Below are 907,019 nucleotides of genomic sequence, written 5' to 3'. Positions count from 1 at the left end.
CCCACCTAACCTTAACCCAAACCCAGAGCCCCCACACTGGAGAGCAGCTCAGATTTTGGATCGCTGGCTGCAGCCCCATTCACAGTGCGGCGACATCCCACCAGCCTCTATCCACGCACTCACCTGGGTCTCAGGTCCATGGTGGCGGCAGCCCAGGCACTTCCACAACAACGCTGAGATTCTCCACCTTCCCCGGCGCGGCCCCTTCCCGCCCCGCGTCACCGCATGGCCTGTCCCGGGAGAGAGAGCGGGGAGAGAGAGAGAGAGAGCGGCGAGAGAGAGAGAGCGCAGCGAGAGAGAGAGAGAGAGCAGCAAGAGAGAGAGAGAGCGGCGAGAAAGAGAGAGAGAGAGCAGCGAGAGAGAGAGAGAACGGCTGCCGTACAGATACATCATAAATGGTTGCGAATATACTTTTTTTCTCCAAAATCATCCTGCGTGCCGGATTCGACCCCTTTGCGGGTCAGATGCGGCCCGCGGGCTGGTAGTTTGACATCCCTGCTCGAAACCTTTCCTAACCAAATTTCAATGTTTTCAATGTTGTAATTGTAGCTGCCTCTATCACACCCTGACGGCTCGTTGCATATGTGCACCACCCTCTATATGCAAAGGTTGCCTCTCTTCCATTTTAAATCATTCCCCTCTCGCTTAAATCTATGCCTTCTAGTTTTAAACGCTCCTGCCCTGGGGAAAAGATTGTAGCTATTCACTTTAACTATGCCCCCTCATGAATTTATACACCTCTATAAGGACTCACCTCAGTCTTGTTTGCTGCAGGGAAATATAGACCCAGGCTTTCCAGCCTCTCGTTATAACCCAGACCCAGGAACAGCCTTGTACATATTTTTTTACATCCTTTACATTTTTGTGACTTTTTTTGGGTAGCAGGGCAACCAGAACTGTACAAGGTACTCCAAATGTGGCCTTGCCAATGCCTCTCACAGGTGTGACATGGCAACCCAATTATTGTCCTCAGTAAACTGATCAATGAAAGCAAACATGGACTGAACCCATAACTGCCTCTGCACTTCTGCTATTTCACTAATCTCGAAGTGTGAGAGTGCCTACTCTGCTGATATCTAGTAGCAGCCCCTGTCTCTAAATCTTGCTGCCACTGTCGTATCTGCCTCCACCGCCACCACTGGCAGCATGTTCCAAGTACCCACCATCCTCTGTGTAAAAAAAAAAAGTTACCTTGCATATTTCCTTTAAACTTTGCTCCTCTCACCTTAAAACTTTACCCTCTAGTTTCTATACCCTCTCGTCTTTGACATCTCCAACCTGGGAAAAAAAGGTTTTGACTATCTCTCCGAACTATGCTGTTTGAATGATGTTTTTATAAAATTTTGGTTATCCTCTCGTGCAATGTGAAAATTCAACGGTTGTATTGAAAAATGCCCTGGGAAGTCCAGAACTATAGAAATGTAACTTATTGGTGCAGTCAACAAGAGGAAATAATTACAGGAATATTCCAACCTCACACTAGTCACTAGAGGGCAGTGTGTCCTCATCAATTCACAGTTTACCACCAACTGAGCAAAATAAAGCATTAATTGATGAATAAAGCATTAATTGATGAATAAAGCATTAATTGATGAATAAAGCATTAATTGATTAATTGATTAATTGATAACATTGTTCAAAATAAATCAGTCATTAAAAAAAAATGTTAGCCTTTCCTACTTCTGCCTTTCACCACTCCGTGCATTTTGCACGTTACAGAAATGTGCCTTCAATAGGATGTTATCAGTACAGGAAAATTTTGGTTCTGAGGAATGACTGGATAATCCGACTGTCCAGTCCAAGATCAGTGTCTCACAATTGAAGGGATGGAGAAAAGAAAGGATGAACCTGCATTTCTATAATGCCTAACATTTTGTTTACCTTCGAATAGGTGCTGAGAAATTTAATTGAAGTTTTTAAAATAATATGGGGACTAGAAAGCAGAAATAGGAGAGGATCTACTTCCCTTCACAGTGGTATCAAATATAAGGTGGCATTGATGCAAAGTAATTGGTGGACTGATTGAGAAAGGAGGAGACAAGTTATTTCACCCAGAGAGTAACAGGGGCTGCTAATATTTGCCGGAGAGGGGGGTTGAGGAAAAAGTCCTTGCCAGATTTCAAAAGTGCTTGGATGTGCAGATGAAGAGATGTGAGTTACAGGGCCACAGATCCATGGTGGTGAGATAGGATAAGACTGGGAAATTTGGGAATGGAGGAGGCTGCAGAAAATGGTGACCATTGCCTGGTCCATCATAGATATTGACCTTATCACCATCAAAGGAATGTATACACCTCCTGGCCATGCTCCCTTCTCACTGCTGCCTGAGCTTGAGAATCATTATCTCCAGGTTCAAGGACAGTTTCCTCCCATCAACCATCAGGTTCTTGAACCAGTAGAAACAAGGAACTGCAGATGCTGGTTTACAACAAAAAAAAAGACAAAAGGTGCTGGAGTAATTCAGTAATTCAGTGAATCAGGCAAAGGAGCAAAGAGGTCCTTCCACAGTTGTACCGGGCCCTGGTGAGACCGCACCTGGAGTACTGTGTGCAGTTTTGGTCTCCAAATTTGAGGAAGGATATTCTTGCTATGGAGGGCGTGCAGCGTAGGTTCACTAGGTTAATTCCCGGAATGGCGGGACTGTCGTATGTTGAAAGGCTGGAGCGATTGGGCTTGTATACACTGGAATTTAGAAGGATGAGGGGGGATCTTATTGAAACATATAAGATAATTAGGGGATTGGACACATTAGAGGCAGGAAACATGTTCCCAATGTTGGGGGAGTCCAGAACAAGGGGCCACAGTTTAAGAATAAGGGGTAGGCCATTTAGAACGGAGATGAGGAAGAACTTTTTCAGTCAGAGAGTGGTGAAGGTGTGGAATTCTCTGCCTCAGAAGGCAGTGGAGGCCAGTTCGTTGGATGCTTTCAAGAGAGAGCTGGATAGAGCTCTTAAGGATAGCGGAGTGAGGGGGTATGGGGAGAAGGCAGGAACGGGGTACTGATTGAGAGTGATCAGCCATGATCGCATTGAATGGCGGTGCTGGCTCGAAGGGCTGAATGGCCTACTCCTGCACCTATTGTCTATTGTCTATTGTATCTCTGGAGAACATGGAAAAGTGGCGTTTTGGGTCAGGACCGTCTTCAAACTGATTGTAGTTTGGAAAATCCACCCTGCACAACCCTAATTGCAATCCCACCTCAGCACCAAACCACTACATACTTTGCACTATGTCCTCTATCCTTTGGTTTTTACACTATAATATCTGGCTTACTTAGAATATATTTTATAATTGTAAAATACAAATTGTAAATTTGTATATTTTTGTTGTTGTTGCATCTAATGTGCCTGTAAACCTGCAGCTGTTAAGAATTTAAGATAATGGGAGCTTGCCACCTGGAACATTAGGAACAATTACAATAAGGATTTTGAAAACATTTTGGAGGCAGCAGAATATAAATATAAACTCTGATTACATTTCAAATAGATTCTGAAAAATCCTACTGATCTTGCATATTTTATATATAAATGGACTTGAACATTTAATTTAGTTATTTATAAAGCTATTTGGAAAACGAAGGAATATCTTGCATTAATAAGAATACCTATCCTGTCCCAAGGATGGTCTAAAGAACTTTGCTGCAAATAAAGCACTTCTGAAGTGCAGTCACTGTGGTACTGCAGGGGAAACTGCGGCAAATTGCACGTAAAATGGTCCCACAGCACAGAAAAATGAAGTAACAACCAAAAATTCTGTTTACGTCACAGTGATGGATGAATAGATATCGGCCAGCACATCCAGTTTCCGAGGATTATTTCCAAAACGATCATTACCTGAAATCCTGGCTTGGTTTGTGCTTATTTGCTGCGGAGTGAGTCATCTCAATCATCTGTGGGGGAAGGGAACTGTCACTGGACTGTCACTGGACTGTCCCAGTGTTCTCCACTTTCTCTGGGAAATTGTCTCTGTGGACTGTACTCGAGCTGCCTCTCTGTAATCTGGCTCCACTTGGCATTTGTGTTGTGGATTTTCAGGACATGACCATGACAAGATCTTTTGCATGGAGAGAGGGGCACGTTGCGAGGAGAACTATACTCGTGGCGCTTCCGGAAGGTTGGGCAAATCCAGGGGATTTCAAAATCATGCAGTGATTAATGAAATAGAAAAGAAGAACTAATCGCTGCCTGGGGGGGGGGGGGGGGGGGGGGCAGTAATCAGTGGAGATGGATTTAATATGATTGCCAAAAGAGAGAGTTGCAGTGAGGGTATTGAGTAAAACTCTGATAATCTAGCAAACTCAGAATGTCATTGGTGCTGCATTAGCGCATCTTCCAGACTATCGGATGAAATTTCTATTAATATCCCAACACACCTTTAATTCACTTTTTTTCTTAGATGCTACACTGTATTACAATAGATTTCCCAGTGAATGCGGTAGTTTTAAATGGAGACCGAAAAAGGGGACCCTATTCCATTGAATAGGGACACCGATGATTTTTAAAGGGAAGTGGGAATTGGGGCCCTGGTGAGTAGCAGTGGAACACAGAAACTGGGACCCCAGTGGTAGAATTGGACACTATAACCGGGACCCTAGTGAGTAGAAGGGGAACATGAGAAAAGGGGCCCAGCAAGTAGAAAGGAACAGAGGAACCAAGGCCTGGTGATTAGAAGGGTACCACTGGAACTGGGCCCCAGCGAGTAGAAGGGAACCTAAGAACTGGGGCCTGGTGAATAGAAGGGTAGCACTGCAACCTGGGCCCCTGGGAGTAGGAGAACTGAGGAACCAAGGCCCAGTGAGTAGAGATTAACATAGGAACTGGAACCCCAGTGAGTCAAAGAAAAACATAGAAACTGGGCATTGGTGAATAGAAGGGGTTACATGCACGAGGACACTGGTGAATAGAAGGGGTTACATGCACGAGGACACTGGTGAATAGAAGGGGTTACATGCACGAGGACACTGGTGAATAGAAAGTGAACACTGGAATCAAGTCCAAACAAGTGAGATAGGAAGGTGGGAACTGAGGACCCTGTGAATCAGAAGGAAATGCACCAAACATTACCTGGTGAACCAGATGCCAAATATTTGCGATTTATAACAGGTCATATGGTGGATTGTTGAAGTTTTAGTGATTTGTGTCTATTAACACACTGCAAAAATGAGACTGATAGCAAACTTTACAGTAACGTTCAGGTAAGAATTAGATAAATTGTTGATGAAGAAAGCTCAGAGAAATGAATTAATGTGACATCTCTTTTGAACTCCTGGCATAGGACATGAGATGTGAATGTCCTCTCTCTGTGCTTTGTGTACAAGCATCTAACCTCTGGCAGAGCTCATGGTTCTGTCTGCTTCTCTTCTGTTGGCTTTGTAATTGACGATTCCTCTCTTTCTTAATTCTGAAGGGTTACTCACAACTTAACAACATCACCTCATTGCAGGCAAATTCCACAACAGGCAATATAACTCTATAAAGTCATGACCTGATCTAGTCTGTCCAAATAAAATCCTGTTTCTTTTTTCTGAGTCTGCTTCAACGTGCAACCTTTTAATGCCAAAAAATTGATTGTGTTTTGAACCAACTTCAAATGACAATAGGCATTTAGATAGCATAAGATCTCACCGTCTTTTTCACCACAGGGATCATCAGTCCCACTCTCCCAGTTACGCTTCAGGTGATGGACAGAACGGGGCAGAGGAAACCGCAGATGAGCCATGCCCTAGACACCAGCCGGTTATTTTACGGAGGATGCAAATTAGAAGATATTCGGAGGCACGGCAGGTGAGTTCAAGGGATGCCCAAGTCATTGGCAAGTATCATGTAGAGTTGATTGAAAGTAACTGGAATAGATTTGCATAGGTGAAGGCGGACATTTGCCGGGACATTGTTGTATCAGTGTAGTTCTGATTGTGTAGAGTTACGGCAGTCTTTCACAACTCAGAATCTCTTCTCTCAACTCTAAAAATCCTTTAAAAGAGAAGTACCATACACGCTGAAACGCAGCAGGTCAGTTGGGCTGAAATGTTGGTCCGTTGTCATTTCCATGAATATTGTCTGACCTGTTGAACACTGTCTATCCTGTGGAATGCTCTCTGTCCTGTTAAATGCTACCTCCCCCCTTAAAAACGGTTTGTTGCGTTGAACACTCTCTGTTCTGTTGAATGCTGTGAGTGCTGGTAAATGCTGTCTGTCACATCGAACGCTGTCCCTTTTGTCAAATGTTGTCTGCCCCTTTATCTGTTCTGTTAGCAATTCCAGCACTAGTAGTGTTTTGCAGAATAGTAAGAGCAGGAAATCACAGGAAAAGGCTATTTGGCTCTTTATGTAGCAATATATTCAGTTCCATTCTCTTCCTCTTTACCCATAGTCCTGCAAACTATTTTATCTCAAATACATATCCAATTTAATTTTGATTGCCCTGATTGACTCACTTTCCACCAAACCTATTGATAATGACTTTCAGATCATGCTGCCTGACCTGTTGAGTTACTCCAGCATTTTGTGAATAAATACCTTCGATTTGTACCAGCATCTGCAGTTATTTTCTTACACTTCAGATCATAACTACTCACTATACAGCAAATATTTTTCTTCTTGCATCCCTCTGTGTCTTTTGCCATTGCTTTGAATTGGGCCCAGCAGGTTTTCAATTTACCCAGTCTTGATACTGCGAAGAAAATCACTCTTTAACCTACTTTCCTAAAGGGGAGATTCAACACTACAGTCTAACCTTGCAGCAGAAATCTGACATCCTCTGGGACATTCCAGTAAATGTTTTCAACATCCTCCCCGGGAGTTTTGCATCTTTCTTGTGGTCTGAATGCAGTGCTCCAATTGTAGCCTAACCAGCTTCAGTTCAATCATAGGCGAAGGTAATATCCTTGCATTTGTACTCCATTTATGAAGCCCAGATTTCCAGTACCATTATTGTCGAATATCTGGTCCTTCTGCATCTTTATTTACTCCAATTTACTGTCTCCTTCCAATCCCTTGGCTTTCAAAACAGGAGCCTGTCATCACCTAATCAGTGGCATGGCTGTTTTGACTTTGAACATTCATGTGAAACAAGTGATAGCAAATTGACAATCGATTTACGCTGGTCGATTAAAATTTTAAAAAGTGAGCGATGTGAAATATCTAGACACTTTACAGTTCCTTGCTGGGTTACAAACGGCCGACTTCTGGACACCCTGTACACACAAACGAGTGCTTGGGACACTTGGGTGACCATGGGAATGGATTTGTCGGCTGCTGTGGGGCTGCTGGCTTCTTTCGCTGGGTGGGAACAGGGCTTTTCTACATATTTTCTCTTCCCTGAGCCTCAACAATCGGGCTGGGTTGAGCTGACCAGATCTGGGAATTACTGAGCAGGCTCACTGAGCAGTTGACGGCTGCCCTTCCCGCACCGACACCTGCCCGCTTTCCCACCACAGTCGTGTCAGGGATCGTCTCCCACACACCGTTTCTGTTCATTCGACTTAAAAACAGTTTGGGTTAGGAATAGTTCTCAGGAACAGAACCTTGTCATAACCTGGGGACCTCCCATGTTGCGATTGAGTCCCCCTATGGTAGGTTGTCATCAACAAGGAGCTTTTAAATAATGATTGTATGGTGTACCACCAGGCTCCCTTATTTTCTCTGTCATCAAATCAAATATTCCTAATGCAGAATTCTGGTTAATTCCGGATTTGTAATGTGTAAAATGCACAGTGATGCAATGGGAGAGTTGCTGCCTTACAGCGTCGGAGACCCGGGTTCGATCCCAACTACGCATGCCGTCTGTACGGAGTTTGTACGTTCTCCCTGTGACCGCGTGGGTTTTCTCCAGGTGCTCCAGTTTCCTCCCACATCCAAAGACGTACAGATTTGTACATTAATTGGCTTCGATAAAATTGTAAATTGTCCCTTGTGAGTAGTATAATGCTAATGGACAGGGTGATCGCTGGTTGGCGCTGACCTGGTGGGCCGAAGGGCCTGCTTTTGCGCTATATTTCTAAAGTCTAAAGTAATCATTTTTATGGAATTCATACTAAAGTGCAGGAGAAATATGTTTGTTCATGCTACCTCTCTTGAACAGATATCACTAATCTTTCTTACAGCCCCCTAACTGCTTAGAAAAACGACAGCTTGCATTTATGTATCACCTTTAATTTAGTAATATGTCCTACAGCACTTATGTCCACTGCGAATGGATAATTCAAAATGTTAACAAAAGGGTTTCGAGGAATTGTCTGGCAGCATGCGAGTGCTATTAACTTTGATGGTGAGGAAGCTTTTAGGAAAAATTATTAGGGGAAAAGTTAATAGGCACTTGCAGTGGTAACAAAACAGAACTTGCATGATTGAAATTTTCACAAGAAGGTTAGTAAAGTATAGCTGGGCGTGGACCCGTTGGGCCCAAATCTCTCCTGCGAGTCCGACAACCCTCCGTGCAAACCTCTCCTGGGGCCAGCAGCAGCTCTCCTCAACCCCCCCTCATTGGCCGCCACTCCAGTCACGCATGCGGGTACCGCACCCCTCAGGCAGCAACCCTCCCCCAACTGTGCGGCGACCATCTTACGTAAGTATTAAAGTTTAAAAAGTGATCGGCAGCCATCTTACGTAAGTATTAAAGTTTAAAAAGTGGTCGGCAGCCATCTTACGTAAGTATTACAGTTTAAAAAGTGATTTTTAAATCTCTCCTGTGGGCCCGGCAACAATCTTCGGTGGGCGCGGCAATCTCTTTGGGTGCAAGCCTCTCCTGCGGGCCCGGCAGCCCTCCCCCAACTGACGATCCGTGGACCCATTGCCGACCGGGGAGTGTCCTCCGGGGCTGTGGGCAGGTGAGGGGGGAGAGTAAAGGGGAGAGGGAGCCACACACCCCAGCCCCGGGCGGCCATTTTGGCAGCCAGAGTGAGCCGTGGTCCCGTTGAGTGGAAAGCTCTCATGCTGCGGCAGCTCGGCGGCGACCCTCTGCACCATGGGAAGTAGATCAGGCATGCCGGGATGGGCGCCGGTCCTCCTGGTGGGGGTGGGGGGAATGCATTTGTTAAAGTTTCAGAGCGACGGCTCAACAGCCCCCCCCCCCCTCTCATTGGCCGCCACTCCTGTCACTCTGGCGGGTCCCGCCCCCGGTGGCCATTTTGGGCAAACCCATTGTGACGTCGAACGCGGCTGATGAGAGAAAAGGTGGAAAAAGGAGGCCCCCCTCATTGGCCGCCACTGCCGTCACTCGGGTGGGTCCCATTGGGACATTGAATGCTGTTGACAGCCAGTGGAAATGGAAAAGTGATTTTTTTAACTTTAGGTGATTTTTAAAGTTTAAAAAGTTTTAAAAAATCTAAAATATAACAACCATTTGAACCACAAGACAATGGTGATTAAGGTGGTGCTAAAATTGTCACACTATTGTGTACTGTTTAGGCTGTATGTCGGGAACATACTAAATATATATATATATATATATATATATATATATATATATATATATATATATATATATATATACATGTGTGTGTGTGTGTGTATATACATATAAACATATAAAATATGAGAGTTTTAGTAATATAATAAAATATAATATATAAAATGTAATATATATATATATATATATACTAGACCAAGTGGACCCTTGGGCCCAAACCTCTCCTGCATTGGTGCAGCACCCTCTCCTTCCCCCCTCCCCCCCTCACTCCCCTCCCCCTCCCCCTCTCCCTCTCTCCACTTCATCTCCCTCCTCCCCCCCACCCTCCCCCCTCCCTCCACCCCCCTCCCTCCCTCCCTAGGAGACAGATTTAAACTTTTAAATGTGAATAACTTTTAAAATATAACACCGATTTCAATGAAATGTCTTCCATTAGCACCAAAGGGACGACGGTGAGTAAGGTGGGCCTAAAATTGTCGCGCTATCGTGCACCATTTTGGCTGTAGTTCAGGAACAAACAAACTAGAGTTTTAATATAAAGATATAGATTTGTGCCTGGGACACAAGTTAACCCTCCAATTCCTATCAATTGTGAGATCTGTTGCTTGACGATCAATTCCATTCCAGTCACTGTCAACTAACCATTTTCCTCCACAGATTATGCCTGATCTGCTGAATTCTTCTAGTAGCACTCCTTTTTTGCTCATATTCCTTGATAGCGTAAGCCCTTAAACTTTATTGACATCAATTTTGTTTTATATCCATCAAATGATCATTCACAACATATCGAATAGAGCTGTAAAGGTTCATAATGCTCTAAGTAAAGACACTACTTCACATCTCATCCCTAAGACCACCATCCTTAGTTTTATATTTTACTGTCTGGAGAAAACAGCTTCTTCGCATAGGGCAGAACAATTGCATATGTGTGTTTTAGTTGGTTGTTCTGATTTAATGTTTGAGATATACATTTCCATTCATGTTTATAGGGAACTGGGGATCGTAAATCGGTTGTTAAAGTAGATGAAAAATCGAGCTGCAGACAGTCTTACAGGTTTTGGATCTTACCCGGCAAGTGGATGGGGATTCATTATGATCGTCTGGCTTTGTTAACTTTACTTGACAGGTAAAGGATTTTTTTTTTTTTAATTGCTTTTGGAACAGTTAAACTTTGTGGCGACTTGCAACATTATTACCACTGCAGCATTCTATTGTTCCTAGTTTTTCTATTCTTTTCATTTCACCTCTTCTTCTCATTTACTGGCATTGAAGGCATTGACTATTCTTTGTATTTATATGTTCCTGATATCTGTCCTGAATTTATCAATGTAAACTTCCAACTTCATGTACTTAGAATAGGAATTAACAGAAAGCAAGTTTCTAGAAAGCCACCAATTTCACAATGCTCTATAAAATTCAGTAAGATCATCTCTGAAGACCCCAGATTTCTCATTTCTTTATAATCCATCTCCACCTCCTTCCAGGGTCCAGTTAATCCCCCCACTCAATCCCCTTGCTCATTCCTCCACTCCATTTAGTCACCCATTCCAAATAGATTCTTCATTCTACTCAGTCCACCCACCATGAATAAAAGGTTGCTCAATTTCACTCACTCAAATGCCTCTACCCACTCAGTCACCACCACTAATCCCCAAGTCCATCAATCTCATTACTCTTTTCTCATCTCTTTCCTCAGAGAATTCCTCTGAAGTGTTCTTGTTGTTTGTTGCCCTTCAGCGTACGATCTTTCATATTTCAGATATATCCTGATTCTTACTTGCATGTTTAAAAGTGTATAAATTCTTCCTTGGTGAGATTTTGTTGAACAGGAGCTCCTGCGATTATTTACTGATGTAACTCCCTTACATTATATTAAATAATACCCCCAGCTCGTGCCTCTTTGGTTTTGCTGAATTCTACTTCAATTGAGATCAGTTCATGGACTCTGCCTCCAAGGTGTGCCTCAATTGTCCCCTGTGTGGTTTGAAACAATCAGCAGGTTCAGCGACCTTTGCATCTCGCAAATTCTGTGATGTGCCAGGTCATGAGAGAACCACCTGCCACATTCCTTGCTGAGATTCCTTTCCAGAGCTACCATAACACAGCCATCACTCTAGATACTCAGAATGACCGGAGCTCTTGCATGTTTATGGCAATGGACACAGAATCTCCCTTAAAGATAATTTGGAAACAGCACTTGAATACTTGCACTGCTGTACTTTTACAGGAATCAGGAGATTGGGGAAAACGTGTTATCGGTTTCCTTGGCCGTCCTTGTTGCCCTTCTTGGATTCAGCCTTCTTAACCAAGGATTTTTCAAGGACATCTCGGTCTTATGCTTCTGCCTGGTTATTGCCAGCTGTCAGTATTCCCTGTTAAAGGTAAGTGATGTTCTGTCCTTCATTCGAGAAGACCAATTATTGCAGCTCCTGACTCCTCTTCTCTTCTGTTTCAGAGTGCTCAACCTGATCCTGCTTCACCTGTGCACGTGAGTTATGAAAACGGTACTAGATGGGCCAAAGCCTGAAAAGGCATTGATACACTGTTTAAATGAAGGAAGCCCCAAGTGATTTCAACTTTCTTGCCCTATCTTCCCAAGACAGCACCTTGCTGCTGCTGAGTGGTGGTGATAACCACACACACACACACACACACACACACACACACACACACACACACACACACACACACACACACACACACACACACACACACACACACACACACACACACACACACACACACACACACACACACACACACACACACACACACACACACACACACACACACACACACTATCTCTCACTGATTTAATGCTCTTGCAGTGCCATGTAGGAATGCAGCTATTTCCCATGTAATTATCGAAGGTAGACTCGCTGGGTTGACGGAACCAAGTCTCCAGGAAGACTTGGTTAAAATATTGTTATGCTTCACCAGTACACCGTGTAGAATTTGTTCTTAAGTTTGTTCCAATAATGCATGGGATTGTGAACTCAGGATGAACAGATTCCTTCAGGAGCCATCATAGAGACTTCCTGTCTCCATCCACCACAACCCCACAATCCTGCCACTGGTACACTACGCTTCTAATCTTTAAAATGGGTGGGGTCAGATTGTGAAACAAAGAGCATGTAATTGAGATTGGGAAGAAACCTGGCGAGATATTGTGTTTAGTTGACTGGAAGGGTTTACAGTGCACGGGCATAACATGACTGACAGATGCCTATCAGTCTGAGATGCAGGAGAGGGTAATGAAATATATAGAATGAGTTGAGCATACAATGTGGTGGATGATATTCAACAGACATGATGTAGGTGTATAATGGTGCATGGCATGTCTAATGGATGGTATTTATAAAGGATAATATTAAATGGGGAAGTGTAAATATGCAGAATCTATATAATGCGTTGAGGTATTGTCGATTAGGTGTTACACAGGCATGGTGTGTTTAAAAATAGTGGGCATATAATGGTGAGATTGGGTGAATAATGAGTGAACATGTATAAAGGGCAGGGTGTGCACTACTGGCAGTGTTCAAGACAAGCAGTGAGCATAACAGAAACAACAAACAACCTGCAGAGGAACTAATGCTGATGCAGAGTTTCAAGCCAAAACCTTGACACTCCTTTCCCCCCACAGATGCTGTTTGACCCACTGCATTCCTCCAGCAGATTGTTTGTTGCTCCAGATTCCAGCATCTGCATCTTGTGTCTCCATGCATGACAGAAGATTGCACATCAGCTGTGTGTATATATGCTGATGTACGGTAGCGAATTAGGGATATTTATAATGGATAACTCGTGTATAAGAACTAGTCTGTGTTGGCTTATCACATAGATGCTTAGGCAGCAGGACTGATAATGGATGGAATTAATAACAGGTGAGTGTATATTGCACAGAGGTAATAAGATTTTAACTATGGGTTTCAAGTTTTAAGGAGCTCACAGGAGAAAGCGGAGATGTTGAGACAGGGAATTTGTGTTCTTAGATTCTCAGTAGACCGAAGCCACAGTCACAAATGGTAGTGTAATTTATGTTGAGGATATATAACAAGCCAGAATTGGAGGACTGCCTAGATTTTGTGAGGTAACATCATATAAAATAGGAGTAGGAGAAAGCCATAATATCTCAAGCCTGATCCACCACTCAATAAAATCATAGCTAAACTGATCTTGGCCACCGCTCCACCTTTCTGCCTGTTGCCCATAAAAAAAGCTTGACAATTTATCTTGACCTTCTATACTATGATTACCAACCATATCTCAGTAGAGAATTCCAAAAATGTATGCCTCCCCCCAAAAAGGAAAAGTTCCTCCTCCACAGTCTTAAATGGGCAATTCCTTATTGGAACAATGTTCCCAGTTTCCAATTCCAGATTTCCCCATGAACATCTCAGCATCTATCCTGCTGAGCGTCCTTGAAATCTTAAATGTTTCAATAAGATTAAATGGTGTGGAATTCTCTGCCTCAGAAGGCAGTGGAGGCCAGTTCGTTGGATGCTTTCAAGAGAGAGCTGGATAGAGCTCTTAAGGATAGCGGAGTGAGGGGGTATGGGGAGAAGGCAGGAACGGGGTACTGATTGAGAGTGATCAGCCATGATCGCATTGAATGGCGGTGCTGGCTCGAAGGGCTGAATGGCCTACTCCTGCACCTATTGTCTATTGTCTATTGTCTATAAGATCATTTCTCATTTCTCTCAAATCACAGAGATACAGGACCTTTGACGTCAACCACCCATTCACACTAATCTTACATCAATCCCATTTTATTCTCCCCACATTCCCATCAGCTCCCCCTTACTGTTCATCCACACAAGGAACACTTACAGCATCCATTTAACTTACTGACCTGCATGTTTTGGGGATGTGGGAAGAAACTGGAGCATCTGGAGGAAAACACAGTCACAAGAAGAATTTGCAAACTCCACACATACAGCACAGTAGGTCAGGCTTGAACTCAGGCCACCAGAGCTATGAGGCAGCAGCTCTACCAGCTGTGCCATTGTGCTGCCCTTGATTTGGTCTTTTTTTCAGTTCTTCTCTATTGCCAATTGGGAGGTCTATGGTATAACCCATGCAAAGCAATCGCCCATCTTTTATTTCTAAGCTCAACCCATATTCCTTCCTTGGATAACCCTACCAGTATATCTTCTCTAAATACTGCTGTGATACTCTTCTGAATCAGCCATGTGATTCCCACTCCTCGTTTGCATACCCGTCTGCCTGAAACTTATATACTCGAGAGAATTATGCTGACGGTCTTGCCCTTCACTCAATAATGTTTCCTGTTTGTAATAACACGATAATTCCATGTGCTGATCTATGTCCAATCTACTCAACTGTTCTTCATAGGACAACCTCTTCATTCGAGGAATCAAACCAGTGAACTTTTTCTGAATTGTCTCCAATGCGAGAAAATCCTTCTTAAAATAAGATGAAAGCTGCATGCAGTGGAATCTGCAGAATGACCCAGTGGTGCAGCAGTAGAGTTGCGGCCTTACAGCACCGGAGACCTGCTTCGACCCTGATTAAGAGTGCTGTCTATATGGAGCTTGTACATTCTCCCTGTGACCTTGCGGGTTTTCTTCGGGTGCTCCAGATTCCTCCAAAAATTCCAAAAATATGCATGTTTGGTGCTTAATTGGCTTCTGAAAATTGTCTCTAGGATAGAACTAGAGTGTAGGGGTAATCATTGGTTGGCACGGACTTGGTGGGCCAAAGTGCCTGTTTCCATGCTGAATCTCTAAACTAAACTAAACAAAACAAATATCATGTGCAATTGTAACAGCACTTCCCTACCGTTAAACTTTATCCCCATTGCAACGAAGGGCAACGTTCCATCTTCTGTGTCTCCAGCTATATTTTTTATTGTGTGCAATAACTCTGAGTTTCTACATGATAAAACCCAGATTACTCCCTACAACAATATTTTGTTGCCTCTCTGCATTTAAACAATATTATGATTTCTGCGCTTTTTAACAAACTGAATAATCTCATATCACTATCCGACACGCGTTTGCCCACTCACTTTTCTATACCACTTTGCAATCTCCTCATATCCTCCTCACAACTATCTTCCCCAGCTATTTTACCCTTGTCAACAGATTTCCTACAATGCACTCAATCCCTTCATCTAAGTCATTGATATAGATTGTAAATAGTTGTGGCTCCAGCACTAATACCTATGATACTCTAGCCCATTAGGTAATAGCCTTTGTTTATAAAGGTTGGATTACAGCAGTAGGGAGATTGCAATGCCGTCAAGAGATTTGTGAAGGAGGAAAATGTTAAAAATAAAGTGTTACTGTGTGACTTAGTTTACAGGTACAAGAGTTTTGCATGAATCTATTTTTAATTTTGCAATGGAGAGAGAATGTTGTGCTGACAGTGAATAAAAAAGCAACTTTGTTTACGTTGTATTGCACACAATAAAATTATAGCTGGAGCAAGATAACATTATAGGCTTGTCCTTCTGAAGTCTGACCTTTTACATCTAGCAACACCGCTTGTCACAATGGGCTATGTATATTTAGACAAAGGGATTACAGAATGGATTGTCTCAACATCAGGGTTAACAACGTTGCAATATAAATTTGGACAGAGACGTTGCTTTGAGCCACTGCAGTCTGGTTAAGAGTTAGAGTTTTTAAGATCTGTGCACTTCCCAAGGCAGCTCAGTTGAGCATGATGGGATTGAATGTGATTTCTGCTCAAAACAGACATTAATACAACCAATGCTTACAAAAGATCCAATTTGAAACAACCCAATTTGAAGCTTAATTTCTCCATTTTCTGACACTCGGCAGATGCAAAATCCAAGGACAAATTTACAGCAAGTTACTGCCACCTTGTAGTGATGGGTTCTCCTCTAAGGTGTGGGACATGGTAAGGTGTGGAGGGAGAGAATTAAGTCTAAAATAATGCATTATGCAAGTTTATACACACACTGACTCTGTAATCCGAAGTATGCTGCAATTACACAGATGTGCACCCTCCAAACATTGGCACATTTACAATTCTGCGCACACCCCTGCATTGAGTTATATCTCAGCGTATAGTACTCTAGTTTCTTGAACAAAAGTGTATTACATAATTTATCTTAAGTGTCTCAACATATACTCTTGACTGATACACCTGGTGCTGTCCCTCGGCACTACAAACCATTGGAGATGTTGTCTTTTGAATGAAAAATGGAACACTTCTAATAGAATGTAAATGATCTCCAGGTCTTATTTGAAGACAAGCAACTGAGTCACTCAGTTTCCCTAACCAGTACTTATTGCTCACTTGATATTTATTAGGCCAAAGGAGATTTCTCTGAGGAACGTTAGCAACAATGTCCTTCAGCTTTGATGATGACCCTGCAGGAATCTTAACTATCTTACTTGAGCTAAGTATGGTCAGCTGGTTGGAAGTTTTACTAAGGCTACTTGATCCTCCAGGATATTAGTGCCAGAGATCTTCAGGGCAGTCTCAGAGGCCCAACTGTCTTAATGACCTTCCTTCCACCAGATTCGTAGATGCGTGCATGCTTGATGTTGATTGCACAATGTTCAGTTTCATTTGATTCCGTGATTATGAAGCATTCCATGCTTGCATGCAGCAGGACCTGGATATTCAGGCTTAGTGAATGACAAGTAACATTCACGTCACACAAGTGCCAGGAAATGACAAACATTAAAAAAAGTCTAATCATTCAACAACATTGCTATCACTGAAACACCCACTGTCACCAACTCAAGGGCACTATTGATCTGAAACGTAGCAGAACCAGCCGTATCAATATTGGGTTTCCTGTATTGCACATCACACTCAATTCCCTAAATCTTTTCTATCACCTGGAAGGGCAAGGTCAGAAGATGGTAGTGTACTCCATCCTTGCCTGGCTAAGTACAGTTCCACTGAAGAAGGTCAATACTATTAGCACAAAGTAGCGAGTTTGACTGATGCCCTATCCATCAACTTAAACAAATAGTGCCTGTACCACACATGATGAGACTACATGAGCATCTGCAAGTTATGCTGCAACAATTCAGCAAGACTGCTTCAAATCTTTTCTTAAATCCATTTCCGCTGTCTAGACAGGAAGGCAGCAAGAACATTGTGATTGCCAACCATCTTGAAGGTATGGAGACACGAGAGACTGCAGAGTCTGGAATATGGAACAACAAACCACTGGAGGAACAGTGGGCTGAGCAGCTTCTGTGGGTGGAAGGAATTGTTGATGTTTTGGGTTGAAGCCCTGCATCAGGAGCAGGTGTGGGGAGTAGTGAACCAGGGAAGGGTAATTGTTGGACGGAGGAAGAGTGAAGGAAGATAGAAAGATGGAGGCATGTAGTAGAGGGCAGGGACTTGAGTTGGGAAACAGAGGCAGGTGGATGATAGGTGGAGACAGAAGGAGCCGGGTGGGGGAGGAGAGGTGGGTGGGTGCAGGTAGAGGATGAAGGTGCCAGATAGGCCGATAAGCGGGAACACAAAGGCTACCTGTGTTAAAATCTGATAAGTAAGGAAGGTGATAGTGGGAACCATTAGGGGAGAGGTGAAGGGCAGTTGGAACCAGATTGTGAAGGGGAAATATGATGGGAAAAATAGTTGGATGGAACCAGGAAGTTGAAGAGAATGAAAGGGGATGATGCAGCTTTGGAGGTGTGGTGTGGGAAAGGAGCACACCTCAAGGTTATCCTGCAGGCCAGATGCCATTGTAACTTGGAAATATATTACCATTCTTCAATATGACTGGGTCAAAAACCTGGAACTCACAATCTGACAGCACTGTGGATGCACTTTCACCACAGAGAGTGCAGCCGTTCATCACCACCCTCACACCTTCATTCAATTGCAAATAACAGGAATTGTATTTGCTAATGTTGCCCATAATCCATCAACAAATTATTCTAAAGGATTGGAAATGCAACTATTTTGAATAAGTGAGTTTTGGAGTTTTTTGGTCTTGGTAGAAATCAAACTGAGCATCTTTGAGTGGGTTCGTGAGTGAGTGTTGCTTGACTGTACCATCAGTGACACTCTCCATGTCTTTGTTGGTGACTCAGAGCAGACTGATGTGGCAGTAATTGGCTGCATTAGATTTGTTCTGATCTGTCTGGATAAAATACAATCAGGCAACATTTCATCGTCAGTGATACCCAGGGTTACTCTGATTGCCTGAAACTACTTCAGTACTGCAGCTGGGGTGACACTGAGACTAATAGTTGTTGCTGTATTTAACAGCCTCTGCCATTTCTTGTTAAGTCAATTAGCTTCATTGCTAATCCACCCTAGCCTCCTGCTGAGATCTATGGCTTTGGTGGATCTTAGCAGGAGAGAGAGAGAAAGAGATTGATCATACAAATGGCTGAAAGTGGTTGCAATCATTTTAGCTTCTCGAGCAATGGATCTCTCCCACTCAGCCCCCCATCCGAGGTATTACCTTTGGAAAATCTGTTTGGTTAGATTCACATGAGTAGATTTTGTCCCAATTGATCTTGCCATGTGTATGGCGTAGTTGATTCGGTGTTTTCTGAGGATGAAGTATAAGAATTAAGATGTTTAGAAGGTTGAAATTTTACTGAAAGGGTTTGATTGGGAGTGAACTAAATAATTTTGAGATAAGGCATTGTAGATTTTCTTTTACTAGCTAATAGCAAATGCACCAAGTAAAGCTAAAAGTCCTAAAGTACTTTGTTGGGAAGACACAAGATTGGGCATGTTTGGAAAGAGAGTTGCAGGAGCTCCAGTACCATGGTTTGAAGAGGTTTCTAAAGACATGAAGAGATGCTGAGGGTGTTTCAGATTCCTGGGACAGTACAAAGGCTTTGGCACCAATTATGAAAATAAGGAAAGGGGAGGATTACAGATGAGTGGAAAGTATGAGCTGCAATATAGACCTGGTGAGGTTTGCAGAGACATGGTGTGATGCAGGGAGAGCTAAATACCTAGTTCCACAGTATATGCAGTCAAACACGGATGCTTCTCAGTGTTTGTACTCAAAGTGAACCCCAACTCACACTTCTTCATTTATCCTAATTCACCTCTCTTTTAATTCCTTCCTCTGTCTTGTGGCCAGGTTTACCTCGTTATAATCTGTCGTTGTGGGTTCTGTGTTCCCCACTTTTAAGCAATTGTGGTGTAAACTGGAAACAGAGGTTCCACACAAGAGAGCAAAATAAACTAACAGTTGTATCAGATGTTTCTTCAGTGTCGGATATCAGAGATCAATCCATTCCTTTTGGCTTGTCTTAGCCCCAAAGCACCGTTCACTACTCAAACAGCACAACTGATTTTTGTTTTGCCAGACATCCAATTGAACAAACTTAACAGCTTCCCCTTTCTGAACACTCCAAATCCAAGCACTTTTGTGCTCTGTGTTGAGGAATTTGGGAAGAGGGGAGGGAAGGCCTGCTTAAATAGTAGGGACAGAAGAACATGGCTATTAACTGATTGGAATAGCTGAACATGGCTAATAGCTGGTTGGGACAGTCAAGTAACCAAAACTCTTGGAATTTTGTCCACCCAGAGATGGTGCAACTTATGTTCTGTCTGTAATATTTCTTGTTTGAGTTGCAAGCGCTATAGAGCTGAATGATATGTCTCTTAGAGCAGTGGGGTGGGAAGGATTACTGTTCTCGTGCTCCTGCCCAGGGTGAGGAAACATAATAGGGACAATGCCTGTAACTGTGAGCTCCACTCTTGACCTGCTGCATGCTTTCAGCAACTTTCACCTGCTTCTGCAGGTGGCAAATCTCAAGAAACATGTTTCACATGACAGGTTTCCTGACAAGGTGGTTGGTGCATTTGATTTAGGAACAGAAGAAGGCCATGTGGTTCCTTGAGCCTGCCCTGATCTGATTGTCACCTCAGCTCACATTCCCACCAACTCGGTTGGGACTCGGTGGACAAAGGGCCTGTTTCCATGCTGTATGTCTAATGTAAACCAAACCAAACCAAACTAAATTTCAATAATCTTTCATCTTTATCTGTTCATCTCTTCATGTTTAAGATTGACATCTTTGAACCATTGATCAGAAATATCCAGAAACCTTTTTACAGGAAGGCTGTCTCTGAAAAGAAAGAGAAATGCTTTGAAATAATTGTGGCTAATTATACATAGACACCCTAGTCAACACATTTTTATCTGTGCTGGCTCTTTGGAATAGTATTCCGACCGCAGCTGCAACAGTGGAAACTCTGCAATTCTGTTTCCTTTTGGGTAGTTATCCAATTTCCTAACAAAACTTATTGAAGCTCTCAATACCCTTTTTTTTTTAACAGTGCATTCAAAACCATCACAACTTGCTGCATTAAAAACAGTTTCTCCTCATTTTCCATCCTTGGTTCTGTAAGTCTGTGTCTTCTGGTTACTGACCAAGGCAGTGGAAACAGCAGTAACTCTATTAAAGGCCTTCACGACTTTGGCACTTTTATTAAATCACCTCTAACCTTCCATGATCTAGGAGTATATGTCAGCTTCTCCTGTCCTCCCATGGAATTAAAGCCCACAGTCCCAGGCACCATTCAAATCTCCTCTTTTCTAAGGTACGGCATCCAGAATTGGTCAGAGTACTCTAGCTGAGGTCAAACCATTAATTATAAAAGATTTAAATTTTCTTTTGTAATCTTTGCCATGAATCCAATGTGTTTTCTTAACTGTCTATGCTTTTCCTCATGTTTCTCCTAGGGGCACAATAGAATTGTTGCATACAGCAGATCTATTTATTTTTCCATCTGCTGTGGCCTTGTGTGGGTTTTGGATCTCGGCAGTAAATGCACTCAACTCCCATCTTCTACTCTGTATGGATTTAGATTGATATCTCCAGAAAACTTAGCAACTGCAAGAGATTTTATTATTGGTGAGCCAACATCTGTTTAGCCTATAAAGTGTTTCAGTGGTAATTGGAAATTTCAGGTCAATATGAAACTCAAGGCCATTGGCCTGGAACATTAACTCTGTTTCTCTCTCCACAGATGCTGTCTAACCAGCTGTGTATTCACAGCTTTCCTTGTCCTTATTTCTGATTTCCAGTATCCCAATTTTTCTTTGATTTTTAGTTCAGATTCGAAAGCTAGCTCAAGGTTAGTTTTAAAAAATCAGTGTAGATGCTGGTTTATACCGAAAATAGACGCAAAATGCTGGAGTAACTCAGTGGGCCAGGCAGCATCTCTGGAGAAAAAGGATGGATGATGTTCCCAAGGATGGAACCCTTCTTCAGACTGAAAGTAGGGGAGGAGGTGGAAAACTAGAGATAAGAATAGGCCAGAACAGATGACCAAGGAAGGGTGGAACCCATAATGGCCCATAATGGCCCATTGGGGAAGAGATGGTAACAAAGGGATACAGGGATGCAAACAGTGGAACTAGTAGGACAACTAAGGTGGCGTGGGGGAGGGGGGAAGGAAGAGCGAGAATGCAGGGGTTACTTGAAATAGAGAAATCAATGTTCATACTGCTGAGTTATTTGCTGCCCAAGCGAAATATGATTTGCATGTGGCCCCACTCTGGAAAAAAAGCAGTATCAAATTGTAATTTCACACTGTCCTCAGGGTTATTAAGAAAATACACAGTTCAGTACCCAAAGACATAGGAGGAGTTCCAAGGTGGAAGTGTGGATGCTACTGACAATGGCTCACCAAACATGCCCAGTAATCGCGGAGAAGTATGCTATTATTGATAGTGCCTGTCATTTCCTATCTATTGCTGCAAGCTATATGTACCATGCCATCTGATTCCATAAACATAAATACAATTTTATTGCATTCAGTATTATCTGTAGCTTTAGGTCAGAGAAGAAACTGATGTCCATTTGACTCTACACAAAAACTGGATAATATTTTTGTACAGCCAAGTGACGTCTCAGATTAGGGATTTAGCTTTAAGTATGAGCTTTGTAATATTGCCATGTCTTCCGATATCAGTAGCACTGGGACTTGGAGAGGGAAGTAAAGGAACGTTTTTTTCAGAAAATCAACACAATTTCCTTCTTTGGCAAAAGATATGAACTGACATCCCTTGGGGAAGTGTGGAGAGATGTTTATGACTGTAATCAGTAGAAATTATTCCCAGAAGGCAGAGTCAAACCAGATGAACTGAATCATGTTCAGTAATTTGTTTTTGGGAGTGTGGAATAATCTGTAGTTGTGGTTCTGCAAATATTCAGATTTGTATGATATTCCTACTACATCCAAGGATATTTTGAATATGGCCTCCACTAACCCTACAATTCTCAGATCCCATACTTCCGTTGTGAATGTCCCCAACAACATGCCATTGGCAGTCGAGCTGTCAGCAACATCTTGTCGACTAATCGCATGGGATCTTTCACACTCTGAGGGAGAAGGCAGAGCCTCATCCAAGTGAAGGCATTACCAACAGAGTACCACTACCTTCCATCAGTGCAGTGATTGCTCAGCCCTGAGCCTCATTATTACCGATCTTATGGTGCAGTTCTGCCCTGAGCCTGTAAGGCAGTCCATTAGTGCTGTCTTTCCAGAGGTGTAACACTCTCTCAGAATTATCCTGCCAACAGTGCAGTGCAGAGTCCTGGAGAGCATAGATAGGTCATGTTTCGGGTTGGGACCCTTCTTCCAGGAACAAGGGTCCCACTGCATAACATCACCTATCGATGTTTTGCAGAGATGCTGTCTGACCCGCTGAGGTACTGCAGCACTCTGTGTCCTATTGTGTAAACCAGCATGTGCAGTTCCTTGTTTCTGCCTTCTATTCCTTTTGCCTTTGCTAGGTCCTTCTATTACTCTCAAAGGTCCTGTTGCCTTTACCATGTCCCCTGTTCTTATTGCTCTTGCTGTGACCTCTTCTTGTTGCTCTAGTGTCCACTTCTTTTTGTTCTGAACTGCATCCTCCATTCCCTTTGCTCTTGTGTGTCCTTTGTTTTTGTTGCTCTTGCTGTGCCATGGTTTCTGTCGTTTTTGCTGTGTCCTCTATCCCTGTTCCCCCTCTGCATTCCCGTTTCCCTCAAGGTGTTTTTCTCTTGTGTTTCAGGGTTCACACAATGCTTCCCTCTCATTTTCCTCCTGGGCCTTCTTCCACAGATTAATACTTTTGTTACGTATTTGCTGGAACAAGTCGACATGCACATCTTCGGTGGATCTGGTACGTAAGCTGCAAATTTTCACTTTTGAGTTTAAAATATACTAAAATATACTAAAATATACTAAAAACAAGTAAAATATAAATTATTAAAATGCGCATCTAGGTATAAACAAATGTAACTATATTTTATAAAGATCTTTTCAATAAACAACTTGCTTTGCACAGGATTCTATTAATTTTTCATCAAACCTTTGAATTAGCACACCATCTGTTTTGACAGACCGTGCAGTTTTCTTGTGTCGTGTAGACTTCGGTTAGGGAGAAGAAAACCAGCCAATTTCCTATTGTTAATTGTTATTGAGCAAGCCTTGCCAGAAGCCCCAAGTTAGTAGACATCAGAGGAAGAGCAGGAAAAGACACAGTTGAGATGCTGCATGTGTTCAAGTACTGTAGACAGGCTCACATTGAAAAATTGTTTCTTGGGACAGAACTAACATCTGCAAGATGTCAAACATCACTTAGTACATGGGGTGAAAACTGACATTTGGCAATGCAAAGCATTGAAAGATATTTAAAAGCATGAAGTATTTAAGTAAGAGAAAATAAAAACAAACTGGTTGAAAGGTTAATAATCCCAAAGTTCAGATGTGTGAAAGGTGTTGGCATGAGAACAGATACGGTGGAACTAGAGGAGCTAAAAGTATAGAGGGTAGTTCTTGCAGGAAGGGGTTGTTGTTGAGATTTTCATTGCAGTCCATGAGCTTTTCAATGAATATTCATCGCTCGCCTACTCTCTGAGATAGTGATGAAGAAATTTACAAATGAAAAAGAGTCAGATTTGCAGAAAGTGGCAGTGAGAACTGGGGGGAAATTGGCACAGAAGGTGATGAAACCTCTGAGTTCTGTATGTGTGCAGGAAGCAGCGAAAATACTGTCCAATTTAGTGGGAAAAGTGAAGAATCACAGAACAGTACAGCATATGAACAGGCTTCTCGGCCCACAATGTCTGTGCTGAACATGATGCCAAAACCATCGCTTTTTTACCTGCACATAACCCATATCCCTCCATTCCCTGCATATCCATATGCCTATCCAAAAGTCTTTTATATGCTACGTATTTGCTTCATCCATCACCCCTGGCTGCATGTTCCAGGCACTTACCACACTTAGGTACAAAAAAACCTTGCCTTGGACACCAGCTTTCAACTTTGCCACTCTCACCTGAATGATTTTTCCATCCTGGGAAAAGGATTCTGACTGTCTGCCCTATCTATGCCTCTCATAATTTAAATACTTCTATCAGATCTCCCCGCAGCCTCCAGCGTTCCAAATGAAACAATCCAAGTCTGTCCAACCTTTCCGTGTAGCTAATACCCCTAACATACGCAACATTCTTGGTTAATATTCTCTCTTGCACCCTTTCCAAAGCCTCCACATCTTTTGGAACACACAATACTTCATTTGCAGCCTAACTAATGTCCTATAAAGCTACATCTTGACTTCCTGACTCTTATACTCAATGCCCCAACCTATGAAAGCAAGCATACAATATGCTTTCTTTTAGTGCTCTTTCTACTTATGTTGCCTATTTCAGGGGGTTAAGGACTTGGACCCCAAGATCCCTCTGTACATCTGAAAAGAGTGTTTATTTGTCATGTGCATCAGTGTGATCTAGAATATTGAAATTCTTATTTGCCACAGCTTTGCAGATACATTATATGTAAGAAAAAATATATACAATGAATTCTAAGAAAACTAGACCTTGGTAGAGTAAAAGTATATATGTAAAGCAACCAGTAGAGCAAAGCTGTTAGGGAGGGAGTCCGAGTAGGGCTGCAGCACATTTCCTACAAAGAGACAGGCAGAGCTTGAACCCATGCGTGTTCTGATAACTGAAACCATTAATTTGAAGAAAGTGAATGAGGTTAAAGGAGAGGTTGTTCACTGTACAAACAAATTCAGCCTGGTGAAAGAGGACGATAGTTAATGGCGTCTGACTGGGCTTTTGTTAAAAAGGAAGCTTAGAATCTTCGGCATCTGGTGTGGGATGGTGTAGAGGGATTGGGCATCCATATCCAAACAGTTAGTTGGGGTCAGGAAACTGTCAAAATGGCAGAGGGGCATCACAGGTGTAATAGCTACAAGTGAGAAGAGATGGGACAAGGAGGGAAAGAATTGAAACAAGGAAAGAGAAGTAAAGTCTGTGGGAACATGTGCCTACCAGAATATCCTGCTTGTGGATTTTAGCGTAGAGATAGGAGTGGTTGGTGTAATTTGTGATTGGTGAGATTTGTGGTTGGTGTAATTAGTGGTTGGTGAAATTAGTGGCAGGAAGATCTCCAGAGGTCAGTGACCATCTGGGAGACATGGCCTGATGTTCACAGGTTGACACAGGTTGTACGAGGAGACACCAGAAACTGCAGATGCTGGAATCATGATCAAAACACAAAATGCTGGAGGAATTCAGTGGGTCAGGCAGGATCTGGGGAGTGAATGGATCGGTTAAGTTACAGATTGGAGCCTGAGGACACAGTTAAGACATGCATAAAATTAAATTAGCTTTTGAGATGAGATGCACTTCATTTTCAGACCTCAGGATACGTGACCTTTGAGAAACCTCTAATCTGTGTAAAATGGATGGAATCGTTTAGTGATTGTAGAGAAATTAATGAAGTTTAAAAATAAAATAATGACCATATTAATTATGTTTTTTTCAGCTGCAACAGGACTAATTTCATCGCTCTATGGCTTTTTCCGCAGTTTACTTGCTGTATGTCTGCTGTATGCTCTGTGTATTGGCACTTTAAAGGTAAGCAATTAACTGGACAGTTGAGTTGTTAATTTAGCCATGCCTCAAAATAATGACAGCAAAAGTAATGAATCAAAAACAATAATGCTCTTGGAGTCTAAGGAATCTTGAGTTATGTTGGAAAAGAGCAGCTACTTTTACCCTTTGCCCAGAGATGCTGCCTGACCTCCTGAGTTACTCCAGCACTTTGTGTCCTTTTTTGTAACCAACATCTACAGTTCCTTGTTTCTACTCCAGTTTTACCCTTTGCCTTATTTCCTTTCCTATTCCTACCATTCATTTGTGCATTAAAGAAATGTACATTAGGTTGTAAACCAGAGGATTGGATCAAGTTGTAAAATATAATTAATAGAAGGAATGTAAAGAGAGAGAGAGAGTGTAAATAAGGAGTTGTAAATCGGCCAGGTACAAATTGGAGAGTATATATTCGAAGTTGAAATTTGAATGACACATCATTTGAAAATTGTGGAGTATAAGTAAAGTGGTGGTTAAATCAGGAAGTCGTAAATCAAAAAAAATAAAATTGGGTTGTAAGTTGTACAAAATTGTCCCTTTTTACGCTCTGAGTTCTATATAACTAATTTGTTTGTACATTTTGAATTTTTGGCAATATTATGGAAGTGATGCAATTTGCAAAGCTCCAGTTTCAACTCTGGGCGAGTGATGATCATGGTTAGACGTAGGCAGAGTGTGCTGGCTACTGCTATTTTTGCTGGTGTGAAGTTTGGCCTCATTGGTATTACATCACTAAGCTTGAGCCACTGGGCAGGAACATTTTGGTTCTGGAAGAAGGAAAGCAGCCAAAATCAACATCATGGTTGGAGTCTGAACATAAACAAAATAAATATGTCAGGATGTGCAAATCACTTTACTGTCAATTAAGTACTTTTGAAGTGCACTCACCATTGCAGAGTAGGAGAAGTAGCAGCCCATTTGCACCAATACCCATAAACAGCTTAGATGGAGCATCTTGGTCAGCATGGATGAGTTGTACTGAAGGGCCAGTTTTTGTGCTGTATGATTCTATGATTCTATTATCTTGATCTAATACACATTATTGCGATGTTCAGGGCTAAAATTTGGCCAGATTTGCATTTATTGACCATCACCACCACATACTCTGCAAAGGTACTGTAAGCTTCCATTCTGAACTGCTCATTGTGTTTTGATTCAACTGAGTAACTTAATCAAACACTTCAGACAGCAGTTAAGAGACAACCTCTCTGATATAGAACTAGAGTCAGATGTGGATCTTACCAGGGAAGTATGACAGGCTGGTCAAAGACACGAGGGCATAAGTTTAAATTGAGAGGGACAAAATTTAAAGGAAATGTGCGGGGCAAGTTTTTTACACCGAGAGTGATGGGTGCCTGGAATATACTACCAGGCAGGGGTGGTGATTGTGGCAGTTATGATAGAAGTTTGTTAGAGTATTCAATGGCATGTTGAATTCCTTTAAAATGTCTAATCTGGCCAAATATTGACAATTAGCCAAAGACCTGTTGGTTCACCAAAACTGCCTCTTACCATAATGGGCAGAGTAATTTTTTTTTCCAAAGACTGAATAATCTGCTGGCAATGTCATAGACTGGTATAGATGCAGTATACAAACAGGCTTTTCAGTCCACAGAGTTCACATCTACCATCCATTTACATCAATCCAACTTAAAAAAAATATAGAGGGGGGAAATCATTTTGGAAAATCTGACACTGACCTCATCAAGCTGTTGAAACCAGTTCAGGAGAATACATCTCCTGGTGTTTGATGAATGATGTACAGAGGTCTACGCAACGGGTAGGAGAAAGGCCGCAGGGGAACAGGAATATAATTATTAGGTTCATTAGGAATGTGTGCATATGCACCACATGTGCGCTTAACATGCCTGACAATAATGGTCGAATTTAAACTCCCAGTCCTGCTATTTATTTCAAAAAGAGCGTCAGCAACCTCCATGCCAACAGCCATCACATTTGAGAGGCTCTCTTATCTGAGCAAACCGAGCTGTCTAATATTCAGCTTGTTCTTATCCGCAGAGAGTTTAAACACATCACCAGCCCTCCCCAGTCTGCTATTCTGGCATAATCTCTGTATGGGGAAGCTATTGAGAACTTTTAACTATTTTATAGACCTCGGTCAGCTGTAAGTTGCTGAAACTAAACAAAATACGGTCCTTGAGACAAATGGAATAGATAAATGAATGTTGGAGTTTTGAATTAAACAAGTGAGGATGTAACAAGAGACAAGATATTTCTCTTTGTATTGCAGGGACCTTGGGATGCACAGCATATTCCAACCCTATTTTCTGCTTACTGTGGATTGCTGGTTGCTTGTTGCTATCACCTCAGCAGACAAAGCAGTGAGCCCGCAGTGTTGGTGTAAGTCATTTTAATCAGAAATCTCATGCTATTTGATGATTGTGGCGTTAAAGGTGGGTTCATCCGAATGAATCCTTGATCACATCAGCCTAGTCTGCAGATATAAACCACTAATGACTAGATCGATGAGCATGTGGAGCAGGGTGGATCTGTAATTGACTGAAGTTGGTCTGCTGTGAACCCCTCTTTCAACAAAGACTATGTGGTTTCTTACAATACAACCTCACAGGTTCCTTATGAGCAGAAACATATTCTTGTTATTTTAGTGCAGTGAATAAATGCATCTGAATAATTTTTCATGTATTATTGGGGGGTATATGCTGCTGATTTGTACTGAAAACTAAACTAAAAAAATGAAGGAGGTTAAAGCTGGAGGGGAGCTTGCTGTTGTGACAGGAAAGCTTCTATTAACTATATGCCTGAGGGACACAGCTTGACCATGCACCTTATTTTGAAGATGGAGTGAGTATAAATAACAAAAGTTATTAAGTGTGTCTTTCAAATACTGAGATCGAGCCTTCAAGATACCATTGAAATATGTTATAGTTAAAAGAATGTAATAAATAGCTCAATAAATTTAAACTAAGGCCAACCATTCAAGCTATATTGGCTCCACCATTCAATAAGATCATAGTTGACCTTTCACCCAAGTGTCATTTTCCTCCACTATTCTCTTATTCCATTAATCCCTTAACATCTAAAGATCTAACGATTTCTGCCTCAAATATCTGTCTCACCATACCACTCTCGAGTAAAGGTTTCCAAAGATTCAGTAACCTTAGAGAGAAGTGATCTTTTTTTTCATTTCAATTCCAAAGGGCCCATCCCCTATTTTGAGACTGTGACCCTTGATTTTAGTTCCTCAGCCAAATTAAATGTCAGCTCTTTATTTACCCTGCCAAACCCGCTGAGAATTTTGTAGACCAAATAACATTGTTCGTCATGCTGCTAAATTCAAGAGAATTCAAAACAATTGAAACAATTGATCCCATTAGGCCCTGGGGACTAACCCACCATAATTCTCTGCAAGATCCCCAAAACTACTTTCTTAATCTCAAACTGCCCAAAATGCCCAAACGGGCATTTAGCCCACTGTCACTTCGTGTTTTAAGACCAAGATCAATAGATTTTGGTAAGGTAAGCAAACAAGGGAAATGGAGCAAAATGTGGGTAGAAAGTTTTAAAGTTTTTCAACTGAATTGTACTGCCATGTCACTATGTAATAAGGTGTTTTGTTTCACAACAGGTCTCTCATTCGGTCTAAATTGACCAATGAATTGGAAGTTCAGGATCCTGAACATCCCCTGTCAAAATACAAGGATGTTCTTCCTGAAAAGCTCAGGAATTCTGTGGTATGTATTCCATCTTTTGATTAGTCGTTGAGAGTGCTACTTCGACAACACTGCTAGTTCTGATTGTGAAATAAAACATATTGGCTTTTATATGGAGTTGGATCTTCTGACTGATTCTCAGTGGAATAGACTAATTTTATTTCAAAATCAGTACAGAATGATACAAAATGTCAGAGGGTCAAATTATGAGAGTGGGTTGCATAATCCAGTTTACTATAGAGACATAGCGTGGAACAAAGACATTCGTCCCACTGAATCCAGGCCGACTAGCAATCACCCATATACTAACACTATCCTACACACTAGGGACAATTTACAGTTTCACCGAAGCCGATTAACCTAAAAAACCTGTACATCTTTGGAGTGTGAGAAGAAACTGGAGCACCCAGATAAAGCACATGTGGTCACAGGGAGAACATGCAAACTCCGTACAGACAGCACCCATAGTTAGGATCATACCCGGGTCTCTGGCACTGTAAGGCAGCAGTTCTACCGCTTTGCCAATGTGCTGAATTGAAGTTTAGTTCAGAGATAAAGCATGGATACAATCCCTTCAGCCCACTGAGTCTATGTTGTCAACACCATTTCTATGTTATTCCACTGCCTACACATTAGGGGCAAATTTATAGAGGCCAATGCGAATGTCTTTGGGATGTTGGAGGAAACCAGAGCACCCGGAGGAAACCCATGCGGAGAACATGCAAACTCCACACAGACAGCACCCGAGATCAGGATCAAACCCCGCGTCCCTGGCGCTGTGAGACAGCAGCTCCACCAGCTCGTCTTATATTCAACTTGAGTGTAGAAAATTTGGGTGAAGAATGATTAAGCGTTGGGATGAGATAGACAGAAAAATTTACTTCTGATGGTGGAGTCCAGATCTTAGGAAATATTCCTTCACACAGAGGGTGGTGGAAAGCAACAACTCTTCCGCAATTAGGTGTTGAGACTGCGGTCCCACTGAAAATTCCAGACCTGAGATTGCTAAGTTTTAGTTAGTCATGGTTAGGAAACCTTGTTAATAGAGTGAAGATGTGAATCAGCTGTTGAACACTTGGCCTTTGTGGAAAGAGAGAAGGGGCTAAGACAAATTAAATATACTTTCATAGATTTACTCATGGAACTAAATGCACTGCTACCATTCCAAATATAGAGTATTCCCCATGTTACGAAGAGTTGCATTCCTTAAAAACCCTCTATTTGCTATTTCCTGTAATGCAAACTCCTTTTCCCATTGAGTCCCATTATAAGTGGAGAGGCATTCCTAGAGGTAGTTTTTCTGGCCAACAGGTGCACAGTCCATAAGCAAGAAAATTCTCTGATTGCTTTGTCAGCAGAGAGAAAGTGTTGTTGTTTTAATGAACTAGAGTGTCATTGTACAAGTATCAATAGAAGAGATTACTCTGTTGATTTCCAAAGCAAATCCCTTAAGTGGCCACATCCTGTGCACAGGCAGCCTTAAATAATCATTGGAAATAGTTTAGTTCTCTGTATACATTTTGTGCTGATTTTTTCCCCCACATAAATTCTGTAATAATGAATTTCTATTCTATATATCAATTTTTTAGCTGCTGATTTATAAATTCCGTAAAGGTAAATTTGAATGACTTCAATTGACCTAATGTGGAGATATTCTGTTAGTCTTTCTGGCCAGTGGTCTCGTGGAGGAGAATGCCGCTTTCTCCTCCTCCCGGTTCTTCCATAAAATATTCTAAATCTGCATTTTCTATTTGCTGACTTAGTAATCGGATCCAACTTGAAAAGAAAAAAACTTGGGCTTTGTGGAAAAAGAGAACGGGCTGAGACTAATTAAATACACTTTCAAAGAGTTGATATGGTTATGATAGGTCAAATAGGTTAAACAGGTCCTTTATGTTGTTTGATTCTCTGAGATTCGTCAAGAGTAAACAAAGGATTATTCATGACCTCTAGGTTGGTATTCACTGAAGTTTTAAAAGGCTTATTACCTGAGTATATTTGAAAATATTTTCAATTTTCTTTGCATATCAGAATTATGTCAAAATGTATCTATGTCTTTGCAGAGGGAAGTTTTGAAGTCTGATCTTGTCATGTGTGCAGTAATTAGTCTGCTGACCTTTGCAATCAGCACAACCACCGTTTTCCTTTCATTAAAGGTACTTATTTGTGTTTAGCACTAACACTTCCTGTTGGCATTTAAACTTTTGCAATATTCTTTGTAGTTTAATGTTTTAAGGAATCAAATGAATACGGAAAGTTTAGAGGGATATGGGCCAAACAAGGGTAGGTGGACTAGTATAGATGGGGCAACTTGGTCAGCATGTGCAAGTTATGCCAAAGGCTCTATTTCCATGCTGTATCATTCTATGACTCTAAAACTGTTAGTGGATTTCCCTTGATCACATAGATAAGAACTCTTACAAGGTCGAGGCATGTTGAGCCATTTGCTGTTTGTATCAGAAGGGCTGACAAATCTGTTCAGTCAAAACGGAAGAACCTCCGAAAAACAACAAAAATGTTAAGCAGGACATTGATATTTTATAATCAAAGGACTCCTCTTGCATTTTAAGTTCTGGTAATTTACTATTAAATGGTTAACTCTTAATCAAAATTGGCAGCAGTCCATTGAATTAAATTTTTGTAAGCGATTCATTTTGTGCTGAATGGTGCTGCTGAAAAAAATCCTGCCTTCTAATCCCTGTTTCTCTAATGTACTGAGCAGGCAAGGTCACCAACAAGCCTCCTAAAGGAATGAACATCACTGAATCTTGCTCTGGCAGATCCATGATAACTATCGGTTGATAACAATCAATGAAAAAGCCAGTTTCTGCAGAGTGTTCTTTACTCTGCCTCTCCTTTGGGAGTGAGCAAAACTGATTTATAACACAGTCAACCTTCATTTCCCCTTAAATTCATGAGCCCAAGTATTCCCTTTGTTCAACTTGTTGAGTGGATATTCCAGTAACTGATTTTCAACAGTAGCCATAGCACTACACAGCAAGTTGTGAGAAGTCATGAAAACTGTCAAATCTTCTCCCAGAAGTTTCCTAAATTTTGAAATTGAAACATGAAACAGGATTACAAATGAGAACAGAAGCCTTGCTACTTGCTATTCTGCCTGGGCCTTAGCAACACTGCGCCAGAACTAGGATCACCGGTTGTGGTTTAGAGTGAAAATTTGAAGATTAGTGGTTTAGCAACTGAAGCATGACCACCAGTGATTGAGCTTTGAAAGTCAAAGATATAGATGAGATCAGTGATCTTGTAATTCGCAATGGAGCAGACCATGGAGGTAGTGAGGGATTTGACAATGGCGTGGAGAAATTTAAATAATGCATTGTCAGACTGCTAATCAGCAAGTACTGGGATAGTCCATCACCTGCCTGATTTGCTCCTCTCTTCAGAATAACTTCAACATTACCACCAGATCAACTAATCGAAGAACCTAGCATTGGCGAGGCTGCATTTTGCATTGTATGCTTATGGATAATTTTAACAGCCACTTTCAATTAAACATCTTTCTTTGTTCCAGCCTTTTCTTGGTTTTGTGCTGTATACTTTGGCTGGCACAGTCGGATTCCTGACACATTACCTGCTCCCGCGACTCCGCACACAGGTTCCGTGGTTCTGCTTTGCACATCCTTGGCTTAAAACTAAGGAATATCGTCAGTTTGAAGTCCAAGGTTAGTAATAAAATGATTCTACAGTTTATATCAATCAAACTAGTGAGAAATTAAATGATGATAAACTTATCCATTTTTTTTGGATCCCAATGATTTTTCCTGTCAGAATTTTAGCTCCTCTGGAATGGTAGCGCAATCAAGAAAAGTACAAGTGTCATTAACTCTGACAAGTGTGAGGCGATGCATTTTGGCAAGACAAACTATGGTAGAACTTGCGCAGTTAATGATGGCTGTGGGGAGTGTTGTAGAACAGAGAGTACAGGTACACTGTTCCCTGAAAGTGATGTCACAGATAGACAGGGTGCTGAAGAAAGTGTTTGGCATGCTAGCTTTCATCAGTAAGGGTAATGAATACAGGAGGTAAGACATTATGCTACAGCTGTACAAGATGTTGGTGAGACCACGTTTGGAGCATTATGTGCCATTCTGGCCATCCTGCTATATGAAAGATGTAATTATGCTAGAAAGGGTGCAGGAAAGGGTCTCTGGGATGTTACCAGGTCTTGAGGGTTGAATTATAAAGAGAGGCTCGATAAGCTGGGAATGTAGAAGGCTGAGGGTTGACCTTTACAGAGGTGTACAAAATCATGAATCTTATAATGCCACTGAAAGCAAAAGGTGTGGTATTTAGTGAAATATTACAAAACTACAGGATCATTTTACTTCTAAACATTGAGTAATTGTGGAGAGCTATAAATATGGTACCTGGAATCAGGCAATATTGTTTTGTTGAAGGAATTATCTCAGTACTGCAACTTTCTCAATGCCCTCAGCAAAATATATGTGGTTCAATTGTGAAGTGATCTCAATTGAGATATACAAACATACAACATACAAACGTTCTCACTTGATCTTACGTGCAAAATTGCAAGGCCAATGGAGATGCTGTCAAAGAATTATAAGCAGGCCTCCTGAAGTGGGAACTTGGATTATTCCTAGGCAAGACACAATAGCATGCGTAATTCTTGCCAGATCTTACAACAACAACTCTATTATATCAGTTACTGAAGAAATGCCAGAAATGAAATTGTGGCAATAGCAAAATGGGGAGCCTGGGAACTAAGTCTTTGTTATTTCACTCTAATATAAGATATCATTTAAACCTTGTGTATAATGATTCAAACAATGGATTTGCAAGTTATCTGATAGGCAATGATGAAGAAGAAGCAAAAGCATTTGTAACATGATTTATCAATTCCGTTTGGGTAGACCTTTTTTCATTAGTCTGAAGAATGGTCCCAAGTCAGATGATTGTCTGTCCATGTCCTTCACAGATGCTCCCTGACCCACTGAGATGTCCTTTCACAGATGCTCCCTGACCCACTGAGATTCTACAACAGTTTGTTTTCTGCTCAAGATTCCAGCATCTGCCGTTTCTTATGTCTTCATCGGACCATTTACCTTGGTCATAGACTATAAGCCTATGTTAGTAATTCTTGATCCTAAGTCAGCAATATTGACCATAGCCAAGTAAAAACTGCAAACATGGGCCTTAACTTAGTATGATTACAGGATCAAATATAGCACTTAGAAACAAAATCTGATTGCATTTGCCATATGCAAATTCAGATTTAGATTTAGATTTTTTTAGATTTAGAGATACAGCGCGGAAACAGGCCCTTCGGCCCACCAGGTCCGCGCCGTCCAGCGATCCCCGCACATTAACACTATCCTACACACACTAGGAACAATTTTTTTTAAACATTTGCCCAGCCAATTAACCTACATACCTGTACGTCTTTGGAGTGTGGGAGGAAACCGAAGATCTCGGAGAAAACCCACGCAGGTCACGGGGAGAACGTACAAACTCCGTACAGACGGCGCCCGTAGTCAGTATCGAACCTGAGTCTCCGGCGCTGCATTCGCTGTAAGGCAGCAATTCTACCGCTGCGCCACCGTGCCGCCAGATGTGAAGGTGAATTATTATGAAATTATTGCAGGAAGGAGTAGAGGGTCCTGGTCCTTCAAACAGTCCTTCCAGGTGAGACAGAGGTTCACGTGCACTTCCTCTAACATCTACTGCATCCCGTGTTCCCAATATGGGTTCATGTACATCAGCGAGACCAAACGTAAACTCGGCGAACATTTCACTGAACGCCTGAGTAGTCGTATGAATGTTGAATTCTCAAAATTTAGGTAACTTATACAAACACTCCCCTCCCCTCTGCCCCATCTCACCTTCCTCCATTAAAGGTTGGTTAACCAGTTCCACAGTTCGCAATGATGTGCCCCTCTTGGGATAGCACAATCCCTTGCCAACAATTGGCCTATCAGGGAACCACCCTGCCTGAGGTCATCTGTTGGTCGCCCTGATTTGTCCTGGTCTTTTTTTGCTTCAAATTCCTCAACCCCTCCTCCTTCCACCCACCCACAATCAGTCTGAAGTAGGGTCCCGATGCGAAGTGTCTCCCATCCATTTTCTACAGAGATGCTGCCTGACCTGCTGAGTTACTCCAGCACTTTGTGTGTATCTTTTGTACAATGGCTGATGTTATGATTTGTCAACAAAACAAAGTTGTGTTAAATGGGCAAACAGTTGTTATACCAAGTGTGTTAAGAAAACATATTTATAAGAGTTTCACACCGAATGTTCTGGTATTGTGAGCTTGAAGGCAGTGGGTAAAAATCATGTTTATTGGTTTGGATTAGACAGAGATCTAGAAGAGCTAGTGGACAAATGTTCAGTCTGTCAGAATTGCTGAAACAAACTTGCAAAGACAGAGATGGAAATGGCCAAGAATTGTCCCAAAGAGAACAGAATAATAATTACAAGAGGATTAATAACTTCTTAATACTCATTGATAGTCACTTGTAATGACCGAGGTGGGAGATATTGTGTCACACGCTGTCAACAAATTGAGATCAAGTTTTGGTTTTTCAGAAGACCTAATCTTGAATAATGAACTTCAGATTTGTTCATTCTATTTGAACACATAATGAAATAAGACAGTATTAAACACGTGCTTATTTCACGTGTCATCCCATGTCAAATGGTGCAGAGGAGAGATCAGTGAGAATTGCAAAAGAATCCGTGAAGTAATGAGCATCACAGATTTAATAATGAAACATCCATGAGCAAATTGTCTGCTGACCTGTAGAATAACACCACAACAGGGTAGATTCCTAATGTGCAGAAGACTTTGAACATGATTGAGCTTAGTTCAATCAAATCTAGAAGTGAATGTGGAGGAGAAGCAACTGAGGCAGAAATGAAATTATGTTTTGAGCTCTGGAGAGAAATAATTCAATCAACACGATAGAGTTCATCTATTAACACCACCTTGTAGTGGGTCTGGACGCGGTCAGAATCAGGCAAGACGCCAGGTAAGTATTAACAGTAATTTAATCCAGAAACAGAACATCCACTCTCTTCAGTCCAATGCACGAGTTCTCTCTCTAGCCCCTTCAGGCAAACCCAGTAGCACTAGTCCCTCCCCCAGCCCTGTCCAACCCGCGCTGAGGGGGATGATCCAGAGGGTGGCCTAATCCCCGGGTACCGCCACAACCTGACATTTGATGTTGGAATGATAGTTGAATTGTGTGGTACAAAGATATTTCTTGTGATACAAGAAAATAATCAAACTGGCTGCCGTTTTTCAGGGGAATTCAGGTGAAAGTTGACTTTGATCACCCACTTGGCACTTATGGCTGAGGATGACTGCAAATGCTTCTGCTTTTCTTTAATATTTTGGGCCTTATTTTTTTGAAGCTGGGGTGTTATTGGAGCCTCCTCCTATTAGCACAATTCACAATTAGTTATGGCAGGAATAAAAAACTTTGATCTGATCTGTTGATTATGGAATTACTTAACTCCATCTATTGCATCATGTTCTGCTGCTTACTGGGCCTATCTTGTAGCTTTTACAGGTCGCTTAATTCTGCTCCTGGCCTGTCCCTCTGCACTGCTCATTGAACCAGGCTTGAAAACCTGCTTGGCAGTAATGTCAGAGTTAAGGATACATCAGCCCATGTGGTTCAGACTATGTGTACGTATTTCAGCCATTGTCAGCAGTCCTCGGTGATGTCCATTGTTGAGTTGCCAGATCTGTCCTGAGTTGATCCCATTTTCCAAAGGATGGAGGCTGTTCTAGGTGTGAAGATAGTTTTTTGCTTCCATGCATACTGTGCTGTTATGTAAGGATGCATTTGTGAAAAGTATCTGTCAATGACCGGTATACACATTTGGTTGTTCAGTATTGATTGATGTCTGTAAGCAAAGGAATCTAAACGAAGGAAGATGTGTAAATCAGATTGAGTCGGCGTATTGATTGAGATGTTGATCAAAAAGGATGAACCTCAGATCACTATAGAAAGGTGGCAAGCTGTTATGTGAGCTGGCATATTCACTTTGCCTTATTCAATCATTTCCGTTCAACTGCTATAAGATGAATTGCAGGAATGGATAAATGACGCTGTGAAAGAGACGGGCGGTTGAATTAGTGAGCTTGTGACCTCCCCTCTCAGATTTCTTGGAAGGAGTTGATTGGCCTGAGTGCATCCATTATCTTTAAATACTGAAGCACTGTAGTTAATAATTAATAAATGGATAAATGTTTTACCTTTTAATTTGTTATTTGATAAGGCTCGTTGTCTGTCGACAAAGCTCTTGCCAATTTAACCCGATCCCTCGTGTGTGATTTTACTAAAATGCAAGCTATTAATTGACCCAGATGATATTGCAGATAAATAGTCTTGGCTGCCTCCATGATTTATATAGGCTAACAGATATAGGTGTTAACAATTACCATCCTTATTTTCAAGTCATTTTGTGGCTTTGCACTCTCTACCTTTATAATCTCCTCCAGCATGACATTCCTCTTTGTGGTCCTCCAAATCTGCTCTCATCAATGATTTTAATCAGCTCCATCATTAGCTGGTTTATTTTCACCTCACAGGGCCATGAACTCCAGGTCTCTCCCCCCCCCCCCCCCCCCCCCCCCAAGCCACACTGGTTCTCAACCTGTCTCCTCTTAAAATATATTCCTCATGACCCACTGCTTTGACAAAGCTTTTTGATCAGCATCCCAATTAATTCCCCGCATGGGTTTGTATCGTGTTTTGTTTTAAAATACTCCTATTAAAATCGTGTAACTTAAAATGCACCACATGAATATGCTATTGAAAAATTGCTTTGAAAATACATTTTCCCAAAACAATACTCTTTTTGTGCATATTTAGATACAGTGTGAAACAAAAAATGGTTATTTCCTCAATTTGTTTGTGTAATTCATGAACATTTCTGTGTGCTACAAATGAAAGTAATCATTGAGAGTCATGTGTGAAAGTGATGTGACAGGGGCTTGTGGATTGCTGCGGTTATAACTGTATATCGTTACATTGGGATTACTTAAAGTGGAGCTTAATTTGCTTGAGCAGCAAAACAGTAATAGCGAATTAAAACCTTCATGCCTTGTAACTGCGCTGAATGCGAAATGGAGCTTGGTGTAAAGTAAAACATCACCTGGAGCTAAAAACATGATTGTAATTGAATTGAGCTCTTTGGTTCTGAGAAGATATGCTAAAAAGGTTTTGAAGTAGACAACAAATTAATTTGTTGATTTGATATTGCATTTACAACAGGAATATATTGAAAATTGTTTATGGGGCAATATTCATTAGAAATAAAACTCGCTATGCTCTAGTCATTCAGTAGTTTTGTTTAGATTAGAGACACAGTGTGGAAACGGGCCTTTCGGCCCACCGAGCCCGCACTGACCTCCGATCACCATACACTAGTTCTAGCCTACACACCAGGGACAAACTACAGGAGCCAATTAACTTACAAACCAGCATGTCTTTGGAATGTAGGAGGAAAGTGGAGCAACTGGAAAAAACCCATGCGGTTACAGGGAGAACATACAAACTCTGTACAGACAGCACCCGTACTCAGGATTAAACCCGGATCTCTGGTGCTGTAAAGCAGCAACTTTACCGCTACACCACTGTGCCACCTAAGATTCCTCCCATTAATGTTAATTCTTACTTTACACCGTCCAAAATGGCTGCCAATTGCTGGTCCCATGCGAACACAAAATATAGTGATAGGGGTAAGTTGATATAGGACCTCAATAAGACCTTTGACAATGTCCCATGTTGGAAAATGGTCCAAAGGTTAAACCAGGGCAGGTTGATCCCAATTTGGATCCCAAGTGGGTTTGATTATAGGAGGTAGAGTGTATTGGTTGAGGATTATTTTTATTATTTGAAGCCTGTGACTAGTGCTGTGCCAAAGGGATGGGAGCTTTCTGGCACCTAAATTAATGGTTTGGGTACAAATGTAGGAGATATAATTTGTGACTTTGCAGATGACACAAAAATAAATGTGAAGGGCAGTTTTAGGCTAGAGGACTATGTTGATTACTTGGTAAGATGAGCAGAACAATGGGATGTATTTAATCTTGATAAGTGTGAGGTAATTCACTTTGGGAGGACTAGTTGGATAGGATACACAAGATGAATGAAAAGGGAGTATTGAGGAACAGAGAGACTTTGCACAAGTCCAATGGTCCTTGAAGGTGGCAGCACAGGCAGATAAGGTAGTGAAGAACATAATGAGAGGCTGTCTTCATGAGGCATGACAAAGGATAAAGGAACAGGTTTCATTGTTTAGGCCACAGCTTGAATATTGTGTGTCATTCTGCAAGTATATTGCCATTGAGCAAGTATATGGCCTCCTCCATTGACAGAGTGAAGCCAGTGCAAACTGGAAGTACCACATCTCGTATTCCACTTGGGTAGCTTACAACCCAATGGTATGAACATAAAATTCTCCAATTTTAGGTAACTGCATAACTCCTTCCCCTTGTCCTTTCTACCCCCATAGAATCTCTCCCCCCCCCCCCGTACCCCACCTGGATTTACACCTATTTCTCCCTTCCCCTTCCATCTACATTCCTTCCTCTAGCTTCACAATACACATATCGTTTTGTCTCACATCTTCTGTCTTTTCGTCTCTGCCTATTAAATATTGAATTGCCAAGATATAGTAGGAGAAAGTGCTGTTAAGAATGGTCATCCCAGAGCACTTCACTCCCAGTTAAGCACTTTTTCAAGCATTGCCACTGATAGATGGAAAGAAAATTGGCTGCTTTTAGTGCACAGGATGTTCTCCAAGCAGCAAGCTGGAAAAAATCACAAATGATCTGTTTTTCGGTAGGAAAACTATTGATCTTGATACCAGGGGAAATTCCTCTGCTGCTTTTAAAGTAAAGTCATGGAACATTAAACCCCTCATCTGAGGGGAAGTCGTGAACCAGTTTGACATCTCAACTGAGAAATAGCACTTCCAAGAAGAGATTTTCAAAACTTTGTGAACTGGTTAAAGCAATCTAGGTAAATTGAGAGGATAATCTGGCCTGAGTTTGAACACAAGCACCATGGACAAGAGGGAAGAGTTCTGATCTTAGATACCGTGCATAATCCACCTATCAAATCTGAATTTCATTTGAAATCAAATTCTTCCTCATTGCCTGGTGAAACTTCAGGGTTTAGGTTTATTATTGTCACGTGTAACCGAAGTACAGTGAAATCTTTAGCTTTGCATGCTATCCAATCAGATCAGTTAATACTATACATAAATACAATCAAGCTAAACTCAGGTACGATAGGTAGAGCAAAGGGGAAGACACAGAGTGCAGAATATAGTTCACAGCATTGTAGTGCACCAGTTCCATAGACAAAGTCCAATGTCCACACTGTAGTAGAGGTTGATTGGGAAATAGGGAACCCACCCTTAGCATAAGAGCGATCACTTCAAGAGACAGATAAAAGCAGGCAAGCAGTGCCAAATTGTTGAATGCACCAAGTTTAACAGAAAAGGGAAGCAATTGCAGCACAGGTATCCAGATGCTCATAATTAGTCTCTTCATTTATGTCATCATCAAGAATCCTTGAAATTATTCATACTCTTTTCCACCATTCAATTTGATTACCTCTGATCTATATCTTAATTCCATCCACTCACTTCTGTGCTGTGGCTAATTATAGTCTCTTGATTCTGTAATGAATCCATATCTTATGTTCCAGATGCAGCCCAGTTGATGTGGTTTGAGCGGGTATACGTCTGGCTCCTGTGTTTGGAGAAGTATGCTATTTACCCAGCTGTGGTACTCAATGCACTCACCAATGATGCTTTCTCCCTCAGCAGTCGCAAGAAGCTGGGCATACAGTAAGCAGCATACATGCTTATATTACACACATTGTATTTTGTATTAATCACCTTTAGCAATTTCATCTCTGCCTTTGTTGATGGTCATAATTAATCTGTTTCAATAAAGGTTAAATTATGCACTGATCAGTCAAAACATTATGACCACTTACAGGTGAAGTGAATAGCATTGGTTATCTTGTTACAATGGCACCTGTCAAGGGCTGGGATATATTAGGCAGCAAGTGAACAGTCAGTTCTTGAAGTTGATGTGTTGGATGCAGGAGAAATGGGCAGGAGTAAAGACCTGAGCGACTTTGACAAGGGCCAAATCAATCAACTGAAAACTGGCAAGGCTGCAATATTCCACCTAAAGTCCTTAAAGTAGATATAGACTCATCAATAGACATGCTCAACGGCTTATTTGGGAGAATTTGGGAGGAGGAAAAGACACCCACAGAATGGGCAAAGGGATACATTGTGAAACTGCCAAAAAAAGGTGACCTAACAAAATGTAACAACTACCGAGGGATCACCCTACTTTCTGTACCCAGTAAAACCTGGTCATCCTCAACTGGCCATCTCAACCTGGTCATCCTCAACTTTCTTCAGGAAGCTGTGGACGAGAAGCTACGGGACCAGCAAGCAGGATTCAGGAAGGATCGCTCATGCACAGACCACATAGCAACACAACGCATCATCATTGAACAGTCTATTGAATGGAACACGTTCCTGTACATCAACTTCATCGACTTTGAGAAAGCGTTTGACAGCCTAGACAAGGCAACACTATGGCGCCTAATGGACCACTATGGAATTCCCACCAAGATCATAAACTTAATCAAGAACTCGTATAATGGAACCTCATGCAAAGTTATGCATGCAGGCCAGCTCTTCCAGAGCTTTAGTGTCAAGACAGGCGTCAAGCAGGGATGTCTACTGTCACCATTCCTGTTCCTCCTGGCAATTGACTGGATCATGATGGAAACGAAGGGAAAATAAATGGAATTCAGTGGACGATGTGGGAACAGCTAGATGACCTTGACTTTGTAGATGACATAGCTCTCCTTTCACACACACAGATACAAATGCAGGAGAAGACGGACAGACTCTTACAAGCTGCAACAAAACTTGGTCTTACACCCAATACAGCAAAGACACAGGTGATGAAGATCCACTCAAAAACCAGCAACCCTATCCTCATGTACAGCACTGCCCTGGAGGGGGTAGAAACATTCACATACCTAGGCAGTGTTGTGGACACCACCGGAGGGGCAGATGCAGACATAAAAAGCAGAATCAATAAGGCTAGGGTGGTGTTTAACATGCTCAGGAAGATCTGGAGCTCAAAATACATCTCAATCAACACCAAAATACTCATCTTTAATTCAAATATGAAGCAGATAATGCTGTATGGATCAGAGACATGGAAAACAACAAAACACACAACAAACAGGCTGCAAACATTCATTAACACCTGCCTCAGGAGAATATTAAACATCTGGAAGAGAGACAAAGTAAGCAATGTGGACCTGTGGAAAGGAACAGGCCAGGATCCCATTGACTTACAAATTCGAAAGAGAAAATGGAGTTGGATTGGACACACCCTCAGAAAACCTGCCACAAACATCACCCGGCAAGCCCTGAAATGGAACCCAAAAAGGAAAAGAGGTCGCCCCAGGAACAGCTGGAGAAGAGGTGTCCAGGCAGAAATGTCTGGGAGTGGGCTCAACTGGGAAGATCTCGAAAGAACCGCCAACAGAGTGAGATGGAGGACATTTGTCAATGGCCTATGCTCCCTAGAGGAGCAAAGGGCTTAAGAAGAAGAAGAGAAATTGTTATGGCCAGACAACTGGGTCAGAACATCTCTGAAACGGCAAGGCTTGTGGGGTGCTCCCAGTCAGCAGTGGTGAGTACTACCGACAGTGGTCCGAGGAGGGACATACCACAAACCGGCGACAGGGTGTTGGACGCCCAAGGCTCATCGATGTGCGAGGGCAACAAAGGCTGTCCCGTCTGGTCCAAACCGATTGAAGGTCTACTGTGGCACAAGTCACAGAAAATGTTAATGGTGGTCACAGGAGGAATGTGTCACAATACACAGTGTATCGCACCCTGCTGCATATGGGGCTGCACACGGAGTACCAACAGCATATTAGGCAGGTGGTCATAATGTTTTGGCTCATCAGGTCATAATGTTGATGAGCCTTACAGGACTCATTACTCTGGTGTTCTCAAGTTCTGGAACAGAGTGAGAATATGTCAAAGGGAAATATGTCCTATCATAAAATCCTTTAACCTCCATATTTTATAGGCAGCATGTTCGAAATAAATCATTGTGCACAGTCTAATGACTTTTTCCATGATGAGTTTTTGTGCCTATAATTATGATGACATTTGGCAGTAAAAAAACAACCATTTACTGCACTCTCTGCATCAAAGGTGTGTGCAGATTACTGGGAATAGCAAGACAGTGTGCTTACTGGTATTGGGTTTAAATCAATAACTTCAGCCACAATTGAAAAAGTAGGAATTTATAAAAGAAACACGAGCAATCTGACTTCAAAATAGCAGTTGAATCATTCTGTTCCAATTACCTGCTTACAATTGAACCCACCTCACCTCTGCACTGCAACCTAAGGGGGAGTGACCAGCATAATCTGTATTAATACTCTGCATTGTTGTACTTTTTTTTGCAGTTGCGATGTTTTAATGATGACTGTGGCCAGTATGAAACTGTTGCGTTCCTCCTTCTGTAACCCAACGTACCAATACGTTACTCTGAGTTTTACAGTCCTCTTCTTCCAGTTTGACTTCAGGAGTGCCTCTGAGACATTTTTGCTGGATTTCTTCTTGATGTCCATCCTATTCAGCAAGGCAAGTGATTGAATAAATAATGTGCGTTAATGAATACCCATGTTTGTATGTATGTTTGTTATATTGCAAAATCACTCTTGGTGGTGAGGGAATGTGATGGTGAATGGTACTTGTGGGACATGATGACAATTTGTTTTTGCACTGGGATATCATGCCAGTAATCCTTGTGGGTAATGGTGAATAGTCCATGTGGGGTAAGATGATGATTAGTCTATGAGGGGAATAATGTTGAATAGCTCATGCGATGCAAAATTATGGTGCATAATCAGTGTGAGGTATATTGTATTTAACAGATAGGTTGTCAAATAGAGTTCTCGTTATCCCAATGCAACATTTTTGAAGTGAAATAATCGCAATTGACACCGTTTCTTTTTAGCTCGTTGATTTACAGTTTGTTGATTCCCATTCCATTTCACATCGTACACAGGCCACCTGAAAGGGAAAGGTACGGAGACTCGGAGTGATTATTTGGTGTCATTAAGCTAGCATTGCGAAATCTTCATTTTTTTGATTGAGAGGTGTTTACAAATCTGAATTCAATGTCAATCAGGAGATTTTTAGAGTCTAAACATCAGGCGTTATATGGTTGCTTTCATCTTTTGCCACTTAACATGGTCTCACTTGGCTAAGTGAAAGTCAGGTGTGGTTTCAAAGTGTTGAGTAATCAGCAAAGCGAACACAGGGAATAAATAACAAGCACCAAAAATACTTTTCACGCAGTGTAAACTCTATGTTTTTCTACAGGAAAGTCTTGAGCTTAGCGTTAGGTATATGCAGCATATTTTTGAGGCCTCTTTGTTGGTAGTTAAAGTACACAGAAATTTGACTCAATGTACTACAGAATTCAAGAAACCCATCTTGAGGCAACTGTTTCCATTTAACCTGCAATTAGCAACTGACCCTACCGTTGTTAAGAAAAGCTAATTTAAAGTTAATATCGCAATAGCTACTGTGCAGGATCCGTGTTTAATTTCAATTCAAGTAATTGGAGCCCATAATCCAATTAATCCTTCAGGGCAGTACTTGATGGTTGAGACTTTCAGATCAGACGTTAAAGAAAGACCCCAGCCTAACCATCATAAAATACATTTATTTTTAAAGTAGGGTAGTTCTCCTTGATGTTTCTGAAAAAAAGCCTAACCTTCACCTCACAAGAAGATGAAACGGATGCACTTGAATGTCAGGGTTGTTAAGGATGGAAACCCTGGAAAGCCCTGATTGGTAAAGAGGAGTCATGAAAGCTGACTGCAACAGAACCTTCCTCCCATGCATATGCTTTGGACACATTCTTTACATAACCTACACTCTGTTTTCTCAGAAAGCCAAGCACAAGGTATGACAACACTGGCACTTGCCAGGTTATATTATCATCCAAATAAGTGACTCTTATTTGGATGAGAGTCCCAATATCTGGGCCTGGGGAGGTCTCAAAGACAATGAACTGGTCTTACCTAATTGACTCGTATATATCCATCATCTTGGTACCAAAACAATGATGGTGAAGTGTGAGTTTTGCTTTTAACAAAGTCTAACTAGGATTCTAAGCAGTAAGATTTTAAATCCTCTTTCCTGCTCCAAAGCTAAGCCAGGTCCTGGAGTATATGAAGTATACGAGAGAAGAGTGTGTGGGTTGTGAAAAGTGTGAATCACAGGTTAATGTTCAGATTTTCCTCCCTTGTGTGCAAATCAAGATTTCCCAAATTACCTCTCGTCCCTTGGCTCAAGTGAAGTGTAACAGCCAGAGAGAAGGGATAAAATCTGCTGTTTTCACACAGTGACTAGTCTCCTCATGTCCCTGAGTTATTCAGCAGGGGGCACTTGTTGGTTGTGTTATGATTTTACTGCTCACTTTTAAACCGTGGAGAATTCCTCCACTAACTTGGAGAGAAGGAATTTGAAGACAGGGTTTTACCTTGGCACAAACACTGAGACAGTAGCAAGAAACTGGCATTATGAGTTCCATTTCTTTCATTCCATCTTTACTGTTTGTGCTTTTTCACTCCTCTCTGATATTCAGTTTGTCAACTATTCCATGGTCTCAATGGGACTCCAGCCACAATCGTGCTCTGTGCTAATGTGCTAAGAGTTTTAGAGAATCGTTCCCTCTCTCAAGGGACAGGATAATTTCATTGTGACTTCATAGATCTGTAAATCCTACTGCCTTAGAAGGAATAGAACTGATTAAAACAAAAATATACAATTCATTCATCTTATTTGCAGAGCTTAACCACATTAAGCCTTATTTGGTGAGGTCATATCTCTTAGGAAAGCCTTAACAGATTAGTTTTCTACCTGCATAAGCAAGCAGGCTAAGGTGACTTATTGGAGAATTTAATAGTATTCCTGGAATTTATAGGATAGGCAAGGAGAAGGTGTTTTCACCTGTGTGCATAAATCCAAAAGGGAATCCAGGAGAAATGTTTTTCACCTTCGAGAAGTGAAAATATAAAACCTGTTGCCATGGAGTGTAGTTGAAGCGAATTGTGTAAATGTGCTGAAAGGGGCCCTGGGGATGTGCATGTAAAGAGTGAGGATTAAAAGGATTGATAAATGTTTTGGATCAAATAGCATGGAAGGATGTGCACACATGCTAGATTTGTCTATTTAGGCTAAATGGCCTGTTTCTGTGCTGCAATTTTTTTTGTTTAGATTACAGGCAGTAAATCACTCTGAGCACACAGCAGTAGAATAAGCCCCCAAAGAATCCTTTGTTTCTACATAGTGACTGTGGCATACTGATACCCAGCACTGGGAGCTCAGCTCAAACAGCAGCCATGCAACATAAAAACCTTCATTTGATTATTGGTAGTTCGGCTGCTCTTCCTTCTGTACAGTGTGGTATAGTTACTAAACAATAAGTCTTGGTATTTTTTCAGCACAATGATTGACAAGTTCGGAATGAGCACACACTGATTTTTATCTTGTGTCCCAGTGCTTGCAGTGGGTGCTAGTGGGGTTTCAAGACTGAGCAATGCATTTTTGTCAAGAGATCTGAAAGAAAAATGGCAAAATGTATTTGTAATGCATTTACAAATGATGTAATTGAATAGCCAAACAAGCTTTAAGATCTGAATGTTTCAGTTTTTTTCAATACACAAGAAACGGGCACAGTGCCCCATTGCCTTGTATCACTGTTGAAGATATTTAAAGGATACTTTGGAACAGTTAGATCCCACAGACTGAAAATGCAGCCTCATCATGTTAAGTGTCACAGTGATCAGTATAAACCAGCACTAAATCTCGCAAGGCTTTTATTTTTAGCTTAATTGCTATCTCTAGTTGGATAGAAGTACAAAGATATGAAGGCTGACCTGATATAATTAAAGCATGATTAAAACATCTGCACCCACTTTCAAAATTAAAGTCAGACTTGAGAAGCATGCTGAGCTTTTAGGTTTGGATTTTGGTGATTGTTCATGAACACATCCACTTTAAAAACCTTTTGTTTAAGGAGAATGTGAAGGTATTTTTGCAAACATTTCTTTGGCAGCAGCAGTGACTCATATTCATGTGTTATTGAAACTAATTAGCAGTTATTAAATTACTGAGATGTATGGGGTTGGGGGAAAACGCTTTCAGTTGCTATGGAAACCATATGGTACTGGCTTCTGAAAACTCTTAATTAAAGGTTAATTTGTAGATGATAGCTCTGCAGATTAGTGCTGTGACAGAACTCATTGTGTGAACTCCCACTCCCGAATATCAAGTGGGAAGAGAAACACAGTGGATTATTTTTATTTTTATTGCTTATTTTTCCGTTGTGTCCCCCCCAAACTTCCTAATAAATCCTCAACAGACATGGAATAGGCATCCCATGCTTTTGTGGGAGAGAGAAGCTGGTACGAAATGTTCTGCATTCCCAGCCTTGCCACATTTTGCTTTTGCAGACTTTCTGAGGAGCATTTGCGTTCCAGTGCCTGCCTGCAGGGAGCTGTGAACACAGACATCTGGTTGCCGTGACAAGCAAATGATAGTGAAATGCACGTACACCAATGTTCTCATGTGACTGGTGATGGGGTGTGGGAGTTGACAGGAAAAAGGGTGAGAGTTGCAGATATATATATTTTTAGGAAAGCTGAAAGGAAAGCTATTAGCAAAACAATGAGAAATGAATGACAAAATAAAAGCTGCAGATAAATAAAATGATATGTTTCAGAGCTTTAACAAATATAAAGCTGTTTTCATAAACAGTGAATTAATTTTTCGCACTTCCTGTCTTAACCTGCACATTTGACTCAAAAGTCCCATCTTCAAATCCTGAATTGGTTTCGGTGCTAATGGAGCAGAAAACTGCCTGCACCAAAGCAGAATCAATAATTCACTCAATGAATATACCTGACACAAAATTAACCATCGAGCGCATATAGATGTGAACTCACTGTGAGATATTCAGTATGCACCATTTAATTTATTGCATGAATAACAGTTTGCTCAATTTGCTGGAGTGTCAAACATAACACTTATCCCATGATTGCACAGGAGCAAACAAGTCCTGCTCATAATCAATCCTCCGCTGAACAGCTCTCATGCTCAGCTTTTCTTCTGGTGACGAAGAGCTGTATGCACATTATTTCCTACATCTGAAGATATGCATAAAATTTACATACACAGAAAAACGCTACTCTGCCGAATTGCTATATGCTGGTGCTTTCTCAAGATTGTTCCTCCAGACATTTATCTAGCACCCCTTATGTACATTTTAGATGTTTGTTTTAGCAGTATCATGTCACAGAGTTCCATAGACTCGCCCCTCACTGAGCAGTTCATCATGAATTCACTATGTGAATTCACTTAGTGACTCGCTTACATTTGTGCCCACAGTTTTGATCTCCCCCTGAAGCAGCTTCTACTCAATTACACCAGCAGGCCTTGTAATAGTTTTACTGCTTCCATTTGGTCTTCAGTTCTTCAGAGGACAGACCACCACATCGCCTTGCAATTGTCAATTAAAGATAAACACAAAGTGCTGGAATAACTCAACAGGTCAGGAAGCATCCGTGGGGAAAAAGAATGGATCTGTCAAATTATGGGTCTGTCTGTCTGTCTGTCATTGCTGTCAATTATATTTGGTTTGATTCTCTTGTAAGTAAAAATTAAAAAACTTAATTGCTTTGATTCTTTCCCTTTGCAATTAATTGTTATTGATGTTCTCTCACATAGTGCTTTGAGATGAGCAAGACGTTCATTGTCTTCAATTTATGCCCCAGTTAATTCCACAATCAAAAAACAGATTGACTGATTATTATCAAGATGCTGTTTCTGGGATTTTACCATGTACTAATTGATTGCTGGGTTTATGTACATTACAACAGTAACTTCAAAAGTGCTTGAATTTGGAATGTTTGGACAAGGCAGAGGCACATGGCAATGGAATAAGAAACAATTGATAGGTCTAAATGCAATTATTTCAGTACATTTATTAATGAATCTGTAGCAGAGAAAAAAAATCTTCCCTTGATAAATAACGATACCTTCTTTGACAATAATTAGGATTAAAATTACTGCTTTACTTTCAATCCTCGCTGTGCAAAATCAAAATCTGTGAAAATGCTGGGGCAGAGATGTATGTTGTATTTGTGTGAAACTAAAAAATGCAGACAAAAATTAGTCAAAAGCTGCATAATTGTTTCCTGGTGACAGGAGCCGTTAGAAGTATGTGGGTCAGCCAAGATTTTAACATCCCTGAGCAATTTTACATTTATATGCATTCCCAAGATGACCCAGATAGTTGCAACTGGTAAACAGCCACTGAAATCTAGCCTGCTCCATTCACTTGGACATGGCTGATCTACATATTAATCCATGTATCTATCTGTCCTCCATATTCATTAATACCTTTATCCAAAAGGTGATTATACCAATCCTTTTGCTTGAAATTGTCAGCATCCATCGCTTGTAGCAGTGAAAGTTCAAAGTTTCCATTTGTTTTATTATGGAGTAACTGCTTTAGTCCTCAGTGACCAGTCTCTGATTTTAAGATTGCGTTTGTCTTGTTCTGGGATCACCCACCAAGGGAAATAGTTTGTCTCAATCTGTCCTCTTGTTATTTTAATAAACTCACTTCGATCACCGCCCACTCTTCTAAACCTATGTTATCCAACTTACAGCCCCATAGTCTCTTTCTTGCCACCAGATGCTTCTTTGTGGCCCACCTCATAGGCTTTGATACAACCATGAAGGAAGGTTGGTTGCTCCTGCATAAGTTGTCCACGATGGTTTAAACAATGAACGGAGAGTTAGCTTATCTTCAAACCCTAACAAGTCCAAGCTCTGTTCGTTTGGGCTGCCCACCATTGACTTCAGTAAATTTGTATTGTTATTTTGTTATTATCTAAAGCAATGAAATCTTAAATTCGTTATCAAAACATTTCAATAAACTAATGCTGTCAAACACATGAACTGTTGTCAAATAGTCGACTTTAGACAAGGAATCTATTATTGGTTTAATGTTGTCTGTTAATCTAAAAAAGATTTTTAGCATTTTGTGTCTACAGGTACATAGCTAAATTATCAGTATCTGGTGATGACTGGATAATTATAACTTTTTTTCTCGTATGTGGTCGTCAAAGGTCATTTGGATTGTCAACCTGGCTCTGCCCAGAAAGAATGTTTGCATTGCTGTTTTAAGCTCAGGAGAAAACAGACCAAGGTTATGCTAACTGAACTCATAATGGAGGCCCTGGTTTCATTGCAGAACCAACTGTATGAGTTGATACCAATAAATCTGAACATTACCAATGGAGGTTGCTCATCCAAGCAATCCACCATTATTTATGGAAGCACCATAGGACAATGACACGCCTCCAATTTCATTTGCGAGGTCGTCATTGAACAGCGCATTGAAATTTGCAGTTTCTCCTTTTGACCATATGCGTTTCTCCTGGGAACTTCAGATTCCTCCCACCTCCTAAAGGTATGTTGGGTTGATGTTTAGATTAATTTAGAGATATAGTATGGAAACAGGCCTTTCGGCCCACTGAGTCCATGCTGACCAGCGATCACCCGTACACTAATTCTATCCTACACATGAGGGACAATTTACAGAAGCTAATTAACCTACAAAACCTGCATGTCTTTGGAGTGTGGGAGGAAACCGGAGATAACACAGGGAGAACGTGCAAACTCTGTACAGACAGCACCCGTAGTTATGATCGAATCCGGGTCTCTGGCGCTGTAAGGCAGCAGCTCTACTGCTGCACCACTGTGCCGCCCCATGCGCTACTCAAAATTCTAAAACTAAATATCAATGGGTGACAGGACAATTGGGGGAAATGGATGAGCATATAATGAGAGAGAATAGGTGGCAGGGAAGTAAGTCAAAGATTGATAGATGTGCTCTGAGAGCTGGCAAACAATGCTTGGGTCAAATGTGTAGTAAGGAAATATTGAAATATAAATATATGATCATGATGTGCTTGCTAAAGTGAATGTACTGTAAGAGGGAGATTAATTCCTTTGGATAACTGAATTTCAGTGTGCTCCACAGTCCTTTCCAGTTGATGGAATCAAAGGCTGTACTGAAGTCAAAATGGTTGATGGTACTCCCTACATTCCTCTTGGTAATTGTACGAGAAAAGACGATGTCCACTGTGCAATTAGATTAAATTCACACCAATAGCAACATTCACCACCACATTCAAAATACTGGGATGCCCCTTTAACCACAAGGGAAAAAGTGTTTTAAAAGTAAAGAGCTCAAAGCAGTGCTCTCCAGCCTCTTGTACACTTCTGAGATATGAATATTCTACATCAGGGACCTTAAATCATTGGAGAGGAACCATGCTGTCTCAGCAGAATCCTACAAATGCACTGAAGGATAAAACCTGGATCAGCATCCTCTCCCATGCAAACATGCCCAGCATTGAAGTCCTGGTTACATTCAATAGTCTCTGTTGTGCAGAACATGCCATTCACTTGCCTGGCATCAGATGACTGATACATTTTATTCTACGTTCCAACATTACTGTAACGTAGCATGCAAGTGTTTCAACTAAAAACAACTTGTATAACTTGTATCATGGGAATTGCACAAAGGCTGGACAGTCTTATCTCCTGCACTAATTGGTTTATTATTATCACATATACCGAGGTTCAAGGAGAAGTTTTGTTGCATGCTATCCAGGCAAATCATGCTAACCATGAGTACAATCAAGTCATATCTGGACATTACCAATGGAGGTTGCTCATCGAAGCAATCCACCGTTACTTAAGGAAGCACCATAGGACAATGATACGCTTTAGTCAACCTCTCCTCGTACTACAAAGAGAATCACCTGAGAGCCAATCCATCTAAAACCCAAGTCTGCGCCTTCCACTTGAAGAACAAGTATATAAATCGAAGGTTGAAGATCATATCGAATGGAGTCAGATTGGAGCACTGTGACAATCCAGTCTATCTCGGTGTGACTCTTGATCGATCTCTGACCTACAAAGCACATATCACCAAGCTTAAAGGAAAAGTCAGTTCCAGAAATGCTCTTCTTAGCAAGCTGAGTACCTCAAAATGGGGAGCAAATTCTAAAAAAAAGATCAACAGCTCTGGCTCTCTGCTTCTCCACTGCCGAGTACGCTTGCGCAGTATGGGAGCGCTCAGCTCATGCAAGGAAGACTGATCCTGTGTTAAACACAAGCTGTCGCTGCATCAGTGGATGCATGAAACCTACCAAGACTGACAACACCTACCTACTCTCTGGCATTGCACCTCCTGGAATCAGAAGAGCTGTAGCCAGTCAAAAAGAACGCCTCGGACAATCAGAGGATGAAAGATACCCCCTACATGACCACCCTTTGCTACCTCAGCATTTGAAATCACGCAGAAGTTTCCTCTCTTCTGTCCATCCCCTGGACTGCAGTGCATCGTCCAGAAGGTTCAAACTTTGAGACACTAAAGAAATCTCCGGAAGACATTCACATGGCAATCGATCCCTCTGAGAAACTCCCACCAGGTTCCGACCAACCGTGGATAACCTGGCGCAGCAGAAGTTCTGAACAGACTGCGGACAGGCATGGGGAGGAGCAAATCGAACATGCTGAAGTGGGGATATCCTGAAGATGCGGCAGACAGCGAGTGCGGACGGGGCCGCCAGACTATGGAACATCTCCTGAGCTGTGATGTGCTGTATGACACATGCACTGTAAAGGATCTTGCAGAGGCCAACGACGTGGCACTAAAATTTGCTCGCTATTGGCAAACAGTTGTGTGATGACACAAATAAATAAGTCAAGTCATACACAAGTTCAACAGGTAGTGAAAGGAGAAAAATACTAGAGTGCAGAATAACAGCATTTATTGCATTAGTTAGAAAGAAAAATGTTTGAGGTCTGCTTTGAGGTAGGTTGGAAGATCAGGGCTACCCCTTAACATAAAGGAGGACCATTCAGTAATCGGATAACAGCAGGGAAGAAGCTGCTCCTCAGTCTGGTGATGTGCTTTCAAGCTTTTGCCTGACAGGAAAAGAAGAAATGACCGTGGTGAATAAGGTCCTTGGTTATATTGGCTGCTTTGAAGTGTCGATGAAGATGATGGTGGAAGGCTGGTCTGTGTGATGGGTTGAGGTGTATCCACAACTTTCTGCAATTTCTTAAAAGTTAACCACTTATATCTGATTCTTTCAATTGTGTCTTTGACTTCTGAGTTTTCGCTGCCATTTAAGAAGTGGCAACAGGTTTCATCTGCATTTTCTCATTGTATTTTTAATGTTGTTACAGGGAACAGAATACATATTACAGGATGTTGCAATGGATTTAAAACTAGTTTTGTTCTGAACGATGTTGGTTTGCAGTGATGGTCACACTACTTTAACAATTATTCTTTCTTCTCCTGTGCAGCTGTGGGACTTGCTACACAAACTGCAATTTGTTTTGGCTTACACTGCTCCTTGGCAGATTGCGTGGGGTTCAGCCTTTCATGCTTTTGCACAGCCCTTTGCAGTGCCTCGTATCCTTTAACATCCAGTCTGAAGAGCTAAGATTGCAAGGGAAATAACACAGATATACAGGTTCAAAACATTGCTTTGGATATTTGTCACTGTAGTGAACACCTCTCAATTTGAAGAATGGCCCCGACTTGAAACGCCATCCATCCATGTTCTCCAGTCCTGCTGCCTGACTCATTAAATTACTCCAGTACTTTGTGTCCTTTTTGGTGTCAGTTTAACATGTCGCCTGAGATGTGGTACTTAATGACAGTATAGAATCTGCCAGTGCTCATGGTCCTGTCCCTCTGACAGTGTAACAGTACATTCATATGTTCTACAGCCATGTAGCAATACATCTCTGACAATCCATTCACCTCAAGGGATTGATTCCTATTTACAACGTTCCCTGGTTTTGAAGCGAACCCTTTACCCAAAGATGCAATGCAAAAGCTAAGAGTTTGCTGAATGAGTACGAGTCTTTCTTTTGAGCAAACACGTTCTGGACTCAAATTCCAATCGAGAGTTGTGTGATGTAATCCAGGATGACAGGGCAGTCTGGGGGAAGCCTGACTGTTGAGGAGATGGTATTGGGGAACAATGTACTGCCAAAGCTATTGACAGAGCTCTACATTGTTAGAGCACTGATACTGCATGGGGTAATAGCTTTTGTAGAACAGAAAATAGTGGAGTAGCTCAGCGGGTGAGGCAACATCTCTGGAGAACATGGATGGGCGACATTTCAGGTTGGAACTCTTCTTCAGTCTAAATTTAGTAGGGTGGGGGGGAAGCTGGAAAAGATGTGGGGGCAGGAACAAAGATTGATAGAGGTGAGGGGGGGCTGGCAATTTGATTGACAGATGGGTGGACAAAGGCTAGGGATGAAAAGGGTGACAAAAGGGGCCAAAGGGCGTCAAAAAGACAAAAGGGGCAGATAATGAGAGAAAAAGAGTAAAAGACGTGTGAAATATAAAGACAGGGATAATAGTGAGAAGGGGATGGTGGGGGTGATGGGGAATGGGATAGTGGGAGAATGGGTGCACACCAGGGTGCTGTTATGGGTGCATTGTTTCACATTAAACATTTAACTGATGACCCACTGCCCAACGTATCTCAACAACATTATTTGGAAAGGAGAATGAAAATCTTGCGTTTCCTCACACAACTAACACAACAAGATACCTGTTCATCTTGTTTATGGGATCTTGCTCTGTGTGTGAAACAATTGCCTTGTTCAATGCAGTCACCACACCACAATAACATGGCTTCAGGACATGGGAGCATTGCAAGGTGATGTGCCACAATATGACATAAATGTAAATTCTTTATTTCTTAAAAAGGAACTTTAATTGATTTCAATTGGTTTTCTTTTGGTTTCAGTTGACCTAACTCATGCTAACAACTAAATGAGGTGTGTGTTTGCACAATGACACTATTCCCAATCCAGTATTAAATCTGTCGTCATACTGCAGATGTGCCACAGGGATAATTTTGTTGTTAAACCACTGTGAGGTTATCAGCTGTAGCCATAATACTTTCTCTGACAAACACTCTGAAAGCTTCAAAGCTCTGTTACCAATTGCCTTAAAGGGATGTTGCCCCATTTTAGTAACAACAAATCGTGCTGCACATTCCATAATGTAACAACTGACTCACAAATTAGAATGCCATCTAGAAGAGACAACTGCACAGTATTTATATCAGGACTGGTAGCCAAGTATGTATGTATGGTTTACAAAGGACGTGATCAGTTACTGCAAATTGATGAAGCAAAGATGAATCTAAAAACATTAAGCTTTGGATTCATGGCCATGGGGGTAGAGGATGTCACACATGAAACTGATAGGAGAGGATTATATAAACTGATTAGATAAACAGTTTATGAAGAGTGGTAAATGGTAGAGAGGAAGTAGCATGTTGGAATGGTTATCACAGGTAACAAAGGCAGGAATGTGAGTTTCATGGGGGGGTGTACTGAAGCAGAGATAGAGTTTGGTGAAGTGGCAGGGGTGGGAGTGGACAGTCTATGTCCACTTTTACCTGATTGCCTACATCCACCTTTGCAACTTTGTCCATGTCTGTCCCTGCCTCAGTACATTCTACACTGAAACTCACATGTCTAACTTTGTTACCTTTGGATGACCATTACTCAACTCAGCCTCAGATAGCATCAAATTCACACATGGTCTTATTCAACATGACGAAGTAGGCAGAGAAAGGAATGATGCCGGCACTAAGGGAGTGGTGTAGTAACAGGGAATAGCTGTCTTGTTCCTAACTGAAAGCAATTGCACCGTTGCCAACTCTGCATGATGGGAAATCAGTCATTGGAGGATTCAAGTGCATGATTGCAAGGTAAAGCAGGTTGTTAATTGTGTGTTTGTAATACCTGATGTGTTCTTGCATAATATCTTCAAAGGGCCCCATGAAGATGATAAAGAGGAAGGGGCAAATGGTAAATCCTTGGCTGTGCCCAGCTGTAACAATCAGGAAAATGGAACGATTAAAAGAACGAAATGTTCTTGCATTTATGTAGTGTTTTCCACAATTTGTAAACTGATTTCTCATTACCAGATTAGCAAAAAGTAATTACCGACTGTAGTTACCATTCTAGAAACATGGCAGCTAGTTTGAGCATTGTTGTCTCTCACTTGGTGAACTGCTGGTAGCGATATTGGTTTCAAGATAACTATTAGTCAAGGCACCAAGGGATAGCATCCTGCCATTCTTTGAAATGTTCTTGTTTGCATCTATGTGAGAGCAATGGTAGTCCTTGATTTAAGGTCTCCTCCAACAATGTTGCATTCCCTTTGTATTGCCACTAATTGTTCTTGCTCACAATTTTATGAAGGAGTTTGAACCCAGAACTTTTTACTCAGAGCAAGGTTGAGAACTTGGTAGAGTGGACCAGGGATCTTACGGTAAAGACTGTAGTGAGTTAACTGTCAAAGGCACCTCTGCTTGGAATTTGGTTGCAATTTTTCACATGCGGCCAGAGTATATAAACAACTCTGTGCTAAGTCACCACTGCTCTGATGGTTTAATTTGCATATTTATACTGTTATACCTGCATCACTTTCATAGGAACCATTAAACCAGTTCCTTAACTGCACGGTTTCAGATTCGGCTATGCTTTTCGTCCAAGCCCTCGTGTCTTCACTCTTTTCCACACCTCTTGCTCCATTCCTTGGCAGCGCCATTTTTATTACATCCTATGTGAGGCCGGTGAAGTTCTGGGAAAAGAATTACAAGTAAGTGAACTGTGTTTGCTGCTGACAGTTATGTTGCTTGAGCCGATTTGGTTGATGTCGTAACTTCAAAAAGCCCACAGATCATGAAACATTACCACTCACCCGGTTCTCTCTGTTCAAGTCTGTAGCTGGAGATAAGAACAATGAGCTGGGTAGTGGACATTGGAGTGCATGGTTACACAGAATTTGACTGGCTAAATTAAATTAAAATCGCAAAATCACTTTGAAAAGGTGATTCAAATATTGCTTCATCTTTTGTGCAGTGGATGAGAAAACCTGTTGTTTAGTAAAATAATTGCTTTATAAAATTTCCAGTCCATTGCATGGGAAAGTACAACTCCTGAGTTCATTCCTCAGATGGTGCTTTGATAAGTGACCAGACACTTATAGTGACAGTGGAACTAAAGCTGAATAATCAATCTTGGGTTCCACATCTGTCTGCTGTTTTCCCGTCCCTGTTGCAGGTACACGCATCTGTGGAATTCAGGAAAATGTGAGATTTATTGCAGATGGTCAAATATTGAGATTTATTGTGGTCTGATGGTCTCTCAACCCTTGCTGCCTAGACATGCTCCATCCAAAGGGGGAAGGGATGGGGAGGGAAGAGGGAGGGGGGGGGGAGGAGAGGGTGCTGCACCAATGCAGGTTTGGGCCCAACGGGTCCACTTGGTCTAGTTCAACCATAAAAATGAGAAAATGTCAGAAATACCCAGCAGGTCAAGCAACATCAGTGGAGAAGGAAGCAAAACAGGTCAATGGACACTCCTGGATTATTTCTCTCCACACTGGCCCTAATGATTACTAGTCCAGGCCCACCTCAGTACACTTGGTCTTCATTCCCGGTGCACAATGTGACAGCATGTCCACCAGGAAATTCAAGATTTGCATTATTGCGTATGTCTTTTCTACAGCACCAAACGGGTGGATCATTCTAACACCAGGCTGGATTCACAGATAAACAGAAGTACTGGTAAGTAAAGAGATGATGTAGTTTCAGCTGGCCTCCCTTGGGATTATTATTTTGTCGCAACATGAATGTGATAGGATTGTCTGCCCCCTAAAAATATAATCAGCACAAGAATGAACTGTTCCTGTGAATGTTGTTTTTCGAGGTGTGAAATGCTGCATCAGAAAGTGTTAGTTTTGTATTCTCAGACAGAACTTTAGACAAAATATGGTGCCTGCAGTCTCTGCCTTCTCAAAAGTGATCCCTTTATTGCATGAAAACTAAGCATGGAAAAAGGCCATTTTGCCCATTTTGCCTCTGCCAGATCTTTGAAAGAATGATCCAGTTTGTTTCTCACCACTTAGCATTTTTCCCCAGGGCATTTTACTGCTATCCTTTGTAAGTAACGAAATATCATGGTCCTGTTCTGTTCAAGGAAAAAGTAAAGGCATGAGGTAGGGTGCAGAAGAAATTTACTGAAATTATTCAAGGGAAGAGTAGCTTTAGTCCTGTGGGTGGACTGGAGAATGTGGGCTTACTCTTCCCGGAACAGAGAAGGTTGCTGGAGATCAGATACAAGTTATACAGGGCAGACAAAGAAAAAAATGGTTCCCCTTTGCAGAGGAATCAAGAATCAGACAACAGGGTGATATGGTTGCAAAAAGAATCAAAACAGGAATGAAAATGTGCTTTTTTCCACAGAGTTACTGCACTGCCGCAGAACATAGAGGAGCCAGATTCAATTGGAATTTTCAAAAGGGAGCTGGATAAATGTCTAGATGGAAAAAAAGTTGTAGGGCTACGAGGATAAGATGGGCAGTACATCAAACAGGATTTGCCCTACAGAGAGCTGGGGCAGATTTGATGGGCCAAATGGCTTCCAACCATGCTGCAACTATCACAACAACCATTTTTTCCCAGTTAATTTCAATCTCCTCTGGTTAACTGATTTTCAGTGGAAATAGCTTCTCTACCAAGCCCTTCATAACCATCTCTGCCTTCGAGAGAGCAATCCGAGCTTCTCCAATCCCTCCTTATAATTGACTCCTCAACCCTGCAAGCATTCTATTAATTCCTTGGTGACTCAGATCTGCCTTAAAGCATAATACATAGAACTCAATATCATGCCGCAGTTGAAAGCTAGCCAGTGCTTCTTAACAGTATTACCAACGAGATCGGTATCATTCTGCTTCTCAACCATCCTATCATGTTTTCATGAGGCTCCCGGTATAATATTGGTGTCTGTCCCCGTCATCAATATTTAACATGGCACAGATGATGTGACCATCTTTGTTTTTTCCCGTTCAGAAGATTACATATCCTGTCAGATGCCAGTGTTGCCATGAGGCTTGACGCACAGATAAAACAGAGTATTGGTTATGTTAAGCCTTATGTCAGAAGAAGGACTCCTTTGGAGTTAGCCTTCCCTGGTCTCTCATTGCTCTGATCATGCCTTGCCAGAGATTTATGCCTTTTCCCTATTTAGCTTATCCAGGAAGATCAGTTTGTCTCTTGTGATAAAGGTTGGCCACCATCAATGATGTAATTTACCACCATCAATGCACCAGTGCAGCCTTTGATCAATTGATGAAAAGGATCTTTGAAGATCAAGACCTCAGACTTGATGTAAAACACATAGTCTACTAGACAGCAGTGAACCCAACTTCACTACTGTATTTTTTTAAGACCTGCAAGGCATCTCAGGATATCGAAGAGATATCACCAATGCTGTCTCCGCAAAATCTTCCATTTTACGAGATGTTGCTAGGACTTGAGGTTGGAGGTGCAGGGAGAGGTTGGGCAGGCTAGGTCTTTATTCCTTGGAGCGCAGGAGGCTAAGAGGTGATTTTATAGAGGCGTATAAAGTCATGAACTGAATAGATAAGGTGAAAGCACAGAGTCTTTTTTCCAGGGTAGGGGAATCGAGTTAGTGGGCATAGGTCTAAGGAGAGAGTGAAAAGATTTGCTAGGAACCTGAGGGGTAACTTTTTCATATCGAGGATTGTGGGTATATGGAACAAAGTGTTTGAGACAGGAATACAAATAGGAAAGGCTCAGAGGTATAATGGTACCCCAAGATTATTACATCTATTTAAAAGAAAGCAAACGCACTGTTTATATTCAGACGATAGAATTGAAAAACAGAAAAATTATTAATCAAATCAATATAGATTCTGGAAATCTGAAATTTTAAAAAGGGACAGAAAAGTCTGGAAACAATCAGCAGTTCAGGCAGTATCTATGGAAAGAGAAACTGTATTAACTTTTCAGGTCCGAGACGTTTTATCAGAACTGGGAAAGAGATGAATAAAATGTAATTTTAAGGTGTAGACAAGGTGACGAAGAATGTTTGGGACAAAGGGAATATTTGTGATAGGATGAGATCAGATTAAAAGGGTTAAACATAGAACATAGAAACATAGAAAAATCGGTGCAGGAGTAGGCCATTCGGCCCTTTGAGCCAGCACCGCCATTTAATATGATCACGGCTAATCAGCTAAAATCAATAGGTAGAAACAAAATGCTGGAGTAACTCAGCGGGTCAGGCAGCATCTCAGGAGAGAAGGAATGGGTGACGTCTCAGTCTGAAGAAGGGTCTCGACCCTGAAACGTCACCCATTCCTTCTCTCCTGAGATGCTGCCTGACCCACTGAGTTACTCCAGCATTTTGTGTCTACCTTCGATTTATACTAGCATCTACAGGTTTTTTTCCCTACACATCTAAAATCAGTACCCCGTTCCTGCTTTTCCCCCATTTCCCTTGATTCCTTTGGCCCTAAGAGCTAAATCTAACTCTCTCTTGAAAACATCCAGTGAATTGGCCTCCACTGCCTTCTGTGACAGAGAATTCCACAGATTCACAACTCTCTGGGTGAAAAGGTTTTTCCACATCTCAGTCCTAAATGGCCTACCACTTATTCTTAAACTGTGACCCCTGGTACTGGAATCCCCAAACATCGGGAACACCTTTCCTGCATCTAGCCTGTCCAATCCTTTAAGAATTTTATATGTTTCTATAAGATCCCCTCACATCCTTCTAAATTCCAGTGAATACAAGCCCAGTCGACCCATTCTTTCATCTTATGTCAGGCCCACCATCCCGGGAATTAACCTGGTGAACCTACGTTGCACTCCCTCAATAGCAATACTGTTCTTCCCCAAATTAGGAGACCAAAATTGCACACAATACTCCAGGTGCGGTCTCACCAGGGCCCTGTACAACTGCAGGAGGACCTCCTTGCTCCTAAACTCAAATCCTCTCCCAATGAAGGCCAACATGCCATTAGCTTTCTTCACTGCCTGCTGTACCTGCATGCTTACTTTCAGGGGCAGTTAGAGGGTGATTATGCATCTGGGCCCATGTCAAAACCTTATTGATGACTAGAAGAGAAAAATGTATAAGCCAGTGACAAAGTACAAAGCCATTGGCCAAGCTGGGAGACACAGTGACACAGCGGTAGAGCTGTTGCCACACAGCGCAGGAGAGCCGGGTTGTACGGAGTTTGTTTGTTCCCCCATGACCCCATGGGTTTTCTCCGGCTGCTCCGGTTACCTCCCGCAATCCAAAGACGTGCAGGTTTGTAGGTTAATTGGATTCTGTAAATTGCCCTTAGTGGGATAACTTGTGTACGGATGATCAATTGTTGGCATGGACTTGGTGGGCCAAAGGGCCTGTTTCTGCACTGTGTCTCTAAACTGAACTAAACTAAACTAAATTGTAATATAGGCATTAATGCATCAAATAAAGAACTCAGGAGAAATTGCATTACTGTGTCAATTGTAAATATCACTATAAATACCTGCCACTTCATAGCTAACATTATGTCTTTTAATCAAATTTCCCCATCTACCTAACATATTCAATTGCCTTTATTTAGTTTAAGAATCTAATTTTGGACTTAAAACTTGTCACTCTCAAATGGAATACAAAATTTTGTTATATTAAGATCCACAGAGAATGACAACACTGTGTTGTTTCCACTTTCAGGGGCTGATGACAACAACCTGAACTCAATCTTCTATGAGCACCTAACCAGATCACTGCAGCAGAGCTTGTGTGGCGACCTGATCCTAGGTCGATGGGGAAGATACAGCACCGGAGATTGCTTCATCCTGGCTTCAGATTATCTCAACGCTCTGGTTCAACTGATAGAGATCGGCAATGGCCTTGTAACGTTTCAGCTCAGAGGGCTCGAATTCCGAGGCAAGTTCCATAATAACTCAAACCTGATCGCCACATAAAGTCAAATGGATTCTGTCACCCAATGTCCAGATCTGTTGCAGATTAATCAATGGAGACTGATTGCTCCAATTAGCAGGTTGTCATTGCACAGTTTACTACTAGGATGGCAGAAGGTGAACTAGATTAATATTCCTGATGTTTTAACACTTTACAGGAAAGACATACGTCAGTTTAATTGAATACTTTTTGTTGATGATAAAAAATAGCAGTGCAAAACTGAAATACTTTTATATTTGGAAATGGTGAATAGGAACTCTAGGTGGCATGTTAAATAGGCATTTTATTTAATTTAGGCCAAATTATTCCTTTAAATGTTATTTCCTGATGAAAGAATAGTTCATGTTGTGAAAATAGATTGAATGGCTTTCAATTAGAGTCTTTGTGCTATTTTGCCTCAACAAATCTCTCCAGCAAACTGGCCATGAGTGCCAACCAATATTGTAGAATCCTATTTATATGGGTCATTGAAGATGTCTTCAAACCTAGATTGAGAACAGCAGTAATACCCCAAGTTGTAAGAGACGGATGCAAAAGATTGCTGGCTTTCCCTTCTGTATCTATCTATATACTAAAACTCTCGTTTGTTTGTTTGTTTGTTCCTGAACTACAGCCAAAATGGTACACAATAGCACAACAGTTTTAGGCCCACCTTACCCACCGTCGTTCCTTTGGTGCTAATGGAAGAAGTTTCATTGAAATCGGTGTTATATTTTTAAAGTTACTCGCATTTTAAAGTTTAAATCTATCTCCTAGGGAGGGAGGTGGTGGAGGGAGGGTGGGGGGCGGAGGGAGGGGGGGAGGGTGGGGGCGGAGGGAGGGGGAGGGAGGGGGGTGGAGGGAGGGTGGGGGGCGGAGGGAGGGGGAGGGAGGGGGGTGGAGGGGGGTGGAGGGAGGGAGGGGGGTGGAGGGAGGGAGGGAGGTGGAGGAGGGATAAGGGGGGTTGAGAGGGGGTTGGAGTGGGGAGAGGATAAGGGGAAGGGAGAGAGGAGGAGGGGAAGGGAGGGGGGAAGGAGGGGGGGGAAGGAGAGGGTGCTGCCCCAATGCAGGAGAGGTTTGGGCCGAACGGGTCTACTTGGTCTAGTTATGGTTATTTGTTGCATGGATGTCTCAATTCTTTGTGTCTAGACCTGTCATTGATGAATCAATAGCGACAGATTGCTCCAATTAGCATGTTATTATTGTGTCTTGTAACTCCTTGGATGGCAGAAGGTGAACAAGATGAACAGAGGTCTTTATCTCTGATACTTCTAATTTTTCATCTATTGACTGAAAAACACGAGCCAGTTTAATTGATTGCTTCTGTTTGTTACTAATGATAAAACATACCAATTGTCACCTGTGGCTTGGCTGGTTGCAGTCTTGCAACTGAGCCAGAATTATGTGGATCATCGCACCATGGTGATTGAGCTCTATATTCCCTTATGTCTCCATAGTCTGTGCTGTGTGGGTTCTACACTGCCAGGGATAGTGGTCTACAGCTTCTATACTACTATTTAATACCATGCAATAGCATTGTCGGCCATCCTATCACTGATTGTGAAAGACATATGTATCAAAGTTTGCAAATGCAAAGAATGTCAGCTGCCCTGCTGACACTGATTTTCTATTGACACTCACAGCTCACAGCTGCCAACACTGCAGGAGCATTCTCTGCAGCCAGCCCATAAGATGGCATACCACAATCAAACCACAATGTGCTTCCAGGTACAGGCAGTGCTTTCTACCGAATGTATAGATGTTAGCAAGTTCACACAAGGAGTCAGAGGGACTTGTCAAGCGAGTGAAAAATTGTACATTCAGCTGGCTATGGTTTTTGTATGACACTAAATCAGCAGTCTTCAAACTGTGGCCCGCGCGCTGCCACGAGATTTTATTCAGCCCGCAGCAAGCACGTTTCGTGCTGCGGGTTCTGTGGCAGCGTGGGAATTTAAAAAAATCTTTTTAGCGGCCTATAGGAATGGTGGTTTATTGTCACGTGTGCACTGCACAGTGGAGTTCTTTTAACATATATCACACGTGCACGACCATATTTTGGCGGCGTTTACAAAAAGTCCAAAGTCAGGTCTGCATGCAGGATGTACTGGAGCAGCTCCTGATCCAGGCGAGCCCCAGGCTGCTGCAGGGCCTCCTCCGTCGGTCTCGACTGGCTTGGCCTGTCGATCACCCGACCGACCGCCTGTGTGTCCCGGGGGAAACACCTTCTGCAGCCGACCTTGCAGGCACTGGAGGCATTACCCCTAACCTACTGGCCCACTCATCATGTCCGTCGTCGCCAGCGGCTCCCTCCTCCTCGGTTCTCCGGTCTTCAGGGCTGATCTCGGCAGTTTCCGAACTTACACGTCAGATAGGCTATCAGGTTGAGGGCTTCTATGCAGCTGCCGACCTAATAATAATTTTAAATTTTAATGATTTCTTAGCAGAGTGCCCACCTGTGAGTCACTGCGACGGTGGCACGCATGTGGTCACTCCGCCATTATATCATATGATATTTCTATACTGTCTGCATGCCCACTGGTGGTCACTGTATTTTTTATGTTTTATAAATAATTGTATACCTACGGTACATATATATTCCAATATTTCAAGCTCTTTTAAAATGAATATTATTTATTTTTTGCCATATAAACCTCATTAAATTTATAAAACTGACATTTCTTTATATTTTCCTACGGCCCGCAAAAATGTGCCAAATATATAATGTGGCCCTCATGCTGAAACGTTTGGAAGCCCCTGCACTAAATACACAAAACCAGGGCTGAAACCCTGTTTTGGCTGGGAGTTTGCCAATGAGATCTCCAAAGGATAAACTTCTCATGAGTGCATTTATAATGGTCTGCACTTTGCGATGTCTTCTTTGTTTTCTACTGTGCCCTGGAGTTCTGCAAAGGACTTTCAGGGCCACTGTCATTTGAATGCAATGTTTGCAAAGTGGCATATGCTGTTTCAGGTCAAAGTTTCCATTGCCTTTGTTGGAGAAAGTCCAGTGCAGCTCTCCCATCTGTAGGCCAGTATTTGTCACTCAACCAGTGTCACCAAAAGATAGATGTCACAAGTTCACAGGTTGTAGGAGTAGAATTAGGCCATTCGGCCCATCAAGTCTACTCCGCCATTCAAGCATGGCTGATCTCTGCCTCCTAATCCCATTTTCCTGCTTTCTCCCCATGACCCATGACACCCATTCTTATCACGAATTTGTTCATCCCTGCCTTAAAAAATCCACTGACTTGGCCTCCACAGCCCTCTGTGGAAATGAGGTCCTCAGATTAACTACCCTCTGACTAAAGAAGTCCCTCCTCACCTCCTTTCTAAAAGAGCGCCTTTTAATTCTAGGACCGCTGGTCCTAGACTCTCCTATCTCTGCCATTCATCATTCTCGACTGTCGTTATTATATCACTTCCTCAAAGGGGAACTTGTTTGAAAATTGGTAAATAAATTTTAATAGTGCAACTCTAATTACATGTGAAATTACAGGTAAGGTCCCACATAGGAGATTAGTGGGCAAAATTAGAGCACATGGTATTGGGGGTGGGGTACTGACATGGATAGAAAATTGATTGGCAGTCAGGAAACATAAGAGTGGGGATCAATGGGTCCCTTTCAGAATGGCAGGCAGTGACTAGTGGGGTACCGCAAGGCTCGGTGCTGGGACTGCAGCTATTTACAATATACATTAATGACTTGGATGAAGGGATTAAAAGTAACATTAGCAAATTTGCAGATGACACAAAGCTGGGCGGCAGTGTGAACTGTGAGGAGGATGGTATGAGGATGCAGGGTGACTTGGACAGGTTGTGTGAGTGGGCGGATGCATGGCAGATGCAGTTTAATGTGGATAAATGTGAGGTTATCCAGTTTGGTGGTAAGAACAGGAAGGCAGATTATAATCTGAATGGTGTTAAGTTAGGAAAAGGGGAAGTACAACGAGACCTGGGTGTCCTAGTTCATCAGTCACTGAAAGTAAGCATGCAGGTACAGCAGGCAGTGAAGAAAGCCAATGGAATGTTGGCCTTCATAACAAGAGGAGTTGACTATCGGAGCAAAGAGGTCCTTCTGCAGTTGTACAGGGCCCTAGTGAGACCGCACCTGGAATATTATGTGCAGTTTTGGTCTCCAAATTTGAGGAAGGACATTCTTACTATTGAGGGAGTGCAGTGTAGGTTTACGAGGTTAATTTCTGGAATGGCGGGACTGTCCTATGTTGAAAGATTTGAGCAACTGGGCTTGTATACTCCGTAATTGAGAAGAATGAGAGGGGATCTTATTGAAACATATAAGATTATTAAGGGATTGGACACGCTAGAGGCAGGAAACATGTTCCCGATGTTGGGAGAGTCCCGAACCAGGGGCCACAGTTTAAGAATAAGGGGTGGGCCATTTAGAATGGAGATGAGGAAAAACTTTTTCACTCAGAAAGTTGTGAAGCTGTGGAACTCTGCTTCAGAAGGCAGTGGAGGCCTATTCCCTGGATGCTTTCAAGAGAGAGTTAGATAGAGCTCTTAATGGTAGCGGAGTCAAGCGATATGGGGAGTAGGCAGGAATAATGGGGTACTGATTGTGGATGATCAGCCATGATCACGGTGAACGGCAGTGCTGGCTCGAAGGGCCGAATGGCCTACTCCTGCACCTATTGTCTATTGTCTATAAAAGTATCATTGGTTGCAAAGCATTTTGGGATATTCTGGGGACACATAAACCCAAGACTTTGTTTACTTTCACTGACTGGATAAATCTTCAATTTTATAAAGATGAATATTTTTCATGTTAGTAATATTCCACAAATATCTGCACACCTATTACAGGTTTTTGTCATGGCTGCTAATGTCTTTTTCAAGCGGCCATTGAGATAAGCACTTTTGCAATGCCCTTAGTATAATTATCTTTTAAAGTCATATAACCATATAACAATTACAGCACGGAAACAGGCCCGTTCAGCCCTACCAGTCCACGCCGACCACTTTCACTGACCTAGTCTCATCTACCTGCTCTCAGACCATAACCCTCCAATCCCCTCCTATCCATATACCTATCCAATTTACTCTTAAATAATAAAATCGAGCCTGCCTCCACCACTTCCACCGGAAGCTCATTCCACACCGCCACCACCCTCTGAGTAAAGAAGTTACCCCTCATGTTACCCCTAAACTTTTGTCCCTTAATTCTGAAGTTATGTCCCCTTGTTGGAATCTTCCCCACTCTCAAAGGGAAAAGCCTACCCACGTCAACTCTGTCCGTCCCTCTTAAAATTTAAAAAACCTCTATCAAGTCCCCCCTCAACCTTCTACGCTCCAAAGAATAAAGACCCAACCTGTTCAACCTCTCTCTGTAGCTTAAGTGCTGAAACACAGGCAACATTCTAGTAAATCTCCTCTGTACCCTCTCCATTTTGTCGACATCCTTCCTATAATTTGGCGACCAGAACTGCACACCATACTCCAGATTCGGCCGATGCTCTGATTTATAAAGGCAAGCATACCAAACACCTTCTTCACCACCCTATCCACATGAGATTCCACCTTCAGGGAACAATGCACAGTTATTCCCAGATCCCTCTGTTCCACTGCATTCCTCAATTCCCTACCATTTACCCTGTACGTCCTATTTTGATTTGTCCTACCAAAATGCAGCACCTCACACTTATCAGCATTAAACTCCATCTGCCATCTTTCAGCCCACCCTTCCAAAAGGCCCAAATCTCTCTGTAGACTTTGAAAATCTACTTCATTATTAACTACACCACCTATCTTAGTATCATCTGCATACTTACTAATCCAATTTGCCAAATGACAAACAACAGTGGACCCAACACAGATCCTTGGGGTACTCCACTAGACACTGGCCTCCAACCTGACATACAGTTGTCAACCATTACCCTCTGGTATCTCCCATTCAGCCATTGTTGAATCCATCTTGCAACCTCACTATTAATACCCAACGATTTAACCTTCTTAATCAACCTTCCATGTGGAACCTTGTCAAATGCCTTACTGAAGTCCATATAGACAACATCCACAGCCTTGCCCTTATCAATTTCCCTGGTAACCTCTTCAAAAAATTCAAGACGATTAGTCAAATATGACCTTCCAGGCACAAATCCATGTTGACTGTTTCTAATCAGGCCTTGTTTATCCATGTGCTTATATATATTGTCCCTAAGTATCTTTTCCATTAATTTTCCCACCACAGACGTCAAACTAACAGGTCTATAATTGCTAGGTTTACTTTTAGAACCTTTTTTAAACAAAGGCACAACATGCGCAATGCGCCAATTTTCCGGCACCATCCCAGTTTCTAATGACGTTTGAAATATTTCCGCCATAGCCCCTGCTATTTCTGCACTAACTTCCCTCAATGTCCTAGGGAATATCCTATCAGGACCTGGAGACTTATCCACTTTTATATTTTTCAAAAGTGCCCGTACCTCCTCTTCTTTGATCCTCATAATTTCCATCACTACTCTACTTGTTTCGCTTACCTCACATAATTCAATATCCTTCTCCTCGGTGAATACCGAAGAAAAGAAATTGTTTAATCATATCATATCATATATATACAGCCGGAAACAGGCCTTTTCGGCCCACCAAGTCCGTGCCGCCCAACGATCCCCGTACATTAACACTATCCTACACCCACTAGGGACAATTTTTACATTTACCCAGCCAATTAACCTACATTGTTTAATATCTCCCCCATTTCTTCCGGCTCAGCACATAGCTGTCCACTCTGACTCTCTAATGGACCAATTTTATCCCTCGCTATCCTTTTGCTATTGACATATCTGTAGAACCCCTTGGGGTTTACTTTTACAATACTTGCCAAAGCAACCTCATATCTCTTTTTCGCTTTTCTAATTTCCTTCTTAAGATTCCTTTTACATTCTTTATATTCCTCAAGAACCTCATTTACTCCCTGCCGCTTATATTTATTGTATATCTCCCTCTTTTTCCGAACCGTGTCCAATTTCCCTGGAAAACCACGGCTCTTTCAAATTATTATTCTTTCCTTTCCACCGAACAGGGACATAAAGACTCTGTACTCTCAAAATTTCACCTTTAAATATCCTCCATTTCTCTATTATATCCTTTTCATAAAACAAAATGTCCCATTTCACTCCTTTTAAATCCTTTCTCATCTCCTCAAAATTAGCCTTTCTCCAATCCAAAATCTCAACCCTTGGTCCAGATTTGACCTTCTCCATAATTATATTGAAACTAATGGCATTGTGATCACTAGACCCAAAGTGCTCCTCAACACATACCTCCGTCTCCTGACCCGTCTCATTTCCTAACAGGAGGTCCAACACTGCCCCTTCTCTGGTAGATACCTCTACGTATTGCTGCAAAAAACTATCCTGCACACATTTTACAAACTCCAAACCATCCAGCCCCTTAACAGAATGTGATTCCCAGTCTATGTACGGAAAATTGAAATCACCCACAATCACTACTCTGTGCTTACTACTAATATCTGCTATCTCCTTACATATTTGCTCTTCCAATTCTCGTTCCCTATTTGGCGGTCTATAATACACCCCTATAACTGTTGCTAAGCCTTTCTCATTTCTGAGTTCCACCCAAACAGCCTCCCTAATCGAGCCTTCTAGTCTGTCCTGCCAAAGCACTGCTGTGATATCCTCCCTGACAAGCAATGCAACACCCCCACCTCTTGCCCCTCCGATTCTATCACATCTAAAACATCATAGAGTGATACAGTGTGGAAACAGGCCCATCGGCCCAACTTGCCCACACCGGCCAACGTGTTTCAGCTACACTAGTCCCACCTGTTTGCGCTTCGTCCATATCCAAGCTAGATGCAGAAAACATATTGCCAGTGTTGAGGGAGTCCAGAACCACAGTCTAAGAATAAAGGGGAGGCCATTTAAAACTGAGATGAGGAAAAACGTTTTCACCCACAAAGTTGCGAATTTGTGGAATTCTCTGCCACAGAAGGCAGTAGAGGCCAATTCACTGGATGAATTTAAAAGAGAGTTAGATAGAGCTCTAGGGGCTAGCGGAATCAAGGGATATGGGGAGAAGTCAGGCACGGGTGACTGATTGTGGATGATCAGCCATGATCACAATGAATGGCGGTGCTGGCTCGAAGGGCCAAATGGCCTCCTCCTGCACCTGTTTTCTATGTTTCTATCCCTCCAACCCTGTCTTATCCATGTACCTGTCTAACTGTTTCTTAAACATTGGGGTAGTCCCTGCCTCAACTACTTTCTCTGGCAGCTTATTCCATACACCCACCACCCTTGTGTGAGAAAGTTACCCCTCAGATTCCTTTAAAATCTTTTCTCCTTCACCTTGAACCTATGTCCTCTGGTCCTCGATTTCCCTACTCTGGGTACGACTCTGTGCAACTACCCGATATATACCCCTCATGTTGTATTTTATTGACAAATTACATATTCATACTTGCCAAGTTGACAGGTGGATGTTTTGCCGATCATTTGAAGTTGTACTTTGTTCTGTATTTCCATGTTCAAATTATTTCTCTGTTTAGTTGCTCAAGCATAACATTAAGTTCTCAGTAATACAGGAGCTGCACAGATTAGTGCAAAACAAGCTAAAATATTCTAATTTGGAATCTTCACTGAATGATGTTTGTAGCTGTCTCAATAATTGATATTTTATTCAGTCATGAATGCAGAACTATGAAGAATAAAAATTTAATGCAAGGATATAAATACACCAGAGTAATTCTAAATCAAACTTGAGTGGTACCATGGGCATTTTAGTATTTGTCTAGAACAATAAAAGATTCAGCAGAAGACATAACAGTAAATGCAGGTCTGTGGAATTTACCCGTATTTTGAGAAGATAGCAGAGTTGATTTTAAACATCTATATACTAAAACTCGTTTGTTTGTTTGTTTGTTCGTTCTTGAACCACAGCCAAAACGGTACACAATAGCGCGACAATTTTAGGCCCACTTTACTCACTGTCGTCCATTTGGTGCTAATGGAAGAAGGGGGGAGGATGGGGGGAAGGGGGAGGGGGGGGGAGGGTGCTACACCAATGCAGGAGAGGTTTGGGCCCAACGGGTCCACTTGGTTTAGTCACTCATAAAGTTGGGGCTATAGATTGGCTCGACTGTGAGCAGATAAGCCTGGTGTTTACTAGGGATATGATGGTGGCGCAACTCCACAAAACCAGATGCCCTTGTCACTTTATTTGGTTATATTGTCAGGCAACCTTCTATTGCCACAGGAGGCTGTGGAGGCCAAGTCAGTGGATATATTTAAGGCGGAGATAGATTGTTGATTAGTACGGGTGTCAAGGGTTATGGGGAGAAGGCAGGAAAATGGGGTTAGGAAGGAGAGATAAATCAGCCATGATTGAATGGGGGAGTAGAATTGATGGGCCGAATGACCTAATTCTCCTCCTATCACTTATGACCTAATGACCTTATGGGTTAGGCCGGAAAGCCTATTTCCAGGCTGTTTGGCTCCAAGACTCTACGTGTGGTGAGAAATAGTGTTGGCATTTCTGGGTGATTATTTTTATGACATTTGTTTGGAAGAGAGTTGAGGAGATGTATTGGAGAAATATCAGCAAGTGTCCTGGTTAAATGTCACTAGGCCTACCTGACCTACATAACTTTCAGAAATGTTATGAATAAAATTTGAAGACTAATCTTAAACGCTTCAGAGCCTGCAGTGAGCAGATTTTGAGCAAAAATCATTGTTTTTTATAAAAACAGATATAATTTTCACAAGCATTTTTCATATACTTTATTTACTATTTGTAATTGGAGATGGCGTGAAAGGCTGTTTGACAGATAGACAGACAGACAGAAATGAGAAGTTCCCTTGTCACTGTATCTATAATAAGATGGATGTCAGCATCTGAGAGACAACAGAAAATGCAATTTAAGTGACCAGTATCAGACATCAAGCTAACGGATGGACATTTTGTGTTCTTCTCTAAACCTTATGACTGGAAATCCATCTAATTTGCTGTTACATTTGTTACATTGTCAGGGTAGGCATATTTTAAATCAATTTACTGATTATTGTAAATTTTCTGTGTCATACAATTCATGTTGAACTGGACATTTCGAAAGGGGTGTATTGCATGATACATATTGGAATGACATGCATATTGTGCAGTAAATATTGTGCACGATATATTGCCCAGTACGTATTGTCAGGCACATATTGCACATACATTGCACATGTATTGCACATGCGGTATAATGTCTGGTTTTTTTCAGGTACATACTGTCAACAGAGGGAGGTTGAAGCAATAACGGAGGGAGCTGAGGATGATGAGGGTTGCTGCTGCTGCTGTGAGCCAGGACATTTGCCTCACATGCTGTCATTCAATGCAGCTTTTATCCAGCGCTGGCTGGCCTGGGAAGTTACATCATCAAAATATGTACTGGAAGGCTACAGCATCAGTGACAACAATGCAGCGTGTATGCTACAGATGTTTGATCTGAGAAAGATGCTCATCACCTATTATGTAAAGGTAGTAGTATGCCAGTAAGTTATTTTGCTTTATAAGTAGGTGTTTTGTATCCATTTCTCCAGTTGCTTTAGGATTCTTTCTACTACGCCCGCCAAAGTAATAAGTTGCGTTGGAGGTCTATAACCCAGCTTTAATCAAAGTTTCACTCGGACAATAAATCAGAAGTAGAAGATAGCAAAGTGCCTCTGAGGTGATGAATACATTGGAAAAATCCTTCCAAGTGTCCTAATTAAACACTACCTACTATCCGTAGAGTTGTCAACAAAAATAGAAAAATTATGCTCAGAGCACTGCTGTGAGCAAAATCATAGGCTGTTTAAAAAATTGTTTAAAAAAAATATTTAATTGAATGGTTTGTTTACTAATTATAAAATTCTTAGCGACGGGGTTAAAGAATGTTTAGCAAGCAGTCAAGAATGGTCGAGTCAGGTCTGTTCACTTTACTGTACATGGAGTCGCAGAGAGAGGTATCACAAAGCTGGCCATGACATGTAACCATTGATGTAAATGTGAGTGGGATATGGTAGGATGGAGTTAAGAACAGAAAACCCTGGCCAGAGTCAACAGGTCAGATACCATCCATATAGAAAAGGACAATGAACATTTCGGATTTTCTCTTCAACTTGCCCTGCTTCTGTACATCCTTAAAACCTGGAACACCTTTCCAGTTATGATGGAAACATTTCAGTCCCTAGCTCCATCCCCTTAACCATTGGCTGCTGACCCTCTCACCTCCACTTATCTGGGACTATAAGTGGTTCTTATAATTGTTTTATACATCTCTTGCATTTTCACAGACGATAAACAAGATGAATTCAAAACATATTTAAATAATGAAATGAATTAAAGGATAGCCAAGTAATGTTTATTAAGTCACAGAGTACATTTTGAGCTCCTGCAGCTCCAGTTAATCTATTAGGTGTCAGATCCTGTTCCATATGAAACTTGGCACAGGATCCAAAATGGTAATTCTGCAGCAGAATTCTGGGGAATCTCAGCAAGACTGAGCTCTTCAGTTGAATTCCAGAGACCCTAGCAGTGGAGCAAACTAACAGAGTCAGGACTCGGAATCAATCAATGGGTCCCAGACTTTCTTGTTCGACAGTGCAAGCTGAGAAAATCTTGGATTTGAGCAGTTGAAGAGATTGATCACCAACTGTTCCAATCTGAACCACCAACATTAGCCAGCATGGTATAAACTATTAATGCAGTTTCTCTCTCCACAGGTGCTGGCTGACCTGCTGAGTGTTTTCAGCATTTTCTGCTTTTATTTCAGACTTCCAGCATTCACAGTTTTCCCTTCTCTCTTGCCCTGCCTCTCTGCATTCTGCATCAGCAACGTTAATCACACTACATCAACCACACAGTCTTACTAAATAATTTAAACCACAATTTTATACATTGTTATACAGCAAATCATAAATTGTCAATGGCTCCCAGTGGTTATCAGTGTTCCACAAGATATGGAGAGGAAGTTCTGGCAGGGAGCATTTCCACAACAGACATTGTTTCAAGAATGTAACAGAAGGTTTTACATTTCTATAATCTGGGATGCCAGTGACCGTGATATTATTACGTAGTTCCCTATTTGACTCTGATTGATCGTTAATTGAACATTTTTTTCAACTCACCAGATTTTACTGCGGTTGAAACTAGCAAAGCATAAATAATAATTACTGAAACTCCATGCAGCCCGTTCTGTGAAATCTGACATCAATGTTGAGAGGGAATGTTACTACCACAAAGATCAATCAGTTATTAAAAATTAATTTGAGCGCCAGAATCATTATCAACCCTAATTACAAAGAATGAAGGGAAGATCAGCATGTTTAATGCAGTTTTTAATTAGTCATGCAATCCTTTAAATGGGGGAAATTGCTCAAACGAAACCTTTGACAACAATAGTATACTATCATGTTCATAAGTCATAGCAGCAGAATTAGGCTATTCTGTCCATTGGTTTAAAATTTAGTCCAACAAATGGTACCTCTGACATTGCAGTACCTGCCTTACCATTGTACTGACGTGTAAGTTTATGCTCAAGTGTCTGTAATTGGGCTTGAACTCATCACCTTCCGCTTCAAGAGGTGAGAGTGCGAACCATTGAGCTACAACTGGTACCATTATTCTCTCAGAGGGAAAGTGTGACAAACAAGAGTCAGGTGCGAGCTGAATGGTGAAAGTGTGACTGAAGTGGAGACTATGTGCAAATGATGACCATAGCCAGATGCATGGGTGAATTGTGAGTGAATAGTGACAACAAGCAGGGCAAGGCAGTTAATCGAGGAATCTCGGGCTGGAATAGTTTTTAGAACTTTCTGTCATGACAAACATGACACACCAGAGCACTTGATTGTTTCCTGCTTCACGTCAGTAAAGGTCAAGTCATTGTGATTTTTTAAAGCGGAGATTGATAGGTCCTTCATTAGTAAGGGCATCAAAGGTTACTGGGATAAAGCAGGAGAATGGGGATAAGAGGGAAAAACAGATTAGCAATGATCGAATGGCAGAGCAGACTCAATGGGCCAAAAAGTCCAAATTTTGCTCCTACATCTTATGGTCTTATGGAAATTACATCTGTCACAAACAATAATGGAAGCCGTCAGGATGAGAAATGAGAAACATTTGCCCACAGTTTATTCTTTGTCCTTGGCCTCGGAATATTAGAGTTCACTTCCTCAGCTTCTCTGCCTCTCCATGACTTGCTCTTTCCTATTAAAACAGCCCCTTTACCATGCATTTGGTCGCTGTTCCCATTATCTCTCTCTCTATCTCATTGTCCATTTCCCCATCGTTACTGTCAAGCACCTTGTGATGACAATCTATATTAACGTTCTTGAAGTAACTGCTTGAAAATAATGTTTTCAGTGTTTTACTCGTATTCTAATGTTAAACCACGACTAAGAACAGCATTCAGATCACATCTTAATGTCTCCTTTGAGCCATTTCCAACTAAAATATCATCTGCTATAAGTACACAATGGTGCAGCTATTCCTGGTTTCTTACAACATACCAAAGACTTGTGGGTCAGTGGGTTAATTGAGACTGTAAAAAGCTCCAAATGTGCAGGTGAGTGGTAGAATCAGGGGGAGTTGTAAATGCAGGGAGAATGGAATGGGAATAGTGTTGATTTAGTGCAAATGCATGTTTGATGTTCAGCCCAGAGATGCTGCCTGTCCTGCTGAGTTACTCCAGCGTTTTGTGTGTACCTTCAGTGGGATGAAGCCCTGTTTCCATGCTACATGACTCTATGACCTCGAGATAAGCTTATTTAGGATGGCATGGGGTTCAAATTGTATGTTAATAAAATTCTCTTTGCAGAGCATAATATACTACTTGATTCATTCTCTGAAACTGGAAGACTGGTTGACCAACGAATCCATACAGGAGGCACTGCATCCCTGCACAGCGTGGAATTACATCGACAGGGACCCAGCAGTGTTTAACATGAACATTGATGAGGACTATGATCATTGCCTCAAGGGAATCTCAAGAGCCAGCTTCTGCAATACCTACCTGGAATGGATCCAACACTGCAACAGTAAAAGGACAAAGGTGCACAATGCAATTGTATTGCTCATTTCATTCATCCAGTTTAATTCCAGGTCTTTTTGATAATTAGCCATGGATTCGATATGATAGGGAATTATAGAAGCCGAGGTCAAATGCGAAAGGGGAAGTTCCTCCTGGTCTCCCGACTGATCATTAACACTTTGCTGCTCTTAAGAGCCTTCTGTTCACGAATTGGCTGCCACATTTTAGACAATAGACAATAGGTGCAGGAGTAGGCCATTCGGCCCTTCGAGCTAGCACTGCCATTCAATGTGATCATGGCTGATCATTCACAATCAGTACCCCGTTCCTGCCCTCTCCCCATACCCCCTGACTGCACTATCATTAAGAGCTCTATCTAGCTCTCTCTTGAAAGCATCCAGAGAATTGGCCTCCACTGCCTTCTGAGGCAGATTTACAACTCTCTGAGTGAAAATGTTTTCCCTCATCTCCGTTCTAAATGGCCTACCCCTTATTCTTATACTGTGGCCCCTGGTTCTGGACTCCCCCAACATTGGGAACATGTTTCCTGCCTCTCGCCAATAACAATGACTACAGTTCATTAATACTTCAGTGATTATAAATAACACTTGGACATCCTGAAGTTGCAAATGTACTTCAGAAATGCAGGTCTTTATTTCTTTTAATTTTAACCCTTGCTGTCCAGGCTTTTCCTTCTTTGTCTCAATGCTTATTTATTATCATAAATTTGTGAATCCCGTTTGAGTCATGTCACTATATTAAAGACAGCCAAATAAATGTAAGCACATGGATTTCTCTGGGAGATGGCATAGATTTGATGGGCTGAATGGCCCCTTCTATGTTGTCAGGAGATATGAAAATATGAAATTTCACTGTCATAGTTACATAGCATGGAAATAAGCCCTTACGCCAGTGCGTCCACCAGACAATCATCTACCCATCGATTCATTCCATTTCATTTTCCCTAAATTCATATCAACTTCCCTCAAATTCTACCACTCATCTACGCACTAGAGGCAATTACTAGTGGATAGTGAACCTACTAACCCACAGAACTTTGGGATTTGGGAGGAAACCAAAGCACCCAAAGGAAACCCATATGGACACAGGGAGAACATGCAAACTCCTCATAAATGGCACCAGAAGTCTGGATTGAACCCAGGACACTGCTGTGAGGCACAAGGTTACCATGTCACCCCTGTCTAACAGATTCTCCAACACTCTTCCTCTTTCTCACATCACAATGCACAGTATCAGAAGTAAAACTGGGTTTTACTGCCTAGCGAATAATTTTGCAGTTCCAGTCTTTAATCCCTGCAGCCGAAAGAGAACCCAGAGGAATCTGTTGTTTTCATGTGATCAGTGCACCACGAGTCTATTTTCACTTTTATGAAAGTTAATAATTGCTGATGTGTGGAAAGATTTCATTCTTGTGAATCTCTTAGGTATTATCATTCACTCTCTCCCACGTGAATTTTATTTTTACCTTCTTGCTATTAATGTCTCAAAGCAAATTAAATACGGAATACAATGAACACAAATTGTACGCCTCGATGAAGTACTATGTTCGATGTTTGATTCAATCCACTGCGACTCACAAAGGATGTTTGGCCTTTGATGAACTGTGTCGCAGACTAACCACTACAATCTGGAGTTTAGGATTGGGTTATGAATTAGGATTGTATCCCTTGAGTTTAGCAAATTAACGGGTGTTGTAGTTGAGCTATTTAAGATGATTAAAGGAATTGAAAGAATGAATATGGCGGGGCTATTTCTCTGTTAGTGGAGTGCAGAACGGGAGAACAGTGCCTATTAGTTAGAGGAATGTTGCCTAGATGCACTTTGTCATGTCAAGGATGATGGACCAGGAGCTCAATCTTCCTAAAAGCCTTTGAGGCTTGGAAGGTCAACTCAATGTCATGACTGAGATTGGAGGTATCACAAAATGCTGGAGTAACTCAGCAGGTCAGGCAGCATCTAGGAGAGAGGGAATGGGTGACGTTTCGGGTCGAGACCCTTCTTCAGACTGATGTCAGGGGGGCGGGACAAAGAAAGGATATAGGTGGAGACAGGAAGACGGTGGGAGAACTGGAAGGGGAGGGGGGGATAAGGAGAGAGACAGGAACTATCTAAAGTTGGAGAAGTCAATGTTCATACCGTTGGGCTGCAAGCTGCCCAAGCGAAATATGAGGTGCTGTTCCTCCAATTTGCGGTGGGCCTCACTATGACATGACAGAAAGGTCAGACTGGGAGTGGGAGGGGGAGTTGAAGTGCTCAGCCACTGGGAGATCAGGTTGGTTAAGGCGGACTGAGCGAAGGTGTTGAGCGAAACGATCGCCGAGCCTGCGTTTGGTCTTGCCGATGTAGAGAAATTGACATTTAGTCTCCTGCCCTCTTACTGAGATTGAACATTTTTTAATAAGGGAAGTGCATGAACGGTTACAGAACTGAAATGCATGGATGTTCAGTGTCCAATTCATTGTCGAAGAACATGCTTGAGGGGCTATTTGGCCCATTACTGATTCCTGTTTTCTTTCCTATCACTTTCTCTGTTCCACTCAAACAAACTTTATTTTTATTTATTTTTTAATAGGCCAGCTCAAATGAAACAATCAGGAGAAAAACAAGAATTTTCTTCTGAAGCAGCGAGTTGTTAAGATCTGGAATGTGTTGCTTGAAATAGAGATGAAAAGGAAATAGGATATCTATCTTTTTTTTTTAAATGAAAAAAATGCTGGGCTCTGGGGAAAGAGCAGGCATACAGCCATTACAGACATGATGGGTTGAATGATCTTCCACATTGTGTGATTCTGTGTCTAAATTGTACTGCCAAGTGTATCGGTTGTGAACTGCTTGTAATGCTGCCTTGTTCTATGTTATGTTACAGCCTGTGAGGAGTGATGGAGACTCCCCTCTGGTAACCCTTTGTTACAGCCTTTCTATCTTTGGCAGAAGAGCTTTAGGGACGGCAACCCACAACATGTCCATCAGGTAATCCATCTTGATCTTAGCCAATAAAGTAATTTAAAGAAATTTGGAGAACATAGCAAAAATATAAATGTGCAAAATTAGTGAGCTGCTTTGTGATACAAAATATGGAAACAGTGTCCGATTTTCTAATTAAATTCATTGCCAAAATAAATGTGCTTTATAAAATGCAAGCTGTTATTGGTGGTACCATGATACATTCTACTGAAACCGTACAGCTTGCTGTCTATCCTTCATAATGGTGAAGCTCACGAAGAACATTGCTTCATATAGCACAGAGCACAGGATTTCTTCCAGCTTTCATCCCCCCAAATAAACTGAAGAAGGGTCCTGACCTGAAACGTCACCTATCCATGATCTCCAGGAATGCTGTTTGACCCGCTGATTTACTCCAGCACTTTGTGTCCTTTTCTGTCACATTGCTTCTGAGGTCCTTTGGGAAGCGGTACTTTCCTGATAATATAATTATTGTTTACGACACTAAGGCTATATAGGCAATCCTCTAGTGACTTAAAAATAAATAGGATTTGAAGAATTGGATCAAATAAATTGTGAATATTATTGAGTTAGTGAACATTAGAGTATTTTAAAGCAGATAAAAATGTAGGGCCCAGGAATCATGATATTTGCCCCAAAAAAGCGTGGGCAAAGAGAAAGAAATGAATAGATCCTAGTTTAACAAGCAATCGTCAATGAGATGAATGAATAATGGTGTGTTCCAAAGACTATTTGATTCCATGTTTAATGATCATTTTAACCCTGAGTGAATTCACCTGTAGAATATTCTGGAAATAGTGGATCATTCCAGTAGCTGTGGCTGTGAGTTACAGAGAGCGGATGTTTATTTTTGGAGAATAAAAGATTAAATATGGATGTAATCGCTACCTTTCAAATGGTGAGGCATTGGCACCACAACTCATTGCAGCTTATTTACACTGCAGTCATGCTGTAATGTGGCATAAAGACAATGCTTACTTGACTCGGGCAAGTGTAGATATGAAGAAAAGATGCCCAACCAAAGGGGAATAAAGGTCAGGGGTAAATGTGAGAAAATAAATGGAATTAACTGAATAAAATTAACTACAGTCAATGGTGACCAGATACTCAGTGTAACAATAATTTGAGTGTAATTCATACTTAATTTGGCAACTAATTAGTTTTTAAAAGAGAGAGTGTTGATGGGAAGAATTCCCATTCAATTGAAAAACAGAACAATTGCCTATTGATGACGAGAAGTTTTCATGCAAACACCGGAATTTCTCTCAAGTCATTAAGTCTTGACAGGGAACAGAGAGGTTCTGTAGTTCAGATTAGCATGCCACAGTTTTGAAACTGCAGGAATATTTGAATCTACATAAATTGTGAGAGATCAATGTCCATGGAGGTCACACTCATCTGTTTGCATATCCTCCTTTCCCATTACCTCCTTCTCATCACTGGTCACCCAGCATGCCAGTACTGACAGAGTCAATGGCAATGCAATCCTCACACAGCTCTGCAGTTTTAAAATAATGCTCCGTTACTTGGCCTTCCTAGATTGACTGCACATTTGCCAGGGCCATGTGCACCCTGCTGATTGTTATGTGCTGGCCAGAGATGAATTGCCCCGATTATTTCCTCCTAGGTTGCTCGTTAATCTGAGAGATTACTCTGAGAGTACAAGAGGCTCCAGGGCAGTCTGGCGAGTTGGCAACCCCGTAACAAATTCTCCTCATTCTATCCTTTCATAAAATGAGGAAGTACTTTCATTTGAACGTTATCCTGTTAGATTTCCCTAGCTACTGCAATGATTCATGGAAAATCTGAATGGGATTTTCTAAGTAAAAGTCATGATCAGATTGACAAAATTCACGATGGGCTTGTTTGTCAATTCCTCTTCTCATTGCATGCTTACTAAATTGTGACCAATGTGTCTGACTATTTTTCATTCCTGCTTAAAAAAACAAAACGTCCTTTCATGTGCATCTGCATGTGCAGTTTATTAAAAGGAACGTGAGGAGAGAGGGACAACTGACCTCAACACTTATCAAGCAGACAGATCCAAATAAACAATTTATACACAAGATAATTTGCACAGAAATAACTGTGGGAATGAATCCAAAATGGCATTAAACTTGATACAGCGGCTCATTTCTGCAGCACCTTTAAGGTAGAAAAAAAGTCTCAAGGCAGTTTACAGTGGCTGTTATTGGACAAAATTTAATGCGAAGCCACGTGAGTACTTGATCCACACTAAAACCTGTCAAATTCACTAATATTTTTCAGAGACGGAAACTTGGCATGCTTACCCGATCTGGCCTATTTGTGACTTCTGACCCATGTGAATGTGGGTGATTCTTACCTGCCTCCATCCATGAATGAATAAATATATAAATAGGGCAGGTAACCAAAAGCTTGGTCTGGGAATAATTTTTGGGACATGTCTTAAAGGGGAAAAGAGAGATAGACATTGAGGAAGGGAATTCCAGCGCTTTTCAGTTAATGCCGCAGCCAGCAACGATGGATTGATTAAAATCAAGGATGCACAAGATCAGAATATAGATATCTTGGGAGTGCAGTCTGGATGGGAAAAATTACAATTTGAGAGGGGTGAGGTCAAAAGACAACATGAACGCAAGATGAAAACTAAACAGATAAACAATATTTTGAGTCAGTGACACAATTTCTCGGAGAATTAGAAAATTTGTCAAAGCAGTGATAAATAAGAAATGCCCTTGTTTAGAAGAATGCGATTTGTTCTGTGCTTGACTGTTTGAATATGGCTCTTTAGGTGTTGGCAGACTGTTGGCAACATGTAACTTTCTGTGGCTCCCAAATGAAAGGAGGAGAGATGCTTTGTTGAATATTCAGAGTATTTCTTTTGCCATCCTGAAAAAGGCCCTTTGGGGATGAATGTGATTTATTTCACTCTAGTTCTGTGAAGTGAAAGTTAACTATGTGTAATTTCTTTTAACGTTGGGTGAATCTTGTACATTGGATACCACATGGACTCGAGGGACCTATATCTTGGTGCATAATAACATAGCACAAGATGACACCGATTTGGTGTATATACATCAACAACAAGTATACGGACATGGATGTACACATACAAGCACATGCGAGTGTAAAAACACACTCATTCTATTTTCAACTACCTCCTCCCATTACCCTCCCCTTCAGCCTCCTTTCCTCTGTCTCTTACTCCCCCTCCTTTATATTCTTCCTTCAATTTGCCCCTCGCTCTCAGCCTCCTTCGCTTTCACCTAACCTCTCCCCATGAACTCCTCTCCCCATGAACTCCTCCCCCCTTTTTCTTCCTCTGAATTTGTCCACTCACAACTCCCACCAGCCACCTCAGCCCCCGCCTAACTTTCCAGCATTTCACCGAATACTCAAAAAAAAATCCACAGATGCACTCTCTTCTGGAGTAAGGTTCACCCCCACTGTCTACCCTCTTCAGCACCATTACTCATGTGTTGATCACATTGCCCACAACCTCAGTCTCTAGAGTTATTCCACCCATCGCCTTTGGCCAGGCCCAGACAGCCAGAACCCCATTCCAGAAAACCTCAGGTGAATCCACAGCTGCCCATCAAGTGTTGCCTGATGTGTTGAGGTCCCATTCTCCCAATGCTCTACGATGTGGAGGAGGATTGGTACTTTTTGAAATCTGGAAGTCTTGAACCTAGAGGTCACATTTTCAGACTCCTATACCTTCCCCTCAATGGCCGGAGTGAAATGAGAGTGAGGTCAGGGTGGTGTGGGTTCTTGATGATACTAGTTCAAGGATACTTAATATTCAGGAAGATGAGGCAAAAAAGCAGAAGATGGAGTAACACTGTAAATGAGGGTTGGGATCAGTGTAATAGTAGTCAGATGATAGTGTAGAGTGAAAATTAATTTGGGTGGAATGATGAAACAGTAAAGGAAAGAAAGCATTGGTGGGACTATTTTTAAGCCACAAAATAACCGTTATTATCTCAGACGCAGCAGGAAATTAGAGGTGTATATAACAGAGTAATCAGGGGAAACATAAATTGACTTGTCTAGACAAGTCAAATTAGCAGTAATAAGGTAGAAGATGAATTGATGTAATGTTTACAATATGATTTTCTAGATCAAAATGTTGCGAAACTACATAGGGAAAAGGCAGTTAGAACTTATAAGGTACAATGAGAAAGGGTTAACCAATAATACAGTTGTAAAATGTCTGCAGGGAAGTGTAACCTTCCTTAATATAATGGTATTTTACATTGTGTTTCAAACTGATGTTTTCAATTCAAAGCCAGAGGAATCAAGGGATATGGGGAGAAGGCAGGAACGGGGTACTGATTGTGGATGATCAGCCATGATTACATTGAATGGCGGTGCTGGCTCGAAGGGCCAGAATGGCCTACTTCTGCACCTATTTTCTATGTATGTATGGATCTTAAATTTACACAAAGACCAGAAATGTATGAAGAGTAAGCTGGCTGTGGTTGATTGGGAAACAACATTAAAAGATATGATGATGTTGGAAGGCAATGGGTGACACTTAAAATACATGGTACATGATTTACAAAAAAATTATACCTTTGTGACACAAAAAACCACTGGAAAAAGAAAACTGAAGATGGTATTAAATCAAAGATGGTTATAAAGATGCCAGAAATAACAGTACGTCTGAGGATTGTGAGCAGTTGAGAAGTCAGTAAAGGACAACCAAGAAAATAATTAAAAATAAAAAGAAGGTCGAACAGGAGAAATATCTGGCAAAAAAAACATAAAACTACAAAAAGTAAAGCAAGAAAAGATTCTTATGGGTAAACCTGGGTCCCTGACTCAGAGAGGAAAATTTAAAGCGGGGAATATGGAAATGGCAGCAATTTTTCTCTGGAACTTCGGAGATTGAGGGGAGACCTATTAGAAGTATTTAAAATTATGAGAGGCATGGTTAGAGTAGACATTCAGAACATCTTCCTAGGGTGGAAATGTCAAGGACTAGAGGACAGATCTCTAAGGTGAGAGGGACAAGGCTTAAAGAAGTTTTACACAGTGGTGGGTTCCTGAAACATGCCGCCAGGAGTGGTAGTGGTGGCAGTTACAATAGTGGCATTTTAGAGGCTTTTTGGGAGGCACGTTGATATGCAGTGAATGGAGGGTTATGGATCACATGCAGGCAGAGGGGATTAGTTTATCTTGGTATCATGCTGAACACAGACATTGTGGGCCAAAGGGCCTGTTCCTGTGCTATGTTCTAAACAAGTACTTTGTGCCTGTTTTCATGGAAGACATGAAAGCTTGCTGGAAATATGATATTCAAGAAAGAGGCGAGAATGAGGCACTGAAGAAAATGCATATGAGTAAAAGAAAAGTACCATAGAAGTTGATGACACAACAAACCCATAAGTCCCAAAGACAAGATGATGAACTTTGGAAATGGTGGCTGTAGACTTGGTGGATGCTCTAGTTATTATCTTCCACAATCTAGATTTGGGGATTGTTCTGTCAAATAGGAAGGTAGCAAATGTGACCCTTTCTTAAAAAGGGAATCAGAGGAAGAATAGGGAGCAACTGTCCTGTTAGCTTAACATCTGCTGTAGGGAAAATATTGGCATCTATAATGAAGGATGTAATTCCAGAACACCTAGAAAACAAGGTTCGAGCAGAGGTATTTGGATTTATGAAAGGGAAATAATGTTTTAACTAATCAATTGGAGTAGTCTACTTCAGAGGGCCGTGAATGCTCAGGCATTAAGTTCACGTGAAATGGGATAAATACATTTCTGGATATTAAAGGAAAAAGGGGTATATGGGGAGAAAGTGAGAATTAGACAGTGAAGCAGAAAAGCTATGATTTTGATAAATGGCAGAGAAAGCTTGAAGGGCCAGATGGCCTGGACTTGCTCTATTTTTTTTAGTTCTCATGTAGGTGTTGTGGTTGAACAGCTAGCAACGTGTGCAATCTGTAAAGAGTAGGTGTGAGGCTTGTCGAGAGCTAATTATGCAAGCTTTTAAATATCTATTCTTCCAGTTCTCATTTAGTAGATTCTGTTTCCCCAACGTCTCCCATGCAGCTTTCTGATGTGTTAGTGAGTTGAGGGTAGGGCCGGATAGAAGGAAGCTCAACCAAGGCAGCAATTGTGACATCAGCCGTTGGGTTACATTTTTGCTCAGAGTCAGAAAGTTGTGTGTTCAGGCCCCCCCCTTCAGTGAACGGAGCGTAAAATGTTGCCCAATGCTTCCTGTGCAGTGCTGCATACTTTATGGTCAAGTGTTGTCTCCATGAGTTAACCAAGACCTGAGTCTAATTTATCATGAATTAAAGGTTCATTAAAGGTCAACCAAACCTGGCTCAAGTCAGATTTGGCCTGATACACCACAATAATGCAGTGAAGAATGATGATAATGATGATAATATTAGGCCATTCGCCTTTTCATCTCGCTTTACCTTTCACTTGCAAAAAAATCTAATGAAAACTTCAGTTGATTCAGCATCCAGAGCTATTTGGAGGTGAGACTCTCAGATTTTCTTCTATCTTTGTGTGACGCTGTTTACTTATTGTACTCCTAACTCTAATAAACTGTATTTAAGGGCAACATTCAACTCTTTAATTTGAAGTAATTTAACTCAAATTATGTGAATTGCTGATAATCTGACAAGCAAGAATTCCTGTGTTATTTATAATATAATTTAAATTATGGATAAATCAAGTTATTTTGGTCCATTATTCATTTTAGACTATGAGGAGGGTGCACACAATGGATTTGAAACAGTGATCCCCATCATACTGATCCATCTGTATGTCCTTGCAGCTTGGAATCATTTCTATACGGACTGCATGCGTTATTCAAAGGAGATTTCAGAATCACTGCCAAGCAGGAATGGGTCTTCGAAGATATAGACTTGCTCCACAAGGTTGTCGCCCCTGGAATTCGAATGTCCTTGAAACTTCACCAGGTACATCTGTCCTCCAGCAATCAATGAAAATATGTTGCTTCGGCACACCTGTCATCCGTGGGAATACAGTGTCGTACAGTGAGCTCACAGACTTGTAGAGATGTAGAATCATACAGCACGAAAATGGGCCCTTCAGACCACCTAGTCCATGCCAACCATGCCAAGCACTCATTTACACTAATCCCATTTTTATTCTCCCCATCTATTTCCTTTAGATTCTTCCACTCATCTATATAGTTGGGCCACTTCACGTGCCAATTCAGCTACTAACCTGAAAATAGACACAAAAAACTGGAGTAACTCAGCGGGACAGGCAGCATCTCTGGAGAGAAGAAATGGGTTACCCTTCAAGAAGGGTTTCGACCCAAAACCTCACCCGTTCCTTCTCTCAAGAGATGCTGCCTGTCCCGCTGAGTTACTCCAGCTTTTTGTATCTATCTTTGCTTTAAATCAGCATCTGCAGTTCCTTCTTACACAAGCTACTAACCTGCATGTTTTTGGGATGTGGGAGGAAACTGGAGCATGTGATTATAGGGAGAATGTGCAAACATTCAGTACCAAAGGTCAGAATTGGAGCTGGGTCATTACAGCTGTGAGGCAGTAGCTGCAGTGACTATCTTGCTCTCTGCAAGAGTTAGTTGTCATAGTCAGAGAATTATAGAGCCATCGAATAGCCCAGTACAAAAGGTGGCCATCTGGCCCATCTTTAAAGAGGCTGATAATTAACCCAATGCTGGCCTTATTTGCCCATAATGTATTCTTTTCTGGTAATTAAAACATTTGTGAATATTTCCTATCAGATCTGAACTGCCAGACAGTGCCAGACTGGGGCAAATATTGAAAAGCAAAAAAAGGTAGATATTGGAAATGTCAAAAGATTAGGCAGCATCTATAGAAACATAAGCAGAGTTGACTTTAAGAGTTGACAGAGTTGACATCCTATCAAAAATAGGAAGAGCTAGAATTGTTAGAAATAAAACATTTTGAAATGCAGAGATTATGAAGGAAAGGAGAGGGAATGAGGAATGCCTGTGCAACGAAAGGGAGGCTGAATGATACATGTGGTGCTGATGCTGGCGGCAAGCGTGGTGAGAACATGTTAATCATTGAAGATCCGTCTGGCAGAGATGTTAATGGAAGAAGATGGATTTGGACAGAAAAAATAGAAACCCTGCTGGTACAGTGGGATATAAAAGACTGCAGTTGCTGGAAATTTGAAATAAAAGATACTGTTGAAAATACTCAGCAAGTCAGGCAGCATGTGTGGAGAAAGAAAAATAGAGTTAATGTTACAGGTTGATGACCTTTCAGCAGAACTGACCAGTTCCAGTACAAACTGGAAAGTCTCTGTTTGTTGTTGAAATTGATATATTGGAGGTCAACAATTTCATTATTTTAGTTTTCCAGGTGTTTAAAACAAATTCTAAATCTCAGACTCAGGGATTTGATCTTAGGTTTTCTGAATTATTACACATTGCGTGGATATTTAATTAGAACGGGAAGGATTTCCTGTTTGCATTCCAAAGCCGTCCATCACTCCTGGGAACTGACATGTGGATCTAAACAGTGGAAGGAATCTAAACTGCAGGGCACATAGAAACATAGCAACATAGAAAATAGGTGTGGGAGGAGGCCATTCGGCCCTTCGAGCCAGCACCGCCATTCATTGTGATCATGGCTGATCGTCCCTAATCAATAACCCGTGCCTGCCTTCTCCCCATATCCCTTGGTTCCACTAGCCCCTAGAGCTCTATCTAACTCTCTCTTAAATCCATCCAGTGATTTGGCTTCCACTGCCCTCTGTGGCAGAGAATTACACAAATTCACAACTCTGGGTGATTTTTTTTTTCTCACCTCAGTCATTTCACCACACCTTTCCTAATGTGATGTGTAGGAAGGAACTGCAGATACTGGTTTAAACCGAAGATGGACACAAAATGCTGGAATAACTCAGCGGAACAGGCAGCATCTCTGGAGAGAAGGAATCCAGAGGATCACCCCCCTCCCTCTCGCTCCACTCAGGATCTCCAGCATCCAGAGATGCTGCCTGTCCCACTGAGTTACTCCAGCACTTTGGATCTATCTTTCCTAATGTGATGTTTAGAATTAACTATTTGGATCCAAACTCTGTTCAACAATCTCAGCGGCAATGAGCGGTCCTTTTCATCTGGCATGCTATGAGTCTTATCAATAACAGGAACTGTGGATCCAATCACATTACCTCCTATTTACATCACTGAAAATAGTTTTATTAATGTATTAGAGTAGCAGGGAGAGTGGCTAACATGTGGCTCCTGCAATATCAGTGCACTGTACACGCAGAGTGAAAGATTGCCATTGGGGGGTCAGAAAGATAAACTGAGATCACTAAATAAAACAGACAAGGGAGAGACTGGAATCCAATAGAGAGAGAGAGAGGGTAGACACAATATGCTGGAGTAACTCAGTGGGACAGGCAACATCTCTGGAGAGAATGGCTGACGTTTTGGGTCGAGACCCTTCTTCAGACTGATGTCCACTGAGTGGGACTCCCTTGACTCCCAAGGGAGTGGGACAGAGATAGAATGTCGTCGGAGACAGTGAGACTGGTGGGAGAACTGGGAAGAGGGATGGGATGGAGAGGGAAAGCAAGGGCTATTTGAAGTTAGAGAAGTCAATGTTCATACCCCTGGGGTGCAAGCTACGCAAGCAAAATATGAGGTGCTGTTCCTCCAATTTGCATTGGGCCTCACTCTGACAATAGAGAGGAGGCCCAGATTGGGAATAGGAGGGGGAGTTAAAGTGCTGAGCAACCGGTTCCTTCCTACACAGAGAGTGCGAGGGAGTGAGACTAGGATTACGGAAATTGAGACGGAATTATGGAGAGAGAAATAGAGCGAGAGAGAGACTGGGGTAACAGAGGGAAAGAGAGTGAAACTGGGAGAAGATAGCGAATGGATTCAGAAAGAGAGACTTAAGGGGTTGGACAGGCTAGATGCAGGAAGATTGTTCCCGATGTTGGGGAAGTCCAGAACAAGGGGTCAAAGTTTAAGGGGGAAGTCTTTTAGGACCGAGATGAGAAAGTTTTTTTTCACACAGAGTGGTGAATCTGTGGAATTCTCTGCCACAGAAGGTAGTTGAGGCCAGTTCATTGGCTATATTTAAGAGGGAGTTAGATGTGGCCCTTGTGGCTAAAGGGATCAGGGGGTATGGAGAGAAGGCAGGTACAGGATACTGAGTTGGATGATCAGCCATGATCATATTGAATGGCGGTTCAGGCTCGAAGGGCCGAATGGCCTACTCCTGCACCTATTTTCTATGTTTTATGTTTCTACTAAGGAAAGGAGAGAAACTAGAAGTTTAAAAATAATCATCTTTCATCCCGACAGTCTCCGCATTCAACACATCATGCTTCCACTGGCTGCAGTGGGATCCAAACACCAGTCACATCTTCTCCTCTCCCTCCGTTTCTGCTTTCCATAGGAACCACTCTTCATAGACGGAAGGGGAGAAGGTGGGGGGAGGGGGGTGTCACAGGGAGAGGAAGATTGAGGCCAGGAAGGGGAATGTAGAGAGTGAGGTCACAGAAAGAAAGATTGGGATTGTAGAAGGGAGAAGGAGATGGTGGTCATACAGGGAGATTGAAGTCAGAGAGAGAATGATAGATTTAGATAATGCCCATAAATCTGCATTAAATATGCATGCAGCAACACTGCAGGTATGACGAGGTGTGATTTTGGAATTAAACACTCTGGTCCCTAGGTCCTATGTGTTACTGATGCTGCATGGATTGTGTTTTATACCTCCAGGACCATTTCACCACATCTGATGAATACGAGGATCCCGTGGTGCTCTACAAGGCCATCAGCGGCCATGAGCGGTCATTGGTCATCTGCCACGAGGGAGACCCACTCTGGCGCCAGTCCATCCTGTCCAATGCAGAGGCTCTGCTCGCACTCAGGCACGTGGTAGATGACGGGGCCGATGAGTACAAGATAATTATGCTTCACCACCGCTACCTCAGCTTTAAAGTGGTGAAGGTATTCATAGTTATCATTCTCTAACCGTTGGTTATTCTGAGAGTAAACAATCTGGGTTTCTGTTTTCGAGAAAAAGGTGACCTAACAGAGAGTTTTAAAACATATAGAACATACAGCGCAAGAACAGGATATCCGTGCAAAACAGGATGCCTAGTTAAACTACTCAGTTATGCCTGCACATAGAATCATAGTCATATGGTATGGAAACAGGCCCTTCAGCCCAACTAACATGTCCCATCTATACCAGTCCCACCTGCCTCATAATCCCACGAATCCTATCCTATCAATGTACTTGTCCAAATGTTTAAAAACAATTTTAAACATGCTGCATATCCCTCCATTCCCTGCATATCCATATGTCTATCTACAGGCTTCTTAAATGTCACTCATACCTGCCTCCACCACCATTCTGGGCAGCATTTTCCAGGCATCCTCCACTGTGTAAAAAAGACTTGCCCCGCACATCTCGTTTAAGCTTTCCCCCTCTCGACTTAAAGCTATGCCCTCTAGTCTTTGACATTTCTATCCTGGGGAAATGTCATAATTATCAATCCTATCCATAATTTTATATACTTCTTTGAGGCTAACCCCTCATCCTCCAAAGCTCCAAAGAAAATAATCCATATTTGTCCAACCTCACCTTATAGCTAATGCCCTCTAATCCAGGTAGCATGTTGGAAATCTATTCTGCACCCTCCCCAAAGCCACCACACCCTTCTTGTAATGAGGTTTTAGGATTATGAAATTTGGGAGATATAATGCAAATGTTTTCTCATTGTAGTTCAAAGCCAGGGGCCATAGCTAGAACACAATGGATCTATGTTTCGTATAAGCATTCTCCCACCTTACTTTATCTCTTATCACATCAGTAGCTCCTCCTATCCCTTTCTAATATAAGTGTTTATCCAATCTGCCATTGACCACGTCAATATTTTTACCCCATTCATTCATTATATTTATATTCTCATCACTCCTTGACGTGGTTTTATACCATAAGTCAAACTTTATTTGTATCTCTCCACATTTATGGCTCATCTTTGTTCCTGTGTATATTAAATATTTTCTCTTGGAATAGGTAAATAAAGAGTGTGTGAAGGGGCTGTGGGCAGGACAGCAATTGGAGCTGATATTTCTCCAGAATCGCAACCCAGAACGAGGCAGCATACAGAATGCCAAGCAGGTCTTGAGAAACATGATCAATTCTTCCTGTGACCAACCCATTGGCTACCCGATTTATGTATCACCACTTACCACTTCCTATGCTGGCTCACACAAACAGCTGAAGAACATCTGGGGAGGTCCCATCAGTTTGGAGAACCTCAACTTGTGGTTCACTTCCAGGTGGCAGAAGTAAGTACTGATCTCCATTGGTTTCACCATTTGATCTTCTGATCCATGGGTTCTCTCCCACCATGTCCTCATGATTCAACTACACCAGAGCCCACATTTCCCAGCCCACTATTCCTCTTTAACTTCCTCCAGTCCAACCATAACCCCACTCTACCTCAGCCTCTACCCTATCTGTTCCTGGCCTTTTCCCCACCTTTAGCACTCTTCACTTTAATGCCAGATCCCTAAATTTAATGCCAAAGCCCTTCGATCTCTCCACCTCCCTAACTTTACCTTCCTTTCAAACCTATGTTAAAGGTATACAAAAATAAGTTGTTGGCGAAATTATTATTTCAATGTGAAAATAATATCTTTTTTTTTTTGGTCTGCATATCACATCACCATAGCTCATAACCATTGTGGTCATACAATGGTGGAAGATCTCTGCAGATAACTGCAGACTCAGAACAGTTTCAGTCCTCTGTGGTCTACCATTGGAGATCCTGTATGGGAGGTTTAGTTTAGTTCAGAGATATAGCATGGAAACAGGCGCTTCGGCCCACCGAGTCCGCATCGACCAGCAATCCCCGCATAGGAGATTAGTGGGCAAAATTAGGGCACATGGTATTGGGGGTAGGGTACTGACATGGATAGAAAATTGGTTGACAGACAGAAAACAAAGAGTGGGGATAAATGGGTCCCTTTCGGAATGGCAGGCAGTGACCAGTGGGGTACCGCAAGGTTCGGTGCTGGGACCCCAGCTATTTACGATATACATTAATGACTTAGACGAAGGGATTAAAAGTACCATTAGCAAATTTGCAGATGATACTAAGTTGGGGGGTAGTGTGAATTGTGAGGAAGATGCAATAAGGCTGCAGGGTGACTTGGACAGGTTGTGTGAGTGGGCGGATACATGGCAGATGCAGTTTAATGTAGATAAGTGTGAGGTTATTCACTTTGGAAGTAAGAATAGAAAGGCAGATTATTATCTGAATGGTGTCAAGTTAGGAGGAGGGGGAGTACAACGAGATCTGGGTGTCCTAGTGCATCAGTCAATGAAAGGAAGCATGCAGGTACAGCAGGCAGTGAAGAAAGCCAATGGAATGTTGGCCTTCGTAACAAGAGGAGTTGAGTATAGGAGCAAAGAGGTCCTTCTACAGTTGTACCGGGCCCTGGTGAGACCGCACCTGGAGTACTGTGTGCAGTTTTGGTCTCCAAATTTGAGGAAGGATATTCTTGCTATGGAGGGCGTGCAGCGTAGGTTCACTAGGTTAATTCCCGGAATGGCGGGACTGTCGTATGTTGAAAGGCTGGAGCGATTGGGCTTGTATACACTGGAATTTAGAAGGATGCGGGGGGATCTTATTGAAACATATAAGATAATTATGGGATTGGACACATTAGAGGCAGATAACATGTTCCCAATGTTGGGGGAGTCCAGAACAAGGGGCCACAGTTTAAGAATAAGGGGTAGGCCATTTAGAACGGAGATGAGGAAGAACTTTTTCAGTCAGAGGGTGGTGAAGGTGTGGAATTCTCTGCCTCAGAAGGCAGTGGAGGCCAGTTCGTTGGATGCTTTCAAGAGAGAGCTGGATAGAGCTCTTAAGGATAGCGGAGTGAGGGGGTATGGGGAGAAGGCAGGAACGGGGTACTGATTGAGAGTGATCAGCCATGATCGCATTGAATGGCGGTGCTGGCTCGAAGGGCTGAATGGCCTACTCCTGCACCTATTGTCTATTGTCTATTGTCTATTAACACTCTCCCACACACACTAGGGACAATTTTCACTTATACCAAGCTAATTATTTGTATGTATTTGGAGTGTGGGAGGAAACTGAAGATCTCGGAGAAAACCTACACGGTTGTTGGGAGAACGTGCAAACTCCATACAGACAGCACCTGTTAGTTGGGATTGAACCTGGTCTCCAGCGCTGTAAGGCAGCAACTCTACCACTGTGTCACTATGCCGCCCACAGATGATTAAACAGTGAAGCATAATAGGCAGAGAATAACAACTATCTCGGGACATTTTAATGAAGATCCCCATCTTAAAGGCGATATATAAATGCAAGTTCTTATTTTTGGCATGGGACAGGCAAAGGAATGACCATGCTTCCATGCGCTGACCTGAGTTCTGGGGACTCATCATTAGCAGAGACATTGAGATGACGGTGAGAGCCCATCATTCCCAAATTGTCGCAAGAGAAAATTGTGTTTATTTTGCAGGAAGTGTCTGCATTCACCAGATTTTTCATTTTCTCACCAATTGTTATTCAGTCTGACTTCAGTCACACAGATGTAAATAAACCATGTAATTATGTATCTCAACACTAACCTTTTTCAATCTCGTGCTTCAACATCGAAACTGATTATATTGCTTGGCATTGCAATACATACATTGACTATTTTGTAAACTAAATGTCGTTTGCTTATTTGTCCTTCCACATTTTATTCCATTCCTCTCTATAGAATGTTTATCACATTCAATGTTATATCTTTGACGAGTATGAATTTTGAAGAATCAACAGAATGTTTAACACCAAGACTGTCACTTCATGGGCTACATTAAATTATTATGGCTAATTGGGCTGATCCAGCAGACTGGAATTGCTCTGTTGCTCCCAGATGTCTAGGATTAGAATTTGATGTGATGTCTTTGCAACTGTAGGTTACGCAAGGGCTGTACCGGAGGCAATATTGATGACTCAGATTATGGTGGAGCTTCCTCATCCAGCAGCACCAACCAGCCAGAGCATATCACTCACAGCGACAGCTCTAAGACAGCACCAGTCTGGAGGTCACATCCAGCAACTGCACAAACTGCTCGACCGTCCAGAGGTAATTATTGTATGTTATTATCCCTCTCCAGAATTTTTCTATTCTCTACTTCCCCCTAAGGTGCCAGTCCTTGTATCTCCATAGGTCAAGGAATCGTTGAGCTAAACAGCACAAAAACAGACCCTGCGGTTCAGCTTGTCTATGCTAACTGTTCCCTAACCGAGCTAGTCCCACTTGCCTGGCTCAGAGCAAATGTTGTAGAACACCCTTTCCCTTGTTCACACACTCCTCACCATTTGTATTTGTAAATCTCTACTCATTATTCAGCTGCCTATTTCACTCCCCCATTATACAACCTACCATCTGCTGTACAATAATCTATTATACATTACACATGTAACAAACACTGTTTTGACATACCCACCCCTCTTACATCCTTGCTTGTTATACATCATGCCAGTAATTCTCCCAACTTTTACACGAGTTGTATGTCCAGCTATAGAACGACCATTATAAACATGCCTAATACGATACCGCAGATCTTCCCAAGCACACCTAGCTTACGTGTATATTTCTTTCATGCACAAAGACATGAGGAATTGCAGACACTGGCATCTAGAACAATTAACAATCTGCTGGAAGAACTCAGTGGTTTGAGCAGCATCTCTTGGGGGCAGAAGGGATGTCAACGTTTCGGGTTGAAACCCTGCATCAACAGATTGTTTGTTGTTTCTGTTATGCACACTTCTCTTCTTGAACACTGCCTGTTGTGTACACCCTGCCTTTCATACTCTCCACCCATTATTAACCCACTTTCAACATTATATGCCCACTATTTGTAAAACACTATGCCTGTAGTACATCTAACCCATAATACACCAACACATACACATCCTGCCCAATATACATTGGGCAATATACAATCTACCCAATATACATTATCTATATACTAAAACTCTCATTTGTTTGTTTGTTCCTGAACTACAGCCAAAACGATACACGATAGCACGACAATTTTAGGCCCACCTTACTCACTTCGTCCCTTTGGTGCTAATGCAAGAAGTTTTATTGAAATCGGTGTTATATTTTTTTTAATTATTCACATTTTAAAGTTTAAATCTATCTCCAAGGGAGGGAGGAAGGGGGAAGGGGGGAGGGAAGGGGAGGAGGGAGGATAAGGGGAGTTGAGGGGGATGGAGTGGGAGAGAAGGGGAAGGGGGGAGGGGAGGGGAAGGGGGAGGGGAGGGGAGGGGGAGAGAGGGAGGGGAGAGAGGGAGGGGGAGGATGGAGGAGGGAGGGGATGGGGGTTAGAGGGGGCGGGGGAAGAGGGGAGGAGAGGGTGCTGCACCAATGCGGGAGGGGTTTGGTCTAGTCCTTTATAAATTCCATCCTGTATACAGGTCATGCACCATTGTACACCTCCATTGACAATACATTGCACCTGTTGAATACCCATCACTATATACAACCCATGTGTAATTATTGTTACTGATTTTCTCCCTCCCCAGAACTTTCTGTTCTCTTCTTGCCCCAAAGGTGCACCATAAAATCTGCCCCTTCATCTAAGGTTTTGAGAAAATGGGAGTAGCCCAGTATGCCAACTTGTTTGGCACAGGACAAAGTGGACCGTAAGGCCTGTTTCCGTGCTGCACACCTTCAAGATTCTAATCTCCAGACACAATGTGCAGCTCATTCAATATAGACAATAGGTGCAGGAGTAGGCCATTCGGCCCTTCGAGCTGAATATATTTCACTACCCTCCCCCACACGCCAACCTGCTAGGTACCTGCCAGTTATATGATGCCCATGCATTGGAAACCCTTCCAGTCAAATGAGCACAATATATAGTCAGCTTTCTTCCCAGTCATGAATATGCTCTTTATATTTCATGCTGACCCCACTCATTATAAAAACTGGAAGCTTTAAGTGACCAATGACAGGGTTGTGGGGTTGTGGAGACAGGAAGTGTTGTGATGACTCCTGAAGGAATCCATCCTGAGTTAACAATCCCATGTATCGCTGGAACAAATTTAAGAAGAAATTTTACACAATGCACTGATGAGAGGTAGCAATATTTTGAACATCATCTTCCTGAAGCTCCGATTCAGTCAGTCCTGCAAGTGTACCTTGGATGGTTACATGTCAGGAGATGGCTGCATTCCATGTGGGACTGCGGGAGCATTAAATCAGCCAGAAAATGATTCACTGAAACACGGAGTGTAGCTATAACCGGGGTCAGCAACAACGAGATGGTATATTGGGAAGATAGGACTGCAAGGTTGTGAATCACTTGGGACTTCCTTCATTTAAACAGAATTATCAAGTGTTTCAGTGACATTAAAGACTTGGTCCTTCAGGTGCGGTTTTCATATCTCATGTGTACAGGTGACGCAGGATTAGACTGACTACTCTTTAATGGGGAATTATAATTCATTGCCCTATCCTGTTGTTTATTTGTTTGGGGTTCCTTTAAAAATCCTTGCCGCATTAATGGTACTACAAGGGATTTATAAGTCGAACATATTTATATCCAGCATTTCAGGTTGAGATTTACCAATGGCTTGTATTTTTTATTCAAAATTACAGATATTTTGTAGTATCAGAGTGTCCCAAAGGGCAAAGTAAAGAACGATTAGTGGATGAGATCGGTGGAATTGTGTTAGCAAGTGAAATTATATATATGAAGAACCTTTGAAACGTGGGGGGAAAAGTGAATAATGGTTGGGATGCTGGAAAAGTAGGGATAAGGGAAGGGTAGACTTCGGGTCTGAAGAAGGGTCTCGATCAGAAACGTCACCCATTCCTTCTCTCCAGAGATGCTGCCTGTCCCGCTGAGTTACTCCAGCATTTTATGTCTATCTTCGGTTTAAACCAGCATCTGCAGTTCTTTCCTACACAAAGGGGAAGGGATGGAGGGCAAAGACAATGGACTTTGAGAATCATTGGAATAGATTCTGAGATACAGAATACTCTCTATTTTAGAGGGATTTGAGTCGGAAAAAGTTTCTGGGGTAAGTGGGTGGAATGAATTTTAGAGTGGTAAGGGGGAATTCTGGGGTGATGAGTAAGGGGAGGGATTGTGGAATAGAATAAATCCGTTGGATTCTGGTGATATGGAATGGACATAGGAATTCTGCGGGTTAGGATATTTTGGGGTTAGGGATAAAGGCAATCAACCTGAGGGTGATGTGTAAAGGGATAAATATCGAGGATGAAGGGAGGAAATTCTCGGTGAGGAGTAAAGGGAGGATTTCTGGACAGTTAAAGGGACAGTTTCTACTATTGTCGGTAGGAGGATGTGATCAAGTAAAAGAAGATTATGGGAAGGAGTAAAGGGAGGGATTCTGGGGCAGGTATATAGGATTGTGAAGCGAATTCTGGGGAGAGGGAAAAGAAGGTGCTGACAAGAGAAGGTTACATCACAGTACTCCAGAGGGGAGAGCTAGTTAAAGTAGGATGTTAAATTTGAAGTAAAATGGCATTGAAATGGTGTAGGAGAATGTGCAGTTCATGATGGATATAATATATTTTTTAATACAACTTTCTGAGAAAGAAACATTTTTCAAGGCTGAATGTTTCTGGAGAAGTAGTGTAGATTCTGACTGTCTTTTGGGAGCTGCTGTCGGTGTGCATTAGCCGCTCTGCGTGTGATGGAATCTGTACCAGCACTGCATATTTTATGAGGATCTGAGGTTATTGACTGCTGTATGTGGCTGGGCATCTGATCAAGTGAGACTGAAGAATCAGCTACACCTCATAAAGTGAAACACTAAACCACAGAGACCCAATTGTTTAATGTTCCACTTTCGATAGGAACAATTGTTTCAGATCAGAAAAAGCTGGGGGAGGGTGTGGGGATGTGCTGTACATACAGAAGGCTTGCTTATCCTCCTCCTTGCATGGACTATAAATTCCTGACTGGAGCAAATTGGACCCATTGATTTTTGAAGGATATTTAGCAATGTAAGTGATACTAAAGATTGCTCATGCCAGTTATTTACTTGTTCAATGTCCCTTAACTAAAGTAGCTGTGGGGAAACCAAATGTAGCATATAGGTCACCGAACATTTAAGTTCCATGCTACTGCACCTTATTAAATCCAGTTTCCCATGTCACTCCAGTTCTTTCTCCCATGGTAGGCAGCCATGATTTCAGATTTGTAGACCCCTCCCGAACTCTCAATTTCCCATCTCACTCCTTCACACTCTCTCTCTCTGATATAAAGAATAGAAAAGCTAATAAATGATGGGACTCTTCAGGATATGTGGTTCAAATCACAAAGTACAGCGAGCAATTGGGAAGGCAAATGGTATGATTTTCATTTGTCACAGGGGAGTTGTGCAATAACAAAGTTTGTGGCTCTCATTCAGGGCTTTGAGAGAGCAAACCTGTTCACAGTTTTGGATTTATCCAAGAAAAATATATTGTACCTGGAGGAGTTATAATAAAAATTGAACCCTGGGAACAAATGTACTGTGATATAACATTCTCTGAACTTTAGAAGAGTAAGAGGTAAATTAACTGAAGCATGTAAAACTATTTAACATCTACAAAGAATTGGCACTAAGATGCTGTCTGCCCTGAGTGAAGTTTAGCCAGGGGTTACATTCTTAGCTCAAGGGTCAGCAATTTTGAAGGTGAGAACATGAGGGTTCTGAATTTTGGAATTCTTTACAAAAGAAGGTGTTACATCCATGACAGAAATCAATGGAATTTTGGGTACTCAAGTGCTTAAATTTGGGCATTCAGGCAATCTAGAGGAATGGTGATTGGGTAGGTGGGTAGAATTGATGGATAATTTAGTCTTTAATGTTACTGTATATGGAATTGATGAAGAAGTTTGTCTGCAATCTTGCGAGAAATGCGATCTAGCTAGATGGATGATGTTACCTACTCCATCTGCTGTCTCTGCTAATTGACACCTTTAAAATGAAAGGGGTTTGTCATTGTTTGGGACTTACAGGCACATTGCATGCCAAATATCGTAACAATGTTTTTCACATGATTATCATCATGATAGTACTATTTACATTTCAAAAACATTATTAAGTTGGTGATAATTTCGCTTTAATAGATTGTTGTGGTTTAAATTTTAGTCAGTCCATCTTCAGGAAAGCAACAGTTCCATTCATCATGGCATCAAAAGCTGCGTTAAGAACTCCAGAGCATTAAAAGCAAGAGTAGCCTATTTGGATCATGTCTGCTTACTCTTCACGACAGTATCATTTTCGTGTGCTAATTGCATAATATTCCTTAAAACTAAAAATCTATCATTCTCTGTCTCGAATAGAGCAATTGAGCATTCACAGCCTTTCAATAAATACATTTCTTTTCATCTCAGTATTGAATGGATTCTAAACTTCAAGTCAAGGGAAACATCAACATGCACCCACTATATTAAGCTCTCAAGGAGTTTTGTATGTTTCAATGACATCACCTCTCATTTCCTAAATTGTAAAGAATATGGATACAGTCTGCCTAAATTCCACCCATAGAACTTCCCTTTCCATCTCGGAAATCGATCCAGTGAACCTTTGCTCCACTCCTGCTATAACAAGTATATAATTTATGCTTGCAGACCAGACTTGCACTCAGTATTACAAGTGTGATCTCACTGGGGCCATATATAATTGCAATATGTTGTTTTCACTCTTGTACTCAAGCCCTCTTTCGATAAAGGCCAACCATATAAATGCCTTTCTACTTGCCTGCTATACATTAATTCATGCACAAGGACGCCCAGGTCCCTCTGAACACCAACACTTTGCAATCCATTAAGGCAGTATAGCAGTGTTCACACTTTAAGTTCAATATCAATCACTGCAGTCGATTGCTCTACAGGCGCTCATACTGACATGAACATCAAATTAATGAGATTTTTATCAACCAAACTTTTTCTAGCAAAAGTGTTAATTTTTTTATATGTCTGACTACAGTGGTCAGTTTGTAATGGTATAAAGAGCCAACATATAAATATGACCTAAACTTGAAATATTAAGGTCTTTTGCAGTGCAGCATGGCAAATCGTTTAGAGAACCAGTAATTGGAAGGTTAAAAATGTCTCTGAGACTAATTGAACAGTCAGACCACATTTGGAGTAATGGCATCAGTTCTGGACGTACCACCAAGGACACACATTTAGTCGCTTTGTTTTCTAATCTCTTCATCCTCTCCTCCTTTATCCTCGCATCCTATTCATGCATTCTTCTCTGTTAACATTGTTTCTGTCTGAATTGCTAAATCTGGAAATGAATTACATAGCTTTGCTACTCTGCATACAAATATTTATCTGTTTACTTGGCCAAAATCAAAGTGGTTGATAATCCTGTGTCCGATTCTTAGGAAATCCAGTTAGTTTGCATTTAGCTTAATGAGGTTTCTTTTACCTTCAGATTCCCATGCACCCTTTAAACATGACTGGTTTACTGGATAATTTTATTATATTGTATAAAATCTTTAAAAATTGAATTAAACATGTGATAATATGTTAAAGTTTTCAATAGTCTGAAAAATCTGCTTGTCTAGCGCCACCAAAGTCCTGAGAATGCTGCATTAATATTATTTAATTGTTTTGACTGCCCCTGTGTATTCGAATTTTTCAAAAACATAAAGGGATGGACATTTCAATAGATGCAGGATCCTTGAATAAGAGAGCATTGTTGCAGGATTAAGTGGATAGGTTCTTATTTGTCCATTGCCTCTAATGTCCCAAGTATTAAAGATAATAGATTTGGGAGAAAATGTGGAGAAATACTAATCAGAAATGTTAATTAGTTTAGTTTATTGTCACATGTACCGAGGTGCAGTGAAAAGCTTTTGTTGCATGCTAACCAGTCAGCAGAAAGACAATACATGATTACAATCGACCCATTTACAGTGTATAGGTACATGATAAGGGAATAACGTTTAGTGCAAGGTAAAGCCAGCAAAATCCGATCAAGGATAGTCTGAGGGTCATCAGAGAGGTAGATAGTAGTTCAGCACTGCTCTCTGATTGGGGTAGGATGATTCAGTTGCATGATAACAGCTGGGAAGAAACTATTGCACTATTGCAAATTATATTTGCAACATAATTATAAGTATTTCTCCATGTAAATAGATTATCAACCATCATGCAATTGTTGTCAATCTCTAAATGTAGCCTTGTTTGAAATATACACGGATAGCCAAAAGATCTAATTTGACTTTGGCCAAGTGGCTTAATTGATTTGGTGAGGTTGCGTTGACTGAGTGCTAACTGTTCCTTTTCGACTCTAGGTCAGAGGGAACAAAGGAGCTTTTCAGTCCAGACCCATTTGTCACGACAACCGGGACAACGACCACCTACCACAAGTCTGTCAGGATCTATCCTAGAAACACAGCAGCCTTCATCCCGGGTGTCGGCATCTGTCCAAGGCATGGTTCAAAGGTTATCCAACAGCCAGCTGTCGTTCAATAACTCACTAGCTTCTACGTTATCTCAAGTACCTCGTCTCTCCACCGCAAGCCAGCTCAGCAGTCAGGGTCACTCGGGTGCACAGAACATGTGCAGCATCAATTCCTCCACCAGCTCCACCCTCAGCCTTTTGTTCGGGAAAAGAAGTTTATCCAGTGGACTCATGATCTCGGGGCTCTCTGCAGCAGAGGGAGGAAACACGACAGATACTCAGTCATCAAGCAGTGTCAACATCGCATTGCCGCCAACAGTCAGCCAGAGGAGCCAGATGGGAAGGGTAATACTGCCATTTCTTGATGTTTCTCAATGTTTTCTGACACGGTGGTGGGTAAATGGAACGAGCTGCCAGAGGAGGTAGTTGAGGCAGGTACTATAACACCAAAGACATTGGAACAGATACATGGATAGGAAAGGGATATGAGTCAAGCGACGGCAAGTTGGACTAGCATAGATTCGGCTTCTTGGTTGACATGGGCAAGTTGGGCCTGTTTCCATGCTGAATCGCTCTCAGTCAGGATGGTGTGTGACTTAATGAGGAATCCGCAAGTGACTGTGTTCCCATGTGCCACCTGTCCCTTCCTTGTTGGAGGTAGAGTGTAGGGAGTGCTGTCAAAGAAGTCTTGCGAGTTACTGTGGTTCATCTTCAGAATGGTCGCTGCTGCAGAATCGGTGCACTGGTGTTAGAGGCAGCAAATGGTTTGGAGGAGGGAATGGAGAAGACTACTTTGTCCTAGATGATGTTTGCATATCAGGAGGGTCGAGACTTTAAATGTTGGTGTTTGCCTTAGATTACGCTGGAGCGCCTCTGTTTGACGGAGTGCAGTTCATTCAGCATCAGAACATAGAAGTGCCCCTGCCATTGTGATTGAGTGAAGAGGTTGAGTTGGTGGAGTTCCAGATATGTATATTCCTTTATTCGTCCCACACCAGGGAAATTTACAGTGTTACAGCAGCAAAGTGGATAGCAAGAGATCATTCATTATAAATAAAAGTAAAGACAAGGATAAATTGTCATCAGTTTACTGTGTATTCCTTAACTGTTACTGTTGACTCATCTGCTGGGAGCAGTGCTGGTTGTGCAGTCTCACAGCAGCGGGAAGGAAGGACCCCCTATATCTCTCCTTCACACACTTGGGGTGAAGGAGTCTGTCACTGAATGAGCTACTCAGTGCAGTGACAGTGTCCTGCATGGGGTGGGAGTCGTTGTCCAGCAGCGATGTTAACTTTGCCATCATCATCCTCTCTCCCACCGCCTGCACTGAGTCGACATGAATATAACCCAGGCAAGCTGTCCCCACAAAGAGTACCAACAGGGTTTTACCAGGCCTTCATTGTACCAACATCTCTTCAGGCTGGCTCATTCTTGGTCCTACAGAAGACAAGTAGAGTTTGGTGATCAGAGAGAAACAGAGAAATTAAAGAAACAATAGAGAATGGAGCTAATTGGCGACTGGAGTAAATGTTTTTGTTTAAAACTCCACCATGCCGCAGTTAGCTGGGAGAAATAGTGAGACACGGGTACTGCAAAGGTTTTATTCATATTCCCTCTCTAAACAACAATCCTTTACAGCCAAAAAAATGCAACCATTATTGTAAAATTGGGAAATGCAGCAGATGGTTAGAGCAATCAAAAAAACACAAAGAGCATAAAATAACATGAAATAAAATAATATGTAATAAAAAAATTACTACGTTAAAAAAATCAAATACATAAAAGGAAATACTTAGAAAAGTCCTTGGTCCCTGACCATGAGGAACGAGAAAGCAAATTGGTCAGCATTGGATTGGTGAACTGAGTGAGAACTGCTAAGGGATTTATTTCACAAAATGCTGGAGTAACTCAGCAGGTCAGGCAGCATCTCAGGAAAGAAGGAATGGGTGACGTTTCGGGTCGAGACCCTCACCGGTAATCTTTTGGGTACATTCCTGACCACCCACTGTAAACTGTCAGCTAACACTTTTCATCTGAGATTTAAACAACTTCAATTGACTAAATTGAAATGGTTGTGGTGCTGGTTGGGTGAGGAGAGGTGGGCTGTTGGAGGATGCATTGAGGGAAGTGAAACATAAATTTTATCCTGCATTCCATCAAATGTGCATTGAACTAAACACAAGCTTGAGCAATCTGTGAGCGTAGGCCTGGCCTGAGGGATTTCCTGCTGTGTACATACTCCATTACTCAGAGCACCTGGCCACTTCAGCAGTGTTTGCTGTTGCTCATGGTTGCATGCCCACATTTATATCATGGTATGGATAACTATAGGAAAGAAGAAATTCAGATACATTGACGAAGTGGGCGAAAATATGCAGCATGTATTTGTAACGTAGGGTCTGAGAGAGCATTTAGCCTCTCAAGTCTGGCTTTCCGTGAGATGGGGGCTGATTTGAGACCTAACTCATCTTCCTTTGTCCTTATCTCTTTAAATCCATCAATCTTAGATTTCAAATGAGCATTTGTGGAAGAGTTCTCAGTTTCTATATCCCTTTTACAGATTCCTGCATTCCTAACTTTTAACTTCCGTGCATATTTGTGCACGCGTTGTGTGTGTGTGTGTGTGTGTGTGTATGTGTGTGTGTGTGTGTGTGTGTGTGTGTGTGTGTGTGTGTGTGCACGCAAGCACACAGAACTGAAGCAAAACTTGTGGCACAACTTCCAGCTATTTGTATTCTCATCATATTTTGGTGGGTCAAGGTGGGGTGGAGTTTTACCAATACATAAATACATTTTACTGCTCTTTTTATGCAAAAACCTCCTTTGACCTTTCCTTTTTCCAGTGTTTCACTGTTTATGGATTTTCCCCCTCATTTTTTTAGAACTAAAAACAATAAAGCATATTTCCCCATTTTGAAATCAATAAGACTATAAGACAGGAGTATAATTAGGCCATTTGGCCCATCAAGTTTAGTCCGCCCAATCAATTGGGGCAATTATAGTGGCCCATTGGTGTGTCAGGGATGTGGGATGAAGCCATAGCACCTGGAAGAATCCCATGCAATCACAGGAAGAACATAGAAACTTCATACAGATAGCACCCAAGGGCAGGATTGAACATGGGTCTCTGGCACTGTGAGACAGCAGCTTTACCAGCTGATTCACTGTACCACCCACAGCTTACAGTCACACCAACCTTTGCATCATCAGCACACTGCCATCCAACTCTAAACGCAGTGAATATTTGAAGCCCTTTGGAAGCCACAGGCCACTTCTTAAGTACATCAAATAAAACACAGTAATGGGCTTTCAACACACCCAGGGAATTATTAATATATTTCAGTATGCAGCTTTGAAAGCAATATCGCAGTGTGTCTGTTTCATGGCTGGATTATTTTACCTTATCTGAATTTATGTGTATACAAGCACACGCCTCCTCTCGCCCTTCTTTATTCAGTGTTGTGTGATTCTTAGGTGATGGCTAAAGATCCCAATGCACTTTGATGGCATGGTGGTACTTTCCCGCATCCTAGCTTATATTCATCCCTCAAATAACACCAGTAAAATAGTGTAGGAAAATAACTGCAGATGCTGGTTCAAATCGAAGGTAGACACAAAATGCTGGAGTAACTCAGCGGGTCAAGCAGCATCTTAGGAGAGAAGGAATGGGTGACGCTCTCGAGAAGGGTCTGAAGAAGGGTCTCGACCCGAAACGTCACCCATTCCTTCTCTCCTGAGATGCTGCCTGACCCGCTGAGTTACTCCAGCATTTTGTGTCTACCTTCCAGTAAAATAGCAGTTGATTATCACATCATTGTTTGTGGTGCTTGCTCGGTGGACATTTCCTGCATCACAGAGTTGTGGAAGGTGCTCTAAGTGCAATCAATCTTCATAAATTCTATGCATTTGTAAAATCTTTTGGGTGTGTGGAAAGAATAGCTCAGGTTTCTGAGAAATGCTTGCCTGGTCTGCTAAAAGTCTTCAGCCTGTTCTGTTTTTATTTCCAATTTGCATTTTTTTTAAAATGAAAGTTACCTCAAGGAGTTGCAACATTACTCTAGCTGGTTTTCCTCAGCATCAGGACACTACATCTGGACATCGAGATCTTGTGAATAGCATGTAATGATCAACAATTTTTTCAGCATGGTATTTGCTAGGCCCCATTTGATTGTAACACAACTCCATTATTGTGGCTAGTCTTTCAGCTGCTGCTCCAGATTTTGCTAAATGGTGTTGTTAATCATTAAACCTGTAAGATTTGCAGTTAAGAGAGTTCTTAATGTCCTTTAATAAGATTGATATTCCTGCCATGTACTTAAGAAATATCCTGCGGCAGACCATTAGCCGAAATACCCTGATTAAAGTAAAGGCAATTCCGGAACTAGGCCTGGGAGTTAATATATATATTTCAGCAGGCGGTCTTGAAGGCTATATCACAGCTTGTCTGTTTCATGGCTGGATTACTTTATATTATCTGAATTCAATGCTTTAATCCTCTTCAGCAAACCACGATAACAAAGGTAAAAATTAGCCCTAAGTAAAAATCAACTTGGTGGTGTGCTAAATCTGCGAGGTGAGGTGATCACAGTGACAGAGATAGCCAGAATGAAAGGGAATTGGGGCAGGAAAGAGTCAAAAGTGAAGAGAGTTTAATTGTCATTGTAATTGGCAAGACTCGATGAGGGAAGAGGAGAGTGAATCAGAGGAGATAAAGAAGGAAGGAAGCTGTGAGGGCCAGAGCATAAGCGAGTTGCTGCACTGACAGGACAGGAGGGAGGTGGGGTCTATTCGGCGGTGGAGGAAGGAGTAGAGATGAGATGAGATGACGTTTTGTAGAGAGTGGGAGAGAAATATAGTGAGTCATGCAGAGGTGATGGGTTGTTGGGGGAGGAGAATGAGTGGGGGAGAAAACAGTGGGGAGAAGCATAATTGTATGTTGGGGAGGGAAACAGAGAGTTGTGTAGTGGGAAGAAGAGGAGGAAGAAGCGGGTTCCATGGAGTTTCGTGCAGGGTGAGTTGGAGTCCTGGGATGTAGGTGAAGAGATGGGAAAAGACTTTGAGCACAGATAAACAATGGCTTTTGTTTGTTCTTGCCCATTGCAGGTGGGCAGAGGATTTCTGGATGAAAAAGCTCTTGAACACACTGCTTAACACCATTTTTAGTCTGAGGTGCCCGCTGTGGCTGTGAAACAGTAGATGCATAATACCCCTGTCTTTCCCAGTGAGTGCACTGCCTTGCTGTCTGGGATATATTTATAAATCTAATTATAAATTTTAAATTATGATATATATTTAAATGAGATATTTATAATTTTCCACGGTTATTAGGATGCTACAAACTGCAGGTGCTAATCAGGGGAAATGACACAGCGGGTAAGGATGCGGATCCAATTCAGGAAATAGAATCTGAGCACTGAAATTAAACATCCAAATTACACTGGCAGCCCTTTGGGGCCAGGGTCATAATGTCAGAGATCCTATTGTATCCAACCTTCACATTGTTTAGTTTTGTTGCTTTTGAAATTACTTACTCTGTGATATGTTAATGTAAAGTTCCAATTTTACAGAAACTAAGAGACAATCTCAGTTGCCAGATTTTAAAGTCCCACGTTTTTAAAAAAAGCTCTTAAAGGAGCTGGAATTCATCTTTTTGTAGCATCTCAGTACAAATCTGGCTCTGGCTCTCTCCTAAAATGCTTTTTTAAAAATTGATGTGTTTTTACTGTAAGCTTAAAATCATAGAAAGCATATACCGATTAACCAAAATATTATGACCACTGACAGGCGAAGTGAATATTATTGATTATCTTGTTACAATGGCACCTGTCAAGGGGTGGGATATATTAGGCAGCAAGTGAACAGTCAGTTCTTGAAGTTGATGTGTGGGCTGCAGGAGAAATGGGCAGGAGTAAAGACCTGAGCGACTATGACAAGGGCCAAATTGTTATGGCCAGACGACTGGGTTAGAGCATCTCTGAAATGGCAAGGCTTATGGGGTGCTCCCGGTCAGCAGTGGTGAGTACCTACCGACAGTGGTCCGAGGAGGGACAAACCACAACGACAGGTTGTTGGGCGCCCAAGGCTCATCGATGTGCGAGGGCAACGAAGGCTATCCCGTCTGGTCCAAACCGATTGAAGGTCTACTGTGGCACAAGTCACAGAAAATGTTAATGGTGGTCACGGGAGGAATGTGTTTCAATATACAGTGCATCGCACCCTGCTGCGTATGGGGCTGCACACGGAGGACCAACAGCATATTAGGCAGGTGGTCATAATGTTTTGGCTTATCAGGTCATAATGTTTTGGCTGATCGGTGTATGTCATGGAAGGATATAATTTAGCCCGTCATATCTGCACCAGCCAATAAAGGGCTAACTCGCCTAATCTATTTGCAGCTGCAGCTGTGAAGCCCTTCAATTCACCAGTCCTCAAATCATGTTAAGTAAAATCAACTTAAGCTTATTGTCACATACACAAGCAATGCTGTCATGGTAGACAGTAAAGTCCCAAAATGTAGATCATTCCTTTTTTGTGATGTCTTTCATGAATCATCATCCTATAAGCTGTTTAAGCACCCGACTGCCTGAGTAATACATTTAAGTAATACATTATTTTTAACTTTAGTAATATTTTTGTAATATTCAAAGTTTTAAAAATGTAAAAATCTAGTTTTTAACTTTTTGGAGGTGCTGGTATGCCATATACCAGCGCAAAAAAAGCACTGTGCACATGGACGGTGCGGTACGGTACAATGAAAATCTTGATTGCAGCAACATTATAGACATTATATACACATCCAAGTACATTGTCAATTTTCTGAGGTTTTCTACTTTTACTATCCTTTTACTATCCTAGAACAGTGAGTTCCAGCCCTCTTCCACCTGATCTGAAAATGTTTTTCTGTACCTTCCCACTAATCGTACCAATTAGTTCAAATCAAAACCCCTGGTTTTGATATCTCTCTGCTAAGGAAATAAGCCTCATTTACTCTGTGTAGTGTCTTTATAATTTGATATCATATCATATTATATCATATCATATATATACAGCCGGAAACAGGCCTTTTCGGCCCACCAAGTCCGTGCCGCCCAGCGATCCCCGCACATTAACACTATCCTACACCCACTAGGGACAATTTTTACATTTACCCAGCCAATTAACCCACATACCTGTACATCTTTGGAGTGTGGGAGGAAACCGAAGATCTCGGAGAAAACCCACGCAGGTCACGGGGAGAACGTACAAACTCCTTACAGTGCAGCACCCGTAGTCAGGATCGAACCTGAGTCTCCGGCGCTGCATTCGCTGTAAAGCAGCAACTCTACCGCTGCGCTACCGTGCCGCCCTATACACCTCAATTAACTTCCCTCAGCTTCTATGTTCCAAAGAAAACGACACTGTCCACCCTCTGTCTTCCCTCATGGCTAAACTTTCCCAGGCCTGGCCATGACCTTGTACATCTACCCTGAAATCACATCATTACTGTAACATGGAGATCATAACTATACCCAGAACTCAAGTATTATCCTAACTAGTGTTGTATACAGTTCTAGTATAACCTTGCTGAACATATATTCTATGCTTTTTGAACCACGAATCACCTGCCCTGCCAGCTTTAATGATCTGTGGACATGCACGCCACTCCTCTTTTCCCCCACGCCTCTCAATATCCTCCTGTTGATTATGTGATTCCTCGCTCCATTGTCTCTCTGGGAATGTTATACCTCCCAGTCCTCGTGAATGAATTCCATTTGCCACTTTTTTGCCAAGCTGACCAGATCATCTATAGCTTAGTGCAATCTAAATGTCTGTCCTCGGTCAGCCACAAGGCCCATTTCCAAATCACCTACAAACTTCCTCAAATCCTCTAAATGTGTCAAGATCATTAATATGATTAAAACTGAGAGACTGAGTACTGAGCCCTGTGAAACCCATGGATAATAGCCTTTGAATCACAAAAAAATAACCATTCTCCTTTGCTTATGGCAAATAACCTGCATAGTTATTGGGAAAGAATAGGGGAATGGAATCAACTGTATTGTTCTGCTAGGAGCAAAGACTCAATGAGTTGAACCTCACCATGTGTGTTAACTACACTGTGATTCTATAGCTGACTGCTGAGATACCTCAGCATCAGCCAAGGACATTCACTGCTACTTGGATTAAACCATAATGGGAAAGGATATGTTGGGGAAGAAATTCATCTTCTAAACTAAACAGTTTAAGAATAAGGGGTAGGCCATTTAGAACGGAGATGAGGAAGAACTTTTTCAGTCAGAGAGTGGTGAAGGTGTGGAATTCTCTGCCTCAGAAGGCAGTGGAGGCCAGTTCGTTGGATGCTTTCAAGAGAGAGCTGGATAGAGCTCTTAAGGATAGCGGAGTGAGGGGGTATGGGGAGAAGGCAGGAACGGGGTACTGATTGAGAGTGATCAGCGATGATCGCATTGAATGGCGGTGCTGGCTCGAAGGGCTGAATGGCCTACTCCTGCACCTATTGTCTATTGTTGTTATTGTCACATATATTTTAGTTTAGATTAGCTTATTACTGTCACTTGTACAAAGGTACAGTGAAAAGCTTTTGTTTGCATGCTATCCAGTCAAAGAAAAGACAGTAAATGAATACAATCAAGCTGTCCACAGTGCACAGATAAAGGATACAACATTTAGTGCAAGATATAATATTGAAGTCTGATTAAAGATAGTTCAAATGTCTCCAATGAGGTAGATGGGCGGTCAGGACCACACTCAACTTGAGGAGAGGACCGTTCAGTTGCCTGTTTGTCTGAAGAAACTGTCCCTGAATCAGGAGATATACATTTTCAAACTTCTGTACCTCTGGCCTGATTAATGGGCGGCACGGTAGCGCAGCGGTAGAGTTGCTGCTTTACAGCGAATGCAGCGCCGGAGACTCAGGTTCGATCCTGACTACGGGTGCTGCACTGTAAGGTGTTTGTACGTTCTCCCCGTGACCTGCGTGGGTTTTCTCCGAGATCTTCGGTTTCCTCCCACACTCCAAAGACGTACAGGTATGTAGGTTAATTGGCTGGGTAAATGTTAAAAAAAAATTGTCCCTAGTGGGTGTACGATAGTGTTAATGTACGGGGATCGCTGGGCGGCACGGACTTGGTGGGCCGAAAAGGCCTGTTTCCGGCTGTATATATATATGATATGATAGAGGGGAGACGAAAGAATGTGTGAGACTGATCCTTGATTATGCTAGCGGCCTTGCCAAGGCAGCGTGAAATGTAGCCAATGGAAGGGAGGTCAGTTTATGTGAATGGTCTCAGCTAGATCCACAGGTCTCAGCAAATTCTTGCTGTTTTAGAATGCGCTATTCTTAAACCCGGCTGTCGTGCATCCTGATAAAATGCTTTCATCCACTTCAGTGTTTTAGCCACCAGTTGTACTCAACCTAATTTTCATGGACTTCAGTGAAACTGAATTCCAGGCTGTGGGTGCACTGGAGGTGGGCACACTCACCTATGTTTAACACTGGTTACAGGAGACAAATGTCATTCACTCAGTGTCTGCAGAAGATGAAGATATCTAGAAATAATATCAATGCTTTGGGAGGATACAGAATGACTAAAACGGGTCTGATCATGAAGGGTTTCTCTTATTTTGGAGGTGAGAGAAATTGAGTTTATTCTCCTGAGGGGATTCCAGGGAGATTTATTAGACATTAAAAATTAGATTTTGAAAGTGTAAATACAGAGGAACCTCAGGTCGAGTCATAATCAGAGGATAGAAATTTAAAGTATTTACAAAGGATGGTGCCAAGACTTGAGGGCCTGAGCAATAGGGAGAGGTTGGGCAGGCTAGGACTTCATTCCTTGGAGTGCAGGAGGATGTGGTGTGATCTTATAGAGGTATATAAGTCTTGAAGGAAATAGATTGGGTAGATGCACAGTGTCTTTCACCCAGAGTGGGGGAATTAAGAACAGAGGACAGAGCTTTAAAGTGAGAGGGGAAAGCTTTAATAAAAACCTGGAATGCAAGTTTTTCTCACAGAGTGGAGGCTATATGGAACGAGCTGCCAGAGGATATAGATGAGGCAGGTACTAAAACAGCATTTAAATGACATTTGGATAGATACATGGATAGGAAAGGTTTAGAGACATGTGGTCCCAATGTAGGAAGGTGGGGCTAGTGTAGATGGGGCATCTAGGTCGGCATGGGAAAGTTGGGCCAAATGGCTTGTTTCCATGCTGAATGACTAGACTTTATGATTTGGCAAAAGAATGAGAGGAGATTTGGCTGGTTAAAATACACTACAGTTGGACAGTGGAAGAAAATTAATTGGGTACTTGAAAAGGAAATATTTATGAAGCTCAGGCAAACGGGAGGTGCTGATTATATAATCCTTTCAAAGAGATGGCATAGCTTCAAATTGGCTTAATGACCTAGTTCACTAATTCCCTACCATGTGGAAAGTGATTAACTCTTTTGTTCTTTTTTGAAGGGAAGTTCTGATGCCTGGTCTTCTATGGATGTAATAAGTTCCAACCAACTGAAGGACAAAGTGTGCACAGATGATGCTTTAATCACTCAAAATACTGACCCTAAGGTGAAAGATGAATTGAGCTCGAGGACATCCCACTCGATCTCGGACCAGAATCATCAATGAATTCTTGCGTCAAATGAAGGTGCTCAGATCTTTGTAGAGGAGGAGTAAAATGATGAAGTAAGATAATAAGAACAAGAAACAAAGGGGGAGGAAATCTCCAACATCCAAGACAGGAAACTGGAGCAAATATGACAACAATGCAATAATTCAGAATCAAATGCTCAAAGTTGCTTTGTGTAATGAAGTGAATATAATTTTATTTTCAACATCTACAGCTATCCCAGCAAAACTCCTTGATAACTGTTGTTTCACAGGTCTTTGATCAATTTCTTGTTTAAACACAATGATTCTCAAATTAATCAGACTTCCTGAATATTCTAGCTTCCATAATTGGTGTAGGGTCACATTTTCCTTGGCTCAATTATTTTGACTAACCTTGAAAATGTGATGGGCAATCTTGAGAAAGAAATGACAAATTAAGCACCAACATTTAACCTTACTATTACAAAATGTATCTTCCCAAATTGGATTTGCCGACTCATGGAGCTTGGGATTGTAAAATCATCACAGATGAATTTGTGCAGCATTTCACGACTACACAGGGAAATTATATAATTTAAACTTACATAACTTTGATTGGAGAACATTTCGAATGTTGTGATTAATTTTGAAAAAAATGCAGCAAAGATTCATGAAGATAGAACCATATTAAACAAAGTTCAGAACCTGAAGAGTGCCTTGATAAAGCTGTTAAAATTATGATGTAGAATGTGGAGATGATGTTTATATTTGTGAACGGTTTGAAACTAGGCCCCCTAAAAAAAGCATTGTCACTAATAAATCCATTAAAGAATTGGGGACAAGATTGGTCTGAAAATCTTTAGAATGCAGAACTAGGTACTTTGAATATTTGAATAGTAGTTGCAGTAAACAGCAAAAGTGCTTTGAAAGTGAAACAGTGTAAAGGAGATTTGGGAGAGAGGTATAAACATGGCTAGATAAGCAAGGTAGAAGGTCCACATTGGACATATTGATCCAATTAGCCTAATGCTATACTGTATAGTGAACTATGTAACATTTAAAAAGTGATCATTTGTGTCTATCAGTTGAGAGTGAAAGAATGGAACAGTATGAAATATTTCCACAACAGTGAAAACAGGATTGGGGCAAGGTTCTAAACTCTCCTTAAAAAGACTCCCACTTGTCAGATGTCATTTAACCCACATGCATCTGCTAAATATTGATATTTGCTTTCCCCTCACTTTAGGACCCTAATTTGAGGACAAATCTTATCCCTTTCAAAACCAACCTTGAAACTTGCAAAATGATGGTCACTCCTCAGTAATCCCCCAGCAACATTCCCACCGCCTGCCCAACATCGTCTCGAAAGACTATTTGCATATTGTCTCAAAAAACTCTTTTAGGATGCATTTACAAACTTAACTCCATCTAAACCCGTTGACCAAGAGCAAACCCAATCTATATTGGGAAACCTCACTACTATAACCTCTAACCCTTACACCATTCTATGAATTGCTTACATATCTGTTCCTTTAATTCCTGCTAACTCTTGGAGGCCTATAGTATAACCCCAGCAAAGTGATTGATCCTCCCTTATTCCTACCCATATGACCTCATCAGACAATCACTCCAAGATATTCTTTGTAAATACTGCCATAATATTCTCCTTAATCAGTAGTGCTGATCCTCCCCCCTCCCCCTTTGGTGGGTTCTCAGTTTCCTCCCACATCCCAATTGGTAGGTAAATTGGCCACTCTAAATTGCTCCTGGTGTGTGGGTGAATGGCAGAATCTGGGAGAACTATTGAAAATGTGGGGCGAATTTCAAAAAGTGGGATTAATGTAGGATTAGCACTAATGTATGGTTGACATTAGTCACGGTACGGTAGCGCAGCGGTAGAGTTGCTGCTTTACAGCGAATGCAGCGCCGGAGACTCAGGTTCGATCCTGACTACGGGTGCTGCACTGTAAGGAGTTTGTACGTTCTCCCCGTGACCTGCGTGGGTTTTCTCCGAGATCTTCGGTTTCCTCCCACACTCCAAAGACGTACAGGTATGTAGGTTAATTGGCTGGGTAAATGTAAAAATTGTCCCTAGTGGGTGTAGGATAGTGTTAATGTACGGGGATCGCTGGGCGGCACGGACTTGGAGGGCCGAAAAGGCCTGTTTCCGGCTGTATATATATGATATGATATGACATTTGGTGTAGACTTGGTGGACTGCTACTCTCCATGATTCTAAATCTCTTCAGCTGAACAGAAGGGAGAACTGACAATGAGAGGAGCAGAAGCTTGTTGCCTCGGGATACTTAGCAGAATCTGTCGAATTGTTATCCGCATGTTGTCTGTGTAATGGAGGCTGAAGAGAAACAATGAAGAAGTTAACTATTTGAGCAGAGGACCTCAATTCCATATTCCCATCTACCTAGCATAACCTTTCATTTCTTGCTTTTCAAGAATCTACTACCTCTGCCTTACTAATTAAAGCTGCTGCTTTCACCAATTTTAGTCGAAGGGAACAGAATGAAAACTATTGCTTGTTTTACAATGTTTTGAAGCCTATTCAATACAATGCAGGTGCCCTTTGACATGGGCTCACATGCACACATCTCTTAGTTTTCCTTATTGATTGGCTTGTATTAATTTTGCCATTTATTTTACCTCTGTTGTGTTTGGGAGATTTCTTGTAGGTGTAAAATGTTCTGTGAAGATGGCATTATTAGTGCTATCGATTTCATGATGTGATCCATTCCAAATATGCCAGTGCAGAGGGAGCCAAGTCATGCCCGTGAAATTGTCTCATCACTTGATGCACTTCCACTGTTGAACCGACTTTTGCATGCAGAAAATGATGCACTTCCACTGTTGAACCAACTTTTGCATGCAGAGAATGATGATTGTAAAAGTTTAATTGTCAAATATTCTTATTAGAAGCCCAGCTGAGAGGTTAAGACCCACATTGTCAGTCAAAAATAAGCTGCAAGTCAAATCAACATGCAAGTCAAGTTGGAGCCACAACTTATTTATTGTAAATGTTCTTGAGATTTTGGCTTGATTTGACACTCTTCACATTATTAAGACAGTAAACAAAGTATGAAGTGAAGCACAACGAACACATTTAGTGATCAGGTATGTTAAATTAGGAGCAGATAGCTTAGATTTGTCATGTTTGAATTGTAATACGGTCTTGGAGCAAATAAGTCTGTGAAGGAATACTATACGCATGGTGTATAGTGTGATATGCAATGACCCCTTTTAGAACAAATTCAATTAGCACACTTGTTTAAGGAGAAATATCCAGACTGCCACAGGAGATACTAGTGTACAGATTTTTGGAAATAATTTGATTGTACCACCTAATGGTGTTCAAGGGAAATTAGCTTTGTGGATCGAAGTATGCTTGAGAACAGAAACTAAAAAGGAGCCAATGTTTTTCCTTAGCAGTAGTGTATGGTGCCGTTTTCCAAGAATTGCATTTTCAACTTACATAATGATTTCAAAATGGTCATGTAAGGATGGTATGAATATTTACTGATGATGTATTAGGAGCACATGTAATGTTGGAGAACAAGGATAGAACAACAGATAGGTGGCAGATGCAATTGAATACATAGGAACAGGCAGTATATTCTAATTGTTAAGCCGTGTTAATGTCCAGAGCCGCTTGTTCTATAATGTTACCTGAGTTATCATTTTAAAAAGTCAAAATGAAATACAAGACAATTAAGATTGGGGATTTCAATATGAATGGCATTGAATATTGAAATAAGAAATAAAATTATTTCTAGATATCAGATTGTTATTTGCTGGAAACTTGGGGCAGAGTTAAAGAAAAGGGAATTATGCTATATTTTTAATTGTCAATGTTTAGACCATTCCTGGGACATTGTGTCCAATTCTGTGCATCAGACCTTACAAAAGGTGTCCAAGCCTTAAAGATGGTAAAGAAGAGATTTTATAGTGTTCTAAATCATGAGTAAAAAGAAAATATTTTGAGTGACTGTGGATTAAGAACCAAGGGGCATAGGTGTTTGCACACAAGAAGTTATGGGCTGGAATAGGTTGCCTAAAAGGGTGCTGGAAGCAGATTGAACAAAAAAGGAACTAGATATGATTGAAAAGTGAAAAATTGTAATGCCGACCCCTTGTTGCAAATTAATGGAGAATTACATAAATGCGTGAAAAAAATTGTGAAAGAATAGGGAGAACTAGCTTATCAGAGTGAGCTGCTTCAGTAAGGACTAACAATAATCCAAGTACAATAGATGAAGAGGCTTTTGTAAATGCTGCAACCCTTAAGATTTTCTGGTTGCGGAAAGGATATAATTGCATCCTTTGATTATACTACATCTCAGAGCTTGGTGGAGAGTACAGCTAACAATTATGTACTGACTACTATTTAGCTCTCTTTACTACATACCATCCCCCATCTCCACAATTTTGCTCCAGAATATCTACTCTGTCTTCCAGTGTGGTCATTTCTCATAGTTTATTTATGAACACAATGATTTGCCTACTGCTTTGCCTCCAGTGCCTATAAAAGCAACTTTCATTTATATGGTGCTTTTAATGTGGAAACAGGTCCCAAGGCACTAAATGGAAGCACAAAAGACAAAAATAGCAAAGCAATTCAACTTTTCCCAAGGTATTGGCTGATAAAAATTGGCATCAATTTTATTTATTTGTCAAAATCATGTTGTAGAGCTGTAAAGAGCCATGTCAGCATGTGGTGCAAGATGGAGCAGAAAATATGTTTTGATGAAAAGATGCTGGTGAATTAATATTATTTCAAACCAATTCATAGAGCAACAAAAATGTTTGCATATTTGAAATTGCTTTGCAAGATACCAAAAGAAAAACAATGTTTAATCACACAAATTCCTCAATTTCCTTCCACCCTTCTATTTGTGTTTAGCAATGTGAAATAAGCAACATACTAAATTATTCTTTTGAGACAAGATTCTTGTTGAATTCAGAGTAAGAGTTGCTGTGATACACGATGCGAGTATAATAATTAATCTTATTAGTCTTTGGGACTGTATCAGAATACACAAGAAGTTTAAAATCTGGCCATTTCAGAGAATGTCTAAGTACAAACAATATGTTCATTGGTTCAGCACCAAATTTCTAACTCTAGGTTTTTTGAATATATTGAATACTTTTGCTATATTGTTATCACTATAACATAAAAATGACATATCTGAGGCTGGGTTCTTGCATTGAAAATTTTGTTTTCATTTGATGCCATTCTTTCTTACATTGATAATATTTTTTTAAAGGATTGATAACATTTTTTTAAAGGATTGATAACAACCATTCTGGCTTGTTGCAGGAAACATGTTTTGCCTCATGATGATGCAATGCCACATTAAACAAGCAGTGGTTAAACTGTTTATCTAATTTCCTTCCAAGGATCATCAGGACTGCTTATAATATACTCTTGTTGGAATAATATTGTGTTTTACTTCTTTTGAAAATAATACATTTCTGGAGAGCAGGTATTTACTATTTCAAAATATGGTTTTGAAAGTTATTTATTTGATCAGAATGTAGAAATGGAATGTTAATGAAAAACCAAAAACGATACATTTATTGTTACCCTTCCAAAGACAGAAATGTGAAATTAAGCAATCCATTTCATAGTCTAATGATGCATAGGAAAATAAATTAATTGTGCTCTAGGCTACACAAAGATTCCTATACTAAATATAACTGCATGAGGTTGCCTATTGATGCATGTTAAAATGTAGGCATATCAATTTAGAGGCTTTAGTTTAGGTGAAAATTGAAGGAATTATGTTATAGAACAGAAAGTAATGTGATGCTTAGAAAGGTGATAACAATGTAAAAAAACTGTACAGTCACTATTGCTAAGAATATATTCTTCAACCATGTGTATACATCTGTGCATTCTTCACATGCATGGATAGTCGAATATGCAATGTAATTATCAGGTTTTGTGCTTTATGCTGACTTAAAATGCTGTATATACTTGTAATCTTAAATTATCTTGAAATCGATTGACAATTTAAATATTTGGGCATGATGCAGAATGAAATTTTTATATTAATTCAGAAAATTAAACTGCAATTTTTACCTTGTGTGGTGAATGTTTTTTTTTGTTTATGAGCACTACTATGACTGCTGTAACCTTGAGGTAAACCAATTTTAATGCAATTCCTAGAGGTTTCGTTATACCTCCATCAAGGTGAAAAGATTATAATGCTGAATTATGCCACAGGTGGATTTGAATTTTATTAGGCCGGTAGTTAGTATTGGCAGAAGATTCAATTCCTGTACATGTATTATAAAAATATGCACGAAATAAAACATCCTGACCCAAGTCTGCCATCAGTATAAAATGAACTGAGTGACCCTTAGTTAATTTACAGAAGCATTTTCACCCTCAACTCCCATCACAATAATAAAACTACCAAATTGCCCCTTTGACCTTATGCACTAATTTAGACTTCCCTTTTTTACCTGACATAAATTCATCATACTGTGGACTACTGTTATTTATAAACTGCTTATTCCAACATTGTAAGCACACATACCACTCCAGTCATGGAGGCCTTCCTGGTATAATTTCATGACACCAATATATTTTCACAGCCTGTGGGTTTCAGATTTCAACTAATGGAGTATTATGGGTACATTCAATCACTTCAGGCAATGGCAGCACTTCCCTCATTCCATAGCAATCAGTGACCTTGTTTTAACTAACAGCAGGAATTCACTTAGGTCGGAGCCAGTCTGACATAAATAAGACTTTTTAAACTTCAAAGTTGCATCACAGTGATGTATGAGAAAAAGATTAAGTCATCAGCACCAAGCTTGTCACTGAAAATAGTGAATTGGGTTGTAGAGAAAATAAGTCCTGTAATGTTATCTGAAGAATGTTCTGTTTTATTATATACATACCGTTATATTGAAGTGAACAGATTCAAATCATTTCAAAATTGAGTGCAATAAATTGCCCACGGTAGAAACAATAATGAATGGATTTTATTGGCAAAAGTACTGTGTGTTCACATGACAGTTTGACTGATAATTTAAAAGATATATGAACAAATGGATAATTTTCCTTAGCACTTCTGGACTTCAGAATTTATTATCCTAGATTTTCCTTATAGGAGTGTGCATACATGCCTGCGTGTGGTGCATGCTTTAAATGGACTCCTTGTGTTTGGAGAATGTTGCATGCTGCAAGTAGTCCCCATCTTTGGTCAGATGTCAGCATTAAAATTGTGGAGCATTAAGATGGAGCAGAAGATGAAAAACATTTCAGTTGTCGTTAGTTGAAGCAGACATGACATCTGGAGAAACCAGATCCTGCTGAAAATATATTGATGGGGTTTTATTTGTGCATCTTGGGTTTCTTTCTGATTTATTTGCAGGTATTATTTTCTTGTGCAAGGGGCTGCAGGGTGGCAAAGTGGGGAGATGAGGTGCATCTTTAGTTGAGAGGCTTAATGTAGACACAAATAATGTATAAAATACATAACCAGAACTTTATCCTCAACAAAATCATTTTATATCTGTTAATATTCATTTAATTTTTAGAAATTTGAGACACAAGCGATTAGCATTAAAATTTATTTTAGTGGCCCAGTAATTGGAAACAGATTCTTATCCAGACCTTTCCAAATGCAACCATGTGCTGTAATGATTTAATTTATCCCACTACTATGTTAAAGGTGAGGCCAGTTTTAGGAATGCAGATTATTAAACAATCCTTACCAGTTCTGAAACTAAATATCACCAATCTATTAATCAGCCTCATAATCTAAGGCCTAAGGTCTGACGATGGAACTGTCTCACTAATTCAAGACACATCTCTAGTCTTTGTGGCTCCTTATCGCGACTGATCCACACTCCAGCATAAATCCTATCCTGCTTGACTAAATTCAGAGTTTACACTGTTGTACTGCCGTACTTTGCTGAATACAATGTAATGAGGGTAGCAGAATATCTTTTATTCAAGTAACCCAGAATCTTTTTGAGATTCCTAATAATTTCTTGCCCAGTAATCTGTGTTTTTTGACTGTTCACTTCATGTCAGGTATAAATTCACACACCAATCTGAGCATGTGGATAAATTTGTACATTGACCTTGTATAGCACAGACTAGCAAACTGATTCAAACAAAATCATGTGCATTTGGCTGAGATGAGGGATCACTAATCCCTCCTTTATAACAAAAAATCTGTTTAAATGCCTGGTATACTTACTACAATTTGTTGTTTTAGCCATTTTATCAGTGTCTGAAAGGAAGTACATTTCCCACTAAATATAAATTCACCAATAATGAAGGTCTGGAACACACACAAATAGATAACATTTGCAGATTTGAATGCAATGATTTTTGGTTTGCTCTCCCTTGTCTTTGTTGCAAGATTGTGAGCTTCCACAGCAGAGTATCACCAATGAACATGCAGAGTCAGGATAGGCCTCATGGAAATTTTGATAATAACTCGAAGCATTTCCAGGAATTTATTAATATACCCGGATTGAATGATTGGAGCAATATTAATACATAATTCAAGAGCAGCAGAATCTCTTCCACTTAGTACTTTTTAAAGCTGGAAATAAATAAATATTTTTTACTATCAAGCCAAAAATAATTTCCTTACCCAAAAGACCAAAAACGAATTAACTATTTCTTACATTCCCATATTTAAAATGTCTGCATTTGAAATAACGTCATGATGAAGGATAAGTCTCCCTCACAAATGTCTTCAAACTTTGAAATCCTATGCTATAAATACACAATGATCAACAAGATAAATGACTACACACTCAGGAAGGATTCAATTGCCATTTAAAAAATGAACTTAAATGATGGGGATCAATAAAAATAACCATTTTTACACATGAGCAAATTATCACTTGGTACACTGGAAGCAGAATGAGCAACTTGAAGTACATTAAATCAATAAGCATTTTTGAAAGTTCCTTTGAAACAAAACGATGAAAGGATAAAACAGAATAGTCTAATGAAAAGCTCGTGCTGCTCATGAAGCACATACATGCCATAATTATCACAACCCAAACCTCGGGTTCCTGATGATACTTCAGTTCCCATTCAGCTTTCTGCAGTCTTGCACTGTTGCAATAATTTCTTGAATAATACTGTCTCTATTATTCTTTGAAATCTGCAAAATAATGATTGTTATTTTTCTGTTCATATTATATTCCAAGCCATCACATGAGTACTCAAGAAACTATGGAAAAGTTGTTATTAATCAAATTTCCGTGTAATTATTTACTCTAGTATTGAGGTGAGTTTGGAAAATACTTCTGAATATATTACCATTTATTATTTCATAATTTCATAAAACTAATTTTAAATGCCAATACTCATGTACTTACATTAAAGATTTTAACATCCCTTCTGCTTCTGATATCTTCCACAAGACCCAAAGGTTTTCCCTTAGGGATCGGAATAGTTCCGAGTATAGTGGCATCGGTTCCATCTAGGATTTGACGTACAGCCTGGATAAAGGGTTCACTGAAGAGCTCCATTTTTCCTATCTCATCTATTACACACACCTTTTTTTCTTTGTCTTCTTTGCCATTAAGCTACAAGAATTATCGGGAAAGAAACAAATTAGAGTGCTACCCCGTTAACCTATTGATTTCCAATGGCACTAACAAGGTTCATATTTCTAAATAATATTTTTTTCCAACTGTCACACCCAGTCACTAATTACTTCTACTTAAATCTCAATCTACATTAGAGTAGATTTCTTTGTCAACTGTTGTAAATATAGTTACAACCAATGAAAAACAAATTGAAACAAATGATCCAAAGCTATAATTTACCACCTACTTCAGTGAGAAGCGGTAGAGCCAGGCATTCGAATGACGGCAGGTCCACTACGTATGAACCAACTCGATATTCACATCTTCCACTATTCACAGCATCTGCATCGTTCCTAGGGACCAGAAAAATACTGACTCCACATTTAAAAAACTGACTCCACATGTTACCCATAAATAATACTTTAATAGTTAGAAAAATGAAAACAATTTATACCTAGTCCTTGACAAAGTTCCTCGCTTACCAGATACAGTAACAACATCAAATCCAATTCTTCTTCCATTTTTCCTGACTTCTTCAGTATAAAATCCATCAATAGGGACCCCAGAAGATTTTAATACATCTATAATTTTGTGAATTAATGTTGTTTTACCAATTCCTAGTGAAATATGAAAAAATATCTTCAGGTTATATTGAATACATCAATAGTATTAGATGTTGAATAAAGTTAAAATGTGGTGGATTACATTTTTACTATGTTCCCCATTCTTTAGATTTTACTCTGCCAAGGCAACATCACCAGTCCTGGGAAAACATGATGTACCCATTGCGATTCTATAATTGAATAGTTTTCTTTTTCCTTTTCTTTTCTCAGTAACAGTGGTTTCTCCAGCACTCAGTACCTTCCTTAGTGGCTTTATGACATAAATAATTAATTACACAAAAGCTCTTTTCAGTGAGAATACTAAATATAACATTGGCATAGTTATAACAACTTCTGGTAGTGGTTTTGAAAATAAATCACAAATTCTGAGTGGATCATTTCCGCTAAATATTAAAATAATCTTTCTAAAAAAAACAATCTTTTTACAATCCACTCCATCATAAATTAATTGATAAAATAATTAGCTGATTTTTAAATATCAAATGTAAACCTTAACACCATTTCAATCACGAAGCTCTTCAAAGAGAAAACCATATCCTGTAAAATATGGGGAGACTAACATTTCCCGGATTAAAACTAAAAATCACACTTCATTGGCCCATCCTCCCAGATAAGTTACAGAGGTTAAACTGTACTAATACAGCATCAGGTTAAATAGGTGCAAAATATGCTTTACAGGAGTTTTTGTTGAAATTTTGAAACTTGCTGTACATTGTTTTATAGCTGGATGTAAAGATACTCAGGACATGTCTCAATCCCTGGCTGTTTACTCTTAATACTCTTTTTAACTAAGCTTTTGCTCACCAGTCTATTGTCTATGGTTCAGTATAAAACCTTGATAACACTCCTGTGAAGAATCTCAGAGCAATTATATGAGTAGTATTATAATTATAATTTTATTATAATTTATAATTAGTTTATTTTCAATATTTTGATCAATTCACTGCCATACTCCAGAAATTAGGAGAACAATATCAAATGATTTGGAAACACATTCACAGGCATGAGCCTGAAGTGAAATATCTGGCCAAGTTTAACAGAAGTATTATCAACATTTATGGTATACCACATTAAGCTTATCTTCCTTTTTGAGACAGGTGACCAAATGATTGGTCAAAATAGTTTAAATGATTGGTCAAAAAGGAAGCAAGATGATTTGAGGGGGAATATTTTGGAGCTTTGGGTTTAGGTAGCCAAAGGGACAACCACAAATATTTAAGTAATCAGCGATACAAGGGCACAAATTTGAAGTTTTAAAGTTACATGAGCTACAGAAATAGGGAGTTCCTGACTCCTAATGACTATTTCACATTGTTATCTGCATGTAACTTCATTTTCATCTTGCTATTATTATCTGTAGGTACTTTCACTCGAACAATGGAACTGACATGTGACATAATGAACATCCATAACGAAGATGGATAAAGGCATTTAAAATAGAAATATTAAATAACAGTAAAATGCATGTCTTTGACATCTGGACTTTATATTACCAGTCCAAACATCCCCTTCAACCATGCACTTGAATTTTACATTTGGTTTTGGCTTTTAACAAATATATTAATATTATTATATATTTTTAAAGTATTATTACATGTTCCCAGTTCCATCTCCTGATAATAATGCATAACTCATGATATAAACACATCTCGCTAACTTTTGCATTCCTCTTTTAACAGACCCACAAAAAAGACCCAAAGTGCTGGAGTAACTCAGCAGATCATGCACTATTTCTGGAGAACGTGAATAGGTGATGCTCCAGGTCATGGCCTTTCTTTAGACTGAGTGTGTGGCTGTGGAGACTCAGGTGACCCAAGCAGCATCCGCTGCTCCAGATGTCAACTTATTTACATCGGCGAAATCAAGCACAGGCTCGGCTATTGCTTCGCTCAACACCTGCGCTCGGTCCGCGTTGGCCAAATTGGTCTCCCGGTGGCTGAGCACTTCAACTCCCCCTCCCATTTCCAGTCTGACCTTTCTGTCATGGGGCTCCTCCAGTGCCACAGTGAGGCCCACCGGCAATTGGAGGAACAGCACCTCATATTTCGCCTGGGCAGCTTGCAGCCCAGTGGTATGAACATCGACTTCCCACTTTAGATAGTTCCTCTGTCCTTCTCTTCCCCTCCCCCTTCCCAGATCTCCCTCTATCTTCCTGTCTCCACCTATATCCTTCCTTTGTCCCGCCCCCCTGACATCAGTCTGAAGAAGGGTCTCGACATGAAACATCACCCATTCCTTCTCTCCTGAGATGCTGCCTGACCTGCTGAGCTACTCCAACATTTTGTGAATAAATACCTTCAATTTGTACCAGCATCTGCAGTTATTGTTTTATAAGAAAAATACCTCGTCATTTTGATGGGGAAGGGAATCATTGGACAATATTTCTCTCTCAAAGAAAACTACTGAAATAAATCATAGTGGTCAGTATCACAATGTGGTTTGCTGTATGTATAGTGGCTGCCATACTTTCTAGAATAGTGACGACTTCAAATTTGCCTAATGCTGGAAAATATTTTCAGATGTTATGGAAACAGCTACAAAATTGTAATGTTCTGAAAGTATGCCTACATTTATCATCCATATCTAAAAAAACCTTAAGAAACTGGTGGCCAATTCAGAAAAGGTGGGTTTAGGGGTGAAAATATAGAGAACAAAATTAATTCATCCTAATCCACCCTCCCTGATAAAACACTAAATCGTCTTTCTTTGCAAAGTGAAATTACTGTTTAAGATTAAATGTAACATAAATGAAGAACTGCCCCTGCCCCGGGATTATAATAACAACGTTATGCAAGGTTTATCTCAGTTTCTTCCAACCCTATTGAAGCATACGCACAGGAGGTTTCCTGCAAACAGTATCGCATCAGTATATATAAAATATTGGCTGAGCTGGAGTTTGAAGGCTGTGGTTGCAAATCTGACCAGGACCATAAATGTTACTGCACCAAAGTTCAAATAGACTAGAAACATAGAGAAATAGGTGCAAGAGTAGGCCATTCGGCCCTCCGAGCCGCCATTCAATATGCCCCGTTCCTGCTTTCTCTCCGTATCCCTTGATTCCTTTAGCCCTAAGAGCTCAATCTAACTTGAAAACATCCACTGCCTTCTGCGGCAGAGAATTCCACACATTGACAACTCTCTGGGTGAAACAGTTTTTCCTCATTTCACTATGATGTCCTGAAATTAGAGGAAGGGGCAGCAGGCAAACGAGAACACAAGAAAACCCGATAATCAGTAGCGAGAGAGGGTTGAACAGGTGGAAGAGGGAACTGCAGATGCTGGTTTCAACCCTCTGGTTGGGTTGGGTTGGGTTGGGTTGGGTTGAGCTTGCTGCTCGAGTAACTCTCGCGTCGGTCCGCACACCAACGCCAACTGTACCTGGCGGGCCCGTTAGAAAAATGTGTCGCCGCATCGCAGCCCCTCGCCGACCACTGCAGCCCACTGCGACTGCGCAACGTCAACCGCTGCCATCGTGTCACCTGACTCCGGATCCGCCCCCTCCCCGCAGCGTGACGTCATCTGTCCTCGAGGTGAGCCGGCTCTCTGGCGGTTTGGCTGGAACTGCAGATGCTGGTTTACTCTGGAGAAAGGCACAAAGTGCAGGAGTAACTCAGCGGGACAGGCAGCTTCTCTGGAGAGAAGGAACGGGTGACACGTTTCGAGTCGAGACCCTTCTTCAGACTGAGAGTCAGGGGAGAGGGAGACACAGACACATGGAAGGGTAAGGTGTGAAAACGAGACATCAAAGGAGATGCAGCTCAAGGAAAATGCAGAATAGATCATTGTTGGTTAGAAGGTGAGAACGAAGCATACAGAGATAAAGTTTAATCAGGGGACAGTCAGACTGGTCAGAGAACTAGGATGGGGGAGGGATGAGAGAGAGAAAGCAAAGGTTACTTGAAGTTAGAGAAGTCAATATTCATGCCGCTGGGTTGTAAGCTACCCAAGCAAAATATGAGGTGCTGTTCCTCCAGTTTGTGATGGGCCTCACTCTGATAATGAAGGAGGACCAGGACAGAAAGGTCAGTATGGGAGTGGAAGGGGGAGTAACAGTGTTTAGCAACCGGGAAGTTAGGTAGTTTGCATCCTCGTGCACTGCTGTGGCTGCCGTCTTCATATGTTCATGTGATCGGAGCAGAATTAGGCCATTTGGCCCATCAAGTCTATTCTGCCATTCAATCATGGCTGATCTATCTTTCCCTCTTAACCCCATTCTCCTGCCCCCCCCCCCCCCCCCTCGACACTTGTACTAATTAAGAATCTATCTCTGCCTTAAAAATATCCATTGACTTGGCCTCCACGGCCTTCTCTGGCAATGAATTCCATAGATTCACCACCGTTTGACTAATGAAATTCCTCCTCATCTCTCCTCTGGTCCTTGCCTACAATCTCACAAATTGGGTGATGCCAAAGTCCAGCCTCGGACTACTCTACATTGAAAGCTTGCCTTCATCTTTCCATTCAATCCTCGTCCTCACATGATAGGCATTGGCCTGCATCATTTAGTTTAGTTCAGAAATGCAGTGCAGAAACAGGCCCTTCGGCCCACCAAGTCGGCATAGACCAGCGATCGCCCCATACAGTAACACTGTCCTACACATTAGGCACAATTTACAGAAGCAAATTAACCCACAAATCTGTACTTTGGAGTGAGGGAGGAAACCAGAGCACCCAGAGAAAACCCACGTGGTCACAGGAGAACGTACTAACTCTGTACAGACAGCACCTGTAGTCAGGATCTCTGGAGCTGCAAAGCAGTAACTCTACCGCTGCGCCACCGTGGTGCCCTTGACTATTTCTGTTTTTGGCTACCTGAATTGCTTGGTGTTCCCGGCATTTTGCTGGTCTTCGGCAAGTCGCAAATACCTGGTGGAAAATGTGTACATATACATTTTATTGAATGGTACAATGGCGTCAAAGTTAATGGGGTCGGAATAGGGCATGTTGCTCCCATTTCCCAGTTGGAAACAGTTCATAAATAACTCCAAACTGTTTTTGCCTAAATGGCGTGGAAGTTATTTCCAAAGTCAAATTAGATGGAAGATTGTGTGCAACAGCTTGAACGGGGTATTGAATGAAAGACCTTCTACCACAAATGGTACGTAGACCTTGGGAACCTCTGGCAGGGTGATCCTCTTGCAATCTATGGATGCAATAGGAAGGCAATGAGACAAGGTACCTCCCACTGCACCCTATGCTCCAGGCAAAAGAGTTTGCAGCATACTCAGCCTCTCCTTATAAGACAAGGCTTACAGTCTTAGTCACATTCCCTTTGGCTCATGACACTCAATGTGAAGAAGGAGCATTCAAGATTGTATTAGAATCTTCAATTCATGCATTGAGAGCACACAGAGTCTAGGAGTCAGAAAGCAGGCACATATCCTCAGAAACTACCCATCTGCTCATAAAGTTAGACTTTAACCCATTTGAAGACGAGTCTGCTGCTCCTACATTGGTCTAATCAGTCGCTTCAGAACTCACAAAACTGGAATGGCAGTTAATTATCCTAAATTCTGAGGGACTGGCTAAGGAGCCAGCCATACCGTCACATAAACAAAGATACAATGCTCAAATGGGAAACAGGCCTCAGCCCACATTGTCCATCCTTTCCCTGGTTTTACATTTCACTCCCCGACTTCCTTTCTTATCGGGTTCCACCCTTTTTTTCTCCCCCATATCAGTTCCTGCTATAGTTACTTCTCCACCCTTCCCTCTTCCATATGACTCAGCTGCTAATCAATCCCTTCCCCAACATTAATCTATCACGTTCTAACTTTTGCCCCACCTACTTACCTCGGTCTACCTCCTCTACCCCACCACTACTCAACCCGAAGAAGGGTCCCAACCAGAAATGTCTGTCCATTTCCCTCCAAAGATACTGCTGACCCACTAACTTCTACGAGCAGTCATTTTTGCTCTCGATTCCAACTACTGCAGTTTCTTATGTCTTCTTTCCACAATTACAGTGTGCACTTTCAGCTAATTTTGTGCCTTCTCTCCACACTCCCATTTACGCAGATCATGCGTAATTCCTGTGGTCAGGATGTTGTTTCAGAATCTTGAAGATGTACTTATTCATGCCTGTAGTTTATATTCCTTGTATAATTTAAAACTAGTTTGTCCCAGTTTTTCTCTCTTGCCTAATTTCTCTCTTGCCATCTGACATGAAGACTTCAAGCCAGTACAGCAGAGGGATAAAAGCCTCAATAACTAGGATTCTGAAATATTACAGAATGATTACAGCAAACTTTTTATGTCCTTGTTATTACTTTTATATAGTCCCGTGTAGCAAGCAAAATCAGTGTGATATCGTAAACCTGATGTATCTGAATATATCTCACATCACATTGTATACACAAGGTTAAAACAAATGAAAACACAAAGCACTGAAAATTCAGTGGCTCATGTAGCATATGTAGAGGGACTGGACTGGCGATGTTTCAGGGGACCCTTCTTCAAACTCAGGAAAATATGGTCAACTGAGTTTCTCTTGCATGGACCTGGTATAGGTTTGATGGTCCAATGGCCTTCTTTCAAGCTCTAACCACTCGGTGATTACATGATATATAATGAATGGATATGCTCTAGGTGTTCTCTAAATTGAGAGAAAGAGGCACACGTGAAAAAAACTAATCTGGAGTTAATCCTGAATTTTAAGATTTATCTTTTATTTTGTTTTGTCTCTGACCTTGAACTAGTTGCTGTGGATACTTTTCCACTGTTTCCTTTTTTCCCAGAATTCCCATTTTCACAGAGAACACTGAATGCTCGAACAAATTCTATTCAGTAACTAATATTTCAAGATGTTCTCCCACCTTTCACTTTTTAGTATAAAGAATGTAGATTACAGCACAACCCCTCAAAAGTTAAAACAGATTTCTACAATTTTTCAACAGCTATTTCCTTCAGCTCTTATAATTTCCCCAATTTTATCGTAATTTATTTGTGCTGTGCACTTAATTCACTGTGTTCACTTTATTTTTGCACTGTGGAATATTTGGCCCAATTAGTCAATGCCAGAACTTTTGACCACATGAGTGTCCTCATCAATATGACCTTAAATTGTTCTGCATACTTATCTAGGTTCTGCTAAATGTGTCTGAACTATCTGTTTCAACTATTCTTTGTGGTAGAGAATGTTTTACATTCTTACTACTATTTAGTATCCTAGGAGGTTTATCCTGAATTATCTGAGGTCTGTCATTGAAAACTTTTTGAAAATCCAAATATATTAAATATAACACATTATTCTTGTCCACATTTTTCTATTATATCTTCACAGAATTCAATACTTCACAGAATTTAATCATAACCTTCCTTTTTGAAATATATGCTGGCTACACTTTGTGATATTTTTGTTTCAATTACATCTTTGAATAAGGAATCCATTAGTTTTCTTATCATCACTGTTAAGCTAGCGGGTCTGCAGTTCCCTGAACTTTTCTGTCTCCATTTAATTAATCTCTGATTAACATTATTCTCTAGTCCTCTGGCACTTTTTGCTTTTCAAATAAAATATTATATAAATGTCATCTCTCCCCAAACTCTAATATTTGTGGGTTTACTTCCATCGAGATCAGGGCTTTTATCATCTCAGTTTTAAGTTTGTGAATTATTTATAGCCCTTTCTATTTGAAACGCTTTATATATATTTGAGCTCTTATCATGTCACATGTTAGATGTCCTTGCAAATACCAAGCTGAAATTATTTTTCAGTATTTTTGCCATTTTTATCCCATTAGCTGTGAGTTTAGCTTGTGGTCCTATGCATGTCATGATTTTTTTGTTTTTGCCGTTTGTCATTGTTATTTCAATTTATATTCCTTTCAAATTTAACTTATCTTTAACATTTACAATTTTTTATACTTTGCTTATGCTCTTCATAGACTCTTTGGTCATCTTCACATATATACCTTGTTTTTTAATCATTATTTTATTATTCATCCATGGTGAGACCAAGCGCAGGCTCAGCAATTGTTTCATTGAAAACCTCCGCTCAGTCTCCCTAAACCTATCTGACCTCCCGGTTGCTAAACACTTTAACTCCCCCTCCCATTCCCATACTGACCTTTCTGGCCTGTGCCTCCTCCACTGTCGGAGTGAAGCCCAGCACAAATTGGAGGAACGGCACCTCATATTTTGCTTGGGCAGCTGACATCCCAGCGGTGTGAATGTTGACTTCTCTAACTTCAAGTAACCCTTGCTTTTGCCCTCCCCCCCCCCCAGTACCTTCCCCAGCAACCGCAGAAAATGCAACACCTGTCCCTATACCTCCTCCCTCGACTCTGTCCAGTGACACTTTTGTTTCTCATCTGTTGGACTGCTTCCGACGGTTTGTTCTGTCTGACCCAAATAGGGAAAGTGTAGGGGCATTGTCGATGAAGCTCATATAGTATTTCTCAGTAGTCAAAACAAGGCTTTGAGCAACCTGCCTCTGATATGATATGATACAATTGATATGAAGAGGAAAAGTAAAGGCTTGTGGCTGTAAAAGGATATGTGCTTGGTTATAGATGGTTGTTAGATCATTGTTTCTGGATTTTCTGCTGAGCCACATAAATATTATTTCATGCAAATATCCTTGGAGTTATCCTAAGGCAAATTAGTCTATAGCAGTGGTGACTTTGACAGCCACTGATAAAGCATGAGTTCCAGGTCCCACTTGACAGAAAGTTCCTGTAGGATACAAATGTTCAAGTTGTCTGAGCAGATGTAGTTTTGATCCCAGATTCTAAATTGCACAACATAACAAAGGAACTTATAATTGACTTCAGGAAAACCAGTGTAGAATACGACCCACTCTACATCAATGGGGTCTGTGTGGAAAGGGTACCCGCTTTCAGGTTCCTGGGTACGCACATCGCAGAGGATCTTACCTGGTCTACCAACACCATCACCACAGTAAAGAAGGCACAGCAGAGACTCCACTTCCTGAGGATCCTCAGGAAAACCAACCTGCAGGAGAAGCTCATGATGTCCTTCTATCGCTGCTCCATCGAGAGTGTGCTGGCATACTGTATAACCACATGGTATGCCAGCTGCTCAGAAAAGGACAGGAAGGCCCTTCAGAGGGTCATCACAACGGCCCAGAAGATCATCGGCTGCTCACTGCCCTCCCTGGAGACCTGTTCAGCCTACGCTGCCTCAGTAGAGCAGGCAAAATAATAAAAGATCCATCCCACCCCGGCCACCGTCTGTTTGTTCATCTGCCCTCTGGTCGACGTTTCAGGTCGATCAAATCCCGAACAAACAGACTTAAGAACAGTTTTTACCCCAGGGCCATACGAGAACTCAACACTACCTTCTGCACTAGGCAACACTGTTAAAAAATCTTTGTACTTAATATAATTGTATTTATTTGTTTTTGCATTTATTGCATATATGTTTGTACGCACCGTCAGGATTGGCTATTTTTTAATTTCGTTGTACTCGTTGCAATGACAATAAATGAATATTATTATTATTATTATTAGAATCCCAAAGTGCAGAAAGAGTGATGCAAGTCATTCAGCCCAACTTGTCCAAGCTGACCAAGATGTCCCATTTAAACTAGTCCTACTTGCCAGCATTTAGCCCATATTCCTCTAAACCTTTTCTATCCATGTACCTGTCCAAATGTCTTTTCAAATGTTGTGAATGTACATGTCTCAACTACTTCCTTTGGCAGTTCATTCTATATACTCACCACCTGCTTTGTGAATAATGCATATAAATCTTCAAAGCTGAAAAAATGAATCACTCATCACAAATACTATGAACAAACCCTTTCACAGATGCAGGCAGCTCTGAACTGTCAATATAGGCAGATTTTACAGCCAGACATTGAGCTTTGCAATTGCCTTTCTGTCTCATGCTTTCCAGGAAACTTATGGACCCAAATGACATTGAAAAAAGGCAAGTTAATAGCCTATAATTTAGCAACTAACACATTGAAATTGACAACCCCTCTGTCCCAATGGGGTTTCATGCACGTGGTCTAATATCCTGCAGTTAAATATTAAAGTTGGTGGGGTGTTTCTGAATGTGCTGTCAATTTCTCTGATTTTAAACCCAATTGCTCACTAAAACATGTGTTCTTGTGCATTAAAATTAAACATTGCCTTATAAACACATTCCTTTGTTTAAATGTTTGTGATTTTTTCAATTAATATTCTATTCTTTCCCATTAGTACAGTCAACTATCATCCCCCTACCTTCCCTAACATTTCCAAATGCATTATATCCTCCAATATTCAACCTCAAACTTGTTCTTTGTTTAGCTGCACTGCAGTTATTCCTACTGCATGGTTACTTACTAGATTCTGCTTGTTATCCTGCACTCGTTATCTTCTTTACCAAGCCATAAATCCATTTATGTTTTGGATCAATTTTCTTTTTGTTTTTTTCTTAGTAATCCCCAAATTTACTTACCAGAGATTAACTTTATTTGTTCTTCATAGTCCAAACACTTTATGCATTCTTTACTAGTTCATTGAATCTTTAAAGTTACAGAATTTGGAGATGTAGAAATATTTTTCAAAGAGAGCAAAATAGGTTTCCTCAAGTTGTTGGGGAACAATTGCGATATTAAAGTTAATTCAATTCTGGTGTTAGCTGAAATGATCTTTGCAGAATGCTGAAGGCCTCAAAAATATAGCTTGAAGTGACGCCTTAAACAGGTCAGATTCAAATGTTTTGTACTGGTAGCAGGATCTGGCTGCAAAATGGCTTCAATAAATTCTGCCCTGAAGGAGCTGCCATTGTTGCACTGATTGATTACACACCTCAAGTGTGCAATCAATGAGTCACCTTATGGTTGAGGCATTTCATCAAACCTACTGAGTTCTGATATTAAACTCTTCTTCTTGTATTGATTTTAATAAATACTAGGTGGGCTAACCATTCTAGAATTATTTATTCCGGAGGCTGGACAATGCGATGTAGACCTTTTCAATTAAAAATAATTCTAATGGTGTCCTTTCCAGATTCCAGAAGGTCAAACCAAAATTAAAACTTAATAGGTTTGTAAATATTTTAAAAGGCTTAACTGCTAATATTTCCATATAACCATTTTAATCCCTTAGGTTATTCAGATTTAAATTGAAATGGTTCCCTTCATATGTTAACACAATAATACTATCAAGTCCAAATAGAGGCCTTGCAATTTGCTAGTTATCAAAACTGCATTCAGAGGAAGAGATAATGGACTGTTTTAACTACTTTATGCACTCTATTTCAGACTGCCTTCAGTGACATAGAGAAAGCACACACACACACACCCTCAGAGGCATGTTGCTTCATACAATTTCTCAATTCACAGTTGTATCCACAGGGAATAAGCCAGCTAACATTTCTGAAGAGGGAACAGGCAGATTTTTTAGTTTAGTTTAGTTTAGAGATAGAGCGGGGAAACAGGCCCTATCGGCCCACCAGGACAGCGCCGACCAGCGATCCCTGCACATTAACACTATCCTATACCCACTAGGGATGATTTTTACATTTACCAAGCCAATTAACCTGTACGTCTTTGGAGTGCGGGAGGAAACCGAAGATCTCGGCGAAAACCCACGCAGGGCACGGGGAGAACGTACAAACTCTGTACAGAGAGCGCCCGTAGTCGGGATCGAACTCGGATCTCCGGCTCTGCATTCGCTGCAAGGCAGCAACTCTACCGCTGTGCCACCGTGTCGCCCAATAATAGTTAAAAAATAGAGGGGGATATTTCATTCTACGATTGCCATCGATGGCCCCTTACCTACACTTCAATATACTGCTAACAATAACTAATAATTTTTTCAGGGAACAAAGTATAGCTGTCCACAGAAATGTCAAAATGGAAATTTGCATCGCGGGAAACTTAATCAATGATAAATTTGCTGCAAATTAATTTCAAAGTTCAAATTTGGTACAGGACTCCTTGAAGTCAAATTTTATATTGGCTGAAAGAAAATGATTATTCAGATTGATAAAAACACAACAGTATGATCTTATATAATACTAGACAAAGTGGACCCGTTGGGTCCAAAGCTCTCCTGCATTGGTGCAGCACCCTGTTCTCCCCCCCTCCCCTCTCTCCTCAACCCCCCCACCCCTCTCCCTTCTCCCCCACTCTCCCCTCCCCTCCAGTTATTATGTGAATAACTGGAAAAATATAACACCGATTTCAATAAAACTACTCGCATTATCACTAAAGTGACAATGGTGAGTCAGGTGGGCCTAAAATTGTCGCGCTATCGTGTACCGTTTCGGCTGAAGTTCAGTCACAAACAAGATAACAAACGAGAGTTTTAGTATATAGATTATAGGTTACGTCATTAAATCCTTTGATCTCTAAATCTGAAACGATTCGGTGTTGACCTTTATAGTGTCAAATGTATGTTCGGATCCCTGGACCTAGATCACAGCATCTCCCTCTGCAACTGGATTCTTGACTTCCTGACCCATAGACTGCAATCAGTGAGGATAGGTAACAAAACATCCTTCATATAATTCTCAATACCGGTGCCCCACAAGGCTACATTATCAGCCTCTTAATATACTCTTACGTGGTGCGGCCAAATTCTGCCCTAACTCCATTTACAAGTTTGTAGATGACATCACAGCAATAGGTCAAATCCCAAATAATAAAGATAAGGAGTACAGAAATAAATCGATTGCTTAGCAGCATCGTATCAAGGCAAGAACTTTCCCCTCAATGTCAGCAAAACAAAGGAGCTGGTCATTGACTTCAGGAAGTGGGGTGGAGTACATACCCCAGTCTATATCACTGGTGCGAAAGTGAAGATGCTCAAGAGCTTCAAATTTCGAGATGTAAATACCACCAACAAATTTTACTGGTCCAACCATATTGATGTTATGGCCAAGAAAAATCTCCAACGTCACCTTCCTCAGAAGGTGAAGGAATGTCTGCTTGTTCCCAATGACTCCTACCAATTTCTACAAATGCACGGCATAGAAAGCATCTTATCCAAATGATTCACAGCTTGGTTGAGGAACTGCTTTGCCTAAGGCTGTGTGAATGTGACTGTGTAAGAGAGTGTGAATGTATCCATGTCCATCTTGCAAACCAGCAACCAGGGGAATGGTTTGGAGGAGGGGAGGTCCTTTCAGATAGGCACTCAGCAGTCCTTCCAGGTGAGACAGAGGTTCACATGCTAGAATCACATGTAGAAAACGTCCATAATTTTTCTGCTGAGCAGAAGTTCTGACTTCTGGCACACAACTCAGGAAGTTGCCATCGTATCTGAATACCATTCTTCAAGGGGATTTTGATATTGTCATGGCACATTAGCAACTGTCTTCTAGCAGATTACGAAAATTCCTGTGGGGATACACTAGACAGTGACTCAGTGAAGCACAGTTCTGTTATTCACCATTAAAATGATTAGTTACCGAGGAAAGATAAGATGGGAAATGTATTAGAAATCGCATTTAAAAAAATGTATTTATGAATGCTGCTGACTGAATCATCCCTAATTATTTGAGAAGGTGGCAGGGATCAGCCCACTGACCTGAATGTCAAGAGTCGAGTGTTTTATTATCATGTGTCCCAGATAGAACAATGAAAATCTTGCTGCAGCAGAACAGAATATGTAAACATAGTACACTGTAAACAATATGATAAATGAGAGAGAAAAAAAAGTTCAGTGTGCAAATATACACATACCCTACATACCCACAAGTACACACACACACACACACACACACATATATATATATATTGTGATATCATGAGAGGTAGAGTCATAGAGGGGAGATACATTTCCTCCCGGTGGATGCAACAAGGACTACAAACACTGCCTGACCTGCTGACACTGATTGCTGCTGACACTGATTGCTGCTGACACTGATTGCTGCTGACACTGATTGCTGCTGACACTGATTGCTGCTGACACTGATTGCTGCTGAAACTGATTGCTGCTGACACTAATTGCTGCTGACACTAATTGCTGCTGACACTGATTGCTGCTCAGCTGAACCAGATGAGCTGATTGCCTCAGTGAGAGAGCTAAAAGGGAAGGGAAGCAGTGTATTTAAAAAAGAGAGACAACGACTGGAGCAGACAGGGAGAGGAGTAGTGTTTGAGTTATATTTTGTAAGACGGCAGCAAGCTACAGTTTTGATTTAACTACCTGTTTTGGTTTTGTGTACCTGTCTGCAAACAATTAAGTTTACCTGTTTTTGGAAAAGACTAAATATATGGAATTTAAGTTTGAAAACAAGAACTTTTCTGTCTTCATTTCCGGCACCCACACCTCCCAACCTTCAAGAGAAAAGCTCCCGACCTCTCAAGACATCACAATATATATATATACACACACATACTCAAAACACAAACAATGTGTACTCCAAAGACGTACAGGTATGTAGATTGACTGGGTAAATGTAAAAATTGTCCCTAGTGTGTGTAGGATAGTGTTAATGTGCGGGGATCGCTGGGCGGCGTGGACTCGGTAGGCCGAAGGGCCTGTTTCCGCGCTGTATCTCTAAATAGTAGTACAATAATAATAGTAGTCTATTGAAGTTAAGAGCTTATTTGAGGTTGTAGTATTTAATAGCCTGATGGCTGTAGGGAAGAAGCTGTTCCTGAACCTGGACGTTGGAGTTTTCTGTCTCCTGTACCTACTTCCCGATGGCAGGAGTGAAATAAGTATGTGGCCAGGATAGTGTGGGTCTCTGATGATGCTGTCTGCCTTTTTGAGGCAGCGATTTCGACAAATCCCTTCGATGGTGGGGAGGTCAGAGCCGATGATGAACTGGGCAGGGTTCATAACTTTTTGAATGTCTTTTCTGCTCCCGGGCATTCAAGTTGCTGAACCAGGCCATGATGCAACCAGTCAATGTGCTCTCTACTGTACACCTGTAGAAGTTCAAGAGAATCCCCTCTGACATACAGAATCTCTGTAATCTTCTCATTTATGGCTGGCATTGATGTTTTTATTTTTCACTGTTTCTAATAGTAGAATCTGACTTCCTGCACTTTCAATTAGTAGAGGTGGCAAGCGTTATGGGGAGAAGAAAGTAGAATGAGGTTGAGAGGGAAAGATAGATCAGACATGATTGAATGGTGGAGTAAATTTGATGGGCCGAATGACCTAATTCTGCTCCAATAACTTATGAACTTTAACTTTCCTCTTAAACTCCCAACAATGACTCGTTATATTCCTTTGATCTTCCCTCTGTGTTCATAGCAAAAATGAAGACAATTATTTTGCAATTTTACATTTTTAATAATTACCAATCAATAAAACTAGACACTGATAGAATGCTGGGCATTGTAATGCGTAGTCTTTCAGATGAGAGCTTAATCTCAAGCCTCATTTGGCTTCATGGGTAGATGTAAAAGATCACAATGAACTACAGGGTCATTGTCCCTGGCATCCTGTTCAATACTTATTCCACAACCAGCATCACTATAGAAGAGAGTGATGAGTACCTGACAGGCGCTGCCAGAGGAGGTGCTGGAGGCAGATACAATAGCAGCATTTAAGAGTCTTTGATTGGCATATGGATATGCAGGGAATGGAGGGATATGGATCACGTGCAGACAGAGGTGATTGGTTTAAGTTGGCATCATGTTCTGAAAGGACATGGCACTGTTTCTGTGCTTTACTGTTATATGTTCCATGACAGATTATTTTATTAATGCAGTCGTGCCTGTAGAACTTATTGTTTCCAATTTGGCTGTGGCACTTCTGTAAAAGTGGGTACAATTAGAAGAGCTGGATGCAAAGCACTTTGGGTCATTCAAAGGATATTCTTCTCTTCTAATGTTGATATAGATGTCAAACAGCAGCTATGACTTACATTTAAAGGGTTGAGTGACAATGGCATCATGGGAATGCATGCTGTATTACCTCCTTGATCTTTGTTGATTGGACACTGAATTGTTGTGAAAAACCAGTCACTCACAAGAGAATTTTATTTTCAGTTTAGAATCAGACAGCATGGAAACAGGCCCTTTGGCCCAACTCATCCATGCCAACCAAGATGTTCCATCTAAGCTAGGCTCATTTGCCTACATTTGGTACGTATACCTCAAAACTTTTCCTATCTGTGTAGCTATGGAAGTGTCTTTTAAATGGTGTTATAGTACCCGCCTCAACGACCTGCTCTGGCAGCTTGTTCCATATATCCGCAAACCTCTGAGTGACAAAGTTGCCCCTCAGGTTCCTATTAAATCTTGTCCTTCTCACCTTAAACCTATGTCCTCTGCTTCTTGATTGCCCTACCCTGGGTAAAAGACTCTGTTCATTCAGTATCTACATCCTTCGTGGTTTGTGCTGACATGATTTAGATTCACCATTGAGCAATGTAGAAGATCATTTCAAGGGTCCATGATATGTCTGTCTGGTGTTTCTTTTTATTCGGTTTTCTTTTAAACTTTATTTCGTTTGAACTTTGATTGGTGAATTTTAAGTGTATGCTCTGGAATTGGTCAACTTTCTGAACAATAGTGAAGGCATTATTGAAATCCTGATGTTTGGAGAAATATGTGTTTCCCTTAAATCACTGGAGTTCTCATATGTTGCTGCATTGCATCAAATTAAATAAATTATCGGGAGCCAAGGTATTTGGGCTGAATTTAATAAGGTTCCAGTGATTGGGAAAAGGGAGCTGGTTATTCACTTCAGGAACGAGGTGATGTGCACACCGAAGTCAACATCAATGGTGCTGAAGGAGAGATGGTTGAGAGCGTCAAGTTCCTGAGTGTAAATAACACAAAGAATTTGTCTTGGACCAACCACATTGAAACTTTAGCCAAGAAAGCACTCCAATGCCTCTAGTTCCTCGGAAGACTAAGGAAGTTCAGAATATTTCTAACGAGTCTTGGCAACTTTTACAGATGCACTGCTGAACGCATTTTGTCAGGATGCATTACAGCTTGGTTTGGCAACACCTCTTCCCAAGACTACAAAAAATTGCAGAGTTTTAGATGTATCCCAGTCTATAACACAAATCAGCCTCTCCCCATTGTCTCTGTCGATGTTTCATGCCACCTTGGGAAAGCAGCCAACATAATCAAGGACCATTTTCACCCCTGTCATTTCCTCTTCTCCCCTCTTCTGTCAGGTAGAAGATACAAAAGCTTGGAAGCAGGTATGACGAGATTCAAGAATAACTTCGTCCCTGCATCCTTTCGTTGTCAGACTTCAAATCAGTCCTCCCATTAGCTCGAGTGCAAACCTCCCAACCTAATCATTACCAACCTTGTACTGTTTGCTCATTTGCACTTTCTCTGTAACTGTAATGCTACGATAATGTATCACTATAATCTGCACTCTGGTATTTTCTCTTGCGCTACCTGTGGTACTTGTGTATGGCTTGATTGTTCTCATGCCGTAAAATGCTTTGACCGGATAGCACACAATGTAAAAAATGCAAATAAAAGTCAGGAAATAAACTGTTTGTATGTAATCTCTCCATAATAATCAGACACCATTGTCTCTTGAGAACACAGTCTGTCAGTTTCACGTCAGTAGTCATTGAAATCAATAAGCAGTTGATTATTTTGACATTTGTGCAATGATAATCGATTAAACAAGGTAACAGACACCTTTTAGTATTTTAGCTTGCAGTAACAAAAATAAACTTAAAGATATTAAAAAGATCTTTATTTTTGAAAATAGTGCAACTTTGTCATTGCGAATCTGAAATTGTTTAGCCCAGAACTCTCTTGACTCCAGTGACACAATTGTTTTTCGAAAGTGATTTTCTATAACATGAGGTTTCATAGAAACAGAACATTTCAGCAAAACTACCTGTAATTCCTTTGTACATTTTTCTTTTATAGGTTATAATCACTTGGATTTACATTTATCTTTCTCAGATAACAATCGATAATAAGTCATTATTTTCTTTATATTTCATCTAATAATTACTCACTCCCATTTTGACATTTATAATAGACTTTTTATTGCACTTTCCTCCATGGACTTTTCCCTTCAAGATGGCACTTGGTCCCAGTCCAATTTCCCGTCACTGACTCTAACTAAGCAGACAGGGCAGCCAATGTTACAGACATTATGAGAACTACCCATACTCTATGATTGAAGAACAAATTGAGATCATCAGGTTTTTTTTGTTGCTATTTCTCCTACCCGAAAGGAAAATATCGAAGTGGAATCATTCACTTGCATGGAGCATTTCATTTAACAGCTGGGACTCAAATCTCCAGCTGAAAATCTGCCATATTTCTATTTAAACTGGTGCACAACTTATCATTTATAGTTTTTTTCTCCTCACTGAAATATGCTGAAATTGCAATTCTTTCAGATAATAAAGCCAAATTGGTTTAATGATGGTTTTCACAATGTTATTATAAGTGTAATTATTGAGTTAATTCAGAATAATATCAAAACATCAATCAAAGCACACTACTCAGCACTTGAGCAAGTGGCTTCAGGAACTCTTGCACAGCAAATTTAATGAATGATTTTACTTTGCAACCATGAAGGTTTTCGTAATGAAACAATAAGAGTGCAAGAGGACAGGAAGTATTAAGGGCCTGTCCCACTTAGGCGAGTTTAAGGCGACTGCCGGCGACTAGGCCGTCGCAGACAGTTCGCGGGCATGTCGCGGGCATGATCGTGAGGATTGTAGTGGATCTCAGCGCGTCGCTGAGAAATCAACCGAAGTGAAATTTCTCGGCTACAGCTGGTTTGTCGCCAGGTATCGTTGCTTATTGTGGGCGCTGTCGCATGCTGTCCCCAGGTTTGCTAGTTTCTCTTAGATGCATTTAGAAGCACATAATATTAAAATAAGTAAAGTCATTTCAAGATACCATAAAATACTTACCTTTAACCAATTTATTTACCGTCAGGACATGTGGCAGGTAGATTGGAGGCGACGGTTTGACGGTCAGGTAAGCGTGGGAATTTTTGCGATGTTTATGGCCATCACGATCACATTTAAAGTAGGCTCCCAACCCAGATATGCAACCCAGAAACCAGATATGCATCTCCTGTACATTTTCAACGAATGCCCACACGTTTTTCACAAAAATCCATTTAACGACTTTTAAAATTAAATTTCTTAATACTGCCATTAGTAAACTGGAAGTCAATCCAGTTTATGCCTTGTTACTGTGAAGCTTGGTTTTCAAGTAACCCAGGCAAGATGTTATAGTTCAAAACTATAAAGTACTTACCGACTTGTCAGTGATTTCAGCGAAAATTAGGACGCCGGAGAAGCATTGACAATGTGGGAATTTTGCGATGTTTCTGAAGACGGTGTAATCTCAACCTGACTCGGCATTGTCGTGGTCATTGTCATCGGGTAAAAGTAAATTTCAGCGGTCTGCTACGGCTTTGACAGTCGCTGGCAGTCACCTAAAAAATCGCCTAAGTGGGACTGGCCTTTTAGTCTTATTCAGAGGTGGGATGAATGATTTTCCAGGTATTAAAAATCCTGATGATTTATATTAAATTTATTTACAATAGATTAATTGAAATAATGTTATAATGCATTATTTCTTCAGTATTTCTTTAAATTCCTGCACAAAAGATGACCACATACAACATGAAAAACATCCCAAAGCTACAAAACAGGATTGTGAACCAAATGTAGTGGAAAGTAGATACAAGGAATGACAGATTGTGGCTTAGTGGAAAGTATCTGTTTTGAACATGCCACATATTCGAGGCATGACTATACGTTAAATTAGTAAACTCTATGTGCCATGGGTCATGGAAGAAAGGAAGTTTCTATTTGAGTCCATGCTAACTGCACTCACTTATGCAGTTGCACTGAATCATAGGTTTGTGACTTTTAAAGCAATTGAATAGGTGTGTTGATACTTGTAACAAGTAATGTTTTGGTAGTGTGAGACTCGTAGTGTTAATGTATCTTGGAGCTCTGCCTTCCTCATCTTCAGTGTGATGCAAGCAAATTAAAAACATAGTCTTGTTTGTCTAACTGTTGAGTATAAAAAATGAATTCAGTATCTTTTGTTGACTTCTTTATTTTATTATCTCCTCTTTTGTGTTTAATTTAATTGTGTCAAATCTACTATCCCAAACTTATTAAAGCTAATAACCCAATTTGGTTCATTTTCAGGATACAGAATAAATTGGGAAAAAAGTGAAATTATGCCAATAAGAGAACATAATAAACAGATAATACAACAATTTCCATTTAAAATAGTAAATGAAAAATTTAAATATCTAGGTATCTATGTAACTAAGATATACACATCATTATTCAAAGCAAATTTCCACCCATTACTGGACAAATTACATAAGAATATTCAATATTGGAAAACACTCCCTATCTCAATGGTTGGGAAAATTAATGCCATAAAAATGATTTTTTTACCGCAAATATTATACCTTTTTCAGACAATTCCGATATATCTGACAAAAAACTTTTTTAAAAAATTGGACTCTATTGTTAATGATTTTATCTGGGATTATAAGAATCATAGGATAAACAAAAGACACTTGTGTAAATCAAAAATAAATGGAGGCCTGGCTTTACCCAATTTTTTGTTTTATTTCTGGGCAGTTAATATTAAAAATATGAATTTCTGGTTGGAAGAAATAGATCATCAACCAGACTGGTTAAAAATGGAAAAGGAAGATTGTTTACCTTTTGATATTGGTTCGATATTATTCGCCACGTCTAAATTAAATAAAAAAATTTATAGGGGAAACCCTATAATATTTAGTGCTACACGAATTTGGAAACAATTAAAAAAGACATTAAAATTAGATAATTTATCACTTTTTCTTCCAATTGTGAATAATCCTTTGTTTAGGCCTTCATGGGTAGACGGGGGTTTTACACAATGGAAGGATTATGGAATTAAAAATATGGGACAGCTTTATAAAGAAGGCACCTTTCTGACATTTCAGGAGTTGCAACAGACTTATGGTCTTCGTGGAAATGATTATTTCAGATATCTTCAACTTAGAGATTATGTAAAATCGAACTCCCAAAATTTTCGAATTAGAAATTCAGAAATTCTTGATGAATGTTGGAACAAACATCCTAATACAGAAAAATTAATATCTTATATATATAATATCTTATTAGACAGTGACATTCCCTCCACGGACTTATACAGACAAAAATGGGAAAAAGAATTAAACCAGGTAATTACGAAAGATACTTGGGAAGAAAGTTTGCAACAGATATATCAGTGTTCACTAAACGCCAGACATTCTCTAATACAATTTAAAGTAATACATAGGTTACACTACTCAAAAACAAAACTACATAAAATTTTCCAAAATATCTCACCTAAATGTGATAAATGTCAACATTTAGAAGCTACATTATCTCATATGTATGTAAACTGTATAAAAATTAAAAAATTCTGGGTAAATATTTTTAGCATAATATCTAAAGTAACCAGCACACAATTGGACCCAGATCCAAAATTAATTATACTCGGAATATTAGAATTAAATCAAACATTTAGAACAATACAAAGAAACTTTATGGATTACAGTTTAATAACAGGAAAAAAATTAATTCTAAAATTTTGGAAAGGCCCTACGTCCCCCACAATCAAAATGTGGAAAGAATCAGATTTTCCCTGTTGGATAAACAGGAACTATTTATTGGAACATGGTCTCCTTTTATTGATTACTTAAAGGGTCAGAATGGTTCAGTACAGGAGCCTGACTAGCACTCGGACGAAAGAATGGATGAAATGCTATACTTTGAAATGTACGAATATATCTCGAATGAAGTTGTTGTTATTTTAATAAATTTCTCCACTCTTCTTTAACTAACTTTGTCTTTATCTTTATAATTTGTTTTTGTTTTTGTTTTTATTTTGTTTCTCTCTCTTTTCCTTCTCTACTTCATCTATTTCTTTAGCTCTATCTAGTTTAAAAAAAAGGGGGTAAAAGGTATTGGAGACAATATAATAATAATTGACAATAGTATCAATTTAAAAATGTATGACTGTAAAGATGTACCTATCTCCAATAAAAATTTATTACAAAAAAAAAAAAAAAAAAAAAAAATCTACTATATATGAATGAAAAGCCTGCAATATATTGCTCTTCCCAGAGCATGAAACTGTAACTTTAAAAAAACATCTTCGGTCCCATTTTGTGTTTTTCACCGTCTTGTAGAATTTGTGTATCATTTATAGTTTTGTGTGTTCTTAGAATGAATGTGCCTGTGATATTGCTGCAAGCAAGATTATTTATTGTACAAATTGCGAATAGTGGTCGCTGCCCAGACCATCACACAAACCAATCTCCCTTCCATTGACTACATTTATATTTCACTCTGCCTTGGACACTCCCTCTTCGCTTCTCTCCCATCAGGTAAAAGATATAGAAGCGTGAAAACACACACCTTCAGATTCATGAACAGTTTTTTCCCGGGTGTTATCAGGCAACTGAATCAGCCTACCACTAGTAACTACAATCTACCTCATTGGTGATCCTCAAATTATCTTTGATCAGACTTTACCTTGCACTAAACGTTATTCCCTTATCATGTATCTATACACTGTAAATGCCTCAATTGTAATCATGTATTGCTGACCGGTTAGCACGCAACAAAAGCTATTCATTGTTTCTCGGTACATGTGATAATAACCTAAACTACCTGTACCTCTCCCACACTTGTGCATTTCACAATAAACTCGGCTTGACTAGCTAGCCGTCAAATTTCATCTTGATCAAATCAAGATATCGTGAGAAAGGATCCACTAATTCTCGCTGTGGAAATGGGTCATGATTGGCAGAGAGATCAGAACTTCCTGTTGGGAACAGAAAGAACACTGCTCTTCCTGGCTGACAAAGCCCCAAATAACTCAAATCTCTTGGAACCAAAGGATCCCACATTAATGTCTAGATTCAGTAAGGTATGCATGCATGCATGCATGCCTCGTCAGCATTGCCATAAAAAACTATGACAGATCACTAGGTGGCAGGTAAAATGTTCTTAAATATTTTTAACCATATGTCCTGCTGTTTGTTGCCATTACTGTAGACAGTACTGACTCATTGCAATTCTGGATTGTGGATGGATCATCTGAAAAAGTAAGGAAACTGAAATTTGAAAGTGTACTTATGTCCTAAAAGTTTGAGATACATAATCATTTTTTGTTATTTTAAAATATCTTTATTTTATCCACTCCTCATAAAGTAGGATTTGCTTCAAGAGTATCACCATCATAGTTTGGGAGATATAAACCTGTCTATTTTTGCTCCCTCCTGTCATCAATACTTTCAAAAAGCACAGTAGAATTTCCTCTATTGTTTATAAACCATTTAAATGGATTAGAAGACCATTGGATTAACTATCTTTTCCATAAACATCTTGAATAATAATTTCTCTGGAAATCCCTTCCCAGATCTCTCCATAGATTTGCTTTTTTTAAAAAGATGCACCTGAAAATCTACTTCTTTGACTAAGCTTTTGAGAGACCCAAAAGAAAGGATCTTGTAAATCTTGAACTATTTCTGAGATAGATTATTTGAGCAGTGGAAGAAAGAATGGGGTGCTTAACTTTACTTCGGCTCTAATTCTGAGGCTAATTCAACTTGATAGCAATCATTGTAGCTATTGTCCAAACTTATATTATGGCAAACACAAAGAAATGTCAGCGCTGGGAGACCATTTTACCTTTGAAAAATTGCACTCCTTGTTAGCTGGGCACAAATTATAAATGATGACCCCAGCTCCTCAGATTCATTAAAACACTGACCAAATATTCCTTAATCAAGAAGGGAAAGGTGTGGGGATTGTAAACTAAAGAAAACAAAAATCAGTTCTGAATATTTAGTATTATTTTGGTGTTCAAGCAGAATTAAAATTATATTTAAAGCTAGTAAGCTCTATATAAAACAATCCTTGCTAAAACAAAGTTGCAGATTAATTTTAAACAATGGGAGAGGTAGAATCTGCAGGTGACTTTTTTCCTCTCTCAATCTTTCTTAAATTCTAGTGAGGCTATCAATTTCAGGGTTTTTTTAAATCATCTACGCCCTGGACAATAATGCCAATATAATGTAGTAGGTAGTTTACAGATCAGATGTAACAACAGGCAACATGGTAAGAACACAAAATTATTCTTTATTATGTTAAGCCACGCATCAAAAATCATCCCCAGTATTTTTACATTTCTTAGTTTTTTTTTTCGTTTTTAGAGATAGAGTGTGGAAACAGGCCTCTGGCCTACCCAATCCGCACCAACCAGCAATCACCCATACATTAGTTCTATCCTAAAAACCTTCACGTCTTTGGAATGTGGGAGGAAACTAGGACGCCCAGAGAAAAATCACGTGCTTACAGGGAGAACGTAAAAACTCCCACAGACAGCACCTATGGTCAGGATTGAAACTGGGTCTCTGGTACTGTAAGGCAGCAGTTCTACCAAATATTCCTCAGTGAAGAAGGGAACTGTGTGGGGATTGTAAACTAAAGAAAACAAAAATCAGAAGCAGTGTGTTGCCCTATTTGTTTTAATGAACATGAATATAACTTGAAGTCACACTGATTTACCAAGAATAACCTCAGATTTCGGTTGCTATATATTTTTGAGGTCGTGCATCATGAAAAATCCTGAATAATGCCACAGTGTGCAATACTTAGCATGCAAGTTCTATAACATCACAATATATCAGAATATTTGTGCAGTTAGCTTTTCCAAAATGAGTTCCTCTTTGTGCCTTCACACCAATCACTCAGGTAATCAACCAAACAGAAAATCAGACACAAGACACCGTGTGTATAATAAACTGAAAGTGATGGACTGTAAAAAAATGTATTGTCATATGTCAAATGTCTTCCGTGGTACATTTGAAATTTCTTCACTGGAATAGAGTGACATTTCTGTGACTATAATAGCAATGAACACATCTGGCAATTACTATCACATGTCACAGAATCCTGCAGCTGCTTGTTGACAAAAAATGTTAAGTAAACATATGTTTGCTACTCCAACTTCAAATAACAATGATAATCGGTATACATTTATTTCTCTGTATAGCTGTGATATAAATCAATAGAAGTGACTGTAACGAATTTAAGACAATTAAAACAAATTTATTATTTATGAGCAATAAAAGTATAAAAATGACATTTGCACTAAATTTAGGACTAAGAATTTAAAGTAATTCATAGGCTGAAAAATCTTTATTTGCAAACATTGAAGAATGCTCCAATTAACAAGTGGGATATTGAAGGAGAACATTTGAAGATTAGAAAGATATAGAACACCTCTAGTAAAACATTTGAGCCATATTAATGTGTCAATCTGAATGACTCCTTCCAGTTTAAGATCTATAAGGGTCACTAAACGTAGCTGCTCTTGTTTTCAATCTTGGCATGTTTATGCCAAATTATCCAAGCATATCTTTTGTCTTGTGTTTGCCTTCACTTTCACCTTCACTTTCATAAGCATCGAGTATGCCATCAATGGACAAGAAATAGTCTTTGTCTTGTTCTATTTCCTAACCAATTAATGTGTTTCCACAACCTTGTCACATATTGCATACAACGAGCACTTTTGGATTGAGCTGAATTTAGGTAGTACCAGACCGGCTTGCACCCGTTGGGTCCAAATCTCTCCTGCGGGCCCAGCAACCCTCCGTGCAAACCCCCCCCCCCCCCCACACACTCCCCCACTCCATCTCCCCTCAACCCCCCTTATCCCCACACTCACTCCATCCCCCCCCTCAACCCCCCTTCCCCCCCACTCACTGCATTCCCCCTCAACCCCTCCACCCCCCCTGCTGTTTGCACCATCGCAAAGTCGAAATATTGTAAGTCGGGGAGCATCTGTATTAGATCAACGGGCCCCAACTGTGCATGTGCGGACCTTCTCCCATTGTGACGTCAAAAACGCAGCACGGCGGCGACGGCCATCTTGTTTGACCCTCTGCCACAGAACCAGGGGAGGAATGACAGGCCTGGGGTACGCCGGGAACAGGTGGGGGGGGGAAGCGCATTTATTAAAGTCTTTGTCTTGTTCTATTTCCTAACTAGTCCTCCTGGTGGGGGGGGGAGGGAAGCGCATTTATTAAAGTTTCAACTGGACGGCTCAGCAGACCCCCTCCCCCCGCCTCACTGGCCGTTCGACATCACAATGGGACCCGCCCGAGTGAGGGCCGAGTGACGCTGAAGGCGGCTGACGGCGAGGGCAAATGGAAAAGTGATATTTTTAAACATCAAAATGTCAATAACTTAAAAAATATAACAGCAATTTGAAGGAAACTTTGTTAATGCATACCCCAGGACAATGGTAAGGTGGGCCTAAAATTGGCGCACTATCGAGTACCTTTTTGACTGTATTCAGGATCAAATGGACACATTTATATATACAAACAAGATGAGAGTTTTAGTACGATCCTGCGGGCCCGGCAACCCTCTCCCACTGACAAAGCCCCTTGCCAGGAGGGGAGTGTCTCCCGGGGCCGTGGGCGGGCTAGGGGGGACAAGGAAGGGGAGAGGGTGCCACTCACCTCGGCCCTGTGGTGCTAGCACTGCAGCTGGAGTAGGCCGTGGATCAAAAGCCTTTCCTGCATTGGTCTAGCACCCTCCCCTCCCCCTCCCTCACTCCCCTCAATCCATCCCCCCTCTCACCCACTCCATCCCCCCCCACCCACTCCATCTCCCCCCCCCCACCCACTCCATTCCCCCCTCAAACATTCCCCAAAATCTCTCCTGCATTGGTCTCGCACCTTCCCCTCACCCACTCAAGTCAGTAGAGGGGGAACAGGAAAGGGGAGAGGGTGCCAGTGAGTGAGCCGTGGACCCAAAGCCTCTTCTGTATTGGTGTAGCACCCTCAACCCCCCACTCAATCCCCCTTATTCCTCCCCCCCCCATTGACCCACTCCATCCCCTACCCCACCCCCACTTGCCCCTCCCCCCACTCTGCCTCCACCCCCTAAACCCCCCTCCCCTCACCCCCACCCCCTCTCCCTGCCCGCACCACACTCTCCCCCCACCCCCAATCTTCCCATCCCCCACCCCCAATCTTCCCCACCCCCACTCTTCCTCCTCCCCACCCAGCCCTCCTCCCCAGCCCCTCTCCCCCCACCCCACCCCCACTCTCTCCTCCTCCCCCCACTCTCCTTCCCCACCCCCCTTTCCCTCCCACCCCCAATCTTACCTCTTCCCCACCCCCACTTTCCCGAACCCCCACTCTTCCTCCTCCCCACCCTGCCCTCCTCCCCAGCCCCTCTCCTCCCACCCCCACTCTTCCCCACCCCCACTTCCCCACCCCCTTTCCCCCCCACCCCCCTTTCCCCCCACCCCACTCTCTCATCCCCCACCCTCCACTCTTCCCCACCCGACTCTCCCCTGCCCCCTACTGTCCCCCTTCCCTCCCCACCCCCACCCCACTCCCCTGCCCCCCACTGTCCCCCTTCCCCTCCTCCCCCCACCCCGACTCTCCCTTTCTCTCTCGTTCAGGCGAGTGAGGAGAGAGATCGTGCATGCCCCATAGTGACTTCATACCCGCAGAGGGCTTTGGAAAATTTGGTTTGAAATGAAATTTGAAATGAAATTTTGAAACTTTCAAATCTCTCTAACTTAAAAAATATAAGACCTATAGACAAGTTATTTGTGGCACATGGGATATATAATGATATATTGTGAGTATACTCCATTTCAATAGTTCCTCATTGAGATCCATTCTAGTTTTTTTGCCATATATAAGGTATTACTTTTTCCTATCCTGGATTAATTGATCAAGAAAAGTCTGTGAATTAAATGCCGATTGGAATGATCATGATGAAAATACCTATAGACAAGTTATTTGTGGCACATGGGATTATAAATGATGTTATGCAATCCAATTTTTTTGTATTTGAAGGAGGAGAGATGCAGAGATCAGCGATCTGAGATACATGCTGCTGAATACTAACTTGTCAGTCTCTAGGACAGTTACAAGTATAGAACAGTACCATCATTTTTTCTACTTTCCACTTTTTTTCCCTACCTTGATTTAAAAAGTTGCAAAAAAAACTATTTTATCTGCATAGAATTCAGTTTCTTTCATGAACCGCATAGCAAGACTTTTTATAGGAATCCTTTCCCATCATGATATCCCTCCCTATCTCAGTAACATCCTCTAACTTTATTTTTATTCAGGAATTATCTGCTGTTCCAATTCTGGTCTCTTACGCATTTGTAATTTTTACTGCTACACAATTGGTAACCATGCACTCAAGCATCATAACCTTAACCTGTATAGCATCCATCCTTAACCCTCACTTGATCTCAAGTTACTACTTGGACAAAGTGTAAAAAAATCCCAAGCAACTCAAATACAAGCCGATGTATATATGGTTAAATTATAAAGGAAATCTCAGACAAGGAATACTATATGCATCAAAGATTTTAGATGCCTCATGTATAGATAGACAAAGAAATTATGCAATGCATATAATACTCCTACTATTGGTCATTGCTAATGGTACAAGAACAATATGGATCTTGCAAGAAGTATTTTAAACAAAAAAAGTCAGACATGGGTCCATCTCCCTGAAAGTCTGCCCATGTTAAATCACTTGTAAATGCCAGGTGAATAAGAAGTTCTAGCTGAAACATGTTAATGCTTTTAAGGCCAGTGCAATTTTTAATTGGTTGGCATCTATATACTAAAACTCTCGTTTGTTTGTTTGTTCCTGAACTACAGCCAAAACAATTTTAGGCCCACCTTACTCACCATTTGGTGCTAATGGGAGAGGTTTCATTGAAATTGGTGTTATATTTTTAAAGTTATTCACATATTAAAGTTTAAATCTATCTCCTAGGGAGAGAGGGGGGAGGATGAGGGGGGTTGAGGGGAATGGAGTGGGGGGGGGGAGGAAGGAGGGAGGGGAGAAAGAGGGGAGAGGCTGCTGCACCAATGCAGGAGAGGTTTCGGCCCAACCACTTGGTCTTGTGATACTTTAAGACTGGAAAAATGTGGACTGTATAATTAGTCGAACCCATGTTGTACTGTTGATATATCTCCCTCTATTTAATTTTCTTTCAACAGCTGTAAATGTTTTCATTGCAAACGGTGGGTTATCTATAATCAACAAAAAACAAGATTTGCATGGAAATGTCCACTTCAGTGCTGATAAATTATTGTGCTGGGAGCTGGGATTGGTGGCTGAATATAGAAAAATGTAATCATGGCTATATTCACATGATCCATGATTCATGACTGATCCTCATCACAAGAACATTAGTTTCTTTTATCAGAGAGAATTACAGAATGGACTGGACAAGTTCAAAGGACACAGCCATTTCCATCAGCATATTACAGAGATGGTGGAGGCTATATGTTAAGCATTATGCATTGTAGCATGCCAAATGTAAACACCACTTCAAATGACAGCGGTAATCATGAACACACACTGCTAGAAAACATCAAACATTCCCATCACAGTTGCTGCCTGACTCCGAGTTCCTCCAGCAGTTTGTTTTTTGCATTTGCTCCTCAAATGCTGCCTGACCCGCTGAGTTCGCCAAGGAGTTTTTTTTTTTGCTGCTAGATTCAAATAGATTAAGACTATTAGAAGCATCTGGGTTTACTTCACATCTACATGCCAGCAAAGCTAGAATGGAAGAATATACTTTCTGATCTAGATGTTCTCATCATGCTAAGATACCACATATTGAGCATTCAAATAAGATGATGGTGTAGCCAGACATGTACGTGAATAAAAAACAATTTAATTACATCGGTATTCTGATACATTCAAACAAGAAGGAAAAAAAACCAGAAAATATATACAAAGTAGTTGGGCTTTAGGCACTATTGCATGTAGTGGATAAATGTATGTTTTGGCTGTAATCTTAAAAAAAAACAATTTACACTGGATATTAACATTTTTATTATGAATACAAAAATCAAAAAACAAATATTATTTTCTGTGTTTATTTCACATTACCCTCAAAAATGGATTTTCTCTGTTTTTTGATCTCTGCCCCAATCTATTTAAGTTAAACTGGGCAACATCACATTCCACTTTTAGTAGAGATTGCCAATTAAACATTTAGCAAAAGAATAGTGGAGGAGTACATAATACCTGTGACTTAGGGGGCACTTCCCACGTTGGAATGTAGTGCTAAGGATGAGGAGCTTCGCCCAAGATAGCATCAAAAAAATTAGGCGTTCAGAACTGAGGTTCTGAAAGCCAGGGTTATTCTGGAAGCTTGATGAAGGAATAGAAGAGGAATCCAAGACTACCAGATAAACTATGCTAGGAGCAGAGGCAACTGCTGGAAATAGAGAATCTGTAATGATAATTTTACGGGCCCCTGCCTTTGCAAGGTTTGATTCAGCTGAATTAAAGACAGAAGAGAGCAGTAGAGTTGCAGAGAATTTATGAAGAGCTACAAACACAATCCTTTTTCCAAAGTTTGGTTGTGAACTTTTACAACATCACGGGGTGGTTGTCAACCATTTTACAACATAAGCTATTGCAGACTCATGAAAAATGTTGAAAGGCAAAGATGGGGCTCTTTAGCATACATTTAGAACCTGATCTAATAATTCATGTTTGCAAGGAGCAACAAGTAGAAGAAGAAGTGAAGGGGACAATGTTGGATATCAGGGAAACAAGGATTCAAGGTTGGAAAGAGAAATATCAGTTAAAAATATTCATGCTTCAATTGAGTAATTAGAAAAAGAAAAAAGTCAGTAGACGATGATGGAAAGACATTTAAGGAGAATTTCTGTCTATGTCGTCAAGGTACTCAAAGAAGTTGAGAATCAGAATGGTCTAAAATTGCTTATCTTTCTCATACCAATTTTGTCACATATGATAAGTTGCATATTTTGCAAATAAAATGTTGTAGGGCAATAGAAATGTAATGAGTTACAAAATTATTTTATATTGCCAAATCTACAGTAAAATAGTGGAAAGTTCAAAAACTTGTGACAGATTATAGAGTATATCCAGGAAGTTTGTTGGCTACTAGCTCAGAAATGTGTCTGCATTTGTTAATAATTCCTGATCTTTCCAATTCATTCATTTCATCTGCTTGAGTATCCAGTGTATTAATCTCAAATCCACTGCAGAGAATATCAGACACGCTAGATGGTACATAAGAGCTCACCTGTGATGTCCCCAAAGATTGGCTATCTTCTGATGAAATGTGACCATTCCTTGAATTTGAATGTTGGGGGACCTCAGTGCTAGCTGGATTGATGTCTGACCTAGAACTCCACTGAACATTTGATTTAAGTTGATTCTCAAATTCTTCTTTGTTTGATGGGGTCGGTATTTTTATCAGCTCATTTCCCTCAGTTGAGCTGGTTGCTCCATCGGATAAATCTGAGGTTGTTGAAGACAATGTCATTCTCTGATGGCGACTTTTTACAAGGTTTATACCTTTTAAAGTCCGAATTGGAGATTGCTTGGATGGTGCGGGTAGTGGGACTGATTCATCTTCTGTCTCGCTTTGAGCTGTCCCCTGATTGTCACTAGAATATTTGGAAAAGCTGGAGTCCAATTCACTGTTATAATATTTATATTTCACCCTAATGGCTGCAGCTTCTGTACTGCTGCCTAAAGTATCTGCAAATTTACTAGTGAGATCTTCGGAGTTGCCCACAGGTTCAGGACTGGTAAAATCTTCCGAGTTGCCCACCGGTTCAGGACTGGTAAAATCTTCTGAATACTTGGGTTCATCACAACTGGTATAAGAAATCGGAGCGTCAATGTCTTCAGCTGGTGTTGGATCACTCATAAAAGCAAGCTTCATATTTGGAGTCTGCAAAAAATCCACTGCTACATTACCAGTCTCATTAACACTCGGGTCAGAATCGTAATTGAATACTTCAGGCATTCTGATTCTTACATCTTTTCGATAAAGATTGTTGTCATTCGCTATCTGTAAATCCGCAACATCCATACGGTAATTTAATGATCCCGGCGGTTGGACACACATCGCATCGGTTGTGGCACGTTCAGGTTCCAAAGTTGCTTCAAAGTTATTTTTCTCCGAAAGTTTACCACTGCTTGGAACTTTTGAAGAATGAGTAGAATCAGGTTCAATGCTGCTTCGAATCAATGTTTCAATGTTTTCCTCACATCTGCCATCAGAAAGAGGTTGATCTTTTTGAAGATTTGAAGAATCCCTTTCACTTTTGGCTTCATGACGTTTTCGCACGGTCTTCTCTTTCAGTTTTTCCATTCGTCTTCTTCTGGACAACTCTTGCTGTTCATGCAGTCTCAACATCTCTGGGTTTGTTTGTCGGAGCCTTAACCGCAATGTGTTTGTTAATCCATACATAAGCTTTCTTTGGAGATGTTCCGATTTTTTTTGTGCCTTACCTGGCTTCGGGTTATTTTCTTTATCAAAGATTCTAAAGGATGTACGTTGTTTTTGAATTTCCTTCTCCTGCTTAAAATCTGGTTTTGCAGATTTAGGGCGTGGTGATGCCATTATATTCGGTTTATGAAATTCAGGCAAATCATTCTTTAAACCACTGTAAAGCCAAGCAAGTTGAGGGTGTACAGACAGAGGAATCCGCTCAGGTAATTGGTCATGATGCAGTAAAGAAAGCTCGAGCAAAAGTGCATTTAGCAGAGGCAACTGTCTGATTGTATTACCTGCATCAAGATTAACTGGGTTCTTTTGAACTTGTGTCTTTAAGGTGGCTGTTGCTTCCAAGCAACTCTCGGGCAACCTAGAATTACTTATCTTTTGGCTCATATCGAATAATTCATCACTTTCATCCGAGTCGAACTCATCGAGTCGAAATGACTCCTCGGGCTCCCCTGATTTCCATATTTCAGATAGCTTCTCTTTGGGTTCATTCTTTGACTGACTGTAGTACAAGGGGGGCGGACAAAAAACGTTGTCCGTTTTGATATCCGCAGTTGGTTCTAATTCTAAATCGTGCTGTCTCATCTCTTGTTTCACACGTGTCTCTTTTGTCAGTTTGTTCGGGTTGCGTTTCTCCTTAAACACAGAAATGTTAACAGGCACTTCGCTCCGCTGAACAGTCTGGTCATTGTGAACCAGGTCGGGGCATTTTTCAGAGTCAGGTAGAGTGGGCCCAGTGCATTGATCTGTGACTTCCCCACACCCCCCTTGGTCTGCCACATTTAATTCAGTTGGCAAGTGAGAAATGTCAGTATCCCGCATTTTAGTTTTCAGGACCTGTTTTTCTGCAATATGTGGCAGCAAACCAACTCCCAAACTCATGAGTCTATACCCTGCAGATATGTGACCAATCTTTACACCCATCAGGTTATAAAGAGAGTACAGCCCTCTCTTTCCTTGCCTGGAAGGCATGGTTAGGCCACGGTCCTCCACATCCATCCTGATGTTCTCGATCGCACCTGCCATCGAGATCAGACAACTTCCCACTAATTTGGGTATCCGCTGTGAAACGTCGAGCAGCATGACGTACAGGGGTGTATTGGTCAATTGGCGATGAAGGGTCGACAGCCCCATCTTGAACAGACAAGACTTGCCTTTATCGAAAGGGGTGTTAGTGCTGCCTGGCGGCCGTCCAGAGCTTTCCCTCTCATGACCACGCTCCCAGCTCCGCCGCAGGTTCTCCGCTCGTTCAGGTTCGGTCTGATAGACCAGGAGAGTGGGAAAGTCCAACAGCCTGAAGGCCACCGCCAGTAAAGTGCCGAATTCGGAAGTGCCAGGCCCAACCTCCGCGTACTCTACTAACAGCTCCAATGAGAACAGCGTCTCCACTTCAGCGACTTTACTCATGCTCAACAAATAGATGGCCCCAAGTTCACCGGCTTTAAGAGAACCGGCTCTCTACACAGGCATCACAGCCGAATCCTTGGCAACGCCGCCATGCAATGGATCGCGGTGCCTTGAGCGCATTGCCACCTGGGGGCTGCAGTCCTACACAGACGAGTCGCCAGTTGACTACAACTCCCTTCCTGCCCCCGGGCTTCAGCTCGCCCAACTGCACAAAGGGAACAGATGGCGTCACGGGCCTGAAGGACGGGTTTCGTTCGCCAGGTGGGGGTGGGGGCGGGCTAAACGTGAATGGCCAATGTCGTGAGTGAAAAGCCGGAGAGCGACCAATGGCAGGAGGCCAGAGGACGGTGACTAGAAAGCGAGAGAGAGAGAGAGAGAGAGAGAGAAAGGGCCGAAGGCAGCCAATGGGCGGAGGGAACGGCCAATGGGCGGAGGGGAGGGCCAACGGGCGGCCAATGGGTGGGGGGAACGGCCAACGGGCGGAGGGATCGGCCAACGGGCGGAGGGGAGGGCCAACGGGCGGCCCTCGAGGATGGATTACGCCCAATGAAAGGAAAGCAACGGCCATCAAGCAGCCAATGGGAGGAGCGGCGAGTCAGCGGGCGAGGGGGGCGGAACATCGGTCGTCAGGTTGTGTTGAGGTGCTGGAGAATGTGAAAAGTTTCAGCCTGCTGGCCGCAGGAAAAGGAGGAGGTGGTCGAGGTGTTGCTGTTACAAAGGCTGGTTGGAGCGGTAGCGGGACTTTGGATGCGCTGGCGGTTCCATGGTGTGGATTGTGCGGGAGCTCTCCCCTCGTGCACATGCGGCTCGGCTCGACGGTTGACAGGTAAGAGAAGCGGCAGAGGAGGGGGAGGATGATGATGAGGAGGAGGATGAGGAGGAGGATGAGGAGTGGGGAGTTGTGGCTTGTTGACAAATTCAAGGTCGGAGAGTCCGTCAGTTCACCATCCGCTCTCGGACCAGCGTTAAGCTCCCCATTGCTCGAGGCTTCATGTTCACTGGAAAACCGTTAGAAGTACTCCCCTCAATCTCCCCACCCCCGAATGCAACTTCCTCCATTTTATTACATCCCACCATACTCCCGAAAAATGCCAGGACTGTCGACCCATTCTCCCTCCAGCTCCACTCTCCAACCCTCAAGATAGTGCCGAAATGCCCCCAAATCATATCTCTACTTCTTACCGAGAGAGCCCCTTTCGTTCTCCAGCTCTTCCCAGGTTAGGATAATACTTTTCTCTTCCCCTTTAATCAACGCAGCCCCCCACCTCTCATCTGAACAGTGTTTTATTTTCTCCCAGGAGAACCGTCCCAGTAATCCTCTCCGGCTCCTATAAATGTTCAGATCCCCCTCCATCCCCATATCCTCTCAAAAGGTTGTCCGCACCCTCCCCCACTGGGAAAATATCATTAGCAGATCATCCTCCCACTCTTCCCCTCGGGCAGGACGACAACCCGTCGTTCTTGCGGGTGGTTGTGTCCCCTCAGTGAAAGAGAGCAGGCTGAACGCTGTGATTGCGGGACCTTTCCTCGAAGCTGATGCACTCTGCGGGTCAGGTATTACCCTCGGTTCAGCAAGCGGACCGCGGCCGGACAATTTATTTTATATGTATGAATACCCTTCCTTTATGCTAAAAACGAAATTAAATTGGATATGAAACAAAAGGGTTTCCGTCCCGTCCTCTAAATCCGGAGGATTCCCGCGGTCCTTCACTCACCTCACCCATCTGGATACCTTCAAAAGCCAAATGGTCCTGAGATTAAAATCATGTATTTCCTCCGTTGTGTAATAATATATTTAATTAGATGTTGTTACTGAGAGCCCAAATGCGCATCCCCGTTTCTTTGGAAGTTGTCGGAATCCGGTTGAGTGTGTTGTGGAATTGGTTTTGTTGGTTTCTTTTCTGTCTTCCTATTTTGTCCGCTAGATGGCTTGAATTGCACTATGGTCGAGATTTTGGGTTCACTTTGTGCCGAAATACTTCCCACATTTTTTTGGTCTGCACTGTTTACTTTTTCAGGGGGCATATCTACAATTAAATTATGACCGCATTAACAATGTTCTGCAAATTAAATGATCGCCTTTAATTAAAAATGTTTTATTTTAACAGTAGAAGGGAAATTATCATGTGGAAAACGTACATTGCGGCGTGTTTCGTGTTGTTGATCAATACCCCAAAAAGTTTATCCGCTTTTTCAGTGAAAATAATAACAACACACATCGTCTTCCACGATTGTTTTCTGGGATTTATCGGGCCCCTCGTGCAAAATCTGCGTTGAAAATATGCCCTTCCAACTCGAGAGGATAACAGTTACTGACAAAGAACAATGTAATCGAGTATATTAGTTGTTCATTTAATTAATTGGGATACAGCTTACACTTGCTCTGAAAAGATAATTTAAAAAATAGTCTGAGTAAATGTACAACGTGCCTCGTATCTCAGATTTGTAATTTCTGCTAAATTTGGCTCGTTACTACTGTACGGTTACTGTTGGCGATATTTGTCATGGTAACATTGCAGAAGATGTTTGTCTTCACAGAAGGATACTGCTTAATAATAACCCTCGCTCCTTGTAAACATGTTAGGCAGTAAAGTGTAGTAAATTGGAGATATTATTTCCACGGTCTTCATGGATTGTGAGAGAATGTGAAAAGTAGTGCAGTGCTTTAAGGTAAAACCATTTAGTGCAACTCTGAATCATAGTTTACAATATAGTTTATGATGTTATGTGGCGATGTTGAGCATTAATTACTCTAGGTAGAAACTAATTGTTTCATAATGTAAACAATAGTTTTGCTTACTTTGTGGCAAATATATTTAATATATTGGTATAACAATTATCAATTTGAATAAAAAATTGCATAACTAGACCAATATTTGGCATAATTTATCTATTTATTCACATGCTTAGCATAAAGGTAAATTGTCAATCTCTGGAAGATAATATAAATGAACAAGAATTTTGAATGCGCAAAATATAAAGGCACTAGAATATAAAAAACATGTTTTTATAAGATAATAATTTTTATTACAATATTCAAATGACCTTGTTTGTTGTTGTCTCGTAAACCAGATCTCACTGTGTCATGCTTTCTTATAGCAATACAACAGCTGTTGAAAAATTAGTGCTGAAGGGGAAAAGGTTATCCCCGATGTTCTGGCCTTAAATAAGCCTAGTCTTTAGATTTTGAAGTTGTCAGGGCAACGGTTGATTATTTCCAATCTTCATTGAATGGAAGGAATCGAGTGTCCTGCTCTGTAGTGGCACTGCTGACAATGGCAGCTGTGATGACGGCTGAATAAATGTACCTTGTGACTTAAGAATGAAAAAAAAATCTGGCAGCATTGCAAAGTGATTGCAGTTATGGTTTATTTTGAGCACATATTCATGGTTAAGGTATCAATTTTTTTTTTAAAGCCTAAAATTGCTGCATCACTCAACACTGTGTTGCATGCTGCAACAGAAAGTTACTTTTGGTTTTGATTGTACCATTCTGCTTAATCTTTCCCTGGATAGCATGGGGAACGGAACCTGAACCTGCATGAAACCTATGGTGTGATGAGACTAATTGTATACTGTACATTTGAGCATAGGCTGGTATTTAGTCCAAACAATTGTAGACCTACATCAAAGAAAGAATGTGTATAGCACGTCATCTTAGCTGCAGGGCAGCACACCATTGCATATCCTGCAACTTAAACTGTAATTTTTAGTCACTAAATAGATCAGAGGATAATTGACAATGCAATATTATAGTTACAAATTTTGAAGAGGTACTGTTTACTGAAATAAGTACTCTTGAAAATGGTGGATGATGAATGAACACAACCTTTTTATTAATTGTCAAAAAGTAAATCAGGTTTTATAGGACTGCAGCACAGTGGAAGTGTGGAGTGATTCTCTGTGATTAAGATCCTTTTTTAAAAAAGAAAACCCAATATTTCTTCACTCTATGACCAAAGACGAATACATGAATGATGTGCACAAAATAAATTCATGCTGCATTGAGGAAATTCGATAAATGTCATTCTAAAACAAATCATTTTTTATAGATTCAAGGATTATTAGTTTAGAAAGAATGTGTAGTTATTTATGGTGCTGTTACGGATTTGGTTAAAATGAAATAGTGAAAATGTAAACCGATATTTGTGCAAATCAAATTGAACTACCCCAAAAGATCAGTGTTGGAACAAATGGTATTGTGATCAGTCTAACATGTTAATTTGATTTTGAAACACTGCTTTTCTTCCTTCACCACCCCATCTTTTAAAGTGGATCAATCAGAATTTTCACATTTTCTTCATATCTAAACTTTTTAAAATTAGATTGTATGTATTCAGCAGTTGTATCTGATCCTAATCAAATAACTAAATTCTTCTTCTGCACAAATTGACACGGATCTTTTCGGATTTTTTTCTGATTACTTATTCACTATGCTCTTGTTTTAAGGTCAGAAACCTTGTACATTGATAATTTGGTACAGTTGGTTGTCACTCTTTCTTGATGTAGGTCTACAATTGTTCACTACTGATTTCACCAATCTGGGCTTGGAGGTAGCTTTCACACAGAAGACAAAGGTTTGGTGCAGAGCTTGGTTTGCACTAAAGGTTTAGTGCAGTGCAGGGCATTTCATTTATGTGGCAAGCTAAAGTTAATGGTAACCTGCTTCATGTACTGAAAGCAGACCTTATGCATACTTTTAAAAATCAAAATTACAAATAACTTTTTTAGGCAAAAATCTAATTTACATTGAATGACAAGCATTTAAGAGAGGAAATATATTACTTTTTCATGAGCTTGAATATACCTTTCAATCCTCAGCTCAGCTTTGAAAGAGGTTTTCAGAGTTTTGGTTGTTGGTTTTTATTTCCTGCCAGAGTTGGTGAGAACTATAGTTGAACCTAGCAATGGAAAGATGTGACATTGCTCTTTGATCGGTCCAACTTCATTTGTATCCTGTTCACTTGTTTCTTTCTAAATTGCCCTCGGAACATTTAAATAATTCTATGTATGTCTACTAACAATCTTAAGCCACTGCAATAATCATTGAAACAGAGGTATCATTCTACTGGTCTGCGACACCAGTTGTTGACAGATTGTGTTAACCATTTCAAAGAAACTGCATATGAGGGAATTCCTATTTGTGTTTCAATGCTGTTGCAGTGTGCTGATTGTGCTAATTTTATGTTGATGAACTATTCCCAAGTGGTAGGCGGCGGTCATGATGATACCTTCACTCTTTTGTGGCTGGTAGATCACTTGTTCCTTGAATGGGGACAGGGAGTTCTGGAGGGGTTGCAGATGGTCTTGTCACGGCCCTTACGCCAGTAATCAGAAGGGATTTGTACACCTTTGCAAACCGTAATAGTGTTCAGGGGAAAGCAATTAATTGGTTGAATCGGAAGCTTTCTCATGGTGAAATATTTAATAGGCAGATTGGAATAAGATGGTCCATTGCATTATACGTGCCGATACATGTACAAATTTGCAAGTTGGGGGTAGAGAAGAGTGCTTGGGGGTGATAAGGCGCAGCAGAACGAAGGCATGGTGGGGGCAGAGCTCAAGTTATTTTTCTCATAGGAGGGAGAATGTTCAATGAATGTTTAATTTTGTTTTATTGACAGCAGATGCACCCTGCATGACACATTATTCATTGGTTCTAAATGTAAAGCCAAAGCTTGAAGCAAACATTTAACCACTGGTTGTGTAATTGTAAAATGCATGGTTCACAGCAGAAGAAATATGCACATGCTTTTTAGAATTTTTTTTCATTAGAGGCCTGATAATAGCCTTCTGATGATCAAAAGGATGTTTCTTCTCATAAAATGTATCTATTTTTAAATGTTTCCATTTAGCTAATTAAAATTTGAGAATTCAGACCAGAAATGTTGCGCACATTTCCTAAATAGTTAATTTGGAAAGTAAGTTCAATACTTTGTCTCCAATTGTTCAGTGACATGGATTGAAATGGGATCCTAGAAAAAATATCAAAGATCGCTTCTTAACTCCAATAATTCTGATGTTCTTTTAGATCATTGCCTAATCATTTTGTGGCTTGCTGTCTTTTTTTCCCTCTCTCAGAAATGTCTTTGAATACCTTATAATATTAAAGGAGTTTTGTAATGGTTGTTTTGCATTTAAAATACTTCATAACAAGGAATGGATGAAAATTCAGAATAATTTCGGATTGTTTATTGAGTTTAACTTTGATCATCATTTGATAGATCCATTTATTCCAAAATTTCTTTCCTGCATAAATCATAAACATTTTAACTAAAATGTTACATTCAAATGTTTAAAACATTTATTGGAGGTGTACCACTGGACTATTTCCAATTTTGTGAGACTTCACTATCTTAAGATAATTATCTGTTTCTGTTGAGTAAATTGGGAAGTTTGGCATTATATGAGGACAGCACTTGCATACATTGTGGGCTGCTACCTTTGTACAGTTGGTTTGAAGGAACTGTTATAATTTGGTTGAGGACAGGAAATTTATCTCAGTGCTGTTGCCATCAAATTTATAGTGGGAAGAGATACAAAACTTGATTATTTTTACCACAGTTGTATCCTGCAGAACTATTTCTACTCTTAGCTGCCACGTTATTTGGATCCAATTTGGAGTCCTCTTACAATTTGCATGGCAAGACATACCCAAGTAGCTTTGCTGAAGTTTAAAGATAAACTTTATTCTGGATCACGGATTTTTCCCACACTACTTTCCTGATATTGTATTTCCTGTTATTTGCATTTCCAGAAAGGTTTTTGAGAGTTTTTAGGATTCGATGGAAGAATCATTACAACTTTGTGGCTAGAGATAATTAGGTTAATTGTGATACAGATATTCTCCAGATTATTATATCATGGCATATATTTGGGGGGGAGTGGGCTTAACAGGGGAGATCTCAAAAGAACTGCCAACAACCGAGTGAGATGGAGGACATTTGTCAATGGCCTATGCTCCCTAGAGGAGCAAAGGGCTTAAGAAGAAGCAGATGATATATCTGGGGGAAACAATATTGGCTGGCATAATTAATTAATGAATCAGTGTAGATTTTATAGTTCTGGTGATTATGTGCATGATGGAAATCAGCTAGATGTTTGGAGTGAGAGCTTATGATCTGGATAGATACACAAAACATAACAGTGAATAAATAGCAGAGGTGCTGGAGTCTCTGCGTTAGAATCCCAGCACATTCAATGTGTTCATGAACTGTTCACTTGATTGATTCTTGGTCTTTGAATTTTTATTTGAAACTGGTCCTGGAAAGTCAAGGCATATTGAGTGTAGCTGCAAGTAGGTTGGAGTTGGGTCGTGTATGATATTAATTTGTTGCAAAAAGGTGAAAAAATGATAACTTGCTTGTGGATGACTGTATCACAGCAAATATAAACCCAGCAGAGATCAAACAGCTGCCTGGTCACTGAAGGAACAAATATATTCTTATTGAAGGAATGTGCTTGTCTCTCATTCCCACTGGAGGCAAGAAGCCTGCAATGGTAAATACAACTATTATTTATAACGTTTTAATTATTATGAAAATTCCTCTAATAGATCATAGAGCGCATCCCAGCTAGACTCACTAGAAATTGCTGATTTGAACTATTTTAAAACTATATTAATGGCATAACCTAGCACCAGAGGAAAAAAATCATATTTAAATTCAAAAGATTGACACCGTTTTGTTTTGGGTTTCAAGCCAATTAACTTTTCATCTCATTCATCAAATCCAAATAACCTTGATAGCAGTAATATTTGAAAGGTATTAAAAATTGTACTTTTGGCAGAATCACACCTATAAACTTAAGAATTTTAATTGAGGAAGGCAGGATTTTCATATGCTCTTAAGAACTGGTAGTTGGAGTGAATAGTTATTCTTAGCTGTTGTCTTCAGCTGAAAAAAAAGTTACTAGATTCATGCCAGCAGTGGGATGATTTTAAGGGATGCGTTTTAATTTTGCTATTTTTAAAAGCATTTTTTCCTCCAGATTTGCTTATCCAGGTGCAATCTGCAGATTGTATCAATGAAACTTAAAAACACACTGTTTCATCTTGCCAGCAGAAAGTATTCTAACACACCTCCCCTGACTAGAATCCATCATCCAACACTGCAAACCTGAGCAGAACGAAGTAGTTTTGTCCCTAGTGCACACTCCACTTTTCAATAAGATTCTGACTGATCTACCTTTGTTTGGGTTCACTTTCCTTCCTTTTCTCAATTATCCTTATTTACTTTATTGATTGAATATCTTGTCTTGCTTGGCTTTGAATAATTTAAATATTCAACCCCCACAACTTTCTGGGGAAGGAATTCTAAAAACGCAATGCAAAATAATTTTTTCCTCATCTGGAGACTATGCCTTTTAGCCTATGAGAGGAAACATCTGCTCCGCCCCTAAGAATCTTCCCCTTCAAGTAGATTGCCCCTGGTGCTTCCAAAATTCAATAACACAAATTTGACCATTCTTATGACTGTCCATTGTTCAATGAATATATTTTATTTAATTTTACTTGATTTATCATGATCTGGGCATTGTTGGCAGGCTATAATTTATTGTCTACATCAAGAAGGTTGTGTTGGACTTGAACTTCTGTGATCCTGTTGATGATGGTACTTCCACAGTACTGTTGAGTTCAGAGTTCCAGGATTTGGGTGCATGGATAAAGAACTATTGATATATTTCCACGTCAGAATGATATGTGACTTTGAGGTTAATCTGGAGCCAGTGGTGTTCCCACCCTTGCAGTAAGTGGTAGAAGTTGCATGTTTAGGAGATGCATTAAAGTAGCCTGTTGAGTAACTACAGTGCATCTTTGAGATGGTACACTACAGGTGACACTCTGTTGGTGGAAGGAATGAATGTTGATTGAGTACTAATTAATTGAAGTGCTTTGGTGCCAAGCTTCTTAAGCATCTATTCAGGAAAGCAGTGGATATTCCAGCACATTCTTGATTTGTGCCTTGTTGATGGTAGAAGGAGGCTGATGTGTCAGGAGATAAGTCATTTGGCAGCAGGATACCTAGCTTCTGAACTGTTTGCATAGCCAGGGGAGGTTTACCAGAATGTTGCCTGGATCATTAGAGCTTGAGGGGAGTCTTGATAGAAGTGTATAAATGATGAGAGGTATAGATAGTGGAGGCAGTCAGAATCTTTTTCCCGGGGTGGAAATATCCAACACTAGAGGGTGTAGCTATAAGGTGAGAGGGGAAAGTTTAATGGAGATGCGCTGGGCAAGTCTTTTTAACTGAGTGTGGTGGGGGCCGAGAAAATTGTCAGAGGTGCTGGTGGAGGTAGATACGATAGTGGAGTTTAACAGGATTTAAGATAGGCACATGGTTGTGTAGGGAATAGAGGGATATGGATCATGTACAGGCAGATGAGAACTGTTTTACTCTGTTCATGTTCGTGGAAAACATTGTGGCCCAAAGGGCCTGTTCTACAATCTATTTCCACATTGCCTTGTTGGCGTTTCCAAGCAAAGGTTTCCAAATTACAGCTTAAATAGACACACTACTCTAATCTGTAGTTTCCCAATAAATATGTCAGACTTAGAACAGAGATCTTGTTTACTAAACATTTTTAGACTTGCAACTTTAAAAAGCAAGCATGGTTAAGCAAACTTAGCAGTAAAATAAATTGTGGAACACAGTGCTAAGTTTAAAGCATCCCTTCATCTAATTTACGAAAAGAAACATTCTGATGAATACTTAAGGTGCCATTGGTGCATAAATGTGCATGGAAAGGACAATGATCAAGTGATACCCTACTAATAACCGTAGGCTATCACTTGTACATTGCAAGACATAATTGATATCAGCAGGTTGCTGAAAGGTGTACTATTGGGGAAAATGTGAACATTATACAGATTAATAATTAGATTGCAACATAACTGGGATGGTAGGATGTGAGTCTTTGAACCCTTCCATTCAGCGAAAGAGAGAGCAGTTTTAGTCTAGTATGTGTATTGACCCTGGTAATGATGATTTGAATCGTCATTGTCCATTTCAGGCATGTGAATTTTCCGCGTTCCGTGGATTTCTGCGTTTTTCAAATCCATTTTCTGTGCTTTTTGCATGATTTCTGCGTTTTTCGCTATGCCAAATAAACGGAGAAATCGGATCGAAAAAAAGAAAGAAACAAAAGAAAATAAACGATGTATAGACTTGTAATGAACACTAGGGTTCCACTAGAGGTCGCTAGGGGTTCCACGAGAAATCCCCCGTGCCCTGGAAGTCTCCCCGAAAATGTGGCACCTCGGCTGGGCAAGGCAGCCAATCTCGACCTCATCGGGGCTTCCATGGCCGATCGGTGGGTTGAATTTGCAACCTGCGGCCGGGGCTCTGGAACTCCAGCCCAGCTGGAGCCAGCACATCTATCCCCATAGCCGACTTCCTTGGACGGCTGGATAAACCAGCAAAGCTCTGGAACCAAGAGTGTCGGAAAATCAGTGGTGGAACTGTAATGAGTAAATATTAAATTTAAGTGCAAGATTATATAACTAAATTAATTAAGACGGTTTTAAAATATAAAACACAGCAGAAAAGCCAATTACCACCTTTTTGGGCTGATTATCAATTAATGTGCAAATTTACTTCAAAATGTTATTAGTATACAGTGACATATTCACATTATTTTGTAATGTCTGTTTTTACTTTGAAATGCACTAAAAGAGGTTTGAAACCGGTAATTCTGTGTGTAAATTTTCAAAAAAATCAAAAAAATTTGACCCCCCGCTCTATGCCTCGCGCAAGCGCTCGGTTCTTTTCCTCTTTTTTTAACCTTGGTCACATGCCTGCCATTTGAAATTTGGTTTAAGATTACGCTATTTTCTACAGTTAATTGGAGGCAAATTGATTTTGGGAGCCCAGATTAATAAATGCTCAGCATTGCTTCTTGTTGAATGCTCAATTGTAGAGCTATTTATAGTAATTATACCATAGTATTTGAATATATGATTAACAAAAAACATCACTTTCACAATGAAGCTACTGTGCATTGTTACATCTTTAACATATCTATCTTTACCAATGCAATTGTGCTTCATAGCCAGATGACCTCCGTTTCATTGACTCCAAGTTCTTGTCTATGCACTTCCTGGTGTGGAATATTTTGATCTTTCTGCATTACTCCTGAAAGTTATAACTGAACAAATTAAAATTCATTTAAAGAAAGTAGATATTGGAAAACCAGAATAATAGTTGTGAACTGATGATGAAATGCTTTGATAGCTCCTTCATTACCTACAATGGTCCAAAAGAAAATGTGTAATCTCCTGCACTGTTAGGAGGCCCAACACAAGCTTGAGAAACAACAACTTATCTTCTTTCTGGGCATATTGTAGCCTTCTGGGCTAAGCCTTGAATTCTCCAACTGTTGGTAAAGCACTCTTTCTTTTGGTCTGCATCAGAACTTGCCATTTGTATCAGTCATCCATTTGTGGCTCAGTTTTTCTCTTTCGTTAGCAGGGTTTGTTGGGCACATCCAATAGACAATAGACAATAGGTGCAGGAGTAGGCCATTCAGCCCTTCGAGCCAGCACCGCCATTCAATGCGATCATGGCTGATCACTCTCAATCAGTACCCCGTTCCTGCCTTCTCCCCATACCCCCTCACTCCGCTATCCTTAAGAGCTCTATCCAGCTCTCTCTTGAAAGTATCCAACTAACTGGCCTCCACTGCCTTCTGAGGCAGAGAATTCCACACCTTCACCACTCTCTGACTGAAAAAGTTCTTCCTCATCTCCGTTCTAAATGGCCTACCCCTTATTCTTAAACTGTGGCCCCTTGTTCTGGACTCTCCCAACATTGGGAACATGTTTCCTGCCTCTAATGTGTCCAATCCCCTAATTATCTTATGTTTCAATAAGATCCCCCCTCATCCTTCTAAATTCCAGTGTATACAAGCCCAATCGCTCCAGCCTTTCAACATACGACAGTCCCGCCATTCCGGGAATTAACCTAGTGAACCTACGCTGCACGCCCTCCATAGCAAGAATATCCTTCCTCAAATTTGGAGACCAAAACTGCACACAGTACTCCAGGTGCGGTCTCACCAGGGCCCGGTACAACTGTAGAAGGACCTCTTTGCTCCTATACTCAACTCCTCTTCATATCATATCATATATATACAGCCGGAAACAGGCCTTTTCGGCCCACCAAGTCCGTGCCGCCCAGCGATCCCCGTACATTAACACTATCCTACACCCACTAGGGACAATTTTTACATTTACCCAGCCAATTAACCTACATACCTGTACGTCTTTGGAGTGTGGGAGGAAACCGAAGATCTCGGAGAAAACCCACGCAGGTCACGGGGAGAACGTACAAACTCCTTACAGTGCAGCACCCGTAGTCAGGATCGAACCTGAGTCTCCGGCGCTGCATTCGCTGTAAAGCAGCAACTCTACCGCTGCGCTACCGTGCCGCCGTTATGAAGGCCAACATTCCATTGGCTTTCTTCACTGCCTGCTGTACCTGCATGCTTCCTTTCATTGACTGATGCACTAGGACACCCAGATCTCGTTGAACTCCCCCTCCTCCTAACTTGACACCATTCAGATAATAATCTACCTTTCTATTCTTACTTCCAAAGTGAATAACCTCACACTTATCTACATTAAACTGCATCTGCCATGTATCCGCCCACTCACACAACCTGTCCAAGTCACCCTGCAGCCTTATTGCATCTTCCTCACAATTCACACTACCCCCCAGCTTAGTATCATCTGCAAATTTGCTAATGGTACTTTTAATCCCTTCGTCTAAGTCATTAATGTATATCTTAAATAGCTGGGGTCCCAGCACCGAACCTTGCGGTACCCCACTGGTCACTGCCTCCCATTCCGAAAGGGACCCATTTATCCCCACTCATCCCACAGGCCTTGTATATTAATTAGTAAGAAATGTAGAAGCATAATGTGCTTGTAACTTCCACGTTATCGCATTTGGTGTTGCGTGGTCAGCAATATTTACTTTATTCTACCTATCACTCCCCAGAAATTAACCACCACCTCCCCTGAAATTAACGTAGAACAGTGCAGCATAAGAACAGGTCCTTTAGCCCATAATGTCTATGGTAAACTGATGCCAAGACCAATTCTTAACAGCTTGCATATAATCCATATCCCTCAAATCCCTGCTAATTCATGTGTCTATCCAAAAGTTTCCCAGATACCTTTATCGTGTCTGCCTCCACTACCAACTACGACTGCGCATTCCATACAATAAACTCCCTCTGTGTGTAAAAAAAAAACTTGCTCCACACATCTCCTTTAAACTTTGCCAATTTCACTTTAAAGCTATGCCCTCTAGTATTTGATATTCCAATCCTGGGAACTTTTTTTCTCTTTCTCGATTTTTCTGATGAAGGATGTCACAAGAGATTACAGATGTTGGGATCTGGAGCAAAAACAAATGGGCTCGGTAGTCAAGCAGAATCTGTGGAGGCAAAGGGATGGTTGACATTCAGGGTAACACCCTGTGTTGGGACTGAGAGTGATGAGAGAAGATAGCAAATATCTAGAACTGAGAGGGGGGGTGGGGTGAGGCATAGGTGGATAGGTGATAGGTGGAACCAAATTTGGGGAGGGGAAGGGAGGGAGAGTAGTAAATGATGGGTCGTAGATGGAGCCAAGTAGAGGAGGGTGAATGTGGGGATATAGGCTCAGTTACATGCAATCGCAATCATCATTTATATCTTGTGCGTGTCTGTTGTGTTTACAGAATTTGCCAAAATTTATTTTCATTTATTTTATTAATTTATTTATTTTAGATTACAATCTCCTTGAATTGAGGAAGTCAAAAACAACTTGTCTTTAGCATCCTAAACTTTATGCAGTATTAATGTTTTGCAGCAATTTATGAAGATGAAGATCGAATAAGCTTGAGTATAATGTAATTGTTTATAATGCTAGTCCACGGAGAATTGACTATTCATTCGTCATAAATGCCACTGATATCAATTATGGCAATAATGATTAATATCTCTGAGGATGGATAGATTTTAGGAAAATAGTGCATAATCAGTTGCCTGAAGATGGACATATTTGATTTATTGGAGGAGATATACATATTTTCACAAAGCCAAATATTTATAACATGTAAGAGCTCCAAAACATAAACATTAACTTGTTGTGGTTGTGTGTGGTGTGTGTGTGGTATTGATTTGATCTTTTTCCTTGGATGCATTCCTTCTAGACTTTATAGGTTCTGGAAAGGAGAATTATTTCTAAAATTGTGATTTAATATCAGCTCTCTATTTTAAACTGTTAAATAAGACTCTTCCAACATCTTGCACAGTTGTAACAAGACTCTTGCAATCAATGCCTTACCGTTGAAGGCAGGAATGCAAAATGCTACTTTCACATCTGTGTCTACCTGGGTTGCAACTTTTGAGTTATTATGTAAGTGCCCCGAGGCCTCTCTGTTCTCAACACTCCATGGTTTAATTTGCCAAAATGCACCATTTTACACATATCAGATTTAAATTCCATCTGCTATTCTTTGGTCCACTTTCTCAGTTGATCTAGATCCTGTTGTAATCTTAGATCATCTTCTTCACTGTCTACTATACCAGTAATTGTAACATAGTTCATAAACTTACTGACCATGTCAACGATTCTGTTCCAAATTGTGAACATAGACGACGAACATGTGAGCACCGATCCCTGCGGCCCACTGCTGGTCAGGAACTCCAATCTGAAAATCAACCCTGCACAATCATCCTTGTACTACTTTGACAAACCATTTTTGTATCCAGTTGACTAGCCCACACTTGGTGATCCAACCTTCCAGACCAGGCTACCAAATTCCTTGCCTTTCTAAATATAGGTAGATATCTTAGTTTCCCTCCAGTCCGAATAAAGTCCTTTTGAGCTGCATAGTTCAAACAAGGTGAGAGGGGAATCATTTAAGAGACCCGAGGGGCTACTTTTTCCATATTGTGTAGTGGGTATATACAGCCTGAGGAAGTAATTGAAGCAGGTACAGTGCAACATTTAAAAGTTAGTTGGAAAGACACATGGTTAGTGTAGATAGCTTGACAAAATCATGCAAACGACTTGTATCTGCAATTAAACCTGGGTTTATGGGGAAGCAGAAACCCTGGAGTGGAGTGTGGGGGACATGAAATATATCTTTAGCATGTGAATTTGCTGGTACCTGGATCATATTTTGCATTTATCAACTTTTTTTCCCTTATCTGGTGTTCTGTGGCACATGTGGAAGATATTGCCTGCCCTGCAAATCCTTGATCTTTTCAAATTCCCTTTGGGTGTAAAGCTATGTATGTAAAACTGTTGCATTGTACAGTAATTTTTGTTTCTAAAGCACTTGTCCCATTGGCATGCCTTTGGAAAAAAATTAATATTGCGTGGATTGTATTTATGGCATTGACCTCTACTGTCTGTTGAAGGTGTAATTACTATGAACTGAGATGATGAAATTAAACAAAAACTTAGTTTTAAAAAAAACACTCCCAAATTAACATGCCCTACCTTTGCTTTTCAAATACAGGGAGGAATGTTGCATGCTCTTTCAATGATCTAGTATAGACATAGTATAATCATAATTGATTATATACCCTTCTGTGATAAGTTCCTACTATTCTAGGATAGGTTGGGAATAGTGGCAGAAACATCTATTTAGTGGAGGCTGGAAGAGCAGTGTTAACAATAATGGCCATAGTTTGCCAATTCCTCTTTCTACCTTCCTCTCATTGTCTCTTTCCTCTCCCTCCACCCCCCCCCCCCCCCACCAAACCTCCCTAGCTCAAATGGCTCTACATGGAGCTCAAATGAATTTTTTTTCAGCCTCCATTTATTATTAAAAATAAATAAGAGGCAGGAAAAAATCATTTGAGCTCCTTGTACCTTGCTATCATTCAATAAGATCATGGTTTGTCTTTCATCTCAGTGCCATTCCTTGTACTAACTCCATATCCCTTGGTTCCCTTAATTCCCTCAATTTCTAACCTTTACCTGTAGGTAAGACTGGTTTGTTAACAAAGGGGTGTTAAGCTTTAATAATATACAATCTAATTAATCATACTTAATTTATGTTAGCACATCCGAGGAAAGATGTGAAGCCACAATGGACATTGAATCCTCTTAAGAAAGTTTTATATGCCTTAAAGCACATCACTGTTCTATTTTTAAAATATCTAATTTTTATTTAATAATCTCTGCACATTATTTATGTATTTGAATGGTATAACTATCCTCTTTCTCAATGTATACTGTCATAAAGATCTGAAAGATATTTCATAAACTTTCATAACTATAAAGCAGCTTTGCAGAATAATGTCACCAAATTTTTCATTTATATTCACCTTTCTCTGCGACTGCTGGTTTCTGTTTAAAACACGAACTGCTTTTCCAACTGGTTTAAAATTATAACATACAAATTCACCAATCGGATTCTTCTAAACGTGAAAAGTCAATTATTTTGAGCTTTGATTAGTAAATACTCCATGAATACATTAACATTGTTGACCTACATGTTTGATCTTTGATTTGATCTTTGATATATTTGCATCATTACACTTTCTCACAATGTTGTTGTCACATAATTGTTTTTGTGTTTTGTATTTAATTAATCCATAATGTAATCTGCAAATTGGATCTGCAACTAATGATTTCATATAAAGGGAAAAAAAAGTTTTACAAAACCTTCAAATGTAATGTTAACATTTGAACAGGTCAAATAAGACTCGTGTTTTGAATAATTTGAGATAAGGAATTAATGTTCAATTTCTGCCCCTCATGCACAGGATATAAATGTTGATGATAACCTTCCCAATTGACATTGATCCCAGCAAACTACTGTGGGATCCCAGCCCTACCTACTACTCAAGGGCCAAGGTAGGAGGAGTGATTGAATAATAATTCCAAACTGTTAGTATTTAATTACTGCAGTTTGTATCTTTAACCATTAATTAGTTCGTGACTTGAAAGAGTCAAGCAGGTTTAATCACAATTTCATTTCAGCAACAGAATAGTACCTAGGTTACCTGATAAAACGATCATCTACTTAAAAAAACTGTGCTTTATTTGCTTGCTAATAATCAGCATCCAGTGCTCGGTGGCTATAGATTAAAATAAAATCATTTAATGTTGAATCCTATGAAATGTTAATGCCAGGGTATAGCTTAACATTAAATCTTTTTAATCGCCTTGCACATGAATAGTGGGCACTCTCCTCACAATGTTTATAGATTATTGTTCAAGGTATCCACTGTTATCTAGATAATAGTTCTTCCCATTCTGTCTCCTATAGGACATCATTCCATTTTCCTAGTTCCCTCACAAAATGCTGGAGTAACTCAGCAGGTCAGGCAGCATCTCCCGAGATGCTGCCTGACCTGCTGAGTTACTCCAGCATTTTGTGAATAAATCGATTTGTACCAGCATCTGCAGTTATTTTCTTATATTCCTAGTTCCCTCATCTCTGTTGCATTTGCTCTGATGATGGGATGTTCCCAATAGATGTCTCTGAAATATCTTCCTTCTTCCAGAACTGTAACTTCCCCTCTACAACAGTGGACAACAAAAGTAGATTGCCTCTCTTTCCTGTACAACAGCTCATTAGCTGTCTCAAGAACAGAATCTCCTGGTCATAACTATCACCCCACCAGCCTTTGCATTCAAGGGATCATCCTTCATTGTACCTTCTAATTCCAGTGTGATTCCACCACCAGATTTATACCCCTTTTCTATCCTCCACTTTCAGCATTTCAAAAAGTTTGCTTCCTTAGTTACTTTTTTGTTTCCTTTCCCTTGTCACCTGCATGCAAAAACAAGAGATGCAGCACCTCCATTTTCACCTTTTTTTAACATCCAGGATCCCAACTACTCTTTCCAGGTGAAGTAGCAATTCACTTTCACTACATCCAATCTCATGTACTGAACATTTGGTTGCCTGCCACTGTAATTCACCATCTCATTTCCTCTCTTGCATTTCTATCTCTGGTCTTCTAGGATCTTTACCTCATCTTCTGTCTGGGCACATTGCAGCCATCTGGACTCTACTGAATTCTCTAACTTTGTGACAGACCTGGCCATTATGCCTGGTCTTGCTCTATCTGAGAGATTCCCATTATTCTATCCAAGCCCACCCCAACGCCACCTCTGCTATGGAATACCAATTTATTTTCCTCCTTTTTTGGATGAGGGGTCCTGGATTAGATGCATTGACTATTTCTCTTTCCACAGGAGCTGCCTAACCTGTTCAGTAATTCCAGCATTTTCTGTTTTTATTTCGTATGTATACATCAGCTCTTGTAAATGTGAGTTGCTACTATATATTGTCGTCTATTCATCAATGAGAGGGGTAAGACACAAAATCCTGGAGTAACTCAGCGGGACAGGCAGCGTCTCTGGAGAGAAGGAATGGGCTGATGTTTCGGCTTGAGACGTTTTCTGAATGATTTGGTTGGTTTGATTTTAGAGTCCATTGTAATGGATTAGGTTTCAGAGTACTTAAAAGTTCATGATAAAATTGGCCAAAGTCTGCATAGTTTTGTGAAGGTGACATCTTGCCTCAAAAACTAAGGACAGAGTGTTTTTAGGACTTTTGTATTTATTTTTTCAGGATCTGCAGTAATTTGCACTCTCACCTAAAGTGGTATCTCTATAAAGAAGTGGTCTCATCAATTCATTTACCTCCCACAACCACTGTACACATTTAAATTTTTGTTAATGGACAGCAGTTCATTTGCAATTTTATTTATTTTTATCACTAAATTATGTCTTGTGTACGTGATAAACTTATTTCCTGTGTCTTGACACTGCATTATTTTCCAAGCAATGCAACTCGGTGGTCACTGCGTATTCTAACCAGTATTACTATCTAGACTTGTGTAGTATTCTTCATTCATTCATCTAATATCTTGTTATGCTAAAATTAAATACCATGCTCATCACATTGGTGACTCCACTTTAAAATGATAATTTATTATAGAGCACTTTGGGATCTCCTGGGACTTTACAATGGTGTGTAAATGCAAATAATTTCATCTTAAAGTGCTTCATTAGCAATGTGATTTAGTAAAATGTCACAAAGCCACGCTTGGCTTATGTTATTTGCTCACTTCACATTTTTGTTTTCCTCCTAAACCATGACAGGTCAAAGAAAGTGACTGCAGTTGCAAGTTTTGCCTGTTGCTCTGCTTTCCATACAATTGTGCAGAATAAATGAAGAATTAGAGCTGTACCTACACCATTCCACTCCCAACCGCTTCAACCAGGGAATTTTGATCCTGATTTGGGCTGTGTTTGTGTGATGACTGTGGTATCTCTGCAAAGGTGAAACACTTCACTCTGACATTACAATTGCACTGCAAATGTGAGACAAATTGTTACAAAACATCTTTAAAATTGCACCATGATATGAATCATGATGTGCATCCGACAACGTAACTGGAATATGACATTCATCATTTTCCTTGACAAAGATCAAAAAGAATGAAAGGAGTTAAGTACCAATTTAAAAAAAAAACAATCTGAAAATAGGTCGCTTGAAATTGTCTATTGTTGTGTCTTGCTGGCTTAAGATTTTCTGTGATAGGACAGCTCAAACAGCAGTGTGCCTAACTATGTTGTTCCAGAAACCACTATCTTCCAAAGCAGTTTCCTCGGTGTAACCGTATGCTTTTATTTTAACTTCAACACACTCAGAAATTGATGTTATGCGTATTGCATAGTTGAAACTTTTGGGGGGTGAGGTGGGGGGGGGGGGGGGGGGGTGAGGTGAGGAGGGAAGGTGAGGTGAGGAGGGAAGAGTGCTGAATTGCAAGGATGATGATCGGTTCCAGACAGTAGTATTGAAAATATAGAAATTAGGAGCAAGTTAGCTGTTAGGCCTTTCGATCTTCCATATTCAAGGCCCTTTTCCTAATTTTTCTAATATCCCTTGATCTCTAGCCATTAGAACTGTATTAAACATATTCACAAAATTAGATAATGTAGCCTTACTTACATTCTCTGATAGAAAATTCACAAAATAAGTAAATGCGAGCCCACTCGCTCCAATTTCATACCGTACGTCAATCCTGACACTAAGAATCACTGGTGAATCTTGGGGTGCACTCCCTCCATTCTTCCTTTAGATAAGGAGACCTAAACTATGCTAAATACTCTTAAGATGTGGTCTAACCAAAGCCAATGTCTCTAAATAAAAGCCAATGCACCATTTACCACCTTAAGCCTGGCGAGATCAGATAAGCTTGAAGGGCGTAGTCAAGTGAAACCTATTTGGTTTAGTTTAGTTTATTATTGTCACATGTTCCAAGATCCAGTGAAAGGTTTTATTTGTTGCATGCTATCCAGTCAGCAAAAAATCTATGCATGATTACAATCGGGATAAAGGGTGTAATGTTCAGTGCAAGATAAAGTCCAATTAAAGATAGTTCAAAGGTCTCCAATGAGGTAGATGGGAGGTCAGAACGGATCTCTAGTTGGTGAGAGGATAGTTCAGTTGCCTGATAACAACTGGGAAGAAACCCTGAATCTGGAGGTATGCTTTTCAATCTTCTGTACCTATTGCCTGATGGGAGAGGGGAGAAGAGGGAATGACCTGGGTGAGACTGGTGACACGGCATACCCAGAGTACAAAGCGAAGCATCTAGCTATCAAGGGACTCCTCATCTCCTGATAATAAATCCACAGAGAACCAGATATCAAATCCAGATTTAGTTTACACCAATATCTCGGGTCCAGGTACACTTCAAACCTGGGCAATGAAACCAAGATCCCTCAGACAGTGACCAATCCCAGTGAAATATCACACTCGTACATCAAAACTAGGGAACTCTCACATAGATTTCAGTGACCCCAAACACCCAGGTGACAAATTTAGTGAAACCTCGCATCCATAAGCCAAATCAAGTGGTCTTCCTCACACCCGGAGACCAAATGCAGACCCCTTCATGCCCATAAATTAAATCTAGATCAGCCAGAAAGAGCCAGGGAATGAGCTAAAAAAAATGAGCCAGGGTATGCACCCTGAGATACTTGCTGTTTCCTTGGACTGTTGGAACATTGTTTGGAGCCAGTCCATCAAGGCCACTTTGGCCATCAAGCTCATTTTGGAAATCTGCAGAGGACATCTTAATCTCCTGCCTGGAAAGGTGCCCACATTCCAGTAGCCAGATGGCAGCCACAGGAATCTGGACTGTGTCTTAATGTTAGGATTTCAAGGGCAACTTGGAAATGTAAAAACAAATAGGACACCAGTGGTGATTAAATTTGTCTTTAGATCATTAGGTTTCACTTGTATTTTGTAATTTCTATGTTAGTGTAACATTGTGTTGCTGTAAATTTCTGGTACTTTGTTAACAATATACTGGGTGAAGCATTTTATTTCAAACACTAGGGTGGTCATGGTAACACAACGATAGAGTTGATGCCTTACAGCGCATGCAGCGCTGGAGACCCGGGTTGGATCCCTACTATGGGGAGGTGTCTGTACAGACCGTGACCACTTGGATTTTCTCCGAGATCTTCGGTTTCCTCCCATACTCCAAAGACGTACAGATATGTAGGTTAATTAGCCAGGTGTATGTGTAAATTGTCCGTAGGATAGTGTTAATGTGTGGGGATTGCTGGTCGGTGTGGACCGAAGGGCCTGTTATAGTGCTCTGTCTCTAAACTAAACTAACCTTTTAATTCTCCTGTTCTTTAACTTTCTTCAGTCAATATAGTAGTGGAGACAGGTTCAAAAGATAAGTTTCCAAAATGCAAGATATTTGCAGGGCATGTGGGAATGGAACTAAATGGACTGTTCTTAAAACCAGTACAGAGTTCTGAATACCCTCCTGCTTTGTGTCTGTCACAGTGGCATGTGAAGTGATTATTATTGCTGTGTTTGTGTAGGTAAGAATGCGAAGCAGAAGGATAATCTTTGTGCATGAAGAGGAATTGCAGATGATTGCAATAAACATTCAAAATAATTTGTCTTGTTTTTCTGCAACTGTGCTATGTTTCGAGCAGTATTTTACAGTGCAATTGAATGGTGCTATTTGAAGACCATAAAATAGGAGACATACAGCACCATCCGGCCTGCCTATTATGTCATGTTAAATTGACCACGGTAGCCCTGGACTTTAGAAGGATGAGAGGGGATCTTATTGAAACATATAAGATTGTTAAGGGGTTGGACACGTTAGAGGCAGGAAACATGTTCTCAATGTTGGAGTCCAGAACCAGGGGCCACAGTTTAAGAATAAGGGGTAGGCCATTTAGAACGGAGATGAGGAAAAACTTTTTCAGTCAAAGAGTTGTAAATCTGTGGCATTCTCTGCCTCAGAAGGCAGTGGAGGCCAATTCTCTGAATGCATTCAAGAGAGAGCTAGATAGAGCTCTTAAGGACGGTGGAGTCAGGTGGTATGAGGAGAAGGCAGGAACGGGGTACTGATTGTGAATGATCAGCCATGATCACATTGAATGCTGGTGCTGGCTCGAAGGGCAGAATGGCCTACTCCTGCACCTATTGTCTATTGACTTGTGCCTCAGACACCAGGGCTGTGGAGTCGATAACCAAAACACCCGATTCCGACTCCTTGATTTCTGTGTATCTGACTCCAACTCCAGCAGCACCAAAATTGCTCCGACTTGACGACTCCGACTCCACAGCCCTGTCAGACACCCACCTATCTATGGTCCAAGTAATAGCCGTCCCCTCCATTCTTTAAGGGATTTCCTACCACTTTCAAATGATGGTGCAAGGCTAATGAGTTTTTTTTCTTCAACCAAAATATTTGCCATTTGCACATGATGCTTAAGCATGCTATTACATCTGGATGAGATTAGTAAATGCCCTTATAACCTCTTTGACTAATCCTGCTGTTTGGCCTTGCATAGAAAGCAGCAGATGATTATAAAGTATGAATGACTAGCTGGTTCATTCTGCAGTGCATCCCTGGAGTGATGCTGATAGTGAATCTTACTGTTTAAGAGCCCCATTGTGGTCTCCACTAAGTTTGGCACTTAAATGCATTTTCAGGATTGAGAAAACTATTTTGAGTTAATATCCCCTATTACCGCTATCCATACTTTGGAGCACTGTAAATGGCTCGATTGTAATCATGCATTGTCTTTCCACTGACTGGTTAGCACACAACAAAAGTATTTCACTGTACCTCAGTACACATGACAATAAACTGAACTGAGTAGTCTGGCATCTGAAAGCTGGACAGTTATGACCATTGATAAAAATGATAAACATTTTTATCATATGCTCTCACAACAGCCTGGGTATTGTTTATTTATATTAATGGTTTGAACAAGAATGTAGGTGGCATGGTTAATAAGTTTGTAGATGACACTAAAATTACAATGAAGAATGTTTTCGAAGATTACAGTGGAGTCTTGATCAACTCAGCCAATGGGCCAAAGAATGGCAGATGGAGTTTAATTCAGATAAATACAAGCTGCTGAATTTTGGTGAGGCATACCAAGACATGACTTGCACAATAAATGACAAGGCCTTGGGAATGTTATGCAACAGAGGGACCTAGTGGTGCAAGTGTCTGGTTCCAATAAAGGTAGTGACACTGGTGGAAAGTGTGGTGAAGAAGGTCACAAAGTGCTTGGAGTAACTCAGTGAATCATACAGCATATCTGAGAAAATGGATAGGTGATGTTTTGGGCCTGTTTCCATACTGTATAGCTCTATGACCTGTATTTAACTATAGGTTATTCATTTGCAGGTATCTTTGAACACCTTCGATTTCTCACTATTTACTGTTGCTTTTAAAATGATTTTTTTTCTGTTTTGTATTCCAACTGCCACATCCCTACAGATTTGCTTTATCTATAATCCCTGAAACCCCTCAACATCTGCTTCACACCCACATTGCCAGCATACCTTGAGTTAACCATGAGGAATCCCTTGAAAACAATGAATTGCTTAGGATCGTTAAGGGACATGTGAATGGCTATGTGAATGTGTTTATTTTGGGCAGGCATGATTTACAGGATAGATAGATCAACCATTCTCTCCTTGAGTAGATCGCATTGATGAAGTCCTAAATGTAGTGGTGTAAAATAAACTGAACTATGGCCTAGATTACTGATTATAAAATTTAATTATCCTGAGGCTAAGAAGTAGAGTGACTGTAATCTATTTTGTAAAACAGATGTGTCACCATTTTATTCTGGTTCATATTTGTACTTTAAACCAATATCAGGAGAAAGTGAATTTTCTGGTTATTAAATTTATGGGAGCCCAAGCTAAATTTCATAATACATAGCTTTCTCACAAAGTACATTAAAACATGATAAGTTTTTTTTGTTTTGCATGATTTAAAGACCTGCCATACTTTGAGGGCTGAAGAGTGATTGTGCCCTATGTGGATGCATTTAGGATGCTGGAAGCTGCTGTTCCCGGTTGAATATCAAATGCAAAATCAGGTTTAAGAGTTTTTGGGAGTAAATCTGTAAATGCCTCCTGTTTTTCCACCTATTATATTGAAGCCAACAGCTGAAGGCCTGACGGAGCAAAAGAAAGGAAGGTTTGAAAAACTATTTCTGCACATTCTTGTTCCCTAATTGAGTCTCTTGTCTTGGAGGATTAACCTTTTCCATTCCTTTGAAAGAGGAGATTCAGAGGAATATCATGGACTCTTCTGTTGAACATTACCATAGATACTTGCCAGTCAATAATCAATTACATTACAAATTAAATAATGTCCTTATTGTAGAATAATTGCCTTTTAATACTTCAAAAAATCCTATAATGTTGCACAACTCCAGTTGCTTGGAAATAAAAACAACCTAGTAAGGTGAAAATGTGCCTGGCAATTAGATACATGCCCCCCCACGGCAATATGCTTATGGTCAGGTGATATTTTAATGATGGGTGAATATTGGTCTTGGACAGAAGAGCTTTCTGCTGCATTTAATGGGCTCTTTTCCTTTCACCTGGAATGGGAGATGTTTTGTGTTTTAATATTCCACCTGAGAATTGGCAGCTCCTGAAAAGTATGGTTCTCTCTGCTGCACAAGAGTATCGGTCTGATGTTGTTGGCCCATTGCATAACTTCTAAGACTCGATCAATGTAATGCAAATAAAATTGCCAGCATCGCTTATGGAAAATGGGACATCAGAAGCATATTAATACTTGCAATAGGTGCCAATCATATTTGAGCAGCAAGAATTACAAAAAAAACACACACATTTTGAAAGGAAAGGAATGGATATGTAATTAATTAAATGCAATCCTCAGTGACACAAGATAAGACATTTTAAAGGCATTTCAATAGACAATATTTTTAAATGAATTTCAATAGTGGCATGAACACCAAAAGATCATTCATTTGTATTATTACAATGACTAAAATATGACTTTTTGTAGTACCAAATTTCTGAAAGGATTTGTAGTGGGATATAAGCCTGATTCTAAATGCCTTGAATTGTTTTTGGCCTTTTGCCCAAATCCCTCCCGCTCCTATACCGCCACCGCTTTCCACTTACACATATATTTGCTTGAGATTTCATGCTCCCCACCTCTCCACCTACACACCTCATCAGGAGTCTTTATTTTCTCCTGTCATCTTGTGCTTCAGTTATCCCCAGGAGGGCTACTAAACCCCAAGCACCCCTGGAGTCATCCAGCTTCCATTGCAACTGAATACCTTAAAATTGAACATTAGTATTAACTGATCATCTCCTTGCCTCACTGCCGCCTGTCGCAGCATCCCATGAACAGCACCCCACTATTTATGCTGGCATTCTGCTTGTCCCAGACCATAAGTTTAATATTGAAAAAGGATCCGATGATTGCATGATCTCTATCTTTTAAACCTTTGGATATAAGAGAGAGACTCCAGTCGTAAAATATCTGTCATTTATGGAAAGATGAAGAGATCGGGATTGGGGGGGGGGGGGGGGGGGGGGTGGAGAGAAGTGGAAGGATGGTGAGTAAAGAATATTGAGAGAATTGCTATTTGTGCAAGAATCATAGGAGATCATGTAATAAGTTTTGTCCATGGTGTGTTAAGTTATTACAATGCAATTTATCTGACTCATTCTGATACAGGAGAGCTATCTTTTGTTTAGTTAAAGGTAGTCTATTTCTTTGGAAGAGATTATACAAAATGAACAACAATTTTCACAAACATGACAACATATTCTTGGGCCAGGATGTGTGACTTGCGTAGTTGATGAATATTAATTTGTGATAAGTGAAGCCACCTGCAAATCAGGATGAAGAGCCCCAACCTTGGCTCTACAAAAGAGGAAATAAATATTTTAAATCCCGAGCTCTTTCTGTCAAACTATAATGATTTGTTATTGCTGGTGGAAATTGTGCTTGTTTACAGGATATTTACCATATTACAGGAAGGAAATTGAGTTTTATAAAATTGTCCATTGTATTTGGGTTGTTGATTTTTTTAAGAATTTTGGGCTACTTTGGTAACAGTGATTGTTTTAGAACTATGGAGTGTGCAGCTGTTGTGTATGTAGCCCAAAACCCCTGATTTGTGTTTTTCAAGTATTTAACAACTCTGGGTCCTCCAGCTTTGCTGCTTCTGTCTTCATCTTGAATCACATTTTCACCAATTGTGTTTAGGAAAAGCTATGAGTTTATCCTGTTTAAAAAATATTGTAATTCTGATCTGACCACTTCAACTTAATCCTGTCAAATGTAAATTAATACACCACGAGAACATGATTTTAATCTGACAACAGTTGAATCAATCATTATGAAGTGTTTTAAGAAGCTGATCGTGGTGCATATCAACTCCAGCTTCTCAAACAACCTCAATCCACTGCGATTTGCCAACTGCTTCAACAGGTGCTTGGCAGATGCCATTTCCCTGGCCTAACACTTCTACATATTATGTAGGAAGGAACTGCAGATGCTGGTTTAAACCGAAGATAGACCCAAATAGCTGGAGTAACTCAGCAGGACAGGCAGCATCTCTGGAGAGAAGAGATGGGTGAGGTTTCGGGTCGAAACCCTTCTACACATTCCTGGAACATCTGAATAACAAGGGCACGTGTCAGATTCCTATTTATTGACTATATCTCCATCTTCAACACCATAATTCCTTCCAAACTCATCATAAACTCCTGAACCTAAGACTCCACACCCCCTCTGCAATTGAAATTTTGCCTTCCTGACTAATATATTTGCAATCAGTTGGGATGAGCAACAAAACATCCACCACACTAGTTCTTAACACCAGTGCTCTACAAGGCTGCGTTTTCATCCTCTTGCTATGCTCCCTATACGCTTATGACTGTGGGGCCAAACTTTGCTCTAAACTATTTTTAAAGTTTGCAGATGACTCCACCAGATTGCCATCGTGGGCTAGATCTCAAATTAGTGATAAGATGGAGAATAAGAAGGAGTTAAAGAACCTAGTTGTGTGGTATCACGACAACAACCTCTCCCACAAAGTCAGGAAAGCAAAGAAGCTGTCCATCAACTTAAAGAAACGGGATGGAGTACATGCTCAGGTCTGCATCGATGGTGCTGAAGTAGAAATGGTCATGAGGTTCAAGTTTCTAGCTGTAAATATCATCAATTTGTTCTGGTGCTAGCACATTGATGCTACGACCAAGAAAGAACACCATCTTCTCCGCTTCCTCAGAATGCTAAGGAAATTTGGCATGTCTCCAATAGCCCTTACTAATTCTACAGATGTATCATAGAAAGCATCCTATTGGGTTGCATCACAGCTTGGTATGGCAACTGCTGTGCCTGGGAGTGCAAGAAATTTAGATCGATGTGACCACGGTCCAGTCCATCACACAAACCATCCTCCCCATCACTGCGCCATTTATTCCATCTGCTCTTCATGCTGCCTCAAGAAAGCAGCCAACATGACCACTTGCATCCCAGTCATTCACCTTCTCCCACTACGCAGAAGATGCAAAAGCTTAAAAGCACGAACCACCAGATTCAAGAACAGCTTGTTTCCCACTATCATCAGACCCTTGAATGCCAGAGATGTAATTTCAAACAGATTTTTTTAAAGTCTCAAATTAACAGCCAGTACAGGTAGTTATACTATAACTCAATGATTGGGTTTCTAAGAAAACTTGTGTTATAGAAAATTGTGTTGTTAAAACCAATTCAGTGGGTTAGGGGTTAGCGTTTCAGACTCGCAATAACAAATTTATTCCTGCCGCACATTCAAAAACAAAAGTCCTTTTAATAGCTGAGTTTATTTTTGTTACTGCAAGATAAAAGTATGTTGCATTGTTTAATATAATATCATTGCACACGTATCAATAGAAGCAATTGCCTGTCAATTTCAATGACCACCCGTGGTTAAAATGCTCGTAATCGGATATCGTGTCTTACTGCAGGGAGGTTTCACGGAAACTCTGCATGTCTATTTCCAAAGGTTCAGGTTTATCATTGCCATACGAACTGAGACACAGTGAAAAACCTTTTCGTATGCTCTCTAAACAGATCAGATATACAAGCAGTTCAGACTCGAGTACAATAGATGGAGCTATGGGAAAGATAGAGTGTAGAATATAGTTTTCAGCATTGTAGCGCATCATATTCATAGACAAAGTCCTATGTCCTCAATGGGATAGAGGTGAATCAAACAGTATCATAGCTTATGGAAGGACTGTTCAGAAGCCTGATAACAGAGGGGAAGAAGCAGTCTCTGAGTCTGGTGGTGTGTGCTTTCAAGCTTCTGAACCTTCTGCTGAACAGGAACAAGGAAAAGAATGAATGACCAGGGTGGGACATGTCTTTGATTATATTGATTGCTTTTCTGCGGCAGTGTGAAGTGTAGATGGAGTCAATAATGGGAAGTCTGGTCTAGACTGGGCTACATCTGCAACACTTTGCAATTTCTTGCAGTCTTGGGCAGAGCTGTTCCCAAATCAAGCTGTGATGCATCCTGATAGTATGCTTTCTATGGTGCATCTGTAGAGGTTTGTAAGATTCACTGGAGACATGCCAAATTTCCTCTTCTCAGAAAGTAGAGGTGTTGGTTTGGCGCCTTGGCTATCACATCAATGCGGTTGGTCCATGACAGATTATTGGTACTATTAATGGCAAGAAACTTGAAGCTCTCAACCATTACCACATCCCACCATTGATGCTGATTAGGACTGGTACTCCACCATACATCCTGAAGCTATTTTGTCTTGCTGACATTGAGGGAGAGGTTATTGTCCTGCCACCATATCACTACATTTTTTATCTCCTTTATGTAGATCCTTGGAAATAGGAGGCAGTCATTGTTTCTGATTCTTCATGTTTGTGACTCGGCCTACCAAAGTGGTATCATCTGCAAACTTATCGGTGGAAATCAAGCTGAATTTGGCTGCACAGTCATGAATGCAAAGGGAGTATAGTAGGGGACTGAGAATGCATCCTTGTGGGGCATTGGTGTTGAGAGTTATTGTGGAAGAGGTGTTGTCGCCTATCATCACTGGGGTCAGTGGTTCAGAAACTCGAGGCGTGGCAGAAAGGGAATTTATTCATGGGTCCTGAGGTTTGGAGACAAATTTGGATGGGATTATGGTATTGAAGGCAGAGGTAGAGTTGATAAAAAGGAGTCTAACATAGGAGGCTTGTGTATGTGTACCTGAGATGAGTAGTAACTTAAAAAAAAGTAACCTTTAAGTGTTTCTCTAGTTCCCAATCAATATCACAATATAACCAATTTGCTCCATGTATTTGAAATAGTACTGTTGTGATGATTTCTGTATGCCGCCCTGTGCTGCAATACTCGCAGTGAATGGACCACCATGAGGTAGGGATTTTCAGGATGTTGAACCCAGAACTAAAGGAGATATTTCCATGCCAGGGTGATGTGTGAGTTGATGGGAATTTTAACGTGGTGTTTCCTTGTTTTGTACTTTCAGATAGAGTCCGTAATACCTGCGAACTCCATCTAGGAATTTCTAGGGTACTGGGGACTGTCAGACTTCTAATTCTCTGAACTCTTACTTGGGCCCTTCTGATTGATGCTGTTCTGGAGCCAGATGCAATGACACTTTGCATTTAAGGTCTCTGCAGTATTCCCATATTAGCTATTGCCAAGAGGTTTGCCCCAAGCCCTCCAAAGCCCATAGCCTTTTTTAATTGAGCCGCTACAGGAATTAAATTAATTGAATGACTAAAAGGTCACCAAATTTGGTGTGCCATTAGGCAAGTCATTCATTTGTCAGTGAAAAGAATTATCAGAGTATAAAGATAGCAAAACATTGTTATTTCTTGGCTTTCTGCTTAATCAGTTCGACATTTTGGAGTGGAAATTATTTTGTAATATAAAAATGCAATAATTTAAGTCGAAACAGGGAATATAAATTAAGACTCTAGGTGAATTCAAAAGGTTGACTCCTTCAATAGGGTTAAAGTTTATTATAAGGGCCATGTTCCTCATAATGTTAATTATAATAAACATTATTAGTGGAATGGAACTTTGTTAGAATGTGTAGGAAGGGACTGCAGATGCCGGTTTATAACCAAGATGGACACAAAGTGCAGGTCAGGCAGCATCTCCGGAGAAAAAGAATGGGTACTGTTTTGGGTCGGAACCCTTCAGACAGGTTGAACATTGTGTTAGTCTTATAAAATATTACACATTCATTATTAGTCTTTTACATAATTTCCAACCATTTTTGGATAATCTTTGTATTAATAACCAACCAATTAGTTCATTCCATTAAACAGTTCCCTGTCTGATTAAATTGAACGATAAAATTTCCAAAATATGGCCCATTTTCAGTAAGGGGAGCAGCGGTGTGGAAGAAAAAGGTTCTCCCTTCATTGTAACTTTACTAAAATACTTTTTATCCTTTCTTCCTGCCCCTCCTCCCCCACCCAACCTTCCCAAATACTCTCAATTACAAAACATTGCATGCTGTGGCAATTAATAAGGGAAATGGATAAATGCTTGTTGAGAAATTTATTGCTCAGTGGGGAAAGTTAGAAAAAAATCGAATTCATTGTAAAAATCTACCAGAGCTGGCATATGTGCAGTTTGAATGGGCTCTTTTTTATCAATAAATAGGGTTATTTTCCATGCAATTCATTATGCTCATAGACTCATCTTCACATTGAAGAATGCCACTCAACCCATCTGGCCCATGCCGGTTCCTTACTGAGTAAACAACTCAGTCTTTTTCCCAAAACTTTCCCTTTAGCTCTACAAATTGTTTTTCTTCAGCAGCTGATCCAATTCCTTTTTGGCAGCCCTAACTGAATGTTTCCACTACCTTTGCCGACAGTGAATACTTCATCCTAAACCCTGCTTAATTAAAGAAAATGATTTACCTTTCATCCTTCTCTATCTATTGTCTATCATTTTAAATCTGTACGAACTGTTTTTAAACTATCCATCCAGCTTCTTGCTATAGACTCAAGCTAAACCATTCATGATATTGTACGTCTCTGTCAAATCTGCTCTCAATCTTTGCTCCATTGGGAGTCTCCATTCTAACCTTTGGAACTAAATCCCTCATCCCTGGAACCATTTGTAAATCTCTTCAGCCTCTCTGGGACTTCCTCATACATCCTACAGTGTGTGATGAAAATTTGATATGTTACTCGTGTTGTGTCCCATCAGTAAACCATAATCCCTGCTTTTTGTAATATGCTGCTTCAGATCCATGTCCAAAACACCCATTTTGAAACTTTTCTTGGACAACTGTTAATTCAGTGCCTGTTATTGCAGAAGTTTGAGTACTTGCTCATACTAGATTCTACCTTACCAACAGCCAGATTGAAATAATACAAAAAACATTTTACATTAGTATCAAACTTAAATATTTCCAATTCTCGATAATTAGCTGAAATCAACCCGAGTCTAAGTGATCAAAGAGCAGCAAAATGTGCTCTTGAAAATCTTTTGCTACATTTCAAAGGAGTGTTCTGGTTGTACAATATAAGGCCAAGTGTGATTTCCGCAAGGCTGTCAGAGATGCCAAGGAAATTCCTGATCAAGCTCGAGCCTCAATTCAATTCATGCCAGGCAATTGTGGCAGGGCCTGAATATCATCACTGGCAACAAGCCTTACTCAGGAGCAATCTCTGGCAGGTAATTGGTTCCAGTGGGGGGGGGGGGGGGGTGAGGGTGATGAATGAATGGTGGGAAGGGAGAGAAGGGAGCTGGTGAGGGTTTTGTAGTTATCTAAAATTGTAGAGTTCAGTGTCCATACTATTGGGTTGTAATATGACGTTTGGTTCCTCCAGTTTGCATGTGACCTCGCTCTAGTAATGGAGGTGACCTTGGACCGAAAGGTCAGAATGGAGTTAAAATGGCTAGCAATCGGGTGATCCCTGTTCAGTCGCTGTAGATTGAGTCATGTTGGTTCTAGAGTTCAACAGTGTACAACTTGTCCTACAGATTTGCTGCACTTGAGGTTGGGGGAGGTGAGGTCTTGGAATGAAGAACGAAAGGCAGTTTAAAACATATGTTTAGGCATTGGCACACCCTTTGACACTGAGATTGGGTCTGTTAGAATTTGTTGGTTAAGATGACAGTTTGCAATCCATCATGGCAGTAGCAAGACAGAGGAATCACCTGGCACAAAATTTGTGAAAGATAGTCAACAGTATAAAATATTTGTTAACTCCATCGCTCGAGAGGGAGTGTGGAATGTTTTTGTAAAGTCAATGATATTGCCCTTGTATTTCTGTTGGACTTGTTACAATGGTGAATGTTGTGTCCATTGTGCCACGAGGTAACTGACTCCATACTGCAGTTTAGTGTGCAGCTCTTCAAACACTGAAGTGGTTGAGGATGACCCTGGTGATGACCTACACAGTGACAGACACTTCCACCCCCAGGCCTGCACCTTTTCTCTCCCCCCCCCCCCCCCTCCCACCGCCCTTTTTCTAGAATCAGATTTGCTTCCCAGTCTAATCTGGCCCTCAATTTGCAGTCCTTTCAAAAATCTCCTTATAGTCTGCTCCTCATCTAGGTACAAGACAAAAAAGTTGCAGTGTTGCAGACAGCACCAAGAAATACTATTTGGGGAGAGATAGTGCTGAGGGCAATTATACTATTTGCTATTACCTATAACAACAATGGGAAGACGTGTGGGTGGAGTGCTATGACAGTTGTATCTTTTCTTTGAAATAATACATGTAGCTCTGATATAGCACAATGGTGGAGAAACAAGGAACTGTAGGTGTTGGTGTACAAAAAAAAAGACACCCAAGTGCCAAAGTAACTCAATGGGTCAAGCAGCATCTCTGGAGAACATGGACAGGTGATGTTCCAGGTCGGATCCTTTCTTCAGACTGATTGTAGTGGGGGAGGGGCAGGTATAGAAAGCTGGAAGAGAGTGGGCATGGCAAAGCCTGGTAAGTGATAGGTGGCTACTGGTGAGGGGGGCAGGGGAGTGGGTTGATAGGCAGTTGGTCGGTTAAAGGCCAGAGAGGAAAAGACAGAGTGGAAGATGTGGATAGAAGTGTGAATTGTGAAGCCAGAAGAAGGAACATAAATGGAAGGAGTTGTGCGGGGGTGGAGGGTAGAGAAATGGGTATGAATCTAGGTGGGGCTCGGGGCAGCTTCTTCCCAGCAACCATAAGGCTCCTGAACACAAAGGTAGACACAAAATGCTGGAGTAACTCAGCAGATCAAGCAGCATCTCGGGAGAGAAGGAATGGGTGATGTTTCGGGTCGATACCCTTCTTCAGAGTGAACTTTTTTGTGTCTACCTTCGATTTAGATCAGCATCTGCAGTATGTTTCCTAGGCTCCTGAACACTTACCATTACCTCAACAACAATGATATTCTATGGATGTTGGTTGCACAACAGTGTTTGGTTTTGCACTATTATGGTCTGGCTATCTAGTGTTACTGATCATTCATTTATTGTACTCTTGACAGTGTGATAAGTGGACGTTGAGCTCAGAACCAAGAGTAATGGGGTAACAAGGAACTGCAGCGTTTACAAAAGAAAGACATGGTGCTGGAGTTCAGCGGGTCAGGCAGCATTATTAGAGAGCGTGGGTAGGTGACATTTTGGGTCAGGACCCCTCTTCAGACAAACACAATAGTAATGTGCCTAAGAAAGCTCATGTTACAGAAATTAGCATTATGAAATTATTGTCGATGGTGAAAATAAAGGGTGGAGAGTTTCAGACTCGCAATAACAGTTATTTATCCCCATCTGGTTTTCAAAAATAACAGTATTTTTAATAACTAAGTATTTTTGTTATTACAAATTAAGAATATTAAGGTCTCCATGTTACTTGTTTAACAGAGTGTCATTGCACAAGTGTCAATGGAAGAGATTGCTTGTCAATTTCAGTGGCCGCTTGCAGTTAAAGAGCAGCGGTGTTCTGATGGTGTCTGATTAATACAGCGAGACGACATGGAATTTTTTTTTCCCCCAATGCTTTTTTTTTCTGTTTGCCGATTTCCAGGGTAACTTTTAAGTGGTACCCTAGCTCCTGATCAAACTGGCATTGGAAACAATTAGGCCCGCAAAATATAAATAGCGTTCATTAATTCATTGATTGCATTATATCCAGTTGGCATTGTGGAAAGTGTTATAGCAAATGTCTCTACTGAAATTTCAAGAGTAAGAGGAAGGGAGGTGTGATCTCATTGGAACATACAACATTCCGAATGGGATGGAGCAATGGATGACAAAGAGCTGGTTTCTTGAACTGTAACGTATAGAACTGTTGAGGTATGATTTTAATATAACGGACAATTAGTACTTGAGAATAAATTTATCTTTGCAGACATTTGTCTCTTTTTATTCTACCAACCAGGGCTGTGGGTGCATCGTTATTAATGGATGGGTGTGCTTATTATTTTTGGATATTAAGGATACCAGATGATATGATAGGAAAATGGGACAATCACTAATATTAATTCCTTGTGAATTACTCACTCGACTCTTGTTTATTGCAGAATAGCATTCTGTGAATCTTGAGTCAAAGTGAATGGTGAGAAAGGAAACTGCCAACCATGAAACCACTATTATAAAACATAATATTTGATACTGATAACTGCTGTGAAAATATTTACTGCAAAAATAATAGGATGTGTAAATCTATGATAAACATTATTTTACTTTGATTGCTAGCTATGGCTTTTGAGTTGGTCAGCCATGTTGATCTAATGTGGAAGTACTTAATCAACATTCTGTCGAATAGCACTAATATAATTAGTGGGATGTGCCAGAGACAAGTAGATTATGTTAGATACAGGTGAATGTTCTGATGTATGAATTTTAAATGACCACAGTGGTGGCACAGGTGTAACTAACTTCCCTTTGAGAGGCAATTTAAATTCATTTATGAGCAGAAACAGTGTAACTTGTAAAATTAACCATGAGTAAATTACATATTAGTCTACACACCTCTCCATGGTAGCATGTAGACTCGTAATGTATATATGGATTGGACAGTGCACTGAACAAGTTTGCTTCCCTATCTGAAGCATGTAGAAAATTGTGCAATACCAATCACTGATCGGTTTAAAATTATTTGTCTGATGCCATTTCACTTGCATATTATTTTAAGTTTGGACTGAAATGGAACCAGCAAAATAAATCAAATCTACACCCTATGTTGGTATTGTAAAAATGCATGTTGAATTCGTGAAATTCTTGTATTTAAAATTAGCTATATTTACTTAATATAATCCACCAAATTTATTAATTCACTAACTTTTTAGGAAATATTTTGTGAGCAGATTGTAAGCTTCGTGCCATTTTGGTTAATGGACTCGTTCTGTCACTCAAAATAGCTGCCAGTGCTCCTGTGACTTCGGAATATATTGCAAATTACTAACACGGTATAAAATGCCAGTTTGTCTGATGGCACAGCCAAAGGAATGATGTTTCATCTAGCTCTGTGTCTATATATGAAACATTTAAGCGGACCAGGACTCAAAGGATGACCTGACAATAGTCTTAAAATTTTTGAAAGGTTTGATGGACAAAATGTTTCCCCACATCTAGAAACAGTATTAAAATACAAGTTAGTTGCTCATAAATGCAATGTGGAGTTGCGGAAATTTGACTTTTCTGAACATAAATATATGGAACTCGTTACTCTGCAATTAGCAAGGCAAATAGTGTTGATAAATTTAAATAAGAGGGCCCTGTTAGGGAGAATGAAACAGAACTATCCAAGAAATGTGGAAGGAAGCTTGTGTGGAGCATGAATAGTGACATGGATATGTTCAATGAAAAAGCTTATATCCTATAAATAGCTTGTGAAAAGAGCAAAGTTAGCATTGATTGTTATTTTTTCAGTAGCATTAGTTTGATATTTGTACGTCTTGTTCTTAAGACAGAACTCTGAAATCTAATTAAATGCTGGAGTAACTCAGCGGGTCAGGCAGCATCTCTGGAGAGAAGGAATGGGTGACGTTTCAGGAATCTGAAATCTAATTTGCAGCCATAGCTATGCAAGCCAAATGATTTGTCTGAAAACAAATTGAATAGGTCAGCAACACCACAAAAGACTGGTGCACTTCACAGCTTCTGTCAGGCACTGTCATTGGACTCTAATGAGGGATGAAATGACCTTTTTTTCTTATTAGAATAACAGCTGGAGCTGCACAGCCCTTAAAAATATGATACGATACAATAGAACTTTATTTATCCCAGGAGGGAAATTGTTCTGCCAACAGTCATAAAACACAAAGTACATGAAATTAAAGTGACGAGTGGAAAGGATTGGGGATGCGCAAAGATTGGGTGGGGGGGAGGAGGGGAGTAAGTCTACCCTACGACAATGGGGAGGAGTTGTACGGTTTGATAGTCAACAGTTGAAATATCTAATGTTGATGTACAGATGGTGCTCGAGCAATGCAGGAATTTTGCACTGTTTTGCTGTTTTTCACATTAATGTATTCATTTTTAGATAGTGAGAAATACCATGTTCATTCTGTGGTGACATGGTAATGTGACTCGGGATTGGCAGATCTTGAGTACAGGTTAACTTTGCATGCTGTGGTGCCAGCACTAATTTTATGTTTCTCTCTACTGGGCTATTAACTGTTCACCGTTCGGCTTGTGGAAACTGCCAATATAAACTATCCTGAGGAATTTTGCGCACAATTAAAAAAATTCCTAATTTAGCTAATGGCGATGAAAAGCATAAATTCTGTCCCAATGAAGGGTCACTGGCCTGAAATGTTAACACTTTCTCTCACCCACAGATGCTGCTTGGCAGCTGAGTAGTTCTAACTTTATTTTTATTTCAGATTTCCAGCATCTGCAGTTTTTAATTCTTAAGCATAAATTCTGCTTGGCACTGATTGATTTCAGCAGGCTTTTTGATCTCAGACCAGATGGTGCTTGCCTTCTGTCTTTGTGTGTTGCCTGGGTACGTAGTGTGCAGAGAAAGTATAACATGATTTAATTAAGGTATTTTATAAACTAATACCCCACCGCCCTACTTTTCCACACCCTTACCACTCCAGCCGAAGCTACTTTTAGCGCAAAAACGTTAACTGAACTCATGAAATTTTCGCAAACCACCCAATCTCAAAATATGCTCTTTAAAAGCCAACTCTTTCCTTGTGTGGCTTTTGGACTGAGTTTCCATAAAGTAGCATGGGGACATTTTACTATTTTAAAGTTGCTATGTAATTCACATTATGGTGCTGTGCTGGCAATTGAATGCAATGTGCTTCTTTATATCTTTCATTTTTTATTAAATTTAAATATGGGTACTGAAACTGAAACTTACTGTATGCCAAAGGAAACAAAAGGGTGAATGAACAGATGTAGGTGAATAACCCAAGCAAGAACTAGGCAGACTATAGTGAACTGAAAGGAAGGCGAACAGGAAAATAAAGACTTGCAAAGAGGAAAATGAATTAATGAAGAAAGATTGGAATTAACACAAGAACTCCACTAATCCTGGTTATGCATTAGAATATTAATTGGTTAAGTAGAGGAGCAATGAGATTAATTAGGAACCAAGGGAATAATCTATGTATGCACTTTGATGCAAGGCTGCATTGCTTTTACCCCAGAAAAAAATGTTGCTCGAAGAGATAAAGGCGGAAAATTGATGAGGTTTTAGAAAGGCTGGGTGTGCTTTGAAGTAAGCCAGCCACTAGTCCATATGGGTTGCATTCTGGATGGTTGAAGGAAGTAGGGATGGAGATTGCAGAGGGGTTTCCATAATCTTCCAGTTGTCCTTGCATATGAAAGAGTTGTTAAAAGATATTTGCATATTCTATTTGCATGTATGATACCCTTATTCAAAAAAGGATTGGTTTTTTAATGGTGTAACAGAGAAAGTTGAAGTCGATGTATTATTTTTCCTTTATGTTTTTAAATGGCATTGGGAAAAGGTTCCACGCAAATAGCTGGTTATCAAAATTGATGCCAATTAGAATAAATAGGAGTAACAACTAGGAAAATGATTGGTTCAGGGAAAAAGTAGAAAATGATATTCCCCGGGGCTGGGATGACTGAATATCTTTTAATGATTTTGGTGTCAGAAGTTAAATGATAAAATATGCACAATGCATCAAGCTTAGAGGTGTTGGAAGATGGGTTATGGACTGCCTGAAGACATAAACTAATAAATGGGCAGATAAGTTGCAGATAATATTTAGTATAGAAGTGCAAACTATTGTATTTCGACAGAAAGAATGATTGGTGAAACAGGTTTATTGGCACTGTTCTAAAGGTAGTACAGGAACAAAGACTTTAATGCATCACTGATGAATCTTTGAATGTGGGTTAGGACATATTGGCAGGTCAGTTTGTAAAGCATTCATAATCCTGTGATTCATAAATGAAGGCAGAGTACAAAATTAGGAATGTATGTTGAATCCTTAAAGACGGCAGAGCCAAACCAAGTGTTTCACCCACTTCTAGATATGAGTGTTCTATTGAAGATGTAAGTGGGATTTGGTAGATTGGTTCCAAGGTTGATGGGTTTTGGTTTCAAGACTGGTGAAGGTGATGTTGATGTCTGAGGAGCAAAGAAGATTGAGAAGATATTTGATAAAGCATTAGGACTATTCAGGTTTCTATTAATATGTGGTTCAAGGATCATGAATATAGTCAGAAAGTGAATGTTAAAATATGCCTTTTTTGATCTGGAATTTGATGCCTACTTTAGGACGGTGGAAGAGTCGATTAGGGTTTCAAAGGGAAATGGACATTCTGAGGAAAAATAATTTACAGGACTTCAGAGAAAGAACAAATAGTGGGTCCACCTAGATTACTCTTCAGGGAGCCTAGATGGACTCCATTAGCAAAATTGCCACTCTTGTGGTATAACAGTTCCAGTCATAGTAGTGTAAAAACATGCTCTTCACCCCACTATCGGTTCCAGCCATCAAGCATCCATTTAAATGAATTCCAATTTTAAAATAATTTTCACTTACCCTTCAACTTCCCCCAGATTCTCCCGGTTATTAACAGGGACTAATTAACCTACCAATCAGCTAGTCTTTGGCATGTGGAAGGATGTAGGAACACCTGGAGGAAAGCCATGCAGTCTCAGGAAGAATATGCAAACTCCATATCGACATTGGAAACCAGAATTGGAAACGGGCAACTTGCTGCGCCACTGTTTCACCATTGTCAAATCCTCCCCATAGTCAAATCCTATGACTTTTCAAAGGATTCAGCACAGTTCTTATTGGATGGGTTTTGAGGACAGCATGGACCATCCGGCAATTGTATTTGAGCAACAACTACTATAAATTGATGCCGTCTTCCTCATAGTAAGTCTGTCTGAGTGCGATATGGAATTTGCAGCAAAAAGAAGTCATTCAGATTAACTGCAGCTTTATAAAACTTTGGTTAAGCCATATGTGGAGTATTATATGAAGTTTTGGTCATTGCATTACAGGAAGGATTTGGAGAAGGTACAGAAGAGGTTCACCAGGATTTTGTTTGGACTAGAGTGTATTAACTATAAGGATAGGTTGGGCAGACTTGGATTGTTTTCTCTGTAGTGTCAAAGGTTGATATAAGTTATGAAAGTCACTGATAGAGTATTTTTCCCCGGGTGGATATGTTAAATATAGCGTTGCCAACTGTTCCGTATTAGCCGGGACATCCCATATTTTGGGCTAAATTGGCTTGTCCCGTCTGGGACCGCCCTTGTCCCGTATTAGACCCGGGGAGGCGCTGTGGCCCCGGACACTGTAGGAAAAAAACTGCAGATGCTAGTTTAAATCGAAGGTAGACACAAAGTGCTGGAGTAACTCAGCGGGTAAGGCAGCATCTCGAGAGAGAAGGAACGGGCGATGTTTCGGGTCGAGACCCTTCTTCAGACTGAAGATTTTTTTAAAACTAAAATACTTTATTTCTGAGTGTTGTTATGCACAAGCCAACCTTGCCCTTCCCTCCTCACCCGCTCACGGCTCAGTTTGGCCATGGCGATCAGTGGGCGTCTGGGTTCCCAGCACTGTGCAGACAGCTCTGCACTCCGTCCCAGCTCAGTGACTCTTTCGGTTTGGGCTCCGGCTTCTCTTGCGGTCACTCCGCTTCTTGCTCCTGGGGGGCCCCCTGATGAAGCTCCAGTCCACGCTGATGGGCTGCCCGGCCAGCTCTGACCCGTTCAAACCCTCCATGGCCGCCTGCACCTCCTTGTAGCCTAGGTCTCGCACTCCACCAGAGCGTCGCCCTTGAGGTAGCCGGTGCTTCGGTCCAGGTTGAGGTGCAGGTTCTTGATCTTACCGTACTCGGCAAACTTGTCGTGGATGTTCTCCCTGGTGGCTTCCTCGTGGACCCCGGTCACAAACAGGATCCACCCCTCCACTGAGCATTGAGGGCCTGGCTCATCGCCTTCTTGCTCCATGGAGTCGTAGTCTTCTCACAGCCTGGATCGAGCGCCTACTTTGGAGCCAAATCCTTGCCCCTTCCTCTTCTTTGTCTTCAGTTTGTGGATACGTTTGTCGCCCTCGTCGTCCATGGCGAAGTCCTCACCGCCCACCTCATGGAGGTCCAGCAGAAAGAATGGGTGACGTTTCAGGTTTAGACCCTTCAGACTGACGAAAGGGTCTCGACTCAAAACATCATCCATTCTCTCCCGAGATGCTGCCTGACCCACTGAGTTACTCCAGCATTTTGTGTCTACCTCCGGACAGTGTAGGCCCAGAGGCCTGTGCACCGCCTAACGGAGGTTGCGTAGCAACCTGCCTCCCGTCCTGGGCGGCCGCTATTGGTGGAGTAGGAGCACGTGGCCGCTGGCTGGGGGAGGTCGTGTGGGGCGGTGACGTAACCTTGTCCCGTATTTGGGAGTGAGAAAGTTGGCAACCCGAGTTAAATACCAGAGGGCACAGCTTCAAAGTGCGATGGGAATTTTTTTTTACATGGTGCTATTGCCATGAAAGTGCTACCAGGGAAGTTGGTGTATGCTTTGTTTGAGGCATTTAGACAAGCACATGAGGATACAGAGAATGAAGGTATGTAGATCATGTGCAGGCAGATAGGATTAATTTAATTTGGCATCAGCACAGATATTGTGTTTCAAAAGGCCCTGTTCCTGTGCAGTTCTATGGTATCTCATTGGTGTATTTATGGTCCTTGTGTCCCATTTTTGGACACCTTCATCTGTATTCCAGACTGTTAATTTGTAAGGAATTATGCATCATGATATGAGATATTGATAACTCATTTTGTTGATAACTAAATGTTCAAACATTGATAACTCAATGTTCAAAGATTTTGAAATATCTTTAAACATTGTTTATTAGTTGTTCACCTGTCCACTATGTAACTAGAATCAAAGTGATCTTTTTAATGTAGCTATTAGTAGATATTTCTTCTGCCTTTGTCAGATTTTTCTCCAACCTTTCTGCTCTAAACTTCACTTTACTTGGGCTGTTTCTCATTGTTCAACTCACTCAATTTGTACTTGTTTTCACTTGTTAATGGTCCAAGTTGGAAGCATTGCTTTGGCTTTAGAATTACTGAAACAAAACATATCCATGGTATATTTAAATGAAAATCTTTAAAATATACCTGTATGGAGCTTTTGCTCATTTATGGAAATTGCAGAGTTTTGATGTAATCTAGTTGTTTTCTTTTCTTTGCAGGGATTGTGAAAATGGTGCTGCCACATACTTTGTGATCAAGACGGTATAATGGTTTGTGCCTCTGTTTTCGGGAGAATTGACGGTAACACTGCTTCAATACGAGTTGTAGGAAATGAAGTTTGAGCAACACCAGTGTGATTTCAGGTCAGTAGCTCAAGACGTGAGAAATGTGTGCGATTACAGCTGACACGAATTGACAATATTCCTCTTCCTTGTTCATTTGCTCTGGTGAGTCATTGAAAAGAGTTATAAAGCAAGATTGAAATGTCTCGTCTGACAAAAGTACAAAAATACCCCGAGTATTGATCTTTAATGTGTCTCTGTCACATTCACTTGGCAGTATCTTGAGAGATAGACCAAAATGTATCATCTGCATTCATCTTATCATGGTTTTTCCGTTCATGAAATGGGGCATATGTATTTTTGTACTTATCTTTAAAAATAGGTTACAAGACACTTACTCTAGCATTGCAGTTTTTAAAATCTGCTTCACCACTGTCACCAGAAGTAAATTTAAAAGATCTGATACACCTTTTGTTGGATGAATATTTTGAAATGACGCAATATGGATAATTTGGACCTCGCTCTCCCAGCAAGTACTGTTTTGAAAAATATCCACATAATCTATTCCAGGCAACTGGGAGAGACCTACAATAACAACTTCAATTTATATATCACCCTAACTTAGCAAAATCTCTCAAAGTACTTCATTGAGCTTGACTAGAAAATCGTCAAATGCGAGGGTAGAGAGTAGTAACATACAGCTGTTTTCCGTCTGGAAAAAGTGCTGTTACTATGTGTCAGTTGTTAAAAAAAATTTAAACCTTGAATTGCATGTTGAAACCTTAATTGTAAGAGGTTTGCAGAGGCACAAGGTTGGAATGAAGTCTGCAGTGCAGTGTTTAGTAGCAAATGGGGCAGCATAGTGGCACTGCGGTAGAGTTGCTGCCTTATAACGCCAGAGACCCGCGTTCAATCTTGATTATGGTGCTAACTGTATGGAGTTTGTATGTTCTTCCTGTGAATGGGCTCCCTCCGTCCGGGTGCTGCAGTTACCTCCCACATTCCAAAGACGAGTAGGTTTATAGGTTAATTGGCTTCTGTAAATTGTCCCGAGTGTATCCCAAGAAAGGAGTGAGAGAGAAAACGGGGAATTACAAACCAGTTAGCCTGACATCGGTGGTGGGGAAGATGCTGGAGTCAATTATTAAAGAGGTAATAACGGTGCATTTGGATAGCAGTAAAAGGATAAGTCCAAGTCAGCATGGATTTATAAAAGGGAAATCATGCTTGACTAATCATCTGGAATTTTTTGAGGATGTGACAAGTAAAATGGATGAAGGGGAGCCAGTGGATGTAATGTATCTAGACTTTCAGAAAGCCTTTGATAAGATCCCTTACAGGAGATTGGTGAGCAAAATTAGAGCACATGGTATTGGGGGTAGGGTGTTGACATGGATAGAGAATTGGTTGGCAGACAGGGAGCAAATAATTGGAGTAAACGGGTCCGTTTCAGAATGGCAGGCAGTGGCGAGTGGAGTTTCGCAAGGCTCGGTGTTGAGGCCGCAACTGTTTACCGTATATATCAATGATTTGGATGAAGGAATTAGAAGTAACACTAGCAAGTTTGCGGATGACACAAAGCTGGGTGGCAGTGTGAACTGCGAAGAGGATATCAGGAGGTTGCAGGGTGACCTGGACAGGTTGAGTGAGTGGGCAGATGCGTGGCAGATGCAGTATAATATAGATAAATGTGAGATTATCCACTTTGGCGTCAAAAACAAGGAGGCAGATTATTATCTCATTGGTGTCAGGTTAGGTAAGGGGGAAGTGCAGTGAGACCTGGGTGTCCTTGTACACCAGTCACTGAAAGTAAGCGTGCAGGTACAGCAGGCAGTGAAGAAAGCTAATGGCATGTTGGCCTTCATAACGAGAGGATTTGAGTATAGAAGTAAAGAGGTTCTTCTGCAGTTGTATAGGGCCCTGGTAAGATCACATCTGGAGTGTTCTGTACAGTTTTGGTCTCCTAATTTGAGGAAGGACATTCTTGTAATTGAGGCAGTGCAGCGTAGGTTCACGAGATTGATCCTTGGAATGGCGGGACTGTCATATGAGGAAAGATTGAAAAGACTAGGCTTGTATTCACTGGAGTTTAGAAGGATGAGAGGGGATCTTATAGAGACATATAAAATTATAAAAGGCCTGGACAAGCTAGATGCAGGAAAAAATGTTCCCAATGTTGGGGGAGTCCGGAACCAGGGGCCACAGTCTTAGAATAAAGGGGAAGCCATTTAAAACTGAGGTGAGAAGGAACTTTTTCACCCAGAGTTGTGAATTTGTGGAATTCTCTGCCACAGAGGGCAGTGGAGGCCAAATCTCTGGATGAATTTAAGAGAGAGTTAGATAGAGCTCTGGGGGCTAGTGGAATCAAGGGATATGGGGAGAAGTTGGGCACAGGTTACTGATTGTGGATGATCAGCCATGATCACAATGAATGGCGGTGCTGGCTCGAAGGGCCGAATGGCAGCCTCCTGCACCTACTTTCTATGTTTCTATTATATAGGATAAAACTAGTGTATGGGTGATTTCATTGTCGGTGCTTACTCGGTGGGCTGAAAGGCCTGTTTCCACACTGTATCTAAACTAAACGCAACAAGAACAATTCTGTAAAATTGCCCCTAGTGTGTAGGATGCAAAGGTGGGATAACACAGAACTGGTAAAGGGGTAATCGATGTTGGCGTGGACTTGGCGGGACAAAGGGCCTGTTTCCACTCTATCTCTAACATGGATGGCCAAGTAAAATTTCAAAATGTAAATTAATTTTCCTGTAAAGAAGTTGTTCAATGATGTATTTTGGTAGAATGTATGAGGTGAAGCGGTGTAAACTATGTGGTCCAACTTTATATTTAAAGAGCAGAGATTACCTACATAAATCATTGATGGTGGCAGGAGAAGTTGATATGGCCACATTTTTTAATAACCATATAACCATATAACAACTACAGCACGGAAACAGGCCCGTTCGGCCCTACCAGTCCACGCCGACCACTCTCTCTGACCTAGTCTCATCTACCTGCTCTCAGACCATAACCCTCCAATCCCCTCTCATCCATATACCTATCCAATTTACTCTTAAATAATAAAATCGAGCCTGCCTCCACCACTTCCACCGGAAGCCCATTCCATACAGCCACCACCCTCTGAGTAAAGAAATTACCCCTCATGTTACCCCTAAACTTTTGTCCCTCAATTCTAAAGTTATGTCCCCTTATTGGAATCTTCCCCACTCTCAAGGGGAAAAGCCTACCCACGTCAACTCTGTCCGTCCCTCTTAAAATTTTAAAAACCTCTATCGTCCCCCCTCAACCTTCTACGCTCCAAAGAATAAAGACCCAACCTGCTCAACCTCTCTCTGTAGCTTAAGTGCTGAAACCCAGGCAACATTCTAGTAAATCTCCTCTGTACCCTCTCCATTTTGTGGACATCCTTCCTATAATTTGGCGACCAGAACTGCACACCATACTCCAGATTCGGCCTCACCAATGCCCTGTACAATTTTAACATTACATCCCAACTTCTATATTCTATGCTCTGATTTATAAAGGCAAGCATACCAAACGCCTTCTTCACCACCCTATCCACATGAGATTCCACCTTCAGGGAACAATGCACAGTTATTCCCAGATCCCTCTGTTCCACTGCATTCCTCAATTCCCTACCATTTACCCTGTATGTCCTATTTTGATTTGTCCTACCAAAATGCAGCACCTCACACTTATCAGCATTAAACTCCATTTGCCATCTGTAATATGTAAATTGGAATTATAAAACTGCGCATCTCACCTCACCTTTGATGTTAGGTATAGAAAAGTATAATACAAATCAATGTGATTTAATAAAAACACTGGTTAACTCTCAGCTGGTGTGTTGTAGACAATTCTGAGCACTATACTTTGTAAAGTAATAAAGCCTCGAAGAGTGTGCAGTGAGAGTGTCGCAATTGTGTCAATTATGTCAGAGATCCAGTTATTCATGGAAACGAGGAAAGCTGGAATTGTTCTTTTAACCTTCTGTTTCAAGTAGATTTGATAGGGATGAATAGCTCAAATAGAGTAAAGGAAAATGTTTATTTTAGTAGAAGATGTAGTAACCATAAATCACTTAACTTTAATTGTAATGTACCCAGAGATGTATGAAGCGGAATTTCTTTAAGGTAGTGAGTTGTTTTGTGGGTTTTTTAAAATTCGATCCAGCACAAACATCAGTTGGGTTTGTATGGACTGACGTGTATAACTATCATCTTTGTTCTGGGAAATCAGCTGATATTCTCTATTTTTGTTTTGATTATGCCATAGTTGTCATCCATAGCTGATTAAAAGCCAACAGCTTAAAATTTGTTTAGGTTTTTAATCCTATCATTCAAACCAGCTGTGACATGTCGGTTACATTCTCTTAATTCGTGAGTATTAGATGGACATTGACATTGGGCGGCACAGTGGCGTAATGGTAGAACTACTGCCTTACGATGCCAGAGACCCGGATTTGCTCCTGACTACGGGTACTTGTCTGTACGGAGTTTGTACGTTCTCTCTGTGTCCTGCGTGGGTTTTCTCAGAGATCTTCGGTTTCCTCCCACACTCCAAAGACGTACAGGTTTGTAGGTTAATTGGCTTGTATAACTGTAAATTGTCCCTAGTGTGTGTAGGGCAGTGTTAGTGTGCGGGGATCACTGGTCGGTGCGGACTCAGTGGGCTGAAGGGCCTCTTTTCGCGCTTTGTCTCTAAACTAAACAATATTGTTACAATGTGTATGAAGGAACAGCAGATGCTGGTTTAAACTGAAGATATACACAAAATGCTGCAGTAACTCAGCGGGTTAGGCAACATCTCTGGAGAGAAGGAATTGGTGACGTTTCAAGTCGCGACCCTTCTTCAGACTCTTGAAGTCTGAAGAAGGGTCTCGACCAGAAACCTCACCCATTCCTTCTCTCCAGAGATGCTGCCTGTCCCACTGAGTTACTCCAGCATTTTGTGTCTAATATTTGTTACTATACCTATTGTGAAACTTGGTCGGTTAACTGGGATTCAGTTCCATTTCCTAGATGCGAAAGCAGACTTCAGCAAAGTGAACTTATTCCCACAATGTGTATTGGTTTTAGAATGCAAGAATCTATTTGCCATCAATTATTCATTGATGTTTTAGCAATATTGCCCATTGGAAGAGTTCATTTTAAGTCCATTAATATCTGCCTAACATGCATCTTTTTTAGCTAATGCTTTCATGTCTATCCATATCTCTCAAGGCAGCTTTTATCTGCTTTTATCTTTCTATCATTAAGGGTAGTCTTTTATATGCATAAAATATAATATCTAGTTTTTAACTTCAAATGTAAATTAACCATGGCCCTTTTCAAGCATTGTACATTCTACTGGTCAAGTTGCTGCACATTTTGATAATATCTTCTGGCCATCGCATTCACATCTAGAGTTTCTCCATTGTAAGGGTCTGTGTGGCTCAATAACAGCTTATTTGTCTCTAAATCATCAAAATTTAGTTATGATTTGGAATCTCAAGTTATCTGAATTGCTCATTTTGTTGTAGCACTGCCCAGATTCAGCATTTTTTGGATCTGCCAGCCTTTACATGAGACATTAAACTGTGAATCTTCCCCCTCAGTTAGATATAAAAATCCATTTCAGACATTTTTACTAAAACAGTACACGGTCTTTATTCCATTACACTGTGTGGGATGCGGCAGTATGCAAGTTTGTAATTGTAACAATGACATCAAAGAAGATAGTTTGGGTTTTTATAGCAAATTATGTAGAGCTTGGAAACATTTGAAAAGTGAAACTTTTTATATGGAGAGCTTACAACTGTATCATGATGTACAATCTCCTATGCTCAATGCTCTGACCGATGACGGCAAGCATGCAATTCTGCCCTTACCACCCATTGTTTCTGTGTTGCCACTTTGAGAACTAAGTACTTGTACCCCAAGGTCTCCCTATTCAACTTTTCCTGTTGATCACTGCATGATCTGGTCAGGTTTAAAATACATCTCTTTGCTTTTGTCTGAGCTAAATCCCATCAGCCATTCCCTTGCCAATTTCCCAGTTGATCTAGATTGCTGTAACCTTGGACGACCTTCTCTTTCCACTATATCACCAAATTTGAAAGGAAGTTGTGAAATGAAGAATGCTTGAAAAAATATTAGTAAGTGAAATCAAATACAATTCACCTGCAAGCCATATCAGTTAAGGAAAGTGGATGTCCTATCTGAAAAAGGTAGTGAACCAGATTTTGAAGCTTCATGGTTACAAGCCTTTTTTTTCTCCAAATTCTCTCAATTGATTTAATTATTGAATTTAAATTCCCCAACTACAAAGGTGAAATTTGAACTTCTGTCACTGGATCAATAGTCCTGAACTCTGGCTACTTTCCAGTAACTTAAGCATCATGGAACTGTACCTAATACTTCTTTTCATTAGCTGAACTATAGATTTTGGACTTGTATGAATGGAGGCCTAGAGCGCTCTTTCTTAACGGTTGATGAGGTATGTAAACTTGCCACATTTAAAATGATGAGCATTTAAAGTGCTATAATCTCCAACTGAGTGTGGAAAATAAGATTATCCTTTTTTTTGGCCAGCATGTCCATGAGAACTGAATGACAGGCTGCTGTGGGAAATTATTCTAAAAAATCAGCAGACAGTCTGAAGAAGGGTTCTGACCCGAAACATCATCCATCGTTTTTCTCCAGAGATGCCGCCTGACCCGCAGAGTTATTTGTGTCCATCTTCTAAATAATCAGCTACCTTTTTGTTTACATTCATCCCATGACAATGTTTTGAAAATGCTTCACTAAATGTCCAAGTGCTTTAGATCAAAGAATTATTAAAAGGGCCATTACTATAAAGGCTGGGTATAGGTAGGGATAATTTACATTGCTATAAAGACTGGGTACAGTTGGGGATAATTAACATTATCCCTTCCTGTACCCAATCTTTATAGTAATGTTGAATACCTATATGGTCCCTTGACACAACACCCAACCTGCAGGAAATGGCTCTTCAAGCATATACACTTGCATGTCTCCTTCAGCCAAGATCTGACTTTTCAGAGACTTGGAAGCTCTAAGGTGGCAACTCTCTGCAAGCTGTTCCAGAAGAGAATCTATTGTAATCATGTATAGTATGATTTGACATGACAGCTTGCAGAACGAGCATTTCACTGTATCTTATACAGTGACAATAAGTAAACCAAGCACATTTTTAAGCAAGTTCTGGAAACCCACCTCCTGGGTGGAGAAACCTTTTATACATCTTAATAAATTCAGTCCATAGCCTCCTCTGTTCCAGAGAAAGCCACCCTAGTTTATGCCATAATTACAATCCTCCAAATCTGGCAATGGCCTTTTAAACCTTCTCGGTACCCTCTCTAATGCCATGACCCTTCCTGTGAACAAAGTTATATGCAGTACTCAAGCTGTGGCCCAACTGAAGTTGTATACAGTTCTAGCATAACTTCCCTAGTGCTTGTATTTTGTCCCTTGAATAATAAAGGAAAGATTAGACAGAATCTATCAAACCCATGACCTCCATCATCTAGAAGGACAAAGGCAGCAAAAACATGGAAACACTTATCACCTGGAAGTTGTCCTCCAATACACACATATCCTCCGATTTGGAAATATATGGCTGTTCCTTCACTATCACTGGCTCTAAGTTTCTGTCGCAAAGGTCACATTTGTGTGTGGGCTCTGGTATGTTGAAGTTGCTGCGCTCCTTTCTGCGTGCCCGCTTTTCTGCGTTCATCAGTTTCTCTTCCCCCGTTTTGAGATGTTGGTTCATGGTACCTCTCCACCTTGTACGGTCAGCTGCAAGGCTCTCCCAGGACTCCACATCGATGTCGAGCCCCTTCAAATCTCTCTTGCAACATCCTTGTAACGTAGCTGGGGGCAGCCGATGGTTCTCCCTAGAGGTTGTCTTTTGGAATACGGCCATCCTCCATGCGGTGGACATGGCCCAGCCACCGCAGTCTCTGCTGCCTGAGTAGAGTTACATACTCGGAAGGCCAGCGCGAGACAGAATCTCGGCGTTGGACACTCTGTCTTGCCAGGATATACCCAGGATATGGCGGATGCTTCTAAGGTGGAAGGTGTTAAGTCTTCTCTCCAGTCTGGCATATGTAGTCCATGTCTCACTGCCGTACAGCAGCATGCTGTTGACACAGGCATTGTAGACTGCTATCTTTATCTTCACTCTCAGCTTTGGATTGGTCCACACTCGAGTTGTGAGGCGAGCGAGTGTTGTAGCTGCCTTCCCGATCCTCTTGTCAATCTCTGTGTCCAAGGAGAGGTTGTCGGTGATGGTGGAGCCGAGGTACGTGAACTGATGGACGGCATCGAGTTCGTAGTCTCGATGGTGATGACAGGCGGTGCCTCTGTATCCTGTCCCAGGACGTTCGTCTTCTTCAGGCTGATGGTCAGCCCAAAGTCCTTGCAAGCCCGATAGAAGCGGTCCATCAATGATTGTAGTTCCTGCTGGGTGTGGGACACAACTGCTGCGTCATCGGCGAACAACATGTCTCTGATGAGAGCTTCACGTACTTTTGTCTTGGCTCGGAGGTGGGTGAGGTTGAAGAGCTTGCCGTCTGATCTAGTATGCAGGTAGATCCCCTCTGTTGCGGTGTTGAAGGCATGTTTCAGGAGCAGAGCGACGAAAATCCCAAAGAGTGTGGGAGCAAGGACGCAGCCTTGTTTGACGCCACTGTGGATGTCGAAGGGCTCCGAGAAACTGCCATTGAACTGCACTGTCCCCTTCGTGTTGATGTGAAAGGATTTTATCACGCTCTGCAGTTTTGGTGGGTAGCCGATCTTTGGGAGAGCCTTGAATAGGCCATCTCTGCTGACGAAGTCAAACGCCTTGGTGAGGTCAATGAAAGCAATATACAGGGGCATCCGCTGTTCTCTGCACTTCTCCTGGAACTGGCAAAGGGAAAAGACCATGTCTACTGTTGACCTTCCAGCTCGGAAACCGCACTGTGACTCTGGGTAGACGCGTTCTGCCAGCTTCTGCAGGCGGATCAAGATGATCCGAGCAAAGAAGTTGCCGGCGATGTTGAGGAGGGAGATGCCTATGTAGTTGTTGCAGAGGGTTCCCTCATCCCTCATGTCCTGCGGTACAGCTCCTTCTTGCCAGCACTGGCAGAGGACTTCATGCAAAGGAAGCAATAAGGTAGTCTTGCAGTGCTTGAACAGGTCAGGGGGAATCCTGTCGCTGCCTGGGGCCTTGCCTGAGGCCAGGATGTCAATGGCCTTGCTGAGCTCTTCTACCGTCGGCTCTCCATCTAACTCATCCATGGTCGGCAGGCACTCAATGGCGTCAAGGGCTGAGGGGGACACAGTTCTCTCTCGAGTCGAGGTCAGAGTAGTGTTCCACCCATCTCTCCATCTGCTGGCATTTGTCTGTGATTACTTCCCCAGTGGAGGATTTGAGGGGGGCTGTCTTGCTCTGGACTGGACCTAGTGCCTTCTTAATGCCATCGTACATTCCCCTGATGTTCCCTGTTATGGCGGCCGTCTGGATGTCATCACTAAGCTGTGTCCAGTACTCATTGGCGCAATACCTGGCAGTCTGCTGAGCCTTGCTCCTGGCAGCCCTGAGGATCTGCAGGTTCTTGTTGCTGGCTGACCGCTTGTACTCGGCTAGGGCGGCGCGCTTGGCTTCTATGACGGGAGTCATCTTGGTCGACTTGGCCTCAAACCAGTCGTGTGTCTTTGAGATCTTCTTCCCAAAGCTAGCCACTACAAAGTGAGGTCTCTACATATTCACAATTCAGTATCCCCTCAATGTACATCTTCTTATGTTGAATCCTCACAATTTATTTCGCAAGCATTACCTGACGCTTTATGGATTAAATTCCATCTGCCACTTTTCAGCCCTACTAACCAGATCATTTATATTTTTCTAAAGTTAAAAGCTTAACTCCTCACTGTTAACTACATGTCCAAAATATTTAAGTATAAATCAATCATGCCAATTGTCTGCTATAACCAAGTAATGTATTATCATTGCCTATAGTTGAAACAAAGAACTGCAGATGCTAGCTAATGCACAAAAGGACACAGTGCTGGTGTAATTCAGTGGGTCAGGCAGCATCTCTGGAGAACATGGAAAGGTAACCCTTCTTCAGGGGACCGTTCTTCAGACTGATTCAGCCTGCTGAGTACTCCAGCACTCAATGACGTTACACCTTAAAACTAGGCACCAATGGCACTGGTTTGCATCAGCGAGCTCCTCTCCATCAGCTACCCTACCGTCCGGTCAACGCGGCCTCAGCCCCCGTCTGTCAGCTCCCCCTTAGTCCGCTGCCAACTACAAAACACACCTGGCCATTGCAGGGCCCCCTCCAGCCAGCCACCAAGCAACGGTCACCCTGCTCTGGCGACCCACCCTCCCTCTCCCCCACAGCTGCCAACACCAGGTGGCATATGTCGTCAACTTTGGAGGAGAAGGATGCAGTGATGGGGAGACTGAGTGGACGGAGCGACGGGAGAAGGAGGTGCCAGTGGCAGGGTAGCGAGGAACTGACAAAGCCCCACAGTAATCAAGCACTTCTCGATGATGGCAGCGACCCAAAGAAGACACTGTCCTCGGGCTACAACGTGAGGCACAACAGCCGCATCAACGGACCCTGTGGTGGGTGAAGAGGGACTCGCTGGTGCACCTTGTAAGCTGGGGGTGGGGTCAGAAGCCAGGGCTGGGGGTGGGGTCAGAAGCCAGGGCTGGGGAGGCCATGCGAGTTGGGATGGCGTCCAGTTATAACTGAAACCCGTGATGATGGAGTCCATTAAAGCATGGGTTTACTGTATAATAAATATAAGGGACTGAGCCCTGTGTAGCCCTGGTGGTGACAGCTGTACAGTCACAAGAACAACCATCAAACATAACTCTTAACTTCCTGCCACTAACCAATTTTGCATCCACATTGACGCTGTCTGTTGGATCACATGGCATTTTAATATATTACGCAGCTCTCTGCAACCATCTACAAAAAAAGCCAACTTTAGTTCTCTTAAAGCCATGCTGACTATTTTTGGTTAATTAAAGGCTTTTAAAATGGAAGTCTATACTGTCCCTCAGACTTGATTCCAATGAACTTGATTCTAATGATTGGAATATCTGGATTGGAATTATAGTTTGTCCCTTCCTTTTTAAACCATGGTGCTTTGTTCACAATCCTCGAATGCTCTGGCACTAATCCTGTCTTTGGTGGATTGTAATCTTATACTTGGATGGTGAAGAGAAACTTAAGTCTTCCTCAAGGGATTATTTGATGTGATGGGTTAAAATTATGATTGGTAGGAAATGAGATAAACAGTTTCCTTTGATAGGTTTAGAACATAGGGACAAAAATCTCCTACATATAATTTAATATATTTATGACAGGGTAATCTTTTTTTTTACACAAAATTGCAAAACTGTGAAAATGTAAGTATGATTGGACCAGAGGCTGTGAATATTTTTAAATATTTAGGATGTTGGAGGAAATGACTTGAAAGAATATAGTAACTGAGCAGACACCGGTTCAGGAAAGTTCATAATTTATAGGATCATTATAGACAATAGACAATAGGTGCAGATTCATTGTGGACTGATTGAGCCGAACATTTTCTTTACTGCATTTGAATTGCATTTCAATTAATTGCTATACCTGAGGTCCAAAATATCTTTTGATCTTTCACTGCAATATGATATCAAGGCATGAGAAGTAGGAGTAGGCCATGTGGAAGGTGCCTACTCTGTCATTCAACAAAACTGACTGATCTTCAACTTCAAAAGCTTCTTTCTTGCTATAACCCCATAACCCTTGATTCTTCTAATAGCCTGACAATTATCAGTTTGTGAATGGAATCAATGACTGAGCATCCAAATCTCAGGCAAGTAATCCCAAAGTTTCTCCACCTTTTTGCAGGCATTTCTTTTCATTTTAAACCTAAATGCCAATCTCTATTTTGAGTATGTTCTATATGCACTGCCAGGCATATCTTCCTTGAAATATCTTGTCTCTGAGGTTCATCTCAATGAGGTCACCTTTCATTCTTCTAAATTCTAGTGAATAGAAGCCTAGCTGTTGGTTATGTAGAGCATTTGTTCCAAATGTATCCCGGCACTGTTTCCCAACACTTTTTCTCCACAACATTGATGATTGCATTGGGGCTGTCTGTCTTGCACCCTAACTAAACTTGTTGACTTCATCAACTTTACTACTGGTTTCCACCCTGTTTTCCGGTTCACTTGTACTAAGTTTGACACCTCTCTCGAATTTCCCCGATGTCTCCGTCACAGGAGATAGATTACCAATGATGTCTACAACAAATCCACTAACTCTAACACCTATTATGACGACTCTTCCTCCCACCCTGCCATACGAGGATTGCACCCCTTACTCTTAAAAATTCCGCCTTCTTCCCTGCATCTGCCCTCAAGATGAAGCTTTCTACTATAGGACATCATGAACAATACAATACAATACAATACAATATATCTTTATTGTCATTGTACCCAGGGGTTCAACGAGATTGGGAATGCGCCTCCCATACGATGCAATAATTTAGGTAATTTAGACAGCAGCAACCCAACGAAACGAAACAGTTGTAACAGTTTTGGACAGGGTAAAGTGCAAGTTGATCTATGCGTTGTGGCCATCCGGCTCAGCAGGACCGGTTCATAGCAGCTATGGCCCTGGGGATGAAGCTGTTCCTGAGTCTGGAGGTGCGGGCATAGAAGGCCTTGTATCGTCTGCCCGATGGAAGGAGTTCGAACAGACTGTTGCAGGGGTGTGAAGAGTCTTTGTGGATGCTGGTGGCTTTTCTGAGGCATCGTGTGTTGTAGATGCCCTCCAAGTCTGGTAGTTGTGTTCCGATGGCCCTCTGAGCTCTATGGACTACCCGCTCTAGAGCTTTCCTTTCTGCCTCTGTGCAGCTGAAGTACCACACAGGGACAATCAACAATCAAGAGAAATGTTAAAGAGTACTGACGCACATTTATTTTAGATTATTTATTGTGTATATCTGATCAATGTTACTTGAGGAGTGCCGGATTGAGTGTACTTAGTCCAAGGAAGAAGCAAAAATGAAAAATAGTATATTTTTCAAAATTGTGTCATTGGGATTCCTGCTCCCAGGCAATGAGCGGATCTTTGTTGTTGTTGATGTGCTGTCACCCGAACACGGCAGAATCGCTTCAAGGTGTTTTGGCAAACCAGAAGGAAAACAATGATGAGTCTACAAGTTGAAACTTCAAATGGAAAGCAGTGAGAAGGAACAGTATGAGAATAGAAGGGTCTGAGAATGTGATTCTGTGAAGTACAAGTAAGAAAGAAATCCAGGACGTGAATTACATTGAGTGTGGAAGGGTCTACAAGAGCTACAAAGATATGTTGGATGTCTGCAGTGATCTCAATCAGATTGCAATTTGTGGATCTGGAGCAAACCACTGCAGATCCAGGATAACGTGAAGATGCAGGACAAAAGCCACAAAGACGTCTCTGGAAAATGAGTTTGCAATGTGTCAAGCAGAAATCATTGTGTGTACAATACATTCTTGAATGTAACCAGAATTACATTTTGGTATTTTTGTATGTAAATACACAAATTTATGTTGATTGTGGGTTCAAAAGTCCTGTCTATTTACTGGCACAAGAGAGGAAGGAGTTGAGGCCACTGCCGATCAACCATACAATATTACAGAGTGGAGCAGGCTTGAGGAGCACCTCCTATTTTCTTGTATATTCTCATGTTTCTTTGAGTTATTTTACAGCAACTATGTGATGTAAATTAACTTTTTTAAAAGGCAAGACAAATCCATGCTTCTCAAAGGCCAATACATGAAAGTGAGAATTAACAACATATGGTAAGCAGTAAAAAGCTAAGAGTAAGATTTTTTTTTGACAGTTTGGCTACATTTCAATTAGAAGGCTGTGATTTAGTTTCTCCTTGAAATATCGGTCTCTGTGCCAGTCCCATATGTTCAGGCTGAATTCACCATTACATGATAACCTCATTCGTGATAGGCATTTAATGAAATAACTGAATCTTCCTTTACTCCTCCTCTTCGCTGTTGTCATTTTTCACATTGATAAATGTTTTGACAGTGATTCACTGTAATTGTATTTTACTGGATAAATCAATACTTTCTATTTTCAGCAACCTTGTTTATTGTACAACTGAAACATGTTAATGGGAGCATTTGTTTAAAATGGTGTTAGTTCTGACCTTCAGTTGTGACCCTGTATGTATAACAGTATTTATAATATCATTTCTATACAGGAGATGTTTAACATCTGCTAAACGCTCCCATTTAAAGGCATTTGTGTATTCTTGCCTTGTTCAGGCAAAACAAAGTGAACAATATGTATTATGATGAATTTCCTAACTGCAGTTTGATTTGTATTTCCTTCTGTCCATGGATCATAATTAATTGCAATGTCCCTTTGTTTTTATCTATCAGTGTCCAGTTATACATTGTGAAAAAAGTGCAGCTAATCCTGCAATTATTTTCAGGAGGATGCTCCAAAAAAAGCTTTTGGAAAGATTGTATAACAGTACATAAAATTTAAAATAGTCTAAAAAAAATAAAAATGCCCACTTAATTCCTGCATTAAATGTCTCCATATTAAATTGAAAGAAATGTAGGATTGAGTGTTTTTCCTGCATTAGCACCAGGTTGTTTTGCCAGTGGGTGCTCTACTCTGTCCTAGTTCACTGGGTTACTTCGGTTTTTAAACTGCCCAGTGTTTCTTCTACAAAGTGCAAATTTATTGCTGTGGGGTGGTCAAGCTGACTCGCCTCTGAGTCAGCCTATGTTTATCACAATAATCGTGAAAAAGGATTTGAAAGAAAATGAGTAACTGGAGAGGGAGGAAAAAATCAATTAATCCATTTATGTCTGGCTAGCTAATTTTATGGCCCTCTGTCAGTTGTCTGGCAATTGTGGCTCACTACTAAGATTCCATGTTCCTGGCAGAAGCATGTCTTCCATTTAAAATAAATCCATTGCAAAGAAACATACAGTATTAGCTGTAAATATTAGAGCTTCCTGATCATGATACTTTAAAGATCTGCAAATTACAAAATATTTCCAAGCCATTGCCAGATTCGTTTATCCCCTCTGCATTTGCTCATTAATCGCACTGAATGAGTTTTTAGTTAAATCCTGTATGATGAATTAGTGACTTAATTCTGTTCGAGTTCACTTGTAGGAAAAAAAAAAGCATTATATAGCCTTTGAAATTATTGTAGCTTAAACTAATTTTTTCCTATATCTGTGAAGGATTTACGAGACATATATTTAATTGCTGAAAGCAATTTGCATAGGTTCTTAATTTTTGTTGGTTTCTTAGATCAAGGTGTAGTACTTGGCTCAAATGGACTACTGTAGTGGTGAAAGTTCCTCTAAATAGAATTATGGAATCACCTTGTACTTGGGCTGTCCTTTGGATTTCTCAGTCCTGTGGGTCCATTGGTGGCCAATTCTTTATAAAAGTACAAAGTCTTTACTGGAGCATTTTTATCAAACCTGATCCAAGCAGGGTTTTATATACAGTCAGAAAAAGTTTTACGCTTCTGAATTTCAATCTTCCAAAGAATACAAGAAAATTAGGGCAAAAAATAGGCCTCCAGAACATTTTCCATGCACCCGTACTATGTCCACAATGATCACCTACAAGTTACGGTTGCCTGCCATTTTAATACACTTCATCATTCGCATATTAAACCTGTCTGTCTTCAGCCTCTTCCTCTACCAGGGTGAAGTCAAATGCAAAGTCAAAGAACAGCGTCCCATATTCAGTTTCACTAGTCTGCAACCTGAGTGCCTTTCTTTCCCATGATACACTAACCCCTCTCACCCATCTTCTACTTCAACTACTCTATCTGCCCATCTCGCATACATTCCACCCTCCAGATTCCAGCAATCATAATCTTTTGAGTCACCATGCCCCTCAAACGTAATGCTCTAATGCCATCTGAAAATTCACTGATAGTACCACTATGGTTGGCTGAATCACGATGGCGTTGAGTCAGTATACAGGAGGGGGGGGGGTAGAACACCTAGTCGGGTGTGCCACGACAACAACAACCTCATTAAATAACAATAAGACTAAGGAACTAATCATTGATTTCGGAAAGGGGAAGTTGGGAGATTGTCTGCCTTGGCGGATTGGTGGTCAAGAGTTAGCTGCTGCATTGCTTAAAGTCGTAGAAACATGGAAAATAGGTGCAGGAGGAGGCCATTCGGCCCTTCAAACCAGCACCGCCATTCATTGTGATCATGGCTGATCATCCACAATCAGTCACCTGTGCCCTACTTCTCCCCATATCCCTTGATTCCTCTAGCCCCCAGAGCTCTATCTAACTCTCTCTTAAATTCATCCAGTGATTTGGCCTCCACTGCCCTCTGTGGCAGAGAATTCCACAAATTCACAACTCTCTGGGTGAAAAAGTTCCTTCTCACGCTTTTGAAGGCCTCCCCTTTATTCTAAGACAAAGGCCCCTGGTTCTGGACTCGCTTAACATTGGGAACATTTTTCCTGCATCTAGCTTGTTGAGTCCTTTTATTTCAAGCAAGCAAGAAAGATTTTTCATTGTACCTGTACCTCACTGTACTTGTGCATATTGAAAATAAAGTCAATTTGTTTTGAAGTATATTTAATGATCTGGCCTCTATCCTTGAGGGTAGAAAATTCCAGAGATTCACACCACTCTGCGAGAAGGAAATTATAAATACATCAGTTTTAAGTGTTCTATCATTTAATTATGCTCCCTTGTTCCTGACTCGCTCATTGGAGAAAATTCCATAAATAACTTCCCAAATCTTTTTAACTTTTTTGTGAATGAATTGGGGGCAGACCAGTTTAGATGTAACTTGAACCTGTTCCACTGGGTGGCGGGGAGCAGTAATTAGTGCTGTTACATCATAGTTTCAGGGACCTGGATTTGATCCTGCATTTTCTTGCTGTCTGTGCTTATTTTCTCAGACCATGTGGATTGCTCGAATTTCCTTGCATCTCCCAAAAATATGCTCGTAGGTTAATTGGCTGGGGTAAATTGCCCGTGAATGTAAGTAAATGGCAAAATAAAGGGGGATTGGTGGGCATGCAAGAAAGAAATTAATTGGGGAATAAGAGTATAGAGAATTGTAGTGAAATGATTGCCCTGCTGGGAGCTATCAAGGATTCAATGGGCCAAATGGCCTCTTTCTGAATTGTAACTTGTATATGATATATCGCCTAACTTATTCATGCTGTTTAACATCTCCTTTTTAAAAATTTCCCTTTAATCTGAAAAATAATCGCACCACTCAAAAGCAACATATTGCACATTTATGCAATCTTGGAAATGCTGATCTGGTCAGATGGATCTTTGGAGATAGGAAAAATCAGTGGAACATGCTTAACACGAGGACATTGAACAGCACTGGTGTTGGCCTAAATCGATCATTGAATCTTCAATTGTAGCTGTCATTGTAGATCCTTTTTTGTAGAGAGGCAATTTGTGTGTACCACCACTATCCCCTTTTAAGATACACATATTGTGAATGACAACAATCTTATCTTTGCTGAAAAATATCTTCAAAACATCATGCGTGTTTTACACCCTCTGAAGCTCCAGTACCTAACTTCCAGCAAATAATCCAACTGTAGCTATACTTGCAGTATATTAAGAATCTAATTATTTTCATTTTATAGTTAATTTTTGTTAGGGTGGGGGTATCTGAGTCTATGGTGTTTTAGCTCAACATTGTGTGATAAAGAAAAATGAAAAATTGCTAATTTAGAACAAAAGTAAAATACTGCAAATATTCTAAAGCTATCAAAAAATGTCAGCTAGTAATCATGTTTTGTTTCTCACTGAATTGATCTTTTTGATTACTGGAGGCTGGAAATGTGCCAAACTAATTAATGTGAATTCAAAAATTAAAGTTTAACAGCATTTTTAAACATGATCATTATACCAGAGAGACAACTCAATCATGGTGTGATTTAATGAAGAAGGTTAATGCTCAGAATTTGCATTTGTAGCAATGGCAAAACCGTCAGCACTTGCTATTGTTGCTCTTTAGAACTGTCAGCAACTTCTGACATCTGCTCATGAGCAACTGAATGCAGAATTCCAGAAATTTCTGTTGTTGATGCCCTGCTTGTCCACGAGGCAGTCTTTGCGTTATCCACACATTCAGTAAAGTATCTGATTTGTTCAGCCTGGATAAGATGTAACGATGCTTTTTAAATTCTCTGGATCCAAAATAGCAAATTTTGAATGGTGTCATCTTTGCTGCCCTACCACCTCTAAATAATGTGCTTAAAATACATTATTTTTAATTGTTTATATGTTTATTATCTGGGGTTCCACATTAATTTTGCATGCAAATCCTTGTCCTTACCTTTATTCCATAAAGTGATTGAAAAGTGCATTATAATCCTAGTTTATTGTCTCTTTAGTTTAATGGCTGCTCAACCTGGATCCCACTGATCCTGTGTATGGTTCCAAACTAAAAGGTAAATGGGAATGGGAGGGGGGGAGGTGAAATCTGCGCTTGAGCACATTTGATCTTTCAGGGAAGCTTTATTTGTCTGCAAAACCATGAAATCCTGGCTATGGAGTGGAGATCCTGCTGCTATATTCAGTGTGGTTTACAAAGGCGATCAGGAGCACATTATATAAATATATATATATATATGCAACCAGAGTTCAAAGCAGATTTTTCCAAGTTTTGCTGAAGAAAATGGACAAACAATCTCTTTTAACAGCAATTAATGTTGTCCATATGGCACATCCATATTAAATATCCTCATGCAGTGCTGGGAGTTAATCCGTACCAAAGGGTAGCATGTGTTTTTTGCTGCTTTGCATAGTAAGTGTCTGCTGCCAAAGGAACTGTGGTTTCCAGTAGAGTCTTTCAACTTTAGCTGTCTTTTTGACAATCGCCAACATCTTTTTGTTGTTTTTGTTCATTGCTAGACACTTGCATCTTAAAAATCACATTAGTTACACATTTAGAGCTGCCATGTATTAGCTTATCAGCATTTCATTTAAATATGGTACTAATTCTTTGGTTACATTTTTCAGCTTTCTCAGGGAAGATTTGAGAGAGAATTATTCTAAATATGAATTTAAATGTAACATTTCATTCGTACTTCTGCCCTTATCCATTCCCTAATAGTCATTGGCTGACATCTTTAAATTTGGCATCCAAGTTAGCGGTGAATGTTTTGAAACAAAGTAGAAGGAAAGAGAACACAAAGTTATTTCCTGTTGATTTTCCAGACCTTGAGATAACCTCATCTTTCCTCAGCAGGAGTCGAACAGCTGCTATACCAGAGAACTTCCACCAACAGCAGGAATTATCAGGCAGTTGACGTAAGAATATACTTATTTAGATCACTTCTGCCCAGGGAGTATCTGATCAATGGCCTTAAGGAACAGTCCAGCTTTTCAGCTAAATATCATTTCAATTCTCCTGTCCTTCTGAATATCCATTAACCATGTAACATGATCAGTAAATATGAAGACAAAGTAATGGATATCAGTGAGCAAGTCTGGGGTTCTAATTGTCATATGTGGCATTCTAAACAAAATCAGAATTTGAATTTTAAATCAATGCAATTTGCAGTTGCAAATTCTTTTTTAACCCTCCATTTTACCCTCCATTTTACCCATACACGTTTTTAATGCAAGGGATTTTTACTTGGTGGAAGATCAGCGGGCTTGGCAATCATAGGTGACCTGGCCTTCATCCTTTTTTTTTCAGAAAGTCAACAGGTGTGAGCACACCCCTTCAACATTCTGGAATAATATCAGGAAATTGATTGTCAAGTTTGAAGTTGCTTTATATTGATCTTTCAATACTTGGACTGCATCCTCCTTTTTACCCCTCTCCAGAGTGATACATTTACTTAATATAATAATTAATATTACCTTCCTTAATTTGTTCTAAAATCATGAGTTACAAATGTAGCCAAGCTGATGAAAGTCTGGTTCTTGAGCATCACAGTCTAATAATTCAAAAAGTAAATAAACAAGATTGGCTGCTGGCATTTGTACTGCAGCAGGATGTCAACCTGATGGATTTATAGACTGGTCTCATTTCCTAAGAAAATCAACAGGAAATAACTTGTGTTCTCTTTCCTTCTTTGTTTCAGAACATTCACCGCTAACGGCAATAATTCATCCACAGTGCCAAATTTAAAGATATCAACCAATGGGCTCCCTCTGTTAGTATGTAGGAGTGCAATGCAACTGGGTGAATAGCCCCTCCAGTGGGCGGAACTCATGTGAAGTGAAAGGAGTTCAGGCAACTATAGAGGCGATTCACCCAGAGTTTTTGTAGTAAATACATTTCTGATTTTTTTTCTTCCAGCCATTCTACTGACACAATTTGCTGAAACTTTTTGTTGTACGCAGATAAAGGCATTGAACATTGCAATGTTAGTGCAACTTGAAAGGAAAATAGAAAATATATTTAGGTTACATTTTCCAATAATTTACATGCAGCTATGGGAGAGTAATTAAAGTCTGGCGTCTATTTATTTGAATCAATGTCGTTATCTTTTTCTTGAACCATCCTTTGGGATCAAGGATTACTTTCACTTTGTTAATGTGCGTTCTGAAATGCCCAATGTGGAGCTGCAGATTCTTCTGCAGATGAGATGGAAGCTGATGGAGTGGAGAAGTTGGGTAATCTGAGCAAGTACACCCCTTCCACCATGCATGCGGATCTTCTGTGCCCTGAGTCATGGGCTTCAGGTTCTCAATCATCTCATATGCTCCTTCTCCAATTGGCAGGGGATGTTGGCCTGGGAGAGAACTTGGACCTCAATTTCGCTATCCTTCCAGTGAATTCGGAGGATTTTGTAGAGTTAACATTAGAGATATTTGTTCCATTGTCTTGAGATGCTGCCTGCAGTTCAGGTTCAGAAGCATAGAGGAGGGCAGGAATTACTGCTACTTGGTAGAACCATGTGAAGTGCTAGATTTAAGATCTTGATCATCGAGTATCCTTTTCCTCAGTTGACTAAAGACGTGCTGGTGCATTGAAGGTGGAGGTGAATTTCATCATCCATGTTTGCCCTAACCAAATAGTACCTCTGTAGATGTGGGAGCTGGTCCACATTTTGCAAATTCTTACCTTGAAGGAGGGCAGTGTGGTGCAGTGAGGGCAAATTAGTTGAGGACTTTGGTCTTGTGGGTGCTGAGTGTGAATTGGGGTGATTAATTCTTAAATTCACTTTTGAAATGGCCTAGCAAGCCACTCATTTGTACTATTTCTACAATGTTGAAGACTGCTTGGAGTAGTTCACCACAAGACTGCAAGCTCCACTACAAAGGGAAATCAGTGATAGGCAATAAATGCTGGCCTTGCCAGCAATACGCAGATTACATTCCTAGTGTATAGGCTAAACCCTCTTTCAACATGATAAAAATATAGCTTAAAATTGTGATAATTGCCAGTGGAGGCAAGAGGTTACACTGAAATTAGTCAATTATGAAGCCATTACCGATTCTTGCTCAAAATGTTGTAGAAGGAAAGTGCCTTACTTAGGTTTCTAATTATTTTTCAATCAAAAGAATAATTATTTTGGTTTCTTTATAAGAAGCTTGAAGACATTGCTGGTCATTGTGTTAAAGAATAATATATTTGTTGTGTTTTTAATTTTTAGATGTTGTACTGTTCCCATTATTGTCATGGAAATCTTACTATTATCAGAAAGTAACCAGGAACAATTATTGTTTTAAGCTGAAGGTCAAATATGTTACCCTACGCAATGTTTGGAAAGATGCAAGGTTTTACGGATTAATTTTAAAATTAGACCGACCATTTCAAAGTTATGCATTAGGATTCCAGCTTTTATTTGCAGCTTTTGCCCCTGTACTCACTGTCATTTGATGTTTCTTCACTTGTCCATAATGTTGGATTGCTTCAGACAATCGGTTGATTTTTTCATATGAAGCAGAAAAGCCGAATGTTATGGTCTTGACCTTTTCTTTACAAATGCTAATTATAAGCAGTTGGTCCTTTTTGTTTGACCATTGGTGGAAGAAATGGGGATTATAGATCAGCTGCTTGGATTTTCACTAATTGATTGTCAACGGTAGTCAAGCTTTTCCTTTCAAAACTCTGGGAATGTTTGTAATTTGCACTTTAAATCATGCTGACAACATATACAGGAAAAAGAGTGTACTAACATTTTCAGAAATGAGTATCATTGAGCACTTGAAATACTATGTGACACAAGGAAGGAAAAAGTACAGACATAATTTAGGAGACGCCTCAGGGCATCTTAGTTTCTATCCAGTGTTCAATTCTGAATAGAGATGGGGGGGAAGAATTCCCAGTGGAATGCCACCAGACCCAATATCTTAGTAAAAGGAAGAATACACTGGCGAAAGTTAGCATTTGAAGAAAGAATACACTGCATTCTGCAAGGCTGAAAATTGGAAGTATTTTAGAACTAGGCAGAGGAGGACGAAGAAATTGATAAAGACGTGTGGAAGGTTATAGCATGCTCAGGCACAAGCTGTTCTTAAAGATTGTGTTGAGCATTGTTGTAATAGGGTAGGAAACCCGAGATGGAACGGTCAGGTTGGGAGTGGAATGGAGAATTAAAGTGGCAGATACCAGGCAGCCGAGAATTTCAATTCTCAGAAGTGCCTTCAACACGGTCATCCCCACCAAGCTCATCACCAAACTCCACCAGCTAGGCCTCAGCTCGTCGTTGTGCGACTGGATCCTGCACTTCCTGCTGGAGCGGCCGCAGGCAGTGAGAATGGGCCCGCACCTGTCCTCCACTATTACTCTGAGTACCGGCACACCACAGGGCTGTGTTCTGAGCCCCATGCTCTACTCCCTATTCACACACGACTGTGTTCCTGCATTCGACACCAACACCATTGTCAAGTTTGCGGACGACACAACGGTGATCGGGCTGATCACCAACGATGATGAAACAAACTACAGAGCAGAGGTGCAGAACCTGGCGGACTGGTGCTCTGATAACAACCTGTTCCTAAATACCTCCAAGACCAAGGAGCTGATCATCAACTTCCGTAGGCCACACAACAGGGAATAAGCCCCAATCCTTATCAATGGGGTCAGTGTGGAGAGAGTGTCTAGCTTCAAGTTTCTGGGCACTCACATTTCGGAGGACCTAACATGGTCCACTAACACTGCTGCGCTGGTCAAGAAGGCGCAGCAACGATTGTTCTACCTAAGAACATGGAAAAAGTCCGGTCTACCCCAACAGCTGCTGATGACCTTCTACCGCTGCACCATAGAGAGCATCCTAACACATGGCATCCCTGTGTGGTATCTCAGCTGCACGGAGGCAGAAAGGAAAGCTCTTCAGCGGGTAGTCCATAGAGCTCAGAAGACTATTGGAACACAGCTACCAGCCTAGGAGGGCATCTACAACACATGATGCCTCAGAAAATCCACCAGCATTCACAAAGACTCCTCACACCATGCAATAGTCTGTTCGAACGTCTATCATCGGGCAGACGCTGCAAGGCCTTCTACGCCCGCACCTCCAGACTCAGGAACAGCTTGATCCCCAGGGCCATAACTGCCATGAACCGGTCCTGCTGAGCTGGATGGTCACATCACACAGTGAACCGGCACAGATCTACTTGCACTTTATACTATTTTAAAACTGTTTCTAATTTGTTTCATTGGGTGGTTTAAATTAATCCTGATTAGCTAATTAATTTATTGCATCGTATGGGAGGCGCATTCCCAATCTCGTTGTACCCCTTTACAATGACAATAAAGATATATTGTATTGTATTGCTGCTTCTGGTAAATTGATAATTTAATCAAGTTATTATTTTTAATTTCTTTGCAACTGAAAGTAGGTGGTCCAGAAAACCATCATGCAATTTGAGTTTGGTTTCTCCCTCTCCAAGCATTTCCCCAGCAAACGTAAGAGGTGCAACTCTTGTCCCTCCATCTCCTGATCGCCTTCATCCAAGGACTTAAATAGCCATTCCAGGTGAGATGGAGATTCTCACATTCAAACCTCAAACCATCTCTATTACATTTGGTGCTCTCGATGTAACCTCCTCTACACTTCCAGCCTCATTACTATCTCCATCCTTCCTTTGCCCCCCAGACTCATGAATCATTCCCTCCTCACTAGGATCTACCTACACTTGCCAGCTCTTGTTCCTCCACTCCCTCACCTCTGTATACAAGATGTCTCCGCTGTACCCTTGCAGTCCAGTTAAAGGACTTGAACCCAAATTATCGACAGTTCTTTTCTCTCGATAGATGCTGCCTGGTCTGCTGACTTCCTCTAGCAGCTTGTATTAATAATAAATAGTATCTGGAAAATTGAGGAGAAAAAAAGGAGGATTGATCAGAACCTTATTTGATGTGGTCTACATGGATTTGGGCAAAGCTTTTCGTCCAGCATGTTGGCTTGGACAAAACGTTTATTTTTTTTTAAATGGGATCCTGAGGAGAATTGCATGTTGGATCAAAAATTGCTTCATTGGATGAAGGGCAATGGTTCTTGATTTAAATGCTGTTAGCTGTGGGCTTCCATAGGACAAGATAATTGGTCCCTTGGTTTTAGTATTGTTTATTGTTGATTTACACTTCAATGCAGGGGTACAATAATGAGGTTTGTTGATTAAATAAAAATTGGCTTATAGTGGGTAGGAGAGCTTCAGAGAACAGAAATATTTGAATGGCCAGAAAATATGACAAATCCAATTTCATCCAGAGAAGTATGAAGTATTACATTTTGGGAGATGCAGCAAGGCAGGAGAATGTACAATAAATGGCAGGATATCTTGTGTTACAGTCGAATCTTGTATGTGTGTAAATCCTTCAAAGTGATGGTATGGTTTAAAAAGGTAAACAGGCACGATGCCGATGCAGAAAAGTGATGCAAGATATGTATACAACACTAATTGGGCCACAGCTTGAGTACTATACATTTCTGGTCACCACATTGCAGGAAAGATGTAACCCCACGAGTTTGCAAGGATGTTTCTTTGGAACAGAAGTGGTTGAGGGGAAGACATAAGTGAGGTGTATAAAAATATTGAGAAATCTAGATGGATTTTCCCAATTTGTATTTCCATCAGCAAAGAAACCAAACAAGGGATCAGAGATACAAATTAATTGATGGACTGAAAAGGGAAATTAGGTCTTTGTTGTTTTGAACGCCCCAAGGGTGGTAGGGGCCTGGAACTTGCTGCCGGAAAGGAAGGACCCTTGAAGTACTTAAACAGTACGTGAACGTGGACTTGAAGATCAATGACCTGCATGACTACAGATGCTGGAAAGTTAGATTAGACCCGGAGATTGACACAGATATAATGGGTTGAATAGTATTGTGTCAAATGTGATGTGTCAACCCTATCCTGATACAAGACTGATATCTAGCTTTGCACAGAGTTGGTATTCACTGAGCACTTGAGAGAATGTGGACTAGCCAATGAACTTTTTGGCTGGTCAGTTACATCTTCTCCATCATAGTTTTCAGAAAATAACAATGTTTTGTGGGTTGATACAATACCTCTGTGGTAATTGGTGTGGAGAGTATTGAGTAAATGGATGAGGGAGGACTTGGTGGTGACTTTCTGCTTTCCCCAAAATACCTCTTCAGTTTTTGATTCTTGATATTTGTATAATGTAGATGCTTAATGAAACAGTGCTCAGATGCAAAGAGCTGTGCAGAATTGGTTATTGGGCCAATTTTGTTCAGTGCTAAAAATAATTTTGGCAGATTTTCACATTTAAACCATAGCTTCTTCAAGCCATTATTGAACCAACTTCTTTTTGTGCAAACTGGAGCCAACCTTAAATTTCCTAAATTATGTTTCTATGAATATCAACTCTTTCCCTAGGATCAATCCCAATAGGGCCAAGCCTGACCATTAGTTGTGGGGTGCCATCTGTACCTTCTCATAAATCATATGAATAAAATATTGTTCTTCTGATTTTAATTTATAATTTATTATTCATAGTGGTTTATGCATAGCATACTAAGAAGACTACTGTGGCCATGGGTATATTTCTTGCAGCACATAATATTGTCCTACATTCTGCAAGTCTGTGTAATTTGATATAGACACAAAAAGCTGGAGTAACTCAACAGGTCAGGTAGCATCTGTGGAGAAAAGGAATAGGTGACGTTTCTGGTCGAGACCCTTCTTCAGTCTTGAGACTTCAAACAGGCCCGCGCACTTGGGTGGTATTACAGAAGGCTATGGGTCAGAGTGGAGAAGGTGACAGCAATGGCTGGGAGGTGAGACAGTCGAGCTAGATGGCACTCTTCCCTTCTTTGTTTTCTGTTCTTCTCTTACACCTGCCTGAGACTGTAACAGTCACTAGTCTGGGTTAGAAAGAACAGCCAAAGACTCTGCTGTGGCTGGGAGAACACTCAAAAAGCAGCCTCAACCAATTCTAAACAACTGGGAGAACAGTTAAGCACTCTGTCTCAAGAAACGGTGTGCTTCACAGACTAGTGTTAGAAATTCTCACGTGCTCCTTGTAAATCAGAAGATTATGTAAGAACCCCAACATCCTCCTGTTCTCTAGAGTCAGAGTAATACAGTGTGGAAACAGGCCCTTCGGCCCAACCTGCACACATCGGCCAACATGTCCCAGCTACACTAGTCACACCTGCCCGTGTTTGGTCCATATCCCTCCAAACCTGCCCAATCCATGTACCTAAACATTGTTTCATAAATGTCAACTACATGCTCTGGCAGCTTGTTCCAGACACCCCCACCCACCACCCTCTGTGTGAAAAAGTTACCCCTCAGATTCCTATTAAACCTTTCCCCTTCACCTTAAACCTCTGTCCTCTGGTCCTCGATTCATCTACTCTGGGCAAGAGACTCTGTGCATCTACTCGATCTATTCCTCTCATGATTTTATGCCCCTCAATAAGATCACCCCTCATTCTCCTGCGCGCCAAGGAATAGAGTCCAAGCCTACTCAACCTCTCCCTATAGCTCAGATCCTCTAATCCTGGTAACATCCTCATAAATCTTCTATGTACCCTTTCCTGCTTGTCACCATCTTTCCTATAACATGGTGCCCAGAACAACACAATACTCTAATGTGGCCTCACCAATATCTTATACAACTGCAACGTGACCTCCCAACTTCGATACTCAATACTCTGACTGATGAAGGCCGATGTGCCAAAAGCCTTTTTGACCACCTGATATGCCTGAGACTCCACCTTCAAGGAACCATGCACCTGCACTCTGTTCTACGACACTCCCCAGAGCCCTACCACTCACTGTGTTGGTCCTGCCCATGTTAGACTCCCCAAAATGCAACATCTCACATTACTCTGCATCAACCATTCCTCAGCCCACTTGGCCAATCGATCAAGATCCTGCAGCAATATTTCAAATTATCAATTTTCAATTTTTCTATCCTGTCCATTGCATCCTCTGGAAGTTATACATGCCAAAATCTAATCCCAAATCAATAAAAATGCTGCTTCCCTCGTTCATTAACTTCCAGAATAATCATTAGCTCAAACCAGGTCTTGCTACAAAGACTGGATGTATTTTTACTTTATTTTGTGAAATCTGCTGTTGTGGTAATTTACACATTTCATGGAATGTGAACTCTGATTTGATGTTAGAATCACTAAATTCAGGTAAATTATTTGTGACTTCAGACATCTTAATACTAGAGGATGTTTAAAGTGCACAATAAAATTGAGTAAAGCTTAAATATTTATTCTATGAATATTGTAACTGAAACAAAGTTACAGTGTCCCATCTACTATTAATATAGACCACAGATATAGCATGGAAGAGATGTGTAGGAAAGAAGAGCAGATGCTGGTTTAAATTGAAGGTAGACACAAAATGCTGGAGTAATTCAGCGGTGTTCTTTCTCTCCATTCCTTCTCTCCAGAGATGCTGCCTGTCCCGCTGAGTTACTCCAGCATTTTGTATCTAGCATGGAAGAGAGCCATCTGTTCATGATGGACTTTACCACACCTCTGCTAGATCATTGTAAAGCTATCCTCATGATCATAACCTCTCCTTCTGGTAACACATTTCTGTACTTCAAATAATTATCCTTTCTTCAGTCCTGATAAGTACAGTGATCTTTGTTGCTGTCATCAATGTGGCAAGGCAACCGGTCCTAGAGCAAATCACATTTAATCTGGTTGCAGTGTGACCATGTAAAATTAATGATCCATTGTTACTGATTCCATAACCAGAGGAAATAGTATTTCCATGTGCATTCAATCAAAGCCCCTTGTGCCATGCAATTTCCTATTGTCCTTCTCTGTAGAATTATAATTGTCAGTAACTTGAGTTTCACTTCATTATTGTATGTTTCTTCATTTTCGAGAGCACTTTTAACGACTCTACACTTTTTGATCTGTTTATTTGTATGTGTTTCGTGCAGTATTCTTAACTAGAGCGTGATGTTTTTGTTAAATCTATTGTAATTTACCCAGGTATTCTAATTCCCAATTAATAAATGTTTACTATTTTAATGGCTTGCATTTCCAGGGAATTTTGTCCATAATCACAAGCAACATGTTCATGCAACCTCTTGAACAAAGCAAACTATTTTAAAGTGCTTTCAATTAATCCATTGGGATTTGATGAATCTATCTCATTCACGAGGAGACATCCTCTATCTGTCCAGTTCATAATTTTAAAGGCCTCCTTCTGGGTCACATCCTGGGCATTTTTTATTACGTAAATTCGGAATTTAGAATTTAATTTGTAGTTTAATGTACTTCAAAACTATATATAGGGTAACATACATCCATCTACTTAAGTGTTATGGTGTAATAGGTGATATTTTTCTTTGCTGAATAAAAGATAATCGTGTCATTTCCCTGTCCCTCCCCAAGTATCCAAGTATTTTTTGCATTATTTATTACCAGAAAACACTTTTCTAATCCTAGCAATAAGATAACTTCAATGTGAGTGTATATCATAAATGGGCCAGTGATAGAATATTCAAGCTTGAAGAACAAGGAACATCGCAAGAGGAAGAAACAACTTAGTGCAATCATAAACAATTGACAGAAAAGAATATGTGTAGTAGCAACTTCGGTCCTTCCCACTGAAGTCCTCTCCTCTTGCCAGTCATCACTTCAAGGAGGAGTGGAGTGAACGTTCTTGACGCAGACCAACAACAGAGAGATCTTCACTCCATTACAGTTTAACTAGTCGTTTATTGAAGAAGTGACACAAACAGATTAGTATTTCTCCTGTCATAGATCTGGTAAGAATTGTATCTCACCACAGCTTCTCCGTGTCTGACCCCTTCCATGTCTGCATACCCAGATATATTCATAATTCTGGCTCCTCCCAGTCCATCTATGCCCATATATATATTCATCTCAACAACCCCCAAGTGCCCAAAAACAATACAGCAGGATACAAAATAACATAATATGCTAAGACAGCTAATAAACACATGGTTCCTACACACCGACTCCTAATTGTTCTTCGTATCTAACAAAACAATTACTAATAAACATTACAAGGAGCCATAAAAACTTCACACATAATCAAAATAAAGCATGCACTATATGTTGGCATCTAATCTACTTTAGTGATTCTTCAATCTTTAAGGCCACCAGTCTTTACTGTACTCGGGTATCAGCTTCTAGGAGCAGACATATCTTCGTCATCAGTCTTTCCAAGATGTTGCTCTTAGTCTGAAGTCGAACTGTGCGCACACGACCTTATGCATCTGGTATGGTCTCCAATATTCTCCCCATTAGCCAGGATCTTCTTCAATCTTCTCTTCCAGCTTAAGCAGTCTGCTGTTAGTCCTCTTGATACTTTATCTGCAGGATTTTCCTTTGTGCTAATCTATCTCCATTGTGATACATCAGTAGCATCCCTTACAAAAGAGATTCTGTTTGCTACAAATGTTTGAAACGTTTGGTTTTGTTGTTGTACTTAAGCACCATTGTGCTATCGGTCCAGAAGATGGATTTGTCCAGTTGAAGCTGTAATTCTCTTCGCAGCATTGTCATGTCTGACAGCTAGGACTGCAGCTGTAAGCTCATGAATGCAATATGCACCTTTTTGCTATCGTTTTTCAATCTTGGGTATGAAACAGTGCCGTAGCCACTTTCCCTGACGTTTTCTTGCTTGAAAGGCAAGTCTAGACAATAGTGTCCATCTTCCACTGTGCTCTGGTTTCTCAGTTCACCATCCAGAGTAGTTCCATTTGTAACAGAGATTTCTGGATGGTCATCTTCAGTTTTGCTGGTGATGAATTCACTTAGTTTTTCACCATCGATAAAAAAACTGTAGAGTTCTCTGTGGAACTAGTTTTTTCAGCAATTAATTTGGTTGAAATGTCTTCAAGGTGTGCTGGGTTTTCTGGTGTAGAATCCCCTGAAGTTTCCAGTTCTATCATTTCTTGATCAGAAGATACATGATTTTCTGATGCTACTTCAACTGAATGCAACAGCGATCCATTCTCCTCCAGCACTTCATATGGTGGTTGTGGATTAACATTTGTATCCCGAACAAAGCTCTCAACTGCTTCATCATACACAGCCTGTTTAATATCTGGTATTAGTTCCGAGTTGGTCTCAGTCGTCTCTGTGCTCAGACAAGTATTTTCAGGACCAGATTCTCCAGCCAATGGATCAGCTTGGACTGCATCTGTCATCCTTGCTGAGCGATTCATAATGTCCAAGAACTTTACCTCTTCTCTGGACATTTCTTCTGATTCCTTGCTGGTTCCGTCACTGAAGTTGTGATTGTATTGCTTGACCAGAGCTCCCCTAGGTTTGCAATGGATATCCGATCGACAACAGCAGCAGGGCAGCCATTTCCATACCTGCTGTCGTGGTCTCTTCTCAGGGGACCATAGATGGTCCATCCCAGTAGAGTTTTCACAGCATATGATCCATCTCCTTGGCTGTTGACCAGGTTCCAATGCCTTTGAAGCATTTGTCCCAACGAGCAGGTCAATGCCAGAGTCTATTTCAGGAATCTTGATATCCTTCAAGTAAGGCCATTGTTTCAGGTCTTCTTGTCTGGGAATGTTTAACTGAGAAACAGGCATGGTCTTGTGTGTGAACACATCCGATAGTTGAATAAAATCATCTTTGTCCAGTCTAGATATTTCCAAACCTGAGGTAAGCCAACTGGTAACAGGCTTCACTTAATTTATCAAATCAAGTCAAGTCAATTTTATTTGTATAGCACATTTAAAAACAACCCACATTGACCAAAGTGCTGTACAGTTCAGGTACTAAAAAAACGAACATACAATGGCACACAAACATAACAGCACATACATAAACAGTTCACAGTGCCCCCTTAGAGGGCCTCAAATGCTAGGGAGTAGAAATAGGTTTTGAGCCTGGACTTAAAGGAGTCGATGGAGGAGGCAGTTCTGATGGGGAGAGGGATGCTGTTCCACAGTCTATGGTACACAGGAGAATTTTGGTCCTTGGTCCTGAAATGTTCAGCCTTCTCATCAAGCTTTCTGTGCAGAAGGTAGATAAACTTCCATGATCCAAAAATGTGTATGTTTGCAACACTGTAATCCCCTTGTGGCTCTTTATTTGCACTGGTACAATGAAGATGCAGGTTTTATCACCGGCGCCAATATGCCCTAATGTTTGAGATGAGAGAACAGCATCACTCGCACTTGGCTTTTCCTTCTGTTCTGTATGTTCTGGCTTCTTTTCTTTGTCCTTTTGTTCAATATGAAGTATTTCAGGATGATCTTCTTTGCACACATCACACGCCAAATGACTCTTGCAGTCTTATAGACAATAGACAATAGGTGCAGGAGGAGGCCATTCGGCCCTTCGAGCCAGCACTGCCATTCAATGTGATCATGGCTGATCATTCTCAATCAGTACCCCGTTCCTGCCTTCTCCCCATACCCCCTGACTCCGCTATCCTTAAGAGCTATATCCAGCTCTCATTTGACCAGGTCTTTGCTCATGTGACCTATTTTCAAACATCCAAAACAGATTCCCTTCTCCTTTCAGGTATCTATCCTTTCTTTTTGCTCTTTACTTTTGATCTGCCATCACCGCCCCAATGTGTGACCACTTTTGTTACAGAACAAACAAGAACCTTGTGGCTTGGCGGTAGGCACGTCGGCTTTCATTCCCTTTGTCAGATTTTCTTGCGCCTGTGCTTCTACAGGTTTTGCAGTCGTTGCAAAACTGCTTCTGGTTGTTTGCGGCTTTTCTCTTGCCTTAGCAAAGGTAGGGCCTTTCTTAGTTGCAACTGGCTTAGCTTCCTGAATGTTCCTGAAAAGTGGATCTGATAGTATCTTCACTTGTTTCTCTATGAAGTCTACCAGGTCAGGAAATCCAGGTCGATGTCCTTTCTTTCTCTGTATCATATGCCTTATCTCTCCACTTGTCTCTGAACGTGTAAGGCAGTTTTAGAAGGATAGCCTTCATATTGGAAGCGACATTCATTTCCTGCATATAGGCGAGATGTTTTGTTGCATTGCAACAACCTCTAAGGGACGATGAGGACGCTTGCAATGCTTTCAGATCTTCTAATCTGATCGCTGACCAGCCCAATGCCTTGTCCATATATGTAGTGGCAATCTCTGTTCACTGCCAAAATGCTCTTTAAGTAGCTTCCTGGCTTCAAGATAGTCCTGGGCTGAAGGTAAGTGCTGACAGCTGCGGACTAAGTCAATTGCTTGACCTTTTGTATATTGCTCCAGAAAATGTAGGCAGTCGCTGTTAGCATTAGTTTTTCTTTCCACTCCTCTCTCAAATGCCCTGACGAAAATGTCATACTGCAAAGGATCCCCATCATAAACAGGAATGTCTCTTGGTGGTAGAATAGGAGAAAGATTTTGTTGAGCCAGAAGAGCAGTGATATCATTTTGCCTCTGCATTAGGTTATACATATCACCTCGGCTTCCATCATACTGTCCAGGGGGGTAATGCGAACATGCCCCTGCACACCCTTTTGCTAATTTTGCCTTTGAAGAGGGTGTTGCGTTAGATGGGTCGTTTCATGAGCTCTAGCAAATGGTCCCAGAGTTGTTTGTTTCAGTATAACAGCCTGTTGCTCTTGATCAAGCAAGTATTCAGCTGCATGTGGCTCTAATTTAGCTGATATTTCCCTTTGAGCAGTTCCTTTTATCAAATAAGAATTCATTCCGTCAGATATTATCGAGCTGCTTCTTGATTTCATGGCATCAAGTATATTGAGTCTTGACTCGGTTGCTGCCATTTCAACATCTAGTTCCAATCGTTCCTTTCGTCTTCTCAGCTGTTCCTCTTCCTCTTCCGTTCTTCCTCCATTTCCAATTGTCTTCTGTTCTTCCTCCATTTCCAATTGTCTTCTCTTCTGTTCTTCCTCCATTTCTTCTTCTTGTGCCTCAATCTCATGCCTGCCTTTCATGAAGGCAACCTGTTCTTCGAGAATGGCCAGATTTGCCTTGGTTTTTATACGAGCACAGAGCTCAATTTAGATTTTGAGACATTTGAAGCACTGTCTTCGGGTCCAATGGCATCCCAGTTGTGTGGCACTCTTGGCAATGGAATGTGTAGTTTGATGATCAGCCTCGAATAACCACGCCTCAGTATCTCGTATAAACTCATTGAAAGCGTCCATTGTTCGGTGAATTCACTGATTTTGCTTTTCAAGTTCATATTCAGGCAGTGATAACTGTATCAATGTTTTGTATTCTTCGATTTCAACCTTGAGCTGGTTAAATAGAATCAAGTTGGATCGTACTTCATTTACATTTTCACTTGATTTCATTCGCTCTTTCATGGCTTCCCTTAACCTGCCAGCTTGTTTACATCTTTTGTTTTTCATTGTCTCAAGCATCTCAAAGAGCAATTCCCAGCCTTTGTGTGTGAGTTTGATAATCCTCTTTTCCACCATTTCAAAATCTTTTCCGATGTCACCACATTGTGACTGAACATCAGACCTTGCCACAGACATACTTGTACACTATCCCTTTAAGTCATGCTGATGTAAAATCATATCTTCAAAGAAATTCAAAACAAACTGATATCTTGCAATGCTCAAGGTCACTTCTTTGTTCTCAGCATTTCAAAGTTTTCAGTAGCTCCCAGTCCATATGCCCATTATGCCCATATATGTATTCATCTCACAACAACCCCCAAGTGTCCAAAAATAATACAGCAGGATACAAAATAATATAATATGCTAAGACAGCTAATAAACACACATGGCTCCTACAATATGTTTCTGGACTCAGAATGTATTTTGGTACATCATTGTATTTAAATTCATTACTCACGCTAACAGCTTAGAAAGAAGTTGGAAGAAACCAAACAGCTTTAGTTATTCAAGTTCAAATTTGAGCTGACACAGACCACCTGAATGATTATTGAACCACGAGGCGAAATTGCTGCAAATGAGGAGGTTAAGATTAAATCTTGTTTAATCAATTTGCTGAAACACTTGGAAGTTGCAAGATGGTGCCGGAAATTGGCATCCCTCTGCGCGCTGTTTCAGAAGAGGACGTATTGTACTCATGTATAGTATGATTTTTTTGGAGAGCGTGCAGAACAAACTTTTCACTGTATCTCTGTACATGTGACGATAAATAAATGCACATTGAAACAAAATGCCAGCACTAATGGGAACATGAAAAAAACCACAATACTGATTTCCACTGTCATAGATAGTATAAAAAAATAACTGCAGATGCTGGTACAAATCGAAGTCTGAAGAAGGGTCTCGACCCGAAACGTTGCCCATTCCTTCTCTCCCGAGATGCTGCCTGACCTGCTGAGTTACTCCAGCATTTTGTGAATAAATACCTTCCACTGTCATAGATCTTCAGTTATGAGGAAAGAGTGAGAGATTAGGACTATTTTAACTGTCCTCCCATGTACACTAAATTGTGACCACTGGTAGAAAGTTTAAAGTAACTTTGTAGCTGTGATTATGAAGTTCATCGAAAACTGATCAATAATCAGAAGGTCTCCCAGAATCATTGAGTGAAAACAGTTAATTAAGGAATAATTGCATTCTGCCATGGAAAAGGAAAATCGTTCTGAATAACTGAATTAAGACAGGCCAAATTGCCTACCACTTCGAATACCTTTTTAATGTTGTGTTTGCATTTGTACTTGGAAATTCAATTTGACTTCAGGCAAATAGTTTCATCTTCCAAAAACTATAATTATAACGGCATGATTTCCTCTTTGGAGTTTTATTATTTTTCTTTTATTTCCCCTTCAGTGATGTTCAATTTTTTATAACTAGTTCCTTGTTTTTGAGGGATGGAGGGGAGTGGATTGTTTGAGCGCCTCTCATTGCACCCCTGGCATCGGGAAGAAGGTAGTGAAGTCTGAAAACTATGGTTCAGAAACAGCTTGTTCCCAACAACCATCAGGCTATTGAACGCTACGAACTCCAAGTAAACTTCCTTGGTTTCACTAGGGACTTTGGGCTTTTAGTTTTTGCACTATATTATTATTTTTTAACTTGCTGAACTTCCTTTTCTTTATTTATGTTGTCGATTGAGTATGTGTACAAACCCGTTATGCTGCTCCAAGTAAGAATTTCATGGTTCGGTTTTGGTACACAACACAATAAAACATTCTTGACTTGATCCATATACCTGTCTCAGTGTCTTTTAAATGCTGTCATAGTTTTACTGTTGAAATATTAAAGTAATTTGAAGATGCTAGAAATCTTTAATTGATGCTCTATATTTGCTCTTTGGTTGCTTTCTTTAGTTTCAAAAGTAAAAAATGTAAAACAAGATGAAGGGTATTTGGTCACCTGTGTCTCCTCCACCCATTCATTGAGCCGAGGCTGCTTTTTATTCTGTGCCACTTTCTTGCACTAACCATGCATCTCTTTATACTCTTGGTGAATTGAACACAGATCTTTGCAAATCGAGTGTCTTGATGTCTATAAGCTTATTTGAAAATGAATTCCAAAGATTTATTACCCTCTTGGTAAAAAAAATATTATTCATCTCTACTCTAAATGACCCAACCATTATTTCAATACCCTCACCCCTGGTTCATGACCTCCCAGTCAGGGGGATTATTCCAGCATCTTTTTCATTGAGTTCTGTAGAAACTTTGAATGTTTTAATGAGATCTGCTCTTTCTTCTTAACTCAATGACATTTAGGCCCCTTATACAATTTCTCCATCTGGGACAAACTACCCATTCCAGGAATCCATCAGGTAAAACTTTATTGCATACCAATGTTTGGGTAGGAAGATGATTAATAATCTTTCAGTTGTAATCTCACCAGGGCCACAAAGGTCCCTCTGAATGATAACATATTTCAATCTCTTGGGATTTAAAAAATAGTTTGGTTTAATTTTTTTCTACAACAGTGACCCCTCTTTTTTCCACATATGTTATCTGCCACATCCTCACCCATTCACAAGGAGAATGTAAAGAGTATTTTATATACTCTACATTCTCCTTGCAACTCTCACTGCCACCAGACTTTGTATCATCAACAAATCTGGATATTTATATTTGGTCACAAAATGTTGGAGTAACTCAGAGGGACTGGCAGCATCTCTGGATAGAAGGAATGGGTGATGTTTTGGGCCGAGACCCTTCTTCAGACTGAGAGTCAAGAAGGAAGAAGAGATAAGGAAGTGTAAGGTGTGAAAAGGAGACATCAAAGATAGTTCCTCTGTCCCTCTCTTCCCTCTCTCCCCCTTCCCAGTTCTCCCACTGCCTTCCTGTCTCCACCTATATCCTTTCTTTGTCCCGCCCCCCCTGACATCAGTCTGAAGAAGGGTCTCGACCCGAAACGTCACCCATTCCTTCTCTCCAAAATGCTGCTTGACCTGCTGAGTTACTCCAGTATTTTGTGATACCTTCGATTTGTACCAGCATCTGCAGTTATTTTCCTACATTCCTAGACATCAAAGGGGATGCAGATCAAGGAAAATGTAGAATAGTTTTAGCTTCTCTTTGTTAACTAGGAGAAGGTGACAACGAAGCATACAGAAATGTTTCTTTTTCACACCTTACACTTCCTTATCTTTCTTATCTATCTTCGGTGTAAAACAGCATCTGCAGTCCCTACCTATGTATTTATATTTGTGTCCGGCATCCAAATCATTACCAAAATTCTGATCTGCTGGGACCTCAGCACTGATCCCTCCCCCACTCAGTGGTCACCATCTCCTAAGCTGGACACAACCTGTTTATTCCTTCTGTTTTCTGTCTTAATTATTCCCCAGTCCACATCAGTACATTATCCCCAAATTTCATGTGCTCAAATTTTGTTTAATAACCACTTGTGTGACCGGTTGAAGGCTTTCTAAAAGTCAAAATATACCTCATCCTCTGGTTGCCTTTACCTTTTCTACAAGCTACAACTTCAAAAATCTAACAGATTTGTCAAATAATTTTCCTTTCATAAATCCATGTTAAATTGCCAATTGTCATTTTTAACTGGACTTTACACCATCAAAAATCATTTCTAGTGTAAAGGCATTGTCAGAGTTTATATTCCTGATTTGTATTTAATTATCCAGTGTCAGGGAGTTGGGAGTGCTGCAAATGGTATTTGTCTCAAACATTACAGTTGTGTCTCAGCACATTGATTGCCAGCAGTTGCAAATTGGAAACCTGCCAATTTATCAATGCAAGTTAGCCGTGCATCATCACTACAGTCAGTCACTGATCAGCATGGTGAGTGCAATCTGTCCTTGCATTTCTGGGCGTCTGCCATTTCTCTCCATTTGCCCATCTTTGTTTTTTTCTCAACATGAGCGACAGATATATTGTTCTACTGCAGCTGTACTGGGACAATTCCAGTTCAGGAGTTGAATTGAGTTGCTCTGTTTCTAGTACAATCTTTTTGGTTCATTAAACAGCTATGGAAAAAGCAAAACCAGACTGCTGAAGGAACTAAACAGTTCAGGCAACATCTGATGGAGGAAAATGGCAAGTTTCGGGTGGGTATCCCTCTACAGGGGCTGTCTGATGTGTTACATTTCTCTAGTGGTCTGTTTTTTACTCAAGATTCCAACATCTGCAGTTTCTTGTATTTCCATCTATCACACCCCTGTGTACTCAGCATCCTGGTTAACCATTTGCATGTTTTTTTTTTCAGATACTGCATTCTGAAGTATTTTATAATATCCATGTACAGTTTCTCAGAAGTGCGATGTCTGCTACTTAATTGTTAGAAGCCTTTGGTTTATTTTCAAATAAAATTTGTATAACAGGTTAGACCTTTGGTTGGTTCACTTTTTAAAGAGTAGATTATTTCACCCGCTACCAGTACAAACCCTCCCCCACTTGTGTTTTAACAGCTGTAGTGAAATAATCAAATAGCACATTCCTCCCTGGGGATGTTCCATTTGCACATGGTTAACTCAGCTGTTGCCCATTGTAGTTGTTTGCTGGTCCAATGATTTTAATTCCACACAAAGGCAAGATCTGTGGGGCTTCGTTTGTATCTGTTTCATTCCTGCAGTGGGCTTCTAAACCCAAAGGCATTTGTAAGTGACAAAGGCTTACTTGCTGTATTTGGCAGATCTACATATAAACAGCAAAATCTGAGATGGAAATGTAAATTAGAGATGATGGTCATTGCCCTCCTGGGAAATCCTCTGTTCTATTAGTAGTTTAAAATGCAATAGGAATGTGATGTTAACTACTGGAATGCATGCTGCTTAAAACATTACTTCAGGTTATCAACCAGGCAATTTTGCTTCTTCACCTCCATGAAATCTCATCCTTTAGTCATTTTTACCCCCTCATATCGAAGTGCATGATCTCACCTCTTCTAACATTAAAGTTTATTTACCAAATTTTCATCTGCTGCAGTTTCAAATTATGACTATTAATTCAGCAAGATCTGGGAAATGTCTTGGTCAGGGAGAGGTTTTATACTGTAAAATAATATTTTATTGTGTTTCTGGAGCATTTACACTAGATCTTGTTTACTGAACACCTTTACACAGAATTGCTTCAATGGCTTCCCCATGCCATTTTCTGAATATGGAGGGCTCGCTTTGTTGACCTGCCCTGAAACACACTGACTACTTTGACAGTGGACAAAGGTGTCCCAATCCAAGCTGTATGTGATTCCTCTAGAATGGTTTTTAAATGTTACAGAGAAATTAAAAAAAATTAAAATGGAAGTAAATCAATAGTCTTAAATTATAATATTTAACAAAAAGGGAAAGCTAACCATAAATGCCCCATAACATATTTTAATTTACATAATTTAAGTTAAGGCAAAATAGATAATAAAAAAAAGTTCCCTTTTCTCTCCTCGTCTCCACCCCATTAATCACCATTGAAATTAGTGCGGTGTCATATCCAGGCCTAAATCTAACCTGATGTGGTGTTTTTCTTCTGTCACCTTGAAATGCAGTGCTGGGAAATCTCTGCAAATCTGAGTTCCCCTGCTGATCTCTGGACTTACGGAACAGAATGAATTGACACATTCAGCATAAGTGTGGAACTTGTATGATAAGCAGCACAGGTGCAGAAGTCCATATCAACAGTTCCATTCAGAACCTCCAGCATTAGCCAGTGAAATGTGACCACTTATATTTTCAAGAGGACATCCGATACTTCTATTCAAGTTTGGATGGAGCTAATCATGTTTGGGAGCCTTGCCAGAATTATGTGTAAATAAACACATAAAATTTACCACCCACACATTTATTCTGATTAGCTGTACAAACAATTTTAATCTGAGTGACTAGTCAAGTGTGTTTAATTGTCATATGTACCGACAACAAACAATGAAATTCTTACTTGCTGCAGCTTAACAGGCCCCTAAAATCAGGAACACACAAATAAATATATAATAATCAAAAATGCAATACATTGTCTGTTCACTGCTTGCATGGCTCAGAATCTTGCCCACGGTCTCTGGTGCGCTTTGTATTGTGACCATCCAAGGAAGGACCAGTGAATTTGTCAATGGCAATGTGAAGCAGACATCTCAGTTTACATTGTGGGGATTACAGAGACATGGCTGCTGGAGGATCGGGACTGGGAACTGAATAATCAGGGTTATACGTCCTATAGAAAGGACAGACAGGTGGGCAGAGGAGGTGGGGTAGCTCTTTTGGTGAGGGATGAAATCCAGTCCCTTGCGAGGGGTGATATAGGGACTGACGAAATAGAATCGCTGTGGATAGAATTGAGGAATTGTAAAGGTAAGAAGACATTAATGGGGTGCAAGTTGCAGCAGGAGTTAAAATTGGCATGTAACAAAGGTAATGCCACTGTGGTTATGGGAGATTTCAATATGCATGTAGACTGGGGAAATCAGTTTGGTTCTGGATCCCAAGAAGGGGAGTTTGTAGAGTGCCTCCGAGATGGATTCTAAGAGCAGCTTGTACTGGAGCCTACCAGAGAGAAGGCAATTCTGGATTTAGTGTTGTCCAATGAACCAGATTTAATAAGGGAACTCAAGGTAAAGGAACTGCTAGGAGGTAGTGGCCATAATATGATAAGTTTTAATCTGCAATTTGAGAGGGAGAAGGTTAAATCAGAGGCGCCAGTGTTGCAGTTGAATAAAGGGGACTATGAAGGCATGAGAGAGGAGCTGGCCAAGGTCGACTGGAAAAGGATCCTGGCAGGAATTACGGTGGAACAGCAATGGTAGGAATTTCTGGACATTATCCAGAAGATGCAGGATCATTTCATCCCAAAGAGGAAGAAAGATTCTAAGGGGAGTAAGAGGCAACCGTGGCTGACAAGGGAAGTTAGGGATGGAATAAAGCAAAAAAAGGTGTATAACATAGGAAAGAGAAGGGGGAAGCCAGAGGATTCGGAAACTTTCAAAGGACAACAGAAGGTAACAAAAAGGGCAATACGGGGTGAAAAGATGAAGTACAAGGGTAAGCTGGCCAAGAATATAAAGAAAGATAGTAAAAGCTTCTTTAGGTATGTTAAGAGAAAAAAGATTAGTAGAGACAAATGTGGGTCCCTTGAAGGCCGAAAGAGGGGAAATTATTATGGGGAACATGGAAAAGGCAGAAGAGTTGAACAGGTACTTTGGTTTTGTCTTCACTAAGGAAGACACAAACAATCTCCCAGATGTACTAGACAGAGGATCTAGGGAAACAGAGGAACTGAAAGAAATTTGCATTAGGCGAGAAATAGTATTGGGTAGACTGATAGGACTAAAGGCTGATAAATCCCCAGGGCCTGATGGTCTGCATCCCAGGGTACTCAAGGAGGTGGCTCTAGAAATAGTGGATGCATTGGTGATCATTTTCCAATGTTCTATAGATTCAGGATCAGTTCCTGTGGATTGGAGGGTCGCTAATGTTTTCCCACTTTTCAAGAAAGGTGTGAGAGGGAAAATGGGGAATTATAGACCAGTTGGCCTGGCATCGGTGGTGGGGAAGATGCTGGAATCAATTATTAAAGAAGTAATAATGGCGCATTTGGATAGCAGTAAAAGGGTTGGTCCAAGTCAGCATGGATTTATGAAGGGCAATCCTGCTTGACTAATCTTGTGGCATTTTTTGAGGATGTGACAAGTAAAATGGATGAAGGAGAGCCAGTGGATGTGGTGTATCGACTTTCAGAAAGCCTTTGATAAGGTCCCACACAGGAGATTACTGTCAAAATTAGAGCACATGGTATTGAGGGTAGGGTATTGACATGGATAGAGAATTGGTTGGCAGACAGGAAACAGAGAGTAGGAATAAACGGGTCCCTGTCAGAATGGCAGGCATTGGCAAGTGGAGTGCCGCAAGGCTCGGTGCTGGGGCCGCAACTATTTACAATATATATATAAATGATTTGAATGATGGAATTAAAAGTAACACTAGCATATTTGCAGATGACACAAAGCTGGGTGGCAGTGTGAACTGCGAAGAGGGTGCTAGGAGGTTGATGGGTGACTTGGACAGGTTGAGTGAGGGGGAAGATGCATGGCAGATGCAGTGTAATGAAGATAAATGTGAGGTTATCCACTTTGGCAGCAAGAACAAGGAGGCAGATTATTATCTCAATGGTGTCAGATTAGGAAAAAGGGAAGTGCAGCAAGACCTGGGTGTCCTTGTACACCAGTCACTGAAAGTAAACATGCAGGTACAGCAGACAATGAAGAAAGCTGATGGCATGTTGGCCTTCATAATGAGAGGATTTGAGTTTAGGAGTAAAGAGGTCCGTCTGCAGTTGTACAGGGCCCTAGTGAGACCACATCTGGTGTATTGTGTGCAGTTTTGGTCTCCCAATTTGAGGAAGGACATCCTTGCTATTGAGGCAGTGCAACGTAGGTTCATGAGGTTAATCCCCGGGAGATTAATCCCTGGGACTGTTATATGAGGAAAGATTGGAAAGACTGAGCTTGTATTCACTGGAATGTAGGGTGAATGGGGATCTTATAGAAACATATAAATTATAAAAGAACTGGACAAGCTAGATGCAGGAAAAATGTTCCCAATGTTGGGGGAGTCCAGAACCAGGGGCCACAATCTAAGAATAAAGGAGAGGCCATTTAAAACTGAGATGAGAAAAAACTTTTTCACCCAGAGAGTTGTGAATTTGTAGAATTCTATGCCTTAGAAGGCAGTAGTGGCCAATTCACTGGATGAATTTAAAAGAGAGTTAGATAGAGCTCTAGGGGCTAGAGGAATCAAGGGATGTGGGGAAAAGGCAGGCACGGGTTACTGATTGTGGATGATCAGCCATGATCACAATGAATAGTGGTGCTGGCTCGAAGGGCCAAATGGCCTCCTCCTGCACCTATTTTTATGTTTCTATGTTTTGAACACGCACTGAAACAGTAAGTATCTGACAGGAAATTGGTTATTGAAACAAATCTCACAAAAGTACAAGACCGTAGTACTTTCATTGATATACTGAGGTTGTGTATAGTTTTTCTTCCAATGCCTCATAATTATTGCCCCACTAAGCATTGTAATAGCTGGAAATTCTTCAGTGAAAGTGGAGTTTAACACTCTTCTATGTTGTCTGAGCTGTGTTAGCTGGAGAGGTATTTCACGGTAACCTTATTTTTCATTCTCTTCAAATATAGTTCTTGTGGAATCTAGTATGAGGAAGCAGGGTAAATGATAGGCCATTTTGAACGGAGATGAGAAATACATTTACTGAGTCCCTAATCTTCTGCAGATTTCCTTAAAGATACACAGATACACTGATTCAACCTGCAGATTCACAAACATTCAATCTCTGACAGCTGGCTGATTGAACTTGTAATTGAACTTGGCGTTAAAACCATACTCTGTGTAGGGCTTGATACTTGTGATCACAAAGGTCTTGGGCTGCAATCGTACCTGTGGAAGTTAATGCTTGTTTTATTTCTGAGAGGAAATTACATGCAGGTGGCTAATGAGTTTAGGCAGCTTGCTGCTCACCAAACATTTAAGGCCTGTGTTTTGCTGAATCTTGATCTTTGGTGCAAAGGAGAAATTGTAGGAATTAGAGCAGCAATCCTGGAGCTGTTTAGCGTTGTACGTTAGTCAATGGTTTATTGACATTTTTCTCACTAATCATATTTAGTTTATGCATTTTGAATTTTTACTAAAAATGTTTGTATCTTAGGGTACAATTGGAATGGTACCTACTCAAAATAAAATCGAGGTATGATTAATTTAATTTTCTATCCTTCTAACTGCAGTTCATGTGCTGTCTCCTCTACTACCCCCACCTTCCTATTTCCAAATTTCCCCCATGACTATTTATACTGAAATTGTATTGACTTTTTTCTGCAGGTAGTTTGGTAGTTATATTTTGATTCCGTTACTTTACCAGGCATATGTTAATTTGAAGTGGATGGCAGAGATTAGATGTTGTTTTGAGACACCACAAAATGCAAATACTGGAATCTTGAGCAAAACACAGTGCTGGAGGAACACAACAGGGTATGGCTGTATCTGTGGAGGGACTGGACAGACAACATTTTGGGTTGGGACACTTCACAGGGGAGAAAGGCTAGAAAACAACTTAACTGTATCTGTCCTTTTGAGAGTTTGTGTCTCCTCTACAACTTTTTGCCTATTGTCAGTGAACTTGAATACTTTACACTCTGTGCCTTCATTTATGTCATAAGGATTGTAACTAGTTAAGGGACCAACACTGAACCCTGAGGCACCACATTAGTTATGGTTTGTCAACCTGAAAATGACCTGACTACCTCCACTGTTTTCTTGAAGTCAATTGTTTATATTTGCTAATACATTATACTCTATGCCATGACGTGTTTTGTACAGAAGCCTTTTATGCAAATGCAGACCAATTCTCATAACTTATCTTGTTTTGAATTGCGTCTTTGCATGCTTATTTTATTTCTCTAATGTTCAGGTTCTGTCTTCCCATCATATTGTTAACAGCTGCCCTCTGTTTCTCCATCCACCTTGCCCTGACCAATCCATCTACACCTTTTGTGTTTCCCTCTTTTCATCCTTTCCCCTCCCTACCACTTGACCTGTCCAATTCACCCTTGCAATTTAATGCTGAAAGAGAACTCTCAGTGAAGTGCTTTTTTTAGTCGGCGTTAAGGGCAATTAGAGAAACAGCCTCAGAAGAACTATTTTTACCTTTGGGTCCCACAGGATACTGTTTAACACTTAATGATGAATTGCTTTTCCAGGAATGGTAAATTCAAAATAGTTTCATTAACAGATTTTGTCAGCAGGGAAATGTTAAGACGTGGTTATTGAAGGATCATTGCTGGAATACAATAACAATAGAAATTATTGTATGGGCAAATAAATGATAAAGGAAAACCGATCGGTCTATTAAGGGATGTGTGCTGATCTCGCAGGCAGTGTCAGCAGATATTATTACAAGAAGAGATCAGAAAAATTAAGACAAGGTAACAAAATAATCTAATGTGAGGTATGATAAATCTTCATGTCTAGTTTGCCTTCAAACATATGAAGACATTAGGGAAACGACAGTAGATGCTTCTTAAACATTTATAACATTAATTCCAAGTGAGATGGTGCCAGAAGACTGGAGAACTGCTACTATTATATTTATAGAGCAAGTTGGAGTGAGTCCAGGGAACTACAGACTACTTAGCTTGTCATCAATGATAGTGAAATTCTGGAATCTCAGTGTAATAGATAAGTATCTAGAAGTTGAAAATATCATTAAGTGCAGGGAATATGAATCTCAACCCATTTAGCCTACTTTTGTGTAATTATTTGTGGAAGTAACTGAGTACGAAGGGTCCTGTGGTTGATGTAATAAGGAATGATTGATTTAAAAAAAATACTTCTGCAATAAACATCATACACATGAATAAGGTCAGAGCATCTGGAATATGACAAGCAGCAAATGGATAGAAAACTGGTTTTCAAATAGAAGAGTTCAATAATGGAGGGCTGCTCCTCAAAATAGTATTCCACATTTGTTTTGATACTGTGTTCACAATGTATAAATAATTTGGACTCAATGTATGATTTCAAAATGTACAATTGTCCCAAATTTTTGTAACATGGCTGAGAGATGTTGGTGAATGCCAGCATAGGAAATACAGAAAGGAAGACGTGGATTTGCATCGGAAATTTTGTAATCTTCCAATAAGAGGGGGTTGCATTTAATGTGCAACCTTATTGGAATGAAAGAGCAACAGGATCTTTTACGTGCGCAGCAAGTTCTCACAAACAGCATTGTGATGATGACCAGATTTGTTTAAATCTCTCAGGATTACCTTCTCCCCACCTTTCCTTCTTCAAATAGAGGAAGCAGATAAGACCTCAATTTAACATCCCATTTGTAAGAAAGTAGCTTTAACAATGCGGTATTTGCTCGGTTGCATTAGATTATCTCTCTAGGTATTCGATGTGCAGACTGGCTCAAATGATTGTGCTCAGGCATCTTTGGTCTTCTGAGGAAGAATATTCAAGTGCAAGCTGTCAAAATGTTCATTAATAAACGTAGACAATGGGAAAACAAATGGTAACAAATTTCAATTTAAATATAAGCTGATTTTGTCAGAGAGGACAATGGATGCTTCGTATTCTGTGAAAAGCAGAATTCTAAATGGTGTGAAGGACAAATAAGTTACTGACCGGAGTGATAGGCAGATAAAAATGGCAATTAGCCAACCATGCCAAACACTGGTGTCACTTCAGAAGCCAGAGAATTGAAACCCAGAGAATGTGTATTAAATCTCTATAGAACCTAGGATTCAAAAAAGTAATAGTATTTCTCTTTTAAGAGAACGTACAGAAATGTTATACCAAATGTGGAATACTATTTCCTGTCGTCATTCACTAGCTTTGCTTGTTAAAATGGGGAAAACAATTGATTTGTGGCTGCCTTCAACATCTCTTCCTTACAAAAAAAACAGATGCCTTATTTTCCTTATATTACACCAAAGAAGCCTACGGTGGTCTATGCCCGTTTCAGTCAAGCATGCCTTCTTTGGAAGAAAACTGAAAGAGAACAGAGTAGAGGTGAGCAATAAATTGTAATTTGAAAAGAATTTATATGATTTTAAAAAATCATTCCTATTCCTACTGAAACATTTGATTATAACCTGCTTCCAATATTGTTTATCTATAAAATGCAAGTAGATTTATGGTTAAGAACTGTTGCATCAATGGTGTAGCAGCAATTTTAGTCTTCCCAATTAAGCCCCAAAGCTTACCGTTTGACGAGGAATGGGAGGGGTGGTTCTTGACTCAAATAACAACAACAAAGAGATCTTCACGACATTGCAGCAGTTAGTCGTTTATTGAAGCAAAATACAAAACAGATTAGTATATCTCCTGGCGATAACTTGTTTGAAGTAAGAACTTAGTATCTCACCGACACTCCTTCGTATCCTGGTACTTGCTAAAACCCTATTATCTTAGCAAGCTTGACTTGTATGGCATGCTAACCCTATATCAGTTGTCACACTGAAGCATTACGTTAGTGCTGGGCAAGTTATACTCATAATTCTAGCCCCATCCATGGCACCTCCCAGTCCATTGCGTAAACTCCAGCATTCATCTCAGGACAACCGCCTGGTGTCCAAAAATAATGCAGCAGGATGCAAAGTAATATAATAATACTAGACCAGGTGGACCCGTTGGGTCTAAACCTCTCCTGCATTGGTGCAGCACCCCCTCCTCCCCTCATCCCCATCCCCTTCACCCCTCCCTCCCCTCCCCTTCATCCCTCCCTCCCCTTCACCCCTCCCTCCCCTCTCCTTCACCCCTCCCCTCTTCCCCATCCCTCCTCCCCTCCCCTCTTCCCCATCCCCCCTCCCCTCTCCCCCATCCCCTTCACACTCCCCCCTCCCTCCCCTAACCTCTCCCTCCCCCCTTGTCCCCAACCGTGGCCCGTTGCGGGGCGGGGAGTGACCCCGTGGCCGTGGGCGGGTAAGGGGGGACAGGGAAAAGGCACTGACCCCGGCCCCGTTTCAGCTGCGGGCCTCTCATGCGGAGCCGAAGCATCTCCTGCAGGTCGGCTGCAATCTGCAGCGACAGCATGGACCCATGGCCGGGCAGGGAGTGTCTCCTGGGGCTGTGGACAGGGAGAAGCCACAGACCTATGCCCCATTTCTCCTTCGGGCAGGGCCTAGAGCCGAACCCTCTCCTGCAGCCCGGCTGCGATCAGTGGGGACGGCCACCTTGTGGACCCTCTGTCACAGCCTCTGCCGCTCGCTGCACCTTGGGAGGAAGGTCAAGCGCAGAGCACGCCGGGACGAGCACCGGTACTCCCGCTGGCCCTCTGGGGGGGGGGGGGGGGGAGCCTATTTATTAAAGTTTATTAGGTAAATTGTTTTTAAAAAGTAACAAAAGTGGGTTTATTCAGACCATGGGGGAATGGTGAGTGAGGTGGGCCTATAATTGTCGCGCTGTCGTGTACTGTTTTGGCTGTGTAGAGGGCATGGCACACACTTAAACACATAAACGTATACACAAAATAAACAACCGAGAGTTTTAGTAATATAAATATATATATACTAGACCAATTGGTCCCGTTGGGCCCATTCCTCGTAGAGGGGTGACAGGGAAGGGGAGAGGGTGCCACTCACCTTGGCCAGCGCTGCAGCTAGAGCAAGCCGTGGACCCAAATCCTCACCTGTATTGGTCTAGCACCCTCACACCCCCCCCCCACACAATCCCCCTTATCCCCCCCTCCTCCCCCCCCACTCACCCACTCCATCCCACCTACTTCCCCCCACCCCCCTCCCCTCTCCCCCACTCCCCACCCACCCCCCTCTTATCCCTCAACCCGGGCATAAGTCAGACCCCTCACATCGTCCTCCCTTGCAAGAGATTAACATAAATTGAAAGAGGTACAATATATTTTTATATGACCCACCATGGGGAGCACAAGATGGCAGAGCGGGAGGATGAGGAGAAGAAGGAGAGTGGCCGCCATTTTTGTGGAGTTGTCGACGATGCCGTCGGTTGAAGCGGGCGCTGGAGGAGACGTGGGAGGAGTAGGAGAAGAAGCTGCCCGGAGGGGATTGTATTCTGGTGATGGTGTGGGACGCTGGGCTTTAAAATCTCTTTAACTTTAAAAATATAAGACCAATTTGAATGAAACTTTTTTTAAAGGGTCCCCAGGACAATGTTGAGTAAGTTGGGTTTAAAATTGGTGCGCTATTGTGTACCGTTTTGGCTGGGTCGAGGGCATGGTCCACACATAAACACAAACAAGTTGATCCAAGTGGATCCGTTGGGCCCATTCCTCGTAGAGGGGGGACAGGGAAGGGGAGAGGGTGCCACTCTTCTCTACCCCGTGGCACCAGCACTGCAGCCAGAGCGAGCAGTGGACTCAAAGCCTGTCCTGTATTGATCTAGCACCCTCACCCCCCCCACTCAATCCCCTTTATCCCCCCCTCCTTCTTCCCCCCCGACTCACCCACGCCATCTCCCCCTACCCCACCCCCACTTCCCCTTCCCCCCACCCATACTCCCCTCCCCATCCCCCTCCCCTCCACTCCCCCCTCCCTTTCCTCCCCAACTGCCCCTACCCCTTGACTTTCCCTCTCCCCCCCTACTCCCCCCTCCACTCCCCCCCACCTTCACCACTCCCCCCACGTTCACCACTCCCCCCTCCCCAGGGACTACACCTCCCAGCGGGCACGCGGCGGCGGGAGGGGAGCACAAGATGGCAGAGTGGGAAGAGGAGGAGAAGGAGGAGCGCGGCCGGCATTTTTGTGGAGTCGTCGACGATGTCGTCGGTTGAAGTGGGCGGTGGAGGAGACGCGGGAGGAGGAGGAGAAGGACTGATGCACTTGGACATCCAGATCTCGTTGTACGTCCCCTTTTCCTAACTTGACACCATTCAGATAATACTCTGCCTTCCTATTCTTACCACCAAAGTGGATAACCTCACACTTATCCACATTTAACTGCATCTGCCATGCATCCGCCCACTCACACAACCTGTCCAAGTCACCCTGCAACCTCATGCATCTTCCTCACAGTTCACACTACCACCCAGCTTTGTATCATCTGCAAATTTGCTAATGGTACTTTTAATCCCTTCATCCAAGTCATTAATGTATATTGTAAATAGCTGCGGTCCCAGCACCGAGCCTTGCGGTAACCCACTAGTTACTGCCTGCCATTCTGAAAGGGACCCATTTATCCCCACTCTTTGCTTTCTGTCTGTCAACCAATTTTCTATCCATGTCAGTACCCTACCTCCAATACCATGTGCTCTAATTTTTCCCACTAATCTCCTATGTGGAACCTTGTCGAAGGCTTTCTGAAAGTCAAGGTACACCACATCCACCGGCTCTCCCCTGTCAATTTTCCTAGTTACATCCTCAAAGAATTCCAGAAGATTAGTCAAGCATGATTTCCCCTTCGTAAATCCAATTATATCAATGGATCAGGGAAATGTACCAAAGGAACCTCATTATGGAGCAGGAGTGGTAGGTGTTTGACGACTGATTAATTCTCTCAGTGGATCGACTGAGACCAAAGGCGTTTGGTGTCTTTGAGATATCTGGTCTCCTTGAGCATGGTATAACTATTTGGTGTTCTGAGGAATAGTAATTATGATTCTTTGTCCAATTTCCAGGTTGGTGCACAATGCTGTTTGTCATCTATATCAATGAGTTGGATGAGAATGTATGAGGCATGATTAGTAAGTCTTCAGATGAAACCAAAATAGGTGGTTTAATGATTATCAAGTGGTACTGATTGAAAATGATCAGCCATGATCACATTGAATGGTGGTGCTGGCTCGAAGGGCCGAATGGCCTACTCCTGCACCTATTGTCTAAGTGGGATTTTGATCAGCTGGGCAAGTGGGCTGAGGAATGACCAATGGAATTTAATTCAGATAAGTTTGAAGTATTGCTTTTTGGGAAGTCAGACCAGGGCAGGATCTTCACAGTGAATGGTAAGGCCTTGGGGAGTGCTGTAGTTCAGAGTGATCGAGGAGCATAAGTACACACTTCTCTGAAAGTGGCATTGCAGGTAGATAGGGTGGTGAAGAAGACTTTTGGCCTTCATCAGTCGGGGAATTGAGCATTGAAGTTTGGACATTTGTTATAGTTATATAAGACGTTGGTAAGGCCGCACGGAGTATTATGTTTAAATTTGGTCACCTTGCTATGAAAGATGCCATTAATCTGGAAAGAGTGTGCAGAGGTCAACCAAGGCAGCCTTACTTTAAGAATCGATACTAACTATTAAATGCTTTTGTTGAACATTTGATCCTTGCGTTTAATTTCAACAGCTTGATCAGTTTACATGGAATGTAGTGTGATTGATGGGTCTATCATATCTTAAATATGATGTAGCATTGGTTTATTTCCATTCTTCTGTTATTTCCTCAGTTATTCGCTTGGGAGGACAATCAATATTTTTTATATATTATCTCAGCATACTTGAATAAATATCACCTATTCCTGTGTATTTAATTAGTCTATCCAAACATCATCTCATTTATCACCAAGTCATTGGTTTTACCGTTATTATCTTTGGAGATGAAATGTTGCCATCTCTGCTAAATGAATTTGAGAAAGAATTCTTTCAGAATCTTTACAATTCCAGGGTAATCAGTTTTCATGTTCATTTACTCCATTTACGATTTCATTTTCATCTGTTCATTCGTCACTTGCTGGCCAATTCAAATTGTTATTGAACTGAGTAAATCAGGGGTCGTATTTGGGCAAGGCAGATTAGGGTTAATGTTTCCATTGCTGAAGTGAAAATAGATTTTCTGATTCATGCCAGAGATGACCTGATTTTCTACACTGAAATTCGGTTGCATGCTGTCAGTGATCCGTGAGAGTGGCAGGCACTGCCCCTTTGTTGCACTCCACCATGTCGAGGTGCTGGTCACTGCACTTTCAGTGGAAAACTGTGCCAGGAGCCAGGTTGGAAGAACTGGCACAGCCCAAGGGCAAAAGGCCAGCTATTTCAGAGCATCAGCTGATCTGTGCCTGTTTGGTTTTTTTTCATTTTTAATTCTAGGCCTCAGGATTACTAGTCCAATAAAATAAACATAATGTTTTTCATCTCTGATTTCCTTCTTGTTGTAATGGTAAGTGTAGAATGTTTTTGCTGTTGTGTGTGGCCTCTGCTCCAGTGTTTCCTTCCATCTTTTTATCAAGCTTTAAAAAAAAAACATTTTACCAACCTTCTGAATGCATTCACCCTAGTGGGCCCTTCCTTACTGGGTAAGATTTGTGCATTCTGTTTTCTTCCCATCGTTCTCTTTTAATTTGCACACTGATTTATGTAGTATCACATTTGCGAAGCCTGACATTATTTATCTAATGCTAAGGATTATAGTACATGGCATTATCTTGGGATTTTTTGCCTTCCATGTGCCAATGGCTTATTTTTTTAAAAACCTTTTGATTTTATGTAACGTATACTTAAATGTTCTTTCTGCCTTCTAGATAAAGCCATGTGATGTTTTTCCTATCACAAGGTACCTCTGCTGTCAACGTAGTTTTCAATAATACTTGTGGATTTTTATGCTCTTGTGTTCTGCTTCCATGGTTGCACCAAGCCACCACCCATCAATATCTGATGTGTGATTTGGTTGTCTTTCTCTGTGATTAATCTGTTTTTGAATGTTTCAAACGCATTTCCCCCCATCAAGTCCTGTTACTTATCTAGCCACCATTCCTTCACTCCATCTATTTTAAGTGATATTTGTTGCTCTCTCAATGTTTTCATGTTTCTTTGACTCAACTTAGTGCATCCCATCTCCCTTGTTCCAAGTAGACTTTTGAAGGAATTCCTATTTAGTTGTAGTTCTGCAATGTCACGTTCTTCCACCATGATGCCAATACTGAGTCTCTATCTCTTCAGATTTGCACAAATAATTTGGATTTAATTTTAGCAGTTCCAATCAAGAGGTTTTTAGATGAAGCCAAATCTGACAACATTTTATGATAGGGAAAATACTGAAGGTCTGGAAGAAATCTAGGGGAACAGTAATCTTGGAGAATTTGTTCATGGATCGCTGAAGGTAGCAAGATAAAGAATGCATAAGAGAAACTTGGCTTTGTGAGCTAAAACGTTAAAATAAATAACTGGGAGGTTGTGCTAATATAATCTATAAATCTCTTTTTAAAGTACAGCTACTGTGTACCTTCCTGGATCTAAGGTACAAGAGGAAATAAGTGCACTAAAGAATGTAGAACATTCTTTATGTAATGCATAGCAACAGGTCCTTCAGCCCATGATGTCTGCATTGAATGATGCCAAATTAACTTAATCACTTCTGCCTGTGCTCGTATCTTTCCATTTCCTAGATATTCTTGTGCCTATCTAAAAGCCTCCAACAACACTGTGGTGATTGCTTCCACCACCACACCTGGCAGAGCATTCCAATCATCGACCACACTCAAAACCTTGCCCTGCACATCTCCTTTAAATATTCCTTATCTGACTGTAAAGCTATACCCTGTAGCATTTGACATTTCTCGTCAGGGAAAAGATTTTTTAGTCTTCCCTATTTATGCATAATTTTATAAACTTCCATAAGGTCTCCCTTCAGCCTCTGATGCTCCAGCCAAAACAATCCAGGTTTGTCCAACCTCTCTTGTCCATGCCCTCTAATACAGGTAGCATCTTGATAAACCTATTTTGCACCCTAGGTCTCCACATCCTTCCTGCAATGGAGAAATAGAAATGCACAAAATACTCCAAATGCATACAAACTAAAGCTTTACAAAATTGCAACGTGACTTCCTGACTCTTATAGTCAATGCCCTCATTGATGAAGCCAAGCATACTATACACCTCTTTGCCATTTTATCTACTAGTATTGTTACTTTTAGGAAGTTATGGACTTAAACTCCAAGATTCCTCCATACATCAATGTAGTTACGGATGATAACTGCATTGATGCACTGATTAACTGAGATGGTAGGCCAACTGACATAAACTTATCAAGTTTAAAAAATACTTGGACTGGTACATGGATGGGAAAGGTTCAGAAGGAAATCGTGTAAAAGGGACTTACTTAGATGGGGCATTTCGATTGGTATGGGCGAGTTGGACTGAAGGTAGACACAAAATGTCTACGGGGCGACGTTTCGGGTTGAGACCTTTCTTCAGACTGAAGTGTCTCGACCTGAAACGTCACCTATTCCTTCTATCCAGAGATGCTGCCTGTCCCGCTGAGTTACTCCAGCATTTTGTGTCTATCTTCAGTGTAAACCAGAATCTGCAGTTCCTTCTTACACAGTTGGGCTGAAGGACCTGTTTCCCTGCCGTACAAATCCAAGCCAAATCTGCTCACTTGATTATCGCCCTGAACCTTAAGCATTCACTTTTGTTTGGCAAAAGTATATACTATTTACAGTGTTCATTGTAGTGCCTTACCATGATTTGGATTATATGACAAATCACTACCTCAGCCATTGAGATGGTTTTGGGCAGTAGCTGGCTGGAAATGCCATCACCTGCCAATTTCCCTCCATGTCACACCATTCTGACTGATGATGCATCAATAATTGCATCATTGCCAGTCTATCAACAGTTTGGTACACTACAGGGTAGCACCCTCACCACGTAGCTTGTAGTTTTTTTGTAAGGATTTATTATGGGCTTCTCAAGAGGTTAGCAAGTGGATAAAATCCTGACATTGCTAATGATGTGCACATTACACGGATTTAGATTTTAGATATTTTAGATTTAGAGATACAGCGCAGAAACAGGCCCTTCGGCCCACCGGGTCCGCGCCACCCAGCAATCCCCGCACATTAACACTATCCTACATCCACTAGGGACAATTTTTACATTTGCCCAGCCAATTACCCTACAAACTTGTATGTCTTTGGAGTGTGGGAGGAAACCGAAGATCTCGGAGAAAACCCACGCAGGTCACGGGGAGAACGTACAAACTCCGTACAAACTCCGTACAAACTCCGTACAGTACAGCACCCGTAGTCAGGATCGAACCTGAATCTCCGGCGCTGCATTCGCTGTAAGGCATCAACTCTACCGCTGCGCCCAGTCTATCAACAGTTTGGTACACTACAGGGTAGCACCCTCACCACGTAGCTTGTAGATAAAATTTTGCGACTTGTTTACTACTTCCTTGGCTCATTCACATAATGGGGTGCTTTTGATGCTGTCTCCATGTATAAGTCATTTGGCCACACAGCTGGGTGTCTGTCATTTTCTTTTGCTGTAAGTGCTCTTTTATACAAACAGCAGGACATTTGAAAAATATATTAAATTTGTTAAAATTATAATCCACCACTGGAGGAGCATGACTTTTAGCTTTTAAAACCCTAATGACTCACAGCAACAACAGTCTGTGCAGGAATGTCAAACCTCTGAACATTATCTTAAGAACTTCCTTTCCAAAATGTTCAACCAACTGGTATAGAATATATTTCTCTATATTTCTTTAGAAGAGAACATAACTCAAAGACTATTTTGATTTATGTGACTGATGATTCAAATTGTTTTGGTTGCAAAGTTCACAGATTCTTTAAACCAAACATCATCTACAAGGGCAACTTTTTATTCTCTGGAATAAATAAATGAAAACTCTGAATTTGAACTGTGGCCCTGCTTTTATATTTGTGGGATGACTTTGTTGTGAAACATATAGAGTAGTTTATTGGACAGGATCTAAGGGTGGCTCATGATGCGCCTCTCTTAAACGACTGCAAAGAAAAACATGGGAGCTATACCACAATAAGCCAAACATCTGTGGTAAGAATGTTACTGGAGAGGATTCTGATGGATAAGATGTATGTGCATTTTTTGTAGACAGGGATTGATTAGGGATAATCGGCATGGTTTTGAACGTGGGAGAAGTAATCAAGAGGTTTGAGGGCAGGGCAATAGACGTAGTCTACATGGACATCAGCAGAACCTATGATAAGCTTGCAGATAGTAGGGCCCTGGGGATGTTGTGGAGCAGAGGGATCTAGGAGTACAAGTGCATAATATATTCCTTTATTTGTCCCACACCGGGGAAATTTACAGCTCTCTGAAAGTGGCACTTTACTTGGATACAATGGGGAAGAAGGCTTTTGGTATGCTAACCTTCACGAATCAGGGAATTGAAGAAAAGAAGTTGGCATATTATATTGCAGCTGTACAAGACATTGGTGAGGCCACACTTTTGGTCACCATGCTGTACAAAAGATACCATTAAGCTAGAAAGAGTGTAGAGAAAATTAACGAGGTTGCTATCAAGACTCGTAGACTTGAGCTATAGGAAAGGTCCTGCAGGATTGGACTTTATTCCTTGGAGCGCAGGAGAATGAGGGGTGATCTTCTCGAACTGCATAAAATTATATGGGAAATAGATAGGATAATGGAAAGTGTAGAAAGGAACTGCAGATGCATTCTAGCCTTAGAGGGAGTACAGAGAAGGTTCACCAGATTAATCCCTGGGCTGGCAGGACTTTCATATGAAGAAAGACTGGATAGACTAGGCTTATACCCGCTGGAATTTAGAAGACTGAGGGGGGATCTTATTGAAACATATAAAATTCTTAAGGGGTTGGAGAGGCTAGATGCGGGAAGATTGTTCCCGATGTTGGGGAAGTCCAGAACCAGGGGTCACAGCTTAAGGATAAGGGGGAAGTCTTTTAGGCCCGAGATGAGAAAACATTTCTTCACACAGAGAGTGGTGAGTCTGTTGAGGCCAGTTCATTGGCTATATTTAAGAGGGAGTTAGGTGTGGCCCTTGTGGCTAAAGGGATCAGGGGGTATGGAGAGAAGGCAGGTACAGGTTACTGAGCTGGATGATCAGCCATGATCATATTGAATGGCGGTGCAGGCGCGAAGGGCCGAATGGCCTACTTCTGCACCTATTTTCTATGTTTCTATGCTGGTTTACACCAAAGATAAACACAAAATGCTGCGGTAATTCAGCGGGACAGGCAGCATCTCTGGAGAGAAGGAACGGGTGTCGTTTCGGGTTGAGACACTTATTTCCTGGTTCCAGCTTACCCCTGAGGACCGGGAACCAGGGTGGAGGCAACGGCGGCATATGCTAGAACAAAGGGCAGGTAAGATGAACCGGGGTCTTGCCTTCTGCACCCTCAAGATCAGCTGCGGGAGATGCTCCCAGGGCACAAAGGCTGAAGGTGGCCAGGCGAGAAGAGAGTCAGCGATCCGCTGGTTGATCCGGACCCAGGCGACAACTGCAATGGGCCTTTATGGCCAGCTGTAGCTGGGACTGGAAATGGCGCAAAATCCTGGCGACTCTTGCATATGGATTCAGTGGGCTATTACCATACATCCTGTACTTAATCAGGGATTGTACTTGAGGATGGCAATAATCTTACTGATCTGTTTGCAAAAATGAATTTTGCTGTACCTTGGTACATGTGATAATAAGAACTATTAAACTGGGTTGTTATCTTACAGCCGTACAAGACGTTGGTGAGGCCACACTTGAAGTATTGTATTCAGTTTTGGTCACCCTGCAATTGGAAGGATATCATTATGTTGGAAAGAGTGTAAAGATGATTTAGCCAGCTCTTGAGGGTCTTAGCTATAGGGAGAGTTTGGGAAGGCTAGGGCTTTATTCCTTGGAACACAGGAGGTGAGGGAAGATCTTAGAGGAGTATAAAATCATGAGAGGAGAATCAAGAACTAGACAACATAGGTTTATGGGGCAAAATTTAAGATGAACCTGAGGAGCAACTTTTTCACTCAGAGGGTGGTGGTATATGGAATGAACTGCTGGAGGAAATAGTTGAGGCAGATATCATAACTGCATTTTTTAAAAAAATCTTGGGACAGGTAAGGATCAGAAGCATATCTGGCATCTTAGCATGAACGAGTTGGGCCGAAGAGCCTTTTTCCTGACTATGACTGTATATCACTATAAAATGAAATCTGATGACTATGGTTATATAAAACAATAACAGTAATGTTTAGTTTATTTTAGGAGAAATATTAAACTATTTGGTTGAATAATTTCTCTTAAGCTGTGTAAATATATTAATTCATTAATTTGCTTATGACCTGAAATTGTAATTTGCCATTTTCTCTCATGAGAAAATAATAGTTGTAGAAGCTTCAATAAGGGGAAAATAATTGAGGCACAAAGCCTCTCCATATTAGAAACAGAGCCAAATCACCTGTGGGACATATCCCAATCCCAATTTAAATGAATAACATTAGCTTTTTGCCTAGAGCTGGAGAGCTAACAAGCAATCTGGTGCCTTTTCTCTGAGATTCACTCACTGCAACACCAGCTGCCTTCAGAACCACTTCAGCAGAATGCAGAGTGACAACACTGATTTACCCTAGGCAGGCATCTCCAGCAACCTCAGCTGTTGGTTGGCAGGTGTCCCCAGCCCAAATGAACCAAACTGCTCAGCAATGCTTTAAAATATTTGTGCATTGCTGTATCTCTCTGAGAATTGCAATAAAATAACCCATATGTTCAGAGCAGCAAATGTTATCATTTTGTTCCAGATTCCAGCATCTGCAGTCTCTTTTGTCTTGAAATGTTATCATTTATTTATTTTGGAAGGATGTTTTTTTTAACTATAATCTTTTCATTAACTTTTGTGAAAACAAAAAAATCTCAAGACTTAGTGTATAATGGCAATTTTTAATGTCACAGTTTGGATCTTTGTACTAGATATTTCTTCTGGTTCAGCATTTTATTACACCATCCTTAAATAGATTAATATCTGGATGGACAAAGGTAAGACTTGTCGGCCATTCACAATCATTCTTCAATGACATTCTACTGGAGTATTTGTATATTATGACCCAATTACTGAATTGTAGGGACATTGTTAAAATGGAACTGTCTGCTTACCTAAATAAATAACAAAATTCTCATGGTATTAGTCAAAGAATACATAAGCAAAAAATTCAGGAGTAGGCCATTTGGTCCTTGATACCTCAACTGACTTGATTAGCTTCAGCATCACATTCCCACCCTAAACCTCTTTCCCATGATTTCTTTATTCCAATTACAGTAAAACTCCAATCATCTGCTATCTCACTATTTGAAAATCCTGATAATATAGCAATTGGCTCACTGGTAATGTTTCCTGCCCACCCTTTGATGGAACCGGAGCCCCGGTTCCCATTCGCCCTGTGATGTGCCTGGGGCCCCACTTCTGCCCACCTTTGATGGAGCTGGGGTGTCGCTTACTGCCCACTCTTTGAAGGGACTGGGGCCCCGCTTCCCTTCCATTCTTTGGGGTTGGGGGCCCGCTTCCCACCCATTTTTTGATGGAGCTGGGACCCAGTGTCCTACCCATCCTTTGACCAGGCTGGGGGCCCAATTCCCTTTAAAGTTAGCTGGCTGACTGCAAAAATGATGCAATAATACTATGTTAAATCTTAAAAGCAAATGAATTAAAAGTGGTTAGAGTATTAGTAGAAATAATATGCAGTAATGTGGAAAATCTACCAGTCCAGCAGCACCAAAGTCTCGGGTACACCAGATTATCTGGTGTTTTTTGTTTGTACTTGAATATATTCAATGACTGTGAATTGCATAGATTTATTACTTCCTGGATGAAGACATTTCTTCCTTCTGTGCTGAGTGGTTGAGCCCATAGTTTGAGAGTATGCCTCCTCCTGGTTCTAGACTCTGTGAAACATCATCCCTGAATAAATTCTGTCAAGCTCTGTAATAATTATGTACATTTCAATGAGTTCACTTTTGTATTATAAACACTGAACAAGATAGACCCAAACTACTTTCTCTTCCCCCCACCGCCCTCAATCATCATCCCAGAAATCATTCTGATGAATCTTTGCAATCCTCTAGTGGAAGTACATACATCTTTGGATAGGAGGCTTAGACCCATACACAATATTCTAGGTGTGGTCTTATATAATATATAAGACCACACCTCGATATAATTGCACTTGGATTCTTTACTCTTACATTCAATTCTTTCTGCAGTGACGGCTCAGATATAAGTTGCCTTCATAGTTGCTTGTTGTACCTCACACATGAATTTACAGTAATTTGTGTGCAAGTACATGAAACTGAACACTAATAACTTTCATCCTCTATCAAATGGCCAACATCATATACATTTGGTATGTGAGTGATAGTTCACCATTTGATAAGAATACACATTTTGGTACATGCCTCTAAATAGTTTATTTCTTGGTTATGTACTTCTCACTGTAAAATGTTGTTTGTTGTTTAGTGTATTGTGGACAGTACAGTAAAGACTGCATTTGGTGGGGCCTAAACAGCATAAGAATTTGGTTTAGGCAAGTTGGTCTATTTGATGCTGTAAACTTGGAGCTTCTTTGACCCAGTTATATAAATTGGTTTCTACTCCCCTGTCCCCCAATAATTTTACCGTGTGCAATAGTCTTTTACCTCATTGTGGATACAATAAAAAAAACATTTTGGCAAATCTCCCTTTCTGCCCATGCATTTCATGACAGAAGAAACAGATTGGTGTTTAACAGTTTTGGAAAAAACTTATCACAATTGTGAAATTCATGGCAACTTGACATTTGAAGTACAGCAGTTCTATAAAACAGCAGATTGAATGCTTGCTGAAAAAAAGAACCCCACAGTGCAAACTGGTTTGTTTCAAATTACAAGATAGCAATGTTTGAAAATGGTGTTAAATGACATAATGTGAGATGTGGTTTGTTTTAAATTCTCTGTCAGGATTACACAATCAGAATACACTGTTTTCCAGTTTAATAAATAATTGCATTTGCATTTTCATTGTTAAAAAGAGTTTACCTTCTGCAAACAGCACTAATAGTTGACATCAGAGACATTTGGAATGTGTGTGGTGGTTCACCATTTGACAAGAATTCTCATTTTAGCACATGCCTCTAAGCTAGTTTTGTTCACAAGTCATTAATACATCTTTGTGTATTTCTCACAGTAAAATGTCCTGTGGACAACATTAAAGATAGTTATCTACACTTGATCCGACATTTCATATGAGATTGCTTAGACTTTATCTACATTTTCCTATTTTCTCAGACCTGGCGACAGTTCAGTCAGAACTGGCTGACCAATTTAGTGTGTGAGAAATGGAGGATATTCAGTACAGCAGCTTTGTAAGCAAGACTTTTTTTTGGTTTGTTCAACTGCACAAATGAGCGTGTAATGAAATGGCTGGATTTGAGTTCACTCCTATCATGGATGCAAACAGCAAAGCTATTACTGGTTTAAAGCTCAGAAACATTGTGCAGCTACCTGCTGTCTGCATCCATCCGATTGTATTATAATATATTTTATGGCATGCCTGATAAGTAAATTGGATTGCACCAATGTTTCGATGGATCTCTGCTTTATTAGCAAACAGCTATTATAACGGGTGTTTATATTTGTTTAAAAAAACATCCTAGCACACTAACACCAAAAAGAATTGTCCTCATAAAGGGATGCTGGTAATGGTAGCTGGAATGGGGGTATGAATGTAAGAAATTGCAGGCACAGGTGCAGAATAAATTCTATTAACTGTGTCCCTGCAATACTAACTCTCATAAAAACAATCTGTGCAGATTTGTGCCATTTCACATTTTCTACCCCCATTTTCCATTCCGTGTACCTTTATAATTTCTGAGTGAGCTTACCATTAATGTTAAATGGGAATGGTTTTTTTCATCCTAATTAGAACCATTGTAACCAGGATATATGAAATTTCATCCAGTCAGTCTGGGTTAAATTTGAACTTAGAGGTGTTGCACTGTGCCATTCTCATCTACCAGTTTATGAAATCTGTAAGGAAATTAACATCCAACTTGCTTCTAAACATTGACCAAGTGATGATAAGTAGCTATAAATAGTTTTTGATCAAGAGCACCAAAATGTCCAATATAGTCAGGCAGTACATTGTATTACTCTTCTGTAATGTACAATGCGCTACTACTTTGCATATTTCTACTCTACATTCACAATCCCTGTTGGATCTGCAAACTCCACCACTTGATGGGGTGGTCGGCAATTCAGGAGTAGGTGCACACTTTTGGCACCCTGTTTTTGTACGTGTTCCAGTGAACAGACTCAGTAAGCTGATGACTATCAAAAGAGGTAAGATATTTCTTCACCTCGAGAGTACTAGATCTTTGGAATTCCCGAGGGCTGTGGAGATTCAGTTGCTCTTCCCAAGAGGGCTGTGGAGATTCAGTTGCTCAGTACATCCAAGGCAGAGTTGACAGATTTTATATTATTAAAAGACAAAGGATATGGAGTTAATGCAGAAAAGTGACGCTGAAGTGAAAGATCATCCATGATTTTATTAAATGGGATAGCAGGCATGAAGGGACCAAATGGCATACTTCTCTTACCTGTTTTTTTGTTTGACTGGAGCTTCTCAGAACCATCCATTCTTTCTCTCCAGAGATGCTGCCTGTCCCGCTGAGTTACTCCAGCTTTTTGTGCCTATATACCATCAATTTTGAGGTATCTTCCTTTATAGATTCCCTTAAGTGGGAGGAAATGTGCACTTTACAAGGAAACTTTGAGAATACTCTTGTCAGTCCATCTGGTAATCTTTTGACACGACAGAGCTTGTAATGAAGGATTTGTGAAGTATCCCTGGTACAAACAGCATTGCCAGCCACATAGTAACTGACAATAACAGGGTGAGGACATTAACATTATCTTGCAAATAAATTTGGAGGATTATTTATCCTTTTTAGCTAATCTATGCCTCTAAAATATATATGCTGGAAGGTATCACTTTACTGATGAGTAAATTGGATTGCCAGTAGAGCAAGAGCTATTTACCGTGATCATCAAACACTTCTTCAGACAGCCAAAGGGTGTGTGGGAGGCTGTGAATTTCATCATCAATATCTGCCTTTGTTGAGAGATTATATATTTGCATTAATTTTTATTAATATGGCAAACATCTCAAACCCATTCCTAGGGCTAAGCAATATCAAATTAAACCAACAATATTTGCACAGATGACCAAAACCATAGTCAGTGAAACTGTGGAGATCTTTTAGGGGTATAATTCCAGAGCTCTGCATTTTGGCATTGCTAAATTATGTGATTCAGTGTCTCAAATTAAGCAGTTAGCTTGGCAATTTTGGTTTCATATTTGACAAAGGTATTGCAGGAATGGAGAATGAAGTGATTTGAAAATGGGCACAAAGACTTTAAGATTAATAAGGTTGGACACCGGCAGCAGATTTTGAATGACCCGTTCGTAGTAGTATAGTGAGGGAGGTTGGCCAAAGGTTCATTGGAACATCAAATCCAGAAGTTACAAAATCATGATGCGCTGAGATCAAATGAACTTAGAGGTGGTTTTGGTATTGGCACAGGTAAATGGTGTAAAGTCCATCCTGGGATCAAATATAAAATCAAAATTGCCAAGCTCACTTTAACTATTTAATTTGACAGACACTTAATAAAGTGGGGATTGAAAGATTACCAGAAAAAAACTGAGAATGCAGAGTTGAGGTTAAAATCAGATAACCCATGATCTTATTACATGGCACACTAGGCTCAAGAAGCCACGTGACCTTCTCCCTCTACTTCTTATGATTGCGCTCATCTCTATGGTTTGGCTACTTTGCTATTGAAACCAGACTTAAAGCAGTCTTTTTCAAATATGTGCTGTCTAACTTTTTAATGTGCTTCTTTTATTTGTCAGAAAGAATGGTTTATAAGGTAGAGCTGTTTTTCATGTCATTAACTGTATCTAGCTTTAAATTGTAATGGAGAGTTGAAGGGAGAGGAAAAAACCTTCCGTCAAAATTTAGTAGTAAGTGACTTTGGAGTATGATATCTATGAATCATGATATCCTTCTTGATCTGATCTGGTGTGTTTGCCTAATGGCATTTATACATCAGTTGAGAGACTGAAAGATATTTGGGTAACTTACAAAATAGAATAATAAATGTTCTGTAAAGGTGACATTTGGGATTAAAATACAAGTTTCTGCAGCACTCCTAGTGCAGCTGGACTTCACATGCTACATGATATGATCTGTTGTTATCCATGACTCCATGGATTAATGTGCCCTGTGTGAATTTTCTTAACAAGTACAAAGTAATTGCAAATTGTATTATTTTGCTAAATTGTAACCTTCTGAAAGAGAAATAAACATTTGTTTATGACAATATTTTTGATCTGGAAAACAGCTAGATACTGAGTGTGCTGAAACACACCATTTTGTAGCATTTATTTCTACTTTCCCCATCCTTCCCTTTATCTCCCTTATTGAAGTAAGCTATGATAGCAGACTCTTGCCTAGCTGGAACTGGCGGTTCTGTGCAATGATTAGCCAGCAGGAGGGTGACTAAAGATTCAAATGTGATCTGAGCTTTCTCTCCTCTTCCAGCCAAAAAAGAAGCACTGCGGAAAGGAGAGCAGATTTTCATCTGGCTTTCAGCCCATACATTTAAAAATAGAGCAGTGACAGAATGAAAATTAAGCCTTATAACTTGGCACTGGAGGTCCGATAGGCAAAAGGAGTCAAATAGAGTCATAGAGTGAGAAAGTGTGGAAACAGGCCCTTTGGCCCAACTTGCCCACACCGGCTAACATGTCCCGGCTTCACTAGTCCCAACCGGCCTGCGCTTGGTCCATATCACACCAAACATGTCCTATCCATCTACCTGTCCAACTGTTTCTTAATTGTTGGGATTGTCCCGTCCTCAACTACCTCCTCTCGCAGCTTATTCCATACACCCACCATCCTTTGTGTGGAAAAAGTTACCCCTCAGATTCCTATTAAATCTTTTCCCCTTTACCTTGAACCAATGTCCTCTGGTCCTCAATTCCCCTATTCTATGCATCTACCCGATCTATTCCTCTCATGATTTTATACACCTTTATAAGATCACCCATCGTCCTCCTGCGCCCCAAGGAATAGAGACCCAGCCGACTCAACCTCTCCCTATAGCTCAGACATTCTAGTCCTGGCAACATCCTCGTAAATCTTCTCAGAATCTTTTCAAGCTTGACAATATCTTTCCTATAACATTGTGCCCAGAACTGAACACAATACTCTAAATGCAGTCTCACTAACGTCTTGTACAACTGCAACATGACCTCCCAACTTCTATACTCAATACTCTGACTGATGAAGGCAAGACCAATAAGCCTAACATACAATACAATACAATATATCTTTATTGTCATTGTACAGGGGTACAACGAGATTGGGAATGCGCATTCCATACGATGCAATTCTCGGGAAATTCCAGAGCTCAAAATACTGTAATTGAACAGCAAATTTGATTCCGATTGATTGGAAAGACGCTCGTAATCTGTATCATCTTAAGTCATTTTTAGCTGTTATCAATCGTGGATACAATAACAATCTCTGCTGGTATTTAAACAATTCTATATTGATTTACAAGATGCACAAGTTTACAAATACATGAACATAAATCATTAAAACAATGCAAATTTTCCATCCACTGACCATGTTTTGTTTTGACATTTTGGGGCATTACTCTGACCATTTAAAAAAAACTACAACTTTAAGGTGTTTCAAAATTAAATAAATGAAAAGTCTGAAGACCCAGTAAATCTGTTTACCTACTCTTCTGTACATGTAATCTCGTCCTCTACCACCACCTATAGCCTTTGCCTCCAAAGTGTCTGCACATCAGGTTCACATCCAGTTGCCTGAAGAAATGGGAATTCCTAAATACACACAAGATTGCAATGATCTATAAGCCAAACATATCTTAGCAGGGCCATAAAAGTACCGGGCCAAAGCACAGAGCAGGAGTCTGTACCTAATAAACTGATGAAAAACCTTTTCAGAGTACTAGACTGGGAATTTTGCAAGGGTATACTGAGTTAACATTAATATTGTGGCAAAATAGTAGGACTCTCTCTGCCTATCGTGGCCCTCTCCTGATTCCATGGAAAACATGCAGATTCCAAGCATAAATTGCATGCCCTCGAACTGCAAAACAGCCCAGGCCTGCTCAATCTACTTAATTTAGTTGGGAATGTGGGAGTTGGTAGAAGGAATTTCTGTTTTCTCTAACTCATTGTAAATGTACAATTTTCCAAAAGCCTATCCACCTGTTGAAGCTCCAACCAATAGCATTGATTCACAAACTGCACTTTTATATTTTTCATAAACAAAGTAGTGCAGATGCTGGAAATCTAAAATAAATACTGAAATAGCTGGGAATACACAGCATTACCTGACATGTTAACTCAGTTTCTCTATCTGCAAATGGTCCCTAACCTGCTAAATATTTTCAGCATTCTTCATTTATGCTTTTCTGTTACCTTTTGACAATGATTTGAAGCTCTTCCAATCAAAACCCATGTCACTTATATATCATAATTTGCATTATATATAACAATAATTGAAATAATTGGGCCAACTGATTAACTTATTAGTGCTACAGTACTTTATTCATTTCTGGAACAAGAGAGACTAAACTCTTGGTGATAACACATGATGTTTAACAGTATCATTGTTTCTGTTGACAATACAATACAGGTCATTATTTGGAGTTAAGATCGCCCTAACAGTCCATTAATCACAATTTGGTCGTTGGAACATTTAGTTAATTACACAATGTTCAGAGCAATTATGGTTAAATTCATAAAGGATGTAATTTTATTTAAACAGTTAGTCTGGTTTTATAAGTTTGCCATCCACGTGGAAAGAAGCCAAACTAATCAGTTGGATCTTCTATCCACTGAGCTCTTACTGTTATATCGGAAGCACCATACAGATCTCAACGGGTATTATGCAGCCCACAAAGAAGTATCACGCTGACCACAAAGAAAGATGTTGTGGTTTACTGTATAATTAAAAAAGCATAAAATAAACTCTGTGATCATGTAAGTAAATAATTTGAGGATGTTTTATCCGAGAGCAGGGATGTTATTATGGCTCTGACTTCTGTCATTGGCATTTTACGCAGTTCCAGCAGAGCCCAATGGGGACAGGGATGGTACCTCAATTTCATACCAGGCCTGTAGGAGCCATTTATGTTTAGGCAAGCTACTGTTGGCATTTCATATTATTTTGTCTAGATATATCTTGCCGTATTATTTTGGACACTTGGGGGCTGTCATTAGATGTACAGGGTGGTGTATATATATATGGGCATAAGGGACTGGGAGTGGACAGATATAGGGAGGGAGAACATACAGTTCTTACCAGACCCGGACAGACCATCGACTGGAAAGACCTGGGACCAGACCAGGGAAAGAGCAGCCAGCTACGACTTAAATGCAAAATAAGTATAGCCTGGTATGTTCATCTCCGTGTTTGTACAACTACTTCAATAAACAACAAATGAAACTGGAAAAAACGACTGGAAGATGTGTTCTGTTGGGTCTGCGTAAGATCACTCCTACGCAGTAATGGCAATTGGAAAAGAAGTCACTGGAAAAGTCAGAAAGTTGCCATTGCATCTTAGGTAAGAACTAGCTCTATGAGTGAGATTGGAGCTTGTGAATCAACTGGACGGAACAAGGATTGTTTTATTTCACAAGCCTGACGCCGAATCCCACAGACTGGACAAGGTCGCCACCTGCGCCAATCTGACTAACGGAGATTGGAAACCCCAAAAGCCAACGCGCAGGGTAAGTGGGTGCGTACAGCATTAAGCTTTATTGGAGAAGCTATATATGCTAGGCTGTATTGGAAAACGGCTACTGTAATGGAGAATTGAGAATTAAGAAGTGACCTTGAGAATTGCAACAATATCAGTTGTTTGAAATATTTGTGCTGGCGGGTACGGCTTTCACGTCAACGCGTCTTAAAGGGATAGTGTACAAGTGTGTCTGTGGTCAGATCTGATGCTCAGTCACAAGATGGTGATGTCAGAAAGGATTCTGAAAAGGAAAAAAGGGTTATTAAATACACTGGCAAAGGCTTGGAATTGTTCGTTCAAGCTATCAAGTTAATGGAAATGCTGAAAGAGCTCATGAAATCAAATGAAAATGTAAATGGAGTACATCTAACCTGATTCAATTAATCATGCTCTGTGATGAAATCAAAGAAAACTACGAGTCATTAGTGAAGCTACCGCTGCCTGAAGATGAACTCAAAAAGCAAAATCAGTGGGTTCAACAAACAATGGAAGCTTTTATCGGTTTTATACAAGATGTAAAGGTGTGGTTATCTGATGTTGGTCAGCAAACTACACACTCCATTGCTGGAAGTGCCATACAACAGAGTGCTGTAAACTCAGATTACATTGGACCTGATGACAGTATTTCAAATATCTTAAAACCTAAATTAAGCCACAAATCTAGTTCTTCATGTGCATCTTGAACATTCTCTGCTCGCATTAAAGCTCAAGCAGATAAGGCTGCTCTCATGAAACGGGCTGCCACCCTGAAAGACAAGCATGAGATTGAGGCACAAGAAGAACCATTGAAAAGAGAGGAAGAACAATTGAGAGGACAATTGAAAATAAAGGAAGAACAACTGGATACTGAACTGGCAGCAACCAAAGCAAGAATCAATGTAGTTGAGGCCATGGGATCAAGAAGCAGCTGTAGAGTATCTGATGGGATAAACTCTTATTTGAGAAAAAGAACTGTTCAAAAGGAAACATCAGCTAAATTAGATCAATAGACAATAGGTGCAGGAGTAGGCCATTCAGCCCTTCGAGCCAGCACCGCCATTCACCATGATCACCGTGATCATGGCTGATCATGCACCATCAGCACTCCAGGGACATGGAGACTGATATAGAGTCAGTCTCCATATCCCCTGACTCCGCTATCATTAAGAGCTCTGTCTAACTCTCTCTTGAAAACATCCAGAGAATTCCACAGCTTCACAACTCTGAGTGAAAAAGTTCTTTCTCATCTCCATTCTAAATGGCCTACCCCTTATTCTTAAACTGTGGCCCCTGGTTCTGGACTCCCCCAACATCGGGAACATGTTTCCTGCCTCTAGCGTGTCCAATCCTTTAATGATCTTATATGTTTCAATAAGATCCCCTCTCATCCTTCTAAATTCCAGAATATACAAGCCCAGTCGCTCCAGTCTTTCAACGTACGACAGTCCCGCCATTCCGGGAATTAACCTCGTGAACCTACGCTGCACTCCTTCAATAGCAAGAATGTCCTTCCTCACGTTTGGAGACCAAAACTGCACACAATACTCCAGGTGTGGTCTCACTGGGGTCCTGTACAACTGCAGAAGGCCCTCTTTGCTCCTATACTCAACTCCCCTTGTTATGAAGGCCAACATTCCATTGGCTTTCTTCACTGCCTGCTGAACCTGCATGCTTCCTTTCAGTGACTGATGCACATGCAGATGAATACTTGCCTGATCAAGTGCAACAAAGACAGAATGTGTTGATGGGAACTGAATCTTCCTCCCAGCAACAGGTTGTTAGACCAAAATAAACAACTCGGGGACCATCTGCTAGAGCTCATGATCTGACCCATCTAACGCAACACTCTCTTCAAAGGCAAAATGTACAGACTTGTATGCAAAAGGGTGTGCAGGGGCATGTTTGCACTACCCTCCCTGTACCGAATGTTGGAAACCAAGTTGATATCTGTAACCTAATTTAGAAGCAAATGACATCACTGTTCTTCTGGCTCAACAAAATATCTCTTCTACTTTACCACCAAGGGACATTCCTGTTTATGATGGTGATCCTTTGCAGTATGTTTTCATCACGGTATTTAAGAGAGGAGTGGAAAGAAGGACTAATGATGACAGAGACCACTTACATTTTCTAGAGCAATACACAAGAGGGCATCCGAAAGACTTAGTCCGCAGCTGACAACACTTACCCCCAGCCCAGGGCTATGTTCCTAAGAGGTTGTTGCAATGCAATGGAACATCTCACCTATATGGAGGAAATGAATGTTGCTTCCAATATGAAGACTATCCTTCTAAAACTGCCGTACAAGCTTAGAGACAAGTGGAGAGATAGGGCATGTAAGCTGCAGGAAAAGCGTGGACATCAAGCTAAATTTTCTGACCTGGGTAGACTTCATGGAGAGACAAGTGAAGATACTATCAGACCCACGTTTTGGAAACATCCAGGATGCTAAACCATTTGCAAATGTCAAAAGCTCTACTTTTGCTAAGGCAAGAGAAAAGATCAAAACTAAGAAGAAACAGTTTTGCAACAACTGTAATACCTGTAGAAGCACAGGTGCAAGAAGATCTGACAACAAATGGAATGAAAAGAAATATATCTACCACCAAATTTCAAGGTTCTTGTTTGTTCTGTAACAAAAGTGGTCACACATTGAGGCGGTGACCACAGATCAAGAAGAAGGGGCACAGAGAAAAGATAGACTTCTTAAAGGAGAAGTGAGTCTGGTTTGGATGTTTGAAAATAGGACACATGAGCAAAGACTGCAAGAGTCGTTTGGATTTGTGATGTGTGCAACCAAAATCATCCTGAAATACTTCACATTGAACAAAAGGACAAAGAAAAGAAGCCAAAACATACAAAACAGAATGAGAAACCAATTGCGAGCGATGCTGTTCTCCCACCTCATGTGTTTGGGCATATTGGGGCTGGTGATGAAACCTGCATCTTCTCCATTGTACCAGTACAAGTGAAGAGCCACAAGAGGAGCACAGTGTTACAAACATGCGCATTTTTGGATCATGGAAGTTCATCTACCTTTTGCACAGAAAACTTGATGAGAAGGGTCATCTATGGTTCCCTGAGAAGAGACAATGACAGCAGGGATGTAAATGGCTGCCCTGCAGCTGCTATCAATCGAATATCCATTGCAAACCTAGAGGAGCTGCTGGTCAAACAATACAATCATGACTTCAGTGAAAGAACCAGCAAGGAAACAGAGGAAATGTCCAGAGAAGATGTAAAGTTCTTGGATATTGTGAATCGTTCAGCAAGGGTGACAGATAGACACTATTGTCTAGGCTTACGTTTTAAACAAGAAAACGCCAGCATGCCAAATAACCGTTGCATTGCTGAGCAGCGCATCCAGAGCCTGAAATGCAAGTTTGGCAAGAATAAGAATTTTCATGATGAATATACATCTTTCCTCACTCAAATTGATTAAATGCCAACACATAGTACATACCTTTTTAAAAAATAATGTGTAAAGGTTTTATAGCTCCTTTTAATGTTTATTGGTAATTGTTTTGTTATATAGGTAGAACAATTAGGAGTCGGTGTGTAGGAGCAATTTATGTTTAGGCTAGCTACTGTTGGCATATCATATTATTTTGTCTAGATATATCTTGCCGTATTATTTTGGACACTTGGGGGCGGTCATTAGTTGTACAGGGTGGTGTATATATATGGGCATACGGGACTGGGAGTGGACAGATACAGGGAGGGAGAGCATTCAGTTCTTACCAGACCTGGACAGACCATCGACTGGAAAGTCCGGAGACCTGGGAACAGACCAGGGACAGAGCAGCCAGCTACGACTTAAATGCGAAATAAGTATAGCCTGGTACGTTCATCTCCTTGTTTGTACAACTACTTCAATAAACAGCTAATTAAACGAGAAAAAACGACTGGAAGATCTGTTCTGTTGGGTCTGGGTAAGATTACTCCTATTCCCTGTGCAGTAATGGCAATTGGAAAAGAAGTCACTGGAAAAGTTGGAAAGTACAAGGCTTATTTAGTACAAGGCTTATTTAGTATTCCAAAATCTCAAAACTGCAAATGGTGGAAATCTGACGTAGAATATGTGTAGGAAAGAACTCCAGATGCTGATTTAAATTGAAGATGGACACAAAATGTTGGAGTAACCCAGCGGGACAGGCAGCATCTCTGGAGAGAAGACCCTTCTTCAGACTGATGTCAGAAGGGTGGGCAGTATAGAGATAAAATGTAGCCAGAGACTGTACGGAGAACTGGGAAGGGGGAGAAGATGGAGAGAGAAGGAAAGCAAGGGCGACTTGAAGTTATAGAGAAGTCAATGTTCATACCACTGAGGTGTAAGCTTCCAAGCAAAATATGACGTGCTGTTCCTCCAATTTGTGCAGGGCCCCAGGACAGAAAAGTCAATGTGGGAATGGGAGGGGGAGATAAAGTGTTGAGCAACCGGGAGATCAGGCAGACTGAGCGGAGATGTTCAGCGAAACGATCGCTGAGCCTGCACTTGGTCTTGCACGTAGAATATGGTGGCAACACTGAACAGGACATGCAGCATCTGTGGAGGGAAAATACTTTCAATAGCACACTACAATACAATATATCTTTATTGTCATTGTACAGGGGTACAACGAGATTGGGAATGCGCCTCCCATACGATGCAATAATTTAATTAATTTAAACAACAACAACCCAACTAAACAAATTGTAACAGTTTTAAGACAGAATAAAGTGCAAGTAGATCTGTGCCGGATCACTGTGCGATGTGACCATCCGGCTCAGCAGGACCGGTTCATAGCAGCTATGGCCCTGGGGATGAAGCTGTTCCTGAGTCTGGAGGTGCGGGCGTAGAAGGCCTTGTATCGTCTGCCCGATGGAAGGAGTTCGAACAGACTGTTGCAGGGGTGTGAAGAGTCTTTGTGGATGCTGGTGGCTTTTCTGAGGCATCGTGTGTTGTAGATGCCCTCCAAGTCTGGTAGCTGTGATCCGATGGTCCTCTGAGCTCTATGGACTACCCGCTGAAGAGCTTTCCTTTCTGCCTCCGTGCAGCTGAGGTACCACACAGGGATGCCATGCGTTAGGATGCTCTCTATGGTGCAGCGGTAGAAGGTCGTCAGCAGCTGATGGGGTAGACCAGACTTTTTCAGTGTTCTTAGGTAGAACAGTCGTTGCTGTGCCTTCTTGACCAGCGCAGCAGTGTTATTGGACCATGTTAGGTCCTCCGAAATGTGAGTGCCCAGAAACTTGAAGCTAGACACTCTCTCCACACTGTCTCCGTTGATAAAGATCGGGGCGTATTCCCCGTTATGTGACCTATGGAAGTTGATGATCAGCTCCTTGGTCTTGGTGGTATTTAGGGACAGGTTGTTATCAGAGCACCAGTCCGCCAGGTTCTGCACCTCCGCTCTGTATTTTGTTTCATCACCGTTGGTGATAAGCCCAATCACCGTTGTGTCGTCTGCAAACTTGACAATGGTGTTGGTGTCGAATGTAGGAACACAGTCGTGTGTGAAGAGGGAGTAGAGCATGGGGCTCAGAACACAGCCCTGTGGTGTGCCGGTACTCAGGGTGATAGTGGAGGACAGGTGCGGGCCCATTCTCGCTGCCTGCGGTCGCTCCAGCAGGAAGTCCAGGATCCAGTCGCATAATGACGAGCTGAGGCCTAGCTGGTGGAGTTTGGTGATGAGCTTGGTGGGGATGACCGTGTTGAAGGCAGAGCTATAGTCACTTTACAGTCCTTGGGATTCTGTGCTGAATTCAGCAGTATCAGATTCCAACATTGTATCTTGCTTTTCTAGAGTATTGACCTTTTTTAAATTTTTCAATAAATAATTTTTTTCTCCCATTTAAACCTACTCCAAACATACATTTTTATTGTTCGCTTGCATATGCCACAATTTTTAAGCTAGCCTCATCATCACTTTTGTCATTCAGTATCTGCTATCCTTCACCCGATCACTTTTAAGCTTTTTTTTCCCTATCCACTTCCTCAGCTACTTAAAACGTACTTTATCCCAGACGATTCGTATTTCTGATGAAAGGTTAGTGAGAAACACTACTTCTTTCTCCATAGATGTTGCCTAACCTCCTATTTTCAGCATTTACTGTATTTGACTTTGGAGAGACTATATCAATCAAAACACTAAAATACTTTTGTGCAATGTGCCTTCGAGATGCTACTCAATTAGTGTGGTTGGGGGTGATATCTCAAAGGAATTCAAGTCACACATGCAAATATTCTTGTTTTTAGTCCATTATTAAAATCAAATGTATTCAGTTGTTTTATGAGACTATTAAATCAAACAAAAAATATGCTTATTTGTTGAGATTGTTCTTAATCCCAGTAATAATGGAGATATTTATGCGACTCATGGTCATTTCTGGCCTTTGGATAGTTATTACTGACTTCCTCTGTGAGTGATGATCTATCTGCACTTGTTCCTCATAGATGTGGTAACATGAAGCATCTTTTCTGGATTCATGAACTCACAGCACCCCCTTAATCTTTTTTGGGTGCTTATTTAATTATATAGATACTTCCAAAGAGTGCTAGTTGATTGACCAGTGAATGATCTGTATGTTGACTGTCACAAAGCTCATCTTGTTTCTGCCTTTTGAAGCGCACATTACAGCACAGCCACCTGCAATGCATCTTCAACTAGCATCAGCCAAGTCCTCCAAAGACTGATCTTGCAGAAAGATTTGCCATCAGGCTCGTTTGATGTTAAAACTATCAGCAGACTGAATATTAGTGATTGATGCTGAGATTAATAGATATTCAAATATAATCAAAAACAACTTAAAATTTTATGCTAAGGTATGTGCTGTTTCACAGTTCCATTGACCCAGGTTCCGTTTTGATCTCCAGTGTTTTCTGTGTGCAGTGACTGCATGGGTTTCCCATCATTTTCCTGTTTCCTCCCATATCCCCAAAAATGTGTGGTTTGCTAGATTAATTTGCCACGCAAATTATCCATTTCATGAAGGTGAGTGGTGGAATCTGCCCAGAGATGATGTGAAAATAGGGAGAATAAAATAGATTAGGGTAGGATTAATGTCTAAGTGGGTTCTTGATAGTCAACGTGGACATTAAATGTTTGAAGTTAATCTTAAAATTAAGGAATAATGAAAGGAAAATATTTTGTACATTTTAAACACTAGAAAACACTTAAAAACAGATGTATTGACATAAAAAATGTAAATCACGTGAACTCTAATCTCCCTGGAGCCAATCCTCTCCATTAAAGGGAATGGAATTGCTGGACTGATCATGTGCCAATTATTATCTGGCACTTGATCAGTGTGGGTGGATTTCCATGCTCTGGGAAACTGCAGCAAGTTTGTGCTATAGACAATCACAACGTTTAGGCTCTTTCAGGATATTTTGGATTTCAGGTCTTACCTGAACTCCATAGAAAAATTCTGCAAATAATTTTCTTGATTAATATTTTCCCTCGAGAGCATGATTTGTTTTTATTTCAGTCTTGAAGTTCTGCAGTGAAATGTGGCCATTCATGTTAGTTGCTCAAAATTCTACCAATCGTTCTTCATAATAATGTCAACTCTAGCAATGTTTGTATATAATTATATTTATATATATTGGGTATCATTATATATCAAAAGCTTTTAAAATTTTACTAATAATGAGTTGCAGTCAGGAAACTCAGATTTATTTTCCAGTTTTGAATGAATGAATAAGTTTATTGGCCAAGTATGTGCATATACAAGGAATGTGGCTTGGTGCTCACAAATAACAACACAAACATACAGTTAACAATTAAGAATAAAGCATAAACACATCAAAACAATAGGGATACAACATTACGGTCTAAACATGTGTGTGAAAATAAACCAGAGCAAAAAAGAAACTACAGACTTTGGTTATTGAGTAGAACTACCACTCGTGGAAAAAAGCTATTTTAATGTCTGGCTGTGGCTGCTTTGATAGTCCGGAGTCGCCTTCCAGAGGGAAGTGCTTCAAAGAGTTTGTGGCCAGGTGAGAGGGGTCAGAGATGATCTTGCCTGCTCGCTTCCTGGCCCTTGCAGTGTACAGTTTTCTTTAATTTAGTAGTTTCTATTGATAATTTAAATTGTGTTTTGCTTCCCCATGCAGTCACTAATTACAATTTCATTTGTTTATTTCTCCTGCAGATTATTAACCAACATTCACTCTGAAACATTGTGTAGCCCATCACTGCTTTTTGAGCTGCTGCTTCACTGCAAGTTTTGATGAAAATGAGTAATGTGCAGTTTTCACAAACTGAACGCTGATGCAAAAAGGATACAGGATGCACAACTCTGACTACAAATCTTGTTGATTTCATCCAGGTGCTTTTAAAATAGTTGGATGTAGAAGATGGTATACCTGAATATTCAAACTGCAGCTATTACAGGTATCTTAATTTAAAAAGAATCATTCTTCCCAGTCTATGTACATTGCATCACATCATTCACTATACGGTGATGAAGTGGACTTGACTCATCTTAAATTAAGAATGGTTGCTTGTTTTCTGGATGGATATGAATGATAAAAAACTAGCACACGAAGAACAGTCTCATTTCAGTGGCGCTCCAGGATTCTCAGTGGAATCTATTAGAAGTATGCAGTCTGATGATTTATTTACTAGAAAATACAAAGTTTTTAATGGTAACATGGGACCTCCCATTCCCTGCAAATTAGATAGCATTAGTCAGGTTAATGGAACACCTTCTGTACCAAAAATGGGCGTTAGGGCAAGAATCTCCGAGTGGCCTCCAAAGAAAGACTTTTCAAAAGAAGGAACAAGTAGTAACTTAATGTCATGGGATAGTAGATCATTAGCCAGTTATGATACCCTATCCATAATGCGAGCCAGTCAGAATGGACAGAATGACCAAAGCATTGAAGGTCTATCTGAAGAGACGGTGGACATTACTGAGGACTTGGATTTTGCAGAGGCTGGATATGTTTTTGGAGACCTCTTCACCAGGTCCCCACAAAGGGGGCTTCACCCAATAAGACAGCGAAGCAACAGTGATGTTACTATCAGTGACATAGATTCTGAAGATGTTCTCGATCAGAATGCTGTAAATCCTAACACGGGTGCTGCTCTTCATCGTGAATATGGAAGCACTTCTTCAATTGATCGCCAAGGTATCACTGGTGACAGTTTCTTTGCCATGCTTAGAGGGTATAGAGGTGAAAGCGTAGAACAGAGGAGTCCTGGCCCACTTGGGTTTGATGATCTGTTGCGCTCTGACTCTGGAATATCACCCAGCCTGCAAGCAGCAGCTCGCATTTCGCAAGCTGATTTTGTCAGGATTTCAGGATTTGATTATATTGATAGCCCACTTTTCTTTTGTAAAGACAAGGATAAGCCATTCAAACGGAGGCTGAAACCTGAAACAATTGAGGCATCCCTCTTTAGAAAACTGAGAACTGCAAAAAGTGAACATGACGCATTAAAGTTCTCTTTTGAACAAGAAGAAAACAGATTGGAGAAAAGCAACCAATTATGGATGTGTCATAAGTGCTTTGCACACTATGATGTCCAGAGCATTCTGTTTAATGTGAATGAAGCAATGGCAAACAGGGCTAATGTGGGGCAAAGAAAAAATATAACTACCGGTGCTTCTGCTGCTTCACAGCATCCAATCCCTGGAGGTTACTCTGCAAATTGTGAATCGCCAACAGGCAGCAAGGAGGAACTGAATTCGAAGGAAGGCATGGATTCTGACGAGGGAGATGGAAAAAGCAATAACTTGACTTTGGCTTGTCCTTACTTCAGGAATGAGATTGGAGGAGAAGGGGAGAGACGCATTGCACTTTCCAGAGCCAACTCCTGTTCGTTTACATGCAGCGAAAGCTGCTCCTTTGAATCTTCACTCAGCTCTCACTGCACTAACGCAGGTGTGTCCGTATTAGAGGTGCCACGAGAAAACCAAGCAATCCACCGAGAGAAAGTGAAGCGATACATCATTGAGCACATTGATCTTGGAGCATATTATTATCGCAAATACTTCTATGGGAAAGGTAAGGATTTCAGGTCTGACTTTTTTCACCTTTTACAGTATTTGACCTGCAGTGGAAAATTCCACTTTCTTCAGTCACATCTGTTGTTTCCACATTATTCTTTCCTCATGGGAGATTATTTCTTGACTTTAAGTTGCTTTCACTCTGTTTAGCATCCACATTTTTTTTACATCTTTCTATATTTGTATCTCTGTCCCTTTTTTTGACATCATTAAACTAAAGCTAGACCCTGTAGAAATGATTTCAGACAATATTATTAGGAAATGATGGTAGAAATTCTGGAGTTCTACCCTTCTCAACCCAACCTAGCACAATCATTAGAAAAATAAAGTGTTTCCAGATGCTGGGATCAACTGAAACTTTCAAGATTGAGATGGGTAGTTTTTTCTTTGTCGGACAAAGTTATTAGAGACAACGGAATGTGCATTGAGATGAGATCAGTCCTGATCTAAGTGAATGGCTGAACAGAAGTAGTGCTGCTGCTAATGGCTGAATAATGGGTTAAAAAAGCTAATTAGTATCTAATTAGCAAAAGAGTCATGAGTTTTCCATGAAACTATTCTCACTCATTTTAAAAATGCTTCTTAAACACTTTTTGCCTTTTTAAAAGTATATCTGGCAAAGTAGATTTCCACCTTGGAGAAGGTACCAGTGAGCAGCAGCCAAGTATGGTACTTGGGTGATGTACCAAGTTTGCTATTTGGGAGAATGTTCCAGGAATTTGACCCAGTGTCAGTGAAGGAGATGTATTGCCAGGTCAGGCTGTTGTGTGGCTTGGATGGCAAGTAAGGTGGTGGTGCTTCCATACTTCTGCTGCCCTTGTCCTTCTAACTGGTCGAGGTCATGAGTTTGGAAGGTGTAATATTTAGTTTATTGTCACATATATCAGAATGCATTGAAATAACTTGTTTACATGAAGCTCACAAAGTAAACAGTTATACTTCCATTAATGATAAGTACAACAATTAATACAACAATAGCACTCTTGGATTGGATCTTGAGTGCAGAACAGCAGTTTAATGTTAAGGACTTATTTGCTCCTCTTGTGGGGAAATCCAGGTTCCAATATTACTGAGTTATGGTCGGCGTTTTTATTTATTTTTAAAATCTTTTTTAATAACATAGAATCCCTAAAGACAATGAATTACTTTTGAAGTAGAAGCCCCGGTACAAATTTCTGCTCATCGAGGTCCAATAAAGAGCAATATGACAATGACTAAATCATTTGTTTTTGGTGATTATTTTTTCATTAACAAGCCAGGAGAGTCCCCTTACTCCACCTAAGCGAGCACACTTAATTCAGTGCTTCATTCCAAAGCCCATTTGCCTGATTTAATACCTCAGACATTACATTTGAGGGTTACCTTTAATTTTGTGCTATTGTTTGTCAAAGCCCTTGAATCCAGAATCTTCTGACTCAAAGAATCAGAATTGTACAGCATGGCAACAAGCCACTCAGCCCCACTTGTCCACTCCAACTACTGAGCACCCATCCAGAGTTAATCCCATCGCCCTACGCTTGGTCATTAGCCCTCTCTGCCTAAGTGGTTCAAATGCTTGTCGAGATGTTTCTTAAATGCTATCAGCTTCAATCACTCAGTTCATTGCAGGTACTTACCATCCTCTGGGTGAAGAAGATGCCCCTCATATCCCCAGTAAATTTCTTCCCATTTAAACCTATGTCCTATAGTTTTATCCACCTCTGATATGGGGAAAAGTTTCCTGCAATCTACCCCATCTCTATCCCTCTCAATTTTAGATATCTCAGTCATATAGCTCTCTACCTCTATTCCTGGGAGGATAAACCGAGCTCCCCTTGTGTCTATTGGAGGAAAAAACAGGTCAAATTCTAACAGTGAGGGACACAACTTTAATACTAGTGGTACTTTGGGTATGGTACGAAATTTTAGGTGCAACGTAGACTTTGTGCAGATCATGCAGTGGGAAATTGTACATATACTAAATACAGAGATGTGATAGAAAGCTAGTTCCAACTGTTAGGGTAAATTATATCCAAATGAGAATGTTATGATTGACTAACACGTAAAATAACAACTGCAGAAGAATTCAATGTAATTGTAAAATCTAATTTTTATATATTTTGATTACAGTTTCAAAGATATTGTATATTTTGAAATCTGTGAATGTGTTTGGTTTTTCAAGAAACAGTGAGGCCAAAATGTTTTTCCCTTTGGAGCAGTGGACATCAGGTTTTCACTTTTCATCAGGAGTATTCCATGATAAAAGTGAAGTTAGTTCACAATCTATCAAATGTTTGAACAATAGTTACATATATACACGTGTAACATATGATAGAGGAAGTGAAAGATGAGATGGAGTTAGCTCCAAAATTCTCAGTGGAATTTGGCAGAATTATTTAGTCTGGTGCTTTATTTGCTTTATTTTCTTCTATTTATTTACTTCTGTCAGAAGTCTTTTTTGGTCCTGGATAAAATTAATCAATTAAATTATGTTGGTTAATAATTGTTATCAAGATATGCACAACTCACTAACTTCATCAGTGATTGCTAAAAAATAAAATCACTTTTTTCACAAAAACTACAAAAAGAGCAATGCAATTCCTAACCCGATGCTGCAACTTTTGTCTTAAAAAAACTTTAATAATTTACAATTGTATAAAAATTGTGTTAAAAACCTCCGTAAAATCCTTAAACAATTTCTTACCTCTTGTGACCTCATGATTCAATGGCCTGTTAATTGTGAGCATCTGACACAATAAACTATTTTCTCATGCATATTAGTTATGAATTTAATCAAAATTCTTTCTTCAAATTTGAAGTACAATCATAATTTACAATTAATTGGGCAATCTAATTCCCATACTATATACCTTCAAGATCCTAGATTCTATAATTCTTGGTTTATTCCTAGGTGTTTAAGATACTATGAAGGAGACTTCTATGTGTTGCCACAAAGTGTCAACATGGGGATTTTAATAGTGACCATGTGTATAGCCTGTGCTTCATTCCAACAGCTTGATTTGAGATTTTGATTTGATTCCTGGATAAAACAAAGCAGAACTTAGACATTACTATAGTTTGAAATGTACAGTATAAATCAGTTTTATTTTTAAAAGGGTAGAAATGGTCCCTAGAGGCTGAGCTGAAAAATTTAATTTGCTTCATTAGAAAACCATGTGGCTATAAATGTCAACCACAAGTCACTTACACTTTCATTCACTTTATTTTAAAGGTGCTGCACATGGCTCTCAAATTGTTGTTACATCTGTTTGTGAGATACACTGGTCAGGGGAATAATAGTGAAGGAGAAGACTGAATAGTGGCAGGGAAATGGGGCAATAAACATAATATGTGTGCGATTAATGAAAGAGAAGGAGGATTTGGTCAAAGAAATCAGGTAAAACTTAAGGTCTTCAGTTTTTATTATTGCTTTGGATTTAATTCCACTTAATGAGGGGCTGAAATCTGAGGCATTCTTGAGCAGCTGTTATTTAAACAAATTAAATATCAAATGTTTCTGATTTTTTTATTTTTTGGAATCTGGCATTGATGTCAAGGCCAGCATTTTACTTGCTCTTAACAAGGTAGTGGTGAGTCAATTCTGTGAGCCACAACAACATTGTTGGGCAGCGAGTTCCAGGACTTGGACTTTATAACAATGAATGACCAGGGATTAAACTGGACAGTCAATGGTTCTTTTATCACATCCACAGACATTCAGTGAAACTCGTTTTTTGCCTACAGTTCAGTAATGTATCGCCATACCTAAGCACAATCCCCAATTTGTACAAAGTTTATAGAAATAGTCCACTGAGACCGCATGCTTGTTTGGTCCATGCGCTCAATCCTCTAGTGCCATGCCCGAACCAGGGGAGCCTTGGGCTGCTGCAGGGCCTCTAGCTGTTATCTCCATCCAGATAGTACAGCAAACCATTGTTCCTCTCTTCACCCAGTCACCTTCAGCCTTTGTGCCCCGGGAGCGCCTCCTGCAGCCGACATTTAGGCCGCGGAAAGTAAGACCCAGGTTCACTTTCTTACCAGACCTTGCACGGTAGCGCAGCGGTAGAGTTGCTGCTTTACAGCGAATGCAGCGCCGGAGACTCAGGTTCGATCCTGACTACGGGTGCTGCACTGTAAGGAGTTTGTACGTTCTCCCCGTGATCTGCGTGGGTTTTCTCCGAGATCTTCGGTTTCCTCCCACACTCCAAAGACGTACAGGTATGTAGGTTAATTGGCTGGGTAAATGTTTAAAAAAAATTGTCCCTAGTGGGTGTTGGATAGTGTTAATGTATGGGGATCGCTGGGCGGCACGGACTTGGAGGGCCGAAAAGGCCTGTTTCCGGCTGTATATATATGATATGATATGATATGATATGATTGTGTATGTCGTTGCCGGCTCCATCTCTCCCTCTTCTCCAGTCCTTGGTGGACGAATAGGGGCCTGGCCTGCCAGTCCTTCCTTCTGGCTGAGTGGGCACTATGTGAGAACCCTCCAGGCAGTAATGTTCCCATCTGACCGCTGTTATTACGATTTGGGAGATGCTGGCACAGTGGCCTGGGGAAATAATTTAGCAATGATAGATATAACCTCTGGAGGGATGGAGTAAATATGTAGGCTGCCAAATAAGCAGGTTGCTTTTTTCTTGCTTCTTAAGATTTGTTGAGCTCCACCTATCCAGGCCAATGGAGAACAAGTGAAGGGTATTCCATTCCAGTTCTGTTTTTATGCCTTATAGGTAATGGAAAGCTGGGTGTCAACAGGTAACTTCCTCACAATCCACCCCTCTACTTCACCATAGGATACTCAGAATATAACTTGTTCTTGAACCTATTATAGTTATGCAGCTGATCCAGTTAAATTTCTGATCAATGGTTACTCCATGAGCAAGAAAATTAAAAAAAAGCTGAACTGAATTAAAAATGTCAACTCTGAGTAAGTAGTTTAAATGAAATGGTATATGGCCAAGCTGCGAACTTGTAAATGAGTGGCCACTATTAGGGAATCCGATACAGAGCCTTGTGACAATTGTCCTGTGTAAACTACAGTGCAATGAGTTAGAAATAGTCAGATATGCAGATATGTTTGGATTGGTTGTTACATACTTTGAGTAAAAAATTATGAACATCAAAGTAACAGGTCATAAATTAGAATTACCTTTTTGTCCTGGATGTAGCGCTAGGCTGCATCATTATAGTTATGAAGGGTCAGAACAATATTTCAACAAAATGTAAAAAATATATATTTTAAACTTGCTCTTTTAAAATCAGTAAATGTTCTTTGCTGCATAACCATAAACATTTTCTTGTTATTACTGTTTGGCAGGGACAGTTTTTTAAACACTAAACAATGCCTCCACAAGAGAAATGCTTTATATTGACATTAAATTGGTACCTTCATTGCACATTTTCCATCAATCATACTTCAAATCTTATATTTGGTACTGATCAGCTTGTGCAGTTTTTAAATTTTTATAATTATGAATCCACGTTAACTCTACTGTACCCATAAGATTCAAAATGCTGAGTGCTGACAACTTGCATTTATTGCCACAAAATTATGGAAAGATAATATATTGTAAAGAAAATTCCTTTGTTTATATTTCTAAAATGCAATCTCAAGACTTGCTATTCTTGGAATTTGAAGGGCGTGCTACACATTCATTTACATTGTCCTGGTCACACTAAGATAGTGGGGAAACAAACTCTTTACTGACTGGAACTATACTGGTACCTTGGCAAACACGATGCACTAAAAGCAAAAAGAGTGCTAATGGGGTCGGCAGAAAAGGGAATAATTACAACATTATATTTTAAAAAAGGTGTGCTGCTATGCCAGGAATCCAGTGTAAATTAATGTGCTGACTGTTGCTGTGTCAAGGACCGGGTGCAAATGCAACAGTAAAGTACCTCACAGCTCAGCCTGGAGAGGTTGACTGTGAGGACTGGAGTCAGGTGGGTAATGTTGTGTGGTGTATCTGTTTAGCACAGAGGTATGGTGCTCAGGACTACACCTGAGCCAGCACAGTTGAGTGCTTTGGAAGCTTTCTCTCTCCCTCTGTTTATCTGTACAGCTCTCCCCATCCCAGAGACTTTTCCATAGTAATAAGCTCAACAGTTAGGGTTGTCAACTGTCCCATATTAGCCAGGAGATCCCGTATTTTGGGCTAAATTGGTTTGTCCCATACGGGACCGCCCTTGTCCCGTATTAGGCCTGGACGGCGCTGTAGGCCCAGACACTGTAGGCCCGGACAGTGTAGGCCCGGGCGCCACCTATCGGAGATTGCGTAGCAACCCGCCTCTCGGCCCGGGCAGCTGCCATTGGTGGAGCGGGAGCACGTGACCACTGGCTGGGTGAGGTCACGTGGGGCGCGGGGCGGTGACGTCACCTTGTCCCTTATATGGGAGTGAGAAGGTTGGCAACCCTATCAACAGTGGTCACTGGTTGTAAAGGTTGCTTCCATTGAGAAGAGAATGTGGAGACAAATAAAGATGGGGAGATGGCAGCTTCCATTGCATTTCAACAATCTGTCAATAGAGAGCAGCTGGTGGCAGTCCCCAGCATCATTCATACTCACCATGCCAGCCAATGTGCAGCCCTGAGCTCCTCATCTCAGCTCTGGGCTTGGCCCAACTGACACTGGTCTTTGGAGGCACCCTCTTTAACCAGAAACATAGATGCTTCATTGCTGGAAGAGCTCCAGTGGAAGGCAGGGATCCGTTTTGGGTTCATGCTTAAAATACAAAGGGGGGGGGGGGGGTACAAACCCATGACATAATTGCTCTTTGTCATAACAGATATTTACCTGTGCACAATACTGCATGTGTACAGTATTGTGAGAAGCATATTATATTATCTACACAGATATCCCACATTGAGACCATTAATTTGTTATGGCATCTTTAGCCCTCACAGCTCCGATGACTTGGATTCTATGTTGATGTCCAGAGCTGTAAAATATGTGCAGATTGGTAAATTAATTGGCCATCGAAAATGGCCTTGGTAGATAGGTGACTGGTGAAATCTGCAAGTAATTAAGGGGAATGTGGAGAGAATAAAATGAATTGGTGTAGGATTAGTGTTAAATGGGTAATGATCAGTTTAGACTAATTGTGCTGAAGGGCCTGTTTCCAAGCTATTTAACTATATGACAATATCTCACTAACTGCTGTCAATACATGTCATGATTCCTGTAGATGGGCTATTGCATGCTAGCCAATCGTAGTGCTTGTTAGTAGTAGTCCCGCCTAGTACGTGCTTTATAATATTAAGAACTCGCCTACGTCAGGCAGTAGATGTAGCAGCTCGGAGCTGTAATGTAAGTGTAATGTAAGGTCCTATGATGTAAGTGCTTCAATAAAATGATGCGTTGTATATTAGCGTGTACTTAAGCACTTTATTACAATTCCCAAGAAATAACTTAGCTTATCTGTCTGTCTGTCGCTTATGTTTGTGCCGTAGTTGTTCCTTTGTGCGTTTGTTTCTTTGTGCGGTTTCCATCCAGGAAAAAAGGTACACAATCTACTCGCCATTCTCACCATTCCCCCGTGGTCTGAATAAATCCACTGTTGTTACTTTTAAAAAACAATTTACCTAATAAACTTTAATATGCGCTCACCCCACCCCTGGGAGGACCCGCACCCATCCCGGCGTGCCCCGCGCCTGACCCACCCATGGTGCAGCGCAGCGGCTGAGGGCCCAACACGGTCCAACAAGATGGCCATCGCTGCTGTTTGTTCCCGACCGCTGCAGGAGAAGTTTCGGGTCCATGGCTCCCTCTGCCCGACGCGATGGACGCCCGGGGCCAACGTGAGTGCCTCCCTCTACCCTTTCCTGTCCCCCCTTTCCCGCCCACGACCCCGGGGGACGCTCCCCGCCCGGCAATGGGTCCACGGATCGGAAGGCTTGCTGGGTCAGGCACGGCCCCAGGGGCCACTCCCCGCCCGGCAACGGGTCCACGGAGAGCTTTCCACCCAATGGTTGCAGTCCCAAACCTCTCCTGCATTGGTCCAGCACCCCCCCCACTCCACTCCACCCCCCCTCAACCCCCCTTATCCCCCCCTCCTCCCTTCCCCCCTTCCCCACCCACTCGATCTCCCCTGAACCCCCCTTATCGATACCCCGAGAACCCCCCTTACCCCTCCCCTCACCCACTCCATCCCCCCTCAACCCCCATCCTCCCCTCCCCCTCACCCACTCCATCCCTCCTCAACCCCCACTATCACCCCTCCCTCAGCCACGCCCGCAGCAATGATTTGCACCCAGCGGGTGCACACCCGTCTAGTTAATTTGTAACTAAAACTGCTCTTTGTATAATACACACAAAATGCTGGATTAACTCAGCAGGTCAGGCAGCATCTCTGGAGAGAAGGGTGAAAATTTTCGGGTCGAGACCCTTCTTCTTTGGATCTCTTTCTATAGATCTCCTTTGCACTCTCTAAAGCCTATGCATCTTTCCTAAAGTATAGTGAAAATCAGAACTCTGCTTTTGGATGACTAAATTTTTAGGTACTGACATGATTAAAAATTGTCAAGAGAAAAGAGTAGTATTTTGTCAAAAAGATGAGTTGCCTCCGTGCCCTAGATATTACTCATCTGATTTCCTTTGCTGACATGGTGTGATCTACACTTCAAGAACATGTAGTTTGTTAGATCTTTAGCTGTGATTGTTCTTTTCACTCTCAAGTTCTAACCTTCATCACAGTGGGGAATGACAATTGATGGCATCTGGTTTGTATGAATGTTTGTGCTCACTGTTTGGTGTGTTACTGGCAGTGAGATTTTGCTCTCAGTAAATTGTAGCAGCTGATCTCAACCAGAAAGACACTTCCAATGATGTGGCAATGTTTGTGTCAGAAATTTCCCCATGACCAACCTTCACCATCACAGGTTGCAGGGGATAAAGGGATAAAAAAGACTCGGAAACAAGACCACAGTGACAGTATTGCTGACATAATGTTAAAAATGACTGACGCATTTTATATAAATGTATCCATTTCACAAATTGGCAGAAGCAGCTTAGCAGGTCAGAGGCCTTGGTGATGATCGGTTTCCAATTGACAGGACTGCAGAATTGAAGTGTCAGCTCAAAGTATTGCATTGTTTGGTCAATTAAATTGCTGGCAGGAGAATGAAGATCTCAGAATATCCTAATTTCTTTGAGGTCCATCATTTGAATGCCGAAGACAAGATAGGCGTATGCACCCATATTCATCCAGCAGGGCTGAATGGATGATCCATCATGGATTCCAGCTATGATCCTGCTTTGGAAGTCAATTTTAAAGGAATTTGATTTTGGGTGATCTCAATAAATAGTTAAAGCACTGGATGTAATAAAGGTTATGAAACAATATTGGGGGTAGGGTACTGACATGGATAGAAAATTGGTTGACAGACAGAAAGCAAAGAGTGGGGATAAATGGGTCCCTTTCGGAATGGCAGGCAGTGACCAGTGGGGTACCGCAAGGTTCGGTGCTGGGACCCCAGCTATTTACGATATACATTAATGACTTAGACGAAGGGATTAAAAGTACCATTAGCAAATTTGCAGATGATACTAAGTTGGGGGGTAGTGTGAATTGTGAGGAAGATGCAATAAGGCTGCAGGGTGACTTGGACAGGTTGTGTGAGTGGGCGGATACATGGCAGATGCAGTTTAATGTAGATAAGTGTGAGGTTATTCACTTTGGAAGCAAGAATAGAAAGTCAGATTATTATCTGAATGGTGTCAAGTTAGGAGGAGGGGGAGTTCAATGAGATCTGGGTGTCCTAGTGCATCAGTCAATGAAAGGAAGCATGCAGGTACAGCAGGCAGTGAAGAAAGCCAATGGAATGTTGGCCTTCGTAACAAGAGGAGTTGAGTATAGGAGCAAAGAGGTCCTTCTACAGTTGTACCGGGCCCTGGTGAGACCGCACCTGGAGTACTGTGTGCAGTTTTGGTCTCCAAATTTGAGGAAGGATATTCTTGCTATGGAGGGCGTGCAGCGTAGGTTCACTAGGTTAATTCCCGGAATGGCGGGACTGTCGTATGTTGAAAGGCTGGAGCGATTGGGCTTGTATACACTGGAATTTAGAAGGATGAGGGGGGATCTTATTGAAACATATAAGATAATTAGGGGATTGGACACATTAGAGGCAGGAAACATGTTCCCAATGTTGGGGGAGTCCAGAACAAGGGGCCACAGTTTAAGAATAAGGGGTAGGCCATTTAGAACGGAGATGAGGAAGAACTTTTTCAGTCAGAGGGTGGTGAAGGTGTGGAATTCTCTGCCTCAGAAGGCAGTGGAGGCCAGTTCGTTGGATGCTTTCAAGAGAGAGCTGGATAGAGCTCTTAAGGATAGCGGAGTGAGGGGGTATGGGGAGAAGGCAGGAACGGGGTACTGATTGAGAGTGATCAGCCATGATCGCATTGAATGGCGGTGCTGGCTCGAAGGGCTGAATGGCCTACTCCTGCACCTATTGTCTATTGTCTATTGTCTAATATAAGATAATATTCTAAAGATCCAGCCACATCTCTGCCAAGCTAATCCAGTACTTTTACGAGATACTCATTTATAATATGGGCACTTACTCTGACAATGTGGATAGTTCCCTGTCAAAAAGCATTATAAATCCAATCTAGCCAATCACTGCTCAATCACTCATGATATCTCTCAATCTTCAACAAAGTGAAGGAAGGTTCCTTCAATAGTGCTATTAACGACTTTCACCAAGACATTTGGTACCAGATCACTCAACCTTATTGAAATACACCAAAGAGCTGAGCTCTAGATAGGTGAGAACAAATGCTCTTGATTTCAGGGTAATGACTAACTGAGTGTAGCATCAATAAGCACTAAAAGTTTGAAGTTGCGTGAAAACACTCCACTGAATGGAGTCATACCACATGCAAAAGAAAATGATTTATGGATTTTGATTACCCATCTCAGTTTCCGGACTTGCTGATGGAGTTCTTCAGGGCGATGTCCTAAGCCTAAGCATTTTCAACTCCATCATAAGTAGAAACAAGGAATTACAGATGCTGGTTTACAAAAAAAAGTAACAAAGTACTGGAGTAACTCAATGAGCCAGACAGCAAAGTCTGAAGAAGAGTCCAGACCTGAAATGTCACCCCATCATGTTCTCCAACGATGCTGCCTGACCTGCTGTGTTACTCCAGCACTTGTCTTATTTTTCCTTCATCAATAACCTCTCTTCCACTGAGGTCAGAGTAGAATGTTTACTAATTGGAAAACGTTCAGTTTTATCTGTAACTTCTCAAAAATAAATGACAGGGTATGCAACAAATTTCTTGCCTCCTGACATCCCAGAGCCTTTTCACCATCCAACAAAGGCACAAGTTAAAAGCATGAGAGCATACCCACCGTTTACCCAGAAGGAGTGCAGTCCGAACACTCTAAAACACTATCCAAGACAAAACAGTCTGCTTCATTGCCATGCTAATCCATCCATCATAGTGAACATTCATTCTCTTCTGCCACCACACCTTGACTGCAGTGTGCCATTTACAAAATGTACTGCCTTTACTTAACCAGGCCATTCTGAGAGCACCACCAAAATACAAACTGCCGAGAAACCTGCAAGTGGTGGTATTCCTCTCCTGGTAGGGCCACCATCCTGACTTGGAAATATATCAACATTACTCATCATTGCTAGGTATAAATACTGAATCTCCCCCTATCCAACAGCTCTTTGAAAGTACTGAAGAACTACAATTGTCAAGGCAATTTTGGATAGGCAATAACAATATGCATGCCTTGCTTTGCCTGCATCCCCAAAACGGTACTGAATGGCTTTGGATGGGACGGGAGACATGCCAGGGAGAGTGTAAAGGTATGGGAAGAGGATAAAACTGTTTCAAAGTATTTAAAAATAAAGGTAAGAAAAGGTCATTGTAATATTGTCTTTTTCCAGAAAAGAACCACCATTATAGAGTCCTTGTGGTGTGCTTGGATATGCAGGGAATGGAGGAGTATGGACCACGTGAAGGAAGAGTACATTAGTTTAACTTGGCATCATGTTCGGCACGAGCATTGTGGGTTGAAGGGCCAGTTCCTGTGCTGCATTGCTCTGTTACTTTCCAGCTAGACTCAATCCTATAGTGGAATATACATCAGTGCTTCGAAGATATCGAATGTGGGAAATGGGTGATAAAACCTGTTTAAAGCCAAAAATCAGAGGAGCACTCAGCATTTGAGGCGACATTTTTAGGGAGAAAAACAAATTCAATGTTTCAGATTATAGGATCCTTCATTAAATCAGTGCCTCAAATGTTTTCTGTGTTTCACAGTTGCAGCATCAGCAGTTTTGCTCTGTCTCTTTTACGTTGCATTAAATATACCTTGCATTAATCAGAATATAATTCATTTCAATTCAGTTTTCCCACAAAGATATGCAACGAGAAAGAAAAGAAAAATAACATTATGTATGGGAGGTGGGAGGTGGGACAATAGAATGGGGTATAGACAGACAATTAAATGTTTGCGGACTTGACTCCAGGATGGTAAGTTCCCTCTCTGGTGCCAGAATCAAGGATGAAGGAAGTGCATAGACAACCATGGTTATGGTATATGTTGCTATCCTGAAGTGTAGGCAGAAAGAGATATTGAGTTCTGCAGGCAGAATTTAGGAAGCTTGGGAAAAGGTTAAAATGCAGAACCTTAAAGCTAATAATTGCAGAATTACAATCAGTGTTTATTGGTGAGTGTAGGAACACGAAGGTGATGTACTGAATGTTTGATTGGAGAGATGGTGCAGAAAGGAAGGTTTTCGGTTCTTGAGGAGTTGGGTCTGGTTCTGGGAGAGATGCCAAAAAGGTTGTACCTCCCCTGGAACTTACCAATAACCTCACATGGGGGAATGCTCCTGTTGCTGGGAAATGTTTAAAGGATATGGCAGGAAGATGGGAATCTGATAGAATCGGAAATGAGAAAGGTTTAATCTTGAGATGGAGACTAAAGTTCGGGTGTGGGGTATTTGGGAAGGCAAGGGAAAAGATAATAGTAAAGGGCAAAGTGAAGTTAAAGTGTATTTTCCCTCTCCAAGAGATAATAAAAACCATAGTATATCGGGAAGGGACAGAGCAGACAAGCTTAATGATGCCCCAGCAAATGGAGTAAGAGAAATGATGACATAAAATTAAAGGCAAAGAAGGTAAAGGGCAGACCATTCATAATAGATTAGGTCAGCATAAAGATTTTGCTTGAGTCAGTGAAAGGTGAAATAATTAAATTTGGTTTGCTGAGTATATGTGAATGTGCAGATGGTGGTAAATAAGTTGCATGAGTTAGCCACAGAGAATTTGATGTACTGATAACAGAAACTTGGCTCAAAAAGGGGAAGGACATATACATTAAATATTATTGTATACAAAGATGGAAACTGTTTGGTTAAAGCTAAGAAACAGCAGAGGGAATATTATACTGCTGCACTTATTCTATAGGTCCCCACTGAGTGCGACAGATATAAAGGCACAAATATACAGGGAAATTACAGAGAAGCTAAAAAACTAAAAGATTATTATAAAGGACTTTAATGGGGGACGTTATTATACCAATGTAAATTGGGTTAGCAATAATGTTAGGGGTATGACAAGGGTGAAGGGGGTGCCCGGAATACTTTTGTTGAGCAGTCTGTAACTGGAAAACAAAATAACGTACTCTGAATCTCGTTATGATAAATGAGGGTATCAAGTGCGCCAAGGTATGGTAGGGGAATGCTCAGAAGATGTATCATAACATCATAAGTTTTAGATTAGCTTTAGTATTGCTGTTTCACTATGCTGCACAAAGTGAATCTGCCCCCAGTGTGCATCGCTCAACAAATGCATGTCTGCCTCTGTTTAGTGATTAAAATAGTAGCTGAATATGATTAACAGATGAACTCTGTTGTATCCATGGTAATCTTAGGCCAGCTACAGGATCTGGAACATCTTACTGCCAGGACATTCAATCTCATATTATTCAGAAATAATTCTTTTTTTCCTTTCTCTTGTCACTGATATTGCATGTGTAAGGCACTGAGTTATAGCACTGATGTTGTATTTTGTAGAACAATGTTTACATTAGTAAAATTACCTGACCTATGCCTGGTCTGAAAGGACATTTTCATCACCTCCACCGTGTATCCAATTACTAACTGCTGCAATGTGAATACAGCCTCAAACAAGTTATTAATGAGAGTGGATTTGACAATAGACAATAGGTGCAGGAGTAGGCCATTCGGCCCTTTGAGCCAGCACCGCCATTCAATGTGATCATGGCTGATCATTCTCAATCAGTACCCCGTTCCTGCCTTCTCCCCATACCCACTGACTCCGCTATCCTTAAGAGCTCTATCTAGCTCTCTCTAGAATGCATTCAGAGAATTGGCTTCCACTGCCTTCTGAGGCAGAGAATTCCACATTCACAACTCTCTGACTGAAAAAGTTTTTCCTCATCTCAATAGACAATAGGTGCAGGAGGAGGCCATTCGGCCCTTCGAGCCAGTACCGCCATTCAATGTGATCTTGGCTGATTATTCTCAATCAGTACCCCGTTCCTGCCTTCTCCCCATACCCCCTGACTCTGCTAGCCTTAAGAGCTCTATCTAGCTCTCTCTTGAATGCATTCAGAGAATTGGCCTCCACTGCCTTCTGAGGCAGAGAATTCCACAGATTCACAACTCTCTGACTGAAAAGGTTTTTCCTCATCTCAGTTCTAAATGGCCTACCCCTTATTCTTAAACTGTGGCCCCTTGTTCTGGACTCCCCCAACATTGGGAACATGTTTCCTGCCTCTAACGTGTCCAACCCCTTAATAATCTTATATGTTTCAATAAGATCCCCTCTCATCCTTTGTATACAAATTCCAGTGTATACAAGCCTAGTCACTCCAGTCTTTCAACATATGACAGTCCCGCCATTCCGGGAATTAACCTAGTAAACCTACGCTGCACGCCCTCAATAGCAAGAATATCCTTCCTCAAATTTGGAGACCAAAACTGCACACAGTACTCCAGGTGCGGTCTCACTAGGGCCCTGTGCAACTGCAGAAGGACCTCTTTGCTCCTATACTCAACTCCTCTTGTTACGAAGGCCAACATTCCATTGGCTTTCTTCACTGTCTGCTGTACCTGCATGCTTCCTTTCAGTGACTGATGCACTAGGACACCCATATCTCGTTGTACGTCCCCTTTTCCTAACTTGACACCATTCAGATAATACTCTGCCTTCCTATTCTTACCACCAAAGTGGATAACCTCACACTTATCCACATTAAACTGCATCTGCCATGCATCCGCCCACTCACACAATCTGTCCAAGTCATCCTGCAACCTTATAGCATCTTCCTCACAGTTCACACTGCCCCCCAGCTTTGTGTCATCTGCAAATTTGCTAATGTTACTTTTAATCCCTCATCCAAGTCATTAATGTATATTGTAAATAGCTGCGGTCCCAGCACCGAGCCTTACAGTACCCCACTAGTCACTGCCTGCCATTCTGAAAGGAACCCATTTATCCCCACTCTTTGCTTTCTGTCTGCCAACCAATTTTCTATCCATGTCAGTACCCTACCCCCAATACCATGTGCTCTAATTTTGCCCACTAATCTCCTATGTGGGACCTTGTCAAAGGCTTTCTGAAAGTCGAGGTACACCACATCCACCGGCTCTCCCCTGTCAATTTTCCTAGTTACATCCTCAAAGAATTCCAGAAGATTAGTCAAGCATGATTTTCCCTTTGTAAATCCATGCTGACTCGGAACGATCCTGTTACTACTATCCAAATGCTCCACAATTTCATCTTTTATAATTGACTCCAGCATCTTCCCCACCACTGATGTAAGACTAACTGGTCTATAATTTCCCGTTTTCTCTCTTCCTCCTTTCTTAAAAAGTGGGACAACATTAGCTACCCTCCAATCCACAGGAACTGATCCTGAATCTATAGAACATTGGAAAATGATCTCCAATGCGTCCACAATTTCTAGCGCCACTTCCTTAAGTACCCTGGGATGCAGACCATCAGGCCCTGGGGATTTATCGGCCTTCAGTCCCATCAGTCCACCCATCACCAGTTCCTCCATCACCCTAGGATCTCTGTCCACTAGAACATCTGGGAGATTGCTTGTATCTTCCTTAGTGAAGACAGATCCAAAGTCCCGGTTCAACTCGTCTGCGATTTCCTTGTTCCCTATAATAAATTCCCCTGCTTCTGTCTTCAAGGGACCCACATTTGCCTTGACTATTCTTTTCCTCTTTACATACCTAAAAAAGCTTTTACTATCCTCCTTTATATTATTGGCTAGTTTACCCTCGAACCTCATCTTTTCTCCCCGTATTGCCTTTTAGTTATCTTCTGTTGCTCTTTTAAAGAGTCCCAATCCTCTGGCTTCCCACTCTTCTTTGCTTTGTTGTACGTCTTCTCTTTTATTTTTATGCTGTCCTTGACTTCCCTTGTCAGCCACGGGTGCCTCTTACTCCCCTTAGAATCTTTCCTCCTCTTTGGGATAAATTGATCTTGCAACTTCTGCATTATTCCCAGGAATACCTGCCATTGCTGTTCCACCATCTTCCCTGCTAAGGCCTCCTTCCAGTCAATTCTGGCCAACTGCTGCCTCATGCCTCTGTAATCCCCTTTGCTATACTGTAATACTGACATTTCTGATTTTTCCTTCTCCCTCTCAATTTGTAGAATAAAACTCAGTTTTGGTCTCCTAATCTGAGGAAAGATGTTCTTGCCTTAGAGGGAGTACAGAGAAGGTTCACTAGATTGATCTCTGGGATGGCAGGACTTTCATATGAAGAAAGACTGGATAGACTAGGCTTGTACTCGCTGGAATTTAGAAGACTGAGGGGGGATCTTATAGAAACATATAAAATTCTTAAGGGGTTGGAGAGGCTAGATGCGGGAAGATTGTTCCCGATGTTGGGGGAGTCCAGAACCAGGGGTCACAGCTTAAGGATAAGGGGGAAGTCTTTTAGGACCGAGATGAGAAAACATTTCTTCACACAGAGAGTGGTGAGTCTGTGGAATTCTCTGCCACAGAAGGTAGTTGAGGCCAGTTCATTGGCTATATTTAAGAGGGAGTTAGATGTGGCCCTTTTTGCTAAAGGGATCAGGGGGTATGGAGAGAAGGCAGGTACAGGTTACTGAGCTGGATGATCAACCATGATCATATTGAATGGTGGTGCAGGCTCGAAGGGCCAAATGGCCTACTCCTGCACCTATTTTCTATGTTTCTATGTTTCTATGTTTATCATATTGTGATCACTGCCTCCTAATGGCTCTTTTACCTCGAGTCCCCTTATCAGATTTGTACAAAAGCATATTTGTAACTTGGTGACGATTAACAATCTAACTTTGAGAAACCACAGATAGCTGATATGAGGATGCCTTCTCTCTTTCTGATAATTTGCTGTCCCATTATTTAAAAACTCCAATGTTCTGGCATCTGGCTCCCCAAGTGATGTTTCCAATGCACCCTTTGAATTCACGGAGCCTCATTACCCATGCTCCCTTGAAACTTATCAGGTTCACTGGAAAACTAATGGTTCTACTGTCTATCATCTTAAAAAACAAAATGAATTAAATGTGCATTAAGGTATTAAAAATGATAATATTCAATACCATGGACGTCAGTCTGTCAGCCTGGCGCCATCAAACTGCTGAATGTGCTTGATTAACAGTTTTACTTGAGTTGTTTCAAGTGATGAGAACATGAAACTTGCACCACAGGATGAACAGTAAAGGTGTAACTTGCCCGTTTCCTTGTAATTACAGGTAAGACAGAAGTAGAAAGTGATACAGACAGGCTAGTGGAATACTGGTGGGAGGAGGTTTGGGAAAGAGCATAAACAACAGCACTAAACAGTTGAGTAAAAAAGGAATAGGAGGCATTAGTCTTAATGAAACACACATGCAGTGGGATGATTGAGATTAAACACAAAATCTGGATTGAGAACAGTTTGATTTAAGAAGTTTATTATCATCCTGGTCACAGCAGTTAGCATTTTTCAGTGTCGCTACCTTTGGAGTTTCAACAGGCCCTCCACACTTTCTCTTTCTCAGGTGTATTTCTCTAGTTTATACTAGCTATGCTTTCCAGAACTAAGGTTATCTTAATGGCTGTTCACTCCTTTGCAGCCTGTCAGAAAGAAAAAAATAATTACATGACTGCATTCCCAAATCCATGCTCCCTTAAGGTGTGTTTCAACATTTAAATTCCTGGTTTAAATTCCTGGTAAGCCTTGCCTAACTCCATTGTGGTGATTGTGCGTCTGCAATGTACCTATGTTCTTTCCTATTCCTACCTTGAAATTGATGTTCCAAAAATTTGAATCTGTAAATTACATTGTACAATATTTTTGTATAAACTTTTAGCTCCATTCATTGTAACCTCCAATTTCTAATTTTACTGTAACTAATAGCTTCCCCTTATCTGCTTTTCCCATTGACAGGAATAGTGTCATTACACATCAGTATTATCCATCATGTAATTGAATGACTGAAACTGCACATGGCGAAAGTCAGTAGGAAAACTGACCCGTTTTCCAAACTTTTGTTAATATGCAGCCCAATATTTTACTTGCCTTATCCAAAATCTATAATGCAATATCATGCTATTGCCTTTGCAGATATGTCTACAAATTGGCCATAATTCTGCATTGCTGCTTCATTTAGCATTTAGCTTAATTCCTTGCTATGATACCACAGAATTGTATGCAGAAGGATTTGGTGCTGCTAGGATGAAAATTGCATGCTGAGCCTGGTAATCCGTCATTTAATACTGAGGCACACTTCATGTAGTCTTGGTGATCCAAACCAGTGAAACTATTGAACACTTTAAAAATGTTAAATCAAGGAATGGGAAAACATTCAGTCATTCTTCAGACGTCGGAAATTTCATTGGCTATTGAAAGTGAGGTATGGTCTGCCATAATGCTATTAACATGTGTCTGTAGTGTGTGATACTTACTTTACTTACTGTTTTAGTCTGTGCATTAATTTATATTGGCTCTCCTATTTTGTATAAGTAACATGTAACTGCTGCTTTAATACATTCAACTCCTGGTAATCGCAATTTAAAATTTGAATAGTACAAAAAATATACTGGGCAGTCTATGGACAGAAATGGGAAAATTAACTTTTCCCATTTTGGCAAGCTGGTCTGTCAGTTTTAGATTACAATTTACCAGTAATACTCAATATAATTCCAGGCATTTTAACATCACAGCCATAAAGGTAGTTTTGATGGTTATTTGCCACTTGTGATACAGAGACATATGTGAAACCTTTCAATAAGGAGTAAGTAAACAAATAAGTCAAAAGTAAATCATTTGAAGGTTAACGCCCCCCTTATAAGATGATATCTGATCTATAGTTACAAAGTAACATGGGAACAACTTATTTTAGACCAAACCTCGAAAGACTGGTATTTTATCTTATATCCTGACATGAACCAAGAAAAAAAACTGGCTTGTATTCCATGCTCGTGCTAATGTGCAACTCGATATTTTACTTGCCTTTTTCTAATATCTATAATGCCATATTCAACTGCTGCATTTGCAGATGCATCTGCATGTTAAATAAGCGTTTTTTAACTATGTCTGTTGCCATCTCATTGGTTCAGGTTCCAAATGTTGGTACATATGTAGACACAAGATACAAATGCGAGACCGAAAAGTCTTGAAAGTATAGTGTCTTTGGAAATATTTCAAATGATCACAGAAATTGAAGACGTTAGTCAAAAACAAGAAGGATGCATGGGACAGGTATTGGCAGCTGGGATCAAGTGCATCCCTGGAGGAGTTTCAGGAACTAAGGAGTAAATTAAAAAAGGAAATCAGAAGGACAAAAAGGGGCCAGGAGATACCTCTGGTGGGTAGCTTTAAGGACAATCCCAAAATATTTTATAAATACATAAGAGGGAAAAGGGTAACTAGAGAGAGAGTGGGACCACCGCTCAGGAATTAAAGCGGTCACCTCTGTGTGGAGCCACAGGAGATGGGCAAGGTCCTAAATTAGTATTTCTCCTCTGTATTTACCGAGGAGAAAGACAGTAGGACGGAGGAAATTGGAGCAGTCACTGGAAGTGTCTTGAGAGCAGTCAGGCTTACTGTTGAAGTACTGAAGGTACTGTCATGTTTGAAGGTAGACAAATCTCCAGGACATTGCGGGAGCCCTGGTTGAAATTTACGAGTCATCCTTAAATACAGGAGGGGTGCCGAAAAACTGGACGATGGCAAATGTTCTACCTCTTTTCAAGAAAGGCTGCAGGGAAAATGCTGGGATAGGCCGGTGAGCTATTTCAAGGACATAGGTTCAAGAGATCTTCATTCAGTCAAAGAAGAATGAAAAGGAGCTGAAGAATCTCGAGGAAGAAACCGAGGAAGAATCTCGAGGAAGAAATGAGGAATGAGCTGTTTTGGAGTGAACACATCACCATGCGGAACTGGAAAGTCCGCTCTCCTGAAAGATCTCGAGGTAGAACGGAGTGGCATGGAGCTCCTCCACAGACAAATGAGCCACAACCAAGTCCAATTTAGGTGATTGGACCAATTATACCTATCCTACTGACCGACCCCTTATAAACTATACCCTGGAATCCAGAGGGCAGGGAAGAGAGGAAACTATGGGTATGATTCTAGACCCTCTTGTTTGTCTCTAGAAATAAAGCCCATTGATCAATTGAGTAATCTGTGGAAAGAGAAGCAGTTAACTTATCGAGACTTCCTTTTTTTAATAACTTAAGAGCCCACTATTAATGCTACCATGGACAAGGTTCAACCAATATGAGCCTTAAAATTTGAATAGTGGATGGGGAATCTGATGTAATATTATGTTAAAATTGGTTAAGGAGTTCAATTTTATTAATTTTGGCGAATGAAAAGGTTACTGTGTATCTACAATCTATGCTGAAGTATTGGACGAAGAAAAAGAAAAATGTACTCCAGACACTCAAGATGAAAAGCTTATTAGCTTTCAGATATTGATCAAATTGATGTTGCCCTTTCTAAAATAACTATGAATATCCTCTTGTATGGGTTCTGTGATTAAAATGTAATTGTAATTCATCGAGATAAAATACTTCACCTTCATGAAATGTATCTGCTAATGAACTTCCTGAGTCTTTGAAGCAGATTGAATGTTTTCATTAGTATTAATGCAATTCATAACATTTGCCAGATATTAAGTTTGCTATTCAGTGCTGTCGGCATCCTGAAAGGTAGTTTGTAAATGAATAATGCATTAAGCCTTGAAAATATTGAATTTATGCTATTTTGCCATTTCTATGATGCAATGGAAAACTTATTGGCAAGACAGCGATGTGAAATTTTCATTTTACTTGTTTGATGTAGGAGAGTTTTATGCAGAACTTATTAAGAAGCAATATAGCCCTATCATAAAATAGGCTCACCATTAAATAAACAAAAACATATGGATGACGTACTGTTATTCTCCAAGACCAAGCATAAAGATGGCATCTTAAAAAGCTGAAAAAAACAGCAATAAAATAGGATAGAGAATTAAATGTTGAAGTTGTTTGAAGAATTAAGAGTATTAATGCTAGTCTAATAGGAAAAACAGAAAAATAAAATTGGAATAGTGACAACTCATTTTGTTCAGGTTTGCATTAGAGCAAAACTTCTCGTATCATCAACATATATTGGTTAAATACTTTTTGGTATTGTATACGTACACTCTGCAATAGTTCCTTAGGATGGTTTGCATGATATCAATTTTGGAGGCTTTCTTTATTCTTGGTGTGGGTGTAGCCTAATTTGTGAACTACTTTCTTGTTTGAGTCAAAATATTATGGATTTATTGAAAACCAGAATTTACAGAAAAATAAATTTGGAAAATTTCAGTTTTTCCAAAAAATTTCCAGCATGTCAGGGCACATCAGCGTGAAGAGAATGGGGTAATGTTTCATGATGAAGAATTGGGAAAGCTGTTAATCTACAGGAAGGGTGGAGATGGGGGGTTTATCTGATGGGTTAAAACTGGGGTGAACATGGGGGATACGCTGTAAACAAGGTTATCTGGTCAATGAGTGAATGGGAGCAGTTAAGAGAATACGAACATAGACAAAAGAATGTAGGAGGTGCGGAATACAGAGCAGGGAGACGTGGCCGACAGGTCAGGCTGGGCATGTCTTCCCCTTCCAGAGGGGGGAAAAAGGACGAAAAAGTAGATGAAAAAAGACAAACCAGCTGAGCCAATATCACAGATCACACAATATTCAGAAGGCTGTAACATGCTCAGGCTGAAGATGAGATGCTTACATTGGGCATTGTAACAATGCAGGAGGCCACAGACATAGGTCAGAATAGGAGTGGGGTGGAGAACTAAATCCACCCACAACCTCACCCTCAATATTGATGGTTTCCCAGTATCCACCTCCCCTCACATCCGGAATCTTGGAATCATCTTTGATCAAACCCTCTCCTTCGACAAACACATCAAACACATCACCAAGACAGCCTTCTTCCACCTCAAAAACATCGCCCGTCTCCGTCCGTCCCTCTCCTCCACAGCTGCAGAAACCCTCATCCACGCCTTCATCACCTCCCGTCTGGACTACTGCAACAGCCTCCACTATGGTTCACCCTTAAAAATCATCAATAAACTCCAATACATCCAGAACTCCGCTGCCCGTCTACTCACCCACTCCCCGATCCGTGACCACATCACCCCCGTCCTTTACAAGCTCCACTGGCTCCCCATCCCCCAGAGAATCCAGTACAAAATCCTCCTCATGACCTACAAAGCCCTCCATAACCTGGCCCCATACTACCTGACTGACCTCCTCCACAGACACACTCCCACCCGTACCCTCCGCTCTGCTGCTGCTAACCTCCTGTCCCCCCCCATCCGGACCAAACTCAGATCCTGGGGGGACAGGGCTTTCTCCATCGCTGCTCCCACACTCTGGAACTCACTACCTCAGACCATCAGAGATTCCTCCTCACTCACCACATTCAAAACATCACTGGAGTCTCACTTGTTCAGCACTGCCTTCAACCACTGACCGTCACCTCACCTTATTTTTCCTTTTCTGTTCGTTTACTTATTTATCTTCTTTTTTTTCCCTATGTTTTAGTAAACCCTGTAAAGCGTCTTTGAGTGTTTAGAAAAGCGCTATACAAATGTAATGCATTATTATTAATGCATTATTAACTAAAGCAGCAGGAAAAGTAGGGTCACTCTGTGGACTAAATATTTACGTTTTATAATATAGTCACCCAATCTATGGCCCTTTTCTCCAATGCAGAGGAGAACACTTTGTGAACACTGAATGAAGTGTATGGGTCTGACCAGCTAAGTATATCTAACATTTTTTTTGTTACGGATTCAAGTCCAAATCCAAGGATAAAAGTAGAGTCACTAACCTGAAATGCTTCAGGGAAAGACAAAGTGCTGGTGTAATTGAGTGAGTTAGACAGCATCTCTGGAGAACATGGATAGGCGATGTCCTAGGTTGGGCCCCTTCTTCAGACTGATTGTAGCAGGGAGGAAAAAGCTGAAAGAGGTGTTGATTGGCAAGTGTTAAATGAATGCAGATAGTTGGGCAAGAGCCAGAGATTAATAGACAAAGAGTATTCAGTAAGGATAGAAGAGGCATGAAATGTGAAGATCGTGTAAGGAATATAGGTGGAATGGGAAAGGGAGAAATGGTGGCTCATCTAGGTGGGGCCCTGGGAAGAGTGATGATGAAAAAGGGGGGGGTGGAGGGGGTCTCCACCCCCCCCCCCCAACAGGACAATCAGCCTGAAGCAGGGTCCTGACCCAAAAGGTCACATATCCATGTTCTCCAGAGATGCTGCCTGACCTGCTGAGTTACTCCAGCAGTTGGTGTGTTATTTTTGTAAACCAGCATCTCCAGTTCCTTATGTCTAAGTGATACTTCAGGGCGCCACCAAAGTAGTTTTACATTGTTGGAGTGCAATGTTTCAGAACAGGTTGGGGGCCCTGGTCTGAAATTCAAGTATGCCCCAGAGCTATTAAAAGTAGGGAAATATTATAAAGAACATCATTTTTTTTTTAACCAAATAATCCCAAATCATCTTTTGGGTGAAACTTTGCCAGGTACAAATCAATCTTCATTTTTCCTGCACATCATTCACAGTGGCGATTGCAATGCAAAATAGATGCATTTAATGAGCTGCACTCTGATCAGCGATAATGGATGATCTTAATGAAGCAACTTGCATTTTTTAACTTTCTCATGCATCCACAGGCAAAACATTATGTGGTACTGACTGCAAATATACAATAGACAATAGGTGCAGGAGGAGGCCATTCGGCCCTTCGAGCCAGCACCGCCATTCAATGTGATCATGGCTGATCATTCTCAATCAGTACCCCGTTCCTGCCTTCTCCCCGTACCCCCTGACTCCGCTAACCTTGAATGCATTCAGAGAATTGGCCTCCACTGCCTTCTGAGGCAGAGAATTCCACAGATTCACAACTCTCTGACTGAAAAAGTTTTTCCTCATCTCAGTTCTAAATGGCCTACCCCTTATTCTTAAACTGTGGCCCATTGTTCTGGACTCCCCCAACATTGGGAACATGTTTCCTGCCTCTAACGTGTCCAACCCCTTAATAATCTTATACGTTTCGATAAGATCTCCTCTCATCCTTCTAAATTCCAGGGTTTTTATTCACAAAATGCTGGAGTAACTCAGCAGGTCAGGCAGCATCTCGGGAGAGAAGGAATGGGTGACGTTTCGGGTCGAGACCCTTCTTCAGACCTAATAAAAACCTTCGATTTGTACCAGCATCTGCAGTTATCTTCTTATACTTCTAAATTCCAGTGTATACAAGCCTAGTCGCTCCAGTCTTTCAACATATGATAGTCCTGCCATTCCGGGAATTAACCTAGTAAACCTACGCTGCACGCCCTCAATAGCAAGAATATCCTTCCTCAAATTTGGAGACCAAAACTGCACACAGTACTCCAGGTGCGGTCTCACTAGGGCCCTGTGCAACTGCAGAAGGACCTCTTTGCTCCTATACTCAACTCCTCTTGTTATGATGGCCAACATACCATTGGCTTTCTTCACTGCCTGCTGTACCTGCATGCTTCCTTTCAGTGACTGATGCACTAGGACACCCAGATCTTGTTGTGCGTCCCCTGTTCCTAACTAGACACCATTCAGATAATACTCTGCCTTCCTATTCTTACCACCAAAGTGGATAACCTCACACATCCACATTAAACTGCATCTGCCATGCATCCGCCCACTCACACAACCTGTCCAAGTCACCCTGCAACCTCATAGCATCTTCCTCTCAGTTCACACTACCACCCAGCTTTGTATCATCTGCAAATTTGCTAATGGCACTTTTAATCCCTTCATCCAAGTCGTTAATGTATATTGTAAATAGCTGCGGTCCCAGCACCGAGCCTTGCGGTACCCCACTAGTTACTGCCTGTCATTCTGAAAGGGACCCATTTATCCCCACTCTTTGCTTTCTGTCTGTCAACCAATTTTCTATCCATGTCAGTACCCTACCTCCAATACCATGTGCTCTAATTTTGCCCACTAATCTCCAATGCGGAACCTTGTCAAAGGCTTTCTGAAAGTCAAGGTACACCACATCCACCGGCTCTCCCCTGTCAATTTTCCTAGTTACATCCTCAAAGAATTCCAGAAGATTAGTCAAGCATGATTTCCCCTTCGTAAATCCATGCTGACTCGGAACAATCCTGTTACTACTATCCAAATGCTCCGCAATTTCATCTTTTATAATTGACTCCAGCATCTTCCCCACCACTGATGTCAGACTAACTGGTCTATAATTTCCCGTTTTCTCTCTCCCTCCTTTCTTAAAAAGTGGGACAACATTAGCTACCCTCCAATCCACAGGAACTGATCCTGAATCTATCGAACATTGGAAAATGATCACCATTGCGTCCACAATTTCTAGCGCCACCTCCTTAAGTACTCTGCATGAACAGCAAAGAATCATAATTCTAACTAGCTTTTTCTTGCAAGGATTAGTTGTTAGAATCATTGTGTCATTACAATGAGGCCATTCTGTCCACTGAGCCCAAGCTAAGCATTTTTAAGAACATTTTGACCTTTTTCCTTCTTTTTTTTCTCTAATCCTGTGTTTACTTTATCTTTTGTTCACTTACTCACACACTCACATTTTAATCCTCTGTCTAACCCTCATGTATCCTACTTTTACACAGAGCATCAGAACTACTTTGGAACTGATGAATGCTTGGGACCTGTGGCTGTCAGCATCCGGAGGGAGAAGCTAGATGAATCAAAGGAGAAGGAAGGATTGCAGTACAACTATCGTGTAGCTTTCCGAACAAGTGAGGTGAGCTTTTGTTGTTGATGTTCTGTGCTTTGTTATCAAAGCAGGCTTCTGACAAATTGACTGGAAATTGTTAAATATTGGGCATAACCCTGAAATATGACTTAAGCCATGAAATTATTCATGTGCCTTATATAGAGTCATAGAGTCCTACAGCACAGAAAGAGGCCCTTCGGCCCATCGTGTCCGCGCCGCCCGTTACCAAACACAGTCTAATTTTAATCCCATTTTCCCGCATTTGGACCGTAGCCCTGAATGTTGTAGCATTTCAAGTGCCCATCCAAATGCCTCTTAAACGTTGTGAGTGTTCCCGCCTCCACCACCACCCCAGGCAGCGAGTTCCAGACTCCAACCACCCTCTGGGTGAAAAAGTTCCTTCTCACATCCCCCCGAAACCTCCCTCCCCTTACCCTGTATCTATGTCCCCTCGTTGTTGAACCTTCCACCAGTGGAAGAAGTTCCCCGCCATCTACCTTATCTATGCCCCTCATGATCTTGTACACCTCGATCATGTCCCCTCTCAGCCTTCTCTGCTCCAGGGAAAACAACCCCAGGAAATATCTTTCTTGTATTTTCAGCTTTTACATGCAACTAAGGTTTGGTACAATTTGGGCATGGTTAAAGGTATTTTTATCTTCTCTGAAGTGATTTGTTGGGTTATTTGCATGACAGGTTTCCCAGCTCTAAAAATGTAAGCCCAGATCTTTGTCACGCAGCAGCAGCAATTTTTTTGTTTTGACATGTAGTATAAAAATATATTTCTAAATTGTATTTTTCTGTGCAAGAATAGTTGTGCTTTGCAATAAATTGCTCTTTGCAGTTCAGAAATCTTTAAATGTTAGCTTGATGCTGATGTTCCATTTGTAAGTTTTTCTGAATATTCCCATTTTTCCCAGCTTTCAGAATATTCCCATTTTTCTTACTATTTTTATTGGTTTAATTGACTTTTTGATCAATACCACTATTTTTATTACCAATAAATGCCAACTATGGCAAGACAGGCTGGGCTGGGATGGCGAGTATCTTTTTGTCCAAATTTTGGTTAATTCTAGCTATGATTGGTGACCTCCGTTTGCCTGTTTGTCCATATCAGCTTCTAGACGGGTGTCGGGAATTCTTTCCAGTTGGCTGAAATGAAATCTCTCCTCTCCAGAAATGCTGCCTGTCCCGTGGAGTTACTCCAGCATTTTGTGTCTAACTTTGGTGTAAACCAGTATCTGTAGTTCCTTACTACACATAAAATCTATTTGTGTTCCCATTAGGTATTGTATGACTTCATGAAAGTTTCTTCATACACTGTAGAAGGACTGACTGCCATAATTTACAACAAACAATTTTAAAGGACCCCCTTAAATTTCGATTCTCCTATGAAGTGCAACTCCAGGCAAAACCCTGGGTGCCATACAATCCCAGTAGGATTCCAGAGAAGATGCAGCAGCTGAGCATTAATTTATGTTGAGTACTCTGCTGCTTTCTTTGATGTTTTGGCACCAAATTTGGCAAATGGCCATCTAATTCTTCACCCAGTGCACAAATGATATCCTAATCTTCAGAGCGTGCTGCAGTTCCTTAATGCAGTAAAATTTGATAATCCAGTACCCTTGGGATTTTGGTGGTGGACTAGCTGACTAACTGGATGTTACATCTACTATTAACCAAATACATTTTTATTTCACTTTATTTTAGCATGTTATGCAGTGGTATAATTAATTTTCCAGTGAATCAGATGAGTTGAAAGGGACTGGGAAATAGCGGCAGGTTAGTTTCAGGTTGACCCTCAATGTTTCGAGTCCAGGCTCCACCTGGTCGTAATCTCAATACCAGCCCTGAGCTGCAGTCCACGTATGCCTTTCAGATCTAGAACTCGCACTCTAGACTAACAAATGAGCCAGCTACTCGACTATAAGGATTTCTGAACAATGGGATGGCAGATTATCAGAGTTTACATTATAATTGAAATATTCATGTACAGCAATGACTACGTTTTTTTGTCTAACCAATCCACTCCTGCGATAATATCACACTAGAAAATTGATCAGAATTCTGAATTGTGAAGGCAAGCTACACTTTGCACTCCCCATCACCCGACCCTATTCTCAACCTCGCGCAAGATGAACGAGATTGCTGCTCTTTTTCTTTTAACTTGACTAGAATAGGCTGGCAAATTACTTCCTGTGAAAGACTGGAATTCAAATCAGAATCTTGCCTGCGATTTGGATAAAGCTACTGTTGCTGTCAGTGTTCTAACATTGCACTGTTTCTGTCAACACTATTTTAATAGGTTTGTAACGCAATTAGTATTCTGTACTAAATATGACCTAAAGAAACTAGTTAGCTTGACTCAACAATGATTGTTCCTGTGATTAAAAGATATTTAATTGGCTAAAACATTTTCTGCATGAATAATGGCAACAGAAATTCCAAGTCAGCACGAATTTGTACTGTTGGTTCCGCAAATTAGTCTCTGGAGACATGCTAAAGTAGCTTGCTAAGTTTTTCTATGTTCTGTTTCTTGGTTCCCTACTCCCAGTGAAATTTGTTCTTGTCAAAGTGAAGATGGCACTTAAAGAATATTCCCATTTTAGGAGGAGTAAGGCATCATGCTGGTTTCACTGTGGCTGATCTGTATCTCATCTGCTTCCCTTATGCAATTTCTGTATCCCTTGATTTCCTTACTGCCTAAAATCTGCCAACGTCAGCTTTGAACAGACTCAGTAACAACATACACAGCTTGCTGAGGTATAGAATTTCAAAGATTTATAAACCTTTGAGTAAAGAAATATCAGTCCTAAATATCCAACCTCTTATGCTGAGACTGCCTGTCAGTTCTAGCTAAAGGAAATAGCCTCTCAGCATCTATGCTGTCAGAATGTTGTATGCCAATGATAGATCATCTCTCATTCTTGTAAATTCCAGAGTATATGCCAATCTTACTTAGTCTCTCGTAGGCCAACTCGTCATCCAAGGAATCAATGAAGTGAATGTAATCCTTTCTTGGATATGGAGATCAAAAGTGCATACAAGACTCAAGCGACGGTCTCTTCGGCGATTGTGTAATTGAAGCAAAAGATCAGATTTTTCCCTACAAAAATATTTTCTTAGAAGCTTCCACTGTAGTATTAAAGTAATTCACCATTTTTCCTCAAACTATTTGTTTGGTTCTGTGGTAAAACTTATCCCAGCATTTGACTTACAACGTTATTGACATTGAATACACAGTTTCTGTTGTTCCTCTCATTAGGTTTCTGACACACCAGGGGAATGCAATTTTTGATGCGTGCCCAAGTTTTGTCATGTACTAGCCCGAGTGTACCCATTGGGCCCAAACCTCTGGGTGCATTGGTCTAGCGCCCCCTCCTCTCCCACTGTCCCCCTTTCACACCACCCCCCCCCCCTCAACCCCCCTTATCCATTAAAAGCAATCTCAGTGAAAATCATGTTTTTTCTTCAAAATAATGGTGTATTTTTTTGCATTGGTCTAGCACTCCCCCCTCAACACCCCTCCTCCATTCAACCTCTCCTCACCCACTCCATTCTCCCTCAACCCCCCTTATCCATTTTTTAAAAATAAAACAAATCTCAATGAAAATCATGTTTTTTCTTTAAAATAAATGGTGTTTTTTTCACATTGGTCTAGCCCCCACTCACCCACTCCATCCCCACTCAACCCCCTCCTACCCTCAACCCCCACTCACCCACCCCAACCCCTCTCCCACCCCCCTCCTCCCCCCCTCTCCCCTCTCCTCCCCCCCCTCCCCCACTCACCCCTCCATCCCCCCTCAACCCCCTCCCCCCCTCAACCTCAACTCACCCACTCCAACCCTCCTTATCCCCCAGTAGTCTGCGTCGTCCAGCGATCCTCCCTTCAGTAGTTCAATCCTGCACACTAGGGACAATTTATAGAAGCCAATTAACCTGCAAGCCTGCATTTCTTTGGACTGTAGGAGGAAACCAGAGCACTCGGAGAAAACCCACGGGGTCACAGGGATAACGTTCAAACACCGTTCAGAGAGCACCCGTAGTCAGGATCAAAACCGGGTCTGGCACTGTGAGGCAGCAACTCTACTGCTATGCCACTGTGTCACCAATAAGTAAAGACATTGTTCAGACTGAATTCATGTGGACAGGCAAGGCTGGGTTAGTTTATTATTAAAGCAATATGCACTGAGAAACAGTGAAAAAGTTGTGTTGCATGTTATCCCGGTAGAACATCCAGATGTGAGCACAATCCAACCTGGCAGAATAAGGTGTTAAAGCTACAGAAAAAGTGCAGATGAATGAAAATGTGCAAGGGCCAGAACAAGGTGGGTTGGGGGATCGAGAATTTGCTCTTTACTTGTGAGAAGCCCATTCAATAATATATACATTCTTGAATATATATACCAGTGTTGCCACTTTCGTGGAACTATGCACCTGCACTTATACCTGAGTATATATACTCTTGAAAAACAAACAAACAGATAATGATAGTGCAAAGACAAAACCAATACCCCTAAGTCTATGTAATTTGCAGCCTATTTGCAGGTTGTTGTGTCCAATAGCCTGATGATTGTAGGGAAGATGCTGCTCATGAACCTGGATGTTACGGTTTTCAGACTCCTGTACCTTCTTCCCGATGGCAGGAGTGAGATGAGAGCATGGCCAGGGTGGTGTGGGCCTCTGATGATGCTGGCTGCAAAACAAATGGTGCCTTTCTGAGGCAGCATTTTGCAAGCCGCTCAACAGCAAAGAACCAGAGAGGCCAGAGGGAAAGGGAAACGCTGTGTTTTCATCTGAAAACTGAAGTCTCTGTGGGAAGCAGAGCAGCCTAAAGTCTAAAGGTTAATTATTCCTGGTAGTGAAGCTTGACAGAGGTCACATTCTGGAGTTCAATGCTCATTAACTCTGACCTCACATTGCAAAGCTCCCTGCACAAATCCATTTACTCCTGGACACTCACAGCGCTGTCCTGAAACGCACCAGGGATCCCGAGACTGCCAAGAAGATGGGTGTAGCTCACCCCGAGGACGTGACCAGGTAACTGATCCCAGGACATCGTGACACTGTTTGACAGCTCTGGGCCTGTACTAGCTGGAGCTTAGAAGGATGAGGGGGGACCTCATTGAAACTTACTGAATAGTGAAAGGCCTGGATAGAGTGGATGTGAGGAGAATGTTTCCACTAGTAGAAACATAGAAAATAGGTGCAGGAGGAGGCCATTCAGCCCTTCGAGCCAGCACCGCCATTCATTGTGATCATGGCTGATCATCCATCCTCAAAAAATTCCAGAAGATTAGTCAAGCAGGATTTCCGCTTCATAAATCCATGCTGACTTGGACTAATCCTTTTACTGCTATCCAAATGTGCCATAGAAACATAGAAAATAGGTGCAGGAGGCCATTCGGCCCCTCGAGCCAGCACCACCATTCATTGTGATCATGGCTGATCGTCCACAATCAATAACCCGTGTCTGTCTTTTCCCCATATCCCTTGATTCTGCTAGCCCCTAGAGCTCTATCTAACTCTCTTAAATCCATCCAGTGATTTGGCCTCCACTGCCTGTGGCAGAGAATTCCACAAATTCACAACTCTCTGGGTGACAAAGTTTCTTCTCACCTCAGTTTTAAGTTTCTTCTCACCTCAGTTGCACCTCTCACCTCACCTCACCTCTGGTCTAGGACCAGAGGGCACAGTCTCAGAATACAAGGACGTACCTTTAGAAAGAAGATGAGGAGGAATTTCTTTAGCCTGAGGGTAGTGAATCTGTGCAATTCATTGCCACAGACACTTGTGGAGACCAAGTCAATGGATATTTTTAAGGCAGAGATTGACAGATTCTTGATTAGTAAGGGTGTCAGGGGTTATGGGGAGGTGGCAGGAGAATGGGATTGAGAGGGAAAGATAGATCAACCATGATTGAATGGCAGAGTAGACCTGAAGACCTCCAAAGACGTACAGGTATCTAGGTTAATTGGCTGGGCACATGTAAAAATTGTCCCTAGTGTGTGTAGGATAGTGTTAATGTGCGGGGATCGCTGGGCGGCACGGACCCAGTGGGCCGAAGGGCCTGTTTCCACGCTGTATCTCTAAATCTAAATCTAAAAAAAAAAATCTAAGGGGTGAATGGCCTAATACTGCGGCTATGAATTTATGAAAACCACGTGATCAATTGGTGTTGCGGAACTGGGATTGTTATCAATCTTTTTTTTGTCTGCTGAAAAAACCCTCAAATGATTCAGTTCTAGAAATAAATTTATGGTCGCGTGGGGCAATTTGTGTGCAGCAAGATCTCACACACAGCAATAGGTGAGCGGATAATTATTGACTGTGGAGTGGATGTGGACAGTGGAGCACAAGGGACTGCAGATGCTGGAATTTTGAGTGAAACAAAGTGCTGGAGGAACTCAGTGGGTCAGACAGCATCTGTGGAGGGAATGGACAAAGCGACTTTTCAGGTCAGACCCTTCTTCGGGTCTGACACCTGTGATTACCACTGATAGGCAGTGTGTGAGGCAGGAGGCAGAAAAGGGAAACACTCAGACCCAATATGTAGGAGAGAAAGAAAGGAAAAGAAATAAACTGAGAATAAGAAATGATGGGTCCCTTAAATGTGTATATTTTAATGCTAGGAGCATTGTAAGAAAGGTGGATGAGCTTAGAGCCTGGATTGACATCTGGAAGTATGATGTTGTGGCGATCAGTGAAACATGGTTGCAGGAGGGTTGCGATTGGCAATTAAATATTCCAGGATTTCATTGTTTCAGATGTGATAGAATCGGAGGGGCAATAGGTGGGGGTGTTGCATTGCTTGTCAGGGAGGATATCACAGCAGTGCTTTGGCAGGACAGACTAGAAGGCTCGATTAAGGAGGCTGTTTGGGTGGAACTCAGAAATGAGAAAGGTTTAGCAACACTTATAGGGGTGTATTATAGACCGCCAAATAGGGAACGAGAATTGGAAGAGCAAATATGTAAGGAGATAGCAGATATTAGTAGTAAGCACAGAGTGGTGATTGTGGGTGATTTCAATTTTCCGTATATAGACTGGGAATCACATTCTGTTAAAGGGCTGGATGGTTTGGAGTTTGTAAAATGTGTGCAGGATAGTTTTTGCAGCAATACGTAGAGGTGCCTACCAGAGAAGGGGCAGTGTTGGACCTCCTGTTAGGAAATGAGATGGGTCAGGTGACGGAGGTATGTGTTGAGGAGCACTTTGGGTCTAGTGATCATAATGCCATTAGTTTCAATATCATTATGGAGAAGGTCAAATCTGGACCAAGGGTTGAGATTTTGGATTGGAGAAAGGCTAATTTTGAGGAGATGAGAAAGGATTTAAAAGGAGTGAAATGGAAATTGTTGTTTTATGAAAAGGATATAATAGAGAAATGGAGGATATTTAAAGGTGAAATTTTGAGAGTACAGAGTCTTTATGTCCCTGTTCGGTGGAAAGGAAAGAATAATAATTTGAAAGAGCCGTGGTTTTCCAGGGAAATTGGACACTTGGTTCGGAAAAAGAGGGAGATATACAATAAATATAAGCGGCAGGGAGTAAATGAGGTTCTTGAGGAATATAAAGAATGTAAAAGGAATCTTAAAAAGGAAATTAGAAAAGCGAAAAAAAGATATGAGGCTGCTTTGGCAAGTAATGTAAAAGTAAACCCCAAGGGGTTCTACAGATATGTCAATAGCAAAAGGATAGTGAGGGATAAAATTGGTCCATTAGAGAGTCAGAGTGGACAGCTATGTGCTGAGCCGGAAGAAATGGGGGAGATATTAAACAATTTCTTTTCTTCGGTATTTACCGAGGAGAAGGATATTGAATTATGTGAGGTAAGCGAAACAAGTAGAGTAGTGATGGAAATTAGGAGGATTAAAGAAGAGGAGGTACGGACACTTTTGAAGAATATAAAAGTGGATAAGTCTCCAGGTCCTGATAGGATATTCCCTAGGACATTGAGGGAAGTTAGTGCAGAAATAGCAGGGGCTATGACGGAAATATTTCAAACGTCATTAGAAACAGGGATGGTGCCGGAAGATTGGCGCATTGCGCATGTTGTGCCTTTGTTTAAAAAAGGTTCTAAAAGTAAACCTAGCAATTATAGACCTATTAGTTTGACGTCTGTGGTGGGAAAATTAATGGAAAAGATACTTAGGGACAATATATATAATTATTTGGATAATCAAGGCCTGATTAGAAACAGTCAACATGGATTTGTGCCTGGAAGGTCATGTTTGACTAATCTTCTTGAATTTTTTGAAGAGGTTACCAGGGAAATTGATAAGGGCAAGGCTGTGGATGTTGTCTATATGGACTTCAGTAAGGCATTTGACAAGGTTCCACATGGAAGGTTGATTAAGAAGGTTAAATCGTTGGGTATTAATAGTGAGGTTGCAAGATGGATTCAACAATGGCTGAATGGGAGATACCAGAGGGTAACGGTTGACAATTGTACGTCAGGTTGGAGGCCAGTGTCTAGTGGAGTGCCCCAAGGATCTGTGTTGGGTCCACTGTTGTTTGTCATTTACATTAATGATCTGGATGATGGTGTGGCAAATTGGATTAGTAAATATGCAGATGATACTAAGATAGGTGGAGTAGTTGATAGTGAGGTAGATTTTCAAAGTCTACAGAGAGACTTGGGCCTTTTGGAAGGGTGGGCTGAAAGATGGCAGATGGAGTTTAATGCTGATAAGTGTGAGGTGCTGCATTTTGGTAGGACAAATCAAAATAGGACGTACAGGGTAAATGGTAGGGAATTGAGGAATGTAGTGGAACAGAGGGATCTGGGAATAACTGTGCATTGTTCCCTGAAGGTGGAATCTCATGTGGATAGGGTGGTGAAGAAGGCGTTTGGTATGCTTGCCTTTATAAATCAGAGCATCGAGTATAGAAGTTGGGATGTAATGTTGAAATTGTACAGGGCATTGGTGAGGCCGAATCTGGAGTATGGTGTGCAGTTCTGGTCGCCAAATTATAGGAAGGATGTCGACAAAATGGAGAGGGTACAGAGGAGATTTACTAGAATGTTGCCTGGGTTTCAGCACTTAGGCTACAGAGAGAGGTTGAACAGGTTGGGTCTTTATTCTTTGGAGCGTAGAAGGTTGAGGGGGGACTTGATAGAGGTTTTTAAAATTTTGAGAGGGACGGACAGAGTTGATGTGGGTAGGCTTTTCCCTTTGAGAGTGGGGAAGATTCCAACAAGGGGACATAGCTTCAGAATTGAGGGACAAAGGTTTAGGGGTAACATGAGGGGGAACTTCTTTACTCAGAGGGTTGTGGCTGTATGGAATGGACTTCCGGTGGAAGTGGTGGAGGCTGGCTCGATTTTATTATTTAAGAGTAAATTGGATAGGTATATGGATAGGAGGGGATTGGAGGGTTATGGTCTGAGTGCAGGTAGATGAGACTAGGTCAGGGAGAATGATCGGCATGGACTGGTAGGGCCGGACAGGCCTGTTTCCATGCTGTAGTTGTTATATATGTTATATGTTATATATGTTATTACCTGTTTTAGCGACCGTCTCCCTTCCTAAACAGAGGCATTACATTTGTGGATTTCCGATACTTGGAGACTGTCCCTGTTTGTAGATGACACAAAAATCAGTGGTGCGGTTGACTGCAAAGCTAGACTGCAGTAACTCAGTGGGTCAGGCAGCATCTCTGGAGAAAAAGGGTGGGTGACGTTTTGGGTCGGAACCCTTCTTCAGACTTCATCTTCAAATGGGTTGCAAAGATGGTTAGCAATGATTACAATGAGATCTTAATCAAATGGGCCGAGGAATGGCATATGTAACAACTCAGCAGGACAGGCAACATCTCTGGAGAGGAGGAATGGCAGACGTTTCGGGTCGAGACCCTTCTGAAGACTGAGTCAGAGGAGAGAGAGGCTCGACCCAAAACGTCATCTCGACCCGAAATGTTGCCCATTCCTTTTCTCCAGAGATGCTGCCCGTCTAGCTGAGTTACTCCAGCATTTTGTGTCTATCTTTGGTGTAAACCAGCATCTACAGTTCCTTCCTACACAATGGCAGGTGGGATTTCATCGTGTTTTGTTGGGGAAAAAAAGGGCAGGAATTACACTAAATGATAAGGCCCTGGGAAGTGATGTAGAACAGAGAGACAGACCAATGGTGAAATGATTCAATGATACTTTATTGTCACATGTACCTAGGTACAGTGAAATGCCTCACCTAGACAGTACACAAAGAGTCACCACGATTCTGATGCTGATAAAGTTACAAACAGTTCATTAACCAGTCTTATCTTCTCATTGCAGCAGTGAATTAGGTCTGCTGCCGTACGTGGTCACAGGGGCCCCCTTGCCAGGTCCCCCCCTTCATTCTCATCGGCCCCCGTAGTAAATAGAGACATACGTACACAGCTCCATGAAATGACAACACTGGTAGACAAGGATGGTGAAGAATGAGCTTGCCTCATTGGTCAGATACATAATATATTTCACTTATACAGGTTTAGTTTAATTTAGTTTATTATTGTCATGTGTACCGAGGTACAGTGAAAAGCTTGGTTTGCCTGCTATCCAGTCAAAGGAAAGACTATACATGAATACAATCAAGCCGTCCCCAGGTAAAGGAAAAACAGTACAACATTTAGTGCAAAGATATAACACTGAAGTCGAATAAAGTCCGATTAAAGATGGTTCAAAGATCTTCAATGAGGTGTACGAACGAACTGCAGATGCTATTTACATCAAAAATAGATACAAAGTGCTGGAGTAACTCAGCGGGTCAGGCAGCATCTCTGGAGAAAAGGAATAGGTGACGTTTCAGGTTGACTTCAGACTCAAGTCCCGAATCTTCACCTATTTCTTTTCTCCAGAGATGCTGAGTTACACCAGCATTTTGTGTCTATCTTCAATGAGGTGGATGGTAGGTCAGGACCGCACTCTAGCTGGTGAGAGAATCGTTCACTTGCCTGATAATAACCGGGGAAAAACTGTACCTGAATCTGGAGGTGCGTGTTTTCACACTTCTGTACCTCTTGCCTGATGGGAGAGGGGAGAAGAGGGTGTGTGAGACTGGTCCTTCATTATGCTGATGGAGATGGAGTCAATGGAAGGAAGGTTGTTTTGTGTGATAGTCTGCGGTTGCGTCCACAACCCTCTGCAATTTTGTGCAGGAAGGCTGCATTTGCTGCACTGTGCACAGTTCTGTTACCCTGCTAGAATGTCATTAAACTGAAAAAAGTACAAGAAAGTCTTACGAGGATATTACTGGGTCTGGAGTGTTTGAGACTGGACAGGTTATGTCTCTTATCCCTGGTGTGTAGAATCATAAGTGATAGGAGTAGAATGAGGCCATTCGGCCCATCAAGTCTACTCCGTCACTCAATCATGGCTGATCTATCTCTCCCTCGAAACCCCATTCTCCTGCCTTCCCCCCATAACCTCTGACACCTGTACTAATCAAGGAGGCTGAGAAGCCATCTTATAAAATTTTATTAAATCACTAGCCGGGCGTGGACCCGTTGGGTCCAAACCTCTCCTGCGGGCCTGGCTACCCTCCCCCAACTGACGACCAGTGGACCCTTTGCCGGCTGGGGACCCTTTGCCGGCTGGGGAGTCTCCCCTGGGGGTGGGCGAGGCGGGAGCGGAAAGGGGAGAGGGAGCCACTCGCCCCGGCCCTGGACAGCCATCGCGGCGTCCAGAGCGACCCGTGGACCTGTTGATGCAAACCTCTCCTGCAGCGGCAGCTCGATGGTGACGGTGATTGAGCGGGAACAAGCCCCGGCGGACAACCAGCGCGTTTGAGCGCACGCGCGGATCCAACGGCCATCTTACGTAAGTATTAGATCAATACAAGTGCGTTGGGTTCCCGCTGTGACGTAAGATGCCGTTTGCACCATCGCAAAGTCGAAGTATCGTAAGTCGAAGCATCGTACGTCGGGGAGCATCAGTATTAGATCAACGGGCCCCAACTGCGCAGGCATGGACCAGTTGGCTTCCCATTGTGACGTCGAACACGGCTGACGGGCAGGGGAAGTGGAAAAGGAATTTATTAAAGTTTGAAAAGTGATTTAAAAAGTTTAAAAACTGAATAACCTTTAAAACATAACAACCATATGAACCGCCGGCCAATGGTGAGTAAGGTGGGCCTAAAATTGTTGCGCTATCGTGTACCGTTTTGGCTGTATTTCAGGTACGTACAATCAAACTAGCAAAGCGACAAACAAGATGAGAGTTTTATTAATTATCCTTGTATGAAGTAGAAGTGATTTCTAATTATTATCTGATGTCCGGCTCACCAAAAGAGGGGGAGTGAGAGGGAGAGGGGAGCGAGAGGGAGAGGTGATTGAGTGAGGTAGTGAGGGAGATGCTGTCTGAGCCGCTGAGTTCCTCCAACATTCTGTGTTCTACTCTCACTCCACCACTCTGGCCTTCCGCAGGTTCAAGGTGTTTGCCGATTACGAGGATTATATCAAATGCCAAGACTGTGTCAGTGCACTCTACATGGTCAGTGACTGTGTGCACATGCTTTAAATTCTTGAACTACCAGCGAGACACAGTTTATAACTTCCTTGTGACCATTTTACCAAGTCATGGGGCCAGATTGAATTGTTAAAATCAAATGATATGTGAATTTTAAATGTAGAGATTTCAACCCAAGCCATTGCTTCATCACCCAAATTTACAAGTCTAGGTAAAATGTAACCATCAATTTCATACAAAGGCAACTGTTCTGAGGAGTCTGTGTCTTACCTCTCTCAAACCAATAATATATTCCTTTATTCGTCCCACACTGGGGAAATTACAATATGAAGTATGTAATTAATTTATATACTCGCCACCACAGCTTTCACGTGTATGAGATGGTCCACAGTTTTAGCTTTGCAATGAAGTCCACCATAATGATCGTGTTACTACCAGAAATCACAGACTAATTTAATGAGAATAACAGGGAGCAAATTAACTGTAAAAGCAAGGTGTTCTATTTTAGTTTAGTTTATTATTGTCATGTGCACTGAGGTACAGTGAAAAGCTTTTGTTGCATGCTATCCAGTCAAATAAAAGACTAAACATGATTACAATCAAGCCACCCACAGTGTACAGATAATGGATAAAAGCTACAACATTCAGGCAAGATAAAATCCGATTAAAGATAGTTCAAAGATAGGTCAGGACCACACTTTAGCTGGTGAGAGGATGGTTCAATTCCCTGATAACAGCTGAAAAGAAACTATGTGTGTTTCAGGTTTCTGTTGAGAGAGGGGAGAAGAGGGAGTGGTGAGACTGGTCCGATTGGAAAACACTCAGATTGTCGTCTTTGGCAAACATTCCACAATGCACTAGGTGATGAAGTCAGTCATGGCGGTGGCATACTCATTTAAGTTAGCCGCAGATCTGTGACGTGAGAAGCCATCAGGTTGGATGGCACAATTAAGTATATCAGTGGTGAGCCCCTCTGGCAAGGTTCTCTGCAAAGGAACACCATTACATCTCATTGCTTATGGAGGAGGAAGACCCACAGGTGTCTGAAAGTTGAGTTCTAACAAAAAACCCGTGACCTACAAAACATAGTGGGTGGAAGGAGCAGAGGTGATCTAGTAACAAACCACTTACCGCACCTCATGAATTCTTCAGCACTGCTGAGACATCTGCAGCCTAAAAACCATGAAGGTCAGTCCTGCTAAGAGCCAAATGCAGAGGAGAGCTGATTGGGGAAAGTGACGCAGTTAATGCCCAGAGGAGGTAGCACTTGGAAGATCTCTTCAATGGTCCTAATAGTTCCTTTCATAAGTATGGGGTTTTGGCCAATTAAATGCCTTGTATTAAAGGAGTGAGGTAGTTGTTTTTTTTAAATTCTTTTTTGGTTCTGGAAATCCTGTGGAATTATGCTGCACAACTTTACAATTGTTTGCAAATGATCAGTAAAATTTAAAATCAGGAATTGCCAAGTAACTTCTTAAAAATTGATGTTTGATCCTCCTATACAAACCACCTCCAACCTGCCCTGTTTGTTGCGTATGATTATTGTTCTCATTTTCAGCTTCTGCCTTTAGCCTCTGCCTATCTTTTAACGATAGCTGTGCTATTAAAGATTGAACTCTCTTCTAAAGAGCATTTCTTAAGATGCTGATTTCAATGAGAAAACCGGAATAATGTCAAAGCCTATAAGGCACAGACCCAAAGACTGAAAAAATATTTGCAGAATAAAATGGGGATAACCCTTGTAGGTTTATAATGAAGAGGGGGGGGGGGGGGGTCAATGGGTGTCAGAATCAAACTCCAAAGAAAACACCACTTAAGTGTAGGTAAAATTGGAATCACAGGTTCCAGGATATGGGCTATATGACAGGAATTTCCACCAGAGAAAGTTATCTTGGACTAGCTGGGCATGGACCCGTTGGGTCCAAACCTCACCTGCGGGCCCGGCAACCCTCCTTCCAAGCCTCTCCTGCGGGCCCGGCAACCCTCCCCCAACTGAAAACACTCACCTACTCCATCCCCCCTCAACCCTCCTTAAAACTCCTCCAGGGCCGGGGGCGGGCGAGGGGGGAGAGGAAAGGGGAGAGGGAGCCACTCACCCCGGCCCCAGGCGGCCATCACGACGGCCAGCAGCAGGAGAGCTCTCCACCCCATCTCATTGGCCACCAATCCCGTCACTCGGGCGGGTCCCGCCCCTCTCCGAGTGGCAACCCTCCCCCAACTGCGCAAGCGCGGATCCAGCGGCCATCTTACATAAGTATTAGGTCAATGGGTCCCAACTGCTCAGACACGGACACGTTGGGTTCTGCGCACGCGCGGATCCGGCGGCCATCTTACGTAAGTATTAGATCAACGGGCCCCAACTGCGCAGGCGCAGACACGTTGGGTTCCCATTGTGACGTCAAACACGGAGGTATTACTGCCCAGGCGCGGCTAACGGGCAGGGTAAGTGGAAAAGTGAAAAACTTTAAAGAATATAACAACCATTTGAACTGCAGGACAATGATGAGTAAGGTGAGCCTAAAATTGTCGCGCTATCGTGTACCATTTTGGCTGTATTTCGGGAACACAGACAAATATATATGTACAAAACTACAAGATGAGAGTTTTAGTAATATAATATAGATATATTATGGGACATTGGGATGTGTCTGTGATTGCTTTTGCACAGAGATCAAAGCTGGGGATTAATCTAGGTTTTCCCCACAGAGACCTGGGCAGTAGGATTTGTCTAAGATTACCCTAGCAGACAGCATTAGGCAGTAGGGTTAGTTTGGGATTGCCCAGCTGAGAGCATTGGGTAGTGGAATTGAGACTTGGATTGCTTATCTTGAGGACCAGGCAGTAAGATTTGTGTAGGATTGCCCTAACAGACACTGGGCAATGGAATTAGTTTGGGTTTGCTTTGACAGAAAGCATTGGATTAATATGGCATTGCTCTTGCAGAGAGCAGTACATTGATATGACTCCTTCCGTGCTGTAAAAATGTAAGGAAGACAATGTGTAAATTAAAAGATAAACACTTGGAGGTTCTTATTTCAATCCTAACAATACTGTCATAAAATGCTCTGGCGTCATCTTTCAGCTTTGTTCTGACTTCAAAGAAAACATCTAACAAGAACAGTTCGGCCAAAACTATCATGAGAAATCCCATATACTTTCATATATTAATAGACTATATAATCTTTGTTACTACAAACAAAACTAATTTGTGGAAATAATAATTTTCTTCTTCATTTAGCTTTCTACTTTGAGAGGAGCCGTTTTGGAAGATGCTGTAGCATCCACTGCTCGACATGGGACAGCTCGAGGTTTGCCCATAAAGGAGGTGCTGGAGTACGTGATACCTGAATTGAACATCCAGTGCCTTAGAGTGGCTTCAAGTTCCCCCAAAGTAATGGAACAGCTGTTGAAACTTGATGAGCAAGGGGTAAGTTTTTTTTGCATGATGTACCTACATAGAGTATGTGCAAAATTTGATTAACTTAAATATGATAATTATGAATAAAGGAACAAATACCCCCATGAAAGCAAGAAAAATGAACAGATTGGAAATCTATGACTGAGCAAACAGTAAGCAGATGGGGATGTTATCAATGTTCAATTAGATAACGATAAAACAGTTGGCATGGTGGAAAAGGGAATGGCAATAGTAAGCTTTTATATGTTTATGACTATAATCGTGTCAATTAGCTGAGAATACAGTATTGAACATAAGGCTTTTGAAAAACACCGGAAACTTAAATAATTCCAAGGTGAAGACATTAAATCTGCTTGTAAAATACTTCCACTTGCATGTTGCTATTCAGTGGTATTGATTTGGGTTAGCATTATTTTCCCCACGTATGTATGAGTAAACTTTTCCCATTGTTTAATGCATAATTATAAATGATAAGAGCAGCTGTTCCTACGTGTGTATTTCTGGAATGAAAATTGAAAATAACTTGCCGGAAAAATTTCCTAAAAGAACAAGAAATTATGTATGAATGGGATGGAGGGTAGCCCAGTACACACACATTTTCCCATCATCTCCAACCACCTCAGTCACTCTGCTCATCTCTTCTCATGTTAATCTCCCATCCTCAAATCCATATTTATCTTTTATCCCTCCCTCTTTCCACTTTCCCCTTCCATCTGTCCCTCCCCCCCCAGCTTTACATTTCACTAATTTTCTTTTCTTGTCTCACAGCCTTTTGTCTCTTGTTCACCTCTGGCCTTTGTCACTTCAGCTATCCACCAATCCCCCCACATTGCCTATATCCACCCAACATTCGCTTGGCTTTGGTCCGCTCTTTTCCAGATTTCCCCCCTTCACCAATCAAGTCTGAAGATGGGTCCTGATCAGAAACATTGTCTGTCCATTCCCTTCATAGATGTTACTAGGCCCGCTAAGTTTCTCTTTTGTAGAAGCAAATATTGTTGTCCCATATTCTACATTAAAACATCATAAAACCAGATAGGCCGCCTGATGTCAATTTCAGTAGAGGATTCAGAAGCAACAAAAGTATGTCCAAATCAGGTGACTCTGATCATCACACACGTTTGCGATTAATCCCAAAATTGAAAACCCTGCCCAAAGACTAACCAAGAAACAGCCTAATGTTGTCATGCTCAGAGAACCTTAGCCAATGTTCCTACCTTCCTTCGCATGTCCTAAATCACTAACATTACTGTCCTTAAGACCAATGAGAGTTGATGGGACATGAGCAAAGTGAGGGGGAGGTGGGGGGGAGGGAAAGGGCATAGTGAGGTGTCTGCATGGACACTCCAGCCAATGTCACTATCCTTTCTATCACTCATACTCAGGAGTCAAACGTGTTTAACTGTAATATGAAATGTGGCCAGAACAATGAAATTCTTTCTTGCTGCAGCTTTATAGGCATATTAAAGGCATATTAAATGACAAATAAATCCAAAAGTATTGGAATATAGTGTTGACAGTGCAAATGAAGACATTTTTTATTCATCTGTTAACCAATTCCCAGTTTGGCTTTTGCCGTGGTGTACTTGACTCCTGACTGCATTTTCTCTTTGCACCAAACATGGAAGAACAAACTATATTTGGAAAGTGGCATGTGAGGCCTTGTGCTTTCAGTGTGTTACTAAAAAATCCTTGTACAACTGAAGTCATTGAATCAAAACCCCACAGGCTAAAAATGTACGTGGAGCAAGTGAGGGTGATTGTTTTTCAAAAGGACATCGGTTCAGTAACAATTTTGTTGGTCTGTCCAACTTCAGCTAGTTTATCAATGACACTAACTTCAATGTAAGATTCGAGATGGGGTTGTTTGTTGATGATGATACTATGTTCAGTTTCAGCATAACACCACAGACACTGTCAATCCATGCCTAAATATGTTGAGAGGTGACGTAGGAATGAAAAAGAAAGTTAATATGACCTGCAACTGGTAGCTCAAGATTGCCTTTGTAGACAGAGGATAGGTGCTCCACAAAATGAAAGCGATAGCACATGTGGTACATCTTACAACCTGGTCTACTGCATTCGATACAGAAACAATTTCTGTTTACTATCCCTCACTTTCAGGCCAGTTTTGTCTGACAGGAAACCAAGAGTAATTACATATGCTAGAACTGGGAAATGTAATATTTAAATGCATTTAATAATTTGATTATTCCAACATTCACAAGGAAAATAGTTGCCATCGTGAAATTCACGAGAGAATGGGTTATTGGAAGTGTATGACGGCAATGGAAATTGGATTGCAAGGACAATCCAGATTTGTGAAAGAAATGGATGTTCTGTCAAATCGAATAATAAACTTTGGTTTAAGACGACTTCTCTTTAAAGTGATTGGCCTTGTTTCCTTCACCTGAAATAATATAACTACTTTCTTTATAGAGAAAAACAAAAGCAATCATAAAAGGTGCTGATGCAACACATTTCAATTATTACATTTTAGTCAGTTTGATTTCCCAGTCATTCAAATGGAACAGTTGATTAGCACCAGTCCTCTATTTGAAATTTGATACTTGGTGGTAATTGTTATACTGGGAAAAATAACATTTTCAGTTAGGATTTTTTTGGTCATTTGCCCTTTTTTTACAAAAAATTGCAAGTGGATTGCTTCCAACTTGAAGTAGAGATATCTGGTGCTTAGAACTCATGGGTATGTTATCGGTGAGATCTGGAAATCCTAGTCCTATCAGTTAAATGACATAAGGTGAATACTCACATGTCATACGACCACATGTCAGCAGATATTTGCTTGACCCCAAAATGATTTGTGATGAGGATGGCGAGGTAGCTTTACATTGATTCTTGACGACCTTCTGTTCGGTGAGAATAATTGTGAGCGCCATATTCTCTAAGAGTAACTACGGAATCCATCAGGTTCCCAGTGTCCTTTTTGGGCTGACCCTACATAACAGGCACTTTAGTTGAATTAAGGTAGAGAGGTGCTGAGCTTTCTTTCATCTCCCAAGACTGGGCATTTAGTCCAGCACATTCCACCTTTCCTGTTTAAGGAACTCTATATCTCTGATACAGAAAAACAAGAAATTCAATAAGGAACTGGAAGAAACTACTTTTACCTGATGAGAATGTGAGATTCTTATCATAGGGAGTGGTTGAAGTCATTAGGGGAGATTAATTCAGACTGGACAAATATGTGAGGGAGAAGGATGTAATGTTACATCGATTAGATTTAGATGGGAGAAAGATGGAAGGTGGGTGAATCAGAGCATAAACATTGGCATGGACCCATGAATTTTAGGATGCCTCTTAATTTGAATCTACAATTGGAAGAAACGTTTTGGAAATTCATGACAATCAAGCATTTATTGTCAAATAGTGATTTGACAATAAATGTCAAATAGTGTTGGCATAGATATTTACCTCTTTCAGGATAATAAATTTAAACTGAATTATTTTAAATAATTTCTATAATTTCGTGCAAAAATTCAAACTTGTCCTGATTGACTTTGCTTGACTGGAATTTTGGTGTCCTAGAAGCTACTTTTCAATTTGAGAGGTAGCTTGACTGTAATAAGATATTGCCATGATTGAAAATTCACATATTTATCCTGGGTCAAGCAAACAAAAAGCTCTGGAGAAAGATTAATGCTTTTGGAGAATTTGTCAAGCACTATTTTGATAAACTTTTGATAATCAAGCTGCTGTCCTAGAATGCAAATGTTGGTGATTTTTACCTGAGTTGTTTAGTAATTTAAATTTATAGAGGTCTTCCTGTCTGCCTTTTGACTTGGGTAATTTTATACGAATAGCTTTTATTTACACGCACCTTTCCTTCAAAAGAAAAATTGTTTACAGTGAAAGCCTCCCATGCTGCATGCCTGCACATCATGTGCATAAATGTTTGTTTAACTGGGAAATCTTTGAATCTTTGAGATTTCAGCTCTGTAAAGTCTGAGTGGAACAGACTTAACATATTAAATCTTTGCCCTTGGTGCTAGGCTACTTTTTCCTTAAAAAACCCTATTCACTATGTTTTTAAAACTTTGGACTTGTCGTTGAAACATAACAGTAGTATACAAAGTCTAAATGATGTATTGACAAAATTGTGCACAAATCAACTCCAGTGAATTTAAAGGAACAAAATGTCCCAAGGACTGTTGTCAACCAAACTGACAGCAAGCCAAAAATGAAGTTAGTAAACAGAACATTTAGTCAGAGGTTTTAATGAGTATAATATAATATATTGAGACAGGTTTATAGAAAAACTTTTGAAGCTTGCGATCATGGCAGCCGGAGATCTGGTAATAAACAGGATATGCTGAAGGTCAGAATTAGAGGAATACCAAGTTCTCGTGAACGGTTTTAGGTGAGGAGAAGATAACAGATGGTTCAAGGCAATGAAATGTTGAAAATAGCTGGAATTTGTCATTACGTGGTTGAGTGGCTAAACTGTGGCTCTATCTGCTCCTACAAGTGAATGTCGATCTGATAGTGTTAATACTAGCCTAAATTGACCCCTAAAGCAACTTTGAAGTACTTGGACGTTGGTGGGAAATTTGTGTGTGTAAGCTTTCTCCTGGGAATTCTATCTGTAGGAAGGAACAGCAGATGCTGGTTTACGTCGAAGATAGACACAAAATAACAGGCAGAATCTCTGGATAGAAGGAACGGGAAGGACAGGAATTTTCTCCATTCCTTCTATCTAGAGATGCTCCAGCATTTTGTGTCAATCCTGGGAATTCTAAATGGTGACTGTTCTTGAAAAAGTTATTAATTGATTTTAAAATTCTTGAGAACATCTTGGGAGTAAAATAAAAGTTGCTATTTAAATAAGAACTTTTCTTTTACTGGAGCAAAGGTCAGCAATACCAATTTTGTTGGAAAAATTAAAGGTCATGCGTGAGATAACTAGTGTAAACGGGTGATCGATGGTTAATGTGGACTCAGTAGGCCGAAGGGCCTGTTTCCATGCTGCATCTCTAAACTAAGCTATTTATTCACAAAGTGCTGGAGTAACTCAGCAGGTCAGGCAGCATCTCAGGAGAGAAGGAATGGGTGACGTTTCGGGTCGAGACCCCTCTTCATACTGATGTCAAGGGGGTGGGACAAAAGAAGGATATAGGTGGAGACAGGAAGACAGTGGGAGATCTGGGGGGGAGGGGAAGAGAGGGACAGAGGAACTATCTAAAGTTGGAGAAGTCAATGTTCATACCACTGGGCTGCAAGCTGCCCAGGCGAAATATGAGGTGCTGTTACTCCAATTTCCGGTGGGCCTCACTATGGCACTGGAGGAGGCCCATGACAGAAAGGTCAGACTGGGAATGGGAGGGGGAGTTGAAGTGCTCAGCCACCGGGAGATCAAATTGGTTAAGGCGGACTGAGCGAAGGTGTTGGGCGAAGCGATCGCCGAGCCTGCGTTTGGTTTCGCCGATGTAAAGAAGTTGACATCTAGAGCTATAGAATTTGTGGAAAGAGGAATGGTCTTTGTTTCAGGTCAAACACTCATCGGAACTGGAAGAGTGTGAAAACGAGTTACTTTTAAATTGCAGAGAGAATGGGGATATCCTTATTATCGGCTGACGTACTATCCGAATACTTAGGAGTTTAGCTGCGTTTTACTGGGAGATTTGCTAAACCTTGTGTATCTTCCAGCGCGCTCTCCTGTTATATCTGGTGGATTCCATTATTCCTGAAGTGAATTGCATTTGAAGTTGTATCCTGGAAAGTAGTGAAATATCAATATTCAGTGTGCAGCTGGAATCAAGCTCCTGATTGAGGGCCAGATTTGGTTTAGTTTAGAGGTTCGGCACGGAAACGGGCCCTTCAGCCCAATGAGTTTGCCAAAATAAATTAAAAGGAATCATGCAGACAGAAAGATTTAGTTTAAGTAGGCATCATTATCAGCACAGACATCCTGGGCCAAAATACCTGTTTCTGTGCTGTACTGTTCTATGTTCAAACTGCACTTGTTTCTGTGAGCACCAACCTGCAGAGAAGTTGTTTACTTTATTGGAGGGTTTGATGGTTGTTTGTTAACGCGGCCTTCATGTCAGTGCCAATGGTCTTTGTTGTAGAGGCGCTTTTAGAAGCTCTGGGAGGTCGAATAACGAGACCTAAAATGTACATTCAGCAAAAAATGTGCAGACTCTGATTTGTAATTTGCCTTCTTATATGTGTGTTGCATACACACAAATGTTGAGATACCTAGCACAGCAGTAGGACGTGCTCCTTGACTTTAATTTATTAAAATCAATGCAATTATCCACATCTAGATTTAGGAACTTACGCCTGTCAGCACATGTATTGGATAGCTGTCTCAGAAGGTTTTCCTCAAGTATAAGATGGCAAAAGAACAATACATGTTTTGGAGGCATAGAAACTGCAAATGCTGATATCTTGAGCAGGATTTAGACAGGGTTTTTTTGCAGGTCTGACCATTGAATAATGCTCCACTGCATTTGCTCATTGTTCAAAGCTGTATTGTCGTGAATTACTACTACCATGGTCAATGAGATAACGTTTACTGTTAAGTTATTCAATGTGATCCAATCTTCACTGCAAATTACATTTGTGTGCCATTACAGAAACTTAAGTCTGCTTTGTTTTGCATAGCAGGGAGGAAAAATTAGTTTGTAATTAATTCACAATTTAATTATTAAAATAGCACAATGGTTCTGGAAAGGTTATGCTGAAGTGGCAAAATGCAGAGCTGTTGTCTCATGGATAGAATTTTGGTGTTGCTATGACAACAGCATTATACACTACCAATGACTATTGAACCTGTTTCTGTGAATGAATAAGGCATTGTGTTCCAAAAAAAGGGTGTGTCCATTCTGCTGCCATTTTAGAGGGTCAGTACAGACTTAATGGTGCCATTAAACTTCAGTGGTTGAGTAGAAAACCACTATAGCACCTCATGCCTGCAATCCACTCAAAAGGCTGGCCATTATTCAATAGAGCATTAACAAAATATGAATGGTTCAAAGTCTAATAAATAATTCACAGCTGTCTATGCATTATGAGTATAGAGTGTATCTGACTTGCCTAATCCCTATCCTGTTCATTTGTTGAATTGCTGTATTCATACTGATTCAATTCAACAAAATATATAATTCACAGGAGTAGTTCACTAAAAAACGAACATGTTTATATGGTAAATGGAAAATTAGCTGGATAAATCATTATAATTTAAATTCTGTTCACATAATAAGAATAAATGGCATTGGCATTTATGTTATGCATTTGTATCCAAATCAAAATGTGATTTTAAAAATAATTGAAAATTATTTATTTATCATTTTAATTAAATATGTATTTAGAAATATAGTAGTTTTGAAAATCATCCACACACAGCAAATGTAATGTAACATCAGAAGCGCTGTAAGATTTAGTTGGTACAAGAGTTTGCTGCAAATCACAGATCACCTCAAAGTGTGAATATTGTTTTAATATCATTTAGATTAGCTGTTTATAGCATCCATGATCAACTTTGTTTGAGTCAGTTTCTCAACTTTGCCAGGCCTCTTTTGGTCTGGATTCCAAGTTGATGCACATCAATGCCTCCATTCTCATTCAAGAGGATCAGTTGATGAACTTTGTTTCATCTGTTCCCGGTTAAAGGAAAATTGCCAATCTAGTTCCGTAAAGTTAGTTGAAGATTGTGTGTATACCAAATAGAAAGTAATTTCAGAAACCTTTTAAGCAAAGCATTTTTTTGTTTTGTTGGTCATTTAAGTTTAAAGACTTAATATTAGGGATGAAGACCAACAAAGCTGAAGATCTTTATTGGATGTCATGTCCTTGCTGCAGTTGAGCTACTTCATTGTAAACTTGACAAACAGGCCAAATTTTCTTTACTTGAAAGTGCCTGAAAGCTCCACTGTTAAATATAAGGATTGTTGCCCTGCTGTGCATAGTTGTGAAACTGAATTGCGTAAATCTGGGGTGTTTTGGGGTTATTGAGTTGGGAGTGGAGGGGAGGGGGCCACGGAGGTGGCCGGGGGCGTGTGGTGATGGACTGTAGTGGGAGCTGATGGACGGGGGCCCCGGGTGCGTCGACCAGATGGTCGGAGAGTTGATGAGGAGCTCGCTGGTGCCTAGTTTTAAGGTGAAATGACACAGAGTGCTGGAGTAACTCAGCAGATTGAATCAGTCTGCAGAAGGGACCATGTTGTCCAGAGATGCTGCCCAACCCGCTGAGTTACTCCAGCACTTTGTGTCCTTTTGTGTATTAACTATCCTCTGCAGTTCTTTGTTTTAATGGCATACAATGATAATACATTACTCTGCTATATGATGAAAGAATGGGTCGATATTGGAATTTAGAAGGATGAGAGGGGATCTTATAGAAACGTTTTAAATTCTTAAGGGATTGGGCAGGCTAGTTGCAGGAAAAATGTTCCCAATGTTGGGGGAGTCCAAAACCAGGGGTCACAGTTGAAGAATAAGGGGCAGGCCATTTAGGACTGAGATGAGGAAAAACTTTTTCACCCAGGGAGTTGTGAATTTGTGGAATTCTCTGCCACAGAAGGCAGTGGAGGTCAATTCACAGGATGTTTTCAAGAGAGAGTTAGATAAAGCTCTTAGGGCTAACTGAGTCAAGGGATATGAGGAGAAAGCAGGAAGGGGGACTGATTTTAGATGATCAGCCATGATCATATTGAAATGGTGGTGCTGGCTGTAAGGGCCGAATAACCTACTCCTGCATCTATTTTCTATGTTTCTATGCTATCGCGGGCAATTGACAATAACGGGCACACCCCCCTCCCCCCATGGCCCATTAACTAGGGTTTACTGTACATGAATATGTCTTCCTACACAATTATATTTGTCCAGCTCTAGCATTCTCCTGATAAATCTTGTCTGTATTTTCTCTTATGTTAATGCACCCTTTCTGTAATGCTGTGACCAGCGACGAGCATTGCAAATGGTATTTTATTTGTATTCAGGCATTACTTTCATCTTTTATTTCAGGCCTTTAATTTGACGTGTGTTATTCCACCTTCTACCAGTGTGATATGGTCTCACTCCATTCCTCACTCATCTTGTTCGGGGTAGAAACCATAATTTGCACCTTTATTACTTCAAGACATGGCTGTTTCATTGATTTCCAAGTTAAATTTCATAGACGTTTGTTTAGACAAAATTCTATGCAGATGGGCGGGGGCGTGAGGTGATGGACTTAGGGTATTCCATTTACCTATCAATTCAATGCCTGCTAACTCAGCTGTGTACCAATCTAGCAACACCTTATTTTTAAAATTCAGACCCTGTTTATAATCCTTCAACAGCCTTAAGGGCCTGTCCCACTTAGGCGATTTTAAGGTGACTGCCGGTGACTAGGCTGTTGCCGACAGTTCGCCGGGGTGTCGCAGGCATGATCGTGAGGAGTCTTCCAAGAATCGTAGTGGATCTCAGCGCGTCGCTGAGAAATCAACCGGAGTGAAATTTCTCGGCGACTACTGGCTTGTTGCCAGGTATCGTTGCTTATTGCGGACGCTGTCGCATGCTGTCCCCAAGTTTGCTAGGTTCTCTTAGATGCATTTAGAAGCACATAATATTAAAATAAGTAAAGTCATTTCAAGATACCATAAAATACTTGTATTTAACCAATTTATTTACCGTCAGGACATTTGACAGGTAGTTTGGAGGCGACAGTTTGACGGTCAGGTAAGCGTGGGAATTTTTGCGATGTTTATGGCCATCAGCGATCACATTTAAAGTAGGCTCCCAACCCAGATATGCAACCCAGAAACCAGATATGCATCTCCCGTACATTTTCAAAGAATGCCCACACACGTTTCACAAAAATACATTTAACCACTTTTTAAATTAAATTTCTTAATGCTGCTATTAGTAAACTGGAAGTCAATCTAGTTTATGCCTTGTTACCGTGAAGCTTGGTTTTCAAGTAACCCAGGCAAGATGTTATATTTCAAAACTCTCAAGTGCTTACTGACTTGTCAGTGATTTCAGCGAAAATTAGGACGCCGGAGAAGCATTGACAGCGTGGGAATTTCACGATGTTTCCGAAGACGGTGTAATCTCCACCTGACTCGGCATTGTTGTGGTCATTGTCGTTGGGTAAAAGAAAAGTTCGGCGATCTGCTAATACTTTGACAGTCGCCGGCAGTCGCCTAAAAAATCGCCTAAGTGGGACAGGCCCTTTACACTCCCTTCCTCTTGACGTCCCCTCATGCCTAGTCATTGCACTTTATGTTCTCGTCTCTTGCTTGTATCTGATTCCATTCACACCACTGTCAGCCTTGAGTTAAGTTAATAGGTCGTCTAACCCTCCATCTCCCTCATCCTTTCAGACTCTAAAATGTAGCTATTTTAACAAACATGATCACTTGCCCTGATATATCATTCAATGGCTAAGTTTCATATTTTTCCAGGTAATATATTAACTGAGTAGAATTGGCATTGGTAGTGAATGAGAATATTTATTTTTTGTCCATTGTTCTTTTCGATGACTAACTAAATCATCAAATGCTAACCATTGACATTCCTTCCACCTGCTTAGCTTCATTCACTTATATCAAGTGTAAAGCTGGATTTTTTATTGATGGGCTTGCTATTTAGTGATCTTTTTAAACAGAATATCTTGCATGTATTTTCAAGAAGCCTTCATTCCAAACCTTTTTTGTTCATAATTTTGTTTTGTTAACACTGGGGTGATAGAATTTTCCTACCATTATTATCCTATTTTTAAAAAAAATTAATGTGTGCATGCGTGGGATGCAGTAGATGAACAGTGCTGTGATTAACCCTCACATTGTTCTTCACTTAAATTCCTATCTTATTGGGACCTGGAGATTTCCAGTCACTACTCAGTACTGTACAAGATTGTCCATTGTCTATATGGTCCTTAGCTGGTCTGTGAACGTTTCTCATGTGTATCACTAGTTCAGTGTTTAGTTTAGAGATACTATGCATTATTATTTGTTTGTTTTTAATGTGTGTGCGTTTGTGTATCATGTGTGCATGCACACACGCACACACGCACGCACATACGCGCGCACACACACACTGTGTGTATATATACTGTGTATATCATATCATATCATATCATATATATACAGCCGGAAACAGGCCTTTTCGGCCCTCCAAGTCCGTGCCGCCCAGCGATCCCCGTACATTAACACTATCCTACACCCACTAGGGACAATTTTTTTTTAACATTTACCCAGCCAATTAACCTACATACCTGTACGTCTTTGGAGTGTGGGAGGAAACCGAAGATCTCGGAGAAAACCCACGCAGGTCACGGGGAGAACGTACAAACTCCTTACAGTGCAGCACCCGTAGTCAGGATCGAACCTGAGTCTCCGGCGCTGCATTCGCTGTAAAGCAGCAACTCTACCGCTGCGCTACCGTGCTACACACATTTGCACACACTGAACTTTTTTCTCGTTTATTGTTTACAGAATACGATGTTTACATATTCTGTTGTGCTGCTGCAAATAAGAATTTCACTGTTCTATCTGGGACATAAGACTATATGTCCCAGATAGACATAAGATAATAAAATACTCTTGACTCTTGAACCTCTCTTGATACAGTGCCAAAACAGGTCCTTCGGCCCACCGAGTCCAAGCCGACCAGCGACCCACGCACACGAACACTATCTTATACATACTAGGAACAATTTACAATTATACCAAGCCAATTCTCCTCATGGTTTTACACACATCGATAAAATCATGTCTTAGCCTCCTGCGCTCCAATGAGTAAAGGCCTAGCTTGCCCAACCTCCTCCTATAGCTTAGGCCCTCGAGTCCTGGCAACATTCTCATAAATCTTCGCTCCCCTCTTCCCAGTTTAATGACATCCAATAAGAGGGTGACCAAAATTGAACACAATACTGCAAATGCAGCCTCACAAACAAGTGGGCGGCACGGTAGCGCAGCGGTAGAGTTGCTGCTTTACAGCGAATGCAGCGCCGGAGACTCAGGTTCGATCCTGACTACGGGTGCTGCACTGTAAGGAGTTTGTACGTTCTCCCCGTGACCTGCGTGGGTTTTCTCCGAGATCTTCGGTTTCCTCCCACACTCCAAAGACGTACAGGTATGTAGGTTAATTGGCTGGGTAGATGTAAAAAATTGTCCCTAGTGGGTGTAGGATAGTGTTAATGTACGGGGATCACTGGGCGGCATGGACTTGGAGGGCCGAAAAGGCCTGTTTCCGGCTGTATATATATGATATGATATGATATGAAGTGGTACAACTGTAACATAACATCCCAACTTCTATACACAATATCTTGACTGCTGAAGTTCATTGTACCAAAATCCTTCTTTACCATACTCTCTATCTGTGACGCCACTTTCAGGGAACAGTGTACACGTGCTCCTTGATCCCTCTGCCCTATAACCTTCCCCAGGGACCTACTATTCACTGTGAAGGTCCTGCCCTTTTTGACTTCCCATAATGCAGCACCTCACACTTGCCTTCATTAAACTCCATTAGCCATTCTTCAGTCCACCTTTTCCCCCCCTATAAATCTGCATCATGACTTCTTAATTCTTATACACAATGCCTTGGCCAATGAAGACAAGTACGCCATATGCCTTCTTTATCACTCTATCTACTTGTGTTTTCCACTTTCAGGAAATTAAGGACTTGGACCCCAAGATCCCTCTGTACATCTATGCTGTTAAGCGTCTTGTGTTTAATTGTATATTTTCCCCTTGCATTCGACTAATAGTTGAAACAGATGTGCTGACTCAAACACACATGAATCTGTACATACGATTTGTTTATGGAAATTTTTGCATTGTCATGTAAATTAAATCAGTTATTACTGAGGGTGCCAGAGCTGAAATGACCTTCCATGGTTTTATGTTCCAGAGTGATGTGAGCAATTGCCATAAATTGGTTGAACAGTCCATTGAAGAATTGGACATTTGATTTTTTTTCCCTAAAATTGAACACAATACTGCAAATGCAGCCTCACAACCAAATGGTACAAGCACAATAACAGAGACAGCTTGTCCATTTACTCCTTCATAATAATTGATCACTGGACAGCTTAGTAAGTTCTCTTTTTTTTGGTGATAGCCTGAAAACAATTGTCATTGTCTTTATTCATACCTCCCCTGATGTTTAATGGTCAGAATAGATTTTCATGCATTTGGACATACAGTTTGCTGCAGATAAACTTACAAACTGATGTAGTTTTGTCCTAAGGGCAGTTGTTTAGTGTTTGAATGATCAAAGGCTCAGACAGGCAATTGAAGCGTATAAAGTGAGCATTGCTCAGACAACTGAAGTATTTAATCTGAAGACTAAGCTTTGTGAAATTTTAATGCAGATGTAACCCATTTTAGAACTTTGATGTGTTTCATGAATACACTTTCTGTAAATGACTTATAAATATTCATTGCGTTTCAAACTTACTGATTTCGATTACTAAAGCCTGAACGTTTAAGTGTATGCAGTGTTACAACTTAAGTACATTCCCGTTTGCTCCTACGTAGTTTTATTCAATTCCACGATTTGAGCAAAATTTTCTACTTTGACAATCCATTATTACACTGTGTACATATTTAGTATTACATAATGCACAGAGTTTTAATTTGAGCAGTTGTCAAAATGAAGGATTGGGCAATAACTTCTGAGTAAGTTGGAATAAAAACTTGTAAAAGTAAATTTCAATGAAGTAGTTTTACATAGTTAATGAACTAATCACTCCAAAGACGTACAGGTATGTAGGTTAATTGGCTGGGTAAATGTTTTTTTTTTTTTAAATTGTCCCTAGTGGGTGTAGGATAGTGTTAATGTATGGGGATCGCTGGGCGGCACGGACTTGGAGGGCCGAAAAGGCCTGTTTCCGGCTGTATATATATGATATGATATGATAAGTGATTGGCATGTAGATACTAATATTGATTGGGAAGGCTAATTGAGTGTTGATCTCTATTACAAGGGTACGGAGTATAAAAGGCAGACATTTTTGAAGTGACTTTACTGAAGAGACAAGAGTTGGAATACTGCATTCAAATTTGGTCATATTTTTAAAAGAAAGAATATATTTGCATTGATGACAGTGTAGAGAAGGTTCACAGGGATGCAAGGGCAGAGAGGTAAGCAGAATGGGCTGATACTCATTGGAATTTGGAAATTAGGTGACTTTATTGACATACGTTTTGTGATGGCATTGATTGGGGGATGCAGAGAGAATGTTTTATGCAGAAAAGATATCTAGAACCAGGTAGTATAATTTTCAGAGCAAGGGATCACATATTAAAGACAAAGATAAGAAGGAAATTCTCTGAATGCTCTTTGGATTCTTGATCTCAGAGTAGTGAAAGTGGAGTCATTAAATATAATCTAGGCAGAGATTCATAGATATTTATTTGAACTTCAAAAGAGTAGAGAGAAAATAGAGTGGGGTGGGTGATTGTGGGAGAGCAGGGAAGTGGTGTAGAGGCCAGATTGGATCTGTCATGATTTTATTTAATGGTGAAACCAGCTCAATGGGCCAAATGTCCTGTCCCTATTTTTTTTCTTATCTGATTTTGCCTGAGAGTATTCAACAATTTAAAAATCTTATTTAAAAAAGGGTCAGTGAGAACTTGGTGGATTTCGCATTCACCTGAAGAGAAGTCTGTGCTTAGACACAAAGTGTTGGAGTAACTCAGCGGGGCAGGCGGCATCCCTGGAGAAAAAGGACGGGTGACGTTTCGGTCAGAACCCTTCTTCAGACCTGGTATAAACCAGAATCTAAAGTTCTGACTGCTTTTATTGTTTCATTTCTTCCCGTTGCTCCTCCTTTTATATTTGGCTGTGTATATGTTTTTAAGTTGTTGGATGGAATGATAGGGTTTCCCCATTTTAATCATTAAAATAAACACAAATGTGGTAAGATACCTAATGGAGCATCTTACAGAAGCCAATTAAATATTTTTTGAAGTGCAATCACTATTGCAATGTTGGGAAATATAGCAGACAATTTGTATGCGGCAAGCATCTAGTGAGATGAAAGAGCAAGCAATCTGGTTAGTAATATTTGAAGGATAAATATTGGGCAGGAGAGTGTGAGAACACTTCTGACCATCCTCAAATCAGAATGATCAGCCATGATCACATTGAATGGTGGTGCTGGCTCAAAGGGCCGAATGGCCTACTCCTGCACCTATTGTCTATTGTCAGACATGTTAAGTTGTCATTGCAGTAGTCTTCGCTTTGCATTGAAGTCTTGTCCTAAATTATAAAAGAAAATATAGAAAGTAGAAAATTTTCATGTGCTGAACCTTTTACAAAAGACATGAAACAAATGTATTAAAAAGAATTATAACGTTGGATTTCAAATCATACCAAGAAGAGCATTGTTTTAGTTAATTTGAGAGGAAAACATTATGACTGTTAGGATGAATGAACTACTGAGACCAACAATTTGCAGAATGAAGACAACAAAAATCAGCAGGAAAGGTCCTTCGCCTGAAGTAAACTTCAGCGATTCATCTTTATTCAGCCTTCACAAATACTTTGACACAGCACTTTTTCCCCAAGCAGGATCTGCTTATAATATCATCTCTTCCCTTCTAAGGTTAAATATTTAACAGATTGACAGTCTGTAACCTAAGAAAAATGTGGATAATTGGGGCAGTGCTTATTGGAACTCAGGACATTGGTCAACCTTCAGGTGAAAAGGGTTTAACTTGGTGGAGGAGAATCAACAAATGGATATCTCACTATCTTAGAGAATTCACTGTTTAGTTTAGATACAGCATGGAAATATGCCTTTCAGCCCACTGAGTCCATGGCAACCATCAGTTTTGTAACTGAACTATATCCCGCTGTGTACTTTGACAGCCTTCCTCATTGTCTGCAATTCCACCAATTTCAGTGTCTTCTGCAAAATTCCTAACTAGCTCATCTACAATTGCATCCAAGTCGTTTGTCTACATCACTCACAAATGTTGGATTTCTGAATTTAATAATATCATGAAGCATTCGTATATAGTGTTTATAAATCAATATTTTGTAACCCAAGAATGCCTAATTATTGATCTTTTGTTTTATTTTTATAAAAGGTTGATAAATTAGAGTAAGACGGTGCTAAATGCAACAATTGGAGCTGGGGGGGTTTTATCTGTAATCTGGAGTAGTGCTGTGTTGTGACTACCCAGAAGTTGATCTTGTTAAAGCCAGTTTTTCACCAGAGTTTGAGGGCGAATCAGGATTTTGCCATAACTGATCTAGTGGTGCGGTTAGTAGAGCCATTTCCTCCCAGTGCCAGACACCCAGATCCAATCCTGACCTCAGGATCTGTCTGTGTGGACTTTGCATGTTCTCCCTGCAACAATATAGGTTTCCCCCAAGTGCTTTGTTTATTCTCCCAGATCACAAAGATATGCAAATTAATAAATCATTTGCCCATTGTAAATTGCCCTTGGTATACAGGTGAGTGGTTGAATTTGAGGGGAGTTGATAATGTGAGGAAGAATATTGTGAATGGGTACCTATGGGCAGTTCTTTGGGCTGAGGGCTTATTCCCCATTGTGTAATCATGCTATGAATGAGCATCAAGCACAGTTAGAATATTTCCAATCTAAATCAGATAGATATGATCCCTGCATGCAGCCTTACTACCACTTCATTACTGCAAAACCATTCCTTATTTGTAAAATATTCCAAGATGTTCAATTTAAATCTTGTTGTGCAATAGAGCAGTGAGAAAAACCTCTTGGGAACACCATCTTCCAGCACACGAGCTTCATGTCCATGGAATAGCATTGAAATGTAATTGAAATATAAGGCACTTTACTAACTGAAGCAAATTGAGTTGTACTTCATTGAATCACATAAACCTCCAAGTCTAAAATTCATTTACAATTGCAGAAACCTGTGCAGAAAATCTGGACAGACTCAACAGTGTCAAACAGAAATAATATTATACAGTCAGTGATGTTGTCCTTTGAAGCATTATAGCAAGCTATGGGAGGGCATAAAGGATTCCATGGCACTATATGAAAAGGAGCTTTTACAGTCAAACAACATCCACGAAGTATACAATTTGATTTTATTATTTTTCTACATCAGGGTTATGCTACTTCAAAGTTGGCTTCATATATACAAACTGTGGATATACTTGTAAAGGAAAACCACTGTAAATCTTTTTGGAACAACTAGATCCAAATCTTTTTGTACAAAATAAATGCTTTCATGGTATGAAAACTCTCATTCTTTCCCAGTTAAAATTCACATCTCGCAGTAGAGCTCCACACATGTAGTTTGTACAGCTATCAGGATCGATTTGCAGAGGTCTCTCCCAAGTTCAGATCATGCTTGGTCTTGCAAATTGAGCGTTACTGCCCACAAATCTACTTTGCAACATTAATTCTCAGGTTCCCATAAATAGTATGATGCAAATCTTGCAATATGTACAACATCCTCATACAATGATTTGCTTATTGAAGTTCACAAATAGGATCAAAACCTATAACCTGAGATGAAAGCAGGGTAATTTCAAAATCTCTCTTTCTCAATGCAATGTCCTGGTCTGTTTAAACTATGGACATCACTGATGTTTATTTTCTCTTAAATTGTAGTCGTATAGTGTCATAGAGAAAATGGGCCCTTTGGTCTTCCTTGTCCATGCTGACCAAGTTTGCATTCTTGGCATTAGTGGCTGTCTGATTAGATGTAATCATAATTTAAACATGGTGAAGATTTACTTTCTCCACCTTATGGTTTTTCAACTGAACGATCTGCCAAGACATTTTGGGGGACAGTTAATTTAACCACTTTACTGTTGGCTTAAAAAGACACAAAGTGCTGGAGTAACTCAGCAGGTCAGGCAACATCTTTAGAGAACATGGATAGGTGACGTTTCACATTGGGACCCTTCTTACTGTTAGCTTGGATTTGCAAAGGCTAAACCAGGTAGGAAATGAACGAATAAGAAGGGTCTTTTCATGTTTATCATTATTAGACTATAGAACATGGAACATGGACAAATACAGCACAGGAACAGGCCCTTTCAACCACAATGTCTGTGCTGAACATGATGCCAAGCTAAATTAATCTCCACTGCCGGTGCGTGATTCATACCCCTCCATTCCCTGCATATCCATGTGCCTATCTAAAGGCATTGTAAACGCCACTATCGTATCTACCTCCACCACCACCCCAAGCATTGCGTTCCAGGCACTTATCACCCTCTGTGTAAAAAAAAAAACGCTTTGCACATCTCTCTTAAATGTTACCCCTTTCACCTTGAAACAAATGCCTCTATCTGCGTAAAATGTTCTGATTGTCAACCCCAACTGTGCCCCTCATAATCCGACGCTCCAGAGAAAACCATCAAAGTTTGTCCCAACCATTCCTTGTAGCAAATACCCTCTAATCCAGGCAGCATTCTGATAAACCTCCTCAACACCCTCTTCAAAGCCAACACATCCTTCTCATAATGGGGCAACTGGGACTATATGCAATACTCCATATTCAACCTAACTAAAGTCCTATAAAGCTCCATCATTACTTCCTGACACTTGTACTCAATGTCCAAATCAATGAAGGTAAGCATACAGTGTGCCACTTGTATCTGCTTGTGTAGCCTCTTTCAGGGAGCTAAGTATTTGGGCCCCAAGATTTTTCTGTTGATTAATGCGGTTGAGGGTTTTAGCTAACAGCTTAATAGCTTAACTGCATACTTTCTCCTTACATTCAACCTCCAAATGTGCAAAACCTCACACTTGCTCAGATTAAACTCCCATCTGCCATTTCTCCATCTATTTCTACACTGATCTATATTCTGCTTGATACTTTGACGGCCTTCCTCACAGTCCACAACTCCAGTGATCTTTGTGTTTGCAAATTTACTATCTAACCTGTCTACATTTATGTCCAAGTCATTTGTACATATATCACCAAGCAACAGAGGTCGCAACACAGATCTCCATGGAACTCCACTGGTCACAGACATCTAATCTGAATAACGCCTTTCACCATAACCCTATAATTCTACTATTAGTAAGCTAGTTGTGAATCCATACGACTATGTCACTGTGAATCCCATGTATCTTAATCTTCTAGATTAGCTTGCCAGGGCGGACTTTATTCATGCAGACAACATCCACTGTCCTGCCCTCATCAATTACCTTCGTCACCTCAATTATTAGGATTAGCAATTTTGGTTGTTGCAGTTTTCTCTACTTGAATTTTCATTTCTCAACTGCTATAGTGAGATAGTAAACTAGTATGTCCAATAGCCCATATCTCTGGACACTGTACTTGACCAATATACAACCGTACCCCTCCCTGATCGTTACAATTATTTGTGGGATCTCACTCTGCAGAAATTGACTGACATGTTTTCTGATGCAAAAGTGATTGCATCTTAAAAGTACTCTGCTAAAGGGACTTACTGATTTAATGAAAGACCTTGCATAAGTATGTTTGTCTGTCTCTTGGCATATTTTTCAGTACTAAGTTCAGTCTGAAGGGACTGACGTGGTTGAAAATGTTGGTATAGGTTGGCTTTCTCTCGTGTAATGCAGAAACTGAGAATTTATTTTCTTCCAATCCTTGGACAGAAGGGATTTCAAGATCTACTAATAATTGTAAAAATTATATACCTGCCATTTGTTAAAATTATGACTTTTATTTCAGCTAAGCTTCCAGCATAAAGTTGGAGTTCTCTACTGCAAAGCAGGCCAAAGCACTGAGGAAGAGATGTACAACAATGAGACAGGAAGCCCAGTGTTTGAAGAGTTCCTTGATCTCCTAGGCCATAGGGTGAGACTAAAGGGCTTCGGCAAGTACAGAGCACAGTTGGACAACAAAAGTAAGCCACTTTATCTTTTTGTTTTTGGAATAATGTATCTTGGCTGAGAGTTCAAGCAGGGAGCAGGTGAATTTTGCGACAGGGGAGCTCAAATTGATTGTGTTTAAATCAATTTATTGAGGAACAAATTTGCAGGGAAATTGAGGAGATGTCTAAATGAAATAAATTAGTAATAATGGGGCCTTTTAACTATCCCAGCATAGTCTGGGAAAGAAACACCACAATGTGAAAGTGAGGGTGAAGTTTCTGAAGTGTATTCAGAACTTTCTTGATTATTGCGTTTCAGGCCCAATGAAGAAGGTGACTTTGCAGAACTTCGTTCTGGGTAATGAGCCAGGCCAATTTTGGTTTGGTTTATTATTTTTTGTCACATGTACCAATATACAGTGAAATATTTTGTTTTGTGTGCTATCCATGTAAAGCATCCATGTATGAATATAATCAGACTTTACAGAAAAAGTGTAGATAACAGAAAGAGTACAAGGGACGCAATGAGGTAGATTGAGGAAACAAAAATATATCTTTAGCTTATATGATGTAATTTCACGAGCCTGGCGATGTAATTTCATGAGCCTGCTGGTATGAGTATTAAGAATATATGGATGGGTTATGTGAGTGGGCAAAAATCAAGTAAATAAGTTCTGTTCAAAGAATCTATAGTGTGGGAGGGCATCTCAATATCTTTATTCTTCAGTTTCTTCTGCTTTCAATGAAAATCTGAATTAAATTATATTAAGTAAAACTTGAAGAATATGGCTATTGGTTTACTCTTTTGAAAATAATTAATTTAATATGCCGTTAAGAATTTTTCTGAAAACACTAAGAAGGAGAATTATTGGGCAGAGGTATAATAGCCTTTCTGAATGAAAATTGCTAAATGGTATTGGTAAAATGGTAAAATGGTAAATGAGTTCTGATCTAAAGGTTGACCTCGGACCTAATAAGCTGATAGTAATTTGCTGAAAGCAAATTCTCTGACATATGTTGAATCTGATTTATAAATCAGTTAGTTTATCTTGCTGAATTAGGAATTTTAAAGTTCAAAATAATCATTCTGAAGAGCTGAGTTGCCATTATCATTTCCCCTTGGAGCATTTTGATGAACTCTTTATGGCTATTCACCTAGATATGTTTCCCCTTAGATAATAGAGATTGTGAAAATTAAGGGCAGACCTGGCTGGACAGGTAAATATAAGAATAGGACCCGAAACATCGCCCATTCCATCTCTCCAGAGATGCTACCTGTCCCACTGAGTTACTCCAGCAGTTTGTGTCCACCTTCGTTTTAAACCATCATCTGCAGTTCTATCCACAATAGGATATTCCATGTTGGGAATGTGTTTTGGAGATGGTTTTCACTAGGATAGGAGAATATTCAATTTAAGGTAAATCGATGAAGGCATAACATTTTTGACATTTTAATTGGCATGATTTGTAAACAGACTGAAGTGGAAATGAAGTGGTAAATGATATGCATGCGGAATTAAGGTCACATTCAAGTACATGTTTGGGACAAAGTGGGATTTATTATGATGAAGGCCATTAGCTTGAAAGGTTGACTGTTTCATTCTCCACAAAGCTACCTCATCTGCTGAATATTTCCAGCATATCTGTTTTAATTTCAGAATTCCAGCATCGAGTATATTTTTCAATTTTCATGATTTATTCTGCTTTTGCTTGGGTTTACCTGACAAAGAAGGGGTAATGTTTCCATTCCTCAGCACTCCCATTTCTTGTGTTATTGAACATTCTGCCTAGTCCCTTAAATGTTGCTTTAGAAAGCAATTGTAATTGCTATCATTTTCTGTACACTTTTAAATTGTTTTATTTTCATATTTTAGCTGACTCCACTGGAACTCATTCTCTCTATACAACATATAAGGATTATGAAATCATGTTCCATGTATCAACGATGCTTCCATACACTCCCAACAACAGACAACAGGTATGCAATTCATCAATGTAAGGCAAGTTAATAGAGATTATCATATTTTTAAGTGCAAGATAAATTATTTATTAAAATCTGCAGCACTATGTCACACTTGCATATAAGAGATTGTATCTATTGCAATAGTCCTATTTTGCCCATTTACTTTAATTGTAAATGTGTGGCATCTATTAAACTTTGATTTGTGTATTAAAATTGGTTCAGATCTTACAATATGTGCACTTTGAACTCATTTAGTGCTGAAGATTAACAATCGCATAATTTTGTTATTTCCTGCACAATATCACAAATAAAAGTGTAGTTGTTTATATTGTAAGTGTGCTCTGTGCTAGGTATAATCACACTTGAAGTATATTCCATGGAATGTGTTTTGCTTGATTCCAACACCGCTTTATAATGGAGGATGACTGCAAGAACATACAATCAAGATTTAAGTTGTGTAATTGATTCATTGTGACTCTTTGATGGTTCAGTTGACCAAAATTCTATGAAATCATATAAACCAAAAGAATTGAGATTTACAGTGCATTCAGAAAGTATTCAGACCCCTTCAGTTTTTCCACATTTTGTTACGTTACAGCCTTATTTCAAAATGGATTAAATTCATTTTTTTAATCATCAACACAATACCCCAGAATGAAGAAGCAAAAACAGATGTTTAGAAATGTTTGCAAAGTAATTAAAGAGAAATAACTGAAATATCACATTTACATAAGTATTCAGTCCCTTTGCTTTGACACTCAAAATTGAGCTTAGGTTCATCCTGTTTCCAATGATTATCCTTGAGATGTTTCTACAACTTGATAGGAGTCTACCAGTGGTAAATTAAATTGATTGGACATGATTTGGAAAGACACACACCTGTCTATATAAGGCCCCACAGTTGACATTGCATGTCAGGGCAAAAACCAAGTCATGAAGACGAATGAATTGTCCGTAGACTTCCGAGACAGGATTGTGTCGAGACACAGATCTGGGGTATAAAACAATTTCTGCAGCATTGCAGGTCCCGAAGAGCACATTGGCCTCCGTCATTCTTAAATGGAAGAACTTTGGAACCACCAGGACTCTTCGTAGAGCTGGCCGCCCGGCCAAACTGAGCAATCGGGGGAGAAGGGTCTTGGTCAAGGAGGGGACCAAGAAACCAATGGTCACTTTGACAGAGCTCCAGAGTTTCTCTGTGAAGATGGGAGAACCTTCCAGAAGGACAACTATATCTGCAGCACTCCACCAATCAGCACTTTATGGAGGAGTGGCCAGGTGGAAGCCACTCCTCAGTAAAAGGCACATGGCAGCCCGCTTGGAGTTTGCCAAAAGGCACCTAAAAGACTCTCAGACCATGAGAAACAAGATTCTCTGGTCTGATGAAACAAAGATTGAACTATTTGGCCTGAATGCCAGACACCGCTCATCACCTGGCCAATACCATACCTACGGCGAAGCATGATGGTGGCAGCATCATGCTGTGAGGATATTTTCCAGTGGCAGGAACTGGGAGACAAGTCAGGATCGAGGGAAAGATGAATGGAGCAAAGTACAGAGAGATCCTTGATGAAAACCTGCTTCAGAGCATTCTGGACCTCAGACTGGGGCGGAGGTTCACCTTCCAACAGGACAACGACCCTAAGCACATAGCCAAGACAATGCAGGAGTGGCTTCATGACAAGTCTGTGAATGTCCTTGAGTGGCCCAGACAGAGCCTGGACTTGAACCCGATCGAACATCTCTGGAGGGACCTGAAAATTGTTGTGCATCGACACTTCTCATCCAACCTGACAGAGCTTAAGAGGATCTGCAGAGAAGAATGGGAGAAATTACCCAAACGTAGATGTGGCAAGCTTGTAACGTCATACCCAAGAAGTCTTCAGGCTGTAATCACTGCCAAAGGTGCCTCAACAAAGTACTGAGTAAAGGGTCTGAATACTTATGTAAATGTGATATTTCAGGTTTTTAAAAAATTACTTTGCAAAAATTTCTAAACACCTGTTTTTGCTTTTTTATTATGGGGTATTTGTAGATTGATGATAAAAAAATGAATTTAATCCATTTTTAAATAAGTCTGTAACGTAACAAAATTTGGAAAAAGTGAAGTGGTCTGAATACTTTCTAAATGCTCTGTACTTCTTAGTTTGCTGTGTTTGAAGGTCTCAATATTAGATGGTATTACACAGATTCTGCCGTGTAGATTTTCTGATTTTTCCATTTTATGTCTTACTGCCAATTTTGGATTCCTGTTAAATCCTATATAACAGCAAAAGGGGAGATAACTCAAAGTTCTCTCTCATTAGTATTTCGAAGAATATATATTTAAAAATAAATAGCCCATGCTGTTAAAGTAGATATGGGTCAGAAGGGAATTGCAGTTAAAATTTCTTTAGTGAGCAGCTTTTGGAAATGATTGCAAATCAGTTTTCTGTGCTTTTTTTAGTGGCGTTGATAGATGTACCGAAAGTGAATGTCATTCAGTGACATATCTATTTGAGGGCATCATTTGGGAGGAAAATGATGTTCAGCTAGATTAATTTCCTTATTTAGTAATACAATTCTGAATATTGTCTGCTAACTTATCACATAACTGAAATGAAATAAGGTAGCTATGATCTGACTAAACAGGTAGATTTACCTAATAGAAAGTATCTACAGGCCATCAGGATGTAGGGTTCACAGAGTATGGTGTAGTATAGTAAATTAGTTCAGTCAGTCTCAATAGAAATTGTTCATGGGGTTGAGAACAAATATTCCTATTTTAGTTTTAATTAGCAACCTCATACAACGAGACTGCTCTGACAAAGGAGCAAGCAAATAATGCAATACTGCAATAAAGAATGCTTACTGTTGCAGTACAGAAGAAGCTTTGCTCTGAATCAAACAGTTGCATAACTGACCTGGGAGAGGTTGATGCTGACTCTACATGCCTGAAATGAGTCATGATCCATTCCCCAGTATTAACACCTCTCACCTAGAATACGAAGCATCTCAGCGAGATTGACCCCAAGTGTGCAATTTTTAATGTATATTATCTTGATGTTCCTTTGCTGCTATAATATACCTGAAGAAAAGGTTTCTAATATTGCTTCATTACCAGATTAATTAACATGCAAGAGCAAAATGCGGCAATCTAAAATAAAAGTTGCAAACATTGGAATCACTCAGCAGGTCAAGCACATCTGTGTAGGGAATTAACTTCTCATGTTGATGTCCTTTGATCAGATCTGGAGGAAGGGACAAAATGCTAGAAATGTGAAATGCAAGACCATTTAATGTAGTTTAGTTTGATGTTGAGCTCTGAAAGCTGCAATGTATTAACATTGGAAGATGAAGTGCTGTTTCTCAAGCTTGCATTGAGTTTCGTTGGTGCAGTGTAGGAAGTCAAAAATAGATCAGAGTGGAAGTGGAACAGAGTAACCAGCAACTCGGGGTCATGCTTTCAGCCTGAATACTTGCAAATTTGTCTGCATTGTATTTCCCCTACATAAAGGAGCCCATACCGTGAGCTGAAGAGTGCGAAACTGCAAGAAATATTTTTTCTCCTTTTCAGTTCTCATTAATCATCTGCTATTTGCACCATTACCAGACACAGCTTTACCACCCTCTTTCAGCAGGTAGCACAACTACCTCCACCATTCAATCTTCACTTGATTACCATAGTGCGCTGTTCATTTCATTAACCTTGTGGGCAGAGCTGGGGAAATAACACTCAACTGAATGCAGATTGTGGCATTAACAATAAGGATGACGAAAACAAAATCATCCCAATGTTTATATCTTTCTCCATTTAATAACTTGCAATCAAACTAAAATTATAAACATTCACTGCTTCACTTGCTTCCACTCATCATATCCAGGAAAGGCAGCAGGGTGCCAGGGAGGAAAGTGCAGACAAATTCATTAGGTATCAGGATGGATGGCAGCTAAATTACTCACTGCACTTACTCTTCTGGACTCCACCCGCCATACCACTTACTTTGCATTTTAAAATCTATAACTTTTATCAGTTCTGAAGCACAAATATTGGTCTAATGCATTATCTGTTGTTCCTCTCTTAGCAAATGTTGAACCTGAGCATTTACAGAAGTTTCAATTTTTAATTTTAATTCACATACTGTATAGTCACTCATTTTGAGTTAATGTAAGTGCCCGTCTCCATCATACAGACGTTGTTGGTAGGGTGCAGCAAGGGAAAGGAGGCTTAGGGCTCAGCACAGGGAAACCAGTGTGGAGTAAGGCAGGTCCAACAGAGAGGAGGAACTTGGTGGTAGAGCAGATATGTCATCAGGAGGAAGCAGTGAGATGTATAAGGGCAGTAACTCAGGTTAAGAAGGGACAGTGGATGAACTGGGAAAGTAGAAAAGAGGTTCAGCTGTGGTGCATGGAGGCGGGTCATATAAGCTTCCTTATAAGGGCTATTTATGGTGTGCTGCCATCACCGTAGAACCTCAAATAAGGGGTAGGTGGGGAGCCGGAGGTGGCAACGTTGAGGCATATTTTATCAGGATGTAGGACTAGTCTTTCTCAGGGTTGGTATACTTGGCAGCATAACCAGGTATTGAAGTGCATAGCTATAGCAATTGAGAGGAGGAATGTACAGGTGAATTCAGTAGGCATCATGACTGGGAGTGTAATGATTCATTTTGTCCGTGAAGGAGAGAAAGGTAGAGGAGGGAAGTTTGCAGATAGGCCTGAGTCAGGCCAGTTACAGGGAGCCAATGATTGGGAGATGCAGGTAGAATTAGGAGGAAAGCTTGTTGTTCCGCAGGAAATAATCACCACTAGTTTGAGGCCTGATATAGTGTTATGGTCAGTTAGTCAGCCGATAGTGTATTTTATAGAACTGACAGTGCCTTGGGAGAACTTAGTGGATGAGGCGTATGAAAGAAAAAGGCTTAGATATGTAGAGTTGGTAGCAGAAGTTGAGCAGCGTGGATGGAGAGCAAGAGTACATCCGGTAGAGTCATAGAGTGAAACAGTGTGGAAACAGGCCCTTCGGCCCAACTCGCCCACACCGGCCAACAATGTTCCAGCTATACTAGTCCCACTTGCCTGCGCTTGGTCCACATCCCTCCAAACCTGTCCTATCCATGTACCTGTCTAACTGTTTCTTAAACGATGGGATAGTCCCAGCCTCAACTACTTCCTCAGGCAGCTTGTTCCATACACCCACCACCCTTTGTGTGAAAAAGTTACCCCTCAGATTCCTATTAAATCTTTTCCCCTTCACCTTGAACCTATGTCCACTGGTGCTCGATCCCCTTACTCTAGGCAAAAGACTCTGTGCATCTACCCGATCTATTCCTCTCATGATTTTGTACAACTCTATAAGGGGGTTGTTCTGGGACGCCAGAACCAACCGTTGAGTCTTCCTGAGGTGTCATGGGCCTAAGTCAATGAAACACCAATGAAGGGAGGTGCCCACTTGATAATCCCAATGATATACTTGCATCTACAGGATTCGTTTTTTTGAGAGCTAATTAATATGTAGGGAGCTGTTTTTGTTGTTTTTCTTGCATTGTAAGTTGGTGTATTTAGTTAGATAATACTTTGATTTTGGGCTTGGTTTTCTTAGTTGAGCGCTTATCCTGGAGTTATAGCACAAGTACTTTGTATTTTATTTGCAATACATTTGAATAGTTCCTTGATTCATGTCAACTTTATAGTTAAGTTCTACCGAGAGGAAAAAAGCAAAGCGTAGCAAAAGCACCTGTGTAGTATTTATTTTGCATTCCATTTTTGAACTTTAATGAATAAGGCATCTATGTTAGCTATGTGTTCCAAAAATATTTCAACCAATTTGATTAGCTGAATATTATTAGTTACAAATTAGAAACATCTGTAGTAGCCCTAAAATGATTAATTAAAAAGGAATGGTCAGTTTGTCCATTGCTAATTAATTGAAATTTCTGGTTCAAAACTCAAGTTAAACCATTATATTTTTTACCTTTGCAACAATTACAGTTTCTTTAATATAGTTGAGAAACTGTACACAGATGACCCCGTATTAAAGAGAGGTTGCTTTGCCAGGGAACCACCACATTCCATTTTTATCTAACACAAACCCATTTTTCCATTGTATCCCATGATAGTAGAGATATGTACCTATGAGATTCATTCTCGCACATAATGACATTTTATTGGTGATGATGAAGTGACCCACAGCTGTTATTGAACAGCTAAGACCAACAGTATGCTTGGAGGATGGAAAGTACTCATAATTTAGGAAGTCGGAATATGAGGAAAAGGGATGGTAATCAAGGATTGGGGTTCATGGGAGAAAGGTGCTGTTGAAGGAGTTCAAGGGTTGTTGGGATAGAGTGCAATGAAATGGTGGGAGTGGAGTAAAGGCTGAACAATTACTTTATGGTGCTGCCCTTAACTACTGTAGCTCCCCACAGTGCAGCATGGGTGTTGTTAAGGTCAGCATTTATTGACAACTGAATTGACCTCGAGAAGGTTGCGTTTGGTCTCGCCGATGTAGAGAGGTTGACATCTGGAACAGCGGATACAATAGATGAGATTGGAGGAGGTGCAGGTGAACCCCTGCCTCACCTGGAAAGACTGTTTGGGTCCTTGGATGGAGTTGAGGGGGGAGATAAAGGGACAGGTGTTGCATCTCCTGCGGTTGCTGGGGAAAGTGTCTGGGGAGGGGGTGGTTTGGGTAGGAAGGGACCAGGGAGTTACGGAGGGAACAGTCTCTGCAGAACGCAGAAAGGGGAGGAGATGGGAAGATGTGGCCAGTAGTGGGATCCCTTTGGAGGTGACGGAAATGTTGGAGGATAATTTGTTGGTTACGCTGGCTGATGGGGTGGAAGGTGAGGACAAGGGGGATTCTGTCCTTGTTACGAATGGGGAGAGGGGGAGCAAGAGCGGAGCTGCGGGATATAGAGGAGGCCCTAGTAAGAGCCTCATCTATAATGGAAGAGGGGAAGCCACATTTATTGAAGAATAAGGACATCTCTGATGCCCTAGTGTGAAACACCTCATCCTGGGCGCAGATGTGGCGTTATTTATAATTGGTATAAGGTCATAAAGTCATAAGTGATAGGAGCAGAATTAGTCCTTTCGGCCCATCAAGTCTGCTCTGTCACTCAATCATGGATGATCTGTCTCTCCCTCCTAACCCCATTCTCCTGCCTTCTTCCCATAACTCCTGACACCTGTACTAGTCAAGAATCTATCTATGCCTTAAAAATATCCATTGATTTGGCCTCCATAGCTTTCTGTGGCAGTATCTGACTGACACCTTTAAATGACTGATATCCTTTCGAAGCTGGTGTTCATGAGCCTTGGTGGTAGAAGTTATGAGTTTGGGAGATGTTGAGACAGTCCAACATCTTTTGATGGTACGCCATGTTGTAACAGCAGTATATTGCTGGTAGAAGTAATAATTGTTTACTGTGGTGGATGAGAGACCAGTCAAAAAGGCTGATCAGGCCTGGTTATTGTTGGGCATGACCATAACTGACCAAATGTTACTGATTCCCAAATGTTCAATCATGTGTAACACAAGCCCTTTGCTCCATTGGCTCTGCCCCACACAATTATGCTTTACTCTTCACTTCCCCGTTTGTGTCATATATCTTTAAACAACTGTAACCATTGCCAGGCAGCAAAAGCCAGAATTAAGATTTTTTAAATTTATTACTTATGCACCATTGCTTTTATGACTTTGCATATGACCTTGGCTTGGGTTCAGTTAAAATAGGCTCGCATTTCAGTCTTCTGGAGGGGGCAAGGGGCTTTGGAAAATGTACAGGATACTAGATTACATCTTTCTTTGGAACCCTTTAGATAAAAGACAAATTGAAGATTTATTTTTCAATTGAAATAATGCAAGAGATCACTCTGACCTTTATTTACATTGCAAGATACTCACATCCTGTACAGAGTGATCTCCAGTTCTGCCAGAACCTCTCAATTGAAGGAACTCTCAAATTAGAGTCCACAACCATAGGAATACTATTTGTTGGAAAACCTTCCTGCATTTAAATATGATTTTGGCTTTGATAATAAGAAAAGTGAACTTGGATAATTTAAAGTATAGCGACTTGGCTTTAAGTTAAGGTGTTAAAGAAAGAGATACTTTGTGCCTGCACCCTTATCAGAGCCTTTATCCCATATGAGATGTGAAAAGATTGAAGCAGGATATTGTAAACGGTCTAGGCTAGGTTTCAGAGTACAAAGACATAATAGCGACTGTCCAGAAATAACACCTCTTCATCTTGGCTATTGCTTCATGGCTTGGTTACAAGTCTATGGAGATTTAGACTCCAAGACAAGGTAAGCTCTTTCAGCACCAGCTTTATTTTCCCTGTAGTATGTGTTTAACATTTGACTTGTCATGTGTTTAAGGCCACAGTTTCCAAAGTTAAATATAGGCCCAGTTCTTCACTGCTCAAAATCTGCTTTTGCAGTTGATCACTTTGCACTGCTGCATTTGCCTTTTGAACGTAATTAGGCGCTGTACACGAACTAGGAAGATTACTTGTATAAAAAAAGTCAGTGCTGGAGGAATTTAGTGGGTCAGGCAGCACCTGTGGAGGGGATGGCTCGGTACCGTTTTAGGTTGGGACCCTTATTCAGACTTTAGTTGCCGACCCTTTCCCTCCTCAGATGCTTGTGTTTTACTCAAAATTCCAGAATCTACAGTTCCTCATGTCTCTAGGAAGATTACTTACTTGATCTGCCTCGTTACGCAGAAGCAGTTCAAGCAGTGCGTCTTTCCTTAACGGAGCAACATATTGACTGGCTGAACACAACCAAAAAAATCCCGCTTTACACCACAAAGCATCTTTCCCATGTGTTCTTGGATGGTTAAAATGTCCTGTTATATTTCTACAAACATTTCTCTCCAATTTAACACTAAATGTCATTTCTACAGTTTGTTGCTCTATCATCCCAGCAAAGCATGACCAATCCCTTTTCTACTTATTATAGTAGAAAGAGATTCTGATTAATTATTTCTCCTCTTCCTTATTATGCAGTGTTGTATTAGTATCTGCGAGTATTGCTAGACCATGCCCTTACTTTGGATTTTGAATGAATTTTAAGAGCAGAATAGTTATTCAGCCGCTCAATCTTCTTCGACACATTAACCAATTTTGTCTACCCACCTCGGTTCCACATCCCCTGATTCTCCCAATGTTCCTGACTTTTGGGTTAGAAGATGGTGGGGAAAGAAAATAAATTCTAGATTTTTACTTGCCTTTGTGCAAAAACATGCTTCCTGATTTCCCCCCTCAGTGGTTTGCCTTTATTTGCAGGTTATGTTTCCTCTTATTGTGTCTTTTCCAGAGGGAAAATCGTTTCACTGCATTTTAAGGGACTTGATCAGATCACTCTTTCAATCTTTAAACAATAAAGGAAATTTTCTGCAACCTAACTGTACAATTGAATTCATTTGAGCAAACCTGTGCTGCTTCCCATCTAGACAATAGACAAATAGGTGCAGGAGTAGGCCATTCAGCCCTTCGAGCCAGCACCACCATTCAATGTGATCATGGCTGATCATTCTCAATTAGTACCCCGTTCCTACCTTCTCCCCATCCCCATCTAGGCCATTATCTTTCCTGGGTGTCAAAACTGAGCGCAGTAGCCAGGTGAAATCTGACCAAGATACAGGAGAACTTGAAAGCTTCCTTCCCTGTAATTGAGATGAAGGCTCACAACACCTCAGTCTTTTTATAAGAAAATAACTGCAGATGCTGGTACAAATCGATTTATTCAAAAAATGCTGGAGTAACTCAGCAGGTCAGGCAGCATCTCGGGAGAGAAGGAATGGGTGACGTTTCGGGTCGAGACCCTTCTTCAGATTGAGGAAGGGTCTCGACCCGAAACGTCACCCATTCCTTCTCTCCCGAGATGCTGCCTGACCTGCTGAGTTACTCCAGCATTTTTTGAATAAACCTCAGTCTTTTTGACTGTTTTAGATATTTGTCTGGTCTGTGAATCTGTGGAATTCTCTGCCACAGAAGGACAATTCACTGGATGTTTTCAAGAGAGAGTTAGATTTAGCTCTAAGCGCTGTGAATCAAGGGATATGGGGAAAAAGCCGGAACAGGGTACTGATTTTGGATGATCAGCCATGATCATATTGAATGGCGGTGCTGGCTCGAAGGGCCGAAAGGCCTACTCCTGCACCTATTTTCTATGTTTCTGTGTATTTTATTGATAAAAATGAGTTTTCTTTACAACCTTAACAGTTCCAAGTTTATCACCTTAAGGTTTTAGAAAGAATTTTCAATTATATTTGGCTTTAGGGTACATCCTCCTTGCAACATGTTGGCAGGAATAAAGTGGAGACTTAAATATTGAAATGGTGCGAGATTTATTTTATGGGGTTGTAAATCTCAAAGGATTCTCTTCAGAAAATGTTTCATTTTTATAACTTCATTTGGTGCAATTTCCAACATTCTTGTAATGAAACTTCGTTATCCTGTCTGCAAGAACAAAATCACCTGTCTTAGAAAGGAAAATGATCACTTATTAATTTGATACAATGTCAAAGGGTTCAGCACTTTGCTTGGAATTTAACCCAGCGTGCACCATTTTGGCCATTATTACATTTTAATTTGTTTCTAACGGGATTGATAATTCTGTTTTTTTCATTTTTGGCAATAGTGTATCCTTTCCTTTTTCGGCCAAGGTTCTACTGAATATATCATATATATCCATATATCAATCTCCGGTGTGCTGAAAAGATAAAGCAATGGGATCATTAAATTGGAGCAAAAGCACTTGTGCAAGTATCACACTTGGCAGATGTGGCCCAGTGTCTTGTGCTCTTTGGAGGGCAAGGAGTGGCATTAGGATAGTTCAGTTAAATTGTCACTGCAGTGCATCAATGCTAATTTGCCAGCCAGTACTATTGATTTAAGAGCCTTTATTCAACAGACATCCCACCTGATAATTTTGCTCTTGAATTGATACATACATTGATATACATTCATATGAACTGTAATGAATAAAATGTGTTAAAGCAAAATGGAAGTTTACAGACTAAAAGTAATGTTTAAAATGCTGCTTAATTTCTCTCTTGTGATCCATCAACAAAATAATTCCACTAATTTAAGAATAATTTAGAACCTTTAGTTGTAATTGGAAAACTGTTAAGAACCTTTACTTTTCTCATGCAGAATCAATTTCTTGTAAATCTTTAAAATATATTGCACTGATCTGTTGCTCCCTTTCATTACTGCTGTAGCTTTCAAAAGCCATTGTGGGTAGGGATGGGAGTGGGGACGGCAAGAAGCAAACTCCTCTATTTCAACTGATTGCAAGTGTCATGCAAAGAACATCTGGAAGGTGTCCTGCAGGAATGGAAATCTCCTGTTTCTGTATCTACTGGCGCAGACATCAACAAACAGATGTTTGCTGTAATATATGGTTCACCCCAGATAATTTCTTCTTTGATTAGCTTTGAGCATTAGGATGAATATATATTCTCTCTATATATACACTATGGTATATGGTATAGATGGTCAAGAGTTTCCATCAGCCTATTGTAATCAAGTGTTGCAGACCGATGTGGAGCCCCTGATTCTGAAATGTAAGATTATACTTGCCTCATCTGGCAGGATTGCTGAGGATCTGGATAACATCTATGTATGGACCTTCTCAATGACTTTGTGTCACTCTTCCTTGGACACGCATGTCTGGCTTTGGTCCTGTGTTCAAGCTTCCCTCATAATTAGAGCACCTAATGTTAGCTGATTCTGTGTCATGTCTGATGGGGACAACATTGTCTGAGATGTCAAATTGAACATTAAAAGGATGCCTTGTCACATGATTTGAAAGATCCCAAGGCACTGTAAGACAGATGTTTTGCCTGATATCCTGAGCGGTGGTCACCCATCAATTGCACTGTATTAGAATTTTGCAGGCATTTCATTACTATTTTCGAAAACTGGCTGTGTCTAAATTTTCTGCAGAATTTCCAACATTGCAACATAATGATGGGAAAGGTATTTCATTTTCTTTGAAGTATTTGGAACATTCTGAATGCTTGTAAGATGCTTACATAAAGGCGAGCAGTTCTCTGTGAAGCTGTTAACAGCTTCTCTTTCAATGAAGCTGACAACTGTTAAATGGCTCCTCAAGTATTAAGGGCAATGCAACTTTTTCACATTGGCAAGAAGTATTTAAAATAATTTATGAGCTTCTATAAGTATTGTAAAAAGAACAATAGAAAAAAGTAAATGTAGGTTTCTGAGAGATGGGAGACATAAAAATTAAAAAATGGCTCCATCTGGAAACAAATCTTTTGTGTGTACTTTCACAGCAGAAATAACTGAGGGTCTTAGGAAGGTAAAGGAACTTTAAAATATTTAATATTCATTTTTTGAAAAGCAGCTGGAAAATTTATTTGAAATAAAAGCTGATTAAACACCCTGGAACTGATGTAAACATCTTGACCATAAAAAAAAGGTGGCTGCAGAAATGGTGGTTTCATTGAATTTGATCTTCCAAACTTCCCCAGTTTATGGGTGGCTTCAGTTAAAAGGAAAAAAGATGAGTGTTTTTTTGTCATTCTGAACCAGAACAATGGAATTTGTATTTGCTGCAACACCACAGACTCATTGGATGCAGCCACAACAATAAATGTAATAACATCACTTATTCCAAGTAGAGTCGACCATGATAATGGAAAAAACAAAGTACGTGGATCAATCATAGTACTGCATAATAAGAAAGGTAGAAAATGTGACATCGCTTTTCAGAAAAAAAGGGAGAGATAAAAAGACAGGCAATACTGAAAGTCAGTTACCCTGATATTAATCAGAGGAAAAAAATACTATAGTTCATTTTAAGAAAGCTATAAGCAAAAAAACATTTCAAATCAAAATCTGATTAAGCAGACATTCTAATTTTTTTTAAGATAAATTGTTCGACAAATCTCAAACTTTCTTGATAACTGGCAGTATTATTAATGGGAACAAGTGCATGTAGAATATTTGGGGGACAAAAAAAAGGCAACGAGGCTGACAAAATACATTTTTAACAGTGAGTGATGATTAGTTTGAAGGACAAAGAAGAGTGACTAGGTTAAACCTATCGTTATCAACTTCTCAGTGAGGGTCATAGAGTGCCACAAACATTACGGCTGGAGATTTTAACTAGTTTACTGATGTATGAAGTGATAATGTATAATATGTCCAATATGTCCGTGGAAGTAGGCTGTGAGGAGAAAGAAAAGACTTTGCCAGAGGATTGAGAAAAGTTAAGTGAATGGTAAAGGGATGAGCAAGTGAGTCATAAGGATATTTCTATTGGTATGAAAAATGTTAAAATGCATGTTTCTAAAGCCTTTTAAACACAACTGTTCAATTGGATTTGAGTATACATAATACAAACTAACATTGAATGTGGAAAACAATCCGCATGTTGGCCTCAATTGTTTGACTTAGTCCAGAAGGGGAATGAAGTCTTGCCACAACCATAAAGGACTTTGGTGAGACTACATCTGGAGTGCCCCCAACAATTTTTGTCTCTGTACCTAAAATACATTCATGTCTAAGTGGCAATGCAATTAATGTTAAATTGAATAATTCTTTGGGCAAGAATTATGTCTTTTAGGATGAACCTCTTTCTCTCAAATTCAAGATTTTGTCAGGAATTGACAGGATTGGGGTTGGGGAAAGTCGAAGTCAATTTAACTTCTCTGACTCAGAAGATAACATTGAACTTTTTGAGATAAAAGGTTCTGAGTCAGTCTCACTTCAAGACAAGATCTTTGACCTGAAACATGAGCTCTGCTTTTCTTCCCAAGGATGTGGCCTAACCTGCTGAACATTTCTAGCATTTTCTGCTTTTATTCAGGATTCCTATATCTTGTCTTTATCAAATTGCTGTTTGTGGGAATTTTTGTTGTTCTGACTCCCACCATTTCAATATTTCAAAAGTGATAATATTTCAAAAATGATTAATTGGCTGTAAAACACTTTGAGATGTGTTGAAACTGATGTGAAAGGTTCTTGCATAAATACACAAGTTTTCTTTGCTCTTTGGAAATGGTCTGGTCACTTAGGATTACAAAGGTTACAAAGTACAGAAACAAATTATTCAACCTAACCCGGCCATACCAGTATTTGTACTCCAATCTTTTTGCGTTTAAATCTATAAATATAACTCACTATTCCCTTAACTCTTTGATTGTTGTTTCAACATCTCCTTATTTGCTTCAACCACTCCTTCAGTACCAGGTTCTGTTTTTTTCACCACTCTTACGGTAAAGAAGCTGAATCAGCTGAAATAGTATTGGATTTCTCAATGAAGTATCTATATCAGTGGCCTCTATTTATGTTCCCCACTAGTGGAAACATTCTCAGCATCTATTATGACCAACGTTCATAGTTTATCTCAGTCCTCCATTTTCTGAAGAGAAAAGGGACCCAATCTGTCCTTGGATTGCATGCTCTTGGATTTAGAATTCAGTTCAGGAGCAATTTCTTCAGCTATACATTTTTGGACCAGAAGTGGTCTGTATTTGGTGGTCTGTATTTTTGAATATAAATCAATGTTTTTTTCATAGATGTGGAGAAATTCAAGGGATTCAATGGAGTGGAAAGATAGTTTGGGCCTGTAATTCTTGGAGTTTGGAAGAATGAGGGCTGATCTCATTCAAACAAATAAGATCGAAGGGAGCGTGAAAGGGTTGATGATGAAATATTCTCACAAGTGGGAGTCAGGGACAAGGGACACATAAGATAAGGGAACTGTCATTTAAAACTTGTTGAGTTAGTCTAATTTTTCAGACGCTATTTACGCTGTTGGTCTTTATGACAAGAGGAGATGAGTATAGGAGCAAAGAGGTCCTACTGCAGTTGTACAGGGCCCTAGTGAGACCGCACCTGGAGTACTGTGTGCAGTTTTGGTCTCCAAATTTGAGGAAGGATATTCTTGCTATTGAGGGCGTGCAACGTAGGTTCACTAGGTTAATTCCCGGAATGGCGGGACTGTCGTATGTTGAAAGACTGGAGCGACTAGGCTTGTATACTCTGGAATTTAGAAGGATGAGAGGGGATCTTATTGAAACATTTAAGATTATTAAGGGATTGGACACATTAGAGGCAGGAAACATGTTCCCAATGTTGGGGAAGTCCAGAACCAGGGGCCACAGTTTAAGAATAAGGGGTCGGCCATTTAGAACGGAGATGAGGAAAAACGTTTTCAGTCAGAGAGTTGTAAATCTGTGGAATTCTCTGCCTCAGAAGGCAGTGGAGGCCAATTCTCTGGATGCTTTCAAGAGAGAGCTAGATAGAGCTCTTAAAGATAGCGGAGTCAGGGGGTATGGGGAGAAGGCAGGAACGGGGTACTGATTGTGAATGATCAGCCATGATCACATTGAATGGCGGTGCTGGCTCGAAGGGCCAAATGGCCTACTCCTGCACCTATTGTCTATTGCTAATGAATCTCTGAAATTTTTTGTCCCAGAATGTGGTGGAGGCCAGATCATTAGCGATATTTAAGGTGCAGTTCGATAAATATTTAAAAGATTGAGGAATTGAAGATTGTAAAGATTGGTTAGTCTTAAGCTTAATTTTCTTTGGTTCACCATGCTTCTCTCTTAATGAATAAAAGCATTGAAATCTGGTTTACAAAATAAGCTATTGTTGGCAACCATTAAATCGTTCCTCTCCCCATACAAACTTGTAGCATATGATCCTTTTGGAGAAGGAGGTCTATAATTGCAACTAAAATCAAATTTCCCATTTAAACGAATAAATTATTTAAAATTAGCAAACTGTCCTTTATTCTCCCTACACATTGACACGAGTTATCTATTTCAGCTCCTGAAAAAATACTAAATATTCTGGTAAAGTGGGATTCTTTCTGTCAATCACAAACCTCTGATATTGTACTGATAAATTAGACAGGATTGTTCGCATGGCCTCTGACTCTTTGGTTGGAACTTAATACTTAACGGATATTGATCCCTACTGGACCCTGCAGAATTCCCAGATAAGTGTGCAACTTTGACATTTTATTTAACATTTTACTGGTAATGATTCTAAGCACATCGATATAGGACCACAAATAGGTGAATAGGGTTGCCTTGTCCTTGCAATAATGGAATGCTTAAAACATTTTACAGAGAAAGATGAATGTAGGACTGAATGTGCACATGAAGGAGTGGAGGAGAGAAAACTGATCATAAATATTCAAATGCATATAATTTAAATTTAACATCTCATGTGGCAGAAAATAAAATTGTCACCTTTTCAGAAGATATGATTTGCATTCCAGAATACAGAAAAAAGATATAACGAAGTAAGGTCACAAAACTTACTTTTCCAACGATTTTTAGACTTCTGGAATTGTACCAAAGAATTTAATGTTGATAAATGCCACATGGGAAATGTAAATGAGGCCAGTTTTTTTGGTACAGGAATAAAGGTGACATTGATGTGAACCCATTTATTACTTGCCTATGATTGCCCTGTTAAGGTATCGTGAGTTGCCCCTGGGTGTGTTGTGAAATTCCATAATATTTGACAGGGCAGCAGTGGTGTAGTAGTTGGATTAAATGTCCACATCAGAATACAAAGTGACTTAAATTCTGAATCATGTAGTTGTTCTTGCTTTTTTTATGGCGGTTCTCTCCCAGTTTTTGGTAAATGAATTCAAGACAAAATTATTTAGAAACAACTTGCGTGTACGATGCATTACACTTGCATGTTTAAATTTTAAGGAAATTAAATATATCGTGAGAGAATAGGGTAAAATGTGTACAGACTTTTCTTAAACTGGTGAAAATTAAAGGAACATATTAAAGTGAGAATCAAGATGGCAAGGGAACAGAATGTGTAATGATGCTTTTCAGACAATCAGTTTGTCGCAGAAAACAATTTTTTGTCACTTTTTTATTGTATTAGAATTTGTATTTTTGTTTCCTTTTTTTTCATAGATCTTAACTGGTGTACCATTGAAAATTAAATGTATAAGCAGATTGAATAATAGCACACAAGCGATATTAGGTTATTGTAATAAAACAGAATATGTTAGAAAGGTCAGGCAGAACCTGTAGAGTGAAATGAATCAATATTTCATGTTGATGCCTTTCATCAATCTGAACCATAAACTCTCTGCTTCTCTCCACATGGATGCTGACTGACCTGTTTTGTTTGCAACATTTTCAGTTTATTCCAGGTTTCCAGAATCAGCAATATTTTGACAGCATTTCATTCAGTACCGTTCCATTGGGTACAATCGAAGGATTAATGAGAATGATGCAAAGGATTAGCGTTTCCACCCACTCGAAAGACTATAAGAAAATCAAACCTAATTTTTTGTTAAATAGGAAAGTTTTGAGAAATAGAAAAATCAATCATGTCTGAGGGGTAGGTCACATGGGGCTCAGGCAAAAATTATCAATAAAAAATTGAATGTAAATTAATAATTTAAAGCGAATAAATCCATTTAAGATATAATTTAAAGCATGTATGAAATTCTGCATTGTTGAATGAGAAAATCCAATATAAACTAAACGGTGCATGCTATTTTAGAGGTGGTGCGGAAACGTGAAAATTGAGGAGGCTGACTTAAAAAATAAGGATTATTAGCTTTTGTTAAGAGGAATAGTGTTCAAAAAATAATAAAAGGTATGTTAAGTCTATATGGTCCAACGTGTGTATTGGCTGTTAGGAGGGTATCAGAAGGTGATTAATTTCAGTTATGTGCCATTTGGACAACCGTGCTCCAAATCATAAATGGTCTTGATATGAATGAGAAAATATTATTTCCAGTGGCAGAAGAGTCGGTAATAAATTAGAATTGAGCAAATCTCTCTCCAGCAGCCAGTATGCTAATGTCTGGATATACAACATTGATTAAGGGGGAAAAATATTGACCAAAATGTGGAATGACTTTCATGTTTTCTTCCCACAAAATGTTGCTACTGGATTTTTCAAGTGCACCTGAGGAAATAGATATGTCATTTGTTTAAATGTCTTCCAAAAGATGGCACTTATGTCATTGCTGCAATTCTGCAATACCACACTGCTCCAATTTTGTCCAGTGTGCGATCTGCACTTTAAGACAGATGTGAAGGCCTCCGATAGAGTACAGGAAAGGTTTACCTAGATCAACCTAATAAACAGTGTACTGCATTGAACACAATGAATCTGATAGAAGTATATAAAATAATAACAGAATGAAAACCTGATAGAAACTGTTCCCACTTAGAGGGATAAGAATCAGTGGCCATAGAATGAAGATGAGCAGCAAAAGCGCCCTGAAGAGAAACTTTTAAGTGCAACAAGAGATTAGAATCTGGATTGCACTGCTTCTGTGGACTGGATAGGTAGTCTCCTCAATTATAGGTTTGTTTAACAATATAAAAATAACACATGGTTTTCAATTGCAATTATTTTGGGGTGAGGGTGGGGGAAAAAGAGGGGGGCACAGTAGTGCAGCTGGTAGAGCAGCTGCCTCAGTGCCAGAGACCCGGGTTCAATCCTGACCTCGGGTTCTGTCTGTGGAGCTTGCACCACAGAGAGCCCTGTGACCACATGAGTTTCCACTGCATGCTCTGATTTCCTCCCACATCCCAATGGCGTGTGGATTTATAGGTTAATTGGCCTCTGCAAATTGGCCCCAGTGTGTAGAGAGTGAATGTGAAAGTGGGATAACACAGAATTAGTGTGAACAGGTGATTGATGGTCAGTGTGGACTTGATATGCAAAAAAGCCTGTTTCCATGCTGTATATCTAAACTAAACTGAACTAAATTTTAATCCAAGTTCACCCATTTCTTAATTTGCCACATGGTCAAATATTGAATAGAAAATTAGCTGAGAGTTTTGGTCATGAAACAGCTGGAGAGAATCCCATTCTCTCTTGAGAGAAACATGCACCATTATTCCTAAGGATGTTTGTGGTAGATGTGGAGGGATTATGTACCATTGCCATGTTAAAGATTGCAAATAGTTGACACCACCAATATCTAATTTTATATCTTTCGGTCGTCATATTTTTTTATATACCAATAGTTATCCGATAACTAAAGCAAAGTCAGGGAAGGGATGTTTTAAAACTCAGTCTGCTCCAGAGACCCGGGTTAAATCCGGGACAACTTCACAATCAATCTAGGTCAATTCACAATTCAGTGCACCTGAGAGTTCTTCCTTGTGAGCAAGGGCTGCAGATGGTTACGCCTGTAAATGAATTAAAATTGGTTATGATGCAGCATCAATTTATTCAACAAAATTGTGCCACTATAGATATATATCAAGGTTGATGCATGATTGATCAGTATTTGACAGTAGCAAATGCAGAAATAACATAAACCACAGTGACAAATGCCTTCAACTCCAGTGGGGCATGGAATGTGGAGTTTGTAACAAGGGTATGTTATTTGCAATGGATTGCAGATCTTAGCTATATTGTGGCTAATACTTAGCAATGTCAAACTGATAAAATGTTTTTTATCTCAAGAAGGCAGCATTTTTTAGCCAATTGGATAAGAGTACAGCACGGTTATGTGTTTTGCAAACTACCACTCTGCCCAAGTGCTGAGAACATGTATCAACTAAAAATCTTTGAATAGTAATCTCAAAACCTCACTGTATTTATGATCATTTAATATATTTTCATATGTTTAAAAGGTCATGTATTTAAACAATTTAATTTAAAGATGGTTTATCTCCCTGATTATTTAATTTCACATGGGATTGATCAAATTTAGTTACAAATTCAGGAAACATTACCAAGAGAACCGTTTACTGGATGCCAGAAGTAATTGGAGAATATAATGCCTGAAGAACGAGTACTCTCACTAATCCCTTAAAAGGCACCAGTTGACATATCTTGATTTATTGTTACTGTGAATGCTCTCCAATTGCTTCAGTGTTGTGCTAATTAACTTTGTCAGTTGATTTATTGTTTTTCCCGGCAATACTTTTTGGTTTAGGGGTGGGGTGGGTGTGGGGGGTAATGTCTTTTCCATAAGCATCGATCTGGAAATCTTTGAAAGCTGACTACTAAAAAAGGTTACATGCGAAGGAGAGTGTGTGAGTGAAGCAGATGGATAAGTTACCTTTGGATTGGTTTTCAGGCTTTTTAGTTACTGATCTGATATTGGTCTAATATCCTCCAGCTACTCTGCCAACAAATCTATTTTAAAATAATCAAAATTGGGGTTGTTTGCTGAATGTTTCCTATATCTTTCTTTATTAAAATAACCAATGACAATCTAAAGCAGAACACTTGCAATGTTTGATCTTGTGTGGTAGGATTGTTATTTATCAATCTAATTGCCAAGAATTGGCGATCTCTGATAGAGAGAGCGACTGGCCATTATTCCTGTATTTGTTCTTTAACAGTACATATATGGAATTGCCCTGACCATGAACGAAAGAGATAGGAACATTATTTTGACTAAACTGATCATTTTCCTCAACTTTGTTTTTCATATTAGTGTCACTATGAATCAAAAGCATGACGTGGTCAGCCATTTCAGCACTCTTAACGGCAGGGGCCATGATGATCTTCTTTGCTACTGGTCTCCAATTTACTCTGTTCACAGAAATGAGTAGTGGATACCTTTTGGTCAGGACATAAAGGCACTATCCTGCTCAATAAGTGTCTCGTTCGGCTCTCAGTCAAAAATTGATGTGTTTGTCAACTCCAGTGAGTTGAGCACAAAAATCTAGGCTGACTTTCCAGTGCAACGTAAAAACAAAATACTGCAGTTGCTGGAAATCAGAAACAAAAATAGAAAATTCTGGAAACACTCAAAGTCAAGCAATATGAAAAGAGAAACTATCAACATTTCTGGACTGGAACCCTTCGTCTGAACTGAGAAAGGAGAAAACAAGTTCATTTTTGGTAGCAGAGATGAGTGGGGGGGGGGGGGGGGAGAGACAAAAGGAACAGCTTGAGATTGGGTGATTTAACGTGGCAGTTAAAATAAAATGTTTCTGTGTAACATGTTGCTAATAGGTGTGGGACATGACCAGCAGGCTAGAAGATAAGGAAAAACTGAAGTCAAAATGATGACAGGCAGAGATGGCCGATTCTGCAAAACAAATCGAAAGAATGAAGTATCGAAAGTTGGCCAATTTGATTATTGAGTTCTTCTGCTGCAGTGTACTCTTTCAGATAAAGCATTGTACTTTGAGCTTGTGTCAGGCTACATTGTAACAGTGCAGGTAGCCACAGAAGGAGACGTCAAAATGGCAGGTAATGGGAATCTTAGAGGCTTTCCTGCAAAATGAACGCAGGTGCTCTGCAAAATGATTACCAAGAGTGAGTGTGGCTTCTTCACTGTAGAGGAGGTTACATTGTGAACACTAAATACAATGCACTAGATTGGAAGAGGTGCAACTAAATCACTGTTTCACTTGGAAATACTTTTTTCTATCACAGTGGTGAATATGTGTTCCACTGTCTGGCATATCCTCTTTCATTTGAAATTTTAAATACAACTTTGTCTACAGTCAATTGATAAAATCCTGTTCAGTGAGTGATGCATTTGCATTTTTATTTTACTGATTGGAAAGAGATATGTGACTTAGCATTAAAGAGGCTACTGTCTGATTGAGTATCCATGGATAGAATTAAATGATTTCAAATATTTAATTTCAATTTAAGAGAGTATTAACTGGATGTGTGAAAGCACCAAATTTGTATTTGAAATCTAGCTAATTAAACTTCTCTTTCTATACCCATAGCTCCTAAGGAAGAGACATATTGGAAATGACATAGTTACAATTGTCTTTCAAGAACCGGGAGCACTTCCTTTTACTCCCAGAAACATCCGATCCCACTTCCAACATGTTTTTGTCATTGTCAGAGTTCATAATCCATGTACAGAAAATGTCTGCTACAGGTAAGTGGTGAGCAGTAACTTTTAGTTATATTACTGGTGTGTTTTAAGTTTTGTTGTCACCACCTGTGATGATTCCCAATGAAATTTACATATAGACAAGGCCAGGCAAGTTTATTTCATATAGCACATTTCATACAGCAATGGCAATTCAAAGTGCTTACAAAGCATAAAAAATACAGAACAAGAAAAGGTAGGAAAATACAAATAATAAGATAAATAAATAATAGTTATAAGTAAGATTAATAGAGTAATATATATATATATATATATATATATTATTCTTGCAGTTTCATGTATGTATTAATCTATGAGTGCTGCTTTATGATCATCAAACACGTTAGGAAATTAATAGCTGCCTTGCTGTCTGGTTAGTGCAAAACATTTGAATCACATGATTCTGTTTTCTCTTGCAGTTAAGGGCAAGATAATTTTCTCTTCATCCATCAATACTACTGTTTTATTGCCTTATGGGTTGCAGTTTATTTTGCCTAGTGTGACAATATTGCCTTTACAGATTTTCTGATACAGATTTTACAAAACACACTGTCCCGGGCACTGATAATTTGAAGGCTTGAATGTCATTTGGAATTGGAAACTCTTGAACAAGAGATGGCCGAGCTAGGATAGACATAGGGAAGATAGTTCCACTTGAAATATCAAATAAGGATCCATGAAATTGCTCATTAAGAAGTATCTTTTTACAGATAGATGGGCTAGAATGGCCTATGTCGCATAGAATTGCTGGGTCAGGTTGGCTGTTCTTGTGCTATAATTCCAGTGATTATGTGAGTGGGTATCTAGCAACTTGCAGCTTGAGGCAGTAGCTTGTCTTTATTTTCTGTTAACAAAGGCTGATCTCTGTTTTGGAGTCCACTGTCTCCATTTGAGCAGTGAGAGGAAAATCACAGAAAAAAAAAAATCAGAATGACATGCCATTGAACGTAAGATGGATGATTACCGACCCCCAATAATTTCAGAATTATTCAAAGATTGAATTAATTTATCAAACAGATTTTGATGTAAAACAAATGTGACTAAATTGAACCAGAAGCGCTTAGAAGCGCTTAGACAGAATCTAGAATAGAATGAAGACACAAGGAATTGCAGATCCTGGAATGTTGCGTAAAACACTTAAGTGCTGGAGTAACTCAGTGGGTCAGGCAGCATCTCTGGTCTGAGGAAGGGTCAATAGACAATAGACAATAGACAATAGGTGCAGGAGTAGGCCATTCAGCCCTTCGAGCCAGCACCGCCATTCAATGCGATCATGGCTGATCACTCTCAATCAGTACCCCGTTCCTGCCTTCTCCCCATACCCCCTCACTCCGCTATCCTTAAGAGCTCTATCCAGCTCTCTCTTGAAAGCATCCAACGAACTGGCCTCCACTGCCCTCTGAGGCAGAGAATTCCACACCTTCACCACTCTCTGACTGAAAAAGTTCTTCCTCATCTCCGTTCTAAATGGCCTACCCCTTATTCTCAAACTGTGGCCCCTTGTTCTGGACTCCCCCAACATTGGGAACATGTTATCTGCCTCTAATGTGTCCAATCCCCTAATTATCTTATATGTTTCAATAAGATCCCCCCTCATCCTTCTAAATTCCAGTGTATACAAGCCCAATCGCTCCAGCCTTTCAACATACGACAGTCCCGCCATTCCGGGAATTAACCTAGTGAACCTACGCTGCACGCCCTCCATAGCAAGAACATCCTTCCTCAAATTTGGAGACCAAAACTGCACACAGTACTCCAGGTGCGGTCTCACCAGGGCCCGGTACAACTGTAGAAGGACCTCTTTGCTCCTATACTCAACTCCTCTTGTTACGAAGGCCAACATTCCATTGGCTTTCTTCACTGCCTGCTGAACCTGCATGCTTCCTTTCATTGACTGATGCACTAGGACACCCAGATCTCGTTGAACTCCCCCTCCTCCTAACTTGACACCATTCAGATAATAATCTGCCTTTCTATTCTTACTTCCAAAGTGAATAACCTCACACTTATCTACATTAAACTGCATCTGCCATGTATCCGCCCACTCACACAACCTGTCCAAGTCACCCTGCAGCCTTATTGCATCTTCCTCACAATTCACACTACCCCCCAACTTAGTATCATCTGCAAATTTGCTAATGGTACTTTTAATCCCTTCGTCTAAGTCATTAATGTATATCGTAAATAGCTGGGGTCCCAGCACCGAACCTTGCGGTACCCCACTGGTCACTGCCTGCCATTCCGAAAGGGACCCATTTATCCCCACTCTTTGCTTTCTGTCTGTCAACCAATTTTCTATCCATGTCAGTACCCTACCCCCAATACCATGTGCCCTAATTTTGCCCACTAATCTCCTATGTGGGACCTTGTCGAAGGCTTTCTGAAAGTCGAGGTACACCACATCCACTGACTCTCCCTTGTCAATTTTCCTAGTTACATCCTCAAAAAATTCCAGTAGATTTGTCAAGCATGATTTCCCCTTCGTAAATCCATGCTGACTCGGAATGATCCCGTTACTGCTATCCAAATGCTCAGCAATTTCGTCTTTTATAATTGACTCCAGCATCTTCCCCACCACTGATGTCAGACTAACTGGTCTATAATTACCCGTTTTCTCTCTCCCTCCTTTCTTAAAAAGTGGGATAACATTTGCTATCCTCCAATCCACAGGAACTGATCCTGAATCTATAGAACATTGAAAAATGATCTCCAATGCTTCCAATGCTTCCACTATGCGTCCCCACCCCAAAATGTTGCCTGTCCACCATAAAGTTCCTCCAGCACTTTATGTTCTATGCTAGGATAGAATGGATGTGCTTAAGTTGAATGGGCTGTATCTAAACTGATTGGCACCACTGTCCTTAGAGGATAAATAGAGTACAAGAACATCAGAAACAGTAACTATGAAATTATTGAACATTGATTTAGCAAGTGAGAGCTGTGTAATTTCAACCTTAAACAACAAAGGAAGTGGACCAGTGCTGTAGACATCTGGGGTGTTAAGGGAAATATATACTGTGTGGATGATAACCCTTACAAACAGATATGCGAACCAGAAATATGAATAGAGCAAATACAATGCAAGAAATTTGGCCCACTCCAGGAAGAGATAAATATGTGCCAACAAAAATAATGATTTCTAATGGAGTGAATCAGTGCTCAACGGTGTTACAGTGTCCAAGGTTCCTGCTAATGCCTCTAATTTAAACTAATGATCTGGATTTGAAAGTCACAAGTGAGCATAAACTCATTATGGCATATTGAAACAAGCAATAATAATCACAAGTTGATAACACTATTGTAAATTACATTTGATACAGTTGTAAAGCGAGGTATTTTAAACTGTAAGAAAAAGATGTAAGGCATGCTTAACTAGTTTTGGACCTGGGAAAATGTACAATAAATATAGATTGAATTGTGCCCAGATGTTAATAAACATTATATCTGCCAAGTCAGTGGTAGTTAAAGAGTATATTGATCTAGTGCACCCAATGCGGAGATGCATTTAGAGGGTATTTGGTAGTAACATGATAACTAGACTGCAATCTTGACTGCAATCTTGCAGTCCCTCTCGTGAGTTGTTGGGCAATTTTTCTGAGAATGTAAAGCCAATTATGCCAATAATCTGGTCATCTAAACCGTTAGACAGCAAAACAGACACGATGCAGAAATATTGCAGATGATGAACCATTTAGCTGATTCATATAAGTGATGATGCACTGCAAGAGTGCTAAAAGGCAAGATCGGGACTGATGTTTGAATGCAGTTTCTTTTTCAACAAGAATGATTAATAACTGGGATGGTCTTTTCTAAGGTCTTCCAATTAAATTCAATAATATCTTTAGAGATAGACAAGAGAATGTCAAATATCATCCATCCTGAATTTAACTGCTGATTGCGATGGAACTTATTCAGGTGTTTTCTTGTGTGTGTAATATTGTGAGCCTGATTCTAATTTCACAATTACATTATAGGTGGCGCAAAGGAAAAGGGGGAGCTGAGTGCTAAGCTTTCCTATATGTTTTTGAGAAAATGGCAACCGACCACAGGCACCTCAAAGGATAACATAAGCACCACAAATCTTACAAATCCAGTGGAATAAGTTAACCAATGGTAGTGTTCTCTACAAGGCTAGCACCTCACAGCATCAAGGCTCAAAACTCAATTTAATTAGGTGGACAGATTATGTTGATTCATATACCACTCACCGCTCCATGTGAACATATTTTTAAAAAACATGCTGTGGTCCAGAGCCTGCAGGTGCATGTGGTTAGGTAAATAGAACGTTTGCTCAAGAATAGAATTAAAACCTGATCTGATGTTTGCCCACCTGAATCCCACCCTGAGCCCGAGGATGTACTTTTTTTAAAGCTGACCTGACCTTCCGATTCCTACATATTGTTAGATCTTATTGGACTCGGATCAGGTTGCCAAACCATAGAACAAGTGATGCCGCCTTAATTTTAATGTAACAGTGGCTTACTTCAATCTTATTTCAAATTAGCTTTTAAAAGCAAATCATTAAGTTTGCTTCTCTCTGTGAAATGTAGAAATTGTTTGACTTTTCCTACACAGAATTTTACATAATGTTGATTGATTCTTCTACACTTGTAAATTCTTATATATAAACTATTTAATGCTTAGAGAATTTAATAAAGTATCAGTTTGTTAGAGGTAAACAAAAATCACAGCTTGACTCTGAATGGTGATACACTCTTATGAAAAAAGGGTTGGTACCTGCCCTGTTGGTGGTGTGACATAACCTTTGATTTGGGGTCCAGTTATCTTCCTAAGCATACCAGTCCACTATCCTTTTAATGGGCAGAACCAGATTGATCAGTAAAAGTGGGCAGACATGGAGACTAGATCTTGATACCAATTATCACAGGTAGGGATCTAAGACTTGGATAATCATACCAATACAAGGAAGTAAAAGTGCGATTGAAACTGAGAACCAGTAAGAGGAAGTAGATTATAACAAATTAGCTGACAAATGTGCCATCAACTAATCCCACAAGATGATGTAATGATCGCGATTGTAATAGGAAATCCAGAGTTTTTAATTGACATATGCACCAGGAACAGAACAATGAAACTCTTGCTTGTTCCAGCTTTATAAGCCCATTAATGCAATACACTACAATAAATAAACAATAATCAATAAAATAATCAATAATACCAGGTAACAAGGCTGCAAAAAGTGAAGTGTGTAATGCACCAAAATAGAATCCATTGAAAATCATTGCGGAGGTAACGTTGTGGTTCAGGGTGTGCATTGTGGTTCAAGAGTCTGATGGTTTCTGGGAAGAAGCTATTGAACTTCGGGTCACAGTTGTCAGGCTCCTGTACCAACGGCAGTAGCGAGACGGGAGCATGGCCAACGTGGTGTGGGCCTTTGATATTAGCTGCCATTTTGTAGCAGAGCTTCTATGTTTGGGACGACTATATATGTGATAGACAGGTCAATGTCCACCATTTTCTGCAGCCCCCACTCCTGGATGTTTGAATTACCAAACCAGGCCCCCTTTAAAAGTTTGATAATCGGATAGAGTATTACTGATCGTCGAATCGACCAGGACAGAGAGTTAGCACAAAGTGGGCAAAATAATCACTATGATTGTGTTTTTCGTTAATTTTTTATTGAAATTATGATATTTTACTACCAATGCATATATAGCACAGGTAAAAGAAAAGTTTTTACCACTTTCAGTGCCCTCCATAATGTTTGGGACAAAGATCCATCATTTATTTATTTGCATCTGTGCTCCACAATTTGAGATTTGTAATAGAAAAAATCACATGTGGTTAAAGTGCACATTGTCAGATTTTAATAAAGGACATTTTTATACATTTTGGTTTCACCATGTAGAATTACAGCAGTGTTTATACATAGCTCCCCCATTTCAGGACACCATAAAGTTTGGGACACAGCAATGTCACGTAAATGAAAGTAGTCATGTTTAGTATTTTGTTGCATATCCTTTGCATGCAATGACTGTTAGAAGTCTGCGATTCATGAACATCACCAGTTGCTGGGTGTCTTCTCTGGTGGTGCTCTGCCGGGCCTGTATTGCAGCCATCTTTAGCTTATGCTTGTTTTGGGGGCTAGTCCCCTTCAGTTTTCTCTTCAGCATATAAAAGGCATGCTCAATTGGGTTCAGATAGAGTGATTGACTTGGCCACTCAAGAATTGACTATTTTTTAATAATAATAATAATAATATATTTATTTTATATAGCGCCTTATCACATGCTCAAAGCGCTTTACAAATACAATTAACATAGAGACAAACAGACAAACTATCCTGACGGAAAAGCGGCGAATACTCAACGCCAGCGTCCTCTCACGTCAGGGTCCGGCAGCAGACATCAAAAAGCACAAGACACACAGATACAATTTTTTACACAAAACAGCCATCACAGTGATTGCTCTAGGCATACCCTCACTGTGATGGAAGGCAAAGTCTTATCTCCTCCTCATTCTTCTCCCGTGGCGCCACGAGGCAGTCGAGGCTCCCAACCCCTTGAAGCCCCCACCGGGCGATGTAAAGTCCCAGGGCCGAGCCACGCAGGGCGATGAGAGTTCTGAGCCCCCACCAGGCGATGTAAAGTGCTGCGGCCGAGCCACGCAGGGCGATGAAGGGCCTGCGGGCGGGTTGAACGTACCTCGCGCTTCGGGGCGGTTGAAGCTGCTACGGTTGGAGCTCCCAAAAGCCGGTCGCCAGCCAGGGACCTGCGAACTCCCGATGTTGCGGTCTGCAGGGCCCACGGCCGAAGCCTCCGAGATGGTAAGTCCAGGCCCTGCGACCGGAGTCTTCGAGGTCGATCCCAGCTGGAGGCCGCCGACTCCACGTTGTTAGGCCGTAGCGCGAACGGAGATACGACACGGTAAAGGTCGCATCTCCGTTGAGGAGGAGATTGAAAAAAAGGTTTCCCCCAACCCCCCCACCACCCCCCCACATACACAGAATTAAAAATAAAACAAAACGTACATTTAATAACGACAATGACAAAAAAACACAAAAAAAAACGGAGAGACTGCCGGTGAGCCGCAGCTGCAGAACACAGCCACGCCCCCTTTTAGCTTTGAAAAACTCATTTGTTGCTTTAGCAGTATATTTGGGATCATTGTCTTGCTGTAGAATGAACTGCCAGCCAATGGGTTTTGAGGCATTTGTTTGAACTTGAGCAGATAGAATGTGTCTGTACACTTCAGAATTCATTATGCTACTTACCATCAGCAGTTGTATCATCAATGAAGATAAGTGAGCCAGTATCTTCAGCAGCCATATTTGCCCAGGCCATAACACCCCCACCATCGTGTTTCACAGATGAGGTGGTATGCTTTGGATCTTGGGCAGTTCCTTCTCTCCTCCATACTTTGCTCTTGCCCTCACTCTGATATAAGTTAATCTTCGTCTCATCTGTCCACAAGACCTTTTTCCAGAGCTGTGGTTGCTCTTTTAAGTACTTCTTGGCAAACTTTAACCTGACCATCCTATTTTTCGGCAAACCAATGGTTTGCATCTTGCAGTGCAGCCTCTGTATTTCTGTTCATGAAGTCTTCTGCGGACAGTGGCCATTGACAAATTCATACCTGACTCCTGAAGAGTGTTTCTGATCAGTCAGACAGGTGTTTGGGGATTTTTCTTTATTATAGAGAGAATTCCGTCATCAGCTGTGGAGGTCTTTCTTGGCCTGCCAGTCCCTTTGCGATTAGTAAGTTCACCAGTACTCTCGTCTTAATGATGTTCCAAACAGTTGATTTTGGTAAGCCCAAGGTTTGGCTGATGTCTCTAACAGTTTTATTCGTGTTTCTCAGTCTCATAATGGCTTCTTTGACTTTCATCGGCACAACTTTGGTCCTCAAGTTGATAAACAGCAATAAAAGTTTTCAAAGGTGATGGAAAGACTGGAGGAAAGATTAGGTGCTGAGAGCACTCTTATACCTGCATTAAGGAGGCAATTAAACACACCTGAGCAATTACAAACACCTGTGAAGCCATGTGTCCCAAACATTATGGTGCCCTGAAATGGGGGGACTATATATAAACACAGCTGTAATTTCTACATGGTGAAACCAAAATGTATAAAAATGGCCTTTAATAAAAGCTGACAATATGCACTTTAAACACATGTGATTTTTTCAAATATAAATCTCAAATTGTGGGGTACAGAGGCAAATAAATAAATGATGGGTCTTTGTCCCAAACATTATGGAGGGCACTGTAAGTGAGGAACAGTGAAAGAAAATGAAGCTGAAGAAATGATTTATTTCCAGCTGGTTTGACGGAAAGGTGATGCGGCACGGTAGCGCAGCAGTAGAGTTGCTGCTTTACAGTGAATGCAGCGCCGGAGACTCAGGTTCGATCCTGACTACGGGTGCTGCACTGTAAGGAGTTTGTACGTTCTCCCCGTGACCTGCGTGGGTTTTCTCCGAGATCTTCGGTTTCCTCCCACACTCCAAAGACGTACAGGTTTGTAGGTTAATTGGCTGGGTAAATGTAAAAAATTGTCCCTAGTGGGTGTAGGATAGTGTTAATGTACGGGGATCGCTGGGCGGCGCGGACTTGGTGGGCCGAAAAGGCCTGTTTCCTCGCTGTATATATATATGATATGATATGATATGATATCCCAGTTAAAAGAATGGGCAAAATAGTTGCATTAAAACATGGCATAAAATCTGCAGCAGTTAAATAAAGAAGTTTAAAAAAAACTTGGGAGTTTAGGAAATGAAAAGGCAAACAACTTGGGCAATGAAAGTGATAATCAAAGTAAAAGAACAAATATATGCATTATATACATCCATGTTCATTTTTGCAGAAACGTTTTAGCTATATTTAAAAGAGAGAGGAGAGTTTAAAAGTAATCTGATCTTTTTGGAATATATTCATCAGAAAACTGGTAACGGGAAAATGTCAGCATCTACAGGCAGATCCAAATCTAATTAAATTTGCTTGGAATTGGTAAAAAATCAGTATTGCAGAATGAATAATTTACACATTGTTTATTAGCAACTGAAACTTGGATTTATGTAGACATTGTATCTTGGCAGTTGTTTTTATTCTTTCTGATCACTATTTCCCTTGATAAAGTCAGATTGTACATCCTGTATTTTGAAATTGGAATTACAAACTGATGCATTGTCTGTTTAAACACATACAGTGTGGCTGTCTCCAGGTCTAAAGATGTACCACCATTTGGCCCACCCATTCCCAAAGGAGTCACATTTCCCAAATCAGCAGTGTTCAGGGACTTCCTACTAGCCAAAGTTATCAATGCAGAAAATGCAGCGCACAAATCTGAAAAGTTCCGGGCAATGGCCACCAGAACAAGGCAGGAGTATTTGAAGGATTTGGCAGAAAACTTTGTAACTACAGCTACAGTTGATTCTTCTGTGAAATTCAGCTTCATTACACTTGGGGCAAAGAAGAAGGAGAAGACAAAACCCAGGAAGGATGCACAGCTGTACAGCTTTGGAGCCATGGTGTGGAATGTTATTGCTCGGGACTTTGGCCAGTCTAGCGATATTGAATGTCTTCTGGGAATCTCCAATGAATTCATTGTGCTTGTCGAACAAGATTCCAAAAATGTAGTGTTTAATTGCTCGTGCAGGGATGTCATTGGCTGGACCTCTGGATTAATGACTATAAAGATCTTTTATGAAAGAGGAGAATGCATTCTGCTGTCTGCTATGGAAAATTGTGCAGATGACATCAGGGAAATAGTACAAAGACTTGAGGTAAGATTAATGATTTTAATTCTACTGCTAACTTTAATATGATTACTCTTATGTGATGAATTTGTAGCCATATTCTGAGTTGGGTTTGTGCCTTATAACCCTGTAAGTGCTAAGATAAAATTTATTGTATGTGTAAAATGTTGAGGCAGTTTGCAAAATTGAATTCAGTTTGGAAAACTCGTTAATCAAATAATTTTCTTTGTTTAGACCAATACATAGCTTTTAGCTTCACATTTTCTCAATGTAAGAAATACACTTTATCAGAAGAGGCAGTTTATGCTCATTAGATTTGGGGTTTAAAAAAACATGCAATCTTGAATCTTGTAGTAAATATTACCAAACTTTATGTTAATTACAATCAGCCAACAATTGCAGATGCTAATAGCTAATTGCAGATGCTAATAGCAATCACTGTATAATTCCACAAACCCTATTTCCTGCTCCCTCAACTGTTGTTACAATACATTATGTCCTTTAGTTCTTGCAAACATTATTTTAGAGATGAAAACAAAATTGTCCAATAAAATATTCAAGTCTTCAGAATGGGGAATTAAGGTGCATTGCACAGTGGACAGTTAACTGATGTCAGAAATCTGAGTAAAACAACAACACATTGCAAAAGTGATATAGTGCAGATTAACCTTATTAAACTTAGAATACCTTTTGGAATTTGCAAATTACCTGCCAATTCTGACGTTTCTTAACTGTTTTATTATGAGCCTCTTGGCTCTCTAAGTGCAGCTAAGCAGGCTTTTGGAGGAAGCTTGTAGAGGAATTTAAAAAATAAGAACAATCAGTGGCTGCAGTTAATCCTGTTTGAGTTTTTTAAATTTGTAAATTTTGTTTCAAAACTTGCCTTCAACCCTTTACAAGAAAATCCTCTAGGAAGGGATAAGTTGTTTTCAAAAAAAGTTATAATTCACAGGAAAGATGATGACAACGAAGCAATGGTCAGTCATCAAACTCTGGGTAACATTTAGTGGAAGCAGTTATATTTCACCATACATTCCTTATAGATCATTTAAGTTGAATAGTGTTGGGTGAACAAAGATGGCTGGGTTGATTGGCAATTTTTGTTTTCTAATTTGTATATAATAAATTGGTATTTATTTTCTAATTGATTGGCAGCTCCATTTGATGCATTATTAAAATATGTGGCTGATCTGAATTCACTACAGCACTGCCAGTGTTTGTCCCAGCAGCTTTTCAGAGCTCAATTTCCAGAGTGGATGATAGATGGTTGAGATCAGTAATTAGTTTCATTGCTTCTAGGATATCCAAGGAGAATTTCCCTAGCTTTTTCCTGAATTTGCTATGTGTTTTCTTGGCATTGGATGAATAAAGTCATGTACCAACATTGGTATCAAACAACTTAATAATTTATGTGCAGCCAGCATCTCCTTAAATAGTCATCAATCCACCTGCTGAAAATTTAGAGAAATGCGCATGAGAACTTTATATTTAGCTCAGATCACAAGGATTCTATTACTCTTTTCTCTGATTTGCACTGTGTTTTGTTGTTAACATTGTTAGTACACACACAGCGGCATAAGGCTGCTTGCATCATTTGCATCAAAATAATATCTCACTTTTTTTAATCTGGATTTATTACTTAAAGTAATATTAAGCAACATGCAGCTTTTCAACCTTTTCATTTATATTTTAAAATGTGCAAAGCCTTTTTTTCTCTGTATGTAGTGATGGGTTGTGTCTCCAGCAGCCAATTTAGCCATTTTTTATTGAACGAAACACTTTCGTTTATTGACATGTTGAATCATTTACTTTTCAAGGACTGAGGCTTTTCCACTGAATGCTGATTGTTTAGAGGTGTCACAAAGTAAAGAGGTTAAAGTGTTCTCCTGGTGTGTTTCTGAAACTACACTCTCAATCATTGATTTTGTGGCTCTTTCATGTTCAGGTTTGGTACTCGCAATTAGCACTTATGATGCACTTTTCTTGTGGAACTGTCACAGCTTAATACATGGAATGTTGTACAACAACAGCTTGCGTTTATATAAATGTCTTCAAATTAAACAGCATACCAAAGGCATTTCACAGATGGATATAGGGAATGCAAGCATCAAATGAGTCAAAAATAGAGAGGCTAAGGGAAGTAATTAAAAGCTGAGTAAAATGCATAGACTTTCATGTTTATGAAAGTCAAAGTCAGAATGTTTGGGAAAGGAAGGAACTCCAGAAAAAATGGAATTTGACTGGTTTGTGGGATACTGTTGATGGTGGGAGAGAAGGAAGTGGAAGAGAAGCTGGAATAAATCATAATCAACAGAATAAATAATAATAGGTAGGAATAGCAAAGATCTGTATAAAGAGAGCTGAAGAAGCGGTGTGGAAAAATTCAGAATCAAGAACATTTAACTTTGATTTTTGTGGATGGAGAGCCATTTAAATGCTGAGAAAAGGCAGAGTGTACTGAATCCAGACTGGTCCAGGAACGCTGAGGCCCTATACAAGAAGGGACAGAGCCGGCTGTACTTTTTGAGAAGGCTCTGCTCCTTCAACATCTGCAGTAAGATGATGCAGATGTTCTGTGGCAGGCAGTGCCATCTTCTTCGCTGTCGTGTGCTGGGGCAGGAGAGCGAAGGCCGCGGACTCCAACAAGATTAACAAAGTCATCAGAAAGGCTAACTATGTCCTGGGGGCAGAGTGGGATTCATGGGGGATGGTCGTGGAGGGGAGAATGCTCCTCAAACTGCGGAGCATCTTGGACAATACAGCTCACCCCCTCCATGACACACTGGTCAATCTGAAGAGTGCCTTCAGCAACAGACTGGTTCCACCAAGATGCAGTACAGAACGCCACAGGAAATCCTTCTTCCCTGTGGCGATCAAATTGTACGACTCCTCCCCCTTCGGTCATGGGGTAGACTAACTCCCCTCCCCAATCTTTGCACATCCTCATTCCACTCGTCACTTTAATTTATGTTTCATGTATCTTGTGTTGTATGACTGTTGGCAGATCAAATTCCCTCCTGGGATAAATAAAGTTCTTCTTCAATTTATAGTAAATGTCCGTCACTAGTCTGTCTCCTGTGATGGAGATGGTGAGGTCCAGAAATGGGAGGGAGATGTCGGAGATAGTCCAGGTATATTTAAGGGCAGGATGGAAATTGGAGGTGAAGTGTATGAAGTCAGTGAGTTCTGCATGGGTGCAAGAGGTAGCACCAATGCAGTCGTCGATGTAGTGGAGGTAGAGTTCGGGGATGGGGCCAGTGTACGTCTGGAACAGGGATTGTTCGATGTACCCGACAAAGAGGCAGGCGTAGCTAGGGCCCATGCGAGTGCCCATAGCTATGCCTCTGGTTTGGAGGAAGTGGGAGGAGTCAAAGGAGAAGTTGTTGAGGGTAAGAACCAGCTCTGCTAGGCAGAGGAGAGTGTTGGTCGATGGGGATTGGCTGGTTCTACGGTCGAGGAAGAAACGGAGGGCTTCAAGACCATCCTTGTGGGGGATGAAGAAGTTCTCTCTAAATAAAGTTCTATTGTATTGTACCGAATGCAATGCAGATCAGCAGAGTTTTTGTGAGTCTCAATCAATGGAGGGTGAAGGAAGGGAAGATCCTGAGGATAGCATCAGAATAATCAATTCTGGGGAGAGTAAATGGGATCTATACTGGAAAGGATGTGAATTTGATGCGCACATTTACATTCTACAGTTATCCAAAAAATAGAATTTGTGCTAAAATAATTATAATTATCCAGTCACTTAAATTGTGATACTAATATGCGCAAAGTGCATGAAAATCGTGCTAAAAATTGAATTGACATTATTTGAGGGAAACATTATGTAAATCAGTGTAATGACTGAAGAAGGAAGAAGGATCCTTCTTTATACTTGTGCACAAGCAGGAAAACATTATATTCAGAATATGTAGATAAATATAAGCTGAAATATGACAAAGTTGCCCTAGTAGTAAGGCTCCATGTAACCTCAGGGCTTAAGAATGTTTAAACTTTAATTTTGATTCCATAAGTGAGGAAATAGGCAATTTATTTGAATTATTTTTGAATGGTTTGAGTGTTCTAAATGGAAAGTGTTTTTTGGGTGCAGTGACCTGGCCATGATCCATGAGACCCACAAGGCTGAATGAATGATCTATCTAGCCCAAGGCTGAGGTTTATTTATTTTTGGTAATCTGGTACTTGCCTTGTTTTTGTCTGATTTTTGTACATTTCTAACAACGTTTTGTGTCTTATGATTTAACTTGAGTTTTTCTCCTCTGATCTCCATTAGCTAGAGTTAAAAATGTTGCAGTTGGTAACTTGTACAGTCCTTGAGCACTTGTCAGCGAATTGATCCTTGATCCTTGCAGCCTACCGTTGAATTTAGAAGTTGTATATGAGCAATTAGAAATATTCAATTTAGGCGAGAAGATTTCTTGGTGGATGGAAGATGGAATAACTTGAACTTGGCTAACAGCCAAAGACCATTTCAAGCATTTCTGTGGTCCAAAGCTTAGGCAAAAGGGATGATCAGCGTGATGGGCTCTAATTTAAGATGGTTTACTTGAGCAAAAGAGAGAAAATACATGGATGAAGCTCTTCAGAGAAAGTAGCTGGGATGTGATTGTTCATTTGCTCAAACATTTTCAGAAGCTTCTGTCAGATGGGGTAGGAAGATGATTGGGGCAGAGCACTTCCAATTTAATTAAAGAGGTACATAAACTTATATAGATAATTTATTTAATAGGTGATGTTTCGGGTCAAGACCCTTCTTCAGAAGAAAGGTCTCGACCCGAAATGTCACCCCTTTCCTTCTCTCCAGAGATGCTACCTGTCGGCTTTGTTACTCCAGCTTTTTGTGTCTATCTTTGGTTTAAACCAGTATCTGCAGTTCCTTCCGATACATAATTTATTTAATGGTTTGAGCTCTCTCTATTCCTATCCAGCGTCAATGATCCTTTTCCATTGACGTGAAACTCACTCTCTACAAATTTATTGAGTATTTTTGACAATTTTCTTGTTTACATTTTAGATTTCCAGCATCTACAGTTTTTAAAAATATTTTTACTATTCAACAAACCAAATGATGAAATCAAACATATTTGCATTTGATTGTAAATTGCTCCTTTCAATAATCACAAAAGATGTAAAGTCCTATTATACTTCCCAGGCTGTAGTTACAGAAAAAAATCATTGCGTTCTGGTCCAAAAGTTCATCTTACAATCGAAGAAATATTTTCCGTTTTCTCCAGTCACACAAAAATAAAATGACTTCCTAAATAATCTGAGAAATTAAATGTAATTAATAAAATATTTTAGCTAACACAAATGCATCAAAGTGGTAACTGGTATTGGTGATTTAAAGCATGTTCCTGACCACTTGTGAGTGATGTGTTGAAGGTGTCAAGCGCAGGTAGTTTGTTCAAAGAAAGCAAAACTCCAAATTTGAGCCAGGCTGGGCAGTCCGTCAGTCCATTGGGCTAGTTCTGTCATTCACAACCCTAACCCCAGATATTCATCTCTGCCTATACACCTAATGCCTTTTCATTAACAAAAAATTATGAGCTGAGACTTGCAATTAAAATTGACTTGGCATCAATTTTAGCAGAAATTCCAAGCTACTCCAACTCTTTCCTTGTTTATGTTTGAAGGGTCTGGTATAAATGTTTACTTTGGTCCCCTCAGTCCAAGCCTCCACAACTAGTGGAAATAGTTTGGCGACACAAGGAACTGCAGATGCTGATTTACCAAAAAAAACACAAAGGGCTGGAGTAACTCAGCAGGTCAGGCAATATCTCTGGATAACATGGAAAGGTGATGACTTGGTTCAGAACCGTTCTTCAGACTGATGATGGTGGGGAGGAGAAAGCTGGGAGGGAGCTGAGAGAAGGACAAATTCTGGCAAGTGATGAGTGGATACAGGTGAGGGGGTTTTGATTGGCAGATGGTTGAACAAAGGCGAGACATGAAAAGACAAAAAAGCTTGAGATAAGGCTGGAAGAGGCATGAAATATGAAGCAAAGGGACAGAATATATGTGGAGGGGAAAGGGGTACCGTGGATTCGCACCCATTTCTGTTAACTTGTTATTTTAAATCCCTCTCTGCATTACTAATTTGCGATTGCTTACCATTCAGATAATATTGATTCATTTTACAGAAGTGCACAATCTCACTTTCCCACATTAAACTCTGCTGATTTCTTTATGCAGTCATTCGGATTCTGTTGCAGTCCAACAGGCTTTATAGTTTTTGTGCTCCCACCTATTTTAAATTGGCCATCAATCAAATGTCATTTACCATCGTTGTCCCTTTCAATTCCATTATCACTTCTTTGCTTATCTTTCTGCATTTTGCCTGGCTCTCACTTGAATTACCAAGATGACGTGTTTCCTACTTTTTATACTATTTCTGTTTTGTCTGGCTCTGCCTTTTGTCATCCAGTAAGATTTGCCTTTATTTGTACTCGTTCCCCCTTGTGAGATTTCAATATACCTCTGCCAAAATTATTTTCAACCAACTGAAATTGGCCCACCTCCAGTGAAGATTTTCTATCAAGATAGAGTTCTTCTGCAGTTTATCTAAATTTTCCCCCGACTAATTCCCAGACCCATTTCCAGTAATCTTGCTTCCTCATTGAACAGAAAATGTCACTCCTATAGTGCTCTGTATTGCTCTGTAATTTCTGTGCAAATGTATTCCTCTGCATCCTTCCCACCAATTAGTGACAAACAGAAAACACTCAAGTCGGTTTTCAAATTGTTCAGGCACTCTTTCCTTAATTATTAGCTCTAGTAATTAGATGTAGGCTAATTGATCTTTCATTCACCGGTTCCTCTTTCTGAAATAGTGAAATGACATGCATAATTTTCGATATCTAAAGGAACAGTTCCAGAATTGACAAAACAGTGCAAATTTACAGATCTGAATTTATACAAGGGTATCTACAGTGTTCTCAAATGTTTTTTTAATAGACTGAGGTAAAAAAACATCCTTTCATGGTGATTTGTCACTCTTCAGTGCATTATTTAATTCTTTACATTGATTTTGTTACCCTAGTTTTGGTAATGGTTAGCTCCAGGACATTTTTTCAGATAAACCATTTGCTCAGCAAATTCCTTTCATTTCCGACATAATGTAATCTCTGTCCGATCATTATAAAACTTAAAAACCTGCATTTGAGTGTGTTTTTTCACAGTATTTATATATTCTACCACTTTACAGCTGTTGCCAATGGTCCTGAACACAGTTCTTGATTATAGGTTTAAATACTTTTTCGTTTTTTTCTTCTTCCATAAAATTTCCACCATCTGATACCTCTTGTTATAGTCTCCCATTGAAGTGATATCCTCCTTAATCACCTAAGGTTGTTACTCACCATCTACCATTATCGTTCCCATTAATCTTACAACTTGATTTATTTGTTCCCTTTCCATCTCTACTCTTACCCAACCCCACACATTTGTTAGAGTCATTGTGACTATCTTCTTATCGCTTGAGATAGCTCCAATGTACAGTTCTTTCCTGAGGCAGTACCGACACCAGTGATCCATAAAGTGATATCTGTTTCCCACTCCACTCCTCCAGGGATGTGTCAACTTTGTTGACCTGTTTATCCCTATACCTGTCTGTAAACTGCGAGGGTGATTATCCAGAGGTTATCATTGTTGATGTGCAAGTTTTTAAGTTGGCCCTAAAGCATAAATTCCTGCCTGTTGCATTGAGGATTGGTTTACATGAAATTGAGCGCAGGTTAATGGATGGAAAACAGAGTAGAACAAATGCGCCAATTTCAGCTTGAGTGAGTGTAATCAGTGGAATGCTGCAGGGATCGGTGCTTGGCTTCATCTGTTCACAATCTAAATCAATGAGTTGGATGAGTGGATCAGAATTTGCTGGCCATGGCATTCTGGTTGGAAGAAAGATGCAGAGCAACTTCAGAGGGATATAGACAGTGTAAGTGAATGGGCAAGGACATGACACTGGAATATAGTGTGGAAAATGTAAGCTCATCCTCTTTAGAAGTATTTAGTGAAGTAGTTATTAAATTATGAGAAAATGAATATGTGGAGAGTTAAGAAGGATGTGTGTATCCTTGTCTACAGTTTGCTGAAGATGAATATGGAGTTTCAACAAGCAATGAAGAAGCCAAATTCTAATTGTTTAGTTTTGAGATACAGCAAGGAAATGGGCCCTTTGGCCGACCGACAATCGATCACCAGTTCATTGTTATCCCACTTTCACATCCGCACCCTACACATCAGGGATATTTTGTATTTACAGAGGCAAATCAACCTATTAACCCTCATGTCTTTTGGATGCGAGAGGAAATCGGAACACCGGGAGCTAACCCATGCAGTCACAGGGAGAACACCTTCACTCAGTCCGCCTTAATCAACCTGATCTCCCGGTGGCTGAGCACTTCAACTCCCCCTCCCACTCCCAGTCGGACCTTTCTGTCATGGGCCTCCTCCAGTGTCGTAGTGAGGCCCACCGGAAATTGGAGGAACAGCACCTCGTATTTCGCTTGGGCAACTTACAGCCCAGCGGTATGAACATTGACTTCTCTAACTTTAAATAGTTCCTCTGTCCCTCTCCTCCCCTCCCCCTTCCCAGTTCTCCCACTGTCTTCCTGTCTCCACCTATATCCTTTCTTTGTCCCGCCCCCCCGACATCAGTCTGAAGAAGGGTCTCGACCCGAAACGTCACCCATTCCTTCTCTCCTAGATGCTGCCTGACCTGCTGAGTTACTCCAGCATTTTGTGAATAAATACCTTCGATTTGTACCAGCATCTGCAGTTATTTTCCTACAGCTCTGGGGTAAGGTTATCATCCAGTAACAGTAGCTCAGATTTTTTCCCTCCAGAGATGCTAGTTGAGGATTTTCCGATTTTTTTTCACATCTGTCGCATGTTTGCCCTTCCTTTCCTCCAGTCCGTCACTCGTCTCTCTTTACACTCTCCTGGGTGGATCGGCTATGATTGACTATCATCCATTTCCCTTTTATAGACAGCCACCAAAACTTAGTCTCCACTCCACAGATGATCCCTTTTCTTCTTTTCATCCCTCCACCCCTCTACAGCTTAAAACATGCTTGTTTTCTCTCTTCATAGTGAGGGAATCTAGAACTGAGGGGGATATTTCAAAAGAAGAGGATCGCCATTTACGATACTGTTGGGGATGGTGAGACTTTCAACTTCCCAGAGAGCTGTGTTCAATTGAATACATTCACGATTGCGATAGATTTTTTTTAACGAGAAAAATTGGGAATTAGCAGGAATGTAAATTTAAGGCCAAGATCTGTTCTGGAATGATTTTACTGAATGATGGAGCATGTGCACGTGACCTTATGGCCCACACCTGCTCTAGTTCTTGTTTTCTTTGCCATCTAACCCTGCTTCATTGAAAGACTATTCTTTGTGGCTTCAGGCGGTCATAAAAGCCAGAGCTTTGATTCTTACTGTGTAGGAAGGAACTGCAGATGCTAGTTTAAACCGAAGATAGACACAAAATGCTGGAGTAACTCAGCAGGACAGGCAGCATCTCTCAAGAGAAAAAATGGGTGACGTTTCAGGTCGAGATCCTTCTTTAGACTGAAGAAGTCTTAAGAAGGGTCTCGACCCGAAGTGACACCCATCCTTTCTCTCCAGAGATACTGCCTGTCCCGCTGAGTTACTCCAGCATTTTGTGTCCCTTTGATTCTTATTCTTACCTTTGGTTGGTGAGTCTTGAAACATCCATGCATCTTTAAGCATATTCAGTTAGCAGAAAATCCCAGTGAACAAACTGAGTCATTGTGGCAGATTGAAGAGTGAAACAGAAGAGTGAAAACTTATCTTGGGAGTTCAGAGATTTTCTGTTTTTTTCCTCCCCCAAAGGACTTAAAGAAAACAGAGGTTTGACTTTGTCAGATGAATAGAATTATTAGAAAATGCTATTTTCCTGTGTGACGATGTTTCGAGGCAGCTGCTGCCATGAGTAACCAAATCTTTTTGCATCAGTTATCACATTTTCCTTTGTTTTGTAATCAATGGGGTTTTTGTATTTTATGATACTTTTGTTTAATGGAAAGAGATGTCAAAGAGTGCAAAAGTCATGAACTAAAGACTACAGACTAGAGTTTCTACATCTGGGTGCCTGTGCCCAAAAGCACTTGAACCATAACCTAACCAGAGCTGTTTCAAATTTCTCCCTGAAAAATCATTAGCATAATTACAAACATGATATTTTCCAAGAAGTAGTGCAATTGGGCTGCATAAAGAAACTAAATTGACCATTTTCTCTGCAAAATTTATCCTTGATGCATTCGGGACTGTCGACATGATTTATTAATGCAGTTGAACAAGTCAATTACCAAAAATGTTAATGTTTAGGGTAGATACAAAATTCTGGAGTAACTCAGCGGGACAGGCAGTATCTCTGGAGAGAAGGAATGTTAATGTTTCGTCAGCCACATATGAATAGCCTGATCAGATCTTTTTTTACAATTTCCACAAAACCATTTAATAGACTCATTTCAGCACACTTGGCAGTTTCTGAGTAAACTAAATAACCTTTCATATGAAAAACTTTCCAAGTATCCCATAAATGTCAGCATATTGGACAGAATTAGTGTATTCTGAAGAGCCTTCCTAATTCTGCATAGTCAATGGAATTTTGCAATTTCAACCCTGGGGTCCTTCACAATTTTGATTAAGGAGGCTAGGTCAGAATGGCCTAATTTGGACAAACTAATTCATGAACTGCATGAGCTGAAGCATTTTGAGCTTGAATCCACTGCATACAAAATGTATTCTGTGTTGCTTCTGCCATGTTATTACAGCCTGGAAACAACCTGCATTTTTTCTGCTTCTGTACTACTAGTGCAGCCTGGAAACATATCTCAGAACCCAATACCAACTCAGCCAAGTGAAGTCATGGCTGTTCAGCAGTTTGCTGCCTCAGACCTCCAAGGCCTAGTAGGTGCTCTAATTTCGGAGTTTGCACATCCGACAGGTGCCCCAGTTTGTTTCATAAGTTAATTGGTGACAGTAAATGTATCCCTTATTGTACGTATGTGGCAAAGGAATCTAAGGTGAGTGGATGGGCATGTGTGTGAGGGAGAATAAGCTACTAGTCTACTGGGAAGTGAGGAGAGGGAGGATGAGACTGAGGAGGTTAGTCTGCTGACAGCCAGCATGGGCACAATCAGCTGCTGACAGCCAGCATGGGCACAATCAGCTGAATGGCCACCCTCTGCGGCATAAATAATCATTAGGTTGGGCTATTCAGACATCATTATCTAGATAGACATAAAAAGCTGGAGTAACTCTGCGGATAGGCAGCATCTCTGGAGAGAAGGAATGGTTGACGATTTGGGTCGTCCCTTCTTCAGACGTTAGGGATAAGGGAAATGATAGACGGTGATGTGGAGAGATAAAGAACAATAAGTGAAAGATATGCAAAACAGTTACGATGATAAAGGAAACAGGCCATTGTAAGCTGTTTGTAGGGTGAAAATGAGAAGCTAGTGCGACTCGGGTGGGGGAGGAATAGAGAGAGAGGGAATGCCGGGGCTACCTGAAGTGAGAGAAATCAATAGTCATACCACTGGGCTGTAAGCTGCCCCAGGGAAATATGAGATGCTGTTCCTCCAATTTGCATTTAACCTCACTCTGACAATAGAGGAGACCGTGGACAGAAAGGTCTGTGTAGGAATGGGAAACGCACATTGGAAGAACAGCATCTAATATTTTGCTTGGGCAGCTTACAGCCCAGTGGTATGAATACTGATTTCTCTCACTTCAGGTAGCCCCGGCATTCCCTCTCTCTCTATCCCTTCCCCCACGCGTCGCATTAGCTTCTTATTTTCACTTAACATATACAGCTTACAATGGCCTGTTTCCTTAATCATCATTACTTTTTTGCATATCTTTCATTTATTGTTCTTTATCTCTCCACATCACCGTCTATATCTCTAATTTCCCTTATCCCTAACCAGTCTGAAGAAGGGTCTCGACCCGAAACATCACCATTTCCTTGAACACATCTCATCTATTTCCCATGCCTCTGCTTTTACCCACTCAGGACAGGACAGAACAAGGATGGAATTCTCCTGGTCGTCACCTTTCATCCCACCAGCCTCTGCATTCAACAGACCATTTTTCACAACTTTTACCACCAAAATTCCACCACCACCACCTCTCTTTCCTGCCTCCTTTGAGAGGTGGCTACATGCCCGACACCAGACGCTGAAAACAGTCATTTTATGTCACTGTTACCAGTTTGAACAGAGAAAAAGATTCAAGGGTGTGTTGAAAACTTTGCATAAAAGCAACATCTCCACTGAGAATCTCCTGAGAGAAGGAGCATTTGGGATGGCTTTGACAAATTTGAGTCCTTGTGTCCAGACTACACATAGCCCTATGTCAGTGGCAGAAACAGCACATCACCTTGCAAATTACCCACTCACCCACCCAGCTAGTCAAGTTCTTCCTGCCCCGCCTGTAGAATAGTCTACATTTCACACAATAACCTCATCTGTGTCCTCAGAATGCACCAATCCTTGAACCCAATGGACATCCTAAGAAGACACCAGCTGCAATTCGTGGAAATCTGAAATAAAAAGAGTAACTTTCAGATCAATTACCTTTCAACGATGAAAGATTTTCCAGCTGATATCATAACTTTTTCTCTTTGTGCATGACCTTTCAATGTTGAAAGACCTTTCAGCTGACAGCTTCTCTTTTTCTCTTTCTGCATATGTCTCCTAAACTGGAGTATTTCCAGCAATTGTTTTTATTTGGGGCTTGACTTGTTCTTGCTGTTTTGTTGTGGGACATGTCACACTGTGTAATAATCTGAGCTCTGAAATTAGCAGCAGCACATATAGTGCTCTCCATAATGTTTGGGACAAAGACCCATCATTCATCTATTTGCCTCTGTACTCCACAATTTGAGATTTGTAATAGAAAAAAAATCACATGTGGTTAAAATGCACATTGTCAGATTTTATTAAAGGGTTTTTTTTTCATTTTGGTTTCACCATGTAGAAATTACAGCAGTGTTTATACATAGTCCTCCCATTTCAGGGCACCATAATGTTTGGGACACATGGCTTCACAGGCGTTTGTAATTGCTCAGGTGTGTTTACTTGCCTCCTTAATGCAGGTATAAGAGAGCTCTCAGCACCTAGTCTTTCCTCCAGTCTTTCCATCACCTTTGGAAACCTTAATTGCTGTTTATCAACATGAAGACCAAAGTCATAGAGTCATAGATTGATATAGTGTGGAAACAGGCCCTTCGGCCCAACTTGCCCAGACTGGCCAACAATGTCCCAGCTACCCTAATCCCACTTGCCTGTGCTAGGTCCATAACCCTCCAAACCTGTCCTATCCATTTACCTGTCCAACTGTTTCTTAAACGATGGGATAGTCTCAGCCTCAACTACCTCTTCTGGCAGCTTGTTCCATACACCCACCACCCTCCATGTGGAAAAAGTTACCCCTTGGATTCTGATGAAATCTTTTCCCCTTCACCTTGAACCTATGTCTTCTAGTCCTCGATTCCCCTACTCTGAGTAAAAGACTGTGCATCTACCTGATCTATTCCTCTCATGATTTTGTATACCTCTATAAGATCTCCCCTCATCCTTCTTCACTCCATGGAATAGAGACCTAGCCTACTCAACCTCTCCCTATAGCTCACACCCTCTAGTCCTGGCAACATCCTCGTAAATCTTTTCTGAACCCTTTCAAGCTTGACCAGGGGTGCAGTGCTGCCGGAGCTCACCGGAGCGCCGCTCTGGCACCTCTAAATTTAAAAAAAAGCCCAAATAAACCGGGGAATTTTAACTAGAAGGGAATTTAACAGCGGCCGCTCCAGCACCAGTGACAGCTCTGGCACCTAAAAAATTAGCACTGCAACACTGAGCTTAACAATATCTTTCCTATAACATGGTGCCCAGAACTGAACACAATATTCTAAATGCGGTCTCACCAACGTCTTATAGTTGTGCCAATGAAAGTCAAAGAAACCATTATGAGTCTGAAAAACAAGCACTGTCAGAGACATCAGCCAAACCTTAGGCTTACCAAAATCAACTGTTTGGAACATCATTAAGAAGAAAAAGAGCACTGGTGAGCTTACTAATCGTAAAGGGACTGGCAGGCCAAGGAAGACCTCCACAGCTGATGACAGAAGACTTCTCTCTGCAATAAAGAAAAATCCCCAAACACCTGCCCGACAGATCAACACTCTTCAGGAGTCAGGTGTGGATTTGTCAATGACCACTGTCCACAGAAGACTTAATGAACAGAAATACAGAGGCTACACTGCAAGATGCAAACCACTGGTTAGCCACAAAAATAGGATGGCCTGGTTACAGTTTGCCAAGAAATACTTAAAAGAGCAACCACAGTTCTTGAAAAAGGTCTTGTGGACAGATGAGATGAAGATTAACATATCAGAATGATGGCAAGAGCAAAGTATGGAGGAGCGAAGGAATTGTCCAAGATCCAAAGCATACCACCTCATCTGTGAAACACGGTGGGTGGGGGTGTTATGCCCTGGGCATGTATGGCTGCTGAAGGTACTGGCTCACTTATCTTCATTGATGATACAACTGCTGATGGTAGTAGCATAATGAATTCTGAAGTGTATAGACACATCCTAGCTGCTCAAGTTCAAACAAATGCCTCAAAACTCATTAGCCGACAATTCATTCTACAGCAAGACAATGATCCCTTACATACTGCTAAAGCAACAAAGGAATTTTTCAAAGCTAAAAAATGGTCAATCACCCAATCTGAACCCAATTGAGCATGCCTTTTATATGCTGAAGAGAAAACTGAAGGGGACTAGCCCCTAAAACAAGCATAAGCTAAAGATGGCTGCAATACAGGCCTGGCAGAGCATCACCAGAGAAGACACCCAGCAACTGGTGATGTCCATGAATCGCAGACTTCAAGCAGTCATTGCATGCAAAGGATATGCAACAAAATACTAAACATGACTACCTTCATTTACATGACATTGCTGTGTCCCAAACATCATGGTGCCCTGAAATAGGAGGGCTATGTATAAACACTGTTGTAATTTCTACATGATGAAAACAAAATGTATAAAAATGGCCTTTTATTAAAATCTGGCAATGTACACTTTAACCACATGTGCTTTTTTTGTATTACAAATCTCAAATCGTGGAGTACAGTGGCAAATAAATAAGTGATGGGTCTGTCCCAAACATGGAGGGCACTGTAGTTGCACACTGATATTCACTTCCATGCCATTCCAATTCTTCTTACATTCCATTCATTATTTGAGTGCAGCCATCAATAATGGATTTCTCCTGTCTAGTGCAACTACAGGTCCTTCCCTGCTTACGAATGCCCAAATTATGTAGAGCACATGCATATGAACAAGCATTTGGAAGAGCAGCAGGGTGGATTAGCCAGCTGCCTTGTGGCTGCAGGCTTCTTCTGGCACGAGGGAACTTGGCTCGTGGCTGCATTTTCAACTTGTGAACTGTTTATGTGACGAATAGGACCTTTGCCGTAACCTGGACAAAGATCTATAATTTGTTTATCAAAGTTGGTTTCACATTAATTTTAATGAAAATTCTGCATGTACCTTTGTTAAAGTTCGTTTTCCCTTCAAAGAGAAAATTGTAAACAGGTTGTTAGAAATTAAAATATGTAGTGGAGTCATGTGGAAGTCCTGAAGAACATGGAAAGATTTGAGTTTTACCAATTCCCCCTTTAGGGATCATCTGATCTGGTTAACACACTGTGACCATCCGCATAAAGCTATTTTATTTGAGAATCAGTTCAATTCATGGTACCGTTGAACTTGATCCATATGTTTTTTCTCTCTTAATCTTTTTTCATCCACTTTCATTTCTCAATGCCATTGAAGATTCAGAGGTGGGAAATTGAGATTCTGATTGCCTGGAATTCAAGCTATGAGAAAAGGTTAAATAAGTTAGGTTTGTTTTCATTCTGAAAGCAGAGACTTCCAGCTGATCAAACTAAAGTTTCAAAATTATGAAACTAATTTCCATAATTGTTCACTCTGATGAAAGATTTTGAGCCTTGGAGAAGTTAAGCTGGAAGTAAATGAATCAACCGTAACCGTAACAAAGGATAATGGACTTGTGGCTCACATTACCAGGGGAGGCCTTTGAAGTAGATTGCACTGGCTAGGTTCAAGAGATAATTGGATATATTTCTGGAGAGAGATGAAAGTGAAAGATACAATAACAATGCAGTTCTGTGGGGTTAATACATCAAACAACAACTTAAAAGAAACGTTAACCTAATGGCCTTACCTGCATCTAGGCTTTTATTCACATGCACAGCACAAAATGCATGAATGGACAGTGAAAGAATGCACCCATGTCATAAATCCCCACCCTTGAGTCATCAAGTATGGAAACAGGCCCTTCGTCCAATTGGGTCGAACTAACTAAAACTAACTGAATTAAAATAGAGTCATAGAGTTATACAGTGCAAAAATTTCCATTAAAAAAAGCAAAATCCTGGAAATGTTTTGAAATATCTTCCTTCCTGAACCATGGCTATCCCCCTACCATTGTTAACAAAGCCCTTGACTGCATCTTATCATTTCCTTTGCCTCTACTTTTATCCCCTCTCCTCAGGTGCAGAACACGATAAAGTTCAGTAGAAGCAAGGAACTGCAGATGGTGGTTTACATAAAAAGACAGTGCTGTTGTAACTCAGTGGGTCAGGCAGCATCTCTGGAGAACATGGAGTGGAGACGTTTTGTGTTGGAACCCTTCTTCAGGGTAGAGTTCCCCTAATCTTCACCTTCCATCCCACTAGCCTCTACATTCAACAAATTATTTTCCACAATTTCTGCCACTTTTAGAGAAATTGCATCCCCACTTATATCTTCTCTTATCCCCTTTTAGCATTTCACAGAAACCGTTCACAATACCCTTGTCCACTCTTCTATTTCCACCAACCACCTCCTTTCTTATGGCATTTTGCCTTGCAAACACTGGCAATGCAAGACTTGTCCTTTCCCCTCTTTCAAGTGAAGCCGCAATTCACTTGCACTTCCAATCCAACGTACAGCATTTGATATTGGCAATGTGGTCTCCTCAAAACTGGAGAAATCAAACGCAGATTTTTTTTGAAGCATCTGTATTCAGTTCATAAGAGCTCCCTGGGCTTACTGTTGTCTACCACAATAACTCTTCCTATCACTTTATTGTTCTGTGGCCATCTGTACTGTTACAATGAGGCCCAACACAAGCTTGAGGTACAGCACCTCATCTACCTTATCAGCACATCATAGCAATCTGGACTCAATGCTGAATTCTACAATTTTAGGAAACTTAATTTCTGTTTGTGTCAGTTGTCTAACTCTATTGGCTCAATTTATTTGTGTTTTTCATTTTTTTTCTTCTCCAGGAGTAGAGGACATGCCCAATCTGACCTGCTGGCTATGTCCTCCAGCTCTGTATTTTACAATTCGTACTCTTTTGCCTATGCTCTTTTATGCATGTTCTCACTCTCTAATTGCTCCCGTTCACTCATTCCCCAGATAATCTGGTTTACAACTTACTCCCACACTCACCTTAATTTAAGAGACATTGCCCTTCCTTCCGGCAGTTTAACAAGCTTCTTTTCACTTCTTCATAGTTTTGATGAAGGGTGTTCAACCTCAATCATTGACTCTGTTTCTCTTCCAATAAATGCAGCCTGACCTGCTGAATATTTCCAGTATTTTCTGTATTTATTCAATAGTTGAGTAGACAATAGACAATACGTGCAGGAGTAGGCCATTCGGCCCTTCGAGCCAGCACTACCATTCAATGTGATCATGGCTGATCATTCTCAATCAGTATCCTTAAGAGCTCTATCTAGCTCTCTCTTGAATGCATTCAGAGAATTGGCCTCCGCTGCCTTCTGAGGCAGTGAATTCCACAGATTTACAACTCTCTGACTGAAAAAGTTTTTCCTCATCTCCTTTCTAAATGGCCTACCCCTTATTCTTAAACTCTTATTCTTATTCTTAAACTGTGGCCCCTCGTTCTGGAATCCCCCAACATTAGGAACATGTTTCCTGCCTCTAACGTGTCCAACCCCTTAATAATCTTATATGTTTCGATAAGATCCTCTCTCATCCTTCTAAATTCCAGTGTATACAAGCCTAGCCGCTCCAGTCTTTCAACATATGACCGTCCCGCCATTCTGGGAATTAACCTAGTAAACCTACGCTGCACGCCCCCAATAGCAAGAATATCCTTCCTCAAATTTGGAGACCAAAACTGCACACAGTACTCCAGGTGCGGACTCACTAGGGCCCTGTACAACTGCAGAAGGACCTCTTTGCTCCTCTACTCGACTCCTCTTGTTATGAAGGTCAACATTCCATTGGCTTTCTTCACTGCATGCTGTACCTGCATGCTTCCTTTCAGTGACTGATGCACCAGGACACCCAGATCTCGTTGTACGTCCCCTTTTCCTAACTTGACACCATTCAGATAATAATCTGCCTTCTTATTCTTACCACCAAAGTGGATAACCTCACACTTATCCACATTAAACTGCATCTGCCATGCATCCGCCCACTCACACAACCTGTCCAAGTCACCCTGCAACCTCATAGCATCTTCCTCACAGTTCACACTGCCACCCAGCTTTGTATCATCTGCAAATTTGCTAATGGTACTTTTAATCCCTTCATCCAAGTCATTAATGTATATTGTAAATAGCTGCGGCCCAGCACAAAGCCTTGCTGTACCCCACTAGTCACTGCCTGCCATTCTGAAAGAGACCCATTTATCCCCACTCTTTGCTGTAGTTGTTACAATTTTTTTTCACTGGATATTGCAGAGCAGTGAAATGTATTTTGACATCTTAGAATGAAATAGATAGTATATAAATACAAGTTCATTCTTTTTATTATAGAGCAGCTGTTGACATTTGACAAGGGATGGACAGTGTTTTAGAGATGCATTCTACATGCCTGACAACACTATCACTCAAGTGCTGCTCTTGTGCCCTTGCCTTATGGCTCTTTCACAATGCTTGATCGTTCTATATAATGTGAGGGGGAGGTTAGTGCAAGACTGCGAATCTCTACCCCCTGTCTGCTTGCAGTCACTTCCAAGAGGTGGTTGAGATGTGAAACAGTCATGGGGTGAGAAGGAAAGTTAAAATGTTGCTCATTAAAAGGCAATAGTCATTATTGCGGTGGGGGTGTGGGGAATGGTAAGGGAGAAACTTAATGTGGTAATACTTATGGAGCAGGGTAGTTAGGAAATAACAGCAGCAGAATCTGAAAATAAGCTAATTTTGGCTGAGGGTTTGATGAGGGTAATGGTGGAGAAATTAAGGTGCGGGGAATTTGAGCAAAATAGGAAATATCAGAGCAGCAAAGGTGGAAGTGAGGGACAAGGGATGACGGAAGCAATCATCATTGAAACTTGAAATAACCTTCTAGGAGGACAAAATAAGGGTACATTGCTTTGAGATGGTGACTACTGAATCATAAGATCATAAGTGATAGGAGCAGAATTAAGCCATTCAGCCCATCAAGTGTACTCCGCCATTCAATCATGGTTGATCTATCTCTCCCTCCTAACATCATTCTCCTGCCTTCTCCCCATAACCTCTGACACCCGTACTAATCAAGAATCTATATCTTTGCCTTAAGTATATCCACTGACTTTGCCTCCACTGTCTTCTGTAGCAAAGAATTCCAAAGATTCACCACCCTCTGACCAAAGAAATTCCTCCTCATCTCCTTCCTAAAAGAACGTCCTTTAATTCTGAGGCTATGACCTCTAGTCCTAGACTCTCCCACTAGTGGAAACATCCTCTCCATATCCACTCTATCCAAGCCTTTGACTATTCTGTATGTTTCAATGAGGTCCCCCCCCCCCCCCCTCCTCATTCTTCTAAACTCCAGTGAGCATAGGCACAGTGCCATCAAATACTCATCATATGTTAACCTATTCATTCCTGGGATCGTTCATGTAAACCTCCTCTGAATCCTCTCCAGAGCAGCACATCCTTCCTCAGATATGGTGCCCAAAATTGCTCATAATATTCCAAATGTGACCTATATTTCCAATATTCCAAATTTGGGAATCCTGAACCAGCACTTCCAAGTCCCTTTAACATCCGATTTTGGGATCCTATCCCCATTTAGAAAATAGTCTACACCTTTATTCCTACTACCAAAATGCATGACTCCACATTTTGCTACACATTTTCCACCTGCCACTTCTCTGCCTGTTCTCCCAACCTATCCAAGTCCTTCTGTAGAATCCCTGCTTTTTCCACACTAACTGCTCCTCCATCTATTTTCGTTTAATCCACAAACTTGGCCACAAAGTCTTCAATCCCCTCATCCAACTCATTAATACACAACGTGAAGAGCACGACCGCTGCGGAACTCCGCTAGTCACTCGCAGCCAACCAGAAAAAGCGCCCTTTATTGCCACGCTTTGCCTTTTGCCATCCAGCCAGCCTGATATCCTTGCTAGTATCTGCCCTTTGATACCATAGGCTCTCATCTTCCTTAGCAACATCATGTGTGGCACTGTGTGGAATCTTATACGTTCATAATTTGAAATTATAAATTAATTAATTATTTGATAGACCACATCGGTCAAGCAAAATGCACCAGTTTCAGTATAATTGTGCTAAATGTTTGTGGGGGTGCAAATCCTTGCATAAGCCTTTATCAGGCATATCTTAAGATCAAATGACAAGTGGACAGGTCAGGCTCAACCTCTTGAAGTGGGCGGTTAATAGTTGACAGCCATGCCAGAGGTCTAGGAGACTCAAGAGTTGTGTTCAATGAAATGTGGATTCATATTGAAGAAAGATCATTAGCACATTTGTTATTGTAAGCTTCCTTTAGACTTTTCCAAATAACTCTGATCAACCACCCTCATTCTCCCCCTTGTGCATCTGGGGTCCCTACCGTATCACTCCCAGCTTTCAGGACCCATGTTGACCGAGCCTGCACCTTGATTTGAAAAGTTTATTTGATTCAAATCCTTCAATGGCTTTGTTGTCACTTCTGTAATCCTCACCATCCAAATTACTCCTGAATTTAATTTCTCTCGTTTACAGCTGCCAAAGTCCTGAGCTATGGATTTCCTTCCCAGAACATTTTTTACCTTTTGAATTTTTATGGCATTTCATTTCTCATTATCATCTACCCTGATATTCTCTAATGTTAGCTGGGTGTTAAATTTTGCTTGCTATCAATCCTATGAAATGCCTTGGTGCAGTAAATGTTACCATCCATATACAAATTGCTGCTGTTGATGTTGGTGAGAGGAGGTCCTCCAGGGAAAAAACATTTATCCTCTGCACAAACATCCTACACAGAAAAAGTTTAGTTGGCCTCATGCAAATAACAAAACTCTTATTACGGTCGACATTCAGTTTACCTTGAAAGTAGAAAAAACTTGCAAATTTGGAATTTGTTTAATAATGAGCAAAAGTATCAAGGGAAGAGTCACGGTTTGTATATCCTGCAGTTACAAGACTGATTCACTTGCATCTAAGTTTTTCTTCTGCTTATTGCAGATGCAAACACTGCATCATTCAGCAGTGTATGTACTTAAGGGATTTGCTTTATCTGCAATTTTAGATTTAAAACTAAATCCAGAATGTAAAAATAGATTGAAGATGTCATACAAAATCAGATCAGAGGTGATTAGTACTGTGCTCTACATAACATATGACACATAGTCTATGGGATGCCACACAATATGCAGTACAATGCAGGGTTTACGATCCAACCCAACCATGGCAACATTTCGACTCAAATCGAGTTTCTTCCCATCTACCTGCATCAAGTAATCATCTATTCACTTCTTCATAGAGTCATAGAAAGATACAGCAAGGAAACAGGCTCTTCAGCCCACGAAATCTGTGCTGATCACCAGCCACCCATTTACGCTTATCCTATGTTAACAATTCACTTTATTCTCCTCAAATCTCATCAACTCCTCCCAGTTTCCACTACTCAAAGGACAATTTACAGTGACCAATTAACCTAACGACCCATTCACCTTTGGAATGTAGGAGGAAACGGAACGGCAGGAGAACATGCAAATACCACACAGATGCCTCTTAAGGTTGGGACCTGTGTCGCTGGAGTTATGAGGCTGAGGCTCCACTTGCTACCCCATTATGGTCAAATGCGCATCTATTCATGCTTTCTTTCTGAAATTCACTGGAGAGCATTTGCACTGCTGAAATAAACCCAATCACTTTTATTGCCAGAGGCTATGCGAGCCAGTGTTTACTTATCAGAGTTTAATCTAATCAAAATCACTAAAGTGGTTTACAGGCTACAGATTTTCCAAATAGAAATTAAAGAAACATCAGAAACGGGCTTAACATAAGTGCAACATTCTAGAAATAGGAAAAGAACAGCAATCTGTTGGAAACAAATCCATTTCTGAATTATAGGTGGAGGTGAAAAAAGAGTAACTCATTACCGACAAAATAGTGTGCAGAGCTGGTACTTGAAACTAACTGCATTGTAATTATCCCAATTGGTAGCAATGCAGTCATTTGTACCAGCTCTGGCTATAATGAATCTGACCCCATCTATATTAATGAAATTGCATGTCTGCAAGGTTCACTCAAAGTCATCAGTTTGAATTTAGAGAGAAAGAACAACAAATGTTCATTTATATTTCAATTTTAACATTCTCATCGTCTCCCAAAGTGCTGCAAAGGCAATGAGGAAAGAAAAACTTGCATTTGCACGATGCCTTTTGTGATCTCAAGATATCCCAAGGTGCCTCAACAACAATTTAAGTGCTTTTTGAGTGAACTCCTTGTAATGTAAGGATTACTTAGTATTAAAAACAAATATACCCATCACTAAGATCCAATAAATAGCATAACCAGACAATATATTTTGGTGAAGATAGACACAAAATGCTGGAGTAACTCAGCGGGACAGGCAGCATCTCTGGAGAGAAGGAATGGGTGACGTTTCGGGTTGAAGAAGGGTCTCGACCTGAAATGTCACCCATTCCGTCTCTCCAGAGATGCGGCTGGTCCCGCTGAGTTAGTCCAGCTTTTTGTGTCTATCTTCGGTTTAAACCAGCATCTGCAGTTCCTTCTTACACAATATGTTTTGGTGATATTGGTTGAGATAAATATTAGCCTGGTGAACTTTTCCTGTACAATTTTTTTTAAACTTTCTGTACAGACAGAAGAAGATTCCACCTAACATTTCATAGCAATGTAGCTCTAGACAATGCAGCATATTTCTCATTTCTGTGTTGAAGTCACATCTTACTGTGAATCTGGTGTACACAAACTACCTACACCAATAGGAGATTGCTAAATTATGTCAATGAACTGGGAAGACAAGGGACTGAAATTTTGCAGGCTGCACTCTGCATAATGCCTACAGATTTTCACGCGGTTCCTCCTCCTCTCACCTTCCTCCTCTCCTCCGGCCTAAGCCTCATTCATAGCATTTCACCTTTGCTCAGCAATAAGTAATACATTTGATGCCATTCCAATAAATTTCAGTGACAGTTTGATACTGCCAGATTTCATCTCTCTCTTGTAAGATCTAATAGTTGTAAGTTTCTATTACAAATTGCATCATACAAAAATGCAGGTCAACGAATAGAAACATTTGAGTATGCATGATCTGCATATTGCCTATGAATTGATCTGCCAAGTTCATGTGTTGGTAATTAATGATGAGTCATAAAGATAATCATGCCAGTTCCCAAAGATATTTTTTAAGAAAACACCGGGTCCCATAACAATGAAGTTCCCCTTTTATTTTAATTAGATATTGGTGCAAGCAGACCCGGGTATTCTGAAGAAGGGTCCCATCTCGAAACATCACCTATTCCTTTTCTCCAAAGATGCTGCCTGACCCGCTGAGTTACTCCAGCTTTTTGCATCTAACTGGGTATTTTCCAATTCATGGTGGTAGTCTGTGACTTTTGAGATTTAAGCAGATGCAAATTGTCAGCCATTTTTAGTCAGGAACATATTTGCGAGCTTTTGCATTTAGCTGATCCCCTTAGCCCACAGCTCCAGCTAAAATAGCACCTTTATTGACTCTGAAGAATCTCAAGGGCTCACGTGGACCCTTGCGTGTAGGACTTGACAGCTCACGGACATTGGGAATACTATTTTGTTAATACACCTGAAGCAGTGTTTTCGTCCATAGCCACAAATATTGGTTATCTATGGGGAGAAATTTGCGACAGTGCTCAACAGTAATAAATTGGCACGAATACTGGCTGCTGTTGAACTCGGTCAACACATTTTCTATTCAACTCATTAACATTGTAAGATATAATAGTATGTATATAACTTTTGTGATAGGTGCAATTAGATTTTTTAATATAGCCATGTAAGTTTAAATACACCTGAGATGCAATGAAAATTCATGAACTATTAAGCAAAGTAAGTTTCTTGTACATATTAGATACTTGGCCAATAGACAAGGAAGCTCTTTTTTTTCCTTGCCTTTTTAACTCCAATTTTTTTTTTTAATGTAGCCAGAGTTAAACAGGCAGCACACCAGCCACCAGAGATGGGTTCTGCCTATGAGAGAATAGTAATGAAAGGAAAGTAGCTAAAAACAAGAATGATTTTCGACCACTGCTTACCTGCAGTCCCCACGGCCCCAATTTTAATAAATAACATTAGATTGTGGATCAAATCTGAAGAATTTCTAATGGAATTACACAGAAAGAAAAATAGTTTCTGGGGTCAATTAAATGCTATAATTCGCAATATTGCTTCTGATTTAAACATCTTACATTTGCTTGTGGTGAATAGTGTGTTTTTAGGATTAGAGAAATTGGTGTTAGAGTCATTGCTATTTTTGGATCTGTATCAATGGCCTTGAAGGGTGCAAACCACCGTTTCTAAATTTGCAGATAACACAAAACTTGGCAGTATTGTAAACTACAAAGAGGAGAGTGATAGATTGCAGCAGGATATAATCATGCTGTTTGAACTTGTAGGCACATGGCAGTTTCATTTAATGCAGAGAAATGTGGAATGCTGCATAGGAAGAATGAGGAGAGGCAATGTAGAATAAAGGGCACTGTTTTAAAAGCGATTTAGGAGCAGAGGGACCTTGGGTATGCATGTACAAATCATTGGAAGTGACAGGGCAGTTAAAGAAAGAAGTTAATAAGGCAGATGCAATTCTGGGCTTTATCAACAGAGCATAAAACCATGGAGGTTAACCTGAATCTTTATAAAACATTGGTCTGCTTCAGCTGGTTTATCGTGTTCAATTGCCACATTAGAAAAAGCATGTGAGATTTATGAGGATGTTTCCAGGGATGAGGGGATACAGTTACAATGATAGAATAGGGAGGCTGGGACTGGTTTATTTGAATTAAAGGCTGAAGGGAGATTTGATAGAAACAGATAAAATGATGAGGCATCTAAACAGAATGGATGGTGGGAGATAGTTCCCTTTTGAAAGGTTGGTAACTGGAGGTCACAGATATAAAATGAAGAAGAAGAGAACTAAGAGTGATATGATGAATCATTTTTTCATGTAATTGCAATTTGGAATACAAACCAAGTGGTGTTGATGGAGGTAAGTTCCACTGTGAACTTTGGGAGTAAATTGGATAAATATCCGATGGAAAACTCATTTGCAAAGCAAGGAAAGATTTATAACAAAGAAAGGGGTGATGATGGAAGCAGAAAGTTGCTCCTGTGGAGAGCCAGCATGGATTTGATTGACGGAATGGCCTCTGCACAGTAACCATTCTGTCACCAAAATGAATGTGCATCCCCTAGCATAAACTTGCACATGTAATCCAAATCTTAGAAAAGTCTGTCATTCCTTCACCTTTCATTCGTTTTAAATAATGAAAAAATCTTGATGCAGCAAGAGACAAAGGCAGATATTGGGGCATGAGAATAAAGGCATGGAGCTAAAGGCATTGGTGAATAAAGGCTTGGAGATAAAGGTAGCTTCTTATAGGAAGAGAAAGACAACAGTTTTAGGGAGGAAATTCCAGAGCTTAAGTTTAGGCAGATAAAGGCATAGTCACCAATTCCACTGCCTAATACATCTCAGTTTCTCAGTCAGCAAACTTTGTAACTAACATGCAGACCATCAGCCCTTTGAAACTGATTAATATGTATATTTAAATAATGGCACTTTCTTTCAATAAGTCATGTTTCCCTTCTTCAACCATCCCACATATTCTCTTTATTTTCTCCTTGAGCAGGACCTCTGCCACCCTCCTGTTTGATGTTTGGTTAGTTGGGCTGCCGATTGGTCCAGTTGCTGCTCATCCTTAACCAACCATCTGATCAGTTGGAAAGTTGGAAAGGATACAGCTTTCCACACTGCAGTGTGTGAAATAATTCATATTGAAAATTAATATCCTTTGTATCAGGCAGTTTGTTTAGGTGCTGCATTATGTGCAGTGAGAGCTATGAAAGTCCTCTAATTCTGAACCTTGGAGAGTTTAATTCAACTTTGAAAGTATTATTTCATACTAGACCAAGTGGACCCGTTGGGCCCAAACCTCTCCTGCATTGGTGCAGCACCCTCTCCTCCCCCCCTCCCCGTCCCCCCTCCCTCCCGCTCCCCCCCTTCCCTTCCCTTACCCCTCCCCTCTCCCTTCCCCCCTCCTCCCCCTCCCCTCTCCCTCCCTGCACCCCCCTCCCCCTCCCTCCTCCCACTCCCTTCTCTCCCTCCCCCTCCCTTCCTGCCTTCCCCTCCCCCTTCCATTCCCTTCCCCTCCAAATTTCCCCTCCCCCGTTCCCCTCCCCCCTTCCCCTCCCCTTCCCCTCTTCTCCCCCTTCCCCTCCTCCCTTCCCCTCCTCTTCCCCTCCCCCCCACTCCCTCCCCCTGAACCCCCCTTATCCTCCCTCCTCTCCCCCTCACTGCCTACATAGGAGATAGATTTAAACTTTAAAATGTGAATAAGGTGGGCCTAAAATTGTCACGCTATCATGTACCGTTTTGGCTGTAGCTCAGGAACAAACAAACAAAGTATATCGTATTTTAATATATAGATCATCTCTAACCTGAACCAAGATCAGCCCTCATTTTTTTCAAAAGCTTAAATCCTTGCAATTGTAGGTTCCCATGCCCATATTTGTGGAAAAGTGGAAGATCGGTCGTGCCCAAGAACATTGAATGAGAAACCACATAGGGAATTGATTAATAGAAAAAAACAGTAGGATTCGGTACTATATAGCTACCATTTCATTCCTAGTGATCTTGTTTATTTGCTTATATTCTGTTTCCTCTGCTCCACGATCAGATGAGGTGAGCGTTTTTAGTGGAGAATTTGGTCTCCATTATCTGTGTGATGTTCAATCCATCTGTTCAGTTATAATAAACTAACAAAAATCACTCTGCTTTGCTGGAGGTGGCAGCTTAATATCAGGAAGTGTGAACTTTTCAGCCTGTGAAATGATGTGTGTGTGGATGGTATTTAATGAGACACTTGCAAGCTCCCTGAACCCTTGCCCCAACTGTCATTAGATCCAGGACGGACTATTTCCAACCACTTAAAAGTGTAGGGCTGTCCTTTTTGGGAAAAATGAAGGGACCACAGAGTCATTGTCATCATACCCAGAATTCGTCAGCTTAACTGAGCTTCCCCTTTTTCTTCCCTGAATAATGACAATAGGACACAATCCTCGTAAATCTCAGCACTTTTTCCAGTTTAAGTTTATAATTGTCATGTTACATTCCCAACGAGGTGAACATATTTTTATTTCACTGCTCTACCCCTCTTGCCTCGGTGAATATTCCTTCAATAATGTCATCTTGGATGACTGCCATGATATTTTTAATCAATAAAGCAACTTCCCCTCCTCTTTTACTCTCACCTCTATCTCACCTACAGCACCTGTACCTGGAACATTAAGTTAATAATCCTGTCGCTCCCTTAGCAGGGTTTCTCTAATATCAATCATACCCCAGTAACATAGACCTATCCATGTTCTGGGATCATCCATCTTACCCGTCAGGCATTTAGTGCCCTGTTCCTGCCTGATCTGTCTATTGAACTTGCAGTTATTGACTGCTGTACTGACCTCCAGCCACTCACTAACCTCACTCCTGCATTGGATCCTGTCCCCTGTCAATCAATTTTAAACCCTCCTGAGTGGCACTAACAACTCTGCCCACCAGAATGTTGTGCCTCTTTCAGTTCAAGTGCAACCCTCTTGTACAGGTCATGTCTGCCCCAGAATAGAAACTAATGGTTCGAAAATCTGAGTCTCGTAACAGAGAGATTAAGTGAATAAAAACATCCTTTTTATTTCAAATCATGCCAAATTATACGAATTACAAGTCTTAGTTTTTCATTTTAGTTTTTTAGCTTTAGATACAGGGTGGAAACAGGCCCTTCGGCCCATCGAGTCCACACTAACCACGATCACCCGTACACACGTTCTATCCTAAACTAGTCACAATTTACAGAGGCCAATTAACATGCACGTCATTGGAATGTGGGAGGAAACCGGAGCACCCAGAGAAAACCCACACGGTCACAGGGAGAAGGTACAAACTCAGTACAGACAGCACCCGCAGTCAGGATCAAACCCGGGTCTCTGGCACTGTAAGGCAGCAACTCTACTGCTGAGCCACTGTGCCGCCCCTAAATACAATAAAATGGCAAGGACAATAAAGGGTCACACAGTAGTTATCAGATTGGCACCTTAATGAGGGCTTCAAATGAAGCATCAATAACAATAAAGATATTACAATTGTTAATTTGATCTTTACGTCTGAGAATCAGATTGCACTGTTGGTAATCCAACCTTGCTATTTTGCTTCTCCGTTTAAGATTTTAAAAATAAACCAATAGTTAAAGTATTGTTCTGCCTCATTTTTAAATGTAATTACACTGATCCCACCACTTGGCTTTGCAGTTTGTTGGGTGATAGTTGAGTTTGTCCATGGGAATGTTTGCAGCAGGGAATAAAAGTCACTTGCAATATCTATTGAGAACTAACTGATGCAGTGGTGAGTATCCTTTGTGGGTTGTAGAAAGAAGAATGTGCACAATGGTTTGAAGATGGATTGTGGATTTAGTAACCTTGAGTAACCAACTAACTAAATATAAAATACTATGTGGCTTATCAGAAGTTTTATTAAGCCTTCGCATGTGATGCTCGGATATTTAATAGTATTGCAGATTAATATTATTGCTGGTTGACATTTATTGCCTTAGGTATTGATTTTTTGTGAAGCAAAATTAAAAGGCATATTCCAATGGGAAATACAGATTAGTACAGATAAGTGATTACAACCGACTCAGAAACTTTGGATTATCTACTCTTCCTTTTTGCCCTCAATCACCAAGGAAGTGTTGGAGATCTTGGCCCTAAGCTTGCCTATCACCAAATTGCACGGATACTTAAGGATTAATTTAAAGTCATATGTTGTGGACATCTAATAAGGTGTCCTCTCATTCATGTTGGAAGGATCCAGGAGATAACGAGGAACTTAAGAGCCATCGGGAAGAATGTTTGGCTTTCCTCAACAAAATTAATCACAATCCATTAATTTAAACATGCATCATGTTTTATGCCATTGTTGAGCAGTCTGATTATTCTTATACTCAAGGAGAATATAATGTGTTGTAACACAACAATGGTCTTTCTGCAATGCCTTGCCAACTACTAGAAACATTATATTATCATGCTGTTATCCTTCATAGTGGTCTGCAGCCCAATCAGTGTGCTAATCTTTTGTGCTGCAGTGGTGGAGGGACAGGGACAGGAGAGCCGGTAGGAATATTCACAACTTCTCAAATCCTTTCTCATAAGTGCAACGGTTTATTGTAAGTTTATATTGAGAGGTTCTGCTGTATTACAGGCACAATATTGCAAGAGCAGTAGCAAATAAAGTTTCTCCCTAACTTCTGTCAGGGGCCACTAGGGAAGATGACCAAAACCTTGGTTGTAAAAGATAATATTTATGAAGTGTCTTAAACAAGGAATGCAGGGTTAGAGGCATGGAGCTTTAAGGAGTAAATTCCAAAGATCAGGACTGGGAGAACTGATGGCATTACTGCCAATGATGGAACAATTAAGTGTGGGGATACTTAAGATGTCAGAATTTGAACACAGATCATTGAGCAGAAATTTTAAAACCCAGCCCACGCTGCTTTCTACATTCCCCTACTGATAGTCTCTGGTACATATATAATAATGTGCGATTTCAGGTATGGAAGGTCTACACATGTTTCTGGTGATTGTAAGTGGTACCACAAGTTAAATAATTAGAAAGACAAAAATCGCCACGAGTTTGTCATGGGTTAAAACAAAACTGAGAAAGTAAAATCACTGCAGTGAAAAGACCTATCAGTCTTTCAATGGTTCGGCAAACCATTTGATCCTTGATGGGTACATATGGAGGGCATGGCAACCCATTTTGCGGTTTTACTTTATGCTCCTGCCTCTGAGCTGCTGCAGTTTCGCTTGCTCACCCTCCAAACCATGCTGTTATCCCCACGGATGCCATAAACTTGAGCAGTCCTGCAGTGCAGATATTAACATAATTCTTATCTTTGTAATTATAATTTTAGTGCAGTACAATTTAGAATGTGGCCCTTAAATGTCACTTCTGAAGCTGTCTGTATTGCATAGTGCCCCTGGGTCACACTATTTCTGACAGCTCAATCTTTTCTTGAGACGACTGCCTATCAAGTTCAAGTCTGGTAACCATGGCGACATCGGGCTCTGTAGTAGGGAGTTCTTTATCTTGCTGGTATCACAGCACCTGGTGATTTTTTTTCCCTGAAGATGTCACCTTCTCATGCAGCACAAATCAGTCTGAAAGGGAAGCCAGCCAGCCAGTCGCTGCTTTTTTTAACTGATTCTACTTAACAATATCTAATTGGCTATTTATCTAATATTTCAATACTTTATAAGCTACTGCAATTAAATCATTATTTTCCTCGTCCTCCTCTGGAGTTAGGAACTGGACAGAAAATTCAGAGCTTTAGTTTTTTTGCTCGATTCATACAGTGCCCAAGGACTTATGTTGTGACTGGTACAGCACTTGCCAAAGTTAAGGGTTCAATGATCTTTGCTCCAACCCAAGACATAAGTGTGAACAGCTCTTGGAAATCTGGCATTTTCTGCCATAAAATTCAAAAGTGTATGCATTTGCCAGAATCTAAAAAATGGCACTGTCACTGAAGCTGCCCAAAGAGTAGCAGGTGTAGCAATCTCAATCATCCTTGCAGTGCCCTTTTTGTCTTCTGGTATCTGGCCAACTATATTGGATTAAAAGTGTTTTTTTTTAATGTCAAATCTGTTCATTGCAGATGAAAGTAAACAATGGAATGGTAATTGCAAAGGCTCAGAACATAATGCAATGAGATAGTGTGCTGTTACCTAAGACAATTAGATTTGTATTGACATTGTACATGCTCAGTTGCTTCCATTGCTCAATTGCAAACGTCCTCATCTAAGTTAGAAGGTTGAAGAAAATAAAAAGAAAATATGCTGATGCTGGAAATCTGAAATAAAAGCAGAAAAAGGTGGAAGCGTTCAGCATCTGTGGAAAGAGAAAGAGAGTTATTGTTTCGAATCTGAGAATGCTGCCTAAGCTCCTAGTGTTTCCAGCAATTTTAGATTTCAGGAGGTTTAAATGTTACAAATTGGATGAAATCAAACGAGGCTGAGAACCATGTGGTACAATTGTACTTCATGGTGATGGTTAACTGTATTGTGTGCCGTGATGGTGGAAAAACATGACTGGAAGTTTTTAAAGTTGTTTCGCGAAATTTGGACCAGAGTTGAGGCAGCAACACATTGAAGGAGCTTAGAGGAAAGGGTCTGAAAGAAGGGCAGCAGTTTGCAAAGGCAGTGCATGGATGTTTGAGGACTGGTAAATGGCAAGTTTGGAAGGGAGGTCCACTGCACCAAAGGAGCGGGAACAGTTTACAAGATGTGCTCATGTGGGGACCACGAATGAAAACTGGGTGGTCAGCTATTTGGAAGGAATGAAGTGAAGGGAGTAGTTGGTTGGTTTTGTGGATAAGATAAGCTAAGTATAAGCATGGGGGGAAATATAGATCCTAAGGGCGATTTGTTATGTATCATATTAATCACTAACAAACCGTACCTTTCAAGGACAGATGAGTGTATGGGCAGCAATATTGAAAGCAAGAGCAATAGTGCAAGAGGAAAGAATACATTTACGATATGAGCTAGTAGGGACACAAAGAACAGAAATTATGTGGGACTTAAGGAATGAGCTAACAGCTTAAGCAGATCTATAGCTGCCTTGAATGATCTGGAGGACATGATTTTCAGGGTTCCAGTGCCCTCCTTGTCTGCAAACTGCAGGTTCAGGGTGGGGGACTAAAGCTCTGTACCAGAGGCCTCCTCTGCTTGGGTAAAGTTTAACTTGCTGAAGTGTTGCTCCTTGTACAGATGAACATGCCAGTGTGGTACCTGGAAGACATAGGAGATAGGCACACCCTTCTCCCCACCCACCTTGTGGCTTCTTTGGCAAGTAAACTGTGAGCTCAACCAAACTCGGCCAGTGCTCTTTGAACCGTGAAAATAGTGTGCTGAACTAACTCCCCAATGAAAGTCTGAATTTTATTTATACGTGTCATCATACATCTGTTTGCCAATAGCGAGCAAATTTTAGTGCCATGTCGTTGGCCTCTGCAAGATCCTTTACAGTGCATGTGTCATACAGTATATCACAGCTCAGGAGATGTTCCATAGTCTGGAGGCCCCGTCAGCACTCGCAATCTGTCGCATCTTCAGTATAGCCCCACTTCAGCATGTTCGATTTGCTCCTCCCCATGCCTGTCCGCAGTCTGTTGAGACTGCGCCAGGTTATCCATGGTTGGTCGGAACCTGGTGGGAGTTTCTCAGAGGGATCGATTGCCATGTGAATGTCTTCCGGAGATTTCTCTTCCCAGAGTTTGAGCCTTCTGGACGATGCACTGCAGTCCAGGGTATGGACAGAAGAGAGGAAACTTCTGCGTAATTTCAAACGCTGAGGTAGCAAAGGGTGGTCATGTAGGGGGTATCTTTCATTCTCTGATTGCCTGGGGCGTTCTTTTTGACTGGCTACAGCTCTTCTGATTCCAGGAGGTGCAATGCCAGAGAGCAGGTAGATGTTGTCAGTCTTGGTAGGTTTCATGCATCCACTGATGCAGCGACAGCTTGTGTTTAACACAGGATCAATCTTCCTTGCATGAGCTGAGCGCTCCCATACTGCGCAGGCGTACTCGGCAGTGGAGAAGCAGAGAGCCAGAGCTGTTGATCAAATGGTTTTAGAATTTGCTCCCCATTTTGAAGTACTCAGCTTGCTAAGAAGAGCATTTCTGGAACTGACTTTTCCTTTAAGCTTGGTGATATGTGCTTTGTAGGTCAGAGATCGATCTAGAGTCACACCGAGATAGACTGGATTGTCACAGTGCTCCAATCTGACTCCATTCCATGTGATCTTCAACCTTCGATTTGCATACTTGTTCTTCAAGTGAAAGGTGCAGACTTGGGTTTTAGATGGATTGGCTCTCAGGTGATTCTCTTTGTAGTATGAGGACAGGTTGACCAAAGCCTCACACACAGTAGCTTGCGCCGATCAAATGCGATAGCTGCAGTAAGACTTCTGCAGACTTTCATCCACACCACACACTGTGTATGAAAATCTGAACAAGGGTCTCAACCCGAAACGTCACCCATTCCTTCTCTCCAGAAATGCTGCCTGTCCTGCTGAGTTACTCCAGCATTTTGTATCTATCCCCAATGAAAGTGACTGATAAAGTAGCATAGCATCGCACTGCTCTTAAGATTTGTTTTCTTGAGGGACCACACTGGCTATTAATTATATATTCATATATCTATTTCACAAGGGAATCTCAAATTGAGTATTTTAGAATGTAGCTACAAACCTTGTACCTCTTTATTAGTTAAAAAGAAAGATTGGACAAGTAATGCGAAGAGGTTGGACAAATGTGGATTGTTTTGTCTGGAATGCAAAGGTTGTGGGAAGCTCTGAGAAAAGTATATAAAATTATAGGAGGCATTGATAGGGTAGACAGTCAAAACGTTTTTCCCAGGGTGGTAATGTAAAAAATTAGACGGCATAGGTTTACGGTGAGAGGGATAACGTTTAAATGTGAGTTTTAGATGTGCGCAGCAATTTTTTTTTAAATGCAGAGTGGTGGGTGCATGGAATGTGCTGTGCTGCCAGGGTTAGTGGTGGAGGCGTTTATGATAGTAACATTTAAGAGGCATTTGGACAGGTACATGGATATGCAGGGAATGGAAGGATATTGATCACATGCAGGCAGAAGAGATTAATTTAAGTTGGCTTCATGTTCGGCAAAGACATTGTCAGCCGAAGGGCTTGATTCTGTGCTACCCTGTTCTACGTTCTATAAATGCAGTGATATAGGTTTAATTTCTGGTTAGGAAGAGCCTAGGAAGACTATTACTTACAGGAAGGAAAAAAAATTTGGGGGATGTGAAATGAATATATCCTTTTTTTGTTGAAACATATGAATCTTGCTTTTAATTTTTATGTAATGTTTTGCCCCTATCTGTCTTTTTTAAAATGTATTCATTACTGACATTTTAATATTCATCCTTGTTTGCATCTGAACTAAGGAGGCATCTAAGAACCTTAAGTGTCATTGTTAATTTAGCTACAATTTTAGATTTTCCTGCTCTTAATAAAAGTGGTAAATCAATAGGTATGATATGCATCCTACACATAATACAGTCGGGATGGCCAATGATAAAATACACTCCCAGAGGTGCAAGTTAAAATGAACACTGAATCCATCTCTGACTTGTTGCCTGCTTGTAATAGTAGCAATAGGAAACATTTGTTTAGTAAGTGCCTCGACCAAATGGGCAGGTTTAAATTGTTTCAAATGAACACTAAGAGTGGGGTAAAGAACACTTGCATCCCATAATCTCTTTACAACTGCTTTAGCAGTGTTTCTTCACAATATGCAGCTAACTGGCATTTCATAGAGATATTTATCTCTGCCGTTGCCTATGCCAAGACTAAATGGAGCTCGCCTGCTGAAAGAAAGCTCTCTGTCCTAATTGATTTGTTCTTATATAACTTATGTAACTTGCTACAGAGCAAACATGAGCGGAGGCCGCTGCATTATAATTCCTTATCATACTTAGTAAATAATTGGGAATGACTAAGAATTGAGAACATAAGTTAGCACATTAAAACTTGTAATAACATTTAACAAATTCCATCTTGCATATAATTCACACATATCATTAACTGACATTCTTTCCTTTGACATGTTTTAATTCAAGTCATTTTATGAGGGCCAATTTAATCTTGCACCATTGTCTATTTAAATTCTGTAATGTCCCTTATCTATAAATTCTGTAATGTCCCTTATCTATACCTATCTATACATTCACTTGCTTGTTACTTGCTGATGAATCTCAATCTGCATCAAATCCCAGGCATACATTTTATACACACAACTTATGTGTGCCACTGAAGCATAATCCAAGCACAGTCTAAATTGCATTAACACCTTTAATTAATTATCAGAAAAATGGTAAATCATCTTCTCGGGCTGTTCTTTATGATCACAAGAATATAGGAAATTAGGAGCAGGAGTTGGCCAGCCCCTCGAGCCCGTCCCACCAATCAATGCGATCAAGTCAAGTTTAAATTTATTGCTAAATGCACAAGCATGGCAATGAAAAACCTTGCTGCAGCAGCATCACAGGCACACAGACTCAGACAAACACACAAAAACAAATTATGCAAAAAATGATTTAGGCATAAAAAATCATGGTTGATCTGGACTGGCCTCAACTCTCCGGTTCCCCATATCCCTCAATTCCTTGAACTTTCAAATATTTATCTCTCCACCTTAAATATATCTAATGATCTGGCCTCCACCACCTTCAGGGGCAGAGAATTCCAGAGATTCACTACCCTCTTGAGAGAAAATATCTCCAGATCTACCCTGTCAAGCCCCTTAGGGTCTCATTATATGTTTGAAGGTCAAGGATGACTGGCATCCACTCCAGTTTTGCAAATTCTGAGATGGCTGCTGAGGCTGGTGTGGAAACCACTGATTCTGCCACAGATGGGGGCTGATTCTCGACAGTCTGTGTGAGTAATTTGGGAAATAGTACATTTCTTCTGCCATTTAGTGGATTGAGAGGTGGTTAACAGATAGAAAACAAAGAGTATGAATAAATTTATTTCCAGGTTAACAGGCCATGACTCCTGGGTTACCACAAAACTAAACATGATCGAGAGTTCAGTGAAGATGCAAAGTAGCCTCAGTGAATATTTTTAAGCTAGGTGTGGGGGCAACACCATGGAAGATGGAACACAATGTGGAAGTATAAGAGGTGGTCCGCTTTGTTAGAAGAAAAACAGAAAAGCTGATTGCTTTTTAAATGGTAACAGATGTGAGCAATTTTGATATTCAAAGAAACCATGGTGTTGTAGTGTGGAAGTGGCTTAGGGTTAACATGTAACGTACGGCAGGCAATTAGTAAGGCAAATGGTATGTGAGCTTTTATTGCCAGAGGAATAGAGTTAGAGAATAATGGAACCATATTGCAATTATATAGAATCTTGATGAGACCACTCTTGTATTACTCTATACAATTCTGATCCCTTTGCCTAAAAAAGATTTTACTTGCTACAGAGAATGCATAAACAAGCAGACTGATTCCTGGTGGTGATGGTGTGTCTGTCTTAAGAGAAGTTGGCTAGATCTGTATTCTACAGCATTCAGAGGAAAGAGATAATCTTAGGGTGCTCATCAGGTTTAACAGGAAGGATGTTTCCTTTGGCCAAGGAGCCTCGAACAGAGTTTTACTAAAATGAAGAAAAATGTCTGCACTTAGGGGGTGTGTGAATCACTGGAATTCTTTATCTCAATGGGCCGTGCCATTCACTGCATTCAAGGCATAGATCAATGAATTATTACACATTAAAGGAATCAGATATGGATAGAACAGGAAAATTGTGTTAAGATAGTAGATTACCAAGATCTTAATGTCTGATAGAGCAAGTTAGAGAGGCTGACTGGCTTATATTTCTGTTTCTTATGTTCTTTTGTTCTTTTATCTCATTGCTGGCAGAAATCTAATGTCCTGAAAAGAATTGCAATATTTAGTTTGTTTTGTTGTAAACAGTTGGATGGGAATACAGGGTGGTGATATATTAAAAAAATTAAACCACTGGACCGTAGCCAGTAATATTTGAACATGTAGAATAGAGCTGGTATGTGGAGGGATCAGAGTTACAGAGAATCTACTTCCACTTTGGTTTTCCAGACAGAAGTAGGGCCTAAGTGTTTTGTTAAGCCAGAAAATCTCTGAAGAACAAAAGTATTGTATGATAAGCAGCAGGAATGTCATTATAAATAACATCTGCTCTGCTTCATTTTAAAGAGAAACAGAAATAAGTTGCATTTACGATGAGTCTTTCACAAATTCCAGACACACAGCCCGTTTCACAGCTAGTATATACTTCTAAATGTACACTCAGTGTTGTAAGAAAATATAATGGCTATTCATTCCACCATAAAGTTACTTTACACAGGCTTATTTTGAAACATAAAAGATGGTCTCATTTTAATGATTTAGGTGTAGGTTTATTATTATGTGTACCAAGGTGCAATGAAAAACGGATTAGTGAAAAGTGATACCTCATTAAGCAAACAGGATACTTTCTTTTACATTGCCTTCAGGTTGAAAATCCTCCCACCCTCCAGTGTAGAAAATATTGCTGTTGGTCTTATCACACCAATTGGTAAGACCCTGTTTCGCACTTGGTCGTATGGTTTGTGTGAGAGAAATAACGAAGGTATTTTAATGAGAATGGTTGAGTCAAATAATGACTCCAATAATACTACCAATGTGTACCTATGTACCTTTTACACTCACTTGAGAGGTTAGATGATTTCTTGGCCTAATATTTTGTCTGAAAGAATGTTCCTCGATGTGTGCAATGCTTGCTCAGTCAGTGTCAGTCTAGATTAGGTGTTTAAATTTCTGGGTCAGAGCCTGAATCCACATCCACATGCACATCAGAGACCAGAGTGCTGCCACACAGTTGACACTTCGCTGTTTTCAGGTTAGGGATATAAAGACAACCTTAAATGAATCTCAGAAGTTGTCATTCATCATTAGCACTGGTGTTAAAGGAAACCAATATTTATTTGGATCTTTTTACTTGAGGGACTAAGGACTTTGGTTTAACTTGAACCTCAGGCAAACCTTTATAAGGATAATATGCTGAAGGCATTTGTAATATTCTATGGTTGATTTAATGGTAAAGTTCAGGGTTCTGTTTGAAAATGATAATATCCTGATCTAATTTTGTATACAATTGTATTTATTGCTATATATTTAACAGTCATGAATATAAATATATTTTAAATACAAATCTCATTAGCACATTTCCTTCCAGTTTCTGTGCAATAAATTGCTGACTTTCCATATTTTTGAGAATTTTAAAAACTTTGGTGAGAGGATCTAATAGCCGTCGCTGGTGTGTACAGAAGAACCAGAATCAGCTATTTGTTGCACGAACATGAACTATCTATCTTTGTTCTGCAAGGAATTTCTTACTTTAGTAAGAGTAAATGCTTACTCTTTGTACCCTTTTCATTGGATCTCAGAAGTCTATCAGTATCAAATTTAACATTAACAGTTGGTTTAGTGCCATTTGCTTCTTTGTGAAAGTATTCCTTTTTTTATTACTGTCTGAATGTAGAACTGGAGTGAGAACAAAGTCTGTGGAAGAAATACTTTCCGTCTTCATTCAGAGAAAGGTTCAATTTCTTAAAGCAGATCACGTTCAGCCCCATAGCCAACTGAATTAAATGCCAACTTCCAGAGGAGCACCATTTCCTACTTGGCTAGCGTGGCACAGTGGTAGAGTTGCCGCCTTACAGTGCCAGCGACCCGCGTTTGATCCTGACTACGGGTGCCACAAAATGCTGGAGTGACTCAGCGGGTCACGGCAGCATCTCTGGAGAGAAGGAATGGGTGATGTTTCAGGTCGAGACCCTTCTTAAGACTGACCTGACTATGGGTGCTGAATGTACAGAGTTTGTACATTTTCCCTGTGATTACGTGGGTATTCTCTGGGAGCTCTGATTTCCTCCCACATTTCAAAGATGTGCAAGTTTGTAGGTTAATTGGCTTCCGTAAATAATTGCTGTATCTCTAAACTAAACTATTGAATGTAAAGAAACCCCATTGGGTATTTGTTTTAATAATACCTTAAAATGACGGGCATTGAGGAAAAAAACTGGGTACTAATCTGCAACCCTGCAGAAAACCATTTTTGTTTCTCAGAAAAAACCCGTCAAGATCAATTTGATGACTAGTTCTCATTTTCTCCCTACCTGTGTTTAAATGTGATGGTTGGAATTTGGCACATAGTCTCAAATACAATTATTTCTGTAGGGTTGTGTTAGTTGTTTCTGGCTGATTTTCAAAGGTTTAAATGTAGATGTGCTATTACCTCCAGATTGTTCTGGCAGCTCCCATAATTAATGTCATGAATACTGCTGGGGGAAAAAAACTCCTGAGTATGTTTCCTCTTATTTTGTTCCTGCATGATTCACAACCTGTATCAGCCATAAAATACCCAGAGCACAGTATTCCAGTAAAAGCCTTATGATGAATAGTTTCATGAGCAACTGGATTATTTCCACCATCACTGAACACTGCTGGACAACTGACAGTAGGATCATGGCAAATGGAGGCAAGAGATGATGTGATGAAACTTGCTGACATGCAATCTAGCATAGTTGCCAAGCTTCATTGTGCAAAAAAGACAGATGGTTCAGTTACATTTACAGTTTTGTTATAAAAGTGATGATCTTAAGCCCTTTCTGCTGATTATAGAAGAAAAGCTGCAAGTTTGAGATGTAGGGGGATGCTAGGAAACATAGAAAATAGGTGTAGGAGTAGGCCATTCGGCCCTTCAAACCAGCACTGCCATTCAATATGATCATGGCTGATCATCCAAAATCAGTACCCCGTTCCTGCTTTTTCCCCATATCCCTTGATTCCGTTAGCTCTAAAGAGCTATATCTAACTCTCTCTTGAAAACATCCAGTGAATTGGCCTCCACTGCCTTCTGTGGCAGAGAATTCTGCAGATTCACGTCTCTGGGTGAAAAGGTTTTTCCTCATCTCAGTCCTAAATGGCCTACCCCTTATTCTTAAACTGTGACCCCTGGTTCTAAACTCCCCCAACATCGGGAACATTTCAGGAAACTTTCAGAGGTATAAGGGATTTGATGTGGACAGATAGCAGGTGGAATGTGCTGTGGAAAAATGAGTTATTTGCTTTTTCAGAAAAACTAGAAATATGAAATGTGAATTAAATATTGAGAAAATAAAAGCTGTTGGCATTTAGTGAGAGCTGAGAGTCCTTGTATGTGAAGCACTGAATGTTAATAAGAGGCCATTAGAAAGGCAAATGGTATGCAAGTCTTTATTACAAGAGAATTTTAATACAGGAGTAAAGATATTTTCGACACACGGCCCTGCTGAGACTACTCTGGAAAGTTGTGAATAGGTTTGATGTTTATGCCTAAGGAAGGATGTACCTTCAATCAAAGGATAGCGGGCAAAGCTTATTAGATGGATGTTGGCACTGTGGGTTGTTTTATGATAAAAGGTTAAACAGGCTGGGCCTGCACTTTCAAGTTTAGAAGAATGAGAGGTGATTATAGTACGCAGAATTCTTAAGGGGCTTGACAAAAATAGATATGAAGTTGATGTTCTTCTGACTGGAGACTCGGTCACTGATTATATTCGGAACAATGATAGACAGATTTTTTGGTATTAAAGATTTCTAGAAATATGCGGATAGTGTAGGAAAGTGGTGCTGAGATAAATAAAATCAACCAGTATTTTATTGAATGTTGAAATAGGCACAAGGGGGTGAATGATCTGTTACTATTTTTAGCTAACCTATCTCATCACCTCTCAGCCCCTCCTTTAATTCTAAATCACCACATCGCTTATCTTACTGCCAGTATTGAGATCAGAAATGTGTACAAATTAAATATTGGGAACACAAGGCCTGTTCCATAGCCATTAATTCCCTTCGGCATCCCTTGCAATTTTGGTGCCTCATTTGACCTCAAGACGAGTTCTAGGTTACATATTTCATTATTTCTAAGACCACCTCCTTCCAGACCATCTCCATGAAAATGCCTGACTGCACCCAGCCCCTCAGCTGATCTTCAGGCTGAAACCTTTGTCTCTTTGTTCTTCCTTAACTTTTTCAATGGCTCCTGGTCATCCTTCCTTGTTTAAACTTTGATAACTGAGTTTATCTAAAACTCTGAAGACCGTGTCTTAGCTCAGACTAATCTTTACTTCCACCACTCTTGTGCCTGCTGCCTTGATTTTAAAAATCAAATCCTTATCTCCCCATTGCCAAGTTTCTTTCTCTGCCTAATCTTGTGAAGTCAGAAATCTCCAAGATGCCTGCATTTCTTCTGTTCTCGCTGTTAATTCTCCCCAACCCAACTCCCCTACTGATGGGAGCCATGCATTTAGAAAAGCCCAAAGCCCTGGAATATCCACTCTCTTCTTCTCCTATCACTATCTCCTCTACTGAGATGTTCCTTAAAACATACCTCTTTTTAGCTTTTAATCATCTGCCAATAATGGCACTTTGTATGATTAGCGTGAGATTCTGCATGGTAATATGTCAAGGTATTTTTTTCCAGGTAAAGGCACCATATGTATCCAAGTTGTTTGTGCTTGAAAATTTTATGCATCTTCACATTTGTTTGAAAATGTCAGAAGTTCAATGTAGGAGAAGTGTGCAGGTCAACGATTATCTAGCTGCATTAAAATGCACATATGTTCTGCCTGAGACAGATGTTGGGAGAATTTTTCTTAACAGCTATGAATGTTTTTTCTCAAATTTCCAATTGATTCTCAGGCAGATAGACAGGTGCTTTGCTGTGTATACAGTTGCAAGGAATAAGACTGTCGCGGCCCATTCCTGTGCTACAAAGACTATCACCTTTCACTCTTCCAAAGATATTGTTTACAATTCAACTGCTTTGAAAATAACACATGATTTTGGGTGATGTAACTTGAGATGAATGAATGAACGGATAAGTTTACTGGCCAAGTATGCATATACAAGGAATGTGCCTTGGTGCTCCGCTCACAAATGACACACAAACATACAATTAACAATTAAGAATAAAGCATAACCACATCAAAACAATAAGGATGTCTCCTTGTATATATAAAGATGAATATTTGGAACAATTATTAAAACAATGTGATTCTTTTTTATCCAGTTAGTGACCAGAGGCTGTGAAACAACAGAAATGACTCTGAGAAGAAATGGCCTTGGACAGCTAGGATTCCATGTTAACTTTGAAGGTATTGTGGCAGATGTTGAGCCATTTGGCTTTGCATGGAAAGCTGGCCTGAGGCAAGGGAGTCGACTAGTTGAGATCTGCAAAGTAGCTGTGGCGACCTTGACCCACGAGCAGATGATAGACCTTTTACGAACATCCGTGACAGTAAAAGTAGTGATTATTCAACCACATGAAGATGGAGCACCGAGAAGGTAAAGAAATTGGTCCTTGTGCAATATGTTGTCTAGTGATTCATGGTGTATGTCTTTTGACAGATGCTTTAAGGCAGTTTAGCAATGAGCCCAAAGCTGTGAGAATGTCTTTATCCTTCTTGTAAATAACAGTGTGGTGCACCAATGTTATTGCTGCCAGTAAACAATGAATTTTATCCCATTTTTGATAAAAACAGGCTTAAAAAAAAAGTCCCAATAAAACTGCAAATTATGCTTAAGCCTTTCTGCTGTGATCACATTGCCCATGACTGGCATATTGTTTAAAAATAGACTGTTGCGGAGATTTAGCCAGCTCCAAAGAAAATTACAATGCCAGCAATATCCCTGTACCAAAACCTGTCCAATTTGCAAATGATTGCAGCTGGAACAGTGCTTGTGGATCTCACATGCTAAATGTTACTTTTAATTAAACTTGTTACAAAGGTATTAAAAATGCCACCTCTTGGGTTACAAAAAATATGTTGAAACATATCATGGTTTCCCTTGTGTGAATCTATAAAAGCAGATATCATATCTGGCCTAATTAAATGATAAACATGAGAGGTAAGTTGTGGTTTGAACAAACAAATGCATATTGAGGACACTGAATCAAACAGTGAACAGGAAAGATGTGCTTTCAAAGTCTACACTGTTGTGAAGGTGATGTGGGGTGGTGAGGATAAATGATTGTGATGCATGTCAGGGAGAATGTGGGTGGTGATTTTTAATTAGCTGATCCGTGGTGTGATTTCAACCCCTTAGTAACTTTTTTTCCAGTTGTTAATTTCCTGATGTACGCAAGTGTTCCATGTGGATTTTGAGTTTTTATTTTCAGTTAACATTCCCACCCCTCCCTGCCACCTCCACCATGACTTATGAATAATAGTCTTCGGCACAGAAAAATAGCAACACTGCACTTAGATGATCAGTATAAAATTAGCATGCAAGCAGATTATTGCTTTGCTCCTCATCTGCTGAATGCCTTGATCTCATAACGCCAGTAGTCAGCTTTGTTTTTAGCTCAATCTTTATTCTACATGTCTTAATGAATGAAATCTTGCATCTTGCTGGGTCCACATCAGGATTGGGTTGTGATTTCAGATGTGCTAAGTTGCCAGCTGTGTCTACAGGTCCATGACACAATTTCCATCCTTGATTGCTCATGAGTTAGTATAATTCACAATAATTCCCTCTTAACTAGTTCAGCATTTTTTTTTAATGGCCATCTGCTTCAAAATCCTGGGTAATTGATTTGAATTCCATGTTTGTTGCTGATGTTGTGTTGAGGTGGGTGATAAAAAGTCAATTTGAGCTTTGTGGAATGGCTGCTGATATGCTGATTCAGTTTTCATATGCGTAATAGTCGACCTTTTGTTTTCTCCCAAATTAAAATGTTCTATGCATTGTAGTGTTTATCTTGCTGTTAGAATGAAAATGCTGCCAACCCAATTTGCCAATCAGCAAAGCACTGCAAAAATTATGAGGGTCTTCAGCAGAATACAAGCTGCAAATTACGTTTCAGTCTATTAAAACAATAAGACTGAACAAATCTGGATTTGTAATTTAAATAACTCTAAGTTATACAGGGAAGTAAACATGTAATAAAAAGGGCATACCATACCTATATAAATTCACAACTTCTTTAAAAAGCACATGTATCCTATTACTCACCTGCTCTGTATCTTGATGAACCCAATTGGTAGTGGTAATATTTCATGGCACAAAATGATTTAATGAGGGCTGGAACCCCATGCCATGCACTGGAATTACAACGACTGTTTAATGGCTAGACATGGCATAAAATGTCACGTCTATACATCTTTGTTTGGGCTGGTAAAGGTTTAAATCTGGTGCACCGCCAGGATAAGCACAGGATAAAGCTCTTGTGATTTGTACATGTGTCAATACATATGCATCAAATACATAATTTAAAATTACAGAAGGCACAGAAGCAAAAGTTAACAAAGGCTGTAAAAAAATATCAAACAAGGACAAGTTAATAGAAAGTGTGGTCAGGTGAAAGATAGAAATCAGTGTGGATAAGTGTTGGGTTTTGGAAGATAGCAAAAGGCATTGCAATGAACTCGATGATTAAAAATTAGGAATGTCGGTGAATATGTTCGGAGGCTCAAATACATCATGCCCTGAAAGTATGAGAAAGGATTCATAAAGCCATAGCTATACTTTGGGCAAATCCAAAAGGAAAGTCTCATGGAAGAATAAAGACATAATAAATTAACAAGATCACAGAGTATTGTGTATAATTTATAATATAATATTATTAAGAAGAGCGAAGATGGGTGACAACGAGGAAGAGAAGTAAACATGGAGTGCAGGAGCCCACGGTGGCTGTACCTATTGAAAGCAGGTACATTCTCTTGGGAGCTGTCGGAGCGGACGACACGACAAGTTTGAGTGGCAGCCAGGGCTATGACTCCAACCCTGGTGCTGAGGCTCAACGGGGAAGAATGACGTCAGGCAGAGCTGTAATGGTGGGGACTCGATAGTCAGAGGTGCGGACAGGAGATTCTGCAACAGCAGGCGAGACTCCAGGATGGTGTGTTGCCTCCCTGGACATCCAGGACGTCTCAGAGCAGCTGCACGGCATCCTCAAGAGTGATGGGGAGCAGCCGGGGGTTGTTGTGCATGTGGGCACAAACGATATAGGTAGGAAGAGGAAGGAGGTTCTGCAACACGAGTTTATGGAATTGGGTAAAAGACTGAAAAGCAAGATCTCCAGGGTAGTGATCTCAGGATTGCTTCCAGTACCTCGTGCTAGTGAAGGTAAGAACAGGAAGATATGTGAAATGAATGTGTGGCTGAAGAGTTGGTGCAGGGGGCAAGGATTTAGATTTCAGGGTCATTGGGATCTCTTCTAGGGCAGGTGTGACCTGTACAAAAGGGATGGGTTGCACCTCAACTGCAGGGGGATCAATAACCTAGCGGGCAGGTTTGCTAATGCTGCACGGGAGGGTTTAAACTAGATTGGCAGGGGGGTACAGGACAGAGGTGCATGAGAGGCTAGAAGTTGGTATGGAGGGTGGTGTGGGAAAGGTTAGTGAATAGGCAGGTGAAAGGCAAAGATCGAGGAAGGAGGGTTAGTTTAAACTGCACGTATTTTAATGCAAGGGGCCTGACGGGTAAGGCAGATGAGCTTGGAGCATGGATAGGCACAAGCGACTGGGACGTTGCAGCCATGACTGAAACCTGGTTAAGGGAGGGGCAGAACTGGCAGCTCAATGTTCCGGGGTACAGGAGCTTCAGGAGAGACAGGGGTGAGGGAAAAAGAGGAGGGGGGTTGCATTGTTGATTAAGGAGGATGTCATGGCAGTAATTAGCCATTACGGATGGTTCGTGTTGTGAGGCCATATGGGTGGAGCTGAGGAACAAGAAAGGGATGGTCACCTTGTTGGGGGGGTACTACAGACCCCCGAATAGTCAATGGGAATTAGAAGAACAAATATGCCAGGGGGTTGAAGACAGCTGCAAGTCAAATAAGCTTGGCTGACGAGGGAAATTGAGGTGTTGGTCAAAAATAAGAAGGATGCATGGGACAGGTATAGGCAGCTGGGATCAAATGCATCCCTGGAGGAATTTCGGGAGCTAAGGAGTAAACTGAAAAAGGAGATCAGAAGGGCAAAAAGGGGCCAGGAGACAGCTCTGGCAGGTAGCATTAAGGACAATCCCAAAAGATTTTATAAATACATAAGGGGTAAAAGGATAACTAGAGAGAGAGTGGAACCTCTCAGGAATCAAAGCAGTCACCTCTATGTGGAGCCACAGGAGATGGACAAGGTCCTCAATGAGTATTTCTCCTCTGTATTTACTGAGGAGAATGACAGTAGGACGGAGGAACCGGGCAGTCAGTGCAAGCGTCTTGAGAGCAGTCAGTGTCGAAGTACTGAAGGTACTGTCGTGTCTGAAGGTAGACAAATCTCCAGGGCTTGATCAGATATATCTGAGGACATTGCGGGAAACTAGGGAGGAAATTGCGGGAGCCCCGGTTGAAATTTACGAGTCGTCCTTAAATACAGGAGAGGTGCCGGAAGACTGGAGGTGGCAAATGTTTTGCCTCTTTTTAAGAAGGGCTGCAGGGAAAATGCTGGGAACTATAGCTTAACATCTGTAGTTGGAAAGTTACTAGAGAGTATTCTGAGGGATAGGTTATACAGGCATTTGGATGGGCAAGGGCTGATTAGAGATAGTCAGCATGGTTTTGTACGTGGGAGGTCGTGTCTCACAAATCTGATTGATTTTTTTGAAGACGTGACCAAAAAGGTTGATGAGGGCAGAGCTGTAGATGTTGTGTACATGGATTTCAGTAGGGCATTCGACATGGTTCCACATGGTAGGCTGCTCTGGAAGGTTAGATCGCATGGGATCCAAGGAGAGATAGCTGAATGCATAGCAAATTGGCTCCATGGAAGGAAGCAGAGGGTGATGATGGAAGGTTGCTTCTTGGACTGGAGGCCTGTGACTAGTGGTGTGCCTCAGGGTTCAGTGCTGGGCCTGTTACTGTTTGTCATCTACATTAATGACTTGGATGACAACATACAGGGCAAGATTAGCAAGTTTGCTGATGATACAAAAGTAGTTGTTTTGCAGATGGTGAAGATGGTTGTGAAAAATTGCAGCAGGATCTGGATCGATTGGCCAGGTGGGCGGAGGAATGGTTGATGGAATTTAATACAGAGAAGTGTGATGTGTTGCATTGTGGGATGTCAAACAAGGGCAGGACCTACACAGTAAATGGTAGGCCTCGAGGTAGAGTTGTTGAGCAGAGGGATCTAGGAGTACAGGTGCACGATTCCTTGACGTCGAGTCGCAGGTAGATAAGGTGGTCAAAAAGGCCTTCATCAGTCAGAGCATTGAGTATAGAAGTTGGGAGGTCATGTTGCAGTTGTACAAGACGTTGGTGAGACCGCATTTAGATTATTGTGTTCAGTTCTGGGCACCATGTTATAGGAAAGATATTGTCAAGCTTGAAAGGGTTCAGAAAAGATTTACGAGGATGTTGCCAGGACTAGAGGGTGTGAGCTATAGGGAGAGGATGAGTAGGCTGGGTCTCTATTCCATGGAGCGCAGAAGGATGAGGGGAGGATCTTATAGAGGTGTACAAAATCATGAGAGGAATAGATCGGGTAGATACACAGTCTCTTGCCCAGAATAGGGGAATCGAGGACCAGAGGACATAGCTTCAAGGTGAAGGGGAAAAGATTTAATAGGAATCCGAAGGGGTAACTTTTTCACACAAAAGGTGGTGGGTGTATGGAACAAGCTGCCAGAGGAGGTAGTTGAGGCTGGGACGATCCCATTGTTTAAGAAACAGTTAGACAGGTACATGAATAGGACAGGTTTGGAGGGACATGGACCAAACGCAGGCAAGTGCGACCAGTGTAGCTGGGACATTGTTGGCTGGTGTGGGCGAGTTGGGCCAAAGGGCCTGTTTCCACACTGTATCATTCTATGACTCTATAATAATGTAGAAAGAGCATTAACATTACTACAAATACACTCTAAGGATGGGATGCATCTATGAAGAGGCACTGTGGGAGGGGCTGGTTGTCTCACCCTGTCACACTAGTTGACAAGCTCGGTCATTGACATAATTAATTAGTTGGTTATCTGGTACAGTGATTACCTTCTCAAGGTAGAAAGTGCATATTGGGTAGATGCACATTGGATACCACAAAGGGTAGATGCTCTTCCCTTAGAAAGGGAGTCCAAAACTAAAGGGCTTAGATATAATATGTGAGGGGAAAGACTGAAAGGGGATCCGAGGAGCAAGCTTTTCTCACAGAGTGTATGTGGAATGAGCTGCCAGTGGAGGTGGGGAAACCTTTACAATTATGATGCTCAAAAAATGTTTGGACAAGTATGGATAGGAATGGTTTAGAAGGATGTGGATCAAACATAGAAAAAATTTAAGATTAACCTAGGTAGGTCCCTAGGTTGGTCAGCATCAGTGAGTTGGGCCAAGGGACCTGTTTCCATGCTGTATAACTCTATGAATCTTCGGGAAAAATAAGGCTCGGGGAAGAATAATAGATTAAACCAATTGATTAAACCAATAAGGAGACAATGATGTCATTCAGCCTATCAATCTTGTTTTTTCAAAGTATAACAATTGTCTCACTCTGTTGCTCCTTCTGAATATCCCAATCTTTTTTCTGCTTCATGTATTTTGCATAATTCCCTTGCATTTTATTTCTACCATTCTGCTGAGATATAATACAAATTGTAATCACATAAGTAAATGTTTTTCCCTATTTAGCTTCTGTTTTTTTGACAATTATTCTCATTGGTGTTGTCTAATTACTAATCCTTTAGAGATTGGAAATAGTCTACTGTTGTTTACAGTACTTGAACATTGACAAGATTTTAAACATCTTCCTTTTCTTTCTTAGCTTTCCTTGCTTTAAGGAGAATAGCCTCAGTTTCTCCAGTCGATATTTATAACAACAATTCCACCCTTTAGACTATCTATTATGGCCTTCCATTGCCCCTTATTCTTTCTAAAGCAAGGTCTAACAAGTTGAGTAAAGGTTTAACAGAACCTCCTGTCTGTTTCTCTGTTTATGAAATCCATAAGCTATATAAATTATTTTGTAAGTTTGTCTTGACAGCTTAAAAGTTCCCCTATTCTTGTGTTCCCTTTAAAATTAAAAGCTTTGTTAAAAATCGTAACGAGTGACCCAGGAAAGACTATTTCCTCTAATTGCAGAGACAATGATGGGAATTGCCAATTTCAAACAGTAGTTGACAGTGAGGAAAGAGGTTAGCAGAAATGTTATATACACAACAGATTCATTGAAAAATGCAAAGCTTTAGAAAAGGCAAAAATTACCTTTTGAGGGAAGCAAAGAAATATAAAAAGGTTCTAGGAAGACCAAGAGCAATATGATTATTTACAGAGTCAGCTTGGACATGAAGGGCCAAGAGGCCTGCCTCCTTCTATGCTATAAACTTGCTTGTTTGGTTTCCTAGTCAATGACTGGACCATACTGTTCAGTTGCCAGAATGCTTTCATAACCATCGGGCAAGGTTTCACAAGGTATTTTATTGCTTTAGTTTTCTGTCATAAAATGACCAAATCACCAACAAAATTTATTGAACAACATTTTTATTCAATGATGTGTGGTGGTCGCTTTCAATTCAGTCTGCAACTTATTTGTAGGGACGTGACAAAAGTGCAGTTTATAGAGCTTTGGCAGCTGTGTAATGAAACCCAGACATGGGTACTGGGGGAAAACAAAGAAATCAGCAAGGCTATTGAAAGTGATTTGTTAAATATTTAACAACATGAGGTCATACGTGCAGAGTATCCATGGTAAGTTTAATGGACTCTGACCATAATATCTGAATGAAGATTTAAAAGATTACTTAATTCCAATATGAATTTTGCAAGGCATTAGTCTCTCCTAAAAATGCAAATTTAATAAGGAACTGAATTGTTTTCTTAAGATTTGACCTTTCCAATGAAGCCAAACTGTTACTGAATATGCAAAGAGTAATGACCACAATTAATTACAAATGTTACTTAACTTTACAAACCGTATTCTGATTTGAAAATGTCAAAAAGACAGAAAACCTTGTATTTCTGCTTAAGAAATATACTAACATACTGTTGCTGAGAGTTGATTCCAAAGATGCAATGTGTAAGCACCCGCTTATTATTTTATACCCCAAGGCTTTGGGTATTTTTATCTGAAATTTATCTGTAGCTGGATCTGTTGTATGCTACTTGGAACATGTTATAGTTGTGTATTGTTGCTGTTGTGTGTCGCTTACACAGACTCCAAAGACCATTCATCCAGCTGACCTATCTTACCCACCCACATAAGCAACTGTATTTTAATATGAAGATAGACCCAAAATTCTGGAGTAACTCAGCGGGCGGGACAGGCAGCATTTCTGGAGAGACAGGAATGGGTGACGTTTCGGGTCGAGACCCTTCTTCAGACATTTTTATATCCCCAGTCCCATTTATTGCTTGCAGCTAGATATACCAATCGAGAAAAGTTATATTTGGCACCATCAGAAAAGACACATCTAATGCAAATAGAAAGAGAAAGGGTGTGGAAACTTTTGAGTAATTATGAGTAATTCAGAAAGTATGAAAGAAAAACTGAGGAAGAATGGTATTAGGATTAAAATTAGAAGCAGCGCAGAAATTGTACAATAAAATAAACAATCATGTTCTGTTTTTGTGTGCTTGGTTCAGCCATTTTTCCAACTACAGTTATTCAGTCCCGTACATACCACTGCTAAGAAGTATTTAGTGATCAGAACTGAACAAGCTGAACATTTCAGTCTAGCAACTCTTGTTCAAAGTTGTGTGCCGACATAACATAATTTAAGTCATATACAGTGCATTCAGAAAGTATTCAGACCCCTTCACTTTTTCATTTTGTTATGTTACAGCCTTATTTTAAAAATGATTAAATTATTTTTTTTTTATCATCAATCTATACACAATAGCCCATAATAAAAAAGCAAAAACAGGTGTGTAGAATTTTTTGCAAAGTAATTAAAAAGAAATAACTGAAATATCACATTTACATAAGTATTCAGACCCTTTACTCAGTACTTTGTTGAGGCACCTTTGGCAGCGATTACAACCTCAAGTCTTCTTGGGTATGACGCTACAAGCTTGGCACACCTGTATTTGGGTAATTTCTCCCATTCTTCTCTGCAGATCCTCTCAAACTCTGTCAGGTTGGATGGGGAGCGTCGATGCACAGCTATTTTCAGGTCCCTCCAGAGATGTCCGATCGAGTTCAAGTCCGGGCTCTGGCTGGGCCACTCAAGGACATTCACAGACTTGCCATGAAGCCACTCCAAGTTGTCTTGGCTGTGTGCTTAGGGTCGTAGTCCTGTTGGAAGGTGAACCCCCGCATCAGTCTGAAGTCCAGAACGCTCTGGAGCAGGTTTTCATCAATTCTCTCTCGGTATTTTGCTCCGTTCATCTTTCCATCGATCCTGACTAGTCTCCCAGTTCCTGCCGCTGAATAACATTCCCACAGCATGATGCTGCCACCACCATGCTTCACAGTAGGTATGGCATTAGCCAGGTGATGAGCGGTGCCTGGTTTCCTCCAGTCGTGACGCTTGGCATTCAGGCCAAAGAGTTCAATCTTGGTTTCATCAGACCAGAGAATCTTGTTTCTCATGGTCTGAGAGTGCCTTTTGGCAAACTGCAAGTGAGCTGTCATGTGCCTTTTACTGAGGAGTGGCTTCCGTCTGGCCACTACCATAAAGGCCTGATTGGTGGAGTGCTGCAGATATAGTTGTCCTCCCTGACCAAGGCCCTTCTCCCCCGATTGCTCAGTTTGGCCGGGCTGCCAGCTATGTGAAGAGTCCTGGTTCCAAAGTTCTTCCATTTAAGAATGACGGAGGCCACTGTGCTCTTCGGGACCTGCAATGCTGCAGAAATTGTTTTATACCCTTCCCAGATCTGTGACTCGACACAATCCTGTCTCGGAGGTCTATGGACAATTCCTTCGTCTTCATGACTTGGTTTTTGCTCTGACATGCACTGTCAACTGTGGGACCTTATATAGACAGGTGTGTGCCTTCCCAAATCACGTCCAATCAATTTAATTTACCACTGGTGGACTCCAATCAAGTTGTAGAAACATCTCAAGGATAATTAATGCAAACAGGATGTACCTAAGCTCAATTTTGAGTGTTATAGCAAAGGGTCTGAATACTTATGTAAATGTGATATTTCAGTTATTTCTTTATAATTACTGCAAAAATGTCTAAACACTTGTTTTCGCTTCTTCAAGTGTTGCTATTGACTTCACTCATGTATTGTATGTAGATTGATTATTAAAACAAAAAGAATTTAATCCATTTTAAAATAAGGCTGTAACGTAACAAAATGTGGAAAAAGTGAAGGGGTCTGAATACTTTCTGAATGCTCTGTAAAGATTGCGATCCATCATTGCAAAGTCTTCAGAACAGTTTTCCCAGGGTTCCCATGCATAGCGCCGTGATATGTCAGTTTCTTCATGACCTATTGCAAATTCTCACAGCTGCCACCACTTAGCCTCCCAGCTGCAAGTTCAAGGAGACAGCTCTTGAAGGAATGGCCCATTTTTACAAGCAGCCCGCATCCAGCTGCAGTCTTTTGCTGCTCAGGATGGATAGTGTGATTATGGTAAATGGAGGGGGGAGTACTCCCAGGTGCTCTGAGGGATCAGGCTGGGCTGGTGGAGATCAGTACTCACATGTTCTTTATGCAGGGGAGGTCACTGAGACAGTCCTGAACGAAAGATGGGCACTCCTGCAGGAGGTTGCTTCGGAGGCCTCTGTAAGACGTAATTCAACATGAGTGAAGTCAATAGCAACACTTGATGGTATCAGGCTTGCCTGATCTGAGTATCAGGCTTGCCCTATCTGAGCTTGAGTATGGAGCATGGGTGCCTACCCTAATGCAGAAGTGAGATATGACCGAGATCAGCAGAAGCAGCCTGGAAAGGTGCTGAGTCCAAAAACAGGGAGTAATCCTGACATTTCGCCAGGCAAAGTAGTCTTGATGTGTGTGTGGGTCTTCATTTGAGGTTTCAGGAGTTACTGAACTCAGTCAGAACTCTCTTTGTGAAATCTGACATATGTAGATATTCTTCCTAACTAACTGTGAGCATGGATCCCCGAAAACCTAAGTTATTTAGATCCAAGGTAATGAACCCCTTTTATGATTTCTTTCAAGTGACCTCCCCAGGGAGACTGTGATGGTTCATCTTCATGGCATACAACAAACTAAGGATTAGATGTGGGTTGCTTTGTTGGTTTTGTGTACAGAAAATCCTTAAATATGAGCATGTCTTCTGAGACACTCAGGTAGGGCATGAGCAGCCTGGCAAAGAATGCAGTATTTGTGTTAGTCAATTAAGTGGCATATTCTCAACAGAAAGAGCATGCATAGAAGCTGCATTCATAGTTGGAGTGAAAAAAACTCATTTATTAGATCAGTGAGGTTGCAGATTATACACAAGACAGATTTGTGGCATTGTACTATTTGGATAACATTTGGATAAGTTGCACTTGATTCTAGTGCTAATGAAAATTCGACTGGAGAATTGGGGATGGAATTTCCCTAATCCTGATTACACCTATTTTTATTCATTGTTTGCCCCATTTTACAGCTTTGTACAACCATACCAAAGAAGTAAGGTGTGGTTTTATGAACAGAATACCACTGCTTTCTTTTGCAACTTCCTGGTTCCATTTCTAACAATTGATCACGTAACAGCAGCTGAACACTTTGTTTTTACACTTTTAACTAATACTCGATACACTGCACACCTTTGATTAATAACTACATAAAAATTTAGTATGTTTTCATTCCAAAAAGTGATTCAGTATGGCAATTACAAACCACTGATTATTTTCCTTGTTTGAGGGTTTAGATTAATCTAAAGCCTAATGCTATAACCTTATATCCGAAGGCATTTCCAATTTGCAACCTTTATTACATTCCGACTACATTCTATCTCTGCCCCGCCTCTGACTACATTCTATCTCTGTCCTGTCCACTCCCCTGACATCAGTCTGAAGAAGGGTCTCGACCCGAAACTTCACCCATTCCTTCTCTTCAGAAATGCTGCCTGTCCCGCTGAGTTACTCCAGCATTTTGTGTCTACCTTCGATTTAAACCAGCATTTGCAGTTCTTTCCTATACAACCTTTATTCCTTATTGTCACTTCTTTACAGCCATTACCATTTTTTCTGTTTACCCCGTTCCATTTGTAAATTGTGCCGTGATTTTCTCGGATGTTTTCCCATGTCACTTCATACCATCATGGTTTGTCGATTAACTCAATGAATCATTCAAAATATCATTCTATGATATTCACCATTTTCTGCTAATTTCCTGAGGTTTATAATTTACATCACAATTATTTTTAGAAGATGAAAAATTTGTCAAAAAACTTCAATAAAATTTATTCATTCCTTTAAAGCAGTAATTTTACCTTAATAGATCAGAGTTTCCAGGGATCTTTCAATCAATCTGTGTATTCTGCTTATTTCCCATTGTGTTGTTAGTGCAATTATTCAATTACTTTAAATTTTATTTTTTAAGTTAGCATTCCTTAGTCGATAAATTGCAGGACTTTCCTTCTGTGAGAAAATAATAATGATGATGAATGTTCTTTTGAATTATTGCTGCTCTGACCCAGTCCATCAACTGGAAATAACCTCCCAACACAATGTTAAAATTATTCACTCAAAGTCATCACTGTTTTAGAAACCTGCAACATAATAGCTGGGTTTGTTAAAAAATAATGGTTCTTTGTGTTATGTTTTGTTAGAGGTGATCCATGCATGGAAATTATTGCTGGCTTCTCTTGCTTTGAAACTTGCTAGATTTATAGCCTTGCATTTTCCTTTGTCCCTTTCAGAAATCAGTGTATGTATCTGCTGCCTCCATTCCCAGTGATTCAGACATAGAATGGGAGTCCTGACATCACACAAGATGAATTATGTGAATATAATAGTGATCTAATGGCAAAACATTTGCTGAGTGAATGTACATATAAGGGATTTAGTGAATATTGTGTGTGAACTGATCCCAGAAGCTGAGAGACACAATCATGTCTTATCCGACTGCAGTTATTGTGAGACATTTATCTTTGGCAATGTTGCATGTAAGAAAGGCTCACAGTATTACAGCGGTTCCCTCTGGATATGTGGAGTATTCAAGACCATTTCATTACTCAACTGATAGACTGTGGAAGGAAATAGCTGCTGTTCTGAAAACATAATCTGAAAAGGAATTACGAGTAGTGCTGTGTACCTGGGGGGGAAATATCTGAACCCTGTGGCTCAATTCATTTTACATCTGTTCGTGAATGCAGACTGTAACATTAGATATTTTGTTCATTCTATCCCTTTACAGTTTACGATAGTATTTAGTCGACCTTATGCATATTCTTCTCTTTAAATTCATGAGAATCTACAGGATGGTATGCATTTTTGTTGCATTCCTATAATTACCATGCAAATTAACTCATTGGGGAGAAGAAAATTCCATTGACTCAAACCTTCGCTTCTCTTTTATAAAAAAACCCATCCCCGTATTAATTTATCTGTAAAAGATTCCATTGTGTGATTCAACAAAGAGCTCAAGACTTTACCTAATATTTAACCCATAATCAATGTACAAAAGACAATAACCATTTGTTAGTTGCTGATTGAGAGATCTTGCTGTATCCATACACCTACATTTCATACTGTAATCGCACTTCAAAAGTAACTTAATTATTGCAAGGTATTTTTGGAAGATTCTGCGGGTGTGAAATGATGTTATACATGAGCAACAACTATGCCCCTTTGAAAACATAAGGGAGGAATTTATAACACTTCTTATATAATGTATAATTAGAATCTGGATTGCATTACCCAAAGAGGTTGTTGATGCAGACAAGACCGGTGATATTTAAGAGCTAATTAAAAGACTAGGGGAAAAATAATCCCCTTTAGAGAACAAACAAGGAAATATGATTCATTTGGTTGGGTTTGAAGTGGAGCTTGACTATCAAGGTCGTGAAAGATCAAATGGCTTTCCTCCGCTATAAATTGTTAATACTTATCTTTACATTCACTGATAGCCATAGTGGCCATGCATAGAAACTGGTCCTTTAGCCCACTCCATGTATGCCAACCTTTTTGCTATCTACCACTAATCCGGTTTGCCTGTACTAGGTCTGTGTCTTTTCATACCTTGTCCATTTAAGCCCATTTGTCTGTCTCATTGTATTTTAAATATAATGGTTGTATCTGATTCCACCTCCTCCTCCAGCAGTGCGTTCCCAATATTAGCCGTTCTCTATGTGTGGGAGGATATTTCCCCTCAATTTCCTTTTAAAACTCATTCCTCTCTCCGTCATTATCTTTGCCATGGGAAAAAGATTCCGAGTATCTAGCCTATCTCTGCATCTTACAACCTCTATCAGATAACCTCTCAGCCTCCATCACTGCAGGGAAAACAAACACAGCCTGTCCAAACTTTCCCCCACATTAAATTTCTCCAATCAAAGCATCATCCTGGTGAAACTCCTCTCGCAAAGTGAGAGAACCCAAGAAGGTTGATGAGGAGAGCACCGTAGATGTTGTCAATATGGACCTTTCATAAGGTTTCGCATGATAGGCTGCTCTGAAAGGTTAGATTGCATGTGATCCAGGGAGAGCCAGCTAACTGGGTATAGAATTGCCTTTCTAGTAGGAAGCAGAGAGGGGTGGTGGAAGGTTGTTTTTCAAACTGAAGGTCTGTGACGACTGGTATGCCCCATTGCTGTTTGTCATCTATTTCAACGATTAGTAAGTTTGCAGATGACACCAAAACAGGTGGCATCATAGTCAGTGAAGACGGTAATCAAGAATTACAGAGGGATCTTGATCACCTGTGCAAGTGGGCTGAGGAATGGCAAATGGAGTTGTAATTCAGATAAGTGTGAGATGTTACATTTTGGGAAGTCAAGCTAGGGCAGGACCTTTACAATGAACTGTAGGGCTCTGAGGAATGTTGAGAGTATAGACAATCAAGTACATGGTTCCCTGCAAATGGCATCACAGGTAGACAGAATGGTGAAGAAAGCTTTTGGCATGCTGGTCTTTATCAATCAGGGACTGAGTATAGAAATTGGGATATTATGTTAACAGTTGTACATGATGTTGGTGAAGCTGCACTTGGAGTATTGCATTTAATTTTGGTTACCCTATTTTCGGAAAGATGCAATTAAATAGAAAATATATTGCCAGAATTCAAGCGCCTAAGCTATATGGTAAGGTAGGGTCAGCTAGAGTTTTTTCCCTTGTAGCACAGAAGGTTAAAAGGTGATGTTATAGAAATGTTTAAAATTGTGAGGGGAATGAACAGAAGCACAGGTGAATGCACAGAGGAGTTTTCCCAGGATAGGGGAATCAAGAATTAGAGGACATAGGCGTAAGGTGAGAGGTGAAAGATTCCTGATTCTCCACTCTTCCCATTTTCTGGGCTTCTAATATAAGTAAGCACTCCATCTGTAAACCATAAATATCCAGGCCATGCTCTGCTCGGTGCTCTCCTGTCTGAGTAGACCAGAGAATGACCAAAAAGCTTTCAATTGCTTTGTTCAAAAGCAGACGTAAGCTTTGTTCCTCCATCTCCTCGAGCTGTCATTGCAATCACTGTATTTTTCAGAAGCACAAGCATTGTAGCCCTTTTTTTTACAAATGAAAGTTGGAAGCATCCATGTAAGGCTTCACATTGAAAATCTGAGCTCCTTTTAGATCCTGAAGGCAAAACAGCTGCTGAGTTAATCTGTGCCAAATGCAGTGTCTCTGGTTTAGATCATATGAATTACACAGGATGAGGAAGAAACATATTGAGTTTGCTGATCTATTCTAAAACAAAGTATTATAAATTAAACATTATTGTATGGAATAATTTCAACAGGATTGTTGAGATTCAGAGCTGTACAGGTAATCATTTAGTTTAAATATATCTTTTATACTTTCCGGTTTATTAAATTTAATGATGGAACATGGTCACAATGCTACTCTTGACAGCTTATAATTCAGAATTGTTGCTCATTTCATGTTTTCCTTCAGGCATGTAAGAATCAAAAGTTTTAAAATTCCCTTGTAACATCTATTTATAAATTATAAAACGGCTTGATTCTTCCGTGCATCTAAGATTATCTACATTATCGAAGCTAAAGAAACCGTACAGATGTTTAACTAGTTGTATCCTGAGTCCCACTGCCAATGGTGGATATTTACTGAGAGTGTTCCACTAAAAGCAGCTTGTCTTGGTCAGCCATTTAATAAATAATTCCATTATCATGGGCTGACTAAAAATAGTCACTAAACACACCAGGGCAAAGTTCTATTTTAAAAGTAGAAAGTTTTAGATCTGGACCTACTTGGGCAGAGGAGTGGGAATGTCTATGTTGTATTTGTAGGTGGATGCTGGACACACTCCTCTTTCCTTCCACCATAATACTCCCCCCACCCCCCCAAAAAAAACCCCACCTCTCTTGCCATACGTCTGTATGGTTTGAACCTGATGTTGCTGAAAGTGATGAGTGAGAGTGATATTTCCCTCCTACTGCAGCCTTTCCTGTAACTTTACATACTTGTCATAAATCAGAATGATACCCAAGGGTTAGAAACTTGATTACGAGGATATGTTGCCTAGATATGGCTTGTTTTCCCATGAACTTGTACGGTGGAAATGATGGTCTGGTAGAGGTACTTGATAAGTTGCCTGCACCATTGAACTCCCTGTTCGACCCCAGGAATTTCAGATCTTTGGGGTTTTCCTTAGTATGGTGCCTGAATTTTGAATATTTCACTAGTGTTTGGCTCTGATATAAAATGAAACCTCGAATCCAAGCATGAGGTCTTGTCCATATCAACCTGAACCCGACACATATACTTGGTTTCCTGCCAAGCTCGAGTCAGCAGTCACGCGTTATTTTAAGGTTGGCACAAGAGATTTCTTGTATTGCAGAATGCACTGAATGTTTCCTTTTCTTTATTCTTCTTGTTGCTTCGCACGACTTTGTGAACCATGCTAAATTGTACCCAAGAAAAGAGTTAACATTTACATGCAGAGATTATTCATTGGAAGAACAAAACAGCATTGAAGTTATTCAGGCTCTCTGCCCTTTCAACACATTTCAAGTTTCTTTGAATAATTTGTATTAGGTTTTAGAAATTTCAGCTTCGCTACAAAATGTTTCTTTCCTAAGTTGGTTCTATGTCCACCAATCTCTGTGTGCTGAGGTTTGGTTCATTTGGTTTAAGTAAATCCAAAATTAAAATGCTGCCTGTCTGTCCCGTTGAGTTACTCTAGCATTTTATGTCTAACTTCGTTTTAAACTAGCATCTGCAGTTCCTTCCTACACATTAAAATGCAGTGATGGTGAAATGGGGTTTGAAATTCTGGCTTTGATATGACACAATTTTTTCAAAGGCTTGTTTCCTGGGCATGCAAAAAAAACTGATGCTTTGGCTCCTATTTCTATTGAATTAAAAATAAGTTACAATGGAATATTTTCTATTTTAATTTAAAATATATTATGTTGAAATAATTGTTCCAATTGTAATATTCCTTTTTTTCCACAGTAAAGATTTTCATTGTGGTCTTGTTTATGCAGTCATTGCTTGGTGGACCCTTTTCACCCCTGACAGTCACACTTTCTATTTCCCACAGCAGTAACAAAAATACATTGTATTCTTAGGAGTGCGCTTAGCAAAACAAACTATCTCATAGTGCTTCACATTAACATTATCTCACAATATTTGTTGCACCACGCAAAGCATTACAAGTGATCACCGAAAGATATGCAAAGAGATTAATTTTTGGAAGCAGAAGAGGAAAGGGGGCTAGAATGACTCAGCAATGGAATTCCAGAAATTGGGGCATTAGCAGCCGAGGAAATGATCTCCAGTGAAGGAGCTACAAACTTTGAAATGCTCAGATACTGAACTGGAGGACAGCAGAGTTTAACTGCCTTTGAGCATATAACAAGTATGACACCTAAGAATTCATTGCAATAGTCAAGCCTGGAAGTAACAAAGGCATGAACTAACTAAGCAAGGGGGAAATTGGAAGTGGTTACAGAGGCAGAAATAAGTGGTATAGGGAATAGTGCAGATGTATGCTCTGATGTTCATCTTGAGATTGAATGCAATACTCTGGTTGCAAACTCTGGTTGCAATTTCAGACCGAAACTAGGGAAAGGAATGGAGTGTAGACACAAAATGCTGGAGTAACTCAGCGGGACAGGCAGCATCTCCGGAGAGAAGGAATGGATGATGTTTCGGGTCAAGACCCTTCTTCAGTCTGGTAGTATGTGCTTTCAAGCTTCTGTACCTTCTGTCCAACGGGAGAGGGGAGCATGACCAAGGTGTAAGTGGTCCCTGATTAAGTTGGCTGCTTTCCCAAGACAGCATGAAATGTAGGTGGAATGGAGAGGCTGGTTTGTGTGATGCATTGGGGTTTGTCCACAACTCAGCAATTTCTTGCAGCCTTGGGCAGAGCAGTTTCTATACCAAGTATTGCTTCCAGATATGATGCTTTCTATGGGACATCTATAGAAATTGGTAAGTCATTGGATAGGAAGGGTCCAGAAGGCCAAGGGCCAAATGCAGGCAAATGGGACATCGTCAGCTGGCCGTGGGCTAAAGGGTCTGTTTCTGTGCTGTATTGATCTATGACTATGGCTTGCCAAATTTCTTTAGTATTCTATGGAAGTAGAGGCATTGGTTTTGTTTCTTGGCTGTGCCCCCAATGTAGTTGGAGCAGTCAAATTATTGGTCACATTTACACATCTTAATTTTGAAAAATAACCAATTTTTAAGTTAACTTACACATGTTTCTGAGTTTCATAGTGCCTAAAGGTCAAGCCCTAAACCTTCATTCTGTTGTAAAATTCCTGTAAAAGCCAGCAATAAAAGAACAATATGCAGAATTCACCTGCACAGTTCTTATGTGCTCACAAAATCACCAGGATTTTACCGTTTGCCCTAAAACCATGTTATTTAGAGGACCATCCCTTGAGCAGCATTCATTGTCATCACCATCTTACCTACGACCACAAGTATACACATATGCCGGACTGATTTCCTTTCACAGTCACACATTCCTCTCCAGCCACAGGATTGTTCAATGCTGCTGTGATCTATGACAAATCTCAGATTGCTAATCACACCTGCATGGGAATGCTATACTGAAGGAGTGGGGACCTCACCTTCTCTTGCTTCTGCCCATTGGAGCAGACCAAGCGGGGATTTACTGGCAATGCATATTTCCCCTAGCAATCATGAACTGCACTCGCATCCTTGGGGGATTTCCCTGGCAATCTCGTGTACCCATGGCACTCGACTGCAGCCTTGCAGAGTCTTCCTGAGCGCCTTACAGAAAGTACATGTAAGCATGTTCAAGCTTCTCAAGCGCTCCCAACCCTGCCTATCATTGTAAATTCCATGCACTCAGTAGTAACACTCTCCTTAGTTGAAAGTGTGGTATGTCCCATTAAATAGCTGACTGTAAAGATAGCAATCAGTATGTCACTATTTCCTCCCGGTGGAGGAATCCAATAAGGAGGCAAGACATTAGAATTAGTACTATACTGTTTGGTGGGTGATGTTAGGAAGCACTTCTTCGCAAGGATTGAACTTGCAACTCATTGACAGGAAACCGCATGCTGCAACCAACAATGTTAGTTTCAACGCAACTCGGCTGTTCTCAAGAACATCACAACTCTTGTTCTAAATGTTATTTTCACAATGAGCATTGCTGAGTCCCACAATGCTTTTTTTCACACCATTGATGATAACAATATGTTTTCTAGCCCTACCTACCTAGTATTCTCAAATAAAACCACCATCCTACATGTTGCCATTGGTTCCCACCAGCACTTTATCCATGAGGCTAGTACTGAACATTTAGCAACTTACCAATGAAGTGTTGGTGGAGGAGATGGGCCAGCACTTCATTGGTAAGTAATGAGATAGCTATCACTGGATTGTTTATCACAGTTGTACAGGGTAGCTGCTATGCAGCCACTTGCAGGCTCGTGAACAGCTCTGTAACAGGAACTTGTGTATTTTCTTTTCCTATGGTTTAGATTGATAAACTGGCCTTATTTTCAGAACCAGGTTAACCCGATTTGTTCATTGAATCACTGACCTTTGCACACATGTGCTCCTTGTTTGTATTTATTCTTTATTTAAATTCTCCAGGGTATATTAACACATATACTGCGTAGTATAGTGTTGTGGGTTGGGGATCATGGCAAAAGATTCTTGATCTCTGGAAATGTTTCTGAAAGAGTGAGGGGATTACTCATTCCAGTGATAGCCATCTCATTATTATCCTAAAGAGCCTGTGGTTTCGTGTCTGGTGGAAGAGGTCATTTCAATTTGGGGAGAATTCAGAGTAAAGCCCTTCAGGGAAGAGTGAACATCTCCTCCTGTTTGGGATATGTTCAGAGATGAAAGTAAGCCCTACTTACCTGTATGAGTAAGAAAGTGGCTGACATAATTGGTATAATTTAGGTTAAATTGGCAATATTAGCTGTGCGTCAGTATCAGCAAGAAATTAAAGTAGCTGCAATAATGTTGGGTTCATGCTTTTGTAGTTCATAAGAAGAATGATGCTTGTTACTTGGCCGTTGGTTTGAATTGAGGGAGTTGATAAATGGCCTTCACTCTCACATGCTACGGTTCCCGTAAGTAGTGGGTTGGATCCTCCAGATCTGCCAAGCGATAGTTCTTGTGGTCTCGATCACTGCCATTTGGAATTGTTGACAACAGAAGCATGGCCAGAAGCTATGAGGTATTATATATATGTACGGGTGATTGGAAACAAGGAATGTAGTGCATGTTGCATTGCGCTTCCAAACCAAATTTCAGGAGTGGATTACAATGCACAGCCACAACTAAATTAACGTTTAGTACCAGTGGCCAAAGATGAACTTATATCTCATGATTTTTTTTTAATTTGGCAGGGAGCTGGGAATTTGATGAGCAGAGAGATTAAAAGTTCAAGTGCAGAAATGATCAATAGTAGGGAATAAACACAAATAATTTACAGGGCTGCTGAGATGTTTCCCTCAGTTTTACTGGAATACAAAGAATAGACATTATTCTTCCTTTACATAAAGCTCTGTTTAGCCCCAAGATGAATTGGCTTTAGTTTTGGGCATTAGATCCCATCAAGATTATCTTGGAGGAGGTACATTGCAGTTTCACTGTCATGACATCAGGATTAAAAGGCTGAAACTTTAATGGAAGATTGCATAATCTCGATGAATTTAGAAGATATGGAGATGATTTAATTGAGATGCATATGATTATTAAAAAAGCTTATTAAAAAGCTGTGTAGGAGAGAGAGAGAGAGAGAGAGAGAGAGATCATGAGAGAGAGAGATCATGAGAGAGAGAGATCATGAGAGAGAGAGATCATGAGAGAGAGAGATCATGAGAGAGAGAGATCATGAGAGAGAGAGATCATGAGAGATCATTCATGTTTCCACACGGGTTCTTGGAGAAACTCTTTGAGGTTACCAGGTGCAGAGATACATAATCTATGGAACATGGATTACAAGTAATTGAATTGGCCTTGGTACATTTGGTTGTAGCTGATCATGTTAGAGGTAAGCGCACTCCTGTACAGAAAGCAACTGTGGTCAGGATCGAATCCAGGTCTCTGCCGCTGTAAGGCAGCAACTCTGTTTGCATTTAAAGTGTGCCTTCATATTCTCAGTATGTGCTGAGGTTTTTCCGAATTAAGCTATAGTCCGTGAACCTCTGCAGCCAAACATGGTGATCAATTTATACCAAGCAAGATATTTTAGTTTTGGTTTAGATCAGGTCAGGTTAGTTTAGAGATACAGTGTGGAAACAGGCCCTTTGGCACACCGTTTCCACGCTGACCAATGAAAACCCTTACAATAGTTCTATCCTCAAAAAGGTCATGCCCAACTTTTACCAACACATCACGTGTGTCACCAGGGGGGAAAGAACTTTGGACCACTGCTACACGCCGTTCAGGAAAGGCTACAAGGCCGTTTCTCTCCCTCCTTTTGGGAAATCTGACCACGCTGCCATTTTCCTGCTGCCGGAGTACAAACAACGGATAGTACGGGAAGCGACAGTGACGAGGGACGTAAAGCGGTGGGCTGACCATTCAGAGGCCATGCTGCAAGATGCACTGAGCGAAGTCGACTGGAACATGTTCCAAGCAAGTTCCAGAGACGTAAATGAGTTTGCGGAAGCGGTTACGGACTTCATTGCCACAATAGCCGATACCATCATCCCCACGGTAAGGGTCAGTATCTTCCCGAACCAAAAACCCTGGGTGGACAGGTCTATTCGCGTGGCCTTGAATGCTCGCACCGCTGCTTACAACTCCGGCCTGGCATCCGGCAACATGGACGACTACAAGGGAGAGTCCTACCGACTGAGAAGGGCAGTGAAGGATGCAAAAAAGAGGTACCGGGACAAGATGGAGTCACAGATGGAGCAGCAGGACACCAGGCGCCTTTGGCAGGGGCTACGGACTATAACTAGCTACAGGTCCAGCACCCCCTCAACCGGAAGTGCCGGCTCCTCCTTAGCTGATGACCTGAACTCTTTTTACGCACGGTTTGAGACGGGTAACACCACCAGCTCGCCGTCTAAAAACAGCACCGAAGGGGCGCTGGCTAGCGAGGCTGGAGGGGGATCCACCGCCGGGGATGTGCACACATTCTCGGTGTCCGAGCATGAGGTGAGGTGGGCTCTGACGCGTGTGAACACGAGGAAAGCTGGAGGCCCAGATGGTATATCTGGGCGAGTACTAAAGTCTTGTGCTACTCAGCTTGCTCCAGTGCTCACCACAATATTCAACCTCTCCTTGGCAAAGTCCGTGGTCCCTGCATGCTTCAAAAGATCCATCATTGTACCGGTGCCAAAGAATGCCTCTCCAGCGTGTTTAAATGACTACCGACCGGTGGCCCTCACCTCGGTTGTCATGAAATGCTTGGAGAGGCTAGTCAAGAAGCACATCTGCGCCCTCCTTCCTCGCAACATGGACCCACTACAGTTCGCATACCGTCCGAACAGGTCCACGGATGATGCGGTCTCCCAGGTTCTACACACCGCTCTCTCTCATCTGGACAGCCAGGGGGGCTATGTGAGGATGCTGTTCATTGACTTTAGTTCAGCATTCAACACAATAGTCCCCAGCAGACTGGTTGAGAAGCTGCTGGAACTGGGGCTTAGCACCCCTCTGTGTGCCTGGGTCCTGGACTTTCTCACTGCCAGGCCCCAAGTGGTCAGGATGGGGGAACACACATCTAGCTCCCTCACCCTGAACATAGGATCCCCCCAGGGCTGCGTCCTTAGCCCCCTACTGTACTCCCTGTACACACATGACTGTAGGGCCAGGTTCAGCTCAAACTCCATCATCAAGTTTGCTGATGACACTGTGGTGGTGGGCCGGATCTCCAACAACGAGGAGAAGGCCTACCGGGAGGAGGTGGCTGATCTGGCACTCTGGTGTCAGGACAATAGCCTCCTCTTGAATGTCACTAAAACAAAGGAGCTGATTGTGGACTTCAGAAGGGCTAAACATCCAAGGACGTACACGCCACTGGAGATAAATGGGTCTATTGTGGATAGGGTGAGCAGTTTCAAATACTTGGGAGTCCGCATCGCAGAGGATCTGACGTGGGCAACGCACATTGCCGCACTGGTGGGTAAGGCTAAGCAGCGCCTTTACCACCTTAGACAACTGAGGAAATTCAGAGTGTCGCTGAGGATCCTTCATTGCTTCTACTCTGGGGCTGTAGAGAGCATCCTGTCCGGCAACATTACAGTCTGGTTTGGGAACAGCTCTGCCCAGGACAGGATGGCCCTGCAGAGAGTAGTGCGTTCGGCAGAACGCACCATGGGAACTACACTCGTCCCCCTGCAGGACCTATACATCAGGAGGTGCAGATCCAGAGCAAGCAAGATCATGAGGGACCCCTGCCACCCCAGTAACGGACTGTTCCAGATGCTACGGTCAGGCAAACGCCTCCGCTGTCACGCTGTGAAAACGGAGAGGATGAGACGGAGCTTCTTCCCACAGGCCATCAGGACTGTCAACTTTGATAACCCCAGAGACTAAATTTTTGTCGACACTTTTTGTGCTATGTTTAGTAACTTATTAACTTTATTTATTGTAACTGTAATTATTTTTGTGCACAACCCGCAGGCATTGCCACTTTCATTTCACTGCACATCGAGTATGTGTATGTGACAAATAAATTTGACTTGACTTGACTTGACACTGGGGACAATTTACAGAGGCCAATTAACCAACAAACATGCACGCCTTTGAAATGGGAGGAAACTGGAGCACCTGGATTAAACCCACGCAGTCAGAGGGTGAACGTACAAACTCCGTACAGGCAGCACCCATAGTCAGAATCAAACTCGGGTCTCTGGCGCTGTCAGGCAGCAATTCTACTGCTGCACCACTATGTATGCAAATCGAAATGAAATACGTTTTGAAAACCTTCTCGTCATTTTTGCTGAAAAAGGAACATCTGTGTTTTTTACAGTCATTGTTCACTTTGACATTGCATTGTAAGAAACAACACTTCAAATTTAGGGTAATGCATGTCGGTGATTCATTTGCTAAACTAATACATTTACTATCATGAAAGATTAATAAAATGAGCTCTAGGTAAATCTAGAAATGTGTTTTGGGAAGCCGTTCCGATAGCTGTTGATAGAATTGGGTAATATTTCTCACCCAGTAGTTACAACCTACTATGCTTTGGTTTGGTATTCTTTAGTTACTGTTTTCAAATCGTCATCTTGAGTTCTCTGTTATCTGCACAGTCTTCCAGGATTTGCTAATATGGGACCTTCTGTTTTCTGAATCCAGGATTATAATTTGTAATTTTTCCACCCTCGCTCTCTGTCATTCCCCTTTTCTGTCATTGTCTTTCTCCTGTATTCATTTTTTATTGTCTCCCATCTTTCAGTCCATCTTTCAGTCTCCCCTTGTCTCTCCAGTATTTCTGACTCTCTGTTACTTCTGTCCATCTTTATGTTACACCTGCACTGTTTCTCTCACTAATCCATTCCCTCTCACTTTGTTTAAGTGCAAATACATTTTTTAATATTTTGAATTGAACGCCATTAGCCTATTAAAGAATAGAGAGAGTCTACTTTTAGAAATCAAATTGTTTCAAACCAAGTCCACTATTTAAATCCCTGAGATTTTGGAACAAATTATAATTATTTAATCAGGGTTTTGGTTCAAAGGATTTACCAGCTGCAACAATGAAGAGAAACTAATGATCCGGGATATTCTCAGTAGCACTTACATAATGAACCCTGCATTTCGTTGATCATTGCAGATGGTTTCCTTCCCAATGGCATAACTGTTTATACAGTGCTTACAAAAAAAAGTTCATTAAAAGATGGATCTTAATTATTTTGACTTATTTTAAAAGGGAGAATAATTGTAAATTCTTAAAGTTGTACTTTAGATTGCATGAGTGGTGCTACAAATGTTTATCGAGCTTTGTGTTTGTGCCATAATGATGATTATGTGTTGATGCTCCTAATTTTTCACAGGACCATCTCCCAACCTTGGTCCTGCTTATTTAGATTTATGATTTAGAGATACAGCGCGGAAACAGGCCCTTCGGCCCACCGGGTCCGCGCCGCCCAGCGATCCCCGCACATTAACACTATCCTACATACACACTAGGGGCAATTTTAACATTTTTAATTAACCCAGCCAATTAACCTACATACCTGTACGCCTTTGGAGTGTGGGAGGAAACCGAAGATCTCGGAGAAAATCCACGCAGGTCACGGGGAGAACATACAAACTCCGTACAGACGGCGCCCATAGTCAGGATCGAACCTGAGTCTCCGGCGCTGCATTCGCTGTAAGGCAGCAACTCTACCGCTGCGCTTGGGAGAGGCAAAATTCGGCTTAGAGCTGGGTGACATCTACCAAGCGGAAATTCTTCAGGAATTTACTGACTTGGTAGCAGCTAATCAGAACAAGCCACAAGTCCATCCTGATTTTGAAGCTTTGATGAAAAGAAAGGGTGGTGGTGCCATAATCCATTTGGAAATATAATTACAAAGATTGTTTGAAAATTTCCTTCTACGTTCTAAACACATGGATTTGTTGGTTAATTTACCTCTGTAAATAGTCCCTAGTGGGTAGGGAGAGGATGTAAAAGTGGGGTAACAGAACTAGCATGAACGAGTGATCGACTGTCGGTGTGGACTTGGTGGGCCAATGGCCCATTTCCATTCTATTTCATCCAATCAATCTCCAAAACAGATGAGCGGTTTCTCATCAACAGTCGTGTTCACCTTTTTTACACGTCTGTTGATTTTAAGCTGGTCCAGAGACTGTGCTTGCACCTAACACTGAAGAAGGGTCTTGACCCGAAACGTCACCTATTCCTTCTCTCCAGAGAAGCTGCTTGACCCACTGAGTTACTTCATCTTTTGGTGACTACCATTTGAGTAGTTTGATTTCATAAAATCTATGCTGGAACAGTGCGCACCAATGCAAATTTCCATTACGTATTAGTAGCTTTGTTAATGTCTGCTTTAACTGGCATAAGATGGGGAGGAGATCTCAGAAGTCAAGAATATTTCATTGTCATGTGTACTGGGCAACAGAACAATGAAATGTCGACTTGCTGCAGCTTTACAGGCCCATTAAAGCAATTACACACAAATGAATATAATGAATACAATAAATTATTAATCAGTAACACAAGGTACCCAGACCATAATAATGCAAAACCAAAGTGTGCAGTGCACCCAAAACAAAGTCCACAGTAGATCATAGTGGCTGAGGTGGTTAGTGTAGCGTTCAACAGCTACTGGGAATAAGCTGTTCTTAAGCCTGAAGATCATAGTTTTCAGCCTCCTGTACATTTTTCCCAATGGTAGTAGTGAGACGAGTAGTCAGAAGGTTACTAGAGAGTATTCTGAGGGTTAGGATATACAGGTATTTAAATGGACAAGAGCTGATCAGGGATAGTCAGCATGGTTTTATACATGAGAGGTTGTGTCTCACAAATCTGAGTTTTTTGAAGACGTGACCAAAAAGCTCGATGAGGGCAGAGCTGCAGATGTTGTATATATGGACTTCAGTAAAGCATTCGACAAGGTTCCGCATGGTAGGCTGCTCTGGAAGGTTAAATCGCATGGGATCCATGGAGAGATATCTGAATGGATAGAAACGTTGTAGAGCAGAGGGATCTAGGAGTGCAGGTGGCATGGTTCCTTGAAGGTGGAGTCACAGGTAGATAGGGTGATCAAAAAGGCTTTTGGCACATTGGGCTTCATCAGTCAAGGTATTGAGTATAGAAGTTGGGAGGTCATGTTGCAGTTGTATAAGACGTTGGTGAGGCCGCATTTAGAGTATCGTGTTCAGTTCTGGGCACCACGTTATATGTTGTCAAGCTGGAAAGGGTACAGAGAAGATTTATGAGGATGTTGCCAGGACCAGAGGGTCTGAGCTATAAGGAGAGGTTGAGGATGCTGGGACTCTATTCATTGGAGGGTAGGAGGATGAAGGGTAATCTTATAGAGGTGTATAAAATCATGAGAGGAATAGATTGGGTAGATGCACAGAATTTCTTGCCCAGAGTAGGTGAATCGAGGACCAGAGGACATAGGTTTAAGGTGAAGGATTAAAGATTTAGTAGGAATCTGAGGGGTAACTTTTTCGCACCAGAGGTGGTGAGTGTATGGAACAAGCTGTCTGAAGAGACAGTTGAGGCTGGGACTATGCCAATGTTTAAGAAACAGTTAGACAGGTACATGAATAGGATAGATTTGGAAGGATATGGACCATGTTAGCCGGTGTGGGCAAGTTGGGCCAAAGGGCCTGTTTCCACACTGTATCACTCTATGGCTCTGAGAGCTTGTCCAGGGTGGTGTGGTCTTTGAAAATTAGATTTTCAAATCTTGGCGATTAATAATCTGATTAAATGAACAACAATCGTGCTCTAACATTTGCAAGATGAAAGAGGTGAATGTTAACTTCTGGAAGGGTAATACAAAGATCTACAAACCTGTATTCATTCACTGTTGTCACGTGCTCTCCACATAGGACAAAGGTGGAGAGAGTCAACAACTTTGAATTCCTGGACTTGAATATCTCTGAAGACATATCTGGGACACAGCACATTGATGCAATCACAGTGAAAACTCATCAATGCTTCTAATTCCTTTAGTACAGGTGTCAGGGTTTATGGAGAGAAGACAGAAGAATGGGGTTAAGGCGGAGAGATGGATCAGCCATGATTGAATGGTGGAGGAGATTTGATGGGCCGAATGGCCTAATTCTGCTCCTATCACTTATGAACTTATAAAGAAACTTGAGGAGATCCAGTATGTCACCGAATATACTGTCAAACCTTCAGGTGCAAAGTGGAGAGCATTCTGTCTGGTTGCATCGCAGCCTGGTTTGGTAAATCAAGATCACATTCTCATTTTCTTGAACCACAGTTCTACTTCTAGGAGACGCAAGGAACTGCAGGTGCTGTTTAACAAAAAAATACAAGTGCTGGAGTAACACAGTGAGTCTGACCAGTACGTTGTGTCTACTTCTGGAAGTTTTGTCAGCCTTTTGCAGATCTTTTTACTGAGCAATAGGCGATAATTGTGTTCATAAATCACAGCTGAAGTCAAGCTGTGCTCAAAAACAAGTCCAGCTGACTCACTTGGTATGAGGGGTTATGATTTTTCAGATGGTAAGCATATTTAGTTCCCCCATACTTATGGTAAAAATATAACTCTGAAGCAGCTGTGGTATCTTGTAGTTAGTGCTATTCATGTGTCACATGTGGCAGCCTTAACGAACACCCAAACCCACTCTGCTTATCAGCAAAAGTATGTTATAAATAAGGCCTCAGCTCATTCAGTGATTCAGCAATATGTTGTGTATCTATGGTAGACCATAAATAACCCAACACATTCAAATCGCTGCTTCTGACAGTTTTTGCTTCAACACTGGTCTCGGCAGAAATTCGTTGAAGAGTATCTTTTACTCTGCATGCTTGGGTTTATTGTGTGTTATTCATATCATATCATATCATATCATATATATACAGCCGGAAACAGGCCTTTTCGGCCCACCAAGTCCGTGCCGCCCAGCGATCCCCGTACATTAACACTATCCTACACCCACTAGGGACAATTTTTACATTTACCCAGCCAATTAACCTACATACCTGTACGTCTTTGGAGTGTGGGAGGAAACCGAAGATCTCGGAGAAAACCCACGCAGGTCACGGGGAGAACGTACAAACTCCTTACAGTGCAGCACCCGTAGTCAGGATCGAACCTGAGTCTCCGGTGCTGCATTCGCTGTAAAGCAGCAACTCTACCGCTGCGCTACCGTGAGGGTTAAGTCTGGTGCCCCATGGGTCCCTGCAGCACATTCAGACCAGCCAGCTGCATCTATAGGTGTTGTGAGGTCTGCTTTTATCATGAAAAATGAAATCAACCCTATTGTACAGCAGTGTCAACCGTGTTCTGTGTTTCATTATTTTGTTCAGATTATTTCTAAAGGTGGGGGTGGGGAGGTTGTATCGTAGTCAAGGTTATTGTGTCCTCATCTAACAAACCAAATATTCTTTGTTGGGCAGAGGCTGCTCAGAACTGTACAGGATACCAATGGTTGAATACAAAGTGGATAATGAAGGCACACCTTGCGAGTTCAAAACCCCGTTCAGAAGAAACACCACATGGCACCGAGTAGCTACTCCTGCAGGGCAACCAGTTTCCCGGTCCTCCCCCATACAAGGAGCAGCTGAAAGACTTCAATCTCAGCAAATGTTGCAGCAGGTCCACACAGCTATCCCTCGCAGTACTTCCTTTGACAGAAAGCTGCCAGATGGCATGAGGTAATACTCTTATTAATTCCTATTGCACTGCTGGAATTTTGCCTCTGTGGTGCCACAGTCAACACAAGGGGCTGCAAATGAAGCTCGTTTGCTAAATGTATGCAATGCTGAAGGGTGCATAATACTCGGAGGGTGGATTTAATACAGCAACCCCAGTAGGTTAGTAACTAAAATGTGTGTTGTCTGAAGGAGAGACAGCTGTGAATTGTCTAACTGCTGTGTAGCTTTAGGGGGTAGCAAAGGTAAACCTTGACAGCAGTTGCACTGATGATTTATTTAGCCATTTGTATTCCATGGAAGAATTTAAAGTGTTCTCAGATGTTTTCTATATTCATTTATGGATGTGCTTGTTAAGTGATCTTTGGAAGTGTAAATATTTATCTCAATAGAATGATGTGTGCATTTCTTTCAAAGACCCCAGTTTGTCAGACAGTGGGATGAGGGGAAGAGTACATTTAAAGATATCAGCACCAGTTCAGGCATACTAACTGCAGTTTGAACCTTGGGGATACCAGATTTACAGCAGATTACCTTATGATCAATGCTGCAAAGGCTCTCTCAGCCTCATTCTTCTTTCAGGGTCAGCTGTGGGTAGTGGTGGAAAAGGCAGAGGATCGCTCCTTGAGAACAGACATTGCTTTTGACCACTTTACTGGAGGGAAGTAATTGTGCGAGAACAATTCCCACTTGTTACAAAAAACGGTTAGAATCGTTGCCATTAGAATTTGGGACACTGCTGAAGGCAAAAGATAAAGAATTTGTATTTATGTTGTGTCCCAGGGTCTCCTGCCAATGAAACATTTCTGAAGTGTGCTTACTTGGAATGTGAGAAAACACTGCAACCAATTTGCACACAGAAAAATCCCACAATTTGCCCCGCTGCCTTTGAGGGTTTTGTTATAATAGCATGTGGGGATATAAGCTATGCATTATTGATTCCCAATAGTAGTTTTACAATATAATGGCTCCTATAGAATACAAAAATAACTCTTCCCAAGATGATTCATAAATGAGTATTATGGAAGTTGATTCTGCTCGGAAGGAAAAATTCAAGTTGAGCAGGTTCTGTTGAAGTGGAAAAAAACCCCATGGCATGATATTACAACAAAATACAGCCCATTGTACTTTACCCATTCAGAGAGCTATCCATTTTTTTTTCTATGTTTCCCTTTTTTTTTTACTGGGATAGCATTACTAAACTTTCAACCAAATCTCAGCAGGATCTATACAGAGTGCTGGTACAGGCTACATTTTCTGTCTGTTGAGCTCTTGCTTCTGCAGTTGTTGCCTGGTGTTCCCTCCTGTTTAAATGAAAGGCAATCTATACTGGTATTTTGACACAATGTGCAATAGCGGTGATAATTTTCTGATTTTGCCCTCTGGTCCCTGTGCAATCCGTGTGGTTTGTGTAGCCTTCAGCCACAATTTCACATGGGGCATTGACTGTTTAATCAACTTTACAAAAACGTACACATGGCAATGTGTGGGTCTTTTCAAATAAAGGTAAACAGGAAACCCATTCACTTATTCATTCTTTTATATATTCTTTCCTTGGTACTAAAAAACTGGATCACTTTGACACAAACACAGGATAATTTTTTTCGCAAATAAATAGCATGCAGAAATCCAAACGGAAATCCTAAAGCACAATTTAAATTGATGACTTTTATTGATTGAGCGACATTGTAAAACAATGCAGTTAATTTCTGATTGATTTCTTTTTATTTCTGCCCTGGTTGTTCTGAACCACCTCCCCCACCTAACCAGTCCTCGAGCTATTCATGTTAATTATTCCCTTTGGACTGCGAGAATTGTGAACCCTGTGGACATCAATGGTGCTCATGAAGACAGAGAATGCAATTAGAAGCTGTTCAGCCTGCCTTCCCTCACTCCCCAAAACATAAGGTGGACATCTGCAGATGGAATATAACAGTCACTTCCAGTGTGAATTTCTTGCTCTTATTTTTATGTTGAGAATGTCTGAGAACAAGATTATAATCTCTCAAATGAAATTTGTGAAAAGTTAATTGCAAGGGATTAAAATGTTGTTGTCAAAGCAAGCTCTGCCATATTTCCAAAATTGAATGAAGTACCTTATTTTGGGACCCTGCTACCTACAATCTGTCAAAAATGTGTGTTGTGATGAACTAGTCTTTTTTGGCAGACTAGTTCAATGAATGACCTAATAAAAGCCAGTCCCAATAAACTGCAGACTGAATGCATATTTTAGCTCAGCTGCAAAGAATACATGTCAGATCTGTCACTTGACCTGACCTGAATATAGGGTGGAGCTGACAGGTTTGACATGAATAGCATTATTTATTCTATTTAAAAATGAGGGCTCATTATAATCATTGTTTTACAGTTAAATCACGAACAATAAATTTAATAAATAGGAAGATTAAATTAATATAGCTACTGAATTGATTATTTCCACAGTGCCAGGAAATGGTTATCTCATAATATCTTTTCAATTGTAGTTCAAAAGGAAATGTAATAAATCACAGGAACAATGGCCAGAATCCAACCATGAGGAAGGTGTATAAATAATTTATAGATATGACTTCAGTCAAAATCAATCTTGGCAATTGTTGAGAAGTGATATGAAGCACCACAGTATTAAACAGCACCACAAAGGTTATTGAGAATGAAAATAAATGCAAATTATTGAAAGTGAAAGGAGTGGAAATATTTAAATTCAGTCTTTACAAATCTAAGCTTTGCATATGCTTCACATTGATATCACAGAAAAATTGTGGAAACAATTTGGTAGTTAAGCCAGAGGATCCAACGGAATGCTATTAATAATGGAAAACATGCTGGTTTTATTAACATTTGTGCAAAAGAGTTATGGAAAGACCACACAAACGATACCCTTGCAGCAAATTCACTTTTGATCTGTATGGATGTGAAGAAAAGGCCAGAGGTTATAAAGTAGTAGTTGAGTAGAAATGACAATATGGCGGCATGTGCTCTGATCAATTAAGGATGGGATAAGGCTCAACATTAGTTAGGGCGCGAGGAAATAACCCAGTGAATGGGAATTGAGCGTGGAAACCAGTGTCCCTGGTGAATTGAAAGGTAGTGTGGGAACCACGGCTCCTGGTGTATGGAAAGGGATCAGGGGAAGTGGGGCCCCCTATGAGTCCAAAGGAAGTGTGGGACCTGGGGTCCCTGGTGAGTGGACAAGGAGCGCAGTTACCAAGGTGCTGTTGAATGGGAAGCGAGTTCAGAAACCAGGAGGCACAGTGAGTAAGAAGGACCGCAGCAAACATAACATGGTGAGTCGGGTGCTGAGCCATCAAGATCCCAAATGCTCAGATAGCTGATTATTGTAGTTCTTCTATATGGTTCACAACTATTGGTCTAGAGAAGGTAAAGATAAACTTCCTTGTACAACCATTGAAAACACTGATAGTGGTAATCCTGTGGTGCAGGGTGTAACACAACATTTACTTGGCAATCACAAAGGACGAGATTATATTTGTAGGTTTGGATGATGTGTCACTTGAAGGAAAGCTTGCTGCTTGCAGTGATCCTGTTTAAATGCTGCCTTTGGAGGTGTGCACCCAAAAAATCCTTGGTAAGTGTCTGTGCCTTGCAGATGGTGCAGGGATCCTGATGCTGCTCTCCATAAATCAGATCATCAAAAACTGCCCTCCGTGTCGTTATTTGCAACAAGTCCCATTCACATTAGTCCTTGCTTGCTGATGTGGGTTGCCTCCAGGTTAAGCAAAACATTGATGATAAAGCTCTTAACCTTCTTTCCAAATTTGCCTATGCCTCTTCATGATCTCCTTAATCTCCTCCTGCCCTTCAACATCCAAAGCACTTGTGCTCTTCTAACTCTCGAGCTGACACAATGATTGCCTTTGCTAAACTTTCTTCCCTCCAAGATATCTTTATTTTCTAACTGTTACTTGCACCCCACTCCTCTCCCTCCATGCGCCCTTCTACCTCCCCACCAAGATATGTGCTCCCTCCTTCACCCCATGCCCAGAGAGGTATCTGCACCCAGTTACCACACACACACACACACACACACACACACACACACACACCCTCCCTCCTGGTTTGTATGTTGGTGATAGCATTGCATATATCGCAGGCACTTTGCTGCGATTTCTGTGTCACAAACATAGATACAGATGTGAAGAGACAGGATGATATTGTAAAACTGTGTCTAAATAAAGCACAGGCTAACTTCAAATGTACATCACCACAGTCTGTATTTGAGGTCATGCTTCCTTGAGAATCATTGTTTTACAGTTAGGGTTTTAGGAATTGGTTTTATTTGAAATAATATAAAAGTGGAATTTTATTTTTACTGTGTTTACTAAATATGCGCTTTTTGTTTCTTTCTGAATATCTTATCCAGATTCCTTATCAAGCATTTTTATACCAGCTGCTCATTATCAGTCCTCCATACAGGGTTCCCCATTGATTTTGCTTTCCCTGAACTTTCCACTCCAGAGATCGGAACACATAATTCAGGCTGACACTCGAGTACAGTATTGCATGAGTGATGCATACTGGGTTGCCACTTGAACATGAAACATTGAACTGAGTTTTTGTCTGCTCCTTCAGGTGTAAAGATCCTGTGGCACAATTTTGAGGAAAAGCAGCACAGTCTTCCAGTGCCCTAGCAAAAAAATAAAAAGCAAATAGAATGTGGCCCCTCATGAGGGGGATATATTACAGGAGAAAGGAAGTTTTGCTACCACTTTACTAGTCTCTGGTGAGGTTACATCTGGAATATTGCATACAGTTTTAGTCTTAAAGCAGGATATACTTGCTCTAGCGGTGATGAAGGTTCACTAGATTGAAGATGGCAAACTAGTACACTGGGCTAGTCTTAGAGTCTTAGAAAAGGGTCTTCTGCCACCATCTCCTGGAGACCTTTTTGCCCATCTACACTAATCCCATGTGCCCACATTAGGTTAATTTCCTTCTATGACTTTCTTATTTAAGTGTCTGTCTAAATGTTTCTTAAATGCAGTAATTATATCAGATTACACCACCGATGGCAGTGAGTTTCAGATATCAATCAAAACCCTGTCCTCAGATTCCCTTTAAAACTCCTTCCTCTTACCTTTCACCTAAGTCCTCTTGATATTGATACCCCTAGCATTGGAAAAGGGTTCCATCTACCCTATTTATGTCTATAATTTTAAATACTCTGAGGACACCCTTTAATCTATTTTACTCTAGTGAAAACAAGCCTAGTCTGTCCAATCTTTCACCATAACTAAAATTCTCCAACCCAGGCAACATCTTGGTAAATCTCCTCTGCACTCCCTCCAGTCCAGCCACATCCTTGCTGAACTGCACACAATGCTCCAAAGTACAGTCTGTCTTGTAAAGTTGCAACAGAACATCACAATTTTATATTCTATGCCCTGATCTATGAAGGTAAACATGCCAATGAGCCTTCTTTACTACTCTATCTGTGTGTATAGTCCGTTACAGAGAACTATGGTTTTGAAACCCAAGGTTGTCGATGCTCCTTAGCACCCTACCATGTGCTGTAGCTGATCAATCCCTATTTGATTTCTCACAATGCATCACCTTGCAGCTTAGATAATCCAAGACACTTTTGACAATCTTTCTCACTATCCACAACGCACCAACTTTCTTGTCATCTGTAAACACTCTAATCATATCGCCGGAATTCACATCCAAATCATAAACATTTATCACAAACAACATGGGTCCCAGCACCAATACCTGTGGAACACCATATATCACAGGCTTCCAATCAGAAAGGCATTCTTTCACCACTGCCCTCTGCCTCCTATCACTAAGCCAATTTTGGATCCAATTAGCCAGCTTGCCTTGGATGCAGTGCCATAACCATCTGGACCAGCCTTCTATGCAGGATTTTGTCAAATGCCTTGCTCACGTCCATATAGATTAACTACCACCCTATCTTTAAAATGTATATAAATCTTGTCCCTTAGGATTTTCTCCAATAATTTTCTTCCCACTGATGCAAGGCTCACTGGCTTCTAATTACCTGACTTATCCCTGCTGCCCATCTTAAATAAGGGAATCAATGTTAGTTATCCTCTAATTTTTTTGGCACCCTCTGTTGTGACTAATGAAAAAGCAACAATCTCTTTTGATGTCTCGTTTTCACACCTTACCCGCCCTTATCTCTGTTTCTCCCTTGACCCTCAGTCTGAAGAAGGGTCTTGACCCGAAATGTCACCCATTTCTTCTATCCAGAGATGCTGCCTGTCCCGCTGAGTTACTACAACATTTTGTGACTATCTTCGGTGTAAACCAGCATCTGCAGATTTTTCCTACACAATCTCTATCAGGGCCCCATCTATCTCTTCCTTTCCTTCCCATAGCATCTAAGGATAGATCTCATCAGGCTCTGGGGATTTATCAACCCTTATATGCCCCATGACACCGAACAATAGTGGAGCAGGTTCAACGAGTCCACTACAAATGGCCCACTTCTTTTATCGGTTCTCATGTTCAAATGGTTGTATTTGTTCCTCATCCGAAATCACTGCTCACTAATTATCGTATTTGGGATCTGGCTATGTGAGAATTGGCTTTTGTCTTCACACAATGTAGATTCACTTAAAAAGTGTTCAGTGTTTGGGAGTGTTTCGCAAGCGTAAGATAATAAAATGCATTATATAAGCGTGTAGGAAAATAACTGCAGATGCTGGTACAAATTGAAGGTATCACAAAATGCTGGAATAACTCAGCAGGTCAGGTAGCATCTAGGAGAGAAGGAATGGGTGACGTTTCGGGTCCAGACCCTTCTTCAGACTTATATAAGCGTAAGCCTTTTGTAGTCAGTGTCTTTCCACAATACCATAATTATATAAAATAGACACAGGTGGAGAATTTCAAAAGAATAGTCAATAGCACATTCAGACACACCTTCAACTGTAAGGATTAGTCACCCACTGATAACGGTGATGGTTTACAAGATCGAAGTAATAATAAATAGACCACTTTAATCATTCATTCCTCCTTTGACCTTGAAAGTTCCTTCAGTGATTTGGGTAACACCAGTCCTCTAGGGCCATCAGCATTCCAGAGGTCTCTAGCCTTAAGTATTGTGTGTCAGATTTCATATTGGGATTCTGGATCTGTCAGATCAGCGATACAGAGAGATGCAATTTACTTTTTCTATTAATAGGATTAGACCATCTGCTGCAAGGCAGGTGTGGAATATCAGTTTCATTTGGAGGTGAGGAAATCTAATTGTGTTTATGAAATGCTTGCATTTATGAAATGCAATGTACAAATCAACCAACTATTACCTGCATATATCTCATTTCAGAATTGTCCGCTGTATTTCTTAAATTATCTATTACAGATATTTGTTTATGACAAAACATATATAATTGAAATAGCAAGATAGGCAGCAAGATAAATCGGTCTTTCATAGCCACAGTAATACTTTGGTAATAAAGGTGACACCAAAATCATACATGGATCCTGATTGTCTTAATATTTCACTTTTTATGCTTTTCATTTATACGTTACCTGCACCTAATATATTTGAGAGATCATGTCAACATTTTAAACTGAATTGTTTGCAGTGTATTAAAGAAAATACTTCCATTTCTATAACACACTTTACAATCTCGATCTGTCCCAAGGTATTTACTGTCAATTGAATCATTTTAAACTTGTACTCAATGTTGTGAAATTCAGCAACCAATTTAGTGAAAACAATCTCCACAAACTATGATTTCCCAGATTTTGTATGGAAACCTCCAGAGCTCTCACTTCACTGCTGATGCTTGTCCAAGCAACCAGCAACAACTTAGAAATAATTACGCAGTTGTGGATGTCCGATTGTTGCAATTCAGCTTGTACTGTGGTTTTGCTGAGTGATCTGACGCTCATTCAGAAGAGAGAGGCAATTTTCCACCACTTGAGATGATATGACTAGTTGGACTTGACAGAACCTATACATTTCAATGAAGCAGAATGAGTAATGGAAGGCAATATAATGATGAATTAATTTTAGATGATTTAAAATTCACAATGATTTTTAGTTCATTTAAATAGTCAGAAAGCATGGGAACAGGTCCTTCAGCCCAACTCTTCCATGCTGCACAAAATGTCCTATCTCAGCTTGTTTTATTTGCCCGAATTTTGCCCATATTCCTCTAATCCTTTGCTATCCATGTACGATCTCAATAGTCTTTTAAATGATTTAATTGTACCAGCTTCAACTACTCTGGAAACGCATTCCATATACCCACCACACTCAGTGAAAATGTTGCCCCTATGATTCCTATTAAATCTTTCCCCTCTTACCTTAAACCTATGTCCTCTGGTTCTTGATACCCTTCCTCTGGGCATTCACTGAATCTACTTTACTCATCATTTTATACACCTCTATAAGATCATCCCTGAGTCTCCTGTGCTCTGATGATTAAGATCCTAGCTTCCCCAATCTTACCCTATAGCTCAGGCCCTCAAGTCCTGGCAACATCCATGCAAATCTTCTCTACTCTCTTTCCATCTTGACGATAGATTTGTGTTTTTCTTAATTTTAATTAATTATAATTTGTTTTTAATTGTTTGAATCGAGTTTATTAGATATTTCTGGAAGTCAGAAGCATTTGCCGCTTTCAAACTTTTGGACAGCCAGATAAATAAATGGAAATGACTTAAAGGATTGTCAGTTTTTTTAGCAATTGTGCAGGCTGCGTTTATTCAGTTCTCCTTCGCCACCGGCCCCCAACCCTTCTATGCAAGTAGAGTGTGGCATTTGCATTGCAGAACCCTTCTATGTATAGCTTGCAAGTTCCCTCTAGGGGATTCACACAAGATAAATATGCACTTGCTTTGGAAGTCAGCTGTGATGATGATCAGATAATCTGTTCTCTGTAATCTTGATTTAAAGGGGTAAGTATTGACCAGGCCTGTACAAAATGCTGCTATGGGAAATGTTATTTCTAACTGAAAGAGGACCAAAAGGTGATATTTCTGAAAGTGTGGGACTCCCTTAATATTGCTCAGGGATCGGAAGTCTTTTCAAACCTCTGGTGTGAAACTTGAGCCCATGATTTTCTTACTGAGGTCTGATTGCCGCAACTGGGCCACAGCTGATATTGTGTAGAAAATACTTTTATTCATGGATAGTAGCATCATCCAATGTTTTGAGAAATGCAAATGACAAGATGAATGTTCTTTCTATAGTGTTAACAGCATTGGCTGCATTTGCATTGGAAAGGACCAAAAAAATTGGTGAAAGATGCATCTTGAGCACCAGAAGATCACCCATTACTCAGCCAGACCTAAACTGAAGCTGACTCTGCCAGTTTGACCATTCTGTATTATGGGGTGCAGAGGGAGGGAGACCTATAGAGGATAAAGTAGTCCAAATTAAACTCTCCTCTTATCGTATGTGTGTGGAAGGAATACTTTTGTTAGTGTTGAAGGTTTTATGTCAACACTAAACCCTCCTTTGAGATCAGTCGTGGAACAAGTGCAGGTGTGCACATTATCCAACTCCGAACTTGATGCATTTCCTCCCCGCTTACATTGTCATTATTTTCTCATTTTAATCAAATGCACAGATGTGTATTAAGCATTTTATATGTGACCTAATTGTTCCCAGACTGCACAAGCAGCCTTGAGACCTTTTCTTTCTACAATTATATAGATCAATGTGTATATAAACGAGAAGGACATTTTCATTGTCAATTGTGTTGATTATGCTTCAGATATTTTCTTTGTACTCTAAAAGTTTGCAGTTTAGCATTAGTTTTGATTCAAAGGAATATGTTGTCCATCTTTTGTCTTCACAAGATTCATTTTTATTAATGAGGTGATATATTTTCCAACTGAAACTGCTTTAGTTCATTACATTTTAGTTCATTTTGGAATATATTTGGAAGTGACAGTGCCGGTTACATATTTTTTGTGGGAGACAATGCTCCTTTGTTTTTCACTTTTATCGCTGTCTTGATATACAGTACAATACTCTCTTAACTGCATTGGTTCTCTCCCTGGAATGTGGTTCAGTAACTGTTGAGCATAACCGAGTCCTCTGCCCAGTGAAGCCATAGGTGTGAGCTCAATCTCTTCAACCACCCCAACCAGTTTCAAGAACAAGATTTTTATCCTTTCCAAAGTGCATGAGGGATGCTGTGACACTAATGCTAACTTCTGTGATGAATGATGCAGGGTATCCAGAAACTGGAAAGCTCAACCGATATCAAAGGCTATTCACTCTGTCTCTCCCAATCCCAAATGACATGATCACCATGCTGGTTGGTGGGATGGTGTGACGCATGTACCTTCCTCTAACTTAAAGGAATCTTGCATGAATCTTGTATTTCTTTACACAATAGGATACATCTACTTGCCTGGAGATCAATCCCAAACCCTCGCTCTGCTACCTTAAAACTCAATCCTACCTTTGCCACCCCAGACTGGAGCCTTCTCCCTATCCCTGTCACTTGGTGGGCTGTACATCTACCGTGAACCTTTGTTGGACTGAATGAACAGCTTATCACTATCCAAAGTTCTCCCCTTGCCATAATGGAGACTTTCATCTCCATCAGCCCCTCTATAAGCATTCTGGAAGCATCCATTACCCAAAGCTCCTTAGGGTCATTCTGAAAATTCCAGACCCTCACTATGCCATGTTAAAGACCTACCTAGGTTCTTGAAAATACATTTTAATATATTGGCTGCTTGATGATCAAGCTTGTGATGGCAACTCCTATCTCTCCTCGCCTCATTTGTCTGCATAACTCTTCTTAGCCCAGAGATTCTTCAAACGTAACATGCTCAACAGGCAGAATTTCCACATTGAACAGTGGGATATTTTAATGCTGGTTTGCACTGGTCTCTCAGTGCAGCAGCTTTGTTGGTCTTGCATCTTCCCTTAAATATTAAAATAATCACCCCTTTTACATTAGTGCTCTTGGTCCTGCACACAAAGTGACATACCATTGTATGTTATCGTCAATCAAACACTCAATTTGATAGACAGGCCATCATATGACTTCTGCCATTCTGTAAAAATCTAGAACAAACCAACCAGTATGATCTTTCTCCCCTTTTTAATTAACCATTTGTGAACTGTGTCGTATCAGTTGCTGTAAAATGTATCAGTTTAGGTTGTCGGTGGTATTGGGTGCTGATGAAGTTGGAAGGAATGGCTGATACTGGTGGCAAGTAATGACAGAAAGAGAAAAATAACATTTGTTTTAAGTTACAAAAGCATAGTTTGGTGTGGAAAGATGAGATGAAGTAAAGTGGGAAAAGGTTTGTGTGAATCATAAATACTTTCATTGTCAAGTCGCTGAATGGCCAATTTGGTGCTGTAAATTTAATGTATAATGTAATATAATTATCTTTAAATTAAGAACATTTATTTGTGTATAATAGACACCGAGTTGCATTTTCAAACAACTGTTCTTTTCACCCAGCACTGAAAGCATTTGTTTTCCTCTTGCACACAGATCTATGCAAGATGTAGAAAGTGCTCAGCTTTCACAATCCAATGTTGGTGATTCCAGTCAACATTACAGAAGCTCTCCCAGCAACCAGTCATCTTCCAGTGATCCGGGGCCTAGTGGCAGTAGTCATTGGAGGCAACAGTCTGGATATGATGGGTATGCAATTACTTTCGACTTGTATTTACAGAAAGCTGAGTTTGGTCTCCTGAACGCTCCACAGATTCTATCATTATAACTTAGAGGTGCATGTGGAAGGTCTCAAATATTGCTTCAGCTCTGGCAATGCTACCGGCAATTAATGAAAATGTATTTTACCAAACAAGGCAATCCACTTAAAATTACTTCAAATAAGCTCTGAACTACAATAGATTATTATTATTATTATTTACAGTGTACTATGTTTACATATTCTGTTGTGCTGCAGAAAGTAAGAATTTCATGGTTCTATCTGGGACATATGACAATAAAACACTCTTGACTTGAAATTAAATGAGCACAGTTTTCAATAACTAGCTGGTATATTGTACACGCCCTGTAGATGCTTTTGAGGAAATGTTAAAACTGCATCACTTTAAAATTATTTGTTCTACTGTAACAAATTAAATCAAATAAACATAGGTTGTCCCAGAGTAATGAACAGGTTCTGGCTTTACAGACATCCATAAGTCAATTTGTTCACGTTAGAAGATACACAGAAATTACTCACTTGTAACCATACCTTTACGGTATGGTAATGAATTGCATCAAAAGCACGTAAGATGAATAAGAAAGAACAATGACTAAAAATGCAGAGAGAGAGAGAATACTTCTGCTATTTGTAGGAATGAATGTATGTACCAATGTCGGACTTTTGAAATTTAATAATGTTATGGGAGCTCATTTATGACCATAAATCAGACGTCACAATCTGGGGATGGCCTGTATCAAGACGGAATTTGTATAAAGTTGACATTGGTCGGCATATCCATGCTGGATAACTATGAATCTATGATGAATGCCTTAAGCAAGGGTAGCATTCTCTGTGCCATTTCTTCCTAATTCCTAATAAAAATCCTTTCTCGGCCAGGGACTTTCATTCAACCTACTTCTTTTGTCAGCAGGCTACAACAAAATGTGCAACTTCTCAAATCTAGATAATCACAAGATACTTCAAAAACACAGAAAATGCTAGTTAATTTATTTTTTGAGACCAGAGTAAATATTTTCAAAATGTTTTGATTATTTCATGATCTTTGGATTTGTTTTTTAATGGCAGGTGCATGTGATTAAATGTTCTTGATGATATCAGCTAATGTTACAGCACATATTTTATATTTGACCATTCAAAGTGAGACAGATAGAATTTATTAGGAATTTTAGAATGATCCAAAAAGCTGCATTTTTATACCTTTCAAGACCTCTGAAAGTCCCAACACACTTCATGTACTTTTGAATTGTATTCATTGGTTTAATATAAGAGATGCAGCACTGAGTCCCGTGGACAAGCTTGACAAGATAATCAGTTCTCGTAACAATTCGATATTACCAGAACACAAGGGACAATTACCCAGCCCTTGTCCAACTAGTACTATGGGAGTCATCAGTCCCCATTTAATGCTCATCCTTTCCCATCAACTCTCCTCTGACTCAATACTCACCCACATACCTGGGGCAATTTCTGTAGTCATGCAACCTATCAACCACAGTTTATTGGTATGTGGGAGAAGACCAGAACACCAGAAGGAAAGCCACACAGTAACAGAGAGAGCCTGCAGATTCTGCACAAACAGCACTTGAGGTCAAGACTGAATCCAGGTCTCTGGCACGCTCCAGCACTGTACAATTTCACCACTATACCTCCCGAAATTCTGACTGAGCTTTTTGTGTTTTTTTAATGTGTGCTGTACGTTTGCATCAACCATCTTAGCTTACACTGAGAAACCCATTTTTGTCAGGGAGAGCAGCATGTATAATTCACTCAATAATTAAAGAAGGACAACGTGCTTTAATATTGACCACAAATTCCCTAAGCATTTCACAGCCAAAGCATTACTTTTGAACTCTGCTCTCTGTTGTGTGGGGTAATCAATGATAATATCTCCTGAGGATGAATAACTAGATTTTTACTTAGGTTTCGAATTCAGAATTCATTATCAGTCCAGAGCAGAGATTTATGTCAGTGCAACCTCTCAGTTAATGATCACTTCAAACTTTACTTACTTATTCAGTGCCATGAAAGAATTCATACAGTGTTTTGTTCATTCCTTAACCAGCACTACATCAGCAATCTGTCAGCTGATTCATCTCTGGAGCTTGTTCTTTGAACGTTGAGTGCTGTGTTTGCCTACACATAAAATGACTGCTACAAAATTAAAGCATTGGCTTCAGGAGTTTTGATGAAGTGCTGAAATGTTTGTAAATACAAATTTAATCTTGCTACACTCAAATAGTAAATCTAGCACTATTTAAAACATTGCAAAGGGCAGTGCAATGACAACATCAATATTGGCTTTGTATACATGTAGGTAAATTTATCTTTCTTAGATTGTGATCACTCTCTACAGAAAATTGATAAAAATGCCTGGTGTTGATATTAAAAATCATTCTGCTTGTAATTAAAAGGTGCCAATCACCTGTTCTACATGATCACCAAGGTTCCACTAGTGCACTGACAGAGTATGATGGGCCAAGAGAAAGAGATGGTGCGTTGGAGAGGACCAGAAGTGTTGGTAAGCCTTGCTTTTGGACTGAATTTGGTAAAATGCAACTTAATCATTTAATGTGCCCTTGAGTATTATTACAGTTTAGTTTATTGTCACGTGTACCGAGGTACAGTGAAAAGCTTTTGTTGCAGGCTATCCAGTCAGCAGGAAGGCAATACATGATTACAATCGAGCCACATATGATGTTATGGTTGTCACTAATCCAACATTTGTGGTGCTCAATATATTGAACCTTCAACATTTGAATGTATTGCATGGAGTCGTGGAGGTTTGCTGCACAGGAACAGGCCCTTCAGTCCACCACATTCAGCTTTTCGTGCCTCTATTCTGGTCCCATTTGCCAATATTGGAACCTTATCTTTCTATGCCTTGCCTGTTTAAGTGTCTGTGTAAATGTCTCTTAAGCATTGTAATTGGGTCTGATTCAACTACCATGCCTGGCAGCCTGTTCCAGATATCAACCACTGTGTAAAACAAAAAGTACTTGCTCCTCAGGTCTCTTTTAAAACTCCTACGTTTCATCTTAAAACTATGGCCTCTTGTTTTTCATACCCGTACCATGGGAAAATATTTTGACCATCCACTCTATCTATGCCTCTCACAATCATATATACTCTAACAAGTCACCCCTCAGAGCAGTAAAACAAAAAGGAAGATGTTTATTTATATAGTGCCTTTCATTTCTTAGTTTAGTTTAGAGATACAGCGAGGAAATAGGCCCCTCGTCCCACCGAGTCCATTGCTGACCAGCGACCCCTGCACACTAACACTATCCTGCACACACTAGGAATAATTTATAATCTTACCAAAGCCAATTAACCTACAAACCTGTACGTCTTTGGAGTGCAGGAGGAAACTGGAGCACCTGGAGAAACCCCAAGTATGTCACGAGGAGAACATACAAACTCCGTACAGTCAGCACCCGTGGTCAGGATCAAACCCAGGTCTCATCAGAAAGATAGTATCTGCAACAATATAGCACTCCATCAATCTGCATTGGAACGTCAACCTCAGCTTCTGTGCTCAAGATTTGAATCCAGAACCTTTTATCTCTAAAGTGAGAATACCACCTACTGAGTCACAGCTAACAAAATGGAGAGAATTATAAAAATATATATTGAAAGCACTGAAAGCCAAAATGTGTATAGAAATCTTGCTAATAATTTTGAGTGCTGTGTCTTGCTTTTAATCTCTGCCCAAAAAAGGAACAGATTACAGCATTTTTTTAAATGTTTCTCTTTCAGAAGCAAGATGGCATGTTCCTTCAACAAAAATGCTGAGCTCTTACAAAGGACTTCAAAGGGAAACTATAGGCAAAGAGTCCCCAAATAAAATTTTACACGTAAGATTCACTCATTATGGTTTTATGTTTGCTCTGTTTTTTTGCAGTTCCAGCTTGCAATACTACTGCTATCCTCTCCCTACCTTATATGGTCAAACTATCATTTGGCATTTGAATTATGAGGGGCCATTTCAGATGATTTACTGTTTCTTGGAACAGAATGGAAGAGAATGGAGTGAATTGGGGAATTTTGAACAGAAAAAATGAAGATCTCTGGCTCAGGCTGGGGAAGAGTTGTCATGTGAATGCTAGGAGGGAGAATATCAAAATGTCTAAACAATATCTAAATATAATTTATTTAGACAAACATTATATGCATATACGTATTACATCAATGACGGACCTGTGGTTCTCACTGCTGAGCTCCCAGTACCTGTGCTACAATGTGCGCTGAGCACTGATTACATACCACGTACCTCATTGACATCCACTTCCTTGCACTGAGCATTGTACCTCATTGATGTGCTTTGCACTGAGCATTGTACCTCATTGATGTGCTTTGCACTGAGCTTCAGTTAACTTGGCTGTACTTTGTGCAAATCTCCATTTGGTCACATTTTATAAATGGAAAGGGGAATGTAGAGAGTGGGTCCTGGCCTCCACGGTGGACATCATGTGACAGTGTTTGCCCCTTGCAATCTCTTTTGCCAACCCTGTCATGTTAGTTATCTTGCCAAATGCCAAGGTTAGCTCTGAAATTTATTTCTCTTATATGGTGTGAAACCGGACTACTCAGTACAGTTAAATGAACTACAAGAGAAGGATGTGTAAGAAGAAAGGTCTCGACCCGAAACGTCACCCATTCCTTCTCTCCAGAGATGCTGCCTGCCACGCTAAGTTACTCCAGCTTTTTGTGTCTACAAGAGAAGGACGTAGGAAGGAACTGCAGATGCTGGTTTACACCGAAGATAGACACAAAATGCTGGAGTAATTCAGACAGAAGAAGGGTCTTGACCCAAAACGTCACCCATTCCTTCTATCCAGAGATGCTGCCTGTCCCGCTGCGTTACTCATGCATTTTGTGTCTATCTGCAAGGGAACGATTATGTTTGTAAACTTGGCATTAAGTACTCTTGACTTCCGCTCGCACCCTTTGGTGCCTTCGGTTGGTGAGAGCAATGTTTGAATTGCAGCAGTGGAGTTTGGCTCCGACTGCTGTGCACAATAAAATTGTGAAACCATGAATCATTTCCAATTTTTCATCACATATTGACCAGAGCTATCCTTCCTTTAACAAGGTAAATATTGCTCTGCTCCGGATAATTACATTTAAAATTTAATTGCCTCAGAATCAAAAATATGTGTGGAGCAAATTGGATGTTTATTCTAACCAAGCCATCGGGCATTTTCTCCCAATCATTTTCAATTTAATTAGAAACAATTAGCATAAGTGGCTTCACTTTTTCATTGAAATTCAAAGAAAGCATTAGTGCCAACAAAGAAAAGCTCCATCAATCTCACACACCCTTTGTGTCAAAGGTAACTATGTCGATGAATGCAATTATTGAATTTGATGATGAATTATCCCTTTGTAAAATCAGTTTGGGAAAGGCCATAGAAACTTGCTTATTATCCTATATTTGAACCAACGCCTTGCTTTGCAGTAACTACAATACAGCCTTTTTGTAAATTAACATGTTCACAGGCTGAACCTGAAGTTCTTGGGTTCCTTTTGGGTATAGTTAAGTTAAAACACAGACATTTAAAGCCAATGGTTATGAATATAGTTTGAATGGGTTTTATAATACAAATACACCACTATATATTTTTGTAGCTTGCTGCTCTAATTGAAAAAAATATTTTGCCAATAATTGGCAGTTCCATTTGTGTATTGTAATTTTTTTAACTATTAATGCCAATGGAAAACTAAAATATGCTATTAATCTTGTCACAGGAATGTGATACAGATTTGGCCCAAACACAAGGGGATTATTAGGATAAAATTGTAGTTAAATATGTTTAAATTCATAACCACATTTTAAAGTACTTACAATTCTTAGGTTGTGTGTCAACTTTTATTCCTTACTCTTAGATTACAGATAATAATTGTTCAAGCCATTCCAGCAGTAATACTCTCTCCAGCAATGCCTCCAGCAATAGTGATGACAAACAGTTTGGTTCAGGTGACTTAATGGATCCAGAATTGCTTGGATTGACATACATTAAAGGAGCCTCCACCGACAGTGGGATCGACACAAATCCCTGTATTCCAGCACCATTGATGGCCACGGTTCATTTGACTGGAAACAGGTCAGCTGTCCAGAGCAGAGCAGAGCAGATGGTGCAGTGGGTGGAGCACTCAGAAGATGGAGGGCCTGAAGATGGACAGGCAAAATCTTATGCTGTTCACAACTATGCTGCTGCCATTTCCGCTGGCCTTGCCACCCAAGGAAGTACTGGTGATCTAAGCGAGATCTCATCACACTCCAGGTACAGTGCGTTTTAATGATTGCGGCCTTCCAGTGAACTTACTGCATATACCACATATTAGTAAATTATCACTACAAGAGACAGAGCATATATACAGTGCATTCAGAAAGTATTCAGACACCTTCACTTTTTCCACATTTTGTTATGTTACAGCCTTATTTAAAAATGGATTAAATTCTTTTTTTTTTATCATCAATCTACACACAATACCCCAGAATGAAGAAGCAAAAACAGGTGTTTAGAAATTTTTGCAAAGTAATTAAAAAGAAATAACTGAAATATCACATTTACATAAGTATTCAGACCCTTTGCTATGACACTCAAAATTGAGCTTAGGTTCATCCTGTTTCATAGAAACATAGAAACATAGAAAATAGGTGTAGGAGGAGGCCATTTGGCCCTTTGAGCCAGCACCGTCATTCATTGTGAGCATGGCTGATTGTCCCCAATCAATAACCTGTGCCTGTCTTCTCCCCATATCCCTTGATTCCACTAGTACACTAGCCCCTAGAGCTCTATCTAACTCTCCATTGATTATCCTTGAGATGTTTCTACAACTTGATTGGAGTCCACCAATGGTAAATTAAATTGATTGGACATGATTTGGAAAAGCACGCACCTTTCTACATAAGGTCCCACAGTTGACAGTGCATGTCAGAGCTAAAACCAAGCCATGAAGACGAAGGAATTGTCCGTAGACCTCTGAGACAGGATTGTGTCGAGACACAGATCTGGGGAAGGGTGTAAAGCAATTTCTGCAGCATTGCAGGTCCCGTAGAGCACAGTGGCACGTCATTCTTAAATAGAAGAACTTTGGAACCACCAGGACTCTTCATAGAGCTGGCAGCCCGGCCAAACTGAGCAATCGGGGGAGAAGGGCCTTGGTCAGGGAGGTGACCAAGAACCTGATGGTCACTCTGACAGAGCTTCAGAGTTCCTCTGTGAAGATGGGAGAACCTTCCAGAAGGACATCTATATCTGCAGCATTCCACCAATCAGGCCTTTATGGTAGAGTGGCAAGACGGAAGCCACTCCTCAGTAACAGGCACATGACAACCCGCTTCGAGTTTGCCAAAAGCCACGTAAAGGATGAAACCAAGATTGAACTCTTTGGCCTGAATGCCAAGCGTCACGTCTGGAAGAAACCAGGCACCGCTCATCACCTGGCCAATACCATACCTACGATGAAGCATGGTGGTGGCAGCATCATGCTGTGGAGATATTCTTCAGCGGCAGGAACTGGGAGACTAGTCAGGATCGAGGGAAGGATGAACGGAGCAAAGTACAGAGAGATCCTTGATAAAAACCTACTCCAGAGCGTTCTGGACCTCAGACTGGGGCGGTGGTTCATCTTCCAACTGGACAACGACCCTAATCACACATCCAAGACAACGCAGGAGTGACTTTGTGACAAGTCTGTGAATGTCCTTGAGTGGCCCAGCCAGAGCCCGGACTTGAACCCGATCCACCTCCAGTTTAAACTACCTCCAGTTTAAATTCCATTTAGAATATTTTGGAGGTCCAAGAACCAAGAAACCAAGAAACATCTCTGGAGGGACCTGAAAATAGCTGTGCATCGACGCTCCCCATCCAACCTGACAGAGCTTGAGAGGATCTGCAGAGAAGCATGGGAGAAATTACCCAAATACTGGTGTGCCGAGCTTGTAGTGTCATACCCAAGAAGACTTGAGGCTGTAATCGCTGCCAAAGGTGTCTCAACAAAGTACTGGGTAAAGGGTCTGAATTCTTATGTAAATGTGATATTTCAGTTATTTCTTTTTAATTACTTTGCAAAAATTTCTACACACCTGTTTTCGCTTTTTTATTATGGGGTATTGTGTGTAGATTGATGATAAAAAAAAGAATTTAATCCATTTTAAAATAAGGCTGTAAAGTAAAAAATGTGGAAAAAGTGGTCTGAATACTTTCTGAATGCACTGTAGTGTCATAAACTACTTCAACTAAAAGTTGCATGTTACTGATAAATGGGGTACAATATCTTGCTGTGTTTGTGTGGTAAGTGTAAACTCTCAAGATTCCATTGGACCATTCTGGAAATCATAACATTAAACTATGGGAATCCTGGATTATTGTAGGGGACCATTTGGGCCATTTGCTTGACAGTAAAATTTAGAAGTAAAGTCATTCTCCCTCAGCATTAGATCAATCCAAAATCTATTCTGTACTCCACCTTTTCTTCCTAGCCTTGCATCAATCTAAAATGTATTCATTTGCACCAAAGTCGCCCAAAATGTTTCAGTCCCAAATTTTCCTTGCCCCACTCTGTTGCCAGCTCCTTATTATAATCAAACGAATCACATTGCTTAAATCTCTCCATAGCCCTGTCATATCCAAACTAATTCCACTGACCTGTTTTGCTCTTGCCCCCATTTTTTGCTCTATTATTTATCCAGTTCTGTCTCGACAGATACAACGGTTATTTTGTCAGTAAATCCCAATGACAAGCATTCCATGCTCTAACAGTACTCTTTATGGGAGGTTAATCCTATCTTTAGTCATATGAATACTTTCTAAAATATACTAAGAATAACACTAAGAATAACAATTTTCCTTTTGAGTTTTAAAATTGGAAGGTTTATGAAAACATCCATGAATTGAATTGCCAGGACTAAAGTGCTACGTAACCTCGTCACTACCAAATTTACAGGCAGACCATGTACTGCAGACCATTTTGTTAATTGTTCCAATGTCTGTTCTCTGAAAGAGCTGTACAATTATTCACTCTCCTGTCTTTTACCATGCTCCAGAAATTTCCCACCCTGCTCCTCCCCACCTAATTTTTGAATTTGCTTCAACCACACTTTTAGAAAGTTCATTTAAAATTATGACAACTACCTGCATAAAAGTAATTTTAATCTTTCCCATTTGGTAAGCCAATTGTTGCCCTGTCAAACACTCGTGTATCCATGCAGGACTTAATTCTTTGGTTTTGCAAAAACTGTTTGTGAAAAAGAATTTTTCAATTTTTGAAATGCTATGCAGATGAATTAATAATCTTCAGTTTACCCCAGTGCAATGTAGTCTGACTGAATATATATACTCCAATTACTTCTCTGAATATATATACTCCAATTTCCCAACACTCTCGATAAATACCAATAGGTCTGAAATGCTGAACAGTTGTCGTTTGTGGCTTCAGTAAGGAATATACCAATATTGTAGCAGAGCCAGATAACTGGTTAGAGATGGAAAAATGAAATTGCAGAAAAGGTCAGTGTGGATTTGTAAGATGGCAACATATATTAAATGGGATGCAGAAGATGCTTTCTTTTAAACTTTACTGTAGTGATGAAAACTAAGGTTTTTTGACAATTGAATTCTAATAGAATCAGGAGATAAAATTGGCGTGTCACAAATGTAATGCTACGGTGGTTATGGGAGATTTCAACATGCAGGTAGACTGGGAAAATCAGGTTGGAAATGGACCCCAGGAAAGAGAGTTTGTAGAGTGCCTTCGAGATGGATTCTTAGAACAGCTTGTACTGGAGCCTACCAGGGAGAAGGCAATTCTGGATTTAGCGTTGTGTAATAATCCTGATCTGATAAGGGGACTAGAGTTAAAAGAGCCATTAGGAGGCAGTGATCACAACATGATAAGTTTTACTCTGCAAATGGAAAGGCAGAAGGGAAAATCGGAAGTGTCAGTATTACAGTATAGCAAAGGGGATTACAGAGGCATGAGGCAGGAGCTGGCCAAAATTGACTGGAAGGAGGCCCTAGCAGGGAAGACGGTAGAACAGCAATGGCAGGTATTCCTGGGAATAATGCAGAGGTTGCAGGATCAATTTATCCCAAAGAGGCGGAAAGACTCTAAGGGGAGTAAGAGACACCTGTGGCTGACAAGGGAAGTCAAGGACAGCATAAAAATTAAGGAGAGGAAGTATAACATAGCAAAGAAGAGTGGGAAGACAGAGGATTGGGAATACGGGGAGAAAAGATGAGGTACGACGGTAAACTAGCCAATAATATAAAGGAGGATAGCAAAAGTTTTTTTAGGTACGTGATGAGGAAAAAAATAGTCAAGGCAAATGTGGGTCCCTTGAAGACAGAAGCAGGGGAATTTATTATGGGGAACAAAGAAATGGCAGACGAGTTAAACCGTTACTTTGGATCTGTCTTCACTGAGGAAGATACACACAATCTCCCAAATGTTCTAGGGGCCGGAGAACCTAGGGTGATGGAGGAACTGAAGGAAATCCACATTAGGCAGGAAATGGTTTTGGGTAGACTGATGGGACTGAAGGCTGATAAATCCCCAGGGCCTGATGGTCTGCATCCCAGGGTACTTAAGGAGGTGGCTCTAGAAATAGTGGAAGCATTGGAGATCATTTTTCAATGTTCTATAGATTCAGGATCAGTTCCTGTGGATTGGAGGATAGCAAATGTTATCCCACTTTTTAAGAAAGGAGGGAGAGAGAAAACGGGTAATTATAGACCAGTTAGTCTGACATCAGTGGTGGGGAAGATGCTGGAGTCAATTATAAAAGACGAAATTGCTGAGCATTTGGATAGCAGTAACAGGATCGTTCCGAGTCAGCATGGATTTACGAAGGGGAAATCATGCTTGACAAATCTACTGGAATTTTTTGAGGATGTAACTAGGAAAATTGACAGGGGAGAGTCAGTGGATGTGGTGTACCTCGACTTTCAGAAAGCCTTCAACAAGGTCCCACATAGGAGATTAGTGGGCAAAATTAGAGCACATGGTATTGGGGGTAGGGTACTGACATGGATAGAAAATTGGTTGACAGACAGAAAGCAAAGAGTGGGGATAAATGGGTCCCTTTCGGAATGGCAGGCAGTGACCAGTGGGGTACCGCAAGGTTCGGTGCTCGGACCCCAGCTATTTACGAAATACATTAATGACTTAGATGAAGGGATTAAAAGTACCATTAGCAAATTGGGGGGTAGTGTGAATTGTGTGGAAGATGCAATAAGGCTGCAGGGTGACTTGGACAGGTTGTGTGAGTGGGCGGATACATGGCAGATGCAGTTTAATGTAGATAAGTGTGAGGTTATTCACTTTGGAAGTAAGAATAGAAAGGCAGATTATTATCTGAATGGTGTCAAGTTAGGAAGAGGGGATGTTCAACGAGATCTGGGTGTCCTAGTGCATCAGTCACTGAAAGGAAGCATGCAGGTACAGCAGGCAGTGAAGAAAGCCAATGGAATGTTGGCCTTCATAACAAGAGGAGTTGAGTATAGGAGCAAAGAGGTCCTTCTACAGTTGTACCGGGCCCTGGTGAGACCGCACCTGGAGTACTGTGTGCAGTTTTGGTCTCCAAATTTGAGGAAGGATATTCTTGCTATTGAGGGCGTGCAGCGTAGGTTCACTAGGTTAATTCCCGGAATGGCGGGACTGTCGTATGTTGAAAGGCTGGAGCAATTAGGCTTGTATACACTGGAATTTAGAAGGATGAGGGGGGATCTTATTGAAACATATAAGATAATTAGGGGATTGGACACATTAGAGGCAGGAAACATGTTCCCAATGTTGGGGGAGTCCAGAACAAGGGGCCACAGTTTAAGAATAAGGGGTAGACCATTTAGAACGGAGATGAGGAAGAACTTTTTCAGTCATAGAGTGGTGAAGGTGTGGAATTCTCTGCCTCAGAAGGCAGTGGAGGCCAGTTCGTTGGATGCTTTCAAGAGAGAGCTGGATAGAGCTCTTAAGGATAGCGGAGTGAGGGGATATGGGGAGAAGGCAGGAACGGGGTACTGATTGAGAGTGATCAGCCATCATCGCATTGAATGGCGGTGCTGGCTCGAAGGGCTGAATGGCCTACTCCTGCACCTATTGTCTATTGTCTAATATTGCACTGGAGAGAAAATGTATGTCAAGTCAAATTCTTGTAGGATAGGTTTGTTGTTCACAGTAATGGATCTGCCAAATATACCGTAGAAAGGCCACATTCATAGCTACATCCTCATCTCCCATCTGTAATGCATCAATGCCATGGTTGTATGAAAAGAACATATCCAAGAAAGATCAATCACTCCCTACTCATTGTCAATCCACCTAAACTTGCACTTCCCTTCTCGCAACATTCATATCTCAATTGATTATAAGGATTTTGACTTTTTTACTTCTCTAAATCCCAAATCATTCCATTTGCAGAAGAGTCTCTTCACAGTGGTCCAACAATGGTTTGGTGCTATCATCTAAATATTCTGTGATCAAGATTTAAGATTACTGTAAACAATGCTGCTGGCGTAAATAATTAACCTAATTATTTCGTAACAAGCACTGGAATAGTCAGTTGTAATTGTTAACTCTATGACCACTCTTTTCCATTCCTTCCACAAACTTGTTTCTTTAGTGGTTCTCATCATTCAGGAAGCCCAGCACCTCGTGGTTCTAAAACCAGTGGATCGCTTGATGCATCGAAAGTCTACATAGTATCTCAGAACAATAGTCAACAAATGCTTGGGTCTTTATCAGGATCATATCATTGCCAAGGTCCTGTCAACAAATACGTCATTGGCTGGAAGAAGTTAGACAGAAGCCCTACACCTGAGGAGTCTGAGATGGCAGATTGTAGAAGGTTAGTGACTCAGTTGAAAGGAATACCGTTGTCTAATGGGTAAATTTGAAGTTAAACAATTACATTCTATCGGAAGTATTACTTGCAATTGAGGTGGCTTTCAAGTTGTTGTAACGTTATACCCTTCTTTGATCTAATCCTGCTTATAATAATAATCTTTTTTTAATGTTTGGCCTCTTAAAAAGGTGGATACTCTGTTAAAAGTTCCTAAATTTGCTATGTGCCAAGCAGAAAATAATTCATATTGTTTATTTAGTAAAGACATTACAGGATATTTCCATGATGAAACAATTGAAAATAATGCTTTTTGAAATTGTGTTAGACTCGTACATCATTATCTGTGATACTGCAATACAATTAAGCATGACGTGCTTCAAACCCAAATCTGATCTAAATTGACAAATGAGCTAATGTTGATGAGCTTGACATAACTGGTGCAAAGACAGAGTAGGCTGCTCGAGAACAATGAGCCACATTGAGTATAATGGAAGGCAACCGATTTGTCTGCTTGGCATGTTTAACTTAATTTGTCTCAAAAAAAGAGGAACAATATTTGATTATGCGGGGCAACAAAGTGGTGCAGCGGAAGACCTGCTGCCTCACAGCGCCAGAGGCCTGGGTTTGATCCTGTCTATGAGTGCTGTCTGAACGGAATTTGTATGTTCTCCCTATGACTGCATGGGATTCCTCCAGGGGCTCTGGTTTCTTCCCACATTCCAGTGACGTGCAGGTTTGTAGGTGAATTGGTTTCAGTAGTATAGAACTAGTGTACAGTTGGTCGGTGTGGACTAGGTGGGCCAAAGGGCTTGCTTTCATGCAGTATCTCTAAAACTAAAACTAAAACTAAAACGCAAATGAGGTGTTCATGAAGGCAGCGACTGATCAACACGTTTCTTTATGTGTTCTGTTCCAGCAGCACAGGTAATGTTCTCAGAGTGCACTTTACTGTCAATTGCATTCAGTTCTGGTTGATGACACTCGATATCAACTTTCTGGGTTTTTTAATAGATTTTCACTGTAACAATTCTACAGAACATCTACAGTCCAAGTGTGCGTAGGATAGTGTGTGGGGATTGGCATGGACGAGCCAAAGGGCCTGTTTCTGCGCTGTATCTCTAAACTGAATTAAAGAAGCATGCCATTCGGCCCTTCAAACCTGACACATCAATCAGAAAGATCTTGTCTGAAAGTTCCTACCTTAATTATACTCTTGATAGTCTTATCCGAAAAATCTATCAAGTGCAGTTTTGACACTTTATGAATTTTAATTGCTATGGGGGAAGGTGCCAAATAACAAATCCAAATTTGAATAGCATTTTGTCAGTTCACTGTATTGTTTTAAAAATATCATGGAAAACTTGTCAGAAATTAAGAGTATTTAATATTTGGAATGATCTATGAGGTAAGGTATTAAGGTAAAGAATGAAAGCGCATTGTAAACATACTCTATTCTTGGACTCACTGTGAGCTCATAGTAAACATACATTTGGCAGCAGTGTTATTCTTTGCAAACATTATGCGAGTTTAAAAAAAATCTAAATCTCTGACCAAGAGAGAGTTTTTAATTATCCTACACTCTCAACAGCTTTTTGGAGGGAGGAGTTCTGGATTTCCACCATCCTTTGTATGAAGATGCGATTCCTGTCATTATCCTTCAACACCTTTGCTCTATTTTTAAGGTTCTGTAATCCATTGTTTTGGATTCATTCACCAGCAACGATTTGCCACACTGTTGCTGCTCCCAAGTGGCTCAGTAGGAGGCACTGTCAAATAGAAATTTGATATTTACCAATAGAAGGTCAATATTGACCAATAGAAGGTCTGACTGTGCCAGATAACCAGAGGTTCAGTCAGGTATCTAGGTTTTCTTAAAGTAATGGAGTCAGCCAGTGAGCTGAGAGGTTTGGGGGGGGGGGGGGGGGGGGATTCCGAGGCTTAGGTCTCAGCAGCTCAATACAAGGACGCCTATGATGGAGCATTTAAATTTGAAGATGTACCAGAGATCAGAATTAGAAGAGAGCTGAGATCTTCAAGGCTTGCAAAGGTGGAAGAGATTTCAGAGATGGTCAGACATGATGGAATGGCTCGGGGGCGTCGATAAAATGATCCCAAGACATGACCTGTAAACAAGGATGATAACTTAAAAGCTGAAGCACTATTAAAGTGAATGGCAGCGTAGATGGGAGAGTAGGTGTAATGGCTGAACAAACTTGAACCAATTAAACATAATGGGCAGAAGAGTTGAATGCACACAACTGGATATAGGAGGTCAGAAGCTGATCAGGAGAGCATTGGTATGGTTAAGTCTGGAGGTAACCCAAGTGCAGCATAGGGTTTTAGTGGAAAATGAACTGAACCAATAGAGAATCCTGGCCACCACCATCTTTGAAAGAGTCTTCAAAACCTTTCTTTCATTCCAATCTTTCTTTGCTACAAAACTGCACTTCCATGAATACCTGGCATTTAGTCATAGAGTGTACCACTTAGAAACAGGCCCTTTAGCCCACCGCATTTGTGCCGACCATCTGGCCACCTATATTAATGCAACTAACCTAACTAACCTGCATTAATTCTATTTCCATATCTCTCCGTGCCCAGCTCACAAATTTATCTGTCCAGATGTATTTCAAATGTTGTTATTATCCTACCTCTACCACCAACTCTGGCAGCCTGTTTCAAATACCAACTACTTTCTGTGTTCTCCTGTCAAATCAAATTCTTTACCTTCAGTCTGAATAATCACACGTGATACTGGATTAGCATATCAGATTTATTCCACCATGGGGTTCTTCCCGAGAAGATCTCCAGACACAACACTAGTGTCTGAAGAGATCTCAACTCAGGGGAGGGGAAGAACAACTTCTCCACCATTGTTTACTTTTTTATACAGAAAAAGAGAGGTGTGACAAAAAGAAATCAAGGACCAATTACACATCTAATACAATGACCAATTACACATCTAATACAATTTCCATGGTTACAGAGAAGACAAAATCATTGATACAGGTCACATGCTCAAAAACCAAACCATTAATATAAGTCACATGTATTTAGAGAAACGCATCAATTTACCTAGAGTGGATTCAAAACTTCTCCTACTTTCACACGCACCCAAATAAGGAGTTGCTAATAAGAAAGAAACTTTCTTATCTCTATAGACGAGCAATCTCGCAGCTGCATGACCTTGCTTTACTGTTTCAATACACAGTACTCGCAGTCAGACAGAGTGGGAGAGGACAATAGCCCATCTCTTCTGTACACTCCTTATCACTCGTAAAGGGACAAACACATTCTGTTCCCAAGGATAACATTTCTGCCACAAGCATCCATCTTACTGCTTTCCACTAAAATAAGCATCCATTTTATATTAGCTAAAACAACAAAATAAACCATCTTTACTACAACAAAATATAATATCTCTAATTGACTATACCAGCTAATAGCATAGATTCTCATTCCCTCCTTTTATCATTCTATGATAACTATCAAAGCTTAAAACAATAAATCACCTTAAACACTTCAAGAGTAAAACAACGCCTTCATATTACCTCAGGTGGATAGAAAACAAACTAAGTACAACCAACCCTCTAAATATAATCAAATCAAACTTCTAATATAATCAAATCAAACTTCTAAATATCAAACTTCAAACTTCTAATCAAATCAAACTTCAAACTTCAACTTCTAATCAAATCAAACTTCAACTTCTAATCAAATCAAACTTCAACTTCTAATCAAATCGAACTTCAACTTCTAATCAAATCAAACTTCAAACTTCAACTTCTAATCAAATCAAACTTCAAACTTCTAATCAAATCAAACTTCAAACTTCAACTTCTAATCAAATCATACTTCAACTTCTAATCAAATCAAACTTCAACTTCTAATCAAATCAAACTTCAAACTTCAACTTCTAATCAAATCGAACTTCAACTTCTAATCAAATCAAACTTCAAAATTCAAACTTCTAATCAAATCAAACTTCAACTTCTAATCAAATCAAACTTCAACTTCAACTTCTAATCAAATCGAACTTCAACTTCTAATCAAATCAAACTTCAACTTCTAATCAAATCAAACTTCAACTTCTAATCAAATCAAACTTCAAACTTCAACTTCTAATCAAATCAAACTTCAACTTCTAATCAAATCAAACTTCAACTTCTAATCAAATCAAACTTCAAACTTCAACTTCTAATCAAATCGAACTTCAACTTCTAATCAAATCAAACTTCAAACTTCAACTTCTAATCAAATCAAACTTCAAACTTCAACTTCTAATCAAATCGAACTTCAACTTCTAATCAAATCAAACTTCAAACTTCTAATCAAATCAAACTTCAAACTTCAACTTCTAATCAAATCAAACTTCAACTTCTAATCAAATCAAACTTCAAACTTCAACTTCTAATCAAATCATACTTCAACTTCTAATCAAATCAAACTTCAACTTCTAATCAAATCAAACTTCAAACTTCAACTTCTAATCAAATCGAACTTCAACTTCTAATCAAATCAAACTTCAAACTTCAACTTCTAATCAAATCAAACTTCAACTTCTAATCAAATCAAACTTCAACTTCTAATCAAATCAAACTTCAAACTTCAACTTCTAATCAAATCGAACTTCAACTTCTAATCAAATCAAACTTCAAACTTCAAACTTCTAATCAATTCAAACTTCAACTTCAACTTCTAATCAAATCGAACTTCAACTTCTAATCAAATCAAACTTCAACTTCTAATCAAATCAAACTTCAAACTTCAACTTCTAATCAAATCAAACTTCAAACTTCAACTTCTAATCAAATCAAACTTCAACTTCTAATCAAATCAAACTTCAACTTCTAATCAAATCAAACTTCAACTTCTAATCAAATCAAACTTCAAACTTCAACTTCTAATCAAATCAAACTTCAACTTCTAATCAAATCAAACTTCAACTTCTAATCAAATCAAACTTCAACTTCTAATCAAATCAAACTTCAACTTCTAATCAAATCAAACTTCAAACTTCAACTTCTAATCAAATCAAACTTCAACTTCTAATCAAATCAAACTTCAACTTCTAATCAAATCGAACTTCAACTTCTAATCAAATCAAACTTCAAACTTCAAACTTCAACTTCTAATCAAATCAAACTTCAAACTTCAACTTCTAATCAAATCGAACTTCAACTTCTAATCAAATCAAACTTCAAACTTCTAATCAAATCAAACTTCAAACTTCAACTTCTAATCAAATCAAACTTCAACTTCTAATCAAATCAAACTTCAAACTTCAACTTCTAATCAAATCAAACTTCAACTTCTAATCAAATCAAACTTCAACTTCTAATCAAATCAAACTTCAAACTTCAACTTCTAATCAAATCATACTTCAACTTCTAATCAAATCAAACTTCAACTTCTAATCAAATCAAACTTCAACTTCTAATCAAATCGAACTTCAACTTCTAATCAAATCAAACTTCAAGCTTCAACTTCTAATCAAATCAAACTTCAACTTCTAATCAAATCAAACTTCAACTTCTAATCAAATCGAACTTCATCTTCTAATCAAATCAAACTTCAAACTTCAACTTCTAATCAAATCAAACTTCAAACTTCTAATCAAATCAAACTTCAAACTTCAACTTCTTATCAAATCATACTTCAACTTTAATCAAATCAAACTTCAACTTCTAATCAAATCATACTTCAACTTCTAATCAAATCAAACTTCAACTTCTAATCAAATCAAACTTCAAACTTCAACTTCTAATCAAATCGAACTTCAACTTCTAATCAAATCAAACTTCAAACTTCAACTTCTAATCAAATCAAACTTCAACTTCTAATCAAATCAAACTTCTAATCAAATCAAACTTCAAACTTCAACTTCTAATCAAATCGAACATGCATCATTCTTCTGGTATAGCCCTCCAAAGGGCACATATCCTATTACACCTATTCTATTATGTTGCTCATCCTCAAAACCACTTCATCTTCCCCTTCACTCTTACCTCCTAATCTAATAATCTTCCTAGTCGTTCAAAACTCTTCCTTCACACTATCAACATCCTCAGCCTCCTTATCATATAATTCAGTTTGTCTTACCACTAACATTCTTGAAGTACCAATACTCTCTAACACCATCTCCATTCTTCTCAATACGCATTTCAGAATAGCCAACCCGACAAAAATACAAACAATTAAAATTCCCATATACAATGCTATATTAATCAACTTGTCCGACCAGCCCCCAAAATCCTAATCACCCCAACTATTCGACTCCTTCATGTTATCCATTTACTCTCTTATCTTTGTAATAAAACTAGTAATATTCTCTGTCTGATCCCTAACTCCCATCATACAACTACCTTTTACTATAGCACAGACACCTCCTTCCAGAGCCAACAAATAATCTAGGGCATATCTGTTCTGCATAGTAAAGAGCCTAAGTTCAGTAAGTCCCTGGGTAATCATGTCGAGGGCCCCCGTGGTTGCATTACCCAAGATAGTGAGACCACAAATGAGGTAATTGCGATTATTGGCAGCCAAATAACCTCCAGTGAAGCCTAGACTAAAGAAGCTCACCCATCCCTATCCCACAGAGCTCCCATGTGTTCCTAGAGATGTGGGATCTTTCCACTTTGAACAAAATTCTTCTGAAACAGTTTTAGTCACCAACCTTTGACGAGAGACCCACTGGGAGGGACAGGTTATTGTCATAGGAATCAGGGTTCCTATTGCCACCTCGGGACTGGTGGATTCAGGACATTAGTGGCTGTACCATTAAAGAAAAAGAAAAGGTTTGTATCCGTTAAAAACAAAGTGCCATGACATATCGAATACATGTTTAACTCACCTCCCTCTATCAAGATCCTAAACTGCTCAGAGAACCATTGTGCATCTCTGCCACCTCTTTCTTTCATCATCTGGGTAAAAGTTGGGTGTGAATTTGCACGGTTTGGCGATATCCGCGACCAAACATACGTCCTGTGAATGTGAATTATCCTTTGGTAACGGAAGACCAATAGCAGGCGGGGCAGTAAAGGGTTCATAAATAAGGTGGGTTTAGACGCCTTTATTTTTGCTTTCTCCCTCCAATTATCACATATAAGGTACTTTAGGGGGTCCCATTCTGGTCATGCTGAATAATGCCTGTACTGAGGTTATGGGTGGGTAGCAAACAACTGACTGGGGAGTACATAGCTGAGTGATCTCGGAGAAATAAGTTACCTCTTGGGACTTCTCCGAGAAACTTGAGATCATGTTTACATCTCTGTAGTGGAGAGACCAGACATAGTTCTGTGAGAATCCAACCTACCGCACTTCGACATACATCATCAAATTTTACATTTAGTCCAATAACAAGGTAACATTTTATGATGACAGTCCTTCAACAGTCACGAAAAGTGAAGATGCCTCAAAAGTCCAATACAGGCCTTCAGTCGGCTGACGTTCCATTTTCCAAATCCCTCCGGGTTATCATCATCGCATTAGAGTACATCTCCTTGGCACAGGTGGTGATCGTGGTTAGGTTGGTTCGGCCTACACTTCTTTCCTCCATCATACCTGGAATCTGCAAGGCTTTAAGACAGATGATCACCAGGGGCATTTTCATTATACGTTAACCTCGTGTACTCCGAGGAGAGATTTCAGCACGTAGTCTCCTGGTATTATGGACTCGTCCCCTTATGTAACTGGTAGTGGCTTCGGTGCCTCTTGTACCTGGGAATGCAGGACTGGTAAAGCAGGGGTTAATTGCTGTGCATAAATAATTAATTCATCGCTGAGGGCGTGTGGGTCAGAATAACTTCCACACACTTAATCATAATGTGCCCCTGACAACTCTATAAGATCTACTTATATACACTCAAAGGGTCAATAGACAATAGGTGCAGGAGTAGGCCACTCGGCCCTTCGAGCCAGCACCGCCATTCAATGTGATCATGGCTGATCATTCAAAATCAGTACCCCGTTCCTGCCTCTAACGTTTTCAATCCCTTAATAATCCTATGTGTCAATAAGATCCCCTCTCATTCTTCTAAATTCCAGCGTATACAAGCCCAGTCGCTCCAGTCTTTCAACATACAACAGTCCCGCCATTCCGGGAATTAACCTCGTAAACCTACGCTGCACGCCCTCAATAGCAAGAATATCCTTCCTCAAATTCGGAGACCAAAACTGCACACAATACTCCAGGTGTGGTCTCACTCCAGGTGCAGTTCTCCAACTGCAGAAGGACCTCTTTGCTCCTATACTCAACTCCTCTTGTTATGATGGCTAACATTCTATTGGCTTTCTTCACTACCTGCTGTACCTGCATACTTTCTTTCAGTGACTGATGGTCAGTCCAATATGAGTGTCATTCCCTTTGTCTTTCCGAGATTATTTCATCTGCAAATTTCAAAATCTGAGACTTGTTTTAACGCCTCCTGGTGAATTTCCGGATGCCACCAGGTTTCCTTTGCCATCCTGACCATACCCTCCTTACTAGCATGCGTAAGGAAGTGTACATAGTTGAAAGGAACGGGCAGAAAAACATCAGGTACACAAATTTGCCCAAGAGGGGTAAGCCAGAGCCCAGTCAAGGAGTCAATGGCACAATCCTCTAATTTCCAAGATCACGTTGCCCAGCAGAGGCATCCCCCTGCATTAACCCTACATCACCCATGTCTGGCAAGGCCGTTCTGCCCATTAGAATCTTTGGTTCTGTGGGGACCATAGTGCAGGATTCGCAAGCTACGGTGCGGGCAGTGATGTCAGCAAAGGGCATTTCCCTGGCAATTTTATTCGCGGCCACCCGGATGGGCATTGCACTTGATAATGGCCAGTTGTGTTGGGAGGGCTGGGGCTTGCAATAGGTTGATCACATAAAACTGAAAATGGGCAATCTTATAAAGGACGTCCAATGTCTGGTGCAGTGACTAGCACTGTTTTAGATTGCGGCACGCTTCTTCTTGTTGGGGTGAGAGAGTGAATTGCTGCGGTGCCTTGGCGGAGGCAAGGGTGACAGTAATTTAATGTACACTGCCACGTTGGGGATCCACTCCGGCAGAAATTCACCAAGCCCAGAAAACCCCCTCATCCGTCTAGGGGTGGTCGGGCTGGTATGGTTCCCAAAGGGTTCTCCATCGTACCTCGTCGGTTGGATTCAGGATAGCGGACGTTAGGGTGAACACATCTCTTGCGACTGTTTCGTACATGGTTAATGTTGATCTTATACAATTCACAAATCCAAATGCAGTCAGGGGCATTCCTAGAAATTTTAATCATTTCCTGCAACTTCCATGGGGTGTATACATGCATCACTGCCTGCGCCCCATTCTGTCCTGCTAATGGATTTGGCATTGCTCTCAGTAGCATTATCTTTTTAGTCTTTTTAATTTCCTGCTGGTTCTCAGCCTCGCGTTTCCATTGCTCTTCGTTGCACTCTCTCACTGATTAATTCAATTACTGCTGCTCCTTCCTCTTCTGCCTCAGCCCTTCCCCTCCTTTCATCCTCCTTTTCAGTTTCCCGGTCACTATCGGTATCATCTTCCTCTGGGGATGCCCTTCCCTGTGGGGGTGCTGATGCCCCCCCCGATGGGATCTTAGTGGGGCAGTTCCTGCTCTTGGGGACAGGTAGCTAGGGGCATATGGGGGAGGTGTTCTACACCATTCCCGACTTTCCCAATTTACACCTCATCCTCCTCTTCTATAAACAGGGTCGCCATGCCAGACAAGGAGTCCTCGGGGTTATTTCCTCCTGATCATCATGCCATTGGCACTCTGCCAATAATACATCCCAACCTTTCAATATGCCTTCCTTCGTATGTAACTCTATCCCTCTACAACTTAGATTATCCATCCAATATGCTGAAACTCCTCCCACACCTCTTTCTTCATATTTCCATTCCTCAATCTATTTCTTCCATTCTCTCTCTCTCTCTCTCTCTCTCTCTCTCTCTCTCTCTCTCTCTCTCTCTCTCTCTCTCTCCCTCTCCCTCTCCCTCTCCCTCTCCCTCTCCCTCTCCCTCTCCCTCTCCCTCTCCCTCTCCCTCTCCCTCTCCCTCTCCCTCTCCCTCTCCCTCTCCCTCTCCCTCTCCCTCCCCCTCCCCCTCCCCCTCCCCCTCCCTCTCCCTCTCCCTCTCCCTGCCTTCAGTCAGTCTACTATCACCTTAAGAATATCTCAAGGGTTAAAGGACTTATGGCTCAGCAGGATAGCTGCAGCTGTTTCAGAAGCAGCCACTCAAGTTTCACTAAGGCCAAGAAAGTGAATCACATCATTCCCGTTCTGAGGTCTCACACTCGCATCCAATCTATCAAAGAATTAATTTCAAAATACTACTGTTGATTCATAAAGCACTGAATGGTTTAGGGCCAAAATACATTTCTGATCTTCTGCTACACTTTAAACCATCCAGACCTCCCAGGCCTTCTGGGACAGATCTGCTCTCTGTCCCAGAGTCAGAAATAAACCTGGAGAAGCAGCGTTTAATTTTTTATGCACCACATATATGAAACAAACTCCCAGAAAACTGCAGGTTCGCTGCAACACTCAGTTCCTTTAAATCGAGGCTGAAGACTTCTGTTTGACGCTGCCTTATTAAATCAAATAATTATTCATTCTAACATTGCACTGGAACCTTTATTCTGGTATTTTATACCTGTCTTATTCTATTTCAGCTTCCTGCTCTTTAATGTTTTATGTAAAACACTTTAAATTGCCTTGTTGCTGGAATGTGCCATATAAATAAACTTGCTTTGCCTTCGGCTTATAAATTCCATGCTTCCCCCACGCTGACCATCCTTTGTCTCCTAATCTCTTGGTTACAAGCTGATAACTGTGTGTAATATGTACGTTTTCCAGGGTCTAAGTAACACATATCCCCCCTTCCCCTCCAGGAGGGAAACTCGGTTAACACACTGACCAATTTATAAAGTATTTCTACAGACCCCATCCTCCCTGGGACGAGTTACTCAATTTAAAGTCTCCAATTCATAAAACTTTCTTACTGGCTTATTGGCTTCTAAGTGACCACTGTGTTCCCAGGAACCTTTTTCAGGAGTCCAGACACAAAGGATCTGATAGTGCACTTTTACTCCCTTCAAGGTCCCGGTCAGACCACAGCCACTTACTCAGTTGTTGGATATAATTTCAGCAGGACTCAGCCGTGCTCCCCAGCCGGGGTGATACGTATCTGGAACAGGGCTACGTGAAGGAATTTGACCCATGTAATTCCCATTTCACCCTGTAGTTGGCCAATTTACTTTTAAGGTCTGATTAACCCTTTCAACTTGTCCGGCAGTCTGAGGTCTGTAGGCACAATACAACTATTACTGGATGCCCATCTGGGTACAGAATTCCTTGTTTATTTGACCCATGAAATAAGAGCCGTTGTCTGAACTTAATCGGCTTGGAATTCCATACCTGGGAATAATCTCATTAACACTTCACAGCAGTAGAGGCTTTGTTATCCCTTGTCAGGTGAGCCTCAATCCATTTACTAAACTCATCTACAATAACTAATACATATTTATAACACTGACATCTCTCCAGCTCACTGTAGTCCATCTGTAGGGTCTCAAAGGGACCCACGGACAATGGTGTTTTACCCATCTCACAAGGTATACCCTTTCCAGGATTATGTTGCTGACAAATCAGGCAACGATTGCTAATACCTTGAGCCAGAGATTGTAACCGTGAATGCCAGCATGTGGCTAGGAGCATATCACTGGTTGCTTTAGCACCACAATGAGTTGCAAAGTGTATATATTCAATAACCCACATTGCTAAATCATCTGACATACAAGCCTGTCCAGCAGGGATGATCCACAGTTTAGATTCACAATCAACTGTACACCCGAGCTGTTTCCACAGTACCTTATCCCGGTCAGGAGCGTCCTCCTGTGATTTAATGATGTCTTGGATGGTTGGCATTCCTTTCCAAGGGAGACTTGCTTTTATTTGAGCTTTCAGTCTGGCCCATCATTTTAGGCACAACCACCCTCTGTCCCCGGGACACCTCTCTAGCTTCCTAAACGGTTCCCTACATCCACTGGTGTTTGATCTGTTGTGTGGGCAGATCATTTCATAACGGAAATCTGCTCTGTTGTATTAGGACAACTAGTTCAGCTGGCTGAGCAGAATGCTCAAAGCTGCTGACTCCAGTTTGCCATCCTGACAACATATGGGGGATTTAGGGACTTCAGGCAATTCTGTGATTCCATTCATCCAAATCAGGAAACAAACAGTCTCCCTTCATTCGGGGAAAGCCAGCCATTGGACTACGTAATCCCTTACATCCATATCCCCAGACCCCATCAGGGTCTTACCAGACTTCTGTCTCAAACGTTTCTCATGAGCACATTCAATAGACAATAGGTGCAGGAGTAGGCCATTCAGCCCTTCTTTAACACTCCGGCTGATTTAGCCACTCCCCCTTCAGTAATTCCTATTCCCAATTTCAAAGCATTATCCTGCCAACTTGCCAACACTGAAGCTTCCCTTAATTCTTGACAATACTGTTTCCACAGGGCAATAAGTTCCTTTGCCAGAGTACCCCTATTACTCTTCCAAATTATCTCCTGAACCTTCTTAACATCATCCAGAGCCTTTATTCCTTCTAATGGCCAAAAGTCATCCCCTAATTTCTTGTTTAACTCCCCCGACAATTGTCTGAATTGCTCCGATTTGTCAGGATACCGTTCACATAAGATTTGCAAAGCACTGTTTGATTCAGTTGTAGTATCCAAACGATTACCCATCTTGCTGACTGATAATTCAACACAGTGCGTTGCAAATGACACAAATTACACAGTCGCATTCCAAACGTCACAAATCTTAATACCCCCCCACAACACTTCACACAAGCTCACACACCTCACAACACTTTCATACACACAATCGGACCCAATCTTACAGCGACTGTAACCCACGCTTTCAGGACTGAAACCTGAACAACGTCCGCACTTTCAGGACTGAAACCTGACCTGTGCCCCACTCTCTCAGGACTGAAACCTGACCCAGTGGTATTGATATCGATATCATTTAATTATAGTCGACTCCCAGTGATACCAATCACTGACCAAAATATCTGCCGCTTCCAGTATTCACCAGACTGACCTGATTTCGTCAAGATATCACACAAGAGTTAGCGAATGGCCAATTCGTCATCAGACGACAGATCAGAGGAAACCGATGCAGTAAAACAAACCACTTGCATCGGGGGCCCAATTCCTCTCTCTGCCTCCGAGACTTCTCAGCTCCTTGGCCGCGAACTCGTGGTAATTGTCTTTTGAAATCCCACCGCTGCCACCAAATGTCAAATCAAATTCTTTACCTTCAGTCTGAATAATCACACGTGATATTGGATTAGCACATCAGATTTATTCCACCATGGGGTTCTTCCCGAGAAGATCTCCAGACACAACACTAGTGTCTGAAGAGATCTCAACTCAGGGGAGGGGAAGAACAACTTCTCCACCATTGTTTACTTTTTTATACAGAAAAAGAGAGGTGTGACAAAAAGAAATCAAGGACCAATTACACATCTAATACAATGACCAATTACACATCTAATACAATTTCCATGGTTACAGAGAAGACAAAATCATTGATACAGGTCACATGCTCAAAAACCAAACCATTAATATAAGTCACATGTATTTAGAGAAACGCATCAATTTACCTAGAGTGGATTCAAAACTTCTCCTACTTTCACACGCACCCAAATAAGGAGTTGCTAATAAGAAAGAAACTTTCTTATCTCTATAGACGAGCAATCTCGCAGCTGCATGACCTTGCTTTACTGTTTCAATACACAGTACTCGCAGTCAGACAGAGTGGGAGAGGACAATAGCCCATCTCTTCTGTACACTCCTTATCACTCGTAAAGGGACAAACACATTCTGTTCCCAAGGATAACATTTCTGCCACAAGCATCCATCTTACTGCTTTCCACTAAAATAAGCATCCATTTTATATTAGCTAAAACAACAAAATAAACCATCTTTACTACAACAAAATATAATATCTCTAATTGACTATACCAGCTAATAGCATAGATTCTCACTCCAGATCTCCTTTAAACCTCCTCCCACTCCCACCTTAAACCAATGCTATCTAGTTTCAGCCACCCATGTTAAATAGATGGCAAGATGTCCTTGGTAAGAGAAAAAAATCTCAACAGTGATTTCTACATGGAACACAGTGAATAAAATCCTGTCACCTTAAATCATAAGATTTCTCCAAAGTTAACTTGCCTTTCTTAAAAAAGATTCACAAGCAGGAACTTTTTTTAAGCATGTATCAGTTCACCAAGATCCTCCTCAATTTTATGGTCATTTGTGATGTTAACTGTACTTCCACAGCTATACTTTGAGCTTTGTACCCGCAGGTAAATATTTACATAGGTATCATATTTGGGAGATTGTTGCCGATCCGTAGCTATTTTTCAAAAACAATTAATTTCACGCTCTTCGTTTCTGCGAATGTAACAAATTTAAGGTTCTGGGAAATGTGTTATTTCACTTTATATTCTTGCAAATAGTAAAATGTCTTCATAGATTTTAAAGCCTATGTGTAGCTGACAAAATGTGTCCTTGAATGGTATATAGGAGCAGTGATTTGCAATTTAAAATGATCTGCCATGTATCTAAAGTAACCCTTCTGAAGGAGAACATCCAATACCTTTACAAGCTATTTCTCTGACATATAGGTTTGCTGTTTCAATAAAGAAGTTGGAATGAGTTTAATGTCTTGAACAGCAGGCTCCAAAGTTGCTAGATTTCAAAAGATTCAAAAGTGTTTTCAGAATCAGAATAACCTTTATTGTCATCCAAAAAAACAAGTGTTTTGGACGAAATTCCATGACCCACAGTCCAACAATAAGAGCAATAAAAATAAGCAATAACACACACAATCACAAACCAACACAAAACAAAAAAAAGAAACATCCATCACAATGGGTCTCCTCCAGTCACCTCCTCACTGTGATGGAAGGACAGAATGTCTTTTCTCTTCCCCTGCCGTCTTCTCCCACGGTCAGGCTGTTGAAGTTGCCACACTCCAGGCCGCGCGGGACGGTGAAAGGTCCACAGCGGGCTGACCCAAGCCCCGCGATTCGGCCGCGCCGGACGGTGAGAGGCCCCCATGATTCGGGGCGGGCGAAGACGCTGCCGCTGTTTAAAATTAGTTTAATGTCTTGAACAGCAGGCTCCAAAGTTGCTAGATTTCAAAAGATTCAAAAGTGTTTTATGGTCATATGTCCTGGATATAGTGCAAATACAAAAAGAAAGTCCCAAAGTGCAATCAAGGCAGGATATTAGTGCCACCAGTCTGTAGTTCTGGAGCCATGTCATCTTATTCTTACTTCTTGGGCACTGGTATTATTGATGCCTTTTCAAAGCAGGTGGGAACCTCTGACCTCAGTCATGAGACGATGTCCGCAAAATCTCCAGCAGTTAGTCCTCGCAAGTTTTGAGAAAGCGTCCTTGTACACCATTAAGTCCAGACGCTTTCCGAGAGTTCATCCTCCTCAATGGTTCAATGGTTTCTTTATTGTACCAGGTACAGTGAAATACATTTTTTGCATACAGCTCAGCAAGACTATCCCCGTACATAAGCACAATGTCCCAGTCAGTACAGAACAGCCCATCGAGTCCATATGCAAAAGGCTCCATTTTATCCACAGCTACAGCTGGCTTAAAAAGCATGTTGCAGCCATCGCCTCCTCCATTCCGGTCGTCCCGTGATCCGTCGTTCCTCTACACCTAGCCCTCTTCAGCCTTTGTTCCCCGGGGGGTGGGGGTTGACCTGTGGACCTCGAGGGTGCAGAAGGTAAGACCTCCCGGAACCTCTCACTGTGCCCTTTTTCCACGGTCACCCTCTCCTTCCATCCCCTCTCCAATGCTCGATCCACGTGGTGATCCTGTGGTTGGCCCGCCAGCCTGAGGCCCAGGCTGCTGCAGGACCCCTGCGGCCCTGTCCATTGTTGAGGTCCCGCCCTGCTTCGCGCCATCAGTCCACTTACTCAGCCCATCTTCCTTCTTGCACGAGATGAGCAGAGGCCGGGCTCGGTGGCAACCGCTCTGGGCCTGTTCTTATTGCTGAGGCAGCGAGGCGCGGCTCGCCGGGAGGCTACCTTCTGAAGGATCTTCTGATGTCAGCCTCGATAACTGAGATTGTAATACCATCAGGGGCTATGGAGGCCCAGGAAGGCTCATCAGTGTTTTCCCTATCAAAGCGTGCAGAAAACGCAGTGAGCCTAGCTGTCACTTGAGCTTGTGCCTTGTAGGAAGTGATGGTGTGCAACCCCTGCCACAACTGCTAAATGTCCATCTCGTTCTCCGGTTTAGAGTGAAAGTCTCTTTTAGCCTTTTTGATGGCTTTATCAAGGTCGTATCTGAATTTCATTTATGAATCGGTTTCACCTGACTTGAATGTCCGAGATCTGGTTCTCAGAAGATTGTGAACCTCCTGATTCTAAATAAAAATTAACTACAGAGTTACTTCGTGCTATTTGGCTGTTGGAAATTTAAGCAGTCCCATGGGATCAAATTTGACTTACTTCCACTCCCTTTCTGAGGTGACCAATTAGAGTCATAGTCATAGAGTGAGACAGTGTGGAAGCAGGCCCTTTGGCCCAACTTGCCCACACCGGCCAACATGTCCCAGCTACACTAATCCCACCTGCCTGCGTTTGGTCCATATCCCTCCAAACGTCCTATCCATGTACCTGTCCAAAAGTTTCTTAAACGTTGCAATTGTACTTGCCTCAACTACCTTCTCTGGCAGCTCATTCCATACACCCACCACCCTTTGTGCGAAAAGGTTACCCCTCAGATTCCTATTAAATTATTTCCCCTTCACCTTAAACCTATATCCTCTGGTCCTCGATTCCCCCACACTGGGCAAGAGACTGCATCTACCCGATCTATTACTCTCATGATTTTATGCACCTCAATAAGATCATCCCTCATTCTCATTCACTCCAAGGAAAAGAGTCCCAGGTTACTCAACCTCTCTCTATAGCTCAGACCCTCTAGTCCTGGCAACATCCTTGTAAATCCTCTCTGAACCCTTTCAAGCTTGACAATATCTTTCCTATAACATGGTGCACAGAACTGAACACAATACTTAAACACAAATACACAAGACCAATTGATTAAGTTTAGGTTGTAGGATGAAAAATTAGTATTGATCAGTCAGAATACAGGAGGCAGATTGATAATCTGATTGAATGCTATCAGAACAACAAGCTTGCTGTCAACATTAGCAAAACCAAGATGCTGATTGTTGACTTAAGGAAGGGATCCTGAAGGTAATCAAGGCCACGAATTTGTCTTCATCGACAGAACGGTATTGGAGAGACTCAAGTTTCAAATTTGTGGATGTGTATATCTCTGAAGATCTGTCTTATGCCCAGCACATTGATGCAATCACAAAGAAATCTTATCAATGCCTTTACTTCCTTAGAAGATTGATGACATTTGGAATGCTTCAAATTACTTTATCAAACTGCTTCAGGTGTACAATAGGAAGCATTAAGGACTAGTTCAATAACTTGAACACCCAGGAATGAAGGAGGCTGCAGAAAGTAGTAAACATTGCCTGGTCCTTTGTGGGTATTGACCTCGTCACCATCAAAGAGATTTACAGGAGGCGCTGCCTCAAAAAGGCAGCTAATATCATCAAAGACCCACACCACCTTGGTCACACTCTTATTTAATTACTACCATTGGGAAAAAAGGCACAGGACCCATGACACCCAAGATCAAGAACTGTTTCTTCTCAGCAACCATCAGACTCTGAACACTGCACAATATTAACCAAAACCTATGCACTATTATGGTCCGGTTGCCTGGCATTATTGATTATTAATTATATTTTTATTTGTGAGGTATTGTGTTAATGGGTCTGTAAAGCTGCATCAAGTAAATTAATTGTTCCATTGCCGGTACGTATGACAATTAAACACTTTTGACACTCTTGAAGTGATAGCAGTGATAAAATCCATTTTTTATTATTGCAAGAGATGGTAGAATTTCTATGTTTGCACTTTGATTGCACGGCATGTTTTAGTGTAAGACACTGTCCTGTAGTCTTAGTGTAAATTGTTTCTCAGCCTTTTATAGTCATGGGAATTCTACCTTGATGTTATGCTTCACCATGGAGTGTCTCGTGGTTTAAGAGGTGGCCACTTGAAGTTCATGTGTCTTTGATCCCAGCCACCTTCCACCAAACACATGTTGTATGACATTCAGGCACCTCATTGTTTTTGTTGTTTCTATACCTCTATACCTCGTTGTTCTCCATACTGGGTTATTGCCCGGTAATCTATCCCACCCTATCAACCACTACCCAGTCCCAATGACCTATGTTTATAATCCCGAGAATCAGTCACTTCACGGTTACTGAATGCATCCCTCTCCTGTCCCCTGAGAAGTAGTGCCTTTTTCATTGGTAAGTGATGTAAAGAATAGTGATAAAGGCACAAAAGAAATCAGACTAAAACTGAAAAGTAATTGCAAAAGGATCCTTAATGTACCAGAATAATGCTGGACTTCCTTAAAACCAATTCAAATCAACTGAAATATATCTTTCTTTTTAATGTGTTTTCATTAATTTTGACAGTGGACTAGATTTTGAACAATGCCATGCACATACAGAAGTGCAGTGCTTTGTCAGGTAAACTCTTTATCCGATAAATGAATTAATTGTGTCTTGACAAAGCACTGCACTTCAGTATGTGAATGGCATTGTTCAAAATCTACAATCATTAAGCACCAGTATGGATCAAAGTGTTGCTTTACATCTTGTACTCTATGTTATCTTTCTCCAGGAGATTGTACGGTGATGTAACAGAAATAACTGGTTCCAGTCAACATCAGGCCTTGGTACAGGATTTGAGCCCTCTCAGTAAATCCCAGCAAACCTTCACCAAAGAAGAGTTTCTGAAGCTGATGCTGCCAGACAGCCCTCCTTTGGAGCAGAGGAGGAGGAAGGTTAGCCAAGTCTTTAGTCTATACACCTGTCAAGGTTAATTCATGAGATGCGTCCACTGGTATTTTAACGAAACTCCAGCTGACAGAGAACAAAATGCTGAACATCGCTAGGTAGAGTAATCAATGTTCTTCTAAAACCGCTCCCAACAGGGCATCCAGGTTGCAATCCAAAATGCTGGCATGTCCAACCGTCCAGAACAAACCAGGCCAGTATACTGGTGAACATGGTTTGACTTCCATTTTATAAAAACTCAGCCTGAATGCCAGGAATTAAAATCTATTTTGGCTTGTATTAATTTTTTTAAATGTCCTAATTATGCAAAATGTTATTTGTTTCTTGTTTCTTGCTTTAAAAAATCTGCTAAATTGACTTATGATCCAACGTTTGATGCCTTTGTATGTTAATGGGGGATGGCTGCTGTATGAAATTATTTTCTACTTCATTGAGTGATAGGATTGCAACTTACCTTAGTGATGCTCCTGTCAAAGTGGTTTACAATTAAATCTATCAAGAATTGTAAACAGACGCATAGAACAGATGAGATGTATGGGACAGTTTACCATCAACTTGCATTTACATTACTCCTTTGTATAATTAAAAAGTGCTAAAGAGCTTCATAGGAGGATATAGAGACAAAAAAATGTGTCAAGTTATATTAGACATATTGGGGCAGGTGACCGAATGCTCGGTCAATGAACAACGTTTCTCTGAGATATTAAATCTAGAAGGTTCGATGGAACCCCTTCATGTGTAACCACCTATCACTTGCTTACCATTGTCCTGCCCTTGCCTCTCTTCCAGCTTTGTCCCCCCCTCCCCCACTACAATCAGTCTGAAGAAAGCTCCTGACCCAAAGCACCATCTATTCTTGTCTTCCAGTGATGGTGCCTTACCTGTTGCGTTACTCCAGCACTTTGTGCTTTTTTTAATAGACCAGCATCTGCATCCCTTGTGTCTATGTTTACTAGGCCCTTACTTGCCAGAGTTTTGAAGAATGAGCGGAGATCTCATTAAAACATAGAGAACTGTAGGGGCGAGACCTGGGGATCGCAGTTTCAGAAAGTAGAGCAAGACATTTAGGACTGAGGGAGGAGACATTTCTGCTCTTGGAGGTTCATGATCCTATCGAATTTTCTACCATATATTTAAGATAAAGCAGTAAAGAGTAGGTGAACAGCTCAAAGGCCACACTATTTACTTTTGCTGAGAAATTAAAGGATTCAGTCATAAACATGCAGGAGGTTTGTGTTGTTCTGATTGAGTTGTTTGAAGATGTAACTAAAAAGGTTGATGAGGGCAGAGTTGTAGACGTTGTGTATATATGGATTTCAACAGGGCATTCGCCAATGTTCCACATGGTAGGCTGCTCTGGAAGGTTAAAGTGCATGGGATCCAAGGAAAGATAGCTGAATAGATAGAAAAATGGCTTCATGGGAGGAAGCAGCGGGTGATGGTGAAAGGCTACTTTTCGGATTGGAGAACTGTGACTAGTGGTGTGCCTCAGGGTTCGGTGCTGGACACGTTACTATTTGTCATCTATATCAATGATTTGAATGAGAACGAATATGGCATGATTAGCAAGTTTGCAGATTACACAAAAGTGTGTGGTATTGTAGATAGTGAAAATTGGTATAAAAAAAACCTTTATCACAACCTTTATCCTACTTGTTCAACAGAGCACCACAGTCCATCTCTTGTACTGTGATGGACTTGTTTTCTGATTGTGTCTTGTTTTTTCACTGCCTTTTTCTTTTAATTTCTTATGGAATGTGTGTATAATGAATGTTTTTGGTGTTTTCGTTGTTTGTGTACCCGTGATGTTGCTGTAAACAAAAAGATTTTTATTGTACGTGGATCTCAGCATCCCTTTGCATGTGACAATGAACCTCAGATAACTCCGCTCAGTCCGTCTTAACCTACCTGATCTCCCGGTGGCTCAGCACTTCAACTCCCTCTCCCATTCTCAATCTGACCTTTCTGTTCTGGGCTCCTCCATTGTCAGAGTGAGGCCCAGCGTAAATTGGAGGAACAGCACTTCATATTTTGCTTGGGTAGTTTGCACCCCAGCGGTATGAACGTTGACTTCTCTAACTTCAGATAGCCCTTGCTTTCCCTCTCTATCCCCTCCCCTTCCCAGTTCTCCCACTAGTCTTACTGTCTCCGATTACATTCTACCTTTGTCCCGCCCCCTCCCTTGACATCAGTCTGAAGATGGGTTTCGACCCAAAACATCACCCATTCCTTCTCTCCCGAGAAGCTGCATGACCCGCTGAGTTACTCCAGATTTTTGTGTCTCCCTTCGATTTCAAACCAGCATCTGCAGTTTTTTTCCTACTCAGATGACTCAGCTTGATTCGACTATCAATAATAACTGCATCTCACCGTACAAAGAAATATCTACTAATAATTGAGATGCAAATGAAAATATATATATTTGAAAAGTTCAGGACTATAGTGACCAAGATTCCTCAAAATCACTGTAGCCACTCTGCAAAGAGACCAATGTCCATATTTGGATGAACCATCATCAGTATCCAGAATTCATCACTTATTTTTGAAAATACCCTCATACAGACAACCATGAACTTAAAATAGTAATCATTATGGCATTTATCGTCCTCCCTGAGGTTAAAGCAGATGAGACTAAACTAGACAGGCTTCATTGCGACTGCCCTGTGGAAATCTTCCAAGTTTAACATGGATGCACAGTGGGCACATGTTGTAAATATACTCCTGACTCATTCTTGTATAAGTAGAGTAAATCTATCTTCTTCAAAACTGAAGGACAAATTGATGACTTTATCACCAACTTGATAATTTGTTCTTAAGACTCTCAGTAAGCCTTCTCCTCGGATCTAAATCTGACAGATTTGAATTCTGGTCATTTACCAATGTAGGATCATATCAATGATTGGATATCTTAAGCTCAATGTCCAAAATGACTCCAGGTCCTTCTCCCATCTCACACCTTTTACTGGGTCCCATGGTTAGAGTTTTCCAGACACAGGTTCAAAATGCTACACAATTAAGGAAAGCCTGTCATGGTGATGTTCACCCCACCCAAGCTGTTTAAGTTGAGCTGTTAACTGCATTTAATCTTAGCAACTGTGCAACATTTTGTCTTGTTCAAACTTCTGAATAGTTTGATTAATGCCCTTTGCAACACCATTGTAATAATGAACAACAGTGGGCCCAGAGCAGTGGTCTTCAAGAGTCCCCTCATGTGATCTATAACTCTGTATCTATGACATTGAAACCTGTTGCCTATCGTTTTAACTTCCAATACCTTACAATGTAATCTATGGAGCTTCATCAAAGGCTTCTGCAATTCAAATACAAAACACCTTTGAATAGAGATCATTCATCAGTTTAACGATCAAGTCAGTGAGCATAATCCCCATTTAGTAATGCCATTTGAGATGACCCATCTCATGCCCTACATCAGCGGTATCCAAACTATGGCCCGTGGGCCACATCCGGCCAGCCACAAGATTTTATCCGGCCCGCAGCAAGCTCTTAGACAGCGGGGACTGGAGGCAGAAGCTGCCGGCGAAGGTTCTCCGGAGAGCGGATCACCACCGACCCAGAGCCGGGACAAGGCGAGAGATCGCAGCGCCCCCTCGAAACTTCCCTCCTCGCTGCCACTGCCGCCGCTCAACCTGGGGGGGGGGGAGAGAGAGTGGGGGTGGGGGGGAGAGTGTCGGGGTAGAGGGTGCAGTGGGTGAGAGCGGGAGCGCAGGGAAGTGGGTGTCAGAGGGTGCTGCTCCCTCTCTCTCTCCCAGAGCCAGCGAGATCTGCGCCGCTCCTCCAGTCTCTCTGCAGCCCCTTCTCCCTCTAACGCAGCGAAATATGTACAAACACAAGTGAAACTTCTCTCCGCTCACCCTGGTGATGCGGGGCTTCTGAACAACAACTACACATGTGTTTGTTCTTATTTTGCTGCGTTAGAGAGAGACGGGGCCGGGGAAGAGAGTGGAGCAGCGGCACAGATCTCGCTGGCTCTGGGAGAGAGGGAGAGGGGAAAGAGAGGGAGAGAGCAGCCCCCGCAAGTGGCGGCACTCCTTCACTGGACCCTCTGACACCCTCCCCCTCCCGCGCTCCCGCTCTCACCCGCTGCTCCCTCTACCCCGACTCACTCCCCCCTCCCCCCCTTCTCTACCTCTCTCCCTTCTCTCTCCCCCAGTGGTGGTCACTGTATTTTTCCTGTTTTTAAATAATTATATACCTACGGTATATATATATTCCAATATTTCAAGCTCTTTTTAAAAATTGAATATTATTTATTTGTTGCCATATAAACCTAATGTAAACTAACCTAATCTAACCTAACCTAGTTTAACCTTTCCTAATCTAATCGAACGTAACCTAGTCTAAACTTTTTTGAGTTCATTAAATTTATAAAACTCACACTTCTTTATTTTTTCCTACGGCCCGCATAAATCTGCCAAATATGTAATGTGGCCCTCATGCTGAAAAGTTTGGAGGCCCCTCCCCTATATAATGGATTCCAACATCTCCCTAAAACTGACATCTTAAGCAAATCTAAAATTCTCTAAGTATGATTTGTGTTTTCCACTGAAAGATTGGGATTACATAACCTTTCCGCGGTTATTAAATAAAAATCCAAAGAAAGGTCTTGTATTTCACATAACCACCAATAATTTGTTTCACATGTTGATTGATGGATAATAATTGGTCAGGACACTCTAGATTTTGAGCTGTAGTGTTTAGATTGGGATGTACCTCCAATTCTGCAGGGAAAATATAACTGCAAAAGGACAGCTGCTGACTGGTCCTCAAGAGAGCTTATAAGTATAGAAGCCAATAGGTCTCTTTAGTCATCTCCTCCAGCATTCACAATGGCAGCTGCTTAGATAGTTTTGAACAGCTTGGTCCTGGTAAGACCAACCTTGTTGTAACTTCCATCGATCATTTTCAATTCCATCCTTGAATGGCACCATAATTGTATGTTCAATGGCCAACACTGAAATGCAGCGGCAAGGGAGAGAGAGGATCATTATAAAAAGAAATATACTAGGGAATAACAGGGGGAAAAAAAGTTTGAACTCGACCAAGCCTGGCTTTGGAGGGGTCACGAAACTGGGTGACTGTGATCGCTGTGATTGTTAGCAAGTACATCTTAATGATCTGACCCTGTGGCCTGGCTCAATTTGCATTCCATGGGCAGACAATTTAATGACTGTCTGCAAATCACAAAATACAATTACACGCAAAGGAATAATCCTGCCTTCTTCATGTCACCTGATGCTATTTAATTTCTTTAAATATTTCTTTAAATTGCTTGCTTGTATATTTTCTACTGTCGCTGCACATAATTTTAAGTAACGATCAGCTTTGAATATATTGCAAAAATGCAACACATTTGCACAGTAACTAAAAATTGTTTTCTCTGTTCATGAGAAAAAAATCCCAAGTGCATCTTCTTGTAGCATTCAGGGAATTTTAGAGATGAGGAAGTTTTTTTTAATTTAAAATTTTGTTTTATAGAACTCCATAATCCTAGAAAGTAATATTTGCAAATCGAACTCTATTTATTCTTTATGCTGACAGTGATTTTGAGCATCTGAGGTAACTGATTTTAAAATGATCCCATTTTCTAGTAGTCACCCAAACTCCAGTAAAGTTCTCCATAATGGCATCTGTGTGCTGTGCCTGGTAATCTCTCTTTTAATATATGCAGTGCTTATCTTGAGATCACGACCTCTTGTCATTCCTTTTGCCTTTTCTGCATCACTACCTTTTCCTCGCACACGCATTTACCTTTTTTGTCAGCTGCCTGCTATCAAGGGTCATTTGCTAATAAAACCATTAGGCGGCAGTTTTTGTCATGAATATTCTGTGGACATTTTCAGTCATCATCAATTCATTTGTATATGTTTCTACAGCTAATGCAGAGGACATGACATTGCACTTTCCCTTCTCTTATTTTCTATCATTTTAAACTGAAGGTATTAACAAATTGAGTAAAGTTTCAACTATTGAATTTTACAATAAATACGTACATAAGGACTTGCATTTCTACAGCATTTATCATGACAATCCAAACTACCTTGCAGTAAGTGAAATACTTTTTAATGAGCTGTTATGGTGATGTAGGAAATACCATTTTGTTTGGATATTTATTCATTCAATGGGTGCCACTGGTAATATCAGTATTTCATGTCCATCCCTAATTGCTTTAGAATGGAAGCAATAGTTTAGAGTCAATCACATTGGTCAGCCTGTAGTTATTTCTACATCAGACTGGCGAGCGAGAGCAGATTTCCTTCCCGGGTGAACCAAATGGGTTTTAATGATAAACCTGTAGCTTCCTTACCGATACTGTTTTTTTAAATACAGATTTATTTAATTATTAAACTCATTCTCCAGCTGCTGTGGTGGAATTTGAACTCTCCTATGAATCAATGCTCTAGATCTCTGCCAGTCCAGTAGCCTGGCCAGAATGCTAGGATACCCTGGAATTACACTGCCACGAGCAACAGGATAAAGGGTCTCGACCCGAAACATCACACATTCCTTCTCTCCAGGGATACTGCCTGACCTGCTGAGTTACTCTAGCATTTTGTATCTATCTTCAGTGTAAACCAGCATCTGCAGTTTCTTCCTACACAACAGGATATTCAAAACCAGTTGATGGGTTTTAGTAGTACTAGATAAAGGATAAATATTGACAACAAGACCAAAGATTGTTCCCATGCTCAACTAATCCCAACAATGGAATCTCTTACAGTGTCAAGCTCAGTCAGTGCTGTGCAGAGGAACATCCTTACTCTTTTGCACTCAAATCTTGAGAGTTACCCTCGGTCATAAGAATGAAGTGAGTGAGGCACAACTAGCTGTAAATTATTTCCACTGATATTTCCAGGACCTGGGCAGTCTTATTAATGGTTGTCATGTCATGCTTCTATACAGGGGCCCAAATGAGTTGAAAGGAAGTAAAGGAAGCAGAATCGGATGGACCAGATGCTGAACCATCGTGATTTCTGAAAAATCAGATAGCTGATTATTAGAGTTTACAGTAATTGTTTAAATGGAATACAAAATTGTTGAATGTGTGCAGGAGAAACTTTTAATCTTGGATATTGTGTCGCCTGATTAATATCAGTTTGGAAATTATTGTCATTTATTTTGCTTAGTGTTTGACTTTCATAATTTTATTTTTCTCCCTTCACTGTATAACTGACTTGGGAGTAGGGTGGGGTGTTAATTAAATTGAAGATAGACACAAAATGCTGGAGAAACTCCAGCATTTTGTGTATTTCTTCGGTTTAAACCAGCATCTGCAGTTACTTCCTACTGTTAATTAAATTGATTTGATGATGAGTGTGAGGAAGCTATAATATAGGGCACTTGGAGTTACTTGGAAGCACTTGATAAAATAGGCTGGTCAGCATGGTTTTCTTAAGGAGATATCTTGCCTGATAAATCTATTGACATTTTTTGAGGAAGTAACAAGCAGAATAGACAAAGTAGAGTCAGTGGATGTTGTTTACTTAGATTTTTGAAGGCCTTTGATAAGGCCCGCATGTGAGGCTGCAAAACAAGATAGGACCCCGTGGTATTAAGGCAAGATAAGGCAAGGTACTAGCATGGATAGAAGAGTGGGTGACTGGAAGAAGGCAAAGAGTGGGAATAAAAGGAGCCTTTCCTGGTTGGCTGTTGGTGACTAGCAGTGTACTGCACGGTCGGTGTTGGGTCCGCTACTTTTCACGTTGTATGTTAATGATCTGGATGGTAAAAATTAGAATATGGTGAGCAGTCTTGAGCCCCTTATCTGAGGAGGCGTGGGAGAGGGTCTAGGCACAGCCTCAGAATAAAAAGACGTACCTTTGGAATGGAGGAGGAATTTCTTGAGCCAGAGGGTGGCGAATTTGTGGAATTCATTGTCACGGACGGCTGTGGAGGCCAAGTCATTGGATATTTTTTAAATGGAGATTGACAGGTTCTTCATTAATAAGGACATCAAAGGTTGTGGGGGAAGGCGGAAGAATGGGGTTGAGAGGCAAAAATAGATCAGCCATGATCGAATGGTAGAGCAGACTCGATGAGCCGAATGGCCTAATTCTGTTCCTATGTCTTATAATGTGTCACATCTGCCTCAGTGATAGCTTTCCACTATTTCATTCATAAGATGATCGATTCAAGTTCCACCCTAGAGAAAGGTATTTTCTTTTCAAAAATATATTTTGGGAAATAAATTTGTAAATGCCATTCCTTTTCCATTTGTATGTGACATTGGTATGTTGCCATCCTCAGTACACGCCATTTCATTCCATTAATATTGAGCCCACATGATATCAATTTCAGTTGTCATACATTTGAAGAAAAGGTTGAAGGTTGAAGACACAGTTTCCAGGTTCTCAGTGCGCAGTAGTGGGTGGGCCTTAAAACAGTGACATTTCACACAGGACCTTTGTGGCAGCTGCACAAAGCTTCACACCATTCCACAGCATGCAATCGAGACCTTGGAATGTGCCAGTCAGCAGTATTTAGTCACAGACAGATCTTTGCACTGGAAGACCAGCAGGTTTCGGGCTGTTTAGGGGGCATCTTGCACCTTTTTGGAAAACCTCCAGCAGCCCTAGGTGTTTGTCTCGGCATGTGTCTATGAGAGCAGCTTGCAAAGCACAGAGTAACTTCAACAAAAACCACAGCATTCCTTTCCAGATTTTCTCGGCAATCATCCATTCCAGAAAGAGATGGGTAAGGGTTTCATCCCCACCACAGCTTCTGCAGTGGTGCTGAGACTCCAGAAATACAGTGAGAATCTGACCGCCAGGACTCTTACCATCAGCCAAGTCTTACCATCAGTCTGTGCTGAAAGTTTCAGTGATACCAATTTTTTTTTTTCAAAAGTAAACATTCTTGATTAAAAATATAGAAAGCCTAAACCTAATACAATCAAGACCTATATAGAAACAGAAAACTACAGATACTGGTTTATATCAAAGATAGACACAAATTACTGGAGAGTCAGACAGCATCCCTGGAGAAAAAGGATAGGTGACGTTTCAGGTCAGTTCAGATACTCCAGAGATACTGCCTAACCTGCTGAGTTATGCTAGCACTTTGTGTCTACAATCTTGACCTATCATCATCTTTGTTCTCTGCGTCAAGCAGTTCAGTCAACTTACAATGTGTAAGTAATGTATCATCCCTGAATATTCCATTGGTAAAGTTTGCGAGGCTTTTACACGGGGCCACGCCCCTCAGTGTTGAGTGGTGGTAGGACCCTAAACTATGTCCCTTCCCCACAAAGACATTGCACTGGCTGGACCGAGCTTCAGTGCATGCCAACACGATGACATGTAGCAGTTGGCAGCATTCCCTTACGGACATCTCCTTGAACTAGAAGATTGAGCACGTTTCGGGCAGCTCACAGTGCATCTTTCACCAAGATGATGATCTTCCAGCAGGTCATTGTTTATCTCTGTGTGCATTCCAGTGAACAACTGCTAGATCACAGAGTCCTGCACAAGGCAGTTGCTCAGGAAGAACCACTCACAAAGACCACTGCATCCCCTTCAGACGTTGGCAAAAATACAGTCACAAAGATGTGGTTGATCTGTCTCATCACAAGACAGATACCTTGAGGGAAGCATTCAATTGTATTGAGACTCTGGCAATGGATGAAAGCCCTTCCCTCCTCCAGAAAAACAAAGTCTTAGTGATTGATAGTTCAGGCAGGTGACTTTGTGCCAAACCACAAGATCCACCATCTCCTTCTCATTTAGAACTCTTAAGGTCATTCCATGTATACCAATGCCTCTCCTTTCTGTAGAAAAATGTCTGTGAGGGACAGCAGGTGCAGTACAGTCCAAATGAATGAAGTGTTGAATGGCAACGAAGCCAGGCCCATCCTTCTCAATGCCATGGATAGATCCTCAGCACGTAGTTTAGAGTGTACAGATAAAGTGTAGAAATAGGCCCTTCAGCCCACTGATTCCGCGCTGACCAGTGATCACCCAGTACACTAACCTACACACACTAGGGACAATTTTGAACAACTTACCAAAGCCAATTAACCTACTAACCTGTACATCTTTAGAGTGCGGAAGAAAACCGGAGCACTTGGAGAAAGCTCATGCGGTCGCGGGGATAGAACATACAAATTCCGTACAGACTGCACCACCCGTAGTCAGGGATCGAACCTGGGACTCTGGCACTGTAATGCAACAACTCTATCACTGCGCCACTGTGCCGGCCCAGGTGATGTAGTGACACTTGCTTTTTGCCTGCTCGGGCTCGATATGCAGGCTGATGCTGCCACTCACAAAGGTGACCGTCGTGATAAGGGCTACATTGGGTACAACTACCACATTTCTTTGGAAATCTGCACATTATATCCAGTGAATGCAATCCATTTTTTAATCTCATATATATATATATATATATATATATACAGTAAATACAATCAGTAGAAGTCTTTGCATTCTCTGACAAAACATATGCAGATCTTATGTTTCTTCTTAAAACAATGCATAAATGAAGTGTTTTAAAGGCTGTTACACAAGGCCTAGCCTCTTGGTGTTTAGTAAGGGCAGCACCCGAGACTGGTCCTTCTCCACAGAGCCTTTGCATTGGCTGCACAGAGCTTCAGTGTGTCCCATAGCACGTATTCCTGCTCCTTGGAGTGTACCATTGATAGCATTTGGACACAATCAATTTTTCCTCTTCCAGTGCAATACTGCAGTGTTGAATCAAAGTCCTGCGCATGTGGGCAATGACACAAGACACTGTTTCAAAGAAAAGTAAAGTGTTACCCATGGTGTCCTTGGCAATCATCTATCTCAGTCAGCATCACTGAAACACATTATCTGGTCATTTATCTGACTGTTTTCTGTTAAACTTGCTTTATGCAAATTCAATGTTGTGTGTCATGTATTCCATTCTCTGTAAAGCGTTTAGGGATATCCTGGAGTCATGAAATAGATTTTTAATGCATTTTTATTCTCTTTCAAATTTAATTTATTCTGTTGAGCTTTTTTAAAAAAATGTGTGTCCTTGATCTTTTTGATGTTCATGCTGTTAGAAAGACTCAGTATTAGCAAGTTCCTGTGTGCCCTCAGCAAAGCTGGTGCTTTGGAGAACTGGCACAGTGTGCAGGCAGTTCACCACTCTCCTACTCACTGCCCATGTTTGATTCTGTGATTAAATCTGTCCTTAAATAGAGGGTGGTTGAAAAAGCTGATATCGACTCAGGACACGTATAGATGCTAACAAGATTCCCAACCTTAGATTAAAGCATTCAGGGAGGGAGCCAAGGAGCATGCTATCGCACCTGCAGTATGCTGTATAAATCAGAGGACAAAGTGGCCCATCCTGAAGTTAGAAGGATTTTAATGAAAAACGCAACTATTTTTATGGTAGTTCTGTATTTCACAATTCTGGCCCCTCTCCTGCTCCATGATTGTCAGCCATGTCTCGAGGTATCCAGATCTCATGGTCCCTCCTTCAACCTCTTTGACTTCCGCACCTCAGTCAAGATCGCCCTCAATGTCCAGCCTATTTCTTTCAATATTTTCTTCAAACATCTTTTTGAGCAGTTTCAGCTACCCACCTTGTTGTGTCTTTCCAGCATTTTCAGGGTTTTTTTGAAATTTTTAGCATTTCCTTTATTTCCTTTATTTACCGGAGAAGTATGGTAAAAGCATGATTAAGAAGCGGATTGTTTGATGGATAGTTGAAAACCAGCATCATGCAGGGCTTTCATGCAAATCCGTGATATTTTTATCCAGTCCATTTATTCTCAGTCGTTTTTTTTCCACTGTGGTACTTCTGGAGTTAAAGCCAGGTTTACTATTTTTAGGAAAACCCATCCCCTCCAGCAACAGCAGCCCAGCAACGGACAAAATACATGTTGTACAAGTCAGGATGTCAGCCTTGTTTCACTGCTGGCCTTGTTCTGAAAGTAGTGCAGTAAATTTATTCTATAAATAGAGAATGCTTCCGTCCATTCAGAGAACAACAAAATTGAATTTGGCCCAGAAAAGATCCTAATGCAGTTGGAGATGTACATTTGACCCAAATAAATGGAAGTTCCTCTTTCCAATCTGAAGCTCTGTTTTGAATTAAGTTTGAAAATTACATATTGATCCAAAAATCTTTGTTCTCAGGACAATAAACCTTACAAGACTGGGAAAGGGGATGGGGTGGGGGGGGGGGGGGGCAGAGTCTCAGTGAAAAATTAAACCACTAATCCAAGGTAAACCTGTTGTTAATTGATCTTTTTAAGTCTACTTCAAAAGGGAAAAGATGCTGCATCAGATAAGCTGAAACAGCAATGAGTGAAATACAAACAAAATGTTACAAACACTCAGCAGGTCAGGCAGCATCTGTGGAAAGAGAAACAGAGTTGACGTTTCAAGTCCCAACTCTTTACCAGTAAGAAGTACTTTGTTCATATTTTTGTCATGTTACCACACCAGATATTGTAAGGAACAAAGCCTCCCTCTCTCTTCAAGAGTGTAAGATCGTCTGAAGAAATAGGATTCACCTTAAAAAATGATCTTGCAAAGTGGTACAGGGAACTTTATAAACTTTATAACTTTATAAAGTTAATACTTTAACCTGCAAACTGGGGTCATGGAGGATAGTCTCTTGTTATGATTGTTTCTTAACAGCTTTTCATCAACCCCAACTCTCGCTCGCGTCTACTCGTGTTGGACAGGAATTCTTTGCTAGCCAGTTGCAAGAAGGTGCATGAATGATATGAGGAGCTGGGCTTATCCACCCTAGACTCTACCACCTGCTGGAAAGAAGCTCTTCCTCTGTTTATGATATTACTGGAAGGGTATAGCTCAGATGTAAAAGCGGACAGCAGTTTGTAATTGGCGTCCCCTTGCTCAGGAGAGCGGTTGGTGGCGTTCCATCACAGCAAGGTGTTTTCTAAAAAGAAAGAAAGATGTGTGTTTGTATGTGTAGGAAGGAACTGCAGATGCTGGTTTACACCGAAGATGGACACAATTGGCTGGCATAACTCAGCGTGTCAGGCAGCATCTCTGGAGAAAAGGATTAGATGACGATTTGGGTCGAGACCCTTCTTCATTGTGTTTGTACTGCTGCTTTCATATCCCTATCAGATTCTTGATTCTGATCTCAGTTTGACCAGTGACAGATTTTTTTCTGTTCCTTGGACAGGGAAAGGAAAATTGGCCAAGGTTCCAGAAGTAGATTGCTATATAATAGTCTAAGCAGCACTTGCCAAACTTTGCAAGACTTGGTCTTTTTCATCTTTCACCCCCCCTACTACAATCAGTCTAAAAGCTCAATTCATTATTGGTAAAATTTAGCTGCTTGTGGCTTGTTTCAATGATCAAACCTCTCATTTATATATTTAGTAAGATGAAATGTTAACTTCAGAAATATCCCTCTGCACAAGGTTTGCCTAGGTAGTAAATTCAGTTTCCTTTCAGTGGAATACACAAGATGAAAGGACCCGGAAGGAAATTTTCTTAAGTTTTAAGAGAATAAAAACACAAAATTGTTGGAGTGACTCAGCAGGTCAGGCAGAATCTCTGGAGAATATGGATATTTTGGGTTGGAACATTTCTTCAGACTGATTGTAATAGAGGGGAGAAAGATGAAAAAGAGGTGGGGGTGGGAGAAATCCTGACAAGTGACAGGTAGATGGATGCAGGTGAGGAAGGTTTCGATTGGCAGTTGGGTAGAAAAAGCTGGAAATAAAAAGGAGACAAAAGGATGTAAAATAAGGAGAGAAGATGAGTGAAATATGAAGCCAGAGAAAGTGATATTAGTGGAAGGGGATGGGAGAGTGGAGGGGGGCAGGATAATGGGAGAAATGGTTGCACAGTTGGATGTGTCACAGGGAAGGGGCGGAAAAAAGGGGTGCCAGTTATCTGAAAGGGGTGCCAGTTATCTGAAAGGGGTGCCAGTTATCTGAAAGGGGTGCCAGTTATCTGAAAGGGGTGCCAGTTATCTAAAATACATAAGTTTATAAGCTATCCAAGCGGAATATGAAGTGCTGTTCTTCCAGTTTGCGTGCGGCCTCACTCTCGAAATGAAGGGGTCAGGGACAAAAAAGGTCGGTGGGGAATGGGAAGGGGTTAAAGTGGTTTGCAACCGGGGGGTTCTAATGCACCTCCTATAACATCATCTATTGCATTCAGAGCTCCCCATGTGGCTTCCTTTACATCGGCGAGACCAAGCATAAACAAGGCGACCATTTCACCAAACACATACACTCGGTCTGCCTAAATCTGCTGGATCTCCCAGTTGCTAATCATTTTAACTCTCATTCCCACACCGACCTTTCTTCACCTACCCACATCCTCCAGGGATGCTGCTTGACTGGCTGAGTTGCTCCAGCACTTTGTTTTGTTTCTGAAAACCAGCATCTGCAGTTCCTTGTGTCTAAAACTTTTAATTGGGTACGGAAGGCAAAACAGTGAAATTACGAGGAAAACAGGTATGAAGAAATAGAAATTAAGAAAACAGAAATATTTCTTTCGAACAATTATGTTTTTGAATGCCTTAGTATGTGGTTTAGAAGACATGACATGAAATACTTAAAAGGCAAAGAATTAAAGGATGCAGGGGAAGACCAATAAATGGGATTTGAGAGGATATCTTATGGTATAACTGCCCCCCCCCCCCCCCTTCTCCATGGTAATTTCAATGTAACTATAAAACATTCCACCCCAACTCTTATGTTGCAACTTCAATTTGAATTAACTAAATCCTTTGGCAATTCTAGTTTTAGGGATTTGATTATTTTCTCAGCTGGTCAGAATTCCTGATAAAAGTTCATCTATCCTCTTGACAAACCTGACAAAACACACCATCAAATGAAAATCCACCTGAGTGGAACTCTAGCAGTTAACGATTCCACCTCAGAACCACCTCTTGTCGGCTGCCTTGGCGTGCTTACAACCCTAGTGTGGTGGCTAGACAGGTACTGCGGATACATCACTTGTGCACCTGCCCTGGACCTGCAGGTGATGAATTACAATGTGGAGCAGCAAGAAAGCGTAGACATGTAAATTTTCCAGGGTATCTCACTTCAATTGCAAACCATTTCCAAAGGGAGGAGAACTGCAACAAATGAAAGTCTTGTGCTGAATGTTTTTCAGTGTACTCCTTCAGGCAAGTTTCCAATGTTAGAAAAGATGGAAGGTCATGATTTTTTTTTAATGGACTTAACATACTTAGTTGCCCACCCATTTTGTCTGCAATATGTGTTTTGGACAAGTCTAGGGGGATTGCATAGTTAAATTGAACTGAGGCCTATGTGTCCGCAGGCAGAATAAAATTGGAATTCCTTAATAATCCATTTTCAGCATATTTGTAGTAGCAGGAAACAACTTCCGTGTGAAGTGGTGCTCTGACTTCAAAGACCACCCACATTCCCACCTTGACAAAGAGCAATCCTGTCTTTAATAACAGAGTTACTGGTCAAGTAGGCAATGGGAAAGAAAGAACTCTTGCATGTGGAGACAGAATGCAGCAAAACACTTAATTGGCTTGTTATCACAAGACAGCAAATGGTGCCTCGTCACACCTTCAACCCAGGCCACCTCCATGACCAGGATTGTTGCTTGTCAGTTGATGGTGGCAGGTGACAATGAGAGGGAAACTGCAACCTCACTAAAGTGCCACTTTGGTTGGGCAGTGACCGAAGAATCTCCAACAGGAGAGAATTTCTATTAGACATGAGTACGGGGGGAATTAATTAAATTTAGTGGAGGAAAGATTGGAAACTAACAGTAGATAGGAGCATTAAATGAGGCTATAAAAATACAGTATCTAAGATCTGCGTGTCTTGAATGCAGAATGCACAAATAAATATAGAAAATCCAATCATAATGGGGTGGAATGGCTGAAGTACCAACAGCCCACTGATGGAGCTTTCTTCTTTTCCAAAATCCTTAAAGCTTTGTTATCTAAATAAGGCTATATATCACATGCTGTTAATCAATTCAGAAAGGCATGATATTAAAATAAAGTCATTTCATATTAAAATCAAGCAGGGAAATATCTTAATAAATGTTGCCAGGGCTGCTGGCCTCACGTTTTCCTGGGAGCCATCACTGTCATTAGGTTTCAAAAGCTTTATTTGATTTTTATCAAGATTTTAGCAACAGTGTAATATATAATTAGTTACTCAGAAAATCTGCTATAAGACATTATGCTGAGCATTTCTCAGTATAAGTAGCATGTCGATCGGCACACATCACCGCCTCTTCTCTGCTCTCCACCTCCCCATCTCCAAATTTCAGATGTCAGTGGGATTACCACACTCTTCAGAGATTGCAAAGGAGCTTGAAGGCTGACAGTTCTATTTAAATTAGTGGTGCAGTGCGTGTATATTGTACACAGCCAGCATAAGAAGCCTAGACAGTATAGACTTGCTGGTCATTGTTAACATAAGATTCTGTATTTTTTGTTGAGAAGTAGTCTGATAAATGCTAAATAAAAATGCTGGAAATATTCAGGAGATGAATATCTGTGGCTAGATATGCAGACATTGTTTTAGAATGGAGACCCTTCATGAAAAATTGAAATATTAACATTTCAAATTCAGATTAGTTTGTCATATACACCAGGGTGCAATGAAAATCCTTGTCTGCATGAAGCTCATAGAGTAAACAGTCCAGATGGTAATGACAGATACAACAAAAAAAACATGAAGAATGCAAAACAGAAAAAATTGGTGCAAAGCTTGCAATGCAATATGAAGCGATGACAAAATAAATGTGCAATAATAGAATAACCGAACAAGGTAGAGTTAAGAGTACGAGTATGTGACGGCATCTCCAGGAAGGAAATGGGAAAGAGGAGCCATCTGAGTGCAGTGTTGAAGAAGTTGTTAAGTCTGGACATCTGGGCTTTCAAGCTCCTACATCTCTCCCAAAAGAGAGAAAAGGGAATGGCCAGGGTGGCAGGCATTCTTGATAATACTTCCAGCCTTGCTAATGCAACGCACCATGAAGATGGACTGGATCCCGATCCACGGATCCACAGAAGCCACGGGTCCCGATGGTGTCAGCCCTAGGGTACTCAAGGCATGTGCCAGCCAGTTGTGCGGCGTACTCCAGCCTATCTTCAACCTGAGCCTGGAGAGGGTTCCTGTGATGTGGAAGACATCCTGCCTGGTTCCTGTACCAAAGAGGATGCGCCCCAGCTCCTCCAATGACTACAGACCAGTGGCGCTGACTTCACACATCATGAAGCCCCTGCAATTTGCTTACCAACAAAGAAGGGGGTTGAGGACGCCATCATACAACTGCTCCATCATTCCTATGCTCACCTGGAAGCATCGTGAGAGTCATGTTTTTTTTACTTCTCCAGTGCATTTAACACCATCCGGCCTGCACTGCTAGGGAACAAATTGACAAGATGCGGGTGGATGCTCCATTGGTGTCCTGGATCACCAACTACCTGACTGGACGATCACAATATGTCAGGCTACAGAACTGTGTCTTCTGGACATGGTAGTGAGCAACACAGCGGCCCCACAGGGGACGGTACTCCCTCCCTCCCTCCCTTCCTTCTCTTGACAACGTGAACCTGCATAGAGTTGTGAACACAGCCTATCACAGGCTCTCCACTTCTTTCCATATGATACGATACAATATCACCATTTACACCTCGGACTTCAGATATAACTTGGTCTCCAGCCACCTGCAGAAGTTTTCAGATTATTCTGCAATCGTGGGCTGCATTCAGTGAGAGATGGGAAACTGAATACAGAAGTGTAGTTAACGACTTTGTTAGTGGTGTGGGCTGAATCACCCGCAGCTTAACACTGACAAGACTAAGGAATCAGTGGTGGACTTTAGTAGGAGAGGAACATCTCTGAGCCCTGTCTCCATCAAGGGTGTGGATGTGCAGTTTTCGAGGGAGTACAAATACCTTAGAGTGTAACTGGACAGTAAACTGGACTGGTCCAAGAAAGCTGAGGCCCGGTACAAGAAGGGACAGAGCCGGCTGTACTTTTTGAGAAGGCTCCGCTCCTTCAACGTCTGCAGTATGATGCTGCAGATGTTCTACCAATCGGTGGTAGCCAGTGCCATCCTCTAGGCTGCCGTGTGCTGGGACAGCAGGGCCAAGGCCGCAGATGCCAAAAGGATCAACAAACTCATCAGAAAGGCTTGCTCCATCCTGGGGGCGGATCGGATTAATGGGAGGTGGACTTGGAGGGGAGGATGCTCCTCAAACTGCGGAACATCATTGACAATACAGCTCACCCGCTCCATGACACACTGATCATGCTGAGGAGAACCTTCAGCAACAGACTGGTTCTACCAAGATGCAGAACAGAACGCTACAGGTGATACTTCTTCCCTGTGGCTATCAAACTGTACAACTCCTCCCCCTTCTGTCGTGTAGTGCCAGAGACCCAAGTTCGATCCGGACTGACTACCCCCCTTCCCCCCATCCCCAATCTTTGCACATCCCCAATCGTTTCCACTCGTCACTTTAATTTCATGTTTCATGTATTTTGTATTTTTATGACTGTTGGCAGATCAATTTCCCTCCTGGGATAAATAATGTTCTATCGTATCGTATGGAAAGAAGTGGTGAGCCTGTGATGGGCTGGGCTGTGTTCACAACTCCATGCAGGTTCACGTTTTCAAGAGTAGTTGCCATACCAGGCTGAGATGCTGCTCGTCAGAATATACTTTCTAAAGTGCATCTGTAGAAGTTCAAGCAAATCCTTGTGAACATGCCAAATCTTCTTAGACACCTAACGAAGTAAATATGCTGCAGTGCTTTCTTGATTACCACAGCAGTATGAAGGGACGAGATTGTTATTATTAGTTTTTAACTAAGTACATAGCCGGGAAAGGGAGGAAAATTTTGTTTTTAATGATTTGCTTGGATTTGCGCTTGCATAAAACAGTTGAAAAAAAATCATCATCTTATTATTGTTTAGCTAATGAGCTAATGACACAAACAATCTCTATAAAGCATCATCCAGATTTTTTTGGATCTGATGATACATTCTCTGGAATTTCTTTAACATTTATTCAAAGAACGACATCAAAACTGAAATCCAGGAAGACTGCATGTTGTTCATATCATATCATATCATATCATATATATACAGCCGGAAACAGGCCTTTTCGGCCCTCCAAGTCCGTGCCGCCCAGTGATCCCCGTACATTAACACTATCCTACACCCACTAGGGACAATTTTTTTATTTTATTTTTATTTATTTATTTATTTATTTTTAACATTTACCCAGCCAATTAACCTACATACCTGTACGTCTTTGGAGTGTGGGAGGAAACCGAAGATCTCGGAGAAAACCCACGCAGGTCACGGGGAGAACGTACAAACTCCTTACAGTGCAGCACCCGTAGTCAGGATCGAACCTGAGTCTCCGGCGCTGCATTCGCTGTAAAGCAGCAACTCTACCGCTGCGCTACCGTGCCGCCCTTTTTGTTTACCCTTTGCATGTAGTACAGTATGTAGTAGCTGCGTTGTTACTTTATCTCTCAATTCCACTTCCAATTAGATTTTCAATCTGTTCTTAAACATTTTCTTAGCTTGTGCTTCAATCATTATTAGCCTTGATGATACATTTCATGACTTAATTAAGGATGGCACTGAAAATATACCAGGAATTGGAATGACGAAAATGTGTTGGTGTACGTGCCTATGTGGTTATCCATCAAGGACTTGCTAAAGTGTCCCACACTGTTGACTGCTCATCGTTCCTCAGTGCCTCACTGTCTCAGCCGGGTTATACGGACGTAGTTGTAGAGCAGGGCTTAAATCCATAGCCTCTTGATTACAAAATGAGATCTTTGTTGATCATTAACCTGGGGAAACCATACATCCTTTAGTGAGATGTTGGAAAGTCCCAATTTTCTTCTTGATGTACTTCAAATTATGCTTCACTGCTTTACACTGGGGGGCACGGTGGCGCAGCGGTAGAGTTGCTGCCTTACAGCGAATGCAGCACCGGAGACTCAGGTTCGATCCTGACTACGGGCGCCGTCTGTACGGAGTTTGTACATTCTCCCCGTGACCTGCGTGGGTTTTCTCCGAGATCTTCGGTTTCCTCCCACACTCCAAAGATGTGCAGGTATGTAGGTTAATTGACTGGGTAAATGTAAAAATTGTCCCTAGTGTGTGTAGGATAGTGTTGATGTGTGGGGATCGCTGGGCCGAAGGGCCTGTTTCCGCGCTGTATCTCTAAATCTAAAATCAATGCTATTGTAATGCAACATCAATAGTACTGATTATATTTAATTTTACTCTTTCCTCTTTCCCTATGATATGAAGATTTCTGTTTCTACGAACCTGTCACCAAGGAAGTCCTTGTATCGCACTCTCTCAGATGAAAGTATATGCAGTAACCGTCGAGGCTCTTCATACAACAGCTCCCGAAGCTCGATGCTTGAACAAGCACTGCCAAATGACATCCTATTCAGCACCACTCCACCGTACCACTACACCCTACCCCCACGTGCCTCACTCAGCCCGTCTGCCTCCGGTCTACGAAGTAAGTAAATAGCACAGATCACAGATGCCTTATCACAGATCATGCAATCTAAAATAGTGCTTTATAATCTCCAGTGATGCTGATTTCCCAGTGGTGAATGTGAAATTGTTAGAACCTGTGCCTGATCTAAACTTACTGCAACCATTACAAGGAAGCTACTGTCACAAGAACAAATCAGTAGGTGGATAATCAACTTACTTAAATACCTACCTGAGTCAGGCTTGCAGCACTGACCTCGGTCACTCCTGATTAAGTCTGGTGCGCTGACCTCTACCGGACTGAGGTCAGGCGACAACTCTCAGACACCTCCTCCGACTTATCCTTGGACCATAATCCCACAGATGAGCACCAGGCCTTATTCTGAAACACCATTACTGATCTCATCATGTCCAGCTCCCTGCCCTCTAAAGCCTCCAACCTTATCGTTCCCCAGCTCCGCACGGCCCGATTTTATCTTTTACCTAAAATCCACAAACAGAACTGTCCTGACAGACCCATTGTTTCTGCCTGTTCATGTCCCACCGAATTAATTTCCACCTACCTCGGCTCCATCCTATCCCCCCTGGTCCAATCCCTCCCCACCTATGTCCAAGACGATGAGCCCTGAGCTACCCAAGTGCATGCACTAAACCTAGTGCTATTGTGTTTCTATTGTCTCCTAAACTGCTAGTTGCCCTGAGACTCTCTCTTTGTTAGGAAGACAGTAAAATATTCCCCATCTTTGCATCTAAGGAATGAACAGCTGAAATGCACATCAAACTAACTTCTGTCTGCTTGGCAATCCTCTTTTTCCCTCCCCACCCACTGGGCACACATGAATGAAGCCATGCTGGTTTTACCTGCATTGTCATGGCAAGGAAAATTAGTGATCTCTCTGTTTTCTCTTTCTGATTAACTGTATAAGTGACTGGTCTACGTCCATGTGAGAAATCAACATTAACTATGTTACTTGAGAAATCTGTGTAATGCCTTCTAACTGAAGGGTGCATCTGGCCATTCGGGGTAGTAGAGAGTGTTGAATAGTATTTTGGAGGCTCAAGTGGCTGATTGGCTGCTCCTGTTATGTTTTATGTCTGCAGAGTTATGTCATGTTGAGTTTCATTGGACAGGGTAGATTTTTTTACTGACAAAACAATCTCGACTTCGTTTAAAATAATGAATTAAAAATGAGCAATGACATTCCCTGAAGCACACAACAAACTTAGTTTCAGTCGCCTACTGTTCTGTGAAAGTGGTGCAGAGAATGGCTTCAGTTCCAAGGACACAGTTCATTGGAGAGTATCTGCCATCTGTCACTGATGACCTGGACAACGCACGCCTAAAACATAAAGCAGAACGTAGTAGTCTTAAATTCTTGAGAATTTAAGAATAGAAATTGGTAGCGTGTGTTATAATATGCAACATTTTCTCTCCTTTCCCTTTGCAGCTGAGTTCTGGTTTTCTGATGGATCTCTTGTGGATAAATCAAGGTTCACTGATCCTGGCTTGATGCCTCTTCCTGATACCGCTTCTGGCTTAGACTGGTCAAACCTTGTAGATGCTGCACGAGCTTTTGAAGGTGAGAAAGAAAAGTGATTTGTGCACCTACCAGTGGATCTGATGGATCTTCAATTTGGTCCCTAGGCATTTACAACAGTAGCCTAAATAGATTTACCACTTTGTAAATTGTAGTACATAAAAATTGTAGCCCACTTGAAAAACATGCAAAATCAGATTAGAAGGCACCATTTGGGTTTTGTGGAAATTATTCTGTTTCCAAGAATATAAACATAAATCTCCTTTTCTACAGATTTCTACAGTATTACAGCTTTTAAATTAGGAGGATTGTCGTAACATAGGAACTACTGTTACAAACTGGTTTCAAATGCAAAATAATTGGAAGGATTTTCTAATGTAGATGCAATTGCACAGAACAGATCTTTCAGTCCAGCTGTCTTTCTGCTACACAGAAGACAGAATCTTTATTTCATTCAAGCTCATCACCAGTTTCCGATAACCATTTCTACTCATCTTCCCAATGCTTTCATGTGCTTACAGGTTTCTTATCCTCACTTATCCTCACTTTTCTTCTGGCTAGAGGTTTCTCCTGCTTATATTTAATTTTATTGATGGCTATCTTATATTTAAGATGGCCAGTTCAGGACTCTGTCAGAAGTGGAAATATGTTCTCCATATATTCCCTATTAATTAAACCTTTTATAGACAATAGACAATAGGTGCAGGAGTAGGCCATTCGGCCCTTCGAGCCAGCACCGCCATTCACCGTGATCATGGCTGATCATCCACAATCAGTACCCCGTTCCTGCCCTCTCCCCATACCCCCTGACTCCGCTATCATTAAGAGCTCTATCTAACCCTCTCTTGAAAGCATCCAGAGAATCCGCCCCCATTGCCTTCTGAGGCAGAGAATTCCACAGATTCACAACTCTGAGTGAAAAAGTTTTTCCTCATCTCCGTTCTAAATGGCCTACCCCTTATTCTTAAACTATGGTCCCTGGTTCTGGACCCCCAACATTGGGAACATGTTTCCAGCCTCTAGTGTGTTTAATCCCTTAATAATCTTATATGTTTCTTTAAGATCCCCTCTCATCCTTCCAAATTCCAGTGTATATCATTGACTTAAAGACCTCTCTCAGGGCATCTGTGATCTTTTTGAGTACAACAAGGCTTAATCTGTCCAAACCTTTCCGGTAACTATGTGGTCTAGGACGCAGAAGCATTCTTGTGACTCTATTTTACCTTGCCTCCATTTCTTCAATCCATATTCATTCATAATCTAAAGTGAAGAACCATTCTTCAAGACTGGTGCCGAGTTGGCGGCTGTTTTGCAGAGCATTTGTGCTGTCCACAATGGCCATTTTGAGCTTTGTGGTTGTTTCCCACACTCACCTGTCTCCATGGCCTTCTCCAATGCCACAGTGAGACCAAAAGCAGACGAGAACAACAGACTGTCATATTCTGCATGGGTATTCTACTACCCAAGGATATGAACATTGAATGTTCCAGTTTCAGATAACCCACACCCCCTGTGTTTCTTTCCCACTCCCCTCAACCTACCCAAGTTCTTTCTCACTTGTTCACCTTTTCCATTCTTCCCCCACTCCCATTACACTCTGCCACCCGGTTTCATCTGCCCTTATTCAACAAAACCTATCCATATAATTTATTTTTCCTCAGACTCTCCTTCCTCTTCCCACCATCTGGTTACAGCTGCCCACCATCCTTCTCATATCTGCTTCGACTTATCACCTTCTAGCCTCTCTCTACCTCCCCCCTTCCATCTCTCCAATTTTCTTCTTTATCCATTTCCACCCATCAACCTCCAGCTCTAAATTTAACCCCCTCCTTATCTGGTTCCATCAGCCCACCTTCTCTCTCTACCCCCCCCCCCCCCCTCTCACTTGGTTCCACTTATCACCTACCAGTCTCTATTTTACCCTTCCCTCTATTTCTATATACAGGCAACCCCCGTATTATGGGGAGATTATGTTCCTAGAAAATGGTCTGTTTACGATTCTCTGTAATGCAAAGCCAAGTTGTATGCTTGAAAGAAAAAAAATTGTTTATGAGAGCGAATTTTATTTGTGAATTCTGTAATGACGAATTTTCATTCCCCGAACAGCCGTAATGTGTAGGTCCCCTGTACGCTCTTCCGTCTACACTCTCAATACTAATGCTGGGTCTCGACCGGAAACATCGACTATCCCTTCACCGCCACCAATGCTGCTTGACTCACTGAGTTCCTTTATGCACCTGCATCCTTTTACTCCTTTATCCTTTTTAGCCTCTTATTCATAGATCATGTCTTCTTTATCTTTCCCACCAGAATGCATCGCTTCGCACCTAATAGTGCAATCAGTTTGTTAAGCCATCTGGAGAAATGCACCTCTTTCATCATTTCTTAGTGGAGTTGCCAACTCTTAATTCATGTATTCCTGGAGGCATCATCATTAACCTCAGGCCCCACACACTCATGCATCCTTTCTCCACCTCAATATTTTTATATTTGAAAAAAATATTTCAAGAAAATGATGAAAAAGATTATGCCCCTGATTTCCTCGCTAGGTTGCTTGCAGCGGTGCCCAGGAGATTAATTGCAAATTCCTGGAGAATCCAGTGTAATGCTGTATCTGTCAAATATGCTTCTGGTTGGATCAGTGAAGGATTTGTTCTGTCCAGTGCACCGTGATTATGTACTGTTCAGTGATTTTCCTGTGCTCACTTCACGAAGAGGCTATACAGTGGGGCTTTCAGAAACGAGGACCCTTAAATAGGCTAGTTAGTTGAAATGAAATTAATCATTAAAATATGAATTCAATTATACTTTCCAAGGAGCTGCTGCAAAATGATTGAAAGAATATTTTCAAATGTGGTGGTGTGGGAAGTGCATGGTGTCAGGTTTACTTCTGTTAGTGGCAATCTTGCCTCGAAGCCAGGTTGTCGGCACTCGTTCCACTCGAGAGACTTGCACTCAAAAATCAATACTAACATAGGCTCCATTGCAGAATAATAGTGTATTGTGTTGTCAAATGCACAGTCCTTTAGATGAGATGTTAAATCAAAACACCAACTGCTCTCTCAGCTGGATATAAACGATTGCATGACACCATTTTCGAGGAAATGCAGGGAGATATCCCTCAATCCTCGTTGTTAAAAGATAGGATATCTGGTTTTAATCATTTTGCTTTTTGTGTGGCCTTGGTGTGGCCAAATTGCACCCAGAAGTGGCTGTACTTAAATTTTCTTCATTGGCCATAGAGTGCTTTTGGGGTGTTCAGAGGTTATGAAAAGCAGTGAATAATTTCGGTTTTCCATTGTGTAGTACTGGGTATATTCAGAATGTCAATTCATATCACATAATGCTTGACTACATGCAGTCTAGGGTTGTTCTTTCATTGTTGCCATGGATTAGTCATATGCTGCAGCTTATTTCATTGCACAAGATTGGGGGAAAAATACTTAAGTGAGCAGCTTTTACAGTGATTATGCCTTGGTGAATTTCTATCTACCTTAGATCTGGTTAATAAAAATAATCAAGAGCAAAATTGGTACTATCAAAAAGCTTTGCATTGTAAGGGTCAATGGTCAGGCGCATATTACAATAGACTTTAAAAGTAAAAGATATCTGACTATTGCAGGCAAATAAATGAGATACAGGCCATGGCAATGGAATAACTGGTTTCAGGTATGCTTTTGTTAACACTACTTTTGCTTTTAAAATTTAATTGCAACTTCTTCCAAATCTTTCAATGGTGAAATGGTCAAAAGGTGAGATGGTAAGCTTTAAAGCCCTGTACTTTCCATCCATTACCTTTCGAAGGATCATGATTTTCACTATGTAGCTCCATTTCTGCTCTTGCAACAGTATTGGTTGTGGGTAAAGTGAGGTTTAAACTAACAGCCTTCTGACACTAAGGCACAACTGCTAGACCAACAATTCACTTTCTCATCTGAATTTTAAGCTACTTAGTTGGCCAAAATAGAAAAGGAGCTCCAGTTGTCTTTCCAGCCTCATTGGAGAGATGCCCATGTCTACAGTTATTGCTCCTAACTGTGACTTATTAACTGTCTAGTTGTTGGACATCCTCCTTCCAGTAATAGAAACGCTGCCTGAGGCCGGCAATTCAAGTGGCATTGCAATGCACATCGACAGTCACACTGCCGATGAACATTACAGGTCAGCTTCTGAGGACTAGTCCAGAACTATGGTCACACGATCCTTGACTGTTTCCTGACTTTCAGACCCATTTCAGAGGCATGCAGGACTAGGCAGAGACAAACAATGGTGTCATTCACAAATCTGCAAGCATGGCATTAAGAGCTTTTGCCTTTGTTCTGGTCTTTTGATTGTTGAACACTTTGATTCAATGTGGAATGCACACAATGAGAGTCAATCCAAAGCTCAATCTACTGCTGAGAACTGTCCTGGAGACACTGAAATTGTCTCTGGCTATGCCGCCATCTGACACTATCATGATTCTGCAAAGAACTCCACGCTGTCTGAATGACTACAAACACAAATCTCAGAACCTGCAACCACCATGAAGCAATATCAAGCAATGTTTGTCAGGAACAGACAGAAAGAGAACTGGTACAGGATCAAGTACAGCTTGTATCATGGTACACAAATGAATAAAGCTTACGTTAACAGCAGTGCATTCCTATAGATTTGTACCCACCTTGGATCTGCGTGTTAAAACTAATCATGAGCAAAATTGGCACCATCAAAAAGCTTTGAACTGTGAGAGTCAGTTGTCAGGTAAACATCGTGATAGATGAGTTAAAAATATATACTTTGCACAAAGTTGTCTGTCTCTCACAAACAATTCATGACTGACCCTATGGAAGTCTCACCTGGCCCAGACTAACCACAGAGACTATAAGCATCTGTTAATCAATGCTAGGTTACCCATGGATTAGCATTATAATATCAGATAGCAGCCTTCACATTGACAGACTGTGTCAACTCCAGGCTGTCAACATTGTAACCACCTCCCAAGATGGACACTTGACAGTAGGGGTTTCCTACACATCTACCAGTTAGCACCTGGATTCAAAACTTAGACATGCTACTGTAATTCTGCGAGTCTGATCCCCTTGTGGTCTAACTAATGGAATCTGGTCAGGTGTTGCAATTTGAGATGAAAACCATTCCATGTGTACAGCCTCAAGGATATAACTAGACAATTCCCTCAGTGCACCTAACTCCATACATCAGGCAACCTGTACACTTGTGTGCCATCTATTAATCTTGAGGACCTGAATTATCATTACCATTGCGACTCCACACTTAAGCAAATTCTCAGGTGGATTTTGTACTTCAGCTGAAATGGCAAAGTATCCATTTCAGGAATTTGGACTAGCCAACTACTGAGCCTAGGATACGCTGAAGTGGTTGATAGCCTCATTTGCAATTCCTCTAATTAAGAACCATTCCATGTCCACAGGTAGCACGACCAAAACTATATTCTGGTATGGGTAGAGATATAGGAAGAGTGCCTACAAAGTGGTTAGATGCTGCTTTGATTTCAAGGGTGGTCACCATCACATCACTTCTGAAATGTGGCTCTCATGTTGATGTTTGAACTGTCATCAATGTGATCTGAAGTTGTGTCCTGGTATTGCCTTGGGTTGAACATTAGAGAGTAATTATTAGTAAGCACAGGGAATATCGTTGTCAAGAGACAGCATAATTTTGCTAATAATTGCAAGTAGACTGAGGGATGGGTAACTGGACTTGAGCCTACGAACTTGTATGGGAAATGGTCCATATTGTCAGTGTTTTAGCATCACAAGAATAACTTGCTTGGAAGTTCTGCTAGTTCTACGACTCTGTAGATACCAAATTCTTGGCTGTATCTTGTGAACTCAGTCATAACTCTTTTTTAAGCAATTAAAAACTCAGTCATAACTCTTTAAACCAAAATAAAAGCTGCAGATTCTGAAAATTCAAAATAATAACTGCCGGAAACACTCAACTTAGTGGTCATGTAAATGGAGGGAAAAACAAAAACAATGTTTCACATTTATGATTTTTCATCAGAAATAGGAAAAGTTAGAAATTAAACATGTTTTAAGATGCAGAGCGGGGGAGGGTAGATAATATAATGGAAATGTCAGATGTGGTGGAGACCAGGGGAGATTGGATGATACTAGTAGCGGTGTGATGCTGCTGAGAGAGGGTGATGAAGGCTTGTTGATCACAGATGTTCTGTCTAGAGGTGTAAACCGAAGGAAGTGAAGAGAACAGAGGAAGAAAACAAAATTGGAACTGTATGGCAAAAAACACTGCACTTACTGGAAATCAGAAATATAAGAGGGTGTTGGAAATACTGATCAGGTCAGACAGCATCTAGCTGAAACTAGCAAATTCAGATATAAACTGAAAGGAGCGGTTTTCTGAAATTGTTAAATTCAACACTGAATCCTGAAGGCAGTAAATGCCTAAAATGCAGTGTTCCTTACCACCTTAACGGCTAGGCATTTCCTGCATTTTGGTTTTTATATCTCTATTATGTGGATTGAATCACATTGGTTGAACACTGAACAGGGGGCAGGAGCAGGCCAAGAATGTACATTTATGAAGATTGTGACTGATCTGAAGATAGTTGCAGATGCTTCAGACTTAAGGGCAGCGTGGTGGTGCAGCAGTAGAGTTGCTGCTTTACAGTGCCAAAGACCCAGATTCGATCCTGATTATGGGTGCTTGTCTGTACAGAGTTTGTACATTTTCCCTGTGATTGCATGGGTTTTCCCATGTGCTCCAGTTTCCTCCCACATTCCAAAGGCATGCAGGTTTGTGGGTTAATTGGCTTCTGTAAATTGCTCTAGTCAATAGACAATAGGTGCAGGAGTAGGCCATTCGGCCCTTCGAGCCAGCACCGCCATTCAATGTGATCATGGCTGATCATTCTCAATCAGTACCCCGTTCCTGCTTTCTCCCCATACCCCCTGACTCCGCTATCCTTAAGTCCATAGGATAGAAGTAGTGTACAGGGGGCATTGGTCAGCATGGACTCCGGGTGCTGAAGGGCAGGTTTCCTCATTGTATCTCTAAACTAAATTAAACTAAACTGCAGCATAATGTCCTTGACTTTGCAATTACTACCCAAAATTATATCTAAGAATGTAACAGTTTAATTTTGAGCAAATGAAGTTTGCCTTGTGAGGTTGAAATCTTATGATTTTCTTTTGCTCAGAATAATTACATTGCAATTCATGTCAGACACGAAGTTGTAGGGTACAAATTTGGTGACATATTTTGGGAATTTTAAAGGCACTTCGAGCAGTGTGGATATGTGACGACTTGGTATCAGAAAGCAGGGCGCTAATTTATAAAAGCCAATGTGAGATAAATGTTCTTGCCTTTTACATAAAAATAACATCAGCCCCTCCAGAAACCCTGTCCCTACTCCACCTTATCTTTTCAATCAGATAGATAAAATAATTCTCTCTCTCTCTCTCTCTGATCAGACATTTTTCATGGACATGTGGTCACTGTTGTTAGTAGACAAAAGTGGCAGCCAATTTATAGACTTTAAGGTTCCACAATCAATAGAGACGATTAACAGTTTAGCTGTTGTTTAATTGCATCAAATGAAAGTTAATTGCTGAACAGGAACTCCCCTCTTTAAATATTGCAGTGGGCTCTTGCATCCGTCAAATGGGTTGAGGTTTCAGTTTATGATCTCAACCAAACGATGATACTGTAATCTAGTTTAGTTTATTATAACAGTATAACAGTATAACAAAACTTTATTGTCATTCGGTATAAATACCGAACGAAATTTCAGCAGTCACAAGACACAGCAAAAAAGAAAAGAACACAGGACACACGACCCCAACACAAACATCCATCACAGTGACTCCAAACACCCCCTCACTGTGATGGAGGCAACAAAACTTCCCCTCTCTTCCCCCCGCACCCACGGACAGACAGCTCGACCCCTACCGAGGCAACCGACACGCACAGCCCCCGCAAGGGGATAGAAGGCCCCGCGGCCGAGCCGCCCCGGGCACTGAAACGTCCCGCGGCCGCACCGGGCGATGTTAAGTCCAGCGGCCGAGCGGCACCGAAACGTCCCGTGGCCGAGCCGCACCGGGCACTGAAACGTCCCGCGGCCGAGCCGCGCCGGCGATGTTAAGTCCCGCAGCCGAGCCGCGCCGGGCACTGAAACGTCCCGCAGCCGAGCCGCACCGGGCACTGAAACGTCCTGCGGCCGAGCCGCACCGGGCACAGAAACGTCCCGCAGCCGAGCCGCACCGGGCACTGAAACGTCCCGCGGCCGAGCCGCACCGGGCACTGAAACATCCCGCGGCCGAGCCGCGCCGGCGATGTTAAGTCCAGCGGCCGAGCCGCGCCGGGCGATGGAAGGCCCCGCGGGCGAGCTGAGATACTGTGAAAAGCTTTTATTTGTTAATGTAACACAATCAAACCGTCCATAGTGCAAAGATAAAGGGTATAATATTTAGAGCAAATTTATAACATTGAAGTCCGATAAAGTCTGATTAAAGAAATTTCAAAGGTCTCCAATGAGGTAGATAGGAGTGGGATTTGACATTATTCAGTCTGAAAGCTTTGACGGTTTTCTGCAATTGTGGTGTGCCACAGATAAGAGATCATTAGTCGAACTTCATCTGTATGGAAATGTTTCTTCTTATCTCCATCCTGAAGTCATATTTTGAGAGCGTGATTCCTAGTTCTAGAAAATCTGGATCCAGGGAAATACTGTATCATCACTGTTTCTACCTTGTCAAGCATTGACAACTTTGCATGTTGCAAGGAAATCACCTCCTTTTAAACTGGGAAGTATAGGTTCATGAAGATGTCTCATCACCCTCTTTTGAAGGATAGGCAATACATTCAGGGTTTGGCATCAGTGTCCATATTTCAACATGAAACATGACAGCACAAGAATAGGTCATTCATCCCAAATGTCTGCGCCAAACATGATGCAAGTTCAACTAATTTCACATTTGATCCATATCCCTGATTATCTATGTGCCTATTCAAAGCCTCTTAAACACCACTGCCATATCTGCCCCCACCACCACCTCCTCCAGTGCGTTTCAGCACCACCACCACCCATGGGTTAAAAAAAACATGTCCTGCACATCTCCTTTAAACTTTGCTCCTCCCATCTTAAAGCTATGCCCTCTAGTTTTTGACATTTCCACCCTGGGAAACAGGTTCTGACTGTCTACACCATCTTTGACTATCTACACTAGAAATGTCTCTCATAGGTCACTTCTAACAGGTCTCTCAGCCTCTGAAACTCCCGAGAAAACAATCCAAGTGCTCTCGACCTCTCCTTATAGCTAATACCTTCTAATCCGGGCATCTTTTTGGTAAACCTCTTCTGTCCCCTCTCTAAAATTTCCATATCATTCCTGTATTGGGGCAACCTGAACTGCATATAGTTGCTTACATAATAAAACTTAAAGTTGGGAGGCCCAAGAAGAAACTTGGACAGATTCAGCATAAATGATAAACTATATTTCAGCTGCTCAGGGACTCACTCTAAGGCCCACAGTGTGATGCTTTTTAGAGCAATTGTGTTGTCTTGGTTTTACATCACTCTAGAATTGTCACAAGCACTGTTTTTACAAGGCTAGAAAAGAATGGGAAATTGGTGTCTAATGCAGTGTGAAATTACCTGTTGCTGAACCATAAACGATTCAGATTTCTGTCAGATTTCCATGATGATCCAGATCCTGTCCCTTGGTGTTTGATGTTGGGAATGGATAAACCACAAAGCACATAGTTGAACGTAATTGTAGCTGATACAAGATGTAACAGGATTGGAAAATCGCCAATATCATGTTCCTCGATATCAGTTATCTTCCTTTTTCAAAGCCAGGTGATCTCGGGTATTCTTACTGTGGTTCTGTAATTCTCTTACTTTATTGAAGTGACCATTCTTTATTTACAGTGGTTATTAGGGGCTGATTAACTATGAGAATCATCACAGCCAAACAACCCAATTGAATCCCCAAATGCACCGTCCAACTGTGTTCACTTGCCTTTTTTTTAACTTTGAGGGGAATAGAAATCATCTTTAGTTTTGCTCAAATTAAGTACTAGTTATGAAACTGTATTGACGTCACGGAGGAATATATTAGCTATGTAGTTTGGAGGGATTGTAAACTTTCAATGAATATTAAAGCAAACCAGATTCTGTGCAAAACAATCCACTTTGCTCAAATATTGTAAACAACCTCTAGCTAGCAAACTAGCTTTTGACTAGTTTATTTGACCGTGGGATGCGTCCAACTCCTGTGGGGTTTTTTTTTGAGAGATGCATATGTCTGATGGAGTTGTTGTATTGATAAAGTGATGGCTGCCTTTTATTGATTTGACAGCCTGTTCCTTCATTTGTTTTAGTTCCATCATGTTGGGTCCAAAATAATTTATTCTAATCCCTATTTAACTCGGCATAACTTGCTCACATTCCATTGTCAAACATGGTTTCCCAGGATATGACTTTTGACCTCTGGCATCCTATTCATGAAGTTATATTTTCATGTTATTGTTCAATCACTTTGCTGTATATTCTCTTTCCCTTACAGCATCAAAGGCAACGATGAGCCTGGAAATCAAATTCTGTTGTAAAAAACAATAATTCTGGATGAATTTAGCAAATTCCAGCAAGTGAAAGCACATGTTTTGATTCTAGAGCCCCTCGACATTTGTTATACTTCTCAACGAAGAAGTCCCCACATTTTTTTGACAAAACTTCCTGTAGTAATCTGTTCCTGTCAATCAATGGAGGAATTATATTTATGTATAAACTAAACCAAGTGGACCCATTGGGCCCAAACCTCTCCTGCATTGGTGCAGCACCCTCTCCTCCCCCTCCCCCTCCCGTCTCCCCCCCCCTCTCCCTCCCCCAACCCCTCCCTCCCCCCTCCCTTCATCCCCCTCCCTCCCCCCTCCCTTCATCCCCCTCCCTCCACCTTCCCCTCCCCCCCACTCCATCCCCCTCAACCCACCTTATCCTCCTCCCCCAACCCCCTCCCTCCCTCCCTAGGAGATAGATTTAAACTTTAAGATGTGAATAACTAAAAATATAACCGATTTCAATGAAACGTCTTCCATTAGTAGTACCAAAGGGTCGACAGTGAGTAAGGTGAGCCTAAAATTGTTGCGCTATCTTGTACCATTTTGGCTGAAGTTCAGGAACAAACAAATGAGAGTTTTAGTATATGCTTTTGTGTTGGTTGAAAGTTTTGTGGTCATATGGGTTTCCGATTACTATGCACTAATCCACAATTGAGTTTGAATATATAATCCTCTTTTATATAAAGAGATGGCTATCTTATTTCAATTGCTCTATAGGCATCCACTATGACAGAGCCATTTCCCATTTACTGCCTTTTTTAAAAATCACACATTTACTGCACTAGTTTTGGAGAAATGGGGGTACCCAGGGGTGGATGAAACCAAGATAAAAACGATAGATAAGATAGTGAGAAGACGCACTTAAGAGAATATTGATAATCTACTGATGGCAGTGAGATGTGGCCAGGGAAACGAGTAGGGAAGCGAAAGAAAAGACAACTGCAGGAATCAAAATGCATGTTGAGTCAAGACTCTGGATGGACTTGGGCAAGTGGCAGCAAGGTAGCGTTGCTGCCTTACAGCACCAGAGACCAGGGTTGGTTCCTGGCTACGGATGCTGGTTGTATGGAATTTGTACATTCTCCCTGTGACTGCATGTGCTTTCTCCGGTGCTCCCATACTCCTAAGACCTACAGGTTGTAGGTTAATCAGCTTCTGTAAATTGTAAGTTGACCCGAGTGTGTAGGATAGTGTTAGTGTACGGGATGAACACTTGTCGGCGCAGACTCGATGGGCCGAAGGGCCTGTTTCCACTCTGTAAAGACTAAAGTGCAGGAGGTGGTGGTAATGGAAGGATCTGTGAGTCCATTAATGAAAAAAGGACTGAATTTTGTATAGAGAATCAAATTAGGTCAGCTGCGCTGCTCTATGACTCCATATTCAACATAGCAGTCTTATGGATCAAAGCTTTAGACATGGACCTAATGGTTGAACTAAGAGAGATCTCAGATTCAAGGCTCAACTGGTCGATGTTTCAGAGCAGGAAGGAGCAGGGGGAGATGAGAAATTACATTTATCACTTTCAGGTGAATGTAGATGATGCACAATTCAAAGAAGTGAGAAGTTCTGAGTCCTGAGGAATATTGCTCCCTCAACCAATAAAACTAAAGTGAATGAACTGATGTGGCTCCAAGGATGTGTGGTGTGCAATTTATCCACAACAGCCCCTATGATATTTGGAAAAAACTATGAATAGGAAGGATTTGGAAGAACACAGGCCAAGTACAGGCAAATGACACTAACCAAAATACCAAGGTGGGCCGAAGGGCTGATTTCTGTGCTGTACTGTTCAAATTACTCTGATGCTATTCAGAGCAGTAGTGATGGGTGAGTGCAGCTGATGTAGGGCAAGATGCAGAATGTATAATTTTGGATAAAAGTTTGTGCTATGTGAAGTTCAGGTGGATGCTTAAGATGGAGCTCAGATGCCTGAGAGGTCTGTAGGAGGCACCTTTGGGGGAGTGAAAGATTGAAGAAGGGAGCATGCAAGGTCTGAGCAGCATGTGGGAACAGCATCAGCAGGTCCTCGACAACACTCTAGCTGTGAGGTGACTGTGGAGGGAGAGTGGGATGTCAGTGTGAAGACTGGGAGGAGGTGGAGAAACTGTAGGAAGAAACATGGGAAGAGTGAGACCCCAGAGGTGTGAGGAGGAAATCCGTGAGGAGACTGCAAGCAGGAATTCGGAGAGAGACTGCAGGAGGTGTGAGGAGATAGGGAGGGAATTTGATCATCAGTGATAAGCATGTAAAAGTTTAAAAACACAAATACAAATTTCTCATATGAGCCACAATTGTCAGAGGCAGTAGAAGAATTCTGGTCTAATCATATTGAAGTGAATTTTGATAGTTTGCTTTGGGGTAAATTGCTGAATGATTAATTTTGTGTTGCGTGATGATACCTTTCAACTGTTTATACTTTCTAATTTCAAGATAGTTTGTTTGCAGCCAACTTGGGCCTAATAGCCTCGACATATAATTAAGTGACCTCAAGGGCATCTTATTATGTAGCTATAGAACCTTTCATTGGAAGTACCATCATACTCTGAATTCACATTCAGGAATGTTCTGTCGTGTGTAATCAGGAGTCTGTGGATGCCATGGGAAAGGGCGTAGGGTTGCTTTCATTTCAGTTTCAACCTTTAACCCCGTCAAAGATCTCAGTCTTGGTCACTTTCACACATGTCATGGAGGTGACTTGGGATTTTGCAGTTGCTGTGACATACTGTAAATGTGGTGTCTGTTCTGCGGCACCCTCGTATGATTGAACAATGTGGTTAGATGAAGTAAAAGGGCAGTTCTGTCTAAAAATGTCTATTCTGATTCTGTTGGATTTTAGAGGCTTAAGTAAGAACAGCCTCCGTTTCCTATTAGAAACAACTAATCAGAATGGATATGTCAGTTATCTCTGATGTGTGTGGACACGTGAATTCAGGGCTAGCCTCTAGATGTGACTGTCAAAAAACAAGTGAGCCTTTGAGAGTTTTGATGTCCTCTGCTTATAGCCTTGATACAAAATCCTTCAGTTCTTGGAATGATTTGAATTGAATGCTTTGTGAATGTCACTACCTCGCCTTTGGCATTAACCGAATGAAGAGGTAGTGCCTATATGGTTTTGTGGCCAGCCTGACTGAACTGCCATAGCCATAATCTCTTGTTTCTTTCTGAAAATGAAACTGCGGTACTCTAACCATCTCTGTTCCTTCATCTGCAGATCAGCGAGTGGCCTCCTTCTGCACACTGAACGACATGCAGTCAGCACAAAGCATGGAGGGAGCTGAGGAGTTATCTCTGCATTTGGGCCAAGCAGACAGGAAGGATCACCCCAGTGATACAGGGTAGGTATAACTAGAGGTCATCGTTTCATAACATACAACGATAATCTTGCTTGAAGCTCTGCCAAATCACTGCCACAGATCTGATGTATTTTTCACCTCAATCCTCATTCCATTGATTTATGTAAATTAAGGAGCATTCAGATTATCTGTGAAAGGAAGTTTGAAAATGATATGCATTTTATATCTCAGTAATTGGTATACTTACACATAGTTTATTGAATAAAATTATTAACCCATTGTTTGCATGGTTTAATCGTAGTTTGAACTCCTGTGACAGTTTGTTAGCCAGAGCTACCAGCCTCATTAGGATGAATTAAGCCTCATTCATAAACAAAAGAGGTGGCTTCAATTCTCTTCTGGTTTGAGATCTGACCCTGGGCTCTGTGAAAAGGTCAACTGAGAATCTATAGATATTTGTATATCCCAGAAATTTATGTCCCAGAAAGTGTGCCTGCACATTGCAAAAGATGGACTACATTCATTTATATATATTTTTTTCATGTTCAGCATATAGTTTGCTTTAGATAATATCTTAAATATTTAATATTTGCAGATTATGACATCACAGCAGAAACTACTCTTTTTTTAACTGTTATTGTACCATTCAAGGACAAAATTATTATCAGACATGTATGTCAAAGTTGGTGGATTTATAAAATTTCTTTGTGTTCAACTTTGAATCTCCAACTAGATATTTTCCATACCCCCTTCGCTCATCTCCCTTTCCACTCCTCCTCCCGTTCCTATCCAACCCACTTCACTTTTCACTCTTACCCTCCTCCCTTCCCACTGAACTTCCTGTTCCATTGCCCGGTATCCCATTTCTACCCCATTCCTGCCCATCACTCCTCCATTGGTCCCCAACCATATGGTGGACACATTTTTGTCCACTCTTTCAATTTGCTTCCCATGTTTTATACATGTGACTTCACAGGTTGAGCCAGCATTTAATTTCCCATCCCTGGTTGTCCTTGAGAAGGTGGTGGTGATGAGCTGCCCCTTAAATCCCTACAGTCCTTGAGTTGTGGGCATACCCACAAAGCTGTTAGGGAGAGAGTCCAGGAATGGTGAAGGAACAACAATATATTACTAGGACAGGATGGTGTGTGGCTTGAAGGGCAACTTCCATGTGGTGATATTCCCATTATTTTGCTGCCCTTGTCCTTCTAGCTTGCAGAGTTCGTGGGTTTTGGAAGTGTTGTCTGAGGAGTTTTGGTGAGTTGCTGTAGTGCATCATGTAGATGGTACTAATGTTGCTACTGTGCGTTGGTGGTGAGTGGCTGGTTGTGGGGGATGCTTATCAAGCAGGCTGTAATGTCCTCTAAGGTATAAAACGTTTTGCGTGTTGTTAAAACTGCACTCATCCAGGCAATGGAACGTATTCCATCATACTCCTGCATTGAGTAACACACCACAAAATTTCGAGCCGCTGACTTCACAGCCAAAATTGTGTATATGGCAATTCCAGTTCAGTCTCTGGTCTTCCGTAACTCAGGATATTGATGGTGTGGGATTATTTGATGGTAATGTCATTGAATATCTGGATGTTATCTTTGGATCAAAAATATAATTTAGTAAAACATGTTCCGCAACTTGATAGCATTCAGGCATTGTTATCCACTCCCCAAAAAAACAGGTTTGAAATCCATTTTTTAAGATATGTCCATAAATGCAAAGTTTACAGTGCCCTCATAATGTTTGGGACAAAGACCCATCATTTATTTATTTGCCTCTGTACTCCACAATTTGAGACTTGTAATAGAAAAATCAAATGTGGTTAAAGTGCACATTGTCAGATTTTAATAAAGGCCATTTTTATACATTTTGGTTTCACTATGTAGAAATTACAGCAGTGTTTATACATCATCCCCCCATTTCAGGGCACCATAATGTTTGGGACACAGCGATGTCATGTAAATTAAAGTAGTCATGTTTAGTATTTTGTTGCATATCCTTTGCGTGCAATGACTGCTTGAAGTCTGCGATTCATGGACATCACCAGTTGCTGGGTGTCTTCTCTGGTGATGCTCTGCCAGGCCTATATTGCAGCCATCTTTAGCTTATGCTTGTTTTGGGGGCTAGTCCCCTTCAGTTTTCTCTTCAGCATATGAAAAGCATGCTCAATTGGGTTCAGATCGAGTGATTGACGGCCACTCAAGAATTGACCATTTTTTAGGTTTGAAAAACTCTTTGTTGCTTTAGCAGTATATTTGGGATCATTGTCTTGCTGTAGAATGAACCGCCAACCAATGAGTTTTGAGGCATTTGTTTGGTCTTGAGCAGATAGGATGTGTCTATACACTTCAGAATTCATTATGCTACTACCATCAGCACTTGTATCATCAATGAAGATAAGTGAGCCAGTATCTTCAGCAGCCATACGTGCCCAGGCCATAGCACCCCCACCCACTGTGTTTCAGATGAGGTGGTATGCTTTGGATCTTGTGGGGTTCCTTCTCTCCTCCATACTTGCCATCACTCTGATATAAGTTAAGTTTCATCTCATCTGTCCACAAGACCTTTTTTCCAGAACTGTGGTTGCTCTTTTAAGTACTTCTTGGCAAACTGTAACCTGGCCATCCTATTTTTGCAGCTAACCAGTGGTTTGCATCTTGCAGTGCAGCCTCTATATTTCTGTTCATGAAGTCTTCTGCGGACAGTGGTCATTGACAAATCCACACCTGACTCCTGAAGAGCGTTTCTGATCTGTCGGACAGGTGTTTAGGGATTTTTCTTTATTATAGAGAGAATTCTTCTGTCAAATAAATAAACAATAGGTCTTTGTCCCAAACATTATGGAGGGCACTGTAATATTGGAAAAACTAAAAATAGAGAAATACAATGATAAATATCAAGCAAAGTGCTTAGTGCTAAATTGAAGACTCATTAAACAAACCTGCGATTCTTTCAGAACTGTCACAGCCTAGACATTGAAGTGTGGTCACTGAAATTAATGCAGAATGATACCAGGCTCAGAATTCCAAATCATTAGGATAAGTTACATAAAAGTTGTATTTGCCTGAATCTGAGGGATGATCTAATGGAAATCTGATTGTGGGATGTTGGAGAGAGAAAAACTATTTCTCCTGTAGGTGAATCTAAAAAGGGTATAACCTTAAAATTAAACCAGAAAACATTAGGAATGCAAAGCAGCCAGTTGTGGTCATATTTTACACTATCATTAAGTTCCATACATAACCATCATATGTATTTAGTAAAATTAGATTTTTGGAAATATTAAAAATGTCAGTGATCATTGCCAATGTGGCTCCAGTCCCTCCCCACAACCACGCTCCTGCTTCAACATTCCTCAGTTCCAAAGCTTGACCCTGCTCCTTTTCTTTCTTAGTTTAGTTTGAAGATATAGCATGGAAACAGGCCTTTCAGCCCACCAAGTCCATGCCGGCCATCAATCACCCGTTATTAATGTTATCCCACACTCTCATCCTCTTTCTAAATATTAGGAGCAATGTACAGAGGCCAATTAATCCGCAACCCCATATTTCTTTGGGAGTGGAAGGAAACTGGGCACCCAGAAGAAGCCCATGCAGTCGCACTGATAGCACCCGAGGTCAGGATCAAATCTGGATGTGGCATTGTGAGGCAGCAGCTCTATCAGCTGTACCACTGTACCGCCCATGCTGAGGCACTGTCTTGCCTCTCCTGTTGCTATTGTGAAAAGTCGCTAAATAGTATGGCTGACTTTGTGAGGGATCAGATGTATACATTTGAAAACTGCAAGGGCAAATGTTCCAAGTGGTACTGTTACTTTAAAAAAAGTTAGATTTGCTAACAGATTGTAAAGAGTGTGCAGTTTCTGTTTAAAAACACAAGACATCCCTACATTTGTAGGAATGGTAGAATGCTCATCAGAAGCTTCATCAATGCCCACTATATGTTCATCATTACAATCATATAGCACAGTACCAGCTCCTTTGGCCTACTACATCAATGCTGACCTTTTTCACGTATCCACGCTAATCCCATTTGCCCACTTTAGGCCTATATTCTTCTCTGCCTTGCCTATTTAAGCATCTGTCTAAATGCTACTTAAACATATCTGATTCCGTTTACTTTGGCAGCTGAGCCCTCGAAATCCATTAAAACTCCTACATCTCACCTTAAACCTATGCCCTCATGTTATTAAGACCTCTACCATCATAAAAAAGATTTTGACTAACTACCCTATCTATAAGTCAATATACTTTTAATCTTGCTGCATATATTGCTCTATATGTGTCTTTACTGAGAGCTATCGGTTGACTTTTATTGGTTACTAGACCAAGTGGACCCGTTGGGGCCAAACCTCTCCTGCATTGGTGCAGCACCCTCTCCCTCCCACCCTCCTCCCTCCCCTCCTCCCTCCCTCCCTCTTCCCCCTCTCTCCCTCCCCCCCACTCCATCCCCCTCAAACCCCCTTATCCTCCTCCCTCCCTCCCTAGGAGATAGATTTAAACTTTAAAATGTGAATAACTAAAAATATAACACCGATTTCAATGAAACTTCTTTCATTAGCACCAAAGGCTAATGGCGGGTACGGTGGGCCTAAAATTGTCGCGTTATTGTGTACCGTTTTGGCTATAGTTCAGGAACAAACAAACAAACGAGAGTTTTAGTATATAGATATCAAGGTTTCCGTGTTTGTAATTTCTGATGACTCGTATACATAAATAGACATTCTTCAGTTATCTGACACCTCTTTGACATTGACCCAACATTGCAGGATCCATTTGAAGTTAGATAGGAAGAGTGCATTGCCAGATCATGTTAAACTCTTGTTGCGATGCTGATTTTGTGTAACAATGCAACAGCCCTCAGTTGTAACAGACAGTTGTGCTTTTAACTTTTGAAAGGTATTGACAGATCCCTTTGTGTAGTACTTAAACAAGCTTGAGGTTGAGTTTTTTATAATTGTTGTTGCTCTTGTAGCTTTTCAACCAATTTATTTTGACCTTGATTCAGTAATTGGTTTATTGATTTAGATTTAATTAAAAACCTATAGTAATATCATATCATATCATATCATATATATACAGCCGGAAACAGGCCTTTTCGGCCCTCCAAGTCCGTGCCGCCCAGTGATCCCCGTACATTAACACTATCCTACACCCACCAGGGACAATTTTTACATTTACCCAGCCAATTAACCTACATACCTGTACGTCTTTGGAGTAATGCATTGACTTCATTAGGATCTATTTTATGTTTGTGTGTAATTCTGGTGAATGCTCCCCTAAAGTCCTTTAAATAAAAAACACATATTCCTTTCAAATCAGGATCTCATTTTGAACAATGTGTAAATGTACCCAAAGGCCTGCATTGTTATTGATCTTTGTACAGTTCACTATACATCCATTGTACTGTACTGGAGAGATGTAGCAATGGACAATGAAGAATGACTTTATAAAGTGGGCATGTTTTTACTGGAAAACAGATTCAAATGGGACAGTGGATGGTCAATCATAGCAAGAAGTCTCACCCTTGTCCAGAACAGTAGTCAAAGGACACAGAATGCATTTGAAGTGGGAAGTAGAATTAAGACAAATCAGCAAATAATTAATGATTGAATAAGTGAGGGACACACTCCTCATGGATATGATGAAACAGTTTTGATATCTCAATGCAAATTAAAGATTTTTCTAGGAAATTAACACAATCAGATTTATACTGCAAATAATTTGAAACATGACATTGTCAATGCTTGAAGAACCACAGTAGATTGTGAATAACTGATTCCCACACTTTCCATTACTTGGGTCTTCCTCTCATCATGTCTGTTCTTGACTAATTGAAAGAGATTGATTGTTTTGATCAGTCAACATCTCCACTGTTACTCTACCAAGCAACCAACAGTTTGGTTGCAAGTGAGCTGGAAGAACCTTGGTCTTTTTTTACTTCCATCAATTTCCAAGTTCCTATTTTTACTCCTCTCTCTTGCTCTTTTTACACCCATTTAAACTTGTGACATTTTGTGTCTGTCGCACTTCACACATCATTGCTTCAAAATGTCAAAAATATATTTTAACAGGGTCGGTCATTTCATGCTGTTTTTTTCTAACCGGAGGCAGAAAATTTACAAGCACCTGCCAATTTGCAAACTTCTGATCCATAATATTTAACCACCAATTGACCTCATAATTTATTTTGTCAGAAATGCAACCATAAAGGGACGGGACAGGTTACAATTTAAGCACAATGGTGCATTGTTCATTGAATTATGCAATTGCCCTATTGCAAAGCAGTGAATCAACTGACATTGGAAGAGTCGTGAGAGATAGCGTCATAGAGTGATACAGAGTAGAAACAGGCCCTTCGGCCCAACTTGCCCACACCGGCCAACATGTTCCAGCTACACTCAAGCCCTCTAGTCCTGGCAAGATCCAGTAGTTATCCCTGCATAATTGTAAAACATTGGAGATAATTATAAAACATTGGAAATAACAAAGTTTATGTTAGAGTCATAATCATACAGCGTGGAAATAGGCCCATCGACCCAACTTGCCCACTCCGACCAAAATGCCCCATCTACACTAGTCCCACCTGCCTGCATTTGGCCCATATCATTCTAAACAATCCTATCCATGTACCTTTCTAAATATCAGTTTAGTTTACTGTCCTAAATAAAATCAGTATGGATTAGTATGGATCAGTATGGATCATACTGTAGAATCAGTATGGATAGAAATGAGTAATTGTAAGGGTAAGAAGACCCTAATGTGAGTTATCTACAGGCCCCCAAACAGTAGCCTCGACATAGGGTGCAAGTTGAATCAAGAGCTAAAATTGGCATGTCGCAAAGGTAATGCTAGATTTCAACATGCAGGTAGACTGGGAAAATCAGGTTGGTAATGGACCCCAGGAAAGAGAGTTTGTGGAGTGCCTCTGAGATGGATTCTTAGAACAGCTTGTACTGGAGCCTACCAGTGTGTCCCTTGAAGACAGAAGCAGGGGAATGTATTATGGGGAACAAGGAAATGGCAGACGAGTTGAACCGGTACTTTGGATCTATCTTCACTAAGGAAGATACAACCAATCTCCCAGATATTCTAGTGCCAAGAGATCCTAGGGTGACGGAGGAACTGAAGGAAATCCACATTAGGCAGGAAATGGTGTTGGGTAGACTGAAGGGACTGAAGGCTGATAAATCCCCAGGGCCTGATGGTCTGCATCCCAGGGTACTTAAGGAGGTGGCGCTAGAAATTGTGGACGCATTGGTGATCATTTTCCAATGTTCTATAGATTCACGATCAGTTCCTGTGGATTGGAGGGTAACTAATGTTGTCCCACTTTTTAAGAAAGTAGGGAGAGAGAAAACGGGAAATTATAGACCAGTTAGTCTGACATCAGTGGTGGGGAAGATGCTGGAATCAATTATAAAAGACGAAATTGCGGAGCATTTGGATAGTAATAACAGGATCGTTCCGAGTCAGCATGGATTTACGAAGGGGAAATCATGCTTGACTAATCTTCTGAAATTCTTGTAACTCGGAAAATTGACAGGGGAGAGCCGGTGGATGTGGTGTACCTCGACTTTCAGAAAGCCTTCGACAAGGTCCCACATAGGAGATTAGTGGACAAAATTAGAGCACATGGTATTGGGGGTAGGGTACTGACATGGATAGAAAATTGGTTGACAGACAGAAAGCAAAGAGTGGGGATAAATGGGTCCCTTTCAGAATGGCAGGCAGTAACTAGTGGGGTACCGCAAGGCTCGGTGCTGGGACCGCAGCTATTTACAATATACATTAATGACTTGGATGAAGGGATTAAAAGTACCATTAGCAAATTTGCAGATGATACAAAGCTGGGTGGTAGTGTGAACTGTGAGGTAGATGCTATGAGGTTGCAGGGTGACTTGGACAAGTTGTGTGAGTGGGCGGATGCATGACAGATGCAGTTTAATGTGGATAAGTGTGAGGTTATCCACTTTGGTGGTAAGAATAGGAAGGCAGATTATTATCTGAATGGTGTCAAGTTAGGAAAAGGGGACGTACAACGAGATCTGGGTGTCCTAGTGCATCAGTCACTGAAAGGAAGCATGCAGGTACAGCAGGCAGTGAAGAAAACCAATGGAATGTTGGCCTTCATAACAAGAGGAGTTGAGTATAGGAGCAAAGAGGTCCTTCTGAGTTGTACAGGGCCCTAGTGAGACCACACCTGGAGTACTGTGTGCAGTTTTGGTCTCCAAATTTGAGGAAAGATATTCTTGGTATTGAGAGCGTGCAGCGTAGGTTTACTAGGTTAATTCCCGGAATGGCGGGACTGTCATATGTTGAAAGACTGGAGCGACTAGGCTTGTATACACTGGAATTTAGAAGGATGAGAGGGGATCATATCGAAACATATAAGATTATTAAGGGGTTGGACACGTTAGAGGCAGGAAACATGTTCCCAATGTTGGGGGAGTCCAGAACCAGGGGCCACAGTTTAAGAATAAGGGGTAGGCCATTTAGAACGGAGATGAGGAAAAACTTTTTCAGTCAGAGAGTTGTAAATCTGTGGAATTCTCTGCCTCAGAAGACAGTGGAGGCCAGTTCTCTGAATGCATTCAAGAGAGAGCTAGATAGAGCTCTTAAGGATAGCGGAGTCAGGGGGTATGGGGAGAAGGCAGGAACAGGGTACTGATTGAGAATGATTAGCCATGATCACATTGAATGGTGGTGCTGGCTCGAAGGCCCAAATGGCCTACTCCTGCACCTATTGTCTATTGTCTACCTGCGACACCACCTTCAAAGAACTATGTACCTGTAATACTAGATCCCTTTGCTCTACAACACTCCCAAACACTCACCCTACCATTCACGGTGTAGGTCCTGGCTATGTTGAACTTCCCAAAATGCAACACCTCACAGTTCTCTCTACTAAATTCCATCTCAACCATTCCTCAGCCCACCTGGACAACCGTTCAAGATCCTGCTACAATTTTTGACACCCATCTTCACTGTTCAACCATGCTAGTATGGTTCTTGGTGGTCACTGACCAGGCCTGGTAATCTAACGAAATCAGGCTGGTTGTTGAGAGTTGAAAAATAATACAACTTCACTATCTACAATACCACCCACTTTTGTGTCATCTGCAAACATGCTAATCATGGTTTGTATGTTCTAATCTAAATCATTGATGTAGATGACAAACAGCAATGGGCCCAGCACCAAACCCCGTGGCACACCACTAGTCACAGGCCGCCAGTCCGAAAAACATCCTTCCACCATCACCCACTGCTTCCTTCCGTGAAGCCAATTTTCTATCCAATTGGCTACCTCTCCTTGGATCCCATGCACTCTAACCTTCCAGAATAGCTTACCATGTGGAAACTTGTCTAAACCCAGAGCAAACCACTTCATTCTGATTGGGTTTGGGCTGCCAAAAATAAAATTGTTTCCAGATTTTAAAAGAATGCTACTGACACAAAATAGGATGCAGGATTATGAATATTTCTACTCTTTAAAATTGAGGGATGAAATGAACTAAAAACAGATGCTTTCATTCAAACTAAGCCAGACAGATAGACACACAACCACTCTATTGGTTACAAGAATCATAAAAGAACAAACAATACTAGTTTAGTTTGGATAATGCTAGTATGGTTCTTGGTGGTCACTGACCAGGCCTGGTAATCTAACAAAATCAGGCTGGTTGTTGAGAGTTGAAAAATTACACAATCGTTCTGTCGGGTTGCTTTCCTTGGTAGTTAACAATAAAGAGAATTATACTGATTTTGGATGCCTCCTGGCATCCTATCCCAAACAGACAACATTTTTGGGCTACAACCCTTCTTCACACAGGGTCTGATGAAGAGTCCCAACCATGAACATCTGTCCATTTGCTGCTGCCTGATCCTGCTGAGTTCCTCCACTGGTTGTTTTTTTGCTTAAGATTACAGCATCTGCATCTATCTTTAAAAAATCTTATAATTATATTTGGATAATCAGGCATGGGAACGATGTTCATGCAAAGCATTCTTGAGAAATCGGTTTGACTCCTTTGAAAAAGAAAAACTCTCGATTTATAACCTATATTTTTATAAAAGCTAATTTATCTTTTATGTTCATTCTAAATAGATTGTTCAGTGCTCAATATTCAGCAGATTTGAGAACAAGGTTTGCCTTGAGCATTGTGTTATTACCAGGACCGCTGTTTATTTTTATATTTAGATCTTGTCCCAGCAAATTATTCCTGGGACAAGAGGAAGCAGCTCATTTATCTTATTTTTTGTAAGAATGATTGTCTATAGATTTTTAATCATTGTCCATGTTTCTTTCTTGGTTTTATTATCTTGGACATAATCTTCAGTTACTTTTAATCATGAGAATATGATAATGCGAACATAAAGGAGCTTGGCAAAATAGAAACATTTTGCTAATGTGATTGAACAACACTTTTTGACGTCCAGTGTAGCACAAAGGAAAATCAAAAGTCACCTTCACAACTAGGCCAACTGTCAATCAAAATGGTGTTACTGGTACAAGGACAGCCTTGGGAATTTCACTCCCAATCAAAACAAGTAGTTCACCTATGCCACATGAGTTCCACTCACCCGTGTATTTAGGTTATTTCGTCATGATAATCTCAACATCAAGAATTAATTTATGCCATTGCCAGTTGACCTGCCATGGAAAGCATCTGGCCTAGATCTGGAAATATTTCTACTCCTGTAGGAAAGCTTGGCACTGCCATCTTCTTGTAGATAATAAGGCAAGATGTTACCAAAATAGTTTAAAATCATATGCACTCATTCAAGATAATAGAATTATCTGACTATTCCTTCAAAGTCTGCTCTATATGGATAGCCATGGATCGAAAGTTATTTGAATTACTTGAGACATTAAGAGTGTCAAATTATTATTTTAACCTAATAAATACAGCAGGGAAACAGGCCCTTCAGCCCAACTTGCTCAAGCCCACTAAAATGCTCCATCTACATTGGTATTACTTGCCTGCTTTTGGCCCTTTTCTCTCTAAACCATTCCTATCCATATACCTGTCAAAATGTATTTTAAATGTTGTTATAGTACCTGCCATAACTACCTCCTCTGGCACCTCATTCCACATACCCACCATCCTGTGTGGAAAACGTTGCCACTCGGGTTCTATTTAATCTTTCCCCTCTCACTTTAAACCTATGTCCTCTGGTTCTTGATTCACCTACTCTAGGCAAAATACTCTTTGTTTTCACCCTATCTATTCCCCTCATGATCTTATACACCTCTATAAGATCACTCTTCATCCTCCAACATTCCAAGAAATAAAGCCCTAGCTTGCACGTTTTTCTATAGTTCAGGCCCTCAAATCCTGGCAACATCCTCATAAATCTTCTGTGCACTCTTTCCAGCTTCGCAACATCTTTCCATAGGAGGGTGACCAAAACTGACACAATACTCCAAATGCAGCCTCACCGGTGACTGTAGTTTATGACTTTAACAACTGTATGAAGTATCACATGGGGTCGAAGAGAGGTAAAAGAGTGTAAAGCTAATCAGATCTTGATTATTTGGAAACTAGCCTGTACCATTGATCATTAGTAAGGTGAGGAGCACATTTCCATGATGTGCGTCCATCCGTCGTTAGTCTAGGCTAGGGAGTTGGTGAGCTTTTTCCATAAACTGCTGTAGTACATTTGTAAAGTTACACATGCACTTACAGCAGTATTATGACTCAGCTCATGATATTTGTGACCTGAAGATACTTATTCCAAGGTACCCTGGCTCTAGCTGGCTAGTTCTCTATGATATCACTGATCTGATTACTCTAGTTGGTGGTGAGCTGCTCGATGTCGACTGTTGAGTCCATGATGATGCTGTAAGGAGGTTCAGCTGTTTGTTCGAATTGGTTATTTATCTGCCACTTTTGTGACATGAATGTTATCTGCCACCTATCTTCTGAAACTTGAATGTTATCTAGATGCAATGCTACATAAAGTTTGAGTTCAGTTTTAGTTCATTGTCACGTGTACCGATGTACAGTGAAAAGATCTTGTTACATGCGAACCAGTCAGCGGAAAGACAATACATGATTACAATTGAGCCATTCACAGTGTACAGATACATGATAAGGGAATAACGTTTCGTGCAAGATAAAGCCAGTAAAGTCCAATCAAAGATAGTCTGAGGGTCACCAATGGCTTAGATAGTAGTTCAGGACTGCTCTCTAGTTGCAGTAGGATGGTTCAGTTGCTTGATAACAACTGGGAAGAAACTGTCCCTGAATCTGGAGACTACTTGATTTATGAAGAAGCTGTAATTAAAGTTGTTATGTGGAACTATCAGCAAGCAGTCTCCAGCAGTTATGAAAGAAAGAAATTCATTAACACCAATGATGTAATCCTGAGGAACTATCTAAAGGACATAGATTGGACTCCACAAACTTTGTGTCAGACGTGACTCCAATTACTCTCCAGCGATTTCTTTTAACTGACTGTTATTATTTTTGGTGATATTCAAATAATTGAGCTAATGGAGTTGAATTATAAATCTGCCTTGCTTTAGCTAACTTCAAAATCAATCATCTAATTTATTCACATTTAAATTTTGATCAGTCAACAATAACAATGGGCCCAAAGTCTTCATGTTAAAGCAAAACTCCCAAGAAAATCTATTTTCAATCTTTTTAGAATTAAACGCTTGTGAACAATGTGATGCTAAAAATGAATTGTCTTATGTGGGAATTTGCCAAATCCTTAAGATAAATTGATACATACATGTTAATTGATATTCATACATTATTTTGTTTTTATATAATAAATGCCCTCCATCAAATCCCCATTATGTTCTAATTAAAACTAACTCTGATGCTAAAACCAGTTTTGACGAACAGAGCCAAGGGCACACGAAATACAAATGCGTACATTTTTACTTTAAATGCGTTAATCCTATTTAAAGTAAATAGGGGACATTAAATCAAATTTATGCATTTTAGGGAGTATTCTAAAATGGTCTGTAAAATACTTTGTTAACAAAGTTGAATCTGATTTAATGTGTGAACTCTGTTTGTTCTTACGTCTGTGCTGCTTGATGCATTTGCAAGAATTCTAGTTAGAGGTTTGGGTTTCATGCAAGTATGTGCACATCCATAGATAGTTCAGTCTGACGCTTCAATAGGTATTTACAAACATAACTTGAATTAATGTAACTCCCTTTAATGTTGTAAAATATCCTAGGGCATTTTACAAGTGTATTATCAAGCCAAAGTTGATATCCAGACCTCATTTTAAAAAATAAGGTAGGTTGATGAACAAAAAACATGATTAGAGCAAGTTCTTAGGATCATTGTAAGTTAAACAAGCAAATTGGTTTAGGGATGATTCCCAGAGATAAGAGCTGTAACAACAAACAAACGTTGCAAATAGTGGAATGAATTTCAGGGATTATGATGGAGGCAAAATTGGAGGATTTAGATATCATGGACGTTTATCAGGCTGGTGTCGGGAAGAAGGTGTAGGAACCTGAAAACTGTAATGTCCAGGTTCAGGAGCAGCTTCTTCCCAAAAACCATCAGGGTTTTAAACACTGCAACCACAAAATAAGCTCTGAACCACAAAGACTTGCGGGCATTACATATTCTGTTTTAAAATTTATTATGGCATGTACTGAATGCCATATTACATATCTGTTGTGCTGCTGCAAGTAAGAATTTCATTGTTCCATTTCGAGACATATAACAGTAAAACACTCTTCATTCTTGTGATCGCATCTACACACTTAACTTAACTTAATTGTCTGATAACAGCAAGAAATAAGTTGTTCCTATATCTTGTGGTATGTGCTTGTCTGCCTAACAAGAGAGGGGAAAAGAGGGAATTAATTATGTTGGCTGCTTTCCTAAGGCAATGTGAAGTGTTGGTAGAGTCGATGGGGGGAGGTGGTGGTTGCATGATAGATTGGGCTGCATCCACAACTTTGCAATTTCTTGTCGGCTTGGGCAGATCAGGTGCCAAACCAAGTTACGATGCATTCTGCTAGAATGCTTTCCATATGGTGCATCTGTAGAAATTGGCAGGAGTCATTGAGACATGCTGAACTTCCTTACTGTTCTGAGGAATTAGAAGAGAACCGAGAAACTGCAGATGCCTGAATTTTGAAGTTAGTGTGCTTTCTTGGCCTTGGTGTCAATGTGGTTGGACCAGGAGAAATAATAGGAGATATTTACACTCTGGAATTGACGCTCTCAGCACTTCCACTTCAGCACCATTGATGCCGATTTGGACATGTACGCCACCCCATTTTCTGAAGTCGGTAACCAGCTCCTTTTTTTGGACTAATATTGAAGGAGAGTGTTGACCTGACATCATGTTACTAACCTCTCTATCTCTTTCCTGTACTCTGACTTGTTATTGTTTGAGATCTAGCCCACTACTGTATCTGCAAACTTGTAAATGAAACTAGAGCAGAATTTGGCTATACAGTCTCAACTGTACAAGGAGTATGATAAGAGGCTTATCAGCTTGCAGAGCACCAGTGTTGAGAATTATCATGGAGACTTTTTGACATTTATCTTTACTGATTGTGGTCTATACATCAGGAACTTGAGGATTTAGTTGCACAGGGTGTGCTGAATCCTAGGTCCAGGAATAGGTGTTGTTGGTCGGAGGGAAGGAGGAAATCTGAAGAAGGGTCTCGACACAAAACATCACCCATTCCTTCTCTCCAGAGATGCTGCCTGACCCGCTGAGTTACTCCAGCATGTTGTGTCTGTCCAGGAATGGAGATGTTTGGTTGGAATTATGGTGTTGTAGGTAAAGCTATAGTCGATAAACAGGACTCTGATCTAGATATCCAGATCTTCTAGAGACGACTACAGAGCCAGGAAAATGGCATCAGTTGTGAACCTGTTGTGACATAGGTGAATAGCAGTGGATCAAGGGTGTCTAGGAGAATGGAGTTGATGTGGGCACAATCAGCCTCTTGAAGCACTTCATGATGGTGGATGTCAGAGCCACTGGAAAGTTGTCATTAAGACATGCCATCTTGCTTTTCTTTGACACTGGGATGATAGTAGTCCCTTAAAGCAGGTGTAAACCTCCGAAAGGAGTAGGGAGGTGTTAAAGATGTCCATAAATTTTCCTGCCAATTGCCCCATGAAGGTTCTGAAGACGTGGCTAGTTGCTTTCTGCGGGTTCACTCTCAGGAAGGCAGACCTAACTTCTGCAAGGGTAACTGCACCTACAGGTGCTCCTCAAAACTGGTCATTTCCACCGACCTTCTGCTCAAAGCAATCATTGAATGCATTGGGTAAGGGATGTGTTGTTGCCAGTGATACTGCAAGCCATTGAAGTCTAAGATGGCCTGTGCATGCATGAATGTGTACACGTGCATATGTATGGCTGTATAAGATTGTTGGTTTTGATTTTGCGTATATTTATTTGGATGGCTGTGAACGATCGTGCACAGGAGGTATATGTCGATATAAGCTCTTGATTGCATGTACAAAACTCTGGCTTTGTCAAACTGATTGTGCCTGCTTAAGCATGCATGCAAGTCTATGCATAAATGTGTGTGCAACCAGCTGTGTGCAACTTCAGCTTTGTGTATACATTTATGGGTGGGAAGCTTTTGCATCAGTCTTGCTGACACAGCAGTAAATGGAACATTCCACTCACTATAAATAAACATGGATTAAACAGGATTGATTAGGAACTTTAAATTCTGCATCCTGCCAGCAGGATCTGTGAAACTGATGACTTTACATTTGTCTTGTGTAATGCGATTCCTCTTCAACTCCCAAGTGAAGTAAAAGTGTTGCCATCTGTTCTCATTAGAACTTGTTTAAGATGAGTTTGCTCCAAATAGCAACAATATGTTAAAAGTTTTATTTTTAAAAGCATTGTTCCATTTGTAATTTTTTTCCTCCTGGAAATTATTTGCAATGGTTTTTTAATAATCTGTGTCTCGAAAGATATTACTTAAAATGGTCATCATTTATGACATTCCAGAAAAGAGTAATGAAAGATCATAGTATTTCTGTTTTGTTTAAATAGGAAGAAAACTGAATCTGTGCTTGGTTTCGGAAAGTAATTTTAAAATATAAAATTCTGAAGCCACAGATCTAACAATGTTAAACATGTGAAGAAAATACTAAATGCTAACTGCAAAAAGAAAAGAAAACTTCACAAATAGCTTGCTAATGTTCCTCAAGATGAGAGATAATTTGCATCCCTTGTCTCCTCCCACCTGCACACCTGTCTGGGTATGGCTATGCACAACTTCAGACAATACCAGGTCTTCTGAAATAACCTAACAAGAGATACTTCAATAAGATTAATGTCCTAGCTGGCAAGGACCTCAAAACTGCTGCAGCTTTTCTCAGAGAGCACCTCACAGACAACTCTCGCCCCACAAGAGCTGTAAAACATCAATGGCTGCCTTGAAGTCCACCATAATCAGCACCTCTAAGGGGACTCTTTGCTTCACTATCACAAACAACCAAGTGAATGAGCAACTAATTAGTCACAAATTTAAGGTGTTCTTAGAATGCAAGTTTCACTTCAAGGAAAAAAAGTTGTTCAGCAGGTAGCTGAAGGCAGATATCCAGCAGACAACCTGGAACCTAATGTGGATAGAAAGGTGAGGATCAACTCTTCGACAGCCATAATATAAGCAGGTTCTTCAGTGTTGTGAAAACCATCTATTGTCCAAACATCAAAGATCATTTCTTATTCCAAGCCAGGAACAGGACTGAGAAGGAACATCTTGATTCTTCCTGGAAGACACATTCCGAAGAGCAGCTAAACCATAACTCGGTCCTTGACAGCAGTACCCTTGACTTCATCCCACACCACCTTTTAAGTCAACCTTGCTGTCACTTGTGGGCAAAAAATCGTGGAAAAGAACACGTCCCAACTAAATAACTAACAAAGCCGCAGAAACAGACCATATCTCAGCAGTGAAAAACTTCAATCACTTATCCATAATCTCATTGTTGCAACTTGAAGGAGAAGGATATATCGGGGCAGAGACACTATGGTTATGTTCATTATCAAGAAGGACAAGCTTGAATGGGTTAGCTGCAGCTGGATCTTCCTGCATCTGCCGCAGGAAATGGTATCACCAAGTTCCCCAAATCACAGTGACCTTCACTGTGTGATAAATCACAGAACCAGCCTGACCATACTTAGCCCAAGAAAAGGCTTTGAATTAATCATTCAGGAGGGAAGAATAAAACACAGAAATCCAGAGTAAGCCCGCACCCAATCACTTATAACTGTCAGACATTTCTGCACCATCTGTGGTCTTGCAATGGCACGAGCATCCACAAAACTGGGGTGGTTTACACAAAAGATAATCCCACTGAAGATCCCAACTCAGTACCATTAGAAATCAATCAAAGCATTACTGCCAACTATAAAAATTCTGAGATAAAAATGAAATTTTCAAAAGTTTAATTTACCTTTCTCTCCCCTCAGACTTCCTTCAGTTGCAGCCAAGATTCCGATACATTCTGCACTTGGTAAGCAGAATAGTACGGATTTTCTAGCCAGCCCACCCAAACCTAACATCAGGAAGAAAAAGTGAATTATTTATCAAAAAACTCCCGATAGTTCAGAAATCCAGATAATTCAACATTTGGCTCACCAGGTGCTGATGACTGTGTTCCCCTAAACCCCCATCATTGGGCCCCGAGTCTCAGCGCACCCTTTCAACAAATTAAGGCCATGTTCCCTACATGGTTTTGAAACTCAGCTGATTTTTTTTTCCCCACACTTTCCTTTAACTTACCAAATTCACCATAAGAGTTATTATACTGAAGATGGACACAAAAAGCTGGAGTAACTCAGCAGGACAGGCAGCATCTCTGGAGAGAAGGAATGTGTGATGTTTCAGGTCGAGGCCCTTCTTAATAACAGTTATTATACTGTTGTTAGCATCTTTAAAAAAAACAGTGCTGGGGTATCTTGGGCTCAGAATTCCTAGGTCAAAATGCTAAATTCCTGTAAACACGATTTATATACCTTGGCCACATTCAGTTTATGGCATATTCAGTGTAGAAGCCTCTGATGGGTGTTTATATCTGTCTGGGCAGAAGTGTATGTTTAAGTGATCCATTGATATGCATGAAGCTGACTCGACCTATTGTCAACCTGCTATCCTATCGATACCTTATAAAACAAGCAGGTTCCTGTTATCATTACTTTCCCAGCTCTCCAGAATGTTTTAATTAAGCTTAGTTATTGTCAGCAACAAAATGTATTGATTCACAGAATGCAGATTGAACTTGCATTTTTCAGCATGATGGTACAGACAAATTTTGCCACATAAATGTTTTTGTTGTACTGGAATCAGCATTCAACATTTTAACCTTTTAATAATTCACCATCCGATCTGCCATACAGAAATCTAAACTGGGCAGTTGCATTGATTTTTCACACCCCATGCTTACCCTTGATTGGCTGCAAACAACAAATTGAGTCTTTAATGTCCCATTCACCCGTTTCTTTTCTTTGTTCACCTTCAGTAATTTACCATTTAATAGGCTCTCCCTGTTGTCACTTCTCTCACTACACTTGTGACCACAGTGGCCTCCATAATGTTTGGGACAAAGACCCATCATTTATTTATTTGCCTCTGTACTCCACAATTTGAGATTTGTAAGAGAAACAAAATCACATGTAGTTAAGGTGCACATTGTCAGATTTTAATAAAGGCCATTTTTATACATTTTGGTTTCACCATGTAGAAATTACAGCAGTGTTTATACATAATTGGCCCATTTCAGGGCACCATAATGTTTGGGACACAGCAATGTCATGTAAATGAAATTAGTCATGTTTAGTATTTTGTTGCATATCCTTTGCATGCAATGACTGCTTGAAGTCTGCGATTCATGGTCATCACCTGGGTGTCTTCTCTGGTGATGCTCTGCCAGGCCTATATTGCAGCCATCTTTCGCTTATGCTTGTTTTGGGGACTAGTCCCCTTCAGTTTTCTCTTCAGCATATAAAAGGCATGCTCAATTAGGTTTAGATCAGGCGATTAACTTGGCCACTCAAGAATTTACCATTTTTTAGCTTTGAAAAACTCCTTTGTTGCTTTAGCAGTATATTTGGGATCATTGTCTTGCTGTAGAATGAACCGCCAGCCAACGTTTTGAGGCATTTGTTTGATCTTGAGCAGATAGGATGTGTCTATACACTTCATAATTCATTATGCTACTACCATCAGCACTTGTATCATCAATGAAGATAAGTGAGCCAGTACCTTCAGCAGCCATACGTGCCCAGGCCATAACACCCCCACCCACCGTGTTTCACAGATGAGGTGGTATGCTTTGGATCTTGGGGGGTTCCTTCTCTCCTCCATACTTGCCATCACTCTGATATAAGTTAAGTTTCATCTCATCTGTTCACAAGACCTTTTTTCCAGAACTGTGGTTGCTCTTTTAAGTACTTCTTGGAAAACTGTAACCAGGCCATCCTATTTTTGCGACTAACCAGTGGTTTGCATCTTGCAGTGTAGCCTCTGTATTTCTGTTCATGAAGTCTTCTGCGGACAGTGGTCATTGACAAATGCACACCTGACTCCTGAAGAGTGTTTCTGATCTGTCGGACAGGTGTTTGGGAATTTTTCTTTATTATAGAGAGAATTCTTCTGTCATCAGCTGTGGAGGTCTCCCACGGCCTGCCAGTCCCTTTGCGATTAGTAAGCTCACCTGTGCTCTCTTTCTTCTTAATGATGTTCCAAACAGTTAATTTTGGTAAGCCTAAGGTTTGGCTGATGTCTCCTACAGCAATCTTGTGCCTGCATTAAGGAGGCAATTAAACACACCTGAGCAATTACAAACACCTGTTAAGCCATGTGTCCGAAATATTATTGTGCCCTGAAATGGAGGGACTATGTGTAAACATAGCTGTAATTTCTACATGGTGAAACCAAAATGTATAAAAATCCCCTTTAATAAAATCTGACAATGTGCACTTTAACCACATGTGATTTTTTTCTATTACAAATCTCAAATTGTGGAGTACAGAGGCAAATAAATAAATAATGGGTCTTTATCCCAACCATTATGAAGGGCACTGTATATTGTATTAAACTCCATCTTGCCTCGTTGCCTGTTTATTTTCCATCTCAGGAATATCACTCATAATTGGCTGCCACACCCAACTTGGTAACATCCAAAAGCCTCAACCCCATGGATATTATTTTTTCCTTTAATCATTGAAAAAATATAAACAGAAGTACAAACAATGACCCTCCTTCTTCTCAGGCAGTACCCGAGGGTTGATAATGACTTGATTTGACACCAGTCAATCACATTCGATAATCTTCATGTCAGTTTATTGGTATTTCTGTACATGCTAAGCAGAATTTCAATTATTTTGAAATACTAGAATTACACTCGCTGGCTAACTAATGTGAGATTCAAATATTAACATAATATGGTCAGCATTAAAGCAAACTTTCAGCAGACAATAATGTAGCTTGTGTCCCTTTGGTTCTCTGACCACATTATATAATCAGATTGTTAACTGATTTGACAAGCAATGCAACTACCTGCTAATCAAGGGAGGTTAGTAATTGTGGTTTATATCTGGATTCCCCTCCCCTGCAATCTCCTACCACAGAAGCTTCCTCAGCCCAGCCACTTGGGTATTATTTCTAACACCTGCGAAACAGCCTTTCATTCAGGCCTGGGATTTTTTTTGCTATATTTTAAGATGAATGAGCTACATACAATAGGCCAAAATGGTCCTGTCTATTAAGATTTTTGTCGTTATTCCAGAGATTGCAACCGAACTGTTAACCTCATGCTGATGGTCTTAGATTGCTTGCATCTCCCGTATTTTGTGTATTACTGACTGCCAGAGTTATTTCACTTTATATCTCTCTCCACATTAGAGGTTAAGATTGGATTAATCAACTAACCATCTGTGAAGTGTCAAAAACTAATTTATCCCCCTTGGTGCTTTCATTTAGGGGAAATACTGCAAACACTATTACCGGGAAAGTGAATCAGCTGGAGACTATTCTCATCCAACTTCAGGATGATCTCCGAAAGGTACTGACTCTTAACCATTTGTTCCTTTCATCCATGTCACCATTTAAAACATTCATGCGTTGCATTAAAAATACAGCTTCTTGCCTCTTGAAAACCACACTTCCTTTACACATCATCCCCAACCAGTCCCCTGCAAGATCCTCTCTGTCATCCTCATTCAACCTTTTCTACTCTATTCAGTCCCCATTTTTCTTGTCCTCCTATGCATCCTTCTTCAAAGATTCTGGCAACACTGATGTTTTGCTGTAAGTATCCTCCCTTTCACACTTGTCTTCCCTACCCTCTTTCAATCTTTTGCTCATTCCTTTCTGCAGACATGTGACATTGCTACAGAACTACAAGTGGTGGATCTGAAGTACATGAGAATAGGACTAGCAGGCATGGTTCCTTGTACATTCCCCATTATTCACTAAGATCTCTGGTCTCAACTCCATTATCCTGCTTGATCATATTTGACTGCCCTGCAATGGAAAAATCCCTGGCACAGCTTTTAATGTACCTAAAGACTCAACAGCCACAGCTGTCTGAGGTAAAAACATCTAGATTCACATGCCTCAGAGAATAAATTTCTCCTCAACTCAGCTGTAAGTGACCAACTTCTTATCATGGGACTATGTCCCCTTGTTTTTATCTAGCTTATTAACCCGTTTCATTAAGATTGCCTCTCGCTTTGCTAATAAACAAGGTGATAAACCCATTCAACTCGATGCTTCTTCATATGATAACCTCATCAGCCCAAAATCAAACTAGTAAACCTTCACCACTTTAAACCCAACACTTTCTTTAATGAGGTAAAACTGTATGCAAAATATAAGGTGTTGCCTCACCAAAGGTACAGTTGTAGAGAACTCCACAAGATCACATCTGGAATGTTACATACAACCTAGTCATGCAGCACGGCAACAGGGCCGTTGGCCCATCTTGGCCATGCCAACCAAGATGCACCCTCAATGCTGGTCTGTGCTGACTCTTATATCTCTCTAAACTGTTCCTATCCATGTACTTGCCTTAATTTATTTTAAATGTTATTGTACCCATGTCAACTACTTCTGGCAGTTCGTTCTATATACCGACTATTTTCCGTTTGAAAAAGTTTCCCTTCAGATTTCTTTGCAATCTTTCCCTTCTCACCTTAAATCGATGCCCTCTAGTTCTTGATTCCCCTACCTTGGGGAAAAAGACTGCATTCACCATGTCCATTCACATCATGATTTTATACATCCCTCTCAGCCCTTATTCAGCCTCTTGTGCTCCAAAAAATAAAGTCGAAACCTACCTAACTTCTCCTCTACAGCTTAGGCCCTCGAGTCATGGTAACATCCTTGTAAATCTTCTGTATTCTTTCCAGCTTAATGACATCCTTCCTGTGCCAAGTGACCAAAACTGAACAAGTACTCCAAGTGCAGCCTCACCAATGTTTTGTACAACTGTTATACTCAATTCCTTGATTGATGAAGACCAATGTTCCAAAAGTCACCATCACCCATTCCACCATACATGTAGATCCCTCGCCAGGGATAACACTCCCCAGGGTCCTACCTTTTACTGTGAAGATCCTGCCCTGGTTTGACTTCCGAAAATGCAATGCCTCACACATATCAAAATTAAACTCCATTTTTTACACCTTGGCCCACTTGCCCAGCTGATCAAGATCTTACTGTAATTCTTGATAACTATCTTCACTGTCTATGATACCACTTATTTTAGTTGCCATCCTCACATTTCTTAATCATGTCTTGTTCATTCTCATCAAAATCATTGATATGGACGAAAGAACATTTCACAAAACTATAAAATATTGCACATTTGTAGGTTGTCACACTATTTGAAGTTTAATAATTTTCTTTTGAAGAAAAAACAATGGGAAATATAGCTAATAAATACACATTTCTGTTCCATTTCATGTCAATTAACCAAGCTTGGTGACCAACTTAATTAAGTGAAGCCTCATTATGCCAATTAAAAAAGCACAGACATGAATTGTAACACCTTGGTGAAACTACAAATTGCAAGGAAACACATAGCACAAGATCTAATTTGCCAAAGTCTTGCAGTGTGCAGAGGAACGTAACGTGTGCTTCTCGTGTAATAATTGTCTGGGCAGGAAAAGGAAGACAAGGCGATGCTCCAGGCTGAGGTCCACCATCTGCGACATGATAACCTGCGGCTTCAAGAGGAGTCACAAACCGCTGCTGCACAGTTACGGAAATTTACTGAATGGTTCTTCAACACCATAGACAAGAAGTCCTGATGATGAGAACCGTGATCAAAAGCTCGAGCTGAAAGATTCATTAACTCCTAGAATGTTATACTAATCTGTTCAGAAATAAGTATAGGTGTTGTAGCTATAATTATATGTCTGGTTCTGTTCATTCAAATACACTGACAAGAATCCAGTTAAACCCAGCGGTTGAACATGCCAAGGGCCTCACAGCCTCGCGTAATGTAAAATAGAAACTTCAGATGGTAACTTCAATGTAAAAGGTGCTCTATTTTTTGTAATTAGTTTCTTTCCATTGTCGCAGTGTTATAGCAATAAGACTTTAGTGATATCCCGCAGGGCTTTGTTTGGAATTTAGCACTAGTCTGATGAAGCAGGTTTAGATACAATTACTTTAGGGGAATGTTCATTTGCTGGAATAAACATTAGTGCCTGAAACAAGCAGTGTTCTGATGTTTAAAGCTACACTTGCCTTTTGAATGGCTCACTACTAAATCTACAACTTCACTGATTTTTGTACAGTTCACTTAAGGCTGTAGGATCAATGGTACACCATTCTATAAAGAGTGTGTACATAGTGAGTCAGCAAGTCACTTGTACAATGCCAAATTTGTTTATCTTTGTACAGAAGCTCTAAATGAAAAGTGTCTTGTATTTAACAATTATTTTAAATTATTTAACCTTAAATTGTTAACTTTAAGTTTTGTTTATCTGCACTATGGAAAACCAGTTTGCTGTAAATTGTGTTGTCTGTAGCTCGTCAGTACAAAGACTGTCATGGTTTGTAGTAAATTTAACATTTGGATGCTGCTAGTATATAATATTCCATGGTTTGTACGCTTTGAGAAATGTGTTCTTTTTAAACTACTTCATTTGAAATGTGACATACAGTTGCTTTTTTAATAAATGTAGGACAAAGTTAGTTGCTCAATTTTTTACCTTTTTGATCTTTTTATGTTTTAAGCAACCTATTATGACATCTCAGCTTTTTAAATCATCCAAATGTGGTGCTTATGTTAGTTTAACAATGCACATGGAACATACATGTTGGGAACCTCTAAAACACTGATCACCTGCAATTAGCGCAATGGGTCCAATTGTGCATTACACTCTCTCTAGAATGCCCTTAACAAAAGATATAATAAGTTCTTCATTATGTGACCATTCTGATCTACTGGAGAAAAAGTGGAGTTATTCTCAGATCAGGTTTTGAGAACTGATTTGGTAGTGTTCAAAAATCTTGAATGTTCTAAAGGAAATAAATTAAGAGAAAATATCTATTGACAAAATAAGTGAGAACCAGTGCACATTTTGAAGGGGGTTATCAAAAAAAAGACAAAGGCACTACAAGGATCAGTATTTTGATGTGGCAATTTCACTTCTTGGAAGGATAGTGGAAGTAATTTTAATGAGGAATTACAGTAAACCATCATTTTAACAGATCTCTTTATAACAGATTTTGGTTGTAGTGGACGGACCTTCTGACGCAGTCCCACTCGCAAGGGACACCAGTTAGCCCTTCTTCACTCACTGCATGGTCCGTTGACTCAACTGTTGTTGCGGCTCACATTGTAGCCCCTCAGGACAGTGCTTTTTTCAGGTGACAGGAGAGATGGGGGAGCCCCATTGTGACTGCGCATCCTGTCGGGAGTTGATGGGGAGCCCCATTGTGACCGAGACGTCCTGAAGAATGCGCGTCCTGTCAGGAGTTACAACGTGAGCCACAATAACAGCGGCATCAACCAGTGAAGAAGGGCTTGCTGGTCCAGACCAGCACTTAGTTTTAAAGTTAAATGACACAAAGTGCTCAAGTAACTCAGCAGACTGAATCAGTCTGAAGAAGGGTCCCGACATCACCTATGCACATGTTCTCCAGAGATGCCGCCTGACCCGCTGAGTTACTCCAGCATTTTGTTCTTTTGTATACTAACCATCATCTCCAATTCTTTGTTTTATCTACATACAATAATGGTTATAGCGGACAATCAGCAATAACAGATACCAGTTTCTCCCCCTCTCCCAAGGTCTGTTATAATGAGGGTTTACTGTATTAAGCATTGGACAGGAAACTGAATTGTTTATTGTAAATTAGGAATGTCCACAAGGGCTAGATGAACTAATCTGTAAAGCATCACTCACCAGGTGTTCAGGTGTGAGCTTTAAATCCAACTCTTCCAATTGGGCTGAATCAGTGGTCCTTATTCCCTGAGACTCGATTATCCCAAAGGAATGCTATTCCATATTTGAAGATCTTGTTCTGGTCACTTCTTGCTGCACCTTATCTAGAGGAAGGGAAAATGAAACCAATTAATTACAACTTAGCTCATATGGAGTAACTTGGGCTTTTTTTAAAGATGCTTGCTTTGAGCACTGCTCAAGGCATCAAAGGAATAACATCTAGAGCATTGCGGTCCTGAAAAATGTAATGGTACAACACGTTCCCTTCCCCCACCACCTGGAACTGTAAATGTCATGATGCCAATTTGCAAATGTTCTGACCCCCTGGAGTCAGGATTACAAGTAGTGAGATTGAATATCTCAACTCAACACAGTTGGTTAAATGACCAACTTCACCAGTAAAAGAGCTCCCGCACCAGACATTAAATTGCTTTGTGCTGGCAACTTCTAAATCCAAACCGAAGGAAAGCATATGAAAAAGAGGACATTAGATCATTATCCTGGCAGAGCACAGGTATTCCATGGTCTGATGCACTAATTCCCTTAAAGGTAAAGTCTGTTCCAAGGATAACAGTTTAATTGGCCAATGATGTCTTTCACATAATTATGAAATTAATTGGCTTCAGAACAAAAATTCTGAAACCACTGTTTTTCTAACAACAGGTACTTCTGCCCTTGCTATTTCTAGCATTTTATGTTTTCATTCTGCTACTTTGTGATTTGCCTGCTGATAAATTGCAAAGAAGTCTTACTCTATTTACAATTTATTTTCTGAAATCTTTGCTCAGTTTGTCCCCTGACTTATTTGACCAGAACAATCTGAGAACTGTAGAGCACTTAGTTCAATTCCCTGCGGTGAAAGTAAGGTGTGATTAAATTGAGGCATGATTAAATCAAGGGAACTGGTATTAAAGTTTTCAGCAGCACATTTAGAAGGAATGACTGAAAACTGGCAATTAGAAGATTCAGCAAAATCTCCCAGTATCTGAGAGTATATGAAAGCAGAGCAGAATTGAAAACCTAAGGAACTAACAGCCCTGTGCAAGAACAATGACATCTCAGGGCGCCCTGTCTGGGTGCGGCCCTGTTGAGGGAAGTGCCCTGTGAGAAAGGTGTGAGTCTTTGGCTGCGAGTCTTCGGCAAGGAGGATACACTTGTTTTTGAGCCTGATTTGTTTTTTGACACTAAAGTAATGGCAGACAAGCTGGTGCAGTGTGTCTCCTGCAGGATGTGGGGCGGTAGGGACACCACTGGAGCTTCTGGGAGCTATACCTGCAAGAATTGTGTCCAGGTGCACCTCCTGAATGGACGTGTTGTGGAGTTGGAGAAGCAGCTGGATGATCTCAGAGCGATCCGGGAATACGAGAGTTTCCTGAACAGGACCTACTGTGAGGCTGTCACGCCAAGGGTCCAGGTCGAGCAAAGGTGGGAGACCGTTTCAAAGGGGAGTAAACATGGACTACAGGAGACCCCGGTGGCTGTGCCTATTGCAAACACGTACACCCTCTTAGGAGCTGTTGGGGCAGAAGACGCTTCCAGTCTGAGCGGCGGACAGGTCGGTGGCTCTAATCCAGGCAAGGAGACCCGACCGGGAAGACCGAAGTCGGGAAGAGCCATAGTAGTGGGTGACTCCATTCGGACAGTAGATTCTGTTGCCGCAGGCGGGACCTGAGGATGGTCTGTTGCCTCCCTGGTGCCAGGGTTCAAGACATCACGGACCGGCTTCAGAACATCCTAGTGAGGGAAGGTGATTAACCGGAAGTAGTTGTGCACGTGGGCACGAGCGACGTCGGGAGGAAGAGGAAGGAGGTACTGCAACGTGAGTTTAGAGAGCTGGGAAGAAGACTGAGAAGTAGGATGTCGAGGGTGGTTATCTCTGGATTGCTTCCTGTACCTCGTGCGAGTGAGAGAGATCGGGGATATGAATCTATGGCTGTGGGATTAGTGCAGGGAGCAGGGATTTAGATTTCTTGACCACTGGGATCTCTTCGAGGATAGGGATGACCTGTACACCTTAGGGATGAATGTTACACCTTAACAGCAGGGGGACCAACATTCTGGCAGGCAGGTTTGCTAGTGTTACACGTGTGAGTTTAAACTAAGTAGTGGGGGGGGAGGGGTTGACAAATTGGGAATATGAAGATGGAGTTAAAGGGGAAGCGAATACAGGAGAAATTGCAAAGGACTCTAGAATAAATGGGAAGGAAAGTTCTAGTTGAGATAAGAGAGTAAGGTGAGGTGTGAGAGGGGAGGTGAATACCGAAGGTAAAGTATTGTATTTAAATGCGCAAAGTATAAAAAATAAAGTGGATGAGCTTGAGGCTCAGTTAGACATTGGCAAGTATGACGTTGTGGGAATTACAGAAACATGGCTATAAGAGGACCAGGGCTGGGAACTGAATATTCAGGGGTATACGACCTACCGAAAAGACAGACAGGTGGGCAGACGGGGTGGGGTTGCTCTGTTGGTAAGGAATGATATTCACTCCCTTGCGAGGGGTGACATAGAATTAGGAGATGTAGAATCAGTATGGATAGAAATGAGAAATTGTAAGGGTAAAAAGACCCTAATGGGAGTTATCTACAGGCCCCCAAACAGTAGCCTCGACATAGGGTGCAAGTTGAATCAAGAGCTAAAATTGGCATGTCGCAAATGTAATGCTATGGTAGTTATGGGAGATTTCAACATGCAGATAGACTGGGAAAATCAGGTTGGTACTGGACCCCAGGAAAGGGAGTTTGTGGAGTGCCTCCGAGATGGATTCTTAGAACAGCTTGTACTGGAGCCTACCAGGGAGAAGGCAATTCTGGATTTAGTGTTGTGTAATGAACCTGATTTGATAAGGGAACTCAAGGTAAAAGAGCCATTAGGAGGCAGTGATTATAATATGATAAGATTTAATCTACAAATTGAGAGGGAGAAGGGAAAATTGGAAGTGTCAGTATTACAGTATAGCAAAGGGAATTACAGAGGCATGAGGCAGGAGCTGGCCAGATTTGACTGGAAGGAGGTCCTAGCAGGGAAGACAGTGGAACAGCAATGGCAGGTATTCCTGGGAATAATGCAGAAGTTGCAGGATCAATTTATCCCAAAGAGGAGGAAATATTCTAAGGGGAGTAAGAGGCACCCATGGCTGACAAGGGAAGTCAAGGACAGCATAAAAATAAAAGAGAATAAGTATAACATAGCAAAGAAGAGCGAGACTCTTTTAAAGAGCAACAGAAGATAACTGAAAAGGCAATATGGGGATAAAAGATGAGGTACGAAGGTAAGCTGGCCAATAATATAAAGGCGGATAGTTAAAGCTTCTTTAGGTATGTGAAGAGGAAAAAAATAGTTAAGGCAAATGAAGACAGAAGCAGGGGAATTTATTATGGGGAACAAGGAAATGGCAGACGAGTTGAACTGGTACTTTGGATTTGTCTTCACTAAGGAAGATACAAACAATCTCCCAGATGTTCTAGTGGCCAGAGATCCGAGGGTGATGGAGGAACTGAAGGAAATTCACATTAGGCCGGAAATAGTGTTGGGTAGACTGATGGGACTGAAGGCTGATAAATCCCCAGGGCCTGATGGTCTGCATCCCAGGGTACTTAAGGAGGTGGCTCTAGAAATCATGGACGCATTGGTAATCATTTTCCAATCTTCTATAGATTCAGGATCAGTTCCTGTGGATTGGAGGGTAGCTAATGTTATCCCACTTTTTAAGAAAGGAGGGAGAGAGAAAACAGGAAATTATAGACCAGTTAGTCTGACATCGGTGGTGGGGAAGATGCTGGAGTCAATTATAAAAGACGAAATTGCAGAGCATTTGGATAGCAATAACAGGATCGTTCCGAGTCAGCATGGATTTATGAAGGGGAAATCATGCTTGACTAATCTGGAACTTTTTGAGGATGTAACTAGGAAAATGGACAGGGGAGAGCCGGTGGATGTAGTGTACCTTGACTTTCAAAAAGCCTTTGATAAGGTCCCACATAGGAGATTAGTGTGCAAAATTAGAGCACATGGTATTGGGGGTAGGGTACTGACATGGATAGAAAATTGGTTGGCAGACAGAAAGCAAAGAGTGGGGATAAATGGGTCCCTTTCAGAATGGCAGGCAGTGACTAGTGGGGTACTGCAAGGTTCGGTGCTGGGACCGCAGCTATTTACAATATACATTAATGACTTGGATGAAGGGATTAAAAGTAACATTAGCAAATTTGCAAATGACACAAAGCTGGGGGGCAGTGTGAACTGTGAGGAAGATGCTATAAGGTTGCAGGGTGACTTGGACAGGCTGTGTGAGTGGGCGGATGCATGGCAGATGCAGTTTAATGTGGATAAGTGTGAGGTTATCCACTTTGGTGGTAAGAATAGGAAGGCAGATTATTATCTGAATGGTGTCAAGTTAGGAAAAGGGGACGTACAACGAGATCTGGGTGTCCTTGTGCATCAGTCACTGAAAGGAAGCATGCAGGTACAGCAGGCAGTGAAGAAAGCCAATGGAATGTTGGCCTTCATAACAAGAGGAGTTGAGTATAGGAGCAAAGAGGTCCTTCTCCAGTTGTACAGGGCCCTAGTGAGACCGCACCTGGAGTACTGTGTGCAGTTTTGGTCTCCAAATTTGAGGAAGGATATTCTTGCTATTGAGGGCGTGCTGCGTAGGTTTACCAAGTTAATTCCCGGAATGGTGGGACTGTCGTATGTTGAAAGACTGGAGCGACTAGGCTCATATATACTGGAATTTAGAAGGATGAGAGAGGATCTTATTGAAACATATAAGATTATTAAGGGGTTGGACACGTTAGAGGCAGGAAACATGTTCCCAATGTTGGGGGAGTCCAGAACCGGGGCCACAGTTTAAGAATAAGGGGTAGGCCATTTAGAACAGAGATGAGGAAAAACTTTTCAGTCAGAGAGTTGTGAATCTGTGGAATTCTCTGCCTCAGAAGGCAGTGGAGGCCAGTTCTCTGAATGCTTTCAAGAGAGAGCTAGATAGAGCTCTTAAGGATAGCGGAGTCAGGGGGTATGGGGAGAAGGCAGGAACGGGGTACTGATTGAGAATGATCAGCCATGATCACATTGAATGGTGGTGCTGGCTCGAAGGGCCGAATGGCCTACTCCTGCACCTATTGTCTATTGTCTATAACAGAGACATCTACCAGAATAAAATTAAAAATGCAGAAATTATTCAGTAGGTTAGGCAGCTTTTGTGAAGAGAAACACAGACCTAACATTTCAGGTCAATGATCTGCATCAAAACCCTTTCAGATGAAAGGTCATCAACCTGAAACATTAAGTGTGTTTCTCTCTTCACACATGCATCTAAATCAGCATGACCCAAGTTATTACAGCATTCACTGATTTTATTTGAGATCAATGGGAACGCGTGAGATAAAAATGACAAAAAGAATGCAGTAATAGAATGGGCCAGTGGAACAAAGAAAAGTAGGTTTTGAGAAGATGCAAACAAGCATAAATGCATTATAATATCTGTTGTTGGAGGGAAATAGGAAGGGTTATTCATGTACTGAAGCAGTCTGACTCATTCTTGTCCAAGACAACAGACACAAAATGCTGGAGTAACTCGTGGGTAAGGCAGCATCTCTGGAGAAAAGGAATAGGTGACATTTTGGGTCGTGACCCTTCTTCAGACAGAGTCAGGAGAGAGGTGAAGCTAGAGGTATGAAAAGATACAAAACAAATCAGAGCTGGCATGGATGATGCAGGAAAGGTGGAGCCCACAATGGTCCATTGTTGGCTGTGCAAGAACAAGGGCCAGATGGCTGTGAAGTGTCTAACCACCAGTGCTCTTCCCAATATTCAGGTTAAATCTGTGACGGGAGAATAATAGTTCGAAGACACCAGAAGTACAGGAGCGGGTGCACACAAAAAAGATCTAAATCAGAACTTGTTCATCAACCATTTTCTAACTTGCAAACTGAAGAGATTGACATTCAATCTATTTGTTCCATGGAATAACTTGTATCAATGGTCTCACTGGACACAATCAGTCACCTCCCTCTTCCCAAAGAGCTATACAGCAATTTAAATTACCAACTTCAGCAGTAAAATGAGTTGCCACACAATCACAGATATTAGATTGCTTTGTATTGGCAACTACTAAATCCAAAGAGTAGGAAAAGGAGGACATTTGATCATGCTGGTTTCTGTGCAAATCGATTAAAATTACATTGATTTGGCTTTTGATGTCACCACATTGAAAATGTGATCCATTCAATCCAAAACTAGAGGGATTCTGAACTTAACCCAGGCTCAGCCTGAAGAATTCTACACACTGACTCACAGGAACAGACCCTTTAGCCCACAATGTCCATGCTGAACATTATGTCAAGTGAAGCTAATTTCCTCTGCCTGCACATGATACATATTCCTTGCTTATTTGCATATCTATGTGCCTATCTAAAAGCCTCAAAGGCTAATATTGTATCTGCCTCCACCACCACCCGACAGCCATTCCATTCCAAGCACCCAACATACTCTTTGTAAAAAAACTAGCCCCGCACATCTCCTTTACATTTTGCCTTTCTCACCTTAAACTTATGCCCGCTAGTCTTTGCCATTTCCATCCTGAGAAAAGGTTCTGCCAACTTTATCTGTGCCACTCATAAATTTATATATAGATTCACCAATAACGCACACAAAAACTCACGCACACATCTGCTTTTGGTAATAGAGATAATGATGTGTTAATTTCTACTAGTAACTTAATCATTTGTAAGTTGGTTATTGAATAATATCCCAAGAATATTATTAGAAATCTCAAACATAACATCAGCTTTAATTAACTATTCAAATGGTTGCTAATGTTAAGGCTTTACAGTCCATGAAGTAACTAAGATAGACACAAAAAGCTGGAGTAACTCAGTTCCTTCATACATAATGAAGTAACTAATGTTCGATTAGGTTAAAGCAAATCAACATCTACTCATATTTTTATCATACTGTAAAAACAGTCCACAACCTTACCTAGAATCAGAATTATTAAGGCATGGAAAGAGATTTGACCCATCAACCTGATGCAATTTCCATTCACATGTAAAAATACAATGTATTTCAGATCCTTACAGTTTAATTTTCCCTTCTCATGTGCCAAAACAACAGCGGTCAAGCCAAGGAAATCAAGCAATTATTTCATTGTAGGTTTACCTCAAGGTTCTGAATGGAGGCATGAAGCGATTTTTCACCTTGTTCTGTATCCCCGAGATACAGTTCATTAAATTGGGATTATGAAGATTGTCTCAATGTCAGTAGAAAATATTAGAACCAAAGGGCAATTATAAAAATTCCTGAGGAGCTAGATTTGCATCCCAGTAAACTCCACTAGGATAGAATCACTGCCACAAACACACAGATACCCTGAGGAATATCCTGGCCAAAGTAAGAATGAAAATAAGTAATTTCTGTGGTGCCCAAGTCCCATAATTATCGAGAACCTGTAATTCAGCACTACCAGTAGAAGGGGCACATGTGAGTTGCAGGGACTGTTAGAAAGAAGCCAAAGTGTTGCTTTAATGAAGGCTCCTTATTTCAGCAAATGTTAAACTAACAAAAACTCTGAACACTTGCAACTTAAGTTCCAGAATGCAAGGAGGAGCCATGTCACGAGGAAATTCCACAGGAGTAAGGTGGTACAAAGGGCAACGCATCAGAACTGTGAGTGGCTTAAATGATTAACCGGAAGAATTGTGTTGTGAGATGCAACTTCTGAATGGAACAACATCGTCATAGAACTATACAGCAGAGACACAGACCCTTTGGCCACCTTGTCTATGCTAACCAAATTGGCATTCTACCATCGTCCCAAATTACCTCATAGTCCTCTAAACCTAACCCATCCATTTATCTATCCACATGACACGTTAATTGTAATTATGTGTGTTTCTATAACTTCCTCTGGCGGCATGTTCCAGATATGAACCTCTGAATGAAAAAGTTGCCCTCTTCAATCTTTCTATTCTCAGCATCACCTGAAGGCCTCCAGTTTTAAAATTCTCTACACTGGGATATAGACCATTCATTTTATTTATGCCCCTCATGACCTTGTCTCCCTCAATATGATCAATCATTGGCCTCCTATGCTTCAAAGATGCAGCCTATCTAAACTCTCCTTAATCCAGTTAACATCCTGGTGAATTTTTTCTTCCACCTTTCCAACTTAATGACATCCTTTCTTAAGCTGTGTAGGAAAGAACTGCAGATGCTGGTTTAAATCGAAGGAAGATACAAAATGTTGGAGTAACTCAGCGGGACAGGCAGCATCTCTGGAGAGAAGGAATGGGTGACATTTCGGGTCGAGACCCTTCTTCCTTCCTTAAGCTGGCTGGCGAGAACTGCAGACAGTACTTCAGTTGTGGTCTCACCAACAACTTGCGCAGCTGCTGCATGATGTCCCTACCTTTGTACTCAATAGCCTGCACAATGAAGGCAAGCATACTAAACAGCTTCTTCACCACCCTGTCCACTTGATTCACCAGTTTCAGAGAACCATATGTCTGTCCTATAGATCTGTCTGTTCTACAACAATCTCCAGGGTTCTACCCTTTATTTGTTAATCCTGCATGTGTTTGACTTACCAAAGCACAACACTTTATACTTGTTAGAGATAAATTACATTTACCATTCCTTGGCTCGCCTACCCAACTGATCTAGACAGTGTTGCAAACTTAAATATCCTTTCTTACTGTCTACTATACCACCAACTTTTATATCATCTGCAAATTTACTAACAATGTAACACACAACAGTGGACCCAGCACTGACACCTGACGCACTCCACTGGTCATAGGCCTCCAATCAGTAAAACAATTCTCCACAACTACTTTTTTACTCCTTCCTCCAAGCCATTTTTTAATCTAATTGGCTAGTTCACCTTGAATTCCATGTGATCTAAACTTTAGACTAACCTACCATGCAGATTTTGTCGAAGGCCTAAGTAAAATACATATAGAAAAGGTCCACTGCTCTGCCCTCATCAATCCTTTGCTGACCTCTTCAAAAAACTCCATCAGATTCATGAGCTATAATTTCCCACCTCGATGACTATCCCTAATCGGTCTGTGCCTGTCCAACTGCAGGTAGATCTTGTCCTTGAGATTTTCCACCACGCTTGTCAGGCTCAAGAGTTCCCTGATGCGTCCTCGCTGCCCTTCTGAAATAACAGTACAACATTAATCAACCTCATCTGTGGCTAAAAATGCAAATATATTTGCAAAATGAAGCAAATATCTAACTTTTATACATTGGTGAAATTAATGTTTTCTGCATGAGGATGGGTGGCCAACAGCAGCTACATGCTTTCGACTAGAGTTTAAAAGTACCGATTTATTTGGAGGTCTTTCTTCATGACCCACAGCAGCTGATGAATTTATTCCAATATTTTCCTGATTCTAAATATTATAGCAGGTATAATTTGAGATTCTGAAAATTAGAGACCCAAAAACATTTCTTCAGTAGTCTTCTCATGCATGCAATGACAGACTGTGTGATATGCTCTCACTTGTTAATTGCTTTCATGTATTTTTAATACTTTTTTTAAACTGATATTTCTGCCGCATAACAATGTGTCCAATTTTATTATATTAGTTCATTTCTTGGTAATCGGAGAGTCTGAAACCTAACCTGAGAATTATTGGGTTTTAAATGTTACAAATATTGATTCAGGTCTGTAGCCTGCCACAATGCTTAATCAAAGAACAGTGAATTGATTTCCATTAATGGGGAGAAATGTGATCTATAACTCAATTGCAATAAATTGCAATGTCCTCAGGTGTCTTTTACAGTCAAGGGATGTCACCAAGTGCTTTACAGACAAGTTCTGAATATCGGAAAAGTCCAAGAGACTTTTATCCATTAGGGCATTTCAGCCTCATTAATTAGTGCTTTTCGGTTTTCTTCTGTGAATTTGTTTCTTTTCAGGGAGTTAAATAGCACAAAACAGTATTTTGGATACCCAGAATCATCATTAAACCTCACCTGCCGACATGGTATTGTTAACTCAGAATAAACCTGTCTCTACGTTGTTCGGTCACTATTAAGGGCAGTAATATTATGTTATCTCCTACTTTCAACTGCTCCAATGTTAGTTGCACAAAACACCAATTATTTAGGTAATTAGTTAATAGTGGCAGCTATAATACCCCAACCCTTTGCACCTTAAAAGTTATTTTCCACAGACATATTCTCCCCAGAGGTAGAACTCCATTGTCCTCCTCACCTTTCATCCCACTAGCCTCTGTATTCAGCATGTCATCGCTCTTCATCTTTTACTAGCTGCAGCAGGAATCCCATCATTGGTCACATCTTCCCTTCTTCCCACTTTTTACTTTCCACCTGACCACTCTCACTGTAACACCCTGGTCTGCTCATCCCTTCCCCGCCTCCTGGCACTTTCCCCAGCAAGCGTAGAAAATGGAGCACTTGCCTCTACACCACCTCCCTTACCACTATCCAAGGACATAGTCATTCATGTTAGACAGATTCACATTTACCTCCTCCAACCTTGCCTATTGCATTCAGTGTTCTTGATGTGAACTCCTCTTCTCCCTTGACCTACCTTTCCTATCCCCTAACCCGCACACTATCCCCTCTTATTTGGTTCCATCTATCTGTAGATAGACACAAAATGCTGGTGTAACTCTCTGGCAGCATCTCTGAATAGAAGGAATGGACGACGTTTCGGGTCGAGAGCCTTCTTCAGATGCCTTCAGGTCTGAAGAAGGGTTCCAACCCAAAACGTCACCTATTCCTTCTATCCGTGGATGCTGCCTGTTATGCTGAACTACTCCAGCATTTTGTGCCTATCTTCAAATTCTGTGTAAACTGGAATGTGCAGTTACTTCCTAGAATATGTTCTGTGTTCCTATGTTCTTTGAGAAAGTGACGGAGGAGCATTACTGCCTGCTCTACTGTGAATGTGTGGCTCGGGGCGGGGGGAGGGGGGTGGGGGGAGGGGAGGGGGGAGGGGAGGAGGGGGGGGGAAGGGGGGGGGGGGCACTCAACACTGAGATGTAGGGTTCAGTTGGCGTATTGGGTATGAGCATTGCTAGGGACTGTCAGCACCTGCTCCACACCTGGACAGACTGCTGGGATCCAACAGTCTCTCTCAACATCACCTGTTGACTTGAAGGAAGCTGTAGTCTTCTCTGCCCAACTTCCCCCAACCCTGAGATTTCTCTGTGTAACAGGTTCAACTGAGGGAGGGAAGGTACAGCAACTTCCATCACATCCAATATGCAAGAGTGGCTGTAGGTTTGCAGCTATCTATGAACATGGAACTGAGATTGTCAGTCCCCAACAATGCTCGCACTCACAGCAAACCTCATATATCAGTGGTGATGGCTGCGCCACTCACAGGGGCCCACCCAACATCAGCTCCATAGGTAACCTTGATACACTAATCATGGGGTGATTTATTGCAAGGGCAGTGTGGGCCGAGGTCAAGGATGTGCACTAGGTTCTAGGTGCAGCAGCGCACAACATCGAAATGATAGATACATTGCAACATCTCACCTAATGAATTGACTATGACTCAACACCTCTTGACCCTGTCTATCATTTTTCAAATAGCTCAGAAACTCCCTCGTAAATACTGAGACAGAGTGCCAAAGGTGTTTCTAACTCACTTTTTGCAAATGGATCATGACAAAAATTTAATGAGCTTCACACAACAGTTTGAAATGGAAGTAATTGGCTATTTTAATGAGAACATTATACCATTATATAATTTCAAGTAAAGGCAAGAGGCCCAACACACACTCCCTTACCCAACAGTCTCTATCTCTCTTGAGAATTGGCCACTGAATAGAATAAGAATCACAACGACTGAGGCTCAGAAATGTTTTTTTCAAGCCAGGAGTCAGGTGGTCATGTGGCACCAATTTCACTCTCTAATTCTCAGCAAGAGGCTCTTCTTACAGCATGGCAGAAAATATCATTGAGATTTCACTCCATGATCCTGTGACAGAGACGTTTACATTGTGGGAGAATATTTCACTATCTCACTTAATTTCCTGTGACAGAGGTTCTTACAATGTGGGAATGCATATCTCTGAAGTTTCACTCAATGAGAAGTGAATGATGTGGAATTGGCCTCAGTGAATGAAGCTCTCAAATGCTTTCAGAATGAGTAGGATGGAGGCTCTCCGCTTCATACCACATATCAGCAAATCGACCACCGGTGACAGAGGCTCTCAGTGTATGGGAGCATGTTCCAGAAATGAAGATGTGAAGAAGCAGAACTGCTGTGGATCCTGGGACCTTGGAAGCTGAGATTCAGCTGTCCATGTTGGAGCATCGGGACATAGGGATATGGAACTATCTCGGAGAGTACCACCCTCTGCCTCTATCCTTCCTCCTTCCCACCCTGACTTCATAAAAACATAGAAAATAGGTGCAGGAGGAGGCCATTTGGCCCTTCGAGCCAGCACCGCCAGTCATTGTGATCATGGCTGATCCTCCAAAATCAGTAACCTGTGCCTGCCTTCTCCCCATATCCCTTGATTCCACTAGCCCCTAGAGCTCTAACTCTCTTCATCTGTCATTTTTTTCATTTCTTATGTTTCCGACTATCACTTACCAGCTGCCATCTCAACATTCTTCCCTCCCATTCCCCTACTTGACCCCATCTGTCCATCAACTTTTCCCCTCCCCCACCAATGTGGTTCCACCTATATTCTACCAGGCTCTGTCTCTCCCCTCTTTTCTTTTATTTCCCATGTATTATCTTCCTTCTACACTCTCAGTCTGGATGCAGGGTCTCCACGTGAAATATGAAAAATCCCTTTGCTTCCACTGATGCTATTTGACCTGCTGAGTTCTTTTGTTTCTCCACAAGACCAAAAAAAAGTAAGACGATGACTGGAAGTCGGAAAATTTGATAAATCATTACCCAATTTGCTGAGAGGGCATGCAGTGCAGATGCATGATCTAGCTAGAAAGAACTCTGCTAAAATGATTAATTAAATTGAAACCCTGCAGTTGTACCATGAAGACTAAGATGGGATGAAATTCAACCACGTCTACACCAGACCTGATAAAAGAGTAACAGCAGCAATACCAACAACATTGAGTGTAAATTCTACAATAATTTCTCACCAATATCACTCACACATTTATTGCAGATACCGATGTCAAAGTTCACAAAACATGAACATCTTACCACTTGAGAGACAATGTGAACAATGCTTTAGGATGCATGACAAATAATAGAGCCGAAGTTTTAAAATAGATCATTCAAAATCAAGTTTTAAGAAAATAGTCATACGATTTTTTTGCGAAAAGGGCTATATAACTGTCTATATGCTGTGGTCATAAGTATATTACTTGTACTTATTACTCACTTGTATGCTATATTCTGTTCCTCATCTACTGCGCCTTCTTGCTGTCAAGGATGCCTTGCTGAAGTATCAGCTATATTAACAGCTTTATTGCATGCCTGTAGTTTGAAAATAAGCATAAATAGGGCAAAATGTTTGAGTTTCAGTGTAAATAAGAAACTGAGCGTGCGGAACAAGATAACGGTTGATCGGTTCCCTGCAACCGCAGTCAGGGACTCAATATTTCCGCTTCGTCCTCTGACCGTTGTCTGCTCTTTTCTTTAATAAAACATCCTGTGAGATTACAAGTATCTTATGAAGTGTTACATGACTGCCCTCTGCAGCCCAAACTTTCACTAAATAACTCAACAGCAAGGGGCTGTGAGTATTTACTATGTGAATCCCTTTGGTCCTTTTCAATTTCAATTCCTGTGGTTATCAAAGGCACTTGGCTGGGTGGAAAGGGCGATTGGATGTCACTTAATATAGTCTGTTTAATGGAGTCACTGTCACTGGAGATATAATTATTCCCAAACCCATGAGCAACACTATTGCATCAATAAAACCTTCTGTCACATTGAGGCAATTACTGAAATCTGTGGTTCTGCCTCATAATATTGAATGATTGAGGGCAGGTTTCCGCAGGATAGAGCTCTTAAGGATAGCGGAGTGAGGGGGTATGGGGAGAAGGCAGGAACGGGGTACTGATTGAGAGTGATCAGCCATGATCGCATTGAATGGCGAAGGGCTGCACCTATTGTCTATTGTCTATAAACTTGCTATTTCCATGATTTGGAACCGCAGGGCTTCTTAGTAAATAAATCAAAAGGTCTTTGTACTTTTAGTTGCAGTACTGAAAAAGGCAGCTGATTGTTTTTGTATTCAGTAGTGCGAGGAAACCTGCCCTCAATAATTCAATATTTGCCACTTCCCACCCGGTTTCAGTGAGCAGAGTATCCAGGCAGCACTCTTCCCTATGAAGATGGTGAAAATTGTAGCTGGTTGCTCCAAACATCATTGGAAATTGATTTCCATGGATCTTCAGGGTAGGCTGATATCCTGCTGACCAACAAAAGGCTCTGGTAAAATTGGAAATGGGGGAGAACAGTAGCAAATTTTTAAAAAAGGTCAAATAATGTTTATTATTATTGTCACATTGAAAAGTTTTGTTTTGCAATCCAAACAAGTCAAATGTGCCATACATAGATGCAATCAGATCAAACTCAAGTGCAATAGTTGGAGCAAAGGGGAAGATACTGAGTGCAGAATATAGTTCTCAGCATTAAACTTCATTTAAGGAAATGATGCATTACAATGTCCTCAGTGGGGTAAAGGTGAAATGAACAATACCCTAGCTTATGATCAGACTATTCAGAAGCCTGTTAAGGAGGGGAGGAAGTTGTGTTCCTGAGTCTGGTGGTGCACCCTTTCAAGTACCTTCAGCTGAATTGGTGCAGGGAGGAGGAATTATCGGGGTGGGACAAGTCTTTGATTATGTTGACTTCTTTTCGGAGGCAGTGTGAAGTGCAGATGGAGTGAACAGTGGAAAGTATGGTCTGTGTGATTAACTGGGCTACATCTACAACACACTGCAATATCTTGCAGTCTTGGGCAGAACTGTTCCCATAGCAAGCTGTGATGTCACTCAACAGTATGTTTCTTTTTACGTTGCATCTGTAGAATTAGCAGATCACATTGATTATAACTCTAGAAATGCACAAAAAGCTGGAGTAACTCAGCGGGTCAGGCAGCATCTCTGGAGAGAAGGAATGGATGACATTTCGGGACGAGATTCTTCTTCAGTGGTTAGGGATAAGGGAAACGAGAGATATAGACAGTGATGTGGATAGATAAAGAACAATGAATGAAAGATATGCAAAAAAGTAACAATGATAAAGGAAACAGGCTTTTTTGTAAGCTGTTTGTAGGGTGAAAATGTGAAGCTAGTGCGACTTGGGTGGGGGAGGGATATAGAGAGGGAATGCCGGGGCTAGCTAAAGTGAGAGAAATCAATATTCATACCATTGGGCTGTAAGCTGCCCAAGCGAAATATGAGATGCTGTTCCTCCAATTTGCGTTTAGCTTCACTCTGACAATGGGGGAGACCGAGGACAGAAAGGTCTGTGTGGGAATGGGAGGGAGAATTAAAGTGTCCAGCAACCGGGTGATCAGGTTGGTTCAGGCGGGCTGAGCGAAGGTGTTCCGCAAAATGATCACCCAGTCTGCGTTTGGTCTCGCTGATGTATAAAAGTCCACATCTTGAACAACGGATACAGTAGATGAGGTTGGAGGGAGGTGCAAGTGAGCCTCTGCCTTACCTGAAAGGACTGTCCGGATCCCTGGACAGAGTCGAGGGAGGAGGTATAGCGACAGGTGTTGCATCTTCTGCAGTTGCAAGGGAAGGTACCTGGGGAGGGGGTGGTTTGGGTGGGAAGGGATGAGTTAACCACGGAGTTGCGGAGGGAACGCATTCTTATAACTTTGCTGTAATCACATTTCATATTGTGAAATATACGAGATTATCTTTATTACTGTTCAGTTTTTTAATCAACGTTCCATTGCTTAATTCACTGTTCTACTCAGAACATTATACGAATGGAGTACAGCTTGAGCATGAAGTAACGGATCTACTATAAACAAATTTGAAGAAAGCATTTTAATAGGAGTTTGAGCACCAAAAGGCAATTCTGTGCATTTTAACAATGCTCCAAAACTGAATTCTCATCAGCAGCTTCCAATAGGCTGGGTCACTGACAGAATCCCAGTATTACTGTTAGCAGAATGCTATAAAGCTCTTGGGAGCTTGTAAAGACATCATTAGACGTTGTTCCCTCATTCACCATTCATTACTGAGTCCAATGCTATTAAAAGCTCTTTTTCAATACATTAGGTCAGAAGTCAGCCACTCTCCATCGATTGGTTTGCCTCACATTAGTCAAAATAAAATGAATGCTGCTTGTGGTTTTGAAATTCTTCCTGTGGCCTCTTGGCATCTCCAAGTAATTAAAGTGAGCAAAAGAAAAATACAACTCCTCCAGCAGGTGGGTTCCTTCAGCCAAATGTTTACAAATCTAAGATTTTTTAATGTATTTCAAGTACTTCTATCAGTAGCATTATCTTTGCATCAATGACTGCTGTTAATTTGTTGGCATAATATATGGAACTATATGATTCTAAATTCCTTCACTCGGTGGGGTCTTTCATCCAGACACAAGCACTTAATCTAGTCTGTACAGCAAGGGGATGCCGAGTTACCATCTCTCAGAGGATCAGCTAGCCTCTCATCAGGTATGTTAATGACCCGACAGAACTATTTAAAGAAAAGCAGGAGTGACCTGGTCAATATTTCACAACCAACTGCTGTTTCAGGTGCTTTGCTGCAAGAGATTTTGCAGCTTTGTTTCCCACATTGTAAAAGATTGAATTTTTTATCTTCCTTTCAATAATTTATCTTTTGATTCTCTTCCTGAATTCTCCCCAAATCTGCTTCTGACCCAGTCACACTTCTCAAAGCCTTATGATGAGGGAAGGGGCAGGTTGAGGATGACAGGGTGGAAAGAAGACTTGAGGGGAAAAAGGGAAGTTGGGGAAAGGGGAAAGAGGCGAGGAGATAGGAAGAGGAGGGGTGGAGGGGATGGTTCGAGGGGGGGAAAAGGGAGTTGGGGAAAGAGGCAAAGTGATGGGAAAGAGGGGAGAAAAAAGGAGGTGATGGGAAAGAGGAGAGGGCATGGAGAGGAGAGGGAAAGGCAGGAGAGGGGAGAAAGGTTGGAGATGAGGAAAGAGGGGAGGGGAGAAGGTGGTGGGGAGGGGGGGAAGAGGGAGATTATTTTGTTCTTTTAAGTAATTTTTTGCCTTGTTAGATTAAGAGTATTAAGAGATTATTTAGATTATTAGGTAACTAAAAAGGCAACACGGGGAGAAAAGATGAAGTACAAAGGTAAACTAGCCAAGAATATAAAGGAGGATAGTAAAAGCTTCTTTAGGTATGTGAAGAGGAAAAGATTAGTTAAGCCAAATGTGGGTCCCTTGAAGACAGAAACAGGTGAATTTATTATGGGGAACAAAGAAATGGCAGACGAGTTGAGCAAATACTTTGGTTCTGCCTTCACAGACACAAATAATCTCCCAGAAGTACTGGGGGACAGAGGATCTAGGGTAACAGAGGATCTGAAGGAAATTCACCAGGGTTCGTACACTTGGAACAGCAAAAAATTCAAGGACTTTTCAAGGACTTTCAAGGTCCAAAAATCCCATTTTCAAGGACCAAAATCCAGCAAACATTGATGTTTTTCTCCAGTTTTTCTCCGTATAGGTAAGAAAATACAGTTTTCAAAACTGTTAACTTGGTGTGTATATATGGTTAATTAGTAAAAACTACGATGATTTTGTAGGTTTTTTATGCTTTACGCGGCGAGTTCCCCTCAACTCTCCCCGACTCTAACTTGCCCCGGAGCTGTGGAACTGCGGCGGCGGGGACTGGAGGCAGAAGCTGCTGGTGAAGGTTCACCGGAGAGCGGATCGCCATCGACCCAGAGCCGGGACAAAGCGAGAGATCGCAGCGCCCCCTCGCAAACAACAAACCCAAGGAAACTTCCCTCCTCGCCGCCACCACCACCGCTCAAGCCGGGGCTTCTGAACAACAACTATAACACTTGTGTTTATTCTTATTTTGCTGCGCTAGAGGGAGACGGAGCCGGGGAAGAGAGTGGAGGAGCGGCGCAGATCTCGCTGGCGCTGGGAGAGAGGGGAGAGAGAGAGAGAGAGGAGAGACAATAGACAATAGGTGCAGGAGTAGGCCATTTGGTCCTTCGAACCAGCATCGCCATTCAATGTGATCATGGCTGATCATTCACAATCAGTACCCCGTTCCTGCCCTCTCCCCATACCCCCTGACTCCGCTATCATTAAGGGCTCTATCTAACTCTCTCTTGAAAGCAGACCTCCCAACATTTGATTTTACAAATTCATAATTTTGATGTCCAAAATTCAGAATTTTACATCAAAATTCATAATATGGCAAGTAATGCAACTTTTCAGCAAAAAAAAGTATGCACGCCAAATGCGCATACGCATTGTGCTACATAAAACGAATATTATTTCCAACAGTCTGTAGTTCTTGGACTACATGTACAATGTCAGGCCTATCATGAGTATATTCTGCTATTTGTAGAAAGGTTATTGAACAGAAATACGTTTTGTAACACAAAGAAAAAATTGTTTTGTTTTGTTTTCTCTATTTTGCTTTTTTCTTACACAAAATGTATGACTAAGTTATGAAGAAAGAGTTTCATTTAAAACTGCAAATACCTAATCATTGAAGACATACTTGCTCCAGCGGTCTTCAACAGCAAATCACAATAGTCCATGTCTCCCCCACCCCCCTCCCCCCACTCCCGACTCCCCCCTACTACCCCTTTCCCCCCGACTACCGCCCTACCCCCTCACTCCCGCCTCCCCCTACTCCCCTCCCCTCTACCCTCACTCCCGCCCTCCCCTCCCCACCTTTTCCCCCCAACTCCACTCCCCCCCCCCCCCCCCTCCCACCCACTCCCCCCTCCCTTCCTCCACCCCCGACACCCACCTCTCTCTCTACCCACCTCTCTCTCTACCCCCCTCTCTCTACCCCCCTCTCTCCACCCCCTCGCTCTCCACCCCCTCGCTCTCCACCCCCTCTCGCTCCACCCCCTCTCTCTCCACCCCCTATCTCTCTACCCCCATCTCTACCCCCTATCTCTCTACCCCATCTCTCTACCCCCCATCACTCTACCCCTCCCATCTCTACCCCCTATCTCTCTAACCCCCATCTCTCTACCCCATCTCTCTACCCCATCTCTCTACCCCCTATCTCTCTACCCGCCATCTCTCTAACCCCCATCTCTCTACCCCCATCACTCTACCCCTCCCATCTCTACCCCCCCCATCTCTCTAACCCCCATCTCTCTACCCCCTCATCTCTCTACCCCCCATGCGCTGAGGATGCAAAGTGACTTTAATAAAAATACGTATTATAAACGATGAAAAATCGCCATATTACTCTGCATGAATGAATACTTTTATCATAAAAAGTGAATTTTCAAGGACCTGTGATAAATCCAAGGACTTTCAAGGCCTTGAAAAACAGAGTTTCAAATTCAAGGACTTTTAAGGACCGTAAGAGCCCTGATCCATATTAGTCAGGAAATGGTGTTGGGTGGACTGATGGGACTGAAGGCTGATAAATCCCCAGGGCCTGATGGTCTGCATCCAAGGGTACTCAAGGAGCAGCTTTAGAAATCATGGACGCATTGGTGATTATTTTCCAGTGCTCTACAGATTTTGGATCAGTTCCTGTGGATTGGAGGGTAGCTTATGTTATCCCACTTTTTAAGAAAGGGGGGAGAGAAAAACAGGAAATTATAGACCAGGTTGCCTGACATAGGTAGTGAGGAAGATGCTGGAGCCAATTATTAAAGAATAGTGGCGCATTTGGATCGCAGTAACAGGATCGGTCCAAGTCAGCATGGATTTATGAAGGGGAAATCTTGCTTGACTAATCTTCTGGAATTTTTTGAGGATGTAAGAAGTAAAATGAATAAGGGAGAGCCAGTGGATGTAGTATATCTGGACTTTCAGAAAGCCTTTGATAAGGTCCCACACAGATTATCGGGCAAAATTAGAGCACATGGTATTGGTTGGCATGCAGGAAACAAAGAGTAGGCATTAACTGGTCCCTTTCAGAATGGCAGGTAGTGACTAGTGGGGTGCCGCAAGGCTCGGTGTTGGGACTGCAGCTATTTACAATATATATTAATGATTTAGATGAAGGAATTAAAAGTAACATTAGCAAATTTGCAGATGACACAAACCTGGATGGCCATGTGAACTGCGAAGAGGATGCTATGAGGATGCAGGGTAACTTTGATAGATTGGGTGAGTGGGCAGATGCAGTATAATGTAGATAAATGAGAGGTTATCCACTTTGGTGGCAAGAACAAGGCGGCAGATTATTATCTGAATGTTGTCAGATTAAGAAAAGAGGAAGTGCAACAAGACCTGGGTGTCCTTGTTCATCAGTCACTGAAACTAAGCATGCAGGTACATACAGCAGGCAGTGAAGAAAACTAATGGCATGTTGGCCTTCATAACGAGAGGATTTGAGAACAGGAACAAAGAGGTCCTTCTGCAGTTGCACAGGGCCCTGGTGAGACCACACTGGAGTATTGTGTGCAGTTTTGGTCTCCTAATTTGAGGAAGGACATTCATGCTATTGAGGGAGTGCAGCGTAGGTTCACGAGGTTAATTCCCGGGATGGCGGGACTGTCATATGATGAAAGAATGGAACGACTGGATTTGTATTCACTGGAATTTAGAAGGATGAGAGGGGATCTTATAGAAATATAAAATTATTAAGAGATTGGACAAGTCAGATGCAGGAAACATGTTCCCGATGTTGGGGAGTCCATAACCAGGGGCTATAGTTTAAGAATAAGCGGTAGGCCATTTAGAACTGAGATGAGGAAAAACTTTTTTACTCAGAGTTGTGAATTTGTGGAATTCTCTGCCTCAGAAGGCAGTGGAGGCCGATTCACTGGATGCATTCAAAAGAGAGTTAGATAGAGCCCGTACGGCTAGCGGAATCACGGGATATAGGGCGACGGCAGGAACGAGGAACTGAGTGTGAATGATCAGCCATGATCACCTTGAATGGCAGTGCTGGCTCGGAGGGTCGAATGGCCTACGTCTGCACCTATTTCCTGTTTCTATTTTACTCTCTTAACCGAGTCATGGGCTCAAGTGTCACTCCACAGATCCCAACCCAATGCATCACATGACATTTCAGTGCAGGACAAAAGCATCTAACCAGGTTAAAGTCATTAATGATGTCTCTGTTCTCCTCTGGCTTTACAAAATCTCATTGCATGGAAAATGATGGAAATAAACCCATCCATTCCCAAAACATTTGTAATGAACAGTGCATTAGAATGGGACAAACAGTGCCGCATTTAATTATTTTTACTGAACTTCTATTTCTAGTGCATTAAGTGCAAGATCATTGCATTGAGTGCAGGCACAATAGCTCCTTCACTAATACGCAAACTGACACACTGCAGCTTTTCTCTGTCCTGTAATTTGAATTTTTGGTCCATGATGGTGACACCGCAATCATTATATTTCAGTGTAATCTGCTTACAGGCAATCACTGGCTTTCTCTCCGAATCGGATTTCACTTTGCTCTAACTTGCTTTTGAAAGATATTACTGCCTGCTGGGTGAATTTTACACCACGTTTAATCCAGAATATGAAATTTGTATATTGATTGTGAAATATAAGAGTGTCTTTGTTTATCATGTTGTTTCTCATTTCTCTTCTTGATGTGTTATGTAATGTCATACATTTTTTTTCCTCCCATAGCCATTAGCTCTATTCCACACATTCTTTATATTTGTGCTAGGCCAGATTTGACATTTTCTTGATTCCTTCCTTCAGAGCTGTGTACTGAAGTGAAGTTAACACAGAGGAAAGTCAGCAGCACTTGAACTGATTAAATGGGAAGGGAGACCTGAAAACACATATCACTGAATTTTGCTTTCTGAGCAGAGTTAGAAGATGACGATTTTTAGTCAAAATTGTAATTTGGATTCCACTCTGTCCAGATTCATTTCTGTTTTTTATCTTATGGTCATATTTATTATGGTAACTGCCTCTCTAAACCTATCAATTTTTTTTTACCTTCAGACAATATAGTGATGACATTGCATCTATCAAGAATATGTGATATCAGTCTAAAAAGTTTCTAACAATTTCTATCATCTTTAATGAGGTGCATCAAGCAAAAAATCTTGCCGAGTCACAAAAGGATTAGGGCGTGTGGATCAAAATGGTGAAAATGAGGTTTTACTTCATTCAAGAGCAAATTGAAATCACAAAGTAAAAAACACCAAATTGCTTCCTGTGTTTCACCTATCAGTATTATACATGCCTCAGGGTCTTAGTTCGCTTCAAAAAACACATGCAGTCATGATAAACTACTGCAGTCCTTGACCTTGTCCTCCCTATCAACAGAGTGTGGGGAAAAAATACCAAGTCTAAAACTGCTGATAAAGAAAAACTGACACTTTGCACCATTTGATAAAGGAGCAGTATACAAACTATGCTGTTCAGATTCCTGTTCCTGCTGTTGCTTGTTATGTATGCCCCATGTCAAAGTCGTATCAAGGTATTAATCAGTACTTTGCAGCATGTGGACTAAGATAAATGAAAAATCAAAACAAGACTGAAGATTATGGCTTTTTCTTACTCCTTACAATTTATGCTTACACTGATTATTAGATTTATACGAACAGGAATACATTGATAAAGATGTAGTACTTTGTAAGTTAATAAAAAAGTAAGAAAACCATACTTGGTGTCATGATTTTGGAACAGCTGTGCAATGTTTAAGTTAGTGGGCCTGAAATCTAGGGACATGGCCTGTCATAAATCATTGGATTTTTCTACTCTAGAGAGCTGTGGATGCTGAAAGTTGAATATATTTAAGACCAATATTTGGTCTTTAGAGCGATTAAGCATTACAGGGAATAAGCAGGAATAAATGGACCACGGCTGTGGTTAGATCAACCATGATCAAGGTGCCATGTGTTCCTGTTTCTTGTTTCCTTAAATTCCACACTCGGTTTTAAAAATAACTTCAGTCTCAGTAGTAGTGACCATGAAACTACCAAATGTTCATTAAAAAAGTTTGTCTGATTCACTAATTTCCTTCTAACATTTAATATGACTTCAGACCCATAATATTGTGGTTACAGTGCCCTCCATAATGTTTGGGACAAAGACCCATTTATTATTTGTCTCTGTACTCCACAATTTGAGATTTGTAACAGAAAAAAATCATATGTCATTAAAGTGCACATTGTCAGATTTTAATAAAGGTCATTTTTAGACATTTTGGTTTCACCATGTAGAAATTACAGCTGTGTTTATACATAGTCTCCACATTTCAGGGCACCATAATGTTTGGGACAGATGGCTTCAATTGATCAGGTGTGTTTAATTACCTCCTTAATGCAGGTATAATTGAGCACTCAGCACCTAGTCTTTCCTTCATCTTTGGAAACTTTTATTGCTGTTTATCAACTTGAGGACCAAAGTTATGGCAATGAAAGTCAAAGAAGCCATTATGAGACTGAGAAACAAGAATAAAACTGTTAGAGACATCAGTCAAACCTTAGGCTTACCAAAATCCACTGTTTGGAATATCATCAAGAAGAAAGAGAGCACTGGTGAGCTTACTAATCGCAAAGAGACTGGCAGGCCAAGGAAGACCTCCACAGCTGATGACAGAAGAATCCTCTCTATATATAAAGAAAAATTCCCAAACACCTGCCTGACAGATCAGAAACACTCTTCGGGAATCAGGTGTGGATTTGTCAATGACCACTATCTGCAGAAGACTTCAGAACAGAAATACAGAGGTTACATTGCAAGATGCAAACCACTGGTTAGGCCCCAAAATAGGATGGCCGGGTTACAGTTTGCCAAGAAGTACTTAAAAGAGCACAGTTCTGAAAAAAGCTCTTGTGGACAGATGAGACAAAGATTAACTTATATCAGAGTGAGGGCAAGAGCAAAGTATGGAGAAGTGAAGGAACTGCCCAAGATCCAAAGCATACCACCTTATCTGTGAAACACGATGGCGAGGGTGTTATGGCCTGGGCATGTATGGCTGCTGAAGGTACTGGCTCACTTATCTTCATTGATGATACAACTGCTGATAGTAGCAGCATAATGAATTCTGAAGTGTATTGACATATCCTATCTGCTCAAGTTCAAACAAATGCCTCAAAATTCATTGGCCGGCAGTTCATTCTACAGCAAGACAATGATCCCAAACATACTGCAAAAGCAACAAAAGAGTTTTTCAAAGCGAAAAAATGGTCCATTCTTGGGTGGCCATGTCAGTCACCTGATCTGAACCCAATTGAGCATGCCTTTTATATGCTGAAGAGAAAACTGAAGGGGACTAGCAAGTATTAGCTAAAGATGGCTGCAATACGGCCTGGTAGAGCATCATCAGAGGAGACACCAAATAACTGGTGATGTTCATTAATCACAGACTTCAAGCAATCATTGCATGCAAAGGATATGCAACAAAATACTAAACATGACTACTTTCATTTACATGACATTACTGTGTCCCAAACATTATGGTGCCCTGAAATGGGGGACTATGTATAAACACTGCTGTAATTTCTACATGGTGAAACCAAAATGTATAAAAATGACCTTTATTAAAATCTGACAATGTGCACTTTAACCACATGCGATTTTTTCTATTACAAATCTCAAATTATGGAGTACAGAGGCAAAGAAATAAATGATGGGTCTTTGTCCCAATCATTATGGAGGGCACTGTAACTCTTCTTAATTGCATTCCAAAATGCCTCAGCAACTATGAAACCTAATGGGCAATCTGCCATTGACAAAGGGGCAAATTCATTCATGGCATTGTCACTCCTAACCCAGCTGACATTGCAAAGTCCTATTCATAAATATCCAGGGACATTAGGAGAAATGCCCCAGTCAACTGAGTAGTCAATCCAAAGCCTAACAGAATCATATATTACAGTTAAAGTGCTAGAGTTTTCCATCAAAATCCCACAGAATACAAAGAGAAAACATTGGGAACAATCAGCAAATTAGGCAGCATCATTTTGGGCTGTTTGAAACATTAATTCTGTTTTTCTTTCCAGAGATGTTGCCTGACCTGCTGAGTTTTTCCAGAATTACCTATTTTTATTCTTTTGCTAAGAGCAAATCCTGGTTTGGTTAAATCCTGAAGGACTTGCTTGTCTTTCTGAGTCTGCAGCTGGTCACAAGTAAACCACCAGGATGGATACAAATATTCAATCTCATCCTCACTAATATATCTGTGGCAGATTCCTTTGACCATGATAGCACAGCTTCAAGTGATGAATAGACAGTCCTTGCGTCAAAGTCTTAATTTCATATTCTTCATTGTTTTGTGTGGCACTACGATTATGGTTAATGGGACAGAAGCAGAATAGATCTAGCGGCTCAAAATTGGGCATAAAATTGCACTGTGCACTATCAGGGGATGCAGAATTGTAATTCACCTCAATCAGTAACCTCATGACCGCACATCCTTCACTCTGCTATTATATCCATGTCATGGGATCAATCCTAGTTCAATATAGAATGCTGATGGCATCCTTGGAGTTGCTGGCACCCTTGAGTAGCACAAGGAGTACTTGAAAATGAAGTATCAACCTGTCAAAGCTGTAATAGATTGCTTATATATGATTGCTAAGCAGCAAAAGCAGAATGCAATAGACAGAGCTAAGCAAGCCCGTAATCAGTGGATCAGACGAAATCTCTGTAGCACTGGATTAATGATCTAAATTAGATCATTGTTATTCAGATTAGATCCAATACCATTAAATATTGCCCAATCAAACAGCTAATAAATTAAGGAGGCTCCATGAAAATCCTCTTCTCAATGATTATGGTGGAAAAACAGCATAAACAACTTGCAAAAGATAGTTTTGTGATCCCACAAACAACAGATAAAATTAATGCTTAAGCAATCCTGCCACATAACATTCTGAATAATAGTGGACAATTAAACAGTTAACAGGAGGCTGAAAGGCATCCCCTTCCTCAATTGTGGCAAAGCCCATATCATGACAGCTAAATTGGAGGCCAGTGCTAGGTTTTGGTAACGTGTTCATGTTATCAACAATCTGTTGTGGACCAACCACATTGATGCGTCAGCCAAGGCTCACCAATGCCTCTACTTCCTGAGGACACTGAGGAAATTGGGCATGTCTCCAATGACTCTCACAAACTTCTACAGATGCAGCAGAAAAAGCATAATGTCAGGTTGCATCACAGCTTGGTTTGGGAACAGTTCTGCCCAAGACTGCAAGAGATCACACAGTTGAAAAAGTAGCCCAGTCCATCACACAGACCAGACTTCCCTGACTCCATCTTCACTTCACACTGCCTTGGAAAAGCAGCCAACATAATCAAAGACTTGCCCATACAAGTTTCCCACCATTCTTTCTTCTCTCTTCTCCTGTCTAGCAGAAGGTACAAAAGCTTGAAAACACCTACTACCAGAATCAGGAACAGCTTTTTCCCCTGTTAGCAAGTTTCTGAACGGTCTTTCCATGAACTAGGGTATTGCCCGATTCACCCCAACCCCATTGCAAGCATTGGACTTTGACTATGAAACCCATACGCTACAATGCTGAGATATATATTCTGCACTCTGTATCTTCCTGCTTGCTCCAACTACGGTAGCGCAGCGGTAGAGTTGCTGCTTTACAGCGAATGCAGCGCCGGAGACACAGGTTCGATCCTGACTACGGGTGCTGCACTGTAAGGAGTTTGTACGTTCTCCCCGTGACCTGCGTGGGTTTTCTCCGAGATCTTCGGTTTCCTCCCACACTCCAAAGACGTACAGGTATGTAGGTTAATTGGCTGGGTAAATGTAAAAATTGTCCCTAGTGGGTGTAGGATAGTGTTAATGTACGGGGATCACTGGGCGGCACGGACTTGGAGGGCCGAAAAGGCCTGTTTCCGGCTGTAGATATATGATATGATATGATGATATTGCACTGGTGTTTGACGATTGCATTTATGTATAGTATTATCTGGTACCTTCGTCAAAAGCAGTACAGTGATTCACGGCTGAGACTCATCACAGAACAATTGAGGTTGATTGCCTTGCTATCAAAATCTTGATTCTGAAAGTAGAACAAATTTCAAGAAGTGTTCGGAGATTATTATATTTATGGTAACTGCTGAACAGGCATGTAAAACATAGTGAATACCTAGGCTCTGGTTAGCTTTTAACTTTATATACAATCAGACAAGTTCACAAGTTATGAGTAGAATTAGGGCATTCGGTCCATCGAGTCTACTCCGCCATTCAATCATGACTGATCTCTGCCACCTAATCCCATTTTCCTGCCTTCTCCCCATAACCCTTGACACCCATTCTAATCAAGAACTTGTCTATCTCTGCCTTAAAAAATATCCATTGACTTGGCCTCCACAGCCCTCTGTGGCAATGAGTTCCACAGATTAACTACCCTCTGACTAAAGATGTTCCTCCTCACCTCCTTTTTAAAAGAGCGCCCTTTAATTCTGAGGCTATGACCTCTGGTCCTAGACTGTCCCACCAGTGGAAACATCCTTTCCATATCCACTATCTATGCCTTTCGTTATTCTGTAAGTTTCAATGAGGTCCCCCCTCAATCTTTGGATTTTCATTATAAGTAATACAAAATAAAAACAAAAAATTCTGGTAACATTCAGCAGGTCAAGTGGAAAGAGAAACAGAGCTAATACTTCAGGTTAATCATTAGAACTGACCTGATGAAGGATCATTGGCCCGAAATGTTGATGCTGTTTCTGTTCACAGATGCTGCATAACTTAAGAATTTTGGGGGCATTTCCTGGTTTTTATTTTAGATATCCTTCATATACAATATTTCGGATTGCCAATCAGGGTTCTCGTTAAACTTCATTCTTTCTTTTCCCCTTCTAAATAGGTCAAGAGGAACTAAGGTTATGGACAGGTAAAAACTCGCCAGCCATTGCTCAGTTGGTAGCATTCTTGCCTAAAACATATTGGATTCACAACCCATTTCAGAGATTCGAATACAAAAATCTGCACTAACTGCAGTAAGAATGGTAACCAAAATGAGGGAGAAACATTGTCAGAGATGTCAGATTTGGACAAGAGATAAATCCATGACTTTAAAGGTAGACACAAAATGCTGGAGTAACTCAGCAGGACCTGCAGCATCTCTGGAGAGAAGGAATGGGTGACGTTTCGGGTCGAGACCCTTCTTCAGACATCCATGACTTCATCTGCTCCCATTGGCAAAAGAGTTAAAAGATCCACAATAATGCAGGTCCTCCCCAGATGTTTTCAAGAGGGAGTTAGATTTAGCTTTTGTGGCTAAAGGAATCAAGGAATATGGGAAAAAGCAGGAAAGGGGGAACGATTTTAGATGATCAGCCATGATCACATTGAATGACCGAATGGCATACTCCTGCACCTATTTTTCTATGTTTTCTATGTTCTATCACGATAGGGTTCTGCTTATGAGCCAAACAGTATGTGACGACATTTGGGTTAATAATACCAAGAGGAGGGTAATAATAGGGGAGGGTAATGTCAGTGAGGAGGAAGTGGGGGAAGTATGATACACCAAGATTGAAGTGGGTTTTGTGAAATCACTGGCGTGGAAGTGTTATATTACTGAGGTGAAGTTACACACCATTTGCATGGACCAAGCCTAACATTTCATTATTTTAATTACATTCATCAAATGTCCCACGTCTATAATTTTCTAATAGTTACAGCTCACTACATCTTTAATATTAAATAGGCGATTTTAAGCCTGGCATCCACTGAAACTTTTCCACGACTTCCAAACTATTTCCCCCTGCTATTATTGTATTTGTCCTCATCCAGGTAGACCATTCTTCCAACTCAGTTGATTAACTGGAATTTTGCTATTGACAGTAATTTCTCATAGAGATCTTATTTCACATCAAGTTCACTACTTAAAACCAAGTCCATATTCAATTACTTCCAGTTTCAATACAAACACATTAAAACAAAATCACTTATTGTATCTATGGTCTTATAAATACCATATTTTCCAGGATCTCTAACACATGTGCCTTCCCAGCAATTCATGGAGTTGCTTCTTCTTTTTCTTCACATTCAAGTAATGTAAAAGTGTATTCGTTATCTTATATATCTCTACCTAAAAGGGAAACAAATGTTTTCTGCAGGGGCAAAGATTAAACAACGTTCATCTTTAGACTTTAGAAATATAGTGCGGATTCAGCCCCTTCGGACCACAAAGTCCGCACCGACCAGTAATCAGCCTGTACACCGTGTAGATTTGCTGGCTATTTTTTCCCTAATACATTCCATGTCCACCTTGTATACAAATGCAGTTTCTGTTTTCATGTCACACAGAGAAAATGATGCAACTCCACTGATAGGAAGATGTTATTGCTATTTCAACACTTGGAATCCATAATTTGTTCGGAAAAAGTGGGATGATCAAACTGTGGCATGCAAGTAAGTCCATTACGATGTGGGTGTAGCTTTGCAATGAATGGTAAATATATCCTTTGAAGTTATAACTTTCACCTTGGCATTTAGATATGGATGGATCAGATGACCACAGGTGACATTGTGGTAAATATACATGTATTTAGGACTTTCGGAGGAGAGGAACACCCCTGTCTCCTGTTTCCCTCAGGGTTGTGAATGTGCAGTTTACCAAGGAGTACGTATCTTGGAATTTACCTGGACAGTAAACTGGAATGGTCCAGGAACACTGAGGCATCGTATAAGAAAAGACAAAGCCGTCTGTACTTTCTGAGGCTCAGCTCTTTCAACGTCTGCAGTAAGATGCTGCAGATGTCCTAGTGGCCAGTGCCATCTTCTTCGCTGTCGTGTGCTAGGGTAGCAGGGCGAAGGTCGCAGATACCAACAGAATTCACAAGCTCATCAGGAAGGCTGGCTCTGTCCTAGGGATGGAGTTGGATTCACTGGGGATTGTCTTGGAGGGGAGGATGCTCCTCAAACTGCAGAGCATCTTGGACAATACAGATCACCCTCTCCATGACACACTGGTCAACTTGAGAAGCACCTTCAGCAACAGACTGGTTCTGCCAAGATGCAGCACAGCACATCACAGGAGATCTTTTTTTCCTGTGGCTATCAAACAGTACAACCCCTCCCCCTTCAGTCGTGGGGTAGACTGATTCACTGTCATGCAGTGCCAGAGACTCAGGTTCGATCCGGGCCCTCTCCTTGTGTGTTTTCTCTGTTTGCTCCAGATTTCATCCCACATCCCAAAGAAGTGTGGGTTTGTAGGTTAATTGGCTTCAGTAAGTTGTAAAAAATATCCCTCGTGTGTAGGGTAGTGCTAGTTTACGCGGTGATCACTGGTCGGCATGGACTCAGTGGGCCAAAGGTCCTGTTTCCACGCTGCATCTCCAAAGTCTAAAATCTGTTGGGTCTAGAACAGTCTTAGGATGTGGGATGTGCCAATTACTACATTCAGGAAAAAATGGAGTAAATGGCATATCACACCAATTAGAGCATTTTTGGTGAAATGTGCCAAAGATGTAGTAGTTGGTGAACCAATTACTACATTTGTTCAGGAAAAATGTAGTCACCTAAAGGATGGAAAACCCATGGAATTCCCTGCCACAGAAATTGAAGGTCAAAAAGAGGTAGATATATGTCTTAACAATAAAACGATCAATGTCTATTGGGAGAAGGTAGGAATAGATGGGGATGATCAGCCATGACCATGCTCAACGGTTCTGGACTCCCCCAACATCGGGAACATTTTTCCTGCATCTACCCTGTCCAATCCTCTAAGAATTTTATAAGTTTCTATCAGATTCCCCTCTCATCCTTCTAAATTCCAGCAAATACAAACTCAGTCGACCCATTCTTTCATCATACTTCCGTCCCAACATCCTGGGAATTAACCTGGTGAACCTACGCTGCACTCCCTCAATAGCAATAATGTCCTTCCTCAAATTAGGAGACCAAAATTGCACACAATACTCCAGGTGCGGTCTTACCAGGGCCCTGTACAACTGCAGTAGGACCTCCTTGCTCCTAAACTTAACTCCTCTCGCAATGAAGGCCAACATTCCATTGGCTTTCTTCACTGCCTGTACCTGAATGCTTACTTTCAGTGACTGATGTACAATCGCACCCAAGTCTCTTTGCACCTCGCCTTCTCATAATCTGACACCATTCAATTTCTGTTCTTGCCACCAAAGTGGATAACTTCACATTTATCCACATTATACTGCATCTGCCATGCTTCTTCCCACTCACCCAACCTATCCAAGTCACCCTGCAGCCTCATAGCATCCTCATAGCATCCTCCTCGCAGCTCACACTGCCTCCCAGCTTTGTGTCATTCGCAAACCTATAGATGTTACAATGAATTCCTTCGTCTAAATCGTTAATATATATTGTAAACTTTTTGTAAACAACTGGGGTCCCAGCACCGAGCCTTGTGGCATCCCACTAGTCACTACCTGCCATTCTGAAAATGACCCATTAATTCTTACTCATTGCTTCCTGTCTGCCAACCAGTTCTCTATCCATGTCAATACCCTACCCCATACCATGTGCTCTAATTTTTGCACACTAATCTGTGTGGGACCTCGTTAAAGGTTTTTTTGAAAGTCCAGATACACCACATCCACTGGCTCTCCCTTATCCATTCTACTTATTACATCCTCAAAAAATTCCAAAAGATTAGTCAAGCATGATTTCCCCTTCATAAATCCATGCTGACTTTGACCGATCCCATCACTGCTTTCTATATGCGCTGCTATAACATCTTTAATAATCGACTTCAGTATATTCCCCACTACCGATGTATGGCTAACTGGTCTATAATTCCCTGTTTTCTCCCTCCCTCCCTTCTTAAAAAGTGGAGTTACATTGGCTACCCTCCAGTCCATGAGAGAACATTGGAAAATGATCACCAATGCATTCACGATTTCTAGGGCCACCTCCGTGAGTACTCTGGGTTGCAGACCATCTGGCCCTGGGGATTTATCTGCCTTCAGTCCCAACAGTTTACCCAGGGGTGCAATGCTGCCGGAGATCACCGGAGCGCCGCTCTGGCACCTCTGTAAAAAAAGCCAAAATAAACTGGGGAATTTAACAATGGCCGCTCCAGCACCAGTGACATCTCCGGCACCTAAAAAATTAGCACTGCAACACTGAGTTTACCTAACACCATTTTCTGACTAATGTGGATTCCCTTCAGTTCCTCCCTCCCACTAGATCCTCGGTCCCCTAGTATTTCTGGGAGATTGGTTCTGTCTTCATTAAGGAAGACACAAAGTACTCGATTAACTGTTCTACCATTTTCTTGTTTCCCGTTATAAATTCACCTGGCTCTGACTGCAAGGGACCTACCTTAGTCTTCACTAATCTTTTCCTTTTTACATACCTATAGAAACTTTTAGTCCGTTTTTATATTTCCCGCAAGCTTTCTTTCATGCTCTTTTTTCCCCCCTTAATTAACCCCTTTGTCCTCCTCTGTTAAGTTCTAAATTTCTCCCAGTCCTCTGGTTTGCCATTTCTTCTGGCCAATTTATATGCCTCTTCCTTGGCTTTAACACAATCCTTGACTTCCCTCGTCAGACACAGTTGAGCTGCCTTCCCAGTTTCATTTTTTCGCCAGACAGGGATGAACAATTTCTGGAGTTTATCCATGCGGTCTTTAAATTTTCCAAACCGTCACCCATTTCTTCTCTCCAGAGATGCTGTCTGTCCTGCTGAGTTACTCCAGCTTTTTGTGACCATCTTCATATTCTTTCACTTATTATAAACAGCATTTGCAAGTTACAAGTACATTCTTTCAAGCATCATCTGCAGTCCCGTCTCTGGCACAGTTCTAGGTACCTGCATTTCATTTACACTTGCATCTGGATCATTAAAAGGTAATATATAAATAAAGTCCAACGAGTTTGGGTGAAATGTTTTTTTGTACATATTTGAATTTATAGAGGGTCACTTTCTGCCTGCAAGCTTTAAATTTATCAAGGTCACTTTCAGCCTGCCTGTTAATTGCCAATCCATCAAAGCAGATTGTCATTAATAATGAAACCTTGATATTATTAAGCCTTCTAACACATGTCCTATGTCAAGGTTTAAAAAGGCTTATCAGCTAAAATGGAGTTGTCTGCTTACAGCTCCGAAGTCGACAAGACGACTCGCTTAGAAAAACAATGAGTTGCTTTGGAAAATAATTGGGCTCACTTGGTAGAAGTAGTAAATCATGCCTCAAGGACCCCCGGCAACAACTATTCGGTTTCCAGACCTCCCAACATTTGATTTTACAAATTCAGAATTTTGATGTCCAAATTCAGAATTTTGATGTCCAAATTCAGAATTTTACATTAAAATTCATAATATGGCGCGTAATGTAACCTTTCAGCAAAAAAAAAAGTATGCACGCCAAATGCGCGTACACGTTGCGCTACATTCACGTGTGAAAAATGACTATTATTTCCAACAGTCTGTAGTTCTGGACTACATGTACAATGTCAGGCCTATCATGAGTATATTCTACTATTATAGAAAGGTTATTGAACAGAAATACTTTTTACAACAAAGAAAAAATTGTTTTGTTTTGTTTTTTCTATTTTGCTTTTGTCTTACACATCCCAATTCTCTTGGTATTGAATAAAAGAATAATGGTCATAAAATATATGACTACGTTATGAAGAAAGAGTTTCATTTAAAAAACTGCACATACCTAATTTAATTGAAGACATACTTGCTCCAGTGGTCTTCAACAGCAAATGACAATGGTCCATGTCCCCACCCCCCTACTCCCCCCCCCCACCCTTCCCCTGCCCCCCAAATTCACTCCCCCACCCCTCCTCCCCACTCCCACCCCCACTCTCCCCTCCCTTCCTCCACCCCCCAACCCCCACTCCCTCCTCTAGCTCCACTGCCCCCCTCCCTGCAACCCAACCCCCCCCCCCACATCCCCTCTCAATGCTCCGCAGCGAGGTTAGGCCAGCAGCGAGAGGCGAGGTGAGGCCGGGCCAGCGGCAAAGCGAGGCCGGGCCAGCGAAAAGGCGAGGCCGGGCCAGCGGTGAGGCGAGGCTAGTGGCGAGGCGAGACCAGAAGCGAGGTGAGGCCAGGCTAGCGGCGAGGCGAGTACAGCGGCGAGGAGAGGCCAGGAGCGAGGCGAGCGGTGGGGCGAGGCGAGCGGTGAGGCATGTGTGTTGCAGAGAAATGTGAAGCGAAATCAGAATGGCGGAAATGAAATAAGAAAGCGGAAACTTTCCGCCAAATTCGGAAGGGTTGGGAGGTCTGGGTTTCCCTTGTGTTTTTTCTATGAATGCAATCACATTAGGAAGATAGGACGTTCTCATTATGAAGCCTTGTTGGGTATCTCTCTTGCATTCTTATTTTTCCAATTAATTGTTTATTGATTCCAAAAAACAAGAATATTTTTCAATACTGAAATGAGCTGTTAATGGTTAACAAAACAGAGGTGTGAGGGTTCTACACACAACCCATATCTGAAATGCCAATGTTAATAAAAACAGAAACATGGTTAAGTTGAAGAATAATTTTGGGAGAAGGCAGGAAGTATCATCATGCTTTTAGATTAGCAGAGATTTTTGCTCATCAGAAGCAAATCAATGGGTACATTTTTAACAAAGTAAACTCCATCTTTAAAAAAAAAAAGATTGTTTAAAGGATATTATCATAGCAAAAATGGAAATATGCATGCTTAAATTGTAAATAATAATTATATATGTATTAAAAATGTTGTGAACACTCAGCAGGTCAGGATGCATCTGTGAAAAGAGAAACAACATTCACATTTCAAGTTAAAGATCATCAGAACTGGAATAGTGAGAAAACAAGTTACTTTAAGGTGAGATAAGACAGGGAAAAATAATATTTCTGGCAGGATTAAGCCACGGTTACCCATGCAATTCTGATTTTAACAGGACATTCTGGTCAACAGCTTAATGAAGACAGTGAGGAGAGAAAAAAACAAATAAAATGACATGTTACAGGTTGAGAAATGCAGGGCAGAGCTGTTGCTGAAACATGAAACCAAAAGGAAAATGCTGAAAATTGTTTCAGCTCGCTCTTGCCCCAACAATAATTATTTATTCCAATCTTAACTCAATCCTTTTTCCTCTGATATAATTCATTCCAACTTAAAATCTTTAAACCTTGGATGGTGTCCACCATTTTAAAAGTTTCCACTTTTCTGGTCCCAAATGGTTTACCTTCACCATGGAAATATAATTCTTCAACATCTCCAAAATATCACAACAGTTTGCTTCTTCCTCAAGAAGTCCAACCACTTTCTCTTCACTAATGGGTTCATTTGCCCAGTGAATTTGTTCTCACATTAAACAATTTCTCCTTCAACTCCAATCACTTTCTCCAGATTAAAGGTGTAGCCATGGGCCCATACTACACCTATTTATTTGTGGCTCTTACAGACCTACTTAGACCTCTTAATTTTCTTTTTCAAGTTAATACAATGATGCTACTCGCTTCATTGCACGTAGAATTTGAAAATATCACATTTGCTGACAATTTTCACAATCTCCTGACTTTCATATGGTCCATCTCCGACTATTCCCTTTTCTTTTAGTAATTTTCTGTCTCACCCTATTACATTTGGTGTCTTACTTGATCCAATAATCAGACAAATTCAGAAAAGAAGTGAGCTACTGCAGCATTTAAAGGTTTGATACTAATGAAATAAAACATAGAATTACCGATTAAACAAGCATGCAAGCTGGTATATTAAAATCCATTTGATAAATTACTTCAAACAACTCGTTTTTTCAATTTATTCTGTCAGTCAAATAATTGCAGTCAAAACAAATATGTATAATATAAATATAACTTGATTATTCAAGATATTGGCATTTTAAACATCAACCATCTATCTCAAGTACAAAGGACAGTAATTACAGGGTTATTCTTGAGCTGTTTATTTTACCACAGTCATTCCAATTTTTAAAAAAACAATAGGTTTTAAACACTTTTGTCAGTGCTAATAACTATCATGTATACATTTTATTTGCAGCTATCTTTTCATGCATTTCTTAAAATAAACTATAAGTTATCCAAAGAATCAAATATTCATGTATTCGACTTTAAAGGCTACAGTGGTGCTTAATAATCAAACAAATTACTGGCATTTGTAATAGAACCTCAAAGACGTAGTATTATTTTGTTCATTTTCATGATGTATTATCTATCCCTCATCTCCCTGAGATGTTGCCTATGACCCTTGAACCACTAGTATGTGTGATTTGTAAAAGGTGGACAAATTAATACAAACGAGTGGGTTAAAAGGCCAATTCAAAGGATAGCCAAAAACCTTGGGGTATATCTCAAATAATATAAATGTTGGACCAGAAAAAAGAGGTTCCTTCTCTGAACAGCACTAGTAGATCCATTTTTTAAGCTGTAGAGTCACTTCTGTTTGCATTAGCTTTTACCAGATTGTCAAAAATAAACTCGACTGAATCTTTGACCACTGTACTTTAATTTCCACAATATTAATTAAAATAAGGAAGGCATATGAAATAGTAGAAGATATTATGCATGATATGGAGTTAATGACAGATAGCCTTAAAAGGAACAGTGGTGCCTGCTTACCTGAAATGCTTCAATTTCAGAGCTGAATCTATTAATTGACAACTTTCTCCACTGCCCATTTTTCACATTTTACCTATACCAGTGATCTTGTTCCTGTTGTTCAAAAGAACTAGTACAACAAGTACATCTCAAAAAGGCTGAAATTAAATGCCTATTGCGAAACAAGGGGAATTGATGGCAGGAGTCAACTGGACGGCAGGAACCAGAAGTTGATATTGGGTGAAATTCAATAACTTTACCAGAAGGGGGAAAGGAAGGCCACTAAATGTACACTTTTCATTTCCTATGTTGACAAGGGCCAATTGCTGGAGTACATGGCTTTCCCTCTTTATGACAGGCAAGTATAAATTAAAAAATCACTTTTTTGGTGCCTTTCATTAGGAGGCCAGAGATGACTTGCATTTTAGGGAAGTATCTGTTGAAATGTCACTAAAAATTGGCAGTCTACTGTTGTTACAAAAAGAGATATACAATTCTATCAATCTTATTCTTAGGAGACAATAACATTGCTTGCAGCTTAAAGCACTGCACGACAGTTCAGAATCTCTATTAAACAAATCATAACCAAATCTAAGCAGCGCTGTAAAATATCCTCCACAAAACATCTAAGTTGTCCATTACAGTTACAGACTGGAGGGTGCTTTGAAGAACTTGAGCAACTTCCTACAATGCAGCTACTGGACATCTACTTGTCAATCATAGCAAAGGGTGCCAGTGGACCATCAATGATCTCATAATTGTAATTATTTTCAAGATTATACAATGACCTGGTGCTTAGACTTCTCAGTTCACACCATTCTTCCTACTCTTCCATCACCATGCTTATTGTTTCACCAATGACAGTTCTATTGAACTATTAGTCAGACTAATTCTATGATGGAAGACCTGATAGAGGAACACAAAATTGAGATGTATAGATAGGGAAGACAGTAGTAAACTTTTCCCTATAGCATGGGTGCCTAAAACTATAAGGCATAAGTTAGGGAAAGGAGTAAGTGATTTAGAGGGGATCTGAAAAAAAGTTTTTTAACCCAGAGGATGGTTTAAACCTGGAACACACTGCCTGAGGGGGTGGAGGAGGCAGGTATCCAGACAAACACTTGAATTTCAAGGCAAGGAAGATAAAGGACCAAATGCTGACCAATGTGAATAGTGTAGATGGGAACATGATGGTTAACATGATGGGCCTAAGGGCTTGTTCCAATGACATTGCTAAATATAGATCTCAATTACCAAAGAGTCCCAAAGAAATTGCAGTAGTGATGTGTAGACAAAACACAGTTAGAATAGATTCTTTCCAGAAGATGCCCCCTCTGATGTGAAATAACAACAGCTTTGTTTTGGTGTTTGTTCATCCTGAAAATGATACTGAGCATACAAGCAAAGTAATACTTTGAAGAATGGCAATGAAGTGGTGATTATAGATAGTGATCCCTGTTCAGTCCCAACCAACCTATTTTGTAACCTCGCCACCTTCCATAGTTTATCCTGCTTGTTCAGACTATAATTTCTTCAATCTTCTTGCATAATGAAAGTGAGAGAATGTAATTGGTAAAAAGTGCTAGTAAAATCTATACAGCAGAACTGTGCACTGTTATAAATACCATCCTTATACATTCACTTCTAGTACTATGAGACTGCATTCATATATCCTGTATCATAAGTAATAATATTGCTTTTTTGCTTCTGCTCACCTTTGTGGCACAGACAGAAAGTTGAACTATAAGTATGACCTGTGAGTCAGTTGTTAGAATCACCAAATCCTCAATCCTGTAATTTAAAATACAAAATTAAAGCTGACATTCCAGTATATTACCAAGAGGGTGCTATGCTCCATGGGGTAATATCTTTCATATCCATATCTTAACCTACTCTCAATTATCATCACTAAAATTAATTGCCTGGCCATTGTCTCACTGGTGTCCAACATAAGTATTTGTGGGTAATGTAAATATATCTGAAGCATTACTGTGGTACAGAACACTCTGGAGTGTCACTAAAGAGTTATTTAAGACAATCTGCCCAGTGCTGAACAGACAATATCTAGATTATTTTACAGCTTTTTGAAAAGGGAAAAAGGCCCCATATATTTTATTGCACTGTACTTCTGACAGGTAAGTGCCTGAGAAGAATTAGCAAATAGTTCACCCATAGCAACAGAGATTTTGCTATGGGTGAATGAAACATCTTTTCTATTCTATGAACAAAATTCACTTCTATATTCATGTTATACAGCGCTTACAATACATTTCAAATCTTCATGGATCTTTCCTCATTTGAACTTGATCAACTAAATCAGCTGTAACTAGCAATGCATTGACAGTACTTCTAAAGCTCATTACAACAAATTGTTTATATAGTTTGAAGATGAGCAAATTATAATATCATATACCCATTTTTCTTGAAGTTATACATTCTGGAATACAAAGTTACAGCTACAAGAAATGTAAGATCAAGGTACAACCTGAAATCGTAAGGGCATTATATTATTCTTTTAGAATTACTAATTACTCCATTGAAGCTTCATTCGCCATAACTTTTAAGGCCATATACATTCACAAGCATGATCTTTTGTTATGTTGTGCAAAACCAATGTTGGGCGATAACAATGAAGTCCCTCTTTTGGAAATATTAACCTCCTCAAAGGTGCACAGGCCATGCTCCTAGCAGTTATACTGATATTCTATCCACTAGTAACTTCCAATTATATCCTTAAGAATTTGCATAATTGGTAGGACGTTATCAACTTTGTATTGAGCCTTTTAGTGGATTTCTAGTTAGTGCCTGGCCATGAGGCGAGACAGTTTGCTACCTGCCTGACTAAGATACGCATATTGCCTAGAAATCCCTAAGATTCCCATTCAGTACTCTCGTAGTCTGGTTTCCTCTGACTTTTACGAATTTGAATCCTGATATGTTTGATTTCCTTTTGTTCACTACTTTGAAGTCCTGAATGAGAAAAAAATGTATTGACACCTGGTATGAGGAATCCAACATCAGATTGAAGGCTTATTTTTTGCTCCTTTTTAAGTTGCTGGAAACGTTAGGTATCCAGCACAACTAGATCCCTGCTATTTTCTGATGAGCTCTACAAGCTATTTGTCAGAATTATTTTATGATAAATGAAGACATTCTACCTTGTCATCTTCTGAGAACAGGGTCTAAAAATAATTGGGGGAAAAAGGGAAATTAGAAAATATTTTGGACAATGCTTTATTCAGGTACTGAATTAACTCAAACTACGTTCATAAACTCAAACACACCTTCCAAAACGTAATCACAGTTTTTCTAATGTCTACCTGGTGACTTTAATGAAACAGTAATTTACGGATTCAAGATGTAATTGTGATAGGTACTTTGGTACCACTGTTAGATCCAAGAAAATGAGATTAGATCCATGACCCTTTCTTTAATGATAAACTTTGTCTATACAGTATTTAAATATCACCCCATGTTCATGGGAAATATGAATCTCTGGCACCAGGCAATAATCTAAACACTGTCTGAGGTATCTGAGGTAATGCTGTTTCAATTGAAAATATTTATACAGCCTCAAGACCGGAATAAGATCAAATCTCACTTGCAAAATGATTGAAGTATTATTTGAAGCAAGTAAGCATGTGTTTCAGAATTGAAGCATTAAGATCTGACAAACTAATCATGTACTCAAAGCTTTTCCTCTGCAATAAAGGCAGACATTTGATTTGCTAGTCACCCTGTCAGATCAATGCCATATTAGGATATTTTTAGAAATCTTCCACTTAAATTGTATTGTACAACAGAAAAAAAAGGCCAAGATGCTGGGACCAAATGGGATACATTGGGTCTCCAAAGGTGATTTTTTCCCCCTAGCTCACTTCCTACCTTTCGCTGCAAAACTAGAGAACTAGCTCCTCTGATCCTGAAAATAAAGGAAGATGCTTGTTTAATTCATATGTGGTCTTACTGAATGTTAGAAAACAAGATTTTACATTCGTGAAATGGAAGTTGATTTAGCCCAACCATTTACGCTGAACTTTGTGCACTATGATGTTCCTACAATCCCAGTAGAAAATGCCCCATTGATTATCTTCATTATTAACAAAGCAAAGTCAAAAATGTTCAAATAATGTAGTAGAGAAAATCGTGAAAACCTGAATTATAGACGCTTACCTTTTACACATGAATTTTTTGAAAACAAAGAAAATTAAACAAGCTGCATCTTATGCTTGATTTTTCAATACTGTGTTTCTACTATTTTAGACAAAACAAAAACAAGTTTCACAATTCATTATATTAGTAACAATTATCAATGTAAGTCAATTAATATTACAAAATTTAGATGCTGGCTCTAGAATGTTCACAAACAAGTGCTTATTAATGATTGTCAATTTTTGTTACAGTAATTATTAAACCCATCCCAAAATATTATTACAGCTAATAAAATTGGAATGCTGCAAGTTAACATTAGGTGATTTTGCCCTCCAGAAATTATTTCTTTAGTCCCCAGATGTTATCTGCAAAATCTTGTATTGTCTCCTCCTCCAAAGACAAAAGCTGTTTCAACATTGCCTGCAGTGCTTCTTTCACCATCTGGATTTCTCTTTGTAGATACTGTGGATGGTCATTAAGGATAAAACATGAAAGTGATTACCAGTTATTTTCAGCAGGATTTATTACTCAAAGTAATCCTCCCTCTTTTCTGCAGTAATGGTCTTTAATTAATAATGCAATCCACATCTTTACGTACAACTCCCTGTTATCCTGAAGAATCAATTCCGTGGAAATCTACCAGCTGATCTCTTCTTTCAACCATGTCTGTAATAGCACAATATCATACCCCCATGGGATAACCAGCGCGTTTATCTTTCAGAATCTTTGCATTAAAGTGGATGCAATAGAGCCTTTATTCCTTTGCTGTGTCTATCATACCCATGTACATTCAGCTTACCGGATAGTTTTCTTTCTTTATTTAACCACACATCTCCCATTGCATATCCGACTTCCCGACCCCTATCGCCAACCCCCCCCCCCCCCACCACCAACAATGCACATCCATTCTGTGTCCCATTCCCTTGCCAAATTAGTTTCAAAGCTCCCAGATAGCACAAGGAAATCCCCCGCAAGGACGCTGGTCCCATTCCAGTTCATATGCAACTCAACCAGCTTGCACAAGGTCCCAGAAAAGATGCCAGTGGTTCAAAAACTCTAGTGCCCTCCCTCCTTCTTTAGCCACATATTAAACTAAACTATACTCCAATTCCTTTACTTCCTAGCACGTCAAGTGAAGTAATTCAGTGATTTTAACCCAAATCTTGTTTTTTAAACTGCTACTCGGTTACCTAAATTCACGTTGCAATATCTCATCCCTTTTATAAAACTACTAGACCAAGTGGAACCATTGGGCCCATTCCTCAGAGGGGGGACAGGGAAGGGGAGAGGGTGCCACTCACCTCGGCCCCATGGCGCCAGCGCTACAGCCAGAGCGAGCCGTGGACCCAAAGGCCTCTCCTGTATTGGCCTAGGACCCTCACCCCCCCCCCCCCCACTCAATCCCCGTTATCCCCCCTCCTCCATACCCCACTTCCCCCTCCCCTCACACCACCCATACTCCCCACCATCCCTCAACCGGGGAATCAGTCAGAGCGGCAGCGGGAGGTGCGCACAAGATGGCGGAGCGGTAGGAGGAGAAGAAGTTGAGCAGCTGCCAATTTTGTCGGTCGTCGAAGCGGGCGCTGGAGGAGACGCGGAGGAGGAGGAGAAGAAGAAGCTGCCCATTGGGGGTTGCAGTCCGGTGATGGTCCGGGGCACTGGGCCCGGGCGGGAACTTGATAACGCCGTCGGTTGATGCAGGCGCTGGAGGAGACGGAGTGGAACAATGAGACGACGGGGACAACAACCATCTTCCTCCTGCTCGGAAACTCCCCCGGGACCAGGTGCGGGCGAAGGGGGAGAGGAAAGGGGGGAGGGAACCACTCACCCCGGCCCCGCCAATCGGGCGTTAAGCGGGAAATCGTAGCCAATCAATGGACCCCCACGTAGGGGGGAGCGGCAGGACCAAATCAGGATGACCAATCAGAGCGGGGAACGCTGGCGCTTCCCCCACGTCGGACCCGGACCAATTGGGCATCGAGTGGTGGTCGGAGCTGAAGACAAAATGGCAACCCTCCCCCAAATGCCCATGCGCCGGAGCTGAAGACAAAATGGCAACCCTCCCCCAACCGCGCTAATCCGGCGGACATCCGTTGGGCCCAAAGCTCTCCTGCATTGGTGTAGCATCCTCCCCGACTTCCCCCACTTCTTCTCACCCACTCCATCCCCCCTCAACCTCCCTTTTCACCCCCCCTTACCCACCATCCCCCTCAACCCCCCTTACCCCCCCCCCCCTCCTCCAGTCTTAGGGGCTCTCCGGCACTCCCCCCACTCACCCATTCTACCCCTCCTCCCTCCCCCCTCACCCACTCCATCCCCTCCCCCAAACTCACACTCCACCCCCCTCATTCACTCCACCCCCCTCCCTCCCTCATCCACTCCATCCCCCACTCACCCACTCCATCCCCCCTCCCCCACTCCATCCCCTCTCCCCCACTCACCCCCTCACCTACTCAACCCCCCCTCACCTACTCAACCCCCCCCCTCACCCACTCCATCCCCCCGCCCCCCCACTCCATCCCCCTCCCTCCCCCCTCACCCAGTCCTTCTTTCCTCACCATCCCCCTTCACCCACTCCATCCCCCCTCCACCCACTCCCTCCCCCCCCACCCACCCCCTCCCCACCCACTCCCTCCCCCCCCCACTCACCCACTCCCTCCCCCCACCCACTCCCTCCCCCCCCACTCACCCACTCCCCCCCACTCACCCACTCCCCCCCACTCACCCACTCCCTCCCCACTCACCCACTCCCTCCCCCCCCCTCACCCACTCCCTCCCCCCCACTCACCCACTCCCTCCCCCCCCCACTCACCCACTCCCTCCCCCCCCCACTCACCCACTCCCTCCCCCCCCCCACTCACCCACTCCCTCCCCCCCCCCACTCACCCACTCCCTCCCCCCCCCCCCACTCACCCACTCCCTCCCCCCCCCCCACTCACCCACTCCCTCCCCCCCCCCCCACTCACCCACTCCCTCCCCCGCTGAGTTACTCCAGCATTTTGTGTATCTTCGATTTAAACCAGCATCTGCAGTTATTTTTCCTACACATACTGCCATCATCTTGGCTGTAGTTGGTCTCCCCAGAAATATGTTCACTCCTACCATCTAGATTTTCACAGCAGTGTAAGGGATCTGTCAGGACATGAGGTTAGATTGTGGTAGTGTACTCTTCTACTGCTGTTGGTGGTTTACAGTACCTCATGGATGCCCAATATTGAACATATCTGTTGCGACTCTATAATAATCAGCATAAGAAACAACCAAAGATGGGTATTACTGGCCATAAGGACACAGTGGTGGGCATTCAATTACATAATTTCAATACAGTTAATTAACTGTATAAAATAGCTTATTGATTATTCAAATTCATGATGTTAATGACCAATTATAAACAAAGCCTTCATTTCAGTCAAAGCAGTACCATAATAGCTATCTGGATTGCATACACAGTTTGCTAAATAATATCTCTTACTGTTGAGTTTTTTAAAATTAATTTTCAACTATCTTAAACACAAACTACAATTAAATAAATTTTCTTTGAACAAAATACCATTAAGCTTTGAAGAATCATCGCCTGGCTAATTACAACATTAAGAGCTTTGGAAATCTTTCAAATATATTCCCAATACCAAAGTCAAAAACTGCAATTTTACAACAAAAGGATATGAGTGAGCCTGTCATCATGATTGTTTACTGCCACTTGCAACTGCTCTTCCAAACGTACCAGCCTGTCACTAATACCTTCACACTGTTCCCTTATGTCCACTGCAGAATCCTTATAGGCAACCTGCAAAAACAGAAAATGTAGTCTGAACAAATTGATTATTCTTAGAGGTACACTTTGAAATGTATCAAAAATGTGAAACTAAAAATAATTACAGATGCGCCATAATAAGTTTCTTTATAACAGGATGGACAGGCTTATAGAAATGATTACAGTTGATTACATGGTCTGAATTTGTAAGAATACAGATACAGATGTGATTTCCCTGGCTGATTACATGGTCTGAATTTATTTACAGAACCGATGTGGAGGTACTTGGCTTAGTACTGCTCCACATAATGCTGATTATTTCACTCTAGTTCTTCCAGCCCACACATTTATAGCTACGTACCCACTTGTATTTTAAAGTGACATCCACTTAGGTTGCATGCTGGGAACCTGACACAAAACCCTTTGCACTATGGTGCAATCTGTGTCTGGAAGCTGGTCCAAAATCATGCCCTTCACTGGCATTGTTCAAGTAATGAATCGCTTCAAAGCTCAGTGTGGAGAAACCGTGAAGGAAGGTGTTGAGTGAAAATTGCTGCTGTTCAGTGAAGAAATGTGCGGGTCGGGAGGAAGGTAGAGTGGTGAACCCTTGCCAGCACAGTAAGAGTGGGCCATTGCTGGAGACTGGGCAGCACCATCTCCATTCTCCAAACCACCTAGATCCTGTAATCTCTCTTTCATCATCAGCCACTGAATGTGATAGAACTGGTGTCACCTTATTTAGTTGGCTGCACAGCTCTCCCCAAGCCAGAAATTCTGCCATTGTAATAAGATCAAAGGCCAGCAACCACCAATGAGCATATTACTATAGAGAAATCTCTGGCAAAGATGAAATATATGTGGAAACAGTAATTTCTGAAAACAAGACCTTGGAGCAGCTATTGCAGTCTCCAACAATGGCCTGTAATTAGGGTGCAGCCCTGTCAAGCATCTCAACAAGGCTGCTCCTTTTACTGTGGTCTACCCAGCATTAGACGCATGGCGATTCACTGCTGAATTTGTGGCAGGTACACAGCTCAGCAGTGTGCAGGGTATTATGTCACACTTCTGGCAGAAATCCGCAGTAAAACACAGGATCTTACATTTTAAAAGATGAGTTTGGAATTTCTAAGAAAACAGAATGCATTTTAATCAATGAACTATTAATTACAAAATTAGATTGGATAGACTTTATTTGTGCTAACCACACATTGAAGCACTGGCAATTAAGTTCTACGTACTCACCTTTGACTGTGAACTTTTGGTGCTGAGAAAATATTTCATTCTTATCTACAAAATAAACATATAAAATACAATGGACATTTAAAGTGCTGCACGTAGGTTATATGAATTAAAGATAGACGAGGAACAAGATAACACATTTTAAGTGTGTTAAAGAATAGTTAAGGGAAAGACATAGCTTAGCTTATCTTAAAAGCTCTGTGAGAAGTACATTAAAGACATTGGAAGCAGGGAATGTTATGAAAACAAAGATTTATCCTCAAATGACATCGTTGTTGTGTTGTGCAAAGGTTCCGAAAATAAAATCCACTAAATTTCATTCTGTACATTATTTGACTGATAAAACTATCACTGTCATTTGATGCTGATTCTGCAAAGCATTAAAGGACCTCAGATGATTGTTCCTCATTACAGTAGAACAACAAGCTGATAAAATTTACTTAAGGACCATAAAGGGCAGTAAAGAACATTTTTGGCCTCAGGTTTTTGATACAACACCACCGAATGAGCATTTATTTAAACAGTCACTCTTCCAAATATAAGAGCTTATTTGTTATTTAGGTAACAATGAAATGAAGCTTGAAGGCTTATTTACACTCTCTTCCAGCGGGCAAGAGATACAGAAGTGTTGGAACGCATACCATATTCAGGAACAGTTTCTTCCCAGCTGTTATCAGGTAAATGAACCAGCCTATCCCAACTGGAGAGTGGTCCTGAGCTAACGTCTACCTCATTGCAGGCCCTGGGACCTTTAATCGGATACGTTATTCCCTTTATTCTGTACCTGTACACTATGGACGGCTTGATTGTAATCATGTATAGTCTTTCTGTTGACTGGATAGCACGCAACAAAAAAGCATTTCACAATACCTTGGTACACGTGACAATAAACGAAACTAAACAAGATGAGTTTAATTTGGCATCCTGTTAAGTAGACACTGTGGACCGAAGGGCCTAATCCTGTGCTGTTCTACGTTTATGCTTGCTAAATGATGTCATATAGAAATAATTTGGATTATCAATGGTAACCCAGGATAGAGATTCAAAAAAATTGTACAGAAAATAAATTAAACATAGAAACATTTAAAAATGTCTAAAAAGATTCTGCAAGATTAATTCACATTTGTCACAATATTTTACAAGACTTTCCTTATTCAAAAACTACGTGTGACAAATCTTTATAAATTATGGAGACAATAAAAGCTACCGATGCTGGAATCTTGCACTAAAAACAAACTGCTGAAGGAACTTAGTGGGTCAAACAGAATCTTTGGAGGGAAATGGACAGGCGATGTTTTGGATTGGGATCCTTCATCAGACTCATGAAGTAGAAGGGAGAAAGATGGTAGAAAGAGGCGAGAAGGGATCTGTGCTTGTATCCACCTATCAATTGCCAGTTCTTGTCCCTTGGCCCCTGCAGTCATCTCCCTCCTAAACAGATATGCCATTTTGGATACTGTTGGGGGAGATGGCTCATCAGGGGAAGGCGGCAGCAGCCAAGTTCATGGCACCGTGGGTGGCTCTGCGGCAAAAGAGGGGAGGAAAAAGAGTGGAAGGGCTATAGTGATAGGGGATTCAATTGTAAGGGGTATAGATAGGCGTTTCTGCGGCCGCAAATGAGACTCCAGGATGGTATGTTGCCTCCCTGGTGCAAGGGTCAGGATATCTCTGAGCGGCTGCAGAACATTCTGGAGGGGGAGGGTGAACAGCCAGTTGTCGTGGTGCACATTGGCACCAACGATATAGGTAAAAAACGGGATGAGGTCCTACAAGGTGAATTTAGAGAGCTAGGAGATAAACTTAAAAGTAGGACCTCAAAGGTAATAATCTCTGGATTACTACGAGTGCCACGTGCTAGTCAGAGTAGGAATAGGAGAACATTTCAGATGAATACGTGGCTTGAAAAATGGTGCAAGGGGGAGGGATTCAAATTTCTAGGACATTGGAACCAGTTCTGGGAGAGGTGGGACCAGTACAAACAGGACGGTCTGCAACTGAGCTGGAATGGAACCAATGTCCTTGGGGGAGTGTTTGCTAGTGCTGTCGGGGAGGATTTAAACTAATGTGGCAGGGGGATGGGAGCATGAGCAGAGAGACAGAGGGGTGTAAAATGAGGGTAGAAGCAATAGGTAGCAAGGTGAAAAGTAAAAGTGGAAGGCAGACAAATCCAGGGCAAAAATCAAAAAGGGCCACTTTTCAACATAATTGTATAAGGGGTAAGAGTGTTGTAAAAACAAGCCTGAAGGCTTTGTGTCTCAATGCAAGGAGTATATGTAATAAGGTGGATGAATTAAATGTGGAGATAGTTATTAATGATTATGATATAGTTGGGATTACGGAGACATGGCTCCAAGGTGACCAAGGCTGGGAGCTCAACATCCAGGGATATTCTATATTCAGGCGGGATAGACAGAAAGGAAAAGGAGGTGGGGTAGCGTTGCTGGTTAGAGAGGAGATTAAAGCAGTGGAAAGGAAGGACATTAGCTTGGAGGATGTGGAATCGATATGGGTAGAGCTGCGAAACACTAAGGGGAGTTGTGTACAGGCCACATAACAGCAGTAGTGAGGTTGGGGATGGCATCAAACAGGAAATTAGAAATGTGTGCACTAAAGGTGCAGCAGTTATAATGGGTGACTTCAATCTACATATAGATTGGGTGAACCAAATTGGCAGGGGTGCTGAGGAAGAGGATTTCTTGGAATGTTTGCGAGATGGTTTTCTAAACCAACATGTCGAGGAACCAACGAGAGAGCAGGCCATTCTAGACTGGGTATTGAGTAATGAGGAAGGGTTAGTTAGCAGTCTTGTTGTGCGAGGCCCCTTGGGCAAAAGTGACCATAATATGGTGGAATTCTTCATTAGGATGGAGAGTGACAAAGTCAATTCAGAAACAAGTGTTCTGAACTTAAAGAAAGGTAACTTTGAGGGTATGAGACGTGAATTGTCCAAGATAGACTGGCAATTTATACTTAAAGGGTTGACGGTGGAAGGCATTTAAAGATTGCATGGATGAACTACAACAATTGTTCATCCCAGTTTGGCAAAAGAACAAACTAGGAAAGGTAGTGCATCCGTGGCTAACAAGGGAAATCAAGGATAGAATTAAAACAAAAGATGAAGCATATAAATTTGCCAGAAAAAGTATCATACCAGAGGACTGGGAGAAATTCAGAGTCCAGCAGAGGAGGACAAAGGGCTTAATTAGGAAAGGGAAAATAGATTATGAGAGAAAACTGGCAGGGAACATAAAAACTGACTGCAAAAGCTTTTATAGATATGTGAAGAGAAAAAGACTAGTTAAGACAAATGTAGGTCCCTTGCAGTCGGAAACAGGTGAATTGATCATAGGGAACAAGGAGATGGCAGACCAATTGAACAACTACTTTGGTTCTGTCTTCACTAGGGAAGACATAAACAATCTGCCGGAAATAGCAGGGGACCGGGGATCTAACGAGATGGAGGAACTGAGGGTAATCCAGGTTAGTCGGGAAGTGGTGTTAGGTAAATTAAATGGATTAAAGGCCGATAAATCCCCAGGGCCAGATAGGCTGCATCCCAGAGTGCTTAAGGAAGTAGCCTCAGAAATAGTGGATGCATTAGTGATAATTTTTCAAAACTCTTTAGATTCTGGAGTAGTTCCTGAGGATTGGAGGGTAGCTAATGTAACCCCACTTTTTAAAAAGGGAGGGAGAGAGAAAACGGGGAATTATAGACCAGTTAGCCTAACATCGGTAGTGGGGAAAATGCTAGAGTCAGTTATTAAAGATGTGATAGCAGCAGATTTGGAAAGTGGTGAAATCATTGGACAAAGTCAGCATGGATTTATAAAAGGCAAATCATGCCTGATGAATCTTATAGAATTTTTCGAGGATGTAACTTGTAGAGTGGATAAGGAAGAACCAGTCGATGTGTTATATCTGGACTTTCAGAAGGCCTTCGACAAGGTCCCACATAGGAGATTGGGGTACAAACTTAAAGCACACGATATTGGTGGTTCAGTGTTGAGGTGGAGAGAGAATTGGTTGGCGGACAGGAAGCAAAGAGTAGGAATAAACGGGTCTTTTTCGGAATGGCAGGCAGTGACTAGTGGGGTACCGCAAGGCTCAGGGCTGGGACCCCAGTTATTTACAATATATATTAATGATTTGGACGAGGGAATTGAATGCAATATCTCTAAGTTTGCGGATGACACGAAGCTGGGTGGCAGTGTTAGCTGCGAGGAGGATGCTAGGAGGCTGCAGAGTAACTTGGATAGATTAGGAGAGTGAGCAAATGCATGGCAGATGCAATATAATGTGGATAAATGTGAGGTTATCCACTTTGGCGGCAAGAACAGGAAAGCAGAGTATTACCTGAATGGTGACCAATTAGGAAAAGGGGAGATGCAACGTGACCTGGGTGTCATGGTGCACCAGTCATTGAAAGCAAGCGTGCAGGTGCAGCAGGCAGTGAAGAAAGCGAATGGTATGTTAGCATTCATAGCAAGAGGATTTGAGTATAGGAGCAGGGAGGTTCTGCTGCAGTTGTACAGGGCCTTGGTGAGACCGCACCTGGAGTATTGTGTACAGTTTTGGTCTCCTAATCTGAGGAAAGACATTCTAGCCTTAGAGGGAGTACAGAGAAGATTCACCAGATTGATCCCTGGGATGGCAGGACTTTCATATGAAGAAAGACTGGATAGACTAGGCTTATACTCGCTGGAATTCAGAAGACTGAGGGGGGATCTTATTGAAACATATAAAATTCTTAAGGGGTTGGAGAGGCTAGATGCGGGAAGATTGTTCCCGATGTTGGGGAAGTCCAGAACCAGGGGTCACAGCTTAAGGATAAAGGGGAAGTCTTTTAGGACCGAGATGAGAAAACATTTCTTCACACAGAGAGTGTAGAATTCTCTGCCACAGAAGGTAGTTGAGGCCAGTTCATTGGCTATATTTAAGAGGGAGTTAGATGTGGCCCTTGTGGCTAAAGGGGTCAGGGGGTATGGAGAGAAGGCAGGTACAGGTTACTGAGCTGGATGATCAGCCATGATCATATTGAATGGCGGTGCAGGCTCGAAGGGCCAAATGGTCTACTCCTGCACCTATTTTCTATGTTTCTATGTTTCTATGCTTCCCTTCACCTCTTTCTTGTAGCTTTCTTTCATCTACTCCATGTCTGAAGAAGGGTCCTGACTCAAAATACCATTTGTCCATTTTTCTCCACAGACACTACCTGACCTGATGAGTTCCTCGAGTGGTTTGTATTTTGCTTCATAAATTATGCAAGTTCTGTAACTGAAGCAAAGAGTGGGGATAAATGGGTCCCTTTCGGAATGGCAGGCAGTGACCAGTGGGGTTCCGCAAGGTTCGGTGCTGGGACCCCAGCTATTTACGATATACATTAATGACTTAGATGAAGGGATTAAAAGTACCATTAGCAAATTTGCAGATGATACTAAACTGGGGGGTAGTGTGAATTGTGAGGAAGATGCAATAAGGCTGCAGGGTGACTTGGACAGGTTGTGTGAGTGGGCGGATACATGGCAGATGCAGTTTAATGCAGATAAGTGTGAGGTTATTCACTTTGGAAGTAAGAATAGAAAGGCAGATTATTATCTGAATGGTGTCAAGTTAGGAAGAGGGGATGTTCAACGAGATCTGGGTGTCCTAGTGCATCAGTCACTGAAAGGAAGCATGCAGGTACAGCAGGCAGTGAAGAAAGCCAATGGAATGTTGGCCTTCGTAACAAGAGGAGTTGAGTATAGGAGCAAAGAGGTCCTTCTACAGTTTTACCGGCCCCTGGTGAGACCGCACCTGGAGTACTGTGTGCAGTTTTGGTCTCCAAATTTGAGGAAGGATATTCTTGCTATTGAGGGCGTGCAGCGTAGGTTCACTAGGTTGATTCCCGGAATGGCGGGACTGCCGTATGTTGAAAGGCTGGAGCAATTAGGCTTGTATACACTGGAATTTAGAAGGATGAGGGGGGATCTTATTGAAACGTATAAGATAATTAGGGGATTGGACACATTAGAGGCAGGAAACATGTTCTCAATGTTGGGGGAGTCCAGAACAAGGGGCCACAGTTTAAGAATAAGGGGTAGGCCATTTAGAACGGAGATGAGGAAGAACTTTTTCAGTCAGAGAGTGGTGAAGTGTGGAATTCTCTGCCTCAGAAGGCAGTGGAGGCCAGTTCGTTGGATGCTTTCAAGAGAGAGCTGGATAGAGCTCTTAAGGATAGCGGAGTGAGGGGGTATGGGGAGAAGGCAGGAATGGGGTACTGATTGAGAGTGATCAGCCAGGATCGCATTGAATGGCGGTGCTGGCTCGAAGGGCTGAATGGCCTACTCCTGCACCTATTGTCTATTGTCTATAACTTGTTGGCAAAAAAAATTACCTTAGAGATCAAACTTGTTTGGGTGGAAGTACAAAATGGGCAACAACTCATCAGAAGCTAATTTCATATCTGGGTTGAGCAAAGATTGCAACTTTTAATTTTACATATACTTAATCCATTCATTAAAAATAGCTTCCCTCCACTCTTTCAGTCCAGAGGGTCATGATCCAGAACATCAACTGTCCCTTTTCTTCCACAGATGCTGCCTGACACAGAGTTCTTCCAGCACTTGCTTTCTGCTCCAGTTTCCAGTATCTGGAGTCTTTTGTGTCTCCAAAAACTAAACTACGCCTGCTTTACAATTTACAAACTTCTCAGTTTGTTCTGGCTTAATACTTCCTAATGCTATAGCAATTATTAGACAGTTAATCCTTCACTTTAATAGCTAGATTCTTCTGTACTATTTCAGACAATTTCTCAATTGACGACATTAAGTATTGGGGCTAGTTAGCTTTTTAACAATATGATAACCTATAATAAAAATGGACAAAATCAAATGCACCTGCAAATTATAGTGAGCTATTTAGATTGTCAGTTCAAATATTAATTTTGAAATTCAAATTTTTTTTTCTGAATTTATGCAGCAATTACATGGCATCATTCTAATCGTTCATTCCAAATTATTTCCAAATAATGTTATTCTATGTAGACAAATAGGGGGCGGGACTCATGTTAAAATCTTTGGTTAAATTATCCTACATGAATTTCCAGTTCAGGCAATTTCTCCACTGGAAGAGCAGGATCACAGATATCCTCTAAATGTAGAAAATAATAAAAATGCTTATGAGAAATACTATATTCAAAGTCGTTTAAAGACAACAACTACAAAAATACTGGATGGTATTAGTATTACCTTTGACTGTTTCTCACCTTCACTGATTTGGAATCTAGTAGGTTACTGGGAAGGTCAGCTTCTCCTTCAAAGGGACAGAAAGTGTACACTGCACAGCATGCAGGGCATAGAAAGAGGTCAGGGAATTAAAAAGAAAATTTCAGGTATTTAACATATACTGCTAAATGTCCAAGAGAAGAATCAAAATTAGATTCAATTATAAAATTGCTAATCGTCATGCAGAATCTAAACTGAGAATTGGCATGCAGTAGTGCAAAAATAAGGTAGGCTGTTAATTAAGTCAGTAGAAAGAAGAGAAAGGACTGTTGTCAAACACAGATGGAATAATGTTTGGATAAGGAGCAATGACATAGTTTTGCTTTTCAAAAACATACATAAAGTAAAAGTCTGTTAATGTGGCATGCTTCGAATGTTGGTGGTGCCAAACTGGTAAATTTTCTGGACTATTATATATTATTTGGATAGTGCATTATCAGATTCTTTTACTGTAAATATATGTAAAACTATTGTGGCTAAACTGAAAATTTGAAAGGACCACAATATTAAATTGGTTTCAAGTGGCAACAGGATTCTCTCTTCCGAAGAATTTATATTCCATTTTCTTCTAAATGTACCATAAACATGTTGCAATGACTCTTTATAAATCAAAAAGTTATAAGGGCATAATATATGGAAAATATCACTTGGCGAGAGATATTTTAAAATATGATTTCAGGTCACCAAATTAGTTGATGTTATTTAATTTATAAAAACTACATAGCTCCGTTACAAAAAAAACAGGCTAAGGAAATAGCCTGCAGCCATAGTAATGAGCTGCTGAGTAGGGGCAGGCTTTATATAAAATATCCTATTTTACTACCTTTTTAGTTCTTCCAATTTGATTAGTTGTGATATTTTCCTGAATTTGTTTCCCAAAACTCATAACATGAATGAAATACATTTGAATATATTACCGTTTCATTTTTTTTGTGTATTTTCATTCCCTAAATCTTATTAATCCATGGCATAATTGCCTAACATGTATTGAAGGCTGCAATGCCTTGCATTTTAACACAGCAGAAGGCTATCAGGTCCAGTTAAACAATCTTATTCCGTACCCCTTCTTATTTTCTCTTGCTGCTTATTTTCTCTCACACATCCATCACCTGGCCTTATCTTTTTGCCACATCTACATTAAGGGATCGTTTATAAGCAGTCAATTAACCAACCAGCAATTCCACATTTTCTGTTTTTTTGTTTGAGCTGAGGTTTTATTTTCAGATATTTGGTGGTGGAATAGGTAGAATTGCATCTCTCAAGTATTCAGTCACTGGCCAATTTTTATACAAAATTTTCCAGTGGTCTTTCCAACTTCCTTTGCTTTTCATCATGCTTCCAATATAGATGCTTTTAATTAAAGTAAAAATAATTTGATACATTCCAATCAGAGTGCTCTTTGAAAAGTTGCGACTGGTGCTAGTGGTCAAATCTTGCATACACAGACTATTCCTATATAAAGCAATTTAATTTAAAGTAACTTTGAGAATAACTGTAAATTTCAACTCAAAATAGTTATTTAAACTGAGTTGGTTTCATTGCTTTAAAAGTCATTCAAAATCATGCTTCTATCCAGGAAAACATATTATTCTCAAATACAATTTTATTTATACTGAGCATATAATTAACTAAAAAACACATATTCAAAGTTTAAATATTTGGGGAATGGATTTTTTTTAACTGCTGCAGTTAATTATTTTGAAGCATATGCGACAAACACCCTGTAAGCATTAAAAGATGCGTGTACACAATTTATTACAATGTTATTCTACAAATGGGATTTTGTTTTGCAAAGTGTGCAATGAGCTGGGAATTCAATGAAAATGTTTTATTTTGGGGACACTGTCAATAATTGTTTATAACAATCACACATCAGTCAAAAGAACTACTTTTAGTTATCATATATCCACAAGTACAAGGAAATTCAAGGACCAGATTCCCCAAGAAATCTGCTAAGTTTTCTGTGCTAGAACTAATCAGCTGTTATTGAATCTAACTGAGGCATTGCATTGTCAACCATCAATAAAATAACAACTGGAATACAGAAATCAGTAGTTACCTCACTTGAATCAATCTCTTTTTGATCTGGAACAAAGCACTGTACATTATGTCCATCTTGTTTACATGGAAAGACATCCCCTGTATCCTTAATATCTGAACATGCAACTTCAATGGCTTCATCTTCTTCACCTGTTCGGTACTCTTCCTCCTCACAGGCATGGTAACTGGGCTCTTTCAGGTGTAAACCTCTGATAAAAAGTTGACAGGTCTCCAAGTCCGCTTCCCACACTTTCTCAAATAAATGGGTTCCACAACTGAAACAAAAACCAGGGTAGTAATATTCTGTTAAAACTGTAAGTGATCTATTTATTGTTCAAAATACACCTGGTTAAATTACTTGTAAGGTATTTCTGTTTCTTTAATCAGTGGCATTAAGCATTAATGCAGGCACAGATTAAAAAAGTATCAGAAATCAATTTTAAACAATGAAGTAGCTTAAGTAATCAAAAATAAGATTATACTCTGGCAGAAGATTATAACAACCATTTTATTATACCAATATTGTATTATGAAATGCCGAATTAAATCATCTGGGAGCTTTCTTTCGTTCCATAGCAAAACTGTGTTATCCACGATAAAATTAATCAATAATTGATACTGGTGTCAAAGTAATTTTGAAGCAGAAAACATATAGGACTGGATTTTATCCATATAAACATTTGACTGCATTTTAAATATTTTTGTAGACATGCTGTTACTTAATTAGTTTTCTTAGTTATCCATTATAGCTTTACTAATACCAAGAAATGTACAAATCAAACTGGTACAAGTTAATACAGGTTTAGCTTGTTCTGAGTATCAGCATGGTTTTTTTAGTGATATTTTGTACATCTCGGAGCACAAGAAAAATGTTCTTCTATTTCCAGTTATTAGTTGATTCAGTTGCTTCTTATCAACTTGTACAACATTACAAATAACATGCAAGTCATGTTTGCAATCTCAAGCAGGGAACATAGGAACAGGGATAGGCCATTGTAGGTAAATCAAAATTATATGGGATAGTAAGTGTTAAATAGGGTCCAGAGATGCAAAGCAGCATAATCATATTAAACAAATGGGCTAGTAAGTAGTCAATGAAGATTAGATTAGGAAAATGTAGAATTCATTTTGATAGAAATAAACTATTAGCATTTTGAGCGATTCGGATGGTTGTGAAAAAAAGTCATGCAAGGCTTGGTTCTTTATTTCTCTTCCAATAAATGAATAGCCCAATTTAGAAACCACTTTCTATGAATATATTTTACCTACTAACAATGATAACATCAATAACAACTGGTGTCTGATGGAAGATAACGCTAAATAAAAGTTTTGTTTCATTATTCTCAAAGAGCTATGGGTGCTCAATCATTTGGTATATTCATGACTGGGACTAATCGAATTCTAACCTCTGAATAAAGGAAAAATAGAGATTATAAGAACACTTATACTTGCACATCAGACAGTGAAGGACAGGCTCATTAACTTCAGGAACTTTGTAGGAAGTGTCCAGTCTCTGGAATATTGCACTTTCCTCTTTTGAATACAAAAGATTTTAAGACAGTTGCACAGGATGGCAATCAATGTGAGATTTAAATTCTGGACAGCTGTTCAGTAAACAGGCCCTCCGAATACTGGTCTTGTAACCTAACAACAATACCGCACGCATACCTTTGTAAATGTTTGGGATCTTTGCCCGGACTGCTGGTTGAGCACCAGAACATTTCAGAATGAAATCAACTGATTTTTTTGGCACTCTAAGAATCAAATGATCTTGGGATCAGATGGGAAAGATTATGAGATTGAGAACTGGATGTCAGATCAGGCTCAAAGTATTCTTGTTCCTTTCGGTTTAATTTAACATATTTCATTCCAAAGTGTGAAGCTTTCCTTTGTAATCCAAATACAAGAAAGATATTAATCCCAATATTATATTCCCACGATAAATTAGATTCTGATCATTTACACACAAACTCTAAAACATTTATAGCATGTAAGAATTTGAACCTTTATCTTACATTTACACAATGATAGGACCAAAATAAGGAAATCATAAATATTCAAAAATATTTTGAAAATTTCATACATGAAAATTGAATTATTTTTCCTGCAATAATTCTGCAACATTTCAGTTGTCATACTTCCATGCTAGTCACTTCTTTCACACTAATACAAGTAAACATTGATCACTGCATCTTGTGCTTGTTTCCAGCAATTATACTAAAAGAAATGCTCATATTAAACATAAATCTAGTTTGCGAGCAGAGTATTGCACTAGAATAGAATAGAATAGCCTTTATTGTCATCCAAAAACATGTTTTTGGACGAAATTACATTACCCGCAGTCAACAATGAGAGCCAATTAAAAAATAGCAATAAAACACACAATCACAAAACCAACACAAAACAAAAAACATCCATCACAGTGAGTATCCTCCAGTCCCTCCTCGCTGTGATGGAAGGCCAGAATGTCTTTCTCTTCCTTCCGTCTTCTTCCACAGTCAGGCAGTCGAACTTGCCACGTCGGGGCTCCCGACATTGAAGCCCCTGCCAGGCGGTGGGAAATCCCGCGGCCTATTCCAGGCGGTGCCGGACGGTGAAAGGTCCGCAGCGGGCCGACCCAAGCCCCGCGATTCGGGTGGACGAAGACGCTGCTACTGCTGGAGCTCCCGAAGTCAGCCCCCACCCAGAGACCTGCAAGCTTCCGACGTCCACAGGGCCCGCAGCCCAAGCCTCCAAAGGCGAGTCACAGCCGCACTCGCAGCGCCACCACAGCCTCCGAAGACAGCCAGCTCCGCAGGTGGCGAGTACAGTCCGCGGGTTCTGCGAACCAGAGCCCCAGATGGTCCAGCTGGAGGCCGCCAGCTCCAGGTGTTTGGCCGATGGTAGGCCGCAGCGTGAACGGAGACACGACCCAGAAAAAAGGTCGCGTCTCCATTCGGAAGAGACATTTTTTTAATAGTTCCCCCCCACCCCCACAACCACAAAAAAATACTACATCCAAACACTACAATTAAGGCACTACATGGGCTGCGCAATATAATATTCTGTTGATAATCAAAACTACTTATTCTTTCTAAGGCAGCAAGTGAGGCTTTGTATTTTGTAGGCTAAACCAGGGCAGGACTTGCACAGTAAATGATAGAGCCTTAAAGAGTGTTGTAGAACAAAGAGACCTAGTGTTGCAGGCACATGGTTCCCTAAGTGGCTAAGCAGGATGGCGAAGATGATGTCTGGCACACTTGCCTTAAGAGGTGGGGCATGTTACAACTGTACAAGTTGTTGATGAGACCATACTTGTTGTGTCTGTGCAGTTCTATCACTCAGCCAGAGCAATAATATTATTAAGCTGGAAAGGGTGGAAAGAAGATTCACAAGGATGGTACTGGGACTAAAGGATTTGAGTTATCAGGAGGGACTGGATAGTCCAAGGCTTTTTTTCCTGGAGCGTAAGAGGTTAAGAAGTGACATTATGGAGGTATATAAAATCATGAGGGGCTCAGATAAGGTGGATGGTCGCAAATGTTTCCCAAGGTAGGGAAGTCTAAAAATAGGGATCATAGATTTAAGGCGAGAGGGAACAGATTTAAAGGGACCTTTTTCACACAGAGAATGGCTGGTATATGGAACAAGCTTCCCAAAGAGGCTGAAGATGTGGGTAAAATTACAATGTTTTAAACAGATATGAATGAAAGAATAAATTTATTGGCCGTATGTGCATTTACAAAGAATGTGCCTTGGTGCTCTGCTCACAAATGATAACACAAACATACAGTTAACAATACATACAGCTAACAGTATAGATGGATAGGAAAGATATGAAGGAAAATGTGCCAAACACAGGCAAATGGAACCAGCTCAGATAGACATCTTGGTTGGCATGGACCAGTTGAGCCAAAGAGCCTGTTTTGTGTTGCATAACTCTATGACAATTTTCTATTCAGCTCTGCAATCAACTATAAATATTCAGCTCATTGTCAATTGTAATTGTAATTGTTTATTTATAGAAATGGTCTAACTCAAATTGTGCATAAATATAGATTACAAAAATAAAATTGTGCTCAAACCTAAATTTTAATCAAAATTCAAATATTTGATGGATACCCTTACCTATGAAGTTTGTCTTCCAGAAATGCCATATATTTAATAATGCTTTCTCTCTGGTTATTCTCTGTAATTGAAAGCAAAGTAAACAAATGCAGTAATATTTATTAGCATTTAATAGATCTTTGGCAAACCTAGTAATAAGACTTTTGTATATTTGTTGGTTGTTAGTTCAAAGCAAGGCAAGCAATCTTACAGTTCTGCACAGCCAGAAAGGAAAACAGCCTGCAATCAGAGAGAGCGGTTTCGAATCAGGTCTAAAATTGTCCCTTTGGTTCATTTAAATATCTGGGCAGCTGCTGCTGGGCAGCTCCATGATCTTCTTGGGTCTCTCCTGGAATTGTCAGAAATTTTATGGTTTTGACTCGTAGATAACTTAATAAATAAAGACAATAGACAATAGACAATAGGTGCAGGAGTAGGCCATTCAGCCCTTCGAGCCAGCACCGCCATTCAATGCGATCATGGCTGATCATTCTCAATCAGTACCCCGTTCCTGCCTTCTCCCCATACCCCCTCACTCCGCTATCCTTAAGAGCTCTATCCAGCTCTCTCTTGAAAGCATCCAACGAACTGGCCTCCACTGCCTTCTGAGGCAGAGAATTCCACACCTTCACCACTCTCTGACTGAAAAAGTTCTTCCTCATCTCCGTTCTAAATGACCTACCCCTTATTCTTAAACTGTGGCCCCTTGTTCTGGACTCCCCCAACATTGGGAACATGTTTCCTGCCTCTAATGTGTCCAATCCCCTAATTATCTTATATGTTTCAATAAGATCCCCCCTCACCCTTCTAAATTCCAGTGTATACAAGCCTAATTGCTCCAGCCTTTCAAAATACGACAGTCCCGCCATTCCGGGAATTAACCTAGTGAACCTACGCTGCACGCCCTCAATAGCAAGAATATCCTTCCTCAAATTTGGAAACCAAAACTGCACACAGTACTCCAGGTGCGGTCTCACCAGGGCCCGGTACAACTGTAGAAGGACCTCTTTGCTCCTATACTCAACACCTCTTGTTATGAAGGCCAACATTCCATTGGCTTTCTTCACTGCCTGCTGTACCTGCATGCTTCCTTTCAGTGACTGATGCACTAGGACACCCAGATCTCGTTGAACATTCCCTCTTCCTAACTTGACACCATTCAGATAATAATCTGCCTTTCTATTCTTACTTCCAAAGTGAATAACCTCACACTTATCTACATTAAACTGCATCTGCCATGTATCCGCCCACAACCTGTCCAAGTCACCCTGCAGCCTTATTGCATCTTCCACACAATTCACACTACCCCCCAGCTTAGTATCATCTGCAAATTTGCTAATGGTACTTTTAATCCCTTCATCTAAGTCGTTAATGTATATCGTAAATAGCTGGGGTCCCAGCACTGAACCTTGCGGTACCCCACTGGTCACTGCCTGCCATTCCGAAGGGACCCATTTATCCCCAGTCTTTGCTTTCTGTCTGTCAACCAATTTTCTATCCATGTCAGTACCCTACCCCCAATACCATGTGCTCTAATTTTGCCCACTAATCTCCTATGTGGGACCTTGTCGAAGGCTTTCTGAAAGTCGAGGTACACCACATCCACTGACTCTCCCCTGTCAATTTTCCTAGTTACATCCTCAAAAAATTCCAGTAGATTTGTCAAGCATGATTTCCCCTTCGTAAATCCATGCTGACTCGGAATGATCCTGTTACTGCTAACCAAATGCTCAGCAATTTCTTCTTTTATAATTGACTCCAGCATCTTCCCCACCACTGATGTCAGACTAACTGGTCTATAATTACCCGTTTTCTCTCTCCCTCCTTTCTTAAAAAGTGGGATAACATTTGCTATCCTCCAATCCACAGGAACTGATCCTGAATCTATAGAACATTGAAAAATGATCTCCAATGCTTCCACAAGACCTCGCAAAAGGAGTAAGTTACATGCCACTACCTCAATACTGGTACATTAGCTTTGTTTATTCTCAATTCTATTTTGTCATGACATAATTGACTGACAGATTGGCATATTTTAACATCCGACCTATTTGGCCAAGACCACAAAAGATAGAGAGGAAGTGTGATCGAAATTAGTCACAGTGGACTGACAAACTTAAACACGTCCATCTCAGGGCCAAAGAGCTATTTGCATTCACAGAGCTGGTTGCAGATACCGAGCTGCTCACAAATACTCAGTTGATAATGTACTCAGGAAATTCCTCCTATCAACCATCTGGTTCTTGAACCACCCCCAGATAATTCTATCCAAGCACTGAACCATTAGGGAATTTTGACTTCTATAGTTGATCCATATATTTTTAGACATATGTAGTCCAACTGTTTTATAGATGCTGAAAAACTAATTCAAATAAAAATCACAGATGAATCAGTTTGATAACATTCCATTGAACCTAGAATCAAGAAATGGTTTAAACAAAATTCTGAGGAAGGAATCTCTTTGCATGCATGCTTTTCTAAAATATTTTTTTCTTAATAAACTGATTAATACTGAAAATACATTTTTTTCCTAGAAACTCCAGTGGATGATGCTGTCTCAAGCACGCCGTCTGGTAAAGCATCCATTGCTTCAGCAGCTCTCTAAAGTCATTTCTCCATGATCTTTTTTTCTACACTTTGTGACCATTTAACATCTGTGACTTGTGTATCCAATCGAAACTTTGTAGGATGTGCTATTGCTGCATTATACATTCCAAACCGTTTTGTAACTTCTCAACTTTGCTGAAATTTATAATGACATCATTCCCAAAGCAGGTGGTATCAAATGCAATAAAACTCAATTTGTTTAGATTTAACACCACATGATTGTTTGCTTTAAATTTACAAATCCAGTGCACAACTTGAGTCATAGAATAGTGTTTGATCTATTTAAGTTATTTCCTCTTTCCCCCCTCGTGATGTCAAGTGGTCAGAAAGATATTGTTTAAAAACAATGAAAGATTCTGCATCTGTCATTCTTTCATAGTATAATGTCCCAGATCCTCAATGGGCTCTAAATGGAATGCCTGTTTCCTCAAGTTACAGTGCACTCCATAATGTTTGGGACAAAGACCCATCATTTATTTATTTGTCTCTGTACTCCACAATTTGAGATTTGTAATAGAAAAAAAAATCACATGTGGTTAAAGTGCACATTGTTAGATTTTATTAAAGGCCATTTTCAACATTTTGGTTTCACCATGTAGAAATCAGCTGTGTTTATACATAGTCCCCCCATTTCAGGGCACCATAATGTTTGGGACACATGGCTTCACAGGCGTTTGTAATTGCTCAGGTGTGTTTAATTGCCTCCTTAATGCAGGTATAAGAGAGCTCTCACCACCTAGTTTTTCCTCCAATCTTTCCATTACCTTTGGAAACTTTAATTGCTGTTTATCAACACGAGGACCAACGTTGCGCTAATGAAAGTCAAAGAAGCCATTACGAGACTGAGAAACAAGAATAAAACTGATAGAGATATCAGCCAAACCTTAGGCTTAGCAAAATCAACTGTTTGGAACATCATTAAAAAGAAAGAGAGCACTGGTGAGCTTACTAATCGCAAAGGGACTGGCAGGCCAAGGAAGACCACAGTTGATACAGAAGAATTCTCTCTATAATAAAGAAAAATCCCCAAACACCTGTCCGACAAATCAGAAACACTCTTCAGGAGTCAGGTGTGGGTTTGTCAATGACCACTCTCTGCAGAAGACTTCATGAACAGAAATTCAGAGGCTACACGGCAAGATGCAAACCACTGGTTAGCCACAAAAATAGGATGGCCAGGTTACAGTTTCCCAAGAAGTACTTTAAAGAGCAACCACAGTTCTGGAAAAAGGTCTTGTGGACAGATGAGAGATTAGCTTATATCAGAGTGATGGCAAGAGCAAAGTATAGAGGACAGAAGGAACTGCCCAAGATCCAAAGCATACCACTTCATCTGTGAAACACGGTGGTGGGGGTGTTATGGCCTGGGCATGGATGGCTGCTGAAGGTACTGGCTCACTTAACTTCATTGATGGTAGTAGCATAATGAATTCTGGTGCATAGACACATCCTATCTGCTCAAGTTCAAACAAATACCTCAAAACTCATTGGCTGGCGGTTCATTCTACAGCAAGACAATGATCCCAAACATACTGCGAAAGCAACCAAAGAGTTTTTCAAAGCTAAAAAATGGTCAATTCTTGAGTGGCCAAGTCAATCACCCAATCTGAACCCAATTGAGCATGCCTTTTATATGCTGAAGAGAAAACTGAAGGGTACTAGCCCCCAAAACAAGCATAAGCTACAGATGGCTGCAATACAGGCTTGGCAGAGCATCACCAGAGAAGACACCCAGCAACTGGTGATGTCCATGAATCGCAGACTTCAAGCAGTCATTGCATGCAAAAGATATGCAACAAGATACTAAACATGACTACTTTCATTTACATGACATTGCTGTGTCCCAAACATTACGGTGCTCTGAAATGGGGGGATTATGTATAAACACTGCTATAATCTGTACATAGTGAAAACAAAATGTATAAAAATGGCCTTTATTAAAATCTGACAATGTGCACTTTAACCACATGTGATTTTTTTCTATTACAAATCTCAAATTGTGGAGTACAGAGGCAAATAAATAAATGATGGGTCTTTGTCCCAAACATTATGGAGGGCACTGTACCTCTAATTATTCTACTGGTTAAATTAAATTTACATCACCTCATGACTGACCGAAGCAAAAAAAGTTACACATTGTTCATAATTCTTGGACTCGCATAATTTTATAAGCTTTAATAAAAACTACTTCCAGTTTCCTTTGTTCAAAAGAAAACACATCCAATCAAATTGGTCAATCTTCATAACTATAATTCTCTAGCCACAACGTGACTATAAATTTATTTTGTTTTTTCTAGTTATTTCACATTCTTCCTAATGTGTAATCATTGTACCATCATAACCCCTCACTTGTTCTATTCCTCAGACAATGAAGACAGGAATCCCAAATGTCCTTATTTACCTTATCTCCTGCTAATTAAGGATTTGTGGCCATTCACTCCTAGATCCCTCTGTTCTTCTACACTTCCTTGGAACCTACTATTCTTCATGTGCTTCTTTGCGTGTTTTCTCATTCCCAGATGCATTACTTCAAACTTGAATTTTAAAGCATTGTATTGCACAGAGGATAGTGGGGGGGAGGGCAATAGTGATAGTGGAATATACAGAGGACGATGTCAAAAGGACAATGCTATACGCAATAAAAGGTGGGATAGATACTAAACCATCCGAATGCCTCAGCACATTTATTACATTACAATAGCCCACTGAATTGAAAGCAAAATGGAATAACTGCCATAACATCCACAACTAGAATAGCAGTCAATTTGATCAAAGTTTCATGTCAATCCCAATGTTAGAGGACAAGAAACACATAGCATGTAACATTTAATAGCGTTGAAGAATGAAAACTTTTATTTAAAGCTAACCAATTTCCACCACAAGCTCCAAAAAGTGTATTTAGCCCATTAACGTTTAGCCTTTCATTTAATATGCTGAAAAATATGTTGCAGCATGACTTGTAAATGCATGATTTAAAATAATATCAACTGTATGATTTATAAATAGTTCATCTTTAGAAGAAACAAATTATAAAATTTTACATCCACTAGATAGTCTAGATATTATGATCATTATAGTTTCAAAATACTCAATTGGAAAATCGCTATCAAAAAGCAATTGAAATTTACCAAACAGGCTTTCTTCCTGCTCCAGTTCAGTTTTCAAACTGCTATAATCCCCCTTGATCGCCTCAAGCTGTTGACTGTTACTACTGATTAAACCCTGCAAATCGTTGATAATTTCTTCAAGTCTAGCTTTATTGGAAGTCAAAGATTTGATCTCCTTGGCACAATCCTTCGCAGTTGAGAATTCATGACCTACAGAAATGAAAACATGCAGAATTCACCGTAAATAATTAAATTCCAAGGCAAAAGAATCTTCACTCCTTAATATAATCGGTAAAGATACATTGGTATATTTTATCCCAAATGCAAGTTTGTGCAATGATTGAGATCAGTAGGGGTTGTTTTAAGATCAGAGTTGTGCCAATGTCCTGAAACTCTTAAATCTTTTTTGAGGTTTTTTACTCATCTATAGGCAACCCAACTGACATTCTGAATCCTGCAATTGAGGAGATCTGGTAGATGATAGTGGAGATGGGAATTCATCAGTAGTTGAAGAAAGGACTAGTGGGGGAAAAGGAATCTCACTGAAGAGCCTACTAGGCTGGGTGGAAACAAATCAATTGTACCAATTCAATTAACAGGTTCAACCCATCTTACAGCTGTAAGCATATCAAGTTCTGGAAAATCCAACCCCTAACATACATTAAAAATAAAATGATTTTAAATTGAAGGCATATGTATGGGATCAACAGTGACTTGGTCATTTGATTTCAGAACTGGCTTACTCATAGAAATCAGAGTTGTGGTGTAAGGGTGTTATTCTAGCTGGAGGTCTGTGACCAGTGTTGTTATACAGGGATTTGTGCTTGGACTGGTTGTTTGCAATTCAAAATTTGAGGAGTTGCAAACAGTGAGGAAGACTGTCAAAGTGTTCAGCAGGATATGGATCAATTACAGAAATGGGGGAAGAAATGGCAGACGGAGTTTAATCCAAGCAAATGAGTGGTGTTGCACTATGGGGGGGGTCAAATAAAAGGGAGAATATCTGATTCTTGGCAAGACCCTTAACAGCATTGACGTACAGAGGGATCTTGGGTTCAAAATCCATAACTCCCTAAAAGTGGCAACACAAGTAAACAGAGTGGTAAAGAAGACATATGGTGTGCTTCTCTTCATCGGTCGTGGCAAGTTTTAAAGTCAGCCCAGTTATGTATATTTTCATTTTATTGGATTATCCAACTTTGGAATAAGTTCAGTGTAATTATTCTTAATATGTGCTGATAATAATCTTAATCTGCTATGAATTCCAATTAATGATAGCTTTTTGATAATAATAATATTGCTTTGCATGATGGAATTTTCAAAGATTCCAAAATAGGTTACAATAATGGAGCTAAGAAACTACAGTACTCTAAAACTTAAAGTGCAATGGATGTAAAAATTGAAAAAAAGTTATCATTTTGATTACATAATTTGCAACTTACCTGATATGGCTAACATTTTAGCTTCCAAGAGAGTTAGAAGTTGTGTTTCAATATCGCTTACTTTCTTGCCGAAGTTACTGCACAGCTTCTGACTGCTGCAGACCTGAACATATAAAATGCAACAACTATTAATGAAAGCTAAGTTAAGGTCCAGTTTCAAAAAACACAAAGTTTGAAAACAACAATATTAGTATTGGCATTGGATAGGTTTAGGGCCAAACGTAGGCAGGTGAGGCAGTGTAGATGGGCCATGTTGATCTGCATGGGCAAGGCAGTCCGAAGGCTCCATTTCTAAGCAGTACGATTCTATTTAAAAATCAGCCAACTGTTTTAACATTCAACAAAATCAGAAAACTACAAGGAAACTTTTATTAAAACCAGTATGGAAGGAGTGCTACCACAGAAAATGTGGTCGAAATGCAAAAACCAAGAAGGTTACTGACAGATTTAACAACATGATCTCAATTTGAAGGCAGGCAGTGAAGAAAGCCAATGGAATGTTGGCCTTCATAACAAGAGGAGTTGAGTATAGGAGCAAAGAGGTCCTTCTGCAGTTGTACAGGGCCCCAGTGAGACCGCACCTGGAGTACTGTGTGCCGTTTTGGTCTCCAAATTTGAGGAAGGATATTCTTGCTATTGAGGGCGTGCAACGTAGGTTCACTAGGTTAATTCCCAGAATGGCGGGACTGTCGAATGTTGAAAGACTGGAGCGACTAGGCTTGTATACACTGGAATTTAGAAGGATGAGAGGGGATCTTATTGAAACCTTTAAGATTATTAAGGGATTGGACACGTTAGAGGCAGGAAACATGTTCCCAATGTTGGGGGAGTCCAGAACCAGGGGCCACAGTTTAAGAATAAGGGGTAGGCCATTTAGAACGGAGATGAGGAAAAACTTTTGCAGTCAGAGAGTTGTAAATTTGTGGAATTCGCTGCCTCAGAAGGCAGTGGAGGCCAATTCTCTGGATGCTTTCAAGAGAGACCTAGATAGCGCTCTTAAGGATAGCGGATTCAGGGAGTATGGGGAGAAGGCAGGAATGGGGTACTGATTGAGAATGATCAGCCATGAACACATTGAATGGTGGTGCTGGCTCGAAGGGCCGAATGGCCTATTCCTGCACCTATTGCCTATTGTCTATTGAACGGTCCTTTCATAAGCTAAGGTGTTGTCCGATTCACATCTACCCCATTGCAGACATCGTTCTCCGCAGTTTCAGAAACAATATTCTACACTCGGTATCTTTCCCTTTGTTTTATGTATTGTATTTAAGTTTGGCTTGATTGTATATATGTATAGTATTATGTGATTGGATAACATGCAAAACAAAGCTTTTCAATGTACTACGATATGGTTCACATGACAATAATAAAACTAAACTGTGATGTTTGGTGTACTGTGTGGGGTGGGAGATCCTCCCGTGTAGCAGGTGGCGCTGTACAGGACAAAGGGAGATGTTTTGTACATAGTTATCTTGGCTGTACACAGTGCGGAGTGTGTTGTCAGATTGTGGGGTGGCAGCCATTTTAGTTGTCTTGCTGCCAGCATTGAGTTACTGTAATAAAGACTTCTGTTGTACATTGAAGAATCGCAAAGTTTCATACAGGCATAGAAGAAGAACACGAAATAAACCTCATTATAATTCTATTCTGCTCACATTTAACCTAGACAGTGATCAGGTTGACAGACTGAAATAAAAGAAAGTGTTGGAAATACTCGGGTAAAGCAGCATCTGGGATTGAGAACACAGCAGGTTGAGAACCATTAATCAGAACATTAACTCTGATTCCCTCTACACTGATGGTTCTTGGCTAGCTAAGTAACTCCAGCATTTTTGGAAGTAAATTTTGATTTCTTTGGCTGGAATTTTTTTTTTTTTTCTTTATTGACATTTTGGCTGACTGTTTCCGGAAAAAAAGTGTTGTACAATCGCAGACAGAGATCTTATAAACATCCCAAGCAAATTGAGGTTAAGAGTTCAGGTCCAGGCATACACATGTTGTTTGAAAGGAGGTGGGAGTGGAGGAAAAGTACGACGGGAATATGGAGACCAAGATTCACGGGAAAAACAGAGCAATTATGAGAGAGAGAATAAAAGACCAGGATGGCCAGGACGGGTGAGAGGTGAAAAGAATGTAATAATCTGGATAAACCAAATCAGAAAAGAAAGCTTGCAACTGGAAATGAAAAATCATGGCTTCGTTTTCTGGGGCGTTGGGAGGTTGGGAAGGCAGTGGAAGCAAAAGAACAGCAATTCAGCAATGTGGATAGAAAATTAAGATGAAATACTGATGAAACAAGAGGAAATAGATTGGTAAACACAAAAAATTAGTAAGAGATACGAGCCATTTCAAGTATTTGAGAGTGGCAAGGGGAGGTGAGTGAGAGAAATCAGGGCATGAGAGGTATGAAAAGAGAATGAGGAATAAATGATAAGCCAAAGTTTAACAGGAAACTCAAACACAATGAAGACAATGATTAATGCATGTTGTGGTCAGGAGCAAAGTGATTTCGACATTCAAGTATATCGTTCCCAGAAAATGGCATCACAGGTCGATAGGCTTTTGGCCTATTGGCCTTCATCAGTAGTGAATTGAGTATATAAATTGGGATGTTATGTTACAATTGTACAAGATGTTGGTAAGGCTGTACTTGTAGTACTGTGTTCCGTTTTGGTCACTCTGTTATAGGAACAATGTCATTAAGCTGGAAAGAGTGTTGAGAAGATTTACAAGGATGTTGGCGGGAATCGTGGGCCTGAGCTACAGGAAGAGGTTGGACAGGCTATAACTTTATTCCTTGGACTGCAGGAGACTGTGGAGCAAATAGAATCATGAGAGGAATACATAAAGTGAATGCACAGAGTCCTTTTCCAGGGTACAGTTATCAAGAACCAGAGGCCTTTGATTTAAGACGAGAGGGGAAAGATTTCTTAGGAACTTGAGAGGCAATGTTTTCACACGGAGGCTGGTTATGTCTATGGAACGAAGCGTCAGAGGTAGTGATTAAGGCAGGAACAATAACAATATTTAAAGAACATTTGGACAGGTTCATGGATAGGAAAGGTTTAGAGGAATATGGGCCAAACATGGTATATGGGACTAGCTTAGATGAGGCATCTAGGCCAACATGAACAAGTTGAGCTGAAGGGCCTGTTTCTGTGCTGTATGACTATGACTCTAGGTGGTGGAGGAGAAGAGAGGACTTGAGCTTGTGGTGTTCACGATTCCGATGGAGAAAAGAGAAAGCCTGTGATCCACCAAGCAGTGCTTACAGGTTTCCTATTAAGATTGGGGAACGTGCCTGCTCCTCCAGGCATACAAGGAATGCTATTACCTTAGAGCTGGTCATTCCTGCCAGATTTCCCAGGCTCGGAGAATTTCAAGAGAACTTGAATATAAAAATCAGGATTCATATTTGAAATAGAGAGCTGTTAAGCTGTCAGCATCTTTGCTCAAAAATGTGATTAAAATCATAGTACCATATGATCGTTCAAATGCCAGTATACACATTCATCCCATGCATCAAACTAACTATGTTTTTGATTTAAAAAAAAGAATTATGGTATTTGGCAGCAGATTTACCAGCAGCTAGAAGCTGCGGTTGAAAGAAAGTACTTCACCCAACATTGAAGTCACGGAAAGCCAATTAAATAAATGTATTTTTGGAATCACTCAGAATCAAACAGTAAGGGAGACAATGCCAGCTCTGATGGCATAAACTATTTGCATTTTGGAAACCCAGCTCACATTCAGATTGTTGAGCAAGCTAAATGCCGGATTACCAGAATTTTACAATACATTATATTCAATTTTTAACAAATCTGAATGAGCTTAAATGAATAGATCTTTATTTTTAATTAATTTACGAGACCAAGTGGACCCGTTGGGCCTAAACCTCTCCTGCATTGGTCCAGCACCCTCTCCTCCCCCACTCACCCATTCGATCCCCCCTTATCCTCCTCCCCCCCACTCACGCACTCCAATCCCCCTCAACCCCCCTCCTCCCCATCCCCCTTCACCCACTCCAACCCCCTCCCCTCACTCCCCCTCCCCTTCACCCACTCCAACCCCCTCCCCTCACTCCCCCTCCCACTCCATCCCCCCTCAACCCCCCAAACCTCTCCTTCATTGGTCTAGCACCATCCCCTCCCCCGCTCCCACCCTCAACCCCCTTCCCCTCCTCAACCCCCCCTTCCCCCTCAACCTCCCCTTCCCCTCCTCCCCCCCACCCCCCCCTCACCCACCCCATCCCCCTCCACCCCTCTTATCCCCCTCCCCCCACTCACCCACTCCATTCCCCCTGAACCCCCTCCTCCCCTCCCCCCACCCACTCCATCCCCCCTCAACCCCCTTCCTCCCCTCAACCCCCCCATATCTTCCCCCTCCCCTACGTCGAAAACACAGCAATGTCCTCCGGGGGGGGGGGGGGGGAGGGGTGGGGGGTGGTGAGTGGGTGGGTTGAGGGGGGATGGAATGGGTGTGGGTGAGATGGGGAGGGGGGTTGAGGGGGGATGGAGTGGGTGAGTGGGGGGGAGGGGAGGAGCGGAGGAAGGGGGCTCAGGGGGGATGAAGTGGGTGAGTTAGCGGCAGCTCGTCGACTCAGCATCCTCCCCCCCCCCCCCATTGGCCGCCACTCGGGCATGTCCCATTGTGACGTCGAACGCTGAACACGGCCAGCGTCAGTTGAAAAAAGGTAAACTTTAAACTTTAAAATGTCTATAACTTTAAAAATATAAGACCAATTTGAATAAAACTTGCATTGTGACCCCAGGACTAAGGTGAGTAAGGTGGTCCTAAAATTGTCATGCTATCGTATGACGAGGGCACAAAAATAAGGTGTCATCAAACAGGCATGATCAAACAAACAGACAGAGATTTTTAGTGATATATACATATATATATATATATATGTAGATAGACAGATAGTTAGATAAGATAAGGCAGGCAAAGCTAATAATTATCGTCCATCCCTAACTGGCCGCACGATTATATCGAGATGCCTCTTGATCTATGACAATCTTTCTGGTGAGGTATTCACAAGGCCGTTGGACTGGAAGTTTTTAGCATTTAGTACTAACAATGCTAGTCTTAATATATTTCCATTGAGGAAGGGTGAGTGATTTGCAGAGGAACCTGCAGGTGGCAGTATTACCACGCACAACCAGCGAGACCTTGGCAGTGGAGGTCACAGTGGAAGCAGCGCTTGTTGTGTATCTGCATTTTGCAGATGGCATTCACGGCAGCTTTGATACATTGGTGAGAGAATTCATGTTTAGGATGGTAAATTGGGTAACAATGAAGGGGGATCACTTTGTCTTGAGCTTAAATGTTGTTAGAGCAGCACTCATTTGGGTAAGTGGAATAAGGATGAGAGCAGATCTTATAGAACCATAACATTCTTAAGGGATTGGCAGGCTTAGCAGGAAAAATGTTCCCGAAGTTGGGGAAGTCCAGAACCAGGGGTCACAGTTTAAGAATAAGGGGTAGGCCATTTCGGACTGAGATAAGGAAAATTCACCCAGAGAATGGACAATTGGGGGTGGTAATTTGCTGGAGTGGAATTATTTTGTTTTTTCATATATATATATATATATATAAACAGAAGCCATTATTGGAACTACAAAGATCAAATTGGTTACTGCAGAAATCAGGTAGCTTCATGGTCTTCATTATTGAGTTTTAAATATATATATTATAGGATGATCTGAATCTTACTTCCTTTGTTGTTGTGTCGAGAGTACAAATATACAATTCACTGAATGTAGCAATGTAGTTGAACAAGGCTAAAAAAAACAAGTACTGTTTATTTCTAGAAGGACAAAATTGATGAAAAGAGAAAAAATGCAAATATGATATGATTTACAAAATTACAGTATTTACAAAAATAGGTGCGTCATGGTGGCGCAGCGGTAGAGTTGCTGCCTTACAGCACCAGAGATCCAGGTTCGATCCTGTTTGCGGGTACTTGTCTGTGCGAAGTTTGTACATTCTCCCCATGCCATGTGTGGGTTTTCTCTGGGATCTCCTTGGTTAGCTTAGTATTATTGTAAATCTTCCCTAGTGCGTATAGGACAATGTTAGTGTGCGTGGATCATTGGTCGGCAGAAGGGCTGTTTCCGCGCAGTATCTCTAAACTAAACAAAAAAGGTATAATCTTACAATGAATGAGCAGCCTGGCTTTACTTCTCTGCTGCGTAAGGAAAGCCGACCAAATACATGATCAAATGATGCAATGATTTTTTTTTAAGTAGATATAAAATTATTTTTACACATTTCTGTAAAGAGTAAAACTAGACATTGTAATATCACTTTGAAATCCAGAAGAAAGCTGATTACATATGGGTTAAGAATATTAAACTCAATTCGACCACTAGATGATGTGGCAAGTAGTATTTACATCGATCAGCCAAAACATTATGACCACTGACAGGCGAAGTGAATAACATTGATTATCTTGTTACAATGGCACCTGTCAAGGGGTGGGATATATTAGGCAGCAAGTGAACTGTCAGTTCTTGAAGTTGATGTATTGGATGCAGGAGAAATGGGCAGGAGTAAAGACCTGAGCGACTTTGACAAGGGCTAAATTGTTATGGCCAGACGACTGGGTCAGAGCATCTCTGAAACGGCAAGGCTTGTGGGGTGCTCCTGGTCCGCAGTGGTGAGTAACTACCGACAGTGGTCTGAGGAGGGACAAACCACAAACCAGCGACAGGGTTTGGGTGCCCAAGGCTCATCGATGCGCAAGGGCAACAAAGGCTATCCCATCTGGTCTGAACCGACAGAAGGTCTACTGTGGCACAAGTCACAGAAAATTTTAATGGTGGTCACGGGAGGAATGTGTCACAATACACAGTGCATCGCACCCTGCTCCGTATGGAGCTGCACATGGAGGACCAATAGCATATTAGGCAGGTGGTCATAATGTTTTGGCTCATCAGGTCATAATGTTTTGGCTGATCAGTGTATACACACCCACGTTTCGGGTGTCAGGGGTTGTGGGGAGGAAGAAAGAAAATGGGGTTAGGATGGAGAGATAAATCAGCCATGATTGAATGGCGGAGTAGACTTGATGGCGGAGTAGACTTGAGTAGACTAGACTGGAACAGCATCCCTCTCCCTATCAGAACTGCCCCCTCCATCGACTCCTTTAAGTCCAGGCTCAAAACCTATTTCTACTCCCTAGCGTTTGAGGCTCATTGAGGAGGTGCTGTGAACTGTTTGCGTGCTACTGTATGTTTCATTTTTTTCCCATTGGAACCTAATCAGATGTACAGCACTTTGGTCAACGTGGGTTGTTTTTAAATGTGCTATACAAATAAAAATTGACTTGACTTGACTTGACTTGATGGGCCGAATAGCCTAATTCTGCTGCTATCACATGACCTTATGTCCTTATTTATGGAAATATCTAACAAAACACAAAGGAGAATAAAAATGATAGTTGATGACAATGGATAGAGATTTGTGTGGTGCAAAGCTATCAGTGTGGATTGGTTAGTGAATAAGAATGTAAAGATACAGTATGGAAATAGGCTCTTCATCCTACACCGACCATCGATCACCCATTTTCAATAGTTCTATAATATTTCACTTTCACATCCACCTCCTACACACTCAGGGCGATTTTTATAGAGACCAATTAATCTACAAATCTGCACATATTTGGGATGTGGGAGGAAACCCAAGTACCCGGAGGAAACCTACATGGACACATGAGAATGTGCAAACTACACGCAAACAGCACCACAGGTCAGGATTGAACCAAGGTTTCTGGCACTCTACGGCGGCAGCTCTATTAACTGCATCACTGTGCAGCGCCACATGGTTAATCCAAATGCATGTAATAATCATATTAAAACTATATAATAACTGTGAATGCTTGTATACTATTTAATAAAAGAATTTACAATTATTATAGCTTCTTAACTATAAGGAAAACAACTTAGGTTCTCTGATCTCTACACAAGTGAAAATCTGATCCTGGTAATCCTTCTTGGTCTTAACCAAGACTGATGTAAGATGGGGAATTCTAACAAGCATTTTAATATTTTGAATGTTATGATTTTTGAGTTTGAAAAATCTGCATTGTGAATAAAAGCTCATTCTAATTCTGAGTGTAGGCATTGTGTAGACATTAGTTTTTTTCAGAACAGGTCATTTTTTAATCGGGATTTACAGAATATGACAGAAAGTTGGCTAGCCCCCTCAAGTTTTATATTGAGAGCCAAAATGTTTAATTGCATAAGTAATAAGTTGGAATTTAACAACTGAAGACCAAGAATCATCACACGAGACATTAAAAATACTTTACTGTAGAGATTACTTTTTGGTGGTACCTGGTTGGAGGGCTCAGTCTTACCATAAAAGTAACAGACACTACTAATATATTTAAATTTCAACATGTACCTTCTTTACAGCCAAGCCATTCTAGAGTAGGCACATCAAGCCAAACATTTCACTTCCTAATATTATTTGGTTAAGTACATAGCTACTTTTTAAAAATTTAACAAAAACGAATAACGTAACTCAAAAAAATTACAGTTTAAGACCAATCAGTTGGATAAAGAGAGTAAATCTGGAAGATTTTATTATTGTACTTACTTTGGAAGCAGCTGTCTTTATAGCCATACTTAACATGTGTTCTCTTCTCTGAAGGCTTAAAAGAAAAAAAAGATTTATCACGTACACACACACCCTAGTCATCATCTTTCATCCACAAGTCCATTTTTATATTTCCTGAACCCAATGTTCATAAAAACTACTTATTATTGGCAAACATATGTTTAGACTTTAAAAGCCTTCCGGTGAGAGGAAAAAAAAGTGGAATACCTATCAATATAATAATTTTTAGAAGTTTTAAGATCTGAAATATTTTGATCTATTAGCTCCATTAGCATCCATGTTCTTTCTCATTACATTTAGAATCATTCCACTTTCCCTCAGTTATCTCTAATTCTGATTATGTTCAGAATTCCCATCATTTTTAAAAAAATGCATATAGTTTACATTTAATTTAAAAGACCACCCTTGGCTGGAGTCCACCCAACCCGTGCCACACCTAATTAATTAAGGCCATCAAGGAAACATCAGGGGTGGCAGAGCGGAGTAGCCAGTGGCTCTGGCTGAAGAGGAAAGACCCCATCTGGTCTCCCAAATAAACCGGCTAGGCAGATGCAGAGAGGGGTGGTTCTGGGACCACCTACTGGAGACTTTGTGGGCCCAGTCAGCAAAACGTTGACAAAAGTAGGAGCCCACTTGATAACCCCAATGACGTGTCTGCCCAGCCTTTCTCAACGTCGGAGGAGCGTAGGTGAGTGCTTAAGCCTTCCATCACCACCGGGGAGCAATTTAAGAGGTGGCACTTTGGATTTTAACATCACGTCCTGTGTATTTGAAAACCATGTAGTTACTTTCCAAATAATTACAAATGCGTTCTCGTAATTTTGTCCAGATTAAAGGAGGTGCCAGCCCATCGGTTTCCAGAAAAATCGGTAGTGTATCTGTATATTACACAGTTTTAATAAAAATGGACTATATCCACTGCCATGGCCAATAATTTGTTCCTGGTGAATATCACCAAAGAAAAATTAATGGGTTTTACCTTGCAGCAGTCTGTGGGCCCTTAATTACATTATGTACCCAAATACAAGAAGTTAATTCAAGATATTCAACTGAATGAGAATTGTTTAAGAATGTTACAGAGAATCTAAACAGGACTGCATTTAGCTTTTCATTTATAAGCCTTTGGTGTGAGGAGCTGGATTATCAAAAGTGGACATTTAAATATTATTTTACCTTTTTATATCCTCAGGCAGTTCTGCATTGAGAAGGACTTTATTTCTTAAAGGCAGAACATCTTCCAATGTCTTATGCAGGTCATGCAATTCACTTGGTGATGTGGTTGGTAAAGAAATAAGTTCACTGTCACACAATTCTATTAGTCTGCTTCCTTCTTCTATTTCTCTACTCAGCTGATGATCCCTGGCTTCCAACAATGCAAGCCGTTCCTTAATATCCGCAATTTCACTCTGGTTTTGTGATTAAATACATTAATGGGTTACTTAGCAGCAAGTGAAATACAAACTTCTTTTCAGAGTAATATCAATAAGAATAACTGAAATGTAACAATTCATTCAACTGTCTGAAAATTAGAATTCAGTTCAATGAGTTACTTTATTCTGATGTTGACATGTGCTTTATTACTCATTATTTTCCTCCTCCATTTGCCAAATTTGTTTTAGAAACAATTTCTACTAGGAACAATGTGTGTAAAGAATAGGGGTCAAGCTTGGAATAGAGGCCTTTATCTCATGAATCCATAGTGACATATGGTCCAACTTTTGATAATGATCAAGAACCTATGAATGAACAAAAATACTATGTCTAGGCGTTTTACTGAGACAGATTGTACTTTTATAGCCGATGTTTTGCAGCTTGTATATTTGTTACTATAGCTAAAGGCAAGCCCATCCAAATGGTTTTCAGATCGACTTTTAAAATCCAATAATATAGTATTCTTAAACCTCTCTGTAACTCCTCTACATTCAACTCCTACAACAAGTGCAGAGTTTTCATTAATACATTTGTTAGTAGTGCAAAGCTAAGCTGTTTTCTTCCAATCAGCTAAACTTCCCTGAACTCACAACCCTGCTCTAGCCATCGTTTTCCTCTGGTTTCCTTCCTACTTCCTCTCTTGCTCACTCCAAGCTAATTTTCTTCCTTTCACATCATCTAAATGTTGAGGAGTTCACATCCCTCAGTTATCATCCTCCCCCTTTCAAATCTGTTAGTGCAGCCATTTTCAAAATAAAAAGATGATACCTCTGTTCTTGTAAACTAACACATGTGGCGTCAGTTATGACGCCTGATTAGCAATGAGGCATCCATCAGCACAATGAAAGGCCTGTTGAAGTTAGGATTGTGCAGTACAGATTCACCAGTGAGGGCTGTTTTTAACTTCAGGAAGGATTCTTCTGCTGTTATTGCCCACTGTAATTTCTCTGGTTGGCCCTTCTTTGTCAGGTCTGAGAGGGAAGCTGCAACCGAGGAGAAAAAAGGGACAAAACGACAGTAATATCCAACCAACCCCAAGAAAGCATATATCTGGATCTTGTTGGTGGGCCAAGGAAAACAGGTACTGTGCCTCTGACTGTCCAATGTGGTTGGTTGCAAGCAGCAGGTTTTCATCCCAGTCTTCCAAGCAGATGACTACGTCGTCCAGGTAGGCCACAAGCATAACAGCGGTGGGGGCGGAGGATAATTTCTATCATATGCTGCAAGGTGGCAGCGGCACATGGAGACCAAAGAGAAAAAAACATGTACTGCCATAAGCCGGGGTTTAAAAGGCTAATTTCTGTTTAGCAGATTGGGACAGAGGGACATGCCAGTACTCTTTTGTTAAGTTCAATGTAGAAATACACAGGCAACTGAAACTTGGCGTACATCACCATACATACATGCCAGTGGTCGAGTCTCAGATAGCTGCGGGCCTGTGTGTAACGGTTCTGGCTGGACCAGAGTAATGTGTCTGCCCATCAAATAATGCTGATGTACTCTATATTGTTCATATAGAGGATGCACGTTCGGAGTGGTTATCCTTTCTTCTGGCCTCCATGGATGCTGCAGCCTGGGACAAGAAGAGTTCTGGCACTGTAGGTATGGACTTGTTCCTGGCGTTTTCCCATGACATCAGTAGGCAGGCACAGGCAAACTTCGATTCATTCCAGCAGCTTGCTCTCCTTCTCCCTCCTAGCTGGAAATCTTGGGTTTATGAGGTAGGGCTGACCAGGATCAGATTATTTGGTCCAATGACTATTAATTGGACCCAGCTGTGGCTCGTTTGCCTGTGACCTCAGTTTGCTCCAGTGCCAGTATTTTCTAGCAGTCAGTCATTGTTTGTGATGCTGATCGTAAGCTTCCTCTGGCATGCCTGTCAGTGATAGGGGATCGGAGCGGCCCTAAGGGAGGATTCGTCATCACACACCCCGATCTCCATGCACCCATCCTTAAACGTCATTTCCCAAATCATTCTGTTTTTCTTCAGCATCATTTCTGAAATGCTTCAAACACTTTTCCATTAATGCCCGTTGAAAAAGCTCTCAAAGTCACAAATAACAGCCGACGTGTCTTCCAGTGTCTTCTAGACAGTCTTCTACACACATATACTATAACTCCTTCTTAGCCAGTATTCCATTTCTTCCCTCCATAAAGTAGAGCTAATTTAACAGCCTGCTGCCCTTATCCTAACTTAAACCAAGTCTCATTCACCCATTACTGTTACTCTAAATGTTACTATCTTCTAACCACTCTTTCCATTATTAAGTCAGTTGTTCACAAAGTTCCTTACAAAATAATTTTGAATGCTCCTTAAAGCACTTTAAGAGTTCTACCTAAATGCAAATTATTTCATTTATAACATGCCTTAGAAAAGAGGGGAGAAGAGGTTTAGAGCAAGCCTACACATTTGCAGGCAATTTTCTCAGACCACAAATGTAAAACTAGCAGCATATAATTTACAGCATTTTTAATTTACAATCACATTAGCTCTGTATTACGGATACATCTGTGCTAATTATATTTTCACAATTATGCCTGCATTTATAATCATGAATTTCTATTTTCAGAAATATTCTGCAGAAAAACAAATATTTACTTTAGGCATAGTATTTACATAAAATATTACATTTGAGCATATACATTGCAACACAAACCTGTATTTCTTGTCTATCTTGAATAAGCTGACTTCTCCTTGACCATGATATCTGTAGGTTATCATAGTTTGAATCGGAATATTTATCTTCATTACTTCCCATCGAGAAATTCCCTTCATTCCTGAACGCAATTTAGACATATGACACATATGAAATTTAAGAATGCTCAATAGCAGATAAGCACAAAAAAAAACCCTTTGGTTATTAAAGGTGACTTCCAGTACAATCGGCTTGTGTTTACATATCAGTTATTGAATGTCTTTGATTCATACCTAAATTTTATCCAGCAGCTATACATGAAAATAGTTCAACTAATATTTCAACTGTTATTGAACTGTCTTAGAGTTTCAATCATTTTGTCATCACATCTAGTATAACTTGATTCTGTGGATGATGGATAAAGTTTAAATAAATAATCCCATTTACTGATATTGCAAACTTTGATACCAATGGATCCAGTTAGTTTTGTATCTTTTCCACATATAAGAGCAAAATAGGGATTTATATGAGATGTATATACTAAGCTGAGATAGGTCCTTCTTATTCATCATGTTTTTCTTAGCAGAAACCAGAAACAGGGACACATACCTCTAAGATAAAAAGTAGGAACTAGGCTAATTGGAGGAAAGATTTTCCGCAGAAAGCGTTTGGGAGTGTGGAATTTATTTGCTGAAAGAATGATGGAAGCAGAAACCCTCATATTATTCAAAGAGTGCCATTGGATTTCAGCCCAAGAAATGGAAACTAGAAATAGTTTGATTACTCCTTTTGGTCATCTTGGAGATAATGGGCTGAAAAGCTACCTTCTGGTCCCGTAAATTTTGATCCTTCCAGCATTAAAGATAATCCTTTACAAACATTTTGAAATACCAAGATTAAAAGGGAGCAAACCAAGGCAAACAAATAAAAATAAAAGAACTGCCATTACTTTTTCAGTGGACCTGTGAGTTGTAAAAAGCTATTTCAAAACACAGATACATATTAATACATATGCTGTTAGGTCTGTACCAACGCACATCTACACTATAAAATATGACTTTCATGTGGATGCAAAATATCTCATAGCACTGTATCAGTCATCATGGCCTCTCCCTCATGAGTTGGCCAATCGCCCAACTAATATCTAGAAATCTGGTCTGTGTCAGAGATTTTAGGGGCACCTTGGTAAGCACAAATTAAGGGGCACCTTAGTAAGCTTTAATAGAGCACTGATTAACACTTAAAGTATTTCATACAGTATAACAATTTAGGGAATCCCAACAAATGCAGAATATAAATACATCATTTTATTTTGTAATCTGTCTGAGACACACATACACTACTCCTCTTTTTCAGGACATTAACTAAATCAGAAATCTATGACCTTTTTATCCTTTTAAGCCATTTTGGTGAAGATGAGCCGATGAGCCCATAGAGATGCACATATAGTCCTCTTTCCTTTTCCTTTAGAGTTTAGCTAATTTAAATTAGTAGACACAAAATACTGGAGTAAATCAGCAGGACAGGAAGCATCTCTGGAGAGAAGGAATGGGTGATGTTTCGGGTCGCGAACTTTCTTCAGTCTTTCATCACCCATTCCTTCTCTCCAAAGATGCTGCCTGTCCTGCTGAGTTACTCCAGCATTTTATGTCTATCATCGGTTTAAACCAGCATCTTCAGTTCCTTCCTACTAATTTAAATTAGACCTCTGAAACCCCAGAAAACAGAATGACATCAATGTACTCTGTTCCAGATCCTAATTATTAGTTAGAAATGGCGTGGGTCAATATACAATTGCAATGCAGTGCCCCATGAGTCAAAATTTCACCCAGTGTTGTGAATCTGGAATTATCTGCCACAGAAGGCAGTGGAGGCCAATTCACTGGGTGTATTCAAGAGAGAGTTAGATAGCTAAAGGAATCAAGGGAGACACAAAATGCTGGAATAACTCAGCAAGACAGGCAGCATCTCTGGAGAGAGGGAATGGGTGACGTTTCAGGTCAAGACCCTTCTTCAGACTGAACAAAGAATCAAGGGATATGGGGAAAAAGCAGGAACGGGGTACTGATTTTGGATGATCTGCCATGATCATATTGAATGGCGGTGCTAGAATGGCCTACTCCGGCACCTATTTTTCCATGTTTCTAAAAACATGGAATGAATGACACTAAAGAATGGACTAGCTTTCTTATGAAACGATCATAACAATAAAATATTAAGCTATAAACAATCATGGAGGTTTTTTGTACAATTAAATTATTCTATAAAAAGTAGTCCTCTCAAAATGTCCTCTCTAACTAAAATCGACCGGGAGATTTTATTTGTATCCACAGTAGGAAAATGTACATACTTATTAAAAATACAATCATTTTGGTGCTCAGAAAATTGCAGTTGAAGTTCAAGTTTTTGTAGAAATTTCACAATACAAGGATGGTAGGAAGGCAGCTGGAATTTTAAGGAACTCTGCTCTCTCTTCAACTCTGCTAACTTCTTGTTGAACTTGTCAGCTAAAACGAAAGGAAAATAAAAATGTGACAATTGTTATTCTTTGCAACTTAAAATCTGAGAAAAAAATGAAATTGTAAAGGGCAGTACTTATTTGTTCCACCCTTCATCTCTACTTATGTCCAGAGACATTAATTCTGCGAGTCTAAAAATTAATCTATTGCTGTCTCGAATATACTTAAAGTCACAGCTCTGGATTTCAGAGGTTCACAAACCACAAAAGAAATTCCTCATTATTTTTTTTTGTGTAATAGGTGACCGATTATCCTGAGACTGTGCTGCAAGGTTTTGGTTCTTCCCCCAGGGAAAACACACTGTCAGCATTTACACTGTCACGTTCCTTCAAAATTTAGGTTTTGATGAAGATCACTCTTATTTTTCTAAACTCTAGAGAATACAAGCTTTACTGCAAGTCAAAATTGTGTTTCACTATGAGCACAAAACAGAAGAGGAGCAAGAGCACAGTGTGTAGATCGGGCTCCTCAAAGTCCAATACCAGGAATGACTCCTACCCTCATTGACCAAAGTAGTTAGGCTTTGAAGAAGACATCCCTGCCCCGCTTAGTTATTCCTGCAATTATTTTCTTCTCACCTATATAAACTAGCTCTAGCCTTAGTCCAAAGATGGAAATAAACATTATTCAATACGGTAAGAGAAGTCACCTTTTGCAAAAAGGCAGCATTTAACCATATGGGACATTGAGGGCTCCTGGTAAAATTGAAGTCCTTTGGAATCAAGGCTGGCTGGAGGAGTTACTTTCAAAGAGGAAGATGGTAATATTTGTTTGTGGTGATTCATCTCAGCCGTAGAATATTCCAGGAGCAGTTCTTCAGGAGACTGTAGTCCTTCAACACCTTTATCAATGCACTTCTTTCTATCATCAGTTCAGAATTGAGGATATCCACTGTTAAATAATCAATTCCATTCACACCTCAGATGAAGAACAATCTGAGCACACCTGTGTGGTTTGTGATGGATTGTAGCTGAAGGTCAATAATCCCAGCCTATGCAGGAGGTACTCAAGGTTCCAAGGCAAACCATGTCCAGCTGCCTCATCTATGACCTTCCTTCAGTCACAAGGTCAGAAGTAGGGACATTCACTGGTGATTGCACAATGTTCAGCATCATTCGCGACTCCTCAGATAATGAAGCAGTCCACAACCAAATGCAGAAACACCTGGACAATATCTAGGCCTGGGCTGATTTGTGGCAAGTAACATTCATGCCACACAAATGCCAGACAATGACAATATACAACAAGGAAAAAATCCAGCTATCACCCCAATAGTCAATGGCTCTACTATCACAAAAACTCAGACTATCAATATCCTGGGTTTACCATTGACCAGAAACTGAACTGGAGTGACCATGAACTGGAGTGCAGCTTCAACAACACTCAAAAAGCTCAAAACCATAAAGGACATAGTCACCTGCCTGATGGGCACCCTATCCACAACCATTCACTCACTCCACCACCGACACACCTCAGCAGCAGGTTGTACCATCTACAGTATGCAATGTTGCAACTCACCAAGACTCCTAACCCCACAAACTCTAACTGCAATAAAAACATAGGCAGCAAAATATGGGAACACCACCTTGAAGTTGCTCTCACGCCACAAATCATCCTGTCTTGGAAATATATCACCATTCCTTCATAGTCACAGGGTCAAAATCCTAGAACTCCCTAACAGCATTGTGAGTATACTCACACCTCAAGGACTGCAGCAGTTCAAAAAGGTAACTCACCACCACCTTCCCAAGGGCATCTAGAGATAAGCAATTCAGTTTGCAAATTCCACATCCTTGAATGATTTTTTTTTTAAGTAGCAAGGCTAGACAATACTCAGTAGATAGACACAAAATGCCAGAGTAACTCAGAGTGTCAGAAAAGGAATAAGTGAGATTTTAGGTTGGGACTCTTCTTCAGTTTCATTGATAAATTTAATTGATAAAGCTGTTGAAGAACTAGACTCCTGAAGATCTTCAGTCTGGAAAAGGGTCCTGACGGAAAACATCACCTATTTATTTTCTCCAGACATGCTGCCTGACCCGCTGAGTTATATTCAGTCTTGAACTGCAAAAGGGACATTTGTTCCACAGAAATGTTAGTAATTACCATGCCCGTAAGAGAATCTATCTACCTCCCCTTGATATTTAATGACAATATCAATGAACATCCAAACATAAAGTCATTGTCAGTACTGGGCAAAAAAAATAACTGGACCTGCAACATATATATATGCTGGCCACAGAAGCATGTTAAATGGTAGGTAATCAGACAAGCAAGCAAATCACCATCTGACTATCCAAAGTCTTTAGACCATCTTCAGCGCACCACCAGTTAATGATGTAATATTCACCTGGATAAGAAGTTCAAAACACTAAAACAAAACAGCCCATTAATCTACCACCCAAAACAGCTCACCCATCACCAGTGTACCATGACTATCATCACATATCCGGCTTCTTGGCAGTACAACCATAGAAATAAATTCAAGCTCAAATAAAGTGAGTGAAGCAAAAATTAATCAATTTTTGATAAGAAGATCATTCAAGACAACTTCCCCCATTAGTGGATAATTATTATATTGTGGAGCATCAAAAGCACACATCACGCTTTCTGTCTCAGTATTACATCGCTGCCCATTTGCTCTTCAGCACAATTTAACAGAGCTTAACTTTCCATACTGCTCAAATGAAATTTCTTTATATTTTCAAAAGCATCTAATTGATACCATACAGTTTTTTTAATGCAATTTTAAAAATCCACTAGAGCTCACCTTTCTCATAATCATCATCCTGAACAGCCTTCTTCTGAAGTGTCTGTAGCTTTAAGATCAAAGATTGAAGCTACAATGATCAAAATTAAAATGCATAAGCTAAAAGCCAGATAAAATGCAGATTTAAACACAATATGAAAATTTCAAAGATGAATTACTTCAATGCAGTTTAATTTACTATGACTACAAATAATCTGAATTTATCCTGGAAAAGATCTTTTGGTATGCGCTTTCTGCAACTAAAAATACATTTTATAAACATATCCTTTCGTTTTTACGTTTCATAAAAAAATCTGCTCTTTATGTGCCAGGGGCATGAACATCAAACATGACAATCACACTGCATAACTTGATTTAGCTCCGTAAATTGAAATATTGGACATATAAGTTGGTAAGATTCTGTAAAATAAGCATTGGATAAGCAGTGAAAGATTTAATAGAAATTTGAGAAGAAACTTTTTCACTCAGAAGGTTGTGGATATACGGAACAAGCTGCCAATGGAAGTAGTTGAAGCAAGTGCAATAACAACATTTAAAAGAATTTCCACAGGTTCATAGATATGAAAGGTTTAGAGGGATATGGGCCACGCACAGGCAAATGGGACTAACTTGGATGGGGTTTCCTTGAGCGACTTTGGCCGAAGGGCCTATTTCTGTGCAGTATTATTCTTGACTGGGAATGGGTTACTATGATCCTGAAATCTTAACACTTAATGGAGCCACAAGAAACCGCAGATGCTGGAATCTTGTGCAAATCACAACGTGCTGGAAGAACTGAGCAAGATCTGTGGAGGGAACAGCCATACAATGTTTTAGGTCGAGACTCTTCAGAGTCTGAAGTTCTCATCTGAAGAAGGGTCCCGACCTGAAAAGTCATCGCTCCATTCCCTCCATAGATGTTGAGGAACCTGCTGAGTTCCTCCTGCACTTTGTATTTTGATCGTAATACAGTACTTAAGTTATGATTATTACAATTCAAATACTGTATCTCCTTTTATCCAAAAGTTACCTTAGATTTCAAAGTTCACAATCTTCACCTGTTATTTTTTAAAATACAGTGATTTGCTGGCACTGAATGTCGTTAATAGTCCTGAACAATTTAACTGTTAGTTTATCTATGTTCTTGATTGTATTAATCATTTAGCTAATCTCCTATTCTTTCCTTAGCCTTGCCTTCAATCCAAATTAATTCCATCATAACAATATTCCTCATAACAAACTGATTTTGAAATCAGATGAAGCCTTTTTTTCCCCCCGAAAAATCCACTAGCCCTGGCAAAATTTGTAGATACCCAAAATAAACACAGGAAAAAAACCCAATTGGTTTTTGAGCATTCGGGTTTTATCTTGGTAGAGCAAAAGAAGCAAAAGAAAAAACTTTCATTTTCTGAATTACTTAAAACATGTCACAGTACTTCTTGATTACCTAGATTTATGAACAACAAGCATAAGTGGAGATTAACCCTGCCTTTTCCTGATGACAAGCATTTTACATTTGCTTCAAAACAAAAGACAAAACTGAAAGTTATGGCAGAATTTACTGCTAAGTTTCATAGTATTGGAAAATTATATCACATTCCGGGGGCAAAGTGAAACTTGTTAAGTTTACAAGCAATGTCTCATTTTAAATGACTGTCAACAGACAACCTGCCATTTTAGGAAGCAACTGGACATTTGGATAAAGTCTGGAAAAATATTAATGGGGTAGATTAAACCCTCATATTTTTTTTAATGAATAATATTCAGATTAGTGCTTTTCAAATATACTATTTCAATAATTTAACTAAATAGTTTTAGCCAGTAAGCACTGATTAATAGAATCAAATAGCAAATATGGTGTGTATCGCAGATCTCTGCTGAACATTTTTTTATAATCAACAGAATTGGTGGTCTTATTTCATCAAATTTGTGGTGAGCCACACATGGTGCAAACCACGGCTCGGGGGGTGGGGTCACGGAACATGGAATGGGGAGGAGTGGCAGTTGGTAGTGGAGTTCCAGGAGGATTTGAACTGGTTGGGGGTTTGGGGAACTGCATGGTGCTTGAGGAATAAAGAAAACTTCGTTTGACAAGTGTCCCGCTTCATCGGCTTTGCTTGACACTCGTATCCCGCTTCATTGGTGACACCGACGGTCCGAAATAGGGATTTTGGATTGCAATAATGGATGCCGCCAGCGCTCAGCCCGCCATTGCCGCCGACCAGGCCCAACAAAACGCGGTCGCACTTAAGCTGCCGCTCTTCTGGACCACGCAGCCCCAGGTTTGGTTCCAGCAGGCAAAACCTCAATTCCACATCCACAGGGTAACAGCCAACAACACCCGCTACTTCTAATTATGTCGTCGGCCGGTTGGTGCCTTACCTGCGCGAGCCACCAGCAGCCAACAAATACAAAGGCCTCAAGGCGCTGCTCCTCCGCACTTTCGGGCTCAGCCGCCTGGAGCGAGCAGCGCGGATCCTCCACATGGGCGGACTCGGCGACCGTAAGCCATCGGCCCTCATGAGCGAAATGCTCACGCTCATGGACAGCCACTGGCCCTGCCTGCTTTTTGAGTACCCCTTCCTAGAGCAGACAACATCCGCCTGCTCCTCTCAGGGAAGAGTTTCGATGACCCCCTGCAGCTAGTGGAACGTGCAGACGAGCTGTGGCTGGCCAAGCGGCAGGGTGGAGGTTCACTCTATCATGTGTCGACAGTGCCTTTGAGGGCACAGCGACCTGGGACCGGGTCCACCGGGGGCTCAGCTGAGTCTCTTGCTCCGGGAGAAGCTGGTATGAACAATAAGAAGTGGTGCTTCTATCAACGCTGGGGTTCCGCGGCCCACCAATGCCGCTCGCCCGGTTCATTTCCAGGAAATGCAGGGGCCGGCCACCAGTAATTACCTCCACGGTCGGCCAGATACACCGCTTATATGCATGGCACCACACTCGGGACGATGATTCCTGGTGGACAGCGTTTTGCCCCCTTCGGGGGTGGACACTCATTCTGGGAAGCGGGGGCCCTCGTTAACTGCCATGAAAGGCAGCACCATACGAACTTACGGGTCTGCACCATTCCACTTATCTTTGGCTCTTGCCACTGCACCTGGCCTTTCACCGTTGCAGACGCGTCCTAGCCGTTGCTGGGCGCAGACTTCCTGCGGGCACAATCAGTTTTAGTTGATGTGAGGGGGCAACGCCTCGTCCACGCTTCCACAAGTGATCTCCTTGTGCCCTGCTGTGTCCGCCACGCCAATCCGCAAGTCTGCAGTGGGCAACATTTACCCCAAATTTTGAGGGACTTTCCTGAAATTTTGACTCCACAATTCCACTTGGCCAGCCCGAAATATGGTGTGGTGCACAACATTCTTACTTCGGGACCACCACTCCACGCCCGCACCCACAGGCTGTCTGCCGACAAGCTCCAGATCGCCAAAGCGGAGTTTCGCAACATGGAGGCTATGGGAATTGTCCGGCGCTTGGATGGGCCATGGGCTTCCCCGCTGCACATGGCACTGAAGGCCTCCGGGGGCTGGAGGCCTTGTGGCGACTACCACCGCCTGAACGACGCCACCATCGCGGATCACTACCCCATTCCCCACATCCAGGACTTCTCCGCCCATCTAGCTGGGGCTAAGTTCTTTACGAAGGTCGACTTAGTCCGGGATTACCACCAGATTCCCGTCCGTCAGGAGGATGTGCCCAAAACGGCTAAAATCACCCACTTTGGTTTGTTTGTGTTCCTGCATATGCCCTTCGGCCTTAAGAACGCCGCGTAGGACTTCCAACGCCTGATGGACACCATGGGTCAGGGACTCAATTTCCTTTTCATTTACATGGACGATATCCTCGTGGCTAGTCACTCTCAGCAAGAACATTGCACCCAACTCCATTTGTTGTGCCAGCACCTCAGCGAGCATGGTCTCGTTATCAACTCCGACAAATGCCAGTTCGGCCTCCGTGCCATCGACTTTCTGGGCCACCACGTGACGCAACAGGGTGCTGTTGCACTCCCGGACAGAGTCGAGGCCATTCGCGACTTTCCGCGGCCTTCCATAGTGCGGGGCCTTCAGGAGTTTGTAGGGATGGTTATGTTTTACCACCAATTCGTGCCGGCGGCGGCAAAGATAATGTAGCCGCTCTTTCAGTTGCTAACTAGTAAGCGGCGGAACGTGCAGTGGAACGACGACGTGGTGGCTGTTTTTAATAGGGTGAAGGAAGCGTTGGCTCGGTCGACGATGCTGTGCATCCGCGGGTCGACGCTCCTAATGGTGGATGTCTCGGACTCCACGGTCGGCAGCGTGCTGGAGCAGTCGCTCCACGGTCACTAGCGGCCTCTCGCCTTTTTCAGTCACCAGTTTAACCCGGCGGAACGAAAGTACAGTGCGTTCTTCCGGGATCTCCTCATCACTTGGCAGTACGACACTTCTGCTATTTCCTGGAGGGCCGGGACTTTACTTCCTTCACTGACCTTAAGCCCCTCAACTTTGCATTCGCTGAGGTTTCGGATCCCTGGTCCGTTCGGCAGCAGCGTCAGCTCACGGCAATCTCCGAATTCACAACCGACATCCGCCACATTGCAGGCAAATGTAACCTGGTTACCGATGCCCTGTCCCGCCCAGCTAATGAGGCCATCCTCGACGTGGCCCCGGGCATAGATTACTCCGCCTTGGCTGCGGCGCAGCTGGGGGTTGTGGAGATACAAGCCTACCGAACTGCAGTTTCTGGTTTGGTGCTGGATAACGTGCTGTTGGGTCGCTCCGGCGTTACTGTCCTGTGCGACGTTTCCATGGGGCAGCTGCAGCCCATTGTCCCGGCTGCCTGGCGTCGCCGGATTTTCAACATCATTCATGGATTGGCCCACCCATCTAACCATGCGACGGTCGCAATGGTGGCTGCACGTTTCATGTGGCATAGGTTGCGGAAGCAAGTCGGTCGTTGGGCCCGGGCGTGCATTCCGTGCTAAACATGGAAGATGCAGTGGCACGTCTGAGTGGCAGTGCAGGAGTTTGCAGTGCCTCGCCAGCGCTTTGACCATGTTCACGTGGATATCGTGGGGCCGCTGCCTCCATCCCGGGATGCCTCGCATCTGCTGACGGTGATGGACCGTTTTACGCGGTGGCCGGAGGCCATTCCGCTCGTGGACACTTCTGCCCTGTCGTGTGCTCACGCTTTCGTGGCCCACTGGATTGCCCGTTTTGGAGTGCCGCTTGACATTTGCTCAGACCGGGGTGCTCAGTTCACGTCCGAGCTGTGGTCTACAATGACTCGCCTGTTGAGGACACAGCTTCACCGCACGGCTGCGCATCATTCCTAGTCTAATGGGTTGGTGGAGCGGTCCACCGCCATCTCAAGGCCGCTTTTAAGGCATGTCTCACGGGCCTGGAAAAGATGGATGAATTGCCGTGGGTTTTGCTGGGTATTCGGACCGCCCTGAAGGAGGATTTGGCTTCGTCCTCAGCCGAATTAGTCGATGGCGTTCCGCTCACTGTTCCCGGGGAATTTATTCCGGCCGCTGGTGCGTCCCGGGAGCAGCTGTTATCTATGTTGCACCGTTTGCAGGAGAAGGTCGGCGCCCTGTCTCCTGTCCCGAAGTCTCGCCATGGGGTGGCTCCTGCCCATGTGCCGCCGGCTCTCATGGACTGTTCGTATGTTTTTTTGCGCTGCGATGTCCACAGGTCGCCTTTGCAGCGCTCATATAAGGATCCCTTATGGGTGTTGCAGCATGGGCCTACTATTTTTGTTTTGGACATGGGTGGTCGGCGGGAGACTGTGTCTGTGGCTCGTTTGAAGCCGGCCCATTTGGACCTTAGCGAGCCAGTGCGGGTGGCATAGCCTCATCGTCGGGGTGGTCTGCTGACCCGGTTGCTCCCGAATTCGTCAATACCGGGCGTGTTCCCTGTGCGTGGGGATGTATGCACGAGGTCCGGCTGCCTCGTTCGTTTCCCGTTCAGTTCCGTGCCTCTGGTTCTGGGGGGGGGGCCTGTGGCAGTCCCTGATGGTGAGCCATGTGTGGTGCGAACCCTCGGCTCGGGGGTGGGGTCACGGAACATGGAATGGGGAGGAGTGGCAGTTGGTAGTGGAGTTCCAGGAGGATTTGAACTGGTTGGGGGTTTGGGGATCTGTGTGGTGCTTGAGGAATAAAGAAAGCTTCACTTGACACGTGTACCGCTTCATCGGCTTTGCTTGACACTCGTGTACCGCTTCAGCTTGATAATTGTTATTCACATCTTATTGAAAACTTATTTTGATGTAATAAAAGCATTATGGGAACCACCAAGCAAATGTGCCTCAAGTGCACATTTCCCTGCAGTTTACACAGAACATTGATAACATTCCATCGCTGCTCACCATTAAGCATCTGACCAAGAAGAAACAAAAGTAGAATTCAACTGCAAGAACATCTTTTGTCTCATGCAACAATTATGTACCAAATGAATATCAACATACAAAATTAAAACAATGAAGAAAATCATTAAACTGCAACCAACATTAGTTTACACATCTGAAGCCTCAAACTATCAATGCTTTTTCACTGATACTGTGAAACATACATATTGTTGCTCCTATTTTTTCAATATTGTTCTCCCAAAATGAAACACTGCTTTTAAAAATGCAATAATTTATAATTATACTCCGTTATATTTTATTCTTTCAAAATACATTAGAATTTACTTGAACAAACTTATTATACCAAATAGTTCCAAATGTTCTATGCAATTCTGGAAACATTACCATTTTACTTTGTAGACACAAGGAACTGCAGATGATGGTTTACCAAATAAAACAAAGTCCTGGAGTGGGTTATTCAGTAGGTTCGGTTAGGCAGCATCTCTGGAGAACATGGATAGGTGACGTTTTGGGTCGTGATCCTTCTTCAGTCTGATTTCAGTAGGGGGGAGAAAACTGGAAGACAGGTGGGGGTGGGAAAAAGTCTGGCATAGGTAAAAGGGGTTTGGATTAGTAAATGGTTGGATAAAGGCTAGAGATGAAAAGACAAAGGTGTGATATAATGATTTAGTGAACCAAGGAGTTGCAGAGGGTGCTGTCTCTGCGGAAAGCTGTGGGGATGGGAAGAATGGATAGCTGGTGGGATCATGTTGAAAGTGGTAGAAATGTCTGAGTTGGATGTGGAGGCTGATGGGGTGAAAGGCAAGGACATGGGGAATTCTATGTTCTATCTGGGGGGAGGGGAGGGGGAACAGAACTACAGGATACTGAGTTATGGATGAAGGATCCATCTATGACAGCAGAGGGAGAAACCACATTTACTAAAGAAAGAGGACATCTTAGATGCCTTAAAATTAGAAGCCTCATCGTGGAGTAGATGCAGTGGAGATGGAGAAATTGAGAGCAGGGAATGACATATTTGCAAGAGGCAGGGTGGGAGGAAGTGTAGTCCAAATAACTGTGGGAGTCCGTTGGTTTATAGCAGATGTCAGTCATTTTTCTTTCCTCCTTTGTTACGAAAACAATGCATGCATACAGGCATCTAGACATTTTGTTTCAGAACCTAATATGGCATTCATAACATGGCACAAGCAAATAATTAACATTAACTATTTAAAATATTTTAATAATACTAGCCTTCAACTTCATTCTGTTTTCAAGGAGGCAATCTTGAAGAATTGGTTCATATTTCCTTATTAAAGAATAACATTTCTGATCAAGTACAGTGATACTGCTCTCATACCCTGATGTTGCAGATGAACCAGCAGAAGAGCCATCAGACGAATCAGCTGAACCCAAAAAAATATCTGTATCTAATGAGAGGGTGTCATAATCCTGAGGTCTGTTCTCTGATTTTGTGTCAGCACCACAACTAATGCCAACATTTTGACATGAGTGCAAGCAATGAGTCTCAAAATCCTTCCATAAAGATTTGGGACAGAATTGATTTGTTCCTAATGTATTAGTAACACATTGTCTCATCTCTGCGTTAGGAAACTCAAAAACAAATCTACTCTGCTGTAGTTCATCTCTATTGTCAACAATGGTACTGTTAGAATTTGATGACATCTGTATGAAATTGAAGCTGGAAATGAAAGTGTTAGCAGAATCCATTTCTTTATCTTTGCCCCAAGGCTGCTGTCTTTGCATGTTCTCACCATCCACTTGTTTATTTGGTGTAACAGCTAGTGGCTTGTTTACATCAATACCTCTTTCCTTTTCACACCATTTAAGGCAAGCATCCTTCTTCTGTAATTCACCTGTTGACAAGTGCTTGGAGTAAGTATTAATTCCAGTATAAAATGAGTCCCCTTGACTATCAGTCCATTGATAGTTAGAGTCAATAGAATGTCGAACACTTTCTAACGCAATCATAGCTTCAACCACAGGACTTCTGGCAGGTAAGTGATCTGAAACTATATTCTGATATTCTGCAATTTTATTTTTCTTTGGATGTTTATTATTCAATTTGTGCTTCTCCTGTTTATTAATATCAAAAAACAAGTCTGTACAAGTCTTGGTTTCTTTTCCAATGTTTTGGGATACCAAATGAATACCAGCTGGCATGGGATGGCTTAACCTTTGTTCACCACCCTTCCGCATATATCCCGGTCTCTTTGAGAGCTTTTTTTTGCAGGAATGGACTCCAGTCACTATCGAATCTGAAAAAAAGTAAAAACACTCTGAAAAAACAAAATCAGATAGATATATTGAACAAATGCTCTCAAACTGAACTCTTCTTTATAATCTTTCACTATTACTTCTACCCTCGTGGTTTTATTTGGAAGAGAGTTGCAAGGATACTAACATTTATTCAATTCTCTTTTTAAAGTTATAATCTGGTTTCACCTCATTTTGGACAGTGCATTCCTGGCAGTTACAACTTTAAGTCAAAACATTCTCCTCTTTTTTCATTAGATTCCTTTTTTAAATTATATTTGTGCTTTCTGAACTCTAAAATGTATTCTCTTATAAACCCTATCAAAATTCTGTCTAATTTTGTACCAATCTATTAATCGGCCCATTTCACGGAGACAAAGCCCAGCTTGTCTCATCTCCACCTACCAGTGGGTCCCTCAATGCAGATTTCATGGCTTTGATATCTTTTCCAATTCATGATTCTCACAATTAGCCGCAGCATGACTATCTTGGTTTTTCACAATTTATCTTCTTTTATACACTTTGCCATTCTTTATAGCTACTTCAAACTCTACTGTACAATACAAAATATTTGATAAGATTTACAATTCACTCTTTAATATTTCTCCTGAGCTGGTATCTCTTTTGCTTTGCAAATCTAATCAGTTGGAAGTCAGTTATCAATTTCCTACCTATACCCCTATCTGCTTTGACACCCCCATTCTTCTCAACTGTTTACATTCTTTTTGCATTAACAGTGGCAGCATTTTAATCCTCCTACATGTTCAAGTTCCACTTAGCCATTTCCCATCTCTCAATAAGATATTGGTCAGTGAAAATCCTGCTTGCAATTCTGTAGACTTTTCTGCAATGAAGATTCAATGCTAGCAGCTCCAATTTTCTACATGGTTCTGGGGTTTTAAGGTAAAACTTTATCTTAAACCTTAACTTGTCAATTACACATTAATGGTGGCTCTGCAGGTTTTACAGCTTAAATTTTACGAGTAAGCTCCAAGCCAAGAAAATCACTTCCCTGTGTCCAAACCCATTTCACCTCTTCTTTTGAATCTTGATATCCCTTAACTTTTTTTAAAACTCACTGGTTTTGTGACAATTAATTGTACACATCTCCTGGCTCTTCAAACCCATGGAAATACTACAGTAATGTATCCTCCCACATTCTAAAAACAGCCTCATTTTACTCATCCTCATCCATTGCCTATGTCAACTTAGAACGTAGAACAGTACAACACAGGAACAGCCCTTCATCTCACAATATCTATGCCAAACATGATGCCAAGTTAAACTAATCTCCTAAGCCTGCACGTGATCCATATCCCTGCATTATCTGTATATCCACGTGCCTATCTAAAAGTCTCTTAAATGCCACTACCATATCTGCCTCCATCACCAACCCTGGCAACGTTCAAGGCATCCACCACTCTCAAACCTTAATTATTAGAAACAATTTTAATTAATTAATTAATTAAAATCGTTGAAGACATTAGCGACGCAGTGCTGCTGGTTTCCGACAGGCACGGTGACGGACGCACCACATGTCTCTGTCCTCCATACAGCTGTCAAGCTCCTCTTTTGTCTCCACATATGCGTCTTCCATCAACGTCTTCAGCATCGTCTTGTTTGGTCGTCCCGGGTTCCGTCTTCCATGGGTGGGATCTCACAGCACAACCTTATTTGCTGGTATTTCTGGATGGCGGTGGCATTGACCAGTGAGCCTCATCCTGATCTTCTCGGTCAGAGGTGGAATCTCCCCATAGAGCTGGGCGTTGGTGGTGTGGTCCCTCCAACTGACATTTTGAACTTTCTGAGCATTCAAGTGTAGATACCATCGAGAGACTTGGACAGTGCTCGAGTGAGAGTCCATGCCTCACACCCGTACAATAATATTGTCTCTACAGTTGCATGGAAGAATCTCAGTTTGAGACCCTTAGACATCCGAGACGTCCAGATTTTCCCCATGTTATTGAGGGCTTTCCATACGAGTGCTTTCCGGACCTTGATGTCATTCTCTGAGCTCTGCATCCTTGCTCCCAGGTACTTGAAGTCCTCCACTTTCTTGGGAGATGCACCACCATTGGTCTGAAGAGGCTCATGATCACCACCGTTGAACGCCATGTACTCCGTCTTCTTGAAATTTCGGTGGAGGCCCACTTTCTTGCACTCTGTCTCGACCCTGCCGAGCAGCTCTTGTGCCTCCCCAATTTGGTCTGACAGCAGGACGATGTCATCAGCAAAGTCGAGGTCTGACAAGTTGAATGACCCGATTCTTCTCGAATGCCTTGGGGTGATTGTGAAGCCGAGGTCCTCGTGCGCCTGCCTCATTACATAATCAAGGACAATGACAAAGACAAAGGGTGCCAGCGTGTCTCCCTGTAAGACCCCCGCGAGGATTTCGAACACTTTGCTCTCGCCATCCGGGGTGACAACCTTGGCCGAGGTGCCCAAGTGCATATCCTCAATGACTCTCAGGAGACGAGGAGGGATACCATAAGCCTTCAAAATCCTCATCATTTTGCATCGATGAATCAAGTCAAATGCCTTTTTGAAATCAATGAAGGATAGGACAGCCGGCAGGTTGTTATTCTTCACCTCCTCAATGATTCTTTGGAGGGCAAGGATTTGTGTGACCGTGTTCCTCTTCTCTCTGAAGCCGTTCTGATTGTAAGTAGCTTCGAGTCGATAGCAGCCCTAATCCGGTTGAGAATTAAGCGGTTGTAGACCTTGGCCAAGACACATGTCAGGCTGATGCCACGATTGTTGGCAGTCTTGTTCAGGCTCCCAGATTTGGGGACGGGGATGATGTTGGATTGTGACCATTGTGTTGGCTTGTCATTTGTCATTAGCGTTGTGTTGCAGAACTTGAGCATGATGTCGTCGAGCTCAAAGTTTTTCAACACCTCTGGAGGGATGTTATCAGGGCCTGGACTCTTCCCTTGCTTCAGCGAGGTCTTCACTTTTCGCAGCTCCTCGAAGGTAAAGGAGCCGTTGTGAATCTGTACATCCATGAGGACAGTCTCAATCTCCTAATCTTCCTCAGTGACAGTTGGAGGTGATCCAAGTAGATTCTTGAAGTGGGTGAACCACGTGTTGATTCGGTCCTCTGGAGAATTCCCGTTGACTTGACCTGACTTGGCCTTCCTCCTGCTACTGATCTCGTTCACGACCCTCCATGCCTAGCTATACCGCTTGCCATCGTTGGCAACCTCTACTCCCTCTATCATTTTCGTAACCTCCTCCTCCTTCAGTTTGTCGTACACCTCAAAGAGTTGGCTGCCTTCAGGTCCTCCTTGAGCCGCTCATTCCTGCTCCTAGTGTAGGCCTCGGCATTCAACAACTATTTTCTGTGCTGCAACAACTTCAGGGTGCTCAGAGTTGCGACTTCTCTTCACACGCTTCACTTTGGGTAGTCTCTTCATTGCTTCAGAGTTGGCCTCTATGAATCGTTCTTAGCGAGCCGTAGCATTTTCCCTCGCCTCAGCTCCTCACCTCTCCTCCTCCGCCTCCTCTTCTTCTCGTTTCTCCTCCTTCAGCATCTGGAAGCGGTTCACCACCTCTACTGTGTATTGGGCCTGTAGTTCTGGTCGAGAGGAAAACTTCCAGTCCACTTTTTCCTTGGGGCCTGTAGATTTAGGCTGCCTCAGGCTAAGCATCACTTGCATTATTACCGCTCGGTGATCCGAGCTCATGGTCTCAAAAGTGCTGCACGCTTCAGCATCCATGACACTGTTGCACCATTCGCGTCACACCATGATGTAATCTAGCTGGCGCTTTTCTTCTGTGCACTGGTCCTGATGTGTCCACAGCTTTCCTCATCACTTCTTGAACATGGTGTTGACTGCTAGGCGACTATACTTCTGGAGAAAGCAGGCTAGGTGTTGAGCATTCCGGTTAGTGTCACCAGTGTGATAGATGTAACAGACATCCTCCGGTCCAAGACGGGCATTGAAGTCCCCAAGCACAACCAGAAAATTGTGCGCTGGTACTCGCTCCGTCGCAACTTGGAGGACAGAGTAGAATTGTTCCACTTCGGCCTCAGGGCTGCTGTTGTGAGGGGAGTAGCATGCCATGACAGTGGTGACAGGTTTACCACTAAACTCAGCAATAAGGACTCGAGGACTGAGAGTGGATACCCTGTAGCACGTTCCTTGCACTCCGACTCAATAGCAGTCCCACTCCTCCATGAGCGGAGTTGTTTATAGGACCTCTCCAAGCTGACGATGTGATGAGGTCCATGCCATCTGCTTTGTCAAACTTGATCTCTACGTCCCGGTAGACACAACGATGCTCTTGAATGCCCAGGACGTCAACCCTGCATTTCCGACTACACACTGCCATCTTGGTAGTCCTTGTCTCTTCACGAATAGTTAAAGCATTGAATGTTGAAAACATCAATAACTTCTTGCAATTAAGAAGGGGTGCAGCCGCCTTAGTCCTGAGGTTGGACTGATCCCTCCCTGAGGTGTGCCCAGGGTTTAAAGACCCATCATCATGTGCCCAAATGGACCAGGACCTCGACCAGCTGCAAAGTTCCTGCGGATTTCCGCCGCTGGAAGTATAGGTTTTTGGTGTGTGTGCCTTATCATCATTCCTTACAATATGTAATGCTAGAAACTATGAGTATATGTAATTAACATCTTTAAAATTCAGTAACTAAGGAAGTAAACCATAAATCTCTACCCTTCATCTTTCTATGTTAAACACACGCACACACACACATAAACAGTATTTAGTGCGAACATGAATAAAGCGATTACATGCTTTATTTGTGGTTTTCATCAAATACGATTAGCCTTTATGCTATGCCAAAGAAGTCACTTTCAGTTCTTGGATAATCTATAAATAACACCGAAGTTAACAAAATAACATTAGTTCATTCTTCCCAACCCAAGGTCTTACAGGTCATAAGTGTCTTCTTCCTCCGTACCCCAAATAGATTTATAAGAGCAGTAAAAAAGATACAAGGCCCCTCAATTGCAACTAATCATTAAATATCATGGCTAATTTGTTACTTCAATTAACTGACTGCATCCAAAAGATTGCATTGAAAGAACTGGAAATACCGTTTCCTCGTTCCTACACAAATATCAGATACCTTGATGACATAAAACAAACTTTGCCCTAAATAACATTAGTTTACACAATGCTTTCAGTTGTATAAAATAATGAAAATATATTCAAATATTTTTACTCATGATGCATATATTGGCTCTCAAACCTCAATTATCTGTACATTTTCTGCCAAGCTGTCAACATTCATTGATTATTATTGTTCTAAATAATAAAACCCAAGTAGAGTAATGCTCTCTTTCAAAACAAAAAAATAGGAGTGTTTAGTTTAGTTTAGTTTATCGTCATGTAATGAGGTATAGTAAAATGCTTTTTGTCGCGTGCTATCCAGGCAGCGAAAAGACTTTACGATCACAATCATCATATCATATCATATATATACAGCCGGAAACAGGCCTTTTCGGCCCTCCAAGTCCGTGCCGCCCAGTGATCCCCGTACATTAACACTATCCTACACCCACTAGGGACAATTTTTTTTTACATTTACCCAGCCAATTAACCTACATACCTGTACGTCAATCGAGCCGTCCACAGTGCACAGATACAGGATAAAGGGAATAACGTTTAGTGCAAGATAAAGTGCAGTAAAGACCGATTAAAGATAGTCCGAGGTACATGGTAGTTCAGGAAACCTATCACCTCAACCCCAATAATGCTGACAGATCACGATGAATACCATGATCTTTCAAATATATATCTACCTTATTTTTAAATACTTCCAATGATCTACATCTTCTGAAAAAGATCAATGTTTTTATAGTCAGAAAATTGATTTGCCTGCACAGCTTTCAATCGCTGGACAATTAGCTGTCCTAGTTAAAAATGTATACTTCTTTGACACAATCTATTTACAAATATAAAACACTTAATTTGAAAGCAATATTTCCTCACGTTCATTTTCAACAATACTCTGAAAATGATTTGATGTAAAAGAACAGAATACTTCAGTATATTTCTAAAAAAAAGAAAAATTACAATTGGAATTCTCAACAAAATTTATATACTTCAACTTGGTCAAAAAAATATCTAATTTCAATGGTTGTAACTGTATCGTGATCCATGTGTCTTGCACTCAATAAAGTTTCCAATTTCAAATGGTAATTCAAATCTGGAACAATTATGCATAATTTATTATCCATTGACCATTCAGACACAAAGCATTTGGAAAATATGCTATTTTGTCCACTGCTATAAAGTTACAGTGAAAAAGTATAGTTCAGGTCCTCCCAGTTATGAACGGCCAACATATGTACAGTCGGTGCTTTGGAGACCAGTGCGATTGGTTTGCCAGCTGCTGCAGACTGCAGGTATTATCTGCCATGTGGGAATTTGGTTCATGGCAATATTGGAATGGTTGAGTCAAAAGACCAGGTTTCACAGTTTATTGCCCTTGGTTGGCCAATGTTTTTATTTAAATATATTGCTGGGCAGTCGTATTTCCAAGTTGCAAACTGTTTAAGTTATGAAATGTATTGCACAAGCTGAAATTTGAGAGTCTTTAATTACTTTTAAATTGAGATGGTATCATAATATTAATGATAATCTTGCAGATTTATCTGGGTTTATCTTCCATACATAGTTCAATCCTTGGCATTATTAATAAATTTACAACTCGATCCAGATCAGTTGGGAAGGTGGGACAAAGAATGGCAACTGGAATTTAACTCAATTTGACAATTGAAGTCCTGCACTTTGATCTGTCAAACCAGGGCAAGACATACACAAAAAAATCTGAAGTGTGTTGCAAAACAGTGAGATCTTGGAGTGTAGGTGTATGGTTCCCTAAAAGTGGCAAGTCAGGTGGACAGCGTGGCAGACAACCGTTGGCACTCTTGCCTTCATTGGGAAAGGTATTGAGTACAAAAGTTGAGACATCATGATGCAGCTGTAAAGTAGTGGGTGAGACCACATTTGGAGTACGTTGTACAGTGTGCAGTTAATATATGATGAACGTTTGACGGCACTGGGCCTGTACTCGCTGGAGTTTAGAAGGATGTGGGGAATCACATTGAAACTTACCGAATAGTGAAACGCTTGGATGGAGTGGATATGGAGAGAACGTTTCTACTAGTGGGAGAGTTCAGGACTAGGTCATAGCCTCAGAATTAAAAGACGTCCGTTTAGGAAGGAGATGAGGAGGAATTAATTTCGTCAGAGGGTGGTGAATCAGTAAATTCTTTGCCACAGAAGGCTGTGGAAGCATAGACAATGGGTATTTTTACGGCAGAGATAGATTCTTGATTAGTACAGGTATCAGGGGTTATGGGAAGAAGGCAGGAGAATGGGGTTGGGAGGAAGATATAGATCAGCCATGATTGAATGACTTGATGGGCTGAATGGCCTAATACTGCTCCTATCACTTATGACCAGTTCTGGTCACCCAGCTGTAAGAAAGTTGTCATTTGGAAAAAGCACAGAAGAGATTCACCAGGATGTAACCTAGACTTACAGGCTTAAGTAATAGGGAGAGGTAAGGTAGGCTGTAACTTTTTTTTCTTAGGAAGCTGTGGGATACAAGATCATGAGGAAGATGGATAAAGATAATGCTCATGCTCATGAGGGTAGAGGGTAGAGGATTCTAAAATGAGAGGGCACGTTTGAGGTGAGAAAGAAGAGATTTAAGGCCTTCAGACGCAACGTTTTCATTCAGAGGATAGACCCTATCTGGAATGAGCTGCCAGAGGAAGCTACAGAAGCAGATACAATTGTGCCTTTCAAAACACTTTTGGACAGATATATAGATAGGATTCTGCTCTAGATGACAACTTATTTACATCGGCGAAACCAAGCGCAGGCTCGGCGATCGCTTCGCTCAACACCTGCGCTCGGTCCGCATTGACCAACCTGATCTCCCGGTGGCCGAGCACTTCAACTCCCCCTCCCATTCCCAGTCTGACCTTTCTGTCATGGGCTTCCTCCAGTGCCATAGTGAGGCCCACCGGAAATTGGAGGAACAGCACCTCATATTTCGCCTGGGCAGCTTGCAACCCAGTGGTATGAACATCGACTTCTCCAACTTTAGATAGTTCCTCTGTCCCTCTCTTCCCCTCCTCCTTCCCAGATCTCCCTCTATCTTCCTGTCTCCACCTATATCCTTCCTTTGTCCCGCCCCCCGACTTCAGTCTGAAGAAGGGTCTAGACCCGAAACGTCACACATTCCTTCTCTCCTGAGATGCTGCCTGACCTGCTGAGTTACTCCAGCATTTTGTGAATAAATACCTTCGATTTCTACCAGCATCTGCAGTTATTTTCTTATAGATAGGAAGGGTTTAAGAGGGCCTTGGGTCAGGTGTAGGCACATGGAACTAGCCCAGATATGCCAACTTTGGACTAAATGGGCTGATGGACCTATTTCTGTGCTGTATAGTTTTCTAACTCTAATGACAATATTCTTCACGTAGATCATTAAGCAATTTTGCAATTTTGACTCAACAAAACAGCTGTTTTTGCTAATCGAGGTTAGAATATTCTCAAATTCCAGCCTGCATTGCAATAGCTAAAGTCACTCCAAAGTACCAAAAGATGACTGCAAATGGTTTCCATACAAGTAGGATCAGATTGGATACCTCACTTCAATCATTATTGAGTGACCCCAGATAGAATGCACTTGGTTGCTGATTATTGCCCTGCATAACAGCAAATTGATGATTAAAAAAATTAGCAAGTGTCAATATCGTACACAGTATTGATCTTTGAAATTTAGGTCCTATTTTGTCCCACTAACTTTGATGCGAGTCATTCCATCCCAACTTGTATCCAGTGAGGTTTAACATTTATCAGACATGTTAAGAATTTTGAGGGGATTTCTTAGAACCACTGCTTTCTCATCAGCTAACTGTTTCCCACTGGGGAGAGGAGTCACATTTGATGTTCTAGGACTGATATTTTCACAGGAACACTCAGGAGAGAATCTTATCCTTTATTTTGCATTCTTGCCTGCATTAGTAATTTAGTAAAGTGAAAGAAGTTGACACCATCACTGCATCATTTGCTTAGGGTTTTTTAAATGTAAGCACTTATTATGTATTGAATGAAATATACATGGTGACTTTGTGGGTCTGTAGCAGATGTTCAATGATGGTGGTCTTTGCCTTGGTGAGGCCTTCCGCATTCAGCTGCAGCAGGGTGATGCCATCCGGTTCGACATCCGTAGGTGCCCGCCCTAAGAAGGGCGCATGTTCCGGGTTGGCGCCAAGCTGCAGCGACTGAGGTTGCATTTGGGCTGCAAGCTGTTTTTTCTGCTTCTGCTGTCTCTGTTTGTTGTCGTTCGCCTGACTGGGGTCAGTTGACAGGGCTCACCACGAGGAGGTCGACAACATGAGCCAATGTATACATGGTGATATTCAATAGAAAACAATTTACTATGTCACTGGAACTTGCAAAAAACTTGTTATCCACTTGTACAAAAACGTAATTGTATCATATTGCAGAAAAATGCACAATTTTGAAAGAGTGATAGGCTATTCAGCCACTCAAGCCTGCTTCGTCATTCAATAAAACCATAGCCAATCTTTAACATTGGTGTAATTTTCCTCCACTGACCCCATATGTCTTGATTCCCTTAATATCTCTGTGAGTCTCCGCCTTTAACGCTCAGTGACTGAACCTTTACAGCCCTACATTGCAAAGAATTCCATCTGCATGAAGAAATTTCCTTTCATTAATTTAAAATGGCCATCCTCCTTTTGCCTCAATCCACAGCAGTATATACTCTATCCCACGTGCTTTGGTTTTGTTTAACAACCTTGTACGCTCCATATCAAGGTCCTCCTATAAACTCGAATACACCATGTCCTATTTGTGCCTAATCCATTCTACCAGCCATTACCCACCCCCCCCAAACAATAGATTTGCTAAATATGATTTCTCTTTCACAAATCTGTTTGATAATTGTCATGTTATGATTATGTTCTGCCTAGATGCTATTTACCATTTCATTAATATATTCCAGCATTTACCCTACTTCTGATGTAGTCAGGTTTCTATACCCCCCCCCCTCCCTTTCTTAGAGTGAGGTTACATTTGTTACCATTCAATATATAGAAGGCGTACTAGGACTTGCAGTATTCTTGAGGATGACAACCAGTGTATACACTATCTTCACTGCCACTTCCTTCATTGGTATGCAGGTCATGAAATCCTGGAGATTTTCCAGCTTTCAGTCCCATTAATCTCCCCAATACCTTTTTAAAATGTAGACGAATGTTATGTTTTCAGCTTCTCATTTACTCTTGACCTGATCTTCTCCACCGTTCTGTGAGGAAACTTGTTCATGTTGCAGGTGCAGGCTACATATTGCTCACGTCTCGCATATTTGATTAAATTGCCTGAACCGATCAGTTTCAAAACATGAATTGCAACAGTCTCGATTATAACGTGGAACACCAAAACAACAGTGACAATTACGAAGATATTAATATCCCCATCGTCAACCTGAGGGGCTCATAGAAGGCAGGCTCGGCATTAAAAAGGGTGTGGTCGAAAGGATGGGGGCTCAGTCCCGCACAGATTAACCACGGGTTAGCCGATTTGTACCTCGGCCGTGCTCGGAGGTTCAGCCACTACCGTTAACTATTACCTCTGTCCTGCGGAGGCTGAGACCCACGACCGCTGCTAGGAACGGGACCCAACCGGGAAGGCGAATCTGAGACGGCTATTAGGTGCATCCCGGCGAACATTCTCGCCGTCAGACGGCCGGGCCGACTTCCCGCCCCTAACGGTTGCTGCGTCCCGGTTCCGCTCGCGCGTTGCGTTCCGTTAGATTTGAATTCGTGCGCCCCGTGCGCTAAAATCCCCCTGGCCCGACGGCCGTGCGCTCCATCCGGTCACTGCAACGCGCCGCCAACGGTTGCCCAGCTCTCCCAGTGCGCGGGGTTTGTCCCCTCCTCACTGAGACGGCAAGTCAGCTCCGCCCAGCCTCCCAGTCCAAGGACCCATCAGACCCGCGACCATGGTGGGTTAAAATGTGCAACGACAGCAATGTTATGGATAATGATTACCCGTGGCTTCTTTCCTCAGTTGTGTTTGCTGTGAAATACGCTCAAGTTCTGAACGAGTTTATGCCGACTTTTTGTGTGAGTCATCTCGGACAGTTCTTCGTAGTTTAACTCGGGATTTAGCATCCCGCAACAGTAGCAGTCTGAAGAAGGGTCTCGACCCGAAACGTCACCCATTCCTTCTCTCCCGAGATGCTGAGTTAATCCAGCATTTTGTGAATAAATCGTTTTGTACCAGCATCTGCAGTTATTTTCTTATACTAGCAGTTAGATTAAGTTGTGTATTGTTTTCCGTCAGTAGATCCTACTGTCATTTTCAGCCTTAATTTCTTAATCTAACAATGCGGTACTTAATATTGTTTTGGTGAAGGTAAGAAGATTTATTTCAACTTAATCATCTGTGATGTGATATGGACTGCCTGAAAGAAGGATAACAACAAATTGGTATCACAAAATGCTGGAGTAATTCAGCAGGTCAAGCAGCATCTCAGGAGAGAAGGAATGGGTGACGTTTCGGGTCGAGACTCTTCTTCAGACTGATGTCAGGGGGGCGGGACAAAGAACGGATATAGGTGGAGTCATGAAGACAGTGGGAGAACTGGGAAGGGGAGGGGGGGGAAAAGAGAGAGACCGAGGAGCTATCTAAAGTTGGAGGTCAATGTTCATACCGTTGGGCTGCAAGCTGCCCAAGCGAAATATGAGGTGCTGTTCCTCCAATTTCCGGTGGGCCTCACTGTGGCACTGGAGGAGGCCCATGACAGAAAGGTCGGACTGGTAGTGGGAGGGGGAGTTGTGCTCAGCCACCGGGAGATCAGATTGGTTAAGGCAGACTGAGCGAAGGTGTTGAGGGAAACGATCGCCGAGCCTGCATTTGGTCTCGCCGATGTAGAGAAATTGACATCTAGAGCAGGTTGGAGGAGGTGCAGGTGAATCTCTGACTCACCTGGAAAGACCGTTTGGGTCCTTGGATGGTGTTGAGGGGGGAGGTAAAGGGACAAGTGTTGCATCTCCTGCGGTTGGTGGGGAAAGTGCCCAGAGAGGGGGTGGTTTGGGTAGGAAGGGACGAGTGGACCAGGGAGTTACGGAGGAAACGGTCTCTGCAGAATGTAGAAAGGGGAGGAGATGGGAAGATGTGGCCAGTAGTGGGGTCCCGTTGTAGGTGACGGAAATGTTGGAGGATGATTTGTTGGATACGCTGGCTGATGGGGTGGAACGTGAGGCGACGGAAGAGCTCCACATCATGGCGGACCCGGAACTCGGTGATGTGGGGGCGGAGGGGAACAAAGCTGAGGCCTTTGCTGAGGACAGACTGTTCGGTATCTGAAAGGGGGAGGTCAGGGGGGATGGTGAACACCCGGCAAGTGTGGGGGTTGGGGTCGGATGAAGGCAAGAGGGCAGGCGGAGATGGATGCGATGTATGGTGGGGGGGTGGTGGGTTAACAGAGCAGAGGGGGGCATAAGGACCGATGTGGGGAGTGGCTCGGGCCGCCTGGGTAGAGGGGGAAGGGGGAGACCCAGTGGAACCCCTGCTGAGGTTCCCTGTAGGAGGGGGTGGGCAGTAGGAACCCAGTGGAGTCAGACCCCATGCTGTGGGACTCTGCCTCGTGGGGACTGTGGGCCCAGCGCGGTGTCTGTGAGCCGGGTGTAGCTGCGACCTGCTGCTGAGCCTGCGAGCTGGGTACAGCCACGGCTGCGGTTTGCTGCTGGGCGGTGGAGCGGTGGGGGCGACACAGTCGCTGGTGGAGACCCACGGGGAACTGGATCCCGGGTAAGTAGCAGATGGCCCGGTCAGCGGATGGCCGGGGAGGAAGCGAGGGTCGGCGGCAGTGGCGGTTGTAGCATCGTGGACGTCGGCGGCAGCGGCGGTGACGAGGTCTGGAAGGTCGGCGGCAGCGGCACCGTCACAAAATGTTGGAGTAACTCAGCAGGTCAGGCAGCATCTCGGAGAGAAGGAATGGGTGACGTTTCGGGTTGAGACCCTTCTTCAGACTGATGCCAGGGGGGCGGGACAAAGAAAGGATATAGGTGGAGACAGGAAGATAGAGGGAGAACTGGGAAAGGGGGAGGGGGGGAGTGGGGAAAAGAGAGAGACAGAGGAAACTATCAGATAACAACAGATTGGGTAGGGCCTTTCGAAGGGAAATGGGGTACATGCTCAAAACATAGAGAAATTGCATTACTGGGAGACAAACAGAGCATATAGTACAGCGCAGGAACAGGCCCTTCAGTCCACAATGTCCATTACAAACATAATACCAAGTTAATCTCCCATGCCTGGATGTGATCGACATACCCTCCTCCTCCATCTAACACCCCCGCCCCACATATCTATGTGTCTATCTAAAAGCCTCTTAAACACCACCATCATACTTCCACTATCATCCCGGCAGTACATTCCAAGCACCCACCACTGTTTTAAAAAAAAGACTTGTTCCACACATCTCCTTTAAACTCTCCCTTCTAACCTTAAAACTATGCCTGCCACAATTTGACATTTGCACCTTTGGAGGGGGGTAGAGGGAAGGTTCGGACTTGCTATCTATCTATGCTAAACTAAACTAAACTGTATGCCTCTCAGAATTTTATCTACCTATCGGGTCACCCCTCAACCTCCGATACCGCCAGAGAAAACAATCCAAGTTTGTCCTACCTTTCCTAAAACCAGTAAGCATTCTGCACCCCCTCCAAAGCCTCTACATCCTTCCTGTAAAGTTGAAACACGACTTCCTGACTCTTATACTCAATGTCTCAACCAATGAAGGCAAACACACCATTTCTCTTCTTTACCACTCCATGTACCTGTGTTGCCATTTTCAGGAAGCAATGGACTTGGATCCAATATCTCTCTGTACATCAAATATAATTAACTATAGCATATTGTAACATATGTTTGCGTGAACCTTGGAGTGGGCCGAGTATGCTGGTAAACACAGAATACAAAGAGCTTCAGAGAGAATATGCCACTCTATTTCTGATCCAATTGAGGCATCCCGAAAGGTGGTGTTTTAATAATACATGGTTATTATGTTCTGCACATTGCTGCAATTGATCATGTGAATATAGAACATATTTCCCTCTTTTTGAAAATGTGTATATGACCACACAAACGCACAGTCATTCCAATTTAGTCTGTTGATCAGCCTTCGAAGAGAGTCTGGACGATAACATACCTGGTCGTGTTGTTAAAACCTGTGCAGACCAACTGGCTGGAGTTTTTGTGGACAGTTTCAACCTCTCATTACTGAGGTTTGAGGTTCCCACCTGCTTTAAAGGGTATCAATAATGCCGGTGTCTAAGAAGAGTAAGGTGACGTGCCCCAATGTCTGCCGACTGGTGCCACTAACGTCTGTGCTGATGAAGTGCTTTGAGAGGTTGGTTATGATGCATATCAACTCTTTTTACTATTCCATCGCATGCACTCTGGTTAAGATGCTAACTGCATTTCGTTGTCTCTGTACTTGTACACTGCACAATGACAATAAAGTTTGTATTGTATTGTATTGTAACTCCTTCCTCGACAAGAACCTGGAGCTGCTACAATTTGCCTACCGCCACCACAAGTCAACAGAGGATGCAATCTCACTGGCTCTCCACTCTGCACTGGACCACTTGGACAATAAAAACCCATACATCGGGCTGGTTTGTAGACTATAGCACAGCTTTTAACACAATCATCCCCTCCAAGCTGGTTACCAAGCTCATGGAACTTGGTCTCTGTGCATCCCTCTGCAACTGGATCCTCGACTTCCTCATCAACAGACCACAATCAGTACGAATTGGCAGTAACACTTCATCCTTGATAACCATCAGCACAGGAGCACCTCAAGGTGTGCTCAGACCCCAGCTCTATTCACTCGCATAGAGCATAATATGTAGCGTCTGGGTAGCTGGACACAGTTCAAACTCCATCTTCAAGTTTGCCAAAGCAACCTCCGTTATTGAGCGAATTACAAATAACGATGAGTTGTAGTATAGGAAGGAGATCGATCGACCGATCAAATGGTGCAAGAACAACAACCTTGCTTTCAACGTCAATAAGACCAAGGAACTGATTGTAGACTTTGGAACTTTGGAAGAGGAAGAATGAGGAACCACAAACCTGGCTTCATTGACGAAACAATGGTGGAGAGAGTCAGAAGCTTCAAATTCTTGGGCATGCATATCTCTGAAGATCCTTCCTGGACACAGCACATTGATGCAATCAAAAATAAAGCCCATCAATGCCTCTACTTCCTTAGAAGATTGAGGGGATTCAGTATGTCAACTAATACTCTCTTGAACTTCTACAGGAGTACAGTAGAGAGCACATTGACTAGTTGCATCATAGCCTGGTTTGGTAACTTGAACGCCCAGGAATGAAGAAGTTTGCAAAAAGTAGTAAACATTGCCCAGTCTATCACGGATACTGAGCTCCCCACCATTGAAGGGATCTACAGGATTCATGGCCTCAAAAAGGCTGCCAGCATCATTAGAGACCCACACCACCCTGGCCACGCTCTCATTTCACTCCTGCCATCGGGAAGAAGGCATAGGAACATGAAAACTAACATCCAGGTTCAGGAGGCCATGAAACGCTCCAACCTCCAAATAGGTTCCAAACTATATAGACTTGGGGGCATTATTTTTTACTTTTCACTACTGTTGTCTATTTATTTGTCTGTTTTTATATAAACTGAACTTTTGTTGTTTATTATGGGTTTTACAGAGTACTTTTCTCATATATGTTGTGCTGCTGCAAGTAAGAATTTCATTGTTTCGTTATAACAATAAAACACTCCTGACTCTTGAATAGATTTGCATTACATATCCCTTTTGTAGATGTGTTTATGTCCTTTGTTCAGATCATCTGATCAAATACTATTGACATTTATTCCGAAAGTGTACAAAATACCTTTACAGAGTACAGATTATACAGTCTTGAGATATTCGTAAGGGCTACTTTGAATACTTTACCAAGGTTTCGTTGCTGGGTCTTGCATTTGTTCATAGGGCAGATAATACTGACTCTAACTTTGTCAGAATTGTTCCTTTGTCTTGAGTCATTGTCTTTTACTTTGGTTGCTTTTTCCAACTTACTGCCTAAATTTTTACTTGAACACTTGTCTATATGCATCCAACCCTTCATATTCACTACTTCACCTGTGTTGTGTAAAAATTATGCTTTAATTGCCTATATCAGATTACTTAAGAGGTAATCTAACCAGAGTGCTTACATTGGAATTTATGCCTTGGGATTTAGGATCACGAATAATAATTTTACATAGTAAGAGAACAAATAATTGTCCCAGTTAGAATTAATGGAATGTCTTGACACCAAAGGTAATTCTGGAACTTCCATTCAATACGTCTGTACTTTGTTTAATTCCTGTTTAGAGAATGCAAAGCAATGTTATAAACTTTTCTTGTACGTCATAAAAATGTCTATATGGTTCAGTCTTTGTGGACAGTGATACTTAGCTCCCCTCTCTCACTTCCTTTTATCGTATGGTTAATATTAATGCCACTTCCTGCACTCGCACAGATCGTAACAATTTCAATTTTGCGCTCACTGTCACAAGGTCCATATCTGACTCTTCCCTTTTTTGACATGTCTCCCTCTCGCAGGCATGTGAATTTTCCGCGGATTTCCACATTTTAAAATCCATTTTCCGCGCTTTTTACATTATTTCTGTGTTTTTCACTTTGCAAAATAAACGGAGAAATCGGATCGAAAAAAAACAAATAAATAAATGATGAGTAGACTTGTAATGAACACTAGGGTTCTGCTAGAGGTCGCTAGGGGTTCCGCGAGAAATCCCCCTGCCCTGGAAGTCTCCCGAAAATGTGGCACCTAGGCTGGGCAAGGCGGCCAATCTCGACCTCATCGGGACTTCCATGGCCGATCGGTGGGTTGAATTTGCAACCTGCGCCGGGGCTCTGGAACTCCAGCCCAGCTGGAGCCAGCACATCTATCCCCATAGCCGACTTCCTTGGCCTGCTGGATAAACCAGCAAAGCTCTGGAACTATGAGTGCCAGAAAATCAGTGGTGGAACTGTAATATGTAAATATTAAATTTAAGTGCAAGATTATATAACTAAATTAATTAAGACGGTTAAAATATAAAACACAGCAGAAAAGCCAATTCCCACCTTTTTGGGCTGATTACCAATTAATGTGCAAATTTACTTAAATGTTATTAGTGTACAGTGACATATTCACATTATTTTGTGATGTCTGTTTTTACTTTGAAATGCACTAAAAGAGGCTTGAAACTGGTAATGTGTGTAAATTTTCAAAAATGTTCCAATTTTTTTATCCCCGTTGTACACTTCGTGCAAGCGCTTTTCCTCTTTTTTACCTCACTCACATGCCTGCTCTAGCTCAGAGGGTAAGTTAACAGCTAATATTTATAAAAAAAGGCCTCAAATACTTGAATATATCTCCTCCCTCCCTGCTTCCTGTAAGGACTCAGTACACTCTCTCTGTTTCTCTGTCCTAGTTTTATCTGTTCTGATGACAAGATTCTCCATACCAGTGCTGCTGTAATATTTCCTTTCTCCTTTACTGTGGTTTGTCCTCTACCATAGTTGACAGGACTTTCAGTCCTATTTCCTAAAAATCTGCAATTTATCAACCTACCAACCAAAAGGGTAAGGTTTCCCTTGTCATGCTCCCCAACCTTTCTTCCCCCACACCTGCCACCAGCCTCCACAATCAACAGGTTATCTTCCACAATTTTCATGACCTTCAAATAGATTCCACCATGGGACATGTCTCTTGCCTTCCCTTTTCACCATTCCGAAGGAATTGTTGCTTCTCTGGTTTTTGCACCATCTCTTCAGGAATCAAATTCTTCAGGAATCCATATTTCTTTTGGTATTCGCAATGTGGTCTCCTCTATAATGGAGAAACCAAAGCAGAGTGGATGATCACCTTACAGGACATCTCTGCTCAATCCACCATCACATAATTTGTTCATTCCACTCTCATACTGACCTTCCTAGTTTTGGTCTCTTATGCTACCCCCACAAAGCCAAACATAAGATTAAACATCGGCAACTTATTTTCTGTCTTGGCACTTTGCAGCATATGGGATTCAAAATTGATTTCAACCAAACATTAGACACCCAACCTTTCCTGTTTGTCTCAGAACAGATGTAAGATCAACCACTTGCAAAAATAACATATTTTCTGTCTTTATGCATGCTACTTGATCAGCTAAGAATTTTCAGAATCTCCCTCGTTTCATTTTTTAAGAAATGCTGTCCTGTGCAATATTTTCCTTCTGGCACCATATGCAATTTTGTCACTTGAGCAACATTGATCTCCATCCTGTCACAGATATCCCCTATTTTGTCACAATCCTTCCTGCTCTCTGTAACTTAAAACATACTTAATTTCAGAATGGCAATCTATAACTAGTAGAATATCATGGGGATCAGAGCTGGGCCCCCAACTATTTACAATCTATGTTAATGACCTAGAATAAGGATCCAAATATATTGCAGATAAATTTGCTGTTAAAACAAAGTGAGGTGGGAAGGAAAAGTGTGTGGAAAACACAATCTGCAAAGGAATACAGGTTATAAATCTGGCATATAGGGTGTAATGTGGGAAATGTGAAGTTTTCCAATTCGATAAGAATATAGAGGGAATATTATTTAAATTGTGAGAGGCTGTAGAATAATGCAGTATTGAGGGGGTCTGATTCTTTTTATACATAAAATACAAGAAAATAAATGGATGGAGTATAAAGGTACGAAGGTCTTACCAAAACTGCATTGCTCTATCCATACCTGGAGCAATAAGGATCCAAATGAGGTTTCGTAGGTAGTGTAGTTATCTCATAGTCTCAACAACGTGGGTTTGATTCAATCAGGATTGAACCGGTGTCTCTGGTGCTGTAAGGCAGCAACTGTATCGTTGCACCTCTGCTGCCCCTAATTTGGTATGTCCATGAGGATTCTCTCAAACCTGTACAGATTACAATAGAAAGAGTTCTGACAGGATGCACCTCAGCATGGGGTGACTACTGCTCTACTCTTGGCTGCCTGAATCTGCAGAGAGTGGTGAATACAGGCTAGTCATCTTGGGCTTGTCACTTGCACCCTTCCACTTCATAATGCGTTGCATTAAGAAGCTGAGAGTGTTATATTAAGAATATCTGTTTGGTTCATATCTCTCTGAACCTTTCCTGTGTTTGGTTCATATCTCTCTGAGGTTCAACATTTAAGTGTTTTCTGGACATGTATCTATCCAAATATCTCTTAAATGTTGTTATTACATATGCCTCAATTAATTCCTCTGGCAGCTCATTCCATATATCCACCATTCTCTGTGAAAAAGTTAATTCTTGGGTTCCTATTAAATCTTTTCCCTCTTGCCTTAAACCTATGCCCTCTTATTCTTTAATTCTAAACCTTATTTCTTCCCCTCAGGATTACCAAACTATCTGTTGTGGATCAACCACATTGAAGTGGCAGCCAAGAAGTCATACCAACTCCTCTATTTCCCTAGGAGATTGTGGAAATTCGCCATGTCTCCAATGACTTGCACACATCTACAGATGCACCATATAAAGCATACTATTGGGTTGCATCACAGCTTGGTCTAGGAACAGCTCTACCCAAGACAGCAAGAAATTGTTGAGAGTTGTGGGTGTAGCCCAGTCCATCACACAGACCAGACGCCTCACCATTGACTATCTACACTTCATGATGCATTGGAAATTATTAGATTGGACAATGGACTTTGTCTGCAGAACTATATTCTGCACCCTTTCTTTCCTTTTGCTCGACCTATTGTACTTGTGTTTGACTTGATTGTATTTATGTTTTTTGATTATGTTGATTAAATTTTTTGATTATGTTGGCGGGTTTCCCGAGTAAACGTGAACGTAAATGGCATCCATGGTGGGGAGTGTGGCCTGTGCGATGTATTGGGCTACATTCACAACTCTGCAATTCCTTGTGCTCTTGGGTAGAGCTGTTCCCAAACTAATTTGCAATGTAATCTGACAGTATGCTTTCTATGGTGCATCTGTAGAGGTTTAGACAGATCGTTGGAGATGTGCAGAATTTCCTGTCTCCTGAGAAAGTATTGGTGCGTGGTGCCTTCTTGACTGTCGTGTCAATGTCATTGATCCACAACAGATCGTTGATAATATTTACGCCAAGGAACTTGAAGCTCTCAACCATTTCCTTATAGCTCAGGCAGTAAAATCCTGACAACATGCTTGTAAATCTCTGCACTCTTGCCAGTTTAATAGCATCTTTTCTATAACAAGTTGACTAAGACTGAACACAGTACTCAAGTGTGGCCCCACAAGCATCTTGTACATTTGTACCTAAAGCCATCATTGAAGCAGAGTTCATAAATGCTTGAAAAAGTTTAAGATTTAAATAAACATCAATCTGGAGATAAAGATGATGTTTATTTTTTGGAGTACTGTGAGCAGATTTGGGCCCCATATCTGAGGAAGGATGTGCTGGCTCTGGAGAGGGTCCAGAGGAGGTTTACAAGAATGATTCCAAGAATGAATAGGTTAGCATATGATGAGTGTTTAACAGCACTGGGCCTCTACTCGCTGGAGTTTAGAAGGTTGAGGGGGGACTTCATTGAAACTTACAGAATAATGAAAGGCATAGACAGAGTGGATGTGGAAAGGATGTTTCCACTGGCGGGTGAGTCTAGGACCAGAGGTCATAGCCTCAGAATCAAAGGGTGCTCTTTTAGAAAGGAGGTGAGGGGAAACTTCTTTAGACAGAGGGTAGTTAATCTGTGGAACTCATTGCCACAGAGGTCTGTGGAGTTCAAGTCTGGATATTTTTATGGCAGATAGACAAATTTTTGATTAGAACGGTTGTCAAGGGTTATGGGGAGAAGGCAGGAAATTGGGATTAGGAAGCAGAGATCAGCCTGGCGGAGTAGACTCGATGGGCCGAATTCTACTCATAACGTGAATTTGAACTGAAGGCAAGGTGCTATCGAAATGCAGTCATTCTCATTCTGCATTTACCAATTTTAGCCAGCAGATGTCACTCAAAAATGATGATTAAACCATCCATTATCCCCATCACCAAAAAAACTATACTGTACTGATATGTATTGGGGAACTGCAGATACTGGTTTACAACAAAGATAGACACAAAACGCTGGAGTAACTCAGCAGGACAGGCAGCATTTCTGGATAGAAGGAATTGGTAATGTTAGAAGGGTCTCGATGCAAAACCTCACCCATTCCTTCTCTCCAGAGATGCTGCCTGTCCCGCTGAGTTATTTCAGCATTTTGTCTATATACTGTACTGATTTTGTTAGTTCTGGTAATAATGCTTTTAACTTTCCTTTCTCGTGTCTAATCCCCCATTGGTATAAAGTTTTTAAAAATTTAAACCTCAACCATGTGTTAACTTAGATGTTATCCTCATGAATGGTATTCCTTTGGACGAGAGTGTTGTATTGTTAAAGATCCTGTCTTTCAGAAGAGATAATGGCAAGATGCTTCTGAAAGTAATCCTGGACCTGATTTTTTTCAGTCACATTCTTCTGCCTCAAATTGAACTGTCCGGCTACAATTTTATCATACTTTATCACATTATGTGGTGGCAGTGTTTGTATAGCATCAGCACATGGTGCCTGTATCATATTGTGGTTTTCCGTCCACATCCCTTACTCTGCAATTAGTTGCTCATAGCAGCGGTAATCAGCTGCTTCCTTGTAGGAAACAAAATGTCATGGGGTTTCTGTAGTTACTCGTGATTTGTATAAATGACCATGAAGGGTGGATACAAGCCTCCGGTCATTGCATGCACTGAAAAATGAAAAGAACAAAATATCCAACGGAGTAATGGCAGAAAGGAAAAAGGTTATTACCTGTTATGGTGATCTTGAAATTACTGCAAAAAAACTCTTTTTTTTTAAAAAACTCATCTCCTTTGTTAATATCATTAAGAAAAATAATTGTTGTCCTTACTGGTCTCCCTTATGATCACTTCTTTTGTTACCAGGAAAGATCTACCAATGAATAAAATAATGGGAAAATTAGAGATGGGCAAAAGATAGTTAGTAACACAGCACTCCATGAACCCTAAAACGTCATCTTTATCTCCCGATTGATGTTTATTTAAATCTTAAACTTTTTCAAGCATTTATGGACTCTGCTTCGATGATGGCTTTATGTACAAATTTACACATTCTAACCCTTCTTGGCTGCTGCATTTCTCATCTAACAGTGATTAATTAATTGGAAAGTATTATGAAATGTTCTTGGGATATGTGTTCTGTATAGATGGTTCCAAATAATTTTGCTCCTAAACACTAATGATTCAGTTAAATAAGTTTATTCTTGGTAATGATAACATTTAACCATTCATGATCTTTTTATAAACAGTAAGACTACTAACAGAACCTGTGTGGTTTTCTACACCACAATTACTTTCACCTCAACCTGGTATTTTCTAAAGAAAACAACCTTTGACTACTTCAGTCTTTTGTATGCAACAAAGCAAGTGGTTTAGATCATATTTCTGCTGAACATCTTAAATATGCCAGTATGAGGATTGCTCCTCTCCTTGCTATTTGTTCTACTGGCTTTATGATTCATGGCTTGTTACCAAACTCAACATTGTTAGTTCTATTAGTGCCAGTCATTAAGGACAAAGCTGGTAAAGTAGGCAGCCTAGATAATTACAGGCCCATAGCTTTAGCCAGCATACTGTCAAAAGTCCTAGAAAGGATTCTGCTGGATAGATTAAATGAGCTTGTTAACTCCACAGATAACCAATTTGGTTTTAAAGCTAAACATGGCACTGACTTGTGTATATATGCCTTAAAGGAAATTGTAAACAAATAAATATAGGTTAAAAACTCATCAGTTCTTCTGTGCTTTATTGATGCTTCCAAAGCCTTTGATCGTGTTAATCATAGAAAGTTGTTTGTTAAATTGAGTCAAAGAGGGGTGCCCAAATACATTGTGAGAATTCTGACTTACTGGTATGCCCACCAGACTATGCAAGTAAAATGGGGCAATAGGGTCTCAGCCCCATTTGGGGTTAGCAATGGTGTCAGATAAGAGGGAATTTTGTCCCCAGTTCTTTTTAATCTGTATGTTGATGATCTGTCCATGCAATTGAAAGCCTGTAATACTGGGTGCATGATTGATAATACTCTAGTGAACTATATTATGTATGCAGATGATCTTGTGGTCCTTAGTCCATCTAGTGCTGGTCTCCAGCAGCTCCTTACTATATGTTCTGCATATGGTGTGCAACATGATATCAAATATAATGCCGGTAAGAGTGTTGTTATGATCTGTAGAACCAAAGAAGATAAATGTCTAAAATTTCCTGATTTTAAATTGTCTGGTAATAATCTTAGTGTCTATAATAAGGTAAAATATCTTGGACATTTTATTACAGAACAAATGACAGACGATGAGGATATTTATAGGCAACACCGCATGATGTATGCACAAGCAATCATTCTCTTACGCAAGTTTAGTGCGTGTCCAGGTGGAGTGAAGATGTCTCTGTTCAGAGCACATTGTACACCACTCTGTACTGCACATTTGTGGTCAAACTACAGAAAAACAAGCTTACAGAGACTTTAAGTAGCTTATAATGATGCTATGAGAATATTACTTAAGAGACCTAGATGGTGTAGTGCAAGTGAAATGTTTGTGGCTGCAGAAGTCAATACTTGACAAGCTTTCTTAAGAAATCTTATATATAAATTTATTTGCCGGATTAATGACTCTGGAAATGAAATCATCTTGGCCTTATCAAACATAAGGTTTAGCACTACACACTACCAATCCCAGCTGTGGAGACATTGGTATAGTTGTCTCGTTGTCGTCACTGATTTTTTTAATTCTTGGTTCTAAAATTGTGCTTTTGTAAGTAATTTATTATGCTTTTGTATGTAATTTATTGTGCTTTTGTATAATTTATTCTATGTAATGCCTTGTCTTTTATCTGGACCTGAGTGCAATAAAGTAAAGTTTTGACAGCATCCTAATTAATTTTCTCTGCTTTCGTTCCAGTACAGTCATATTTTTCCTGGAATGTGGTGAAAGGAACTGTATACAAGATTCAATTTATGGTCTAGTAAGCATTATATACAATTTTAGAATAATCCTACTATGATATTATATGCTTCAGCTAATAAAGGAGAACTTAACACGAGCCTTTTAACTACCCATTCTACTACCCTTAAGGATTTGGGGACGTACATACTGTTACCATTCTGTTCCTCTATACTTCTCACTATCCCCTTTATTGAATATTTTCTTGCCTTGGGCTTTTTCTCGTATGCATTGTTTAATACTTCTGTGGATTAAATTTTTCATCCAATAACAAGGCTACCTATATACTTCTGAAGATGAAAGGTTTCTTCCGTTATCCGCAGACACTTTGTATCATGTACAGACTACTTTATCATGCTCTCTATATATAAATTAAAAAGCAAAGGACAAAGTACTGACCCTTATTGAATCTCAAGGAATAGATTTCATCAATGATCAATGATTAGCATTTGCTTCCTGTCACTGAGCTAATTTTGGATCCAACTGGACTTTGTCAAAAGCCGAGCTGAAATGCATACAGGCTTCATTAAATACACTGCCATCAAAAGCTTATCTCAACCCAAAAAAACAATGAAGATAGTCAAAGATAGCTTTTCTTAATCAATCTACACTAACTATGCCTCATTAATTTGTCTTTGTAAATTATTTTTTGTGTTCCTCAAAGTTTATTTCAATAATTTACTCACCACTTAAGTTTAGCTGGCCCTTGATTACTAAGTTTTTTCCTTCCTCTCTTTGTCAACAAGGCATTAACAGTCTTCAAACCTTCCATGAACATTGAAAAATATCCAGCATAAGAATTAGAATAATGAGAGAATTTTTAAATGCGGGTAAATGGGTAATTGTTTTACCCATTGGATTATTTTTTTATTCTTACATAATACTGTAGTACGATGGGTTACCAACCACAAGAGGACACTTGTGTGTGCAGCATGTGGACAAAGCCTTTGCACATGTTTGTGAAACAATAATTTCATTTCCTTTCGAACAGCTGCATGTTGGACCATGGCCTGACATAACTCGGGGCCGTGAGATTCATATTATTGGCATCTCGGTCAGGAAAAATCTGTTGCAAGGATATTAAAAAAAATTGAGATTCACATTCCCCATCACATCATCACTTTCCAGAGAAACTAAGGTACAAAAACATACTATGTCTTCCTGCAAAAAACGAATCAAACTAAATTACTGAAAAGGACAAGGAAGAAAAGAGGTCCATTAAAATACAATTTTAAAAAAGCCAAAAATTGAAAACATTGAAAACATTCCACCTAGCATATTAACAGGATAAATGCCTGGTTCCTGTACCAAAATGAACACGCCCCAGCTCCTCCAATGACCTCGCACATCATGAAGTCGCTGGAAAGGTTGGTGCTCACTCACCTGTGACCCCTGGTTAAACCCTACCTGAACCCCCTGGAGTTTACTTGCCAAACAATGGTGGGGGTTGACGACACCATCATCCACCTGCTCCATCGTTCCTATGCTCGCCTGGATAATCCAGAAAGCGCTGTGAGTCATGTTTTTTAACTTCAGTGCTTTTAACACCATCCGGCCTGCATTGCTCGGGAGTAAACTGACGAAGATGCGGGTGGATGCTCCATTGGTGTCATGGATCACCAACTACCTGACTGGATGACCACAGTACGTCAGGCTACAGAACTGTGTCTTGGACATGGTAGTGAGCAACACAGGGGCCCCACAGGGGACGGTCCGCTCTCACTTCCTGTTCACCATTTACACCTCGGACTTCAGATACAACTCGGACTCCGGCCACCTGCAGGTTTTCAAATGATTCTGCAATTGTGAGCTACATCAGTGAGGGGAGCCAAGCTGAATACAGAGGAGTAATCAATGACTTTGTCGAGTGGTGTGGGCTGAAAAAACCTGCAGCTCAACAATAATAGACAATAGACAATAGACAATAGGTGCAGGAGTAGGCCATTCAGCCCTTCGAGCCAGCACCGCCATTCAATGCGATCATGGCTGATCACTCTCAATCAGTACCCCGTTCCTGCCTTCTCCCCATACCCCCTCACTCCGCTATCCTTAAGCGCTCTATCCAGCTCTCTCTTGAAAGCATCCAACGAACTGGCCTCCACTGCCTTCTGAGGCAGAGAATTCCACACCTTCACCACCCTCTGACTGAAAAAGTTCTTCCTCATCTCCGTTCTAAATGGCCTACCTCTTATTCTCAAACTGTGGCCCCTTGTTCTGGACTCCCCCAACATTGGGAACATGTTATCTGCCTCTAATGTGTCCAATCCCCTAATTATCTTATATGTTTCAATAAGATCCCCCCTCATCCTTCTAAATTCCAGTGTATACAAGCCCAATCGCTCCAGCCTTTCAACATACGACAGTCCCGCCATTCCGGGAATTAACCTAGTGAACCTACGCTGCACGCCCTCCATAGCAAGAATATCATTCCTCAAATTTGGAGACCAAAACTGCACACAGTACTCCAGGTGCGGTCTCACCAGGGCCCGGTACAACTGTAGAAGGACCTCTTTGCTCCTATACTCAACTCCTCTTGTTACGAAGGCCAACATTCCATTGGCTTTCTTCACTGCCTGCTGTACCTGCATGCTTCCTTTCATTGACTGATGCACTAGGACACCCAGATCTCGTTGAACTCCCCCTCCTCCTAACTTGACACCATTCAGATAATAATCTGCCTTTCTATTCTTACTTCCAAAGTGAATAACCTCACACTTATCTACATTAAACTGCATCTGCCATGTATCCGCCCACTCACACAACCTGTCCAAGTCACCCTGCAGCCTTATTGCATCTTCCTCACAAATCACACTACCCCCCAACTTAGTATCATCTGCAAATTTGCTAATGGTACTTTTAATCCCTTCGTCTAAGTCATTAATGTATATCGTAAATAGCTGGGGTCCCAGCACCGAACCTTGCGGTACCCCACTGGTCACTGCCTGCCATTCCGAAAGGGACCCATTTATCCCCACTCTTTGCTTTCTGTCTGTCAACCAATTTTCTATCCATGTCAGTACCCTACCCCCAATACCATGTGCCCTAATTTTGCCCACTAATCTCCTATGTGGGACCTTGTCGAAGGCTTTCTGAAAGTCGAGGTACACCACATCCACTGACTCTCCCTTGTCAATTTTCCTAGTTACATCCTCAAAAAATTCCAGTAGATTTGTCAAGCATGATTTCCCCTGCGTAAATCCATGCTGACTCGGAATGATCCCGTTACTGCTATCCAAATGCTCAGCAATTTCGTCTTTTATAATTGACTCCAGCATCTTCCCCACCACTGACGTCAGACCAACAAGATTAAGGAGTTAGTGGTGGACTTTAGCAGAGGAACACCCATGTCCCTATCAAGGGTGTGGATGTGCAGTTTACGAAGGAGTACAAGTACCTTGGAGTTTACCTGGACAGTAAATTGGACTGGTCCAGAAACGCTGAGGCACTGTATAAGAAGGGACAGAGCTGTCTGTACTTTCTGAGGAGGCTCCGCTCTTTCAACGTCTGCAGTAAGATGCTGCAGATGTTCTATTGGTGCTGGCCAGTGCTATCTTCTACGCTGTCATGCGCTTGTGTAGCAGGGCGAAGGCCGTGAATGCCAACAGAATTAACAAGCTTATCAGGAAGGCTGGCTGTCCTGGGGGTGGAGTTGGATTCACTGGAGGTAGTCTTGGAGGAGAGGATGCTCCTCAACCGTGGAGCATCTTGGACAATACAGCTCACCCTCCATGACACACTGGTCATCCTGAGGAGCACCTTCAGCAAGACTGATTCCACCAAGATGTAGCACAGAACGCCACGGATTATTTTTCTCTGTGGCTATCGGACTGTACTACTCCTCCCCCTTCTGTCGTGGGGTAGACTGACTCCCCCCCTTCCCATTCTTTGCATATCCCCAATCCTGGACTTCCCACTTGTCACTTTATTTTCATTTTTCATGTATTTTGGTGTGTTTTATGACTATTGGCAGACCAATTTCCCTCCTGGTATCAATAACGTTCTATCGTATCATATTGTAAATATTAGGGGACCAAATTTCTGTCATGCTCTCACTTGAGTATGGCTTGTTTGCATAGTTAGGTAACATTATCGGCCTTCCTCAAATCACTTGACGTGACTAACTGGAAGGGCTGAACCACAAGAATTGTACCTTAATCCTTATCTCAACTTTTACCAGCATTTACACCCTCTACCAGTATTTGGATAAATTAAGCAGTAAAATAATTAACAGCTTGTCTACTGTGATTATGGTATGATTAGAAGTCAAATATTTTCAAGTCATCAGCAGTGACATTGAAGAGAGAATATAGTATGATCATCAAAACTGTATAACAATCTTAAATAATATTCTCTGAGGGTTGTTTGAGGTTTTTGTTACGAACATGTTTATTTCAGGGTTTCATTTTAGATTACATTTTAAATCCATTCAACTCCAGACATTATACCTGCCAAAGCACTCATTCACTTTTTGATATAACTTGAATGGTCTGTACCAATTGGGAATGATGTCTGGCTAAACTTTATTTCCAAGCTGTTGCTGTTTATGTTTGCAATGTTTTTACTCAAAACATTGACTTAAGTTTTGCAAATGGTATTTTTTATTGTTTAATTTTATAATTACTGTATGAAAAGTCCTGACAGCCCATAAATGGCCATATTTGACTTTTACACTATATGTGAGTAAACAGTCCAAACCTAACACTTCAGACCTTCGTCCAATCTAATTGTTTAAACCAGTTTTAACCACTAAATCTGGACGTCAATTCCAAGCCCTTGCCATACATAATGTAGAGGTTTCTCCTGTTCCTTTACACTTATTTGTGTATCTGATTCTGGATTAATTAGAACTGGACTATTTCTATTTGAAAAGTGAGTATTACAGATCCTAGTAATACAGACATTGCTGGAAACGCTCAGCAGACCAGATAGCAATATGGGCGATATTCAAGCATTTTGTATTTTTAACTCTATAGTTCTGAGATGTTTTAAAGTAGAAGGAACCATGCCCTTAAAACCCAAGGTATTAATCAAGATATAAAGTTCAACTGTTTTCAGACCATGCCAAACTATATCTAAAGAAACCAAATGGCACTCAAGAAATGTTGGATAATTTATACCCCTGCAACATTAATTTCACCCCAGAAACAGGTTTAGGGAAAACAAGCTAGTGATAAAAATAAAAGAGCAGCTCGGAAGACTAAAGTTGAAAGAGTATCAGGCTGCATATTTTTAGAAACCCACATAATCAAAATGAAACATTATAAAACAAAAAACTGGAAATACTCAGCAGGTTTAGACGAGTGAACCATGAAAATATGCCCAGATTTACCAATAGATGCAAAGCAGGGTGGGAGTGGGAATTGTAAGAATAGAGAGGTGTCAAGGGGTTACAGACAAGCAAGGTGATTGAGGACAAGGCAGATGGAATATATTATGAAAACTATTAAGTAATTCCTTGGAAGAAAAAGAGGAAAAGCAGATTTTTTTTTTTAATGCTTAAAGATTAAAAACCTTTCAGGGAATTTGAGTGTCCTTGTGCATAAATCACTAAATGTTAACATGCAAGTACACCAGGCATTTATAAATGCAAATTATATATTGGCACTTGGCAAGGGGATTGAAGTTTGAGAGCTAACTGTCTTACTGCAATTATCAAGGGCCCTGGGGACAATTATGTACAAGTTTGATCACCTTTCGAGAGAAGAAATGCAACAAAGGTTTTCCCAAATTGGTTCTGGAATGGAGATTTCAACACAAGATTGCATTGATATTCTGTGATGTTTGAAAGAATGCTGGAGTAACTCAGTGAGTCAAGCAGCACCTCTGGAGAACATAGATAGGTGACATTTTGGGTCTGGACCCTTCAGACTGAAGAATGGTTTATTTGGTGAACCAGCATCTGCAGTTCCTTATAGACCTCTACATTTCCCCTGGTTGGTGTATCAAGAACCAGTGCTCAGATTATTTTTAAATCTAAGGAAGGAATCTAGATAATTTGGAAAATTAAAACACATCCAGAGATGGGAGGAAAAGCAGATTATGCAATGGCTGCTGCTGCTTTGAAGAAGCATTATGCGGTGCAAACAAATGCTACATTTCAACATGTATTCCGGCAATATACAGAGGGGGAAGGCATTGCTCAGTTTGTCACAAGATTGCGTCAAATTTCTGAGGGCTGCAGAGTTAGAGAATCAAATCAGGGATCAGGGTGTACAAAGTTGCAAATTAAATGGCTTGAGACGCAAGTTGTTGGAGAAAGGTGACACACTAACATAAGGGAAACATTGAAAATTGCCTATTCATTTGAAGCTGTAGAAACTCAGTTTCAAGCCATTAGATTGGATGGAGGAAGCCAAGTTAACATGATAACAGCTACTGGCACAAGCAAGGGACATGGACATGGCAAGGGTCATTCCAAAGCTGAAGATGACTAAGTGTTTTAGATGTGGGAATTTTGGACATTTGCCAAGGATTCAAATTGCCCTGCCCGGGATCAAACATGCAGAAGGTGAGAAAAAAAATACAATTTTGCAAAGAAGTAACGAACCCCAGGCAAACCAAAGAGAGATGATGGAAAAACGAATAAATTTAGTGGAAGAAGTTAGAGAACCAAGAGATGCAACTGAAGTAAGGAGTTTCCTTGGTTTGGTGAATTATTCTGCAAAATTTATTCCAAACCTAGCTACCGTAACAGAGCCACAGAGGAGGTTGACAAGGAACAATGTGTGCTTTGTGTTTGGTCCAGAACAAAGAACTGCATTTCAGATGTTGAAACAGAGTTTGATGAGTGCCCATACGTTGGGATACTTTAATCCAAAGGCACCAACCCAAATTATTGCAGATGCAAGTCCGGTGGGGTTTGGAGCAGTACTTATACAGAAGCAGGCGGGACAATCGAGAGTCATAGCATATACACACAGGTCATTGACAGAAGAAGAAAGAAGATACTCCCAGACAGAAAAGGAGGCTTTGTCTTTGGTGTGGGCATGTGAACACTTTCATGCATACTTGTATGGTATCGAGTTTGAGTTGTGGACAAACCCTTGGAGACAATCTACGCCCCTCGATCCAAACCATGTGCCTGGATTGAAAGTTGCATGCTTAGACTCCAACAGTACAAATACAGAGTGATCCACATCGCTGGAAAGAACAATATAGCTGACACATTATCCAGATTGCTGAAGGTAGACAAGCTGCAAAGGTCTACACGGGAGACAGAAGCAGAATCATTTGTAAGATTTGTTGCAGTACACTCTACAACAAGAGCAATGAGAATAAGGGAAATAAAAGAGAACAAGGATCCAGAACTACAGGATGTTAGAGGATCCAAAGATGTGACTGGGAGGAATATCCACACAGGATATATGCAGCTATCAGAGATGAACTATACGCAATTGGAAGGTGTGTATACCAAAGTTACACCAAAGTGGGCACAAGCTAATGGAGAAGTGGAATGTCAGAACCAATCTCTAGAGAAGAGGATGAGAATTGCCCAAGCAGAAGGCAAAGATTGGAAGGAGATGCTCTTATCATATGTAGCAGCATATTGAGCTGAACCACACAGCATCACAGGGACGAGTCCGGCAGAATTGTTGCGTGGAAGGAAAATCCAGACCGAGATACCATGGGTTAGTGACATGGTAAATGATCAATAAGTGAGAGATCATGATGCAGAAAAGAAAGGGGCAGCAAAGCACTATGCAAAACCAGAAGCGAGATCATGAACAGGAAATGACAGATCAGAATCCAGTACCAGCGCAAACCGAGGCAGTGGTCAGACCAAAACGTCAGAGAAGACCACACAAGAGATACGAGAACTATGAGATGTGAAAATTATGCATTTTCGATGTAACGAATGCCATATCCAAGGGAAGGATGTCATGGACACAGGTTGTGGGGAATGCATAGGAATGGCGGACAAATAAACCAAAGCATTTATGTTTAGTGTCCTTGAAGTGTGTTTATTACATTCTGATCCAGGTGAGGATCTGACAGGTATGACATGCTTCTCATTTAATTAAGGCAATGAAATACCCAAGTCTACTATTTTAGGATTTCAGAGTTTATTATTGAGTAAATAAGTACACAATGTGGAAGAAAATCTTCCTGTAAAAATCTTAATTAAACTTGCGCATTTATATTGACAACTCTAATTCAATCCAGCCGTCATATAGTCAAACCTCAAAATATCAATTGTCTTAGTTTAATTTTATCTCAAGGGTATATCGTTCAGTCCTCTGGTCCATATAATAATGCCAATTAATTATTACTATTTTAATTAGGATATATAATCCAAAAACAGCATAGGATGAGATTTTGTTCTATTGACATAAACCAAATAGTTTTGATACACAAACAATGCAGAAATTAACCTTTAACAGCAGGCTGGAATTCTAACTATGAACAAGACGCCATTCCTCAAAACCAAAAGGTTGTGGCATTTAAAATGAACGCATTCAAAAAGGTAACTAGATTGCAGTGGGGAAACATTATCAGTTTGATAAAATTAGGTTATGAATAATCCATCTAAACAAACAATATTGTTATTCATGAAGAATAACATGAATTGATATTCATGGAGTATATAAATGGATACAGATTTTTTTTAACTGGAAATACTTCTACTCATTTTAAACATGAGCAGATTTTGACAGTCTAAAAATTCTGTTCCGAACATCACATTAAACTTTTGGCTGAAATCTCTAGAAAAAAAGTTCCCATTATTTCATGCGCAGATTTTTTATAACCGAATACATTTTTCAGAAATACATACACAATCAATGATAATAATTGCAAGTCGTGTAAAACAAATTCTTTTTTATACATTCATATTATAGTAAGCCAAATAATTAACTTGGAAATGTCAACAGATCAAAACCTTTTCACTTAATATCTCAATAACTACACTCCTTCTTCCTGTTCAATCCTGGATGGTTTTGAGCTGAGTACATCAGCAAGCACGTGTTTTGGAACTTCAGAACCCCTAACAGTTAACATGTAACAGGCATCTTCCACTTTTCCAAGACTTTGTTTCAATGTATAATGCTTCTTGGAAACTTCATATGGTCCAGTATTGCCTATGTAAGTAAACCCATCATAGATAGCACGTAGAAACTGGCTCACTTCAAAGGGTGTTTCAATATCACCATTCCCTACACTGGTGATACACAAGCGCATCAATTCACCAGTCAAATCAGCAATGCCCAAGAGGTAGTCTGAAGGAGTCACTTGCAGACGGAGAGGTTGCTGCTCCTGTTTCTCATCTTGTGAACAGGGTGATGCCAAGTCCTGGATGGTAAAAGCAGGATCAAAAAAGGACAGATTAAATATTACCTATGGACAAAAGAGGAATTTTAAGCAGTTAACAACCAGAAACATAATTACTTACAGTGCCCTCCATAATGTTTGGGACAAAGACCCATCAAAGACCCATCTTATTTATTTGCCTCTGTGCTCCACAATTTGAGATTTGTAATAGAAAAAAATCACATGTGGTTAAAGTGCACATTGTCACATTTTAATAAAGGCCATTTTTATACATTTTGGTTTCACCATGTAGAAATTACAGCGGTGCTTATACATAGTCCCCCCATTTCAGGGCACCATAATGTTTGGGACACCGCAATGTCATGTAAATGAAAGTAGTCATGTTTAGTATTTTGTTGCATATCCTTTGCATGCAATGACTGCTTGAAGTCTGCGAATCATGGACATCACCAGTTGCTGATGGCAAGAGCAAAGTATGGAGGAGAGAAGGAACTGCCCAAGATCCAAAGCATACCACCTCATCTGTGAAAAATCTCTGGTGATGCTCTGCCAGGCTTGTATTGCAGCCATCTTTAGCTTGTGCTTGTTTTAGGGGCTAGTCCCCTTCAGTTTTCTCTTCAGCATATAAAAGTCTTGCTCAATTGGGTTCAGATCGGGTGATTGACTTGGCCACTCACAAATTGACCATTTTTTAGCTATGAAAAACTCCTTTGTTGCTTTAGCAGTATGTTTGGGATCAATGTCTTGCTGTAGAATGAACCGCCGGACAATGAGTTTTGAGGCATTTGTTTGAAATTGAGCGGATAGGATGTGTCTATATACATCAGAATTCATTATGCGACTACCATCAGCAGTTGTATCATCAATGAAGATAAGTGAGCCAGTACCTTCAGCAGCCATACATACCCAGGCCATAACACCCCCACCACCGTGTTTCACAGATGAGGTGGTATGCTTTGGATCTTGGGCAGTTCCTTCTTTCTTACATACTTTGCTCTTGCCATCACTTTGATATGTTAATCTTCGTCTCATCTGTCCACAAGATCTTTTCCAGAACTGCGGTTGTGTAAGAAAAATTCCTCCACATCTCCTTCCAAAAAGAACCACCTTTAATTCTGAGGCTATGACCACTAGTCCTAGACTCTCTTCCACTAGTGGAAACATCCTCTCCACATCCACTCTATCGAAGTATTTCACTATTCTGTATGTTTCAATGAGGTCCCCCCTCATTCTTCTATATTCCAGCGAGTACAGGCCCAGTGCCGCCAAAAGCTCATCATAGGTTAACTTACTCATTCCTGGGATCATTCTTGTAAACCTCCTCTGGACCCCCGCCAGAGTCAGCACATCCTCAGATATGGTGCCCAAAAGTGCTCACAATATTCTAAATGCGGCCTTACCAGCGCCTTATAGAGCCTCAACATTACATCCCTGTTTTTGTATGCAAGCTCACTTGAAATAAATGCTAGCATTGAGTTTGCTTTCTTAACTACCGATTTGATTTGCAGATGAACTTTTTGGGAATCCTGCACATGCACTCTCAAGTCCCTTTGAACCTCTGATTTTTGGATTCTCACCCCATTTAGAAACTAGTCTATGCCTTTATACCTACTACCAAAATGCCTGACTCCACACTTTGCTACACTATATTTCATCTGCCACTTCTCTGCCCACTCTCCCAACCTGTCCAAGTCCTTCTGCTTTCTCTACACTGCCTGGCCCATCACCTATTTTCGTATCATCTGCAAATATTGCCACAAAGCCTTCAATTCCCTCGACCAAATCATTAATATACAGGTCATGACCCTTCTTCAGGTTGCAAAACTTCAGTCTGAAGAAGGATCTCCACCCAAAACTTCACCTATCCATGTTCTCCAGAGATGCTGCCTGACCTGCTGAGTTACTCCAGCACTTTGTTTATCTCTGCTGAAAAATATTATTTTAAATTTTAAATATTATTATTAGTATTAATCAGTTGAAAACAAGAAAATTTGTTTGGGAGCAGCCAGGAGCAGGTGTGGCATGGGTGGGAGATTCAATGAAAAAAAATCAGAATATTGACCACTTGGGTTTTCCAATCCAGAATTGCTCTTTGGACTTGGATACTTGAAGTAACTAACTTGAAGTAACCAAAATATTGTATGAAGCAAAGAATCATTTCATAACTCTTTTCTCCAAGCCCTCTATGCTGCCTCTTCCAATCTTACCTCCAAGCAAGAAGTTCAGAGTACATTTGATACTTCTCTGCCCACTCTCCCTACCTGTCCAAGTCCTTCTGCAGAGTCCCTGCTTTCTCTACACTACCTGCCCTATCACCTATTGGTCTGAAGAAGGGTCTCGACCTGAAATGTCATCCATTCCTTCTCTCCAGAGATGCTGCCTGCTGCCTGCTCCAGAATCACTCCAGCTTTTTGTGTCTATCTTCAGGGTACTTTGTTGGACAAGGAACTTACCACCTGACATCCCAAAACATTTTCACCCTTTACAAGGCACAAACCAGGAGCATGATGGAATATTTTCCAATTCCATAAGTAATGACAACTCCAAGAAAGAAAGGTATGCACGACCGAGGGGGGATTGGGTAGATTAGAAAGAGCAGACATTAACGGAAATTCAATGTTCATGCCGTTTGGTTGTCGGCTACCCAAGAGGCATATTAGGTGTTGTTCTTCCAGTTTGCAGTGGAGAAGGAGAAGTACAGACAACGCAGTATGGAAATGTGAAGGGGTATTAAAATAGCTAGCAACTGGATGTTCCTGGCAGTCAAGGCAAGAATAGCAGGTACACATGAGCATCAACACCTACTGGGCACTGTAGCTATTAGGTAGGGAGATAAAAGATTGAACTGCTGTGATGATGAAACACTGGTAACATTTTTTTTCTAGTCACAATAGTGTGTAATATGACAGGGAACCAGTTGGTGAAGAATTCTCTCTATAAATAAAGAAAAATCCCCAAACACCTGTCCGACAGATCAGAAACACTCTTCAGGGGCCAGGTGTGGATTTGTCAATGACCACTGTCCACTGAAGACATCATGAACAGAAATACAGAGGCTACACTGCAAGATGCAAACCACTGGTTAGCTGCAAAAATAGGATGGCCAGGTTGCAGTTTGCCAAGAAGTACTTAAAAGGGCAACCACAGTTCTGGAAAAAGGTCTTGTGGACAGATGAGATGAAGATTAACTTATAACAGAGTGATGGCAAGAGCAAAGTATGTAGGAGAGAAGGAACTGCCCAAGATCCAAAGCATACCACCTCATCTGTGAAACATGGTGGTGGGGGTGTTATGGCCTGGGCATGGATGGCTGCTGAAGGTACTGGCTCTTCATTGATGATACAACTGCTGATGGTAGTCGCATAATGAATTCTGATGTGTATAGACACATCCTATCTGCTCAAGTTCAAACAAATGCCTCAAAATTCATTGGCCGGCAGTTCATTCTACAGCAAGACATTGATCCCAAACATACTGCTAAAGCAACAAAGGAGTTTTTCAAAACGAAAAAATGGCCAATTCTTGAGTGGCCAAGTCAATCACCTGATCTGAACCCAATTGAAACAGAAAATAGGTGCAGGAGTAGGCCATTCGACCCTTCGATCCAGCACTGCCATTCAATATGATCATGGCTGATCATCCAAAATCGGTACCCCGTTCCTACATTTTCCCCATATCCCTTGATTCCATTAGCCCTAAGCGCTATATCTAACTCTCACTTAAAAACATCCAGTGAATTGGCCTCCACTGCCTGCTGTGGCAGAGAATTCCACAGATTCACAACACTCTGAGCATGACTTTTATATGCTGAAGAGAAAACTGAAGGAGACTAGCCCCCAAAACATGCATACGCTAAAGATGCCTGCAATACAGGCCTGGCAGAGCATCACCAGAGAAGACACCCAGCAACTGGTAATGTCAATAAATCGCAGACTTCAAGCAGTCATTGCATGCAAAGGGTATGCACCAAAATACTAAACAAGACGACTTTCATTTACATGACATTGCTGTGTCCCAAACATTATTGTGCCCTGAAATGGGGGGACTATTTATAAACACCGCTGTAATTTCTACATGGTGAAACCAAAATGTATAAAAATGGCCTTTATTAAAATCTGACAATGTGCACTTTAACCATATGTAATTTTTTTCTATTACAAATCTCAAATTGTGGAGTACAGAGGCAAATGAATGGGTCTTTGTCCCAAACATTATGGAGGGCACTGTATGTAAGAGTACCTTCACCAGAAAGACTTAAGTGGTTTAAGTTTAAGGGGGTGTCTCACAATCTTTGATGCACTTGGTGGTAACCTATACATGTTGGCCTTGTCATTAATGTCCAAATTCCCCCAAATAAGTTTTATTTTAACAACTTTAAAAATGCTACTTGATCTCTGCTATGTTCTATCTAAGTCCTTCTGCCCATCTACCCACTCTGCTTCAAACTTCAAACTTCTTTGATCAAGATTTTGGACTTCTATCCCATATTTTTTTCTGAAATCTTTAGAAGTTTCACTATATAGCATGTGCCAATATACATGCATTGTAATAGAAATAAAGGTTAAAGATGATCAAAATAGGGAGGATTCAACTATTAGAATCTACTTTTGCTACTTGCGTAACAAAAAATATGTTTGAAACTAAATAAAGAATAAAGGAGGAAAAGTAGAAGACTCAATCTGAAGAAGGGTCTCGACCAGAACCGTCACCTATTCCTTTTCTCCGGAGTTGCTGTCTGACCCGCTGAGTTACTCCAGATTTTTGTGTCTATGGTTTAACCCAGCATCTGCCGTTCCTTCTTACGTGTTTGATATCACATCTACTTCGTCATAAGGTCATAAGGAATAGGAGTAGAATTAGGCCCTTCAGCCCATCAAGTCTACTCTACCATTCAATCATGACTGATCTATCTTTCCCTCCTAACCCCATTCTCCTGCCTTCTCCCCACAACCTCTGACACCTGTACTAATCAAGAATCTATCTACTCTCCATTTAACAAACAAATTTGGTAGTTGCATTGTGCATATTTTGAGCCTAAATGAGATCCCAGAACTGCAATGCTACAATAATAGAGGAAAGACTAGTGAGCAGGTCATCAGAAGATTTTGAACAATGCCAAATCTAAAATTAGATTTCAAGGAGCAGCTTAAAAAGAAAAATAGGTAGAATGACAATGTTCCAGAGGTGGGGATGAAAACATCACTTTTTAAAAAATTACACACTTTATGCTCGGCTAATTAGCGAGTTCGGTATCTCGACTGAGCATGCGCCGGTCATAGGTCGCAGGGGCTAAACATTCTCGCCGGCTGATCTGCTACGTGTATACACACCTGTGTTTCATCCATATTTTCCAGTTTTGCTTCGTAGAGGTAAGAAAATACTGCTTTAAAATTTTTTAATTAGGTGTATTTCTGGTTAATTTGTACAAGACTACGATCCAGCACTGGCAAGCACAGCCTCTGCTGGCACCGCCATCCCCGGGAGCAGCGTGGAGGTGCAGAGGAGCGAGGTTTGTGTGGAATGAGGGTGAGTTTGTGCAGCGCCCGTGCCTACTCTGGGCGGCGGCACAAATGACATTGCCTGCGGTGGGAGGATGCTCTGTAACCCGCAATGAAGCACCATGCATGGGGATTTTTTAATGTGTAAGGAGGAGCTGTAGATGCTAGTTTACACCGAAGATGGACGCAAAATGCTGGAGTAACTCAGCGGGACAGGCAGCATCTCTGGAGAGAAGGAATGGCTGATGTTTCAGGTCGAGACCCTTCCTGTAGTTACTCCAGCATTTTGTGTCTACCGGGTGATATTATAGGGAGGGTTTGATCAGACAAACTGCTCTGCTGGATACTGATCTCTGTAAATGTCTAATTGCTGTATGAACAGCAGCTTCAAGTTTACAGTGGTCATCCATTGACATTCCGGACTGTAACCACCGCCCGCACAAAGCAGCAATTCATTCACTCAAACGTTTGGGGTTTTTTTGCATCGCCGACAAACCAGAAAACCAAGAATAACTCATGGTTTGGGAAGTGCGACATATTCCCGCTTGAGGAGCAGCTCCGGTACAAGTTACAATGCAAAAGAAAATCGTCACGATCTCACTCACTCACCGAAGCATAAAGCAATAAAACCTACAAAATCATCTTAGTCTTGTACAAATTAACCAGAAATACACCTAATTAAAAAAATTTTAAGCAGTATTTTCATACCTCTACGAAGCAAAACTGGAAAATACGGATGAAACACAAGTCTGCATCCACGCAGCAGATCACCTGGCGAGACTGTTTAGCCCCTGCGACCTTTGACTGGCGCATGCTCAGTCGAGATTCCGAACTCACTTATTCAGGAGAAACATTAAACAGCCTCTGTTCCCTTGTTGTTTTCTATCTTTTATCATCGAGTCTCAATGTTCTACAGGTTTTTGCTTTGAACATATAGACCCACTTCATTTCATATCATTAAACCAAAACGTAGAAATAGATTTTTCAGGAAATCCATAACAATAGGGGCTTCCAGTGCCAGTCAAGTTTTTCTAACTTTATTTCAAATAACTGAATGATGTTACAACATGAATAAATGTATTCACCATCTTAAAAAAGTCAAAATAATTCTCACCTCAGAACATTTTACTTCACCTGTCTTTGGAGTGAAGATTAATTGGTTATTAATGTCATCAAGGCTAATCAGGGTTTTAGTCTTAATGAAATGTTGAAATGAAACAGCTTCAACGTATTCCTGTAAACCTGCAAATTAAAAAAAAAAATCTGAAGCCCAGTCTTTGAGCATTTAACATTTTTATAGTGAAGTATCATTTCTAAAGTAGGTCGGAGTAGCAAACTGAGTCCAGAAACTGATCTCCTGGACAGGTTAACATACTCCACTAATTCCTCTTCATATGAAAAAGTTGCAAATATTCAGAGAAAGATTAACAAACTCCAAACCGAAAAACCCCCCTGAACAAATGCACACAACTGAAGCTCAAGATGATTGTATAAGCTAAATTCTTTACCACTTTGGATTTCAGGAATGTTAGGATCATACTTTGACATAAAAAAAAGAAAAACAATGGCTACATCAACAAGGAGCATAAGCATTAGCTGTCATGTGGTGTGATGGGACAGAACGGGCTTGAGCAGCAGTATAATCTATATTCTAATATCTTTCTTGTTAAAAAAAATCCCCACAAAAAATGTTACAAGTGATGAATTTGTAAACATTTATAAACAGCCAAGTGAATTCCTAATGTATGAAATTTATTTTGTTTTATGGAGCAGATATTATCAAATAGCATGACCATACCAAAACTTAAATTTTTCATTTTACTGGAATTGTATACCACAATTCAAAAATGTTTCCTTACAAAGTTTTGGTTATTCTATGCTTTCCTTAGTTGCAGTACCTTTCTAAGCAGTTGCAGAATGTCTACACAGCTAAAAGTACGTAAAAACCACAAAGAATAATCCAGTCATTTCTCCCACAGTCCTGTTTATATTTTACAAGTTGCCTGACAAATAACTCCAATTAAACTTATTTTATAGTCTACATTTAGGAACTGATGAGCAGAGAGTACACATTCTGTTCAAAAACTCAGCATATCAGGGAGTATCTTTGGAAATAAGAGTTAGCATCTCAGGTCCAACATTCTTTGTCAGACTCTATTGCACATTCTGCAGCTGGTTCATGGCTAGAGGCAGCTAGGCTGTTTTATTCATCTTAAATTGCAGCAAAAGTGCAGTGTGATGTTGGGCGTAGTGCAATCAGGTAAATACTGCAGTTTAAAGCTAGATAAACAAATTACAAAATTGCACTGTTCAAGTTAAATTGCCATCCATGGGAAAATCAAAGCATCGGATATTCGTGTTATGTTTTAATATCAGGATCTAAGTACTTAACCCTCTTTAAATATTCAGTAACTAATGTTTAGCTAGACTAAAAAATCCTTGTTTATTTAAACATTTGTGAATCTAAATCTGATAGGGACCATAATGTACCAGAGTACTTGAAATGTATAGTAACCTCCCAATCATTCTAGTATAGAATTTGCCTTGTTCCCAGTAACAAAGATCATGTTTTTCATTACAATGCTTTTAAACTTGTAACCTGTGAAAAAAATTAAAGTACTCCATGCACACTAGGATAATATTTGTAAATCAGCTGTTTTATCAGTAAGGACATCAAAATTAATAAAGGCTCTGGGAACTCATTCCTCCAGCAGCAATTCCAAGGCCATTTCATCGAATTACAAATTGTATAACTAACATTAATTACCATTAAAAGTTATACACTAAACTGTCCCCATTGTCTGCACTCCTTTTGTTTGTCTGACAACACATCTGCTTCTCCTTGGACCCTTCGTGAAAATTAAAATGTTAATGTGTCAGAATGGCTTCAAGACGGATGGAGGAGAGGATCACATAGTGTGGGAGCAAACTATGGGTTCACCTCCCACACCCTGCCCCCAGGTGCTATGGGGGTTTCAAAGTCAGCTGAGGGAGGCGTCCCAGCACACAGAGGCTGAAAGATGGCTGCATGAGGCAAAGGGACAGTGCATTCACGGATCGAGGTGATGGCGGAGTAGCCCTGCAGCAGCTGGTGATAATCGTATGGATTAGACGCCGTTGGATACACTCCAGGTCAGATGAGCATGCGGATTGGACGCTACCTGCAGCAGCACTGAGCAACAATAGAGGACACTGCTATCATCACAAGGCCAGACCAACCCCTGCAATTCTGAACCAGTGCTGCCGCCAGGAAATTGGACCTTTAAGGCCAAGATAAGACTCTACATTTAAGAACTTAAAAACTTGAAGGATATAGGATGGCACTGGAAACCTGGTGACTTGTGTACTGCCTCAGTGTAATGTATTATTCCTATACTCTTGTATTTGTATGATTGTGTTTATGTATAGTAAGATTTTACTGAATTGTGTGCAAAAAAGGAATTTCACTGTACTTGGGTCCATGCGATAATGAATTACCTTAGAACCATTATTTATACATATAAAATACAAGGCACACAAAATTAAGAGTGTTAAAAGGTAGAGAGGTTGAGCAGGCAGCAGGGGGCATGACTGTAAAAGTCTAAAGAAAAGTGAGTGGAAAGTATTGTGAGTGTTTCTGGAAAATTCTGGGGCTATTGCTGTGTTTAAAAAAATAATTTTCAACCATATGGGATTAATTGACAACTAATTTTATAAAATAATTCAAGTAATTTGAACTTTTTATAAAATCGCCTTCCAATTGAAGAAAAATCAAATCACACCAGAGAGGTAAAAGGAAAACTAAGAATGGAATGTATTGAGTTTTAACTTGTTGCTGAAATGCAATGATTACTGTTTTGTCTGCAATAAAATATGCTGTCCTTTTAGATTTAAATAAATGTTGCTTGCTTTGCGAGGTGAAAGTCTTAACACCAGGTAATGCTGATTAGATCATTCGTTTCCCCTCAAGACTATTTCAAAAAATCAAATTTTAAATGGAATTTATTCAAAAGAGCTTTGCATCATTTATTGTATTAAGATTTAAAGACATTAGCATTTACAATTCCCATCACTATTAACGGTCAGAATTTAAAAAATGACTTGCAGCTTGTTGAAATGATAGGAAGTACCAGCCAAAATTATTCTGCACCAGTATTCTGTTGAAAAGTCATTATTTGAAATGTTAACTCTCGCTACAGATGTTGAGACCTGGTGAAAATTTTCAAATTTTTCTATTTCAGATTTGCAGAATTTGCAGTATTTTATTTTTAGATTAGTCTGCGATGCATCAGTACTATTCTACAGATTTCGCCTTGAAAGCTAGATAAGAATATGTAGTTACTGTTCTTTCAGCTACTCAGTCATTGTGACAAACAAAAAAGTCAGCAGGGGTATATTTAATTGCAAATGAAATGGAATGGTAATGGTACAATGGTATGGAAATAAATAATTGTCATCAAAACACCTTATATTTTACATTCAATTAATATTGTAGAATGTTTCAATAGATTATAACCAAACAAAATTTAACGAGTCACATAGGGGTAAAATAAAGCAATAGACCAAAACCATGATCAAAAAGGTAGGATTTAATTAGCAGCTTAAAGAGATAGAATGCTTTATGGAGGAGTTCCAAAGCTTAGGCCTCAGCTGCGAAAAGCACAGCAGGCAGTGAATATGGGATTTGTCTAAATAAGTGATGTACATGAAGTCCAAACTAAAGTAACTTGGTCAATTACATTTTGAAGAGCCGTAAAAAAAAAGGAAATTTAAACACATTGGGGTTATACAGTGCCCTCGATAATGTTTGGGACAAAGACCCATTATTTATTTATTTGCCTCTGTACACAATTTGAGATAGAGAATATCACATGTGGTGAAAGTGCACCTTGTCAGATTTTATTAAAGGCCATTTTTATACATTTTGGTTTCACCATGTAGAAATTACAGCTGTGTTTATACATAGTGCCCCCATTACAGGGCACCATAATGTTTGGGACACATTGCTTCACAGGCGTTTGTAATTGATCCGGTGTGTTTAATTGACTCCTTAATGCAAGTATAAGAGAGCTCTCAGGAACTAGTCTTTCCTCCAGTCTTTCCATCACCTTTGGAAACTTTTATTGCTGTTTATCAACATGAGGACCAAAGTTGTGCCAATGAAAGTCAAAGAAGCCATTATGAGACTGAGAAACAAGAATAAAACTGTTAGAGACACCAGCCAAACCTTAGGCTTACCAAAATCAACTGTTTGGAACATCATTAAGAAGACAGAGAGCACTGGAGCTTACTAATCGCAAAGGGACTGGCAGGCCAAGGAACACCTCCACAGCTGATGACAGAAGAATTCTCTCTATAATAAAGAAAAATCCCCAAACACCTGTCCAACAGATCAGAAACAAACTTCGGGAGTCAGGTATAGTTTTGTCAATGACCACTGTCCGCAGAAGACTTCATGAACAGAAATGCAGAGGCTACACTGCAAGATGCAAATCACTGGTTAGCTGCAAAAATAGGATGGCCAGGTTACAGTTTGCCAAGAAGTACTTAAAAGAGCAACCACAGTTCTGAAAAAAGGTCTTTTGTACAGATGAGACGAAGATTAACTTATATCCAAGTATGTATGGCTGCTGAAGGTACTGGCTCACTTATCTTCATTGATGGTACAGCTGCTGATGGTAGTAGCATAATGAATTCTGAAGGGTAGACACATCTTATTTGCTCTATTTCAAACAAATGCCTCAAAACTCATTGGCCGGCGGTTCATTCTACAGCAAGACAACGATCCCAAACATACTGCTAAAGCAACAAAGGAGTTTTTCAAAGCTAAAAAATGGTCAATTCTTGAGTGGCCAAGTCAATAGCCCGATCTGAACCCAATTGAGCATGTCTTTTATATGCTGAAGAGAAAACTGAAAGGGATTAGCCCCCAAAACAAGCATAAGCTAAAGATGGCTGTAATACAGGCCTGGCAGAGCATCACCAGAGAAGACACCCAGCAACTGGTGATGTCCATGAATCGCAGACTTCAAGCAGTCATTGCATACAAAGGGTATGCAACAAAATACTAAACATAACTACTTTCATTTACATGGCATTGCTGTGTCCCAAACATTATGGTGCCCTGAATGGTGGGACTATGTATAAACACTGCTGTAATTTCTACATGGTGAAACCGAAAGGTATAAAAATGGCCTTTATTAAAATCTGACAATGTGCACTTTAACCACATGTGATTTTTTTTCTATTACAAATCTCAAATTGTGGAGAACAGAGGCAAATAAATAAATGATGGGTCTTTGTCCCAAACATTATGGAGGGCACTGTAGATGAAACAGGAGTGGTGCAATTTGCACTGCAGGTGGCCGTGTTTTGGATGATTTCATAAGATGTTGCGGGGAGACTGATACAAGTATATAAAATTGTGAAAGACAGAGATAGGGTAGACACAGAACCTTATTCTCAGGATAGGAAAATCAAACACTACAGGACATAAACTTTAGATTTTACTTTACAGATACAGCGCGGAAACTGGCCCTTCAGCCCACCGAGTCCGTACCAAGCAATAACGACCCCTTACACCAGCACTATCCTACACACCAGTGACAATTTACAATTTTACCAAAGCCAATTAAACTACACACCTGGAGGTCTTTGGAGTGTGGGAGGAAACAGGAGCACCCTGAGAAAACCCACTCGGTCACAGGTATAAACTCCGTACAAACAGCACCCGTTGTCAGAATGGAACCCGGGTCTCTGGCACTGTTTGGCAGCAACTCTACTGCTGCACCACTGTGCCTCCCAAGGTGGCTTTAAGATAAGAGGGGTAAAGTATAATGGCAATGTGCAGGGTAACAGAGGACGGCAAGTGCCTAGAACGCACTGCCGAAGCTGGTGTTTGAGGCAGATATGATAGTGGTATTTAAGAGATTTTTGGATAGGCACATGGATATGCATGGAATGGAGGGTAGGGATTATGCGCAGGCAGATAAGAGTTGGTATTGACATCACGATCACCGCAGACATTGTGGGCCAAAGGGCCTGTTCTTATGCTCTACTACGTTTTATGTAGAGTTTGGCAACACTGCAAAGATGTAGTTTTTATGATGGTACTGATATATTGTTGAAATTTTATCTTGAGTCGTCACCAAACATTCTTCAGACTGTTGGTTAAGGACGCGCTCAGATGCATCGCAGATCTGCTGTAACTTAACTGGATTAGCTGCCCAATCATAGTACATCGTCACTCAATGCCACTGGCTGAAGACCTGTCTTACGAACACAGACATTACTATACAAAGGAAAATAAATAATATTGCTGCAGGTGTGGTGCTATACCAGTTTAAGGCAATAATGTGAATTTGTTCAATTAGTCAATGACTCCCAATTCCCAGCTCCCAGTTAAACAACTCAGATTAAAAATTCCCATCTTTGTTTTCATTGGTCACCAATTGTAACAACCTATTTTACTATTGTCCCTAAATGTGATCACTCTAAATGTAATTAGGTAGTTATGTGTCACTTCGATCATTCTCCTGTAAAGTCCCTTGTGGCATTTTTGCACATTAAAAGGGACTATATAAATATAACAGCGGTATAATAGCACATATATACAAATAGCAGTACACTATTCATGTTTTCTTGCATGATGAAAGCTTTCCTGACTTCATTTATCATTCATGTTGTGTTAGTTCAACCACAGCATCCTCACATAAGGATTACACTGCGTGGGGAAAGAGAATCTGTACCTCCGATATCTCTTTGCCATTTCAAAATCTTATTAAAATGATTGCATCTACAGGAAATATAACCAAATCTCACATCATTATTCAGTGCCTTAATTTCAGGTATTATTCTGATGATTCATTCTAGAAGCTCTCGATGGCCAATGTATCCTTCCTCCAACAGGGTGCCTAAATTAAATACAGTATCTTAAATGATCTTTGACCAGCGCCCTGGATAATTACAGTATCATTTCCTTACTTTTCTCTTAAATCATCTGAAAGTCTATTTCATAGCTTTTCGCAGCCGTTAACAAGTTTGCTATAATCTAATGGATCCTACACGTCCACATCTACCCTTGCACTGCTTTTCCCATTTATATTGTACTCTTTATTGAATTAAATTGTAACCACATTTTAATATTCAATCAGGACATTTGCAGGCCCTGATCTCCTATAACAATACTTCATAATTTATCTTTTCTACGTTTATACTATATATTAAAACCATATATTTTCCATAGATAAACTGCTTTTTCCATGGGTAAAATGAAAATCTTCTGCACAAGTATTTACATATCCTTTCCCCATTACAATATCATTCTGGGTGAAAAAGTTTAATTCAAACTCAGCAATTGCAGACTGTCTGTTCTCTGCTTCCTGCACTCTACTGACAAGTTCAAGGAAAAGTATCTCGTCTTCTTACCAGAATTTGATGATCTTCCAGACCCCACATAGAGTTCAACAATTTCAGACAATGAGCAGTTCAAGTATTTTCTGTTTTCATTTCGGATCTCCTACATCAGTATATTCAGAATCTGCTTTTCTTTGCATCTACACCAAACCAAACTTTTGTTTTACTCGCCCCAGTTTTATTTTCTTTCCTATTACCCTATATACTCCTCTTATTATTTCATTGTTCTTGCCTCAACCCAACCTTCCATTTAGATCCCTTCTACCCTCTTGAACTTACTCTGCATCTTAAAATCTAACTTTCCCAAATTCTGATGGAAGGTCCTCAACCTAAAATGTTGAATCTGTTCTTCTTCTGCCAGTTCTGCAAGTATTTGCAGTATTTTGTTTTTGTTTGTTTAGCCCTTGGATTTCCTGGGCTATCCTTCAGCATCTCCTCTTTGTTGTTTGCAATAATCTTTTCAAATGCCTCCATGGCTTCTCAGCTTACCAGACTAGGGGTTACTCCCAATTTTGTACCTTTCATAGAGGCATACGGGACCTTCAGCTCACAAAGTATCCAGCACTTGGTCCATCGCCGCAATGTCTTGGCGATTCAAGATACTACTTAAACATTGAGAGAGTAGTTACTTCCACCACTATCTCAGGTCTCACTGTACCTTGATACTCTCAAGGATAGTATCATTCATTATGTATGACCTGCCCTCCCAAATTGCAAAACATTGCTCTAATCTGGATCAAATTCCATCTTCCAGTGTTCTGCCTACTTTACCAATTGACCAGTATCATTTTGCAGCCTGATATTATCTATCTTACTATCCACAACACCATCAATTCTTGTGCAAACTTAATATCATACCTCCTACATAAACATTGAAGTCGTAAATGTAGATAACGAACAGGAAGGGTCCCAATACCAATTGTAGAAATAAAGAACTGCAGATGCTGGAATGTACCAAAGATAGACACAAAGTTCTGGAGTAACTCAGCGGATCAGGCAACATCTCTGGAGAGCAAGGATGGGCGATGTTTCAGGTCGGGATACTTCTTCAATCCTTTCTTTCCAGAGATGCTACCTGACCAACTGAGTTACTCCAGCACTTTGTGACTATCCCAATACCAATCCCTGTGGTAAACGCTGGTTAAAAGTAAATCTCCACTACCAGCCAATGCCGGAACCAATTTGTCTTCAATCACAAGGTGTCTAATCTTTTGGAACAGCCTTCCACCTGGGATCTTGTCCAATGCCTCCCTCAAGTCCACAAAGACCACAAAGACCACACCAACCACACTACCCTGAGATCAAGATAGATCTGTATATATCTTGCTATATCTTTGAAAATCTCAGTCAAATTAATCAGACTGGAACTCCCACCAATGAACACCCCCTGCGTTGCTTGGCCGGATCGTCATGGGGCGCCAGGATATCTACTCTTCGAACCAGTGCCCTTGCACTCGTGTACAGCGCCGCTGAGTACCCCGCCCCAGCATCGTGCCGCAGCGCTCATACCAGCAAGCTAGACGCCACCCTCAACGACACCATGCGAATCATCACTGGCTGCCTACGCCCTACTCAGACGGATCTCCTGCCGGTGCTCGCAGGTATCGCACCCGCCAAGCTTCGCAGAGAGTTTTTCACTCATAGGCTGGTGTGCAAGGCCCCATCGGACGCCAAACATCCTTTGCACCACCTCGCCCAGGATTCACAGCAACTGGGACCTCAACGCCTGTCATCTCGTCACCCTTTCTCCCATCATGCAGAGACCCTCTGTGGCTCCAGTTTCAACATACTAGGAGCATGGAGAACCAGCTGGGAACAGACATCGCGACCTCCTCAATTCATTGTTGCACTGAACACAACAGCCCCACCCGGCTTGGACATGCCCCGCAAAGAGTGGGTCGCCCTGAACCGGCTCCGCACAGGGGTCGGGCGGTTCAATGTCAACATGCATCATTGGGGGTTGCGTCCATCAGCAGCCTGCGTGTGTGGAGCAGACCAGCAAACAGCGCAGCACGTCATTTTCGACTGCACTGTCCTCCGTCCCCCTGGTGGAGGGGTAGACCTTACGGCCCTTGACAACAGCACATTGCACTGGCTACAGCGCCTGGAGGGTGTTACATAATTTCTGCTGCCTCAAATGCAAGAACCCATGATGACTGTCTCTAATCACTTCCCGGTTTTCCAAATGTAGATTAATCCTGTCACACAGAATTTCTTTCCAATAACTCTCTTACCATTGACGTAAAACTCAATAGCTAATCCTTGCTACCCTTCTGAAAGAAAGCAACCACGTATCTTGTCCTACAGATTCCTGGCATCTCATTAGTGGTCAATTTTTAAAAAAAACTGCCTTAACTCCAGCCAAGTGCACTCTTGCTTCCCATAGCAGCCTGGGATACATTTCATAAGGGCTGGGGATTTATCCACCCCTATGTCCACCATGACCTCCAATGCTGCCTCCTTTTTAATGATATGCTCTAGATATCAGCTCTCTCCCAGAAATCTCCATCTATAATAACATTTGGACTGATTTCAATTTTGGTCTCTAACAGACCCAATTCTTTCACTGGCTACCCTCCTGCAATTAATATACTTTTAAAATGCCTCTGGATTTTCCTTAATCTTATCTTCCTTAATCTAATTCCTTAATCTATATTTCATGACTGCTCCTTGCCCTCCTAATGTTTTTCCTTAGGCACCACCATATACTGTCTATACTCCTGAAGGGCCTCCCTGTTTTCAGTACTCTATACCTACCAAATGCTTTCATTTTTTTCCTTTGTTAAACTCTAAAATGTCTTTGACATCCAGGGCTCACTGAGCTTGCCTTTTATGGAGCATGGTTGCCCTGAACTCTCATTATTTCAGATTTAAGATCCCCACCCGTCTGATTTACCCAGAAGTGGCTGCTGCCAGTTTACATTTGCCAGGTCCCATTTAATGATGTTGAAATTAGCCTTCTTATAACTAGCTTGAAATTTAGAGTTACGGTCAATTTCCAAAACATTTGCCAATGACAATTAAACAACTTACCAAGATTCATCCTTGAAGAATACATGGAGCACGTTTCCATCCAGAGTAAGCTGATTAACTGGCAAAGAAGCTCACCTGAACATATTTAGAAAAAAAACCCAACCAACACAATCTTTTCACACTAAGGTGATCCGAGTCAATACGGGAAAATGAGAAATGGCAAATGATGGAAATAAAACTGGGAAAGTTGGATTCTCCTACAGCTATTTCACCTCTATACACATCTTCAGGAAATCTGCCAAACTCTTGATTGTTTAACGTCTCTACGCTCCCATGTCTGCTGATATTAACAATTCTCACTTCTTTATGTGGAAACAAGGAACTGCGGATGCTGGTTCACAAAAGACAAAGTACTGGAGCAACTTTACCGCTACACCACTGTGCCGCCCATAATTATTTTAAGAAACCTTTTGCCTGACACACTGAGTTACTCCAACACTTTGCCCACTACATTGATACCGTGTCCTTCCATTACACTTCCATTACTACTATAGGGAACCACAGCAAGGTTTCCACTGGGTCTCCCCCTTCCCCCTCTAACTAGGCGACCCTAACTACTCCCATCGGTCCTCATCCTCCCCTCTGCTCTGTTAACCCACCACCCTCTCACCATACATCCCCTCCACCACCGCCTGCCCCCCTGCCTTCATCCAACCCCAACCCCCACACTTGCCGGGTGTTCACCATCCCCCCTGACCTCCCCCTTTCAGACCTCACCTTTGTTCCCCTCCGCCCCCACATCAACGAGTTCCGGGTACGCCTTGATGTGGAGCTCTTCTTCCTTCGCCTCCGAGCCTTTTTCCATGGGAAGGAGTCTTCACCACACAGTGATGACCCCTTCTCCCGTCTCCAATGGACCCCCTCCTCTTGGACCCCCCCAGTTGGCCAACTACCCTCGCTAGAACTTTTCATCTCCAACTGCCGGCATGACATTAACCGCCTCAAATTCTCCACTCCCCTGACTCACGCTAACCTCTCCCCTCCTTAACGTGCAGCCCTCCACTCACTCTGCAACAACCCTGACTTAGTCATCAAACCCGCTGACAAGGGAGGTGCTGACAAGGGAGGTAGTCTGGCGTGCTGACCTCTACCGGGCCGAGGCCAGACGACAACTCTCAGACACCTCCTCCCACTTATCCTTGGACCATGACCCCACCGACGAACACCAGACCTTAATCATCAACACCATCACGGACCTCACCATTTCCGGCGCTCTACCCTCTAATGCCTCCAAACTTATCGTTCCCCAGCCCCGCACGGCCCGATTTTACATTCTACCTAAAATCCATAAACAGAACTATCCCGGCAGACCCATTGTTTCTGCCTGTTCATGTCCCACCGAACCTATTTCCACCTACCTCGACTCCATCCTATCCCCCCTGGTCAAATCCCTCCCCACCTACGTCCAAGACACCTCACCTGCTCTCCGTCTCCTCGATAACTTCCGGTTCCCAGGCCCCCACTCCCTCATCTTTACCATGGATGTCCAGTCACTCTACACTTCCATCCCCCACAAGGATGGTCTCGAAGCCCTCCGTTTCATCCTCGACCGCAGAACCAGCCAATCCCCATCTACTAACACTCTCCTCTGCCTAGCAGAGCTGGTTCTTACCCTTAACAACTTCGCCTTTGACTCCTCCCACTTCCTCCAAACCAGAGGCGTAGCTATGGGCACTCGCATGGGCCCTAGCTATGCCTGCCTCTTTGTCGGGTACGTCAAACAATCCCTGTTTCGGACGTACACTGGCCCCATCCCCGAACTCTACCTCCGCTACATCGACGACTGCATTGGTGCTACCTCTTGTACCCATGTGGAACTCACTGACTTCATTCACTACCAATTTCCATCCTGCTCTTAAATATACTTGGACTATCTCCGACATCTCCCTACCGTTTCTGGACCTCACCATCTCCATCACAGGAGACAGACTAATGACTGACATCTACAATAAACCCACTGACTCGCATAGCTATCTGGACTACATTTCTTCCCACCCTGACTCCTGCAAAAATCTATCCCCTATTCCCAATTCCTCCGTCTATAACGCATCTACGCCCGGGATGAGGTGTTTCACACTAGGGCATCAGAGATGTCCTCATTCTTCAGGAAACAGGGCTTCCCCTCTTCTATTATAGATGAGGCTCTCACTAGGGCCTCTTCTATATCCCGCAGCTCCGCTCTTGCTCCCCCTCCCCTCATTCGTAACAAGGACAGAATCCCCCCTCGTTCTCACCTTCCACCCCATCAGCCAGCTTATCCAACAAATCATCCTCCAACATTTCCGTCACCTCCAATGGGACTCCACTACTGGCCACATCTTCCCATTCCCCCCCCCCCCCCCCCTTTCTGCGTTCTGCAGAGACCGTTCCCTCTGTAACTCCCTGGTCCACTCGTCCCTTCTTACCAAAACCACCCCACTCCAAGTCTGACCTTTCTGTCAAGGGCCTCCTCCAGTGCCATAGTGAGGCCCACCGGAAATTGGAGGAACAGCACCTCATATTTTGCTTGGGCAGCTTTCAGCCCAGCGGTATGAACATTGACTTCTCCAACTTTAGATAGTTCCTTTGTCCCTCTCTTCCCCCTTCCCAGTTCTCCCTCTATCTTCCTGTCTCCACCTATATCCTTTCTTTGTCCCACCCCCGACATCAGTCTGAAGAAGGGTCTCGACCCGAAACGTCACCCATTCCTTCTCTCCTGAGATGCTGCCTGACCTGCTGAGTTACTCCAGCATTTTGTGAATAAATACCTTTGATTTGTACCAGCATCTGCAGTTTTTTTCCTCCACTGTCCTTCCATTAAATCTGCTTTCACAACCACCCTCTTCAAAAAAGATTGAAATCCCATTTCTATGTGTAAACAACTTTTTGTATGCATTCATCCTATCCATGATTTTTTAACATGTTGCCTTTTCACAATGCTATGGCTATCTTTCTCATATCTGACTTGTTAGCACGCAACAAAAAGCTTTTCACTGTACCTCAGTACATGTGACAATAAATTAAACTGAACTGAACTAACACCAAGAACAGACATTTTCTCCAATTAAACAATGCAAATTTATAGCCATTTGGTGATTCTGCAACCTTAATATACTATAATATACTGTTATGTACTGAGGTACACAAGTATGAACTACTAAATACATAATAATCTTGACTCCATTTTGCATTGTTTAATGAATAGCACAATAGATCAACATAGTACAGCACAGGAATAGGCCGATCGGCCCAATTTGAGTTTGTTTTTGTGACCTTTTGTTTCCCTTGCAATTGAATATTTCTCCATCAGCTTCTGTCTGCCAACTTTTAAAGGAAATGCTAATATACAAAATATTTTATGCAGTTATCTAGGAGCCTTGAAATTACTTGTAAACAAAATCGTGAAGTTATTTTTTTTATAATCACAGTAAGAATGATTAGTTGTTCCCATAACAAATCCTTCTGATGAAAGATGCTTATTAACCTTTTCATAACCTTTTAGTCTGAAGACTTACTCGTATCAGAAAAGCACCCGTTTTTAATGGGGTCAATTCTGCTTTTCTAGCCTGGAGCAGACCCAGAGTTAATACTGGAGCAGAAATTGTTTCAGTTTGTTAAATAATCTTGGACCATAGTTTGGGACCATATATAGGTTTGAAAGCCAAGATTATAAATGTAATGTTGTGAATATCATATTTGTTTATATTTCATGTCAGCTCGCAAGCAATTATCCTGATTCAAGCTAGAGTCGGAACGCAAGAAGAGTAGAAGTGGCAGTGATTGACATGACACAAGCCCCAAGAGGCACCAATAGGTACCATTTAATTATTTTATTAGATTTTTTATTTAATGCTTTCTTGCACCTTATTTAATAATTTAATTGCTTTTCTGCATGTACCTAACCCTAAATATTGTTAACCTAATGAAATTTAGCAAAATTTAACAAATGTACCTCCTTGATGCAAAATGTTCATCTTTTCTTATTATATATGGCCTACCCTAGAGAAACTTCTTATGTCAAGCGTTTGATTGTCATAAGTACCAAAGCGGAACAATGAAATTTTTACTTTTGTATAACACCAGATTTTGCTTTAAGGTCAAACATAACATGCAGGATGTAAATGTCTGTTCATTTTCAAACAACTGCCAGGAAGAGGGAGTTAGCAGCTTGGGTACAGTGTTTGTAGCAGGGACAGGAGACAATGGGCTGCAATTTCCAAGTTTTTAAATGAAAAAGATTCAAATTCAACTGTGCTTGAATGTTGAATAACCGGCAACAACAAAAAAAACGGTTAACATCTCCTTATACCAAGAGATGTTGCTCATGCATTCCCCATTTCTTTTTCCTCACCAGCCCATATTCTCAGACCTCAAAGCACAATGCTCACTTTAAAAATGTGTCATTCATATGTCAAAAACTGCTGTTCAGCTGCACTCTAGATTGAATTCAACATTCTGCCGATTTCTGGTTATTGACAAGCTTTTTCCTGTGATTTACACGGAATGGGGAGTAGCTGATCTATTAGAAACAGTTGAGGATTTACCTTGAAACTTTTTGAAATAAACTACGATCACCTGGATGTTGCTATTTACAGCAACATTTTGCAACAGCTAGATGAAACTAGCTGTCGGTCAGAAGAACTATTTGAACCAAATCCAAGAAGAAGCAACACAGAAAATGACAATGTCCTCTTTGTTCACCTTGTCACAATGTGCATAATTAATCCTGGAAAAAATTTAAAGTATGCAACTGTGATTTATTATTGCAAATTTGTATCATTGTATATGCAACTCATCCTTTAGAAATATGAATATAACGAATCAAATGCCCTCCTTTTATGCTACAAGATTATATACAACTCCTGCAAAGGTAAATCATATTTATAACAATCTGCTGGAGGAATCCAGTGGGTCGAGAAGCACCTGTAGACTGAAAGCCCACATCAGGACTGAGAGTGGAGAGGGAAGATAGCTGATATAAAGAGAGGGGTAGTGGTGAGATAGAGGCTGGAAGGTGATTGGTGGACAGAGGAAGGATGAAAAATAAATGGAATCAGGTTGGGGGAGGAACGGAATTGGAGGCAATAGGTTGATGTCTAGATTGATGTCTGAATGATAGATCCAGTCTCCCAACTCCTTCTTTCCCTCTCCCTTTTGTCAACACCGCCTACAGATGCTTCCTGACCCATTGAGTTCCCCCAACAGGCTGTCCTGTAGACTGCGAAGATAGTTATCAAGAATTACAGCGGGATCAGCTACGCAAGTAGGCTGAGTAATGGCTAATGGAGTTTAATTCAGGTAAGTGTGAGGTGTTGCATGTTGGAAAGTAAAATCAGGACAGGGCCATCATTGTAAACAATTGGACCCTGGGGAGTGTTGTAGAGCAAAGGGTTCTAGGTGTAAAAGTACATAATTCTCTGAAAGTGGCGTCACAGGTAGATAGGATGGTGGAGGTGGCTTTTAGTATTTTTGCCATCATTAGTCAGGGAATTGAGTTTAAAGTTGGGACATTATACTACAGTTATAGAAGACATTGGCGAGATCGTATTTGGAGTGTTCAGTTTTGTTCACCCTGCTATAGGAAAGATACCATTAATCTGATTTACGTGCATGTTGCCAGGAATCGAGGGCCTGAGCTGCAGGGAGAGGTTGGGTAGGTTTGGACTTTATTCCTTGGAGCAAAGGTGGTTGAGGGCTAATCTTATGGAAGTGTATAAAATCATGAGTTTTATTCCCCCAGTAAATCAAGTAGGGTAATCAAGAACTCAACAGCATATGTTTAAGGTGAGAGGAGAAAGATTCAATAGGAACCCGAGGGGCAACATTTTTTAAAAAACAGAGGTTAGTGGGTGATTGGAATGAACTTTTATAAGAGGTTATGGCAGGTACAATAACATTTAAAAGATATCTGGACAGATACATGGATAGGAAAAGTTTTAAAGAATATTTTAAGAATGATGCCTGGATCAGGGGGTATTAACTACAGGGAGCGGTTGGACAGACGGATTGTTTTCTTTGGAATGCTGGAGGTTACGGGGGGACCCGATAAAAATATATAAAATTATAAGAAGCATAGATAAGATAGACAGTGAGAACCTTTTTCTCACCTGGACGGAAAAATAAAATATTAGAGGGCATAGCTCAAAGGTAAGAGAGGCAAAGTTTAAAAGGAAGGACAAGTTTTATACACAGAGAAGAGGAGGGGGGGGGGAGGGGGGGGGGTGGTGGTTGAGGCAGATAAGAGACTTTATGTGGCATGTAAGAGACTTTTCGATAGACATATGGATATACAGAGGATGGAGGGATATGGATTATGTGCAGGCAGATAAGCGTTGGTCTTGGCATCTGGAGTGGAAGCAAGTAATTCTCAATTTGGAAACGCCTTTTAACGAAAAGGTGATAATTGAGAGTTGAATGACAAACAGGAAGTGGCGGCGCTGCGCAGCAGCTGTGGTTCACCTGCAATCCGTTTGTCTTTTGTGTTTTTTGTTGTTTTTCGTCTTAATTGTAGTGTTTAGATGTGATGTAGTGTTTTTTGTGGTTGTGTACTATGTGTGGGGGGGGGGGAACTGTAAAATTGTCTCCTCCGAACGGAGACCTGACCTTTTTTTCTGGGCCGTGTCCCCATTTACGCTGCGGCCTACCACCTGGAGCTGGCGGCCTCCAGCCCGGACCGGATTTACCATCTGCGGAGCTGGCTGCCTTCGGAGACTGTGGTGGCGCTGTGAGTGCGGCTGCGACTCGCCTTCGGAGGCTTCGGCCGCGGGCCGTGTGGATATCGGAAGCTCGCAGGCCCCTGGGTGGGGGCCGACATCGGGAGCTCCAGCAGCGGCAGCGTCTTCGCCCGCCCCGAATCGCAGGGCTTGGGACGGCCCGCCACGGACCTTTCACCGTCCGGCGCGGCCTGAAATAGGCTGCGGGATTTTTCTCCGCCCGGCGGGGGCTTCAATATCGGGAGCCACGACCGCCCCGACGTGCAGCGGCAGCATCTTCGCCCGCCCTGAATCGCGGGGCTTGGGTCAGCCTGCTGCGGACCTTTCACCGTTCGGCGCGGCCTGGAACAGGCTGCGGGATTTTCTCCACCTGGCGGGGGCTTCAATGTCGGGAGCCCCAACCGCCCCGACGCGGCAACTTCAACAGCCTGACCACAGGAGAAGACGGCAGGGGAAGAGAAAAGACATTCTAGCCTTCCATCACAGTGAGGAGGTGACTGGAGTCCCCCAAGGCTCGGTACTGGCCCCCATGTTCTTCAATCTCTATATCAGCGATCTGCCACACACGACCTCGCGCCAGTATGGATTCGCAGATGACTTGGCCCTACTGCACTCGGACAAGAGCTGGGCAAATGTTGAGGATGTGCTCTCGACGGATATGGATCTTGTCGCGGGCTACCTTAAGACCTGGAGACTAAAACAGAGTATGGCAAAAACCACAACGGCCTTTCACCTGAACAACAAGGAAGCTCAACGCCAGCTAACCATCACCCTCAATGGGTCACCCCTACCCTACAACCCATTTCCTACATACCTCGGGGTGAAACTAGATCGGCAGCTGACCTACAAGCAACACCTTGAAGCTCTCCGTGCTAAAGTCTCGGCAAGGAACGACCTCCTGCGTTGCTCGGCCGGATCGCCATGGGGTGCCAGGACATCTACTCTTCGAACCAGTGCTCATGCACTCGTGTACAGTGCCGCTGAGTACGCCGCCCCAGCATGGTGCCGCAGCGCTCATACCAGCAAGCTAGACGCCACACTCAACGACACCATGCGGATCATCACCGGCTGCCTACGCCCTAGTCCGACGGATCTCCTGCCGGTGCTCGCAGGTATCGCACCCGCCAAGCTTCGCAGAGAGTTTTTCACTCATAGGCTGGTGTGCAAGGCCCCATCGGACGCCAAACATCCTTTGCACCACCTCGCCCAGGATTCACAGCAACTGGGATCTCAACGCCTGTCATCTCGTCACCCGTTCTCCCATCATGCAGCGACCCTCTGTGGCTCTGGTTTCAACATACTAGGGGCATGGAGAACCAGCTGGGAACAGACATCGCGACCTCCTCAATTCACTGTCGCACTGAACACCACAGCCCCACCCGGCTCGGACATGCCCCGCAAAGAGTGGGTCGCCCTGAACCGGCTCCGCACAGGGGTCGGGCGGTTCAACGCCAACATGCATCGTTGGGGGTTGCGTCCATCAGCAGCCTGCGTGTGTGGAGCAGACCAGCAAACAGCGCAGCACGTCATTTTCGACTGCACTGTCCTCCGTCGCCCTGGTAGAGGGGTAGACCTCACGGCCCTTGACAACAGCACATTGCACTGGCTACAGCGCCTGGAGGGCGTTACATCATTTATGCTGCCTCAAACGCAAGAAGACTGGAGGAGACTCAATGTGATGGATGTTTCTTTTTTTTTGTTTTGTGTTGGTTTGTGATCGTGTGTGTTATTGTTTATTTTTATTGCTCTTATTGTTGGACTGTGGGTAATGGAATTTCATCCAAAACACTTGTTTTTTTGGATGACAATAAAGGTTATTCTGATTCTGATGGTTCAGTAGCTAACTTAGAATTGAGCTACTTGTCACAGACAGGACACCACTGCAATTTTTAGGTAAATGCTAAATGAGTCACTGAATAACTTAGCCAAAGGTGTGACTAGTTATGGAGCTAACGTCTTCAGTATTACAACCAGCATACTTCCCTGTCCCATTGTCTTTGCTGTATCTAATGATCTTGGCTATTTCTTGCTATCACATGGAATGAATTGAAATGACTGAAGATTGATCTCAGAAGAAGGGTCTCGACCCGAAACGTCACCCATTCCTTCTCTCCAGAGGAAGAAGGGTCTCGACCCGAAACGTCACACATTCCTTCTCTCCAGAGGAAGATGGGTCTCGATCCGAAACATCATACATTCCTTCTCTCCAGAGGAAGAAGGGTCTCGATCCGAAACGTCACACATTCCTTCTCTCCAGAGGAAGAAGGGTCTCGATCCGAAACGTCACACATTCCTTCTCTCCAGAGGAAGATGGGTCTCGATCCAAAACGTCACCCATTCCTTCTCTCCAGAGGAAGAAGGGTCTCAACCCGAAACATCACCCATTCTTTCTTTCCAGAGATGCTGCCTGGCCCGCTGAGTTACTCCAGCATTTTGTGTCTACCTTCGATTTAAACCAGCATCTGCAGTTCTTTCCTACACATTTTGTCCGCTCCACTGCAAAATCTCCTCAAGGTATGTCTATTTTGAAGGTTCTCCTCCTCGCTCCAACGAGAGTTCAGCAGGAAGAAGGGTCTCAACCCGAAACGTCACCCATTCCTTCTCTCCAGAGATGCTGCTTGTCCCACTGAGTTACTCCAGCATCTTGTGTCTACCTTTGACTGAAGATCCCTGCTATTATGCAATAGCAGGGATCTCAGAAAAAAAAGAGGTTGTCCACTCAGCTTGCTAGCTCAACATAGTTGCAAATGCTTTGGTCTTATTTTTTATCACTCAAATACCAGGCCCCATTATCACTAAGTACAGGGGTGTTCTTGAATTCTTCACTTACTATTGATAGTTCACTATTGTTCACCACTAGGACTATCGGGTGTTGATGTAATCTGAAGATTGTGGCATTGCCTAGTCCTTTCTACATGCTGACAGTGCATACTACTTAACATATAAGTAGTTCTGTCTCAGAGCTTGACCAGGTTGTTAAGAAGGTCAACTGATGTTGCTACTGGTATTGATATTGGTTTGTTGTTGTCACACATAATGAGACAGTGAAAAACATTGTTTTGCGCACCGACATAAATCATACCATACGTTAGTACATCAGGTAATGCAAAAGAGAAAATAAACAGTGCAGAATGTAGTGTTACAGCACGGGGGCAGATCGGAAGATAGGGAATTCATCCCTAGCTTATAAGAGGTCGGTTGAAGAATCTGATAATAGCAGGGAAGAACCTGTTCTTGAATCTGGTGGTATGTATTTTCAAGCTTTTGTATCTTCTGCCTGGCACGAGAATGGAGAAGTGAGTATGACCTGGGTTGGAGTGGTCTATGTTGGCTGCTTTCTTGCGGCAGCATGAAGTACAGATGGAGTCGATGGTTGGGAAGCCAGTATGTGTGCTGTCTTCACAATCCTCTGCAATTTCTCACACTCTTGAGCAGAGCAGTTACCATATCAGCTATGATGCATCCAGATGGGACGCATTTTATGTTACATTTGTAATGGCCTGTCCTTTTGCATTTCTCATTGAAACAGGGTTAATTTCCTGGACTGATTATAATGGTAAATGAGACATAAGCTGGACTGTGGGTTTACAAATTGAAGTGGAATACACTGCTGTTGCTGCAGATGGCTGTTCAAAATGGAGTTCCTACCAAGCCTCTCTTCATGGTGGATGCTAGTTTAGCATCTTTGTGGTGGATACTACAATTCCAGAGTAAATTCCGTGCGCTTGCTACTTTTGGTGAGGAACACTGAGTTAATCAGCTGAGGGAAGATAGTGGCTTGAGAATCTTGTACAAGTTTGTCCAGATGCCTGAACTTCATAGGGTCTGGAATCAAATTTGAGAACTCCCAGGGTATCCCCCTCATATACACCATATTATTACCTCTAGTAGGGGATCGGTACAGGATGCAATGAGCTATTCTCAGGAAAGGGTCTGGCCTATTGTTTGCAGTGTACGATTTTGAGAGCTCATCTATGTCAGCCTATTCTATAATAATCTCTGGGACAGCTCCCCTAATTCAGTGACAGAGGTTTAATGTGCTAGGATACAAATTAACTGTTTGGTGATTAGCTTCTGTTGACGTATAATATTTAGGTTAAGAATACAAGTTTTGTTTACTGACACATTGGGAAATGGGATAGTCAAGAACATCGAGAGAGGAAGTTGAACAATAGGTCAGGATAGGAAACATGTTTATAGCTGTAGTAATGTGGAACCATCTCATTTCTGGATGTCTTGTTTTAAGTAACTTGTTACACAGTAATAAATCATCTAATACAGTGTAAATCAGGAGTAACCTTTAAAGATCTTGAGATTTCCACAATATGTAGAGGATGTTCAGACTGAAAAAAAATGTTGTAGGCTGCATTCAGTCAGAGACCATATTTATGTTGCTCCATGTTTACAGCTTAAAGACATTATGTGTCTGGGCTTGATTTAATTTAATTTAATCAATTTAAGTAATTTATAAACTGCCTATAGTCTACTGCAGAACACATTCAAGTTATTTAGAAATACATAAATGAAATTTAGGCTTTTGATTCAAATATTGTTCACATATTTCAAGTCCTAAATGTTTAAAATATATTTAAATTGGTTTCCTACCTGGAGAAAATGCTCGATGAAATTGGCAAGTATCTTCACCAATCAGTTCTTGAGCAATTTGCTGGATCTTTAATCTAATGTCACCAAACTTGGTATCAGATTCACAAAGTAATTCACCAACATCACTGACACTGTGAAAGGAAACTTTGATTAAATATATTAATTAATTAACCATCAGTAGTAAACTTTTTAAAGTTATTGTTGACTTGAATTTGACATCAAGAGTGGAGTGATTAAAGTCAAGAAACCATAGGAGGCCAGGATCAAAGGTGGTAACGTAATGATGATGATGTTTGCAGTGGAAGAACTTGAAAGCTAAGATGAGGATTTTAAAATTGAAAAAAGCAGGAGTTAACATATATCAGAAAACGTATGTATAGAGAGAACATGAAATGAGTTGCCTTAAGTGAAACCAGCACAATTTTGGGTGAGCACGTTTAGGTAGGACTGGGAAATGAGAGGATAGTCAAAAATGGTATGAAAACAGTGAAGACTAGAGACAAGCATATGAATGGCGGCTTGAATTGTGGTATGAGTAGAGATAACCAAAGTGATGCAGGTGAAAATAGATTGTTTTAATAAGAGAACATTTGGTAGACACAAACTAAATACTCCAAAAGCAGTTAAAAAATGGTTCAGTTTACACCAACACATCAGCTGCAGAATAAGACATCACATACTTCATATCACCACTATGTTGCTGTCCCTATTCAGTTCTATTCACAAATCCTCAACAAATGAAGCAGACCACACGTGTCTGCAGCAAGATGTGAATAACATTCCGACGTGGGCTGATAAATGGCCACAGAAAGTACCATTGACCATCCCTGTCAAGAAAGATGGCAATTGTCTGGCATCCCTGATGTTCAATGGCATTACCAGACCAGCTATGCAAGTACCAAAGCTATAGGAGCATTTCAGTGGCTCCATATTCTGCAACTGACTCTCTGCCTGATACTCCAAAGTCTCTTCACCATCTATATAACACAAGTGAGGAGTGCGATAGAAAACTCTACCCTTGACTGGGTCAATACTACTTTAACTCTCAAGAAGCTCAACAACCTTCAGGATGAAGCAGACCACAAAATTGGCACCCCATCTACCTCCCTAAACATTCATCTCCTTCGCTATCAGCATAAAGTGTATGGTTATCTACCAGCCACAAAATGCATTGCAGCGACTCACTTGGCTACTTTGGCAGCACCCGTTAAATTAACAAAGTCTATAACTATGAAGATCAAGGCCATAGGAATACCACCACCTGCAGATTTCCCCTCCAAGTTCCAGGCCATCCTGACATGGTCTAAACCTGCCATATCTAAACTCTGGAACTTCCTTTTCAATGGCAGCATTGCATCAACTTCCCCAGAAGATAGTATCATATACCAGTTCAAGAAGATGACACGCAACTCACCACCACCACCAGGACAAATACTGATGGGCATGTTGGACTTGACTGTTATGATGTCCAGGTCTCAAAAAGTGAATAAAAATCCACATCTAAAACTTGAACTTGTTCCTTGGATTCAGTTGTAAACCAGATTTTATAAACTTAAACACTGGTGAAATAATCTGGAAATGCTGACTGGTTCTCAGACAGAGAAGCAAAGTCACTAACCCATCAACTTGCAAAGTCTAATCTAAACAACAATTACAACAATTACACCAATAATGGTTCTGTTTATTTAATATTTTTGCTTTGGGCCTTAATGAGTCGGGGTCAAACAGCATGAAATATGTACTCCTGTTCTTATTAGGCAACATTCATCCAACTTCATGTGAGCAGCTCTATGACACATTTGATTTGGAAATGAATAGGAATTTTCATTTATTAATTTTAAAAAGCTTTAGAAAACCTCATACCTGATTACCCTGTGCAGAAGGAAAATAGTACGTTTGCTTTCAATAGTAACATCACGACTGAGTTTTACCAGCCTCTCATATTTATCATGCTTTGCATCAAGTTCCTTTTGAAAAGCTGATCAAAATAAAAATGACAATAATTAGTATCGGCAATCACAATTTTAGTTTATCTGTGAAAACGCCATAGTCCATTCATTGCAAATGATATGTCATCTTCAATAACAATAGAAATTGTTGCTTTTTTCACTTCTGTTAATATTTAAAACCACTTCTTGAGAAATCCCTGAGGCAGAGAATGAATCCTGAGGTAACCTCGAAAGCAGAAATTTATTCAAACCGTTTTATAAACCAAAGTTTCTTTCCTGTTAACCACATAATCAGTCAACCTAGAAAAAGGTTGGTTTAAAAACATTAAACACTTGATTTATTCCGTGGTTCATTCAGATTTTAATACCAAATGTCATATATATATATATATATTCTCCCTACAAACAACTAGAGTCACAAAGAACAAAAAATTATGAAAAACTTATAATTGGTGCTACAGTTTAACTGACTTTACCATGGGAACTACACTCGTCCCCTTGCAGGACCTATACATCAGGAGGTGCAGATCCAGAGCAAGCAAGATTATGAGGGACCCCTGCCACCCCAGTAACGGACTGTTCCAGATGCTACGGTCAGGCAAACGCCTCCGCTGTCACGCTGTGAAAACGGAGAGGATGAGACGGAGTTTCTTCCCACAGGCCATCAGGACTGTCAACTTTTATAACTCCAGAGACCAAATTTTTGTCTACACTATAGTAACTTATTAACTTTATTTATATGCTGTAACTATAATTCTTTTTTGTGCACAATCCGCAGGCATTGCCACTTTCATTTCACTGCACATCGTGTATGTGCATGTGACAAATAAACTTGACTTGACTTGTATATTATGAAACATTCACAAATATAGTGAAAAAATATAGTGCGAGGATGTACTATATTAATAATGCTAATTAATAATAATGAATGCATACTTCAATACGGAAATCCTGAATTATTTCACTTATAATAAAGTACTTGTGAAGTAGATATTATTCTTATGTGGGTGAATACAGCAAACAAATTCACATAAAGCAAGCTCTCAACGATAGTTTAAATGATTTACATATTTTCTGTGAGAGAGGTAGTTTGGTCAGAATGGAATTCACTTATTTTCTGCAAATAGAGCTAAGGAATTTTCATATGTTCCAGGACACATTATATTCAAAGCCTGGCACACCCTCAGTACAATAATGAAGGCCAATCTGAATTATTTGTTCCCATTTGAATCCACAACCTTAAGTACGTTATTAGTCGAGCAACGAAATATAGAAAAGGAGTGTGAATGTGCAATTGATCAAAATGCAAGAGAGAGCAAATAGAAAGTATGCAGTATTGAAACTAGAAAGATGAAACTGCAAGAGCAAAAAGTGAGAACACAAAAAAAGTGAAGGAGAAATTACATTTGAGAATAAGAGATGGAAGGAAATGTTAAAAATGGAATAAAAACAAAATCAGAGAATAATGCACTGTAGTCAGACACTGTACAGCAGATTCATGCTTTTGAACACAATCTAAGCATATTTTCTGAACTTTCATAACCCTAACGTAGGCATCTCGGAATGCATACAACATTATACAAAACCTATCAATTGCCATTCGAAAATAACAAAAACTTTCCAAAGTTAATAGAATGAAAACGATACACATATCATATACATATCAGAATATAATAATACTCATAAAAATATTAACCTAGAAACAACAGATCACCCCACAACCACTCTGTCTACAATATTGGTGTCACCTCTAATAAGTTGAGTCTACTCGAAGGCTATAAATGAACACTCTTGAATTTAGTCGATGCCAATCAGGGCTACGTGTGATGCACAATAAATCAACATTCTTATTCTCACATAATACCCAGAAATTCCTACGTTGAATGTGGATTTAAAGCAAGGACAGGACTGGACTCAGTTGTGACTTTGCTGTGGTTTACAGCCTTCAGATACTCACCATCAGGTTTGCCACTTGGGTGAAGTATTAATTGGTAGTCATTCACATAAAAATATCTTAACATAGAATCACACCTTCAAGAAGGTAAAAGTAAAACTTTTCTTTGAGGGAAAAAGTTCTCAGAGAATAACAGTGGGCAGATGAGATTCATGATATAACTACAATGCTTATTTTGTTTGCATTTTATTCTTGTGGTAACATTATTACTGCTTAAATTATTGTTAAAACACAAGTATTTGTGCTATAAAAACACCAGGATAGGCACTCAACCAACAAAACCAAGCCCAATGCCAATGTAGTATCTAAACTGCCTATACACACTTATGGAGCAATAGGACAATAAATAAATAAATAGATAAATAGACAAATAAATAAATAAATGGATAGATGAAACAATTTTAGGACTACCTTACTCACTATTGTCATGGGGAGTGTTTAACACAAGTTTCATTCAAATTGGTCTTATATTTTTAAAGTTAGAGATAATTTAAAGTTTAAAAATTACCTTATTACACCGATGCTTGCCATGTTCAGCGTATGACACATGGGACCCGCCCGAGTGACGGCCAAGGGGTGAGGTGAGGGATTCAGGAGGGGTGGAGTGGGTGAGTCGGGGGGAAGGGAGGAGGGGGGTCAAGGGGGGATCGAATGCATGTGGGGGAGAGGAGAGGAGGGCGGGATAAGGGGGGTTCAGGGGGGATCGAGTGGGGGAGTGGGGAAGGGTGGATAAGGGGGTTGAGGGCAGACGTGGGTGGGTGAGTAGGGGGGTGGGAGGAAGCGGTGGGGAGGGGAGAGTGGGGGAGGTGAGCGTGCTGGACCAATGCAGGAGAGGTTTGGAGCCAATGAGGGGGAGGGGGCTGCTGAGCCCACGAGCTGCCGCTAACTTTAATAGATGCGCTCCCCCCCCCCCCGGGAGGACTGGTGCCTGTCCCGGTGGGCCCTGCTCCTGACCTTCCTCCCGTGGTGCAGCGCGGCGGCAGAGGATCCAACCAGATGGCCGTCGCCGATGATCGCCCCTTGCTGCAGAAGAGGCTTTGGGTCCACGGCTCGCTCTGGCTGCAGCGCTGGCGGCACGGGGCCGAGGTGAGTGGCTCCCTCTCCCCTTCCCTGTCCCCCCTCGCCCGCCCAAGGCCCTGCGGAACACTCCTCACTCGGCAACGGGCTTCGTCAGTTGGATCAAGAGTTTGGGGAGGGTTGCCCCTGGAGAAGCCGCAGGAGAGATTTGGACCCAACGGGTCCACCTCAGCCTAGTATTCAGTAATAATCTATCTACATATAAATAAGCACGCAAACTAAATGTTTAACTAAGAAACCCAATCCCAATGCCACATGAGAATTTAAAATGCCTTTACACTGTTAAACTATGGGACCATAAAAACTAAGCATGTAAATGCCATTATATTATTGGGGTTATCAAGTGGACACCTCCCTTCACTGGTTTGTGGTTGAGTTAGCCCCACGACACCTCGGAGAGGATCAATAGTTAGTTCTGGCATCCCCGAACCACCCCCCTCAATACCTGCTATTTATGCCATCAGTATGCACTATTAAGCAGCTAACTATATAAACATATTTGTATAGTTGATATAAACATATTGATCAATCTTCTTGTAATTCTATTTCTGAATGCTCATCGTTACATTATGTTTTTTCACATCCCTCTTATCATTCCAATTTGTCCTGTTTCTTGTCTGAAACCAATGTGTTGACCCTGAAATGTTGTGCCAACAATGATAGCATAAAGTTGTTCTTGACTAGTGCTGAGCACTAAAAATTGGATGCAAGTAACAATGAAAGTTGTGGATGAATAGTGCATACTTACACTCAAAAGATAACAGCACAGGTGTCAAGGTTACTGTGCTTTGTCCATCCTCTTTTTGGTTACGAGGCTGCATGTTGTCATGCTTTCGCTTTCGAAATCTACCTGAGTTCAAAGGAGAATCCAATAATTACAAGTGTGTAGGAAGGAACCGCAGATATTGGTTTACATGAAAGATAGACACAAAATGCTAGAATAGCTCAGCGGGACAGGCAGCATCTCTGGATAGAGGAATGGATGATGTTTAGGGTCAAGACCCTTCTTCAGACTGCCAGTCTGAAGAAGGGTCTGACCCTAAACATCACCCATTCCTCTATCCAGAGATGCTGCCTGTCCCGCTGAGTTAATCCAGCATTTTGTAACTATCCAATAATTACCATGTGACCTCTGCAGACATAAGTAAATTAATCCATTACAATAAATCATTCTGAAGAAGGGTCTCGACCCGAAACGTCACCCATTCCTTCTCTCCAGAGATGCTGGCTGCTCTCCAGAGATGCTTAGTTACTCCAGCTTTTTGTGTCGATCACAATAAATCATTATCCTAACTGGGTATTGTAATATTTCATTCATGTTCTAATCAAGTCAGATACCAGTGTATTCTGCCTATTGCAACATTAGGTTGATTAAAGTGTAAGTTACGGATTTGAATCATATGGATGCTAGGTATTTCAACATTAATTGACTTAAATTAGAAACGTTTGTTTTTTTACAGCAAGAATCACTTCAAAATTTCTTTGACAGATGCAAAATGAATGGCAGTAAAATGATCTTGATTGGTATCATTGGCATTTTGCTAATATCAGTCAGGGTCACAGTTGATGCACAATTTTTCAGTGTTCCTAATCTCAGAAAATACCCAGCATTTTTATATAAATGTGCATTTAAGATTGGTCAATTGTTTTTGACTAATGTAACGTGAACAGGTTTGTTCACCCTGGATTGAACAATTCTAGAACACAGTTGAATTGTTAAGATCTTTCACAGGGTGGGCAAGTTGTTCCCCCACACTCAGAGGGCTGTGGGTCTTTGGAGTTCTGTTCTTCAAACAGTATAGTTTAATTTAGTTTAGTTTATTGTCACGTGTATCGAGGTTCAGTGAAAAGCTTTTTTTGTAAGCAGTCTCTGAATATTTTAAGGGATGTGGGTTCTCAATAAGCAAGGGTGGAATGTGTCGTTGAGTTTATAGTCAGAACAGCCATGATTTTTTTACAGGAGGCTCAAGGGGACTAGTCTACACCTAAGTTGGTTTAAGGTATATTTAAAATCTACAACATTGAACAAGCTCTTGTTCGTCCCCTTCCATGACTAAGTGTCAAATTATGTCTTAGATGCTGCAGTAAAACACACTCGGAAATTGTGCTTTTCTAATGATCCCATCCTAATAGACATTGCTGGTTGATGATGGATATGAATAAACTGCCAAAGTTAATATTCAGTTTATTTAAATCCCATCAAAGGTAAGTGATGGTTCAGAGCTCAGGTCACAAAGCAAACCTCCAGATCCCTCTACACAATAGATATACACAAAGTGCTGGAACAATTCTGCAGGTCAGACAGCATCTCTGGAGAAAAGGAGCAGGTGACATTTTGGGTCAATCCATCACTATTTAAATAATACTATCTTTTTGCTTTTCCTACTGAATTGAATAACTTCATATTGGTATCCTGTATCTACATTTATCTAATCACTGACTTTCTAAATTGCTTTGAACCCTTTGCATCTTCACCTCATCCCGATCCCAGCCAATTTTATATCCTCAAAAAACTTTGGAATATTACAGTCAGTTCCTTCATATAAATCATTGGTTAATATTGTGAAGAGCTTGGGTTTAAGCACTGATCCTTGCAGTGCCCAACAAATCAATTGTGCTAACAAGAGGCATTTATTAACCTACTCATTGATGCCCAGTTTGGACTTCATAATTTTCACTCAATTCCAGATCTCATCACAGCCATGGTTCAAAAACAAATAATAAAGAGCAGAAGTCTGGAAGTGAAACAAAAGCAATAGCCCCCAACATTCAAGGCAGCATTTGACTAAGCAGCAATGACAAAACTTCAGCAGGCATCAGAGAAATGCTCTAATAGTTATGGCCATTTTCGCATAAAGTAAAATGGATACATTTTCTATTATCACAGGCTCAGGACATCATTGTAGAAATTCCCCAAAACAGTGTCCAATGCCCAATAATTTTCAGCAACTTCATCAATGACCTTCCTTTCATCGTCGGCTCAGAAGTAGTGATGTTTGCTGAGGATTGCACTATGTTCAATTCAATTTACAACTCCTCAGCAAAGAAAGGAGCTTGTGCCTGCATGCAACAGAAACTGGACAACATTCATAAACTGATAAGTGCCAAGTAATATGTGTGTCACAAAAGTGCTGAAAAATGGCCATCTCCAACAAAGAGAGCATCTCCACCTATCATTTATAGCAAACAACATTGCAAAAGCACAGCGTCAATATGCTGGCGGGAATCAGACTTGCCTGGTCCAATTACGTAAATATAGCAGTTACAAAACCTGGTTAAAAGTTGTAGTGTGTGACTCACCTTGTAACACATCAAGGTCTTCCCAAAACCCACAAGGCACAAGCCAGAAGTGTTCTGGCATGTTCTCAACTTGCCCCAATAGGTGCAGTGTCAATAACTCGAGTTCAACACGATTTGGGCCACAGCACTTCACAAGATTTAGAAAGCATTTTATCGGGATGCATCACAGCATGGTTTGGAAACAGCTCCATCCAAGACCACAAGAAATTGCAGAGAATTGTGGATGCAGCCCAGACCATCACACAAACCAAGTTATTTTCCATTGATTCCATCTAAACCACCCTGCCTTATCAAGACCATCAGCATAATCGAAGACGAGGTCTTTAGTCAGAGGTAGATGAATCTGTGGAATTGTAGGAAAAATAACTGCAGATGCTGGTTTAAATCGAAGGTAGACACAAAATGCTGGAGTAACTCAGCGGGTCAGGCAGCATCTCTGGAGAGGAATGGGTGACGTTTCGGGTCGAGACGCTTCTCCAGATTGATGTCGGGAGGGGGCGGGACAAAGATAGGATGTAGTCGGAGACAGGAAGGCTAGTGGGAGAACTGGGAAGGGGGACGAGATAGAAAGAGAAAGCAGGGACTATCTGAAGTTAGAGAAGTCAATGTTCATACCGCTGGGGTGTAAACTACCCAAGCAAAATATGAGGTGCTGTACTTCCAATTTACGCTGGGCCTCACTCTGACAATGGAGGCCCAGGACAGAAAGGTCAGATTGGGAATGGGAGGGGGAGTTGAAGTGCTGAGCCACCGGGAAATCAGATTGGTTAAGACGGACTGAGCGGAGGTGTTCAGCGAAACGATCGCCAAGCCTGCGCTTCGTCTTGCCGATGTAGAGAAGTTGACATCTAGAACAGCGGATACAGTAGATGAGTTTGGAGTTTGAACCTCTGCCTCACCTGGAAAGACTGTTTGGGTCCTTGGATGGAGTCAAGGGGGGAGGTAAAAGGACAGGTGTTGCATCTCCTGCGGTTGCAGGAGAAAGTACCTGGGGAGGGGGTGGTTTGGGTGGGAAGGGATGAGTGGACCAGGGAGTTTCCGAGGGAACGGTCTCTGCGAAAAGCAGAAAGGAGTGGAGATGGGAAGATGTGGCCAGTAGTGGGATCCCGTTGGAGGTGGCGGAAATGTTGGAGGATAATATGTTGTATGCGACAACTGATAGGATGGAAGGTGAGGACAAGGGGGACTCTATTCTTGTTAAGAATAGGGGAGGGGGAGCAAGAGCAGAGCTGCGGGATATTGAGGAGACGCTAGTGAGAGCCTCATCTATAATGGAAGAGGGGAACCCACACTTCCTAAAGAATGAGGACATCTCCGGTTCCTTTGTATGGAACACCTCATATTGGGCGCAGATGCGGCGCAGATGGAGGAATTGGGATTAGGGGATAGAGTTTTTGCAGGAAACAGGGTGGGAAGAAGTGTAGTCAAGATAGCTATGGGAGTCAGTAGGTTTGTAGTAGATGTCGGTCACTAGTCTGTCTCCTGTGATGGAGATGGTGAGATCCAGAAATGGTAGGGAGATGTCGGAGATGGTCCAAGTATACTTAAGAGCAGGATGGAAAAGAGCATGGCTAGGGCACATAGCTACACCTTGGATTTGCAGGAAGTGGGAGGAGTCAAAGGAGAAGTTGTTGAGGGTAAGGACCAGCTCTGCTCGGCAGAGGAGAGTATTGGTAGATGGAAATTGGCAGATTCTGCGGTCGAGGAAGAAACGAAGGGCTTTAAAACCCTCATGGTGGGGGATGGAGGTGTAGAGTGACTGGACATCCATGGTAAAAATGAGGGTGGGGGCCTGGAAAATGAAAGTTATTGAGGAGACGGAGAGCATGTGAGATGTCTTGGACATAGTTAGGGAGGGATGGGATGGAGTCGAGGTATGTGGAAATTAATTCGGTGGGACAAGAACAGGCAGAAACAATGGGTCTGCCAGGACAGTTTTGTTTGTGGATTTTGGGGAGAAAATAAAATCGGGCCATGCGGGGCTGGGAATGATAAGGTTGGAGGCTTTAGAGGGCAGAGAGCCGGAAGTGATGAGATCAGTAATGGTGTTTGAGATTAAAGCCTGGTGTTCGTCTGTGGGGTCATGGTCCAAGGATAAGTGGGAGGAGGTGTCTGAGAGTTGTCGTCTGGCCTCAGTCCGGTAGAGGTCAGCGTGCCAGACTACCACGGGGTTGCTGCACAGTGAGCAGAGGGCTGTACGTTCAGGAGGGGAGAAGTTAGAGCAAGTCAGGGGAGTGGAAATTTGAGGTGGTTGATGTCCTGCCAGCAGTTAGAAATAAAAAGGTCTAATGAAGGTAGATGGCCATCCAGGGCAGTCCAAGAGGAGGGGTTCTGCTGGAGACAGGAGAAGGGGTCATCACTGGGTGGTGAGGACTTCTTCCCATGGAAAAAGGCCCGGAGGTGGAGGCGAGGAAAGAAAAGCTCCACATCGTGGCAGACCCAAAACTCGTTGAGGTGGGCTTCCCATGGAAAAATACTTCATCCGACCCCAACCCCCACACTTGCTATGAGTTCACCATCTCCCCTGACCACCCCCTTTCTTATCCCGAATGGTCTGTCCTCAGCAGAGGCCTCACCTCAACCACAGGAGATGCAACACATGTCCCTTTACCTCCCCCCTCGACTCCATCCAAGGACCCAAACAGTCTTTCCAGGTGAAGCTCACCTGTACCTCCTCCAACCTCATCCACTGTCAACTTCTCTACATGTCAACTTCTTCTAGATGTCAACTTCTCTACATCGGCGAGACCAAGCGCAGGCTCAGTGATCGTTTCGCTGAACACCTCCGCTCAGTCTTAACCAACCTGACCTCCCGGTGGCTCAGCACTTCAACTCCCCCTCCCATTCCCAATCTGACCTTTCTGTCCTGGCCCTCCTCCATTGTCAGAACGAGGCCCAGCGCAAATTGGAGGAACAGCACCTCATATTTCGCTTGGGTAGTGTACACCCCAGCGGTATAAACATTGTCCTCTAACTTCAGATAGTCCCTGCTTTCCCTCTCTATCCCCTCCCCTTCCCAGTTCTCCCACTAGTCTTCCTGTCTCCGACTACATCCTATCTTTGTCCCACCCCCTCCCTGACATCAGTCTGAAGAGTCTCGACCCGAAACGTCACCCATTCCTTCTCTCCAGAGATGTTGCCTGACCCGCTGAGTTACTCCAGCATTTTGTGTCTACCTTTGAATCTGTAGAATTCTTTGCCACAGAAGGCTGGAGAGGCCAAGAGTGGATATATTTAAGGCAGAGATAGATAGATTTTTGATTAGTACATGTGTCAGAAGTTATGGGGAGAAGGCAGGAGATTGGGGTTAGGAGAGATAGATCAGCCATGATTGAATAGAGGAGTAGATTTGATGGGCCGATTGGCCTAATTCTACTACTATCACTTATGACGAGTCACTCCCTCTTCTCCCCACTCCCATCAGGCAAGAAGTTTAGAAATGTGAAAAGGCATACTTCCAGATTCAGGGAGTTTCGTCCCAGCTGTTATCAGGCAAATGAACCATCCTATCAACAACTATAGAGCGGTCCTGAGCTACCATCTACCTCGTTGGAGACCCTTGGACTATCTTTAATTGGACTTTACCTTGCATTATACGTTATTCCCTTTATCCTGTATCTGTACACTATGGACTGCAATCGTGTAGTCTTTCCGCTGACTACCTAATCCGCAACAAAAAGCTTTTTGCTGTTCCTCTGTACACGTGACAAACTAAACTAAAAGCACTCCACTTGATTTTCACCATATCCAAACTCCTAAAAGTTTAATTCCTCACACGACTGGAGCGCAGTGCATGTTGCCGGGATACAATTTTTTTCATTTAATTTCTTGTACTCATCTATAAGTGCGTGTCGATCCAATGTTATATTATTCGACCAACAGCCATAGAAACAACCCGTATATTACGTCTGAAAGTAAATCTGCACGAACACCCCCATGCTGAGCTATCATTTGGCCGCCCAGCGTGGGTAACGGCCTGATGTCGCGAGGTGGTCTCTGACCAAGGCCCAGGGCTGGACCCAAGGAGTAAAAAATACCTTCTTTACTCATCTTGCCTGCTCGCGACAGTCAGACAAGCCCGTGTTCCTCCAGCAGTTTGATTTTTACTCAAGCTCTTACACTGTTCCGGTCCTGAGAGTGAGATTGCCGGCCTAGCTCCCCGCCTTGCCTTCTCTGCTAAGGTTGAAACCCTGTCTCGTCTGATCAAGCGTCGCCAGGGTCTTGTGCAGCAGCAATTCGGGTTCAGGCTGGTTCCGCGACCTGAGAGTCTAGATTTAGGTCAATACTTGGATAAAGCCCTTCACTCCTACGATTCTAAACCGCCATCGGGTCAGACTGCTACCGCACCAGGACCCCGCTGGTGTAACCACATGCTATCCTGAACCGCCTTCGATTCCAAAACACATTCGTATTTTTATATTTAAGGTACAAAAGTTAGAACCAAAAATTGATAGTACTGCAAAACAATAATATGTCATTAGACCGCTTTATTGGGTAACGATAACTCAGGCTCGAGCGACAGCCACCTCTAGCAGTAGAACTGTACGACATTACATTTAACCCTTGTATATTCTGCGGATTCTGTTACATCTGGCTAGTCTTGTACCCTGTACAATCACAGTAAAGATGAGGGATTTCGTCTCAAATGGTATGAGTGCAATATCCATGTGTTCATTTTTACTTCATCTGCGTGTGTGAATAAAAATATTCCTTTCTCAGTGGAGCAGACGAAATGTGTAGGAAGGAACTGCAGATAGACACAAAATGCTGGAGTAACTCAGCGGGACTGGCAGCATCTCCGAAGAAAAGGAATAGGTGACGTTACCCTTCTTCAGACTGGTCTCGACCCGAAACGTCGCCTATTTTCTCCAGATATGCTGTCGGACCCGCTGAGTTACTCCAGCTTTTTGTGTCTATATTCCTTTCTCACTCGTGTTCACGTAATGGTCATAAGAAGGAAAGGGGGCATTCGGCTCGTCCAGTCAATTGTGTCTATAAGAAAGAAGAATGGAGCTACTTTACCATCATCCCCGCACTCTCCCCATAATCCCGCAAAATATTTTATATACTTAAAAGTTTCATTTTAAAATTACAGTTGAATGTCTCCTGTACTATATGCTACTCATAGATGTGCATTCCAAACACAATCATTTGCTGCTTTAAAAATATAACAAATGCTGGAAACTCAGCACGTCTAGCAGTATCTTTGCAACGAGAAACATTGTTTCGTTTTCCACAGAAATTGCCGAACTACAGTGTACTGAGTTTTTACAGTACTGTATGTTCTATTTTTTTTCAGACTTCTATCGTTTGCAATTTAAAAAAATAATAATTTGCTGCATAAAAGTATGTTCCTAATGTTAGTTTTAGTTCTTTTGCCAATTATCTTAATTATATTTGCTCTAGTTCAAATTTCTTACCCCAATAAGGGGTATTGCCTTCATTTATACATCAGATCTGCTCAAACCTCTTCCAAGAAATGAGGTGACAAAAAAAAATAGGATTCAATGCAAGATCTATGATTTATTTCGAGAAGGAAATATAAATGAAGAACAACCAATTAGGAAGGTAAATGAAAATCTGCTTCTTTGCATGGAATTTAAGTTAAAAGTAAGGAAGTTTGTTCATATTGTACAGCTTTGGGGAGACTTCAATCGTCAGCATATATCCCCACTCTTTTCATTATAGTAAATGCAAAAACACTGATGAAGCAGCCAAAAATGATTGGGCTTACCTGAGGAAATCCCATCTTGGTTTGATTGATCTCCAAAATCATACTAATTTCCTTTCTGCAAAGGATAATATAGACACTCCGCTATGAAACCTGCAACCTGCCCCCTTGATCCTGCCCCCACTGCCCTTCTGAAGGATGTCATTGCAATAGCCAGTCCCAGCATCCTCTCTATTATCAACAGTTCTCTAGCCACTGGCACTGTTCCAACCAGTTTCAAGCACGCGGTGGTCCAGCCCCTACTGAAAAAACCTAACCTAGACCCCACCTTGCCTAGCAACTACAGACCCATTTCCAAACTGCCATTCCTGTCAAAAGTCCTTGAAAAGGCAATTCTAAACCAATTAGTGCCCTACCTGCACCAATACACCATCCTGGAAAGTTTCCAGTCAGGTTTCAGAGCCCACCACAGCACAGAGTCTGCCTTGTTGAAGGTACACAACGACCTGCTTCTCGCCATCGACACCGGCGACTGTGCAATCCTGCTCCTTCTCGACCTCAGCGCAGCGTTCGATACAGTGGACCACACCATCCTTATTGACCGTCTCCGGTACGCGGTTGGCATTGATGGCACTGCCCTGAGCTGGTTCGCTTCGTACCTCAAAGATAGAAGTTTCGCCATCAACATAGGCAGTTATTCCTCTGCTCCAGCTAGCCTCTCCTGCGGAGTTCCGCAAGGCTCCATCCTAGGCCCCATTCTCTTCTCTCTATACATGCTCCCCCTTGGCCAAATCATTCAAAGGCACAGCATTTCTTTCCACTGCTATGCCGATGACATTCAGCTTTACCTCCCCCTGAAACCCAACAACCAGTCAAATTTAAACAGCCTCTTACACTGCCTTGAGGACATAAAATGTTGGATGGCACAGAACTTCCTCCAATTAAATGAGAGCAAGTCTGAGGTCATCCTATTCGGCCCCCCCGACTCCATCAAATCGATAACAGGCAGTCTTGGAAGTCTATCCTGCCTAGTCAAACCGCATGTCAAAAACCTCGGCATGATATTTGACTCTGCATTAAAATTTGATAAGCAAGTCAACGCTGTGGTAAAAGCCAGCTTCTTCCATCTTCGAACCATAGCTAAAATCAAACCTTTCCTCCAATTCGACGACACAGAAAAAATCATTCACGCTTTCATTTCCTCCCGCCTAGACTACTGCAACTCCCTATACACTGGGATCAGCCAATCTTCCCTGTCCCGCCTGCAACTGGTCCAAAACGCCGCAGCGAGACTCCCGACGGGTGAAGTGTGCGGTAATGTGCGCGTGTGCGGTAATGTGCGCGTGTGCGGGAATGTGCGCGTGTGCGGTAATGTGCGCATGCGCGGGAATGTGCACATGCGCATGATTCCCAGGCGGCGAGGCCTGTGGAATCAGTGATAATTTCCAGGCGTTTCGAAGAGATGTATTAATGAAATGAGTTACTTAAAGCTTAAATAAAGTTTAAGTAAATCGGAATTCTCGTTTATCTCACGACAATTTAAGTAACTCATTTCAATGTAGCTGGAACAGGTATCTCTTGGAGTGGGCGGAGTCTCTCTGGATCAGGCTTGATCGTATCATTTCCAACCCAATAACCAAGAATATTAATTGATGGCACTGTAGCGACCATAGAGAATGGTCCAGGTCGTCGAACCCTCGGATTGGCCAGCGAGGTCACGTGGGAACGCGACCATAGGGATTGGTCCAGAGAGCGACATCGCTGATTGGCCAGCGATGTCATGTGCGCGTTTGGCGCCCGATTGAGTCAGTTCGGCGAAGTCTTCAAGGAAGACAGTAAGTTTGTATTGGTTGTCCTTTACCTTGTTGTTTAACTCTGTATCCGAATATTGCGGCTGCAATAAACTCCTCTTACAACCAACAAGTTTCGGACTCGCCATATTGGTGACCCCGACGTGATCTGGACGATCACCGACTGAGCAGGAACCCGACGCCTCGTTGACGATGACCGAGCAGGGCACACCGGAGTCAAGCGCGGCAGGCGTTCATCTACCGTTGTTTTGGACGCACGCACCGCAAGCTTGGTTTATCCACGCCGAGGCTCAATTTCATATAAAGAAGGTGTCGGACGAATCCACGAAGTACTTCTACCTCGTCAGCGCTCTATCGCCGGACACAACCAAGCGCGTGATGCGGTTCATCGTGAATCCACCTGCGGAAAACAAGTACGAGGCCATGAAGAAAGTATTACTGCGAACCTTCGGGTTTAATAAGCATGGTGGTGCGGCAAAACTTCTGCACCTACCGGATCTTGGAGACCAACTGCCTTCCGTCCTCATGGCCGAAATGATGATGCTAGCCGGTGAGCATACGGATTGCCCTATGTTCGAGCAGGCATTCCGCGAGAAACTTCCCGAGGATGTCCGACTGCTGCTCACGGATTGTTCTTTTAAGGACCCCGAAGCATATGCAGCGAAAGCGGACGCGCTCATAGCGGCAAAAAACAAGACGAGTGGTTCGATCAACAAAGTCTCGACATCAGTGACCACGCCACAGCGACGGCAAGATGGCGCCATGTCTCCCGCCAATTCTCAGAAAGCCCGCCAAAAAGATCCGCACAAGCGCGGCTGGTGCTATTATCACCTACGATGGGGTAACGAATCCCGCAACTGTCGTTTGCCTTGTACCTTCGCGGGAAATGCCTCGGCCGATCGTACATAGGGGCAGTTACGATTGGCCAGAACCGGCGCCTCTATGTCCATGATCGATTCACGGACACAGAATTTTTGGTAGACACGGGAGCCATCGTCAGCATAGTGCCGCCGACCGACCTCGAAACCAGATCGGGTAAGACAGGTCCCACCCTCATCGCGGTTAATGGCAGCCCAATTCGCACTTTCGGTACACGGAAGATGTCCCTTGTGTTAGGCCTCCGCACGTACGAATGGCCATTCATCATAGCCGACGTCAAACAAGCGATCCTGGGCGCAGATTTTCTCTGGGCTTTTTCACTGGTTCCTGATGTCCGCGGTAACGACCTCCGACCCTCCGCCGAAGATGAGCACGTCGCTCCGACAATCGCCTCCTCGCCCAGCCCTACTGTCCAGGCCGTCGTCGCGGCCCCCGACTCGTATGCTGCGATTCTGGCAGAGTTTCCGGAGCTGCTCGTCCAACGTTTTGACACGCCTTCGGCTAAGCACGGTGTGGTCCATCACATCCGCACCGAAGGCCCTCCCGTTTTCGCTCGGGCCAGGAGACTACCGCCAGACAAACTGGTGGTGGCAAGGGCGGAGTTCAGGAAAATGGAGGAAATGGGAATTGTCCGTCAGTCTGACAGCCCGTGGGCCTCGCCGTTACACATGGTCTCCAAAGCATCTGGGGGGTGGAGACCATGTGGCGATTATCGGCGTCTCAATGCTGTCACCACGGCTGATCGCTACCCCATACCGCACCTACAGGATTTTTCATCTGGGCTGGAAGGAGCGGTGGTGTTTTCCAAAATCGATTTGGTGCGAGGATACCATCAGATTCCGGTGCGACCGGAGGACATACAGAAAACTGCAACAATTACTCCGTTCGGGTTGTTTGAATGGTTGCGTATGCCTTTCGGTTTAAAGAACGCGGCACAGGCTTTCCAGCGACTGATGGACAGCGTGGGCCGGGGTTTACCGTTTTTGTTTATTTATTTAGACGACATCCTGGTAGCCAGCCCCTCCGTGCAGGAACACCAGGCCCATTTGCGGACCGTGTTCCAGCGGCTCCAAGACCACGGGCTCATAATCCAACCCTCCAAATGTCAATTCGGCCTTCCTGCTCTTGATTTTCTAGGGCACAGAATTACCCCTGCCGGCACCTGCCCTTTGCCCGAAAAGGTGGAGGCTATCCGGGCATTTCCTAGGCCCACCACAGTAAAAGGGCTACAGGAGTTCGTAGGCATGGTTAATTTCTACCATAGGTTCGTTCCGGCAGCTGCGCGAGTCATGCGCCCACTCTTCCAATGCCTTGCAGGGAATCCGGTAGAGTTGTTGTGGTCCCCGACCGCTGAGTCGGCTTTTACAGCAGCTAAGGCAGCTTTGGCAGACGCCACCATGTTGGTCCATCCGAGCCCCTCCGCCCCCACGGCCCTGACGGTTGACGCCTCTGACGTGGCGGTGGGCGGGGTTCTGGAGCAGCAGGTCGGTGGCCGTTGGCAGCCTTTAGCGTTTTTCAGCCGGCAACTAAATTCGGCCGAGCTGAAGTATAGCGCATTTGACCGAGAGCTTCTGGCTCTCTATTTAGCTGTTCGTCATTTCAGGTACTTCCTCGAGGGCCGCCCATTTGTGGCATTTACGGACCACAAGCCATTAACATTTGCTTTTTTGAAATTGTCTGACCCATGGTCGGCCCGCCAGCAGCGGCACCTGACCGCTATCTCCGAATTTACCACCGATGTCCGTCATGTCGCGGGTAAGCTTAATGCCGTTGCTGACGCCCTGTCTAGACCTGCTTTTCCCCCTATTTCGGCGGTGGACTGCGAAGTGGATCCCAAGGAGCTTGCGGAGGCACAGCTCCTAGCGGATACCGTTTCGGCTTACCGGTCCACCACTTCGGGATTGAAGTTGGCCCAGGTAGCTTGTGGGTCGGAGGGCACGAAAGTCTGGTGCGATGTTTCTCTTCCCCGTCCCAGGCCGGTAGTACCGCCCTCCCTTCAGCGCCGGGTTTTCGATGCCATTCATGGGCTGGCGCACCCGTCCATCCGCTCCACCTCTGCCTTGGTAGCAGCGAGGTTTGTCTGGCATGGCCTGCGGAAACAGGTAGCGGGGTGGGCACGTTCCTGCGTGCCCTGTCAGACCGCTAAAGTCCAGCGCCACGTCCAGCCCCCCGTACAGGATTTCGAGGTCCCGGCTGTTCGTTTTTTCCACATCCACGTGGATTTGGTCGGGCCTTTGCCTTCCTCCCGGGGCTACACCCACCTCCTCACGGTGGTGGATCGGTTCACCCGGTGGCCAGAGGCTTTCCCATTGTTTGATATTTCGTCAGCGTCTTGTGCTAGGACTTTGGCCCTTCATTGGGTAGCTCGTTTCGGGGTCCCGGCAGTTATTACCACTGACAGAGGGCCACAGGTCACTTCGTCCCTCTGGGCCGCGCTGGCAGAACTGTACGGGTCCAAGGTACAACCCACGACTGCATATCACCCCCAAGCAAATGGACTCGTAGAAAGGTTCCACCGCCAACTTAAGGCGTCCCTCAGTGCAAGGCTTGAAGGCCCGGACTTGGTAGACCAACTCCCTTGGGTTCTTTTGGGCATCCGGACTGCTCCTAAGCCAGATCTCGGTGCGTCGTCCGCAGAGCTAGTATATGGCTCGACACTTCGAGTACCCTGAGATCTGTTTCCGGACCCTTCAGACCTGCTGCCTACAGTCCCATCAGTGTTAGCATCTCTCCGGGAACGGGTGGGCTCCCTGGCTCCAGTTCCGACTTCACGTCATGGGTGTCCCATGGTACATGAACCGTCTTCCCTGAAGGACTGTGAGTTTGTTTTTCTGCGTAAAGATGCCCATCGCGCCCCGTTGCAGAGGGTCTATCAAGGGCCGTTCCGGGTTTTACGTAAGGGAACGGCTACCTTCACCTTAGACATGTGCGGCAAGAGTGAGCTCGTCTCGGTGTCCCGGCTCAAACCTGCCCATTTGGACCCGGATCAACCAGTCCTGGTCGGTCAAACCCCTAGGAGAGGCCGACCTCCGTTAGTTCTGCTCAGTACGGGACCCCCCGTTCCGACAGTTCCTCCAGGACCCCCCGTTCCGGCAGTCCCTCCAGGACCCCCCGTTCCGGTAGTTCCTCCAGAACCTCTCGTTCCGGCTGTTCCGCCAAGTCCGGAACCTCCGGCTCCTGTGGTTCAGGCTGTCCCTCTCCGTACTCGTTATGGTCGCGAAATCCGGCTCCCTGCTAGGTTCCGCACCTCGGGTTCTGGGGGGGGTCATGTAGCGACCATAGAGAATGGTCCAGGTCGTCGAACCCTCGGATTGGCCAGCGAGGTCACGTGGGAACGCGACCATAGGGATTGGTCCAGAGAGCGACATCGCTGATTGGCCAGCGATGTCATGTGCGCGTTTGGCGCCCGATTGAGTCAGTTCGGCGAAGTCTTCAAGGAAGACAGTAAGTTTGTATTGGTTGTCCTTTACCTTGTTGTTTAACTCTGTATCCGAATATTGCGGCTGCAATAAACTCCTCTTACAACCAACAAGTTTCGGACTCGCCATAGCACTGACATTATTGACTTAGCCTCATTTAATGTTAGATTTTAAAAATGTGCAACAATAGACAATAGACAATAGACAATAGGTGCAGGAGTAGGCCATTCAGCCCTTCGAGCCAGCACCGCCATTCAATGCGATCATGGCTGATCACTATCAATCAGTACCCCGTTCCTGCCTTCTCCCCATACCCCCTCACTCCGCTATCCTTAAGAGCTCTATCCAGCTCTCTCTTGAAAGCATCCAACGAACTGGCCTCCACTGCCTTCTGAGGCAGAGAATTCCACACCTTCACCACCCTCTGACTGAAAAAGTTCTTCCTCATCTCCGTTCTAAATGGCCTACCCCTTATTCTCAAACTGTGGCCCCTTGTTCTGGACTCCCCCAACATTGGGAACATGTTATCTGCCTCTAATGTGTCCAATCCCCTAATTATCTTATATGTTTCAATAAGATCCCCCCTCATCCTTCTAAATTCCAGTGTATACAAGCCCAATCGCTCCAGCCTTTCAACATACGACAGTCCCGCCATTCCGGGAATTAATCTAGTGAACCTACGCTGCACGCCCTCCATAGCAAGAAGGGTTAGAAGTTGTACATTCTAAAAATCTAACATTAAATGAGGCTAAGTCAATAATGTCAGTGCCATCAATTAATATTCTTGGTTATTGGGTTGGAAATGATACGATCAAGCCTGATCCAGAGAGACTCCGCCCACTCCAAGAGATACCTGTTCCAGCTACATTAAACTCTTTACGAAGGGTTCTTGGCATGTTTGCATATTACGCAAAATGGATACCGAATTTCTCTGACAAAATTCAACCTTTGATTAGAGCAAAATCTTTCCCCCTTGACTCTACAGCAATTGGTGCCTTTACTTCTTTAAAGAAACAATTAGAATCTGCGACATTACACGCCATCGATGAGGATCTCCCCTTTGTTGTTGAATGTGATGCCTCTGATTTAGCAGTATCAGCAACATTAAATCAAGGAGGACGACCAGTGGCTTTCATGTCTCGTACTCTCCAAGGTAGTGAATTGCATTACCCACCCGTTGAAAAGGAAGCTACTGCAATTATTGAAGCAGTGAGGAAATGGAGTCATTTCCTTGCTCGCCGGCACTTCACTTTGATAACAGATCAGCGTTCAGTAGCTTTTATGCTAGATAATCGGAAGCGAACGAAGATTAAAAACAGTAAAATTCATGGATGGAGGATTGAATTATCTGCTTATAGTTATTCAATTGAGTACCGCCCTGGTAGGGATAATGTTGCTCCGGATACCTTAACTCGAGCATTTTGTGCCTCTGTTCATTCTTCTGCACTCACTGATCTTCACAATGGGCTGTGTCATCCTGGAGTCACTCGTATGTTACACTATGTTCGTTCCAAAAACTTACCTTTCTCTACAGAAGATGTGAAGATGACGTGTGCTTCGTGTAGAATCTGTGCTGAATTAAAACCAAGGTTCTTCCGTCCTCAAGAAGGAAGATTGATCAAAGCTACTCAACCTATGGAACGTTTGAGTATTGACTTCAAAGGGCCTTTACCATCCTCCTCTCAAAATGTTTATATACTTACCATAATTGATGAATATTCGAGGTTTCCATTTGCTTTTCCTTGTCGAAATATGTCAGCTGCTACGGTTATCAAATGTTTAGATCAACTGTTTTCATTCTGTGGATTTCCAAGTTACATACATTCTGATAGGGGCGCCTCATTCATGTCGAAAGATTTAAAGGACCACCTTTCTAATAGAGGAATTGCAACAAGTAAAACAACACCATATCATCCTATTGGAAATGGTCAGGTTGAGAGGTATAACGGAATCATTTGGAAAGCAGTGAAACTGGCTTTAAAGTCAAATGACTTACCAGATCAGCAGTGGGAATGTGTTCTACCAGATGCATTACACTCCATCAGATCTCTACTGTCAACCGCTACCAATACTACTCCACATGAGCGGTTCTTTAACTTCAAACGGCGTTCTTCTAGTGGTACTTCTCTGCCATCATGGTTGACTAGCCCTGGGACTGTGCTGCTTCGTCGGTATATCCGATCAAATAAGAATGAGCCCCTTGTTGATGAAGTTGAACTGACTGATGTCAACCCTTCTTATGCAACTATCAAGTATCGGGATGGACGTCAGTCAACTGTCTCACTTCGTGACCTTGCACCATGTCCATCTTCTCCATCAGCTCCATCACTCCTTGATAATCGAGAACTTCCTTCAACACTCCCATCATCTCCTATGAAAACTTCTACAAGTAATTCTAAAATTGAAAATGTAAATAACAATATGAGTGAAGTTGATGACCAAGCAACATATGTACCACCAGCTATGGAAACACCATTATCTCCTGATGCTCCAGTGCTGCGACGGTCATCAAGATCTACTAAACCTCCTGACCGTCTCACTTATAAATAGGAGGGGAGAATGAAGTGTGCGGTAATGTGCGCGTGCGCGGTAATGTGCGCGTGTGCGGGAATGTGCGCGTGTGCGGTAATGTGTGCATGCGCGGGAATGTGCGCATGCGCATGATTCCCAGGCGGCGAGGCCTGTGGAATCAGTGATAATTTCCAGGCGTTTCGAAGAGATGTATTAATGAAATGAGTTACTTAAAGCTTAAATAAAGTTTAAGTAAATCGGAATTCTCGTTTATCTCACGACAACGGGTACCCATAAAAGGGACCACATCACCCTGATTCTGGCCTCTCTCCACTGGCTCCCTGTACGGTACAGAATCAACTTCAAGCTCCTCCTATTCACGTATAAAGCCCTAAATGGACATTCCCCCCCCTACATCAAAAATCTTCTAACCCCCCTCTCTAACTCCAGGTCCCTCAGGTCAGCCGACTTGGGGCTACTCACTATCCCGCGGTCTAGGCTTAAGCTCAGGGGTGACCGCGCTTTTGCGGTTGCAGCTCCTAGACTGTGGAACAGCATCCCTCTCCCCATCAGAACTGCTCCCTCCATTGACTCCTTTAAGTCCAGGCTCAAAACCTATTTCTACTCCCTAGCGTTTGAGGCTCATTGAGGAGGCGCTGTGAACTGTTTGCGTGCTACAGTATGTTTCATTTTTTTTCCTTAGTACCTAATCAGATGTACAGCACTTTGGTCAACGTGGGTTGTTTTTAAATGTGCTATACAAATAAAATTGACTTGACTTGACTATAATCTATAATTACAACTATTGGAGCTTTTCCCCATTGATCCCCTGGACTTTGGTTTAACCATGGCTCCTTAATGCCACAGTTGCACAAATGCTGTCATGATAAAGTCTGTTGTTCAGCTCTTATTTTTGAAATTCAATTTCGTGGTCTATTATAGCTGGTTGCAGCTTGCATTTTCCAACCCTACACACAAACGCTTTCACTCAGCTTAATACTTTCTGAAGTTTAGAGAACAAAAACAATTGTTCAACCTATAAATTATGTTTGTCTCTCATGAACATATTTTTAAAATATACACATTATTGAATAAAATTATTGAAAAATAATTTATCTGGTGTTACTTGAAATATATATATATATATAAACATTATTAGAAACTAGAGAAAGAAAAACTAGAGAAAGAAAGAAAACCTAATTCAAAATTGCCCAAACGTTTGGACTTAAAGGAGACACAAGAGACTGCAGATCTTAAGCACAAAACAAAGTGAATGAATAATGAATGAATAAAAAAATTATTGGCCAAGTATGTATACATACAAGGAATTTGCCTTGATGTTTTGCTCGTAAATGGTAAAAACACGCTATACAACAGACAATTAAAAATAAAACATTATAATTTAAACATGTGAAAATAAAGTACCAGAGTAAAAAGAGGCTACAGACTTTTGGGTGTTGGGTAGAACTATTGCTCGTGGGAAGATGCTGTGTTTATGTCTGGCTGTGGCGGCTTTGATAGTCCCTGATACCCCAAACTCAGGGAAGTATTTCAAAGAGTTTGTGGCCAGGGTGAGAGGGGTCAGAGAGCTCAGCAGGTTGGGCAACATCTGTAAAGAGAATAGACTGACGATATTTCAGGTTGGGTGTTTCTTCAGACAGATGGAATACAAGTGAGAAAGCTGGAAAAGAGAGGGAAGGGTGGGGCAAAATCTGGCAAATGATAGGTGGATGCTAGTGAGGGAGGGTGATTGGTAGATAGATGGGGATGGTGACATAGGCCAGAGGTGAAAAGGAGACAACAGGATGTCAGCTAAGGATACAGGAGTAAAATGTAAAGCCAGAAGAAGGGATATATGGTGGGTGGAAATTAACCACAACTTCTACATGGTATAGGATGCATATTCTACTCATGCTACCTTGCTATTCATTAATTTTGTAGCTTGTAATTTATTATGCACAAATCAGCTGGTAGAAAATAATTACAAGATTCACCGATCTACAGTCTTGTCTTCTGCCAACATATCATTTGAATTTTCCAATGTCCCACTTACAAACCACTGTTGCTGTCCTGCTCTCCCACCTTTTCCTTTCTGTTGCCTTTCTAAATATATTAAGTGCCAGATCTGCACTGTTTTTCAAATCATGGGGCCTCTAATCCCCACTTCCAGAGAGAAAGAAAGAAAATACTTCATAAGGATGACTCTTTATTTTTAAACACTGACCCCTAGTTTTAAATTCTGCACAATTGGAGTATCTTCTCTAAATCTACCCTATCAAGAACCCTCAGGATCTTAAGTGCTTCAATATTGTCATTTCACTCATCAGCAATACAACCTTTCCCCATAAGATAACCCGCCATTCCAGATACTAGCCAAGTCAACCCCTTCACAAACCAAACTGTCTTCAATGATTCTGTTGATTTGTTCTAAGTGGCCTGCTGTTGGTTTTCGAGTGTTCCCCCAGGAGTCAATACTAGATCCATTGCTTTCCTTAACATATACTAACAATTTGAACTTGGGGCATAATTTAAAAATCTTAGATAACACAAAACCTGGAGGCACAGTATGAGGAGGAGATATACTCAGGCTAATGGAAGATACAGGTGGTCAGAAGATTAAAGTTGATGCTGAGAAATTATGCATTTTGGTAGGAAGATTAGGAAGCGGCAGCCTAAAGCCCTTTTAGAGCTCAATTTTAAAAGGACCAAGAACTATAAGGTCCAAGGTTATACGTGCACAGATCATTTAACTTGGCATTGCACTTGTGAAAATGATTCAGAAATACCACGTGGGATTGTGGACTTTATTTTTAGAGGCAAGCACAGAACTCACAATTAACCTTTATAAAACATTGGTTCAGTGCAACTGCTATACTGTCCATTTATGAGCAACACTGTATTGTAAAAATGTAAAGATTTTGGAAATATACCAAAATTATTCCAGGGATGAAGAACTTTAAGTGAATAGATTGGAGAAGTTGGTATTGTTCACCTTAGAATAGAGGAGGTTACAAGAAGTTCTTGAAGAGATACCCAACATCATTTAAAGGAATGACAAAATGGGTGCAAACTGTTCCCATTGATGGCAGGTTCAAAAACCTTTTTGTAAAAATAAAGGTTATTCACAAAAGAACCAAAGGTGATGTAACATTTTAAAAACAAAATGAGCAGTTAGCGTTCAGAATCTACTACCTTATTAATACTGGGGGCAGATTCAATTGCAGCAATCAAAAATGAGCTGGATTAGTATCTGAAAGGAAAGAAATTGCAAGGATAAGGGAGATCGAAGGCACAGTGGGAATAGATACATTTCTTTTATAGACCTTCTTCCATGCTGTTGCCATTCAGGAATGTTTATATATCCCTCATTTTCCATCTCCTTCTATCCTGGTTCTCATTGCTTGCTTCTCTCCTCTTCTATTTTCATATTCATTTTCCTTTTCTTTTTGAGTAGAAGGTGATGGATGATATGTGTAAGAATGCTGGTTTAAACCGTAGACACAAAAAGCTGGATTATCTCAGCGGGACAGGCAGCATCTCTGGAGAGAAGGAATGGGTGCCGTTTCAGGTCGAGACCCTTCTTCAGACTAATTATGGATAAGGGAAACTCAATATTCATATCACTGGGCTGTGAGCTGCCCAAACGAAATATGCGATGCTGTTCCTCCAATTTGCGTTTAGCCTCACTCTGATAATGGAGGACAGAAAGGTCTGTGTGGGAATGGGAAGGAGAGTTAATGTGTTTAGCAATCGGGAGATCAGACAAGCGAAGGTGTTCAGCGAAACGATCACCCAGTCTACGTTTGGTCTCACTGATGTATAAGAGCCAAACATCGTGAACAATGGATACAGTAGATGGGGTTGGAGGAGGTGCAAGTGAACCTCTGCCTAACCTGAAAGGACTGTCGGGATCCCTGGACAGAGTCAATGGAGGAGGTATAGGGACAGGTGTTGCATCTTCTGCGGCTACAGGGGAAGGTATCTGGGGAGAGGGTGGTTCGGGTGAGAATAGATGAGTTAACCAGGGAGTTGCGGCGGGAATGGTCTCTACGGAAGGTGGAAAGGGGTGGAGATGGGAAGATGTGACTAGTGTTGGAATCCCGTTGAAGGTGGCGAAAATTACGGAGGATTACGTGTTTGATGTGATGGCTGATGGGATGAAAGGTAAAAACTAGGGAGACTCTGTCTCTGTTGCGACTAGGGGAAGGGGGAGCAAGAGTGGAGGTGCTGGGTACCGAGGAGCGCACGGTAGCGCAGCGGTAGAGTTGCTGCTTTACAGCGAATGCAGCGCCGGAGACTCAGGTTCGATCCTGACTACGGGTGCTGCACTGTAAGGAGTTTGTACGTTCTCCCCGTGACCTGCGTGGGTTTTCTCCGAGATCTTCGGTTTCCTCCCACACTCCAAAGACGTACAGGTATGTAGGTTAATTGGCTGGGTAAATGTAAAAATTGTCCCTAGTGGGTGTAGGATAGTGTTAATGTACGGGGATCGCTGGGCGGCACGGACTTGGTGGGCCGAAAAGGCCTGTTTCCGGCTGTATATATATGATATGATATGATGATATGAGACACGAGTGAGGGCCTCATCTATGATGGGAGAGTGGAACCCCCGTTCCCTAAAGAATGAGGACATCTCGGATTTCCTGGTATGGAACACCTCATCTTGAGTGCAGATGCGGCGTAGATGGAGGAATTGGGAGTAGGGGATGGAATCTTTGCAGGAAGCAGGGTGGGAAGAAGTGAAGTGGAGATAGTTGTGGGAGTTAGTGGGTTTGTAATAAACATCAGTCAATAAGAAGATAACTGCAGATGCTGGTACAAATCGAAGGTATTTATTCACAAAATGCTGGAGTAACTCAGCAGGTCAGGCAGCATTTTTTCGGCAGTTGGAGATAAAAAGTTCAAGTGAGGGTAGTTGGCCAAAGGGGGGGGGGGGGGGTCCAAGAGGAGGGGGTCCGTTGGAGATGGGAGATTTCCGGCAGTTGGAGATAAAAAGTTCTAGTGAGGGTAGTTGGCCAAACATGCTGCCTGACCTGACCTGCTGAGTTACTGAGTTACTCCAGCATTTTGTGAATAAACATCAGTCAATAGTCTATTTCCTGTGATGGAGACTGTGAGATCAAGAAAAGGGACGCAGGTGTCGGAGATGGTCCAAGTAAATTTGAGTGCAGGATGGAAATTGGTGAAGTTGATGAAGTCCATGAGTTCCACCGATTCAGTCATTAATGTACAATGTAAATGTCAGTCGTCAATCTTTATATAACACTGGTTCACTTATCCATTTTCACCAGAGATGCTGCTGACCCACTGAGTTACTCCGGCACTTTGGTCCAACCATCACTATCCCGTTTTCCAGCTTTCTCACCTCTACTACAATCAGTTTGAAGAAGGATCCAGACCCAAAACGTTGCCTATCGACGTTCTCTGTAATAGCAACCGTTGTAACAATAATAGTACAACACTAAAACTACTGTATATTCTACACGCTGGTATTTTTCCTCTTTGCACTACCTGGTGTACGGCTTGATTGCACTCATTTATGGTATGCTTTGACTGGATAACACGCAAGTTTTTTCACTGCATCTCGGTACATGTGACAACAATAAACCAAATAAACGCAAGTCCTAAAATGTTAAATTCATTCTCGGGAACTAACGCGTTCACAGTGTGGGTGTCGCTTACTGTGGTTACACCAGTTGCAGTGAGGCTGGCTCCGCCCACCACATCGTTGACCGGAGATAAAGAAGGGAAAGGGAACACTGTTGAGGTCGCTCGCAAACGCTCCACCATGGGAGGTCCATCGGCGGCGGTCTCTTCATAAGCTGAGAGAGGGAGAGGCGGCGGCGGCGGCAATGAATGAACAAATAAATAAATAAATAAACCTTGTTGTCATCCAGCTCAGCCGCCGAGCACGGGGTTCGGCGCCACGCGATGCTGCGCGAGGCGGCGGTTAGAATTTAAAGTCTCTGACAGCGGCCATCCAGGGGCAGGCGAGGCGCGGGCACGCGGCCATCCAGGGGTGGGCAAGGCGCGGGCACGCGGCCATCCAGGGGTGGACAAGGCGCGGCCATCCAGGGGTGGGCGAGGCGCGGGCACGACACGGCGCGCGTGCACCCACAACAGACCCGCGTGCGCGCGCATGCATGCGAGCCAGCGTGGGAGGGAAGACTGAGAAGAGCGTATTGCTGTCAAGAAAGGCGGCGGAGGGTTTCCTTCTTTTCCCCACCCTCCCTCTCGCCCCTTTTGCCACCCTGATCCACCGTGTCCCTGCCGCTCCCGTCCCCTCTTCTCCTCCCTTCTTCCCTCCCTCTTTTCCCCTCACGGACATGGCTAGCGAAAATCACCCGACGCCTGAATCTCGGCCGCCGCCGCCCGTCGATCCAGACCTAAGCTGCGGTCTGTGCGGCAAAATGGAGAAGCTGCTACTGTGCGGGCGATGTAAAAGGTCTTTCTATTGTAGCAAAGAGCACCAGAAGCAGGACTGGAAGAAACACAAGCAAGTCTGCAAGGAAGCGGCGAGCCGGCAGGGCCGAGCCACTGACGAGGGTACGCACAACACTTTAGCGAACAGTAACCACCAGCTGCCGCGGCGGCCCCTGACACCGGACCCCGTCAACGGGCAACAACCAGAGAAGAACCAAGAAACTCAAGGAACGGCAGGCCACCTGCTCACCGGAGCAGGCATCAGTAGTCGGAGTCATCGGGGGCCGCACGGACTGAGCGGCGGCTCTCAGAAGCTGGTTCTGGAGTACATTGCACCATGCATGAACAAGCACGGCATCTGCGTGGTGGACAACTTCCTGGGCGAGGAGACGGGCGACAGTGTGCTGAGGGAGGTGAGGGAACTGCATCGCCGCGGCCGTTTCACTGACGGCCAAGTGGTCAATCAGAAAGGAGACTCCTCCAGGGACATTCGAGGCGACCAGATTACCTGGATAGATGGCAAAGAACCGGGCTGCACGCAGATCGGGATCCTAATGAACAACATGGACGATCTGATCAGGCATTGCAACGGGAAACTGGGCAACTATAATATTAATGGCAGGACTAAAGTGAGTACACCGGCATTGTTCGGATGTACATGATTCGTAAAGTTTAAATATTTTCGTGCAATGAAACATTTAACTAATGTTATCTTCAAGTAAGTTGCTTGACTCGTCATTGTTCCAGCGTTGTTGTCTTCAATGTGCAATTTTCCTGAATCTCTTTAATTTAAGAATTATAATTCTATATAAATTTTGTTGGTGAATGTGGTTTAGCCAAATTTATTGTTTTTAGAGGGGGTGGAAGAACACGTGCATTGTGGCTGGATCATTCCTGAAGTGTATTTTAAATGTTGGTCTATTTTAAATGTTGGTCTTCGACCTCTTGCAAACACCGATTTACATCCCCGAGTATATTAAATATATCAAAATTCAGAGGTTGTTACACAGGTTTGTTTTATGTAGGTTGGACAATGGAACCTATTTTGAGTATCAAAATCATGAGAGGAATAGATCGGGTAGATGCACGGAGTCTTTTTCCCAGAGTTGGGGAATCGAGGACCAGAGGACATAGGTTCAAGGTGAAGGGGAAAAGATTTAATAGGAATCCGATTTCACGCAAAAGGTGGTGGGTGTATGGAACAAGCTGCTAACTGAGGCTGGGACTATCCCATCGTTTAAGAAACAGTTAGACAGGTACATGGATAGGACAGGTTTGGTGGGATATCGACCAAGCGCAGGCTAGTGGGACTAGTGTAGCTGGGACATTGTTGGCCGGTGTGGGCTAATTGGGCCGAATGGCCTGTTTCTACACTATCACACTATGACTCTATGAGTACCTGGATCCTTAACAGCAGTAGGGTTCCTCGAGCAGTTTGTGTGTTTTTTTCGCAAGGTTCCAGCATCTGCAATCTCTTGTCATCAAATAATTATTGAAATATTTTTAGTGTTGTCCCTGTGTTCATTATTTCCATATTAATCAGCAGTAAAGGATCTAAAACTGTTAGAATAAATGGAATTACAACAGAGGATTGGGGAACAATTTCAGGAATTGGAGCGAAAGAAAAGTTAAACCTATTTCTAAGATTGGTTATTGGGAAGACAGCCTTTTTTTAGTTGGCATTCTAATAAGGCTGCAACTTCCATGGCCACTTTTACCATAATTGTTGTCGTATATGTTGTTGACAATGATGCACAAAGCTTCGAAGTTTAATTTTGCTCCTTTCAGTTTCTCGTTAACATACTGCCAATCTTCTCATCTAAGGTAGTGTAACCAATTTTGATGCACTCCCATTAAGTTTCCCATTCACCATATCACAGAAACATCTTGTGAAATTGTGCTCATTTTTCATCCTGTTGTAGTTTTGCTTGCTCTTACCATAACTTGTATTGATTTGTGGCCTCCCATTGATTTTACACAGGGTGGTGGGTGCCCGGAACTTGTTGCCATGTGTGTTGCTGGAGGCAGATACGACAGGAACATTGAAGAGGCTTTTAGATAGGCACAGGGAATGGAGGGGTATAGATCATGTGCAGGCAAATGAGTTTAACTTGGCACCATGTTTGGCACAGACATTGTGGGCCAAACTACCTGTTCCTCTGTTGTACTTTTCCATGTTCTAATTTTCATCTTTGTGTTTAAATTCTTAATTATTTTTGCCCAGCCCCTCGCATCCCATACCCAACCTTTTATTTTTTAAATCCTCTTCCCAATACATCCTGATTACTGCCTCATTCTTTATCTCGCTCTTCCAACCCTTCTTCCGAACCAGGAACGTGTTTTTAATGTATTTCTGCATGAAGGTGGAAATTGTCAAACACCTATTTAGACAGTGGAGATCGCTATTTTATACTTCAATCAAGTGAACATTGGATGATGTGATATTCTGCTCATGATTGGCCTGTAATATTTTGGCTCTTTTCTCCAGTGTTCTTAAAACAAGTATGATACTGTGATTTGGTTGCTTCCAAGTTAAATGATTTTGTTTAAGGAGATAGGAGATACCATAGAGGTAATTGCATTCAATGTGAGTATAATTGTGATGATGTTTAATTACCATTCTCCTTAATTATTGTCTGCTAATTGATTTGGAATTAATAGCATGCTCAAATATTCTCCCAGTATGTGAGAGAAGATGTTTGGAAAAAGTCTTGAACCAGATAGTAAAATCAAGAAGTACAAGAAAAAGTCCTCACTTGTTCACCGAGTATAGTGCATTCAGAAAGTATTCAGACCCCTTCACTTTTTCCACATTTTGCTATGTTACAGCCTTATTTTAAAATGGATTAAATTCATTTTTTATCATCAATCTACACACAATACCTCATAATAAAAAAGTAAAAACAGGTGTTTAGAAATTTTTGTAAAGCAATTAAAAAGAAATAACTGAAATATCATATTTACATAGGTATTCAGACCCTTTACTCGGTACTTTGTTGAGGCACCTTTGGCAGTGATTACAGCCTCAAGTCTTCTTGGGTATGACGCTACAAACTTGGCACACCTGTATTTGGGTAATTTCTCCCGTTCTTCTCTGCAGATCCTTTCAAGCTCTGTCAGGTTGGATGGGGAGCGTTGATGCACAGCTATTTTAGACAATAGACAATAGGTGCAGGAGGAGGCCATTTGGCCCTTCAAGCCAGCACCACCATTCAATGTGATCATGGCTGATCATTCTCAGTCAGTACCCCGTTCCTGCCTTCTCCCCATACCCCCTGACTCCACTATCCTTAGGAGCTCTATCTTGAATGCATTCAGAGAATTGGCCTCCACTGCCTTCTGAGGCAGAGAATTCCACAGATTCACAACTCTCTGACTGAAAAGGTTTTTCCTCATCTCTATTCTAAATGGCCTACCCCATATTCTTAAACTGTGGCCCCTTGTTCTGGACTCCCCCAACATTGGGAACATGTTTCCTGCCTCTAACGTGTCCAACCCCTTAATAATCTTATACGTTTCGATAAGATCTCCTCTCATCCTTATAAATTTCAGTGTATACAAGCCTAGTCGCTCCAGTCTTTCAACATATGACAGTCAACATAACTCAGTTCCGGAGTTAATTCCGGAATTAACCTAGTAAACCTACGCTGCACACCCTCAATAGCAAGAATATCCTTCCTCAAATTTGGAGACCAAAACTGCACACAGTACTCCAGGTGCGGTCTCACTAGGGGCCTGTACAACTGCAGAAGGACCTCTTTGCTCCTATACTCAACTCCTCCTGTTATGAAGGCCAACATTCCATTGGCTTTCTTCACTGCCTGCTGTACCTGCATGCTTCCTTTCAGTGACTGATGCACTAGGACACCCAGATCTCGTTGTACGTCCCCTTTTCCTAACTTGACACCATTCAGATAATACTCTGCCTTCCTATTCTTACCACCAAAGTGGATAACTTCACACTTATCCACATTAAACTGCATCTGCCATGCATCCGCCCACTCACACAACCTGTCCAAGTCACCCTGCAACCTCATAGCATCTTCCTCACAGTTCACACTACCACCCAGCTTTGTATCATCTGCAAATTTGCTAATGGTACTTTTAATCTCTTCATCCAAGTCATTAACGTATATTGTAGAAACATAGAAAATAGGTGCAGGAGTAGGCCATTCGGCCCTTCGAGCCTGCACCGCCATTCAATATGATCATGGCTGATCATCCAGCTCAGTAACCTGTACCTGCCTTCTCTCCATACCCCCTGATCCCTTTAGCCACAAGGGCCACATCTAACTCCCTCTTAAATATAGCCAATGAACTGGCCTCAACTACCTTCTGTGGCAGAGAATTCCACAGACTCACCACTCTCTGCGTGAAGAAATGTTTTCTCATCTCGGTCCTAAAAGACTTCCCCTTTATCCTTAAGCTGTGACCCCTGGTTCTGGACTTCCCCAACATCGGGAACAATCTTCCCGCATCTAGCCTCTCCAACCCCTTAAGAATTTTATAAGTTTCAATAAGATCCCCCCTCAGTCTTCTAAATTCCAGTGAGTGTAAGCCTAGTCTATCCAGTCTTTCTTCATATGAAAGTCCTGCCATCCCAGGGTAGCTGCGGTCCCAGCACCGAGCCTTGCAGTACCCCACTAGTTACTGCCTGCCATTCTGAAAGGGACCCATTTATCCCCACTCTTTGCTTTCTGTCTGCAACCAATTTTCTATCCATGTCAGTACCCTACCTCCAATACCATGTGCTCTAATTTTGCCCACTAATCTCCTATGTGGAACCTTGTCAAAGGCTTTCTGAAAGTCAAGGTACACCACATCCACCGGCTCTCCCCTGTCAATTTTCCTAGTTACATCCTCAAAGAATTCCAGAAGATTAGTCAAGCATGATTTCCCCTTCGTAAATCCATGCTGACTCAGAACGATCCTGTTACTACTATCCAAATGCTCTGCAATTTCGTCTTTTATAATTGGCTCCAGCATCTTCCCCACCACTGATGTAAGACTAACTGGTCTATAATTTCCCGTTTTCTCTCTCCCTCCTTTCTTAAAAAGTGGGACAACATTAGCTACCTTCCAATCCACAGGAACTGATCCTGAATCTATAGAACATTGGAAAATGATCACCAATGCATCCACAATTTTCAGCGCCACCTCCTTAAGTACTCTGGGATGCAGACCATCAGGCCCTGGGGATTTATCAGCCTTCAGCCCCATCAGTCTACCCAACACCATTTCCTGCCTAATGTGGATTTCCTGCAGTTCCTCCGTCACCCTAGGATGTCTTGCCACTAGAACATCTGGGAGATTTTCAGGTCCCTCCAGAGATGTTCAATTGGGTTCAAGTACAGGCTCTGGCTGGGTCACTCAAGGACATTCACAGACTTGTCACGAAGCCACTCCTGCATTGTCTTGCCTGTGTGCTTAGGGTCGTTACCCTGTTGGAAGGTGAACCTCTGCCCCAGTCTGAGGTCCAGAAAGCTCTGGAGCAGGTTTTCATCAAGGATCTCTCTGTACTTTGCTCTGTTCATCTTTCCCTCGATCCTGACTAGTCTCACAGTTCCTGCCACTGAAAAACATCTCCACAGCATGATGCTGCCACCACCATGCTTCACTGTAGGTATGGTATTGGACAGGTGATGATCGGTGCCGCTTGGCATTCAGGCCATAGAGTTCAATCTTAGTTTCATCAGACCAGAGAATCTTGTTTCTCATGGTCTGAGATTCCTTTAGGTGCCTTTTGGCAAACTCCAAGCGGGCTGGCATGTGCCTTTTACTGAGAAGTGGCTTCCGTCTGGCCACTCTACCATAAAGGCCTGATTGGTGGAGTGCTGCAAATATAGTTATCCTTCTGGAAGGTTCTCCCATCTTCACAGAGGAAATCTGAAGCTCTGTCAAAGTGACCATCGGGTTCTTGGTCACCTCCCTGACTAAGGCCCTTCTCCCCCTATTGCTCAGTTTGGCTGGGTGGCCAGCTCTATGAAGAGTCCTGGTGGTTCCAAAGTACTTCCATTTAAGAATGACAGAGGCCACTGTGCTCTTCGGGACCTGCAAAGCTGCAGAAATTGTTTTATGCCATTCCTCAGATCTGTGTCTCTACACAATCCTGTCTCGGAGGTCTACAGACAATTCCTTCATCTTCATGACTGGGTTTTTGCTCTGACATGCATTGTCAACTGTGGGACCTTATATAGACAGGTGTGATCCTTTCCAAATCATGTCCAATCAATTTAATTTACCACTGGTGGACTCCAATCAAGTTGTAGAAAGATCTCAAGGATAATCAATGGAAACAGGATGAACCTAAGCTCAATTTTAATTGTCATAGCAAAGGGTCTGAATACTTATGTAATTGTGATATTTCAGTTATTTCTTTTTAATTACTTTGCAAAAATTTCTAAACACCTGTTTTCATTTTTTTATTCTGGGGTATTGTGTGTAGATTGACGATAAAAAGAATGAATTTAATCCATTTTAAAATAAGGTTATAACATAGTAAAATGTGGAAAAAGTGAAGGGGTCTGAATACTTTCTGAATGCACTGTATGTGTTTAATTTCTAACCTTCCTTTATTTTGACAAAAATCATCAATCCAAAACATTTTTCATTAAAAGTGCCTGACCTGTTGAATATTTCCAGCATGTTTGTTTTTTTATTTTTAGATTTTCTGCATCTGCAATATCTTGCTTTTATATGCATGGATTATTGTGTTTTGCACAGATTGTATGTTACCTTAATTATCCAGGAGAAACTGCAAGCGGTGCACCAGAGGATTATACTTTTCACCCTATAATGCCTTTGTGAATTTCCAGTTTCTCTTGCCTTTGAGTGGAAGAGATTCCCAGCTAAGAAATAGTGACAGACTAATGTGTGGACCCATTCTTTAAGGCTAACCAGACAATGAGACTGTTTCTGCTTTAAGACTGAAGCTTTGTTATCTGAAGCATCATATCAAAAAAAAAAGGAAGAAACAGAGGGAGATTTGTAATAATTACTATCTTTATCAAAGGTTTCAAATTATAGGATATATCCTTTTAACTGTATCAGCGATAGTTGATAAATCCAAATAATCTTTTAATTTGTCAGCAAGCTGGTACACATAGATTTGGGTGTGTTGGTCAATTTGTATATTTCATTGTGTACTGTCATAAAAAATTAAATCTTACATCACTAGTTAAACCAGCTTCTAAATATCAGGTTGAGGTTTGCTCATGTTGACCTACAAAATTTGGATTGGATACTTAACTAAGGAAGTTTTCTGTTTCATTTAAATATCTGCTCATTGTTGCTAAAAAAAACTTGCTGCAGATATTCCAGACTTCATGTTGGCAAAACCAAGACCTATTCAGCTTTTGTCAGATCTTTGCAGTTGGAGTCTCTTTCTTTCCTTTCTGAGGTGCTCCTTTTAAAATTACATAATTTGGGGCATAGTCAATTGAGGAAGTGGAAAATTAAAATCAGACTAATTAAAGACCTTGAGGTTTCAAAATATTGATCTAGTCATCACTTATTATTGATTTTTAAAAAGTGGTTAGGAGATGTTAGGTCCATGATGTCACCCTTGATGTAAAACTGCTAACATTGGTCTCTAATAACATTGTTATTTAAATGTATTAACTTTTCATGAATATAAATCTTAGTAAGCTGTGCAGATTAAATTGTATATTATAAAACCTACAGCTGGACTTGCAGACTTTCATATTAATCACTCTACTTAACGTGATAGGAAATGGATTGAGTTGTGAAAAAATAATAATGATTTTATTATTATTATACGAATACAAATGGTAATTGAGGACTTGTGTCCAGAAAACATGTATTTGGGAAAGTGGATTATTTTCACACTTGTTTATAAAATCAATTTTATATGCCTGGTATTTACTTGGGTGTAAAATTCAACAAGTTCACGATTGGCTATGCTGAATACTTTAACACTGAGTAACATTTGGCATTTATTATAAAGGCAAATTGATGTGTTTTTTAAAAAATAATGGTGGTTAGGAATTTTTATTACGGTTGAGGTTATTGCAAATTGTCTGGGTCAGAAAGAGCTGGCTTGAAAACATCAGACATTTAAACTGTTTAGCCTGAAAATGCTCATTACTACAAATCACAAAAGCTGAGAATTGATTAATACCTCCAAATAAATTAGTTTGATTGCAAAATAGCCTTTCTGAAATATTTAGTAGGGTGGATAATTTAATATATTGAACTTAGATTTCATAATCAGCAGCTAAATAGCACATTTTCCATGTATATTTTCAATATACTTGACAACATGAAAAGAACTAAGCACTAAAGTGTATTAGAGAAAGATGTGCTAGTAGATGTCTAGACTTTTTGATCGTTCATAAAGAAAAGACACCTTTTTTGTCTATAGTAATCCAACTGTTTTCACATTTTGTCTCTAACATTTTGAAGCACTGGCAATTCTGGCCATTCAGGTAATATCATCTTAACAGATTCACAATTCACTGCCCAAAAATTTGAAATGGGGAATAAAATGTACTCTTACTGAATTTATGAGAAGAAAGGTAATTAAATATTTTAATATTCCGTTTCTGGACACATGCACAGATGAACTTGTAATATGGTTGCAAATGTGGCAGTTAAATTGGTAAATTGGCCAAGAACAGTCATATGACAAATGACCAAATAATGTGTCTTTGGAATGTTTGGTGTAGACTTGGGGCAAATTCTTTGAATAGCATCATTGGATCAATTGTATTCCACACTTATTGGAAAGATGTTCCCATTAATAGTGATTCATAATATTAAACTGAAATGTCAGTTAATACTGAATTTTCAAGTCTTTGGATTTTAGATATGAAACTGACCGTCAGCTTGCAGTGGAAAAACTAACTGTGTCAACGTTGTTGATTTTTGCCATATCTCTGCTGAATTTGAAGATAAATTAGATTTCTTTATCTTAAACATTGGTGATGTAGTACCAAGGTGGTGCAGCACAATCTGACTAAGCAAATGTTAAATCCCTCATCCATGCTCTCCATCTTCACAAGAATATAATTTTATTTTCCATTTGCTTTATTTTTTCATCAATACCTTAAATCTACCATTGTTCAATCACAATTCCTTTATCTATTTTTTAATTCCAGTCCATCACGACCATTTCCCTTTTAAATTTCAGGAAATTAACTTATTTCCAATGAAATATTTTTATATCTGAACATTCAAACAGGAATAGACCAGTTAGCTCCTCATGCCAGATCTGCCATTCGGCACATTTGTGACAATGTACCTTTTACTTCAGTGTCTTTTGAGATATTCAAAATCCTATTAATCTGATTTAAAAAAAAATAAGACTTGACATTAAATGTCATTTGTGGAAAATCGTTTTATATTTCTGTTATCTCTTTACATCAAGAAGCTAAATTTTCTTCTGAGTTCTAGCTTTTTTTTGAGGTGGATAACTCCATCCTTGACTATCAAGCATGAGAAATAACTTCTCTCTGTCAATCTCATAAATTCTCCTCAATAACTGAAATTACAATAAAGTTATTTTTAAAGCTAAATTGATGAAATGCAATTCTGTAATATCTCCTTGTAATTTAACTCTTCGATTGTAATTATTAGTTTGGTGCTTGTATGCCGTTCTTCAAAAATCAATTTATTGGCCTGAACCTTAAGTAGAAATGGCAATAGTTATTCCAGCAGTTACGTGCAGAACTGCCAGCATGTACCTCCATGATGGTGGATCACTGCGCAAACGCAAAGTCATAAACATCTGCACAGCTAGTGATTTTCACATTTGTGCTCCCACATTGGACTGGTGAAGTTCAGTGAGGTTGAACATGAGTTTTTCCTAAATCTTTTGTTCCTATGTTTTTAAATTTATAATTTATAACATGCCAAACAACCAGTTTTAACATTTATGTTTATTAAGATTGTGTTATCCTTCTACAAAAGCTCTTGCAATTATTATGAATCACTTCAACTAATTTAAGATTGTGTCAATGTTTTACTCTCAAAACACTTCTGATACTGTCACCTGACAGATTCCCCACTTAAATTGATAGTCGGGTTTGGACTGATTCAACCTAGTAGAAATGTACTTTCTTGATTCCACTGACTGAATCGCTGATTACTCCATTATAGCCATCATCTGTTATTACATTCCATTCTTTATCCTCATTTCCATTTTAATTTCTCGACTTAGCCATTTGTATCCAGAGGATAATTCTACAGATCTTGCACCAGTATCTTTCATTGCTCACAACTTAACATTACAAACATGTTACCTGGCACCAGGGTGGATCTACTCCACTTGATTCTAAACATTCTGTAATATAAATTAATAATTCATACAGTTTTACAGCAAAATCCAGTTACTAATATCGATTAATTTTCATAAGGTTTCTAAGTTGAAGTGCTCCAACAGGTTTGAAGTATTAAATAGCAAAAATAATAATGCATTTTGATTTTAATTCTTACAATCCTATTGTAATACAGCTGTATCATTTCACCTTTGTTCTGCTAACCTTTGAATTATTTGTTCTGCCTCATTGTTAGGTCAGTTTATTTCTATTATGTTTTCAAAGGTGCTCGTTCTTTGTAGAATCTATTTGATAGAGGGAAGTGAATAGGATGGATAGATTGTGTAACAGCTTTGATAACTTGATCTTGCAATAAACATTTACATTCAGATCAGTGTAGTTGTAGGCCAGGATGGGAAATATGCAATTTCCTATTGTTATTTTATTGGCCGTAAAGCATAAAGTGTATCATGAATGTGTTGTCCGAAGTTTCATTATCTGAGCATCAATATGAGGCCCACATTACATAGTTACATCACAAATTGGTGATGATTGTCGAGTGTGAAACTACATGACTGCTTTCAGAATATCTGATGTCACAACAACAAAAATATTCCTTAAATGCTCAGCGCACTATTCAATTTTCACTGCCTTTGGACAAGTATGAAAAATTTGGCTTTTTTTTAGGTATCCTGATCCAACAGCCATATTGAATCGATGTTAAAAATACTTGGGAGTAGGTAAATTAACTTTAATATGATTGGAATCGTGTGAATCACTACATCCCCTAAAATTCTATTCTCTTTCTCTCGATGTGATAAACAACTTTCCAATTATACCTTCATACACAAATGATGGCATTTTGACTGGAGAAGACAGAGTGCTGGAATAACCACGGATCAGGCAGCATCTTAGGAGAACATGGATAGGTGATATTTGGGATAGACACAAAATTATGATAGTGATATTTGGGGTCGGGACCCTTCTTCAGACTGATTGTAGGACGCTAGGGGAGAGAAAGCTGGAATTGAGAAGGGGCAGGACAAAGCCTGGCAGGAATAGGTTGATATGGGTGATAGGCAGCTGATTGGACAAAGGCCTCAGATGTGAGACAAAAGAATTGAAGAGTTGTAATTGCGAAACTAGAGGAAGGAATGTAGGAGTGGAGAAATGGCATGTCTAGGTGGGGCATGGGGAGCAGGAGTTGGGACGGCGGAATAAATAGGGGAAGAAGGGAGAGGGTTATGCAGTTGCCTAAAATTGGAGAATTCAATGTTCATACCGTTGGATTGTAAGCTACCCAAGGAGAATATGAGGTGTTGTTTCTCCAGTTTACATGTGGCCTTGCATGGGCATTGAAAGAGGCTCAGGACAGAATGGGAAGAGGCCAACGCTTGCTGTATCTTCGGTTGCTAACCATTTCAACTCCCATTCCCCTACTGACCTTTTGGTGCTGGGATTCCTCCATTGCCAGAGTGAGCAAGACAACATTCTCGCAGGGGCTGTTAATTGGCAAGTAAATTTGTACCACAAAACTGCCAAGTAGTGACCATTGTTGACGGGTACATCATTATAGCACCAATGTCAATAGTAGTTTGTTGCCATTCAAGATGAAGCAACCTACAGTATGAAGGATGTTTTAACTATGGAGGGGATGCAGTGATGGGTTACCAGCCAGATTCATGGGATTCCTTTGGCAGTGCCGAACTAGCAGGTTTTCTTTATATTGGATATCACATCTATTAATATCCGAAGGAAGGAGGAATCACAGAGGGGGAGCAGTGAGAGAGGATGTTGCTGAACTCTCGTCAAAGAGAGGAGGAGAACCCCTTCAAAGCAGACATACCTTGAGGAGATTTCGCAGTGGAGTGGACAAAATGTGTTGGAAAGAACTGCAGATGCTGGTTTAAATTCATGGAATTTAGACTGAAGAAGGATCTCGACCCGAAACATCACTCATTCCTTCTCTCCAGTGATGCTGCCTGTCCCGCTGAGTTACTGCTGCATTTTGTGTCTACCTTCTATTAATATCCAAACATACATTTCATTTGTTCACAAATTATACAGAGATATACTGTATTTTTCCATGAATTGGATGAGATTAAAAGGATCAGCAAATATACAAGCACTCCAGAGCCTAGCCCCATTTGCACTCTGGACTCGTGGTATGGCTGCACACTACGCAGTATAATTGGTTTTTGCTGCTGGCCAGGAATGAAGAGTTGAACCAGGTTTTATGTGTGAAGCAGACATGAGAGACCAATGGTCCACTGTTGCTCCACATTTGTTTGTGCATACTGCTGCTTTTAACTTGTAAACTGTCCTACATAGATAGAAACATAGAAAATAGGTACAGGAGGAGGCCATTTGGCCCTTCGAGCCATTCATTGTGATCATGGCTGATCATCCACAATCAGTAACCTGTGCCCAACTTCTCCCCATATCCCCTGATTCCACTAGCCCCCAGAGCTCTATCTAACTCTCTTAAATTCTTCCAGTGACTTGGCCTCCACTGCCCTCCGTGGCAGAGAATTCCACAAATTCACAACTCTGGGTGAAAAAGTCCCTTCTCACCTCAGTTTTAAATGGCCTCCCCTTTATTCTAAGACTGTGGCCCCTGGTTCTGGACTCCCCCAACATTGGGAACATTTTTCCTGCATCTAGCTTGTCCAGTCCTTTTATAATTTTATATGTCTCTATAGGATCCCCTCTCATCCTTCCAAACTCCAGTGAATACAAGCCCAGTCTTTTCGATCTTTCCTCATATGACAGTCCCGCCATCCCAGGGATCAATCTCGTGAACATACACTGCACTGCCTCTATTACAAGAATGTCCTTCCTCAAATTAGGAGACCAAAACTGTACACAGTACGCCAGATGTGGTCTTACCAGGGCCCTTTACAACTGCAGAATAACATCTTTACTCCTATACTGAAATCCTCTCGTTATAAAGGCCAACATGCCATTAGCTTTCTTCACTGCCTGCTGTACCTGCACGCCACCTTCAGTGACTGGTGTACAAGGACACCCAGGTCTCGCTGCACTTCCCCCTTACCTAACCTGACACCATTGAGATAATAATCTGCCTCCTTGTTTTTGCCGCCAAAGTGGATAACCTCACATTTATCTACATTATACTGCATTTGCCATGTATCTGCCCACTCACTCAACCTGTCCAGGTCACCCTGCAACCTCCTAACATCCTCTTCGCAGTTCACACTGCCACCCAGCTTTGTGTGAAGCTTGCCAGTGTTACTTCTAATTCCTTCATCCAAATCATTAATATATATGGTAAATAGTTGCGGCCCTAACACCGAGCCTTGCGGCACTCCACTCACCTCTACCTGCCATTCTGAAAAGGTCCCGTTTACTCCTACTCTTTGCTTCCTGTCTTCCAACCAATTCTCTATCCATGTCAACACCCTACCCCAATACCATGTGCTCTAATTTTGCTCAACAATCTCCTGTGTGGGGCCTTATCAAAGGTTTTCTGAAAGTCTAGATACACTACATCCACTGGCTCTCCTTCATCTTTTTTACTTGTCACATCCTCAAAAAATTCCAGAAGTCCTGATTTAGATTTTTATTCCTTGTTCATCATTATCATTGGATCTAAATCCTGGCATTCCCTAACATAATTTAGGAGCACCTTCAGCTGTAGACCTGCACTGATGCAACAGCTAACTTACCGATATTTGCAAGTGAAATTTTAGTCTTTGATTTAAACTTATTTAAAATATATGTTTTACTTATTGGGGGAAAAATGATTGATTAAGAGAAAAAAGCCACCTATGTGTAGTTTTGAAACATTAATCCATCATCCATAATTGATTAGGAGAACAAAATGTTTACAATGTTTCAGGAACATCTAACATTATAAGTCCATGAGATATTTATACTACATTTATTTAAACCTGCATAAAGATTTTTTCTAAACAACAGGGCTCGAGGGCCTAGCAAGTGAAAGAGGTTGAGCAGGCTAGGACTCTATTCCTTGGAGCGCAGGAGGATCTTATTGAGGTATATAAAATCATGCGAGGAATAGATCGGGTAGATGCAGAGTCTCTTGCCCAACGTAGGGGAATCGAGAACCAGAGTATATATGTTTAAGGTGAGGCGGGGCGGGGGAGGGGGGAAGATTTAATAGGAACCTGAGGGGTAACATTTTCACACCAAGGGTGATGGGTGTATGGAACAAGTTGTCGGAGAAGGTAGTTGAGGCAAGTACTATTGCAATGGTTAAGAAACATTTCATCAGGTACATGGATAGGACAGGTTTAGAGGGATATGAGCCAAACACAGGCAGGTAGGACTAGTGTAGTTGGGACATGTTAGCTGGTGTGGGCAAGTTGGGCTGAAGGGCCCGTAACCACACTAAGACTCTGCTGAAATAGACAATGGAGATAAACAAAAGAATTGATAGACAATAGACAATAGGTGCAGGAGTAGGCCATTCAGCCCTTCGAGCCAGCACCGCCATTCAATGCGATCATGGCTGATCACTCTCAATCAGTACCCCGTTCCTGCCTTCTCCCCATACCCCCTCACTCCGCTATCCTTAAGAGCTCTATCCAGCTCTCTCTTGAAAGCATCCAACGAACTGGCCTCCACTGCCTTCTGAGGCAGAGAATTCCACACCTTCACCACTCTCTGACTGAAAAAGTTCTTCCTCATCTCCGTTCTAAATGGCCTACCCCTTATTCTTAAACTGTGGCCCCTTGTTCTGGACTCCCCCAACATTGGAAACATGTTTCCTGCCTCTAATGTGTCCAATCCCCTAATTATCTTATATGTTTCAATAAGATCCCCCCTCATCCTTCTAAATTCCAGTGTATACAAGCCTAATTGCTCCAGCCTTTCAACATACGACAGTCCCGCCATTCTGGGAATCAACCTAGTGAACCTACGCTGCACGCCCTCAATAGCAAGAATATCCTTCCTCAAATTTGGAGACCAAAACTGCACACAGTACTCCAGGTGCGGTCTCACTAGGGCCCGGTACAACTGTAGAAGGACCTCTTTGCTCCTATACTCAACTCCTCTTGTTACGAAGGCCAACATTCCATTTGCTTTCTTCACTGCCTGCTGTACCTGCATGCTTCCTTTCAGTGACTGATGCACTAGGACACCCAGATCTCGTTGAACATCCCCTCTTCCTAACTTGACACCATTCAGATAATAATCTGCCTTTCTATTCTTACTTCCAAAGTGAATAACCTCACACTTATCTACATTAAACTGCATCTGCCATGTATCCGCCCACTCACACAACCTGTCCAAGTCACCCTGCAGCCTTATTGCATCTTCCTCACAATTCACACTACCCCCCAGTTTAGTATCATCTGCAAATTTGCTAATGGTACTTTTAATCCCTTCATCTAAGTCATTAATGTATATCGTATATAGCTGGGGTCCCAGCACCGAACCTTGCGGTACCCCACTGGTCACTGCCTGCCATTCCGAAAGGGACCCATTTATCCCCACTCTTTGCTTTCTGTCTGTCAACCAATTTTCTATCCATGTCAGTACCCTACCCCCAATACCATGTGCTCTAATTTTGCCCACTAATCTCCTATGTGGGACCTTGTCGAAGGCTTTCTGAAAGTCGAGGTACACCACATCCACTGACTCTCCCCTGTCAATTTTCCTAGTTACATCCTCAAAAAATTCCAGTAGATTTGTCAAGCATGATTTCCCCTTCGTAAATCCATGCTGACTCGGAATGATCCTGTTACTGCTATCCAAATGCTCAGCAATTTCGTCTTTTATAATTGACTCCAGCATCTTCCCCACCACTGATGTCAGACTAACTGGTCTATAATTACCCGTTTTCTCTCTCCCTCCTTTCTTAAAAAGTGGGATAACATTTGCTATCCTCCAATCCACAGGAACTGATCCTGAATCTATAGAACATTGAAAAATGATCTCCAATGCTTCCACTATTTCTAGAGCCACCTCCTTAAGTACCCTGGGATGCAGACCATCAGGCCCTGGGGATTTATCAGCCTTCAGTCCCATCAGTCTACCCAAAACCATTTCCTGCCTAATGTGGATTTCCTTCAGTTCCTCCATCACCCTAGGTTCTCCGGCCCCTAGAACATTTGGGAGATTGTGTGTATCCTCCTCAGTAAACACAGATCCAAAGTAACGGTTTAACTCGTCTGCCATTTCTTTGTTCCCCATAATAAATTCCCCTGCTTCTGTCTTCAAGGGACCCACATTTGCCTTGACTATTTTTTTCCTCCTCACGTACCTAAAAAAACTTTTGCTATCCTCCTTTATATTATTGGCTAGTTTACCCTCGTACCTCATCTTTTCTCCCCGTATTGCCTTTTTAGTTAACTTTTGTTGCTCTTTAAAAGAGTCCCAATCCTCTGTCTTCCCACTCTCCTTTGCTGTGTTATACTTCCTCTCCTTAATTTTTATGCTGTCCTTGACTTCCCTCGTCAGCCACAGGTGTCTCTTACTCCCCTTAGTCTTTCCGCCTCTTTGGGATAAATTGATCCTGCAACCTCTGCATTATTCCCAGGAATACCTGCCATTGCTGTTCTACCGTCTTCCCTGCTGGGGCCTCCTTCCAGTCAATTTTGGCCAGCTCCTGCCTCATGCCTCTGTAATCCCCTTTGCTATACTGTAATACCGACACTTCCGATTTTCCCTTCTGCCTTTCCATTTGCAGAGTAAAACTTATCATGTTGTGATCACTGCCTCCTAATGGCTCTTTTACCTCTAGTCCCCTTATCAGATCAGGATCATTACCCAACACTAAATCCAGAATTGCCTTCTCCCTGGTAGGCTCCAGTACAAGCTGTTCTAAGAATCCATCTCGAAGGCACTCTACAAACTCTCTTTCCTGGGGTCCATTTCCAACCTGATTTTCCCAGTCTACCTGCATGTTGAAATCTCCCATAACCACCGTAGCATTACGTTTGTGACACGCCAATTTTATCTCCTGATTCAACTTGCACCCTATGTCGAGGCTACTGTTTGGGGGCCTATAGATAACTCCCATTAGGGTCTTTTTACCCTTACAATTCCTCATTTCTATCCATACTGATTCAACATCTCCTGATTCTATGTCACCCCTTGCAAGGGAATGAATATCATTCCTTACCAGCAGAGCAACCCCACCCCCTCTGCCCACCCGTCTGTCTTTTCTATACGTTGTGTACCCCTGAATATTCAGTTCCCAGCCCTGGTCCTCTTGTAGCCATGTCTCAGTGATCCCTACAACATCATACTTGCCCATGACTAACTGAGCCACAAGCTCATCCACTTTATTTTTTATACTACGCGCATTTAAGTACAACAGTTTAACTTCTGTATTTACCTCCCCTCTCACATCGGTCACAAATTGCCCTGCCCTTAATCTCTTTTCCCCTCTAGAACTTCTGTTCCAATTCTTCCGAGAGTCTTCTGCAATATCTCCTGTATTCCCTTTAACCTCATCTTCATATTCCCAATTTGTTAACCCCTCCCCCCCACTACTTAGTTTAAAGCCACAGGTGCCTGCCTGCCAGAATGTTTGTCCCCCTGCTGTTAAGATGTAACCCGTCCCTTTTGTACAAGTCACCCCTAGCCCAGAAGAGATCCCAGTGGTCCAGAAATCTAAATCCCTGCTCTCTGCACCAGCCCCTCAGCCATAAATTCATACCCTCTATCTCTCTGTTCCTGGCCTCACCAGCACGAGGCTTTCAGTATAGCGACTGATAATTTATCTGTGAATTTTTATCAAGTGAACTGTACTGCTACCATTTAATTGTTAGCAATATTTTCTAATTTTGGTGAAGTTTAGTATTTACCAGACACATACACAACTGTGTCCCACTTTGGGTCTGTCTGGGTATGCCCCCCCCCCATTCCACCTCCTTTGCTGGAATGTATGTGAATGGTGCAATATGTTGATGAATTGCAGGTGGATTTTCTGATTTTCTGTTCCATTATCAACTTGTGGATCTGCTCCATCTGATAAATTGTCAACCTTATAAAGATATATAAAAATATGGGGCCTAGGTAAGGTGACTGGCCATAATTTTCTTTAAAGTGGGGAAGTCTAAAGCCAGAGGACATAAGTTTAAAATGAGGGGGGAGTATTTAAAAAATGTCCTAGGGGCAAGCTTTTCACAGGGTGGAGTGTGTATATGGTCTGCGCTGCCAGAGGAACTTGCAGAGACAGATACAATTAACACATGTATAAGACATTTGGCCAGATGCATGATAAGAAAGGTTTGGACGGATATAGGCCAGACTCAGGCAAGTGGGAGTAGTTTGATTAAGCAACGGTCGGAATGGATGAGTTGGGCTGAAGGGCCTGTTTCTACTGTATGCTGTAGAGCTCCATAACTACCCTATTGGGTTCCAGTTGATGTCTTTTAAGCATAATATTCCTTGAAGCTACTGTACCTGTTCTTTCATTCAGTGGTACTACTCTTTTCTTTTGTTTCTGCTCTCTAGCATCTTTTTCCAAAATCCTTCAGGAATCAATTAAATGCCACATTATTTCCTCAGTCCTCTGTTCCAACTCTGTAGTTTGTTCCGTGTCAACTGTTGCCTACTGTTCTGGTTTTAATGGCCACATTGCTCTTTCAAATTCCATGTGCCCATACTTCCTCCACAGTGCTTCCATTTCTCTTATTTGTACTGAAACACAAACTCCTGGTTTTCCTGACAACCTTTAGAACATCACATTTCTAAACCCTTCAGTCCTTAAGTTCAAGTTTGTGATGGGTTGTAGTCCTGGTCTCCCAACCTACCTCATTGTGGACCCTGTGCATTTGTATTTGTATTTGCCCACTCTGTCATGCTGTAACACTATATTATCCATCTGGTGCTTTTCTCTTTGCACTGCCTGTTGTATTTGTGTATGGCTTGATTGTATTCAGGTATAGTATAATTGGACAGGACAGCATGCAAACAAAGTTTTTCACTTTATCTCTGTACACATGAAGATAACAAACTAATATCAATACCCTCCTTTCTCTTTAAAACTTGTTTCATTTTTAACTTACCGTACTTCTAATGATAGATTATGTTTAAGGTTAATGATCTGTGTTTCTTTCTCCATAAATGGTACATGACCCAGAGTAGCAATTCTTGCTCTCTTTTAGTTTCTGATTTTGAGCATCTGCAGCATTTTGTTTTAATGTACATATGTTTATATGCTGTTACTTGATTTTGGTGAAACATCCTTTTGGGCATAAGGGTGCGAAAGGTAACCCTGGTAATTTGAAGAGCATAGGTCTGTACATGCGTCTATCATTCTTCATTATTTTGGTACCACACCTCTGATTGTACACTTACTATCAAATATTTGAGTACAATATTCAAACTGCTGGGTGGCGCCAGCAATGGCTGCCTTGCCAACAGTCTGTCTATCTCTTTCTTCTTTAATGTTTGATAGTGTGTGTTAAATGTATGTTTTAGTGTTCTTTCGCTTGTTTTATGTGGGGGGGGTTGGGGGAAACTTTTTTTAAATCTCTTACCTCGAAGGAGATGCGATTTTTTTTTTTTCCATATCGTATCTCCGTCCGCACTGTGGCCTAACATTGAGGAGCTGGCGGCCTCTGCTGGAGATCGACTTCAGGAGCTCCAACCACAGGAGCCTGTGGGACTTAACAACATGGAGCTGGCAAACCCTTTGCCAGGGATCGACTTTGGAGCTCCAACCATGGGAGCCTGCAGACTTTAATATTGTGGAGCTTGCAGTCCCTGGTTAGGGACCGACTTCAGGAGCTCCAAGCCGCAGGAACTTCGATCGCCCCGACGCGGGAGCTTTGATCACCCAGAGGCGGGGGCTTTGATCACCCAGAGGCGGGGGCTTTGATCGCCATCTGTGGGAGCTTAGTTGGATAGTTTGACTGCCCCGACCACAGGAGAATAAAGAGGAAGCTGATTGGACTTTATTGCCTTCCATCACAGTGAGGAATGTGGGGAATCCACTGTGGTGGATGTTTATGTTAACTTTTATGTAGTTGGGTGTCATGTTGCTTTTTTTAAGTATAGCTGTATGGTAAATCGAATATCACTGTACCTTAATTGGTACACGTGACAATAAAAGACTTTGAAAGCTGATGACAGAAGAATTCTCTCTACAATAAAGAAAAATCCCCAAACACCTGTCCAACAGATCAGAAACATTCTTCAGGACTCAGGTGTGGATTTGTCATTGACCACTGTCCACAGAAGACTTCATGAACAGAAATACAGAGGCTACACTGCAAGATGCAAACCACTGGTTAGCGACAGAAATAGATGGCCAGGTTATAGTTTGCCAAGAAGTACTTAAAAGAGCAACTGCAGTTCTGGAAAAAGGTCTTGTGGACAGATGAGACGAAGATTAACTTATATCAGAGTGATGGCAAAGCAAAGTATGGATGAGAGAAGGAACCCCCCAAGATCCAAAGCATACCACTTCATCTGTGAAACACCGGAGTGGGGGTATTATGGCCTGGGCATGTATGGCTGCTGAAGGTACTGGCTCACTTATCTACATTGATGATACAATTGCTGATGGTAGTAGCATGATGAATTCTGAAGTGTACAGACACATCTTATCTGCTCAAGTTCAAACAAATGCCTCAAAATTCATTGGCCGGCGGTTCATTCTACAGCAAGACAATGATCCCAAACATACTGCTAAAGCAACAAAGGAGTTTTTCAAAGCCAAAAAATCGTCAATTCTTGACTGGCGAGTAAACTGAAGGGGACTAGCCCCCAAAACAAGCATAAGCTAAAGATGGCTGCAATACAGGCCTGGCAGAGCATCACCAGAGAAGACACCCAGCAACTGGTGATGTCCATGAATCGCAGACTTCAAGCAGTCATTGCATGCAAAGGATATGCAACAAAATACTAAACATGACTTCTTTCATTTACATGACATTGCTGTGTCCCAAATATTATGGTGAAACGAAAATGTATAAAAATGGCATTTATTAAAATCTGACACTTTAACCACATGTGATTTTTTTCTATTACAAATCTCAAATTGTGAAGTACAGAGGCAAATAAATAAATGATGGGTCTTTGTCCCAAACATTATGGAGGGCACTGTATGTAAAAGTATAGCATTTTGTTTTAAGGAAAAAGACTGAGAAATGGTTTTAATTCATTGGCAAAAGGTTAAAAGAAACCTGTAGAAAAATTCCTTTAACATCATTTGTAGTTTGTCGCTAGATGTATGCCTGAAAAGTCTAAGCACATACAGAAAGTACCCAAATGAACGTGAAGAACCTTAACATACAAGGTTGATGAGGGCAGGGCTGTAGATGTTGCATATACGGATTTCAGCAAAGCATTCGACAAGGTTCCACTTGGTAGGCTGTTCTGGAAGGTTATTCTGCATGGGATCCAAGGAGAAATAGCTGAATGGATACAAAATTGGCTTCATGGAAGGAAGCAGAGGGTGATGGTGGAAGGTTGCTTCTCGGACTGGAAGCCTGTGAGTAGTGTGCCTCCGGGTTTGGTGGTGGGCCCATTACTTTTTGTCATCTATATTCAAGGATTTGAATGAGAACATGCATGGTGAGATTAGCAAGTTTGCAGTTGATACAAACGTTGGTGGTATTGCAGATAGTGAAGATGGTTGTCAAAAATTGCCGCAGTATCTTGATCAGTTGGCCAAGTGGGCTGCGGAATGGTTGATGGAATTTAACACAAAGAAATGTGAGATGTTCCATTTTGGAAAGTAACATGGGCAGGACCTACACAATGAATGGTAGGGCTCTGGAAAGTGTTGTAGAGCAGAGGGATCTAGGAATGCAGGTACATAGTTCAATAGTTCAGACCTGGATTTGTTTCCATTTTTTGTTTTATGTGGAAATCCTTAAATTACTACCTATGATTCTGTTGTTCCGTGCAGGTAGCCATATTTTGCAACCTTCTTCGATGCAATCAAGAGCAAATAAGGATAATTCATACAAGGAATTTGGAGACTAACCTTATTATAAGATACCATAAAAATGTTACATTAGTCACAACATGTAAGTAAGATCTTATTGCCATTTTAAATTTCAGTTACTGCTTGACAAGTTTTCTAGTTTTTAAAAAATCAACATTTTTAAGTGTGCTACAATAGTTTGGATAAATATTTCAAAATGTGAGGCATTTCAAACAAAAAATTATTTACATTTATGATATTCTAGCCTTTTCTTTATTGTATTAGCTGTGTTCCAGCTTTAATTTTGTGCTATATAAAATAAGTAAAGTGATGATGAGGTAAACCATCTTTTGAATGGTATACCAAGCATGATTGCTTATTAATCTTTCTTATGAAAGTAACTATCTATCAACAACCAACATGAGAAAGTAGAATTTTGTGCTGCATAAATGGCAGCTTATTTGCAAGATAAGCAATTAGTGTGGTTACTTAATCATTGACAAAAACTAAGCCCAGTCTGTTCATTGCTTCAACACTTAATCAGTTAAGAGATGGAACTGGGAAAGGCACATTTTAGTGTTGTTAAAACCTTCTGCTGAGTTCTGATAAAGACCTAAGCCTATCTTTGCCAGTCATTTGGACATAGTAAGCTTTGTTCAGCTTCACCTCAGAATTGGACCATAGAAACTGTTAGTTCACACATTAACCACAATGTGGTATAATGGTTTATTCTTCTCATCGTGATTAGAGTCTCAAATTAAAGTGGAATTTGTTTTAATTGTTAGTTCCATTTATTTACTGAATAATTAGTGAGTGGTTTCACTTCCCATCCTGTTGGTTGTTAAAACTCGATAGATAGCTGTGAATTTAACAGAAACTGTCTCATGTAACAAGAGGGGCCCTGCTGTTAAACATCAGTTAATGTTATTGTTCATTCCATATTTCGCACCAACACAATCAAAGCTCTTACTTGTATCATGATTTTTTTCAGTAATGTTTTCTAACATGCTCTGCAGTAGTTTTGAAAGCATTCATGGTTTGGAAGTTCCATCAGGCCTCACGAAGAAAACAGTTCAACAGGCAGCAGGCCTATCCAACAAAAGGCTTGAGGCATAAAAAACACATGGTGAATGGAAATAGTGCAGGAGTTCCAGTATCTCAGATGCCCATGAAAAGTGTGGATTCTTCAGCAATGTCAAGGTTATCGATAGCTCCAACACTGAAAGGCCCAGCATGCTGAGAGGAGAGTTTATCAAAGATGAAGAGGTAGTCAGCACCTACTGGAAGGAGCTTGTTCAAAATTCCTTAACTGAGATTCTATTCCTCCAGTGTTCTTGATGCTAATCCAGAACACGTCTGTGTTTAAGGTGGTGGGGGGAAAGATTTAATAGAAACCTTAGGGGTAACCTTTTTACACAAATGGGTGATGGCTATATGGAACGAGTTGCCGGAGGAGGTACTTGAGGCAGGTACTTTAGTAACATTTAAGAGGCATTTGGACAGCTAACAAAAGTTAGGTTTAGAGGGATATGGGCCAAGCGCGAGCAGGTGGGACTAATGTAGATGCGGCATGTTGGTTGGCATGAGCAAGTTGAGTTGAAGGGGCCTGTTTCCATGCTGTATAACTATTTGACGTCTACTGGTTCAGTCTCTTTGTATCACTATGCCAACAAATGGAAGAAACCACATATCAACTGAAAAACAAGGACTCTAACTCTGTAGGAAAGAAAACTGCAGATGCTGGTTTAAATCGAAGGTAGGCTCAAAATGCCGGAGTAACTCAGCGGGTCAGGTAGCATATCTGGAGAGAAGGAATGGGTGACGTTTCGGGTCGAGACCCTTCTTCAGACTGATGTCAGGTGAGGGGGCGGGACAAAGATAGGATGTAGTCGGAGACAGGAAGATTGGTGGGAGAACTGGGATGGGGAGGGGATAGAAAGGGAAAGCAGGGACTGTCTCAAAGTCAAGTCAAAGTCAAAGTCAACTTTATTGTCAATTTTCAGTTAGTTTACACAGACAGAAAATCGAAATACCGTTTCCCACAATCCCGGGGAATAAAGTGCATTAAATTAAGTTAAAATTAAAAAGGCACAGCAAACAACAATCAATATAAAATAGTCACTTCAATGAAAAAAAAAAAAAAGATGAAGATGAATATATTACAATAAAAAAATAATGAACAGTAGTGCAAAGCCTGTCCATAGCAGCGTTAAAAAAAGTGTCTGGTGCTGGATGTGCGTGTGTGTGGGGTGTTAAAGTCCAGGTCCAATGGGGGCAGGGGAGAGAGGAGGAAGGGAGGGGAGAGAGTTCAGCATCCTGACAGCCTGGTGGAAAAAACTGTTCTTTAGTCGGGTGGTGCTCGACCTCAGGCTGCGAAACCTTCTCCCTGAAGGCAGGAGGGTGAAGAGGCTGTTGGAGGGGTGGGAGGGGTCACCCACAATGCTCAATGCTTTGCGGGTGAGGCGGGTGGTGTAAAGGACCAGGAGTGTTGGGAGTGAGGCGCCAGTGATCCTCTCAGCAGTGTTCACTATGCGCTGCAGGGTCTTGCGGCTGGAGGCTGTGCAGCTTCCGAACCACACAGTGATGCAGCTGCTGAGGATGCTCTCAATGGCGCCTCGGTAAAAAGTGTACATGATGGGTGTGGGGGCTCCTGCTCTCTTCAGTTTGCGGAGGAAGTAGAGGCGCTGCTGGGCTTTCTTGGCGATGGACGTGGTGATGTTGCTCCAGGAGAGATCCTCGGTGATGTTCACCCCCAGGAATTTGGTGCTGCTCACCTGCTCCACAGCAGCACCATTGATGGTGAAGTTAAAGTCAATGTTCATACTGTTGGGGTGTAAACTACCCAAGCGAAATATGAGGTACTGTTCCTCCAATTTGCGCTGGGCTTCACCCTGGCAATGGAGGAGGCCTAGGACAGAAAGGTCAGGTTGGGAATGGGAGGGGGAGTAGAAATGCTGAACCAATGGGAAATCAGGTTGGTTAAGACAGACTGAGCGGAGGTGTTCAGCGAAACGATCGCCGAGCCTGCCCTTGGTCTCGCCGATGTAGAGAAGTTGACACCTGAAACAGCGGATACAGTAGATGAGGTTGGAGGAGGTGCAGGTGAACCTCTGCCTCACCTGGAAAGACTGTTTGGGTCCTTGGATGGAGTCGAGGGGGGAGGTAAAGGGAAAGGTGTTGCATCTCATGCGGTTGCAGGAGAAAGTACCTGGGGAGGGGGTGGTTTGGGTGGGAAGGGACGAGTCGACCAGGGAGTTTCGGAGGGAACAGTCTCAGCAGAAAGGGGTGGAGATGGGAAGATGTGGCCAGTAGTGGGATTCCGTTGGAGGTGACGGAAATGTTGGAGTATATTATGTTGTATGCGACGGCTGATGGGGTGGAAGGTGAGGACAAGGGGGACTCTGTCCTTGTTATGAATAGGGGGAGGGGGAGCAAGAGCGGAGCTGCGGGATATTGAGGAGACCCTTGTGAGAGCCTCATCTATAATGGAAGAGGGGAACCCCCGTTTCCTAAAGAATGAGGACATCTCTAATGTCCTTGTATGGAACACCTCATCCTGAACGCAGATGCGGTGTAGACGGATATGGAACACCTCATCCTGGGCTCAGATGCGGTATGGAACACCTCGTCCTGTAACTATGATTTCCCTGCTGAGGATCCAATATTAGGCAGAGAGGAGTTTCACATAGATCTTGACACCTTCATCGTGTCATTACAGGGAGGAGAAGCTCAAGGCTTCGGAAAACGAGGCAGAATGGATTACAGAACTGCTGAGTGGTCTCTACTCAGTCTTTGAAGTTCCTCAGTGGCCATTACATTGTGTGTTCAGGAAGCATTATAGATGAGATATTTGCCATTTGAAACTCCAAGGGAGCAGAACCAACCACTGTCCAAGATCTCTCAAAACACTATGAGGAAAACTGTGCAAAAACTTTCTTGAATTTAGCTGCCCTTAGGAATTTGGCCTCATTCTATGCCTGCTGCATGGCAGCATCCATAACTCATAAGGTCATAAGTAACAGGAGTAGAATTAGGCCATTCGGCCCATCGTCTACTCCGCCATTCAATCATGGCTGATCTATCTCTCCTTCCTAACCCCATTCACTTGCCTTCTCCCCACCACCTCTAACACCTGTACTAATCAAAAATCTATCTATCTCTGCCTTAAAAATATCTACTGACTTGGCCTCTACAGCCTTCTGTGGCAAAGAATTCCACAGATTCACCACCCTCTGAATAAAGAAATTTCTCCTCATCTCCTTCCTAAAAGAATGTCCTTTAATTCTGAGGCTATGACCTCTAGTCCTAGACTCTCCCACTAGTGGAAACATCCTCTCCACATCCACTCTATCCAAGCCTTTCACTATTCTGTATGTTTCAATGAGGTCCCCCCTCATCTTCTAAACTCTAGCGAGTACAGGCCCGGCGCCGATAAAGGCTCATCATAGGTTAACCTACTCATTCCTGGGATCATTCTTGTAAACATCCTCTGGAACCTCTCCAGAGCCAGCACATCCTCAGATATGGTGCCCAAAATTGCTCACAATATTCCAAATGTGGCCTTACCAGCGCCTTATTGAGCCTCAGCATTACATCGCTGTTTTTGTATTCAAGCCCTCTTGAAATAAATGATAGCATTGAGTTTGCTTTCTTCGCTACCGATTTGACTTGTAGATTAACTTTTTGGGAATCCTGCACATGCACTCCGTAAGTCCCTTTGCACCTCCAATTTCTGGATTCTCTCCACATATTGCACCTTATCTGAATGAATGGGGAAACTATTCAATTTATGTCGCCTTCTCTCTAGAACTAAGGGTAGTTGTAGCTTCTGTGATAGTACTGCTGCAACAGATTCTCATGTTTCCTTATGACTTTAAAGGAGGCCATTTGACTTGTTGATGTTATGCCGATTCTCATAACAGTACCATCAATCCTGTGCCTTCTGTTATTTCCTTTAACCTCTTTTCTCAGTTGTACATCAAGTCCAGCCTGATTCTCCTACCACCCATCTACACTGTAGGAAATTTAGTGTAATTAATGTATCCACCAAGCAGCTTATTTTTGTGCTGTGGGGGAAACCCACTGGTTATAATGTGAATGTGGGCCACATGGACCAATCTCTACTCAATACAAAAATGAGAACCTATTTTTAATCAAAGCATTGTCCATATCATTTTAAAATTAAGTAATAATGGCAGCATTTCTATTTGAAAATTATCTATTTGTCAAACTCCAATATTACTCTAGCGTTAATTATAGGGAGCAACCTTAAGTATCCCATTGACTAAACAATAACCTGCATTCAAAAAACCTACCACAATTGTTAAATGATCAATTTCAGCAACTTCAGTAGTATGAAAATTCATTCAAAAGACAAGATTATTTCAAATCGTGAGCATTAAATTGGGACATTTTATCAAATTAGAACAAATGCTCTATAGCCACTCAAATAAGCAAACTTTTGCTGCAGCTTAGATACTTATTGTGTTAAGTATACAAAAAAGAAAGAATAGGTCTGGTAAAGTTTGATCCCTTAGTGAATTAACAATGGGAAATCCTTCATAGGGAATTGAGGCAGAGAATGAGGAATTGGTAGAAACGTTATACGAATATTTGGTATCGGTCTTCATTCCAATAATTATAGAGAATTTGGGGAGAAATGGAGGGAGGAATTCAAAAACTATCACAATCATAAAAGATAGGAGACCTAATGGCACTGTACACTGACAAGTTTCCTGGACGTGATAGCCCGCAACCTAGGTTGATAAAATAATTGATTGCAAAAATAGTGGATGCATTTGTTGTAATTTATGAATGTTTTCGAAGTCTGCCAAAACGTCCTAACAAACTGCAAAACTATAAATATAATATCCTTATTCAAGAAAATAAGTTCTTTGAGAGTGTAACGAACAAGGTAGATAAAAGGGAACCAGTAGAAAAAATTATTTGGATTTCCAAAAGATATTTGATAAGGTACTGCATAAATAAAGACGGTTATACAAGTTCAAATCTCATAGTACTGAGGAGAATATATTAGCGTTCAGAATGGGTAGGATAATTGCTAATACAAGATTCATCGATAAGTTTTAGTGTAAGGCAAAAATTTGGCAAATAAAGTGTAATGTGGAGAAATACAAGATTGGGAAGATGTACAGGTGTACTGTAGAGAGCGTACTGGCCTGGTTCGGAAAATAAAATAAATTAATTAAATTAGATGCGAATATTTTGAGAAAATATACTCTCGGGCCTGAGCAATAGAGGGAGGTTGGGCAGGCCAGGACTTTATTCCTTTGAGTGCAGGAGGCTGAAGGGTGATCTTAGAAAGGTGTATAAGATCAAGAGGGGAATAAATAGCATGAATGCAGTCTTCTACCGAGAATAGGGGAATCAAGAATTAGAGGACATAGGTTTAAGGTGAGAGGGGAAAGATTTAATAGGAATTTGAGGGGCAACTTTTTCACAGAGGGTGGTGGGTACATGGAACAAGCTGTCAGATGATGTAGTTGAGGCAGGTATAACAACATTTAAAAAACATTTGGACAGCTTCATGGATAGGTAAGGTTTAGAGGGATATGGGCCAAACGCGGGCAAAAGTGACTAACGTAGATGGGGTGTGGATTGGCATGGACGAGATGGGCTGAAGGGCCTGTTTCCGTGCTGTATGACTGAGGCAGTTAATCCCTTAAACACCTTAAAGCACCTTATAGGATGCCAATCCAACATGGACACTATTGCAGAAAAAGATATGCATACTGGCACCTTATTGTCCACAAGAAAATGTGCTGCATATACCTATATATGACTAGGATGGGAATGTAGGTATAGTGATTAGTATTTTTGCTGTCGACACAAAAATGGGTGGAGTAGAAGATATTAGACAATGTTGTGAAAGGATACACAGGGACATACATTAGTTGAAAATTTGGGTGGAGTGGCAACAGATGGAATTTAATCCATATGTGTGAGGGAATGCATTTTGGGATGTCAAATACTAACGTTGAATGTTTTGACCATGCTAAGGAACATTGTGCTGTTTGAAATTTCTGGTTTTATTTAAATGGTCAACTCATTTATATTTTACTTCCAGAATACATGTACATTTTTGTCCCTCTTCAGTCAACTTGTCTGTATCAAACTAAATGTGTGTCATGTTGCTCAAACCCATTTTCTATTAATGCTGTTTCATTTGAGAGGAATGGCATAATTCAATTGTTTAAGAACCAATTGGTTGACCAGGAGAAAACTGGCAAAATTCATTTTCCACTGAAGTGATTTAATGCTAGTTATTAGCAAGGTCACATCATTATGACATGTTACTACAAAAATAAATCAATGACTAATTTAATTATAAATTTAGTTGTATTCTTTAATGTTGTGCAGGCTAATTCAATTTTGGATGCGTGCTTAGAATATATTCGGTGAAACTGACATTATTTAGCAGAGTAACTTATAATGCCCCCTTGAATATTTTAACTGCGTATGAGTTAATTGTGGTCAGCCTTAAATATAATTTTCAGTTATTTTGAGATTTTTAAGAACTGAAGAAAATGAGAGAAAATTTATCACTTTGAGGACATTAAAAATATTTCCATGTTTTGACTGGGTTTCTACAAATGTACTTAATTTAAACCAGTTAATGATTGAAAGTATGATTTCAGTGTCCATATTTGGTTGAACATATAGTAATTTTATACATGTGATTTCCTGGTCAAAGTATAGTCATGACTTATCTATATATTGTAATTTTACTTGTTGGTTTATTGATATGTTGAAACATTCCACTATCCTGTTCAGCAAAACATTTGTGCAGATCCTGATAACTTTCAATGATTTGCTCGAGTTTTGCTGACATTTTTGAAACCCACATCTGTCATACTGAATTACATTCCATTGTATTTATTTGTTTTGACGCTGTGTGATATCTCTGTCTCTATGAATCCGCCTCTCGATAAATTGTGCATTTGTAATCCAATAATTTCTTTTTAAGGAAAGGTTTTCCTTTTCACTGTTAAATGTTTAAACTAATTTCAAAATTACACATCTTGATGTTTTATGTTGTTTTGGGGTCTCTTCATTGAAGCTAACAAAAAAGTAGTTTGTTAAGTTCAGCTACCCACACTATTCTGACATTGATTGATATGTTTACTCATCCTTGAGATTTCCTCTCAGTGCCCGGCATAGTTGTAGATCAGCAGCAAGCTGCCGCACGTACTGCACGTAGCAAGATCATTAAGAACAGTGCCTGTCTGGCACACTTCCAATACCAGGAAGTTCACACAAGTTCATTTTAATCTGGGGTGGTGGCTAAATTCGCATACAATAGTGTGCAAGAAGAGGAAAATAGAACATCTGTTGCAAAAATAGTATTATTTAACAAGATACTGTTTTTATTTGATAGTTTTGAGATTTTAAGCTTTGTAAGTTTGTGTGCTGTTTGGAACAAATGATAATTGTTTTGGAAAACATTTATTTTTCACATCAAACAAATCTTTACCTGTGGCTTTTGCAGATGTGTACTTAAGGAGTTTTAATGGACTTGAGAACAAGTTATTCTAGAGGCGTAAAATCATACTAGTTGTAACTGTGCTCGTGACAAATTTCTTAATCTGATAATCAGTAATCTGAATTTTATAATAAAACTAGACCAAGTGGACCCGTTGGGCCCATTCCTCGTAGAGGGGGAACAGGGAAGGGGAGAGGGTGACGTCACTGAGTGAGCCCTGGACTCAAAGCCTCTCCTGTATTGGTGTGGCACCCTCAACCCCCCCCCACTCAATCCCCCTTATCCCCCCCTTCTCCCCCCACTGACCCACTCCATCCCCCCCTACCCCTACCCCACTTGTCCCTCCCCTGCCCCCACCCCCACGCCCCCAGCCCTGCCTCCACCCCCATTCCCCCCTCCTCACCCCTATTCCCCCCCTCCCCCTCTCCTGACCCCCACTCTCTCCTTCTCCCCACCCCTACTCTCTCCTGCCCCCCACTGTCCCCCTTTCCCCCCACCCTCCCCTCCACCCAGTCGGCCGCCACGCCCACTCCCCTCCGTGGAACCGTTGGCTGCGAAAGGCACTTACCAGTGCCCGTGCGTTCAACGCTGACTGCCGACGTGCGAGTCTCCGCCAGGGCGGGACCAGGCGAGGGGAAAGGTGAGGGGCGAGGCGAGAGGAGAGGGGACGACTGAGCGCGTGGCGGGCGGCGGCTCTGCCAGTGGCCATCTTGTTTTGGCGAGTGAGGAGCAAATGAAGTCAAACGTGGAGCATTGTGACGTCATACGTTGAGGAGTTTCAGGAAATGGGTTAGAAAGTGAATTTTTAAACTTTAAAATGTCTGTAGCTTTAAAAATGTAGGTTCAATTTGAATGAGAGTTGTTAGAGATTGTGCCCAGGATAATGGTGAGTAAGGTGGTGCAACGGTGGCACTATGGTGTACCGTTTTGGCTGTGCGAAGCATAAAAGTTATGCTTTGCACAAACACACATACATACGGACTGAGAGTTTTAGTAGTGGGTGGGTGGTTGGGTGGGTGGGTGGGTGGGTGGGTGGATGGACGGACGGACGGACGGACGGACGGACGGTCGGTCGATCGATCTTAAATCCTCAATGTTGATTCTTGACCTGCATGGAGTCTTGGGTTATTCAGTCAAACTGATAGGTAAACTGATTATTGCTTTCTGCTTCAAAAAGCAGATAAATCATTCCTCATGCATATTGATTAGCAACGTGGATAGTAAAGGTCAATATTTTCTATGTACAAGCACAAGTATAAAAAGGTGTGATTGACCAATTGAGTTTGCATTAATTGAATATAAAGATTTTGGATAAACCAATATGAACATCCTTTGCCATCTTCCTTTTTGCAGATGTATATGAACAGCACCAATTTCACCCACCAAGCCAGTAGAGCTATAATACGATGACATTCATGCTAAACAGCAAAAGCAGCATTTAAGAGATAGCTAAGCAATCCAACAACCACAGATTACATTGGTACTTTGGAATCCATTTATTCATGGTGACGGTTAATTAAATAACTATCAGGGGTAGACACAAAATGCTGGAGTAACTCAGCGGGACAGGCAGCATCTCTGGAGAGAAGGAATGGGTGAAGTTTCGGGTCGAGACCCTTCTTCGATTTAAACCAGCAGCTGCTGTTCCTTCATACACAACTATCAAGGGGAGATAGTTATGTAGCCTTTATCTTCAATAATGGATGGGTTAAGCACGTAAAGTCAAAACCCAAGCTCTGTGAGAGATATACCTCTGAAAAAAGCTGTGGAAGTTGAAACTCTGTAACTCAAAAGGTTGCCTATGGCAAGGGAGATTAGGATCTGGAACCAATGTTTGTTATACTTGTTCCATAATAAAGGGATTCTTAAATATAAAATAATGGATTTGGCTTATTATAGCCTTTATTCATAAAAGTATTTGTTGGCTTTTGAGTTTGGTATCATTGAGAACTCTTTGGCTGGTGGTGGAAAGCTGTTTTTCGGACTGGAAGCCTGGGACTAGTGGTGTGCCTCTGGGATCGGCGCAGTGCCAATTGCTGTTTGTGGTTTATATTAATGATGGACATGAGAATGTGCTAGGGATAATTAGTAAGTTTGCAGAAGACACTAGTGTAGACAGTGCAGAGGGTTATCAAAAATTACAACAGGTTCTTTATCAGCTGGGCAAGTGGGTTGAAGAATAGCTAATAATGTTCAATGCAAATAAGTGTGATTTGTAGCAGTTTGGGGACTCAAATCAGGGCAGGACCTTCACAATGAATGGTGGAGTCCTGGAAGTGTTTTGGAGCACAGAGATCTAGGATACAGGTGCACAGTTCCCTGAAAGTGGACAGGTAGATAGGGTGGCAAGGAATGCTTTTGGTACATTAGCCTTCATTAGTCAGGGTATTAAGTACAGAAGTGAGACATCATATTACACTTGTACAAGACATTACTGAGGCTGCATTTGGAGTATTGTCAACTACCCCAGGTTTTCCCTTGGAGCTTGTGGTTTGTGCTGGTGGAATCACTACTTGGCCATCACATGTTGTTCTTTGTTATTTGTCCTTTGATGTAAACGTGGTTTTATGTGATATCTCCACAGTGGTAGGCTATTTCATCCTGTCTGTTGTGCTTTGGCCCTTTATTGACATGCATTTTCTACTTTGGATTGTAAAGGAGAGGCTTGGTTCTACAATTTAATTCATGTTTTCTTTCCACATCACTGAAATTTGAGTATTAAATGACATAAACATCGTGAGTCAACCTACAAGGTGTGCAAATTAACTCTGGCCTGTGATTGAGAGTCTTGCAGTTTAAAAGTCTGATTGGAATAAATTAAACCAATTCCAGAGTTTGAGTCACTGGTCAAATTAAGATGAGTTAATTACATCATTTTTAATTTTCACTTGTTCTGTATAACTTAAAGTAGTTTAGTAATATGTGTGAAACTTGATTTCATTTAATATTTCTTTCTACCTTAAATTATAAGGGCACCTACAAAATAAATGTTATGCACATTGCACCTTAAGCAGGTTTTATGATTATACATCTGTTAATCTATAGGACAGGTAAGTGGAGCTCCATTTCTCATATTTAAGGAAAAGATCTTATGACATTATTTCAAAGAAGAGCAAGGGAATTGTCATGTACAAATTAGATTATTTTGTGATTGTAATATTGCTTTTTGTCATTGCTTGTTGAGTGTAAATTCTGTTTTCTGTTCTGACAGTAATTCAAATCTATTCTGGGTGTACATTGATTTGGGATGACCCGAGTTTATGAAAGGTGCTATATTTTTTTAAATCATAGACATTTTCAGTGTTTGTGCTTATTCCCATATCTCTGCTTGCTTTTTGTGCATTATTCTGCAAGTTAGTTAGCTTCAAGTACCTGTCAGTGGTCTTAAAACTCATAATGGAATCAATTTCTACCACTTTTTCACGTAGAGCATTCCACATTTAGACAAAGCTTGGGTGAAAAATATTTTCCTCATTTGCTTTGAACTGTTTTGCCAATTAATTTAAATCTGAGACCACTGATTATTTATTCACTCAAAAAGGATCTGTTTTCTCTCTCTAAACTTCACATCCTTATAAAATCAATTCGGTCATCTTTTGAGTATTATTTTCATTATTTAGGACAACCCCAAATTTTTATTTGTATTGTATTGGTATTGTGGATAGTGAAGATGGTTGTCAAAAATTGCAGCAGAATCTTGATCGGGTGGGCTGATGAATGGTTGGTGGAATTTAATACAGAGAAGTGCGAGGTGTTACATTTTGTGCAGTCTAACAAGGGCAGGACCTACACAGTGAATGGCAGGGCTTTGGGGAATGTTGTAACACAAAGGAATCTAGAACTGCAGGTACATATAGTGCCTTCCATAATGTTTGGGACAGACCCATCATTTATTTATTTGCCTCTGTACTCCACAATTTGAGATTTGTAATAGAAAAAAATCACATGTGGTTAAAATGCACATTGTCATTTTAATAAAGGCCATTTTTATACATTTTGGTAATGTAGAGATTACAACAGTGTTTATACATAATCCCCCCATTTCAGGGCACCATAATGTTTGGGACACAGCAATATCATGTCAATGAAAATAGTCATGTTTAGTATTTTAGTATGACCTGCTGAGTTACTCCAGCATTTTGTGAATAATATGTTTAGTATTTTGCTGCATATCCTTTGCATGCCATGACTGCTTGAAGTCTGCGATTCATGGACATCACCAGTTGCTGGGTGTCTTCTCCGGTGATGCTCTGCCAGGTCTGTATTGCAGCCATCTTTTGCTAATGCTTGTTTTGGGGGCTCGTCCCCTTCAGATTTCTCTTCAGCATATAAAAGGCATGCTCAATTGGGTTCAGATCGGGGTGATTGACTTGGCCATTCAAGAAATGACAATTTTTTAGCTTTGAAAAACTCCTTTGTTGCTTTAGCAATATATTTTGGATCATTGTCTTGCTGTAGAATGAACCGCCAGCAATGAGTTTTGAGGCATTTGCTTGAGCTTGGGCAGATAGGATGTGTCTACACACTTCAGAATTCATTATGCTACTACCACCAGCAGTTGTATCATCAATGAAGATAAATGAGCCAGTACCTTCAGCAGCCAAACATGCCCAGGCAATAACACCCCCACCACCGTGTTTCACAGATGAAGTGGTATGCTTTGGATCTTGGGCAGATCCTTCTTTCCTCCATACTTTGCTCTTGCCATCACTGATATAAGTTAATCTTTGTCTCATCTGTCCACAAAACCTTTTTCCAGAACTGTGGTTGCTCTTTTAAGTACTTCTTGGCAAACTGTAACCCAGCCATCCTATTTGTGCGCCTAACCAGTGGTTTGCATCTTGCAGTGTAGCCTCTGTATTTCTGTTCATGAAGTCTTCTGCGGACAGTGGTCATTGACAAATCCACACCTGACTCCTGAAGAGTGTTTCTAATCTGTCCGACAGGTGTTTGGGGATTTTTCTTTATTATAGAGAGAATTTTTCTGTTATCAGCTGTGGAGGTCTTCCTTGGCCTGCCAGTCCCTTTGCGATTAGTAAGCTCACCAGTGCTCTCTTTCTTCTTACTGATATTCCAAATAGTTGATTTTGGTAAGCCTAAAGTTTGGCTGATGTCTCTAATAGTTTTATTCTTGGTTCAGTCTCATAATGGTTTCTTTGACTTCCATTGGCACAACTTTGGTCCTCATGTTGATAAACAACAATAAAAGTTTCCAAAGGTGATGGAAAGACTGGAGGAAAGACTAGGTGCTGAGAGCTCTCTTATACCTGTATTAAGGAGGCATTTAAACACACCTGAGCAATGACAAACACCCGTGAAGCCATATGTCCCAAACATTATGATGCCCTGAAATGGGGGGACTATGTATAAACGCAGCTGTAATTTCTACATGGTGAAACCAAAATGTATAAAAATGGCCTTTATTAAAATCTGACAATGTGCACTTTAACTACATGTGATTTTTTTTCTATTACAAATCTCAAATTGTGGAGTACAGAGGCAAATAAATAAATGATGGGTCTTTGTCCCAAACATTATGGAGGGCACTGTACAAAATGCTGTAGTAACTCAGCAGAACAGGCAGCATCTCTGGAGAGAAGGAATGGGTGACGTTTCAGGTCGAGACCCTTCTTCAGACTCGCGTTTCGGGTCGACCCTTCTTCAGACTAAATCATATCATTTAGTTTTATTCGACAAGCCTAAGATTCTCTTGAGGGTAAGTTATCACTCACCTTGAAGTTAATATCGAGGGTTTTTTTCCCCTGAGATGAGAGATAACTATTGAGCATCTGCTACTCGTAGTGGGTATTTTTAATTTCACTGGAAATGAACAGTATTTCCAGCCTTCTAACAGACATTTGCTCAGCAGCTGGTAGCTAGGACTGAGAATTGAACATTTCTCTTGAGAAACATCATTGAAGTGTGGTGAAGGACAAAATGCTGTAGGGAAAGGACTGAGAAAATGAGGGAAGGAAATAGCACCATTGAAAGAAGAGCAGCATTATAGACATCAGTCTGAAGAAGGGTCTCGACCCAAAACGTCACCCATTCCTTCTCTTCAGATATGCTGTCTGTCCCGCTGAGTTACGCCAGCATTTTGTGTCTACCTAGTAGTACAGACATGATGGTTAAATGCCCTTTATGGCCAATGCTAATTTTAAGATTCCGAACTTCTATAAGAGTTTGTGTCCATTACTGCATCCAAGTAGAGTTACTCATGTCTATTTCAATCCACTTTCCTCATCAAAGACGAAAATGTTCCACCAGAACAATGCAGAATCCAAATGAGATCCATGCAGGATTCACAGAAAATCCTTGCAGCTCAATGCACGGCATGATAACAGATTTGTCTGCAGCAATTCTCGTTAGGGTGTGGGCCCTTTATGTCTTGCACTTATTCACAAAATCCAGTAAGTATGGAACATAATCAAGCACAGAAGAAATCTATGTAAGCAGGAGTACAAGGAGTTTAACAACGACAGGGCCTACACAGTGAATGGCAGGGCTCTGGGGAGTGTTGTAGAGGAGAGGAACCCAGGAGTGCAGGTAGATAGTTCCTTGAAAGTGGCATCACATGTAGATAGGGTAGTCAAAAAGGCTTTTGGCACATTGTCCCTCATCAATCAGAGTGTTGAGTATAGAAGTTCTGAGGTCATGTTCAGTTGTATAAGACATTGAGGCCACATTTAGAGTATTGTGTTCAGTTTTGATCACTATGTTATAGGAAAGATGGTGTCAAGCTGAAAAGGGTACTGAGTAGATTTACGAGGATATTGCCAGGACTCGAAGGTCTGAAATATAGGGGGAGGTTGAGCTGGTTAGGACTTTATTCCATAGAGCGCAGCAGGATAGGGGGTGATCTCATAGAAGTGTATAATATCATGAGAGGAATAGAAAAGGTAAACGCACAGTCTCTTGCCCGGATTAGGGGAATCAAGAACAAGAGGGAATAGGTTTAAGGTGAAGGGGGAATGATTTAATAAGAACCTGACGAGTAACATCTTTACGCAAAAGCTGGTGGGTATATGGAACAAGCTGCCCGGGGAGGTAGTTGAGGCAGGCACTATCATAATGTTTAAGAGACATTTGGACAGGTACATGGATACAATAAGTTTAATAAACGGGCAGTGTGGGCAGATGGGACTAGTGTAGAGGGGGCATGTTGGTCGGCGTGGGCAAGTTGGGTCGAAGGGCCTGTTTCCATGCTGTGACTCTATTACTTTAGCCCTACCTTTTCGACCCTTTATCTCTTTTGCTTAAAGCCGTCCTGGTACTACTACTCTGTCCCATTTCCCATACCTTAGTATGCTTCCTGAGGCGTAATACTTGGAACTGTCAATAACACCATACTCCTAACTAATGTCTGATCAATTTTTTTAATTGTTTCACCGTCATAGCATAGAAACATAGAAAATAGGTGCAGGAGGAGGCCATTCGACCCTTCGAGCCTGCACTTTGCTTTTGGATTCTATCCGTCAACTTAAACACAAGTAATGCAAATGCTTTATCTTGTAAATACTTACTGTTTCATTTTTAATAATTAATCAAGGCATCAACAACATCCTCTTTAAAATTGTGCCATTTATAATATGCTTTTTCCCATATTAGTCCTCAGCATTCATTTCCAACTGTCTTGCTTCTACTCACTTCACTGCACTTACTATGTCGTGGCATTGCTACCTATTATGGGTCTTCTGTGTATCTTACTTTCTTGTAATAAGTACATATTCCAGTACGAGCATGATTTTGGACATCTGAGGGAATATTTAAGGCATATTTTAACCCATAGCAGCTGGTAAGGACTGACATAACTTAAAATATTGATTACACTCATAATCGCAGCGACTTTCTCTTTTGCCTAATTTTATTCCCTGGATAAACTTATGGACCATCTGAAAACTATTTTATTGAAGTGAGAAGACTGCCTAATAGACTCTTCAATCACCCTTGGGATAGAAACAAAGAACTGCAGATGCTGGTTAATTAAAAAAAAGACATTTAAGCAATCATCCTTGCTGATTCAAATGACATTAAATAGTGGAAGAAAATAACTGCAGATACTGGTACAAATCGAAGGTATTTATTCACAAAATGCTGGAGTAACTCAGCAGGTCAGGCAGCATCTCAGGAGAGAAGGAATGGGTGACGTTTCGGGTCGAGACCCTTCTTCAGACTGACATTCTTTTCTCTGTTCAGATACTGTTGATCTTTTTTTAATCCTTCAATGTTTAAGATCATCAAAAAAAAAAGATTTTTCATTACAAACTGCCTTTTATCCTCCCCTTTTGTCTCAAGTAATTTAAACAAGTTCTTGACTTGCATATCTCAGTTCATCTTTCCTGGAACTCAACATTTGAATATGGTCAGATTTTCCATTGTCACAGCTTTGAAGAACATTATGTCTGAATGTAGTCACAAAAAACAGGAGATGTTGGATTCTTGAACAAAAAGCGAAGTGCTGGAGGAACTCAGCAGGTCAGGCAGTATCTGTTGTGGGAATGGACGACATTTTGCATCGTCCATAATAAAATTAGGCAAAAGAGAGAGTTACTGAGATAGTGAGCATAATCAATATTTTAATGTAATGATGGAGAGACAGATGGAAATAAGCGGTGGAGGTGGGACAAATCCTGGCAAGTGATAGGTGGATGCAGCTGAGGGCAGGTGATGAATAGATTGGTGGAGTAAGTGACAATGGCTAAAGATAAAAAGGGGATAAAAATGCCAAATAAGGAAAGTGGATGAGTGAAATATAAAGCCAGATGGAAGGATATGCGTGGATGGGGTCAGGGTGTTGGCAGAAGGGGAAAGGAGAAAGAAACGTGGGACTTGGGAGTGGGAGATTTGGATTTTTTTCCCCCCAAGGTAATATTTCTAATACAATCTATCTCCATACTAACTGTTTATGACAATCTTAGCAACATTTCATTTTTAAAGTGTCAATTAAATAGTCGAAGGAAAGCTAACTCGCTTCATTTTCAAATCATTTGATTATATATACAAAGTCAATCCTGCAATATGCAAGGATCCAGAAACTTTATTTTATCTAACGGCTTAATTAAGACCAAATATAAAAAGGTACGCATAAATAGCACAGGTAACGGTGGACTAAATGTTCAATGGACAAGAGTAGCATCTCGTAAACTACAATTTTAAGAAAGAATGGAGCGTGAAAAGTTTTTAACTGCAATTCAAAATGTAATAATGTGTAAGAAAGAACTGCAGATGCTGGTTTAAATCGAAGGTAGATGCAAAATGCTGGAGTAACTCAGCAGGACAGGCAACATTTCTGGAGAGAAGGAATGAGTGACGTTTCGGGTCAAGACCCTTCAGACTGATGTCAGGCTAAATTCAAAATGTAATGATGTTTTTATCTCTTTTTGTAAATTGATTTACAGGCAATGGTTGCATGTTACCCAGGCAATGGAACCGGATATGTACGTCATGTTGACAATCCTAATGGAGATGGACGATGTGTCACGTGTATCTATTATCTAAATAAAAATTGGGATGCACAGGTATGTAACATTAACTATATGCAGAAAATTGCTCAGAACCTGAAATGTAGAGTAACGGGGAAGAAACAATACCTTTTCAATTGAGGTGAAATAATAGGAAAAAATTCATAATTGCCAGTGATATTAACTTTAACGATTAATTTTTTTAAAAACAGGTTAATGATACAGATGAGTCAAAAGTGATTTGAATTGTAATCATTTTTTATTGGTGGACTCCTTGTTTTTTGCAAAAGTTCATGTTAACAAAAATGGCTCTGAAAAATGGTACTCTTCTGTGTTCTGTTAGTCCATTGGGTAATTCAATTGGGTAGTCCAGTAGGGTCTTTTGATAGGCAGATGAGTGGACAAAGGCCAGAGATGAAAAGACAGACAGAAGGTGTGAGACAGAAGGATTGAAGTGTTGCAAGTTGTGAAGCTAATGGAAGGGAGATGGAGGGGAGAAATAGGTTCAAGTCAGGTGGGGGAGAGGGGCGAGTTGAGGGAGGGGGGGGGAAGGGGGGATATATGTGGGGGGGAAGAAGGGAGGGGACGAGGGTTATGTACTTGTTTAAAATTGGAGAATTCAATGTTTATATTGAAGCCACCCAAGCAGAATATGAGATGCTGTTGAAAGGACCTGCAGTTGCGGGTTTATTCTGAAGATACACAAAATACTGGAATAACTCAGCGGGTCAAGCAGCATCTCTGGAGAAAAGGAATTGCCTACGTTTCAGGTCGGAATCCTCCAGTTCCAACCCTCCAGTCTGAAGAAGGTTTCCGACCCGAAACGTCACCTATTCTTTTTCTCCAGAAATGCTGCTTGACCTGCTTCCTTACTCCAGCATTTTGTGAACATGAGGTGCTGTTCCTCCAGTATGTTTACCACCCCATTCTGGCAATGCAGGAGGCCCAGGTCTGTATGGTTAGCAATTGGGAGATCCAGCAGGCCTTGGCAGATCCAGCACATGTTCAGCAAAACGGTCACGGGGTCTACGTTTTGTGTCGCCAAAGTACATGAGGGCACATCGGGAACACTGCATGTAATGGATGAGGATAGACAAGTGCATGTGAACCGCTGTCTCACCTGGAAGGACTGCTCACGTCTGTGGCTATAATTCCAGTGGATAAAATGAGCAAAATTTTTAATTTTTTTAGATTCACAGAGAAAGGAAATTAATCCTCTTTTCAAATATTGCAGAACTTAAAATATGCATATGTGTACTGGGTTTGACTGAATTCAGTGAGAATGGATCTATTTTGGCAAAGTAGGAAATGTGAAAAATTAGATATATTTAGAAAATGTATGTTTAGAAAAATGCAGATTTGACAAGCACGATCTGGATATATGAGAAATTTAATATAATTGAAAGTAGTGGAATACATTAAAATCGTGTTGTGGCACAGCCAGGAGAGCTACCACCTCACAGCTCCACAACTTCTTTGGTGCTGTCTTTCATGTTTGCATGTTCTCCCTATAACCACATGGGTTTCTTCCAGTTTCCTCTTGTATCACAAAGATATACAAGTTGGTGAATTAATTGGCCACTATAATTTATGATTAATGTTAATCAATCTTGAATGGTTGGCGCAAACTTCGTGAGCCAAAATCCCTGGTTCCGTGCTGTATAATTCTCTGATGTGTCAAAATTAGTGCTTCTGTAGATTGTGATTGAAATGTGTATGAGAAGGTTTTGTAGAAAAATACAGGATTGTAACAATGCTGCTATCATCAGATATTTATAGGAAGTGGTAATTAAGAAGGTGGATAAAGTCAACATGGTACCAAGGGTACGAGATTTTCCAGTTCCCTATCTAGTAATGCCAGAAACCTGCCAGTGGAACCATGTCATGAATAATTAACAGTTAATTTCAAAGAAGAATTCTGTATCTTTAGATCGGTACATCTGAGGTTCACCTACATTAATAGGTGTGAGTGGTCCCTGATTATGTTGACTGCTTTCCCCGACAGCATGAAGTGTAGAGAGATACAATGGGGCCAGGCAGCTGGTTTGCATGATATGCTGGGCTGCGTCAACAACTTTCTGCAATTTCTTGCGGTCTTGGGCAGAGCAGTTGCCAGACCAAGCTGTGGTGTATCTATAAAAAATAACAAGTCCATTGAGAGAGACCGGATTTCCTTCATCTTCTGAGGAAGTTGAGATGTTGGTATGCTTTCTTGGCTGGAACGTCAATGTTATTGGAGCAGGATAAATTGTTGGTGATGTTTACGTCTGAAGAACATGATGCTCTCGATCAATTCCACCTCAGCACTATTGATGTAGACTGGGATGTGTACTCTACCCTGTTTTCTGAAGTTGATGACTAATTCCTTTGTTTTGCTGACATTGACAGAGAGGTTGTTGGCTTAACACCATGTTATTAAGTTCTCCGCCACCTTCCTATACTCGATTTTGTCTTTGTTTGAGATCCGGCTTATTATGGTGGTGTCATCTGCAAACTTGTAAATGGTGTTTGAGCAGAATTTGGCAGCATAGTCAAGGGTGTACAGGAGTACAATAAGTGGCTGAGAATGCAATGTTGCAACGATAGACAAATTGCAGTGGACCAATGCTGTCTTAGATGCTGAAGTGAAAAGGGGGCCATAACCAATCTCTTAAAATATTTCATGATGGTGGATGTCCGAGCCATCAGATGGTGGTTATTAAGGCGCACCACCTTGCGTTTCCTGAATGATAGAGTTCTTAAAGCAGGTGGCCATTACTCCTACCAATACTAAAACCTCTGTAACACTTGATAGGTGTAATAATATCTTGTTTTACAGAAAATACCAGGATTCTAATGAGTATGGCTTTCCAAAATATTTCACTGAGAATTGTATTTAGTTGGAATCTTTCGTGATGAAGATGTAATGTACTAATTTTTTTCCAGTAACTCGGAATTTCCTGTGATCAGTACAGAATAATAAAGATTAAGTTATGATTGTTTTCCGTTTCTGCAGTGAGTGTTTTCTCCCAAATGGTTAAAATCATCTTTAAAATAAAAATTCAATAAATTGTGATTTTCAACTAAGATTTATTGAGGATACAATTAAATTTGTTGGCCACAAAAAGGTGATAAGTTGTTGAGCTTGCTAGAGAACACAATAAAGGCAACAGAAGTTTGGATGAGCAAACATGTATGGAAACAGGAGATTTCAAATCTGGCGCGGAGTGCATAGAAACTGGAGGTGACAATAACATAGATGAGGGACTCATTGCCATATCAGCTGAAACAAATGATCTACAGGAAGAATTAAATGATGTTTGAAACTGAACCTAAAATCTTGGATGCAGAGCGCAGGAATTAATATGTGTAGGAAGGAGAACTGCAGATGCTAGTTTAAATTGAAGGTAGACACAATATGCTGGAGTAACTCAGCGGGTCAGGCAGCATTTCTGGAGAGAGAAAATGGGTAATGTTTCGGGTCGAGACCCTTCTTCAGATTGATGTTGGGATGGGCTGGGATAAAGATAGGATGTAGTAGAAGACAGGAAGACTGGTGGGAGAACTGGGAAGGGGGAGGGGATAGAGAGGGAAAGCAGGGACTATCTGAAGTTAGAGAAGTCAATGTTGATACTGCTGGGGTGTAAACTACCCAAGCGAAATATGAGGTCCTCCAATTTGTGCTGGGCCTTACTCTGGCAATGGAGGAGGCCCAGGGCACAAAGGTCAGATTGGGAATGGGAGGGGGAGTTGAAGTGCTGAGCCACCCGGAGATCAGATTGGTTAAGACGGACTGAGCGGAGGCGTTCAGCGAAACGATCGCCGAGCCTGCGCTTGGTCTCGTCAATATAGAGAAGTTGACACCTGGAATAGCGGATACAGTAGATGAGGTTGGAGGAGGTGCAGGTGAATCTCTTCCTCACCTGGAAAGACTGGATCCTTGGATGGAGTCGAGGAGGGAGGTAAAGGGACAGGTGTTGCATCTCCTGCGGTTGCAGGGGAAAGTACCTGGGGAGGGGGTGGTTTAGGTGGGAAGGGACGAGTGGACCAGGGAGTTCGGAGGGAACAGTCTCTGCGGAAAGCAGAAAGGGGTGGAGATGGGAAGATGTGGCCAGTAGAGGGATCCCGTTGGAGGTGGCGTAAATGTTGGAGTATATTATGTTGTATGCGACGGCTGATGGGGTGGAAGGTGAGGACAAGGGGGACTCTGTCCTTGTTACGAATAGGAGGAGGGGGAGCAAGAGCGGAGCTGCGGGATATTGAGGAGACCCTAGTGAGAGCCTCATCTATAAATGAAGAGGGGAACCCACGTTCCCTAAAGAATGAGGACATCTCCGATGCCCTTGTATGGAACTGGGCGCAGATGCGGCATAGATGGAGGAATTGGGAGTAGGGGATAGAGTTTTTACATGAAACAGGGTGGGAAGAAGTGTAGTCAAGATAGCTATGGGAGTCAGTAGGTTTGTAGTAGATGTCGGTCACAAGTCTGTCTCCTGTGATGGAGATGGTGAGATCCAGAAATGGTAGGGAGATGTCGGAGATGGTCCAAGTAAATTTAAGAGCAGGATGGAAATTAGTGGTGAAATTGATGGTCAGTGAGTTCTGCATGGGTACAGGTGGTAGCACCAATGCAGTCGTCAGTGTGGAGGAGGTAGAGTTTGGGGATAGGGCCAATGTACGCCTGGAACAGGGATTGTTCGATGTACCCTATAAAGAGGCAGGCATAGCTAAGTCCCATGCAAATGCCCATAGCTATGCCTTGGATTGGGGGGAAGTGGGAGGAGTCGAAGGGGAAATTGTTGAGGGTAAGGACCAGCTCTGCTAGACGGAGGAGAGTATTGGTAGATGGAAATTGGCCGGTTCTGCAGTCAAGGAAGAAACGGAGGGCTTTAAGACCCTCCTGGTGGGGGTTGGAGGTGTAGAGTGACTGGACATCCATAGTAAAGATGAGGGAGTGGGGGTCTGGAAAATGGAAGGTATTGAGGAGACGGAGAGCGTGTGATTCAATTCTAAACACTCGAGTCCAATATTAGACATTCATCAGAGATAAGAAATTCATAAATTCATTTACAGGGGTTCTAACAAAAAAATGGAGAAGTTTCGAGAAGTGGTCAAGTGCAGTACTTTTGATGTACACATGGATGCTGTTATTGTCTCCAGAAAATGTTGCCCATTCCGTCTCTCCAGAGATGCTGCCTGTCCCGCTGAGTTACTCCAGCATTTTGTGTCTACCTTGCCTTGAGATAATGTTGAGGGAGAGAAGTAGGTCCATTTCTGAGAATTTCTATTTTTTTAGAAAGAAAATAACTTGGTGAAGTTGGTTATGATAGGTTAGAATTAAAGAGGTTAAGCATGGACAGCTGCTCTAATCTACATACCAGATGAAAACGTGGAGGCAGTTAAAATGGTAATATCAACCAGTGGCGGCAAAACATTGGAATAGTGGTTACAGTGATAGGAGATGTAAGTTATTGCAGACCTCCCAACCCTTCCGAATTTGGCGGAAAGTTTCCACTTTCTTATTTCATTTCCGCCATTCTGATTTTGCCTCACATTTTTCCGCAAAATATGTGCCTCGCCACTCGCCCCGACCCATCCCGCCCCTCGCCTTTGGCCTGGCCTCGCTGCTAGCCCGGCCTCGCCTCGACGCTGGCCCGGCCTCACCACTGGCCCGGTCTCACCTCGCCGCGGGCCTCTCACCGCTGACCCGGCCTCACCTCGCCGCTGGCCTCGCCTCGCCGCTTGCCTCGCCGCTGGCCCTGCCTCGCTGCGAAGCAAGCCCGTTGATGTTGAGAGCAGATGGGGGGGGTTGGGGTGCGGGGGAGGGGGCAGTGGAGTGGGAGGAGAGAGTGGGGCGGGGGTTCGGGGGTGGGGTTCGGGGGTGGGGTGCGGGGGGGGTGGAGGAAGGGGGGGAGAGTGAGGGTGGGAGGGCAGTGGAGGAGGGGTGGGGGAGTAAGGGGAGGAGAGGTGGAGTGGAGGGGTGGGGGGAGTAGGGGGGAAGGGTAGGGGGGTGTGGGGGGGAGTAGGGGGGTGGGGGGAGTAGGGTTGGGGGGAACATGAACTGTTGTGATTTGCTGTTGAAGACCACTGGAGCAGGTATGTCTTCAATTAAATTAGGTATGTGCAGTTTTTTAAATGAAACTATTTCTTCATAACTTAGTCATACATTTTATGACCATTGTTCTTTTATTCAATACCAAGAGAATTGGGATGTGTAAGAAAAAAACAAAATAGATTAAAAACAAAACAAAACCATTTTTTCTTTGTTGTAAAAAGTATTTCTGTTCAATATCCTTTCTATAATAGTAGAATATACTCATGATATGCCTGACATTGTACATGTAGTCCAAGAACTACAAACTGTTGGAAATAATAGTCGTTTTTCACACGTGAATGTAGCGCTACGCGCATGTGGCGTGCATACTTTTTTTTGCTGAAAAGTTGCATTACGAATTATGAATTTTGATGTAAAATTCTGAATTTTGGACATCAAAATTCTGAATTTGTAAAATCAAATGTTGGGAGGTCTGTTATTGCATTCTTTAAAGCAGTGTTGATAATCTAGCAGAACGTTAGATCTGCCAATTGATGTTCAGCAACTGCTTTTCAAGAAAAGAGGATTTGGAAGTTCAAGAATTCTGGAAATGGAAGATAGATTGGTAGAAAGATTTGATGAAATTTGTGGTGCTCTGATGTGTGAGAGAGGCTGATGAATTTACTAACAGAAATACAGTTGAAAGCAACCCAGGATGAAAGGGTATAAGACTCGCACATGAGGAAAAAACACTTTTGCAGGTGATTCAAGAAAGATGCAAGGGTCTTTTTACGAATGTAAACATCTGGAATACCTTTCATAATTTTGCATGAAAAATAGGCAGCACGAGATATTGAGAAAAAAGTCACAAACTCTTTACAACCGATTTCATCAATAGCTTATTAAAGGAAAGGATGCAGATTACTTTTATGGTCAAGAAAGATCAGAAACAAAGTAAGTGGATTTAATTAATTCTGTCCTGTTATTGTTGATGAGAATGTTTATTATGGTCGTGAACAGCAGTGTTCTGAAGAATAAATTTAACGTTTCATTTGGACATTGTTTTTTTAAAATTTTTATGTTTATTTTTTAAATTCTTAATTTAATTAATTACAGTGCATATAACAACAACAGTAAACCCCATCCCTTCCCTTCCCTACATAATCATGAAAACAAACAAACAAAAACAAATAAATAAATATAAATAAATTTTAAAAAAACATAACTACAATGTGACAAAAAAGACAAAAGCACAAAAACATGAGGCAAGGTAATTTTCACAAGTCAAATATTTCAGTATTTTCTCTGCTGGATTCAAAGAAGGTACAAAAGCCTGAGGCATTGAGGGGATAGTTTTACTTGTCCTTAATATGCTGCAGCACTGGGTTCCATATGTTGAAGAACTTTTGAGGGTTGCCAGACAATTCATATCTCAACCTCTCTACGTGTAAGATGCCCATTAATTCTCTTAACCAAGTCTCAAACTGAGGAGCAGAGTCTGATTTCCATAGTTTCAAAATACATCAGTTGGCAATTACCATACCATAAACCAAGATTGTGCGAGCATTATGGTCTAGCTTCTCAAGCGTTGTGGAATACCCGACACTGGTTTTAAACTGTGAAGAAGAGACTGACACCTCACTAATGAGAGTCATTTAATTTTCGCAAAGAGTGAAATGTTGATAATTAAATTGGCCGACCACTAAGAATTGCTGTGTTAACATTTTTAACATTTTTAACATGAATGGTGGCCAATCCAAAATCAAAAGCTGTTTAAAAACTATATTTGTCTTGAAACCTTAGGAGATGTATACTGAAATATGGGAAATTCCTTGATTATTAATTTAGAGCTATGGAAAAATGGTGGTAATGAAGGACAATCTTCTAAATGCAGACCTATCAATAACAAATAATATGATAGTTCACTGATCTAGCATGAATTTCCAGATTTAAGCTCATAGTATAATTACATTCACGAGTAATAGAAATTTATAGAAGACTGCAAGGACGTACAGATTCTTTTATTTTGTGCTGTATTTCATAATCCTGCTCCAACTTTGTATTAGTGAGGTAATTTAAAAAAATCAATATTGTTTTGAGTTATTTTTAAAAGGTCTTAATTCCACTATCTGAGTTCAGTAATAAAGTTTTCACTACATAAATGCATTGGGCATTAATTCGCAAGAAAATTCTTTGTTGTGAAAAAATATTTGGCTTGCTATAACTGTAATGTATAGACGCTTTGCTAGGTCCTCCAACTACATCTATCATCACAACTTCAAATCTTGAAAATGGTAAGCATTTTGGAACAATAGATATAATTTCAAGTGTGTTTTAATTTTTGTTATTTTGAAACGAGCGTTTTTTAAAAAACAAATATGACATGAGTGATGAATTTACAGTCATCAATAACACTTTATGCTGCTATCTTTGGTTCATAATGCCATACCAGAACAATTCTACTTCTGCATAATGACAACATTTCAGACAGGCACAGTCAAACTACTGAAATTCCAAGGAAGTTGTTCTTAAAATTAACTTTCAATGCCACCTGCTGTATATTATTGGTACAGGCATATATACCTAAATTTGAATTTGTCCAGATAATACATTTTATTTGAAAAATATTACCTTTTTATTGAGACTAAGATGATAATATGTTTCTGATTAGCTTTGAAATCTGTGCATCACTGGAAAAAGTTATAATATCTAATTGTTGACAGTGCAGGCAAGATTTGGGGGGGATTATATTGTGTCTAAGGAATTTCCTTCAATAAATAAAGCTATGATTATTCTCTCTACAATTAAAACTAATTGAGTGGGGCACAAGTAGATAATGGATGTTCATAATTTCTGGAGTTTATAACATGAAGTATAAATAATAAATGACGCAGGGCTTGATTTGTAATTAACAGATTGACTGCTTTTAATTATGAATGTTAATTAACTGTTGTAAAAGCATTATTTTTTCAAAGGCATTCATTGTGCTTTTGAACAGGAAAGTTTTATTTTCAAAGAAGATTTTTTGAGCAGCGGGAACACAAGATAAAGAGGGGTTGGTTTTTGAAGGTGGGAAAGTGATGGTGAGTAGTTTGGAGGAGCAAATAGAAAGAGAAGTAGCAAGTGAGATGCTGGGTATGCAACCCACCACCTGATTCCTCAACGCCTTCCCACAGATGAAATGGTTTGGAATCTAATGGATTTTTTTGCACTTGGTTTGGATGATTGCAGCTCCAGCACCATTTAAAAAGCTAGACATCATCCATGAACAGTCTAATTGTTTGGCAACTCATTTGCAATCTATAATTTGGATTCATTTCTCCACTGACTACGAGTATCATCTTCAAAATGCAGTTCAATCATTTGTTGAGTTGTCTTCACTATCGGCTCTCAAACCAGTGACATCCTTCGTCAAGAAGAATGAGGAGAGCAATGACATTGCAGTGCTTGAACCTACAAGTTCCCCTCCATGGATCTTGACTTGAAAATGTATTGCTGTCTATTCATTATCACAAGCCTCCAGGACAGTTTCAGGATATTGTTAAATGTTGGCATTGTCAGCGATGCTCACATCCCATATGAATTTAATTTACTTTGATTTTTGAGCAATAAATTGTTTCAGGTTGGATTGCCAGGATTATTCTGGTTCAGTATAAATGTTGGCAGTGATCAGGATATCATTAACAGAATAAAGTGTATTTTAGAAGCTTTACGGGGTGTGAAGCTATTAAAATTGAATTCACGCTGAATATACGTGCAGTGCCCCAGGAATTACATTGTGATTTGTCATTCTCAAGGTAACTTACTGGAAAATTCATGACACATTGATACAATGCAATATAAGTGCACCATTATTACAGTCCAATTAATCAGACTATTCTTGGTCAATGTTTCAATGAAGAATAGTGACTAATGTTGCCCTTTTAGTAAATACTATTTTTATTGCCAAGCATAAGAAATAAATGTTGGAGGAAACCATTTGCCCTGGTGTTCTGCAGTTCAAATTGATTATACCTCAGTGCCATTTTCCTCAACTAACTTGAAATGCATTGATTCCATTAATATCTAACAATCTTAATAATTACTATTTTGAATGTATGCTGCAACTGCACTCGTGGGAAGTGAGTTATAAAGATACACTATCTTCTGGGAAATTAATTTCTTTCCACCTTGATCCTCAATAGCTGGGTACATATTTCGAGACTGAACCTTGGTTCTTGACTTTCTTAACTAGGGAAAACATCAATTGCATATCTCCACTTTTAACCCCCTTAAGAATTTTGCATTTTTTCAATGAGATTATCTCTTTTAATTCTAAACTTGAGAGTGTAAGCTCAGTCTGTTTAACAGCAAATCTGTCATCCCACTATCAAATTTGGTAATGCAATCTCTGTGCAGATATCCCTTTTTTTGAGGGAAGCAGTTCTTATGTAATTTGCCAGATGTGGTCTCAGTAGGGCTTAATATTATTGGATTAGATATAGAGTCATAGAGTCCTACAGCACAGAAAGAGGCCCTTCGGCCCATCGGGTCCGTGCCGCCCGTTACCAAACACGGTCTAATTTTAATCCCATTTTCCCGCATTTGGACCGTAGCCCTGAATGTTGTAGCATTTCAAGTGCCCATCCAAATGCCTCTTAAACGTTGTGAGTGTTCCCGCCTCCACCACCACCCCAGGCAGTAAGTTCCAGACTCCAACCACCCTCTGGGTGAAAAAGTTCTTTCTCACATCCCCCCGAAACCTCCCTCCCCTTACCCTGTATCTATGTCCCCTCGTTGTTGAACCTTCCACCAGTGGAAGAAGTTTCCCGCCATCTACCTTATCTATGCCCCTCATGATCTTGTACACCTCGATCATGTCCCCTCTCAGCCTTCTCTGCTCCAGGGAAAACAACCCCAGTCTGCTCAGTCTCTCCTCATAGCCGAGGCCCTTCATCCCTGGCAGCATCCTGGTGAATCTCCTCTGCACCCTCTCCAAAGCTATCACATCCTTTCTATAATGTGGTGACCGGAACTGTACACAATACTCCAGCTGTGGCCTCACCAGTGTTCTGTACAATTCCATCATTACCCCCCTACTTTTATATTCGATGCCCCGGCTAATGAAGGCCAGTAACCCATATGTATTCAAATCCTCTTGCAATATGTGCCAACATATTGTTGGCCTTCCTAATTGTTTGCTACTCAGACTGTAACGCCTCCTTTGGGCAATCAATTCTGCTTTCTCTCCCCAGTTCAGTCTTGAAATACATTTTCTGGATGCACTAGCTTCCAGTACATGATGATTAATACTCCTCACCAGAACTACCAGCTAGGCTGGAATAATATTGGCTTTAACATAATTATTGAAACAGTCAATTAAAGAAAATATTAAGTCTCCCCAATGATGTAACTTTCTATTTCCGAAACATTTGCTTGATTTAAAACCAGTTACTTGAAATTGATACAAATATGAAAGATACTATTTTTTACTTTTCTTTGACTGCTGGAGCAATGAAGTCAGAAGTTTAAATTCTTATATATAAATCTATAAAATACTGAGGACTTTCTGTGAATGGACAAATTTAGTCTTTTACCATTCACATGTTTTATGAACTAATGAATGGAAGGGTACGATTTTTAATTTGAAATAACCAATGATGTTTGGAGGTTTTTCTAATTATTTTCAACCATAATTTCTGAGTGACAGACGTTCTGATATTCGGTATTTTGCAGCACCTGACCACAAGCGTAGGAATTTATTTTTCAGACTCTATTCTCTGTCTAATGTGTTGCAAAGATTAGTTTAGTTTATGATTAGTTTCGTTTATTATTGTCATGTGTACTGAGGTACAGTGAAAAGTTGTTTTGTTGCACGCTATCTATTCAACAAAAAGACTACACATGTTTACACTCAAGCTGTCCACAATGCACAGATACAGAATAAAGTGAATAATGTTTAGTACAAGGTAAAAGTAGTCTGAGGGTCTCCAATTAAGTAGTTGGTAGATGAGGACAACACTCGGACATTACTGGGGGGAGAAGAGAGAGTGACTGGGGTAAGACTTGTCCTTGATTATGTTGGTGGCCTTGCCGAAGCTGTGTGAAGTATAGTGGAGTCGATGGAAGAGAGGTTAGATTGCGTGATGGCCTGGGCTACGTCCTCCACTCTCTGCCTGCGGTTTTGGATGGGGCTGTTGGATACTGATGGATACTTTGATCACTGCTGTGGCATAAAGTTATTCTTTAAACATAGTTAAATATTACAAACAGTTCTGTTTATTGCTGCTCTGCTTTTCATCCACCATCTAGGGTTTGAGAGAAAATACACAGATAATTACTGATAACTAAATACTTCCTTGACTTTTTAGGTAAACGGAGGTCTTCTTCGAATTTTTCCAGAAGGCAAATCACAGTTTGCTGATATTGAACCAAAGTTTGACAGGATATTATTATTTTGGTCAGATCGACGCAACCCACATGAAGTACAATCAGCTTTTGCCACAAGGTAAGTTCTATGAAATGCTTTCAGAGAGAATGGGAGCTGAAATTGTATTGAAATTTTAACTTTCAAAGACCACATTTTTAATTCATCTTATGAGTGGATGCAGTATAATGTATCCATTAGAAGGAAAATCAATAATGTTTCATTAAGCTATTGCCTACTCGATGCTCTTTGGGTGGCCTTCAGTGTTACTGCCATTGATTTGTATGAAACTGTAATGTCAATAACCAACTTGGGAGAGATGTCCGTAAAACAGAAAGCAAAATTGTGTTGAGAAGTTATCAATGGTACCTCCATAAATTGTGCAAGTTCTATCTTATACAAGCGTGTGGTGGTTTTGTGAATAATGATCAGAATTGTCTGAGACTATAGCAAGATACAGATCAGATGGAAAAAGTTGGGTGGAGCATTGGCAGACGGAATTTAACCGCAACAAATGTAAACTGATGCATTTTAGGAAATCACTAGCCCGAGTGGACCCGTTGGGCCCAAACCTTTCCTGCATTGGTCTAGCACCCTCTCTTCCCCCACTCACCCATTCCATCCCTCCTAAACCCCCTCTTATCACCCCTCTTCTCCCCCCCACTCACACACTCCATCCCTCCTCAATGCCCCTGAAAACTCCCCCAAACCTCTCCTGCAATGGTCTAGCACCCTCCCCTCCCCCAGTCCCCCTCCTCCCCTCCCCCCCTTCACCCACTCACCCACTCCATTCCCCCCCTCAACCCTCCTTGAGGCAGCGGCGGCTCGACGGCAACTGTCCCCTCATTCAGCAGCAGCGGCGGCTCGACAGCGACGGACATTGCTTTGAGCAGAAAGATGCCCCGGCGGACAATCAGCGTGCTTTGAGCACGGAAAGAGCCGATGACCAATCAGAGCAGCGGTGGCGCTTCCCCCCCACGTGGGACCCGGAACAGCGACCAATCGGGCGTCGAGCGGGAAGTCGGAGCCAATCAATCTACCCCATGTGAGGGAGGAGCGGGAGGAGCTAATCAGGACACGCCAAACCCCACGTGGGGGGGGGTTGGTAGAGCCAATCAAATGGCGATCTCAAAATGGCAACCCTCCCCCAACTGCGCAATCATGGATCCGGCGACCATCTTACTGTTGTGACACAAGATGAACTCGTAAGTATTAGTGCAACGGGCCCCAACTGCACAGGTGCGGACCAGTTGGGTTCCCATTGTGACGTCGAACGCGGCTGATGGGCAGGGATGACGGAGTTTATTAAAGTTTAAAAAAGTAATTTTTAAAGTTTAAGAAGTGAATAACTTTTAAAATATAACAAACATTTGAACTGCAGGACAATGGTGAGTAAGGTGGGCCTGAAATTGTTGCGCTATCGTGTACCGTTTTGGCTGTAATTCAGGTATAAATATAAGCACGAACAAACTGACAAACAAGTGGACCCGTTGGGCCCAAACCTCTACTGCATTGGTGCAGCATCCTCTCCTCCCCCCTTCCTCCTCCCCTTCCCCCCTCCTTTCCCCCTCTTCCCCTCCCACCTTCCCCTCCCCCCCCACTCCATCCCCCTCAACCCCCCTTATCCACCCTCCTCCACCCCCTCCCTCCCTCCATCCCTCCCTAGGAGATAGATTTAAACTTTAAAATGTGAATAACTTTAAAAATATAACACCGATTTCAATGAAACAAACAAACGAGAGTTTTACTATATAGATATAGATAGATATAACACACTGTAAATGGTAGGAATGTTGATAAACTGTGGGATCTATGGGTTCAAGATCATAGTTCTTGAGAGAAGGGATTCACCAGAATATTGCCTGGTTTGAAGGAATTGAGTTACAGGGAGAGATTGGATCGGGTGGATTATATTACCCTGGGGCGGCAAAGGAGGCTGAGGGATTACCTGATAAATATAAAATTATGAGGCATAGATAGGCTATATATCGTCAGAAGCACGAAACAATCTTCTGGAGGAACTCAGCACGATAGGCTTCTGTGGAAGGAAATCTGTTGGTGGCACAGTTTTTGAGTTGCTGCCCTACAGCACCAGAGTCGCAAGTTTGATCCCGACTACGGGTGCTGTCTTTACGGAGATTGTATGTTCTCCCAGTGACCGCGTGTGTTTTCTCCAGGTGCTCCGGTTTCCTCCCACACTCCAGAGACATACAGGTTTGTAGGTTAATTGGCTTCGGTAAAAATTGTAAATTGTCCCTAATGTGTAGGATAGTGCTAATGTCCGGGGTGATCGGTGGATGGCGCGGACTCGGTGAGCCAAAGGATCTGTTTCCACACTCTATCTCCACAATCTAAAGAAATGGAGCATCATCGTTTTGGCCCCTTTCTCTGGACTGAAAGGCCCCTCCATCTAAAACGCCAATTGTCCATTTATTTTCATAGTTGCTGCCTGACCAAGTGAGTTCCTTCAGCCGATTGTTCTAGGATCAGGATTCTAGCATTTGCAGTCTCTTGTCCTATATAGTCAGAATTATTTTTGCATGGTAGGGGTATTAAAATCAAAATGGCACAGGTTCCAGGTGAGAGGAAGGAATTTTAAAGAGGATTTTAGGAGAGCTTTCATTATACAGCAAGTGATTAATATTTAAAACATTGCCAGAGATGACAGTGAAAACAGATACAATCACAACTTTTAAGAAACATTTATATAGGCACTTGAATTTAAGGATACAGACCTAATGTGGGCAAATGGAGTTGGTACAGACGGGCAAAAAAATCAGTACAACAGTACAATGATCCTAAATTTCTGTATGTTGCCAAATCATATTCCTTATTAGAAGTATTACCAGTATTAGAAAATTAGAAAGGGAATTGTGTGTCAATGCTTTCTGGTCTTTTTCCTCTACAGTAGTCTTTAAATAAAGAACAAAAATAGGTAATATTGCATCCAATCTTTACCTGATAAAGATTTATTTTTTCTATTCGATTGCTGGTACGTCCATGTTCCAAAAATATTTTTAGTTCCTCTTGGTTGGAACTTTGCAGCTAGTCAGCACTGGATTAGATACTGTGCTTTCGGAGAATTTGTTTAAGAAACCCTCTGAATTAAAATTTTAATGCTAAACTAGACCAAGTGGACCCATTGGGCCCAAACTTCTCCTGCATTGGTGCAGCACCCTCTCCTCCCCTCTCCCCCCCACTCCCCCTCCCCTCCCCCCTCCCCTCCCACTCCCCCTTTCCCTCCCCCCTTCCCCCTCCCTCTCTCCCCTCCTCTCTCCACCTTCCCCCCCTCTCCCCCCTCCCCTCTCCCTCCCTAGGAGATAGATTTAAACTTTAAAATGTGAATGACTTTAAAAATAAATGATTTCAATGAAACTTCTTCCATTAGCACCAAAGGGACGACGGTGAGTAAGGTGGGCCTAAAATTGTCGCGCTTAGATTGTACCATTTTGGCTGTAGTTCAGGAACAAACAACCAAACAAATGAGAGTTTTAGTATTTAGATTTCATGGTGGGTTGGAGTCATTTTTCTCTCATTTACAATACAAGAATGCAGAAAAGTTCAGATTGTTAGATGAGTCATGTTCATTGCATGGATCATTTTATTCGAATGCTCACTTGAATATCATTGCATTTATATTACTTTAGTTGGTCACATTGATGCATTGCGCAAGTGCACTTGATGGAGTTTGTAAGATTGTACACCATTAAATATTCATGATTGTTTTTATATCTTGATTGCTTAGTGTTATTAGTTTATTTTCTGTTGAGCACCCAAATGTAGTTTCCCAGGTGAACTCTCACATCTTATGAAAAGAAATATGAAAATTCTTACCATTTTCATATGTGATAATATGTCCATTTACAATCATAGTTTGCTCTGTTAGCAGTGGGACATAGAATTATATACTGATATGTCAGGCTAATAATTTTTTTTAAGGTGTTTTAAAATCAGGTTGGTTTATGTTACTTCACTTAAATTTGTATCTCTTCTGAACATTCAGCAATTCTCCACAATATGCTTCACAATTCGTGTCCTTGATGAAACATTTTAGTGAGCAGGAAAACTCAGAGAATTGGTTGTTTACTTCCAGTTAGATAGCAAAGCCAGAACCAAAAAGTAAATGTTACAATATTAATTTATGTTTATCTATTTAAAAAAATTGAGATAGGGCACCAGAAGCACAATTAAACATAAACGTCCCTCAAGGTGAGCTTCAGAGCAGAAGGGCAGTGTCCCAAAAATACAGGCCACCAGGAGCAGTGAAGCCTTATTTCGGGCCTCTTCCGATGCGCCACAGAATGATCTTATGAATATCAACAGATTACAACTTGCATTTCTTTTGCTGAAGCAGCAAAATAAAAGGCAGTTCATGTGATGTGTTTTACAGGGTTATTGATTGAAAGGAAAGCGATGGTCATAAAGATAGACACAAAAAGCTGGAGTAACTCAGCGGGACAGGCAGCATCTCTGGAGAAAAGGAATGGGTGACGTTTCGGGTCAAGACCCTTCTTCAGACCCAAAACTACCCAAAATGCCTCAACCTGAAATTTCACCCATTCCTTCTCTCCAGAGATGCTACTTGTCTCGCTGAGTTACTCCAGCCTTTTGAGCCTATTTTTGGTTTAAACCAGCATCTGCAGTTCCTTCCTACATGATAGTTATAAAGGATAGGTATAATATGTACCTATTATACTCCACAAGAAGACAGAGCTTGGCACCTAACCCAAGTGAATCTCAAAGCAGTCCTCCAGCCATTATAGCACATGTCCACCTTTATTTCATTCATCCTGCTACTTTGTCAGTTTCAGCACCAACCTGCTATTTTCTCTGAGACTTCTGCTTTTCGCGTCAACCTATTTGGCATATTGCTGAAATCCACAAAGACTACCCTCATGTACTACCCTCATCAACTCTCTTTGCTCCTTCTTCAAGCATTCTAGGCAGACTGATCTGACGGGATCTTCCCTTGATGAAGTACCCTGACAATCATTAATAAATTAGTGTTTTTGCAAACTTCAAAAACAATACGACCACTGTGGTCTGTTTGAAAAGCTTGTAATGTGGTCTGTAACCCCTCCCTTCTGAAACAGCTGTGCCTTATCAGCAACCTCCCAGCATTCCAACAGCTTATCTGTCCTTAGAAAGGACTGGAAAATAATCGTCAGAGCCTGTACTGCTGCCTCCCTGTTTTTCCAAACAGTCCAGGGTACATTCTAAATTTGGCTGTTGATTTATCTACTTTATAAGCTGTTCAACCCTTTTTTTCCCCTTTCCTATTTTATTTAATATTTCCTTCTGTTCGTCTTGAATTACAATTGTCATCTTTATAAAAACAGGCACAAAGTGATGATTTAAAGCCAACGCCCCACAGAGGATACCTTTTTGGCTTCTAATGGGAAGTGGGAACTGAAGGAACAAAGTAGAAATAAAAAATTAGTACAAGAGGTGTTGATGAGCTTGGATAAATTTAAGGATCTGCTGATTTACATCAGAGTTTTTGAAAGAGGATGGAATGTAGTGTAGCAAAGTGTGGAGTCATGCATTTTGGAGTGGAAATAAAGGCGTAGCTTATTTTCTAAATGGGGAGAGTATCCAGAAATCGGAGGTGCCAAGGAACTTGGGAGTGCAGGTGCAGGATTCCCAAAAAGTTAATCTGCAAGTAAAGAAAGCAAACGTAATGCTAACATTTACTTCGAGAGGGCTTGGGTACAAAAACGGGGATGGAATGCTGAGGTTCTATAAGGCGTGGGTCAGGCCACATTTGGAATATTGTGAGCAATTCTGGGCACCATATCTGAGGAAGGACGTGCTGGCTCTGTAGAGGGTCCAGAGGAGGTTTACAAGAATGATCCCAGGAACGAGTAGGTTAACATATGATGGGCGTTTGACGGCACTGGGCCTGTACTCCCTGGAATTTAGAAGAATGAGGGGGGACCTCATTGAAACGTACTGAAAAAGAAAGATAGAGTGGATGTGGAGAGGATGTTTCTCCCATTGGGAGAGTCTAGGACTAGAGGTCATAGCCTCAGAATTAAAGGTGGTTCTTTTTGGAAGGAGATGTGGAGGAATTTTTCTAGTCAGAGGGTGGTGAATCTGTGGAAATCTTTGCCACAGAAGGCTGTGGAGGCCAAGTCAGTGAATATTTTTAAGGCAGAGATAGATAGATTCTTGATTAGTATGGGTGTCAGAGGTTATGGGGAGAAGGCAGGAGAATGGGGTTAAGAAGGAGAGATAGATCAGCCATGATTGAATGATGGAGTATTGATGGGCCAAATAGCCTAATTCTGCTCCTGTCACTTATGAAAGAGGTGATTTTATAGATGCTGTGATATCATCTTCCAAAATTCTATTTTTTATGAATTTTATGACAGCGAACGTGACTACACGTTTTAAGAAAGGATGAAGAGAGAAAGGGAGGGAAGTGACGCAGCACGTAGCTGCAGCATCTGATTCTGTCATTGGTGCTGTCTGTGCAATTTACACATTCTCTCGTTGACCGATTCTCTCGTTGGTTTCCTCCTGGTACCACTTAAAAGTTAAAGGCAAAAGAAATTAAAGGGGAATTAATGAGCATATGAGCATATGTACGGTGAAATAAGGAGAGATTGGCACTAATGGAATGTTCCTCTGGGAGCTCGCATGGACCCATTGGTCTGATTCGCCACCTCCTACATCATAGACTACCGACCTGTTAGCCTAATATCAGTGAGAGGGAAAATGTTGGGATCTTTACTGAAGGATATAGTAATCGATTATCTTGAAAATACTAAAAGAATTGAGTAGAGCAAACATGAATTTATGAAAAGAAAATCGTCTCTAACTAATCGGCTGAAGTTCTTTGTCATAAGTAGAAACAATAAGGAGGAACTAGTGGATGTGTTGTATTTGGATTTTCAAAACTCTTCAATAAGAACTAGCATAAGAAGTTGGTCAACAAGGCTAGAGCACATGGAATTGGAGGTGGTATAATAATATTGAATGGAAATTGGTTATTAAAGAAAGAGAGAAGAGTGAGAATAAATCCATAATTCACAGGCTGTGAGTTCTGTGATATTTTGGGGATTGTTATTTGTGTTGCAGGTTTTCACAATTTGCATCAACAATTTAGCTGAGGGGACCAAATGCCATATTTCCATGCTTATTAACAATATAAAACCAAATGAGATTGTGCATAGAGAAGAATATAAAGAGCTTCACAGGGTCCAGGACAAGCTGAGTGAGTGGGTGAGAAGACAGCAGATGGAATACAGTGTGGGGAAAATATGAGCGTGTGCAGAAAACAAAAAAAGGTATTTATTAAATGGTTAAAGATGGGTAGTATTAATGTTTAAAGGAACCTCGGTATATTTGTACACTGTGCATTAACAGAACACTCTGAAAGCCATCATCAGTGCGGAGCAAGTGAATAAGGGGGCAAGAGTAAGGAAGTCTTATTGCAAACGTATAGTGCCTTCATATGGCCACACCTGGAAGAAGGGTGGTGGAATTGTCCACGAATTAACAAGCACAGCAAGGTGTCCTGGATGTAAGTGGGAAAGAACTGGTGGGGGACAAGATACCTTCGAGGAATGATTAGGAACATCACCACCCCTTTCTCTCAGTTTCTCCTTCTCCATTTCACCTGTTCTCGAGTTGACGCCTTCAACTCCAGGTCTGAAGGTTTGATCCTAACTGCAGATGCTGGCTGTATGGTGTTTGTACGTTTACCCAGTGACCACGTGGGTTTTCTCCGGGTGCTCCGGTTTCCACCCACATTCCAAAGGCAGGTTTGTAGTTAATTTGCTTCTGTAAATTTTAAATTGTCCCTAGAGTGTAGGTTAGTGCAGGAGTAGGGGTAATCGCTGGTCGGCGCAGACTCGGTGAGCCAAAGGACCTGTTTTCACCAGATATTTCTAAAGCCTAAAGACATGAGAGATGCCCACTTTCTTCTGCGAACAGGGCTACCTCACCCCATGGTGCCCTTGCTTGCATTTCTTACATTTCCAACACATCTGTTCTCCACTCAGACAGCATAGGGATAGAATTCCCCTGTTCCTCATCTTTCATCCCACCACCCTTCACATCTAGCACATTATTCTTCATCATTTCTTTATCGCACCAACTGCCACATCCTCCCCTTCCCATCCATTTCTGCTTTCCGTAGGAGCAACCCTTTCCATGAGTCCCTGGATGGCTCAATCCTATCCGCCCATCCTTCCCCTGCAAGCATAGGAGGTGTAACGCCTGTCGTGTAACAGCACCTAAATTCCACCTGGGTAGTCTATACCCAACAGCATGCACAATGAATATTCCAACTTTAGATAACCCATGTCCCCACTGTCCTTTTCTCTCTCCTCTTATCTACCCTGATCTCTCCCCCTCCCCCCCCCCCCCCCCCCCAACATTAGCTTGTCCTTCCACCTCCCCCCCACAACTCTCATCACCCTGTTTCTTTTCCTCCCATTATCCTCACACACTCTTCCTACTGGATCCTCTCTCCAATACTGGTCATCCCACCCCTCTCCATGTTGCTATCACCTACCACTGCCCTTTCTCATTCATTTTTATTCTTCGTCTTTCTTTCCTATCAAACCTAGAATCTGCAGCCTTTTCTTTTCCATTTATCCCCTCCCACCTTCTGTCGAGTTCTCCACTCTTCCCTCCCCCATCTGACTACTATCTGCACTCAACCCCTTCTCACCTGGGTCCACCTATTGCCTGCCCCACCTCTGCCATCCCCACCCCCAACCCCTTTATATTGGCTACTTCCTCTCTGCTCTTTCATTCTAGGTGAAGGGTCTGACCCTTCTGGTTGACTGTCCAGTTCCCTCCGTGGATGCTGCCTGACCTGCTGAATTCCTCCAGCTGCTCTCCTTTTTTTTTGCTAAAGATTCCGAAACCATCTTTCTTGCCTTGTATAGTCTGGAGTTAGGAGGAATTAAAGAAGATCTCGCTGAAATGTGCAAAATTCTTAAAAGGCTTAACAAGCCAGATGCAGGTAAGATGTTCTTCCACTGGTTCTGGATTCTAGGACCGGATGGGGAGCTGGGTAGGGCACAATCTCAAAATGGAGGGAAGCCATTAAGGATGGAAATGCAAGGTTTCTTCACTTGTGTGATGGTGAACCTTTGGAATTTCTACCCCAGTGGACTGTGGACGCAGTTGTGTGTGTTTATTCAACACACATTGAAACATTTATGGTCTTTCTATTTGCAGTGTTTATAAATGAGATTGAGCTAGAATAGAAACAATATTTAAATTTGAAGTCTTTACTAAATTGGATGTTTTTATAATCTCAAACATAGTTGTGGATAGGTTGGGAGGGTGCAGTAATTAATGAGAAAGTGAGACTAGCTCAGTTAGGCAAATTTGTTAGCATGGTTGATAACTTAGATGGGCCGAAGGGCCTATTTCCATCCTGCATAGCTCTACGAATCTCTGCCAATATATTCTGGAGATAGAGCCCAGGATTACTGGAGTGTTTGCTGAAACCAACATTGGTCTGCATAGCTTCAATGGAAGCTATTGGATCATTGACCTGTCCAGTGCCACCCCCAAGTATACTCGGGTCAGAGTATACAAGTGAAAACAAATCTTGGCAGTGAATAGGTTAAGTAGGCGAGTACGATGCAAATCTTGAGAGGAATTAATAAAGACACTGGCATGGTATTATCTGGTTTACGGTATAATACTGGTAATAAGGAAATTTGGGTAAAACATATTGTGTAAAAAAGGCCCAAGCAATGCATCAGAGATTTAAGGACAGTGAAGACCCTGGAGTTTAGACACTGGAGTTTAGAAGGATGAGAGGGGATCTTATAGAAACATATAAAATTATAAAAGGACTGGACAAGCTAGATGCAGGAAAAATGTTCCCAATGTTGGGCGAGTCCAGAACCAGGGGCCACAGTCTTAGAATAAAGGGGAGGCTATTTAAAACTGAGGTGAGAAAAAGCTTTTTCACCCAGAGTTGTGAATTTGTGGAATTCTCTGCCACAGAGGGCAGTGGAAGCCAAATCACTGGATGGATTTAAGAGAGAGTTAGATAGAGCTCCAGGGGCTAGTGGAATCAAGGGATATGGGGAGAAGGCAGGCACGGGTTATTGATTGGGGACAATCAGCCATGATCACAATGAATGGTGGTGCTGGCTCAAAGAGCCGAATGGCCTCCGCCTGCACCTATTTTCTATGTTTCTTTGTTTCTATCCTGAGTTTGTTTACTTTGGAGAAGTACACCTTATATGAAATTATTGAAGATTCTTAAGAAACTTGATGAATTGAACACTGATAATATTTTTCCAGTTTCCTATAGTGTCTTCAAGTGGATAAAAGCCTGTGTTATTTCATAATGAAATTAATCAGGCAAATTTTTCAAATTTGCTTGATTGTCAGAATAAAACTGTGTATGTGTTTTGTTTTTGCTGATGTAGATACTTTCCTTGGTTACTGAGTGGTGGTAGATGTTAAACAAACATACAAGACTGAAATACGTGTAATGTGTGTATTTTGCAAGGTTTTAACTGTAAGCAAACTACATGACATGATAGCAACTTCACCAATTTCCACCCTGCACTCAAATTCACTTGGACCATCTCTGACACCTCCTTCCCGTTTTTTGATCTCACAATCTCCATTACAGGAGATAGACTATCGACTGACGTCTATTACAAGCCAACTGACTCCCACAACTATCTCGACTGCACTTCTTCCCACCCTGCTTTCTGCGAAGACGCAATCCCCTACTCTCAATTCCTCTGTCTATGTCACATCTGCGCCCAAGATGAGGTGTTCCATAACAGGATATCCATATGTCCTCATTCTTTAGGGAACAGGGGTTCCCCTCTCCCATCATAGATGAGGCCCTCACTCGTGTCTCCTCAGTACCTCGCAGCTCCACCCTTGCTCCCCCTCCCGCTAGTCGCAACAGAGACAGAGTCCCCCTAGTCCTAACCTTTCATCCAGCAGCCGTTGCATACAACACATATTCCTCCGACATTCTCGCCACCTTCAAAGGGATCAGTAGATGAGGTTGGAGGAGGTGCAAGTGAACCTCTGCCTAACCTGAAAGGACTGTCGGGGTCCCTAGACAGAGTCGAGGGAGGAGGTATAGGGCGGGACAGGTGTTGCATCTGCGGTTGCAGGGGAAGGTACCTGGGGATTCCCTCTCTCCATCCCTCTCCCACCCAAGGCGCACCAGCTTCTCGTTTTCACCCAACAAACAGCTAACAATGGCCTGTTTCCTGTATCATCGTTACTTTTTTGCCTATCTTTCATTCATTGTTCATTATCTCTCTACATCAACGTCTATGTCTCACGTTTCCCTTTCCCCTGACTTGTCTGAAGAAGGGTCTCGACCCGAAACGTCACCCATTCCTTCTCTCCAGAGTTACTCCATCTTTTTGTGTCTATCTTCAGTTTAAACCAGCATCTGCAGTTCTTCCTACACTAAGCAATTTCTGTTGGGTAATGCCACGTAGAACAAGGAATGAGGAGACTTATTTTGAAGAAAGGAACTCCTTGAATAACGTCAACTTAACTGAAAGTTCACTTTTGGTTGGAGAATCCAAGGATTGAATTATTATATATGGAAACAAAACTAGTTCCCGAGTTTGGTTCGTAAAGACCATCTCTATTTTGCAGCAGCCACATAAACCCTTGGTTTAGCAATTCTGGATTATGTCTGAGTTCAGTTTTGAGATGCACCAGGACATTTCAAAATATAATTAAAGTTAACATTTTTGATACTGCAACTTCTACTTTGGTCATCTATGTATGTGCCCATGTTGATAAAACGATCTGTCAGTGAAATTTAAAAAATGTTAATTAAAAATGATCCAAAACCATAAGACTAGGTATGCTGAAAAACTGAAATAAAATAAAAGGTGCTGGAAGGAGGTCATGCAGCATATATGGGGGGGAAAAACAAAGTAAATGTTTCAGATCAATAATGATAATTAAATTGTACTTTTTCTAGCCTCCCTGGTTCTTTGGCTTGTAGTTGTGAGAATTCTTTAAGCTGATGACCCTCCTTGGCCATCTTAATGACACCTAGCTGCCAGATGCGGTGGTTTTTACTTCAGCTGCTATATAGATAATTAGTCATAGACATGAGAAAAATAGTTAGGAGACTTCAGAGTCAGTCATGCAGAATTTTATATTCACAAGGCTGCAATGCCTTTTAACCTTGCCACTCCTTTATTTTCGACAGTTAGAATAGCTATGTTCTAAATATATAGTGATACATTGACAATATATTATGAATTAGTCATGGTGTTTTGTGTGATTAGTAAAGATAATGCAAGTCGTGAGTTTACTTAAATAAACAGCCTCTGTTAGGATAATAAAGAAGAACATTAACTACTTTTATATTAAACTTCAGGTACGCCATAACAGTCTGGTATTTTGATGCAGATGAGCGAACACGAGCTAAAGACAAATATTCAACAGGTACAGTGGCCTCATCTGAGTATTTACACTTTTTAAAAATAATATTTTCTGTATGATATTAGTTAAATGATCAATTCCGAAATGTTATATATTTTACCAGCTTGATCGTAAATTGTAATATACTATCAATTGAAAATGGCACTACTCTTTCTCTATTAAATATTTATTTCAATATTTTTAAAGAAGCTACTTGTTTGAGTTGCCACATTGTTAAATATTACGTCTATGTACATTGTACAGATGCCATTCATTGTGAAATGTGTACTCATTCGATGTTCACCTCTTCTGCAGGGATAAATATTTAGCAACTCGAAACAAATCTCTGACCAAAGTTAGATTTATTTCTGATACCCATGTATTGGCAGTTCATTAAACTATTGGTCTAGGTTCTTCCATTGCTTTACAACACTACTGACTTGTTTCAATAATTGGGATGTTCAATTGGTATCTAACATATCATCTCTGTCCTGTGATACTGTGTTAGTCTCCAGTTCCAGTACGTTTAACTACATATGTCTCTTCCCGGCTTGAAGCTTTCCGGCAGTAAATGGATTGTCCCATCTATTGGTTTCTCTGATCTAAGTTGATCATTTTAACTTATTGACCTGCAAGTGATTTTTTAACCCACCGGTATTATCAATAGTTTTACTTTTTTTTTAAACTACGGTTTTCATATTTCAGTTTGAAAGCAAAGGTAATTCCTAGATTCGTATATTTGCTGAAATATTTTCATTCACAGATTTGGAATTGTGTTGTAATTTTCTAGAGAATAAGCAAAACATTTAGTTTACTCCTGCTAAACTATTGTTGTTAATACACACAGAAAGAGGATGAATAAGATCGTACTTGACTTACCGATTCAGTGCCCCAGATATTTATTCCCCTCTATTATGGAATATCAGCTAATAACTTTCCATGTCCACAGAAATTATAAACTATGGTAAATATAATATTTTGGCAGCTCCAGCTGCGGCTGATGTTTTATCAGGCACTGGTGAGGCCACATTAGGAATATTGTCAGCAGTTTACGGCCCTAGATTTGATTGGAAGGAGGCCCTAGCAGGGAAGACGGTGGAACAGCAATGGCAGGTATTCCTGGGAATAATGCAGAAGTTGCAGGATCCATTTATCCCAAAGAGCAGGAAAGATTCTAAGGGGAGTAAGAGGCACCTGTGGCTGACAAGGGAGGTCAAGGACAGCATAAAAATAAAAGAGAAGAAGTATAACATAGCAAAGAAGAGTGGGAAGCCAGAGGATTGGGACTCTTTTAAAGAGCAACAGAAGATAACTAAAAAGGCAATACGGGGAGAAAAGATGAGGTATGAGGGTAAGCTAGCCAATAATATAAAGGAGGATAGTAAAAGCTTTTTTAGGTATGTGTAGAGGAAAAAATAGTCAAGGCAAATGTGGGTCCCTTGAAGACAGAAGCAGGGGAATTTATTATGGGGAACAAGGAAATGGGAGACGAGTTGAACCAGTACTTTGGATCTGTCTTCACTATGGAAGATACAAACAATCTCCCAGATGTTCTAGTGGCCAGAGATCCTAGGGTGATGGAGGAACTGAAGGAAATTCACATTAGGCAGGAAATGGTGTTGGGTAGACTGATGGGACTGAAGGCTGATAAATCCCCAGGGCCTGATGGTCTGCATCCGAGGGTACTTAAGGAGATGGCTCTAGAAATCGTGGACGCATTGGTGATCATTTTCCAATGTTGTATAGATTCAGGATCAGTTCCTGTGGATTGGAGGGTCGCTAATGTTATCCCACATTTTAAGAAAGGAGGGAGAGAGAAAAGGGAAATTATAGACCAGTTAGTCTGACATCAGTGGTGGGGAAGATGCTGGAGTCAATTATAAAAGACAAAATTACGGAGTATTTGGATAGCAGTAACAGGATCATTCCGAGTCAGCATGGATTTATGAAGGAGAAATCATGCTTGACTAATCTTCTGGTTTTTTTTGAGGATGTAACTAGGAAAATTGACAGGGAAGAGCCGGTGGATGTGGTGTACCTTGACTTTCAGAAAGCCTTCGACAAGGTCCCACATAGGAGATTAGTGGGCAAAATAAGAGCACATGGTATTGGGGGTAGGGGACTGACATGGATAGAAAATTGATTGGCAGACAGAAAGCAAAGAGTGGGGATAAATGGGTCCCTTTCAGAATGGCAGGCAGTGACCAGTGGGGTATCGCAAGGCTCAGTGCTGGGACCACAGCTATTTACAATATACATTAATGACTTGGATGAAGAGATTAAAAATACCATTAGCAAATTTGCAGATGATACAAAGCTGGGTGGCAGAGTGGACTGTGAGGAAGATGCTATGAGGTTGCAGGGTGACTTGGACAGGTTGTGTGAGTGGGCGGATGCATGGCAGGTGCAGTTTAATGTGGATAAGTGTGAGGTTCTCCTCTTTGGTGGTAAGAATAGTAAGGCAGATAATTATCTGATTGGTGTCAAGTTAGGAAAAGGGAACGTACAACGAGATCTGGGTGTCCTAGTGCATCAGTCACTGAAAGGAAGCATGCAGGTACAGCAGGCAGTGAAGAAAGCCAATGGAATGTTGGCCTTCATAACAAGGGTAGTTGATATAGGAGCATAGAGGTCCTTCTGCAGTTGTACAGGGCCCTAGTAAGACCGCACCTGGAGTACTGTGTGCAATTTTGGTCTCCAAATTTGAGGAAGGATATTCTTGCTATTGGGGGCGTGCAGCGTTGGTATACTAGGTTAATGCCCGGAATGGCTGGACTGTCATATGTTGAAAGACTGGAGCGACTAAGCTTGTATACACTGGAATTTAGACGGATGAGAGGAGATCTTATCGAGACATATAAGATTATTAAGGGGTTGGACACGTTAGAGGCAGGAAACATGTTCCCAATGTTGGGGGGGTCCAAAACCAGGGGCCACAGTTTAAGAATAAGGGGTAGGCCATTTAGAACGGAGATGAGGAAAAACTTTTTCAGTCAGAGAGTTGTAAATCTGTGGAATTCTCTGCCTCAGAAGGCAGTGGAGGCCAATTCTCTGAATGCATTCAAGAGAGAGCTAGATAGAGCCCTTAAGGATAGCGGAGTCAGGGGGTATGGGGAGAAGGCAGGACCGGGGTACTGATTGAGAATGATCAGCCATGATCACATTGAATGGTGGTGGTGGCTCTAAGGGCCAAATGGCCTACTCCTGCACCTATTGTCTATTGTCTATATCCGATGAAGGATGTTCTGGCTTTAGAGAAGTCCAAAGGAGGTTTACGAGAATGATCCTGGGGATGATTAAGTTAATGTATGAGGAGCATTTGAAGGCTCTGGGCCTGTACTCGCTTGAGTTTACAAAGATGAGGGGGGGATCTCATTGAAACTTACCGGATAGTAAAAGGCCTAGTAGGAAGTTGCAGGATTTAATTCCTGGGTTACTCAAGGAATGCCAATATATTCCCGAGTCTTAAAGGTGTTCCAATTACTTGCAGGCCTTTCCCTTGGCCTTTATCCTATTGGTGCACCTGGAGGTATGATCTTGCACAACCTTACACATTTTTTGGTTTCCTTTGACAATTTTATAAGGGAAGTACTTAGAAGTTCACGATAAAATAGGCCAAAGTCAGCATGGCTTTATAAAGGGGAGATCTTGCTTGACAGATTTGCTGGAATTCTTTGAAGAAGTAAATAGCAAGATAGAAAAAGGGGAGTCAGTAGATGTTTACTTAGATTTTCAGAAAGCCTTTGATAAGGTGCCACATGTTAGACTGCTTAGGAAGATGAGAGCCCAAGGTATCAAAGGGCACATACTAGTATGGATAGCAGGCTGGCTGGATGACAGAAGACAAATAGTGGCAATAAAGGGGGGTTTTCTGCAAGGATCGGTGTGGGGGCTGCTATTCTTCGCGTTGTATATTAATGATTTGAACGAGAGGATTGAAGGCTTTGTGGCAAAGTTTGCAGATGATACGAAAATAAGTGGAGGGGCAGGTAGTGTAGAGAAAGCAGGGACTCTGCAGAAGGACTTGGACAGGCTGGGAGAGTGGGCAGAGAAGTGGCAGATGGAATATAATGGAGCAAAGTGTGGAGGCATGCATTTTGGTAGTAGGAATAAAGGCGTAGACTATTTTCTAAATGGGGTGAGAATCCAGAAAGGGACTTGGGAGTGTTGGTGCAGGATTTCCAAAATGTTATTCTGCAAGTCGAATAGTTAGTAAAGAAAGCAAACTCAATGCTAGCACATTTCAAGAGGGCTTGTGTATGAAAACAGGGATGTAATGTTGAGGCTCTATAAGGCACTGGTAAGGCCACATTTGGAATATTGTGAGTAATTTTTGGCACCATATCTGAGGAAGGATGTGCTGGCTCTGGAGAAGTTCCAGAGGAGGTTTACAAGAATGAACCCAGGAATGAGTAGGTTAACCTATGATGAGCGTTTGTCGGCACATGGCCTGTACTCACTGGAGTTTAGAAGATAAGGGGGGACCTCATTGAAACATACAGAATAGTGAAAGGCTTGGATAGAATGGATGTGGAGAGGATGTTTCCACTAGTGGGAGAGTCTAGGACTAGAGGTCGTAGCCTCAGAATTAAAGGATGTTCTTTTAGGAAGATGAAGAGAAATTCCTTTATTCAGAGGGTGGTGAATCTGTGGAATTCTTTGCCACAAAAGGCTGTGGAGGCCAAGTCAGTGAATATTTTTAAGGCAGAGATAGATAGATTCTTGATTAATAGAGGTGTCAGAGGTTACAGGGAGAAGGCAGGAGAATGGGGTTAGGAGGGAGAGATAGATCAGCCATGATTGAATGGTGGAGTAGACGTCATGGGCAGAATGGCCTAATTCTGCTCCTATTCCTTATGATTTTATGAAATATAATGGTGACATCCTGTAAGTACTTGAGATAAGACTTACTTTGGTGGTAATGGAAAGAATAAAATTACTGAAGGTGAACATTCAAGATTCATGACATCCTCACTTTACAGTCTCTAAACTTGCGCTGACCACACATTTTAAAATTCTGTGGTTTGGGAAAGAAATGCTATGTTTTGGGAGTAGACACAAAATGCTGGAGTAACAGCGGGACAGGCAGCATCTCTGGAAAGAAGGAATGGGTGACATTTTGGGTCGAGACCTTCTTCAGACTATATTTTTATATATTACAGACTATGTTTTGGGGTATCTCCCCTCGCAGTATTTGTCTCAATGGTTCATTTCTTCACTTTGTTTTTTTTTAAAAAGGAATGATCTCCAGCGTCCAAGATCCAAATGTCAGCATATAATAATCCTTCTGAAATGCACTGTAAAAAGTGAGACAAACTGTTATGTTTGTTCTAAGTGCAAATAAAATTGTAGTCTGCAATAATGCTGTTTGGTTTACAGTTGGTGAATCTGATAAGATTTCAAAAGAGCTACTTGGTGACACAAATTATGACAAGTTGTAAGGATATAATTATCTTTAAAGATACAGCATTGTGGAATTGAATCTCGAGCTAATAACAATGCAGGATTTCATAACTGAGACCATTCAGCTTTCTGCCTGTGGGCTGAAGTAACCAAATGGGGCAGAATAGAATAATTGCAAAGAGAAAACATATCTAAATTATATATGCTGTTTATTTTGTTTCTGCCATGATTTCCACATTTTATTTTACTTCTTTATGAATGCAGGTGAAAAGGGAGTAAAAGTTGAATTAAATAAACCTTCGAAACACAATTTGAAAGAAGTTTAACACCTTCTTTTCCATTGAGATAACTTTACCTCATGAATGCTGCCAAATGAATGGATGAAGAATATAATAACTGCAGTTTGTGACTGAGGATGGAAATTCAGCGACAAAATGTACTGCAAGAATGGAACCTAAATGCCAAAGCTTTACTTTGTATTCATTATCTCTTGGATGTTTTTGTTTTGTGTGAAAATGTTTTAGTTGGAACAGGAACAGAAATACCCAAGCTGGAATGGTGAAATGTAGAAATGCCAGAAATTATTCAAATGCTCTCTATTTGTCTTTTTTTTCTTAGTCATGGAATCTTATTCCTATATTTCATTAATTTGAAATTTGGGATAATTTGGAAAATAAAATTTTGCCTATGTTAGATCAAGAAATCTGCATTAATGATAATCAAGTGGAAACTATTGATTTTTCTACCTGATTTCAGTTTCAGTCACTGGTGAGATATTGCAAACATTTTAAATATAAATGCAATGCAACTCAATAACAACTTTAGTTGTAGCCATTGGTCATAAGCAGTAATTTAAAAAAAAAGACTTCCTTGGTTATGAGCAACGATGCATGCCTTTCTATTTTTCTGTTATTTCCCTTGGCTTATTCCATTCTTTGATCATTATCGTGTACTTTCATTGTTACATCACTACTTTTAATTTTCTGTCATTTGCCATTAGTTAAGGGTCCCCAATTTTTGTTCCTATGAATTTGGTGTAGTTACAGCTGCTCTGCTACTGGGACTTATTATTTATTTGACACATGTTGAGGTTCATGGCGAGATTCCTTGTATGAGAGAAAGAGACCAAACAGGATTTTTTAAAAAAATTAAAACGATAGTTTGATTCAACCATGGGATAAACCACCTTGCTTATATAGATGGTTCTCCTATAAAAGTTGGAAAACATTTTTTAATATGTTAACCAGATACAGTAGAATATGTACACAATCTTTAACCAAGATGTCAAATACTTAATTGGTTTGGATGTTGTTTTATTTGTACATTGCTTATTTTGAAGCAGTACTTTGTTACAATGGCAACTCCCCTCATTTTCTTAAGTCATTGTGAAGTTTATTTGACTACTAATAAACCAGTGAACCGATTCTGTACACAATTGTGTTCATTACAGATATTTTCTTAACTGACTCAGTTTGAATACTTTCTGCTCAGGCTGCACCTACGTAATTTATGTCCTCTGCTTTCAACACTTACAGATGACGGCACATTGGTGCATTGTTGCATTTTCTACATGGTAAAGCATCCAGCTATTTCCTTTTTTGACAGTGTGTTTTAAAACTCCATGTGACATGAGGGCTGCAGCTAAAGATTCCACAGCATACAAATAAATAACTGCTCTTTAGTATTGTTTGAACATTATAATATAAAACAGTGTTAATTATGAAATGAATTGCCAGCTTGTAAAAGTAGCAAATAAAAAATAAAACTTTTATCATTGTTTACTGAAACCAAGTGTTATTTTCTTAACTGACTTTCTTAACTGTTATTACTTTGATTTTGTTGAAAAGATTTAGTTGATATTATATATTCAACAAATGAAATAAATAATCAATACAAAAAAGAAAAGAAAATGGAGAGTAATTAACTTTGACAAGGTAAGTTACCACCTTGCAAACCAGACTGAAAAAGACCATTTTAAAATCTTATTGATTTAGATGACTTCTTAAGAAACCAGATTTTTTTCTTATGAAAGATCGCAGACCTGAAACATTGACTCTTTCTCTTTTTGCAGATAATGCATGACTTGATAATTACTGTCAGCATTTTATATTTTTAATATAGACTTGTGATAGGGGATTGTGAGCAAGATCATCATATATTATCCATCAATTTGGTGTCCAACTGTAATTGTCCTTGAAGATGATTGTAGGTTGCTTTCTGGGACTGATTAACGTGCATTAACTGTTGACCATGCAATAGCCATTTGCTATTTATTCTCAGATGGAATGTAATATCATTGCCAAGCCCAGCAATTAATACCATGCTATCCTGCACGTAACAAGATGGTAGTTGCAACTACAGTTTCCTTATCACTTCAGTGGCCAGTTAAACAAATGACTACATTGTGACGGCTAGACTCACAAATAGACTATGACGCAGAATAATTACATTTAATCTGAGTACTACTTAAAGAGTGAAAAATGTGGGGGGTTTTGTGACAAGGGAAGAGAGCTTTGTATTGAAGGGCGAGATGAGTTGAGTTTGAGTTTAGTTTATTGTCACGTGTACCGAGGTACTGTGAAAAGCTTTTGTTGCATGTTAACCAGTCAGTGGAAAGACAATACATGATTACAATTGAGCCATTCACAGTGTACAGATACATGATAAAGGGAATAACATTTAGTGCAAGATAAAGACAGTAAAGTCTGTTCAAAGAGCCATAAACTATTTCCTTCCAGGGAGATTTGTTAGTGCTGTTTGTGGAGGATTTGGATGGGAACTAAATTGCAATTTCAGAAGGAGAGGTAAAATTGAATGTGAAAGATATTTGGTGAGACAAAAACTGGTTGTAAAAAAATGAATTTAAAAGGCAGGAACAAAGGTTGGAAGGAAAAAACGAGCACTGCAGTTTGAGTATTCTTTAATTCCCACACTCCTAATACAGTTTTCAAACAGAAGACCCATGTTGGAGTATAACATTAGTGGTCCTTACAGAAGCAGGAGTGGCAGCTCAATATTCCTGGTTACAGGGATTTGGGTTGAAATGGATGGAGTCAAAATAGGAATAGAGTTGCTGAGTGGCTGCTAAACACTTCCCAGTATTACTCATTCATATCATATCATATCATGTATATACAGCCGGAAACAGGCCTTTTCGGCCCTCCAAGTCCGTGCCGCCCAGCGATCCCCGCACATTAACACTATCCTACACCCACTAGGGACAATTTTTACATTTACCCAGCCAATTAACCTACATACCTGTACGTCTTTGGAGTGTGGGAGGAAACCGAAGATCTCGGAGAAAACCCACGCAGGTCACGGGGAGAACGTACAAACTCCTTACAGTGCAGCACCCGTAGTCAGGATCGAATCCGAGTCTCCGGTGCTGTATTCGCTGTAAAGCAGCAACTCTACCGCTGCGCTACCGTGCCGTCCTTTTGTCTAGGCTCATTCCTTAAAACTAAATCCAAAATCACCCCTAAGCTTGTTGGTCTTGTGACATACTGATTTAAAATGTTCAAACGCATTTGAGAATTCTGTTTTTTTTAAAATATCTTGCACTCTGTTGCTTCCACAATTATTATTGGGGGTTATTAAATTTTGCTCCAATCCAGTCATGTTATTTTGGGGGAATTTAGTGCACAAATTTCTTTGCTATCTTTGTCTAACAAGTTTGAGACATGGTAGAATGTTCCCAGCAAAGTGAACAAGTGGGACAGGCTGCATCTCTGGAGAGAAGGAATGGATGACGTTTCGGGTCAAGACCCTTCTTCAGACTGACGTCTGGGGGGAGGGTGATAGATAGATAAGGAAGTGTGAAGGTGTGCAAAGAGGGCAAAGAGAATGGAGATCAAGGAAAATGTATAGATCATTGTTAGCTGGGAGAAGGTAACAACAAAGCAAACAGATAAAATGTAGTCGGAGACAGTAAGACTGGTTGGAGAACTGGGAAGGGAGAGGGATGGAGAGAGAGGGAAAGCAAGGGTTATTTGAATTTAGAAAAGTCAATGTTCATACTGCAGGGGTGTAAGCTGCCCAAGCGAAATATGAGGTGTTGTTCCTCCAATTTGCACTGGGCCTCACTTTGACAATGGAGGAGGCCCAGGACAGAAAGATCAGTGTGGGAATGGGAATGGGAGTTAAAGTGTCCAGCAACTGGGAGATCAGGTAGCGGAGGTGTTCAGCGAAACGATCGGCAAGCCAGAGCTTGGTCTCGTCTATACACAGGAGACCACACCTGGAACAGCAGATACAGTGGATGAGGTTGGAGAAGGTGCAAGTGAACAGAGGGAGGTACAGGGGCAGGTGTTGCATCTCCTGCGGTTGCAGGGGAAAGTACCTGGGGAGGGGGTGGTTTGGGTGGGAAAGGACGAGTTGACCAGGGAGTTGCAGAGAGAACGGTCTCTCTGCAGAAAGGGGTACCCTACAAAGAGGCAGGCATAGCTGGGGCCCATGCGAGTGCCCATAGCTACGCCTTGGATTTGGAGGAAGTGGGAGGAGTCAAAGAAGTTGCGGGTAAGGACCAGCTCTGCTAGGTGGAGGAGAGTGTTGGTAGAGGGAAATTGGTTGGTTCTGCAGTCGAGGAAGAAACAATAAACAATAGGTGCAGGAGTAGGCCATTCGGCCCTTCGAGCCTGCACCACCATTTAATGTGATCATTGCTGATCATTCACACTCAGTACCTCATTCCTGCCTTCCCCCCATATCACTTGACTCCGCTATCTTTAAGAGCTCTATCTAGCTCTCTCTTGAAAGCATCCAGAGAATTGGCCTCCACTGCCTTCTGAGGCAGAGAATTCCACAGATTTACAACTCTCTGACTGAAAAAGTTTTTCCCCATCTCCGTTCTAAATGGCCTACCCTTTATTCTTAAACAGTAGCCCCTCGTTCTGGACCCCCAACATTGGGAACATGTTTCCTGGCTCTAACGTGTCCAATCCCTTAATAATCTTATGTTTCAATAAGATCCCCTCTCATCCTTGTAAATTCCAGTGTTTACAAGCCTAGTCGCTCCAGTCTTTCAACATACAACAGTCCCGCCATTCCGGGAATTAACCTAGTGAACCTATGCTGCACGCCCTCAATAGCAAGAATATCCTTCCTCAAATTTGGAGACCAAAACTGCACACAGCACTCCAGGTGCTGTCTCACTAGGGCCCTGTACAATTGCAGAAGGACCTCTTTGCTCCTATACTCAACTCCTCGTGTTATGAAGGCCAACATTCCATTGGCTTTCTTCACTGCCAGCTGTACCTGCATGTTTCCTTTCAGTGACTGATGCACTAGGACACCCAGATCTCGTTGTACATCCCTTTTCCTAACTTGACACCATTCAGATGATAATCTGCCTTCCTATTCTTACCACCAAAGTGGGTAACCTCACATTTATCCATAACGGAGGGCTTTAAGACCTTCCTGGTGGGGGATGGAGGTATAGAATCACTGATTTGGATTTAAAGATTTGGGATAGAAAAGGCAGGACAGCTGTTGTCTCCCAGGTGCCACAGAATCCAGGATGTTACAGTGACAGCTGAATATCCTTTGTAACCACTCATTTGGGTCCATATCAGTACCAATGACCAAGTTAGGGAATGCTAGGAAGATTGATTACATAGGTCAAATGCCTCTCATCTGTCATATCAAGTCTATGCTGGTTTCCAGCATAGAAATCCCATGTCCTATTTCCTTATCCCCCAGAAACCTTCAAATGCATTCTCTCTCATTAACCTATGTTCTGGTTTCTTCCCACATCCCAGAAATTTGCTATTTGGTAGCTTAATTGGTAACTGCATATTACCCCTTGTATAGGTATTTAGTGAGGAAATCAAAGAATGTTTATGGGCATGTGTAAGAGGATAAATTACTGGTAAATAAATAAATGGGGGAATAGGATTGATGAGGACTGGCACAGACTTAATGGCAATGGTTTTCTTTCTCATGAAAATATTAGAGAAACAGTAATCCCCTTTGATACTTTTATCTACAATAAAGTGTAATTTATAGTAGCCAATTAATCTATTTATAATTTTGGAATGTGGGAAGAAACTGGAGCATCCACAGTCACAGTGCAACCTTCAACAAAACAGTACTGGAGGAATTCCATGGGTCAGGCAGCATCTAAGGAGGGAATGGAGGAGGTTCAAAAAGGAAACAACACACCTTGGATTAGATAGAGAATTAGGAAGGTAAGAAGGGCGCATAAAAACATGAAAGATTAAATGCTATGAGATACAACCAAATCTATGCTTCCGAAATATGAAGATAATAAGGATATTGCCATTATGAAAAAAGCATATAAAGTGTTTAACGTACCAAATCTATGCTTCTGAAATATGAAGATAATAAGGATATTGCCATTATGAAAAAAGCATATAAAGTTTTGCAACAGGGAAGCCCTGCAACATTTTTTTTAAAGTAATATATAGCACAGGCTAAATGAAAGCAAGGAATTCTTTACTATTTGTAACACCAGACTTCAGATGCTGGAATCTTGAGCGAAACTCAAGTTCTGGAGAAACTCAGTGGGGCAGACGACAGATATGAAAGGGAATGCATATCAATGTATTGGGTCAAGTCCCTTCTTCAGACTTTATAATTTTTACCAATATATTTTGGCTACAGGTTGGGTGAAAGATTGTGTAAGTTGCACATTCTACTCCAAATAAGATCTTGTCAAAGTTCTCGACAATCTCTGCAAAAACTCCTTACTTTTGGATTCCAGCCCTTTTGCAGTGAAGCCCAACTTGCTGTTTGTCATAGCAGCAGAGTAACTCTGTGTCTCATGTAAAAGCTTTTATATTACTGCTACTCAAAAAATATTCCCAGTACCACACTAGATATTCTTTTTTATAACAATACTCTACCTGACCGCCTTAATTATCCACATCGGGATTATCTTTCCCAAGGAGCATTTTTTAATTTCACTTGGGATGTACTTTGGAGAATTTTGAAATAATTGTTTAAATTTTCCCTTCCAAAGCAAAGCTTTTACTTCCTCAATCTCCTGTAACATGCATTCCTCATACCAACTACGTTGTTTTTAAATTCAAACTTTTGTTTCCAATTGATCTGTCTTTCTCTAACTGCTTACTAAATTTGAACATATTAATTACACAATTATCACTTATTAATTATGCAATTATCACTTATTAATTAAAGAGAGCCTGTTCCTCAAAATATTATTTCAGAAAGTTGCATCAAATGCATTGTATGAACTCATCTTCAAATTAATGTTAGGTAGATGTTCTTTCCTACGCCTTCAAATTAAAGCTGACGTTTTGATTTGCCCATTTAATAGCGGTTGTATGACAATTATTTTAGATATTAAAACATTTGTTTATATTTTTTAGGCCAGGTAAATGTCATTGCAAGATAGAAATTATTAGATATATTTCCAACTGCCCCTGCACTGAGGAGCCAATTAAGAGTCAACCACCATGGTAGTTCAGGAGATTCCCATGAGCTTGGCCAGTGGATTTCTTTCCTCAGGACACTACTGGTTGATTTTTTTTTAAGCAGACCAATAGTTTCATGGTCACCATTATTGAAAGGAGTTATTTTTTATTCCAGATTTAATTATTTGAGTTTCGATTTCACAGCTGTTGCGATAGGATTGAAAGTGATTTGCAAAGTTAAATTGCCCAATCATTTGGATATTAGTCTAGTAATTAACCACAGGCTGCCATAGATATGAAGATTGAAATTTCCTGATTTGTACTAATTTTGCTAACTTTCTTTATCTTGATCTGTCATTGTTTGGCTATACTTAAGAGCTTGTAAATCACCCCCACCTAAAGCTTTTGATCTTTGGCTATCTTCCTGTTCTGGACCAAGATTTGTTCCTCGTATGGTTCTTCTAATATCCTTTATTATCAGGGCTACCCCAAACCTTTAACATTTCATCTTCGGTTTCAAAACGATGAGTAACCTGTAGTATTTAATACACTATTGATCACTGTACAAATATATTTCAATATAACTAATAGGTTCAAATCTTGCTCTGTGCTATCAATTCTCATTTTGTTACAAATATTTCGTGGATTGATAAACAGCGCCTCCTGCACTCGCTCTATTGTCAATACTGTGTCGCAAGCATGAGTCTGAAGAAGGATCCCAGCCCCTATCCGTGTTGTCTGACCCGCTGAGTTACTTTGTGTCTATCACGTTTCCCCGCGGGGTCCTAGAACCCGCCGACTTCCTCTTCCGGCTACTGCCCGCGACTTAGTGATTAGGCAGCAACCGGCTGCCCTTCATTCAGCCAGAGACTGTTGGGGAGCAGCGATGCTGGAACCGGGGGCGATGATGAGTGGGGCAGCGCTGGTCTCCGTGTTGCTCTTCCTGGGCAGGGCCGCGGGCGGCGGCGCCTGGTTCAAGGGCAAGCCGACCGACACCGAGGACTGTTTCTGTCACGTAAGTTCACTCCACGCCCTCTGCCTGTTTATCTTTCGGGAACCCCCACCGCTTGCCGTCTGGTACCTTTTGAATAGTTTTGCCCTGTACCATGGGGAAGAGACTGGGCAAAATTCTACACATTGAGATCCCGTAAAGCACCAGCTGATAAAGGAAAATTTGACTACTTCCAACGATGTTGGTGGAATAAATGTTGTTCAAGACATTATGGACATTATTGTTCTTCTTCCGACATCCCCCTGAAAGATCTGTGTCGCTTTTAACATCTCAACTGAACGTAACCCAAGTTCCTGAGGGGCAGCACTGCCTTGGAGTAAAGGCAGGAGGTGTTGCCCTCCGGAATGGGGAGTTTCAGCCAAGATACATACGTTACTGTTGTGGATGCATTGTTACACTAACCTGCGGTGGATTCTTTCACAATTTTCACCGCTATCTCATGTTGCACAGTACCCTGGCAAATAATTGAGAAGTGATTCTATTTATCAGCTCAATAGACCTCCACATAAAGATGGATATAGCAGATGGAACGTTGAGGCCCTCTCAATTGCCTTTGATCAATTTGATGTTGAGATGATACAGCTGATGAATAATCATAGCTGATCAGTCTCTACTAATATTCCTTTGATTTGTACCAGCGTCTGCAGTTATTTTCCTACACAGTCTCTACTAATAGGTCAACATTACAGGGCCTCTTTCATAATCATTCTTTATTAGCCAGGTATGTTATGCAACCTATGAGGAATTTGATTTGCCATACAGTCATACCAATAAAAAGCAACAAAACACACAAAATACATTTTAACATAAACATCCACCACAGTGACTCCTCCACATTCCTCTCTGTGATGGAAGGCGAAAAAAAAGTTCAATCTCTTCCCTTCTTTGTTCTCCCGTGGTCGGGGCACTCGAACCTTCCGTTAACAGGGCGATCTTGGCTCCCATAGCCGGCGGTCGGGCCCTCTGCATCAGGGTGTTCAAGCTCCCGCATCGGGGGGGATCTCAGCTCCCCCGCGCTGGCCGATCGGACCCCGAGTCATAGAGTGATACAGTATGGAAACAGGCCCTTCGGCCCAACTCACCCACACTGGCCAACAATATCCCAGCTACCCTAGTCCCACTTGCCTGCTCTTGGTCCATAACCCTCCATACATGTCCAACTGTTTCTTAAACGATGGGATAGTCACAGACTCCTCTGGCAGCTTGTTCCATACACCCACCGCCCTCTGTGTGAAAAAGTTACCCCTCGGATTCCTATTAAATCTTTTCCCCTTCACTTTGAACCTATGTCCTCTGGTCCTCGATTCCCCAACTCTGCGTAAAAGACTCTGTGCATCTACCCGATCTATTCTTCTCATGATTTTGTATACCTCTATAAGATCTCCCCTCATCCTCCTACATCTCCATGGAATGGCGACTCAGCCCACTCAACCTCTCCCTATTGCTCATACCCTCTAGTCCTGGCAACATCCTCGTAAATCTTTTCTGAACCCTTTCAAGCTTGACAATATTTTTCCTTTCACATGGTGCCCAGAACTGAACACAATATTCTAAATGCGGTGTCACCAACGTCTTATACAACTGCAACATGACCTCCCAACTTCTATACTCAATACTCTGATTGATGAAGGTCAAAGTGCCAAAAACCTTAAAAAAATTAAAATTATTTATTAAAATCGTTGAAGACATTAGCAACGCAGTGGTGCTGGTTTCCGACGGGCATGGTGACGGACGCATCACACATCTCTGTCCTCCATACAGCTGGCAAGCTCCTCTTTTGTCTCTACATATGCGTCTTCCATCAACGTCTTCAGCATCGTCTTGTTTGGTCGTCCCAGGTTCTGTCTTCCATGGGTGGGTTCCCACAGCACAACCTTGTTTGCTGGTATTTCTGGATGGCGGTGGCAATGACCAGCGAGCATCATCCTTCTCGACCTGATCTTCTTGGTCAGAGGTGGAATCTCCCCATAGTGCTGGGCGTTAGTGATGTGGTCCCTCCAACTGACATTTTGAACTTTTATGAGCATTCGAGTGTAGATACTATCAAGAGACTTGGACAGTGCTCGAGTGAGAGTCCATGCCTCACACCGTACAATATATTGTCTCTACAGTTGCATGGAAGAATCTTAGTTTGAGACCCTTAGGCATCCGAGACATCCAGATTTTCTCTATGTTATCGAGGGCTTTCCATGCGAGCGCTTTCCGGACCTTGATGTCATTCTCCGAGCTCTGCATCCTCGTTCCCAGGTACTTGAAGTCATCCACTTTCTTGAGAGATGCACCGCCACTGGTTTTAAGAGGCTCATGGTCACCACCGTTGAACGCCATGTACTTCGGCTTCTTGGCATTGCGGTGGAGGCCCACTTTCCCGCACTCCGTCTCGACCCTGCCGAGCAGCTCTTGTGCCTCCCCAATTTGGTTTGACAGCAGATCAAAAGCCTTTTGACTACCTTATCTACCTGCGACTCGACCTTCAAGGACTTGTACTCCTAGATCATTCTGCTCTACAACACTCCCCAGAGGCTTATCATTCACTGTGTAGGTCCTGCCCTTGTTAGACATCCCAAAATGCAACACCTCACACTTCTCTGTATAAAATTCCATCAACCATTCCTCTGCCCATCTGGCCAATCGATCCAAATCCTGCTGCAACCATCTTCACTATCTGCAAAAACCACTAACTTTTGTATCATCAGCAAACTTGCTAATCTTGCCTTGTATGTTCTCATCCAAATCATTGATGTAGATGACAAACAATAACGGGTCCAGCACCGAACCTTGTGGCACACCACTTGTCACAGGCCTCCATTCTGAGAAGCAACCTTCCACCATCACCGTCTGCTTCGTTCCATGGAGCGGATTTGCTATCCATTCAGCTATCTCTCCTTGGATCCCAAGAGATCTAACCTTCCAGAGCAGCTACCATATGGCACCTTGTCGAACGTCTTACTAAAGTCCATGTACACAACATCTACAGCTCTGCCCCATCAACCTTTTTGCTCATGTCTTCAAAAAAATTAATCAGATTTGTGAGACACGATCTCCCACATACAAAACTGTGCTGTCTATCCCAAGTCAGCCCTTGCCCATCCAAATGCCTGTATATCCTATCCCTTAGAATACTCTCCAGTAACTTACCAACTACAGATGTTAAGTTTACCGGCCTCTAGTTCCCAGCATTTTCCCTGCAGCCCATCTTGAAAAGAGGCACAACATTTGCCACCCTCCAATCCTCTGTCACCTCTCCTGTATTTAAGGACGACTCATAAATTTCAACCAGGGCTCCCGCAATTTCCTCTCTAGTTTCCTGCAATGTCTTCGGATATATCTGATCAGGGCCCGGAGATTTCTCTACCTTCAAACACGACAGTACCTTCAGTACTTCCTCGGCGGTAACTCTGACTGCTCGCAAGACACTTCCAGTGACTGTTCCAATTTCCTCCATCCTACTGTCTTTCTCCTTGGTAAATACAGAGGAGAAATACTCATTGAGGACCTTTCCCATCTCCTGTGGCTCCACACAGAGGTGACTGCTTTTATTCCTGAGAGGTCTCACTTTCTCTCTAGTTACCCTTTTCCCCCTTATGTATTTATAAAATCTTTTGGGATTGTCTTTTATGTTAGGGATTGTCTTTTATGTCGGGGCTGGTCAAACCTTCTGCGACTTTGGAGTTTCCCGACATCAGCCTCTACCTGAGACTGCCAGCTCCTCGATGTTGAAATCCGCAGACTCTGGAGCGTCGATCCCAGGCAAGGGATCGCAGGCTCTGATGGTAGGTCCACGGCCCCGCGTTGGGGCTCAAAGTTAGTCTCGAGCAAAGCTGCCAGCTCCATGATGTTAGGCCACAGAGCGACCGGAGATACAATCCGGAAAACAATCGCATCTCCGGCAAGGTAAGAGATTGAAAAAAGTATCCCCCAACCCCCTCTCTCACCCCCCACATAAAACAAACCAGAGAACATTAACACATACTTTTTAAGACACACTAAAAATAACAAAAAAGACGAAAAGACAGACAGACTGTAAGCGAGGCTGTATCTCTAAACTAAAACTAAACTAAGTAACTCAGTGAGTCATTAAGCATCATCAGTCAGACATCGCCTGACCTGCTGAGTTACTCCAGCACATTTTCTTTTTTTGACTATGCAGTGATGTTTGTTGAGTGGCAATTTGTCTAGCATACAAGGACTCCCCATTTTTCTGTATGTCGTTGTGTCTTTTGCTTCACTCAAGGGTTAGGTTTAATGTTTCTTTAAAGCGACAGTATCTCCTCAGTATTGCACTGGAGCAATGACCTTGATTATGGATGTCTCTCAAGTGAACCTTGAGCATTGTGGATAAAGGATCCAGTGGGGAGTTTTGCCACAAAGTAACAACTGATACATGCTTGGAAATGTCTTTAATTACTTTGACTTTTTGAATGGATGTTCAAGTGTTGTTCCTGATACAATAGGCTGTGTAATAATAACCTTTTGCTGGGACATGCACGGATTGTCATATTTTGCTTAAAACCAGTGGGATTGGGGGTTTTCCTTGAAAACGGCGGTATTTTAATCAGTTGGGTGTGCTTAATCCAGCTTTCATCAAATTGCATGTTTGCAAGGGAAAATAATGCCCGTTCAGTGCCATGAAAGATCGTATTTTTTATCGCATGGTTGGTTTTCACATTTCTTTTGTAGCAGGCCTTGATGAAAATAAATGCCACACAATAAATCTTAAAAGTGGATGCCTGTTGGCAACAGGTAGAGGCCATTTGTGACTGATGAACTGACTTAGTTGCACCCAATTGCACTGAATGCTGGCACTTAATTGTTTACAACAGGCCAACTGCAAACAATAACTTGAATCTATTGACTAGTGTCGAATTTTTAGCCACAGTTATCCTTGCAGAAATAATGGTACTGATTGATGATTTTTGGCTCAGTTATACATATTTTTAAATGAATTGTGGTAAATAACCCCGCAAGTTGTTTCATTGAATAATGCCGGTTTTGCGTTGGAATGCACAAGATATTCTCACCGAATTGATGGATGCGTCAAAAAACACCTTGCCAGTCAAGTTTGCTTTCCGTTTATGAATACGAATACAGGAATATTGATTCCCCCTCCCCCCGCAAGTTGCCAGGGCTGAGTTTCCCTAACAGTTAGGGATGAATTAAGCCTTAAATAGAAACAGAAAATGTTTGAAATGCTTAGCTGGTCAGGCAGTAGCTGTGACAAGAGAAGCAGCTAATGTTTTGTCAGAACAAGAAACATGTTAGAAATGAAACTAGATGTAAGTTACAGATAAAGGAAAAATGTGGAGGGCAGAACTAAAGGGAATATTGAAGGGGATGAACATAGTGATGGTCTTGGCATAAAGAGGCGATGAAGTTATGACTGGAGGAGATTTAAATAAGAGGAAATGAATAAAATCTGAAAACCTTTTTAAATTGCTAGAAATGCGAGTTACTGGACTGGGTGCCACATTGACACGGCTGATAGCACCGGTCCCACAGCACCGGAGACACGCTTTCAACCCTGACCTCGGGCACTGCCTGTGTGGACTTTGCACGTACTCCCTGTGACCGCGTGGGTTTCCTCCAGGTGCTCCGGTTTCCTTCCACATCCCAGAGATGTGCGGGTTTGTAGGATAATTGGCCTCTGTAAATTGTCCCTAGTGTATAGGGGAGTGGATGCAAAAGTGAGATAATAAAGAGATAATTCACTTGTGTGAATTGGTGATTGATGTTTGGCGTGGACTAGGTAGGCAGAAGGGCCTGTTTCCATGCTGTTTCTTTAAACAGAACTAAATTATCTTAACTATCCATAGCCAAAATAGCCAAGGGGAGAAAACGCTTGTTGGAGTGGTATACAGACCACCGAAGGGAGGTTGGGGATAGCATCAAGCAGGAAATATGGGATGTGTGTAACAAAGGTACAGCGGTTATCATGGGTGTCTTTAATCTACATATAGACTGGGCCAACCAAATTGGTAACAGTGCTGAGGAGGAGGATTTCCTGGAATGTATACGGGATGGGTTTTTAAACCAATATGTAGAGGAATGTTGTCCCTTGGGCAACCGTGACCATAATATGGTGGAATTCTGCATTAGGATGGAGAGTGACACGGTTAATTCAGAGACTGGGTCCACCCAGAAAGTTGTGAATTTGTGGAATTCTCTGTCTCAGATAGCAGTGGAGGCCAATTCACTGGATGCATTCAGAAGAGTGTTAGATAGAGCTCTTAAGGCTAGCGCAATCAAGGGACATGGGGAGAATACAGGAACGGGGTATTGATTGTGGATGATCAGCCATGATCACATTGAATGGCGTTGCTGGCTCGAAGGGCCTAATGGCCTACTCCTGCACCTATTGTCTATGTATCTATGAACTTGAATAAAGGAGACTTTGAAGGTATGAGACGGGAATTGGCTGGGATAGACTGGCAAATTATACATAAAGGGTTGACAGTGGAGATGCAATGGTGAAGATTTAAAGACCGCAAGGATGAACTCCGGAAATTGTCCATCCCTGTCTGGCGAAAAAATAAAACTGGGAAGGCGGCTCATCCGTGATTGACGAAGGAAGTCAAGGATAGTGTTGAAGCCAAGGAAGAGGCAAATAAATTGGCCAGAAGAAGCGGCAAACCACAGGACTGGGAAAAATTTAGAACTCAACAGAGGAGGACAAGGGGGTTAATTAAGTGGGGGGATAAAGAGCATGAAAGAAAGCTTGCGGGGAATATAAAAACGGACTGTAAAAGTTTGTTTAGGTATGTAAAAAGGAAAAGATTAATGAAGACGAATATAGGTCCCTTACAGTTAGAGACAGGTGAATTTATATTGGGAAATAAGGAAATGGCAGAACAGTTAAATGAGTACTTTGGTTCTGTCTTCACAAACAATCTCCCAGAAATACTCGGGTGTTAAAGTTCGTTTCTTAAACAACAACATAAACAGTTAAAGGTAAACCAAGCAAAGCTTTAATTATCATCAGATGGGAGTGGGGGGGGGGGAGGGACCAGTGCTAAGGGTGTATACTTAGCACTCCCCATGCTTCCACTCAAAGATACAGCATTTTTGCAGCATTTTTATACAGAATTTGCAGCAAGAATGTTTAACAACATTTCCTTCAAATCAATCACAAACTGTATCAAACACAATATACTTGACACCCTACAGTCATAAAATATTCCACACAAGTCATTACTCGAATGTAAGGACCTTTATCGTACCACAGAGGGTCGTGTTTACACACTCCCACAAGTAGTCAACAGTTAACCACATCCTAATCTTAGCGAGAGCATTGTCCATCGTCTTTCCCAGACATCCTTCCCAGGCATTTACAGGATATAGTGTTGAAGCTGGCATTCAAGCTTTAGAAATCACATAGTTGTATCCTGCCTGGTGCAATTTTGCAAACATCAGCTATTCTGGACCCAAAGTTCAGGCTCATCCTGTTCATTCATTCTACCATTTTATTATTTCTGTGGTTTCCAGGGATTGTAAGTTTCAGCTACCAGACACATCCTCATGAGCAATTAGCATTCCTCCACTTTCAACAATATAGACGCCCCAAAAGCATACAAGCAGGTTTGCAGACAATGGCCAAGCATCCCATCATGCAAAGTTAATAGCCATTAACTCTTTCACGGGGACCGAGGATCTAGTGGGAGGGAGGAACTGAAGGGAATCCACATTAGTCAGAAAATGGTGTTAAGTAAACTTGGGACTAAATCCCCAGGGCCTGATGGTCTGCATCCCAGAGTACTCAAGGAGGTAGTGCATTGGTGATCATTTTCCAATGTTCTCTCGACTGGATCAGTTCCTATGGACTGGAGGATTGCCAATGTAACTCCACTTTTTAAGAAAGGAGAGAGAGAGAGAAAACTGGGAATTATAGACCAGTTAGCCTTACATCGGCAGTGGGGAAGATGCTGGAGTCGATTATTAAAGATGTTATAGCAGCGCATTTGGAAAGTAGTGACGAGATTGGTCAAAGTCAAGATGAAGGAGCTAATTATTGACTTCAGGAGACGAGGTGCTGCTCTAATTAACATGAATTGTGCTGAAGTGGAGATGGTCTAGAACTTCAAGTTCCGAGGTATAAAATTTCATCAACAGTTTGTCCTGGATCAATTCTTAAGAAAGCACACCAATGCCTTTACTTCCTTAGGATACTGCAAGGTCCTTTACCAACTTCTGCAGATCACCTAGCAAGAATACTACCTTGGGTTGGTTTTGTAAAACTCTCCCAAGACGGCAAGGAATTGCAGAGAGCGTGGATGTACTCTGATCCATCATTCAGCCCTGCTTCCCCACCATCAACTCCATCTGCATTTTATACTGCTTTTATTTTGACCTCAGATATTCCCTCTTCCCCTCCCATTGGGCAGAAAAGAAAAAAAACCATGTACGACCAGTTTTGGGAATGACTTCTTCCCTGATGTTATCAGACTACTGAACAGTCCTCCCATAAGATAGGGTGTAGTCGTAATCTTCCAACCTAACCTTACAGGAAAAGTTGCAAAAGACTCCCAAATTAATGGGAAGGAAAGTTCGAAAAGGGATAAGAGAGTACGGTCAGGGCCAATAGTGACCGGTGTGAATACCAAAGTTAAAGTGTTGTATTTAAATGCACGAAGTATAAAAAATTAAGTGGATGAGCTTGAGGCTCAGTTAGATATTGGCACGTATGATGTGGGAATTACAGAGACATGGCTGCAAGAAGACTAGGGCTGGGAGTTGAATATTCAGGGGTATACGACCTAACGAAAAGTCAGACAGGTGGGCAGAGGGGATGGGTCGCTCTGTTGGTAAGGAATGATATTCAGTCCCTTGCAAGGGGTGACATAGAATCAGGAGATGTAGAATCAGTGTGGACAGAACTGAGGAATTGTACGGGTAAAAAGACCCTAATGGGCATTATCTACAGGCCCCAAACAGTAGCCTGGATATAGGGTGCAAATTGAATCAAGAGTTAAAATTGGCATGTCGCAAAAGTAAAGCTACAGTGGTTATGGGAGATTTCAACATATAGGTAGACTGGGAAAATCAGCTTGGTAATGGACCCCAAGAAAGGGAGTTTGTGGAGTGCCTCCGAGAGGATTCTTAGAGCAGCTTGTACTGGGGCCTACCAGGGAGAAGGCAATTCTGGATTTAGTGTTGTGTAATGAACCAGATTTGATAAGGGAACTCAGGGTAAAAGAGCCATTAGGAGGTAGTGATCATAATGTGATCAGTTTTAATCTACAATTTAAGAGGGAGAAGGGAAAATCCGAAATGTCAGTATTGCAGTTGAGCAAGGGGGACTATGGAGGCAAGAGAGAGGAGCTGGTCAGAGTTGACTGGAAAGATACCCTAGCAGGGAAGACGGTGGAAAAACAATGGCAGGTATTTCTGGGAATAATACAGAAGGTGCAGGATCAGTTCATTCCAAAGATGAAGAAAGATTCTAAGGGGAGTAAGAGGCAACCGTGGCTGACAAGGGAAGTCAAGGACAGTATAAAAAAACAAAGGAGAAGAAGTATAACATAGCAAAGATGAGCGGGAAGCCAGAGGATTGGGAGTCTTTTAAAGAGCAACAGAAGATAACTAAAAAGACAATACAGGGAGAAAAGATGAGTACGAAGGTAAGCTAGCCAAGAATATAAAGGAGGATAATACAAGTTTCTTTAGGTACGTGAAGAGGAAAAAAATAGTTAAGACAAATGTGGGTCCCTTGAAGACAGAAGCAGGTGAATTTATTATGGGGAACAAGGAAATGACAGACGAGTTGAACAGGTACTTTCACCAACAATCTCCCAGATGTATTTATTCACAAAATGCTGGAGTAACTCAGCAGGTCAGGCAGCATCTCGGGAGAGAAGGAATGGGTGACGTTTCGGGTCGAGACCCTTCTTCAGACTGATGAATTAGTGGACAGAGGTCCTAGGGTGACGGAGGAACTGAAGAAAATTCACATTAGGCAGGAAATGATGTTGGGTAGACTGATGGGACTGACGGCTGATAAATCCCCAGGGCCTGATGGTCTGCATCCCAGGGTACTTAAGAAAGTGGCTCTAGAAATCATGGACCCATTGGTGATCATTTTCCAATGTTCTATAGATTCAGGATTAGTTCCTGTTGATTGGAGGGTCGCTAATGTTATCCCACTTTTTAAGAAAGAAGGGAGAGAGAAAACGGGAAATTGTAGACCAGTTAGCCTGACAACAGTGGTGGGGAAGATGCTGGAGTCAATTATAAAAGAAGAAATTGCGGAACATTTGGATAGCAGTAACAGGATCGTTCCAAGTCAGCATGGATTTACGAAGGGGAAATCATGCTTCACTAATCTACTGGAATTTTTTGAGGATGTAACTAGGAAAATGAACAAGGCATAGCCAGTGGATGTAGTGTACCTGGACTTTCAGAAAGCCTTTGATAAGGTCCCACATAGGAGATTAGAGGGCAGGATTAGAGCAGGTGGTATTGGGGGTAGGGTGCTGACATGGATAGAAAATTGGTTGGCAGACAGGAAACAAAGAGTAGGGATTAACGGGTCCCTTTCAGAATGGCAGGCAGTGACTAGTGGGGTACCGCAAGGCTCGGTGCTGGGTCCGCAGCTATTTACAATATACATTAATGACTTTGATGAAGGGATTAAAAGTAACATTAGTAAATTTGTGGATGACACAAAGCTGGGTGGCAGTGTGAACTGTGTTGAGAGTGCAGGGTGACTTGGATAGGTTGGGTGAGTGGGCAGATGCATGCAAATGCATTATATTGTGGATAAATGTGAGGTGTTCCACTTTGGCGGCAAGAACAACAAGGCATCTGAATGGTGTCAGAATTTAGACGGATGAGAGGGAATCTTATTGAAACATATAAGATTATTAAGGGATTGGACGCGTTAGAGGCCGAAACATGTTCCCAATGTTGGGGGAGTTCAGAACCAGGGGCCACAGTTTAAGAATAAGGGGTAGGCCATTTAAAATGGAGATGAGGAAAAACTTTTTCAGTTAGAGAGTTGTAAATCTGTGGAATTCTCTGCCTCAGAAGGTAGTGGAGGCCAATTCTCTGGATGCTTTCAAGAGAGAGCTAGATAGAGCTCTTAAAGATAGCGGAGTCAAGGGATATGGGGAGAGGGCAGGAACGAGGTACTGATTGTGAATGATCAGCAATGATCACATTGAATGGCGGTGCTGGCTCGAAGGGCCGAATGGCCTACTGCACCTATTGTCTATTGTCTAACTTTATTGCATTACCCAGCAATGAGGTAGGTTGGAAGATCGGGACTATGCCCTGACTTATGGAAGGACTTTTCTGAAGTCTGATAACAATGACAAAGAAGCTATGTTTGATGTAACTATGATGCTGTAATGTTATATTCTGATCTGAAAAATATTCTTCAGTTATTCTTTTATTGTTATGAAATATTATTTTGCACTACAATCTTACACCATTCTGCTCTTTGTACCCCTGTGTATATGATGAAAAAACTAATAGGTCTGAACTTCACATGGAATTATCAGGTTAAATGCAGAGGATACATAAGAGGTCCTCAAAGTGTTAAAAATAAGGGTAGGACTTAAGGGCCGTGTTCAAGCAGAAGATGTTGAATCTTTGGAATTCACTAACCAAAGTGACTGTGGCTCAGTCACTGAGTGTGTTCAAGATAGAAGTAGATAGATTTTTAGAAATTAAAAGAAAGATATTAAAGGACTGTTTGAGTATGGGAAATGGCACAGAAGTGAAAGATCAGCCATGATCTTATTGAATGGCTGAGGGGCAAAATGACTTACACTTGAATCTAGTAATTGTATTATATTGATGTTGCTCATGTATTTAAACTACTGGAAAAATACACAGGTTCAGGAAACCTAAGCTTTGGCTTATCTTTTCTTTTTGTACATGCAGTGGTGCATCGTAGAGTTGCTGCCTTACAGTACCAAAGACCCAGGTTTAATTCTGACTATGGGTGGTGTCTACACAGAGTTTGTACATTCTTCCTGTGACCACGTGGGTTTTCTCTGGGTGCTCTGGGGTCCATCCATATTCCAGACATGCAGGTTTGTAGTTGGCTTCTGTAAATTGTTCCTAGAATGCAGGGTAGAACCAGTGATCACTGGTTGGCACGAACTCAGCAGGTCTAAGGGCCTGTTTCCATGCTTTATCTCGTAACTAAACTAAAAGCTTGCTGACCTACCAGCTGGGCATTTTTGGGGAACTATTTGAAATGAGTTAGCATTTCCATTGCCCTCTTTAGAATTCAGAATTTTCCGTTTCTGAAGATGTAATTCTCTTTGCAAATTCATGTCCCACCAGATTGCATGGTGTTGGGGAAGAGGGTGCGGAGAGCAGTTACCCGTTGCAATAAAATTGCAACATCTGAACGCTAATAAGCCCACCTCTAAACTCCTGGATCTTGGACTTATTTTGTATTATGTTGAAGGCTGAGCTGTCGTCGGTGAATACCATCCTGACGTACTCGTGTTGTATGGGTTTACTATTGTCATGCGGACTGAGATACAGTAAAAAAAGCTTGTCTTTGCACGCTATCTGGTCAACTCAAATCATATTGTACACGAGTACAATCGAGCCATGTAGGTTGAAAAACACCAGGGTGCAGAATATAGTTATAACAATACACAACCCACCGCTCCCACCCCCCTTTGGCAGAATGTGGGTGGGTGTTTCTTGTTGCGGTGCCGCCGCTTACTTGATGTGGCCAACCTCCATTGGTTGTCCGGGAAAATCACGTGGAGTGTTGAGGGTGGGATGCCGGCTGGCTGGTGATGTGGGCGTCGGCGTCCGCGGCGCAAAGAATGAAGGGACAGGGGAGATCGGACTACAATTCCCGTGAGGCAGAGCGCGACGCACCTGCGCACTGACCCCCTATTCCAGAACTCTTGTTGAAGGGAACGAAGCTGCGGAGGGCGATGATGCCTTTGGAAGAGATTGCGGGAGGCGCCGCCTACTTTTCTCTTCCTCCTCCTCGAAGGCGGGGATGTAGGGAGAGACTAAGGTCATGATAGTCACGACGCATGACACCGGCGTGTCCATCAGTCACTCAGCGGCTCGATCGCAGTCAGTCCGCCAGCTCCGGGTAACGGTCCGTCTCCCACCGTTGACGTCAGTGACGGATTACAAAGATCACGGCGCGCGACACCGCGAGCCCCGGCTAACGGTCACGGCAGCGATGAAGCCGGTGCGAGCCGCACTCGCCGCCCTCTTCAGCCTGTGTGCGCTGCGGGCCGCCGGCGACACCTTCACCGGACAGGTACGTCGCCATCCCCAGGCTCGCTCGGTGCAGAAACAAGCTAACCTTGTGCACTGCACTGCCCTGTTCCGCGACACTGCCATCCATCTCGCCGCAACTTTTTCCCCAATGACGTTCCCTTTCAGTGGATGCATGTCTCGTGGTTTTATTTCATTTATTTTTAACTTTCGTTGGAACTGAAAAAAAGTCGCGTTCATTTAGCCAAAATATTGTTACTTCTGTTAAGCTTGAATGAATTTTATCAAACGTCATTATATACTGCTGCGCAGAGAGCCTTATCTTAGCCAAAGAAATCCAGAATTAAGCGGTGGCGGCCCCATGCATTAAAAAAAACAAGCTGGCAACTCATTTAAAACAAATAAAACGTTTATGATTTATGTCTAGTCCTGAACATGTCTGTGATTTGGATAATATCGTTAAAATATTGACAGTTTATGTCGATAGATCTAAGGTTCGTTTCGATACAAATACATTTGTTTATTTATGCATCTTCATGAATTTGAAATGATATTTTACAATATGGTAAGACTTGCATCTCTAGAACACGTTTCACAACCCGGGGTCGTTCAGGACTACCGAAATGTGATCACTGTTCTCATACAGGAATAATGCTAATGCAAGGAGCAATAAATGATAAAAAGGTAATCGGTTCTGTGATCCTGAATGAGGGATAAATAATGGGCCAAGGCACTAGATATAATCTCCTTGCTTGTCAAAATAGTACCATTTGATATTTTAGTGAAAGTGTAATCTCAATTCAACAACTCAAAAGTATAAAATGTGGACGATCCAGCAGATATTGATGTCTACTTTGAATTCTAAAAATATAGAAAAACATAAATATTAAATATACATCGAAGGTAAACACAAAATGCTGGAGTAACTCAGTGGGACAGGCAGCATCTTTGGAGAGAAGGAATGGGTGACATTTCGGGTCGAGACCCTTCAGACTTTTTCCTACACATAAAATACACGTCGATGAACTAGAATATCGTTAAGGGTAAATGCTCATAACAAAGTTGTGTTCTCAAGATATCATGAGGTATGCTTGTCGACTTGGTTTTGGCAAATTTGAGCAGTGCATCTGTGTTTTAACAGATATTCTGTTACAAAAGGCTTTAGTTAGTAATTTGCCAGTGTTCAGAATAATTGCATGTTTTGGTTTAATTTGAAATGTTCTGTTTGCAACCAAGGTTGAACTTGTGCACCCAGCAAACATTACTTGCATGTTTTTTAATTTCTTCCTTTATAGCTGCCATTTTGTCGAGCTGTTGGAGGTTGCAATTGTATTCCCTTATGTGGTTCAGCATCAAATATTATTCCAGTGAGCATCTTGAAATATTTTCTGCATTCAAGGTGCTGTGCAGAGTAGTACATAGCCATTGATTTTAAATTTTCATTCACGAAGTCCATCTTTTATGTTTTAGCCTTTTTAATAGAATGATTGTATCAATTAAACCAGATGGTGCCAAATTGACAAGTATGAAATATATACAGAATTTTACATTCACTGCTTTTTTTAACAAAATAAAACACACATAATAAAAGATATTGAAATACGAGGATGAGAAATTTGATTTGTTGGTTTTCCAAACATTTCAACTTCATTCCCTCACCTCTAACTCTATTTTTGATTTGCATTTCCCTTCCTTTCATCTCATTATTGGCAGCAATCTATACCTCATGATCTGAAATTGCATCTCAACATTTGCCCTATCCCGAATACCATCCCTGACCAAAATTTGATTCTGCCTTCCTAATACTTTGCCCGATTGCTCATTTAAATTGCATCTTCTGATGTCCTTGGATCTTAACGTTAAAGATACTATAAATACTTGTTGGTGTTGTTTGTTCTCCCTTGTCCTCTGAACTTTCTTTGGCAGTGTGAATTATGTTTTGATCTTTTCCTGAGTTTGTGAGGTGTCATGGACATGCTGTTTGCAAGGGTTAAGTGTAGTTACAACTTTTGATTTGGTTTCAAGCTTGGCTCCCATGCTGTGCCAAAGTCCACACAAGTGACACGTAAACACATTGGTTGAATACCACTATCCAATACGCATCAATTGTATTATATTGATGTTGCTCATGTATTTAAACTACTGGAAAAATACACAGGTTCAGGAAACCGCATCTTCTCCACACTTTGACCCTATGATCCAACTGCCATAGGTAGAATCTGGACTCATCGCTGAACATAACGTTCCTCCACATGTTCAGGTTCCAGTGCACGTGTTGCCGACACCAGCGCAAACGGACCTGACGGTGAAGGGCAGTCATGGCAGGCCTCCTGGCAGCCCTATGAGACCGGAGATCGGCTGCGTGCAGTCTGTTCCGAATTGTCTGGGCAGAGAGCCGTCGGCCATATCGTCCTGCAAACCTTGACTGCAAATCTGTAGAAGACAGCCTACGGTTCCTAAGTGCTGACAGGGTGAGGAAACGGTCTTCTTCGGGTGTCGTCTTCTTGGGACGGCCTGTCTCTGACATCCCCCGTTATATGGAACTTGGCCTTCACTTTGGAGATGGTACTAGGGCTCACTCCAAATAATGCCGCAACTTGGTTTTGTGGAACACCAGCTTGAAGTTGCCCTATCGCACGGGCCCTATCCAGATCAGTCAAACGTGGCATGCCGATTCTTGGAGCAGACACCTACTGACCACTGTAGCAGGGCCCATGCTCACAGATGCTGCCAATCAGGTGCCAATCAGGCACCTGATTGTCAGCACCTGGGAGTACCAGAAGCTCAAAACAAGAGTCAATAGCAACAGCAGAATAAGCTGTTTGGCATTGGCAGAGAAGATTTGCCAAATTTTTCATGGGCGCAACCCATATACATCAGCTCTGCTGCTCATCCCACAAATGCATGTTCCTTACAAATGTGGCACCATTTAAAAGGGAAATAAACAGGCTTTCCAACGGTATAAGATTTATTGCCAAGAAGCATTGTTACAACAAAGAAATAATCTACCAAACACAAATTTCCTTACTTTTTGTGCTATGTTTATATGTAATTGGAAGTTAGGATGCAGGCACAGCCAGCAGTTAAGAACCCAAATTATCCGTTAGAAACATAGAAACATAGAAAATAGGTGCAGGAGTAGGCCATTCGGCCCTTCGAGCCTGCACCGCCATTCAATATGATCATGGCTGATCATTCAGCTCAGTAGCCTGTACCTGCCTTCTCTCCATACCCCCTGATCCCTTTAGGTTGTCCCTAGAGGAGTGTAGCAGGTATTGCTGCAAATTTGTTCCATCACATGTACTGCTTTAGAAGGTATGCTGGGTGTATCTAATTGCAGTCAAAAACAGCAGACGGTGTTCGAGTACTTCACTGCGTTGTGCATGACGGGGTGTCTAGATATTTCCCAAAGCCTCATCTTACAGATTGTTGACAATTGTTCGTTGTATCCCATGTTGTGCAATGCACTGGGGCCCTGACTGCATTCACCATCTGAGCATTCATGTAAACAAAAATAATTGCATTCTTAACTTGTCTTCCGTGATTTTGGCCTGAAAGGGTGAGGCACTCATTCTAAAATAATTTTTTTGTTGCAGGATGATTAGCTTTGCTAGAATAACTCAAAATCTATTGCTTACTTTTTAAACTGCTGTATCATCATCCACTTAACATTTCGTGAAGAGTGGATACCTAAATAGATCAGTTATTGTAAGGAATAACCAATTTACATTGAGTATTATGTTGGGGAAAATATTTATCATACAAAATTTCTGTTAATGTTTCCTTCTCCAAAGATACTTCAGATTAACTAAGTACCTTAAACCACAAGAAGTTTGACTGAATTGCTAGTGTAACAAAATGTGAGCACATTGGAGATTGCGACTGCAGATGCTGGAGCAAAAAAAAGACAAACTGCTGGAGGGGAACTCAGTGGAAATGGGAGATGACGTTTTGGTTCTGGGCCCTTCAGACTGATGAAGTAGAGAGGAGATAGCTGGTAGAGAGTGGTGAGGGGAATGAGTGAAGCAAGTACTGGTAAATATTAGGTGGATTTGGGTGAGGAGGGATTGATTGATAGATGAGCCGGGTGGGGGAGAGATGGGTGGAGATAGTAACAAAGGCTGGAGGTGAAGAGGGTGGAGAAGAAGAGGGTGCATATGTGGAAATTTATAAAGGAGGAAGATGGGAAGTAAAATATACAACCAAAGAGGAGGGATAGTGAATGAAAAGGAACTGGATGATGGGCAATATCCATTTTTCCCCCACCAGACTCATCTACCAATCATTCCTCTGCAGCTGGATCCACCTCTGATTTGCCAGTTCTTGTCCCACCCTTTCTCCCCTCTACTTAGTCTGAAAAAGCGTCCTGGCCCAAAACATCATCTGTCCATTTCCCTCCACAGATGTTGCCTGGCCTACTGAGTTCCAGGTAGCTCTGTTTTTTGGCAGTTTGTTTCATAAGTTTTTATAACAAAATGTAAGTTTGGCATAGACAATATTCTTGCTACACTGAAGACACTACACCCTCTACAAGTCAAACATCTGTGGTTACATTTGATCGTATCTAATCTACATTAATTTCTATGTTTGATCTTATCTGTAAGATGCATAATCTGTAAAATATCCAGACTGGATAAGAATGGTAAATTTCCTTGAAGGGTATTAGTGAATCATAAGGATTCTGCAACAATTATGGTTGCTCTTATTAAAATAAATCTCAAATCCAGATTTATTTAATAACGAAATTAAAATCATAGCCGCCATGGCGGAATTGGAGCTCGTATCCTCGGTGAGTGGAATATGCTGCACGCGCTCTGTCTTTGGGCAGGGAGATGAGAGGAAAGCAGGCATAGCAAGTCCTACTGAGAAAGTAACTAAAGCAAATTTTGACAGCTGGGTTACCAATGCTTCAGATTTTAAAGCTGTTGAAGTATGCAGGAATCAAACTTGGCTGTGTCTAAATGGAGAATTGATGACCATGCCCTTTCACAACAAGTTATTTTCAAAAGAAAATACCAGTGTGTGTTGAATGCTGGTAGACCTCCTTTTAAGTGACATTAAGTTGTGAAGTAAACCCAATCAAAACATCTTTGTAGTAGATTATTTTACTTTCCTTTCCTTTTTTTATTCTCCATTTTGTTTTGGTAAGCAATTTTATAGTCTGTTATATTGTCTACATCTGAAAGAATTGCTTTTGTTTGAATGCTGATGGGCTTGTTGTGCAACTATTGAAAAAAAAAAGATAAATGCATCTCGTATGAAATATCATATCATATCATATCATATCATATACAGCCGGAAACAGGCCTTTTCGGCCCACCAAGTCCGTGCCGCCCAGCGATCCCCGTACATTAACACTATCCTACACCCACTAGGGACAATTTTTGTTATCTCTTATAGCTGACAGGTGTCTTGGATGATTGCTTCTGCGACATAGAAAGTATTGATGACTTCAACAGTTACAAGATCTTTCCTAAATTGAAAAAATTGCAAGAAAGAGACTACTTCAGATATTACAAAGTAAGATACTTGCTTAAAACCATATTTTTTATAACGTGCATTGAAATGCATGCTGTTCTGTAGTAATTCCATGGTTACAGATGAACTGTTTTTGGATATTGTGGCAGAAGTATATTCACTTGTGATATTAGGTAAAGCTGACTGCTGATTTATCGTGTACATGTATAAATAAATTGGCATGTGTACAACATTCAATTTGTGGCTACACAATGTATAAATACATAGATTCCAATTATTATTTTCATAAATAACTCGTATAGGGAATAGTTTTCTGAGATTACCATGTTTTTGGAGTAGGCACTGACATTAATGATTTATAATGGCTCAGAGGGTCAGGCCAGCATCCGTGGACAGAATGGATAAGTGACGTTTCAGATTGGGACCCTTCCTCAGACGATGATTGGTTACTGTCTTGCTTTAAAGTAAGACAGATCTGATTAATAAGCTTGAAGTGGCTGGTTTAGGATTAAGAATGGGTAAAGATTTTAGTTTGACCAAATCCTGAATACATTTTTTTCATCTTAATTTTGTGTACATTTTCCCTTTCCTTTTCATCTTTCTGTATTGAAATTCATTTGCCACTGATAAGCTTAATGCAAATCATGGATTTGTATAATGTCATATAGTAAGATAATCTGAATTTTACCGTATCAATGAGTAATGGCATTAAACAATGTGTTTCATTTTAACCTAGTTATTTCCAAAATGGTTTTGGGAGGTGAAGAAGGATTTGTTCATCAGACCAATCATATCCAATGCCTGCTCTTTGAACTGACTGGTTTATAACATTCCCTGTTTCTTTCCCTGATCCTGCTCATTTTCTCTATGGTGCCTTTTGGGTATATTTTTAAATAGTTTATACGATAGCTGCTCAAATTACAATGTTCACTTTCTTTTAATAGGTAAACTTGAAGCGGCCCTGTCCCTTCTGGTTAAATGACGGACACTGTTCAATTAGCGACTGTCATGTGGAGCCTTGTTCTGAGGTAAAGATGTTTTTTTAATGCTATGGTATGAAGGTTTTGGTGTTGATGTTGGGCTGTTTGTTCCCAATTCCCAGTTTTGATTTTTAACAAATCCAGAATTTTGCTTATTATTAAAATTCACTCAAGAGATCAACCTTTAGTCTCTTTAAAGCACAATTAAATTGGAAAATAATAATATGTGGGTGGGCATTTCATATCTATTAACTTATTACAATATTAGCGACCTAGAAGTTGGTCATCACGTCATTGTCATGAGATTCAAGAGTGTTTAGTTGCCATATGCGCACCAGGGCGAGAACAATGACATTAATATGTTACAGGCATATTAAACAATACAACAAATAAATATAAACAATGCCACACATAAGTGGGATTGGTCTGGGATGTCTGCAAATTTAGAAAAATCACATGCAGCATTATCAAAACAAAATCATTGGTGTAAATTATACATTGTTGAAGTTTGTTGCTGGCATGGAGTTCTTTGTTGAAAAATAATTTAGTTGATTTTCTTTTCCAAATGTAAGCTTGCAGGGTTTTTCTTTGCTTTTAATGGTAAGGAAGGTCTATACTTTATACAAGACTTGCATAAAGGTTTTTGCTTTATACAAGACTTGCATATACTTGTATGTCAATGTTGCTCAAAACATTCATGAAATGTTGCTTAACAGTATCTTATTCACTCCTCAAATCCCATCGTAATCTGGAAGCAGAGAAAATTGAGAAAGCAATTTTGGTAAGAGAGTGCACTGATGAAATGAAACACTGAAATATAAAATGTGACCTGACATAAGGGTCAATAGTACAGGGATCTGAAGAAGCCCCATGTGAACAGTTAAACTGGAAAAGAGATGAATATGATAATCAATAAAGTATCCAAGAGATAAATACTAATTCAATGCCTCAAATAAGATAAACAGACACACGAGGAACTGCAGATGCTGGAATTTTGTTTGAAACACAGGGAGCTGGTGTATCTCAGCAGGTCAGACAGTATCTCTTGAAAGAAAGGAGAGGCGATGTTTCGGGTTGAAACCTCTCCTGAGTCTGAAGAAAGGTCCTGACCTGAAAAATGTTTCATTCAAACAAGGTAATATCTGTTATCCGGCAGGTTTGAAGACTTTGTGTTGATTGGTTTTTTTTAAATCATAATTTCTTACCATATGATTTCTTTAAGTCATAGGAGCAAAATTAGGCCATTCAGCCCATCGAGTTTACTCTGCCATTTAATCGTGGCTGATATATCTTTCCCTTTCTACCTCGTTCTCCTGCCTGCTCCCCGTAACCTTTAGGGAGTAGTTAACATTTCTGTAACATTTTTTTCGTATTATTTTCAGCTAATCTATTTTGTTATATGATTACCAGTTGAAACAATTTATAATGGATGGATGAATATATTATGCTCTTAATTTGTTGTGAAATCTTACTTTAATGTGTGTTCAATTTCAACACTTTGTTTCATTTTTAGAGTGAGATACCAATTGGGATTAAAGCAGCTAATTACAATAAAGTAAGTGAATATCTGAACTAACTTTTATCATTCTGACAGAAAGCTGGGAATGTAATACTGTGATAAATTTCAGCTAAAATGGGAGAATACCACAGAAAATCTGTTTATTCTTAATCTATCAATACTTATTTCCTAATTTGGAAAATCCAGATTGTGTGCATTCTCTGAAGCTAATACATAAATTTGTTCATATTTTTATTTGTTAGTTATAACCAGTAAAGATAATTGGTTTGTAAATACTTCAGGCATTGTTGATTTACTATTTTTTGTTAATATTATAAGGAAGTGAATGCAGAAGAGTTGCAAGACTGTGAGGAGGCAAATAAACTGGGCGCTGTCAACAGCACGCTGAGGTGATTTATTCCTTGCAGTTATTTTAATATTATTTGGTTATTTTGTATAAACACAATGTAGTCATTCAGAACGTTGCATGTGTTGCCCTTCCATACTCAGCTATTGACCCGATCTCTAATTCAGTTTGCTCATTTACTTCTTATCCTTTTACCCTTTATGTTGTGAAAAACAAAGTGCTTTCTTTAAGTATGAACATTTTATGCACTTTGAAGATAGGGTTTATATACTTTCAAAAATATGAGAGGTGTAGTTTTGATGCCCATTCCTGGTGTTTAACATCCCCACTTTCTTTTTTGTTTGTAGTAATGTAGCAGAAACTGGGAATTTTCCATTTGTGATGGTGCAAAATACAATTTTTCATGATATTCATGAGTGGATAAAACTTTAAACTAACTTTAAATTTTTAGACGTGGATGGTAAAGTTGTGGAAAGGGCATTTCATAAGGCAATATCAGTAACACCCCTGGCAGGAGAAACACAACACTGCCTCTATGACATGTAGTGTTGACAAAGCATGTTATATGTCTAACATGGGGAAAGCTTTTCAGGAAAAACATCAGCAGAATGTACTATTGCTGATTTACCTTTTGGAAAGAGATCCAAAAGCTTCATAATTTTTTAACCACGCTTATGAGAAAGCTGTCTCCCCTCTGACTGTCTATCCCTGAATACTTTTATGAATGTGTCTTGTATTTAATTGCTCCTATTTGTGAATTTTATGTTTAGTTTATTATCAAGTGTACAGAGGTACAGTGAAAAACCTTTTTTGGTTGTTTGATATCCGGTCTGGGGAAAGACTATATATGACTGCACAATCAATCTGTCCACAGTTACAGATAAAGGCAATAACAGTTAGTGCAAGGCAGCATGGTGGCACAGCGGTAGAGTTGCTACATTGCAGCGCCAGATGTAAGCACCGCCAGCACCGGGGTTCAATCCTGACTACGGGTGCTGCCTTCAACACGGTCATCCCCACCAAGCTCATCACCAAACTCCACCAGCTAGGCCTCAGCTCATCGTTATGCGACTGGATCCTGGACTTCCTGCTGGAGCGACCGCGGGCAGTGAGAATGGGCCTGCACCTGTCCTCCTCTAGCACCCTTAGTACCGGCACATCCAACCTCCCCCCCTCCCTGGACCCGTTTCAGTTTGCATATCGAGCTAAGCGGTCCACTGAGGATGCCATCTCCTCTGCTCTACACCCAGCCCTCACCCACTTGGACACTAAAAACTCATATGTTAGGATGCTGTTCATAGACTTTAGCTCAGCATTCAACACCATCATCCCCCAGCAGCTGGTTTGTAAACTAACAAATCTGGGCTTCAGCCCCCTTCTCTGCAACTGGCTGCTGGACTTCCTCACTGCCAGACCCCAGTCTGTACGGGTCGGCAGCAACACATCGGACACCATCACGCTGAGTACGGGGGCCCCACAAGGATGTGTGTTAAGCCCCCTGCTCTTCACCTTGCTGACCCACGACTGCACACCCACCCACAGCTCCAACCACTTCGTCAAGTTTGCGGACGACATAACCGTGGTGGGTCTCATCAGCAACAACGACGAGACCCACTACAGGAAGGAGGTGAACCAGCTGGCCGCGTGGTGCACAGACAACAATCTCTTCCTGAATGTGGAGAAAACAAAGGAGATTGTTGTCAACTTCAGGAGAACGCACACCCAACACCCCCACCCACTGACCATCAATGGTGCTGCTGTGGAGCAGGTGAGCAGCACCAAATTCCTGGGGGTGAACATCACCGAGGATCTCTCCTGGAGCAACAACACCACGTCCATCGCCAAGAAAGCCCAGCAGCGCCTCTACTTCCTCCGCAAACTGAAGAGAGCGGGAGCCCCCACACCCATCATGTACACTTTTTACCGAGGCGCCATTGAGAGCATCCTCAGCAGCTGCATCACTGTGTGGTTCGGAAGCTGCACAGCCTCCAGCCGTAAGACCCTGCAGCGCATAGTGAACACTGCTGAGAGGATCACTGGCGCCTCACTCCCAACACTCCTGGTCCTTTACACCACCCGCCTCACCCGTAAAGCATTGAGCATTGTGGGTGACCCCTCCAACAGCCTCTTCACCCTCCTGCCTTCAGGGAGAAGGTTTCGCAGCCTGAGGTCGAGCACCACCCGACTAAAGAACAGTTTTTTCCACCAGGCTGTCAGGATGCTGAACTCTCTCCCCTCCCTCCCTCCTCTCTCCCCTGCCCCCATTGGACCTGGACTTTAACACCCCACACACACGCACATCCAGCACCAGACACTTTTTTAACGTTGCTATGGACAGGCTTTGCACTACTGTTCATTATTTTTTATTGTAATATATTCATCTTCATCTTTTTTTTCATTGAAGTGACTATATTTTATATTGATTGTTGTTTGCTGTGCCTTTTTAATTTTAACTTAATTTAATGCACTTTATTCCTCGGGATTGTGGGAAACGGTATTTCGATTTTCTGTCTGTGTAAACTAACTGAAAATTGACAATAAAGTTGACTTTGACTTTGACTTGACCACAGGGCTGTGTTCTGAGCCCCATACTCTACTCCCTATTCACACACTGCTGTGTTCCTGCATTCGACACCAACACCATTGTCAAGTTTGCAGATAACACAACGGTGATCGGGCTGATCACCAACGGTGATGAAACAAACTACAGAGCGGAGGTGCAGAACCTGGCGGACTGGTGCTCTGATAACAACCTGTCTCTAAATACCTCCAAGACCAAGGAGCTGATCATCAACTTCCGTTGGTCACACAACAGGGAATACGCCCCGATCCTTATCAATGGAGTCAGTGTGGAGAGCGTGTCCAGCTTCAAGTTTCTGGGCACTCACATTTCGGAGTACCTAACATGGTCCACTAACACTGCTGCGCTGGTCAAGAAGGCGCAGCAACGATTGTTCTACCTAAGAACACTGGAAAAAGTCTGGTCTACCCCAACAGCTGCTGACGACCTTCTACTGCTGCACCATAGAGAGCATCCTAACACATGGCAACCCTGTGTGGTATCTCAGCTGCACGGAGGCAGAAAGGAAAGCTCTTCAGCGGGTAGTCCATAGAGCTCAGAAGACTATCGGAACACAGCTACCAGCTTTGAAGGGCATCTACAACACACGATGCCTCAGAAAAGCCACCAGCATTCACAAAGACTCCTCGCACCCCTGCAATAGTCTGTTCGAACTTCTACCATCGGGCAGACGCTGCAAGGCCTTCTACGCCTGCACCTCCAGACTCAGGAACAGCTTCATCCCCAGGGCCATAGCTGTCACATCGCACAGTGAACCGGCACCGATCTACTTGCACTTTATTCTGTTTTAAAACTGTTTCTAATTTATTTCATTGGGTTGTTTAAATTAATACTGATTAGCTAATTAATTTATTGCATCGTATGGGAGGCGCATTCCCAATCTCGTTGTACCCCTGTACAATGACAATAAAGATGTATTGTATAGAGTTTGTATGTTCTTCCCATGACCTGCGTGGGTTTTCTCCAGATGCTTCGGTTTCCTCCCACTCTCCAAAGACATACAGGTTTGTAGGCTAATTGGCTTGATAAAATTGTAAATTGTCCCTCGTGTGTGTAGGATAGTGTTAATGTACAGGGCCTGTTTCCATGTTGTATCTCGAAACTAAGCTAAACAAATTAAGTCAAATTAAAGATAGTCCAAGGATAGACCCTTGGACTATCTTTTGTTTATCAAGGCCCTGTTTCTCAAGCCAATTAGCCTACAAACCTACAGTAATGAGGTATATGGTAGGTCAGAACCACTCCCTAGTTGGTGATAACAGCTGGGGAGAAACTGTCTCTAATCTGGAGGTAAGTGTTTTTGCCCTTCTGCCTGATGGGAGAGGGAAGAAGAGGGAGTGTCCTGGGTTATGATTATGTCCTTGATTATGCTGGTGGTCTTGCCGAAACAGCATGAAGTGCAATGGTGTGCTTTCTTGGCTATTGCTTCATTTTGGTCCAGGACAAATTGCTGGTGATATTTACTCCAAGTAACTTGAAGCGTTCAACCATCTCTACTTCGGCGCCATCAATATATGTGTGCTGCTTCACTTCTTGAAGTCGATCACTTTGTCTTGCTGACATTGAGGGAAAGGTTGTTGTCTTGACACTAAGTTACTAGGTATATTTTAAAAATTTGTACATTGAGACTTTGCTGGATGTATTAAAAGTCTAAATATCAGCTTCTATTTTGCTATTCCTTTTTACTGTGTAAAATATCATTTAAAAATCTTGCTTGAGCTATCTATGTATGCACTTCCTGTCCACAAACCACACTTTATCAAAAGTTTTCTTTCAACTTTTAGATACTTTTAATTAATATTTTTACATGGATTTGGAAGAACAGTAAAAGCTTCCTGATAATATTGCAAATTTAAAATAAACAATGTTCCAGTATTTTTTGTTACATCAGCACACATGGCAGCAGTAACTGCCAATCAAGTTTTCTATCAGTTATCACAGGAATATTTGCCCATTTTGGCAGCTCATAGTTCTGTAGAACAAGGCTCTAAAGTTTACTTTTCCCATTGTTCTTTGTGTATTTTATAAAGTAAATTTGTATTCATCAATTTGCTGGGCAATACAATTTGAACATTTGTTTTACCCAATGTATTTGGTTTGTGTGTTTGTAGTTCTGTCTCAGATTGTTCTCTTTGTCTGTAGTAACCAAACAAAAAAGGCTTTCATTGATTGGGCAAGATATGATGATGCACAAGACCATTTTTGTGAACTTGATGGTAAGTTTTTCTGTGTGTTTATGCCTCGGGATTCCACGATACTTCAAAATATTCAAGGCAAAATGAACTTTAACCATAAACATTAAAATATTGGTCAAAACATTGCCAGGAAGCATGGCAGTTGTAGCTGTTTTGCACATTTCATTGCAAATGTAAATGACATAATATATAATTTAAATAAATTAAATAATATACAAATTATACCTGGGAGCTGCACTTTGTCTTCCAATGAACACACTCACCAAAATCCACTTTGCTTGAAAATTTGTCTGGAATTTTCAGCAGTAGTACCATGAGATTGACCAATGATTATTTTAAATGTGATTTTGACTCTTAATTAAAAAAATAACTAGATGGGCGTGGACCCGATGGGTCCAAATCTCTCCTGCGGGCAACCCTCCGTGCAAACTCCCCTCACCCACCATCCCCCCTCAACCCCCCTTATCTCCCCCCCCCCCCGGCTATTTGCAACATCGCTAAGTCGAAGCATCGTAAGTCTGGGAGTATCTGTATTAGATCACGTGGCCGGAAGCGAGGTACTTGTCGCTGCCATTTGCACCATCGCTAAGTCAAAATATCGTAAGTCGAAGCATCGTAAGTCGGGGAGCATGTGTATTAGATCAACGGGCCCCAACTGCGCACGTGCGGACCTTCTTCCATTGTGACGTTGAAAATGCAGCTCGGCGGCAAAGGCCATCTTGTTTGACCCTCTGCCGCCGCGGTATATCACAGGAGGAAGGTCAGGCGCGGAGGTGCCGGTCCTCCCGGTGGGGGAGCGCATTTATTAAAGTTTCAGCTCTACGACTCAGCAACAGCTGCAGCTCGATGACTCAGCAGCCCCCTCCCCCCAATCTCTTTGGCTGTCACTCTGGCGGGTCGTGCCCCCGGCGGCCATCGTGGGCGCCCCTCCACCTCCCTCATTGGCCATCACTCGGGCAGGTCCCATTGTGTCGTCGAGCACGGCTGATGGCCAGGGTAAATGGAGAAGCCATTTTTTAAACTTTAAAATGTCGATGCATTGTTTCAAAATTAGAGCCAGTTAATTCAGAAAATAATCTATACAGAAAGGGTGGTAAAGTTTGGGAATCGCTGTTACACAATGCAAGTGGTTCAAGATTATTTGTTTTAAATATAACTACAGGTGAATAGATTTCTCAATGCCCAAAATAACAAAGTGGATGGCCAATTACAGCTTCATGTGGTCACTTCTATCAAAGAAACTAGCCATCAGCCATATTTCACTTTCTAGGTTGTTACTCGGGGTAAGCCCAGCTATTTGCAGTTGCTAAATAAATTACTTTGTCCATCATGAAGTTACAATTGGTGTGTTTAATAATTATAGCTTTGAGTAATACTGGATTTATGTTGATCAAGTTCATATTTGTGCTGATAATACATAAGAAAATAGCAACGGCAGTAGGCCACTTGGATAGCTCAAAAAGAGAGGTGGGCGTGGGGCACAGTCAGGCAAGTCAAAGTCAGAGCTTTGCCCTACCCAAACCACTTTTTTAGATTTCTCACCTCCTACTACATTAGATTCAAGAGGCGTCCTGATCTGAAATATTGTTTGTCCATTCCGACCACACATTCTGCCTGACCTGATGAATTTCCAAATCACTTTGTTTTTTTGCTCAAGAGTCCAGCATCTACAATTTCTTGCGTCTCCAATTGACTATGGTATAGTTTGAAGTGATCGAATATACTGTTTTTGCTGCTCTAATTTGGGAAAGAGCAAGTAGAGATTAGATGACCACATGCATTACTGTTGTGTTTGTTTAACACCAATCTTCCAGTGACTCACTGTTTTAACTCTATCACATTTCCACTCCAATCTCCTGTCTTTGGTCTTCTTTGAACACAACAGGAATATTTAGCTCTTTTCATAAACATACTTCGGCTGGACCACAAATTGTGTTAACTTTAGACCTTGGCTGTGCTGCTCTGTGTCATTTAAAGGCAGGAACACCAGTCATGTTACAGGTCTGTTGCAAGAGCTGAGATAATGGTTTGGATGTTTTGTGGTAAAGCGTTTGAAGGCAAGACAAGCAGATTGCCTCAGCCCATGTTGACTTATTGGTCTTTTTCCTTTCGTTCAAGTCAGACTGACTGTATTTTCTTAATATTGTCTACTTTATGCACTCGCAACTTTCTCTTCCCTTTATCATTTGACTTTTTTTCCATTAAGTTTTTTAATTTAGTCTTTTTATGTTTCTAGCTGTCTTGCTTATCTTTTTAATTCATTATCTAATAATCACTTGTCTCCAGTTGTTACATAGAAAATAGGTGCAGTAGGCCTTTCAGCCCTTCGAGCTAGCACTGCAGAAATAAAGAACTGCATATGCTGGTTTATACCAAAGATAGACAAAAAATGCTGGAATAACTCAGCGGATCAGGCAGCAACTCTGGAGAAAAAGAGCAGGTGACGTTTCGGGTTGGGACCCTTCTTCAGAAACGTCACCTATCTTTTTTCTCTAAAGATGCTGCCTGGCCTGCTGAGTTACTCCAGCATTTTATGTCTATTTTTGTCTCCAGTTGTTGCTTGTGTTGATGCTCCTCTTTACCTCCTGACATGCCCATTGTTGTCTGTAGTTCTGATGAAGGAAATCATGAGATATATCAAAATATGTATTTTTCAATTGTTGCTTTTTTAGAAGTAAAAAATGCATTTTCTGAAACGGATTAATCTGTCCTTTATAGATGAGCTGTCTCCTGATGCGGAATATGTGGATCTCCTCCTGAATCCTGAGCGTTACACTGGTTACAGGGGTTGGTCAGCTTGGAGGGTGTGGAACAGCATCTATGAAGAGAACTGTTTCAAGTACTTCCTTTTTAATTTCTTTTTTTTTAACACTTTTATAAATTACTGTCATTTTCCCATAGCAGGTGTGGGGTTTGAATTCTAGCTGAGAAAACATGTACTTATTCTGGATATTTGTCTTTGTAGTTATGTTAGTGGCCTCGTCAATATTCTTTTTCTGGCCATCTTTAAAAAAAGCCCTGCAATCAGTGGACAAAAAAGGTTTATCAGTCTTTCAGTCCAAATCTTCAGTTTTCTATTGGTCCTACTCAGAAATCTCAATTTTTGTCGATGTTAATGACCCATTTCGTGTTCTTAAGTTCCTCACCCTGAATAATTCTCTTGATAAATCAAAGTAATTTTGTTCTTCCTGTAAAATGAATGAGTTGCACACTTTGGTTATTGCCATATCTATTGCTGTTGGCATGTAGATAAGATAGTTCCAATATGTAATCAAAATAGTTCTTTTGTACATTGTTTTATTTTCAATGGCTAGAGTTGGACGAAAGTAATCCTTGGGAGTTTTTTAAGATTGGAGGAGGGCCAAGTCCATGGCAAAATTTATAGTCAGAGGAAAACCGCACCAAAACTGGGCTTTGGGCCAACCCGTACAAGCCAACCAAGCTTAACTCGTCCTTGCCTAACCAAGCTCGATCTACGCCTGCACCTGGTACATATCCCTCCAAACCTTCCCTATCCCCGTGTAGCTATCCAGGTGTCTTTTAAATGTCATAATTATATTTGCTATGCGTTGTGATATTTTTCACGGTATTTTTAATGGATCAATAGCAGTCAGGAAACAAAGAGCTGTTACTTTTGACAGTGTCCATTGAACTTTCAATCTGGTCAAGAGTCCAGTCCATAACTAGTGAAAGATATAGTGTTCCAAACATTACTAAAAAAATGAAATTAATTTTTTTTAAATCTTTTGCAGGCCTCGATCTGTCTATCGCCCTCTGAATCCATTGACACCTGGCAGAGGTGAGTTTGTGTATATATCTTTTAAATTATATTAACGTCTACCATATTTTTCTCTTCAGGAAAAGCAGTTTTTTTATTATTTCTTGTGAAGGCTGTATTTATTGTTCACCTTTAGTACTCTAGTTGCTCTAGAAAAATCGAATGCAAGAATAGAAAGAAAAAAATTATTTTTACCTTGTGCATCTCAAATATATCATGGATTTCTGTTGATTTTTTTTTCTTTGAAGTGCATTAGTTGAATGTTGTAGCCATTCCTACGTAGAGAGAACCAATAAATAACCATGAGATGAGTGGCTAGCAAATCTATTGTTAGTGATTGTCAAGTGAAGATTATTGGTCTCAAAACTAGGCAAACTTTGAAAGATACAGCTCAGTGTTCTTCAAATATTGCAATGGTATCTTTGCCTCCACCTGGACAAGTAAGCAGATCTTGGTTCAAGTGATCCTGTAGCAATGCAGCATTGGATTAAGCTTGGATTATGTACAGTGAAGTCACGATATAAGGCTGCAATGCACCTCCTTTCGGGTGGAGGTAACATCTTGCAGATGAATTATTTCAGCAGAATACTTGTGTATGTCTGCAAGGCTAAGAGAACAATCATTCTCATTTTTATATATTGATCTAGATTTTAGTAAATAATAATGCTAATTGGCCTGATTTTCATTCTTTACCTGCTTTTCTTTCAGGAGATGACGATGGTAAGAACAGAAGAGATGGCTACAAATGTGTATGTGTAAAAACTTCTGTATTTGGTTTGCAACATAAACTATTTGCATAAGCATGGTTTAAATACAGTTTTTACCTTAAAGGTTTCGAAATCATATTTGTATATTAATTGGTAAATAACATATTTTGCTTTTAGACAAGTAATTAATTTCATTTTGATACTCTTTACGAACTTGTTTATTTCATGTGTAATGCATTGATAAAGTTTATTTTTACAAATTTGCTTGGAATGTAATGAGAAATGTATTTATTGATAGCTATGTTGCCTTGCACTAGAAATAAAAACTGCAGGATTGAGACATTTATAAGCATTGTATGTAGAGGAAAATAACTGCAGATGCTGGTACAAATCAAAGGTGGACACAAAATGCTGGAGTAACTCAGTGGGTCAGGCAGCATCTAAGGAGAGAAGGAATGGGTGATGTTTCGGGTCGAGACCCTTCTTCAGACTGATGTCAGGGGAGGGGGCGGGACAAAGATAGGATGTAGTAGGGGACAGGAAGACAGTGGGAGAACTCGGAATGGGAAGGGAAAGACCCGGTGGTTCAGCATTTCAATTCCCCCTCCCACTCCCAGTCTGACCTTTCTGTCATGGGCCTCCTCCATTGTCATAGTGAGGCCCAGCGCAGATTGGAGGAACAGCATCTCATATTTCACTTGGGCAATTTACACCCCAGCAGTATGAACATTGACTTCTCTAACTTCAGATAGTTCCTCTGTCCCTCTCTTCCCCTCTCCTTCCCAGTTCTCCCACTGTCTTCCTGTCTCCTACTACATCCTATCTTTGTCCCGCCCCTTCCCCGACATCAGTCTGAAGAAGAGTCTCGACCCAAAATGTCACCCATTCCTTCTCTCCTCAGATGCTGCCTGACCCGCTGAGTTACTCCAGCATTTTGTGTCTCCCTTCAATTTATAAGCATTAGTATTTATTTGTAGTTTCATGTGCTGACCAGTGACCAAGTGAAGCATAAATGGCTATTTTGTGCCTCAAAGCTTTAAAAAGAATAGCGCAAACTTGTTTTTTGGAAAAACACTGATTGTTCTCATTACTGCTGCATATGGAGTTGGAAATACCCAGGTAGACCAGAAAGCTTACCAGTTTGACTTCCAAACTGTGCTGTTTTTCAGATGTCTGTTGGAGCAACGATGGTGCAACTGGTCTTGGTGTCTAATTCATTGATTGGAATATTAGGCTAGTTGCTTAGTAGGTGTTGCTGGATGATGCATGTACATGCATTTTAATTGTGAACTGCTTAAGTTCGACTGTGAATGGTCCAAAACAATGTTCCAGCAATTTTGGTTTGAGTTTGCACATGACCATGACCATAATCCAATTGGTTGAAGAGTTAATGATGCTAGCATGCTCTCAAGCATATGTTCACGTCTTTGAGAGCGAAGGAAAAGGAATTGGTATAGTACAGTGAGGTATGTTTGCATTAATAAATGTGGGAAGATGAATTGTATGTTTTGTCATAAATTGTGATTTACCTTTGTTGCAGGCGAATCCTTCTACAACTGGTTGGAAGGTAATGAAACAAATTTAAAATTCATTGAAAAATCCTCTTGGTAAAAGTTTCTTGGAATGGGTTAGGTTGAACTGTTTCGCCAACAAGGTGGAAATATACAGTGCATTAAGAAAGTATTCAAACCCCTTCACTTTTTCCACATTTTGCTGCATTACAGCCTTATTTTAAAATGGATTAAATTCTTTTTTTTTTTAATCATCAATCTACACACAATACCCCATAATAAAAAAGTGAAAACGGGTGTTTAGAAATGTTTGCAAAGTAATTAAAAAGAAAGAACTGAAATATCACCTTTACATAAGTATTCAGACCCTTTCCTCAGTACTTTGGTTGAGGCACCTTTGGCAGCGATTACAGCCTCAAGTCGTCTTGGGTATGACGCTACAGGCTTGGCACATCTGTATTTGGGTAATTTTTCCCTTCTCTGCAGATCCTCTCAAGCTCTGTCAGGTTGGATGGGGAGCATCGATGCACAGCTATTTTCAGGTCCTTCCAGAGATGTTCGATCGGGTTCAAGTCCGGGCTCTGGCTGGCCACTCAAGGACATTCACAGACTTGTCACAAAGTCACTCCTGCGTTGTCTTGGCTGTGTGATTAGGGTCGTTGTCCTGTTGGGAGGTGAACCTCCGCCCCAGTTTGAGGTCCAGAACGCTCTGGAGCAGGTTTTCACCAAGGATCTCTCTGTACTTTGCACCGTTCATCTTTCCCTCGATCCTGACTAGTCTCCCAGTTCCTTCCGCTGAAAAACATCCCCACAGCATGATGCTGCCACCACCATGCTTCATCATAGGTATGGTATTGGCCAGGTGATGAGCGGTGCCTGGTTTCCTCCAGACGTGACACTTGGCATTCAGGCCAAAGAGTTCAATCTTGGTTTCATCAAACCAGAGAATCTTGTTTCTCATGGTCTGAGGGTCCTTTAGGTGCATTTTGGCAAACTCCAAGCGAGCTGTCATGTGCCTTTAACTGAGGAGTGGCTTCTGTCTACCATAAAGGCCTGATTGGTGGAGTGCTGCAGATATAGTTGTCCTTCTGGAAGGTTCTCCCATATTCACAGAGGAACTCTGGAACTCTGTCAGAGTGACCATCGGGTTTTTGGTCACCTCCCTGACCAAGGCCCTTCTCCCCCTATTGCTCAGTTTGGCCGGGCGGCCAGCTCTACGAAAAGTCCTGGTGGTTCCAAAGTTCTTACATTTAAGAATGACGGAGGCCACTGTGCTCTTCGGGACCTGCTTAGCATTGTTTTATACCTTTTCCCTGATCTGTGTCTCGACATAATCTTGTCTCGGAGGTCGACAGACAATTCCTTTGTCTTCGTGGCTTGGTTTTTGCTCTGACATGCACTGTCAACCGTGGGACCTTATATAGATAGGGGTGTGCCTTTCCAAATCATGTCCAATTAATTGTAGAAACTTCTCAAGGATAATTAATGGAAACAGGATGAACATAAGCTCAATTTTGAGTGTCATAGCAAAGGATCTGAATACTTATCTAAATGTGATATTTCAGTTATTTCTTTTTAATTACTTTGCAAAAATTTCTAAACACCAGTTTTCACTTTTTAATTATGGGGTATTGTGTGTAGATTGATGATTGAAAAATTGAATTAAATCCATTTTAAAATAAGGCTGTAGCGTAGCAAAACGTGGAAAAAATGAAGGGGCCTGAATACTTTCTGAATGCACTGTAAATTCAGAAGTGACTAACTTGTCTGAGTATTTTCCTAATCCACTCAAGAGTGACACTGAACTTTAATGGTTCAACTATTGTTTAAATGTGGTGGCAAGCTTATCTTTTGATTGTAATTTCTTAATGTAACGATCAGGTGATGGGGATATAAATTAAAATTACATTCTGTTAATCATAATTTCAAAGGCTTGTTATTTTCAGTTTAACTTGATGCCTCTAAGGCTTTACAATTGGCTGATGTTACAAATATTCTCATGGAAGCTTTACAGTTTGTTGGGCTGTAGAAATTTCTTAGTTATTTTGAGACCCAATGCATTGTCAGATGGAGGAAAGTCAAAGCTCTTGAGGTAAAATCTCATAATATATCTGAAATATTCAAATCATGTCATAATATATAATGTATTTTTCATGATTATCAATAATATCTATCCTTTTTGAACATTGGTAATGTACAGTGCCCTCCATAATGTTTGGGACAAAGACCTATTTATTTATTTGCCTCTGTACTCCACAATATATCTTTGTAATAGAAAAAGTCACATGTGGTTAGAGTGCACATTGTCAGATTTTATAAAGGGTATTTTTACACATTTTGGTTTCACAGTATAGAAATTACAGCTATGTTTATACATAGTCCCCCCCCCCCATTTCAGGGCACCATAATGTTTGGGACACATGGCTTCACAGGTGTTTGTAAATGCTCAGGTGTGTTTAATTGCCTCCTTAATGCAGGTATAAGAGAGCTCTCAGCACCTAGTCTTTCCTCCACAGCTGATGACTCTTCAGAAGTCAGGTGTGGATTTGTCAATGACCACTGTCCGCAGAAGACTTCATGAACAGAAATACAGAAGCTACATTGCAAGATGCAAACTGGTTAGCCGCAAAATAGAATGACCAGGTTACAGTTTGCCAAGAAGTACTTAAAAGAGCAACCACAGTTCTGGTATTTATTTCACAAAATGTTGGAGTAACTCAGCAGGTCAGGCAGCATCTCAGGAGAGAAGGAATGGGTGACGCTTCGGGTCGAGACTCTTCCTCAGACATTGGTCTGAGGGAGGGTCTTGACCCGAAGCGTCACCATTCCTTCTCTCCTGAAATGCTGCCTGACCTGCTGAGTTATTCCAGCATTTTGTGAAATAAATACTTTCGATTTGTACCAGCATCTGCAGTTATTTTCTTACACAACCACAGTTCTGGAAAAGGTCTTGTGGACAGTTGAGACGAAGATTAACTTATATCAGAGTGATGGCAAGAGCAAAGTATGGAGGAGAGAAGGAACTGCCCAAGTTTCAAAGTATATACCCTTATCTGTGAAACACGGTGGTGGGGGTGTTATGGACTGGGCATGTATGGCTGCTGAAGGTACTGGCTCACTTATCTTCATTGATGATACAACTGCTGATGGTAGTAGCATAATGAATTCTGAAGTGTATAGACACATCTTATCTTGCTCAAGTTCAAACAAATGCCTCAAAATTCATTGGTCGGCGGTTCATTCTACAGCAAGACAATGATCCCAAACATACTGCTAAAGCAACAAAGGAGTTTTTCAAAGCTAAAAAATGGTCAGTTCTTCAGTGGCCAAGTCAATCACCCGATCTGAACCCAATTGAGATGCCTTTTATATGCTGAAGAAAAAACTGAAGGGGAGTAACCCCCAAAACAAGCATGAGCCAAAGATAGCTGCAATACAGATCTGGCAGAGCATCATCAGAGAAGACACCCAGCAACTGGTGATGTCCATGAATCGCAGACTTCATGCAGTCATTGCATGCAAAGAATATGCAACAAAATACTAAACATGACCACTTTCATTTACATGACATTGCTGTGTCCCAAACATTATGGTGCCCTGAAATGGGTGGACTATGTATAAACACTGCTGTAATTTCTATATGGTGAATCCAAAATGTATAAAAAAAGGGCCTTTATTAAAATCTGACAATGTGCACTTTAACCAAATGTGATTTTTTTTTTCTATTACAAATCTCAAATTACAGAGGCAAATAAATAAATGATGGGTCTTTGTCCTAAACATTATGGAGGGCACTGTATATCTTGCAATACAAATGGAATTCATCGTGTAGAGTTTTCTACTCGCTAATTAATTTTGTTGAATCATAAACATTCTGGTAAATGGTAAACTTTAGCATTCACTTTGCTAACTTACAATTAATGAAGATGAAGGCTGGATGACATCTCGTCATTGCAGGTTACTAAAGTGAAGAACTATACCTGAAGGATGTGGGGAAGGTTCTCTTGTGGGTGTTTTGAGGGGAAAAAATAGATTGCTTGGCGGCAAAGAGCAGTTTAGATATTAAAATGTAACTAACATATCATTGGGATGAATAGCAGATCAATTTTAATAACACTACTCGTATTAGAAAGCATCTAGTATTGTGATGAAAAATTATCAAGCCCATACATTTAATTCACCATTCCATTTGAAAGTTTAGATGCCCACAATCTTCATAGTCTGGATGATATTTCATAATTGCAGGCTATTAAAATGAATACAGAGTTTAGGATTTACCATAATGTTTTTCAGTTAACTTTAATATATATTTTTTAATGATTTTTTATCTTCAGCTGGAATTTTTCTTTCAGAGCTCCAAACAGAGTTAAAAAAGTATATCGACTAAAGTTTTGATATTTATTTTGATGTTAGCTTTGTACATTGAAAAAAAAAGTTTCTCTGCATTATAAAATCTCAGAATTAACTTTCCTGCTTGAATTTTCATATTTGTAGGTCTTTGCCTTGAAAAGAGAGTATTTTACAGGTTAATTTCTGGACTCCATGCTAGTATCAATTTACACCTTTGTGCCAAGTATCTCCTTGATGGTATGTATGAAAGGTTTGGTCAGGGAAAAACAATTTGAAATATTTTGTTATATATCAGAGAGCTATTTAATTAGAGTGCTGCATAATTTAACACTTCATTGCATATTAATTTCATATAGTCCCAGCTTTTACCTTGGCTGGGTCATGATTGCTGGGTATTTTTACATGCTAATACTAAAAGTTAATTCTGGCAAGTTTTCCCATTCAGTTCAAGAGCAGTGGCTTAGAAGCATATTAAGTCCATAACCTTGAGGGGAGGAGGAGGGGAAGAAACTATTTACATTGTAGGGAATCATAAAATTGCATTAGAGGAACAATGGAATAACTGAAGTTTAGTTATATTTAGCTTGAATGAGTCAATTCCCTCCCTCCCCCCACCTGAGTGTCTTGCTAGTTTCACTGATCTTATCATTTTATTTTCACCTCCTCTGCCAACAAGGGACCATTGTGGGCTCTTTGGCCATTGGTGCTGTCTGCTTTGATCTGTATCTTTTCATACCTCTAGTTTCCCTCTCCCCTGACTCTCAGTCTAAAGAAGGGTCTCGACCTGAAACATCACCTATTCCTTTTCTCCAAATGTGCTGCCTGACCCACTGAGTTACTCCACCTTTTTGTGCCTATCTTTGACTCATAAACCAAAATTGTCTTGGGTTAACATCCTGTGCAACATTGCCATTGGAAGGCAAGGCTTTGTTACAATAGAAGGCAATGTCGGCAAGGCCACACCTGGAATACTGTGTACTGTTTTGGTCTCCTTATCAAACAAGGATTTAAGGCAGTCCAAAAGAGATTAACCTGGCTAACAGCAGTTACATTGGCCTATTTGAGGACTTCCCAAAATTTATAGAACTCTGAAAAAGCAAAAGGCAACCAGGATGAATCTTTTTGTGTTGAAAGTCTATTTGAAAACAAATGCAGCAACAGTTTTCTCCATAAATTTGCTAGACCAAGTGGACCCCTTGGGCCCAAACCTCTCCTGCATTGGTGCAGCACCCTGTCCTCCTCCCCTCTCTCCTCAACCCCTTCTCCTCCCCTCCCCTCCCCTCCTTTAAAACTTAAAAATGTGAATAACTAAAAATATAACACCAATTTCAATAAAACTACTTGCATTATCACTAAAGTGACAATGGTGCGTAAGGTGGGCCTAAAATTGTCGCGCTATCGTGTACTGTTTTGGCTGAAGTTCAGTCACAAACAAGATAACAAACGAGAGTTTTAGTAGAAAGATAATGTTTTTTAGTTTTAAGTCACGACGTTTGAAGTATTTGAGAAACTCGCAATTCGAGGAGGAAGTCCTGCCAGACTGAATGCATATTGTACTTTATTAGATGGTTCTTTCTTCATGTGCAGTAAAATTATGTGTTTGCATTCATCTACGTATTATTAATTACAACTTATTTCAGCAACGGACATCACTTTTGAATGTGTTACTTTAACTATCATTGACACATTTTTTCAGATGTGTGGGGAAGAACGAAATGGGGACCAAATGTAGAAGAATTTCGATTTCGGTTTCACCCCGCTGAAACAAAAGGAGAAGGCCCAAGAAGATTGAAAAATCTTTATTTTTTGTACCTAATTCAACTGAGAGCTTTGTCGAAAGTAGCTGTCTATTTTGAGCGTTCAGTTGTGGACTTATACACTGGAAATACAACAGAAGATACAATGACCAAAAAGCAGCTACTGGAGGTTCTCAATGAAACCAAGTAAGAAAAGTGCTTAATCTTTGGGATGTTCAGCATGATTTTGTTTATAAAGTCATCGATCGCAAAACAAAAATCATTTATCAATTTTCAGTTACCCTTTTTAATTTGGATGAATTACAGTAAACCCCTGCAGTTCTTAGTTTCAACTACATACAATGTTAATACCTTACTCAATTATAGTGAACAATCGACAATAACTTGACTTGAGCACTCTCCTTCTATGGTCTGTAATAACGAGGGTTTAATAGATTCATATTTTAGGATTGATTGCTTGATGTATTCACAAAAGATAGGCTACATGCAATAAGTATCTGGCTGTTTCCACTTTTTTTTTAAGATTCATTTTTAGTACAGTTCTCCGAATGCAGATATTGTACAAGACAGAGTAGAGGACTTTGACTTCTGTTTTCATTTGATTTGAATCAGAAAATTATACATCACAGAAACAGGGCCTTTGGGTCCATCTACACTGTGCCAACTGTGATGTCTATCTATGCTATTCAAATTTGCCTGTGTTCAGTCCATATCCCTCTACACTTCTTATGTAAGTACCTGTCTGAACATCTTTTTCAATATTGTAATTGTAAATGACAGCTTGTTCCAGATAGTTAGAAATCTGTGTGTGAAATCTTGCCCCTCGGATGCCCTTTAAACTTCTCCCCTCTTACTTTAAACCTGTGACTTAGATTTAGATTCCCTTGCTCTGGGAGAAAGGCTCTGAAAGATTACCCTGTCTGTGCTCTTCATAATTTTTATGCGTGTCTATAAAGTCACCCAGTTTCCTATATATCAAGGATAATAAACCTAGCCTATCCAATCTATCCTATTCTCTTATATCCACCTGTGTTGATGCTTTCTATGGACTTGAACCCAAAGATTCTTCTGTACATCAGTGGTCTTATTTATTATATGTCTTATCAGAATTTTCCAATCCAATCCATGTATACCACATTTACCACTCTATTTACATCAATTTTCTTACCTCTTACGAGGCTTCTGCTTGGGCTTTGTATTTCTGAAACATTGTTTGATTTGGCCAATAATATCTGTTTGACTTGATAAATTTCAAGTTCAGATGCTAATTGTTTTTTATTTGTGTCTCCCAATCATCCCACCCACTCCCAGTGCCTTTTGATGTTTGTTTATATTTAGACATTTAAATCTTTTATTCTTCACTTCTGTGCATTGCATTGAATTTAAAATGTACAACTATTATTGTATTCAGTTATTAAAAACCAAATTGTACGTGGTACCATTTTACTTTAAGTCATTGCTTGGTTGATTGAGAAAGTATTTCAAATCCATTGATGCCATTTCCTCCAACTGTCATTCCATTTCCTTTCCTCTAGACTATTTCCTATGCATTTTGATGAGAAGTCAATGTTTGCAGGTGACAAGAAAGAAGCTAAGACTCTAAAGGTGTGTAGTTAAGAGCATTCTTTTGTAAGAATTTCAATAATCAAATTTTGAGAGGTTTTTTTAAATACAAAGTCCAGTTTAAAAAAAATACTAGACGACCTGTTGGGTTCCCGTTGTGATGCAAGAGACAATAGGTGCAGGAGTAGGCCATTCGGCTCTTCGAGCCAGCACCACCATTCAATGTGATCATGGCTGATCATTCTCAATCAGTACCCCGTTCCTGCCTTCTCCCCATACCCCCTGACTCCGCTATCCTTAAGAGCTCTATCTAGCTCTCTCTTGAATGCATTCAGAATTGGCCTCCACTGCCTTCTGAGGCAGAGAATTCCACAGATTTACAACTCTCTGACTGAAAATGTTTTTCCTCATCTCCGTTCTAAATGGCCTACCCCTTATTTTTAAACTGTGGCCCCTGGTTCTGGACTCCCCCAACATTGGGAACATGTTTCCTGCCTCTAACGTGTCCAACCCCTTAATAATCTTATATGTTTCGATAAGAGACGTTCAGTTATTTCAAATTCTGTCTCTTCATTCCTTCTGGGCGCTCCGCCGCTGGGCCCGGCAACACTCCCCCAATTGCGCACGAGCAGATACCAGGCCCGGCAACCCTTCCCCAACTGCGCAGGTGTGGCTGACGGGCCCGGCAAGTGGGAGCGCACTGCGCAGGCGCGACTGCCACGTTGAAACGTCCTATTCACAGTATAAAGTTTATTAAAGTTTATAAAGTGAATTACTTTTAAAATATAACGAAACTTGATACTGCGTTAGGCAAATGGTGAGTAAGGTGCCCCTAAAGTTGTTGCGCTATCGTGTACCATTTTAGCTGTATTTCGGGAACATGCACACAAGATGAGAGTTTTAGTTATGTATAGATAGATATATTTGGTCAAACAAATGCATTGAATTCAAAGTTCTGAATGTAGAAGAACAAAGCCTATTGTGCATTGCACGTTATATGATGCACAATGGAAAGTGACTGAAATGTGGAAGAATCAATGCAGGCGCACAGCTGATACATTTTATGATGTACTGGAATGTTTCAGCATTTTCCCTCCACCAGATAGAGAGGTTAAGAAGGCAAGTACGGCACGCTTGCCCTCATTGCTAAGGGTGCTGAATATAAGAGTCGGATTATATGTAGCTCTATAGAACTTTGACAAGGCTGCATTTGGAGTATTGCCTGTAGTCTGGTTGTCCCATTACAGGAAAGTTGTGGAAGCTTCGGAGAGAGTGCAGAAGAGGTTTACCAGAATCCTGCCTGGATTTGAGGGTTTCAGCTACAGGGAAAGGTTGGATAGACTTGGATTTTTTTTTCTGAGACATCATAGGTTGAGGGGTGACTTGATAGAAGTATATAACATTATGAGAGGCATAGATAGGGTAGACAGTCAGAACCTTTTTCCCAGGGTGGAAATGTCCATCACTAGAGGGCATAGCTATAAGATGAGATGGGGAAGGTTTCATGGAGATGTGTAGGGCATGTTTTTTTTACAGTGTTGGTGGCCTGGAACACACTGCCAGGGGTGTTGGTGGAGGCGGATTCAATAGTGGCATTTCAGAGGGCTTTTAGATAGGCACATAGAAGTGCAAGGAATAGAGGGGTATTGAGCAAATATATGCAGAAAAATTAGGTATCATGTTCAGCACAAACATTGTGGGTTCCTGTGCTGTATTGTTCTATGTTCCACTTACAAAGAGTTACCTTGTCATGATGGGTAGAAATAGCACTTCATGTTGAGTTTATGATTGCCTGCTTAATTTAGTTTTGAAGGTTCCAAATTACCTGATGGATTGTAATTGTTTTCTTTTTTACCCAGGAGGAATTCAGGCTCCATTTTAAGAACATTTCACGGATAATGGACTGTGTTGGGTGTGACAAATGCAGATTATGGGGTAAACTGCAGGTTTGTATCCAGCACATTCTCAAATAAACCATGTGATTTAGAGTGGAAATCATTTAGATGTGGAAAAACAGTGCACATGCAAATTGAATTGTGCACATTGGCATAAATTACTGAGATGGTAAATGAGGTATTTCAAAATGTTGCACTTGTCAGCAGTGGTATTGTGCATGTGAGTACAACCTTCAATACAGGCAAGACCCACTAAATGGAGATGGGGTGGGGGGGTTGAGTTCCTAGAAATTTATCCATATAATGATTTGTCATAACACAAAGTTGTGTCATTTGCACATAGGTCAAGAAATATAAGTTAAAATATTAATTGAGTGCTTGCCAATAATCTCCCTAATGCTTTATTATTATCTAACCATTAGTTCTACACATACTTGAAATAAAAAGTGGCTTTAAAATATAGCTTATTGAATCAATATCAAAACACATTATGTATTTACATAAATTTTCATGGTAATTTCTGTTATCAAATAAGCATTTAGCCTAACTAGTCCATATTCTTTTGTGCTCCACTTGAGCCTCTTGCAAACTTTTTTTTTTGCTTCATCTTTACTCTCTATCACTACAGTTATTGACCTCAACTGATCACAGGAACCATTTTCCTGTGGTAGCAAGGTTCAATTCCACGCAACTCCGGATAAAACTTCATCAACATTTCTTATTTAATCCCATGTGACTATCTTTTATTGAAGCCTCACCACCCTCTCATCACCAGCACAATTCCGATACAGCCTCTAACTTGTCCTCATTGTTTCGAGCCAGTTTCTTAAATTATTCCTCAGATTTTCTCCCAATCGCCTACATTTTGAGTTCATGTTGATGCTTCTGCATGTGGAACTTAGTAAGAATCATTTTGGAAATCCACTTTGTCATAAGGCTTATCACAATTTACTTGATTTGTCGCTTGAGGTCGAAGAGTTAGGACAAGTAAATGTTTCCCCTAAGTCAATATTGAAAGATGTTAGTTAGGTATACAATTGTATACATAATCATTCTATTTTTTTCCTATTCCCTTTTCTATTTGGAAACCTGTCAAAAATTCTTACTGATTATTATGTACAGTAGTGATTTGGATATGAATGTAGCAAGTATCATGAATACATTTACATATGACAGTAACATTGGTGTTTTCGTTAATAGAGAGGAGGATAATTTTAGGTAATGGAACAATATTGATGAATTAGTGAGATGGGCAAAGCAATTGCATATTGAATTTAATTTTGGCAAGTTTGAAGTGATTTATTTTGGGATTAATAAGGGTAAAACATACATTGAATGGTAATATGCCTTGGGATTATTGAAGAATAGAGACACCTTGGTAAATAATCTTAAGGATCCCTGAAAGGGGCAGATTGGGTAAATAGGTGGTTAAAATGGTCTATGGGATGCTTTCGTTAGCCAGAGCAGAGAATATGAGATCAGGAGCTTTTGGTATAACAAAGTAAAATGTTAATTAATCTCAGCGGGAGTGCTATGTGGTGTTCTGGTGACTACGCTGTAGGAATAATGTGATTGAACTGGTGACAGTGCAGAGAAAATTAACCAGGATTCCATCTGAGATGGAACATTTCCATTATGAGGCAAATCAGGACAGTCTGCTGCTGTTTTCCTTGCAGCAGAGTAGGCAGGGGGTAGACCTGACTGTAGTACACAGAATTGAGGGCACAGCCTCGGTTGTAAAACTTCACATCGTTGTAGATGTGTCTAAAACTGGAGGGCATAGGTTCAAGGTAAGCGGAAGGAGGTTTAGAGGGGATCTGAGGATGAAGGTTGGAATCTGGAATTCCTCGCCTATGTATACAGAGGAATGTGAGCATCATGGAACGCGATGAGCTAAGTGCGCGAAACTAGAATCAATATACAGTACCCTCCATAATGTTTTGGAACAAAGGCCCATCATTTATTTATTTGCCTCTGTACTCCACAATTTGAGATTTGTAATAGAAAAATCACATGCGGTTAAAGTGCACGTTGTCAGATTTTATTAAATGGTATTTTTATACATTTTGGTTTCGCCATGTAGAAATTACAGCTCTGTTTATACATAGTCCCCACATTTCAGGGCACCATAATGTTTGGGGCACATGGCTTCACAGGTGTTTGTAATTGCTCAGGTGTGTTCAAATGCCTCCTTAATGCAGGTATAAGAAAGCTCTCAGCACCCAGTCTTTCCTCCAGTCTTTCCATCACTTTTGGAAACTTTTATTGCTGTTTATCAACATGAGGACCAAAGTTGTGCCAATGAAAGTCAAAGAAGCCATTATGAGACTGAGAAACAAGAATAAAACTGTTAGAGCCATCAGCCAAACCTTAGGATTACCAAACCCAACTGTTTGGAGCATCATTAAGAAAAAAGAGAGCACTGGTGAGCTTACTAATTGCAAATGGACTGGCAGGCCAAGGAAGACCTCCACAGCTGATGACAGAAGAATTCTCTCTATAATAAAGAAAAATCCCCAAACACCTGTCGGACAGATCAGAAACACTCTTCAGGAGACAGGTGTAGATTTGTCAATGACAACCCTGCAGAAGACTTCATGAACAGAAATACAGAGACTACACTGCAAGATGCGAACCACTGGTTAGCCACAAAAATAGGATGGCCAGGTTACAGTTTGCCAAGAAGTACTTAAAAGAGCAACCACAGTTCTGGAAAAAGGTCTTGTGGACAGATGAGACAATGATTCTTATATCAGAGTGATAACAAGAGCAAGGTATTGGAAGAGAGAAGGAACTGCCTAAGATCCAAAGCATACCACCTCTTCTGTGAAACGCGGTGGTGGGGGTGCTATGGCCTGGGCATGTTTGGCTGCTGAAGGTACTTGCTCACTTATCTTCATTGATGATACACCTGCTGATGGTAGTAGCATAATGAATTCTGAGGTGTATAGACACATCCTATCTGCTCAAGTTCAAACAAATGCCTCAAAATTCATTGGCCGGCAGTTCATTCTACAGCAAGACAATGATCCCAAACATACTGCTAAAGCAACAAAGGAGTTTTTCAAAGCTAAAAAATGGTCAGTTCTTGAGTGGCCAACTCAATCACCCGATCTGGACCCAATTGAGCACGCCTTTTATATGCCGAAGAGAAAACTGAAGGGAACTAGCCCCCAAAACAAGCATAAGCTAAAGATGGCTGCAATACAGGCCTGGCAGAGCATCACCAGAGAAGACACCCAGCAACTGGTGATGTCCATGAATCGCAGACTTCAAGCAGTCATTGCATGTAAAGGATATGCAACAAAATACTAAACATGACTACTTTCATTTACATTATATTGCTGTGTCCCAAACATTATGGTGCCCTGAAAAAGGGGGGGGGGGCAATGTATAAACACTGCTGTAAATTCTACATGGTGAAACCAGAATGGTCTTTATTAAAATCTTACAATGTGCTCTTTAACCACATGTGATTTTTTTCTATTACAAATCTCAAATTGTGGAGTACAGAGACAAATAAATAAATGGGTCTTTGTCCCAAACATTATGGAGGGTACTGTAGATATGGACTTGATGGACTTTCTGTGCTCTGTAACTCAATAACTAAACCTTTCTGCTTTTCTCGTCAGACTCAGGGTTTAGGTACTGCACTGAAGATTTTATTTTCTGAGCGGGAAATTAAGAATCTCCCTGAGCACAGCCCCTCAGCGGGCTTTCAGCTCACCCGACAGGAGGTTGTTGCTCTGTTGAATGCATTTAACAGGTAAGAACTTACTCCAGAATATGCTCTATTTGCATTAGTGACACATCAAAGTCACCTCTGCCTTTTGATATAGTATGTCTGAACAAACTATGAACCGTTTGATCACATCCATAGCTTTGACACCAATTTGATAGAAAAGCGAAATCTGTCTTGTGATTTAGGATAGCCAAGCAGAGCAATATCTGGTTTAATAGTTATGGTTTCATTTCATATTATTCATGATCTTATCTGTGATAGTACATAGACTATAAATACATATTTATGAGCATTTGAGAAAAACTAAACATTAGAATACAAGCCATCCCCAGGAAAATATAAACTCAAAAGTGGTAAAGTAACATATTTAAGAACAGAAAGGTCATGCAAATATTATGAAGATACTCATTTCCATGTTGCAAATAGCTCTGCAACTGGTGCATGGCACAAAACCCCAAAATAGAAGCACTATAGGGTGCCTGGTCTTGTGAAAGATTGGCAAATTATTTACAGTGCCCACAAATAAATGATGGGTCTTTGTCCCAAACATTATGGAGGGCACTGCAGATCTGCCCAGTTGACATTTTAACATTGCAAGTTAATTATGATGTTAGTCCTGCAGTTTAACTTCTCCTTTTCGAAGAAAAGTCATAAAATTGGAAAAATGTCTTGCATTTTGGCTCTTTTTTTTTTTTTGGTCCAAAGTTCGCAAACCACCTAAAAACAGGAAGCCAATTTAATTGCTGCATGTATAACAGGAAAGCTCTGGAGGAACTGAGAAACAGGGTGTCTATTATTCTTGTGGATTTCTCAGTGAAAGTCCTAGATGTTAACTTTGTCAGTGACTATTTCTCATTCCCTTTCTTCCCCCCCCACCTCCCAAAAAAAAGAACAATCTACAACGTGCATAGAAAAGAAAGACTAGCACAGAGATCAAATAAGACCTTGCTCACCATAAGAAATAGAAGCCAGGCATAGGTCATTTGGCCCATTGTGCCTGATCTGCCATTCAATAAGATCCTGATCTTTTATCCTTTATGTATTTTTTCCTCCACAAGTTCCAGACACCCTAGTTGGGTTTTCCAAAGAAATGTTCACTCTTGCGCTCAATTTGTTTAAGAAGTAATTCACTAACTCATGAGAAGACATGAAAATGCTCCTCGGGAGCACTTACAGAGAGCACAATAATTTTGAGTTTACTATTGGGATACACAGTATTTTTTTTCTTGCCAATCAAGCCCTTGATTATTTTCCTCATTCCTAAAGGAGAAAATCTTGGAAATATTAAGTACATTGGTTGACATCCTCAGGAGCTCTTTGGATCATTGAATGGGTTCTACAGATTGAAGAGCGACACATATATTTTTAAAATCATCTTTTTTTTTTTTAAACGGGGAGAGAAAGCGGTCCGTTTTAGACCAGTTGGTGGAAAATTAATAACGGGGAAAATATTAGAGGCATTGTAAAGAAGGAGATGACAGGAAAATATCAATGGAATGTGACAATGTCATCAACAATATCTGGAATGGAAATAGTTTTAACAGATTGTGTGATTGAGGGAGTGAGCAAAAAATGGTAGAAATCTTAACATAGATAAACTGGGAAGTTATGCATTTGGTCAAGAAAAACAGGCAGAGCATTTAAATTATGGTGGATTGGGAAATGTTGATGGACAGAGGGGTTTGGATGGTATTAAACACCAGTCAATAAACGCAAACATGTAGTTGCACTAAACAATTCAGAAAGCAAATGATATGTTGGATTTCAAGTCATGAGGCGCTGCATACAGTGGGACGCTCTGCTACAATATTTATAGGTCTTTTGTTTGGCCACATCTGGAATATTGTGTGCAGTTTCAGTCCCCTTACCTAACAAAAGGACATACTGAGAAGGAATGCAGCAAAGATGATAAGACTGCATATGCGGAGAGGCGAGATTTGTATTCACTTGAGTTTAGAAGAAAGAGATTAAATGAAACTTACAAAAATCAGACAGGCTAGACTGGCAGTATGCCAGGAGGATGTTTTCCATGGCTGGGATTTCATAAGTCCTAGGAGCAGATGTCAGCCATTCAGTTGGCCATCAAGTCTACCCCGCCATTCAATAGTGGCTCATCTATCTTTCCTGCTCAACCCCATTCTTCTACGTTCTCCCCATAACCCTAACACCGTTACTAATCACACCTGTCAATTTCCGCCTTGAAATACCCAATAATGGCTTCCACAGCCATCTGTGGCAATAAATTCCACAGATTCGCCACCCTCTGACTAAAAAAAATCTTCCTCGTCTCCTTTTTAAAGGTACGCCCTTTTATTCTGAGGCTATTCTGAAATATGGGGAGAGAGTGGGAGTATAATGTTGAAAGAGAGGATCAGCCATGAAGGTATTGAAAGATGTAGCAGGCTAAATGATTCAAATGGCTTACTCCTGCTATTTTCTAAAATTCCTCATTCCCAAATGCAACCTTTTAGAGTTTATATGCTGAATATATAAAAATGCCTAACTTCATTTAGTTTTGAGGCTGGAATGTAACTCTGCATTGGTCAACTTTGTTATTTCAGACTTTCAACAAGCATACACGAGTTGCAGATTTTCAAAATGCTGCTAAAGGATAAGAGGTAACATGCTTTGGAAATGACAACTATGGATGCAGAGCAGAGACTGCGGAGTTGCCTAGTCTTTGGCATTTGTCAGAAATTCAGGGATCCAGTAGCCATTGCAGACTTCACAGTATTGCGTTGGTATGAACTATGTCCAGTTAAAAGCAGAGACGAATTGGGTTTGGTAATAGTGAACAACTATCTGTATTTCAATCAACAACATTTTCTCCTTAACCTAATCTAATGAAGTGCTCTTAAGGTATTTGAGTATTTCCAAACCTTCGGCATTCACCATGCGCAAGCTTTTTTCTGATTTACTTACAAAATAAACAATAATCTGTTAAAAAATACCACCAAACCTTGCCCATTAAGGAAATTTGAAATCCCTGCAGCGGTAGATTTGTCAACTATTAATGGAGTGTAATTTTATTTTTGATCCCTGTGGTTAGAGAAAGCTTTGTTGAACCCCAACAGTGTTGCTAGTGCTGTGTCTTCTTAAGAAGTACTGCAGTATCTTCGATCATTGGCTTACTAAAATTATAATTGACTCTTAAAATTGTCAGAAAGCATATAAGATTCAATTGCTGAATATGAAAACTTTTTCAAAAGAGAACATTCTGTTACTTTGGGGTACATAACTGACATTGTGTCATTTGTATATTGTGATAAAATGTGACTCTTGTAATTTACCAAAAAAAGCAACCATTAGGCTGGGTTGTAATTTAACTGCTGTGCAATGAAATATATGGACTTTTAAGCAACATTTAACAGTTAAATCCTGTGGAGAAAGGGAAGGTTTTGAAATGTTGGTAATCATTTCATATAATGGATTTTAAGACTACTTCAAAAAAACATTTGGTGACTGTTACAAGGATCTATAGAACTCTTTATTGTATTAAATGTAACATAACTATTTCTCCTTCACACCTCGGAGATGGTATCCTAAAATACAAATCAAAAAGCAATAATATGCTTTAACCCCTTTTCCACATAAAATAGGCTATCATGATTTGGTTGTTTTCAATAACTGACTTTATTTCAGATTTGAGCATCCAGTATTTTAAACATTCACAAAAAGCTGGAGTAACTCAGCAGGTCATCCAGTATTTTAAACATGTCATTCTGTAAATCGACCAAATGTAGGTGTCTAATGTTATGTACATGATGGACAGCATTCTTGTGAAGCTAGAAGCCAAGAAATATGACTCTTTAAATGTGGGTATAAAGTAAATTATTGTTGGAGCATTTGCAGTCAGGGTACCAATATATGTGGCACAAATATATTTAAACTAGTCTTTCCTTTGTTTGCTTTGTGCATAGTTGCTGCTGAAGGCTCTGCAACCCTTGTATTGGTGTGACATTTAGCCTGGTTCACATCAATAAATATCAAAACCTGATATAATGGTTAAATACTGTGCTGTTGGTAAAATATTCTGCTTTGTAGTTTCGGACTACTAATTGTTGCCCTGTGCAAGCCACATTTCCAAATCCATAGCTTGCACAGCAGTAATGAAACCAACCATTCTTAACCACAGCTAGTTCTAGTTACAGAAGTGGGTGCTAAGTAGTAGGTGGCCAGTATGTCAAAAGGAAAAGTGAATGAATTGGGTGCGGATTGGTGTGTAACAGCTAAATTGGAAAGTGCTTCACAGGCCATTAAGGCAAATAGTTTATGTCCGTAGTTACACCAGCCATACCCCTGCCACTTCTAACCCTATTACCATGTGCACCAAGTGCATTCATACAATTCTGTTTCTTCTGTTTTGTGTAATTAGTATGGTCCTTGCATTCTAAATCAATAAGGAATTCCAGAGAAAGAGCCTGAAAGGAAAGAAAGGGATTAGTTAAGCCGAATGGCAAAGTTGTACTTCAGAAAATGTTACATTAAAAAACTAAGCAAAATGAAGATACTGGAAACCTGAAATTAAAACAATCAGCACATAGATGATGAAGGATCAGTGACTTGAAATGTTACCCAATTTCCTCTTCAGATGCTGCCTGACCTGTTTAGTATTTCCAACACTTTATTTTTTAAGATTATGCTGATAAGTAGGGTGGAAGTTATGGAAGGTCTGCTTTGATCTTAATGAATGGTGAAGCAGTTTCAACGGACAGTCATGCCAAATCCTGCTATGTTCATAGCCTCCCTCAGTATCCCTTAAACTCTGCTGTTTGCCCAACTTTGCATTCTTGCCATTCTGAGCGAAGAAGTTTCTCCAGAATTCCCTGTTGCATTATCAGTGATTATCTTTTTTTTTAGGTCCAGTTTTGGTTTCTTATGTCTGCCGGGTGCATTAGCATGGATAGGAATAGGGGGAAAGGGAGAGACTGCTATAATAAAAATGTAACACATAGGACAGCGTTAATTTTGTCATTTTCCTACAATGAACTGTTATTTTAGAAAATTCTATATTTGGAATATTTATTTTAGTTGTTTTAAATTGGTAATTTGCCACATATTAGTGGCCTCTATTTGGAGAAGTCAAATTAATTTAAACTATGATTGGTAGTCACGTTTTCTCCATCTGCAGCCTTTTTAAAAAGGCATGCATGATGTGAGTAATGTTGGTAAGACCAGCATTTAATGCCATCCCTGAATGCATATACAAAGGCAGTGTTGAACTGGCTATATATACTGCTTTCTTGTTCCTATTTTTGTCCCTCTGGTAAAGTTTGCTAGCTGTCAAAAAAGCCTTGTTAAATTCTGCAGTCTATTTACTGGTATAACCTGACTCGTGGTCTCTTGCTGATGGGAAGGAGTGAGTAGTTACGGTGGTGGTGGCTTGCCAATAAAAAGGGCCACTTTTTCCTGGGAAGTGTTTTGCACTGTACTCATCTTGGCAAGAGAATACATGTCTTTGTAGATGGTGGTGATAAATTTGAGACGTCGCATGCCACAAAATAGTCACCTTTTGATCTGTATTTACAGCATTGTATTTTTATGTCTGATCCTTTAAGTATTAGTTGCTATGGACTCTTAAGATTAGGAAGCCCATGAATTCCTTTGTTTTGAATGGAAAATCTCTCGTGTATAGAAAAAAAAGTTGCTAAAAGCATGAATACATTTAATGAGTTTCTAGTAGGTGAAACTGCTAACAATGCATTGAGTAAAAAGAAACTGCCGGTGAAACTCAGTGGGTCAGGCAACATCAGTGGAAGGAAATTAACAGTCCATTTCCCTCCACATTTGCTGCCTGCTGTATGTTTTGAGCTGCCTGCTGTATGCATGTCCATTTCCCTCCACAGTTCCTCCAGCTGTATGTTTTAAGCTCAGGATTCCAGCATCTGCTGTCTCTTGTGTCTTCTAATTACCTGATTAATAGTCTAACTAAATGCAACAATAATTTCATTCTGGCGAATTAAATAAGCTGCTGTTTTAATCTACAGGGTACTTTCAGAGTGAAGTACAAATGCTGAACCATCATTTCCTCAAATACTTATTTCATCACTCAGATTCAGTTAAAACTGGCAATAAAGCTCAGTTATAGTTTTCCATCAAGATCTTGTGGTCAAGATCAAGATAGGCAAGCAACTAATAAAAGTGATTGCAAATTGCAATACTTGTTTCTAAATTATTGTAGATGTTTTTAAATTAGTATTTTGAACAGATTTGCAAAATGACTGGAATAACCAGACCTGCGTGAACAAGCTTTGTTCCCTATCACTTTTTGTCCAACTATTGCTTTCTCTTTTTAAAAAAAAATGGTGTCATTTTTAGTAATGGCTTCTGCACCTCGTTGCTCTAATGCTTCCCTGATTTTCATTTGCATGATCAGCACTAATATTTCAATGCAACTCTGCCCTGCCTTAAGTAAAACAAGTGCTCAGTTAATGTGACAAAATTGATTGTATTTTTTTGTTATTTGTTTACTACTCGCCTGTGTTCTAGATCATTCCTAGTTAAGTTTGTCTGAATCTACATGTACCAAACAGCTGTTCAGTTTGGAACAAAATGTTTTGAAATGCACCCTCTGTTTACCACACTTGTCATATTTATTGAAATTGAAAGAAAAATAAATTTTCTTGGTGATCCACTTTCAAAACTTGTCATTTTATGTAAATAACTATTTGTTCGTTAAAGGAGGGCTGAACCAGATTGTAAAAATGGACTAAGCTGAAGGGAGTAATTTCCTTATGTTTCTTAAGGCACAAGTTAAAAATTATTGAGTTGTTGGTCTTTTTGTATCATTTCCATGTGCACGAAAGAGGAAGAATGCTGTAATTTTATAACGTCAGTGTTCTCGTCTGTATTTTCATTAAATACCATGCTCCCCCGCTAAGCTTTTGAGCAGTTGCAATCTTTTATGCAATGAAGCTTGAATGGCTGCTTAGAAAAGGGATTTGCACAACCCAATTGGTCTTTGGGTGAGTTACCTGATGTATCTACAAGACTAAGCTGGATAAATCTTGGCAGTTGCGTTGACTGTGTCATAACAGGCAAGAATTTATCCATTTCCTGGTCAGAATTACCTTGTCTTATAGAGCCAAAGTTTCCTTTCCATTATTGGTCCTGATCCAAAAAAATAAGGGTGTGTCTTTAAAGAACATTGTGAATATTCCATTCTGGAGCTACATCCAAAAAATTGGGCCAAATCCCATAAACTACAAATTCATTTAAAAATAAATAAATAAGATATTCTGAATAATTGTAAGCATAATAACTCGTCTGTTCACCAACATCACAAAACAGAATGCTGGAAGAACTGTGGGTCAAGCAGCATCTGTGGACTCAATAGGTGTCTAGATTGTGTACCAGGACTGGGAAGGTACAGTTTGTGGGGTGGGAGAGAGGCTGGTAGGTAACAAGGAGACAGATAGTAGGGAGAGAGGGTGTTGGGCAGAACCTGAGGTGGAACTATATGGGGAGGGATGATTGGTAGATTAAACCAGGTGGTGAAAGGGTAGAGATGAAGACAGAGGCTGGTCAGTGTGGTGGATAGACCCAAAGCTGGAGTAACTCAGCAGGACAGGGAGCACCTCTGGAAAGAAGGAATGGGTGACATTTGGGGTCGAGACCCATCTTCAGAAGAAAGGTCTCGCCCCGAAACGTCACCCATTAATTCTCTCCAGAGGTGCTGCCTGTCCCGCTGAGTTACTCCAGCTTTTTGTGTCCATCTTCGGTTTAAACCAGCATCTGCAGTTCCTTCTTACACAGTGTTTGTTGGAGCCAGGTGAGGTCAAGTCAAGTCAATTTTATTTGTATAGCATATTTAAAAACAACCCACGTTGACCAAAGTGCTGCACATCTGATTAGGAAAAAAAAAAAGAAACATACAGTGGCAGGCAGCCAAACACAACAGCGCGGCCATCTTGAACAAAATGTTTAACTAAAGCAGAATGGTGTGGAGGTGGTGCTGATGGGCAGATGGAACCAGATGTGGGAAGGCGAAGAATGCGAGATGAAAAGTAGGTAGATAGGTAAGTATTTAAGGGAAGAGAACACCAGAGGTGAGATTTACCTGAAATTGGAAAATTCCACATTTGTACCATTCAAGTGGAGTAGATGAAATTGTTCTTCCAATTTTTGTTTGGTGCCTCTGAAGCCAGAGTGCTGGTGTTCCATAAAATGATTGCCCCGTCTACGCTCTTCACTAACATATTTCATGGGAGGAAATCTGTTGTATTTTTCTGGTCTGACCTGAGTTCCAAATAAAGAATGTGGTTGACACCTTCCCATGAAATCACTAAACCATAAAATTACATCTAAGTCTCTATATTAAAACAGAAAAGTGGGGGGGGGGGGGATATAAAAACACCAAACTCTGATGCAGCAAAATTGCTTACAGTCCAATCAACTTTACAAATGTCTGCAAATTTCTAGGATTGGCGTGGAACTATGGGAGAATTTTCCTATCAACTAACTAGTCAAGTGGCAGCTTAATAATCATGTTCATGGAATCGCATCCTACAGGTGATGTGCAGATACTGCATCACAATCCTGAGCACTTCCTGCTCCAAGCAGGACAGACTTGCTTGATGTGAAATACAAATGGTGGAAATGACCAAAACCATTTATTGACTTCAAATCCCAGAATCTCTCGTGGGACTTGGTACCTTAGTCTCTTGGGTACAATTGGGGCAAAGAAACCACCACCTGATGTACTCTCCCTGCTCATCAGTTCAATGAAACGTGGAAGAAGCAGAGTGAGTGAGGAACCTGGTGAAGTCTATGAGAGCAGTTTGGAAAGCTCCAACTAGAGATTTGTAGTGTAATGTCGCAAGTAAAGCAGGTAAGTGATTTGTGTTGACTAGGTTAAGTTTTAAGCTAATGTAAAGTAAAATTCTTTGCTTGCATGCCATGGTATGCAAATAGTCTTACAAAGAACGCTTACAAATTCTCCCCCGTACCAGTTCCCCCTTATGTTCTTTCCCCATCACAGCCCCCCCCCCATGCCATGTCTTCCTTTATTCCTTCCCTTGGCAGCGGCGTCTTCATCTGCCAGTCGGCACCATCGTCGACAGCTGCACTGACCTCTCCACTAACGCTGGTCGGGTCCTCTCCAGACGCCTTGGGTCTCCGGCCTTGGCTACTCCGCGGAGGTGTCAAAATTAAAATTTAAATGTAATTTGGCTAATAGACAATTGTGATAAGCAAAGTAATGGAGGGCATTTGATGACTTGCTACTGCAATATGTAGGAGCTTGTGGATTCTGTCGAACGTAACTACATCTGTGATAAGTGTTGAGGCAGTGAAATCTAGAATGCTAAAAGAAAACAAAATCTAACTGAAGGAAAATCATTGGGTAAGAAACAAATTTGTGTCAGGTCACTAGCAAGTATGGTAAGAAAAGATGATAAAATGACAATGCTACAGTACAGCAGTGCCTGTAACATGACAATAATTTTTTTCTTTATGATGGATTGTGAAGTTATTCAATCCAAACTGTGTCTTGAAGGAAAAGAAACTGCAAAGATATGTGTTGGATAAATTGGAAAGCTTTATTAAAAGGCATGACAGTGGAGAGGCAATGGTTGACATTTAAGGAACAAATGCACACATTCCAACAGTTATACATCATTTCCTGGAGCAAAAACATGAAAAGTAACCCGACCATGGCTTACAGAAGAAATTAGGGTTAGTACTTCATTCAAAGGTATTACATACATGTACGGTTATCAGGTCTGGGGATTAGGAATTGTGTACAATTTGCAAATAGTTTAATTTGATCGAGGGAAAAATAGACACTGCAAATTTATAAGGAGCATAAAATTGGACTATAAAAGTTTCAAGTTTGTAAAACACAAAAATTAGAGAAGACAAATACAGGTTCTTCTATGTCCAAAAGGGAAGAATTTTAAATGGGGAACAAAAATCCTGACTATGGCGGTGGGTATATCAAATGAGCTGCCAGAGGAGGTAGTTGAGGCAAGTACTGTGACAATATTTTTTAAACGTTTGGGCAGGTATAGAGAGATATGTCTCAAACGTGAGCAGATAGGATGAGCATAGATGGCATAGACAATTTGGGCAAAAGGGCCTGTTTCCATGCTGTATGACTCTAATTGCTCCATATGGAGAAAAGATGAGTCATTGTATGAAGCTCTTATCCTAGCTCCAAACTGTCTTGCAGACCATGTGAAATGTATTTGCTCTATTTGTGGCCTGGTCTTTCTGTCCCCACAACGAAGTCTATTCATTGTTCTAACGAGACCCAAGCTACTCAGTTATCAGATACAGATACTACTTCCCTGCCTGTTTCCCATATGATCACCATCTGTTGATGCATTCATTGTCCACATGATAGTAAAGCAAGCTCAACAGAACAACATTGATCCTGAGAGCTGAGCACATAATCCAGTCTGACATCAAAGATCCATCAGGTCAGATAAGACATGTTAATAATCCTGAGAGATTTCAGTATTTGGTTTGTAATTTGCATTTCTGAATCTAGAATTTTCAAATCTGCTTTCTGCGGCATTTACAATCGGCATCAAACCCGGATCTCTGGTTACCACGAAGCAGCATCTCTACTGTTGCACCACTGTGCCTTTGGTTTTATGGTGGCTTTTAGCATCAGCAGCCCAACCATGTTAGAAACTAAATGCCGCAACATTTATCACGTTCCCCTTATCTTTTGCTTTATGCATATTTGCAGTGAAGCTTAGCATGTCCCAAGGTCATGAAAGGCGGAATAATTTCAATCAGTTGCTGAAGGATACGTGAGCTTTGCCAATCCAGTGACGTTCTCGGTTGTGCAGAACTGGCAAATAAATGGCCACAATTACTGATACCAGTTTTGTATTTTAAGCTTGCAATTTCTGTTTTGTTAAGCCTAATGTTGCAGCTTCTGTGGTCCCATCTCCAAATGGATTTGTGGCTTAGGCACCAGTACAGTTGAGAATACTCTCCTCTCCTATGCAAAAGAAAAATCACCGGCGACTAGGATGGAAAAATGTTATTTATTATAATTTGATGGATTATTGATTCTAATGGGAGATGTACTCTATTCACAGACACCATTCTAAAAGTTCCACATAATAGCTATATTGATTAATCACAGAAAAATGAACTGAATCTTTTAGAATAAATTACATTCACAAGGGTAACATTGTCAGTAAGAACTGTCCAATTTAAGTTGTCTTTACGTTCCAACCACTCATTTTGTGGGAGCTCCTTTCTGCAATAACTGATAACGAAAGTGAGCAATTCACTTCTTAAAAGTGATGTCGCTTCAGATCATGCTTGAGGGAGTGGAGTTGTACAGATGAACCTCTGCAACTATTGGCACATAAGCATCTGAAGTAAAGTCCTCATAGCTTTGGTTCCTAGATCCATATCGATCTGTTGTGCTGTTAACAAAGAAAGTTTACAATGAAATCAGAGACTAATGTTTCCCTTATGCCAGAGAACCAATACCATTGTTTCTCTCAGCTGCCAATAAAGCGGCAGCAAAAACAGGCTGCGCCAAATCCCAATTCTTTTAATCCCCAGGCTTTTTCAAAGCAGATGGTTCATCTAGTGGCTGCAATGATGAGTGGAGCATTTAGACTCGGCTTACCTGTTCTACAAAACATCAAAGATTCACATCCTAAATCCTGTTGCAAGGATCCTCCCTAAAAAACATTTCTTGCCACCTTTTAAAAAAATTACATTGACCCTTGATGAGCCACTTTTTAATATTTCTCAACTTTTAACTACTTGTGACTTTTACTGCCTGTGGTTGAAGAATTGGCATCATGAAACCTGCGCAAGACCAAGAAATTGTAATCTTACAGAATTACATTTTTTTAAAAACACTGAATGCTGGAAAAGAGAATCCAGTCCATTCTAGATTATGATTGCTTTGACTTATGTACAGCCCGTACATACAACGTTTGGGTGACCAACAGGATGGATTTGACTGTTACACAAGGCTGCAGGCATCTTCTGCCATGTGGGAACTCGGTTTGCAGCAATATCATTGCAACTCTCAGAGAAATCTGCTTGAGTTAAATGCCTTGGTTTAACTACATTTTACCCTTGGTTGGCCTGTTTTATCTAAATATATATTGCCCAGCAGCCACATTTCTGACTTGCAAGCTGTTTAGGTTACCAACTGTTGTCTGGAACACTTCCCTGTCTTAAACTGAGGATGACCTGTAGACAAAATGTAGTAAGATGGATGGGATGATTTTTTTTTTCTCTCGTGGGGGAAGAGAGGGTGGAACTGTAATATAACCTAGAATTGGTACATCTTACATCTGCACAACAAATGTAAGTGAGCACTTGGCAATGCGGAACTTGTAAGTGAAACCGGCACGTTATTGAGATGGTTATTGTATCTGATGGATTACTAAACATGTGAAATAAAATATGCTCCTGTTTGTCAGTAAGGTTCATGTTACTTAGTCATTGATGCAATTCTTCACTGGCAAAGCAATATTAATAAATTATGATGATATCCATGGTACTCGTACACTTTAGTTGTACACTTTATTCCTTTTTGAACCCGGGACCCATTGAATGTCTGCAGCTCTTCACATCACTGACATGAGGAACTGAGCCAAAATGTTTTTAACCATTGGGAGAAGGCAACAGCTGCTCAAATAGGCAACGAGAGTTTCATATTAACCACATTGCAAATACTGAACTAAATGTTAAGCAGTGTTGGTACCCATTGCAGTTTGGAACAATGGAAAGTATTTTTATTGATATGTAAGATTCTTAGTCAGGGTGTAACAGGCAAAAAAACAGGAGGATATTTCTCATGGGAGAGTCCAGAGGGCACGGTCTCAGAATAAGGAGGCATTTAGTTAAAACTGAGACGAGAAGGAATTACTTGTCTCAAAGGGTTGTGATTCTTCAGAATTACTTGGCCCAGCAACCTGTAGAGGTTGAAGTGTTTGTATTAAAAGCTGACATAGATTCTTTAATCAGGAGAAATAAGGATTAGTACAAGGAGAGGGCATGAAAGTGAACTTGTGGAAAGTTAGATCAATCACAATCTTGATGAATAGCAAAACATCTCAAGGGGCCGAGTGGCCCACTCCTGGTCACTATTTCTCATGACTTTGTCATGATTGCTGTTGAAAACATTAAGTGCTCATTAACATTTTGATGGTACTAAGGCAGAGACTCTTCTGGTATTGCTTTGACTTATGTACAGCCAGATTCTTTAGTAACTTGTCAGTTTCTTTGTTGAACTAAATTAAGGCGCATGTTGCAATCAAAAGCGCTTGAACAATTGGTTGGGCAGAAAGCCAAACTGTAAGAAAGAGGACTGCGCCTCCTTTTCAAGAGCAGCCATTTGGTAATGATAAGTTACCAAAGGTCAGAGATTTAAAATGACCAGCTCAAGGCCTAGGAAGGCTGAGCTAGTGGGGAAGGGCAGTGAAACAAAATAATTTGTCACGGCAAATTGGGTAATTGCAAAGGACGCAGTCTCAGAGCTAAAGGTTTAAAATGTCGGGGAGTGATACTGACTGGATACTCAAAGAACTGACATAGCTCAATGGATGGGTGGTTCCCTCTTTATCCAGTGGAGTTTCTCCCTCTGTCAGCAGTCAAACCAGGTCAGTTTCCAGTAATTACCTGCTGAATGCACTGTAGGATACTGCATTCCAGGCCAAAGCATCATCACTGTCATTGTGCCGAGGATTATCAAAGAAAAAGGCTTTGGGAGAGAATCCATGACTGCAAGGTATTCTGTTATCCACCTGCAAAGTACAGGAAAAGCTATCAATGAATGTTGCCCAGACCCTAGCAGGAGAGAGGTTATTTTCAGGCCAGAACAAAAGGCACACCCTGCCCTGTCAAATTTCTACCAGCGAGATTGTAAAGTGTGTTGTTATATGCTGGTAATATGCAATATCATGAGTATTTTTTTACATTTATATATCACCAATATAAAACAAAATAGTCTAACGCAGTAGCATGTTCAAATTCACTATCTATCAGAGGGACACCAAGCATCTAAATTTAATTTATTGTTTACACACTTTGAATTTCTGTTGCATTTGTTAAAACAATGATCACTGCAAATAACTGGCATAGAAATGTAAATGTTGGGTAGTGACACTTATTTTCACTCACACTATTGTTCTGTGATGTGGCAACTTTTTGAGAGCCTGTGATGTTGGTATAATCATTATTGCCTTGTGCCACAGAACAGTACAACACAGGAACAGGCCCTTCTGGCCATAATGTCTGTGCTGAACATGATGCCAAGTTAAACTAATCTCCACTGCCTTAACGTGATTCATGTCTCTCCATTTCTTAGATATCTATGCCTAGGCGCCCACCACTCTGTAAAAAAAAAATTGTCCTGTGTAACTCCTTTACACTGTGCCTCTCTCAGCTTGAAGCCATGTCATTGTAACCCTTTTGCTTTTATGTTTATGGATGTGGGCTTTGCTGGAAATCCAGAATCGTCAATCTTTAGACTTTAGAGATACAGCGTGGAAACAGGTCCTTCGGCCCACCGAGTCCGCGTCAACCAGCGATCACCCAGTATACTAACACAATCCTACCCACTAGGGACAATTTTTACCAAAGCCAATGAACCTACAAACCTATACGTCTGGAGTGTGGGAGGAAACTAGAGACCTGGAGAAAACCCATGTTTTCTCCAGGGAGAACCTACAAACTCCGTAGTCAGGATCGAATCTGGCGCTGTAAGGCAGCAAATCTACCACTGTGCCACCCTCTCAGTGCTGTTGAGTATATAGTGAGCCACTTTGATCTGCTGCAGTCTTTCTGTTAAAGGTACTTAGTGCTGTAGGAAAGAGAGTGCTAGGAAAGAGAGTGGTGGACATTGTGGGTTTGAGAAGTGCAAGGGTGGCTTGTGCAAGTAACTTAAGTGCATTTTGCAGATGGTGCTCACTGCATTCACTGTGTGCCATTAGTACAAGGACTGAACATTTTGCATGCTGGATGGATTGGCAATCAAGCAGGCTACATTGTTCTGGGTGACATTGAAGCTCTGAGTATTGTTGGAGTTGTAAACAACCAGAGAAGTGGAGAGTATTCCCTCAGGCTTCTGCCTTAGAGACAGTGAGAAACTTAGTCAGGAGGTTATTCATTAACTAGATAGTACCTGGTCTCTGACCTGGTCTTTTAGTTATAGCTCGTACTTGGCTGGCCTAGTTAAGTAATGGTGGCCCACACAGGTTGTCAAATGTGGTGAGATGTGGGGACCGTAATGACATTTCTAACAATAAGTTCCTTCTCTATGTCAGTCTAACTAGGTTATCACTTCTCCCTTCCCCTGTACTATCGTCTCCCAACAGATCTTGCTTTAATATGTCCCTATTTTCCTTCATGAACTAGCCTGGAGGTGTGATAATTACGGTCAAAAAGATTTTATACCCTCACACCAGCATTTACTTTGGTGTCACTTTTGCAAAGCTCACTAATGTCCAGCTGACTATGTATTCAAAGACTACAAGAAATTGCAGATGCTAAAATATTGAACAATACACAATATGTCGGAGGAACAGCATCAGAGGAGGGAAGGGACAGGCCAAGCTTTGGTTCAGGACCCTAAATGAGATGGTGCACACTGGGACAATGTATGAAGGAGAGACTCGACCCACAACATCTCCTGTCCATTTCCTTCCTCAGATGCTGCCAGATCTGCTGAATTCCTACAGCATTTTGTGTTTTATTCAAAGACTATGTTTGACCTACTTACCAGACTTTGCGTGGGTCTCCTTACACGAAAGAACAGGACAACCAGAGTGGTGGGAAGCAGTTCCCAGATTAATAGGATCACCCCAAACACCAAATATTGTTTACCCCCCAGTTGAATATGTAGATCTGCCTGTGTGAGACGAAACAATACCTCATTATTAACTTGCATTAACATTGAATACACTTCAAAATTCACGCACAGGCATATAAACAGACGGAAATTTGTATAGTGCATGAGAAAAGTTGACTGCACACCAAGCCAAAGTGGTAAAGTTTGAGGAGGATCGTAAAGAATAGAGAGCAAGATTTAAGAAAGAAATGAGGGCCTTGGCCATTAGGTTTAGGTTTATTATATGTGTACTGAGGTGCAGTTAGAAGCTAGAGTGCCTACAGTGGGGCAGCAAAACTAGGGGATGCATGAGAGGCCAATCACCCGAGGAAAAGAGATTTTGGTGTATTGTACATTACATTAGAAAACTCTTCCCTGAACAATTTTCATTTGTACCAAATCCAACCATCTGTCCAATTCTAGTGCTTTATCATCTTTTATCTTTATCATCTAAGGCATTTTATTGAAACGGATGTTGGACAGTAGCAGCAGCAATTTGTAGACAGACCCAAGTCAAAGTCATTTCACAAGCAGCGCATTATATCAAAGCTCCTGTGAATGACAGGAATGGAGCCCAGCAACAGAGGGAAGAGGTGGCCTTTGGTCAGTCTCCATCTTGGCTTCCAAGGTTCCCAGCATTTCACCAGCTAGAAGACACAAGAAACTGCTGATGCTGGAATTTTGAGCAAATAATAAAGTACTGGAGAAACTCAGCAGATCAGGCAGTATCTGTGGAGGGAATGGAATGAGGACATTTCAGGCCAGGTCCCTTCATCGGACAGAAAAATCCCAACCAGAATATTCTCTATCCATTCCCTCCACAGTTGTGGATGTTGTCTGGGTCTCACACCACACAGATGTGGCCCACAGTTATCTCATTCATTGATACACTGCTGTTATTAGAAAGGTGTTGAAGTAACCAAGGGATACAGCAAAATCAGGCCCCTAATAGTGTCCTGGCTGCAATTGTGAATACGTTCCAAAATTAACCACATCCCTGTTCCGATGCAACCATTACACTGGCTTTCCCAACAAAGTGCTATGTCCAATACTGTCCATTAATGGCAGGACATTTATCATAATCTCACAGCAGTGTGGATATGCTCTGACAGTGCCTTTACTCACCGACTACCCACTGTTGCTCAGTTTGGACTCTGCCTGCACTAATTCACTGCAGACATTGTTACAACCTTATTCTGAACACAAGTGAGAATATACAAAATCGAGTGGTGAAGTGAGAGAAACTGCCCCCAAAATGAAGGCAGCATGTGACAGAATTTGTCAACAAAGGAACTCAGTGGCATTGATGTAACCAGAAAGCAAGATCTGAAATTTGGGGTTGCATGTTTATGCTAGAAGCTTAAGACCAGCTGCAGTCACATCTTATGCAAAAGATGTTGCAATTGGGAAAGGGCACAGGCCATCACAGCTGGCTACATTAATAGCCCACTTCCTCAAATCATTGCACAGTCTTCAGTTAAGCAAGCATCCCACGTCTGTGTGGTACAAGACCAGGACGACATTTTCATCTGGCCAAGCAACATTTCCACCAGTGGATTGGCTAGTGGTGATGATGCAGTTAATAAAGCACCGGAATAACAATACAGAGACCCAAGTTCAACTCTCCCACTATTGGCAATCTGATGTTTAAAGAATCTAGTCGCCACACAAAATCTTTCATTGTAAGAAACCCATCTTCTTCACTAAGATTCTTCAGGAAAGGAAATCTGCTCTCCTTGTCTGGTCTGCCTTATCTGTGACTCCAGACCTTTTAATGTGGTTGTCCATTAGATGCCTTCTGAAACAGCATTGCAGTGCACTTAGTTGATTGAGCTTCTTCTTCCTCCATCTTGATTTACCGGGCGGACTGGTCCGGCTGCCTGGCGTATTTGCAATGCCTGGAAGATTGTGGTGCAAAGCTGTTTTTACAGGCTATAAATGTGGCCTTTGAAACCAAAGAGAGCATACAGCTCTACTGAAGATTGATGGTGTTTATTACCGTGATGAGACTGACTTTTATCTGGGCAAGAGATGTGCCTATGTCTACAAGGCAAAGAACAACACTGTCACCCCTGGTGGTAAACCAAATTAGACCCGTGTCATTTGGGGTAAAGTGACTCGTTCTCATGGTAACAGTGGCATGGTCTGTGCCAAGTTCAAAAGTAACCTGCCTGCAAAGGCTATTGGGCAAAGGATTCAAGTGATGCTGTACCCATCAAGAGTTTATAGACAATAGGTGCAGGAGTAGGCCATTCAGCCCTTCGAGCCAGCACCGCCATTCAATGCGATCATGGCTGATCACTCTCAATCAGTACCCCGTTCCTGCCTTCTCCCCATACCCCCTCACTCCGCTATCCTTAAGAGCTCTATCCAGCTCTCTCTTGAAAGCATCCAACGAACTGGCCTCCACTGCCTTCTGAGGCAGAGAATTCCACACCTTCACCACTCTCTGACTGAAAATGTTCTTCCTCATCTCCGTTCTAAATGGCTTACCCCTTATTCTTAAACTGTGGCCCCTTGTTCTGGACTCCCCCAACATTGTTTAAAGTAAAGGTGTACATAAATTGAAAATAAATAGTATATTAATATAAATAAATAAATAGATAGATAAATAAACAGGCAAGCAAGCAAACAAATAAATAAATAGATGAAAAAATAAATAAATAAGCAGCTAGATAAATAAACAGATAAGCAGATAAATAAATAAATAGACAGACAGACAGACAGACACAAATAAATAGATAGACATATAAATAAATAAATAAATAGGTTGACAAATGCTGGTCTTGCCAGTGATGCTTGGATCCTGAATGCAGACGAATATGACTCCAGCTAAAACCTAAACTACATGCCCCCTCCTCACCGTGTTTTCCCATAACATCAATTTTACCAAGGCTGTGATGCCAGGCATGCTGCCTTAATATCAAGGACAGTCATTCCCACTTCACCTCTGAATTTCAACTCCTCAAGAAGAGAGGGACTGACCATGTCTCTCGGCTTTCAATGGCAATGTCTGTCAAATCCATAGACACCATTTGCCAGAATCTCTTGTCATGGAGCAAGTGTTTTGCAACATGTCCTGTTATGCTGCGGCAAGTAAGAATTTCAATGGTCCGTGTTTAGTACATATGACAATTAAATACTCTTGTCTCTTGATGTCCAGACATCCCTTAATCTTTCTTTAGACTTTAGAGATGCAGTGTGGATACAGGTCCTTCGACCCACTGAGTCCACGCCGACCAGTGATCACCCCGTACACTAACAACCTCCTACACACAAGGGATAATTTTACCAAAGCCAAATATCTTACAAACATGCATGTCTTTGGAGGAAACCAAAGCAACCATAGGAAACCCACGTGGTCACAGGGAGAACGTACAAACTCCACACAGACAGCACCCTTGGTCAGGTTCGCATCTGGGTCTCTAACACTGTAAGAGATTCTGGCACCAACTCTACCTGCTGCACCACTGTGCCACATTTTTCCTGCACCTACTGGGCACATCAAGAATATGATGGAACAATGTCCACCTACCTGCATGGGTGCAGCTCTAACAAACACAACAGCATGCAGAATATAACAGCTCCTTGATTAGTTCTCCACCCACCATTCTAAACACACTCCTTCCTCCAATGGCATGTTATAGTTGCAACATGTAATGTCTACAACATAAAATGTCGGCATGCACTCAGATTACTGCAACATCTCCCAGCCTATTACCAACATCATCTAGCAGTACCACAGAGGCATGGGATCTCAACCTTAGACACCATCCTGACATGGTGTTACCTTGCCATCGTCATCTACAAGTCAAGGTTCTGTAAAATATCTCAACCCTCAGTGTTCAGTATACCTTTACCACATAGACCGCAACCGTTCAATAAGGCAACTCACAAATACCATCCCGTAGACAATTAGAGATATAAATACTCACTTTCCCAGATACACCCGGATCCTGTGAAAAATGAACAAGAACAGAAGACACCAATACGTCTGCCTGGTCTCTACAACCATTTTCTATCTGGCTGTTTCACTGGACTAGGAATGGGATCTTGACTTTATAAACAGAAGAATGTCACAGAAGATGTACTACTCCTTTATCAATCACCTCTGCAAGTGTATTGTGTCCAGTTCTGAGCTCCACTTTACAGAAGTGCAGAGATTCACAAGAATGCCACGCAAAGTGAGTTACTTCAATTGTGTGGAGACATTGGAGAAAGCTGTGTTGCAGAGGGAGCACAAGTCTACTTTTAATATTAACTAGACGGAGTGCATCTGTTGGGTGCAAATCTCTGCTGCGGGCGGTCCGGCGGGCACGGCAACCCCCGTTGGGTGGAAACCTCTCCTGCGGACCCAGCAACCCTACCGATCCGTGGACCCACTGACGGGCGGGGAGTGTCCCCCAGGGCCATGGGTGGGCGAGGTGGGGTAGGGAAAAGCCACTGACCTCGGCTCCGTTTCTCCTGTGGGCCGGGGAACCCTTCCGCCAACTAATGATCCAGCGGGCCCGGCATCCCGTGGACCCTCTGCCAGGCGGGGAGTGTCCCCCGGGGCCGTGGCCAGGCCAGAGGGAACAGGGAAAAGCCACTGACCTTGGCCCAGTGCGTCCAGTGCTGCAGGCAGAGCGAGCCGTGGAGCCAAAGCCTCTCCTGCAGTTCGGCTGCGAAGGCCATCTTGTTGGACCCTCTGCCGCCGCCCTGCACCACGGGAGGAAGGTCAGGTGCGAGGCGCACTGGGATGGGTGCCGGTCCTCCCGCTGGTCCTCCCGGGGGGGAGCGTGTTTATTAAAGTTTATTCGGTCAATTGTTTTTAAAAGGTAACAAAAGTCGATTTATTCAAACCGCGGGGGAATGGTGAGTAGGGTGAGCCTAAAATTGTTGCGCTATTGTGTGCCATTTTTTCCGGATGAAAACCGCACAAAGAAACACGGGACAAACAAACAAACGGGGGAACAAACATACAAGAAGTGGGGAACAAATAAGATGAGAGTTTTAGTAATATATAGATATTTTAATATTAATATAATATTTTAAGATTCCTTCTCTCCGAAGATGCTGCCTGACCCGCTGAGTTACTCCAGCATTTTGTGTCTACCTTCTACTTCTAATAAAGGGATTCAAAATAATGAGGGCTTTTAAGGAGTGAGGAATCATTCTTTCAGTGGAGTCAGTAACCAGGGGTCACAGACTTAGGGTTATTGACAGAGGAGAGAGGAGACATCCTCATATTAAATTGTTACTGAATGAAAAATGCTGATAGGTAATTGGTGAATGGTAATTTTCAACAGTTCTATACACATATCTGAAGGGAAAGTAGCATCAAGGCTGTGAGGAAAAAGTCTGGAAATAAAAATGTTTGGAATCTTTTGTAAAAATTTCATTCAGGTACAACTGAGTGGTAAGGATTTCCTTTTGTCCTGTGTAATTCTGCAGAGAAAAAAAGAGGAAAAACTGCAAGACCAACCTGCCCCAGAGCTGCACTGACCTGATCAGATACGTTATACCAGTCATAATCAAACATCTTCACGTGGTTGTAGGAGGTGAGTGTGATAGCGACCAGGTTGTAGCAGGCCCTCGATGTGTACAGTAATATAATTACCAATCCCACCACTGCAACCTGACACAATGACGTTCCCTGCAAATACAAACACAAGGAGGGGCTTAATTACAAACACCCTTGATTTCTGTTCAAATACACAGTGACTATAATCGATACCAAATAATCTTCAGGAAGATGCATTGATGTTTCCTCTTGTGAAATATTTTGTACACGTTTGCATAATTCTGGTTTTAAATCCACCTAAGATGGTAGAATAAAGTCTTGCTGATTGAAATGAGCCTGTGGAGATCAGCACAGACAGCTGCCCTTTACAGACGGTCATAGAGATGACTTGGTTGTTGGAGTGTTTGACTGAGATAAGGACCTGAAGAACCATCAAAGATTCAAGTACAGAGAGTGGACAAATAACCCAATAAGTCCACATCGCTCTCATTACAAAGAGAAACACACCCCTGTTCAGGTGAAAAATCATCAGCTTGCAACATTGACGCCCCTACTCCATACAGAAGCTGCCCAGCCCGCATTTCAATTTAATTTCAGCTTTACTGCCTCAGCAATACTTTGCTTTTAAAAAGGACATAATGCCAGTATTAATGAAGTGGCCCCAGTACCAACCAACAAGAAAAGCTGATCAGAATATTGAGTCTGCAAAACTAAATTGTATAATTGTGATCAAATTAGATGCTTGTTATAGTTGGGGAAATGAGAGTTGTATTTAATTATTTCTTTATTTTAATTCTAATCAATGCACACTTGGCAAAAAAGAAACAAACAAATTACTTGGAGAAGGAGTGTACTACTTGTGCTTTCTTTACCAGTCAATATGATCATGGCTACTTTGACTGAACTCCACATTCCCATAAACCAGCAGTAACTTTTCACCCTCTTGTCTCTAATGCATTAACACCCTTGCTTAAACAAGGAGACCGCTACCATACACAGTAAGCATATTTCAAATGCACTCTTACCAGTGCTCTCTATAATTTAAGTATAAACTCTTTACATTTATTTTCAATGATGGCAATGGAACATAGGGACTCTGTTCTGTGTGAGCTGTTCCAGAAGAGAATCTAAGATGCTCATATGACATATTATTTGACTAGATAGCACGCCGAACAAGCTTTTCACTGTATCTCTGTGCATGTGACAATAAATAAACCATTGAACTATTTCCCAACAATAAATGATGACATTTTGTCAATGTTCCGAATTACTTGTTGGACTTGCATGGTAACCTTATGCAAATTGTAAACTCTTTGATCCTTCTGCATCTCAGTTCTGCAAACTCTCAACAGTTTGATAATATACTTGTTTTTCACATTTTCCCATATTATTCTCCATTTGCTAGATTTTCAGCCTTTGCTTAATCTGTCAGATCTTCGCTCAATCACTTAAAATACTCAAGGCACAAAATTGTAAATGGAAAAAAAAGAGAAGCAATTTTATGTAAACCCTAGTTAACTGTAATTCAAAGGAGTCTTATTTAAAACCAAGTGTAAAAGAGGTGTTGACACAAAGGACTGCCTATGTGTTTTTTTTTTAAAAAGACACAAAGTGTTGTAGTAATTCAACAGGTCAGGCAGCATCTCTGGGGGACATGAATGGGTGACATTTTGGGTCAGACATTGCAGTAGGGGGGAGAAAGCAGGAAAAGAGTTGAGGGCAGGAAAATGCAAGGCAAGTGATAGGTGGATACAGGTAATAGGGTTTGATTAGCAGATGGTTGGACAAAGGCTGGAGGTGAAAAGTCAAAAGGCATTAAAATAAGATGATGAGAGCAGTGTGAAATGTGAAGCCAGAAGAAGGGATACAGGTGGACGGGGGGAGGGGAAATGGGAGGGGGTGGGATTGTGGGAGGAATGGGTGTTCATCCAGGTGGGACATAGAGAAGAGAGGGGGGATAAAGGGCGAGGGGAGGAATGTTTGTTGATTAGTTACCCAAAATTGGAGAATTCATTGATCATACCATTAGGTTGTCAGCTTCCCAGTGGAATGTGTTTATTGTTTATCCAAATAAGTTGATTCTGAAACAAACTGGCTCAGTTCTCTTCAGTTGGTTCCTGATTGTGTCCTTAAACAATATCCCACTGCAGTGAATCTAAAATTATATCACTACACAGGAATCACAACCAATTCAATGGGTGACGTTAACCAATGCCCCTGCCTCAGCACATGCCCTCCCAATGTATTAACTGTTAATACCGCCACTCCTCGATTATTTCTGCTACATTACCGTGACGCGGGAGAATTGTTTTCATAGGGAATTCATTTCTGAATGAATAAATATGGAAAGAACATTCCATGCAATGTTTTTCAAGGAAAGTAAGGTTAATCTCTACCCATGAAATTGTTGGAGAAACAAACCTTAGATTCTAAGTATATGTTGGCTAGGGACATTTTTGCCATCTTGTACAGGCTGATGGAGAGGGTGACTGCGCACAGCACGAAGAGTGTGTCGTTGACGGCCACGCGGACAAACACAATGGTCCTGGTGTCAGAGTGTGTGATCTTCACCAGTACAGCGCACGTCAAGTTGACCACAAAGAACAGGAGACTGGCCAGCAGGAAAACCAGCTGAAGGGGGAGCCTGGAATGGAAAAGAAACCAATTCAACTTGGATTCAATATCGATTCAGCCCACCTCAGCCCATCTGTATACCAAAACTTTCGTTTGTTTGTTCCTGAACTACAGCCAAAACGGTACACGATAGCGCGACAATTTTAGGCCCATCTTACTCACCGTCATCCCTTTGGTGTTAATGGAAGAAGTTTCATTGAAATCGGCGTTATATTTTAAAAGTTATTCACATTTTAAGGTTTAAATCTATCTCCTAGGGAGGGGGGAGGGAGGGAGGTTAAGGGGGTTGAGGAGGATGGAGTGGGGGGGAGGGGAAGAGGGGAGGTGGAGGGAGGGGGAGGAGTGGAGGAGGAAGGGGGGAGGGGAGGAGGGGGAAGGGGGGGGGAGGCTGTGAGGGGGGAGAGGGCAGGGGGGAGTGGGGGAGGAGAGGGTGCTGCACCAATGCAGGAGAGATTTGGGTCCAACGGGTCCACTTGGTCTAGTTTTTCATTAAAATGTTCATCCCTCATTTTGTCACCTCTCATTTCAGCTTTTCAATGCTCCCAGCCTGCACCTTGTCCTAATATTTCCATATGTTTAGGCCTATCCAAAAATCTGCTGCCTGTATGCTAACCCACTCAAGCCCCATTGGCACATATTACATCTGTGTTTGCTGAACCACAAATGTTCCTTCTCATGTAAAAGAGTCACTTTGCAACAGAGAGGGAGTGTAGATCAGTGCATGTTCCTTTAACATAGTGACCTCACCACTACTAACCACTCCCCATTGTCTTTGGTATAATTGTAACTTCCCCACCTCCAGCTCGCTCTCTAGTGCCAGTGATGACCACGGACAGCTAGGGCATAATGTATGTGCAGTGTTATGAATAAACTTATATATAGTAAAAGACTCTGCCTACGAGTGGCATCCTTTTACATGGTGTCAGATCGGTAGACTTGCGCCTCCTGTTTATCGGTTTTTATTTTATTATTTGTTTCTCCCAATTGTGTCCCCTCCTTCCACTTTGCCATGTCTTCCTCGTGTCGTCGTCCGGACACGCTCGTTTTCGATGAGGACATCGTGCACCGCTGGACTGTCTTCCAGCGGGACTACGAACACTATATAGCCATTGCCCATCCTGATGCGACTGCTGCGATAAAAGCCCACCTGCTCCTCAACCTGGCTGGTCCGGAGGCAATGGAACGCTATGCGTCGTTCCAATTCGTCCCTCCAGAGGACCGCAACGACCCGGTATGTCTCATTGCTAAGTTCACTGCCCTGTGCGACATACCCACCAACAATATCATCGAACGTTTTAAATTTTTCTCGCGGCGTCAGACTCCAGGGGAGCACGTTGACGCCTTTATTGCATCTTTAAGACATATGGCTCGGCGGTGCCGCCTTCAAACGATTACACCCGACGAGATGATCAGGGACGTCCTGGTCAACGGTCTCCTAAACTCTAGGCTGCGGGATGAGCTCCTAATGAAGCCTGACCTGTCGCTTACGGACGCAATACATGCCGCACGAATGGCCTCTGCTGTTGGCTCAGTATCCCGGCCGGCCCCCCAGGACATAAATTTCGCCAGCCGCCGGCGATTGAATGACCCACAGCCCAGGGTCGCCCCCTCCGCGCCCACTATGGCCACCCCTCGCAGATGCCCAAACTGCAACTTCTCGTCACACAGGTATAACATTTGCCCAGCGCAGGGCAAAACTTGTAATTCATGTGGGAAGCAGAACCATTTTTCTGCAGCCTGTCGTTCTCGTGGGAGACCTGTCCCTGCTCCTAGAGGGAGTCTACACAACCTTGCAAGCGATAACGCAACCGGTTCCCGGTACCAACATGAGGTCCTCGATGGCTCAGATACGACTTCCTCCCATGGAGACTCTCTGGTGTTTTCGCTCTTGGGAGCACCTGCATTGATAACGGATCCATCCGTGCAAGTTACAGTCAATGGACACTCCTTCCCTGCCAAGGTCGACACTGGGGCGTTTGCCAATGTTATGTCTGTGGGCCTCTTCGAGCAGATAAATTCGGGGGAGAGGGTTACTCCTGACAACTCCCGCCTCCATGCCTATGGGGGAGGCGTTCTGATTGCCGTGGGAAAGGCAACGGTTGTCTGTACTGTTCTGGATACCTCTCGGCCCCTCACGTTCCTCCTGCTAGCATCTGAAAACGTCACCCTGCTGGGCGCCCGTGCATGCCAGGACTTTGGTTTGGTCTCATTTCACCGCGACATCCACCTGGTGCAGGCCCCCATGGACCCCCTGGTCGAGTACCCTGACCGATTTGATGACGTCCTGGGGAAGCTGCCCTGTGCCTACAAGATCGTTGTGGACCCGGGGGTCGACCCAGTGGTCAGACCGGCCCACCGTGTGTCTTTTGCCATGAAGGGCCGCGTGGAGTCCACACTACGTGGCATGGTGGACTTGGGCATCCTCAAGGAGGTGAGTGCCCCCACCCAGTGGGTCTCCACCATGGTGGTCGCTGCCAAGAAGGACGCGAGCGAGATCAGGATCTGTATCAACCCCAAGGACCTGAACCTGGCTATTAAACGCCCGCACTACCCCATGCGGACGGTGGAGGACGTCGCGGCACAGGTCGGTCCAGCCACAGTTTTCTCGGTCCTGGATGCCAAGAGCTCCTTTTGGCAGATCCCGCTGGACGCACGTTCCTCCTTCCTGACCACCTTCAGCACACCGTTCGGCAGGTTCCGTTTCCTCCGCATGCCTTTTGGTATCAACTCGGCAAGCGAGGTTTTTCAGCGCACGATGGAGCAGCTGTTTGCTGGGTTGCCGTGCGCCATCATCGTGGATGACATCCTGGTGTACGGGAGGGACATTGCTGAGCATGACCGACACCTCCGCCAAGTCCTGGACAAGGCTCGTGAGATAAACCTCAAGCTTAATCGAAGGAAGTGTCGGTTCCGCGTTGCGGAAGTCACCTACGTAGGCCACGTTTTCACGGCGGGGGGCCTGAAGCCAGACCCCGAGAAGACGGCGGCGATCACCGAAATGCCCGCTCCCACTGACGTGCCCGGCCTGCAGCGCTTCCTGGGCATGGTCAACTACCTGGGTAAGTTCATACCCGACCTCAGCGAACTAAGTGCCCCCCTGAGAGAGCTGACCAAGAAGGACAATGCCTGGGTCTGGCTCCCTCACCACCAATCGGCCTTCGTAGCCCTGAGGTCCAGACTCGCGCGGACCCCGACTTTGCGGTTTTTCGACTTAAACAGGCCAATTGTCCTCACCTGCGATGCATCTCGGTTCGGCCTGGGTGCTGCCTGCCTGCAGCTCTACGACGACCGACAGCTGCCCGTCTCCTATGCCTCTCGAACAATGACCCCTGCTGAACAGCGCTACGCGCAGATTGAGAAGGAGCTCCTTGCCGTGGTGTTCGCTTGCTCCAAGTTCAGAGACTACGTTCTGGGAAAAACTTTCACCATCGAAACTGACCACCAGCCGCTGGTCTCGATTTTAAACAAGCCCATCCACGCAGCATCGTCCCGCCTGCAGCGAATGATGCTGCAGCTGCAGCGTTTTCAATTCGAAATCGTGTACCGCAAAGGCAAGGAGATGTTCGTGGCAGACACTCTGTCCCGCGCCCCACTACCTTCCATTTCCCGCCATCCGTACGAATCGGCGGACCTGATGGTGTTGAACGTCAACATTGTTCCATCTTGGCAGCTGCAGTCCCTGGTCAAACACACTGCCGCGGATCCGGACCTCCAACAGCTTGCGGGCGTCATCCGCCGTGGCTGGCCTGAACGACGGTCTTCCCTGCCGGCTGGTGCCGTGCCCTACTTCCTGGTTCGGGATGAACTGGTGCTGCACGCGGGTGTGGTGGTGAAGGGTCACAAGGTTGTGGTGCCGGCTGCGCTGCGCGATCACTACTTCCACACCGCCCACAACGGACACCCAGGGGTGGAGGCCACGTTGTCCCAGGCCCAAGCACAGTTTTACTGGCCTGGCATGGTCAAGGAGATCCGGGACAGGGTCTCCGCCTGCGCTGCCTGCAACAGCCTATTACCTCATCAGCAGCGTCAGCCTCTCCTGCAGCAGCCGGCTCCCGAGTTGCCGTGGACGGCTGTTGCCGCCGATATTTTCGAGTGGCGTGGCAAACACTACCTGGTCCTGGTGGACTCCTACTCAAGCTGGTTCGAGGTGGACCTGCTGCCGTCCCTCACGTCTGCTGCCGTCATCGGGAAGCTTCGCCGCCACTTCTCGACCTTTGGTTCCCCGGCATCTCTCCAGTCCGACAACGGCAGCCAGTTTACCAGCGCGGAGTTTGCTGTTTTTGCAAATCGCTGGAACTTCCGCCACATCACCAGCAGCCCCGAGTACCCGCAAAGCAATGGACTTGCAGAGCGCGCTGTCCGCAGCGCTAAGGAGCTGATGGAACGTTGCCGGCTTGACAGTTCGGACTTGTACCTTGCCCTCCTCAACCTCCGCAACATCTCCCGGGACCCCGCGCTCGGTTCCCCTGCGCAACGCCTCCTGTCCCGCACCACTAGACCCCCCATCCCCGTCTCCCAGCAATCCCTGAAACCCACGGCTCGGAGCCCTGCCGCTGTCAGGGAGCGCATCACTGAGAAGCAGCTCATTCGGAAGCGCTCCTTTGACAAATCGTCCCGTCCCCTTCCACCTTTGTTCGCTGGCCAGGTTGTCCGGATGGAGTCGTCCTCCGGCCACCACCGGCTGGCCGTGGTCGTCGGCAATGCTGACTCTCCACGGTCGTACCTGGTCAACTACGAGGGTACCGTGTACCGTCGTACCCGCCAGCACCTGATGCTGGTAAACGAACCTGCACCGCCCCCCGCGATCCCGTATTCGCCTCCCGTCCACTACAAGGTGCCTGATGTGCCTCCTGCTCCGGTACATCCGCAGTCGCCCCAGCTACCTACCCCTCCCTCGCCTGTGCGTGCATCGCTTCCCAGTCCTCCACCTTCCCCTGGTTCCCCGGCCTCTGTACCCGCACCCGTTCATGCTGCTCCTTCGACCGGCGGGGATGGTGGGTTGCGCACCCGCTCTGGGAGAGTGGTCAGGCCGCCTGTCCGGTACGGTGTGTACGAGTAGTCTGTTTGTAGTTTGAGCCTAGCGCATGAGCCGTGGTCACTTTGTTTCCAAGAGGAAGGATGTAGATCAGTGCATGTTCCTTTAACATAGTGACCTCACCACTACTAACCACTCCCCATTGTCTTTGGTATAATTGTAACTTCCCCACCTCCAGCTCGCTCTCTAGTGCCAGTGATGACCACGGACAGCTAGGGCATAATGTATGTGCAGTGTTATGAATAAACTTATATATAGTAAAAGACTCTGCCTACGAGTGGCATCCTTTTACAGGGAGAGAGTATGTTTTATTGTCATATGTCCCAGATAAAACAATTAAATTCTTACTTGCAGAAGCACAACAGAATATGTAAACAACATGCAATGGCAATAGTAACCAGTTAACATTGTGCGCTGTGACTTGACTGTACAATGGCAACACAATGTAGATCATGGCTATTACATGGCAGCAATGAAGTGCAAACTGTAAATGCTTTACCTATATTTTTGAAGCTCTGGGTAGTACTTGGATTTTGCTTTGAAAATCACCTGGAATATGGAAAAAGAAATTCCTGTTTATACAATGTGATTCACTGTTCACAGCCTAATGGACCAAAATGTGTCTGACGGATCCACAGTTCACCAAAATACGTACATTACCAAGGCACTATGCTGCTAGGATAGAGTGGTAATACATTATCCACAGCTTCATTTCATCACAAGGCTTTCAATGACGACCTTTGGACATTAATTGAAATACTGACCACAACACAAAGTTAATTTTGATGTTGACGATGCAGCAGTGCTTTTTTCAGAACTAAATAATAAAGAAATTCATCCCACATGTAATTTTCCACTCAAGATAAATGTGTCTTCTCCAGTTCTGATCGATCGTCGGTGACCTGAAACATTAACTGTGTTTCTCTCTCTACGGATGCTACATAACATGCTGAGCATCTCTGGCATTTTCTGGTTTTATTTCAGAATGCCAGCATCTGCAGTTTTATTTTTTTGTAATTTCTAAGATAAATAGGGATAGTGTAGTAGAACATCTTTTCATGGTTGTTTTTATTATTGCTATTGAGGGCATGCAGCGTAGGTTTTGCTATTGAGGTCGTGCAGCGTAGGTTTACTAGGTTAATTCCCGGAATGGCGGGACTGTCATATGTTGAAAGACTGGAGCGACGAGGCTTGTATACACTGGAATTTAGAAGGATGAGAGGAGATCTTATCGAAACGTATAAGATTATTAAGGGGTTGGACACGTTAGAGGCAGGAAACATGTTCCCAATGTTGGGGGAGTCCAGAACAAGGGGCCACAGTTTAAGAATAAGGGGTAGGCCATTTAGAACTGAGATGAGGAAAAACGTTTTCAGTCAGAGAGTTGTGAATCTGTGGAATTCTCTGCCTCAGAAGGCAGCGGAGGTCAATTCTCTGAATGCATTCAAGAGAGAGCTAGATAGAGCTCTTAAAGATAGCGGAGTCAGGGGGTATGGGGAGAAGGCAGGAACGGGGTACTGATTGAGAATGATCAGCCATGATCACATTGAATGGTGCTGGCTCGAAGGACCGAATGGCCTCCTCCTGCACCTATTGTCTATTATGTAATCTAGTGAGTACAGTGTTTACAGTCCTGTTATGCAGCTGCAAGTAAGAATTTCTTACTTGCAGAAGCACAACAGAATATGTAAACAACATGCAATGGCAATAGTAACCAGTTAACATTGTGCGCTGTGACTTGACTGTACAATGGCAACACAATGTAGACCATGGCTATTACATGGCAGCAATGAAGTGCAAACTGTAAATGCTTTACCTATATTTTGAAGCTCTGGGTAGTACTTGGATTTTCAGTACACAAGACAATTAAACACACTTGACTCTTGAATCCTACTCTGGCAACTGGGGAATTTAAATGCAATTAAATAAATCTGGAAAGTTATGAAAACTCTAAATTCAAGGACAATGTCTTCCCATCAACCATCAGGTTCTTGAACCAGCCTGCACAACCCTAACCACCACCTTACCTCAGACCAAACTACTATGGACTTTACAGGTTGCACAAGGTGCTTTGGCTTGCTCAATTGTGGTCCTTTTAGTTAGTATGACTGATAATTTATTGCATTATTATTTATTGTATGATTATTTGTCATGGAGTGTTAATGTTCTGTAAAAGCTGCGGCAAGTAAGAATTTAATTGTTCTGTGATAATTAAACTCTACTCTTTACTCTTGAGTCAAAGACATGTTGGTTGGTAGGTTATTTGACTATAGTTATCTTCTATAAATGAGAGGAGCATTAAGATGTTGATGAACAGGTTACAGGAAAATAAGTGGAGGAATGCAGTTGATGGGATTGCTCGGAAGGCTGCCACAGACTAGATGGGTTGAATAGCCTCCTACATCATGAGACAGTATGAGTAGACTTTCTACAAAGTCTCCTGAGTTGGAATTAAACCCAACATTTTCTGGACCAAGCAAGAGTGCGATGTAACAATGACACAGTCAAGGATGGTTGTTGAGGTTGTGGGAAAGAGATGAGGTTGGTCAAGTCGAGAGAGGAGGGCAGAGTTTGTCGGCTACTTGATGTGGCTGTGACAGGCCAGCAGGTGGCAGTGTTTCCATAGCAGGCGACGTGAACCTTGTCAACTGCTTTCCTTTTAGGAGATTTATTCACAAAATGCTGGAGTAACTCAGCAGGTCAGGCAGCATCTCGGGAGAGAAGGAATGGGTGACGTTTCGGGTCGAGACCCTTCTTCAGACTGAGACAGGAAACTGCAGGTGCTGGAATCTTGAGCAAAACACAAAGTGCTGGAGGAATTCAGTGGGTAGGGCAGCATCGATGGAGGAAATGGACAGGTAATTTTATGGGTCTGAAGTCTCCAGCACTTTGTGTTTTGTTCTCCTTTTAGCATTGCTCAACTCATTAAAAACAAATCCAATAGCTCACATTGGTGACAATATTAATTTGATGTAAAACTGTGGGAGCACATTGTCTCTTCCCACAAGTGATCCTGGCAGAAATGCTATTAGTTTTAAAGCAGTTAAGAGAGCATTTCTTTGATAGCCTCCATGCTTCTTTCAAGCTGCCACAGAATACATCACTGGCAGTGAAGCCCCTTTGAAGTGCTGTCACTGTTGCAATAGGGAAAGCATGGCTGGAATGTGCTCACAACAGGTCCCACAAGGAACACCCTAGTAACGGCAAGAAATTCTGCTTGATTTGTGCTGGGTGACAACCCAAGATGGGAGAATTATGCTGAGTTGTGTAATAGTGTTATGGGATGTTTATAACAGCTTAAGAGGAAAGAAGGGGTCTCACTGTCATGTTTCATCCAACAGAAGGCACCATCGACACTGCATTTTAGCTCAGACTGCAAAGGAAGTAGAAAAGTGGGCTACACTGATGGTATCAGATCTACAGTGACATAAACTTGTTAAACACTGAATAAAATACCTCTGCTAATCCAACATATCGACACAAAATGCTGGAGTAACTCAACAGGACAGGCAGCATCTCTGGAGAAAAGGAATGGGTGACGTTTCAGGTCAAGACCCTTCTTCAAAAATGTCACCCATTCCTTCTCTCCAGAGATGCTGCCTGTCCCGCTGAGTTATCCAGCATTTTCTGTCTATCTCAGACTTACCTGAAGCCACCCTTCATTACAAAACATTTTTCCCAGTTATTTCTCCAGAGGACTTGCATGACAGAGTTACAAATAACATCAGCCTCTTTAGCAGATGGGTATAACCAACCGGGGCGGGGTTGGCCAGGGAATGCACTTCTTGAGGGCTCTCTCAGAGGGCCACTTCCAACGAGATGTGAGACTAAGGCACCACTGGGCAGATGTAAAAGATCCCATAACAATTCAATTCTCCTGAGCCCGAGACCAGCTGGAATGCTGAATGTGGTCAAGGCAACACTTGGTTTGAGGAGGGTGGTTTCAAGGGCCAGGCTCATGAGTCAATCTGTGGGGTAATGATGGAGGGCCAAGATAAATCCCACATAAAGAATGTGTATTTAACTCAAAGGTGGTATTTTACCTGAGGTGGTTTCAGGGCTGGACTCCGAGACCCAGAACCCACTCAACAGGACTGCTTCAATTATACCAATGGGGGCTTACAAGTGTTGAGAAGGTCTGTCCCTGCACTGGTTGCCTCAGTGGTCTACGGACCATGCATGGGTCACATGGATGCCCAGATGCCCCTGTGTTGGTGCATCAGATGCACAGAGGAACAAGAGGATAAATGAAAGAGTATTGAGGAAATTAGTTGCCTCAACATTCATGCCAGTTGTGTTAAACGCCCTACATAGTTCATCTCCCAATACAGTGTATTTAATGCTATAGACGACATATATTTTTTCAAATTTTTATTTCCGTACATTACTTGAGGGAAATTGTGGCATTTGGCTTTGAACGAAGAACAAAGACTCACAGAGAATACTGATGAAGAGACGCACCAATTCCAATTAGACAGACGGTCTCAGTTGAGTTGGATCACCTTACGCAACTGTAATTAGCTTGTGAGCATGTACTTTCCTGGTTATATTTTACACAGGAAGTCATAGACTATTGAACACAATGGGCAACTAACTCAATGTTTAATGACATTTAAAGAGGGAATTGAATTAGTATTTAAAAGGATTCAGATGAAGAATTAACATTGATTGTAGACATCATGCCAGTGTCTCTGTCATTCTATTTATATCAGCTTACAAGAAAGAACCTCTGGATTCTCATTGCTTGCTTCTACACTGAAACCAAGATAATGATTTTCTTAAGATACCCTGCTGGTGGGTAAATCTCACTGCATGTTTCACCCAGGGGGGTTTGAAGGTGGATAAGTCACCTGGATCAGATGGAATATACCCCAGGGCTCTGAAAGAGGTAGCTTTAGAGATTGTGGAGTTAGCAGTATGATCTTTCAAGAATCACTAGTCTGGAGTGGTTCCAGAGGACTGGAAAATTGCAAATATTACTCCGCTGTTCAAAAAGGGAGCGAGGAAAAAGAAGGGAAACCATAGGCAGGTTAGCCTGACTTCAATGGTTGGTCCATTAGAGATTTTAGAGTCCATTATTAAAGATGAGGTTTCAGAATACTTGGAAGCACATGATGAAATAGGCTGAAATCAGCATGGTTTCGAGAAGGGATCACAAAATCTTGCCTGATAAATCCGTTGAAATTCTTTGAGGAAGTAAATAGCAGAATAGACAAAGGAGAAGTTATTTACTTGTATTTTCAGAAGGCCTTTGATAAGGTGCCACAAGGGAAGCTATTAAATAAGATAAGATCCCATGGTATTAGAGGCAAAATACTAACAGGGATAGCAGGTTGGCAGAATGGCCTAAGGCAAAGAGTGGGAATAAAGGGCACTTTTTTGTTGGCTGCCAGCGATTAGTGATATTCTGCAGGGGTTGGTGCTGGGGCAGCTACTCTTCACTATTGTATATTAAGGATTTGGATGATGGAATTGATGACTTTGTGGCCAAGTTTGTGGATGATACAAAGATAGGTAGAGGGCCAGGTACTGTAGAGGAAGCTGGGAGTCAGTAAAAGGACTTGGACAGGTTGGGAGAGCGGGCAAAGAATTGGCAGATGGAATACAGCGCAGCAAAGCGTGGAGTCATGCACCTTGGTCGTAGGAATAAAGGCAAAGATTATTTTCGAAATGGGAAGAGGATACAGAAATCGGAGGTGCAAAGAGATTTGGGAGTGCTCTGATTTAGGTAATCCCTAACAACTGACCCCCTCCCCCTTCCTTCACCCCCTTACCTCCTCACTTTTCCCTTAACAGGACTTTAAACAGTAAAAACACCAAGACAAAATCTCGTTGAACCCTCTGCTCTCTATAAAGCTTTGTAACCAGCACTCTGTCATCTAATTTTGAAATTGCAATTAAAAATAGATACATAGTGAAGATGGAATTCCCCAAGAATTCTTTCTGAAAATACCCTGCAAGAACTTTACATTGAATGAATGCCATTCATCAGATAATTTTCTTATGCTGGTAGCAAACAACAACTTGGAATTTTCTACCCTAGAGGTCGCTGGAGGTTATTTCATAGACATGGCAGAGAAATGGGCCCTTCAGCTCACCATGTCCACACCATCAAGCACCATTTTTTATACAAATCCTACACCTTAACACATTTTGTCAAGCTTCTCACATTTCCATCAGCTCCCCCTAGATTCTACACCTCTCCTTTATATAGTTTAGAGAGATACAGCGCGGAAACAGGCCCTGAGACCAATGATCACTGTACACTAGCACTATCCTACCCACTGAGGACAATTTTACACTTCTTACTGAAGCCAATTAACCTACAAACCTGGTGCTGTAATGCAGCGACTCTTTTGCTGCACCACCTTGCCGCCCTAATATGCATTTTTAAAATTTAGAATCATAGAAAGTAGAAACAGGTCATGCGCAACCCATCCACACTCAGTAAGATACCCCTCTAAGCTTGTTTCATTTGTCCATGTTTGACCCATATCCCTCAAAAACCTTTCCTCTCCATGTACCTGTCCAAATGTCTTTTAAATGGTGGTATTACACCCACCCCAAACATTTTTTCCAGCAGCTTGTTCCATATATCCACCATCCTCTGCATGAAAAAGTTGCCCCTCAGGTTCCTCCTAAATCTTGTCCTCTCAACTTAAACCCATGCCCTCTAGTTTTTGATATCCCTACTCTGAGAAAAGGACTGTGCATTTACCCTATCTATTCCCCTCATGGTTTTATACATTTCTTTAAGATCCCCCTCAGCCTCTTGAACTCCAAGGAATAAAATCCTAGCCTGCCTAATCACTCCCCATGGGTCAGACCCTCAAACCCAACAACATCTTCGCAAATCTTCTCTGCAGTCTTTCCAGATTAATGGCATCTTTCCTATAGCAGGCTGAGCAAAACTGAACACAATACTCCAAGTGCAATCTTACTTGTACAGCTGTAACATCATGTCCAAACCTCCATATTCAATTCCCTGACTGATGGTCTTTATTCTTTCCTTCCAAAAGGACGGGGAAGAAAATTGAAACACCTGAAGGAAACCCACATGGTCACAGGGAGAATGTGCAAACTCCACAAAGACAGCACCAGAGGTGAGGATTTACCAGGTCGCTGGAGCTGTCGGGCAGCAGCTCTTCTAGCTCCACCACCAATGCAGAGAATGGAGATAGATTTTGAAAAATCAGGGAGTTGAGGGATTTGGGGAATCGAGTGATTCCAGCTTTTATGATAAGCCTAGATGGAAGAAAGAGACCGTGAAGTCAGAAATGTTTAGAAAGGTGATACAATGAGTTGGAACATAATCTAATAACACCATGATTTGTGCCGATGGGACAAAGGGAGCAGATGGTGTGTCAGAGATATAATTGGAGGCAGTCAATGGTTTTCCGAGTATTTTTGGGCAGGGGGAGGCTACAGAGCAATGGAGAGGAGTGTAGCTATGGTCAGGTTTAAATTAGGGATGAGAATTTTAAAAGGAATATGTTACCTGAATAAACTCCAGTGCAAGTCAGCGAGGATGATAGGTCAACAGAACTTAGGGGGAAGTAGGATACAGACAAAAGAGTTTTGAATGAGCTTAAGATGGGAGCCTTGCCTCATGAATGTTGGAAGAACTGAGTCTGCAGGTCTCAAATTCATGGCCCAGGCTCTCAGGTTGTAAGAAATGGTAGTGAGATAGGTACTGTCACGAATGTGGGGAAGGTCGACATGAAGACAAAGAGGACATAGAATTGGAGGTTTACACTGGAGACAAAGGCTTTGTTTTCCCAATATTGAGTGGCTCATTGACTCAGAGAGAAGACAAAATAACATTCATAAGCGAAAGCAAAAAGCCAAAACACTTTCTCACATCCCATCTTGAAAGGGCTTAGTGGAAGTAGAACGTTAAAGGAAAGTTCTGCATGGCAAAGGTTTTGCCCTTCAAAATCACCAGTTATATCAGATCCATAAATCTGTCTTCATTCTGTTTGTTGTACTATTAGTTAGCAAAAGTGAAATTAAGTGGCAAGAAAAGGAAATATCTTAACAGCTGTTTATACCAAGGAAAGGTTTGAGGACAAAAAAAAGGATTAAGTTCAGTGGACCCAGAATTAAAGGAATTGCTTTGAAACCATTAATTTAATCGGTGGAAATGATCAACATGAGGGGAAAATATCAAGACCACGAGGTGCAGTGATGATGCTCCATAGACTGACCCTGATACTGACCTGTTGTCAGGGATATTTGTGGCCACAGTGTGGAAGAGATCAATGTTAAGAAAAAGATCGAGGGGTTTTCTCTCACACACATCTTCAAAGATGGCAGGACTGGATGAGGCGTTCCTGTTGGGCAGGAAACACATGGGATCCAGGATTTCTTAACTTGTGGCATAGAATACTAAGCCTTTATTAAAACTCTGATTAGCAATTGCAATAATTTCAGGATTTGAGGAATGACAACAAACTACAATTACGTGGAAAACCTTGTTTACTTTATAGCAGGGAAAGATATGGGAAGGTTTTATCAATTAGTTCAGAATATTGAGGGTTGTGCACAGTGCCTGTTGCAATCGACAGGTAGATGGTGGGCAACTCAAGGTGGGCTTCTCATGCTTGCAAGTGTCCCTGCTGCTGCCATGGTTCACGTGTAATTGGGCAAATGAGAAGGAATTGGAAATGTGCAGATAGTGGAGCTGGGAAAAAAAATGGTTCTTGTTTCACCTACAACGGGACCCCACCACTGGCCATATCTTCCCATCCCCTCCCCTCTCTGCGTTCCGAAGAGACCGTTCCCTCTGCAACTCCCTGGTCCACTCGTCCCTTCCTACCCAAACCACCCCAACCCCGGGCACTTTCCCCTGCAACCGCACGAGATGCAACACCTGTCCCTTTACCTCCCCCCTCAACTCCATCCAAGGACCCAAACAGTCTTTCCAGGTGAGACAAAGGTTCACCTGCATCTCCTCCAACGTCATCTATTGCATCCGCTGCTCTAGATACCAACTTATTTACATCGGCGAAACCAAGCACAGGCTCGGCGATCGCTACGCTGAACACCTGCGCTCGGTCCGCATTAACCAAACTGATCTCCCGGTGGCCGAGCACTTCAACTCCCCCTCCCATTCCCAGTCTGACCTTTCTGTCATGGGCCTCCTCCAGTGCCATAGTGAGGCCCACCGGAAATTGGAGGAACAGCACCTCATATTTCGCCTGGGCAGTTTGCAGCCCGGTGGTATGAACGTCGACTTCTCCAACTTTAGATAGTTCCTCTGTCCCTCTCTTCCCCTCCTCCTTCCCAGATTTCCCTCTATCTTCCTGTCTCCACCTACATCCTTCCTTTGTCCCGCCCCCCCCCCTGACATCAGTCTGAAGAAGGGTCTCGACCCGAAACGTCACCCATTCCTTCTCTCCGAGATGCTGCCCGACCTGCTGAGTTACTCCAGCACTTTGTGAATAAATAAATGGTTCTTGTGAGTTGTTGCAGTGGTAAATCGCAGTGGTTACATGGAAAAGGAGAAGCTTTAGTGAAGTCTGTCAGTTCTTCGTTTTCAACTGATTTCAGTTCTGCTTTTTGTGCTTTTATTATTCTGTGGCAGATATACTGAGTTCCTGGATTTGAACATTTTCGTGGCTGTCCCTCCCCCTACATCTGCCCAGCCTACTAATCGCAGGTGCTATTCCTGAAGCATTTTAAGTTTGGCTACAATCTCCTTCGGCTTGCAACCTCCTATTCCTGTCCAATGTAATTGTACATCTGTGCACCCTTAAAGCAGAGAGGTTCTGCTCACATCTCTCAGTGCCCATCTTTACCCAGCAGGAGAGCACCAAGTCTGACTGCAGTCTGGTTTCCTCATGTCAGGTAGGTAGGTCATCCAGCAAGTGAGCAACCGATGAGAAAACAGCAACAGGAGTGCCATGAGGTGGCATACCGAACATACCGATTTGGCAGCTGCTAATGGAAGGTCACAGAAAGAGGAATAACTTTGAGGGAAGATGCTGCAAAGGCACCCTTCATAGCTCCCAGGATCACAGTAGAAGCAAAGTGGATTTTAAAATTTAATTTTTACTTAAAAATCCCAAATTCAGAAGAATAGCCTGGGCAGACTGATCTCTGGATTTGCCACCTTTTCAAATTTCAAATTCTAACTTGATTCCTGCCCTTAATAATATAGTATCACTAAAATCTCTCTGAAGATAATCAGGTGAAATACACACCAAACGCAAATTTAAAAAAAGCTAATTGCTGGAAACATTCCAATGGACAAGGAAAGACAATGGAAAGAGAAACAGTGGATGTTTCAGGTCAAAGATGTCTGAAAGCTTAATAGTCACTATTGTATGACACAGTTACTACATGTTACTCCAGCAACAACGATATCACTATGAATCTGGGCCTAATTGGTTATAACACAATTTTGATAGGGGACTAGAGAGTCAATTAGAGCTTATTTTGGAAAGTGCCAAGCAGACGAAAATGCTGTTTTGGATTTAAACAGTACAAGGGGAAAACTGTTTCCTTGTTTCCATTCACAGCAGTAATCAGACAGTCTCATCCCGGGTGGCCATAGAAATTGACAAGCGATCGCTTCTATTGACACTTGCGCACTAATAGTCTATTTAATAATATAACATGCAGCCTTTCGTACTTTTAGCTTGCAGTAACAAAAATAAACGTAGCTATTAAAAAGGCCATTGTTTTTTGAAAACCCTGCGGGAGAAAATAACTTTGTTATTGTGAATCAGAAATTCCCCAACCTCACCCTTTTCCTCATTGGTACATTTATAACGCGATTTCTATAACACGCAGTTTCTTAGGGACGCAACTATTGAGTTGCAGCAAAAACTACCTGTAAATGAAAACCGATCTCTTTTTACCTCTAACAGCTTAACTGTCAGAATGCAGGTCAGCAACTCGGACGCTTTTGTGGAAAAGAAACAAACGCGCTCGCACTCACCTGCGTGAAGTACAGGTTCATCAAACTTAAACTGAAGAACTGAAGACAGACTGGGAAGCAGTAGAGCAGCCAGTAAGGGAAAGGACCGAGCGAGTTGGCCTGCGCAAAATCCTGGAAGTAAAACGAGAAAAGGATGGTCCTCAGGGCAGCCCAGATCAAGCAGAGGAAGAGAAACACCGTTTGGTAGCTCAGCCTCTTGTGCCTATAATGCAGAATCAACAGGAGCTGAACGCAGACAAATGCGAACAGCAGCGAGTAAAAGACGGTGTAGGCGATGGTGAAGCCCAGCTTCACATAGGAGATGGCTGGAGAGAGGGTGGGGAAGAGTGGCGCCTCGCCCACCGCATCCATCGCTTCACTGCCGGCTCGCAGCTCTGTGCAGCCATGAGATCAGGCGCTTCATGTCATCGGGTGAACCAAACAAAAGACTTACTTCCTGCTCCCGCAGCTGGAGACTGGCAGAAGAAGCACATGACCAAAAGCAAAATGATTCATTGAAAGGGAGTCTCTCTCTCCTGTCAGAAGACAAAGATACCCTCGTGGAGCAGCCCGGCTTTCACCGAGAAACACTCTCCGCCCTGGTAGAGACATTTGATAGAGAGCATTAATTTAATGGGCACAAAGTGCTGGAGTAACTCAGATGGTCAAGGTAGAATCTGCCTGACTCGCTGAATTACGCCAGCACTTCGTGTTTAAAAAATAAAATAAAAACCAGCATCTGCAGTTCCTTGTGTCTACATGAACTGAATGGATGTGGACCACGATGCGCTACAATTGGGATCAAACATCCGCCTCAAACCGCGCTCGCTAATCTCGAGGCACTTTGTGTCCTTTTTGTAGTAAACCAGCATCAGCATTTTATTGTCTATCGTCTAAACAATCGTCTATTTATCACGGAAAGCCGAGTTTCAACTTTGGATCTGAATAATTCTGATTTCCCCGAGCAAATAATAGTTAAGGGATATGATTAGTAGTTAAGGGATATGATATTACTAGTTAAGGGATATGATATTACTAGTTAAGGGATATGATATTGTTAGAATTACGGAGACATGGCTCCAGGGTGACCAAGGCTGGGAGCTAAACATGCAGGGGTATTCGATATTCAGGAAGGATAGACAGAAAGGAAAGAGCAGATAGGGTGGCATTGCTGGTTAAAGAGGAGATTAACGCAATAGCAAGGAGAGACATTAGCTTGGATGCTGTAGAATCAGTATGGGTAGAGCTGCGAAATAGCCATGGGCAGAAAATGCTTGTTGGAGTTGTACACAGACCACCAAACAGCAGTAGGGGGGTTGGGGATAGCATCAAGCAGGAAATTGGGGATGCATGTAGCATCCTAGACTGGGTATTGTGTAATGAGGAAGGATTAGTTGGCGATCTTGTTGTGCAAGGCCCCTTGGGCAACAATGGCCATAATATGGTGGAATTCTGCATTAGGATGGAGAGTGACACGGTTAATTCAGAGAATAGGGTCCTGATGTGGTGTATCTGGACTTTCAAAAAGCCTTTGACAAAACCCCACACAAGAGATTAGTGTGCAAAATTAGAGCACATAGTATTGGGAGTAGGGTATTGACATGGATAGAGAGCTGGATAGAGAGCTGGAAGCAAAGAGTAGGAATTAACGGGTCCTTTACAGAATGGTAGGCAGTGACTCGTGGGGTGCCGCAAGGCTCAGTGCCAGGACCCCAGTTGTTTACAATATATATTAACGATTTAGACGAAGGAATTAATTGTAACATCTCTAGGTTTGCGGATGACACAAAGCTGGGTAGCAGTGTGAGCTGCGAGGAGGATGCTATGAGGCTGCAGGGTGACTTGGATAGGTTGGGTGAGTGTGCAGAAGCATGGCAGATGCAGTATAATGTGGATAAATGTGAAGTTATCCACTTTGGTGGCAAGAACAGGAAGGCAGATAATTATCTGAATGGTGTCAGATTAGGGGATGGAGAGGTGCAACGAGACCTGGGTGTGCTTGTGAATCTGTCACTGAAAGTAAGCATTCAGGTACAGGCAGTGAAGAAAGCTAATGGCATGTTGGCCTTCAATGCAAGAGGATTTGAGTTTAGGAGCAAGGAGGTCCTACTGCAGTTGTACACGGCCCTGGTGAGACCGCACCTGGAATATTGTGTACAATTTTGATCTCCTAATTTGAGGAAGGACATTATTGCGATTGAGGGGGTGCAGCGTAGGTTCATCAGGTTAATTCCCAGGATGGCGGGACTGATATATGTTGAAAGAATGGGTCGACTGGGCTTGTATTCGCTGAAATTTAGGGGATCTTATAGAAATATATAAAATTCTTAGAGGATTGGACATGGTAGATGCAGGAAAAATGTTCCTGATGTTGGGGGAGTCCAGAAACAGTTTAGGAATAAGGGGTAAGCCATTTAGGACTGAGATGAAGAAAAACTTTTTCACCCAGAGAGTTGTGAATCTGTGGAATTCTCTGCCACAGAAGGCAGTGGAGGCAAATTCACTGGATGTTTTCAAGAGTTAGATCTAGCTCACCTATCTAACGGAATCAAGGGATAAGGGGAAAAAGCCTGAACAGGTACTGATTTTGGATGATCAGCCATGATCATATTGAATGGCGGTGCTGGCTCGAAGGGCCAGTTACCAGGTGTTGCCACAAGGAGGCACTGCGAGTCTTGATGATGCAAAGGTTATGTACTGGCAGAAGGAGGCTTGCCAGGAGGCTACTCCTGCGCCTACTTTCTATGTGTCTATGTAAATATGTTAGCTAGCAAAAGACTTACAATCGCAAAGATACAGATTCAAAGTGCCCAACTGTTCAAATAACCCAACTGTTATTTGTCGCAAAAAGACTCAGGCACCACATCAAGCTGTTCATGCTTTAAGAGAAACAGCACAAACGAGTCAGTCACGTGTATATTGTTACAACATTATTTTGTGCTTATTTTCCCCCTGTCTTTGGGGATGTAAATCTCCACAGCCAGTTGGACCTTTACGGTAGCTCCCCCGAGAAATCAGTTCACAGTGGAGCTTAGACTGCAAAAAGCAATAGTAAGGCCTTGATTGAAGGCAGCAACATTCCAGCTTTGGTTTGATTTGGCTAGAAACATTGGTCTTCCTTTCCACCCACTTGATTCTTAACTCGGCATCTTCCTCTGTGGGAAAAGGGAAGATATCATGACCCCTCAACCCACTCCAGTAAACCATGGTCAGCAATGCATACACCTACCTAGAGTCTCATCGACACGGGTGACCTTGATTAAATTAATTGAAAGATACAACATGGAAACAGGTCCTTTGGCCCACCATATGCAGCATTGGTGGCGTGAGCCACAGGGTGTTGCATGTGTCTAGTTCCCTGGTATAAATCCAGATGCCGCTGGCTAGCGATTTTTGCAAAAAAGGGAGCCGAGTGCATAAGCCTCCTTCTGCCAGTACATAACCTCTGCATCATCAAGACTCTCACAGTGCCTCCTCGTGGCAACACCTGGTAACTGGGGCCACCTTCAGTCCCTGGCTAAACTGCGTGAGGATCTCGGAGGAACTTTGGCCCCCATAGATGCGACGTGCAGGCCAACTGGCGTGTCCATCAACCGGGTCCCAACTATGGGTTAAATAGGACCCCGTTGCCTTGTGGGTAAGGCTCAGGAAAGCCAAAGGCATTGGAGCTGGAGTCCCTAGAGACGGTTGGCTGATCCCTCGTGCGTCCGCCTTCCGGCAACTTCTGCAACCTAGTAGGTCCCAGACGTAGCAGCCACGCTGTTCCTCTGGAATCAGCCTATTAGGTCGAGAGGGGAATGCAGATGCTGAGCAAGTCTGTATTCCCATTTACCTGCCCAAGCTCAGTGGCCAAATCAATTGGAGATTGATTCTAGGTCTGAAGAAGGGTCTCAACCCAAAATGTCACCCATTCCTTCTCTCCAGAGATGCTCCTGTCCCACTGAGTTACTCCAGCATTTTGTTTCTAAACCTGCAGAAACCATCTAAACCAGCATTTGCAGTTCCTTCCTAACATCTTTAAGATGGGACCTTGAATCTCACTCAGGTGGGTATACAATTGCCAAGAGTTTTATGTAAAGAGGAGCCAGGCCAACCACCTGGCATCTCAGCCAATAACTGAGCTGCCAGTAACACCGTCTAAATACACAGTGAACCTGCTGTAGCTGCCAGAGGAGGTATTTGAGGCAGGAACTATTCTAACATTTAAGAAACAGTTAGACAGGTACATGGCTAGGACAGGTTTGGAGAGATATGGCCCAAATGTGGGCAGATGGGACCAGTGTAGCTGGGACATGTTGGCTGGTGTGGGCAAGTTGGTCCGCAGGGCCTGTTTCCACACTGTATCACTATGACTCTAACCTTCTTCACCCACGATTAACATGGGTTTCACAGCCTGCTGAGTGAGTGAGTATGTTGATCCTTTTTAAAGACACATCGTAAATCTTAAATGTGTCGGAAGGAACTGCAGACACTGGTTTAAACCGAAGATAGACACAAAAAGCTGGAATATCTCAGCGGGTCAGGCAGCATCTCTGAAGAAAAGGAATAGGTGATGTTTCAGGTCAAGACCCTTCTTCAGACTGAGAGTCAGGGGAAAGGGAAATTAGAGATATAGAGAGCTATGTAACAAATGAATGAAAGATATGCAAAAAGTAACGATGATCAAGGAAAGGTGGAGTCCACAATGTTCTATAGTCGGCTGAGGGCTGGGTGATAACGATTTTTCAGACAGTGCAACTCAAAAGTATGATGACTAGGGTGGGGGAGGGATAGAGAGGGAGGGAATGTAAGGCTTACTTGAAGATAGAGAAATCAAGATTTTAACTGCTGGGTTGTAAGCTGCCCAAGCGAAATGTTGGGTGCTGTTGTTGACAATGGAGGAGGCCCAGCACAGAAAGATCAATGTGGGAAAAGGAAGGGGAGTTAAATTGTTTGGCAACCAGTAGATCAAGTAGGCCAAGGCGAATGTGTTCAGTGAAACGATCGCCCTCGGTCTCACCAATATATAGGCACTGTCTATATCTCTTGTTTCCCTTTCCCCTGACTCTCAGTAGTAAATCTTAAGATTGGATTGATTGTGAAATTGTCTGCGCAACTCAAGTTAGTCAGAATATGGTCAGCAGACAAACCCAGGTCTTCCCAAAATCCACTGGCTCTTTATCAGGATGTCATGCAAGACAGTGCACCGGAACATTACACCCACTGCTGCCAGGGCACTTGGCCACTGGTGGCACCTAGTAGCATGGCTGTAGGTTTTCGCAGCTGTGATCCTGCATTCAATGTCTCAAGTATAGCAAACATCTCTATCTCTGCATAAGAAGGAAGTTGGACTAGGTAAGGGGAGTCCTCCGCTCACTCTGCAGCAACCCTGGCATTATAATCAAACCCGCTGACAAGGGAGGTGGCATGGCAGTCTGGCGCACAGACCTCTACCAGGCGACAACTCTCAGATACCTCCTCCTACTTATCCTTGGACCATGATTCCACAGATGAGGACCAGGCGTTAATCTCAAACACCATTACTGATTTCATCACTTCTGGTTTGTTTGCCTTCCACAGCCTCCAACCTAATCGTTTCCCAGCCCTGCACAGCCCGTTTTTACCTTCTCCCCGAAATCCACAAACACAATTGCCCTGGCAGACCCATTGTTTCTGCCTGCTCCTGTCCCACGGAAATGATTTCCACGTACCTCGATTCCATCCTATCCCCTCTGGCCCAATCTCTCCCGACCTATGTCCAAGACCTTCGCGCAGTCCATCTCAACCGACCTGGTCTCCCGGTGGCTCAGCACTTCAACTCCCCCTCCCATTCCCAATCTGACCTTTCTGTCCTGGGTCTCCTCCATTGTCAGAGTGAGGCCCAGCTCTCACATTTCGCTCGGGCAGTTTCCACCACTGCGGTATGAACAATGACTTCTCTAACTTCAGATAGTCCCTGCTTCCCCTCTCTATCCCCTCCCACTAGTCTTCCTGTCTCCGACTACATCCTATCTTTGCCCCGCCCCCTCCCCTGACATCAGTCTGAAGAAGGGTCTCGACCCGAAACGTCACCGATTCCTTCTCTCCCGAGATGCTGCCTGACTCGCTGAGTTACGTCAGCATTTTGTGTCAATGTCCAAGGTACCTCACATGCCCTTCATCACTTTAATGACTTCCGCTTTCTGAGCCCCCACTCCCTCATCTTTATTGTGGACGTTCAGTCCATCTACACCCCCATCCCCCACCAGGAAAGCGCTCCAATTCTTCCTTGACTGCAGAACCATCCAAGTTCCTTCTACTGACACTCTACTCCGCCTAGCGGAACTGGACCTCGCCCTCAACAACTCCTTTGACTCCTCCCACTTCCTCCAAGTCCAAGGCGCAGCTATGGGCACCCACATGGGCCCAGCTATGCCTGCCTCTTTGAAGGATATGTTGAACAATCCCTGTTCCAGACGTACACTGGCCCTATCCCCGAACTTTATCTCTGTTACATTGACAACTGCATCGGTGCTACCTCCTGCACCCATGCAGAACTCATGGACTTCATCAACTTCACCACCAGTTTTCATCCTGCACTCAAATTTACTTGGACCATCACCGACACCTCCCTCCCCTTTCTTGATCTCATAGTCTCCATCACAGGAAATAGACTATTGACAGACGTCTATTAGAAACCTACTGACTCCCACAACTATCTCTACTACACTTCTTCCAACCCTGCTTCCTGCAAAGACTCTATTCCCTACTCCCAATTCCTCCGTCTACGCTGCATCTGCGCCCAAGATGAGGTGTTCCATACTAGATCATCCGAGATGTCCTCATTCTTTAGGGAACGAGGGTTCCCCTCTCCCATCATAGATGAGGCCCTCACTCGTGTCTCCTCAGTACCTCACAGCTCTGCCCTTTCTCCCCCTCCTCCAAGTCGCAACAGAGACAGAGTCCCCCTAGTCCTTACTTTCCACCCCATCAGCCGTCTCATATAACACATAATCCTCCGAAATTTCCACCATCTCCAATGGGATCCCACTACTGGCCACATTTTCCCATCTCCACCCCTTTCCGCCTTCTGCAGAGACCGTTCCCTCCGCACCTCCCTGGTTAACTCATCCCTTCCCACCCAAACCGCCCCCTCCCCAGGTAGCTGCAACCGCGGAAGATGCAACACCTGTCCCTATATCTCCTCCTTGACTCTGTCCAGGGATCCCGACAGTCCTTTCAGGATAGGCAGAGGTTCACTTGCACCTCCTCCAACCTCATCTACTATATCCATTGTTCAAGATGTGGACTAAGACATCGGCGAGACCAAACACAGACTGGGTGATCATTTCGCGGAACACCTTCGATCAGTCCACCTGAACCAACCTGATCTCCTGGTTGCTGGATGCTTTAATTCTCCTTCCCATTCCTACACAGACCTTTCTGTCCTTGGTCTCCTCCATTGTCAGAGTGAGGCTAAACGCATATTGGAGGAACAGCATCTCATTTTTTGCTTGGGCAGCTTAGAACCCAGTGGTATGAATATTGATTTCTCTCACTTCAGGTAGCCCCGGCATTCCCTCTCTCTATATCTTCCCCCTCCCGAGTCACACTAGCTTCTCATTTTCACCCTACAAACAGCTTACAATGGCCTGTTTCCTTTATCATCATTACTTTTTGGCATAGCTTTCATTCATTGTTCTTTATCTCTCCACATCACCATCTATATCTCTAGTTTCCCTTATCCCTAACCAGTCTGAAGCAGGGTCTCGACCCAAAACGTCACCCACAATTTCTCTCACACACAATTTCATATTTCCTTGCAACATTGGAGGCTACTCACCTTTTCGAATATACACTGGCTCATAGAGCAATCTGGTTCCCCCTCTAACTTTCCCTGTAACCTATTTTCCCCATATTTCCATGGACCAAGTGACAGATGATGGAGTTAATAACTCCAGAGGTTTGGAAGGCATGGATGAATTGGGCCAAATGACCTGTTTGGAGTTGGTATTTGTTTATTATTGTCTGTAATATAACTATTTTTGCACACTATGCGATCAAATCAGATATCACTATACATTAATACAATTAAGTCATGCACAAGTACAATCTGGTTGAACTGGATGACTTATCTACATCAATGGGATGGCAGTGAAGAGAGTGGACAGCTGCGTGCCGTAATGGCCTTCCTGAGGTGCCGCGGCCGCAGTGCTTGCCTGGAAGGTTCGTTAATTGGTGGGAACTCGCCCAAAGGTTCATCTGGGCCTGCCCGAAGGCTCGTCAGACATCGGGACCGGTAACCCACCCGAAAGTTTGCCAGGACTGGGTACCCGCCCGAAGGCTCGTCGTAGCCACCTAAAGGCTCGGCGGGACCAGGAACCGCCTGAAGGCTTGGCGGGATAGGGAACCCGCCCAAAGAATCGTTGGTCGGCGGGACCCGGAGGAAGCTGAAGACGTCAGACACGAGAAACAAGGGCCGGTAGTAGGGTGAACTGGGGTAATGCCTCCAAGGTCGGCTGCAGGAGGTGCCCCCGGAACACAAAATGGCTGGGCGAGGAGAGGAGAGGGGCATCGGTTGGCAGAAACTGCTCCAGTATATCAAGCGCATGGGTCGACTGGACTTTGGACTTTGAATAATGGCAGCGTCTGCATGTATAATATATGCAAAAACAATTTCACTGTGCAGTTACAAATGTGATCAATAAAGCAGTATTGAACTACTGGCCGTGCATATTTCAGAGTATCTGTCCTAGCCAAAGCAAATTGACGTAATCACAAAGAAACCTCATCAATGCCTCTACTTCCTTAAAAGATTGAGGAAATTCGGTATCTTGCCAAATATTCTACAGAGTATACTGACCGGTCCTCTTTCGTATTCTTACATTCTGAATCTGTGACAATGTCGTCAATGATAGACTTGGAAACACAGAACATTATTGCCAGTGCTCTGATGGAAGCTACACCACCCATCCCCAACTCTGGGTGAGGTAACATAATCAACAGCTGAGGCACAAATTTAACCAGGAGGACATGAATGTGTGGGATGGTCATGCCTGCAGTTCCATAGAGATCCAACAGAGGCCTTCAGCATGCAACTTGGCAATGCCTGCAGTTCCCCAATCTCTTAGAATGTAACAACACTGTAAGTAGTGGTATATGGAATGAGCTGTCAAAGGAGGCAGATACTCTCACAACATTTAAATGACAGTTGGACAGGTACCTGGATAGGAAAGGTTTAGAGTGATATGGACCAAATGCAGGCAGATGGAACAAGCCAAGCATCTTGGTCAACGTGGACAAGTTGGGCCGAAGAGCCTGTTTCCGTTCTGTATGACTTTCTAACACAAGAAATTGGGAACAGGAACATGCCACTCAGCCCCTCAAACCTCACCTGCCATTCAATATGATCATGGTTGATCTGACAAAATCTCATCCCCTCGACTGTATCTGTACCCCAAAGCCTTCAATTTCCAATCTTTCAAAAATCTATCTACCTTCTTTTTAAATACGTCCAGTTATCTAGCTTCCACACCCACCGAGGTAGAGAATTCCAGAAAGGAGTTCCCATGCCTTTAAGTTTTAAATTACCATCTCCTAATCTTGTAACTTTATGCTTCCTCACAAGCCTGCCTCTGGTGTTCTTGAATAGATATACATCTGTACAAGATTTATTTTTAAAGATGAAACAAAATCTGCATCTTTTCAAAATATTTGTACATCTGGCTGATAAATGTGAAGTTGGTACAATACTTGACTCTGGAATTAATAAATAAGTTTGAGGTGTTGAAATGAGGCTTGTTGTATGATTAAACACAAAGAAAGCAATGATGGATGCAGTAATTTAAACAGAGATATTTTTCCCAACATGAAAAACTGAACTCAGGGGAAATGTTAAAAGGTACCATCAGGATTTTTGAAAAAGACAGATAGGAGTTTTATGCCACAGGCCGACTAATCATTCATCTGCAATAAATAAATGCTCAGTAGTCAGTTTAGTACAAATTCTTCACATCTAAAATATTGCCTTCTTTTTGGAACATTTATAAGTGAAATATGGGCAGGATTTCAGTTTAGACTTGGGGAAATGTTTTGGAGAAGCCATATAATTTGACAATTTAGCTTGGTTAGATAATTATTACATTTTAAATATATAATTTATGTCTCAGGCTTATTGAATCAACTTGTGTACTAAGGCTTTACAACTGTAAAATAAAGGTTTTCTGGCATTTCAAACTAATTTGGTCACAGTTGCTCAGGAGGGATTTTCAAATTTTGAATTCTTACATAGGTCTTGGTAAAATTATTTTTCATTTCATGATCACAAATTTATACACAACTGTGAACTAACTGTCAATAATTCCTGTAGAACATTGAATCTGAATCAGGCAACTGTCAAATTAGAAAATTGTAAAATAAAATAAAGATAGGCAAAAGGATAGGATTAATAATGAGATAAGTCAAAGTAGTAAAACATAAATTATTTCACTTTTATTAGTTTAGTTTGCTATTATTGTCGTATGTAATTTAACCTTAAAATAAATGAGACTCTGCTCTTTGTAGGTTAATATTCTGTGCATGTGAGGGTAATAATTAATACTTATCACATCATTAAGAAATCACTTAAACTGAAAAGGACAAATAGTACCTTCTTGTGCTGAGTTTAGTACGTCATGCACATACAAATGACGTCCCTCAGAGAGAGTTATGCAAAGCTCCTCGAAGGGAAGACATTAATTAATCTAATCACCTTAGACATCAACTTTCTGTGTTTGCCTATTCACACATAGCAGTTTTGTCTACACATTAATTATGATGACCAATGATAACCACACCCTTAAAATTACAATATAGTCCAGCCAATGTCTTTTGTTTTTCTTGGGATGTGGACATTGGCTAACATCTATTGTAAATCCTGGGAAAGCAGAATTGACCTTCTTCTTGAGCTACTGCTGTCCACGCTGTGCTTCCTTGTAATTGCTAGGCCAATTCTGCAAGTGGTTAAGAGTTAACAATATCAGTGTGGGATTGATTCATAGATTATTCACTTCGCTCAATCTTCTGTACCTGTGTCTGACTTGATTACTGTCATGTATAAGAAAATAACTGCAGATGCTGGTACAAATCGAAGGTATTTATTCACAAAATGCTGGAGTAACTCAGCAGGTCAGGCAGTATCTCGGGAGAGAAGGAATGGGCGACGTTTCGGGTCGAGACCCTTCTTCATTTTCATTATCTGATTCAATTGGATAGCACACAAACAAAGGTTTTTCTCTGGCCTCTGTACACGTCACAATAATAAGCCTGAACCCATTTCCTGTCCTTTAAAGTACATCAAGTTTTTGATACCAGCACCATCCTGTTCACCACCCTCTCTTAGGTGGTGACATGCTTTG

The 907,019-nt window shown here is 41.3% G+C and overlaps 10 protein-coding genes, 1 long non-coding RNA gene and 1 pseudogene across 32 annotated transcripts; 6 read left to right on the top strand and 6 right to left on the bottom strand.

The window, feature by feature from the left end:
- The first annotated feature begins 5,159 nt into the window (after nucleotides 1-5,159).
- Nucleotides 5,160-119,080, top strand: pcnx2 (pecanex 2). Its single transcript, XM_078400031.1, has 27 exons — nucleotides 5,160-5,194; nucleotides 5,642-5,783; nucleotides 10,395-10,531; nucleotides 11,633-11,786; nucleotides 11,861-11,893; nucleotides 21,083-21,254; nucleotides 23,402-23,512; nucleotides 26,170-26,261; nucleotides 28,528-28,637; nucleotides 29,884-29,989; nucleotides 32,032-32,124; nucleotides 33,501-33,651; nucleotides 41,677-41,818; nucleotides 44,497-44,674; nucleotides 54,503-54,611; nucleotides 57,710-57,839; nucleotides 58,751-58,809; nucleotides 62,774-62,989; nucleotides 73,245-73,501; nucleotides 76,824-77,057; nucleotides 79,924-80,027; nucleotides 86,802-86,946; nucleotides 90,735-90,965; nucleotides 92,041-92,315; nucleotides 94,966-95,135; nucleotides 102,333-102,787; nucleotides 112,905-119,080. Exons 1-27 carry the CDS (start codon nucleotides 5,160-5,162, stop codon nucleotides 113,067-113,069), a joined length of 4,206 nt encoding a protein of 1,401 aa, XP_078256157.1. The 3' UTR covers nucleotides 113,070-119,080.
- A 110-nt stretch (nucleotides 119,081-119,190) lies between these two features.
- On the bottom strand, nucleotides 119,191-126,737 carry ntpcr (nucleoside-triphosphatase, cancer-related). Its single transcript, XM_078399155.1, has 5 exons — nucleotides 126,617-126,737; nucleotides 123,070-123,232; nucleotides 122,863-122,968; nucleotides 122,403-122,612; nucleotides 119,191-122,185 (listed from the first exon to the last, which is right to left on the bottom strand). Exons 1-5 carry the CDS (start codon nucleotides 126,648-126,650, stop codon nucleotides 122,105-122,107), a joined length of 594 nt encoding a protein of 197 aa, XP_078255281.1. The 5' UTR covers nucleotides 126,651-126,737; the 3' UTR covers nucleotides 119,191-122,104.
- A 36-nt stretch (nucleotides 126,738-126,773) lies between these two features.
- LOC144593905 (uncharacterized) lies at nucleotides 126,774-143,093 on the top strand. 2 transcript variants are annotated; one of them, XR_013547299.1, is made up of 3 exons: nucleotides 126,774-126,959; nucleotides 139,149-139,244; nucleotides 140,295-143,093. It is a non-coding gene; the product is annotated as an uncharacterized LOC144593905 (long non-coding RNA). The 2 variants fall into 2 exon arrangements; XR_013547300.1 differs by having other exon boundaries at nucleotides 140,291-143,093.
- A 9,780-nt stretch (nucleotides 143,094-152,873) lies between these two features.
- On the bottom strand, nucleotides 152,874-156,997 carry map10 (microtubule associated protein 10). The gene has a single exon (XM_078399154.1). The coding sequence runs from the start codon at nucleotides 156,870-156,872 to the stop codon at nucleotides 154,077-154,079; it is 2,796 nt and encodes a 931-aa protein (XP_078255280.1). The 5' UTR covers nucleotides 156,873-156,997; the 3' UTR covers nucleotides 152,874-154,076.
- A 495-nt stretch (nucleotides 156,998-157,492) lies between these two features.
- LOC144593494 (signal-induced proliferation-associated 1-like protein 2) lies at nucleotides 157,493-546,718 on the top strand. Of its 8 annotated transcripts, none has more exons than XM_078399146.1 (24): nucleotides 157,493-157,698; nucleotides 173,643-173,733; nucleotides 198,847-198,990; nucleotides 273,881-275,741; nucleotides 301,904-302,037; nucleotides 317,700-317,888; nucleotides 337,515-337,689; nucleotides 339,531-339,634; nucleotides 361,302-361,459; nucleotides 370,618-371,194; nucleotides 413,457-413,731; nucleotides 442,908-443,165; nucleotides 454,628-454,780; nucleotides 457,226-457,332; nucleotides 458,571-458,668; nucleotides 460,701-461,098; nucleotides 467,440-467,664; nucleotides 486,480-486,642; nucleotides 506,922-507,141; nucleotides 508,568-508,699; nucleotides 522,474-522,597; nucleotides 523,768-523,812; nucleotides 543,508-543,589; nucleotides 545,694-546,718. In XM_078399146.1, exons 4-24 carry the CDS (start codon nucleotides 274,244-274,246, stop codon nucleotides 545,838-545,840), a joined length of 5,262 nt encoding a protein of 1,753 aa, XP_078255272.1. In that variant the 5' UTR covers nucleotides 157,493-157,698; nucleotides 173,643-173,733; nucleotides 198,847-198,990; nucleotides 273,881-274,243; the 3' UTR covers nucleotides 545,841-546,718. The 8 variants fall into 8 exon arrangements, with proteins under 8 accessions (XP_078255272.1, XP_078255271.1, XP_078255279.1 ...); XM_078399147.1 differs by lacking the exon at nucleotides 157,493-157,698 and adding an exon at nucleotides 158,320-158,426; XM_078399145.1 differs by lacking the exon at nucleotides 173,643-173,733.
- Nucleotides 546,719-592,333: 45,615 nt separating this feature from the next.
- On the bottom strand, nucleotides 592,334-637,216 carry LOC144593899 (disrupted in schizophrenia 1 protein-like). The gene is made up of 13 exons (XM_078400030.1): nucleotides 636,650-637,216; nucleotides 635,850-636,245; nucleotides 632,203-632,272; nucleotides 629,264-629,420; nucleotides 626,935-627,055; nucleotides 624,020-624,252; nucleotides 622,826-622,880; nucleotides 614,222-614,324; nucleotides 612,801-612,989; nucleotides 607,087-607,147; nucleotides 602,999-603,254; nucleotides 593,681-593,725; nucleotides 592,334-592,471 (listed from the first exon to the last, which is right to left on the bottom strand). Exons 1-13 carry the CDS (start codon nucleotides 637,214-637,216, stop codon nucleotides 592,334-592,336), a joined length of 2,391 nt encoding a protein of 796 aa, XP_078256156.1.
- A 2,525-nt stretch (nucleotides 637,217-639,741) lies between these two features.
- On the bottom strand, nucleotides 639,742-651,729 carry LOC144593898 (uncharacterized). The gene is made up of 2 exons (XM_078400028.1): nucleotides 651,434-651,729; nucleotides 639,742-640,790 (listed from the first exon to the last, which is right to left on the bottom strand). The coding sequence occupies exons 1-2, from the start codon at nucleotides 651,531-651,533 to the stop codon at nucleotides 639,742-639,744; spliced, it is 1,149 nt and encodes a 382-aa protein (XP_078256154.1). The 5' UTR covers nucleotides 651,534-651,729.
- A 17,583-nt stretch (nucleotides 651,730-669,312) lies between these two features.
- Nucleotides 669,313-731,092, bottom strand: tsnax (translin-associated factor X). Of its 11 annotated transcripts, none has more exons than XM_078399138.1 (7): nucleotides 730,855-731,092; nucleotides 728,165-728,222; nucleotides 708,130-708,231; nucleotides 704,265-704,379; nucleotides 702,402-702,532; nucleotides 680,792-680,919; nucleotides 669,313-674,200 (listed from the first exon to the last, which is right to left on the bottom strand). In XM_078399138.1, exons 3-7 carry the CDS (start codon nucleotides 708,200-708,202, stop codon nucleotides 673,814-673,816), a joined length of 834 nt encoding a protein of 277 aa, XP_078255264.1. In that variant the 5' UTR covers nucleotides 708,203-708,231; nucleotides 728,165-728,222; nucleotides 730,855-731,092; the 3' UTR covers nucleotides 669,313-673,813. The 11 variants fall into 11 exon arrangements, with proteins under 11 accessions (XP_078255264.1, XP_078255266.1, XP_078255268.1 ...); XM_078399140.1 differs by lacking the exon at nucleotides 730,855-731,092 and adding an exon at nucleotides 730,655-730,848; XM_078399142.1 differs by lacking the exon at nucleotides 728,165-728,222.
- On the top strand, nucleotides 731,092-803,470 carry egln1a (egl-9 family hypoxia-inducible factor 1a). Of its 3 annotated transcripts, XM_078399130.1 has the most exons (5): nucleotides 731,092-732,024; nucleotides 771,452-771,571; nucleotides 783,878-784,014; nucleotides 796,295-796,362; nucleotides 802,006-803,470. In XM_078399130.1, exons 1-5 carry the CDS (start codon nucleotides 731,116-731,118, stop codon nucleotides 802,065-802,067), a joined length of 1,296 nt encoding a protein of 431 aa, XP_078255256.1. In that variant the 5' UTR covers nucleotides 731,092-731,115; the 3' UTR covers nucleotides 802,068-803,470. The 3 variants fall into 3 exon arrangements, with proteins under 3 accessions (XP_078255256.1, XP_078255257.1, XP_078255258.1); XM_078399131.1 differs by lacking the exon at nucleotides 771,452-771,571; XM_078399132.1 differs by lacking the exons at nucleotides 796,295-796,362; nucleotides 802,006-803,470 and adding an exon at nucleotides 792,706-792,789.
- Nucleotides 803,471-809,867: 6,397 nt separating this feature from the next.
- Nucleotides 809,868-862,513, top strand: ero1b (endoplasmic reticulum oxidoreductase 1 beta). Of its 2 annotated transcripts, none has more exons than XM_078399129.1 (16): nucleotides 809,868-810,150; nucleotides 828,748-828,867; nucleotides 829,770-829,853; nucleotides 831,319-831,360; nucleotides 831,643-831,713; nucleotides 836,394-836,467; nucleotides 839,165-839,285; nucleotides 840,199-840,245; nucleotides 840,933-840,944; nucleotides 842,472-842,498; nucleotides 846,937-847,029; nucleotides 848,489-848,735; nucleotides 850,085-850,154; nucleotides 851,972-852,058; nucleotides 855,640-855,773; nucleotides 858,311-862,512. In XM_078399129.1, exons 1-16 carry the CDS (start codon nucleotides 810,022-810,024, stop codon nucleotides 858,369-858,371), a joined length of 1,419 nt encoding a protein of 472 aa, XP_078255255.1. In that variant the 5' UTR covers nucleotides 809,868-810,021; the 3' UTR covers nucleotides 858,372-862,512. The 2 variants fall into 2 exon arrangements, with proteins under 2 accessions (XP_078255255.1, XP_078255254.1); XM_078399128.1 differs by lacking the exon at nucleotides 809,868-810,150 and adding an exon at nucleotides 823,029-823,390 and having other exon boundaries at nucleotides 858,311-862,513.
- A 2,762-nt stretch (nucleotides 862,514-865,275) lies between these two features.
- Nucleotides 865,276-896,120, bottom strand: gpr137ba (G protein-coupled receptor 137Ba). The gene is made up of 7 exons (XM_078399126.1): nucleotides 895,687-896,120; nucleotides 885,241-885,290; nucleotides 879,494-879,716; nucleotides 877,055-877,204; nucleotides 871,462-871,590; nucleotides 869,361-869,485; nucleotides 865,276-867,139 (listed from the first exon to the last, which is right to left on the bottom strand). Exons 1-7 carry the CDS (start codon nucleotides 896,035-896,037, stop codon nucleotides 867,022-867,024), a joined length of 1,146 nt encoding a protein of 381 aa, XP_078255252.1. The 5' UTR covers nucleotides 896,038-896,120; the 3' UTR covers nucleotides 865,276-867,021.
- Nucleotides 873,464-873,805, top strand: LOC144593814 (large ribosomal subunit protein eL33 pseudogene; annotated as a pseudogene).
- Nucleotides 896,121-907,019: the final 10,899 nt, after the last annotated feature.

This window comes from Rhinoraja longicauda, chromosome 5, assembly GCF_053455715.1.
Source record: "Rhinoraja longicauda isolate Sanriku21f chromosome 5, sRhiLon1.1, whole genome shotgun sequence".
In the NCBI taxonomy this organism is placed as follows: Eukaryota; Metazoa; Chordata; class Chondrichthyes; order Rajiformes; family Arhynchobatidae; genus Rhinoraja; species Rhinoraja longicauda.
Note: the sequence above shows the minus strand (reverse complement) of the source record. Positions and strands in the feature narration are given on the sequence as shown.

Coding starts and splice junctions, on each gene's coding strand:
- pcnx2 (XM_078400031.1), top strand. CDS start 5,160: ATGAGACTGATAGCAAACTTTACAGTAACGTTCAG. Junction 10,532..11,632: donor TTGTTAACTTTACTTGACAG/GTAAAGGATTTT, acceptor GTACTTTTACAG/GAATCAGGAGATTGGGGAAA. Junction 28,638..29,883: donor AGTGAGCCCGCAGTGTTGGT/GTAAGTCATTTT, acceptor GTTTCACAACAG/GTCTCTCATTCGGTCTAAAT.
- ntpcr (XM_078399155.1), bottom strand. CDS start 126,650: ATGCGGCGACACATTTTTCTAACGGGCCCGCCAG. Junction 123,233..126,616: donor TTTTCTAACGGGCCCGCCAG/GTACAGTTGGCG, acceptor ATATTTCACTAG/GAATTGGTAAAACAACATTA. Junction 122,613..122,862: donor CTCTACCGCTTCTCACTGAA/GTAGGTGGTAAA, acceptor TAATTCTTGTAG/CTTAATGGCAAAGAAGACAA.
- map10 (XM_078399154.1), bottom strand. CDS start 156,872: ATGAGTAAAGTCGCTGAAGTGGAGACGCTGTTCTCATTGGAGCTGTTA.
- LOC144593494 (XM_078399145.1), top strand. CDS start 274,244: ATGGATATGAATGATAAAAAACTAGCACACGAAGAACAGTCTCATTTC. Junction 302,038..317,699: donor TAGCTTTCCGAACAAGTGAG/GTGAGCTTTTGT, acceptor TTCTTCATTTAG/CTTTCTACTTTGAGAGGAGC. Junction 443,166..454,627: donor AAGCTGCCAGATGGCATGAG/GTAATACTCTTA, acceptor TCTTGCACACAG/ATCTATGCAAGATGTAGAAA.
- LOC144593899 (XM_078400030.1), bottom strand. CDS start 637,216: ATGGTCAAAGCGCTGGCGAGGCACTGCAAACTCCTGCACTGCCACTCA. Junction 612,990..614,221: donor TAAAATGTTAGCCATATCAG/GTAAGTTGCAAA, acceptor TCATTTCTGTAG/GTCATGAATTCTCAACTGCG. Junction 593,726..602,998: donor AAGAGATTGATTCAAGTGAG/GTAACTACTGAT, acceptor TTTATTTTGTAG/ATAAGAATGAAATATTTTCT.
- LOC144593898 (XM_078400028.1), bottom strand. CDS start 651,533: ATGTTCGCCGGGATGCACCTAATAGCCGTCTCAGATTCGCCTTCCCGG. Junction 640,791..651,433: donor TCAGCCTCCGCAGGACAGAG/GTAATAGTTAAC, acceptor ACTTTTTTTCAG/ATTCGATAGTGACTGGAGTC.
- tsnax (XM_078399133.1), bottom strand. Junction 680,920..702,401: donor TCATCGAGCATTTTCTCCAG/GTAGGAAACCAA, acceptor TTTAATTTGCAG/GTTTACAGGAATACGTTGAA. Junction 674,201..680,791: donor GTGAAGTAAAATGTTCTGAG/GTGAGAATTATT, acceptor TTTACCATCCAG/GACTTGGCATCACCCTGTTC.
- egln1a (XM_078399130.1), top strand. CDS start 731,116: ATGCGAGCCAGCGTGGGAGGGAAGACTGAGAAGAGCGTATTGCTGTCA. Junction 771,572..783,877: donor ATAAAAATTGGGATGCACAG/GTATGTAACATT, acceptor TTGACTTTTTAG/GTAAACGGAGGTCTTCTTCG. Junction 784,015..796,294: donor CAATCAGCTTTTGCCACAAG/GTAAGTTCTATG, acceptor ATTAAACTTCAG/GTACGCCATAACAGTCTGGT.
- ero1b (XM_078399128.1), top strand. CDS start 823,139: ATGATAGTCACGACGCATGACACCGGCGTGTCCATCAGTCACTCAGCG. Junction 831,361..831,642: donor AAGCAGCTAATTACAATAAA/GTAAGTGAATAT, acceptor TAATATTATAAG/GAAGTGAATGCAGAAGAGTT. Junction 847,030..848,488: donor TGCCAAGTATCTCCTTGATG/GTATGTATGAAA, acceptor ACATTTTTTCAG/ATGTGTGGGGAAGAACGAAA.
- gpr137ba (XM_078399126.1), bottom strand. CDS start 896,037: ATGGATGCGGTGGGCGAGGCGCCACTCTTCCCCACCCTCTCTCCAGCC. Junction 885,291..895,686: donor TGAACCTGTACTTCACGCAG/GTGAGTGCGAGC, acceptor TCCATATTCCAG/GTGATTTTCAAAGCAAAATC. Junction 867,140..869,360: donor TCCTACAGTGCATTCAGCAG/GTAATTACTGGA, acceptor CTTTGTTAACAG/CACAACAGATCGATATGGAT.